Source organism: Marmota flaviventris, chromosome 2, assembly GCF_047511675.1.
Source record: "Marmota flaviventris isolate mMarFla1 chromosome 2, mMarFla1.hap1, whole genome shotgun sequence".
In the NCBI taxonomy this organism is placed as follows: Eukaryota; Metazoa; Chordata; class Mammalia; order Rodentia; family Sciuridae; genus Marmota; species Marmota flaviventris.
The window spans coordinates 151,106,753-152,222,332 of NC_092499.1; the positions used below are offsets into that span (position 1 = coordinate 151,106,753).

The following is a 1,115,580-nucleotide window of genomic DNA, read 5'->3' on the forward strand; positions in this document are numbered from 1 at the left end:
TTGTGAGGGGAATGGGAAAATAAACAAGGAGAGATATGAATTACAGTGGATGGGGTAGAGAGAGAAGATGGGAGGGGAGGGAGGGGGGATGGTAGAGGATAGGAAAGGTAGCAGAATACAACAGTTACTAATAGGGCATTATGTAAAAATGTGGATGTGTAACCGATGTGATTCTGCAATCTGTATTTGGGGTAAAATTGGGAGTTCATAACCAACTTGAATCTAATGTATGAAATATGATATGTCAAGAGCTTTATAATGTTTTTAACAACCAATTAAAAAAAAAATTAAAAAAAAAAAAAAAGAAGAAGCTGGATCTGTCGGGGGCGTGGCCCCACAAAAATGGTTCTAGAACCTGCAAGTTTCACCACCAATCATTAGCCACTGCCTAGTCTCAGAATCAAGGAGGGAGCCCAGCACTAGATAGCCATGGTCATATACGAGATCAAAGGCATGCAACTGGCCACAAGGTCACCACACAGATCAATGCTGTATTTCTGTATAATAAACAAGAGACAACATTTTTCGCTGTATGTTCAAGTTATGGCAGGTTTCAGGTAGATTACAGGTTGACAGGAAGTATGTACACACTTACTTGTACACATGCACACCCAGCTGTGAATTGGGTAGCCAAGGAACAGAACTTTCACAGAAGTAAATATTGAAACAGGGCAAGAAGATGATCACAAATGTCAAGCACCTTTTGGGTTTTGAACCAATGGTGGCATTGGTGCAACCAGTTCTCATGCAGTGGAATAGTATTGCTGTGGCCAGCGGCCCCTGAACAATTGTCCATCTTTCCAGGATGCCAGTGTTAGAAAAATGTTCAACCTCCTCAGTGTTAATATTTCCATGTGGACATATAATTGTGGGATTATATACACATTATTTTACTTACACAACCAATTTTTTATCAGATTAACCTTTTTCCTGTCCTTAGGGTTGCTGAAATGTACTGAGGTCATGTTGGCAGTGCCAGAGCATCTCCGATGGAGCACTGCAGTGTGGTCAGAGGGGACTGGGAGCAGCATAATGAAGCTGCTTTCGTGGCATGCAGGGGACAATTCCTATCTTCCTAGCAGTTCCCAAGACTAAGCCAGCACAGCAACTTTGCTCCAGGCTGAACCTCACCAATCCTGCCAAACAAACCCTTTTCAGAATCTTCTTAACTCTTGAACTTAATGTGGAGGCTCAAGAAGCTGAATGACATTTTCCTTATATTATGTTGATTATATTTATCACAATATCTACTTTTATCTCTTCAGTTTCTGTCTGCATTATGTTCCTGAAACGTTGTCATGGTCACTCTTTTGTACACTATTTTGTTCTCGTATCTGTATCTTTTTTTTTTTTAATCTAAACTCAATTTCCATAAGAATTTCTAGTATGCTCATTGTAATGTTTGACACTATCTGTTGGGATCAGAGGTCAGAGTCCAACATGATGGTCAGCAAATCTAGGGCTGTGGGACTCTTCCTTTTGTGGACAAGAATGTGATGGAAGTTTGATAAACCTCGATACCGTGTAGTTGTTTGGGATGCTGGTCACAGTGCCATGATGGAGTGAAGTGCATTTGAGTGTCATCTCAAAGGGGGCACTGCCATTCTAATTTCTGATTTTTCATTTGGAATTTCTTGTTTGTTTGTTTTGAACTTTACGATTCTACAGAGTGGATGGGCTCATCCTGACAAACTCATACATGCATGGAAATCAATTTCAGTTCATGATACTCCCTTTTCCCTCCTTCCCTTCCCCCTTCTCCTTCCTCTATTGGAGTTTTGATGAGTCCCAACTTTTAGGGCTTTCTGAAGTCTTTGCTTCTGATCTCATTCTCTGTTGGGAGAATTTGTCGCACCATGTACCACACATGGTACCTGAGACAGAAGACCACTCTTCCCACTGGAATACTCCCAGGGTGGTCATCATTCTAAAAATATGAGATTCAACCAACCACATATCAAAAAAGAATCTCATCTATACAGAACATGTACAGGCTATTTTCTTGTCATTATTCCCTACACAATACAGTATAACAACTATAGCATTTGCCTAATACTAGGTATTATAAGTAATATAGACTAATTGGCTGAGGCTGCAGGTATGGGCACAGCATTCATCTCCACTCATGTGGCCCAGGTATCTTAATGGAGGTTCTCTTGGCATTTTGGGTGGGATAATTCTTCTTTGTTCAGAACTTTTCCACACATTGTCAAATGCTTAGTAACCTAGATTCCTCTTTGTTAGCTCTCAGTTCTCTGGAGCCTTGCTACTTAAAGTGTGGTCCTCAGAGCAACAGTATCCCCTGAAAGTTTGATAGAAATGAAAAATTTACCATACGTTCAAATTCGCTAAATTTGAACAAGGTCCCTATTTAATCCACATGCACAGCAGAGAACACCCTGGATAATCTCATGACAACTTTTTTATAGTTAGACATTTTCCTTCTTGGTGGTATAATTTTTTGGATACCGACTCCCAGTGGTATGCACCTTTTGATTTGTATTTTTGCATTGTAATTCAAGTAGAATGCTCTCTGCCAAAGAGCCATCATGTTCCTATTCAACCTGGGTTCCAACATTAATTGAACTACATTATAATTATAAAAAAAAAAAGAGTAAGTGAAAAAAAAGAAATACTAGGGACTGAAGTGGAGCAAATTATATTTCATGCATGTATGACTATGTCAAAATGAACCCCAATATTATGTGTAACTATAGTACACTGATAGAACATTTTTTAAAAAGCGAAAACAAAAAAGGAGCAAGAATATCAAGTGATCTTAATAATTCCTATTCATTATTTCTATTAGCTAATGACAGACAAAACCCATATCCTGTAAAAGGGGTAGAAACTGGAAGTGTTTCCTCAAGAGCTATACTATGCCGCCAGGCATTGTCCATCTTTCCTATTAGTTATTTTATTTTTAACTAGGAGTTTTTCCTAATCTAGAGAAAAGCCTACTTGCAACGACCATCCACCCACACTTCCCATCATCTGCAACAACAAAAATTCAAAAGGCCCCAAGACCACAAACACCCTAAAGGAATAAATAAAGGGATTGTGTGTCCGTGCAGCTAGCAGGGCCCCAGCTGGCATAAAGGGCTGCTTGTGCTGCCCCATGCACTGTCAGCTGACTCAGTGGGACACTGTGAGCATCAACTGCTCTTGAACCTGCCGGCTCCTGTCTGCAGCTGGCTCAGCAGTGAACTCGGACCAACTAACATCCAAAGACTCCCTGCCCACAAGTCTGCCTGGGCCCAAATGAACATTGCTTCCTTGTTGATTCTTCAGCTGAACTCACAGCTGCCCAGAAGCTAGTGGACACTTTGTAGGTTTTCCACAAAGAAAAAGAGGGGCAATTCTAACAATTTAACTTGGCTGTATCCTTTCTTCTTCAAACCGGAGGTTTTAGGCCACTGGCAAATTTGATTTTCTGGCATATTTAGGTGAGCTAAATATCTTTTAAAAGATCGTTTTTATTGTGGCAAAACACATATAGCACATATGAAACTTACCATTTTAACCATTTTAAGTGTACAATTCAGAGGCATTTAGTACATTCACATTATTGTACAATCATCACCACTCTCTAGATTCAGAATCAATTTTGAAAAGATTTCTGCAATTTCAACTGTCTTCTATTTGTTATATGTTTTAGGAAAATTATGTGGTTTTAGTATACATAAAGTACATTGATTTATCTAATTTTGAAGATCTTATCATACAATTTGTGGGCCAATGTAGAGAAATATCTGCAATTATCTTCAAACTAAATATATGCAAAAGACTATTTTCAATTCATTAATAGTCTACATTATATTTATATATATACATTGTTTTCTCCTAAATATAGCCTTTTTACTAAGCCTCCGAAAAGTAAGTGCAATACAAACAGAAGTGGAAAGTCATTAATTATCTCTGTTATTCTTCATAAATTCAAAGCAACTGTCCTACTTATAATGTTTTAAGAAAAATTATAAGACAATATATATTTTTTAAATTCTTAACTGGTGAAATTAATAGTCCTTTCATATATCCCCACATATCTTTCTATTTATAAAATTAAACCCACACATACATATTTTAAAGCTGTCTGACTTTATTAGGAGGCTAGTACTTAGAGGCAAAAGACCAAAATATGGGCTCCAAAAATTGTTGTCAGCAAAATTTGGGGTTGTTGTCTTAATAACATAAGAAATGATTAAGGCTGTTTGTGGCCCTGAGAAGCCCAGCCGTGGGCTGATAAGCCTATGATTAAGTTCCCATACTTTTCATTGGTCATAGTTTTTTTGTTATTCTTATCTTTTTATAGCCACCTGCCTGGACCAGTAAAAGCCTCACCCTAATTTTGGATCTCAGACACTTTCTTACATAAACACCACCCACAGGGAGAAATGGTTCTTCAACCAGATAGTTATACATATTTTCTCCTTTTTTAAAAATATTTTATGTTGGCACATGAAGCATTGAAGAGTTTTTTTTTCTTTGTAACTTAAGAGTAAATGTTCCTTCAGCTTTTCTCAAAATTTGTGTAGTATTATTCTCCACTTCTATTACCTACTAAATACCAACTATAGAGGACACTGCATTTAGATGATTGTTTTGGTACAGTGAATTGTTATTTTAAAAAAAAGTTGGGATTAGATAAATTCTAAAGCCTAGATTTCCATAAGAGCAAGTCAAATGGTCAAGTTTGGCAAATGTTCAACACAGTTAAACAAACAAACAAAAAATCATTTATTTGCATCATTGTTACTCAGCTTTCCATTATTATGACAAAATACCTGAGATAATAAACTTAAAAGGAAGAGAGGTTTATTTTGGCTCATGGTTCCACCACCTCCCAATAGCATCATGAACTAGGGACCTAGTCTTCAACACATGGGCCTTTGAGGAGCATTCAACTTAAATGAGGAGCTCCAATTGTGGCTCAGTGGTAGAGCACTTACTTGGCATGTGTGAGGCCCTGGGTTCAATCCTCAGTACCACATATAAATAAATAAACAAACAAAAGATCGGTTTACAAGTAAAAAATATCTTTAAAAACTTAAATGATAGCAATCAGATGTCTGGTAGCTTTCAATTATCTATTACATATTTTCCTTTCTAACACACTCTACTGGGCAAAATTCATTCTGTGAATTATGTCATACACAAACACATGTTTCTGGAAATCATGACTTTACACAACACACAGGTAAAAAGTTGGAAGATGTTGAGCTTTGAATCAAAAAGACTATCTTAAAATATCTAAATCTAAATGAATGTCATGTACAGAGGAGAGTAGCTCTCCTTTCAGTGACCCCTGAGGGCAGAGACATAGAAATGCAGCGTTCAATTTCACACATGAAAGACTTTTCTAGACTTTAGAATCGTTCAACAATGGGACAGGTCTCCGTTTGAGGAGGTTTTTCCTTTTAAGTTTAAGCAAAGACCAAATCACTATAGATGAGTACATTACAAAATCAGTCTCATATCATTTGACTGTTGTTTTAACTCTCTTCTGACCTCACCAGGGAGCCAAGGGTACAGCTTGAATGTCAGGTTTGAAACTGTGAAACAGAAATGGCTTCACAGAGTACTGAGTTCATGCATTGTTGCTTCTGAGAGGCAAGTTATCTCTAAAAGTGGTCAAATCAATCAGTCCTATCTTGCATGCCCTTTGCAGTGTATTTTTACCAATAAAGAGATAAAATCGGTCTCTCTTTCCTTGAATACCAGTGGTCTCATGACTTTCTTTGACTGATACAAAGCAGTGAAAATGACATTGTGGTTTCTGGGTCGAGGCCCTGAGAAGCCCAGCAGCTTCTGTTTCTGCCCTTTTGGAAACCAACTGCTGTGTGAAGTCCGGGATATCTGGTTGGAAGGACCACATGGAAAGAAATAGGGCCTGGATGAGGAGAGGCCACACAAAGGAGAACCAAGTACTTTGGGCTGACAGCCAGTACCAACTGACAGACGGCTGGGACCTTCCAAGCTCGGCCACCCACCTGATCCTCCCACTCCCAGAGCCAAGATGAGCTGTTTCCATCAACACTCACTCACATCCCAGACTTGCAGAATTGTGAACAATAAAAATGAATATCGATTTAAGCTACCACATTCTGGGCTGGTTTACAGCATAATGATGGATAACTGAATCAGAAAGTGAAATCTGGACATGGATGCTACCATAACCCAAACCTAAAACATTTGTCATCTATTATGATATCAAGTGGTAGTAGAGGTCAGAAAGGCTCTAAGGAGGTTGTGAGGACAACCTGGGGTAGCAGTGCAAAAGTTGCTATTGGAAACTCAGAAAAGGGTAGCCTATGTCACATGGTAGTGAACTTTTTGCTGACACTGTCACTTGCAGAATCATACAAGTTAGAAAAGATAGCTAATGAACGTGTTGATCTGGAGGAGGAGATTCCAAACACAGATTGAAAGCCACAGTCAATTTCTCTTGGATGCATTGGTAAATTAAAAGAAGAGAGAGATGAACTAAAGGAGGAACTGTTTCATTTTAGTCGGGATAAGGAAGAAATATAGAGGGTTCAGGGCAGTATCTCTGGCCAGTAAAACATTCTCAATAAGCCTCGGGGTCAAGAAAATCAAGTGTTCGACTTGAAGATCCCTTACTAAAACTTCTATAAGATTTGATGTAACACCACAGAGGCTTTTTCAGTAGACAGTTGGTCTTATAAGAATCTTAAGGGCATTTCTCACAGCAGCCTCGCATGTGGTCCAATGTAAAGTGAAGTCCATCTTAGAACTATGGATGGAATCTTTTTTGCCATGGTCTGGTCTTCAATAAGATTCACAGAGAACTTAGAACATTAAAAAAAAAAAAAAAAAAAACTATACTTGCTTAAACACCATCAGTTCTACTAAAAGGCAGGAACATTTTAAAGTGAAAAGAGATCTCTGGGCCTCTACCTTTTTAGGGTCAAGAGGCAGGGAGAGCTACTTCTAATGAAAAGTAAGGACAACTCAGAGGACAGAGTCAAGAGCCCAAAACATGAACTCAAGAGCATCTTTAAAATAATGGACCTGGCATCACTTCCAGGGAACAGAATTAGACTCTAATTAAAGGAATTTTTTTCTGTTCCTGGAAAATAAGTGCTGAGCTGCACTTCAGAATTATAGTGGATCAATGATCACTATGTGCTTCTCCTTCCTTTCTGTGGTTTGTATAATTTAGGTGTCAGAAGATTTAAATAAAATTGCCTGAGCCCTTTGCCGTGGGTGGTGGAAGACACGTGTCCTTTTTGGTATTTTTTGAGGGTCATGAAGTAGTCCTGTTCCTTTCTTCTCTGATCACCTTCTACTGATGAACGAATTCTGTGGAAGGGTTTTCTTACTATCCCCCATTATACCCTACAGCACATGAACTAGATGGCCTTTCCTCAAAAGCATTGTTCACACAAGGCCATGTATATGAAGCAGACCATCAGAAAGATGAGGTAACAGTAGGGACAGGGTCACCTCAAGTCTCCAATCCTAGGTCTCAACAAGTCTCTTATATCAGCCAGTTCAGGTTCCAGCCTCTAACCAAACTGTTCAGCCTGTTCTTCCCTTCTTTCTTCTCTCAGTCTCTGTCTATTCCTTTAGAGAATTCAGTTCTTGGACTCTGAATATCCAAAAGTCCTGCTAAACTGGGATCTTAAATCCTTCTCTTGTCTCCCAGCAGTTTGTATTAGGGGGAAAAAGGCTAAGAGAGATTTCTTTCTCAACTGAGGAGAGTTATGCTGCCTTACTCAGAAGTCAGAGGTACTTACAGATAATTTGGGCTCCATTTTCCCCTTTCCATTACTTTTGATAGCAATATATTAAAAATAGAAGTTTAGAAAAGAGTTTATACAATAAGAGTTTATACAAGAGGTTTGAGTAGAGACCACTGAGAAAGATAAGGTGCTGAGAATCTAAAGTTTTGCTCTACTTGAGATTTAATACTCTTTTTAACCTTTGTACATTATAAATACAAAGAAAATAATAAAATCTAAAGTTGAAATAAATATCTGCTATTAAAGACCAAAATAGGACAGAATGGAAGAGGAGGCTGAGCTTCTCCAAGGTCGCCACCCACAAGCATCTGACAATTGCTTCATTTTGACCATTGACTTCAGTAGCTCAAAAGCTGAATAAATACCAAAGAGGAGTGAAACTTTCTAAAAAAACATTGGCTTGCATGCTTCTTTTAATTACACAATTTTAATTATAATATTTAAAGCTAGTTACAGCTGTATAATTTAGGCACATTTATAATTTTGACATATTTATGTACACGTAAAATGCTTTGTGCTGTATATCCAAAGCAGTTAAAAAATTGCCAAAATGCTTCTTGATAATTTGAAAAGCTAAGCGCAAATTACAAATGGGAAGATTAATAAATTGAACTACATGCAAACATAAAACTTCTACTGATCAAAAGATACACACAAAAGGGAGAAATCAGTGTCAACTAGGAGAACACATTTGCAACACATATGACATTTAAGGAGCTAGTTAAGAATATGTGTCTATCACATAAGAAAAAGGCAACATAAGATAAAAATCATCATAAGAGAAAAATAGACAATTCAGAAAAGAGAAAATAGTCAAGGCTCAATTCTACAATCAGGAAAATACAAGTTAAAACTATCATGAAATATCATTTCACAATCATCATGCTGGTGAAAAGTGCAGAGTTACCACCATAAGGTGTGGGCAGGCTGCAGAACAATGTGTGGTTGGGTTCATCCTAGTGGGAGTGTAGGGAGAACAATTTGGAACCTTCAATCAAAGTTTAAAATGTGTAGATCTCATGATTCAGCAGTTATACTCCTAGGTCTACAGGGAAGGATCTTTTTAACATGGCAAAATTTTTACTTTAAGTTAAAAAACAAAACAAAACAGTATAATCATCAGTATAATATTTCTGAAATTTGGCAAAAAAAAAGGTTTAATTCATCCATAATCTAACTGGGGTCTTCTGACTGGTTTATTTTCCTCTGTTTTTCACCTGCAATGAGCAAGCATCTCCTTTTGAAGCCTCTCAACCCAAAATTTCACTTTCTTCACACTAAAAATAGAAATCTCCATCCATTTCCATAAAAGAACTGACCTTTGGGCCTCTTGAGTCCTGCTCTTAGGAGAAAGTCTGGGCTTCCTAGTACCTGTCATTGCTGCTAGAGTCCAATCTGCACTCTTGGTTGCATGACCATCAATGAGTGGGGATCCCGATCTTGAGCTTCCTTTTCAGTTTTTTCACCAGTGAGAGCCTTGAGGCTTCTCTATAAGAGGATCTGTTTTTTTCCCATTGGGAATAGCATACTCATCGGTTGCAAACTGAAACACAGAAAATCCAGATAAGGAGGTGAGAACATATAAGTAAGCCAAGTGTTTCAAAATAGGAAGTGATGCCAACTGTGACAAATTGGAATAGGCAGGTCCCACCTAAGAACTTCTAACTAGCTCCACCTATTGATATGAGAGAACAATTTCTGATTTTTTCCCAGAGGTGCCATATTTGTACGTGAAATTTCCCAATTTAAAAAATTCTGTACAACTAAAGAGGTCTGTGACCTAATAAAGCCCTCAGGTCACAAACTTGCAAACTTTGGTCTAAAGCCATATTGGATGAAGGTATGTTTTCTCTATTAGCAAAGCTTCATTCCTGCTCTCAAAAAACATCAGGCCTTTACAGTCATGCTGCCTTTGCCCAGTTCTTTCTCCCTGCCTAGGAATCTGTAGACACAGCAAGATCCCTTGGAGGACTGCTAAGTATCCAAATAACTGAATAAAACTTGTTTATTTCAATTTTACTATTATTTCATCATTGGATAATGACTTTTGTGTTATTAACATTCAGTCAATCTCAATTAACATGTAGAATATGATATTTTCCAAACCGACAATTTTACTAGTTTTTTAAGTAGTATTACTGTGTTATAATATAGTCCTAATTCTTTGAGTGGTCCAACAGATCAGAGCTACTGATTAAAGTTAAGAAGCAGTGTTAAAATAAAAAAGAAAATATGTAACAAAAATATAAGGTTAAATAGAGAAAGGACTCCAATGCAAATTTATAATGTGAATTTATATGTGCTCAGACTAGATATATGCCAGTGTAATTAATAAGCATGTGTCCAAATATAAATAAATAAATGGTTAACTAGGAAGTACAAAGATTAATTTCTGAAAATTGAGGCTTTTTTTCCTTTTGAACTGATAATATATTCCTCCAATAATCCCTGGTTACAAAAATTTGACAAATATTGGCATAATCTGTCAATTTTTTTATATAATTTTCAAGCAGAACACAGTGAGCTCCTGTCTGATAAAGCAATGAAAGTTCTTTTCTTTTTTTCACATAAGGAAGCATTTATTTGAGGTTTAACATGAAATCATACAAATAAAATTTGTATAAACACAAATCCACATTGAGTCATAACACAGATAGCAAAGGACAAAGTAAAAACAAAGAAAACTAATTGGCGGCTATATACAGTTGGACACAGTAGTTGTGTCTTGAACTCTAGAAAGTCTTTTACAAAATAATCATCTTAGATCAACAGAAGATCAATCTTCAATGTCGTCCTGCAAGATGGGTTTCTTTAGCATCTCCTGTTTTCTCCAATGTCCTCCTCTAGTATGGCTGGTAATTATTTTGGTGATTGCCACCCCCTCGAGAAGCCTTGCCATAAGTGCTCTGTTGACCTCGGCCACGACCCCTGGTACCACCTCGCCCACCAGCTGCAGCACCTCTTCCTCCTTTTTGTTGTTACTGTTGCTGCCTATATACCTCTTTGGGCTGTGCAACTTTGATTTCACACTTCCCAGAACCAATTTGATGATATCTGCTTTCTAACAATTTCTTTACTGGCTCTTCATCTGTATATGTGATAAAACAAAATCCTCTTCTTTCATTTGTTTTTGTATCCATGGGAAGTTCAATATTTTCAATCTCTCCAAAGGCTCCAAAATATTCTTCAATTTGTTCTTCAGAAGTATCTGGGCTCAATCCACCCACAAAAACCTTTTTAGGGGGTTCTTTCCCTTTCAAAGCTTTGGCGCTTTTGGGGTCTATCAATTTGCCATCCAGTTTGTGTTCTTTCAGTTCCAAAACCTTATCAACACTAGCAGCATCTTTAAAAAGCACAAATACAAATCCTCTTGATCTTCCAGTGACGGGATCTGTTTTAATCGTACAGTCTACAACCGTCATCCTGCTGATTCTTGCTCGCGTTGATCATGGATCCCTCTGCGAATTCTTCTATGTTGCTGTACTCGTTCATGTCCTCCATAGTGGCGGAGCTGTCGGCAGTGGGGTGCTGGCGCGCAGTCCTGGTCACGGCAGCAGCGGCAGCGGAGCGTTGTATGGAGCTGGATTTAAAATGCCGGCGGAAGAGCAGCAATGAAAGTTTTACAAAACCCAAAAATGCCTTCCAGCACAAACCCGATGAATTCTGTCTCTAAAGGAGAAGAAGCAGAACTAAAAATCATCACAATGGTCTTCTTAAACAGGTTCACTGATTTTCCAAGAAAAAAGCCCAGTATTGGGCTAGGGATGCAGCTCAGAAGTATAAATATTTGCCTAGCACATGCAAGGCCCAGAGTTCTATCACCCAACAATGCAAGAAAACATAAACAAACGAAACCCCTCAATGTTAATGACAATTATTATGTTCAGAGAGAAAACAAAACTAACACAGGAAAATCCATTATCAAATGACTCTGTCACTGGACATAACATTTCTCTTGGGAGAGGAACATCATGTAATATCAATACTATAGACCACAGAGGAGCAGCTGTGTGTGCATTCCAGCATATATTGCACAATACAATTGAACCAAAGTACTAATGTAAAAGGTCTGAGCTTTCTCCTGGGTGGGTAGGGGTCAGCGTTTGAGGTTTGAACCTTTTCTTCTCTGGTAGGACATTCTCTATGTAATTGATACTTGTGAATCATGACATTAACTGAAAAAATGAAATACCTTGGAGGTAAGTAATTAAGGGCTACCTGGTACAGGTGCAGGGGGGCCGCTGCTAGGATACACAGAACACAAATTTATATCCTTGCTGCATGCTCATTTCTGTCTAGCTGTAACATATAGTGAAAAAGTGGACACAGTGTGGCTATGTGCTGTGCATGAGTTAAAGAAATAAGCAAGAAGTGTATCACCCTTGCTCTTCCACAGTGAAGTATAAAGACTATCTAGTGGAAGGATGTTCTCAGGAGAAATGTAAATGAATTTTATCATTACCATCATCATCATTGTCACTTAGGCCTCTCCATTGTGACATTTGAGTGCCTTCAAGATATGGCAGCTGGCTTCCTAAGAGTGATGCACGAAATGAAGCAAGAAGTAAAGCACAGCGCCTCTTTTGATATAGTCTGCAAAGTTGTACATCATCACTTTTGCTTCATTCTATTCATTTTCTTTATTCTATTAGAAGTGTTGAAGTATTAACCAAAATAATAAAATAACTCGATACAGAAGTCAAAGGAAATAGCATTTATTTGGGAAACAAGGAATTACAAATCCAGTACTCTGAATCTGGGAAGCCTTGAATTGTGTTCTGCATGGTAAATGCAAGGAGAGATTTTTGTGTGTGTGTCTGTGTGCTCGCACACATGCACATTATAATCATACAAAATAATGGGATTCACTGTGATATACTTGTACATGTACATAATATAATATATACACACACAATGGAGTTTTATTCAGTCATAAAGAGGAATATATATGAAAGAGTAATATGAAATCTCAGCATAGTTTTGATTCGTATTTACCTGATGTTAAACATTTTTTTCATATATTTGTTTGCCATTTGTATTTCCTCTTTTGAGAAATGCCTGCTTAATTAATTTGCCTATTTATTGAGTGGGTTATTTTATGGGATTTTTACTGTTGGTGGTGGTTTTGTTTTTTTTTTTTTTTTTTTTTTAATTTTTTATTGTGGGTTGTTCAAAACATTACAAATTTCTTGACATATCATATTCCACACTTTGTTTCAAGTGGGTTATGAACTCCCACCTTCACCCCATACACAGATTGCAGAATCACATCAGTTACACATCCATTGATTTACAAATTGCCATACTAGTGTCTGTTGTGCTCCACTGCCTTTCCCATCCTCCACCCTCCCCCCTCCCCACCTCTCCCCTCCCCTCCCCTCCTCTCTCTCTACCTCCTCCACTGTATAACCCTGAGGGTCTCCTTCCATTACCATGCAATTTCCCTTCTCTCTCCCTTTCCCTCCCACCTCTCATCCCTGTTAAATGTTAATCTTCTTCTCCTGTTCTTCGTCCCTACACTGTTCTTAGTTACTCTCCTTATATCAAAGAAGACATTTGGCATTTGTTTTTTAGGGATTGGCTAGCTTCACTTAGCATAATCTGCTCTAATGCCATCCATTTCCCTGTAAATTCTATGATTTTGTCATTTTTTAATGCAGAGTAATACTCCATTGTGTATAAATGCCACATTTTTTTAATCCATTCGTCTATTGAAGGGCATCTAGGTTGGTTCCACAATCTTGCTATTGTGAACTGTGCTGCTATGAACATCGATGTAGCAGTGTCCCTGTAGCATGCTCTTTTTAGGTCTTTAGGGAATAGACCAAGAAGGGGAATAGCTGGGTCAAATGGTGGCTCCATTCCCAGCTTTCCAAGAAATCTCCATACTGCTTTCCAAATTGGCTGCACCAATCTGCAGTCCCACCAGCAATGTACAAGTGTACCCTTTTCCCCACATCCTCGCCAGCACTTGTTGTTGTTTGACTTCCTAATGGCTGACAATCTTACTGGAGTGAGATGGTATCTTAGGGTGGTTTTGATTTGCATTTCTCTGACAGCTAGAGATGTTGAGCATTTTTTCATGTACTTGTTGATTGACTGTATGTCCTCCTCTGAGAAGTGTCTGTTCAGGTCCTTGGCCCATTTGTTGATTGGGTTGTTTGTTTTCTTATTGTCTAATTTTTTGAGTTCTTTGTATACTCTGGATATTAGGGCTCTATCTGAAGTGTGAGGAGTAAAGATTTGTTCCCAGGGTGTAGGCTCCCTATTTACCTCTCTTATTGTTTCTTTTGCTGAGAAAAAACTTTTTAGTTTGAGTAAGTCCCATTTGTTGATTCTAGTTATTAACTTTTGTGCTATGGGTGTCCTATTGAGGAATTTGGAGCCCGACCCCACAGTATGTAGATCGTAGCCAACTTTTTCTTCTATCAGACGGCGCGTCTCTGATTTGATATCAAGCTCCTTGATCCATTTTGAATTCACTTTTGTGCATGGCGAGAGAAAGGGATTCAGTTTCATTTTGTTGCATATGGATTTCCAGTTTTCCCAGCACCATTTGTTGAAGATGCTATCCTTCCTCCATTGCATGCTTTTAGCCCCTTTATCAAATATAAGATAGTTGTAGTTTTGTGGATTGGTTTCTGTGTCCTCTATTCTGTACCATTGGTCCACCCGCCTGTTTTGGTACCAGTACCATGCTGTTTTTGTTACTATTGCTCTGTAGTATAGTTTGAAGTCTGGTATCGCTATACCGCCTGATTCACACTTCCTGCTTAGCATTGTTTTTGCTATTCTGGGTCTTTTATTTTTCCATATGAATTTCATGATTGCTTTCTCTATTTCTACAAGAAATGCCGATGGGATTTTGATTGGCATTGCATTAAACCTATAGAGAACTTTTGGTAATATCGCCATTTTGATGATGTTAGTTCTGCCTATCCATGAACAGGGTATATTTTTCCATCTTCTAAGATCTTCTTCTATTTCTCTCTTTAGGGTTCTGTAGTTTTCATTGTATAAGTCTTTCACCTCTTTTGTTAGGTTGATTCCCAAGTATTTTATTTTTTTTGAAGATATTTTGAATGGAGTGGTTGTCCTCATTTCCAATTCAGAGGATTTGTCGCTGATATACAGGAATGCCTTTGATTTATGTGTGTTGATTTTATATCCTGCCACTTTGCTGAATTCATTTATTAGCTCTAATAGTTTCTTTGTAGAGCCTTTTGGGTCTGCTAGGTATAGAATCATATCATCTGCAAATAGTGATAATTTAAGTTCTTCTTTTCCTATTTTTATGCCTTTAATTTCTTTCGTCTGTCTAATTGCTCTGGCCAGTGTTTCGAGAACTATGTTGAACAGAAGTGGAGAGAGAGGGCATCCCTGTCTAGTTCCAGATTTTAGAGGGAATGCCTTCAGTTTTTCTCCATTCAGAATGATGCTAGCCTGAGGCTTAGCATAGATTGCTTTTACAATATTGAGGTATGTTCCTGTTATCCCTAGTTTTTCTAGAGTTTTGAACATAAAGGGATGCTGTACTTTGTCAAATGCTTTTTCCGCATCTATCGAGATGATCATATGGTTCTTATTTTTAAGTCTATTGATGTGGTGAATAACATTTATTGATTTCCGTATATTGAACCAGCCTTGCATCCCAGGGATGAATCCTACTTGATCATGGTGTACAATTTTTTTGATATGTTTTTGTATCCGATTCGCCAGAATTTTATTGAGGATTTTTGCATCTAGGTTCATTAGAGATATTGGTCTGTAGTTTTCTTTCTTTGAAGTGTCTTTGTCTGGTTTAGGTATCAGGGTGATGTTGGCCTCATAGAATGAATTTGGAAGTTCTCCCTCCTTTTCTATTTCCTGAAGTAGCTTGAAAAGTATTGGTATTAGTTCTTCTTTAAAGGTTTTGTAAAATTCTGCTGTATACCCATCTGGACCTGGGCTTTTCTTAGTTGGTAGTCTTTTTATGGTTTCTTCTATTTCCTCAATTGATATTGGTCTGTTTAGGTTGTCTATATCCTCCTGACTCAATCTGGGCAGATCATATGACTTAAGAAATTTATCTATGCCTTCACTATCTTCTAATTTATTGGAGTATAAGGATTCAAAATAGTTTTTGATTATCTTCTGTATTTCTGAAGTGTCTGTTGTGATATTGCCTTTTTCATCCCGTATGCTAGTAATTTGAGTTCTCTCTCTTCTTCTCTTCGCTAGCATCGCTAAGGGTCTGTCGATTTTGTTTATTTTTTCAAAGAACCAACTTTTAGTTTTGTCAATTTTTTCAATTGTTTCTTTTGTTTCGATTTCATTAATTTCAGCTCTGATTTTAATTATTTCTTGCCTTCTACTTCTTTTGCTGTTGTTTTGCTCTTCATTTTCCAGGATTTTGAGATGAAGTATGAGATCGTTTATTTGTTGGTTTTTTCTTTTTTTAAGGAATGAACTCCAAGCAATGAATTTTCCTCTTAGAACTGCTTTCAATGTGTCCCATAGATTCCGATATGTTGTGTCTGTGTTTTCATTTATCTCTAAGAATTTTTTGATTTCCTTCTTGATGTCTTCTATAACCCATTGATCGTTCAGTAACCTATTGTTCATTCTCCAAGTGATGTATGCTTTTTCCTTCCTTCTTTTATCGTTGATTTTCAGTTTCATTCCATTATGATCAGATAAGATGCATGGTATTATCTCTACTCCTTTATATTGTCTAAGAGTTGCCCTGTGACATAATATATGATCTATTTTTGAGAAGGATCCATGTGCTGCTGAGAAAAAAGTGTAACTGCTTGATGTTGGGTGGTATATTCTATATATGTCAATTAGGTCTAGGTTATTAATAGTGTTATTGAGTTCTATAGTTTCCTTATTCAACTTTTGTTTGGAAGATCTGTCCAGTGGCGAGAGAGGTGTGTTGAAGTCTCCCATGATTATGGTATGGTGGTCTATTAGACTCTTGAACTTGAGAAGAGTTTGTTTGACGAATATAGCTGCACCATTATTTGGGGCATAAATATTTATGATTGTTATGTCTTGTTGGTGTATGGTTCCCTTAAGCAGTATGTAGTGTCCCTCTTTATCTCTTTTGATTAACTTTGGCTTGAAATCTATTTTATTTGATATGAGTATGGACACTCCTGCTTGTTTCCGAAGTCCATATGAGTGATATGATTTTTCCCAACCTTTCACCTTCAGCCTATGTATGTCCTTTCCTATCAAATGCGTCTCCTGTAGGCAGCATATTGTTGGGTCTTGTTTTGTGATCCATTCTACTAGCCTGTGTCTCTTAATTGGTGAGTTTAAGCCATTAACATTTAGGGTTATTATTGAGATATGGGTTGTTCTTCCAGCCATATTTGTTTATTTCTGTTACTAAACATGGTTTGTTTTCCTCTTTGATTATCCCCCCCCCCTTTACTGTCCTACCTCCCACTGTTGGTTTTCATTGTTATTTTCCATTTCCTCTTCCTGTAATGCTTTGGCGAGGATGTTTTGAAGAGATGGTTTTCTAGCTGCGAATTCTTTAAACTTTTGTTTATCGTGGAAGGTTTTAATTTCATCCTCCATCCTGAAGCTTAATTTCGCTGGATACACAATTCTTGGTTGGAACCCATTTTCTTTCAGTGTTTGAAATATGTTATTCCAGGATATTCTAGCTTTCAGAGTCTGTGTTGACAGATCAGCTGTTATCCTGATTGGCTTACCCCTAAATGTAATTTGCTTCCTTTCTCTTGTAGCTTTTAAAATTCTCTCCTTATTCTGTATGTTGGGCATCTTCATTATAATGTGTCTAGGTGTGGATCTCTTATGATTTTGCACATTCGGCGTCCTGTAGGCTTCTAGGATTTGGGATTCTGTCTCATTCTTCAAGTCTGGGAAGTTTTCTTGTATTATTTCATTGAATAGACTTCTCATTCCTTTGGTTTGGAGCTCTGTACCTTCCTGTATCCCAATGACTCTTAAATTTGGTCTCTTAATGTTATCCCATATTTCTTGGATGTTCTGCTCATGGTTTCTTAACAGTCTTGCTGAGCTGTCTATGTTCTTTTCAAGTTGAAATACTTTGTCTTCATTGTCTGATGTTCTATCTTCTAAGTGTTCTACTCTGCTGGTAGTATTCTCCATTGAGTTTTTAAGTTGGTTTATTGCTTCCTGCATTTCTAGGATTTCTGTTTGTTTGTTTTTTATAACCTCTATCTCCCTGTATAGTTGATCCTTTGCTTCCTGGATTTGTTTGCGTAATTCGTTGTCGAAGTGATCTTTCATTGTCTGATTTTGCTGTTTAATGTCTTCCTTGATACTCCAGATCATCTGAAGCATGTATATCCTGAATTCTTTATCTGACATTCCATCTGCTGCAGCTGTTACCTCTTCTAAAGTTGCGTTGACCTGCATTGCTTGTGGTCCTTTCTTTCCTTGTCTTTTCATACTGCTTGCGTATCTTTCCTGCAGGTGCGGGCGGCGGCTCTGCTCTCTTCTTATTCCAATTGGGGTGTCGTGGCTACCACGCCGGCAGGTCACTGGGCCTGTTCTGGGAGCTGGCGGCGGCTCTGTTCTGCCCCTACTCCAATTGGGGTGACGAGTGTACCACGCCGGCAGGCCACTGGGCCTGATCCGCCGGTCGGTTGCAGGTTTGCCTACCCTGCAGGCGCGGGCGGCGGCTCTACTCTGCCCCTACTGCAAATGGGGTGACGTGTCTGTCGTACCGGCAGGCCACTGGGCCTGTCCCGCTGGTCGGTCGCAGATCTGCCCACCTTTCGGGCACGGGTGGAGGCTCTGCTCTGCCCCTACTCCAATTGGGGTGTCGTGACTACCCCGCCTGCAGGACACTGGGCCTGTTCCTGGCACGGGCGGCGACTCTGCTCTGCCACTACTCCAATTAGGGTGGTGTTTGTACCACGCCGGCAGGCTCCTGGGCCTGATCCGCAGGTCTGTTGTAGGTCTGCCTACCTTGGAGGCGCGGGCGGCGGATCTGCCCTGCCCCTCCTACCACGCCTGCGGACCCCTGGGCCTGATCTACAGGTTGATCACTGGTCTGCTCACCCTGCGGGCACGGGTGGCGGTTCTGCTCCGCCCCCGATTGGGGTCACGTGACCACCACACCGGCAGGGCCTGATCCGGGCGTGGGAGAAGGATCTGCTCTGCCCCTACTCCAGTTGGGGTGACGTGTGTACCACACTGGCAGGCCACTGGGCCTGACCCGCCAGGCTGTCACAGGTCTGTTTACCTTGCACGCTCATTCGTCACAGCGCGAACCGCGGCTCTGCCCTGCCCCTCCTACCACGCCCATGTACCACCGGGTCGCGGGTCTGCCCACCTTGCGGTTGCGGGTGGCGGCTCCGCTCCGCCCCCTCTCCAATTGGGGTCACGCGGTCACCACGCTGGCAAGCCGCTGGGCCTGCTCCGGGCGCTGGCGGCGGCCCGGCTCCTTCCCTCTGGCTCGACGACAAATTGAGGAGACTCGGGTGACTGTGCCTCACCCCCCCTACCAGGAGACCAACTGCTTATGTCAGCACTGGTATTGATGAAGTTCCCTCCTCCGCCGCTTTCTGCAGACATCAGATCTCTGCCATGTTGGTATCCTATGCGAATGGCAGCATTTCGTTCCCCTTGCCGGGCAACCAAAGCACCGGGTGAGTCCTGACCGGCCCTCAGCAGGACCCGGACCGAGAAGCAGTTTCCGCGGGCTCCTAGCCCCGGGCCAGGGAAGTTCCGGGAGCCGGAACTCGGCCACTCCGTGCTCGGTGTAAGCTCCTATAAATGTAAGCTCCAAGAAGCAGTCCCCGCGGGCTCAGTTCTGGGAGCCGTAATTCGGCTGCTTAGTGCTTGTTGTATGCTCTGGTAGGCGCAGGGTCCAAGAAGCAGCCTCCGCGGGCTCAGCAGCCGCTCCACGCTGGGTATTCACTCCGATAAAATCAGGTTCTAAGAAGCACCCAGGCGCTGAGCCCTAGCAATCTGTCTGCAAGCCGCAGGCGAATTGCAGCCTGAAATTACCTGTTCTATGGCTGAATGAGCTGCGGTCAGTCGAAAACAGCGGTGGTGACGTCAGTTTACCAACATGGTGGCTGCTGGCCTCCTCTGTGGTCTGACCGGTGTGGAGAACCGAGATGGACCGCTTCCTTCCCCCGTCTCGAACCCAGAATTCAGCCCTGAGTACGGTGCTTGCGCGGCTGGCAGAAACTGCAGCGCTGTAACCCTGCGTCTCTATCCCAGCGCACGCTGCAGATTCTAGCCTCGGGCCGATTTGCTGAATAAGCAGTGCGACAAACCTCTCGCGTTTGAGTCCCCGTAGCTGATCCTCGTGCGATGGAAATCCTTCCTCCAGGTTCCGGAGCACCCCACTATTGCTGGAAATTCCTAACAAGATATCCTTTAGCCGTCCTGACTTGTCATACTCCCACACAGTGAAGCAGCACACGGGGGCAATGCACTCCCCTCGCCGCCATCTTTAAACTCCGGTTTTGTTTGTTTTGTTTTAAGTGTTTGAGATTTTAAATTAATCTTCTGTTAGAAGAGTAGTTGGCAAAGATTTTCTCCCATTTGGTAGTTCTTTCTTCACATTTTTAATCATTTCCTTTGCTGTGTAGAAGCTTTTTAATTTGATGCTGTCCCATTTATTAACTCTTAGTATTATTTCTGAGCTTTAGGGGTTCTGTTGAGAAAGTTGTTGCCTGTATCTGCCTTGGAGTATACACTCTACATTTTCTTCAAGGAGTGGCTTCATTCCTAAATCTTTGATCCATTTTGAGTTTTATTTTGGTCCTAGGGATTGAACCCAGGGGCACTCTACCACTGTGCTACATCCCCAGATCTTTTAATTAATTTATTGATTTTGAGAGAGGGCCTTCCTATGTAGCTTAGAGTCTCACTAAGTGGCTGAGGTTGGCCTCAAACTTTTGATCCTTCTGCCTGGAGCCTCCGGAGTTTCGAGGATTACAAGCATATGCCATCATGCCTGGCTTGAGCTCACTTTTCGTCCAGGTGAGAGAGAGGAGTATAGTTTCATTCTTCTACAAATGGATATCCAGTTTTACCAGCACCATTTGTTCTTTTAAAAGGCTGTCTTTTCTCCAATGTATGTTTTTGTCACTTTTGTCTAGAATCAGAAGACTGTATCTGAGTGGGTTTTTCTTGATGTCTTCAATTCTATTCCATTGGTCTGTGTGTATGTTTTTATGTCAGTACCATGCTGATTTTGTTACTACATTTCTATAGTATAATTTTTTAAAAAATGTTATGATGCCTCCAGCATTGCTCTTTTTTGCTCAGAATTATTTTGGCTATTGTTTCATATGAATTTGAGAACTGTTTTTTCTAGTTCTGTAAAGAATGTCACTGATATTTTGCTGAGGATTGCATTGAATCTGTGAATAGCTTTTGGCAATATAGTCATTTTAACTGTATTAGTTCTGTTTTTTTGTTTGTTTGTTTTTTTCTTTTTTTTTTAACAAGGGATTTCTACAGTAGATTTTTTTTTTTTTTTTTTTTTTTTTTTTTTTTTTTGAGACAGTTCATTGCCTGGCAGAACTCCTAAACTGCAAATCCTTTTTGATTGGTTCGTTAATTAGGGCACACCCAGCTGAGAGATGTTGAAGGCTGGCAGGATACTGACTTCAGTTGTTTATCCAAGACTACTGGGACATTCTGTGGTTTAACCCTTGGCAGGTGTGAATACAATCCTCTTGAAATCTCCCAGCTTCATTTTAGAAGATCTTGGTCTTAAGGACTTCATTTTCTTTCACAGAGGCAAGTCACTAAATCCAATCAAGACTCGAGGGGAAGGAAATTCGTTTTCTCTTCTCAGAGGAAGAAGTACACTGCACCCAGGACACACACCCTCACTGAAACAAGAGTGTCAAGAAATAACACTGATCTGTAAAATGTGTGACGCATCCTAATATTTCCAATTATATTTTATTTCATCTTTTTATAATGCTGGCTAGGACCACTATATTAATTTCATAACCCATTAATGTGTTAAAATGAGGAAGTCACTGTTTCATATTCTATACATTTCTGTACTTTGATTTATCAACTTTGAACTATGTCTATTAAAGATAAATATATTGGAGTACTTAGTACTTATCTCCCACCTGCCCTCTTGAATGCTACCAATCAATTTTATTGTTATTTAATGTCCTTAAGTTGTCACTGTGTGTGATCTATTTATTCTGCTTTGTTGCCCTAATTAAATCTATCAATTTGTTGTAAAAAATTAAACTTAATAAAATAGTATGTACAGTATGATTATTCTGTTAATTAGTTTTCAGTTACTGTGACAAAATATGTGAGGTAAGAAATTTATAAGAAGGGAAAGTTTATTTTGGTTCATGGTTTTGGGAGTTCCAGTCCATGGTCTCTTGGCCCCATTGGCTTTGGGCCTTTGGCAAGACAGCATATCAGTGGAGCATAGATGGTAGAGGAGGCCTGTTCACTGATGGCATCCAGGAGCAGAGAAAAAGAAACAGGAAGGGATCAGGTCCAAAAATCCCTTTCAAGGACAGGCCCCCAATGCCCTAACTTTCTCCCAGTAGGCCCCACCTCCTAAAGGTTCTGCCACCCTCTCAGCACCACAGGCTAGGGAACAAGCCTTCAACACATGGGGCTTTGGGGGACATTTACCCAAACTATACTAATTGTTCATTATTGTAGAAATAAATGGTGTAATTATACCTACAGAAAAAGAGATGGAATTCTAAATCTCCAACGTTCTACCAACCAAAGGAAAGTGCACCAAATATCAAAGCTCAATGGATTCTCCTTTGATTTCTTTTTAGTTTTCTGGTCTTCATCCAAGGCATATTCAGTTGCCACTCTTTCTGTCTTCATCTGGTCCTCTTTTTTCCTTTATTTTTAATTTTTTTATTTTGGTACTGAGTTGAACGCAGTAGCACTTTACCTCTCAGCTACAACCCCAGCCCTTTTTATTTTTTTCTTTAGAGACAGTGCCTCACAAAGTTGCTTAGGACCTCACTAATTTGCTGAGGATGACCTCAAACTTGTGATCCTCCTGCTTCAGCCTCCCAAGCTGCTGGAATTAGAGGCATATGTGTTCCTCTTTCTTAAATTCTCTTTTCCCCTGGTTAGCAGGTCATTTTGAGTCATATCTTATGTGGACTTGGTGATGTTCAACTTTCCAAGTCTCTGCATATCTGAAATGACTTTGTTTACCCCATACTTGGTTTGCTGTCTTTCCTGAGAATTCTGAGATATTGCTTCATTGTTTTCTACTAACCATTCTGTTAATATGAAACCTAATGTCTTCTGATTCTTATTCTCTTAAAGGTAATCTGTTTTGCTATTTAGTAACTTTTAGCCCTTATTTGGTAGACTTTTAATGACCTGGATCTAACCACCTGTCTTTTAATGTCTCTCATGTTTTCTTTGTCCTGCATCTCAACAAACTTCTTTTCCAGATTCATCTTAGCCCTGACCATTTCTTCTATCCACTGAACTTTTTATTTGACAGTCATATTTTAGTTGGTAGGAAAGTTTTCTTGCTCTCTGTTTGGTTCTTTTTCATAGCAACCAATCTTATTTTTGTGGATGCAGTATCCTAATTTTTCTAAGATTACTAATTAGAATTTCAAAATAAGCATCTCTCCCCTGGGCTTTTTCTTTTCTTTTTTTCCTCCTAAGATCAGCTGTTTGGTTTATTCCCCTGGTCTTTTTTAAAAATAATTTGTAAAATTGTGGTAAAATATACTTGAATTTGCCATTTTAGTCTTTTTTCCTTCCTTCTCCTTCTCCTTCTCCTTCTTCCAGGGATTAAACTCAAGGGCACTTGACCACTGATCTACATCCCCAGCCTATTTTGTATTTTATTTAGAGACAGGGTCTCACTGAGTTGTTTAGGGCCTCACGTTCACTGAGGCTGGCTTTGAACTTGTGATCCTCCTGCCTTCGCTTCCCGAGCTGCTGGGATTACAGGCATGCACCATCGTGTCTGTGTCCGGCTTAATCGTCTTTTAAGTGTACAGTCCAGTGATGTTAAGCATATTCACAATGTTTTGCAACCATCACCACTGCCCACCTCCAGAATCTTCCCAAACTGAAACTCTGTTCCCATGAAACATTATTTCCCATCCCCCTCTCGCCTACTTTCTCAGGAGTTGCCACTGTTATACTACCTCTATGAGCATGAGTATCCTAGATCTCTTGCTCAAATGGAATCACAGGTCAGTCCCTTTGTGTTTCACTGAGTTCACGTAACATGGTTACTTCATCACCTTGGTCTTTTTCATGCAGCTGGTTTTCATCCAGGGCCCAGTGATTCTTGAGCCAGGTCATCTGTATGAATGGTCAGGAGTTGCAGTTTCTCCACAGGCATTCCTGTCCATGGGGGTCCTGAGTATAGCCTCTGTCCCAGTGGGCAGGGTTGTTCTTACGCAGCAGGTTTGCTTATAATAGGTGTGGTGAAGGCAGGCAGGCGAGGCAGCGGGGCAAAATTAGCAGGATTCTGTTCTGGGGATGGAGTGCTTTAGCGGCCTCACTGTCTTTTGTTCCTCTTGGTGTCTGATGTGAGTGTTTTGGGAGTTATCCTGAACCCTGCTTGGCTTATTGTTCAGACTCTCGCCCCCAAACCCAAATTGCTTCTCCAGGCAGACTGTCTTTCTCCAGGGGGCTCCGATGTGATTCTTACACCAGCTTTGAGTGCTCTGTATAAACGGGGAGGCAGGAAGGATGCAAGTCCGCCGACCATGCTAGATCAGATCTTGACACAAATGGCAGAATTTCTTCCTTTTTAAAAGGCTGAAAAGGATTCCATTGTGTATAGAGACCACATTTTCTTTGTCTGTTCATCTGTTGAGACAAGTTGATTCTACAACCTGGCTATTGTGAACAGTGCTGCAAGGGACATGGGTAGGCAGAAATATTTTCAACATGCTGATTTTGAATCTTTGGGGTAAACACCCAGAGGTGAAATTACTAGATCAAAGAGTGGTTCTCTATTTTTAGGTTTTTGAGGACACTTCATATAGTTTTCCATCATAACTGTACTAATTTATATTCCCAATAAGATATGAGAGCTCCACTTTCTCTATATTCTCACTGGCATTTGTTATTTTTTAATCTTTGTGGAAGTAATGTGAAAGTTGTTGGAATTGACTGAAATTGCCTAGCTCAACCCTAACCCCCAAAAAAGTAAATAAAGCTGGAAGGTTATGAAGGAAGCATTCCTATGATTACCTGAGGGTGACTGTCACAAAAGACTCTTCAGAACCACAAGCTTGCACAGAGACCCCAAACATTATATAAAAGTACTTCTACAAGGAAATTTGCCCAGAAACTCTGTGCTCAACCTCAGACTAATGCCATTCTTGTTATTAACCACTGTGGTCAAAAGTTATAATTTCAAAATATCTGATGTAGTCTTCCTCATAATTTAAATATGACTTCCCTCTTACTGAACCTCTTTGAATATACCCCTAATTTACTATGGCATGTGTATTCCTATTGCAATGCTCCTCTAGTCCCAAACAAATATAATTGTTTATTTATAGAATAAATAAATAAATAGAATATCTGATTTTTTAAATTTAAGTATATGTCTTTTTTTATAGTAGCTATTCTAGCCATTGTGATTTTAATTTTCACCTCTCTGGTGATTAGAGGAGTTGAGCATTTTTTCATTTATATGTCATCTTTTGGGAAATGCCTATTCAAGTCCCTTGTTCTTTCTTAAACACATTATTTGTTTTCTTTTTTTATTTTTTTTTTATTTTTTAGTTGTTGACCTTTATTTACTTTATTTATTTATATGTGATGCTGAGAATTGAATCCAGTGCCTCACACATGCCAGGCAAGTGCACTACCGCTGAGCCCCAGCCCCAGCCCTTGCCTTCTTTGAGTTCCTTGTATATTTAGATATTAGCCCTTGTCAGATGTATGGTTTGCAAATATTTTTATCTAGTCTCTAGGTTGTCTCTTCACACTTTAAATTGTTTCCTTTTTGTGCAAAAGCTTTCTAATTTGATGTAATTCCATTTCTCTTTTTTTTGTTTTTGTTGCCTGTGCTTTCGGAGTTAAATCTAAAAACTCTTTGCCCAGACCAATGTTGTATGAATTTTCCTCCATGCTTTCTTTTAGTTGTTTTACAGTAGAATTGGGGAACACTAATATTAAGTAAAAATCAGCCCCATGCAGAAAAATAAATATCACATATTCTCATTTATATGTGGACTCTAAATTGAACTCATAGAAGCAGAGGGTAGAAGCTAGGAGGTGGGAGGAATAGTTAGATATGAGGAATGAGTTGGCTTTGGGGTACTCGTTTGTTGAGATTGTTGCACAGCATGGTGAATATAGCTAATTGTTGAGTACTGTACATTTCAATGTCATGAGAGGGTGGAACTCAACTGCTCTCATCATGAAATCTGCCAAACCTTTGAGGTGATGGACGAGTTGGTTGGCTTGATTTGGCCATTCCACATTGTACTAAGAAAATAGTGACATCACTTTGTTCCCTGTAAATATATACAGCTATCATTTGTTGATATACAATTTTAAAACACAACTCTTTCTTCTTCTAGCACCTTAGGAACTGTAGCACCTGCTTTTGTGGTTGATAGACTTGGGGTGTGGTACTTTCCTTGGGGCTTTGACTATCCTAAATGGGGTTTTGTACACAGAAAGGAATCCTTCTATTTATTTATTTTACCCCATATTATATTATTATAGTTACAAATGTAAAAAGCTTGCTTCCCTTCAACATTTAAGCTTAACTAATAGCACTTATTTTACTTTTAATTTTATTATTTTAATCAAAATCAGAATAATCCTTTTCACATATTCTTTTTCAGTGAACTCATGCATGTAATGTTAAATGTCATTTATATAGTTAGCAAATCAAATTTCTATTTTAATGCAATTGCCCCTCTTAAACATTTCAAATACATCAAGGGAGGATTACAAATATAAGAAACAAATCTTCCTAAGCATTTAAACCACTCTTATCAATCCACTAAATCAATCTTCTAAAATAAATTGTAGATAAAATCCTTCTAAGCCTTTTAAAAATCATTTAAAAAATTAAGAGTATGCACATGATAACCGTTATATTTAAACACAAGTTACATAAGCGTACACTGAGTTTTTATACTTTTCAGAGATTATAAATTATTCATCCAACTAAGGGGAACAAAACAAGCACATCACACTGACTGACATTACAAGGTCAAAAACACGGGACACTGATACACTCTCTAAATGAAATAACTTGGAGATCCCCAGGGCACAAGGACCCAGCAATTCTGGGCGGGGCACCATCTTATGAGCACACTTTGTCTATCATGGCATCAGCAATTGCCAAGTTTATGACTTACAATTATATCAGTTTGGATAATTTCAATTAACTGAAAATCCAGTGATCCCCCCCTCCCCCCTGAAAAATGACCTACCCTTAAATTAGTGAATACTTTCCAGGTCTTAGTTTTAAATTTAATCTTCTATAGTTCTTGTGTAAATTCCTTCACTAAAGCTTAAAATATCCTAATAGAATTTTGAGTCACTGGGATTTACCTGCATCCTCTTTTTCACCTTATCCAGAGTGGTCAACTATCCTCATTTTATTTCAATGTTATGACACGTAAGAGACTTGTTGTATTTCTTCACTGTTGTTCATTAAGACTGTCTGATTTGTACACATCAAAATCCTATATGAACAATCTATGCCAGAGTCTTCTCAGAATTACAGATTTAATTCTGTGTGGCTAAAAGAGAATTATGAAATATCCAAGCTTAGTTTCTGCCATTAATTTTCTTGCTAAGCTTTCTGGGATTATTGGTCTATGGAAGCTGACTTCAGATTACTTATCTCATTTTCCTGTTATTTATTTTAGTCTTTCAGTATATCTTTAAAAAGTCTACAGTTTTAAAAATTCCCATTTATATCTTTGGCAGCTAGCACAATGTCTGGCAAATGGTATATGTTCCACAATTATTGATTGAATGGGAAGGATGACGACGTAGAAAGTTTATTATCTTCAATCACTTGTACTTCAGTCATCCAAATACTTTCTGGGAGGAATTTAACATATGTGAAAATGTGGGCTAAGAATAAATGTGTCTTAACTTCCTCTCAATGTCTTTTTGAAATTTTATACTTCATATTATCCACAGCATCAATCTGACAGATGTAAACTCTGAACTTCCAATTGCTGGTGATTAATAAAACAGGATTTTACTGGAATCCTTCAATACACATTTTATTGTGCAGGGAGCAAATGTTATAACTGTTTTTTTTTTTATTTACCAAGTGATTTGTGCCACTAACCCATGCCTGACCCTGTCCTTTCCCACCTCTTGATTAGTCTGATGATGCTAGACATAGCTCTGGGTCAAATGCAGAAAACACCAGATGGTGTCATACCACTTAGAGAAAACAAACAAAGCTCATTTGGTGTGGGGAGGGGGTAGAGGAGTATGGAGCAGATCATATTGCACTAAAATCTCTGGATATGAAGGCTAGAGTCAGGATAAATTTGGACAATATACCTATGGACTTGAAAGAGAAAAAAATCTGAAAGAAATAATGCTTAGAAAAGGATAATACTAATGAATAGTTAGAAATCTTTTTGTTAAAGATTGTAGTCTGGTTACTTGATATATTCTCTATCATCTTTAGAAATATAACTCATATTTGTTCAGGCAGAAAGAGTACTAATCTAAAAGTCATATTTCTCAACCTCCCCTGCAGTTAAGGGTTTAGTCAATTAAATTTAAATGAAATCTTTGATTTTTTTCCCCTGCAACTCTTTTTAAAGGGGGACGGCCTTGTTTGAGAGTCTATCTGCATCTTGTTCTTCCCTTTCTATTCTCCTAAATTGCAGACATACTGGCTGGAGCTCTGACAGCCATTTTGTGACTTGAAGATAGAAGCAACTGCTAAAGAATGAATACCAAACAGAGAGAAAGAAGTGCCTGAGAGTCCTTCATGACTTTACGGAGTCACCTTACAAACCAGAATACACACACACGCACACACCCACACACACATATTTTATATATTTTCTGGTGAGTATATGTGGAGGGAGCTTTAATTTTTTTAAGCCACTATAGTAGGTTCTCAATTACTAGTCCAACATAATTCCTAACTGACACATCCTAAAATTGTGAATGTACATTGCATAATAAATCAAAGATAAGTTAACTCATAGGACAAACATTTATTAAGCACCCACTATGTGCAAGGAACTGGGAAAGACATTGTGGAAATCACACAATGATCCTATTTTTCAAGAGGTCGCTGTTTGCAGAAAGAGGTAACACATGTGCATCTGAAGAGTAATATAATAAAGTGGGAACAGTGGCACATGCCTGTAATCCCAGCTACTCAGGAGGTTGAGGCAGGAGGATCACAAGTTTGAGTAGCTACACTTATATCAGATAAATAGATTTTAAAACAAAATCTGTAAAAAGAATAAAATAAGGTCACTACTTAACAATAAAAGGATCAATTCAACCAAAGGAAATAGTGATTGTAAATATATATGTGCCCTATGCTGGAACACTCAAATGTATAAGCAAATATTAGATCTGCAAGGAGAGATGGACTCTAATGCTGTAATATTTGAGGACTTCCAATGCCCTGATTTCATCAATGGGAAGATCATTCAGACAAAATGGGGCTGTGTCCAATAGTTTTGTTGGATGGGACTTGGAAGGAACACAGTGGGACAACTGGTGACAAGGAAGTCTAGGAGGAGGTATGCGGATAGAGTTCTCTGAATGGAAGAAAAGAATGAAGATGTTTGTGTCCCATGTGAACATGCTCACCGAAAAGTGACCTCAGCAGAAGAGGATTTTAATAATCAAGCAGATAAAATATCCTGTCCTATGGAGATCTGTCTACTTCCTCAGTTGATCCTGTCATTGCACAAAGGGCTCAAGAGCAAAGTGGCCGTGGGGGCAGGGATGGAGGTTGTGCAGAGGCTCAGCAACATAGATTCTGTTCGCCAAAGCTGACATGGCTCTGCCCGCTGCTGAGTGCCAAATCTTCCAGAAGCAGAGACTAACTTGGAGCCCCCCCCCCCCCACTCCAGGGATGATCAACCAGTCAGGAACCTGGTGGCAGGTTGATTATATTGGACTATTTTCATCATTGAAGGGGCTGTGTTTGTGAAATAAACAGTTTGGTTAAGTACACAACGCTTCTGCCAAGTCTGCTATCTGTGGACTTACAGAATGCCTTTTCCACTCTCCTGGTACTCCACATGCAGTTACTTCTGACCAAGGAAGTCACTGCGGAGCAAATGAAGTATAGCAGGGCGTCCACAGATCTTACCATATTTCCTACTGTCTTATTTAGGCCATCTGGGCTACCATAGCAAAATACCATTAATTGGCAGCTTATAAATAGCAGAAACTTGGGGCTGGGGTTGGGGCTCAGTGGCAGAGCACTTGCCTGGCATGTGTGAGGCACTGAGTTCAATCCTCAGCACCGCATATAAAATAAATAAAAAATAAAGGTAAATCAACAACTAAAAAATATTCTAAAAAAATAAAATAAATAGCAGAAACTTATTTCTCACAGTTCTGAAAGCTGTAAAGTCCAAGATCAAGGCACTGGCAGATTTAGTGCTTGATGAAAACAGATTTGCAGCTCATGGAAGTTGTCTTCTTGCTACATCTTCTTATGATGGAAGAGGCAAACAACCCCAAGCATCTATTTTATAAGGGTACTAATCTGGTTCAACAGGGTTCTGACCTAATCATGGACTTTTGACCCATCAGTTCCTAATGCCATCACCCACTGTGGGGGTTAGGATATCAACATATAAATTTGGAGGGACGTGAACATTCAGACCATTGCATCCACTATTCTGAAACAGTTGACTTCGTAGAATGGTGGAATGGCCTTCTGAAGATTAGAGCACCAGCTTGGTGGACATTCCTGGGCACGGTTTCCCATAAGGCCACAAATGCTCTGTATAGCGTCTAACACACAGTGCTGTTTCTCCCGTATCCAGGATTCACAGACCCGGGAATCAAGGAATAGGAATGGGAGTGGCACCATTCACTAGAGCCCATTTTGCCTCACAAGCAAAAAACCAAAAATTTGTTTTGTTTTGTTTCCTGTCCCCGTGAACTTACACATGTTGGCCTAGAGGTTTCAGTTCCAGGGGGAGAAATCCTTTAACTAGGAGATACAACAACAATTTCATTGAACTGGAAACTAAGACCAACTGCTGCCTGGCCACTTTGGATTCCTCATGTCTCTAAATTAACAGTGAAAAAAGGAATTATTGTGCCAGTTGGGGGTAATTGATCCTGGCTACCAAGGGGGAAATTGGACTCCTAATCCATGAAGGAGGTAAGGAAGAGTATGTCTGGAATTCAGAGGTTCCATTAAGCATCTCACAGAATTACTATATTTTATGATTAAAGTCAATGGAAAACTACATTAATCCAATTCATGCAGGACTGCTAATGGCAGAAACCCTTTAGGAAAAGGGTGTGGGTCACCCCACCAGAAAAAGAATCACAACCAGATGAGGTGCTTGCTGAGGATTAAAGAATTATGAAAGGAGTGGTAGAAGAATGTAGTTATAAATACCAGCTATGACCACATGACCCATTATAGACATCAGGACTATAATGGACAACAGTATTTTTTCTTTTTTAGGTTATGAATATTGGTGTATGTCTGTGTGATATCATGTAACACCCATCATGTAACTTAAGATGTACTGCTGGGCATGGTGGTGCACACCTGTAATCCCAGAGGCTTGGGAGGCTGAGACAGGAGGATCACGAGTTCAAAGCCAGCCTCAGCAATGGTGAGGTGCTAAGCAGCTCAGTGAGACCCTGTCACTAAATAAAATACAAAATAGGGCTGGGGATGTGGCTCAGTGGTTGAGTGCCCCTGAGCTCAATCCCTGGTACCAAAAAAAAAAAAAAGTACTGATTTTTTTTCTGTCATGGTATTTAAGAATTGCTGCATATATACACATGGATGTATAACCAATGTGATCCTGCAATCCGTACACGTGGAAAAATGAGAATTCATACCCCTATTTGAATCAAATGTATGATATCTCAAGATCATTGTATTGTCTTGAACAACTAATAAAAAAAAGAAAAAAAAAGAATTGTTGGTTTTATATTTAAGTTAGAGACTGTCAAGGAGAAGAGTAACCATCATACAAGGATGCATCTTCTTTGGGGGAAAGAGTTAGTGCATTTAAAAAAAAATTTAGTTGTAGATGGACACAATACTTCCATTTTATTTATTTTTATGTGGTGCTGAGGATCGAACCTAGTGTCTCACTCATGCTAAGTCACTGCTCTACCACGGAGCCACAATTGCAGCCCCAAATTAGTACATTTTTCCTTGTACACAGATAGTTGTATCATGGTAGATAGAAGTAAGACGTATTCATTATTTAGAGATTAAATATGGTCTAAGAAGATATATATGGGCACTAAATTGATAAGCAGTGGACTTGTGGTGGTTAACTTTATATGTCAACTTAGATGAGTCACAGTCATTTGACTGTGACTGAGATATTTGGTCAAATGTTATTCTGGATATTTGTGTGAGAATTTTTTTGGGTTATCTTAATATTCAGTTGGTGGACTTTGAGTCATGCACATTACCATGCATAAAATAGGTGAGCCTTGTGCAATCAGTTGAAGACATTAATAGAACAAAGACTGACTTCCCTTGACTAAGAAGGAATTCTGCCAGCAGACTGCATTTGGACTCAAACTGCCACTCTTCCTGGGTCTCCAGCCTGCCAACTGACCCTGCAAGTTTTAGACTCATGAGGCTCCAGATCACATGCACCCACTCTGATAGATAAAGATATAAGTATTTTTATATCATGATTGGTCTGTTTTGAAGATAATTTTATCTAATTCAGAAAAAAATTTCCCAGAAAATGAAGCGAACAAAAAAAAGTAAGTAAAAACAATAACAACCAGTAGGTAAAAGATAAGAAAATTAGAGGATTAGGGGGCTGGAATTATAACTCAGTGGTAGATTGCATGCTTAGCATACATGAGTTTCCCTGTGTTCAATCCCTAGCAACATCAAAAAATTTGTTTAAATAGAAAAACATGGGCTGGGGATGTGGCTCAAGCGGTAGCGTGCTCGCCTGTCATGCGTGCGGCCCAGGTTCTATCCTCAGCACCACATACAAACAAAGATGTTGTGTGCGCCGAAAACTAAAAAATAAATAAATATTAAAATTCTCTCTCTCTCTCTTTCTCTCTCTCTTTAAAAAAAAAGAAAAACATAAGATTATACCAGGAAACTTGATATCCAACTATAAAGAGTCAGTTTTGGAAAGAGTCAAGAGACACAGGAACACAGAAGAAAATATCAAAAAACTAATACAAGAAAATTCTCTAAAACTCAAGAGTTACACTTTTTTTTTCTCAATGAGTGGGTTTACAGTAACTGACCAAAGTCCCACTCCATAAAATATTGTTATGAAATGTTAAAGGAGAGGGATTAATAGAAGATCCAGAATTTTCCAAAGACTGGAAAAATCAAACAAGACAACGATGTACTCAAAATGCAGAACACAGTGTATTTCTCATCAGCAACACTGGAACCTAGAAAACATTGCAGCAATGAGCCAAAACGTTAAGTGTAATTATTTACGGTCTGGAATTCTATATCCAGTCAAAGAATGGATTAAGATGATGATAATGGCATTACTTTTCAGATATGTGGTGTCTCAAAATACCTATCTCATGTACTTTTCATCAGGAAATTACTAGAAGAGGTTATCCATCAAAACAAAGAAGTAAATCAAGAAAGAAGATATTAAATCCAGAATCCTGGGGACTCAATATAGAAATGAGATTAAAGAGCATTCCCAGGACAACAGCAGGGCATAAACCTAGAGGGCTAATCTGTATAGATTTGCACAATAGGATGTAGGGCTTTAGAAGGGAGGCGTCCAGAAGAAATGAAACTGATAGACTATGTTCTAAGTTTATGGAAAATTGTACTGCATTTCACATGAGTGTCACTAATGTTAGAAGACTTAGCTGTGGATTCTAGAAAACACGGCAATTACTAACTTCAGGAAAAAAATAAAACATTGCATTAGGAAGGAAAATCTAATCATGGTATAATACTAGGTTCAGTACTAAACAGTGTTTAAATAGTCACAATGAAGAAATATGTGGACTTAACCCCAAATGTTGATGATCTGCAGGAAGGAATATATAAATCTCTTGCCTGAGATTGCCAGCATTCTGGAGAAGGGAGCTCAGTATCTCATTGCTCAATGTACAGACTTTCCTATAACTCTCTATTTCAGTCTGGTAGCCTACTCTGTTAAACTGATGCCAGTCCCTGCCTTTTCTCTTGATAACATACTCTCATTTTTGCTGGAGAGAGATGATACCTAGGAGACTAAAGGGTTCCTATTCCAGCTTTCAAAGTAACCTTATTTATTTATTTATTTTGGAATTTGTTATAATATATTCATACATGCACACAATAAAACAATATAATTTGATCAGTCTCCTTCCCTAGTACCTCCCCTTTCCATTCCCCTCATTCTCGTCTTCTCTTCTACTGGTCTCCCTTCTATTTTTTTTTAAATTTGTCCTAATTAGTTATACATGACAGTAGAATGCATTTTAACACATTGCACACAAATGGAGCACAACTTCTCATTCCTCTGGCTGCACACGGTGCAGTCATATCCGTACATAGGGTAATAATGTCTGTCTCATTCTACTGTCATTCCCATCCCCACAGCCCCACCCCTCCCCTCATTCCCCTCTGCACAATCCAAAATTCCTTCATTCTTCCCTAACCTCCCCCACTATGGATCAGCATCTGCTTATAGAGAAAACATTCAGCCTTTAGTTTTTTGGGACTGGCTTATTTCACTTAGCATGATATTCTCTAGTTACATTCATTTACCTGCAAATGTCATGATTTCATTTTTCTTTAAGGCTGAGTAATATTCCATTGTGTACATGTACCACATTTTCTTCATCTGTTATGGGGCATCTAGGTTAGTTCCACAGTTTCAGTGTTTTTATGTCCCTCCATGTACATCTGTCTTTCATGGGACCTGGTGTTTATATTTTACAGTTCATTCCTTTGCATTTCTGTGGTTCCACAATGCCAATGAACTTGCTTCTCCCTAGCCCTACCCTAGAGAGCCACTTAGGTTGGTCACCCTTCTTCTGTTAAGTCATTTACTATATTACCACTGTTTTCCAACTTCTGAAATGGAGTTTCAGATTTCTTCATATTTCAATGATGATGGAATTTTATTTTTCCCTTCCTTGTTCTTTTGAGCTGATTTTTTAAGAGGGGAAATGTTTTTATTACTGTATCTTTAAACTGAAAGCCCATATTGTTGCCAATATTTAATATTTGGGAGAAAGACCATGAAAATATGTGTTTACATGAATTTGAAGATTTAGAAATACTACCTAACGTTTCCACATGATGAAACTTGACTGGTATTGAGTAGTGGTCACTCCTTTCTAAAAAGGACCTGCAGGACCAAGCACGGAGGTCACAGCTTCCTCTCTACTAACACCTAATGTTTTGCTCATTAGCAGTAAGTTCTTTGCACTACTGGCATTTGAGTTTGTGAGCCTGGGTCTAAGGTATCTCTCCAGCTACAGCCCACAGGAATAAGTGGCTGCAGTTGAATAAGAAAAGGTCGTTGGAGGAGATGAAGACAAGGAACTAAGAGGCAAGGCTGTTGGATGGTTCATTCATGTGGCTGTTGAAGTCATTAAGAATTATGCCAGAAATAGAAGTGGAGAGGAAGTCAGTAAATGATGATGGAGAAGAGGAAAAGGAGGTATAGTCTGCCTTCCTTGAGGACTGTAGAGAGATTGTTGAGGTATGCAAAATATAAAATGTGAAGTCTCATTGAAGGATACAGAAGATAGCATTGAATCAGGGCACAGTCCAGCTTCAAGTGAGAACAGGACCTGAAGAAAAAGTTTAAATGAAATGCTAAAAATGTAGGGTAGCTTCATCTTTGCAAAAATGGCAACCCAGAGGGCACAGAGATCGATTTGGAAGGGATGGAAATTGGGTCACTCTAATTGGAGATGAACAGAGTGATAAGTCTGCTTCTTGCTGATGGAAGGGCTTAGACCATGGGAAGCCATTGAGGCAAACAAGGATGTGACAGATGATGGCATTAGTCACAGGCATCTCTTATAGCCATGTTATATGAGCTATAGTTATGATCTGTTAAAGGGTCAAAAATTAATTTGGTGGGTTGTGATTAATATGTAAAACATTGAATAAAAGAGAACAGAAAAGTTCGGCTGAGGTAGTTACAATATTGTCTGCAGGAGTGGGTGTATGTGTGCATGTGTGCACACACGCATGTGCCTCGGTGTGTCTGTATGTACTGGTATACTGGGTCACTATTTAAAATGTCTTTGTGTAGTAGGCCGCTATTTTCAGTGTGCTTCTTGGGGCTGGTTTCCAATCCCATCACTGCAAAAACAAGACAAAATATTAGACTGAAATATTAAATGTAATTCTCTGGCTGAGGTGGTGGTTCACTGGTAGAGAGCTCACCTAGCACCTGTGAGGCACTGAGTTCGATCCTCAGCACTACATAAAAATAAATAAATAAAAATAAAGTAATTGTGTCAAAATATAACTAAATTTAAAAAAAAAATGAATGTAATTCTCGCTGGAGGAGGTAACCAAAGGAATTTGGAAAAAAACAAAAACAAAAACCCTGTCTTGGAGAAAGACAGGCAAAAAGTTCAGCTGCTCTGAATCTGGATACTTGCTTGTTGAGAGGCAGGTTGAGAAGACTTCCCCTTGTGCTTCACTCCCTCATTTTCCTTTGAGGAATTGACTGTCCTGTGAGAACTAACAGCAAATTTTTATTTCTTGGATTTCAAAAATTGATATAAACTTTCTAGCTGTAATATTTATACCACCTGCAAAACTATATAGGTAGCATATTTTATTCTTTAGAAAAATGATATGTTTACATAAAGTCCTGAAACCTTTCACTTTGCTTTCATGCCTTCACTCAAGTTCAACAAATTCTTACTGGCTGCTTACTGTATACCATGGTATCTTCTAAGCACCAACTTTTGATTTTGTTCACTCTCTCTATTTTCTTCTCTTCTTTATTTCATTTATTTCCATTCTGATTTTTAATATTTCTTTCCCTTTCTTTGATTTAGGTTTAGTATGCTCTTCTTTCTAGTTGCTTAAGGCAGAAAGTTAGATTATAAATTTGAGATTGTTCATCTTTATCAATCTTATGTTAACAACCATACATTTTCCATTAAGTATTTAAATGCAACAAATATTTATTGGGTGTCATAGCTACATCATGTTTTATATTATGCTTTCATTTTCATTCATCTTTTTTTCACATTTTTCTTATTGTTTCTTTTTGGTTCTATTGGCTATTTAGGGATGTTTTGTTTAATTTCTATATATTTATGAATTTCCCCAAATTTCCTTCTATTATTGATTTCTAGTTTCATTCCATTTCAATTAGAGAATATGCTTTGTATGACTCCAATAATTTTAAATTTATTGGGAACTTGTTTCATGACCTAATCTGCTCCATCTTTCTCCATTTGAGAAGAATACATGTTCTGCTGTTATTGGGTAGCATGTTCTAGAGGCATGCTGGGTCAAGTTGGTTTACAATGTTGTTCACACCTTTTGTTTCCCTGTTGGTGCTCTGCCTTGATCTATCCAAAGTGAAAAGTGGATTGTTGAAATTTCCAGTTATTATTATTGAAATATCTGTTTTTCTATTTAATTCTGTAAAGGTTTTTTTTTCCCATATGTTTTTGGGCTCAGTTGTCATGTGCATATCTTTTTCTAGTTGTTATATTTTTTTTGATGGATTGACCTTCCTGTCCTTATGAAAGGTTCTTTCTGTCTAGTAACATTTTTTTTCTGAAAGTCTAGTTTGCCTATTAGTATATCTACTCCAGCTCTCCTTTATTACACTTTGCATAGAGAAAGTCTATCCATCATTTTACTTTCAACTCATTTGAGGCTTTAGAGTGTTTTTAGGGGCAGTATATTATAGGGTACTGAGTTTGTATCTGTTTTACCGGTCTCTGTTTTTTTCATTGGAATGTTCAATAAATTTACACTTAATTATATGTAATTATTGACAAATTAGAATTTATGTCTACCATTTTGCTATTTGTTTTCTTTTTTTTAATTTTTTTATTTATTCTTTTTAGATACACATGACAGTAGAATGTATGTTGACAAATTACACATACATGGAGTATAACTTCCCATTCTTGTGGTGTCTATGATGTTACACTGGTCATGTATTCATATATGAACATAGGAAAATTATGTCCAGTTCATTGTACTATCTTTTATGTTCCCATCTCCCCTCCATTCCTTTCTTTCCCCTTTGCCTAATCCAATGAATTTTTATTCTTCTCCTTCCCCCTTTATTGTGTGTTAGCATCTGCAGACCGGAGAGAATGTTCAGCCTTTGGTTTTTTGGGATTGGCTTATTTTACTTAGTATGGTAGTCTCCAGTTTCATCCATTTACTGGCAAATGCCATAATTTCATCTTCATTATGGCTGAGTAATATTCCATTGTGTGCATGAATATATATATATATATCACATTATCTTTATCCATTCATCTGTTGGAGGGCACCTAGGTTGGTTCTATAATTTAGCTATTGTGAATTGAACACTATGAACATTGATGTTGATGTGTCACTGTAGTATGAAGATTTTTTAAGTCCTTTGAGTATAAACTGAGGAATGAGATAGTTGGGTCAAATGGTAGTACCGTTCCAAGTTTTCTGAGGAATCTCCAAACTGCTTTCCAGAGTGGTTGCACCAATTTGCAGTCCCACCAACAATGTATGCTGTACCTTTTTCCACACATTCTCACCAACATTTATTATTACTTGTATTCTTGATAATTGCCATTCTGACTGGAGTGAGATGGAATCTTTCAGTGTAGTTTTAATTCACATTCCTCTAATTGCTAGAGATGTTGAAACTTTTTTCATATATTTGTTTACTAATTGTATTTCTTCTTCTGTGACGTGCCTATTCAGTTCCTTTGCCCATTTATTGATTGGGTTTTTTTTTTTGTTGTTGTTGTTGTTTTGTTTTGGTGTTGTTTTTGGCTGGCATCCATTTTCTTTCAGAGCTTGGTTTACATTATTCTGAGACCTCCTAGGTTTGAGTATCTGGGTTGAGAAATCAGCTGAGATCTGTATTAGTTTCTCTCTAAATGTAATCTGAACTTTTTTCTCTGGCAGTCTTTAAAATTCTATCCTTATTCTGTATGTTAAGCATTTTCATAATAATATGCCTTGGTGTGGGTCTGATGTAATTTTGTATATTTGGGGTCCTATAAGCCTCTTATATTTTATTTTTCATTTCATTCTTTAGGTTTGGGAAATTTTCTGATATTTCATTGAAAAGATTGTATATTCCTTTGATTCATATCTCTGAGCCTTCATTTATCCTGATAAATCTTTTTATGTAATTATATAGTTATCTTTATCCGTGCTTTTAACTTCTACACATATATTCAAATTTCTGTCTAATATCCTCTCATTTCAGCCTGAAGGACCCCCTTTGGTATTTCTGGTAGTTTATGTCTGGTAGTGAGAATTTCTTTGTTTTTGTTTATCTGAGAAGCCTCACATTTTTTCATATTTGAAAGGTATTTCTGCTGGCTATGGAATTCTTGGTTGACAATGTTTTTCTTTCAGGTCTTTAAATATGTCTTCCCATTGTCTTCTAACCTTCATGACTTCTGAAGAGAATTCGGCTATTAGTCTTATTGAGGACCTTTGCATGTAATGGGTTGTTTTTCTCTTGATAGTTTCTCTCATTGTCTTTGGCTTTCAACACTTAGACTATTGTGTATCTGTGAGGGCATCTTTCAGTTTCTCCTACTTAGAATTTTTGTTGGGTGCAGTTCATGATTCTTCATAGATCTTATGAGACCTTGTTCATTTTTCTTCATTCTTTTTTCTCTCTCCATCAAACTGCATAACTTCAACTTACCTATTTTCAAGTTAACTGTCTTCACTCACTTCAAATGTGTTGTTATTGAGCCCACTAGTGAATTTTTCATTTAAATTTTTATACTTTTCAAATCTAGAGTTTTTTTTTTTTTTTTTTTTAAGTTTCTGTTTGTTAGAGGATCCAAGATGGCAGGCTAGAGGGAAGCTGCATTCTGTGTTGCTCTGTGACCTGGGGTTCAAGTAGAGGGAACACTGTTTCTCTGTGAGTGACACCCAATAGCTGCTCCTGCACAGGAATGATGGCCACCATGCCCAGGCAGGTCTCCAGCCTCAGTGTCTGTGCAGGACTCCCAGCCACTCATCCACACAGGACCTCTGGGTGCCCGAGCAGGAACACCAGCATCAGGACCTGCTCAGGACTCCTGGCTGCCCACCCACTCAGGAATACTGGCTACTGCTCTCACGCAGGATACCTGACCACTGCCCATGCACAGGAACTCTGGCTGCCATTCCTGTGTGGACCCCCATCTACCAGTGGGGTTCTCCCAGTTGCCTCCATCTTGGGACACTGCAACCATTGCCATAGTCCCCTACATGTGGTAGCCTGCACCTGGGGACACCACACAGGGTCTAGAGACAGTGCCAGCCACAACACAGCATGCCACAGAGCTGCATCTCTTAACACGCTGCCCACTGCCACCGCTTGGCCCCAACCTACCCAACAACTAATCACTGAAAGCAGCTGCCTCCATCTTGGCACACCTTCTTTAGTAGGGGAAACCCCCAGCTTGGAACTCTAGTTGGGTCTTAGAGGCAATATCAAGGTAGCTTTAGTCCCCAAATCCCCCCCCTCTCCCTGGTAGCTGCTAACCCAGCACGGTGCTTGTGGCTACACAGCCGGTCTATAGCACACAAAACCTGGCCCTGAACTGCCCAATACAAAACAGCTTTCCACAGCAGGTGCACAGCCCCCAGAGCCCAGCTCACAAGACCTCCAGAGAGAAAGGTTCCTGATTGGGAAGTAGAAAGGGAGGGGAGCAGTGAGATATAGTTTAGAGACTAAATTAGAGACCAGGAATTTTGAGGTTTACAGGCGATATAAGGAGATAAGACCAGGCGACCACATCACATGAATAGGCCCCAAAGGAGATCCTTGGGGTGCAGTCTCCTATAGGGGACCACCTCCAGGAGCCACACTCCCAAGACCAACCCTCCCACCCTAATAACCTTCACCATGCTGAGGGTGGAGATACCAGCAAACAACAGACAACCCCACCTATTGGATGAGAATCAAAGTAGGAAAGATACTGGTCTACAAAAACAATCCTTATATCTTCCTTTGAGATTCCCCATCCTTCTCCCACTCTCACATCCCCAACATTTGTGAAACCAAGTACTTTTCATGAATTAGGCTACTGAGGATGGAGGTGTCTGCATAGTATATTACAGTTGTGTTGTATATTCTTTTATCTCCTATTTTTACATTTTTAATTTTTCTTAATATTTATGTTTGTTGTACACAATTGTCTTCCCACTTACTTGTCTCCCCAAAATCACTTCTCTCTCTTCTCCTGCTACTAACCAATTTCTTTAGATTCTCTTTCATGCTTCCTAAGATTTAATAACTCTATATCCTCACCTCCTACCCCTTCAACATCTCATCTTACACCTCATCTCCAGTTCTTTGTCCACCATTAGAAACTGTAGACCATTTTGCAAACTTACTATTTATATTGTAGATAATAATTGAACTCAACATTTCTGTATATTGTGACAAAACTGTAAACATCTTAATAGCAGCTATTTGGTTTAAGGTGGTATATTGTTTGTATTGGGATCTGTTCACATTGTTCTCCCCCTTAAAGGACAGGTATTGGAACCCTGCAGAGACACTATAGGCCTATAAGGTAAAAACTGTAGTGCATTTTGTAGTGCTAGAAGGAAAGACACATGAACAACAAGAAAAAACAAGGGAAGAAAGTGCCCCAGACAAACCAAGATCCTACAATATTAGCATCCATGGCCAGCACAACAGAAGAAATGACAGAGAAGTTCAGCATGTACATAATTAAAATGTTATGTGAATTAAAGGATGATATAAGAGAGCAAATACGGGCATCAAAAGATCATTTCAATAAAGAGCTACATAAATAAATACAGGAAGCAAAAGATTATTTCAATAAGGAGATAGAGGTTCTGAAGAAAAACCAAACAGAAATCCTTGAAATGAAAGAAATAATAAACCAAATTAAAAACTCAATAGAAACCACCACCAACAGATCACTTGGAAGACAGAACCTCAGACAATGAAGACAAAATATATAATCTTGAAAATAATGTTGACCACACAGTGGAGATGGTAAGAAACCATGAGCAGAACATTCAAAAATTAATTATGTGATAACATAAAAAGACAAAATTTTAAAGTTATTGGGATACAGGAAGACATATAGTTCCAAACCAAAGGAATGAACAATTTATTCAATGAAATAATATCAGAAAATTTCCCAAACATAAAGAATGAATTGGAAAATCAAATACAAGAAACTTACAGGACATCAATGAACTAAATCACAACAGATCCACACCAAGTCACATTATAATGAAAATGCCTAGCATACAGAATAAGGAGAGAATTTCAAAGGCCACAAGAGAGAGGAATCAGATTACATATAGGGAGAAGCCAATTAGAATATCTGCAGATTTTTCAACCTAGACCCTGAAAGCTAGAAGATTCTGGAAGAACATACACCAAGCTCTGAAAGAAGAGGGATGCCAATCAAGAATCTTATATCCAGCAAAATTAAGCTTTAGATTTAATGATGAAATAAAAACCTTCCATGATAAACAAAAGTTAAAAGAATTTACAACTAGAAAGCCTGCACTACACAACATCCTCAGCAAAATATTCCAAGAAGAGAAAACGAAAAACAACAGTGAAAATCAGCAAAGGGAGGTATTACACTAAAGGAAAAACCAATCAAAGGAGAAACTAAATCAAGTTAAATACCAAAAATAAACAAAAATTACCAGGAAAACAAATCATGTCTCAATAATAACCCTTAATGTTAATGGCCTAAACTCACCAATCAAAAGACATAGACTAGCAGATTGGATTTAATAAAAAGACCCAACAGGGGCTGGGATCATGCTCAGTGGTAGAGTACTTGCCTCATATGTGTGAGGCACTGTGTTCAATTCTCAACACTGCAGATAAATCAATGAATAAAACAAAGGTCCATCAAAAACTATATATATATATGAAAAAAAAAAAAAAGACCCAACAATATGCTGCCTTCAAGAGACTCATCTCATAGGAAAAAACAGCCATAGACTGAAGGTGAAGGGTTGGGAAAAAACATTTCACTCACATGGACTGTAGAAACCAGCAGAGGTGTCGTCCTCATATCAAATAAAATAGACTTCAAGCCAAAGTTAATCACAAGGGATAAAGAAAGACATTTAATACTGCTTAAGGGAACCATACATCAACAAAACATGACAATTATAAACATATATGCCTCAAACAACGGAGCATCTACATTCATCAAACAAATTCTTCTCAAATTCAAGAGTCAAACAGACCACAACACAATAATTCTGGGTGACTTTAACACACCTCTTACACCACTGGATAGATCTTCCAAACAAAATCTAAACAAAGAAACTATAGAACTCAATAATACAATCAATAACTTAGACTTTATATATATAAAGTCTAAGATATATATATATATATATATATATATATATATATATATATATATAGTCTAAGTGAATACACTTTCTTCTCAGCAGCACATGGATTCTTCTCTAAAATAGACCATATATTATGCCACAAAGCAACTCTTAGCAAATACAAAAAAGTAGAGATACTACCCTGCATTCAATCAGATCATAAGGGAATGAAATTAGAAATCAATGACAAAATAAAAAATAGAAGCTACTCCAACACCTGGAGACTAAATAATATGCTATTGAAGAATTTTTTATCTCCTCTTTGATGTCTTTTGCAACCCATTCTTAGAGGTAAATGAGAACACTGACACAACATATCAAAATCTCTGGGACACTATGAAGGCAGTACTAAGAGGAAAGTTCATTGCATGGAGCTTATTCCTGAAAAAAAGAAAAAGTCAACAAATAAGTGACCTAGTAATAACAACAGCATGGTATTGGCACCGAAATAGAAATTACATCTCAAAGCCCTAGAAAAAGACGAACAAATCAACATCAAAAGCAGTAGAAAATAGGAAATAATTAAAACAGAGCTGCAATCAATGAAATTGAAACAATTGAAAACATTGACAAAGCAAAAAGTTGGTTCTTTGAAAAATAAATAAAATTGATAAGCCCTTAGCCCTACTAACAAAGAGGAGAGAGAAAACTTAAATTACTAACATTTGTGATGAAAAATGAAATATCATAACTGACACAGAAGATAACTAAAAATTATTTTGAAAAATTTGTACTCCAATAAAATAGAAAATATCAAAGCCATTGACAAACTTCTAAAGTCATATGATTTACCCAAACAGAATCAGGATAATATACACAAGTTAAACAGATCAATTTCAAGCAATGAAATAGAAGACACCATCAGAAGCCTACAAAACAAGATAAGCCCAGGAACAGATGGATACACAGATGAGTTCTACAAGACCTTCAAAGAAGAACTAATACCAATACTCCTCAAATTATTTCATGAAATAGCAAAACAGGGAATCTTTCCTAACTCATTTGATGAGGCATCAATAAAATTCTGGCAAATCAAATTAAAAAAATAACAAAAAGATCGTGTACCACAACCAAATGGGGTTCATCCCAGGGATGCAAGGTTGGTTCAATATACAGAAATCAATAAATGTAATTTGTCACATCCATAGACTTAATTAAGAATCATACGATCATCTCAATAGATGCAGAAAAAGCATTTGACAAAACACAGCACCCCTTCATGTACAAAGCACTAGAAAAACTAGGGATATCTCAACATTGTAAAAGCTATCTATGCTAAGCTCCAGGCCAAAATCATTCTAAATGGATAAAAATTGAAAGCATTCCCTCTAAAAACTGTAACAAGACAGGGATGCTTTCTTTCACCACTTCTATTTAACGTAGCTCTTGAATCTCTAGCCAGAGCAATTAGACAGATGAAAGAAATTAAAGGGACACAGACAGGAAAAGAAGAACTCAAACTATCACTATTTTCCTACAAAATTATTCTATACCTAGAAAATCCAAAAAATTCCACCAGAAAACTTCTAGAACTAATAAATAAATTCTTCAAAGTAGCAGGATATAAAATCAAACACCCATAAATCAAAGACATTTCTGTACATCAGTGACAAATTCTCTGAAAGAGAAACTAGGAAAAGTACCCCATTTACAATAGCCTCAAAGAAAAAATAAACTACTTAATCAACTTAACAAAAGAAGTGAAAGACCTCTACAATGAACACTACAGAATGCTAAAGAAAGAAATTAGAGGAGACCTTAGAAGATGGAAAGATCTCCCTTGTTCTTGGATAGATAGAATTAATGCTGTCAAAATGATCATATTACCAAAAGCACTATACAGATTTAACACAATTCCAATCAAAATACCAATGACATTCCTCGTAGAAATAGAAAAAACAGTTATGAAATTAATCTGGAAAAATAAAAGATCCAGAATAGCTCAAGCAATCCTTAGCAAGAAGAGTGAAGCAGGTGGCATCACTATATCAGACCTTAAACTATACTACAGAGCAATAGTAACAAAAACAGCATGGTATTGGCACCAAAATAGACATGTAGACCAGTGGTACAGAATAGAGGATGCAGAGACAAACCCACATGAATAAAGTTATCTCATACTAAACAAAGGCACCAAAAACATACATTGGAGATAAGATAGCCTCTTCAACAAATGGTCCTAGGAAAACTGGAATGCCATATGCAGCAAAATGAAGTTAAGCCCCTATCTCTCACCATGCACAAAACTCAACTCAAAGTGGATCAAAGACCTAGGAATTAAACCAGAGACCCTGCACCTAACAGAAGAAAAAATAGGCCCAAATTTTCATCTTGTTGGATTAGGTCCCAATTTCCTTATATAGCACAGGAAATAAAATCAAGAATCAATAAATGGGATGGATTCAAACTAAAAAGTTTCTTCTCAGTGAGAGAAACAATCACTGAGGTGAAGAGAGAGCCTACAGAATGGGAGCAAATTTTTTATCACACATACATCAGATAGAACACTAATCTCTAGGATATTTAAAGCACTCAAAACTCCTGGGGCTGGGGCTGTGGTTCAGCAGTAGAAGCTTGCCTAACATGTGCAAGGCCCTGGGTTCAATCCTCAGCACCACAAAAATAAATAAATAAAATAAAGGTATTGTGTCCAATTACAACTAAAAATAAATATTTTTTAAAAAACTCAAAAATCTTAACACCAAAAACCGAATAACCCAACCAATAAATGGGCCAAGGAAATGCACAGACACTTCTCAGAAGATGATATACTATCAATCATCAAATATATGAAAAAATATTCAACATCTCTAGCAATCAGGGAAATGCAAATCAAAACTACTCTAAGATTTCATTTCACTTCAGTCAGAATGGCAGCTATTAATAATACAAACAACAATAAGTGTTGGTGAGGATGTGGGGGAAAAAGCAAACTCATACATTGCTGGTGGGACTGCAAATTGGTGCAACCAATATGGAAAGCAGTATAGAGATTCCTTGGAAAACTTGGAAGGGACCCATCATTTATCCCACTCCTTGGTTTACACCCAAAGGACTTAAAAACAGCATAATACAGTGACATATCCACATCAATGTTTATAGTAACACAATTCACAACAGCTAAGTTGTGGAACCAACCTAGATGTCCTTTAGTAGATGAATGGATAAAGAAAATGTGGTATATATACACAATGGAATATTATTCAGCATTAAGAGAGAATAAAATTATGGTATTTTTAGGTAAATAGATGGAGTTGGAGAATATTATCCTAGGTCAAGAAAGCCAATCCCAAGAAAACCAAATGCCGCCTGTGCTAGGCAAGCGCTCTACCGCTGAGCTACAATCCCAGCCCCAACTCTGATATGTGGAGACTGGTCCATAATGGGTATGGAGGGGAGAGCATGCAAAGAACTTTAGATAACGCAAAGGGGAGGGAGGGAGAGGGAAGGGGCATGGATGTAAGAAAGATGGTGGAATAAAATGGACATCATTATCCTAAGTACACTCATGAAGACACTAATGATGTGAGTTTACTTTGTGTACAACCAGAGACATGAAAAATTGAGTTCTATATGTGTACTATGAATTGAAATGCATTCTGCTGTAATGTATAACTAATTAGAATAAATAAATAATTTTTTTAAAAAGCTTCTGTTTGTTGATCTTATCTATTTGGTGAGTCATTATTTTTAACTTTCCTTTAGTTCTTTGGATATGCTTTTTTTCATCCTCTATGAACATATTTATAATACTTGATTTAAATCAAGTCTTTGTTCAGTTAAGTCCAATGTTCACACTTTTGTAGGGACAGTATATGTAAACTACTTTTTCCCTTATATATAAATCATATTTTTCTGTTTCTTTGCATTTTGTGTAACTTTTTGTTTAAGTCTTGACACTTTGAATAACATAATATGGCACTCTAGAAATCATATTCCCCTCTCCACCATGATTTGTTGTTCATTTAGTTCCTTTATAGGACCACTTCTGTAAAGTCTGTATTCTTAGTTGTGGGTAATCAGTAAAGTTTCTCCTTGCGTAATTTGTATTCAGCTAATAATTAGAGATTTTCTTAAATGCTTTGAACCGATAAGTCTCCAAGCCTTTGCTGAGAGGCTGTGTGTATTAGCCTTCAATATCCCAAATATCCCAGTTGGTGGTTTGCTACTCTTGTTTAACCTGTACTTTCTGCTTGAATTGAACCTCAAGGTCAACTGGAAGTGGAAGATTAGGCCTTTTCAGATGTTTCCTCGATATGTACAGTCCTGCATGTATGCATGGCATTCTGGAGTCCCAGGAATAGGTCAGAAATTTTCGAGAAAACTTATGTACTTACATTTCCCATTATCCTATTTATTTACTTACTTGGTGAGCTTCTTTTTTTAGGGGGAGAAGGGGTTTACCAGGATTAAACTCAGAGATACTCCACCACTAAGCCACATCCCCAGTCCTATTTTATATATTATTTAGAGACAGGGTCTCACTGACTTGCTTAGTGCCTTGCTTTTGCTGAGGCTGGCTTTGAACTCACAATCCTCCTTCCTCAGCCTCCTGAACTGTTGGAATTACAAGCAAGCCCCACTATGCTCAGTTTGGTTAGCTTCTTGATAGTCCCCACTGGTTTCACCACTTCAGGAAGCTGTGATGCTAAGCAATTGCAATGGATTGTTTTCAACAAATGCCCTGGCGATAGGGCTACTTCACAGCAAGATCTGAGCCAGGTCAAATAAAGGCAAGCACTGAGAATGGAACTTTTCAAGGTGCTGTTAGGTCAAATGATGACTGTTTTCTGAGGATGGGGCTTTTGAGGGGACCTAAATCCATTCTTTTTTCTCCAGTAGCTGCTAGTCTGCTGGTTTTCAAAGAAAACTGCCATAGTTTTGAGGCCACAGTGAGCCTAATGTAGTTTTCAACAAGATGCAGTACTTTTTCTTGAATAAAAACTTGTATTATTGCAAGCCTTTGGTTTATTCAGTTTAGGCACTGACAGCAAAGTGTACAGTTGTGTTGCTTCCTTTTCTCCCATTGGTAAACCAGCACAGCATTGTATAAAAATTAGTAATTGAAAGAGAGAATCTGTCAACAAAGATGAAAGTGCAGCAAAAACAAGAATAAAAACAAACAAAAAGGCTAAGGATAGAACTGAAGTGAAATTCGAGTGGAATGTAAAGGAAATGTAAAAGAAATGGACAACTCAGAGATTGTGACTTTTTGGAGACTTTAGATATGAAGCCCGCAGAATTTACTAAATAAGAAACTGAAATGAAGAAGACAAAAAGGATGAGGATGTCCCTGAGGACATCAACAAAAACAAAGCAAAACAAATAACATTAAAGGAACTCTTTGAGATATTGCATGACATTAGTAGCACAAAGAATAATGTGCTGAGAGTAATCCAAATATGATGCTTTGCCAAGGCACAGAAATGTGGGTATATGAGTTACACTGGAAGACAAGCACTGTTTAACTTAATTCTTGATGTTTTTTTTTTTTTAATTTTTTAGGTATAGATGGACACAACACAATGCCTTTATTTATTTATTTATTTATTTTATGTGGTGGTGAGGATCAAACCAGTGTCCCGCCTGTGCTAGGCAAGCGCTCTACCGCTGAGCTACAATCCCAGCCCCAACTCTTGATATACTTTAACAACAAAAAATACTTTAATTCTCAATGTTTGTATTGTTTTAAATTGCATTAACTCATTAAATTGTATTAACTCAATAGTTTTCCATTTTTAAAATTTCCGTATACATTTCTAACTACCATTTACAAAGATTCAAGTTTTTTTTTTCTTTTAACGTATTTGCGAAATTTAAAAGGTCATGTAACAATCTTTTAACTTTTTCCCATTGATTGTTGATTGTCTGGAATGGTTCAGTATTTCCACCATCCAGAACTACCATGCAAATGAGGACTGCATATCTTTGGATGTATAATATATAAGTAATATGCATGTAATACATATTAAATGTAAATGCAAAATCGTCAAACAGTTTAGGGTAGACAACATATGATGACAACAAACCATTTAGTAGTAATTCTAAATTAAAATTTTTTTTTCACTCTGAGATTCTTTTTGGGTATAAACGACTGGAAAGGAGGGGGGCCGATGAAGAAACTGAGGCACGCGGGGATCAGGCCTCGCCCGCAGCTCCAGGAGCGCGCACCACGCACGCCCCGCTGTCTGCGAAACCCGCAGGGTGCGCACCGGAGCCCGGCTTCCCGGGTGGAGGAGGCGGTGCGGGCGGCGGCTGGAGCGGCGGGCCACGCACGGCGGCGGCGGGAGCGGCCGGGCACGCACGGCGACGGCGGCGGCGGGAGCCCTGGCCACGCACAGCGGTGGGATCGGGATCCCGGCCACGCAGGGCCACGGCGGCGGGAGCAGGAGCCGGGCGCACACTGCGGCGGCGGCGGCGGCGGGAGCGGCGGGAGCTGTGGCGACGGCGGATGGCCCAGAGCTGATCTATGCGGCGCTTGGAAGGGCTGTGTCTGCGGCGGCGGCGGCGGCGGCGGGGCCCTGCCCGCGAGCGGAGCGGGGACAAGATGAAGTACCAGAAATACCTGACGGTGCTGCAGATGGCCATCGGTGTCACCCCCTCCAACCGCGGCAGCCTCCTGCCGCTCAAGAGGAAGCTGTGGTGAGGGAGGGCGCGGCGCGCGCGGGCGCAGAGCCCCAGCGGGACCGGGCGCTGGGCGCGGGGCGTGGGGCGGGAGCCGGGCCGGGACAGGGGCGGGCCAGTGGCCAGGCCGCGGTGACCCGGCCGACGGCGCTCGGAGAGCGCGGGGTGCAGCAGCGGTTTCAGTCTCCCAGGGCCGAGCGCCGCCACGACCCTCACGGTGCCCAGCGACACGTAGAGCTGCGCGCTGCAGCGAGCTAGCTGCAGGGACTTGCCGGTTGCTGGCACTGGACCGGGCCTCCCTCCCTGTCTGTCCTTTTAGCTCCATACCGGCGAGTTGTGACTCCAAATTTCAAGCCAGGCTTTCTTGGCATACAGACACCAATTTATTATCTTTGTGTATACGTTCTCTGTTTTTTCCCAAAATCCATCTGCTCTTGAGTACATAGTAAAAATGAATTGTTCCCAAGGTAGGAGAAATAAATTGTGAGAATAGAATTGCATTGTCAGAGACTATTATTTTATTTGCATGTTTTCTGGTTCCTTCGACCTGGAAATTGTTATTGAGGTAACGGGGAAAAGAACGCCCTTAATGAAAATATCTGGAAGTTAACCAGACCTGGTTTATATAGTTGATTATCTCTGATTGCATATCGCATTTTGTTAGTTTCTAAATTGCCATATCGCAGCCCCAGTGGCCACCTAGGCATTCTAGTGGCTTGAGATGTAGATTTAAGGTTTTATCACAGAAGAAATAAGTAAAGGGAAGGTGATTACAGAAAAAAAGAGGCCAATAATTGTGATAGTTATTGATGGTTACTAATTAAAACTACTGGTCAGTGCTATCCATAAAGGTTTTTTTTTTTATTCCATTGAACGTAGTTAATTTGATCCTAAGGTTGTAGAGAAAGGAAGGGAGGCTGCTTTTAGGTATTTAGGAAAATTAATTTCTTCTGTGTCAGAAATTAATGATCCAAGATTTTTAAAGATTGATCAGTGAGAAAAAGATGGGTTAAAAAAAAAAAAAAAAGAAGAAGCCCGATAGTAGTCACTTTTGGAGGGAAGGCAACAAATGTGAGCACCAAAATTCAAATTTCATCTGTGCCACGTGCTGTGTGACACTAAGCAAGTTACCAGAGTATCTGTTTCTTTCCCTGTAAAATGAGAATCTTGTTATCTTCCTCAGGGATAATACACAGATCAATTCTGATAATGAATATAACATGTCTACTGCTGTGCCTGGCTGAATAATAGATGCTTAGTAAACATTAATATCTTCCTCCTTGACCTACCACCATTATTTTTATTCTAAAGAAGATATTTTAATTTGATGAATAGAAAGGAATAAACATAGAAGACTAGAGTAGTAAAAATTGAATAAAATGTCTATTAGGGTTGGGTATATAGCTCAGTGGTAGAGTGCTCGCCTAGCTTGTACGAGGCCTTGGGTTTAATCCCAGCACCACAATAAACAAATGAATAAACAAACAAGTATAGGTCACTCCTGTGAAGGAAAGCAAAGTAATATTTAAAGATGATTTCTCAGATTGATGGTGAACACCAGCAGTCTTACCCATACCCTGCATTTCTCCTGATACCTAACACACTATTTATTTTTTACTTATTTTTCATGTATGTTGTTTCTCTCTCTCTCCATCAAAATGTAACTTGCTTGAGGGAGGACTTTTGTCTATTTGGTCCATGACGAAATCCCCTACAATTGATATTTGGCACAAAATAGCGTCTCAATAAATATTTGTTGAGTAAATGGAGAAGTGAATTCTTACTTAAAAATGAATTCTTAATAATGTGTGGCTGAGAATGACCATTACAAAAATCAGTTTTCTTTGTGCTCACTTTAAAGAGATACAAGAATAATATTTAAGAAGCTCCTAGCCATGAGTATTAGCAACATTAAATCACAAAGTTAAGAAACTAAATTTACTCTTTCTCATCATTTGGAGCACTGTTTCTGAAAATACATTTCCCAAACACAGAATTTATGGAGAGAGGCTCTAAGGAAATAAAATTCAGGTAATATTTGTACTGTAATGATTCACATGGAGGCAGACAATAAATTTGGACCAGGGATAAAAACCATCCTATTAAGAGATGGTCTGCAAAAATCTGGTGGATTTGGTGTAACCTTTTTCATAATCTTAGATGAGTGTTTCAGAGTTTCCACTGAATGCTAATTTGCAAAGCTTAATCTAGTTTTTGCAGAGGTAAAATGAAGAGCATACTCTACAAAAACTCTGTTATGGGTATTACTTCTCAACACAATTGGATAGTACTTTTTTTTTAAATTGGTCCACTTATCTCTTATTTCCTCTGGAATTTTTTTCTAGATAGCATTTTAATTTTGTCAATATCATCATAATTGCACATGGAGAGTTTGAGATATAAAGCACTGTTACATGGTTAGAAGATAAGAAGATGTAGGTTCCAACTCCAGAGTGGTGGGGACCTGTAGCAGACATCAGCAACATGTGTGAGACCTTGGAATGCACCGGCATCTGCCCATTTATAAAATATGAGGTCATACTATGAAAATTGTGGTATATATGAAGATTTGTATGGATATGTTTATGAAAATTTGAATTCTCTGTTTCTCTCTTTAAATTATTATAGTCTGCACTAAAAGACGTGGGCTTGCAAAGCTTATACCAGTATAAAAGATGGGATGGGATGATCTAGTGCTTTGTTCCCACACTTCATCTAGTTTGGGCATTTGTGACCATCAGCTTTCTTTTGTGCAGTGTTCCCTGTTTTTGTACTGGACTCCTGAAATCCCTTAAGGAGTATCATATTTTACAGACCAATTTATGTGGAAACTGAAATAAACAGACCTGTGCGCGTTGGTGGAGCCTGTAAGAACCCTCTTCTGCTTGTCCTCTCTTCTTGTCTCCTAGAGACAGAAGTAGGAGTGCATGCAGTGTTTGGTTCTGAATCATCACTGTTTAGGAACCCAGAGGAAGGCCTGCTACCTCTACCCTAGATGGGTAGAAGTTGCTGCAGCCTACTGTTGTCCTTTGGGGGTTTCCTGTGATTACCAATTATGAAAAGCAGTAGGATATTGTATTTGCTAGGGTTGCTGGAACAGATGACCACAGATTTGGTGGCCTTAAACAACAGAAATTTGTCATTTCACAGTTCTGGAGGCCAGAGTCCCAAAGTCAAGGTGTCAGTAGGGCCACACTCCCTTGAGGGCTCTAGGGGAGATCCTTCCTTGCCTCTTCCTGCTCCTGGTAGCTCTTTGTGGCCACATTCCTCCAGTCTCTGCCTCCATCTTTTTTTTTTTTTTATTGTTGGTTGTTCAAAACATTACATAGTTCTTGATATATCATATTTCACACTTTGATTCAAGTGGGTTATGAACTCCCATTTTTACCCCATATGCAGATTGCAGAATCACATCAGTTACACATCCATTGATTTACATATTGCCTTACTAGTGTCTGTTGTGTTCTGCTGCCTTTCCTATCCTCTACTATCCCCCCTCCCCTCCCCTCTTCTCTCTCTACCCCCTCTACTGACATTCATTTGTCCCCCTTGTATTATTTTTCCCTTTCCCCTCACTTCCTCTTGTATGTACTGTTGTATAACCCTGAGGGTCTCCTTCCATTTCCATGCAATTTCCCTTCTCTCTCCCTTTCCCTCCCACCTCTCATCCCTGTTTAATGTTAATCTTCTTCTCCTGCTCTTCGACCCTACTCTGTTCTTAGTTACTCTCCTTATATCAAAGAAGACATTTGGCATTTGTTTTTTAGGGATTGGCTAGCTTCACTTAGCATAATCTGCTCTAATGCCATCCATTTCCCTGCAAATTCTATGATTTTGTCATTTTTTAATGCAGAGTAATACTCCATTGTGTATAAATGCCACATTTTTTTTATCCATTCGTCTATTGAAGGGCATCTAGGTTGGTTCCACAGTCTAGCTATTGTGAATTGTACTGCTATGAACATCGATGTAGCAGTGTCCCTGTAGCATGCTCTTTTTAGGTCTTTAGGGAATAGACCGAGAAGGGGAATAGCTGGGTCAAATGGTGTCTGCCTCCATCTTTACATGTCCTTTTCTTCTGCATCTGTCTTCTCTTCTGTCTCTTATAAGGATATTTGTCATTGGATTCAGGACCACCTGAATAATCTAGGATGATCTCATCTCAAGATCTTTAACTTAATTACATCTGCAAAGTCTCTTTTTCTAAATAAGGTGACAGTCACCCTGCTCTTCAGCAGGTTTGGTAAGAGCCATATAATAATCCTATCTATTCTGAAATGTGAAAAAAAAATTTTAATAATAATGGTATGGTTGTCAACTTTTAATTTTTGCACCAAGTATTTTTAGGAGTGTTTACACTGACCTGGGGTAGAGGAGAAGGGGTTGTCATTTGATTTTCTTCATCTTATAAAAAAGATTTTTTTGTGGTTATTTGAGTCAGTGATTACTGAAAGCCATGCAGCATCAATGTCCTGATTCAAGTAGCCATCCAGTAATCAGATTTTGAAAGTGTTCAAAGCTGCCGTTCATTAAGCTATTATTAGCAACCTATAGAAGTGCTTTGCAAGCATCCTATCATTTAACTTATAGCATCCCTGTGAGGTAGGTGCTGTATTTTCCCAGTCTACAAATAAGGTTATTGACTTGCCCAGAGTCAGGAGGTTTTATGCTGGTTATTGGATTAAAAGACAATGGAGCAGGAAGATGATAGTGTAGGAGGAGAGAACAGCTGAAAATAGGTGTAAGGACCCAGTAGTATTAGTATCTCCATGGGTGTTATATGGACCACTCATGTGTCACACAGGTCTGCCTGCTGGGATGTGAAGGGCTCTAATATCCAAGTCCTTTGTAGTTTCATAATGAGCAAATTATAGATGATTACACATATTATTATTTACAAGCGCAACTAAAGACTATTTGCTATTAATCTAATAAGTGAATCATTAAGGTTTCTGAAGTCTGATACTTAAAAACAAAAGTTAGCATTTTGCTACCTTCTATGAAAGTGTCTTTAGAAGGAGTCAGTGCCTTTTAAAGTCAGCTGCACTTCTGTTCTTCGTAGTATGCCAATGCTCTTGTTCTCACACTGTTGTTTGGGATTCCCCTCTTTGGGGAAGGATGCTTTGCTGTCACTCATTAGCATTATCTTGAGTTGGTGGTAGCTGTCAACTGCTGATAATTTAAACTTCATATCTTATAGAAGCATTGCCACTTTATGAATAGTTTGGTTCTTGCATAACTGCTTCATTTTTACCATCTTGCTGATTTATTTTTGCCCCATTCTTTGTTGTTATTGAATTATTTTCTACTGGAAATTTGAAATGGAATAGAAGGAATACACAAATACAAGGATACCTAATACTCCCCTTGGGCATCGGCTTTGCAAGGATGGGGAGCAGGAGGGCATTCCAGCAGAGGGAGAGTCTGGGAGGGATGGTTGCAGAATGTAAGGAGTTGTGTGCTGTGTATTTTGGATGAGTGAATTTTTTAGATTTCTGTTGGGTTTCAAGGACTTTGCAATGCTGTATTGAAGGTTTAGCAGTCTGTACCTGGATGGCAGCCAGCAACAGGCCAGGCGTTTGCAAGTGTAGGTGTGACATGATTGATAGGGTTGGATTGGTGTTTACCTTTCCCCTTGTGTCCTCGAAATGGGGAATGTACACACAAGGAACAAGAACTAAGTGGTAAACAATTTACTGGGTTGTTAATATCTGGGCAGGTGCCATTTATCACCCACATGAGGACCTTCCAGGAAGCCATGCTGAAGCAGATTGGCCTTCAAGCCCAAGAGGGGATGGTCCTCTCTTCTCTCAAAAGCTAAGAGGGTGGACCCTGGCCTAATAATGTCAGGCAAAGAGAAGGGAAATGAGCAAAAGGAGACCCGAATCCTGGGGTGAGCCTTACCAGGCCATGTTTATTCTGTGGAAGCAGGAAGTGAGATGAGAGGGTGGACCCTGGATTTTTACCTTATGGGCACATTGGCCTGGCCCACAAGTAAAACATGGTCCCATGAGAAACATAGGAAGAGAGTGGAGAGAGAGAGAGAGAGACATTTTCTCCCCAACGTCCCTTTATGGATGGTAAAATGAAATGAAGAATTTAGAAAACTTCACTGTAAGGTAAGTATTGATTTCCCCTTAATTCAAGAGAAAATACAAGGTGCTTATAACTCAGTTCCTAAACGTGTTTCCCTGACATTAAAGGTCATTCCCTGAAATATTTGGGGAACTATCCCCAAAGTCTGTTATTCAGTTCAGATTCATACCATCAGGGATGGGGGAGGGTGATCCCTTGGGATTAGAAAACTCCTACTGTACATCTGAGGGAACTGTCCTTGGTGGCTTTCTGTAACCAAGTACAGTTCTTCTTGCCTGAGTTGTAGATATGCCCCTGTATTCCCTGAGTGTCCAACAGAAACCTGTTGTATAATGTCAAATCGAAGTAAACATGTTGATCTCCCCAGGACCCCTCTTTTCAAAGACAGTAATCAACAAAGGAGAAGCAAAACCTCAAATTCTACTATACTTATAAGATCATTTTTTAAACTGGAGTTAACATTCTCCACAGTTATCTGGATCAATGTTTATTCTTTTCTTTATTCCCCACCAAGGAAAGGGAGCTGGTCATTACTGAGCCATGTTTTTTAACAATTGGCCTCTCACCTTCAAAGAGACTTGGTCAAAGCTTATAAATGAATGATACTACTGTGTAGGAGCCTTAACCAATTCCATCCTCTTTGGGGAACTATAGGCAAGTGGGTCCAGAGTGATCTTCATCTGGTATTTATCCATTCTGCTCATCTGGTCATTAAATACTTTTATTATGATCCTGGTGGGAAAGGGTTTGGTCCATTCTTCTAGTTATATTTATGACTTTTTAGCCTTGTCATTGGATTTAGTATTATATTGAGTTTATTCTGATAAATGTCTTGGCTGCTTGCCATTTGTAAAATTTGGTGTAAGCTCTAGGTTTTAAGCTTATAGGTTTGAAGAAAAGGGAAAATAGTGATGCCTATTAAAGTCAGATGAGAGAAAATCTTATGAAAAATATTAGCCAGATGATTTCATCAAAAAAGTGAACATTATGTTTGCATTCACTTCCTAAAATACGACCATATGATTTAACCAGTGCCATCAAAATAAAGTGAGACAGAAGAAATAAAAGAAAAAAATTGACATGTATATTGTTTTATAATTCTTTCCAATATGTCATCTTTTGAATAAGTTCATTTAAAAATTTAAGTTTATTTTAATTTATCTATAAAAACTTAAAATTGTACATATTTATGAAGTATCATATGATGTTCTGTTACATGTATATGTTGTATAATGTCAAATCAAATTAAACATGTTGATCTCCTCAAACATTTATTATTTCTTTATGGTGAAAACATTCAAAATCATTTCATTTAGCTTTTTCTTGAAATATTCAGTACATGGTTGTTACCTATAGTCACTCTGCTGTGCACATTAGGACTTGTGAACCTTAGTGCCTGTTAATCAACCTTTCCCCATTGCTCCTTGCTCCTACTCTCCTCACCGTCTGGTAACGACCATACTATTCTCAATTTCTATGAGATCGACATTTTATATCGCAGTGTGAGATCATGTGGAGCTTATCTTTCTGTGTCTGGCTTACTTCACTTAATGATCTCTGCTTATATCTATATTGTTGCAGATAACAAGCTTTCATTCTTTTTTATGGCTGAATGGTATTCCATTATGTACCTTACACACTTCCTTTGTCCATGGGTTGGTGAACATTAGGTAGTTTCCCTTCCTTGACTATTGTGAATAGTGCTGCCATGAGCATGGGAGGGCAGCTGTCTCTTCAACATACTGATTTCATTTCTTTTGGATATATACCCAGGAGTGGGATTGCTGGATCATATGGTAGTTGTATTTAAAAAAATTTTTTTAAGAACCTCCATAGTGTTTTCCATAATGGCTGTATTAATTTGCATTCCCACCAAGAACGTGCAGGGTTCCCTGTTCTCCACATCATTGCCAGTGCTTGTTATCTTCAGTCGTTTTGGTCACAGCCTTTCCTACTGGGATGAGGTCATGATTGCATTTCTCTGACAATTAGCTATGTTGAATATTTTTTCATGTACCTGTTGGCTATTTGGTATGTTTTTTTTTCCAGAAAATTTTCTATTTAGGTTTATTGTCCATTCTATTTTTTGTGTGTGTTTTTTGAGGAGGGGTCTCATTGCACTGCCCAAGCTGATCTTGAACTTGTGGGCTTAAGCAATCTTCTGCCTCAGCCTCCCCAGTAGTTGGCATTGGGGTGTACAACACCACACCCATCTTTTTAATTTGGCCATTTATTTGTTTGTTTTTTGCTCTTGAGTTTTGGGAGTTCTCTATACATTCTAGATATTAACTCCTTGTCAGATGTGTACTGTACAGATATTTTCTCCCATCTGTGGGTAGTCTCTTTACTCCTTGATTGTTTCTTTTCCTGTACAGAAAGTTTTTAGTTTGATGTATCCCATTTGTTTATTTTTTCATTTTGTTTCCTGTACTTTTGGAGTCTTGTCCAAAAATTCTTTGCCCATTCCAACGTCCTGAAGCATTTCCCTTTGAATAAAGTTCTTTATTGTTTTTGTGGAAGCTTTTAACTCTGCAGAAAGGAAAATAGGGTTGTAAAGTGTGCTTCTTTTTATATTGAGAATCATGAAAAAGGTAGCATTAAATTTATACTTTGGGATCTGAATCAAAGTGAGAAAATTCAATTAAGTAAAAAAAAAGTTAATTAAAAAGCTTCAGCAAAATTAATGATGGTCTAAATGAAGGTAAAGAATGCTTCTGTGGGCCTGCATTTTTTTTTGGGGGGGGGGATGGGGGTTACTGGGGATTGAACTCAGGGGCACTCGACCACTGAGCCACATCCCCAGCCCTATTTTATATTCTATTTAGAGACAGTCTCACTGAGTTGCTTAGCACCTTACTTTTGCTGAGGCTGGCTTTGAATTCACAATCCTGTCTCAGCCCCCCAGGCTGCTGGGATTAGGGTGTGTGCGACTACTCCGGGTGGACCTGCATTTTTGAGAATTCTGAAATGTAGCTAGTAGATAGAGGTAGGTGGACTGAGAAAAAACCTTGCAGAATCACTGTCCAGAGCATGCACAGGAGACCCTTGCAAAGGTCGGGTGGATAGCAGATGGGGACACTTGGGAAATGAATTGCATGTGATATGCTGGGTTGGCTCAGCCTCGATCCTCACTGTTTGTGCCAAGTAGAGCATAGTGGTGCTGCTTTCTCACCTCCTTAAATATTGAGTGTGGGCACCAGGCCAGAGCCAGGGCTGTTCCCAAGGAGCTACTGAATCCTGCTAACCCAGAGAAGTTTCCTCACAGACCTCCCAGTACCCCATGCTATCTCTCTGCCAGAGTCACTGAAGGCAGGTACAGTAGATGCCACAGGAGGAAAATAGATGTTCTCCAGAACAAACATAAGTGGACAGTATAAGTCACCAAACAGTGGGAGAAACCAGCACCTTGAGAATTACCAAACTGAAAGAACAGAGGAACTAATCCCTGAGAAAATAGAAGAGCATCGGATTAACAGTTATTTTCAGAAAGTTGCAAAAGAACATTCAATCATGAAGGCTAGGCACTTTGAAACTTTTTAATTTTCTCACTGATGGAAAGGAGACTGGTTGAATTGTCAAAACTGATAATCCAATCAACAATTTGGAGGAGTAAGCTAAAGAATTCAAGAAGAGCAAAGGTAAATCGGAAGAGTAAATGAGAAGTTAGGAACGTGGAAACTTTCCAAGGGGAAGGCCGGTTTTAGTAGGAGTGTGGTGGTGCTGTAAGAGAAGTGCCATGAAGATGCATTAATGCCGTTTATTATTTAGAAGAGGTGACAATATTGATGAACCTAGGTGTTGACAGGAAAATATGCTCCCATGTCCTTAAACATCACCTCAGTACTGAAAACAAACACACTTTCTTTCCTTGTCGTTGTTCCCTAAACAATATAGTGTTACAAGTATTTACATAGCATTTATGTTGGGTATTATAAATCCTGAAGAGATAATTTAAAGTATGAGACGGTCTACATAGGTCATATGCAAATACTTCACCTTTTATTTATTTTTTCTTGATACTGAGGATAGAACCCAGGGATTCTACACCCCCAACCCTTTCTGTTTTTAATTTTGTGACAGGGTCTCGCTAAGCTGTCCAGTCTGACCTCAAATTTACAATTCTCATCTTCCTGAGTAGCTGGGATTATAGCCCCGAACCACTGCGTCTGGCATAGCCATGTTATATAAAGGAGTTGCGTATCCACAGATTTGATATCCAAAGGGGATTCTGGAGCCAATCCCCCATGAATACCAAGTGACAACTCTGTGTGTGTGTGTGTGTATGTGTGTGTATTAGCTAGTGTGTGTGTGCCCTAATAATATGTGTAACTTCCAAACTACTAACTGGAGAGGGAAATCAGTCATAGAGCAGTTGGGGACAAGAAAACTCCATCATATTAATAAGGCAGAAAAATAAGAAAGCATTTATAATGGGAATAAAACATAGAAAAAGATGATAGTAATAAATCTAAACATATAAATAAGCATAATTTGAATGGATTAAGTGCATCTCCAAGGATATTTACTCTCAGATTGGGTGAAGAAAAAAAACCACTCTAGCTACATGCCAAGATGTAAAGGTACAATTTAAGGAAAAAAAAAAAGACAGACTTGGAAAGGTTGAAAACATAGGCACACAAAAAGATAAACTAGATAAACATAGAAATGTAAATGGGGACCATGCACTGTAGTGCAGACTTGCAATCCCAGCAAGGGGGCTGGGATTGAGAGGCTGAGGCAGATTGAGAGGCTGAGGCAGGAGGATTCATGAGTTCAAAGCCAGCCTCAGCAACTTAGCAAGGCCCTGAGCAACTTAGTGAAACCTGTCTCAAAACATAAAAAGGGCAAGAAATGTGATTCAGTGCGTAAGGACCCCTGGGTTCAATCTCTGGTACCAAAAAAAAAAAAAAAAAAAAATGTAGATGGGGAAATTATCATCAGATAAAATAGCATAAAATTATCACCACATAAAATAGCTCTAAAATACCATAAAATTAAGGTAAAATTGATCATTGGCACAAAGACTTTCTATATGATAAAACATTAAATCCCTAAGAAAATTTGAATAATAAACATTAAGGCATCTAATCAGAAAGATTTGAAATGTAAAAAGCAAACACCTAACAGACTGACAAAGATTAATTGACAAATCCCTCTTTTTCATGGGAAACTCCACAATAGTCCTTTTTATACAAATCATCAGTTCAGCAAGACAAAAGTATAATGAAGAACACAGAAAAGTTGAGTTATAAAATAATTAAAATATAGAGTTGCCTTTGTATTTAATGATTCACCCAGTGCACATTCTCATGCACTGTTGGTGGAAATGTAAATTGGCAAATTTTGGAAGTCAGTGCCTGTTAACATTTAGAAATCTTCTATCCCTACCCCTGAATTTCCACTTAGGATTCTTTCCTAAGTAAGTATTGAATTTGTCTACAAATATTGTCATGGATATTTGTTGCTTTAAGACTTAATAGCAGGGGCTGGGGTTATAGCTCAGCAGTAGAGTGCTTGCCTCGCACATGTAAGGCACTGGGTTCGATCCTCAGCACCACGTAAAAATAAATAAAGTAAATATATTTTTAAAAAAGATTTAATAGCAAACATTTGAAAGCAAAATAAATGCTCCTCAGCAGGAAAGTGATTGATAAATGATGTTACATCTGTATCATAAAATACTGTTTAGTTATTAAAAAGAAATTGTTCTACATGGGTTATTGTAGTTATTATATAAGTCATATTAAGTGAAAAAATATGGTGCAGGAAAATATGAATAATTTGGTCATCTTACTAAAAAATTCCAAAAGGAAATAAGCACATACATAAATAACATAAGCATTTGTCTGGGAGGTAGTAAAAGGAACTGGTAACAGTAGTTGTCTGGAAAATGGACTGAGGTTTAGGATGAGGGTGAAGGAGGCCCATTTTACTTTCCATTTTCATATCTTTCTGTACTCTTTAAATATTCTAAATATATAGATATTTTCATTCTAAATTACAGGCATACATAAACTTGTCTATTTTATAATAGTCCCTCTTTTTTTTTTTTGTACTGGAGATTGAACCTAGGGGTAATTAACTACTGAGCCACATCTTAGCCCTTTTTATTTTTCATTTTGACCCAGGGTCTCACAAAGTTGCTTAAAGCCTCGTTAAAGTTACTGAGACAGGTCTTGAACTTTCCATCCTCCTGCCTCAGCCTCTGAACTGCTAGGATTATAGGTGCTCACCACCATACCTCGCAAATATTTACTCTTATTCATATATGAATCAAGTTTATTTTGCTAGTAGTCCATTCTGTGCATCTTTTAAAAAGCAATTAGAGGCCAGTGTGGTGGCTTACACCTGTAATCCTAGCAGCTCCAGAGACTGAGACAGGAGGATTGCAAGTTCAAAGCCAGCCTCAGCAACTTAGAGAGAACCTGTCTTAAAATTTGAAAATAAATAAACAAATAAATAAAAAGGAATGAGGATGTGACTCAGTGGTCGAGTGCCCCTGAGTTTAATCCCGGGTACCCCCCACCCCCCAAAAAAAAGGGAAAAAGAAAAAGAAGTTAGAGCTTACAGGCTATGTCTTATGTTATCCCATCTGGTCAACACTTGAAGTATAAAAAAATTAAGAAGTAACAAGGGTTGAAAATTATATGAACGTGGACTGCATTATGAATAGGAAATTCCATCACGATATGAAGACATTGACTTTCATAAACCGTATTTAGAAATCATTCCCATTGCTTTATACATTTTGTCATCTCTAAGAAAATAATTTACAAGTTTCCTTGCAGGTGCCCAGAGCATCTTCTCTCTGACTAGTTTGTTCTAACGCTGCCACCCAGTAGTGACGCAGCAATAAGAGAGCATGTGTCAGTTCTGTGTGTGTGTTTCTATGTATGAACATGTATCCCAGTGTACACTCCATAGATGGATAGCTTAGATTATTTGCTATTTCTTCTTATCTGTGTTTTTTTATTCCAAAATCATGCTGAATTATTGACTGTCATGTTTAAATTTGGAGGAGTTATTTTCATGCTTAACAAAAGCATGCTGAACAGTATCTGTGGATCTCTCCAGTGACAGCTGACTTGTACTGGGTGAACCAGGCTGAGTGCTGCTGGTTAGACCACTGTCCCAAGGGAAGCCAATGCCTGTGAGTTACTTAGGAAACCTCAGTCTAGTTGTAATTGCTTCTTTGATGGTGGCAGAGTTGACTTTTAGTGAATTTTAATGTTGGAATATTTGAACTCTTTCAGGAAGATTCCTACACTACCAGCTGCTAAGAAATATTTAGAAAGAGTATCCGATAGAATGTTTGGCTCTTGGGTTTTTGGTTGAAAAAAGGAGTATGTGTGACATTTCCAAAGCTACCCTCAAGTAAACGCTTACCACTAATTTGAGAAATAGGCTCACCTGTAAATCTGCCTTTTTAAGCAATTTTTCCCCTTCTTCCAGGGTTACTCCATCCTCTGAAAATCCCAATGGTGCTACTTCTAGTGTCAGCCAAGGAAAACCTTCTTTAAGACGAATTAAAGGGAGACTGCACAGAAGCAAAAGTCTTGATAGCTTCGATTTCTGTGAACTCACTGTAAGTGGACTGGTTGATACTTTTCTCATTTTTTAAGGAATGCAAAACTTTTGATTTTTTTTTCATAAAAATATAATAGTCTCATTTGGTGGTCAGCATTTTTTTTTAACTAAAAAATGTTTGAACTAACAGGTTACCAACCAGAATGCTTTCTTAACTGGCATGCACAGGGTATATTTATCATAAATGGTTCATAACAAAGATTCTGTTGGAAAGATGGAGATAAAGAAATTTTTCCTGAATTCTATGAGACATGTTGAATTGAGTAGACTATCCATGTAAATTTCTTTGAATATCACAAATTCATGTTAATATGAACAGAGACTTAAGTATCTGATTAACTCCAAAGATTCAGCTTTCTGGTAGTACCTGAAAGTCGTTATGCCAAAAATTATTAGGATAGATCCCAATTCAGTTAATGATTGCACTTTCTCTCTGTTCCAAGTGATTAACTCTAACAGTCATGTTTTTTGTTCCAGGCCATGTGACATGTTTTTCCTATGGGTGTATGGTAATAAATCAATTTATGTTTCTGAAAGAACACTAACACTGTCAGGCTCCTCTCTATTAAAAGATACACTGTAATGCCATGAAGTACATACTAGAATGCTCTCTGCTTTGAAAAAAGTTTTATTCAGATTTATGTATGTGTTCATTGGCAGATTAATGGATGTTTAGGATGTTTAGAAGAATGTGTGCATTTCTGCCTTTTGAGTTCTGAAAAATTCTGAATTATAAAAGTACTACTGACAAGTGTTGTTTCAAAAAAATGATACCAAATTGCTATCTTTAGTATATGAAACTAAATCCTATCTGCTTTTGAGGATATGACATTTGCATTTCTTACCTATAATTGATAAAAACAAAAGCTCAGTAAATGTGAATGCTTATTTTTTATTTGTTAAGATTTATTTTTTAGCAATTATTTTTATTAAAATAATTGTATTCAATTATTTTGCTTTAAAGTGTTCTTGAACACTTTTATGATACAAGACATAAGAAAGTGAAATGTGATCTATAGGAAAACAATCAATAACTGAGAAAAGGAGTCAGTTTTTGCTAAGTCAACTTAACAGTGAAAGTGACTATTAGAAAACATACAATCAAGTGAATTGTTTCTCAAAAGTAAAGCAATAAATTCACTGAGAAACAAATTTTAATTACGTTTTAAAATATAAAAATGGAGACCAGGCGCGGTGGTACACACCTATAATCCTAGTGACTCAGACATCTGAGGCAGGAGGAACAGGCGTTCAAACCCAGCCTCAGCAACTTAGTGAGGCCCTAAGCAACTCAGTGAGACCCTGTCTCTAATAAAATATAAAAAATGGCTGGGGATGTGGCTCCATGGTTAAGTGCCCTGGTTCAATCTCTGGTACCAAAAAAACCTCAAAGAATATAAAAATGGAAATTGAAATTTTATCAGGTTCTTTTCTCTGATGTTTGATATTATCATTACTGATACATAATCAGGTAATTAATATGAATTGTTGTAAAATACATTTACTTGCTTAACCAGAATCATTCTGGTTGGAGACGAAGTTAAAATTTGTCTAGAACATGACGAAGAAAACTTTACATATCAGTTATCCCTTATCTGAAATGTCTGGGATCAGGCATGTTTTGGATTTTGAATTTTGGCATTTTTACATCTCCATAATGAGATATCTTAGGGTTGGTCTTAGTTCATTTGTATTTCATTTACACTTTATATACATAGATTGAAGGTAAATGTGTACAGTATTTTTAGGTACCTGTGCTTTGACTACAATCTGTTATGTGAGGTCAAGTGTGGAATTTGCCATGTGTGGCAACGTGTTGGTGCTCTAAAAGTTAGGGATATTCAACTGTACTTTGTGTAAGGTTGCCTTCAGTTTCCCACAAATAGAAATGAATATTTAAATGATCAGGAAGTTATCTTTTTATTATAATCAATATGCTTAAAAGTGATTGATAATTTATTCTTTGCCTTGTTCCATAAGACACTTTATCTGGCTAAAGTCTAAGCAAGAAAAAAAAAATAGCACTATCCAGTGGATTTACCATCTACAGAATTCATTTTTTTTTTCTTTTTGATATTCTTTCTTTTGGGGTGTTATTTCAAAAGTAAAGTCTTAGCATGAAGGAAAGGCATTTGACATTGAGGTTAAAAAAGAGGAAAAGTTGGGGGGATTCACAGAAGGTGGATTGCAGGGATGGTCTGTGGTTCTTGTGTGGTGGTATGTGCAGTTGTCTTCATGGACGTTGTTGCTTTCTATTTTGGTTTTCTATTTCTGAAGGGTGGATCAAAAGGCTGGGGACTTTGGCATGTGGTACTCCATTTCTCTTTCATTAAGGGGAATGTACTACGAAATCTAATTATTGCAAAACTCAAGTTTTTCACTATTTAAATTCATTTTCTTTCTCAGGTTTTCACAGTAATGGTGGGGCAGCAATTTATTTTACCCTTTCGACACTTGTAGACTGTTAGACATTTTTACAATGAGTATATTCCATTTTTAGAAAAGTATAAAACTATTTTCCAAACAATAAAAAATATTAATAAAAGAGGAGCTTAAAAGCTTGACTACTTCCACTTCCTACCAAAGCCTATGACAGCACTATAATATCCAAGATACTTAGGGGAATATAACATCTTGGTGTGGGACTAAAAAAGTGATTTTTCCCTATATTTTTAAATTCTGTCGTTTTTTTTTTTTTTTTTTTTAGAAGGCAGTGCTGTGCTTTTGTATTTTTGAGAAGAAACATGGATTACAGAAGGGTTTTATGGGAGGTGAAAGGTGTTTGGGAATAGAGCTCAGTGACAGAGCATTAACCTAGCAAGTACTAGGCCCTTGGTTTTTATCCCAGCATCACAAAAAAAATTAAAAAGAATTGGCTCTCTAATGTAATTAACTTTGTAAATATAATTATGGAAAACCAAGTTTTAAAACCTAAGTCACAACAGTCTAAAGAGAAGATACTTGGTAAAGGATCTGAAATGACTTTCAATTATATAGGAGTAATCTTTGTTCCCTTTAGGAAATAGCTTAGGCACCATAGAGCTCTTTGTAAAGGTCCATCTCATTGAAAAAAGACTGAAAATTTTGTCATTTTTTATACACTATTCTTACAATTAAAAAAATACTTATTTCATGCATGTTTTCCTATGACTGTTAAACAGAGATCCTTAAAATGGACAGACAGTTCATAATCTCCTCTCTCAGTACATATCAAATCTGTGTCACCAAGAGGATAACATATTTTTATTTTACTTTTAACTTTCCTAAATTTTCCAATATTAAAAACAACTTTTCTTGCCTTTGGAAAGGCATAGCAAGTGGGAGCAAGAGATCCACTTGCTATAGTTTCAAGGTCCCAGTTTCTGGCCGAGAACCCTCAGGTTCCAGCTGAGACTATTGGCTTTGATCCCAGGCATCAGATTGATGCCATTTCACTCCTGGGGAGAAGCAATTGTTTCAGCTTTCTCTGTGGGGATTAAATGGGATGGGCATTCTAGTTCATTTTGTAAACCCTACCGCATAATTGATTGGTATCCTAGTTCACTGAGGGAGACTGGCATCTCTCCAGTCTCCCTGGTTCCTTGAGACAGTGTCCGGAGATACTTGGCAAAATTTTCTTAGACAAGTTCTGAACTGGACCAGTCTATTCTGTAGATGTGTTTTGCCTAAAAGACCCAAGCTTTTATTTTTGGTGGGCAAAATGCTATAGAAGTCAGGTGATAGGTTCTCTTTTCTCTGAGGTGGAAAAGTGATATACAATTCTCTATTTGTGAGGGTTTTTTTGTTTTGTTTTGTTTTTATTTTTGTTTTGTACTGGGGATTGAACTCAGAGGCCCTCAACCACTGAACCACACACCCCCAGCCCTATTTTATACTTTATTTGGAGACAGGATCTCACTGCGTTGCCTAGTGCCTTGCTTATGCTGAGGCTGGCTTTGAACTCAGGATCCTCCTACCTCGGCCTCCTGAGCTGCTGGGATTACAGGAATATGCCACTGCGCCCAGCTCCTGTCTGCCCTGAACTTGTATATGACTTTCTTTCTTGGTATTAGTCCTTAAACAATGGAGTACAACAATCATTTACATTGCCTTAGGTATTATAAGGCTTCTAGAGATGATTTAAAATATTGAGGAGGATATGGGAGGATATACATAGGTTATAGGCAAATAGTGTGTCATTTTATATAAGGGGTGTGAACATCACAGACATTGGTGTCCATAGAGTCCTAGAATCAAAAATCATCGGATATGATTTGGAGATGACTATATTGACAATCAATCTGAAGAAGAAATGGGATCCTTTGTCTTTAGATGTAGTTAGTGATTACATTTTCAGCTACTTCCTCTGACTCTGGTGTCATTGCCTGTTGATAGAGTGATCAAGTTACATTTTTACATCTGTCCCCTCCCTTCCTTGGATTCTAAGTATATAGTTAAAGAATTTTAAGGGATAATTTAAAAATTTAATAGATTGCTTGAAATTTTACAGCTTTTCCTAATCAAATTTCCTCCCTAAACTAGGGGAATGAAGTCAGCTGAGTTAAGTTCATTCTATTTGAACTCTAGAATATAAACGTAAGCAATTTATTTCTTTATGTGTATAAGCCTCCATTACTGCTTGTCTCTGCAGACAGATACTACATAAAGTTTTATGCACAATAAGTAGAAATGACGATCCAGTAACAATTTATGGGGATATTCCTTAACCTTACGTGAAAGAAGGATTCAGTCATGATTAAGAAGCTTTTTTTTTTTTTTTTGTCAGGGCTGGGGTTATGGCTCAGCATGTGCAAAGGACTGGGTTTGATCCTCAGCACCACATAACAATAACTAAATAAAATAAAGGTATTGGGTCCAACTACAACTAAATATATATATATTTTTAAATATATTTGGCAAAAAGGATACATACTTCAAAACTTTAGAGCACTATTTGTCATGAGAGGGGAGGATGGATGATAAGAAATTACTTGGAGTGTTACTTTGAGTATACTTTTTGGCCTAATAAGTTGTAATTTGCTGCTCTCTGAATAATAGCTCTCTGGTGTTTTTGGTGATTAGTGAATTTTCATATTTGAAAAGATACTTCTTTCTCCTGACAAAGAGGAATCTCCATGAAGGCTAATAGAAAACATATGTAAGTCTATGAACTTATCAATGATGAAAAATTTCTCCATCTCCCTCTACCTCCAAGGCCTCCAATTGTAAGATCTGTGGGATCTAGAGGGATGTTTTAAAACTCAGTTGCCTCTTCACTTCAACACACACTTTTTTTTTAAGAGAGAGAGAGAGAATTTTTTTTAATATTTATTTTTTAGTTTTCGGCGGACACACAACATCTTTGTTTGTATGTGGTGCTGAGGATCGAACCTGGGCCGCACGCATGCCAGGCGAGCATGCTACCGCTTGAGCCACATCCCCAGCCCAACAACACACACTTCTTGACCTGACTTGGGTTCCTGGTTGGTGAATAAGGAGCTGGGCATTAAAAGCAAGAAAATGATGTAGGAAAGCCTGTGAAGGGATGCTGAGGGCCTGTGTGTCCAGCCTCCCAGTTCTGTGGGAGGGGCTGGCCTCTTCTGTCTGACTCACTTTCACCGAAGTCACTAGCTCCCACCTCACCAGTAGGAGAGCTAGGAAGGAAAAGCATGAGCACTGTGGGCTCCTTCTGCTCGGGGCATACAGCTGCTCCTCGCATCCTGAGCTCCAGTGACGTGGGCAACTTTCCACTCTCTTTATATCCTCTGTCAGGGTAGGTGTTACCCCAAGGACACCAGCAGATCCCCACACTGTGCCCTTGGCTCTTAGTGCCTGTGTTCTTCCCTGATGTGTCATATATTTCAGCTACTCAGGGAAGGGAGTAGTTCTTTTATATTCACACAGATACCACGCATGACAAATTTTATGCTCATGAGATATGTTAGTTGACATTTATTTTCTTGACTGATCACTTTATTAACTGTGACAGCTAAGCAGAAAAAAATTTAGAGACCATTAAATATTAATATAGTTGGGTTTGAGAAGTAAGAGGATATGTAAGATAATATGACTTATTGGACATATGTTGGAGATATGTAAAATGTAATCATCTTACTTTATTTATTGACTTATTTTATAGGGAACATACATATACACTAAGAAATAAGGGGGAGATGGTGAAGGTGTTGGTGGTGAAGGTGAAGGTGGAGGCGTTGGTGGTCATGGAGGTGGCATAAGTGGTGGTAGAAATAGAAGAGGTGGGGGTGTTGATTGAGGAGGTGGTGATGGTGGAGGTGGCGATGTTGATGGAGGTGGTAATGCAGGTGATAAAGGTGGTAGAGTCCTAGTGGTGGCAGTGGTGAAGGTAGAGGTGGAGGTGGAGGTGATTAGTGGAGATTAAAAGGTGGCAGAGGCGGAGGTGATGGTGGTAGAGGATAGTAGATGGTGGTGGTGGAGTAGTAGTGGTGGTGATGGTGGTGGAGGTAGAGATGGTGGGAAACAGTGCATGTGGTAGAAGTGGGGGAGGTGGTGGAGGTAGAGGTGGAGGTGGAGGTGGTGGAAATGGTGAATGTGGAGGTGGAGGTTGTGGATTTAGAGTTAGAGTGAGGGGGGTGAAGGTGGAGGTGGTAGAGGTAGAAGTAGAGATGCTACACGTGGAGGTAGAGGTAGGGGAGGTGAAGATGGAGGTGCTACGGGTGGTAGACATGGAGATGGAAGAGATGGAGATGGTAGGAAAGGTGGTGACTGAGGAGGCAGAGGTGTCAATATTAGAAGTGGAAGTGGAGGCGGTAAAGTGATGGTAGGAATGCAGGAGGTGGATGTGGAGTTGGAGGTGGAGGTAATGGATGTGGGTTTGGGGATGGAGGTGGTGGATGCATCTGCACTCCTCTCTGCATGGATTTCATTGGAAGGTTTGTAACAGTGGGTACAGCAGTTCCAGGCCTCACATAAACACAGATAAGTAGAGAAGAACCAGTGTCTCTTTCTGTGGCTGTCTCTCACAGCATGGGAAGCCTCCTCAAACACTTTCTTACTTACCATTTCTTATGATTGGGCCAGTCTCTGGCCTGGTGAATGCAAAGACTACATTGATTTGCTTAACTAGGTCCTTTGACCAAAGTCTGAGGATCCATAAATTATAGCTCTAAGACTATCAAAAGTACAGTCAAAGAAGACTTTGGTGGGAGCAAATAAATACTTTTCAGGTATCATTACTTCTGGCTGATGGAATGAGAGTCATTTAAAGTATAGGAATGGGAGTTTTTCTTATCTAGCAAGGAGGATGAGGTAGCAGTCCAGCTCTGGTGCAGCTGCCGTGGTATTTCTTAGAGACCCAGCTTTCTCCACCCTTCCTTCTCATGCTGTCAGCCTCAGTCCTCATTTCTTGCATCTCAAGATAGCATCTTGTATTTTTAGCAAGATGAAGGGGGTAAAGGGGCACAAGACACTTTCTCCTAGTTCACTAGCTCTGTCCTTTTAGTTTAGAGAAGATGCCCTCCCCAGGGATATCTTCCTATATCTCCTTGGCAAGAACATGACATATTGTCATGTCAAGCAAGTATTAAAAAATTGGGAGTTTTGGTAGCACAGGCTCCTAAGGATAAAAATCAGATTCTGTTAGTAAGGAAAGAAGAAATGGATACTTTATAGGTAACTTGTGGGATATACTCTACTTATGTACCCCAGTGGTCAGGAATTCATACCTATACTGGCCAGGAAATGCTGCAGTAAAAGCCATATCAGAAGTAGATTAAAATATAGTTGTTTATGAAACAGATATATTTCTGAGGCCCCTGCACTTTGAAATTTATACATTTGTGAGATGGATTTTCCCCTGAGGTTTACAAAGTTTGGGGGCTTATTTCGTTCTCCAGATGAACTGTCTTTCCATGGTTAGTAGTACAGACTCAAGTTGTAGTATATTCCGCCTACCAGTTTGAAATTATGTAATTCTTGGACTGGGGATATAGCTCAGTTGATAGGGTGCCTGCCTCGCATTCAGTAGTCCATAGGTTCAATCCCCAGTACCAAAAAGAAAAAAAAAAGAAAAAGAAAAGAAATTATGAAATTCTTGATGTTTATTCATATTTTGGGGGGAGGTGAGGTGCAGGTACCACGGATTGAACCCAGGGGTAGTTAACTACTGAGCTATGTACCCAGCCCTTTTTATTTTTTATTTAGAGACAGGGTCTCACTAAGTTGCTTAGGGCCTCACTAAGTTGCTAAGGCTGGCTTTGAACTTGCAATCCTCCTGTCTCAGCCTCTGGAGCTGCTGGGATTACAGATAGGCGCCACAATGCCTGGCTTGATGCTTGCTCTTAATCTGGGGCATTTGCATAGTTTCAGGTTTGTTTGTAAAGCGAAGCTTTGTTACTGTCCTTTAAAAAAAAATTTTACTTTTTGGTGTAGATGGACACAACCCTAACCCTTTATTTTTATGTGGTGCTGAGGATCGAACCCAGGTCCAGCCCGTGCTAGGCGAGCGCTCTGCCGCTCTACCGCTGAGCCACAATCCCAGCCCTGTTACTATTCTTTATTGCATTATTTAGATGTACACAATTAAAATTTGCATAAACTGAATTGTGTTCAGATGAAGAAGGCAGCAATGTGTAATACATTTTAGGGGGGAAATGCAGCCAGATTTAAAATGCAAAAAGGGTTTTCATACCTGAAATTGTGTTTTCCGTTAACTCTATGAAAACTTGTGCTATAAAGAACCAGTTGTTCCCTAATTTTTCCCTCGTTCCAAGAAATCTGTTTTACCGTACCACCTTGCAAGATCTCTTATGGTATAATTTATATGTATATATTTCCTCCCCAATTTCAAGCACAAATTATGTCACAAAAACTACGTTTTTTTTTTTTTTTTTTTTTTTGTATAATGCATGGCATAATGTTGAGGGCTTTGTAGAGCTCACTCAGTATTTTTTGAATGAGTGAAGAGATGTGATTAAGTGAATAAATGGCCTTGCTAGTGGCTAGACTGTGCTGGATGCTGAAAATGGAAACGGCAATGAGTTTCTCCCTGTCCTTCGTGTCCTTGACAGTTTTAAAGAATCCTCAACTTAGTTTCATCCAGTGTTTCTTCATGACCGGATTCAGGTCATACATTCTTGGCAGAAATACCACTGAAAACTGAAATGATGCTGTGCTCTGAGTGCCTCACCGCGAGCACAGAGGGAAGCCATCCCGCCATTGTGACGTTCGCCTTGCTAGCCTAGTCATGGTGTGTCTGCCAGACTTCGACATGTTTAATTCACCATTTTTCCACTTGATAATTGATGAATTTTTGTGGGGAGATATTCCAAGATCACACCAGTATTTCTCATTAAGTTTTTAGCCACTTAGCCCTAGACTCCACTGAGGACTCCCAGGTCAAAATTGTGATATTAAAAGGTCCAGTATCTGTTTTCTAATAATTTCTGATTCTTTTTCTTTCTTTCTTTTTTTTTTTTTTTTTTGCTTACACAATATTTCCTTTAACTTCCTAACTTACATGGTAGAAACTTTAATTTTGTTTAGTTTTTTATTTTTAATGTATAGGGAAAAAATAAAAAAAAAAACAGCCCAAACTCTGACTTGCAAAGTAGTCATAGGATTTTCCATAATTGTAGAAAAACTCGAGAAGGATTAACTAAATTCACGAATTGGATTGTAAATTCATATCAGAAAGCCATATCACTTATCTCTTATGTCAAGGGAGAATGCCTGTGTAATCTTGCTCACTTGTGCGTGCTGTCTGTCTCTCTGTCTCTTTGTCATGTAAAATCCCCAACTGCTGTCTTCTGCAGTTTAGACAAAAGCCTGGTGGGCTACTGGTCTGGATTTCACTAGTGTCTTAGCACAGCTCACAGTGATCTTACTTGTTAGGACTTATTCTGCTGCTTGTCTTCTCCATGAGAAAGTTAGCTCTATCAGGACAGGGACCAGGACAGTCTTGTTTTTTTTTTTTTTTTTTTACATCCTTAGTGTATAGCATAGCATTATATCCATATGGCTATTAAGAATTGTTGATTAGGGCTGGGGATGTGGCTCAAGCGGTAGTGCGCTCGCCTGGCATGCGTGCGGCCCGGGTTCGATCCTCAGCACCACATACAAACAAAGATGTTGTGTCTGCCAATAACTAAAAAATAAATATTAAAAAAATTCTCTCTCACTCTCTCTTTAAAAAAAAAAAATTGTTGATTAGCCAACAGAGTATTCTTTTTTGTACACACAAAGTACAAAAGTGTGTGTGTGGTGCTGGAGATTGAACCCAGGGCCTTGTGCATGTGAGGCAAGCACTCTACCCCAGCCCCATAGTATTCACTTTTTTAAAAAGAAAAGAAAAGCAACTTGTAAGGAGAATCTCACAAGTGATCATAAATAGGTCCTCTCCCTAGAGGTCCTTGGTCCCATGGGCTTGCCCTCCCTAGTCCCAATTCACCAAGTGAGAGTCCAGTGTACCTTGCTGGTCCTGCATCTGCAAACTGGATGTGACACCAGAGCCTGCTTTGGTCTGCTCTTAACCCTCTGGAGGGCAGGGGGTGTGCATTGCTGGAGAGGAGAGGAATCTACTGGGATTATCGCCCTCATTAATTTTCCAAAGTGAGAGGAGTCAGAGAGATTTAAAGCTTTTCTGCAGAACAAGAAATCCAGCTATTTATATAACTAGGAATTCCAGAGGTCGGCCTGAATGCAGTCTGCCAGTTGACAACCAATTAGTAGGAGATTTTTGCCTTAATGGTTACCTTCTTCATTAAACTGTGAATGTCCAGATATTTCTAAGAGACTCTTACAGACAGGCAACCTTGCAAGACTCTTGGTTTTTTGAAATGGTCCTAAGTACAATGGCTACAAGTTCTCCATTCTTGTGAATAATGCCAGCCTCCATATTTGTCTAATAGCCTTCCTGGATTGATTTTGCATCTCAGAATTTTGTTTCCATTTTGAACCTGTGCCAGCATTTCTTATCTCTTTAAAGTTTCTTTTCACTAGCAACTGCTAGTTTGGGAGCTTGTTGGCTTTGATTTTAGGCAGGATTTTATTCATTTTTAGGCAAGATTTTCTGAATAGAAAATACAGGTTTTTTTAGAAATTTAGATCTTAATGAAATGAATAGAGAAATTATTATTTCAAAGAAGAGAATGAGGCCTTTAGCATTCTGCCTTAACTTGTGATTCATAAAGTCTCTCATGAAAGCAGTTCCTGAATGCTATAGTTTGAATCTTGAATGTCCCCAAAGGCCCACATGTGGCACTGGTGAGAAGTGGTGAAAGGATTAGGAGGTGCGAGTAAGGTTGGTCACTGGGGTGTGTACTTGAAGGGCATATTGAGGCCCCAGCACCTTCCTCTCTCCCTTTTTACTTCCCAGCTCTGTGAGGTGAGCAGGCCTCCTTCACTACATGTTCTGGCCATAATGCATTGGGCCACCGTAGGCCAAGCAACTGTGCAATGAAATCTTTGAAACTGTGAGTCCAAACTACCCCTGCCCCTGACCCCCCATACTGGGGTTTGAATCCAGGGGCACTTTACCAAATCCCTAGCCCTTTTCAATTTTTAATTTTGAGACAAGGTCTTCTAAACTGTTGACGCTGACCTTGAACTTGCAGTCCTCCTGCTTCAGCTGGTCACTGGGATTACAGGCATGTGCCACTGTGCCTGGCTAAACCTTTATCTTTTTAAGTTGATTATCTCAGGTATTTTGTCACAGTGACAGAAATCTGATTAACACTGGATTTCGCCAGAATCTCTCCCTTTCTAAGGCTTAGATTTGGTTCTTGTTGACTGGGCTAGAGACCAACAGCCACCTTTCCTCTCCCATTTCCCCATTTGACTGCCTGCCTCACAGACTCTACATGCAGATCAAGACACCTCACTCACAACCAGAACATGTCCAAGCTTCATTTTAGGTTCAACTAGGACTCCCCTCCCATTATCTGTCTGTTTCTCTCTCTCACACACACACACACACACACATACACCACTACCACCACCACCATCATCAACCTGTCAACCTTTAACATGGTCAAAATTGAGTAGAGCAGGCAGAGGTGTAAATGAACATTGCTCATGTACTACAGTGGAGGCAGCACAGGATACCTCCGAGGATAACAGAGTGCTCGAAGCTGCTCAGAACAGGAAGCACCACAGAGGAGATAGCCCTTAAAGTGGAACCAGAAGAGCACATAAAACTTTGTTGTGACAGAAATGGGGAGTTGGTCCTGGGGTTGGAGGGAGCAGAGGAGGGGAAATGGAGCTGGAGCCGAGAACTCTCTGCCCTTGGTTATGAACCACAGAGCTCTGAAGAGATGCCCCAGGTGACAGTGGGTGATGTAGAGGGCGAGGGACGGGGCCTCACGCCTCATCCTCCCTTCCAGCCAGAGTAGCTCTGCTTTTTCTGTTTTTACAGAAGGGCGAGGTAGGGAGAAGGATTCTGTTGCCAGTTTTGTTTTGTGAACATGGATTGCTAATGCAGAGCCAGGAAACATCACCAGAGCAGGGGCAGTCAGGCGTAGAGAAATCAGGAGGGAAATTCATGCATAGATGTTGAAGAAGCTGAGGAGGGGAGTTTCCAGGAGGGAACAAGTGATCAGAGACTGTAGACTCAAACATTTGGGGGAGGGCAAAGGCAACGTGGACCTGCCAGTGGTCAGAGGAGGTCATTCCTCTTTTTTTTTTCCTTGACAGGAGGGATAACGTCATTTTTCTCCTAGCCACAGAATTGAAAGAGCCATTGCTGCTTCAAACTCTGCAGAGATGATGTCATATAATTCTTAGTTTTCTTACATTTCTGATGTTGCAGCTGTCCTCCCCTCAGTCTATGAAAGGAGTGCCCCTCTGTGTGCTGTGCTTAGGGTTGTTGGCAGTGCATGTGGTGTAGATTGGGGACATTTGGAGGTGATTGGTGACACTGACTGAGGGCAGTGGAGCATCGGGCAAACTGAAGAAGGTTGGAAAATTTAGAAAGAAAAGTGTGTGTGTGTGTGTGTGCACGTGCGTGTGTGTATGTGTGTTGAATGAGAGTTAACTCATGAGTTAATTTGTGTAAATAATTTGTTTTTATGTAATATGGATCTGTTTCACCTTTCCAGAGATGATCTTAGATTATTTCATTATTCTTTGATCAGTGAACAAAATCATTTAATCTCCACATTTGTTATTGGACAGAATAAATCGTGCCTGAGGAACAAAGGAAATAATGTATTATGTTTGTCTATTTTCTCACACATAAAATTTCAAGTACATGTAGAAAATAGGTTGTAGTTGTCTTTGAAACATATCATTCTGTTTCCACTAATGCAAATGAAAACAGTTTAGCTCACCTGATTATTATGTGACTTCTGAGGATTAGAATGAAAAATGGAAGTTTCAAAATACATTTTTTTCTATCTGGTGGGGAGGAGCAAAGGCCAGATTCATGGACAGCCCTGGTTCTTTTTGTTGGCTCAAAAAAGGCCTGAGAAGACACACTGGGAAGGAAGGAGTCATTTTCTTTCCTGTGGCCAGAGGGAAAATGAAATGTTGGAGTTAAGTTTTCTTCAGTAATGACTCCATAGGTGCTAGGAAGGCTCATTCCCCAAGACTGACTTGCAAGCTGCCGCAAGACCCACCCAGTCTTCCCGAGAATATCTTTGGGGCAACTGTTTGTTCTGGAAGTCCCTCTCTGAAAGTTACTAATGGACTTGGGCCAAACTTAGTTTCCAAAGGTTGTTATTCAAATGCTTGGTGTCTTCATCCTTTCAGGCTGCTAAAACAAAATGCCATAAATTGAGTGGCTTATAACCAAGATGTTTATTTCTCACAGTTTTGGAAGCCAAAATCAAGGCACTGGCAGAGTTGGTGTCTGGTTGGGGGCTCATTTCTCACAGACATCTCACTGTGTCCTCAGTGGATGGGGCAGATAAGCCCCCGTGAACCTCTTCTGTAAGAGCACCAGTCTCATTTGTGAGATCTCTACTCTTGCGACCAATTGCCTCATGAAGGCCACACCTCCTAATATCATCACCTTGGGGATTAGGTTGCGACACATGAATGTGAGGAGAACACAGACCATAGCTCATGTATAGCTGGGATGGCATTTTTCCTGTTTTCTCTTGTGATTCACCAGCATTGCAGCCAGCCATCATCCACAGAGAACTGAGAGCCTACCCTGAGGGGTGGGGGATAGAGTATAGGTTTGGGACATGGCTGTTGGTGAGTAGAATTCAGTGCCTATAGACTCTGGATTGGAAACTACTTGGAATGTGAACCAGAGAGGATTGAAACATTCCAAGAGAGACCCTGGGCAGCTGCAGGAGGGAGAGGAGGGTCCAGGACCTCAGAGTAGGAAGCTGACAGAGATAGTACCAAAAGCCAGAGTGCCCAGATGCCTCTTATGCCCTCAAGTACCACAGAAAGTCAGCCGTGACCTTTAGTATGAATTACAAGGTCACAAAATAGTTGTGAACAGGAAAGATGTCACTTAAATGGGGCCTCTGAGTCATCTCAGACCTTGAATGCCTCTGCTTCCTGCAGCCATGCAGAGACCTTATGTGAGGCCTGGTGCAGACACCAGCTGTTTAACCATACCCTCCAGTTGTGTGTCCCTTTAGTCCCAGCCACTAAGTCTGGGATAGGTGTGTTTCCGCGGAGGAGACTTTATTCATAATCTTTCAGCAGCCAGAGGTGAGCGCTGCACATGATAATTTTGGTTCCAGGGCAGGCTGATCGGCTGCACAAGCAGCGCAGCCGGCCACGGGGGGCAGGGCTTTCTAGCGGGTGCCGCTTGGCTGCCTTCTCCAGGCCATTCAGTTACTTCCCACTCGTCAAAACTCTACTGAAGGTCATGATGGATGGACTTTAATGTGAAAATGAAAGCGGAAAAAACTTTTCCAATTTGAAGTTATTTTGGTTGTTTGAATTGCTGGAAGCAGCTGTTATTTAGCTGCGTAGGGCTGAGTGGGAATTTGACGTACCCTGTGCTTGTTTGAAGGTGATTTACATGCACAGGACTTCCATAATTGGAGGACTGTAGTGGAAGGGCTGAAGTGGCTCTGTTATATTTTGGGGAGTGGAAATGAAAGTGCAGCCACCCTTCTTTGAAGTCTTTAGTGCTTTCAGAAAGAAGTCAAGCTTTTTCTTGTTGATTTTTTTCAGTTGGTCAAAGTTCATTATTTAAAACTAGTGATGTACCTGTACTGCAAACATGATTTTCGATCTTTTTAAAATCACATTTGATATTCATTTTCATGTTTTCATATAACATGAGCCATCATATTTATTAACTTTGTTTCTCCATTCTCTGTTGCATATTAAATTTTGATTTATTGCAATTAGAGAATGAAAATCACAAACTAGCTTTTAAAATATTTCACTATTTTTCCTTTTGCTCCAACTGTAGACTTTGAGTTATTTCCTTTTATCTTGGTGACTTGTAATCACTGGCTTTCCACACCATTTTGGCATGAAAATTCATTTTCCAGCATTTTGAAAATTACATAATTCAATATATTCTTGTTGCTGCTGTTTACTTTTTAAGAGCCTCTTTTAACCTATTCGAGGACTGGAAATGTTGGGAATTTGTAGTCATTTGAATGACAATGTGTAGCTCAGCAGGCATTAGAGTTTTTAGAAATTCCTCATTGGTCATGATTAGTTTAGTGCTATGCAGAGCCCCTTCTAACTCCACCACCACCTCAGGGAGATGCAAGAGTTGTTTTTTTTTTTTTTTTTTTTTTGAAACGCCTGACAATAATTACAGAAAGATAGAGGCTTAGAGAATCTTTATGGATCACTGGACCAGAAGAGGGAGAAGGAAAATGGATGGAAGGATCTGGTGCTGCTGGCTGAACTTGAAAAATGTTGAAAAGGTAAATGTAAATGTAAAGAATTTTAAGTTTGGAGTTTAAGAAGAAATTTGAAAATAAGGAAATTTTGAGGCACAAAAGAGAGATGATTTGTGGTGGCAGTTTGAACTAATTAGACATAAATTCAAAATGTTAAATGACCTAGGAGATCTACAGTGTTACTGGAGGATGTGAAAACAAAGAGAGAAGGGTTCTTAGAGCAAGGAGCAGAAACATCTGTGGAATGTGGAATACTGTGAGTGTAGGCATTTCTTTGTGACTTCACTCCTGACAGTCATTCTCCAAATAGTTCCAAGAGAGTACAAAAAAACCAAACCAAACCAAACAAAAAAACCTCAGTTTCCCTCTGATAGCATTGCTTTGCTATTACCTCAGAGACTTCCATACTTAACTTACTAATTTACTTAACATTACAGGAAATTAACAGCTATTTTGGAAACTAAAGATGTTTTAACATTTTGAAATCTACATTCAGTAAAAATCTTTGCAAGCTTTACTTTCTCAAGTCACATTAACTCTTCATACATGGCTTTATAACAAAGTTCATAGTTAGCTTTTGCCTCTAATGTATGTTTGTATTTGAAGTCAAAAGCCACTTTAGAAGTTCCACATATTGCAATTGTAAGCTTTAGTTGTGCATATGCTTAGAAGGTAATTGTTTTTATTACTTATAAATTTTAGGTCCCCTTTTAAGCAATAGTTATGGAGATCAGTAAGCATTCTTGTTTCTCCAGTTTGTTGGGTTCATGACACAAGGGTGTCTGTGCCTGTTTGACTTGGCGTCACTCAAGGTGGGGCTGAGTTTTGATAGGCCCAAAGAGACATGTGAGGTTTGGATGTGGAAAGGTTGGGGAAGATCACAGGGACAGGTCAGCCCAACTTCTCTGTTCCAGGGAAGCAACCTCAATATAACTTACATAAAGTGCTATGAGTCACTGTATTCCTGATTTAGTCACAGACATGTAGGAAGATCTGGGTTGGGTTCTTTCACCTTGAATTGGTTTTGCTTTTAATTCTGTATCTTAAACTAGCAATTATGCTGTTGACTATGTAGCACAGAAACATTCATTGCATATAACACTTAGCAGTATTTATTGACTGTCTACTGTGGATGCACACTGACATCCAAAATTCAAAATTAAAATAAATTAATATTTTGCTGCTTTTAAGGAAACAGGAACTTGTCAGTGGTTAACCAATTAAAATTCTTTCCTTTACCATCAATTCTTATAAAATCGTTGATGTATTAGTCTTGGTTCTCATGCCATGGGTAACTGAAGCAAAGACATAGGATTTTTTTTTTTTCTGTTCTAATGTGGATACTTCTTGGTTTAAGTTGCTTTTTGACATATCTGGGTACTGAAATTCTGAGTTTTCTTACGCTGAGGGTCCTCCTGACCTCATCAACTTGAAATATCTCTTTTGTGAGCTTAAGATGTGGATCAGTGATAGAGTGCTTACCTAGCCTGTGTAAGACCCTGGGTTTCATCTCCAGCGCCACAAGAAAGAAAAAAAAGTCAAAGAAAGAAAAGAATCTTTTTTGTTATACTGGCTCTTTTCTCCTGACAAGTCTTATTCTCCTTTCACAATTCCCTCCTCCCTTTCTGCTGGCAGGGCTTTGAGTCTTTATTTTATTTTCTCTAGTATCTTCAGTCTTTCAATATTTGGTACTTCTCTCCTGAATCTCTCTTATCTTGATGAAAACTTCCTATTGATTTGTCACTTTTTTTTTTCTTGCCGGATTTGTTGACTGCATGATCTACACCCAGGCATCTCTACCTCCCTTATCTGTTTTCTTTGCATTCCTGTAATCTGACATTTTCAGCACAACCCTCTTGACTGCTAAATGTGCTGGCCTTTTCTTAGCACTCATTCTGTGCAGGATGTGGCAGTTGATTAATACCCTCTTCTTGAAATTTTTCCACAGTAGCCCAGTTCTCCTCCCACCTTCTCTTTTTTCCAAGAGTTCTTTCCTCCAACATCTTAACATGACCCTTATCCCAACTTTTAATTCTCACTCTTAATGTTCCTTCCACAGTCTCTTCCTGCAATAGCAATTCCCAAGTCAACAAATGTGACCTCCACAGACAACACTCCCAGACTTAACCTCTTTCTTAAGCGTTAGTTTGCATCTTCTACTGATTGATGGGTACTGCTGCTGGATGGAGCCACCTTTGCCTTGGACTCAATGTGTCATGCATAGAAGTGAATGTGTTCATTAATGGAAAGAAGGTGTTGAAAAAAAATTCTGCAATATTAATAAGGATTATGTGGGCGTATGAGGCATTATTAATGATTCTTATGTTTTATGTTTATTTTTCATCTTAATGTTTTAATTTTTGAATATTCAAATATATGTTTTACTATCTTTACAACATTTGTACAGTTATCATATTTTCATAATTATAAAAGTTATCAAGTATTAATTTTAAATTGTTTTTGATAGTTCTTATTCCAATCAGTTGTAGCCTTCTGCATTGGAAAGACAATAAGGTAGAGAATACTCTCAGAGAGGCAAAATGTTCATTTTTCAAAATGGAAGCAAAATTGAAGACCTTCACCCTTTTAAAAACAGTGAAGTTATTGAAAGACAAGATTGGTCATTGATTTATGGGAGTACTTTGTACTAGTTATTAGTCATTTGATGGCAGTATGCATTGCAAATGTATTCTTGTTTGTGGCTTATCTTTCACTTTCTGCTTGTTGCTCTTAACTTTAATGTAGTCATATTATCAGTCTTGTCTGATTTTTGTTCTCTCTCTTTTTTTTTTTTTTTTGCAGTGCAGAGATTTAAACCCAGGGCCTCTTGCATGATAAGCAAGTACTGTACCACTGAGCTATGAGTTTTGTTCTTTTAATATCTTTTTAAAAATGCTTTTTTTTCTCTGGGTAATAAAGATGTTCATAATAAAGATGTTCATGTTCACACACACACACACACACACATACATACATATTTTTAGATTTGAAGTGTTGGTTTCCCCATGTAGGTCCTTAATTTTAAAATCGAGTTTCTGAGTGTGGTGAGAAAGAGATTGGTTATTTTCAACATGGATTACCAGCTATTTGGGCACTATATACTGAGTGTTTAATCTTTTCCATAGTAATATATATAATATCTTATCTATTGAATATCAGGTTTCCATATGCATGTGGGTCTGTTTCTCTTTCCCACTGGTCTGTTTGGTAGAAACCACACTGTCTTAGTTACTATAGTTTAATAGCAAATCCTGAAAACTGGTAGGGCAAGTGCCTTCCCACATTACCTTGGGTGTTCTTTAATGTTGTGTCAGTTGCTTGGCCCATTGATTTTCCTGGCAGATTTTACACACATCCACAACCTTAACATGGACCTTGGAATTACAATGAATATGTTTAATTAGAAGGGGGAGAATTAGTATCTTATAATTTGAACTCTTGTTTATATGCAAACAGAGCACATTACCATTCTTCTAAAATTACTTTCAATAATGTTTTATCTTACGTGACTAATTAGATTTGTTGGGTAGTTTTTGGTTATTGTCAATGGCTTATATTTGTATTTTCATTTTCTAACTGTGCTAGATGGATAGATGTGTCATCGACTATTCTATTTTTATGTTATAACCAGCAGCCTTTCATTTTAATACCAATAATTTATAGATTTCTATGGTTATTCCAAGCACTTTCCTGTTCTCTGCATGTATGATAGGTCCGTGTCTCCTTTTCTAGTTCTTATGTCCATCCTCTGTCTCATTTCCATGTTGATGCTGTGTACAGTGATGGGTACAGGCAGTGAGTGAGCACCCTTATCTTAGATCAGATTATAAAAGGACAACTTTCATGTCATCATTAAGCATGATAGTTGCTTTATGTTTTTGTAGATAGCCTTTATTAAGCTTCTGATCTAAGTTGCTAAGAGTTTGTATCATGAGTAAGCCTTGAATTTTAAATTGTGTTATTTCTACCTATTGAGATGATAATGCATTCTCTCTCCCTTAATCTGTCGGTTTCCTGAATGACAATCATCTTGATAGATTTTTCTAGCATGATACTGTTTTTATGTTACTTGGATAAGTTGAACTTGACAGTGTTGCTATTTAAGACTTTGCAAAATTGAGTTCTCTAATGTTTTATTTGAAATTTGTACATCTGTGTTAGGAAGATGTTCATATTGTACTTGTTTGATTTGGTTTCTTTTGTTTTTCCTAGTTTCATTCTATCAGTTGAGAATACTTTCTTCATTTTTTGTTCTCTGGAAGGTTGTGTAAATAGAGATATGCATCTTGAATGTTTGATCTAACTAACCACTAATATTATCCAGGGCTAGTGTCCAGCGTTTTGTTTGTTTTTTAGTTTGTCTTGAGGGAATAAATTATAAATTACTGATTCAATTTCTTCTTCAAGTTTTGTTTCTTCTTGACTTAATTTGAGGTTACATTTTTCCTTTAAAACTGTTTATTTTTCATTTTTCCTTTAAAACTGTCCATTTTTACCCTAAATTTCAATTGCATTGCAAGACTTACTGCTTCTTTTCTTTCTTTCTTTCTTTTTTTTTTTTTGGTATTGTGGTAGTAGGAACAAATGTGACTCCATTTTGTTTTATGACTTCATCCTGTAAAACAACCATGCCAAGTAGAAGAGTCATGACTGGGGCAAAATGTTCTTTTCCTTTTGCTATAGAAACCTTAACGACACAGAACTACCTAATGGGGCATTGTTTCTGTAACTAGGGTAACGGGGCTCTGGTTCTGTAACTGGGGTGACTGGGATAACTGTGATTGGTTAGGCTTCCCTCCGCTTGACTGCACTGCCCCGCTTCTGTAACCTGGCTTGCTTGCATTGGCTAGACCCCCGAACATCCCTTTTGCGGTTTTCAGGCTTATAAGGAGTGCCCTCGCAATTGTTCGGGGCTGATCAGGGGAACAGCTTTATGTTCTGGTCAGCCGCCACCGGTGTGCTTCAATAAAGGCTTGATTCGATTATACGTGAGTGGTCTGGAAGTCAGTTTATGAAACCCTGGGACAAAGCTTTAACTATAACAGTACCAGGGATTGAACTTGGGAGCACTCAACCACTGAACCACATCCCCAACACTGTTTTGTATTTTATTTAGAGACAGGGTCTCACTGAGTTGCTTAGCCCCTTACTGTTGTTGAGGCTGGCTTTGAGCTCACAATCCTTCTGCCTCAGCCTCCCAAGCTGCTGGGATTACAGGTTTGGGCCACTGTGCCTGACTACTTACTCTTTCTTTATTTCTTCTTTTTTTTCTTTTTGGTGCTAGAGATAGAACTTAAGGCCTCATAAATGCTAAGCTCACATTCTACCACTGACCCAAAACCACATCCCCAACCCCTTCTTAAAAAAAAAAAAAAAAGTTGGGTGCATCTATAGGTGAAACCCTTTTTTCATTCCTGATATTGCCCTATTTTTAAAAATCTTTTTTAAAACCAGCTTTTAGTTTTGTTGATTTTTTTTAAAAAAGAGTTTGTTTTAATCTTATTAATTTCTGCTCCTATCTGATTATACTCTATACTGTTTTTTTTCTCATTTTGAGTCACATATTGAGATTACTGATTTTCAGATTTTTTTGCTTTTCTTATATATTTGTGAAACTCCGATTTTCTCTTTAGTGATTTAACAGAGTCCCATGTATTTAAAAATGTAGTGCTTTGATTCTCACTGGAGTTTTAAATATTTTCTAATATCCTTTATGGTTTCTTCTTGACCTGTGATTTTTCAGTACTGTTCCTTTACATTTCCAAGAAGAGAGGTACAATTTTTGCCCTTGATTTCTGATTTCATTGGTATAAGATATGTAGTCTGCAGGACAATGATTATTTTATCTTTGTTAAAATTTGCGCCACTACCCAATAAATTCAGGGTGGTTTTTTTTTCCTTTTTATTAAATGTTGTCAGTGGAGTTGAAAATAATGGTTCATTAATTTGGTCTGCATATTTCCTTTAGATTGGGCTTGTCAGTTGTTTTTCTGCTTGTCTCTACTTGATCAATTTACCGAAACAAGTGTGTTAAAATCCATTACTGGATTATCCAGTTTTCCTTCCAGTACTCAAATTTTGCTGTTGGAAGTTTTCTTGTGTATGTTTCTTGGTGTTCGGATGAGTCGTGTTGGATGTATAACCTAGCTGTAAAATTGCCATGGCACTGGTTACACATATGTTCAGTTTTATTAGGTAACACCAAGTTTTGTAAAGTGGTTTAAACAATTTAAATTAGCAGTGCTTGAGAGTTCCTGTTAATATCTTTAGCAATGCTGTGTGTGTGTGTGTGTGTGTGTGTGTTTTAATTTGAGCCACCATGGTTGGAGTATATTAGTAGCTCATTGTAGTTTTAGCAGGCATTTCCTAATCACTAATGAGATTAACCTCTTTTCATGTTCATTGGTTCTTCTTTAAAGTTTCCAATTCTCTGCCAAATAGATCAATCTTTTATCTTTTTGGGTATAGTACACACAGTTATTTTTAATTTGAGCCACCATGGTTGGAGTATATTAGTAGCTCATTGTAGTTTTAGCAGGCATTTCCTAATCACTAATGAGATTAACCTCTTTTCATGTTCATTGGTTCTTCTTTAAAGTTTCCAATTCTCTGCCAAATAGATCAATCTTTTATCTTTTTGGGTATAGTACACACAGTTATTTTGCACTTTTGGTCTCATATACTAGTACTAGTACACTTCTGGGTATGTTGCTGTTGCTTGTGGTTTCTAACAGCTTTTTCCCATGAAGTTTTATCTTTTCATATGTCTGATTATTTTTAATTAAGTAGAAGAAAAATAGAAACATTTGAAAATCAGTGAAGATCTAGGATGATGTAGTTTTCTTTTTCCAGAATGGGTTGTGTGTGTGCCAAGCAGTTGGCAGCAGTAGCAATCTGGGATCACATCACTTCAATCTCAAGAACTAAGATGATTGGAAATCTGTGACAGCCTTGAGGGCTTCCCAATTTCTGGTTCTTCGTGTCTTTGGGATTCCAAAGGAGGATCCACTAGTCTTCCCAACTTTGGTGGGCCTCAGACTCCAGTGATCAGTTCCTTTAGCCTGGATGGAGTGTTACAACCTCATTCTCCAGAATTAGAGGACACCACTAAGGGGGAAAACTGCCCCATATTTGGCTCAATCTCTCAGATGCCTGTTTTCCCAGAACCTGGTATGGCTGTTTTTTGCTATCTTATTGGTTCTTTTTGCCTTTAAGAAAAATACCCTTTATATTTTTTCCAGTTCTGTTCATAGGAAGGGCTAGACTAAATTACCTGGTCCACCAGTCCCAGAATCTAAAATCTTCTAGTATATATAACTTTCCCTCTTAACCTTTCTGTATCTACATGTGTCTCTGTGTATTTTGTGAGGTTTATTTTTCCCTTTTTACACAACTTAAATTTTTATCCAGTTCAATGGACACATATAATTACTTATATTTATTTGTGACATATTTGAATATATTCCCATCAGCTTTTCCTAGTCTTTTTTAATCATATTTTTTTTGGTGGGGTTCTTTTTTTTGTCTTTTTTGGAACTGGGGGTCGAACCCAGGGCTTTGCGAATGCAAGGCAGACGATTTGCCACTGAGCTACATCCCAGCCCTTTTCCTGGTCTTTTTATTTACCCTGTTTTTGCCAGGATTTTTTATTTCTTTGGGTCTTTAATCATTTTAAATATATGTCTTTTACAATGTCTATTTGATTGTTATATTACCTCGAATACTTTTGAATTTCTATATTTTACTCAAGTAACTTGAATATGAGGGTGATTTTGGGGGGCATGAAGGTTTTTTAAAAAACATTTATTCTAAAATAATGCTTTTTCTTTTCACTACTAAGATCCAGAGAAGACACAAAAGATAAGGTATGATTGGAAAATAAAACCAATGGAAAGTAAACTAGGAACAGAAAATGTGTCTTAGTATTTCTTAAGATGTTAGGACCCAATCGAAACTAGAAATCAAGATGAAAAAAAATGTAGTCAGGTTAGATAGTAAATGTTTACCATCACTTGTATGAATTTGTTTTTTGTCCCCAATTAATTATTTATTGTTTAGATAGTTTCATGAAGTTATTTGTGGGATTTTAACTATTTGTAGGATTAGGACAAAGGTTATACAGCAAAGCTTAAAAATAAAATTTAAGCTTTTGCTTATAAACTCTGAACTTGCCATCTATCCCTTAAAAGTCTACAAAAATCCTTTCATTTATTTGACTTCATTTTTATCCTCGTCCCTTTGGTTTTCAGTTAGACATGTGGTCTCAGCCTGTCGCCTCGCCAGTTGCTTCTTCTGGTAGGTGCAGTGGGGTGGAGGGGTCATGCCATAGCAAGCGACCCCTGCTGCACCGGCTGCTCCATCCCCTCCTCCCTCCTTTTCCTCTCTTCCTTTTTGGTCACCAGGAGTTGTCGCCCAGGAATCCAAGAGTAGCCTTGCATTCAGTGGGTACCCAGAGAATCAGAATCATGGTGGAAAGATGAGGACGAGGGAAGTGGTAGGGAACAGAGGATGTGATCGCAAGAGAAGGGAGCGAATTTATTTATTGATTTTTTGCCTTCCTTTCTGTGATGGCCTGTCAATAATAAAAACCACTGAACTTTACCCTTTAAGTGGGTAGATTTTATGACCTGTGTAATATACCTCAATAAAGCTGTAAAAAAGAAACATCTCCCTGTCAGAAGAGTTGAAGGAGAAGGCGTTAGAGACTGCTGACCTGTTCACAGGTCCCAGGAGCCTGCGGACTGTGTGGGACACAGTTGAGTCTGGAAGTCTCCTAAAGGGCTGCCTGTTGAAGGCTTTGTGCTCAGCAGGGCCCTGTTGGAAGGTGATGGAGCCTTTCAGAGGTGGAGCCTCGTGGGAGGTTTTGTCACTAAGGCTATACCCTGGAAGGGGTTTGGGAGACACTGTTTTTTTTGTTTTTTTCCTTTTCTATTTCACTTCCTAGCTGTGGTGGTGTGAGCAGCTTGCTCCCCGCCTCGGTGTTCTGCCTCACCACAGCCCCAAAGCAATGGGGCTAAGTGACCATGGACTGAAACTTTTGAAACCATGGGCCAAAATAAACCCTCCTTCTTTAAAGTTATCTCAAGTATTTTGTTATGGTAATGGAATGCTGATTAATACAGTCTGACAGATACTTCCCAGTGTAGTACGTATAAGGAAAAGAGTGTGTGTGTGTGTGTGTGTGTGTGTGTGTGTGTATAAGAATAAAGTCCTGGGCTTTTGGGTGGATGCTGTGTCTTAGAACTTGTAATTATTATACCCACAGCAGAAATTTGACTTTTTTAAAAAAAATAGAGGCAGCACAGAGAAGTAATACATTGATGGATGCCTGCTGTGAGGTAGATGTGGTCACCTCCTTTCTGTAGATGAGGAAACTCAGATGTAGATGCTGAAGAACTTGTTAGGTAACTAGGTTAGAAGAGAAGTAGAACCAGGGCCTAAGGGACCTGGACACAGGCTTTCATTACTTCATTGTGGTGCTGGTGGCCCAGGTTTCAGAATTCTAAGTACATGAGGATGCCCCTCTATCCTTAGAGATTTAGGTGCTGTCAAGAAAGGGTGTCCGGCTCAAGGAGGGTAGAGATCCAGCTTAATCTTCACAACTTAGTGCACTTCTGAACACTTTTGCATTGGTGCCATCTCTGAGCTAGGATAGAAGGAAGCTGAACAGAGTCTGGAGCACAGCCCTGAAATGTCAAGGCTCAGTGTCAGACCCTGTGCCAGAGTGCTTGATCCCTCACACTGTGTGATCATCTGCAATACAGTGAGAGGAGAGTAAGAATTCCATGTGAAATTGTATAATATATTCTGAAAAAGGGGTAAATTTTGTATACCTATCCCTGAAGAAAACGCAATAAGTGGTATCCTAATCCATTTTCTGTTGCTATAGCAAAATACCTGAGACTGAGTAATTTATAGAGTAGAGGTTACTTAGCTCATGGTTCTGGAAGGTGGGAAGTCCAAGAGCATGGCACCAGTATCTGGTAAAGGGGAACTTTCTGTGCCATATCATCATAGAAGGCATTTCTTGGTAAGACAGAGCAAACTAGCCAAAGAGGGCTTGCTTTTATAACAAAGCAACTCCTATAATAATTCATTAATAGACTGATCCATTCCAGAGGGCAGATATCTTATGATGCAATCACTTCTTCAAGGCCCAATCTCCTAACACCACCACAATGTCAGTTAATTTCAACACGAGTCTGGGAGGGAACAAACCATATTCAAACCAAAACAGTTGATGGCCATATCAATTGCTATACCTATGTATTGTTCTAGACAAGTAACAGGAAATTTGGGGCAGCCATAAATCCTTTGTTTCCATAGCAGAATCAGCACTTTGCTTATTTAGTGTGACTAGTGCGTACTAAATAAAAAGATACTACAGAGAGCTGCTGGCACAGGTAGACACGACCAGCATTCCCATGGAATTAGCCTTGTTTACAACCAGTGTGTGCTGGGAGATTTCAGCCCCTGAGCCAGTGAAAGCTAAGAAAATTGGAATTTTAGTGAAGTGACTATGGGGTAGGATTCAGAGCCGTCCTGGTGGACCAAGACCCTACCAGCATTCCTTAGATAACAGTAAACTGTAGCAGACTGACAAACTGGGCCTGGGGTAGATCTCGGTTCAAGAGAGCAACCAAGTTGAATCTCATGTTGTCAATTTCAAATTTCTGGGGAAGGACCTGTGATTGGCCACCTGATCCTTAGATCAGTCTCTGTCTCTGAGGCTGTGGTCATATTACATCAACATAGTGACTCTCAAGGGAGAGGTTGGTAGTCAGAGAAAGCAATTGATATCCCTCACATCCATGTTGTTGTAAAATATATATAACAGGGATGATATTACACACACATGCACACACACACACACATGCACACACAATTACTTTGTGTTTTTTTATTTCCTTCTGATAGATTTCAAAAGATAATCTCTGAATCAAAGGATAAGAATTTTTATTTTAGCTCTTGATATTTACTGTCAGATTCTTTCTAGAAAAGTGAAGTATGAGTATAGAGATAATATAGCTTTTTGCATATAGATGATAAAACTTGCACACACAGAATAAGTATATAAAGTACATTTAGCTGTAAGAATAAGGACGCCGAGGTGTCAAAAGATAGCATATGGGAGATCTCTTAGTTTTTTAACAACTTTATTAACATAAAAAATTCACATACCATACCCCATTTAAATTAAGTGTATGTTTCAGTGGTTTTTAGTATATTCATAGATTCACAAAACTTTAACCATTATCTAACTCTCCAACATTTTTAGGACCCCATAAAGAACCTCATACCAGTTAGTGGTCATCTAACCTGCAGCGCTGGCACTCCTTAGTCCTGGCAACCACTAAATGATCTGCTGTCTATAAATTTTCCCATTCTGAACATCTCATATAAATGCCCTCATACAATATATGTTCCTTTGTATCTAGCTTCTTTTACTCAGCATGTTTTCAAGGTTTGTCCATGTAGCATGCGTCAGTACTTCATTCCTTTTTATTGTTGTTAGGAGAATATATTAGTCAGTTTTCTGTTACTGTAACAAAATAACTGAGATGATCACCATAAAATAGCAAAGGTTTATTTTTGCTGACAGGTTTGGAGATTTCAATTTATGGTCAGTTGGCCCTGTTGCTTTGTGCATGTGGTGACATAGTATATAATAGTGGGAGTGTGTGGTGGCTGAAGGTGATTCACCTCATGGCCGGTAATTGAAAAAAGAGCAAAAAGAAGAGTCCTCCATCCCCTTCAGTGGCACAGCCTCATTGACTTCCTAGTAGATCCCACCTCTCAGTGGTTCTACTGCTTCCCCAAAACACCATGCTAGGGACCAAGCCTTAACACATGCCTCTTTGTGAGACATTCCAGATCCAACTGTGGCAGAGTTTATGTTGCATTGGCAGCAGGACCTCTGAGCCTATGGTTAGAGAAAGGGAGTCGAAGGCCCATTTGGGAGCAGTGATCCTGAAATATAGTGGCATCAATTTCTTAGGTTCCTTCTCCTTATATATTTTTAAGGATCATAGCAGTGGTCTTTTTTGTTGCTAATCCACAGTTTATTTACCCTATCCATTATTAGTGAATATTTGAGTTTTCCCCAGTTTTCTCTTTTGAACACTGCTTTAGTGGATGTATCTTTGAATATTGTTTTCTATGGGTAAATTTGTAGACGTATATCTGGTGGGTAAGGAGTATGATTGACATCTGTGTGTACATTTATTTATTTGATGATGATGATGATGATGTTGTATGTGGTGCTGGATATCAAACCCAGGCCCTCACAGTGCTAGGCAAGTGCTCTAGCACTGAGCTGCATCTCCAGCCCTCAGTTTATATTGTGATGCAGAGTGCCACCCTGTCTTCTTGAAAAGGAAAGGGAATTTACACACCAACCAAGAGTCCCCGGGTCTTTGTTACCCTAATGAACAGCTAATTGGGGATGTTGCTCAGTGACAGAACATTGCCTAGCATGCTTGAGGCCCTGGGTTTGATCCCCAGTGCTGCCATCCTCCCCCCACCCCCCCCCAAAAAAGTGAATCTTAATGTGTGGTGTATTGATGTGTGAAAAATTGCTTATCAGTGATTTTGGTTGCTTTTGGGGGCACTTTTCTGGTTGAACAGTTTTTTCATAACTGTTTTCCTTTTTTTTTTCTTTTAAAATTTATAAGACATTTTTAAGTAGAAGTTCAAATTTTTTACAAAATCGGGTAGTTTAGTTTTCCAGATGGACTTCCCCTGCCTTAAATGTAATTAAAAATTTTAATGATATCTTATTGCTCTTAATTAGCTTTCTTCCACAGTTAACCTGTTTATTATCCCTTTATCATTTTCTTTGGTTGTTGTATTACCATTTCCTTTCTACTCTTTTTCATGTGGCTTCTAGAAACCATTTAATTTCTTTTAAAAATGCCACCTTCAGTGTTACTCTTCAAAATATTTATTCTTCTCAAGAAACGAGAAACTTACAACCCTCAATTAGACATTTTCCCACACAGCTAACCCTTGCATTTTCACACCAATTATTTCTTTTTACTTTAACTAATTTTAGAAGCTTGTAAACTGCTAACTGAAGATTTTTCTTAGAAACTTAAAAAAACATAGCCCTTTACAAATGTTTGTGTGTAGCCTAAGAGTTAATTTACAAATGAAAACTACTAAATATGAAGTTAGTAGACTACAACTTTTGCATCAATTTCCATATTTAGATCTGATTTCTTTTTCAATTTCTAAAACTCTTTTCTTTGTTTTTCTTATTTTCTCTCTTTCCCATCTATGGAAAGAGGGAAATGTTACATTCTTTTTATTCTCCTTAGAAAATCTTTGTTTTTATCCCATGCATTATTTTATTGAGTAGTCTAATTTTTTTAGCTACTAAAAATATTTAGAGCCTATCTTTGGAGCCAGAGGGAACTCCAACTCTACATAATAAGTTTGGAATTTCCCAGTTGGGAAGCCAGCAAATAATATCTGAACAAAGAAATGACCAAGAACATGATACAGAACGACTGGTATTAAGCTGCTATTATAGCAAACGCACAACACCATCCAACTACTGAAAGAAATACTAAGAAAATACGAAAAATAAATACTAAAGAAGAACAAAGAAAACAGACCTTAGTATACATTAAGTATTACACACTTCATTTATATTAAAAAATGTAAAAAGACTCATTACTATTAAAACTAAAGATTCTTGCAGCTGGGGATGTAGCTCAATGGCAGAATGTGCTTAACATGTACAAGGAAGGCCCTGGGTTCAGTCTTCAGCACCCAACAACAAGAAACAATTTGAATATTTTCTTGCATTGGCAGGAAATTAAAACTTTCTGCAGTACACTCATAGTGTGTGTTGAGTGTGTTAGAAACACAAGAGGATGTGCTGGGAAGTTACCTTTAATGTAGATTTAGGCAAAAAAAAAAAAAAAAAAAAAAAAAACATCACATAAGGCAGAAACACCACATAATGGTAAAGTCTGTAATTCATGATGAAGCAATGACAGGCTTAACTATTGGTGCTCTAAATACCCCAGAGGCAGCTTTCCTAAAGCAGAAACTATAGGAGATGAAAGGAGAAATAGAAAGGCAGGAATAATAGGGGAATCTTACATGCCTCACTCTGATTTACACAGATCAAGTACAAAAATTAAGAATGTAGATGGCCTAAATAAATAACGAATAAGGAGATCTATCAATGCATATAATACTCTATACCCCAATAGTAGAGCATATTCTGTGATTTCAGGTGCACATGGATATTTTATATCAGTTGACCTTATAAAAAACTTCAAATAATTTTGAAAAGTAGAAATCAAGCAGCATTTTCTGAGTAAAAGTACAAATTAATGATTAGAGTAAATGGCTGGCCGGATATGGTGGCACATGCCTATAATCCCAGCTACTCAGGAGGCTGAGAAAAGAGGATTACAAGTTCAAGGCCAGCCTGGGCAATTTGGCAAGACCCTGTCTTAAAATAAAAAGGGCTAGAGATGTAGCTCAGCAGTAGAGCACTTGGCTAGCATGAGCAAGGCCCTGGGTTCTGTCTCCAGTACCACAATTAATAGTAATGATGATGATGATGGTGTTGACATACTTAACACTGCTGAACTGTACACTTAAACATGGTTAAGGTGATAGGTTTTATGGTATATACATTTTACTACAAGTTTTTTAGGAAGCCTAAAAATAAAAAGAACATCAACAACAAAAGAATTCCCTAATAGAACCAAAAAGAATGCATGGTTGATCCTGTTTCTGAAGTGATAGATAGAGTGAAATTGGACAGACTTTGCCACCACACAGACCTGAGTTCAAGTCACAGATCCTCTAATACCTTGAGATCCAAGAAAAGTGGTCACTTTTAAAATTCACTTTCTTAACTTTCAAGTTGATAACATCACCTCTCTTTAGAGGGAAGGTTTGTTGAGAACTTACAAAAAATGCGTGGTGAATTCAGGTTTATTCCTAAGAAGTCTGTTTCTGCCTTCAATTATGTTGTCATTAAATTAATTCCATGAAGAATTATTGAGAATCTTGATATACACTCATAATTTTCATTAAGATCCAAAGCAGGTACTAACATGGAGATCAAGAGGGAATTGCAAATAGTAGTCACAAGACTCTTAAAATTCCACTGAATTAAAGCTCAAGAACAGGTGAGGAGTAGCTTTTTACTTCAGTGCCAATTTATTCTAAATAGAAAACAGAGGTAATTATCACTTGCAGTGCAGCTATAGAATGGAATTTAGACCTAAAGCGAATCTTAGCATCAACGCCCTACTTAAACAGAGGAAGATAGTGAACCTCAGAGGAGTTGGAGGACTTCCTGAAAGTCTTGCAGCTGGTTAGTGATAGAGGTAGGGTTTGAGTGGTGACTACCAGAAGTATAACATCTATGGAGTAATACCAATAGCATTGGAAGAGGGATAAAGATAGGCAAAGAAAAAGATAAAGTATGTATAAAAATAAATTTCCTTAGAATTTGAAAAATTTTAGAGGGAAGTAAGAACACCCTTTTGCTTCAAAGGTCAAAGTCTTCAATAAGGGTTTAATTATTCATTAAAAAAAAAAGCCCTTTATGTTAGTGCAGTTGGTTGGCTGTAACAAAAACATCATAAACTGGATGGTTTGTGAACAACAGAAATGTATTCATTTATTTATTTTATGGTTGTAACAGTGCTAGGAAGTCCAAGATGAAGGCACCAGATTGGTTGTCTGGTGAGGGCTTGCTCTATGCAATGTAGATGGCGCATTCTCCCTGTGTTCTCACATGGTAGAAGGGGCAAGACTGCTCTCTGGGGCCTCTTTTAATCCCATTCATGAGTGGATGAAACCCAGGACCTCACACATGGTAGGCAAGCACTCTACCACTGACCTGTACCCCCAGCCTGCCCCACTTCTTAATAGGATCATCTTAGGGGTTAGGTTTCAACATGTGGATTTTGAGGAGACACAGACAGACTATAGCACCCTTCAATCTGGAAAATTTGAACCTTGTTAAACAATTCTTGAATCAAAAGGAGAATATGAACAAAACTACAGAATTCTGAGAAAACAATAATAATAAAGAAGCATGACATATCAGAGTCTATGGGATATAGTTGAAACAAGGCTTAGGAAGATTCATAGCATAAATACCTGTAGAAATAAAAATTTCAGTAGATTAAAAAGAAGTGAACTGAGCATCATCAAACTCAAAACCCTAGGGGAAGGCTGGAGATATAGCTCAGTTGGTGGAGTGCTTGCCTCACAAGCACAAGGCCATGGGTTCAATCCCCAGCACCACACACACACACACACACACACAAAAACAAACAAACAAACAAACAAACAAAAAAAACCCTGAGGGAAAAACACAAAATAACTAGAAAGAAGGGATTTATAAATATAAAAACTGAAATTAACTGGTTGGAAAAAGAAAACCAAAAGAGTTAATAAATAAGTAAAGAATCGAGTTCTTGAATCAAGAAGAGGAAAAACAACTAGGTCACCTAATTAAGAAAGAGGTGGATGAAGAAGGCAGTATATATTCAAATAAGATATAACAACAAGCTGGGTGGGTGCAGTGACACACGCCTGTAATCCCAGCGGCTAGGGAGGCAGAGGTACTTTATTATCCAGGAGGATTGTGAGTTCAAAGCTAGCCTCAGCAACTTAGCGAGGCCCTTAGCAACTCAGCGAGATCCTGTGTCTAAATAAAATATTAAGAAAGGCTGGGTGTGTGGCTCAGTGGTTAAGCGCCCCTGGGTTCAATCCCCAGGACCTCCCCCCCCCCCACACACAAATATATATATATATATATATATATATATATATGGCTCAGTGATAGAGCACTTGCCTAGCATGTGTGAGGCGGCACTGGGTTCGATTCTCAGCACCACATATAAATAAATAAAGGTCTGTCAGCAACTAAAAAAAAATGTATATTAAATTAAATACACACACACACACACATATATATATATATATATATATATATATATATATTTGAAAATTTAGATGAAATAGATAACTTTCTATGAAGTTGTAACTTACAAAAAATTGATGCCAGGGGAGACAGAAAATCTAAACATCCCAACTGCACATGAAATTTGCAAAAGAGCTTGATTAAAAGCTCCATGCCCAGATGTTCTCACAGGGGCATTCTTCCAAATCTTTAAAGCTCAGATAATCCCAGTGCTACTTAAACTGCTCCATAGCACAGAAAAAGAAGGGAGAATTCCAAATATTTCAGTGAAGTAAATATAACATTAATACTTAAGCCTGATAAGTACTTTATTAAAAGAGAACTGCAGAACAATATTACTTATCAATATCAATGCATAATTATCTGTTAACATAGAATCTAATGTTACATTAAAAATGGATCACGAACAAGCAGGGTTTATTCTAAGAATTCAAATGTGATTTATTAATCCATTCATGTAACTTATCATATTAGATCAAGTAGATCTAAAGAGAACATTTAATTATAGGAACATCTTTTTTTAATATTTATTTTTTAGTTGTAGTCAGACACAATACCTTTATTTATTTATTTATTTTTATGTGATGCTGAGGATCGAACCCAGGGCACCGCACATGCTAGGCAAGCACTCTACCGCTGAGCCTCAGCCCCAGCCCTAGGATCATCTTTAATAGATGCCAAAAAGGTATTTCACAACATTTTAACACTCATTCCTTAAAAAAATGCTTACTTTATGTTTGCTTACCATGGTTAAACATTCTCATATATATACATAAATATGCACATACATGTATGCCTACATAAAGAAACCTCAAAGCCAGCATCTTACTTAATAGTGTAAAAATTGAAGGCTTTCCCTACTAAAATCAAGAATGTCAGAGGCATACAGTTTGGAAATAAAGGTTTAAAAGTCTTCTTTATATATATGTATATATACATATACATTATATATATATTTGTTGTCAATGAACCTTTATTTTATTTATTTATATGCAATGCTGAGAATTGAACCCAGTGCCTTGCGCATTCTAGGCAGGCGCTCCACCACTGAGCCACCACCCCTGCCCCTAAAGTCTTCTTTTAAGAAGTCTTGTGTTAAGAAGACTAATGCAGATTGTGTTAGTCAGCTTTTTGTCACTGTGACAAATACCTGAGAAAAATCCACTTGAATTTTGGCTCACAGTTCTAGAGGTTTCCGTCCATGGCTATGTGGTCCTACTGCTTTGGACCTGTGATGGCACAGTACATTATGGTGGGAATGTGTAGCAATGGAGCTGTTACCTCATGGTGGCCAGGGAGCATAGAGAGACAGAAAGGAATGGGAGTCCCAACATCCCCTCTAAAGACATGCCCAATAACCTAACTTTGACTCACTAGACCCTACCTACTAAAGGTTCCACCACCCCCCCAGTCATACCATTGGCTGGAGACCAAGACGTTAGCACAGGGCTCGTGGGACATTTCAGATCCAAACTGTAATACAGATAAGTTAAACTAAAATGCTATAATGCTAAATCTAAATTGGAAATATTAGTATGAATATGAATTTCCTAGCCCCATCCATGGAATGATCCTAGAAGCTGTGATAATCCCAGCAATGAAACATGTCTAAAACCCACATTGAGGTATGTGTGTCACCAGGGTTCTGGCTAGTTTCAATATAGGACAGGAAATATTCCAGATGCGTCAGAATATTTTATTGTGCCAGAAAGCAAATAAATTACCAGTGACTAATGGGTCCATGTCAGGAGATAGAGAAGCCAATGTAAAGAGACTCTAATTAGCCAAAGACGGATAATGCCACACAATCACACACACACACACACACACAATGCAATTAATTGAAACAAAGAATACATAAAAATCTATGATTCTATAAGGATAGTTTAAAAGAGACAGAAAAGCCAAATAACTTGTTGGACCATATTGAGTAGAATTATGAATTAGGATACTATTCTTGTTCTGAAAGTTAATGTTTAAACAGAAAAATGATGCTCTCATCCTGTCTTTTGTGTATCAGTTGTAATCCAGGTAAACAAATAGCTGTCTCATGAATGAAACTTGTTCTGTATAGAAGAACACCAGCTAATAGCTGTTGGGAGAATAAGAATTATAGATTCAGAAAATCGTCGTATTGTAACGCTTGGTGAAACAAAAGATTGAAGCAATGACCATCAACAGGTGAAACTTCTGAAGAAAGGTTGAGAGGAACTTTACCTTAATCCACTGGTGGGTTACTAACGGAGGACCCAGCAAATACTATGGACCTCTTGATGAGATGCGGTCGGAAGTGCTCAGCACTATCTATGAATTTTTTTCCACTCTTTTTTTAAAAAACTTTATTTATTTATTTACTTTTAATGTGGTGCTGAGAATTGAACCCAGTGCTTCACACATGCTAGGAAAGTGCTCTACCACTGAGCCACAACCCCAGCCCACCTATGAATTATTTTTGCTAAAAACTGGAACCTTGTATTTAATCATACCTCTAGAGCTAACTTCCATTTATGAAGATAAGAGGAGAGTAAATATTAAATGATGATGCTACAAGGAAACAAGCAGGTGAATCCAGCATATGGTTCAGAGACAAATGCTCTGGTTTCTGCAACAGATTAATGGCATTAAATAAGTAAAGGTGGGGGGAGAGCTGGCTTTTAGATTAAAGAAGATGTGAAAGAATGCAACCAAAGCTAATATATATGTGCATCCTGTTGGATTCTGATTAAGATTTATTTGGGGAAAATAACATTTTCAGACAGTCAGGAAACTTTGATCATGGACTGAATTAGGTGATACCAAGGAGTCAGTGTTGATTTTATTTATGTGATCATTACATTGTGGTTATGCTTTTTAAAATTCTACATAATTTCGAGAGGCATACTGAAGAAGTTAGCATTCCTTTACAATACTTCAGCAAAAAAAAAAATGAATAGAAAAAGAATAAAATGGTATAATGAGGCCAATATGTCAAAATCTTGACACTGTTGATTCTGAGGGATGAATCTATAGGGGTTCATTATATCCTTCTTTCTTCTTTTAAGTATATTTAAAATATTTCATAATAAAAAAGTTCTAAGTGTTGAAAGATATATGCTCCATCAGAATGAGAGTAAGCTAAGCCATCTTGGAAGATTCAGGCCATAGAAAAGTGGAGAGCCAGCCCAGGAAAGAGGCAAGGGGGTTGGAGGGAGGGCCCAGGAGAGAGGTGTCCACACATCTCATCTGTCACTACATGGCTTACTGGGAGCCATGTAGTGACAGATGAGGCTCCGGCTCCGCATAAGCTCCATTCAGGCAGAGCTGTTTTCTGCCACTAATATGTTCCCATCCTTAAAAGTGCCCATTCCTGTGTGTTGGCAAGGAAGTGCCCCAGGGTTTGACAGCAGAAGTCATGGAGAGAAAGGAGGTGCGGGCACTAGGCATCTTCCTGCAGTGATAGCACCATGAAGGCAGCAAGATGGAATGAAGAGAATTTGGTCTGGGGAAAGACTTCCTTTTAACTTCAGGATATCACTGTTGTGAATGAGGAATGGCCAGGAGCTGAGGGGAGCATCCTAGGTATCCAGAGAGTCAGGAAGCTTGAGGCTAGATTGTTGAATGAATCATTCATGTGGGTTTTGAAATGATCCAGGATGATGGGAGAGTCCCTCTCCACTGACCCCAACATTTTTAAATGAATGCTTCAAAACTACAACACAGCTGAAAGGATTTGCAATGAATACTCTTATCTCTAAAACCTGGATTCCACTGGTACTATTTTACTTTGTTTCATCACATATCATCTCGTCCATTGTCCATCTTACATCTTATATTTTTGTCTCATTTCAAGTGGATTGTAGACATGAGTATGATTCTCTCATGCAGAGGGTTTTTAAGGATTAAATGTCACAGTATCTTTAAAAACTCTTAGATACTATAAATCTGGCTAAGAAGAAGCGGCCTGACTTCAAGTTGCAAACAGTGACTCAAGTTTTTAATCAGCTTCGGGAACCTGGCCAGAACCAGGAGGAGATGGGGCCACCCTGGGTCTCCTTGCTCAGCAGGAGCAGCAGGGTCATAGCTGCTGACTCCTTGTGTTGGCATGCGGTGGCTGCTCCTCCCATCCTGAACCTCCACACACTCCTTCCCGGCACATGCAAACATTCCTGTGCTCCCAGAAGAGAGATGCAATTTGAAGACCAGAAGAAAAAAAAATTGCAATTGCAGTGTTTGGAAGGGACAGCTAACGTGGTGCGTTGTGGAAGGGAGCTAGCAGCAGTGCACTTAATATAACCATTGAACCATCTTCTGCTAGGGAGACCTGATTCCATCCTTTAGTTTGCACTTCACTTCTTCTGTGGAACTACAGTTTTTCTAATCTGAGGTGGAGCAAGGCTAACCCAGTTTTGGTACCTGTCTTCAGTGTGAGTGACTAGAAAATGACAACTCAAGGTAAAGTTCCAAGAGAAGTCCTTTTGCGGTTTATTAAGTAAAAAGAGCCTTTGTTCACTTGAACCGCTGACAGCTTGTGATTTATTTCTACCTCTGTGGAGAAAACGAAAGATAATAGGGCAAAAAACTTTTACATTTGGTTTTGATCCAGTACTGGCTCCTGAAGTAGGCTCAAGTTAGAGTTTGCACTATAACTAATGTGATATGTGACCCTGATCATGTCCCTTACCCAGAAGTGCCTCAGTTTCTCCATTTGCAAATGAAGATGGTGAGGCCTTTTCTGCCTGCTCCCTCTCCCCCGCTCCATTTGTGAAAAACCACATAAAAAGCTTTGCAAGTGTAAGGTGCTATTCTTGGGCTCTTGCACTTGTAAAGACTTGTGTTGTCTCCCCCCTGGAGAGGAGGGAAAGGAGATTGGCCAGATAGGGCTCTGGCCATATAGTAATTGGGGCCACTTAGTCCTGCTGCTGAGTTCCAGGCAGAATCCATTCCCAGAGGGGTCTGGAAGAAGTGAGAAGGCTGGGAACAAATGGAAAACCTTGTCCTAAGAGACTGCTTGTCCAGGGGGCAGGCTGAGCGAGGCAGCCTGGGCCTAAAGTCTCTGTGGCTGACTGTTCTCAGCTCCCTTCACCCCTGAAGAACCCCCTCCCCAGCCCACCCATGCAGGCTCTCCCCTCCCTGCTCTGGGTCTCCGAGGTCACCTCTGTTCTGAGCTAGCACTCTACCTGATCATCTGTCCCCTTCTTACTCAGCTTATTTTCCTCAGAGCACTTTACCTAGCAAGATATTTTTGTTTATTGTCCCTCTCAACTTAGATTGAAAACTCCATGAGGGCAGGAACTTTGTGTTATTCACCGCTGCATTCCCAGCACTCAGAACAGAGCAGAGCCTGGCACACAGTAGACATTCAGTGAACTCCATTGAGTGAATGAATGAATCAGAAACAAGGCCATAGGCCTGTAATGCAAGGTCAGAAGCCTCCATCACCTGCTTCCGCCTGACTGCTTCCTCTGCTTCTCTCCTCTGATGGAGAAGGCTTGCCTCCTTCTTGATTGGTGATTTGCTTAAGTATTATTTAATTTTTCTAACTTAAAAAATTATTTTTCTCTGAATTTGGATAGCATTGTTCTACTATAACACAAGTATTACTATTGCGATCTCTGGTACTCCTCCATTTCCTGAACTTTTACATGACCTGCTTTTTGTTCTGGAAGCTCTCTGCATCTTATTTTTATTCCTGATAGGACAGAATTTCACTATGGGGTCTCCTATGGTCTATTTTCACTTTTTCTAGGTGTTTAAATGATTTCTGAATGTGGATACCTTCCAGTTTTGAAGAAACTTCTGTTGTTTCTTTGATTAAATACCTTCTTTCTTTTCTCTTAGGAAATTCTGTTATTTGGATATTGGAACATCTACATTAAGTCTTATCTTTTTTGTGTTTGATCTCCATTTGTGCTATTTGCTGAAAGAGTTCTGTGATTTCATTTTTCAACCCTTCTAACACTCTTTATGCTATTTTATATTTAATTTTCAAGATCCCTTCCTCTCTTCCTTTCCTTAATTATTTATTCATAAATAATTGAGTCACTAGAAAGCAGGAACATGAAAAGATACTTGCACACCCATGTTTATAGCAGCATATTCACAATAGCCAACAGGTAGAAGCAACCCAGTGTTCATTGACGGGTGAATACATAAACACAATGAGGTTCATTCATGCAATGGAATATTATTCAGCCTTTAAAAGGAAGGAAACTCTGACTTATGTTACAATGTAGCTTAGCCTTGAGGAAATTATGCCAAGTAAATAAGTCAGCCACAAAGGATAAATACTGTATGACTCCACTTAGGTGAGGTACCGAGAGTAGTCACATTCATAGAGACAGAAAGTAGAATGGTGGTTGTCAGGGGCTGGGAGGAGGAGGGACTGGAGAATTGATGTTTGTTGGGTACAGAGTTTCAGTTTTTATTATGTGTATTTTACCACAATAAAAAAGAAAAAAGAATGTGTCACTAGCAAGCACATTGGAGGCTTTGCAGCCTGCCAGCTCTTTCCTTGGAAGAAGGCATTTGAGCAGGGTTGGGGAGAACCTGGGGTCCCAGGTGTTCTATCTGTAGATATTCATAGACACCCCCACCATGTTCAGTCCTGTACTCCCCGCTGTCCTTTGTGGCCAGGTCCTGCTCCCCCAAGCCTGCAACCTAGGTCTGAGAGCAATCTGGCTTCTCTGCCGTGTCCCGGTGGCAGCCTCTCCTTTGTCCCATCCTGTCACCACTCTCTGCTGGTTTTCCATTTTCTGAAAGGCATTGCTATCTTCCATTCTCATGGATCTTTGTTTCTCCTTGTAGTTTTAGATCTTTTCTTTGGGGTCGGGGAGCAGGGACTCATGAAGGAGAAGAAATAGCATGCAAATATTCTATGACCTTCTTAATTAGAAGCTGGCACATGGATTTTGTTTGTAATGTTTTGAGGTACTAGGGATTGAATCCAGGACCTTGCACATTCTGGGCAGGTGCTCTACCCCGAGCGACATCCTGCCTGTTTCCCCTCCCTCCCTCCCTCCCTCCCTTCCTTCCTTCCTTCCTTCCTTCCTGTCTCACTAATTTTCCCATGCTGGCCTTGAACTTGTTAAACTTGCAATCTTCCTGCCTCAGCCTCCTAACTGGCTGGGATTACAGGCATTCATCGCCCCACCCCCAACACCTGGCATAGGTATTTGTGAATAGTAGTGATCTCAAAATTATGGATCTACCCTTTAATCTTCTTAATCCATTCACATACAAATGAAAATTCTAAGTGCTTGTTTCATCCAGCTGTTCAGTTCACCTTGCTGTCCACATCAGTACCACCATCAGTGAGGACCTGTGATCAAGAAGTGGAGTCAGTGTCTAAAACCAGTGAGCTGCAGATGACCCCTTCAAGCTATAGTTTACAGCTGAGGCAGCAAGGCTGTGTCCTGATAGAAGAAGGCATTCCTTAAAGAAAACAGAAGACAATAACAGCAATAATGAAATGTCACAGGAGTAGATTCTAAGCATCTTTCCTTTTGTTAGTTCTTCAGAGGAGATTGGAAAGTACTTCCAAAATTGTCAAAAAAAAATTAAAATGAATTTGACTAAAAAGTAATCACAAATATATGCCATGAAGTAGTGATGGGTATGCAAGTGTGTGTGTGTGTGTGTGTGTGTGTGTGAGAGAGAGAGAGAGAGAGAGAGAGAGAGAGAAGAGAAGAGAAGAGAAGAGAAGAGAAGAGATGGTGATTGGAGGTATGGATTAAGGGGAGGACTTGAAAGGAACTGTCTGCATGAAGTCACAATTCATTGTTTTGTGATAGTTTATCTCAGTTTTTCAATGTAATATAGTATTATTATGCATTGAAAATAAGTATGAGTTAAGTTTTAATTTATAATGACCATGTGTTAACAGGTGCAGCTGCTCTGTTAAGTGTTAGGTCTGTAAGAAAAATCTCATCTTCCAGTTGACACCAGATATCAAAGCACTGCTGGTTCAGGTGGTTAAGGACTGAGTAGTAAGATTTGAGCCAAATTGCCAAAACTAGAGGAAATTGAGTTTGTGTAACAGCATCTGTGTAGGGCTTTTAAAATCATGTAACTTAAAATTTCCCTTCTGGTTGCCTATCATGGGAAGAAAATTCAATTTTAATTGTACTGTTTTTTCCTTTTTTAATTAGAGGTGAAAGCGAGGCAGCCTCCAGCGGATTAGATGTAAGGGAGCTCAGTACCCATTCGGGAAATCCAGTCACATCTTCTCCAGTTGCTTTTAGTGTTAAGTCCTGTGTGTAAGGACTAAATGTCAGCCTGGAGCATTCCACAGTGCATCTGAGACCTCACAAAATTGCTAGAGATATATTAAAGCACAATATATTGATATTTTAAGACATTATGAGGAAAGCATTACTGAATAGCTGGCATTCACTAGTTAGTAATCCTCTTATAACAGATTTCAAAGCATCAGGTTTTAAAGGAGGACAGCTCCTCCAACTGAATCAATGTTTAAAAGAAAACATGAACAGGGCAATTTTTCAACAAAGTAATAGTTTTCTTGCTAAATATAATTTTGATAGTTACATATTGAATGTTTAATGCCAAAAAAAAGAAAGTAACTACATGCTTTGCATTCAAAAATTAATTTTGTAAGTTTTTTAGAAAGAATCATTAATACTTAAAATTCTGCAACTAAATTGCAAATGCTCACAGACACTAAGAAAGTGCTTTGCTAGAGTACCTTATGTGTTTATTATTTATTATTATTTATTTATTATTTATTCAGTCTCTAAATTATTTTCTAGACTGTATGAAATCTTGTTGGGTGAGTTGAAGGAAGATTGGGCAGTGGGTAAGCGTTACATTTTAGTATAAAACTCCTTTTCACAGAAAGTTGAAATAGCTAAACTAGATCACATAGTAAAAGTGGTAGAGATTAAAACAACAACAACAACAAAAAAAAAAAAAAAACCCTCCTTTTCCCACGTAAAGCTAAATCCAGATCATAGTAAATGAGACTACGGTTTGGGAATCATCTTGAGGTAGCCCTGTAAGGAGCCAATGACCAGTTGAAAGGCAGTGCAGCTGGCAATGAGGGTGTGGGAGGTGGAAGGGGGTTGTTGATATCACTTCAGTTAAATTCATGAACAAAAGGAATCAGAGAAGTGGTAGTTTTTTGTTAATTCCTATGACATCAGCCAATAAATTGCAAGACAGCAGTTAAAGCGGAAAATTATATTTAAAAATGATCTAGGCATCCTGATGGTGAAGCCCCAGAGCAGGAGCAGGCTTCACTGGTGGCTGTGCTTCAGTGCAGCTGGTTAGTTCTGCCACTCGCTTTTACCCTGTGCTGGGGAATCTTGGTTTGGAGTAGAGGAGCACAGACTTTTCTGGGGCCACAGAGCTTTGAGAAAAAGTCATGAACTCTACAAGAAAACAAAAACCAAAAAGCCCATGAACCCATAAGCATTTTTCTCCAATGTCAGGAAGTCCAGGGACCTACGGTGAGATAAAGCAACTCCTTTCAGCTTTCTGGGATTCTTGAAACTCATGGTTTCTCTCTCTTCTCTGACCCACTTGCCTGTCCTTTCTCCTTTTTTTTTTTTTTCTCCTTTGGCTTTAACATCTGGACACTGCTAGCTTGACCCCTGCCTCTCGATTAGCACTCACTAAGATGTCTTTTTTGGCTTCAGATCTGCATTTTCCTTAGCCTGTGCCAAAATTTTTCCTGTCGCTCAAGCTGGTTGGTGGTGAAGTGGAGACTTCAATAGAGCTGATAATGTGGATGGAGGTTCTCAGGGCTGGCCCTGTACCACAGGCAGCAGCAGCACTGGGAGCTTGTCGGAAATGCAGACTGTCAATCTGGGAGCCATGGCACGCACCTGTAATCCCAGGGAAAAGGGAGGCTGAGACAGGAGGATCACAAGTCCAGCCTCAACAACAACTTAAGACCATGTCTCAAAATAAAAAGGGCTGGGGGTGTAGCTCCATAGTATAATGAATGCCCCTGCGTTCAATCTGTAGTACTAGGAAAAGCAACATTTGAAAAAAATGTATCCAGAATAGCAGAATCTTGGCCTGCTCCAGGTCTGCTTCTGTAGAAGCTCTGGAGTGAGGCTGGCCCACTGTTGATTTTGATGCAGGCTGGAGTTTGAGAACCACTCAGTGAGTGAAGGTTACACTTCCCCGGGTTCCATCATTGGTTCCCAGCTGGTTGAAGTTCTTTATAAATCAGCTTCAAGCCCCTTTCCAACGAGACTGCAGCCCCTAAGGCCCTCCCAGAGTCATTCTGGACCCTGGTGATGTGGGCACAGTTGCAAGAGGTGCCCCCTTCAAGATGACCTGTTCAGCCATGACAACTGAAGGCCACTGCTGTCCCCTTCTCGTTGGAAGTGGGGTGAGTTCAGGGCCTGACCTTCTCTGTGAGAAGTTGGGGGACAGTAGTGAGGGTGATGGAGGAGTGCTGGTTATTTGTGCCTCTTCTCTTAGGACGTTAAACTCACAGATTTGTATGTGTGTGTGTGTGTGTGTGCACAAGGAGGTGGGGAGGGGAGGACAGGCAAGTGGGTACTGGGGATTGAGCCCAGGGTTGCTCTACCACTGAGCTACATCCCCAAAATCTTTTATTTTTTATTTTGAGACAGAGTCTCACTAAGTTGCTTAGGCGGTCCTTGAACTTGCTATCCTCCTGCCTTAGCCTCCTGAGTTGCTTAGATTATAGCCACTGTGCATGGCTCACCTCACAGATTTTTAAACTTCAGAGCCATTTCAGAGTTAAAAGAATCAGAGAAAGTCATATAAGAATCATTTTTATGATTAAGAACAGTCAGAAAGGAAACCTGGGGGGCCAGTTTCCTTGAATATAACTGAGGTCAAGGTTCTATGGTGTTCTTATCCTACCCCCTCTTATCCTGCATAACAGATTGATTTTGTTTTTCTGTTGTCTTTCTACATCCTTCCTAAGTTTATCTATTTGTTTATTCTTCAAGTGCTCATCCTTATCTCTTGCTTTCCTTACCACCTATTTTCCACACCAGTGGCTTTAAAGCTTTTGTCTTGGCAGAATTCATGTTGAATGGCTGTTTAAGTACAGACTCCTATCCCACTGCAGCAGCTCTGAGGGATTAAGTCTGGGTTGGCCCCAGGAACCTGCATCCTAAAAAACATACCAGGAGCCCAGCAGTGACACACTCCTATAACCCCAGCAGCTCGGGAGGCTGCGGCAGGAGGATTGTGAGTTCAAAGCCAACCTCAGCAACTTAGAACCAGTCTCAAAATAAAATATAAAAAAGGGCTGGGGATGTGGTTAAGTGCCCCCTCCCCCTGTGCCCCCATGAACAAAAAGGCACACACATTTTGGTCTTGGGCCACTTTGCTGGCTTGTAATGAAATGTATACTTCTGGTTTATTTCAAAATTAGAGTGCTGTTGTGCATTACTTATGTAATAAAAGCAGGTAGTAATGGTTTTTAAATCCACAAAAAATAAATTTTTACACACACACACACACACTTTTTTTTTTTAACATGTAGAAATTTACTTGCTAGAGTTGAGCACTGACTTTGTTCTGGACCCAACCTTGAGCATATTTTGAATGTCAGTCACTATTTTAACTTTGGAGGTTAGGGCAGGGAAGAAATCAGAGAGAACTTTAAGGCTCTGCCTAACAAGTGTTTCCTAAAGAAGTATAAATTTGTCCCATGATACATGAAGATACAAAGGAAGAAACTGTGTTCATTGAAGGGGTAATCCATTACTGGTGAGTGAAATTCCTAATTTGTAAAAATCTTCAAGACACATAAAATGTTTTTTATTTTAAAAATTGAATACTGTTTTGCTCATTATCTTTAACTTACTTTCCTCATGTATGTTCAGTTCCATCTCTGGTGTGACAGAGGCAGATACATACCCCTGAGGGTTCCTAATGCCAGGAGAATATGGAAAATTGGGCCTACCCAGGGAGAGAAATCACTGCGAGAAAGGCTTTGAAGATTGTTTTCTCATCTGCTTTTTATTTTTATATGCAAGCAGGGTCCTCTGTAGTTCATCTTATCTCTGTCTTTAGGCAGAAATATTTTGGCCCATAAAAGTAGAAGAAAATCTCCAGTTAAAAGTGACATAAGTTCAGAGGTTAAATATTCCATTCTTTGAAGTGAAATCACTTCTTTGTTCTGAGGGTAATGATAGCATTTCTCTCCTCTCTCCTTTCCTCTCCCCCAGCACTTCCCAGCTAGAAACTCTGTGGTCATCTTTGGATCCTCCTCCTCTCTCACTCACTATTCACTGAAGGTCCAGAAAGGCATTTTTGCAGTCATTAATTCTTCCTGTTCACTGCATACTTGCCACTTCTGCTCTATCCCTACGCACTTGACATTAACCCTGTAGTTCTTAACCTTTTGAAGTTATGAACTCCTTTGGTATCTGTCGAACACCACAGGTCCCCTTCTTGAACAAGTGTGTGTATGTGAACACATGTACACATATGCACACACACACACATGATTTTGCAGCTATTTCCAGAGGTTCACAGATCTTTATAATGAACCCCTCATCAGAATCATTTTCCATCTCTAATATCTCCCACAACAAATAAATCATCCATATTTGTATCGAGGCTTTTTCCCCAAAACAGATTTGATTATACCACTCCTCTGTTTAAACACTTTACTGCTTGACTGACTTGACTCAATTACAAAATAAGTTCTAGTCTATTTAACCCGGTCTTTTAAGACTTCTATATTCTACCCTCTCCCTTTTTTCTCCCCTATCTCTTGAACTTCCTGCTGCCTGCTTAGCTGTTCTCCATGCATGCCATGAGTTTGCATAGCGTTTTGCCTGCTAGTACTGCTCTGTATTGGAGCATCTGCCAGCAACCTGCCAGAACCTTGATTTTGGACTTCCAATCTTCTAGAACTGTTAGAAACAAATGTCTGTTGTTTAAATCACCCAGTCTGTGATATCTTGTTGCGGCATCCCCAGTGAATAAGACACTTACCTTCATCCTCATTGGATTGTAAATCACCCCAGGACTCCAAACCAGGCCTTAACTTTCTCTTTCCTTATAGCACCTATAACATTGAGCCTGGTGCATTTTTCATTCCCAGGGCCTGAGTCCTAGTCAAGTCAACAGATGAAAGCATGGTTAAGAAAAATAATTATAAGGTTTGATTTAATTGTGAGACTGTACCTCCTTGTTCTGTTTCCAGCCTTTTCCTTCCTCAGGTAGATTTACTAACAGGTCCTGCCACTTCTCGCTCAGTCCTGCAGACAATTGTGACAGAAACTACAGCTCAGCTCTGCCAGCCTCTGGGTTTTGGATGTAGTTATGTGACTGAGCAGAGCTGGTGTGCTGTGTGGAGGCACTGAGCCTGAGGCATTGAGATGGCCTCTCGGTGGCAGTAGGCAGCAGCTGGCTTGACTTCATGAAGCAGTTTGTGGGACACCACTACAGGTAAATGTGCTGTAGAGGGACAGTGTGACTTCCTCCTCACCATATTCTTTACTTGTCTGTACTCGCCTCAAGGTCATTGTGGCACAGTTTATTGCCTCCCATGCTCTGAAAGCTGAACAGAGTAGTTTGGAGCTGAAGGTGTCAGCTAGTGACCAGTAAAGGGGCATCCTGTGATCTCAGATGGCTCCCTTACCCTGGGGCTGTGTGCTCTCCTCTCCCTGTGAGGGCCTGTGGCTTGTTTAATTGACCTCAGGTAATCTCTTATTCTCTTTCAGTACATGTGTTCAATCATATATATTTCATGTCTATATCATGAATCTCTCTGCTCATAGTGTATTATTTTAGGGAGAGAAGGTGACAATTCTATGGTCAAAGTTATTAAAAAAAGGTTGATGTTAGTCATTATGCATATCAGTAATTATACAGACTGATTCATAAATACATGCTTTTTGTCATGCATATCATTATAGAGTTATTAGAGCTCTATCACAAATGGAATTATTTTCAACTTTAATGAAGTATTATAGAATCACCCACGTTCAGGTAGTAAACATAGTTTCAACTTGCATAACTTAATTAAAATGCCCTCTTTTATATAAACATATTCAAAATGTAAAAATAAACATGATGCCAGAAATTGTTTTTAAAATGGAAAGTTTGGCTTGGGGTGTGTCTGGCTCAGCAGTGGAGTGCTTGCCCAGCATGCCTGAGTTCCTGGGTTTGATCTCCAACACCTCTCCAAAAAAAAAAAAAGTGGAAAAGTCAAGGGAGTGGTGAAAGTGTTCAAAAACAGGGCTGTGTCTAGGACTAGAGTGATAGGCCAAACACTTTGGCAGAGTTTCAGGTATTGTAGCAATGAACTTGGGTGGAGGGAACATAGTAAAGTCACTGTTTCCACTTAAGTATTTAAAAACACAAACACACTTTGATGCTAAAGGAGAAAGCGAGGGTACATAGAAACTGGGTATTGTATTTATTTATTTTCAAGTTCCTATAACATTTCTTAGCATAGAAGGCTCTGTTTCTACTGCCTGCTATTGTTTTCTAAGGAAAATGGGTATTAGATGTCAATTTAGATTTGGGAAGGTGAGTGAAAGTTCAAATTGTTTTTCCAGATAAGGCGTTTTCTCCAGTGGCTTTTGGTAGTACAAATAAACAAATATCACATTGCCTTTTAGAATGTTTTCTGATTTTTGATGCAGATATCCCAGTCCTTTGTGGAGTATACATCTGGATCATTCTGGAAAGTCTGTTTGGACTGAGATTAGCAACAAAGACTTAAAGAATACTGAAAGAACTAAATTAATTTCCCACCTCTGTCTCTTGCGGTCTAACTGATGAATGGATTCCATGTGAAGCCCTGGAAGGACTTAGCCCATTCCTCAGGGATATGGATTCTCATCTGCAGTTTCCCACGAATGAGAATAGACATGCTGTGAGGTGGCAGGGGGAGGAGGGGATGCTCAGCTCCCCTCAGAGCCTGTGTGAGCCTAATGTGAGAGTTGGTGTTGCCAGGTTGCCCTGGTTCTACAAGTAGCAGGAGGATTCCTCACAGTGGAAGATCCATTTTTGCTCCCCAAGCTGCAGAGGACTGAGGACACAGGCACCAGGGAAGCTCACTTTGTTCTTGACTCATAAGCAGTTTGTCTATAAATTGATTTGAAAAGCATCAGAATTTCTTCTTTCTGGATTATTAGATTAACATATCATTTTTAAAGTAACCAGATTTTTAAAGAGTATTGTCTCTGTCAAGCAGTCATTTATGGGGGCTGGGGATGTGGCTCAAGCGGTAGCGCGCCCGCCTGGCGTGCGTGCGGCCCGGGTTCGATCCTCAGCACCACATACCAACAAAGATGTTGTGTCCACCGAGAACTAAAAAAATAAATATTAAAAAAAATTCTCTCTCTCTCTCTTAAAAAAAATATTTTAAAAAGCAGTCATTTATTTTCTGTATGAATTAATTCTTCATACCAGATAAATGAAACCAGCTCTTTGATGTTTAAAGGGCAACAGAATGCCACAGGAAGGGAGATTTTTGGAGGGAAAAAGAGAGAGCAGACCTGGAGAGGGGTAGCCCAGTGTGTTTGGCTCCAACAGGTGCTGAGATGCCTCCAGGGTGGGAGAAAGGGGTGCCTGGAAAGCGAAGAATGCTAAGGACAAATGTTGCATTTTTCCATGTTATCTTTGGCTAACTCCCACCATAGGGAAACCACTAGACATTTGTTCTGAAGAAAGTGGAACTAAATGACCATCCAAGTTGACAGTCTTCCTAGACAGAAATCCTCTTACATTCTAGGATAACATTCTAATAGGAAAATCTCAAGAAACCTTCCTTTCTGCATCCTCTGGCAGGAGCAAAGCCTTCAGCCATGGTGTCCATGCTGGCTACCAGTAGTGCTGCAGGACCCCACCTTTCCATGAGTTCACCAACCAGAAAGCTCTGCTATGCTTCCATATCTGAAGTTTATATTGGGGCTTCATTAGAGCAGAATCATTAGAGCAGAATCACTGGACATATGATTGAACTCCATCTCCAGCCCCACTCTGCTCCCTGAAAGTCAGTCAGCTGTAAGTCCCAATCCTGTAATCATATATAGTTGCTCTTTCTGGTGACCAGTCTCCATCCTGATTCTAGGTAGGGACAGGAGGCACTCATTAGCATAACAAAGACGCTCTTATCACTCAGGAAATAACGAGGATTTTAGAAGCTTCATGCCAGAAACCTGGAACAAAGTCCACTCAGATGCTTTATTATACCCCGGGAATGTATTCATATAGTTTAATAGGTCAGTCAGTATGACAGGATTTAAGTTTCTTCAACCTTCAACTTTTTCCTTGGAATTGACTTCCATAGTACGAAATGAGGTGCTATTGTGATCTCTTGGTTTTTCTACCTTAATATTACCACTGATTTCCTCTTATGGAAGATGAGAGGGCATTGCTCTTACCCCGGGCTCTCCCTCCCTTTTCCTTTTCTTCCCCAATTCTTCTTCCCATCCTCTGGCTTTGCTTTTGCCAGAGGATGCAGAAAAGAGGGTTTCTTGAGATTTTCCTGTTAATATTATTGTGACTGTGTAAGTGCTATTCATTGCTGAGCCAAGTAGTGTGCTTTTCCTTTCTTGTGCAGATTTTAATTTTTCTAGAGTATCTTGAATAATCATTGTTAAATACTTTTTCAAAATTAGCCTCGTTTTTAAAAAAATGACCTCATTTTTTCATTTGCTTAGTTTTGTATTTACCTGCTATTATGCTATTATGTGGTCTGTGTGCCCATTATTATGCCTTCTTAAATTCTTTATCTGTTATTATGTCTTCTTAAACTCTTTAAGAAGATTGCAGAAGCCTCCTGCGTGATATTTTTCATAGCTACACACTTTTAAAGTCTGCTGTCTTTCCTGGGTTCCATCCTGAAGCCTCATTGTAGTCAGGCTCCAGTGTGGATGTTTCCTGGGCTTTTGCACAGCTGTTTTCTTCAGGTGACCCTCACAGTTATTGCAGGAGTTCCCTTAACTTTTTCTATTTCTTGGGTCCATTAGTTTTCCAAGAAGGATATGCATTATATTCAGGTAATAGCCAAATAAAAGTAACCTAAACAGAAAGGACATTTATTATTATATCTGATAGGTCTGGAGTGAGGGTGGCTATAGTGGTGTAGGCTTGGTGGTATCTTCATGGACTCAGGTTTTTCCCAGCTATCACCTCTTTGAGCCTTAAGTGTAAGGATTTGGCCTCATAGGATACCTGCAAGGTGACCCTCATGTTGAAGGTGTCCTATTGAAGACAATATCTGTAAGTAAAAAAGAACCATTTTGCCTGCTGAGCCTCTTTTTAAAAGCCAAGAGATCCTCTTCTTAAAACCTCCTAGCCATCTTTCCTTTACATCTCAGGCCAAGGGAATGGAATTACTGTAACTGGCTTCTGCCAAGGATTCACCCTTGTTTCCGTTAATTTTTCATCACTGTGACTAAAATACTTGACAAGTCCAACTTAGAGGAGAAAAGTTTATTTTGGCTCATGGTTTCAGAGGATTCTAGTCCGTGATCAGCTGGCTCCAAGGTAGAAACATCATGGCGACGGCATGGAGGGAAGCTACTCAGATCATGACAGCTGGAAGCAGAGAGAGAAAAGGAGGGTGGGGGCAAAGTGGCCTAGGGAGAAAAGAAACCCTTCCAGGGCAGGCCCCCAGTGACCTGCCTCCTTCAACTAGGTCCCACCTCTTAGTTGTCCATTCAGCTATCACTGGATCAATCCAGGAGTATTCCACTGATAAGGTCAGAGCCTCCAGGATCCAATCTTTGCCTAAAAGCCGCACCACCTTCGAATCTTGCTGTAATGGGGACCATGCTTTCAGCACATGAGATTTGGGGGACATTCCAGTTCCAAACTGTAGCAACCCTGTTGGGGCTGGTACCCTGCCTCCTTCAAAACAGATGATCACTTAGTATCTTAATAAAACTCGGGCTTGTTGTCAAGAAAGAATGGGAGAGGCTGAGGGCTGGCCATTAACAGTGGCTGTTGTGGCATTAAGGGAGGTACATTGATGTCTGAGAACATCTTTAAGCTACTGGAACGGTCGATAGCATGGTTGGCTTTAGAATTTAGATTGGAAATTGGTTTCTCCTAATATTGTGGCATCACTAATTGTCTTTTCGTTTCCAAGGTTGTCACTAGTTTCAGAGATGTCCCTATCCTCTGCCTTATTTATATGCTTCTGTTCCTCCCTGTCTTTGGAAGTTTGTGGGACCTTCTCTGTACTCTATAGAGAGGTTAAGAAGCAGCTCTTCTTAAATTCATTGTGATGGGCACCTGATTTCTTTCTCTTTTTATCTCCCATTTCTTCCCTCATTGTCCTTTTTCTCTGCTTGATGAGATAATTTCTCAACTTTATCTTTCAAATTTATATTGATTTTACCCACTTCTGCTCCCATATTTTTAGTTTTCAAGAACACTTTGTTTTCAGCTCTCTCCCTCTCTCTCTCTCTCTTTTTTTATCAGCAAATCACAAGAGGAATGAAGGAACTGGTGGGTAAAAATTCTGGGAAACTTTTGTTATGCAAGCAGGGGAAAGGGAGGGTGCTCATATGAGATGAATTTCAGCATCCCTGCATGAGTAAGCAGGTTGCCTGATAAAAGAGGAGGTTGAGGGAACCCAGGGGAAGCTTGGGAGGAATGTAGGTTACAAAGGTCATGAACATGAATGTGATGGGTGGGTTAAAACAACACAGACCACATTGGGAGCTCAGTTGAAGGGATTTGTTATTTCTCACATTAATATTCTTAGGGTTTTCAGACTTTTGCATTTATATTATTTTGCATTTTAAATTACATTAGCTTTGTGTTCCTGATCACAAAATTATACATGTTTATCATAGAGTTCTGGAGAATACAAGAAATCACAAAGGAAAACATAAAAGTTGCATGTAATCCCAGCATTCAGTGTTAGCATTTTATATTTTCTGTGCTTTTATCTATGATATCTAAATATATTTGTATAACATATACTTTTAAAAAGAACATTAGAATCATGCCATGTATTTTTGTACTCATATATCTTGAATATTTATATCAAATATTTTTTCAAGATAATTTTTCCTTGGAAATTTTTATTTTAAGTTAATAAATTTTGTTATGCTATTTAGCTTTTCATCACAACAACAAATATCTGACATAAAAAAAAAAAACTTAAAAGGAGGAAAGATTAGTTTGGCTTTATTGCTTCCTACTTGTGGTGAGGCAGAACATCATGGTGGAAGGGTATGACAGACGAAAGCTGTTCATTTTTTGACATCTGGAAAGCAGAGATAGATAGATGGTGTGGGGGATGTGGAACGGGCCAAGGGCAAGATATTATCCCCAAGGGCATACCCCCAAGGACTTACTCCCTTTTATAAGGTCTCACCTCCTATAGTTTCCACTATCTCCCAATAGTCCATTCAAATTATGAATCCCTCAATGGATTAATTCATCCATGAGGTCAGAGCCTTCAGATCCAATCACTTCCCAAGTGCCCCACCTCTGAAAACTCCCACATTTGGGGAACAGCTTCACCATGTGAGTTTACACATGGAGGACATTCTAGTTCCAAACCATAATATTTTTAGAACAGATTTAGGTTCACAGCAAAATCAAGCATAAAATACATATACTTTCTGCCCCCATATAGGCACAGACTCCCCCATTACCAGCATTTGCACCAAAGTGGTACAGTTTTACAATGGACAAATCCACATTGACACATCATTATCACCCAAAGTTCATGGCTTACATTAGGTTTTGCTTTGGTGTACATTCTGTGGGTTTGGACAAATGTACAATGGCCAATAGAGTATCATACAGAGTAGTTTCTCTGCCCTAAAAATCCTCTGTGCTCTAGCTCCCCCAAACCCTTGCCAGTTTTCACTGTCTCCGTGTTTTTATCTTTTCCAGAATGTCACACAGTTGGAATCATACAACATTTATCCTATCTACATAGACACTTCATTTAGTAATATGCCTTTTTGTGGCTGATAGCTCATTTTTTGATTGCTGAATAATATTCTAAACTGTGGTGAATAAATTGTATTACAATTTGTTTATTCTTTCACTGTTGGAGGATATCTTGGTTGTTTCCAAGTTTGGCAGTTATGAATAAAGTGACTCTAAACATTCATGTCCAGGTTTTGGTGTTCACATGTTTTTAACTCATTATTGTAAATACTAAAGAGTGCAATTGTTGGACCTATGCTAAGGAATATGTTTTGTTTTGAAAGAAACTGCCAAACTATCCTTTAATCAAAGATCATTTTAATAACTACATAGTACTTGATTATAAATTCATACCATATATAGTTTATATGACTAATTTTAAATTTTTTATTCTTCCTTTTTAGTCTTTGTACATATTTCTTATTTTCTTAGAATAAACCCCTAAGATTGTAATTGTTGAGTCAGAGATCTGGTCAATTAAATTGTGGTCAGCATCTCCTGATCATCTTTCCCAAAGGCTAAGCTACTAATTTATGGTTCTTCCAACAGGCATGAGAGTGATGGCTACTTCCCACATTCTTGGTAATGCTGCCTGTTATTGTATTTGTTTTCTAAGGCTGCTGTTACGAAGAACCACAAATGTTATTCTTTTCACAGTTTTGGAAGCCAGAAATCAAGGGTCTAGGGAAGAATCCTTCACTGTCTCTGCTGGTCATTCTTGGAGTTTCTTAGCTCATAGCTGCAGCATGTCAATCTTTGCATCCTTCTTCATGCATCCTTCTTCTTCCCTGTCTATCTCTGTGGGTCCTCTCCTCTTCTTATAAGACACCAGTCATTGGGTTTAGAGTGCATTCTAATCCAGTATGACCTCATCTTAATTACTTGTCCACTCTTTGCGAACTAGTCCACAGGGAACATATTCTAAGGCTCCTTGTGGGTGCCTGACACTGAGGATAGTACCAGATCCTCTGTCTTAATGACTCTGTGGCCATAATTTTAAGCTGTTTGAGATGCAACAGCAAAACTATGAATTTCTTTTTATTCTTTTTTCACAATTTCATGAACAGAAGATTGTTTATTATAGATCTTAGCAACCTCAGTATTCAGTTCTTTTTTCTTTATTGAGAATTTTCACTTAAAGGAAGCACTTTACAGCTTCTTTGGCATATTGAAATTATCAGCATTGCTACTCAGCACTTTGGGGCCATTATTAAGTACAATAAGGGTTACTTGAACACAAACACCAAGAGCCCATGACAATTGATGTGATAATCTAGATGGTTACTAGTGACTATCAGGTAGATAGCATGTATATGGTGGATATGCTGGACAAAGGGATGATTTTCATATCCTGGTAAGATAGAACATGATAGCTCAGGATTTCAATATACTACTCAGAATAGTATTCAGTTTAAGATGACTAGTTTATTTCTAGAATTTTCTATTTAATATTTCCTGATCACTGTTGGCTGCTTGTGTTATGGTTTAGATATGAAGTGTCCCTTCTCTACCACCACCCCAAACTCATGTGTGAGACAATGCAAGAAACTTTAGAGGTGAAATTAGGTTTTAAGAGTCTTGAACTAATCAGTGTTATTAATCCACTGGTTGGGATTAACTGGGTGGTAACCTTAGGCAGGTCGGGTGTGACTAGAAGAGTTGGATCACGGGGGATATGCCTTTGAGGTTTATATTGTCTCTGGTGAGCAGAACGCTCCCCTGCCCATTTCTGCTTATTTGTTGCTCTGTCCTGAGCTGCTTTCTTCCTCCACACCCTTCCGCCATGATGTTCCACTTTATTTTGGGCCCAGAACAATGGAATTGGCCATCTATGGACTAAGACTTTTGAAACTGTTAGCCCCCAAATAAACTTCTCCTCCTCTAATTATTCTTGTCAGGTCTTTTGGTTATAGTAATGAAAAAGCTGAATAAAACAGCCAGTAACTGAAACTGAAGAAAGCAAAACCACAGGTGAAGGAGAGAGGTTGCTACTCTAATTGTATCTACAAAGACCCTGTGTGCAAATAAGGACATCCTGAGGTTCTAGGTAGACAAGAATTTGAAGGATACTATTCAGCCCACTATAATTATTTTTAAATTTGTTTTCTAATCACATGGGGGAAAGCTTCCTTTTTTTTTTTTTGGTCTCAATTTGCATTTCTGTCATTACTAGAGATGTTGAAATCTTTTGTTATCATTTGCAAATGTTTCTTGCTTTTTAAAAATTGTTTATAGCCCATACCTATTTTTCATTTGAATGGTTCTTCCTAATTTATGGAATCTGCAGTTTATTTATAGTGAAAAGAGGTAGAAATTTGACTTTGGCTTCCTCTTGCTTCTTGCATGTGACTGATGAGCAACTCCTGTTGGCTTTCTCCTATAACCATATCACATATCTGATCTTTCTCACCACCTGCATGGTCCAAGTCATCTGCCCGCCAGAAGTTGCTTTCCCTGCCTCTACTTGGTCGTACTTTACAATACTGCTGAGTAATTCTTTTAATGTGTAAATATGATTCTGACATTTTTCTGCTGATCATCTTCCAGTGGCTTCTGAACATTTAGAACAAAATTCAGAACCCTAATTGTGGCCAGTAGGCCTCCCCTCACCTCCTTTTCTACCACTGTGCCCCTACTTTCCCTCCTTTATCCAAACACATTCACTGATCCAGGACTTCAGGCCCTAAAGCCTGGTTGAGTTCTGCTCTTGTGAAATCAGCTTGTGTTATTTTTAGGCCTCATATCTAGCTCCAAGAGGTCAAAGAATTGATAATGGGGCTGCCCCTGGGCACTTCTATTTCCCAACTCTGTTGCTTGTTTTGTATGAGTATGGTATTTTGTCTTCAGGTTTTCTACTGTAAATACATTTTATTTGGATTTTTAAATTACCGAGCTGTAAAAGAATTTCTCACTGTTTTGATCTACATAGATTGCTGTTTTTCATTGGCAGTTCTGCCTTAATTTCTGAAAAAGGAAGCATAACTATCTTGAAAAATGTGAAGGAAAGTTTTTTGATTTTTAAAAAAATATTTTGACACTTGGAAAAATAGAAAATGTATTAAAATATTAAATATTTGCTAGTTTCTTCATGAGTTAAGGTTTTAATTTTGACCTGCTGATTTACCAAGCAACAAGAAGATCTTTCTAGATAAATATTGCATAATATTGTAAGTACATTTGACCATATAGGAAAATTGAATAAATTTGTGGCATGCATGGTTTGTGCCTTTGGAAAATTTTCATCTAAAATTTCATATAGAGCTTGGAAAAAGATGATACGGTAGGCTATTTGGAAAACTTTGCTTCATTCAGGCTCCACCTTCTCTGAGCCAAAAGCCACTAAGTAGATAGAGCTGGCAGAAGAGTGAGAAAGGAGCCTGAAGAGGCCTGGCTGGTGTGCTTTGTTTACAGGGGCCAGGCTTGCCTGTAATCACATAGGTCAAAACCTGGCCTGCGAGATGGAAAAGAGAATCTCCTTAAATGTGGTTGACAATTGTTTTTTTCCTTTAGAAGTTCATGGCACATGACAACTGAGATGTTGACTTGCTAAATTGTTGGTTTCTACTTTCTGTAGTTCTTATCTGTTTCCTTTGGGTCAAACTGATCCCTTCAGGGCCAGGCAAATGATACCTTAGTGCAGTTTATTAAGAAAAGGAATTCTGTCCTAACAGAACTCAGAACTCGTCTTTGGCAAAAAAAAAAAAAAAAAGAGAGAGAGAAAGAAAGAAAAAATAAAGAATAAGTTCTCATTCCTGATTAGTTATTAAAGATGTTAGTAAATGGGATGAGGACTGAGTGTTGTGACTTAATAGAAAATTTCCTTTTAAAATGCAGCTTGAGGGGCTGGGGCTGTAGCTCAGTGGCAGAGTGCTTGCTTAGCATGTGTGAGGCACTGGGCTTGATCCTCAGCACCACATAAAATAAAGGTATCATGTCATCTACAACTAAAAATTATATTTTAAAAAAATGCAGCGTGAGCTGGGCACGGTGGTGTACATCTGTAAACCCAATGGCTTGGGAGGCTGAGGCAGAAGGATCGCACACAAGTTCAAAGATAGCCTCAGCAACTTAATGAGGCTCTAAGTAACTCAGCTAGACTGTGTCTTAAAATAAAAAAATTAAAAAGGACTGTGGTTATAGCTCAGTGGTTAAGCCCCTCTGGGTTTAACCCCTGGTACCAAAAAAGAAAATAATAATAAAATAAAATACAGCCTGACCATTGACTGAAGTTGACACTGAGTTTATTTTACCTTTAGTTTGCTAATGATTTTTTTCTCCATCAGCACCATAGTTAGAACAGAATACAAACTAATGGCACCAAGTGTACTTGTGTTTTCTCAATCAGTTGAATCTGTAATGTTCAAATAAGCATCAAAAGAAAAAAATACAGTGAAAAAAATTAATTACATTTCTTTCAGTGGAAAAGAATTAAGAATTTTGTTTCTGCTGGGTGTGGTGGTTCACACCTGTAATCCCAGCAATTTGGGAGGTTGAGGCAGAATTGCAAATTTGAGGCCAGCCTCAGCAACTTACTGAGACCCTGTATCAAATAAAAATATTTTAAAAAGTGGCTCAGTGACTAAGTATTCCTGAGTTTAATCCCAGGTACCTTGGCCCCACCCCCCCCCCCCCCATTAATAATTGTGTTTCTCCATGAACTATTACTGTTTCTCATTTTCTATTTTTTTCACATAATAAAATTTCCAAGATCTCCATGACTCAAATTATAAAAACCAAATGTGACATTGTCACCAATTTCATTTCATATCTGAATTTCCCTCCTACCTTCCAATTCATAGAAATTGAGTTGTTTTCAGGGTTGATGCCATTAATACAGAAATTCATGGCTTATGTTTCTGTATTAAATGTTGTAGTCCTTTTATTTCATCTTACTAAGAGAATGAAATTAACTGTAGATTTATAGACAGATACTAAGTATATGGACAGTATGAAAAGATCTGGATCATGATTGACCACCATGCAAACATATCACCAACTGAGTAGTGTTATTAGAAGTGACACTTGCTCACTGCTGTGGATCATGGCAGAATTCACCAGAGGCTTCTGTGTTCCTTGGAATCTATGGAAAGAGAAAGCCCAAGGGGTGTGGATTGGGACCCCTCCCTTCCACCCTCAGGCGACTGTACTTTTGCAGGATTTTGCTTTGGAGATGTATAATGTGATGTTACATTGCTGACTAGAGTTGACTGAACCAAATTATAATTGTGAAAGCAAGAACAGTCAAACCAAATAACAACTGTGTTTTGAGAAACATTTACAAGAAACCGAGTACACATTGTGATCCTCAGGATATGGTGCCTGCATCTCAGGATGTGGTGCATAGAGGAGACACAGACAATATCATTGTCTTCAAAAATAATAAACCACCATCATTCAGTGTCAGACAAGTGCTCCCTGAACATGCTGTCCTTTTCTACAGTCTTTTCACAGCTATGACAGTTCTCATGGGTTTTCCTCCCAAGAAGGCAACTCTGCCACCTCCTGTAAGCAGTCCTCCTAGATCCCGCCCATGTGATGACTCACACCCTTTCCCCCTGACTTCTAAGTCTTCTGCACATTCCTGTGGCCCTTGTTCAACCCTGTACCATACAGAAATATTTCTCTCTCCCACTCCATCCCCACTCCAGGAGGCTGGATTGCACCTCTTCCACATGCTTGTATTTCTGGACCTAATAGACTAAGAGCTGGGCACACAGCAGACAATTCACAGAGTTTATGATTTCTACTTGAGCGTTACTGGAGGGCCCACTGTGCCAGGCATTGGGCTGTGTGCTTTATATACATTCAACACCCAGCTAGTTCTCAGAGCCAGAAATTAGGTCATGTGCAGGTTACACAGCTAGTAAGTTGCTCAGGCCAGAAAACCTGGGCTCTTCCTTGACTCTTCCCTTGTGCTCAGCCAGTTTCTAGTCCACTCAGCGTCGGGCACACTGTAGTGTAGACCCAATTTGTGACTGCTTCTTATCCCCTACGTGGTATACCCTTATCTAATTTGTCATCGTCTTGACCTGGTTTGTTGCAGTAGCTTCTTAGGAGAATCTGTGTTCACAGTCCTTTCCTAACACACACTTCAGAGAGTCGAAAGGACCCTGTCAAAAGGTTAGCTGTGCTGTCATTCCTGTGCTTGGAACTGCCAGGCCTCCCATCCCACTCAAGTTGGATTTTTTTACTGATTGTATTTTATTAGAATGGAAGCTCCATAAGAACTGGGTTTTTGTCTTCTCATTGCTGTATCCTCGGTACCAACAAGTGTCTGGCACAGAGTAGTTAAAACATATTTCTTGAATAAATGAATCAACTTATCCAATTTTCTGTTATCAGATAATGATTTGGTGTTTTTTTGTTTTGTATTGTTTTTTAATGGAGGTTGGTGGATCTTTGTATGATTTTTCCTTAGGGATGAATACCTTGATTAGGAGGAAAAAATAAAACTGATATCCTCATTGTGATTGTTGAACTTCGAATGCAGAGTGGCTTTAAACCTTACAGCAAAACTGTGGCGGTGTAGACATGGCTGTTTCCATTTTACTCAAGAAAAGGTTGAGGACTTCCACAGATTGCCTGCAGTCATACAGATGGTAAGGCCTGGACCCTGTGTCAGGAAGCCTCCAGCCCCCTGGGCCTCTCTCGTTGTTGCCTGTGTCAGGAGCTGCCCTCATGGTGGCAGGGTGAGGAACACTGACAAAAGTTCCCAGAGACAACATCGAGGAAACAAAGGAACTTAAATTAGAGAATAACTGGTCATTCTGATTGGAGGGAGAATGGTGACTTTTCTTAATAATTGAGAATGGAAAAAAGAGAATGACCTTAAATTGCGAGAGGAAAGGGATAATTTAAGTACAAGACATAAAATAAGGATTTGGGACTTTGCTGTCATATGTAATTAAAAATAGAAGAGAGAGTCAGGTCCTTATGCACATGGCTGAGTGCTTTAGCCAGTGGTTAGGAAGATTATGGCTTTGGGGACGCCTTTCTTCAAGACTCACTTTCATGAAACATTGGCTTTGTTTTTTCAGAGCTACTAATTGAAAGTATGAATACATAGAGGCCTATTCAGATGATCATTATAGTACCAATAATGCACCACGTTCCCTTCACAGAGACCAATCCTAAAATTGATGTCGTCCTTACTTCATCTTTTTGTACTTCATTTCAGCCAACTATTCCAGCTAAAACCCTACCGATGAGCCAAAAATTCATTACATTTTAATTTCATTATCTATGATCTATAATCTACCCGTTTTCATATATTTAATGAACATATCAATCCATTGTTTTCTCACTCCAAAGTGAATTTGAGATGGGAATAATTCTCCCAATTAGGATTATATTTAGCATTAGGTAACAAAATGCTGTATTTTTTTTATCTAATAGGTTTTATCTAAAACATTCTGAAATATAACTATGAAATATAACTGTGGATTAAAGTTAAATTGTTGCTTTCAAAAAACATCTGAAAGGGGCTGGAGTTGTAACTCAGTGGCAGAGCGCTTGCCTAGCACATGTGAGGCACTAGGTTCGATCCTTGGCACCACATAATGAATAAATAAATGAAATAGAGATATTGTGTCCATCTATAACTTAAAATATTTTTTAAAAGCATTTGAAGGAGTTCTATATAAATGTTTTATATTGCTATGGCTTGAATATTTATGTCCCCCAAATTCACATCTTGACCCCCAAAGTGATAGTATTAGAAGGTAGTGTCTTTTGGGAGGTAACTGGGGCATACAGGCAGAGCCCTCATGGATGAGATTAGTGCCATTATAAAAGAGGCCCCAGAGAGCTTTCTTACCTCCTTTGCCATGTAAGCACAGAACAAGAGGCATCATCTGTGAGAAAGTTGGCCCTTACCAGATACCAAATCTGCCAGGACCTTGATCTTGGACTTCTCCACCTCCAGAACTATAAGAGAAAAATTTCTGTTGTTTATAAACCACCTAGTCTGTGGTATTTTGTTATACAGTCTGAATGGACTAAGAAATTAGTAACAGAAGTGAAGTCACTGCTATATGCCCCATGTGTCACATAACAAGGGGATATATCTGAGAAATGTGTGCTTAGGCAACATTGTACAAACATTACAGAGTGCACTTACACAATCTTAGATGGTAGGTCAATTATTTGAAATGGCTTCCTGATGCAATCAAGAGACACAGTAAACACAAGATGTAGGAGGCTGCTTCTGTACAGTTTTCCAGTAAACTTTTTATATCAATAAAATAAGAGTACATTCTAAAATAGGCAAAAGTATGGCATAGTAAATACATAAACCAGTAGCACCATGGTTTCTTATCAGGAACTGTGTACTATATATAATTATATGTTTATACTTTCATGTGACTGACAGCACTGTAGGTTTGTTGCCAGAATCACCACAAACTCTTGAGTAAAGCCTTGTTATGATGTTACAACAGCTGCAACATCACTAGGCAATAGGGATTTTTCAGCTGCATTATAATCCTGTGGTCCATCATAGACTGAAACATCATTACTTGGCACATAACTGTACCTAAAATGGTAGAAACTACTTTGGAGTTGGGCAATGGGTAGAGGTCAAAAGATGTTTTGAGGTGCAAACTAGAAAAGGCCCACATTGCTGTTAATGTATGTAAAGGTCGAGGATGGTGAGGGCTTAAAAAGGGAAGAAAAGAAAATCTCTGTCTTAGAGAATACCCACGTGGTCAAGATCAGGATGAAATCTGGACTACTGAGGTCTCATAGGAGAAAGAAGAACATGTTTTTGGAAACCAGAGAAAAGGTGATTTTTATTATAAAGTGGCAAAGAACTTGGCTGAATTATGTTTGTTGTGGTGTTTTGTTTGTGAGCAATGATAGATTCAGCAAAGCAAATTTCTCAGCAAAGTATTGAAGGTGCAGCTTGACTTCTCTTAAATGTGTATAGTAAAATGTGAGAAGAGAGCAATGATTTAAAGATAGAATTTTTAATTCAAAGGGAAGTAGACTTTAAATATTTGGAAAATTCTCAGTATGTTTGTATTGAGAAGCATGTTCAGGAGAGAACACCAGGAGTTCTTGGTGGTACTGCCTCAAGGCTCTGCTCCCCACATTCCAGGGCAGGTCTTTTGGCAATCCCAGTTCAACCTCAGTAGGCCCACATGTGGTACTAGCCACCCCTCCAGAGGTCAGAGTGGTAAACCTTGGCGGCATTCAGGCAGTGCCATCTCTACAGGCCTCAGGAGTACACGGGCTTCAGGAATGCTGCCCCCTCTGCCTAGATTTCTGTGGATGAAGTAGCCAGGAGCTTGGGTCGGGGACCTCGGCAAAGAGAGGCTGCCACAAAGGCAGGCCACTACAGAGTCCCTACTAGGGTTTCCCTGTCACCTGAGACCAGTAGAGCCACAGTGTGTGATTCTAGCCTGGGAGAGCTGCAGGCACCAACTACCATAGCTGGGCTCTGGGCTGTGCTTGGCAGAGCCGTGGGGCTTGGCTGCCCAGAGCTCATCCAGGTTAGGTATCTTGATATAGCTGCCTAAACAGACTAAGACAGTCATGTTCACATTCTTTTATGCATATACTTTTACAAAATTTGAATATTTTCTAATAATTGCCTCTCAGGTATATGTAATGGTACACATCCTGCAATGCATCTCCCTTAAGTGACTTCATTTCTCTTTATTTGTCCCCAGACACATAGTTAATGAAATCACCAGTAAAAATAAGATATCATAGATGGATTTTTTTTCTCCTTTTTTGCAAATATCTTTTTATATATATAGTTAGTTAGTTAGTTGTTGAAGGGCCTTTATTTTATTTGCTTATTTATATGTGGTGCTGAGAATCGAACCCAGTGCCTCACATATATGAGGCAAGCACTCAACCAGTAAGCTACAACTCCAGTCCCAGCAAATATCTTCCTGTTACATAAATGTTCACTCAAAGTATCTGATTAAAACAAGAATATGGATGGGGCAGCAAAGGGCGGACTTGATCACTGGTCAGCACCTTCTTCTACCAGGGAACAAGTAAGTGTAAACCTGTGGCTGTGGCAGCTTTGGTTTTTACAGTACATGCTACAAGATGGGAAGAATATAAACATGAAATATTGTTCAGATAATTCTTTTTATTCAGTGTTTCATATTTTACCTTTTTTCTGTCAAGAAAAGATGATGACCCAAGAGAATCTAAGTCAAGAGTTTCTGATTTTAGGACTGGGGATATAGATCAGTGGTAGAAAGCTTGCCAACCAATGTGCAAGGCCCTAGGTTTTATTCCTAGCAAAACACACACACACACACACACACACACACACACACACACATACACACACACAGAATAAAAGAATTCAGAATTTGAGTTGAGGGGACTACATAAATCTGGTTACTCCTTCTGGAGGTTTTCCTAAAATGACACCAGACATTGTATTCTAGGCTTTTCCTACCTGTTGACATTTAGTCCTGTCAATCTGGAAGGCCAACTGCAGGCCAGAGAGGATTTGGGGCGTGGTGGGTGGAGGAAGTGGGATTTGAACTCTGGGATTCTCGTGTGCACAGTGCCACAAGAAGCACCTTGGGAAACAGTATGCCTTTAGGATGATGCTCGTCTTGACCAATGCATCTGATGTGGAGGAGAGCTTTGACTGGGTACTGAGGCTCCCTCATTCCCCTTTGTACCTCTGTGCAGGATACACCTTGAACTGGGCTTTCAAGTGAGGCTTCAGTGGAGATCTCTAGAACAAGGAGACATTTCCCTGACAGGGCTGCCACTTGTTATTAGCTTTTGTATTCCTCTGTGGATTTGACTTTCTAGGGATTCTGTTCTTTTGACAGTAGATGAGGGAATAGTGATACAGGATTATCTTTCCTCCTATAGCAACTTTATACAGATTTACTGTCATACCAGCCCCTCCAAGAAGGACTAAGGAGTGCTTAATCATTTTCCAACACATTTTGTATTGAACATACTATACATATATTATTCCTTTCACAACTGAACATTTGTCTAACAGTCTGCCCTAGAATTTTGTTAGGGATCGATGCCATATTTGCCAAGTTTGTAGTTTCCAGAATCTTATTCTTTGCTCTTTTCTGAAAACTGAGAAAACATTCCCTGGCTTCCATTTCCTGACAGCTGTCCATTTTTCTTCCTTAGAAAACCACTCTAACAATGGTGCCATTGCAGTGGGAGAAATTCGTGAGGGCCTTGTAGTTGTTTTGAAGGCCCTTGCCATCTCCAGCCTTGTTTAAAGATAATACTTATTGCAAGAAGAATTAAGCAAAGTACTGAAGCACCTCTGCTTCTGTTCCCTTCTGATGGCCTTTCTCTCTTTATTTCTCTCTTGAATTCAAGTGGCTTATGACAGTCATTTTATTTTAAATCTCATTTTCCTGGCAGTGAGACCTGTTCCTCCCCACCCCAGCCCAGTTTTGTTGGACTTTTACCTTTGACATGGTAGACTCAGGGTGGATGGTCACTCTGGCCTTCTGTGGACCTTTTGTTCTGCTGAAGAGGGCATGACACTGAGGGTCCAAACTGGATCTGAGAGAGAAGAAAGGAGACATGGTTACACTGGCAGGAAAGAGAATGTTTGAGCAGGAAAAAGTAGGTATCTAATGGAAGAGATTAAAATTGTTTTGCTGTGTGGTACATGGGGAAAAGTACCAAATCAGTAACCGTTTTTCCATGAAATCTTAGGGACAACTGTGACTGGGAATGCCTTGTAGCACCGGATCTCTTCTGGGAGGATGGGATGAAGAAGTGCCATCTCTAAGTGAGAGAGAGGGCCGTAGAGAGGCTGGGGCCTGCCTTGCCAACCACTTCTGTTTCCTGTGGGTGTGGCTGTATAGTAGAGCCCAGTTTACTTCTTTCTCTGGCTGTGGAAGTGACTAAATGGTAGACAGTAATGTCCAAGAGGGGATACCACCCTTCCAAAGAACTGCTGTTATTATTGGTGTTTAAAAACATTCAGCTCATTTCCTTTTTTAGTTTAGAAAACTTGTTTTTCCCTTAATGGTTCTAATTATTTTTGTGTAAAATAAGACTGATCATTGGATTCACTTTAATTGATTGAATTTTCCTTAAACATTTTAAACTACATTTATAGGTTTAATATATTTTATTTTTAAGCATTTAAGATGTCTGGGAGGCAAGCTTATAATCATAATAGGAAAAAAATGTCTCAAACCAAATCTGTTGAACTTACAGTAATCAACTGAACTTGAACATAGCAGTATTATTTACAAACAATAAATTTCCAATGCATCATTTAACTTACTGATGACTAAACCATTATAACAGATTCTCTGCATTATTACAAACACTTTAAATGACAGTAACCCAAAGATGTCTTGTACTTGACACAAGCAATATGCATATGTGCTATGGGTTTGGTTTACTTTGGGGCCTGTCCTCTTTATCTTCCCAGGCTTGGTTACCTAACTAAAGAGATTTGCCACCTCTGTTCTTGGGGAGCTGGAGTTTGGCCTCTGGGCATTTTAAGAGTAAAGCATCAGATTAGATCCAGTCCACATCCTGCCTCCTCTCTGGCTTTTGTGCATGTCTATTGTACTCCCAGAGCTTTTTGCCCCACTCCACAGTCCTGCTGACCACATGCCATTGCATCCTGCATTCCTCTCATACTTCTGTCAGGGTGTGAGGCCACGTGCTGTTGTCATTCTAATGACCAGAGTGAAAAGCCCTGAAAGTTCCCCTGGGTTCTGTGGACACTGTCAGGGAATTATGTAGAGAGAAAATGCAGTGTTAGGGTGTATGTGGAAGGTAGAAACGTTGAAGTGCTTTTATCCAGAATATCTGTGCTGTGCTTTCCCAGCTTAGGAAACTACATTATTATATTTGCATTTAAAATAGTGCCCTGCAATGTTTAAAATATGAGACTTTTTAATATACACTTAATTCATAACTGTTTCTCTTATGACTTTATTTTGTTGAAAAAGATATTAAGATGCTCTGGGAATTATAATATTACACTATAAAATGAGTGTTAATACTATATTATTGATTTTGGGTCTTAGGCCCTATTAAAAAAAAAACAAATTGAAAGCATTACACAGTGGTGTATACATATGTTTGTGTATGTATATATGGGGGCGGAAACATGTATATCCAGTCACATATATATTTCTGTATATGCCAGATGTGGTGATACAAGCCTATAATTCCAGCAACTTGGGAGGGTGAGGCAGGAGAAACACAAATTCAAGTTTAGCTTCAGCAACTTAAGAGAGATCAAGTCTCAAAATAAAAACAACTGGGAGTGTAGCTTAGTCGTAGAGGCCCCCTGGGTTTAATCCCCAGTATAAAAAAAATTAAAAATTACAAGTGTTTTTAAGCATTATTACACACTTTTTAAAACTTTATTTAAAAATTCTACATAGTTTACTTAAATGTTCTTTAATGCACTTTAGATTACTTTTCAAACTCTGATAAACACGTTTGTGCAGAGTATTTATTATATGTGATTATTTCCACAAGTGGAATCAGTGGGTCATTGATACAGATATATTTAAGGGTCCAGTTACATATATTGCCAAGTTGTCTTACCAAAAGTTTGTCTTAGTTTACTGAGCTATGTACTAGAGCTGTTTACTAGAAAGCTATTTGCTCTTGGATTAACATTTTTACTACAAATATTTTTTTCCAGTTCAATATTCGCCCATAAATTTATTTTTATAATCAAAATAAAAATAGTAGTTTATAATTTCTAGATGAATTTGTGATTTGTCTTAATAAAAATTTTATTCAAGTCTTAAATTCATGTAGAATTTATTTCAGTATAAGTGCTTGGGTGAGACAGCTCTGATTTAAAAAGAAAAATAATCAGAATTGCTACTTAGTTGACACCATCCTCTTTATTTGATTGATTTGCGGTATTTTCTTATAATGTATAGGTTTTATTTCTGGGTTATCTACTCTGACCCATCCTTCTGCTTGTCTTTCTACCTGTGCCATATTGCTTAAAAGATGTAAAATCTTTAGTACTCTTCTGCAAAATTTTTTTTGTTGTCGTTATTGCCTGTTTGCTTTTTCAGATGAACTTTGGAAATTTTATGTTGAATCTGCAAATTATTTTGAGGAAAAAAATGTCCTTTTAAAATTTCTTAGTCTTTACAACCAAACACATGGCATGGTCTATGCATCTACTCATATCTTGTTTTTTTATAGTTATCACAAGATTTTTAAAATTTTTCAGTTTTCTTTAAATAGGTCACACAGACTACTGCCTTGTGAGCACAAGGCAAAGTTATTTTTTCTTATTATACTTATTTTTAATTTGTTTTTTAGTTGTAGTTGGACACAATGCCTTTATTTTATTTATTTATTTTTATGTGGTGCTGAGGATCGAACCCAGGGTCTTGCACATGCTAGGCGAGCACAACCCCAGCCCTTATTATGGTTATCTTTAGTTGCTTTATAGTTTGTGTTTTTAATCTGTTTTTTCTCAGCATGTTTCTAGATTGGTGAGACTTGGTATTTAGAATTTGTGTATCTTGAATTCACTACTTTTAAGTCAAATATAATGGTTTTCCCATGATATCTAGAAACATATCATTCAGAAAGAAAATATTTTTTGTCATCCTTTTAAAAATTATCTTGTTTTTTGTCTCATGTTTTTTTAACATTGACCTGAATCCTGAAAAAACTTTTAAAGAATTTTTTAAAACTTAAAATTATAAAAGAAAAATTTAACAACTAGTAGTGATAATGGCATGGTATGCTTTTAAAAGAAATACTAAGGACTGTGGATGTAGCTTACTGGTACAGCACTTGCCTAGCAAGTGCAGGATTCTGGGTCCAATCCCCAGCACCATAAATGAATAAACGAAAGTAAAAAAACAAAACAAAGGAAATACTAAGTTTTGCAGACGGTTCTATAGCACCATAAACAACATGTTTAGCATGACATGATTTTCCTGTGCTGCAGATGTTTACATTTATTTATGGTATTTTTAAATTGGCCCCTTCTCCAGTTTGGTTCTGTTAGCTCAAGAACAGGCACAGCCTGGATTACACATGATGAGGGGTTTTCAAATCCAGTGGAACTTTACGCCTGTTTCCAAGTCTTGAGAACCTCTGAGTGTTTATTCTCTTTTCCCTTCTCTTCTCACACCCCCTTCCTCTTTTTTTTTTTTTTTCAATCTTCAAGCTGTGGCTTATAGGTCTTAGCCTGCAGTAGCTTATAAGTACCACAGCTGGGGCCATATGATGCCATTTTTATTAGTATAAGGCAAAGTTATTTTTTTAAAATAGGTAAAACATCATGTGTTTTCATAATTTGAATTTATTCTATTCAAAGAATGGTTCTTCATTGAAATAGTGGTTTTCCTAGTTTGCCTAAAATGCTTCTTTTTAAAAATATTCTTGGATGCCAACATCAAAGGTTGACAATTCTAGGTCAGTTCTCTTTCCTTTCTCCTGCTTCCTTTTTAAACTTACTGAACCATGGCAGAAAAGAAAAGCTGATTGTTGATCAGTTTGTTTGTTTCTTAAAGCTTACAAACACTGAGCAGTTATCTGACAGCTGTACTGGCCTGGAGGAATTTTACCCGTGGTGCATAGGAAAGGGACACAGGGCCAGGGAAAATAACTTCACAGCCTGAGGCCCCTCCCACAGCCCTCTGAAGTGCTGCTTTGGGTTTCCCCTTCCTGTCTCACATGCTATCTCAGCCAGTCCCCTTACCAGGGAAGCTTTGTAGTGGAGGAACACCGGCTTGCGCACAGGGTATCTAGGCCCTAGCCTGGAAGCTGCCTCTCACTTTCTGACCTCAGGAAGGCTGCCAATCTCCTCTGAGCCTTGGTTCCCATGTGGGAAAGGAGAGCCTGTAAAGTGTTGGTGAGTGTGGGGATTCTCTCACAAGTGGTGGGAAGAAGATAAGATCCAGGTAGACAGCAGAACTGAACAGGGAGGGTAGGGGTGAGGAAAAGCAGAGTTGGAGATGCCATGCCTAGAACGAGGACCCTGTTTTCTTTTACCTCTCCTTTTCCATTCATGTTGAACACTTGTGCACAAAGAAGTACCTTTCAAGCTGCAGCCTGCACCATTTTCACTGGGTAGTGAATGAGAGTAGTAAGGTGTGCTTTCTCTGCTGCCCATGGCTGCTACAAGCCCAGCCCTCCTACCAGAAGTGGCCTCTCCTCTGTGAAATCTGTATTCATCATCTGAACCTGAACCTGAGGTGAGGACTGCTACTTACAACTCTCTGACCCCTTCAGTTAACTGGTTAACTCTTGTGGTGTTCATTGCAGGCAACTGTAATTGTACCTCCTGGTACACACCTCTTCTTTGTTCAGTTGCACACTTAGCCCCCACCTTCTGATGCATAATAGTGAAGGCTTATGCAGTACAAGCCATTCAAGACAGATTTGTGGGATAAAAGAAAGAATGAGAAAGGTCTAAGATATTATTATAAGATAGTTATCGAACTTAAAATGTCCATTCTGTCCCTGGGGTATATTCAGTAGTAGAGCATGCATAAGGCCTTGGGTTCAATCCTCAGCACCCACTAAATTAATAAATAAATAATGTTCATCCTGCTTTTCTGCAATTTAGTATTTAGCAAATGTTTTATTACAGAGAAGTAGTGTGGTATTTGATCATTGGATTAAGTTTGCCCATATCTGCCATTCTGATCTTGGACAAACTGGGTTAGAATTTCTGCATATGAAAATGGAAGAGAAAGGATAACAAGGGTTTTCAAAATTTAGTTAACACAAGAATGAAATAAGTGCCTATTAAAACTATAGGTGTCTAGGCTCTGCCTTCTAAGATTCACTGGGCCTGAAGGAAGAGGCAGAGCTGGGGGGGGGGGAGCCTGTAAGTTAATGCACCCCCATACCTCCTGCTGATCCTCAGACAGGTGGTCCAGGGAGCATCTGCTGAGAACCTTTGAAGAAGATAATGTCTAAGGCTTCTCCAGTTTTCTTTTATAAGGATACTTTATAACATCAGAGACATCTGTTTGTATAGTTATTTTCTTTCAAAAGATGTTTAGGCCAGCTCAGTGGCACATTTCTGTAAGTCTAGTGGCCTGGGAGGCTGAGGCAAGTGGATTGCAAGTTCAAGGGCAGCTTCAACAATTTAGCAAGGCCTTAAGCAACTCAGTGAGACCCTATCTGTACATAAAATATAAAAAAGGGCTGGGGGTGTGGCTCAGGGGTTAAGCACACCTGGGTTCAATCCCTGATACAAAAAAAGAAAAAAGTTTAGTCCCTGCTTACCATTGTGAGTTCATTGCGGCAAGTACAAATTAGCGTGTGCTACATAAAATAGTAGAAAAAGGTGTGTTTTCAAATTATTAATATGTATTATTATTATTATTATTAGTGCTGAGATGGAACCCAGGGCCTCCAGCAGTCTAGGCAAGTGCTCTACCACTGGGCCATATCCCCAGCCCAAATTCTCTTAAAGGAGAAAAAAGTTACTAGGATTCCCTTGTTTTAGTAGGTATACTTAGTAGAAACATTTAATTTAGTAAATCCCAAATTAAATTTCCTTGGCAACAGTTGTTTAACAGTACAGTGTTTAGCTGAAAACCTTTTTCTAAGAATGTTTACCTTTGAAGAGTTACATATTTATCATACCTATTCACTTTATTAATAGCACCATAGAATGGATCATCCCCTTCAAATACATGAGTGACACATTGTCAAGCTCTATGTATGATTTGTCCATTCCTTTATGAACTTAAGCTGTAAATGTGTTATTAATAAAATATATCCACAGATTCTAAAAGATTTATAAAAATGTTATCATTCATTGACATGGAATTCTTTTATGACTAGAGGGTCTTCTCCTTCCCCTTCTCCATCTCCTCCTCGTCCTGCCCCACCTTGCTCTTCCTTTATCTTCTTCACTAAAAATAAGTCCCATTCTCATAGTTAAAGCCAGAAATGAAAAAGGAAACACTTCAACACCTCTTTTTCTTCTTTGCCATTCCGTCCTTCCATTCGGAGGCCTTTAATATAATAAATGATCCCAGGGAGAAAAGGAAAAAGGAATGCACACCGTTTCACTACTTAAAGTGTGTGTGTGTGTGTGTGTGTATGTGTGTAAGTAGTGGGGTGATGGTTGCTGCAAGAAATGTATGAGGTTATATTAATTTATCTTATAATTTTATGTCCTAGTCACAATACGAAGTTAAAAAATTTCATCTCGGATTGAAGAGTAAATATAGGTTACTCAAGCAAGTATGAACAACTCAATGAGAAAAGAACACATTGTTCCCTGAATTTCCTGAGCATTCTGCGCGGTGCAGTCATCAAATTGTCTCTAAAGATCCTCAGTTGCAAGCTTCCCACGCCAGCAGGAAATGGACCCAGCCTTGCATTTAAATCCCAAGGCAAGCCTAGAGTTTGGAAGAAATCTTCTTACTTTGGTAGATCCCAAATTAAATTTCCTTGGCAATAGTTGGAAGAAGCAGACAGATTTTCATTAGGCTTCAGGTTATACAAAATCAATCAGAGGTCGCTGTGTTTTCGCAGGGAAAGATTATTCAAGGTTCTTTTCTGGCAGGAACAATTGTCCTCTAGAGTAAGTAAAGGCACTTTTACCCTCTGCTAATTAGATCCTTTCTTTCAAACAACCCTTTTCAAGAGTTTAAGTGCTGTAGACATTTTTGTACTCCCTCAATGTAAGAGTCCTAGAAATGGCAAAATTGAAAGGGGCAACGGGGAGGGGAAAAATGACACATTGAAGGCACAGATGAAAGCCTCACCAAGGCTAAAGAAAGATGTGGTTAATGGGTGAAATCTTGGGTCTATTTAGCTTTTTCTGTTTGCTCTCTAAATCACCCTCCACCAAATTAATCAAACCATTTTTTAAAAAAATAATAAAACCCTTATTATTAAACCTGCAGGTTACTTCCAACTGAATTGGACCAATGACTCTTAATATAAGGAGGGTAAATAGAGAGGGACCTTCTCTGTTGCACAGGTATGTGCAGTTGCTTGTTCATTGTGCCCAGCACATTTATTTAATGCAGCCACCTAAGTCAATTAGGGATTTTGTACTTAAACCAAGTTACAAATTGAATTTTGGTCCTGTTCCCTCTTATTGTGCATGATATCATGTGCCTCCTGGTCATTTTGTGGCCCATTTTCTGCAGTCTATTAAATGATTTGTTTATATAGTCATTTAGAATGAAAGTCACAAAATCATTTTTAGAAAGGTTATTAGTGCCTCTAAAATCTCCAAGTGTTGCCAGAAATTCCTCAGTTGTGGACATTTGCAATGAGGGCATGAGAGTCATTTCATATTTGAAGTATAGCTTTGAGCCTACTCATATCTCTTCCCCGCCTCCCCAAAATCAAAATACAAACACATACAAGCAAAAAGCATATGAGAAAACAAAATAAAATTCTGCCATGTCTTTGCTGGAGGGATAACTGTGCTAACAGAGGGCTCCCATGGAATCGTCAGTTAGTGTACTTGGGGAATTTAAGGTTAGCTTGAGTGGATATGAGGATGGAGTTAAGTAATATTGACTTCTTAGCATCCAGCATAACTAATCATTCATTTGAAATTATGTTTGATGATGCCCTCGAGTAAATATTATAAAGTATCAGAGAAATAAAAATTTAAAACTTTGACACCAGCTTAAGAGTGCTGAACTCAATCATTACCCAAAATAAATAAGTATAAAATGCTGACCCTCAATAATCTTAGTTAGATCTGTGAGACTTTGTTAGCAAACCAACATCTTTAAATGCTTTGCTTTTTCTGGCACAGAAATATTTTAGGACTGATGTACATAGGTAGTGTTAGGAAATAGATCACTGTTAAAAAAAATTGTCATAGTTTAAATTGTCCAGAGACCCTTTTTAAAGTTTCATTTTCCTAATTATCTGGGAATTATGATGAATATCCATCCACACAGCTTTCTGACTAGAGGGGAAATGTATTGATCCATTGAATAGATCAAACTTGAATCTACTGATAAATAGATGAGGGACATTAATTGAATTAAGTCTTTATTTATTTATTTATTTGTTTGTTTGTTTGTTTGCAGTGCTTAAGATCTTAGTGCTCTACCCCTGCGCTGCATCCCCAACCCTTGGATAGTCTTAATGGATATTTTACTTTCTCTTTCAGTTAATGTAATTCATTGGTAGACGTAGAGAACCAGGCATAGAGAGTCAATTATTTGCCTAAGGTTAAACAATGAGACTCAGGTAATGAGGCTCTAAGCTTCACGTCCTATGTACCACACTGGACTGCCTGTCTCCAAAGAATGCACCAACAAGCAGGGAAACAATGAAAAGAGTTGAAAGCCAACCTACAGAATGGGAGAACATATTTGCAAAGTGTATATCTAATGAGGTTAATTTCTAAAATAAGTCAAGAGCTTCTACAACTCAATAGCCAAAATACCAATAACCTGTTTAAAACATGGGCAATGAATATGAACAGACATTTCTCCAAAGAAGACATACAAGTGGCCAAATGGTGTAAGAAAGATGCTCAATGTCATTAATTATCTGGGAAATGCAAATCAAAACCACAGTGAGATATCATGTCGTACCTGTCAGGATGGATATTATCAAAGAAAGTTTTGGTGAGGATGTAGAGAAATGGGAATTCTTGTATGCAGTTGATGGAAATGTAAAATGGTGTTGCATTTTGGAAAACAATAAGCAAGTTTCTCAAAAAATTAAAAAATGATCCAGCAATTTCACTTCTGGTTCTGTATCCAGAAGAATTGAAATCAGGGTCTTAAAGAGATGTCTGTGCTCTCATGTTTACTATAGTATTATTCATGATAGCCAAGATGTGGAATCAAACAACATATCCCTCAACAGATGGATAGATAAAGAAAATGTGTTATGTACACACAATGGAATATTATTCAGTTTAAAAAAGACCTGCCATTTGCAACATGAACCTGGAGAGTATTATGTTAAGTGAAATAAGCTAGACAGAGAAGGACAAACATTGCATGATTCTGCTTTTATAAGACATCTGTAGTACTAAACACATAGAAGGAAAGAATATAGTAACAGTTGCCTGAGACTGGGGTGCAGAAAATGGAGAGGTGTTTATCAGTGGGTGTAAAGTTTCAGTTCTGCAAGATAAGTAAGTTCTAGAGATCTGCTGAATAGCATAGTGCCTGTCATTAACAATACAGTATTTTTCTCTTCAGAGTTTTTTTTTTAACTTTTTTTTTTAGTTGTAGATGAACACAATATCTTTAGTTATTTATTTATTTTTATGTGGTGTACCACTGAGCCTCAACCCAGCCCTGTTCTCTTCAAAGTTTAAGGATAGGTCCTAAATGTTCTTACATGCATGCATGGATACACACGTGTGTGCACGTGCACGCACGCGCACGCGCGCGCGCACACACACACACACACCCCAAAATCAAAACAAAACAAAAACACACAAGACAGCTTTGAGTGGTGTTGGATGTATCTAGAGTCCTGTGCAGTTCTTTGTCTATTCGTTATACCTTGATAAAGCTGTTTAAAGAAGAAAGAAAAACAAACATACACACACACACACACACACACACACACACACACACACACACACCAGATCATGGACAAGGATGTTTTACAGCTTTGTTTTTAGATACAAAAAAACCCTGACAGTACATTCACATAGAAATCATGGAAAAAATTGTTGAAAACAATTGCACAAAGAAAAAAAAATTAAAGATACAGTAGAATAGAAAATCAGTAAGTAAACTTTTGTAATTAACTTCATACTAATGAGAAATAGTTTTGTTGCTTTTGTGTTTATTGTAGTGCTGGGGATCAAATCCAGGGCGAACTTTCCCACCAAGCTATGCCCCCCCATCCAGCCAGTAGGAATACTTTTTTTATTTAAGGTAATATTCAGCATATTTCAAAGCAGCTAGCATGATTAAAATATTCTTTCTTGTCATTCTGATATACTGACTTGATATAAGAAATTTGCCCAAATCTCATGCAGAAGAGTGCATTCCTGATGTCATGATTCTGTCACTGCACTACCTGGGTCAGTGGAGTGTGATTGACACTGCTGATCACAGGGATGCTCTTGCTAGAGTAGACACTTCCTAGAATACTCAGATTTAGCTTTAAACCATTGTAAAAGTTAACCTGATTAATCATGAACATAGACTTAGAAATGTAAATTTAAAAATATTCAAAAAGGGGGGAAAAAGGCTGATGGGGCTTGGGGCCCTCTGGTCTTGGCTCTGAGCAGGCTCCCGGGCAGTGAGCCCTAGAACTGACTGCAGGGAAGAAGACAAGCTTGTCTTCTGGCGTTGAAAATCAGCCAAGGGGGAGCAGGCAAAGAAGGTCATAGGTCTCTTCCCAGACCTAAGACTACTGCATGTTGCTTTCATTAGATGTTTCTTCACTGAAATGATGATTGACATTCTTTTCATCCAATTTTATATGCTTGTACACGAATGTAGGTAGGAAGAGGGGCATGGAGAAGACATGACATTAATTAGCGTGCAGGTCATCTTCTGTATTCCTTCCAGGTCAGGCCCTCCTCCCATACCAGCTTCTTGTTGGTCCCAACAGAATGAGGATATTATAGAAGCCAATGTGGAAGCAGATGCGTATACAAGGGAAGTCATTTTTCATGTCAGCTGTTTACATGCAGGATTGGAAAATTATACAATGCCCTGGAACTCTAAAATTATAGGAACACCTTTCAAAGAATGTTTCTAGAGTCTTCCTTTTTTTCCCCCTGCAGATTTCTATTCTAAGAACAGATTGTTGTCATATACTAAACTGTGCCTTGTCTTTCTAAAATAAGATTCTATCAGAATGATCTGACTTTTAAAACTGAAGTGTTTATTTGCAAACGTATCAGCTTCTTTCCAGGCATTCATAATGGCTCTAGGGAAAGTACAAAGGCTGCCCCTGGAGAGCAAGTCAATTTATAGTCACTTGATTAGTCACAATGAACCAGTTTTTGAGACATAATACGTTGCTCCCTGCACAGTGGTGCATGCCTGTAATGCCAGCAATCTGGGCGACTGAGGTAGGAGGATTGCAAGTTTCAGGATAGTAGCAAGCACCTCAGCAACTTAGTGAGACTCTATCTCGAACTAAAAAAATTAAAAGGGCTGGGTGTGTAGCTCAGTGGTAAAAGCACCCCTGGGTTCAAGCCCCAGTCCAAACAAATAAACAACAATAACAACAAGCCCTATATGTCCCTTTTAGGGAAAATTGGCAAATTTCAATTAAAAAAAAAAAAGTCAAAGGAACCAAGAACAGTGATTGATGCCTAGAGCCCCAGCTCCTCAGGATGCTGAGGCAGGAGGATCCTTTGAGTTTAGAAGTTCAAGGCCAGCCTAGAGAACAAAGTACAAGACAACCCTATCTCCAAACAATTAAAAAAAAAAAAACCACAAAAAAAACACAAGTATTTATTGTCATTGTTTTAAATCTTCCATTTTATGTCTGGGGGTCAAATACTAAGGCAAATACGAAATCTTCTGCATCTGTTACTGCTTAACATGAAATTACAAGAATAGTGAATTTTTAAAAATATTTTTTAAGATTTTTTTTTTTTAGTTGTAGATGGAAACAATACCTTTATTTAATTTATTTATTTTTATGTGGTGCTGAGGCTCCAAGTGCCTCACCACTGAGCTACCAGAGAGATACAGTGAATTTTAATTAATGTAAGATCCTAAATCAGGGGCTGGGACTGTACTCAGTGGTAGAGCACTTGCCTAGCATGTGTAAGGCACTGGGTTCAATTATCAGCACCACATATATTAATTAATGGTCCATTGACAACTTAAAAAAAAATTTAAAAAGGTCCTAAATCAGTAAACATTAGGTGTTGAACACTCTTTTTTTCAGAGCAGTAGACTGGTATATTATACAGAAAATGTTGACAAAACTGAGGAGAAGAAGTATTGACCCCAGTTTAACCAAAATAATTTCTTCTGCATTCTGGTTACTCTAGGCTTCAGCTGTTCTCATAAATGTTTGTGTATTATATGTCCTGAAGAGATGGTGTTAAGCCATCACAGGAAAAGGTTTGGGACAATTTCAGGCTCCAGACAAGAATGTGCTGGGTCTTTAGGTTTGTACTCTGGGGCACTGACAGGTATTTGCCTCCAGGTTCTTTCAAGGAAAAGAGGGCTGCTGTATCCCAGGTAGTCTGTACTCATTGGAATAATCCCAGTTGTGTGTGCACTGGTGGATACTGCTCTATATGTATCCATCAGGAACGCAAATAGGGCAACTTTCTAAACTGTTCCAAGGGGTTGTCACCAGCCACACATGATGGAGGGTCACTTGAAATGTGAAATGTGTATCTGAGGTATAGAGTTTTGACTTCAGTAACGGGTACATTTGGTCGTTGGAAATACCACCCCACCAAGAAGATGATGACACTTTCCTGCTAAGATTGGGAAGAGGACCAAAACCCACATTCTGCCTTTGGGGGATCATTTATGGCATGTCAAGGAGAAGTTAGTTCTCAAAAGTTGCAAAACTGTTAGCTTTAGGAATTCATGTAGCAGGTAGAAAAGAGAACTCAAAGGAGTTGAAGATAATAAACCCAGGTGTCATTTTCCACAGAAGCAAAGTAGTTCAGCAGAACAAAGTCTGTTGAACAAAAGCAAGGTCAAAATTTCTTTTTAAAAGCCCCTTAGAAATGTGGTGTATATAGAATTTACAATGGCAATTTACTCAACCATAAAGAAGAATGAAATAATCGCATTTGCTCATAGATGAATGGAAATGGAGAAATCATACTAAGTCAAATAAGCCAGAGTCAGAAAATCAAGGGTCATATGTAGAAGCTAAAGCAAAATAAGGGAAAGAAGGCAGTTTGTGTGTATGTGTGTGTGTGTGTGGGGGGGGATCAGATCATAAATTATAGAGAAGATCAGTGAAGTAGAAGGTAGAGAAAAAGAAGGAGGTAGGGAGGGAGGAGGGTAAAGGGGAGCAAATACATAATTAACAAAATCATGTTATACACATATAAAATGCACCAAAGGGATTTCACCTTTATGTATATATAGAACAATCAAAAATAAATGAAAAAAGAAGTGAAAGAAAGATCAATAAAGTAGAGGAAGGAGAATAGGGGGAGGGATGAGGGGAGGAAAAAACTAGGAGGGGTGCTAGATGGAGTTTGAAATCAAATTCCTTGCACATATGATTCTGTCAAAGTGAACCCAACTACTATATGTAACTATAGTGCTCTAATTTAAACAAAGAAAGAAAGAGCCTCTTAGGCAGGCTTCCTTCCCGCTGGTCTGCAGATGGTCACAGTGCCTCACAGGGCTGCACATTTCATAGGACAAAGTCGAAGGCTTTGCTGGAAGTCCTAGTGAGTTGCCAGACTTGAACTGAACACTCCTTATGCACTTTCCATGTGATATTCGTCAATTATGTATAGATCACCTATATTAATGTTTATAATACATTGTCACAGTTGTGCATTAAGTTGTGGTATTTTAACACTGTTTTCCATTAAATAGGGAATAAGATCTTTTTGTCCCAAAAGCTCATAGCCAAGTTGCAAACAAAAATTTAAAAAATTCTACATTTGTTTAAAGTGATGTTTTTTGCTCAATTTAGAGAATTTCATTAGCATGGATTTTGATGGACTAAACAACTCTTTGTTCATTGTATTACCCTTTTATCAGCTCAGAGATCATAGACAACAACTTGCTGAGGTTTCTTCTATTTCATAATGGGGTGGATTCCTTTTTCAACCCGGGGCATTGTCTCTGACTGCTGTCCACTATAGGCCGGTCTCATGTGGTTGATGATGCCAATCCCAATCATGTCCTGCAACTGAGATGTGTTGTTTGTGAGGTTTGCCCTCCTTACTCGCTGCTGTGGGGGCCAGCTTCCAGTAAGCCCAGTGTCTGATTGACCCCGACAGTGCACAGTGGGTACTGTGCAGCACTCTGCACCCCTATCCTAACACTCCCTAGCTGTCGCCCTGCAGGCCCTTCTCTCCCCAGCACCCTTCCTTCCCTGCTGAGAGAGAAAGCCATGATGCAGCCTCAGGTTGCCCCAGAACTGACCCTGATTTTATTAATGTGACCACATTTCCCTTATTGTTATTTAGTGTGTTAGTGGTTATGGCCCTAAAAAGAACGTGGGACATCATCTCTGCCTAAAAATTAACTGTGTAACTGAGAAATTCCCCATGGGAGATACATTTGGGTGGGTGGTGGAAGAAGAAGAGGGGGTAGAAGAGAAGAAAACTACTTTCTTCCTGTCCCTTTGTTTTCTTTTAATTTAGATTTTTGAGCCTGTTGGGTCAGAGCTATGTCTTTTGCTGTACTTTGTGCAGTATCTAATATACTTCTTGTTCTCAGAAAAAGATTATATAGTGATGGTTTGTAATCATTTATGACAAAATGATTTCTAGATTTATCTGGAAGAGGAATACCTATTTGTATTGAAGTGATAAGGAAAGAGGGTATATCCTAAGTATTTCCCAGGCCAAAAAACCCCAAATCTTGTCTAAGCAAGTGTCATGTACTTATCCCCTAGCCCAAAGAAAAGGACAGTCCACACTTGAAAATTTTATTAAAACCAGAAACTAAAGAAAGGTATCGAGCATAGTGAAAATTGCCTTGGTAGTAAGAGAACAGTTCCTTGGGGCTGCAGGAGTGTCTTCTCCCCAAATGTGTTTCTAGTACCTGGGATAGGTTTGGTTGCAGGGGATGTCACCTTTGAGTTTGGGGACAACTAATAATCCAAAATTAATATTTTTAAAAGAACTCCCTCATAGGTATTAGTGTATTTGGCAAGATACAGGCAGTGGAGTGGTCTATTTAATAAGAAATTCTTTTGCCAAAAAGACAGCAAAAGAAATGCTGAGAGCTGCTGGAAGCTCTGATCTCTTGCAGGACACAACGTGCCCTTTGCCTGCAGCAGGTCCTCATGCAAGCACTTGCTGAAGGCATCCACTCTTCCTTGGCAGATTTCTTCTACCAGTTTGAGTCCCATTCATCCCACAAGGCCCACTTTAGACATAGCTTTGAGTCTCAAAAATGACTTTCTGTTGAAATGACTGATGTCCATCCCTGTGTCAGGTCTCAGAGGCAGGGACCTGGCCTCATTCCTCAGTGGAGGTAATGCCTGGCAGAGTGAACAGAGGACAGTTGAGTTCCCCTGGAAACTCAAGCAAGGGGACAGGCTACATGACCCTGGGTTGGTGAGTGGACCTTTTGGTGCTGTGGCTTCTCCAGGGTACAAAGGTCTAGGTGCAGGGTTGGGCTGAGGACTAGAGATTTGTATTCAGGGTCTCGTGCAAGCCTGCATGACATAGATGTTCATAGCATACTAGCTCCTAGTCCTGTTCTTTCTCTGTCATTTCAGGACTTTTATATAGAATTTGCACTATCACTGAGGATCATAGAGCCACTTTTTTCTTCCAGTTGAAGGTCTCAAAATTCCAAGTCACGAAGAGGTTAATTGTCTACAGGCCCTTGTTAGAGATGAGACACGGAGTATGGGGTGCAGTCTGTTGCAAACTACCAGCTTTCTCCAGTATCAGAAGTCTGTTTTTGTTATACTATCCTTGAACTGTGTTTTGTTTGTTTTTGAGTCTCTGTTCTTGTCTCTGCTTTCATCTTTGTTTTATATTTTTAAGTTTGAATTTGAGTCCAAGTCTCTTCATAATTATCTCTGATGGAAATACAATAAGACTTACATACATCTAGGGAGAGAATCAAAGGAGTTGCCACACAATCTAGTCTAGCAGAATTAAATCCACATTTGTAAATACCACTCTAACCCTAGCACATTCTAGAGTTTGTAAGAGAAATAACAGGGTTATGATTCAGATTGGAAATTAAATGTTATCACTGAATCCTCCAGCTGACCACCTCCTGGGCCCTCCTGTGGTCACCATTGTTTCCCCCCAGCCTATGAGGTTTCTTCTCCCACAGCCAACCCTGTCCCACCACCTGCCAGTCTTCCTTCCCACAGCTGGATGCTGTCTGCTCAGATGTAGAAGCACTTCTAAGGCCTTCCGTTTAAGAGCCCCCCTGATGGTTTTTTAATGTTTGTTGTTTACATCCCTCGTTTGTTACAGCAAGAAATCTATTTGGACACTTTCTTGAAGTTTGCCTAGCCAGTGGTTCAGTGATGTGCTGCTTTAAGAGAAACTTCGTGGATTGTTTATTATTAGCCCTCTTGGTTCTGTGAGTGGGCAATTCTCACCTGGGTTCTCTCATGAGGTTGCAGTCTGGGCTGGGCTCGTCATACACATGTTAGTGCTTCTACTGGTGTGGCTGGGCTGGCTGGAGGCTGTCTCCCAGGTAACCAGCATGCATGTCCTCATAAGAAGGCCTCTGGGGAAGTTGGGCTTCCACATAGCAAGCCTTCCAGAGGCTCAAATTGCAGGATAGGATGACGTACAATCAGGTCTTGGAAGTCCAACAGGTTAGCTTCTACTACTCAACAGAGAGGTATCGGTCACTAGGGCACAGGGGGATGGAGGCAACTGGGAGGAGGGGTGTCATTTTTGGACATTAGCTACCACAGCAGGAAATAACCACTACGCATTTTCACATGTTATAATGTTTTCTGCATTTTCACTATTTTCTACGTTTACTACAGTGTTCTCAACTTACCATTATTTTACTCTCACAATTTTTGTGGTCTCTCTCTTTGCTGATTTCCTGTTTTGCATACTTTTCTAGAACTGTGTGGGAAATATCCCAAAAGTTGGGTAAGTGAGCCTTGAGTGCTGACAGAGGCTTCTGTTACCAGCTCTAAATGAGTGTCCAGTGTCCTGTGCAGGGGAGTATCTTTCCTTTCCTTTGTCCAGTAAAAACATGGCAGAGTATCCAGAGCTTGCCTCTGGGAAATGCCTCCTCCCTGCTGCCCAGAGGAGGTTGCTGGAGGAGGGAAGCCTTCCCTGTTCTGAGACTGGCCCTAAGTTCCCTTGTGACCTTGGGCTGGTTATCACATATGCATGAACTCAATTTGCTCTTTGTCTGAATGTATGAGTCAATAAACTTGTTCATTTCACTAATTTCCCTTGTCCGTCCTTAGCCTTCTCCTTGCATCTGTCTTTCATTTAAAAGAGCTGTGTTCAGTTCTCATGCCTGTGCAGGTGACCAGCCCCTCCTCTGTTAGCAGGCTCTTGGGAACACAGGGCATTTTGCTGAGGCAGAATCACTAGCTTTCCTGAGGTCCCTGCGAGGGAACACTCTGACAGGAATTGATAAGGGCACATTATGTAAAATCTGGAGGGCAGGGCTTTCCCTTTTAGGTCAGCACTCAGCCGCAAGCTAAAAATGCTAATCAACAGAAGCATTTTCTGTGTTCATTCCAGAGACTTTCCCAGGGGCACAATAAATCTAGCCTGCATGTTTACAGGATCGTTGTTACTTAACAAGCTAGTCTCCCAAGCTTAGGAGTTTCTGGTTTCATCAAACCTAACCCAACCTGCTATATTCGTAAGATCCATTGTCTACTTGTATTGCTCTCCGCACTGTAAGATAATTTTGCATACTTAAAGTAATTTTTACACCCAAAACTAACCTTACATGAAGTAGAGGAATACTCAAAAGTTACATCTCTTTATCTCTGTCTCTTTTTTTCTTCTTCCAAACTTCCATCTCTGGGTCAGTTCAATCTCTAGTCTGCCCACTTGTACCCCCAGTTAGCTAGTTTACTCATTGACACATTCATTCACCGGTTCGTTCATCCATCCACTAAATGTTACTTTGAGTGATATGAATAATGTATGAAGAAGATGAAAGGATAGCATCCTGCCTTCAAGATGCTGGGAGTGTAGGAAGGAGGCAGACCCGTCAACAGGTAGTGTCAAGGCAGTGGGCTTAGGACTGCTGACCTGACTGAAAGGTTCCCCTTTGACTTGGCTTCCAAGGAATCATCAGTCACTCTAGCAAGCAGTATGAGCAGGACGTGGGTTGAACCCCGTCACAGTGTGAATAGTGAACTGTGGGTAACCCTGCTTTTTTCTGGAACCTTGACCTTTGAACAGAGCTTCTGATCTTGGGAGTATGGGCTAAATGCTCTCTGGCCCAGGGATGCTGAGATACATACTTTCTAGATTTCGATAAGCACAGCCAGATCCACCAGAAATGTCACATCTCATAGACACTCCCTTTAACAGTGTCTCAGAAAATGTTTTTCCCAGGCCCTCCCCAGAGTTTTGCCAGTGTGATGGGTAAAATACACAGTATCTCTCTGAATTAAGAAAGGCAGCCTTTTGTATCTATATTGCAGATATTTTCTTGTTTGATGTTGGAGTTTGTGTCCTGCATAGACTATCCTCCTGTGAGATATTCCCTGTTCACTCCTACTTCTCTTATGGCTTTATTTTTACATTTTGGAAATTTTGATCCATCCAAAATTATATCTGGTATAAGGAATGAGATAGGAATCTGGCTTTATTAATTTTTTTCTCAGATGGCTACCTAGTTGCATTAAAGATATTTTATTGAGTAATCTCTTTTCTTGAAAAGCTGTCTTTATAGTTACATTCCTTAATTGTATGCTTTTATAATAAATTAAATCCCCTCACCTATTTTTAATTCTTCATTATGATCCACCAGTCTGTTTTGTGGACTTCTCCTTCAGTTCCAAGCTGTGATTGATTGATTGATTAGTACTAAGGATTGAACCCAGGCGTGCTTAACCACTGAGCCACATCACCAGCCCCTTTTAATTTTTATTTTGAGCCAAGTTGCTTAGCACCTCAGTAAGTTGCTGAGGCTGGTTTTGAACTTGAGATCCTCCTGCCTCAGCCTCCCAAGTTGCTGGGATTATAGGCATGTGCCACTGTGTTCAGCTCCCAAGCTGTTTTAATACTGAAGCCTCATAATGGGGAGCTTCAGACTTTGTTAACAGGAGCAAAGTCTTTCTTTTATGTTCTCAAAAACCTGTCTTTAAAGGAAGCTTGACAAAACTTAAATTTGGCTATTTTGCCTTGAGAATTCATTTTCTCAATAAATATTAGGTACTGGTGATGCTAGTCACGATCTACCATTTCCTTCTCTTGATTTATTCCTTCTCTTTCTTGCCTTTCATAAATGTTCATCTACTATTGTTATGTGCTGGACACTGTTTGCTTGGAGACTGAGAGGAGAATGAGATTCCCTGATTTGTTTATATCACAGTGAGCTTGACTTTGGCTGCCATTAGAGCTCACCTGGAGATCTTATACAAAGCCACGATGCCAAAAATGGGAAGGAAGCCTCTTCAACTGCCACCTCTATATGTTATCCTAAGCCTTTGCCCAACCACTGAGCAGAATTAATAATCTCCTAATTGACCAGTTCTGTTCAGTGCCTGGAAAATTACAAAGAGGGAGGTAAGAGTTAATGCTCTCATCCTCTGTTAGGTTTTCTTAAAAAATATTTTTAAAACAGATTTTTTTTACACACAGAGACAATTGTCAAGGGAATATACACACCCAACTAGCTTGTGGAAAGATAATGGAGAACTACAGAAAACTCCCCCACGGCGGCAAGGGAAGGAAATACTTTCTCCTGACATGAGCCTACGTGGGCCACATGGGAGCCGCCAAGGCCCTACGTGAAAACGAGCTGGTGATCTTCTTTCTGGATGGCTGCTTTTATGTTTGAGTAAACAGGTTTCCAGTTTTGTCCTTTTGTGATGGTTATGACCTTATCAGAACCACAGATAATTCGTTTTTTTCATTTGATTTGTTGCTCATAAATTGCCATTTGCTCTTACAGTCGAATGACTAAGTTCTCATGTAGGGCATAAACAGCCTAGGTCTTGCTCAACTTTGATGGGCTGAATTTTTTCGTGTTTAGGAGTGTTCCAGTAAGTAAGAAATGGCTCTCTCCATTTTTTACACCTTATATTTTACATAATTTATATTATTTGTCCAAAATACATGTCTTAAGTCTAGTGCAATGGATTCTGCAGGAGACTGTGGAGAACTTGGAAGGAACTAGAAGTGTGCCCCCTTTGAGCACCCACATAAATGAAACCAGAACCACATGAAGAAGCTATTAGATTCAGGCTGAGTCTCCTCCCCTTTCTCTGAGTGTTCAGGACACTAATGGTACCTCTCTGTGGTCCTTGTGGATCTGAGGAAACCTTTCCCTCCTCTGTCCTCCTGGTTCTCTCAGGTTAGGTGACCACTGGAAAGAGGCTATGGATCTTCACAATCTATAAAAAGATCAGCTTAGTCTCCAACCAGAAGACCTTTTAGTTTTTTTTTTTTTTTTTTTTAAGAGAGAGACAGAGAGAGAATTTTAATATTTATTTTTTAGCTTTCGGCGGACACAACATCTTTGTTTGTATGTGGTGCTGAGGATCGAACCCGGGCCGCATGCATGCCAGGCGAGCGCGCTACCGCTTGAGCCACATCCCCAGCGCCCACCTTTTAGTTTTTAAAAAATACATCTTACCTTACCCTTTCAGATAATTTGTTGTTGTAAAAGGCAAATTATATTTTCCAGTGGATCAAAAACATTGGAATGCTTTCCAAACATTCCAGAGTCTTATTTTCTGATGTGACATTTCACTTATATAAAAGCAGACTGTTTTCCCCCCTTGCATAAATATACACGAAGGACAGCTTTTGTAATATAGTAAATAAGATCCCACACAAATTCCACATGACACACTGTGTGGGGAATCTCACATAATAAAATGAAGAATGTGCCTGTTTGTTTTCCAATCAATGTGGAGTTTTCATTCTACCCCGGATCTGTCAAAGCCATGTTCAAATACAGAGATGATGTATTTAAGCATACTGATTTTAAACGGACACGTTTTCTACATAAACAAAACACACCCATTACTGCAGCCATCCTTTATATTTCAGAAAGGATGAAGGCAGGCTCTAAATATGGTTCATGACTTAAGCTTATGCTAAATTTGTGAGGGAAGATGTGTTGAAATTTAGGTGGGTGTTGCCAGAAAAGCACAGGAATGTGGGGGGCAGGACCAGGTGACACGGGGATAAAGTCATGCCAGACGTAAACGCAGATTTCAGAAGGTTTAACAGAGAATTAATATGCTGCTATTTTTGAAAAGGAGAAGGTGTCAGATCACCAAAAGGAGAAAAAACTGCTTAAAGCTGTATTTGCATTGAAGTTTATGTCAGCTCTGTATTTCCTTTCTCCCAAGTGCCCAGGATGAAAGTGTACCTTTGAATTTGTTAAATGCATGTTTATTTCTGTCTCATTACCAATCAAGCAAGGACAGAAAGCTTCTCTTAAATACCTCATGTCCCTCATTTTCTAGCACAGGGCCCAGGGATGTGAATGGATTCGAATAAGATCATGTACATGTTTCTCTCACACATGCAACTTCTGTTTCTGTAGCTCTTCTTCTTCTCTAACTCACTCTCACTTTTCTACCTTCACTCCTCCTTATGAAGTTATTTCTCTAGCCAGCTTTCAAGGCTCCAGAGGGTCATGTTCATTTTTTGTTTGATATTCATCATGATGCCCAGCACAGACCTTGAACCTTGAGATTGCTCAGTGCACCAAACATCTTTGCTGACCATTCTTGCTGCCCGGATTTCTCCACATACTCATGTTCCTCTGATGTTAGAGGTTTTCCAATGCTTTACATATTTATGTATGTTACCTCGTTCTCATTCCACAGATGTTTGTTAAATTTTTTTTTTCAAATTAAAAAATGCATTACTTCTGAACATGATAATATTCAAAATAGCCCTTGAAGGTCTTCCAGATATGGCAACTTTTCTTCCATGTAAAAGTCACTCTGAAGTTAAAAGAAACAGCTCTTTATTTGGGGAAGACTATACTTTGAGGTTGCAGTGAACCTGGCAGTGTAGAATTTTCAACAAGACTAAACTGCTGAGTTTACACTAACATGTGTGAGAATTACGTGCTTCTCACCCCTGCTCTTTGGTTTTAAATGTATGTTCTTAGTATCTTCATGGCGTTTGCTACTGTCCATGACTGCTGAAAGTGCAGTTCTTATTCTTTCAGAGGGCTTGGTGTTGGTCTGTAGAGCTAAAACCAAGAAAAACAGCCACCTAATCTTGTCCTTGAATAGTTTCCTGGTCTTGTTACAGATTGCTTATTCTTTTTAAAATTCATTTGTAGATTTCCAAGTCAAGCAAATCATGAAGATCTTGGCTCACAGGAGCTTTCATGGTTTCCTGAGCGTTCAAATCAGAGTGGGAAGGACTCTTCTGATGTGTCACTCCTGGAGGAGATAAAGAGATTAAGTCTTTTGAATTTAGCTTAATGTTTTTCCTTCTATTACTTAACTTTTGTTTTCGAAAAGAGATTTACAAATAACATGGCAATTTTATTTTTTTTATTTTTTATTTTTTTGTAAAATGAAAAGAGGTAATAGCATATACATGTTCACTGCTTGGTACCCAGGAAGGCCAAGTAAAAGCCTTGCCAAGTATAGAGGATTTGGAGGAGAGGAAGCACAGACACAGCTAACTGATAAGAAATGTGGGAATAGTGATAACACAGGCAGGAACTCAAGATGCAGTCCCAGAATCACACACAAAATCTTGAAACTCCTAGGATCTGGCTTCCAGATTTTTTCTCCCACTGCCTTTATTCCTGTGTTGAGATGAGAGTTCTTTGGAATTAACCTGGCCCAGAGAACTACAGACATCTGGAGCTGAAAAGACCTGAGATGAAAGTCCTGAGGGTAGGAAACCTGTGTAATTTTCAATAATAATGACCTCGGGAGAGCCAGGAACCTTGTTAAGCTCTTGGGTTACTAAGTTAAGTGAGACACACAGTCCCTATCATCAAGGTACTTAAACTCAGAAGGAAGATTCGTGTGAACAAAGTTCAAAAGAAAACAGAACATTATCATTGAACCAGGGCACATCCTCTTTATCTAGTAATACCACATCATTGTCTAACACCAGAGTCTTCAACTTCAGGAATATTGAATCTTCAAAGAACTTTGCTTCCCAGAAAACTCAGTCTACTTGCCGCAACTTCAGTAGAGAATAAAACGCAGTTCACAAGACGTTTTGAAAGGCTACATGTTTGTTTATTACTGTCACAATAGGCCAAGAGCCAGGAGTGCAAGCGTTCACAGTAGCAAGTTCAGGGAATGTGTTGTCAGCATTCTGGGGGATGGAATGTGGGCTAGGCACATTGATGTCCAGAGATTAACTTCACCCTCTGTTCTCCCACCTCCAAAGAGCAGCCACTGTCAGTCCACTTTCTGAATTATCCTAGGAGTACATGTTCTCCTCTCCTCCCCTCCCCTCCTCTTCCCTCCCCTCCCCTCCCTTCTCCTCCCCTCCCCTGCTTCTTAGACTCTTGTAGTGAACTGTTAGGAGAAACTCCTAAACACTTCCTCCAGGCTGTGCCTCCTGTGACAATCTCCTAAACGCTTCCTCCAGCAACTGTATTTCTAATATGGTGTCGTTTCCCTGCTATACAAACCCATTGTCGATCCTGGGAGGATGAGCTCAGCCTGGTCTTTGGCCTCACCTACAAGGTCCTTCCCAGTTTGCTCCAACTCTGCCTCAGCTTCTTCTCCTGTTGCTTCCCCCCTCCCTTCTGCTCCAACCTAAGGTCCTTCACACTGGTGATTCCTTATGCTTCCCACAACATTCCTGTCCACATGCTTCTGTGAGTAAGCTTCCCTCCCACCACCCTACCTCCCACCCTGGTCCTGGAATGTCCCTCTTTGGTGAGTCTTAGTTCATGTCAGTGGGTAGTTATTTAATCAGTCCTTTGTCGGTGATACTACCCTGCCTTGTACGCTTCTGCAGTTAAACTTCCCACATTGTAATGTTTGCCTCTCTCACTAACTTAAAAATTCTTAACCTGGGCTGGGGATATAGCTCAGTTGGTAGAGTGCTTGCTTGCTTTGCATGCACAAGGCACTGAGTTCGATCCTCAACACCACATAAAAATAAATAAATAAAATAAGGATTTATTTTTTAAAAAATTTAAAAAATTAAAGAATTTCCTTTCCCCACCACTTAAAAAAAAATTCTTAACCTGTGTAACTCCACATCATGTGCAACCACAAAAATAGGAAGTTATACTCCATGTTTAAAGGCTATATCAAAATACATTTTACTGTCATATATAACAAAAAAGAACAAATAAAAAATTCAAGAAAAGTTCTCAAGAATGAGAACCAAGTTTTCTTCTCTGGATCTTTTTTTTATTTTAAATTTTTTTAGTTATACATGGACACAATATCTTTATTTTGTTTATTTATTTTTATGTGGTGCTAAGGATCGAACCCAGGGTCTCACGCATGCGAGGTGAGCGCTTTACCGCTGAGCCACAACCCCAGCCCTCTTCTCTGGATCTTTATCTTAAACCCAGAGTAATTTTAGTGTAATCTCTTTGGTCCTGGTTTTTTTTTTTTTTTATCTGTAAAGTGAAGATGTTGGACTGGAATGAAGTGGTCTCTTAAGTAGAGGCACTCATTAAAATTACTTGGAGGTCAACAGACAATGAAGGGACCACTGTACGTACACATGCCAAGGAATGAAGTTGGACTCCTACCTCACAACATAAACAAAAATTAACTCATAATTGATTATAGGGGGCTGGGGCTGGGGCTCAGTGGCAGAGAGTGCTGGATTCAATCCTTAGCAGCACATACAAAAATAAATAAAATAAAGGTATGCTATCCATCTACAACTATAAAAATTTTTTTAATTGATTATAGACCTAAATTTAAGAGATAAAGCTATAATATTCTGAGAAGAAAATAATTAAATCTTCTTGACCTTGGATTAAAGAAAGGATTCTTAGAGATGACACCGATAGTATAAGACAGAAGAAAAAATAGATAAATTATACTTCATCAACATTAAAAACTTTGTGCTTCAAAGGATCCATTAAGTGAAAAGACAACCCACAGAATGGAAGAAAATATTTGCAAATCATGTCTCATAAGGGTATATATACATATTTTTTCTAGTATCCAGAATATATAAAGAACTCTTATTAGTCAACAATAAAAAGACAATCCAGTTTAAAAATGGTGAAGGATTTGAATAGACATTGTTACAGGGAAAACATACACAGATAATAGGCACGTGAAAAGGTAGCATCCTTAGTTACCAGGGAAATACAAATCAAAATCACAGTGAAATGCCACTTTGTACCCAATGGGATGGCTGTTATCAGAAAGATGAACGATAATGAGTGTGAGGAAGAATGTGAAGGAATTGGAACCCTCCTGCATGTTCATGAAAATGTAAAATGTAAAATAGAATACTTTGCAGTTCTTTATTTTTATAAACATAGAATTATCTTGTGACCTGTTAGAGTCTGTAAACAAGTCAGGATGGCGCCTAGTAAATGTTAGAGTCTGTAAACAAGTCTGGATGGCACCTGGCAAAATGCCAGAGGGAGTGGTTTGTGAAGTAATGCCAGCGAGCCATTAAGTGTGCAGATTCCTTATTGGTTGACTGATGTATCTAGTTTATGCTAATTAAGATAAGCTGTGTGGAATGTATATATACCACTCCTGTCCTACAATAAACGGCTCCTACTCCTGCTGTATCAGTCTACACAAGTTGTTCGTCACCCCCTGGTTATTTTGCTGCAGCCGGACTCCGGCAGTGACCTAGTAATTCCATTCCTAAGGGTACATATATAAGAGAATTGAAAACATATCTACTCAAAAATTTGTATGTAAGTGTTCACAGGCAGCATTATTATTTTATAACCAAGAAGTTGAAACAACCGAAATGTCCATCACCTGAAAAATGAACAGACAAAATGTGGTATGTCCATACAACAGAATAATACTCAGCATAAAAAGAAACTAAGTACTGATACATGCTACAGTATGGATGAGCCTTGAAAACATTATGCTACATAAAAGAAGCTAGATACAAAAGGCCATATATTGTATCATTCCATTTATGTGAAATGTTCAGAATGGGCAAATTCATAGAAAATGAAAATAGATTCTTGGTTACCAGAAGCTAGGGAATTGAATGGGTTGGGTAGTAGTGAATACTCTCTGGTATGAGGTTCTTTATGGTATCCTAAATGTGGAATTAAATAATGATGGTCGTATGACTTTGTGAAGCCACTTAAGCCCACAGAATTATACACTTTAATAGGTGAATTTTATGGAATGTAAAATTTAGCTCAAAAAGATGTTACTATTTTTAATCCCTTCGAGAGCTTTTCTAAAATGTGCCTGTGACATCTCTCGTCTTCCTGTCGTGAATCGGATTCAGAAAGGCTGGGAGGTACCTCGGCTTTGCCTGCAGCTCTTTTTATGACTTCATGAACTGAGAGTTTGAACACTTACAAGCATACCTGGACAAGCAAGTGTGAAATATCTTTTGGCTTTTTAGGTATGACTGTGCATTTCTGCAGGTGCCTCTCCAGATCTCTTGAGGACGGATTGGACAGCCTAGATGTCCTGTAATTACATCCTTTTGCCTACAACCAGGGCACAGCAGGACAGAAAGGAGAGCATAGAACATATAGGCAGTAAAACAGGACTCCAGGGAGGGTGAGAGAAAGGGGGGCTTTCTCTGGAGTCAGAGTTGAAGATGTAGTCTGGGAGTGTCTCCACTGCAAGGATCCTGATGTGGATCTAGTCTGAGGCTGTCATCACCTTCACAGGGTGGCTGAGACTGCTCTGGGAGAAGCAGAGTTCCATGCTTGCCTGCCTCCAGACACTTATGCCTCTGGCTTCATTTGGTTGCTGGCCAAAATATCTTTGGAGAAGTCCTGAATTGATCCCCCCCCCTCCCAAAGACAGTTTCTTGTTGAAACCTAGAAATCATTGAGCATAAACATAAAAATAAAAACCAACTGTAAAATCCATTTACTTCTCAATATAGGGAGAAATAAATGTACAGCACACAACGGTTTGCTTTCTAGCTTAGAGAGTCAACATAGATCCATAAATAAAATCATGACAGTAGCAATCTCATATTCCTTTAGGGTGTGATGTGATACCTGGTCTTAGTGGCTGGGCTTTAGATAAATGGTAGCTCTTTTTATTCTCATCACTACAAATAAAAACTAAAACTTACAGATAAAAATTTTTAAAAATTGTGTTGCCTGTGAAACCATTTGAGTTTTTATTTTCCATCCTGTTTTGAATTTGCATAAACTCTGCTGGAATGTCAGCCTTGCAGGTATCTCCTCTGTACCTGAAAACTTTTCTCCAGAGTCACACAGAACCTTTCAAACAGTTCATAGTTCTTATGGAAATTAGATAGACCATTATTTGTTTAATATTATTTCTACCTGAAATGTTGGAATTGGGATGTTAATACAGGGACACTGGTCAAAAACAAAACAAGAACAAAGGCATAAACATTAGTAGTTTGAAGAATAAAACAAAGCCATTCTTAACAGAACTCTTCCTAACAATATTTATCTTGGAAATGAAGCAACATTGGGAAGAGCCAGTGACTGAAAATACAGCATATTATTTTTTAATTTTTAACAGTAGGAGTAGACAGAGCATGTCTGTCACTTTATGTGCTTCCCAACAGAATGTCCTGCCACAATGGATGTGTAGTGTCTTTATATGACAATGTAGCACAAAATCATCTCCTACTTGGTGGCCACGGCATTTTGAATCTTTTTTAGAGACTGTTTTGCCTCATACCCAGTTTATGAAATGAGTGCAATATTTTTTCTCTAAATTAGCATTTTTATCATTATATTTTTTATTGATACATATTATATAATAAGAATAAAATATACAATACAGTATAGAATTATAACCACATTGAGTGAAGTTGGCAAGGTCTGACCAGATGACATACTCTTCCAAAAAGAGACCCTTTTATAACAAGACACGTATTTTAATGGCTCATAGGCATGAATCGAACTGAACTATCTTAAGTGAAAAACATATAACATTAGGAATTATATTTGAATGTAAATAATTCCATTGGAGCAGTGTGACATCATGATCACCACTAATCATTCACCATCTTTTGAGTGCTAGGATTTGTGCGGGGGGAGGGAGGATTGTTATTTCTAATCCTGCAAGTAACCTCAAATGCTAGATTGTTCTCACTCTGTTTTGTCACTGAGGCTCAGAGAGTTAACTTCATGTCTATTTGGATCCAAACCCTACCCTATTAAAATATGACATACCACAGAAACCACAAAAGGCTGGTTTCTGGTCTTGCCTTTTCTACTATGACCTTGAGTGAGGCATTTCATCTCTAGATTCCTCTTTCCTTATTTGTAAAATAAGAGACTTGAATTATGACATCTAAATTCTTTTTGTTTTAAAGAGAGAGGAGAGAAAGAGAGAGAGAGAATTTTTTAAATATTTATTTCTTTTAGTTATTGGCGGACACAACATCTTTGTTTGTATGTGGTGCTGAGGATCGAACCGGGGCCGTACGCATGCCAGGTGAGCGCGCTACCGCTTGAGCCACATCCCCAGCCCCATCTAAATTCTTTTTAGAAACTTTTCAGAAGTTCCTGAGAACAAAATGTACTTACAAAATAACTACTGAAACAATTTATCATTATATCATTATATATAGGTATGTAAAATCTTGGTCAAAGTCATCAGGAAATGACTGATTATCAAGTACTTAAAAAGTTATTGAGCTAAAAATTTTTAATTCATTAATTCACATTTTTATTCAATGCATCCGGTGCTTCTGTGGACTGAATATTTGTACCTGCACCACAATTCATATGTTGAAGTCCTAACCTGGGTGATAGTATTAGAAGGTGCTGCCTTTGGGATGTGATTAGGTTATGAGGGTGGAGCCCATAGCAATGGGGTTAGTTCCCTTATGAGAGAGACTTGAGAATTTCCAATGTGAAGATACAGCAAGAAGATGGCCATCTCAGAACTGGGAAGCAGGCCCCAGAGCCCAGCCAGCCTAGTACATTGATCTTGGACTTCCAGTCTCCAGAACTGGGAGAAACTATTTCTGTTATTTAAGCCCTCCAGTCTATGATGTTTTTGTTATAGCAACTCAGACTCACTAAGACAGCTTCTTGGTCTTTTTCAGCACATGTTCTTTGTGCAGCTAGACTTCTGATGTGGAAAGTTTTGGGCTTCCTGAGCATCCCTTTGGTGATGCCTGGAGTTGCAGAGGCAGAAGAGGGAGACCCACATCCATGGCTCAACATGAACTTATCTTCATCATCACTGACCCCTACTTTTTTTTTTTTAAAGGTAGAATGGAACCTGAGTACCAAACAGGTAGCTTTACCCAAAAGCTGAGTTGCAAATGAAAGCAGCTTCTTCCTGAGAACTTATCTTGCCCTTTAGAGAATTCTTTTTCTTAATGCTATTAGTATCACTTGAGTAGAAGTCACCCTTCAGAACATTGATTTGTAATCCTGATCATCTCTGTGATTTTCAGATACTTTAGTTTCAGGGACTTTTTGCTCAAATGAATCTCCTGCATACTCAGAATGAAGAACAGGAAGCAGAACAAAAGGAAGAACAAAACTTGCACTGCTGTTATTGAGAGGACCAGGCTGAGAACATGGAGGAAGCTGGACCCCAATTTACTTTCTCTATCCCATCCCAATCCTGTGCTTGACAGCTTTCTGTCACTGTGACAAATATCTGAGACGGACAACCTAAAAAAAGGAAAGGCTTATTTTGGCTCACAGATTCAGAGGTTTTGGTCCATAGTCACTTGCCCTGTTGCTTTGGGCCTGCAAGACACAGTACACCAAGGTGGGTGTTCATGGCAGAGGAAACTGCACATCTCATGGTACTGGAAATCAAAGAGAGACAGGAAAATGGGCTGGGGTCCCAATATCCCCTTCAAGGGCACGTTCTTAATGACCTCACTTCCTCCCATTAGGCCCCACCTCCTAAAGGTTTCACCACCTCCCAATAGTGCCTTGGGCTGGAGACCAAGCCCTTAATATATGATCCTTTGGGGGACATTCAAGATCTAAGCCATAACACACCCCAAGAGAACCTGATGACTTTGAGGCACAGTTTCAAAGCCACTTTCTCAAAGAAGGGCTGTAGATGGGATCCCACAGTTATTGTCAACCTCTCTGCCTTCTTACTTGGGCTACTGTGATTTGTGAGGCAAGAAGGACCATCCCTTTTTCTTAAGAGTTTGTGGTGGATTGCGTGGGTGTCAGAGCCTACTGATTCTTATTCTCAGATGGTGAATATGTCTGCTGTTTTGGATTCCTGATTTGGTTTTCCTAAAGCTCTTCTTAATGTTTGACTTCCTTTTATTTTATTCCTCAAAGTAGGTTTGCTCACTAAAGAAAATGCAGAAATTTGTGCAATAGAAAAACGTTACCATAGTCTCACCATTCAAAGATAACAACTATGAACACTTTGATCCTTCCATTCTTTTGTTCTAAATATAGGCTCAAAATGTTTATATTCAGTTATTAAAATGTGTTAATATGTTGTTTTTTCTCTTAAAATAACTTTTTTTATATTACAAATGGCACTTTAATGCTTGAGTAACATTAATGTAGGTAATGTTGAGTAAACAGTCCACAATAAATCCCCTATTACTGGATATCTATCTAAGTGGTTTCTATAATTATAAATAATTCTTCAGTGATCATCTATCTTAGGAAACACTGTACTCATGTTGCCTTAAACAGTGCCTGGCATATGCCAGGGACTAAATATATAATCATTATATTAATATTTCTGATTGCAGCTCTTTCCATATTTTAGATTCTAAAAAGCAGAATTAGTGAGTGAAAGAAATGGAATCATCTTTAATATAATAAAATGAATTCATTTTGACATCTTTCGTTAAAAGTAAAAGAAGAAACCCACTAAGGGAACTTAAGGATACTGGCATGTCTCCTGGTCTCCCAAGGCAGGAATGTACCTTAACTCTGGAAAAAGACTGCAACAGGGAACTTGCATGCCATTAATACTCAGTTCACTATCATTTAAGTCTGCCCTCTTTACATTTTTTTTTTTCAGTGCTGGGAACAGAACCTAGGACCTTGTGCATGCTATGCCAGTGCTCTGCCTCTCAAGTGCATCCCCAGTCCCTTTGTATATCTTTTATTCTTCTTGTCTGTCTGTGGAAGAACCTCCTGCTTTTCTTGTCCATGTGAGAGAACCTTGATGAAGCCTCAGGGGCAGATCCAGATCCATGTGATGTAAGAGACAGAATGATTGACTTGGGAACCCACTCAGCATAAGCCTTCATAAGCCTTCTAAGATGTGTGGATGGAAACTTCCTTTTTTTTTTTTTTCCTTTTAATCAAACCATCAATTCAGAAAGTTTCTTGTGTTGTAGATTTAAGTAATTTTTACATACTTGTATCCAGCTGTCTTTTGTAACTTTTAAAATCCATGTCATGCTTACAATGGATTGTAGATTATAGAAATACTCTTCTGAAATCCAAGATTATAGAATTATTCTTCTATTTCTTTATAGCATTTTCATGGATTTTTTAAATTAATTTATTTTTTTAAGTTGTTAGAAGTCCAAAATCTGAGAGGGTTGTTGTGTGGTCTCCCCACCTACCAACCCCCTGCGAGTCCTAGGGGGGAATCTGTTCCTTGTCTCTTCCAGTTTCTGGTGATTTCCTGGCATCTCTGACCATTCTACTATGTGGGTGGCCTCATTTCTCCAACTTTTGCCTTCATTTTTACATTACTTTCTCTTTTCCTTAGTGGGATAAGGACACTTGTCATTGGGTTTAGGGCTCATTTGAATAATCTAGGATGATCTCCTCATCCCCAAGTACTTACATCTATGGAGATCACTTTTCCCAATAAAATAGCCTTCAAGGTTCTAAGGGTTAGGACATACCTTCTTGGGGGCCACATCATTCAACCCACCCCAGAAGCCATCCTTCAGTTAACAGTGCATGGACCCTCTCCTGATTCTCACTTTATTGTACACAAATACACACACACACACACACACACACTCACATATTATATATTTCTAGATTTTTCTCTATGGTATATAGAACATTACATTTTGCACATGGATTTAGAGTTTGGTTAAATATCTATCTATCTATCTATCTATCAATCGATCGATCGAGGCGGGGAGAGAGAGAATTTCCAAGCAATGAGAATATCCTTATAATTTTTGCAGGTATTGTAAAAAGAATAAAAGCCCTGTGACATATCAGTTTTCCTATGCATGTTTCTATGGTGCTGTGGTGAAAATATAGTGACCATCTGCTAGACACGCAGATGCCTAGTGGCTACCTAGATGTGTTCTCTCTTGGGGGGAAAAAAAGCCCCCTCCCTTTTCATTACCTTGTAATACAGAATAGCACTGCATAAGTCATTCTTAACCAAGGAGATTCATTTCAGAAGGTTTGGGTTTTGAAATAAGGAAATTGCTTTCAGAATCCTAAACACAACCACACTTAGTAACCTTGCAAAACTGCATTTTATAGAACTTAGAGATTATCTTTAGAAATATACTTTCTTTATTTTATTTTTGGTATGTTGATAAGTAACCACAGGGCATCAATTCCTCTTATTCAATTTTTACAACAAGGCCATTGTGTTAGGTACGATGCCTGTGGTGGAAAAACAGAGTAACCTCAAAGAGCACCTCTCTTTATCTGACCTTTGTATATATTTTTAATTAGTTTTTATTGAGATAATTATAGTTTCACATGCAACTTAAGAATTAATACAGAGATCCCTTGCATATTTTGTCCAGTATCACCCAATTAGTAAAGTTTTCTACAAAGTTTATTTTAATATCACAACCAGAATGTCGACATTGATTCAATCGACTGATCATGTTCATATTTCCTTATTTTTCACTTGCACAAATTTATACCTGCGTGGGTTCTTGGATTTACCACCACATTAACATACGGAATGTTTCCAACAACCCAAGAATCTCTCATATTCCCTTTTCATAACCACACTCTCTCTCCAGCTCCCCGCTCCTCCGAGGCAGGTCTCTGACCACCAACAATAACTGACCTAGCCTTGGTGCCTAAAATGTTATTTCAAAATGCTATATAAATGGAATCAAACTTTCAAAACAGTGTGGAACTTTTTGGGTGGTTTTATTTCATCCAACATAATGTCCTAGAGATTTATCTGAGTGATTGTATGTATAAATAGTTTATTTTTTTTATTACTGAGTAATAGATCACAATTTATTTAACCATTTACTTATTGAAGAACATGGGGGCTGATTCTAGATTTGAGATATTATAAAGAAAGCTGCTATGAAATTTGTACAGGATTTTTTTGTGAACCTAGATTCTCATTTCACCGGCATAAATGCCCAAGAGTGCAATTGCTGGGTATGGTAATTACATATTTAGCTGTATATGAAACTGCCAAGCTGTTTTCCAGAGTGACCGTAACATATCTCATTCCCTCCAGCAATGTATGAGTGGTCCAGTTTTTTCATATCCTCCTCAGCATTTGGTGTCTCCAAATAGGTATGTCACTGTCAGGTATGCAGTATTGTCTCCTTGTAGTTTTAATTTGCATTTCTCTGAATATCCCCTTCAATGAAATGTTTATTATCTAGTTTTTACTTGGACTGTTTTTTTGTTTGTTTGTTTATTTGTTTGTTTTTTTACTGTTGAGTTTTAAGAGGTTTTTGTTTTTTGGGGTTTTTTTGTTGTTTTATTTAATATTCTAGTCTCGTCAGATATATGATTGCAAATCCCCTGCACCCCACCACGGCCTCTGTAGCTTGTCTTTTCGTCCTCTTGACATGGTTGTTGGCAGAACAAAGAGCTCTTGATTTAGAGGATGTCCCGTTTATCAGCATTTCCTTTTGTGCACTGTCCTACTGATGTCAAGTCTAAGAAATTTTTATCTAGCCCTAGAGCCCAAGATTCTCTCCCCACACCCACCCACGGCTTTTTACTTTCACATTTAAGTGTCTGATCCATTTTATATAAAGGTGTAAAGTTTAGGGTCTAGTTCATTTTTTTGCTGGTGGATGGTCCGTTGTCCCGGCACCACTTGTTCAAAAGGCCATTCTTTCATTGAATTGGTTTTGCACTTTTGTTACAAATCAGTTGGGCATATTTTTGGGTTTCACTGACCTTTGTATGTATCCTTGTATCCGTACTCTGTGATCTTCTTTACAGAAGCTGTGTAAGTCTTTGACATCTGGTGGATAGAATCCTTCCATTTTATTTTTATTTTTTTTTCATAGTCATTTTACCTAATTCTAATTTCTTTGCCATTCTCTGTAAACTTGAAAATAACCTTGTCTGTATCTACAAATATCTTGTTGGGCTTTTGATTCTCAATACTTTTTAAAATGTTTGCAAGAATTTATAGTGGTATCCCTTATCTCATTTATGCCTTTTTGTTTGTTTGTTTGTTTTCTTTCTTTTTTGGGGTGGGGGATACTGGGGCTTGAACTCAGGGGCACTGGACCACTGAGCCACATCCTCAGCCCTATTTTGTATTTTATTTAGAGACAGAGTCTCACTGATTTGCTTAGCCACTCATTTTTGCTGAGGCTGGCTTTGAAGTTGCGATCCTCCTGCCTCAGGCTTCAGAGCCACAGGGATTACAGGCATGTCTTGCCATGCCTGGTTAGTTTTCTTCCTTTTTTTTTTTGTCAGTCTTGCTAAAGAAGAATTTATTGATTTTACTGACTCCCCTCTCCAAGAACCAGCCCATTTTTTTTTAACTCTTGTTTTTCTGATTTCAGTGTTTCTGGGTTGTTTTTGTTGTTGTTGTTGTTGTTTGTTTGTTTGTTTTTTAAAGAGAGAATTTTTTAATACTTATTTTTTATTTTTCGGCAGACACAACATCTTTGTTTGTTTGTGGTGCTGAGGATCGAACCAGGGCTGCACACATGCCAGGCGAGCACGCTACCGCTTGAGCCACATCCCCAGCCCATTTTCTGGGTTTTGCTCTTAGCTTTATTACTCCTTTTCTTTAATCCCAGTGGTTTAGGAGACTGAGGCAGGAGGATCACAAGTTCAAAGTCAGCTTCAGCAACTTAACAAGGCCCTAAGCAATTTAGCTAGACCCTATCTCTAAGAAAAATATAAAAAAGGACTGGGAATGTGACTCAGTAGTTGAGCACCCCTGAGTTCAATCCCCGGAACTCCCTCCCCATTATGTTAAACATAACTTAAAATGTAAAGAACTCTAATTCTAGTTATTATTAATTTTTTATTCTGCTTGATACATTTTATAGCAGTAACGAGAAGTAAAGTAAAAACAAATTTAAAAACAACTTTCTAGTGTAGGCAATGTCAATGCTATTATAGCAACAGTATACTTTTTCCTATATGTGGAAAACTTGTGTTGTATTTTTGTAAAACATTACTTTTCACATAACAGTAAATAGAATATATAATAAACTTGATGACTTATGCCATCAGTAAAAGACTTCTAAATGTAACATTTCTATAACATGATCCTATAAGTAAGCAAGAAAAAAAAAGAATAGAGCCAAAATGAAACTAAATTTAATTATGTGGTGCATTTTGGACAGTGTTTTAAGTAGGTTTTGTGAAATAATTCGTAAGTTTGACCCTTGACTAAATTATAATTTTCTTGATGAAATCTATATATAACACTTTTTACCACATTCTGATTTGTGTTATACTTTTGTGTTTGTTTTAGCAGTATTTCTATACTGCTCTTTACAAAACCAGATAGTGTACTAGTTTAAAAATATATTTATAGGGCTAGGGTTGTGGCTCAGTCGTGTACTCCACATGCGCTAGGTAGAGCGCTCACCTAGCACGTGTGAGGCACTGGGGTCGATCCTCAGCACCACATAATAATAAATAAATAATAATAAAGGTATTTTTATATATATATATATATATATATATATATATATATATAATCTTTGATGCTCCTCCTTTAAGGAAGTGGAGCTTAATTTCCCGCCCCTTGAATGTGGACTGAACTCATTGACTCACTTCTAGTAAACAGGGTTAGGTAGATATGATGATGTCCTTTGTAGACTGGGTCATCCTTGCATTGTGGTTTCCTCCTTGTTTTCTCTTGAGTAGGTTGCTGGGCAGGGCAGGGAGATCCTGAGGGCATTCAGGCAGCTCTGTGGGGTGATCTGTGTGGTAGGAAACTGAGGCCTTCTGCCAACAACCATGTGCTAGGGCCATCTTGAAAGCAGATCCTCCAGCACAATCAAGTCTTCAGATGAGGCAGCCCTGTGCATGTCTTGACTGCAACTTCACGAGAGCCCCTGAGCCAGAACCCCTCTACAAAGTTATTCCTGGATACCTGACTGTCTGAGTCCATTTTATGTTGTTATAACAGAATACTACAGAATAAGTAATTTATAAAGGAAAGAAATTCATCTCTCACAGTTCTGGAGGTAGAGAAATCCAGGACCGAGGTGCTGGTATCTGGGGACAGCCTTCTTGCTACATTGTAACATGATGGAAGGCATCACAGGGCAGAGAGTAAGTGTGCTTGCTAGCTCAGGTCTTTCTTCTTTTTCATAAAAAGCCATTAATCCTGTGGATGCCACACCCTCATGACCTCATCTAACCCCACTTGCCTCCCAAAGACCTCACCTCCAAATACCCTCAACATATGAATATGGGGATTCAGTTTCTAATACAGGAGCTCTGGGAACCAGACTCAAACCTCAGCGTTGACCTTTAGAAATTACGTGAAATTTTGCTGTTTCATTGTTTTAAATAACCAAGTTTTTGGGGAGAAGGGGTGCCAGGGATTGAACTCAGGGGCTTTTGACCACTGAGCCACATCCCCTGCCCTATTGTGTATTTTATTTAGAGACAGGGTCTCACTGAGTTGCTTAGCGCCTCACTTTTTTGCTGAGGTTGGCTTTGAACTCGCAGTCTTCTCTCAGCCTCCCAAGCTGCTGGGATTTCAGGCGTGCCACTGCACGCACCTGGCTAAATCACCAAGTTTTTGTTTTGTACCAATAGATAAACAATTGCACTTAGCATTTCACTGTATGTTATTTTGAAGTAAATGCTCATTAGATATTTACTAATATTTTTTAAGTAGGCATTTATATGTTTTCAGACAGTTTTCTCTTCTTTGACCCCAGCCCTTTTCTTTCCCTAAGTCTGACATATTGACCCTGGCTCTTACAGCCCCCATGACTCCAGTTTACCTTCACCTCTTTAACATGCTGGAAAGAGTAAATGAACTGATCTTTAAAAGATACTCTCACTGCTTCAGATTTCCCTCTTTTATTCACTTTTACCTTCTCTGTGTTTCATTCCCTCAGCTCTGGTATCGAATCAGCAAATAGAATTATTATTGACTGAAAACCTTCTAAAAGTACTCAGAGATTGGGATATTTGGGTGCAGTGACTTCAGAGAGAGGTAGGCTGAGGTAATGGACTCTTTGTGTGCCTCTGGGCCTGTGTTGTCGAGAGAGAGTGGACACAGGATTGTCAGAATTGAGAAGCTCTTTGATGTTCATGTGAATATTGACGTCCCCCTGGCTGCAGGCAGGAATTGGGCAGGAATTGAGTCCTCTGCCTCCTTATAATAACGACAACATCTTAGATCATTAATATCTTTTATTTTGAAGTTTGACATTTAAATATGATTCTTTAGCTTTTTTTTTTAATTTGCTTAACCATTTTTGTGTTTATTCTTGTTACTTCATCTAGATTGTAAACTCCTTATGAATCTGCTGTTGTTCTGGGAGGTTTCTTATATTTCCTTTAGTATTGCTGGGGCATCGATTTCTCAGGATAACCAATTAAACTTAGCTGAAAAATCCATCTTTGAATTGACCCCAGGATCAGTTCTGATCTGTTGAGAGTTTAGAGGGGAAGGAAGAGTCATGGCCTGACTAATATTGTCTCTTTGTCTTTATGTGTTTAGACTGTTATCTTTAGTGTCATTTTAGTGAGATTTAGTAATGGAGATAAATACATGTGTAAGCTCTCATTTAATTGTAAGACCTTTCTCTTTTCATCTTCTGAAACTAGTGATGACTTTTGACATAGGTCATGGTTAATCAGTTTTTTTTTCTTCAAGTATTTTCTACACTTGGCTTCCAAAACACATGGCTACTCATTCTTAGCCACCTTTGCTGGTTCTTCTGGACCTCTTATCATTGGCATGCCCCAAAGCTTGGTCTTGGATCTCTTCTTGGTATCTGCACTCACCACGCTGTGGGTTTGTCCCATCTCCTGGCTTCAAACAGCTTCTTCATTTGATGATTATCAACTCATCCATTGATTGTCCAACCTGGGACTCTTCCTTAAAGAAGGAAGGGGCTGGCATTCATCTACCCACTACCCACTCAACAGGAATATGTGGATGTCTAACACCGCTCCCACCTGAGAAGCCTACTAGCTGTTGACCCTCTTCCAAGCCATCTTTCCCTAGGTGTCTGCATGGTTTTCTCCTTTAACCCTGTACCCAGATGTCTTCTCAATGAGACTTTCCAGATGAACTGCTTTGCATTTCCCACTGATTCTCTATCCCTTTCTTTCACTATATTTTTATCTCTAGAACTTTCTACCATCTAACATTTCACATGTTTTCTTATTTATTTCATTTAGTCTCTTTTTCCACTACAATGGGAGCTGGGGAGCAGGGAAGGAACTTTTTGTCTGCTCTGGGTCCCCAGCATGTAGCATATATTAGCTGCTCAGTAATTGAATTTGGTCTAGAAAATAGCTCATGTCATTTTGAGAATGGTTGCTTAACTCCTCTCAAAGATAATAACATCAATAAAAAGTACTGGCTGCCAAAGTAGGAAGCAAAGAATAGTTTAGTAAAATATGAGCAAATTTACTTATGTTTTTGAATGCTTATCTATACTTTTTATCCATGAACTTATTTAAGCATCACAGCACTATGCATAAAAAATAATGGTTATCTCATTTTTATTAATAAGGTTCAGAGAAGTTGGGTAGTTTGTCCACATATAGGTAGCGTGTAGCTGGCAAACACCAAACTAAACATTATGCAAACTAGGCTTATCTGTAAGATTAATTCAGCATTTCAAAAGTGAAACTTTTTTCTCTTATATGGATAAGAAATAGGTAACTTAAGAAAACTTATTCCTATTGCCATGGGCATCAGGTATGAAGAGGAAAGCAAATTAGCTCTTCCGGCTTTCAGAGATTTTTGCATTTCTGACCATGCATTAACCTTCCTTTTACAATTATATCTGGAAGCTGTAACTAGCTTTATTTTTTTTCCCTCTCTCAAATTGAAATACCCTAACTTGGGTCTCCTAGTCAAAGTTTACCTGAAGATCAGAAAGTTCCACTCTGCCCCACCATTTCTAGATATATCCCTACTTAAGATAATTCTTAGTTGAGATTCTTGCTTTAGAAGCCCCAAGTGATGGTGACACAGCAACTTTAGTATATAGTTGTAACATATGTGTAATAAATACACAATTGTATTATAATATTATTAGAAGACAGAAGCCACAAATTCTAATTGATTCTCAATCCATCCAAGTTATGGTCAAGAAAAAATTAGTATCATTTTTGAAGTTAAAATATTATTTTCCCAATAGTTTGTTACCACTTAAATTAATAAGGAAAAGGATGGACTATAGCTTGGACCTTTTTAAATCTTGAGAATTTATTAATCTGCTCCTTCTGGTTGGCAGGTTGAGACACAAAGTCAGGACTTTGTAGCCTGAACCCGACAAAACATAACTAAGTCAGACTGATTGAGGACAGAGAACGTTGGAATTAGTCAAAAAGTAAAATTGCAGCATATAAAGAAATGCAATCTTTATATGTTTTGCTTATACTGTAACTCCAATTAAATGGTAACTAAGTCTTGCAAAGTATAGGTCCTGAAGGGTGGGTCTTCTTTTAATGAGTAGTTAAATGTTTTTTTAAATGAACAGGTTGTTTGTAAATATGAACAAGTATAAATTATTTTCAGTGGGTTAAATATTTTGGCTGAATTACGTTCTCCCTATGTTTCTGCTTGGTAAGCTTTTTGTGTTAACCGTGGATGAGCCAGACTAAACTTAAGGACACTGAAGCTCAGCTTGAACCCTGGCCTTTCATGTTCTTGGAGGCCCAGTGCTCCAGGGTGGTGTGGGGGGAAAGTTAGCCATCTGCAGTCACATTCTACCCTCTCATGAGTTCTTGCTGCTCATGGGAAATGCCAATGTGCTGTTTTCAGAAGAGCAGCCCTCAAACTGTTACCCTTGAAATGAACTTCAAGGACTATGAAGTGCAGGAACTCTTATTCTCAATTCATAGTTTCCTATTTCAGGAATTCTCACTTCCTCCATGTCGTCCCCTAGGGAAGCTTTCCCCAGGTCCCCAGTCTAAGTTTACTGTCCTTCTTACCTTTGCTTCCTATCTGTGTTCTTATCCCCCCACCCCTACCCTCCCTCCCTCCATATCTCTCCCCACCCCCTCCCTCTCTCATGTTTTGGTTATTGGTATGGAATAGTATCATCATTGTTGGTACTCATGATGTCCCAGGCCTTTTATTAGGACTTTATTTTTTAAATTAACATGTATTAATTGTACACATGAATGGAGTTCAGTGTGATATTTTCATACATGCTCACAGTGTGTGCTGATCAAGTCCAAACTATATTTTTTTTCACCCTTCTCTCCCAAACCCTTCACAACCTCCAGTACATTATACTACTTTCAGGACAACTTTTATTAGCTTCTACATATAAGAGAGAACATGTGGTAGACGCCTTTCTGTATCTGACTTTACATTTATATTTAACATACTCTCCTCTGTTTCCTGCAAATGACAAGATTTCATTCTTCTTTATGGCTCAGTCATACTCCATTGTGTATACATACCACATTTTCTTTGTCCATTCATCAGTTGATGGGCATTTAAATTGATTCTGAATATTAGCTATTATGAATAATAAATATAGGTATGTAGGTAAGTATCTCTTTGGTTTGCTAATTTCATTTCCTTTGGATAAAAACCCAGAAGTCATTTCCTTTGGATATAAACCCATGGATAGCTGGATCATGCAGTAGAGCTGTTTCTAGTTTTTGTTAGTTTATTTGTTTTGTTTTACAGTAACCTCCATACTTTTCTCCATAATAGCTGTAGTAATTTATAGTCTCAGTAACAGTGTATGAAAGTTTCTTTTTCTCCATATCCTTGCCAAGATTTGTTATTTTTGTTTTCTTGACAATAGGTATTCTAACTGGGTGACTTGTTATCTCATTGTAATGTTTTTTAAACTTATTTTTTGGGGTACTGGATACTGAACCCAGAGGCACTTTACTACTGAACTACATCCCCCATCCCTTTAAAAATTTTTTTTAATCTTTTTTATTTTTTAAGATAAGGTCTTACCAAATTGTTTAGGGCCTCGCTGCTAAGAGCCAAGTATATGATGCATGGCATTTTTGGTCGAAAGGTGACGCCAGGTAGCCATTGAGATGATATGATTATGTTAAGATTTGCATTCATATGGATATTGGACTCCTGCTGTTCACCTAGGCCAGCTTCAGGACTCCTGGAGAGTTCCCATTGGTTGGGGAAGTACAGTAGGAGGGAGTTCCGGGGGAGGAGCGCTCTCTGCGGTTCCGGGAGGAGGCCGCGTGGGTGGATCGAAAATCTTCCCGGGAGCTTACGGGACATTGGCGGCAGTTTCAAAAAATAAAGTTTGTTCCTGCTTGAGTGGCTCGTGATTTTGTGCCCAGCCAGACTGCGGCACCTCGCTAATTTGCTGAGGCTGGCTTTGAACTTATGGTCCTCCCACTTCAGCCTCCTGAACCACTGGGATTATAGGCCTGTGTCCTGGTGCTAGGCTTCTCATTGTAGTTTTGATTTGCATTTCCCTGATGGCAGATGATACTGGACATTTTCATATATTTGTTGGCCCTTTGTGCTTTTTTTGAGAAGTGTCTATTCAGATGATTTGCCCATTTCTAAATTGTTTCACTTGTTTTGTTGCTGTTGTTTGAGTTGCTTATACATTCTTGATATTAACTCTCTGTCCGATGAATAGTTGCCAAATATTTTCTCTCATTCCACAGGATGTCTCTTCACTGTGTTGATTGTTTCCTTTACTGCATTGAAGGTTTGAATGTAATTCTGTTTGTCAAATTTTGCTTTTGTTTTCTGTGCTTTTAGAGTTCTATCCAGAAAAATTATGGTCTGTCATGAAGTGTTTCCTGTTTTCCTCTAGTAGTTTCACAGTTTGGGGTCTTATATTCAGGCTTTTGATCCATTTTGAGTTGATTTTTTTGTACAGGGTGAGAAGGGTCAAGTTTAGTCTCATGTGTATATCCAGGTTTCATAACACCATTTATTGAAGAGGCTAGCCTTTCTCCAATGTACGTTTTTGTCAACTTTGTTGTGAATCACTTGTCTGTAAACATGCTTTATTTCTGGGATCTCTGTTCCATTCTGTTGGTCTGTTATTTATTTATTTATTTTTGTCAGTACCTTGCTGTTTTGGTTACTCTAGCTCTGTAGTATATGTTGAAATCAGGAACCACGATGCCTACAGCTTTGTTCTTTTTATTCAAGATTACTTTAACTATATGGGGTCTTTTTTGCTTCCATATGAATTGCAGGAGTGTTTCTTCTAGTTCTGTGATCTATATCATTGTTATCTTCATGGATATTGCATTGAATCTGTGGATCATTTTGGGTAGTATCGACATTTTAATGACGTTAATTCTTCCAATCCATGAACATGGAAGGCCTTTCCTTTTTATAAATGTCTTTACTTTCTTTCGAAGGTGCTCTGTAATTTTCATTGCAGAGGTCTCTTACCTCCTTAGTTAAGTTTATTCCTAGGATATTTTATTTTATTTTGTGTGACTATGGCAAATGGGATTGCTCTCATGATTTCTTTCTCAGAAAATTTATTACTGATATATAGGAAATTAGTCCTCTTTCTTATCTATTTTTTTTTTTTTTTTTTTGTGTGTGTGTGTCATCTCTGACTTTAGGTTTTTGGGAACCAAGAGCTTCTTGTTAGTTTTTCTCATATTCCAAACAGCTAGAAAATGAAATGGCATCTAATGAAAGATGCAATGAATAAATAATAGAGAGTTATGCTTTGTATTCATGACAGATGCTACTGTGTGCTGCTTGGTTCCATGGCAGCAGACAGTAACTATGGGGAGGCGTGAGGAAGCACATCTGATGTAGGGTTCCTCGCTTAGCATTTGCCCCTCCAGTTTCTGCCTCTTTTCCAGGGCAAGGACAAAGCCAGAGGACTGCATATAGTTTTCAAACTAATAATGGATGTGGAAGTGATAGAAAAGGATGTTTATCTGCTCTTTCAAACTTCTACCTGGGCCTCTAGAATGAACATGGTCAGGGAAAAGAATAATCCAACACATTGGCCATCCTGTTCTAAGCTTTTCTAGAATGGCTTTTCTGTATTTATAACTAGGGTGGCCAGCTGTCCTCATTTGCCCAGGACTGTTCTGATTTTAACACTGAAAATTCTGTTTCCCAGGAAACCATTTGCTGGGACATAGAAAGTACAGGCTTTTGGCAGTGGGTGCTGAAGGTCGAGGGGTTGGGTGGGGGGAAGGAATACAAAATCCATAAAGCAGCTGCAAAAAAAATAGGAGCTGAAAGCAACATTGGTTTTAGCATCAGGTGGATACTGAGTAGGTTATTTGCCCTCTGTAGCTGCTATCACTAGAGTAGTACTATTGGTATTTCTAAAAACTAGCAGTTTTTATCCCACTGCTAATGTTGGCAACTATGATTTGTGGTTCACGGTAATGGATCATCCATTGTGGCATCATTGAAAACTATGTGACTTCAGTGTGCAATTAAGGGTTTTGTAATCATGAACATTAAACATCCAGCTCTTACTTTGCCTGTTTATCAGTTGTTGTGTTTTGTATCAAGATAGTGCTTGTAGGACCTGGGGAGGGGGTGACTCAGTGGTATAGTCTGCATTTGTCATACATGAGGCTCTGGGTTCAATCCCTGGCATCTCCACCCTCACACACACACACACACACACACACAAATTGTACAAGGATAGTGCTACCATGTTAATATGGTACCAATGCCAGCATGACCTAAAGCTCACTGAAAAGGATAAATGACTATGCTCTAATGACTGATGCAAGGACACATACAACTGGATCAGGGAGGTGAATGATCAAACAGAACATTACACAATCTACAGAAAAAGAATTGGGATTGAGTATGGTGGAGAAGGCAATGTGAAACCAACCACTTATGGAGATTGAATCTTACCCATCTGGGCTGAGATAAGCAAATTCCTCTAAATCCAAAGCTTTTTTGTCTCCCTAAAAGACATCAGTAGTCACTTGAAAGCAGAAGGTGCTAGCTGGTCTTGGACACACTACATAAATGAATCATATTACTGTATAGTTCCCCTGTTGTCCCTTGTTACTGAGTACAGATAGACTTCAGAAGTTGCTGATGGTGCCCTGTGGGCAGACAGAGAAGAAGATCTTGATTACAGATGCAGTGGCCCCTTATGGCTGAAAGATGATTCTGTCAGGTCTTACCAGGGACAATATTTTCTAGTATGTCAAGGAATGTATCAGATCCTGGCAAAATAAATATTCCCCCCAGCTCTTTGGAATTTTGATTTGGAAAATGAAGTTTCAAATCACATTGATTTCTGTGGAGATTTTGATGACATCTCAGAAAACATAAAGCAAAATGATTGTTGATATCTTGCCCAAATGCAAACTAAACTTCGCTCATCTATCTGCATGTTGAGCAGATAGTATAAAGGCAAATTTTGGAAATTCCATCTAGTCTGTAAACTTCTCATCAAAGAAACTACAATGATGTTACCTACCAAATATCTAACTCACTTTGAGCACAACACACTTCCAAAAGGTATGGTTTGTTCACAGGTAATAATGAGACTTTCATCATGCAAGTTTTGGGTCATTTTGGGGTCAAATTTTGGGTGTAAGTTTTCTAGTTTCATTTCATTCAGAAGTACTGAATGAAATGTTTGAATTAATAGAAGTGAAAGAAGACTACTGCGGCAGTAGTCTTTGTTTTTTAACTCTATAATGTTAAAATGTTAGCCTGTCATCAAATCGTATTTTCAAAGTGTGGAACAAAGAATATTCTTCTCTATTTGAAGACACATGGAAGGTGAGAATGGAGAAAAGTAGTCGAGTACAACAAACTTATGTGTTTTTTCTTTAGAAGTGCTTGATAATCTTTGATGAAGCCTGGGAGAACCTAGAAAAGGGTAAAGTAACTATGTCTGGATTGTGTAATTTCTTGTGTAGCATGTAACAAGAACTCATATGGACAAAAATTGGATCATATTTTGAAGTACAACTGCTCAAAAAATATTTGAAGTTACCAGAAACAGGATACCAAGTTAAGTTGGACTATCTCACCTAAACCACAGGCTATGCATTTACCTAAAACAATTTCTCCTGAGAGAGAGAAGTTTAACTTAACATCCATTTGGAATCTTTAAAAATGGCAGACAATTTTAAATGTGAAACATGAAACTGTAAAACTTCCAGAAAAGAACAAAAGATAAAGTCTTCAGGACTGAGAACTGGGTGCAGAGCACTTAGACTTGACACCAAAAGTAAAATCAAAAAGGGGGAATCATTGATAAACTGGAACTCATCAAAAGTAACCTCTCTGGGCAGGAGCCTGATGAGAGGATGAAAAAACAAGCTTTAGACAGGGAGAAAATATCTGCAAACTGCGTATCCAAGTCTGTGAAGTCTGCCTATCTAGAATATACAAAGAACTATTAGAAAAGGCATCTCACCAAAGGGGATGTCCAGGTGACAATAAGCACAGGAAAAGCTGTTCAGTATCATTAACCACTAAAGAAATGCAAATTAAAGCTACAAGATACCATTATACATCTATCAAAATGGCTAAGATGAAAAAAGAAAAAAACAGTGGTAACAGCACATATTGGCAAGAATGCAGAGAAATTGGTTCACTCCTACATTGCTAGTAGGAATGTAAAATGGGATGGTCACTCTAGAAAGTAGTTTTGTAGTTACTTTAAAAACTAAAAATGGATTTACCATACAACTCAGCATTTAAATTCTTGGACATTTATTCTGGCTAAAGAAAAGTGTGTTCACAAGGAGATGTGTTAGAGTGTGCTCATAACACTTATTCGTGACAGCAAAAAAATGGAAATTACTCAAATGTCCTTCAGTAGGTGAATGGTTAAACTGACACACTAATACCATGGAAACCATTCTTATGAAAAGGAAGGAACCATGCCCTTCAATAGATGAATGGATAAAGAAACTGTGGTATATATATACAATGGAACATTACTCAGCATTAAAAGAGAATAAAATCATGGCATTTGCAAGTAAATGGATGGAGCTGGAGAATATCATGCTAAGTGAAGTAAGCCAATCCCCCCAAAAACAAACACTGAATGTTTTCTTTGATATGTGGACGCTGGTCCATAATGAGGCGGTGGGGGGGGGGGGGGGGGGGGGGAGGAGAACATGAGAGGAATTGAGGAACTTTGGATAGGGCAAAGGGGAAGGAGGGGAGAAAACAGAGCATGGGAGTAGGAAAGATGGTGTAATGAGATGGACATCAGTTATCCTAAATACATGTATGAAGACATGAGTGGTGTGATTCTATGTTGTGTACAACCAGAGACATGAATATTTGTGCTCTATATGTGTACTATGAATTGAAATGCATTCTGCTGTCATGTATAACAAATTAGAATAAATAAATAAATTTTTTTTAAAAAAGGAAGAAACTACCTATACATGCAACAACTTGTATAAACCTCAAAGAAATTATGCTGAATGAAAAAAAAAAGCCAATTCCAAGAGGTGACATACTGGATGATTTCATTTATGTAACATTAATGAGGTACCATAATTATAGGAGGGAAGACAGATTAGTAGTTGCCAAGTATGAGGGATTAAGGGGAGGGGAGGGGTGTGGCTCTATGAAGTTACAAGAGGGGGGTCTTGTGCTGATGGTTCAGTTGATCTTGGTAGTAATGGCTGTGGGTTTAAAAAACAACACTATGATAAACACATAGAGCTACACACATGTGTGTATACATACACAAGAGTGCATATATGACTGGTGAAATCTGAATGCTGTGTTTGGATTGTACCCATGTCAATTTCTTTATTTTGATAATGTACTATAATTGTGTATGAGAACATCAGGGGATACTGAGGGCAAGGAACATGAAACCTCCTTGTACATTTCTTTGCAACCGCTTCTTGTAAATCTATAATTATTTCAAAATACAAAGTTTTGTAAAACAATGGACAGTTTAAACATGAATGTCCTAGCCAACAACTTAACAAGCCTGTAGAGTCAAAATGGATATTTTTGAAGAACTGAAAATGAATTTCCATAAGTGAAAACCTGTTCTTGCATGCTAGTAAGTAAAATCATAGGTATTCCACACTCCACTGATTTTTCCCCTCCTTTTTTTTTTTTTTTTTTTTTGAGAAGATATTTAGTTTGATGTCATCACTTGGACCTATGCCATGGATCAGTGGACTGTGGGCTTAGAAAGTGCAGAGCTGAAAATCAATATGAATTCTACATATGACTTTATTCAGTTTTACTACCATATAAAGAAAGAGGAAGGTCTTAACTTCAAGCAGTTCAGAGAAGTATTTGTGGAGAAGGAACCAAGAGTAAAATATCCTACCAGGGAGCAGAAACTTTGTTTGATGTTGTTATTAAAAATAGGTAATATCTGTTTAATTACTCATGCTTTTTTTTACATTTTCCTTTTTAAAAGGCTTAACATTTATATATCTTCAGAATACATAATATAAGCTTACAAAATTTAAATAAGTCAGTAAAGAATTTTTAAATGAGTTAAACTGCTATATCAGAACAGAAATATTATAAAATATTGTTATATTTTTCTCACATCTCATTTAATTAGTCCTACTACTAAGTACTATTAATTGCCATTTTAAACCAGTTTTATTGTTATTTTGCTTAAGTAATTACATTTATGTAACAGAAAGTTAAATAATACAGAATATACAATTTCTTTGTTTCTTTTTTATGTTAAAGCAGTAATACATGCTACTTTTATGTTTGCCTTAGCCTGTCTTTGCTGCTCTAACAAAATGCTATAGAGAAAGCAATTTTGTAACAATAGAAATTTTATTTCTCTAGTTCTGGGGGCTGGGAAACTCAAGACCAAGGCATTAGCAGATCTGGTGTGTGGTGAGGGACTGGTCTCAGATTCCAAAAGGGCACTTTCCAGGGGAGGGGAGGGGAGGGGAGGGGAGGGGAGGGGAGGGGAGGGGGGATAGTAGAGGATAGGAAGGGCAGCAGAATACAACATACACTAGTATGGCAGTAGGTAAAAAAGTGCATGTGTAACCGATGTGATTCTGCAATATATATATAGGGTAAAAATGGGAGTTCATAATCCGCTTGATCAAATGTATGAAATATGATATGTCAAGAACTTTTTGAACAACTAATAAAAAAAAATCAAAAAAAAAAAAAAAAAAGGCACTTTTGCTGTATTCTTCAGAGGGGAGGCATGCTGTGTCCTGAAGTGGAAGGAAGAATGGAAGAGTAAAAAAAAAGGAACATGGGGGAGATTTCACTACCTTAATCTCTGAGAAATTCTATAGTTTTATTCATGAGGGGCTCCATCCTTGTGACTTAATCACTTCCTAAAAGCACCTCCTCTTAATACTATTATCTTGATGATTAAGTTTCAAGGTATGGGTTTTGGGGATCTTCAGATGGTAGGTAGCCTGTTACTGCTGTGTCCTGGGTTGACTCTAGGAGTTGGTCATCTCCTGAGTAACTTAACATTAGTGACAGTAAGAAGCAAATAAGTCCAGCTGGAATTGACTTCCTGATCCAGCTGTGACCTACCTGTGTGTTCTCTTTAGGTGGGGATGGTGAGGAGTGAACAAAGCAGCTCATACATTGATTTGCTTCTCAGGCACCACCTCCTCTGCCTGTGTGAGGTACTGACCCAAGTGGGTTGCTTTTAGTGCCACAGTTTACATGTATCCTGGAAGAATGCAACATTGTAGATAAGAAGGCAGGAGTGAGAGAAAAGAAGTTTAAAAAGGGAAAACAACCTGAATTTTTTTAAAAAAGAAATTTAGGTTCTGGCACACCATAAAAGATACATAAATGTTAGGTGAAAGGATGAAAATTTTCATTTAAATGAGTAGATGAATGAATGGGAAAGTGAATGAAAAGTACATGAAATGTTGCTAAATTTCCCAGTCCAGCTAATTATTGAGACTATCTAAAAAGGAATTAGAGAATATAGATGTGAAACCTTTTAGGTGTTTATCACCTTGGTTGACTTAAACAGATATACCTATAGGTATATCATATTTTATGCTATTTTGGGATCCAGTTCCAGGCTGCAGTCCAGGATTTCAGAGAAACAAATTTGCCTTTGTCAGAATGTTTCCAAACAATACAGAGAGAGGAAACCACACCCTTTCAAAACACTCTCACACATGTGATTGACCTCAGCTCAGTTTGTATGTTTTTTAATTTGCTCAGCTTGTATAAAACTTCATTTTCATATAATATGCATTTCCTTATGGAAATATTAATCACATTTAAAATTAGAGCTTTTTATGGCAACAAGGTATACGGATGTAATATTTGTCTTTCCAAAACTTGTAAGACCTACCAATAACCTCTTCCTGCATTGGCCTCACAGTGTCAGGGATGAGAAGATCCTCTGCTATGAACTATTCAGATCGTTGAATGTTATAGCTTTAAAGGGTCTTCGAATTCACATCTGCCCACTCCTCATCCTTGTCAAGGCCCTTTCTTCAGTCCCCTTCCCTCCTCTGTGTGGAGATGGAGGAGGAAACTTTATTCCCAGAAGAAATTTCTCAGATTATTTCCATCATGTGCTTTCTGATGCCTTCCCCATATGTATCCACACTTTGTTAACGAAAGAGGTCATTATTTTAGTATTATGTGGGATGATAATGAATCTAATGGCTTGCCCCCAGCTCTTTGTGTCCCCCTTTCAGAAAGAGATGGCAAGTATTTCGGTAGCAGGAGGACAAAGTGCTCCCCAAAATGGAGGAGCCTCGATCGAGGTGCCTTGGTTTCTGCTGTACCAACCTTAAGCTTGGGTTAGGTTTTCACTTATATCTTTGAAGTTTAGTTTCATAAATAATGAAGCTGCTACCAGTTATTCCTAGCTTTTGAAATCTGTTCTTCCCAAATACCATATTTGCTCATCTTTTTTGTGTCATTAAACCTGTTGAATGTTAACTTCCAACCCAAAATAGCTGCAAAAGGCATTTGCAACATTTACTGTAGTTTGCTTGTGCCAAGTAGTATAAAATATTGTCATTTACTCATAAAGATTCTTTGCTTCTCAAAATGTACTTATAAAAATTATACTGTACCTTTTAAAATACAAATGAAGAGGTTGGGTAAATTAGCATGTAAATGTAGGTGATAATTGTGCAAACAGTAATTTTAATGTACTGAAAATAGACATAGTCATCAAAAATTAAAGCATCAAAGTAATTTAAAAATAACTTCCAAATAAATAGCTGCTATTATAGAGAAATATTTAACTCTCTTGATTTTTTTTTTCTTTTACAAATATAACATTTTGCTCATGATACTAAGATGAACCACAATCTTTATGAGGATTATTTTAAAGTTATGTGACTCAGTTAAATTGAGTGGTTGTAATTTGAGCTTTTTTATAGTAAAAATCCTTTACTATTTTCTTTTTCTTTTTTTGTACCGGGGAATGACCTCAGGGCCACTTAACCACTGAGTCATATTCCCAGCTCTACTTTGTGTTTTATTTAGAGATAGGGTCTCACTGAATTGCTTAGTGCCTCACTTTAGCTGAGGCTGGCTTTGAACTCTCAATCCTCCTGCCTCAGCATCCCAAGCCACTGGGATTACAGGTGTGCACCACCACGCCCAGTTGCTCTTAAGATCCTATAAATCTTTTGCCTTTTACTATTGTCTTTTAGTAAAAAGTACTTTAACTAAAATATCCATATGCACCTCAGTGACTTATGTACATTTTTTATAGGGCTCTAAATACGCTCTCATCTTTCTGCTGAATCCATCATTTACAAGAGTACATAAAGTGAAATGTGTCCTGTGGGAAAGTGTACCTACTGAATCATATATGATAGGGCAACCAGCATGTCCCTTAGAGGAGGAAGGTTTAGCCAGCTTGTCAGGGGAATGTCTGTTCTCTCCCTGCACTGGCTATCTTTGATGCAAAACTGCATCAAAAAAGAAAGTCAGGCCAGCTGCCACCAATCTCAAAGGCCTTTCTCTGGCACCTGGTCATTATTGAATAGAGGTAGAGCCAGTCTACTAAAGTTCTCCAAGAGGAAAAAAAGTTTTTCATAGTCCATCTGCCATACTTAAATTCTATCACTGGAGTAACTACTATACTTGGTTTAATCGCACTTCCTATATACAAAAGGAGGTAACCTACCCAAACCTTCCATTGCCTTTAGAAAAGTTTCTGTACATACTATTTTATAGTATCACAAATTTCTATTCAGATATTCTCATTGAATACACATTGTGTACCCCACAGTGATAAGAAGCTGGTCTTTTGAATGAGTGTGTGCATTTGTGATTAGTATTCCTATAGGTTTAGCCTTTTGTATCAGTTAGTCATTGCTGTGTAACAAACCATCCCAATATTTACCATCTTAAAGAACAATCATGATTCCAAGGGCCGGCAAATTGGGTTCATTTCTGCTGAGTGCTATATTTCCCTGGGCTCACTCATGCATATTCTGTGCTGTTCCTGGCTTGGCTGAGGCTGGAGGGTCTAGAAATCCCTCACTTGTATGTTGGCAGGCTGTTAGCCAAGGCTTCCAATTTCTTTTTCATGTGACCTCGCCAGTAGCCTAGTCTGGGTTTTTCCTGTAGTGATTTCAGGGTTCTCAACAGCATAGGCTTACAAATCCCAGTTCCCAACTACTTTTCATGTCTCTGCTTGTATCATGTTTGCCCCTTCACTGAAAGAGGTCACACTGCAGCCCAGATTCAAGGGATGGGGGGAAAAGACCACACCTCTTAAAAGAAAGAGTTGCAATAGTACCTCCAAACAGGGATGGAAAGAATCTGTGACAATTGTTTATAGTCTGCCTCCCTTATCTGGCAGAAGTGTTTCCATTTTTATGCTTTTGTTGATTTTCACGATTAAAAAAAAGTCAAATGTATACCAACATTCAAACATACCCTAGAGTAGAAAGAATAATACAGTACAATAAATCTCCCATATGCCCATCACCCAGATTCACCAGTTTTCAATGTTTTGCTATATTTGCCTCTTCTATTTTAAAATTTTACTCTTAAAATAGCAAGTTCCAAATATCATGCGATTTCAACTTTGTATGTTTGAATATCCTTCTCCTAAAAAGAGGTCCCTTCCTTAGGTAATTGTGATGACATCATCATATCTTGGTATCATCTAACTGTCCATCATCAAATATTCCCAATTGCTTTTTTAAAAAAGTCTTGCTAAAGTAGGTTGGTTTGGAAAAAAATTCATGTAAGATCCATTTAAAGTCTCAAATTACTTTTCTTTTCTTTCTTTCTTTTTTTTTTTTTATTGCTCTGTTTGGAAAAGCAGGTCTGATTCCTTCCACATTTGTTTAATCCTGTGGAATCATTTAACTTGCACCTCCAGCTCCTGTATTTCTGTCTACCCAAGTTAACCCTATAGGCTGGATTTCATTCTATTCCTTTTTTTTAAATAAAAAATCTTAATAGTTAATACCGTGTGTTTCTACTTGCTTTATGGGAGTCATAAATATTTGCTTGTCTTACTTTTAGTGATGCTCAGATTGATCCTTTGATCTTTTGGTAATCATTACCTAAATCTATTAAGTGCACAAGATGATGATTTTCTCTTATTACTTCCAGATTTATTAATTGGAGTTCATGTATGAGGAACTTCTCATCAGTCAGTTATTTGGTTATCTGAAATAAAGTTCATGCAAAGTGTATCTTTTCTTTTAACTGACAGCTTAGGAAGTAAGGAGGTGGTGTCCAAGTTATATCCATGGATGTTCAATAAGTTATTGTTTGTTTCCTGTAGTGATTTCAGGGTTCTCAACAGCATAGGCTTACAAACCCTTATGCTTCACAATTAAAATGTTCAATAAGTTATTGTTTGTTTTCTGTAGTGATTTCAGGGTTCTCAACAGCGTAGGCTTACAAACCCTTACGCTTCTATTGATTTTCACGATTAAAAAAAAGTCAAATGTTTACCTTTCTTCCTCTCTTTTGTTATTATGAAGTCCTGGGTTTTAGATATTTGGTGTGTTTCAGTCAAATGCATTCTTTTTCTTTTCTCCTTCCTTCCTTCGTTCCCTTCCTCCCTCCCTCCCTACTTCACCTCTTTTCTTTTGGTTAGGGTCAAATTGTATCATCTTTGGCCAATGAGAGCTACTTATTGGCTTCTGTATAATTTTGATCGATTATTCTTCAAGAACTTCTTTGCATTCTGTCACAAAATATTCCCAGATTATCTTGCACATTCTTTGCTCCAGACTATAATTAGCCATTCTTGGCTGGAAATTCAGTATGGACATTAAGTGTGCCATTGCTGTTGTGTTTTCATTATTTCTAGTCCTTTCCAATGACCAAAGGAAATAAATACAAATATATATTATATATGGAGACAGAGACTGACTTTTTCAACTTAAATTAGAATTGCAAAATTTTTACTTAACTTCTTTGATTTTATACTTCTTTTCTCTTAGATAGAAAATCTTGGTTCCTAAAAATGTCAACGTACACTAATATGCATCACTACTATAACATATATAACAATGTCAGCGTTATTAGCATAGAGCAACATACATTATGGTACTATTATTACTTAGAATTGTTCTGTATGTATAACTTAAAAATTATTATATATATAGTAATAATGAGAATGTTATAAATGGATGTATGTTAATGTTAATATAGGTTAAGTACACTAATATATACTGGTTAATATATATTACATTATACACCAATGAATATATAAGTTTTATATTAGTTAATATAAATAAATTATGTTTCAAAGTAATAATGCTGGGATGGGGTGGTGGCTCAGTGGTAGAGCACTTGCCTGGCATGTATGAGGCACTGGGTTCGATCCTCAGCACCACATAAATAAGTAAATTAAATAAAGGTCCATTGACAACTAAATGAAATATTTTTTTAAAAAGTAATAATGCTAATGTTATTAGTAACAGACTACTGAATGAAATTTCAACCTTCTTTGTAATACTATTTTTCTTGGAATATGCTACAGTCCTCGGAAATCTTTTCTTTGTATAGTTAGGTCACTGATTTTACGTACATTCAGTTTTCTTGTTTCAGTTTGTTTTCAGCTTTTACAGATTGTGTTTTTATTTCATTTTATTTTTTAAATACATAAAATGTCTTTGTTTCCAAACTTAAAATAATTTGTAAGATATATATAGAAAATATTCATATAATTGCTTTCTTCTCCTTCCTGTAAAAGTAATTTTTGTTTTTAGTTTTCCTCCCAAAGTTTCTTTTTATAAATATCAGCAAATATGTGTATATATTTTCTTCCCTTTAAAAATTATTTTTCTTAACAAGGTCTGTCTCAAAATATAAAGGCCTGGGATGTGGCTCAGTAGTAAAGTGCCTCTGGGTTCAATCCCCAGTACCCTACAAAATTATTTTAAAAATAAAAATATATTTACCTCTTTTAGAAGGAGGATTTTATGAAATTATATTAATTTTCCATATTTTGCTTATCTTAAAAGACTGTTATAAAGGTTTTACAACACACACATATTGTTAAAAAGAATTATACTTTGGGGAGGCTGGGGTTGTAGCTCAGTGGTAGAGCACAGCCCTAGCATGTGCTAGGCTTCGGGTTCAATCCTCAGCACCACATAAAAATAAATAAATAAGTAAATAAAATAAAGGTATTATGTCAAACTACAATTAAAAAATATATTAAAAAAAGAATTATACTTTGGGGAAGGCTTTGACTTCTTTTAAGGAATATATTTGTGCTTGTTAGCTTTCTGTTGCTGTGACAAAATATCTGAGAAAAACAACCTAAAAGGAGGAAATATTTATTACTGACTCACAGTTTCAGAGGTGGTGGCACAGTGTATTGTGGCAGGAGTAGGTGGTAGAGGAAAGCTGTACACCTCATGGTGGCCAGGAAGCAAAGAGAGGGAGAACTAGGCCCCAATATCCCCTTCAAGTCAAATGGACATTCCCAGTGACCTAACTTCCTTCTGCTAGGCCCCACCTCCTACAGTTTCCACCACCTCTCAGTAGTACCCCAGACTAGGGACCATCTCTTTAGCATATGGATCTTTGAGGGGCATTTAGGATCCAAACCAAAATAATATTTTATTCCTACCCTCCCTTAATCTAATGAGTTTGGTTCTCCTTGCCATCTTTGGAGGACAGACACCAAAATAAAAAGGTGTAGATAGGTTTCTTCTAATTTCCACTAGTATTTGAGACCCAGAAAATGTTTTACAGCAGTTCTTTCCTAAAAATGAGCCTCAGAAAAAAAAAGTTTCTTGAACATAGTAAGAAATATGAAATTCCATGTGTACTGTTTGTATTGTCCTCTGACTTTTTTGATCTATATTCTCCCTCATCCAGTCAAGTTCTCAAACCTTGAACTTATGAAAAGTCTAGAAGCTCAAAACCAACGTTACCAAAATAGTTTTCACAAGATTTGGAGGGTAGGTGGAATTGGCAAAATCGGAAGAATGTAAGAGAAATTCAAGAATTAAATTTGGCAGAACTTGGTATAGTTTAGTTAATAATGTTACACCAATGAGAATCTTTTCTTTTTTAACAAATGCCCTGTAGTTGTGCAAGATATTAACCTTAGAGAAAGCTGCGTCAGTGGAAAGATGTTTAGGAACTCTCTGTTCTCTTTAAAAACTTTTTTGTAAAACTAAAGTTATTCTGAAGTACTTTTTATTTCACACACACACACACACTTGACCAAAAGATAAGCCTTAGACTGCATGCAATACAAAAGGATACATAAAGAAGGTGAACAAATCAATAAAAGAAATAACCTAATAGGACAAAATGGGTAAATGACAGCATCAGGGAAGTGATATGCCATTTCTGCCTACTAAATGGACAGAAATATAAAAGATTAATATTCTCAAGGGTTCATATGGGTGTGTGTGGGGGGGGAAATACGATAAGTTGATTTGGTTTTCTTTGGAGAGCAAGCTGGCAGTATCCAGTTAAAATGTTTTTATTACTTTATAAAAATCTATTTTTGTTTTTTAAATAAGCATATCCTTCAAGCCAGAAAATTCCTTTTTGAATGCCTCTCCTAGAGAAATACTTACATGTGTCAAAAAAGCATATGTAAGAATTTTCATTTCAACATTATAATAGCAGAAATTAGCCTAAAATTTCATATTATTAAGTTCTAGAAAGCTATTTTAAGATGAGGAGGCAGATTTTTATTGTTTGAAAGAATTACCAAGACAAAATATTAAGTGAAAAAAACGAACTTCACAATATAAATATTGTCTATCATTTGTTTAAACACCACAAAACCATATATTCCTATATATCTGTTCCTCTATTCCTCTATTTGCACACACACACACACACACACAAATAAAAACATGGAAAGCCATCTAGAAACAAACTTTCGGGTTAGGTTTAAATAATCATTTTCCTGGGTAATTAGAAGGGAAATGCAGTGGATGAGATCCTGTTGGTTTTTCAAATATATCTTACATGAATCTTTCACCGAAGGAATGTATAAAGTATTATTTGTGAAATTAAGGGGGATTCCGAAAGGTCTGGACATTTGTTAATAGAGAGACCCAGAGCTGGTCGGCAGCTCTTGAGAAGCCTGTCACAAACTGGTAGAAAAGCATCTAGAGAAGAGATGGGCTTTGTGCTACCTATATGATCTGTGGCCCAGTGCAAAATGAACATCAGGGCTCCTTGTTCAACAAGCAAAAATACACGCTCTTAAATGAACATATACCATGTAGTCTTTGCTTTTCTCCTATAGTCTACATCTTGCCATGTTTTTTATTTACTATTTAATGTCATTCTAAGTAAAAAAAAATTAAAAATTGAATTATTAGCTTGAATCTTACTATTCATTTTGTGCAACACCAGTTTTTTGAATACTTAGTTCATATGAGGAGATACTGAAATTATACAATTCATACTTTGTGGCTTGTCTCTGGAGTATGCTTCAAGCTGGCCAAAAGAGACAAAATCAGCCAGTCTTGGAGAGGTTGGAAGGTGAGAGAGAAGACTGCATTCCCAGGCACAGCACTAGTACAGGGAGCACGCTATGTCAGGCTTGGGGAGCATAATCACAGCAAGACAGACCCACCCAGGGCCCTGGGTCCCACTTGTACATGTGTTGGGCCTGCTGGCTTGTTGAGTCTCCTCAAAAGTCTACAATGTCCTGCAAGGAATAAAGTCTGGGGAAGTTGAATCACATGCCTCCTGCTCCAACCCACAGCAATCACCGAGGATTGTTAAAATTCCATGGCTAGACATCTTGGTTCCTGATTCTCTGCTAGGCCTCTTGGAGGTCCACCAAGAAGTGGGCTCCAGCCAGCTGACCGCCAGACAGGAAGTGGTTCTGCCTGCCTGGGGTTCTTGTACAATCAAAGATACTGGTGTACACACATTGGTTCCCACCCCTTGCTCAGATCTTTGTCATGGACAGAAGTGGTAGAACAGGGTGGAAGAAGACCAGCAGGGACATTAGGGGGTACAGTATGGGATATCTCAGAAATCCTCCTGACAAGTGACTAGATATAGGAATGTGTGACAGCAGAGGCTCCAAGTCCCGATGCACACTCCACTGTCACATAAACTTTCATTTACAAAACACTTATCCAAAACTGAAATTTTTAAGATTTAAAACCACAGTTGCAGACCATTCTGCAGGGCACTTCTGTGCTAGAGCCCTTTATACCTTCGCTGATACACACCTTGGGAGGTAGCCAGGAGTCATCAGTGTTTTTTTTTTTTGTCCCCCCTCTGGGTTTAAGATGGGAGACACTAGAAGAAGCTTGAATTCTGAGGTAGACTTACTTGGCTAAAATGAGAATGAAGTTAATGGAGTCAGGATACAACCAGGAGGGTCAGTCCCACCCCTGCCCAACCTCGGTTCCCAGCCCAGGAGAAGAAAAGCAGGTGCTCTGGATAGGTCTTTCAGTGTTTTAGTAGGAAGGGAAGGGAGTTTCCATTCTTCAAGTTCTATTCTCTTTATGGATTCTGGAAAGAAATGTTTTTGCTTGGGTTGGGGATGGGGGTCTATGAGGAATCACTAGGAGAGTATAGGAGATGTATAATAGCTGTTGTAGAGAATAGAAGATACACTGCTCAGAGATGAGTCAGAAGCTGCTTGCCAGCCTGGCTGGTTCAATAGTTATAGGCTTTTGGAGCTTCCAAACTGCCTGGTTATATAATATTTAGGACCCTTAAGAGAAAGTTCCATCTTGCCAAAGTCAGAGGAAAGGTGGATCCAAAGGAGGAGTTCTTTTTAGGAAAATACGCTTATTTATTCTGAAATGAATAAAAAATGACTTGATTTTAGTGCTTACATGTCTTTTAAAAAAATGAAATAACTTTGGCAAATGGATATAATTTTCATTGTAGTGAAATGTACTTGATATAAAATTTGCCATTTTAACTAATGTGCATAATTTGTAATGTTTATTTTAAAATAAGATTAAAGAGTTGGTAATCCTCTATCACCCTAAACTGTTTTTTAAAAATTTTACTGGTATTAAATCCAGAAGCTTTCTGAGTCTTAAAAATGGTAACCTTTTAACATTGTTATACAACTTTATTGGCAGAGGAAAATTCTGAAGCAATTTATATAATTTTAATGATAGGACATAGGAGTGAGATTAGGATGACTTATATTCTTATTTTATAGTGCTTTGATAAAGTTTTCCTACTTTTAGGATTCTGTATATATTTTCTTCTATAACTTTATCAAGATTGCCTCATGCTCCACTGTGGTGTCCTAATACTTCCTCTTAGCAGTTCATGCATAAATGCATAGCTTCTACCAAAAGTAAAACAAAGATGCTTTTCTGAAGATCTGTTTTGCAATGGAAACATAAACATACATATGTAAAATGTAGGTAATGGATATAGTTGTTCATTAGGTCAAAGCTTTAATAAGTTTTACAAAGATTTTACACAAACCATGTTTCTTTCATTTTGAGCCGCAGACACCAGATATCCCACAGGAAGTTGTCTTTGTAAGTGTTGTGGTTTTTTAGTTTCCTGTTCAGTAGCAGTAGATGATCAGAAATAAATCTGTACATGGAGAGAAGTTCTTGGTTAAACTTTATTGGAACTCATTAAATGAGAATCTCTAATTTACGTGTATTTCTTTCTATTTCATTGATGTATAGGAATTATGACCACGTTAATCTTGATATAATTTGAAAAAATTTTGGTATTCAATTGATAAACTCCTAATTATTAATGTTAAGGGTGAGTCTTTAAGATTATGCTTTATGCTCTCTACTTCATATCAAAGCACCTTCCCAAAAGTGAACTGTAGAAATACAGATATGTTTTTAATTCTCGACAAGTGTTTTAATTTTACATTTATCAACAAAAACTTTCCCTTGGTTATTTAGAGAGAAGGAGATACATCAAAATACAATTTGATTTAAATACTTAAAATAACTATACAGTTTAACACATAGTTCAGTTTAGATAGTTTAATTTAGCTATTAAGAATATCATTTTTAGGCCGGGCAGGGTGGCACACTCCTTTAATTCCAGTGACTTGGGAGGCTGAGGCAGAAGGATTGCTAAAGGACAGCCTGGGCAACTTAGGGACACCCTGACTCAAAAATAAGAATAAACAAGGGCTCAGGGGTAGAGTTCTCCTGGGTTCAATCCCCAGTACCACAGTTCTTTTTTAATTAAAAAAATGCAATTTCAAAGGGATTCTGTTATTCACTGAAATATTTTTTATTGATCTTTTTTCCTTTTTGGAAGGTGCTAAGGTACTAAGGATAGAACCCGGCCCTCCAGCATGCTATACAAGCACTCTACCACTGAGCCACATTCCCACCCGCTTGATTATCATTTTTGAAGCAAAGCATTCTCAATGTGGAATATTTTTGCTTGATATCATTGTTTAAAACCATGGCAAAATTAAAGCTATAATCAAATATATTAGTTTGGTGACAAATTGTTGTCATCTAGCACTTAAACTATATATTGGGGTTGATATAAGAGTGATAAATGAGAAAAAGGTACAGATGTCAGTGCATTTGTAGATATTATCCCCAGATTTAAGTGTCATTAAAGACACCCCACCTTGATCTATGCAAGTTATCCATATTATACATTTTATTAAATTGTGAAGACAATCTGAAAGGTCTTCTATAACCACCTTTTAAATAAAACATTTCTACAAAAATTTAAAAAATGGTGTTTGTTCATAGGGAATTTTAATCACCATTCTTAAGCAAATAAATAAAAGTGTCCAAAGACAAAACAATCATACATGATTTTACTTTAAAACAAATGATTTAGACCATTTTTAGGCAGGAAAAAAAGAATGAAAAGAGTAAGGGTTTACTTTGAAGAATGCCCTGTTGTAGTTCATATAGCTTAGAGTTACAAAATATATGGTACTTTGTTGAAACCTTAATTGATGTTTACATACCATATATGGATATTTCTTGGTTACAATTAAGTTTGATGTTTTCATACAGTTGAATTCTAAAGAAAAAAAGTTTAAAATCTGTCGTGTATGCCTCCCCCCACCCCTATTTCTTGTGTGCCTTTTTTGGCACTAGAATTTTGTATAGATGTTATTTAATTTTACTAAGAATTTCTGACATTTGTAAGGAGCTTTACTCTTTTTTTTTCTGACATGTTTATTTCCTTTGTTAAACTAAATTTACTTAATGGCATTGTGCCACTAGACAGTGTTGTTTCTTTCATACTGCAGACCCACAAAACTGCCCACTCAAACCCTCCAGCATATCCAGCTTAGAGGAGCTTTACATTTTACAAAGTGTAAATTAATGAGGGTGGTAATGTTTCCCTACATACAGATTCTTTGGTGTTTAGCAAGGCCGTACGTAGACATTGGGGGAGTGTGTGTAGCGGGTGATTAAACTGAAAGGTAGACTGCGCATCTTTACATCCTTTTCTGCCCAGCTTGAGCAGGAGGAAAACGGTTTAAAAACGCAGGACAGCCTGGCCCCTTTACTCGCCAAGAATTTCAGCAAATTTGATGGCTGAAACCATACTTCTGAGATCCCTGTCTAGCTGGGGGGAAGGAGGTGTAGCTTTGGATATATCTCGGGGCCTAAAGTGAGGTGGGCCCGGTTGCCATAGGCCTCTTGGGTGTTTTTCAGATCGCTTGCCCCTAGAAGTGCTCCTGATGTGTGACCAGTTTTGTTATGGCAGTCTGTTTGTCCTAAAGGAGAGCAGCGTCCTAAGCCTGTTAGAGCGCCTCAGAGACGCAAGAATGCATTCTGTCTTCAAAGGGGCAACAACGCCCAGACACAAGGCGACAGCTGTGACCATGAATATTTCCACAGTTAAGGAAACGACAGTCAGGTATTTGCCAGGCCAGTCTTTCCTGCCACACTGCAGCGTTGGGCTGATCCAGCCTGGCTTGTTGAGGAGCAAGTGGACAGGTCTCTGTTGGGAGTCGAAAAAGCGGGGTTGAGGACCTCAGTGGGGGTCAAAATCTGTCGGACTTAGATTAAAAACAAACAAACAAAAACTCCAGAAAGCCTCCCAGGGCGGTGGAAGCTGCCTTCAAGTTTCTTGGGTAACGGGGCTTTTCCTTGGACGCCTCGGGTCGGACCCCGGCCGCGGCCCCGCCCCCCGCGCTCGCCCCGCCCCCGGCCCGCCCCCGCTCGGCCGGGCATGCTCAGTGAGTGGGCCGGGCTGGCAGGTTTGCGTGGCTCCCCGGAGTTGCCGGCGTCGGCTCTGCCCGCCGACGCCGCGCCCCTTCGCGGCCGCGCGCTCCGGGGAAGTTACGTGTGGAAGCCGGGTTCCGAGGAGACGCCGGAGGCCTCGGGCGCTGCCGAGTGGCGTGCGGGTGGGGCCGACGTGGCCGGGCTGGTAGAGCTTTGGGAGGCCGAACGGGCGGCTGCAGTCGGCGGGAGGCGCCGATCGGGCGCGCCCCGAGAAGACCCGGGCGGGGCGGACGCTTCCTGGACTTTTGTCCGAGTTGAATCCCCTCCCCGTGGGCCGGGCCTTTCCGCCCGCTCCCGCCCCAGTCCCGCTCGCTCCCGGGAGATGTTTATTTGGGCTGTGGCGTGAGGACCGGGCGGGCCGGTGGCGCGGAGTTTCGGGTCCGAGGAACCTCGCGCGGCGCTGGAGAGAGACAAGATGTCCGCCAGGGCCGCGGCCGCCAAGGTGAGAGCCTCCGCGGCCGCCTGGGCCAGACCCGGGCAGCGGCGAGTGCGGCTGCCTGCCGGCGTCGGGCCGCGCCCCGCCCTCCCCCGCAGGCGAAAGCCCAGGCGCCGGGGGGCGGCGGCGGCGGCGGCTGCGCGTGGGGGGGTGGGGAACCGGACTGGCGCTTGGCGGTGGGTCGTGCCAGGGCTGGGGAAGCCCGTGGGAGGGGGCTGCGGGCGCGTAGAACCGCCGTCGGGACAGGTGCACCGCTGCCGGTGTCTGGTTCCTGCTCGCGGCCGGCAGGGACGCGCAACAGGTCTTGGGCGGGGAAACTCGGCGCCCAGTTAGGGTTCTCCCTTGCCGGTGGCGAGCTTGAGTCCAGGTTTGGGGTGCTACCTCCAACAGGCCGGTAGCTGCCGTCTTGGAAGGAGTGGTTTGTCCCCGGCGAAACCGTGAAGTTTCGATCTGATGTCACCCGCTGCGGTATGCGCTAGGTAGCGATAAGACGTTGAGACAGCATACAGCCTGTGAGTAGTAGGTCGGATATTTTCAAGTTGTGTTATTTAAGGTACCTTTGAAGAAACTAAGTTCTTAACATTCTTTAGTAGTATGAGTTAACTTCCAAAAATAACGCAAAATACCCCTACACTTGAGCAGTCAGATGAATTCGTAAACTAAAATTAATAAAGATCCGTGGATTTAGCACAAAAAGTAACTTTTCCTATTAATTTCCCCATGTGCTCTGAAGTATTGTTATTTTCTCAACTCCTGTATATTAACTTGTGTGCTACATTGAAAAACTCAAATTTCCCCAAACCAGTTAAAATCCCCCTTTCCTTTTGTACTTTTTAACCTTTTTCATCATAAAGTGACATTTGCTCATCAAACAATAACAGGAATACCAAAATGTGAAAAGTAAAAATATTCCCTTAAAAAAAATCACCTCGTTACTTTAAATATTATATAGAGGTTCTTAAATGAGAGGTGGGATTTTTTTTTTTTTTGTATTTATTTTTTGTTTGAATTGTTTATTCATTATATCCAGAAGGTATAATATGCCCCTGAAGATTCTTAACTCTTAACAGGACTTTTTCTGACTGGCAGAAATTAGCGGTTACATTTAGTATTGAGTTGATTTTTTTAGGAAATATAGTAATCTTTGTAATCTTCCTTTTTTTTTTAAAGAAAAATTTAATTTGTACTTTTTTGAGCTTTAATTGATGAAGTACAGTCTAAACATAAAACTTGACCCAAAGATTTAGATTAAAAGGAAAATTTTGCTTTGTTTTAAAAATAAGATCACATTATTTACCTTTTCTGGGGCTTCCTCTCCTAGGAGGAAAGACTTTGTTTCCGTATTACACAGAATATCACTTTGTTCCTGAAGTATGCTATCTGGTACTTGATATGCAAGAGAACACAGTTTTAAAGGGTTATGTCAATTATGGAGAGAAATGTTTTCAATAGATACTCATAGTAAGATGATTTAGAAGGAGTACTGCTTTTACTCCTAAATTATGGTATTGAGATTTTTTGGAATATTGAGAAATTTCCTTAAATATTACATTATAGGGACGTTAGCATGAAATATTTATAAAATGGAAGTTGAAAATGTATATCTTTAAATGCTGCATTATGGGACCATCTTGAAATCTTACATAGAACAGTTCTTTCCGTAAATCACATTTAATTTTTTAAGGTGATCCAAATGCTTAGGAACCACAGTTCCTTCTACTCCCTAAGTTAAAAACAAATCAAAACAAAACAAACCCCACAGACATTAATTTTGCACTTCTTTGCTTTTAGCCCAATAGTTGTGCAACTCTTGACTACTTTTCAGTTCTTGTAATGGTTGAAGTTTTTAATGCCATGAATATGCTTCACCTTAGATCATCATTGCCTAGTACAGACATTTAACTTGTTTCTAGGATTTTGCTATTGCAGAAAGTATATCATATGTGCTTATATTTATACTTTTGTATATATACTTATTCCTATATGGCATATTCTTTTTTTTTAATATTTATTTTATTTTTAGTTTTAGGTGGATACAATATCTTTATTTTTATGTGGTGTTGAGGATCAAACCCAGTGCCTCCTGCATGCCAGGCGGGCACACTACCACTTGAGCCACATATCCAGCCCCATGGCAAATTCTTTAAAATGAAAATTGGTGGGTCAAAGAGTACGTGCGTTTGAAATACACCACTAAATTTTTCCCAAAGAGACTACCTAGGAACAAATATAACAAATCTTGATGAGTTGCCTGAATTTTAATGATGGACAAAAAATTTGATCAGTGGGATAAAACAGTATAATTTCTGGATGATGAGTCAATATTGTAGAATTTACCATTTTCCTCCTAGTTGATAGATAAAAGCACTACAATTCCAAATAGAATTCCAGGGTGGTAGTGTAGAAAATTCTACATATTGGTCAGGAAGTTTACCTGATAAGTAAAATGATCAATAGCCAGGAAATTTTGGAAAAAGGAGGCCTTGTCAGAAATTGTAATTTGACGTAAATTCAAAGCTAAGTAGTATATCAGTTCAAGAACAGAGATGGACTTTTAATGATTGTGTTGAGCTGCATTTATCAGATACTGTTCTATGTGCTTAATTACATTCTCACAGTAATCTTTTGAAGTAAGCACTGGGTTAAGAAATTGAAACAAAGTAACTTGCCTCTGTTCAGGTAGCCTATAAGAGGTAAAATTACAGTTATGAGGTAAATTTATAGTGTAGATTTTTGAGGAAAGGATGGGTTATTCAATAGTGTTAAAACTGTTGATTATCCACTTTTTAAAATGTTTGTTTTCTGCCTTAAAGGTCCACCCTTTCCCTCAACCCAAATGAAGCCTAAATTTTTTTGGGTGGAGGGGTGGGTGGAGGGAGGGGAGGAAGCAAACAAAGTCACAAAATACTTGCAGAAAATATAGAGCACATTTTTTTAAAAAAAAAAAAATATGCCTGGATTGGCAAGGACTTCTCTGCATGATATTAAGTAATAAAGGGAAAAAAGCTTTTACATGCATGATATACATCTGAATTTGTGAACAAAATTTTGTTCAGTAGTGCACCTGATACAAAATTATTTGAAAATTGAAAATAGAAATTTGAGGGTGGTTCCCTGCTTTTCTAAAGAATTGTCTAATTATGTAAGAAAATGCTTTGAATAATTATTAGGAATATTTTCATTGGTTGAATCATAGAAAGTGGTTGGATGAAGTAGGATTGGCTGCTGGATTTTCAAGCTATTTCTCATTGGAGGAAGCAATAAAATTTAAGATTGTTATTATATATGCTTATTATTTTGTTGTATGCTGTAGTGTTTTTATGTCTCAGGGATAATTTTCTTCCCCAATGGCTATGTCTGAAATTAAAATATAGGTTAGTATGGAAATGATTTATACCCGTTTTTACCATTATACTACTAATTTATAATATTCTCAAGAATCAATTTATTTTATCAGTTAAAGTACAATGGACTTTTTTCAATAGTTGAACATTTTTAAAAGTTAAGAACTGCAGAAAATAGCTAAGCTAATGAATAAAGCTAATTATGAAATCAGTATTTACAGTTAGAAATTGTTTCTTGAGTAACAGTAACAATAGAGTTTTAATTTTGGTACTTAACAGATCAGTGCATATTTGCTTCATTCTGCTTTAAAAGTAAAATAAAGACTCACTGTGGTTTATGAACATTCACTTAATTGTGTCTGCCAACTTTTAATGGTCTTCACTGTAGTGATACTTTGATGAGTCTGCTCAGCTTGTACAATATTTTTCACTAGGATTACTTTTGAAGTGTTTTTGACAAAGCATTTAATTTATTAGTATACTTGGCATTTTAGATTCTTATATAGTTGACTGATAACTCCATATTTTTAACTCTTAAACTTGTTTTTAGGATATTTATATAAGAGTTACTTTTCAGATCATACCGTGCCTTTTCTCCCAACTAATGTTTTCTTGTTGGGAGCTTGCAGACTGAACTTTTATTTCAGATTTAAGGAAGACTTAAGCTGCATATCAGTGATAGAGGTCAGCCATCCACACCAATAGATAATGAGGTTGAAAGCAGTCTGTGGTTTTCAGGGCTATAATGCAGTATATATAGCACTGCTTCTGGTTTGGTTTGAAGGAAAAACAATTATAGTAGTTTCAGTCTTTTTTTTTTCCCCCATCTCTTTTTTCCCCAATCCTGGAAACAGTGTTCTGGCTCTGAGTTTTTACTTGCTCTTTAATCTTTTTTTTTTTTTTTTTTCTATTTAGAGACCAAACATAAACTCAGTACAGTTCTAAGAATAAAACTGAGTAGAAATAAGATAGATCACAATGCTGCCAAGGAAAATGTCTTTTAAAATAATAGTTTTTGTGAAAAATTTGGAAGCGTAAACCTGTTTCTTGACATAAACCTGATGTGATAAAAATTTGATCTACTAAAAGATTAGGAATCTAGCTGTAAATTATTATGTGTAGTGTGACCATCTCTGACTGCTCAGTCACAGAACTTTCCAGGCCCACACAGCACTTTCACATACTCAGCACCGAGTCCTGACTGAGCAGCATAGTAGCTGAAGACAAGCCAGTGGATTGAACAAAATTATTTCTTATTAGCTATATCTAGACTGATATTCCTGAAATATTTGACTGGAACTTGGTTTGCATCTCTGAGATGAAAAGGAAGTTCCAAAGACAATCCTGAAAATCCTTATTTAATATTTAATTTTAACATTTAATATCATGGATTTTTAATCTAATTTGACCTGTTTCAGAACAATATTTCCTATATAAACTGGTAATAAAAATAGGCCTTTGCTATCTCTAGCCTAGAGTTCTTTACTTATTTATTGTAGAGAAGAGTGGCTTCAGGTTGCTCCTTTATGGGTTAGCAAGGTAACTTTATTTCCATTCCTTCTTAAACAGATAAATTCTTAATAATGAGAAGTATGTGGGGAGGACATGGGTAGAGAGTTTCATTTCACATCCTAAAAATGGATGGACACAATGGACTCTGAATGATTACACCACAGAGCACTGATTTAGATCAGAAGAAAAAAATAAGGTTTGTGTTATAGATACATTTCAGTTACCAGAATAACCTATTTTGCACCGAAAGAAGCCTGGGAAGTAGGTTGATTGATGATTGAACTCAGACATCCTAGTTTATCATATGCAGAAAGGTGAAAAAAGAAGCTGATGTTACTTTCTTTGGGTATTAATTAGGGCCATAAGATTAGCGTATATCTGAAGTAAAATTTTTTTTTTTTTTTTTTTTTTTGCTCAGCTGAAATATTTTCAGGTTTTATTTTTTAAATAGTGTATATTCCCAAAGATCAAAAAGTTCATTTTCTGTCTTGGTTATTTGGGGAATTTTTACTTTTTTGAAATTGTCACTGATATTTTGGGGGTTTATAGATAGTTTCTGATGACTGAATATTACATGCTAAACTTGATGATTAGCTCTTCTAATTCAGTATGTAATTCTAGAATTTAAGATACCGGTAATGACTAGTTCTTTTTGTTAGTTCAACAAACATTAATTGAGCACATTTTGTTTTAGATCCCTGTCCTCTAGAAGCACATAGTTTTCAGCTCCTCTATGTTGTAATAGTCAATGTGAAATGTGTAATTCATTGTTGTAAGAACCAACACATTTGCATTGTTTACTCTTAAAAAGTAAGTATGAGCAAGCAAACTCGCACTCATCCTGTAAGAGCATTCTGGTGTTTTCTTGGTTGAGTGAGTTGGTAGAGAACTGTGTCTGTGTAGTTTCTGCATTTTTCCTGTTTGAACTGAATCTGGATACATCCTCAGAGGTGTTTTTAGTAAGTTTGGTATATTTCAATTGGAGAAAGAGATTGAAATTACAAAAGTACTTGAAACTTACAGTTCTTTATACTCCTCAAATATACTGACCTGGAACATGGACACTGTGCTAGCTTTACTATTTACAGTTAGGGTCTAACAAGTTGTGAAATATGTAACAATATTGATTTTTAAATGGTATTTTATGTTCAACATATACTCCTGTCCAATGTGTTCCAGGTACCTTTGTTGGTGTAGTGAGCAGTGAACACACCTCTGTTCTGATGGATGATAGAGTATTTTAATAGTGAGCGTAGACAGCAACAAATTAAATACTGTAACACAATAATAAGTGTTAGAATTCCTAACATGCTATTTCTGTTTAACAGTCCCTCCTCCCCAAAGTGTTACTTATTTTATGATTTTTCTTTATAATTTTGCTACCTAAATATGCATTCCATCAACACTGTAGTTTTGTTTCTTTCTAATCTTAACACAAACAGAATCTTCCTGTGTGGATTCTGTTGTGTGTGGAATTTTTCGTTTTGTTTTTTGACTGAGCACTGTTTGAAGATGATCCATCTTGTGGGTAACTGGTTCTTTAGTTTTTTTTGGGGGGGGGGGTACTGGGGATTGAACTTGGGGCACTTAACCACTGAGCCATATCCCCAGCCCTTTTTTTGTATTTTATTTAGAGACAGGGTCTCACTGAGTTGGTTAGGACCTTGCTAAGTTGTGGAGACTGGCTTTGAACTTGCTATCCTTCTGCCTCAGCCTCCAAGTCGCTGGGATTACAGGTGTGTGCCACTTTGTCCATTGGTTCATTAGTTTTCATTGTATTCATTTATAAACTTCACACTGATTTATTATATAAGGACTTACTATCATATTGGCTTTGGGGAAAAATAATTTATTTTAGACTTTTATGGGGATTTTTTGGAGGCAAATATTGTATACATATGTCAAAGGAGAAAGAATTAAGTGTCATAGCCAGTCATTGGCATACTAGCAGTTGTATGAAAGGTAGTAAGCTGCTTTTGGTGTTCTTATGTTTACCCTGACATTAAGTTTGTCTTAATTTGTGAGACATTTTATGATTCTTAGAACCATTATTTTAAAGTGTTTCAGTAGGTATATACTTATCTCCCCTGATCAGACCACTAAAAGCTACTTTTTATAAATACATGTTTTGGACAAAAGTAAAAAGATGTCTGCCTTTTGAAATAAAATAGTAGGAAACTTTTCTTGGTAGTATCACATAAAGGAACTTGAGGAGACTTCACTGATTTTTTTTAATAGTGATACATGTTGTACAATTTAGTTAAACAAAAGTACAGAAACCCATATTTTGATGCTGTATCACCTTAAAATCAGAAGACAGTGATCCTGGCAAGTAGTTTATATTAAAGTTGTAAGTGTCAGAAATATGTGTAAATAACAGTGGCCCCTCGTGTTTAGTGCTGATTCTGACAGGTAACTGAGCTAAGTGTTTTATGTGAATGATCAAATGATTTTGTTAGGTACTACTATTAATCTGAGGCTATATTTACTTATTATAGCTAGTTGAACATCTTACCTCATAACTCATACAAGCGCGCGCGCGCACACACACACACACACACACACATATATATATATATATATATATCTTCATACATTCTAAGTAAGCGTCAGATGAGTTTGGAATGGTGTTAGGTGAGTCTTAGATCAGACAAATGATATGAATCATGAAAGCTGGAAGAGAGTGCAGACTGGACTGAAGGAAGCAGCTATTGCTCAGCTCCAGCTGATTGTTGTCTTGGAGGAAGGAAGGCTGGATCTTCCAGTTTTTCAAAATGGATTGTAAATCTGGAGTTTTACATTGTCCTGACTTATAAGTTGCCAGCTAACTTATGCCTTTTTATTGCGAAATATAGTGCTATATGTATAAAAGTACATAAAGCAATTGTACATTAATGAATTGTTATACAGTGAACTCCATATAAACAACATTCACCTGTTGGTAGGCGAGATCCTATACAGAGAGAGATTCAGTAATATAAAGACTGAAAGGATTTTCATTGAATAACCCTAAGTTTATGTCACTTCCTATCTGAGTTTGGGTTCTAGAATCTGTGTCCTGTATCTACCACTTAATAGCTGTTTTCTCATCTGTTAAAAAAAAATGTGTGAGTATAAAAATGCAAACAGTACTTGTCTTGAGATACTTGTGTACTCAGAACCTAACACATAGTAAACTATTACGTTAGTTCAGTCTTTTTAAGAACATTTTAGGTGAAGCTCAGATAAGGTGCATGTTGAAATTATGGTTTTGTGTGTATGCATATATGTACATAAACATTTATTTCTGAACAATGATTAGCCTGTAGATTAGTAGTGGTTGTAGCCCAGCAAGATGTTTTGTGGTTTGAGGGAAGGTTCGTGGGCTTCTGAAATGCTTACTGAAAAATTTATTACAGTGACATTAAAAGATATAGTCTTTAGTCTGCTGGATTAGGCAATAGGCATTAAAGACCATTTCAAATCCATCATACCTGGCTCAGTTTTGATATTTACCTAGTATGGTGAATGAATGATTAGAAAGTTCTGTTTAGCTTTTGACCTGCTGAACATATCATGTCTTTCCACGTGTTCCATCTGTACTTTTGCTATTTACATCCTGTTCTCTCCAACAATGCCCGCCACCCTATTGGTATAATAGACTCACAGAGAGTATGGCACCCCCCTCTTTCTCTTACAAACTTTTTCTAAAATAATTTTCCAAAATTCAGGTTTGATTAGTTTCTCCCCCACCTCATTCACACATTCAGATTCCTCCTTAAATTCCTTTTTTAACTGCCTTTATAAGTAAAAGATGAAAATTCATAACATAGATTCACTTCTAGTATACTGTTGGGCTTCTGTTTACCCCTGTAGCCTCACCTTGCATCATTCTCCTTATTCTCTGATCCTAAGCTATGCTTTCCTCATTTTTAGTTCCTAGCAGTTACTCTACTTCCTACTAACTTCTCCTGACACTGTTTTTTTCCCCCATAGTGCTTATTTAAGCCTGTGATAATATATTTAGTCATGAAGTGCTTTGATCATCATCATCTGGTTCTCCCAGTAGACTGTAAGCTTCATGTTCTCCAAAGTCATCTTGCCTATGTCTGGTTATCTGCAATTTAACACAGTGTCTAGAATACAATAAACTCAAACATTTGAATGAATGAGATGCTCTCCTGGGCCCAGGGCTTTTGATTGTGCTGTTTTCTCTACCAGGAAAGTTTCCCACTTCTAACCCTTATTCACCTGGCACCTGTCCCTCAATTCTTAATTCCTTAAGAATTTTGTCTTGAATCCAGAAAGTAGGTCAGAACTCTGTGCTTTATGCTCCCTCTTCTGTCCTTCCACAGTGCTTACAACAACTTATACTTAGTAGTCTTTTGGTTATTTGATTAAAATTGGGTGTCTCTTCTAGGTGAGAGTTGCTTCTTTCCTCTTCTTATTTACTTGCTGATTACATTAGACCATCTCAGAATGAGACTAGAAACTCTCAGAAGTCTTCTCCAACACTAGCTGCATTTTTCTTATCTTTTTGAAAGGGAAGGCGGTTGCTAGAGTAGCCAGCCTAGGACATTTTGCTTAATGCTAGGCCATGGTAGCCACATTCTTGGTTTGAGTTTTTATTGGATTGGAAATTCTAGTCTCCTTACGTTATCTTTCCTTTTTTAAGTGGAAAATTTTAAATCCATATAAAAGTAAATGAATATAATGAATCTACTCTCAACTAGTATAGTTATATCCAATTTATGTTCAGATGTATTTTAGTTATAAATATATATTTACATATATTTATATAATATGTAAATCATTGTGTCCTTCACATGATTTTGAAGTAAATGTCAAAAATGTTCTCTTCTGTTAATATTTGAGTACGGATCTGCCAAAGAATAAGAACACTTTTAAAAAGTATATAGCTATAGTACCGTTGTCAAACTTTAAAAATAAATTCTAAACCAACTAGTATTTTCTAGTTCTTTTAAATATTTAACTTTTCCTTTTAAGTGTGTGTGTGTGTAAATCAGGATCTGAATAAGGACCTCTTAATTATGATTGACATATCTTATATCTAGCTCTTGGGTATACAAGGTCCCCCATGTTTCTCTCTGTCTTATCTCCCCCTCATTAGCTTGCAGTTTTACTGGTTAAGGAACTGGATTGTTTGTCCTGTAGAATTTTTCTCAGTCTGGATTTTGGTCTTTGCTTCATTGTAGTGGTTACAGTGGAACTCAGCTCTCTATACTTCCTACAAGTTGGTAATTGGAGGTAGAGCATTTCTGTCCAATAAGAATATTAGGTAAAATACCACGATATAATTTAAAATTTTCTAGTAGCCACACTGAAAATTTTTAAGGTAAAATTCATCTTAACATTTAATTTAATTCATTTATCCAAAATATTGCTATTTTGGCATATAATAATATAAAACTTAAAAATGAGGTGTTTCATATTATTTTTTTATATTCAATACTTGAAAGCTATTTGTTGTGTATTTTATATATGTCAACCCATCTCAGTTTAGAATAGGCACACTTTAAGTGCTCATTAGCCACATGTGACTGGCTACTATATTAGTACAGATCTAGAGCAGTGATCAGATTTGGATTTGATTTTTTTTTTTTTTTTCTTTTTAATACTACTACTTCATAAGTGGTATAGTTCCAGGGGTTTTGTTGTTGCTATTTTAAGTGAGGTTAGCAGCTATAATCAGTGGCTAGATTTCTTAATTCACTAGGTATTGCAAAATGATGATGCTCAAATTTTATTATTTCTTCTACATTTATTATCAGGAATACCACTAAAAAGAGAAACTTCACTTTATCTACTGATTATCCAGTGGTACTGTTTTTATAGGAAAGGCAGAATGGATATTTAGCTTAATCCCTTCTTTAAATCTACTTTTTTTTTTTTTTTTCAAAAGACTGCAATGTCAGTGCTTATCATTTTTTCACATCACTGCACAAATGGGTGAATGGAAATATATTTGATATATTTAAATCCTTATTGCCAAGCTATTTTATTTTGAACCTTATATAATCATTAAGGTGAATAAATCTTAGGTATATACAGATTTTTGCCCAGCATATATATCAAGAAGGAACATTATTAGCAACTCAAGAGTTTTTCTTAGTTTTTATGCCCTTGCAGTTGATGCATATACAAGGATGGGTTATCCTAACCCTATCCTGACTTCTAACAGTGTAGGTCACTTTTGCTTGTTTTTTATTTTTTTTAAATCACATGTGCCATTTTTCATGGGTTATGAAATTCATTTCTTCATTGTCAAATATCAAAAATTAAAAAAATATGTACTCTGAAGCTAATCTTTTTTTTCAAAACTAAGTATGTAAATATGCTTTTCAAAAATCAAAATTGGTACCTTTTTTGCATTGTTTTCCCATATACCTCCAAACTGTTTTTAAAAAAAATTTGGAATATTAATTGCTGTGCGGTTTCATCATCCATTTGTAATATAGTTGGTGTTTGTATATTTGTTACTGTTTTTGATTCTTTGCCGCCCCCCCCCCCCCCCCATACACATCCTTTTCTTTATTGGTTTTAATGGCTGAATTTTTCTAATGTGTGAATGGTGTGTCATGGAGTAATAGTGGTTCTAAAAATCAGGGCTAAATACAAAAAAGATAAATTTAGAGAAATGTCACTCTTCATCTTTGCTATCCCATTCCCTTCTTCCTTTCTACCTGGAAAATTTTGAGAGGCCTTTTCTCTGCCTCCAGCCATTATAAAATACCATACCTAAAAATAGTTCTGTTTTTGATAATTGGAAAGCATTCTTGATTTTAAGCTTTCCCAAGGTATCTAACTGTCCCTAATGGAAATTTCTCAATATTTAATGTGCACAATATGGTAACTTATTTAAGTGAATATTTTTTCTAGGTAAGCAATAAATATAAGTTGCCTTTGAACTTGTTTTTAGCATACTTTAGGCTTCATCAAAAAATTCCAGGTCACCTGTGTCTTTCTTCCAACTTTTAATATTTCCTAATTATATGTATCTCATCCTTTTTCTTCTGAATTGTAAATCAAATGCTGAGCACAAAGTATTTCTAAATTTAACTGATGTTGAATATAGTACTGGATGCTAAATTTACTTCACTTATATTTAGACTTCTGCCCTATAGTTGTTGTGCTCTTGTTTTTTGGGGTTTTTTTTGTTTGTTTGTTTTTTGGTTTTGTTTTGTTTTTTTGCACTTTTATTTTGATAATTATTTTAACTCTTATGTTTAGTGAGTATTATCTTCTTACCTTGTATTTGTGAAGTGCGTTAAATCTCCAGGAATGTCTCTAGGACCTCTCTTCATTTGACTTTATTTATTTATTTTTTTTAAAGAGAGAGAGAGAGAATTTTAATATTTTATTTTTTAGTTTTTGGCAGACACAACATCTTTGTTTGTATGTGGTGCTGAGGATCGAACCCGGGCCGCACGCATGCCAGGCGAGCGTGCTACCGCTTGAGCCACATCCCCAGCCCCTCTTCATTTGACTTTCGATGGACCTTTTTTACTACCTTTTGGGTATCTCAGTTTGAGAATTTAAAAGCCAACCCTCAGGTCAATACAAATACATACCTTTTTTTTTCACTTTCAACACATATCCTACTTTCTTTGTACTTCATTCTCATAGCAGTGATCAGAATTTGAAATTAAATACAAAGTGAAATTTCATAGAAGGGACCATCCTTGTATTTCCTGCTAAGTTCCTGGCTCATTATTATCTCAGTAGTTAATCTCACATTGTATTTTGGATGAGGAAAAAAGCCAATAACAACAACAAACCCAACAAAAACACTTGGAAGCATAAAAGAAATCAGAAACAATTCAGTGTAGCAGTTTAGCTTATAGAAATAACCTAGAAAGTGCACCAGAGTGTCACTTTTCTTTACTACTTGGTTTCCTAGTGGGGGAATACAAGTCATTAGGAAATTGTTTAGCATGCTGAATAATCTGTTTTAGGTATGTATTTAGTAATGTTTAAGGGTCTAATTTTTAAAATTTTCATGGAAATTTTGTTCTTTTATGATATCAGATAAATAAGATATATTGTTCTCAAATTGAGAGATCTTCAGTTTGTATTTCCTGTTTTAGTGTATTCTCTGGATAATAAATGATGTTTTGTATTAGCTCCATTGATTTTCTTGTACCCTTACTGGTGGCTCCTTCTTAAGTTCCTTTGGTTCTTCCTTTTTTTTTTTTTAACCCCCAAAATATTGTAGTCCACAGGGTTATCTTAGTCCTTTGGTAATTGGATCTTTTCTTTAGGTTTCCAGGATGCTACCTTGTTAATTACTCTTAGATCATATCTACTCTCAGTCTTGATTTTCAAACCTGTATATCCAGTGGCTACTTGCCATGTCTGCTCTGATGGTTCCATAGGCACCTTAAATTAAGCATTTCTGAAACTTCATTTTAAGTCTTCCTGCCTTTCCACTCAGCTGCTTAATTCAGAACAAGTCATTTTTAACTCTTCCCATCTTTTCACTTTAACTTTCTATCTGGTCTTCTTGCTTCAAATCCATATTCCACATTATAGTCTTTATAATGAATTTTGACTATATTTGATATCTAAAATTTATTAGTGTCTTCCTATTGAGTTTAAAATCCTTGGCATTACATCATAAGGCTTGTTGTGATGTGGTACTTTTGTAACTTCTCTTTTTAACCCCCTTCCCTATTCCACAAATTATACAACTCTGTCATATCAAAGCAGCTGTCTTCTCAGTTCTTGTGCCCTCCTGTCTTTCCTCATTTGATTTGTAATCAGTCCTAAAGAATGGTGAAACTGCCTAGAATTGGGACCTGGAGTTTTGGCAGGAAGCCCTTTAGAGTTGGTGATCTGAGTAGTGTCTTTGCCAGCTGGAGCTTAGAACAAACGAACCAAACAAACTCTTGGCAGATTCTGAAATGCAGCTTTTTGCTTCTTCAGAAATTGTGATTCTAGTCAGTTGGTGCTGACTTTGTAGAAATGTATGCAGAACTAATCTAGCAACCACGAATTACAGTCACTTTTGATGCCTTCATGTTTCACTGATCATTTAATTTTTAGCCTGCTCTTTGACATTATAGTTTTATAGAAATTTGGAACTGGAAAGACCTTTTTACTTGAGATAATCTTGTCCAGTTTCCTAATTTTATAGGAGAGTAAAAAGTAAGGTCACATTTCTAGTTTATGACAGATTTGGGCTCTGGACTCATTATTTCTGAGCAAGTTCAAGTTGAAGTGCTTTGAAAATGAGACTAGGGATTTAGCAGAAGATCCTTGTGCAAGTTATGCAACTATTCATTCTGCATTTTTTAAAATAAAGCAAATTTTAAGCAAGTTTACAGCAAAAATATTAAGTTTTGAAAATCATTTATTTGCCTAAGTAATAGATAAATATTATAAAACAGTGCAGAACGGAGCATAGTACTAAGATTCCCCACCCTGATTTCTATTTCTGTACTTCAGAGGCTCTTGTTTCTTTCATCTTTCTAAAGAGCCCCCTTTTCTAAAACATCAAAATTCTGTTATTAATGATTATTTTTTTTTCTGTATATAGTCCCCATTAAAATGATTCTTAGTAAATTTACTGGTACAAAATATTTTTAGTCAATTTTAGTTTCAATTTCTGAATGATTTACTAATTTTTAACCCCAGCATTTTATCATTATCATTTTCAAGTGTAACAAAGTTAAAGAAATTTTATAGTAGATTTCTGAATTCTGACCATTGAGAGTCTACCACTATCATTTTACTATATTGGTATCATTCCATGCCTATGTGTTATCCATCTAACCATCCTTCAGTTCATTCAGAACTCCTCAAGGATTGCCTTATTGTACCAAAAAAAGAGAGAATTTTCTGCTTTTGCCACTGATGCAATGAAAGGATAGAGGGTGGAAAGAGAAGACAAGGTCTATGGTTTAAACTAGAAATACTTATTCTGTTTTTAAAGCTAATGATGATAAAGAGTGGTAAGGTGTAGTAACTCATGGATTAAATTGGTTTAGTGTATTGGTCAAGACAGTAACTAGTAATTCCTTTTGATATTTCATGTTTTTACATGGGTCTCCTTTCAGAGAACTAAATCAAGCTAATAAAAGCTCATTTTGACTTTAACAGAAGAGTGAGATATATTATCATTTTGGGGAAACCATTGAGTTGTTTGAGAAGTATACTTGTCTGATTCCTCCCTCAAAAAAATCATGTTAATTGGAATATGGAGAACAGTTATATTTTGGTATATTTTATTTTTTCCCCTTAGCTTGTACAAAAAAGTAATTTAAATTTCTCTTACTGCACTCTTGGAGATTGTATAATAAGACCTTAATGTGTAGAATCCTTAATAACAGTAGAATAAACTCTTTTTTAAAGTTTTTGTTTGTTTGTTTTAGTTGTTGATGGATCTTTTATTTATATGAGGTGCTAAGAATCGAACTCAGTGCCTCAAGCATGGTAGGCAAGCAATCTACCACTGATCCATCCACAACCCTAGCCCAACTCTCTTTTATAATTAACAATAAGACATAAAATAATCCTCTTCAACATTATTTGATTTTCCTAAAAACCAAAATAGAGTAAATATTTGAAATTTCAAGTAGGAGTGGAATTTGGTGAAGAGTGTGTTCTGTTTGAGAATAGAGTAAGGAAAGCAAAAAAGAGAAAACACCTGTTGAAAAAATGTCACCCACAGTCCCTTCATTTTGAGAATGATCACTGTTTACATTTAGTGGGTCCCTTTCAGTCTCCCTCCCCCATGTTTAAACAAACTTAAAATGTACAAACTGTTTCATAACCTGCTTTCTTACCCTAACATTAAATGAACTGTATGGTCGTTTAAACCATATGGAGGATGATAAACTGTTTCATACTAAAGAGTATGTTATCAAGGAAAGTGTCTGTTAGTTGTCAGATCACTTACAGTTTGGACTGATAGGTCATGGATTTAAAAAAGCAGTGAAGCAATGCTACTGGAAGTGGATCAAGAAAAGACCAGCTTAGAGCTATGCAAGCAGTTTTCATTCTTAATGTCAGCTGAGATTGGCAATTATTACAGATATTTTTATCACTTATATTTTGGTATAATTTTAGTGCTTAGCTGATACAACATCATTGCTTCATATTGATAGAGGAGTTTTTAATACCATCATTGCTTCACAATGGTAGAGCAGGTTTTTTCTTTTTCTTTTTAAAAATTCGTTGAATCCCGGTCAGTTTTTGTTAAAAAAAAAGACAAAACAGCTTTGTTTCCAGCAGAGGTCTCATTAAAGAGAGAGTTTGCTGCACTTGATTGGAAGATTGAAACAAAACCGCTCCTAAGGTTGGCAGTTCTTATCTATGGGAGTGAACAGAGAGATCCTTTCTCTCTCCTCTCTTATTCATCTGGCAGGGAAGTTAATCTAGTTGCTTTGAATTTAGGAAAAGCAGGCTTTCTTTATAAGCATTCGTTTTTCTAAAGTGGCATTAATCTTCAATTAAAACTGCTGTGGGAAAGGAGAAATGGGCCCATGGCACCTTGATGGACATAGTCTCATGATGCTAATGACAGCACTATAACAGAAAACAGATCTCACTTGTGAAATAAGCATTTATTTATTTATTTATTTTAATTTTTATTTATTTATTTTTTTAAAGAGAGAGAGGTAGAGAGAATTTTTAATATTTATTTTTTAGTTATCGGCGGGCACAACATCTTTGTATGTGGAGCTGAGGATCGAACCCAGGCCGCATGCATGCCAGGCGAGCGCGCTACCACTTGAGCCACATCCCCAGCCCCATGAAATAAGTATTTATAATAATAGATGATGGGGGATATTCTGAGAATGTTGTGTTCAGCATTCTTCCCTTTTACCCTCTCTTTTGGTATCTCTGAAAGATCTTTTATTGAGTTTACTTAAAAAATAAATACATTTTTAGGAACCCTAATTTTATAAAATTTTAACAGTAAGGTTGAACCTCTTAGAGCAGTTGACCAATTCTAAAGAAATTTATTTTGAATTTTTTAGCATTTATCCTTTAGGTAACTATTTTCCTCATGAGAGTTCATGACAGGAGATGAAACTGAACTATACTATGAATTGAGTATGACCTATATTGAAGCTTGCATTGCCTTTATTTTATGATGATACTTGGAATGGGGGATTGTTGTTAAATTTTTTTTGTTGTTTCTTGTGTTTGTATATACATGTGTGATGCATATATTGGATTTATGATTATAAATGAAGCTGAAGAAGGTAATTCAGTAGTAAAACTAAAACTATGAAGCAGTAGTGTTTGTGATATAAAGCAACATTGACCAAACCTATCAGATGGTCTTATGTTTTTTATATATACACACACATACATACACACACAGGACCATCTTTGTTTTAGAAATGATCAAGTGATCCAATCTCCACTGTAAAGCTGTGGTTTTCACATGTTTAAAATGGGGGTAATGGCACCAATTGATGCTTTACTAATTCATATACACTTTTACACATACACACATATATACACATATGTTACTGAATTCAGAGGTATTTAGCTTTTCTTTCCTTTGCAGAACACAAGGTATGCTTTCAAATGTTTATGTATCATTAGATATTTCAAAATAGAAGCATTCTGATTTTTGTTCAAATTAGCTTGAACACTTATTTTAGCTGGCAGAAAACTAGTATAGAGCAGCATCTGTCCAGAGAGTAAGTTAAAAACAAAGGAAGTTCCTGTGTGTAGTTTCCTGTCTCTTAAAACAAAAGCAAACTAAAAACCTTTCATAATTATTAAGCTTCTTTCAGAATATATTAATATTAATAGTATGAATTTTGGTATTTTATTGTGGTGATTGTTTACTGGATGTTCTTGTTCACTTGATGGAAAACATTTTCTTAAGAGGTAAATGTTTTATTTTTCTTTTCCTTTATCAGAGCACAGCAATGGAGGAAACAGCTATATGGGAACAACACACAGTGACGCTTCACAGGGTGAGTTTCTGTTGCAGTAAATAATCTTGTGTTACAACTCAGGATACTGGCAGCTTTTGAAAACAATAGAGGAAAGCCAGATGTCAGGAAACCAGAAGAAAGGGGAAAATTTTTCTATATTCTTTTGTTTAAAATTAGAGTTGCAATAAATTCTTTATTAAGGTCAAAAGTGAGCATGATTACTTTTTCATATATCCTTTTGGTTGTTACTTGTAGATTTGTCATTTTTATTCCTGATTTGAATGATCAAGGACTGTATGTACATTAGTGTAATTTATAAAGTGTTGGTTCAACTCTTCTGAGTGTGTATACGTGTTTTCAGAGTGTGAGGTTTAAAATTAAACCAGGACATGCATATAATCTTGAAATATGTACCTTAGCTATTGCTCAAACAATTGCTGACTTGTGAAAGATTAATCGTAACTTAAAGAACTTTGAAGTGAAACTGTCCTGGATTTGAATCCTAGTTCTGCCTCTTTTTTTAAAGAAATGGGCAAGTGATCCAATCTCCACTGTAAAACTGTGTTTTTCACATGTTTAAAATGGGGTAATGGCACCAGTTCCTGCTCTACTAATTCATAACATAAATGCCTCTCCAAAGAGCTGACTTTACTGATTACCCTCTTCTTTAAGAGAAAGTATAGAAAGACAGAGAATAATATTTAAATATACGACATATTTTCACACTTATATCTACTAGCTGTTAACTATTATTAGGAAGTTGGAAAGGGGGAGAATTATGTTCTTGGACCCTACCTAATTATCTCATGAATGTTTAAATCTGCACATAACAGATAATGGGTAAATATTCAAAAACAATGATTTCAGTTAGGATATAGTTGACATTTTGGTGCTTTACAAAATGAAATAATCCTAACATTAACTTTTAATTTATAAAGCTAAAGTAAAACATCTTGTGGTTTGAAATGTGTTCATTTTTAGCATATTTAAGTCAGATATATGATTAAGCACAAAGTAACTTCATTCCTTATGACTGTTTGATTATCAAGATGATGATTTAGTATAATTTTATCATACTACATTTATTTGTCTTATTACCTTTACTTTTATTTTGGTATAATTTATACAATAAAGTTTTTTAGTGTACACTTCTGAATTCATAGTCATGTAACCAATACCACAGTTACAAAACAGAACAGCTCTATCACCTTAAAATTTTCACTTAAGTCCATTGTAGTCATCTCTGTCCCCTTGGCCCCAGCCCTTAACAACTACTGATCTGTTTTCTGTTCCTATACTTTGGCCTTTTCCAGAATGTCATATAAATGGATTCTTACAGTTTAGACTAATGCATTTGTTTTAGTCAGCTTTTGTGTCACTATGACCAAACTACCTGACAAGAAGGTTAGAGGAGGAAAAGTTTATTTGGTGCTCACAGTTTCAGAGGCCTCAGTCCATAGATGACCAACTATTGCTCTGAGCACAAGGTAAGGTGGTAGCATGATTTGGGGGAGGAATAGTGCCTCAGAAAAAAACGACCCTTTCAGGGCATGCCCCCAGTGACCCACCTCCTCCAGCCATGTCACACCTCTTCCTGCATTTACCTCCCAGGTCATTCATTCAAATTAGGATAGATTTACTAGGTCACAGGTCTCATAATCTAATCATTTCACTTCCAAACATTTCTGCATTAATACAAGAGCTTTTAGGGGACACATATCCAAACCATAACAGCATTTGAGATCTCCATGATGTAGTTTATTAGTAGTTAGTTCCTATTTATTGCTGACTAGTGTTCCATTATATGAATGTATAATAACTTACTCATTCTCTAGTTGTGTGGTATACTGAGTTTATAGTTTTTGTTGATTATGAATAAATCTTCTGTAATGTGCAGATTTTTAAAATATGAACATAATTTTGCATTTGTTGTAGTAAATATTTAGTAATGGAATGGCTATGAGTTATGTGGTAATTTTTTAATTTTGTAGGAAACTGCCAAACTCTGTGTCACCTTTCATATTCACTAGTAATGTATAGGAGGAGTTCCTTGCTCAGTATCCTTGTCAATACTTGATATTTTTTTGTTTTTTTCCCCCTTAATTTTAGTCATTCTAATAGATACCTAGTGATATTGCATTGCAGTTTTAGTTTGCATTTCTGTAGTGATATTGAGTACCTGCTTATTTTTGTGATCCGTATATATTCTTTGGTAAAATGTTTTCCAAGTATTTTGCCCATTTTTAATTTTATTGTTTGCTTATTATGGGGGTTTTAAAAATTGTGCTAAAATATGTAACATAAAATTTACCACATGTGTAAGTCCTTTGTCCATAATTTAATCAGGTTGTTTATGTTTTAGTTGTAGAAGTTATGTATATATTCTGAATATTAACCACTTACCAGATATATAATTTGTAAACATTTTCTTTCATTCATTTATTACCTTTTCACTGTTAATTATGCACAGAAGTTGGAGTTTTTAGAGTTCTTTCTATATTCTGGACACAGGTTTTCTTTTTTTTGAGGTGGGTGGGAATCAGGGATTGAACTCCTCAGGGGCACTTGACCACTGAGCCGCATCCCCAGCCCTGTTTTGTATTTTATTTAGAGACAGGGTCTCATTGAGTTGCTTTAGTGCCTCGCTTTTTGCTGAGGCCGCCTTTGAACTCCGAACTTCTTTCCTCAGCCTCCCAAGCCACTGGGATTATAGGTGTGCACCACCATGCCTGGCGGATACAGGTTCTTTATGAGGTTTTATTTTGCTAATATTTTTGGCCAGCCTCTGGTTTACCTTTTCATCTCATAACAGTATCTTTTGCAGACTATATAAGTTTTAAATTTTGAAAAGACTGGTTTAACTTTTGTTTTCATAAATCATGCTTTTGGTTTAGTATCTGAGAAATCTTTGCCAAATCTAAAGTCACAAAAGTTTTTTTTTTTCTCCTGTGTTTTCTTCTAGAAGTTGTATTTGAGTTAAATTTTGTATGTGGTATGAGATAGGCAGAGGATTTTTTTCATATGATGTCTAATATTTTGAGCAACCATTTTGTTGAAGAGTATTTTTTTCTCCATTTAATTTCCTTGTCAAAAATCAGTTGACCATGTATGTTTGCATCTGTTTCTGGACTCCCTCATCTTTTTTATTGAATTACGTATGTGTCTACTAGTGACTTCTGCTATTGATTACTGTAGCTTTATGTTAAGTATGAAAATCAACTAGTGCAAATCCTCCAAATCTATTATTTAAAACAGGAGAAAAATGAACATAATTTTGGCTGTGCAAGTTCCTTTGCCTTTTTTTTGGTGGTGGTTGTTTTTCTGGGTTTTTTTTTTTTTCCGTTTGTTCTTTAACTTTTATTTATTTATTTAATGATGGGGTCTTGCCACGTGTCCAGGTTTGAGCTTCCAAGTAATCTTCCTATATCTTCCCAAGTAGCTGGGACTACAGGTATACACTGCCATGCCAAATTTCCATATAAATTTTAGAATAAACTTGGCAGTTTTTACTGTCCCTGCCCCACCAAAAATTTGTGATTTTCATTGGGATTGGATTGACTCTATATAGATCAATTGGGGATAATTAATGGCTTTACAACATGAGTCTTATTAACTGATACACATGGTGTATCTCCTAGTTCTCTGATGTCTTTCATCATTGTTTTGCAGTTTTAGACATACAGATCCTGTACACTTTTCATTAGGATTATATCTAGTTAAGTATTTCTGGTTTCTTGGTGCTGTTGTAGATTTTTTTTTTTTAACTTTAGTTTTTTATTATTCACTGCTGATATGTAGAAATACAATTAATTTTTAAAAATAACATCCCTGTTACTTCCTAAACTTATTAATTCTGGGAACTTTTAAGTTTTTTGTAGATAGTCATATATCTACATATGGACATAGAGACTAAGAGAAGTCTTTTCTCATAGACAGTCATGTTATCTGCAAACAGAAAATATGGTTTTATTTCTTCTTTTCCAGTCTGTATGCTGCTTATAGGAATGGTGAGCAGACTTGCTTTGTAATATTGGATAAAATCACTGTCTATTATCATTCAGTATGATGTGTTTATAGATGCCCATTATCAGACTGAGGAAGCATTTCTATTTTGTAATTCTGTTTTTGTGTTTTGTCATTTTTTTAGGTTAGGAAGTTTTCTTATAATTTACTGAGAGAGTTTTTTTTGTTTTTGTACTGGAGATGGAAGACAGACTCATTTAACCGCTAAGCCAGATCCCCGCTCTTTTCAATTTTTTATTTTGAAACAGGGTCTCTCTAAGTTGCTTAGGACCTCACTAAATTGCTGAGGTTGATCTTGAACTTGTGATCCTCCAGCTTCAGCTCCCTGAGCTGCTGGGATTATAGGTATTTGCTACCACTTCCAGTTTAGTGAGAGTTTTTAAAATCACAAGTGAATATTGAATTTTTCAGTACTTTTTTTTAAACAAGTATTGGTTGACATTATAGTAGTGTTTTAGTCAGCTTTTTGTCACTGTGACCAAAAGATCTGACAAGAACCACTTAGAGGAGGAAAAGCTTATTTTGTCTCCCGATTTTAGAGGTTTAGTTCATGGTCAGCCAATTCCATAGCTCAAGATGGGGCACAACAAGATGGAGGAAGGGTGTGGCTGAGAGAAGCAGTTTAGGATGTGACAGCCAGGAAGCAGAGCGAGAACTCTGTTCATGGGGGACAAAATATAAACCCCAAAGGCACACTCCAGTGACCTACTTCCTCCAGCCACACCCTGCCTACCTATAGTCACCACCTAATACAGTAGTCCTTTCAAATTATTAACTCATCAAATGAATCAATTTGCTGATTAGGTTTTAGCTCTCATAAATGTTCCTGCATTGCCTCACATGTGAGCTTTTGGGGGACACCTCATATCCAAACCATAATATATAGATTTTTTTCCCTTGTGGATTTGGTGAATTTAAATATTTTTTGATTATTGAACAGCCCCCTTGCATTTCTAATATAAATTACAATTATGATATAGTACACATTATATATGTTGTTGGATTGATTTGATAATATTCTGTGAAGATAGCTTATTTCAGTGTTGTGGGACAAATTGGCCAATTGACATATTTTTCTTACATTACTGGTATCAAGGGAAAGCTACTAACCTCAAAGGGAGGAACTAGGAAGTGTTCCTTCCTCCTGTCGTTTCTGATGGAGTTTGTATACAATTGATGCAGTTTTTCTCCCCCTTTAATGATTGATAGAATTCACCAGTATAGCTATCTGGTGTTAGAGTTTTCTTTGTTGGGATGGTTTTTAAACTACAAATTTAGTTTCTTTAGTATTCTGTAGGATTGTTGAGTTTACAAATTTGCTTTTGATAGTTTTTTTGTGGGGATTGTTTTTTGTAGTTTTGGTAGTTTGTATCTTGCAGAGGATATATCATCATCTAGGTTGATACATTTATGGACAGAAAATTGTTCATAATCATTTATTTTTAATGTTTGATGTTGTGTAATGATGTCCCTTTTCTCCTTGATTTTGGAAAATTTTGTGTCTTATTTCCTGCTTAGTTTGTTTATTCTGGCTAACAGTTTGACAATTTTCTTGTTTTTTTTTGCACAATACTTGTTTTTTTGTTTTTCTTGGTGGTGCTGGGGATTGAACCCAGGGCCTTGTGCACGCAAGGCAAGCACTCTATCAACTGAGCTATATCTCCAGCCCCAGTACCAGTATTTTCATTGATACTCTTTATTTTCTGTTTTCTATTTCATTGAATTCTGGTTTTGTTTTAGTATTTTTATTTGTTTATGTTGTTTAAATTGATCTTGTATATTGTTTCTTTAGGTAGAAGCTAGATAGTTTCCATTATACATTACTTTTATTTTTCCTAATACTTCTAGTTAATAAATAAGCAAAAGAAAATAAGAGACTTAAATTAGCTAAACATTTTCTCCTTTGTACTGTTTTGCTTGATTTTATTAGGAATTCAGGTATGAAGAAATACTACATGTATGTACTACAAATCTGTCTCATTAACTTAAGGGGAGTAGGGAAAGATCCTGAATATTGAGAAATAATATGATTTTTCTGAACATAAGTGTCATCCTAACTCATCTTGGTAAATAATATTCAGGCAAATCTGAGAACTCCTGCCTGGATGATAAGGTAGGCTCCTTCCTGTGCTTTCAGTCTTCTTTTGCCATAAGAGAGCCATTTGTCCGGGGGTAGAAGTGTCATCAGAAGATAGAGATAAGAGGAATTTCTAACTCATAATTCTTTGTTTTTTAATGTTAACTGTTGTGCTGGGAGTACAGAGTTGTGTTGTCTGAGTGTTTCATCAGAGATAGACTGTGGTAGAATGAAAGTCCTCAACAACCAACCCTCCAGGAATGGTTATTTTGAATGTTTTTAAAAATAGCCTTGTCATTGCAAACTGAGAAACTTATGCCAAAGCCTAATTCAGTTGACTTTATTCTCTGAGGCTACAGAACATAGTACTTTGAAGTATCTTAGTCCTTTGGTGTTCTAAACTGATCCAGAATAAAATGTAGACTCTCTAGAGCAGAATCAGCAAACGTTTTCTGTAAAAAGCCACATAGTAAATATTTTGAATTTTGCAAGCCATAAATCTCTGTCACAACTACACAACTCTTTAGGTGTATTGGAAAAGTAGCTATAGACAGCAAGTAAAGAAATAGCTATGGCTGTATTCCAATAAATTTATTTATAAATAAATAACTGGCCACATGACCTTTGGACCATAGCTTGCCAACATTGATCTAGAGCAGTGGCTCTCCAGGTTTGTTTGGGTTGCCCCTTACCACTAGAGAATCTGATTTAGTGCTCCAGTTTGAAATGGAGAGCCGTGACTTTGGCATAACCTCTGCTCCCCCAGTACTGGGGATTGAACTGAGGAGCACTCTACCACTGAGCCCTTTTTGTATTTCAGATAGGGTCTCACTAAATTGCAGAGGCTGGCTCCAACTTGCAACCATCCTCTTGTCTCAGCCTCCCTAGTTACTTGGATTGCAGGCATGTACTGCTGCACTAGACTTAGCATCACACTTACCCCTGGGTGCAATGGTGCACACCAATAATCCCCGTAATTCAGTCATCAAGAGGTTGAGGCTGGAGGATCACAAGCCAACCCTAGTAACTTAATGAGACCTGCCAGGTTTTTGTTCTCGCGACTAAAATGCTCAGGGGTCACTCCAGTCAAACTGGGCTAACTGGGCTGCACAAAATAACCGCACAAGAGACACAAATACCTTTTTCTTTGGGGTTGCTGTGATGGCTCCTCGGACCTTAAGGGTCCACAGAAAGAGAGAGCAAGAGCATGCGCTGACCCCTTTTATTGAGGGAAGCTATTCAAATGAAGCAAGGGGTCAGGTTTCAGGGGGCTGAGTATCTTTACTGTCAGCAGGTTGACTGACACCTGGGTAGGCCACACCCAAGGGCACAGTAAGAGAAGGGGACATACACAAGGCACTTCCATGGAAGATTCTATCCTAAACAGGGCAAGGAGTTATATTACAAAGGAACAGGTGAGCATAGCTTCACCCATGGGGCTGTAGCAAGACACACCCATGCACAAGACACATCCATGCACGAGACACCGCCCACATTTCTGTGACTGAGCACCTCAGCACCCAGCCAGGGAATGTGACTCAGTCACGTGTAAGGTTGGTCTCCCACAGAGACCTATCTCAAAAAGGTCTGGGGATGTGGTTTATTGGTTAGGCATTCCTGGGTTCAATTCCTGGTACCACACACAAAAAGTAAACAAACAAAAAACACCCACACAGGAATGAAAAAGTCTGCTCTTGTAGAGGTGAGCAAGTGGACTTTAAGCGATAGTAGTAAGTGAAGATTTGAATCTGTGTTCTTTTGGCAATAATATGTTCTCTATTGTCAAATAAGAGCAAATCCTTAATCATATGAAAGGTAGAGATAACTTTTAAATGAATAAAAATCCTATGGATTAGAACTCTAATATTCTTCTCTTTACTGCTAGGAATAATATATGATATGCCTCATTCTTTCATTTACATTACATTTAGGAAACTTTCTTCATCTTGGAAAACTAGAAACAGTTGAAATTGCGTTCATTCTTCAAAGCTAAATAATTATCTGGTATTCCACTGTATGCAAACACTGTTGTAGATCCTGGAGTTATGTCAGGGAACAAAACATGCTTATTCTCATGTATTCTTATCTCCTGATCCTCACTGAAAGCTGAATATACACCTCTGGTAATGGTTTACCCCTTCCCTTGGTGCATTATAACTTTCTCAGGGTGGGAAGTCTTAGTCAATTTCATATCCTCTTAGTGCTTGGTACTTGGTAAGGCCCAGTAAAATTTAATTTCCTATGAGACCAGTCATATAATAAAATCACTCTTAGGAGGTCTACAACAACACTAATAGTAACATAGTACCACATATTTAAGTTCAGGTTTTTAGTCTTCATATTAAAAAATGTGAAAAACAGATCAAACCAATATTCATACATATCTTATTTAAAACTTTCAACACGTAGTCAATGTTGAAAAATTCATTACTTTACTTTTCTTATACAGAATCCTAAAATTAGTGCTCATCATACAATTTCACATTGTAGACACATTTAAAGTGCTCAGTCACATATCTAATGGCTGTCATACTGACAAGCGTAGGTCTGTCTATAGGTTAAAATGGTAAGAACATTTGGAGGACTCTGTGTTCCATTCCCTGCCACCATAATACACCCACACTTTCTTTACTTTCAGGTGTACTTCCTTACAATATATGAATATATTTTTAGAATCTTTTGAAAAATAAAAATTTTAGGAATGAGTTGGTCATCTGCTTTTTCATTTTCTTTTTTATTAGTAAAAAATTTTCAAATGCATTACCACTGAGCCATACCCCCACTCTCTATTTTTTCATTTTCTAAAGTAGAATTCTGTAGTGTAAATGAGTATTTGTGTACTGAAGAATTTTTAGTATCCTAAAGTATTAAAGGGTGAAAATATAGTGAAAGCAGTGAAATCGGTCAGGAAAATAAAGTATGAGCCAGCTGATAAATATTTAAACTAAGGAAGTGATTGAAGAAGAGGTAAACTTGAAATAAGAGTGTTGGGAGAAGAGAATGGGGGGGAAATAGTCTTGAACAAATGGTGTCAGGATAGCTGGTTGACCAAATATAAAAATAATGAATTTGAACCTATCTCATACCAAAAACAAAACTTAAAATGAATTATAGACCTACATAAAGTAAAGCTTTAAAACACAGGAATAGATCTTCTTGACCTTAGATTAGGTAATGGGTATTGACTAATAACCACTCAGCAACTTAGTGAAATCCTGTCTCAAAATAAAAAGGTTGTAGTTGTAATTCAGTGGTGGGGTGACCCTGGATTTGACCCTTGGTGTTTAAAAAATAAAAAGTTAGATTCCCATTTCTTCTTGGGGAGGATGTATGTGTACATGCTGGGGATTGACCTTGAGCATACTAGGCTCTGTTGCTGTACTGTATCCCAACAAAGATCCCCCTTTACACCTACTAGGATTGCGATAAGCATAAGAATAGACAATAGCAAGTGTTGACAAGGATGTGGATAATTTAGAACTTTTGTAGATTCTAGGTAGGAATGTAAAATGATGTAGCCACTATAGAAAACATTTCCTTAAAAGTTAACCAAAGCCAAGTGTGGTGACTCATGCCTGTAATTCCAGTGGCTTGGGAAGCTGAGGAGGATCACATGTTCAAAGCCCAGCAACTTAGTGAGGCGCTAAGAACTCAGCAAGACCCTGTCTCTAGGAAAAATATTTTAAAAAGGGCTGGGGATGTGGCTCAGTGGTTAAACGCCCCTGGGATTCAATCCTTGATACCAAAAAAAAAGGTTAATCATAGAATTACCAAGTGTGTGACCCAACAGTTTCACTCCTAGGTCTGTACTGAAGAGATGTGAAACAAAATGTCCACACCACACATTATACCCAGATATTCATAGCAACATTATTCAAAATAGCCAGATAGTGGAAACAACATTAATATCTACTAGCTGATGAATAACAGACAAAATATAGCTATATGATCAAACATTTTTAAACAATAAAAACGAAGTACTAGGGCTGCGGATACGGCTCAAGTAGTAACGCGCTTGCCTAGCATGCGTGAGGCACTGGGTTCGATCCTCAGCACCACATAAAAATAAAATAAAGATATTGTGTCCACCTAAGCTAAAAAATAAATATTAAAAAAAAAACGAAGTACTGATAACATTTTTAGAAATTTGTAACTGTCAAAAGAAGTACATTTGTATTTTTGTTAGATATTGTGGAATTGCCCCCCTAAAGAGTGAAGCAGGTTGCATGCACGTTAGCAGTGTGTACCTAGTGTTGATATTGAGACCTGATAGTGACTGTTTATTATAAAGATTGACCTCCAGAATTAAAAACCAGCATCTTTTATGTATATCTGTGCAAAAGTACAAAATAAAAATAAGCAAACAAAGCTCAACATTATATAAATACTTAATTAGGCAATAAGATTAGAAAATCCATTGGTGTACTATATCCTATTAATAAATCTCAAGTTCTGTGACTATCTCCAAGGTCCTGAAAAACGTTTTCTAATGTTATTTTTTGTTAAAGTTCACCAAGAAAATCTGACTTTATACATGTACTGTTGAAAAAGAGGAGTTATCTTAATAGCACTTCTAAACTATTATGATATATAGTCATCTTTAATTTTATGCCAAAAACATGATAAGTGGTAGTTTCTCAAGGATAGTTGTCATGTGCAGTCTTTAAATCTATATCAGTGAACTTTTTATACTGTTATGTGAATATCCACTGGCTTATTATACCCTGAATCAGTATATTATCTATGCATAATTTAATAAAAACTTGCTTGGTCTTTTGAAAATGCTGGTTTCCAGAGTCAAGGCATATCTTTCAAATGATAAGACATTTATCATACAATATATTTTTAAAACCACATAGTTAACACCACCACCAAACCTATAAGAAAGGTCTTTTAAATGTTGAAAAACTATTGTAAACTTATGGTGATAGGTAAATTTTTCCAAATTTAAAATTTTTATTTTAAAAAATAAATTTTTGGGCTGGGGTTGTAGCTCAGTGGTAGAGTGCTTGTCAGGCACATGTGAGGCACTGGGTTTGGTCCTCAGCACCACATAAAAATAAGTAAATAAAATAAAATTTTGAATTTTTTTAATTTTTTAGTTGTAGATGGACACAAAATCTTTATTTACTTTTGTGTGGTGCTGAGGATTGAACCCAGAACCTCACACATGCAAGATGGGCACTCTTCCACTTGAGCTACAGCCTCAGCCCAAACAAAATAAATTTTTAAAAAATAAATTTTCATTGCTGGCAGCAAGTACCATTAGTTGTTTTCTTTTGAAGCAGCATGTATTTATTCATTTTGGAGAAAAATGTCCCAAATATTTAGGCCTGAATAACTGTACATTCCTTCAAGTAAAAATGGTGAAAAAATGTGTCTGGTGTCTACCTCCCTCTATTATATGCACAGCTGGTTGAATTTGAATTCACAGTAGTACTTGGGTATAAGGTCAAAGTGTTTTATGTACACTTCTCATTTCTATACATAGATTATTGGAAAGATGTATACTTAAGGTTGAGATGTAGTAAAACTGAGACTTTTTACTGCTTCAAAACATTCTGAAGAATAACTGAATTTTCCTTTTAAATTATGACTTTGTGGCAGTGACCATTAGGTTTGGTGTCATTGTCCTGAATTTGTGTCTCCCGAAGAGAAATCTCATTCCCTTTAGCCATCACTCTCAAGTTTTTTCCTTCCCTCTTGGCTCTAGACAACAGCTAATCTAATTTCTGTCACTGTTGATTTGCCTGTTTCTGAACATTTCATATAAATGGAATAATACATATATGGACTTTTGTGACAGGTTTCTTAACTGATAATGTCTTCAGGGTTCATCTATGCTGTAGCATTTGTCAGCACTTCATTCCTTTTCAATGCCAAATGATTTTCCATTGTATAACTATACCACATTTTACTTATCCATTCTTTAGTTGAATGGACATTGGCTTATTTTCTACTTTATGACTGTTATGGTTGATGCCACTGTTAATATTTATGTGTAAGTCTTTGGATATGTTTTTGTTTTTCTTGGGCATATACCTAGAAGTAAAATCAATGGTGTTTGTTCTTTTTTTAGGGAGAGGTTGTTTTGTTTTGTTTTGTTTTTGTGTTTTCTTTTGCTACTTTAGTAGGCTTTGGGGTGGAAAGGAAGATCTTGACCTACCCTTTTCATAGTGAACATGGTTTCCTTTGTTGTGAACTGGACTGCTTAGGAAGGGAGTTGTTATTTTTTATCGTTAGGGTGTTTTGTATTATAGAACATAGGAATATAGTACAACTTTATACAAATATATGTATTTCTCTGTTTTTAAAAAAATATTTAGTTTGTAGTTGTAGTTGGACACAATAATACCTTTATTTTATTTATTTTTATGTGGTGCTAAGGATCAAACCCAGGGCCTTGCACATGCTAGGCAAGTGCTCTACTGCTAAGCCACAACCCCAGCCCCCAAAACATGTATTTCTTTAGACTACTCGGAGTACTTTATTCTAGGGAATGGTTTTGGTTTCCTTGAGATTCTGTAATTTTTAAACAAGTTGGAAATATTTTTAATTTTTTTCTCAATTGGGCTATCCCTTAGTCATTGTGGTAAAGATTTTTAGCTCTGTCAGAAGTTTATAGTATATAATTTACTTTAGCTAAAAATATATGTAAAAATGCTTGTTTGACATAACTAATGTGTAATTCATACAGCTAATATATACAGTGTGTTCATAACTTTATTACTTCTATAAAGATTTACTTACTCAAAGTTTTAGAATAATTGAAGTTGAACTAATATTTGATTTTCAAGTCTACTTTTTAAATTGAATTACAAATGGTGTTGTATGCTAGTTTAGTGTGTCATTTTCTAAATTAGTTGCCATTGTTTGTGATGATCGACACTGGGTACTGCCAGTACCCTCAGGCCCTCTTCTCATAATCAGAAATCAAGACTTCAATGTTCAGAATTTTTAAATTATTGTAGTTTTTAACATTTATGTAATTGAAATTTTTTAATATTATTATGTTTAGTATTTATTAGAGAATGTATTCTTATAATAAGAGTCTATAGTTCTAATACACAATCATATAAGCAAAGTATAGACCACAGAATGACTATTTTTGTGTAATTTTTTAGATTATAGCATATACCTTAATGAGCAATTATTTTTGTCTTTAGTAGCAATAATTTACGGTAATTACTACTTTAGGCTCCTGGATTTGGATTTGGGATTGCAATATCTGGTGGAAGAGATAATCCTCATTTTCAGAGTGGAGAAACCTCAATAGTGATTTCAGATGTATTGAAAGGAGGACCAGCTGAAGGACAGCTACAGTAAGTGCTTTTCTTCTTTCAGGCGCCTGTGTGACAAGCTCTTTCCTGTCCTGTCACTGTCCTGCTTTTCTAATGATTTTGCTAACTCAATTTAGGTAAACTTTAGCTTTCAGGAGCCTCTCACCCCAAGTTTTGCTCTTTTTGTATGATAAAGAGGGTAGCAAGACAAGGAGAATAAAAAAAATACAGTTAAAAATGGGATTATAATCAGAAGGATAATAAGAAATGTAAAAGGAGAAAGAATGAACTTTTTTTCTTTTTGATGGTACTGGAGGTCAAACTCGGATCTCAGTGGATGCTAGGCACAAGCTCTGTCGCTGAGGTATATCTTCAGCCCAAGAATTTACCTTTTAAAAAGGGAATGATTTTTTTTTCCTAGCTAGATGAGATAATTTAGTATCACCTAATACTGTAATTGAACTGCCAATAATTGTTTCCTCTATTGTGCTACCTGATTTGTCCTTTGGGGAAATACTGTGTTAATAGTTACAAAAATGGCCTGGGGTTGGTTACTTCCTGAACATTTTTGTGAAAGTTCATCAAGCAAAAAGTTTGACATTATATATCATCACTTTGAAGACAGATAGATTGTCCATAATTAGAAGAATTTTTTTTTTTTTTTTTTTTTTTTTAAAGAAACTTCTTCATAAACTTAACTGTAGAGTTTTCTCTAACATGTTGTTCGGTGCCTTTTTCCCCCGTAGGGAAAATGACCGAGTTGCAATGGTTAATGGAGTTTCAATGGACAATGTTGAACATGCTTTTGCTGTTCAGCAACTCAGGAAGAGTGGGAAAAATGCAAAAATTGTAAGTATCTTTTTAGTTCATTAGAAGTATACCATCTGCTGTTGATACTTCTCTGGTGTTTGAATTTGTCTTTCCCTTTAGGAAAATGAAAACTGAAACAAAAGTTCCAGAGTTAGTTGTTCAAAGTAAGAGTGCTGCTTCTAATATTTCTGTATATTTGTTCAAAGTTTAGATGTTGGGATTTTTATTTTTTCAATTACAAAAGGAAAAGAAGTAATCAAGTGGTCTTTATGGTTTAATATTATTTCCTTCTCTCTTAAGTATTTTGGTTAGATTGAATTTTGGCAAATAATTTAAAATATGTGGCCCTGTTTTCTTGTAATATTTGTTTACTTGGAAATATTTGTTTACTTATATTGTTTCTTTAATCTACCTCATCAGCTTGTTGCTGTGACTGAGTTTGAGGAGAAAGTCTCATATTTTCTTTGTAGAGTTGTTCAGGGTATATTTCATTTTACTGCTTTTTATATGGCTAGAATCTTTATTATAGTTCATATTTCTCTGAAAATTCTACTTTTTTAAAGGGTAAAGTTCAGTTCTCTCTCAATAACCTGCCTCAGATCACAGTTAAAACTTGGGAAATGTGGCATAAAACAGATTTGTTGTAGAAGTCTTATGATGTTGATATCGAGGAGCACATGAGCTTCTTCACCCACTTTTTTCCTCACCTGACTTAACCCCATCTGTCTTCTGAAGGACTGATTGAGGCACCCCTTGAAGCCTGAATTCGGGTATACAAGAGCAGGATGCAGAGGCTAGGTGGTCTGTTCTGTTTGGTCCTTTGAGAACCTTTCTACCTTCCAGTAAGCACTCAGAACCACAGTGGACCCAGTAGACAGGCCTGAAGGGATGCATGCATTGCGTTTTGACCTCTGGGAACTATCATGAAAGCCAGAAGCGGTGTTCTCCAAGACTGTACCCAACAGTTGCTAGGCCCTCTTGCCCTGTGCAGGCTGCCATGCTACATAGTGTTATCTTCACACCAATGTCATTGCTGGGAGATGAGCATTTTTCTCATATTGCAGTAGAGCCAATATTTAGGTATTGCTTTGTTCCAGATAAGAGACACCTTCTATTTTGATGTTTTCACAGTCTCATTATAATAATTTTTTACAATCATAACATTTGAAAATTATAGTTAATATACAGATTGTCTAGTGGATGGCAAAAATTTTAAAACAATTTTTATAAGATAAGATTTCAGTGTTTACACAAGTAAATTGCTTATTTTTATAATGACCTATTTCATTGTTTTTATAAGCTTTGTTGTCAAATAAGCTTTAGATTTCCCTTTTGCATTTGAGGAGGTGAGTTTCACACATCCTCCTAACTTTAAGCCTTCCATTCCTCTGTAATGTTGAGCTGTTTTGTGTTTTCCATGCAAAATATTTACTGTACATAACTTTACACTGATAGTGTATCTAAGAAAGTTCTAATCCTGTACTTCTACTGTTCACCATAAAATGATTTTATAAGAAGGTCTTTACCAAGAATGTTTTTGAAATTACACATATTGGGCCCAGCATGTAAGGAAAAGGATTTGGGCAGCTCAAAGCTTTACCAGTTGGACAGAAGGAACTTGGGAGGCTTGGCCATGTATTTTTTTCTCTTATGGGGAGAGGATGTTGAGGGCTCTGGTGGTAAAGTATCTTAATCAGGAAAGAATATTTGTTTATTTCCATATTTGAACAACTTGAATCATGTCATTAATTTATATTGTCTTTCATCTCCACATGACACTTAGAATAAAACCTCCAGTGCCTTAGTATATATTCTTTCATCTGAAGCTTTTTTTTCCCTAACTTTATCCTTAGTCATAACTAGATCATCAAAAACCTCAAGGTCATATTATATACATGTGTATGTGTGTGTGTATATATAATTATTTAGATTTCTTGATTTTTAGCTATTTACCCTGAACATTATAATTAGTAGTAATATTTTTCAGATAGGTCACTTGGCATATTTTTAAGGTGAGAACCTTGGGTAAATTTTTTTTATTTCCCTATTATATTTTATATAATACAGTATATAACATGATCTCCCCATATCCAAATAACCATCTCTCCTTCTCTGTTTCCCAACCTATTGATCTATGTGGTCTTTCATTGTGGCCATGATCTGTCTAGATGATTGTTTTTCCATAGACTAAAAGGCCTTTGGGCAGTAGGCTCAGTAAATTAAATTAAATTTAATTAAAATGTTAGAAGAAGCTAGAAATAGATTTATCATTTATACCGCAGTGAGCATATAAAAATTTCACTGAAAGTTTGAACATACTGAGAAAGCATTGTGGAACAAATGAAGATGCAAAAAACACTTTGCTAATGATAACCTCTGTGAACCCTCCACATGGCTGTGCAGCATTTCACTTACAGTATGCATATACTTATCCAAACCACTTACTGATGGGCAATTCAGTATCCAGTTTCCGTAAGTATTAAAAAATAATAATAATATTGTGGTGAAGGTTGTCACTTCCTACTTACTTGTTTAGTTAGTTTTTGGTAATAAGTTCCTTAGAAATGAGAGTTTTTGGAGCTAGAAGACATAAATGACTTTATATGTATTGCACTTCAGAAAATCAGTAGGACAGTGAGAATTCAGTACTTTTTGAATCTTTTCCAAACTGATAAACTAAATATAATTATTTTTAAAAAAAAATACTTATAATCACTAGTGGGGTTGATTCTCTCATAGTGTGTTCACTACCTTTTATGTTTCTTTTTCCTGTTCACAGCCCTTGCAGTTATCTGAGAGTAGAAGTGTTTTATGTGTTAAGATTATTAGCCTTCTGTCATGTACACTAATACATTGTTTTCCCATTTGGCATTTGTGAGTATAAGTTATTATATATAACTTATATGTACTTCATATACTGTTTTTTTGTTTGTTTTTATATAATTCTGTTTCAACATGGAAACATTTGATTTTATGTTGTCAGTCTGTCAGACTTGTACTTTACTGGCTCTTCTTTTAGTGCCTTGCTCACAAAGGCCATAGCAGAATTTTAAAAGCCTCTGTTGATAATTTTATTCTCATACATACATGATTTTATTTTGTTTTATTTTATATTTGAACGTGTAATTTAGTTAACTATTTGGAAGTAGGCATTTTTCCCAAAAAACATTTGTTCCAAAATTTTCATAGTTAAACCTTAAGCAGGTTGTCAAACCTGCTCTGAATATCATTCAAGTGAAATTATAATGGTTAACCATAATATAAATGAAGAATCATAACAGAACTGGATATTTTTCAGTAACTTAAGTACCTGCTAGGTTCAGATATTTTGTTATATGTACAATTGAATGAATGGCAAGGAACTTGAATCTGGTAGGTTAGATGGGTATACACACTAACTGTAATGCCCTATAACATGATATTGAGAGTCATTGAGATATAGTAGAGTTCCAAAGAGGTGCTTCTAGTAATTCTGGCCTGGAAGTTGATGACTTTGTTTTTATTTATATTTTACTAGGGAGGAATTGAAGATTAAGGCATAAACATAGAGTATTACTCCCAGTGCAGTATGTTGGAGATTGAAGTAGATATGAGACTTAAAAGCAGGGAATCAGTCAGGGATGCTTTCAGTAATTGTTACCTGAGAAGGACCTACCAGTATAGGTATACTGAGAGGGGAAGATTAGCCTTCTGTCAGTTCATAACAGAACATTGATTGTTCTTTCCACATGCTGGCCTCTTGTTGCTTCTTTTTCTTCAGTAGCAAAGTTTGTGTTTTTTGTTTTTTCAGAAAGGCCCGCTCTAATCTTTCTTTTAGTAGGAAGCAATGGTAATTTTTTTTTCAGAGCTTAGAATTTTTAATTTGTTTTGAAGTCACTGAAGCAAAATCATAAAACATTTTACTTTCCTTTATAATCCCCACTAAAAAAAATTGTAGAAAAAATAGTTTTGTACGTGGGATGAAGCAATATTGATTCAAAACTTACAGATAAAGGTTAGCTCTATCACTCTTCTTTAATATTTAATCAAAACCAATAGGCTGTCTCCTTTGAAATATTATCTATACTGATTTCCAGGTAAACCACAAGACTGTATACTGTCTTGGAATGTCCTCAGGAGGCTCTTTCATTGAATAGTTAATAGAGTAAGAACCCTCAAGTCCTTGGAAGCAAAAAGTATTTAGTGTAGATCACCCTTTCAAACAAATTGGCTTGTGAAGAGAAGAGATTAGATACAACTTGAAGGTAAGTAGTAAGATAGAAACACAGAAGGTTAATTGGGAGATTAGTGAACTGAGGACAGATTTGAAGTAGATAGGGAGAGATTGAAGTTGCAAATAACTTGGAGAATGGTAACTGATGAAGGAAGATCTTGGAAGTGGGTAGGAACAGGAATGGAGCTCAAATGGAATGGTTTTCTTCATACCCATAGAAGATCCCCCTTGGTCTTTGGGATTAGAAACCAGAAGTTCAAAAAAGAGGCGGGGGGGCAAGAGAGAGAGATCGAAAGTACTTAGAAGTGGAAGGGGAACAAAATAGCACTGATCTCTAGAAGCAGACTGAGAGAGTAGGACCTTGGAGAACAACTTTGGTAAAATACCTGTGCCTCTCCATTGAGAGGCAGCAAGATGTAGATGAAAGAATTGGGGAATAAGAGAAAAATTTCTGTGAAGTAAAATGAACTTATAGAGGACCTAATCAGAAAAATGTAGAAATGCAGCCATCCAAAGTAAATTTAATACTGTACTCACTCTTATTAGCAGATGATTGAGGGGTGAGTAGAAAGTCATTTACATATGGCAGCATGGAGTCTGATGCAAACTTGGGAGGAAGGAAAATGAAGCCAGGAGAGAATTGATGGACTGAAAGAATAGACGAGGATGGAAGAACTAGAAATAAGATAGACAGTGAAAGTTTCAGTAGATGAAGTTGTGTGGAGTAGAAGTAAAGCGTTACCCAAGAAGCTCTCAGATATCTCTGAAGTGACCCAATATATACCTGTGCGAGAAATCAAGTGTAGTCCAAGGATTACAGGGCCACTCAATCAGACATTAATATGTATAGATCTTGAACTTAGAGTGAAAGAAATAAATGGACAGGGAACACAGAGTGTTGAGAAAAGGATGCCAGAAGACCGACCTTGCACCTATGCCAGAGGGTATAAATTGGAGCAATATGGAAATGGAAGGCACTTGGTGTTGGTGGAGTATAGCCTATTTAATAGCTCCAGCATACTAAGTGGAATGTTAGTGTGTGATAAATAAATTTCTCTCTTAGAAGTCTGGCTGGGCAGTTGTGCAACTGGATATTGATGCATTCTAAAAATATAATGAAGGAAGCAATTGGGCTTATAAGGTTGCTCTGGTGTTTTGGTAACATCTACAGTATATTTGATGACATTACAGTGCCTATCCTTTGTTCCAGCCACCAACAATCATTAACTTCCCTGTAAGCTTTCTGGATAAAGTAAATAAGGACTTAGTAGACCCACTGAGAAAAGAGCAGCCATTATAGAAATATGTTATTTTGTAATTTTGTGTTTTATCTCTCTCATTCATATTTAAATTAATATGAGACAAGAGAAATGTATTGTTCTCTCTCTTAGGAACTGAAATTATATGGATGAAAATCAAGCAGTTTATCTAATAAATGTCTCTCTCTCTCTCTCTCTCTCTGTTTAATGTAGACAATTCGAAGGAAAAAGAAAGTTCAAATACCAGTAAGTCGTCCTGATCCTGAACCAGTATCTGATAATGATGAAGACAGTTATGATGAGGAAGTACATGATCCAAGAAGTGGCCATGGTGGTCTGGTTAACAGAAGAAGTGAGAAGAGTTGGGCAAGGGATAGAAGTGCAAGTAGAGAGCGGAGCTTGTCTCCACGATCAGATAGGCGATCAGTGGCCTCCAGTCAGCCTGCCAAACCCACCAAAGTCACATTGGTGAAATCCCGAAAAAATGAAGGTATTCCCTACCAACTCTTGCATTACTACTTTCACATAAAAATATTAAGGCTATTTTTAATAAGTACAGTTGCGATATTTTCATGTCTTTTGCTTTGTGGTTCTATTTCTGTTTTATATTTGTGTCCTGTTATAAGTGAAATTCTATTATGGCAGGCTTTAGGGATTGTTCATTTTCTCTTAAATCAATTTTGTTGGAACTGTTTGCACTTCAAATAAATTGTCTACTAGTTGGATTTTAGATTTGTTATTGTGACAAGAACAGCCATTTATATATTATGCCAACAAGAAATGTTACAACATCATCATATTGAAATTCAGTGATTTTCTTAGCTGTAGGGATCAGTCATATTATTACCATGGGGTGGGGATATCTTGGGACTTTTTTGGAAGGGTTGGTTAGAGAGGATGTTCTTTTTAAAAGGAGAGATTGAAAGAAGGAACCTCTTATAGGTCATTTCTTCATAATGCAGGACTTTTAAAAACATTTTTGAAACTGAAGCCTAACTGCTTTACCTTACCCCTCATCAACTTTACTTTTTTTTTTTTCTTCATTCTTAATTTGTTGGAAACTTTATTTATTTATTTATCTATTTTTCAAATTTTTAAAAGATGAAACTGCTTATTCTATTACTTTTTTTTTTAAATGTTCTGTAGGATTCTCCCCTCTTCTTCACTTAATATGATTTCTTCAGCCACCTCAATTACTCTCATTGCCTCAGCTCACTGCTAATAATGGCTTCACTAATTTTTCCAGCCCACATTTGTGTGTTTCTATGTTATTTGTTAGGATGTTCCATGTAGAACATCCTAACATGTCTCATATGAAGCACAACTCCTTTTAAAGTTTTTATTGTATCTTTAAAGTTGTTGATTGAATATTTTCATGTGAACCTGGTTTCTCAAGCCAGTCACATATAACATGGTAGATTTCTGTTTTAGTCAACTTTTGCATTGCTGTGAACAAAATACCCAAGAATAACTTAGAGGAGGAAAACTTTTTTTGAGGCTCACGGTTTCAGTCCATAGATGACTGATTCCATTTATTTGAGCCCAAAGAAATGGGGAGAGTCATTGTAGGAAAGCTGCTTAGCTCATAGTAGGGGTCTGGAAGCAGAGGTGGGGGTGGAAAGGGCGGGCCATAGGGAGATGTGTCCTTCTAGGGCATGTCAGTAGTCCTCCACCTCCTTCAGCCATGCCCTACCAGTCTACAGTCACTACCTAGTCAGTTCATTCAAACTAGGATGGGCTGATAGATTACAGCTCTTACATTTCAGTCATTTCTCCTCTGAATATTCCTGCATAAACATGAGCTTTTGTGAAACACCTCATATCCAAACCATAACCTATGCATTATGAATATATTCTAACTTCCTAAATGCTACTCTTTTCTGTTCTACTTTTGTCTGTCTTTACTGCCATTGCCCTTTTCCAGGCCACCACTGTCTCTTTAGTGGTTTTGTTTATTCTCATGACTATGCCCTGGATCTCTTTCAGTGGGTTCTGTAGATTGTTTTGTGATGTTTCTGTCTTATTCTTTTGACTATTTGTTATTTTTCAGTTTCAGTTATACTCGACCTAAGATTTATACACACACACACACACACACACACACACACACACATATACACGCCAGGTTTTTTTCCTTCATACTTTATGATGCATTTGTTTTTAACTGTTCTATCAACACCCCCAATTCCCTGTACACAAAAACAGCCTTCATATTTAGTTTTAGTATTTCTTTGGCAAAGTTTTAGTATTTCTTTCTTGAAGAGACCATCTCTGCCCTCCGTCCCCCCACTTAATGCAAGAACCTACATTTATTTCTACTATTTGAGCTCTTTATAGCACTTTTAATTGCTGTGGTAACTTGTTTTTCTCCACTGGCTGTATCGTTGCCACAGGACTGGGAATGTCTCTCATATGCTGTTTTATTTATAGTGCCTGAAACATAGTTATTGAATTTATATCCAATGAAATACTTGGGTTAACTGATAATATCTAGGGGATATTTTGGGATCACGTATAATAATGGTGATTTGTAAGTTTTAATCTTGAAGAACAGTCTTCTAATCAGTGCTATATTTTGTAATTTAATGACCATTTCCAGAGCACAGTTCCTTGCCTAATTCCCTAAAAAGTCATTTTCTTTTTTCACCTTGGTTCTTTTCCTGCTTGTGAGCACTCTTAGTGTATTTATCTTATGTTAAATTGTAGCTGATGGTACTTTTAGATGCTTGAGTAACAAGCCTGCTAATTTTATTTCAGAATAAAAACAATTTTCTGTTTTCCATCTTAGTTTTCAAAATTTTGCTTCATGTGTGTTTGGGTTTTTGTGTATGTGTATTTGTTTTTGTTTTTTAATGCAGTAACACTTAGAGTCCTTCTTTTTCTCCTTATAGAACCAAGGACATCTCTTTTCCTGTTGACACTACACTGATGGTTTTAGTTGTTAGTCTTATTCTTTAAAAAATACATTTTATAAAGCTTTTTTAAGAACCAGAAAGTTTTCTGGTCTCTTCCTGGTAACTTTCTCACCAGCAGACACAATGTTGCCTCACTCTGGGATACTTTGTTGGGTATATAAAGAGGAAGTCTAGCATTTTAACTCCTGTTCACACTTGCCAGGCTGGTTGTGAACAGTTGTATTAATATATAGTAGCATAAGCTAATGTTCTGAGTAAAAATCTGTTTTTGCAGTGATTATTATTATCCTGATATTTTAAACTCTACTTATGTGTTTTAATATTTTACACTAAAGACATTTAAATATATTATTCCAGAATACGGTCTTCGATTGGCCAGCCATATATTTGTAAAGGAAATTTCACAAGATAGTTTGGCAGCAAGAGATGGCAATATTCAAGAAGGTGATGTTGTATTGAAGGTATAGTCATATTCTTATATTTTAATGAACCAAACTAAAACAGATCCTAGATTACCCATCCTTTACTCCTGTTTGAATTAATTTAGCCAAAGAAAATTAAAAATCTGTGTTTGGGGAGAGTGACCCAGATTGCCCCTGTCCATTCTTACATGTCAACAATAATATTTTAGCTATGGAGAGAATAAAGTTTGTTAATATATATCATTCATCAGCAGGAGGTACTTGGTAGATAGAGATGTCTGTTCAGTTATACATTGAGTGGTTTTGATAATTTCTCCAGATATTGAAATGTTTAGTTGTTTGTTTATAAGTTAGGATGGGACAGACTTTGGGAAGGGGTTAGGGAATACTAATTTGAGTTTATCCAACAGAACAACAGAGTAATAAATTAAATTTTTATCATTTCAGAAGGTGGAATAATTTGATGATTTAGAAAAATATAAGGGGAATATTTTGGTTCTTATAACTAGTCAATGAGTAGTTTGGATATTTCTGTTTATAACAGAATGAACATTTGTACTTTTGTTATTTACTTCTGTAGTATCTTTTCTCTTGCAGATAAATGGTACTGTGACAGAAAATATGTCATTGACAGATGCAAAGACATTGATAGAAAGGTCTAAAGGCAAGTTAAAAATGGTAGTTCAAAGAGATGAACGGGCCACTCTATTGAATGTCCCTGATCTTTCTGACAGTATTCATTCTGCTAATGCATCTGAAAGAGATGGTGAGTATAGTTCTGTTTGGAGGGTCCCAAATGACTTTTTATTAAACTACTGGAAAGACTTGACATATTTGAGTGATATGTTAATTTTCTACAAACCAGATACCTTCAGAATTTAAATATTACATCTCCATATAGGTTTTTTTTTTTCTCTGTAAGCAGCTCATCAGTGTTGATCTAATTATTAACTGATGAAATTAGTGTCATTTTGTACAAAATTATGCTTACCTTATTTCCAATATCACTGGAGTGTCTTAATACTTGACTGTACATCATTTCATGGAAAATTAAATAATACCCTTTTATTTAACAGACATTTCAGAAATTCAGTCACTAGCATCAGATCATTCCGGTCGCTCACATGACAGGCATCCTCGACGCAGCCGGTCACGATCTCCTGACCAACGATCAGAACCCTCTGATCATTCCAGACACTCTCCACAGCAGCCCAGTAATGGCAGGTAATAACACTCTATTGTTTAAAATAAAATGATTATGTTTTCTTCATACATGCATCTATAATACGCAGTAAAATGAGAAGATAGATTTTCTTTTGATTATTTAATATTAGGTCTGTTTTTCATCCTCAGTTTAGACATTTTTTATCTAAAAGAACAGATGGAAACTATACTTTCTTTTAAAGGGCCAAATAATAAATATTTTAGGCATGCCAGCTGTACAGTATCTATTCTGTGTTTGTATCACAAAAGCAACTATAGACAGTATGTAAATGAATGGGTGCATGGCTATGTCCCAATATTTTATTTATTTATTTAAAACAATGGCCCACAGATGCAGTTTGCCAACCTATTTACTTTAGAAGATGCTAGCAAGCTTCAGAAATCTACTCCTTGGTAAGGTTAACCATGGAAAAAACTTTTAATAGATTATTCTAGACTTTGTTTTTCCTTTTAAAAATACTTTGCCTGGTATTCAGTGGGTCTGGTATGTGATTTGTGTGACATATCTGAGTTTATCTTAATTTGTGGTCACATATACATATGAAAGTCTGAATAAGATTATGATCTTTTGCTTAAGAAGAAATGCACATGTGCATACATATGCATCATTTTGCTACAATTTCTGGATATTCCCAGGGCTCTCTAGCCTGCCATTTGACCTATAATAGTAATCCATATGTAAATCTGGAGCAATTTAAAAATATGGACCCAGAGCCATAGAGACAGTTTTGGAGAAAAGGGGGCCTTTATACATTTGTTAGTAGGAATATAAATTGATACAACCTTTATGGAAAATAGTGTAGAGGTTCCCCCAAAATTAAAAATAGGCTGGGTATGATGTCACACACATCTAATTCCAGCTTCTCAGGAAGCTGAGACAGGAGGATTGCTAGTTCAAGGCCAGCTTCAGCCACTTAGCAAGACCCTGTCTCAGACTATAAAATAAAAAGTGCTGGGAGTATAGCTAAATGGTAGAGTTCCCCTGGGTTCAATCCCCAGTACTACCAAAACAAATAATTTTAAAAAAAATGCAGTAATCCTACTTTTCAAGAAATAAAATCACTATCCTGAAGAGAGATCTGCACTCCCATGTTGGTTGCAGCATTATTCACAGTAGCCAAGATATGGAATCACTCTGTCCAGCAGTGGATAAATGAGTAAAAATAAGTGTGTATATATGCAATGGAATATTATTTGGTCTTAAAAAAGAAGGAAATTCTGCCATCTGTAACAACATCATAGATGAACTTAGAGGATGTGTTACTAAGTGAAATAAGCTAGACACAGGAAAAAAATGTTGCGTGATCTCACTTACATGTGGAATCTAAAAATGTTGAATGCAGAAATAGAGAGTAAAAGGTGTCAGGGAGAAATGGGAAGATGTTGGTCAAAGGGTATAAAGTTTTAGTTATAAGATGATGTAACTTGCGGAAACCTGATATATACAGTATGGTGGTATATACTTGAAATTTACTAAAAGTAGATCATAAGTGCTCATCATGAAAATAGGCAACTGAAAGGGGACAGATAATGTTAATTATCTTGATTGTGGTCATCATTTCATAATTATAGATATGTCAAAACAGCACATGTGGGGTTGTAGCTCAGTGGTAAACCACTTACCTTGCATGCATGAGGCCCTGGGTTCAATCCTCAGCACCACATAAAAATAAATAAATAAAGATATTGTGTCCCTCTACAACTAAAAAATATATATTAAAAAAAAAAAACAGCACGTATATACCTTAAATATATGTGGTCTTATTTTTCAGTTACAGCTCAATAAAGCTGGGAAGATAAACTCAGGTCCAGAACTGAAGATTCAGTGTATGATTAGATGTATAGTTTTGAAATTTGTCTGTATGGTAGTATTGTCTGAAGTCACAGAAGTCATTAAAATTGCTAAGAGGACCAATATGGAAAGAAGGCTAAGATTTGGACCATAGGAAGCATATTGCTTTAGGAAATTGAGGAGGCAGAGGAGAAGTAAATGGAGAGAGGAGCAGTATCTAGCCAGGAGAGAGCTTTTTAAAAAGTAATCACAAACCATAGTGATACAGTTGTTAAACTCTATATATTCACCAAGGTGTTTAACTTTCTACTAAAATAGAGCTAATAAGAGAAGAGGATAACAAGTAACACCTGTGGATGTCTTTGCTGTTATATTGTATTATATAGTTTTTAGATACTTGTGAAGCTGATTCTTTGTAAATTTCAAATTAATTTCAGGTTTTAATCTGTTAATTATTTTAAACCACTGAAAGATAATGTATATTGATTCTAAAGATAATACATCAATTCTGAAAAACTACCTGATGCAGCAGGATTGCTATCAGGAAAGGTATTACTGCCACAACATATACACAGTGATATAACTAACACCTTTGATGATTCATGGGAGTAGCTGTAATTTTAACACACTTAGAAACCATGGTAATATCAAGCAGTTTGGGCATAATTTTGCCCTTTAAAAAAACTATTAATCAGGTGCTAAGGATGTGGCTCAGTGACAGAGCACTTGCCTAGCATTTGCGAGGCACTGGATTCAATCCTTAGCACCATATAAAAATAAATAAATACATTCTGTCCATCTACAACTACCAAAAAAATTTGTTTTAAAAATATTAATCAGAAGATCAAAAATTTGGCCGCTTTATTTGATTATACACAAATTCCAAATCTCAGAAATTTCTTTTTGATACCTATTTTTTTAATTTTTTTTTCCTACACTCTTGGCATTTACAACCTTAACTTGAAAGTTGAAGGGGTATTATCTTCTGAAAATTAACTATCCTCATATTTTCTCAGTATGTTTTACTTCTTTTAGGAACCTTAAATATTTTCATGGGTGACACCAAAGCCTTTAAAAACATAATGTCCTGGGGCCTACTGTCAGTTCAAATGAGATAGAGAAGGAATGCTTTTCTTTAAGCTCCTGGTATCATCCTCCTTGTATTCTATCAAATTTGGGATCTACTGGTTAAAAAAGGTAGCATGTGAAAGAAAAGAGAGTACTTCAAAGGATAGCAAAAGTCTTCAAGTTCTTCTCAAATTATGGTAAAATGTAATTCCTAAAAATTGAGTAACCTGTCCAAAGGCAAAATACAGAATAGTATTACTGGTTATTTAAAGCACCCCAAAATTAATGTTAAAATTTAGAAACCATGGAATTTTAGTTTAGAAAGTACCCTCGTTTTGAGAAACAATTCAAATACACTGTAAGAGTAAAATACTGGTATAATAAACATCATGTAACTTCCATGTAGTCTTTTATTTAGTTTTGTTTGTATAAATGTGTGTTTCAAATGTTATTAAATTATGTTGTTTAAAGAAATGATACAAAACTGTCTTTGTCTCCATGAGAAAAGTTTTGATTTAGTGTGGGAAAAGGGATTGGAGCCAGGATTAAAACTCTTGGCCTTTTGATCCAAATCTTTGACTTTACTAATACAGAGAAAGGAAGAAAGTGGATTAAGTGCTATTTAATCTTCAAGGAACAAAAGTCTACAAGTAGTTACCATTGTTGTCATGACCAACTAAAGTTTTCTTTTCTCAGAGGATAAGCATGGAAGAGAATGAGAAAAACATGAACACTTGTTCTTCATTTTTATTAGATGAACAAAGTACCTTCATTGTTCAGTATAATATGAATTGGCATACTATGGCCTATGAACTAAATCCAGCCTGGTTTTATAAATAAATTTTTATTTAAATTATTTAAATTATTCCTTTAATGGCATAATTGAGAAGTTGTAACAGAAACTGTATGACCAAGGGAGCCATTTACAGAAAAAGTTAGCCAGTCTATGCCTTGATGTATGTGACTGGACTTGTTTGCTCTTTGTATTTTACTTAGTATTGTTTCAGAGCCCATTCTGGGGCCATGGCTTGGATAGACTCTAAGGAGATGAGAATACTGAGAGCATTCGTAGTTGATGGTGGCATTGCCTCTAGTGATTGCTGAGTGGATATCACTGAAAAGATAGTTTTACTCTTCTCACTTTAGTCCCAGCATATGGAAGTGTTTGATTTGCAGAATATGTTCTAGATTCTGCATGGTTATATTATACTCTTCTAGTATTTATAGTTAATTTAGTAGATGCATTTTTACTTTTCCCCCTGGAAGAAGAATATGTTTGCCTTTTTTTCTGTGCTATAAACTTTTTTATACAAGTGAGTATGATGCTACTTATTAATCATAGTGGGAACAATACTGAAAAAGTTCTATCACAATAAAAGCTCAGACTTATCATTTTTCTGATAAGATTAAATTGCAAAAACTTGCATTGTCAAGATTTACTTGTACCTAGTCATTCCATGAAGCTGGCAAAGCTCATCTAAGGCCTAAGCTGTGTGTAAAGTTTTAAAGAAATGTGTTTTTGGGAATGGGGATATAGTTCAATTGGTAGAGTGCTTGCCTCTGATGCACAAGGCGATGGGTTCAATCCCCAGCACCACCAAAAAAAAGAGAGAGAGAGAACTGTGTTTTTAACAAATAAACAAAATCAACATTTTATTTAGTATATCCATTCTGTAAAAGTAGTTGTTTCTCACTACTTGAAAGCAGTGTTTATAAAAGATTGAAACTTTGTAAACATCTTACATATGTTCTTTACTCATTGTTTGTTCCTCTGAAGAGAAATACCTCCGCTAAATTCTGAGTATAGTGGTGTCAGCATGGATAAGGTTTATGTTACAGTAAATACATTGATAGTAAAGTTGAATTTCATGAATGAGAAATTTCTAGCTTAAACCCAGGTGTTGAGCCAAATTAAGATAATATATTTGGGGACTAAAACTCATTCCTGATCTTATTATTCAGTTTTTAAGAGTGCCTTTTAAGTCTTAATATATGTACACATAGGCCATATAATGTATCTTCTTAAATTAGAGAAATCTTGGCTTAGAGAGGACCTAGTTTTTTGTTGTTGTTGTTCTTTTATTTACATACCTTTCTTCACCTTTAATAGTTGTTTTTTTTTTTTTTTTTAAGAAACGATTACTAGTAAGATACAAATATTCTTTAATCACACTATATACTGTTCCTGCTCCATATTGCTTAGTTTTCTCTGGATTATATATTTAGCTTTGCCAATAGGTTAAGAGGTATTATTGAAACATCCTAATAGGTCACTTGAACCTCTTTTAATGTTTCACATGTGGAGGAGTTATCATTTTTCTGACTGAATTTCAGATTTTAATTTGAAAAAAATTACTGATCTTTGGTTTTAATCCTTTTACATTGGTGCCTTACTCTAAACAAGAATTATATATACTACTATTGATAATTAACTTGGTGTCGTAGGTACTACTGCATTTTCTTTTTGTGAGTTGTCATCATTATTTCCCCCCTCTTATTTTCCCTTCTTTGAAAGAAAGGACTAGGTAGAAAGGATATGATTAATTATCTCAATGGAGTTAATAAACTGATTGATTTCTTCTTTCTTATGTCTTTGTTTATTACAACTTGACCAATGGTGGGTTTTGAGTTTTAACAGATGGCAGTTTCTGTATGGAAGATTGAAAAGTTTTCTTTTTCAATAAGTCAGTAATTTGGACTTTGTCCTACTGATTTGTCTTTTACCAAATTTTTTGTTGAAACCTCATGTATATCATCAGTGCATGATTATAAATGCATGAACAAGCTAGGCATGATCTTTTTGTCATTTATAGAATTTATATCCAAGACTGAAGAAAGCAAGTAGGTTCAAAAATTTGAAAACTTTTTTCTTTTTTTTTAAGCAGTACTGGGGATTGAGCTCTGTGGCTCTCTACCACTAAGCTATATTCCCAATTCTTTTTATGTTGAGACAATGTCTTGATGTTGCTGAGGCTGACCTGAATCTTATGATTCTCTGCCCCAGCCAAGTAGTTGGGATTACAGGTGTGCATCATCATGCCCAGCACGGTCTATTTTATTATTTTATTTTTTTGGTACCAAGTGTTTAATTCAGGGGCACTTAACCACTAAGCCACATCCCCGGCCCTTTTTTGTATTTTTATTTAGAGACAGAGTCTCATTGAGTTGCGTAGGACCTCAATAAGTTGAACGGGCAGCCTGGTATATTTTATTAATCAAGATGTAATTAGAAGATAGTACAGTGTCTGTGAATGGAGAAAGATTATTGTAAAGAAATTAACCAGCAGGTTATTAGAGTGATGAAGGATTGGGTAGTAAGAAGTAAAGAGAAATCTTAAGAATGTAAGAACCATAGATAGCAAGTAACAGAATCACTACCATTGGTGCTGAGACAATGCCAAGGTAAGAGGTAGCTCCACCCACGCCCAGGGATGGGATTCCAGCTTTCTCTGAAAGGGCACTACCTTGGCTTGATGTATGACAGAGAATTTGCTGTAGAGGGTCAACAGATGAACTTAAAGGGTATTCGCCCTCTGAAGTGCTTGGGAAAGCCACTGATGGGGAAGTGTCTCATTAGAGACATTGTACTACAAAGGTGTCTGAGTGGCTAGGGCAATTTGCCGACCATTGAGTTCTCTTGCCCAGTGTGTGCTGCAGGAGCATGTTGAGGGAAGATGCCTCTCCTGCACATCTTCTTGGGTCACTCTGCCTTCTGCCCTCTGCTTGTACTAACTGGCTCCAAACAATTGTTTGAGATGGAGGCGGGGCTGCAGTTTTTCTTTTAAAGCAGTATTACCTCTTACTGATCTCCTTGAGTATGTTAAACACTCTGTTACTCTGTTAACACAATCGGTAGGTTAAAGAAGGCTGTTTCCAATGATTTTTATTATTAGAACTGTAAAAATTCTCTTCAGATACATTTCTACTCCATTTTAAACAACCATCCTTTTAAGTGTTTTAACCAGCCTCTTAAAGTCTCTAGAAAAATGGGTCATTACCATTAGATTGATATGTTCAGGTTAAAAATTAAAAACTTGTCTCTATCCTTCTGAGGAAAATCAAAAATGCCCTTAAGAAGGTCTTAAGGTCCATTAAAATGCATTGAGTTTCCATCTGGCCTACTAGTAGGCAGAGTGTGGTAGATAAACATGAGTCTGATCAGAATATGTATGATTTTCATATAAAATCAGCTATCCTCACAGTTTAAAGCTTTTAACTTTTTTATGCTTTAGTATTATTACAGCCATTAGGAAAGAATTATGTAAAGAAAGTTTTGGGGGAAAGTAAGTGTTCGCAATCTCAACAGTTTTTCTTTCAGCAGTCGTTGCTAATTGTAGACTAATTTCATGGATATAAATTGGTTTTGTATTTGTAATCACATCTGCTCATAAGGTAACATCTCAAGTATTTGGAAAAGTTATTTATTTTGTTCTGTACTGTAACTTTAGATCTACATTGCCTAAGACCAAAGCCACTAATGCCATATGTGGCTGTTGAACATTTGAAATGTGGGTAGTCCAAACTGAAATATATTGGGTTAAGTATGTGGCTCATCTAGCATACAGGAAGCAGCACTGGGTCAATCCCCAGTGGCACTGGGGGGAAAAAAGAGAGAAAGAAAGAAATTGGTTCCCAAATCAAGGTTGTATTGTAAACATGAAAATGCCCCTTGGATTTTGAAGACTTGAGTACGGACAAGAAAACATAATATACTTTATTCATTAATTATTTATATTTACGTGATAAGGAATATTTTAGATATTGGGTTAATTTAAATTTATTAATGGATTTTTTTTACTTCATTTAATGTGGGTTCTAGAAAATTGTGAATTGCCTAAGCAACTCACTGTGTAATTCTGTTAAATTGTACTGCTTTGCATCTTCATGTATTATTGAATAATGCTTCCATCTTTTGGTAGATAATGGAAATGCATGAAAAGGAGCAGTAGTTTTCCAAATATTAATTATATGCAAAATTTTATAGAATGATGAGAGCTTCATTTATATGAAATATTCTTAAAGGCTAATAATTTTTAGTTCATAATAAGTATATCACAAAAGAGAAAATTTTTCCTTTAATTTTATTTATTTATTCTGATTAGGTCTATATGACAGCAGAATACATTTTGATTCATTATATACAATTGTAGCACAACTTTTCATTTCTCTGGTTATACACAATGTAGCGTTGCACCATATGTGCAATCCTAGTGTATCTGTGGTAATGATGTCCATTTGATTCTACCATGTTACCTGCCTTCATGCCCCGACCCCTCTTCTCCCTCCCCTTTGCCCAATCAGAATTCCTCCATGTTTCCCATGTCCCCACCTCCCCATTATGGATCAGCATCTACTTATCAGAGAAAACATTTGGCTTTTGATTTTTTGGGATTGGCTTACTTTGCTTAGCATGATATTCTCCAAATCCATCCATTTACCTGCAAATGCCATAATTTAATTCTCTTTTAATGCTGAGTAATATTCCATTGTGTATATATAACACAGTTTCTTTATCCATTCTTTTATTGAAGGGCATCTAGGTTGCTTTCACAGTTTAGCTATTGTAAATTGAGCTATAAACATTAATGTTGCTGTGTCACTGTAGTATGCTGATTTTAAGTCCTTTGGGTATAAGGAGTGGGATAGCTGGGTGAAAGGGTGGTTTTATTCTAAGTTTTCTAAGGAATCTCCATACTGCTTTCCAGATTGGTTGCACCAATTTGCAGTCCCACCAGCAATGTATAAGTGTACCTTTTCCCCCACATCCTCACCAGTACTTATTCTTGCTTGTATTATCGATAACTGCCATTCTGACTGGCATGAGATGAAATCTTAGAGTAGTTTTGATTTGCATTTCTCTAATTATTAGAGATGTTGAACATTTTTTTCATACATTCATTGATTGATTTATTATCTTCTTCTGAGAAGTGTCTGTTCATCTCCTTAGCCCATTTATTGATTGGGTTGTTTGGTTTTTTAGTGTTAAGTTTTTTGAGTTCTTTATATTTCCTGCAGATTAGTGCTCTATCTGATGTGTGTGTGTGTGTGTGTGGCAAAAATTTGCTCCCAAAATGTTCACTGTAACTAATTTTAATAGTATCTTCAATTTTAAAAACAATGTACTTATCAATAAAAACAAGTAAAATAGCGCAAACCCACCAACTCCAACCCTGATTCTTCCTACAGTTGAATCAAATCTTTGTCTACACTTGTGTAGACATTTAGCATCATATAGGTTTTTTTTTTCTTTTGAATATTGCTTCAATATTATGTTTAAATATTCTCTTTAAATATATCCTTAACACAGTGTAAAGAACCAAAAGGGGGAAAATTGTTTTTAGAAGATCAGACATGTTTTGGATTCACATTGACAATACTAACTGTATGCAGTATGTGAGAAAGGAAATTGGAAAATATTAAGAGTTGCATTAATTGAGTGTGATCTTTTATTTAGGCTCACACTGAGTGGAACTGAAGCAGTTTGCTTCTGTGATCAGAGGCCCAGCTTTCCTAGCAACCGTGAGCTATAATTTTGTTCTACTCAGGTAACACCAGTTATGAGAGATGGGTGAGGTTATAGAAAAGGCCCTTTGCTTGACAACAGTTAATGCTAAGTGTTAATATTTAGCATTCAGTGTCATTGGTCAGTGTGAATCAGAATTGTAGACTTAATGAGATATGAACTTAGGTTAAGAAACTGGAGTTTCACAGAAATAGCAAATATCTTGTGGGTTGGTAATGAGTTTAATAATTACAAATTTAAATTTATTGATCCCAAAGGCTAAAGTGTCTCATATTGAGAGATTAGAATCCACTTTCTAAGTTAAACTAGAACTTTCCTAAGAAGGAAATTTGCAGAGCTCCCTACTCTTTCCATCAAACTTCTTAATAATTTTCCTCCCATAGAGCTAAATTCCCAGTTAAGCTTCAGTTTTGTGTTGGAAGGTTCCAGTCTAAGGTGGAGGGAATGTAGCTCAGTTTGGAATAGTGTCTAGATGGAAGATACTTAATACCCAACTGTTTCTTGAGACATTGTAAGTGAAATGCTCCTACCACATACATGAAGATTGCTTTAAGATAGCAGGAGGGCCTTGCCACATACAGTGGTGCACACCTGTAATCCCAGTGTCTTGGGAGGCTGAGATAGGAGGATTGCAAGTTCATATCCAGTCTCTGCAACTTATCAAGGCCCTAAGTAATTTAGCAAGATCCTGTCTCGAAATAAAAATGGAAAAAGGACTGGGGACAAATATGTGGCTAAATGATAAAGCACCTCTGGGTTCTATCCTTGTTACCAAAAAAAAAGATACCAGTGTTTTAGTATCCCACAAGAGGAGATTTTATGAGCAAAATAAGTAGGAATATTTATATACCCAACCAATTTTTTTTTTCTTTCCTAGTTAATAAAGCTTGCCAGATGTGAGGTATGGTGTAAAGGATGCCAGAGAAGAATAGTGTTTTGTTCCCAACTGTTTCCTTCCCCACCCCCCACCCCAAAATTAAAAAAGATCAGGATCTGTAGTTATTTCCCAGCCAGTTTGTTTCAGTTTAACAATACAAGGTGAACATCCTTCCAGTTTGTTCTTTTGATAAAAACATTTCCATATTAATGAAGTCTGTTTCTAAGTTTTGTGCAAACAGATTCAGTCAGCATCTTTGTTCATGATTTTATATATTGGCATTTTTTAATTCTAAAGTGGTGAAAGAGTATTTTTGTTATTTAAAAACTTTAATGGATATAAGTTCTTTCCAAAAGTAATGTGTGAGACTACTTGTTTTCAGAATCCCATACTTACCATTCTGATGGTTGGAAAATCGTAACTCCTTATTTTGAATTGACATTTTTCCGGTCTACTAGTGGAGTAGAACATCTTTTCATAAAATTATTGATCATTGGATTTCTTCCTCAGTAAAATCATTTGTTCATTTCTCATTTTTTCTCTTGCATTGTTATTTTTCCTTTTTTCATCCCTAGTACTTTCAACATGTATTGTGAATAGGAGTTTTTGTAATGTCTTTTACTGTGCATTTATATTTTTATCTTCATGACCTCCTAATTTGTGCCTGCTTATGAAGGTTTCTACTAGTCTAAAGATTATACAAAATTTCAGCCAGGCACAGTGGCACATACTTGTAATCCCAATGACTTGAGAAGCTGAGGCAGGATGATCACAATTTCAAAGCCAGCCTCAGCAACTTAGTAAGGCCTTGTCTCTAAATAAAATATTAAAAAAATGTCTGGGGATGTGGCTTAGTGGTTAAGCACCACTGGGTTCAATCCCTAATACCAAAAAAAAAAAAAAACTAAAACAAACAAAAAAAAACTACCGTATGAATTTTCTCTAGGAGTTTTAGAATTTTCAATGCTATGTATTTAAATTTTAGTGGGGTTTATTTTGACATATTCATGAATGTGTGTAACCTAGTTTTTTTACATTTCAATCACCAGTATTATTTCCTTCCCTTCACTCTCCCCCATTTTTTAACATTTAAATTTATTTTTTTGTGGTTTTGGGGATCGTACCCAAGACCTTGTATATACTAAGCATATTATCATGACAGTCACATCTCCAGTCCTTTAATGCTATTATTACTGATATACTTTCACCTTTTAATTTTAATCAAGTTTTGTTGATGCTATTGCAAAAATTTATTGAATTTTAAAAACATAATTATCTAAATTCAAATAATGTTTTAGTATTTCATGCTAATTTTGCCAAATATTTTAGGCCCATTATTTCATGATTATAATTGAGTCTTTAAATTATAGTGAATAATAGTAATGTTTACAGACTATCTCTGTATATTTACTTATTTATAATTTTGTTATAAATACATTGAGCATTTCCCTGTGTAATAGGATGCTCACTCTTGGTTTTAGAAAATAGTCTCTTTAATAATATTACCTGTTTCTTTGCTTTTATTGATTTTTTTTAATTGTACACAAATGGATCACAACTTTTCATTTCTTTGGTTGTACTTATTGATGATTTTTAATTAGAAAAGACTGCTGAATTTTCTCAAATGCCTATTTCAACCAGTATTAAGATTTTTCTATAATATTTATAAATGAAATATGCTAATAAATTTCCTAATGTTGAACTACTTCTACACTCTTGTAGTTACCCCGATATAATAATCTTCCAATAAGCTGTTATATTCCTTTAGCTGGTATTTTATTTAGATTGTTTTTTTGTCCCCATTCATAAGGAAAACGATTGTTTTCTCTCTGTACTATCATCATCAAGGTTTGAGTAGTAATGATTACATTGATAATTGAATATTGACACTTGTTGAAAATACATGGGATGTTAGGGTATGGTTCTCTGTATTACTACATGTGTTTGGAAATAATAAAGGGTTTTTTAATCAAATTGGAGAGCTTCTTAAGTTTTTCTGTAGTCTGAGATAATTAGGAGACTAATTGTTTCGTTTTTTAGAGGTTGAAAGAACTCATTGTAAAATCATAGGTCATTACAAAAAGTAATGATAGGTCTTGTTTTATATTTTTATTTAAAGGAAATTTATTGCCCTTCTAAATATACATATATACATTTCTTAGTTCAGCTTTTATAATTCATATTTTTCTGGGAAAACTTTTGGTGGATACATAGTTTTTATTGTTTTGTTTGTGGAATTACAGTATTTAACATGTTTGCATTTTTTGTTTTGATAAATAACTCCCATATTGCCTTCTCAGTACTTGTACAGTTTTACCATAATTATGTGTCTGTTGCTCCATGTCCTTTCTTCCCTTATCATGTGAAAGTTCTCATGGGTGACAAGGTGATTTCTGATTATTTTAGTTTGCATTTCCCTAGTTACTAGTGAGGTTGAATGTGTTTGTATATTTATTGTTTGTATATCTCTTTCGGTGAATTGCCTTTTTCTAGTGTTTTGTCCTTTTTTCTCTTCAGTTACTTGACTGATACAGAGTTATTTATTTTTCTAAATATCAAATTTTTAGATATTTGTTAGCTCAATCTATAATCTTAATGTTGAACTCTTGCTATTTATGTTTGACCAAACTATATGAAATTGTTATTCATCTGTTTGAATTTAAAAACAACTTTTATTTGGCTCAGCTCAATGTGTATATTTTCCCCCAATATTTGCATGTCTTTTGATTTCATTTTTTATTAATCATCTTTGTTGATATACCATGGCTTTTGGGCAATGAGTCTTAATCTTAAAGGCCTTCCTTTCTTGATTTCAGTTTTAAATTTTTTTGTTTAGAGCCCGGCATGATGGCTCATGTCTGTAATCCCAGTGACTCAAGAAGCTAAGGCAGGAGGACCACAAGTTGGAGGCGAGCCTGGGCAACTTGGCTAGACCTGGTCTCAAAATAAAAAATAAAAAGGGATGGTGATATAATATATTGCTAGAGTTCTCCTGAGTTCAGTACCCAGCATCACCAAAAAATAAATTTTTGTTGTTGTATAGGACTTTATTTCATCTGAAATTAATTTATTTTCATTATTAATATGTGTTTGGTTTTAATCTTTCAAAACATTTATGGATAATTGTCCCAACACTGTTTATTATTTTTTTTTCCATATAAAATAATAAGATCCTTTCTGGCAGTCTTGAAATAACACATCCATAATAAACTTTGCTATTATGACTGTTTCTCAATTTTCAGTTTTATAACAAACATAACATTTGTTCTTGGTGGTGTTATGCTATTCTAGTTTTAATTACTTTTTGTTAAAAATTAGAGCAAGTCTTTTGTCACTGTTTTTAAGTTGACAGTCCTCTTGTACTTTTTCTCAAAAATGTTTTTCAGAATCAACCTTATATTCTTAATTCTTTATTTTAATAATGTAGTCTCCGGAGCAGAGAGGAAGAGAGAATTTCTAAACCTGGGGCTATCTCAACTCCCGTGAAGCATGTAGATGATCACACATCCAAAACAGTGGAAGAAGTTACAGTAGAAAGAAATGAGAAACAAACACCTACTCTTCCAGGTATTTGTAACAAAACACTAAGTTAAAAAAACTTTTTTGCAGTCAGAATAAGGTAATTGCAAGATTTGAAAAGATAAGATGCAGTTATTATTTCGCATGCATGAATTTTTCTGTATTAAAGAAGCATTAGATTGGCTTCAAAATTTTAAAAATAGTGTTTTCTTAAGTGTACCCTTTAAGGCTATATATAAGGACTTAGACTAAGAATCTGCAGGTTTGTAAAATTGGTTGCTCAAAAGATTTTGTTTCTAATGTCTCAGTTTGTCCTCTCACATTCATCTTACTCAACTTAGTAACAAATGTGGATATTTAAAAACATTTTATCAGAGGAATGGTGACTATATTGATGATCTTAAAAGAAAAATGTTTGGATTTTCTCTAATGTTATCTTTGGTTATTCTTCCATAGAGAATCTAGATTTTTTTTTTTTTTTTTTTTCAATTCCTAACAACTAAAGCTATGGAAGCACAAGTGGCCGTGTAACCTGATACTTGTTAAAAAGACTTCAGAGTTTTTAACTGTAAAATATACTCTGATACATGTGGTGTATATGCTCTTCATCAAGTTCTCTAAACTTAATTTTACTGATGAATAATACATATGTTTTGTAGAATTTTTATTGTTATTTCACTAGTTGCTTATATTATCTCATGTTTTGAAAAGTTGAGTCCTTCGCAATTTAAATTTTATTTATTTTTTTAGAACCAAAACCTGTGTATGCTCAAGTTGGACAACCAGATGTGGATTTACCTGTCAGTCCTTCAGATGGTGTCATACCTAATTCAACACATGAAGATGGAATTCTTAGGTAATGCAGTTTTAAAGTTGTATATCTTCTTTGTCTATTATTAAGCATTATGTAGAATGAAAGTTTAATTGCAAATGATATTACACATACTTTTTAAAATTAACATATGACACAATATTATGATTAGGTTATTTTTTAGTTGTACTTGGACACAGTACCTTTATTTTTATGTATTTTTATGTGGTGCTGAGGATCGAACCCAGGGCCTTGCATGTGCTAGGCAAGCACTCTACCACTGAGCCACAACCCCAGCCCTATTTCTTTATTTAACAGTTTCTTACAGATTCACTTAGAGATTAGAGAATAACAAAGGACCTTTTTGGATATATTCAGTGTGACCTACCTAGTTTTATAGGTCAGGAATTCAAAAAGTAAAAATTGTTATCTATTCAGACATTAGAATTTCTATAAGCTTTCTAATGCCCTAGCATTTAAAAGTATATATATATATATATTACTCAATCTCAGCACCGTCTACATTTGGGGCCAGATAACTGTTGTCATGAGGCAGGCAGGGACACTCTCCTAGGCACTGTGACATCTCTGTCAGCATATCTGCCATCTAAGTGCCAATGGCACTCTTCCATTTGTAACAACCAGAATTGTCTCCAGACATTACCAGATGTTTTATGTGAGGGACAGTAACCCCTGGTTAAGCTGTTTTAGATTAGTTAACAACTTGAAAGTAAGTTTGACTGTTCTGTGCCTTTTATTATATTTTATTTTATTAAGTATTTTATACTTAGTGGAATTGAGATAAAAATTTTGTAAACAAATGATATCAAAATAGTTTTTTGTTGTCTCTAGTAAATGATGTGAATAATTGAAATCTTGCAAATTTCTTAAAATGGGTTGGGTTATATCTAGACCCATTTCCCCACTCTCATTTATTTTCTTTACTAAAGAAAATTGTCTTGGTAGCCCAGTACCCAAGTAGGCAGAGAGAGTTTCACAAGTTGTTGGGTATCACACAAGTTTTAAATTGCATCTTTTTAATATTAGCTAATTGATAATTCAAACATTAGCTCCCCCACTCCCACCACCACCATCCCCCTTTTTAAAAAACTTTTTGGAAATTGCTTGAATGTTTTTAAGGTGTAGAAAACTTGAATAAGATTTCAGAGATCTGCTTCTGTGGGAGAGCCCTGAAGAACAATTACCAAAGAGGATTTGAGGATGTGGGCAGGATTAGTAGCTGAGCCGATAAAGGTTTGGTGTTTTATTCAAATCCAGTGAATGGATTTGAGGAAAAAGAGTGTTGTTTGCTTTTTTTCTCTTACAGAGTAGTTGATATAATGCAGATGAAGCAAAGTACAAAATGTCAAGTCACACCTAGCACATGTCACTGTGAGATGTGGCCTGAAGCTGTCCTCTTAACAGTGATTCTCAAAGGCTGTAGTTTACTCAAGGTACAGACTGCACTCGGGTCTACTTTTGAAGCAGTCTGGAGAAGGATTTCCAAGGATCTACAGTCTTAAGGACTTGGAGGAAATGTTTAAAAGAGCTTTTTGTACTGTTGGTTTAGGAAAGGAGTTTATGGGAATGCTTTTGACCTGCTTGGAAAAGTAGGATACCATCACAACCAGGACTCTGACAGTTCTATCATAATAAAGCTGGTAAATAGTTTCAGGCAGGGATCAAGAATGCTACCAGCCGTAGCCCTGAGTGACGTAATCTAAGTTGAGGGTTTTTTCTTTTATGTCTAGTTAATGTTATTTCCTGTTAAAACTGGATCAAAGGTGAATATAAGTTTTAAAAACTAAGGTGATTTTTAAATAGTTGGTCCAAAAGGACTAGAAATATCTCTTTTCTCATCTCATTCATTCATTTGGGGTTTTTAGTTATTTTCTATTAATTTCTAATAGTTTGGTTACTGTTGGTGATTTAGGACAAAGTGAATTCTTTTATACCTCATGTTTAGAATAGAGAACAAGAGGTACAATAGTGTGTCTCTTGGTCAGGAATGTAGAGGTAGTTATGATATCCTAGAAGGAAAATGTAAAGGGTAATTTGTAATTAAGATCTATTTCTTCACAGCCAATTTTAAGGCAAGCTTTAGTATTTGTTTTAAGATGTCCAAGGTGTTAACACTACTCTGATGATAGAGGGATATGCCTGTATCTTTTCCTTCAGTTCTAACAAATAGTGGGTAGAGATTGGATATGGGGCTAATCAAGAAAGGGTAAATGATTATAAGATTTTTATTTTAAAATTCAATGAGTCCTGGATACAGTGGCATACACCTGTCATCCCAGCTACTCAGGAGACCGAGGCAAGAGGATGAAAAGTTTGAGGCCAGCCAGAGCAACTAAGCAAGACCCTGTCTCAAAATAAACAAGGGCTGGGGATGTGGCTCTGTGGTAGAGTGTTCCTGGGTTCAATCCCCAGTACCTCAAAAACTTTTTTTAAAATTAATAATATTAAAAGGGAAAGGAGAATAAGTGAACCTACTCTGAGCTACTGAAAGAGTCTACCAGCTTCAAAGTTTAATAATCACCATCTGTTGAGTGTAGAGATTATAATGCATAGAGTCTGAATTTGACTCTGTATTAGGAAAATTTGTTAATTTGTGCTTCAATTTCTAATTTTATAGAAATGACACTTTCCAGTTCAACGATATGGTGTGGACTGGGATGGAAAGAATACATTTTTTTTAAGCCATTGGGAATGAATCATATACCTAGACTCTTTGAGAGTTGGGAAAACATTGCTTTATAAGGTAGTTTTATAAATTAGTTGTGTAAAACAGTGCTTGCACATTAAATTTAGATAGTCCAAAGTTTACTGTGTATCAGAAAATGAAATTATTAAATCGGATCTTGCATTCTTAACACTAAATTTTATTCAGTGGATTAGTGGTATGTGGGTAGTTTTAGAAATGATGGTCTTTTATTTCATTCTGAATGTGATTTTTAGTATAGCAGTTTGCTGTAACTTTTTAAGCTTCTACTAACTGTTTCAAATGAAATGTTTATTTTAACAGGCCCAGCATGAAATTGGTAAAATTCAGAAAAGGAGACAGTGTTGGTTTACGGCTAGCTGGTGGAAATGATGTCGGAATATTTGTAGCCGGAGTTCTAGAAGATAGCCCTGCAGCCAAAGAAGGCTTAGAGGAAGGGGATCAAATTCTCAGGGTATGTCAGTTGGATCTCTAGAAAAAATAATAAGATACAACAAACCTACTGCCTTGGTTAGTCTGTAGTCTATATACAGCTCAAACTAATTAAGCTTTCAATTAAGAATCTATCAGGGGGGCTGGGATTGCGGCTTAGCAGTAGAGCGCTCGCCTAGCATGCACAGGGCCCTGGGTTCGATCCTCAGCACCACATAAAAATAAATGAATGGAATAAAGATATTGTGTCCAACTACAACTAAAAAAAATAAATATCTTTTAAAAAAAAAGAATCTATCAGGGGGCTGGGGTTGTGGCTCAGCAGTAGAGTGCTTGCCTGTCACGTGTAAGGCACTGGGTTTGATACTCAGCACCACATAAATAAATAAAGGTACTGTGTCCATCTACAACTAAAAAATATTTAAAAAAAAAAAAAAAAAGAATTTATCAGGTTTAACCTGTGCCAGATTAATTACTTCCCATTCCGACATGTGCTCTTGTTTACTGCTATGTCATGTGTTAGTACACAGTGTGGTATTCACTGATATTCATGGAACTGATAAGAAAATAAGTCTTAAATCCCTATAGTACCTACTTGGCAGTCTTTTTTTTTTTTAATTTTTTTGTGGTTGTAGATGAACAGAATGTTCCTATTTGTTTTTTGTTTTTTTTTTTTTTTTTTTTTAATGTGGTGACAAAGATCAAACACAGTGCCTCACACATGCTAGGCAAGTGCTCTGCCACTGAGCTAAAGTTCCTGGCCATACTTGGCAGTCTTACTGTTCAACTAAACAGAATAGCCAGACTCTGCCACAGACCACAACTTGTCAACAGATAATATCAGGTGTTTCTCTCCCATGGGAGAAGAGTCTTTGTAGCAGTCCACATAGCCTCTGGGATTTTTTTTTTTACCCCAAATAATGTCTCAGTCACAAGGAGATACAGTTTATATCAGACAACAATGTAAGCTGCCCTGACTTTGAAACTTCATAGCCCTGACTTTGGAACTTCATAACCCACAAGAAAGAGGATCAGTTATAAAAGTCAGAAAAACCTCTGTTAGATGCAGTCTAAATGGAGTGTTCCTTCTTTTTCTTTTCCTTTGTCTTTTCTCCCCTTCCTCACTTTATCCCTTCCTTCTTTTTTTTCATAAACATGTTGCCTAATGACAATATTTTCTTCGTCTGTCTTCTACTTTTCTTTTTATAAAATATCCAGATCTTCATTTGACTTCTGGTAGATAGCCTGTGTCCCATTTTAGTCAGAAGATAGGTTTGTCAAATGAGAGTTCTTGAACTCACTTTACCTCTCTAACTCCAAGTGTCTTTGCGGCCTCTTTTCTGTTCTTTCTGTTTTCAGCCTACCTCCTGCCTACACTCTTGAATTCAGAATCTTGTCTGCTCTAGAATTTTGTAGTTCATCTTTTTCTCTTTCCCTCTCCTATGGTTCTTCATCCATTTTCCACTGTTTTATTTCTCCTCTTTGCTGTTGACCTAGTTAAAGGAGTGGTTGAGTTCCTTCCCTACTTTACTTTCAGTCATTTTGTTTATATATAGTCTTGCTTTCCTCTTGTCACTACTGCCTTGAATTTTCCCAAGCCATTGCTGACCAATGTCACCTCAGCACCCATTTTTTTTTTAAGCAATGTTTCAATTATCTTAATCCTTGAAATGCTTTCTCTCTTAGATTCTTATAGCAGTGACAACAAAATCTTTTTTATCAGTCTTTTATTCTTTTCCTGCCTTTACTACTCTCAAATTTGGGGGAATACCTTGCTTCTCTTCTGTGATGGTCTTCATCACTCACATGAGCAGCCTACCATCAGAATCTTTTTTTTTTTTTACCCGGGAGCAGTTTCCTGGCCCCTTAGGCTACTGTCTCTGGAATTTTCATCTGTTCTTTTCCTTTGCCTTCAAACATGTCAAAAAGTCAAGGCATCACCTCTGACTTAATGATTTCCACCTGATATTGTTTCCTCCTAATGATATTTATCCTGTTCTCAATCCATATCGAGGAAATTAAACTTTTCTTTCTTTCCTACCTCCTATCCTGTTTTGAAGTAATCAACATATGCATTATTTTAAAAATGTTTCTTAATAGTTTATTTTTGTTTTTATTACAATAGTACATGCTGATTGATTGTTTTGGTTTTGGGTGGTCCCCCCCCCCCCCCGCCTTTTCCTTTTTAATGTGGAAAATTCCCAAAAAGTGGAAGGGAAAAAAAAAAATCTTAAACAATCACAGGTGACATTTTGATGGAGCTTTTGATATAAGTACATATTGACTTGGCAGACATCACATCTGTATTTACAGAGTTGCTGTTACAGGGATGCCATAATTATAGTCCTTTTTTATTATTATTTTTAAAAAATCTCACTTCCTTTTGATTTCTTTTTCACAACTAGTAAAATGTAGGGCTATATTATACATTCATAGAATTATTTAAAAATTTAAAGTGACAGATTTTACGACTATAAATATAAGTTGACTTTTTTGGTCTTAATTAGATGTGTGTGTGTGTGTGTGTGTGTGTGTGTGTGTGTGTGTGTATTGCCTGAAAAGAATTAACCTTATGCATGTTAGGCCAAATGGTTTACAAGGGAGCTACACCTCTGTCCCCACCACATAATCTTTAATGTCAGGATATATTGTGACCATACTCTAAAGAAATTTTTTACTTAGTTTCTGCTTGTTTAAATTAGAGCACACAGTATTTTTTCCAAAATAAATTCTTTCCTACTTAAAAGTATAGTATTTTCAAATTAGATTGACTCAGAAACTGTTTCTTGATAAATAAAAATTTTTATGTTCTTAGAAATAGCCATGCTAACTTATAAAATCTTATTTTGATAGGTGAATAATGTAGATTTCACAAATATCATAAGAGAAGAAGCTGTTCTTTTCCTACTTGACCTCCCCAAAGGAGAAGAAGTGACCATATTGGCTCAGAAGAAGAAGGATGGTGAGATACTGTCAAAAATGGGGGAAAATGAACCTGTGGGAATTTGAGGACTTACCTAGAGATTTATTTTTTATTTTTATTTTTTTAAAATAAATCACTTAAAATTTTGAGATGAATGAATTTGTTAATCTCAGAGGTAACTTCGTTATTTTAATTCTTTTCAGGGCACATAGTATTAACTATGCTTATTAGCAGAACACAGTAATAGGACCAATATAGTTTTAAGTAAAATGCCAACCAACCCTTTACAAAAGTCTATAAGAATAATTCCCAAATCTTGCACTAATGTTTTCCAAGAAATAACTCAAATGTCCCCCTTGTTTGGGGAGGGGATGGGGGATAGTAGAGGATAGGAAAGGCAGCAGAATACAACAGACACTAGCATAGCAATATGTAAAACAGTGGATGTGTAACCGATGTGATGCTGAAATCTGTATACGGGGTAAAAATGGGAGTAAAGTGTGAAATATGATTTATCAAGAACTATGTAATGTTTTGAACAACCAACAATAAAAATTAAAAAAATAAATAAATAAGGGAAAAAAGGAAATATATAAAAGACACAAGAAGTAAAAAAAAAATAAATAAAAAAAGTTTGAATAAAAAAAAAGAAATATACTCAAATGTTTGTTGTTTTACAGAATAACACCTAATATTCTCTGTAATTAAGCAAATATACTTAAATTTAGAATTTGATTTCTCAGCCTTAGCACTGTTGACATTTAGAGCTGAATAAGTCTATCTTTTAGAGGCTGTCCTGATTGTTATAGGATATTTCAGAACTTTCCTAGCCTCTACCCACCAGGTGAGAATGTTACCAGCAAACCTCCCATCTCCCTTCAACATACATAATTGGAGCTTTATAAAAAATATTCCTCCAGATTTTGGCAAACAGTCTCTGAAGTGGGGGGCAAAAATACCCTCACTTGAGAGCCACTTATTTAGAATATGGAAAGTCTATGATGTTTGCAGACAAATTAAATTAAATCAGATAATATAAATAGAAATCAAGTATGTGATTTGAACAAATTGATCTGTTTCTCCACGAAAAAGTAGACATAGTAAGAGTACCCAATTCATGAGGTAGTGGATGAATACCTGAGATGAAGTAGTTAATACAATGCCTGACACATAGTAAAAACTTATCATTTGTTGGATACTGTTGTTTTTGTTGATGTTAATATTTTCACCAGCATTTTAATATAATGTCTTCTCAGACTAATTCTTTATCTCACCAAATATTGATAATGTGTTTGTTTGATCTCTCTTAGTTTATCGTCGCATTGTAGAATCAGATGTAGGAGATTCTTTCTATATTAGAACCCATTTTGAATATGAAAAAGAGTCTCCCTATGGGCTTAGTTTTAACAAAGGAGAAGTGTTCCGTGTCGTGGATACCTTGTACAACGGAAAACTAGGCTCTTGGCTTGCTATTCGAATTGGTAAAAATCATAAGGAGGTGGAACGAGGCATCATTCCTAATAAGAACAGGTATGAATATTTGGATACTTCTCATGAAGTGAATTAAGTAAATGATGATAGATTTCAGTCTCACTGTGAAATTTTGGTAGTGTAAATAAATATTTTTCATTATATTCACCATAGCTATAATTGACTTAGTTATACACTCTTTATTTTACTGTAACTTTGAGATTTAAACTACAAGTGAACCTCTCAGTATTTTGACATTTCATTTTGTTGTCTTTTTCCACATTACTTTTTAAATATCCTTATTTTACTTTTCTCTTGCATAGAGCTGAGCAATTAGCCAGCGTACAGTACACACTTCCAAAAACAGCAGGAGGAGATCGTGCTGACTTCTGGAGATTCCGAGGTCTTCGAAGCTCCAAGAGAAATCTTCGAAAAAGCAGAGAGGATTTGTCAGCTCAACCAGTTCAAACCAAGTTTCCAGCTTATGAAAGGGTTGTTCTTCGAGAAGGTAGCTTGTTTCCCATAGATTAATCTAATATATTTTTATATTAGAATGTTTAACAAAGCAGGGATGGGGTTGTGGCTCAGTGGTAGAGTGCTCACCTAGCATGTGCAAGGTCATGGGTTGGATCCTCAGCACCACATAAAAATAAACAAAATAAATGTATTGTGTACAAATAAAAAACAAAATTAAAAAAAGAATGTTTAATAAAGCAAAAGTATAAACTGTACTATTTTTCATCTTAATTTATCCCCAGCTGGATTCCTGAGGCCTGTAACCATCTTTGGACCAATTGCTGATGTTGCCAGAGAAAAGCTGGCAAGAGAAGAACCAGATATTTATCAGATTGCAAGTAAGTACACTCAAGATTGAATTTAATTAAGATGAACTTAAGTGTATATCTTTACTAATTAGCTCCTCAAAAAGGATTGTTCTGGTCCTTTAATAAAAGTAAAACTTTTTGTGAGAAATTTGTAGTTTTATCTCCTATTCTTTTAATTCGAAAGGAAGCCGTAATGATTGTATCCTTATTCTACCATTTCCCTTTAATAAGAATCACCATTTATGAAACTTTTGACTTTATACGAAAACTGCTTAGCTCACACTTTAGTTTAATCCTCATACTAATATTGCCAGGTGAGAATTAAAATACGCCAAAGTTAAGCAAACTAAGCCTTTTGGTTGTGGTTGGAACCATATCAGTCAGTCTAAACTTGTTGTATGACACCCATTAATGAATGGCAAAATTAGGCTTCTATTTCAATCTTGTTTTGCTTCAGTACAGTGAATTTTAATCATTACACTAACAAATGGTCAAATATGCAAAACATAATAATAAAGCATGAGTAATAATGTCAGTTGTTATTATTGTAGATGTTTGTAGTAAGTAGTATTAAATGTAAATACTGAAGCATACTAAGCTTTGTGCTGTGGTACAAACCTGTAATCCCAACTACTTGGAAGGCTGAGGCAGGAGGATCTCACAGGTTCAAGGCCAGTCCCAGCAGTTTGGGAGAACTATCTCAAATTTAAAAGGGAAAAGGGTATAACTCAGTAGTAGATCCTCTCCTGGGTTCAATCATAATACCAAACCAAAAAAAAAAGTATGTCTGTTAAAACTTGCATTAAGTTTAAATATTATATTTATACTATACACAAAATTTAATAATTTTACTTTTCTGGGTTTTATGGAAAATAAGATTAAAATACTGATGAACAGGTTCATCAGTACTATTTTTTAAAAAATCTTCATCTCATTTTCACAAAATTGCCATATTTGATCATTCTGTTGAAAGTAACAGTCTTAAAATAATTTTTATTCGAGTTCTGCTTACTGCTTGATTACATTAAAAATTTTGATATGTTGCTCATTATGGATCTTTTGCATTCATTTATTTTGATTTTTTTTTTTAAAATACTGTCTCAAAATATTATTTGTTTTGATTACTAATGGTTTTGGGGTACCTCCTTAATTTCGTACCCAAAAGCAAAGCAAGCATCTCACTTCTCATCCTGATCCTGTTAAGAAGCATTTATGTAGCACAGTGGTTCTTAACTGGGTAATGGGGAGCAGAGTGGATGTGTCCCATTTGAGAACTTTTAGCTCTATCTGGAGACCTTTTCGTTTTTACAGTGAATGAGGAGGGGCTTTGGGAATGGGTTTTCTGCTTCCTTTAGTGAGTGGAATTTTCTGCTGCCAAACAGGCCAAAATGCAAATAGCCCCACAACAAAGTATTATTTCAGCATGTCAGTAGTGCCCAGTAATTGAGAAATTCTGATCTAAGCAATATGATATTTTGTGTTTGTCCTATTTCATGAATAGAAAGTGAGCCACGAGATGCTGGAACTGACCAACGTAGCTCTGGCATTATTCGCCTTCATACAATAAAGCAAATAATAGATCAGGTAAGTTATTAAAAGTTGCTATATTTCATTATAAGCTGTAATGGTTTGTTTTTAAGTGGGGATATTTGATGAATTTGAAAGTAGAAGGTAGTTTTCCTAAGATTATTACTGACATACCATAAGAGAAGCCCCCACTGAAAGGCATTTAATAATGATTGCCTTCAAGGGAATAGTGTTATTATAGACACCAAAAAATGATTTTTTGTTACTGCAAAAAAGTATATGATGTTTGGATGTAATTAACAGACTCTTTATATTACATCAGTTCAATTCAAGGTGACCTTAACTTACACAATAAGGGAATGTCAGGAACATTTAATTGTTGCATTTATTTGCTCTCTAACTGAGCACAAATAAATATTGTTGGTTTTCCATTTGTGGGAGGCTAAGTCCTAAAAATATGGTGGTTTAAAGGTTTGGTTTGGTTTTAAAAAGCTAGAAATTGTTTTGAATTAACTTTTGATTACAAAGTTTTTAATATGTACTCCTGACACATTCTAGAACACAAATGATTGTTAGAATTGAAAGGTAGTATAGGATGTGGTGTTTTCTGAAGAGGAAGATTTTTAATTAACAGTGTCTTGTCTCTTTCTGTCTCCAGGACAAACATGCTTTATTAGATGTAACACCAAATGCAGTTGATCGTCTTAATTATGCCCAGTGGTACCCAATTGTTGTATTCCTTAACCCTGACTCTAAACAAGGTGTGAAAACAATGAGAATGAGATTATGTCCAGAATCTCGGAAAAGTGCCAGGAAATTATATGAACGATCTCATAAGCTTCGTAAAAACAACCACCATCTTTTTACAAGTGAGTATATTAAGGCTGCATTTTAGATTAAAATGTCCCAGCTTCAATAGGTTAAAGTGTCATGTCTTTCACATACAAAAACTTATATGATGACCTTTACTTGGAAAGCTTCCCATTATATTAACAGCTGAAAGAAAATGTGTATAATGCCAAAATAGAAATTTTAAATGTTTGTATCCTTTACTACCATCATTTCAATAATGATTTTAAGAAGAATTGACTGAATTTTTCTAACTTTGGGCAGTGTTTTAACATAAAACTACATTGTTAAATTTATTTTCAGCTACAATAAACTTAAATTCTATGAATGATGGTTGGTATGGTGCACTGAAAGAAGCAATTCAGCAACAACAAAACCAGCTGGTATGGGTTTCTGAAGGAAAGGTAAGAAATTTCTTAATACTCTTTTAACCCATTTGATAAGTTAGGTAGATACCTTTAAGTTACCATTGTTTTTTTATGGATCAAGATCTTAGAATAATTTTAGAAAAGTTAGCTTTCATGCATTTATCGTTTGTTTGTAGAGATTATAACTACTGTTTTTAATAGTTGGAGATTCTTAAATTTCCTTCCCTAATGGACTACCACTCCTGTGGGATTCTCCCTTAAAAGAATTCTCAGATGATAATGGAAAACATTTATGACTCTGCCTCTTTCTGACTGAGGAAAGACAACTTTTAACCTGGCTTCATTTTCTTCCTCTGAAAATGAGAGGACTTGGATGACCTAAATGAATGTTTCCTGAAGTGCTGTCCTTGGTGCACACGGGTCAGGACTTGTTCTAAAGGCAAGCAGTGGGTGGGAAATATCACCAGCCCTTATCTCTTCGAGTGTCATGGTAGCCACTAGAGTATTAAAGGTTCCAAAAAGTTTTGTAAATTAAAAAAAAAAAAAAAAGCCTACTTAAAAATATTTCCTTACATTTTTACCTTGGGATTTTTTTTTTCTTCTACTCAGCACCTGCCAACATTCATTCTTACAACATACTGGGGAATATTGAACAAAGCAATAGATCTTTTCTAGCTCTGAATTTTGCTTTTTATATACACCCAAATGGCCAGCTTTAAAATAACCACTTTCCTTTTTTGATAGGAAAGGTCTGTTTATTTTTTTTGGAGAGTTGTTTTCTAAAGTATACTGTTGAAAGAACCTTTGTTTTTGATGTCTGTTACCTTCAGATCAGTACAATATTAAAAAGTTTTGGTGGTTAGGGAACTTTGAGAATATCTCTGGTTTTTTGTTTTGCTTTTTGTATTTCCTTGTTGGTTTGTTTTTGTTGTGTTTTGCCCCTGCATGACCCCTTCTTTCCTCTGCCTGGCTGTTGGTACAAGTGCTCTAGCAGTGCATGCTGCATGCATAGGACCATGTATCCCTTATTTAGGAACATGTGGCCTCTGCAAGAAGAAATGTTAAATGTTTATATCTAGAGGTAGTGTCACTGTTCTCACCTGAAGAAACGTGTTAGAACCATGAATTTTCTCATGTACCGGTTTGGGGGATGGACCATTCAAATGAGATCATAAGACCACTCTGAATAACTTACATGTTAGCTGGGACACTTGATAGGAAAAACACAGTGGAAAAAATCCAATACACCACTTTACATCAACACACTATTTCCAATTTTTATTTTCATTGCATTTGGTAAAATGGGATTGTAGTCTTCATACTAACCTTCTGTAACTACGTGATTCTGTTAGTATTCTTTGTCAGGTAGATAGCTTGCAGGTTAACAGCTTTCACTAGTGAACCCTTGGAATAAGTCTTTAAATCTCTTCCCCAAATGCACAAAGTAAACATGATTACCTGAGATTTTTTTAAGTCACATTCTTAATTTTCTATAATTTCTCTTTGTGATATTATGTACCTTCTTTCTTTGCTTGGTTTTAAAATAAAGGTCTTTTATATGAAAAAAAAGTAGGTAGTTTATAATTATTAGGATAGATCAGTGCATTTCCTAAGTCACAAAAAGTTCAAATCAAGTTTGATTTCTCTTCCTGTCCCCTTCAATTGGATTGTATCTTAATAGATACATTCCTTACCTTTAGTAAAATAAAACCACTTTGTTTCACGTTGACATTCTCCTGAACTAACTACTTTGACTTAATTGCTAGGAAGAGTTCCTTTTGGCAAGATCTGACACACTCTTGTACGTTCTTTACTCAATCAAGAAAAGTCATCCTGAGGCTTTCTTATTGTGTAGATGTACCAATTCCTGGTTCCAAACAACCCAAGGTTGTTGCTTACTTCTGCATTTCAAACAAGGTGTAGAAGCTAGACGAATTGTTGAGTTTTAAGTGAGTCTTCCCCATGCCTTAAATATTTCCTGACACGTTAAAGATTAGTAGCAAGAATTCTCTTTTGCAGCAGCCATTATAGCATTCAGAAAGCAGTGGGACTTCAGTCAGATATTCTGCTCTAACAGGGCATATCCCTGGGATTCTCTCTTTTCCCAGCCTAGCATGTGCTTTGATGAAAGCGAGAGCCAGTGGGAGGCATGACATGCCCTGGTCTTTATTATCAGAAAGGCAGTGTTCAGGGTCAGGCTCCTACAGAGCCAAGCATAAGACTTAAAGGAAAGTTCCTTTCAGGCAGCTCAACTCCAAAGACAGTGTTATCTGGCATAGCAAACTTGGAGAGCCAACCCAGCCTGTTAGTAAATAGCAATACATCTTCCTGGACAAGAGTTTCATGATTATCATTCAGTCCGTGATAAAATGGAAGAAGTATTTTCTGTCTTCTGGGCCCTTTTTCAGACCCTTTGACTCTCATGCCTAACCAGGAACAGTATCTATGCAAGATCCTCAGGGACTGTTCTATTTAATCCATGTACTAGTCTCAAATTACTGTGTAGTGACAGCCTGATAGTTGGAACTCCATAGTTCCCTTTCCCTCACATACTTTTCTCTTTCTTATCTACTTAGAAGCTAGTCAGTGTATACCATTAGAAACAAATTCAGCTCTTAAATTACTTGAAAAACAGAAACATAACTGCATTTCTACTTCTCCATCCATTGGATACTACTTCTGTGAAAAATAAATAAAAATGTCTTCTTGATTGAATGGGCAACCACCATGTAGGTGATGATTTTCTGTTATGTTTCATAAAAGCTTTTAGGGTCAAATACCAACTTTTAAAAAGTTGCTTTCTAATATAAATGTATTATCTCTTAACGCAACTTGAGCTGTGGGTTTATTTTCATAGTTATTCTCACGTTCATTGTTCTGTCAGTATGTCCTTGTTTGTATGAGCTTGGTTTGGTAGCATTCTCCCTCTTCACCTTACTTTGGTCTAAAAATCTAGTGAGTAGGTTTTATGAACGTGAGTAGTGTCAGTTCCTTCATTGTCCTCTGGGGCTGAGCCCTGGAATCCAGTTTTGTCCTGACTGATCAACCAATATTTCATTCATCCAAGGCCTTCAGATCTCAAGGGATGCTATATGTGTCTGCATGTGTGCTTGTACAATCTTCTTGACCTTTTGTGACCAGAAATTTCAAGAAATAGATATGATTTCTCCAAAGAAAAGTATCCTTTTCAATCTCCCTTGTAAAATAAAGGCCATCTCTTAAAGAACTACTGAATAAAATTTTTAATTTACTTTTATTTGACCCAGGCGGATGGTGCTACAAGTGATGACCTTGATTTGCATGATGATCGTCTGTCCTACCTGTCAGCCCCAGGTAGTGAATACTCAATGTATAGCACGGACAGTAGACACACTTCTGACTATGAAGATACAGATACAGAAGGCGGGGCCTACACTGATCAAGAACTAGATGAAACTCTTAATGATGAGGTTGGGACTCCACCGGAGTCTGCCATTACACGGTCCTCTGAGCCTGTAAGAGAGGACTCCTCTGGAATGCATCATGAAAACCAAACATATCCTCCTTACTCACCACAAGCTCAGCCACAACCTATTCATAGAATAGACTCCCCTGGATTTAAGACAGCCTCTCAACAGGTAAGCAGCAAGCATTCAACGTTTTATAGTTAGAAGTGCATTATTAAATTTTAGAATGTGGTGATTGAGTTCAAAAGGTATATTTTGTCCTTTCTCTAGATTACAACTTAATCTTTAACTCAATTTGAGAGTACCAAGGACAATTCTAAATTTTGTGTGTTAATCTTACACAGCCAATGTTCTGAACTTTTCAAAAGAATTTAGTACATGAGGTCATAGTTTAACAGTATTACTCAGCACACTTAAAATATATGTCTGCCAATCACTATAAATTGAAGTGGGAAGTTAGCAATAAACATAAACACTATATTTAAAATATTTTAAACACTTCACAGAAAGCAGAAGCCTCATCTCCAGTCCCTTACCTTTCGCCTGAAACAAACCCAGCATCATCAACCTCTGCAGTTAATCATAATGTAAATTTAACTAATGTCAAACTGGAGGAGCCCACCCCAGCTCCTTCCACCTCTTACTCACCACAAGCTGATTCTTTAAGAACACCAAGTACAGAGGCAGCTCACATAATGCTAAGAGACCAAGAGCCATCATTGTCGTCGCATGTAGATCCAACAAAGGTACCTGTGCTGCAGTGTTGCACTAATTTGTTGCTCTCCATCAATCTAGCACATGATCATTTTTGCTTTGCCCTTTAAGTTTTCCTTTTGCTTTTTTTACTGTGGGCTTATATACTCTGGTGCTTTCAAATCGGTACAAATCATTTCAGTTTTGTAGTTTGCATGGCTTCTGGTGGTATACTGATTATTTGAGAAAAGGCCTTTTAAAGATTTGCTCTTAATATTATTTTTTCATTTTTGGTTTTTAGTATTTTCCAGAATTTCTTAATATGTAGTTGAGACGTATCCAAGCATTTCTAAGTTCATATAAATCATGGTGTCCATAAATTTTCCTGATTTTCAGTGTCAGAATCAAGTGGAATCAGTAGTTGAGTGCATTAATTTTCTACTAAATTTAATAATTATCTTTAACTCACTTTTCATTTAATACATGCTAAAACCTAAAAGTCCCTACCCGCACTATAAATTTTGAGCTTTCACTTAAACTAGCTTTTTTTTTTACTAATTTGTCTATCTTGGTAATAAATGGTAAACATACCATTTTCATGTATTAAAATCATAGTTTAATATTCAATCATAGTTTAATAAAAATATACTAGAATAAAAACAAAACTTTGTCCTTAAATGTGAAATTTTTGTACAGGTATATAGAAAGGATCCATATCCTGAGGAAATGATGAGACAGAATCATGTTTTGAAACAACCAACTGTTGGTCACACAGGCCAGAGGCCAGACAAAGAGCCAAACATGACCTATGAAGCTCAAGTTCCCTATGTGGAAAAACAAGCCAGCAGAGATCTTGAGCAGCCCACATACAGATACGACTCCTCAAGCTATACAGACCAGTTTTCTCGAAACTATGACCACCGCCTACGATATGAGGATCGAATTCCTGCATATGAAGAACAATGGTCATATTATGATGACAAACAGTCCTACCAGCCTCGACCTTCTTTTGATAATCAGCACCCTCGAGACCTTGACTCCAGACAGCATCCTGAAGAGTCCTCAGAACGAGGGTATTTTCCACGTTTTGAAGAGCCAGCACCTCTGTCCTATGACAGTAGACCACGATATGAACAGCCACCTAGAACCTCCTCCCTACGACATGAAGAACAACCAGCTCCTGGATATGACATGCATAACAGATACAGACCAGAAGCACAGCCCTATCCTTCAGCTGGTCCTAAGTCTTCTGATCCCAAGCAGTATTTTGATCAGTACCCACGAAGTTATGAGCAAGTACCATCACAAGGATTTACCTCCAAAGCAGGCCATTATGAGCCTCTCCATGGTGCTGCAGTTGTTCCTTCTCTAATACCTTCATCTCAACATAAACCAGAAGTTCTGCCTTCAACTACTAAACCACTGCCTCCTCCCCCAAATCTTACTGAAGAAGAGGAAGACCCAGCAATGAAACCACAATCTGTGCTCACCAGAGTTAAAATGTTTGAAAACAAAAGATCTGCATCATTGGAGAACAAAAAGGATACGAATGACACTGCCAACTTTAAGGTAAACGTGTTTCTGTATGCCTTGAATGCATAGGCACAGAGAGTGCATAGCAGTTTAGAATGCTTCTTAGCTGTGCCCTCCCTCCTAAACGAACCCTGCTTGGTAACGATCTTGTTTGTTTTTGCAGCCTCCAGAAGTAGCATCTAAACCTCCAAGTGCTTCCATTACTGGTCCTAAAGCCACTTCTCAGAATCAATTCAGTGAACATGACAAAACTCTTTACAGGTGGGTGCACTTTGTGGCGTTTATACGTAGAACTGACCAGGAATTTACTCTTAATTAATGAGAAAGTCTTCTGTGTTAGCAGAGGAGAGTTGTAAAAAAGAGGATTTCTTCTTAAATAAAAACTGCCGACTCTCCTAATCAGAATACTGATCCTAAGGAAGGGGCAGATAATGTGTACCTTCAAGAAATAAATCTTTTGAAAAGAGATTTTTTTTTTCAGCAAATGGTTAATAAAAAATTTAAAGCCCTAATTATGTTATGTTTGGCAATTTCAGATTGGTTTAAGTCACTACAAGTAATCATTTAGTGAGCATGCATAATGTTCTTGCCATTGTGCTAATAATTATATCAGCACAATGAGGCCACACTATTGTTTTCTGCATTTTAAAGAGGTGCTAAGGCAGGGCTCTGTGACATGCCCCTGTAATCCCTGACACTCCGGAAGCTGAGGCAGGAGGATTGCAAGTTTCTTCCTCAGTCTCCCTAATTGCTGATATTACAGGTGTGCACTACCACATATGGCTTCAAATATCCATTTTTGACTGTACAGATTCCAAAAATCACAGTAGTCAGTCTAAAAAGTTGTTTTATTCATTGCCAGGATCCCAGAACCTCAAAAACCTCAACAGAAACCACCTGAAGATATTGTCCGATCAAATCATTATGATCCGGAGGAAGATGAAGAATACTATCGAAAACAGCTCTCATACTTTGACCGAAGAAGTTTTGAGAACAAACCTTCTGCACACATTCCTGCCAGCCATCTCTCAGAGCCTGCAAAATCAGTTCATTCTCAGAATCAACCAAATTTTTCTGGTTATTCTTCTAAGTAAGTAATTTCACCTAAGACAACTTTTTAAACTAGATGAAATATAAAGGTTCAATTGTGTAAAACGCAATTATTAACATGAAGTTTAATATATTTTTTTAAGAAAGTAGTTTCACATAATACATGGTTTTCTTAGACTTAGGAGTTCCTTATTATACATATGTTCTAGTGCTAAATGTGTGTTCTTAATCTCTGATATCAGATTTATATATGTATATTTTGCTTTAGAAAACATGCTAAAATCAAGAGTTTTTGAGGAACGAGAGTAAACTGTAAAGATCCTGATTTTTAGGTAAAATCTGTTTTGTTTTTTTTTTTTAAATACATTCACTGATGATTCTTTTTCTTACTTTTTAAATATGAAAATAGAGCTATGAAGGGAACACTGGAGGGAAATACTAGATTGTTTGTTCTGGTTTTATTTATCCAAGCAAGAAAAAAACTTGTCTTTTTCATTGTTGAAGCTTGAGGGGACTACAGATTTCTGGTCCAGTTTTATAGACAAGGAAACCAAGATTAAATGAAGTGAAATGATAGAGCAGAGCTGGGACTGATCCTCAAGTTTCTTCACTTGGGTACTGTACTACTAAGCTGTGTCCCCAGACACTTTTTTTTCCCTATCTGTTCCCTCCTGGTATGTTTGTGTCTCCTGCTGGTATTTTTTTTTTTTTTCTGGTTGCAGCCTAATTCATAGGGTCTGGTGCAGAGAGTTGGGTATAAAGCCTCATGGGCACCAGTGGGTTCATATCCTCAAACCAGCTGCTGGGAAGTATTTGAGCTCAGGGAAGACCTGTGACCTCTGTCTGATTATGTCAGGCTCACACACATCATTTCCTTCTGATGAACTTAACATCAGCTGATGAGAGGCATTATAACCAAAAGGTCCCTTTACAACAGCACCTGCATGATTGTTTGAATAACTGGGACTATAGTGTGTAGCGTAAAGAAGTTGACACATCAGAAGTCATCAGCCATTTCAGTTTTGTGTCAAAGATAAAAAGCACCTAGATTTTTATTTACCCAAATGTTTGGGGTAGTATCAACCCATGTTTCATTTGTCATTTACTATTGACTGAAAATTCTTTTAGAATATACTTTTAAACCTCAAACATTAAAAACCAATTTTAATTGTCTTCGTACATTATTTGAAGTGAAGACTTTCTTTTTCCAACTATTTAAATCTTTATGCATGTAGAAGAAAACAGTTTATGAGAAATACAGATGCATACTGAGTGCTATAGTGGGGATTGATGTAAGACATTATCATACATTCCTCCAGCACAAACTATACAGGTGCCCAGTAACATTTAGATAGAGTATTAAGACTCATATGAGCTCACCTTTGGCAAGGTAGAAGGATATATCCTACAGTAATTATTTTTACATACACCATGAGACTCATATCGTTCCGTTCCTGTCAGAAAAGGGCCCAGCAATGTAGTTTAATTATTTTATTTATCCTTTTGCATGTTTGATGAACAGATATGACCTTAAAAGAATACATTTAGCTATAAGAAGTAAGTAAAAGTTTTGCTAGGGAATCAAATGAAAAACACTCTCCCACACCACTATACCACCACCAGTATTAGGGATTGAACCCAGGGGTGCTGTACTACTAAACTATGTCCCCAGACACTTTTTAAATAGACAGTTTTGCTGTGTTCCCATGGCTGGCCTGGAACTTGGTGATCATTCTGCCTCAACCTTCCTAGTAGCTGGGTTGTAATGTGTGCTACCATGCCCAGTTGAAAGGCATACTTGATTTTGGATTATTTTGGCTTTCTAGAAAGACTTAATAGCTTATTTGTGATATGTAACTTTCAGACAGAGTCTAGAATACTGCCTGATATACAGTAGAGGGTTGGTAATTATTTGTCAAGTGAATGAAGTTCAACATAGGACACAAAGTAGTAGGTGCATCAGCCACCCAACTTTTCCTTAACACAGCTCTGGGGGAAGAATCAGTGTTTGCTGCTGGTCAAGGATATATTTATTGCCTTTGAAAGAAAAATAACATCTGTTTTGCTTTTCAGGGAACTAAGTGTAGGACTGGTGATGTATCTCAGTGGTAGAGCACTTGCCTAGCATGTAGGAGGCCCTGGGTTCAATACCCAGTACCACAAAAACTTAAGTGTATTAGAGATTGATGGCAAATTGTTTTTGTATCATATGAACATTAAATGAGAGACTGTAGAAGTAAGCATGGAAGCTTTGGATCCACCCATCACAGGGCTTAGCTTGCCACTTGAGATTAATGAAATCTTACTAGAATGTATAATGTATGTGTGTTAATCATAGTCGTGATTCGAAGGTATGCATGTTTCCTTTTACTGATTTATTATTACCCTGCTAGGGAACTAGTATAGCTGTCACGTTATCACTTTTTCATGTGTCTGTACTTGGAGAATTTCTTCTGACCAGGCCTTTTCTTTTTTCGAACATTTCACTCTTACATATTCAGAATCTACTGATTATCCCTGGTTTTACTGGTTCTTCATTTGGTTCTTTTATCCGTGTGTGTGTGTGTGTGTGCGCGCGCGCGCGTGCATGCATGTGTGTGTGGTGTAGTACTGGGAATGGAACCAAGGGCCTATCACATGCTAGGCAAGTGCTCTACTATTGAGCTTCATCCCCAACTTGGTTCATTTCTTTGCTCACCATTAGCAACTGCAGCAGAAGGTGAAGGAGAGTGGCGCTCAAAAACATTAATTGCTTTTCACTGGCAACCCTAATTAAAATATGTGGAGGGTAGGCAGGCAGGGTACAGGTTACTGTATATTAATATATTGGTAATTTCCTAAATGACAGTGATAATTTTCTTTTATGAACCAAATTATGCTGACATTGACATGGTGGATGTTGGTTAATATTTTGACATGACATTTGAGTTCCATTTGCTGCAAATTTACTTAGTTAGATTGACCATTTTCTTTCATTTTTCTATTGCGCTTGCTTTGCCATCACCTAGATTTCTTGGCTCTTACACTAGCTATGACTACTTGAAAAGGAACGTCAAGTGGTAAGACTGGCATTAATGTGAGGTTGTTACTTGAGGTGTCCCTCACTGTGTCACTGGCATTATGTGCACTTCCAGATCTTAGTGGCATCTCCAAATGTTTAGTCTAAATGCATGAAAGTTCAAAATGACAGCATAGTTTTAAAGCTAATCATAAGGCTAGCTATCTTCACAAAAGTCTTCTATTAAAATAAGTATGTATTTGAAATGTATATGTTATTGTTTGTGCACATAAAGCCAGTGCAGCTTTGGCACTCTGCAGTAAGGTTTAGATGACAATGTTACAATTATGGGTCTATTTAGAAGTTTTCTTTTGTTTGAATTTTGTGTGTTATATATTAACAATTGGCAATCTGAAACAAATAAAATCTGTATAACAATTTGACTTAAATGAGCTTCACAAAATAAAGTAATATCTGCTGCTTTAGCAGTCAGTAACAACAACAAAATTATCTGGTCAATCAAGGGGAGATTTTAAAGTAAGAGACGTTCAGTTTTTTGGTGTTCCTGGAACACAGCTATGCCCATTCATTGACTTATTGTCTGTGGCTGCTAAAATGTCAAAGCTGAATAGTTGTTACAGAGGCCATATCCCCAAAAAGCCAAAAACTTGTTTGGCACCTCAGTGAGTAAATTTGCCAATCTCTGGTGTCTGGCATCATCATTTATGATGATATAAGTATACCGGACTCCAAGACTTTAAAACCTTAAGATATAAAATCGGAAGTGAGTCTATAAAGGACTCAGAAATGGGTCTAAGGAAGACTTGTATCAAGGTGTATTTTATAAAATACTTGTAAGACTTCCTTAAACCTACCAACCATTATTGTTTTGTAAATGCTGCAATTATTAAAAAATTATACCCAAAACTTAATCCACCTTTTGGTTGCTATTTTCTTGATGTTTTACTAATATTATTAAGTATCTGTGCTGTCTTGACATTTCTCGTGCTGATGAATTGTTGAATTTGTTTGTATATTTTGATAGAATAACTATCCATACTCATGAGAAAAAAATTGTGAAATTTTTGGATTTTTTTTTTTCCCTCCCTAGTTTAGGGATATTTGGAAGAATGAGAACTTGTTTTGTAAATGAGTCCATATTCAGGGGTTGGTATTTTCTTTCTTTCTTTTTTTTTTTTTTTTTTTCCCCTAATAGGGGAAAACCAGAAGCTGATGCTGTGGATAGATCATTTGGTGAGAAACGCTATGACCCAATCCAGGCCACCCCTCCTCCTCCTCCATTGCCCTCACAGTACACCCAGCCAGCTCAGCCTGTCACCAGCTCTTCTCTTCACATACATTCTAAGGGATCACATGGTGAAGGTAGGAAGTTCACAAGTTGACATTATTATTATAATATAGTGATAACTTATAAAATTAAATTCTTGTATTCTCTAAGCTAAGTGGTTTATATGTTAAAAAATAATCTTTGGGCTAGGATCAGTGAACATTAAGGATTTTCTTAAAAGTATATCTTCTGTTTTTATGACTGTGACCATTATATTGGACAAGTGTTTTAGCTTAACAGATCTTAATCTTGTTGCAACATAGCTTAATTTTATGCTAGTCTTCAAATCTTCTGGAAGAAGATTTACCAGTGTGTCTAAATTTTTATACTTTTGAAGAATGGTTTCTAAAAATTGTTATGTTCCATTTTTACACGTAGACATAGAAAACCATAAAATGTTATCTCTAGCACCTTGTCTTTTTAATTTCTTGGTAAAATTCTCAACGAGGCAGATAACATATATCCAATGTATTCATTCAAATAGCTATGTAATCTTATACCTTAGGAATATAGCAAATGTATTTATCCATTCTCCTGTTGACAGACATTTTGCTAGTGCCAACAAACTTCTTTGTTATTTACATAGGAATCAAATTTCAGGTTATGTAAGTGTTCAACCAACAAATTTTATGTAGTTCTAAATTGATACTGCTTTGAGATTTTTCTCCACACACTATCACATCTGCAGATAAAGACAATTTTAATTCTTATTTTCACATCTTTTATGCCTTTTCTTTCTTTTCTTGCTTTATTGCACCAGCCAGGACCTCCTGAAATGTGAAATGTTGAATAGAAATACTTAAAGCAGACATCTTTCGCAGGTTCGCCCATCTTAACCTATTATGTCCCAGGGTCCTACATGTAGGACACCTATAAAAATTTAAATTGAGCAACAGTTATATTCATTGCTCGGTTTAAATTTTTATCGGTGTCCTATATATGGGATGCCAAGACATAATGGATTTAAGGAGAAAAGATTTAATGTTTAACCCTTATGATGTTACTGTAGGTTTTTTGTAGCTGTCCTTTATCATGGTTAGGAAGTTTCCTCTAGTCCTAGATTGCTGAAAGCATTTTCTCAAATGCTTTTTCTCATGTATTAAGATGGTCAAATGATTTTTCTCCTTCATTCACTTAATGTGGTAAATTATATTACTATATTCATGAGGAATTTGGATTAATAATTTTCTTGTAATGTTCTTGTCTGATTTGGGTATCAAAGCTGTGCTGATTTAATAAAAGAAACATTATTTTTACATTTCCATATTCTGTTTATCGAAGAGTGTGTAAAGCATTGGTACTATTTTATCCTTAATTTCACAGAATTCAGTTGGTATTTTTTTTACACTGCCCCCAGCAATACAATTCCTGTTGTTCTACATCTTCATCAATACTTGGCATTATTGAACTTCTCAGTTTTACCATTCCAATGGACGTGAAGTGGTATTTAATGGTTTATTTTGGGGTTTGCTTTACATTTTCCTAATAGGTCAAGTATCTTACTGTACAGTTAATGGGCACTCTAGTTGCCACTTTCATTTTTTGCCCATTTTTCTGTTTCGTTGAGGGTGGTGTTGTTTTTTTTTAAACAAATGTATAGGTATTCTTTCTAGGTTTTAGATGTTAGTACTTTATTAGGTGTATATTTTGTAAATATCTTCTAATATGTGGCTCTTTTCTTTAACTTTGGTCATGGTGAGCTATTCATTACTGAAATTTTTAATGAATCAAATTTGTCATTCTGTTTCTAATTTGTGGTGGATATTGGAAGAGGGTTGCTCAGACACTAGTCTCTGGAGGTCAGGACCCTTACAGCATGACCCTGAATTCAAGGCAACAGAGTACACTAATAGCTCTGAGTGTACTACCCAGACCTGGGCTTCTACTCCAGCACAAGGACAAGCTGAGCTAGACAAGACATCAGAGGGCTACTAAAACTTTTTTCAGGAAATTTTAAAAAATGTTTTCATGTTTGTTTTTCAGGTAATTCAGTATCACTGGATTTTCAGAATTCTTTAGTGTCCAAACCAGACCCACCTCCATCTCAAAGTAAGCCAACAACTTTCAGACCACCAAACCGAGAAGAGACTGCTCAGACTACTTTCTATCCCCAGAAAAATTTTTCAGATAAAGCTCCAGTTAACGGAGCTGAGCAGACTCAGAAAATGATCACTCCAGCATACAATCGATTCACACCAAAACCATATACAAGTTCTGCCCGACCATTTGAACGCAAGTTTGAAAGTCCAAAATTCAATCACAATCTTCTGCCAAGTGAAACTGTACATAAACCTGACTTGTCTTCAAAAGCTCCCACTTCTCCAAAAACTCTTATGAAAGCACACAGTTCAGCACAGCCTCCTGAGTTTGACAGTGGAGTTGAAACTTTCTCCATCCATGCAGATAAGCCTAAATATCAAATAAATAATATCAGCACAGTGCCTAAAGCTATTCCTGTGAGGTAAGATTCTTATTTGCCTTTGTGTAAACATTAGCCCTTTGATTTATTTTATGTTAAGTTCAATATAGTTTATGTGATTTTGGACTTGAAATGATAATTGTAATTCTACGTATAAACTAAACAATGTCCTTGTTTTGAATATCATTCTGTATCTCTGGGAGGTATCAGATGTTAATAACATTAAAAAGCTAATAATCATGTATGATTGGTAGGTATTGTCATTTATCCATTTGTGACAGAAAACAGTTTGCCCAGGGTCACATAGCTAGGGCAAGGTAAACCCGATTCAGCCCCTGGTCATCTGACCTAAAAGCCCATACTCTTAGCTGACCATGGTTTCCTGTAACCTCCTAACTTCTACTGAGGTATATTTGAAGAATATCTTAGAAAAATGAGTACCTGTATTACTCATCTTCTATTTGTTCATCATGGATACTGAAAAATAGAGATGTAATAACCCCAAAAACTGCAATTATGAAACAACAGTTACTAATAAGATGGTTGAGCAAATGAGACAAAGTGAACCTACCTAGAATCTCACTCAGATGCATTCTGTTTTCTCATTAGTGACTGACCAGACCCATCTGGCCACATATCAGATCATATCAGTCTCCTAAGTCCAGTTATGTTTTCAAACTCACAGGTTGTCAGGGATGGGCCACAGGGGACTCCTACTTTTAGGGACTATATGGTATTACCACCTCAGGCAGTGGGCTCTGCTAATCTTGCAATTGTGCCATAAGATTCCATCCCTCACACTCCAGTCATGCTGGAATGAAGCTGCAGCTGCCCTTTATATGCTTCTAAGTTATTGGTCCATTTTTCTGCCCACCTTAAGTTCAGGATTAAAACTTTACTTCAGAAAGTCTTGATAAACTCCATTTTTTAAGCAGTCATTAATACCACATCTTTTTTTTTTACCTTTGATATTCTTCTGTACTAAGTTAACCTAGTTTCTCTTTCATGGATCTTTGGGATGTACCCATACCAGGGACTTTACTTTTGTAACCTTGGAAGCCTTGGCTTTGATAGTATGGTTGTTTGGTAGGGGAATGCTCAGGAAGGGCCATGCATCTGCACACTTAAAATCCTAGAGAGACTTTATCAAATCTAAGATGTTCTCAGCTGTAAACACCATAGTTACATGTATGACTAAGAAGATTAAAGAAAATGCTACCAATTAAATTGTGACTAACCATCAATTTTAAAAAGTAATACGTTGATGGGTATTGAAATGTCCTTCTTTTATTAAAAGCCAAGATATCAGATTTTATACACTCATATTGCATAGTCAGTAATGATGCTAACTCAACTAGCTATCAGAAATACAATTGATTTCTCTAAGAAAAAAATATGCTTAATTATCTCTCTAGGTAAAATCTTTGACTAAAAACTTATCTTGTTAAAGTAACTTCTTGATCGTATGTAGAAATAAAATGAAACCACCTATTAAATAGTTAATAAAGGGAAAACTCCTGTGTGTTATTAGGAATTTACTTATTAGCTATTTCTGAACTCTCAGTCCTTCAGCTATGGAAGAAGATGAAGATGAAGATGGTCATACTGTGGTTGCCACAGCCCGAGGCATATTTAACAGCAACGGTGGGGTGTTGAGTTCCATAGAAACTGGTGTTAGTATAATTATTCCACAAGGAGCCATTCCCGAAGGAATTGAGCAAGAAATCTATTTCAAGGTCTGCCGAGACAATAGCATCCTCCCACCTTTAGATAAAGAGAAAGGTAAATGTTATTTATATTTCTGCTTAGTTCTAGTAACTTTAAAGTTGCCCTGTGGGATAAAAGCTAGCAGCTTCTCTGTTCACTCTGGGCCAACCACAGCATGTTCCTTCCAACAGGGAGGACCTCTCAAATGAGCTCTGTGAAAGGGAGCAGCATCATGGACATGTGGTGGGTCGTCCATAGTGGAACCACAGTGACCTTCCACAATGCATTCTTTACTTTCATGATGAAATCCAAAGTGTTGGCAGGTGACAGGCCACTAGATGTCCCTCACACATGGCTGCCAGGCAGTCTTGGCTGACCTAACCAAATTTGTCTTTGAACCATTCTACCCTTTCATCTGTGGAGATGGATTAAGGAGCCCCACTCAGAAAGGCTTTGCCCTGCCTGTCACCTGATTACAGATGCTGTCTTACTCATCACTCCACTAGTAAACACTCAGTAGAATAAATGAAATATTTTTAGAAGATATCAGAGTGTATCTGCGCTTCCTAAGGAACTAGGAATGCTGCTATTTTCACAATCTTCCTGGACTTATCAGAGTGAAATTATGATGAGCTGTATTATGTCTTTTAACAGTACTTTACTTCTCTGACTACACTGACCTTAGCTTACTTTCTTATATTTTGCCAGAATACTGAAATCTGATTCTACATGCTAATTTTGGGATAGCTTGTCTTAAAAACCAATAGGACTGATTATGTTGGTCTTGCATGAATTTCTTAAACTAAGTCTATAACAGACTTGAGAAATGGAAGATAAAAGTGATATTTGTGGAAAGTACATTTGAATATGCTGTGCAGTGTAGACCTATATGGTTGAATGTGGTAGCTAATAGCTACAGTGGATATTTGGCACTTGAAATGTAGCTATCTTGAATTGAAAGGTGTTAGAAATGTAAAATACCAATTTCAAAGTGTTAGTGTATTGATTACATTTTGGAATAATGATGTTTCAGTTTTATTGAGTTAGATAAAATATTAAAATTGGTGTGACTTGTTTCTTTTTACTTTCTAATTTGGCTGTGAGAAAATTTTGAATTAAATTTGTGGCTTCTGTTATGGGTCAGTAGTGCTATAGAAAACTAATCCCATTTGGCTCTATAGTATATAGTTAGAAGTGGGGTGAGGAGAAAACTATGTGTCTAGAAGAAAGATCCTCATTTCACCTCTTGCCTGTCCCTTTCCCTGACTCCAGGTGAAACTCTGCTGAGTCCCTTAGTGATGTGTGGGCCCCATGGCCTCAAGTTCCTGAAGCCTGTGGAACTGCGCTTACCACACTGTGCGTCTATGACTCCTGACGGTTGGTCTTTTGCTCTAAAATCATCCGACTCTTCGTCGGGTATGCTGTCTTCACTCTGTCCTCTGGGGGCTTTGGGTACTGTCATTGATTAAAACTGGGCTAATCATGCTCCCATGCTGTATGTTAGCAGATCTTTACCTCTGTTCCTCTGGCCTTGTAGGCATCATCAGTGTCAACAAATTTTTATCATTTTACTGAAATGATTTGGTCCCTTCATGTAATTATTTCTATTTTTGGTTACTATTTTTAATTTTTTTTTAATCTAAAAAACATGTATACCAGAGAAACTTAAAAGAGAAAAGATCTTCCACTGTGATCATACTTGGCCATGGTTTTTCAGTGTAAAACTCTAAAAGTTCTATTTTTTAAATGACTTTTTGCTCTTAAGATCATAATTTCAAAGTTTCTCTTGCATTTTCACATTTTCTCACTTCCTTAAGTGATTTAAGTCAGTTACCAGTTGGAACTGTCTTTATTATTGGTACATCACTCTATGAGAATCTAGTATAGAGAAATAAGAATTTAAAGTTTTGCTTCTGAATTTTTGATAAATTAGTAGATTTATTAAATAGAGGTTGTGGAATAAAGATTATAGTAGGAGCATATTTTAAAATAACCCAACAAAAAAAAAATTGTATATAAGTAGCATTTTTCCTCATTTATAAATACTCCATCTTTTAGAAAAAAATAAATAACTTTTAACATGCCAGGTATTAAATCTATTTCTTCAAGGACTCCATTAAACATTTTATTAGCCTAGGTTGAAACTGCATTTAAAATGTATATTCCAAAAGCCAGATAGTATACCATGAGATCTGATTTTGCTCTAAACCAAATTAGAATGGGATCTTTAAGATAATTACTTGCTTTTTAAATGATCTTTTTCCAGATACTATATTAAGGATTAATGATTTCCACATTTGTTATATCCAATATTTTATGTGATAAAACATTAGTTGTGTTAGATTACTTATTCTGTTAAGTTTGAGTATGTTTACCCAGAAGATAAATATAACTGTATGAATCCTAAATGGCTTTAGAATGTGTTGCTGCTATAAATATTCCCTCAAGAAGTCACTATAGATTTTAACTACTAACATAATCCTAACAAAAACTCAAGACTAAAGATGAGATGTTTTTGTTTATGTCTAGAGTTGTTATAATTCTCTGATCACCTGAACAGTTTGCTCTTTCCAGTAATACACAAGCCCATCTGTATCTGAAGTTAAATCACCGTTTAGAAAGCACTGATCCTATCATAAGATGTTACTGACTCTAAATACTACTTAGGTGATGTATAGCTTACTATAGAAAACATGCCCAACTGGTACCCTTGACATTAGGGCCAAATAATCTTTTGTTGTTGGGGCTGTTCTGTCTGCTACCAGATACTTGGTGGCTCTTCTGGACTCTCCCCCCACTATATTCCAGTTGTGTCAAGCAAAAAAAAAAGTCTTCAGACATTGTCCCTTGGACACAGAACCAGTTACTTCTGGTTGAAAGTTATTGCTGTAAGGGAAACAAAAGTCAGTGGTTTTGACTGTCATCTTGGATGCCACAGAGACATACAGATGTTTTGGCCTTCTTTACATTTAATACCTGTTGCCCAGAGATTCTTAATGCTAGCTTCATATCTTAAAACACCAAGAGCTTATTAAAAGCTCAAAAGCTCACTACCTGCCTTAGACCTACACAGACAGTGAGTTTTTAAAGGTCCACAAATGATTTTGTTGCACAACAAGAATTGGGTGGGGCGGTCTTGCTGGTTTTTATTTTGATTTGATTTTGTAAGGCAGAAAGGTTCTTTAGGAGATAGATTCTGCAGGAGTTTAATTTCTTGGTCTATGAACAAACATAACAGATGTCTTCTCACATGGATGATCATATAATTATTTTCCAAACTTTTAAAAGTGAAAGACGTTTTTAATAATTATGTAGACTCAGGGGCAAACTGGATCTGTCCTAGGCACATAACTTCATTCATTATTTGAAAAGGCCAGTGAACTTAACGGTAAAAGTTATTTGAAACAGCTTTCAAATTATTTGTTGCCAGCAACACTGCATTAACATGTAGCACTTAAGAGTTTTAATATATATACAATATGCTAAAGATATAGAAGAAAGTTATATCAAATATAAATGTATTTATTTTTGCCCATAATTGTGAAGTGTTATGGATAACAGTTTAGCTAACTATAAATAACATTTATTTCTCTTTATCTCATAGGTGAGCCTAAAACCTGGCAAAACAAGTGTCTTCCTGGAGATCCAAATTATCTTGTTGGAGCAAACTGTGTTTCTGTCCTGATTGACCATTTTTAATTCTTAAAATATAGGAATTTGATTAAATAATGTGAAACCGGGTTGAACTTACTAAATTTAAATGGAACCACTCTATCAAGTATTATACTTTTCTTAGAATTGATACTACAATTTGTTAGTATTAAGCATTTGTTGGAACTTATGAAGATTAGTGAGCATGCTCCTGAACCATGGTCTAAAAACATGCTACAGACTGCATGTTTATGATTGAAGAACTGTTGGTATTGGCTAGAGGTTCAAAGATATTTTGTTTTGTAATGATTTTTGTACTTTTTTACATTCACTGCTTAACTTCACATACTGATTTCCGTTAAAATACCAGCCAGTAAATGGGGGTGCATTTCAGTTCTGTTCTTTCCAAAGTACACTGTTTGAAACTTTATTATGGCCCTGGCCTAGCATACACATTTTATTTTATTATGCATGAGGTAATATGCACACATTTTTTAAATGCACCTGGAATATATAACCAGTGTAGTGGATTTAACAGAAATGTACAGCAGGGGAATTTATAACTTTGGGGAGGGGGGAGGGTCAAATAAAGACAATTACTTATTGTATATGAAAACACATTTTTCTTAGGGAGGACACCAAAGCATGTGAGACTGGTTCCATGGCCTCTTTGGATCTATAAATTAACCATATCACCACAGAAATACTAACCAGCAGGAATGCCTTACCCTCATGTTTTTAATTCTTAGATTGTTCTTGCTATGTATTGCTGAGTTTTTATGGCTTTTGTGCACATCTACATACTGTATCATGGAAAAGATTGAGTAAATTGTGAATTTGGTGGTTTCAGAAATGTGTAATCACCTAGCAGAAAATAATGGTGTATGGTATGATTTAGAAATTTCCTTTTTCTCTTTTTCTTCCTCTTTCTTTTTTTTTTTTTTGACAAGGGGCAGTGGTTTTCTGTTCTTTTGGCATTTGAAACTTTGATGTTTTAAGGATGCTTGTACATAAATGCGTGCATACCACTTTTGTTCTTGGTTTGTAAATTAACTTTTATAAACTTTACCTTTTTTATACATAAACAAAACAGAATTTCTAAGAAAGGCTACCTTTGTATTCTCTCCTGTACCTCTTGAGCCTTGAACTTTGACCTCTGCAGCAATAAAGCAGCATTTCTATGACACATACAAGGTCATTTTTTTAAGAAAAAGAATGCACAGAGTTGTTACATTTTTAAGTGCTGCATTTAAAAGACAGTTACTCAGAATTCTCTAGTTTGATTAAATTCTTGCAAAGTATCCCTACTGTAATTTGTGATACAATGCTGTGCCCTAAAGTGTATTTTTTTACTAATAGACAATTTATTATGGCACATCAGCACGATTTTTGTTTAGATAATACACCACTACATTCTGTTAATCAATCATTAGGTGTGACTGAATTTCTTTTGCGGTTATTAAAAATCTCAAATTTCTAAATCTGCAGAATAAAACTTTTTAAAGTAATGTTCTGGTTTGGTTTGTTTGCCCACATTTAGTTTCATGAAACTTTATAATCCTACTCTTAAATCCTGTACACATTAATCCTCTTCATACAGGTCACTCGCTGCTGCCTCAGATCTGGTGCTGCACATTCAGAGTCTGTTCCCTGTGGCCAGTGTGTACTGTGGGGTGGGCATTGCTGGTCAGAAGGGCTTCAGGTCAAAGCCAGTGAGTAGGAAAAAGAAGCAGGCAGACTGTCTCTTCAGAGCACTATGAGCATGTATGTATATGTGTGTGTGTATGTTCACTAGGACCAATTTGCATATGGTTTGTTCCCCAGAAAACATGGGAACTGGGGATGTATTTCAATGATGAAGCACTTCCCCAGCATGTGCAAAGCCCTGGGTTCCATCCCCAGTACTATCAAGGAGGGAGGTGCTCCCATCAACAGATGGAAAGAGGTTTGTTTAATCACCCATCTTTATTGCCGTTTAAGTCATTGTCATAGTGTTTTACTGAACATCTTTATAGATTTAGTCCATGTTTGTGGATTTTGTTTCATTTCTTTCTTTTTTATTAAGGTATATAATTTATATATCATAACTAACCCTTTTTAAATTATATAGTTTTTCAAATTTTAATAAACCATACTGTCATAACCATTACCACAATTATACAACAATTTTCTCATTCTCTGCCTGGCCCCTGGAGTTCCTTCCTCCTTGTAGACTAATCAGCTCCTGGTCATCAGTGAAGTCTTTTCTGTTCCTATAGTTTGCCTTTTTGAAGGTGTCCTATAAATGTAATCATAGAATATGTAGTCTTAAAATCTATGGCTAAACTGCCACAGACTTGCAATGCATTTGAGATACATTTACCATGTTGCAGGTATCAGTCCTTTTTGATTACCAAGTATTCTTGTGATATACAGCCATGCCAGAGTTTCTTGATCCATTCCCTAATTAAGGAACTCTTGGCTTGTTTCCAGGTTTTAGAGTTGATAAATAAAGCAGATTTAAACATTTGCATACAAGCCTTTGTGTGAACATAAGCTTTCATTTCAGTTGGCTAAATATCTAGGAGCAGGATCACTGGCTCATGTGGTAAGTGGATGTTATTAACCTGTAAGAAACAGCTAAACTGTTTTCCAGAGTTCTTGTACCATTTTGCAGTTCTATCAGCAGGCTGAGGGTCCATCCAGCTCTGTGTCTTACCAGCTGTTAGTTTTGTCAGTAATTTTTATCTTGACCATTCTTTTAGGCTGTCTCACTGTGGTTTTGATTTGTATCTCTCTAATGACTCTTGATGTTAAACATCTTTTATTCACCATCAATATGTCCTCTTTTTGGTTTAGTATCTGGTCAGATTTTATCCATTTTAAAAATTTCATTGATTATTTTCTGATTTTTGAGAGCTCTTCATGTATTCTAGATGCACATTGATTGTGTAATTTGTGATTTGCAAATCTTTTCTTAATATTGTCCAAGAATGGGAGTTGATTTTGATGAAGTCCAGCTTATGACTTTTCTTTCATGGATTGTAACTTTTAGTATAATATCTTAGAAAATTTTGTCTAACCCTCAACATAGAATTTTAAGTTTTCTTTCAGAACTTTTAAAAGATTTTACATTTATGTTTGATTAATTTTATGTGTAGTGTGAGGTTATGTGTCAAGTTTCACTTAGACTATTCAGTGTTATATTTGACCTCCATATATGAAACACAAGACACTGGGCTTCCATATAAATAAATAAGTGGAAGGAACATAGAAGTCTGTTGTTTGTATCTACCTGCCTTCAACATTGTATGGCGTGATTGTCAGGCAAGATTTAAATATCTACTGCTGTTATGATTTAGATGTGAGTTGTCTCCAAAAGCTCTTCTCTTTTTTTTTTTTTTTTTTTAACATTTTTTTAGATGTAGATGGACACAATACTTTTTTTAATTTAATTTGTTTATGTGGAGCTAGGGATCGAACCCAGGGCCTCATGCATGCTAGGCAAGCGCTCTACTACTGAGGCACAACCCCATCCCCCCAAAAGCTCTTCTTAATGCAAGAATTTTCAAAGGTGAAATGATAAGATTTCAAGAGCTGCAACTGGATCCCTCCATCCTAGTTTGAATGGACTGACTGGGGGGTGGGGTGTGGCTGGCAGAGTTTGGTCACTGGGGTTGTGTCCGGGATAGTTTGTTTCTACCACTGCATCCCCCTTCTCTCTGCTTCATGATCCTGCCTTGAGCTGAGCAACTTTGCTGAGCTGCTCTCCCATGATCTTCTGCCTCACCTTAAGCCCACAGCAATAGACAAAGTCGTGTATAAACTGAACCTCTGAAACTGGGAGCCCCAAATAAACTTTTGCCCTTCTCAATTGTTCTCATTGAGTATTTTGGTCATAGTAGTAAAAGGCTAAAACACTGCTTTTTCATGTCAATGGGAATAAGAACATTTCTGCTATCAGGCCATCTTCTGACAGTGCTGAGCATGGCTCAGTGAAATAACTCATGGCCAGGTTCCAGGGTCAGAAGCCTGTTTTTGCTCTTTCCTGTACTACTAATGTGCTAATAGAAAACTTAGCGTCCAGAAGTGCTCCTTGAATAGGTTCTTCCTCCTCTTTGACAACTCTTTGCAAATGTTCACTTAGTACAATACATGAGGTACTGCGCAGATGGAGTTGTCTCAGGTAAGGTTAGACACAGATTGAGATAGTGGCCTGAAACTGGATGTGGATGCAGTTGGCTAGTAAGGAATGTGGCAGCAGATGTAGGCACCGCCACCAAGCATATTCACATCTGGGAACAATGAATTTTTGGTTTACCTTGACTCACACTTTGAAAACTCCTTTGTGGCTAGGAAACGACTATGTACTGATGTATCAAGTTGAGTCATTTCAGCTGCTGGACAGCTCTATAGATGGACTGTTCTTGGGTTGTTCAATAGAGTTTCCCCAGATTGAGTGCAGGGAAGATAAATTTTAAGGTGCTAACTTTCACAAAACTGTATTGTCATCTCATAATTTGGTTACAATAAAAATAAAATGTTTTTTGTTCAGTTACTTAGTGTGCTTTCCTTTCAAACCACTTGATAGCAAAGGAACTATTAACACAAGGTGTGTCAACATTAGGGGGGTTTTTTGGAATTCACAAAGAAGGTATGTAATAAATAGAAAAATATTTAATTTGAAATTAAAATGTTTAGGACATTTAACTGTTTTGTAGAAAATCAAGGTTTTTATAGATGTTCTTCAAATTGCAGCCTAGAATTTGTTTCGTCCAGGTGATCACATGGGTTAGCAGGAAGTAGACACAAATGAGATACTCCTGAGTGAGGTTTGTAACATTGTGGTTAATCTTCTATACTCTCCCTTTGCTGTACAGGCTATCATGAATGAGTTGTTTCCAGTTAGCCTGGAAACCACATGCCTTTGAGGACTAAAAATTTGATTTTTGTTAAACCAAAATCTTTCCTTGCTAGGTAAGTGCCAAGCAGGGAAGATATATCCATCTTGGTACACTTGGGAACTGCAACTAATGGGATATAGAAGAGTCCCCACAATGAGCTGCCCTCCTCTATGCTTGGGGCAGTGGATACAGAGGTTTTGATTTTGGCATATTTATGGTAGGCCTGGTTGTCACAAATTGTTGGCAGGTGAGGAGGTCTTAAGTGGATTTGAAAATATGTAGGTGTTAATCCTTTTTTAACCCCTTAAAAACAGAAGGAAAACATGAAGGTTGACATGTGACCAGAATGCTCCCAGTGTGTCAGGCTGGGAAACCCAATATTGACATTAAAAGCTCTTTAGTACTTGGTAATTAGTGTGAGAGAGAAAATACCATGGAATGATGGTAGTGGATTCTACTAAATGATGTTCAGAAGATTCAGAAAAAAAATTTGCTTTGAGCTGATTATCTGTTTTCCCCAAAAGTACTGTGTTCAAGCCATAACCCCCAGTGTGGCTATGTTTGAATATGAGGCCATAGGAAGCCCCAACACTGTTTTCTTATATGTGTACATGCACTCTGGGTAGATAGTACATCATAATAAAATACTGGATATATATACATACACACACATACATATATATAAATAATACTAGATGGCTTAACCAAGAGACATTTTCTTGAAGTTCCAGAGGCTAGAAGTCCAAATAGTGTTGCCAGGATAGTTGTTTTCTGCTGAGGGTTCTCTTCCTGATTTGTAGTTGACCACTTTCTCAATGTATCCTTGATCTTTCATTGGTTAATGCAAGTGGAGAGAGCAAGTAAGCAAGGAAGGAAGCTCTCTGGTGTTTCCTAAGGACACTTAAGCTTATTGGAGCTTGGTCCCACAATTAGGACCTCATTTAATTAAACTTGCTTAAAGGCCCCACATGCAAATATAGACACTGGAGTTAGGGCTTCAGCATATGAATTTGGGGGAACATAGATGTTCAACTCAAAACAATTTTTCTTTTTTTTTTTTTTTTTTTGGTGGATCATTTGAGTGTAAGTTTGCAGATACAATGCCTATTTCCTAAGAATAAGGAAGTTTTCTTACATAACAACTGTTTACTTAACCTCATAAAATGTTGAGTTGGTTTCATTTTATTTGCTCCGTTTTTCTTTGGAGTTTTGTTCTAAACCTTTTTATTTATTTTGGTTAGCTTTGGGTTCAGTTTGCTCTTTTCCTAGTTTTTAAAGGTGAAAGCTTAGTTTATGATTTGAGATTTTTTTCATGGTAAAAATTCCCTCAAGACACAGCTTTAGCTGCATTCCGTAAATCTTGGTAATCTTATGTTTTGTTTTTATTTAGTTCAAAATATTTTCTAATTTTTCTTGGTTTCTTCATCTATGACTTCTTTTTAAATATTTGGGGCTTTCCCAAATCTCTTCCTGTTTTAATGCCCATCTGATCAGAAAATATATTTTGTGTGATTTGAATCCTCTTAGGTTTTTTGTTTTGTTTTTGGGTCTTGTTAATGACCTAGTATGAGATCTACCTGGAGAATGCTCCATATGTTGTGTTTTGTAGATAGGTTCCCACTAAAATGCCAAGCCTGGCCTCAAGCTTGTGGTCCTTCTTCAGCTGGCTCAGTGGCTGGAATTATAGGTGTGTGCCACCACACCCAGTGATGTACTCTGAAACAGAATGGGTATTTTGTGTTGGATGAAGGTGTTCTATAGATACAGGATAAATCAAGTTGGTTGATGCTGTTTTTCAGGTCTTCATCCTTATTTTCTGTCTAGTTGTCCTCTTAATTATTGAGAGAGTGAGGCATTAAAGACTCCCAACTATTGTTAAATTGCCTGTTTCTCCTATCACTTTTTGTTTGATTTAATTTGGAACTCTGTTTTGGGGAACATTGTTATGAAATGTTCTTCATTATCTTTAGCAGTATTGTGGGGGGGCATGTCTTAAGTCTTTTTGACTGGTATTAGTTTATCCATTTCAACTTCCTTATGGTCACTGTTTATGTGGTATATTTTTTCCACTCTTTTGCTTTCAGTTATATCTATGAATCTAAAGTGTTTCTTTCATACAAAGCATATAGTTTGATCTTATTTTATAATTAAAGTTCATTAATGTCTTCTTTTGATTAGAGTGCTTAATCCCATTTACTTTTAATCTTAACAACTGGTAAAGTTTAACATTGTTATAAGTGATTGTCTTTTAAATCGGTTAAGAGAAAACACTAATACAGTCTTATGTTGACCTGTGTAACTACTACAATGTCTTCAGTATTCTTTAGGTGGGATTCAAGTTCTCTTCCAGTGTCATTTCTTTTTAGTCCAAAAGACTTACTTTTGTATATTTTAAAAGGCAGATTTGCTAGCAGTGAATTTTCCCAAGCTTTATCTCAAAATATTTTTACTTGATCTTCATTTTTGAAGAGTAATTTTTGCTGGCTGTGGAATTCTTGATTGGCAAATACTTCTTTTAGCACTTTGAACATGTCAATTTACTGCCGTCCTCACTTCATTGTTGTTGAGAGCTCAGCTGTTGAACAGTACTTCCCTTGTATTTAATAAGCTTTATTTCTTGCCGTGTTGAAATTTTCTCTCTCTCAAATGTTTGTAGTGTCTCTACCTATGATTCTCTTTGTGTTTATCATGTTTGAAGTTTATTGTTCTTCGGTGATGCGTAAGTTTCATACATTTCATCAGTTTGGCCCCACAATTAGGACCTCATTGCCATTATTTGTTCAAAAATTTCTTCCTCTCCTTTACTTCTGAGACTCTCATAACATGTATTGGTATACTTGATATGCCCCAGATTCAGGTCTCTTTTTCTTCATTTTCTAAATTACTCTCAAGTTCGCTGATTCTTACGTAAGATCAGATCTGCTATGAGTCTCTCTAGTAAATTGTTCATGTCAATGAAAGTTATCATACTGTTTTTTAATTCCTTAACCATGTTTTCCTTTAAATTTTCAAACATATTTATAATAGCTGCTTTGAAGTCTTTGTATGCTAAGTTCAGCATCTGGGTCCACATCAAACAGTGTCTATTCACTGCTTCCTGATCCCTAAAATGTGGGTCACAGTATCCTGTTTCTTTTCATGTCTCATAATTTTTTGAAAAAGCTGCACACTGGTGATAATGTTATAATAACTCTGTATTCTGAACCATTCCTTTACTTTTCAATGGGTCCTTGCTACATTTTTGGTTTTGTGACGGAACAAATTCTATATAATTTGTCTGAATATCAGTGCTCTACCATTGTAGTCTCTGTTCAGTTTTGGGTTCTGGGTTTTTGTTTGTTTGAAGTCTGGCTTCCTAATGGTTGCCTCTGGTTCAGTATATCTTATTAGCCAATAATTGATCAGATGTTGGGCTCAAGAAGCTTGATCCACTAAGGCTTCCACTCTTACCAGTGGATTTGTGTGAGATCTAGAGAATGTATTCAGAGTTCAGGGAGTGGACAGGTGTGCCCTATCTCTTACTTTTTGTTGGTTCTTGTCTCTCTACTATACAAACTCGAAGTCTTACCTCTAATCAGGGACACACAGACAGCTGTAGCCCTCTCCCATCTCTCCTGGGCATTGTGTACAGCCCTTCACAGGTATCTGGTCTTCCAGACCACCAGGGACTTGTAAGAACTTGCCAAGACCTCCTTTTCTGATCTCCTGATTAAATTTCTGGCTCATTGGCTGGTCTGATATTTGTCCAACTAGTTTTGCAGTCTCAGGTGAGCCACATTATTGGCTTTCCCAAGATGATTTCTGTTTCTGCTTCAGATCTCGTTAGCCCCTTCTGGAAGTGATGCTGCCATTTTCCATAGCTTGCTCTGCCCTAGTAGATCTTCAGAGCTGAAGGGAGGAACCCCAGGCAAAAATGCCACAGCCTACCATTTTTCATACTCAAAGAAAAAGTTCTTGAATAAATATTTTTCAATGTAACTCATATTTTTGGTTGATATCCAGAGTTTTAGAATGGGTATTTTAGAAAATTTATCGAGTTTTGTTATTATCTTGTAGGGAAAGAATTTACTCAGCTATTCCAAAAGTCCAGCCTCAGAAAATTTAATATACATGTGTTCATCTGATCTGTCCATATTTGTATCAGTCATTTGACCCACTAATCCATTTGCAGTGCTTTGCTTTCTTCTGATGAGATCCCGTGCAGGGTCACATGTTGCTTGAATTTTCCACGTCTTTTTTTCCTTTTCTTTCTTTCTTTCTTTTTTTTTTTTTTTTTTTTTGTGTGTGTGTGGGTATGTGTGTGGGTTGGCAGGGGGTGGGGGGGGGTAACCAGGAATTGAATCCAGGTTTGCTTCACCACTGAGCAACCCAGCCTGTTTTCTTTTTTGTTTTGCAACATGATCTCACTAAATTGCTGAGCCTGGCTTTGAACTCACAATCCTCCTGTCTTAGCCTCCCCAGCTGAGCTGCTGGATTATAGGCATGTGCCACCACACCCAGCTTGCCACGTTTTTAGTCTTTATTCTCCATTTAGGCCATTTCCTTAAGCAAGGGGGTTTTTGTTGTTTGCATTGAACCAGGGAGTGCTTGACCACTGAGCTATTTCAGCCCTTTGTATTTTTTAGTTTTGACCTTAGGGTCTCACTAAATTGCTGAGACTGGCCTTGAGCTTGCTATCCTCTTGCCTCAGCCTCCCAAATTGTTGGGATTATAGGTGTGTACCACCGCACCTGGCAAGGAGTGGTTTCAACTAGTTAATCCAACTACCCTAAAAATAAGTATTAAGCTTGATTTATTTTGTGGGATGGTCCGGTTTGGAACCATTTCTGGAACAACTGCTGTTCTCTAGGCAGTGTTTTGATAAGACCTTGACCTGCCCTGAGAAGGTTGGGTTCTAGTGGTCTGCAGTTAGCACACAGCAGGAACCCTTAGCAGGGAATATGGAGGGTTGGGAAGTGTTGTGGGTACCATGGGCTCTGCCCTGGGAAACACCTTCCTCTAACTTCCTTTACAAAGACAGGTTCCTACTGGGTTCAGTCTGTGGGATGCCAGTGGAGATCCCAGTTTGGTGTCAAGGTCTACTTAAAGATGAAAAACTACCAGATGGAGTGATAACACACTTGTAACCCTAGCAAGTCAGGAGGAAGAGGCAGGAGAATTGCAAGTTTGAGAGGAGCCTCAATAACCTTGATAAGACCCTCAGCAACATAGCAAGGCCCTGTCTCAGAATTTTTATAAAGGACTCGAGATGTAGCTCAGTGGTGCCTTGGGGTTCTTTGCCCAGTACCAAAACATAGTAAAGACAAGAAACTGAGGCATGGGGTCTCATTGGTTCATACACAAATCTGGGGCAGAGCTGAACCCTTGACTTCCAGGCCAGTGTGCTCTTAAGATGCCAGTTTGGACAGCTGTTCTAGAAGCATAAAAGGATCATCTCGTGTGCTTTTATAGCAGGGCAGGATTGCTTGGGCGAACCTAAGGCAAGGCAAGACTTAAACCACAAATTTCTAGCCCCAGATTGAGTTAACCTCTCTGGGAACAAGACCCATTAACATTTAGCCAAGTAGAAGTACAGAAAGGGTGTGTGTTGGTGATGTTTCTGATTACAGGTTGGGGCCAGGAGTGCCTCGATTACCTCGGTACTGCCTCCACTGGCCCTTGCTGTGGGTGCTGGTGAACCTGAGTCCTACAGGCAGATCATTCCTCTCTTTTATGGCCCATGCAGGCCTTAAGGACTGGGTGACTTATATTACCCCTCCATGTGCCACACCCAGGCCCTGCCCAGAAAATGCCTCCCGCACTATTCCTCTTGTTACATCCCTGATGACACCCTTACTGGGAGTGAGATGGGAGTGATCAAAAGATGCAGTTCAGCCCTGGTTTTTGCATGCTGGAGTTTCTTGCACACCCCACCCTGAGCAATCCTGTAGAGACAGCACAAAACATACACAACATGTTACTAGAAAATGTCAGTTTTGAGAAAAAACCTTCTCAGCAAAACAAGTTCCACCAGGCACCAGGATCCCAGAGCTTGGGCCTTTGAGAGTAAGTGTGGTTGTCAGTTATATTTTCATGGTGAGTGATCCTTGGCCATATTGGACATTTGCACCTGAGGAAATACCTCTGTCTGTCCAGCTAGCTGTTCTCCCTACTAGAAGCCATAAACTGCCTGGCTGCCAGGGGGAAGGCTGCTGGCTACTACAGGGCAGTTTCCACCTCACAGGGAAGCTGGAGCACATGTGTTGCAACTGCCAACAGCTTAGAGCATCAGAGTCCACGGGCTGCTACATCATTTTCCGGCTCCCTTCAGGGCGTGTCACTCAATGACAGCCAGCCTTGGTGAAAGTGGGTTCAAAACCTCAAGGGGAAAAAAAAAAAACCTCAAGGGAAGCTGATTCCTGTGACTGTGGGCACAGAAGGCACAGATCCAAACTGTCACAGAGCTGACAGTCTGATTTCCCACAGAGAAATGCCTCCGCCCAGGTCTCCCCTTCTTGTCCCCACCCTCACAAAGAACTTAATACCCAAATGTTTTAGCCAAAATGTGGGCTGAGAGCAATTGTCAGATTGGAACTCAGCAAGGGAATGTCCTCTTTGCTTTTGTTACCTTGGTAGGAGTGTTCATTTCCTCCTGTCCCCAGTACATTTGTCACTGTGGATCTAAGATTAGACACCAGGCTTCAGGCACAGGTAGGTCATTTCTGGAATAGTGGGGGTATTATGGCCACCCCTTTAAGGAAAGCTGCCCTTTCCAGACAGCACAAGGAACTTCCCCTCCATGTATTCAATGAAACTGGCAAGAATTCTGCCCACTCAACTGATAACTCTGGAATGATGACTTATTTTCAGGGATACGCTCTCTCACCTTCTTACTTTCTTCATCTTATTTAATGTTCGAAAATGAAAGGGTATGGAATTAAAGAGGTGACAAGGGTGGTCAGGCCAGTGGCCTGGTCAGATCAGCCTGGCTGTAAGGCAGCCACACTGTTGTTCCGCCCAAAGTTAGTCCCCTAGATGAGCTTTTCTGCAAACATTATAATTCTTGTCACCTTATTGCAATTTGAATTTCATGGCAGTTCTACATTTTATGCTAAAATTACTCATTTTCCCCACTGCAGGAGGATGAACACTGTACAGATGGCAGCTGCTCCTGTTCTCCTGAGCTTTGCAATTAGGAAGAAGAGAAAAACTCAAAACTTGTTACCTAGTCACCAATTCCAGAACTGCTCCAGGAGTTTGAAACTGTTAGGTCTCAGAAAACGATAGCGCAAAGTGAAGGCCTTAGAACCAGTCTCTCTGTACCTCCTGTCCTCCTGTTTAACCTCTCCTTCTGGGAGGCAAACCATAGAAACTAGAATGCCTCTTTCCCAAGGCAGGTCATGCAAACCAGAACACCTTTCCACAAAGCCAGCCATAAAACCTAAAATTTTAACTCTAACCTTCTGCTCTTATTGCCATAAAGAAATCCCCTGACTTTCCTTGTTTGTAGAGCTTAGGATTCCAATTCCAGAGGGGTCCTGCCTCACTCCTGGGAGGAAGAAGTTCTGCACACAGAGGCCAAGAATCTGAACAGACAGGCTTCCCTGGGTTCCTCCTCCTCAGTCTGTTACTATTATACAATTTTGTCCAGTCATATTTCTACAGGGGTGTCTGCTCTGGCAATCTCAGCACAAAAATAAATAGTTCACCCTGGGTCTTTGAGTCTTCAATGCTGAGTCACAAAATGAAATGAATTTAAGTGCTCTTCTGTTAGCCAAGCTTTTGTTATAGGGGTTTCAACCATGACACTTTATGATGAGCAAGAAGGAGACTACCCTCAGCCCTTTCCCTCTCTGACAAAATGTAGTGGGAATAAAAAGGTGGCACCAATTCTGCTGGGCCGGGGACCAGGGCCCTGTGGGAACCAAGGTTTCCTGCACCAGGCAGGGCTTTGGACACTGGAATCCCGCCCCTGGCTCTTCCTTCTGCTCTACTTTCTAGTGTCCCACCTTGCACTCTGTCCCTTTGCCCTCTTTCCAACTCCTCCTCCTCCCCTTTCTTCTTCACCTTCTGTTCTTCCTTCTGCTTCTTTCCATTTCAGGCCTCCTGAGGAGATAAATGAGCATCTGATACTCAGGGCACATGAACTTGGTTCAATACACCCTGTTGTCCAGGTACACGGGCCTTTCCTGGCCTGGTGGGAAGATGAAGTAAGACTTGGCCCTGGGCCTTGCAGGGCAGAGGTGACCTAGGTGGGCACTGGATCACCACTAAACCCAAAACCTCAGCCCATCCCGATCCCCTCCATTTTGCAAGTAGACATAAAACCTGAAGACTGTTGGATGCTCTGGGCTTAAGAATCAGCTCAGCTTCCTGGTCTCTATCTTGGGGTTTGTGAAGTAGAGATGTAAGAAAGCCTTTTTGATGACACGTTTCTCTGTAAGCTTTTATCTGTCCTGCTCCATGAGGGTCTAATACCCAGGAAGGTCACTAGATCAGGAAAAGGCTCAAATACTAGGACAGTTGGGCTTGTGTTCACTCCCAAAGCCATACTGAATATTTTCATTTTAAGCTTGAAGTGCTTTCCTTATGACAGAGGCTTTTACCCACAGGCCTCAAATGCTGACCTGACAGAAGTCCCAGCCCTGGACCTGGGCTTGCTCCCATCTTCCCATCACCCCACCCCATCCCTGTCTGCCACCTCCTCCCACTTTCAGCCTCAGGTATCTGGTGAGTGCATGAATGTCAGGACCCTTCAGGGTGACTCTGGCTGTCCTTCCACAGTTCTATTGCTGTGTAGGGGCCTCAGGTCTCCTGTAGCACGTAGCAGCTTCTCTGCTGACACCGCCTGTCCTCCAGGTTCTTCACTGGGCCTTACCTCTTACCTTTTGACTCTGGTGTATTCACCCCTGGGGACACCCAGAAGCAGACAATAGGAAGAGAGCAAGGCTGGTGGATCACACCGAGTCCCTATCAGATACCCTCCAGATGGCAGCACCTTCCTAGGAAGGCCATGTTTTTGTCCCGCAGTCCTCTGAGGAAGCGCCCCCTGCAGGGTCCCCTAAGCCACTCACTTCATGGACTCACCCATCTGCTATCACCTCTCCTCAGGCCACTATTTCTGCTGCAAGGACCCTGGCTAATACCCATGTTGGCTAGGTGGTCCCTGGGCACAGATGTGCTCTATCAGAAGACCACCACCTTCTCCAGGTTTCCTGCCAGCACCTCACAGGCTTCTGTACAAAACAGAAGCCATTATTTTCACTTGGGATCTCTCTTTCCAGCCAAGACCCCACCATGCCAGTTGCTTAGAGCCTAATGCCTCTGGTCTTTCCAGAAGCTGGCTCCTCTCCCTGGATGCTATTCCCCCTTAGCTGGAGAACAGATTCTGAGCTCAATTCTCACTTTCTCCAACAAGCCCCCTCCCAGACTGCTCCCCACAGCTCACATGCCCTCCATGTTCCTCCATGTTCCTCTCTGTGTTTCAGGCACCTGCATCCTGGCCTGCTCTGCCTGTCCTACATGCCCAAGCAATGCCCAAATGTATGGGTTCATTCTTCTTCCTGGTAAGACTAAAATCATAGATGAAAGCAGTTGGTTTGCATTTAGAAATGAATACCTTTTTTCATTATCTTAGTACAAAGTCACATAATTCCAAGACTAAAGTGCCAAATAACTGCATTACCTCCACCTCTCAAACTTATTAGGGACCGAGGATGTTGCTCATTGGTAGTTTTTACCTGGCATGCACAAGGCCTTGGGTTCTATCCCATGGCTGTGGGGAAAGATCATTAGTTATGAGAGAAAAAGAAGATATAATCATCAATAGGTTTTTTTTATATTTTTCAGTTTTCGGCGGACACAACATCTTTATTTTATTTTATGTGGTGCTAAGGATCGAACCCAGCGCCCCGCACATGCCAGGCGAGCGCGTTACCACTTGAGCCACATCCCCAGCCCCTCATCAATAGATTTTAAATAAATATTTCTGAAATACCACTCATTTTCCTGTTTTCTCTCAGCAGAGCTATTCATTTTCCCCAGCTGCCTCTGGGTGGAATGCTGAAGAGGTCTAGCCAACTTTGCAAGGAGCTTTGGGAAGTTTTTGGGGTGCTCCCCTGACAGTCAAAGTGAGCTGCAGTTAGATTGAGCTAGCAGAGGGTGTGTCAATAAATCTCTGACTATTCTTTCTTCCTACACAGGCAACAGTCAGTAGGGTTTCCTCCAATCAATTTTACCTGTGTCAAGGGCTGCCCTGGCACCCAGGGAAAAGCCGTAGGTGTGAATTTTTTCTTTGATACCAGGAACTGAACCCAGAGGTACTTAACCACTGAGCCACATCCCTAGTCTTTTTCACTTTTTATTTTGAGACAGGATCTTGCTAAGTTGCTTAGGGCCTAAGTTACTGAGGTTGGCTTTGAACTTTCAACCCTCCTGCCTCAGCCTCCTGAGCTGCTGGGATTACAGGTGTGCTCCACTGCACCCTGCTAGATGTGTGTATGTTGTTTTTTTACTAGGTGTGTGTTAATCACCAGAACTTTCTCTTCCAAATCTCCTAGAGTCCTGAGACTGGCCCAGCCCTCCACTGTAATGTGAGTTTCCATGTGCACATCCTTATTCACATGTAGAAATTTTGTGCATGCTGCTCCTTGTAATCCAACCAAAGCTGCTATTTTTGGCCTTCTGGGGAACTGAGGAAAGCAACCTTACCATTATTAATAATCCTGGAAAATGGGACATCATTCTGAAGAGTAGAACTTCCCAGGGACAAAGCCCTGTGGAGGTTATTGCTGGTGTGAACTGTGTGTTGGTGGGTGGGGGAATAGCAGCATTTATCAATGGATAAATAGCAGCATTTATCAATCCTATGACATGGATTGTCATAGGCCTTCCATACCAAACTCAGCCTTCAAAGAAGGAGCATGTGTTTAATGGTGGATCTTCACTATGCAGTGTCCATGTGTGGTAACTCAGCATTCAAGCAGCCAGAACACTCATTGGTCCAGTCATGCTGGGTAACTGGAATTTTCCACACTTGGTTTGACTTTTGGGGGTGGGGGAGTATATAGAGAGAATAGGCAGTGGGGCTCAGCAGGGTAACTTTTCTCAAAAGTGCAACTCCTGCAGTGGCAGAAACAGCAACACCATGCTGACTGCCACCTGAAACACACCACCTCTGTCACCTACTTGCTCCTTGGTTTGAGCCCAGGCTAAGATATCCATTGTATGGTTTGGATATGTAGTTTCCCCCAAAAGTTCATGTGTGGGACAATACAGAAATGTTCAGAGGTAATGATTAGATTATGAGAGCTATAATCTAATCAGTGGATTAATTCACTTGATGGATTAATAATTCAAAGGACTACTGTGCTGGGGTGACTCTAGGCAGGAAGGGTGTGGCTGGAGGAAGTAGGTCACCGGGGGCATGCCTCTGGAGTTCATATTCTGTCTCTGGTGAGCAGAGCTCTCTCTGCTCCCTGTCATGAACTGAGCTGCTTTCCTCTACTTCATCTTTCCACCATGAACTATGGAGTCGGCCAACTATGAACTGAACCTCTGAAACCTTGAGCCAAAATAGACTTTTCCTCCTCTAAGCAGTTCTTGTTGAGTATTTTAGACACAGTGATGAAAAAAATGACTGAAACATTCACAGAGGCGTCCTGCCAGTCAAGAGGAACCTCTCCAGTGCCCCTCCTATTTTTCTTTCTCCCGCTCCACCCTAGCTTCTCCCTCCTTTCCCTTCTATCCTCTGTCTGCTTCCTCCCCTTTTCCTCTTGTGTCAGTCATCTTTCCTTCTCTGTGACTAATACCTGACTTAAACACCTTCAGAGGAGGAAGGGTTTATTTTGGCTCATGGATTCAGTCGTCAGTCCATGGTCACTTGGCCCTGCTGACTTTGGGTCAGTATATCTTAGCAGGAGTATATGGTGGAGGGCTTTGTTCACCTCATGGAGGCCAGGAAACAAAAAAGGAAGGGTGAGGGGCTAGGCTCCAGCATCCCCTTCAGGGGCAGCCTCCCATGACCTCACTTCCTTCCTCTAGCCCCCACCTCCTCAATGTCCCACCTCCTTCCAGCAGCGCCACAGGGCTGTTGACCAAGTGTTTGGTCCTTGGGAGGATATTTAAAATCCGAATTATAACACCTTCTCCCCCTCCCCCTTCTCCTTCTCCTACTTTGTCCCCCTCTCCTGCTTCTATCTCCTTCTCCCCCTTCCTGTTCTTCCTCCCCACCTCCCTCCTATTCTCCTTTCTCTTCCCCTTTTTCTCTCTCCCTCCTTCCCCTCCTCCTCCATGCCTCCATCCCCTTCTTCTAATCCTCCTTTTCCTCCTCTCCTGTTCTCTTTCCTTTCTTTCCACTCTCACCTACTTTTCAAACTTCTGTTCCCCTCAGAGCTTTCCCCCAGGGAGAGCTCAGGACACTGCTCCTCTACTGCCTCCTCAGTGTGCACCACTCCAGGCCTCAGGAGTGTTTCTGCAGCCTGAGCCTCCTTCTCCTGGCCCTTCCCTCCTGCCACCCACAGCGCCTCCTGAATATATCCTGGCTCCTGTGTGAAGCTTCCCTTGACTCAGCCCCCACACCCTATGTAACTCTGGGCCTGATGTTTCTGCGTCAGAGCGTCACAGCTCTAACACTGAGGGTGAATGTGGCACAAACACCAAGAGTTTGACATTCCTATGTACTTGAGGCTCTTCACTGCTTTCAAAAAGAAAGCCACTTTTTTTTTTTTTAACAGTCTCACTGTTTGCTAAATTTAAAAGCCCACAGCCATTGTGGTGTGTACCTATAGTCCTAGCACTCAGGAGGCTGAGGCAGGAGGATCTCTTGATCTCAGGAGCTTGAGACCAACCTGAGCAATACAGTGAGACCCATCTCTAAAAATAAATAAATAAATAAATAAATAGCCACTTCTAGGAAAATGTGTGCATACCACACAGCTGCTTGTGAGGGCACATTATGGGATCAGGACCCTGTGGGATCTGGTCTGTGGGTGTGCTGTGTGGCCTCACTGTGGCCCAGTGGTGGGTCCACAACAGCCAGGAGAAAGAGCTGTGTCACTGAGGCTCAGAGCTGGGCCCACTAGACTTTTACTGGGAAGCCCTGAGGCCCCTCCATGAGCTAAGCTGTCCTTAGAACCAAGGTACCCAACAGAAGGTACTATACCCAGAACAGAAGGGTATAGAGAAGGTGCTGGGTGGCCGGAGCAGGGCAGCAGGAGAGGGGGAAGGGCCCACCTCTGGGGCACACAAACACCATGGAGTAAAGGAAGCATTGCTCAGAGGCTGGGATCTCTTGACCTTGGGGTGAGAAGTAAGGAACATGCAGGCTTCTGGAGACAGAGTGGTAGGAGGTGGCTCCATAATCAGAAGAGGAACCTCAGGGTGGGGACTCTGGAAAATCCAGTTGGAGATCCAAGGAATGCTATTGGGGAGACAGAGATAAAAGGGGAGAGAGAGAGGAGCTATGGAGGAGGCACAGAGCTTCAAGAGGCGGAGCACACAGGCCCATTATCTGGAAGGGGCAAGGGAAGCCATTTAGCCATCTTCTGTGGCCAGTTGGCCCTGGGAATCCTGGGGTGGAGGGGATGGGGAAAGTCAGTGGAAGCTAAGTGGAGGTAAGGGCTGAGGAAGGGCCAAGAAGGAGCTGAGAGGGCTGAATGAGGTCACCAGGGATTTGAGGAAGCCTGGGATACACCTTAGAAGACACAGGGCTCGGCCGCAGAAATGGGGGAGCAGTCATCAGAACTGTGGCAGGGCCACTTCTGTGAGGGACAGGAGAGAGCAGAGGGTGCAGCAGGGAAGGAAAAGAAGCCAGTGAGTGAAAGGAGATCGACCCCTCCAGACCTCTTTTCTCTGACCCCCTCCACCTCAGGTTCCTTTGGGTCTCCTCCTCCCTCTGGGCCTCTCTTTAAGGTTTACATATATTTATATGCTGAGAGAAAACTGTCCTCCTTCCACGCCTGGAAATTCTTAATCCTTCAAGGCAGTTAGTCTCACAGGGACTTAGAAGGAAGAAAAATCTGATTAAAACTGATCAGTCATGCGGAGGCAGAGGGTTTGCTGTGCCTGGCTAGGTGGGCGGGGACGGGGCTTCCTGGTCCCTGGAAGATGCTCCTGACCCATAGTACAGCCCCCAGGGATGGTTTCTTCTCCTCAACCCAGACCTGACACCCAGTCTCCCAGGCAGCCCAAAGCCCTAGAGACATTTCCTCTGTGGGCTGGGGTAGGGGGGTAAGTCCCACTTGGCTTGAAAGATAAGCAGGGTCCATAAGACACCATTTCCTAAGCTACATTTCTACTTGACCCAGTAGGAAAATGAAGGTGGCAGGGAAATGCCACTTCCAAACACACACACACACACACACACACACACACACACACACACAGTGATGGGACATGGATTATCATAGGTCATCCATACCAAACTCAGCCTTCGAAGAAGGAGCATGTGTTTAATGGTGGATCTTCACTATGCAGTGTCCATGTGTGGTAACTCAGCATTCAAGCAGCCAGAACACTCATTGGTCCAGTCATGCTGGGTAACTGGAATTTCCCACACTTGGTTTGACTTTTGGGGGCGGGGGAGTATATAGAGAGAATAGGCAGCAGAGAGAAACACAGCAATGTTGTATTTTTTACTTAGAAATCTTTTACCTGGTCAGAGACTCCAGGAAATCAGACCTTAAAAAAAATATATATGTACATACTGTTTTGGGACCTCAGAGAAGAACCTCTATGGTAAAGTCTCCTTCCAGCCTCTGGAAGCCATGGCAGCCAGCTGTGCCCACCGCCAGTCCTGTGCACCTGTAGGTAGGACTGTCACTGGAGAAGAGCTATATCCCCAGAATAGGGTCTGAGGGAGTTCCTGGAGAGGAGTGAGCCCAACTCAGGACCAGGGGCATCCTTGACATAGTGGCTGACAAGCGTGACCGGATATGTCAGAGGAAACATTCACCCTAGAAAGCAAGGGTTCTTCCAGGGGAGGATGTGAGGCACCCCCTAGAGTGAGATGCACATTTTCAGGGTTCACGACTCTCCTTTTAAGGAAAAATAAGGGTGGATGTGGGAAGATTTGTAAGGTTTTCATCAATCTGGTAATACTCACTCTACTTAGGCTGACATAGTCTTCATTACTTTATCAATAGATGATGCTAGAAAATCTCTTAAAATATCACATCTCTTTTTACTGTCTATTTATTGGTGGGCTGACTAACAGTACACATGATGATTTTCATAAGTAGGAGAATTAACAATAACTAAGATTTACAGATTTCCCAGAAATTTGGGAGTGACAGGCCTAGGAGAAAGACTGATTTGGGAAGTGAGAGACCTAGAAAGAACCTCAGAATAAATTATGTTTCCTTGTCTTTCCTTTGTATTTTCTTTCTACCTATTTTTTGTTTGTTTGTTTGTTTGTTTCTTCTGTCCTGCGTCAGGCCTGAAGGAAGAGGGAGCTCCTTAGGGACACTATGGCAGGGCTGCCTCTGAGGGGTTCACAGACTCATGGCCTCTGAAGCTGAGAGACTGGCTGGGATTATATCCAAATAGAGCCTGCAAGGACCCTAGAGAGCTCGGGGGAGTGAGCAGACTCAGATCCAGAGCCAGATTCTATGTTAAAAGGTTTAGCTTCCTAATGGAGACCTGCTGGGATCCAGGTGAAAAATAAAACATTGGAACATCAAAAGAAAATAAAAGCCACCATGTGGAGAAATGAAAAATGGGCTTGAAATGGTTTTTAAAAATTATTATTTTTATTGACATATTATTACTATAGTTAGGAGGGATAATTCTGTTGTTTTGTGGCACAACAGGATGAAAATAGATAAAAATAATAAATTTATATCTTAAAATATCTAGAAGAGAGGGTTTTGAATGTCCTCACTATAAAGAAATGATAAAAATTGAACTGCTTTTATTTATAGTACTTCTCACACCAAGAGAGTGTGGGACTTTCCCCACCAACCAGCTCTCCAAAACCAGCAGGGTGTCCTACCAGAGGAAGTATCAGAGGCCATAGGTGTAAGGATGGGTCCCACTGGATGCCTGCATTTCACACACAGTCACCAGCCATGGGTATTCAGGGTACCCACACCTCTGTCTGACTTGGCTACAAAATCACAACTTCCTACAACCCACACTTAACTTAGTTAAAATTTTCTACAATAGCACCCAGAACTTAAGAGAACATTTTCCTTACTACTACAAGTTTATTACAAAAAAATACAAATGAACAGCCAGCATATGAGGTTGTCATGAGTGAGCTACACCATTAACATAGACTGGAAAAGTTTGTGTCTTTCCACAATGTGAGATTTTATTGAATAGCAATAAATGCAGAAGCTATATCACTTCCATCAGCACTGATTCATGGTTCACTTGGTAGCACAGGGCAATTACAATGTTTTAGTGAGCTTTTTTGCTGCTGTCACTAAAAGACTGGACAAGAACAATTTTAAGGAGGAAAAGTTTATTTTGGGGCTCATGGTTTCAGAGGTCTCAGTCCATACACACCTGGCTCCATTCCTCAGGGCTTGAGGTGAGGCAGAACATCATGGTGGAAGAGTATGGTGGAGGGAAACAGCTCAAGACATCATACCAGGAAGCACAGAGAGACTAAGCTCAGCTCACTATACACACACACACACACACCAAGTGATACACCCCCAGGGACCCACCTGGTCCAGCCATACCCTACCTGCCTACAGTCATTACTCAGTTAATACCTATAAGGGGATTAATGCACCAATTAAGTTAAGGCTCTCATAACTCAGTCATTTCTCCTCTAAACCTTCTTGCATTGTCTCACATACAAGCTTTTGAGGGACACTTCACATCTAAACCATAACAAACAGGTTCTTTTTTAAAATTCTGTTTTAATCTTAATTAAGATTCATGAATCAAGTCCCACATCACAGTTTACACAGTGACATGAAGATTACAAAATGGCTAAGAAAGGGTTTACAGTGGCCACAGGGTTTAAAGAGGCAGAAAGCTGACATAGATACAAAAAAGTCATTTCTGGTGTCAATAAGATTAAGAACAAGCCAGATAACTTATTCAGGGTGCAGAACTTATTCTTGGCAGAGCCCCACACAGGAGTGGGCTGACTCAAGCAGGGAGATCCAGCCAAGCCCAGGGGCAGTCAGGAGCTCATTGCCTGTTAACCTCATGATGTGTTCACCCGATGGCCTGATAAGGTGAAGGGTCTAGTTTCTCTGATATTAGTTTGATACACCCATGCATCCATGTGCTTCTGGTTTAATTTGATAAGTTGGTCACTTTTTATTAACACAACTAATTTATTTATCAGTCTGTGACTTACGATTGTGCTGTGCAGTTGGGGGTTATTCTTTTCAATAAATTCTATGTATTCAACATCTGGTAGTTATCTAGTTGCTAAGACAGTTCACCACATCATCCTGCCTTAGCACTTGTACTCAAAATGGAGTAGGTCAGGGCAAATAGCTGCTTTATAAAATAGAGTAACTCAGAGCAGGGCACTGACTTCTCTCCACAGAAGTACACACAGGGCAAGTTGGTATATACCTTTGCTAGTGGCAAGCCATGTGCCTGCTAGCCTGGAAACTCACTGAACCCTGTTGTTTGTGGGTATTTTTTGGAAGTTTCAATATGTAGGCATGATTGGCTAAATCACTGACCATCACTGACTAACTGCAGTCTCACCCCTCTCCCTTTCCTGGAAGTCAGGAGTTGGGCTGAAAGTGCCAGTCCTTGGTCCTGCTTTCTTCCTCTGTTTCCAGCCCTATCCTGAAGCTTTCAGGGCCTAATGGCACATAAAAAAAAAAGACTTATCACTTCTCTCTGCCTGAAACCACAGATAATATTGACCCCTATATATGGTTTTTCCCATACATATATTTCTATGATAAAATTTAATTTACAAATTAGGCACAGTAAGAGATTCACAATAATAAAATAGAACAGTTATAGTAATACACTCTAACAAATTATGTGAATGTGCTCACTCTCTTGCAGAGCATTTTATGGCACTATGTTCAGCCTTCTTACCCAAGATTGACCTTGAATAACTGAAACCATGGAATGCAAATCACAGATAATGCTCAATATATTTCCTGTTGTATTCCAGGGCTTTGCAGCTTAGCCTTCCATAGTCCTGAGGCCATGGGGAACTCAGGGTCCTCTGAGCCCAGGATACAAAGACCTCCACCCTTGCAGATCCTTTCCATGGATCCCTCAGAGGGGTCCTAGTGCTATCATACAGTTTTGTGTTCTGTTTCTTACAGAGAGCTCCCTGGTTGCATAACCTCAGGCTCCACAAATCTGCCTCAGGATATAATAACACAGCTTGACTTTTCTCATCACAGAAGTTATAACAGAGTCTTAAATGAATAAATTCCAGTCCAGCAACTTCGTAAGTGGCACTGTTGTAAGTCAAGAGCATGTTCAATTTCCAAGGCTGTCCTGTGTGCACTAATACATAGTCCTCCAAAGACCAGAATCCTCTTGTGATTCAATCTCTCTCTCCACCTCAGGGACTCTAAAGCTCTGATCCTGCAACAAGCCAAAGCCTAGCAATGCATGCTGAAACCATCTTTCTGAGCTTGCCCAAGCTAGACCCTGTATGTGTCCTGTCACAGAGCCACCTTACTTCTGGGCAGAGTTTGGGGACTCAGATACTTCCTTTGCCACTTATGTCCCCTTATCCCTGCCTGCCAACCATGCTGGTGTCCTCTCCTCTCAGTCCCCAGCCCCCACTATGGTTCCTGCCTTGCAGGTGAATTCAACTGTCTACATTCAACCTAGATTAAAATTGCTTCAAAATAAGATATTCAAAATCTGCATGTCAATCGAGTTTATCACAAATACAAGATGCAATCAACTGCTTTATCTTGACAGCTGAGCTGACATGGCTTTGGAGTGTGTGGCATCTTGAAGTTCTGACTGGGTGTGATGAAAGCAATAGTGAGCCCTGGGACAGACTGGAGTCTCATTTGTAAGCACAGTCACCATGCTTGACAGGTCAGGCAACTCATGAAATGGGTCCCTTGCCACTCCAACAGACATTTCCAGGTACAGCTAGTGCTTTCATAATTTATGGTAATGGGGGACAGGAATGCCATGGATAATGGAAATCAGCACATCATTACAAAATAAGACACACTTGGGGAAATAATTCAGTCTCCTCTCTCTGAGCCCCTCTTAAGGAAGCTGCTGCAAAACCTGCCACAGACCCCTTCTGAATGGAGTGGCGGGTTGTGTCTGTCCCTTCCTAGAGGAGCAGAGGGAGGAACCAGACAAGGGTCACCTCTGGAAAAGCCCTGCATGCAATGAGCAAGTCCTTAAGGACCAGGACTTAAATACCGGTACATTTTTTCCTCCAGAAGTAGTTTCAGTAGAAAGTGTCCCAAGTCTCACTCCAATTCCTCTTAGGTTAGAGGGAACTTGATTAGGCTTCCAGTCCCACCAAAGAGCAGGAACACACCTGTAGGGGTGGAATCCAGGGGGTGCAAGGGTGTATGTGTGTGAGAGAGTGCATTAATGTGCATGCAAGCAGGTGTTTTGTGAAAGTTTGCGTGTGTATGAGTGAGTTGTGTAAATGTGTGGGCATGAATGTGATAGTGTGTCAGTGTGAAACTGTGTATGTGAATCAGTATGTGTGTGTAAGTGTGTGAATGTGTTTATTAATATGCGAAAGTGTGTAAGAGTAATGGAGAGTGTTTTGGAGAGTGTGAAAGTGTATGTCTTTTAGAGCATGTGTGTAAGAATGTGAGAGAAGTGTGTGTGTGTGAGAGAGAGAAGTCGTTTCTTGTAACTGGAGCTCCCAGGGCTAGAGGCAGGTGCTTGAGGGCAGTTTGTGTTGGACAGAATGAAACAGAAGAATACTAGAATACTAGGTGACATTTACTTTTTTTTGGTCTTGAAACACTAAAATTTCTGATTACAAAATATTGCACTTTAGTTGAGTAAAAGTATAAACAAGGAAAATTACACTTTGCAAATCCATTTTCTTACCCCAAGGTGACACAGTTAATATTTTGGTATATTTCCTTTGAGTCTTTTTTTATGTCCATTTTTATGACACAGGAACATAGTGATGATAGTGCTAATGAACCCACATTTCCCCACTTTGCATCTTCAACAGTTTCCCACACTAAATGTGCTTCCAAGCCATCTTTCAGCACAGGATTCCGTTAGAGGGCAGATCGTGACTCAACTAACATGAGGCATCAAGTAATTAAATTTTTTTCGATTCCATAAACAGTGTTTTCTATACATCCTTGAGACAAATTCTTGCAAAGGAGATTATTGGAGCAAAAATACAGTTTTTGGTTCATGGAAATGAATGAAAGGATAAAATGTTAGTAAAATAAATATTTGACCCATTATATAAACTTGGGTATGTTATAGAAACTAAAGTTTGACCTTCTGCTCCCTGAAACATATCCAGAAAACAGGCTTTTATCTTGAAGCAAGAAAAGAAGACTGGGTGGAAACCTAGAGGCTGCAGCTTAGAATACTGGCACAGCAATGTATTTGTTTGGGTGTAATTTTATCTGTCTCAGAGTCTTTGTGTGTGTGTGTGTGTGTGTTTTCTTTTAATGTTTTTTTCTCATACATTTTTAAAATTGAGATAGAATTCACACACGTAATAATTCACCTTTTTTCAGGTCTACTATCCAGTGATTTTGAATATATTCACAAAATTGTGTAATGCCCACCATGATCTGATTCCACAGCAGTTTTGTCACCCTCCCAAATAAACCTCACACACATTGGCAATCACTCCTCACTGCCCCTCCTGCCCGCCCACCAACCACTAACCATCTGGATTTGCCTGTTGTGGACATTTCCTATCAAAATATGAAGTTGTTCATGATCTGCTTCTTTCATGTAGCATGACGTTTTCAGAGTGAATCCTTGTTGTAACATGGATCAGTATTTCCTTCCTATTGCTAAATAATCTTCTGTCCTATGGGTACATCACATCATGTTTATTCATAATTTTTGGCCATTCGGGTTGTTTCCCACTTCTTGGCTGTTATAAAACAATACTGCGCTGAGCATTCACCTACAGGTATTTGTACCGTGTATGTTTTCATTTGTTTTGGGTCTACCTAGGAGTGGAGTGGATGGGTCAGGGTAATTATGTTTACTTTTTTGAGCAATTGCTACACCATTTGCAAAACCAGTTACACCTGCCCAAGTGTTTTGGTTCTGTTTTTCCACTTTGCTCTTGTTCTTGTTTCTTCCTGCTGCATTTCCTTGACAGGCAATAGTAGACGGTGCAGTAGAGGCAGAGAGGTCAGGGTGGCGATCTGGCTGAGCTGATCAATTGCTCCTTCTTCTATTATTAGAGCAAAGGGTACTTTCTTTAATAAATGATACTCTTTTTTTTTTCTGTCTTGTATTGCTATCATGCTCTCTTGCTTCAGCTGGGCTCCTATTTCTTTGAGTTTCTTTGGTCTTCTAGGTGTGCTGTACACATGAGCAATGGGTAATTTTGTTTTAAGGAGAAGGGGTTGAGATTCTAGGTTAGGCAACCGCCATTATCCTTGGGGAGAATCAAAGGCATATGTATTTTCAGGGAGTGTTATGGTTTAGATGTGAGGTGTCCCCCAAAAGCTCATGTGTGAGACATTGAAAGAAGATTCAGAAAGAAATGATTGAGTTGTGAAAGTCTTAACCCAATCAGTGAATTAAACGGAATGGTAACTGGAGGCAGGTGGGGAGTCACGGGAGGAGGTGGGAATTGGAGGCGTGGCTATGGTGTATATATTTTGTATCCAGCAAGTGGAGTCTCTCTCTCTGCTTCCTGATCATCATTTGAGGTGCTTTCTGCTGCCACACTCTTCTGTCATGATATTCTGCCTCACCTGGAGCCTCAAGTTATGGAACTGGCCTTCTACCTCTGAAACCCTGAACCCTCAACTAAACTTTTCTTCCCTAAAATTGTTCTGGTCAGATCTTTTAGTCACAGCAGCAAAAAAGCTGACTAAAACAGGGAGTGAACAAAACAGGCCGAGATGATGTAGGATATTGTTATGGGTTGAATTATGTTTCCTAAAAAGATACTATAAAGCCTTAGTACCTGTGAATGTGACTTTATTTGTAAATAGGGTGCTCACAGAAGAAACAGTCTTTGGGAGAATGCCAGGTGAGGCTGGGGGTTGGAATGGAAAGCCAAAGAGCAACAGGGACTGATGGAAGCACCAGAGCTAAGAGAACTACATAGAACAGCTTCTCCCCTAGAGCTTTTCAAGACAGCATCGCCCGGCAGGATACCTTGATTTTGGATATCTGGCTCTGTGACAGACTAGGTTTCTGTGGTTTAAAGCTACCCAGTTTGCAGTAATGGCAGTCCTGGGAAACTGAAACAGAAGTCAGGAAAGTCCATTCTAGGAGTTTATATCTCAGGGAAGAACTTTCTTGGCAGAGGATGTTGCAAGTGCAAATGTTATGAGGTGGGAACTTGTCTGGCAGGCTCAGGAGCAGGGAGCAAGGGCTAGAGGGCCATGCTGAGGGCTGAGGCCACCTCGTGTAAGCACAGTGAAGATTTCAGGTTTGATCTCATAATGGATAGGAGAGCATTTTAAGTAGGGAACAGCTTGATCAAAACCATCTAGCTTTCCTGTGAAAAATAGGATTGGGGGTGACAAACGTAGAAATAGGATAACCTACTAAGAGGTCACTGCAACTAACCAGAAAAGATGGTGGCAGTCTGGGCCCTGGGGATGGGAGTGGGGTTGGGAAGTGGGAGAAGATGAGAAGGAGGTAGGTTTGGAAAGTGGAGCCAACAATATTGCTGATGGGTTGGATGCTGGGTGAGAGGTAAAGGAATCAAGTCTGAGTGTTAGATTTTGACCTGAGCTGCTGGTGAAGAAGGACACCTGGAGAAGAAGGACACCAAGAATTTAGTTCTGGATGTGTTAATGTTTGAAATGCTGATTAGACATTTGAATGTCTAAACAACTTCTGTTTTTTTTTTTTTTTTCTCAAAAGATAGTTTACACAGGGTTCTTGCATTCCTTAAGTGTATATACCTATGATTTGCATAATGCAGATGGGTCATCTCTTCAACATTTGAACATTCAGATATGCTCTAAATGTGCTCAACCACAGAAGTGGGGGGGGGGGGGCGGAACCATGAGACTAAGATGTGGGTTCCAGCTTCCCCTGGTGTAACCTGTTAGGAATGGTTGCATGCCAGCCAGTGTGTTGTTCAGAAGAAAAAGAGACCACAACCATTTCATGAGCTCAGCTCTCCAAATATGACTTTAATGACAGGTTTTAGAGCACAACTCAGTTTTCTCCCACAAAGAGAGAAAGTTCAAGGGGAGCAAGTGTTCCCTGGAGGCTCTCCATTATCACCTGCAAGAAAGCAAAAGGTAGCAATCCATGTGGTGTGCTTCATACTGTGAATGATCTGTGCCACTCCTTTAAAGAGAACCATTTTGTTTAGGGGAGCACAATGATTAGAAAGGAGACAGATAGCAGGAGAGTTGAGCAAGATTTGCATGTTGGCTAGATTGCAAGTACTTGGCAGCTGCTCTCTACATAGTTTTCAGAGGCATTAAAGCTGCTGTGTATGATTTTTAGTGTTGAACTTGTCCTTGCTTATACAGAATGCATACAGAGCTGAGTCCACAAGAGACAGGCATCAGCAGAGAGGAAGGCATAGGAGAGAGAGGGCATGATATAGGGCATGTCCCTGCAGAGGTTGAGAGTCAGTTACCAGCCAGAAGGGCTGGCTGTGACCTCTTCAGGGACGGGAGGAGGGGGTGGATAGTGGATATAGATGACCAGTGCGTAGAGCAAGTTCCCAGTCCATGATGGCAACTTTCTCCTTGGAGAAGGAAGAGAGACTCAAGGGCTTCAGAAAATAAGAAACTTGAAATAGTCACTTGAAGGTGGCAGAAAGGGCTGACTTGGGACACACCAGGACTGCTGGGCACCCTGTACCCGAGATGAGCTGATGTCTGACATCAAGACTATTAGGAGAACCCTAACAGTGCCCAAGTGTCCCTGTCCACAATCAGAAAAGGTAGAAGTCTGGTGTATTTGGGCCAGCTTTGAAAGAGCCAAGGGAGTTCCAAATGTTGGCTTGGAGACTGGTTGAGGAATTAATCAATGCAGGCTAACTGCCATAATCATCCAAATGCTCGCATTTTAAGGATTCCATGGGACTCTGGGTCAGTGGGCTTGTTTTTTGTCAAAAGTCAGGGCTCTATTCCTGGTCATTCAAGGACCCCGGGTCACTATGGCACTAACACCTTCAATTCAGCTCCCAGCTTCCGGCTTCCAGGGTCTGCCTGCAATGGGCATCAGCCTGAGGCTGGGAAGGGAACACCGAGGGGTGCAAATGAGCGATTCTAAAGGGGTAAGACCAAAAATGAAGTGTGCGTGCTTGTGCTCTCACCTAGCTGCAAGGAACACTGGGATATGCTGACTCCTTTTATGTAGGTATTAAGGGAGGATACAGGTTCAATGATTAGCAGCTGGTCTCTCCTGGGATTAATGATGTGGATCTGTGGAATATAAGTGGCAAGAGGTACAACAGACAGATGAAAAAGCCCTCTGCGTATTGGAAGAAAATGTCTCTTTCCATTATAGAAAATTATGGTAAACTTGAAAATTAACCTCAAGTGTTGGCCAGGTAAACCATTGGGAGATGGCAGCTGTGGGTTGGTGCAGCAAAGTTTAAAGAGACTGAGAAACTTTGACAGATTAAAAAAATAAGTCAGCTGAACCCACATGTGCATCAACATGGCTGTCCCTATTACTAGGCACCTTACAAAACGAAAAGCTTGCAGCACCGAGAACACTCAGCAATTAAATTTTACTGTGAAAAAGAATTTACATTTAAGAATTCTTCAGATTTCAATATACTTATATGTCGAGAGGAATTTATTGGCAAAATGAGGCTACACCTCTCTCCAATTGTATTACTAAAAATGATTCTTAGAAATGTGTCTCTCTCGTGAGGCTCTCCCTATATCCTTATGAAGCACACGGATCATGGAGCATGGGTTTCATGGTTGTAAAGAGAGAGGCTCAGAGCAGTTACAACACACATAGACCAAGTGCCCAGAGAGCTCTGCTGGGCTGGGCATGGGGTTAAGGACAATTACTCCTGACTTAGGAGGAAGTCCCGGTGCATGGGTGGAGTGGGGCAGCAGACAGCAGCACCTCTGGCAGGCTTCTGAAAGGTAGGGACATTTCCCTTCCTGGGGCCAGGTGAAGAAAAATGGAGGACATGTGAAAAAAGAAAATACAACTGAGCAGAGAGAATGGTCCATGAAATTATCACTATGCTGGTACATATTTTGTCATATTGTTAAAAGTTATTTTTATTTAGGTAAAAATAAGCACAAATCTGATTTTTTTTAAAAGCATGCACAGTAAGATAGCAGAAAAATCAAAACTATTGGCTTACTTCTTTTTTGGACCTAGCTGCAGTTTCTTCTATAGGCTCCATTTTTCTGTAGTAATCCCCAGTGGAATAGCTTTGTGAGCATCCAGCAGGCAGCTACATTTTAAGTAAATTGTGTTTTGACCTCTTATGCAGACATCCAGGTGGAAAGCAATGGTATTTTGCAAGTTAATATGTGTCCCTGAATTACATTTTTATTCAAATGGATAAGAACAGTTATTCCACTGGGAAATACTTCTTATACTAGTTTAACAATGACCCTTAGAGTAGCCATTATATAGCAAAATGGAGAATGTAAGCCATAAATGGTTTTATGATTTTTGTTTATTACAGCCTTAGATACTTGCACATTTTATGTACATGTATAGTTTATTAAATATTCTACTGACTTATATGTTCAGTCTCATATAGTGTTTTATTGTTTATACCCAGATGTTAAAGAATAATCTCAGATAAGTTGGTCAGCTAAATTAAAATGCAATGAGGACATTTGAATTTTATGAAACAGAGTTTCATCTTCTCAAAGTATACAGTTCTCTATGTTCTTCCAAATGGACCTTTAATTTCCTTTCTCAAAACACTCAAGGGCATTTGTGGCCTTGTTTGCTAATTTTCATTAAATAAAGAATTTTTTACAAATCAGCAAAAAAAAGGTATAATTACAGTCATACTCATAATTCATGTAAATATCATTAATGCTTTAGAATAATTATAATAATGGATTCTAATTGCAAAGGATAAAAATAAAATACTACATTGAAATTGTTTTAAACAGTTCTATACTGCTATTTATGAAGAAATGCAAGAGTTACTGACTCTGCTCATTACTTCAGAATTATTTGTTTTGATTTTGAAGTAAAACACTCATATCATTCAAAATTCAAGACATATATAATGGAAAGTTTCTTATATTATTATTTGTGATCCACTAATAGCAGATAGATAAAGGTAGTGGTATAGTCATGCAATGGAATATAATACAAAAATGAAAATGAACAATGAGTACTCATGTGGTCATGTAGATAAATCCCACAAATATAATTTTGAGGAATTAAACTGATTATAGTGCATGATTCTATTTATATAAACTGCCTCAAAAGGCAAACTAACCTATGGTGTTAGAAGTATGATAGTGGTTACCTTTGGTGGGGAGGGACAGTAGTGCTTTAGGAAAAGCATTACTTCTAGTTTTGCTCCAGTTCTTGACTTGGCCAGTGATTATTTGGGTGTGGTGTTAAAGGAAAGATAAGGATCACTTTAGTGACTGACAATGTGAATACTATATTTCTTTGTTTCATTGAATAGTTCTCTGAAGGGGGAAAAATAATCAGATTTTAAGTGGTAGAAAGGGGAAGTTCATTGTAATTTTGCTGGTTAAGAATTGTAACTAGCACCCTGAGTTGGGCACACTGAGTCTAGATGTACTTATGTGGTTGTAGAAAGTGAATCTCATTGTCCTTCACCTGGGAAAGAATTTTCAGTTAGTGTCAAGATCCAGCAAACTGCTATTGCTCAAACTCTTGGTTGTTTATCATCTTTGCTAGTACATTGCTCAAAGTTCAAATCCCAGGCAAGTGTTGCTGTAATATAAGGTTGTTCGTGGCCCTACCTTGTTCAGGGATGAAAGGTTGGTCTAAATGGATAAGAAAATTATCAAAGTTTCAGATAAAGATGAGATTCAGATCTGTTTTGGGACTGTACCACATAGATTGTTTTTGTTTTATTGATTTATTTCCTATTTAATGAGAGGTGGTTTGTATGTAGTAAAATTCTTATTAGTATATAGTGCTCTGAGACCTGACCATCTCATCAGTTGTGTAACCACTCTACCATCATTCACACAGTCAAGATACACAATGATTGTCACCCCACAAAGTTCCCCCATGCCCTTTTTTAGACAACCATAGCCCCCGTTGTAAGCCATTGGCACCCTGGGATTTGCTTTATTTCCCTGTGGTCCGGCCCATTCTGGCCTGCCATGTTTTTTTTTTTTCATTTAACACAAGGCATTTGAGGTTCATTCATGCTGTCATGGACATCAGCAGTTCATTCCTTCTTATTCCTTAGCCTGTTATATAAACATGTCACAATTTGGTTATGAAATCACCAGTTAGAGGACAATTGGGCATTTCCAGAGTTTCATGATCATGAATAAAGCAGTTTTAAATATTATTTTTAAAAATTATTTATTATTTTTTGTGGTCCTGGGGATTGAACAGAGGGTCACTCTACCTCTGAACTAACTTCTAGTCCTATTTCTTTTTTTTTTTTTATTTTGAACTTATGATTCTCCTGCCTCAGCTTTCAAAGCCTCTGGGATTACAGGCATGTGCCATCACACATATACCTACATGTTTAAAGTATGGCAGGTTTAAGTATGTATGCACAGGTTTTTGTATGAAGATAAGTTTCTAATTTACTAGGCTAGGGTAGGTAATACTTGGAGTAAGATTACTGGGTTGTATGGTGTGTATACTCAACTTCTTTAAAAAACAAAACAAAATTGACAAACTCTTCCAAAGTGACTGAACCATTTTGTTTTCCTCCAGTAAGTCTTTTTAAGTCTTAGTTTAAGACATGTAATACTAAGGACTTCCAGTTGTGCCCTACTGGCAAATCAATTTCTTTGGCCTTCTTTTTGCATAAGGGATACATAGATGGATACACTTATTTTAGTTGTGCTATAGTATTTGTTGTTTAGATCCTTCATAGATTTCTTCCAGCTTGTCTCTAGAAAATATTTACAATTGGTGCCTTTACCAGAAATTATGGTTTGGATGTGAGGTGTCCCTCAAAAGCTCACATGTGAGAAAATACAAGAAGATTCAGAGGAGAAATAATTGGGTTGTGAGAGCCTTAACCCAATCAGTGAAACCATCCCTGATGGGATTAACTGAATGGTAACTGGAGGCAGGTGGGGTGTGGCTGGAGGAGCTGGGATTGGGGGTGTGTATCTGGTGAGTGGAGTCTCTCTGCTTTCTGATCATGATGTGAGCTGCTTCCCTGTGCTACACTCTCCCACTATGATGTTCTGCCTCACCTCAAGCCTTGAGGAATGGAGCTGGTCTTCTGTGGATTAAGACCTCTGAAACTGTGAGCCCTCAAATAAACTTTTCCTTCTCTGCAATTGTTCTGGTCATATCTTTTGTTCATAGCCATGAAAAAGTTGACTAAAACACCAGAATACCTAATATTCAGGTTGAGGAAGTTTAAGAGATTCTGAAGGTTTTTATTGCTATTGTTGTTTGCTATACTGGGGATAGAACCCAGGGTCTTGTGCATGCTGAGCAAGCACTCTAGAACTGAATTACATCCCCAGCCCTTTTTATTTTATTTTAAGGAAGGGTCTCACAAAGTTGTTGAGGCTGGCTTCAGACTTACTATCTTCCTGCTTCAACCTCCCCGAGTTTCTAGGATTATAGGTGTGATCCTCCATGCCCAGCTAAAGGTAAAATTGCTGAAAACTCAGTTTGCATGGATGGAAGGTAAGAATGATTTTAAAAATTTCTCTTTGATAGTATTTAGCTAGATCTGCCTCAGTCAAGGTCAAGTCAGTGAAAGGTGCTGAGACTCACAGGTTCATGGGTTTTCTAGTTGTTGATTAAGAATGAACTGACCTGATGGCCACTAGGGGTAAAATTCTCAGCAGAAATATCCAAGAGTATTGGAGAACTTAACCAATATAAGTTTATAGTTACATTTTACCTCTACTTTTCCTGGAAACTGGAAAGCAGGGCAATAAGATTTTTGATTAAATGGAAATACCTTGCCAAGTTCCTTTTGGTTGTTTCAGTAAATGAGTCCCTTTAACATTAGGGAGTAGGGGTGGTTTCCTTCAGTGGGAGAAACATCATCTAACATATTTTTTAAGTTGGCTATTGTAGTTGCTTTTCTGCTTGAGAAGACTTCCCCATACAGAGAACAAGCAATCTGTAATACACATTCATAATCTTGTGATATGGGCAAGTGGATAAAGCCCATCTTTTAGTGTTTAAAACCATCCTCTGGGAGCTGGCTCAGACCTGTGTTTCACCTTCACAGATTTTTTAAAATTCTGGATTATGATAGAATAGATGGGGCCTAACAATTCCACAGCTTTAGTGACCAGGGAGAAAATTCCCCCACAAACTCTCCCTCACGGTGGAAGCAGTATTGTATAATTTGGCCAGTGTTGACCCCAGTTTTTGGTATAACCAAAACTTAGCTACATCAGAGATCATTGAAATTGACAGAGCAGCTTGGTTGTATCCACTGTTTCGATTTTCTGAATCTGTGACTGAATCCTCTGCCTGAAACAAATTGCAAAAATCTATTTATTTTCTTATATTTCCCTTATAATAAATAACTCCTAAGAACAAGGAGAAAACAATGCACCAGGGCAGTTCTTTTACCTTCTCTATTATCACATCTACTGCTTCTTAACTTCTAATAGATGTTTCTACTGGGAGCATCAAATCTAATTTTCCCCCATTTTTTAGGCCTATCTGCTGTGGTCAGCTATTCCCTCTGTGTCAGAGCATTGTCAAATCATGTACAGTGCTGAAGGTATCATGGCTGAGTGTGTGTGTCTGTGTGTACATGCGTGTGCCTTTTACATCAACTCTTATGAGGGCCGTTAGTTTCCCCTCTTGGGCTGGACTGGCTTTGGGCAAAAGGTTATTTTCTAATATGATTTTATGTAGTTGCTGCATAACCTCAATGATATTGACTTTGATCATTTAAAAGAAATATTTGCTCCACATTCTCCAGGAGAACATCAACTAGACGGTCCTCAGAGTCAGTTTTCTAGTTGCTGCTGTACAGTCCTGAGGCTCTCCTAGATGAGGTCACAGGATTGAGATTATCACATTGACAAATGGTCATTTTAGGAACCAACAATAGCAGTCTTCATAATTCTGTAGTTAATTGGCTTGCTGAGCAATGCTAGAGGTTCCTTGTCAGTCATGAGGATTGAGCAGCCCGTGAAACCTCCAAGGTTTATGGTGTGACACAGGTAATATCTACAGAAGTACTGACCAGATTTCAACCACTGTCATGGCATATAATAAGGAGGAAATCCTAGCCTTTGAATCTAGAGAATCATCTAAATTGAAGGTGCTTTCTGGTGCTCCCCATATTATTAAGCCAAGCTTCTACTTAGGTACACCAGCGCCACCCATCCCCATTTTTGGTTCCATTAAAGGGCATGTGCTGAAAGAGCATAAGGAAAATGATTTCAATTTTGTTGTTCAGGTAGACCTAGGATTGAGGTCGCTGTAATCTAAGATTTCAAAATGACAAAGTCAATTTAAGCCTCAAGTAAGTGTTCTGTAACATGTTTTTGGTAAGTTCATGAAGGAGTCAAATCATGCTGGAAAAACTGGGAATCTTTTGGCATTTAATACCTCACATCTTATAAGTCCATACTCTTTTTTCTTTTTTTGAGACAGGGTCTCTCTGTGATATCCAGACTGATCTTGAACTTCTAGATTCAAATTCCCTCCCAGCCCCAGCCCCATTCAGCCTCCCAAGTAGCTGGGACTACAGATGTATATCACCATGGCCAGACTTTCCCCCGTTTTTGAATAGAATACCTTTTAATTGAAAAGTTACATCCTAAATAATATATCACCTCCTGGCTAAACAGTAATTTTTCCTTTGAGACTATTCAGCCACTTGTTCCTTTAAGAGGTGGGCTGAATCCTCTGGAGAGTTTTCCAGATGTAAATATGAGGTAAAATTTTCTATATTGAATAAAATGGCAAACTGTTGGGAATATAGTATCTTTTTGTTCATTTATTTATTAATAGGTCATCTTTATTCTGTTTAAATAAAAAATTACTCAAGTAAGAATGATGTGACTGTTGTAGGCCTCCATTAACCAATAGAACTTTCTGCAATGAAGGACATATACCCATATTGTCAAGTATGTTTGCAACCACATGTGGTAACGGAACATTTTACCTCTACTTAAAAATTTAAAATTTTTAATAATTGTGCCTACTCATGGGGAATAATGCAGCATTTCCAGACACGGATAAAATATGTACTGATCAAATCAGGGTACAAAACTGCCTGAGTCCTGCATTGTTAGTAATTCCAAATAAAAGAAAAATGTATCAGCCATCTTCACTTACAGAGATGTTAATGAGGGCTGAAAAAGGTCTACTGCAGTGAACTGTGTACCTGTACGTAGAACTGGAGAATTAAAATGAAGTGCTACTGGAAACTTAGGGATAACTTTATGTATAGTTCTTAGGTCTTACACAGACTGATATCCCTGTCTATTGGGCTTGTAAAAAGGCAACAGATGGATGTATTAGAGTTCTCCAGAAAGAAAGAACCAATACAATCTATACTTCCCTGTCCCAAGAATTTCATATATATATATGAATTTATTGTGGGTTTGGGATTGGCTCATGAAATTATGGAAGCTGAGATATCCCATATAGGCCATCTGCCATCTGCAAACTGGAGACTCTGGAATGGGTTAGTGTGTCTCAGTCCAAATCTGGAATAAAGGCCTGGAGTCCAAAGTCCAGAGAACCTGGAGTTTTGGTTTGCAAGGGCAGGAGGAGAAAAAGAATACACAGCTCCAGAAGAGACCAATTGGACTCTCCTGTTCTTGGGCTATTTAGGTTCCCAGCTGATTGGATGCTGTCTACCTAAACTGAAGGCACTTCCCCACTTAGTCTACTCACACTCACTGTCCAGTCTTCTCCGGAAAAACCCTAACAGACACAGTCAGAAGTAATGCTTTACCAGTTCTCTAAGTATTCCTTAACCCAGTCAAGTTGATACCTAAAGTCAACCAGCAAAATCAACTGTGTAAGGAGTTTTTGATCTGAAGATATACAACTGGATTTGATGTTTGATTAAATTCTAGGTTTCAGAGGAAATTAGAGTGTCTTAGGCCATGCCTTGGAGGGATCTACCTGAATCTTCACAAGTTTGGTTCCCAATGTGTGTCTATAAGCACCAGTAGGGAATAAGGATCAAGAGTAAGTTTCAAGAGTCATTGTCTAGACAATTTTAGGAAAGTCAAGTATAGATATAATGTGCTATGAAATCGTGTTTCTAATGATTATTTATTTTCTAAGTATAATCTTCATTTAATTTGATGTCTGTATTAACGTTAGAGATCTCTGCCAGGTAGGTTGACAGGTGTCAGACCAATCGGGAGTATCAGGGTTTTCTTTCTGTTGGCCCTACTATGGTAGTCAAAGGTTTTGCTCTGGATAGAGAAGTGGGTTTGAAATACCCACTTTAGTGGCACATTGATTTCTCTGGCTGTTTTATTGCAGAGGGGTTTGTTATAGAAAGGGTGCACTTGTGTCATCTAGAAATTTGCCTTTTTGTCTATTTATGTCTGTAGCTGTGGTAGGCAGACTTCCAAAAATGCTTCCTTATCTCAAGATTCCCATCACTGGTTATCTAAACATTAATGTAGGTACTGCCAAGAAGGGATCTTGCAGTTGTAATTAAAGTCCCAAGTCAGTTGACATTAAAATTCAGAGATTGTCAGTGAGATTATCTGTGTGAGCCTAATCTAATCAGACAAGTCCTTAAAAGCAAAGGACCTTTCACTGCTGATGGGAGGAGAAGCAGGCACAAGCAGTTGGCAGAAGGGAAGTCAGAGAGTCCAAGCATGAGAAGGAAAATTAGGTAGGTGGTAAGCCCTTGTTTCTGCCTGACAGCCAAAAAGGACCTCAGTCTACAGTCACAAAGAACCAAGTACTACCAGTATCCTGAGTATTCTCTTAAATGGGTTCTTCCCTTGACCCAATCCCAGCCTGGTCAACAGCTTCATCTTAGCCTTGTGAAACCCTAAGCAGAGTTCCTGGGCCTCTGACCTCCAGGATGGTAACAGAATTAATAGGTGCTGCTTTTCTTTTTAACTTTTCTTTCTTTTTTCTTTTTCTTTCTTAGTGCTGATTATTAGAATACTAACTAATACTAACATACTAACTAATACTAACTTAACATCCCCAGCACTCGTGAGTACTATTTTAAGCTGCTAAGTTTGTGTTGTCAAAATGGTCATTATCAAAATGGAGTACTTGTGTCAAGCCCTAACAAAAATAAAAAAAAATAATAATAAAGTCAGGAGTTGTGAAAGAGGAGATCTCAAGAATGCATGCCTGATAAAAGAACAATCTCAAAACATCATGTGAGTACCACAGCCTTGCATGGAGGATACCACAACCTTATACAGAAAACTCTTCTGCGATGACACCTGCCCAGCAACTGATTGTCTAACTTTGGATGGATGCCACCCTTGACACTGATCCTTGCTAAGGATAATTGATTCTGAACAATTTATGTGATACCCTTCATGTTGCCTTTAAAATTTTTCCCTTGCCTCAACCTCCTTGAACATACACATAGCTTACGATGTCACACATATTCTCATTTCAACTTGACTCCCAAATAAGCTCTTTTCCTTTGGAGAATCTCTTCTGTTGTAACTTAGGTTGAGAGTGGTAATTTATTAGGCATCAGTAGAAAACTAATATAGTAGATAATTTCTCTTTTTCTGAAAGAGGAAACAAAGGATATAGAGGAGCCCTCTGGTGGTCTTTGGAACTGTGATAGTTGGAGTTCTTTTGCCTACAGCCAGCATTTAGTTTTCAAGACAAGATTGTGGAAACACAAATCTGTTGTTTTGCTCTGCTTCTCTGCTCCCACATTCCACAGTGTGGGGAAATCTCACATATGTCACTCTGAGGTAAACCCCCAAAAGCAGAGTCTTTCCATCTTCTCCTAGTACTCAAACACAATTTTGAGTATGTCCCACAAAATTATCATGACTTTCACTAATATGATAATCATGTCCATGATCTATGATTGTGATAACAATCTGGTTATCAATATAAGAAACTGAAAATGAATGGTTTCACACCACAGACTCCTGGAATGTTCTTTTAAACATTTGTGTTTTATGATTGAAAGAGTAAATGCTTCTGATGCTTGGCTCCCTTCTACTCTTTGCAAGTGAACTTTGCATTTTCTTTTCAAAATACTTTTGTCTTTGATACTGGATATATGTTTCCAGAGTCCTGCAGTTGGCAATATCTCTATCTTCTTTTCCCCATTTTAAACTGAATTCTGGGTTCATGTAGGAACAGAATTCTCACATATCTTATCATTCGTGTGGTTAAGGTTTGGTGTGAGCTTTCTTGATTGGAAGGCCATGAATTTTTCTTCTTTTCCATATGCTTCATCTCTAAATGTTCTCTGATAATACCCTGCTATATTTTGCAGTTCCTCTAAATTTGCACTCTCTCAACGATCCCAATTTTTTTCTGACTGATTTAGCAATTTTGGGACTCAATGCTATCATGACCAATTCAGCTAGAGCTCTTTGGTACTTACTTCCCTATCTACATGTGACTCCTTTTCTAAAACAGCTTTATTGAGATATAATTCATATGCCAGACAATCTACGCATTTAAAGTACACAATTAAATGGCTTTTAGTATATATTCACAGAGCTGTGCATCAAGCACCACAATCCACTTTAGAACATTTTTAAGAAACTCTGCATTCCTTATCCATTATCCGCACTCCTTCCCCAGCTCTGGTCAACCACTAATCTACTTTCTGTCTATAAAGATTTGCCAGTTCAGGGCAGGGATTGTGGCACAGCAGTAAAGTGCTCACCTAGCATGTGTGGGGCGCTGGGTTCAATCCTCAGCATCAGATAAAATAAAGGTATTGTGTCTAACTACAACTAAAAGATATATATATGATTTGCCAATTCTGGACAGTGCATATGAATAAATTCAAATGATATACGTTTTTTTGTGACTAGTTTCTTTCACTTATCATGTTATTTTCTATTTTTAAGGTTCACCCATATTGTGGAATATATCAGTGCTTCATTTATTCTTTTATCTTTTATTGTACTGGGGATTGAACTCAGGTCCTTTGTATTCTTTATTTTGAAGATAGAATCTCTCTCTGGTCTCAAACTTGGGATCCTCCTACCCTAGCCTGTCAAGTCACTGGGATTACAGGTGTACATCACTGCATCTGGCTTCATTTTTTCCTTTTTAATAAATAATATTTCAGTAAAATGCATACTACATAGATATTTAAGTTTCCATTTTTGGCTCCTATGAATAAGAATGCTATGAACATTCATGTAAAAGTTTTTACATAGATCTAAGTTTTCATTTGTCTTGGGTATAGACATAAAAGTAGAATTGCTGGGGCATATGGCAATCATTGGAGGAATTGCTAGATTGTTCTCCAAAGTGACTGGACTACTTTACATTCCCATCAGTAGTGTATGAGAGAGAGAATTTCTTTATATCTCTTGCAGCACCTGTTATTATTTACCTTTTGAATCTAGACATCCTATTGGATGTGAAGTGGTACCCCACTGTGGTTTTGATCTGTATTTCCTTGAGACCTGACGATGTTGAACAACTTTTTTTGTGTTAATTAGCCCATTTGTATGTCTTCCTTGGAGAAGTGTCTTTTCTAATATTTTGCCCATTTTTAAATTGTGTTATCTGTTTTTTATTATTGAGTTGAGGTATGATTTTGACTATTTTCTCCTATGCTGTGTTTATCTTTCCATTTTCTTGGAGATATCCTTTCAGGTACTAGTTTTAGGTTTTGTTTAATCCAAATTTGTGAAGATTTAAGTATGTTATTCTAAGAGTTTTATGGTTTTAGGTCTTATAGTTAGGCCTTTAATTCATTTTTACTTCAGTTTTGTATGTGTTGTGAGGTAGGGGTCCAACTTCATTCATTTGCATGTATGAATGGCCCGTAACCACTTTATTTACTCATGAAGCCAGCTGTATTTTTAGCCAGCATTAGTCTCCATGACCTGACATGCATTTGAATGAGAACATATTGGCACTATATAGAATACACAGAAACTTAGATCCATGAAACTCTACAGAGAATTGGGATCAGATACTCAGTAACTCATTAGCTCCTTATTCTTAGGCCCAGTGACAAACATTTCTTTCAATACATAGTTAACAGGCAGGTTATGAATCAAGGTCAAAAACTCCACCAACAAACCTAAGAATCAACAAAGTCCCATACTGTGTGTTTTTCACTGGAAACTGCTGACCAGGACTCAGATTATTACTCAGCAAGCAAGTATTGAATGACTTTCCACTAAAAACAGCAGAACTCCTGACTCTGGCCTTAATCAAGATGCCCTTAAAGGCACACTCTTCACATTAGGTGGACCACTGCCTCAGACAAGGAGAATCTCCAAGGCAATCTTTTTGTAATCTTCAGGATGGAAAGGCAGTGAGCCCCACAGTCATTGAGAATTCTATTTACTTGATTTATTTGCTTGCTTAGCAAGACATCAATGAGGGAAGTTACTGAATGACTCCTTGAAGGAGAATCAAAGGGAATTTTATATGCTAAGTCAGTTTACTCTGGTTATATTCAAGAACTGAAGCTTATACCATGGAGAGGGTGGAATGTGTCCATAATTCCATTCAAGGCTTGACATACATGTCCTGCTTTTCTTTGGTTAGGAAGGAGTTCTCAGCTGGGTTGAGGAAGAGTGTGGCATTCTCAGACACTGAGTTCTTAGACATTTGTCCACTTTATCTGGTTGGAATACAGCATTCCCTCTGGACACCTGTAAGACCGATGATACTGCAGGGACATCATCTCAGCATATAGTATTTGTGAGGCAATGGCTCATTGCACTGAATACTACAACAATTTATTACTTTTCTCTGTGTATGCTTTATTTCAATGCAGTTTTTAAAGTTAAGGGCAAGATAAGGATCAAATCAAATATTTTCTAAAGTCTTAGTCATTTATTGATTTCACAGACACCCTTTCTATTCTTCCTAATAATTGTTAAAAGCAATGCTTTTTTAGTAAGAACAATATGATTGAATAAGCCTCATATTTTCTAAAACCTTAGTGTAATGCTCTATGATACAGAAGGTAAATCAATGGTTCTTAACTGGAGTGACTTTGCCAGCCATCACCCTGGAACATTTGGCAATGTCTGGAGGCACTTGGGTTATTACTACTTGAGGGTGGGGTCACAGTGCTATTGGTGTCTTCTGGCAGAGTCCAGGGATGCTGCTAAGCTTTCTATAATGTCCAGTACAGTCTCCCACAATAATAAGTTATCTGGCCAGAAGGGTCAGTAGTGCGGATGTTGAGAAACCCTAAGTTGGAAGTTCTGGTTCTGTTGTAAGCACTCTTGGCTGCCAGGCCCATAACCACTTTCTTTACTCACAAAGCCCACCTTGCACTGTGGAAACTCACAAGGCCAGATTCCCTTTTGAATTCCCCATGCTGTCTGTGCTGAGCCAATTCTGGCCAATGGGCAGCAGCCATTTCTCTTGGAAAGTAAACATGGTTAGACACGAGAAACATACAGAAATGCCCAGCAGGTGCCTACGTGTCCTTCCTCATTTTTGTTCTGTGTCCATCTGGTCTTTACTGCTGGCCCTACTGCTCAATAGTGGTCCCAGGCCATCTGCAGATGCTCAGCTGAAAACCTGCAGACATAGCTTGCTGTAGATGTATCTCCTACTTCATGGACCAGCTTTGGCAGTAGGACATGCTTGACTTAAACTGGCTGGTTGGTGACTCCTCTGACTCCCCAGCTTCCCCTTTCAGACCTTTACGCCTATGGCTCCCCACAACACCTGGTTAAATCTTGTCCCTTATACCACAGCAGTTCTATTTTTTTGAAGAACCATGAAGCACTGAGTTTTGCAGTGGGCCATATTCTCTGTCCCTTGCTGTTATGAAATTTCTATCTTATTGCCCTTCCAAGAATTAGAGTATGATCTAGCCCAGGAAGGACAGTCACTGATTTTGGCTAAATCCATCATAACCTTGTACAAGGTAACATAAGTTTGGTCTGATTTTACTTTCTACTTTTGGAGAGAAAGTGGGTTACCTGATGTATTTCTGAGAAACAGATCTAGGAAGATTTGCTCCACTGCTCCCCAGCTCACTTTAGCTGTCCCCATGGCAAGCACATTTGGATCCTAAAGTTCACCTTATCTTTACAATGCCCTCACAGGTAAGAAATCACCCAAAGTGGCCACTATAAATGTGGCCACTATTGAAATGTCTTGGGTTTTTAAAATGATTTACTGGCATTGTATCAGAACATAATAATATTTAATCAGGGTCTGACATTCTCAAGGACAAAACTTTCTTCGACCAGCTCCTAAGCATAAGAAGCCAACAACACCTGAAAGTCCTTTTGTTCAGATTTCTGGCTGGTTCCCTCTTCCCAGGGTGAGCAGTGCCTACATTGTGTAAGGATTAATTCATCTTCCTGGCTTGTGCTTTTGACAGCCCAAACAAAGTTTCCAAGGAAGTAAACTTTATGTTTAAAATATGTCTGCATTAAACTTTATCTGTTAAAAGCAGACACATGTATATGTGATTATAAAATAATAACTTATTATGGAAAGTGTAGAAATATTTAGAGCAAAACACAAGTTAATTGAAATCTCTCCACCTAGAAAGACCTCTGGAGATCCAGTCTCATCTCCAGATGTATATTAATGTTCTAAAAAATCAGGGTCAAATTATATATCAAAGAATTCCACATCCATGAATTCGACCAAACATGGATCAAAAATATTTTAAAGAAGTTGTCTATATTGAACATGGACAGACATTTTTCTTGTCATTATTTGCTAAACAATAAAGTGTAGCAAATATTTACATGGCATTTACATTGTATTAGGTATTGTAAGTCATCTATAAATGACTTAAAATATAAGAGAGAATATATGTGGGTTCTATGCCAGTACAATTGCCATTGTTTATGGGATTTGAGCATATGTGGATTGGCCACCACAGGGGAGGAGGCTGTGTTCCTGGAACCCATCTCCCAAGTATACAGAAGGACAACTGAATTCTGAGGATGTAGCCAAATTTAAAAATAATGTAACCCCTAATTCACCCTGAGGGAATAATGTGGTGCCTGAAGATGTGTGAGAATGGTTTTCAAAATAATTTGGAGATGGTGGCTGAGGTCCTTATCAGTATCTTACTTCCCTAAAGTCCTAGATATGATGGACTATTGACATGATAATGCTGTGTAATGGACAATTTTAAATTTTCAGTGGCTTGTAGCAGCAAACGTTTATTCTTAATGTATAACCCTGCCGGGCCCCTGGGCTCAACTGGGCTGGGCTCCAGGCTTTAGGGTGGGCTCTGCAGTACTCCATGGGCCTCTCATCTGCCTTTGACCAGCCACACCTGGGACATATCTTTCTCATGGTGAATGACAGAGCCCAGGAGCTGAGCCAACATACAACAAGATGGCTTTTGCATCACTATTCAGAGCTATAGTTTTGGTGAGAATTTCCAGAGCAGGTGTGAGCTTGGAAGGAGCTGCAGTTAAGGGTCTTTCTTAACCCCAGGCCAATATTCTGCTTCCTTCTCTCCTTGAAGAAAAGACCAGCTCCCCCTTTTCCATGTCTGTATCTCTGGCTCCTATATAGTTGGGTCTGGCTCACCATGGGAAGTAGATGTTTGGTGTCAAGTAGATTTATGTTCTGGAGGCATTTTTTCTTCCAGAACAAGCTTACCTCATCAGAATGCAGAAGGGCACCTGGCCCAAGAGGTCCCAGTATCAACAACAGTAGCCAATATTTTAGGCACACCTTCTCCTTGCCAGTAACAGTGGCAGCTCCATGCTGGTTTTACAGGGAAGGAACGGTTCCGCAATTAAAGCCCATAAATCACGCTCGGCTCTGGTAGAATTCTCTTTTCTTTTTTTTGTCCTTACTATATTGTGGGCTCACATTCTCCAAAGGGGTTGGCCATGGTTCAGGTGGTCAGGATCGATGACCATATGTAACAGGGAGCAGCTGCAGTCTGATCCAAACACACAGTGGGAGGCCTGCATGTGCATGCAGTTTGTTTCTTTGGACCCCACTGGGTGTGCATTGGCTCCACCCTCCAAAATTGCCAGGGTCTTTTTATTCTTCAGCCGGAGGATGGGTAGATAAGGCAGAGCTCTGCAGCACTCTGAACTCCTTTGTGTCCTCCTTGTCCCCTGCCCCCATGTAGGGGTGCACATCCTGCCCTATGATGCAGGGCTCTTGAGCACCCTGTGAATGAGACTGGGCACACCAGGCTCCCAGACACTGTGCCTTTCAGTTTTCCATCATTGTAATAAAATAACTAAGGAAACTTAAAATGAGGAAGGATTTACTTTGGCTTAGGTTTCAGAAGTTTCAATCTGTTATTAGCTGGCTCAGTTGCTTTGGACCTGTGGTGAGGCAGCTCACCATGTCAGGAAGAGTGTAGCATAGGAAGCTGCTCACTTTGTGAGGGGCCAGGAAGGAGGCGGGGGGAGGGGGAGAGAGGGAGGGAGGAAGGGACTGGGGTCCCAATATTCCCTTCAAGGGCACACTCTAGTGACCTAACTTCCTCTCACTAGGCCCCACCTCTTAAAGGTTCTACCACTTCCCAGTAGCACCACAGGCTGGAAACTAAGCCTTTAACACATGTGCCTTTGGGGGACATTTCAGATCCAAACTAAAGTGGACCTTTATGGAAGGCCCAAACATGGGTTGGGGACTGTAGGGCAGAGATGGGCAGAGTCAGCTGCGTGTTGTCAGTTGTACTGTAGCAGTGCTGGGAGGGACCTGTGCTCATCTGTCTTGGGAAGAGAGTGCTAGCCTGCCCTCTGAGAAGCAGGGAATAGGTCCTGGCCTACTTCTAGATACAAGAGATAGCTTGTCTAAAAACCTGGCCATTTCTTCTTCACCTGGGCCTCAGTTCTCCCTCCTCCACAGTGGGCTCTTGCATCTGGAACATATGAAGGGGCGTCTGAAGACCCACAGCACCAGAGGTGGCTAGCAAGGTATGACCAGAAGTGGAAGTACCAACCCTGCAAATGGCTGAGCCCAGTAAAGGCCCTGGACTCTGGGCCTGTCATGAAATCTTCATCCCATTTAGCAAAACATATGCAGACATTAAAATAGCTACCTTCTGAAATTTCTGATTGCAAAAGTGTACACAGGCTTATTGAGGCTGACCTTTTCCCCTCCCCATTCATCTATTTTTGTCCCCTGTTTTCCGGGTTTGATTGGATCCTTATAAATACTGAAAACTCCACCCACATGTCACACCAAACACATTAACATGTCCCCACAGCAAATTCAGTTTTTATATTACTACTTATAAGTTGAAATACAGTTGATTATTTGAATTGAAATATAGCTTGTAGGTAGCTAGGGATATAGTTTAGTGGCAAAATGCATGCTTAGCATGCTTGAATCTCTGGGTTCAATCCTAGCATCAAAAATAAAAAGAAAGAGAGGAAGGGAGGAGGAAGGGAGGAGGAAGGGAGGGAGGGAGGAGGATGTACAGATGTAGCTCAGTGGTAGAGTGCTTTACCTAGCTTGCAAAGGCCAGTTCAATCCCCAGTACCAGAAAAATAGAACTCTATAGACTAAACATTGATGTTGATCTTCATTCTTTCAAGTTGAAATCAACTCTTTCCCAACCTTCACCCTTCCTGGAACTCAAGCCTCAGGCCCTTAGAAAGCTGGTACATGTGCTTGTTAAGCCTGTTGGACATTCCGGACATTACTGTCATTCTACCCTGAAGATGGGCTGACAGTTGGTGGTTCCAGTCTCTGCACAGAATCCTTGGGTACCCTGAAGACAGTTTTCTGGAAAACTTATTCTTGTGAGAGTTTAGAGTTGAAATATTCCTCCAACAAAAAGCTCATACATCCAACAATCAGAATTCATTTGAATTGAGTAAAATCCTAATGCCAACATTTTCTTCATTCTTGACATTGCACCTGAATCAGGAGCCAGTAGCAAACTAGGACAGACCCCATGAAGTCTTGTCTTCATGTATCTTGTCTCAGGATGGCCAGATGGGCTGGATGGAGAATAGCTGGTCTCCCTACATCACTGTCCACATCCCTGTGCCCTTGCGAGTCTGGGCCTTCAGGCAGAAACCAGATCAGGAATCTAAATCTGAAGGAATAGGTGAGGGGCCACAAGGGAGATCCAAGTGCCTATAGTTGCCAGTGACCTTCACAGCTTGCTCTTGGGAAGTGCCCATCATGGCCCTGGCTGCAAGAGGCTGTGCGTAAGAGCCAGGTGAAGTGGTGCACAGGCTGGGAAGGCTGAGGCAGGAGGATTGCAAGTTCAAAGTCAGCTGCAGAAACTTAGTGAGATCCTGTCTCCAAAAAAAAAAAAAAAAGCTGTGGACAGAGGGAGCTAATGTAAGCCACACTGGGTCCATGTTACATTTGCATTTTGTTCCCTGCTGCTGAATGGCTGGGCAGAGGACTTTGGGGCCTTTAAAGACAAGGGCAAGGTAAATCACATCTGTGGGAATGTTAACTTTTATACACAGGATACCAAAGACAGAATAAAGCTGAATTCTTGACATAACTATCGACAACTGGAAAATGCACTGTTTTATATTTGAGGTGATTATGGAAAAATGCTGCATGGACTTAAGCTACCAGATTGTGTGTCACATCTGCACTTCCTCTCTGCCCTCTCTTGACTCACCGTGGGGAGGACTTGGCTGTGTTTCTAGGTGTGAGTGAGATGATGGAAGATGGATTTGTGACAGGTGGTCTGGTTAATAGCAAACACTTAGGGGGCTCTGTAGCAGTGTCATTTGTCAGAGTTAAGGGAGAACAAAGCAGACTCTGGTTCTAGGTGATGGTGCCCAGACAGACTTGTGTTTAGAAAAGCCCAAACACCTCCCTTCTCTTCTTCCCTCCCTTTTTTCCTTCCTCCTTCCTTCCTCCTTCCTTCCTTCCTTTCCTCCTCTCCTCCCTTCCTTCCTCCCTCCCTCCCCCCTCTTTCCCCCTCCCTCCCTCTCCCCCCCTCTGTTTTTCTTTCTTTCTTTTTTTTTTTTTTATTGTTGGCTGTTCAAAACATTACATAGTTCTTGATATATCATATTTCACAATTTGATTCAAGTGGGTTATGAGCTCCCATTTTTACCCCATATACAGATTGCAGAATCACATCAGTTACACATCCATTGATTTACATATTGCCATACTAGTGTCTGTTGTATTCTGCTGCCTTTCCTATCCTCTACTATCACCCCTCCCCTCCCCTCCCCTCCCCTCTTCTCTCTCTGCCCCCTCTACTGACATTCGTTTGTCCCCCTTGTATTATTTTTCCCCTTCCCCTCACTTCCTCTTGTATGTACTTTTGTATAACTCTGAGGGTCTCCTTCCGTTTCCATGCATTTTCCCTTCTCTCTCCCTTTCCCTCCCACCTCTCATCCCTGTTTAATGTTAATCTTCTTCTCATGCTCTTCGACCCTACTCTGTTCTTAGTTACTCTCCTTATATCAAAGAAGACATTTGGCATTTGTTTTTTAGGGATTGGCTAGCTTCACTTAGCATAATCTGCTCTAATGCCATCCATTTCCCTGTAAATTCTATGATTTTGTCATTTTTTAATGCAGAGTAATACTCCATTGTGTATAAATGCCACATTTTTTTTATCCATTCATCCATTGAAGGGCATCTAGGTTGGTTCCACAGTCTAGCTATTGTGAATTGTGCTGCTATGAACATCGATGTAGCAGTGTCCCTGTAGCATGCTCTTTTTAGGTCTTTAGGGAATAGACCGAGAAGGGGAATAGCTGGGTCAAATGGTGGCTCCATTCCCAGCTTTCCAAGAAATCTCCATACTGCTTTCCAAATTGGCTGCACCAATTTGCAGTCCCACCAGCAATGTACAAGTGTACCCTTTTCCCCACATCCTCGCCAGCACTTGTTGTTGTTTGACTTCATAATGGCTGCCAATCTAACTGGAGTGAGATGGTATCTTAGGGTGGTTTTGATTTGCATTTCTCTGACTGCTAGAGATGGTGAGCATTTTTCCATGTACTTGTTGATTGATTGTATGTCCTCCTCTGAGAAGTGTCTGTTCAGGTCAGCCCTAATATCCAGAGTATACAAAGAACTCAAAAAATTAGACAATAAGAGAACAAACAACCCAATCAACAAATGGGCCAAGGACCTGTTTTTCTTTCTTTCAAGAATTGACCCAGGGGATGCTTTACCACTGGGTCACACAGCCCTTTTTATTTTTTTGTTGTTGAGGCTGGCTTTGAAATTGTGATCCTTCTGCCTTAGCCTCCCCAGCTGCTAGGATTATAGACGTGGGCCACCACAACTGGCCAAACACCTCATTTCAATGCTAGAAAGCAAAGAAAACTCTCCTTCAAAGACTGTAATGAATGCATTAAGTATTTCTCTTGCTGGGAAGTTGCAATGTACTTTCAGCTAAATTAAAAATCTCTCCATTAGCCTGGTTATTGCATGAAGCAAACATGTTATGAAATATGATTTGAAAGTAAAAGAAACATTGATTTTCCCCTAAGTCCTGGTGGTGCTGGTGTGTGTGGAATCTAGAAATTTCTAGCTCCAAAAGTTAAAGTGTATAAACAACTAGAATAAAAAAGCAGTTCTGGAAGAGTTTGTGTAGACTCTTGTCTCTGTTCTACCAGTACAAGAAAAAGCCCTGGAAACAATTCCATATACTACCAAAAGGGGAGCCTGAAAGGTGAAGAGAGGAAAGCCCACTGGCTGGACAGCGCAGTATTTAAAGTCATGTGGTGAATTCTCTGAGTGTTTTCTTCATCTTGGACATATTCTGGACTGAGTGCCAGAGAAACTGCAACCCAGAACCAACACCAGGTTCAGATGAACAAAACTCTAAGGAAAGCCTCCTTTCTCTAATAGAAGGACAGGGACACAGGATATTCCTTTTTGATCATGCCTGCTTTACCCCCAGCTGAACACCATGACAACTCTGCCCTGCGGCATCAGTGAAGTCTAAAGGGGGCTCTCAGTTCCCATCCCTGTCAGCAGCAGGCAGCACCCATTGGTGCTTTTCTTCTCTGCTGGTGCCAGTGGGGCAGGAGTGGGTGTGGCCTCCTCTCTCACCAAGCAGCACCAGGTGTCCCACAGCTGTGCCCTCTGGCATGGAGGCAGCAGAGATGGACTGGGGAATCTGCATGTCCATCTCTACCCACAAGCAGACAGTGGGAAGAACATCTTATGGGGGAAGAAACAGGAGAGAAAAAAATTTAAACCTGTATAGAAAGTCTATAGCAGACAACGGGGGCAAATCCAAATGTAAAATTAACCAGACTCCAAGTGTCAAAATGCTTGAACTGAACCAGGTGCTGTGGTGCATGCTTGTAATCCCAGTGGCTTGGAAAGCTGAGGCAGGAGGATTGCAAGTTTGAGGCCAGCCTCAGCAATTTATGAAGGCCCTAAGCAACTTAGCAAGACCCAGTCTCGAAAACCAGAGGGAAAGGGAAGATGGCGGCGAGGGGAGTGCATTGCCCCCGTGTGCCGCGTCACTGTGTGGGAGTATGACAAGTCAGGATGGCTAAAGGCTATCTTGTTAGGAATTTCCAGCAATAGTGGGGTGCTCCGGAACCTGGAGGAAGGATTTCCATCGCACAAGGATCGGCTACGGGGACTCAAACGCGAGATATTTGTCGCACGGAGGGTAACACTGCTTATTCAGCAAATCGCCCGGCGGCTAGAGTCTGCAGCGTGCGCTGGGAAACGAGGAGATAGCGACGCAGGGATACAGCGCTGCAGTTTCTGCCAGCCGTGCAAGCACCGTACTCAGGGCTGAATTCTGGGTTCGAGACGGGGGAAGGAAGCGGTCCATTTCGGTTCTCCACACTGGTCAGACCACAGAGGAGGCCAGCAGCCACCATCTTGGAGAGCTGACGTCACCATTCCTGTTTTCGACTGATCACAGCTCATTCAGCCATAGAACAGGTAATTTCAGGCTGCCATTCGTCTGCGGCTTGCAGACAGATTACTCAGGCTCAGTGCCTGAGTGCTTCTTGGAGCCTGCTCTTATCATAGCATACACCGAGCACGGAGCGGCTGAGTTCTGGCTCCCGGAGCTGCCCTGGCCCAGGGCTAAGGAGCCCGCGGAAACTGCTTCTCGGTCCGGGTCCTGCTGAGGGCCGGTCAGGAATCACCCGTTGCTTTGGTTACCCGGCAAAGGGAACGAAATGCTGCCATTCGCATAGGATACCAACATGGCAGAGATCTGATGTCATCAGAAAGCGGCGGAGGAGAGAACTTCGTCAATACCAGCGGCGACAGAAACTGTTGGTCTCCTGGTAGGGAGGGTGAGGCACAGACACCCGAGTCTCTCTCGATTTGTTGTCGAGCCAGAGGGGAGGAGCCGGGCCGCTGCCCGCGCCCGGAGCAGGCCCAGCGGCTCGCCAGCATGGTGGTCGCGTGACCTCAATTGGAGAGGGGGTGGAGCGGAGCCGCCACCCGCGCCCGCAAGGTGGGCAGACCCTCGACCCAGTGGTACACGGGCGTTGTAGGAGGGGCAGGGCAGAGCCGCCGCCCGTGCCTGCAAGGTAAGCAGACCTGTGACAGACTGGCGGGTCAGGCCCAGCGGCCTGCCAGCGTGGTACACACGTCACCCCAACTGGAGTAGGGGCAGAGCAGAGCCTTCGCCCGCGACCCGATCAGGCCCCTCCGGTGTGGTGGTCACGTGACCCCAATTGGAGTGGGGGCGGAGCGGAACTGCCACCCGTGCCCGCAGGGTGAGCAGACCTGCAACCAACCTGCAGATCAGGCCCAGCGGTCCACAGGCGGGGTAGGAGGGGCAGGGCAGAGCCGCCTCCCGCGCCTGCAAGGTAGGCAGACCTGCGACAGACCTGCGGATCAGGCCCAGGAGCCTGCTGGCGTGGTACACATGTCACCCCAATTGGAGTAGGGGCAGAGCAGAGTCGCCGCCCGTGCCAGGAACAGGCCCAGCGACCTGCCAGCGTGGTAGTCACGACACCCCAATTGGAGTAGGGGCAGAGCAGAGCCGCCACCCGTGCCCGAAAGGTGGGCAGACCTGCGACCGACCAGCGGGACAGGCCCAGTGGCGTGCCGGTGCGACAGACACGTCACCCCATTTGGAGTAGGGGCAGAGCAGAGCCGCCGCCCGTGCCCGCAAGGTAGGCAGACCTGCGACTGACCGGTGGAACAGACCCAGCGGCCGGCCGGGGTGGTAGGCACGTCACCCCAATTGGAGTAGGAACAGAACAGAGACTTCACCCGCGCCTGGAACAGGCCCAGCGGTCTGCGGGTGTGGTAGACAAGTCACACCAATTGGAGGGGGGGCAGAGCAGAGCTGCCGCCCGCGCCCGGAACAGGCCCAGTGACCTGCTGGCGTGGTAGTCACGACACTCCAATTGGAGTAAGGAGAGAGCAGAGCCGCCACCCGCGCCTGCAAGGTAGGCAGATCGCCGCCCGACCCTGCAAGGGAGACTTTTCAACTATACAAGAGCAATATAAATATATAGGGGAAAAAACCATTTCAAAAACACAACAGTTTCACCAAGCATAAAGAAACGCAAGCAGTATGAAAAGACAAGGAAAGAAAGGACCACAAGCAATGCAGGTCAACTCAACTTTAGAAGAGGTAACAGCTGCAGCAGATGGAATGTCAGATAAAGAATTCAGGATATACATGCTTCAGATGATCTGGAGTATCAAGGAAGACATTAGACAGCAAAATCAGACAATGAAAGATCACTTCGACAATGAATTACACAAACAAATCCAGGAAGCAAAGGATCAACTATACAGGGAGATAGCGGTTATAAAAAACAAACAAACAGAAATCCTAGAAATGCAGGAAGCAATAAACCAACTTAAAAACTCAATGGAGAATACTACCAGCAGAGTAGAACACTTAGAAGATAGAACATCAGACAATGAAGACAAAGTATTTCAACTTGAAAAGAACATAGACAGCTCAGCAAGACTGTTAAGAAACCATGAGCAGAACATCCAAGAAATATGGGATAACATTAAGAGACCAAACTTAAGAGTCATTGGGATACAGGAAGGTACAGAACTCCAAACCAAAGGAATGAGCAATCTATTCAATGAAATAATATGAGAAAATTTCCCAGACTTGAAGAATGAGACAGAATCCCAAATCCTAGAAGCCTACAGGACTCCGAATGCGCAAAATCATAAGAGATCCACACCTAGACACATTATAATGAAGATGCCCAACATACAGAATAAGGAGAGAATTTTAAAAGCTACAAGAGAAAGGAAGCAGATTACATTTAGGGGTAAGCCAATCAGGATAACAGCTGATCTTTCAACACAGACTCTGAAAGCTACAAGATCCTGGAATAACATATTTCAAACACTGAAAGAAAATGGGTTCCAACCAAGAATTGTGTATCCAGCGAATTTAAGCTTCAGGATGGAAGATGAAATTAAAACCTTCCACGATAAACAAAAGTTAAAAGAATTTGCAGCTAGAAAACCATCTCTTCAAAACATCCTCAGCAAAACATTACAGGAAGAGGAAATGGAAAATAACAATGAAAACCAACAGTGGGAGGTGGGACACTAAAGGGGGCAAAAATAATCAAAGAGGAAAACAAACCATGTTTAGTAACAGAAATAAACAAATATGGCTGGAAGAACAACCCATATCTCAATAATATCCCTAAATGTTAATGGCTTAAATTCACCAATTAAGAGACACAGGCTAGTAGAATGGATCACAAAACAAGACCCAACAATATGCTGCCTACAGGAGACGCATTTGATAGGAAAAGACATACATAGGCTGAAGGTGAAAGGTTGGGAAAAATCATATCACTCATATGGACTTCGGAAACAAGCAGGAGTGTCCATACTCATATCAAATAAAATAGATTTCAAGCCAAAGTTAATCAAAGGGTATAAAGAGGGACACTACATACTGCTTAAGGGAACCATACACCAACAAGACATAACAATCGTAAATATATATGCCCCAAACAATGGTGCAGCTATGTTCATCAAACAAACTCTTCTCAAGTTCAAGAGTCTAATAGACCACCATACAATAATCATGGGAGACTTCAACACACCTCTCTCGGCACCGGACAGATCTTCCAAACAAAAATTGAATAAGGAAACTATAGAACTCAATAACACAATTAATAACCTAGATTTAATTGACATATATAGAATATACCACCCAACATCAAGCAGTTACACTTTTTTTCTCAGCAGCACATGGAACCTTCTCAAAAATAGATCATATATTATGTCACAGGGCAACTCTTAGACAATATAAAGGAGTAGAGATAATACCATGCATCTTATCTGATCATAATGGAATGAAACTGAAAATCAACAATAAAAGAAGGAAGGAAAAAGCATACATCACTTGGAGAATGAACAATAGGTTACTGAATGATCAATGGGTAATAGAAGACATCAAGGAGGAAATTAAAAAATTCTTAGAGATTAATGAAAACACAGACACAACATATCGGAATCTATGGGACACATTGAAAGCAGTTCTAAGAGGAAAATTCATTGCTTGGAGTTCATTCCTTAAAAAAAGAAAAAACCAACAAATAAATGATCTCATACTTCATCTCAAAATCCTAGAAAAAGAAGAGCAAAACAACAGCAAAAGAAGTAGAAGGCAAGAAATAATTAAAATCAGAGCTGAAATTAATGAAATCGAAACAAAAGAAACAATTGAAAAAATTGACAAAACTAAAAGTTGTTTCTTTGAAAAAATAAACAAAATCGACAGACCCTTAGCCATGCTAGCGAAGAGAAGAAGAGAGAGAACTCAAATTACTAGCATACGGGATGAAAAAGGCAATATCACAACAGACACTTCAGAAATACAGAAGATAATCAAAAATTATTTTGAATCCTTATACTCCAATAAATTAGAAGATAGTGAAGGCATCGATAAATTTCTTAAGTCATATGATCTGCCCAGATTGAGTCAGGAGGATATAGACAACCTAAACAGACCAATATCAATTGAGGAAATAGAAGAAACCATCAAAAGACTACCAACTAAGAAAAGCCCAGGACCGGATGGGTATACAGCAGAGTTTTACAAAACCTTTAAAGAGGCACTAATACCAATACTTTTCAAGCTACTTCAGGAAATAGAAAAAGAGGGAGAACTTCCAAATTCATTCTATGAGGCCAACATCACCCTGATACCTAAACCAGACAAAGACACTTCAAAGAAAGAAAACTACAGACCAATATCCCTAATGAACCTAGATGCAAAAATCCTCAATAAAATTCTGGCGAATCGGATACAAAAACATATCAAAAAAATTGTGCACCATGATCAAGTAGGATTCATCCCTGGGATGCAAGGCTGGTTGAATATAAGGAAATCAATAAATGTTATTCACCACATCAATAGACTTAAAAATAAGAACCATATGATCATCTCGATAGATGCGGAAAAAGCATTCGACAAAGTACTGCATCCCTTTATGTTCAAAACTCTAGAAAAACTAGGGATAACAGGAACATACCTCAATATTGTAAAAGCAATCTATGCTAAGCCTCAGGCTAGCATCATTCTGAATGGAGAAAAATTGAAGGCATTCCCTCTAAAATCTGGAACAAGACAGGGATGCCCTCTCTCTCCACTTCTGTTCAACATAGTTCTCGAAACACTGGCCAGAGCAATTAGACAACGAAAGAAATTAAAGTCATAAAAATAGGAAAAGAAGAACTTAAATTATCACAATTTGCAGGTGACATGATTCTATACCTAGCAGACCCAAAAGGGTCTACAAAGAAACTATTAGAGCTAATAAATGAATTCAGCAAAGTGGCAGGATATAAAATCAACACGCATAAATCAAAGGCATTCCTGTATATCAGCGACAAATCCTCTGAAATGGAAATGAGGACAACCACTCCATTCACAATATCTTCAAAAAAAATAAAATACTTGGGAATCAACCTAACAAAAGAGGTGAAAGACTTATACAATGAAAACTACAGAACCCTAAAGAGAGAAATAGAAGAAGATCTTAGAAGATGGAAAAATATACCCTGTTCATGGATAGGCAGAACTAACATCATCAAAATGGCGATATTACCAAAAGTTCTCTATAGGTTTAATGCAATGCCAACCAAAATCCCAACGGCATTTCTTGTAGAAATAGAGAAAGCAATCATGAAATTCATATGGAAAAATAAAAGACCCAGAATAGCAAAAACAATGCTAAGCAGGAAGTGTGAATCAGGCGGTATAGCGATACCAGACTTCAAACTATACTACAGAGCAATAGTAACAAAAGCAGCATGGTACTGGTACCAAAACAGGCGGGTGGACCAATGGTACAGAATAGAGGACACAGAAACCAATCCACAAAACTACAACTATCTTATATTTGATAAAGGGGCTAAAAGCATGCAATGGAGGAAGGATAGCATCTTCAACAAATGGTGCTGGGAAAACTGGAAATCCATATGCAACAAAATGAAACTGAATCCCTTTCTCTCGCCATGCACAAAAGTTAATTCAAAATGGATCAAGGAGCTTGATATCAAATCAGAGACATGCCGTCTGATAGAAGATAAAGTTGGCTACGATCTACATTCGGTGGGGTCGGGCTCCAAATTCCTCAATAGGACACCCATAGCACAAAAGTTAATAACTAGAATCAACAAATGGGACTTACTCAAACTAAAAAGTTTTTTCTCATCAAAAGAAACAATAAGAGAGGTAAATAGGGAGCCTACACCCTGGGAACAAATCTTTACTCCTCACACTTCAGATAGAGCCCTAATATCCAGAGTATACAAAGAACTCAAAAAATTAGACAATAAGAGAACAAACAACCCAATCAACAAATGGGCCAAGGACCTGAACAGACACTTCTCAGAGGAGGACATACAATCAATCAACAAGTACATGAAAAAATGCTCACCATCTCTAGCTGTCAGAGAAATGCAAATCAAAACCACCCTAAGATACCATCTCACTCCAGTAAGATTGGCAGCCATTATGAAGTCAAACAACAACAAGTGCTGGCGAGGATGTGGGGAAAAGGGTACACTTGTACATTGCTGGTGGGACTGCAAATTGGTGCAGCCAATTTGGAAAGCAGTATGGAGATTTCTTGGAAAGCTGGGAATGGAGCCACCATTTGACCCAGCTATTCCCCTTCTTGGTCTATTCCCTAAAGACCTAAAAAGAGCATGCTACAGGGACACTGCTACATCGATGTTCATAGCAGCACAATACACAATAGCAAGACTGTGGAACCAACCTAGATGCCCTTCAATAGACGAATGGATAAAGAAAATGTGGCATTTATACACAATGGAGTATTACTCTGCATTAAGAGATGACAAAATCATAGAATTTGCAGGGAAATGGATGGCATTAGAGCAGATTATGCTAAGTGAAGGTAGCCAATCCCTAAAAAACAAATGCCAAATGTCTTCTTTGATATAAGGAGAGTAACTAAGAACAGAGTAGGGACGAAGAGCAGGAAAAGAAGATTAACATTAAACAGGGATGAGAGGTGGGAGGGAAAGGGAGAGAGAAGGGGAAATTGCATGGAAATGGAAGGAGACCCTCAGGGTTATACAAAAGTACATACAAGAGGAAGTGAGGGGAAAGGGAAAAATAATACAAGGGGGAGAAATGAATGACAGTAGAGGGGGTAGAGAGAGAAGAGGGGAGGGGAGGGGAGGGGATGGGAGGGGGGATAGTAGAGGATAGGAAAGGCAGGAGAACACAACAGACACTAGTATGGCAATATGTAAATCAATGGATGTGTATCTGATGTAATTCTGCAATCTGTATATGGGGTAAAAATGGGAGTTCATAACCCACTTGAATCAAAGTGTGAAATATGATATATCAAGAAATTTGTAATGTTTTGAACAACCAACAATAAAAAATTAAAAAAAAAAGACCCAGTCTCAAAAAAAAAAAAAGAGAGAGAGAATGAGAATGTAGTTTAGTAGTAACACATATACCCCTCACCCCTGGCCTCAATGCCCTGTACCTAAAATAAATAAAATGTTTGAACTGAGCTACTATGGAATTTGCATACATGTTCATACAAAAAAACTGTGAGGGGCCTCTGAGTAGTATGCAATCAAACTAAATCATAATAGCACTGCAAGGGCACAGTTCTGTGAAAACTAGTCATTGGAACCACAGCCTATAAGACTAGGCCAGGACCTGCATTCTAAATCTAAACAGAGGGACTGCCTGCTAAGGGAAGCTTTAAATAGATATGGAGTCACCTAACATAATACCCAAAATATCCAAGGCACAAAGACCACTCATCCTGCTAAGCACCAACAAAACAACAACTTGATAGGGGCGGGGAACCAAAGAGCAGGAAAAGCTTTAAGATGAGTGGATGTGCACTGAGATGACTCAGAAGTTGTGATTAGCTGACAGCTTTCAAAGCTGTCATCTCAAAAAGTTTCCATAAGCAATTGCAAATACTCCTGAAACAATTTTTTAAACAGAAAGTTTTAGAAAATATAAAGCAGAACCAAACAGAAATTATAGAGCTGGCAAAGATAGTAAATGAAATGTTTAGAAAATTAGCTGGATGAGCTCCACAATAGTTTAGAAATGACAGAGTAGAATTAGTGAGAATGGATAAATAAAATTCACTCAACCTAAATAACACAGAGAAAAATAGAGTAGAGGGAAAATGAACAGAGCCTCAGAACCTGTGGGACAATGACAAAAGAACTAGCATTTGTGTCATTGGAGTTCTAGGACAGGAGAAGGAGTGTGAAGCTGAAAATGTATGCGAAGAAATAATGGCTGGAAATCTAGTGAAAGGTATAAACTTGTAGAAGCTGAATGAACCCCAAGTAGAGTAAAACCAAGGAAATCCACACCAAGATGCCCTGTAACCCAGCTCCTGAAAACTGAAGGCAAACAAACAGAAAAAAGCAAAACCCCCAAGGAACAAACTGGAAAGCAAATAGAAGTGATGAATTGTCTTCAATAGAACAATGTTTTGAATGACAGGATTTACCATCTGAAACCAGGGAGACCAGAAGGAAGTGGACAAGAACTAAAACAAACAAACAAACAAACAAAAACAAAACCAAAAAATCTATAAGTTCTAGCTTCTATGTATCTGGGGAAAGTATCCTTCCTGAAGGATAAAGACATTTACAGACAACGGAAGGGAATATGCTGACATCAGACTTCTCTTAAAGAATGGCTAGGGACGAGTGGGGGGAGGGAAAGAGAGAGAGAAGGGAAATTGCATGGTAAAGGAAGGAGACCCTCATTGTTATACAAAATTACATATAAGAGGAAGTGAGGGGAAAGGGGAAAAAAAACAAGAGAGAGAAATGAATTACAGTAGATGGGGTAGAGAGAGAAGATGGGAGGGGAGGGGAGGGGGGATAGTAGAGGATAGGAAAGGCAGCAGAATACAACAGACACTAGTATGGCAGTATGTAAAAAAGTGGATGTGTAACCGATGTGATTCTGCAATCTGTATACGGGGTAAAAATGGGAGTTCATAATCTGCTTGAATCAAATGTATGAAATATGATATGTCAAGAGCTTTGTAATGTTTTGAACAATTAATAATAAAAATAAATAAATAAATAAATTAAAAAAAAGAATGGCTAGAGAAACAGAGAAATGATGGCAGAAGGAAATGATAACAGAAAGAAGAAAGGAACTACAGAAAGAAAGAAAGAGGATGGAATGAGTAAGAATAAGGGCAAATATAACTGAATGTCATTCTCTTTTTTTTAATTGATTTTATTTTTTTAAATACATGTCAGTGGAATGTATTACAATTCTTATTACACATTTTTAGCACAATTTTTCATATTTTTGTATAAAGTATGTTCATTCTCTATATTTTTAATACTCTTATGATTGAAGCAAAAAATTATAATACCATCTGATATGTTACTCAATGTATATAGAAGAAATACTTAATACAGTTATATTTAAAAATTGGGAAAGATAAAGGAATACAAATGGAAGTTTCTATACCTCATTGTAGTGAGTGCTAATAGTGTAGATTGTGATCTGTGATATATATATTTTGTATAACTAGAGAAACCACTAAGAAAAGCAGGCAAGGAGATACATTTAAAAATACTATAAATAAATCAAAATGGATCTAAAATTATTCATAAAATCCACAGGAAAGCCCAAAAGGGAATATGGAGGAATAAGAATCAGAGAAACACAGAAACCAATGATGAAGCCCTAGTATATCAATACTCAAGCATACATGGTCTAAATACACCAAAGAAAAGACATATTGGCAGAGTGGATTTCTTGAAAAAAGCATGGTCCCTCTGTATGATATCTACAAGAGACTCACTATGATGACATAAATAGGCTGAGCATCAAAAGACAGAAAAGATATGCAAACAGAAGTGGTTATATTTACATTGGATAAAGTAGACTTCCAAGAGAAAAGTTTCAATAAACTAAGGAAATTGTGATCCTAAGTGTGATACACTCCTCGTCCAGCCAAACCTATGGCTGGAGTTGCCCTAAAGCAGCAAGCGGCAGGGGAGTTCACATGGGAGGCCACAGACTGTCCTGAGATAGGTCAGTTGGGATTCCAAAAAGAGAAGCGCTGAGCTGGGATGATGAGTCCAAATGTAGTGATGGGTGAGTGCATGTCCAGAGGTGGATTGCAGCAAGTCCAGCAAGGCAGAGATGCTCCCCCTCAGGGTCTGCAGAGGAGCTCTCACACAGAGCTCGTGGAAATGCAGAAATGCTACAGCTGCTCTAGAAATTAGTTTGGCAGCTTCTTTAAAAATGAAACACACACTAATCATATAATCCTGCAGTGAAATGAAAATTTATTCACACAAAAACTCATATATGAATGTTCATAGCAACTTTATTCATGATAACCAAAAAAACTGGAAATAACCCAAATGTTCTTCAAACGGTGAAAGGTTGAATAAATTCTGGTTCACCTGTAAAATGGAATACTAATCACCAATAATGGGAACAAACTGTCGTTCGTTTGATATGTGAAACAGCTTGGTGGGCATTAGGGTTAGGGAAAACAGTGTATATAAAATGGTTCTGTTCTGTATGAGTCCACTTAAAATATCCTCAAAATATCGTAACTATAGAGATGGAGAACAGGTTGGTAATTTCCAGAGGATAGGGAGAGGGGTGGGTGGATGGGTGAGACTACATAGCAGGGATTTGAGAAAGCTTCCCAGTGATGATGGGAGGTGTGTCCCTAAGCCTTCTTTCCCTAGAACATATACCTGACAATAAAGATAAACATATACCTGACTCATAAAGAGAAAGGATTCATTTTGGCTCACAGTTTTGGAGATTTCAGTCCATGATTGGTTGGGACCATTGCTTTGGGCCAGGCAGCATGTCACAAGGGGAGAACATGATAGAGCAAGTCTGCTCACCTCATGTCTGCAAAGTGACAGACGGAGGAGGAGTCTGGGGTCCCACCATTTCCTGGGGGTATGCCCAATGAGCTAAAGACCTCCCACCAGGCCCCACTTCTTGAAGTTTCTACCACCTTCCGCTATGCCACCCTGGGGACACACATCCTCTTTGGAGGACAATTAAGATCCAAACTACAGCAGGAGGGCTCTGTATCCTGATTGTGGCATTCTAGGACTCTATACATGGGGTAATATTGCATAAAATCTCTCTCTCTCTCTCTCTCTCTCTCTCTCTCTCTCTCTCTCTCTCTCTCTCTCTCACACACACACACACACACACACAAAACAAAAAATGTATGTTTTAAAAAAGGTAAAAATGGAATAAGGCCTATGGTCTAGCTAACAGTGATATCCCAATATCAATTTCTTGATCTTGATGTTGTACTACAATGATAAAAGATTTCATATCAGAGGAAGTAAGGTGAGGGATCAAGAAAGTGCTGTGTTCTATTTCTAAAGTTCTGTGTGCCTGTAATCATTCAAAATAAACAGTGGGGTGTAAGCCAGCACTGATGCTAATTTTCCTCCTTTGAGATAGACTTTCTAAATTCTGTAGCTAAATCTCATGTAGTTCTCCAAAATAATATGACTTAACTAGAGCAAAATCATGTGCTATACTGGTTGGAGACAGCATTTATGTAAAATTTAACATTTTGTGGAGACACAACCATGATCAGGTGGGGATGTGTTGCCTTAAACATAGCTCAAGACAAAGAAAATGTATGATGATACTGCCTACACATTTGCTTAAGAGCCAGAAACCTGAGCTAGTTGAATATTTTTAAAATATTATATTGTATATGTGTGTGTGTGTGTGTTCGTGTGTGTGTACTGCACACATGAGTGTTTTATTGTGAAACAGAAGAGATAAATCTTTATGATTTTTCTGTTAGCAAAGTTATTTGCTGGTAATAAGAAATGAGAGAATTGTTATGTATTAGCTTTATCCATTTTCCATTGCTATAACAGAATACCTGAGACTGGGTGATTTGTAGGGAACAGAGGTTCATTTTGGCTCACAGTTCTGGAGACTGCAAGTCTAAGAACATAGTGCCAGCATCTGCTTGACTTCTGGCGAGAGCTTTGTGCTGCTTCAACTCGTGGTGGAAAGTAGACAGGCAAGCGGGTGTGCACCAAAGAGGAAATGTAAAAGGGGTGGACCCCTTTTATGACAACTGGCTCTTGAGGTAACTAACCCAGTCCCATGAGAACAGTGTTAATCCCTGTTAATGACCTCATCGGCTCTTGAAGGTCCTACTACCTCTCAGTCCTGATGCATTGAGGACCAATTTTCCAACGTGTGAAATAGGTGTTGAGGATATAGTCAAACCATAGCACACATGTGAATCTTTGAATAACTTTGTGACCAAGACACTGGGAGCCCATCAAAATATGATGTAGGAAGTACCCAGGGGCAAAAAGAACTTATATCCTGGTGAGTTTATGGTTACAATCATCATTAGAACCAGGGAAAAAAGCAAGCAAACAAACAAAACCCAGGAGAGTGAAAGCCTCAGACCACAGGCACAAAGAGAAATAGCATGAGAGATGGGGGTGAATGGAGGGTTTAGGGTAGGGACACCTTCCTCCCTAATCCTCCTTCCAGGCAGGTCCATAGGCCCCAAACCAGTATTGACTTTTCCCCCCAACATCTGAGTCCCTCCTGTCTGTACTTTCTTGATTTAAAAACAAAGGCACTTACCAGGCTTGGTGGTACACACCTGTAATACCAGAGATTGGAGGCTGAGGCAGGAGGATTGCAAGCTTGAGGCCAGCCTGGGCAACTTAGGGAGACCCTGTCTCAAAATAAAAAAGTGGGTGCTGAGGTTGTGGCTCAGGGGTAGAGCGCTCACTTCAGAGGTGTGAAGCACTGGGTTCAATCCTTAGTACCATATAAAAATAAATAAAGGTATTGTGTCCATCTATAACTAAAATAAATAAATAATAATAATTTTTTTAAAAAAGCAAAAAGGTCTAGGGGTGTGGTTCAGTGGTAAAGTCCCATGGGTTCAATCCCTCACCCAGTACTGGGGAGGTGGGGTTTAGGAGGCTCTAAAAGTCATGTGATGCTTTTGGATACCATGGTGTCCTCAACATCCTCTCTGGAACCAAAATTTTCATGAGTTCTGTATTTGTCATCATTGTTGATACATCAGGCACCAGAACCCAAGATGCATGGTGGTAAAGTCTTCAGGCCCTAGATCTGGGCTCCCTGGGTTCAAACTGCATCTCCCCCATTTAACTGGCTGGGCAGCTTTGAGAGCTTCGATGCCTCTCAGCCTCAGATCTCCAGCTGGAAAGTGGAACTAATTGCATTCTTGACCCTTGGCTTTGTAAAGTGAAGCAGATTTGACCACAGCCACTGTCACATCCTAAACTTTGGCCATATGTAGCTTGGGCATCATGGCCTTGGAATCCTGCATTGAACCTTGCCCTTGAACTCCCTCAGGATGCTGGGGTGGTGGGGTGCCTGGCCTTTTCTGGCTCAGACGCTGACTCTGCAGGGTTGCCCACTTGTCCTGAGCAGCCTTCTCATGGGAGACAGCTCTTGAAACTACTGAAGAACATTGAGGCGCCTGTTTTTATTATTTCAGAAAGTCACTCTTCAGTCCTCACCTTCTTCCATAATGCTTTGTTCAGGTGATTTAGCAAAGTATAAAACAACAATATTGATACTGCCATAAAATTGGATTGTTTCATCAGAATCTCAAACATTGTATGAAGCCATTGATGATGATGATCCCTTCCCCCACCTCTCAAGAAGACGAGCTGCCCTCTGATTCCTCAAGCAAAGCCTCAGGGGCAGGGTACAGTGGCCAAGAGACAGTGGACAGGTTCTGTGGACTCCCTCCACCTCTTCCTTTGGATCTCATCAGCCAGTGTGGACAAGAGCCAAATAGACCCATTCCTAAGTGTTGTAAGGCAGAAGGGAAGCAGCATCTGCATCAATGTTATACGTGAATGTCGGTGCAAGCACCAGGAGCTTGGCAGCCCAGACACACTGTCCCTGATCCCCTGACCCACACGGCCATTGTAGGTCAGTCATCAGCAACAAGCTCCTACTGGTGCTGCTCCCACTGCCCTGACCGCTGGGCCTAGGTGTACACTTGGCTCCACAATGAAGACGTTGGCTCCTCCTGCAAGTCACCCTCTAGGTGGACACTCGGAGGTGGGAAAAGCCAAGGAGGAGTCCAAGCTCACCCTTGGGAGTTCCAGCTTGTTCTTGTTTTCCCCACTTCATGGCCATCTGTCCTTCCTGACAGTTGGCTCAACACCGGACACACAGACAACAACTGTATATAAACTCTGTAACTTGTTGCCACAATTTCATGAGGTCAAAGCCCTACAAGAAACACCACTTTCTCCATCATTCATTGTGCTTCTGCTTCTGTGATTGAGACTTCCCTGGCATTAGCTGGGACCAATGATGTCAGTTAGAATTAGAAGGTTTGAGGCTTGAAGGGAGCAGGGAAGGACATGGTTATGGAAGGTCAGGCTAAGTGAAGCCCTGAGAGGTCCCAGGGAATCATAAAAGTCACTTATGCTAGAGATGGGAGGGCCTCCCAGTATGTGGCCAGGTGGAGGAGGTCAAATGACCTCAAGTGAGTAGTGGGTAGGACTGAGGGTTTATGCTAGGGAATCCCTCGTGTCTGTCCTGCAGCTGTGTGGGACAATCAAGAGAAACTTCTGGAGAGCAAAGCTTTTCTTTCCAGAGAGTCAGAATTCCATTTGTCTGCTGTGGCAATGAGACAGGTGACATTTTGTCCTCTGCAGGTACTTCTCAATATCGTGTCCTTGTCCCTCAGGAGGCACTATACAAAAGCATGTAGGCACTGGAGCTAGTATGCTTGGGTTTGTGTGTGTGTCAGCTGCACTGTGACCAGCTATCTGAACTTTAGCAAGTTATTAGCCATTTGTGACTCAGTTTCCCCATCTATAAAGTAAGGTTATCTTCATAGGGTCGTGACTGTTCAATGTGTGTAAAACACAGCACATGCCTGGCCACACATCGTGGGTACTCAGAAAGGTGATTCTTTTTTTTTAAAATATTTTTTTAGTTGTCAATGGACATGTTTATTTATTTATATGTGGTGCTGAGAAGCACATGCTAGACAAACACTCTATCACTGGGTTACAGCCCCAATCCAGTGATTCTGTTTTAAAACTCAATGGACTCCTTCTTGATGCCTCTCCACTGGGACTGAGGTTCATTTCCAGCACTTTCCAAAGGAATCTTCCTGCATCTTCCTTGCTCAGGCTCTGTGTCCTACATGAAACTTTCCTCCCTTGGTTTCTCCAGGGGCTGTGTTACCTAGTTCGGTGTTCTATCACCGAGTGCTTTCTTGAGGGCTGGGCTAAGTCATCTCCTCCGTGTCTCTCCTGACATTGTGCAGGCCTCTGCATAGGACTGGGTCAGTCCATGGGTGTTGCCATGTTACCTGGTGTGGGAACATTGTGTGAACAGATCAGTTTTCTTCTCTGGGGCACATTGCCTATAGTCCACATCTATTAGGGCAGCTCTAGGGAACTGTGTATTCTAGATTGTGTTTCAGATACCAATCATATCAATGTTCATTGGGAGATACTATATGCTTATTTTACCAACCTCATGTCTAATTATTGTAAAAAGAATTTAGCAATAAAATTCTTCTCATTGATTTCTGTATTTCTTTAGTACAATCATTCCTCAATATCTGTGGGGTATGGGTTCCAGGTCCCCTCCGGATCCCAAAATCCGTGAATGCTCAAGCCCCATATATAAAATGGTGTAGGATTTGCATACAGACGGTGTACATCTTCCCATATACTTTTTTAAATTTTGGTACTAGGGATTGAACCCAGGGGTGCTTAACCAATAAGCCACATCCCCAGTTCATTTTTTAGTTTTTTTTTTTTTTTTGAGACAGGGTCTCACTAAGTCCTTAGGGCCTTCCTAAGTTGCTGAAGCTGTCTTTGAACTTTTGATTCTCCTGCTTCAGCCTCCTGAGCTGCTGGGATTTTAGGCATGTGTTACCTCACCCAGATCCATATACTTTAAATCATCTCTAGATGACTTATATCTAATACAACATAAATGTGAATACTTGTGATACTATATTGCTTAGGGAATAATGACAAGAAAAAAGTCATTGATTTCAATGCATTATTTTATATTTAAATACAGTAATGAATATGTTATTACGTATTTAGTACAGATGCAATTTTTCTCTCTGAATATTTAAATCCAAAGTTCATAAAAACCTATGGATGAGAATCCATGGACACCAAGCAGACTGTATATCATGGGTCAGCAATCTATTGAAAACTGCTGATTCAAAAGAGATTTGTAAGAGAGAGAAATGCAGATTTTAAGGCCCTTCATAGAGTTTCCTGGGTCACCTGTGGGAAAAAAATGTATAAAAAACCATACCACTATTAACATGGCTGCAAAGAGATGAGCTATTTTTTATAAGAATCTAGGAAAGAGACAAGTAGTCTGTGGAAAGCAGTATGTTCAACCGGGGGAGGGGAGGGAAGAATAGGAGTTCAGTGGATTAGACAAAGGGGAATGAAGGGAAGCGAGGGGGCATAGGAGTAGCAAAGACAGTAGAATGAATCTGACATGAGTTTCCTAAGCACATACATGAATATACCACAGTGGATCTCAACATCGTGTACATCCATATAAGTGGAATACTAATTATAAGATATACTCTGTGTTTGTGTAAATATGTCAAAATAGACTTTACTGTCATGTATAACTAAAAAGAACAAATAAAAATTAAAAAAGAAAAGTAATGTGTTAGTTTTTTTTTCTTTCCTTTCCTGTGACCAATAGGCCTGAGAAAACCAATAAGAGGAGAAAAAGCTTATTTGGGCTCATGATTTCAGAGGCCTCAGTTCATAGATGGCTGACTCCTTAGCTCTGGACCCAAGGTGAGGCAGAACATCATGGTGAAGGCATCAAGTGGAGGAAAGCAGCTTGGGACATGGCACCAGGAAGGAAAGAGAGAGAGAGAGAGAGAGAGAGAGAGAGAGAGAGAGAGAGAGAGAGAGAGAGAGAGAGAAGGGGGGGTCTCTGCTCACCAGAAACAAAATATAAACTGAAAGGCACATCCCCAGTGACTTATCACACCCTACCTGCCTATGGTTACCACCCTGTTAATCCATATTAGTGGATTAATCCACTGACTAGGTTAAGGTTCTCATAACCCAATCATTTCACCTCTGGACTTTTTTGCATTGTCTCACAAATGAGCTTTTGGAGGACACCTCCTAGCAAAATCATAACAAAACATAAGAAACAAAATAGAGGTGAGAGTGAAGAAAGTTCAATCCTGGCAGAGAAATAAACAGCTGGTTAGAGAATCTAGATCAGGATACTAAACTGAGAACAAGCATAAAGGGTTCTGGGAATCAAGACGGCAGCTAGCCTGCCCTCACCTTGCAGCTGAGAGGGCTGAGACCCAAACCTGGGCTTGGTTCACCTCCTTCAAACGAGTAGCAGAACTTACACTATCGGCTGTCCTGAGTCTCAAACCTTCAGGATCAAGGGGACCTTGGCTTTCCCTTTCCTGGGTGTCCAGCTTGCAGACTCATATAATAGGACTTTTGGGTCTCCATAACAGCATGAACCAGTTCCCATTACAAAATCTCCTCTTATATATCTTTCTATATCCTACCAGTTCTATTTCTCTGGAGAACTCTCACTAATACAAGCAGTGAGTCATAGAAAGGAAAATATTTATTTGTAAAGGGGAGATGTAGTCCAAAGTATACTGGAAATTTCTTTTTTCATTCTCTTATACTTCATATGGGGTGAGGGAGCAGAAGAAAACCCATAAAGCAAAGAAAATAAGCAACAAAAAATGCAACCAGACAAATTGGTAAGGTGTGTACCTTAAATATATAAAGTAAAAAAAAAAAAATGCAACCAACAGTTTGAGAAGCAAATTTGAAAGCTTCTATAAAAGCTAAAAAGAGACATCCTGTAAGTGTGTCTTCCAGGTCAGGGGTATTGAGAAAATAATCTGGCACCTGAGTATAGAGATGTGGGTCTCCTGACACCACCCATCAGCCCTGACGGGGTTGATCACGGCCATTTCATCTGGAATCAGAGACCTCATCTTCCCACACTGTAAGCTTCTGCCACCTCCTAGTAAAAAGAAGTCTGCCTTCAGGGTTGGACTCTGTTAGTTTGTCTAAAGTCCTAACTCAACAAGGAGCCTCAATGATAGATGAAGGGAATGCTTTGCTTCACAGTTTATTCTAGACTGAGGGTTAAATATCAAAAATAACTTCTGGCTGCTTTAGAGTTTGCAGAACTGTGATATATTCCTATTGCTCAAGTTGCATTTTCTAACAATATGTGTTTAATCCTCCCTCATGGGGACTGTGGGGCCTGGGTGAGTCCACATGATGTCATGCTGATTTTGGTCTGAGGAGGGACCCAGTCCTCTGAGCACCTGCTCTACAGGTTTCTAGGCCATTAACAAAGGTGGCATTGAACCCAGCTTCTGTGTGCCACTCCTGTGGGGGTCGGAAAGAGAGACAATCTTTACACAGTGGAAGGTTGAAACAAGAAACACCAGCTCAGAATCAACCCTGCATTATTTCCTCTCCTGCTGAGTCTCACAGAGCAGCTGAGAACATCTCCCTGGTGGCCGGCTTCAAGAAAAGGCTTGGAATTTCACTAGAGCTGAGAAACCCACAAAACATTCCCGTAGTAAAGCTTCATACAGGTAATAAAGAAGGGGAGGATGAGTATTATTTGATGAATGTGCGAGCATGTGAGGTAAATGGCAGAAATTGCCAGAAGTCAAAAGCCACGCAATGAAGTGAGAGACCATGCGGGGAGTCATAGCTTCAAAGGGGGACAGGGTAATCATGTGGGAGTGGAATTTATGGAATACGATCAGGGAAAGTAGAGAGTGTAGGGATGATGGAGAGAGACTTGAAATAGTCTGGGGTTTGAGCACTCATCCGCTGCAGGGGAATAAGAAAATGGCTGAATTTCAGTGTGGAGTAGTCACACAAAGGAAGGGAAATAGGATTCAAGATAGATGCTGCTACTTTAAACGTGTCCCTTAAGAGTTCATGTGTTGTCGGGAGGCTGAGGCAGGAGGACTGCCAAGTTCCAGCCTGGGCAACTTAGCAAGAACATGGTTCCAAATAAAATTTTTGAAAATGGCTGGGAATGACATCCTGAGCATGGGCAAGGCCCTGGGTTCAATCCCCCTGACTGCAAAAAGGGAAAAAGAGATAAGGTTTGCTTTAGCCCATGGTTTCAAATGTTCCAGTCCATGATGGGTGAGCCCAGTTTGGGACCTGGAATTAGCAGCAAATTTTGGCAGGAGCACGTTGCTGAACAACGCCTTAACCGCATAGCCAGGGAGTGAAAGAGAGGAAGAGGTAGGGGCTGGGAAAACCCTGCCAATCACTGACAGTGTCCATCATTGTCCCCTTCAAGGGTAGACCCCACTCCCTGGGCAATGATGCAAAACCTCCCACTGGGCTCCATCCCTTGAAGGTTTCACCAATTCCTAGTAGCACCATGGACTGGGGACCCAACCCTTCACCACATGGGCCTCTGGGGGATGTTCCAGAGCCAGACCAATGAGTTACCCTGCACTCGTCACTGCAGCAATCAGAGGACTCACTTTCTGACCTGTCTCTCCCCATGGAGCTAGTAGGGCTGGTCCACACGCTGGGGGCCACGTTCACCCATGGGGATCCTTCCCTGAGCTCCAAGTCCTCCCCACCTCTCCTTCCTAATCACCTTCTTTAGAATGACTGGATTTAATAGGGAATAAAATTTTTCTTTATTTCCCCCTGGGAAATGGCTCTCTTTGCCAAGAGAAATAAAAATACTTCAGTTGAATTTCACATTGAATTTCCCAATAAATATCTAAAATGGTCTTAGCAGGTTACTCCTTCTAATGTTTTCTGTTATTGCTAGGTATTACAATTCCTTGGGTAATATTTATAATGACTTCAGGAATTTATAACATCATTACTTTGAAAGTAAATTGAGAATTACTTAGGGTAATATGTTATGAGTAAGAAAGTATCCACATGGAAATTAACTATCTTATATTTTATTTTATTGCTTTCAAAAACTGTAGTGGTCTATATCTCAAAGAAATTTATTTAGTTATTTATTTTGTGCATCACAAAAAAGCAAGATTTCTTTCTTTCTTTCTCTCTGGTACTGGGGATTAAACCTAGGGGAGCTTTTCCACGGAGCTCATCTCCCAGCCCTTTTGTATGAGCCTGGGTCTTGCTAAATTGCTGAGGGTCTTGCTAATTTGCTGAGGTTGGCCTTGACCTTGCAATCCTCCTGCCTCAGCCTCCTGTCCCAGCCTCCCAGTCTCTGGGATCCATGGTCCAGAGCATAACACACTTGAGCGAGAGTCAGAATCCCCTAGAGGGTACGAAAACCCCAACTTCTTAGATATCTCAATTTCTGATTCAAGAAGTTCCCATGATGCTGCTTCTTGGGGACCACACTTAGAGAACCTCACTGCACTATATATACTGCAGACATTTGTTTGACAGCTTGATCTCTCTGGAATCCATTCACTTGTCCTTACTGTTATTGCTTACACTTCAGGGCCTAGTCACATCATCTTTCCTGGGAAATCCTTCCATGGCTTCTTCCCCCAACATCCCTTATGACTCTTCTCCCATCCACTTGTCACACTGCAGCCAGAGAGATTTCAACATTGGATCATGGTATTCTCTTCCTTCCAACTTTTCCCTTGTAGTCTCTGGACCATTTGTGATATTCTCTATATCTTTCTGAATTCTCAGAACTCTGCACATTAGTTTTTGGTAGCTAGAAAATGCTTGCCATGATCTCTCTTGCCCCAAGGCCTTTGCACATGATGTTTTCTGTGCCTAGACTCCTCTTCCTTTGTTCCTCACATTGGTATTTTGTCAATTTCATGAGATGTCAAATTGAATCGCATTTACTGTGTGATCAGATTGCTGATCTCTGAATAAGACCAGGTGACAGTCAACATCACATATCAAAGTAGTTTAATATTTTTGGCTTATAAGTAGTCCCAAGGAACACTGTAAGGAAGAAGTACATATTTTTCTTAGAGAAAATACTCCAGAAGAAAGACACTTAATAACAATGGTGATAGAAGTGAAGAGATTAGAAGTCATAGTTAGAATACAGAAGTTTTATGAAAATTAACGATTCATAAAATGAGTGAATGTACCACATCTATATGCTGTATGTAGAAACAAACAGAAAAGCAATGTCGTCAGTTTTAAACCTTATTTTGGCAGTCAGGTAAATTCATAATCAATATTACTCAGGGCTGATACAGGAATTTTTATTGGTAGACTGTTTTAATAGCTTTATAAAAATATAAAAGACTTTATTTCAACACTTACAGACTTGCTGAGTGTCCAAAAGAGTCCATTGAAATTTCTAGTTGTAATTTTTACATTTTGGGGGGGAACTTCAATGCTTTAGTGCTATTTTTGGCACCAACTTGGAGATCTGTGAAGGCCTTGGCTCTGTGCTTCATGACTGCCAAGGCTCTAGACTGCAGTTTGAGCAGAACTCCTCCTTCTGTACTGGGGGAAATGGAGTGATGGATGGTATGCATTAAAGGGATAGGGATTAAGAGACACAGGTGAATGAATCAGAGTCAATGGGGAGTGGAAAGGGACCAAGTTGTGGCTTTTGGCATAGTTCAGGCAAGAGAAAAGGACTCCACCAGATGGATGGCAATTTGGATACTTTCAAAGTTCTAACAGGAGAATAAACTAGGAAACAAAGGGTTTCACTTTTCCATCTGGAGAGTGACTAAGGCAGCATCATTGTTAGAGTTCTGATTATCCCCTTGGGTAACAGGTAGTGATTGTGTTCTCAGTACATTATTTTTAGATGGAGAATCTGGAAGTTACATACAATCAGTGTCAGATCAAGACCAAGAATTGAGGTCTCCTGACTTCCAATACTATGTGACATCTACATGGTTCTTCCTCTGGTGAAGAAAATAAAATTCAATAAATAAAGAGTATTTTTTACATGTGAGGCACTGGGGCAAGTGTTCGGAGGTTTGGGTGGGAGATAAGTGCAAATACATCTGGAGTCACGTGCCCTCCCCCCTTGAGGCTTGCATTGGACTTGGGAAGACAAAACATAAATCCTGGCAGCCTTCGCCTTTCATAGTTTTGATGTGCATGAAACTCAGTTGCCATGGTTTTAGTTAAGTAAGGCCAGTCTCCCAACAACACAGTTCAAATTTCAGTTACCATGGCATATTAACAGTGAATCACTGCAGAGTCAAAAACTCCACTGGAAGCTCTTCAGGTCATACATCACCCTGTAAACAGCAGGCACACATCACCATCCGTGACCAATCAGGGATCGGCCACCCCACACAGATTTCAGTTCGTGTGCTGCTGGCAAAGTGGGCAATTGGGCTGCTTCCTTGTTTCTCAGTGTCAAACCCAGGTGGCATTTTATAACAATGTATAACCAAAAGGAAGAATTGGCTAACAAAGATGAAAGTACATCATAGAAACAAAATGTAGGAAAGAAGGAGGCGATTCTGAATGGGATGCAAATGCAGCCATGGTAGAGACAGCTGACCACGGCAGGTTAATGGTAGCTTCTTGTCTCTGACTTACGGCAACTGAAGCTCAGACACAGGGGTTTCAGTCAAACAGAAGGGAATTTTATTAGCGTGGCAAAATCAGGAAGCTGCACAGTCTTGTGGCTACAATTTCCTAAGTTCCTGGAGGACAAAGGGTTGTTGTTTTATATGGAGTCTCAGGTTACCCAGTGGAAGGGGACTTCTGCAGAAAGGGGTAAAGGGAAAGGGGCAGTCCATGGGGATGGGGAGGAGCTTATCATACGTTCACATGTTTTCTGGAACATGCATCCCATATTCTGGGTGGGGTTTAATTTTTAACCTTCCTAATCAGGGTGGACTGGACATCTGGCGTCACTGTTCTGAAGGGTGCTGCTTTTTGCTGGTCTGCGCTTGCTCTTTATCCCAGTTTCAGTTGTGGTCATTGTCTTCCATTTTAGGTCCCTGCTGAGCCTATGTTTGTTGGATTAAGCAAACTACCCACCGTAAGAAATTAGTGAAGGGGAAAATGATAAGAGTATGGGAAACTAATGTTCTTGGGGCTCCTCCATCCCTTCACTGATCCTGCCACCTTGGAGGATCTCTATGTACAGCCAGAAGGACTCGTTGATGGCAAACTTACAGACATAAAGGCAGAGGGAGTTGTGATATGAATGGAGATGTCCCCTGGACGTGGTGGCACATATCTATAATCCTAGTACTTGGGAGGCTGAGGCAGGAGGATCATGTGAGTCCAGGAATTCAAGATCAGACTGGGCAACATAGAGAGTACCTGATACAAGGGGTAGGGAGTCCCCCTCCCATCCCCCAAAAAATGACAAACTGAGAGGTTCCCTAGTGGCAGTAATTTCAGCAAAAAAGGCTTCCTATTAGAGGAACACTCAGATCTATTTCATGACAATGAAAGCACAGAGAGGAAAATGTTGGAGTGATCCATACTTCGAAAAGAATGTCAGGCACAGTGGTGCACACCTGTAATTCCAGTGGCTTGGGAGGCTGAGGCAGGAGAATTGCAAGTTTGAGGTCAGCCTCAGCAACTTAGTGAGGCCCTAGCAACTTAGTGAGATCCTGTCTCAAAATAAAAAATAAAAAGGGCTGGGGACATGGCTCAGTGGCAAAGTACTGCTGGGTTAAATCCCTAGTTACAAAAAAAAAAGCAAATTTAAGAGTATGCCTGCTCATCAAGACATAGAAAAGTTGCTTGCCACACATCCCCAATTCTACCAATGAGAAGGCAAGTTCTGTTCAAAATCCTCTTGAAAGTTTTTCATCAAAAACCAGAACGCTTTAATTCTCAATGTCTCTAAGTTTTAAATTATAATGTGCTAAATAAATACTCACTGTTTCTTTCTTTGCCATATATATTTATAACTGCCAGTAAGAGAGATTTTAATGTTCTGATAAGTATTTTAAAATGTCATTGAAAAGTCCTGTTTCTTTCATTGCTTATTAAGATTTCTCTGCATGGTCTTAACTTGCCTGGTTATTTTTGAAGTTCCACACTATCGTGAAAAGTGAAGATTACCTGCACACGAATGATTAAATTATAGATTAAACAATAAAACATTATGATATTACAGGTATCAAAGCAACATAGGATTAATTCTCAGTTTTGACAAATGCTAGTTTCCCTAGGAGATCAAGGGAGGGAGAGATCTTTCCAGGCCGGGAAGAAGATGTTGGTGTGGTGATGGTGCTGATGATGTTGGAAGAGCCAGAATTTCCAACTGGATGGAACCAATGGAAGAAAGGTTACATTGTAGGGGAGTAGAAAAGTGCCCAGAAATTCATATTATGCCCATGTGATATAATTGCTGTGAATGATGTCAGTAAGTAGGTTCCCCCCATCCGTTTTTTTTTTTTTTTTTTTGGTGTGTGTGTGTGGTTCTAGGAATTGAGGTTTTGCCAATATGCTACAAACACAGCCCTTTTCACTTTTTAATTTTTCTAGACAAGATCTCACTGAGGAGCTCAAGCTTGCCTCCAACTTGAGATCCTCCTGCCTCAGCCTCCTGAGTAGCTGGGATCACAAGCATGAGCTACTGTACCCAGGTAAGGTAGATATCTTGGCTCTGGAGTTTCTTCACCTTCAAATGTTTTTCTTAACAAATCATTTGATGTCAGAATGCATGTTTAAAAAGTGGGGAAACCAAGCATGCTTAGATCCCAGAGAGAGTGGAACAGTGTAGAACAATTCAGTTGGCTCCGCCAGTGCATTGTGCATGGGCAGCTTCATTGATTAGGGAGGCCGCCTTCAGCTTACTCTGGAGTAAAACATTGCTTCTTGGTTGTTAGTTAGTCTTCCCTGAGTTCTATCTATAATAATAATAATCACTTATAATTGTATGGCTTTAAAGGTTTTTTTTATGCATGAAAAGAGACAATAAGGAGAGTTGTGGACTGAGGCACCAGGGAGAGCTCATACTTCTCAAGGTCAGGGATGCTACTTGGCTTTTAGAAATGTATCATGAGATCCATTAGTATTTTTAAGAGAAGCCAGAAATCTTGGTTTTATGTGAAGATTCCCTATTTAAAAATGTTGGGGACTGGGGCTGGGGCTCAGTGGGAGAGTGCTCGCCTAGCATGCATGAGGCACTGGGTTCGATCCTCAGCACCACATATTTATAAAATAATAATAAAATAAAGATTAAAAAAAGTGTTGACCCAAGCTTTTACAAAATCTATCACTTGTGGGGCTGACAAGAACCTCCCTTGCCCACCCTGTACCTGTTCTGACTGTTGTAGCAGCTTTGTAGACAGTGGTACTATTTGATACCAAGTATTCATCTAATTCTGACAAAGTTTCCATTATAATGATGACTGTGTTATAATGCAGTCATTAATATTATTATCAATTTTCAATTGGGGAAACAGTCTTATGGAGCTCATGTGACTTGTCTACAAAAGCATTGGTGTTAGGTAATAAACCTACTCATCTCATGCCTTTTTTGATGATTTGTCCTCTTCTATATTAGCATCGAAAAGGTTGTTTATCAACTGTAAGAATCAAATGAAAACCCCAACCACCGGCCTTCAAAGGACCTGAGCCAGAGAAGCTCTGGGTGTGTGGAAGTAGAACCTCCTGGTTTGTGTCTCTAGGGCACTGCCATTGTAATCAATTTGAATCCATTCCTGCCCTTCATCTAAATGAATGGATGGTTAATATGGCCTTCAAGTGATTCCTCAGGGTTATTGTATCTTTTACCTAAGCCTTCTGCTCACGTTCAGTGGCAGTATGCTTGACAAGTACTGTGAAGCATGTTGCCCATCAAGTTCAGAGTCATGTGATTTAACAGTTAAGGACATGATCAAAAATCTACTTCAGAAAAACAATGGAAGTGGAGTGGCTCTCACACTTGTAGTTCCAATGATTCTGGAGGCTGAGGCAGGAGGATTGCAGGTTTGAAGACAGCCTCAGAAACTTAAGTGAGACCCTGCCCCAAAATGAAGAATAAAAAGGGCTGGGGACTTAGCTCAGTGGTAAAGTGCCCATGGATTTAATCCCCAGTACCAAATAAAACAAAACAAACAAACAACAACAGCAACAACAAAACACATACAAAAAGAAAAAGAAAAAGAAAGATGGTGGGCTTGTTATGAGTATGTTCTTAAAAGAGCCACATTTCCTGCATGGAGGTAGCCCTCTTGGACTGGGTCTAGATTTTAGCAATAGATGGGTGGATGGCTGAAGCCTCAAAATTCTTTATCATACATTTAGTAGTTTTAGCTAAAAAAACTGTAAAATGTATCTAATCTTAGTAATAAAAATATCTCAGCAATGCAATTACAAAATACCTAACTTTAAACCATGCAATGACTCCAGTGAATGCCCCAAGCACAACTAGATGCAAAATGTTCCCTTAAGTAACTGACTGAATTAGATTTCTGAATCAATATATAATTGTAAGTCAGTTAAATAATGTGGGCATTTGTCCAAAATGATGACTTTAGAATAATTGATCTGTAATCACTTGTCATTAGGGAATTGCAATTAAAGCAATAATGAAATACCACCACACACTTACGAGAATGGCTAAAGCCCGCAAAACTGACCATACCAACCACTGGAGAAGATGCAGAGCAACAGAAATTTTAATTCATTGCTAGTGGAATTGTGGAAATGGCATAGCCACTTTGGAAGACAGTTTGGCAGTTTATTATAAAATTAAACATAATCTTACCACAGGATATAACAATCATATTCTTGGTCGATTTGAAAATTGAACTAATTTGAAAATTATGTACATACAAAAACATGTGTGTGAATACTTATATCAGCTTTACTCATAATAGCTCTGGACTGGAAGCAACTGGTAGACCTCTCTGCAGATCAGTCAGTGAACAAACGTGGCACATTCATACAGTAGCAATTAGAACTGAGTTACTGAGATACAAAAAATTATGGATGAATCTTAAATGCATATTGATAAATGAAAGAAACTAGTCTGAAAAAGCACATATTATAAGATTCCAGCTTTATGACATTCTGGAAAAAGCAAACCTACAGACTTGATAAGAAATTCAGTGGTTGTCAGGGGCTTAGGAGTTCAGGAGAGGATTGACTAGATTAAGCACAGGGGATATATTTTTTAGAGTGTATGATACTGTGATATTGAATTCAAGCATTTGCCAAAATCCTCTGGGTACTTTCTATTAACTTCACAGTACAGAGAGAAAATTTTAATTAAACAAATCAAAAAGATAGGCAAGAACTAGAGTTGTTGCTCAGTGGTAGAGATTTGCTTAGTATGTGTGAGACCTGGGTTTGATACTTAGCATTGCAAAAACAAAACAAACAACATGGAGACTGAGGAACACAAAATGAGGTGCTGGATGTGACAAAAGAATCTCAATGTACTACAAGTGTATGGGACAACCTTACTGAAGGGGGAGGGGAGTAAAGTGCTGACATTAGTATCTTCATGAATGAGTAGAGTCAATTAAGTCAATTAATCAAATGATGGAAATTAGGATCTTCACTGTAACTATAGGACATTACAGATTAAAAAGGAGAGGAGGCTAGAAAGATCTATATGGCAATGAATTGGAGGTGGATACCACATTATAGACTCATGCTTAATGCAGACAAGGCTGCATGCAGAGATTCTTATGAATATGCATATATACCCAGGTTAGTATTCATACATGTATCTCCTTGCTCTGTCAGCTGAGAGGACCTACAAGCAATGATTCCCCAGTGGCAATGAATATGTCTACAGTCCAGAGCTTGGTTTCTAATACGCTTCTTCAGTAGAAGGAACCAGGGCTTCTGGGAGAATGGCTGAATAGGAACAATCTTGCAGTGCCAGCAAATAAGGAATTGCTCACAAAATATAGCCCTGCAATGATGGAGATATGTTAAAGAGACACAGGAACCAATGAAGGAACTCCCAATTTCCAAAGCTGGAATACATTTAGCAGCAAAATAAAGTTGTCATAACCCCAAACATAGATAACCATGAGTTCACATTTATATGAGCAAATTATTCAATATATAAGTAAATAAATAGTGAAAAAACAACAAGTCTCCTGAACAGAATTTTAATTTACGAAGTTACGCTTCCCTTCAGAAATTGAAACATAAGTCCTCACTCCTTCAGCATGGACTCAGCTGTGTGACTTTCTTTAGAAAAAGTACAGTCTGGAAAGGGGGGAAGAAGCAACTTGGTGACAGAAACTGAACACTAATCCTCTGGATCAAGGTCAACAACAGTGATGAGTCATGTTGGCAGAGTGTACTCTTGATGTGATGTGATGAGAACAGCAGTTTACCTCAGTGGTCTTTGTCCACCAAAACCTATTACCTTAGTCTAATGATGAAAAAAAAAAAAAATCCAGAATTTTCCAATTGAGAGACATCCTGAAAAATATCTAATTAATCATCTTCAAAATGTGAAGGTCATCAAAAATGTGTGAGAAATTTTCATAACCATGAGAAACCAAAGGACACACGACAACTAATTGTAATGTGGTATTCTAGATAGGATTCTCAGACCAAAAAAAGAATATTAGGGAGAAAAATAAGACTAAAACAGGGACCCTAGTGTGTGTTGGTATACTTCCTTTATTTGGGATTAATCTACATATCAATGAGATGTTAAAATAGAGGAAATGGTATAGAGGATAGGGGGGCTCTGTACTATCTTTGTGCTTAGTCTGTAATTCTAAAACATGTTCTAAATTACACATTTTATTTTTACAAAGGTTAATCGAATTATTATTTCTCTGCTTCAGGCCCTTCCAGTTACTTGCTCATTCAAAAAATTCATACTAAGCAAATTCTTGGTTCCAGTCACTGTGCAATTTGCTGAGGATTTAATCATGAGTAAAGGCAGCATTGCTTCTTTTTTTAATAAGAAGATTAGATCTTTTGCAATAAGAAGCACAAGAAGCAGCAGACTTCCTCCTGGAGAAGAGGTTCCAGAGGCCAGTAGATCCTGTAGGTCCTAGAGGTGAACCAGTTGAGAGGCATGTCATGGGAGGAAGCTTGTACTTCAGGATTTGTAAAAGCCAGTGGGGTGATAGTGAAAGGTGATGGAAAGTGAGGCTTCCAGGGTTGTCAGGGTCCCCCAAGGAGGCTTATAGGCCTTTTTCATGATTCTGGCTTGTCCTAGTAATAGGAACACAATTGAGCCCTATCTCCCCTTCTCAGCTCTTCGAGGACAGAGTCTACTGTCTTTTTTGCTTTGGGCTATATCTTCAGCACTTAGCATAAGGCTGGGAATGGAAACTGAACTTCAACTATTTTTGGAAATTATTATAAATTCTCAAGAAGACGCAAAAAAAAATGTACAAGAAGTTCCTGTGTTCCCTTCACCCAGTTTTGCCCAGTGTAGTGATCATAGTGCAATCTCAAAAATTAAGAAATTAATATTGATACAATCTGTAGCACTTGTTCAGATTTTGGCAGTTTTATATGCACTTATTTAGGGGGTTGCATGGGTGTGTTTGTGTTTGTGTATTTTAATTGCATGTGTAGATTCATGTAACCACCACAGTCAAGATACTTTTCCCTCACCCCAATCCATCCCTGCTCATCACACCCTTCTCTAACAACCATTGTTATGGGTTCCTGAGATCCTCTATTCTGTTCTGCATCTCTGTGCCTTTTATTTCTGAGGTACTCAGAGTGTCCTGACCAAATGTGGAAAGTGTTCTCTGCTTTGAGTGAGTACAGTGATTGGAGGAGGCAAGGGTGTATATAGGAGAATATCTGCCCAGGGTAGAAATGATGGTGAAGGATGGACATTGAGTGAGTAACCAGAAGTTGCAGGCAGGGGATGGGTTTTATGGACTTATTATTATGGAGGAAGACCAACTTCTGGTGAAGACAAATTCTTGGGGTGCTTATAGCAGAGGGCATCTGGGGTGCAGAGGAACAAGACAGAGATGAGGATTCCAAAGAGTCAAAAAACTGGTTGAGTGGATATGCTGGTTGAGTTGTCATGAGGATGTTGAAGGTCCTCTGGATGGTGGCAGGGCTTGAATGGAGAAGCCACCAGGAGTGAATGAGAGTGTGCCAGCCACCCAGAGCAGAGAACTGAGGAGTGGATTTGGCCCTGACTCTAGCTTATTCACTGGCACTATTGTGAGCCAGGTGACACAGTGAAAACCTTCCTTATAGCTAAAGGGCAGAAGTCTCCCAAGTTATAACCAATAGACACAAGGAGCAATCTGAAGTCACAGTAAATGAAGGATTTAGACTAAAGAGAGGGCGACCCCTTGCCTCTTTCTCTGAACCTAAAGCTATAGGACTTTAGTCAGAACTTACACTCAGGATTGTATTCATGAGTCTGAACACAGGTAAGAGATGGACTTGAAAGATGAAGTGCAGCTCAAGCAAGCCCCCAACATGCCTGAGTGCCAGCAAATTCAAGAAGCAGAGAGAACAAGGGTGATGTATTCATTTGCTAGGGTGGCAGTATCAAAGTACAGTTTCATTCATTCAGAAATAAAAAATTCATTAATTTTTAAATTGTGTGCCCTTCTGAGTATTGTGATAAAATTTTATACTGTCTTTTTCTTTCTAGTCCAGGATGTGAATCATCCTTTTGTCCAGAGTGTCCACACTGTATAACCCACCCTCCAGTTAGTTACTTGTTAGCCACCTTAGTTATCAGGTCAATTGCTGTGGTATGGCAGTACTTGTGTTCAAGTAACTTTATGTGGTCCTTAAGCCTCACCATCATGCCTATGTTATTCTCTTACTTTATCTCAACCTGTAGATATTCTATCATCTCAAGTCATCTCGAGAAAGGTTAGTGCAATAAGAGCACATTCACATAATTTTTATTTCAGTATATTATTATGATTGTTCCATTTTATCATTAGTTATTGTTAATCTATTGCTGTTTTATTTATAAATTAATTTATAAATTAATTAGTTATTCATAGATATATATGTAAGGAAAAAACACATATATAGGGTCAGAGCATGATTTGAGTTATTTACTGGGGGTCTTGGAATGTGTCCCCTGCAGTGAAGACTAATATACCACAAACTGGGTAGATTAAAACAACAGAAATTTAGTGTCTCACAGTTGTGTAGTCTAGAAGTCCTAGATCAAGGTGTTGGCAAGGTCATACTAGCTGTGTCACCTGTAGGGGAGAATCTTTCCTTGCTTCTTCTAGCGTCTCTGTATTTTCCAGCCATCCATTGCATCACTTGGCTTGTAGATACATCATTTGGTTTGTAGAAGCCTCTGTGTTTCTTCTCCTCTTCTTATAAGACACAAGTCAGTTTGGATTAGGGCCCACTCTAGTGGCCTCATTTTAACTTGATGACATCTGCAAAGACCATATTTCCAGATAAGTCATTCACAGGTACTAGGGGTTAAGACTTCAACACATTCTTTTGGGGGATTCAATTGAACCCATGACAGGTGAGACAGGCATCACATTACCCTGTAGGTAATATGGTCTCATTGGACATCTGGTAAACCTCCCTTTTGTGTTGTCTTTAAACATACCATTATATCAGTCATGTAAGTGAGGGAGAGACAAACCTGAACTGTGCATTCCAATACTTCCCCTTCCCAGAGGGTGAAGATGGAAAATAAGTTTCTCCTCAATGTTGGTTTTCTAAAATTGAGTGAAATCTTTAAATGAAGATTATAGAACTAGTTAGGCATTGATCTCAAGAAAATTAATTATTTTTGAAGGGATTGATTTGCCATACATCTTTTAACAAAGACAGATTTTCTCAAGGTTTTGGGTATGTTAAAGTCTTTTTGAAACATTTCAGAGAAAAAAAAAGGAATGTTTTTAGCAAGAAAGAAATGAGAAAATGTATTTAATAATGCCTGATGGGAGACTGGCAAAAGACCAACTGTCAGGACCATTTGAAGATTTAATTAACATATAAGATGAATGTTGAAAATATTAATAGATACTGGTTTACATAGCAGTTGGTTAAACTTCTGAGGAGAATCACATTAGAGGTCCCCTGGGGTAATGATTTGCATATTAACAAGAAGTTATGTTAGGGCATTTATAAAGCACATTCTCCTTATCAGTGTGTTTACCAGTATTTGGATTCCTTAAAAACTTTGTGTTCTGTCTTTAAACATACCATTGTATCAGTCATGCAAAATTTCCCTTCCTTCCCACTTTCCCCCTTTCAAAGGCACTTTTCCCTGGAAATTGCAGGGTGATGCACTGCTCTGGATCTTGTATCCACTGTGGAAATATTTACACACACAGCTATGGTGGTTTGATCCTAGTTCTCCTTAAAGAAGACAAGGAGGACACTTGGACCTCCTGTAGACCCTTGGTCTCTCCCTTCTCCACAAATTAATAATTAAACTGGAATTTTTTTTTCCAATCAGAATGTCTACTTCTTTGTGTGGACCCACTTAGAAGGAGCATTAAGGATTATAGGTCACTAGGATACCACTCACTCAGTTCTATGCAGCACATGATTCCATTGCCTGGAAACACTAATTCGTCCAAGAGTAGCCTACTTTTACTAAATTACAAAGGTAATTTATGAAATTCTACTGAGGAAATAATTTTCCAAATGGTACCCTAGTGGCCTGATCAAGCTATTACAGCCCTCAGTCCTACCTACCTTACTTTGAGGACATGAACTATTGGAAAAAACTAGCTAGCTGCACAATTCTACTGACTGGCTTCATCAAAAACTCTCCAGTCTGTGCTCTGCACCATAAAGTAGTGGGTTGGCAGCCTGAATTCGGGAAACTTGTTAGAAAGGGTCAGAAGTAAGAAGCAGGAGGGCCTTGGCACCCATCTTCTGTTATACTGGAGGCCAGCCCACATGGTACCCTTGTGCCCATCAGAAAATGCAAAAGGGACAAGCCCAGGCCAGAATGCTTGGCTTGGTGAATGGAGACCAGATAGATACCATCCTGTTCACCTTGCCGCCTTGAAGGAGTGGTTTTGTACAGGGCACGACTGCACTTGGGGGCCAGCAGCAGGTTCCATATCCATTAGGCCAAGTGAGACCCCTAAGGTACCAAAGAGAGGGACTTGGAATCTGGAAGAATTACATTTTGGCCTTGGTCCTGCTGATCACTAATGAACGATGATGGATAAATCTCCTCCGGTTGCTTTCCTAGGTCTCTATTCCCATCTGTGTAATGAGAATTAGAACATATACATTTTGTGATGGTGGCTCTTTTGTTTATTTTTCAGAACCTGGAAAATGAACTCTTACATGCAGCCTGAAGAAATAGATTGGCTGCCTTGGCACTGTTCCAGTAGAGGCAGGGGTGAGCCTCAGTATCTTGTGGGCTTCTCCTTCTTGCTGACCCCAAGGCAATTCCTGAACATGGCCCTGAAACCCCAGACTTCTCAGAAGGGACACAACCTGATGCTCAGGGGCCTAAATGGCTCTTAGACTAGTTCTCCCATTCTCAGCTTCCTAGTGTCTCCAGGGTATTGGATTCTATGGGTCACTTTTTGTGTCTGAGGGGACAATGTTATATTTTGCTCCAGGACCATAGGTAATTTAGAGAAATTCATCTAGAGTGAGAAGGCATCTTACAGTCACAGTGCACTTCAAGGCTGGCAAGCTGTTTTTCCACTCCTTACATCCTTTAAGCCTTTTCAACCATTCTGTGGATCATCCCCACGTCCCAGGTGATGAAATGGATGCAGGAATATTGAGTAGCCTGCCCCTGGTTGTACAGCTGGAAAGAGTTACCCGTGCAGCCAGGTGTTTTGATTCCACGCCTACTGCTTTTTCCTCTTTCTGTATCTCAGCTTCCTGTCTTGACTAATCTGCTGCAGATTAAGTCCAAGAGGAATAAAGAGTTGACGTCCAAATAACTATAAATCTGCAGCAGGGCAGACAGTATATGTTAGCCTCTAAAAGGCTGCAGAAGAGGCGCAGGGAGAGCTGAATGAGGTGTTCAAAGCCACGATTTCCTTTCATTACATAAAGGGTTTGCTTGTCAAGCACCATCTGGAAGATGATATGCAGCCACTTTTCCATGATGAATGAAGACACGCAGAGGCGGATTCCAGGAGAACAGCATATACATCTTTGTTCGGTGATGTCAGACACAAAATTGAGTTGCTTAAAAACTTGCTTTCAAATACAGGGACAAAAGTCATGGTACAGGAAGGTCACGTTGAATTTGGAAAAGCCAAGACTGCGAGGTTTTCCTCGGAAGCTGTAAACAAATGTGCTTTGGGGTGGAAATTTTAATAAATCTTCCCCCCGCCCCCCTGCCGCCGCAGTGCTGGGTATGGAACCCAGGGCCTTGCATATGCTAGGCAAGAGATCTTCCACTGAGCTCCAGCCCCAGCCCTAATAAACGTTTTTGTGGTAAGGTAAAAGTAAATATAGGAATCTACTCTTATCAAATACAGGACTAGATAAATTATTGCAAGGTGGGTAGCCTTATAACCACCCCACAGGTCAACAAGTTAAATTTTGCAACCAAACTGAACTGACTCCCAAATCCAGAATTCCAGTGACTCTAGAGGCCAAGGCAGAGGATCACAAGTTCAAGGCCAGCCTTAGCAATTTTCAGAGACCTAGTCATAAAATAAAATAAATAAAAAAGGTTGGGAATGTAGTTTGGAGCCCTGGGTTCTATATCCCCAGTACTGAAAAACAGAAAGAAAAGAAATGTAACTTTTCCAATTATTCCAGAATTCCCTCCATGCAGCCATCTCAATGACAATCCTCTTTTATCTCCTCTGTAATAATCACTCTGTGACGTACAGTCATCACATCTTTCATCTTCTTAGTTTTGTCACTCAAGTATCTACCTTCAGACACTACAGTTCAGTCCTGCCCTTTAAAAACTGTGCTGTTTTTCAAGTCTCTCACTCCCTTCCCTACCTTCCTTTCCCCTGCTCTTGATTTGTTGAAGAGTCCTCGCCAACAGGCAGTCTGGATTTGGCTAAGTGCCTCTTCTATGAAGTTCAACACATTATTCTGCTTCTGGCACATTGGCAACTGGTACCAACACTGAACTGGAGTCTGGCTCAATCCCTTTTGCAGGACATAAATGATATACTCTTTCATCAGGAGGCACATCATGTCTGGTTTTCACTTTTTTTTTTAATGCTAACAAATGTGGATGCCATTAATTTCTTGCAGACTGCAAAATGGTGATATTTTAATTCAATATTTCTTTTTCAGTTACCTGTTGGCAATATTATTATAAGGAGACATATCCCCTCATCTACCATGGGTTGAGCATCTCTAATCTGAAAATCCAAAATCTGAAATGCTCCAGTATCCAACACTTTTTGAGTACCAATATGACACCACAGGTGGAAAATTCCACACCACGAAACTTTGTTTCATACACAAAATTATTAAAACATTGAATAACATTGCCTTTCAGCTATGTGTATAAGGTATCTACGGAACACACATGAATTTTGTGTTCAGACTAGGGTCCATACCCAAGATATCTCATTATGTATATGAACTGATTCCAAAATCCAAAATCCAAAACATTTCTGGTTCCAAGCCTTTTGGATAAGGGATATTCAACTTTTATCTGGTTTTGCAATGTTATATTTCATGTAGAAAAGACAGGATAAATGCTTACTTTTTCTAATTTGTTAGTTCTTAAAGATAATAAATTGTTTCCCTATCTTTCTCTGAGGGTAACCCACTAGTTTCAAAAACTGTTGTTATGAACTTCTTGATTTAACTATATTTTATAGGTTTGGATGCATTGCAATGAACATCTTTATTGACATTCACATTTTTTCCTTCTTTAGCAAGTGGGAACATCTAAAGTCAGCTCCTGATCCTTTTGGCTCTGATCAACTAGTCTTTTATAACTTTTTTTTGTGATCTGGTTTGATCCTAGGCCTTGGATCAGCCACTTTTCTTCATTGAGAAGTAGTATTTCAAGACCATAATCTGGGCTGTCAGGATGTTTATTGCTACTGGGTTGGTTGTTGCTTCTGGGCTTTTATTGCTGGACAGAGCTAAGAAACACACACACACACACACACACACACACGAGTTAGCTACACAGATTGACACATTATTTCATGAATTCATACTGCTATTTCCAATTCCACTCTAGGACTACAGGGTTTTTATGTAACCTAGACTATATTATGTTTTAACTCCTTTTCTCTACCCTGAGAATCTGGTTTATGAGATAAAATTAGAATATCCCATAACTCCTCATTTGCTTAATCCTATATTATGCAAAGTATCTCACAATAATGTTACGAATACTACCACAACTAAGTAATTACTGAAAGCAGTTAAAAGTTTTTGCATTAGCTCTTCCCCATTCAACCTATTTTAAAAAATAGCCATATTATATCTACTTCATCAGACCAAGCAACCAGTACATAATATACTTTCTTCTTAACATTCATTTGATCTTTTTTAAAATAAGTAACAGCTTTATTGAAACATAATTCATATGCCATAAAATCCACCCCTTTAAAGTATACAAAATTCGTTGGTTTTTCATATATCTATGTGGTTGTGCAACCATCCTCACTATCTAATTTTAGAACATTTCTATCATCTGAGAAAGGAACCCACTAACAGAGATTCCTGTTCCTCCTCCTCAGCCTCTGACAAACACTAATCTATTTCCATCCCTATGAATTTGCCCTTCTGGACATTTCATACCAATGGAATGATACAGACTGTGGCTTTCTGGTTTATGAGATAAAATTAGAATATCCCTGTTTCATTAGAATTCGAATTTCTGTTTCACATTGCTTAGTGTTTTCAAAGTTTACCTATATCATAGCATGCATCCACATGCTGAAACTATTCCATAGTTTAGATATACCACATTTTTCTGTCCATTCATCAAGGGATTTGTAGGTTTTATTATTTTTCAGTCCCTATGAGCAATAGTGGTATATATATATATATATATATATATATATATATATATATATATGTATTCTTTTGTGTCCAAATATGTTTTCAGTTTTCTTGGTTATATACCTGTGATAGGCTATGTGGAACCATATGGTTCACATGTTGGAAAACCACCAGATTGTTTTCCAAAGAGGCTGTGCCACTTGATGTCCCACCAGCATGCATGACCCTGCCAACACTTGCTATTGTCCATCACTGGTCGTGGCCATTGTAGTGGTTGAGAAGCGGGTGTCTCATTATGGTTTTGATTTGCAGTTCCCTAGTGACTATGTTATTGAACATCTCTTCATGTGCTCATTGCCATTTCTCCTTGTTAGAGGGTTTCACACAATTTATTATGATTTTTAAATGATTGGTGATAAGTTTCACTGAACAAATGATTTTGGAAATTTATATACTTCCCTAAAAATTAGGGCTATGTTGAATCCTCTATATAAATATATGTAAGAGTGTATGAGGATATAAAAGTTCATTAAAAAGCATATAATAAATAGGAATTCCTGCTTAGTTTAATTTCCTGCTGCCTTAAAAAAGTACTTAGCTTCACTTATCGTCTGAAGTCCATATTAGTGGTCTGATGTAATTAAATGTATGTAAGAGAGATACAACACAATTTGTATTTATCTTTAATTTTACATCTCATAGGCAAACCACCAAGTCATTCTTTCTTTCTTTCTGTCTGTCTATCTATCTATCTATCTTTGCCTTTACAGCTTATGTTAGACAAATTTTCATTGCTGTGACCAAGATACCTGACAACTTAGAGGAGGAAAGATTGATTTTTGCTCATAGTTTCAGAGGATTCAGTCCGTGGTCATCTGGCTCTATTACCTCGGGTCTGGGATAAGATAGAACATCATAGAGAAGGGTGTGACTGGGGACAGAGGAAAGCTGCACAGTCCATGGCAGTTGGAAAGCAGAAAGAGAGAGGGAGAAGGAGAGGGAGAGGGACAGAAGAATATGGGGGTGCAGAGAAAAAGGCCAAAAAGAAGAAAGAAGATGAGCCCTTCCAGAGCACATCCCCAGTGACCTACCTTCTCCAGCTAGTTCCTACCTCCCAGGTGTCCATTCAGCCATCAATGCACTGATGAGGTGGAGCCCTCATGATCCAATCATTGCCTCAAAGCCACACCTCTGACTTTGGGTGACATTCCAGATTCAAACCATAACATGGCTTTTGTATTTTTCCCAGATTTATTGGGGTATAATTGACAAAACTGTATGTATTTAAGATGTACAATGTGTTGAGTTGATATAGGTGTACTTTGTGAAACTATTGCCACAAACAAATGATTGCCATTCCATCACCTCACACAGTTACCATTTGTGTATGTGTGTGTGTGTGTGTGTGAGAGAGAGAGAGAGAGAGAGAGAGAGAGAGAGAGAGAAGAACATTTAAGATCTATTCTCTTAGCAATTTTCAAGTATATAATACAGCATTATTTACAATAGCTGCCATGTTGTATCTTAGGTTCCCAGGATTTATTCATGTTGTAATTGAATTTTTGCCTCCTAGGACCAACATCTCCCCATTTCCTTCACTTCCCTCTAGTCTTTGGCAGCCATTATTTTACTCTGTTTCTACGAGATCAATGTTTTTAGATTCTGCATACAAGAGAGATCTACAGCATGTGTCTTTCTGTGACTGGCTTATTTCACTTAGCACATTGTCCTCCAGTTTCATCATGTTCTTACAATGGCTGGATTTCCTTGTTTTGTAGGTCTGCATATATTCACGTATATTACATTTTCTTTATTCATTCATCTATTAACAGACAGGTGTCTTGCCAATTGTGAAGAATGCTGTAATGAACTTAGAGTGCAGATGCTATTGAGATACTAACTTTGTTTCTCATTGGTCATTTCTTTCCTTCATCGGAGAAGCATACACTTAGTCTTGTTTCTAAAGGAGCTATATATTTAATGCTTATCCCCTGTACTGATGTCAACGTCTGTCTAGTTATTTTGTTGTTTACAGCTCATTAACTAACAAAATCCTTCAGGAAGGGTGTATGGGAACAAGACTGCCTAGTTCTTGCACATCAGTGATGATTATCTGTGACATTTATAATTGAAGATATGTTTTTCCTGAATATAAAATCCCTGAGTAACATTTTCTTTTCTTTGTTATCTTTTAAATGCTCCTATATTGTTTACCAGGCACAATGAATTATTGTCAAATATTTCGTTTCCCTTGGAAACTGCCTAGTCTTCATGTCTCAATACCCAGAAGATGTTTTTATTTTTTTAGAGCCCGGTAATTTTATTCCATTGTAGCCTGGTCATGGTAATCCTGATTTGATATTATATAGCAAAATATATGCTTTTTTAAATATGCAATTTCAATTTAAAAAATAATTCAGTATTATTTTCTTGAGTTATAGTTTTTCATTTGTTTTGTTCTCTGCTTTGGTTTTTCCATTTCAGGAGCTCCTTTCTGTCCTATGTTGGGTCTTGTTTATTCTCTTCAGATAGGCAGTTCTCCATCTCTCTAATCTTTTCTTTTATTTCTTTATGATTTGAAACTTTCTCTCCTTTTTTGCTTTTTTATTACTCTCCGGACTGTAAATTTTTTATTATGTCTTTCACTCTAATAATTCTTTCAGCTTAGTCTTTTTTTTTTCTTTTCTGTTTCACAGTTAAGTCCATCCATCATCTGTTTTTAGTTAACTGCTATATAAATTGTGGGGTGGGGTTTAAATTGAAATTCTTCTTCTTTTTAATTTTCTCTTATACACGGCCAGTTTCTCCAGCAGCATTTGTTGGAAAGGTTATTTCCCTTCCATAGTGAGTTGCTTTTGCACTTTTGTCAAAAGTCAGTTAAGCTAATTTTGGGGGTTTATTTGTGAGTTCTTTACTCAGTTCCATTGAACTAGGGGTCTGTCCTTCTGCCAAACCACAATATCTTGATTATTAATCTCTGTAGTAAGATTTAATATCAGGTAGAGTAATTACTCCTACTCAGTTTTCTTTTTTGATACTGGTTTAGGTATCACAGAGCCTGTACCTTTTTGCCTACATTAAAAACAAATTTTCTATGTCTAAAAATAAACCTCACTGGGATTTTGATGGAAATTGTATTAAACCTGTAGAACTATTTTGGAAGAACTGACATCTTGACTATACTGAATCTTCTAATCCAAGGCAGCATCCTTTTCCATTTCTATTTGTTTAGCTTTGTTTGTTTATTTATTTATTTAGTGAGTGAGTGGGTGGTGCTGGGGATTGAACCCAGTGTCTTGCACTTGCTAGGAAAGCACTCTACCACTGAGTAGAGTCTCCAACCCCAACCTTTAAGGTCTTTTTAACAAATTCATCATTGTAATGGTTAATTTTATGTGTCAACTTTGCTGGGCTAAAGTATCCATATATTTGGACATACATTATTCTGGATGTTTATCAAGGTGTTTTATGAATGACATTAATATTTAACTCTGCATGGATTTTGAGTAAAGCAGATTCCCCTCCATAATGTGAGTGGTTCTCCTTCGAACCAGTTGAATACCTAACTAGAAAAAAGAATGACTTCCTTCAAGCAAGAGGGAATTCTGCCAAAATACTGACTTTGAATTCACACTGCCACTCTTCCCTGGGTCTCCAGCCTGTCAGCCTACCCTGAAGAATTTGTATTTACCAAGTCTCCACAATTATGTGAGCCAATTCCTTAAACCACCTCTTTCTCTATCTCTTAGCTTTTCATCACTATGACAAAATACCTGTGAAAAAATAACTTAAAAGAAAAAAAGGTTTATTTTGGCTCACAGTTTCAGAGGCTTCAGTTCACAGGCACTTGACTCCATTATTCCTGGACCTGTGGTAAGGCAATACATCATGGTGGGGAGTGAGAGGTGGAACAAAGGTGTTTACTTCCTGGCATCCAGGAATGGGGAGAGAGAACAAGAGGAAGGGATGTGGGTGAGTTTGTGGAAAGTATATCCTCCAAAGGCACACCCCTAGTAGCCTTCTTCCCCACCTTCTGAAGTTTCCACCAACTCCCAATAGCCCATTAAACTACCAATCTGTCAATCCCATAAGTAGCCTATTAAACCATCAGTCCACCAATGCACTAATTTCATTGATGATATCGAGCCCTCATGATTCAACCTCTTCCCAAGGCCCCACCACATAGCTTTGGGGAGGAATTTCAGATCCAAATTATAATATAAGATATTCTCTCTCTCTCTCTCTCTCTCTCTCTCACACACACACACACACACACACACACACACATTCTGTTGGTTCTGCTTTTTGGCGAATCCTAACTAATGCAACCATCATTTTCAAAAGAAACATGATTTATTAAATACATACTTAAGTTATTCCATTTTCCTTGATGTGATCATGAATGGTGTTGTATTATTGTGTTTTAAGTTTCAGTTTACATATGTTCATTAGCAAGTATAGAAGTGCAACTGATTTATTTGAAGGTACTGATGTTATATTCTGTGACCTTACTGAACTCACTTATTCTATAAGGTTCTTTTTTTTTTGGAGAGTGGAGATTTTCTATGTTGACAGTCATATCACTTGTGAATAGTAACATTTATCTCTTCTTTTCTAACCTATATGCCTTTCTTTTTCTCACCATGTTGCAGCGCCCAGAACTCCTGAAACCCTGTTGCGTGGAGCAAGGCTGCACACCCTTGCCTCATTTCTACTCTTCGGGGAAACACTTAACCTTTCACTAGGAGGTGTGATGTCAGCCTTTGTTTTTTGGTAGACGTTCTTATTGAGTCTCCCTTTTATTTCCGGTTCTTTCCTGAGTTCTATCTCTTCCCTGCGTATTTTTATAATTTTGATTTTTGTTTTCCTTCTTAGCACTGTTTTAAAATGCCTGTCAACTTGTTTTCAAATAGTAGGTCATAGTTTTGAACTATTTTGTGGTTATGACTTTCCACTTCCCTTATCTGTAGGGATGTTGCCCTACTCCTTAATCTCTTTTTTGAATATCCTTTATAAGAATCTAATTCTTAATCCCTGGAAGAAAAGAGTAGAAAAGAGATTTCCACCTTCTTTTCAGGTGAAGGGATCTTTATAGTCAAATCTGGAACCACCTAGGAAGTAATTTTGGTTTGGAATCCACACATTAATTACAGAATAATTCCCAAACCTTTATTACTTAGTGAGGTTTTTTCCTAAGGATATTGAAATAATGATAATTGGATCAATAAAAGACTTCATTCGTTTTAGTCTTTTAGTTCAGTTTTAGTTTAGTAATAAAGCTCTTTATTAGTCTTACCCCGTTTTGTGTTGCTTTAACAGACTATCTAAGACTGGGTAATTTATAAAGGAAAGAAATTTATTTGGCTCATGATGCTGGGGGTGTTGCATCTGGCAAGGGTCTCATGCTGTTTATAACATGCCAGAAAAGCAGAAGGAGAAGTGGAGAATGTGAAAGAGGCAAGATAGAAAGGGTGGCTTAGCTTTATAAAACCCTATCCTCACAGTAAGTGACATAGTCCATGAAACTCACATTAATCCCTATTCATGACTCCATTACCACTTAAAGATTCCACTACCTCTCAACACTCTTACACTAGGGACCAAATGGTTTTTGAAGGGAACAAACCAGATTCAACATGAGTTGAATTCAACATGAGAAGGGACAAATCATGTTCAAATCATAGCAGCCTTACAAAAATGACTATTGAATGATGGGTAGGAATTAGTCTAGAAGAGACATGACATCTGATGTGCGGTCTTATTGATGTCTACATGCCTGAAGTAATGATTTCTGTATAGCATCATTGAATACTGTTACGGTTTGACTATGAGGTGTCTCCAAAAGGCTCAGGAGATAACGTAACAATGTTCAGAAGTGAAATGTTTAGATTATGAGAGCTGTGACTGATCAGTGAAATCATCCATTTGACAGACAAACAGTTTGAGTGAACTAACTGGGTGGTAACTGTGGCAGGTGGGGCATGGTGGGAAAGTGGAATTGGGGTTTGCATGGAGGCAGTAAAGCAGTGTGACGCCCTCATTTCTGTACTACCCACTCTGCTGTGGTGCTTTTGTAATGTGAGAAAAGCCCTAAAGGAGGCATACGTGGGGGACAAAGAAGGTCATTCTCAGCGGGAATGGCCCACTAATTTCCAGAAGCTTAAGAAACAAAGGCCTGTGTTTTATGGAGCCAGCATTAGGGAAACGTGCTGGAGAGAATGGAGGGAGCAGCTGGGTTTGCTGGATGGCTCAGTTCCTCCCCTAACCACAGAGCTTACTTGCAGAAAAAAGGGCAACATATCTCCTCAGAATTATGCCTCAGCAATTTGCTGCTGCTCCTTTGAAACAATGGGGCCAATCACATACCCGAGGCCAAAGATTAGCCAACCCTAATGCTTATTTCCCAGAGATTTTCCATGTGTCCATGAGAAAAGTGTTGTACTTTTTATTTTTTACTTAAAAAAAAAAGTTGGTGAAGGTGTTCTGGTTGAAGGTGACTCTCCTACTTCAAAACCCAAATGATAAATTTTACTTCATTATTTTCTGTTCAGTTGATGGATGAGAATTATCAAATCTCATGTGGCTTGGCTCATAATTTTGATAGTTTTTCCCTAAAGGCAAAACATTTCTTTCATGTATAATTTTGTTTCAGTCAGTGTGTATGAATATGAATAACTTCTTATTCTAATGAAATCATTAGAAGAAGTGGATTTCTAATAACCCGATTTAATAACGCCAGTTGAATCAACTTAACTGGAACTTCCTTCTTAGCCTCATTACCTTCCCCGGATGATCCAGCATCATTTATTTCTCAGGGGATTTCCTCAAAATCACTAGTCAGGAGTAGCTTGGAAGTGCTGAAAACTTGGATTTTAACATAGAGCTTAGGACAACGAATTAAACCAAATAAATAGTCATTGAGTACATTGCCTGCTAAGGACTATGCCAAGTATGACCACAGATGGATAGCAGACGGGCCCCTGTCTGTAAGGACTGCATCACTAAAGGGATAATGCCACCCAGCATTCATAAAGTGCTTTAGCATTTCCAAATCCTTTTCTATATTCGTGATCTAATTTAAAACTCATCATGGAACCTATGAAGCAATAAGTATTTCAAGACCTGTCAAGAGGGAATCTCTCTTCTCTCTGTACTTAATTGTCCTTTAGCTATTTTTGTGGCTAAAAGACATTTTAAACTCACAGAACAGAGACAAGTCAAAGATTCATACATATGTGTTAGTCTCTATTAATATCCAAGGATTTCCACAGGATTCTACCCCTCCAGTTACAATCATGTGAGCAAACATGCTCCAGGTTGGGTGATGAAGACCAGGGGGCATTGGTGATACAGCTGCTCTAGTTGCTGTTTTTGGTTTTTTGAGTGTATTACCTAGGAGGGGAATTCCTGGGCCATGTAATGATATTATGCTTACTTTTGAGGAAATGTAAGATTTTTCTATCTGCACTGTTTCACATTCCCACCAGTAATGTCCAAGTGTTCTAATTTCTCCATATCTAACAATGGTTATTATTATTTAAAAAAATTATAGCCATTCTAGTGTATATGAAGTACTATTGCATTATTTTTTCTTATTATGGTAGAGAAATACATAATATAAAACTTACCACTTTAAGTGAGCAGTTCTGTGGCATCAAATATAATCCACATTGTTGTGCAACCATCATCCGCATCCGTATTCACAAGTTTTTCACGTTCCTCAGTTGCAGCTCTGTACCCATTGAACACTAGCTCCCCCTCCTCCACTTCTCCAGCCACTGACAGCCAGCATTCCACTTCCTGTCTCTAAGAGTTCGATTACTCTAGAAATCTCACTTAAGCAGAATCAGACATTTATTCTTTTATGACTGCTATTTCCCTTAGCATAAGGTCCTCAGGGTTTGTCTGTATTCGAGTGTCACATGTTCCTTCCTTTTAAAGCTGAATGCTATTCCCTTGTATGTACAGATCACATTTTGTTTATCTTTTCTTTCATCAATGGACTCTTGGGTTGCTTCTACTTTTTGGCTATTGTGAATAATGTTGCAATGAACATGGGTGTATGAATATTTCTTTCAGTCTCTGTTTTCAAGTGGAATTGCTGGATTATAAGGAATTAACTGGGTTTGGGTATTTTTGAAGAATTCTAATACCGTTTTCCACAGTGGCAGCATCATTTTGTATTCCCACCAGCAAGGCACAAGTATTTTCATTTCTTCATATCCTTGCCAACACTTGCTATTTTCTGAGTTTCACTTTCTTGATTGTGTTCTTTGATGCACAAACGTTTTTAATTTTGATGAAATACAATTTATCCATTTTTTTCTTTTATTGGCTATGCTTTTGTTGTTATATTGCACTAGGCAGCTTTCCATTGCTGTAAGTAAATACCTAAAATAATTAGCTTAAAAAGAGAAAAGGTTTATTTTAGAGGTTCAGCCCAAGATTAGGTGGACCCATTGCTTTGGGGGTCTCTAATGGGCATTCTAGATGGCAATGGCAGAGAGTGTGTGGCAAAGCAAACTCCTCATCTCATGAACAGAAAGAAAAAGAGAAAGAGGAAGGGGCCAGGGTTCTACAATCTCTTTTGTGGGGCTATTTCAAATGACCTAAAGACCTCCCACTATGCTCTACCTCCTAAACAGCCCACCGCCTCCCAATAGGGCCAGTCTGGGGACCAAGCCTTTAACAAATGGGCCTTTGGGGAACATTCAGCACCACAACTACAACCTCAGTCATTTCCAAGGTCATGAAGTTTTACACCAATTCTTTCTTCTAAGAGTTTTATAGTTTTTGGTCTGGTGTTTAGGCTTTTGATCCATTTTGAATTAATTTTTGTATATGATGTGAGGTTGGAGTCCAACTTTTTATTTTGTATGTGCAAATCCAATTGTTTTAGCACTATTGGTTGAAGATGTTATTTTTCACCCCATTGGCTGGACTTGGCATTCCTGTGTTAATTTACTTCTGGATGCTCAATTGTATTCCAGTGGTCTATATGTTTATGCTTTGGGTAGTACCACACAGTTTCTATTTGTATAGCTTTCTTATAAGTTTGGAAATCTGGAAATGTGAGTCTTACAACTTTTTCTCCCCCAAGACTTTTTGGCTATTTGTGGCCCCTGAAATTCCATATGAATTTGAGGATTTAATTTTCCATTTCTGCAAAAGGGAATCTTGGAATTTTGATAGGGATTATGTTGAATCTGTATAGCATTCTGGTATTGACATTTTAATATTTTATTCTTCTCCATGAACATAGTATGCCTTTTCATATATTTAGATCTTAATTTCTTGTAATTTTTGGTATACACCTTCTTGGTTAAATTTATTCCCAGGAATTTTCTTCTTTTAGATTTTATTATAAATAGAATTGCTTTATTAATTTTCTTTTTAAATTATTCATCGTTAGTGTATAGAAGCACAATAGATTTTTGTGTGTTGATTTTTACCCTGCAACTACTGAATTTATGATCTCTAACAGTGCTTTTTTTTTCTTTTTTGCAGATTCCTCTTGGATTATCTAAATGTAGGATTATTTCATCTGCAAAAAGAGATAGGTTTGCATTTTCATTTCCAATTTTGATGTTTTTTATTTCCTTTTCTAGTCTAATTGCTCTGGCTGGAACTAGTACAATGTCAAGTAGAAGTGATAAATGCAGACATCTGTCATTTGTGTCACATTCCCAATCTTGGGAAAAAGATTTAAGACTTTTATCATTGACTATGATGTTAGCTGTGGGTTTTTCATAAATGCCCTTTATCATGTTGAGGAACTTAAGGAATGTGAGCTTAAAATGCTATTCATAGAAAATAATCTGAGACCTAGTATGATGTTATTTTTCTCCAGAAAGGATTTTTATTGCTTTTGTCAATTCCTAACAGTTTAAGTAATGCAGGATTACCTTGACCCAAATTTGGGGTTGAGATTTCTGGGAGCTTGTGACAAGAGGTAAAGTTGGTTTATTCCCTTACTCCTGTGGTGCGGCTGTTAGGAGTTTCAACACAAGGCAGGGGACAGGTCCCCACCCTTGGAGACCCCTGGATTAAAACTCATCTTTTTAACTCTGTGCTGTGTACACCTCTTGTGGGTCCCTTCTCCTCTTGATCTTAACCTGATGTTACCTCATTATCTCTATAATTCCTTGACACTTTAAAGAAGACAGACAAAAAATACTTCTTCTGGCTTTAAAGTTGCCTTTAGTAGGAGAAGTAACTTGTTTGCCCTTCCTGGGAGTGTAGTTTTCCCCCTATTACTCTTCCAGAGTACAGACTGTGAGATGCAGGTACACCTCCCCTCTTGCTTAGAAAGGATACAAGGGACAAGTTTATTTCTCATCCATCTGTGGGGAAGTACATGCAGAAAAGAGTTAAGAATCTGAATCAAGTGTGTGGTGGGTGAGGCATTTGTAAAGTTACTCATCTTCCCATCCTGCAAACAGTCACGGAATCTGCTTTTCATCAAGAAGTGCCGCCACCTGTCTTGCTTTGATTAAGAACAATGGTTTTAGTCCATCAGTCCCATCAGATTCCGGGAGAAGAAAAAGTTGCAATAAGTTCATCTAAAGGATCTCCAAAAATTTGCTAAACACGAAGGCAACACTTTTAAAGCAGCAAACACTGAGGATCAAAGGAGGTTAAAAAATTATTGGGATCAGAGCCAGGAGGATGTGCTCAGGCTAGAAACCCTCCTTTTTCTCCCCTCCCCTCTTCTACCCTCCCCTCCCCAATCCTCTTCTTTCCTTCCAGGAATTTTCTCCCTCCCTCCCTTACGTTCCTTCTTTCCTTTATGGTTCACTTCCATGAAATCAACTCACTTTCATTTTTTAAATTTTATATGTCTAAATTCCAGCTGTTCGTCCAGGTAACCTTAGCTGCTGCAGTTAATACAACACAACTTGAAAATTCTGTAACACATGGTGTTAAATAAAATGTATAGCTGGCTATTGATTTGGATTGAGCTCCTACACTAGGCTCCAACAGACCAAACCAAAACGCAGTCACTCAAGCTTCAGTTCCAAGCTGAAATGAAGTTGTTAATCTGACCCGAGAAATCGGGAAAGAGGGAGATAATAGTCAAATTCCCAAACAATCCAGTTTTAGCAAAGCATGATAAGGATGTTCCTTCTGCTTTAACCTTTACAAGGAAAGTAACTTCGAAATTATCAACCTTTTTGTATACTTTATTTTTTGCTTTCTTTGGCTTTTTCTGTCTCTTCATATTGGGCCCGTGTTGCAGAGTGCAATTCTCTGAATTTCTTCTGATTCTGAGGGCTACCTAATTCACCACTCCTTCGCTCTAATAAAGTCTTACATTTATTTTGTCTCAAGTGTTTCTTTTACCAAGGAAGTGAATTTTAGAACAGCAAAGTAAGTACTTTCTGGATCAGTCTTTCCCTCTGCTTCCAAACCAAAATTTTCAGTAAAGGTAGGTCTTTCTAACCCACCTTCACCAAAATCTCCTGCTGCTTGGAGTTTTCTTTCTATACCATTTATAACTTTAAAAAACGAGTCCACATTTATTTTGGAAGTACATTTAATTTACAAATGGGAATTCACTGGAAGGTGACAGCTGACAATATCTCCCAAACATCTCTCAAATCCACCCAATTCTGGATGTGCACACCACCCCCACCTTAATCCAAAACACTGCCACCTCTTGTCAAGCTGACAGCAATAGCCTCTGGGTTCCTTGGACACCCTCAATCCTTTTTCTTTTTCTTTTTTTTCTTTTCTATATTGTGATTAGAAAGATCTTTTCCAATGCCATCATCTTTTGGGGGGATGTGTGGGGGGGTGGTAGTGGGGAGAGAGGCATGGTGCAGCTTCTCCATACCACTGAACTTGTTTGCATTTGGCCTCAGAGCAATTACCTGTGTGCTGCCTGTCTCCCCAGGAGACTGAAAGTTCCCTGGATATGGGATGCTTCTCTGCTTTTGCTTGTCAGACACATGGGTGTTGACTCTATTTTTGAATAGTATACAAAGTAGATTAACTTTGTAATTTGCTTATGTTATACTAATTATTTCTCTCCTGGTCCCTTAAAGGCAGGGATTTGGTCTACTCTGTTCACTGATGTACCCCCCTAAGTGCCTAAAAGAATGGCTCCTGCTTAGAAAGCCCCTGTATGAACTTTTGTTGGAAAAATGAATGAACTAGAGAGGTGAGGGCAAAGAGTCTAACTTCTTTCCAGTCCAGGATCACGCTTTGGCATTGTTTCAAGCTCTTACGAAGTGGAAGTGTTGCCCTGAGAATTTCTAGATAGAAAATGTCTCCAGGAAATTGGAATTTGTAACTAGAGTTCTCTAAACAATGCCCGCCAGAGGCTTAGTCATTTTATAAAGAATTGGGAGAGAAGGCAGTGTTTGGCCACAGGCCAATATTTTGAGGTCAGCTACTTTATCTGTGGAATTCTTCACCCCCTGTGCATCCCTTGGCCATCCTGTTAAATTGGAAAATAAATCCCATCCCTGGGTAAGGTGTTGGCTGATAAAGGCTTGAGCTATTGCCCCTTCAAGGGGAATTTGCATTTTAATAGAGGCTGGTCAAGCCCCAAAGGAATCAATATCTCTTAACAGTGAAATTTCAAGCACCAGCAATTGAGATATTTTGGTGCCAGACACTTCAGTGTTTCTGATCCAACAGGGGACTTCATAAGTACTGGTAGAAGGCTATGGAAAAAGGTTTCTGGAAATGACCAGCCATTTCCTTTTATTATTTTCAATTTACGTTTTTGTACCTGATCCATTCAGACATCCTAACAGGCACCAGTCTCTTAATATGTCAACCCAGTCCTTTTAAACCCAAGAAATCTTATTAAAGTTGTTTCATCAGTAGGGCCACAAAGGAATTAATATAACCGAAATTTCCAAGTTTGCTAGGAATTCCAAGGAAGCCAACACTTAGTTATTTAAAACTATGTTGGCAAGAGAGAGTAGAGATAGTTTAATAAGTTGTTAATGATGTTATTCATTTAAATTCGTTTTGTGAAAAAATTTTTTCAAAGTTAAAATGTTTGACTTGTATTAAAAGACCTGAAAACGAAAGATAGATGCAAAAACCCCAGTATGACCCGGGAATGTTTTAAACGCCCAGTCCTCCGATGCTAAGTTCTCAGCGAATGGCTGGGGAAATTCTGGGACTGCGGAAAAGCGGCATCTTGGTTCTTAGATTTCTGCTTTCCAGAAAGGTTCCTGTCCGCCACACCTGAGGACAGAGCAGGAAATTCACCTCCTCTTGGCTCCCCGCCGGGCGGGGTGGTCTCTCTACTCTCAGCGCTGCCACTGCCCGGCCCATCCTTGGCCGGCCGCGGGCTTTGCCGCTCGGTTGGCGGACCCGACTCCCACTACCCTGCCGCACCACTGGCCAAGGGCTCCGCAGCGGAGATTGTTGCCCTTGCCCTTGTCGCGCTGCGGTTCCCACTCTTTCCCTTCGGATCCGCTGCCAACCACCGGCGAGAGGCGTGAGCGCCGGGGACCAGTCAGGGGACCACACCTGCGCCCTCACCCAGCCTCCCCGTGTGGGTCCCGGCTCGCGCTCCAGCCCGGGCCCAGCGCGCGGCGGCGGGGCTCGCGCCCGGGGACAGCGGCCGCTCGCGCCCGGCACAGAGGCTCGCGCCCGCGCTCGGGCCGGGTAGCGCGCGGGGCGGGCGGGAGAGGGAGCAGCGCGGCGCGGCCGGCTGGCGGGCGGGCAGCTCGGCGGCTCTGCGGAGCAGCGGCAGCGGCATGGGCGCAGGCACCGGCAGCAGCCGCGGGCGCCAGGCTTCCCGCCCGGCCCAGTCTGCTCCCGGCGCGCGGCCGTCGCAGCCTCCGCAGCCAGCTAGGAGGTGGTCCCCTCATCCGGAGCAACTTGCCTCGGACCCTCTGTGAGGAAAGGCGGCGGCGTACACCTGGATCGGGCGGGAGCCTGGCGAGGGGTGCGGGCGCCCAGCGCTATGCCTCCGGCTGGCGGTCCCCGCGCTCCGCGCCCCACCGCGCTGCCCCGCAGCCTGTCCCGCCTGCGCGAGTGCCCGGGCCGCTCCCGCATCGTGCTGGCGCTCGGGGCCACGCAGATGGCGCTCGGATGCCTCATCGTGGCTGTCAGCTTCGCCGCGTTGGCGCTCACTACCTCCGCCCGCGTCCGTCACTCCTGTCCCTTCTGGGCTGGCTTCTCGGTGAGTGTCTGAGGCCCGGCAGGGACAGGGCTCCGGGAGAGAGCGCGTGCCCGGGACCGAGGCGCCGCCGGGACGCCACCGCGGGCTCCAAGTTGGGGTGCGAACGCCCAGGGTCGAGCTGCAGCGCAGGTTGCAGTTCAAAACTCCGGGCAGAATAACTCCGGGGACTGACTCGCGGCTCCCGGAACATCGCGTTCGCTTTTCCGTTGCGCTCATCCCCGGAGTTACTTTTCTTAGAGGAAACAGAAGCCAGGCGCCCACCCTTCGCCACGCAAGGGTGGGCAGCAATCCGGCATTTGGCCGCCGGCCCTTGGGTACTCCGCGCGCTGCCGCGTCCGAGCTGGGATCCGAACCCAGTGCGGTGCTGCGTGTCTGCGCGCGCCTCTCCTTCGCAGTGGCCCTAGCGAGGCGGGGAGGAAGCGTGGTGCGTACTGTCAGGTAGCGGGCCAGTCCCGGCCGCGGTGACCAACCTACCTCCTCTGGCCACTCGCCGACCAGTGTCAGGCACTCTGTTTTCCCGCCCCTAACGGCCTGCTGAACAGGGCAGCCGACCTGCAGCCAGCGTCTGGGGGGCGTGTTTTCTGAGCTTCAGACTGTCAGGACGACTGATTTCAGGTTTTTGACTCCCAAAGAAGCCAGTGACTAGTCAACCTCCATAGGAGAAAGACACCAGGAGATCGCTATTAAACAAATGATTGTCACTAAGAGTTAATTCTTGACATTTTTTTTTAGCATTTGGTTGAAAGTTGCTTTCCCCCCTATATTAATACAGAATGGACATATGGGAATGGGAAAAATATATGCAGAGCAGATATTTATAAAGAGAGGCACTTGTTCTGAGAACTCTTGACATCTGTAACTACATTTGGTTTATGGTGCTGAAATACATCGTATAGACTTACACTGTAAACTCGGTATGTTTAAATCCCACCTACAGAAATCCAAACCAAGCCTTTGTAATTAAGGTTTGCTATTCTTGAGTTTTGAAATTAAAAAAAAAAAAAACGCAAAACGTCCAGCTCGCTTTTATTTATTTAATTTGTAATGGCCTTTGTTCTCTAAGTTCCTTTCATGGCTTTTAAAACGAGATCCGAGCAAAAATGCCTTTGAAACACGGATCGATACAGGTGTGGTTGTTCATCCTAATGGGGGTATTAATTTTCAAAGCTTATTTCAGACCAGGGGGTGAGTCTTGCAGAGCTGAATAGGAATAACAGTATGTGCGGTCACAGCTCCCAGCGTTTAAATCAATGAGAGGGGGTGGGAGGCAGGAACACAGGAACCGTGATTCAAATGCTCCCCTATATATAGTCTTAACACATCTGTTGCGCAGTTTTTAGTATTATTTAATATGCATTGTTTTCATGTCTGTCTAGTGAGTACTGAGGTTTCAGTTTGCTGGAACCAGCCTACAGGTGGCAGACTGGTGAATTAGCTCCACTCCCTGGCTCCTCCCTGACATCCCTGCCCCCCACCAACCCTTCCAGCCTTTCCACTACTCCCAGGGGTATGCAAAGAGAACTGCCCTTTAATAATAAACCCCAAAGAGAAAACATTAATAGGGCACAGTAGAAAGACTATTTCTGCAAAAAATGCACACTCACATTTCGGTTTAAAGAGTTAAGTAGGTAAAACAGTTAATTCAGTTTCAAATGTTGTTCTCTACAACTGCTATAAGAGAGTAGTTCTGGCTTCCCAAGATTCAGAGTAATTCCACAAATTTCTGTGTGTACACATTTCTCTAGGCTCTGGTGAACAGCAACAAACCAACAATAAACTGTTTACATTTTAGAGATTTTTAAGGTAACTTCTGCCCAGGATCCATTTCCTACCTTCCCATCCTTCCATCGGTTTTCTTCTGGGCTTGTTTTCATTCTTCAAACTTAATGTGCCCCAAGCAGCTTTAAAATTCTTTGAATACAGTACATACTATCTTTCACATATTGTTTCTGCCCTTTGCAGAAAGGGTAATTGATTCCATTTATGTTGTGCAGGTTTGCCTGGTGGTGTGGTTGTGAATGGGTAGCATGGGCCCCTTGCCATATTCAGACAGTCCTCCATATTTGCAGCTTCTGCATCCACAAATTCAATCAAGTACAGATTGAAAATACTAAAAAAAAAAAAAAAAAAAAATCCCTGCATCTGTGCTGAATATGTATAGACTTTTTTTCCTTGTCATTATTCCTTAAACAATGTTGTATAGCAGCTATTTAGATAGAATTTACATTGTGGTAGGCATTACAAGACATCTAGAGATGACTTAAAATATATGAGAGGATGTATGGAGATTGTATGCAAATATTACACAGTACTACATAAGGAAATTTGAACATCCCTAGTCTTTTTTTTTGGAGGGGGGGGGGTCTTTGAATCCATCCCCCATGGATTCTGAGGGACAATTATATATGCTTGCCTTCAGACTGCAGATTGGTGACACTGCTTTCCAAGGATGTTCTTCATTTAAGAAAGGTGATTACGATTGCCAGCTTTTATGGAAATCTGTACAGTGGAGCGTAGGTCTGTACTCTGTTTTCTTTGCCTCCTCTGAGGTCTGTATTCCTTAGCAATCTCTGGTTTTCTAGGTCCTCTCTCTGGTTTGTACATGGTGAAGAACCATTGCAAAAATAACTCTTTGTTTAAGAAAAAAAATACCTAAGAAAAACAGTTTACACTTATTAAGCCCTTCACTGTGTTGTTAAGCAGGAAGATGAATTTTACATGGTGTCATAGCCCAGTAGCATTATGGCTTGGTGTACTGTGCCTCCTGGTTTTTAGGGCCCCAGGGCAGTTACCTTCCTTCCAATTTGAATGGGACCTCTGACTTGCCTTAGCCAATAGAATAAAGCACAATAGAGCCTGTCTCCCTTCCAGGAGGCCTCCTGAAGTCTTGAGTATTTCTGCTGAGTATACTGAGATGAAGACTGAAGGTCACTCAGCTAAGGAGTGGCTTTGAACTTACTTGCCCCAATTTTAGACACCACATCTCTAACCATTACACTAACTGCTTAGGCAGAAGGGGATGGCATAAAGCCTAGTAGTAAAGGAGTCAGGCTTGATCAGGGGCTTGCAACCTCTGTTTCTTAGGAAAAGCCCCCAAATCATGCCTGGAAAGATGAAGATTCAAAAGAAGCTTGAGAAAGCACTAGGGAAGGTGAGGAAATTTAGTGGTGGTTTTTTTATTTTTTTTAGGTGGGAAGAGATGGTTTTACAGAAAGGTTTATTTTAGCTCACAGTTTGGGAGGTTTCAGTCCATGGTTGGTCAGCTCATTCCTTTTGGGCCTGTGATGAGGCAGCACATCATGGTGAGGAATGTGTAGTGGATCAGAACCATTCACCTCATGGCCAGGAAGCAAACAGATGAAGAGGAAGGGGTTTAGGTCCCAATATTCCTTTCTAAGGCACACCCCCAACGACCTAACTTCCTCCCACTTGGCTCCACCTCTTAAAGTTTTTACCACTTCCTAGTAGAGCCAAACTTAGGACCAAAGCTTTAACACGTGGGCATGTGGAGGACACTTAGGATTCAAACTATTTCAGGGGACCTTGACAGAGTTGGAGACAGGTGAAGTAGAGGAAGGCCATTCCTTTCACTCAAGGACAACCTTCAAATGTTTTCCTGTCCTGTACTTTGCTAGCTAACGATATAGGAGCTGGATCAGTTCCCTGGTGAATGAATGCCTCCTGCATTTTGGAGTTAATGATCATCAGTATTAATGGCTTAGAGGACCAACCGAGGTGGGTGAAGTTCTTGAGCAGTTATCCTTTAATAGATCAGCTTCATTATTTTCTTTGAAATTTTATTAATTCCCAAGACATCAGACAAGTACATTATGAATTATTCAAATTGCTAGTACATACATTGATAAAGACATAATCATTGGGTGCTAACCCTGTGTGTGTGAATGTATGCGTTTGAGTTGCCTTTAAAAGCAACTTCACCTGGTTTTTTTTTTTTTTCATACTGAAAAAGCAATATATCATTGTTGTAACAACTTAAAACAAACAAACAAACAAAAAAAAAAAAAACATGCTTTCTTCTATACCAATTCTCTATGCATGGTTAACCAAGATTACCAGTGTTGTTTAATATGTTGTCCTTCCACACTTTCTTTTACAATCACAAAATGTATTGGAATTTATATATATGGAATATTTCTTTTCTTTTCAAGATATAAAAATGGGATTAAACCACCCACATTACTTGGACTTCTTTTCAAATGTAATTTTTAAATGTAATGAAGATTCCTACCTCCTGTGCTGCAAAGGAAAAGAGCACTCTTGGGTCATGGTCCCATGGGTGGCAACAACTATATTCTTGTGGAAATGAATCCAGCAGTACCTAACAAAATTCCAAATTGGACTATGCTTTGACTAGTGTGTTGGTTAGCTGTCTGTCATGGTGACGAAATACCCATGAAACTCACCTTTTCAGGAGCAAAGGTTTATTTTGTCTCATGGTTTCAGAGGTTCCAGTCCATGGTCACTTGGCCCTGTTGCCTTTGGGTCTGGAGTGAGGCAGCACATCATGGTGCAGAGCCTGTGCACTGAAGGAAGTCGACTTAATTTTTGGTGTCTTTCTGTATAAAAAAATATTTTTTACCTAGTTAAATCTAGTTTTTACTTTAATTGTTTCTGGATTGTTTTCTTAGTTGATAGAGTTATCTCTACAAAAGTCACACAAATATTCTAAATTTCCTTTTAATGTTTAATTTAACTTTTTATTCATGTCTTCATTCATCTAGAATTGATTTTGTAGATAGTGTTTAGAAAGGGCTAACATTAATTTTGCTTTGAATTGAAGTTTCTACTTACATATGGCTCTCTTTTTGGACTATATTCAGTTTTATTCTCCTAATTGTTTATCTATCTATCTATCTATCTATCTATCTATCTATCTACCTATCTATTTACCTATCTATTTATGTTGTGGTGCTGGTGTTGAACCCAGGTTCTTGTGCATGCTAGGCAAAAGCACTCCACCACCTAGCTATACCTTTAACCCATTTGTTTCAGAATCAATACTGCATTGTTTTGATTATGGCAAATTCCTAGTGAGTTTTACTACCTGGTAAGGTAAGTCTGTCCACACTGTTTTTCCTCTTTCAAAAGTGCCATGGTGGTTCTTCCATTTGAACTTTAAAATATCTCTGTCTGGATTCTGGTAAGATTGTTTTATGATTTGCATTTCTCTGTAAAAGTGAAAACTAGGAGATTTAATTAGGTAAAATTTTTTTCTCTACAGCAAAAGACACCCAAAATCAATTCTATTATATTTATGGATCAATTTAAAAAGTACTGTTTTATAATATTGAATCTACCAATTCAAGAATGTGATCTGTCTCTTCCTTGATTTGTTCTTATTTTTATATCTTTCAAAAAATGCTTTATGGGGATGTGTTCATGGTGGCAGAGTTGTTTTTCATTCTTCCTTAAATTTCTGAGCATTAAGTCAGTCAGCAAGAAGACAGCCATAGAAAAAGCTCAGAGATGGCATGGTTGACAAAAGTGATGGGGTGCGCCTGAGAGTCCCTGCCTCAGGCGAGTGGGGCCACACACCAGCAGTAATAGGGTCACAATGTCACTCATCCCTAAAAGTGGAAGTGAAGTATAGATGGCCACATCCAAGAACAATTGACAAAACTGGAAAGCTCTTAAACAGTTTTGTATGGGCAAGAATAGTGACCGGACAAGAATGTGGGAGAATCCACATCATGCCTTGGAGAATCTTAGAAATGCATGGTAAGTCCTTCTTCCTAGAAGGGCGAAGTCTCACCCTGTGCAGAAATTACTGTGAATATATACCAAATTGAGCAGGACAGGAAAACAGATGGTGAGAGGAAATAGGTTCAGGTGCTAGAAGTGAGGATGAAGACCTGCAAAGAAAGAGATTTTAGAAACTGGTTGGGTCAGTCAGTTTTCTTTTACTATAATAAAATACCTGAGATAATTAACTCAGGATGAAAAAAATGTTTATTTTGGTTCACAGTTTCAGAGGTTTTAATCCATGGTCACTTGGCTCTGTTGTTTTGGGCTCGAGGTGGTACACTATATCATGGATGCTAGAGGGTGTGGCAGAGGAAGCTTGTTCACCTCATGGTGGCTGAAAAGCAGAGAACAAAGGAGAAAGAGAGACAGGCTAGAGTTTCAGTGTCCCTTTCAATGGCTTTTAAGGGCACATCCCTAGTAATCTCTTAAAGGTTCTACTACCTTTCAGTTGTGTCACAGACTGGGGATCAAGGCTTTGGCACAGGGGCCTTTGCAGAGGGATGGGGGGCAAATACTTGAATCTTAAGATAGCACTGTTTTAAAACAAAATAAAACAAAGACCCCTCCCTCCAAAACAAAACAAAACAAAACAAACAAAAAACAACAACCCACAACAAACAAACCAACCCAAACTATAAACCATGAAAAGCTGAGATTTCATCATTGGAAAACAAGGACTTCAGTTATCTGGAGCTGCAGTAAAGAGCTAGAGGCCCTGAGGTTTACAAAGTTTCTAGATTTAACCAAGAAACAGGTGAATATATAGGGAGTTTGTATTTTGGGTCTTACAGAGATCAGTAGAGCCCAGTTAGCAAAGCTGCCCTGGCGCCCCCCCCCCATTTTTTAGTCATATCCCCCCTAATCAGGAAAATCCACCTCATTTAAACTTGCTTGAACAAACACGGAACATAATCTAACCCCATGAGAAATTCATTCAAAGAAAAATGATGAGGGCTGGGGATGTGGTTCAAATGATAGCGCACTTGCCTGGCATGTGTGCAGCCCGGGTTCGATCCTCAGCACCACATACAAACAAAGATGTTGTGTCTGCCGAAAACTAAAAAATAAATATTAAAATTAAGAAAAAAAGAAAAATGATGAAAAAGAAAACAATAATACTTAGAAAATGAGATGAAGCAAGGAAGATTCTAAACAGTATTTCAACATAAGCTTAAAGAAAAAAAGAAAGTTTTACAGGAGTAATACCAATCAGAAAAAGAGATTATGAAAGACATGACTAGTTAAAAAATTATGAAATTAGAGAGATGCCAAAAAAGAATTTGGAAAAAATGAAGACTAAATTAGAAGGAAAATAATGGATATGATAGAAAGCACAGAGTAAAAGTAGATGAAAAAGAAAAATGAAAAAAAAAATGAGGGAGACATTATGATTTGAATCTGGATGTCCTTTTAAAAGCTCATGTGTTGAAAGTATGGTCTTCAGTGCAGCCTGGGTTCAGAGGTGGGGATTTTAGTCAATGACTGGATCATGAACACTATAATCTCATAAGTGGATTAATCCATTTGATGGATTAATACTTTGGATGAGTGGATAGTCTTGTAGGCAGGTGGGGTTGGCTGGGGGAAGTGGATCACTGGGGCTGAGGCCTTGGGAACTATATATGTCCCTGGTCCCTTCCTGTCTGTCTTTCTGTGCTCCCCACCTCCCATCTCCCAGGTGCCATGAGCTACACCTTTCTGCTTTGATGTTCTGTCTCACCTCAGGCCCAAAGCAATGGAGCCCACTTACCTGGGACTGAAACCTCTGAAACTGTGAGCCCAAAATAAGCTTGTTCACCTCTAAGTTATTCTTTTCAAGTATTTTGGTCACAGTGACAAAAAGCTGACTAACACAAATAGATACAGTGAATTAGAGAAAATAAGTATAGGAGACAGGCACAGGAGATCCAGTATGTCTATAATTAGAGTGTCCAGGGAAGGAAAAGCAAAGCAATAGAACAAAATAAATATTTAGAATTGCAATGCAAGAATTTTTTTCCCTAAAATAAAGAAGAATTGAAAGGATAGACTTTGTAACTGGGGGAAAAAAATCAATGAGGGATAGACAACCTTGTCCCTAAAATAATGGATTTTTAAAGAGAAGGAAGAAAGTTCTTTGGGCATCCATGTAAAATGTCTTAGTCACAGGCAGTAGGTACAGTGAATTGGAATGTCATTGCCTAATCTAGTGCTTGAAAAAAATGAAAATATACTTCTAAAAAACGTCATTTTGGAAAAAATTGAAATGATTTCCAACAGAAAAGTTGCAAAACAACTGAGGACACTAGTATCTCTCTTCACATATACTCCTTAACTGTAACCATTTTATTGCATCTGACCTGTGGCTTGTCCTTGTGCAAACTCCTTTTGTCAATGAAGAAGAGAATCCAGTGTCATTCATCTTTTTCTTAAACATTTGGGAGCCAAACTTCTGACACGATGTAGCATTCCTCATGAAAATTTCAGTGGCTATTTCCCAGTTGGAGGACACTCTTTATCTAGCCAGCATAAACCTCTCCAGATTAGAAAACCAACTTTGGAAGAACATTCGCATCCAGTCCACAGACCCCATTCCAGTTTCATCTACTGTCCAAATTAAACTGTTTTAAAGATGCTGAAATGAACATGGGAGTGCAGATGTCTCTGATACACAGATCTGATTGCCTTTGGATACCCAGAGATGGAATTGCTGGATCATACGTTTGTTCTGCTTTTCAGTTTTGGAGGAGCCTCCATACTGCTTTCTATAATGGTCGAACTAATTTACATTTGTACCAATAATGTACAAATTGTCTCTTTTCTTTCCCTTTTTACCAGTACTTGTTATCTTTTGTCTTTTTGGTAAAAGCCATCTTCATGAAGTGAAGGGATATCTCATTGTAGTTTTAATTCGCATTTCTCTGAGGAATAGTGATGTTGAATATTTTCTGGCCCTTGGTCTTTTTTTTTTTTGGGAGGTGATATCTATTTAGTTTTATAGTTTTTTTTTTTTTTTACTGATTTTTAAAATTGGGTTGTTTTGTTGTTATTGAGTTGTCTAAGTTCCTTATGTATTTTGAATACCAACCTCTTACCATATGTATGGTTCACACATATTTTCTCCCATGCTGTAAGTTGTCTTTTTGCTCTGTTGATCGTTTCCCTCGTTGTGCAGAAAGTTTGGTGTGACCTCATTTGTATGTTTGTGCTGTTGTTACCTGTGCTTTTGTAGTCATATAAAAAAAATAAAAGTGGTTGCCAAAACCTATGTCAAGTTGCTTTCCCCCTGTCTTTTCTTCTAACAGTTTTACAGATTCATGTCTTATGTTGAAGTCTCTGCTCTATTTTGCATTGATTTTTATTTGGCGATGGGATAGGATTCAGTTCCCTTCTTCTCGTGTGAATATCCAGTTTTCCCACTATCACTTATTAAAGAGATTTTCCTTTCCCTTATTGTACTTTCTTGGCACCTTTGTTGAAAAGCAGCTGACTATACATGATGGTTGCTTCTGGGCTGTCTGTGCTGTTGCAGTGGTTCATATGTTTTTGTGCCAGTACCTGCTGCTTTGATTGTTTTACCTTTGTAGTAGATTTTGGGATCAGGTTGTGGGATGCCTCTAGCTTTGTTCCTGTTCCAGATTCTTTTGGCAATTTGGAGTATTTTGTGATTCCATATAAAATTTTGGGTTAGTTTTTCTATTTCTGTAAGAAATGTCCTTGGAATTTTGATAGGGATTTAGTAAAGCAGATATTTTAACAATATTAATTCTTCCGTCTATGGATATGGGATATCTTTGTGGCCTCTTCAGTTTCCTTCATCATTGTTTTATAGTTCTCAGTGTATGGATCTTTCACCTCCATGGTTCAATTTATTCCTAAGTATTTTTTTTGTAGATATTCTAAATGGGATCATTTACATGATTTCTCTTTTGGCTGGTTTGTTGCTAGTGTATACAAACACGACTGATTTTTGTATATTGATATTTTTCCTCCTGGTATTGATCTCTAGTTTTTTAACATTGGGGCCAGAGAAGATACTTGACTGTGATTTAATCTTTTTTAGTTTGTTGACTTTTTTTTGTGGGTAATAAATTTGTATTTTGATTTTAGTTCCCAGCAGGGTTGACCTAAGGGATTTCAAGGAGTGTAATGTCCTGGGGGCTGAGAGGAAGCTGTGTGCCATCCTATGCCCTATTGAGGTCTGATTAACAAACAAAAAATTGTATATATTTAAAGTGGCCAATATGATGGGCTTTTTTTTGTTTGTTTCTTTGTTTTAGATACTGAGGATTAAATCCAGGGGCATTTTACCACGGAGATATATCCCCAGTCTTTTTATTTTTTTATTTTTTAGGTGTAGATGGACACAACACAATGACTTTATTTTTATGTGGTGCTGAAGATTGAACCCAGGTCCCGCCCGTGCTAGGCGAGCGCTCTACCGCTGAGCTACAACCCCAGCCTCCCCAGTCCTTTTTATTTTACTTTGAGTCAAGCCCTCACTAAGTTGATGAGGCTGGCCTCAAACTTGTGATCCTCCTGCCTCAGCTTCCTGATTTTCTGGAATTATAGGCATGTACCACCGTGCTTGGCTATTTATATGGTGTTTTGATATCTTCTATAATGATTCCCATTGTCAATTAGCATACCCATCACCCAATGTGTTTCCACTTTTGAAAAATAGAAAATCTACTCCCATAGCCAATTTCAAGTATGGATTACATTATTATTGACTATAGTCATCATACTGTAAATTAGATCCCCATAACTTATTCATCTTATAACTGAAAACATGTACACTTTGCTTGACATCTCTCTATTATCGGTTTAATATTTTGAAATTATTGTTTGAATTTATTCATAGATGGCGCTTCTTCTCTTCTTCCACCTGTTGATGAAAATGTCATATTTTACCTACAGTTTACAATATTGTGTGGTAGGTAATTAATTTATGGAGCTCACAGGAATTAGGCATGTTAACACACTGGCATTTTTTGGAGGCAAAGAGAGATGATGAGTCAAGTATTTATATCCTGGTCAATGTAAATAAACTGCTTCTTTTGAATCAGCAGCTTCTAGATCCTGTGGCATAATTATGTATCACATAGACATACAAGTTAATTTTTCTAAAATAAAACTTAAAAAATTCTTTTGCAGAGAAAATTTGGAACTGTGTGAAACAGTAAATGTTTATTTAAAAATAAACCTTAACACCATCTAACCATAAGAGAAGCACTGACTTCTTATCTATAATGAAAATTTGTAGATATTGTCGAGTCTCCATGGGTTTGTATCTGTGGATTCACTAAGCACAAGTTGAAAATAATCTGGAAAAAAAGTTGTATTTGTACTGAATATGTAGACTGTTTTCCTTATCATTATTTCCTAAACAATACAGTATGACAACTGTTTACATAGCATTTACAGTGTAGGAGGTATTATAAGGCATGTGGAGATAATTTAAAGTATACAGGAGGATGTGTATATAGGTTCTATGCAAGTACTATGCCATTTTATGTATGGGACTTGAGCATTCATGGACCTTGGTATTCTTGGGAGTGTGAACTCCTGGAACCAATCTCCCACGGATACCGAGGGATGACTGTGATGCCTTGAGAGTGAATTTAGATGGTGATTTTGAAATACATTTTTGGAACCCTCAGTGGAGTTTGAAAGAACTCTGATAATTATACCTGTTTAACAGGTCAGTAAGCAGTTTGGACACTACCAGCATTTACTTATTAGAATCTTCTGATGTAACAGACCATTCTTCTTCTTCTTCTTCTTCTCCTCCTCCTCCTCCTCCTCCTCCTCCTCCTCCTCCTCCTCCTCCTCCTCCTCCTTCTTTTTGTGGTGCTGGGGATTAGAACCCAGGGCCTTGTGCATGCAATGCAAGCACTCTACCAACTGAACTGTATCTCCAGCCCCATTTTTTTTAGAGTTGTATCCCCACAAAGTTCTTTTCAATCATTCACAAAGAGACACTATTTTCTTAGAAACTGATTCTTGAGTCAATGTCAGTAAAAGGTGGAGAAACATAGCATCTGCTTTGCACCTGCCACGTCATCAAATGCAGTGTGGGTGCCAACAGGTTCTCTCTCTGGGCCTGCCATTGCCCTTTTGTGCCACGAGAAGGCATGAGGCACAGCAGTGCTGACTCTTTTCAAAATGGGAAAATAACAGCCCCCAAATGCAGGTGGGTTGACAGAGCTGAAAATCTATCATGACAAGTATTAAACAGCTTTTCCTCAATTGCCATTTTATCTGTGATACACACACACACACTCACACACACATTTCATGATATTTTTTTCTTGCTCCATTATCAACAATGACAACAACAAAAATTTAAAAAGAGAGAGAAAAAGAAAAGAAAAACAAAACCCAAACTCAAACCAACCCTCCTGAGCAGGCACCTGCCCAATGACGTCAAGACTTAAACCTGTGGCTGTTCCTAGTAGCCAGATGCAGGGCTCTCTGCAAGAGGGATGGAATCTGAGAGAGTTCAAGGAACAAGAGAGAGAAGAAATGCTTCTGGGTGGAGAAAGAACCTGGTATGACATGCTCCCTGGGAGTGGAAGCACATGTTGGTACAGACGAATATTACCGCTTATCCATGGGGAATATGATCCAAGATCCAGGGGATGCCTGAAACCTTAAATAATGCAGAACCCTGTCTGAGGGTTTTTTTCCTTATACTTATCTCTCACTGTGGTTGTAATTTTTGCAGTTCAAGGAGCAACAGCAAAACTAGCACAATTTTTTCCCTTCATAGTGTCATGGATAGATTTATTCTTACTGTAATCTTAGCAATGTAAGCATCTCATTTTTTTCTTTCTTAAGTTGAGAACTTATACTTGTTCACATAAAGGAAACACTTTACTGCTTCTATTTGTCATATCTGAATTGCCAGCATAACTACTCTTGTGTATTGGTGCCATTATTAAATAAATAAGGACTGCTTAATATAAATACTGTAATACCACGACATTTCATCTAATAACAGTGATGACTCCTAAATGGTTAAAGGACAGGTAGCACATACAGTGTGGATACACTGGACGAAAGATGACTGACATTCCAGGCAGGACAGAGCAGGGTGGTGTGAGATTCCATCACACTACGTAGGTCAGTGTGCAATTGAAAGTTATGAATTGTTTATTTCTGGAATTTTCCATTATATATTTCTGATCATGATTGACTGTTGGGAAACTGAAACCTCAGAAAGCAAAACCATGGATAAGAGGAGACTATTGTATATATTTCTAGATGGTGATGATGATGATTATGAGAATGATGATAAATGCAAAATATGTTCTTGGAACTTGAAATTCAGACAGTATGGAAAAAGTAAAAAATGAAGTGTGAAGTCTATTCTTCAGCTCCTGCCCTCTCCATTTCTCAAAGTTAAATATTTTCAGTATTTCTGTTGTTACTTCTTTGGTGGCAATCACACCTTGGTCTTCATATCTAATGTCACTGAAGAGATGTTTGATGCCAATCTGGTTCACCCTTCTTGGTTGGTAACTAATTCACTTTCCTTTTTGGATGTCTTAGGGTCTTTGTTCTTGGTGGTCTGGTATTTCACAGTATTTAGTGAAGGGTTTTAGCCACTCAGTGTGTCTTTTTTTTTTTAATGCTGAAAATCCTGTTCTTTGATTATTTCCTCACGTGTGTTTTCTCTGTTCTTTTTTTTTTTTTTTTATGGAACTCCTATTGGGTGTTTGACCTCCTGTCTTAAACTTCTAGGTATCTTAATTTCTCTCTCTTTTTTTTTTAAAGACAGAGAGAGATAGAGGAGAGAGAAAGAGAGAGAGAAATTTTAATATTTATTTTTTAGTTTTAGGCGGACACAACATCTTTGTTTGTATGTGGTGTTGAGGATCAAACCCGGGCCGCACGCATGCCAGGCGAGTGTGCTACCGCTTGAGCCACATCCCCAGCCTTAATTTCTCTCTTGTACCTTTAGATTCTTTGCCTTTTGCTTTATAACCTGGGAGACCTATTCAAATCCATCTTTTAAAACCCATTTTTAAAAATAGTTGTACGAGTGACACAGGTTTGGACAACTAAAGGGACTTCTGAGACTCTACCGGGTATACTTGCTTATGCTTTAACAAAGGAAGATGGTGCTGAGCAGCAGGAGAAAAAAAGCACAGGCAAGGATCAGAGAGGTCCTGGCCACGTGCACCTCCCAGGGTCCTTCTCTGTCACACAAGATGCACTTTGTCATTGGGTTGTGAATCTTCGAGATAGCTGAGAGATCCTTTGCCTTGGGGGCGGCAGGCTCATTGAAGGAGGGGTCTTTACTTTTCTGGTAGCATAGTGAAAACCAGGCTGCATGATCAGTTCAAAACTAACAAAAACCAAGAGGAACCCTTAGGCTGAACATTTTCCATGAACAACATGATGGGTGGTAGAGGTTGCCCTTTGGTTTAGCTTGGACACTGGCCTGGGTCAACATTAATTGCTAGTTGTGCATTTCTTCTGGTTTGGCTGAAGGTGTGAACTCATTTCAAGGTTCTCCAGAGACTCTGTCAGGCTTGTCACAGATCAGGTGAGATTAACCCTGTTATTTTATATAATAATCAATTTTTTCTGCCTTTCCATATTTTCTGCTAATTTTTCCTAGTACTTGTCTAATTTTCAGATTGCATTATTTTTTTTCTTTTTTTTAAGTTTTTTTTTAAAGCTAGTAATCCATTTTCTATTTTTTTTAGAGAGAGAGAGAGAGAGAGAGAGAGAGAGAGAGAGAGAGAACTTTAATACTTATTTTTTAGTTTTCGGCGGACACAACATCTTTGTTTGTATGTGGTGCTGAGGATCGAACCCGGGCCGCACACATGCCAGGCGAGCGCGCTACCGCTTGAGCCACATCCCCAGCCCATAGATTGCATTATTTTTTCATTTCTACCTGAGGGTAATAGTTAGAGATTTGTAAATTAAGTTTTCTTCTTTGCTTCAGGGTCAGTTTTTCCATTTATCTTCCAAATCTGCTTTTTTTGTGATAATGATTTTTCTTCATGATACTTCGATGTCTACCATGTTGATTTAAAGATGAGCTTGGTATATTTTCCTCTACATTCCCATTCTTCCCATTGAAGGAGGGGCTGAATTAGTCCTAGCTGGATATGAGCAGGGCGTATCAGCTGGCAGGCTTTACCTGTGGATTCTTAGGCTGGCCATAGGTGAGCTTTTCACCTGCATATCTTGGGCTGATCTGAAGAGTATCTGCTCTGAGGCATGGTTTAGAGGTGGAAGAGGCAGAAAACTCATTTGGAAAGGGCAGTGTTCTTTTGGTTTCTGCTTGGACAAACACCCCAGTGCTATATGTGCTGAGAGTTTGAGATATGGGATTCTTGTGCATCTCTATAGACAGCCTTTATGACCTGGGATTCTGTTTCTTGCTTTTCCCCATGTGGCCCATGGGGATCCACAGGTGCCAAACATCTTGCCCTTCTAAGTCCTTCTCTCCCACAGGTGCTGATCTGAGACTTCTCTCTAGTTCCTCTGCCATTAACCAATTTAACTTTAATTCGCAACCTTCAGTGGCCTTCTTTTCCTCCTCTTCCGTGAAATGAACTGCAACAGTATGACACCAGGGGAACAGCTTACGGTCCAAGACTGGGTAGCAGAGCCTTTTGCCAGCTGGCTGTCCCTTGAGTCCTGCCCCAGTTTTCCAACTTGCATTCCATACCTCACTTTCCATTGCCTGGTGGAAACTTTTTGGACCACACTCTGGTTATTGCAAGAATAATATTTATGAAAATTTAAATTGACCCATATTTTTCCCCTTCCTGTAAAGCATATTACCCTGCAGCTCTTGCAACCATTAAATCAGGGGCATTCATTGCTTTGGGAGAAGAACAGGTATTATCTAGAACACAGAGCTTATTACTCAGCTTTGAGTCCCATTGCTGACTTTCTGGAGTCTCTAGAGACTGTAGCCATGAGAAGCAGGATTTGTTGCAAGGGAAAAAAATCTTATTCCACTAGTTTTCCTTTATATACTGAGAGTAAAGCTAGAAAGCCTGAAAATGGCTTTATTCTAAAGTCCCATGTTGATGGGATAGAGGATATGGTTGATGGGAGGGAGGTTCCCATCCAGTAGGAAGTGGAAGGGGGGGAGGAGAAAGCCTCTGGGGCTGGGAGGAGTTGGGGAGAGAGGTTTGGAAGGGAAGAAGTTTCTTTGGTCACTGAGACACAAGGACACAGCATCCCACTCTGCTCCATGTCTAGAAGCCAGATGGATAACTGAGAACCTTAAACATTGGCTGGTGGTTCCTTGCCCTCCGTGTCTTCCAGCATAATGCAGGAGCCAAAGGAGTACTGGAGAGAGAAGTGTCTAGGCAAGAGGTTGGCAATCTCTTTTATACAGGATAGTAAATAGGTTTTGTGGGCCATAGGGTCTTCTGTGGCAAATGTTCAGCTCTGCCTTCGTACAAAAGCTGCTGAGGATGGTTTATAAATGAATGGGTATATCTGTGTTCTGATGAAACTTTGTTTATGCAAGTGTCAGACTGGATTTAAACCAAGGGTCAGAGTTGGCTGACCTCTGGTCTGGATGATTGGGTCTGAGATTTCCCATGGACTGTGTGTGGATTAGACGCCTGGAAGTTTCCGTGTTGCTGTGGGATATGCTAAGTATAGATGAGAGTGAAGAGTGGGGTGCCTGCTGTAAGGACCCCTCTATGATGGGCTGAGAAACTCCTAGCGATTTCCACAGTTAAGTCTGTGGGACAGACTCTCTATTCTGGAGGCTGTAGAAATCGTCATCCTAAATTCAAGATCCACAGGACCTCCCGAAACTGAGGTGGGAGTGGAGGTAGTCAGGTGAAATGGTCTGGGAATTATGGCCACGCATTGCCCCTGAGACATACACCTTTGCAGTGGACACGTAAAGACAGGTGCTGACTCCAAGAGGTGGGGCAAGATGAGCTACAGCTTAGCTGGAGGTCAGCAGGGGCACATGACTGTCCAGACTCCTGTCACCCTGCGCTGGTTCAGCACTTGATTCACAGAGTTCTTCACATTTGAGACTGTTTCCTACCTCCTCCTGAAATACACCGTTGCCAGCCTCACATCTCCAACTTGGACATGTCATAGGCTCCTCACATTTAAAATGTCACAAACCCAATTCCTCATCTTTTCTATGTCTTCTTTGTTCTTAGGAGTGTTACCACAATTCACCTAGTTCCTCCTACTAGATATCTGAGGGATCTTCTGTCTATCTATCTTTCTTTCTATCTATCTATCTATCTACTTATTTTATTAGTTCTAATCAGTTATATATGATAACAAAATGCTCTTTGATTCATTATGTACCAATGGAGCACAATTTTTCACTTTTCTGGTTGTACACAAAGTAGAGTCACACCATTTATGCAATCATACATGTACCTAGGGTAATGATGTCCATCTCATTCCACCATCTTTCCTGCCCCCATGCCCCCATCCTCTCCTCCCTCCCCTTCACCCAATCCAGAGTTCCTCCATTCATCTCATGCTCCCCACCTCCATTATGGATCAGCATCTACTTATCAGAGAAAGCATTTGGCATTTGGTTTTTTGGGATCGGCTTACTTCACTTAGCATGATATTCTCCAACTCCATCCATTTACCTGCAAATGCCATTATTTTCTTTTAATACTGAGTAATATTCCATTTTGCATATATACCATAGTTTCTTTATCCATTTATCTCTAGAAGGGCATCTAGGTTGCTTCCACAGTTTGGCTATTGTGAATTGAGCTGCTATAAACATTGATGTGGTATGTCCCTGTATTATGCTGTTTTTAAGTCCTTTGGGTATAGACCGAGGAGTGGGATAGTTGGGTCAAATGGTTGTTCCATTCCAAGATTTTTAAGGAATCTCCATACTGGCTTTCTAGATTGGTTGCATGAATTTGCTATCCTATCAGCAATGTTTGAGTGTGCCTTTCCCCCCACATCTGAGAGAACTTCTTACTTACCATCTTATCATTGCAGAGGCTCACTTATTCTTCCTCTAAAATACTTACTTCAGCCTACTGTATTTACCCAAATTATTTTGGTAGCCTCATACCAAGCTTCTCTACTTCTACTCTTATCATGCCAATAGGCCCATTGCACAGTATCTAGATTAATCTTTATAATGTAAATGTAAATGTGAAATGTTGTACTGAGTGCTAATTTGGTAATGATGAAACAGTGTATTATTAAACTTTTCATTACTATAACAAAATACCCAAGGAAGGTTAACTTTAGAAAGAAAAGAGGTTTATTTAGCTCATAGTTTTGGAGATTCGTGGGCACTGGCATTGGCTTGAGGATATCATGGCAGGTAGTGGAGAATGTCATAATGGTGGGAGCCCATACATGAGTGAGAGGAGACTATATCACCATTCAGGAAGCAAGAGAGGTTGGTTGAGGCCAGGCTCAGGCTTTTATAATGATTCTCTGGTGAAAACTAATCAGGGTCCTGTTACAAATACTTCAGTTCCTTCCAGGGGCAGTGCCCCAGGTGGCCTGAGGACCTCCCCCTCAGCTCCATCTTCCATTACCACCTCCTACCACCACACTCAGGACCTGACTTCCAACCCAGGAAACTCTAGGGGACAAACTGCATCTAAAGCATAGCAAGTGGGCCTTTGGACTAATTAAACCTCTAAGAACTAGGAAAGCTGGGCAGGTTATGTGCTAGCATGATAGGCTGAATGGTGGCTCCCAGGATGTCCACATCCTCATCCCCAGACCTGGGAGTGTGTGTCTTCCAAGGTGAAATCAAACAAACACAACACAACACAAAACAAACAAAACCCCACTTTGCCCTTGTGGTTAAGAGAAGGACCTTGGAATGGAGAGATCATGCTGGTTGTTTGGGTGGGTCCAGTGTCATCACAAAGCTCCCTATAAGAGGGAGGCAGGAGGTCTGAGTCAGTAGTGGGAGTTGTGACAACACAGCAAGAGATTGAAATGGTGTGAGGGAGAGCCATGCACCAAGGACTGCTGGTGTCTTTAGAAACTGGAAAAGTCAAGGAAGAGATTCTCCCCTGGAGCCTCTGTAGGATATGAGGCCTGCTGACACCTCCAGTTTTGTCCAGTGAGACAGATTTTGGTCTTCGACCTCCAGAACTGTAAGATAGAAAGATACAAACTGAGTGACCTCAAATATGTACATTGCTTGACCTCAGAAAGCCCTGTCTTAATATGCACATAACAATATTTCTAGAATAAATTGAATAATGTATATGAGATATTTTTAAATGTCCCTAAGTTGCTTTGAAGTCACTTGGATTGTTGTAATTTGTTACAGCAGCAACAAGAAACTAGTACAGTAAAAAAAAAAATAAATAAATAAATCATGGGGGATACTGGGAAAAACGGAGAAGAGGATTGTTTACATTCCGGTGGTCCAAGTAAGGAAAGTAAAAAATTCAGCTTGGCTTCCATCAGATGGCGTATAGGTCTGTCAGAGATGAACAGGGGTCATTCCCACACTTTCCAGTTCTGGGGCTCACCCACCTCTCAAATGCATGCTAATAGAAGAGGTGCAGCCATGGGCTCCTGATGTAAACTCACCAGAACAATCATAGGAGCTGACATTTACTGGGTGCTCACTTTTTGCTGGACACTAATCTGAGAATAATTTACACACTCACTTTTTAAACTTTGTGGTAATTCCCTGAGTAGGCATTTTGTTCCTTTTTTGTAGATTAGAGATTATCTGGGAAGCTCCCTTCTGGGAAAGTGTTTGAGGATCCGTTGGGGAGGGATATGTGTGGAGGATGGAAATGAGAGATGGGTCAGGGTGATCTTGGATGGTAATGCACAGGGCAAAGAGTGGGAACTGGCCAGGGTCCAGGGATATATATGAGCATAGTCCACTCATATGTTTGGAAATTCAGGTGGTTTCCCATGTTCTACCTGGTGGTGCTGGATCCTGGGGTGGGAGGGGAAGACCCCAGGCATGGGAAACAGCAGAATCAGTCTCCCATGAGGTGGCTTCAGGGGTCTGCTGAGAGCAGTGATCACAGAGACAGCAGCCTGAATGTCCCCCTCCCCTGCCTCTCTTGCTTCCTGGAGCAAGAGCCACCCCAAGCCCACCCCATCTTCAGAGACAGGTGGACTTATAAGGAGGCAGGCATCACCAGGCACTGGTGGGGGTAGAAGAAATGTTTATGGAATGGCTCAAGCATGACTTGAGCTAATTATTTGACCTCTCTGAGCCTCATTTGTATCATTTGTAGAAAGGAGGATTGAATCTAAGTGCTGCTTCCAAACCAGACTGCTCTGTGGCCTAGTAGAAATATAGAAAGTCATCACTTTACCCTTTAAGGTCATCCAAGTGTATAATAGGGTAATGTTCTAAGATAAACATGAGCAGTGGGCACAGGCTTCTAGGAATACTGGCTGGTGATTTTTGAGCATCCTCAGACAAGGGGAAGCTCAGGTTGAGCTTGAGGGAGGAAGCGTGCAGATGCCTACCAGCAGATGAGGTAGTGAGTGGAACAAGGTCATGCCAGGTAGTTTCATGGTGCGGACCCTGTTCACAAGTTACTTATTCCTTTTTGGCTCCAAATGGGTGCTGTGCATTGCCTGCTACAGGTGAATGTGAAGTGGGTGGGGGATGGGCAATCCTGACAGCTTTTGGGATGGATCTGTGTCTCCGATGGGGATGCAAGAGGCAGCCTCTTGATTCTGCCTGGAGTCTCTCTTGAATAGGCTCTTTTAATTATGTAGACGGAGTTGGAGAAGAAAATGCTAAGTGAAGTTAGCCAATCCCCAAAAAACAAATGCCGAATGTTTTCTCTGCTATAAGGTGACTGACTCATAGTGGGGTAGAGAAGGGGAGCATGGGAGGAATAGATGAGTTCTAGATAGGGAAGAGGGGTGGGAAGGGAAGGGAGGGGGCATGGGGCTAGAAATGATGGTGGCTCAAGCGGTAGCACGCTTGCCTGGCATGCGTGCGGCCCGGGTTCGATCCTCAGCACCACATACAAACAAAGATGTTGTGTCCGCCGAAAACTAAAAAATAAATATTAAAATTCTCTCTCTCTCTCTTTAAAAAAAAAGAAATGATGGTGGAATGTGATGGACATCATTATCCAAAGTACATGTATGAAGACATGAATTGGTGTCAACATACTTTATATACAGAGATATGAAAAATTGTGTTCTATACGTGTAATAAGATTTATAATGCATTCCCCTGTCATGTATTTTAAAAATTAAAAAATTATGTAGATGCAGGTGGGTGGATGTTGCTGGGGAGGGTAGGGAGAGGGGCCTGTGATCAGGATTATTTGTTTTTCACTGGAGCTCTGCTTCCTGTGACCCTTGACTGCATAGACTGCTGGTCATGGGGTGGAGCGTTTTGCATCTGATGTCTGGGCTTTCAGAGGAAGAAACCCAAACCCTACTTATGCTCCTTGAAATCAAGTCACCTAAGGTAGTATTAATCTAAGTTTGTTGGCCTAAAGAACCCTGGAAGACCCAATAGGAACTCATTAGGAAGGAGGGGAACTGGAGCCAGGGACCCAGTCTCAACACAAGGGCTAAAGGTGGGACTGGTGCTTGTCGTGCTAGCAATGAGGAGCTCTTGCAGATTTATGAAGCTGTATAAAGCAGTGTTTTAGAAAGATTAATCTTTTACGTTTGTGTTCTTTGCAAATAAATTAGCTAGCTCTTATGCATTGGCTGCTTGTGTGGAGGAAGTGGTGAATAACTTTGCATACAGACAAACTTGTAAGTTCCAAGGAAGGGACACACTGTGCCTTATGTACTCCAGGAGTCTAGAGGCAGATTGTCCAGTCCTTTGGCCATTGGATGGGAGGTCCGGGGCCTGGGGTGGCCTCCCTAGTCTATGTGCTACAGTGGTACAGCCTCCCGAGGTAGCGGGTGGCAGTGGGTGGCAAGAATCTGAGTTGGGATGGAACATTCAGGAGGACCCCAGGTGGGGAACTGAAAGCTGGGTGTGGGGTTGGAGAGCCACCTGCATGGGACTGAAGCCAAGGGACAGAGACCCCTTAAACTAAGGACAAGCCTTGAATGGAGAAGAGAATCTGTTAGAGACAGGAAAATTGGAAGAGGTGGGAGGGCCATGTGCAGGAGCCAGGCAGGTGGATGTCCTAAAGATCTTGCCAGAAAGGCTCAGAGCAGAGCATATCTGTTTTTATGACTCTCAGCAAAACTGGTTACTGACTTATTCTTTTGTGGTGTGCGGATTCAACCCAGGTCCTGGCATACACTAGGCAAGTACTCCCAGCTGATAGGGAATCTGGGAAGAACTTTCTTGGGGAGAAGCTGTCATGCACATGCAGAAGATTGGAGGGGACTCTAACTGGGGTGTGGTGAACAGATGGCTCCGTTTGTGCCTGGAACACCCAGATCATACCAAACTGTGGAAAGGGGTGAAGGAAGTGTGCAGCCCTCAGGAGGGGTGATAGAGAGAGCTCAGTGCTTATCTTTTCTTCTGGAGTTCTGAGCTGATGGCTCACTTGGCTGGGGTGTGGGATCCTCCTATGTGTGGGGGTACATTCTGAGACTCCCAGTGGATGCCTGAAGCCGAAGATCATATTGAACTCTGTTTATGTTTTTTCCTATGCATATGCACCTGTGATAAATATCAATTTATAAAGCTCAGATCTAGATTAATAATAACTAATGATTAAATGGTATAATTATAATAATATATTGAAATAAAAGTTAAATGAATGTGATCTCACTTTCTTTCACTCTGTCTGTCCAAATATCTTACTGTAGTGTACTCACGGTTCTTTTTCTTGTTGACTGAAAGCTGAAACTGTAGAAAGAGAACCTGCACATAGTGGGGGCTGCTGATTGAGAGTAACCAGATAGCCAGGTGGTGGCACTTCCTCTGGCCCATGTCACTCTGAGTCCTGATGGTTGCTACAGTGGAACTGTGCTGGATTTCTTTACTAATAGCAGAATGAAAGTATTTAAACACAATTTAATATTTTTTTAGAGCTTCCTTCCTAATTTTTTTTAATTGAAAAAAATACCATCATTTATTTCTGGAAATATGGAGTACCAGAAGAGAAAACAGACGTTGTTCAGTGGCCTGGATCCTTTCTTTGGGGGAGAAGTTGTCATATGCTGCATCCACAGCCTAGGTGACACTTGTGGGTACTTAAAAGACAAAAGTAAAATGTGTGATGGCATCTTGTTAGAAATTCAGGTGATACATAGAGGTATGAAGTGAGTGGTGCCCCTGAAGGAAGGCTGTATAGACTGTTGGTGAGTATATGCCCAGGTCCCTTCTCAAAGTCAGAAGGGGAAATGCTGTGCCCGTAGTGAGGACCTTTCTTAGTGTCGCTTGACAATGCATCTTATAGCTCACTGCCCCTCAGTATGTACAGCCCATCTGATTTCCTGAAAGTTTTCATGACGCTCCATTGAATGTCCGTAATATGATTTATTAAATATGCTTCTTTTGATCTGACATGTTGGCATTTCTTGTTTTTGTTAAATCATGCTTGGAAATGTATGCTAAGCTTTTGTTAAGAATCTTCCTAGGCAATTTCCTAGCCAAGTGATTTCCCGGCCAATGGGGACTTGCATTTTAGATTGAGATAGAATATTCAGATTGCCTCCAGAACAGGCTGCACTGCTCACAAACCCAGCAGCAGGAAGGGAGGATACCCAAGCCCTTCCTGAGTCTCAGTCCCTTGGTCACTGCCTCAGAGAGTCTCCCAGATTGCTCTTTTTAAGGTGCAATTTCTGCTCCCTTATCATTTTTATTTTCCTTCAGAGCACTTAATGCTACCTGAAATTAAATTTGTTGTTCTCCCCATAAACACGAAGATTTTGTACACCATGGTGTCACTAATGCCTGGCCTGCAGTGGACCTGTAGACCTTCCATACTTATTTGAACTAATGGACAAATTTTGATTCATTATGTTTTCAAATGTGACAGGGTTGGTTCCTCCTATACTCTTTTTTTCCCCTTCCCTCCTTCCTGATGAATTTTCTTGGCATTCCATTACTGATGCCGCATCACAAAGGCTCTCCAAACTTAGCAGCCTGAGACATTCTATATGCTTATGATTTTGATGGTGAGGAATTTGGTAGGACTGCTGAGTGATTTTTGCTTGCCAGGTTTCATGTGATCATGTCACACTTCAGCTGGGACTACAGTCATATGAAAGCTCAGTGGGGCTAGGTATCTCTAGTGTCTCACTCATGTAGCCGGCAGTGTGGCTGTCTGCCAACTGGGCACTTAGCCCCATGAGTACTTGTGGCCTCACCAGCCCTGTGTTCTTGGGGTAGTTGGACTTCCTGCAAGATGGCTGCTCTCCTTTGAGGAAGAGACTCAAGAGCACTTATAGAAGTGGATGACTTTTTCCAGCCTAGTTCTAGAAGTCACATAATAATATTTCCTCTGTACTCTGTGCGGAAGCAGTCATAGGCCTGCCCACATTTGAAGAGAAGCAATGTGGGCCCTGGGACACATTGCACAAAAGCATTCAGCATAGGCAATGTTGTGACCATCAGTAGAAAATAGAATTAGTCACACCTGGTAATTCTCACATGTTTATATTTTCTGATTACTATTTGTATAATTTTTGCCACTTTCTAAAATCAGTTCTCAAATCCTCCTGGTATTTTAATTGATTTTCAGTGAATTAAACTAGGAAGAATTAATAACTTTGCAGTACTGATCCTTCCTGAATAAGAATATGTTATTACTTTTCATTCTATTTCTTATTTATTCTTCTGTTTTCCACTGCTATTATGAAATACCTAAGGGTGGGAAATGTATAAAGAAAAGATGTTTATTTAGCTAACAGTTTTAGAGGTGGAGAGTTCTCATGAAAGCCTCCCTGGCTACTTCACATCATGGTGGATGGCATCGTGGTGTTGTGAGAGGAAAAGGTCATATGGCAAGTCAGGGAATCCAGAGTGGTGAGCAACCCCTCTTGGTCTTTTATAACAACCCTCTCAGGAGAGCTAACTAGAATTTCATGAGAACCACCTGAATCCCTTTTGAGGGCAGCACTTCCAGTGACCTAGCAATCTTCTACTGAGCTCTACCTTTTAAAAGTCCCAGTGGAGATTAAACTTCCAGAACACAAACCCTCGAGGAACACATCACATTCCAACCATAGCAAACCCCAATGGGGAATTTTCCAGTTCTCTTCATGTAGGTTTTGCCCACCTCTGGTTCAAGGAATGCCTAGCAGTACCATTCTTTTTAGGTGTTACTGGTAGTGGGATCTTTTCAACCAATGTTTTCTAACTGGCTTTTCTTGTTTATAGGAATAAATATATGTTCCAATGTTATAAATAGACAACTTGATAAATACTGTTAATTCTTTCTAAAAGTTTTAAAATTTTGATTCTCCTGTGCTTTCTAGGTATTTAACATAATTTACCAATAATAATTATAATAATTTATTTCTTCTGCATTTTTTTTTGTTATCACAGATATTTTGGGTTCTAATTCCATTCCCTTGTGCCATCTATTTACCTTTTATTGCCTTCCTCTCTCTTTTGGCTATTTGCATATATGCATGTGGCTTTTCCTTTCTGGTTCTTTGGATTATTTAGAGTTTACTTTTAGTCTTACCAGTGGTTATTTCTATAACTCTGTATATTTGTTATGATAAACCTTCTATTCTTTGATTTAGCAGTTCTCAAATTGTCTCTATTGGGTGCTTGGAATGAAAAATGAAAAATGGTCACATTTTCCTTTCTTGTTTCCTGATTTTTGCTTTGTTGGCTACATTTTGACTTTAAAGCCTACCAGGCTTAACACTATTTCTAGGTGTTAGTCAGCTTTCCATTACTGTAACAAAATACCTGAGATACCTTATAAAGATAAAAGATCTATTTTGGCTCATAGTTTCAGAGGTTTCGTCCATGGTCAGTTGAGCCTGTGGTGAGGCAGCCTCTTTGAGGGCATGCCCCCAGTGACCTAAGACCTTCCATTAGGCCCCACCTTTTAAAGGTTCCACACTGCCCAATAGTACCAATATGGGGACCAAGCCTTCAACACATGGGCCTGTGGGGGACATTACAGTTTCAAATGATAACACTAGATTTATCAATTTTAGGCCATCTCTTAATGAGTACTCCTCTCCAAGAAAGATGAGGAAATGAATGCTCTTACCCACTTTTCCATTTCCCTCTCCATAATGTCCATTGAAGAAGATGGTTACTTTGACATTCCCATGTTTCAGCATTTACATCTGTAACCAAAGAAAAGAGGCTCTTGTTTTCCTCCTAACAGGGAGCCACATGATTTTTTCCATCTCTAGGATGACGTCACGGTGTTGGGGATGATTCTATTTGTTCTCTGCCTTCCGCTGTTCCCTTCTGCTCCTCTCTGAGTTGGGGGCTGTTAGTGAGATTGCTCAAGGTTTTGTTTACTTGCTTCTTCCTTGCTTTCTGCTTCCCAGGAGAAAGCTTCCCTTGCTTTCTGCTCCCGGAGACCCTGCTGTGCCAGGCGGGCTTAGTACCAGCTTTGCTTTATTGTTAGATTTTGGGCAAAAGCATATTCTATTCATATTTTGATATTGGATTTCACTCATCATCCTCAGTATTTGATTATTTAGTACATATCACTAAAAGCATGGTAGTCCCTTTGTTGTCCTCTTTTTAACAGAAAAGAGCCATTTATATTTTAACCATTTATATTTTAAAGCTTGAACAGGTAGATGAGAACTGGTATCTTATGCATAGTGGAGTTTCAAGGAGAGGCTCCTTTTATTTTGAAATATGGCTCCTTTTATTTTGAAATAGAGCTAGCTCCTTGGCACAAACACTGAGTATGTTTTAGTGAAGTACACAAGTCAGGGCTGTTAGATGCAAAAAATAAAACAAAAAAACCTCCCCCAAATAAGAAAATAAAACAAAACCAGAGTCCATTTTAGCCAATTTCACAGAATCCTGTTTTTTTAGGATCAGTACCCAAAGCTCAGTGCTGGGTGAAGACAGCTCTGTGACTCTTTACTTGACGAAGCTTCATGGGGATCTGTGTTCGTCAGCTTCTGTTATTGTAAGAAATACCTGAGATAAATCAACTTATAAAGAGAAAAGGTTTACTTTGCTCGTGGTATCAGAAGTTTCCACCCATGGTTTCTTGGCCCTGTTGCTGTCAGCTCAAGGAAGCACAGTACATAACGGCAGGAGTGAATGATGGAGGGCACCTTTTCACCTCAGCATTTACATCTGTAACCAAAGAAAAGAGGCTCTTGTTTTCCTCCTAGCAGGGAGCCACATGATTTTTTCCATCTCTAGGATGACTTCACGGTGTTGGGGATGATTCTACTTGTTCTCTGGAAGCAGAGAGAGAGGATAAGGCAGGGGTCCCAACGTCCCCTTCAAGGGGCACACCCACAGTGACTTAACTACTTCTCACTAGGTTCCAACTCCTAAAGGTCCCATAACCTCCTAATAGCTTGCCAGTTTGGGGACCCAGCCTTCAACTCAGAGGCCTACGTGGGACACTGCTGATCCACACTACGGTAAGATGATGCTGAAGCTCTCCCAGCACCGCCTTTGCAGCACTGCCTCCCTCCCCTTTCCTACTACCCCTCTGCTCACCTGAATGGCAGAGCCAAAGCACATGCCTGAGCCCTAGCCACCAGGAAGGCTAGCCACGCTCTCACTTTCACCCTGAAGGGGAACAGGAACTTCTCATAGGGATCTGTCTGCAGAGGTTGGAAGGGTGTTCAAAAACCATGCTGGATGGCCACAAACGTGACAGGATTTTCACTACAGCGCTGTTCTCTGCTGGTGTGTGTGGGATGGGCCACTTTTGGAGGCATGCTATAGCCAAGGCAGGGAGCCGGCCAGATGGAGAAGCCATTGGGCTGGAGGTGAGGAAACTGTCACTCCCATGATTTCTCATACTTACCAGCTTGGTGACCTCGGGCAGATCACTTGCTTTCTTTGACCTCCATTTCCTAATCTGTAAAGTAAGGGCTCTGGAAGGGTGGTGTTTAAGAACCTTTCTAGCGTGTGTAAGGCACTTAGTGTATGTTTGCTGCATGAATGAATAAACAAATCTGTTACCAATTGGATCTCTGAGAAGGATAAATGGACACAAAGAGACATTGTGTTGTAGCGGGTTTACTTTTGGTCATGAATTTTGTTCTCGTTAGAATATATTTAATGTGTTTAAATTCCTGGATATCCATTATTTTAAAAGGTAATTTATGGCAAGAACAAGGAAGTAAAAATTATCAAGAAAGTTTTAATTCATGAATTATTAATGCTTTTCTTAGCATTTAGAACATGAGAATTTTTATTTGCTTCGGTAACTGTCAGACTTGAGAACATGAAGACAAGATAACATTCAGATAAACTAATGGGGAAGATCCTTCCCTAAGTGAGTTAAATTATTTATAATACTCATTTTTTGCAGTAAATGGAATAAATGAGCATTTATTGAGTGAGTACCTAGAGGAGCTTTCCAGCCTCTGTATCTTTGACAGGACTTGTTCATTGACTATCAGCTCTGTTTTAATTAGGCATATGCCTTCCTTTAATTTTTTTGCAAGTATTAGGAGAAAGTGAGTAATAATTATTTCTAATTTGCTGTATTCCTTAGATGAGGACTATAATAACTGTCCTTTCTTTAAAGGACCTTGTGATTTTTAGATAACAGTTATATATATATATTATATATATATATATATATATATATATATATATATATATATATATATATATATATATATATATATATCTCAGATCAAGGGTCTACAAGTATCTTCTTAGCAAGAACAGATGTGTGTCTGGTCATGTATGAGTGTCTCAAGGAGCTCAGCCCAGGGACAGTGTGAGGATGAGAAACAGCGACCAGAACTCTGGTCTCTGCCATCGATGTTGTTTGGTACCTCACAGAATCCATTTCTCCTTGTTCATCTTATTTTCTCTTTTGCAGTCTTGGAACTGCCTTTGCCCTTAGTTCCATAGGTGGCTCTTGGTTAACTTAAGCTAGTCACCATATCCCACTCTCTTGTCACAGCAGTTGTTTCAGGAACTCATGATGCAGTCAGTCAAGGTCAGGGGGAATTCTAGGACCAGGATGGGGTTTTTAAGAAATGTTCTTGCTTCCCTGTATATGGGGATTTAAGCTGGGACTGCCATACACACTTGATCATAATAAGGGGAGAGTCTGGGGGATTCTGTGTGGAGCCCAAGGGTAAAAACTGATGCCATAGAAACTCAATAGGAGGTGGAGGAGAATTGAGACTCTGGTGACATTGTGTCAAGACCGCCCTGAGGAAGTATTCATCCCTAATCTTGTGTGAATGTGCAATTGTTGCAAGCATCTATATGAATGCAGTGGGTGCTGTAACAAATACCCATTATGCACTTCCTATAATGGAAACCACAACTGTCTTCCTCCCAATGATCTGATGTATAGCAAATGGTATTTGAAATCCTTTCTTATGTAGAAGTAGCTTCATTCTCCTTTTCTTCTTTTAAAACTTTACTAAACATGTCTGGTATGGTTGCTCTGAAATTCTTTTTAGGTATGTGATATATCCTTTCAAATATAGTTGAGTTTAAATTATTTAATTTTTAAAAATTATGGAAAAATACACATAACAAAATTTATATGTAAGCATTTTAAGCATATGGTTCATTATTGTTAGGTATATTCACACTGTTATGCAACCAGTCTCCAGAACTTGTTCATCTTGTAAAACTGAAGCGCTGTCCCGGTTAAATGACTCCTCATTTTCCTGAAAAATCATTATTCTATTCTCTCTCTATGCATTTGAGTGTTTTATATGCTTCATAGAAATGGAATCATAGTATCTGTCCTTGCTTGTTTCACTTTACATAATGTCCTCAAAATTCACCCTTGTGGTAGCATGCAGTTTCAGTGTTGTTCTTATAGAGTGCTGTTCTTCAGCACCTTTCACTGGTATTCTGTTGGTGATTTTGACATTCTTTGGTTTTCAGGGTCTTTAGATGTTTTATTGCTTTCTTCCACTGCCTTCCACTGTGTAGCATTTTCATTTTAGAGAACATGTGTCCTTTACTTTTGCAGTGTTTTAGGGTAGGGCTTTCCCTTGGGTATTAGAATGTTCAATTTTGGTAATTTAAATGACTTTTTATTGGAATTTGTTAGAATTTTCTTCCTTTTTATAACTGAATAATCAGTTATTATTATTGAATAAGTATGCATAACCATATCTTCTTTATCCATTCATCTGACAGAGGATACCTGCTGGCTATTGTGAATAATGTTGCTACAAACAAAGTTGTTAAGAGGTCTTTGAGACTCTGATTTCCATTCTTTTGGTTATATACCCAGAAGTAAAAGAGTTTCTGGAAGATATATATGTATTTTTTTTTTTAAGAGAGAGTGAGAAAGGGGGGGAGAGAGAGAGAGAATTTTTTAATATATATTTTTTAGTTTTCGGCGGACACAACATCTTTGTTTGTATGTGGTGCTGAGGATCGAACCCGGGCCGCACGCATGCCAGGCGAGTGCGCTACCGCTTGAGTCACATCCCCAGCCCTGGAAGTTATATTTTTAACTTTTTGAGAAACAGGCATGCATTCCATACTGTCTGTGCTATTTTACATCCCTCGCAGGTGTGTGTGGTTTCTCCACATCCTCTCCATCCCTTGATATTTTCTACCTTAAAAAAAAATTAAAAACAGTAGGTATCCTGATGATTGTGAGGTAGTATCTCATTGTGGTTTTTATCTGCATTTTTCTAATGGTTAGTGATGTTGAGCATCTTTTCATATTCCCATTGACCATATGTATAACTTCTTTTCAGAAATATCCATTCAGGTCCTTTGCTTGTTTAAAAAAAATGGGTCAATATGTAGTCTTTTTAATTTCCTTTTTAACTTTGGGAATAGTTAAATGTATTTTTTTTTTTGTGGTTCTTCTGTTTCTTCTCAGAACTTCTGTTTTGGACCCTCTTTACCTATTTTCTTTATCACTTTCTCTTGAATGTTGTTTACCTATTTCTGCATTGCATTTTATTATTAAATATTTCTGCCTTTCCATCTTCCAATGTTATTATCTGCTTATAGATAGGATATATTTCTGGTTTCATAGCTGTAGTGTCATTCTTTTGTCCCAAAGTGATGATTGCTTTTATCATGTCCTTTTTGAGATCTACCTCCTCTTCTTTAGCCTTTGCTTCTAATATCTCTGTCCTTCTCAATTTCACTCCCAGTAATTTTATCTTGCAAATTAAACTCTTCATAACCCCTCAAGTTTCAGTGCTATTCTTTTTTTAATATTTATTTTTTAGGTGTAGATGGACACAACACAATGCCTTTATTTTTATGTGGTGCTGAGGATCGAACCCGGGTCCCGCCCGTGCTAGGCGAGTGCTCTACCACCGAGCCACAATCCCAGCCCCTCAGTGCTATTCTTATAGGGGATTCAGCATCTTTCATTGGTTTTCTGTTGGTGATTTTGGCATTCTCTGGTTCTCTGCATCTTTAGATATTTTATTGCTTTCTTCCACTGTGTAGCATTTTTATTTTAGAGAACATTCCTCCTTTACTTTTGCAATATTTTAGGGTAGGGCTTTCTCTTCAGTATTAGAATGTTCAATTTTGGTATTTCAAATGACTGTTTATGGGAATTTTCAATATAAGGTGATCTAACAGTATGTCATATCAGAAGTCTCCTGAATTTTATTATAGAGATAGGTAGCATACTTCTGTGATAAAGGCAGCAGTAGATTCATCAAATTGTTGATTCTGTGTGAAATTTAAATGTCTGCTATTGATGTAGAATTATTACATATATTTACAATGTTTTCCTTGGTGTATCACATGTTTTCTGCTCAGGTAAGCATAGTACATGACACCAGTCATAAGCATGTCAAACAATGCTTGGTGTCTATTTCGGATTAACACGAGTACTGTTTATCACTAGTGCCGGAGTTTCATCCACAGGGTCCACATTTGACTATAAAAAGTGTACAGCAGCTTCCCTCTTACCTGTGTTTTGCTTTCCATGTTATCAGCTGCCCATGGTCAACAACAGCCTGCACATGGTAAAAGGAAAATTCCAGAAATAAACAGTTCATAAGGTTTAATTGCACACAATTTTGAGTAGTGTGATGAAATCTCATGTTTTCCCCTTTGGCCAGTGTATCCACACTGTATATATTACCCACATGTTCATCACTTAGAAGCTGACTTAGTTATCAGATCAACTATCAGTGCTTATGTTTAAGTAGTTCTTATAAAGTAGCCTCATGTTATATTACAATGCCTATATCATTCACCTAATTTAATCTCATTATGTAGGCATTGTATCATGTCTTGAGTTCATTATAAGAAGAAGAATATAAGAATATAGTACAACAAGTCAGTGAAAGAAAAAAAGAGACTACATCTGCCTAGAGAATATTGTTATATTTATTCTATTTTATTATTATTTACTATTGCTATCATTACTATCTTACCATGTTTAATTTATAATTAAACTTTATCATAGGTACATTGTTAAGGAAAAAATATATATTAGAAAGGCAGTTTCAGGAATCCACTGGGAGTCTTGGATAAGGAAAGAATACTATAACTTCATCTAAGAGTTTGCATTGGGTAATAAAAAGTGAAGGACAAGGTGGACTTCAGAAATTATCTTTCACTGTGCCAAAAATGATGTGGCTCACTATATACTAAATCACTGCATCAGAAGACCTGTATGGTACTTTCCATTATAAAGGCCACCCTGTACTAAGCAGTATTTTTTAGAAAAAAAATAAATACCATCATAAATATAGCTTCCAGAAAATATCTAACCAGTCATAGTGACATTAAGCCCCATTATTCATACTGTTTTCTTCTTTAATATTACACAACTTAAGTATTAAGCTTTTTACTCTTTCATAAAATACTTTTTTCCCATTATCTATTTTGGACATTGGTAGCTGTGCCTGGCAGCCTCAATACTTTTCATATTCTATGCTCATATTCTTAACCTCTTGTGACCTTTTAGTATAATTTCAAGGCATATTGAAATTACTGGGTGCCTACATTTCCTTTTTGGTTAATTCTCAGAATTTCACTTTTTCCATAATTGCATTATGTATCTGTGGAATTTGAACAGCTGTTCTGGAAAGTCAGCTGGAACTTAGGGAAGAGAAATATTCAGTGATGATCCTCATAGTGCATCAGTTGGTCTCATCAACCTGTCCTGACTTTGAACATTTTATGATTTGCCCAAAAGATTTGGCAGTTGCTGCTTATTTTAATTGTAGAGCTTAGCTACATGAAAGGCAACCTTCTGCCCACACAGTAATGTTTAGTCTTAGTTGTGTATTGTGGTATAATCTTTTTGAAGACAGTTGATGAGACAGTTATATATCCAAATTTAAATTCAAATTCAACCACATGGTGATGTCCTGTGGTACTGCCGATGTGGATGCGTGTCATGGGAGACCTTTTATGCTAAATTTATGCATGTGCAGGCAGTCACAGCTATTTCTCAGTTTGCTCCTGTGCTTGGCAGATGGCAGATTTCTTTTGACATTGCTTGTATGAGGTACCTCAACATCAGAAGTGTTAACATGTAAAGAAATGTCGGTGTTAGACTTGAGGAAACTCAGCAATGAATTCATTGCTACCACTCCTACTCGAGACAGATGTCACACTGTCCTCTGTAAGAGATCTTTTCTGCTGATATGCCAGGGGTATTAGGAAGTTTTTCCTCCACGTTAGCCAGCTTTGGACCAGTTTCCTCCTGCTGACCAGTGACTGGTTTTGCTTAACATTAGTTGTTCAAACAACTATGAATATTTTTATTTGGAAAAATTAAGAAAAACATTAATGGTGATGGTAAAATACATATGTAAAATTTATCATCTTAACCATTTTTGAGTGTGCAGTAGTAAGTACATTCACATTGCTATACCACCACCATCACTATCTATACCTAGAATTTTTACATTTTGCAAAACTGAAATTCTGTACCTGTTAAATAACAACTCCAGAGACCCCTCCTCCAGCTCCTGGAACCACCATTCTTCGTCCTATCCCTATCAGTTTGACTGCTAATTCAATTATTTTTCTCCAACTACCAATTAATATTGAATGTGGAAATGTCCTATTACTCTATCTGTTTAATGGTTTAGAGAATGTTCTTGGCACTAAAACTTCTAATTTCTTGGGACCGGGGCTGTAGCACAGCAGTAGAGTGCTTGCCTAGCATGGGTAAGGCACTGGGTTTGATCCTTAACACCACATAAAAAATAAATAAATGGGGCTGGGTGCCATGGCGCATGTCTGTAATCTTAGCAACTTGGGAGATTGAGGCAGAGGATCAGGAGTTCAAAGCCAACCACAGCAAAAGCAAGGTGCTAAGCAACTCAGCGAGACCCTGTCTCTAAATAAAATACAAAATAGGGCTGGGGATGTGGCTCAGTGGTTGAGTGCCCCTGAGTTCAATCTCTATTTGAGGGTTTGCAAAAGTTTTTGGAGGTAAATTTTGCTTGTCTCCAAATGTGTCATTCTTTCCCCACTAGGTAACTTTGAAAGGAAAAATGGAAACTTTCCTCCTCAAGTTCCCGAGACAAATAAATATATAAATAAACAAACAAACAAATAAATAAAAATAAATAAATGAAATAAAGTTATTTTAAAAAGCCTTCTAATTTCTTCTTTCTACAGTATTACTATACTTTCTTATGTTTTTTAAAGGCTTGTGTAGCAATTTTTGATATTTAACATACAGAAGACAATTATTCAGAATTAAACATTTTTAGTATTTTTTTCTTTTTTTTTGAGATACGGTCTCATTATGTTGCCAGGCTATCCTTGAACTTCTAGGCTCAAGTGATGCTCCTGCCTCAGCCCCTGCAGTAGCTGGGACTATAGGTGGGAGTGATAGTGCCTGGCTTCAGAATATTTTTAGCGAAGTGCATGTTATAACTATAAATTTATATAAAATAAATAAATAATAAAATACAAATATTTAAAATGCAGTTAAATTTGATAGTGTCTTGTAAATAGCTGTAGTTAAAGTTCAACTTCATGTACAGAAAATCTGAATAGCAATAAAAAATAAAGAACAAAGAAAGTAAATAAAAAATTTGAGACTATTTTGGTAATAGAATCAAAGCCAACCTTATTAGTTACCTTCATTGTGAAATATTTAAAGACAGACTGAGGGTTTGTAAAAGTTTTTGGAGGCAAATTTTGCTTTCTCCAAATGTGGCATTCTTTCCCCACTAGGTAATTTTGAAAAGAAAAATGGAAACTTTCCTCCTCAAGTTCCTGAGACCAATTTATGTTGTGTCTCAGCAGGTAATGATTTATGCCTGCATGGGATATTCCCCAGGAACAGGTGTCTGCTTCTTCACCCACAGTCACAGGGGGAGTCCTCTGGTATACTTTCAGTATTAATGGGCACAACTATAATTCGCTCAGCCTATGCCGAACTCCTGTTGCAAATCACGTAACATGGGAAGACACTATCATTAAAAGCAAGAAGTTAGTCTGGGTACTTATCCAAAAGAATTGAAAGCAGGAACCGGGGAGATATTTATACACCCATGTTCACAGTAACATTTATCAAAACAGCCTAGAGGTGAAAGCAGCCCAAATGCCCATCAACAAATGAATAGGTAAACAAAACACAGCATTTACAAATACAATAAAATAGTATTGATTTTGAAAAAGGAAGGAGATTCTGACACACACTACAAGATGGATGAATCTTGAGGATGTTGGGTGAAATGAACCACCTACAAAAGGAGAAATGTTGTCTAGTTCCACTTTCAGGAGGGTAGTCAGATTCATAGAAGCAGAAAGCAGATGTTGTCAGGGTCTGGGGGAGGAGGAATGGGGAGCTGTGCTTAATGGAGACAGAGTTTCAGTTTGGGATGAGGAACAGAGCTCTGGAGAGGGATGGTGGTAATGGTTGCACAACACTGTGAATGTTCTCAATGCCACTGAAATGTACATTTAAAAATGTATGGTCAGAGACTTCAAACTATACTACAGAGCAATAGTAACAAAAACAGCATGGTACTGGTACCAAAACAGGCGGGTGGACCAATGGTACAGAATAGAGGACACAGAAACCAATCCATAAAACTACAACTATCTTATATTTGATAACGGGGCTAAAAGCATGCAATGGAGGAAGGATAGCATCTTCAACAAATGGTGCTGGGAAAACTGGAAATCCATATGCAACAAAATGAAACTGAATCCCTTTCTCTCGCCATGCACAAAAGTTAATTCAAAATGGATCAAGGAGCTTGATATCAAATCAGAGACACGCTGTCTGATAGAAGAAAAAGTTGGCTACGATCTACATACTGTGGGGTCGGGCTCCAAATTCCTCAATAGGACACCCATAGCACAAAAGTTAATAACTAGAATCAACAAATGGGACTTACTCAAACTAAAAAGTTTTTTCTCAGCAAAAGAAACAATAAGAGAGGTAAATAGGGAGCCTACATCCTGGGAACAAATCTTTACTCCTCACACTTCAGATAGAGCCCTAATATCCAGAGTATACAAAGAACTCAAAAAATTAGACAATAAGAGAACAAACAACCCAATCAACAAATGGGCCAAGGACCTGAACAGACACTTCTCAGAGGAGGACATACAATCAATCAACAAGTACATGAAAAAATGCTCAACATCTCTAGCAGTCAGAGAAATGCAAATGAAAACCACCCTAAGATACCATCTCACTCCAGTAAGATTGGCAGCCATTAGGAAGTCAAACAACAACAAGTGCTGGCGAGGATGTGGGGAAAAGGGTACACTTGTACATTGCTGGTGGGACTGCAAATTGGTGCAGCCAATTTGGAAAGCAGTATGGAGATTTCTTGGAAAGCTGGGAATGGAGCCACCATTTGACCCAGCTATTCCCCTTCTCGGTCTATTCCCTAAAGACCTAAAAAGAGCATGCTACAGGGACACTGCTACATCGATGTTCATAGCACAATTCACAATAGCAAGACTGTGGAACCAACCTAGATGCCCTTCAATAGACGAATGGATAAAAAAAATGTGGCATTTATACACAATGGAGTATTAGTCTGCATTAAGAGATGACAAAATCATAGAATTTGCAGGGAAATGGATGGCATTAGAGCAGATTATGCTAAGTGAAGCTAGCCAATCCCTAAAAAACAAATGCCAAATGTCTTCTTTGATATAAGGAGAGTAATTAAGAACAGAGTAGGGACGAAGAGCATGAGAAGAAGATTTACATTAAACAGGGAAGAGAGGTGGGAGGGAAAGGGAGAGAGAAGGGAAATTGCATGGAAATGGAAGGAGTCCCTCAGGGTTATACAAAAGTACATACAAGAGGTAGTGAGGGGAAAGGGAAAAATAATACAAGGGGGACAAATGAATGACAGTAGAGGGGGTAGAGAGAGGAGAGGGGAGGGGAGGGGAAGGGAGGGGGGATAGTAGAGGATAGGAAAGGCAGCAGAACACAACAGACACTAGTATGGCAATATGTAAATCAATGGATGTGTAACTGATGTGATTCTGCAATCTGTATATGGGGTAAAAATGGGAGTTCATAACCCACTTGAATCAAAGTGTAAAATATGATATATCAAGAACTATGTAATGTTTTGAACAACCAACAATAAAAATTAAAAAAAAATGTATGGTCAGTAAATTTTATGTTGGGTATATTTTACTACAATTTTTAAAATTAAAAATAATTAATAGTGACTACTAATTTTTTTTAAAGCAAGAAGTTAGGAACATTATTTGGATGGAACAGAAATATAGCAACACTCACCCATTCAAGCCAAAACAGGAGAACTGGATAATTCAGTCAGGTATAAAAGATAGACTTTTTTTTTTTAAGTCTTAAGACCTATTTACTTTCATATTTGTACAGTCATTCTGATTATGTCAGCCTCAGAAGCTTAAAACTCCATCCTTCCCCCTATTGTTGGGTAAAATATCTGCTCTATAGCTGACCTGCAGGGCTGGCCCTTTAACTCTCCGGGTGGACACATCCTGTGCAGTTCCTGAGTGTCTCTGTGCTCAGCCTCAGTGGCGTCTTATAGTCTTCCTCTCTCTACCTGTTCCCTTCCATTATAAGCATTTGTGTTTCTTCTCCCCTCTGTCTAGAATATTTTCATCCTTCTTTTCTAAGACTTAGGTGCATATTATCCCTTTACGCTGGACTCCAAGTCCTCATAAGCCCTTTTTTGCTTTGGGTCTCACCCGCTCATCTCTTTGAAAGAAAGTGCCTCTTCTCTCCTTCCCCTTCTCTTGGTCAAGGACCCTCTCCCCACTCCATCCCTGCTCTTCTGCTCTGACCGCTCTTTATTTTATCTTCTATTCGACACTTCTTACTCCCTAAAATTACATTTCTTTCAGCGTTTGTCTTTCTCCTTATACATGAGTTCCTTGATCCAGGGGCTTGGATTGGTGTGTATACCTCGTCTCTAGGATTTTTCCTTGGTACATGGTGGGTGCTCAGTGCAGGTTTATGGAGTATGAGTGAATGAAAAGATGAAATGAACCTCAGTTTCCACAGATAGAGTGCTCTCGTCCCGTTGGCTCAGTCTCCGAGGTGGGTCTGGTGGATCTTTCTCAGCTTATTAAGCATTCACTCTATGCTCAAACATTTGAGATATGGGGGGTTCATTTCTCTGGTCAATGTAGACCCTGTAAATACCTGGTGGGTTATGATCATTGGGTCTGGAACTCTATCAGTGACAAAGAATGGCTCTGCTTCTGTCATTTAGAGATGCCAGCTAGATTCTTTTAATGGACTTTGTTATTTTTAAAATGATTTTCTTCAGAGACATGGACAGTTTCTGGCTCTAGTCTCCTAGTCTCTTAAATATTGTCTAGGATAACTATTCAAGGCTATATGATTAGTTATTGGCTTTTCATTTATTTTAAGGACAGATGTTTTAATTCTCACCTTTAGAGAAAGCTCTTAAAAATTCCAGTGATAATGTATCCTCCCCAGGTTGGCACTGGCATTTTTCAGATCACACTATGTGTGAGAACTCCCCTGTGCAATTGGCAGTGTTATTGCATCACTTTATAAATGGCAGCTTAAATGCTGAAGAACAGGATGATGGGAGAGTTGTCAGTTACTTTGATGATGCCAGGTCATTATGGATGGCCAGCAACCATTGGGCTTTTCTCTCCTGACACGTTATAATTCTGTCTCTGTTAAGATGGCTGTATTGCCATAGAGAGAGACATAAGTCCATCTGCCTTGATATGGATTCCCTGTGAACATGTCAGGTTTCTTTTTCTCTTTCATGGTCCTTAGAAAAAATTTCATGGAGCGCTGTTCTTAATCTAAACTGGAAGATGGTAGGGAAGGGCCCAGAAAGGTGGGGGTGCTAAGGAGGGGTGAGGTCCGGGGAGCTGATGGGCTGAGGGCTCAGCCACCAGGCATGACTCAGACCTGGAGCCCCTGTGCAGCCTGGGCTGTCTGGAGCAACTGGTCTGCAAGGGCCCGCTTGGCTAGACTTTGTCTGGGGAGCCAGCCACTCAGGGAAAGTGAAAAAAATATCGGTGACTGTGTTTGGAGCAAGGTGAACTCCCTGGGCAGTCCTGGAGTGACGTGAGGCGGGCTGCCAAGGTCCAGCTCTGCAGTGTTAGAGTCTGTAAACAAGTCAAAATAACACCTGGCATTTTGCCAGGGGAATGTTAAAGTTCGTAAACAAGTCTGGATGGTGCCTGGCAAAATGCCAGAGGGAGTGGTTTGAGAAGTAACAAAAACAAGCCATTAAGTGTGGAGATTCCTTATTGGTTGACTGATGTATCTAGTTTATGCTAATTAGATAAGCTGTGTGGAATGTATAAATACTGCTCCTGTCCTGCAATAAACGGCTTCCACTCCTGCTGTATCAACGTACACAAGTTATTCGTCACCCCCCGGTTATTTTGCTGCAGCCGAACGAACTGCGGCAGATGGTGGCCCGTACGGGGAGCCCCGGGACACTCGGGGGTAAGTGACGAAAAAAGCTGCCCGTCCATAGATAGGACGGGAGCAAATCTGCTCGTCCCTAGACAGATAGGACGAGAGGAAAAATGACCATTTCCAGAAAATGGAGAAGATTGATACAGTATGTTTGTGTCTTGTTTTGTCTCAGTGTATTGTATTGTTTTTGTGCTGAAAATATGGAAGGGGTGAAAAGTAAATTACTAAGGGAAGGAAGCACCCCAGTGGAACCAAGAATAGTTAGGGCATGTGTTGATAAGAGCCCAAGAACTCTAGTCAGAAAGAAAAAGAAAGTTCAGAAGAAGAAGGATTATCAGGAAAAAAGTTGCAGCAAAAGGCTATTACTAAATACTTTTCGTTACCGGAGGGTGTGTGAAGCGGAGAGGCGGCTGCCGAGTGTGCAAGCCGGTCACAGCGCAGCAAGGATTTTCCAAGAGGCGGCAGCGACTGGCCCTTCCCCGCCTCCTGGCCGGGGAGCTAACTCTTCCACTGCCACGAGCCCAAATCTAGACCTGACCTGGAGGCACAGTCTCACAGGCTCTTGCTCCCTGTGCCCAGTAGCAGTTTGAGTCCGGGACCCTCCCCAGGGCGATCTGGGGCTACCCGGATGCTACAGCCAGCAGAAGACGCTACTGGTGTCCCTGATGTTTGGTCATTTTCAATGCCAATAACTAAGCTACAATGGTTCTCCCACACCTGGAAGCTGATGAGTAATGAGCACTATTAATGCTTATTTCCAATGCAAAAAAACCTTGAGATAATGTACTAAATTGTTCAGAAGGTTGTTTTCTTAGTGGAATGCTACAGGATTTTTTTTAGCCATTCGGAGTTCCTGCCTTCGTCCCAGTGCCAGTGAAGATGAAGGTGGAAGAATTTCCAGTGTTGCTGAGAACCAGACGAGACTTCAGCTGAGAAACGGACGAGACTTCGGATCAAGCTAGCTGCCTGCAGAACTTACCTGGACTGTGATTTAAGCTAGCTGCCTGCAGAACTTACCTGGACTGTGATTTACCTGGACTGTGAGTTAATCTATTGAGATACTGCTTTACCTCGACTGAGACAACAAACTGTAATCTATATCTTTGCAAATGGTGTCATTGCTGGTATAATTTTTCCAAGGGCTTCTTGCATGGAGCCATCAAGTGGCTTGGTATTGTGGCATTTTGTATCCTCCCTTTCTGTTTGTAGCAGGTTATTTATGGTGTTTCTGTAAAAACCACTATGGTCATTATTTAAATTAAACAAAAGGGGGAAATGTTAGAGTCTGTAAACAAGTCAAAATAACACCTGGCATTTTGCCAGGGGAATGTTAAAGTTCGTAAACAAGTCTGGATGGTGCCTGGCAAAATGCCAGAGGGAGTGGTTTGAGAAGTAACAAAAACAAGCCATTAAGTGTGGAGATTCCTTATTGGTTGACTGATGTATCTAGTTTATGCTAATTAGATAAGCTGTGTGGAATGTATAAATACTGCTCCTGTCCTGCAATAAACGGCTTCCACTCCTGCTGTATCAACGTACACAAGTTATTCGTCACCCCCCGGTTATTTTGCTGCAGCCGAACGAACTGCGGCACTGCAGTGTGACCTGGTCTACATCTCAGAGCTAGCAGCACTGAGAGGGTTCTGCAGGCTCTGGGCAGGATTTGGGGCATTGTTCTTGACTCTGCAGACTTCAGGCTTTCCTGTTGCCCTTCTAGGGATTCTGTAAACTGTCCAACATTCTTCAGGCAAATTCCATTTTCCACTTTGCTCAGCCAACTTGGATTCTGCTGCTTGGAAGTGAAAACCCAGAACCAGATATGATTGGCACTAGGAGTAGAGGCAGGCAGTAGACCCTCTAGAAAATGGGGGTGGGACATCTGGGATTGATCATTTGCCCAGGTTAGGTCAGAAGGCAGTGAAAGTCCAACCAGAGTGTGGTAGCCAGGCCTCCGATTGAGACCTCATGTCCTGACATCTCACCTTGTGCCTCACCACATTTGTTACTGGAGGTGACTGTAGTGGACTGATGGTACGAGAAGTTTAGCTGTCTCCTGTTCATGCCCTCAAAAGAGCTTTGGAAATTTATTCTTATTGTCTTGGCATTTCCTGATGAAAGAGATTAGGAATTTTACAAATGTGGATATCTTATCTGGGTCGTTTATAGACATTTAAGAAGTATGTTTGTTTATCCTCTACTTTTGTCCTGTTGCCAAAGCACCCCTTTTATTCAGGGCAAAATCAAATCCCTTAAATATTTTTCAAAACTGGCAGGGGTATAAGTAAAATAGATGAGAACAAAACAGCAATCATAGTTTTCTGGAGGTTCAGTTTTTCATTTTGGGTTTTGGAATTCATGAACCACATTTGTGAAGTCTAATCCCAGTATCCCATCAGAATCTCTTGGTTATGTGTCTTGCCATCCTCTCAAAGACTCTGATGGGGGGATGGATTCCCTGCAGTTAGGGTTATTAGGGGTGGTTGGGAGCCAGTTTGGTTGGTTCCAACATTCCTGTGAGGCCCTCATGGAGAAGGAGAACAAGACAGCACATCCTCTTTATCATGTGTGGCCCACTAGTGTCTTGGGCTGAAGTATGAAGTTGCTGTTTTTGTGGGTCACACGTGGGCCAGTGTGGGCAACAGCCTGTGCTTTAGACTCATGGATCTCCTTCAGCTCCTGAGTCACAGGGAATCCTCCTGCCCTCGTGTACCAGAGCTGAAGAGAAAAATCAGTCCCCATCATTGTCCTGTTCCTTATTGCTTGGGCCCACTGTGGTTTACTGTTAGCTTATTACTGAATCATGATGGTGCTTTCTTTTACCTTTCCCTCACAGCATGGAGTCCTCATCTGCACACACCTCTCCTCTCTCTCTCTCTCTCTCTCTCTCTCTCTGTTGTAATAAGGAGGAAATATCAGACTCCTGCTTTTAGCAGGTGTTAGACTGGTTCATTTTGGAAGTGGGGGTAGGGTTCCCTGGTGAGGATGGCCATAGACATCTGCAAACAGGATTCTTGCTGCACTCTATGCCTTGGAATGGACCATATGGTCCTCAAATATGAGAGGCTCAATGGTGACCCTATCTGGGTTCATAAACCTCTTGGGGTTCTAGTACTTCATGGTGAAATGCAGTTTCTCACCAGATAGACAAGTAGAGGTTTAGAAACATAGTCATATGCTGCATAGGGCCATTTTAGTCATTGAAGGGATGCATATATGACAGTGGTCCCATAACACTGTCATGGAGCTGAAAAATTCTTATTGCCTCACAACATCGTAGTCATTGTAACATTATAGCACAACACATTACCCACATGCTCATGGTGATGTGGGTGAAAACAAATCTGCCATGCTGACAGTCCTTTAAAAGGATAGCAATACAATTATGTGCAGCATAATGATAATAAACAACTATGCTATTGGTTTGCTTACCATGTTCTAGTTTATTGTTATTTTAGAGTGTACTCTTCTATTTATTTTAAATCAGTGCACATGTTAATATAGCAGCAGCCTCACATGTCTCATGTTTACTATGTCTCATGGTTGCATCATAAGGCCACATGGACTTATTGCCCTAGACCATGTAAGTTGGTAGGACTTGATGATGTATGTACAATGATGAAAGTGCCTAGTGACTAATTCCCAGAACCTATTCCTGTCATTATGTGAAGCTTGACATATTTCACTTAGTAGAAAACAAAGAGGTGTTTCTGGTCCCTGAGTCCAGCAGCTATGTCCCAGTCGCTTCCCTAGCTCCTGTCATTTCCCCCACCTTGGTTGCAAGTGCAACATCTACAACACAGAAAGCCTCTTTCTGGTCATGACTTACTGCAACCAAAATGCATCACTTTTAAGAATCAAGAGAAATATAGGCAGGGAGGTTGAATGTTTTCTGCAGAACTGAAGTTGTAGGTGCTCTGGATTTGGGAGCAGATAGACATGGCATAGCTCAAGAAAATGAAGGCCTCATCATGCCTTCTGGGAGGGCTTTTCTTGGCTGGGCAGCCTAGAGTGAGTTGCTGAGCTTCTGTTTCTGTACCTGTACAGCAGTGATAAGAAGCCCGGCTGGACTTGGTAAAGTGCACTTGTGATCTCTGCTACTCAGGAGACTGAGCAGGAGGTTTTAAAGTTCAAGCCCTGCTTTGGCAACTTAGTGAGACCCTGCCTCAAAATAAAAAAATAAAAAAGAGGGTGGGTATGTGGGTTCAATTTCCAGTTCCCTCACCTTGCCACCTAAAGAAGCCTTTCTTGTGGGAACTGGAAGTCAGGGAGAGCTGGATAAAATAACCTACATGTAATTCCTGGCACAGAGCATGCACGCAGTGTTTGGTAATCTCCCCTTTCTCCCATTAGGGATCATAGCTTCGAAGAGTCTTGCTGCCTTCGGGTGCTAAATGTTTTACCAGTTTCCAGTTGGATAGTTGAGATTCTTGGCTGTCATCTTTGTTTTGTTTTTCGATGCACTTTATTTATTTTCTGTGAAATTTGTATATTATATATACAAATTTTAATCTGAAAGTTGATTTTAAATTTGGGGGGAGATGTCCGATTTTGTAGCTCTTTAAATCTAGCAGGGATATATTTTATTGGCAGCCTCTTCTTCTGTTAAATCCAGTGATATCCATATTTGCTAACATAGCATATACAGAGAGTTTTAAAAATTGGATGTCAGGCTTAAGCATTGGTTTAGCTAATTTAATTTGGTCAGCCCATTTGTCAAAGCGAGATTTTAATTTGTGGTTAGAACTTGATGCTATTTGGCACATTGGTGACCACCAGTCGGCCTATGATCACATCTTCTCTTCATAGTTGCCAGAACAGCCGGTGTTGAAATTGCTGAAACAAGTGTGTGGGATGCACCACTTTTGTGCCTCTGCCAATAGGAAGGTATGACCATGTTTTCTGCCTACGATTCTGAATAAATGCCTAAATCATTAAGTGGATTTTTTTAGTAGTATATCTCAGCCATGATGACTGTGAATTAGAAAGCAAAGTATCCTTTGTATAATGACATTTTTTATTTGTGCAGAATATATTAAAATTTATTTGAAAGTTTTAATCGGCACAAATTATTTCTTGAGTTTTTGTTTACTGAAGATGCTCCCTGAATAAAATGTTTTCTTGAAGTTGCAGTTTAATGAAATAAATTGAAAACTGCTCTCTATAATATGGGATGAAAATTAAAGATGGGAGTATGCAGATTTTTAGTTCCAGAAAGGAGAAACCCATTTGAGACATATATTGTACAAGATGGTGGCTACAGTTAATAACAGTGTATGGTACTCTTTGAAATTGCTAAGAGTGTATTTCAAGTGTTGTTACCACAAAAAATAAGTATGCAAGGTAGTGGTTAGGTTAATTATCTCAATTTAACCTTTCCTCAGCGTTGACATATTTCAAAGCATGTTATACATGATAAATATATACAATTTTTATCAAATGAAAATAACAGAAAAAATTAAAAACAGTGTATCAGGCAGTCTTTTGTGACCTCTCGCTCCCAGCCCTGTGTTTGGCTCTCCCCAGGTCCACTCTGAGTTCCAGACCTGAGACAGGTGGAAGATAGCCATTACTCCACACTAGCCCATGTTCCATTGTTGAACACTTCTAATGTGGAATTCTGAATGACCTTAAATTGTAAGGGTTTGTTTGAGAGTTTGGAATGTCTTCAAAGAGATAATAGGCTTTCAAAATGTGTTTACTGAACAAATAATTGTTAAATAAAATTGCCTGCCCCCTGGCCCTACTGCACCACCCCTGTGTTCTCAAGGAGAAACCTTGTCATGCATAAAGAATTTGGAAATGCAGGAGGAATATAAAGCCATTGTTGGTAAAAGAAAACTATCAGGAAGAGAAGACACAACCAACTCTGGGCAGAGAGTGTGCCCAGGGCAGTCCACTTCTGCACGTGTGGCAGGAAGAGGAATCAGAAAGGATGCACCTCCCTCTTTTTTTGTTTTGTCTTTGTTCTCAGATCTCTTTGGAGTGTCATTTTGGTGCTGGATCTGAATTTGGACTCTGAAATGCTGTAAAAGATCCAGGGCAGGGCTCAGTTTGCCACAGCCCCTTATTACAATGGTGATTTTGCTATATACAGTTGTCTCTCAGGATCTTTGGAAGGATTGATTCCAGGATCCCTGCAGATACTAAAATCTATGGATGCTCAAGTCCCTTACAGAAAAACAGCACTGTGTTTGCATATAACTTAGGTGATTCCTCCTATTCACTTCAAATCTCTAGATGACTTAAAATACTTAAAGTATGCTATATAAAATAGTTGTTTTACTATGTTGTTTAGGGAATAATGACAAGAAAAAAACCTGTACATGTTCAGTACAGATTTCACCTTCATAGAGCTGACTGCATTTTCTATCTGAAGTTGGTTGAATCTATGGATGCAGAACCCATGGATTTGGAGGGCTGACTGGATCCCAAAATCTAAGTCATAGAGAGTCCAATGCACTGTCATTTATGATTTCAAAAGCATTATAAAGCCCAGGTCATTTTCAATAAAACAATGTGTACTTTGATGCTTGGGTATGTCTGCCACTGGGAGACATCAGGAGTGACCAGATATTTGCACCTTTACCCACAGGCACAATGGACCTGATGGCAGCTGTGCTGTCAGGACAGGATTCAGTACTGTAGTAGCCTTATCACTGGTGACAGAGTTTTCCAAAGTGGAGAGCAGCTCTTGATTAAAAAGTCCCAGACACACTGAAGCTCCCTTGGGTGATCTTGTATTTGCATTCCTGGACACTTCAGTGTGTATTAGAATGAGGGAAAACCTCTCAGATTTCAGTGTGGCAATGAGTTTTAGGTTGCCATTCTTTTAAGCTGGGTTTCACCCACAGTAACTCTTAAAGGTCAGCACTCCTTACATTGAAGGGTGGCTGGCAGACCTGGCCACCTTTTCCCAAATGCCAGGAATGGCCCAGTTATATGAAAACCAAAAGTCCTCCCAGAGAACCATTGTCCCAGGGCCAGGCTTAGGGAAGGGTGGAAGTTGATCAGTCCAGTTCCTTAGGGAGAAAATGCAATTAAAAACAGAATCTGCACCTGTTCTGGACTAAAAATGCATTTTCTGGATATCCAGTCCCTTCTGGGTGTCACCAGCATATCTGAACATGGGAGACATGAGCAGGAAGGACCACTCCCACCAAGACCCTTGTAACGACAGGGACCTGATATATCCGAGGGGCCTCCTATACCATAATGAGTGTTTCGGGTGGGGACCGAGGTCTGCAGAGTCCCTGTTATAAGGAATTTGTGCAAAAGGCAGGAAGAGAATACCCAACTTAGGTTTAGTTCTGTCCTTAGTGACTCTCTGAGTTATCTTGAGCTTCAGTGTTCCTTACATGCAGAGTGGGCATACAACTGCCATGTCTTAGAGTTGTTGCAAAACCTAAATTGAGGTTATATATGAAAGTACTATGTAAACTCTAAGGTAGAATTTTTATTAGCTTATTTGAACATGGTCAAATCAATTAACCTCTGACCAGGGCTGGTAGCCACCCTTCAATGTAAGGGGTGCAGACCTTTAACTTCTCTGTAAGGCAGAGTGGGGTGTTATGTCAGTCGTGTCTTTTTATTGTCTATAGTTCGATGCTTTGGCATCTTGGGACCCTCCTGACCCTGGAGGGACTGCTTTTCCCAGCCTGGCTGATTCCTGCAGACAGCAGTGACTGGCCTGTGAGTGTACCTTTCAGTGCACGTCAGCCAATCCAGAGCCATGTCCCCACCCATTTTCATTTTCAGGCTCTCACATTCTGGGACACTGTCCACCTGCCCTATTTGTTCTATGTCCAGGTACCAGACAACACAAGTCAATCCCTACACTTCAGAACACCTGGCTACTCAAACTAGCCAATCCTAAGTCTGTTTGCCCACCTCACCTAGTCCTTCCCCTAAAAACCACAGTACAGGCTCTTGGACATTTTCCCCTTGCTCCCTGTGCCTCCCGAGCAACCCCTGTGCTTCCCATGTAACTCTGTGTGGTGGGCCATGCCTCCTGATTCTAGGGAACTATGAGTGAAAACTTCTATCTCCTGACAGTCATGTTTGTGTCAGCATATCGTACCACACCTGAGTAAAATGAATCCCGGGTATGGTACCTGTCCATGCCTGTCCATAGGATTTTAGGATCAATAGCAGAATGTGTTTGAAAGCAAGTGGAGGTCTGATGACGATGGAAATAGCATGATGGTTGGCATGTGGCCTTTCTAAAATGGGCCAAGAGCAGAGCCAGGAGGGCAGGCTGAGAGTGGACCCTGAGTTCAATTTGGAATTGTTTGAGTTGGGGTGTCTGGAGGTCCTGAAATGACACATAGGTCTCTCTGGGGCTGTAGAGGTAACTGAGATTGCCCAAGAGTCGCATGAATCATGAAAACTCAGGGATGAGGACAGAACCCCAGGGAACATGGTATTGTAAGGAAATCAAGAAGAGAAAACGGTAAGAGACAGAGGAGTAGTCCAAGAAGTGGGAGGAGAAGGAGAATGGCAAAGTGTTTCAGAAACCAGAGGAGGGAGTGGCTAGCTTCATATAACCCTACAGAGCCTTGGGCCACAGAAGGCCTAGAGTATGTCCCCTGGGTTTGGCTAGTCTTCAAGGTTCAAGAACAAGTTGGGGAAGTTGCAAGCAGAAGTTGGATGGAGTGAGGGGGAGTTGAGAAGTGTGGAGGAGTGGAGGATTGGGAGACGGAGGTGGGAGTGGAGACAGGGCTGAGGGAGAAGCAGGATGGGTTTCATGGTGATGTGTTTGTGTAGGTTGTGGAGAGAGGATCAGTGGAGAGCCAGGATCCAAAATGCACATGCAGAGCCTTATTCTCCCTGGAAGAGAGATCTTCCTCTCCCCTGGGGCTCTTCCAGTTGGGAATGCCACAGGTGTGAGTAAAGGGGGCTCACCAGGGAAAACTGTCTTTAGGGACATTACACCCTTTACAGCTGCCTCTTGCTGTAAGTAGAACCCAATCCGTGATCGTTTTGAGAAATCAATGAGTTAATATTGTTTGGAAGGCATAATGTTTGGCACATAGGAAGGGCTGAAAAAAATGTAATTTTCCAAAAGTAAGTAATAGTTTAAATAAGCATTTATGGGTTTGGCCTGGGGTCTAACCTCTGCTGTTTATGACATGGTTTCTTTGGAAAAATATGTATCCAGTTCCAAATAACTGACTCAGAAGAGAGGTTTTGGAATGTAAGTTGGGGTATTGGCAGTGATAGATCGTGGTAACTTTTCTTTAATTTGAAACATATTAAAAGAAAGAAAATATCACCAATAATCTTACAACTTCTTTTGAATTTCATAAAGAAGGGGAATACCCTTATTCTTTACTTCCTATCCCTATAAACTATGTGAGGCATAGACTTCTGATGTCTATCCTGGGAGGGCTGTGTGCAGGCACCCCCTCCCCCAGTACCCACCTTTATGTGGATGTTGGCTGCTGGCAGCTTCTGCAGGTGGGCTCATGTGCTCACCCTCCTTGACTGCACATGCAAGAGGCTTTTGTTTTCCAGGTGGGAGAATCCCAGGGAAGACTCAAACAGGCCAGTTTCATGTCACTGTCTTCTCCCTGGACCAGTCACAGCAACCAGCATATCAGAAAGAGTGTGATTGGAAATTACAAATAGAATCACATGGAGTGAAAGGGAATTTACAAGAAGAGTGGAGTTTTAGGCAGATAAGACCATACCTACTATATAGTTTTGCCCAGTTATTTTTAATGGATATGTATTATTCTATTTTATAAACATAATCTACGTAGGCATTCTTCTATGGATGGAGTTTAGATAGCTCCATTATTTTACTATGTGAAATGCAAAAATTATACCATTCAAGTGCAGAGATCTCTAATTAAGTGAATTACAAGAGAGTTTTGGCATATAGGATTTCACAGTGGAGCTAATACTCTTACTCTCAAGGAGACCTTTGGACTTGATTTCCTATAAGAAGATGAATTTGTTGAGGAAGTATCATTTGACTCAGTTGAGGGGCTCTGTTTTTTCATCTTTATTTTTGGGTTCCTTTCCCATTTAAAACTGGCATGTGTTATCTTTCAAGTGGGCACAAGGCCATCATACCAGATGGTCTTGACTATAGGCAGGCTAGGCAGGAATGTGTGACTCTCACTTGGGTGATAGAGGCTAGATTTCTACTGGGAGTTGTCAGCCAGGAGGATGAGCATCACTTCATTATTTGGAAGGACATGTGGCTGCTCTTACAACTCATCCACTTTTTTTTAAAGCTCTTAACTTTGAGACTTGCTTCTTATTTCATAAAAGTTAGAGGATGGACAAATCTTGATGGGATTTTTATGGAACGATTGGTCCTGGTTGGTTGTGATCTTTGCAGTGAACCTCCAAGGAGGGCCTCAGAAAATCCACAATGCAGGATGCTTAGCTCAAGTCCAAGGACTCTGGAGTGAGCTTCATGGGGTGGACAGAGACTTGTGTGTATGGCTGAGGCTTGTCTTAAAGCTGGAGTTTGTCAGTGGGGGTGAAGAGGAGGAAGGGAATAATCTGGAGAGATAGGGGCTGCCCATGAAGGGCAGCATCTTCTAGAAACCTGAAGACAATGTTTGATTTTTGGAAAAGGGACACTTTCCCTGCAACAGAAAGAAGGTGCCACCCGAGTTTTTCTCCTATTTCCTTATATCAGGCAGGTGATTGAAATTTTTGCAAGTGCCTTTTAATTCACTCCACAGAAGTGCTTTTTTCCTCCCATGTGCTGCACTATATCATGTACATGGAATTTTAATTTTATTTTTTGCATCCAAGCTTGAACAATTAATTCTTGAGCTTCAGTGTATAGAATGTACCTTTTCCCCTGCCACAGCATATTAAATCTACCCCTTGGAAATATTTGGACTTAATAAATATAGGGATGGTTAGCTTATTCTTGAAATAAGTCAGTTAAAATAGTTCATTTTAGAGTTGCAGAGATTGCTTTCATAATTACTAAAGAATGTGCATGGTAGAAAAGGAGAACCTTATTTTTATTTCTTTGCTTTCTGTTTGGGGTTAGATTTTTTAATTTTGTTTTCTAGGTGTATAGTTCTGTGAATTCTGAAGACATGTATAGATTTCTATAACACTGCCAAAATCAGGATAAAGAACAGCTCTGTTAACTCATAAAACTGCCTCCTCTCATGCTACCCCTCTCTAATCCCTGCCAACCACTGATCTGTTCCTCATACTGTACTGTTTTTTTTTCTTTTTTTGAGAATGTCATGGAAGTTGAACCATATAGTCCATACAGTATATATCCTTTTGAGACTGACTTCTTTCTCTCAGCCTAATGCCTTTGAGATTAGTCCACGTTGTTCTATGTGTCAGTAGTTTATCCATTCTAATTGCTTAATAGTGGTCCATTGGATGGATGTGCCACAGTTTGTTATATACCCACCTATTGAAAGAAGTTTTGACAGTGGTCTTTTGTGTCTGGATTCTTATACTTAGCAAAATGTTTACAGGGTTCATTCAAGTTGTGGCATCTAACAATGCTTTATTCTGCTTTATGGTCAAATAATAGTCCACTATATAGATAGCTTTGTTTACCCACTTATCTGTTGATGGACACTGGGTTGTTGCCACTTTTTGGCTATTATGAATAATGCTGCTATGAACATACCTGTACGAGTTTTTGAGCAAACATTTGTATGATGGTTTAGGTATGAAGTATCCCCCAAAAGCTTGTGTGTGAGACAATGCAAGAACATTCAGAGGCAAAGTGACTAGATTTGAGTCATATCTAATCAGTGGTTTAATCTACTGATGGATTAATTGGTGGCAACTATAGGTGGGTAGAGCATGGCTGGAGGAAGTAGCTCACTGGGAGTGTGCCTTTGGGGTCAATATTTTTTTCCTGGTGAGTGGGACAGTCTCTCTGCCTCCTCATGCCCATGTCCTGAGCTTCTTTCCTTTGCTGTGCTCTTCTGCCATGATGTTCTGCCTCACCTTGGGCCCAGAAGTATGGATGGAGTCAGCCAACTATATCCTCTGAAACCATCCATGACCCAAAATAAACTTCCTCCTCTCTAACTGTTCTTGTCATGTCTTTTGGTCACAGCAATGAAAAAGCTGACTAAACACATATGTTTTCATTTCTTGGGTATATACCTGGAAATAGAATTTCTGGGTCATTTGTAAGTCAGTGTTTAATATTTGAAGACTACCAAACTGTTTTCCAAAGGAGCTGCATCTTTTTATTTTCCCACAAGCAAAGTATGAGAGCTCTGACTTCACTACAGTCTCAATACCACATGTATTTTCCTTTTTTATTTTTATTTTTGTGACGCTGAGCCTCATATGTGGGATTTTTATAGGAATTTAATTTAATTTGTAGATCATTTTGTTTTCTTTAATTTACTTCAGTGATGTTTCTAGTTTTCAGTGTAATTCTTGTTATACTTATTTCTTCTTATACTTATTTCTACAAATTTTATGTGATTATTTTCTTAATTATGTTTCTGGATTGTTCATTGCACATTCACAGAAATAAAGTTATTTTCTTAAATATTGATTTTGTATCCTAAAACCTTACTGAAGTTATTTATTACTCTGATAGTATTTTTTTGTGGATTGTTTAGGTTTTTTAAATATAGAAAATCAAGTCATTTGTAAATATAGTCTCAGTACTCAGCGGTGCCGGTTACAACTCTGCCATAGCCTTCACTTGCTACTTGCACAGAGCCTTAACATGGGTCAGAGGTGAGAGCTTAGTGCCTTCTCAGGCCTTTTCTGAGCACAGCCCTTTGTGTGCATACAGCCTTTTAATTTTCAGGAGTACACTGGAGCTTTTTAAAGGCCCTGTAGACATCTCACTTCATGCACTTTTCCTTAATTTTTTTTGTTATCCTATTTTTTACCCCTTAGCTAACTGCTGCCTCTAGCTGTGATAGCCAACCATTGCCTTCAGCTGTTCTGGACAAATACCCCTGGGGGGGGGGGGGAAGGCTTGTCAGCCTGGGGTAGCTCTCAGTCAGGTTTCCGACAGCTTTCTGAGTGAGTTCTTCTAGAGAACCAGCACACAGGTTGGGTAGACAGTTCTGAGACTTTGAAGAAGCTCCTGCCAAGCTTTGCCAGGCTGCTGGTCTTCCCCAGGACTCTGGGGTGTAGTTTTCCCAGGCTACAGCAGAGATTGGGAGGGGGGATGGGAACAGGTCCAGGCTAACATGCCAGAGAGCTCACTGTCACAGAGGTTTGTCCACTTTTTATCAGATTGCTTCAAGCCTTTTAAAGAACTTCTAGAGTTCTGCCAATTTCTTATTGCTTTTATGAAATACAGAATTTTCATCAAGTCTCTTCTTCCATTTTTACTGACATTCTTTTTTATTAAAATTTGAACATTCTATATAGGTTCTGAGTACAGATTCCAAATAAGATATATGCTTTGCAAATATTTTCTCCCAGGATGTGGCTTGTTTTTTTCATTCATTCTCATTTTCTCTCTCTTTTTTTTCCTCTTTTGGAAAGAGTACTGGGGATTTAACTCAGGGGGAATTGACCACTGATTTACATCCCCAGCCCTTTTTAAATTTTAATTTTGAGACAGGGTCTCATTAAGTTGCTTAGGGCCTTGCTAAATTGCTGAGGCTGGTCTTAAATTTGTAATACTCCTACTTCGGTCTCTGGAGCTGCTGGGATCACAGGCATGCACTACTGTTTCTGGCTGTCTTTTCATTTCCTTAACAGTGCCTTTTGATGACTAGCCATTTTAAAATTTGATGTTATACTTAAGAAACTTTGCCCCATCCAAAGTCATAAAGATTTGTTCTGGATTCTTCTACAGAGTTTATAGTTTTGAGTTTTACATTTAGGTTTATGAATCCTTTGAAATTAACTCATGTATGGTATGAGTTACGAATTGAAGCTTATTTTACTTTTTTACCATGTGGACGTACAATTTTTCCAACACCATTTGTTGGAAAAACTATCCCTTCTACCCAAAATTGCTTTTGTACCTTTGTCAAAGTTTTTTTTTTGTTTGTATATATGTGGATATATTTCATATATGTTATATGAAATCTATACTCAGAATTTATGAAGAATGCTCAAATTTTAGTAAGAGAGACAGTCTATTTCTGCAGTAGAGATTATGTGCCATTGGTCTATTTGTCTATCTTGATGCCAACACAATATTGTCTTAACTAAGTCTTTTCAAAAGTGTGTGTATGTGTGTGTATGTGTCTGGGCCAGAGAACACACATTTTATTGCTTCCAGTGTGACTTGTGTCAGGTCCTGTTGGGGCAGTGTGGTGCCACTCCCTCCCCTGTGTATGCCGTGATATTCTTCTACTGTGGGGAATGAGGAATTGATGGAGAGTGGCTGGTACTCGGGCCCCTTCTCAGAGAGGGGGCAGGGCATGTGAAAGTACAGGACTCAAAGTGCCTTTTTCTGCTGCATCCACAATCCTTTGGGTAGAGGGAGGGGAGTCCTCGCTCTATAAATCTCTTCTGGCTAATACACTGTTTCTAGCTTTCAAGGCATTCCAATCATCCTTTAAACATGTTTTCCACTGCTGTTTGCTCAGAGAACCCATATATACAGAAATTCATGGAGAATTGTCTCTTAATATCCTGAAACTTTTATGTTAAGCCTCAGAATGTGACTTGACAGCCTTTTGAAAGGTTGTGTTAATTCTCCAACTTTGTTCTTCAAAGTTTTGATTTTCTGTGCCCTTTGAACTTCCATGTGAATTTTAGAATTAGTAGATCAATTTTACAATAGAGTCTGCTGGGATTTTGATGGGAATTGCATGGACTCTATAGGCCAGTATTTCTCCCCCCTGACACTGGGGCTGTTTGAGTTTTGAGCTGGGTCATTCTCTCTTGTTGGGGCTATCCTCTGCAATGAAGGACATTTTATAGCAACCCCACCTCTACCCACTGGATAGTATAGTATTCCCTTCCCGCAAGGTGTAACAATCATGTCTCCAGGCATTGCCAAATATCCCTGGGTGGGGGTGGGGAATCACCTCTGGTTGAAAATCATGTCTATTGATCAATGTTAAGTCTTCTGCTCTGGAACACAATATATACCTCTCCACTTAATTAGGTCTTTAAGTTCTTTCAACAGTTTTGTAACTTCAGTTCAGTTTTATTTGTTACTAGTATATACAAATATAGTTGAGCCTTGTGTATTGATCTTGTTTTCTTTAACATTGCTAACTCACTTATTCTTGTAGGTTTTCACAAAAAAACTTTCATTAAAAAAAAAAAAATTTCCAGGGCTGTTTGGGTTTAAATTGTATGTGGATTACTCTTATATTTCTCTAAAATTTTTTATAGGAAACATGGTTGGTGTTTTATACAATGGATGGATACAATTTAGTACAGGGTTGTGTTGCCAGACTTGGAATTCCATTGTGGGGTTTTTTGAGTAATCTAAATTATTCTGGAAGGATGCAGGTGGAAAGTGAATTCATAGATCATACAGCACAGGTTGAATGGATCTTTAATGGCCAATTTACTGTCTAATCATCCAACTAAATGGTTGTTTGCTTTGGTCAGCTTTAGCTGATGACTTTTAAAGTTTATATCTCTCTGCTGTATTTTTGGAGATTATTTTATTTTTTTAGAACTACTCCAGGTTGGGCTGGCTGAGGATGTGGCAAAAAGCGGTAATGCGCTTGCCTGGCATGCGCACAGGGTGCTGGGTTCGATCCTCAGCACTACATAAAAATAAAATAGAGATGTTGTGTCCACCGAAAACTGAAAAATAAATATTAAAAATTCTCTCTCTCTCTCTCTTTTTTTTTTTAAAAAAAGAAATACTCCATGTAAAGCCAGAGTTATTCTTTAATTTGTAGGTCATGGGCTTTGACATTAAAAAGCAGTTAATTTATATTCATGCCATGTAGTTATATTTATTGGTAATCTTAACAAATACTTGATTGGTCTGAAGGGGGACTTGCTGGTTACCATCACAGTGAGTGTGTGTGCTGGGTGGGGAGATGAGAATGGTGTGTACAATATGTGGATTTGTTTTCCTGACTTGGTAACTTGGTCCCTTTACCGCTTAGAGAGTATTTCAAGAATTGATCTACAGTGCTTGCTGGTGGAGAGAGATTTTCTTTCCTAGAATAAGGGTGTGCTTTTGTACCACAGGACTGCACATGTTTTTTGGAAAATAGCAGTTCACCCTGAAACTCCCTTGGTCTGCGTGTTTTCTTTGTCATCTGTGACCTCTCCCCTTTTCCCCTGTGTTAGATTTTGTCAGGTGCTGTTCTTTTTTCGTTTTGCCATTCTGGGAGGATTTCTGAAGCTTCCGCTCCCTCACCGGTTTGGTTTTGCAGAGCGTAAATTCTAATCTTGACTTGCTTCGGTGTGGATTTTTCTTCTGTGATCATATTTTTAGTCCCCGTGGCATTTCCCCTTATCTCGTCTAGCTCTGTGCACATTTCTGTCCTCCTGCTCCTTCCAGAGCAGCCTGCTCTGTGCAGGCCCTGCCCTTGGGTCAGGGAGGCTCCGGCTGCTTGTAGCCCACCCAGGAGCTACAAGCCACAAAGTCCTTCTTGGATCCTGCAGATCATTTTTACAGGTATATTCTCTTTCTTGGTATCCACCTGCTCCTCCTTTTCTGTATATTTCTGTAGGGGGTACATTGATTGACAGTTGGTACAGTCGTCCCCCTTATTCTCTGTTTGCTTCCTATAGTTCCAATTACCTGAGGTCAACCATAGTCCAAAATGGAAAATTCCAGCTTTTGTTACAGTATATAATTAAATTGTTCTACTTTATTATTATTGTTCTTAATCTCTTACTGTGCCTAATTTATCAATCAAACTTTATAATAGGGGTGTATATATGTGTGTGTGTATGTGTGTGTGTGTGTGTGTGTGTGTGTATATATACAGACATACATACATATATAAACATATTGTATATAGGTTGGTGCTGTTTGTGGTTTTGGGTGTGTGCAGTCTTGGAATGTGATCCCCTGTGGATAAAGGAGGATTGCTGTATTTTCTCTATTGTTCTTTTCAAAATATGAAAAGTCACATGAACATCTGACTTGGCATGACTTTGTAGTGAAAAATGATCCATTCCCCTTACAAAATTTTGAGTAATTCAGGAAGGTATAAAACATAAAGAAAAATGTGAAGTTCCAGCTATGCAGGAGGAGCAAGGTGTGGAGGTCTAATGTAGAGTGTGGTGACCATATTTCCAGTGGCTGGGGTGTGTGGCTCAGGGGTGGAGCCTGGACTTAGCCTGTGCCAGCCTGGGTTCAATCCCTAGCACAAAAAACAAAATAACAACAACAAAAAAACAGGGCTAGGATTGTGGCTCAGTGGTAGAGCATTTGCCTAGCACATGTGAGGCACTGGGTTCAATCCTTAGCACCACATAAATAAATAAATAAATAAATAAAATATAGTTCTTATGTAAATCTACAACTAAAAATATTTAAAAAAATACTAAACAGCAAAACAAAACGCAAAACCAAAAAAAAAAAAAAAAAAAAAAAAAACAGAAACAAACAAGCAAAAAAATAAAAAACCCGAACAAATGAAAAAAGAAATTTTCTTTAAAGTTCTTGCCACACACACACAAATGTGAGGTGTTGGATACGTTAATTAGCTTGATTTTGGTTATTATTTTACAATATGTATCACACTTTACACCTTTAGTGTTCCTATTTGTCAACTAAAGCTGGAGGAAAAAGGCAGAATAAAGAAGAAACACAGTGCCACTTCCCATATAACCACTCAATGACATGGGTGAACAGCATTTGAGGCAGGGATTCCTCGGTTCATGGATGCCAACAGAGGGTATGTATCTACAGAGTTATGCATTATGCATTCCACTTTAAGGACAACTATTCAATTTGCAATGTTCTTTAATTTAACAAGAAAAAGTGTAAAAGTATGCCTCCCAGTCCAGTAAGAAAGGCCATGTAATGTTTAAGCGGTGGAGTCATGTTTTTAAAACTTGAAGTTTGGGTCTGGGGTTGTGGCTTAGTGGTAAGAGCACTTGCCTAACATGTGTAAGGCCCTGAGTTAGATTCTCAGCACCAAATATAAATAAATGAATAAAATAAAGGTCCATACATCTAAAAAATTTTTAAAAACCCTTGAAGTTCAGGTTTACAGTGAGATTAACGATGCATACTTAATTCTGCACAGCAGCATAGTGTAGGGGTTAATGCTTGGGACACGGACAGTCTGGGGTCAAACCCCAGCTCTACCTCTTGTCCTTAGATTACTAAACTCACTGTGACTCAGTTTCCATCCATGGTAAGATAGAGAGAATAGATGGTAGTGTCTATCAGAGTTCAGGTGATGATTAGGTGAATTATTATTAATGTATTATTATAGCACTTCAGGCGGTGTGTAGCATGCTATATATTATTAGAGCTCTGTGCGGCCCATTTTCTCTAATTATATTTATAGGGCAAGGTAGTAGCATTAGCATTCTCCTCTCTTCCCCCACTTCCCACAACAGCTCCCATTAGTCCAACATTTAAGTGTATCCATGCACCCCAACAGCTCCTTCCCATAACCCCTTCCTCTATTCTTCCTAAGCTTGCCAAGATTATACCTAACTTCCTTGTTCCGGTCAAGTTATATTTGACCAGATATTTACCAGTAGTTTTTGTTTGTTTGTTTGTTTGTTTTACAAAATGAACTACCCACTTTGCTCGGTTTCTAGGATTGAAGCGATTTGGCTTTCCACTCGAAGGACAGTCTGCTTAGGAATAAACTTCTTCCTCTTCAGACCACAGAATCCACTTTGCCCTGGGAGGCATCCTCCCCATGCTGCCCACTCTGGGATTTGCCCTCCCTCCCCAGAGGCTCCTATGTTGGTTTGTTTTGCTATTAAAATATTTTAGGCCCAAGAAAGAATGGAGAAAATAGGTATGTAATCTGTCCTTGTGTTGTAATATGCAGATGTAACAAATAACATTTTCCATAATTACTTCAGATATTTTTGATGAAAATTAATTGCTTTAGATCATTGAAGCTGTCTTTATGCATGGCCTCAGCCCCACCTCTCCATCCATCCATCCATTCCTAATAGGTCGCTACCATCTAAGAGGCAATTATCTTCTTCCCACACACTTTTTTACAGTTAGTTAGTACTATATATGTGTTTATAGTCAACATGTAGCATTGTTTGTGCATTTTAGACTTCACATAAATCATATTATCTTATCAATAGGGCTTCTGTTACTTTCTTTGTTTAGTCAATGTTATATTTTCAGTATTTCTCCGTGTCAATATTGTGTAGATGTAGTCATTTTAAAATCGCTGTGTGCATAATATTCCATTGCACACATGGAAATCTTACAGTTTTTTATTTTGTGATATTCCAAGCTGAGATTCATTTACCATCTGTAGAGTTCCATCTTGACATGACTGCAGCCATCTTGAGTCGTATCTGCTGCCATTGCCCCTAGGTAACCCTGCTCATTTTCCCCACATAGTTTCCCAGCATACTTTAAAGAAAAGAAAACCATTAGAGTAGTACATGGAATTTTATGACCAGACCCTGGCTCTGTGAGTGCCAAGAATTCCAGCTTGAATGAAGTCACCTTTGTCCTGACCCATCTCTCTGACCCAAATCATCTGGGATCCACTTGACTTGCTCCTGGATCTGTCTTTGGTCTCATGGCATTGTGTGGCTGTTCTCATACACTGGGACTGGGCTTTTCCAGAATGTTGTCTATCTGACTTTGTATGTCCCAATGTGACCATTCTCCTGGGATCCTGGATCTCTAACTTGGCTTCACATTGGAACTCCCTGGAGAGTTTTCAAAATACTGATTCCTAGGTCCCATCACTAGCTGTATTCTGATTAAATTGGTCTGTGTGCAGCCTGAGCATCCACATTTTAAAACACTCTTCCAGGGCTAGGGATGTAACTCCATGATAGAGTTCTTGTCTAGCATGCACAAAGCCCTGGGTTCCATCCCCAGCACTGAAAAACAAAACAACAAAATAGAACCTCTCCAGGAAATTAGAACACACAGAAATATTTGAGAAATACTTTCTATGATTCAGAATAGGAACTGCTAATCACCTGTGGCTATCCAACTTTCAATAAATTAAAATTACCTGTATTAAAAATTCAGTTCCTCAGTGGCACAAACCGTACTTCAGGTTTCTAATACCCACAGTGGCTATAATATTGCAGAGCACGGATGGAGAACCTTCCCAACATTGCATAGAGTTCTGCTGAACAGAACTTCTTGAGGGAGTGTACTGGTCAGAGGATGGTCCCTCATCAGCTGGACTGACTGCTTTCCACAGCCACTGTATTAGTTTTCCATTGCAGTTGTTACAAATTGCCACACATCTAGTAGCTTAAAGGACACACATTTATTATCTTAGAGTTCCATAGGTTGGAAGCCCAACACAGGTGTCACTGGATTTCAGTTCAAGCTCTTGTTCCTTCCTGCGGGTTCTTGGGGGGTCCATTTCCTTGCTTATTCAGGTTGTTGAGAGCTCAGTTCCTCGTGCTTTGTGATGGCCCATTTTGTGTGTCAGCTTGTCTGGGCTAAGGGACTTCCAGATAGCTGGTGAAACATTGTTTTAGGGTGTCCCTATGGGGGTGTTTCTGGAAGAGACAGATTAGCATTTGGGTCTGTAAGGAGGAGGAAGATTCACCCTCCTCCATCTGGCCCCATAATCCAACCCATGGAGGCCTGAATAGAACAGGAATGTGGAGGAAAGGTGACTTCTCTCTCTGTTCCTGAGTTGGGACACCCACCTACTCTTGTCCTTGCCCATTGGAGTTCCTTTGGACTGCAGGACTTAAGGTAGTGCCTCTAGCACTACCCAGCGCCAGGTCTCACCCTTCAGATTTAACCTGGGGCTCAAACCAGCTCTTCCCAGTGCTCAGGCCTTCAGACCCACATGGGATCATGTCACTGGGTTTCCTGCTTCTCCAGCTCGCAAATTGCAACTTGTGGGACTTGGCTTCCATAATTATATGAGCAAATTCCCATAATAAACATCCTCCTTCATATTTATATATTATTGGTTCTCTTTCTCTGGAGAACCCTGATTAATGCATGGTTCTTGATATATAACTTAATATAATACATGTCTCCCAGAAGCCCATGTATTAAAGTCTTGGTCCCAAAACTGGTGCCACCAGTTGTGAAATCTTTAAGTGGGGCCTAATGGGAGGTCATTTACTTTCTGGAGGTATGCACTTAAAAGGCTGAGGACCCTGGTAACTTCCTCTTTCTCTTTTGCTTCTTGGTCATGAAGTCAGTGGTTTTGTTCTACCGTGCACTCCTGCCATGATGTACTGCCTTATAACAAGTCTGGAATGATGGAGTGGACTGGAACTTCTAAAACTGAACTAAACAAGCCTTTTCTCTTTATAAGTCGATTATTTCTGATTTTTCATTATAGTAACACAAAGCTGATTAACATGGTTATAGGATTAAGGTACCATTTTCCTTGATGGCTGTCAGCTGGGGGTCATTTCCTGCCTCTAATAGCCACTGCATGCCTTGACTCATGGCCCTCTAACTGTCTTCAAAGCCAGCCACAGTGAGTGGAGTCCCTCTGACAACTTAACTGCCTCATCTCTGAAAAGGCTTTTTTTTTTTTTTTTCCTTAAGTGTTCTGGTGATAAAATTGAAGCCACCCACATTGATAATCCAGAAGGATCTCTCTATCCCTAAGCTGAATCTCTTCTGAAAAGTCTCTTTTGCATTGTCAAGGGGAGCAGGGTGCAGACATCTGTGGGAGGCCATTATTGTAGTAGCCATGCCAATTTTTGTGTATAAGCTAGCATCTTGGAGGTACTTCTTCTGCACATGTTCACAGTCACTTTGCATGATTATTCCTTAATATTCTGCTGCTGTGGGTATACATAGATGTCACCTGATTGCTCAGGAAAGTGATGAGTTTTGGTTTTCTAAAGATGATGAAGTTTACCAGAGGCGGCGCTTTCTATGGTTAGGTTTGTATCAGGATTTCCTGGGATCACTGTCCCACATGATCTGTGGCTCTCCACAGGCAGGGTGAGCTTTAGGAGGGTTTAATAATCAGAGAGTAGATGATTTTTCTCTGCTGTTCTTTTAGTTCTGTTCTCTGTGACTCAGCTTTGGCCTCCAGGTGACAAGATAGTTTCAGCAGTTCCAGGATTTTGACCTATATCATGCCGACTCTGTCCTTGATCTGAAGACCAAAGATCTTGGAGACATCTTTGATTTCTCTCTTTCCCTCTCTGTCTACTCTGTCAGCGAACACTATTAGGTGCTAGCCAGAGTTCCATCACAGTGATAAATGCCGAGGTAATCACGTTATGAAGAGAAAATGGCTCACAGATTTGGAGAGTTCAGTCCATGGTCAGTTGGCCCTGTTGCTTTGGGGCCTGTAGTGAGGCAGCTCATCATGGCGGGTAGTGTGTGTGGGAGCGTCACCTCTCACCTGGAGCGAGCGTGGCCTGTGAAAGAGAGAAAGAGGAAAGAGCCTGGGACCCCCTTGAGGGCAAGCCCTCAATAACCCAAGACCTTCCACTTGGCCCTGCCTCTTAAAATTTCCACCACCTTTCAGGAGCCCCAAGCTGGACACCAAGCCTGAATGTATGGGCCTTTGGGGGACATTTCAGATCCTAATGGGCTGTTTCTTAGCCCCTCTCGCTGTTATCCTGCCTGGGGCTATCATCATCTCAAACTGTCCGATTGAGGAGCCTTTTAATGGGACTCCACTTTCACCCTTGCCCCCAGGCATGCCTAGCATGCAGTTCTCTCAAGAGCATGAATTGGATCACATCCCTCCCTTCTGTGTCCAGGCCCCCCACAGGGCCTTATTATACCAAGCCCCTCCAAGTCCTTCTGACTGATCTCCTGTAGGTGTCCTTGCTTTCTGCAGCCACACTGGTCCTCCCTGGTCCTATTCTTCCTTGGAGTTTCCCAGGCACACCCCTGCCTCAGGACTGTTCTATCTGATGGGCATGGGTTTCCCCTGAGGCCAGAATGTTTTGGTCACTCCATTGAATCATCTCTTTCCCACCTCTTGCCCCCGCCCATTTCCTTTTAAGATATTGCAGAATCCTCTTGTTTGTTGTGGTCATTCTTTATGGTCTGCCCCCCAACCCTGCTCTATGAAGCAAGCATTTCTGTCACTTTTGCTCACTGCTATCTGCCCAGGGCCTAGAACAGTGTCTGGCACAGACTAGGTGCCCAGTGAAAGGGATGATGAAGATGGAAGGCTTCTAAGAACAGAGGCTAAACTAAAAAGTCATGAGATTTAAAATGTTTAATGAGAAACATATTTAGTATATGATACTAATAATATTATAAGTAGTAATAACACTATATAGTAGTATTTATTAGAATAAAACTATATAATGATTATAATAATAGTATTATTAGCATCATAATACTAAATTATTATTATTATATTATTATTATATATTGTTGTTGTTCTTCATCTTCTTAGAAATGGCTTGAATGACAATAACTAAATATAGCAACTCTGGAACTAAGGGGTGACAACTTGTGCTTTTAACCCCTCCCTACGGTGATTGCTTTAAGGTAGACTTTATTATTAGAGATGAATTAAAAATCAGAAATATGTGTCTAACTTTTGAAATGAGAGCTCTTAGGCGAGAGGTCTTCTGGAATTTGAAATCTTCAGCAGGCTTATTTGTCTTATAGTTTGCCAGGCCCTTCACACCTGGCCACAGACCAGAGAGCTAATCCATTCTGAGTGTGTTTCTATGGGCGCCCTCAGCAGCCAAGTGAGGGGCTGCATGAGATGCCAGGCAGGCCTCCAGCACTGATCAGGGTGGCACTTGTGTAGTTATTCGCATGCGAGTGTTTTATTTTCAGGGCTCTCACTTGCCACTTGGGATGTGTGCTCTAGCCTCTCTGCTTCCTTGATCTTCCCTTTGTCGTTGATGTCAGAGCCAGGGCAGGTTTGCTTTGAGGATGGTGTGCCCAGTGTGCGTGCACTAGCCCTGCAGGGCATCAGTCCTGTGTGAAATCAGGGGTGTTATTTCTTTGAGCTGCTGTCATTCTGGGGACTTCTACGCATATAGTCAGTCTCTCTTTTAGAATAACCTGAGCATTGACAGCATAGACTAGTTACTTTTTAGTAACTAGATAGATTGGTGTGTTTTAAATGCTACTCTGAATTGCCATTGTGCCTTAGTTTCAGGGTTACTGCATAGTAGCTGTAATACTTTCCTATTTCCTAAAAACTCTTTTCAGCATCCTTGTTAACATTCATTATAAATCACCCCTTCCTCTGATTAATCTTATTGTTCCTGCTGGGATCTCTCACCACATCATGGTTTGGATGTGAGGTGTCCCCCAAAAGCTCACATGCGAGACTGTGCAAGAAGGTTCAGAGGAGAAATGCTTGCGTTGTGAGAGTCTTAACCCAATCAGTGAATTAACCCCCTGATAGGGATTAACTGAGTGGTAACTAAATGTGGGCAGGGTGTGGCTGGAGGAGGTGGAAAGTGGGCGTGGCTTTGGAGTATATCTTTGTATGCAGCATGTGGAGTCTCTCTCTGCTTCCCTCTGCCACACTCTTGAACCCTGAGGAATGGAGGTGGTCTTCTAAGGATAAGACCTCTGAAACCGTGAGCCCCTGAATAAACCTTTCCTCCTCTACAGTTGTGCTAGCTGGGTCCTTTAGTCACAGCAGCAAAGAAGCTGACTACAACATACCAGTAGGACACAGTCCTTGATTGAGGACTCAGGCCTGACTCCCAGTCCTCCCCTGTACTATCTGGTTTGGAGTCCTTCCCCTCCATCAGGATCTATTGACCAGATGAGTTGATTATGCTGTGATTATTCAAGGCATTTGGAAGTCCTTTATTAATTGTGAATCCTGAAATTCTTTAGCAGGCGTCAAAATTTTTCTTTCCAAAAATCTGTAGAGAACCTTAATTGCAGGTTTTTTGGCCAATTTCACTGTTGTATCAAGAGATCCTTCTTTCCTAGAAGGTAAGGCCCTTACTGGACCCATAGGTGACAGGGTCCTGTCTGTGCTGCCTTATAGCTGCTCAGGGTGAAGGCTGTCTTTGGGGGAAACTGACAAGGCCTTGAAAATGTCAGCCAGCTGCTTGTATCCCTAGTTCACATTTTCCTTCCCCATTCCTACCTTCTAGGGCACTGTGGCCTGAACAGCCTTGTTCTTTTTGAAGAAATCCATCGTTAGCAAATAAGTGAATTTGAGTCTGTTGCAGTCTGTGGAAGCAGTTCTGAAAATTCAAGTGTGGGATGCAGAGCTCCCAGCCAAACTGTGCCCGGAAACAGATTCATATGGAAACTCCCCAACCCAAAAAGTAGGCAGCCACGGAGGCCCAGCAGAGGAAAGAAAAGGGGTAGCCTGTAGGAAGGCCATGAAAGAGGCCCCAGGAGAGTGGTGGAGGGCAGGTGGGCCGGGGGTTAGACACTCAGGGATGTCTCAGACGGGTGTGTCCAGAACATTTCATGGCATCTAAATTCTTCTATGGCCATGTACTTGGAAGTTAGCCTCTACTCTGCCATCACACTCCACGTCAGCCCATTAATGGGGCCAAATCCTGTTGGAAGTTGCCTCTTCTTCCTGCTGCCATCATCAAAGATTGCTGACCTTGCTTCCTCTCTGCAGTCCACCCTTTGGTCAGCAGCCCAGTGCTCCTTTAGAAGGAGCACATCACCATTCTACAAGGCTCCCCATTTCCCTTTTGTGTACTTTGCTCCACTCTGACGTCAGGTCTCCTCTTCCTTTGGCTTGCTCTCTCTCCCCTCTGTAGCCTCCCAGTGCTCCTGTGGTCTTTCCTTGAATCAGCTCAGTGCCTTTACTAGGGATTCCCCCTGTTCCTCCTAAACTCTAAAGGTTCTCATGGCTTGCTTGTTCTCACCACTGTCATGTCTTTCCTTAGATGCCAACTTTTCAGCATCTACACCTTCCCTGAAGGCAGAATCTCAAAATGGTATTTGCACATTAGCGTTCATAGCAGCATGACCCACAATAGCCAAGCGGTGGGAACCATCCATGGGTCCACGGATGGAGGAATCAACAAAATGTGGCATATACCTGCAATGGAATGTTGTTCACTTACAAAAGGAAGGACATTCTGATGCATGCTACCACGTGGGTAAACCTTGAGGACGTTATGGGACAGAAAGTAGGGCAGTGGCTGTGCCAGGGGCTCTGGGAGCCGGTGGAAGAGGAGTTGTTAAGTGGATATCAGGAAATTCTAGACATCTGCTGTACAACAAGGTAGATATAGTTAGCATTTCAGCTCTGTGTATTTCAAAATGGTTAAGATGGAAAATTTTATGCTTTTGTTTTGTTTTGTTTTTATTTATTTATTTTTATTTTTATTTTATTATTATTAGTTGTTCAAAACATTACAAAGCTCTTGACATATCATATTTCATACATTTGATTCAAGCAGATTATGAACTCCCATTTTTACCCCGTATACATATTGCAGATTCACATCGGTTCCACATCCACTTTTTTACATACTGCCATACTAGTGTCTGTTGTATTCTGCTGCCCTTAATCACACACAGCACTTGGCACCAGTGATACACTTCATAAAGACGTGCCTCAAATCTGGTCACAGCCAGACCACAGGATGGAGGTGGACTCAGATGCTCCTGGGGAGGGCTTCTTAGTGTGTCCACCAAGCAGAACATTTACATTCGAGTAGGAATGCTGCTTGAGGAATAGGGACAGACAGGCAGGTCTAGATGGAGGCAAATCCTCACCATTGGCTGAGTGAAGATTGTATTCTTGCTAAGGTGAGAATTGCCTGTTCCCTCCACATGCAGTGAGTTGTCCTGTGGTCCCCTATGTGGCATGACAGGTAGGTCATTGACACCATGCGGATCCCTTTCTCTGTGAACAAAGTAGAGGGATGTGGCTTTTACAAATGGAAAAGTTCCTCATTCTGTTTGCTCCTTCCTAATGTAGATAATGATTTTCAAACTAGGTCCTGTGGAACCCTAGGGTTTTTCCAATCCTTTTCAGATATAGCAGTTTAACTCTGAGTGGCTTTATGTTCTGATGCTCAACATGATGACTCACTTGGCAAAGTGTTCTATGTATGGATTTAGGGTCCTCAGAACTGGGTGTTCCAGCTGGCTTTGTCACTTGGCCCTTTTACTGCTGGATAGTTCAAAGCAGGTGGCCCTCCTTGTCCCTGAGATTCTTTATTTTTCCATTTTGAAAGGTCAGGAAGAACACATTTAAAATAAGGCAATGAACGGAAAATGGCTTTTCTTTAAGGTTCAGTGCTTAAGGCTAAGACATCACACAAAAGGAAGTGTTTAAAGAGGGATTTCAAAAGAAAATCTCACTGCAGATGAAAAGAGGCAGACTTTTTTTTAAAAGAACCTGATAGATTCTAGAGAAAAGAAAGAATCCTTGGGTGAATATTCCCTGTAGCATTTATAAAACATTGGCAACTCACCATTTATGCATAAAACCTCAGCAGTACAGAGCTTGGCAGTGGCTTAAGGAACTGAGAGTTCAGCAGGGGATTTGTGCATGACCAGGTACAGTCATTAGAGTGGGAGGGCAAGTGCATTAGTCACCTTGGGCTGCTGTGATAAAACACCACAGGCTGGGGCGGGGGGCGCTTAAACAACAGACTTTATTCTTCAAGTTCTGGAGGCTAGGAGGACCCAGACAAAGGTGCTGTCAGATTCCGTTCCTGGTGAGGACTTGCTTCCTGGCTTACAGATGGCCACTTGAGTGCTGTGTCCTCATGTAGTGGAGGGAGAGAGAGTACCATGTTGCTTCCTCTCATCAGAGTTCGAATCCCAACCTGGGGTCCCCCATTCATGGCTTTATTTAAACCTAATTACCGCCCAGAGTTCCCATCTCCCAGTACCACTCCATTGGGGATTAGAGCTTCAACATAAGAATTTGGGGGGCACCATTCAGTCTGTAGCATCAGAGATAATAATTGCAAAAGGAAGAGAGAATATTGAGGTCTTTCCTCTTTTTTTCCCCCTTGGTGTGCTTCTTTGGGCTTGCAAGTGTCTCTGCTGAGGCTGAAATGTTTCCATCTCTCTCTGTTACAGTAGACAGCCTGGACTTATTAGGTAATCCATATTTTATTCCATATTCTATGGGGTTTGAGGCATATGTAGTTCGGGGACCATTTTAATGACAAATAATACAAAAAATACAAATTCAAAGAAGCCAGGGCATCTCCCAGACACCTTTGGATGGAACCTGAGTATGTGGGAGGCCCCAAAGCTTAAGCTTCATCAGTTTCATGGTAAATCTTGTTGACTCATTTCCTTTTTTTTCCCTTAAAAAATAATGATTATTTGTCATTTTTTTTCTTACATTAGCAGTAATATAGTTCACTGTAGGAAATTTAGAAAATACAGATGAGCTAAAACACCTGCCTTGGTTTCATAAATCTGAAATAAGTACCAGAACTGGTTTAGTATGCATAAGGGGTTTTGATCGCAGGATGTGCACATTTTCACATTTCCACACTTCCTGAACCCAGATGCGTCTTTACAGGAGATGGGCTGTTAGCATTGTGAGCAGCAAACTTTTCACCTCCTGTCCTGCCTTGTGGTTATTGGTGTCTTGGATTTGCCAGGATGAGGGGGTTGCTGTGCATGGGCTATCCTCTAAGCACCTTTAGAGGTTGGTGGTGATAGAGGAACAGAAATCAGTGGTGTGGAGGTGACAGAGAGGGTTGTCACCCTACGATTGACTGTCACATGCCTCCGAGGAGACCCCTGCTCTCCTCCCATCATCCTGACCTGGAGACTAGAGTGCATTACCTCAGGGGCCTGATTGGGGATTTCATGAAACTCCCTGAGGCATTGGCAGTGTGTAGCTACTTGACGATTTTCTCCAACAAGTCAGATTTTTCCTAAAAAAATATTTTTGTTGTAGCTGGACATAATAACTTTATTTTATTTATTTATTTATGTGGTGCTGAGGATCAAACCCAGTGCCTTACATGTGCTAGGCCGGTACCCTACCACTGAGCCACAACCCCAACCCCAACAGGTCAGCTTTTATCATGTAGAAGTGGCCTATGAGGTTCTAGGCAAGGGTTGGTGGTCAGGATGCTTGGGGACATTTTGAAAACTCTCTGACACTTTGGGCATAAAGAGGCTGCTTTGGGATCCCTGCAACAAAATAAGCCCACAATTCCAATCTGTTGGAGTCACACTTAACACATGTTTTCTAAGTATGGTGGCCTCCTGGGTGTCTATGGGGCCCGGTTCTAGACCTATGGATACCAACACCTGCAGATGCTCAAGTCCCTTGTATAAAAGGGCATAGAATTTGTATATAACCTATGCAATCTTCTGAATACTTTAAATATTTGGTTACTTATAATACCTAATACAAAGTGAATGTTATGGAAATAGTTATGCAGCTTTGTTTAGGGAGTAGTGACAAGAAGTCTGTCATGTTCTGTACAGATATAGGTGTGGGCCACTGTGAGTGGCTCCTACTATTATTCTTTTTTCAAAATCTTTAAAAAAAATATTTTATTTTTTAGTTGTAGATGGACACAAGATCTTTATTTTATTTTTTTGTGGTGCTGAGGATTGAACCCAGGGCCTCACACTTGCTAGGCAAGCACTCTACCGCTGAGCCACAGCCCCAGCCCTATTTCAAAATCTTTGTATAACTTTGGAAGAATCTTGTTGAGATGCATCACCACATTAGAACTGCTTCTGTGAAAGGATGTACATGTTTTCTACACTTTCTAAGGGCCTAATGTGACAGTGTTGCCGCCCTATACTTTTGCCAGCCTCAGGTACCATCGTAGGGGCACCAGGGAGACACCAACACTTCCAATTTGAACAGTGAAAAATGTTATTAATGCATTATTATTATTTTACTTAGCATTTCATGAATTGCTCATGACTATTTTTTTTTTCTCTCTACTGTGCTGGCATTTGCTTTTTAAGATTCCAGCATTTTTTCCTCTTAGGTAAAATGTTCTTAATCTAGCTTCACACATAAAAGGTCAGAGAGTTTCTAAGAATCCTAAGAAGCATACATGCACAATGCATAATTAATAGATGCCTCAACTTGGAAATACCTGCTTTGGTTCTTCTTTGCAGTTTCTTTGAAGATCTAAAACACCACAGATCCAGTTATAGCCAATTTTGTGCTCTTTCTCAGCCTGTCTGTTCTCCTTATAAACAAAGAAAATTCTTTTTTGAATGCCATTTCCTTGTCTCTAGAATCAACAAGTAGGACTTTTGTGTTTTTAAAAATTGCACAAGTGATTTTATCTGCATGCCTCTTTAGCACTTGATGTTGTTTTGCAAATCCACCCAGGGCTGATCTGCATAAACTGATGTAACTCTCTTGTAGAATTCCCTTCTGAGAATATAGTTGGCCCTTGTATCCCTCTGGGTTCCACATGCTCTGATTTAAAAACTGTGGATTGAATATATTTTGGGAAAGAATTGCCTCTGTCCTGAATATGTACAGATTTTTTTTCTTGTCATAAATCCTTAAGCAATTTAGTATAAACTATTTACTCAACATTTACATTGTGTTAGGTATAAATCATCTACAGATGATTTAGAGTATATGTGGGTATGTGTGTAGGTTCAGTGCAAGCACTATGTATTTTATTTTATATTTTTTTGTTCTTTTCCCCCCAACTTTGGATCTTTTAATTAATTAATTAATTTATATGCGGTGCTAAGGATGGAACCCATGGCCTCACGCATGCCAGGCAGACACTCTACCACTGAGCCACAACTCCAGCCCTATTTTTTGTTCTTTTGAAAATACTGGGGATTGAATCCAGGGATGCTTCTACTATTGCGATACCTCCCCATTTCTTTTTATTTTTTATTTTGAGACAGGGTCTCACTGAGTTGTTCAGACTGACCTTGAACTTGTGATGTTCCTGCCTCAGCCTCCTTAGTAGCTGGGATTGTAGGTGTAAGCTACCACACTCAGTTCGTGCCATTTTATCTAAGGAACTGGAGCATCTTCAGATTTTGGTATTCACAGGAGACCTGGAACCTATCCCTACTTGGATACTGAGGGACAATTGTATATTCCAATTCTTTGTGCTATTGATGACCATTTAGTCATCAAAGCACTGTTTTTGGTGCTTTGCATGGCTGCAAGGATGATCATCTTGGTAGAACCTATATCTAGAAGTAGCATTTCTGGGTTACAGACACTATTTAGCACTGTACTCCCACTAAAATCACCAAATTGCCCTTCAAATTTGTACCTTGATGTTTAAGCCAAGAAGAGCTTAGTAATGCCAGACTTTTAATTTTAGCTAGAATGATAATTTGTGAAATAACATTTCCTCTGGTGGATCCAGGCTGCCTGGGTCCCAACTCACACAGTTCTTTAATAGAAGCATTACAAAATTGTAAATACAAATTTGGTCATAAAAGTGGGTATTTATTTAGAATGAGAAAATAAATCACAACAAATGATAATAACCCAATCAACAAATGGGCCAAGGACCTGAACAGACCCTTCTCAGAAGAGGATAATAACAATCAATCAACAAATATATGAAAAAATGTTCATCATCTCTAGCAATTAGAGAAATGCAAATCAAAACTACTCTAAGATATCATCTCACTCCATTCAGAATGGCAGCTATTATGAAGACAAACAACAATAAGTGTTAGCGAGGATGTGGGGGAAAAGGTATACTCAAACATTGCTGGTGGGACTGCAAATTGGTGCAGCCAATATGGAAAGCAGTATGGAGATTCCTTGGAAATCTGGGAATGGAACCACCATTTAACCCAGCTATCCCTCTCCTTAATTTATACCCAAAGGACTTAAAAACAGCATACTACAGGGACACAGCCACATAAATGTTTATAGCAGCACAATTCACAATAGCTAAACTGTGGAGCCAACCTAGATGCTCTTCAGTGGATGAATGGATAAAAAAAAAAAATGTGGCATATATACACAATGGAATTTTACTCAGCAATAAAAGAGAATAAAATCATGGCATTTGCAGGTAAATGGATGCAGTTGGAGAAGATAATGCTAAGTGAAGCTGGCCAACCCCCCAAAAACAAATGCCGAATGTTTTCTCTGATATAAGGAGGCTGACTCATAGTGGGGTAGGGAGCAGGAGCATGGGAGGATTAGATGAATTCTAGATAGGACAGAGGGGTGGGAAGGAAACAGAAGGGAAAAGAAGGGGGCAGGGTATTAGCAAGTATGGTAGAATGTGATGAACATCATTATCCAAAGTACATGTATGAAGACACGAATTGGTGTCAACATATTTTATATACAACCAGAGATATGAAAAATTGTGCTGTATATGTGTAATAAGAATTGTAATGCATTCTGCTGTCATTTATTTTTAAAAAAATCAATAAAAATGCTTTAAAATATAACAAATGTATCACATGATTAGAAAAATAACATTTAAAAATTAATGAATTGTGTGATACACTGCTGTAATGCTTTTCCTCTACCTTATCTTGGTTGATTACTCATTGCGTATTCATATAGCAATGGTTTTGTAATGAATTTTCTTTAGATCTTTAACAGTTTATTTTTGTCTAGCATAGCTCAATAAAATGTTCTAAAATGAGCAGGGCATGATGGTGTTACCGCTGTTGACCAGTGACGAGTTCTTGCTTCCCCAATGTTGAAGAATAACACCAAAGAAGCACGCCGAGGCAAGGTCAGAGTAGAAATTAGAAGTTTATTAAAGGACAGCAGAAAAGACTTCTCCCAGAGGAAGAAGGGGACCCAAGAGGTGGAATCCGTGGAAGGGATGTTGTCTCCCCTTTTTATAGTTCTTTCAGTGATGGAATGTAGGTGGGAAGGACCGAGGGGTGGGACACAGGTGGGCCAAAGAAGTAATCTGGTCAGGAAGGACTTGAGTCAGCACCTTTTTGCTGGGGGCTGTTCATTAACATTTCTTTGAGGTGGACTTTGGCCTAGGGCCTTTTTGGGACTTCATTAACATTCCATGAGTTGTCCTGCGTTTCCCGGAATCATTGCCAGCATGGCCTCCATTTTAGATTTCATTAGACCCGATTTATCTAACTACACTGACTACCTAACTTTAAATCTGGCTTCAATGGTGTGCACCTGTATCCCAGCAACTTGGGAGGCTGAGGCAGGAGAATCACGAGTTCAAAGCCAGCCTCAGCAGGTTAGCTAAGGCACTTAGCCACTCAGCAAGACCCTGTCTCTAAATAAAATATAAAAAGGGGTGGGGATGTGGCTCCATGGTTCAGCGCTCCAGGGTTCAAGTCCCTTTATAAAAAAAAAAATCTAAAATGATGATTTTTAATTTTTATTTTCTAGCTGTTATTTGCACAATATAAAGTTTACCATTTTAAGCTGTGTAATTCACTGGTTTTTTTTTAGGATAGTCACAGCATTGAATAATTATCACCATGATCTAATTCTAGAACATTCAAAAAGAATGTTTCCATTTCCCCCTAAAGAAATCCCCTACTTGTTAGTAGTCACCTCCAATTTCCCCTCCCTCTTGCCTCTGGCACTCACTAATCTTTCCTTGTCTTTAATTCTGACTGTTCTGGACATTTCATACAACTGAAATTAGGCAGCATGGGGCCTTTGGTTCTGGCTTCTTAGCATAAGATTTTCAAGGTTCATCTATGTTTTGGCATGTGATAGTCCTTCCTTTCTGATGGCAAGTGACATTCCATCCTATGTATATATCACATTTTGTTTATCAGTTGATGGACATTGGTTTGTTTCTACTTTTTGGATGTTATGATTAATGCTGTTATAAAAATTTAGTGTACAAGATGTTGTGTGAATATATCTTTTAAATCCTGTTAGGTGTGTCTAGGAGTAGATTTTCTGGTGATTTAATGTCTAACATTTGAGTGACTGCCAAACACTTTTCCACAGCAATCACAGCATTACACCTTCCTACTGCATTGTAGGAGCGTTCCAATTTCTCCAGATCTTTGACAACACTTATTTTATTTATTTATTTATTTCTTATGATAGTCATCCTAATGGGTGTGATTGATGCCCACTGTGGGGATTTGAACTGTATTTCCCAAATGACTAATGATGTTGGACATAATTTCCTGTGCTTATTGGACATTTTTTATGTCCTCTTTGGAGAAATTTTTATTCAAATCCTAGAACCATTTTTAAATTTAGTTATTTGTCTTCTAGTTACTGAGTTGTTAGAGCTTTGTATATTCTGAATTCCAGACCCTTGTCAGATATATGATTTGTAAATGTATTCTTCCATTCTATGTGTGGTTTGGTTACTTTCTTGATAGTCTCAATTGAAGCACAAATATTTTTAATTTTTATGAGGTCCATTTTATCTATTTTTCTTTTGGTTGCATGTGTTTTTGGAATCCTATCCAATAAACCATTGCTTATGTAAAAGTCACATGAATATATACTATATTTTCTTCTAGGATTTTAAGAGCTGTATCTCCTAGTAGGTCTTTGATCCATTTTGTACAAATTTTATGTATGGTGTGAGGTAGGGACCTCTTTTCATTGTTTTGCAAGTGGATGTCTAGTTGTCCTAACCCAGTTTTTGAAAAGTTCTTTTTTTCCTCTACTGAATGTCTTGATATTCTGTTGAAAATCATTAATCAATCTATGGGCTTAGTTTTAGACTCTCAGTTCTATTCCATTGATGTCTTTGGTGACATTTCTGACCATGTCACACTTTCGTGATTACTGTAGCATAGTAGGAAGTTTGAAATCAGAAAATGTGAGCCCTACAAATCTGTTATTTTTCGAGACTGCTTTGCTATTCTTGTTCTCAGACATTTTTGTTTATTCTCTAGGTGTTCCTGTATGTAAAAGCAGTATTTGTGAAAAGAGATAATATTACTTCTTCCTGCTCAGTATGGATACATTTTATTGTCTGGAACTTTCTTGCCATGTTCAGTAGAGAGTGATGTCTTTGTTTTATTCCTCATCTTATGGAGGAAGTTTTCAGTCTTTCTCCATTAAATATGATATTAGTTATCAATTTTTCATAGATATTCTTTACCAAATTGAGGAATTTCCTTTATATTTCTAGTATGTTAATTTTTAAAAAATAAATACCATAAAATGTCATTGGAATTTGTCAAGAGCTTTTTCTGTGTCTTTTGAAATGACTTTGTAGGTGTGTTCTTTCTTCTATTAGTAAGTTCTATCATTAATTGGCTTTCATCTTGTCAGATAAACCTCATATTTCTGGTTTAAATCCCATTTTGTCATGGTGAGTAACCCTCATATGTGGTTGGAGTGTATTTGCTAATATTTTTGCTGATGACTTTTTCATCTTAATATAAGGGATGTTGCTCTGTAGTTTTCTTGTGGTATCAGTAGAAGAGTTGGAAGAAGATTCTCTTGTTTTTCTATAAACATTTTGTAGAATACAACAGTGAAGCAGGTCATAGGCTTTTCTCCTTGGAAATTGTGTTTTTGTTTGTTTAAAATTTTTCTATTGCTGACTCACTCTCTTTGTTACAGGCCTGTTTCTTCTGAGTTGGTTTTGGAAGATTGCGTTTCTAGGAAGTTGTTCATTTCATCCAGGTTATCTAACGTGATGGCCTCCACTGGTTTGTAGTATCCCTTAGAATCTTATGTTCCTTTTGTTAGGTCCCTTGTGATGCCCTCTTTTATTCCTGGCTTTAATAATTTGAGCCTTTCCTATTTTCTTCCTTGGTCAGTCTAATTAAAGTTTGTCAATTTATCTCTTACATCTTGTCAAAGAAGCAATTCTGCTTTGGTTGATTTTCTCTGTGGTATTTCTATATTTCATCTACTTCTGCTCTGGTTTCTTTCTTTCCTTTGGTTTAAGTTTAGTTTTTGTTCTTTTTAGTTTACATGGTAGAAGTGTAGATTATTGATTTGAGGTTTTCTTTCTCAGTGGAGACATTTGGAGGTATAAATGTCCCTCTGAGCAGTGTTTTTACTCAGAAGGATTAAATTCTGGTATGAAGTATTAAGCTTTGGCTTGTTGAGTTTTCCTTTCCCCCCAGTTCCAATGTGTTTTATAATTTCCCTTGTGATTTCTTTAATCTATTACTTATTTAGAAGTGTGTTGTTTATATTCAGTTTTCCTTCTTCTTGATTTCTAAACATGTTCTTTTATAGTCAGAGAACATACTTTGCATTATTTGAATATTTTTAAATTTATAGTCTTATTTTCCTCCCAAGTGTGGATTCTGTCCTGGAGAATGCACCATGTGCTCTTTAGAAGCATGCGGGTTTCTGTTGTTGACTTGGTTGATCTATAGGTGTCTATTATGTTCACCTGGTTTTTGGTGCTCTTCAAGTATTATTTCCTTGTTGATAATCTGGTCTAAATAGTTCAATCTGTTATTGAAATTAAGGTGTTGAATTTCCCAACTATTATTATTAGATTTTTCTGTGCTCTTCTTAAATTTTCTATTTCTTTGCTTCATATAATTTTTAAACTCTGTTGTTAGGGACATGTATATTTGTAGTTATTATGCCTTCTTGGCGGATTGAACTTTTTTTAATATTATATGATTCTTTGTGTCTAATAGCATTTTTTTTCCTTAAAATCCATTTGGTCTGTTACTAGTATACCTATTTCAGCTCTTTTGTTTCCTGTTTTCACAGAATATCTTTTTCTGTCTTTTTATCTAAAGGGTGTTTCTTTTGCTCCCTGCTTTTTGGGATGAGAGTTTAATCCATTTATATAATTACTGATAATGAAGAATTTAATTCTGCCATTTTACTATTTTTTTAATACTTGTTATGTCTTTTTTATCCTCAGTTCTTCTACTACTGCCAATTTTTGGTGTTAAATAAATATTTTCTAGAGTACTTTTTTATTACATTGTTATTACTTTTAAAATATATTTTGAATTATTTACTTAGTGGTTGCTCTGGAAATCACAATTAATACCTTAATTTATTTCAAAATGATTCTGATGGATTTCTTTAGTTATTTCACCATTTATAAAAGCATATTTATCTGTGGTGCATGACTGTTATGCCAGTGGCTCAGGTGGCTGAGGCAGGAGTATTGATAGTTCAAAGCCAGCCTCAGCAACTAAGTGAGGCCCTAAGCAACTCAGTGAGACCATGTATCTAAATAAAATACAAAAAGGGCTGGGTATGTTGCTCAGTAGTTAAGAACCCCTGAGTCCAATCCCCGATACCAGGGGGAAAAAAGCATATTTATTTACTTATTGGTGCTGGGAATTGAACTCAGGTGTGCTGAGCTACATCTCCAGGTCATTTTTTTCCTTTTAATTTTGAGGCAAGGTCTTGCTAAGTTGCTGAAGCTGGCTTAGAACTTGCCATTCTCCTGCCTTAGTGTTTTGAGTCACTGGGATTACAGGCATGTGCCACCAGCCTGCCTTTAAAAGGCATATTTAAAGTCTTTGTCTAGTAAATCTTACGTCAAAGTCTCTTTACAGGCAATATCTTTTGATTGAGTTTTACCCTAGTTGAGTCATACCTTTTTTCTTTTTTTGTCCTGGGGATGAACCCAGGGTCGCTTTACTACTGAGCTACATCTCCAGTCATTTTTATTTATTTATTTTTAAAGACAGGGCCTCACTAAGTTGCTGAGATTGGCCTTGAACTTGTGGTCTTCCTGCCTCAGCCTCCTGAGTTTCTGAGATTATAGGTTTGCACCATCATATCTTAGCAAGCCATAATTTCTTGTTTATTTGTGTTCCCCATATTTTTTGAAAAGAAGATATTTTGACTGTTGTCACTTAACTCTAGAAATCAGATTCTTCCCTCCCAAGGATCAGCTATTGCTGTTGCTTGTTTCAGTCATTTTGTGTTCAATAGCATTTCTGAACTAATACTGTATAGTCTAAGTATATTCTTTGTTGTGTATGCCCACTAAAGTTTCTGCCTCCTTGGCTTAGTAGTCTGCTACTAAGACACGATGTTAGATAGAAATTTCTATAAATGCCTGGAACCAAAACAAACAAACAAACAAACAACCCAAATACCTTCCCAGTCTTTTGAGGGGATCTCTGTGGATGTTGGGTCCTGCCTACAATAACCACCCAAGCTGCCATCAATTTCAACGGGGCCTTTGCTTCCTGTTTGTGTACAACATCAAGGTGAGACATAAATATGATGTTAGTGCCTTCTCACATATCTTTCCTGCACAATTAGACAGCTCTCCACGTTTGTTGACCTCCAGATTCCCAGGGATATTTATGAAGTTTTCAGTCTAGGTATTTTCATTCCCTAGTTTTTTCTCTGTAAGTTTTTTTGGTTAGTCTGTTGCTTGCCCTCATTGTTATGTATTACCTCAGGTATAAGGGAATAAACATTTACCTGGAAACATTTTTGACAAATGTTACAGCAACAGCTTTAGTACTGAATGAGTTCCTAGTTAGATGAAATGAAATAAGCATTTTTAGCTGGTTTCCTAGGGAGCTAGCAGACAGGGAAAGAAATAATGAAATTTCCTTATGAAAGAGATCTATTGTACTTCGTCTACTATGGGTCAGGTATAGGCTATTATTTATAAGGCTACTGCTCACTTGGGAGTGGGGAATGGGGCTAGAGTAAGAAAACCTCTGTAGGGCTCACTGTTTTTACTGAGCTTCAGCCATCTTTCTTTCTTTCTTTTTTTTCTTTTTTAATATTGGGGATTGAACATGGAGGATTTTATATGTGAGTTACATCTTCAGACTTTTTAAAATTTTATTTATCTCTGAGTTTTCCAGGCTGGCCCTGAACTTGCAATCTATCTTCTTGCTTCGGCCTCCTGACTTGCTGGGATTACACAGTGTGGCACTGGGCCTGGCTTTACCTGTCTTTCTTGAATGAGCACTTCCCATATTGCTGTACCCTTTGGTAATTTTCATAGTTCCTAGAAAGTTGATTCTAACAGATTTTGTATTTTTCCCATTGCTTTCATTGAAGGATAGAATTTGCTTTAGTATTTTTTATTGAGATTATATATATATATATATATATATATATATATATATATATATAATTTCACTTTAATATTGTCATTGATGTTATACCTTAAGGGTTTGTGTGCATATTTACTTATTTATTTATCTGGACATTTCTTTCAGCATTTTTAGGATTATTATACTGTTGGAAACTTTCATCAAGTCTCTTTATGTATCAATGGTTACATTTCAGAGCACTTTAAGTTTTATCTTAAATATGTCATTGTCCTGCTGGTATTAGGTGCTGTGTCATATATTTTATATTGGTTAAAACCCTGGCATTTGGGGAAAAAAAAACTCTGTCATTTCACTACACTGGGTGAATAAGGATAATGGGTAGCAGATATAGATATATCCTCACACACTAATCCTCTTGGGGAAGGCAGCAGCAATGTGACAGATTATATCAGTGTGTCCCCAAACCTTATATATCTCTTCTCTATATTCCAAAAAGCCCATGGTCAGCTTTACCATCCCCCAACTAAAAGGCAATTTTTATAGGAGAGATAGAGTGGCAAGACCCAGTAATCATTAGAGATTGTGTAAAAGTAAGTTAACACATAATTTGACAAAGACTGCAAAATCTTATGACCATGTCAACACCATGGGAAGCCATTGCACTGGAAAGGGCCCACGTGAGTGAAGAGATCTTGGAACTTAAACTTAATTAGCATCATATACAATCTACCTGGGGTTATTAACTTGTATTTCCTGATTTTTCCATGTTTTTTTATTGGTGCATTATAATTATATATAATAGTGGGATTTGTTCTTACATATTCATACATGCCTATGATGTAGCAATATAATTTGATCAGTATAATTCCCCAGTATTTTCCCCTTCATATTTCCTGAACTAATGAGGTTGAGCTCATTTTCATGTTATTATTGAGATTTTCTTCTTTAAATTACTTATTCATATCTCTTGTCTCTTCTCCCATTGGTATTTGCCTTTTTTCTATTGATTTATAGAATTTTATAAATGTAGGTGCTATAAAAATGTCACAAACATATTGTAGATTCTGCACTGTCATTTACCCACATTTATAGCTTATCATAAAGAATCTGAAATTCTATAGTTAAATCTTAAGTATTTATTTAATGATTTTTTTCTTATTTAAGAAATAATTTCATATATCAATAAATGGAAAGTTTAAAAAAATTTACATACTAATCTATAACAGACTATGTATGTGAAGGTTACTTTTGTGTGTAGTAGGTGGTAGAGTTTTGTTTTTTTTTTTTAATAGATTTCCAGTTGTTTCAGGTTTCTGGGAATTATTTATTTATCTATTTATCTGTGGATCTGTTTCTGGGATTTGAATTTTGTATCTTTGGTTTTTGTGAATCTGATACTGGTATCATAGTGTTATAATTCTTGTTTTTTTAGCAAGTCTAAATTTCACTTAGAGCAATTTCTTTGTAGTTCTTCAACTTAAAAAATTCTATATCATTCAATCTTTTCTCTTACATATGAACTTTTTAATATGTAGGTCAAATTCTGTCAGAATCTCTGTTAGAATTTTGATTGGATTTGCATCTAACTTATAGATAGGTTTCATGGGGATATACATAATTGAAGTATTAAATGTTCCCTCCGCAGATATTTGTTAAAGAATACATTTTCAAAATATCCATTCGGAGGGGTGGGGGAAGAAGGAAAAGTGGTGAAGAAAGCCTTTATGGTATGCTACTGAGAGAGTAACATTCACAGTATGGGTTTATAGCAGGGGGAGAGAAAGGCACAGAAAGTTTACCTAAGTTTGAAAACTTCCCAAATCTGGAGAGAGGTATGGATATCTACAAACATGAAGCTCTATATACAATCAGGTTCAACCCAAAGAAGACTTCACCAAGGCACATTGCAATATGACCACTGAAAATCAAGCTGACCATGGTGGCTTGGGTCTCTAGTCAGCTTCTTGAGAAGCTGAGACAGGAGGATCACTTCAGCCCATAAGTTCAAGATCAGCCTGGGCTACAAGTGAGACCCCATTAAAAACAAAACTTAGCCAACCGTCTAATTAACTAATCAATGAAACAAACATGAAAACAAACAAACAAAAAATAAAGACCAAGAATTAATTTGATAGCAGCAAGAGAATAGAAGCTTGTCATATACAAGGGAATTGTCATAAAGCTCTCAGTAGATTTCTCAGAAACCTTGCAGATCAGGAAAAGAGGGATGATTTATTCAAAGTGATGAAAGAAAAGGAAATGTGCCAACCAAGTATAATTTACCCATCAAAGTCGTTCTTTAGAAATAAAAGAGAATAAAAACTTCCCTAGACACTAGACCAGCCTTACAAGAAATACTAAAAGTAGTTATTCAGGTTAAAACAAAAGGACACTAATTGGTAACATGAAAATAAATGAAAAGTGTAAAATTCTTTGGTAAAGATGTGCATATAGTAAAATTCAAAATACTGTTAGTAAAGGCTGGGGCTGTAGCTCAGTGGTAGAGTGCTTGCCTGGCTAGCACAAGACCCTTGCTTTGATCCCCAGAACTACCAACAAAATAAAACAAAACAAGTCTCTAAGAATATAATGGTAGTGTAGAAATCACTTAACTCTAGTATCAGAGCTAAAAAGTAAAGATATTATAGTCACAATAAGTTAATGGATGCATAATATTAAAAGATGTAAATGGTGACTTCAGAATCAAGTCAGTAGAAACCAAAGAGAAATAGCTATAGATATATCACAAAAAAATAAACTTTAAGTCAAAAATTGTGGAAGGATACAGAAAGATCATTATCATTTCATTTTTTTAGAATTTTTTCATATTTTTTATTTGTGCACATAGTTTTACATAATGGTGGGATTTGTTACATATTTGTACGTGCACATAATATAACAATATAATTTGGCCAACATCATTCCCCAGTATTTCCCCTGCCTTCCTCTCTCCTCCTGGTCCCATTCCTCTACTCTACTGAGCTCCCTTTGATTTTCATGTGCCTTGTCTTCCCTGACACCAGAAAGATCATAATATAATGAAAAGGAAGAGTTGAGGATGGAACTCAGTGGTAGAGTGCTTTCCTGCCATGCACAAGGCCCTGGGTTCCTTCCCCAGCATTGCAAAAAAAAAAATGCCAAGAGAATATAACAATTTAAAATATACATGCATCAACCTTCATAGCACTTAAATATATGTAGCAATTAGTAATAAATCTAAATGAAGCCGGGCTCAGTGGTGCACGCCTGTAATCCCAGTGGCTCAGGAGCCTGAGACAGGAGGATTGCCAGTTCAAAGCCAGCCTCAGCAATGGCGAGGTGCCTAGCAACTCAGTGAGACCCTGTCTCTAAATAAACTACAAAGTAGGACTGGGGATGTGGCTCAGTAATTGAGTGCCCCTGAGTTCAATCCCCAGTACCCCAAAACAGAAAACAAAACAAAACAAAAACTAAATAAAAAAATAACAGTAAAAGTCCTCAGTATCTCATATTTGACAATGGATAGATTGTCTGGACATAAATCAACAAAGAAACAATAGACTTCAACTACATTTTAGATCAAATTAACATAACCAACATACACAAAACATTCCATCAAACAGCATAATACACTTTTATCTCAATCACACAAAACAATAGGAAAAACCCAGCAAAATCAAGATTGGCTTTTTAAAAAGATAAACAAAATTGACAAATAATTTACTAGGGTAAGATAAAAGGAGAGAAGATTTAAGTAAATAAAGTGAGAAATGAGAAGAACACTTTATAGCTGATATCACAGAAATACTATGGACAATAAGAGACTACTGTGAACAATTGTATACTACCACATTAGATAATCCAGAAGAAATAGACTAAATTCCTAGATACACAACAACTACCAAGACTGAATCATGAAAAAGTAAAAAATCTGAGCAGGTCAATAATGAGTAAGGAGATTGAATCAGTAATAAGATCTATCAAAAAAGATAAGCCCAGGACCTGAAGGCTTCATGGGTGAGTACTACCAAACATTTAAAGAAAAATTAATATCAGCTTTTCCAAAAATTGAAAAAGACTCTAATGAGGCTAGCAATACCTGGATAGCAAAGCTAGAGAACACTACAAGAAAAAAAAGTCACAGGTCAGCATCTCTCATCTATACAAATTAAAAATACCTTGACAAAATACTGGTAAACTGATTTCAACAGAACATTAAAAGGATCATTCACCATGATTAAGTGTGATTTATCCCTGGTGTTTTGGTTTGGATCTGAAATGTCCCCCCAAAGCTTATGTGTTCAAGGCTTAGTCTCCAAGGCACCAGTGTTCAGGGACTTTGGAAGATGATTGGATCAGGAGGATCATTGGATCACGTTATCAATGGAGTAATCTGATGATGGATTCATAGTTTAAAGGGCTATTGGGAAGCGGAAGAATCTTAGGAGGTGAAGACTACCGGGAGGAAATGGGTCCTTGGGCAGGAGGGTGTGCTCTTGTGACCCCCCTTAATTCCTGAATGTCATGAGGTGAGTAGCTGGTCTGTCATGCTCTCTCCACCATGATGTTCTGCCTCACAGGCCCAAAAACAATACAGCTAAATGACTCTGGACGAAAACCTCTGAAACTATGACCCAGATAAATCTTCACTCCTTTAAGTTTTCTCATGCATTTTGTTATAGCAATGGAAAGCTGACTAACATACCTGGGATGCAAGGATGGTTCAACAAGCACAAATCAAGAAATGTGTTACATTACCTTACTACAATGAAGGACAAAAGCCATCTGATCATCTCAATATATACAGAAAAAGCATTTGACAAACTTTAGCATCCTTTTATGATTTAAAATAAAACACTCATTCAATTTAGGTATAGAGGAAATGTACCTCACTAACCTCTCGTTTCCAGCTAATATCATACTCAACAGTAAAAGATTGAAAGTCCATTCTCACCACTATTTTTCAACATAGTACTGAAAATCCTAGCACAAGCAATTAGGCAAGAGGAAATAAAAGATTGGAAAATAAAAAGATTGGAAACGAAGAAATAGAATTGTCCCTGTTTCAGATGGCATGATCTTATACATAGAAAACCCTAAAGACAGCACTCAAAAACTATTAGCTCTCATAAACAAATTCAGTAAAGTTGCAGGATACGAAATCATATACAAAAATCAGTTGTGGTGCTTGGTCAGCACATACACTAAAATTGGAACAATACAGAGAAGAGATTAGCATGGCTTCTGCACAAGGATGACATGCAAATTTGTGAAGTATTCCATATTTTTTATGTATACACAATGGAACATTACTCAACATTAAAAGAAAATAAAATTATGGCATTTGCAGATAAATGGATGGAGTTGGACAATATCATGCTAAGCGAAATAAGACAATCCCCCCCAAATCAAAGGCTGAATGTTCTCTCTGTGGATGCTGATCCATTATGGGATGGGGCATGGGAAAAATGAAGGACCTTTGATTGGGCAAAGGGGAGGGAGGTATGGTGGGGATATGGGGGTAGGAAAGATGGTGGAATGAGATGGACATCATTACCCTAGGTACATGACTGCACGTATGTTGTGATTCTACATCATGTACAATCAGAGAAACGAAAAGTTGTGCTGCGGTTGTGTATAATGAATCAAAATTTATTCTGCTGTCATATATATCTAATTAAAATTAATTAATTTATTAATTTAAAAAATTAGGTGTGTTTCTATGTTAGTTGATATTTTTCACAAAAATAGAAAAAAAAAATGCTTAAATTCATATGGAACTGCAAAAGATTCCAAATACCTTGAGCAAAAAGACTAAAGATGGAACCATCCTATTTCCCTGATTTCTAATTATATTATAAAGGTATAGTAATCAACAGTATGAAACTGGTATAAAAGTGCAGCTAGATCAGTGGAACAAAGTAGAAAGCCCAGAAATAATCCACACATATAGAGTCAACTAATTTCTGCCAACATTGTCAGAAATACATATGGGGAAAGGATAATTTATTCATTAAATTATGTTCTGAAAATTATATATCCACATGCAAAAAAATTTATATTTCATCTTTATCTAACATTATACACAAAAATCAACAATTAAAGATTAAAACATAAGACTTGGAGCCACAAAACTAGAAGAAAACATTGGGGAAAACCCCATGACTTTGGCCTCAGCAATGATTTTTTTGAATAAGACATCAAAAGCACAGATGCAACAAAAGCAAAAGTAAACAATTGGGACTACAATTAACTAAAAATCTTCTGAGCTAAGGAGACAAGTGAAATGAAAAGGCAAACCAAGGAATGAGAGAAATATTTGCAAGCCATATATATGAACAGGAATTAATATTTAAAATACTACAGAATTCATACTACTCAATAGCAAAATAATAATTATAAGAACATGGTAAAAAATAGGTAGAAGACCTAAATAGAGGTTTCTTCAAGGCAGACACACAGATGACCAATAGATAAATGAAATGTGTTCAACATCAATAATCATTAGGAAAATGCAAATCAAGACCACAATGTCATCTCAATTCACACCTGACAAAATGGTTGCTATTAAAATGCCAAAAGATAAGAAATGGGGCTGGGGATGTAGCTCAGTGGTACAGTACTTGCCTAGCACGCACAAGACCTTGGATTCAATCCCCAGCCATCCCCCCCTCCCCACACAAAGATAAGAAAAGGGAACCCTTATACATTATTGCTGGGAATGTAAATTCGAATAACCATTGTGGGGGTTCCTCAGAAAGTTCAAAATAATAGAACCATGCATGATCCAGCACTCCCACCTCTTGGTTTATATCCAAAGGAAAAAAAAAAACCCACTATCTCAAAAAGACATATACCTCCCAGCATTAATAACAATAGCCAAAATGGAAGCAATATAATGTTCATCAGTAGATAAAGAAAATATTTATGTATAATTCAGCCTTAGAGGAAAAATTCCTACAGTTTACAAAAATCATTGATGAACCTGAAGATCATTATGGTAAGTGAAAAAAGTCAGGCACAGAAAGACAAATACTCTATGATCATACCTATATGTGAAAACTAAAAATCTGGAGCTAATAGAAACAGAGTAGAATGGTGGTCACGGGGAGAGGAATGTGGGGTGATCCTAGATATTGGTCAGAGGGTACAAACTTTCATATATAAGATGAATAAGTACTAAGGATGTATTGTACAGTTTTGTAGCTATAAATAATAATGATAATAATGTGTTATATACTTGTTCAGAGAGTAAATCTTATTTATCTGTACCACATTAAATAAAAATTAATATGTGAAGTGATGGATATGTTAATTAGCTTGATTGCAGTAATCATTTCACAATGTTTAATATATATATCAAAACATTACATTATACACCTTAATGTATACAATTTCATTTATCAATTTTACCTCAATAAAGGTAAGAGAAAAAGAAAACAGTTTTAAAGTGTTTTGGAACAGTGTTCTAATTATATCTATGTGTTTTAATTGTAGGTACCTGGTAGTGTTTACTGCTAATTCTAGAAATCGTTTTTCATTATTTTGATATATCAGAAAGATAAACACTTTTGTAAGATTTTTTCCCCCCTAAATCATAGTTAGATCCTAGAATCTTGGCAGCCTTCCTTCCCAGTTCCCATAATCCTCGTGGGTTCTCTCTGGGTTCCTAGAGTTCCATAAAACACAATTAGACATCTGATGTAGAAATAGTTGTCTTTTTTACAGAGGACTTTTTAGTGTCTTGCTCTTTGTTATTTGGAAACCGTAGAATAATAATCGAACCAAAGAACATATGTTGGACCAAGATGTTCCCCACCATACAGATTATACTTAATATTGGTGGATCCCTAACATATTTCTATGGTTTGGATATGGTTTGTCTCCCACAATTTCATGATCTGGAAGCTTGGTCCTTAGTTTGGTGGTGTTAAGGTGGTAGAACTTTTAAGAGATGTGGTCTAGTGGAAGGTGTGGTCTAGGCTCCATCCTCATGTATGAATTAATGCTGGTCTGATGGAGTGGGTTGGGTCTTACAGGAATGAACTAGTTCTTGCAAGAGTGAACTGTTATGCCCCTTCTGCATTGTGATGATGCTTTTCTGCTTCTCTGCTATTTGCAGAGCAGCCAGGAAACCCTCATTAGGACACTGGTGCCTTGCTACTTGGACCCTCCAGTCACCAAAATCATAAGCAAAATAAATCTCTTTGCTCTATAGTTTATCCAGCCCCAGGCATTTTTCTATAGTAGCATAAATATATACACATTATTATTATCATTAGTAAGACACATATACTGACATTTTTCTCATGCTTCTGTTAATCCTTGCAGTGGATTTTCCACCTTTGCATTATTTCACCCATTTTACAGGTGATTGAACTGAAAGCTTGAGAAATTAAGTGAATTGTATGAAGTAAATGTCTAGCCTGCTGGAGATTATTTCTCTGCTTGAGACATTTAGATATCCCTGCCCACCCAGAAATCCATAAGCTGAAAAAAATCTCAAAACAATAGTAAAATTCAAAGTAGTGTATCAGATAGCTCAGGTACATTAGCAGGTGTATCCTTGATAGGGGATTGAAAAACTTTTCTGAGTTTATGAGAAATCGACAGAGTAGCGCAAGAAAAGGTCTCAATGATTTAAAGTCCCTCCCACCCCAGTTGAAGGAGAGTATGTTGAGTGTGCAGAAGAAGAGAACTCTAACTTACCCTTAATGAATGACCCGAGGTGGCAGAGCATGACCAAATTTGAAAATTGTTTTCCAGTTGTTCACCTAAGTCAGAAAGTTCAAAAAGTTTTCCATCCTAGCTATTCACATGAAAAGTAAAATATCCATGTTTTCCTCTAACTTCTCATAATAATTTAAGAATATTTAGGAGACTATGAAGGAAAATATGGAGATTTGGTTATTAAGTGCAAGGAGATAGCTAGTGTGGGAAGTTTTTTGTCATTTGCTTTGCTCTTCTCTGAAATCAAGGATGGATGGGTTTATAGGGGTCTGGGATACAAAAACTGGGGGACTATAGGGTTCACAAGATTAGAACTTAAAATTCCAGGGAGCAAAATAATTGATTTGTTCTTAAAAGTGCAGATACATCAGATTCAACAGGCCCAAACGTGTTTACTGAAGAAGCAGAATAGACAGCTCTTGATTATTTTCTAGTGTTCAACTCTTTTGAACAGAATGGAATCACTGAGTTTTAAGTATTGCAGAGATATCTAGAGAAAGCCAAGTTAACTACTTTTTAGGAGAATTAAAATATTTTGATGAGCACATCATGCTTTCACATTTTTGAGATTTGGGAGTAAAGCCTCAGAATATGCCTGAAGCCTGAGCCTTCTACTCCCTAGGAAGGGCCTTGCTGGAAGAACTCTGCCTCCCCACCCTCCAGTTGTGGAACTAAGAGGAACAAAGGAACAAAGGCAAGAACTCACAAATGTGGGCTTGGCTTTGCGGGCAGTGTCAGGGCAGCAGCCAAGCCACCTGAGAGTGTAGTAAGGTAGTTCTCTTTCATAGACTGCAAACACTGCTGGACAGCCACCATTGAGCATGGGCTAGCCAGTCCCACATGTTTTATTCTTTATGTAAAATAATGTTCTCATTAGCTGGATCAGTATTGATATCAGCAATTGGCAAAAATCAATTAGAATACTTTTTAAATTGTTCTTGTATCTTAATAAATTATGTACACACCAAAAAAAAAAAAAAAAAAAAAAGAAATAATCTAACTTAAGGCAGCTCTTGTATATGGAAATCCATCATGTTGCTGACTATTGATAGAATTCACCTCCCACATGTGTCTTTTCTACACACATGGATAAGGTCTCACTGAAACTAGTATTCTTGATAATTCATAGCTCCAGGAGCTATGTTCATGTATTGCTTTCTGATATTCCTCAAAACACCCAGTCAATATACTATCATCTTTTTGGTTTGGATGTGAGGTGTCCCCCAAAAGCTCATGTGTGAGACAGTGCAAGAAGGTTCATGGGAGAAATGATTGAGTTATAAGAATCTTAACTCAATTGATGAATTAATCTCCTGATAAGATTAACCGAGTGGTAACTGAAGGTGGGCAGGGTGTGGCTGGAGGAGGTGGGCATTGGGCTCCTACCTTTGGAGTATATATTTCTTATCTGGTGAATGGAGTCTCTCACTGCTTCTTGATCATCATGAGAGCCACTTCCCTCTGCCACAGTCTCCCACCCCCATGTTCTGCCTCACCTCAAGGCCTGAGTAATGGAGCCTGCTATTTATGGATTGAGACATCTGAAATTGCTAGCCCCCAAATAAATTTTTCCTCCTCTACAATTGTTCTTGTCAGGTCTTTTAGTTATAGCAGCAAAAAGCTGACTTAACCTAGCTCCACTCCAGATTCCTATGGGGTCAAGCAGAAGAGGAAGGGGCAATCTAAGAGTAATCAGTGCTGCATTTGATACTGCTGGTCCTTCAGGACTTCTGACCATTTGTCAGAAGCCAGATATTCTTTCATTTTTAATTTTTCTTTATGAGGTGAAATTCACAAAACATAAAGTTAGCCATTTTAAAGTGATGGATTCATTAGCATTTGGTACCACCCTGTTGAGCAACTACCACCTCTTTCTAGGTCCAAAATATTCATCATCCCAAAAGAAACCCCGTACTTATTGAACAGCTTTTCCCCATTTCCTTCTTTCCTAGGCCTTCCTTGGAAACCACTAGTCTGCATTCTGTCCCTATGTATTTACCTATTCTGGATATTTCATAGGAATTATACAATGTATGGGTCTTAACTTCTCCTTTATTTTTATTTTATGTAGGAAATACGACTCTTGGATGATAGTTTTTTTTTTCTTCTTCAGCACTTAAAAAATGTCATCTCACTGCTTTCTAGCTAGAAGGTGGCTGATGAAAAGTCATCTGTTAATTTTATTGTATATCTCTAGTTCATGACGAGATGCTTTTCTTGCTGCTTCCAATATCCTCTCCTTATCCTTAGCTTTTGACAGTTTGATTATGTGTCTTCATTTGGATCTCTTTGCTTTTATCTTTCTTGGAGTAGACTAGGGTTCTTTATCAAATTTGGAAAACATGGGCCTTTATTTCTTCAAATGTTCTTTGTGTCTCTTTCTCACCTCTCCTTCTGAGATTCCCATCAGGCATTTGATGTTGGTGTTCTTGATGATGTCTCTTAGGTCTCTTAATCTCTGTCCATTTTTCTTCATTCTTGTTTCTCCTTCTTCAGAAACTAGATAATTTCTGTTGCACTATTTATAGGTTCACTGGTTCTTTCTTCTGCCGACTGAAATGTGTTACTGAAATTCTGAGTTTAAATTTTTTTATTGTACTTTTTTATTGTACATCAAAATTTGCTTCCTTTTTATAATTTGAACCAAATTATTGCTCGTTGCTATTTGTTCACCCATTATTATCCTGATTTTCTTTAGCTCCTTGCCTTTGTCCTTACTTTCCTTTAAGTCTTTTAGCCTATTTAAGAAAGTTAAAGTATTTGTTTAGAAAGTCCAATGTCTGCATTTTTTCAGGGATAATTTGTTTCTTTACATGTTTAACTACTTTTTGTTGAAAACTGGACATTTTGAAAACAAAATTAAGTCTAGAGTTTAGATTCTTTCCTCTCCTCAGCTAGTATTTTCATAGAGATTTCTTTGAACACCAAGAACCAAATTTGAAAGTCAGATATTCTACTAATCTTTGCGGAATGCCTCTGTGTTTACACCTAGCCAGGATGATTAGCCTTCACTTTCTGTTTATACTAAGCCTCCGCCATCCAGATGTGAAAGATGTCTTCTCAGGTCTCATCTAAGCATGGGTCTTGCTGTAGGCATGCATGTGGTTTTCTAAACTCCCTTGTATATCTAGGTGCTTTTGAAGTCCTGACTTTCCCAAAGCAATCTCTCTCCCCAACCCTTCCTCTCAGGGCTTTGGTGATCTACCACTTTTTCTTTTGTAGTGGGGATCCCAGGTGGCTGTGGAGTCTTGTTTTGCCTTACAATGTGTTCCCCGTGTAACTGCTGCTTTTCCACCCTGAGTGAATTCTGAATTTTGCAAAACAGAGGAGCTCTTTGGGTCAGTCCCTCAGCAGCCTCCAGGCAGGTTTGAAGAGATAAGCACAGTTATTAGTGAATAAGATCTCTTCTGCTCCCTCTGGAACCAGGGACCAAGTCCTGGACTAGGAACACAACTGTAACCTTCAACACAGTTCCTCTGTAGAGCTGGAGAAGAAGGAGGATCAGAGGCACCTAAGAAATGCTGAAGAGGACTGGGCTGCAACTCAGGGTTAGGGTGTTTGCCTAACATTCTCAAGACTCTGGGTCCATCCCCAGCATTGGGGGAGGAGGGGAAAGAATGGCTACAGAGCTTTCCTTCTGTTTTATGTTGCCTTTTCCTCGATTCAGCATTTGCTTGGTGACTGTGGCCCTTTTACTGTTTACCTGAATTGTGACGAAGTTGATTCTGACAGTTTTGATGTTTCTATGGAGAGTAAGGACTTCGGAGATGCCTACTCTGTCTTTTTACTGATGTTTCAGTCCAGAAGCCAAAAATGTTTAAATGTTTGACTTGTAGGTGAGGCTGAGGATTACAGCTTTCAGGTCTTAAACAGCCTGAGTGCTCAATAAAACCCAATAAGCAACAGAACGATAAAAATTCTAATTTATACCTTGTTAATGTTTTTCTCTCTGTAATAGCCTGTAGTTTATATTGCATATTTAGATATAATGATACGTTCTTTTAAAAGGCTTTTCCCCCTCTACATTATAGGCAATAGTCACTTTATTATTTCATATTTCATTTAGTAAACAATTTTATTCAGCAAGTGAGCTCTATGAATTAAGGTAGGGCAGGCCCTTGGGAAGCAAGGTGTTTATGAATTAATGAAACAGCATCTTAGGCGCCTGTTACTTTTAGCATGGCAACTTAGACATTTTTTTTTTTTTTTTGTATTCATGATAAGCTTCTTTCTTAGCAAAAGACAAGCAGGTGAAAAGTGTGAGTGTGAAGGAACATATGTTGGACACGGTGTAAGTGATTACAGATGGCCTCTCAGTTATAGTATTTTGCTTTAGTGATTTTTGAGTTTAGGATGATGGAAAAGGGATAGTTGTTCAGTGGAAGCTGTACTTTCCATTTTGGTCTTTTGCTGGCAGTGGCAGCAAGTTACAGCTCCCACTCAGCCATGGGGTCATGGGAGGAAGCAACCCAGACTCCACAGTGTGCTATGTTGTTAAGCTCTGCTGTGTGTTAGGTTGGGTGCTTTACATGCAGTTTCTGGTAGTTTAGGTGTATTATGTGCATGTTTCAAATTGGGATGGTTATATCTGGACATAATGCCATCATAAGTTGAGGCACATTTGCATTTTCTGTTGATAGTGTCTGTATTTGTATAATATATGTTTATACTGTGGACAGTTTATGATCTGATGCTTAAAAGGAACAGTTTAACCTTCTTGTGATTCTGCTCCTGTGCCCTGTCCTGGACCTCCTGAACCTGCAGAAGAGTGACTGGTATGACTTATTCTATTAGGATGGTGGAGAGCCTCTGAACAATCTTGGCCGCTCATGGAAAGATTTTGAATGGGACCCCAAATCCACTTTTTTTTTGTACCAGGGATTGAACTCAGGGACATTCTACCACTGAGCCACATTCCCAGCCCTATTTTGTATTTTATTTAGAGATGGGATCTCACTGAGTTGCTTTATGCCTCGCTGTTGCTGAAGCTGGCTTTGAACTAGCAAACCTCCTGCCTCAGCCTCCCAAGCCACTGGGAGATTACAGGTGTGTGCCACAGCTCCTGGTACAAATCCACTTTTAATCCATGCTGAGGCATCCAGGCGGGTGTCATGGATAGGGAGGTCATCAGGTATCTTTCTATTTTAATTGAACATTCTTATTTCTAGGTGTGAAGTTCAGTTTTTCTAGTTCTTGAAGAAACTTATTTGCTTTCAACTTGTAACAAGTTAAAATGTAAAAAAATCTTTAAACATATTTTTGTTGCTTCTGAGCTTTCACATTCTAGGAAAGCCCTGGCCACTTCCCAGGTTGTCCGTGACCACCTGTGTATGCAGTGTGTTCTGTAGGAGGTCTGAGGCTGTTGAGAGGTACTCAGCAGTGAGATGATCAGAACAAAAAAATTTTTATATGGGAATAAAACAGATTTTCAAACATAGATTTTATGTTGATTTTATAAGAGCTAGGATTTAAAAATGTAGAAATATCTGTAGTTTTTGATAAATTGGTAAAATGACTTATTCTGTGGGACTGGGGATCAAACCCAGTGCCTCACACATGCTAAGCAAGATTCCCAGCCCAATAAAACACTATTTTGTATCTATTTTACAGCACCTAGAATTTAGAATACAGAGGGATGTATAACTTTCTGTATATTAATACAATTTATTATTTTTAAAATATAATGATCAGAAATCTCAGCAAGTTATGTTGTGGATATCAACAAATGAATTCCCAAGTATATATGAAAAAGCAAAAGACCAGAATAGTTGACACAGTAATGAAGAGGAACAGTCTAGTCAGGGCAGACATTCCCAGGCTTCAAGGCTTACTTAACCTGGAGTTATCAAGACAGTGTGGCATGGGTGACACAGGAGACAGATTGATCAGTGAAATGGGATGGAGTCCAGAGATAGGCCCACTCAGTACCATCAACTGATCTCTAATAATGGAGCAAAGGCAATTCAGTATGTTATCCATTAAATGATGATGAACTGGACATTCACATGCAAGCTTAACAAAAATAAGCTAAAAAAAAGGATCATACACCTAAATATAAAACCTGACAGAATTCCTAGTAGTTAATATAGGAGAAAATTTAGATACCTCCACAATGGCTTTTTAGATATTATATCAAAAGGACGATATATGAGAAAAGAATTGATAAGTTGAACTTCTCTAAAATTAAAAACTTGCACTTTGTAAGATGCTATAAGCCGCAGCTTAGGAGAGAATAATTATTGAAGTCATATTCAAATGTTGTTATCCAAAATATACAAAGAACTCTTAAACTTCAACAAAAAGAAAACAACAATCCACTAAAAATTGGACAGATAACCTAAACAGACACCTCACCAAAGAAGATATGGTAAAAAAAAAGCATATGAAAGATGTTTCACATCATTTGTCTTTAGGGAATTGCAAATGAAAACAAAAAGTTACCACTATACTGATAGAAAGACTGTCCAAAGCCCGGAACCCTTACAACACCAAATGCTAAGCAAAAGGAGCTGTCAGTCATTAATTGTGTGAATGCCAAATGGTATAGTCATTTTGGAAAATGGCTTGGCAGTGTCTTACAAATATACTCTTAGCATATGTGCTAGTCAACTTTCCATTGCTATGACAAAATCCCTGAGATAAAACTATTTTGAGGAGGAAAGTATTACTTTGGCTCACATTTCAGACATATTAGTCCACAGTCACTTGACCCTGTTGCTTTGGACTTAAGGCAGCACAGAACATCATAGCAGGGACCATACTGTGGAAGAAACCTGTTCACTTCATGGCAGCCAGGAAGCACAGAGAAAGAGAAAAGGCTGGGGTCTCAATATCCCCTTTAAGGGATGCCCCTGTGACCTGACTCCCTTTAACTAAAGCTCCATTACCTTCCAGTAGCACCACAGACTGGCATCCAAGCCTTTAGCATCCTGGCCTTTGGGGGACATTTCAGATTCAGACCATAACACCATATGATCCAGCAATTACAGTACTTGGTATTTACTCAAATGAACTGAAAACTATGTCCATATGAAAATCTGCACATGTATGTTTATAGCAGTTTGATTCATAATTGCCCAAATTTGGAAGCAGTGAAGATGTCCTTCTGTAGGTGAGTGGGTAAATAAACCATGGTACATCTAGACAATGGGCTGTTATTCCGTGCTGAAAAGAAGCTATTATCTCTAAAAAGACTCAGAATTTAAATGTATATTGCTGAGTGAAAGAAGCCCCTTATAAAGGCTATGTACTTTATTTTCCCCAAGATGTGGCATTCCCTAAACAAAACAAAGTGATTGAAAGAATAAAAGGATCAGTGATAGTCAGGAGTTAAGGCGGGTGGTGGGCGGGGGTGAGCTGGCAAAACACATGATTTTCAGGACGGTGGGACTATTCTCATGATTCTTTGATGGTGGACGCAGGTCATTATACATTTGTTCAGATGCACGGAAGGTATGGTCCTGAGAGTGGACCCCGGTGTCACCTATGGACTTGGGTGCTAAGGCTCTGTCAGTGCAGGTTCATTGATTATAACAGACCGATTATGTGTGGGGGGAGGAGGGTACGTGGCAACTCTGTACTATTTGCTCTATTTCGCTGTGAACAAAATTGCTTTAGGTAATAAAGTCTATTAATTAAATAAATTTTAAAAAAATGTAATGTTCAGCAGTGTGTCAGAGTAGAAGGCAAGATTGGCTTATTCATCAAATCAGAGAACCATAATGGCCCTAACAAGGAAAATGTTGTCTAGGATTAAGTTACATGATTTATAAAGGAAGATTAAGGTACTGCTCTTTTATTTATGGGCCTTTTTCTTGCCTTCGGCCCCTAGAGTGTGCTTAACCAGGATATGTGAAGCATATAATTTAATATTTTCCATCTTTGTGCCTTATAAATGTTTCCTTCAGAATTTTCATTAGATTACATAAGTAGGTATTATGGAGTTGCAGAGTTTATTCACACTAAGCTCAGATGTGGAAGGAACATATGGCCTCTTAATTTTTTTTTTTTTTTTTTGTGTAACTGGTCTGTCTTTTGCATGAATCTGGCATCCGCTTTGACTCTGTGAGTGTAAAGGAGTTTTACTTCTGTTTAATTCTAGCAGATTTCTTGGGGCCTTCCTACTCAATGTGTGGTCCACAGACTGGGGGACTCTATGGGGATCTCCTGAGGGTCTCCTGCCCCACCCAGACATGCTGAACCCCCAGAGAATGAGTATGTGACAAGTCAGTTTGAATAGCATCCCTGTGCCTTCTGCAGAGTTACTTTGATGGCTCGGACTTCCCTGGGCCTCCTGCCTGCCCTCAGGCTCCTCTCTAGTGCGGCTCTCTGACCTGACTGGAGGTGAGAAGCAGGGATTTGGGACACAGCGTGGTGGGTGCCTTGGACCCTCAATGCAGCCTCCCTTTTCCACCTGCTTTACCTCTGTCCTGTGCCTGAGTCTGAAGCTGAATTCTGGGCTGGGGCAGTGTGTCTCTGGTTCTTGTGCTGGAGCAGCCTGGGGCCTTCCTACCTGATTCAGTTCCCCTTGACTCTCAGCAGGAACACTTAGTGTTTAGGGTGTTCCCTATCAGTGTCTTGGGGCCCTGCTCACCTTCTTGTCATAGGGCCCATTGTCTCCTTTCCAAGCTGCCCAACTTCCACCTTCCTGCTGACTTCCCTCAGGGAGTCAGAGAGGCTTGGGGAATGGAGCATTCAGTGCCTGTTTATGACCCCCACATGCCAAGTTCAGGTTGGTGTGGCTCTCCCCAGTGCCCTTCCTGAACATCCCTCCCCTCTGTCAGGGTATAGGCGACGGGGTCACATGCTGGCTCCCTGAATCCCCACTAACCCTCTGCATTTCCCCTTCCTTCTACTGTCTGCGTCACATCCTCCTCTGATCATACACCTTTAAGCCTGTGGCCTTCCGTGTCCTGGCCAAGGTACTGTCCACTCTGGCATCCAGGAATGCTACATGTGGCCATGCAAATTGATCTCCTGCATTCCATGACTGTAACAAATATCCGAGATAATCAGCTTATAAAGAAAGAAGGTTTATTTTGGCTCATGGTTTTGGTTCATGACTGATGAGGTCATCGCTTGGAGCCTGTGGCGGTGCATCGTGGTAGAAGTGCATGGTGGAGCAAAATGTTCACCTCCTGGCTGGGAGAAGAAGAGAGACAAAGGACAGGCAGGGTGCTGATGTTCCCTGCAAGGGCCTCCTCCCACCTGACTGGAGGTCTCTCACCAGGCCCTACTTCACCACCTACCTCCCAGTCGCTCCAAGCTGGGTACCAGGCAGTCAGCACAAGGGCCTTTAGGAGACACTTCAGACCCTATAGCAGCTCTTTTAGGACTGGACACATAGTTGGTTCTTGGTGTATGTTTGTGTTTGCTTCTTATTGTAGCTAACATTCTTGCCTCATTTGTCTGGCTATTTTCTTTGGATGAACCCCTTAAAGTGATCTTTAGTTTCAAAAGGAATATTAAAAGTCTTTGAGCCTAAGATATATTCAAACATGTTATTAAAAGAATATTAGTAACTTGAATCGAGAAGACTACAACCACAATATGAAACTTTAAAATAATTACAGAAGAAAATAGAATTAGAATTAACAGGTTTATGTTATGTAGGACTTTTATTAAAAAAAAAGTCATACCAGTGTAATCCAAACCCATCCAATGAAAATTCTTTAATTAATGAAACTGAGAAATTCAACTGTAAGGTTAGTATGTCTTGATGCAGAGGGTCCAATGATGCCCCCAAACCCAGTTTCTTTCCTTTCTTCCTCTTCTGTTTTCCACTGTCTAGTGGCAGGCTCATCTTCAGTGCCACAAGACAGCTGCTGCGGTACCAGACCTCACATTTTCTCTCTCAGCTTCAGCTCAGTGGGAGGAATAACTGTGTCTTTTGCAGAGTTCCTAGTAAATATCTTATTATCTTTCATTTGTGGCCAATACAATAGAGCAGCTTTTCCTAGATCTCAGTGGGGGTGCTGTTAAAGATATATGTGTTAGGGGTGTGAAGATGTGAAGAGGTGCCCTTTCCCCCAAGCTGTTCTGTCCTTTGACTATTGAATAATTAAAATGTGGCTGGAGCTAATTGAAATGGGCTGTATCTGCCAAACTTTCATTGGATTTCAAAGACTGGGTATGCCTAAAAATTTGTATAATATCTCATTAAAGATATCTTATGTTGTTACATGTTGAAATATGATTTGTGATACGTTGTGTTGGAGAAAATATGTTATTCAGTCAAGCATGGTAATACATGCCTGTAAATTTGTGACTTGGGAGGATAAGGCAGCAGGATTGCAAGTTCGAGGGTAGTCTCAGCAATTTAGTGAGGCCCTGTCTCAAAATAAAAAGGTCTGGGAGTATAGCTCAGTGGTAGAGCACCCCTGCATTCAATCCTCAGTACCATACACACACACAAAATAATTTTTTTTTAATGTGGCTACTAGGAAATGTTAAAGTACAGCCAAGGATTGAATTGTTTCTGTTGGATAATGCTGTCTAGAGGGAAGCAGAATGTGTTTTGCAGAAAGAGAGTAATTTTCCAGTGTGGCCCACCCACCCTTTCTTCCCTGGGTGTCCCTAGGAGTGCCCATGCACACATCACATATACCCACCTCCTTCTCCATGGGGTGCAGCCTTCAGTCTCTCCAACTCAGATTCCCCAGGACCTTCCCCAGCCATGTCTGGGACGGTTAGGGTGCCTCTGCCAAGGTTGCAGCTCTTTCTCAGCCACTTCCTGTGGGCACAGGGCCTGGGGAGTGGTAGGTGTTGGGGCAATCATAGGCCATTGTTGGCCAGGCTTGGTATTTCTCTGGTACTAAAATTCCCTGAAAAATTTCATGGGCTTTTAGTGTATATCCATCCTCCAAGCACTAAGGGCTAATAACCAGAGCCAGAATCTTGATTTTTTTGTCTCCTAGCAACAGATTCACTTCTTAGTCCTTATTTTTTTTTTTTTTTTGAACTTTTTGTTGAAGTCTAAAAGATATGCAGGGAACTGCACAAATTGTTGAGTGTACAGCTCGATATGTTTTGTATGAGAGGGGGGTGCATGAAACACAGGGCCTTGTGCATGCTAGGCAAGCACTCTACCATTGAGCTGCACCCCCAGCCCTCCATATGCTTTTAACCAAGTGAATCTCTTGTGTAACCAGCACCCAGGTCAAAAAGCAAAATCCCATGAGCCCCTTTCATGGCTTCTAATCATTAGCCCCCTCCCCCTCCAAGGTAAATCCTTATTTTGAATTTTAGCATGGCATATTGATTTTGTCTTTCAATTTTATGTCATTGGCATCATACGGTATATATTATTTAGTGTTTGATTTATTAGACTCGGTGGTGCATATGTGAAGTGACACCTGTACTGTTGAGGGTACTTGTGATTCATTCATGTTCCTTGCTGTGGAGTGCTCCTTTGGGTTAAGAACCCACATTCATTTTTCACGTCTGCTCTTGATGGGCACTTGAGTAGTTTCCAGTTGACACTCTTAGGCTCAGTGCTGCTAGGTACATTTTTAAACAAGGCTTTTGGGAAACACGTGCACCCATGTGGAATGTTATGATATGCACAATATGCACACGAGCCAATGCTGAGACACTAGGTTTTTGCAAAAAGAAAGAGCTATATATTGAAGGCTTCTCCACAAGAATTCAGGAAGTGTGCTCAAATTTGCCTCCCCAGTTGGCTGTTAGGAATTTCAGTCCAGGGTAAGGGGAAATAGGGCAAAGGGTGGCAACTAGGAGTCTTGGTAGAATAGTCTACAACTGGTACACCAGTCTGGTTGTAGACAATTCTTGTCTGTCCTGCAACTGTTGATACTCCCCTGGCTTCTAATGTAGGTCCATGAGGCCCTGTTCTCCTTCTTCAGTTTCCACTTGTTGGAGACTTTTGGTTCCATCCGCATCTCCAGATCATTTTATTTCAGGTCCTAGAGTTCTGTGCCTCATCCTGAAGAACAGTTTGAGCAGCTTTTAGGAGCAGAGAATTGCCATTTTATTGGTGGGTTTCAGGTTTGTACCTGGGAGTGGAATTGCTGGATGTAGGGTGCACATATGTTCCATCGTAGTGACTGCATGACAGTGTGCTAGAGCCGTATACCGCTGTCCCCTACTTCCTGCGGTGTGTCGGTGTGTGCAGGTTCTGAGCTCTGCTTGCTCTTCCCTGGCACTGGGACTTCCTCAGCCCTCACCTTGGTAGTTTACCATGGCTTCTGCGTCGGGGAAGTTTGAGACACTCATCTGCCACTTGCTCTGGGGTGGCATTTCTGCTGCCTTTCTGCAGTCAAGGTAAATGTCTCTGTGCAGGCAGGGGCTTTGGGCATCACAATCCTCCTTGTGGTGTAAACTCTGGATTCTTGTTTCCTGCCTGTTTGTATTAAGAAACTGGATTGTCCAGTCTTACAAGATATTTGGGTTCCGAAGCATGTTGGATTGTTTCAGGCTGTGGGGCTGAAGGGGCCTCTCTTAACAAAGCCCTCTTTCTTCTTCTCGTTCTTATGGTTCACATTCATCTGCAGACTCTTTGGGGGTCACCAAATGTAACCCATGTAGTCCCACAAACAGAATTTATTCTGCTGTGTATGTTAATGCTGCAGTCTCCCTGAGCTCCTGGGTGAGTCCCAGGTAAAACAAGGGATGGGGCAATTGCAGGTGTGTGTCAACTTCCCAGCTCAGGCAGGGGTTCTTACTACCCTTCACCCATGCTGACCCTGCCGGGGCTAGGGAAACAGGAACCAGGCCCTGCCCCACCATTTGCTAGATAGAGCACTGCCACTGGATGGATGGCTGTCCCGTCTGTCCTGATATCACTCTGCTTGAAGTGCAAGTCCAGGGTCCTGTTGATCAAGTTTGGGCCACAGGCCAGTGGCTTGGCTGCTGGGGGTGGTAGAAAATGATGCACCAGCCTCAGGAGCTGGGTATGCAGGGCACCCAGACCTCAGTGAGCAGGGGGGATGTAGCAACCAGGAGAAGAGCAAGAGTGTATCACTAATGGCCAAATCTAAGGAAATTAAGAAAGGCATGCGGCATGGCAGAAGATAAAAAGATATAACAGATGTCCCTGTAGCTAATAGTGTAAACTCCCTGATTACATTAGATTTGGACAGAGAATAAAATTTAGCCGTGACCTTTTAAAAAGCAACATGGGTAAAACAAACGGACCAAAAAAGATTAAAAATAATGAGCAAAGCAACATAAGACAAGTACAAATGAAGAGAAGCAATATTAAATCAAGGCATATGGCACTAGAGAGAACAAGGCTATTTTATGCAACAAAAGGCAAATTCTTCAATGAAGATAAAATTGATTCTTTATAAAAATATACCACTTCAAGACACATAAAATAGAAGTATTAAAAATACAGTGAGAAATCGACCAAGTCGCAGTTGTCTAAAAATTGCTAATTTCTTAGCTAACATAAAGATTTGAAATAAAATGAATAATTATGGGAATAATTTGGAATGATTTAATAACATAAAAGGACTTTGTTTTTTTAAAAAAACAACAACTGGGGATTGAATCCATGGCCTTGCACATGCTAGGCAAGTGCCCTTCCACTGAGTTACACCCCAGCCCTCTTTTCATTTTATTTTGAAGGTCTTGCTATGTTGCCTAGGCTGGCCTCAAATTTAAGATCTTCATGCCTCAGCCTCCCCAGCATGCAAAGAGGCCCAGCTAATAAAAGAATTGTTTAATAGCAAACTTAATATTCTACCCCACCAACCAAGTGTTCCCATTGGTTTTAAGTATTGAAAGTATTGATGAACCATTTAAAAATTATTATATGCTAGGTCTCAAGGAAATCATCAGCCTATTCCAAAATGTAGAAAATTTATACCCATGAACACCATGCTGTAAAGCACACATTGCTGGTGAAGACAGGGAGAAACAGGAAGCTCTCCACGCACTACCCTTGCCTGAATGTGTTCTCTGGGAGCAGCAGCAATGTTTGAACTATTTATGGTTAGGTCACAACACCCAGCACAGGAACTGGCTTGTCACAGATGATATTTATTCTGAATGAATTTCACCGAATGCTGGCAAATCCTTGAGGGTCATTAGCTGTCAGATTCCAAAGCTTTAAAAGTATGCCTGCTTGCCAGGCACTGTGGTGCAACCTGTAATCTTAGGAGGCTGAGGCAGGAGGATTGCTAGTTTGACGCCAGTCTGTGCAACTTAGAGAGACTCTGTCTCAAAGTGGAAAACGAAAAGTGACTGGGGATGTAGTCCAGGGGTAGAACACTTGCCTAGCCTGTGAAAGACCTTGGGTTCCATTCCCAGCACTGAAAACAGAAAACAAAAGAAAAAGCCTATTTGAGCAGTTCCATCTCTTGAAATTTATCTCGTGAGAACAGCCCATCATAAATGCAGAACTGTGCATATAACTGTGGTATAAATGAAAATATAAGTGTGCCTCTCGAGAGCATTAGTTAAGTTGTTATTCTCATGGAGGGTTCTGTAGTATTTTGGTCTGGCATGTACATCTGTGAGCCATGCATTGTGAAGTGGACCCCTTGCCTGGGCCCAGTCCCATAATACCAATAGCATTCTTTGGTCCTAGTAACACCAGCTTACTCCTGAAGGGTTGCCGAGGGAAGATAAAGATGCTGCTGTAGTTTGAATTTAAAGTATTCCCCAAAGGCCCATGTGTTAATGGCTTGGTCCCCATACAGTGGAGCTATTGGGAGGTGTGGAACCTTTAAGAGGTGGGGCCCAAAGGGAAGCAGTTAGATCACTGAGGGGGCTGCTCAAGTGCAACCACCTGAGGATGTGCCCTTGAAGGGGGATACTGGGAGCTCCAGGACCTTCCCCTTTCTCTCTCTGCTTCTTGACATCCATGAAGTGAATAGACCACCTTCACCAAATGCTTCTGCCATGATATACTGCATGGCCACCCACCAAAAGCAATAAGGTTGAGTGACCATGAACTGAAACCTCTGAACTGTGGGCCAAAATAAAAGCTTCCTCCTTTTGAGTTATTATCTGAGATATTTTTGTCACAGTGATGGGAAGCTGGTTAACGTAGCTGCTCCCCATTTACCCACCAAGGGAAATCATGCGTGGTCATGAAATATCTTTTAAGAGAATATTTGTTGACATGAAAAATATTTATGACATACTAAGCAAAAGAACAGTTAATAAAAGGATATGTCCCCGGTGGACCCCTTTGGTCAATAGACATTGTGTGGATGCATAGGAAAATATATCTATGAGTCTTTATATCAAGAAATTAGCAGTGCAATCTGTGACCGGTGTGATGGTGGGCCATTATTCTTACTGGCACTTTGACATGTTCAACAGTGAACATATACTCTTGTGACATGAAACCAAGAAGCAAAAGCAACCCGTGTCCATCCTGCACCCAGGGAATCTTGGCCCACAGACTTACTCGGCAGCAGGTGGTGAAGGTGTCCTGCAGCTCCAGATGGCAGGAAACAGTGAAGCATCCCACCCATGATACAACATGAGATCTCTTTTGGTTGGTGCTTGGAGGGAGGCAGAGCACAGGAGCAGGGAGGGTCCCTGCTGGAGCCCAGGTAATTTCATTTAAGCATCTCCCTAGACTGTTCTCAGTGGGGCTGGGCTGCCTGCTGACATTGGGGAAGCTTCCTTCCTTCTACCCTGCTGCCTTCCTTTCAGGAAGGAGGTTGTGAAGCCCCCTAAGGTCAAGGTGAACCTGGAGAAGTACAGGCAACCACTCATGCAAAGAGCAGGCTGCTCTGTGGTTTTTGATAAGAACAGCCAAGGTCTAGAAGCTAGCTATTGAGGACAGAGGTAGTCAGGGGATAGAGATGGGGCAGTGGGGACCCATGTCTGAGGTCGGTCCTGCTTGGTGCCTCTGGATCTTTGGTGTCTGGGCCACAAAGAAGGACATCCCCTTCCTCTTTTAGACATTCAATCACTGATGCATGAGCTTTTAACAAATGAACTTTCCAGTGTCATTTCCTTCTGGAGTTTTAGCATATTATAAGCCTTCTGGTAGAAGGGGCCAGTCAGCATGCTGCTCCCCTGTGAGTTCTAACAGACGTGAGTAGGGACTGACTTCTTTCCTTTTTAGGCAGGGAGCTGGTGATGGGCAGTCAACTTTACAGTGGTGCCTGAAATTTTAAGTGTCTAATAAAATACACAAAATGCTTTTAAAAACTATTACTCCCATTATGTAAAGAAGTTGCATGTGAAAACATCATTATTTTTGAGGATAAAAAGAATTGCAGATGATTGTAGTTATAAAAACCATAGTGCTAATGTTTCAATTTTGAGCAGTTATATTTTGCTGTTTAAATTTATATGTGCATATTATTTCTCTAGATTTCAGGCTATCGGGCTCTTGGCATTGGGTAAGTTGGCATTTGTTTACATTTACAGATCAGTCACATTTTCTCCAAATGTGATTATCTTGTCTCTGAATATTTCTTAATGGTTCATTATGTTATGGATAGATATCAATATGAACAGGATACAGATGTCCACCACTGGGGAAGGGGCACCCCTGAGAAGGGAATTAGGAGACTTGTGGCCGAGATCAGGTCATCTTTTCATGGCATCCTGTTTTCTTAGATTCTGAAAGACATGTCTACAGAGTATGCACTGAGCACTAACCAGTGTCCCTGGACTTGTGTTATTTCCGTGATGATCGCGTGTCAAGAGACTCCAAGGATGGCTCTTGGTCAACACTCTTTCTATTTGGATGTCTGGAGATATGACTGTCCTTGACTTTCCCCTCTTTCTGCCTTGGTTCGGGTTTTCCTATATGCCCTTTATGTGTTGCTTCCAAACTGCTGCAGTTGGTATTATCAGAAGAGCAAAGTTCAATGCATTCTATGGTCCTTTTGGAGTGAATGGTTCTTGCAGATCATGCTCTTTGTTTGGGACCATGTGAAGTCACCAAGGGAGCAGGGCAGAGCACAAGGTGTTTTAAAACAATGCTGTAGTGATAGAACACAGCCCTGTGCAGGGACAGCTGTCTTGTGTGGGATTTCCCACTTAAGCCAGTGGTAAAAGCTATGATGCCAGGAGTGCATGTGGATTGAATGCTTGCTGGGAACCTGGCACTGGCTGAGCCTGTGAGTCCCCAGCATGCTCCTTGGAAAAAGCAGTTGTTATTGGTATTGTATAGATGAGAACTGGGGTGCAGACAGCTGCACCTCCAGGCCATGCTGGTCACCCCCACCCACGCTATCTCTCTGTTAAGCGTGGGTCTTGGCGTGTTTAGTGTGAACACATGCTCTTAATGGAGGACCAGATCTATTCTGGATTTTACAGTGTAGGGCATGCAGGTTTTTATAGGGTAATAATGTTCATATATCCACATACGAGGAGGTGCCTAGTACTGACATAAAATGAATTGGTATAGATATCTTTCTTGGGATTTCTTTTTTTAAAACTTATATTTTCTCCATTCATCCAGAATACTTGAAGAATATATATATATTTTTTTGTACAGGGGTCATAAAACCAAGGTTCACAGGTGGCTTTCTGTCCTCTTTCCAGTGTGTTTTATTTAGCTCGCACAGTGTCTAAGAATGTTTATTTGCTAACCTATAAAACTTGGGAGAGTTCTCAGTAAAATATGAACTTTGAACACTTTTGCAGGAATTGGGAGATCTGGTCACATTTTGTCTGTATTGCTGTGGGGAAGCTGGGATAGGGGGGTGTTCTCCCGTTGCCAGGGTCCCTCTCAGTTGCCTCCTTTATGAAGGGAACTGGACTGGTTTGGGGACATGCTTTCCCTAGCATCTTCTCTGCTGTGGTACCTGTCATCTGCACCAGGGTCTCACTGGGCTTTCTCTAGCAGGTTGGTGGAGGTGGGGTGGGCCGAGCTACACAAAATGTCAGTAGCTTTTGAGTGACTCTTAAAGTACTGCCTCTAGTCTGATCTGGTTGGTTTCTTATTTGGTTGGAAGTATTATAATTTTCCAGGAAAAGAGACACATGAGCTTCCAAGGTAGAAAAGGGCACACCTCAGCTGCCCAGGGAACAGTTACCCCACCTCAGTCAAAGCTGCCACTAAAGACGGCAGAGGTGGGTAGGGAGAACCTGAGCACCATGTGGTCATGAGAACACCAGATTCACCCTGGAGTGGAGGTGGGTGGCCCTTCCTGGGCCTCACTGCCCAGGCATGAGTCCCTGAGGAGAGACACCAGCTGTCCAGTAGGTGCTGCTGAGCTGTCCCCCAACCTGCCCTCCCTCCTTTTTTCCTATCCCCACTGACCTTGAAGAGACCACTATGAAGAACTGTCTGGTAACCAGCCAGTGGCTGCCTTGTCACCCTTCAAGAGATATTTATAGTGTGTATTTTTAAAATCTCCTTTCTAGTAATCAAATGTTAAGTTTTGTGATCTTAAATCTGAAATTGCTAAAAAAAATAGAGAAAAAGAGTATTATAATTTGTAATGTAATTGCTTATTACACATCTGTAAATGCATTTGTTTACATATGTAAACATAAGAATCCACATAAATATGAGTGTGTGTGTGTGTGTGTGTGTGTGTACACGTACAAGAACTGCCTTGTCTAAGTAGTTCGTCTTTTGATGCCATTTTAAGGTGGGTTTGAATTTTCAAAACCCTTTCAGAGCTGTCTTCTGCCTCCTACACCTCTTCCTGAATTATCCCTGCTGACACTGGGTGAATTAGATTAGGGGTCTGGCTTCAGCAGTTAAGCTGTCCCCAGGGATGGAGACAAGGTAAGGCAGTTGATACTATCAGAAGAGCTTTGTTCTATAAAATGAAAATATTGAGGTCACTTATGATGATCCCCGTTTTTCAGGTCTTGGGGACAGATAGAGAAGGATTAAGATAATTATGTCACTTGGCTCCAGACAGGCCCCCTATTCCATCTGCATGGAGATGCCTCATTTTGGGGTGCTCCTCTACTGGGGCTTACCCATGCCCTACTCGTCCTGCTCAAGGAATGTCTTTATAAGGTCCAACCCTTCAAGGCACCTTCTGCATGCTGATTCTGCCCCACTCTGGGCCGCCTCTGCTCCCTTTCTGTTCTTGGACTCTTTCTCCCTTGGGTGACCTGCCATTTGCATTGCTCCTGTGCATTTGGCCTGTACCTTCTGCTTCATGGTGCTGCTGGAGCTGCGTGGGGTGTGTGGGTGTGTGGGAGAGCGTGCATGCACCTGTACTAGGAATCTTCTTTTTCTGAAGGCACCATGGGGTAGAAAGATGGTTGGGAAACCCTTAGAGACCAGTGTGACATAAACAGCACTTACAGCCTTTGCACCCTGGTGCATACCCTCCCACTTCTTGCCTGGCTGCATCAGTGCATTGTTGCCTTGAGGGCCCTTGCCCCCATGTTGCTATGCAGGTTGTGGTGGCACATGGGCACCTGCAAGCACTTGGTTAGACCTCTGTTTCCTGTAGTCCTGAGAAGCTACCAGTCTTTCTTCCCATTTCTTAGATGCCCCTCTTCTCTGTTCTCCCTGCATTATTCTGTGCTTCTGCCTGCCTTTCTATTCTCTCGGAGCTTACTTTGTCAGCCACCTGTGCCCTCCCTCCCTCCGACTCTGCTCTTGCTCTCCTTGCTGTCTCCTCTGCATATTACATTATACCATCTCTTTCTCTACCACTCTCATTTCATGATGGAGGAGGGGTGCATATTTTCCTCTAAGAAGCCCCTTCCTTTTGTGGGAGGCTGGCTCCTCAGCAGCGCTGTCATGATGGCTGCATTTCAGGGTCCCTGCTTTTCTGGTTCAGCACAAACCTTCCAGCCTCCTTAGCTGTCCCTGGGCACAGCTTAGACCCTGAGGTCCCAGTAGCACAACTTCTCCTTCAGGCCACCCCTGCAGCTTCAGGGGCCCCTGGGCTGCCATAGAAATGCTTCTTGGAGCCCTTCATGTTGGTGTGAATGCTCTGTTCACACTCATTAACAGCTGGGGGTATTGTTTTTGTTCTGTTGATGGTGGAGACTTTTCTTCCAGTGGAATCTTATGAGGAATCTCAGTATGTGACAATGGAGTTGATCTGGATGAAGGTAGAGCTAGGTGGAGCTAGCTTACCAGCCTCCCTACCAAACAGCCCTCCCCTCCAGGACCACAAGATCACTGCCAAGTCTCTTTGAACTCTGTGAGGCCCTGTTGAGAGCCATCACACTAAACCAAGCTTTGCCCGATGAATTCAGTGGTCTGCAGGGGAACATAGTCATGGTGATCTCTACCTTTGTTTCCTTTCAGCAGGCAGGGTCACTGCAAGTTGAAAAACAATAGCCAGTAGAGATGGCCCTTGATTTGAAATGGTTTGATTTAGGATTTTTTGACTTTATGATGGTGAGAGCCATATGTTTTCAGTAGAAACCATACTTTGAATTTTGATCTTTTCCTGGCCTAGTGATATGCGTACCAACTTCTCTTGATGCCCAGTAGCTTCTTGTTAACCAGATGATCTTGAGGGTAGGCAACTGACCCTCCACAGTGTACTGTGTTGCTAGCTTATGCTATTTGATAGATTAGGTGTATTAAATGCATTTTTGATTTGATGTAACTTTCAGTTTATGATGTGCTTATTGAGACTAAACCTACTGTAGATTGAGGAGCCTCTGCATTTTGAGATCCTATAAGATCATGTATAATAAAATCGCTAATATATAACAAGCTATAATATTTGTCAAATAACTATATGAACTAAAGTAAATTTTTTTTGTACTAGGGATTAAACTCAGGGGCGCTTTACTACTGCTACATCCTCAACACTTTTTATTATTTATTTTGTGACACTTTCTTGCTAAATTGCTAAGGTTGAGCTCAAACTTGTGATCCACATCTGGCATAAGTTAAAGTAATTTTTAATTGTGACTTGGTATCAAGAGAGGAATTTTACTTAGCTATTAAGTAATAAATTAATCTAGGAAGAAAATAAAGGGAATTATTGCTCACTACGTCAGGGTTAGTGGTATCTTTGAGGGACCATCTCATCTCAGACTTTTAAAAAAAATTTTTGCAGTGCTAGGAATGGAACCCAGGACCTTGCATATGCTCTAGCACTGAGGTACATCCCCAACCCCTCATCTAAGACATCTTAAAGGCAGAGTGCCCTCCTGCGTCAGTCACACTGTTAGAGCTGGGTGCTCCAAGGCCTCTATTCAAGATGATCATCCACATGACCTTGTATACCAATGCTTATCTGTTGATTATAGCTTCCGCAGTTTCTGTAGGATTGAGAAGGATTTTGAGATGTGCCTGGTCTTTTGGCAAAGATGTCATGGCTATTTATCAGTGCCAGCCATGTGGGGGCTGGGTGATTGGCCATGCAGGAGGGAGGATGAGTGAGAGAAGGACAGGGTGAGTTAAAATGAAGTTTGCAATACAGCTGGCAGGCAAATCCCCGGGATATGGTGTGTGAACACTCTTTCGCCTAATGAGTGTTCTGTAGCCCTTGGAATGGGCACATCAGCTCCAGGATTCCCCTGTGAATTTGGTAGACTGGGGCTTCAGCATCCTCCAAATTCCACACCCAGAAGGCCACCAACAAAGTAATGTTGGTGCATTGAGTTACCTCCGCCACCGGTCCAGACCGGGATGGGGGAGGGGGTCTGCCTTCAGTCTGTGGCCACGTACACTTCATGTTTTTCTGGAGCATGTTTGTGAAGGCTTTTATTTAATTCATCTTCAATTCTTTGATCGTGTCTTAGGCTCTTTTTAGTGATTTGAAAAAAATCTCTAAATCTATAGTTTTTGAAGCCTTGTTGAACATAACATAATATTGAACTCCTGTTGCTTGCTTGTTGAAAATCAGTGGCTTAAGCTCTTAATGTCTGATTACTTATAGGTACTGATTTGGGGAAAGGAGAGCAAATAACTTCTGTGGTGGTAAAGAGAATTTAACTATCCAGAGAAATATGGAGGTAGCATTTTTTTTTCTGTGAAAATTCATGACTGCAGCCAGAGTCTCAAGAGGGGAGTTGCTGGGTTCCTTCCAGAGTTTTGTGTTGAGGGTAGCTTTTGGGATTAAAAGGGAGACTCTTATTTTTAAGTGATTTTTAACTCATTAAAAAGTGTGTGTGTGTGTGTGTGTGTGTGTGTGTGTGTGTAGTGTTGGGGATCAAATCCAGGGCCTTGAATATTCTAAGAACAGCCTCTACCACTGAGCTACATCCTCAGCCCTCCTTAAACAGTTAAAAAATTTGTTATTAGTACCTAATAATTATACATATTTGTGGGGTACAGTATGATATTTTAGGCAGTGTGTGTACACAGTATGTACTGATCGAATCAGGATAATCATCAGTTTCATCTGCTCATTATTACATGGTGTTTGGAGCCTTTGAGATCCTCTTTTCTAGTTATTCATAAAACATGGGCTATTGTGAACTGTCGTCATCCTGCCCTACTCCAGAACTACAGCTTCTATCGAATGGTGGTTTTAAGATTTTTAATTGTGCTAAAATACACATAACTTGAAATTGGCCATCGTCCCCACTGTGAGGTGTACAGGGCAGTGGTGTTAAATACTTTCACGTTGTGCAACCGTCCCCACCAGCTGATTGCAGGACTCTCACCTTCCTGCAGTTAAAGCTCTAACCGTTAAACACCAACTCCCCGTTCTTTTCCTCCCAGCCCCTTGCAATCACTATTCTACTTTCTGTGTATGGATTTGACTATTTTAAGTAACTCACAGAAGTAAAATCATATAGTGTATGTTCTTGGTGATAGGCTTACTTCACCCAGCATATGTCCACTGCAGGATATTGCCTGCAACAGAACTTCTGGAAGAGAGTCTGGGGATGGGGTGGGGGTAGACTGTGGATGCTCTTTCTTACCCATTTGGCATGCCAGCATTGTCCCAAGCCTGCAGCCTCAGGGGAAGAAACGGACCTAGTATGTGACCACTTAGGTTGTTCATTTTTGTACAGGTTTCATGGGTCCTGCTACCTCTAACTAGAAGAACTTTTAAAATTTTTATATAAACACTTCTTTTGGTAACCCTATAGGTTCTATAGCCTTAAAACTGGGGTTACCTATGTGTGCATTTTTGTTGAGTTTTATAGGCAACCTCTAACTAAGTACATAATATATCAAGGAGTGTGTAAGAAAAAAATGGTGGATGATTAAAATTCACAAATAGTTTCTATTAATACAGAACTGTGGCTTTCCAGTAGTGCAGAGTAAAGTTCTTTTGTACTACACTTCAGATGACATGAACAAGCAAGTAAGTAGATGGGTCCCAGGCCTCAAATCTTACCTCAAGCAGACCAGGTTGACTTTTGTCCCTATTACTTAAAATGTCACATAAGCCTTTCTTTTAGGTTAAGGGTTTAGGCTGAAAAAAACTTTGAAAATTCCTACATAAAAATTATATTTAAAATACTTCTAAAACAATTCTTAAATGATCAAAATGCTTTATTTTTTAAAAAAGAATAAACTATTGTGTATTCTTATCTAAAAAAAAAAACAAAAAAAACAAACTGGGGTTACCTAAGAAAACCTTTATTTCTTCAACAGCTTCAAAACAGATTTACTAATCATATAATTGGGAAAAAAAGCATGGACTAATGATTAGAACTGTATTTTAAAATCATATTCAGAAATTTGATCAAATTCATCCAATAATAATTGAAAAACCAATTTCAGACACTATTGAGGCTTTGCTATTTAATTTAATCAACTCTGCAAATATTCATTTGAATTATCTGTGTTCCATTTTATTAATCAGTCACTATTAGGTTCGATTGGTGATCCAGTGCTGCAAATTAGATCGCACTCCAAGGAGCAGCCTGTAAAGTGAATATTTGTCAGGCTGAAATTAGTTTTTTTCTTTTTCTCTTTGCAGTGCTGGGCGTAGAATCAAGGGCCTCTAGCATGTTGAGTAACCACTTTATCACTGAGCTCCACCTCCAATCTTAGACTGAAATTTCTTAAGTATGTTGAACATATTTAGAAATTTTTATGTCTTTTCAATCAATGAGTATTGGGGAAGAGGTGCTCTAGTGTTTGAAACACTGTCCTAAGTTCCTTGGGGGAATACTTGATGGTCTTTGACCTTGAGCAACTGGTTCTGTCCCACATGCACCATCTGTGCACAGAAAAAGCAGCAATGAGTGGTCTGCAAGGGTTTGGTGCCTAGAGGCAAGTGAATAATTTGGAGGCAGGAACAATCAGAGGAGGCTTCAGGGAGGAGATAGTGGGAGTCAGGCATGGTAGATGGAGGGGGTTGACACAGGGGAGAGAAGAGAAGGGAAGTGGAGGCTGTTGGATAAGTTAGGTGGGGACAGCAGACACAGGTAGAGTGTGTCCGAAGGACAGAGAGTCATGCTGCACAATGGGCAGGTCAGGAGAGGTAGTGGAGCTGGACCATGCCTTCCATGCCTGGCTATAGAGTCTTATTTGGGCTGTAGATGTTCACCTTTAGATCTTAGAATGACGTGTGTTACTCCTCTAAGGGGTGATGTAATGGAAGCAGGAGGTTGTGGTTGTTTCATCCTGTGGTCTCTGTGTATTAAATCCCTCTGACATAGCCTCAGAAGGTTCTATAAGTAGGACAGGCCAGCCACAAAGCACTGCAGACTTCAAATGTGTTGTTAACCTGCGTCTCACACTGTGTCCCCATAGAACATTCACATGGTGTTTTCCTTGCACTTTAGCTGAGCTACCTCCCAGGAAGTGGAATAATACTTTATTCTGGACATTTAGTCTCCCGGGGAACAGGGACGTTCTGCCATTATCCACCCCTGATGAGTGATAGATGAACGAAACTGAAGACCTGGCTATCAGCATTCTGACGGCTGCTTGGATCTGAAGCAGTTGGGCACTACCAGGACACATATCAAAAAAAAAAAAAAAAAAAAAGGCCTCTCTGCTTATCTGTGGTTAATGCCCCAAATCTGAGAAGCATCTTGATTTACCCTTTTTTTTTCACCCCAACCTATCTGCTTTGCCTGCAGGACACACCCTTGGTTGCTGCCCCTCCTTCATCCTTACTGCTGTTCCTCTGTGCTGAGCCTCTCAGTCTCACTTGGGGCTGCAACATCCTCACCTGGGCTCTCACTTGGGGGACACAGCATCACAGCGTCCTCATCTAGACTCTCACCTGGGGGGCCGCTGCATCTTCATCTGGCTCTCACCTGGGGGCCGCCGCATCCTCCTTGATGGCTGCTCTCTTCTCTGTCTTTTCTGCCCCTCTGCTGCCCATCTTCCCCCAGGAGACAGAATGAACTCTACAAAAACATTAATCAGAATGTAGTGTTCTCCTGGGTAAATGCTTTCACTGCTTTCTGTGCCTTCCCTCCCTCCCTCCCTCCCTCCCTCCATCTCTATTTACCTGCCCTTGGAGGCCCTGATAGAGCTCCCTCACTGGCTTTTCCCCAGTCAGCTCCTGCTTTGCTCCATCACCTGGTCATGTTGATTTTCCTGATTCTCAAGATTCTTTCTGACTCAGGGGGTCATTTCCCTCTAAAGTTCATCATAATCTGGCAGGTCCAGGCCTGGCCCAGGCTACATTACTTATCTCAGATCCTATACAACAAATTAACAAAGGGACTATCTGTTTATGTGAGAACTTAGTGAATTTGAAATTGTTAGATATTCCACTTTTGTCTCTAAAAGAAGAAACCTGTCAGGTATTAATATTGATCTGACATTAGTGTCAGGCAATTAGTTTTTGTTTCTGTTATTTTTTTGTCTTTTTTGACACATAATAATTGTGCATATTTCTGGGATACAATATGATGTTTTAATTCATGTATATGCATTGTATAATGATTAAATGAGGGCAATTAGCATTTTGCCTTAAATTATCGTTTATTTATGGTAAGGACATTCAAAATCCTCTCATCTAGCTATTTTGAGACGTAAGATGCATGGTTGTTAATTATATTCACCCTGCCATGCAATAGAACACCAGAATTTATTTCTCCCAACTGTAGCATTGTATCCATTGAAGGCAATCAGTTTTGATTGTAAATTGATAAATTTTTCCTTCAAAATTTAAATAATCATTTAATTTTTTTAAAATACAACTACAATTGGGAAGAACTCATGACTTATATTAAATATCTTCACTTTTTTTTTTTCAGTTTGATTGTTGATTATGCTCATACTGGACAGTACAGTTCCAAAATCAAAGAACTACAGAGAAACATTTACAGTACCCCTGGTATGGTCCAAAAACTTAACAAATGGATGGCTGGGAATGTGGTTCAGTGGTAAAGCACTTGTCTATCATGTGCTAGGCCCTGGGTTCAATTCCCAGAACCACAAAAATAGAAACGTTAACTAATGTAAGTTGGTGTTTTCATGGCTGCTCTTGCTTTTCTGTACTAGGACACTCGGAGGTGTTTAGAATTCATTAGGCCAGTCCTCAGCAGAGTGCCCTTAGTGGTATTTCTGCTGGTGGGTACTTGATCTCTTGGAGCCAGTGGTGGTGAGCTCAGCGTGTCACAAGGCTGTTAGGCAGCGCTAGCTGGAGCCAAGTCTGTTTTTTCACAGTGACTCTGTTTCCCTAGTTCCTCCTGCAGAATTGGAATGTTTCCTTATTCCTCTTATGACACTGAAATCCTACAAGTAGAGGAACCACTTCTGCATCCCCTACCTGCAAAGTTCCTTTTTCCTATTTGTACATTCAAAAACTCATCATCCAGTTTTTCTTTGGTGGTTTCTGGTGTCTTTTCCCTTTGGGTGAGGCAGCCGCGCTGGGCAGGGACAAGTGGGAGGTGTAATTGGACATTAGACAGACCGCTGTCTCTGTGGATGGATAGCTGGTACCTGCATAACCTGCTGCCTTGGATGGCCATGGAGGTCCCCTAAAATCCACGCTTTCTTCCTTTCCACTGAGAGATGCTGATCTTGCCATTTATGAATTTGGGGACCCAAATGCACAACATTTGTAACATCAATAAATTCATCTGTCCCCTTTCTAAGTTAGTTTTACAGCTTGTTGAGATGATTGATTTGGTGTCATATCTCTGATGAACAGCCCTAATATTGTGATCCCCCATTATCAGACTAGGCCACAACTCTGTGGCCAGACCAGCAGTTTCTGCTATCTCTTGGGCCTTGGTGGGTGGGGGCAGCCACATTGCCTGCAGGCCCTGCCATGTCTCCACCCTCCTCCCAGGGCTCACAGAGAGAGTGTTAACATCATGCTGAAATAAAGGCCCTCATCTGCTTAGCATTCCTCTAATATGCCAATCTTGTAACCTTATTAAAACAGAAAATGAGATGAGTTTGGCCTGGCACTTGCTTCCTGAAGTACTCACGAGCCTTCTGCTCTGATAATCCCTGCTCGGATCTGGCCCGTGATTGACATCAGGCTTATTGGTGCGCAGCTCCCACGATTTGCTTTTCTTTTCATCTCTACCGCTTTCCATTATGTTTTAAAATTAATACTAAAAAAATCTGTCTAGTGCGCCACAGAGTTCAAATCAAATAGTGTTGAGAGGCTGATAATGAAGCAGCTATCCCTACCCACTCCCTTGAAGGCACAACCAAGTCCCACTGCAGGGACACCCATTTCCCATTTCTGAGCTGTCTTTGCTTTCTTTTATTCTTTCCTATGCAAAAAAAAAAAAAAGGTATTTCTTATTTTTTTTAATTGTGGTAAAATATCCATAACATGAAACTTACCCTTCTAACCAATTTTAAGTGGAGGTCAGTGGCATTAAGGACATACGTCTCCAGAGCTCTTCATCTTCCTCAGCTAAATCTCTGTTCCCAGGGAACACTAACTGCCTACTCCCCCCTCCTCAGTCCCTGACAATCGCTCTTCTACTTTCTGTTCCTAAAAATTTGACTGTTCTAGGTATCTCCTATAGGTAGACTCAGGCTGTGTTTGTCCTTCTTTCATGGACTTATTTTGCTTAGCATTCCCATGGTGTGAAGGTAGACCTCAAAGTTCCTGTGTTGGCAACTTTGTTCCCAGTGCAAGTGTTGGGAGGTAGGGCCTAATAGAGATGGTTAGGTCCTGAGGGCTCTTCCCTCATGAATGGATTAATGCCGTTATCACAGGAGTGCGTTAGTCGTCATGAGAGTGGATTATGCATTAAAGTAGTTTGGCTCTTTCCTGTTTGCTCACTCTCCTGCTCTCTTGACTTTCTGCCTTCTGCTAGCAGAAGGTGCTCACCAGATGCTGGTATGGAACCAGGGGTTGAGTAAACTTCTTTTCTTTGCAAATCACCCAGTCTCGAGTATTGTGTTGTAACAATAGAAAACAGACTGAAACAGTCCTCAAGGTTCATCCATGTGTAAACTATATCAGAATTTCTCTCATTTTTAAGACACAATGTTCCATTGTGTTTATGTAGATTTTGTTTATCTCTTCATCCATCAGTGAATACTTGGGTGGTTTCCACTTTTCAATTATTATGAACTGTTTTGCGATGCACATGGCTGTACAAATATCTGTTTGGCTTCTGCTTCAATTATTTTTATTATACACCCAGAAGTGGAATTACTATATCATGTGTTACTCCTTTTTTAAAAATAAACTGATCATATCTTGTTTTGAGACTCATATCCCACTTGGTAGTTGGAGGAAAAAAAATCTAAAACTTGCTACACAATGGGATCTTGATATTTTGATTCTACCTATTTATCTATATATCCTTTATCTGTGCATTTAAAAAGTTTTGTTGAGGTATAACAGAGTTCATTGTTCACATGTTATACATATGCATCTTGATGGTGTTTAGTAAATTATGTGGTTTTGTGGGCATACATCCATTTTTAGACTATTTCCATCTTTTAATCTGCTCCATGGCATGGTGAAGGTCATCTCTGTGCTTAGCTCTCTTCTTAGCCCTGAGGCTCTGAGTCTTCAGTATCCCATTGGGGTAGGATGTGGGCATCTGGATTCATGAGACAGGCAGGGATTCTGTGACCAAAGCCTTTTCCCCATTCCCTGGTCTTTAGTCAGGTAGGCATCTCTGCAGCCTGCTTTTCAGATACCTGGTGGCTGTAACCTACAGACTCCCTAGTTCTGCAGGGGAATCAGCTGAGCTCCTCAGGTCCCCTTCTCTGGACCTGACAGGCTCAGTCACCACTACTATGTCCATATTAAGGCTTCTGTAGAGATGGTGGACTCTTTTACCCATGGCCACAACTTCCCATCTCCTTGCGGAAGAAGAGAGGTGCAGAGGGGTAACCAGAATTTCCTACTCATCATTGTTTTAAAAGACTATGTGTAAGATTTGAAACTACATATTGTAAGGAGTATGTTTCTGTTTTTATTGTAAAAAGGTTTTTATTGGTGAGAACTTCTGTTTTTCTGTGATAAGGTGCAGCCACTTGCCCAAACCCTGCCTGGGCTAACACTATGCTTAGGACATAGGGCTCATGTCCAGAGAGAGGGTTGCTTTGCTGAAAAGATTATGATGGAACCCTAATGGTCTCAAGAACTTGTTGAGTACATCAGCCACAAAAGTGGCCATCACTTTTCCTCTCAAGGAATCTTAATTACATCATTAAAAACATCAAGTGAAGAAGTCTTGTGGTTCCTCAAATAAAATAAATAAATAAACACAATTACCATATGATTAAGCAGTCCCACTCCTCACAAGAACTGAAAGCAGGGACTTGAGATACTTGTACACCCAAGTGTCTATAGAAATAAAATGTGACATGGTCACATAATGGAATATTATTCAGCCTTAAAACGAAGGAGATTCTAACACATGCTACAATATGAATGAACCTTGAGGACATCACACTAAGTGAAATAAATTGGACATAAAAGAACAAATACTGTGTGACTCCACTTCTTCGAGGTACCAAGAGTATGGGGAGTCATATTTAATGGGGACAGAATTTCAGATTGAGAAGATGAAAAGCATTCAGAAGCTGAATAGTGGTGATGTTTGCACAACGCGAATGGAATTAATGCCACCTATCTGTACACTTAAAAATGGTTAAAATGGTCAATTTTATTTTCTGTGTACTATAATTTTCAAGATTCAATAAAACTACCAAATGAACAGTTACCTTTCTTGGGTAAAATATTGGGATACTTTTGGATCATCAAAAAAAAAATTTTTTTTTTTTGGAGCACAGCTCGCACTCTCTGATTTCCTGGCAATGATACAAAGTTTGGCTTGGAAAACAGTCTTAACAATTATATTTGGCTGACAGCAGATTTAAGTAAACTTGTCTTTTATAAAATGAAAGGAAATAAAGGATCGTCATTGATGTTCTCTGTGACAATACATTTATCTCAAAGATCACACAGAGCAAGGCAATAAATTTACAGAGCAGTGTAGTGTCAGGCATGTCCAACAGCCATGAAAATAGGTAAGAATGGATTTCTTGCAGTCAGTCTAGTATTGATGCCACAGTTATCATCTTGAGAAAATCCCATTTGTAGAAAATAAATGCTCTATCGTGAGGCACCTAAGAAAGTTGTAACTCGATAAGTTTCCTATTAAATGAAAACCAGCAAGAGATCTGAAAATAACATAAAATCTGGGTAACTTTTTTTCTTGTCAATTTAGAGTTCATAGAAAATTGACCTCTAGCTTTTTTTTTTTTTCACCACCAACTACTTGTCAATTGGAAAAGAGGTGATGGTAACTTGCATATTATTTTTCTTCTTTGTGGTGATAAGGCAGTCTTTAGTTTCTCAATTAAAATTTGGAATTCTGAGCTTAGAAGTATCCTGATCATCTCTTTCTAATTGCTAAATTTCTCTGTCGTGTAATGACTTGACCCTGTTTGTGTAAGATAATTTAAAAATGGTACCTGACACGGGCATTGTTTCATATTTTTAAAATGAAATGCTTGGTCTGAAGTAGTCCTCTTTAGGTGTTTGTACTTTGATTTAGAGAACAGATCACTTCATAACTTAGTGAAGTACCGCAATGTCACTGCTGCTTACAGGGAGCAGTATATGTAGTAGCAAAGCGAACTCACCCTTCAGGTCCAGTGATGAGCTGAATCATGAATCATGTTCATGGAATAGTCACTACACAGGTTGGATTCTCCACACAGGTGGGCTGGGAACCCTGGGGCTTCCTGGGCCAAGGTTTATGCTGTGTTAGGGGCTCATTGGAGAAGACCACGACTCTGTGCTAACCCCGGCTTCAGTACTTCCTGACTTTCAACCCCGTGCAAGTCATTTAGTCTGTCTGAATGCCAGTGTGGTCTCTGAGGGGTTAGGGATCATATCTCCAACTGTTGTGATAATCCTTATATAACCTAATGCACAACTTCCAGTTTAATTAAAAGACTCTGCCTCTGAAGACTAAAGAAATGAGGACATCTTACAGTAATGGTGAAATATACTTTGTAAGACTGATGGAACTGGTTTGGCTCACTTCACGCTCTAGAGAAGAGGGCCTACCCTTGGGGCAGATCATGGGACCAATTGTTGCATCATAGAAATGACACACTATTTTATGGAGGTGCCACTTCACCATAGCCCACAAGTCAGATTCCTGTCTCCCTATCCCATCTTCGTATGATTGTTTTGAGACTGCACTCTTAGGAGATGACTGAGATGACCAGGGGTTCAGGGCTGGTACTCTAGCTGGGGAGGCAAGAAGGGGTAGGAGGGACCATTGACAGGGCATGATGAAGATTATAGTTTCTGTTGATTGAATATATCAGAGAATGTATCAGTGAGCCTAGACTCCCCTCTCAGCCCTGCATGGTAGCTGGATAGAGAGAAGGTCACTTACACTGGGATCAGATGTGATCCTCTAGTCTGCACTTGGAACAATGTGAGAATAAGCATCAGATGCCTGTGGAATCCATGCATGTCATTGGTGAGCAGGTTCTGGTTCTAAATAAGTCCCTTTCATTGAGGAAAAGCAAATAGGAAAGGTACCATGTGGGTCTGTGAAAAAAGAAAGGGAATTCTTCCCAAAGAGCCAGAGATCTATTCCTCTCAAAGTGTGATCCAGAAACAAAAAGTTTGTATTAATCAATGTCCTTTCCTCAGTAGAGAATTTTCCATTTTTGTACTAAAATTTGTTTATCACTGTGATTGTTTGACATTATGGTGCTGGGAGAAGTTAGGCAGACTGGTCTGGAGAAGGTGGGATCGTGATTTTGTTTTATTGCTGGTGTATCACTCCTGGGTATACCTCCAAAGCTGGGCAGGGATTGGAAGCATCCAAAATGAGTGGAGTGTTAGGGCAGCTTGGAGAATAATTGGAGGGATTGGGGAGGGGGCTTGGGGGGCCTCAGGATTGCTTTTCTTCTCTATTACCCCAAGGCTCTGTGATGGTTAATTTTAAATGTCAACTTGGCTAGGCTAAGGGGTACCCAGATAGCTGGTAAAACATAAGTAGGAGTATGTCTGAGTGTGTTTCCAGAAGAGATTAGCATTTTAATCAGTAGACTGAGAAGGTCTGCCCTCATCAATGTGGTGGGCATCATCTAACATGCTGAGGGTCTGGATAGAACAGAAAGGCAGAAGATGGGTCAATTTGCTCTTTCTGAACTCGGTGATATATCTTCTCCTGCTCTTTGGACATCAGTACTCCTGGCTCTTAGGCCTTTGAATTCAGTCTAAGACTTGTGCCATTAGTTCCCCGTGCTCTCAGGCTTTCAAGACTGGACTGAATTACACAGTGGTGTGATTCACCACTTTCCTCAGTTTCTATCTTACAGGTGGCAAATTCTAGAATTTCTTTTTTTATACTAAAATTTGTTTATCACTGTGAGAATTTTCCTTTTTCTCATTTTTCATAATTGTGTGAACCAGTTTCTATAATAAATTAGCTCTTATATTCTCCAACTCCATTCATTTACCTGCAAATGCCACAATTTTATTCTCTTTTATTGCCGAGTAATATTCCATTGTGTATATATACCACACTTTCTTTGTCCATTCATATACTGAAGGGCATCTAGTTTCATTCCACAGTTTAGCTATTGTGAATTGTGCTGCTATAAACGTTAATGTGGCTGTGTCCCTGTAGTATGCTGTTTTTAAGTCCTTTGGGTATAGACGGAGGAATGGGATAGCTGGGTCAAAAGGTGGTTCCATTCCCAGTTTTCCAAGAAATCTCCATACTGCTTTCCATATTGGCTGTACCATTTTTCAGTCCCACCAGCAACATATGAGTGTGCCTTTTCCCCCACATCCTAGCCAATCCCCCCAAATCAAATGCTGAATGTTTTCTCCGATATAAGGAGGTTCATTCATGGTGGGGTTGGGAGGGGGAGCATGGGAGGATTAGACAAACTCTAGATAGGGCAGAGGGGTGGGAGGGGACGGGAGGGGGCATGGGGGTAGAAAAGAGGGTGGAATGAGATGGACATCATTACCCTAAGTACATGTATGAAGACAGGAATGGTGTAAATATGCTTTGTATACAACCAGAGATATGAAAAATTGTGCTCTATATGTGTAATATGAATTCTAATGCATTCTGCTGTCCTATATAACAAATTAGAATAAAAAAATTTTAAAAAGTTGCCGAATCAAAAATAAATAAATAAAGAATCTCTTATATATAGCTATCTCTTAGTATCCATGAGGATTTGGTTCCATTCATTTTGAAGACAAGACCTAACATTAGGATGCTCTATCAGCTGTCAGCAAGCCCCTCTTTTTCATCAAGCTCCTTCCTTAGTGTACCTAGAGTTTCGATTCTAACCAAGTCAGTCAATTACTGCATGTGAATTATTTGTTCCTGTTTCCTGACTTTGTACACACCCTCTCTTTGCTGGATCTTATTCCTCAAAATCTGGAAACTCTCCTCCAGGAAGCCTTCCATGGTTGACCTGGAGCATTTCTAAGCTGCCTTTACATTATACATTGTGTGGGTTATAGGAATTTATGTTCATGTAGGCTCGTAAATATTTTATAAGAGGTTTTGCATGTGACGCTGTCTCCCCACTGAGGCTGTGGAAAGAGGCACCATCTCATCATATTTGCACTCCACCTGTTTCAGTCAGCTCTTTTGCTGCTGTGACCAATAGACATGGCAAGAGCAATTTTAGAGGAGGAAGAGTTTATTTGGGGCTCACAGTTTCAGAACTCTCAGTCCATAGATGGCTGACTTTGTGGCTCTGGACTCAAGGTGAGGCAGAACATCATGAGGGGGAGGAGAAAAACAGTTCAGCACATGGTAATCAAGAAGGAGAGAGAGATTCTGCTTAACGAGGACAAAATATAAGCCACAAAGGCACACCTGCAGTGACCTCCTTCCTCCAGCCACTCCCCGCCTGCCTCCAGTCACCCCCCAGTTAAGCTCCCTATCAGTGGATGAATGCACTGATTAGGTTCAGTCTCTCATAACCCTGGACTTTTTTTTCATTGCCTCACACATGAGCTTTTGGGGGACACCTCATGTCTAAATCATGACACCACCTACCCCTTCACAGCATCCAGTGCTACACTCAGGACGAGCCTGTTGAATCTGGCTTCTGACTAACTTAGAGATTTAGGGCAAGATCTGTTTTGATTTCAGATTAAAAAAAATGTCTGTGGAGTCCTCCCTTTGGTGACTGTGTGTCTGTGTGCCCCCTCTGTTTGTCCTGGATGCATGTCATATTGTCCCTCTTGTCTTGCATGCTTCCCTGACAGCTGCACTGCCCTTCCACGCAGTCAGTGAGCCTCCTCCTGGCACACCCCGGCAGAGTGAGTGACATTATCCAGGCCAAAATTAAAACAAAGTGATGGAATGATATTGGGTCGGGATTTGTTTCTCTCTCAGTAGAAATGATGATAAAATCCTCTGGATTCTAATAGGTGAGAAAGAGGTGTTGCAGTTTTATGGCTAAGGGAGAATGGCTATTTGGTAAAATATTAAGTTAGATGCTTATCTACTATCATTTACCAAAATAAGTCTCCAGTGGATTAGTTAAGAAGTAAGAACTTAAATATACTATTTAGAAATATGTGTGATCATTAAATGGACCCCAAGGCAATAATAATAGTAATAATTATAGTCACAGCTGTGTCAGTTATCACACTAGCCCAGGACTTGGTGGTTTTGACCTGCGCCGACTTACTCAACCAGTGATTTGAGGTGGACATTTAGGCTGGGTGTGGCTGGCTGGTTCCTTTAGCTGAATTTGTTCATGGTCTGCAGCGAAGGCCTGGCTCACGTGGTTAGTAGGGGGCTGGCTGTAAATGGCAGTGCAGCAGGGATAATGGGCCATGTAGTCTCATCCTCCAGCAGGCTGGGCTTCTTTGCATGGCAGTGACAGAGTTTCAAGATTATAGACTCCTATGTTCAGGTAGCTTTCAGGTCTCAGCATCACATTTGCTAGTGTTTTCTTGGTTCAAGCAAGTCACACAGTCAAATCCAGCTTCACCCCGATTTATACCCAAAGGACTTATCAGCATGCTACAGGGACACAGCCACATCAATGTTTATAGTAGCTCAATTCACAATAGTTAAACTATGGTACCAACCTAGACATCCTTCAACAGTTAAATGGATAAAGAAACATGGTGTATATAATTTCATTCATATATATATATATATGGAAGGCATTTTCAGGTTAATGGATGGAATTGGAGAATATCATGCTAAGCGAAGTAAGCCAATCCCAAAAAATATGTGGATGCTAATTCACAATAAAGGGAGTGGCTAGGGAAAAATAAAGGTACTTTGGATTAAGCAGAGGGGAGTGAAGGGAGGGCAAGGGGCATAGGGGTAGGAAGATTAGTAGAATGAATCAGACATTATTACCCAATGTACATATATGATTACATGACCAGTGTGATTCTACATAATGTAGAAATAGTGGAGAAATTATATTCCACTTATATACGTTGTGTCAAAATGCATTCTACTGTCATGTATAACTAATTAGAACAAAAAAATATAGCTTCAAAGAGAAGGAAGGAATTTTTTTTGTTTTGTTTTCATGAGAGAAGTGGCAAAGTATTCGATATTTTTTTTTGCAATTTTGTGCTTTACAGATGCAGATGTTCCTCCAATTATGGTGGGGATATGTCCTGCTAAACCTCAGAAACTGAAAATATCATAAATCAAAAATGCATTTAATGCCCTGATAAACCTACCACATAGTTGAAAAATCATAAGTCAAGCCATCATAAGTTGAACCATTGTAAGTCAGACACTGTCTATATTATGTATTAGTTATCTCCTGCGGCATAATAAATCACCTTTAACACCTTAAAACAACAAATTTTTACTTCTTCATGGCTTCTGTGGTATAGGAATCTTGGTACAGCTTCCCTGAGTGCCTCTCAGGGTCTCACAAAGTGTTGGCTGGGACTGTGTCTCCAGGTGCCACCGGAAGTACCTGCTTCCAAGCTTACTCCCTGGCTTGGTGAGTCTCTGGTCTTCGCTGGCTGGATCTGCAGGGGTGACGGTGAATACTAGGAGGTAGGGTCATTGGAGGCCCTCTCTGTTACATCCTAACTCTGTATTAAATCCACTCTCATTATCCTCTTATTCAATCAAGGAAATTGAGAGAAAGAGAGGGTCCTTCAGATAGCAAGTAGGGGAGCTGAAGTTGGATCCCTGGCTGAAAGACCGTGACACTCTGCTTACAACGGAGGGCATAATACGGGGAAAGATTGATACAATTGACCACACATCCATTAGTGTCCAGTGTGTGTCAAGCACCATCAACAGAATTGGCAAATCAGGACATACTGTCTAACTGCCAATCTATCCCTATTATACTAAAAGCAGTCATAAATCAATAAGAAAACATTAACATCAGATGGGAAAAGTCCGCACTGCCTCCAGTCAGCAAGTCACTGAAGAAATATGGGAGGCAAATAAACAGAAAAGTACTGAACCTCACAAGTAATCAAGAAATGCAAATTATAAAAATTCTTTTTGTGTATGTTGGGGAAAAAAGTCCACCAAACTGGTAAACAGTCTTTTAAATATTTGTTCTCAGTCTGGGTGAGCATGTAGAAGGATGCCCCTGTGGAGGAAATGTTGATTGGTATAATGTTCTAGAAAGAAATGTTTGTGCCCTTTGACTCAATCATCTTCTATGAATTTATATTAAAATCAGAGATAGCAATAAAATTTATGTGTCCAGGTATTCACGGCAGCTTTCTTTATCTTAGTTGAAAAATAGATGCTGCCTGAATATCAATAACAATAGCAGGATGAGTATAGTCTGCCATTCTAGATTCTATGGCCATTAAAACCATGTTTTTAAAGATTCAGTGGCCTCGGGGAAACCCTCATGTTATTTTACATGAACACAGCACAATTCCTACTAATGATAGAATTCCATTTTTGTACAATGCGTGTGGACCCACAAAAGCCTGAATGGAAATGTGACAGAAATTAAGAATGGTTATTGCCAGGTGGCAATGTATATTAGTTCCTTTATCCTTTTCTGTATTGTCTCCACTTTCTCCCTTGAGCTTTTATGACTGACATAATGGAGTAGAAGGATAGTGAGAAGCATTTAGCCCATGCCCTGGGCACTTGGGCTAGTGGACATGTCCCTGCTCTGTGTTGCTCAGGGGCAAAGCTGTTAGGCCCTTCCTGGGCTTATGAGGTCTGTGGAGTTTGCAGACTCCAAAAAGATTCTGCTCGGCAGTCTGTGTCAGTATTTATTGTATTTAATATAAGGGACTGAAACCCATGGTCCACATTTCAATTAAGGAAATGTGTGTTTAGTTAGTACATCTGGTTGGGAACCACAGCCCTCTGTCTACCACCTCCAGGACATGGTAGTGGAACTGTCCTGTCGAGGCTGAAGCAACTTAGCTGGGTGTGGTGGCACATGCCTGTAATCTCAGTGGCTCTGGAGGCTGAGGCAGGAGGGTTGTGAGTCCAAAGCCAGCCTCAGCAACTTAGCAAGGCCCTAAGCAACTCTGTGAGGCTCTGTCTCTAAATAAAATATAAAAAAGAATAAAAAAAGAGACTGAAACATCTTGACCCTTGGGACGTTAGTCCATTTTCTCTCCCCATCCCCAGTGTGTTGGGTGAAGCTTACCCATTGTTGTTCTGAAAGATGATAAAACCACCTGGAGGTGGTTTTAGAAGAAGCAGGGTAAGGGAGGCATTTTCCACTCATGTTTGTTCATTATTTGTCTCTTCTTTCTCTGGTTTAATTTCCTCTCAGCTTTCCCTCCATCCCTGCTCATTTTCCTGCCTTCCTGCTGCTGGGATGGCCTGGCCAGCTCCAGCTCTCTGTAGTTCCTTCCTGACCCCTCCTCTCTGGATCCCACCTTCCACTGGAATATGACTGCCTTCCTTCCCTGCCCTCTCTGGTGTGTGTGTGTGTGTGTGTGTGTGTGTGCGCGCGCGCGCACGTGCGTGCATTCTAGCCCCATAACAGTGGGGCTCATTTTGACATATTCATAAATGCATGGAACATAGTTTCCTTCATTTGACTCTCCAGGACTTCCTCTTTCCCCTCCTCCCTGCTTTTGAGTTTTGCTTTGAATGTCATGTGGAGACATCAGTTAAATGTAGTCCACAAATATGAGAAATGCATCCTATCTTTTAAAGATAAACTGGCTCCCAATAGTACAGTAACAAAAGAAGACATTTGGATGTGGGCAGAGTGCGTTCAGGACCATCGCTGAAGTCTAAGTCTGGAGGGACACACTGACCCCGACCTGAGCAGCAGCAGGATTTCCTTCCTTCTTTCTTAAAAGCATAGACTTCCCAAGAAGCTGCATTAAGGGCCCAGAGGCAGGCAGGACTCTTAGTAGGTGCAATATAATGGTCTCTGATGTGCTGGGTACTAAGAAAAATGAAACAGATAAAACTTGAAAGTAACCCATTTTCTGGAATAAACTCTTTTGCCCCGTAGTTAGTTGAGACCCATGCCTTACAAGGTGGCAGGAGGGCCCTGCCCCACTCCCTCAGTAATTCAGAGGTTCCTGGGGGCAGGGGTGTTAGGGTGTGGGTTATCATTTTTAGTTCCTTCTCTCTCAAAACCTCTGGCCCCTTAGGATTCCGAGTGTCCATTCCCTGGATTGCCTGCTCCAAGGGGGGAATATGGGAGAGTACATCAGCACTGGACTGTGAGTACTATTGAAAAATCAGATGACTGTGAGTAAACTGTAAGCCACTAGTCACTTGTGCCTCAGTGTAAATGAACCACAGTTCATTAAGTATTTCTGGTTCTGGCCCAGGGAATTAATTGAGAGTTATTTATATAGAAAAGTCTATAAGATGAGGCTAGAAAATGAGCATTTTAAAAAAGCAAAGGTTATGGGCATGAAAAACAGATATTTAATATTCTAGAACTTTTTTTTTCAAGAAAATGTTTTAAAATTTTTCTATGAAGACTAAGATTTATAATCTCCATCCCCCCACTTTTATTAGCATTGCTCCTGAGCCAGCCTTGCCAGTAAGCAGGACCCTTAGGGAAGCATGGCTCCCTCAGGGCACTGGGGTGAGCTAGATATAGCCACAGTAGGGTGGTGGTCCCTCGAGGGAACCCTGTAGGATTCAGGAAGAAGAGGACTCTGCAGCCTCTAGTCTTGGTCATTCACAGAGCACAGCGAGACCTCCTCTGGTGGGTAGCTGGGTACTGCCACATTGTTCTTTTTTTTTTTTTTTTGGTACCAGGGATTGAACCCAGGGGCACTTAACCACTGAGCCACATCCCCAACCCTTTTAAATTTTTTTTTAGAGACAGAGGCTCACTAACTACTTAGGACCTTGCTAAGTTGCTGTGGCTAGCTTTGAACTTTTGATCCTCCTTCCTCAGCCTCCCGAGCCACTGGGGTTACAGGTGAGCACCACCATGCCTAGCTGCCTCATTGTTCTTGAACCATCCTTCCCCCTCAGCCATGCCCCAAATCATCTGCAGCTGCCCTGACCCCTGCTTTCTCTCTGCCTCCTGGTTGATGCACACCCAACTTTGAGCCAGTCCCTTTTAGGACCCTGTGATCCCAGAATGAGCTGTCTGTGACAATGGCCTTGTGGTGCCTGCCCTGCATATGGTCTTTGGGTTGTGTCTGCAGAGGCTCAGCTGAACCCTTTTGGCCAGGCCACAGACTTGTGGGAGAGGCCAGACATGAACAGGGGACACGGGGAGATGTGGAAAAATCCTGAGTACCTAACAGGTGAGGGCAGAGAGCTTGGGGATTTGGAGGGGCCTGTCACTTCTGTGTCATCAGTGGAAGGAGAACTTCAGACCTTCAGATACTTCAGCCCTGGACCAGGGAAACCAGGTGCTGAGCCGCCAGGGGTTCAGTAGGAACCATGATGGGAGTGGGCATTGGGGGAAGTGCTGACAGTTTTCCTTATTTATTTGGGATAAATAAATAAGGGAAACTGTCAGCACTTCCCTGTACAAATGAGTTCATGGGGTCTTCTTGATGTCATCATGTGTGCAAGTATACAGATGGCCCCTGACTTAGTGACAGTTGGATTTACAACATTTGACTGTATGGTGGTATGAAAGCAACACGCATTTAGTAGAAACTATACTTTGAAGTTTGAATTTTGAACTTGTCCAAGGCTGGTATTCTGTGGTCCAGCTCCTCACTATATTGAAAAGCTTAGGGAAGAGGAGTGGGAGGGAAAGGGAGGGGGCAGGGGAGTAGCAAAGATGGTGGAATGTGATGAACATCATTATCCAAAGTACATGTATGAAGACATGAATTGGGAGTCAACATGTTTTATACACAAACAGAGATATGAAAAATTGTGGTATATATGTGTAATAAGAATTGTAATGCAAAAAAACCCCCACAAAGTACATGTATAAAGGCATGAATTGGTGTGAACCTACTTTATATACAAAGATATGAAAAATTGTGCTCTATATGTGTAATAAGAATTGAATATTCCACTGTTGTGTATTTAAAAAAAAAGCTAGGAGGGGTCCATACATTAAGGGTATTAAATGCATTTTTCTGTGCATAACATTTTTAACTTACGAGGGGTTAATCAGGATATAGGTCCATTGTAAGTTGAGGAGAGCCTCTGTATTTAAAAGATAAAGAATTCTCTTCCTCATTTGTAATCCTCTACAAACTGTTTGGCTATTAAAAACTAAAAAGTGACATGGGATCTTTGAAGATGGTAAAAATAATAAGAGTCTTGAGTCTTCAGCCACCACATTGCTCTGATAATGGGTCTGCAGTGTCACTAACTGCTGGATGTAACATGCTCTTGTTTTCTCTTTAACATTAAATTTTCATCACCTTCCATCTTGCTGCTTGTGCTCTGTGCTTTAGAGTGGTATTTTGGTCTGCTAACATATTGGTAATTTATTCTGCTAAGGTTTCTGTTCTACAAAAGAAATAGAGTAACCATTCCATTTGGCACATGGGAACACAGGGAACTACAGGTGTTTATGTCTGCAGTTCGCCTGCCAGGCTCCTCCTCCATGTTTCTTTTCCAGTCAGTGGCAAAGTTTTCGTCTTCCTGAGGCATGTCCATCGTCTCTGGCCTCCCTAAGCTGACCCCTCACAGAACCATGGCCAACATGTTGGTTCAAAACACCCCTTCAGGTCATTTGTTCTGGCTCTGGTGCCTCTTTCTCTAATGTCCTCCTTCCCAGATTTCAGAGGTCTAAAATGCTGCCATCCCCAATTTGAGCTCAGTTTTCTTTCTTTCTCCTCTTCACTCTGATCCTTCTGTTATGGTTTGGATGTGAGGTGTCCCCCCCAAAACTCACGTGTGAGACAATGCAAAAAGGTTCAGAGGAGAGTGATCAGGTTGTAAGAGTCTTAACCTAATTTAATTCCCTGGTAGGGATTAACTGAGAGATAACTGAGGTGGTGCGGCGTGGCTGGAGGAGATGGGAATTGGAGTGTAGCTTTGGTGTGTATATTTGTATCTGGAAAGTGGAGTCTCTCTCTGTTTTCCTGATTACTGTGATGTGAGCTGCTTACCTCCACCAGCCTCTCCAGCCATGATGTTCAACTTCACCTTGAGACCCAAGGAATGGAGCCAGACTTCTATGAACAAAGACCTCTGAAACTGTGAGCCTCAAATAAACTTTTCTCCTCTATAATTGTTCTGGTCAGATGCTTTAGTCAGAGCAGTGAAAAAGCTGACTAAAATTCCCTCTCTTCTTATTAGGTTGGTATCCTAGATAAAGGGTGTATAGTCAGCCTTCTGTCACTATAATGAAATACTTGAAGCAATTAACTGACAAAGAAAGAGGGTTTATTTTGACTCAGTATTTTAGAGGTTGCAGGAGCCACATTCCTTTAGGCTTCTGGTGAGGCAGCACATCATAGCAGGAATGCATGGTGGGGCAAACCACTTAGCTTATCAGCCAGGAAGTAGAAGTGGAAGAGGAAAAGACCAGGGTCCCACATTTCCCTTGGAGAGCATGCCCCTAATGATCTAAGTTATTTCCACATGACTCCTCACCACCACCCAGTAGTATCATTCTGGGTACCAAACCTTAAAGAAATGAACTTTTGAGGACTTTAAAATGCAGCAATGTAAAAGCTAAGTTTGGCAATTATGTTTTTAATGTCTAGTTTTCTTCCTTATACAGCCCATCCTGCAATGATTGCAACATTCTCATATCTCTTTTGAAAATTTTCATGCATTAGCAGTGTTTGTTTTTATTGAGGAAGATGCTCTCCCCCAGACTGAGGATCTTCAGGAGCGTCCTGGGTGGAACATCAGAGAATGGTATTTGTAGAGCTAAATGTTCCTAGATTATCATCTCTGGAAGACCCAGATTGCATTTGTGTCTTTTGTATTTTCAAAGTTATTTTCAGGTTAATTTTTCCCAAACTAATTTCAAAGAAGACACCCAGAAAACAGGATGGATAAAAAGCTAGATTAAATTTGCTTCACCTGGTTGAGCAGTCTAATTTTCATCTCTACTGATATAATGAGATATTTATCATCTGGAAGAATTTTCAAAAGCTTTCATGTGAACTATTTTATTATTCATTTGAAAAAAAAATAAACTTTTGCATTATTTGTTCATCCTGATTTCTTCTCCAAACAAACCTGTAGTTTGTTGATGGTTTCTCTGCCTAACAGGAACTATCATACTTAACATTTCATAGGTCAGGTTGGGTGTAGTGATGCACACCTATGATTCTAGCTACTTGGGAGGCTGAGACAGAAGGATTGCAAGTTTGAGGCCTGCCTCAGCAACTTGGGGAGAAACTGCTTTTAAATTAAAAATGTAAAAAGGGCTGGGGATGTAGCTTAGTGGTAGAGCACTTGCTAGCATGTGCAAGGTGCTAGGTTCAATCTGTGGTGCAAGAAAGAAAGAAAAACAGATAAAGACAGAAGGAAAGGAAGAAAGAAAGGGAAACAGAAATATAAAAGGGAAGAAAGGAAGGAAGGGAGGGAGGAAGGAAGGGTTGAAGGAGGGAAAAAAAGAAAGAAAGGAAAGAAAGAAAGAAAATTTCATAGATCATTGTCAACATTCAGTACGAGGCCACTGTAGGAAATTCACTTAACTGCATTTAGCATACGGTGCAGAGTGGGTTGTGTGTATTGGGCTTACTTTCATACAGCAGGCAGTTAGACCTGCCCTGCTCTGTACCTGTGTGCACACCCTGAAGTTCTGGAAGTAGGTGAATGTCCTGTTGCGAAGACAGCTAGATCAGAACTGAGTGGTTGATAGATATCTGCCAGGAGGACTCATAAAGGTCTTCATTTCAAGTCCACAAATCCCCCCTATGCATGAAGGGCTGGAGCCCGGGGAGTTTCTCTTCCTGCTGTGCTGTTTTCACAGAGGGCTTGTGTCTAGAAAGAAAAGAGATCCACTGGTAGGCCAGTGTTCTAAAAGAAACATACCTGGAAGCTTGAAAAATCTTGTTAGACTTCTTAAATTAAAACAAGCTAAATATAGTGGTCCCTTTGTATCCACAGGGGATTGATTTGAGGACTTGAGGATACCAAAATGCTCAAGTGCCTTATATAAAACGGTGCAGTGTGTGCACAGAAGCTGTGCCCATTCTCCATATACTTTACCTCATCTCTAGATTACTTCTGATACCTAATATGATGTAAATGCTGTGTAAATAGTTGTTATTCTGTATTGTTTAGGGACTAATAATAAGAAAAAAATCTACATGTTTAGTACAGACTCATTTTTTTTCTTCAAGTTTTCCTGTTTGGTTGAATCCTTGCACGTGTGGATATGAAGCACCAACTATAGTTGGAAGTTGCATAAACCCTATTTTTTAAGAGTAAGTAAAAAATATTGAAGACCCCGGGTACTTTTTAAATAGGATGGGAAGCACTGACTCAGATGGACATGCAGTTATTACCAAGGAAGTCTTGGCCTATCAAACTCTGGGAAATGGTGTGCTGTGGAAAACCTCCCTTTTACGAGGTTTTCTGGGAGTTCAAAGCACTTCTCCTTAGTAGCAGAGATGGGAAGAGGTGGTTTAATCTCATCTAACCTTAGAATGACGTCTTTTCTCCATGGAAATCTTTAAGATAGCATTCTCGATTCACTGTGCTTTAAAGGTTGGATGTTTTAAAATTAGATCACTGTCCACATTTTTCATATTGAATTGAAAATTTCAATTAAAATTATGTGATTGGTGTCAGATTATGAAAGGAGCTTGCTTGTTGTTGGAATATGTGGTTGGCAGAGTCATGGTTCCCCCCCAAATGTCTATGCCTCAGCCTTTGGGACCTGTTAAGGTACATGGTAGAGGGGAATGAAGGTTATGGGTGGAATTAAGATGGCAAATCAATTGACCTTGAAAAGAGGGAGCTTTTTCTGATCTACCTCAGTAAGAAAAGGGTCCCTGTCAGTGACAGAGGGAGGCAGAAGAGGGAGTTAGAAGAAGGAGATGTGACCATGGAAGAATGGTCAGCAATATCACAGTGCTGGCTTTGAAGATGAAGGGAGGGGGCTGTGAGCTAAGGAATATGGATAGAGAGTTCTAGAAGCTGAGAAGTGAGACCGTGGACTCATCCCTGGAGTCACCACAGTGAAACTTATGTCAGACTTCTTAACTTTGGAACTGTAAGATAACAATTTATGTTGTTTTAATCTGCTTAAATTGGCACAGTTTGTTAGGACAGCCATAGATAACTAATGTAGAGAGGGCTGGGGATGTTGCTCGGAGGTAAGCGTGCTTGCCCAGCATGTGTCAAGTCCTGAATTATTCCATCTCTGGGGGTGGGGTGGGGGAAGGAGAAGGGGGAATAATACTATTGCAAAAGTGAAACTATATGAACTTCTATAAAGAAAAAGCCAATCCTGTCCCACTCCCCATTACTGTGGTGCCACTAGGGACCAAGGCTCGTCCTCTTCTCTGCTCACCACTGTTATCATAGTGGCTTTGCCATCCAGAATTGAGTATCGTGGTCACAAGTTAGTGAAGCTGGTCTGGGAAAGGAACTTTAGTTGATGTCTTAATCTGTTTGGCCTGCTATAATAAAATATTGTAGACTGTGTGGCTTAAAAACAGAAATTTATTTCTCACAGGTTTGCAAGTTGGGAAGTCTAAGATTGGGGGCCTGCAGATTCAGTGTCTAGTGAGGTTTGCTTCCTCACAGATGATACCTTCTTGGTGTGTCCTCACATGGTGGAAGGGGCAAGCTGGCTCTCTTTGGTCTTTTTATAAGGACACTTTTTGAGATATAGGGGAAAACCCAAGTATTTTTCCTACTCTCTCAATATAGAATGCTTCACCTCTGGTCACCAAAATATGTGTGGGATATTCTTCCACACACTAAACAGTTCTGCAGTGGACACCAACAAGGACATCCTACAATCCCCCAGACTGTCAATGACAATTCTCACATGTAACTTGTACTTCTGACTTATTAACTTTAAATTGGTGTTCCTGCCATCCTCTTTCAAATTTGATTAATATATCAGGATAGCTCACAGCACTCAGGGAAACATTTTATTTACTTGTATCCATTTGTCATAAAAGATATTACCATGCACATGAACAGCCAGATAGAAGAGATGCCCAGGACAGGTGTGTGGAAAGGGGTGTGGAGCTGCCATGCTCTCTCCCGGAACCTCCACATGTCCAGATACCTGGAAGCTCTATGGACCCTGTCCTCTGGGTTTTCATGGAGGCTTCATCATTTAGGTAAGATTGAGTCAATCACTGGCCATTGGTGATCAACTCAACCTTCAGCTCCTTTCTCCTCCCTTGTGGTCCTGCGGTGTCACCAAAAGTCACATCCCTCTAATCACATGGTGGTTAGTTCCCATGACAACTTTCCCCCACCTGGCTGCCAGAATTGTTAAAATACTAAAAAGCACCTACTGCTGTGGTGATTCCAGGTATTTTAGGAACCGTGTGTCAGGAGAAATAAGAGCTATTTCATCTTATAAGTCACGACATCACATCACTGATTGCATTCACAGGGTCACCGCTGGTGTGATCTGATCACCATCCCCCCATGGCCCCACCTCCTACCACCATTACTTCAGGGTGGGATTTCAACACATTAATTTGAAGAGGAGGTGGGCACACAAATGGCAGTCAGACTATTGCCATGCTAGCCAATCTGCTCTCAGAAGAAGGAAGGTGTCATCTTTGGTCTGTGACCCTGTCTTTCCTAGTCTTTGTTTTTCCACAGTCTGATGCACCAACACATAGACCCCTTTGGTACCTGCGTTTCCTCCCTTTTCTGGAGCCAGAGTCCAGTTCCAGTGGTCAATGGATGGTCTGGCACTTGCCCTTATGGGACGGTGTTCCTCCCATCCATCTTCATCAGAGGGCGGCCTGGTCCATCACACATGCATCACCTGCTTATCCAACTGCTCTGGGTGAGAAACACCCAGGGGGGCTGTGACCCCCATGCTGTTTCAGTGGAGTGATTGCTCCCAGGCTGTTCTGTTGCAGGACGTTAATGAATCCTGCCCCTTGATCATCTCTTAACTCACTCCTTCCCACACAGGGGCCTCTTCCCTGGATGTCTGGGGTTTGGAAATACTGAGGTATCTCTGGAGGACAGCACAGGGAGAAGTTTCTGGAGGAGGCGGTGGTCAGACCTTGTCTTCCCCCAACTTCTGATGGGGGAACTTCCAATGATGGCAGCTCTCTGTGGGGGTGGGGTGGTTTCCTTTGGCTTTTAAGCGTGGACAGGGAGTCTAGGACGGTGAGCAGTCACTACTGACAGGTGACCATAGGAGGAATCACAAATGTGAAGGCCAAAGCCTGGAACTTTTGCTCCCCTGTAGAGAGGTCTCGCTCTGGCTCACCTGCAAGCATCTGAGAGCCTGATCCTAAGGAGATGAGAACATGAGTTTTCTCTCCTTCTCAGAGACCCTGTCCTTGTCTGAAAAGGCTGAGACTGAGAGGTTTGGTTACCACCCCTGGTTTCTATCTATTGAAGACAGAGGCTGCTTCCTGACTGTGTTATTTGGGGAGCAAGCACCTCTGGAGGCTCTCAGGGAGATGTCACTCTATGTAAAGATCAGGTGTGCATCTTTAAAATTGTGGAGAATGAAATACAGAAAGTGAGCCTTACAAGTCCTGCTGAGCAGTGGGAACAGGCTTTTCATCTTCAATGCTTTCCTATTCCTCCTTCAGTCCAGGAAGCCCCAAGAGCCCTGTCACTGGGGGCTAGCTTTCTAGGCTGGGGTTACTGGGACCCTCCTTATTGCACTGTGTCAGCCCACTGGTGACTCTTCAGCTGGGTGGACTCTGGAAGGAACGAGAGGAGGTCACCACATTTCACTGGTTCAGGTGGGCACAGGCCCTGATGGAGGCCCTCAGAGGAGAGGGGTCAGTTGTCGTTGACCTTGAGGATCTGAGTGAGCAGAGACTGCTCAGAGGAGAAATGCTGCAGCCATGTGGGGAGGGTGGCCTGTGAGTGCCGCTGTGTGACCTTCTGATCGTTAGGACAAATTGTAGAGAACTGATTCTCAGTGGAACACTCTTCTCATGTTGGTTCGAAGTTCCCAGACTTGGAAATGAAAAGAAAGAAGAAAAAAAAAAAAGATGATTCTACAAGAAGACAATTTCACATCAGGCTGAGTTCCCTTTTAGACTCTGTAGAGCTTCTGATCATGTCCAAGAAGCAGGTGGGTGAGTTTCTCAAAGACAGTAGAACATGGCCTTCCCAAGTCAGATAGTGGCTAGTAGGGGTCCAAAGTCTCAGAAAATGATACCCAGAGTATGTTGCTTTGACATGCTGAGTACTTTGAACTAAAGGGCATGGGAAGGGCCTCAGAAGCAAAGACTCTTTCTGACCCTCTTCTGACTTTGATTTTCCTCCTCCCCTTTCTCCTTCAAAGGAGACCACAGAAATCAGAATTCCCCTTCCTCAACACAGATCACAGAAACTAGAATCTCTCTCCCCGCAAACTAGCCATAAAACCTTGAAATACTATTTTAATTTTTTTTCCCACCCCTCAGTGTAAGATCTGACCATAAAAAAATTCTTTGACCTACATTGTCTGATGGTAGATCACAGGACCCTCCTTCCAGAAGGAGTCCTGACCCCACCCAGGATGAAGGAACTGCCCTTTCCATTCTCCTTGCCCCTGGCTCTGGATACCACCGTTCTACTGTCTGTGAGTTTGACTGCTCTAGGTGCCTTGTGTAACTGGAAGCATGCAGTGTTTGTCTTTTCGTGACTGGCTCATTTCACTTAACATCACAACCTCAAGATTCATCTACTTTATAGCCTGTGTCAGAATTTCTGTTTTAAGGCTGGATAATATTCTGTCATATGTATATGTCACATTTTGTTTATTATGCCTCCTTGGATGTTTGGGTTTTTTCTTCCTGTTAGCTATTGGGAATCCTCCTGTGATGAACATACATGTGCAACTCTTCCAAGTCTCTGCTTTCGATTCTTTTGGGTATCTACCCAGGGGTGGAATTGCTGGGTCATACAGTAGTTCTGTTTCAAATTTTGAGATACCTAAATAGGGTGGATGTGTTTGCTAATGAATGGAGAAACTGATGGAAAGATGAAGTGTGGGTAGGAACAACCCCTAGCATGGGCCCTGGAGGATGGGTGGTGCTGGGATTCTGGAAAATAAGAGGCAGAGCCATCTGTGATGAGGCTCTGATGTAGAGGATGGGAAGTACAGAAGAGACAGAGAGAGACCCTCCTCATTCTGGGTCCTGCCTGTCCTGCATTGACAGGCATGGCAGCAGGAATGGGTGAGTCAGGTATGATTGGGAACAAGGACATGCAGAATGAAAGCTGAGTTAACACTGGAAATTGGATATTTGTGGTGTCTGTCTTTAATTGTCACTGGTTTGCAGTTTTCTCCAGTAAGCTGTGAAACTTGGGAGTGACCTTTTCCCACATGTTAATGTTGGAAATGAGTGATGGTTGTAATTTTATAAGTGCAATGTTAACCCAAGGTTATTGGAGAAAATCTTATGATCAGTGCATACCATTCTATTATATGCAGAATAAAAAAAATGTTTTCGCCACACATGAGACTATGAAAAATGGCATGTGTCTTAGCTGGCACCAGGCTAAGAAAAGTAAATTAGGTCATTGCTGTAATAACCATTTAACATGGGGCGGGGAAGAGGGTAGTTGTTAAAAAATTGCTTTTTAAGATCTATAGTGTTTCATGATTCCTTTTATAGACATTCAAAAATAGGCAAAACTTTTCTGTGGTGTTAGAAATCCTAACCGTGACTGCCCAAGAGGGTGGGGATGAATTGCAAAGCATAAGGGAGAACTTCCAGGGGGATAGAATCTTCCATATCATATTTGGAATGTTAGATTCATGAGGGCACATGTCAAAACTCATGAAATTGTATTTTTAGGGTATGTGAACTTCATTGTAATAAATTTTACCACAATGAAAAAGTTGTAGCAGAAAATAATCCCCTAGAGTTATGGTATCATCTCAAGGATGATTTGGGGAGCAACACACCAACAGACTGAAAATAATGGTGTTTAAGGGATGTTATAGCCACAGAAACTAAACTGTCTGCAAAGTAAAACTTCTCTGGGGATCTAATAACATTAAGCTCAGTAATAAGGCATGAAACATGTACTGGAATGGGAAGAGGGCATTTTATGCAATCATGTGTGTGTATATGTATTTCAACCTGTTGGTGTTGCCTTTCCATTGTTGTAACAAATGCCTGAGATAAATCAGCATAGAGAGTCAAATGGTATATTTTGGATCATGGTTTTGGAGGTTTTGCAATGGTAAATTGGCCGCATTGCTTTGGGCCTGTGGTGAGGCAGCACACCATGGTGGGAGTGAGTGGTAGGGGACTCTATTTGTCTCATGGCAGCCAGAAAGCAGAGAGAGTAAGAGGGAACTAGGTCCCAATATGCCTTTGAAGAACACACCCCTAAAGACTTAACTTCCTCCCAGTAGGCCCTACCTCCTAAAGGCCCTACCACCTCTTTACAGAACATGGGCTAGTGGCCAGGCCTTCACCATGGGCCTTTGGGGGCCATTCCAGATCCAAACTATAGTACCCTTCTGTGATGATCAGTTTTCACGTGATCTTGTGACTTAATTGTGCCTCTGCCTCCCATCAATTTGTATGTGGAAGTCCCAAGCCTCAGTACCTGAGAATGTGATTATACTTACAGATCGGGTCTTTAAAGAAATAATTAAGTTAAAATAAAATTATATGAGTGGGCCCTAATTCAGTAGAACTGGTGTCCTCGTAAGAAGAGGAGATTAGGACACTGACAAGCAGAGAGGAAAAAATAATGTGAAGACACGGGGAGAAGACAGCTGTCTACAAGCTAAGGAGAGGAGACTTAGGAGAAAGCAGCCCTGCTGACAGGACACCTTGACCTCAGACTTCCAAATGTCTGGTGTTTAATCTGCCCACCTGGGGTTCTTTGTTATGGCATCCCTACCAGACTGAAACATATGGCTTTGATATCATTATCTATTTGACCTATATTCCTCCTGTCCTCTGAGGAAGTCAGGGTAAATGGTGTTTATAAGTGAACAAATACACACTCAGGGGTCCATGGTGGAAGGCGGCGAGCTTGCTTTTTTTTGTTGTTTTGTACAGCCTCAGTGAGCTTATGGCGGGGTGGGGGGTAACTACTTAATGATAACAGGGCATTTGTACTAGACTAAAATTTTAAAGGATATAAGCACTAAGGTTCAGGATAGTCCTAAGTGCAAACTCAACATTTATTTATTTTTGTTTCTGTTTTCAATTCTTATCAAGAGTTAGCCTTTAGTTTGTGAGTCTTGGGTTTTACAGTCTCCGGGGCAGCCACTGGGAACATTATACCCTCCTGCTGTGCCCTGCATGAGGTTGGCAATCGAGGACAGAGTCACAATGCCCACACCTTAGGTTTGCCATCTGAAAATGATAAATAAATAAACTAATTATGATTTAAAAGCTTCCCATTGCCTGCTAGCTACTGAAGATTATAAAATGGAAAGCCAGAGTTCATTTCCTGGCTTTCAGTGTAAGTTTTCAGATACTTTGTTGTCGCCCACACTAAGGTAGATAGCATACTTGATATTTATACTGATATTTTTATATGTTGCTTCAGAAAATTAAATTGAATTGTAAAGTATACAAAATAGTTCTAATTCAAATCCTTGTATTTATATATACTCCCTTACAATTCCATGCATGGCCAGCCTTATTCAATTAGTTATCATTTCTAATAATAAAAAAATACTATAAACCAGTTGTGGTGGTTATACACACCATAATCCCAGGGACTCAGGAGGCTGAGGCAGGAGAATCACAAGTTCAAGGCCAGCCTCAGCAACTTGGCTAGGCCCCAAGCAACTAGCCAAGACCCTGTCTCAAAATAAAAAGTAAAAAGGATTGAGAATGTGGTTCAGTGGTTAAGTGTCCTTGGGTTTAATCCCTGGCATCACACATACACACACACAAAAAAGGATTTATGAAATCTACTGCCACATCAAAGATGGAGCTTCACAATAGACTACCTTTGACCACATGATTCTTCTTATCCCATTCCCTTGCCTTGTCTCACCTAAGTTAACCATTTTCTGAATATTACCTAATTCCCTTACTTTTATTTTTAGTATATTTTCATTGTATTTATATGTCTATAAAGTAAATTTAAATTTTGTTTATTTTTGCCTACATAAAAAACAATCTCTTGTATCTGATCTTTTGGGACTTTTTCCTACCTAGAAAGCACATCATTAAAGTTCCTCCCTGTTGTGTGAATTACTGTACTTTACTCATTTTGTAGCTCTACTATGAGTATATTGCACAGTTGAATCTTCTGATCTCTCATGAATGGACTTTGTGTTGTTTCCAGATTGTTGCTACTGTGAACAGGGCATTACAGAAGATTCTTGTGCTGATCCCCTGGTACATATGTGCATAACTTTCTCTGGGTTATATGCCCAAGAGTCAGATTCTGGGGGAGGACCTGCAGATGTTCAATGCTAGGAGATAATGTGCTCTGCTCTTTTCCAAAGATTTCCTTCTATTTATCCTGCCCTTCCTCTCCCTCTCATCCATGTGTACTTAATCTTATGGATTTATACTCTTGCTGGCTCTGAGTATTCTCAGACCTTAAAGATTTTTCCCGATTCTCAGACCTTTAAGGATGAATAAAACAATTCTTGGTTTATATTTTCTGATACTTGATGAGGCTCACTATCCGTTCTTATGTCTGTTGGCCACATGGGCTACATGACCTGGAATGGTGTCTATTGGCCCCTTGCAGCATCCTCATGATTACTGTTGCTTATAATTTATGTCTGTTATTATGGTTATTATATGACATTAGGTAGTATATTTAAAGCTCTCTTGTGCTAGGTTGGGATCTTGAGTTGATTCTCTGTATAATATGAGGGAGGTAGCATGGCCACCCTTCTCCCCCTTCCCTTTGCTTCTCTGTTGCTGCCACCAGGGTCTTTAATGGTACTTCAGGTTCTCATGCTTGTGTAGGGGTGTATTCTAAAAATTTTAAACTAACAGATCCTATTTATTGGAAAAATGATGTGAATTTTATTCCCTGTAGAACCAACTATGAGATTGAAGTCAGAGGTGGAAGGTACCTTGGCTGTTTGAAGAATTGTTCAAGTGTCCATGCAGAGGTCTTGTATGCCTTTCACCTGGCTTCTTCTCAGGTTAACATCTCATTTAATCATGGTCCATCTGCCAAAACTAAAAATAACTCTATTATAGACTTTATTCGGATTTCACCAGTTTTTCCTCTACTAGCTTTTGTTGTTGTTCCAGGATCCAACCTGGAGACCAAGTTTAATTTAATCATTATGTCTCTTTAGTCTCCTCTAATCTTTCCTTGATTTCCATGACCTTGACATTTTGAAGAATACTGGTCAGGTATTTTGTAGATCAAACACCCCTCAATTTGGATTGTCTGATGGGTCTTCATTAGACTGAGGTTACAGAGTACCACAGAGTTGGAAAGTCCTCTGCTCACTCATTGTACCATATCATGACATCAATGTGACTTATTACTGTTACTTATTACTGGTGAGGTTAACCTTGATCACCTGATCATGGTGGTGTCTGCCAGCTGTCTGTTCTATAAAGCTACCATCTTTTCCCTTCCCATGCCTTTTCTCATAAGCTAGTGCACACCATGCTGAAGGAGGGGAAAATTAAGCTGTACTTCCTAGAGGAAGGAATATCCAAGAATTAGTGGGCATATGTTAAACCACAGTCATTAATAAATACTCTGGCAGAGACACTTTGAAGCAATGCAGATATCCTACTTCTTAAAATTTCAATCACTAATTTTAGCATTCTTGAGTGGATCTTGGCTCAGCAATTATCACTGTGGTGTTCTGATGGTAATTTTTTAATTTCCTTCCTTCTTTTTACATTTGTTAGTTTGAATTCTTCTTTAAAGAGGCTCTGTCTCTTCTCAACCTGACTTATTTATTCATTCACTTGTGATGCCAGCGTGGCCTCCTATTTTATTTTATTCTTTAGGTTATAAACCAATACTTAGTTATTTATTTCATTGTCAAATTGTTCCACCTTTGGCCATTTGGCTCTTGCTTCCCTTTGAACTGACGTTTTGCTATCTGTCTCCCACTCTTTTCTATTTTTTCTTTTCGCAATTCCTCAGTTCCTGCCACCACATGAGGCTCCAGGCTCATCTCATGTTTTCCCTACCCTAACCCCGTCATCATCCACTGATCCATTTCTCCTTTAATTGCAGGATGGTATTGGCAACTACATTCTGGATTCTCATTGAGCCCCTTACTACTCTGGTATCATTGCTTCTAGATTCTCTCAGAAACAGAACACATAACTAGGCATACAGTCACTTCTCATATCTCTAGTAGTTATCTTCTGTCAGTTTTAAGAATTTTGAAATAGTGAATACTGATCTGCTCCCAGGGGAAGTCTCTGGTCCCAACATTTTTGTCAACTGATCAACGCAGAACCTTGTGTTATGTGTGCTTCTGTCAAAGGCCATTATTGAATATGTATTGTGGATTCATTAACATTGAACTCAACCAACAGCCCTCTAACTCATGCCTGAACTTACCTATGGCGTTATTTTCTTGGTAAGATGCACCGCAATCTTGTGCTTAGGAACACGACACTTCACTTAAGTGCTGTGCTTCAGAGCCATCTTAAACAGCAGAATCCTCACCACCAACAAAAGCACGCAAAAATATGAAGACTGTGGCAGTGAAGAGGCGGTGAAGGGGATGCTTGTTAATAGAGCAGCAAGGAGATGGCAAGTGTCACCTTGTTTGAGCACATCTGGGAGTGTGTACGGAGTCTCTCAGATTATTTATTGCTATGTGGACATGTCTGCAAGTGGTTGCAAAAGTGCTCAAGTACTGATTTTGGGGGTTACAAATAAATTTGAGCAAGTAGGTGAATTAGTAAATATAGGATCTGCAAATAAAGAGGATTAGTTGTATATATTCTAATCTGGATATATACACATCTGTATTTCTATGCCTATATCTATCTGTCTGTCTTAAGCTAACCATGAGTTCATACTGTTTCCAACCCTAACCCAGCACCATAAAGTTCAGTTTCCCCTCTCACTTATTTGTAATCAGAAACCTGGCTCTACTTTTTTTTAAAAAAAAAACTTTATTATTATTTTTTAAGTGCTATCGTTGAACCCAGGGCCTCACACAAGCTAGGCAAGCATTCTATCGCTGAGGTACATCCCCAGACTTCCCATTAAACACATTTATTCTAGTATTGTCCCCCATTTTTTATTTTAATGACCACAACTGATTGGAGAGGTTGGGCCAGTTGTCCTGTAGAATGTCCTACAATCTGAGGAGGTGTCTGCCTCCTCCTGGTGCCATTCACCTGTTCCTCTGTTTCATGGCGTGTGTTTCATTTTCCCTCACTAAAGAAATTGCATCTAACTAAGATCTTTGTAAGAGTGGTCATTCCTATGGGCCATATCCCCTCATTATCTCTGTAATCTCTACTGCAGTCTCAGATTATTTATTGCTATGTGGACATGTCTGCAAGTGGTTGCAAAAGTGCTCAAGTACTGATTTTTGGGGTTACAAATAAATTTGAGCAAGTAGGTGAATTAGCAAATATAGGATCTGCAAATAAAGAGGATTAGTTGTATATATTCTAATCTGGGTATATACACATCTGTATTTCTATGCCTGTATCTATCTGTCTGTCTTAAGCTAACCATGAGTTCATACTGTTTCCAACCCTAACCCAGCACCATAAAGTTCAGTTTCCCCTCTGACTTATTGGTTGTCTTTTTGGGCTGCCAAGCTCAGCTTGTGATATGCAAGTGTATGCAGCTACCCAGGGACAGAGCCAGGATAGGTCTGTTGTGTTGAGAGCTAGAACTGCCGAGTTAAGACTCCAGGGTGGGACCCTGGCAGCTACATTTTTAACTTGCTGACTAGGCGATACTTTGGCTTATTAAATTTGTGTTGATTTTTTTTTTTTTTTTTACTTCTACAGCTTGTTTGTATTTAAGTAACTTAACACGTTCCTGATGCCAAGGTCAGGCTCAAGATGAAGCCTGACTGTTGTGGTCACTGAGAGCTTTTAGAATTGAGGTTTGGTGATAGGATGGGAGGATGAGTTTTCTGCCATTCTGAAGGACATCACCTTTCTCATTCAAGAGCCCACATCTTGATTGGCACTGTGTTACTTAAAAATATGCTGAGAATTCATGTCCTTGCTGCATTACCAAAGAGATTTGCATTTACTTAAGAAATTCAAGCACATTTTCTCCAACCCACAGGCACTAATGAAGAGCTAATGAACCGCTGAGAAACTGGTTCAAATAAATGATTACAATCGACAAGAGAAGTACAAACATGACCCTGATGAATGATAATCAAGAGCGAGTGGAAAGGGATGATCTTATTAATTATCCAGACTCTAAGTCTAGTTTCAGAATTGTGAATAGTAATAGGCATTGGAGATAGAATTCTACATGAAATGTCTGGTGACTCTTAAAGCAGGCCACAAATTACAAAAACTGTTTTAGGATCATCTTTGACATTTGTGTATGTATTTTTATATAGAGAGCTGGTTATCAGTTTTTGCTTGGAATCTAAATAAACAGCTTATTTCAGTAATTTAAATGTTTACTTATTAATTTTGTATTTTATAGGTATTTAAAAATATTAGAATTACTTTTTTACTTTTTTTGCACAACTAGGGATCAGACCCAGTGACTAGCACATGCTTGGCAAGCACTCTACTACTGACCTACACCCCCAGCCCTGATTTCTTTTTTAACATAGGCTTTTGGCTTATGTACTTAATAGAGAAAACTTTACACTTCACTGCAGATTTGAGGCATTGGTAAATTCTTATTTCCTGGAAAGCTCCACTAATTTTTTAAAATTAGGGGATTCTCTATTGGCCTCTGTCATGGATGGTGTATGCTGGATAGAGCAGGACAACCAGGAACACCTTCCTGGGCTTCAGTTTTGGATAGCTAATGAAGCAGAACATGAAGTTTAAAAGGAAATTTAAGTTTTCTTTTTTTTAATTTTCTCTTTTTAGATGTACATAACAGTAGAGTGTCTTTTGACATATTTTATATACATGGTATATAATTTATTAATATACTATTCTTGTGGTTGTACATGGAGTTAGACAGGTCATGTATTCATATATGAACATAGGAAAGTTATGCTTGATTCATTCTATTGTCTTTCCTATTCCCATTCCTTTCCCCTTCCCTTCATTCCCCTTTGTCTAATCCAATGAACTATCTCCTCTTGCCCCTTATTATTGTATGTTAGCATCCACATATCAAAGAGAACATTCAGCCTTTGGTTTTTTGGGATTGGCTTATTTAACTTAGCATGATGTCTCCAGTTCTATCCTTTTACTAGCGAATGTCATAATTCCATTTTTCTTTATGGCTGAGTAATATTCCATTGTGTGTGTGTGTGTGTGTATATATATATTTATATATCACATTTTCTTTTTTCTTTCATCTGTTGAAGGGCACCTATGTTGATTCCATAGCTTGGCTATTGTGAATCAAGCTGCTGTAAAATATTGATGTGGCTACATCACTGTAGCATGCTAATTTTAAGTCTTTTGGATATAAACTGAAGAGTGGGATAACCAGGTCAAATGGTGGTTCCATTCTAAGTTTTCTGAGAAATCTCCATACTGAATTTAGATTTTCTTGACTAAATATATAATACATATTTTAGGCAAGTGTTGTACCACTGATCATCCCTAGCTCCTACATGTTAAATTTGAATTCATAAAATAAATTTCCACTAACAAAATTCCTCTTTTTGTTTGCTTTATATATTTAACTGCACAAGTCTGCCTTTGGAGAATAAAAATTTTTTTAAGTTGAAAAACTATTGACCTAAAGGATAATGAGGCAGTGCTATTTTCTTCAAGAAATCCCATATCCTCTGGAGGCTATGTACAGCCACCTGCTCAGCAATGGAACTGTGGCTCTTTGCACATGGATAAGACCTATAGAATATTGATGCCATATAAAAGAAAATTTGAATATATTCCAAAAGAAATAAACAGCTACATTTTTCTTGTTGAATGTCAGGTGTTTTACAATATGACTTCTGACATTGTGCAGAAAATAGCAAAAATTTAGATCTTTGACATTTGAACTCTTGCCTGATTGTTGGGAATTTCCGATGCTTTCACCCTGGGAGTGAAGTGACTGTTCAGGATGATTCTGTGGACACCATGTTTCTTCTTAGCCTGGATCCCAAGTCTAGCTGTTGACCTCTCCACTACATTAATTGCTTCATCCATAGCAAAGTGTTTGATGGTTTCCCCAATTGATAGGTGTGCTCCTCATGATTGGTCAGATGAAGGCAGTGACCAGGGCTGTAGTGGAGAGGGGACTTATAGTGCTAAAACCTGGAACCTCCAGAGCCAACCAAGAGGAACTGCTCACCCATAAGTGATACTTTGAAGTATTGTGAAAGAGCATCTTCAGGATTCCATTTATATTTTGCCTGTGTATATGTATTTTTAGCAGCATTATCTTGAAAGCTGCTAAGGGCTTTATTTTTATGTCTACCCTTCCTCTGTTCCCCTAATGTTTGATCAAAACCAAAGAACAGTTTCTAAAATTATATTACAAAGATGCTTTGACAGCTTGAATGATTTTTGTCTTCCCAAAATATTAGCAAACATAGAAATTAAACAAACAATATGAACACTTGCCCTAAGCACCATCCGGGATGCACTGTCCTGGTTCTCACTGCTTGTTTCTTGGAGTACCAAGTAGGTGTACCTGAATCAGAGTCTGGTTGCAACTGTGGGTGTTTCCTCATTTGAAATTTGCATGACAGCCTGTCCCTGACATGATGGATCAACTTACAGTATTTCAACTTAAGATGGTGTGAGAGTGACATGCATTGAATGAAACTGTACTTCAAATGTTGAGTTTTGATAATTTTCTGGGCTAGAGATACATAGTCTGATACTCTATGTAAATGCTGGGTGGTGCAGCCAAAGCTTCCACATAGCCAAGTGACCTGAAGGGTAAACAAGGGATACTCTACTGTGTACTACTTTGCCAGTGTTTTTTGAATGTTGTGTTTTGTGTTTTTTTATCCCATCACATCTGTCCATGTCTCTTGTTTCTGGTATATTAAATGCATTTTTGACTTAGATAATCAACCTACAAAGGTTATCAGAACATAACTCCATTGTAAATAAAGTGTGTCTTTCTCTGAGATTCTGCAAACTGGGCAGTCCTCTCCTACTCTGTGACGGTCTGGGGAACATAGAGCAGCTATCAAACTCTGAGTTCATGTTTCTCTGGGCTTAAAAGCATAAATGCCAGACAAAGCAGACTTGGTGTCCTGAGAGGAGAAACTGCATGTCTATCAGGCAGGATAGAATAAGTAGGGGACAATTGGAACTTGGCAGGGAAGAGGGGAAAAAATAAGGAAGAATGCAAAACATGCTGTTCAATATCTTTGAAATAGACCACAGGGATCAAGGATCACTGAGTTTCAAGTAGTTTTTCAACCTTGGTCTCAGCTAGGATTCCCTGGGAGCCATGAACTCCTGTTTTGAGAAATATGGGTCTTAGAGTCTGCATAGCTGCTGGTCAGGTCGGCCATGCTTTCTTGTGGATTCTTTTTACCAGAATTTCATTTTGAAATGTTAATTTGCAATAGGAGACTTTTTCCACAGTCTAAGACGTTGTTTCTCAAATGTGAGATTGTGCTGTAGCAACTGCCACCACCTTGCTTTGACCTGATGGCCTCAGCTTGAGAAACACGAAATGAGCTCCAAAGTTTAATTTAAGCATTTTGCTCATGTTTGCTTCAGGTTGAACCCACTAGAGTGAAGTTCTCTTTTTCTTAGCCACTTATTTGGCAATATATGGATGTGCACAGGTGAATACTCTCTAATTTTGTACTACATGATCCTTTCAGGGACTTTGGGTCTTATTTATGATACATAACACAACTGTGGATTAGTGTGGGAACGCTGAACAGGTGAAGGGATATTGATGAAAGATAGAACGTGACCTTAATCACATAAATATCCAGTTATCATAAAGCCAACAGGAGGCTTGTTTGGGGAGGCCAAGGAGACAATTTACAACTTAGACCAGTGCACCTGGGAAACACATCTTTTTAAAAGACTTAATGAATACCAGACCTACCAGAGGTCAGCAATCTCTTCAAAACAGAAACAATGAAATGTGTAGATGTTTGTTCATGGATTGCTGGATTCTCTAACCAGGGAATATTGCATGACTCCTTTGGAAGATTGTAGGGATTCTTGAATTTCTCAAAAATCAAGGCATGTGCTCAAATGGCATGTCAGCTAGAGCTGCAGTCGCCACACATTTAATGGATTTTATTGATCATTATTTTCCAGGTGTTATTAAACAAAACATATTCTCCAAGAGATGCAGAGATTAAACAGATCAACAAATCTGCAATATAATGCCAGGTAGTAATAAGTCTTATGGCAACAAATGAAGCAGGGTGTGGGGCCACTCTGACAGGTATAGGTACCTCTGAATCATCAGGTAAATGAATTGCCTTTTGGCTCTTTTTTGTCTCCTTTTGTCAATACTGGGCATTGGACCCAGGGGCACTTCACTACTGAACTGTATCCTCAGCACCTCCCTCTCATTTTTGAGTCAGGCTCTCATGGTGTTGCTAAGGCTGTCCTCAAACTTGTGATGCTCTTGCCTCAGACTCCAGAGCAGCTGGGGTTACAGGCATGTAGGATTGCTTCTGGCTGTTTTTCGGTTCTTTCTTAACTGCACTTTGGGTCAGGAGGATGTTCAGAAGGTAGGGCCAAAAGGTAGCTGTACCTTCTTCAGGGCAGGGGCCTGATTTTTCTGTTAAATCAGTGTCTCCAAGTTCATGCCTCCAGGAACAAGCAGTAAAAAAAGAAGGGGGCTACAGGAAGGTTCTCCTGCCAGGAATCTCAGCCAGCTGCCAGGTGGGCTATGGGGCCAGCCTTTGAAATCTCTGATATGGGATCCCCTCTAATTCCTCCAGGGTGAAATTTGAGTAAAGGGGACTTTCTGGGAATCATTTCATCTCAGCTCCGAAGAATGTATTTTTAACTAGCTGTGTTATGTGAAAGGGAATAAGATGATATTGATATACCATTAAATGAACCGGTCTTTGTCTTGTGGCTATGTGAGTTAATATAAACTACCTTAATAAGAAAATGTAGATAAATTGCCTTTGGAGTTTTGAATTTCTAAGACTAAAAGAGACTTTCAACCACCAGTTTATGTATTTATTTGTTTTATTATTATTAGTTTATTTATTTATTTATTTTCAGTGTTGGGTCTAGAACCCAGGACCTCAAGCATGCTCCCTTCCCCTGAGCCACACTGCCAGCCCCTTTATTATTAGTTTAACAAGGGAAGGGGTATCTGAGATACTTTCAAGGCAGAGCATAATTCTTCATTGCATTACTAGTGCTCCATAGACTTAGGAGGGGGTCCCATCCCCATAAACTCATCTGAAGCTGAAAATATTACAGGTTGAAAGTGCATTTAATACCCCTAACAAGACAACCTCCTAGGCTAATTTAGTGACTGTAGATTGTCAGTTGTTTCCTCCTATGATCACATGGCTGATGGGGAGCTGTGGTTTGCTGCTGCTGCCCAGCATGGCAAGAGAACATTCTGTAGGATATTGCCAGCTCAGGAAAAACCAGAATTCAAAGTATGGCCTCTACAGAATGCATATTGATTTTGCAATATTAGAAAATCAAAAAAACATTAAGTCCAACCAGCATAAGTCAGGACTGTTTGTGTTAGATTCTAGTAATTCACTGAAAGAGTCCTGGGAGAAGATGTGTTCCTAGAGAAGGGTCTAAGGAATTCCCAGAGAGAAGGGGAAACTTGACTCAGGACCAGCAGGGTTCTTGGCATATATGATGGAAAAAAATGTCTGCACAAGGCAGTCCAAGGCATGGACAGAGGTTTACTTATGATAGTAGACACATAACCTAGGGAAAATAGGGTAAACTTGAAAGATGCCTTTGGGGTAAAGCAAGGAATATGTACTCATGGGAGAATGCAGGCTATTTCCAGAGGAAGAAACAGCAACCACATAGGTGTGTTAATACTTACAGAGGGATGATTGCTAGGATGTGGACTAGAGGTGGAGCCAGAGTGAACCTACATAATTTTGCACCAGTTTTCCCTGCATTGAAGCCTTGCTTTCTGTCACAAGGGCAAGGGTCAAGGGCACCAAGATCATGTCACTCAGGAGTTGCAATTGTCCCTGGAAACTTTTTGCATCTCAATGGTTCATGGATGTTTCCTTTGAGACTCAGTATTTCTCCCTTTATTCTATTCCTATCTTAAAAGGCAGCCTAAAGGCCCACTTAGCTGGAATTTACCCTACTGGGCTAGACCTCCAAGAGCTGAGAGAGAGGATACAATGGAGGACACATGGTGGGGATGGGTTCAGTGGGCAGAGTGCCAGGACCTTTAGGGGGGGCTGCCTAGGGGAGCACTTCTGCTTCTAACAGGGCAGTGGGGGTGACTGAGACCTGTTTGTGCTGAGAATTCAGGTGTGACTACAACATAATCTTTATGCTCACAGAACTTCACTCAGAGGTGAAAGATAGATGTGTCCACACCAGGCAGAGGCTTGCTGGGGAGGAAAGGTAACTCAACTTGGGTCCTCCTCAGGGGCAGATACCAGAAATGAGGCTGGAGTTGGGAGTCAGGGTGGGCCCCAGTGGCCGACCAATTCCAGGCCTAACTGTGGACTCCTCACAACTCAGTTCTTTAGGCAAAAAAATCTCTCGGAGGAGGTGATGTCTTAGCAGAGACCCAGGTAGTGAAGAGACATTGGTGACATGGAGACTTGGTGTGAACATTCTAGACAGGACAGATGTCTGTCTATCCTAGACAGGCCCAAGTACAAGACGGAAGCACATGCAAGAGTTCGGGCCAGGCCTGTGTGCTTCTGGCAGACAGAGGGCCTGGGAGGCTGAGCCTGCAGAGAGGTGAGGTCAGTGTGGTCAAGGTCCAGGAAGAGTGAAATTTATTCTAATTGTAAAAATTTAAATTAGGTTATAAATAGGAATGTGCAGGAATTACCTGGAATTGGCAGTCTTTTAAGTTAAAATTAGGGTTTATGCATTGAGAGAACATGTCACTAATTTCATATTTAGCGTGTTCTGCTTTGCCTGCGTATTGAAGGTAAGTGTGTTCTGCAGTGATATGGCATATTATGGCCAGAGAGCCATTTTAGAGCAACAAAGGATGAAATCTCATGCAATTTGTCATGGTTTTTCTGACTATCAAAATAGCCTGTTCACTGTGAAAGAAAATGCAAATGCATCTCAGACTTTCCATTATTTCAGATTTCCTAATCAGTGTGGTCTTGTGTTCATTTCATTAATTTGAAGAATAGAAAATGAGGATTCTTAGACTTGGAGTGAGAGGCAAATGGATTGATCTCTTTGCTTCCACCTCCCACTCCTTACCATTATAAAAATTATAATTTAAATTTTTTTTTGTGTGTGGAAATAGGCTTATAAGATTTATTTCACTTTTTAATTTATTTACCGTGTTTCCTCAGGCTGTATTCTATATGTTCTGTGTCTGCAGATGCCAGGGATTATAAGGTTATAGTCAAACTAATGAGTTTACCATTGTTTGGGCCTAAAAATAATTTTAATAATAATGATTCTATATGCTATATCAATTTCTGGGAGAGGGCTCCACAAACTAACTTTTATTTGTGGGTTGTGTTTTTGTTAAAAGCATGCCTTTAAAAATCTCTCTGGGGAAAGTTATAAAGTTTTATTATTAGGAGAATGATTCAAAGCATAGTCTGGCAGTTGTGAAAGATTCAGAATGACACAGGTGGATCCCACTCTAAGTAGACCTGTTTTATCCAAATTTAGATTCATAAAAAGCATAAGTTAGATGGAATTCTTTATTTTTCACAATAAAGCTTTCCCTGCAGGGGCCTAACAGGAAAGAGAATTATGTGGTAGTTCAAAAACCTGATGCTAGAGCCAGAAGGCCTGGGTCCAAACTCTGACTGCCCTGTAACTGCCAATGTGGTTTTTAATGCAGGCTTCCTGACCTGGACCTCAGGACCTCTGTTTTTTCATCTTTAGAATTCAAGATCATAATAGTACTTTCTTCTTTCACATCCTTGTGAGGATGAAACAAGAGTAATGAATAGATGTAAAGCCTGAAAAACAGTTTCCTCACAGCGTGAGCGTCAACAATCCTTAAGTATAATTCATGCTCTGGAATGGGGTGTATTTAGGAGCAAGCAGCAGCTTGCAAACCAGCTTTGGTTAACTTATGCAAAAAGAAGGTATTGGAAGGACATTGGGGAGGATGGAGCTCAGGGGCAAGAATGGAGCATCTCTAAGGATACAGAGCACAATATACATTGTCTGTTTTGTTTTCACTTTTCTTCTTTTGTCTATATCCAAGATTCAGAGTGGGTTATGGGCTTTTATGAAGGCAGGGGTGATCTGGAGGAAAATTAAAACTACATGGGTTAAGCATGGGTGTGTAGGGTGTTGGTTGATCCCACTTTTCTTCTTCCTTCCCTCCCTCTCTGTACCTTCTATCCTTTCATTTATTCACCAGTCCATTTATTCTTCCATCCATTCATTTAATTGTTTCTCAGCCTTTTGGCTAAGATCTAGTGTAGTTCCATTCATTCATCTATTCATTCACCCACCCACACACTCACCCATTCATCTGTCCATTCATAAAAGTCATAATGCCTGCTTTGTGCCAGGTCCTTGCTAGTAGCTGGAGATACTACTTTGGATAAGATGAACCAAGCCTCTGCCTAATAAATATACATTCTAGATGAGGGAAGACAGACAATTAATAAGTAACCATTTCATATAGAGATGCCTGTTAGAAAGGGAATGCAACTGCAATCCCTAGAGTGGAGCCAGGGGCTTTGAACTGAGACTGATAGACTGGGTGTAACTAGGTATGGGAAGATCTGTTCATCAAGAGTAGAAGCAACAGTGTCTCTAACATACCTTCTGAAAAAGAAAAACATTTATCTTTTCTCCTTTTCCTATGCTTTCGAGATCACCTGAAAGTTTTGTTGTAGTTTGCTTTTTTTGTAGTTTTTGCCTCACTATCACTTGGATCTTGGAACATCAGCGATGCATTGTCTGGCCCCCCTTTGCTCTGGGTTCCACATCCATCTCTGTGAGTATCTGTGGGCTCACTCTTGAGCAGATGTGGGACCTGGGTACAGCAGTCAGCAAAAGTTCTTGTTCCCAACTCCACTTCCTGGCATTTCTCAGACTTCTCCCTCAGAGTTGATTTCTTCTTAGACATGATATGTACATGGTGGTTGGGGTCAGTAATGCAGGCTTCTGAGTTTTAGAGAAAGTAAAAGTTAAGTAGGCATTTGGAAGTCTGTCCAGCCCTAGTGTACAGTAAAGGGCAGTTGCCCTTGCCTTAGGCACAGATGACTGATGCAGCCCAGCTTGTTAGGATGACCTGTCATTTTGTCCCCTTTAATTGGTACTCTTTCCCTCACCCTCATCCCCAGTCATGGAGGTATCCTCATCCTGGCTGGGTGGGACATTGCTTAGTCCTGTTGACTAATCTGATGACTTGGTTACTTCTTTGAGAATCATGTGACTGACATACAGTTTCAGATTGTTGCTGTTTGTAGGTTTCAACCACAAACTGATTTGCCCCTCCTACCAAATTCTGTTAGAATTAGGACAGAGGGGATGAAGAACTTAAACCAACAATAAAGATGACATTTTTAATGGGTTAAATAAACATATAGAGTATATGTATAAATAGAAAAATCCCAATTTTGACATAGGATACTCAAATTCAAAAACTACATATTAACAGGACAAGCATAGGCTGCGAAAGACCTGTCATTTGGCTGATAACATGAAGACAGGTCTGGTTATGAAATTTGAGAGCAAGTACAGTGTGATCAGCTGCCTGAAAAATCTCAGATTCTGTTAATCTTAGTGCATCTCTGTGCACTGAAAGTTATTGCTTTTGATTCTGATGACCCATGAGTATATTTTACACTTTTTATTTGGCAAGCATTAAGGATGATTGATAGGTACATTTTTTTTAAAAAAAAATCATGGTTTCAAAATGTGATGCTGTTTCTTGACATTTTCATTATATTAATTTTTCTATCAGCTGGAGAATGTTAGCACAGGAAGCCCTGCATAATAAAATCTGTCAATTCTAGTGCTATTTATAATATAAATAGTGAATTTGCAAAGTGGGCATGTACTATGAAGACTCTCCATTTAAAATTCTCTTTTTAAAGAATGTTTTTTTTACCAATTCAGAAATGTTGCTTTTTTTCTTTTGGTAAAATAGCTTAAGAAGAATGGAAAAAGTGAATAATATAAAGTGGAATATAAATTTTCAGTGTACATGAGTCTAGTTGGACAAAAACTTACTATGAAAGAACCAATGAGGAATTTATAAGGCTAACCACAGGGGCTCTTTTGTATTTAATTATGGAAAGCAGACTTCTAGGAATATCATATCCCAGGTTTTTAGTTTATTATTTTATTCCACTGATTCATTAACATGTCTATTTTCTCATTTGATTTGACACTTAAAAATATAATTCTTACAATAGGTATGTCTAGGTGCATAATGAATATTTTTTCTTAATGAATTCTGAGGGATGGTGTTCTATTTATATCATGATCAATTAAGTTTTATCGCTGTGCTAGTTTTGTACTTTTAAAGTGAAAGGTTATGAAAGAGCCCTGGAAGACAGGTTCCAGTGGCTCTGTGGTGACCTTGAGTTTGCTGTTCTCACCATGTGGTTTGAAAGTTCTGTGATGGGTGTGTAACTCAGTAGTAGAGCATGTGCATAGCATGTACCAGACCCTGGCTGGGTTCAATCCCCAACACCAAAAAACAAAACAAAACAAAGCAAAAAGGTACAGTTTCATTGATGTGTAGGTAAAATAATATCCCTCACTTACATGTCTAGGCTCCAGTCCCTGGAACCTATGAATGTGTTACCTTACACAACAAAGGTACATTGCAAGTGTGATTAAATTAAGGGTTTTTGGTAGGGAGATTATCCTGTGTTATCTAGGTGGGCCCAATATCATAAAAAATGTCCTCATAGGGAAAGGAAGAGAGTCAGATATAGAGAAAGGAGGAAGGAGGCAGAGGCCATCCTTACTTTATAACAACCCTCTCTCGGGTAACTAACTAATCCAGTCCTGTGAGAGCGAGAACTCACTCCTGCAAGAAAGGTGCTAATCCATTCATGAGGGCTCCCTCCTCATGATCCCAGCACCACCCCCACTACAGGTCCCATCTCCAACATCAGCACAATGGTCATCAACATCAGCATGATTTTCAGTGGGGACAAACCACACTCAAACCACAGCCATCATCTTCCAACTTCAAGAAGCCACTGAGTACATGGACACAGTTAAACAGAAATGCGGAATCAGATTTAAAAACAACTCAGACTCATGAACTCATGAAGCCATATTGCAATAGAAAAGACCAATGAAATGTGATGAAGACAGAAACGTCTGAGAAACCAGATTACCAAAACTGGGTAAGTGGGTGGGAAGACCAAAGGGAGGATCACTTTTGGAACTGAGAAGAATGAGACAGAAGGGGAAATTATGAGAGAAAAGCTAAGGGTTATAGAGAGTATGCACAAGACATCAGTTGTAGAGTAAATATTTTAGTTTTGATTTTGGTATTGTAGAAAAATTTCTGAATTTCAATAAATAAAAGAAATCTAGGATAAGCATTAAAGAAGTAGCAGGCTATCTATCTATGAAGAACAACAAATCAGACTTAAACTGCATTTTAATCCTCAACACCAAATGATTGAAGACAATGTAGCAACCTTTACATATTTTTGATGGAATAGGTTGTTAAGCAAGATTTCTCTAGGCTTTCTGTATGCAGGGTTTCTAAATTCATTCATGCAATGGGAAAATGAAAGTAATTTTCAGAAATACAGTGGATTCAGTGTCTCTGCATCACATTTCTGAAAAAATAAATTAGTTGAAGTACATAAAGGAAATGAAAAAAATTATCAATAAAAATTAAATCAGGAAATGGGAATCATTGGTATAAATAATGCATAAGCAAGCAATTAAATCAATAAAATGTAAAGTTAAGTTTGAACTATTGATGCTAATGTGGTTTCTTCCCAAAATCTGGGAGATAGAGTAGAATACAAAATCTAACCATGTTGTAAAGAACACACACACACACACACACACACACACCATTCACATATACTTATTAGATATATGATTTCAAATAGACACTGAAAAATTCAGTTAGAAAATTGATATATAATTTCTAATCACTAGAAAAAGAAGACAACAAGCAAAAAGAAGAGTTAATCAAAATAGCAAAAGACAGAAAAAATAAACTAAAGTAAGAAAATACAATAAGCAATCTAAAAAATAAGATGGCAGGAAAAAAATTCAGATATGTCAGCCATCACAATAAAAGACCATTGTTTAATATTTTATATTAAATGACAGTGACAGTGCTTTTGGATTTGGGGACAAAAGGCAAAAAAATGGATAGATGACATTGACCAAAAGATGTGCTTAAACTGACAGACCAAGGCATTAGCAAAGAAATATCGGGAAGGAGGAATAAAAAGTAGGACTGTTATTATAAGATCAAACAGAATGTGATACAAAAAATAATCCTAAACAGAATAGAGGATTTAAAACTATAATGAAAGTGTCATGGTCATCAAAGATGTTTGGAACTACATTGTCTGATAAGTTTTGATCATAGAAACAGAATATACTGGGTCAGGAGAAGTAGAAAAACATGATTTGGTTGGCAAGACAAGAGTCTTAAAGACGGACATGTGGATGTGATATTCTGATGCCTACCAGTGAAGAGGAACTGGGTAAGAATTTGTGTGGAGAACAACTTGCAGAAAGTCTCGAGTTGTCAGTAAAAAGAAATGTGTTCAGGCTGTGAGCTTGGGTACATCTGGGACACTGGCCACCATTTCTTCTCTGCTTCATGGTCAAGGCCAAAATAAACAGTCATCCCCCTGAATGTGAGGGCTCCACACCCACAGATTCAGTTAACTGCAAATTGAAAATATTCAAAATCCATGAACAAATTTTTCGTCTTGTCATTATTCAATAAACAATCCAGCAAAAGAACTACTTGTACAGCATTCATTCTGTATTAGGTATTATATCTAGAGATGATTTAAAGTATGCAAGATTATATGCATAGATTTTATGCAAATACTTCTCCATTTAATATAAAGGCCTTGAGCATCCATGGATTTGGCAATGGGCAGGGACAGGGAGTCCTAGAGTCAATCTCCTGAGAGTACCAAAGGTTCCCAGAGCACCATCCTCACCTCTTCTCTCTGTTTGATGCCCTTTTGTTGGGTTTTTGATAGCCAAAACAGCCTTTACTCTGTTGTGGTTTCTCTCTCCTGAGAGGCTGAAGATTGCCCAGAAAGAGTAGAAGAGGTCAGCAACAATATCTGCTTCCTTTTTCCAGGATAGAGGAATTCTTCAAATAGTCTCTTTCTATCATTGGAGAGTTAATGCCCACAGGATGTTTTGTATTGGTGCACATTAGTTATACAAGTTGTGAGTTTCCTTTTGGTATATTATAAATGTATGTAACATAATTTGTCAATGTCACTCCTTCATGTAACCACTCACCCTCTCCTCCTCCCTTCCTCTGATCACCTTCCTCTACCCTAATGGTCTTCCTTCTACTTTCAAGACATTCCTTTTTTTTTAAAAAAACTTTTCTTTTTTCCTCTAGCTTCCAATAAGCAAAAACATACTTGTCTTTCTGAGTCTGGTTTGTTTCACTTAATGTTGTGCTCTTCCATATAGTTTTATGCAAAGGACAAAGGCTGAATATACCACATTTTCTTTATGCATTCATTCATCTGATCACAGATACCAAGGCGACTTACATAGCTTACTATTGTGAATTGTGCTGTGATAAACATGTGTGCTCAGTTGGTAGAGTGCTTATCTCGCATGCACAAGACCATGGGTTCAATCCCTAACACCACAAAAGAAAAAAAAAAGATAAACATTTGTGCACATGCATCTCTGACATGATGACTTTAATTCTTTTGGATAAATATGGAGGAGTGGTACAGATAGATAATACGGTGGTTCTATTCTAGTCTTTCAAGGAAACTCCATGCTGATTTCTATAGTGGTTGGACTCATGTACATTCCTACCAAGAGTGTACAAGAGTTTCTTTTCTCCCATATCCTTGCCAGCATTTATTGTTATTTGTCTTGATGACTGCCATTCTGATTGGAGTGAAATGGAATCTCAAAGCAGTTTTATTTCCATTTCTCTGAGGACTTGAAGGTGTTGGAACATTTTTTCATACAGTTGTTGGCTCATTATACTACCTCTTTTGAGAAGTGCCTTTTTAGTTCATTTGCCCATTTGTTGAATGGGTTATTTGGAGAGGTTTTTTTTTTTTTGATGTTTTTTGAGTTATATATGTATTCTGGATATTAATTCTCTGTTAGAAGAAGAGCTGGCTAGATTTTTCCCAATTTTGTAGGCACTTTCTTCACACTCTTGTTTTCTTGGCTGTGCAGGAGCTTTTTAAATTTGATGTCATCCCTTATCAATTCTTGCTTTTATTCCCCGAGCTTCAGGAGTACTATTGAGAAAGTCAATGCCTTTTATGTTGGAGTATTGACCCTACATTTTCAAGCAGTTGTGAAGTTTCTGATCTAATTCCTAGGTCTTTGATCCATTTTGAGTTGACTTGTGTGCAGGGTGAGAGATAAGGATATAGTTTCATTCTTCTACTTAACCCCATTTGTTAAAGAGACTACCTTTTCACCAATACATGTTTTCGGCACCTTTGTCAAAGATTAGATGACTGTAGGTGTGTGGTTTTTGTCTTGGCATTTTCTCTTCTATTCCATTGGCTGGTGTGTCTGTTTTTATACAAGTACCATGTTGTTTTTGTTTTGTTTCTTTTCTGTAGCATAATTTGAAATTGGGTATTGTGTTAACTACAGTCTGGCTCTTTTTGCTTAGGATTGTTTTGGCTATTTTGAGTCTTTTGTTCTTTCATATGAATTTTAGGATTATTTTTCTGGTTCTGTGAAGAATGTCATTGGTATTCTGATAGAAATTGCATTGACTATAGATCTCTATTGGGGGTATGGCCACTTTAACAATATGAATTCTGCCTATCCATGAACATGGGAGGTATTTTCATCTTCTAATGTCTTCTTCAATTTCTTTTCTCAGCACTTTGTCAGTTTCCTTTTACAGATCTTTCATTTGCTTTACTATTATTTTTAAAGCTATGGTGATTGGAATTATTTCTTTCCCTAGTTATATCCTTTTTCTTTCTTTCTCTTCCCTGGGTAAAATTTCAAGTAGTATATTAAAAAGCAGTGGTAAAATTGGACACTCTTGTCTTGTTCTTGATCTTAGAGGAAAATGCTTTCAGTTTCTCCTCATTCAGTGTGGTGATGGCTTTCAGTTTGTCACATATAGCCTTTTTTATGTTAAGGCATGTGTTACTTACTGTCATTTTGTTTTATTTCTGTTTGATTTAATTTTTATTTGCTTATCTCTTCTTATTGAGGTTTATTCTTTCCTTGTGTTCGCTAGTTGATTTTAATCTTTTTAAAAAATATTTATTTTTCAATTATAGTTAGACACAGTATCTTTATTTTATTTATTTATTTTTATGTGGTGCTGAGGATTGAACCCAGAGCCTCACACGTGCTAGGCGAGTGCTCTACCACTGAGCCACAATCCCAGCCCCATGGATTCTATTCTTGTTTGATTTCAGATTCTATCTGTCCTTTTAGTGTTTGTTTTATGAAATTGGGTGCACTAGGGCATGAATTTCTACAATCATTTTCTAACTTTTCACTTTCAGTTTATAGATGTCTTTACCAACAAGGTATCTTCCTTGTAGACAACATGAAATTGGGTCTTGGTTTTTAATTCAGTTTGTCAGTCTGTGTCTTTTAATTGGCGAATTAGGATCATTTAAATTCAGTGTTATTATAGAGACATGTATTACTTCTTATCCTTTTGTTTTATTTCTGTTTGATTTATTTTTTATTTCCTTATCTCTTCTTATACTGAGATTTATTCTTTCCTGTGTTTATTGGTTGATTTTATTCTTTTCTTCTATGTAGGATTCCATTAAGTATCCTCTGCAGTGCTGGTTTGGTGGTCAGGAATTCCTTTAGTTTGTGTTTACTTGGAAAGTTTTTATTTCTTGTTCAACTCTGAAGGATAGCTTTGCTGGATATAGCAAATCTAATTTGGTAGTTCTTTTCTTTTTTTTCCTTTTTCTTTTTTTCCAGGGTATGAAATACATCATTCCTCCTCTCCTCAGAGCTTCTCCTGGGAATCTGCTTTTCTGATGATTGTTTTATGTTTACAAGTCACTTTATTTTTCTCTCTTTCAAATTTTAGAATTCTTTATTTTTTCTTTTCAGGTCTTGTCTATGTTGTTGTAAATGCATCCAGTATCTGCATGTCTATCTCATTCCCAACGTTTGGGAAATTTTCCACTATTATTTCACTGAATAGATTATCTATGCCATTAATCTGTCTTGAGATAGATATCTAATATTGTTCCAGAGTTCTTGTATGTTTTGGTCATAGTTTCTTTTTCTTTTTTTCATTATTAATGGACTATTCAAGTTTATCTATCTTGTCTTTAAGCCCTGAAATTCTGTTTTCTGCTTGATTTAGTCTTTTAGAGTTTCAGCTGAGTTTTTAATTTGACTCATTGTACTTTTCTTTCTTTTTTTGGTACTGGAAATTGAACTCAGGTGCTTAACCCCTAGCCACATTCCAGCACTTTCTATTTTTTATTTTGAAAGAGTCTCATTACATTGCTTAGGGCCTGGATGAGTTGCTGAGGCTGGCCTTGAACTTGTGGTCCTCATCCTCTCAGCCATTGAAATTATAGGCATGTGTCACCATGTCTGACTCATTGTATTTTTCATTTTCAAGGTTTCTCTATGGCTCTTTTTCAGAATATCTCTTATTGAATTTCTCACTCATATCCTGTATTGTCTTCCTTAGTTCTTTCAGCTGTTTATTTTACCTTCTTTGAGTCCCTGGTCATTTTGCAGTCAATTTTGAAAATTCTATCTCTAGCACTTCATCTACTTTGATATCAGTGGATTTATTTATTGGGTATTATGAACTTTTTGAGGTATCTTTTTATCCTTTTTTTCTCACTTTCCTATAATTCTATATTGAGATTTAATGCATCTGTTGGGATGGATTTCTCTTTCACTATTGTCTGAGGTCTTTTTAGTGAGCAGTTATCTCTTTACAATGTACCTTGGTCTGGGGGTATATCTGAGTGTCAGAACAGCTACTCAATAGAATCCAAGTGCTAGATTAAGCCACCAGCACTATTTTGAAAAAAATAACCTGCAGTAACAGTGTATATTAAGAGGATATATGTGTGTGTGTATGTGTATTTACAAGTCACTTCATATAATTTTATAAGTCACACATATAATTTAAAACTTAGAAGGAAATGATCTCTACAACTTTACTAACCCAAGAGAAAGAATAATGTAGAATAGGTAGAAAAATTAGGCATTAATAATAGTGTACTTAATACTAAAATATAGAAACAGAAAGATTAAAAGGGGAGGAAAGAGAAGAAGAAATTAGGAGAGAAAGAAAAAGGAGAAGGGAATACAAATGAGAAAGAAAAGAGGTATCAAGAGAAAAATCCAATTAAAATACATAGAATTAAAAATATGAAAAAAATAATAACAAAGGAAAACAAAACAACTTATCAAAAAAAAAAAAAAAGGGGGGGGGGGCGGGGACGAAGGAAACTCCCCTTCATATTTCTCCTTCCTGGGGTGAGTCAGACAGAGACACCTCTTTCTGGGGAGTTAATTTGAAAATCCACCAGCAATGGGGAGATTTGTGGATCACAATTAGAGTTGGTTTTGTTCCTTCTCAGCTTCAACCCATACAGGCCATACTTGTTAGTGGAGTTTGTGGGCTGCACTCTGCTTCTCCTTGCCCTACCAACGAGTGCTGTGGCAGAGCTAAATTTGCCCTTATTAACTCTTGTTTTGTTCCCAGGGACTGGGTTATGGCTGTAGTAGGTGCTGTTGACCCAGCTCTCTCCCACTAGGAGCCAGTGTGGACCTATATGACTTGCACTGCATCCTACCATTCCAGAGCCTCAGTCCATGTGCTTCTGTGTGTGAGTGAGTGTGTGTGTGTAGGGGGGAAGGGTAGTATTCTGGTTGCACTGATGAATCCCCTAAACATCTCTGAGTGTGGAATAGGTGGCAGGACCTGTGGCAGGATCTATGCTAGGGCAGGGAGCTGCAGGGAGCAAATTTACCACCAGACCCAGTCTCAGCATTGCTGTACCCAGACCCAGTCTACACCCAAAACAGTTCCTCCTTGACCTTGTCTCAAAGCTTTGACTGCCAAGTTCAAGGACCTGGAGTAGTGCCTAGTGTAGCCCGGAGCTCCCAGTGGGACTGGGCCACACTCTCACTGCTGAGCTGCTCTGATTTTTGGTCTGGGTGTCCACTGACCCAGTGAAAAGAAGTGAAAAAGAGAATGTTGGTTCTTAGAAACACGAAAAATAAGAGATATTTTAAGAATTCAGGGATTTCTGATCTCTGGTCAAGAAAGCCTAGATCCACAATACATTTGTAAATGGAATGCTGTGAACCATGCATGAGCCTTGTCTCTGTAGGAAAAAAAAAATCGTCTGAACTTTTTGAGTAGAAAAAAAAATCTAGTTATATATACACTTAAATATTTCCATTGGTTTCTCTCTGTGTCAGCCATGTGGGTGAGTTTTACTTTCTTCTTCTATAATTTTTCATATTATCTAAATTTAGCCACCTGGGTATATATTATTTATGTAGTCAGAAAAAGCTATTTCCATTTTGGAGGGGGGAGGAACCCTACCTTGTTGCTTTCTGAATTCCCGTTATAATTTTCTCTGCCAACGTTTTCTATAGCTTGTGCAGTATGAGACTGCTTATGCAAGATGTTAAATATGTATTCTGTTTTAAAAAAAGATTCTAAGGTCACATTGGGGAAGGCCTGCTTATTCAAGGTTGAACCATTTTCTTGTCTTGTGCTGTGTATTGGAACCTGTCAGAGCGTTTGTCATTCTGATGGGCACGGTGACTTTTCTGAAAGAATACACTCATTTATTTTCCGATCTCATTGACTATGGATCCTTATGTATGTGTGTATCTTGAGAAATTAATATTCTGTAGAAGCATCTTCAGACACATTTAAATATCCCAAAATTATTCATTGCATTATGTATCTCAAATCCATAGCACTACTACCATAGATCTGATATAATTGGGGTATATACTAGTTCTATTGGCTACCATGTCCAATGATCTTCCCACCATATTTTCTAATTTCTTAGATTATATGCTCCATCTAAGCCCCCATGCTCAGGGCCCATTTTAATACTGCCATATTTTGGCTAAATTTGACACTTTCAAAACCTTTCTAAGTCCTCTGGGTATAGACTGAGGGAGTGGGATATCTGGGTCAAATGGTGGTTCCATCCAAGTTTTCTAAGGAATCTCCATACTGCTTTCCAGATTGGTTGCACCAATTTGCAGTTCCACCAACAATGAATGGGTGTGCCTTTCCCCCCACATCCTTGTCAACATTTATTGTTGTCTGTATTCTTTGATATCTGCCATGCTGACTGGGATGAGATTTGCATTTCTCTAATTACTAGAGATGTTGAACATTTTTTCATATATTTGTTGACCAAATATATATCTTCTTCTGAGAAGTATTTGTTCAGCTCCTTAGCCCTTTTATGGATTGGGTTGTTTGACTTTTTGGTGTTAAGCTTTTGAGTTCTTTATATATCCTAGATATCAGGGCTCTATCTGATGTACATGTGGTAAAAATTTGCTCCCGAAAATGTAGGCTCTCTTTTCACTTCATTGATTGTTTCTTTTGCTGAGAAGCAGCTTTTTAGTTTGAGTCCATCCCATTTATTGATTCTTGATTTTATTTCTTGAGCCTTAGGAGTCTTGTTAAGAAAGTCAGGGCCTACTCTGATGTGCTATAGTAATGCAGCCACATCAATGTTTATAGCAGCTCAACTCACAATAGCTACACTGTGGAAGCAACCTAGATGCCCTTCAATAGATGAATGGATAAAGAAACAGGTATATATACACAATGGAATATTACTCAGCATTAAAACAGAATAAAATTATGGCATTTGCAGGTAAATGGATGGAGTTGGAGAATATTAGGTTAAGTGAAGTAAGCCAATCTCAAAAAACCAAAGGCTGAATGTTCTCTCTGATAAGTGGATGCTGATCCATTGGGGGCTGGGGGATGGGAAAAATTAAGAAAAAAAATTCATGGGGCAAAGGGGAGGTAGGGGTGGGGAGGGGACATGGGGGTAGGAAAGATGGTGGAATGAGATGGACATCATTATCCTATGTACACGTATGACTGCACATATGGTGCCATGCTACATTGTGTGCAACCATAGAAATGTAAAGTTGTTCTGCAGTTGTGGACAATGAATCAAAATGCATTCATCTTCTTTCATCTTCTTTCTACTGTAATGTACCCATATACAGATTATAATCTTTTAAAAACAAATTTTTTAATGTTTTTTATTGTGGAGATGGTAGAGGATGGGGGCTTACCTTGCACAGCCGAGAGCAATAACTTCCAACTTTACAGCACACCAGACTTCTTTGGCTTTACAGTCACCAAGGGGTCTTTCTTATTTTTCCCTCATTTAACATAAGCTTGCTGGTTTTTCCTCCTTAAAACTCCCAGAGTTTACCCTGCTGTTTCCTTATTCTCAAATCCAAAGATTTAATGTTTCTTCTCCCTTTATATTCAAAGATGTTAGCTCAGCCTCAGAAGCCCCTTTCAAACTGTCACAGTGTTGTTAAAGTCTCCTGAGAGGCAGATAATAGGTGTATGGGGTCCTTATCTTAGGTGTGAGTTAAGTTATGCTCAGTACCATTCAGCTGTTATGTCCTGAATTTGGAGTTATTTTCCAGGGGCCCATTATGCCATCTTCAGCATCTGACAAGGTGTTGGCTACTCGCCAATACTTAGAGTCCATTATTCATGAAATTATAACTGAAGAAATTAGCTGATCCTAATCTTTTTGGTGTTTGGGGGATAGAAACATCAAATTCAATTTTCCATGTGGTACCATGAGAAATGGAGAGATTTGGGAGTTTGGCATAATTTAGGACAGTAAGCTTTCTTTATGTTTAAAAAAATTTTAAATGTAAAATAATTAGCTGTTTCCCTGTTAGAGATGCTGATATTCTTGTGTGGCTTGAGTATTTCAGGTTTTACACTGCTAAAAAGAAAAACATGCCTTTCTTTTTCAAATTAATTTTTGTGTCATCTCATAAAATAAGGACATAGTTTAAAGGGTCTAATAGCAAATAGGAAGTCCCAATGGGTGTCCTGTTTCAATTTTCCTAGAAGCAACTGCTTTTGCCTCTTAGCTTTTTTTTCCTGGCCTTACCACACATCTCCACATCTCTGAATAGAATATAGATCTCTATTTGATTAATCACTTTTAGAACTAAGTTTAGACTTACTAGAGAGATGAGAACTTGACTTCATTTCTACCTCAGCATTCCTTCTGCTTCCCCTTTCTCACCTTCCAGGGTAGATGTATTACACATTTAGTTAAATCAATATTTCAGTATTTAGGTTTACATTAACATGCCTCTATATTATTCATGGTATTGCTCTGTAGGATAGTATGGTTGTTGCCTAATTTACTTTTTGTTTTCCTGAAGTTGGTACTTGCCTTGGTTTTTCATTGACTTAACTAAAAATCCTCCCTTTTCAGGCTCTCAGTAGAATTTTGTACAAGGGCAAGTTCCAGCAGATAATATCTCTTTGTCCATTTTCTTCTTAGAGACTGCATTCTTTTCTCCTTTTGGGTTGGTGGCTCTGTAGAGCCTGTTGCACGGCTTTTATTTTGGGATATCCTTTGCTGTTATCTCTGGAATTACATTGGCTCATGTTATGGATCCCAGATATTTCTCATTATGGTTTTGCTTCCTTGTTTTGTTAGAGCACATCCTGTATTAGCTTCAGCTAAAAGATGTTACAATGCTAGAGGGCATGGTAGGGTCAACTTCAACGTGCCTTATCTTGGCTCCTATTGCTTCAGTGTAGACTGTGCTGGCCGATCTTCATATCACAGACATATTTTATTGTTTTTAGGGAATAACCATCCAGAATTCTCCTAGGGTAAAGTGAGGGGAATCTGCTTTCAAATACTTTTCCCAACTCCCCTTCCTGATTTTAGTCCACCTTTCTAATTGTACCACAAATGAGCCAAAGATAATGTTTTAATTAGTTTTCCATGAGTATAATGAAATACTTGAGTTCAGGTATCCATGAAGAAAAGAAGTTTGTTTAACCCACAGTTTTAGAGGCTGAAAGTCCTTACTGCATAACAATAGTATTGGCAAGAGGCGCCTTGGCTGCATCTCCTCATGGTAGATCACACCATGATGTTGGGACCATGTGAGACAGGGAGAGATCACATTGCAAGACTAGAAGTCACAGAGAGCCTTGAGTCCCACAATCCTTCTTTTTTTTTGTTTGTACTGGGGATTGAACTCAGGGGCACTCAACTCTGAGCCACATCTTCAGCCCTATTTTGTATTTTACTTAGAGACAAGGTCTCACTGCATTAGTTGCTCACCATTGCTGAGGCTGGCTTTGAACTCATAATCCTCCTTGCCTCTGCTTCCCGAGCTACTGGGATTACAGATGCCTGGTTCTATAATCCTTTTTGAGGGCAGATTTCCCCCAGTTGACCTAAGGACTTTCCACTAGTTTCTACCTCTTAAAAGTCTCACAGCCTCAAAACCACTGCATTGAAGACTAAACCCCAACATGTGAGCCTTTGGGGGACACACTAAATCATGTCAACACCATAGAAGATGGCCTCTGTATGTTGGCCTCTGGGTGATTTATTTCTTCATGAGACTTATTAGTTAGCTTAAAAGCCCTCTGGTGCCAAATTCAAATTGTTACACATTTAATTTTCTTTATGTTTTTATTAGTGTATTCTAGTGATACATAACATCAGGGTTCATTTTGACACAATCATGCATTCCTGGAATATAATTTGCTTCACTTGAATACATTTAGTTATTTTTAAAATGGCTCTAATCAGCAGATTTTTAGCTATTGAGAACCCGATAATCCATGAACCCTCTCTCAGCATGTGCTAGCTATTGATAAGAGAGTGCATTGTGGTTTAGGATGCCAACCTACTGCTGCCCTTCAGACCTCTCTGTCCAGACTTCTACTGTGCTACTGAGTGATATCACCTGGATATCAAACCTCCTCCTGCCCCCCTCTCCCTGGGAGTTCCCTCTGGATGGTATACCCATGAACTTCAGACTATGGATGTCTCACACTGAGGGACTTCCCCTCCCACACAACATTGTCTGAGCACCACTCTAGAAAGCTTATGTGTATTCCTGACTTTTGGGGGTCATATATCTTTCCTTGACCAGCCTCCAAATCCCCCAAACCTTCTATACCAAGGCAGCCCCAATTGCAGAGGTACTCACTGAGACTTGTGCCTAAATCTAATGAACATTCTGTGATACACACAATATTGTTCTCTTTAAATTTTCTCTTTCTTTTCTTTCATTTGTTCATTCCTTCCTTCTTTCCTTTCACTGGGGATGGAACCCAGAACCTCATGTATTCTAAGTAAGCACTGGACCACTGAGCTACCTCCATAGTCTTTTTATTAGTGCTTTATACATAAGAGTGGGGTTCATTTTGACATGATCATACATGCATGAAATATAATTTGCTCCATTTTTTTCTCCAGTACTTCTTCTTTCTCTCTTTTCCTGCGTCCCCTGTTCCCTTCTTCTTCTCTCCTGGTCTTTTGTTTATTTGTTTTTTTAGGTGCTGTATAGGAAAGATGGAATTCACTTTGGTGTATTCATATATGTACATAGCATAATTTTGGTCAATTGCATCCTGTAGTTCCTCCCTTTTCCTGTCACTCCTCAATCCCTCTCCTCTCCTCTACTAATCTCCCTTCTAATTTCAAGGAATTTTTCCCCTCCTTGCCCCTCTCCCGCCTCCACCAATTTTGCTCTAACTTCCACATATGAGAGAAAACATATGACCCTTGACTTTCTGGGTCTGGCTTATATGACTCAGTTCCATTCATTTACCAACAAGTGTCATAAGTTTATTCTTCTTTATGGCTGAGTAAACTCCCTTGTGTATATAAACCACATTTTCTTTATCCGTTGATGGGCACCTGAGCAGGTTGCATAACTGTATAGGTCTTTTTAAACTTCATTTTGAGATAGGGTCTCTCTGAGTTGCCCAGGCTGGCCTCAAGTTGGTGATCCTTTTGCCTCAGCCTACCCAGTGGCTGGGATTACAGGCTGACGCCACCATTCCTGACAGTTTTCTCTTTCTTTGTACTGCTGCGTTAGGATTCATCCTCATCAGTCTGTCACTTCAGTACCACCTGCCTATCTTTTTCATAGCTCCCCATGTTTGTTCACGGTCAATATTCATTCATTGCTTCCATCAATCTTAATTCTTTCCTGCTTATCTGAGTTTTCCTCTGGGTCATTTTTCTTTCCCTTAGTGTAGGTTTGCTGGTGACAAATTTAGCTTTGATTACCTAAAAATGGTCCTTATTTTCCCTTCCTTTTAGAAGGATGTTTTCTTGGTTATAGAATTCTGGGTTGCTGATTATTTTCCTTTCAGGACTTACAAGGTGATTTCCAACATTTCTGTTAGAAATTGATTGCCAGTCTTTTTGTGACTCCTTTGAAGGTAATGTGTGTGTGCCCACTTCTGCTCTTATGCTGCTTTTAAGATTTCCCCTTTTCTCTAGTATTTTTCTTTCTCTTTTATGTAGTTGGCCAGCTGGGCTTTAAAGAGTTTCTTGATATTTGATATTTTATTTGTTTTAGGTAATTCTAAGCCATTACTTCTACTTTATTCCTATGGTTTGGATATAGTTTGTGTATGTTTCCCAAGGTTTCCTATGTTGAAATATGATCCCCAATGTGAGGCCTTAGGGGATAGAAAGTTAATCTGATTTTGGTGTTTAGAGGATGGACCATTGAAAGGCAATTAGGAGTAGATAATGTCATTAAGGCGCATGATGGGATACTGGTGGCTTTATAAGAAGAGGGACATGTCTCTTGTCATGCGATAGCCTGTGCTACTTTGGAACTCTGTTAGTAAAAAGGCCATCAAGAAGGCTAGTTGTATGGTCTGCCATTGTAAGTCGGTGGTAGAGCACTTGCCTCGTATTTGAAAGGCCCTGGGTTTGATCTTTAGCACCACATAAAAATTAATAAATTAAATAAAGGTATTGTGTCCTTCTACAACTAAAGAATAAATAAAAATATAAAAAAGAAGGCTAGTTGTGGGCTTTTGACTTTGGACCTAGAGAACTGTGAACCAAAGTCAGTTTCTTTTCTTTTTAGTTACCTAGCCTCAGGTATTTTGTAAAGATCTTTGATTGCTGAATGTTCTCCAGAGGTCCATATGTTTAAGAATTGTTCTCCAGGGTGGTACAGTGGGAAGTGGTAGAACCCTTAGGAGATGGGGCCTTATAGGAGGTCCTGTCACACCAGGGGACAAAGCAATGGAGCCACTCAGTCATGACTAGAATCTCCAGAACTGTGAGCTATATAAACCTTTTCTCTTTATAAGTTAATTATCTTAGGTGCTCTGTTATAGTAACAAACTATTACAGCAATGAAAAACTAATATATATATATATATATATATATATATATATATATATATATATATATATATATTTTTTTTTTTTTTTTTCTTCCTCTTGGGACTTGAATCATACACATTAGGCCTTTTTATCATGCCCTTTATCTTTTTAATATTCTTTGTAATTTTTTTCCCCTCTGTGCATGCTTAGCTTGGATACTTGCTTTAATTGACTCATCTTCTAGTTTTCTAGTCCTATATTCTGCTTTCTGACTTTCTGTTAAATCCATCTGTTGAGTTATTAACTTGAGATATTGCATTTTTTAGTTTTATATTCTCTTTGATTATTTTTATAGATTATTGTTATTTGGTGACGTTCTTCATTTGTTTTGATGTTCTGCTTTGTTTTCCTGGGTGTAGTAATTAGAATTGCTTTGAAGTTGATCAGCTAACTTTAGTTTCTGTATTACTCGGTGGCCATCCTTTTAAATCAGGCAGGTATTGTGCTGATTGAGAAATGATTTGCAGTCCTGGAGTCCTGCTTGCTCTTGTTTGCCCTGGCTTTTCACAGTTTTCAAATGAGAATCTTTTTGTATTCTTCAGGGCACCCCCCGCCCCACCCCTGCCTTGTGTTTCCCAATTATAGTTGTTTTTTCCTTGCTTCCTTTTCAGTGGCTTTTGGTAAGATGTGAATCTCTTACCTTCAGAAATTGAAAACCATCCCAGGGATGATCTTTCCCTAGGAAAAAGCCGACTCTGTGTTTGCATCCTAAGTCTCCACCTACAGCCCTCTTGGGGCCTTCCTCAGGACCTGCTTTCCCCAGTTGTTCTCAGGCTCCTGCTTGTACACAGAATTGGCTACCACCTGGAAGGTAAAGTTAGCTGCAAGGTTCAGCTCTCTTCTTGGAGGGAGGTTTATTCCTCCCTGCTGTTTGTCTGAATTCTGCTGCTCTCAGGTTCATTTCCAATTTTGTCTGTTTTTCCGGTTGTTCTTGCTGGGACACTGCTTTGCTGCTAACTTCTTCATCATACCTGGAAATCAAAGACCCGTGCTACCGTGAACGACCTTTTAGAAGCATGAATCAAACACATTTGCACCTGCTAACAGTCCTAGCATACTTGCTTATGGTCTCCAGGTAGGCGAGATGTGTCATATCAATACAAATTTAAGTAATGGTACCTGAAATACTGTGGAGGGAAGCTTTAATAGGTGGCATCTGCTGTCAGCCTGTGATGTGGGGATTTATGAGGCTCGTCTCTTCAGTTCATGGTAAGAGAATGCCACCTGTTTGTCATTTCTGTGCTAGTTGAGTGATTCCACTTCACTACTTTATAGATGTTTGGACAAAACCCTTAAAGGAAAGGAAAGCACATTAAATTAAATGGTGTCTTTGTATGTAGAGAGAACTGGTGATTAGGACATGTTGGGTAACATTTTAGGTTTTTGGTAGTGCTGCTATTAAGGTTTTGATAAAATACTAGTCTGGGCTCTCTGTGCATTTTTAGTTTGTGTAGTACATACCTTAGACTTTGAGTAGACTCCATGATAGTGTGTCTTTAGAGCATGTTTGATATAAATTCTGAATAAATTATTCCAATCATTATTCTAAAATGTTCTAAATTGCTTCTATTCTTATAGTTGTCAGCATTCCAGACATTATTCCATTCTGATTTTTTTTTTTGCTCAGCAAAACAATTGCTTTTGTGGAATATAGCTATATTGATGGTGTAATCAAATATTAAAAATAGAATTGTGGAATTTTGCAGAAAATGTAATTAAAGAAGCACTGAATGCCTGTGTCTTTACTCCTGTTCATAGCTATTCTTTTCAAACTAGAGCTATTTCAGGGAATCAAATCTTGATTTCAGAATATTTATATGGAAAATAGTAATGCATTATATTTGCAAGATAATGTTCACCTACTTATATTTTGTAGCCACATGGAAAGTTTCTTATTTTTATTTTTGAACTCAGTTTATTGCATGTAAACCTATAGACATAAAACAGTCTTGCTTTCGTATGGGATTGCTTCTTTGTTTTCCTTTGTCCAAACATCTATAAAGTAGTGAAGTAGAATCACTTAACTAGCACAGAAATGACAAACAGGTGGCATTCTCTTATCATGAACTGAAGAGAGGAGCCTCATAAATCCCCACTCTCATGGAATTGTTTAAGCTTCCCCATGTTGACTTTACAATTTGCTAGATCTGTGTCTTTGAACTTCATACCTTGGAGATATAGTTTCTTTGTATGAAGGGAAGCAATGAGCACTTCCCTTCCCAGCTGATGTTTTATAATATAACCATTGTGAAAGTCTGCAGCCAAGTTGTCCCCTGGGTTCTACTCTGAAACTGACCAAATGCTCTTTATCTATTGCTCCACATTTCCTTGTACTGTCATCATTTTAGGAAGACTAGAAGTCATGACAGAGTTTGGTGGGAAGAAGGGAAGAGATGGTTCATGACCAGAGTACTATAGGTATGGATTGTGTCTGGTGAATCCAAGTCACTGTGTATTTTGGGAAAAATGGGAAGTTCATTGAAATAGACAAAGGGGAATGAAGGGAGAGGAGGAACCAATAGAATCTTGTCAGAGCTATTTTACTATCAGAAAGAAGAGATTAAGTAAAAAATCCTTGTTAGGGAGAGGATAATTATATACAACAATCAGATACATTTTTGTTCTTTATATACTTTTTAAAAAAATTCATGGCAGTGGAATGTATTTTGACATATTTTACATACATGGACTACAACTCAAATTCTTCTGATTGTGCATTATGTGGAATTACTTTGGTCATATATTATACTTCTTGTTAAAAAACTCTAAGGTTTTAAAGAGAAGTGGATCAAGTTGGAGATATAGATTGATTGATCTGTCATCAAAGGGAGAGATTTCATTGCATATCAATGATCAATACATCTATGAAAGAAAATTTAAAATGATGTAACAATGTGAAAATACAATTTACTAATTTGATATGAGTGACGTGCAAAATTCTGCTCCTTAGAGATGTTCTCCATTAGACATGGAATATTTTTTTTTAATTCTGAAAATGTAGTAGTCCATAGAGAAAGTACCAAAAAATTTCAAAGAATGAATGAAAAGAAATCACATTGCCTGAACACAATTTAATTGAGTTATAAATCAGTAACAAAATGATAAATAACCCTAACATATTTGGAAGTTTTAAAATCACATTCTAATGACTCATTAGTCGAATAAGAAATTATAATGGAAATGAATAACTTTAAACAGGCAGAAAGAAGCAAGTCTGAAAATGAATAAAGTAAGGGCTGAAGTAAATTCAGGGGAAGAAAGGAATAAAATTAAAGAATAAAAAATAAGAATAAAAATTAATGAAATAGAAAACAAAGTTACAGTAAAGAAGATCAACAAGACAAAAATATAGCTCAAAGGTAGCCTTTGGAAAAATTAACAAAATAGACAAGCCTGGTGAGAATGAGGAAGAATTAAAAAAACATGAAGGTTCAAATACCACTGTTATGTAATTGCAGATCAGAAGAAATTGAAAAGTTGATAAGTGACTACATATTTGTTAACTCACATAGAATAGAAAAATGTAATGGAACTTAAGTTATAGAAAAAAAATAAAGTGAACAGAAGGGGGTCATTCTTAATAGGAAAAGCATTGAAAGTATCCCCTTTAAAATAAGGAACCAGATATCTACAAATCATTTGAAATCAAGAGATTAACAAGTTGTTAGAATATTGATATACCAAAAGTCCATTGTAGTTTTGTAATTCAGATACAGCCTTAAAATATGTTTTTAGAGGACATCAACAGCACAAAAATAAGGAACTTGGATGTACATCTAACAAAAAAGGTGTGAATGATATATGCAATAAAACTTTATTGAAATGCATTACATAAGCCTAGATAAATGTAAAGATGCCACATTCATAGAGGTAGGCAGACTTAATTTTGTGAAAATGACTATTTTTTTTGTCAAATTAGGTTTTATTTATTTAAAAATCTCAACACGATTTTTTTGAGGAGAGAGTGGAATTTAAGAACCTAATTGTAGAATTATACGAAACAGCTGTAGGCCCAGGAAAATCTGAATTTTGGGGGAATTTATGCTCTTGGGTAGCAAGACTCATTTTAGAGCTATAGAAATTAGGCAAATGCAAAGGTAGACAAACCTATCAGAAAAACACAACACAGAACCCTGAAATAATTACGGAAGCCTGATAAATGGTGGAGATGACACAGTGGACCCTGCAGAGGTGAGGGAGCGAACTATAAAAGGTGCTGAAACTATTGACTCTCCTTGCATAATAATCATTTTTGGTATTCAAAACACTTAAATGTGAAAGGCACAGTATTTAGAACTTACAGATCATATTAAAGTATTTTATTTATAATTAGCAACTTTCAGATGTGTTGATGTGATCATACAGAAAAATGTTCTTACTTTTTTGATATGCATATTGAAAAGTTGACAGGCAAAATGTCATGATGGCTGTAATTTATCTAAAAAAAACCAAAAAGAAAGATGAAGAAAATATGGCAAAATTATTAATCAAGGTGATGGACTAAAGGGATGGATTGAATACTTTTGTTTCTCCACTTTTATGAGTATTTGAGAATTTTCAAAATGAAAATGTTTAAAAGCCATCAGAACGGTTGAAAGATGAAGTTAAGGAAATCTCTCAAAACACTGAACACAAAGACCAGGAAGTTGAAAATGGGCAAGAAAAAGAATGAAAAACTCAGCCAAAGAATAGAAATCAGAGTTGCAGAGACCGAAGTCAACAGGAGGGAATCACGACACGATAATGATACAAGAGCTATTCCCAGAACTGAAAGAAAGATTACAAGATTCAGATTGAGTGTCCAGCACTGCACTTAATGAATGGAAAAGGTCCTTCCACCACTGTGGACTGTCAGACAGCCCCCATGGGGACCAGGCACCCTCCACATCCTTTCGTCCTTTTGGGATACAGGGTCTCAAAAATCTGACCTTCTCTGAACCTTCTCTCAGTAAGTTATTGGAGAATATAGGCCATCAAAAAATCAGGGAGCAAATCAAGAAAAAAGAAAATGAAGTTTCAAGAAAATGGGCTAGAGCACAAGAAAGAGGTAAAGGAGAGTCCAGAGTGAAGGGCAGTCCCTGGAAAAACCAGGTGAGGAAGGAGCAGGTGAGGGGACCTCAGAAGTACACGCCAAGAAACCCCAAGTGGATGGAGCTCTTAATGTGCTGGAACGTGGGGAAAGGAGACTCTCAGGTTTGTCAGAGAACTCAGGATGAGTTGGTGGTAGATATATACAAGACAAGAGAAAGCAATGCAATTAACTCCAATTACATATTATAATGTGACTTTTAAAAGGCACTGTAATTATAATACTCCTTGTGGTTCAGTTGTGGATAATATTTATAGAGTCATAATGTTGAACTGAATGCTGTCATAAAAGGCGAACTGTTTCTCTCTTGAGACTGGGAAAGTGATGGGGAGAAGGGGCAGAAGTGTGTGAATTGGCTGTGTCCGAATCATTGAGAAAGTGAGAATCCTCCGCTTTCATAATCAGAAGGCAGACCAAGTGTCAAGTTTAGAAAGTTTGAAGTAAGCAGTAGAAAAAGCAGCCAAAACAATTGTTAAGTGGTAATGTCTTCTAGGGAATAATCCAGCTTTCAAAGTATACATAGGAATTACCTGGATCAGAAAAAAATTAAATCCTTGTTCATATTTCTATAAGCTTGTTAAAATATTTTATTACATGTTTGTATTGTACAATGATCGGAGACCAATAATAGGTAACTCTTGGAATAAATGATGTTATTTTCTTTTAGGGAGACCCATTCTGCCATAAGGTGGTATCAACAAACACTACAGGGTATGATGTCATGACTACAATTATATGGTAATGAGAAAAGGTTATTAGCAATGTAATGATCTGACTTTTATTTTATTTTATTTTTCTGTTGCAGCATCATCTTTATTTTTTAAGAAAAAAAAATAAGAAAACAGCCTAAGGCTATGTCAACCCAGTGTCAAAACAGATTGATAAATTCATTATGAAAACAGTAAAGTTGTATACTTATATTAATTATAGTTGAATTTTAATTTATTTATCTCATTTTTCCAGAGATTTTTAATGAGTCAAAAACACCTAAGTTAATAGTACAAAATTTTATCTTATTAATTTTTATGCACATATCAAATATTGCAGTACTCAAACATATTGTGGTGGGTGGGTTCCATGCTCAACTTTTTTGATTATTTGAAATATTCATTCATATTATATGACAGCCTATTTTTTTTTATTTTATTTATTTTTTTTATTGTTGGCTGTTCAAAACATTACATAGTTCTTGATATATCATATTTCACACTTTGATTCAAGTGGGTTATGAGCTCCCATTTTTACCCCATATACAGATTGCAGAATTACATCAGTTACACATCCATTGATTTACATATTGCCATACTAGTGTCTGTTGTGTTCTGCTGCCTTTCCTATCCTCTACTATCCCCCCTCCCCTCCCCTCCCCTCCCCTCTTCTCTCTCTGCCCCCTCTACTGACATTCATTTGTCCCCCTTGTATTATTTTTCCCTTTCCCCTCACTTCCTCTTGTATGTACTTTTGTATAACTCTGAGGGACCTTCCATTTCCATGCAATTTCCCTTCTCTCTCCCTTTCCCTCCCACCTCTCATCCCTGTTTAATGTTAATCTTCTTCTCATGCTCTTCGTCCCTACTCTGATCTTAGTTGTTCTCCTTATATCAAAGAAGACATTTGGCATTTGTTTTTTAGGGATTGGCTAGCTTCACTTAGCATAATCTGCTCTAGTGCCATCCATTTCCCTGTAAATTCTATGATTTTGTCATTTTTTAATGCAGAGTAATACTCCATTGTGTATAAATGCCACATTTTTTTTATCCATTCATCTATTGAAGGGCATCTAGGTTGGTTCCACAGTCTTGCTATTGTGAATTGTGCTGCTATGAACATCGATGTAGCAGTGTCCCTGTAGCATGCTCTTTTTAGGTCTTTAGGGAATAGACCGAGAAGGGGAATAGCTGGGTCAAATGGTGGGTCCATTCCCAGCTTTCCAAGAAATCTCCATACTGCTTTCCAAATTGGCTGCACCAATTTGCAGTCCCACCAGCAGTGTACAAGTGTACCCTTTTCCCCGCATCCTCGCCAGCACTCATTGTTGTTTGACTTCATAATGGCTGCCAATCTAACTGGAGTGAGATGGTATCTTAGGGTGGTTTTGATTTGCATTTCTCAGACTGCTAGAGATGGTGAGCATTTTTTCATGTACTTGTTGATTGATTGTATGTCCTCCTCTGAGAAGTGTCTGTTCAGGTCCTTGGCCCATTTGTTGATTGGGTTGTTTGTTCTCTTATTGTCTAATTTTTTGAGTTCTTTGTATACTCTGGATATTAGGGCTCTATCTGAAGTGTGAGGAGTAAAGATTTGTTCCCAGGATGTATGCTCTCTATTTACCTCTCTTATTGTTTCTTTTGCTGAGAAAAAACTTTTTAGTTTGAGTAAGTCCCATTTGTTGATTCTAGTTATTAACTTTTGTGCTATGGGTGTCCTATTGAGGAATTTGGAGCCCGACCCCACAGTATGTAGATCGTAGCCAACTTTTTCTTCTATCAGACAGCGTGTCTCTGATTTGATATCAAGCTCCTTGATCCATTTTGAATTCACTTTTGTGCATGGCAAGAGAAAGGGATTCAGTTTCATTTTGTTGCATATGGATTTCCAGTTTTCCCAGCACCATTTGTTGAAGATGCTATCCTTCCTCCATTGCATGCTTTTAGCCCCTTTATCAAATATAAGGTAGTTGTAGTTTTGTGGATTGGTTTCTGTGTCCTCTATTCTGTACCATTGGTCCACCCGCCTGTTTTGGTACCAGTACCATGCTGTTTTTGTTACTATTGCTCTGTAGTATAGTTTGAAGTCTGGTATCGCTATACCGCCTGATTCACACTTCCTGCTTAGAGTTGTTTTTGCTATTCTGGGTCGTTTATTTTTCCATATGAATTTCATGATTGCTTTCTCTATTTCTACAAGAAATGCCGTTGGGATTTTGATTGGCATTGCATTAAACCTATAGAGAACTTTTGGTAATATCGCCATTTTGATGATGTTAGTTCTGCCTATCCATGAACAGGGTATATTTTTCCATCTTCTAAGATCTTCTTCTATTTCTCTCTTTAGGGTTCTGTAGTTTTCATTGTATAGGTCTTTCACCTCTTTTGTTAGGTTGATTCCCAAGTATTTTATTTTTTTTGAAGATATTGTGAATGGAGTGGTTGTACTCATTTCCATTTCAGAGGATTTGTCGCTGATATACAGGAATGCCTTTGATTTATGCATGTTGATTTTATATCCTGTCACTTTGCTGAATTCATTTATTAGCTCTAATAGTTTCTTTGTAGACCCTTTTGGGTCTGCTAGGTATAGAATCATGTCATCTGCAAATAGTGATAATTTAAGTTCTTCTTTTCCTATTTTGATGCCTTTAATTTCTTTCGTCTGACAGCCTATTTTTTGAATTTGTGAGCGAGTTATAGAAATCTATTTAAAGAGAACCCTCTGCATGTGAACAGAAGTTTTCTTAGTTTGTTTTCTCTTACTGTAACAAAATACCCAACATTGAGTATCATAAAGAAAACAGGTTTATTTAGTTCATATTTCAGGAGGTTCGAGGGCATGGAGCCAGCACTGGATCAGCTCTAGTGAAGGCCTCATGGTAGATGGCATCACAATAGCAAGAGGGTGTACCATACGGAGAGATCACTTGACAAGGGGCCAGACTTGCGCTTTTTATAACAAGCCTCTGGAGAGAATTGACTCAGCATCCCATCTGAGGGTGGTACTCCAGATGACCTAACCACCTCCCACTAGGCCCCACTTCCTAAAGGTCTCACTATTCTTAACATCACTGCATTAGGGATGAAGCTTCCAAGATGAACTCTTAGAGGACAAGAGTTAGGAAGGTACTCCTGACTTGGAGGCATTTGAAGTCTAGGTGGGTAGGGGCAGAGCTGTGGGGTCATGCTGGCATTTAGACAGGCACACCTCAGTGAATGGGGGTTTTCTGATAAAGGGAGAGGATGCTCTGGGATCTGCTGGCCCTGGGCATGGGATATGCACAGATTGATGGAGCAATCAGCCTGCTGATGAGGCACCCCGCAGGTTCCTCTGGATCAGGTGCAGATGCAAACTGAAGGATGGAGCCATAGGATTAGTGAGCTCTTCCAGGATGGTCCCCACGTGGAGGGAATAGAAGGCATCGGGAGATTGGCAAGTGGAGGGAGCAGCCTCAAGGGGCAGCTGCAGAGGCAGGGTGAGGGAGGAAATGGGCAGTCAGTGCAGCAGGGTATTCAGGAAGCAGGGGCGGGACTGAAGTCAGCCTGATGCAGACTGAAGGTGGGTTCCCTGATTCAGAGGGCCGAGGCCCCTGCTCACCACATATGGAAGTTCTGCAGGAGGTGAACATGGGTGCCAGTCACAAGGCCAGGGAACAGGAGTGGAGAGTGAAGACAGCTGTTAGGATGCTGGGCCCACCTGGTCAGAAGGGGAGGTACCCTCATGCCACCAGCATGGCATGAACCGTCCAGGTCCCCACCTTCTTAGGGATTCTGGAATTATCTCTATCTGTGAGTGGATGAAGATGATGAGCGAGGGTTGGGAGCCTGGGTGGGGTTTCCCTGTTCCAGTATGTCGCTTCAACCAGGCAGACAGGTTGCGGTGATCCAAAGCACAAGAAGCACTCTTTGTGCCCTTTCTCAGGAAGCAAGTCCCCCTTCCCCTTTCTCCTCTTCCCTTGCATGGCCCTTTGCCTCCTCTCAGAACCTCACCAGGTTGAAGGACAGAAGAACTGCTTCTCCTGAGTCTCTGATGGGAAAGTAGAAGGCAGGTGTGAGGGAGAGGCCAGCCTCAGCTGGAGAGCACAGCTCCCAGGCCACCGGTCATTGTGCAATGTGAGAACTCACGGGACTCCCTGGGGTCCAGTCAAATGGGTAGTGGGCTCCAGGGGCAGAATTTTGATAAGAGTATGTTCTTTGGGATGAATTCTGGGACCACAGTTTCTGGCTCCAGTGGCTCTGTTAAAACCTAAGCAGAGGCATCTTTAGGGAAAAGTCTTGAATTTTGGAGTTTGCATAAATAGTGCATGTTTTATAGCATTAGTACAATGGGTCTTTATTCAAAATCATTTGGAAATGAAAGAACAATTTTTCTGCCGGACAGGTTCAGTTCCTATTGTAATTCCAGTGGATTTAAAAGTTGATGTGAGTCTGTGAATTTGCTTGCATAATTATACTCTGATAGCTTTTCATTACACATAATGTGATTTTAATGGAATTAATGTTCTGTATCAACAAATACATTGTTTTATTGTTATGCAAAGTGGAGACTTCTAAAAGAAAAGAATAAAAACAATCTGCAAATGGTTTTTATAATATTTTTTCCAAGCAGATGTATACCTGCTCACTATTTTCTTTCTGATATTGGGTTGAGAGAGAAAGCAGGATAGAAGCTCTGGAATATATTGGGTACTGGTTAGAATTCATCCTTGAAAGTTGTATATTCTTTTAAAGTCTCATCATTTTCCATTGAAGACGAGAGGCCCACATAGAATTTCTCCTGGTCACCAGGCCTCCCTGAAAGACCAGGCCTCCCTACTGTCCCTTACCACATACCTTATTTGTTAGCCTGTCATCTGAGACCCCTTCACATACTAGGAGCCTAGTTTCCTTCTCCTTTACTGAGGCCAGTTGCCAAGATGATCCAGAGGCTGTTAGGGTCTGTTCTGAATCCAAAGTCCTTTGAGGTGCAAATCCTGGAATTTAGCAAACCCTGTCCACCTTTCCCAGGTGTTGCAGGAAGCATCAGACGGAGTTATGTCCACTGGCATGGGTTATGCCTCCCTCCTTAGAGGACAGAACTTGAATTTGGTTTTAATAATGTATTTTCTCAGAAACTATGCATAAACCATGAGAAATAGAAAAGAAAAAGTAGGAAGCCCAAATCCCACTGTCATGAGATAGCCTTCATGGCTTTGAGATGCAAGTACTGCTTTCTTCCTATATTTGTGTGTTGGTTTCTGTATATACCTAAAAGAAGGGAAATTATCCACCTTCCAATGCCTTTTGTAGCTTTTTTCCTTTTCCATTTTGTGGCTTTTCCCTCTCTTCTTTTTCTTTTATCAAGTCTGTGTGCATGGCATTAAATATTTTTCTGTAATGTAATACGTTTGGGCAATTGGGAAAGACCCAATAAATAGAAGCAGTTCCCTCTTGCTGAACACTTAGGTCATTTGAACACCTAGGTCATTTTCAGTTTTCATAATTATAAATAACCTTGATACCAGGTATTCTTGGAAGTGGAATTACAGCTTCAAATGGTCTGCATAGGCGAAAACATGCATTATATCATACATCCGTGGATTAAAGATTAACATTATAGACAATTGCATATTTCAAAGCAAGTCTCCCTTCTAATTCTCCCTAATTCAGTTTCTCATTGCTATGTTTCTCAGGCTTACTTGCAGAGAGGACATTTATGTAGTACTAACATCCATCCATTTCTTTTTCTTGACACAAATGGGGATACTTCTGTGGGCACTAGACCATGTCTTGCTTGTCATTTATTTATCTTTGAGATCATTCCACATCAGCCTAAACAAATGTACCTCAAACTTCATAAAGCATATATTCACATTATATGTAAATATAAATTTATGCAATGAATTATTGCTACCCACTGGCTCAGGTTTTAACAGTAAACATTCTGAGTGAAAGGCCTGGTGTACTTCTAGTAATGTCTGTGCACTAAATTCCCAGTAGTGAAACCACTGAATATATTTTTGTTTTGAGAAATATTATAAAATTACTCCAAGAAATTCTATATCAAATTATGCCAATAATATTTAAGAGGATCATTTTTCCCCTCTGCCTTTGTCACTATTGGGTTTCATCAAAACTTCACCAAAACACTGCCAGTCTGATGGACAAAAATCTTATTGTTTGTAAAACAATAAGGTAAAATTTGATTTATCTTATTGTTTTGACTTTTTAAAAAAAAATTGAAAAGATTTAAGCATCCTCTTATAGGTTTATTCTCCATTAAAGTATGAGCATCCTCTTTGTAGTATTTAGTTATTATTTCTTATTGAGTTATTCCTATTTCTTATTATTGTGTATGAACTCTTTGTAAATTAAGAAAATCAGACCTTTTTCTATTATATGCATTATTAATATTTTCCACATTTAAAATTGGTTATGGATTTTGTTCCTTGTAAACCACACAAATATGTTCATTGGCTTTTGCCACAATCATGATACATTAAAAATCACTTCAGACTCAGTGATTGATGGTAGGAAGCCTTTATGTTCTCTTCTGGTTTTCAGGTCACCTTGGATGGTCCCAGTTTGGGTTGCATGCTTCTGGTTGAATTGGGATATATTCCACATGTCCATTCTGGGGCCTATGCTTAAAGGGGTTGATGGCCATTTGTGTGAGAAGAAGATGGAGGATGCATATGGTGTATCAACAGACCTTAGAGGTGATGGCATGTTCCAGTTCTACAGCGTAGCTGTACAAGTCCTATGGTCAAGCCGAGCACTGGGGTGGGGATGGATACTCCACCCACTCAATTGTCATAGATAGAGACTTGTCTGTCTTTCTTTTATTTATTTATTGGTGATGATGATGATGATGATGATTGCATTTTATTGGTTCTTTTTAGTTATACATAACATTAGGGTTCATCTTGACAAAATTATAAAAGCTTGGAATATAATCTGTTCTAATTCAATCCCTAGTACTTTCCCTGTCCTTCCCCTACTCTTTCCCCCTTTTCCCATCCCTCTACTCTACTGATCCTTTTGCTATTTACTTATAGTTTTTCTTTAAAATTGGTGTCTTGTGTATATACCTGATCATTTAATCTCTAGGTGTGAGAGGTTTCTATTTTTAAATTCACTGTGGCGTATTCATATATGCATACAGGAAAGTTAGGTCAGATTCATTCCAGTGTTCTTTACTTATCCCATCCTTCCTCCTTCCCCTTCTATCACCTTCATCTACTCCACTGATCTTTCCTCTATTTTTTTAATATCCCTCCTTCTTTAGGGTTAGCTTCTGCACATCAGAGAAAACATTTGACCTTTGAGTTTTGGGGACTGGCATATTTCACTTAGCATGATAGTCTCCAGTTCCATCCATTTCCCAGAAAATGCTATTATGTCATTCTTCTTTATGGTAATATTTCTTTATGGAGTAATACACCATTATGTATATATACCACATTTGCTTTATCCATTTATTTATTGAAAAGCACCCAGGTTTGTTCCATAGCTTGGCTATTGTGAATTGTGCTGCTGTAAACACTGATGTGGCTGCATAACTAAAGCATGCTAATTTGGGTCATATGGTGGTCCCATTTCTAGATTTTTGAGAAATCCCCATACTGCTTCCAGAGTGGTTGCATGAATTTGCAGTCCCACCAACAATGTGTGAGTGTTCCTTTACTTTCCCCCAACATTCTCGCCAGTATTTATTGTTACTCATCTGGTCCTGGGCTTTTATTTCTTGGAAGACTTTTGATAACTGCTTCAATTTCAATACTTGATATTGATCTGTTTAAGTTTTCTATATCTTCATAGTTCAATTTGGGTTGGTCATATGTTTCTAAGTATTTGTCAATAAATTCAAGATTTTTTAGCTTATTGGAATGTAAATTTTTGAAATAGCTTCTGATGATTGTCTGGATTTTAGTAGTGTCTGTGGTCATATTTCCTTTTTCCTCTTGAATTTGAATAATTTAAGGGTTTTACCCTCTTTCTTTTGGTTAGTTTGGCTAAGGGTTTATCAATTTTGTTTATCCTTTCAAAAAACCAACTCTTTTTTTTGTTGTTGTTGATCTTTTCTAGATTTTTTTTATTCTCAATTTCATTGATTTCAGCTCTGATTTTAATTATTTCCTGTCTTCTACTGATTTTGATGTTGGTTGGTCCTTTTTTTTCCCCTAGAGCCTTGACGTGTAATGTTAGATTATTTACTTGGTATTTTTCTATTCTTTTAATGTATGAGTTCAATGTTGTGATCTTTCCTTTTAGAACTGCCTTCATTACTGGCCCAGAGATTTTAATATATTGTATCACTAGTCTCATTTACTTCTAAGAATTTTTAAATTTCTTCTCTGAATTTTTTTTGGCTATTCATTCATCATTCAAATGTGTGTCATTTAATCTCTAGGTGTGAGAGTGGTTTCTATTTTTAATATCATTGAATTCTAATTTCATTCCATTATGATCTGGTAGAATACAAGGTATTGTCTCTATTTTTTTGTATTTGCTAAAATTTACTCTGTTATATAGAATATGGTCTATTTTAGAAAATGTTCTATGTGCTGCTAAGAAGAAAGTGAACTTAGTCATTGTTTGATGAAATATTGTCTGTTTTGTCCATATTATTAATTGTATTTTTTAGTTCCATAGAATCTTTACTTAGTTTTTGTTTGAATAATTTATCCAGTGGTAAGAGAGCCATGTTAAATCACATTGCATTGTGGTCTATTTGATTCTAAATATTGAGAAGGGTTTGTTTTATGTATGTAAATGCTCCACTGTTTGGGGCATAAATATTTACAATCATATGTCTTGTTAATGCATTATTCCCTCAAGCAGTATGAAGTGATCTTCTTTGTCTCTTCTGATTAATTTTGGTATGAAGTCAAATTTATTTAAGATGAGAGTATCCACCCCTTCTTGTTTATGAGTCCCATGTGAGTGGTTTATTTTTCCCCATCTTTTCACCTTCCATCTGTGGATGTCTTTGCCTGTGAGGTGAGTCTCTTGGACACAGCATATTTTTGAGTCTTGTTTTTAATCCAATTTTCTAACTTATGTCTTTTGATTGAAGAGTTTAGACTGTTTACATTCAATGTTATTATTGAGTGGTGATTTTTATTTCTTGCCATTTTTATATATTTCTAATGTTTAAATCAGACTTGATCCTCCTTTAGTTGAATATTCTTCTAGTGTAATTCCTCCCTATGCTATGTTTCATTTTATTTTTCCTTTCTTATTCATGAAACACTTTATTGAGTATGCTTTGTAGTAGAGATTTTCTAGTTATGAATTCTTTTAACTTCTACTTATCATAAAAGTCCCCCTATACACCTCAAGGTGCTTTACTACTGAGTTACCTCCCCAGTGTTTTATTTTTTTTATTTTGAAACAGGGTCTTGCTAAGTTGCTTGGTGCCACACTAAGTTGCTGAGGCTGGTCTCAAACTTGTGAACTTCCTACCTCAGCCTCCTGAGCCACTTGGATTACGGGCATGCACCAGGGTGCCCTGCTCATGGAAGGTTTTTATTTCATCTTCAATTCTGAAGCTTAGTTTTGCTGGGTATAGTATTCTTGGTTTGGTATCCATTTTCTTTCAGAGCTTGGTATATATTTACCTTTGAATGTGACCGATCACTTTTCTCCTGCAGCTTTTAAAATTTTATCCTTATTTTGTATGTTAGGCATTTTCATTATAATGTGTATTGGAATGGATCTATTGTAATTTTCTATAAATCATTACATGACATACATTCAAGTGAGTTGAAGATACAATTTGACTATTGGGGTAACAATTATCATTAAAGTTAAAGTTATATATATATATAATCAAAGTTGATTTTGCAGTTATTTATAGTAAGCTATGTCAAGGTAAAGAAAATTTTTGTTTAGTCTTGGTTTGGACTAATTAGGGTTTGGACATTTAGTAGCTGTCCATCTGTCTTTGATTGTGGATCTCTGCAAAGCGTCAGGGGCACAAGAGCCAATTGCCTAGTTGCTATGAGCCTTCCACCAGTAACTTCTGGTTTGTCAGCTCAGGCTGACTGCTTAGAAGATGCAGTGTTGTGCCTTGCCTATTTCTCTTGTGTGTATTAGTTCAGGATACAGTCTCTGAAGTGTCCCTGTGATTGCTGTGGCTCATTGTGTACCTGTACCCCTCTATAGGATCCTTTTTATGGTAATGAATGTCCTGGTAGCTGTCTGTGAGTACAGGTACTTTGGTTATGGGTTTTCCATGAGTGTTTTGTGGCTCAGAAGTATTCCCCTGGCTGATGTGACTCTCTGGGGCACCGCAGTGAAGGGACTCAGGTGGTTCACCTGGGTTGTTGTTTCTATTGCCCCAGGTTGTGAATGACAGGTGTTGGTTTTCTCTGTTGATTATGTCTGATGAAAGGTCCTGCCAGTATCCAAACAATACCCTTTCCCTTCCCAGTTGTGATCACAGGTCAGGATGGGCACCTGTTAATGCTGGGAGCATCCACTTCATGTTGCCTTGACTCTGGTAATTTTCCATCTTAACTCATCTCTCTCTGGCTATCTTTGCAGATGCCTCTTGCTTAAGTTTCCTGGGGTATTCAGGGAAGTTTTTGTAGCAGCCCTCTGGCCATGCCTGTCATTATCTGGAAACTGGATCTCTACGTCATTGGATATTTAGGCAGCTTCCCTGGGGTATAGCCCCCCCAAAATCCTTGGGAGAGTCCCTAGACTTCCTACTGTGCCTCTGCACAGTAGTCAGAGCTGTTGGGTGCTGGTGAATCCACTTTCGCCTACTTGGGGCCTAAGTTGCTTCATTATGTCTCTGAGTGAGTGGACACTGTGCAGAGTTTTCCACCCTTCCTGGGTTGCAGAGGCTGAACAGGGTTAGGCACACTTCCCAGCACAGGTCCTTACCACTACACTCTCCTTGTTCATGACGGGGGAGAGGGGGTATTGGTTTCAGCAATTTTCAGCTAGTAGTGGGCCCTGTAGAATTTCTTTCTGGTCAGATTATTAAGATCCCACCACTGCAGGGAACATCGCTCTGGGTATGGGAAAATGTCTTATTGATTTAAGGGGGTAACTAGTCAACTCAGGGTTCTACAAGATGACTGTGGTCACCTGGCTCAGTGTTTTGGTTTTTTTTTCACAATTTGGTTTTAAGCTGTTTGCTCTGTTCTAAAGATCCTGCTGTTCCTGTCACACTTTAGATTTTGTCTGTTTTTAGGTGAATGAGCTTAGGAGATTTCCTGCCTTCCCTGCACCCCCCCCCACAACCCCAACTTGTTCCTCCTCACTTCTCCTACCCTGGATCAGGTTTGGGTTTAGGGAATCCTGCATTTATTCTCTCCTCTGGTACCTTATCGTATAGTCTCTGCAGCTCTTGGCTTTGTAATATTGAGTCTTAGAGAATTTATTTTGTCACCCACCTTCCAATTCTGCTTTCCTTCACTGCCTCTTTTCTGTGTTGTGAGGAGATCAGAACTCACTGTCTAGCTCCTTTCTGCCGTCTTTTTCAATCCCCCAGAATTTTACTTCTAATACAGGCTGTGAGATTAAGAACAAAGATTCAATCTACCACATGGAAGTGTGTTTTTTTTTTTAAAACCATAAACTTAAAAATAAATTAATTCATTAATCTTTTCATTTATGACTCCTGAAAGCACAATATGCCTCAAAGGCTGAATTCAAGATGGTTTTTAAAAATTTCTCCCATTTTCTTCTGCAAAATTCATGTTTTAATCTATTTTCCTCTTAGTGTCTTCCAGAATTTATTTTGGTTCAAAAACTGAGAAAGAATAAGTTTTGTTTCCTTCCATGTGATGAAAGAGTTCATTTTTTAGTGTGTAGATTTTCTTTTTCCCTTTTTAATGTTTTAATTAGAATGGAATGAAGCTTATACATTATTTAGTCCTCCTGTTTTAAAAATGAATGTTTTTATCCCCATCTAATAATGAAGTCTTTTATGTTCCTCAGTAGATGTTTTAAGACTTTCTTCATATTTATCTGGCTCAGCCTGTTTTAGGTCTGGATATGAGAAGACATTCTGCCTTGTTGTTTGCTGATGTAAATAGAATCTTTAGTTTTATACTGTTTCGTAACCATTATTTGCTTTCCTAAGTGTAGAAAAGCTATTTTTCTCTAATTTAAGAGCTTGTTTCTTCAGACCGTCTATCATGGTAATGTGGGGCATGTCATCTAACCTTTGTGCTTTCATTTTCTTCTCTGTACCCAGGCACGAGAATCACACACAGATTAGAGTGGTCAGTATAAAAAAAGTTAGACACTTAATAGTTGTCTGTAATACAGTCAGTGCTCAACAATATATAACTATTAGTATAATTTTTCAATATACTGATTTTGTAATCCTTTTATTGTTTCCTTTTTTTCAATCAATTCCCTTGGGTTTCCTAATTAATCATATAATTTTTAAATGGTAATAACTTTGCCCTCTTATTTCCAATGTTTACAACTTTTCTTGCTTTTCAAGTTCAATTTTATTAGCTAGTTGTATTGGTTTTCTACTGCTGCATAACAAAATGCCACATGTCTAGTCACTGAGAACAACACAAATCACTTACCTCTAAGTTTTCATGGACCAGGATGATTTCCTTGGGTCTGAAGACTGAAATCTAGGTGAAGCCAGACTCATCCTCATCCAGATGCTTGATTATTGAAAGATCTGCTTCCAAACTCCCAAACTTGGTAGAATTCATCCTGGGGGTTATATGAATCAAGCTCCTGTTTTCTTGCAAACTCTCAGCTCTTAGAGGCATCCACAGCATGGCAGCTTACTTCTTTAAGCCCAGCAGCAGAATTCCTCTGGTACTTTACATCTTTAACATCAGGGATTGCCTACACTCCAAGGACCCACCCAGGAAAATCTCCCTTCTAGTTAACTCAACCCCAAAGTGACTTGGGACCTGAATGAATCATGTACCACATGATGTTGTGGTCAAACACAGATAGCATCTATGATGGTGGCATATCATGAGATTATAATGAAGCTGAAAGATTCCTATGCCTAGTGATATCACAGCCATCCTAATGTCACTGTACAATAAATTTCTCATGTGTTTGTAGTAATACTGGTGTAAACAAGCCAACTGTGCTATCAGTTGTATAACATATAGCATATACAATAATTCACAGGACATACTTGATAATGATGATAAATCACTGATATCAGTTTATGGATTTATTATACTGTGCTTTTTATCATTAGTTTAAAGTATAGTTCTTACAAAAAATCAATTTCCTGTAAGACAGTCTTCCATATGACTGCAGCAGCAGCTTCGAACATCTCAAGCCTCTCCATGGCATCTGGAGGCCACACCTTGTCCACCAGGTGATTCCCACCAGGATGGAATCACCCCATGACAGGTTTCTCAGAACATGTTCCTGCCATTAAGCAGTGTATGCCCGTACATCCCTGGAATCCTTCCACCTAATGAGGAGACACACTGGGTCAGTCTCAGTCCTGCCCACTCAAGGAGAGGGGATTAAATAGGGGGTGGGGTGGAGGAGTTTTCATGCTGTATCATAATTCTGTACACTACAGTAGCACTTTCAGAATAATTGTAAATATAAATGGAAGTCATGGACATCTATATCTTCTCCTCTTTAAGAGTTCTTTTTTTCCCCTAGAAAATGGAGAATCTATCAAAGATCTTTTAAGCATCTACTGAATGATCCTATCTTTCATTTTTTTGTCGCATTAATATTTAATTTTATTAATATGCTTTCTCTTCCTGAATCATCTTTTCATTCCTGATATGAATCCCCCCATGTTATTCTTTTTTAAATATTTATTTTTAAGTTGTAGTTGGATACAATACAATATTTTATTTATTTATTTTTATGTGGTGGTGAGGATTGAACCCAGGACCTCGCACATGCTAGGCAAGTGCTCTACTGCTGAGCCACAACCCCAGTCCCCATGCCCCCATGTTATTCTTTATTCTTTTTAATATACTGCTGGATTCTGTTTTCAAAGATTTAATTTAAATATTATGTACCTCTGTTTGAAAGTAATTGGTCTAGCTGTGGAGTATTTTTGTCAGTTTGTAATGGTTAGGATGACCTTTGTGAGAAGAACTTGAGATGCTCCCCTGACCTCTGTGCTCAGAAAAAAAATTTAAACACTTTTGTAAATCTTTGTACATTTAAGATTTAAAGAATTTGCTCATCGTTATTTGACCACTTTCCCACTTTCTTGTGTTTATAGGACATTCAGTGTTTTGATCTTTTTTAAAAAAATCAATCATAGTAATGTATATTTTCCTGGAAAATGGTCTGTATCATCATCCGGGGCTTGGGAGTTATTTGAGTAAGTATTATTCTCACTGTTTTTCATACTTTTTGCCAGTTGGCAGAGTTTCCCTCTTGATGATGTACATTCTCTGTATGCATGAATAGAGCACTGTCATTAAGAAAGCTGTCGTTCCATCTCACCCCTGCCAGTCTGAAAGCCAAAAAGAGATGTAGTCTTTTGCTTTGCATTTTATTAATTCCTTATAAACTGTGTGTGTGTGTGTGTGTGTGTGTGTGTGTATGCATGAGGACAGATTGCCTATTTATAATCTTAGTTACCCAGGAGGTTAAATTTTACATTTAATGTTTCAATCCTTTTGTGATGTATTTTGGTTTGTGGGCGTGAATAATTTAGTTTATTTATACACAATTAGCTAGTAATTGTCTCAGAACCATTTATTGAAGAGTTCCTTTTTCCTCTGTTGATTTAATATGCCACTCATTGTATAATGAAATTATAAAAGCTAAGTTAATGTATCTATATGCAAAAGACTTAAGTTGGATCCTTTCCTAATACCATAAACAAATATTAACTAAAATGGATGAGATCTAAATTTAAGAGTTAAAACTATTAAACCTTTTTTAAATTTTCTTTTTCTTTTTTTTTTAATTTTTATTGTTGGTTGTTCAAAACATTACATAGTTCTTGACATATAATATTTCACACATTTGATTCAAGTGGGTTATGAACTCCCATTTTTACCCCGTATACAGATTCACATCGGTTACACATCCACTGATTTACATATTGCCATACTAGTGTCTGTTGTATTCTGCTGCCTTTCCTATCCTCTACTATCCCCCCTCCCCTCCCCTCCCATCTTCTCTCTCTACCCCATCTACTGTAATTCATTTCTCCCCCTTGTTTTTTCCCTTTCCCCTCACTTCCTCTTGTATGTAATTTTGTATAACAGTGAGGGTCTCCTTCCATTTCCATGCAATTTCCCTTCTCTCTCCCTTTCCCTCCCACCTCTCGTCCCTGTTTAATGTTAATCTTCTTCTCATGCTCTTCCTCCCTACTCTGTTCTTAGTTGCTCTCCTTATAACAAAGAAGACATTTGGCATTTGATTTTTAGGGATTGGCTAGCTTCACTTAGCATAATCTGCTCTAATGCCATCCATTTCCCTGCAAATTCCATGATTTTGTTATTTTTTAATGCAGAGTAATACTCCATTGTGTATAAATGCCACATTTTTTTTTATCCATCTATTGAAGGGCATCTAGGTTGGTTCCACAGTCTAGCTATTGTTAATTGTGCTGCTATGAACATCGATGTAGCAGTGTCCCTGTAGCATGATCTTTTTAGGTCTTTAGGGAATAGACCGAGAAGGGGAATAGCTGGGTCAAATGGTGGTTCCATTCCCAGCTTTCAAAGAAATCTCCATACTGCTTTCCAAATTGGCCACACCAATTTGCAGTCCCACCAGCGATGTACAAGTGTACCCTTTTCCCCACATCCTCGCCAGCACTTGTTGTTGTTTGACTTCATAATGGCTGCCAATCTTACTGGAGTGAGATGGTATCTTAGGGTGGTTTTGATTTGCATTTCTCTGACTGCTAGAGATGGTGAGCATTTTTTCATGTACTTGTTGATTGATTGTATTTCCTCCTCTGAGAGGTGTCTGTTCAGGTCCTTGGCCCATTTGTTGATTGGGTTATTTGTTTTCTTATTGTTTAATTTTTTGAGTTCTTTGTATACTCTGGATATTAGGGCTCTATCTGAAGTGTGAGGAGTAAAGATTTGTTCCCAGGATGTAGGCTTCCTATTTACCTCTCTTATTGTTTCTTTTGCTGAGAAAAAACTTTTTAGTTTGAGTAAGTCCCATTTGTTGATTCTAGTTATTAACTCTTGTGCTATGGGTGTCCTATTGAGGAATTTGGAGCCCAACCCCACAATATGTAGATCGGAGCCAACTTTTTCTTCTATCAGATGCAGAGTCTCTGATTTGATATCAAGCTCTTTGATCCATTTTGAGTTAACTTTTGTGCATGGCGAGAGAAAGGGATTCAGTTTCATTTTGTTGCATATGGATTTCCAGTTTTCCCAGCACCATTTGTTGAAGATGCTATCCTTCCTCCATTGCATGCTTTTAGCCCCTTTATCAAATATAAGATAGTTGTAATTTTGTGGATTGTTCTCTGTGTCCTCTATTCTGCACCATTGCTCCACCCTCCTGTTTTGGTACCAGTACCATGCTGTTTTTGTTACTATTGCTCTGTAGTATAGTTTGAAGTCTGGTATCGCTATACCGCCTGATTCACACTTCCTGCTTAGCATTGTTTTTGCTGTTCTGGGTCTTTTATTTTTCCATATGAATTTCATGATTGCCTTATCTATTTCTACAAGAAATGCCATTGGGATTTTGATTGGCATTGCATTAAACCTATAGAGAACTTTTGGTAGTATCACCATTTTGATGATGTTAGTTCTGCCTATCCATGAACAGGGTATATTTTTCCATCTTCTAAGATCTCCCTCTATTTCTCTCTTTAGGGTTCTGTAGTTTTCATTGTATAAGTCTTTCACCTCTTTTGTTAGGTTGATTCCCAAGTTTTTTTTTTTTTTGAGGATATTGTGAATGGAGTGGTTGTCCTCATTTCCATTTCAGAAGATTTGTCGCTGATATGCAGGAATGCCTTTGATTTATGCATGTTGATTTTATATCCTGCCACTTTGCTGAATTCATTTATTAGCTCTAGTAGTTTCTTTGTAGACCCTTTTGGGTCTGCTAGGTATAGAATCATGTCACCTGCAAATAGTGATAATTTAATTTCTTCTTTTCCTATTTTTATGCCTTTAATTTCTTTCGTCTGTCTAATTGCTCTGGCCAGTGTTTTGTGAACTATGTTGAGCAAAAGTGGTGAGAGAGGGCATCCCTGTCTTGTTCCAGCTTTTAGAGGGAATGCCTTCAATTTTTCTCCGTTCAGAATGATGCTAGCCTGAGGCTTTAGCATAGATAGCTTTTACAATATTGAGGTAAGTTCCTGTTATCCCTAGTTTTTCTAGAGTTTTGAACATAAAGGGATGCTATACTTTGTCGAATGCTTTTTCTACATCTATCAAGATGATCATATGGTTCTTATCTTTAAGTCTATTGACGTGGTGAATAACATTTATTGATTTCCGTATATCGAACCAGCCTTGCATCCCAGGGATGAATCCTACTTGATCATGGTGCACAATTTTTTTGATATGTTTTTGTATCCGATTTGCCAGAATTTTATTGAGGATTTTTGCATCTAGGTTCATTAGAGATATTGGTCTGTAGTTTTCTTTCTTTGAAGTGTCTTTGTCTGGTTTAGGAATCAGGGGGATGTTGGCCTTGTAGAATGAATTTGGAAGTTCTCCCTCTTTTTCTATTTCCTGAAATAGCTTGTAAAGTATTGGAATTAGTTCTTCTTTAAAGGTTTTGTAAAACTCTGCTATATACCCATCCAGTCCTGGGCTTTTCTTAGTTGGTAGTCTTTTGATGGCTTCTTCAATTTCCTCAATTGATATTGGTCTCTTTAGGTTGTGTATATCCTCCTGACTCAATCTGGGCAGATCATATGACTTAAGAAATTTATCGATGCCTTCACTATCTTCTATTTTATTGGAGTATAAGGATTCAAAATAATTTCTAATTATCTTCTGTGTTTCTGAAGTGTCTGTTGTGATTTTGCCTTTTTCATCCCGTATGCTAGTAATTTGAGTTCTCTCTCTTCTTCTCTTCGTTAACATGGCTAAGGGTCTGTCGATCTTATTTATTTTTTCAAAGAACCAACTTTTAGCTTTAGTCAATTTTTTCAATTGTTTCTTTTGTTTCGATTTCATTGATTTCAGCTCTGATTTTAATTATTTCTTGCCTTCTACTTCTTTTGCTGTTGTTTTGCTCTTCTTTTTCTAGGATTTTGAGATGAAGTATGAGATCATTTATTTGTTGGTTTTTTCTTTTTTTAAGGAATGAACTCCAAGCAATGAATTTTCCTCTTGGAACTGCTTTCATTGTGTCCCATAGATTCCGATATGTTGTGTGTGTGTTTTCATTTATCTCTAAGAATTTTTTAATTTCCTCCTTGATGTCTTCTATAACCCATTGATCATTCAGTAACCTATTGTTCATTTTCCAAGTGGTGCATGATTTTTCCTTCCTTCTTTTATCCTTGATTTCCAGTTTCATTCCATTATGATCAGATAGGATGCCTGGTATTATCTTTACTCCTTTATAATTTCTAAGAGTTGCCCTGTGACATAATATATGATCTATTTTTGAGAAGGATCCATGTGCTGCTGAGAAAAAAGTGTAACTGCTTGATGCTGGGTGGTATATTCTATATATGTCAATTAAGTCTAGGTTGTTAATTTTATTATTGAGTTCTATAATTTCTTTATTCAACTTTTGTTTTGAAGATCTGTCCAGTGGTGAGAGAGGTGTTTTGAAGTCTCCCATGATTATTGTATGGTGATCTGTTAGACTCTTGAACTTGAGAAGAGTTTGTTTGATGAACATAGCTGCACCATTGTTTGGGGCATATATATTTATGATTGTTATGTCTTGTTGGTGTATGGTTCCCTTGAGCAGTATGTAGTGTCCCTCTTTATCCCTTTTGATTAACTTTGGCTTGAAATCTATTTTATTTAATATGAGTATGGACACTCCTGCTTGTTTCCAAAGTCCATGTGAGTGGTATGATTTTTCCCAACCTTTCACCTTCAGTCTATGTATGTCTTTTCCTATCAAATGCGTCTCCTGTAGGCAGTATATTGTTGGATCTTTTTTTTTGATCCATTCTACTAGCCTGTGTCTCTTAATTGGTGAGTTTAAGCCATTGACATTTAGGGTTATTATTGAGATATGGATTGTTCTTCCAGCCATATTTATTTATTTATGTTACTTAACATGGTTTGTTTTTCCTCTTTGATTATTTTTTCCCTTTACTGTACTACCTCCCACTGTTGGTTTTAATTGTTATTTTCCATTTCCTCTCCCTGTAATGTTTTGCTGAGGATGTTTTGAAGAGATGGTTTTCTAGCTGCAAATTCTTTTAACTTTTGTTTATCGTGGAAGGTTTTAATTTCATCTTCCATCTTGAAGCTTAATTTCGCTGGATAAGCAATTCTTGGTTGGAACCCATTTTCTTTCAGCGTTTGAAATATGTTGTTTCAGGATCTTCTAGCTTTCAGAGTCTGTGTTGAAAGATCAGCTGTTATCCTGATTGGTTTACCCCTAAATGTAATCTGCTTCTTTTCTCTTGTAGCTTTTAAAATTCTCTCCTTATTCTGTATGTTGGGCATTTTCATTATAATGTGTCTAGGTGTGGATCTCTTATGATTTTGCACATTCGGCGTCCTGTAGGCTTCTAGGATTTGGGATTCTGTCTCATTCTTCAAGTCTGGAAAGTTTTCTTGTATTATTTCATTGAACAGATTGCTCATTCCTTAAACTCTTAAGTTTGGTCTCTTTATGTTATCCCATATTTCTTGGATGTTCTGTTCATGGTTTCTTAACAGTCTTGCTGAGCTGTCTATGTTCTTTTCAAGTTGAAATACTTTGTCTTCATTGTCTGATGTTCTATCTTCTAGGTGTTCTACTCTGCTGGTAGTATTCTCATTTGAGTTTTTAATTTGGTTTATTGCTTCCTACATTTCTAGGATTTCTGTTTGTTTTTTATAACATCTATCTCCCTGTATAGTTGATCTTTTGCTTCTTGGATTTGTTTATGTAATTCATTGTCAAAGTGATCTTTCATTGTCTGATTTTGCTGTCTAATGTCTTCCTTGAGACTCCAGATCATCTGAAGCATCTATATCCTGAATTCTTTATCTGACATTCCATCTGCTGCAGATATTACCTCTTCTAAAGTTGAGCTGACCTGCATTGCTTGTGCTCCTTTCTTTCCTTTCATACTGCTTGTGTTTCTTTCTGCTTGGTGAAACTGTTGTGTTATTGAATTTTCCCCCTATATATTTATATTGCTCTTGTATAGTTGCAAATTCTCCCTTTTGTGGAGAAAGACAATGTTAACAGTTTTCAATATCAATAGTACATCATCTAAGCACACGTTTTCCTTATTACTACATTTATAGCTAGACTCTATGTCTACAAATGTTGGTTTCGATTATTGTTTACAAATATAGTCATTAGTTTCATGAAAGGCATACCATTTCTGGTAGGAAGAAAACTGAATTTCAGGTGTAGGATGTTATGTTTATGGGGAAAGGAGTGAGGGTATGGGGTTAATCTAACTTAGTAACTTTGGAGAGCTCTAACCAATAGATGGGTAATTTATGGACGAATGTATAGATTCAAATTCCTATCTGTATTTATAAGATTACCCTACTTATGAATAGTAAAATTTATGGGGTTGCAAGTGGGATACAGGGAGTAAGAGGGAGGAAAACAAATAACAAGGAAAGGAAGAGAAAAAAGAGAGCTGGAAAAAGAAAATACGTGAAAAAGAAAAGAAATAAAAAAGGGGGAAGGGAGGTGGTGCATATGCGATTCCTCTATAGTATATTATTCTGGTGATTCAGTTGTTAAAGAACTTTTTCGTGCACAATATTTGGTTTCACATATGTTGAGGTTGTGAAGCCCCGAGGGGGAAGGGTAGAGGAGACTGGGTGAATGGCTGAAAAGAGAGAGAGAAGAGAGAAAAAGAAAGAAAAAAGAAAAAACATGTCTCTCAGAACTCTGTTTTCATTTCTTCCAGTTGGTGGCGTTGTCTATTCCTAGCTTGAGTCTCTGGGTTCAGGATGGTGGTGGTAGTCAGTGTGAGAGGACTTGAGCTTCCACCTGTGGCCTCTCTACTCTTGAGATGTAAACCAGGTGCCTGATCCGCTGCAGAACCGCACTGGTAGCCACGCCAGCCAACCAGTTGGTGGGTTTTAAGGGTTGGTGGGATTTTCCAAGATGAGTTCCATCAGTTTTTCTCATAAGGTGTTTCATGAGGTAGGGGTCTTGGGGAAACCTTATGTTTGTCAAGAGCTCGGTCAGGTGACTGCTCGGGCGGGCAGCAGGGCCCCTCCTCCAGTTGGAGTGGTCTGTCTACCGCACAGGAGGGAGGCTGGGCTCCTCCAACTGGGGAGGTCTGTCTACCGCGCAGGTGAGCCGCTGGGCCTGTTCTCCAGGTCGCAGGTCTGCCTACCTTGCAGGCGCGGGTGGCGGCTGTGCCCCTCCTCCAATTGGGGTGATCTGGTGGACCGCTGGGCCCCTTCTCCGGGATGCACGGTCTGCCTACCTTGCAGGCGGCGGCTGTGCCCCTCCTCCAATAGGGGTGATCTGTCTACCGTGTCGGCGGGCCGCTGGGCCCTATTAAACTTTTAAAAGAAAACATAGGGGAAGTTTCACACTGGATTTAATGATGATTTCTTGTTTATGACTCCAAAGGTACAGGCAGTGAAAGAAAAAATAGGCAAATTGGACTTCATCAACATTAAAAAACTTTTGGATCAAAGGGACATTAGTAACAGAGTAAAAAAAAAAATACCCAGAATGGGAATAAATATTTGAGAAATCATGTATCTCCTGAAGGATTAATATTTAATTGGCATATTCTAATTAGGACCCCAGTCTTGTGGATGTACACTATGGGGAGATTAGCTGTGGTATGTTCCTATACCTACATAGGAAAGTTATGCCTGATTCATTCCACAGTCTTTTTCCTATTCCCCCTCCTTTCCTGTCATCCCCTTTGTCTAATCCACTGAACTTCTCATCTTCCCCTTCACTCCCTTATTGTGGGTTAGCTTTCCCATATCAAAGAAAACATTCAGCCTTTGGTTTCTTGGGACTGGCTTATTTCTACGGTCATGTACAACTAAAAAGAACCAATAAAATAAAAAAAATTAAGTGAAAAAATATATCTTTTGAAATGAAGAAGACAAAAAATAAAAAAGGTGATGGAACGGTGTATATAAAAATATTTAATATGCTTTTTGAAATTCTTAAAACTCAACAAAAAGATAAATGAACCAATTAAAAAATGGTCGAAAGAGTTTTTGACACATGGATGAAACCAGGAAGGCAGTATGCTGAGTGAAATAAGCCAAACTCAAAAATATAATACTGAATAATCTCATGTAAATGTGCAGTCTGAAAAGAAGTCAAACTCACAGAAACAATAGAAGGGTTGTTATCAAGGACTGTTCAGTGGTGGAAAAGAGTAGCTGTTGGACATGTTTTGGGCCTCTAAAGTTCAGCATGGTGACTATAGCTAATAATAATGCTTTGTTTACTTGACATTTTCTGAAAGAGTAGATGATTAATCATAGAGAAATACAATCGAAACCACAATGATATATCACATCCATTAGGACGGCTATTATAAAAAACAAACAAACAAACAAATGAACAAACCCCAGAAAACAAATGTTAGAGAAATTGGAACACTTGTATACCCCTGGTGGGAATGTACAATGGCAGAGCCCCTCTGGAAAACATTAGGATAGTTCCTCAGAAATTAAAAGTAGAATTACCATATGATCCAGCAATCCTCAAGGGACTTGAAGAAATATCTGCATATCCATGTTCATAGCAGCAGTATTCATATAATCCAAAAGGTGGGAGCTATTGAAATAATCATTGGCTGGTGATTAACTAAATAAAATGTGATATGTACATACTATGGAATATTATTCAGCCTTTTTAAAAAGGGAGAAAAATTTGACTTTGCTACAACATGGATGAACATTGAAGACGTTATTCCAACTGAAATAAACATGTCACAAAGGATATATTACTCTTATTCCACTTAAATGAAGTAAGTAGAGTTGTCAGATTCACAGGAACAGGGAGTAGAATGAGGGTTGATGAGGTCTGGAGTGTGGGGAATAAGTATTTAAAATATAATTTATAACTAATATGTACTTTTTTTGTTTCTGTGCATTATCTTCTGTTCCTTTTATCTCTCTGTTCTTGAGCCACTTTAAAATATTGTGGTGGTCTAAAATGGTTTTGTTTCTAGCAATTAAAAAATGTCTGAACCATTTTATCATCTTCAAAGAATCCCATTGGAATTTTGAGGTTTATAAACATGGAAAATTGATATTTTTGTTATATTAAGTTCTCTCAATTGGTCACAATAGTATCTATGTCCCTTTACTAACATCTTTTCTAACCCTCAGAGTTTTTAAATTTTTTTAAAATTTGTTCTTTTTAGATGTACATGGCAGTAGAATGTATTTAGACATATTATTCATACATGAATAGTTTTCTGGTTGTCTTTTTAATAATCTTATACATCTATCTGATGTTAATTCTTGGATAGGATTTAATTTCCTTTTCTTTTTTAACTTTTGTGAGTGGAACTTTTGCTTCCTATGGTTTTTTGCTATGTGAGAAAACTAATAAAATTGAAAAGTCTTGGATGCAAGAAAAATTATTTACCAGGGGAAAAGTGAAGGAAAAGAATTATTTGATATAACATCTTATTTCTTCAGAGAAGTAATATAATTTGAGAAATAACTGTTGCTTGGGATAAAAGAATAAATAAATAATAAAATATATGGAATATTTTTGAATTTATAGAGAGTATGATTTGATTTTGTTAACTATATCTAAAATGGAGTTTGTTATTTTGATAAGTTGTATATTTGTTAATTTTTTTAAAGAGCCTTCTAATCATTCTTCCATTAGTGTACTTATATGGCCATAAGAAACAGCAGGAATCAGGGACTTCCTTAAGATTCTGGCATTTGGTCTGAGTAGGTACTTTGAGGGATGTTTCTTCAATAGAACAGCTCTCTCCCTCAAATGATATACTCCTTGAGGCGTGGTGGTCTGCAAAGTCCATCATTCCCCCTTCCAAACAAAGAAGTGAACTATGAACTGAGGTCAGAGTTGTAGATAATTGGAGTCAGCATGACAGGTACAAGGTCAGACAGCACAGGCTGGAGAAGGGAGTTTCTTTGAGCATGAATGCCCTTGTAATGCTACTACTAAGTCTTCTGCCCTGTGCAGAGCAGGGTTGGCATATGATTCCCACATTGCACCATGACTGAAGCCTTCATGAATCCTATTACTAAAAGAGCTGTGCCTCTCTAGAGGAAACGTCTCCAACTTGGGTTCATAAAACCTAACTGATTAAGATCAAGCAGTGTGTTACCTTATCTCACTTCTAAGCATGCAAGCATCAAAGCAAGCAAGATACAATGAATGAGATCAGTGGTAACAAAGGAAAAGCTTAATTACTACAATTTGGGCCACACTTCTCAGAATCTAGAACATTTGTGAGTGAGATATTTAAAGTAGTTTTTATGGTTTAAATATGAGATGTCCCCCAAGAGCTCATGTATGAGACAATGCAAGAAAGTTCAGAGGTAAAATGGTTAGATGATGAGATTTATAACCCAATCAGTGGATAAATCCACTGATAGGATGAACTGGATGGTAACTGAAGCAGATAGGGTGTGTCTGGAGGAGGTAGGTCACTGGAAGTGTGCCTTTGGGGTTTATATGTTGTTTCTGATAAGCGGAACTCTCTCTGCTTTTGATTGCCATGTCATGAGATGTTTTCCTCCTCCACGTCCTTCTCTCATGATGTTCTGCATCACCTCGGGTCCAGAGCTATGGCGTAGGCCTTCTATGAACTGAAATCTCTGAAACCATGAGCCCCAAATAAACCTTTCCTCCTTCATGTTGTTCTTGTCAGGTGTTTGGGGCACAGTGATGAAAAAACTGACTAAAACAGTAGTTATCAACAGTTATAAAGCTGAGCTTGCAACAAGAAAATAGTCATACTTGGAGAAGAAATAAAAGTAGAACTTCTAGATACATAAGATATAGTTATTGACATTTTCTGAACAAAAACAAATATACAGTTCAACAACGGTTAGATGCAGCGCACAGATAATTGGAGATCTAGAAGATTCTGAAGAATGTATCCAGAATGAAATATACTGAATAACATGGTATGGAATAAATGAAAGCAAAACTAAGAGATTTAAAGCATGGTATGTAAAGAAGGAAGATATGGTATTGGAGTCCCTGCAGAGAAAATGGAAGAGAGACAATATTTGAAGAGATTTGACTATAAAATAGCCTATAGAACTAAATAAAAATGAAAATTCAAAGACTCAGAAGCAAAATCCTTCCAAAAGAGGGTAAGTAAAAAGAAACACTTATGTACATGCAAAAAGTTCAGTACTCCAAAGGCAAGGAGACAATCTTAAGTCTTTTATATTAAGATCTCTTTAAAGAATAATAGTTAAAAGGGCAAAAGACTTCTTGACTGCAACAATGGATGCCTGAAGACAGTGGAATAATATTTTTAAACTGTCACCTAAAGATACGGTCAACCTAGAAGTTGTGTTTACAGCAAAATTATTTTTCAATCATGAGAGTAAATTAAAACTTTACAGATTAACAGAAATGAGAGTTTATCTGCAGAAGAGCTGCTTTGGCACAACTTCCAAATCAGGGCTTCATATCTTTTAGAATGATAAGCTAGTGGAGCCTATAGGCTCTGTGTCAGAATAAGGTTTTTTAAAGTATGAAATAAAATTGCATAGGGTTACAAAGGCAACCAATTTGAAACTTTTAAAAATAAAAATATTTTGATCTGTATTATACTAGTATGTATCCCACTTTGTAACTCACATAATAACAAAATCCAGTGATAGTTCTATTAACTACTCTAATTTCAGAATAAACAGTGCTGTGAGAGAAGGTGTCATCTTACAGGGCAGGACAGGCACAAATGAATAACTTCAAATGTATTTATCTGTATCAAAGCAAGAGGCATGCAGTACAGCACACTGTGGTATATATCATCTTTGACTTTCTTTTTATTCATGAGTTATTTAGAATATAATTAAATATTTTCACATTAATGTATTTTTTTTCATGGCGCTATCTTTACTATTCATCTATATGTCTGCTACTTCTTGAGAAGTAGCATTCAGCTATAGACAGATCTTTTCCTATCACAGGGAAAGTAGGTTAAGAAAGGTGGCTTTCTTCCGGGATGTTATGAATTTGAGGTATTGATTCAGCCCTGTAAGAGGACAGTGTGTGGCCAGCATTGGGACCACATGCTGAAACTGAAAGTTTGGGTGGGGTATTATGAGGAGGGTCTTGTTCCAATGGGAAGAGGCAGAGCCATAGGTAGAGTAGGTGTGGTGAAGAATCTGTTCCCTAGAGGAGGTGACAGAAGGCTGAAGGACTGCCCACCTGAATGAGCCTGATTATGTAGCTTCAGTGAAACCCAAAGGCACAAATAAAGAAAACATGTGAGTAGAGTAAAAAGGGGGTCACTGCTCAATGAGGCTCAAGGAAAAATTTTATGCACACCATAGAGCAGCAATGCAAAATGCGTTGGGAGGTAGGTTTCAGTGGACTTGCTTCAACCTGGACGGCTCAGAATATTATTCACTCCATTATTTCAACAATGATTCTTTCCTCAGAGAGGTAGTAAACACTGGTTGTTAGTGGTAAATTGGTATCCCAGTAGCTTTAGGCACACCTGCTAGATGTTTTGGGAAAGTAATTTAATTGACATTTCAGCCTGCATTCTAGAAGGACTTGCTTCACTCTCTAAAATTTTGCCTTATCATTTGCCTTTCAACCAGATTTGATGATCTGAAGAAAATTCTTGATATTAGGCAGTGAAACAACTTTTAGTGTTAGAGAACAAGACAGAAAGAGCTAATTTATTCCAGCTGTCTGTGTGCAGGCAGCAGTACTCATCAAATGGGAACGGTCATTGGCTCTATGATGCCATTGCTGCCTGGTAGTCTATTATCCCTTTCCATCACCCTCAAAAGCAAGAAGTTCTTGCTCATTTCTAATTTTATCTCTTCCTCTACTAGGCTGGATGGGAAAAGTGGAGAAAAGAGTGACTTGGTGTTCTCTCTGAGAGCAACATCATGCTTGATCACTCTCTTTGGCCTATTTTCCTTTATGATACCCTTCTCCAACTCTCTTCAGTTTCCCCATATTTTTTTGGAAATCATAGACTTTGAATAATGAAACTGGTAAATTAAGTGGGACAAATGTTTCACCATGGCAATTTCACAGCTAATTAAATTCCTAACCCTTTTCTTCACAGGAGTGTTACAAAATAAACCTTCATATCAGAACGTGCAACCTACTCCTCCCTTGTAATGGGAATTGAGCAAAGATAGCTCAAACTAAGACCTAACAGTTCCAGGGCAGTGGCTCTGAACTTCTTTTCTAGCCTGGCTCTATTGGATATGCTACATTCTCCTGGGTCTCAAGTGGACCAGAGCAGGTGTCCTGAAAGAGGAAGCATTCTGGCACATGGACTCTAAAAAGCCTCCTACAAGATGTTGATGTGGCCCTCTCTACTTAGATTTGATGCTAGTGTTTTTGTATTGAAGGGGTCTGTTCCTTCTGGTGAAGTATTAAGAGAAAGTGGCTATTGGAGAACAATAATCCAGAGTCTAACTCAGGAAATATCAGTGTATGCTGTGGTTTCCAAACTTAAATATCCCCCATAAATCATGCACTGAGGGATTGTTCCCTGGGTTGGCACTATTGGTAGGAGGTGGAGCCTTTGAGAGATGCGGCCTAGTCTGAGGAAGTTAGATCACTGGGGGCGTGCCCTTGAAGGGGAATGTGAGATCTCAGCCCCTTCTTCCCTGTGTTGCTTCTTGGCCATGAGGTGAGAAGCTTTGCTCCACCACACATATGCACCATGATGTGCTACCCCAGAGCCATGGGGCCAACTAACCATTGACTAGAACCTCCAAAACCAGAAGCCCAAATAAATCTTTCTGCCCCCCCCCCCACTTCAGTTCAGAGGATCAAATCCAGGACTTTGCACATGCTAGGCAAGTCATCTACCATTGAGCTACATCCTCAGCCTCTAGTAAACCATTCTGAAATGTGTTACCTGAGATGATGGGGCAAGAGTTTTAGGAAGACATCTGTTTGAGAAATAACTGTGTAATGTGATTATAAAGTGACTTGGGGGCTGTGGTGTATCTTCTGAGGGTGATGAAGCTGGCCTCAGAGAGGCTGTCTTGAATGTTCAAGCATTGGATCCAGAAGTCAAGAGAGAGATTCTAGAGGCATTTGGAAGAAGAATTAGTGAAACTCAGCTGCAGAGAAATGTGAGGGGATTTCAGAGAAGGGTTTCCCTAGCATTGTACTATAAGGAAGGGAGGCTACATCCTAGAGAGAGACTTGTAAAATGAAGAACTGATGTAAATAATTGTCAATGTTGACTGTGTTTGGAGGATTTGTGCACATTGAGCAAAGCCTATTGGGTTTAAGGCCTGGTCCTATCCACTGCAAAGACGGGGTAACCTATAGTCTGTGATCAAAGGGACCTGTGGATCTGGGAGTAACATGATCCATCCAGGTCTGATTTATCCTTTTGGAATCCAAGAGAAAATGTAGTTAAGGCCTTTTAACCATGTCCTAGACCATCTGGCCCCTGCCCTAGGTGGCAAGTATGAGCAATTCATCTCCGCGGGAGACCTCATAACTATATAACTTACTTATTGTTTGACCTCCTAATATTGCCTAATTGATATGAGTAAGCCACAGCCTCCTTCCCCTCCCTGGATCTGGTTGGATATGGAGGGAGAGGGAACAGTCTCAGGATATGGATTTGAGTGACCAGGAGGGAGGGGTGCTGTTGTAGAATGTTGAGACTATAAAAGTACCACTGGGTCTGGGAGGTGGGGACTTCAGGTGCATTTCTGAACATGTTAAGAGTGAGAGAAACAGGGACCAGAAACAGAAACCATGGACAGTGTGGTGCTCACAGTGGTCAGGGCAGAGCTCTGGGCTCTAGGACAGAGCAGCAGATGGCATTCCAGGAGCCTTACAGTAGCTAGGTCCCCACTCCCCGCCAGCATTGGGGAGAATAAACAAAAGACTCACAGGAGGAAGATCTTGGGAATCTGGGAGAGGGAAGCTGAGGAGAAGAGCAGCTAAAGGAGTGTGAAGAACAGGTGAGTGGGAACTATAGGAGCCTGGAGGAGAGGGGGCTCCACACTGGAAGACACTGCTAGCTCTGCTACAGCTGAGGTCAAACTGTACTTTGTCTGATGCACTCAGTGACCTCTCAGGTAATCCTGAGAAGAAGAGTTTCTGCTAAGCTGTGGAGACCAAAACCAGATGTTAGTGCATGGAAGTTACTATCTCTCCATGGTCCACTGGGCATTCCTGGGCACAAGGAGACCAGGAATATGGGGATCAGAGCCAATGTCTGCCTCAGGGAGAGCGAGCTTGGGAGATAGTAGAATTGGACCTGGTCAAGGGCTGAACTGTGGTTCCTTTAAAGAATAGAGGACACGGCATATCCCGGTGATAAGGACAACAGAGAAGACTGCTCACCAGGACCTGGGACAAGGATAGGGGTAGGTCTCGGCCTGGGAAGGGAGTGGCTGCTCAGAGTTAGGGTAGAGCCTAATAGGACACTGCTTATTGCTGAGGTGGGAGGCTGTGCTGTGAATGAAAGGTCCTGGAGTCTGTGGGACCAGGACAGCCACAGCATGCAGCAGGATGGCAGGGGAGTGGTAGTGTTTTCACTTCTCTCTGTGATTTAAAGGTCACACAAATAGCTTTAGAGGACCAAGGTGGTCTAAGCAGCCTGGTAGAGGGTCATTCAGGAAGCCCATCACTCTTGGGCCACCCAGTATAGTGCATGCTGCAGCCTACTCTGTGGCACCCTGGTGGCCTGCAGGCCAGATGTGCCTGCAGGCTGTGAACATCTGGAAGGAAAACAGAGCTCATTGCTTAGTGAAAACTCTGCTCCTGTGATGTGCGAGATTCCACACACCCTCTGCTGTTGAGGTTGGTTTGACTGGTTTCTGAACGTCTCACATGGATGCACCATCTCTCCTTCCAGGTGCTGCTGTCGGGACTCATTGGTGTCGTCTCCTGGAAGAGGCCTCTCTCTCTTGTGGTAAGTGGCACCTGGGTCTCCAGGCGACCTGCATAGTAGTGAGCATGGCACAGGCAAAGGCAAAGAGAATTCCAGTTTCTTGGCTTGGAATAAGATGCTGATGTTTATTTAAAAAAAGTAACTGCTGCATGTGAAGGGCTGATCAGTGAGAACCACTGTGCATTTTACACATTGCACTTCTGAGAGTTTTCCTTGAAGATTTTCCTAAGATGCCCACATCACATCCTTTCCCTGTTTGTTTTCTTTCGGTGCCCTTCCTTAAGGACATACCTTGAACAAAGACATTTTGAAAGTGTGGATGTAAGCATTTTCTCTAAACCCAAAGACCTGCTCATGCGTATACATAAGCTTACATAGGATCACACAAACAGCACACACTTTATCAGAGTTCAAGAAATGTTAGCTTTTTAGTGTGCTTGGGAGATATGAAATTCTGAGAGTAAAATAATGATACTTGAATAGAAGAATTGCTGGGGCATGATGCTAAGGAGTGGACCACATGGGAGATGGAGAGAGGAGGATTTTTTCCCCCCTTTGAAAAGTACCCCAAGCAGATTTGTGTCTATTGATCGTATGCCTGTTTTTTTCAGTGTATGCATTAATATATTGACGTGTCTATGTCAGAACTAGAGGCTGGGATTTTCTGGTTTTGATGGGTAATGAAAAAGACAGCCTGACAGCTTTCTTCTTTTGTATTAATCAATTATTTAGAACCTAGTTTTTAAGAGATTGGATTTGGAGATAATGATGTCCTAAATATTAATGGACATAGGAAAAAAAATAAAACAAATTTATTTGTGGAAGACGTCTCCTTTTCCATCTGAGTAACCATGACACCCTGGAAAGGTATCAGGGAATAGATGGATGATGTGGAATTCAGTTGAACTTCCTCTTCCACTATAGCTCAGCTCATATGCGAAATTTCCTAGTAAAACTTGCTTTTTAGCCAGGGAAGGAGGTGCACACCTGTAATTCTAACTATGGGAGAGTCTGAGGCAACAGGATCCCAAGTTCAAGTCCAGTCTGGATAATTTAGAAAGACCTTGTCTCAAAATAAAATTTAAAATAAGGACTGGGGATATAACTCAGTGGTTGAGTGCTTGTCTAGCATGTAAGGGGCCCTGGGTCCCATTCCTAGTACTAGAAAAAATGTTCTTTATATGGAAGTTTCCAAACAGGCACAAAATAGCCTGGTGTAATGAACCCTGTATATTTTTCATCTAGAGTCAATAAATTTGAATACCTGTCCTGTTTTATTCACCCATGTTCTCTCACTCTCCTGCCCTTACTATTGATTTGTTTCTGGCTGGATTATTTTAAAGAAGTCTCAGCTTGTGGGTCAAGAAGCCCATTCTTGGGCTGGAGTTGTGGGCTCAGTTGTAGAGTGATTTCCTAGCACATGTGAAACACTGGGTTCGGTCCCTAGCACTACAGGAAAATAAATAAATAAAATAAAGTTATTTTTTTAAAAAGAAGCTCACTCTTGGTGCAGAATGGTATGGCACTGAATCTACTGAAGACTGTGGTGACATCTTTGCTTGTGCTCTGTGGTGACTTCTGTGCTGCTTTCAGTGACACAGACATAGCCTGCTCTGTTCCTCTCTGCATGCCCCTATGATGCAGAGATTAAGTTGTCCAAAAACAATCACTTAACAAAGATAAACCATATTCCTAAGCGGAGGGGTGTGTGGAGAGAAACACAAGGGTAGAATCACATTCAACACTCAGCTATCCCCAGCCCTGGCCCTAGGATGCTTACTGGGCTGGGCATTTTATGATACAGATTGCATAGTTTATAACTGATGGGGAATTAGGACTCATATGGACATGGCTCAAGTCAGAGGAGTAGTGTCTTTGGACCTCATTCTAGTAAGGAGGGACATTGTAGCAGCTGGACCTACTAGAGCAGAGGGTTCCAAGTACTTGCTCCTCAGTCCTGGGGCAGTTCAGGAACAGCTACTCTCTGGAAAGTGCTCATATTCACCTCCCATTGAATTATTTTCTTCCGTATTTCAGGCAGAGGAGAAATGCTTTCATTTAACTTGACTTTTTTGCCCTATTTAGGGAGGTAAGGTAACGCTAGCAGCTGCAACACACATTCAGTGGCTTAACACATCACAAGTTAGCTTCTGCTGCTGTCCAGGGTGGGTACTGTGGTAAGTAGTTGCTTCCTCCATAGATGGCTGCAGAGATCCTGGTTTCTTCTATCTGGGGGGCCCTCTCCTCTAGGCCCATGGAGTCCTCTGCAATGCAGTGAGAGGTCATGAGAAATGAGGATGGAACTCCTACTGCTTAATTTCCTTGGACTCAAAGTGATGCTCACTCGTTGCTCCTATGTCAAACCATCAGGACAACTTGTCATGTTACAAAGCTACAAAGGAGACTGGGAAAGCCATGCCTTTCTGGACAGGCAGGTCCCAGAGGCAGCCTCACACTGTAGAGGAGAGGGTATGAATTTTGGTGGGAAGTTTGCTGTCTCTTCTTCTGTCTCTGTTAGGACGGTGCAATCTTTTGAGTCATTACCAAAAACCCACTTCTGAACTCAACCATTGAAATAGCTTTGGCCTTAACTTTTTTTTCCTAAGAGGAGTAAGAGCATTCACAATAGATAGGAGGTAAATTCACAGTATAGTTATCCCTTGGTATATGAAGGGAATTAGTTCCAGGATCTTCATGGACACACAATCCAAAAAAGCTCATGTCCCTTATATAAAATGGCATACTGTTTGCATAGAAGCTATGTGTATCCTCTTGTATGCTTTAAATAATCTATAAATGACTTACAATTTCTAATATAATGCAAATACTAGATGCTATTAAATTGTTTTGTTTTGTTTTTTTTTGATCCACAATTAGTCAAATCTGTGGATGCAGAACCAATGGATACAGAGGGCTAATTGTACACAGATGTGTTAGTTAGAATTCTCCAGAAAGCATAAGCAATAGGATGTATCTATTTACTGCCTGACTGTCCATCTATTGGGATTTGTCTACCTGTCCATCTATTAAGATATGTTTTAAGAATTAACCTCATGAGACTGTAGAGGTGAGCAAGTTCAAATCTTCAGGGCAGGCTGGAACCCCAGAGAAGCATTGATGCTGCAGCTGAAGGCAGAATTCCCCATCTTTGGAAGAGGTCAGTCTTTTTTCTCTTAAAACTTTCAACTGATTGGATAAAGCCCATGAATGCCAAAGAAGATAATCTGCTTTGTTCGATGTCTGTTGCCTTAAATGTAATCTCATTTTTTTTTTAAATACCTTGACAGCAATACCTAAACTGGTGTTTGACCAACTATCTGGGGATTGCAGCCTAGCCAAGTTGACATGAAAGTGAGCATCACAACAGGGTTCTATTACCTGACCAAAAATGCTCTATCCAGAATAGTAACAATGAAAACACTGTAAATAATGATACTAGTCATTCATTGAGAGTGAACTGTGTGCCCTTATTTTCTCAGCAGTCTGGCAAGAATTGGTTTTCCTATTTTGGGAAGAGATGAGGAGACCTCAGGTCTTGAAGCAATGGACCAGGACTTGAGCTCAGAGCTCTCTGACTCTAAAAATCCACCACCTTTTTGTTCCAACCTACCAAAGTCCATATAGATGTCCCTTTTCTTCCCCACAGCTTGTCTCTAATTATATATCAATGATTTGTACTCACATTATCTTGTCCCTTAGTTTTTTTCTGTCTCAATGGGTGGCAGTGCCACCCACCCAACTTAAAAGCTGGACTCATTATCATGCCTTTTTATTCCTCCCCTTTCATGTTCTTTTACAAGCTCTCCCATTTATTGCTACCTTTATATTTATACAATTGGCCATCTTTTCTTTATTCCTTAAGTAACGTGTTCTAGGGCAGACTCACCTTCTCTTATAGGATGTTGAAGTAGCCTTTTGAAGATCTTTGTGCCAAGAGTTTGGTTCTTTTTAAAGATATATTTTTTGCATACCCATACCCAGAGTGACATCTATCTTAGCCTGTTTTCTGTTTCTGTAATGAAATATCTGAGCCTGGATACCTTATAAAGAAAAGAGACTTATGCTTTGGATATGAGGTGTGCCCCAGAAGCTCTTGAGTTAATGCAGGAGGTGAAATTACTAGGTTATGAGAGCTATAATCTAATCAATCTATCCTAGTTTGAATGGATTTGGATTGACTGTGTAACTGTAGGCAGGTAGGGTGTGCCTGAATGAGGTAGGTCACTGGTGGTATGCCCCAGAAAGGTTCATCTTCCCTACAGTCTCTTCCCCTTTCTATTTCTGCTTCCTGGCTGCCATGAATGGGGTAGTGCTCCTCTCTTATGCCATTGCGCCATGATGTTCTGCCTTACTCTGGCCTGCAGGAATGGAGTTGGCTGACCATGGACTGAACCTCTGAAACCATGAGCCAAATAATGTTTTCCTTCTCTAAGTTGTTCTTGTCAGTTATCTTGCTCACAACAGTGAAAAGCTAACATGCTCACATTTTTAGAGACTCCAAGTACAAGACTGGTGGTCTCATCTATTCATCCTTGGTGGGCCTTATGGTAGATGGCATCTTGGCAAGAGTACATGCAGAAGAGATAAGATAGTGAGACAGGAAGTCAGAGACCAGGGCACGTCCAGTCTTGCTGTTTTTATAACAACCCATTCTCATAGGAACTAGCTCACTTCATGAAACTACACTAGTCCCTTCGAAGGGCCTTCCCCCAATGACCTAATTATCTTCCTCTAGACCCATCTCTTAAAGGTCCCATTACCTCCCACATCTCCACACTGAGGACCATGTGTCCAACATGTGAACCCTTAGGGAACATACTCAACCCAACCCGTATCCAAACCATAGCACTATCTAAAGGGTCAGTTGTACTGTGGGCTCTTCAGTTATTCCCTAGGGCCTAGGGATTAGAACTGGGGATTTTTGGACAATGTTTGATGACTTGTTGTATGAGAAAAGGAATTAATTAGAAAGTTAAGTGCCTGACCCAGGGTCCTACAGTTAGAATGTTTGAAGCCTCAATTCTAATAATTATTTTATCTCAAGCTCCTGTGATTATTCTGTACCCTAATGATGTCTTCCCATCTTCTTGAAGGTATGAACTGGGGATCCCTCTGTGAGCATTCTAGTTCATTCCCAGGGGACACACTTGACTCCTCCTCCCACCCCCACATTGACTGCTACAGTGAGTTGCCCTCTGATGGGAGAGTGTCCCTCAGGATGATGAGAGGAAGTACCATTGGGCCTCATGGTCCAGGCTCTACACAGCCATGCAAAACACCTGCAGAGGTTGGCTGGGTGAGTGCAGGAATGAGTGGGTCCGCTGACAGCAGAGATTGATGCTGCCATGGTTCCAATGGCAGCTGCTTTCCTCTGTAGGCTTGTGAGCATGAGCCTCATAAGACGTGTTATGTCCCCTCCTTTGTATCACTCTGGTCTTTGGATAGAGTAGGATGAAGCAAACTGCTCTCCCAGAGTAAGTGATGTTCTGAAGGACAAAGGCCCTGTGAGAAGAGAAGAAGAGAGGAGCAGCACAGTCCGACCAGGGGAGGGGAGGGTGGCTTCCCTTTATAGGCTGGTGAATGTGATTTGAAAGGGATAAGAAGGAAGAAAAATGCTATAGCATTTTTACCACAGTATTCTACAAGAGCCTTTCCAACTGCTGAAAGCTAGAGATAGTTACGTTAATAAAAAATATGTGCCAGGTACCGTGGTACACGCCTGTAAACCCAGCGGCTCTGGAGGCCGAGGCAGGAGGATTGCAAGTTCAAAGCCAGCCTCAGCAAAAGTAAGGTAATAAGCAACTCAGTGAGACCCTGTCTCTAAATAAAATAAAAAAAAAAATAGGGCTGAGGATGTGGCTCAGTTGTTGAGTGTCCCTGAGTGCAATCCCTAGTACCTGCCCCCCACCCCTGCCACCACAAAAAAAAAGAATATGTATTTTCATGTTAATGTGATACTCCTTAAATATGTGCTAAGTATCTCCTATGATTGAGGAAATGGTCTTTCCTGCCTTAAACTTTGAGGGTTATACACTGTGCTGGATGCCAAGTTAGAAATCAGGTTGTATAGCTATGTGTACATGATTTCTCGAAAGATTCAATGAAAGAAACATCTTATGGTAGTTGGTGTACTAATAATGGAACATGTAAAAAATAATCACAGTTAATATGATTTAAAAAACTTTAACAAACTAGTAATGAGCGGGATGCTAGATGATTTGTAATGACTAATACTATTGAGAGAATAACAACAATGGGATAGAAAATATATTTTTTTTAATTTTTAAAAGCATGGGTTCACAGGTATATGAGTACCATATAGATCTAGTGTTGTATTTAGTATTGTTTAAGTTTTATGCTATAGTGTTTGATAATCCTGGAACCTGGCTTTTTGTTTACTTTTATCATAAAATTTTATAAACTCCAAATAGGAAAGTGTATCCATTAGAGATGACCTGGAGACAGAAAACAGTGCAATACTTGGCTCCTGCCACCATCAACCTCAGTAGATTTAGGGATCCTAATTTAATGATAGCAAAGACATTCTCACTTTAAATTCTGAAATATAGAGAGGAGTCTCCAAAGAGCTTTTCAAGTTTGCAGGGGCTCCCTTTCACAGATTTATTCTCATAGCTATAATGAAAGGAGTATTCTCTGAATCCTCCTGGGATGGGTGAGGTCTTACATGATGAATGCATTCTAATATTGTAATCTCCCTCAGCCTTTGGAATCCTTCTTATATGGGATACCATGAAAGGATGGCATTTCAACTTCACTTGGTGTAGGGCATCTTTAGGATTATATTTCAGTCAACCAGACAAACTAATTGTGGGCCCATATCAACAAATCTGGTCTGATTCATCCATTTATTCCTCCTATCTTGATCATTAACAGTGAGTCAGCCTGCTCCCACCTCCTGCTATGAGACATTTCCAGGCTTCAGCACAGGCAGGAGGGACCCCCCCACACACACAGGGCCTGGCTACCCACTGAGTTTAGGAAGCCACACAGAATCTAGGAGCCTAAAATGGCTAAAGTTTGCAGGACAAAGTGCAAGAAAGGAACAATTGCTCAGACAGAGGATTCTGGTGATCTGTAAAGGATCCCCTGTGAATATTTAGCTGATACTGATCACCATTTGCATGTGAGGAAACTGAGGCCAGGAAAGAACAATTGGAGAGTACTAGAGCAAATAATTCTCAGCACAAAACAGTATTTCTCCATTATCCAAATGGAAAAACCTCAAACTACACGAGGGCATTGGATGGAGAATGGTATTCAGAAGAACCTGTCTCTAAGGAATAACTAGCTCTCAACTAAATGTCGCTCTTGTCCTGTCTAACAAATCATAATAGCAAGTCCAAAAGAATCAATTGACTTCCACGTAATTTAATAATGTCCAAACAAAGTCAAAGAATATTCCTAGGAATACAAATGTATACTACACAATGTCTGGCATCCAATCAAAGATTACTAGGCATGCAAAGAAGTAGAAAAATATGACCCAAAATTGGGAGAAAAAGAAATACATTAAAACTAAACAAAGCTAACACATTTAAAAATGTTAGACACAGACAATAAAACAATTATTATAATTGTAATTCAGATACTACAAATGTTAAATACACCCATAGAGGTATACAAAACCCACTTGAAGTTTAAATGATGAAAACTACAATATAAGAGAGGAAAAATTCACCGAATGAGGCTAATGGCAGATTAAATGAAGAATGAAGATCAGTGAACTGAAATGACATTGCAATAGAAATTCCTCAAAATGAAGCACACAGAGAAAAAAAAACAATGTAAAAAAGGAAAAAAAAAGGGAATTGGTGAACTATGGAATAATTTGATGAAGTCTAATATGTGTGGAATCAAGGATGGAGTACAAAGAAAGAAAAAATATTTGAAGAAATTGTAGACCTTTTTCCTCCAACATTGAATAGACTATAACTTCATAGATCCAAGAAACTAAATGTATACAAAGAGCAAGAAATAGGAAGAAAAACACATCTGTGTATTGTGGGATTTATAACATCTATAAAAGTGAATTGTATGAGGGTCTCGGGTTGTGGCTCAGTGGTGGAGCACTTGCCTAGCATGCGTGAAGCACTGGGTTCGATCCCTGGCACCACATAAAAATAAAAACAAATAAGATGAAGTTATTGTGTCTATCTACAACTAAAAAAATATTTTTAAAAAGTGAATTGTATGAAAAACACAGCCAAAATTATGAAGCTAGAAGTAGTCCTTGTAAGATTATTAACTGTGCATACTTGAAGGTAGTTGAAGATGTGTGCTATAAACCCTAATGCAACCACTAAAACAAAGTAAAACAAAACAGAGGGTTGGTTAAGAAATCAATAAGGAAAATAATATGAAGTCATAAAAAGTATCTAATTAAAAGAAAGCAGAAGCAAAGGAGAAATGGAATAAAGAATAGAGGTGACAAATGAATAGTAAGTTTTCATTATCTATTTGGATTTCTTAAGTGAATTGCATGTTCATGTTCTTCTGAAGACCACTTCATTGATTTGTGGGATTTTGTAATATAGTAATACTTTTCTAAATGACTAATATTTTATTCTAATTTGTTGTCTTTCAATTTTTAATGAGATATCTTTTTTTTTCTTAATACAGGAGTGTTAGTTTTTCTACTTGTAATATCTGTTTTATTTTTTCCTCACATGGCCTTAGGGTTTCTTTCTTAATTTAAAATACCTCTTGCCCCATGATTCCAAAGTTACTTTCCTGTGTATTTTAAAATCATTTACAGTTTTTTCTTTTTATGTTCAGGTCTTTTTATGTTTGCTTTCATCCAAAATTTATTTTTACATATAACATTAAGACTCTCAATTTTATTTGTTTCAAAATGATAGGCATTTCTCAGATGCCATTTTTTTAATGTTCAGTATTTCTTATCACATTTGAAATGTTCTCCTCTCTCCAATGCTAGACATGGGTGTGTTTATTGATATCTTATTAAAGAATATGCCTGTCCATCTTGAAGCCAGTATTACTCTGTTTTAATTAGTCCAGCTTTATAATGTCATTATTTTATTTTACTTTTCATGATTTTCTTGGCTACTTTGAGTACTTTTTTCTCTTCAGTAAATTTTAGAATAAATTTATGAAGTTGACTAGTGATTAGGATTTGATTGCAATTGTGATAGCATTGATTTTATAGGTTAATTCCTAAATAAGTAATTCCTAGAATACTGAGAGTTGGAAATACATTCTCTGCTATGATTTCTGGAAAGCTCTGTGTATCAATCTCGTGTCTGGCTATCATGCACCATAGTGGTTGTACTTGTTCTAATTATTTATCTGTTGGATACTTAGAGAAAGATAATTTGCTGGGTTAATTTCTTTCATTATGTCTTTATTCCTTTTTATTCTGTCTTATTCTTAAAACCCTAGTTTATACATTTTCTAACTGCTGAATTGACCCAATAGGACTTAAAATTTTCTATTATGTTCCTTTAGTTTCAGTGATATTTCTTCTGTTTTATTTTCTAGATAACTAATTTGGGCTTTAGCCATATTCATTCTGCTATTTAATCCTTCTGTTGAATTTTTCTTTTTGACAGGCAGCCATGTTATTTTCTCAGAACTCTCTGTTCTTTAATTGCTTTTTTTTTCATAGTAATGTATTCACATTGTATGAAACACTCATGAGTTCAATCTCCCTCAAGGATATTAATTAGAATTCTGTTTATCAGGTATTCTCACCTAGACCCTAAGGTTATTTGGTCTCTTTGCTCATCTAGGTCCTTATTAAGTTTTTATTCCAGTACTGGGGATTGAACCCAGGGAGGCTCTACCACTGAGCTACATACTCAGCCCTTTTAATATTTTATTTTGAGACAGGGGCTCACCAAGTTGCTAAGTCTGGCCTCCTCCTATGATCCTCCATCCTCGGTTGCCCAAGTAACTGGGATTATAGGTGTGTGCCACCATACCTGTCTAGGTTCTTATTCTTGACATCTTTTTTAAAAAAAATTATTTATTCATTATAATTTGTTATGTATGACAGAAGAATGCATTTCAATTCATAGTACACATGTAGAGCACAATTTTTCATGTCTCTGGTTGTATACAAAGTAGAATCGCGCCATTTGGGTCTTCATGCATGTATTTGGGGTAAGGACGTCCACCTCATTCCACCATCTTTTCTATCCCCCTGTCCCCTCCCTCCCCTTTGCCCTATCTAAAGTTCCTCCATTCCTCCCATGTTCCCCTCCATCCCCATTATGGATCAGCATCCTCATATCAGAGAAAACATTTGGCATTTGTTTTTTTGGGATTGGTTTACTTCACTTAGCCTAATATTCTCCAACTCCATCCAATGCCATGATTTGATTTTCTTGTAATGCTCTGTAATATTCCATTGTGTATATGCACCATAGTTTCTTTATCCATTTATCTACTGAAGGGCATCTAAGTTGGTTCCACAATTTAGCTATTGAGAATTATGCTCTATAAACATTGATATGGCAGTGTTACTATAGTATGCTGTTTTTAAGTCCTTTGTGTATAAACCAAGAAGTGAGGTAGCTGAGTCAAATGATGGTTCCATTCCAAGTTTTCCAAGGAATCTCAATACTGCTTTTCATATTGGCTGTACCAATTTGCAGTCCCACCATCAATGTAGGAGTGTGCCTTTATCCCCACATCCTTGCCAATACTTATTGTTGTTTGTATTCTTCATAGCTGTCATTCTGACTGGAGTGAGATGAAATCTTAGAGTAGTTGTGATTTGTATTTCTCTAATTGCTAGAGATGAACATTTTTTTTATATATTTGTTGATTCATAGTATTTTATATTCTGTGAAGTGTCTGTTCAGTTCCTTAGCCCATTTATTGATTGGGTTATTTGTGTTTTTTTGGTGTTAAGAGTTTTGAGTTCTTTATATATCCTAGAGATCAGTTCTCTATCTGATGTACATGTGGTAAAAATTTGCTCCCATTCTGTAGACTCTCTATTCTCACTGATTATTTTTTTGATGAGAAGAAGCTTTTTAGTTTGAATCCATCCCATTTATTGATTCTTGATTTTATTTCTTGTACAAGGAGTCTTATTAAGGAAGTTGGGGCCTAATTTGACATGATGAAGATTTGGGCCTACTTTTTCTTCTATTAGGTGCAGGGTCTCTGGTTTAATTCCTGGGTCCTTGATCCACTTTGAGTTGAGTTTTATGCATGGTGAAAGATAGGGGCTTAATTTAATTTTGTTGCATATGGATTTCCAGTTTTCCCAGCACCATTTATTGAAGAGAGAACTGTATTTGTGTGGGTTTGTCTCTGTGTCCTCTATTCTGTACCATTGGTCTATAAGCCTATTTTGGTGCCAATACCATGCCGTTTTTGTTACTATTCCTCTGAGGTATGGTTTAAGGTCTGGTATAGTGATGCCATCTACCTCACTCTTCTTGCTAAGGATTGCTTTAGCTATTCTGGGTCTCTGTTTTTCCAGATGAATTTCATGTCTGTTTTTTCTATTTCTATGAGGAATGCCATTGGGATTTTGATTGGAATTGCATTAATTCTGATAGTGCTTTTGGTAGTATGTTCATTTTTATAATATTAATTCTGACTATCCCGGAACCAGGGACATCTTTCCATCTTCTGAGGTTTTCTTTAATTTTTTTTCTTCAGCATTCTGTAATTTTAATTGACATCTGTTTTATTCAGTGTCAGCCTATGCTTGGTTGTGACAAGACCTTGCTTACCTATGTTACAGAACAATGCCTGGAATACAGCAAATGATCACTAAGTATTAACAATTGACCATCATCATTTTCATAATTATCAGCAGCAGATAACCAGGACAAACACAGCTTGAGGTCCTACCTCTGAACCTTCACAATGGATATTGAACCTGAAAAAAGAAAGGCAGATTTACCTGGTGGAAAATAAGCTAATCTCAGTAGTTCTCTCCTGAGGCTACTTCATCTCCCAGGAATCCTGAATCCTGGTAGACAACAAGAACCTCCTGCCTTCACAGATCTCAACACTGCCTTCTCTGAGTCAGGCCTAAGGAAGGGATTATGACCATCACCTCCCTCAGGTTTAAAACCAGGAGTGTGTTTCAGAGCCCATGCTGTTTTTGTGTCACTGTTTCTGTATCCTACCAGGAAACCAGAATACCTTTGGCACTTTCCAAAATATTACTTTAAACCCATTGTATAAGAATTTCTGAGGATGGAGCTCAGGTATCAATATTATTTAACACTTTGGATCATTTCAGAAAAGATTCAGAACTTGTTGCCTCTGCAAGGGTGCACTTGTTCCTCAGGTTGTTACAAACTTTGACAAATATTTCTTTTTTCTCAGTGTGGGAATATTGGATAAACTGATTCAGAATACAAATTACATGTTAAGTGCCCATAAATAGAGGTATTTATAATCATTGCTTGGTTCAGTTGTCTTTTAAATCAGATTATAGAAAAAAGAGCTACTTCTTCTGTACTATTATACTGTACTTTTCCTTTATTATTTTGTTGTAGGACAGATCTTCTAACAAATTCTCTGTTTTATCTGGGAATGCCTTAATTTCTTCTTCATTTTAAAAGGATGATTTTTTAAAAATATAGAATTCTTGATTGACAGTATTTTTTTAAAAAAAAGAACCCTGGATATGTTATTGCACTGCCTTCTGTCTTGTATGTTTTCTTATGAAAAACTAGCTGTTAATCTTACTGTGATCCCTCATATGTGATAAGACAGTTCCCTTTTGTTTTCAAGACTCTGTCTTTTGCTTTGACAGTTTAAGATGTCTCTAGTTATGTATCTTTTTAAATTGAATCTATTGAGTTAATTAAGGTTCATTGAATTCAGATATTTAGATTCATGTCTTTAATCAAATTTGAGAAGTTTTGGCTGCAACTTCTTCAAATATTCTCTATACACTTTTCTTTTTCTCACTCCTCTCCTTTTAGAACTCCATTATATATTTTGGTACACTTTATGGCATTCCACATATCTTTTAGAAATCTGTTTGTTTTTCTCCATTCTTTATATCTCTAAGGTACAGACTAGATAATTTCAATTGACCTGACCTCAAGTTTAGTGATGATTCTTTCTTCTGCTTACGCAAATCTTCTGCCTGATCTCTCCAGAGAATTTTTTCATTTTACTTACTATATATTTCCAACTCCATAATTTCTAGTTGGTTCTTTCTTACAATTTCTCTCTCTTTATCGATATTCTCTATTTGGTGAGATAATCATTCTCATATTTTCCTTTTGTTCCTTAGAGAAGATTTTCTTTACTTCTTTGAATATATTTAAAATAGCTGATATAAAGTTGTTGTCTCCTAAGTCCACCATCTGGGCTTCCTCAGACAGCATTTATTTTGATTGCTTTTTATCTCTGCATAGGAGGCCACACTTGCTTGATTTTTTACCTGTCTTATAATTTTTTATTATTATTGAAAATTGGACAGAATATATATATATATATATATATATATATATATATATATATATTCAGAATATACTATAATACATCTAAAAGTGAAACTCCTCCTCCTCCCATAGTTTGTTGCCAATGATGTTTGTCATAATTTTTGTTCCTAGTTTAATGATTTTTGAACAAATTCTGTAAAGTCTGTGTTGTCATGTGTGGCTACTTAATTGTCTACTTGGTTATTTTAGTAGTTAACCAGTTATTAGACAGAGATTTAAAATTTGGAGCCAATACATCTCCCAGGCTTTGGTGAGGGGCTCTGTGTGTCTGTTGGGATATACTTTCAATATTCTTCCAGGCAGTTGACAACTCTGCTTTTGTCTTCACTTCCTGCTTTCATTGACTCTTAAAGTCAGAGGTTGAGAGTTTAGAGCCTTCTCGGGTCTTTCCTAGGCAAATATCTAACCCTGTGCATGCATGTAACGTTCTATATTCCAAGAAACATTGAGCGTTTCATATACCCTTTGGATATCTTATTCTCCAGCATCTTTAAAAAAGTTTTTTTGGCTACTCTGTTCATTGCTACAACCAATATCCACTTCTCAGGCATCTGCAAATTGAAAATAATTAACTGTAAATGTACTTGACAATTGTTTTCTAGAGAAAGGGTCTTTACACTGGGTGGGCTTCAACTCAGGTCAAATAGAAATAGACTTACATGTGTATTCTCCCAGGGAATCCCTAGAAGGGCCACATCGTGACAATAATTTGGGAACGAGACTCTGAAAGAACTCCATCTTTGTTTTCTTCCTTCAGGTAGCTTCTAGATTGTACCAGGAATGAGAATTTTACTTTTTCAAGGTGACTGTGGAGTTGGGGGATGGAAGATGGGACTAAGGAAAGCCAAAATGCCACAAAGTTCACTGTTGTAATTGAGGCTTAACAGTTATCTTGTTAAAAGACTGAAGTTACTGGGCTGGGCATTTGGCTCAAGCGGTAGCGCGCTCGCCTGGCATGCGTGCGGCCTGGTTTGGATCCTCAGCACCACATACAAACAAAGATGTTGTGTCCGACGAAAACTAAAAAAAAATAAATATTAAAATTCTCTCTCTCTTTTAAAAAAAAGACTGAAGTTACTGCAAGCCTTTTGTTAATTTCCAGAGTCCATTCTGATAATTTCTCTGTTATTTTCTTCCTTTTATGGAGGAGTGAATTTTCAGAGATCTTTTCCCGGTTATATTTTGCTGACATTACTCCCCAAATCTCTTTTAATAGTTTTTGTTTGGCAGGCTATTTAAAGAATGAAATCTATTGTATATATCTTTGACAATGTATCTAGAAGAACCATTAATCTTACTTCATGGAGCTTGAAATCTCTTTGCTATCCTAAAATAGAAATCACCCATTGGTGAATGGTATCATTTGAGAGATATGGAATTTTTTATCATCTTTGAGTATATTACTGTAGTAGATTTTACTACTAAATAGGTTTCTACTTCTCTGGCAGAACACTACTGGGGTTAAAAAAGGTTCTCATAGTTGATATATGCAATATGGATGAGTCTCTAAAGGTTAAAAAAAGAAGCCAGACACAAAAGAATATGTGATTGCATTTTTTTGTGAAATTCTAGTGATGGAGAACAAATGGTGATTGCCTGGGGCTTGAGTGGTGGGAAGAGATTGACAGCAGAGTGGCACAAGGGAACCTTTGGAGTCGATGGAATGTTCTGTGTTTTGATTGTGTAGTGTTTAGATGACTGGACGTGTTTGTCAGGATTCATTGAACTGTGCAATTAAAATGGTTAGATTTTCTTTCTGTAAATTATACTTCAATAAACCTGATAAAGAATATCCAAGCTTAAATAACACTTTTAAATTTAATGACATAAAACATTATTTATTATCCAAAACAAAGTAGGGTTTAACCCAGTAGGCAATCACAGAAGTTGATCCCATGTCAGTGGCTTGGAAATTTTGGTATGTCTCAGAAGCACTGGCAACACTTGCTGAATTTCCCTATACATCTTTAGGGAGCTGCTGGATGGTTCTGGGACCCTGACTCTTGAGTCTTTAGATACACTATTGCCAAGTTGTGGAAGATACAAAATTAAGTGTGTTTAGGTTGTGAATATGTTAGAAGTACCTTTATTAGATTCATTTCCCCCCCCGCACACACACACACACACAGACTTCTGTAGGAGGAAGATAAATCACAGTAGCCTTCAGAAGTACTAAAATCGATTAAAGATGTTTTATGGTATTTGGAAGCCACAGTACCAGAGTGATGGGGTAAAAAGACCCAGCCTTATCCATCACTAAGTGAATGGATAAACTTGTACATCCAGACAATAGAATGTTATTCAGTTCTAAAAAGAAATGATCAAGCCGTGAAGACAAGAAGGAAACTTACATGCATGATAGTAATTGAAAGAAGCCAATCTGCAAAGGCTATACACTGTATAATTTCAGTATATATGACTTTCAGAAAAAGTCAGAACTGTGGAGATCATAAAAAGGTCAGGGGTTGCAGGGGAGGGAAGATTGTCAGAGCACAGAGAATTGTTAGGAGAGGGAAACTACTCTGGATGATACTATAATGGTGAATATGTACCATCAAACATTTGTCCAGATCCATACAATGTACACCACCAAGAGTGAACCCTAAAGTAAACTGTGACATTGGTCCATAACATGTATCAGTGTAGGTTCATTGATTGTACCAAGTGTTCTACTCTGATAGAGGATGTTGGTTAGGGAAGGCTGTGGGTTTGAGGAAAGGGTCAATAGATGAGAAATCTCTGAATCTGCTTAATTTTGCTATGAACCTAAAACTGCCCTAAATAATAAAATCTATCTAAAAATCTTTAAATAAAAGATGTAAAGGTACAACCTCCAAACCAGAATAAATTCTATTTATTTAAAATTACTAATAATAGGTAAAATATATGACCAGTTGCTATCTCCTACACCAGTTATGGTTCACACTTGCACCATTCTCCAAAAACATGTGTCAGATTTCTGCCTTTCAGGTGGGTAAGGAAAAGCCTTTGTAACGAAACAATTTTGTAGCAAGAGATTTGAAGGAAAAGAAGTCACAGTGAAGAAGTCTTGTCACTTGGATTTAGCTTTCACAATAATAGTCTTGGGTGTGAAACACTACGTGCTGAGTCCTTGTCAAATATTAGCTCCACTTCATTCCCATGACACCCCAGTGAGGCACCTCTATTATTATCCAGCCCCAGAGAAAAATTGGACAGCCTCGTGGTGGGTAAATGATAGATAGGTTTTCAACCTAGGAAGACCAGCTTTTCATCATTGATCTACCTGAGACCTTTACATTTAACTAAAAACATCTCATTTGTTAGTGTACAAAAGCATAGTCAGCATCCTTTGCAGCTCAGACTAAGACTTACTAATGCATAACATCAGACTAAATGAAATTCGTTTAGGTCCAATAATTCTTTCATAGTTTTTTTTTAATTAGAAGCTACCAAATAGAGAAAATATTTTTTTCCTTCCATATTTCTTTTTTTTTTTTTTTTTGAAAAAAGGAGATTTCCATCATTTTGCATTGATTTCAGCAGGTGTTTGAATGGCTCTTCATCTCAGAGTTGCATTTTGTCTCTGATAAGTCTAGATGTGTGGCAAAAAGGATCATCAGAGCTCTCCTACTCTCCTGCACACTGGTCAGAGAATTTCCAATCCTTTGGAGCCTATTTCATTGGGCATGTCCTGGAGTTTATTGATCATTATCCCTTGGTTTAGAGATGTCAGCCCTATATATTTATGTTTCAGTATAAATGACTGATTCTTATCAGGGTCTCAGTTTTATTGGAAGCTCAGAGACAATTGATGAAGAAAAATAGCTTTGACTGCCTTTGCATTTAGCTTGGATTTTGTTATCTTTGTTTTTCTCAACTGCAGTGTTTAATGTAATTTGCAAACACCAGGGGATGGGAAGTGTGTGATAAGTGAACTTCAGCCTACATTATTACTTTTAAATTTTCTCTTTTCATTGCTATGTTGATCATTTTTCTGTGTAAGAAAGCTTAAAATCTTATGCTGCATATATTAACTTTTTCAAAAGGTGTCTGAATTTTCATGCTAACAGAAATGTTTCCTGCTGTGCCCACCAGAAATTCAGTCCCAGTTTTACTACAAAGTCATATGTTTGGCCATATTCTGGGGGGAAAATTTATGAATCACTTTAACCTTTAATATGTATTACAAAAAGCCTGTAGGGCTTTCTTTCCAAGTCATGAATTGAGTACAAATACAACTTTAATATGCTATTTAAAAATATAGGTGAGTTAAAGGTTAATATATTTAATGTAAATGTACTTGGAGCCATTATTTATTCAGACAATTCATTATAAATCTACTTTGGGTGTTTCTTACAGTCAGGATCAGGACCTCTTTTTAAGATGTATTCTGTATGGTCACATTGAAGATGAAGCCTTCATTGGTTATGCAAGGAAGAAAAGGAAGTAGACTACATGCATATTTATTTTTGCAGGTCTGTAAAACAATGCAGAATTTTACTTTGCTAGTAAGACAGTTTAAGTATCTAAAGCTCTCATCTTGTTTATAAAAATAGACTAATATGCTTGCTTTTAAATTGCTGGCAGTATTAAATGTCAGCAGGGAAAAAGTCTACCCAAAAAACTGAGAAAGAAACAGACCAATTAAAGTATAACACAAGGAGACCACCAAATGAAATTAAAAATGGCCATTGATTACATACTCGTTTTATTGAAATATGACAGTGATTTATATTTGCTTGGATCACATTACTTCAAAGGAAAAACTCTTTTATTTTTGATCTCTGAGGCATGTATTTAATTGTAAATGTACTAAAACATACTTTTGGCCAGAGACAAATAGCTTGGGTAGAAAGATGAAAAACATGATAAACAAAGACACCTAATAAGTAATTATGTGCTGAAAATCATAATAAATTAGATGCTTCATCTTGAATTCACATGGAAATAATTGTAAAGAGCTTTTTCCTAATTACTGCTTCTGACTGGCTATTGAGAAGTTTTTCAGAAAGAATAAATTATTCCCATAGCCCAGGTTGGAGAATGTCTCTCTCATCCCACAAAAACAGAGATAGAGAGGGTGGTAAGGTCTGTTAGAATAGGACTGAGGAGATGGGCCATGTTTGGGTGCTCATGAGTCCCAGAGAATAGCTCCGGATAGAGTCCTAGACTCTTTTTATGTATTTGTCTTTAATGGTTTGAGAGGTTTACCAGTCCATGTCCACTGGTTAATATACTGTGAGGTGAGTTGTTTGTAGCTGCACCCCTGATAAATCTCTTGATCATGATAAATCATTGAGTACTCCTTCTCATGGGCACCAGCAAAGTTTAATGTTGTTTCCATTAGAGAAGAGTTTGCCCAGCTTCTGCTGAGAGAAGCCTGGTTATGTGTTTTTTGGTGTGCTTCAGCATATGACCTTTAAGACAGTAACCCCAGGCTGATGGTTTTGCCATAGGCCTGTTATGCCATTTCTTCTGTCTATCCTTTCTGTACAGGTAAAGGACCCTGTCGGCACATAGCAGTGATTCTGCATGCCCAGCAATGTCTAGGTGAGGAGGCTTAGAATCTCTTGTGCCACAGTGATCATCCAGATAATTAAAATCCACTGTGTAAGGCACTGATCCATTAATGAATTGGAAACAAAGAAATGTGAGAGAAGGTCTTGCTTTCTAGAGGTTTAAGTTCTACATAAGGAGATTATTTGAGTTGGGAAAATAACCATGTGTTAGTAAGCTTCCCATTACTATGACAAAACCCCTTAGATGGTTAACTTTTAAGAGGAAAGGCTTGTTTTTGGTTCACAGTTCTGAAGTTTCCATGGTCACTTGGTTCTGTTGCCTTGGAGACGATGGTGAGGCTGTACATCATGGTAGGGAGCATGTGGTGGAGCAAAGCTGTCCATGGAATAACTTCTTGGAAGTGCTTCCTTGACAACACCAGCAAATTACTCTGGCCCATGGGTCCTTAGGACTCTTGATGCTTATGGTCTTCAAAAGAGAAAGCCAGTTTTCAGAGCAAGGAGTCCACTATCTGCTGATCCAAGTGGTTTTTGTTTTCAGTACTAGAGAGTAAACCTTTAAAGGGTCCTTTACCACTGAGTTACATCCCCAACCCGTTCCTTGGGGGATAGAGTCTAAGTTGCCAAGCTGTCCTTGAACTTGTGATTCTCCTGCCCAAGCCACATGGGTCATTGGGGTTGCAGGTGTCACTATGTGTCACTATGCCTGGCCCAAGTGGCTTAAACAAGGTGTTCTGTTGAGCCAACCATTGCTGACCAGGGAGGAGCAAAGCAGGGTGACTCTCAGCTGGGTGGGAGCTACAATGACCAGTAACATGCTTGATGTGTGCTTTGCAATGTTAGCAATTTAATTCACTGAATTATTGATGAGTCTTGCAAATTGCAAAGCATTTTTTTTAAAAAATACATGTTAAAAGTCACAGGAAATCTTCACAGGAAATGAGGGATCTTCTGTTCAGTCTATTCTTGGCAAGTATTGTCTGGTATCTATAGTAGAGATCCTGGCCTCCACTAAAATGCTTCCTTTTTCTAATGGACTTCCTTTACCCTGGGGTCTTGTGGTCTCCTAATAGAAAAAGAGTCATTAAGAAAAAAATCTAATATGCTGAGGTAGCTCTAATATAAGAAATGTAATAGATGAAGTGTCGCTAGATTCAAAATGCATATTCTTCTAGAAAGAAGGCAATTACTGTTATAAAGATATAGTATTAGAAAAATTATTACAGCTGTAATGTATGTGATATGTCTATCTGTGGCACAGTTAATTTTAAAAGTATTACCAAGAATACAAATCATAAGAATAAAATGCTGAACCATACTAATTGAAAGTGAATTTAATATGCAATTCTGAGGAACGGTCTCTACTTATCCTGATTTTAAAATACTCTACCTTATATGCTATTAGTTATCAGATTTTCTTTCAAATATCCAACTTCTTTTAGTGGAGAATATCACTCATGGACTTTATCTTTGACTTCTGAATAATTTTATGCTATGCAGTAAGTAGTGGTGATGTTGAAATATTCATATTTTATTCTGGTTTTTAAGTGTGCTGAGCCAAATTGCTGTAGGTTTAAGAGTTTTATCAAAATACAAAGGTTCTGAGTAGAGGTGAAAAGGAAACACAAATTAGGTTTGCTATTCAGTTTGTGTGGCTTAACAATTGATAGAAAAATAGGTTGAAATTCATTTAATATATGTGTCAATATTATCTAATGATTAATAGATGTTTCTTAAATCAGATATACTGATGACTTTTGAAAGAAGAAAGCAAGTATCATTCTTGAATGTGTGGTCTTTTTCTTTACTGTTTTTTTCTCTGAAATTATCTGGCCCTTCTGCCTTCCATGAAAGTTTTAGGATCACCTTGTGAGATTCCATGCAAAAAAATTTTTACTGAAATTGCATTACAACTGTATATGATTTTAGGGAGTGTGGTAGTCAGCTCTTCATTAATATAACAAATACCTGAGACAATCAACTTGTGAAGAGAAAAGGTTTTTAAGAGATTCCAGTCTATGACCAGTTGGCCCCATTGCTTTGGATGAGGCAGTGTATCATGGATGGAGCATTTAGCAGAGTAAATCCAGGAACCTCATGGATGGGAAGCAAAAACAGAGAGAGGAAGGAGCCGTGACTCCACTAGTTCCTTTGAGGGTATTCCTGCAGTGGCTTAAAGACCTCCCAGTTGACCTCACCTCTTAATGTTTCTACCATCTCCCCATAGCACCACAGGCTGCAGAGTAAGCCTGAATACATGGACCTTGGGGGGACAGTTACCCAAACCAGAGCAGAGAGAATTAGCACTTTATATTGAGTGATCCTGACCCTGAAATACTATATCCTTCCATTTATTTGGTGCTTTTACAAAGTACTTCAACTGAGTGTTATAGTTTTCTCTGTAGAGGCTTTGCACATCTTTTGACTTACTTAAGTACTTTATTTTAAACTTCTGTGTCAATGATGTCTTTTTAAACATACATTTCCCCTCTTCCTTCCTTCCACATTTTGATTTTTCTAAAGTATCCTCAGTCCTCTACTTATCAAATTACCAAAACCAAAGATAAGATCTCATCTTCACATAGAACAAGATGCACTTACTTTAAGTATAGAGTTCAATGATTTTAAGCAAAAGCAAGCACCAGAGTGATCACCATCAGTATTGAAAAACTTTTCATCATAGGTAAATTCTACTCCCAAGGATGTTACTTTTAAAACCTCTTAATGAAACATAAGGAAGTTTGCATTTTCTGTGTGTCCGTATCCCACTGCTTACTTCCTTTTATATGTAGACTCAAGTTATAGAGCCTTCTCTTTGTGGGGACCTCTTAGTTAGCCTGCTGGTTTTGCTATCCTGCCAGTTCTTTAGTGTCTGACTTGAGCTTCCTTGCACTGTCTATTTCCGTTGATCTCCTTGAGATGGGTACATGAGAACTATATATTTCCCACTATGTCTGAGTGAAGGCAGCCATCTGTTACTTTCAACATAAGAGCAATTTGGTTAGATTCAGAATTCCTGAGCAATCAGTGTTTCTGGCATTAGTAATTGGAGGAAAGGTCTGAAGCCAATGCATGTTTCATTCCATAATGAGAGCAGAAGGATTTGTTCTGGGTTCTTCTCTGGAAACATGTATTATTGATCATTTAAATCTCTGCTTCTCATCCTCCAAGTGTGAGATTTATTTTTTCCTCTCTTTATTTGCATCTCTCTGGCCCTTTTTTTGGGTATTCTCATGAGTACTTCTCAAGTTTATTTTCAAACTATATTTTTTAACCAACGGAAGCCTTAAAAAATCAAATTATTACCCTTAACCACCATTTATAAAAAGCCATAAAGTTTACAAGGGCTGTGTCCTGAGGGATGCCTGGGGCTGTACACTTGTTGGCATCCTTTGGGGCTCAATAGGAAACATGATATATTCAAATATGTGAATTTGGAGAGCAGATAGAAAAATTTAATATTGGGGAAATTTTGAGACAGCACTTATTTGCAAATATTTTTAATAATTTTGACTGGTTGGGGCAGAATCTGTCCTGATCTTTTCTATTTCTAGGGCAGATTTTGATTGGGCCTGTTTTTCTGTTTTTGTGAAGTCTTCATATTTTGATGTGCTTCCTTCTGGACACTAGCTTTTCTTATTTCTTCCTTTACAATCATTGCCATCTGCTCATATTTATAGAGGCAATGTCTCTTTATTATTGAAGACTTTTAGAAATATTTTTGGAGTGAGCCCATCCCCCAGTATTTTAGAACATACCCACATTCTCTTGTGATAGAAATGAGTTATTTAAGCCATGTGTGTTTGTGTGTATGCATATGTGTGTCTTTTTATATATTCTTAAAAGGAAGGTGTGTCAGTCAGTGTTCCACAAGGAAACCAACTGGTAGGATATATATAGATAGATAGATAGATAGATAGATAGATAAGAGGAAGATTTATTGTGGGAATTGGCTTATCTGTCCTTTCTGAACTGGAGACTCAGGAAAACTAGTGGTGTCATTCAGTCTGAGTCCCAAGGCCTGAGAACCTGAGGCTGGGGGTAGGGAGTGCTGATATAAATCCTGGAACCTAAACACCCGAGAACCAGAAACTCTGATGTCCAAGGGCAGGAGAAGATGATATCCCAGCTCATAGGCAGAGAATTTGCCCTGCCTCTGCCTTTTTATTCTATTCTAGCCCAAAATGGATTGGACATTTCCCACCCTCATTGGTGATGGTACATCTTTTTACTCAGATCACTGATTCAAATGCTAATCTCTTCCAGAAATATCATTGCAGACACCTGGAAATAATGTTCAACCAACTATTTGTGTATCTCTTAGCTCAGCCAAGTTGACTCATAGAATTAACCATCCCAGGAGATGATCTTTCCTTGATTGGAAATAGTATAATGTGTGTTAATATAGAAGCTTGACATGGCAAGCACTGCCTGTGTGACTTGGCTGCCTATATGAGTCCTTACATACACATACTCATGGCAGACATATGCACACACATATACATGCATACACACATACATCCACATATACATGCTTACATACCTATCTGCCTACATATATACACTCATAAACCAATAGCCTGGACAGGGAGGACCTTTAGGAGCGCTTGTCACTCTCTTGCAGAAATGCAGAATTGGTGAAAATTGCGTGAGTGCTCTTTGTGACCAGTTCTCTTTGGTGTGCAGTACTTAGTCCTATCTCTTTCCTAAAGTGCATATACCTTTAAATGCTCCAGTCCATAAGAGACTAAGGAGAGAATATTTTTTAGGGGCCTAGGAGCGAGCATATTGCCATTTTGTACAATTAGGAGAAAATATTATTTGTATATCTTTAACATTTTTTAAATGCTGCTGCATGATGTTTTCTTAAATGCTGTTGCTATCCCATATCTTTCTTATGAAAAGCATTTTATTTATTTATTTTTACTTTTTTCCCCTAGTGCTGGGAATTGAACCCAGGGCCTTGTGCATACTAGGCAAGGCCTCTACCACTGAGCCACATCCCCAGTCCTGAAAACTATTTTAGTGAGGTGTTTTATTCTAGATATTCATAAGCCATAATGAATATGCTCTAATTTAAGTATCGTCCTCATACAAATTCTAAGTCACTTTATACAGAGCAACATCTATGTGGGGTTTAAACCTAATAGAGATCAGAGCTAGAATTCAAATGTTTAAGTATCTTGTCTAGTGGATCTGAAAAACTGTCAAATGATGACGAGTGAATAATATCATTTGGTAATACAGAAATGAGCCAAATGGTTGATCCCAGGAGGACAAGAAGAAAAAAAATCCAAGGAACATGCAAAAGGAAGCAAATACGTGAAAAAGAAGATTAAAAATCTGATGAATGAGATAATAAAAGTCATTCCAAAAAAGTACCATTTTGGCTGCCCAATGTGACTGGCAGCAGGCAGGTTAGAATTAGCAACAGCTGGGCTGTGGAGGGTGAATGTGGAAGGGTAGGCTCAAAAGTAGCAAAAGGTTAATGAGTAAGTAAGTCTGTCAGATGTTGAATGACTGGTGACACACAGACAGATGACAGAGGTGAGGCTACCTGAAAAAGTCAGTGAAGATAGTAAAGGGAGGAGAAAGTCTCCCATCCTGAGGCCAATAACTTTAAAACACGGTATCATAGGCAGGAAAAATCATGTAACTAATCACAGTCCTTAATCTGCTTTGGCAATTGCCAAACATGTAACGTAACTTCCACTGAAATTAGAGCTAAGACTCTACATGGTGTGTTCCTGGTTATTTGTGATTTGCATTACATGCTCACCACTTGCTAGCTCTTACTCTCCTCAAAGGAGGCATTTTCTTTATAAAATGGAGATTATAATAGTACTTTCCTTTCCTCCCTATGAGGTCATTTGAGGATTAAATTTCATATGAAATACTCAGAACATTACTTAGCACGTAATAAGTAACTAAAAGCATTACTGTTAGTCGCTGTTGATGTTGTTAATCATATCATTCTTGTTGCTTTTGATTTTCCATTTATTTCCTTCTTGGAGTGTAAACTTGTATCTTATACATCCTCAGTGCATATTTCAGCAAATGACTCACCCTCAAGACTCCCAAATCTGTTGAATGAATGAAAGATTGATGAACTCTCTTATCTCTCTCTTTTAAAAATGTTTTTATTAGTACATTATAGTTATACATCCTAGTGGGGTTCATTTTGACATATTCATAGATGCATGTAACACAGTTTGCTCCATTTAATCCCCACTACTTCCCTTCCCCCCCCTGCTTTCTCTTCCTGATCCCTTTTCTCCATTGTTTTTCTTCTATTTACTTATTGTTTTTTAAATTGCTACATTATAGTCATGCATAACAGTGGAATTCATTGTGTGTGATTCATTCATACATGCACATAGCATAATTTGGCCAATTTCGTTCTATAGTTCCCTCCTTTACCATACCTCCTGTCCCCTCCTTGATCTCTTTCTTTACTTCACTGTTCTTCCTTCTATAAGATCACCCCACCCGCTTTTTAAAATTTCTTATTTTTCTCTATATGCTTCTGCATACAAGAGAAAACATTCCACCTTTGATTCTGAGTCTGGCTTATTTCACTTAACATGATGTACTCCAGTTCCTTCCATTCATTTGCTGGTGAACTACCTTACTTCTTACTGAATATTAATAAGTATCATCAACTTTCAGGGAGAGCTCCTAGGGTGTTTGGTTTTCAGTTTTCAGAGTGAGTTTCAAATGTTACCAACATTAGATAGACTTAAATTCCTGTTTACAATTGTTAATTAAGTAAATTCATAAATCCACAAAAAGAATAATTTAAATAAGAATAAAAAAATTAAAATCTAAGAAACAATAGACAATCAGGAAGCCCAAAATTGTTTGAAAAGAGTTGTAAGTACATAAATGTATTATTATCAAGATAAAAATGAAAGAGAAACACAAATAACAGAAAAAAATGGAAAAGGAATATAGCAAGATAAAGATTTTAGACAAGCTAATTAGCAACTTTATATTGATGTTTTTTAAAAATTTAGATGAAATGGTCAGTTTTTTAATTTATTTTATTTTTTAAATACATGACAGAAAAATGCATTACAATTCTTATTACACATTTAGAGCACAAGTTTTCATATCTTTGTATATAAAGTATGTTCATGCCAATTCATGTCTTTATACATGTACTTTTTGCATTACAATTCTTATTACACATATATACCATAATTTTTCATATCTCTGTATATAAAGTATGTTGATACCCAATTGGTGTCTTTATACACGTACTTTGGATAATGATGTCCATCACATTCCACCATCTTTGAGGGGTAAGAGGAAAAGGGAGAGGTCAGGGGATTAGCAAGGATGGTGGGATGTGAAATGGTTAGTTTTTATAGATAATACAAAGAGCCAAAATTAACATTAGAAGATATTGGCACACAAATAGAGGAATAACTATTCAAATGCTTGAATTGGGGTCCCCAAATCTCTGTTCCTTGGTAGACACTAGGCTTTGATTTACATGTGAATTTTAGCAAACTTTAAAGAAATAGATATTATAAATAGTTATATGATTTAAAAGCTTAGTAGGTAGCGTTTATATTTCATACCATGGGGAGGACTTAAGCAGAGATGGTTCTGGTCAGGCATAAGTTGATTTTCAGTGTCTGCAGAGAACAGTTTTATTAATTTATTATAGGTCAAGTGCTGTCTCCGCCCCTGCACTCCCAGACTTGCCATGAATTTATTGTGTTATTCACTTGAGTTTTTCATTCTTTAGGAAGCTAAAAACTGCCTTCTTCCATTTCTGGCAGCTTAGGGGTGTTTCTAATTTGTGTTATCATTTATATTGTTAGTTTACACTCCATTTTGTTATTACACCATGTAAATAAGTCCCATGCATGAAATACAAAAAGCCAAAATTCATTTATTCACAATTAATGCCAATTTATATGCAATACAGCTTGTACACCTTCCTGATTAAACTGTTCTGTTTGTTTCAATAGATAATGTTAGCAATCTGGATTTTACATCCCAACTTTTTTTTTTATCTTTGCAATTCTGTAGACACAAAGCTGAGTCTTCTAATTTTACTTCATTTTATATGGGATATGTGTTAAGATTTTCCTTTTGGGTATACCATGTGGAAAGGAGTATGGACATTTCCTGGTAAAAGCAGATTTTGTAGGACATAAGGAGTAGTGTTCCTGCTTGAGGGTCTGATGAACTTTCTAGAAGCCCTGGGAAGGCAGATTCTGCAACAGTGCAAGTAGCTGAGGCCTGACTGTCACCTGTGCACATGAGGTTCAGCTACCCTATCTGCAGCGCTTGGTCACATCACACAGGTTCTTCTCCTCCAACTTGACTTTCTGCTAATTACAACCTCACTTAAGATATTTGAGAAGAAGCCCTTAAATTAGATGCTGTGTGATCTTGTTAGCCAATAGTAAAATTATTTGATCGGAATTCAGAGGTTATGTCACAGTTATATAAAAGAAAAAAAAATGATTATTAAGTTTTCACTTATAGCATTAAATTTATATGGGGTGTATTCTTCCCTGATACTGATGTTGAACTATATGATTTTATTCCTATGATTTCACGTAGCTGAAAACATTCTTCTGTGAATTCTTGTGTTCATGTTCCTTGTTTGAATTCTTTTCTAAGGCCTTTGCAGTTTTTCTGCTGAGGTTGAATTTTTGTCAAGGTTGTGTGAAGTCACAAGCCACATTGCAGAAGCCACATAACCCTGTTTCTATTGAGCTGCTTTGTAAACCACAGGGATTCTTTCGAAGTTCATTCCAAAGTCTGTCACTCTAGTATTCAAAGTATCTCAAGACTCAATATCCCCTCAGGCTTAAAGCCAAAGCTCCTCTGATCTGAGATCATCTCCTGTACCCAGCTCCTCCTTCTGGCTTCCCTCATTACTGAGCTCCTTGCTGGTCCCAGACTCTGGAACCTTCCTTCCCCCATAGATGCAGTGCTGCTGCCCTGATCATTAAGTTTTTGCTCAAATGTTAAAATTGTATTCAAAGTTGCTTTTCCATCTCCCAGCCTTCCTCCCTGTTATAATTTTCTCTTCTTATCATGTGAACTACTCAGCTTAGCATTAGCATAATGAAATACCCAACACAGGCTACTTATGAAGTAAAGAGAGGTTTATTTTGGCTCACAGTTCTAGAACTAAAGTCCAAGATAGGGTGTCCCCCTTGGTTTGGGCCTCTGGTGAGGGAGGCACTTCATGGTGGGAACTTAACAGTGATAGCTCACATCTCAAGCCAGGAAGCAGTGAGAGAAAAGGCACAGGAAGGGTCCTACAGTTCCTAGAACTGTAGGAACCCAATGACCTAAGGATGTACTACCAAGGCCCACCTCTTAAAGGGACAGGGAAACTTCCAATAGTGCCATCCATGGACCTTTGGGAGCCACTCATTCCAACCATAGCATCAGCTTTAAATATTCTTATGATTTGTTTAGTCTCTTGCACTCTCGCTCTTTGAGGTTTACCGGTTGGTTTTATTCATAGCTGCATTAAGAGTAGCACCTGACACTTTGATGACAGAGTTGATTGTATTTTGGACTGAATAGATGAACTCAGAATTTGGAAACTTCAAATTGATTTTTACCAAACCTAAGTGCAAAACTGGACATTTTTCTCCTGACAGTGACTCGTTCTCATTGAAGCCCACCAAATACTTGTACATCTTCCCGATTAAACTCTGGTTTCGTCACTTAAACCATATTCCTTCCCTGTTCATCCCAGTAGGTCCTCCTGTATATTTGTGACAGCTGATGCTGCAAGCTTTCTCCAAACATTGATAGTGAACAGGACGTTTGTTTCCTGATAGAATTCTTACATCAAGGCTCTGTGCAGCAAGAAAGAAATTAAGACCTGACTGATCTATGCCACCTGAATGTATGGTGTCTACATCACCTTTACCCTATCAGTGGACAAAGAGCATGTCCTGCTGCCACTGCTGTTGTGAACTGGCATCGACCTAATGAGTCCCTGTAGCACTGCTTGGTGCTAGTTAGCCCTAGTCTTTGTTTTACAACAATATGTGTCCATCTTCTTCTACCGTTTTCTTGTCTCTGAAGTTTAAGGTAAAGAATTATTTCCTCAAAGCAGAATGTTTTATTTTTGTGATCCATTTTAAGATGAAGTCTAAGTTTCACTTTATATTATGTACATAAAATACAATAATGACGTCATGAAGACAAAAGTGGAAAATGAATGATGACTTAAAAATTAAGAAACCACGTACATGCAGTTCCGTATGGTGGTTCAACTTAAAATTGGTTCAGCTTTACTGGGTGTCAGAGTGATATGCATTTAGTAGAAGCCACACTTTGAATATTGAACTTTGATCTTTTCCTGGGCTACTGATAAGCAGTATGATCCTCTCTGGCAATGCTGGGCAGCAGGCAGGAGTGAACCCCAATCCCAGCCAGCTGTGCGATCAAGAGAGGAAAGAACCAATACTCTGGTGCATTGTGTTGCTGAGCTATGAGGTTCCATAGGTGTATTTGATGCATTTCCAACTTATAGTAACTTCAATTTACTTTGAGTTTATTGGAACATCACCCCATCATAAGTGCAGAAGCATCTGTATAAGTCAATAAATTATTCCTTTTCTAGAAGACTGAAAACAAGGAAGATCAGTTTCAAACCCTATGATAACAGGGCATTTCAAGTGCAATGCCAGTGGTTTTGTGTGTCAGGCCATTCTGAAGTGAATCCAAACTTTTCTTATGTAGTTATAGAATACTGATTGGAAACAAATCAGTAGATCAGTTCTTATCTATGGCTTAAAAATCCCATTCATGTTCAAATAAACTGGAGAGGAGTAGATTTGATCAGAACTTTTACTTAAGGTCACTTGTCCCTTTTGGAGTTTTGACTCAGTTTTAGTTTATCACCAAGAATCTTTAAGATGAGTAATTGCAAAATTGGAGTATTTTATGAAGTTTACATGATCTTAATTAAAAGCAAAAGACTCACTAAATAATATCACCATAAATCTTCTTGGTTTACACAGAAGATCATGAACTATAATTAAAGATGACAGGAAAGTGAAGTGATGAATTTGGAAGTCAGTAGAAAGAACTGTTTGAAGCTACATAAAAATACCCCTTCATGGAATTGTTCCATAAAATAACAAAGAATTTAGTTAAATATTTTACTTAAATGGCCCTAATTTTTGCAGAAAATGGAAACCAGTGGTCATGACTTTCCTTGTAAAACCAGACTTCACCCACTGACAGCTGTCCCAATCTGTTGGTTCTCTGCTGCCATCTTGGGGTGTGTGTGTTGGGGGTGAGGGCTGAGACAGCTAAGATTCACATTTTTGTGCCAGGTTTTCTATCTTGGGGAATAGAAATCACACTGGAGGACCCTTCTTTTCTTTTATTATTTTTTTTAATTGTGGATGGACACAATGCCTTACTTTATTTATTTATTTTTATGTGGTGCTGAGTGCCTCACACGTGCCAGGTGAGTGCTTTACCACTGAGCCACAACCCAGTCTGGAGGTACCTACTTAATGGGGCCTAGTTGGTGGCATTTCTTAAACACTCAGAGAATGGCCTTAGAAACTGCTGATTTTTCTGTCTCCCTTTCTTTGCTTTTGGCTACTTCCCTGGGTTTCTGGCTTTTCTTTTCCTTCTTGACTTCTGCTTTCTTGGACTCTCCAAAGTTCCCACAGTGGCATTCATTACACATTCAGCTTCCTCTTTAACACTCTGAAGGGCACCTGCCTGAATTGAACCTTAGCTGTGCTGCTTAGCAACTGGACTTTGAAAAGTTCCATATTTTCTTCGGGCCTCCATTTTCTCATTTAAAAATAGAGATAACCATGGTAATTTGTTGGACTGTTGTGAGGATTAAAATAGTTAATAATAAAATGTAATAAATGTCAACATCGTGATTTTATCCCACTGGGGCATGTAATTGAAGGTTAGTGGCATGTCCTTTAGGAGAAATGAAGTGATGACAGAGCGGGGACCTCAAGTCCTTGGTATCATCTTGGGTGTAGATTCCCCATACTTGAGTTGTTTTAAGGTTGCTTCAGAAGCAGAGCCCAAGACAAGGAAGCAGGAGTGAGAAACTGGAAGAGTGGGCAGGGATAGGGGGAAGGTTCCCTAGGGGGCATTAGCAAGATTGGGGGCTTGGGGGCTTGAATGCCCTGGGCTGTTGTCCTAGAGACTATAGAATGTCCAGAACTGTCCCATGAAGGGATCAGGACAGGATTTTCTCTGCTGGTTTCTGTGACCTGCCCTGTCTTGGACTGAGCATTGCATTAGGTCACATTAATGCTCCATGTTCCAGAAGGCCAGGTGGATTTCTAAGGGTAGTAGGGACTATGTTTAGATGGCAGAGAGACATGGGGTAGAGCTGAGGTGGGGTGCTCTCAACCCTCTGCAACCTTGACTGCTCCACCCAAGGGCCTGCCTTCATTCTTTTCCAACTCCAGGCTGCTGCCCAGTCCCTCTCTGCTAGGCTTTTCACATGAGAGTCCATGAACAGAACAGGTTTTAAGAGGTGGGAGGAGGCCGGGGGGGCTTAATTCAAGGAAACCAGTGGACAGGGTCAAATGCAGCTTCAGTGACAGATCTTAAGTACTCTAGATGTACTCTTAATTCAAGGTCATATGTGTCTCTTAAGTCTTCTCTCATTAAAAACTAGAGTTATGGAGGAGGAACCAGCATTTATTAAGCACTGACTACTTACAGACATTTGTAACTCTAGAAGTCTTTATTGTATCGGGATTTTATCACAGTCCTTTAAGGTGGGATGATATTATTCCCACTTGATGTAGGGAAAACAGGCTTGGGACATCTTGCCTAAAGTTTTGTGAGTGAGACATCTTGTCTAAAGTTTTGTGAGTGACAGAGCTGGGGCTTAAACAGAAGCCTGTATGTGTGTGCGGGTGGAAGTGTGCATATATCTGTGTGTGTCTGTTTGTCTATATGTGTGGTCACACATGTAGTTGATTGTGTCTGTATGCTGGTTGTATTTAAGTTTGTGATTGGTATATATGTCTGCATGTATGTATATGGTGTATTACTATGTGATTTGAGTGTCTGAATGTGTGTGTTGTGTATATATATATGGTTACATGTATCTGCATTATTTGTGTGTGAGATTTTGTGTGTGTGTGTGTGTTGTGTGTCTCTATGTGTAATTGTATGCACACGTATCTGTGTGTCTGCATTGTGGCATGTGTCAATGTGTCTGGTATGTGTTTGGGTGTATGTTTTAAAAATACATAACATTCTGAAAACCTCCAGACATCTGATTTAAAGTTTGATTCCTATCAACTCTCCTACTCCTGACCCTACAGATGGGAAAAACATACCTTGGGTCAGTCTGCAAAAGGGCTGAGCCCTGGGCGGGGCTGAAGTAATCAGGCAGGTTTCTGTGTTACAGTCTTGGGAGGAATTCCTTCTAATTTGGGGAACCTCACACTTTGATCTTAAGTCCTTTACTGGATAAGGCCCACCTACATTATGGAGGGTGATCTGCTTTACTCAATCTATTTCTTCCATCACAGCAACATCTAGACTGGTTTGATCAAACAATGGGGCCCCATAGCCTAGCCAAGTTGACAGAAAACCATCTTTCTTTTATGAATATGTAAGCAAATAAGAACATTATTTTTTCACTTATACTTCACTATATATCTTTGCTTTTCCTGCTGAACAATACATTTGGAGAGCATTTTAAATCTGGACTAAAGAACTTCCTTATTCCTTTCTCCTGGCTCATGTAGTATTCTTGGCAGCTATAAAATATTTGAATAAATGACTACATCAAAGAAAAACCTTTTTCATTTCTAAACAAATAATCACTTTTTAAAAAGCAAACAAATTCAAAGCCAAAATAAACTGGGGAAAATGTTTCCAATTCAGATCACACTTAGTTCCTACTTTCTAGACATTTCTAGTCCAAAACGTAAATGGATGCAGACAGAAAGCTCACACAGAAAGAGATGCAAATGACCTTAACCACATGAAAATGTGTTAACCTCCCGATATCAGAAATTCTTATTGAATAAATACTGAGACACCCGGTTTTATCTATCAGATTGAGCAAAACTCCACACGATGGATAACATAATATTTTCATAAACCTGTGGGAAAACAGACCATCTCATTCTTTGCTAATAGGCACATAAAATGGGACAGACCCCAGGAGGACAATTTTGCAGAATTAAAACAACTATAGGTTAAGTTACACTTTGACTCAGGAATCTCAGTGGTAGGATTTGATCCTGTAGGTAGGGCTGTACAGCTGGGAAGTGAGACCTCACTGCAACGTTGCAGTTAATGCAAAAGACTGACAGCAACCAAGAATTAATCATAGAGGAAGCAGAGGATAAACTATGGCATGTGCGTGATGGAATACCTGCAGTTGCTTAGAAATTCTGTAGGACTAAAAGCTTGCAATAGGACCTTACAGATAATGTAACTAAGAAGCATGGAATATGTATCAGTCCCTTTCTGTCACTCACATATGTGCATATCAATTCCTGCTAGCTCTTCCTTGGGAAGTAATTTACATAGCAGGCACAATCAGGGCACCTTTTGCCCTGCATGGAGCCTAGACAAGGGCTGGAGTCTACTGTCAGAAAAGGAGTGGCCTTTTCTACTTGCAGCAAAACCCTTGTGTGGCTTGAGGGCCTGACCAGTTTGCTTCTATAAAGATAGGGTCTGTTGATAACTCTTCTAAAAGCTTTCAATAGCTTCTTGTCTCATGCTGGGGAAAAAAAAATAAAAACATTTTCCTCTAGCCTGCAGTGCTTTGCCTAAACTGTTTACTTCATCCAATGATGCTCTGGGCTCCAACCCCTCCTAAGATTTCTGGAACTTTCCAGAGTTTCCCTCTATGCTTAGAATGTGATTTCCTGGCTCCTTTTATATAGGCTCCAGGCCTAGATGCCACTACTTCCTCCACTGAAGCTCCTTAGGACTCCCCAACATGTCACCTGTCGCACAAGATGTAATCTTTTACTCCTTGATGCTCTACCTCCTGACTCTGACTTCCAGGGGACCCTGTTTGTGAGGTACCTAGAACATGGAGCCTGCATTGCATATTGTGGAAGTGACCAGCTTTGCAGATTGCAAGGTGATCTTCCAGTTCCAGTCAGAGTCACTTTGCTGAGCCCTGCAGGGTGCTTTCACTGGCACATGTGCCCATCACCCCCATGTCTGGCCTATGCCACACTCTTCAGCCTTGCAGTGCCTCCATGCCCTGGAGCTGAATAGCCTCAAGAATGCCTTATCTTCTGCTCTGCATGCAATTAATGGAGGAGTAACAGATGTAATGTTGAAAGAATGAGTGGACGTGTGAACAAAGCAAATGAATGAACAGAGGAATAAATGCCAAAATGAATGGGCAGACTGCATGTGATAGGAATTAGGAATTGTACATTTTAGCTGCATCTCTACTGTAAACTAGTGTGATGGGCAGAGTTACATCCACTAGCTGGGCTTTTGGGGCACCTTGATCTCTCCTCAGGAGTATTCACCACAATGGCACTTCCCTAACCAGCTCCTCCCACTTCAGTGTGACATGGAATCTCACTCTGGCTGCTTCATTGATGTGTCCTAGCTCATACCCTGGTGCCTGGCATATATGAGTCATGAATAAATGAAGTATGAAATTGATAATGGAAAACCAGACTAGAAACAAAAATGAGAGGGCATAGAGAGAAACAGGAATAGACATGGGAACCTTGAAATGGTGCTGATGATACTTCTTTTTCCTTCCTTCCTTCCCTCTTTCCTTCCTTCCTTTCTTGTTTTGTGTGTTGCTGGAAATGAAATCTAGGCTTTATGCATTCTAAGCATGTACTTTATCACTGAGCTAAGACCCCAGCCCCAGGGCTGATGATTCTTTGAAGAGGTTTTGGACTTTTCTATCAACCCATCTCTTATGAATGTGATTTTCTTGGGCACATTGCCAGCTCTTCATTGTTGTCTTCCTGCTTTTTATTTTTTAACACATTAGCAATATTCTGGGTAACTAATATTGGATGCTAGGTGATAGTAGTTTCTAAGGCTAATAAATGATTCCAATTAAAATAAAATCATAGCATTAGAGTCATGAGGAGCTGTAAACCTCTGTGTGTCACAGAATTGCCCTCACAGACTCTTCTGTGTTTAACGTGCTGAGAACAGCTCTTGTTCAGTAAGTTTTTGATGTACTGGCCTCACTAAATGAATCTGCAATTCATTTAATCAAAAAATGATAAAGCATTCTTCTAAAGGGTCTCACCTCTCACTTGCCCTCTGCCCTGCCACAAATCCTTCTTTCTCATTGTTACCACCCTTCTCAGTGTTCTCCTATGCCTCTCCATTGTCCATAGAGCAAACACACCTCACTAGCCTGCAGCACCCTCTGTGTGGTGTTTTGTGTCTGGGATCCACATCTTGCCCACACTGGCTTCTTCCTGAAGTGCTTCCTGGAGTCATTCCATTCAGCAAACTTCTATTCATCCTGCAGGGCCCTCTGAAACATTGTCCCTGATCTCTTCCATCCCCTTACCAGGTTGACTTCACAAGGCATTTCTCCATGCCACAACAAAACCTGGTGTATGTATTAGTTTGGATACAGGGTGTTTTTGATCTCCTTTGGGGCAAAGTTGTAAAATCCTGGCAATTTTGCTATCTTCCTCTGGATCCCATGGTTGCATTGGATTGACAGAGGTTTTAAGTGCAATTTTATCTTGCAGCAACCTTGAAGCAGAAACTCTGTTTAACCTCAGTGCTTGATGAGAATCTTAAATATTTTATCCTCATACAAATCCAAATCTGAAGCTACACCCAGCTAGAAAATCAGAATACAATAAAGTATACACAAACACACACTCACACACACACACACACAAAGAATTTTTTATGGCAAAAGTGCCCATCTATGCCTCCATGTGAAGCAAAGCCATGGCCAAGGACATTGGGTCATGTCTGATGACTGAGCCACTCACAGAGCAGCACCTTTGCTATGGTGTTCCATTTTCAGGTCCTACATGGACCACATTTTACATAAGCAGCTTATTAAATGGTAACATTTTCACAAATTAATCAGTGACTTTATAGTGATGAGATTACATGCCTTACAGTGACAGTTCTTTATATTTGAAAATCTTCTTAATTAGACATCTTTCTCTGCAAGTCAAAAGATGTAATTTATCTTGAAGTTATGCATAAATTGGAGCACTGCTGGGTGCCATTGCCGTTGTCATTAAAACATTATTTGGTAAATTAAATCTGTATTTAGTTCAGATCTAATGACTGAAGCATTATTGTGACAGATGGCAGAGGAAGGACTGAGCATGTTACAGTGCATGGCTTCCCTTTCTGTCTTTACTTCAAAGCACATTCCCAGGTCCTAAAGCTGCAAGACTGTCCCCGTGAAGCACAGATCCTTGAATGGGCTTTTGCACATCTCCTCTGTCTATTCACAAGGAAAACTCTGCATGTTCCACCTCCACGTCTCTAGCCATTAGAACATAAACCTATTTCTTTTCTGCTTTCTCTTTACCTTTTCACCATCATGATGAAAACTTCTCAGAAAGAAGGCCTGGGCTTCACCCTCACCAGCCCTTACCATCAGCATCAGAGCTGAACCAAGAGCCTCATCTCCTGCCAGGCACAAGAACATAGTTGGGCAAAATCATAAATAGCAATCTGATCATCGATGGCCAGGTAGATGGAGAGGCCAGTGTCCTCTTAGGAAATATAAAGAAGCAGCCCTGCATCACCACCACTTCCAGGGTAGCTCCCTGTGCTGTTTGCCCTCACTGGAGACCACCCCTCTCCACACAGTCAGTCCCTGTTTGTCTATTCCAAATCCTGTCCTGCCTATGACCACCCTACTCTTTATTCCTTAGGTCCAGAGAAGCTGTGGCACCTGCTCTCCTATCACTCTAAATAGTCCCCTGCCAGTAGCTTTGGTGCCATCTTGGCCACATCCAGCAGCACTGCCCCTTCGTTATGGGTTCAAAGTACCACTTTACTTCTTTCATAGCTTTTCTGTGCTGGCACTGAGTAACATATACAGGCACATCTATACAATCTATATCAGATTACATCATATATGTATATTATGTGATATAATACACATATATACACATACACAGTTGACCCTCCATATCTGTGTGTTCTGCATCCATGAAAATACAGAGAATATTCAAAGAAAAAAATTGTATCTTTACTGAGCAAGACTATTTTCCTTATCATTATTCCCTAAACAATGCAGAAAAACAACTATTCACATAATGTTTACATTGTATTAATGTTATAACTAATCAAGAGATGATTTAAAGTATATGGGCGGATGTGTATAGGTCTATGCAAATACCACACCATTTTATATCAGGGATTTGAGCATCTTTGTGTTTTGGTTCCCATGGAGGGGGTATCCTGGAATCAGTCCTTTTTAGAAAACAAGGGACAGCTATGCACACATACAAGCACACACACACACACCTTTAAAAATCCTTACAAAAAGTGATAGGTATGATAAAACTGCATTGGACAGATAAGAAAACTATCTTTCAAAGAGGTTGAATGATTTTGTCAAAGTCAACTGAGCTGTAAAACATCACAGCCTGCCATTCAACAATGGCAGGCTGTGGAGAGAATCCCAGCTCTATTCCTGATCACTTTGGGATCTGTGCCTCAGTTTCTTATTTGTAATATGAGATAATACCTCATGGGGCAGTTGTGAGAACTGATGGACATGATGTATGTAAAGTGCATAGCCAGTTTTGGCATGTAGTAAGTCCTCAATGATGCTAAACTATTATTGGTGTGTGTTGTTAACTTACTCCCCACTGGGGTTGATCTCTAAAACATTAGCATTCAGCCACAGGGAATGTGGACACACTATCCTCTTCCACCATTTGCTGTAGTGATTTATTCAGTTTTTGCTTTCCCACCTCCCTATCTTCACTGCAGAATTAACACAGCCTCCCTGTAACCAGTCCAAGAGTGGGGAAATCTACATAAAAAGGCAGGCATCTCATGCTGACAGCCTCCCTCCCAAGCTAGCTGAGCTGGAGGCTTGTGAGTCTCCAGTCACACAAATCTCTCTGTTCCCACATACAGATCCACAGACAGGATTTCCTGTTTTCTGATTTTATTTTGCATGGAAATGAATTTATACCACTCACGGTATTCTGCAACTTTGTACTTTCACTTAGCATTGGCACATTCATCCAATCAATCAATAGAGCTCTAGTCAATTTGTTTTTAATGGCCATATAATATTCTTCTTTGAAGGCTGTAGGAAATGCATACCTCAAATTAATTTTCCATGCTACACATAATTTTTTTCCTAATGTCAGAGTAACTGAAATAAAACTTCATTTCAAACAATCAAGCCAACCGCTTATACCTAAGATCTCACCTATTTTGCAGGGGATTTGGAGAAGAGATCTGTAGGAAGCCCACATAGATGCTGGGGTTAGAGTAGGGATGAGAAATGTGGAGACATATACACAGCACAGATGAAAGAGCCTGGGCATTGCCAGAGAAATGGGGCTTTAGGTTGCTACCAACCAGCACTTTTTCTCACAAACACTGAAATCTGGTAGACATGGCTTTGACTGTTCTGCCAGGAACCAGCTGTGGGACCTGGGAGAGCTGCCTCCCATTTCTGCTGAGAAGAGGATGACTTGGGCTTGACATGAGACTTCAATGAGACCATATAGGTGGGCACAAACCTGCCTCTCAGTGAAGGTAGATCAGTCACTATTAGTACTGGTTTTTCTTTTTAATTTTAATAAGTATTAAATCAGCAAAGGTTTGGGAAGTTTGTGGAGACATATGGGAAGCAGCTCTCAAGTTGTGTGGGTGCTGTTTTGCCTCAGCTGAGACCAGGATAGGTGACCCTTGCCTAGAGCAGGTAACCTCTGGCCAGGGAAGGTGGATCCCTGGCTGGGGCAGGTGGTTTATGGCTAAGGCAAGTGAGCCCTGGCTGGGACAGGCGACCTCTGGCTGAGACAGGTGACCTCTAGCTGGGTCAGATGACCTCTGGCTGAGGCAGATGACCTCTAGCCCTGCTAGTTCATGTTTCCAGGATCTTTAGCCACATGTCCTTTGGTCTTTCTGATTCTTCCATGAAATCAGAGTCCTGAAGCCCATAAATGACTTGAGAAGTTCATTTTCTTTGGCATTTCTGACCCTGCTTTAGATTGGGTCACATGTTGCCTTTTTGGGTTGCAGTAATGCTCTTCTTTCTCTCTGTCTCGATCTCCATTTTGTTTAGGCACCTGTTAGGAAGTAAAGACACAAGATGCATATTTTACATAAGATGTGGTTTGGCAAAGACTGTGAAGTCCTTTGTAGCCGGAAGATGTATTAGTGCCACTTGCTTGTTAAAAAGCATCTCTAATGGAATTCCATTAACTCTGTTGCTTCTGGATAAACCCACCTCACTCTGTTGGAAAGAAAAAAAAATATTTCACAGAAATGGAGCTTCAGAAACCACATTCTATTTTGTTATGCTCATGATTTTGTGAGGGAAGAATTTAGACAGGGCACAGAGAAGAAGTCTTACCTGTGCCTGGAACCCCCTGCAGATGGCTGGAGATGGCTAGAACATCTGGACTGGGGCTGTATTTTGGGGGTCTTGGTTCTGCCTCCTGTCTAGCCTCATTGGTTCTGCAAGTCATGTCTGCCGGGGTTAGGATGTATGAGAAGGTTCCCACACTCACAAGCATGTGCAAAGCCTGGCTGGGAAGGAGGGGACAGCTGGGGCTGGTGCATCTCTCTTCAACTAGCCTCTCTATTTGGCTCCCTGAGCTTCCTCAGAGCATGGTGGTCTCCTGGTGGTCATACTATGACGGGGCAGTGGGTACCTCCCAGAATAATCATTTTAAGAGGCGTGGGTGAAAGCTGCATGGATTTTTTACAATTCATCCTCCTGTGTCCCAGAGTGTCACTTCTATCACATCTCTGGATCAAGCAAGCCACAAAGGCTGGCTTATGTGCCAAGGGACAGGAATTACACTCCACGACTCAATGGGAGGAGAAGCTGTCTCTAACTACAAAAGCTTCCTTTTAAATTTCAACATTAAAGTATTTTAATACACTCAGTTGAAATTCAACATAATGTTCTATGTTAATATTTAATATTTTGTTCAAATGTTTAATATAATAGGAGAGACTGTTTCATCCTAACCCTTGGAATCCTCAAAGTATAAAAATGTACAGTTCAGAATTGGTGGCTATGAGAAAAGAAACTGCTGTGAAATCTTTACCACTTTGAAAAGCCCTGCTGCATATTTGGTTAAAGCATTCTGTCTGCAGCGGGCCCTGTACATCCCCATGCTTGTTAGTAAGACTCATTCCGTCTCCAGCTGAAGGCCTAGGGGCCTCCCATGAGCAGTGGGCATCACCTTGATGTATGACACCTACACAGTCTCCCTGGACAGTTTGCACTGGTTTTCTGTGTCCCTAGGAAGTTGTTGGAACATCCATGTAAAACTAAAATCGACATTACAAGCTGCATTTGTCTGCTAAGACTCTTGTAACAAGGTACCACAGACTGGGAGACTTAACCCACATTACTGTCTCATGGTTTTGGAAGCTGGAAATTTGAGATGGAGACTTGGTCCCTTCTGAAGGCCCCCAGGAAAACTCTGTCCCCTGCCTCTTTTCTAAATTCTAATAGTTTATAGCAATCATCGGCTTTTCTTCATGCCAGGCTACCTTTGTGGTCAATGTCAACCTCCCTGTGTGCATGTCACTGTGTCCCAATCACCCCATTTTTTTTTTTAAATTTTTTATTGTTGGTTGTTCAAAACATTACAAATTTCTTGACATATCATATTCCACACTTTGATTCAAGTGGGTTATGAACTCCCACCTTCACCCCATACACAGATTGCAGAATCACATCAGTTACACATCCATTGATTTACATATTGCCATACTGGTGTCTGTTGTGCTCCGCTGCCTTTCCCATCCTCCACCATCCCCCCTCCCCACCTCTCACCTCCCCTCCCCTCCTCTCTCTCTACCCCCTCCACTGTATAACCCTGAGGGTCTCCTTCCATTTCCATGCAATTTCCCTTCTCTCTCCCTTTCCCTCCCACCTCTCATCCCTGTTAAATGTTAATCTTCTTCTCCTGCTCTTCGTCCCTACTCTGATCTTAGTTACTCTCCTTATATCAAAGAAGACATTTGGCATTTGTTTTTTAGGGATTGGCTAGCTTCACTTAGCATAATCTGCTCTAATGCCATCCATTTCCCTGCAAATTCTATGATTTTGTCATTTTTTAATGCAGAGTAATACTCCATTGTGTATAAATGCCACATTTTTTTTATCCATTCGTCTATTGAAGGGCATCTAGGTTGGTTCCACAGCCTTGCTATTGTGAATTGTGCTGCTATGAACATCGATGTAGCAGTGTCCCTGTAGCATGCTCTTTTTAGGTCTTTAGGGAATAGACCAAGAAGGGGAATAGCTGGGTCAAATGGTGGCTCCATTCCCAGCTTTCCAAGAAATCTCCATACTGCTTTCCAAATTGGCTGCACCAATTTGCAGTCCCACCAGCAATGTACAAGTGTACCCTTTTCCCCACATCCTCGCCAGCACTTGTTGTTGTTTGACTTCGTAATGGCTGCCAATCTTACTGGAGTGAGATGGTATCTTAGGATGGTTTTGATTTGCATTTCTCTGACTGCTAGAGATGGTGAGCATTTTTTCATGTACTTATTGATTGATTGTATGTCCTCCTCTGAGAAGTGTCTGTTCAGGTCCTTGGCCCATTTGTTGCCAATCACCCCATTTTTAAGGACACAGTGAGTTCTGTTGCATTAGGGTGTCCCATTGCAGTATGACCTCATCTTAATTAATAGCATCTTCAATGGCCATATTTCCAAATAAGGATGCAGTTTGAAGTACTAGGGTATTAGGACATCAATGTATGAATTTGGAGGGAGACACAATTGAACCCATAATATAAGATTACCTCTGAAAACCAATAATTTTTACTTTTCCTTGTGGGAAAAAATAAATAAAATTAAAAAATTACTAAAAAATGATATAAAAATAGGAGGGCCATGCTGGAGGGAATGGGGTCATGTTTCAGCTCACAGTCCAGGGGCCCCTGGAGACCTGGTGTCTAGATGGATGGCTACTTGAGTTGTCTGCAGAGGGGGTGGTTTGTCCTGCTGTGCCTTCTGTCAGGGCTGGGGCTGGGTGTCCCTGGATGGCTTCCCAGGCTGCCCCAGCACAGTGCCCACTTGGACAGTGGCTCTCTGCTTGATCTTGGGGTTAATGCTATTCTAAGGCTCTACACTGGTGTTTTTTGAACCCACTTTTCTCAGCTCAGATATCGGAGGCAGCATTATACTTATGTTTTCTGCTTATTGTAGCTTTTTTAAAATGTGTGGGTAATTGTTACGTAATTTAAATTATGAGTCATTTGTTCTCTTAAGTATTTATAGTTACTTATTAAAATAATTTTATTTTATAATTATAATTTTATTATTAATTTATAATTTGATTATTTCTTTTACTTAATTGTAGCATTGTAACTGTACATATTTATAGGGTACAGTGTGACATTTCAATCCATGTATACAGTGAGTAATGACTAGCAGGGGAATTGGTATGTCCACTACCTCAACATTTATCATTTTTTTGTGCTGGGAACATTCAAAATCATCTCTACTAGCTATTTTGAAATACACAATTAACTGTTGTCATCCATAGTTAGCCTACTATGCTATAGAACAAAAGGAGCTATTGTTTCTACCTCACTGTGCCCTGTATCCATTATCCATCCTCTTTCTATTTACCTTCCACTTTTCCAGCCTCTGGTAATCACTAGTCTACTCTATTTTTATGGCTTTTTTTTTTTTTTAACTGGGGATTGAACCTAGGTATGGTTTAATACCTAGGATGTGGATGTGGATGCCACTGAGCTACATCCACAGCCATTTTTATTTTTTATTTTGAGACAGAGAGACCCTGGCTTTGTTGCCATTTGGGGCCTAAGTCAAGTGTTGCTTAGGCCTTCACTAAGTTGTGAGGTTGGCCTTGAACTTGCAATTCTTCTGCCTCAGCCTCCCAAGTCACTGGGATTACAGGTATGCGCCACTGTGCCTGGCTTCTATTTTTATTGCTTTTGATGTTAACTAGTTCTTCTGAAGGCAGGTCCACTACCCTGGACTCTCTCTGGCTCCCCAAGACCACATTCACACAGCTATTTATTAATGTCACTCTTCATGTCCCCAGTGGGCCTTATCAGGTTCTCACTGCTTCATCAGGGTGAGTTTTGCACGGAGCACATTGTTGACCCTTCTCCCCAGTTTCTAGCAGTGAACTGTAGCTGGCCACGTGTGCTCTGTTTTAGAAAGATTTATGCTTAAAATTTTTAGGAAAATGACTTTTACTGCATGTTTAGTTTCCCAAAGATGGCATGTGAGTACAGCTGGAGTTTGGATGTTAGCAGTCTCTCTTCTTAGCATTGTTATTTATTCATCACAGCACCACAAACTGAAAGAGAACTCGGGAGACCACCAATCCATTGTCCTTCCTTCAGAAAAAAAGAATTCTCTTCAAGCTTTTTAGACAAATGAGAATTTATTCCTTTTTCTTCTTATTTAAAAATATTCAATAATCAACTTCCATTAGAAGCTACCCATAAATAAGCAGCATAAATAATTGAGTGTCAGTGGTTTAGAAGTAACCTCAGATTTTGCATTTTAAAACCCAGTATTTACATATACAATTATGGCTACAGAATTACAGGGGAGTCATGATTTCATAACTTTGTGCTCTGAATTTTAATTCATTTTGGAATTTCCTTTTAACTTTCAGTTATTTCTTTGAAGGTAGGATGAAAGATCCAACAGCATTCTGCCTCTTGCTTGAGTTGGTGTTGGTGTAAATTTTATTAAGGTGCATGTTCTTTTAATTGTCAGTAGTTCTCTCCTAATGGGCAGTGCACTCTCTTACACTGAATGCCTAAATTATTGGCATGTATTATTTATGTTTTGGTGCCACTGAGATGTTTATCTTCACTTAATTCTTACAGAAAAAAAAATATAGCTGACAGGGTTGAAGAAGTTCTTAGTGAAAATTCAGTTGTGGTTTTCAGGGTGATTCTGACTCCTTCCCCTTGATTTTCCTTCATTCTGTCATCTCCACTGTACAGGTAAATTAATGCTACAGATGTGATAGTTGGGGAAAATGGATTCTTGGTCTAGGTGCCCTTCTTTCCCCAAAGGAGGCTGAAATACCAGCCTTGGGGGTATCAAAGCTTTGCTGCTTTTATTTCTTGGCTTTCATAAGATTGCCATTTGGGGAAGATGGAACCTGCAAAGGTAAGTAGCTTGTCTTACCCCAGCTGGTCAGCTTGCATCATTTCCATATCAGAGATCAGGCTGTCATTGGTGAGTGTGGGTGCACCAATGTGTATGTCACATGGAGGTATTAAGATAAAACTAGGCAACCATTTATTTGTGTCAGTTGTACATAGGGAGATGAGACTCGTTTGAAACTGCAACAAGAAAGTCAACTTCCAGAGGTGAGAAAGAAATGAGACAAAAGATGCCCCTTTTGAGTATCAGCACTCAGATTCCACAGGACCATCCAGAGGAACCCATGCATGTTTTCTGACTTGAATCCCAGGCTCCTTCTGTTTTGCACTGTGACCTTCCTGACAGTGCAGAATGAGGGATGGTGCCAGCCCATCTGGCAGTCCTCACTGGCTCTTCATGTGTATTCCGTGTGCTTTCCCCTCCTCCTGGCAGGCCTGTGGTCCAGCAGTACAGATGCCAAATAATGATCATCATGGCCCTCCCTGCTACCAATCGAAAAGCTCCCCTTTGTCTGGCACCTCCCCAGATCATGCTCTAACATTCTTCCTCCCTACATCAAACAAGAATCATTAAACTCCATTCTCTCAGTTTGAAACTCACACCAAGTGTATATTAATTTGATTCAGGGATTGAATCCAGGGCAGTGGCAGCTCACTGGCATGTCCCAGGTGTTGTGAGGACATAGCTCCTGGGCCCAGCACCAGAGATTTTGGAGCAACTGGCATCTGCTTGTTTATAAAAGCAACTTACAGTGAGGCAGGGTGTGACTGTCTGAGATATTTATGCTTTGTGATTACCACTTGGATGTTTAAAATAAACCTCATCTTTTAGTACAGTTTTAGATATAGAAAAAAATTAAGAAGACAGTATTAAGAATCACCATATTTTCCCATTAGTAACATCTTATATTAGTACAGTGTGCTTATTAAAATTAACGAGCCAACATTGATATATTATTATTAATTAAAGTTGATAGTTTATTCACATTTCCTTAGTTTTACTGAAGATCATTCTATGTTCTAATATCCCATCCAGGACTTCACATGACAATTAGTTACCTTGTATCCTTAGGTAACTCTTGGCTATGACCTTTTCCTAGCTTTTGAGGACCTTGACAGTTTTGAGGGTTACTAGTCAGTAGATTGTAGGATGCCCCTCTGCTCAGATTTGTCTGATGTGTTTCTCCTGATTTGACTGGGTTAGGAGGAAGATCACAGAGGTAAAGCACCATTTCTGTCAATCATATCAAGGTACACAGTGTTAAAAGACAAATCACTTTTGATAATTGACTTTGATTACCTGGCTTAGCAAGCTATTGTCAGATTTCTCCAAGAAAAGTGACCTTTTGCTTTCGCCTTTCCCTATTGTGCTCTTTGGAAGGAAGCCGTGTGTACATCCCACATTTAAGGAGTGGATCATTGTGTTTCTCCTTATGCTTAGGGGAGTTCTCTCTTCTCTTAGATTTATTTATTTATTTATTCAGTCATTTATTTATATAAATATAGACTCAGTAATATTTATTTTATATTTTTGGTCATAATCCAGCACTACTTTATTTATTGTGTTGCTCAAATTGCTCCAGTTGGCTCCCATGTCCCTTTGACACACCCTTATCATTTTGAAGTTATTATATTTTGTCACTTATTTACTTTCTGGCACTAAAAGATATTCCTGTCTTATCTTATGGATATAATGTGCCCCCCAATATCTCCTGCATTAATGCAGGAATGTTCAGAGATGAAATGATTGGATTATATCAATGCTGGCACACTATGACTCTCATAATCCAATCAGTCCATTCTAGCTTGAATGGACTTACTGGGTGGTAAGTGTAAACAGGTGGGGTATGACTGTAGGAGGTGGATCACTGGGGGTTTGCCCTGGAAGGGTACAACTTCCCTGGACCCCACCCCTGCCTACCACCACCCCTGCTTCCTGGCCACCACAAGCTGAGCAGCATCATCCTTCCCTTATGATGTGTGGCCTCACCATGGGCCCAGAGCAATGGACTCAGCTAACCATGGACTAAACTTCTGAAGCCAAAAGACAAAATAAATTTTCCTTCTCTTGTCGGTTCATAGCAACAAAAGCCAGCTAACACACTACCCAAATAGTGTGGGCAAATCAGTTATTTCTCCAAGAAGCCTGGGTTCCTTTTATTAGAGAACAGTATTAGAAACCAAAATCTGGGTGTTGGATGTGTTCAGTATTGCAGGGGCTCTTTGCTTCTAGGTTCTCTCAGCTGAGAAAACAAGAACATATATGTGTTTAACAACATACAACACACACACACATATGAATATACCTATGCATATTTCTATCCATAAACATCAATACTTATGAGACTAAATGTGAGTTCATAGTGACATTGCTAATACTAATCCTTTACCATATGGGTCATTCTAACTTCTTCCCCTTGTTTCCACTCCATTAGTGAGAAACTGGCTCTCACTATCTGCTTTCCATTTACTGAATTGTTCAATTCCAGGACATATATGAAATAACATCAGTTGTTAACCAGATCCCCCAGTTTGCACACAACTTTTTCAACTGAACCTAGCTCATGTACAGCTTCTTTCACCTTTATTTTTATATGCTCTACTCATTTCTAGAGTCGCTTAGGTTGATATGCCCCCACATTGCCCCTTCTTGTGAGGTTGTTGCATATAATTCTAGTACAATTTGATTGTTTTGTCACATTCTTTTCTCTATCTTGGGATTCTCTGCCCTCCTAAATACTTCTGAAAAATTGCAAACATTCATGTTTGCTGTTTGTGCTATACAGATCAATGGCTTTGACAAATGCATAGTGTCATGTATTCACAAATATAGCATCATAAGAATGGTTTTACTGCCCTACGAAATCCATCGTACTCCACTTATTCAATCCCTCCCCTTTTGATCTTTTTTCTATAGCTGTAGTTTTTCCTTTTTCAGAACATGATATCATTGGAATTGTACAATATGTTGCTCTTTCAGACTGGCTTCTTTCACCTAACTATATGCATTTAAGATTTATTCATATCATTGTGTGGTTTGATTGTTCATTTCTCTTATCACACACAGCATTATACTGTGTAGATATATCTCCCCTATTATCATATCAATTATACATCTTTTATATATCATTTTGGTGGTGGCCTTAGTTTTCAATATTATATGTAATATTGAAATAACAATATATTTGATAAAATGTACTTCAAATAACACTATAGCACATCACATCCAGTAAGGGTACCTTATAAGAGAGTATTTCAACTTCTACTTTCCATTCCTTATGACATTGCAGTTATTCATTACATTTATCTTTATCCTATAATCACCTGGTACATTGTTATTTTTATTACTTCAATAAGATAACTAATCTAATTCCTGTTAGAATAATTAGGAATAAGAAAATATTTTACCATCATTTATCACTTATTCAAGAGTCTTCCCTTCTTTATATAGACTTGAGTTTCTGTTCCATTTCATTTTCCTTTTCCCCAAAGAACTTTTAACATTTTGCAGGGATACCTCTGTGGTTGCTGAATTCCATGCTTGTTTATTAAAGAAGACTTTATTTCTCTTTCACATCCCCTCACCCAGGTTCTGGGATTTGGACCTTGTGCATGTTAGGCAAACACAATGTCACTGAAATATACCCCCAGCCCCTCTCCTTCACTCTTGAACTAAAATTTTGCTGGACATATAATTCTGGGTTAGTGGGGTTTTTGTTAATCCCTTTATAATCCCTTTAAATATCCACTCTACTTTCCTTATAGTTGCTTTTGTTAATTTGTTTTTGTTGTGCATTTTTTGTTTTGGTCTTTTGAGTCAGAGTCTTGCTATGTTGTCTAGGCTGGCCTTGAACTCTGGGCCCAATCCTTTGGTTTCAACTTCCTTAACAGCTGGGACTATGGGAGCACACTCCTACATCCAGCTAGATCATCTACTTCATGCCTGCTTTTTGATAACAGGATGTAATCTTATTTTTGTTCATCCATTGACGAGGGGTATGTGTGTGTGTGTGTGTGTGTGTGTGTGTGTGTGTGTGTGTTTTCCTGATTTATTTCCAAAAGTTCTCTTTATCTTGGTTTTCTCCTATTTGAATGCCTCAGTGTAGAATGTTTTGGTACTGTCTCTGCTTGGGTTCTCTGAGCTTCTTAAGTTTGTGGTTTGGGGTCTGTTTGGAAAATTATCAGTCAGTATTAAATTATATTTGGGAAGTCACCACTCATTATTCCTTCAGATATTCCTTCCATTCCATTCTATCTCCTTTCCTTTTGACATTTCCATTACATATACATTATAACTTATAATTTATAATTATACCACTATGCTTAGATATTCTGTTTAGGACATTTTAGTTTGGGACATTTCTGCTGACCTATCTTCTCTCACTCATTACTTCTTTCCTCGGCTGTGTCCTGTCTACCGATGAGCTCCTCAAAGACATTTCCTTTGATTCCTTCTCAGACCTTCCTTCTCTCTGTTTACAAACAATCTCCCATCTATTCTTGTATATTATCCACTTTTTTCACAACAGCCCTTAGTGTATTCAAAATATCTGTTTTAAATACCCTAGCTAATGATTCTGCCATCTGTGTTAGATGTATCTGAGTCTCATTCCATTGCTTGCTTTGTCTCTTCAGATTGATTTTCTTGCCTTTTAGTATGCCTTGTATTTTTTCTGCTGAAACCCAAATATACTGCATTGGATAATAGGAACTGATGTACATAGCCCTTAAGTGTGACATTTCATTTTTTGTGGCTGGAGTTTGGGTTCTGTTTAATGTTTGCTTTAGCTGTAGGTATCAGAGGCTTCACATTAATCTATTTCCCTTGTTTCCATCCTCTCTGTTATCTTTGGACTTCCCTAAGAATGCCTTCTTGTGTCTTGCAGCAATTTCAATTGTAATTTATTATGATTATATTAGAGACCTGTTGGTGTGTGGGAAGTGACTTACTCTCATGATCAAATTTGAGTCTTTTGTTGTATCTATGTCCCTGAGCCATGACTTTTACAAATGTTTCTTAGACTTTTGTTTTGCTTTAGGTAAGTCAAGATGGCTGGGGTGGCACAGAGTCAGGGAAAATATTTTTCCTCCAGGTGGGAGAATGTTCTGGAAAAGTCTTTTTATCCCAGAGAGGAGACCTGTGTTTTGCAGAAAATCTTGCTCACATTTCATTAAAATTAGTCTTTCCTCCCTGTGCCACAGCCATCAAGTGATCTTCCTGGGCTTTTAACCATGAGAATTTGGTAGGGTTTTTAGACCTAAGATGCACCAAATTTGAGTGTCACCCTAAGACTGTGGCCCTCAGCAATCTCTCATTTTCAGGCTAATTCATACTCAGCCTCCAACAATCTGTCAAAATTAACATTTGAAGGATTTCTACTAGTTTATGGCTTTAGCCACTTTTCCAGATCTTGGTTGGGACTCTAGATTCACATGTCTTCAGTTTTTGAGTGGCAGTTTGTCCTGCAACCTTAGTTTTCTGATGAGTGCAAGGTAAATTATTACTCTTCAATTTGTTCAGCTATTCTTTTGTTGTAAGGATGGAAGTGACAACTCTCAAACTCTTTCACATGTTGGAGCTAAAACTGGATGTCACTGTTTTATTTGTAGATATAAATTTGTTACTCCAAATAAATCTCTTAAAGTGGCCTGTATGTCAGAAATCTGGTCATCTCCACTTCTCTAATCCAAACTAGCAGTATGCTCTGTGTTGAATGGATAGCAACATTCAGTTTCAGTAGTTGAGAAATCAGAGAGCTTTTGAACAATCAAGGATTTCACAGCTCATCTGGCTTGGACTTCCTTGGATTACTGCAGAAGATGTGGGGCTATCTTGAGCTTCTTGTTGAAATAGGCTGGTTAGTTCTTCAGAAGAGGAGTCTGGCTTGGATTTTCTTCCTCTCTCTCCACTGTTCTCTAAATGAAAACTCAAAAGTTTTTAGAACTTGGAAATGTTTTTGTTTGCATTCATTTGAAATGAAGCAATAAGCAACCTGCTGTTAACTATTTTCTCCTGCCTTCAACAGTTCCCATGGCCACAGGGAGGTATTCTCTGGCACCTTGCCTTGGGGCTCCAGTTCAGTTAGAGTGTGCAGTGCAGATGTCAAAATGAGATGGTCTTGCTTTTCATAGCTCTATTTTGAATAGAGGAGGCATTTTAGATGGCATACAGTTATAGTGTAGATTTTAATTTGACACATGTATGTAAACAAATTGGCTTCTTTTTGGTCTCACTTTTGTAAAGGAAAGGGCTATGTGATGGTAGATGTCCTTGCAGAAAGAGGACATTCAGTTTGCAGAAATTGGTTACCATCTAATTATTTCCAGTTTGCACCCATCTGTTTCACTAAGCCAACCAATAGAAAAATGTAATTATTCCTTCACTTGGAAATTTTTTTATTTGGTTTTAATTTTGCCATTAGCATATACCTAGCTCTCTGGAAACAAAGAAAATTTACACCTTAAATCAGGGAATCTTTGTTGAACTACCAGTTAGTTCACTGTGAGAGCCCAGTCTGGGTAGACATTCAGGAAATGTAGCTTTCATGTTCCAGAGAGGGCAGCTATGAGGTGAGGTCATGCAGTTCCAAAATCACCTGCAATGGCCCCATTCAAAAGCCACAGTGGTGGTACTAATCTTGAGTGGTACTAGTCTATTCATCTGACCACAGCCTTATCCCTCTTTGTGTGGATCGGTGGTGAAAACCCTTCATCCTACCCAGGTCATAGGCATGGCTTCTCTGGCCCCTGCTGCTATGACAGCTTCTATCTCTTTGAGATGGGGTGGTCTCTGAATCAGTAAGATGAGTGTTGCATGAGTCTGTGGCATGGTCATCCTCCATGTTTTCTGGATTAATGCATAAACATTATTGGAATGATAGTGATTTTTCCATGGTATGTCTAATGCACTTGAGCATTTTGACAAGCCAGCAGTTATGATAATTTTAATGGGAGATCCCTATCCCATTTTGCCTAAGTGATGAATTTAAATTTGATTGAGTCTTTGAATGCAAATCCCAAGAGTATAAAGATAGAGTTTTTTAATGCTTTGAGGTCTGTCCCTGACTATTTTGATTCAAATATTTTTTCAATTTACCTTATTCTATTTTCCAGGGTATTTGAAAAGGAACAATGTTTCGCCTATGGTTTTATAATTAACTTGATCTAATTATTTTTTTCAATATTCACATTTTTAATTATTTTTTATTTTGTTTTAATAGTTATACATGACAGAAGAATGCATTTATGCACTTTGATGCATCATACATAGATGGGATATAATTTAATTATTGTGTTTTTTAAGGGAACAATAGGCAGAATTTGTCAACAAAGTTTTAGCAATACAGGCTTAGCATCTGTGGTCCTACAAATTAAATATTAGTTGTAGAAGCTATGTGTAGTTTTATGAATGTTACTCAAAATAACTCCAGTGCACCTGATATTTGAATTTGGCAATAATTGAAGAATATTTGGGGGCATAAACTTAGCTCTGTTCTAGCATTGTTTTTTTGTGTAATTATCAAACCCCCAAAGTTTACTTCCTAATCCACCTTTAAAACTTCCTTTGAAATCTTACTTTGATTTTATGTCTAATAAATATTTTTACTAGTTTTGAGAATTATATTTGTATCATAATAAAAATAACTGGCCTTTATTTCATTCCACTATATGATTTGCCTTTGTAATATTGTTAATTTGCCTCATAACTTAGAGGTTTATCCATACTCTCTTTACAATGAAGGAACCAATGTTTCCATAACATAGGAAAATTTTACAAATTGGTGATGTGACTAGGTAGCAGATCTAGGGTAACCTAATTTGTTTTTCTCCTCCTCCTTCATCTTCTTTGTCTTTTAAATGTATAATCTCCAATATAGAACAGCATATTGAACCCACATGCAACCATCACTCAGCTATGACTCCCAGTCACCCCTGGCCATCTCAGTCATCATTACCCAACCCTGCCACTTCTCCCTGGACAAGTCAAGCAAGCCTGGGCACCACATTATTTCATTTAAAAATACTAAAAAAACAAATCTCTAAAAAAAAGTATGCATCTTTTTAAAAAATGATACAGTCACTATGCCATGATTCCACCTAATAAATACAGTAATTTCTTTCATTATCAAATAAATCTCATGGTCAGTCTCTCTGTCTTTTTTTTTTTTTTTTTGCATTTGGTTTTTATGTTTCTTATGTCATTCTCTTTCTTCTGTTTTTTTTTTTTTCTTGCTGGACCTTAGTAGGGTGCTGCTAGAAACCATGTGTCCTTTGATGACCCTTAGAAAATATGCCACCAGAGATAAGTAAAGTAAAGCGTTGATTAATAATAGGGACACATTCCAAGAAATGTGTTGTCAGTTCATCGTTCGGTGAACATTATAGTGTACTTACAAAAAACTGGATGCTGTAGGTCAGCCACTCAACCTGGCCTCTTGACAAACAACAGCCTCAATAAATAATAGATGTGAAAGGCTGATGTCAGCACCACACAGCACACTGTTCAACAGTCAAAAAGTTTTAGAAATAGAAACAATATACTCTAAACTAATGAGAGAAAATGCAGTATAGTAAACACATAAACTAGTAACATTTGTTCATTATCATTATCAATGTTATGTCCTGTACATGATTGCACATGCTGTACTTTTATACAACTGGCAGTGCAGTAAGTTTGTTTTTACTGGAATCCCTACAAACGTGAGGGTAATGCAATGCCCTACAATATTTCCTTGGGGACAGTGTTGCTAGATGATAGGAATTTTTGAGCTCTGTTAAAACCTCAGGAACCTCCATCATATTTGTGTCTGCCATTGAATCAGATGTCATTACATGGTGCCTGACTATAGTTAAAAGTTATAGTTAAAAGGAACAATGTTTCTTTAGTTAAATGTCTATACTTTAAAACCACTTTCTCTGGTTAACCCAATAGACTGATTCACTTGTTTCACTTTGATTTTGATTTTAAGGATTTCAATATTTTTGTTTAATTTTGTTTCTTAACCATTTAAGACATTTATCATTACTAAGTCAAATCTGTGTGATAAACTATTTGCAGGGAACTCTAGTTGTCCTCACTGTCCTCTCAGTCTTGTTTATATTCCTTTCCCTGTATCCCACCCTAACCCCATAGTTACTACTCTTAGGGTTTTATTTGGTGCTGAGGATTGATCTCAGGGCCTTGCACATGCTATTCTTTTGTTTCTAAATTATAAGCAAATCCTCCACTATACATGTGCTACACATGTGCATGCATTCTCTACACATTGTTCCACCCTTGGTTTTTTAATGTAATGTATATCTTTTCACATACTACATAGTATTATGTTTGAGGATGTTAACTCTTTGTCTATAATATGTAAATTACCCCTTTATCACCCTCTATTTATCATTTGTCTTTTTAATTTTCTTCTGGTAGCTTTTTAATATGTAAAATTTTTCATTTTTTGTGGTTAAATTTATTGGTCTTTTCCATTTCCACTTTGGAGTTTAAGTTATAAGAAATATTTCTCAACCTCCAGCTTATATTTTCATCTAATATTTAAAACGGGCTCTTTTTTTCCATTTCCATTTTATTTCTATTTTGAGTTAATCTTGATGTAATTGGTGAGAAACAGATGCATATTTTTCCTTTCCCATACAATATCTGGTAGTGTTAGGAGTGTAGCTCAGTGGTAGAACACTTGCCTAGAATATGAGAGGCCCTGGGTTCAGTCCCCAGCAAAACAAAACCAAAATAGAACAAATCAAACAGAGAAAAACTAAGATATCCAGTTACATCGATATCAATTGTTAAAAGTTCGGTTTCCCCTCAATAATTTTAAATGACCCTTTCATCACATATTAAATTTCTAAGGACAAATGCATCAGCTTCTGAATATTTCAGTACTGTTCCATTGGTTGTCAATTCCTGCAGTAATACTCTCCTGTTTTGCTAGTCGGGTCTTTAGAAGATGTTTGAATATCTTGTAGGGCAGACTTCCACATTATTTTTTAAAGGAGTTTATCAGTTCTTGCTTGGCTATTCATCCAAATGAGCTGTAAAATCAATTTTCCTGGTTTCTAGAGAACACTGATGGTATTTCTTTAATCTGTATGGCATTAAATTTATAGATTAACTTTGGGAGGACTGGCTTTCTCTTCAATATTGGAGCTTCTTATTCAAAAATATGATGCATCTTTCCACTGAATCCAGACTACCCTTTTCTTTCATGAGCATGTCACCATTTTCTTTGTATGGGTTGTAGATATTTCTTGTCAAGTTCATACTTAGTTAATTGTGAATTTTGCTATGGTAGAAGTGGTCTTTCCTTTTATTATATCACAACCTATTTAAAAGTGTGATTTCTCTCTCTCTCTGTCTCTGTCTCTCTCTCTCCTCTCTCTCTCTTTCTCTCTCTCTCGTATTTGTTTTGCATGGATTTTCCCCACATATATAATCATATGTTCTACAAATAAAAATAATTTAATCTTTTTTTCTCAAATTTTATGCTTCTTTTGACTACTCTTGGCTAACTATAGGTGCTAATGTCTAAAAACTCAAGGTTGAAGATGTGTGGGCATGACAGATGCTCTAGTCTTATTCCAGACAACTTTAACAGGAAAAGTCTAGCTTTGCTTCATTAGTGAAGATGCTGACTTTTGAGATAAGACATATGTTGTGTGTGAATCATGTTTTCTCTGGTGTTGAGATATGACGGTCATATCCCTCAGCTCCTGCTTTCTCATTTTTCACATGAATGAATACTGAATTTTTCACATAACCTCTGCTGCTTGTCTAGAAATAATCACATGATTTTTCTCCATAACTCTGTTAACATGATATTAATATATTTCCTAGTTTTGAATCACTTGTATTCTGGAATGAACTTGTTTGGATTAACCCTTGTCTTCCTGAATCTATATCCTGCTGTGATATTATTTGCTGCAGGGTAGAGGACTTAGTCTGGCTTTGATCTCTAGAGCCTACAATAATGTCTAATATGTATTATTTGCAAGAATGTTGAATGTATTATTCCTTTTATACTAAAGATTAGATTTTTTATATTTGTTAGTGCATTATAGTTATACATAATAATGGGGTTCATTTTGACATGTTCATAAATACATATAACATAGTTTACTCCATATACTTTTTTTTTGGTACCAGAGATTGAACTCAGGGACATTCAACCACTGTGCCACATCCCCAGCTGTATTTTGTATTTTATTTAGAGACAGGGTCTCACTGAGTAGTTGCTTAGTGCCTCGCATTTGCTGAGGCTGAATTTGAACTTGCACTCCACCTGAGCCACTGAGATTATAGGCATGCACCATTGTGTCTGGATGCTCCATATGCTTTTGAAAATAAAAAGTGAATTGTGTTTTCAATAAACTATTTAAGCAATGCAGAAAAGTATAACACCAAAAGCAGTAAATTGCCCAGAATTGAACCATGCAGTAATAATCAGTTTAAAATTACGTGACCATAAATTCAAAAATTTATTGATCATACAATGATAAAAGACATAAACTATGAAGGAATACACTGTGGGTATTTTTAAATTTTTTTTACGAAATTAACATTAATGTGATAGCGTTGTGAGTTCTTTTGTTGTTGTTTTTGTGTTTGGAGTTGGGGACTGAACTCAGGCCTTCATGTGTGCTAAGCACATGCTTTACCCCTGAGCCAAATCCCAGCCCCTGTTAATGTTTTAAATAATTGTGTTTACTTGAAATCAACGAAAGAAAGAAAGAAAGGAAGGAAGGAAGGAAGGAAGGAAGAAAGAAAGAGAAATTTAAGTGAGTACCAAATTTTGGATGAGAGGTCTTTCATTATAAAGCACATTCATTTCTAGGGTTCATAAAAAGTTTCTTACCTCCATGCAAATCCTCTTCATGGTAATTTATCACAGATCTCTTCCTTCTTCCACAAAATTACTGTGGCAATCTCATGCTTCCTCCCATGCCATTATTTTGATTTTCACTCAATGTCTGCTCTATTCCCGGCTGTTTCTAAATTATTTATGAGATTCGCAATGGTGGGATTTTAATTCTCACTTTGTAATTGGTTTCCTTAGTTCTGTCTCGAGTCTCCTTTTCATCCAAGTCTCATCTTTTATCACTTGGAATCCTTCTTTTGCTAAATTCTTATTCTCATTAGCTTCTTGGGCTCCACGGAAATCCTTGTGGGGAGCTTCTGTCTCTTGGTTGATGTTTTCTTTCCCATTTGCAAGCTCTGTTCTCACACTCCTGGTTCCATTTGTTTGCTTGCCTGATGTAGCTTTAGTGAGTTAGCATACGCACCCTGCCAACACTTTGTCCTGCTCACATGTGATGCAGTCATTCCCTCCTTGTGCTTCTGGGCTTGGCTCTGATGTCTGTGAATTTTCCCTGACAGCTTTTGCACCCTGCTGGGGACCAGTTTGTCTTCCCCTGTCAGAGGCTTGATTTCAGACATGAATGTTGCCTTTATAGACTGTCTGACCCAAAGAGGGTGGGCAGGATCCCATAGGGGTACTGTGCTCCCTTGCTGGGACCCTGGATTCTTGTCCTTCCTTCTGAAACCCTGTGAAATTTCCCTTAGGCTAAGCCAGGAGTTGGCCCTATCCCTGTGGTCCTGGTCCACCCCTCAATCTGCACCATTTCCTCCTTTGTTGAGCTGCTGAGTTCCTGAGCTCTAGTGCCAAGGAGATTTATTTTTTTTTTTTTTAATTTGAGCTACCTGTCCCCACCTTTGTTCCCATCCCTCCAGACCTGGAAGTGCCCATGGAAACTCTCCAGATGCTGACTACACACTGATGCTTACAGATGTGGGGGTGGAGATGACTATAGTGGTTTCGGAATCTCCTTCTCTCCACTGGTTTCTGTCCCCGACTCCCCTTTCTAGTTCATAATATAATGTTATGTCTCTTCCTCTCTGTCTTTGATTGCTGCCCCAAAGCTCTTGAGATGTTTTTCTTATTCATAAGAGGAATCAGGGAAGGGGTGCTATGACCTGTGATGTGGTTTTGATAAATGTCCCCCAAAGGCCCCTATGGTGAAGGCTTGTTCCCTAACCTGTGACATTGTTGGGAATTGGCGGAACCTTTAGGAGGAAGCTAGGTCACTGGGGGCATGCCTTTGAAATGGATATTGGGACCCTGTTCCTTCTTTCTCTCTTTCTTTTGTTTCCTGGACACCATGAGATGAGCAGCTTCTTCTAGGTGCTTCTGCCACAATATACGGAGCTGCCACAGCCCCAAATCAACAGGCCAAATGACCATGGACTGAAACCATGAGTCAAAAATAAACCTTTCTTCTTTTTAAATTAATTACCTGAAGTATTTTGTACTGGTGACAAAAAGTGAACTAACAGTCTGTGTCTCAGGGAAGCAAATCTCAGGAGCATTTAGAGCCAGCTCCTAGGCCCTGTGTTACCTGTTACTATTGGCCACAAGCTCAAGCCTGGACAGTTTTGAGGATCTGTGTGTGCCAGGCATCACGCAGTGGGTGTGAGGTGTTATTTCTTTAAATCTCACAATCATCCTATGCAATAGACATTACTCTCGAATACCTTCTATAGATGAGGAAACTGAGGCACAGAGATATTAATCAGCATTCACTCAATTTCAAGCCAGAGAGCCCCAAGCTAGATCCTTGATTTTCCCCCAGCTTCTGCCTCTGTGGGAGAGAGAGGGCATATTCCACGACAGGGAACCTAATTCCTGTGACTGGTAGTACAATAGGTGAGGGAACCTATTAAAGCTTTAAAACTATTTAAAAGGAATTATCCTGATAGATGTCATTATTTCTACACTCAATTTCATGATTTCTCTCTGGTTTTATTTTGTTCTGTTATAATATCCTGAATTGTGGGAGAAGCCGGATCTTCCCTCTACTCTCTTAGTGTTTGCAGCTGGGTCTGAGAATTAACTCGACATAAGACAGATTAATAGGAAAAAAGCACCTAGAATGTGTAGTTTTACATGACACAGAAGTCCTCGTGGAGAAATGAAAATTCAGAGAAGTGGCAAAAGCCAAATGCTCTTAATACAAAGATGAACGAAGAGAGGCAATTGTAGAAAAATATGTGGGGAAGCTAAACGAAGATAATTATTTTAACAAGGCTGTTTGTACCGGATCCTCTCAGCTATGACTCCCTGTGGAATTAATGTTCTTTTCCCCCTGGTACAGGCAGGGCATCTTTCACAGGAGTTTTTATCTCCTCTTTTCAGGAAAAAAGATTAAGGAAGCCTTGTTTATTAAAACAGAAGCAACTTTTAAGTTAAAATAGTCAATACGCAGCATATTTTGGGGTGGTATGTTCTTCCCAGTCATTCTAGAAAGAGCTCCTCTTATGTGCCAGGTACCACCAAGGAGCTTTGCCCAGTGACCTGCAGCACAGAGAGCTCAGATCCCTGCTGAGGCTCAAACAGGGAAGGGACAGAGGAAATGAGGTGATTCCACAGCATCACCCATCCAGTGAGGGGAGGCAGCTGCTTCCAGTGCCCGTCCTCTAGGCTCCCAAGAGCAGGCTAGTTTTGAGGACACACTGAGTTTTCTGCTTTGCTTGGTCCCATGATCAGTCGTCACCAGGAGGGAGGTTAATGAAGATGTCAGGTCACTACACTTTCATGGAGAATATCTGAATTCTGGTGAGGATAACTGTTGATGTCGGAGTGGGTGGAAGAAGTAACCTGTTGACAGGCATCTTAGAGGAAGGAATTTACTTAATTTTTCATTGTTTGTCTCCCAGAAAAATCACAGATGTGTATCAAACGTTTTTATTTACTAGTTGACATTCTAACCCATCATATTGTCTTTCTTCTAAAATGAAATAATTTTTTTTTTAAAAAAAGAAATCTTAATTAGGTGTCTTAGCTCAGGCTGCCATAACAAAATAAATACTATAAGCTTGGTTGCTTAAGAAAAAGAAATTTATTTTCTTGAAGTTCTGGAGACTGAACTATTTTCCTGTGTGTGCATACGTGGCTTCTCCTAGGTTCATGGGTGTATAGACAAAGACATAAGACAGACAGGCATCTCTCTCTCAACCTCTCCTTACAAGGACAATAGTTCTATGCAGTTAGGAATTCGCCCTTAAAATTTCATCTCGCCTTTATCACCTCCTAAAGACTGTATCTCCAAATGCAATCACACTGGGGTTCACTCTCTTTAGCATATGAAGTTTGGGGATCACAACCATCCCATAGCAATGGAGAAGTTTTTTTTTTCTCTTAATCTAGTTTCTTCCATTTATGTTCTTTGCTGTGTTTATATAGCAAACCTCCAAAGACTATTGCAGTTCAATTGTAAGCACTAATGGGAAGGTTCTGTATTTGAATATCTGACCTGTATAGCATCCAGCATTTTGTTTTTCATTTTTCATTGTCAAATGATGATGATGATGATGATGATGATGATAGAAAGTAATGGTAGTGATCAGTGTGTTCAGTTGAGTTAAAACAGCCAAGTTGATTTTGGGTATTTTATATGTTAACAATAATGTATGATCTGCTTTTAAAACTTGGCTGTTCAAATTTTCATTCTATTTAATCAAGTAAACATCAATTGTTTTGCATAAAAGAAAGGATGGGGTGCCCTATATGTTTTTAGTAGAGAGATCCATTTGAAAATAACATTTTAATTTAGTTACTGAAAGCTAGGGAGAAATACTGCTTTTCACAGTTGGATTTTTAGCAAATGAACTTAAAAATAAAAAGGATATTTGCTGAATTTTTTTCTATAGGTCTTAGGTATAACTTGTTCTTGGGGAAAAATATAAATTTAAAACTCTGGCACCATGTGATTGGAAAGAGAAGTTTATATTCTTAGAAATGAATTCTAAATGTTCATTAAGACTAAGACATTGTCGTGTGATATTTTGACCTTGTTGATATAGAGTTTTCTGGTGAGGAAAACCTGTCTTTTTTTCTCTGTGACTTTGTCTACCTTGGAGCCATCAAGCCTTCCAGCCATAGGGTCACCATTTCCTTTCACATTCCCAAGTACTGCCTCATGCCCCAAAGCTCTGTACGTGGGAAACGCAGCATGCTGGATCCCTCTGCTCCACCTTGAAGGATCCCTGTCCGTGGTCCTGGAGAGTTCTCTGTTGCCTCTGCTGAGCACTGAGCCATACCCTACTTGCCTGGGGCTGGCACTGCCTTTTATCCCAAAGGAGTCACAGGGGTCCAAAACACTGTCTGGCAGTCCTGATGTACTTCCTAGATCCCTGTGGCCCTCACATTGCCAAATCCAACTGTCAAATCTTAGGTTCCTTTTGCTATGCCTTGCTGCATCATCTGAAATGTCCTTTCCATGTAGCTTCTAGTATAGCCATGCTGTCCTCCCATCTAACTTGCTGCCCCTTCTCAGCCTGCCCTACTGACCTTTCCTCTTGAAGGAGGGATGCTCCAGAGCCAAGTCCTGAGTCTTTCTTCCTAGGCACATTTTCTCTAGTGTGATTTCAACCAGAACCATGGCTTTAAATAATATCTATGTCTAGTCTAGCTTCTTTTTCGGGCTCCTGACTCACGTACCCAACTGCCCAGGCAACATTTCCATATGGATGTCTGGTAGGCATCTCAAATTTAACATATCCAAAATAGAAAAAAAAATAGAAGAAAATTTTTAATTAAAAAATTTTTAAATTGACAAGTAAAATTTGTAATTATTTGTGGGGTATTATACTTTGGTACATTCATGCAAGTATAATGATCAAACCAGAATAATTATCATTTTCCTTGCAAATATGATCATTTATGTGTGTTGGGAATCTTCAAGATCTCCTCTAGTTATTTTGAAATGTATAATAAATTTCTGTAGATTATAGTTACCCTACTGTGCTATAGAATATCAGAACTAAATCCCCCTATCTAAAAATATTTGAATACCTATTATCCAAACCTCTCTCTCTTTCTTCCCATTCCCTCAGGTAATCACAATTCTATTATCTACTTCTATGTGAGCAAGCCTTGTAGAGTCCACACATAAGTGAGATTGTGCAATATTGTCTTTCTGGGCCTGGTTTATTTCATTTAACATGACTGTCCTCCAGTTCCACCCATGATGCTGGAAATGACAGGATTTCATCCTTTTATGGCTGAATAATATTCCATTGTGTTTTCATACTACATTTTTATTTTATCCATTTATCTGTCAACAGACATCTTGGTTGATACTGTATCTTGTCTACTTTGAATATTGCTGCAAGAAACATGGGGTGCAGGTACAAAGCCAAAGGATTCTTCGTTTCACTTCCAAGTCTGCTTCTCTCCACTATTTCATCTCAGTAACTGACACTGCTATTTGCTCAGTTTTCCAGGCCAAAATTTTAACAGTTGTTCTTGATTCCCCACTCCCTTCTCTCAGCAAGGTTCACCAGAAAGACTTCTTAACTCTACCTCAGTGATGTATCCAGAATGCACGCACTTCTTTCTCATCACTTCTACCATGACTTCTCTGCTCTACACCACCATAACCTCTTGATGGACCATCTGAAATGCTTTCCCTGACTCCATGAGTGCCACCCAGGAACCACATGAACTTTGGCAATCCTAAGTCACATCATCACACTCTGCAGCTCAAAGTTCTCTTGTAGCTTCTAATCTCACTCTGAACAATCAATCTAAGTACTCATGCCTTACAAAGCCCTACATGATTTGTCCCTTGACCAATGGCCTGAGCCAGAAACCCTTGTAGATAATATTAATAAAAATATATTTTGTAGCTTATAAATCATTTATTCATGCATTCAAGCAAGATTTATTGACTGTTTCCTAATGGCACTGTTCTGAGCATTTAGATACATCAGTGAACAAATCAGGGAAGATCTCTGCCCTCATGGAGCTGATATCCTAATGAAGATATATAATTATGAAATGAAAAAGACAATATTGTATTAGGACATTGTCTTAGTCCATTTTCTGTTGCTACAACAAAATACCCCAGACTAGACAATTTAAAAATAATAATATTTAACTCATGGTTCTATAGGCTGGTACCAGTATCTGCTAAGCATCTGGTGAGACCCATCTTGCTATATCATCACATGAATAGGCTATCACATGTAAGATGGAGCAAGCATGCCAGCTCTTCTTATAAGGCTAAGAAGGGTCCCATCCTCATGACCTCACTGAATCATAATTAGCTCTAAAGCCCCCACCCTCAATTACCACTAATATGAATTTGGAGACTCATATATTCATGTATGAACTTTTGGGGGACACAGTCAAACCCCAGCAAGAGTGCTAGATGTTGAGGAAAAATGAAATGGTACAACATGATAGAGATGGTTGAGAGAGTAATACAGGAAAAGGTTCCATTTGGGTTTTATTTAATTTTATTTTTCTCTTTTTTGTGGTGCTGGGAATTAAACTGAGGGCCTTGTGCATGCTATTCAAGTGCTCTGCCATTGAAACACACCCCCAGGCCTGGTTGCCTTTTTAAGTTGGGAACAACAGAACTCAGCAAGTGGCACTTGAGCCAAGAAAGGGAGTGAGGAGGTGAGGGAGTCAGCTATGTGGATACCCAAGACAGTGCAAAGGTCCTGAAACAGCCAGGAGGCCCTGGAGACTGGAAATGAGTGTGGGGACAATGGAGGAAAGGAGCAAGAGAGAAACTATAGGTCCTTCCTAGTCACTTTAATAACTTTGCCTTTTATTCTGTGTGAAATAGTGAGCCATTAGAAGGTGACAAACAGAGTGTCACTATCTGACTCAACTTTTTAAAGTACTACTCTGGATGCTCAGTTTAGAATAGACTGTAGATGAGGTCAGGAAGTAGGGGAAACTGATAAAGAGGCTGTAACTATGATGGTTAATGGTATGGTATATATCTACATGACTGGGCCATGAGATATCTGTTCAAAGTCAGCACGGGTCTTAGTTGATGTATGAGTCCCTTTTCCATTGCTATACCAAATACTTTTATTTAGCTCACAGTTTGGAGGCCAAAAGTTCAAGGTCTGGTAGGCCCATTTATTCAGTCTCATGAGGGCATCATGGTAGATGGCCTCACAATAAATAATCATATACAGAAGAGATCACATGGCAAGACAGGAAGCCAAAAAGCAATAAGGGGCCAGTCTAGCTTTTTTTACAGCAATCTTTTCTCAAGAACTTACCAGGGCTCCAGGAAAACTACATTGATTCCTTCCAAGGACAGCACTTCCAGTGACCAATCACTTCCCACCAGGCCCCACCACTGAATGGTTCCACAACTTCCCATCACCACCACACTGTAGGGATTGAGCTTCCAGCACAGGAAGCCTTGGGAGGTACACTTGAACCATACCCGAACCACAGAAGATGGTATCATACCATCAAAGTATTTATGTACAGATGATCATATCAGTCAAGAAAACAAAGGATAACTTGTTCAGAACACACAATACAAATGTAACAAATCAAACTAACTGCATACAATATGAACTAAATGGGCACAGTAATGTCATTAAAAGTGAACTCTTTTAATGACTCTTTTAATGACACAGTAATGTCATTAAAAGGAAACCTTGGGGCTAGGTAGGAAAGAACAAGTTCCAAGGACCCCATATTCTAAGTGTTAGATGAGACTCTGCAGTTCCTGTGAAGGAAGACTGTGTGGGTTCTCAGAAATTTAGAGTGGAGTGGATACAAGATGGCTCTAAGGAGAAATAAGTTTGTCCATGTCTGCTTATACTGATAAGCCTGTGTGTTAGTCATATTTTTGTTTCTGTGATAAAATAACTGAGATAATCAACTTAAAAGGAAAGAAAAATTTATTTGGGCTTACCAGTTTTATCAATCTTTGGGAAGCATTCCAGATCCAAAATATGATGGCTTTTGATCAGAGTAACCTGAAGTCCGGCCAGATCCGCAGCCTCTTAGATGGGCCTCAGTTCGTGGACTAGATCAGGATGTTCCACAGACAACTGCACGCTATTAGAAACAATCCCTAATGTGATGCCAGTCTTCTATTATTGTGGCATTTGGAAATACATGTCATATAATTAATTTGGAGAATAAATGATCTCTAAACAAATAAACATATAAACAAAGAACTTTCCAAGCAGAATGCTCCAAAATCAATGAGCCATGCAGATTGCTTGAGGGTTCCAAAAGTGTTTTTCCTTCTCATGGGAAGAATCCTATTTGCACCAACTCCATTTTTCCATTTTCTGTGAAACAAGTTTAAATGGTTGGCAGAAAAAATGGGATGTAATTATTTTTGGCAAGCAGGACAGGGTTATAAATATGCCCATTTTGAAGCTACTGTGAGAGCTCTTGTCTCATTCATTTGGAAGTCTGATATAAAGTAGTCTAGCTTTTAATGGACTTAAACTTTATCAAGTTCCAGTAGAATTAATTTTCGTTTGCTTCCAGCCCACAGAGGATATTACTTAAGTATGAGAGAGCTGTGTATGTCTTTAAAACACAGGAATCTGCAACTCCCTGACTCACCAACATCACTACTTACAAAAAGGCAGTGAACAGAGACTTCATATATCACTTACTAAGATGAAAAGATGGATGGATGAACAGCTTGGATTCGTGATAAATGTAATTTTTTTTCCTCTTGGTCTTGGTAACCAAATGTATTTCTTAAAATGGATTTTTGTCAAAATTGTTCTTCCATTTTCTCATGCTCTCTTCTTGGAAAAGAAGCCTCTACCAAACTCTCTCATCTGAAACATTTGCAATGTGAGGGTGAAGGGTGAAAATGTGCCACAAATGGAGCCAGCATCAAAATATTCAAAAGCAGAGGGAAAATGGGCATGGGTCTATCACTTAAATATGCAAAGTTCAAGATTCTGGGTGTCTTGGTCCATTTGGACTGTTACAGCAAAATACCTTAGCTTCAGTGATATGTCAACAGTAGAAATGTATTGTTCACAGTTTTGAAGGCTGGGAAACCCAAGATCAAAGCCTCAGTAGATTCATTGTCTGGTGAGTGCTCTCTGCTTCAGACATGGTGTCATCTTCCTGGGTCCTCATACAGTGCAAGGGGCCAGGGTACTCTAGAGTCTTGCACCATCTAGTCAAGTGTTCTGCCACTGAGCTACACCTCACCTCTTAGAGCCTGTTTTTTAAGGGCTCCGATCCTATTCATGATAGTGGAGCCCTGGTGACTTAATAACTCCTCAAAGACCCACCTCTTATACTCCCACCGCATTGATGATTGGGTTCCAACATACCCATCTGGAGGTGAGGCACAAACACTCAAACTGTATCACAGGTTTCCCGATAGATGCTTTTATCGGGACATATTGAATTGACAATCACACCTCTACTGAAACTGGAGACATAGAATCAAACATGAAACTCAATATAAAAATTATTTAAACTTTACCCATCTGCTAAGAGTTTTTCTGTCAACTCTGTTCTACCGTAAATTACAGTAAAATTACAGGAAAGCAGACGGTGTAGGGAGCAGAGTACTCTGATTATCCGAAGTCTTGCTGCTGAAAACCTTAAGGACATAAGAGAAAGTGCTTCTGTCTTAACAGATAAGAAATACTGAACACTTTCTAATCTTTGATAACTGAAGACTTCTCAGTGCTTCAAGGAAGTTTCTAAAAGCTAACAATGTTTTTCTTGAATTATGTAAAATAAAAGTGCCTTTATTTTCTAGTTTTATAGAAATTGTTTACTATTTTAGTAGTAAGAACTGCAAAGAAAAACTCCTTTAAATAGCCCATAATTTTATCATTAAAAAATCTCTATTGTGGGGCTGGGATTGTAGCTCAGTGGTAGAGCGCTTGTCTAGCACGGGCGGGACCCGGGTTCAATCCTCAGCACCACATAAGAATAAAGGCATTGTGTTGTGTCCATCTACACCTAAAAAACAATAAATATTTTTTAAAAAATCTCTATTGATATCTTAACACAAAATATGAGGGGCATAGTTAGAAAATTCAAGCTGTACAGGAGAATGCCAAATGGAAGAGAAGAGGCTTCTTCCTACCTGTATTCCAAACCTTCTTCCTAAGTCTTCTTTTTATGGGCAATATCTTTGACTCCTTCCAGAAAACACTGATGATTCTGTTCTACATATATTTATGCAGAAAGCATTTTTTAGAGGAAAACAAAAGGGTCCTGCTAAAGATGTTCTGTACCTTGCGCCTTTCATATAACAAATGTTGATAATTGTTCATACCAGGCCATAGAGGTTTTTTTTTAATGAAATTTTTTACTACTGCATTATAATTATATATAACACTGGGATTTGTTGTGAATGGCCTTGATACTGAGGAACAGATTAGCTGAATCTGAAAATCCTTGATTCACATTTTTTTCCCTTTGAGTTCCTTGCAATTACTGCTTGTGTCTGATCTTGATTTGTAGATTGTCCTTTAGAAGTCTCATGCCAACTGAATTATCTTGCCATTGCAAGATTTTTGATCTTTTTGTCTTTCTGGAGACTTGAGGTTTTCTTTATACTTAAAGTCTAATAGTTTTGCTAGAATCTCACTGTAGTTTTGATTTGCATTTCTCTAATTGCTAGAGATGTTGAACATCTTTTTTCATATATTTGTTGATCAATTGTATTTCTTCTGTAAAGTGTTCAGTTCCTTAGCCCATTTATTGATTGGGTTATTTGGTTCTTTGGTGTTAAGTTTTTTGAGCTCTTTACTTTGAGCTCTTGACCATTCTGGGTGAATTTTCCCCAGTACTTGGTGGGACCATTTAGCATGTGGATTTAGATTTTCTGTAGTTTTCTGAACATTTTCTTGAACTGGATTTTAAAACATTCATTTTATTACATTGTTTTCTTTTTCTTTTCTGAAGTCTAATTATGTGTGAGTGGACCTTCTTTGCTTTTCTATAATCTCTCTTTTTACACTTTTTATGTTTTTTTCTTATTTTCATTGATTGTTTTTCAGCTTTTCTTCATTTCCTCTTATTAAATGGCTATTTGAATATAATCTCCAGAGGGAAACTCATAATTTAAATTTTAATTTCTGTGATGGTTTGTTTTTTGTGAATTTAAAAAAATGTTTCTAATTAGTTATACATAACAGTAGAATGAATTTTGACACATCATACATAAGTGGAATAGAACTTCTCATTCTTCTGGTTGTATATGATGCAGAGTTATGCAGGTCATGTAATCATATGTGCACATGGGTAATAATGTTCAATTCATTCTATTATCATTCCTACCCAAATACCCCTTTCCCTTCCTTCACTCACCTCTGTCTAATCCAAAGTAGCTCCAATCTTCACCCCCACCATTGTGAATTAGCATCCACATATCAGAGAAAACATTCAGCCTTTGGTTTTTGGTATTGACTTATTTCATATATTCTCCAGTTCCAACTATCTACCAGCAAATGCCGTAATTTCATTCTTCTTTAAGGCTGAGTAATATTCCATTGTGTATATACACCACATTTTCTTTATCCATTTATCTGTTGAAGGGGGTATCTAGGTTCATTCCATAGGTTAGCTATTGTGAATTGAGCTGCTATAAATATTGATGTGGTACTGTCACTATATTATGCTGATCTTAAATCCTTTGCTATAAACCTAGGAGTGGGATAACTGGGTCAAATGGTGGCTTCATTCCAAGTTTTTTGAGGAATCTTCATACTGCTTTCTAGAGTGGTTGCACCAACTTTCAGGCCCACCAGCAATGTATGAGTGTACCATTTTCCCCACATCCTCACCAACATTTGTCATTGCTTGTATTCTTCCTAATTGTCATTCTGCCTGGAGTGAGGTAGAATCTCACTGTAGTTTTGATTTGCATTTCTCTAATTGCTACAGATGTTGAACATTTTTTTCATATATTTATTGATCAATTGTATTTCTTCTTCCGTAAGTGTTCAGTTCCTTAGCCCACTTATTGATTGGGTTATTTTGTTCTTTGGTGTTAAGTTTTTTGAGCTCTTCATATATCTTGGAGATTAATGCTCTATGTGGGGTGCACGTGGTAAAGCTTTTCTCCCATTCTGTAGGCTCTCTCTCACATTATTGATTGTTTCCTTTGTTGTGAAGAAGCTTCTTAGTTTTAATCCATCCCATTTATTGATTTTTGATTTTACTTCTTGTGCTTTAGGAGTCTTATTAAGGAAGTCAATTCCTAAGCTGACATCGTAAAGATTTGGGCCTACTTTTTATTCTATTAGGCACAGGGTCTCTGTTCTAGTGCCTAAGTCTTTGATCCACTTTGAGTTGATTTTTGTGCATGGTGAGAGATAGCAGTTTAATTTCATTTTGTTACAAATGGATTTCCAGTTTTCCTAGCACCACTTGTTGAAGAGGCTATTTTCTTCAGTGAAAGTTTTTGTATCTTTGTCTAGTGTGAGATAACTGCATTTATGTGGGTTTGTCTATGACTTCTGTTCTGTACCATTAGTCTATGTGTCTTTTTGGTGCCAATACCATGCTGGTTTTGTTACTATTTCTCTGCAGTATAGCTTAAGGTCTGGCATTGTGATGCATTCTGCTTCACTTTTCTTGAAAAGGATTGCTTTTGATATTCTGGATCTCTTATTTTTCCAAATGAATTTCATGATTGCGTTTTCTAGTTCTATGAAGAATGTCATTGCAATTTTAATAGGAATCGCATTAAATCACTATAATGCTTTTGACAATGTTAATTCTGCCTATCCAAGAGCATGGGAGATCTTTCCATCTTCTAAGGTCTTCTTCAATTACTTTCCTTAGTGTTCTGTAGTTTTCATTGTAGAGGACCTTCGTCTCTTTTATTAAACTGATTCTCTAATATTTTATTTTATCTTTGATGTTATTGTGCATGGGGTAGTTTTCCTAATTTCCCTTTAAGTGGATTCATCACTGATGTATAGAAATGTGTTTGATTTATGTGTGTTGATTTTATGTCCTGCTACTTTGCTGAATTCATTTATTAGTTCCAGCAGTTTTCTGAGGGAATTTTTTGGATCTTCTAAATATGGAATCATGTCATCAGAAAATAGTGATAGTTTGAGTTCTTCTTTTCCTATTCATATCTCTTTAATTTCTTTCTTCTGTGTAATTGCTCTAGCTAGAGTTTCAAGGACAATGTTGAAGAGAAGTGGTGATAGAGGGCATCTTGTCTTGTTCCAGTTCTTAAAGGGAATGCTTTCAATTTTTCTCCATTTAAATGTTGGCCTTTGGTTTAGCATAGATAGCTTTCACAATGTAGAGGTATGTTCTTACTATCCCTAGTTTTTCTAGTGTTTTGAACATAAACAGGTGCTGTATTTTGTCAAATGTTTTTTCTTCATCTATTGAGATGATCATTTTATTATTGTCTTTAGGTCTATTGATGTGATGAATTATGTTTATTGATTTTCATATGTTGAACCAAACTTGTATCCCTGGGATGAAGCCCATTTGATTGTAGTACACTATCTTTTTAATATGTTTTGCATGCAATTTGCCAGAATTTTATTGAGAATTTTTGCATCTGTGTTCATCAGGGATATCGGTCTAAAGTTTTGTTTCCTTGATGTGTCTTTGTCTGGTTTTGGTGTCAGGGTGATATTAGCCTCATAGAATGACTTTGGAAGGGTTCCCTCCTTTTCTATTTCATGTAATAATTTGAGGAGTATTGCTGTTAATTCTTTTTTGAAGGTCTTGCAGAACTCAGCCGAGAATCTATCTTTTAATAAGGAAAATGAGTTTCAAATCCATTCAGAATTATCTAGACTTCTGTGAAATTGTACTGATTTGCAGAATGTTACTTACCCTCAGGCTGGATTGAACACCACTTTAAGGACACATGAGCTCAAAAGACCAGAAATATTCAATATAAATGTAGACAGAATTTTGATGCCACCAACTGAAGCTACACCCTCTAGGGACCTGAACCTCCTTCACCCTTCTGCAACCCCGTATAACTAAAGCCTTGGGAAATCTGGAGCACACTCTTTTTTGTCATTCCCTTGGACCCTCAATGAGCAGCACTATTTTGGAACATCATGTTGGTATGATAAGAGCTAAACGCTGCTCATTATATCTGCTCCCTGCAGGACCACAGCACACATCAATAGAACCTGCTTCTTTGTGCCCGCCCTGAGGAACCTTATATTTGAGAATCCACTGAGCCACCCTGAAGATAGCTGAACCCCATTGGTGGGATGTCACTGTTCCCCAGAACATCATCTGGAAAGCTTTGATTTTCACCAGTTCTCTGAAACTGAACGGATTGTTGTTTTAAGCCAGCCAGTTAATGGTACTTTGTTACAGCAGTCCTGTGAAATGAATACATATCCCAACCCAATTGTTACTTTCACTGGGATAGCTGAATTTATATATTATTTCATGAGAACTGACATCTTCATAATCTTAAATATTTATATATGTTTTATTCTTTAAAAACCATGTTTTGTGACATTCTATAGAATTTCAGAGTTTTTATTTTCTTACAGGTTCATAATATTTCATGTTCCTCTTAGAAGTAGGTATTTTGCAGTTTTGATTTTTTCCCCTAAGGATCTGTTTTTCAGTACTAACTCATAATATCCACAAGTGTTTCATTCCAAGACCCCCCTGTGCATACCACAATCTTTGATACCCAAGTTCTTTATATGAAATGGTGTATTTTTACATAACCTGTACAATCTCCCCATATACTTTAAAACATCTCCAGATGACTTATAATACCTAATACAATGCAAGCATGATGTAAATTGTGGTTGTCCTGTTGTTTTCTGGAAAATGGCAAAAATGTACATATTCAGTATAAATGGGATTTAAAAAAATATTTTTAATCCAAGTTTGGTTAAATCTGTGGATGCAGCACGTGTCAATAATGGAGAGTTGAATATGCTTTGCTCAGGGGTTTGTTTGCTTTTTCAAATAGGCACCATTCTGCTTTCTTTAGCATTCTCACATTTGCCATTCTGTAGAAATTGCACATTACCTTGGAGTCATCCTTAACTTTTCTCTTTCTTTCAACCTCATATCTAAAGTTTCAGGAAATCCTGCAAATCATCCTCAATCCAACCAGTTCTCATTCCCTCCTCTGCTGCACCACTGGTTCAAGCCACCATAATCTCTTCCATAAATCACTGTTTATATTCATTAGGGTTCTCCAAATAAATAGAATCAATGGGTATGTATATATACATAGATAAAACCCATTTTAAGGAATGGGCTTACGGGATTTGTGGAGGCTTGCCACACCCAAACTCTGCAGGGTTGACCAGCAGGCTGTAGACCTTAAGAAGAGCTGCAGTTCAATTCCAAAGGCAGTCTGCTGGTGAAAGTCTCCCTTGCACAGGGGACACCTGTCTTCATTCTATTAAGGCCTTCAACTGATTGAATGAAGCCCATCCACATCTGGATAATGTTGAAAAATGTTTGATACAAAGCTTTATGTCTTATTCCATGTCTGCAAATATTGCCTTTGATCAGTACAGGGATGACTGTTGACTTAACAATGGCCAGGAATGACCTAGTAAGCAATGCCAAAGGGGATGAGCATGCAGGGATCTGTCACTATGGCACCCCATCTCCCCTCCTCTTCCCAGTCTTGGGGAACCCAGATACTTATAAGTCTGCCACTTCCCTGGCATCATCCCAGCAACACCCACTCCCTCATCCTCAGAGCTAACTCCAGCTTCATGCTTTGACCCATCTCACATTTCAGATGAGGCAGAAGTAAGGTCTTCAGCAGACAATTCCCTGATGATTCTCCATAGAACTAGAATAAGTGCATTCATGGAGTCCGGTCAGGATTTATGTATTTGTTTCATTGTTCTTGGAATGAAATCCAGTCTGCAGGCCTTCATGAACTGGCCCCTGTCACTGGTCCCTTTGTCCTCCCTCCTGGTGGTCTGACTCCAGTACCCTTCTCTCAGTAGGGGGTGGGGGGCTATGTGCCCCCCTCCAACCTGGCTGACACCACATAGCCTTCCACCTCTAGCAGGAGAGTAGATCAGGCACCTGCAATGGAGAAGGCTCCCCACAGGTTCCCAGACTAAGGATTCCTCTTCCCAAGATGAGAAGTCACCCCTCACAGAGCTCTGCCTTATACCTGGAGAGTGGGAAGTCCCTGCCCCTTTCCTTGTTGTTTTCCAGGTAACTGAACAAACACATTCAGTCTCCTTGTGAAGAAAATGCATCATGTTTTCCATCAACCTGTTGGTTAGAACTCTTTTCAGAAACTCACAGCATTTTAATATAATTGTCTACTGATGGACGGAACTCTTATTTCTATGATTTGGCTCTGACTGTTTGTATATGGTCGTTTGGTTTCCCCAGTAACAAATAACAGCAGGTGGCTGTGTGTAGGAAACACTTTGGGAAAGCATCCTTAGTTGTTCGCCTAACCTTTAAGGAAAGTAGGCTTGGTTCTCACAGCAGAAAGGATACATCTCTGTCTCATTTCCCTCTGGTGGGGGCCTGGGCTGGCTCCCCACCCCCACCATCCACCACTGATCTGCAGCCTCATTAGGACAAGTGTGGTTCTGTGCTTGGGCCTCCTCCACCCCTACTCACCCCACTCACTCATAGTAAGGAGTGGGCCATGATTGAAGGTAAAGTTGGTTTCTTCTAGGCCCTGGCCCCTGAATGCCCACTTACCACATGCTTCTTTGTATTTCTGGAAGCCTAGCAATTACCTTTCTTCCAGGGTTGGCAGAGCAGCTTTCCTCCTGCTGTTTCTACACTCATAGTTCCTAATTCCTGCTCCCTGGCTCTGGACTCTGGCTGCTATGGCTGGTCTAATGGTGTACTTGAGTTAATTGTACTGCCCAAAAGCTCTATTTGGCTCTGGGCACCAAGCTAGTTGTCAGAAGTGCCTGCTATCTGCCCTGGCTGTAAGATTCCCTGGTGATCCCACTGGGAGTAAGTGCAGGCTACAGGGAACATTGGGATTATTGGCCTAGCACCTCTTCTCTAGGAACCTCCCCCCACCCTCAATGTCCCCATAGTTACTGTGGGAACCCCCAGTGAGGGACAGCATCAATGCACTTATTTGGGTATGGCAATTAAGCCCAAGTTGACAAAAGACTCCTATTCCTCAGACTTGGCTCAGGGTGTCCCATACTGTCTCTCTCCATTGACAGAATTTGAAATTCAAGCTCAGCGTGGCCAGCTATTGTGCTTCCCAATGTGTGAGGGAAGCCATGCTGCCAGGAGATGCAGAGGATGGCCGGCACAGAGATGCTCTCAGCGGCTAAGGCCTGCTTTTAGGACCTGGCTGTGTCACCCAGTTCCACCTGGGACCTTGGATTCTCAGAATCAATAAATTCTCTTTTGTACTTAAGATAATGTGGGTTGGATTTCTATCACATACATCCCAAAGACCTGCCTACCTCGTATTTCTTCACCTTGGTTTTCTATCCTCCTCAATAGTTTTTGTCCCCTTTGAGGATTTTAATCAGGAAAATGCATCAGAGTGAGCAGTGGCTATTGGTGTGTGACTCCTAGAGACCTTGCCTTTCTGTGAGAACACCTTTGACACAGAGAATCAGATTCTATGTGACTGTGCCATTGTGATAGAGGAAGTACCCGGGTGCCATGTGTTTAAGACTAAGTTGGGGTGAGAAATGCTAAGTTAGTTTTGTTTGTTTGGTTGTGTGTGTGTGTATGTGTGTGTGTGTGCACGCACGCACACGTGTACCAGGGATTAAACCCAGGGGTGCTTAACCATTGAGCCAATCATCTCCAGCCTCTTTTATTTTTTGAGACAGGGTCTTGCTAAGTTGCTTATGGCCTCACTAAGTTGCTGAGGTGGCTTTGAACTTATGATCCTCCTGCCTCAGCTTCCCAAGCGATTGGGATTATGGGTATGCATCACTACACCAGGCTAAGTTTTGCTTTTTGTCTTATTTGTAGTGGCAAATCTGGTACATCTGGTGTTCTTTAGGATCATGTATGCAAGACTACATAAGAATAGAAACAGAATGACAAATGGAAGACTTGATTGATTGAATTTATCCTCCCCAGGCCCCTCTCTTTTCTCAACCAGAGATATCCAACTACAAAATAGTGAACCTCTGCATTTTCCAAGCCCAAAATATCTGTCTCCGTGAATTGATAAATACATTTTATGTTTTGTGATGTATTAAAATTCTTGGATTAAAAGTGCGAAAGGAGGAACTGTGAAATGACTTATGGTGATCCTGAGAGTACTGCCAACATTACACTGGGGTCTTAAAATTACTCCTTATATTACACTGAGATCTCAATTAGGTATTCTCCTGGTTATAAGGGTGAAATTTTTATTTAAGGTGAAAAAAAAGGATTTAATTATAGATTTGAAGGTGGTTCTACAAGTAGAAAAATTATAAGATCATGAAGTGGGAGCCTTAGATTGTGTTCCAGTGTTTACACACTTGAAAAGTGGGCAGTTTCCCAAACCTCACAGTGCTTTATCTAATTTTAAAATGGTAATAATGACATTTTCCTTTTGTTCTTTGATCTGACATTTTAAATGTACTTTGAACTTCTTGGAAGAAAAATAAAGCCTCTGCGTAAATATGTTTTAATGTTATTAGCTGTGGTTACAATAAATATTCAAAGTAAATATATACTCAACAAATATTTATTGCTTATCACCATTTTCCCTGAAACTCCAATAAAAGTAAATGATGTGAATTGACAATAAAGGAATATCAGGCATTAAAAAGACAGTAAAGAAACAAAAGAAAAAGATTCAACAAAGAAGAAATGGACAGATGGGACATGACAGCAGCATTCCGGTAGAATGAAAAGTGTGTTGTTGTGTGGTAAGTGGCTTAGGTTTATTTGTGCTTTCTTCACTGTGCAGCTGAGGGTGCAGGGTGGAACCAGGAAGAAACAGGCTGATATCTATCTCAGGGCCCTAAAATGAGTCAGGGATTAGAGTTACCAGATGTCTCTTAAGGAAGGAATGTGGATGGGGTAAAAGTTAGAGGATTGATTTACAGTCTGGGGTAGGCAGGTAAACTCCCTTGAGCCTACATAGGGACCATGCAGCTATGAAATCGTTCCTCTATAACTCCATTATTAAACAGAGATTGAACCAGAGAGACATTAGAGTGGAAAGTTGCGAGGTATAGCCAAAGCAGATGTGAGATAGGAGAATAAGATAGTTAGCATGAGATAGTCCATGCTGCAGTAACAACCATAAAGGCTTTACAATTCTAGTGGCTCAGTATAGCAGATTTGTTTCTTGCTTACAAAATGCCTAGTGTGGGCTGTATTATTTTCAAGGCAGCTTTCCTCGGATCACAAGGAGAAAGTAGGAGTAGAAGTTAGGGCTGAGCAGGGACTACCTCATACAGAGCCAGATCCTGATGATGTTACCTTTTATGAAGACTGCCGCAGTCTGGCTGGGCATAATTCAGGAGCCACTTGTCAAAAGAAACAACTTTATTTTTAGAACCACACACTGCACCACACAGCTCCTCAGGAAAAACCCTTAGAGACCAACCGCCACCACGGGTTTCTCACAAGCCTCTCAACCTCACCCCCTCCTCCTGCTCTTGAGGCCGATTGGCTGGGTCCCATGGGCGGAGCCAAAAACAGTCCCCCAATGAGCAGCTCCATAGTCTGAACGGGCGGGGAAACAGCCCAGTGAGCATCACCGCAGAGGAGCCAATCAGCTAGATGTTGCTGGGGCGCTGTGAGCCAATCATCAGCTGGCAGCTGGAAGTTTGCTGGGGCCCCTTCGGCTGTGGCTCTCAACAGAAGACCACAGTGATGATGACCAGAGGAGGGATTTTTAGGAGAGTCCCTTTGGAAGCTATGCCCTAGGAGGTCAGGACGGGATCCACAAAAGCAGTGAAGAAAGAATGAGATTCATTTGTATTGTTGCATTTGGTTGTGTTTCCTTCATTCTCACTGTTATGTAGTCTTCCATTTTGCATGAGGTATATGTCCCCTTCATGTATTTTATGGTTGGTGGACATTTGGGTTATTTTTCATTTGGTAATTATTACAAATAATGCCGCTTACATTGAATGTGTGTGTGTGTGTGTGTGCGTGCGCACGTGTGTGTGTGTGTGTGTGTGTGTGTGTGTGTATACACACACACTATCAATGAAATTCTGGCTGAATGGTTTCAACTTTAGTAGCTCATACTGAAGCACCTTCCAGACTAATGGTTCCAGTTGACATTATCCGCAGAGTGTGTATGTTGCTCTATTTTCCATTGTCACCAATACTAGGTGTTGTCAGTCACTTTCATTTTAGCCAGAGGGTGAGACAGGATTGTCTCATGGTTGTGTGATATAGATCTTCCTGGTTACATCATCATGGTTACCCTATGATTTTGTATCTGTCTTTTGTAAAGCATGTCCCCATTTTCCATTGTGTTGTTTATATTTTTCTTAATTACTTTATATGTTTTGAAAATGAGTCTTTTGCCAATAATTTGTGGTTTGTTGGATGGACACACACACACACACACACACACAAGCACATATATACAAAAATATACACTCAATTGCATTTAAGGGCTTTCCTTTTTATCACAAAATGGTCTTTGTGTGTCCTGATTTTAAAAAGTTTTTCCTATCTCTGGCCACCAGAATTTTCTGTGTTATCTTCTAATAGCTTTATTATTTTCCCTTCTTCATTTACCACCATAATTTATTGAGGGTTAATTTTTGTGTTAAAAATGTAGTTTTATTTTTCTATATTCTATACACCCAGTTGATTCTGGGTTATTTATTGAAAAGATAGTCCTTTTCTCACAGCTGTATGATGCCATCTTTGTGACAGATGAAGTGTCTTATGTCTGTAGTTTGCTTCTGAATTTTTTGTTTGATTTGATTGGGTCTTTTGTCCATAGTTGCATCAAGATCAAATTGTCCTAATAATTGTGTATTTATAAATAAGTCTTGGTGTCTGATAGGGTAAGCACTTTGCTCTTCTCCAAGAATCTTTGGCTGCTGGTGGCTTTTCATTCTCATGCTAGTTTTATAGTCACCGTCAAGTTCTACAAAGAAACCCTGCTGGAATTTTTGGTGAGATTATAATAAATGTATAAATGATTATGGGGACAATTGATATCTTGACCAAAGCATATGTTCCAGCCTACAAACATTTATTTAGGTCTCTTTACTCTATCTCTCAATAATATTCTATTATTTTCTGAGTAGAAGCATATAAATAAATGTGTGGGTTGTTAGTGTTTTACGTGGTGTTTCAGTTATCTGTTAATACCACCAGCTACCTCTAGAGTTAATTTCTTGATACCACAACACTTTGTTATTCCCTAGGATTCTGTGGGTACTTCTTCTGCTGGTCTTGCCTGGAAACATTCCTTGGATTGCAGGCAGATTGTGGCTGGAACAGCTGAACGATTCACATTGTCCCACTCATTATTTGGAACTTGAATAATTGGTGGTGGTTGGGTCTCCCATCATTCAGTCCAAAGTCTGGGCTGGAGGCTTCTGTCCATGGCAGGGGGAACCTACAAAAGAGAGGATTCCAGAAGACACAGGCAGAGAATGCCAGCTTCTTGAGGCCTAGACTGCAGAACTTACGCAATGTAACTGTTGCCACATTCTTTGGCTCAAAGCAAGTCACATTAGAGGGGGCAGAGAAATAGGGGGCAGAAGAAATAGACACTCATGCAAGGGTACATAGAATAAGAGTATTGTTGTGTCTGTCTTTGGGAAAATGTGCCATATATGGAGTATGTTTTAATTCCGTTTTCTGTTTGTTCTTGGAAAATAGAAAAAAATACTGGTTTATGTATATTAACCATATATCCAGCTACTGTGATACACACACACACACACACACACACACACACATACACACACACACATATTTTCTATTAATTTAGCTTCTGCATTTTCCTGAATTTTCTACATATATTATCAAGTCATTTAAAATCAAGTTAATTTTGTTTCTTTCTATTCAGCCTTCCCAACTTTATTTTTTCTGATAGTATTGGTGAGACTTCCAGTAAAATGATGAACAGAAGTAGCAACAGTGGATTTCTTTGTCTCATCAATCATCCTAGAGGAAATGTTTTCAGTATTTTACAGTAGAGCCCATCGCACCTCACATCACTGCAATGAGCACCAACCTCCCAATGGATGAACCTTGGAGAACAAACTCACACCATACGCAGATCACAAGTTAATAGATATCCAGTGCCACTTTCCATATCTTAAAATTTTTTGTGTCATGTTTTATGCAGGTTGTTTGTAGTGATTGTTTAAGTTCCCTTTTATTTTAAGCTTGGCAAGTGTTTTGTTAGGCTGTTCTAAAATCATGAGTAGATTCTGGATTTTATCATACTACTTTTATTTCTTTTGAGAAGACCATAGGAGAGAAATCCTTTATTCTGTTAATATGGTGAACCAGCTTGATTGATGTTTTGAATGTTAAAACAACTTGTTTTCCTTATTATGACTCAAATTGCTCATTCTAACTCTTTTGATTTTGTTTGTTGATGTTTTGTTCAGTAGTTTTAATTATGTATTCATGATGTAGATTGGCCTTTAATCTTCATTTTTTAAAACATCCTTGTTATATTTTTTTATATTAAGGTTATGCTTTCTTCCTAAGACTGGGGAATAATAGCCCCTATTTTTTTCTGTTTTGGAAGCATTTAGGACTTGTATTGTTTCTTCTATAAATGCTCAGTTGAATTCACTCTGGAGTCATCTGGTCTGGAATTTTCCTTGAGGGAATGTTTTTGATTCCGGATTCAGAAACTCCCAGGACTATTCAAATTTTGTGTTTCTTCTTGTATCAGTTTTATTTTTGTTGTGTTCTTGTAGAAATTTACCCGTTTTCATCTATGTTTTTTAATGTACTGGTGAATGTTCCATATAATATTCTCTTGTTATCCTTTTAATATCTGCAGAGGAGTTCATTACTATTAGGTTTTACCTTTGAGAAAGCACAGAGGCGGTTTCTCACTGAGAGAGCCTGACATCCAGAGCTGGGGCACTGCTGGGACAATTCTGACAAGGACAGTAAGTGAACAGGAGGAATTAAATCCTTCTCTCCTCATTTTTCAGCTTATTTCCCTTGGCCTTTTTTGGAAGAGCCCAATATGAAACCATCAGCATCTGTTTTCTGTTACTGTAATGAAATACAGGGTGTGGATATTTTATAAGGAAGAGAGGTTTATTTAGCTCGTAGTTCTGGAGGTTCACAGGTATGGCACCGGCACCCTCAACAGTCTGGCTCTGCTGAGGAGTTCATGGCAGAGAGCATCACAATGGCAGGAGTGGGTATGAGAAGGAGTAGTCACATGGCAAGACAGAGAACCAGAGGTGGGGAGGGGCAAATCTTGCTCTTTTTATCACAACTATCTCATAAGAACTAACCAGGGTCCCTTGAGAATGCCCTAATACCTTTTGAGGAGAGTGCCCTCCATGCCCTGAACACCTCCGACTGGGCACACTTCCTATAGATCCTACTGCGCTTCACTTCCAACCCATGAGCCCTTGGAGGACAAACTCAAACCATATGTAGACCATAGCACCATGTAAATAAGAACAGCAGTTTACTGATATCCAATGCCAGTATCAGACAGTGGATTCGGAGTGGAACAATCATAGTTTAATAATCAGCACATTTCCTCACCCAAATATGCCCAGTACACTCTTCACCTTGTCCCGCACGGGGGAGAGCCTTGTAGTCATTCTTTAAACTCCATCTCCCCCACATAACTCTGCTTCTCCTTATTCTTAGAGTATGTCAAAATTATTTGGGACCAAGATCTTACAAAGAATTTCCTTTTTTTTCATTTCAAGAATCCTTATGGATAATTGTATTATAATTTATATTTACACTATCATTGTCCATTAAGATTTTAAAAGTAAGTCCAATCATGCAATACATTTTGGTGAATAATAGGATCACATATGCAACAGGATTGGGACTGAAAGGGGCTGAAAAATTCCTAACATCTGGTATTTTTACTTTACCTTTCCTATGATATGTAGGAATAGACAGACAAATCCCATTGTGTGATATCACCTATGAGATTCAGGACAGTAACATGTTGTATGTATTTGTAGCCTAGGAGCAATGGGCTGTACCATATAGCCCAGGTTTGCAGTAGGATATACCATTTAAATTTGTATAAAAATCATGTACGAGGACAGAATCTTGTTCACATGGGGACAGAATCGCCTCACAACACATTTCTTGGAGCGTAAGCACATTGGTAAGTGACACATTACTACACTACAAGACTCTCATTATTGATCACTGTACTCTTATCTCTGCCTCCCTTGGGTCCCTGTTTTGATTTGGTTCTTGGGCAAGAATATACAGTAGTATTTTTAGAGAGCACACATAGAGAATATGTGCTTTCTCACTCTTCATAATAATCTATTGTTCTATACTGACATAATAATAGCTGTCCTGGGTACAGAATTCTTGATCAGTTCTTTCTTCTCCCTAGCCAATAAGTGTTATTCCCTGGCCTATTCCTTTCTATGATTGCAGGTGAGAAATGTGATGTTAAAATGATTATTTCCAGAAATACTTGTTCTTTCTGCCTAGAAGTTTATGTGATTTTTCTATTTTTGAAATTCAGAAATTTTGCCTAGATGTGTCTGATTTCTGCCTTTTCAGAATTCTTTCAAATCTTCAGGCTCCACTGGGTTTTTCCTTTGACATATTCCTTTGTTTAGTCTCTGTCACAGTTTTGTGTTCTCCCCAGCTTCTATTATTTACATGCGATACCTCCAGCTTCTACCTCCCTGTCTTCATTTTTCATTTGTATTTTTAGTTCATTAACTTTTTGTCTTGTATTGTGTGACTCATCTTTCATTTGATTCCCCTAAAAAATAATTTGTTTTTCAGTGTGGATCATTCTCTTTTATTGTACCTCTGCTAAAATTCAAAATTTAAAAATCAAGCCTTATTCTGTCCTAGAAGCATTTTATCATGCTCTAATAATATCTCCTTATGTGTTCTCATTATGTTTTTATTATATAGTCTATTTCTGTTTCTGCCATTAGTTCTGCTCCACAGTATCCATCTGTTCTAGAATTTGTCTGACTCCTTCCTTCAAATGACTGTACTTCTTAGATGGCATGTGTATGTTTGCTTAGTCCAATCATTCTGTTGGGTGTAGAGTTTCCCATTGGGAAACTCGTTTGGGCCCAGCTAGGGGTCTTGATAGCTGTAATCCCTCTCAGGCCATGGTGGATTGAAAGGAAAAGTTGGGGACAAATAGGTGGGATTGCTTTACCACTGCTGGGCTGGGGCAATTGGACTGACAAACTACATCATCTAGTTTTAGATATGGGAGAGGGGTGGGACAGTGTCTGTTTTCAGAAACAAGTACAGCTGAATTGTCTTTGGTCTTGTCTTACAGTTTCTCTTTCAAGGAGGATAGCTATGCCCTCCTAGCCCTCCCAGAACTGACACTTCAGTTGGGCCAGACAAGAGCCCTCTCTGCTGCTGGGGAGCTACCCATGTCAGAGGGTTAACCCCACTCTGGCCTGGGCAGCTGTTCTTCACTCTGGGCTCTGCCAGACAGACAGTCTCTCTCCAGATGGCCTGACCTTTGGCCCTCAGATTCTTTCTGGACTCTGTTTCCTGATTTCAGCTCCCTGGCATGGGCTACAGGGGTCAACAGTTGGCTACCCTTGGACATACCCCTACTCTAGCAGCTTCAATGAACACAGGAGGCCACTGGTTTTCTTGGGGCTTTCCAAGCACAGCTGTGTCCTAGCCATCATCATATTGGGATCAGGAAACAAGGCCTGATTTGAGGTGCTACATGAATCTAGGCAACAAGGACATATGTATTACTGAAAGCTTTCAGAGCCTCAGGTTTTTAACTTCCTGTCATGTCCTCCCAAGCAAACAGGGGACCAAGGTTGTAGCATAGAGTGAGATCTTAGGAGACAAGGATCAATTACAGGCAAAGTGACAAGGCAAGACCTCAATGCCAGCCCATCTGGAGGGTGGAGAAGCAGTGACTTGTTGGAGTGAAGGAACCAGGTGAAGAGTAGTTGGGGGCTTGGGCTGACCCCTGTGTTCAGCATGCAGTGGGAAAAGAACTCCTTGGTAGGTGAACCACGGCTGAGGATCAACATCATTCAAGCTAGGATGACACCCATGAAATATAAGGGCACATCTTCACGACTTCCAAACAAACCTGTCTTTCTAACCTACAGACTTGAGCTATCTGGGCAAGCCATAGACTCCCCCGCTTTTCCAGACCCCAGGTAACATCTAGATGTACTTTTGTCATGGAGTTGGAAGCCAACTACCAACCTGAAGCCTTGCACCACTTCCTGAACAGCAGCATTTCACACTCACATTCAAATTGGCACACAGCCCAGTGACTGGGCTTCATGGCTTCAGCAGGTAAGGTGTGTGAACAACCAGGTGATAGGTCCCTCCCATTGGGACTGTCCAGTCTACAGGTGCCAACTGGTAAGTTTTGGGGGTTTCTCTTGGTTGCAAATGAAATAAAATCCACCTCACAAAAGTTTAAAGAACAAAGGAGGTTATCATGTCAAATGGTAAGTGCAAAGGGTGGCTGCTGCAGTTGGTTCAGGAGCCCGGCAAAGTCTAGCTTTCCACTCTGCCAGCTTCAATGTGTTCATGTGTTGGCTTAGCTCTTTGCATTCATGAGCTGATTGCCACTGCTTGAGGCAGTACAGCAGGTACAAAATGTTCAGTAGAAGTTCTGTCTTTCTTTTTTCCCAATGAACCTCTTTTTAAGAGCAAGTAAACACTTTTCAGATGTCTTCAAATATATCCCTCACAACTCATTGACTAGAGTGGGATCACATGTTCACTCCTAAATCAGTCACTCTGTTATTTAACTTCCATTTAATGGGCTATATAATTTATTTATAAACTTAGAAAATGTTCTTTAGTGAGACTTGCCAAGGAAAAATATGGATGAATATTAGTATTAAATGGCAATGAGTTGGGCTGAATTTCTGTAAAGTTGCATCTAATAATCACACTAGGCACAAAGAATTAAGTGTAACAGATGTATCCACATTAATTAAGCACTATATGAAATTTCCCAGTACATACCTCTTAAATGTCCAGAATAAGAACCACATTCTGAAAGAAAGAAAATACCTGCACTAACAGTAAGAACCCCTTAGATAATTATAAACAACTGAGTTGCTTAAGAAAATTTCATTGGCACATTTTTAATGATTGGTTGGATCCAAGGAAGCAGTTAATTAGTTAATGTTTGCTTTTCTTACACCATCTTTCTCAAGCTTGTCAGATTAATAAAATCTTTAAAATAAAAATTTAAAAAGCCATGCTTCTTAAAAAAATAAATAAATAAAGATGCCCTGATGCATCCAGTCAGATTAAGAAATGGTGTTGCCAGCCCAAGAGAGAGGAAACCTCCAGGAGAGCAGGCTCCCTCCCTTTGCATGCATTTCGGGTTGCCCTTCCCACACTGGCTGCTGAAGCACAGCTGCAGCCAAGCCAGTATAGACACAGCCAAGCAGCAGGTTCCTTCTGCTTTCTTCCTTCCCAGACAAATGTGACTCACCTGTGCAGGGCTTTTTCCTGTCTTAGCCAAGGTGCTGTTAGGTGTTTGTCAGTTACCATATTTGGATCTAACTGGTTGCTGTTTTTTCCTGATATCACAGGGTCCATTCTGTCTTACCTATTTTCTGCCTCTTCCTTCTCCAGTTCCTTCTTTGTACTTCCTTTCGTCCAATTGAGATTAAAGTTGTTTACTCCCTGAAATGCCATTCTTTTCTTATTTTCTCTGTTCAAGGCTTTTGACAGCTCCACACAGCAGTCAAAATATCTCATGCAACCACAGGAAAGGAGTTGTAGAGAAAACTGAAGTTTCCATTAATATTGGAATTCTGGGCATTTATTACAAAGCAGCAGTTATGTTGCTAGACTTTCTAAACAAGGGGTTGGTCAAATTCTGTACTTAATGAGAAGGCCATGCATGATTCATTCATTTTATAGGGAATTAGAGATAGGTCTTTTAATCCTTTAATAGAAGTAAACATGGCAGATTCAATTTTTTTTAAACAGAGGTATTGTAAGATCATATACACACATGTCTCAGGGTTTTCACTGTGAACTGCAGATTTAACAAAATAAAAAATGTGAAAATACGGTTCTGAACAAGCTTTACTCATTTAAACAGTTTTTATTCAAGAAAAGCAATGATCACATTGCTGCAACACATTTACTTTTTGTCCAGATGAGCAAGAGACAGTTCAGGCAAGAGATATAGGACAGAGTGCCTAACTTTCTTGTCCCTTCAGGTGAAAAGATATTTACATCAATTCTAATGTTCATGTAAAGTTTTCAAAAATAGCTTTGTGGAGCAGTATTATATTTGTCAACTTTAATTTTTAAAAAATGACTATTGTTGCTAGTATTACAATTTTGCAAGAAGATTATCTTTTTCTACCAAATGAGCAACTTCAGAAGGTATATTGGGAAATCCAGTCAGTCAGCTGAGTAGACTGAACCCTGTGGTCAGTGGAGTGACATATCTCTCCTCAATCATTCTGAGTTTTTATTAAGTTTCATCATCATGATGTATTCCTTAAAAAACCTCACTGTTCTCAGCTGTCATATTTAGCAAACTGTGATTTAATAAGAGGAAGACCTAAAAGAGGTGGTGTGTTGTCAGCTTTCCATCACTGACAAAATACCTGTGATAACAACTTAAAGGAGGAAGGGTTTACTTTGGGTTCAAAGGTCTCGGTCCATCATTGCTTGGCCACATTCCCTTTGGGTCTATGGCAAGGCAGCACATCAAGGTGGGGGTACTTGCTAGAGGAGACTGCTCACCTCATGGTGATCAGGAAACCAAGAGAGAGACATGAAGGGGTAAGGTTCTCACTGTCCCTTTCAAGGGCACACTCTCAGTGATCTAACGTCCCTCCTGCTAGGTGCCACCTCTAAAGGTTTCCACCACCTCCCAAGAGCACCGCAGACTGAGATGAAGCCTTTATCACATGGGCCTTTAAGGGACATTCGAGATCTAAACTACAGCCTACGGTTTTAAGTGAGACCAAGTGAAAGTTTAGATCCAAAGAGCAAACAGGTGTGGACATAATATTGCATTTGACATCTTTTTTTATTGGTTCTTTTTAGTTATACATGACAGTAGAATCCATTTTGATATAATTATACAAGCATGGAATATATATTTTTCTAGTTAGGATTCCATTCTTGTGGGTGCACATGATGGTGGGATTCACTATGATGTTTTCATATGTGCACACAGAAAAATTATGTCAGATTCATTCCACTGTCTTTCCTTTTCCTATCTCCCCTTCCTTCCCTCTTTCCCCATTGTCTAAACTACTGAACTTCTATTCTCCCTGCCCCCATTATTGAGTTTTAGCTTCTAAATATCAGAGAAAACATTTGCCTTTGGCTTTTGGGGACTGGCTTATTTCACTTAGCATGATAGTCTCTACATCCATCCATTTACTGGAAAATGTCATGAATCCATTCTTCTTTATGGCTCAGTAATACTTCATCTGTATATATACCACACTTTCTTTATCCATTCATCCATTGAAGGGCACCTAAATTGGTTCCATAGCTTAGCTATTGTGAATAGAGCTACTATAAATATTGATGTGGCTGTATCACTGTAGTATGCTAGTTTTAAATCCTGTGGACATATTCAGAAGAGTGAGATAACTGAGTCAAATGGTGGCTCTGTTCCTAGATGATGATGATGATGATGATGATGATGATGATGATTTTATGTGGTGCTAAGGATTGAACCCAGGGCCTCATGCATGTGAGGCAAGTGCTCCACCACTGAGCTACAACCCCACCACTGAGCTACAACCCCGCATTCCTAGATTTTTAGGAATCTCCATACTGCTTTTCAGATGGTTGCACCAATTTGCAGTCCCCACCAGCAATGTATGTGTGTGCCTTTTTCTCTACATCCTTGCCAACATTTGTTGTTACTTGTATTCTTGATAATTGCCATTCTGACTGGGTGTTTGAAATTTTAATTCATTGTGTGTTTTTAGCTGTTTAGTTTCATTTGGTTTTTAACTAGAGTAGATCTTGCCTTCAGTACTGTTTGGGGAATTTGAAAACTTGCCCCCAAAACAAGGGTAAAGAATTGAGTTTAAAACAACACAGATTATAAATGTATCTATACTTATTTTCACAGATGTTAATTTGTTTTGAATTTTTGAGGGGGTAGGCGGTACTGGAGGTTGAACTCAGGGGCACTCAACCACTGAGCCACATCCCCAGCCCTATTTTGTATTTTATTTAGAGACAGGGTCTCACTAATCACTGAGTTGCTTAGCACCTCGCCACTGCTGAGGCTGGCTTTGAACTTTCGCGACCCTCCAGTCTCAGCCTCCCTAGCTGCTGGGATTACAGATGTGCACCAGGGTGCCCAGTTTACTTTGAATTTTTGTGATTGTCTTGGATTGCTTTAGGGCTGGGGTTGTTTATACAGCCTCTAAAGCCTCCCTTTGTGCATGACTCTCACAGGAAGCCAGGAGGCACTAGGAACAACCAGAGCCCCATTTCCTCCATGTTATTTCATCATCAATACTGAAGTTTGATGACCCCAGTGTAGTCTTGAATGGAGGCCCTGTTTGTTCTAGAGGTCACAAAGTTATACAGAGTTATGTGACCAGATTAGGAAATTCATCGTATTACCACCAGATGTTCTAAGAAACTCGGGATGTTCCAGCTTGCTGCCATCTAGGAAATAATGGACCAGGCAGTTCTTTGAGAAATGTTAACTGTGAGGATGGACTTTCTGTTTCCTTCTAACATACATGGATAATTTTTTTTTTTATTTTGAATTCTTTCATAGAATAATTGTATTTTCCATTTGAAAGAGGTTGCCTCCCAAAACCCTGCATTTCTGCAGGACTCGGGGCTAGAGTCCAGGCCAATTGGAAGCTGTCTTCCAGGAAGGACCCAGAAGAAGTTGGTGGCAGAGTAGGGATGAAACTGCTTTCCTTTAGTCTGCCCCTTAACTGCCTTAAGTACAGATAAGCTTGCTTCCTGATGCTGACAGAAATCATTATTTTCACAGAGGACTTGACTCTGTTGCAGTTTGGTTTAACTTTATAATAATTCTTTTTCTGTGGTTGTTGATCCAGAAAGTCTGTATCCATTTGATGGTTCTCACTGCTGGTTTATGAGTCTGTCTTTCCTGTTTCATATCATTATACTTATTAGAGATTTTCAGCTTGACCTCTGCAAGTTTTTTTAAACAGTTTTATTTAACTATTTAACATATCATAAAGTACACCTGTTTTAAAGTATAAAAGTTAATGTTCTTTTAGCATATTTACTATTATGGAACCATCATCATCTAATTTTTATGATATCTTCATCACCCCAAAGAGAAATCTCATACCCATTAGTTGACTCTCCCCATTTCTCACCTCCCTAACAGCCCTGTATCATTAATCTTTCTGCCTTTATGTATTTGACTCTTCTGGACATTTCATTTAATAAGTGTTATATAATACATTGTCTTTTTAAAGCAGCTTCTTTCATTTAGCACAATATTTTTAAGATCCATCCAATTGTAGTATGTATCAATACTTCAGCTTTAATTTTCTTTTTTCTTTTTGGTTCTAGGGATTGGACTCAGGGACACCTCACCACTGAACCAATCCCCAGTCCTTTTATTTTTTGAGATGGAGTCCTTGCTAAGTTGCACAGGCTGGCCTCCAACTTGAGATCCTCCTGCCTCAGCCTCCCAAGTTGCTGGAATTACAGGCGTGCACCACTGTGCTTCACAGTACTTCATTTTTTATAGCTAGAAAATTCTTATATTTTTGGAGACATATCTCTTTAAACTATTTTCCCACTTTTAAAATTTGAGATTTGTTTTATTCACTTGTAGGAGTTATTTATATATTCTGTGTATAAATCCCTTATCACATAGATACATGACTTGAAAATGTTTTCTCTCAGAATGTGTCCTTTCATTTTCCTGAAAGTGTCCTCTGACACACAATACTTTTCAGTTTTAATGAAATACAACTTATAGGTCTTTTGGTCTTGAATCTGAGACCCTTGCTCAACCCAAGGTCATGAGAATTTACTCCTACATTGTGTTGTAAGAGATATAGTGGTAGCTCTCACATTTAGGCTTAAGATTCATATTGCATTGATTTTGTGTATGGTGGCAATTTGGGGTCCAAATTCATTTTTGACGCCAGTTCCATTTGTTGTTTTCCTATTGAGTTGTCTTAACCCCTCCTGAAAATTGGTTTGTTGTAGATGTAGAAGATTGATTATAGTTATTTCTGGAGTACCAGTTCTATTCCATGTCTCTGTATGTGTATTAGTTTGCTATGGCTACCATAGGAGACTACCACAGATTGGGTGGCTTACCCAACATAAATCTTTCTTATGGTTCTGGAGGCCATAAGTCCAAGAATAAGGTTTGATCTCTATTAATGCTTCTCTCCTTAGTTTGCAAAATGGTGAGCTTCTCACCATGTCCTCATGTGACTTTTTCTCTGTGCAAGCATATTACCAATGCCTCTTCCTCTCTTAAGGACGCTAGTCCTATTGGATTAGAGGCCCACCCCAAAGGTCTCATTTTAACTAAATGTATTAAAAGATATTACCTCCAAATATAGTTACAACCTGAGGTGCTAGGAATTGGAACTTAAACCTGTGCCCTTTGTAGAAGACACAGTTCATGTTATAATATTATGTGCCAGTGCTGTTCTGCCTTGATTACCTTAGCGGCATAGTAAGTTTTGAAATAAGGAATGTGAATCCTCAAATTTCGTTCTTTCTCAGGATTATTTTGAATTATTCTGAAGATTATTCTGAATCCCTCCATTTCCATATGAATCTTAGAATCAGCTTGTCAATTTCTGAAAAAAAATCAACTTTTTGTTGATAAGGTTTTGATAGGGATTGTCTTGAATCTATAGATTAACTTGGTTAGTTAGTATAGGTATCTTAATAATATTGTCTTGTGACTCATGAACACAGGATATTTTCCATTTATTTACATCTTAAACTTCTTTCATTGTTTTGCACTTTTTATGGTATAAGTTTTTCACTTATTTTAAAAACTTTATTCCTAAGTTTTTTATCATTTCAATGCTATCATTTGTGGAGCTATTTTCTTAATTTCATTTTCAGATTAATCATTGCAAGTGCAGAGAAAAAAAAATTTGTACATGTATCTTGTATCCTACAATCTTGTTGAACTTATCATTCTAATATTGTTTAGGGGATTCCTTAGGATTTTCCATATGCAAGATAATGTCATCTACGAACAGATAGTTTTACTTCTTCCTTCCTAATCTGGATGCCTTTAATTTCATTTTCTTGCCTAATTTCCCTGGTTGGAACCTTCAGTACAATGCTGAATAAAAGAGGTGAGGTGGGCATCCTTTTCTTGCTTCTTAGCATAAGAGCATTTAGAGTTTCCCCCTTAAGTAGGATGTTACCTATAGATTTTTATAGATGGCCTTTATTACATTGTGTAAGTTTCCATCTAGTTTTCTGTGTTTTTAGTATGAAAGCCTGTTTGGATTTTGTCAAATGCTTTTATTGCATCCATTGAAACCATCATGAGGTTTTTCTCCTTTATTCCTCTTAATATAGCATATCATATTAATTGATATTTCTGATACTAAACCAACTTTATATGTCAGGAGTAAATACCATGTGGTCATGGTGTATAATTTTTCAATGTATTACAAGAATTTGCTAGCATTTTAATAGGGATTTTTTTGTCTCTATATTTTTGAGGATCTGTGTTTTTCTTTGCTTGTGATATCTTTGACTCAACAGTACTAAGATAATGCTGGACTCATAGAAGAAGTTAGGAATTGGTCCCTCCTTCAATATCTGGAAAATGTGGAACAGGGTTAAACTTAATTCTTTAAATGTTTGGTGAAGCCATCTGGACCGGAATTCTTCTTTGTGGGAAGTTGTGAAGTTACTAATTCAATCTGTTTTAAAGTTACTAGTTCAATCTGTTTCATTGTTGTAGGTCTATTCACATTGTGTTTTAAAATAAATTGCATTCATCTGTGTCTTTCTAGTAACTTTCCCATACTTCTAATTTATCTTGTTTTTGACTTAATTGTTCACTGCTCATAACATTCCCTTATAATATTTCTCTAGAAGTAATGTCCCTCTTTCTGGCTTTATTATTTGTTTTTTCTCTCTTTCTTGATCAGCGGAACCAAAAGTTTGTCAGTGTCATTGCTTCTCCTTCAAGTTCTTGGACCATCTTTTATATTTTAATTTTTCTTATTCGCCTGTGCAAGGTTTTGTACTCCTTCTTTGCTTTACAGGACATGTTTTTGAGAGTCACTGGAAAAATATTAAATTGCAAGTGCTGAGAAGCTCAGCAGTTTCTGGCAAAGAAAATTTTTTTATGGGCTACAGTGAATCAAAGGGCACATTATTTACATGTCTTCAAAGTATCATGAAATGATCTCTTAGAGTCCGGGACTCATAAGTGGAAAACTGCTACCTCTCCTAACCTCAAAGCCCAGCAGCTTTTGATTTGCTAGTTAGTTTACTCCTCAGCAATTGGTCAACACTCTGGGACTTAAAGGAAAAGCCTCAGAAAAGAGATAGATGTGGACTCTCAGGAGAGACACAGACTTCTACCAGCTCAGACTTCAAAAGGTACCAGGCAATCCTAGCTCTTCCTAAGCCTTGGGACAGGGCTTGCCTTCTCATTAAGCACCCAAGCTCTCACTTTTTACATCTCAGGGTAAAGCCCTGTGCTAGTCTCCTCCTCTGCAGATCTTGGAGAGCCCACAATCTCTGATTACACTCCAGCCCTGAAAGCATGCTTGCTCTCCTTGTTTGTCCAAAGGAGGGAGCCAGGAAGGGGACAGGATCCAAGACAGGGACCTGTGTAAATTCATCATATCCCAGGATATCCCAGGATTCCTGAAATCACATATAGTTCTTTGTTTATGATTATTGTATACCTCAGGACTACCAGCTGTGCATACATTGGATCTTTTTGTCTGCCTTAAATGTTTTTATTATTTTTAGATTCACATATTTGTTCATATTTATGAGGTACAATGTGGTATTTTTATTCATCCCTTGAATGTTTTTCTCTTAATTATTTTCATTTACTTTTCCTTTCCATTTCAGTGTGTTCAGTTTTCTCAATACCTATTTGCATTGTCCCCTTCTGGATATTAGCTTTGTCGATTCTCTTTGATGACCTTGCCTTGTGGGTACAGTTCTATTTTAGGCTAAAGTGTAGCCTAAAATAATGAGGTTATTATACTGTCATCTTGCATAACCAGTAGAAAAATTCTTTGGGTTGAATTTGAACAACACAGATACCCTGGAGTAGCAGATGCCTTAAAATACAGTCATAAAATGTGTAACAATGTTTCATTCAATGATGGACTACATACATGACAGTGGCCCCTAAGATCATATTGCCTAATGACATCAGAGCCATCTTAATTTGTGTAAATACACTCTGTGATGTTTGCCCAATGGTGAAATTACCTAACAATGCATTTCTTAGAACATATACCCATCATTAATCCATCTATGAATATATATTCCATGTGGTCTGAAACTACTTCCCCCAGAGGGATATCACCACCTTACCTCATATCTACATTCTGCATTGAAAACCACAGTCCCTCATGGTTTTTCTCTTTCTCTGTACTGCCTGCAGCTGAAATTAAAGGCATATTCCTCAACCACAGAATACTGTGGAAAAAACAACAATATCAAATTGTATTCAATTCACCTTTTGTGACATTCAAAAATCCTTATTGGTGGTATTAAACTTTTCAAGTTCCATTCCTGTGAAACAATGTGTCATTTCCTGGTATTCAGTTTCTTGTGCATAGTGGGTTTAGCTATTGACTTAGCCAGAATTTGTTCAGTTGGAAGTAACAGGAACCAACTCAAAGGAGATTATGTAAAAGCTGATGCTCCAGTAACTCAGAATCTCCAAGAGTCTAACCTTGAACTCAGGATCTAGGGATTCAGGTGGCAGCATTAGAACTGTTTTAGCCATCTTTTTTTTTTTTTTTTTTTTTTTTTTTTTTTTTTTTTTGCTGCTATACTAAAAGACCTGACAAGAACAATTTTAGAGGAGGAAAAGTCTGGGGGCTCACGGTTTCAGAGTGTTGCTGAAAGCTTGGTCCTTGTTCCCAATGTCAATCCAAGAATGAGAACATGGTTTTGAAAAAAAAGGAAAAAGAAGTTTTATTGCTTTACCAGCAAAGGAGAAACACTGGACCCTGTCCCAAAGGCTGTGATTCTGCTCATCTGTAGGAAGGAACCGGGCTTTTGAAGAGGTGACTCAAAGGCTACACTCCGTGTGTTCTCTGTTGGAGATGTAATTCACTTGTTAATTTGGGAGAGTCCTTTTTGAGATCTTCTGGTGCAATCCCCAAAATCTGGATTATTTGATTCCTATGCGGCCTGAGTGCTCAAGGACAAATAACTCTGCCTAGGATGGAGATTAGGGAGGAGCAGGGAAACAGGAAGAGAAAGAAACAAGTCCATTTGAAAAATAAGTTGCAGTGGCAGAGCAGCAAGGGTTTTATTCAAAGCATAAAGTGAACCACTGTTACAAGAGGTCTCAGTCCAAAAGGGCCAATTTGATTGCCCTGTGCCCAAGGTGTGACAGTGTTACAGAGTGCACAAGAATTACAGATCATCATGCTTATACAGCCAAATTGAAAGGGAAAAAGGTCCTTTAATGAGCAAGCCACACAAGTGACTAGGAGCAGGCTAGCCCCTCAAAGAACTCCCAGCACCTGAATTTTGGAAGTACAGAGTTTATAAAGGCAAAAACCACAGGAAAAACTGAGCCAGATGTAAGTCAGAAAGACCTTGTTGAGATAGATATTTTGATTACATGAGAGAATTGTTTTGATTATACATTTCAGAGTCATTTTTATTATAAATCAGGACCATAGTCAGGGCTGAGGGGAAGGTCCTATGGTACCGTCAACTTAGATACAGCTGTCAGGAGGCTGAAAGAAAACATTTTAAACAAGCATAAAATGGAGTCAGGTCAGAACAAATGGCGTTTACTTTGGTTCTTTTACATTTCAGCAGAACCTCATGTCTGTGTGGTGGAGGAAAGCAGCTGGGGACATAGTACCAGGAAGCAGAGAAGAGAGAGCTCTGTTCAACAAGGACAAAATACAAACCCCAAAGGCATGTCCACAGTGACCCAACCTCCTCCAGCCACACCCTACATACCCACAGTTACCACCTAATTAATCTATATCAGTGTATTAATACACTGATTATGTAAAAGTGCTCGTAACCCAATCATTTCACCTTTAGACTTTCTTGCATTGTCTCACACATGAGCTTTTCAGAAACACCTCATATCTAAACGAGAACAAACTATTTCTCCATCTCTTAGAGCTCTTGTGAAGCAGCTTCACCATGAGATGGATTATCCCAAAGCAACAGTACAAATGGCTAGGCTTTTGTTACCCTGCAACTTGTTAGCTCAGTAGAAAGAGAATCTATATGAGCCCCCAGGAGGGATGCAGATTGGCCTTCCCAGTCAGTTACCAAAGTCTTCTACAGTTGTAAAGAGGCAGTTCCTAAAGGGAACAGATGCAAAACAGGGAGGGGCAGGGACCAAGAAAACAAAAGCAAATCTTATTGGCTACTATAGAGACCTTGTATAGGCCTTAATGATTTTCATAAAGACCTGGGTAACTGGATGATTTGCATTTCTTAAAAGCTGTCTAAAGGTCTGGGCCAAATGGCTGCAGCGCTTGGAAAGCACTCCCTCTTCTAGCAATCCAGGAGAGCCATGCTACTGTTTGATTACAAAGTGTTTGTTTAGGAGGGACAAAATGTTATTATGAAGACTACCATGTGATCTAAGTGGGAATATCTTTGTTAAGAATAGGTGGACCCTTTTGTTGCAGTGAGTGATCAGAGTGTGTGGACCCAAGGAATTTTATTTCACCATTAAAAATCTGGATTGTTTTCCCTGCTATCTACCCAAATAGTGTTTGCCACTGAAGTCTTTGCACACATGCTGTGCATTGTCCCGTTTTCATCCACTGGAAAAGGTGGGGAAGCTGCTCACAAATGCTGGCTGCATGCTTTGATCACTGCCTTTCTTCTCCCAAAAGTCCTCACCTGCTTTCAGCACTGTGTTGCTATCAAAAAATTTAAAATGTTGCTGTGGATCTACAAGAAATACTAATGAATGAAGAGGAGAATCTAGTAGATAATAAAGATGATTAGAGCTTCTAGGCAGGCATTTGCTACCAAGGAGATGAAATAAAGCATTTAATTACTTAGAGACATTTAAAGAGCAATTGGTCTTAGGCATTTCCTTGCTCAATGCATTCGAAATCTTAGCTAGCTTAGATTTTACCTCAAAGAATTTCGATTTTTTTTCTTTTAGGTCTGTCAATAACAGCAAGGAGGTCATTAGCATAAAGTATTTGAAAATTTCTTTTCTTTTTAAATCATTTGTCTTTGTTACTTCACTCCTTATACATAAAGTCACAAATGCTATATTCCAAATCACGTAGAATTTATCGAAAATTTGAATTGCATAACTTCTGTGGCATTATGTCACCATGAAGTTAAACTTCAGTGAGGATATAATATTTTCCCCAAGCAAAGAAATAAAAATTGAATCTTATTTTAAAAAATAAATGACTCTAATATTTCCTTGACATATAGCTCCAGAACTTTCCCTAATTTTGATATGTGCATGTGTTTCACTGCAGTGAACATCTTTTTACTAAGGGGTAGCAGAATATGCCTCCCAAAATATGCCACTTTGGCATAAAGATTACTTTGAGCTAAAGGCACTTGAAAAACAGCAGATGCACGAAGGGCATTCTAGTCTCCTCTTTTCTTCCTGGGAATAGGAGATTAAAAACTCCCATGTGCAAAATGCCTTTCCGGTACCAGCAGAAAAGAAACATTATTCCATGGGGAGCCTTAGCCAAGAGAATTCTGTACAAACAAACCTTGTTAAAATAATTATCTTCCCTTAGACTCCCCATATAATTTTCTCCTTTTCCACAACTACTTCTCTTTGTTCAAATATAAAAGGATTTAGGTTTTTCTACTTCTCTATATCATCATTTCCTTATAAGAGCTCCAATGACATGTAGTACTTAAATATGTACATTTTTGCCGGGTACGGTGGCACACGCCTGTAATCCCAGTGGCTCAGGAGGCTGAGACTGGAGGATCTCGAGTTCAAAGCCAGCTTCAGCATGCAGTGAGACCCTGTCTCTAAATAAAATACAAAAACAGGGCTGGGGATGTGGCTCAGTGGCTGTGTGCTCCCTGGTACCAACAAAACAAAACAAAGTACTCTTTTTCTCCTGTTAATCTGTCTCATACCAATTTAATTCTCAGGTCTAGCTGGCACTCTTAAGAGGGTAAAGTTTTGCTTCCCCTATACCGCATACAACTTTGTGTAGCACTCGTAATATTTTCCTTAACATAAAGTCCCTAGAAAGAAAAAAAAATATTATCAACTATTCTGCCAGGTGTTAAGTACTTGACAAACCTATCTCAATCCTCTGAAGCCAGGATTAGTGGTCTCATTTTATTGATCTGGAAACCAAAACTTGGGGTATTGGTAACTTTCCCAGTGTCAGAACAAGTCTCTAATCTAGAGCCATTTGATTCCAAAGCTTTTACTTCTTCAAGAACACCGTTGTCTATGTTCTCTTTGCCTGTTTCTCCACTTGTGAGAAGAGAAATTCAATAAACACACATGCCTCGATGAGTTGTTTGGGGGAGTAAATGAAGCAGTACCTGAAGACCACTTGAAAGAAGATCTGAACCATAGTTACCTTTGTAAAACCATTAGCCATTGTAATTTATACATACTATTAACTATTAATGTTATTACCACCCCAATTTCTACCCAAACATGCATGGCTTTCAGTGTTAAATCTGAAGTAGAATGTGGGTTTGGGTGACTTCCCCATGCATTATCTAAATTTCAATCTAATGCTATCCACCTTTGTAGAATCATTAGCTGTTATTATTTGTATTTATTGCCACAATTTCTACCCAAAATATTCAGGTCTCCCAGAGTGAGGTGGAATGTGGTTTTAGATGTCTTCCCATGTATTATATAAACCTCATTTTATCATTTATGCCTGTGTTTTTCTCACCCTCACTCTTCTGGACAGTAGACAGGTGTTTTCAGACTGAAAACTGTTATCTTTTCTCACCTATTTTGAGTAATGACAGTCTATCTGAGCAAGGGTGCCACTGACAGGCCCTTTTGACTTACAGTCAAAGGGTAGCCTAACCAATTGAACTACTTAATAGTTTAAGTGAATACCTTAACAAGAAAGCATTGAAATACCAGACTAATTATTGACAACAGCTCTTATCTTATTTTTAATTTCTCCCCTGTCCCTTGGTTGCTGAAATTATTTGACTCAAGTTACAAATGGACTGGTCTGGAAGTAGCTTTTGCAGAATTAGATTGCAGGAGGCTTAGTTGAACTTAAGTACAAATTGTAATTTTAAAGGAAACTGAAGCAGACAAATTCTTACTGTAAAATAAAATGAATGCTATTATGATATATTTTTATTAGTAGGCCTCTGACTTAGTTTGTTTCATGTTGTTATAAAAGAATACCACACAGTGAGAAATTTAGAAACAATGAAATCTTATTTGGCTCATGGTTTCAGAGGCTGGGAGGTCCAAGGTTCTAGGGCAACATCTAGTGAGGACCTCTTGCTGTGTCATAACATGGTGGAATGTATCACATGACTGAAAGAGTACACTTGCAAGACAACTGAACTTGCTTTAATAACAGACTTGCTCTGGAAATAACTAACCCATTCCAGAGATGACACTAATGCATTCATGAGGACAGAGTCTTCATGATCTAATCACATATCAGGCCCAATTATCCAACACTGTTACACTGGGGGTTAAGTTTCCAACACTTGAACTTTGGAGACACATTCAAATGACAGCAGCCCCTGTCATTAAGATTGACATTTGAGAACATAATGTTGTATCTTGTGTGGAAGAGTTTACTAGATTTTAGCATGTTTGCATCACAACATGGAATATGATTTCACATTTACTACTGCAGTTCCAGTACCATTATCAGACTGCATTTTCATATTGAATTACAAAAATTTTATGCTACTTACATTTAATGAAATTTTAATAAGGTTGTGTTTTGATGTTATTATTCAAATAATGTGTTTTGAATTGCCTTCCTTTGAATATATTTGCATTAAAGAGGAAATCAATTTGATTTAATTCTTTGAACAGTTTACCCAGGTTCTGGGTAGCTTTAAAAAGACAAAGAGGGAAATTCAGTTCCTTCTTTGCAAGTCAGTAAATAGAGAAGCACATTTACTAAGATCAGTAGAAGTAATGGCAGCAGATTGCTGATGGTTCGAGTTAATGAAATGACTCTCCCGCTATTAGAGTTGCACAATTAAAAATATACAAAGTGCACACACCATGGATTGTAAGGGATTATACCTCTGTTCTTCTCTTTTCTTTTTGATCCCTAAGGCTAATATATAAAGAATTAACAAATTTAGGGGGTTCAGCTGTAGAGTGCTCGCCTAGAGTGTGTGAGGCCCTGGGTTCGATCCTCAGCACCACATATAAAGAAAGAAAGGTATTGTGTCAATTATAACTAAAAAATTAAAAAAGAAATCTAGGAACTTCACATTATTGAAATTCTTGACCATGAATGCCCCAAATTAAATGGTAATCTCTTGAGAGAGCACATTTCTCTTCTTGTAACATTCCACTCAGCCATTTCTGTTAAAATTGTGGTTGTGGGTCTGCACTTTTTTTTTTTTTAATACTCATTTAACCAAGTTAATTATTGGCAAAAGTGGATCCTGCTTTTGTGGATGGGTTTCTCCTGGCAGTCTAGCTAATGAAGTGTAACAGCGAAAATATAAATAAAGAAACCGGGAAGAAATATTGCTTTTGAGGAAAGCCTGACTTACAGACCTGAAAGGAAGGTAGACAGTAATTCTATTATCAGGAAGGTGTGAATTTGAGCGAGGAAAGGTAGAAAAACTACGAGTCCTTTGGGTCTTTTATGTGCGCATTTAATGTAGGAATAAATACTTTACTTCCAGGCTCACTTTCCTCTTCACCTTATTTTTCCCCAAAATTTATTCTTTGAGTTTCCTCCGTTTACAAACATACCCGAGTTTAGAACTCAGTATGGCCTATAAAACATACCAAAGTATGTGTGGCCTAAAAGTTGGTCGCACCCTTGCCTGCAAGTTTGGGTTCTTGCTTTCTATTTGTATGACTTGAAAAACACAGCACACAATAATGACCGAAGTGGTGGCTTGGACCTAGGGACTGCAGAAGCCTCCCCTCTCCGCATGCGCAGTAGCCATGCAGCCACCCTCTAAGCCCCAGCAGACACCCGCGCCCCCTCCCTGGCATGGCGCTCTGGCTCCGCCGATGCTGCGCGCGCCTTCTGGGGCCCCGCCCAGGCCGCGCAGGCGCGCCTGGTTCGGACCCACAATTCCTGCCTCTTCCGCCGGTTACGACGAGCGTTCCTCTGTCCGCTGGAGTCTGAGCTGGCGTCCGGCTCCGGTTGCTTGGTGACATGTTGCAAAAGCCAAGGAGTCGGGGTCGCTTTAGTTCCCCGGCGGAGAAAGACAGGGATTCGGGCCGCGGCGGAGACGTCCGGGCCCAGAGAGGCGGCGTCCCGGAGGAGACCCCGAGCACTTCCCGCGGCCCGGCGGGCTCTCAAGAGACCCAAGGCACTTCCTCGCAGGGCGCTCGCCGGTCCCAGGCCGCCCCCACTGTGGGGCCTCGGACCCAGAAGCAGCTGGAGCTGAAGGTGGCGGAGCTGGTGCAGTTCTTGCTGATTAAGGACCAGAAGAAGATTCCTATCAAGCGGACCGACATACTGAAGCATGTCATCGGGGACTACAAGGACATCTTCCCGGACCTCCTCAAACTGGCTGCGGAGCGCCTCCAGTACGTCTTCGGGTACAAGCTAGTGGAACTTGAGCCCAAGAGTAACACCTACATCCTGATCAACACCCTGGAACCAGTGGAGGAGGATGCCGAGGTGAGAGGCGATCAGGGCACTCCCACTACGGGCCTACTGATGATTGTTTTAGGGCTCATCTTTATGAAGGGCAACACAATCAAGGAGACCGAGGTCTGGGACTTTCTGCGTCGGTTGGGGGTGTACCCCACTAAGAAGCATTTAATCTTTGGGGATCCGAAGAAACTCATTACCGAGGACTTTGTGCGACAACGTTACTTGGAGTACCGGCGCATACCCCACACGGATCCCGTGGACTACGAATTCCAGTGGGGCCCGCGAACCAACCTGGAAACCAGCAAGATGAAAGTTCTTAAGTTTGTGGCCAAAGTTCATAATCAAGACCCCAAGGACTGGCCAGCGCAGTACTGTGAGGCTTTGGCAGATGAGGAGAATAGAGCTAGACCTGAGCCTAGTGGTCCAACGCCATCCTCTTGAAATCAGGGATGGATTCAGAGAGACTCCCAGGACAAGGGTCTGTGACCCAAAGGCACAATACTGAAAAGAATAAGGGAAGGGGGTTTGGAAGGAGGACGTTTCTGCAACGCTTGAATGTATGTAGCTTTAGGATGTGTTGCAAAGGTTTGTTCCTTTCGTGTTAGTACAGTTCCCAATTTTCATTTAAAACACAGAATCATTTTTGTTTGTTTTAATGTCATTTTTTTGGTGTGAAAAGTTTGCTAACTTTGTAAAACTTTTGGGAAACTGTACTGTGTTCTAAAACAGATATTTAAGAAGAACACAAGTAAATTGTTTTGACACCCCCCCCCTCCCCAGGAGTTATTGTCTGGTTTCTGAACTACCCTAGTTTGTAAGGAAAAATAAAAGCCTTTATAAAATTACAAAGATGTAATTGCCTATATCCTTATTACTTTAACCCAAGTGTTTTATATTTATGTTTTTCATATATATATATATATATATATATATATATATATATATATGCATTATGCATGGTTCCAAGCAATGTACATAATGTATTTTCTGTGAATAACAATTTTTTTATATTCTTAATTATTACTTAACTCTGTTGCTGACCTTGATTTCATTGTTTTCTCTTTTTTTTTGCTACCATCATTGTTTTAATAAATATTGTGATTTTGAGCAGTTAACCATTATGTATTTTTAAAAGCCCATGTCTTGAGGAGATTTTTATGACTCAAAACCAGCATCTTTAAAAGATTTTGCTACATATTATTGAAGTAAATAGTGTTCTGTAGAAGTTATTGTGTTTGTGTGTGTGTGTGTGTGTGCTGGATTGTGATGTAAAATAATTTCTCATTGAGTCTCCCAAAAGTTCATAAAACCGTGGCTTGGTGATTAACCATGCCTGCTTTGGGAATTGGACTGCCTGGGTCCACCACTGTGAATTTAGGTAGGTTCTTTAGCTTGTAGACAGACCTATTTTAACCTATAAAGTGGGCTTCTGATTTACATGTTCTGTATGCCAATGTGATTAGTAGGTAAGGAAGTTTACATGAAGTTTCAGGCAAAGTTTCTAGTGTGGAGGATTATAGTTGTTACTTCTTAATTAAAAAAAAAACATTTTTATTTTTCTGGGTCTGGAGCTGCTATTACTGGCTTAAAATTATGGTTGTATTCTTCTACTTGGATTCCAATGAATGGTTTTATGGGAAAAATGTAACCTGAAATATGGTGAATTCAGCCCATGTAGAACTTTCAGAAATAGCAAGAAATTTAGACGAAAATCTCTGCTGGGCTTTGAGAAATCGTTGCATTATAGTACAATGAATTGATGGATCTTGAGGTCTCCTGACAAACTGAATGATGGCTCCTACTAACTTGTTAGCATGGTGGTTTGAGGGGCAGAATTTAAGCTCTCAATCTCAATTTCTTTATCTATAAAATGGGAAAAATAATTATACTGTAGTTATATCAGTTAAATGAGCCAAAAGAGAGTTAATAGTCTCATTGTATTTCTCCATAACAGCTAGCCAAATGGTGTTTATATACAAAGATTCAATACATATTTTATTCAGTGAGCGAATAAGTATAATTGTTTTGAGGGAAGTTTCTGCAGATTAACCATTAAATGAAGTAAATGCTTTCACTTAGGAAAACAAACAAAAATAGGTAAACTTTTTTTACCTAAACATTGTTACCTATGTCTGTGCTGACAAATGTCATCTACAAGAATCTATGGTGGATATGAAATTGTTTGAAGAAATATGAGAGATTACTGGGGTTTATTTCATTCTGTAGAAATTAGATTTACATTTATTTCATTCATAAACTACAGTTGGTCCTTGAAGTCATTTGTTCCTGGTCTGCATTTTATTTCAGTATGTAAATGACCTGCCTACTGTTCTCCTTACCTCACCAGCTATGACCTCCTTGTGTGCTCTGGTACCAAGTTTTTGTGTGGCAAAAATTACCTTCACCAGCACCCACTAACAGTTTTATCTGAGGCAGTGAATGCTGGGTAATGATAACTATATCACAGTTTCCTCATCTAGATGTTAATAGTTTTATACTTAACCTGTTATTTTGTTTCAGATTACAAAATACAAACATTAGAGACAAGATCAGGCACTTATTTCTTTTTTATCTCACCCTTTCCACAGATAACAAGTCTGGATATCATGCCATTGTATGGTTTTATAATTTTACTATATATGTAAAAAAAAAAATAGTTTTGTGGGCTTTTACAGTTTATATAAGAAACATTGTTACCTTTCACAACTTGCTCTTTCCATGCACCATTATGTTTTATCAGTTTAGACATGTAGCTACATGTTAACATGATTCATTTTAGCTGTTCTTTTATGGGGGAAAATAATAGTTTATCTTTTCCTTAATGTTAATAAGACTGTTAGATTCTTTCCTGTTTTTTAATATTTGCAGACACTGTGCAGTGCTTCCTTAGGCCAGAAATAAGTAAAGCAATCAAAGTCATTGCCAAATGTCTTTTAAGCTCCAGCATTTTATGTAGCATTTTCCTTCATTTGTTGCCAATAACCACCATCCTGAAACCTTTATGATACTTGGCCAGTTCAGCCATTCTGGTGGGTATGTAATGATACTTGATTGTGGCATTAATTTGAACCTTTTGCTTAATTAGTGATGTGAGACATCTTTTGCTCTCATTGACCGTCAGGTTTCATTATCTGTTCAATATTTTTCTATTTTTAATTATTTATTCTTCACACGTTCTGCATATTAATTCATGTATCCTATTGCAAATGCCATCTACATTTCTGTTTTTTTTTTTTTTCTTTTGTCATACAGATGGTTTGACTTCAAATTATTTTAAGGGCAGTATTTTTAATAGAGTGCTTTGAAAACTTCTCCCTAATCCTAGTAATTATAAAGATTTTTCAAAATATTTTTCTAATCCTAATTATTTTTTTCCAAGTGTGCAAAGTTTTGATTTCCACCTGTTTTTAATCTATTCTTATGTGAGGTATAGACGTAAATATTCTTCCTATATGGATAGACTAGCACCAGGTTTTCAGCATTTACCCTTTCCATACTCACTTGTAACATTGTCTCATTTATATAGAAATGCTCCAAATATAAATAAATTTATGGTCATGGCTGAATAAGTTTGGTATCTTCTTGTTCATACCTTGTTATTATAATTTTATAGCATTTATAATATAATGTTAATTTCTAATTTTAATACTGATTTTTTTTAACGTTGCTTTTATGTTGGTTGGAATCACTGTATGTTGTCAAAGCGGTGACAGCAGACCTCACATGCATTGCTTTTTCTTATTTCTGATTTTGAAAGGACTAATTTTTAAATTTTTTTCCAATGTGATACTTGGTATTAGGTTTTTTCCTATAATTACCTTTAACTGGGTTACTTAATTTCCTTTCTATTTCTAGCTTAGAGATATCTATAAAAATTATGAATGACTTAAAACTTGTCATATACTCATTCATTAATATGATTAATATTTTTTTATTTACTCAAATAGATTTTTCTAATTTCTAACTATTGTATTCCTGTCACAAATACTTATTGTTTATGATGAATTGTTTTAAATACATTTTTTTTTCTGGCTAAAATTTGATAGTTTTTGTATCTTTTGACATAAGGGGATTTGACTGAAATGCTTCTACATTTTTATTATTGGGTTTTGAGTTTAAGCCAAGTTCTTTAGAAATAATCTCAAACTTAACGAAAAATTGCAGACACAAATTTGAGTTCATCTAATTGTTTGTTTCTGTCTTCAAACAGTTCCTTTAGTGTTTGGCGTTCATAATCTTGGCAATTGAAGTATATGGGCCTGTTTTGTTGTTTTGTAGAAATCCCTCAGCTGGAATTTGCTGTGTCTTTATGATCAAATATGAATTATATATTTTGGCAAAAATATCACAGAAGCAATGGTATGTTACCCTTTCTATTGGAAGATACAAAATTTCAAGTTGTTCTTGTTATTTTGTAATTGTTCACTTTGGTTAAGGGGATTTTTCTGCCATGCTTCTCTACTGTGAAATTTTAATCTCCCCTTTTATAATAAAAAAGTAACCTGCATGGAGATACTTTGAAATTCTGTAATTATTGGAGTCTTCATCAAAATTTTAATTTGTTTACCTATTTTGTCCATATGGACCCATATGTTATTTTCTTTTGTTTTCATTATACACACACACACACACACACACACACACACACACACACTCAAATGGCCCTGATTTGGCTAGGGAGAACTCCTTAAGCTGACTTTTATATCTTAAACATACCCCTTTAGACTTGGAGGACTTTCTTACATTCTCGCAGAAAAAAATCATGCAGCCGATGTTAAACATTCCCTGTCCCAGATTAGGAGTTATCCATTTACTTCTCTTAGAAATTTTATTCCTTTTGATGGAGAATGGAATTTAGAAACAAGGTTGCTAGGTTTGTTCATACCTATTGGAAGTATTTTGCCCAGCCCTCTAGGTCACAGAGTAAGGGGAGACCCTTCCATCTATCATCTGTGAAAACAGAAAACTGATGTTCTATCCAACACTACAGTGTTCATTCTAGATCTCTCCTTTTCCATGTTTGTAGATGTCTTCAAAAGTAAGAAACTCAGTTCCTATTTTCTTTAGCATATTTACCTGTTTTATCGACTCCCTATAAATAACTAATCTGCTATCCTAGCTGTCACATCCTCCCACATATGGATGTCCTCTTCTGGGACTATTATGTTCCCCAGGACTTCCTGTTTGCAGGACCTTTCTTATAAGGCTGGGACTCCCCTCAGGACATGCATTTTCTCCACTGTAAATAGAAACGCTTTGGTATCATAACTGCATTGGGAAATTCCTTTAGCCATATTTTGTGAGGATTAAATATTTTAGAAGTTTTGGAAGAAAGCTACCTGTTTGAACAGGCTGTGGTCCTGGTGCTTTTTTATATGTAGATTTTTTAAAATACTGGTTAGATATCATTAATAATATCTTTAACTTTTCTACTCTTCTAATTAGTTTTAGTCACTTGTATTTTTAGAAAGTGTTTGCATTATTTTCTGATTTATTAGCCTAAAGTATTTCTTAGTATTTTCCTTTGATGTAGAAATAATTCTATCACATATTTACTCATAAATATTCTCAGTATTATTTTTTGCATTATCAGAATTATTTTGCCTTCTATTTTTTAATAGATCCAATCTTGTACAAGTTTGATTTATTTTATGAGTAATCAAGAAAACTTTTTTGTTATTGATTTGTATTGATTTCCTTTTTATTTTTATTTTCTTTTTACTTTTTTCTGCTTGACAGAAAATTGGTTCTTTTTCTTGACTAGAGATATAATGCATTGATTTTCAATTTCTAATTCATTTTAGGCAATTTATTTCCTTCTATTTGCAATTTTACTCATATTACACAAGATCTAATATGGAGTTTTGTTGTTATATTAATTCTAAATATTTTCTGTTATCTGGTTTGATTTATATTAGATCCATAATTGGACAGGTGATTTAATTTTTTTTCAACTACTTGAATATTGAAGAACTCTTTGTTGTTTTGGCATTTGAATTTATTAAATTGCTTTGAGTGAGATAAAATGGTCCAAGTAAATCAATTTTTAAAAAATTTGATATGATCTTTGATCTAATATTTTAGTCAATTTTTATATGTTCCAAAAAGTGTTCTTTTAAAAAGTGGATATGTATTTTCAGTATTTCCATTTATGTCCAGTACCTAAGTCTTGTTGTGTTGTTTAAATATTAGGTGTTCTTTACATTTTTCCTGCCTAATAAATCAATTTTTGAACAATGGTAAAAATCTCTCATGATTTTGTAAAATTCTTATGTTAGTTTTTCCTTTATATATTTTCAAGTTTTATTTATAGAGAAAAAACAGATCTAACACTGTCAGATGTTTCTGGAGACTTGCTTCTTTTAGACTGTATTTTTACCTAGTAATGCTTTTTGTCTTAAATTAGTATATCAACATATCTTCTCCAGCCTTCTTCTATTGTTTTTTGGGGGCTGGAGCTCAGTGCACTTGCTTACCATTGTAGTTCGATTCTCAGCACCACATATAAATAAAAAAAAAATAAAGATCAACAACTAAAAAATTTAAAAAAAATTAAAAAGATGTATCCTAATATGTCTTTACAGCTCATTTAAATTTTTAATAAGTAATATATTAGATTTTAATCAGTAATATATTATTGCAACAGAGAAAAAAAATCCAGCATGAACTGAACTTAACTCTGGTTCATAGAGTTGATTGGCATTTTGAAGGAAGAATCAGGGAGTGGGGAAGAGAGTGAACAGGTGAAGGTGGGCTGCAGAGTAGTCAAGAAGTGAGGAATTAGAAAAAGCAGGGGGCCTGGTGCATCTGAAACCCATGTGTGGTTGTTAACTGGTGCTTATAGTTAGGCTGCTGCCCTTGTAGAGAGGCTGGAAGATGGTGGATCTTTAGGTGTTGGCTGGAACAAACTATAACGTGGCAAGCTTGAGTTTATTCAGAAAGGCACTTTAAGGGGGGGGGGGGGTCCCATCCTACAGATGTGGCCTTGATCCTCTAGAAACATTTTTTTATATAGTCAATTGATTAAAAAAAAATCTTTTTACATACAACACCAGGATGTACCCTGACATAATCACAGAAGCATAGAGCACAACCTGCTCTAATTTAGGGCCGGGCACTCCCCCTCTCTCCCCACACCACCTGCTCCCCTCCCACATTTTTATAGGCCAAGGTTGAGGCCTAATTGAGAAGAGGGCTCAGGGGAGGCTGACAGAAATTGATCAAAGAGGGACTCTTTGGTACATTGTTATGCATAATTGTTTCCCATAGCTTTCTTAGGCTATGTTAATTTCTCTTCATGTTTTTCTGTTCCTCAGACCAGCTAATATTCAATTGCCCATATTTGTCGCTTTCCCAGCAACTTAAACACTCAGACCTTTTGCCCACCCAGGGACACCAATTGCAGGGTTATTTGCGATTAAAACACTCAGGGGTCACTTCATGGGAATAATTGGGCTGCGCAAAGTAACCGCACAAGAGACACAAATACCTTTTTCTTTGGGGTTGCTGTGACAGCTCCTCTGACCTTAAGGGTCCGCAGAAATTGAGAGAGAGAGAGCCTGCACGTGCTGACCCTTTTTATTGAGGAGAAGCTATTCAAATGAGGCAAGGGGTCAGGTTTCAAGGGGCTGAGTCTAGCTTCATGATGTCTGCTATCAGCAGGTTGACTGACATCTAGGTAGGTCACACCTAAGGCACAGTAAGAGAAGGGGACACACAAAAGGTATTTCCATGTAACATTTTATCCCAAACCGGGCAAGGGGTAATATTACAAAGGAACAGGTGAGCATAGCTCCACCCATGGGGCTGTAGGAAGGCACACCCATGCACGAAGACACATTCACTCAAACCCTAGAAGACCTGGGCTATCTAGCAGCGTGGCCATATTCTCCCATATTCACTGATTCTTGTGACTCTTCACATCAGCAGATAAACTCTTCTCATGAGTGTATCATTTCAGTTGTACTTTTTACCTATAGAATTTCTATCAATTTTCTTTCTATGCTCTATTGATATAACCTACTTGTTTATGTATCTTTCTTCTGATTTCCTTTGTTTTTTGCCCATGATTTCTTCAGCATTTTGAGTGTGTTTCAGATGGCCAAAATTCCCCATAATGGGGTAGGGAAGGGGGGAGCATGGGAGGAATAGAAGAACTCTAGATAGGGCAGAGGAGTGGGAGGGAAAGGGAGGGGCAAGGGGTTAGTAAGGATGGTGGAATGTGATAGGCATCATTATCCAAATTACATGTATGAAGATACAAATTGGTGTCAACATACTTTATATACAGAGATATGGAAAATTGTGCTCTATGTGTGTAATAAGAATTATAACGCATTCCACTGTCATGTATTTTAAAAATAAAATCAAATATTTTAAAAAATAAAATTTTTAAAAAGTTTTAATGGTCTAATATCTGAGCTTCCTTAGGGATGCTGATTATCGATTTCTTCTTTTTCCCCATGATAGATCATAGTCATATACTTCCCTGCTTGTTTCTGTTTTTTTTTTTAATTTATTTTTTTGTGTGGGGTTTTTGTTTGTTTGTTTTGTTTTGTTTTTGTATACTTCATAATTTTTGTGTTGGGGATTTGGGCATTTTGAATATTGTAATGTTAGAACCTGGACATCAGATTATCTTCACACTCTTTAGTGGACTCCTGGATACTGCTTTATAAGAGCTGTAACCATCCATTTGATCAATGGTTTTCCAAACTATTTTTGAAAAGACATCATTCTTTGCTGTGTATGTTCTGTTCACTAAAGTCAGTCCTATTATCTCTCTGGTCATCCAGTGACCTCACAGAGATTTCTGTGAATGCTCAGCTCTTTCATCACCCACCTCTCCCCTACATGCTGTCAGTGTCCCAAGAAGATTCCTGAGTTATGAAGCTGCTGATTCAAACAGTTCTTTCCTCAAAAGTTGCTTCATCAGTAGGACCAATTACTGGAACAATGGAATATTAACGAGTCTTAAAAGGAAGGTAATTCTGACACTTGATACCACATGGGTGATACTATGCTGAGTGAAATTAGTCAGTCACAGAAGGACAGATATTTCATGAAATGATTCCCCTTACAGACCATACACTGAGTCAGACAACATCATAGAGATCTAGAGCTAGAGATAGTCACCATTCATAGAAGACAGGTGGCTTCCAGGAACAGGGAGGAGAGAGAAACAGCCAGCTACTGTTTATTGGTACATAGTTTCAGTTTGGGAAGATGGAAAAGCCCTGGAGTAGTGGTGGTGATGGTTCCACAACAGTATGTATGTGCTTAATGCCACTGAGCCCTAAGCTTAAAAATTCTAAGAATGGTAAACTTCACGTTGTGTATACTTTACCTCAGTTTTTAAAATTATAAAAATGGTGATTTTATGTGTGTTTACCACAATTTTTAAAAACCCAGTAAACATGAAAAACATCCCATCCTATCATCTCTTACTCCCTGGACTTCTCAGCACTAAGTCTCAAGATAATCTCTTCTTAGATTTAGTGTAGCTTTGCTGTCTAGTATTTTCAGCAAAATTTCTTTTTTGCAGTGCTGGCGATTTAACTCAGGTGTTTGTACATGCTAGGCAAGTGCTCTGCCACTGAGCTACATTCCTAGCAGCAATTTCTTTTTGAGCTCCTTTTTGAAACTGAACAGGCTGGCTTATTTACACCTCATTAGAATTATACTGTAGTGCTCTTGTAACTTAAAATTAATTTTGACACTTTTCTGTGTAGCTAAACTTTCCCACAGGATGCAGTGATAGGTCACAGTTATTAAAACTATCTCTGAAATAATTACTAATATCATGAACTTGAACTATTTCCTAAATGAACAAAATACATTGTTTCATTTTCTATCCTACAAGTACCTTTTTAGGTAAAATGAATTTTGCTTCATTTGGGGGAGATGTACTTATGGTAGATAATGGTAATACTAATGTCTTTCTATATTTGATATAACTAAAACATTCCTTTTTAGCCATTATCAGATAAATTAAGACCTTACCACTTTCACATATTGCTAATGGGAATGAAAAATGGTTCCAATCCTGTGATGGGGAATTTGGTAGCATCTAGCAAGACATGGATTTATTTTTCTGTCCTGTAAACCTGCTTCTAAGACTATATCCCAAATCCAGCCTGGCAAATAAATAAAAAGATGTATGAACAAGGCTATTTATTGCAATACTAAATACATTGCAAATAACAAAATACTTAGGAGCCCAAATGTCTATCAATAAGGATCTGATTATTCTAGACAGTGATAAAAGAGAAGACGGGGCATTTCTATATACTTTTTTGGAAGTGTCTATATTAAGTGCAAAATAGGTGGAGAAAATGTGTGTATTATGCCATTCTTGCCTTCAATGAAAAATCAAATGATAAAAGGATAGAATATAAAATTTAAACATAAATGATTACCTTTTAATAAATAAGAGGAAGGAGAGGAAGAGAGAAGACAGATTAATGACTGGATTTATTTGAAACTTCTTTTATTCTTTTATTGATTTAACTTTGGATTCCTTTTATATAATTATGAAATCAGTTTTAGGAACAATGACTAGTAAAAGATTAAATAAAACAAAGGAATTCAGGTTCCTAATGTATAGCATAACCACACAATAAGAAAGGAAACATTTGAGTTTATAACATCATAATTTGACTCTTCTTTGTGAACTGTACTCTAAAGATAAAAAGAAATATCAATATCAAACTGTTTTCAGTAGTCATCCTTTTGGTGGTTCTATTGGCACTGTTATTTTGAAACTGTTGTTGGGTATTATAGAATTGAATGCAATACATAATCATGTTGAGAACAAAGCTTTTCAACATAGTTGAAAGGTAGAAAATTGATGTAGTTAAATAAAAACCCTGTAGGTTAGAATTTGAATCAGAAACATCATTATGAACTCATGTTTGACAACTGAAAAGATTGAAAACAATGACCATCCAAATAGCAAAGGGAGTTTCTATAACAAAAATTGTAATTATCTAAATACCACTGTCATTAAAAGGAATCTGCACTTACTATAGAAATGACTCTATATGTGAGCAAGGAAACATATAAGATGATCCTGGAGCCTCAAAGAGCCTGGAAGTAAGAAAGCTATCAATCTATTAGAGGACTCTCTGGCTATTGGTATCATTGATTGCAATTTATGAGCATTTATGTCTCTGTTTCATATGACCAGAGACACAGATACCAAACAAAATATCTCATTAGTTACCTTTGAAGCCAACTATGTTTTTATAATAAACATATGTTAAAGATTATATTTAATTCCTTGTTTAATGAGGAAACCAAAAGGACAATACAAGCTGTTCAAAGGAGAATTCAAAGCCAGGTACAGTAGCACATGCATGTAATCCCAGCTACTTGGGAGGCTGAAACTGGAAGATGGCAAGTTTGTGATCAGCCTGGGCAATATGGTGAAACCCTGTTTCAAAATAAAAAAAAAATCAAATGGGATAGGGTTGTATCTCAGTGGTAGACCACCTCTGGATTCAGTTCTCAGTACTGAAAACTACAACAACAAAGAATTCAAATATTGTGTGTATACATAGGCAATCAAAAGTGCAGAAATGTATAAATATATAAAATTAGTTATTATCTATAGGGTGATAATCGGTTATGTTACACCAGATAGAATTCATTTATTCATATTGTCAAAAATTGTTTGCACACCTATAAATTTTCTACAACTTTCAGAATTTAAAAATATAATACAGAAAATGAAAGGCACAAATAGTTCAGAAGTGTACCCTAGCAAGATATTTTTATTTTTATTGTTGCCCATTTCAAAGTCTTTAACAACTTTTTTCTGACAGTTTCCTTCCTTTTTATCATTTTATTCTTAAAAATTATTCTTGATCACAAAAAGGTGTTTTATTAGATGTGGAATAATTATTTCCATAAGTGCAGCAGAGTGTTACTTAACCATATAACCATGTAATTTGAGCATTATAGCAACTAATTATTTCAAAATTTGGAAAATGAACAGAAAAAATATATCTCATTCTTTTCCTGTATGAACTCTATACCTTAAAAAAAACAAAACTATTGATGAAGGAAAGTCTCTGTCTATAGATGTATTCCTACTAAGAATCAGATTAGCATTATTTTGGAAACTATAATAAACTAATTTAAGAACCTTTTCCATCATCAGAAATGACTGTTGGGACATTTGCCTTGCATGCTCAGAAACCTTGAGTTTGATCCCCAGCACTGCCTCTCCCCAAAAGCTGCTAACATCACACAAAGACAATATCTACCTTTTATTAGTATGTATTTGGTCTAGATGTAATCACCAAACCACCAAATTATAAGACACACAGATGCTAGACAAACAATAAGTGATAGAAGGCTACATTAGAAAGTTTAAGCTCCAGAAAATTCTATGGGACAAATGGTTTCTTTGATAACTTTCAAGGAAACAAAAACAATAAAGGGAGAAACTCATAGATTAAAAGCTGCCTAAGATTTAGAACAAACCACTTGTACTCTGTTCACTATATCCTATGTAAGCTGTTTCAAAATGAAAAATATGGGAATTACTTGGGGAAATGCAAACTCTTGAACATTTGATATTAGTGAATAAGTATTATGGACAAAACAGTATTTTGATTATATTTTCAAAAAGTATCATTACTTTAGAAGCATACATTACCATTTGTAAGGATGAGATTCTATTTGCTGCAAAATATTCTGGAGGGGAGGGACAAAGAAACAATTGGCCATGAGTGATTAATTTTTGAAGGTAGGTGATGAAGACCTGGAGCTTCATTATACTATTCTCTCTGGTTTTCTACATGTGTGGAATTTCCCGTAATAAAATGGAAAAAAAATAAACTTACAGTTCTTCTAATGAATATATTTTTTCACATGATTTTCTCCATAATTTATGACTACTGAGACTATAGAATGTAAAGAATTTTCAAGTCTAGCTTCTGAAATATTTTAGCATAATAGGTTTCAAGTAAAAATCAGAGCAGCTTGCTATGGCTTTTCACAGAGTTTACCTTTTCTATTTAAGTTAATGTGCATTGAAATGTTGGACATAATAATACTTTCCTTTAAAACACATGTTATTAACATAATTATGTGATCAATCAAAAGCCTTCTTAAAACCAAGTCTTTTTTCTCTAATCCTCTCCAAATGAATAATCAATTTTTTGTTTGGTTTATTTCCAGATAACCTTTTTCATGCTGCTTTCTGCAGTGTGTGTAATGCTGAATTTGGCTGGTTCAATCCTTTCCTGTCAGAATGCTCAGCTAGTCAACTCCCTAGAAGGCTGCCAGTTGGTGAGTAATGAATGGAAACCTTTATTCACAGAGGTCATAGCCTTTGATTTTTGATTTTGCATGAGAGCTATTTAAAAATAATTTTATTGTACTTTTGAGTTCTTATAAACTTTCAATTCATTCATCAGTTTTCTGTTTGTTTAAGGAATTTCAGTGAAGTTTATTCATTTCTATAAATTCCTCCAATTAAAACTTATTCAACCTTTAAATCAGTTACTAATAAATGTATTTTATTTTATTATTTTTGCAGTACTGGGTCTTCAACCCAGGTTTCACACATACCAAGCAAGCAATCTACCATTGAACTATATCCCTAGACCTAATAGTATATTTTTAAGGACCTCAGTGTAGTGCTATTTTGCAATAAATGTCTTCAGTGACTATTATATTTTAATATTGGTTGCATTAATTTTTATTTGCACTGAATTTTTAAAAATAATTCTTACAAGTAAATTTTAAGTGCTTGACAATGAGTGCATCAAAACAATATAGTTCTCAGTTTTTCAATTAAAAAGAGAATTTTTTTTAGGAAATTGTAGACAGTATGCTATGTACTTTGTAAAGGGTTTGTTTATTGGATAAAACTGGCCCTTTAATTTTGAGGCACACTTAGAGCACTTGCCCTGAGTTTGATCCCCAGTACCTCCAAACAAAAGAGAATAAAACCACAATAACTCATAATTGCAATGTATTCATCTGGCTGGGACAGCAACTGAAGTGTGTATGGTGCACTCAAATATGGATCTTCTTGGACTCCTGATTGGACTGTGATTCCTGAGTACAGGAGCATTGGCATTTGTTTCTTTATCTTGGAGCCAACACCAGGCTCCCTTTCAGAGCCATGTTGGTCTACAGCTGCACATGTACCTGCTCTGCCCTATTAGCTGTGGTTCTGAGAAGTCGGTAGTGAATTGCCAGAAGTTTTTCTGAAGCAAGGCCATGCCTCCTTGTCCATTCTCAATGCTGAAGCACCTACTGAGTTACAAAAAGTAATTGTTGGAGCTTAATATTGTTATTTTCTGTTTGATGTGGCCTAGAGAACACTGATCAGATTTCACCCAATACCATGTGCACAGAAGTTTCCTCTGTGTGCTGCAGTCTTCCCTGTTGATTACTAAAGGCTGGCTCAACATAAATCTCCATCTCTGTCAGAAGGATGACATGCCATTCTGTATCCATAACTTGGTCATCCTCTTTATTCTAAATAGTAGGTGTCACAAATATGGTAAAATATGGAGGCCTATATATAATGTCTTTAGTGACTATATATAAACAAATAGAAAGGGATTGGCTATTTGTTCTGGGACTCTTATTTTCCAGTGCAAAGCCCTGTATGAAAGAAGCAAAGTGAAAGGAATGAGGTGAGGCCCATATATCATGCCTAGTCCTTAAGGGTTTCCCCCTCATTGATCTTAATTTCACTACCTTGTTGCTGCAGGAAAGGATAAAGAAGGAAGATCTTGTTTCCTCTGTTCCTTCTGTCTTCAGTACCCCCACAAATCAGTGAAAAGAACATCATAACACCCACAGATGTGCACACCTTTGCACTCTCCAGCATCTCTTTGGTTAGATGGTAATTGGAATCTTAAGTATTTATCCTACTTCGAGCTTGATCCTAGGTGTCTCTCTGCCATGGCTCAAACAAGGCCAGTAATTTCAGAGCTTCAGACCAGTATCCTCACTTGCTTAGGGGCAATGCAGGCAGTAGAAAGAGTTCTGGATTTGGAGTTAACAATCTACAATGGAAGCCATGGCTTCATGACCTACTATTAGGTGACTTCACATAAGCCGCCTTCTCTCTTAACTTTCTTTTCATGTCCTGTTACACATGTTTACCTGTCTGAGGTTTTTTAATAGGCTATTAAATTAGATAAAACCTATAAAACATGATAGATTAAAAGTATGCATTTTCCTGTTACAAAAATTACATGAAAATTCAGAAAACAAAACACACTCATAATTCTTTCACCTAGTTTAATCCATCTTTTCTTTATCATAGTTTTAATCCTTTGGCTTATGTTGGACAATTACATTTCCTGTATATTATTGTTTGCATTTTAACTTTATTTTTTGACACAAAAAAGGTTTTGATTTTTTTATATTCAAACTTAGCAATGTTCTCCTTTCTGCCATTACCTTAGAGTCATTTTGAAGAAAACCTTTTCCTTCCCAAGATCGTTTTACCCCAGTCATCACTGGTTATGGGGTACTCTTATTTTTCGATAGTAACTCTCCAGTATTCAGAAATATATTTGACAAATTTAACTTTTTTCTCCCCGCATGGTTAGGCAGTTTTCCTAAAATCATTTTCTGAGTAACCTAGTACATCCTTTGTGATATGAAATACTACCTGAATCATGAAGAGTCCTATGTATCAAGCAACAATAACAGAACCAAAGTTCTTTTTTCTGATCTTTTATTGATTTTACTTTTTCTAAATATATGACAGCAGTGGAAATCATTACAATTCTTATTACACATATAGGGCAAAATTTTTTATATCTCTGTAAATAAAGAATGTTCATACCAATTTATGCCTTTATACATGTATTTTGTGGTTTTTTTGCATTATGATTCTTAATACACATATATACCACAATTTTTCATATCTCTGTTTGTATACATAAGGTTAGGTTTGTTTATATATTTATATATGGGGCCTATAAAATAACTGAGGGATCTAGAGACCAATCTTAGAAACTGGTTGCTAAGGAAGCTTCTGTTGGTTCAGGATTCTTAATCAGAGAGAGATCTTTAGCAGGAACCCTGAAACCCACAAGATACAGTTCTGCAGAAGAGAGCAATTCCAATGATTCTTAACCTCTTGATCCTTTTGCTTTTGAGTCAAAGTCCATGGAAGACACAGTTGAGGAGGGAGCAATCTTTTCTAATAGCTGGTAGGGCACGCTGGACCCTACCCACCCATCCCAGATTTTAATCTACTTCCTAAAAATTTGTTTAGTCATCTAAATGAGCTTAGGTTTTTTTTTTTTTCTTTTAGTAAAGACTCAGAAGGAATGAATTTGAGATTTGACTTGAAATCATGTTATATTTATACCTTACCTTGAAGGAAAATTAACATCTAAACACTGTCATGTTTTCCCATACAAGAACATAGCATATGCTTTGGTTTGTCTGAATATTTTTTAAGTTCTTCACTCTAGTTTTTGTTTTTCTTTAAAATACCTACTACATTTCCATATGGTTGTATAGTATTTGTATCTTTTCACTCTGTGTGATTTAAAATTAGCTAGTTTCTCTCCATCAAAAGTAAATACAGGGCTGGGGTTGTAGCTCAGTGGTGGAGCGCTTGCCTTGCACATGCGAGGCACTGGGTTCCATCCTCAGCACCACATAAAAATAAATAAATAAAATAAAGCTATTGTGTCAATCTACAACTAAAGCAAAAAATATTTTTTTAAAAAAGTAAATACAGGAAAAATAAAATACTTTTTAAAAAATAACGCCCAGGATTGAATCCAGGGCCTTAATGCATGCGAGACAATGTTTCAACCGCCAAGCTATATCCCCAGCTCTAATTTTTAATATATTTTTTAAAAATTTTGAGACAGGCTCTCACCAAGTTTCCCAGGCTGGCCTTGAACTTGTAATCATCCTCCTTCAGCCTCCTGAGCGTCTGCAATTACAGGTGTGTACCACAGCACCTGGCAAAAGTAAATTCTTTTTTTCTAGACTTTTAGGACCTCTCTCTTCCAGAAGTAGCCACTGCTAACATGTTTAAAGAAACTCCCCAATCATTTTCTATGCATATTTTTGTGTATATATCACATGGGGGTCCACTCTGCACATCATTAGTCACGTTGCTTTTGGCAGTCAACCATGTAGCTTGGTGACATTTGCACATCAACACTTGGAGATCTTCTTGAGTATTACAGAACAGCAGAGAATTCCACTGAATGGATGCATGATAATTTATTTAACCACCCTCTTAAGGTTGGAGATGTTTCTAGTCTTTTGCTGAAATGAACATGGTTGAGAATATTACCCTTTGCATACATTCATTACTCAACCAGTATTGAATGGTACTGGCACTGCTGGGGAGCTGGCCCAGGTGCTGAGTGTGTATTATTGAAGAAGATAGGAATGTGCAAACCAACCTAGAGAAGAAATTAGCAAGAGGGTCCTTTAAGTCAATGCATGTGCATCCACTTTAAATTTATAAGATTATTCCTAAACTGTCCTCCCAATTTGAGGCACCATCTTACACCCTTGCCAACAAAATGGGGTTGTGCCTGATTACCCAGATCCGTGCACACTTTTATATTACCAGAATTTTTTTGTCTTTGCCAATCTAACAAAAATTTAAGATTTTATTATATAATATTCATTTCTTTAATGAAAGTGAAGTTTATCATCTTTATGTTGCATATATTTCATTACCTATTAATTGCCAGTATCTGTATATTGTCTATTTTTTCTCTTGGGTTGATTTTTATAATTGATATATAAATACACTTCCTATATTAAGAAAACTGGCCATGGTTTCACGTGTTGCAGATACATATTTTTTCAAAATTTATTGTTAGCATTTTGAGGTTTTTAATGTTTTTCTTTCTGTGGGAAGGTTTTTTTAATTTATTCTTAACATTTTACACTTATGGTTTCTGGGTCATGTGGTTTTCCTAGAAAAGCCTTTCCCACTCTAAGATTATAATTTTCTCGCTTTCTCCCCAGTATTTTAGGATTATGGTTTTTTAAAAAAACCTTACAAATTTCATGCATCTGGGATTTATGTTGTTATAAATATCAGAACATGTTTCTAATGTTAAAAATATACAGGTAGACCTATATTTTTAAGTTTAGTATTAAGTATTTGAAGTATTTTGTTCTGGTGGGTACATTTTTTAAATTGGTATTTTATATTATAGGAGGCTACTTGTGGTATATGAGATAGGATTTTTTTTATTACTTCTACATCATGGTACTTGGAGTTGAATGTACAATTGAACCTTTGATTCCATAATAAATAATTAAAATACTATCTCCCACCTTCCAGGGTTTGGGGATCTTGTTTTGTTCTGTCTAGTGGCATTGATTAAATCTGTTAAAATAGTGTTAGATAATGGCACTTCCTCATTCGCTTCTTTCTCCTGAAGTTCATGGGAACCTCTTAATGACCCACTGCCAAGTATGATGCTGAGAGATGGTCTGTTAGTCTATCTAACCATGAGCTACAGAGGACAGAGGACAGGAGAAACAGCGGGGGCAGCATCTCCACGTCACCTGGAGACCAGTGTCTGCATCTGCCCTGCACCCACAGGGAGTGTGCGCTGTTCTCCCAGATGACAGTCGCCCAGAAACCACAGCCTCAATTTCCCACAGCTGTTTTCATAACACTTTGGGGGTCACAGAGGCCCAGGTTATGTGTGGCAATGCACAGTTATGGTCCAGGTGCACTCTACACAATAGCCAAGTGAACTGGACATTCCGGAGATCTCAGTTCTAGTGTCCAAGGAAAGAAGCAGTGATATGAGAACATAAGACTTTCAGGTCATTTTTCCAGGCAACCTTATACAACCCAGGCCTGATGTACCCTTTACTCTTTTTGAGGGTTTATGGAGGGAAAGATTGACTAGCAATGGTATTTTATTTCATCCATGATTTATTCCTGACTTTCTCAAGATTGCTCTTGATTTAATAAGAGGTATGCTATCAGCTTCTAAGAGATGCCCTTTTTAATATAAGGCATTTTCTTTCACCTGACTTTCTAAGATTTTATTTTTTAATCAAGATGCTTATAAATTTTATCATCATCTTTCCAACATCTGTGAAATGATCCTATGACTTTCCTGCTTTGATTCATTAATGCAGTGATTTACATTAATAGATTTCTTAACACCGCATCACCTTTGTACCACAGAAACAGGCCTCCTTGGTCCTGATGCTCTTAAGGTACACATATTATGCTGCATTTATTTTGCTGATATTTTATTTAAGAGTTTTGCATCCAAATTCTTAGATGAGATTGACTCACTGTTTGTCTTTAGATGCTATCCTTGTCTAGTTTTCATATCTGAATCATTATTAGTTTTCAAAATGAAATAGGTTATATTCAGCTAGTCCTATGCTCTGACACAGTTTAAATAACCTAGGAATTATTGAGGGTTTTTTAATTGGGGGGAGTTGATTTGGCTGCTTTCAAAATTTTTTCAGTGATCATTGTGCTATCTGAAGTTTTCCTTATATTTTAAAGTGATTTTTGTCTTCCTAACACATGTCTTCCTAACACTATTTCACATGGGTTTTTCTGATTTTTTTATTTTAATGCTATAAAATGGACATAAAACTTAATATCATTTTATAATTTAAAAATAAACTTTTTAGCAAATGTTTGGAGTTAAAAGTAGACTATTGATTGCCTAGAGCTTGAGAAGAAATGGGGAGTTTAGGAGAAGGGTACAGGGTTTCTTTTGGGGGTAATGAAGATGTCTTAACATTGATTGTGGTTGTATGACTCTGAATATTCTGAACACGTATGAACTATACACTTTAAATCAGTGAATTGTATCTTAATAAAACTAAAACCTTTTTCTTAAATAATTACTTGTACATCAAAATTTTGTTTTCTCTCTGTTGAGCTGAAGTATCTCTTAAAGTTGTTTTTCCCCCAAGAAATAACCATTAGTTTTATTTAACAAGGTTTCATTGATTATGTTTTTATCTTATTAGTCTTTTCTATTTGGCAGGGGGGTGGGTACCTGGGATTGAACTCAGGGGCACTCGACCACTGAGCCACATCTCCAGCCCTATTTTGTATTTTATTTAGAGACAGAGTCTCACTGAGTTGCTTAGTGCCTCACTTTTGCTGAGGCTGGCTTTGAACCTGCAATCCTCCTGCCTCTGCCTCCCAAGCCACTGGGATTACAGTCGTGTGCCACCATGCCTGACCCTTTCTATTTTTTTAAGACATGTTTTGTTCATTTTCTACCTTTCTCAGTTGAGTGACAGTAGCAATGTTGTTTTTATAGCTTTTATTATTTTTATAGTTTGCAGTTTTTCCTGTGGGTGCTACTAATACACAGTGCTCTGATTGAGTTAATTCTAAATAGTTTGTAAATTTAACTTTTACTTTTCTCTTTAATGTAAGCATTACTTAAATTAATGTTCTCAGCTTCTTGGGTGGCTAGGCTTTTTGTTCTTTTGCTCTTCTTTGTCCCATGAAAATATATGGCCTCTAATTTCTATTTTTTATAACCTGGTAAAATTTTCTGTACTTTGTACAGAACTAGTTTTGGAGTATGTTTTGCAGGTTTCTGTTAAGAACGAAAACAAAACATATATTTTCCATTTGTTGGGTTCAGAATTCATTCAGTTGTGTGTCTGTCCCTGGAGAGAACTTACTATAAGTTCACTCCTCGCTGATCTGACCCCACCTGTGTCATAAGCTGAGCTAGGCTAGGGTACCTTACCTTAGGCTGCTCCCAGGTGCTTCCCCACAGATGCTCTTCCTCCTGCCAGGTACACCGAGGCTCCTCAAATCCTCTAGATTTCAGATTCGGTGCTTTGGTGCTTTATAAATGGCAGAGCCTTTCTTCATTGCCCTTTCTTGAGAAGCTGCCCACCTGTGCTGTTCTCTCATTTTTTGGCCTCATTTCCTTCAAGTGCTGTCATTTCCCATGACTCCCTCTCTGCCAGAGCTGCACAAAGCAGAAGGCCACAGCTGTGTGGTGCCTTGTCGTGCATCCAGGCCTGCCTGGAACCAGTGCTGGCAGGGAGCACATGCAAGGGACTCACTCAGGGAGTGCATCCCAACTGTTCCTTTCCTAAGAGCCCCTATTGGAAGTTAAAAAAAAATCATTTGGGGATTTTAAATAAACATACTGATTTAGTTAAATTAATTATATGAAAATGCATTGGCTTTTTTTTTTTCAAATACCCTTTAAATGCCTCACTGTGTTCTGTTTAATTTAGGGCTTCATGGACATCAAAACATGACAGCATGAAATTTGTTTAAATCCTTATTTTTAATGACCTAATTCTTTCAATTCATTCTGCAGAAGTTTTGGATTTACTGTCATGCTTTTCTTACTGTGTCTTTAAATGAAAGTATAATAGAATGCTTTTCAAATGTAATTTGACATAATCTAGAGCATTATATATGTTGGTAAGTATTCTGTCTTGAATGAAATGACACTAGCTTCTCTTTCTTTTTAAAATATGGAACAAAATATAAATTGATTCTCTTTAGAAAATATGCAAGTAACACTAAGTTTGAAAATGACTGGAAATCTCTGTCTTCACCTTCCATTCTCTGTCACATGGGCAATTACTTCATAATATATGAAGGTCTTTTTTGTATACATATGTACTGATGCACATGTACATATACATACCCAAGCATATAATTTTATTTTTATACATGTAAATTTATACTCTTTACATTTGTATGGGACATTTTCCCCTCTCTATGGTATGTTTTAGATATACCATGTAAGTATAAGTAGGATGTCTTTTATTCTTTCAAATATAGCAGGGTATCCTTACCAGAGTGTACTATATTTACCTGTGCTGAGAAGTGTTGAGTCATTTCCATTGAATTTCTATCATAAGCCTGGGCTCAGTGAACACACATTCTTGTCATTATATCTGGTAAATTTGGATATATAGTCAGACACTGTTTTTTTTAATAATTAAAACCTCCAACACTGTAGTATAGACTAACCTAAAATATTTGTCCTACTTGGTATTGTCACCAGAATTAGAATTAGAAATGGAGGTGAAAATTATACAAAAGACATATATTTGACTCATTTTATTATATGTTCAGACATAAGCTTAAAATGTGCTTTTGATTATTTTTATTCAAAAAGAAAACTATCTGTTGCATGGGAGTGATGATGGTGATGGTTGCTCCCTGTATTGAGCACCTGCTGTGTACGGGGCTGCTTTTAACAGTTTACATGAGTTCATTTATTTACTCCTGGAAAATTTGAATAGGAAACAGTTATTATTTTGTCCCTGTTTATAGGTAGGTAAACTGAGACCTGGGTGTTAAGTAATTGTACTACAGTCATGCAGCTAGCATATGCTGGTATCATAATCCAACTTGTGCTCTTAACCACTAGCGTATCATTGCACTTCTGTTTTTTAGAGCACTTGAACTTTAGAATTATGCTAACAATTAAGAGAGGTGAGAATATGAATCCCTGAATCATGGAGGTAAAGAATATTTCTTTTTATTTTTGGACAAAATAAGTATTTGGATACATGGGAGAAACTCTCTTATTTAGAAAAGAGTGATAAGGAATCTCAGCCAACACTTCAGTGTTGCAGCTTGCAATTTGTAAAGAGCATGGGCACTTTTTTTCCCAGCCTCATCAAGCAGGCAAGTGGGGGAAAAGATGTTTCCCTGTGAACAAATAATTGCATGAGTTATATTGTGTTTACCCATTGCTACATCAGTGTTTTTCTGATCCCATGTTGTTTTTAATCAGATTCGTCACATTGTAGGGACAGTGTGGTCTCTCCTTGTTAGCAGTAAAGCATGAGTGCCCTGATCTGCCAGTGCCTAAGATCCACACACTAATTGGATGTCTCTAGTCCTGTCCAAGTTTTCTGGTGTATACCTGTGTCCCCTAGAGCAAAAGAGGGGTGGTCCAGAGCGATCTGACACCTATATAGGCTTTGGAAGAAAAGCTACTTGCTGCCTTCTTTCTGTCTGTTTTTCTGATCCATGACTTGATCTCAGCCTCTCCCTGGGGTGTGCCTCCCATGTGAGATGTATAATTTCTGCTAGGTGAAGTTGACCCCTTCCCTAAAAAGTAATTAGCAAAGGACTTTTCCTACAACCCCAGGAACCAGTGATAAAAGACAATCAAGTATCTGGTGGCAAAGGAAGAAGTCGGGAAGTGCTTTGTTTTTATAATTTTCACCTTAACCTTATTTCCAAGTCCATCCAAGATGGACAATGGGTTATGGTTTTGTGGAGAGACTGTTTTCTCCCTTGTTGGGGTATGAAATTTCTTGAAGCAGGAATGTGTTAGAGCAGGTTGGTATTGTTTGTAAGAGTGGTTTATTAAATGATCAGTTTTGAAAAACAGGTTTAGGAGATGTCACAAATCACACAACTCACAACCCGTCCATTTAATTCCATGGTTTCTAGGATATTCACAGATATTTGCAAACATCATCATAGTCAATTTCACCTTAGAAAGAAACCCTGTACCTCTTAGCTATAACTTTCCTTCCCTCATCCCAGTCCTGATGTACTTTCTGTCTTTATAAATTTCCCTATTCTCAACTTTCAATGACTGAAGTCACTTAATAGGTAGTCTTTTATGACTGGTTTCTTTCCCTGAACATGTTTTCAAGGTTCATGTCTACTGTAGCATGTATCAGCACTTCTTCATTCTTTGTATGCCTGGATAATACTCCATGGTATGAATAATACCCCATTTCGCTTATTCATTCATCTATCCATGTACATTCATTTCCCTAATAACTAATGATTCTCAGCCTCTTTTCATGTCCCATTTGTATATCTTCTTGGGAGGAATGTCTGTTAGGTCCTTTGCCTATGTTAAAATTGAATTGCCTTTTTATTATTGGGTTTTAAGAGTTCCTTCTATATACTTGAAACAAACTCCTTATTGGATACATGATTTGCAAATATTTTACTCTGTTTTATAGGTTTTCTTTTCATATTCCTGATGATTTTGTTTTACTTACTTACACATGACAGTACAGTGATCTTGACATATCATGCATTGAATCAGATGGGATATAATTTCTCATTTTTATGAGTATTCAGGTTGCAGAATCATATTGGTCATGCAGTAACATATATACACACAGTAATAATAATGTCTGTTTCCTTCTACTATCCTTCCTATCTCCCCAACCCATCCCCTCCCCTCCCATCACTTCTCTCTACTTAATCTAGGGTAACACTATTCTTTTTTTTTCTTTCTCTCATCTTCATACATGTATTTTGTATAACAATGAGGTTCTCCTTCCACCATCCATGCAATTCCCTTTCTCTCTCCCTTTCCTTCCCACCCCTCTTCCCTAAGTAGAAGTAATCTTCTTCCCATGCTCTTCCTCTCTTCCCCATTTTGAGTCACCCCCCTTATATCAGAGAAGACATTCAGGATTTGTTTTTTTGGGATTGACTAACTTCACTTAGCAAAATCTGCTCTAATGCCATCCATTTCCCTGCAAATGCCATGATCTTATTATTTTTTAATGCTGAGTAATATTCCATTGTGTATATATGCCACATTTTTTTTTATCCATTCATACATTGAAGGGCATCTAGGTTGGCTCCACAGTCTAGCTATTGTGAATTGTTACTACCATTTTTTTTATAAGACTGTCCTTTTTTCTTTGAATGGTCCTGAATCTCCTTTTGAAAATCAGTTGACCATAGATATTTATTTCCAGACTCTGAATTTGACTCCATTGTTCTGTAGAACTCTCCTTGTGTTGCTCCCATGCTGTCCTGTTTCCTATTGCTTTGTAGTAAATTTTGAAATCAGAAAGTGTGAGTCCTCCTATTTTGTTTTTTTCAAGATGATTTTATTTTTTGCTATTGTTACTTTAACCCAGAGATGCTTAACCACTGAGCCACATCCCCAGCCCTTTTTATATTTTATTCTGAGACAGGGTTTCACTAAGTTGCCTAGGGTCTTGCTAGATGCTGAGGCTGGCTTTTAACTTGCAATCCTCCTGCCTCAGCCCCCTGAGCCTCTAGTATTATAGGCATGTACCACTGTACCTGGCTCAAGATTGTTTTGATGTCTGAATTTTAGCATCAGCTTATCAATTTCTTTGAAGATTGTCTCAACTGTGGGAAAATCACCGAGATCTTTATTGGAACTGTTGGTATTCTCCAGCTCTTGATTCTTTGTGGCTAATTTGAGGAAGCTGTGATATAATTAATTCAAAATAGTGGTTCAGGCTATGTGCCTTTGCTGATTTGTGGCAAAGCATTTTTCCAGTTATAATTAAGTAGGGCATCCAGGTTTTGTAGAACCTGTGCTTCAAAGGGTTATGCAGTCATCCATGTTTCAGTTCCCTCCCCGACCTCAGCAGCTTCTCAAGCTGTTGCCAAGCAGTTTTTCAGGGATAGGAAAAGAAATTAAATGTTTCAATTAAAAGGTTGACAAAACCTGGTGGTGAGGATGGAATTAAAAAATAACATTTAGATTTAGAGCAAAACAATACATGAGAGAGTTGAAGAGAATAAATAACAAATCAAACCTTTCAATTTATTTCTGCTTCTCTTCTCATTTTACATGGAAGGTAATGAATGATTAAATTGAGATTGCAGTAGAGTGAACACAGAATTATAGAGCAAGAATGAAACTTAGAAGCTCTCTATGATTAATTCTCTCATTGTAGAAATGTTTTTAATCAGATCATTTATATATATCACATATCTCCGACTTTTATTCCCTAGTGCCAGTCTGAAAAATCTCTCTAAGAAACCTGTGAAAATGAATACAAACACTTGTTTTATATTTAATGTACTCTACAATGATTATCTACGGAAATGGCACTTACAAATTCTTTGTTTCTACAACAGAAAGGGAAAAGGTTAGAACTGTAAATGTAAATTTTTAAAAACTTAATTAAAATTTTTACTGAGGCAATTGTAGATTCACATGAAATAATAGAGAGACATTCACAGTATATTTTATCCTATTTTCCTCAATGGTGACAGCTTGCAAAACTACAGTATACTAGTACAAAGTCACAACCAGGGTATTGACATTGATGAAAGCCACCTTAGAGTTCCCTAGTTTTGCTTGCACTCATTTGTCTGTCTGTGTATGTGACTCTTTGTATAAATTTTATGCAGTTTTGTCATCCGTGCAGGTTTGTATAGCCACCACCAGAGTCAGGCAGGATACTGGTCAACACAAGGATCCCTAGGGTTGACCTTTTTATAACCACATCTGCATCCTTTCCACCCTGTTCTTAATTCCTGGCAACTACTAATATGTCCACCATTCTAAAACTTCTGCATTTCCAAAACGTTATAGAAATAACTATTAGGAATTGTCTTTTTCAAATTTGAAAATATTTGGAGGTAGCTTTCCAATTGTAATAACCATTTGGAATCATTTTCTTTTCATTTAGCCTAATTCCTTAGAAACTCATCCAAATTGCTTCATGTATCCCTATTCCACCTCTTTTTATCACAGAGTAATATTCCATGGTGTATATGTATGGCCTTTTAACCTTTTCCTGTTGAAGGACATCCGAGCCAACTCTGGCTATTTGCTGTGGTGAATAAAATAATAGCTTTTGGTGTGAACATAGTTTTCATAGTACCCAGTGCAATTAATAGTATCATATGATAATAATATGTGGTTTTGTAAGAAGCTACAAACTGTGCATCTTCACCATCATCGATGATGTCAGTATTTTTATTGGTATGTAGTGATATGGTGTTTTGGTATTATTTTTCATTTCTCTCCTATATAGTGTTGAATACCTTTTCAGGGGCTGCATTGCCATCTGTATATACTCTTTGGTGAAATGATTGTTAACATGTTTTGACAATTGGCTAATTGACTTCTTTGTTTATAATAGATGAATTTTGAGATTTTTTCTTATATTTTAGATAATGGTTCTTTGATAGATATGTGGCTCACAAATATTTTCTTCCTTTTTATAGCTTTTCCTTTAGCATTTTTAGATAGACTTTTCAGAGGACAAAGATGTTTAATTTTGATAAGGTTTCTCAATTTAGATGGTGATTTTAGTGGCAACTCTAAGAACTCTCCTTAGCACTAGATCTTAATAATCTTCAGGATTTTTTCTCCCAAAATTCAGTAGTTTAACATTTTCCATTTAAATCTCATTTGAATAAATTTGTGCATAAAGTATGAGGTTGAAGTTGGGGTTCATTGTTTTCCCTATCATTGTCTGATTGCTATAAATTATTAAGAAGTCTATCCTTCCTCTATTTAATTGCTTTTGTGCCCTTATAAAAATCAATTCTGAGTATTTGCAAGGACTTATTTCTGTGTCCTCTATTTTGCCCCATTGATCTATATTTTTTTCCTTCTGACAGTGCCACACTGTTTGGGTTGTTGTCACTGTATAATAAGCTTTAATAGTGGACAGTGTTTCCTCCCACTTGATTCTGTTTTCTCAAGACTGTTTTAGTTGTTCTACAAGTTGTACTTTTCCATGTGAATTATTTGTGTATGCTGTCTTCCCATACAAAGAAAATCTCTTGTTGAGGTTTTTATAGGAATTATATTAAACTTACAGATCAAATTATAATAAATTGACATCTTTCTATCTTGAGTCTTCCAATGCATGAACAGAGTGTGTCTCTCCATTTATGCACCATTTGAAAGTTTATCTCACCAGCATCTTGTAGTATTTGGCATATAGGTCTTATCCATGCTTTTGTTTAATGTATACTTAAGTGTCATCCTCTTTAGGTAACTTTATTTAATTTCAATTTCTGATTGTTTATTTTTACTATGTGTATAAGCAGTTGATTTTTGTTGTTGGTTTTTATCTTGAGAACTTTCTGATTTCACATTAGTTCTGGGAGTTTTTTGATAGATTCCTTGGGATCTTCTGCATATTCTGTCATAGCATCTGCAAAAAGAAGAGATAATTTGTTTCTCAGCTTCTAATCTGTTTGCTTTTTATATCTCTTTCCTGCCTATTACACTGCCAACAATGTTCAGTATTATGTTGAATAAGTGTCATGAGAGAGACATGCTTACTATATTGCTAATCTTAAAGGGAAAACATCCAACCTTCAACCATCATGTGATGTTAGGTATAGGGTTTGTTTGTGTGCATATGTATAAAATGTATATATCATACATTATTATACCTGTACACATAAAATGTATAATAGGTATACATATGAACAGAAACACACACGTGTGTGTTATATGATATAGTGTATGTTATATAAGTATAGTATATATTTCAAATGTGGTCATCCTCTTATTTTCCTGACTTGCATGAGTTTAAAAATGAATTTATGTTGGATTTTTTCAAAAGATTTTTCCTTGTCAATTGATATAATCACATAGTTTTCCTTCTTTAGCTTGATGTTAATGGTGGGTTACACTGATTCTCAAATGCAACCAGTTTTACATACTTAGAATAAATATAACTCAGTCATGTTATATAATCATCTTTATACATTGTTAGGTTTAGTTTGCAAATAATTTTGTTGTGGAATTTTCTCTTGTTTTCTTCCTGGTTCATTTCATTTTATTGTTTATTTGTTTGTTTTGTTCTCTACTCTTTTTGTCTGGTTTTGGTATTAAGCTAATAGTAGCTTCATAAAATGTGTTGAGAAATTTCCCTCCTCTTTTCAGGAAGAACTGAGGTTAATTTAGGCCTTTGGTATAACCCTCCAATGAAATCATCTGGGTTTTTATTTGTTTGTTTGTTTTTGAGAGCCTTAAAATTGTGGATCCAACATCTTTAATAGTTACAAGGATTTTCAAATCATCTATTCTATATTATGTGAGTTTGTTTTTCAGCTGAATCCATTTCACTTAAGTTGTGAAATATATTTGTGTTGAATTTTCATATTATTCCCTCATTATCCATTTGATGTCTGCTGGGCTTTTAGCTATATCCCTATTTCATTCCAGAGCCTCACAATTTGTATCTTCTTTTTATCTTGCTAGAGACTTCTCAGATTTGTGGATCTTGTTAAAGTACCACTTCCTTTTTAAAATTTTTTGTCTCAATTGTGTTGCTTTATATTTCACTGATTTCTGCCTTTATCTTTGATTTTATTCTTCTGCCCACTTTGGGTTGGTTTTTTACTCTTTCCTTTATCTAGTTTTTTGAGGAAAAAAAATAGGTTATTGATTTCAGGCCTCTCCTAGTTTCTTTCTTTTTTTTTTCAATTTTTTTTGTAGTTGTACACAATAACTTTATTATTTATTTATTTTTATGTGGTGCTGGGGATCGAACCCAGGGCCTTGTGAGTACTCTACCGCTGAGCCACATCCCCAGCTCCTCTCCTAGTTTCTTATATAAGTATCTAGTGCTATAAATTTCCTTCCTATTATTGCTTTAGTGGTATCCCACATGTTTTGATATGTTTTGTTTTCATTCATTTCTCTTAATTAAAAAAATTTTCCCTTGAGACTTTAACTTTGATCCATAGATTACTTACAAATGTTCTTTACTTTCTGCATATTTAATTTTTTTCTTCATAACAGCAAAGAAAAACTAAGGTATGGCCAGAACTTCTATTAGGAGAAACAAGATGAAAAGACAATATATGACGGCTACACAAATGTAATACAGCCAGAAAAGGGAAAGGAAGAAGTAGTAAATGAAATATCATCACTTGTAAAGAGACCAATCTTTATTGTAGTGATTTTGGAAACTTAGAAGACTTTCTTTTTCTAATGTTCTGTAATGGGTATGCAGATGTATAGACTACAGAATTGTCTCTTCCATGATGATTTGAAGAGATTCACCAGTTACATTTTCTGAATCAGCTAATGTTTATAAATGTAATTTTTGGCAATATTTGCATTTTTCAGAGTTGTGATCTGTTTGGACTTTCAGTCTTTTTAAAGTCATAAGCATAAAATAGTTTACAGTATTTTTTTTTTAAGAACTGGTATCTTTACTGTGTTTCCCAGGCTGGTCTCAAACTCCTGGGCTCAAGCAATTCTCCTGCCTCAGCCTGCTAAGTTGCTGGGACTATAGGTGTGTGCCATTGCACCTTGTTTCTGGTATTTTATAAATATTTTATGATATCTATATATATTTTCAATATATTATGTTCCTCCATTTTCAATGTTGAATCTATTATCTCATTGATAATTTTCACCTTGCTTTTTTTTTTTCATTTTTACTTGATGGGACTCATGAGTTGACAATTAAATCATATTATTCTGCCTATGAAGGTGAGAGCCCTTTTTTGATTCTGAAAAAATAGACACAACATAAAGCTTACCATTTTAACCATTTTTAAGTGTGAAATTTAGTGGCATTAAGTACATTCACACAGTGTGCAGCCATAACTACTACCCATTTCTGAAACTTTTTCATCACCCCAAGTGGAAACTCTATATTTATTTAACAATAGCTCCTCATTATTCCCTTCTCTCAGCCCCTGATAACCAATATTCTACTTTCTGTCTCTATGAATTTGCCCATTGTAGGTAACTCATGTAAATGGAATTATACAGTGTGTGTCCTTGTGTGTCTGACTGCTTTCATTTAGCATAATATTTTCAGGGTTTTTTTGTTCACTGGGAAATTTGAGCTACTTATATTTATTTGGTCCCAATCCTATTGACTTATATAAGATGTGGGTGATTAAAGTTTTCATATTAGGACTTAAAAGGGCAAAAATGCATTCTTCATTATCTATATCTCTCCTCCTCTCAGCATGTGTCCACTGACAAAGGAAAAATAAATTTCACTCTTATCACTGCCCAGTGATTGGTATCTGCTAGTTTAAGGGAACCTCTCCAAGATGAGCTCTGTGTCTCCAGGAGGTGTCCAGCTCTTCCATCCATCCTTTCTTCTCTATCTTCTCTTCGTCTCTGGTGGTTCCTGGATATGGAGAGTAGTTGAGTGTCACAGATATGGATGTGGGGTGGCCTTCATTCTTTGGCCTATCCTCTGAGCTCTTTCTGGCTTATAATGATGATGTCTCTGATCTCACCCAGCTGATTGGCCTATGCAGGCATCAGCTCCTGATGTCCCTTATGGACCATGAATATAGATGTCAGTTCATCATCTCAGAACAGGTACTAGGTTCAACCACATTTACAATCCTCCAGGTCCTCACAAGTATATCTCAGATCTCTAGTCCAATAACCCCTCTGCCTTTTTCTTATCCTGATGTCAGAACTTCAAGTGCTGGATCCCTGAGAAGGGCTCCAGGATGAATTCTGACCTTCCACTCCCATCTTCCCCTTCCTCCTTGTTCAACACATTACTCTCTTTTTGGGAAATCAGTTCTTTGGCCACATCCTCTGTCACTCCCCTTCTAGATAGACAACACTCCAAGTTGCTGTCCCCAAACTTCCTCCTCTCTGTACCCGGCATGGGGTACAGGAACTTGGAAAATATTTGCTGAATAGTGGTCTGAGTGGGATCTTTACAGCAAACACTGCATCCTGTGTAACAGCCCCGCTTCAAGCAGCTGAGGTAATCTCATTAGTCTCATGATTCTGTTTGGAGTAACTTCTTTAAAAGGTGCTTATTGTTCTCCTGAGCCAGTTACTTTATCTGATGTCACTGGACTGGTAAGGACCACAGGTAGAGACACATAATGGCATGTCTTGAGGAGGTCCTTAATTTTGCGACTATCTCATTCTCTCCAAAGCCTATTACAATTTCTTCTTGAGGCTTAGAGCTGCATTTATCACCAGCACTCTCATCTCAGAATTGAAAGCATCCAGTAACCAAGCCAACCCCAATTATGTAGCCACAGCCCTTCAAAGAGCCCCACAGTAACCAGGGCAACCCTGATTAAGCTTCATGAGGATGAATAATAAATTACAAGAGGACACAGCCACCGGCTGGGACAGCTGGACACGTCTGGCTATGAAGATGAAGAAAAACTTGGCTGCAGTGCCCAGCCCCCTCTCTCGGTCTCCTTGGCCCTTGCCTCCATCTTGGTTGCCATTGTTGCTGAAAGGTGCATTTCTGTGGTGCTAATTGTGGATCAAGAGTAGTCTTGATTTATCTTGGCCTCATTAAAAATGCAGTATTTGACTTCTGTTTGGGCTTTGTTATAATGACTCAGAATTTTTCCCTTTTAAGGAAAAATCATCCTGTTTTAATGTATCTTCATGCAAATTTGGCTTATCACGGACAAACAGATTTCATGGCAAAAGCAGCTATTTAAAGAAGTTGCTTCCAAACTCGAAAGTTTCCTTGCAGAGAACACCCCAGCAAAATAAAAATCAATATGGTCGCATGTAAATATTTATCTGCTCACTGTGTGCATTTGTTCATTCTCTTATTTATTGGATCCAAACATTCTGCCTGAAGGGAACCCCATGTCTGGCATGTTCTTGATGCCAGGGACACCTCAGTGACAAGAAAGATTAGTAATGATTCAGCGCCCTCTTTGTGGGTGGCTCACATTCTAAGAGGAGACAATTTTAAGCAATGGGAAGTGCTACCAGGAAAGGAGCAAGGAAATGTGGTTGAGGTGGCTGGTGTTTCTCTGAGCACATGGCACATTATCTAAGGCTCAAAAGGTACAAGGTGACAACTAGGCACGAGGCCCTGAGGCTAACTTGATGAGTTTGGAGCACAGAAAGCAGGGGCAGGGTCTGAGATGCCCAGAATTGATAGCCTTGTCCTTGCTGTTTGTCCCCTGGTTTCCAGGAGCTTCCTCTCCAGAAGCTCAGACCTGGATATTTCCACTGCTTGCTTTTGCACTTGTCTGGGCATGAGATTCAATGTGCTGCCCTCTAGTGATATCATTTTTTTTTTCCTGTGATTTATGACTGGGGCCCTTGAAGAGTCTTTTCACTTTGCAGAGCACCAGCCATCTGTTAGAGGATGTGTTTATTTTCCACCCTGTATATAGAACTGGGCACTCTGTGAAGTGGAAATTATTTGCTGCCCACCTCTGGCAGTTGTTCACAGCAATGTAACAATAACTTGAAGATAACTGTCATCTCAGACTAGGGTAAATTCTCCAGCATTTCTTGGGGAACCCCTAATGTCAGCATATGTAGGTAATTTTCTCTTGGTCTGCACTTCTCCAGGCTTTCAATTATACAGTTGGAGCTAACTGTATTAGGGATGGAGCAGGGAGGGGGCAGGAGGTGGTAAAGCTTCCAACTTTGCTTAATCCTGATTGGACTTTTCCATCCTCCTCAGTCCTCTGTTAGCTGAACTCTCTCTAGGGAGTATCTGCCATTCTTCTTCAGGGCCTCTGGGATGTGAGGGATAAGGCTTTCCCTCTACAGGGGCTGCAGGCTCAGGGAAATGTTCTCATTTCCTTCACTCCTCACCCTGGCCAAGAGGCTCTGCTACAGCCAGACCTCCTGAATGGGCACTGGATTTAGTAGGACTTTAATGTCTGCTGGAAGTGTGTTCTCTAGAGGGAAATGTGATGATCAGAACAATTGTGTGAATTTACAGAACATTTTTAGGCAGTATTAGTGGCTAAGATAACATCCATTACCCATAGCTGACTCAGTCCCCACACTGTGTCTGCTCCTTAGGAATCCCTGCTAGCTTGTCAGTGAAGGATCATAAAAGGAATAAACTCACAGGATGGAACTGACATCCACTGTGGAGGATGGAAAGCACAGAGAAGAGGGCACCTCACTTAACAGAGAGGAGGAAATGGAGTTGCACAGGCTGACAGGGCCAAGCCAGATACAGACCAGATCCAGGAAGACTTGTCCTGAGGGAGCAGCTCCCACCAAGAGCCTAGTGCCTGGAATACAGCACTTTTAAGAGAAGCTGGATATTGAGATTTTTATGTGAAGGTCCCCAATTTTACCACCAAATATAATATGATCTTCCCACCATCCAATAATAAAAAAAGTTAAATTAAAAAATCACTGTCTATTGGATCAATGGTGACCAGCTGGCAACACCACCCAAATTCTTCATTTGAAAATGACCAACAGATAGGGTTGCCTTCTTTTTTCATGGGTTTTGCATCTGAATATTCAACCTATATCTATGGTTCAAAAATGTTCGAAAAAAAATTTTAAAGAAAGCTCAAAAAAAAAAAAAACACCTTGAATTTTCTGCATGCTGAATACTAAGTTGAATTCACAAAAATGAAATATGTGGGCATCCTGAGTAATCTAGAGAGGTGTGGTTCGTACGCAAATACTATGCCATTTATATGACTACTTGAGCATATTGGGATTGGAATTTGGTAACTACTGGGCTCTCAGAACCAACCTCCCATGGATACCAATGGTTAACTATTAATCTGTAGGTGTCCACTGTTGTGTTTTTAGTTTTACTTAGAAACACACAACACTGCTGTGAGCAATGCATTTCCACAGAGAACTCTGAAAATCCTGAGGCTTTTATCACATGTTAAAGACCATAAAAAAAATTCGAACTTGTAAAAATGTTCTGATTTATTGGTTTATGCTCTAGGAAGGAAGAAATTCTAGTTGGCAGGCATTTGTGTCTGAAGATAGAGTAATTAGAGTGGGGCCGAGCATAAGGGAGTTGGCTCCTCTGCAGGCACCCCCACCAAAGCTGGGCACCAGGAGGGTGAAGCACCTCCCCACTGGCCACTCCCCAACCCCTCATTCTGAACCCCTCACAGCACATTCTCCTGATTTACAGAAGATAGCAATCAAAGTTATTTTTGAAAGGAGAAGGAGGACATGTCAACTCAATATGCTCGAGTTCCGTTTTTGGAGGGCAACAGCATGGACTAGAATGTTACAAATCAGAGAAGCCATGCAGGAGAGAATGTTTATTCTTTTAATAACATAATTTTCTAAGTTAATTTGACCACAGAACCTAATTTAGTTTCTTGCCAATTTTTTTCTTATTTCAAATGCCCGTGCTGCAAGCATTCTTGTTTAGGTCTCTGGGGAAGAAAAACACTAAATGTTCCTTATTTTCCTGTTAACCAGGACAATTTGCTTCAGTTCTTTGTCCATTTCTGCCAGTGAACTAGAGCTGTACTTTGATTACAGTGATAATTAATGAAATTTCAGAGTCCAGCCTACAAGTGCACGTCTACATAATTAACAAAAGGCGTCTCGGGAGAGGTAGATGCAAGGCACTTCCCTGAAGTTACATGGGAGACAGAATCTCTGCGCCAAACTCCTTCCACACCTCTCCTGAGAAACCAACATCTTAAGAGAAGCAGCCTTCTTTTCTGTTCTATGGGGGATGCTTGTGCGAACATCCATAACTTACCAACTGATGTTGTCCTTGGACTTTTCATGTACATAAAAAGGTCTTGTAAAAATCCGCAGGACTGTGGAAATGGGTTCCACTTCCTCTGAAGGTAAGCCTTCAGGGAGAGCTTGTGAGGGTGGCTTAGTGTTCTCATTTGACAATTGCCTCCCTGGCAGGAGTTCCAGTTAGCATCTGCACATTCCCATTAGTCTTCTCTTTTTTTTCCCCTCTCCCTCTCTCATCAGGATGGCACATATGTGATTTAAAAAAAAAATTTTTAATCCCATACTTAAAATAGACTATTTCACAAACAATCTAAGCATCTGTAGCAGAGGCAACAGGGGAAGTAACAGAATATGATGAATCAGAGACCAAAATAAAGGTGAAATAGCTGATGATAGACATGAAAAACATGTAGGCTTTTTTTCCCCTAAAAATCTAGGGAAGGTTATGAGACTTGATTATATGATTTATACAATAAAAATCTTGTCTTTTGGAATTAGATAATCTTTCCTTAAATATTTTACACACACACACACACACCAAATAAAAAAACCTTGGTTTAGATCTGAAACGTCCCCAATCTGTGTCATTATTGGAAAGCAGTGGACCCTTTAAGAGGTGGAGCCTAGTGGTAGGAAGTTAGGTCATTGGGGACAGGCCCGTGGAGGGGCTATTAGAACCCTAGCCCTTTCCTTTATCCCTCTTTGCTTTCTGGCTGCCATGAGGTGAGCAGACCTCCTCTGCCGTATATGTGTACTCCCACCATGATGTGCTGTGCCACCACGGGCCCAAAGCAAGGGGGCCAACCAATTATGGACTGAAACCACTGATACCATGAACCAAAATAGACCTCTCTTCTTAAGTTAATTATCTCATGTATTTTGTCCCAACAATGGACAGTTGACCAGTACACCTAGATTCTCATCAGATTGGGGATTTTAAAAGAATAAATACTTTTCATGTCTGTTTCCTTCCATCGCCATAGTGCAAATACTAAAAGGTGATTTTAAAACAAAGAATGCTACAGCTCTTTGCCTTCACCAGCCACATAAATGCATTTCGTATACCACGTGCCTGTGTTCTAATGCACTTTAATTATGTGAAAAGTGAAATTCAGAAATGCTGATCAGTCATAATGGGCAGGCTTTAGGCCATAAAATACATTGAAAGTAATGCAGGGATAAAATAGTCTGTCAGTTTAAAGGTGGAAATTTAGATTCTAATGAGCTTGGATGGAATCAAAAGAACAATCCTGCCAGTAGTCTTTATAATTTAGATGTCTCTGAATTCACATATGCAGGGTAAAAGCTGGTCAAGCCCAGTCTTGGGATGATTCAAGTCCTGGAACAGGACAGGGGACGCTGGAGTGAGGCACACTCCACCCCAGCAGATTTGGTGGGACTGACCTTCCCACAGATTCAGTAAGTGCTAGAGGAATACAATGTATCATCATCATCTATAGTCACCTTGCTATTAGTAGATCTCTTGAAATTCATTTCCCCTTATCTAACTGTAATTACGCATCCTATTACTGATATCTCCCCAACCACCCAGCCTCTGGTAACCACCGATCTACGCTCTACTTTTATGAGATCATCTTTTTCGGATTCCACATATGAGTAAGATCACGCAGTACATGGTATTGTATCCTTGAAAAATGTAAAGAGAATGGATGTTAAGTGCTCTTACCACAAAACTGATAGCTGTGAGAGGTAATGCATTTGTTAATTAGCTATATTGAACCATTTCACGATGTATGTATACTTCAAAACATCCTGTTGTGCAGTACAAAAACAATACTATCTGTCAATAGGGAAAAAAAAAAAAAGAGTGCTTGAAGTCAGGGCTGACTGCCAGGCTACTGGCATAAAGTGTAGCGTCCCTGACCTAACATCCCTCATGTCCACTTACCAAAGGTTTATTTTCCCATTTCCTAGAATGGACTTGTATTAAGGAATGCCAGGGTGAAATGGGTCATAGTTTTGAAGTTCCTGGGCCAAAGGCCTGGCCCTTTGTGGAGGGGGAGTGTGGAGTGGCTTCAGGGGCTAAGCCATCTGGCCCCAGTGAACTTTAGACTGTAGGTTTCCAGGTGCTCAAGATCTCCAGGTCAGGGAAAGGACTCGGGATGGCAGCCAGTGCCCTGCAAGAAGGGCCAGAGTGGGGACTAATGAGTGACTCTTGTGTCATGCAGAGGTTCCCTAAATGGACTGCCTGTCCTCTGCCCACCCTGCCTGGTGTTTCCTGTGCATGACATACAGTGAGTGAGTTTGAGAGATGGTCAGTCATATTCTGAAGCCTGGAATGACATGGCATGACCACTACTCTCCACTAGCTGTACTGTGGAGTTGACAATGTGCAGATTTTTATAAATTTTATCATAGAACAAATAAGGGCTCTCCCATTTATAGTAGTACTAAAAGCAAAATGGAAAAAGTCTCCTAAGGGAAGGATTAAAGAAATATATTGACTTTTACTCTTTCTATTATTATGCATTAATTTGAATAGCTTCATATTTTATTTTATTTTTTAAATATTTTTTAGTTGTAGATGGACACAATACCTTTATTTTATTTATTTATTTTTATGTGGTGCTGAGGATCAAACCCAGGGCCTCGTACATGCTAGGTAAGCGCTCTACAGCTGAGCCCCAGCCCCAGCCCCAAATAACTTCATATTTTATAGAAGATCCTCTTGTATCACACATCACCTAATCTTGAGTATGAGGAATAATACTTGTACAGTTTATTGATTTCACTCTATGACATATATCAATATATTTGAAGCATAAGTGTGTTAGTCGGCTTTCCAACACTGTAACAAAGTACCTGAGACAATCAACTTATAGAAAGACAAAGTTTATTTTAGCACAAAATTTTGGAGGTTTCAGTCCACAATTTTCCTTGTTCCTTTTGGCCAGTGGGGAGCAGCACACCATGGTAGAAGCACATGACAGTACAAAACCACTTACCTCATGGCTGGGGAAGAAAGGGGCCTGAGATCCCATTATCTCTTCAAATACATGATCCCAATGATGTGAAGATGTCCCATTAGATCCCACATCTTAAAGTTTTTACCACCTAATCCAGTAGCACCAAGCTGAGGAGAAAGCCTTTAACACATGGGTTTTTAGGAGACAACCAAGTCCAAACTTGTAGCAAAAAGTTATCTGTTGAAATATGCTTCGGAAAGAGACAAATTGAAGTGCCAAATGATTAGAGAAGGATTTATCAAGCCTGCTTGAAAGGTAGCCAAAATTTGTTGTAATCAGGTATAGTAGGACACAGACATAAAGACAACTGTCTTGAAAGAATAGTTTATTATTTATAGTTTCCACACCATGAAAAGTTACACGAAGAGGTACCAGATAGTCAGGTGGCAGAGGGGTGTAGGGCCAGAGCCTTTATTGTGACTTCTATGTGAAGAAACAGATAAGCAAGTTGGAACAGCTTAAGATTGGCAAATTTAAATAATTTTGGTGGGTTTTGGTTATATGGAAGGTCCCTAGTTGTCCAAGACGTAGTCCTGAGTTGATTTAGGACAGGGGAAATATTGGCTGGATGTGTGATAGTTAGATAAAGGGGATTGTTGGGGGTATAGACTATGGGTTGATTGGTTAGCCTACAAAAGGGGGCTTGCAAGCAAGTTGTTTATTATCTGTGGGAATTAGCTACCCCTGGGAGGGGTAGCCTCTCCAAGGTTAGTAAGACTCCTCCAGGATGTCAAGGCAACATAAAATACAGAAAATAACTTAATACTAAACCTTCTGGAAGCATTGACAGTCCGGTCAAATTACCAAAATGACACGTTTACACCCAGCTTTTTAGTGCCATAACTCTCTGTCCATCCTCCACTTCCGTCAGTTGTGAACAGTCACAGTGTGCCAAGCCCTTGTCCTCAGGGAGTTTGCACTCTGATGAGGATGCACCTGCTACAAGCACATGGAGAAGGAAACTCATGTTTCAGAGACACTAGTTCTCACTTGAGAATGAAAAGGAAGATGTCTGTGCTGAGTCTTGGAGGGAAAGAGGTCCTTTCCCAGTATTCTTTGCCTCAGTTAATGGCAACAGTGTGAGACAGGCATATTCCAGGGGGAAGAACCAGCCTGTGAGCAATCAAACTCAAAATGCAAGTTTCTCACCATCCCTTGAAGGTTTCCTTATGGCCACGTGTTATGGTTTAGATGTAAGGTGTCCCCAAAAAGCTCATGTATGAGACAATGCAAGAAGGTTTAGAGGAGAAAGGATTGGGTTATGAGAGCCTTAACCCAATCAGTGAATTAATCCCCTAATGGGTATTAACTGAGGGGTAACTGAAGGCAGGTAGGATGTGGCTGGGGGAGGTAGGTCATTGGGGATGTGCCTTTGGGGTATATACATTTTATACCTGGTGAATGAAGTCTCTTTCTCTGTTTCCTGGAAACATGTCCCCAGCTACTTTCCTCTGCCACACTCTTTTGCCATGTTGTTCTGTCTCATTTGGGGCCCCAAAGAATGGAGTCGGCTATCTATGGACTAAGACCTCTGAAACCGTGAGCCTCAAAATAAACTTTTTTTCCTGTAACTGTTCTCTTCAGGTCTTCTGATCACAGCAGCAGCTGGGAGAATCTGAAACAGGCCCCAAGATCTACTCAGTTTTAAGCAATTGATTGTCACCCAGGCTATTTATATGTTTTTGATAAATTATCCATGTTAGCTCAGACATATCCCCAACATTATTGGGTTAGATAGGAATCAAGAGATTAATGAGAATGTTTGCATAAGTGGTAGAATCCCAGCAGTGTTAAAAATAGGGTCTACTTTCTTCACCAAATGATGTAATCAACAAAGTGAAAAGGCAATATATACAAATTATGTATCTGTTAAAAGGTTAATATCCATCACTTATAAAGAACTCTTCTAATTCAACAGTAAAAAGACAACCTAATTTTAAAAAATGAGTGAAGGATATGAATAGCACTTTTTCCCAAGAAGATAGACAAATAGCCAAGAAGCATACAGTGGTATGCAACCTCACTAATCTTTAGGAAAATGCAAATCAATACAACAATAAATTACTACCACATGCCTATAGAATGGCTATTGTAAATTTTTTTAAAACACAGAAGTTAACAAGCGAGGCAAAAATGTAGAAATAGGGATCCTTGTGTACTACTGGTGGGAATGTAATATGGTACATACTCTGTGGAAAAAAATGTGACATTCACTCACAAAATTAATAGAATTACCATATGATCCAGTAGTTACATTTATTGGTATATACTCAAAGGAATTGAAAGTAAGAACTGAAACCAATATTTGTACACTCGTGTTCATAGGAGCATTGTTTACAACAGTCAAAAAGAGACAACCCAAGTGTCCATCAGCAGATGAATGGATAAACAAAATTCTCATGTAAATGGAGAGTTATTCAACTTTTAAAAGAAGGGAAATTCTGACACATTCTTCAACATGGACAGTCATTGAGGACATTACATTTAGTAAAATAAGACAGCCATGAAAAGAAATACTATATGATTTCCTTTATATGGGGTACCTAGATTGGTCAAATTCAAACAGAAAGTAGAAAAGAGAAAGGAAGGGGAAACTCATACTCAATGGGCGAGTGTTTCAATTTTGCAAGATGAAAAAATTCTGAAGATGGATAGTGGTGATGGTTGCACAATAACGAATGTATTTAACAATATTGAGTGGTACACTTAAAATGGTGAAGGTGGTAAACATTGTGCAATGCGTATTTGCCACAGTTAAAAATCAGGTTCTATAAACCCATTCTTTCATTAACATAATGATAACAATGATCACCTCGGCAAATAATGACACTGGCACTTTGTGTTTTTACCTCCATGACCTCATCTGGTCCTCAGCAGGGTCCCAGGATCCTGCAGCTTGGAAAGGTGAAGTGGTCTGTCCTGGACCACTTTGTGGTACTGCTAAGCTCCTCTGCTTCTGATAGGGTTTCACCTCAACAGACCCATCATAAGTTGAAAACATCCTTGTCAAAAAAATGCATTTAATATACCTACCCTACAGAATACCACAGCTTAGCCTAGCCTTCCTTAAACAAGCTGAGGACATGTCCAACCTACAGTTGGACAAAATCATCAAACACAAAGCCTATTTTATAATAAAGTGTCAATTATCTCGTCATTTACTGACTTCTGAAAGTGAAAACCAGAATGGTGATGTGGCTGTACTTTCGCACCATTGTCCAGTTGAAAACTCACAAGTTGAATCATTGTAAGTCGGGGACCCTGGTGTGCCCACTGTGCATGCCCCAGCCCACAGTCACTGTGGCCTCTCTCCCCGCTCTGTCCTGCTTTCCCTCCCTTGACCTTGATAACACCTTCATCTCCAGGCTTAGCCGTTCCCTGCTGCTGTCCTTTTAGGAGTATCTGAAGGTCACCTCTCTATCTCATTTGTGCTTCTATGAGAGAATTGCAGGGTCATTGCATCCCTGTCTTTTTGTTGTACAAGCCCTTTCTACTATGAGACAGGCTGATGTGCCATAAATAAGGGGGGCGGGATAGCTTTTAAATACTCCAAAGAGATTCATGAAAAATTACTGTGGCTTCATTTGCAAAGCTCTGCTGTGTTTTTTCCAATGACCCCAACACCAAGGGGCATTCTTGAAATAAATCTGTCAGCTGCCTGCATGCCCAGATGTCGAGGTCAAGGAACTAATCAGGAGGTTTCCAGAATTTTTCTTAGAATTAATCACAAACTCATTGAAATAACTGATGGAAAAGATTTATTTGGATATCTATTCCTTTGGGCTACTGAAGGGTTATTTTATGTAATAAAGCATGCCTGCCAGCCAAACCTATTTCCCTTCCTTTTCCCTGGACGATCCTTCACTGAGGAAACTGTCTTGTTATTTACATTAGCTACTTCAGTCTCAATGCCAAGCCTAGAAGTGTGATTATATAATAATTCCTTGCATGTTTATGAAGTGTGGGAGAATGAACTACACTTGTCCTTCACTATCCATTGGGGATTAATTCCAGGATACCCCGACAAGCACACATATACGAAAATCCTTACATGCCTGAGTCCCTTACATAAAATGGTGTGGAATTTGTATGCACATCTTTGTGTGCTTTAAGTCATCTCTAGATTGTTTCCAATATTTAACACAATGTAAATGTGTTGTAAATAGTTTTTATACGTATTGTTTAGTGAATAATGAGGAGAAAAAAAAGTCTTATTTAGTACAGATGTAATTTTTTTCTTCTCACATTTTCAACCAGTGGTTGGTTGAATCTGCAGATGCAGAGTCCACAGATATAGTGGGCTGACTGCATATCAAGAAAGTTGGGCTTTTATACAGTTGAGAGCAGCAAAGAGACAGCCAAAGCCAAAGATGAGATTCACAAGCCTAGACACCAGGTTCTGAGCCAACCTTGCCTCCCTGCCCATGGTTTATGACATGATGAAAACTTGACAGAGTAGAACTTGACTACTCTGTACTAATATAGTTCATAGAAAGAAGAAAAGAAGAAGCAATTATTTGGTACATTTCTTATGGTTTCTTTTGGTTATCTCCAAATCAGAAAAACCTTTTCAGGAGTCGGGGAGTGATCTGTCCATCACACACATTCCTGGGGTACAGTGTTTGCTTGGCCAGGGGGTAGGCCTATGATCCCAGCTGTTCCATCTAGCCATTCCAGGATTTGGAATCTTTAGTAGAGTAACTGATAGAAGGGGAAATGAGGGTCTTCACCCCAGCTGTGCATCTAAAGCAGATAGCAAGCATTTCAGGCCACCTAGATTCCTTAGCTACTACCTTAAAGGATTCCTTCCATGGTGTGTATTCTATTTGTGTTTTTGCCTGTAGCAATTTTTGTTAATTGATATTTTCATTGAAAAGCATCTTTTTTAAAAAAAAAATTGATTTTAAAGTTTACTAGTACTGAGTTGTTAGTATATTCTCTTCTCATTTTTAATTCTCTCTACATGTGTATGTGTGTCCCTTTTCTTATTCCTAATGAATGTTAAATTTTTGTGCATCTCCTAAAATTATATCTGGGGTTTCAAGATCTTTAACCCAGGAACGTAGCAGCCTGGGGGCAAATGTGTCCCTGGTTGCTCCAGCCCCAGGCCTGGCTAGCGAGGTGTACCCCTGGTTTTGTCCTGGTCTGTTTTTGTTTTGAGGCCTCATAGCTTCGTAGATTTGGGGTTTGTTTTTCAAGGGACTCCACATTCCATGTCAATGCAACCATTCTTTTTACATTGTCCTGGATATTTATTGTTTTGACTTAGATCCTTAGTAAAAGATATTTTACTTTTTATATGAGACAGCTAAGGATGAATAGTTCATTATGCTAGCACCTTTATTAAGCAAACAATCATTTTCCTACTGAATTGAAAGGCCATTTTTTCATATATTATATTCCTGTAGATAATTCTATTTCTGAAATTATCTCACTGATCTCTGTTTTGAAGCCATTGCCTTAGTGTTTTGAATATAGCATCTTGATAATACCTTTAATATCCATCCCTCCTATTGTTACCCCTTTTCAGGATTTTCTGGGTAATTCTTGTGCAGATGTTATTATGTCTACAGGACTTTAGAATATTTTTCCCTGTTATAGTCACTGATTCTTATTTGGAATGCCTGTACATGAATCCTTGGGAAGGATCACATTTTTAGAATCCTGCAACTTTCCATTTAGGAGCAGCCTATGTGCCCGCCCTGATCCAGGCTGGCTGTTTCAGTCAGGGTTCTCAGTTGTGAAGGAGCCAACTGCAGCTGTTTTTCACCTAGAAGGAATTATCATAGAACTTCCAGTAGCTCACAGAGCCTCCAGGACAACCAGAAACCAAGGTTGGATGTAGCCAGGAAAGGAAGGAAAATCCAAATTGTACCAAAGAACTGCATTGAGGGTGACCCCACTATTTTGGTAAAACCTGGTGCCAGCATATGAGAACCAGCTGCCAAAGGAGAAGGTACCAGAAGATTGAAGGAAGAGGCTAACAGATCCAGGATTTCACAAGCACAGTTTATTGGAGACTTTCAGACAGAAGTGTGTCTTGGTCAGCAGTGAGATTAGTGGATCCCTGTATTCCAAGGCAAGAAGAAGGGGTTTATAAGCTAAGCCAGATAAAGGTGAGACACAGCCAACTGGAGCACACATGGCCTCTCTCAAAGTGTCTATCATCAGTTAAGAAACAGTACCAGCATCAGTGGTTGGTATAACACACACAGCATCAGTGGTTGGTATAACACACACAGCACCAGTGATTGGTATAACACACTGTCTAAATGACTTTTTCCTATAATGACTTTGTCCTGTGGGTTTTGGGATATATGTCAAGGTCACCTATCAAGCAAAATAGTGGTTACAACCAAGATGGCTATAGTCATGTCAAATTGTGTATCTACACCCATCGTCACCACCCGACCAAGACCCCGCCAGCAGAGTGTTGATGACCTTGTTGACCCTGAGCTCTGAACCCTGCCTCCTGAACCTCAGTCCCTTTCCCCCTGAAAATAGAAGGTGTCTGCTGCCCCTTATGCCAGAATGGAGTCTGCTCAGTGCATGGTTCTTGTGACCAAAGCTCTGTCTTAAGTTTGATGAAGTCCTGTTCCATGGATGGAGCCAGGTTACCTACTAGCTTCCTCATTGCTTCATAAGGCAGGCTGGAAGGGCATTTCTGGAGAAGGCAGAAAACAGAAGGTGGGGGATTCCCTAAACCCAGGAGGAGGCTCATTATTAGTGGTTGGCCATATTGAGTGACCTACATTCATTTTATCTGAGTTCTTGCTCTTTAATAACATTTAAACACAATTTCACATAGATCACTTAATTTTCATGTTTATTTATTAATACTTTATTTTTCTGTGAATGTAATATTTTTGTGATATTTGTTCTAATTTTTACTAGTATTGCATTTATTATAATTGGTGTAACTAATACTCTCATTAATTCCATCAGTTTTTCAGTATAGACTCTTAGGTTGTTTTAGACATACAATCATGCCATTTGAATACAAGCAGGTTTATAATTTATACAGCTTATAATGTTTTCTTATCTTATTGAATTAGCTAAAGCTCCCAAAAGAAAGCAAAATTGTGGTGATAATTATGGATATCTGAGAGGGAAAGTCACTTTTAAAAAGCAATGGCAAATACAGATAAGGACCAGAATGATAAAGCCCACAGGAACACAATGAAGAGGCTTATTTGTAGGTGTTGTTGCAGCCAGCCCAGTTGAGAATTCAGAATGCAAAAGGAAAATCTAGGAACCTTATCTAAAAAGCAAAGGATGCAGTGAGTAGGCCTTGCAGAGGGAAGTGGCCCCTTAGATGAGAGCCTCCACATTTCTTGGCTCTAAGAATGCTGCATTACCCCACATCCAGTGTTTGTAAGTAGCAGACACATGGATGCATGAGGATTTCACAGCATCATATTTTGTAATACTTCATGCAATGAAAAAACATTTGTTACACTTATAATTGATCAATATTTATCTGAATAGCATTCACATTTTGAGTTGGCTGGTAAAAGACAGTATTTATTGAAAAGTAGGGCACCGCCTAGTCTAAGGGAAATCATTTGTTTCCTATTATGGGCTATTTTGAATAAAATTGCATAGATTTTATTGATTTTCTTTTTAGTCATTTTACCTCTAGGTTTTTATATTTTTAAAATCCCCTGTCTTCCCAGGCATGGGGTGACTCTGTTCTTTCCCCTGTCACTGAGACTCTCCTGTATCACTTGGTCTAACACTGTTTATTGAAATGCTTGGAATGTTGTTCTTTCCATCCATGGTTTTTAATTTTCCAAGCTGTTTTTATTTACTCGACATTTATTGAACACCTACAATTTATTCAACACTGCAAATACGGTGATGATAAGATATGTAACTATAGCTGGATAAAATAAGTGTCGAGTAGAGGTAGGACTGGAAACCCAGAAAAGACCTTAAAGACAGAGCTAGAGTTGGGCATTGATGGATGAGTAGGAGTTTGATACTACAAAATTAGACAGGAAATTTCTGACCATGAGAAAAGCATGAGTCAAGGTGCAGAGCTATAACATATCTCCCTGCACAACTCAGTTTGAGTGATTTTCAGCGTTTTTCTATAATTCACCTGCCATTTTCTGGAATGCACAGCTAAGCTTTCTTCAAATATACTTTTTCTTTTTTTACTCATTGCTGTTAAAATAGGAATTTCAAGGAATTCCTGATAGTATTCTTCCTGGCCTTGGTCAATAGAGATTGTGTTTGATTTGTTACTTAAGGGTAACTGAAGTGGGATGCTTTGCACTGAGCCATCTTCACTCATCCTTAATCATGTCTTTCGGGCCTGCCCTCGAGGTCCCAATGCCATGTTAACGGAGAGGTAACAGTGGGGTCTGTCTGTGTTCCTCCGTCTAGATCAAGTTTGACAGTGTGGAGGTGTGTGTCTGCTGTGAGCTGCAGCACCAGTCATCTGGCTGCAGCAACCTCGGGGAGACGCTGAAGCTGAACCCACTGCAGGAGAACTGCAACGCTGTGAGGCTGACCTTGAAGGTGACCGCTGGGCGCTGTTTGTGCATGCATTTCTTCACCCCGTGCTTTACAGACATTATGGGAAGATTTATTAGCACACAGTTTCCTTTCAGCCCATAATTCATCCAGGTAGATTCAATGCCAGAGGCAATGTCTTTCAGGGGAACATTTTAAAGGATTATAGGTGTTCATTTGGAAGATGTTGCTTTCTGGATAGTGTTTTCCATGTTTACCTTTCCATTTTCCTGCCTCTGACATATGCAAAGTGGGATGTGGATGTTTAAGAGAGTTTTTCTTTTTCTTTTTTTTGTCCTTTTTACAAATGATGATGTGATTTATTCTATTGCTTTTCTGACATTTTTGCTATAACATCATCAGAAAACACATGGGTGTTTATTTTGCTATTTAAAGGGCATTTGGAGAAAAATTGTATAATCTCTCATGGGAATCTGTTTTCTTTTATTTATTTATTTATTTATTTTAGTTATCGGTGGACACAACATCTTTGTTTGTATGTGGTGCTGAGGATCAAACCCGGGCCGCACGCATGCCAGGCGAGCGCGCTACCGCTTGAGCCACATCCCCAGCCCCGCAATCTGTTTTCTTGTAAAATATCTGATATTAAGAAAAATGACATAGAAAATTTGTTCATATTATTCTGTTTATTTGTTTATTTTTTGATGCAAGCATTTTTTTTTTATTTCTGAAAACCAAAATTGGCTGTTTAAAAACACATATGAACAATAAGCCCAATCTTTACATTGAATGCAATTGTGCAAAAACTTTTTTTTTTTTTAAACAAAAGACATGGCATGTTCAAAGGAACTCTTGGTTGGTGGTAGGATTATATTTATAGTAAACAGAGAACTCTAGAATGTGTACAGGAAACACAGTATGTAGGGAAACGGAGGCTTCAAGAAAAGCCACATCAAATCTGGAAAGAAGGAAGGGACATGCGGCCCTCTGGAATTTGACACCTGTGATTAGTTTTCCATGGGTGGTCAGTAGATGGCAAATAAGCAAAGATGTGCAAAGGATGCACCTGATCAATGTGGTAAGAGTCGGCCTGGTTCTGCAAACCTGCCTTGTTTGGGATGGAAGTGCCCAAGCTCTGGGTCCCAGCATCCCACAAGATAAAATATAAAATTGCATAGATTTTATTGATTATTATCACAAGATTGATAATTCAGCAGGGTTAGGGGCAGCCAGAAGCAAAACAGTGCAGGATGCCCTCTCTTATGGTTCTCGGCTTTTTCTTACTGTCCCAGATTACATACAACCACAGTTGATGCCTCACTACATCTGGGACCTGCTCAGCCCTTCAGAGCCCTTCTTAAAGGGACAAAAGCAATCATTACTCAGATCTCCTTCTGGCAACTCCCAAGTTACCTAGGCAACTGGGTAACTTTTCTTTTCATATTTAAATATATATATAACAAAATAATAGGTAATTATAATGCAACTACCCACTTCCTGGAAGAGCTAGTAAATCCCCAAGGGAATCTTTCTACTCTCTAGGCCACTTGTGTGTGTTAATCAACTTGATGTCACTATAATCCCTGAGATAATCAACTTATAAGAGAAAAGTTTTATTTTGGCTTAGTTTTGGAGGTTCCAGTCCATGATTGAGTAGCACCTTTTGCCCTGGGCCTGTGGCAGGGCAGCACATCATGGTGGGAACTCATGGCAGAGCAAAACCACTCACTTTATAGGAAACCAGGGAGCAAAAGAAAAAGTGGAAAGGACTGGGCTCTCCTAAAGGCTCCATTGCTTCCAAATAGCATCCGTTTGGGACTGAGCCTTTAATATGCTGATTGTTGGAGGGAAACTTACCAAACTGTAGCCATATAGGATGCAGTTAAACCTGTAAGTCACCTCCCACTCTTCAGCTATGGGTATGTTTGGCCAATTCCATAAAAGCCGTGGAGTTCTCCTTGGCACCTTGCTTACTCTGTGGGACCCAGGACACATCTTCATCAACCTCCAGCCCCTGATAAGGTGACTGTAGCTTGAAAAGTAATGACAGTGTTGGAAAAATAATACCATCTGTAAGAATGCAGACTCCAGGCCTGTGGTGAGCTGGTAACTTGCAAACTTACCCTTATTCACTACTTTAGTACCTGGATGAGAAAAGCATTTGGTATAGTGCAGCCAAAATGGAATAAAGTGAAGAATACTCAAGAAGATCATGTCAAGATGGCAAGCCTAGTTGGCTAGTCTAGCCTATTCAGTGGCTCTTCCTGGTGGATATTCAAATTGCCCAGGAAAAATGGTAAGGGTTGAAGGCAAAAGAAAGAGTATTCCAATATTTTATTGAATACTGGAACTGGTGACATGAGACTCAAAGGAGGCAGGATTTATGACTGAGGTGGGAGGCCGATTTTGCCTAGAAATTGCAGCTTAGGAATTAGAAGAAGGGGCAGCCTGCTCAAGCCCCCTAACTGAAGGCTTATACAGGGGAATGGGGTCTGAGTTTCATGTGAAATCAAGAGGCCTGTTGGAAATGAATGCCTGTCTATAGTTTGTTTCTGTCCTCTAACTTTATTATTATCTAAAAATGCTTTGACTATCCTAAGTCCTTGCATTTCCATATAAATTTTAGAATCAGCTTGTCAATTTCTACAGAAATCCTGCTGAGATTTTTTATTTCAAATCCATACATCACTTTGAAGAGAATTGACATATTCATGGATGTAGCTCTCCATTTATTTAGTCTTCTTTTATAATTTTTCACATCCGTGTTGTAAAGTTTTCAGTATATAGATTTTAGTCTATTTTATAATATTTATGCTTAAAGTATTTCACATTTATTGATGCAATTTTAATGGTATTTTTAAATCATCTTTTATTAACTGCTAGCATATAAAAATTTGATATTTCTTTCTGGCTTGTATCCTGCAATCTTGCTAAACTCACTTATTAGTTCTAGTAGCTTTTTTTGGTATGTTCTTTTGAATTTTCTATGCAGAGAATCATGTGATATACACAGAGGCAATATTACATCTTCTTTTCTGTATTAAGTTTCTCCAAAGAGACAGAACCAATAGAATATAGGTAGTTATATGTATTTCAGAGGGATTTATTAGGGGAATTGACTTACATGATTAAGGAGACTCAAAAATCCCACAAGAGGCCATCTGTAAGCTGAGATGCTGGGATGCTGGTAGTGTGGTTCAATGCAAGTCCAAAGCTGAAGGCCTCAGAACCCACATAATTTTCCCCCCAGTATAGAATTCTTGAGGAATATTTCCACCCCACCAAGTTTTGTAGATGAAATGCTATTCTCTTTTGCAGTGGGTATTTATTTAGGGAAAAATTTTTAGGTTGGCCTAATTCTTTTTTCCTTTTATGTATGTTGTAGTCATTAATGCCATTTGAAACTATTTTTTGAAGCTCTTTAGCTTATCCCTACATGGTACGATTGTTCTATCTAGTCCTCTTCTGGTTGCTGAAGGCCATGAGAATAATACTTAATATATATCATTTCCAAGCTAGAGATTTTAATTGTGGCATGAGATTCTCCAGAGCTCTCTTTCCTCCAGCTACTATCCTATCAGGGATACCATAAGGAGCAAAGCCTCCTGCAACTTACTCACACTGGTTGTGTAGCATGAATGAGAAATAAACCTTTATTGTTTTAACCCATTGAATTTAGAGGAATATTTGTTACTGCAACATAACCTAGCCCATCCTGTCTAATGCAGGGCAACATTTTTCTTTTGGTTCAGATTTCAAAAGTATTTTTTGATTATCAAGTTTATTAGATTCACTATGATATGTCTTTTTTGATATGTCTTGATACTTATCAATCTCTATCAATTTTCCCATGATACCCAGTGTCCTCTTACAACCTATGAATTTGCATCTTACTTTATTTGAGAAAAAAATTCTATAACTTTATATTTGAATCTTTTTGACCTGTTTCAAGACAACAGTGCATTTCTTGGACCACTTTTATCTGTCTTTCATAACGATCATTTTTTTCTCTAGTTTTTTTTTTAAGGTCTTCCTTTTCCACCTCATTTGGCTGTATTTCTAAAACCTCTCTCCCTAGCTATATTTTCTGCAGTGATCGTTGCCTTTTTGCTCTGCTGTCACTGTGATATTGAGTTTTGGCAGCTCCCTTCTCAACTTTCTGTATCTTCTTCATTTGTTCAGTGAAGAATCTCTGCTTTGAGCCCTTAGATTTTAGCAGCTTTCTTCTCTGGCCGCAGTTTGCATCCATGGATGTCTCTAGCTAGTTAATTACACTGGAGCTTTCTATGTGTCTTATGTCTTTCTTAGATCTCTTCTGTGAGGTATATGGACACATCAAAGCACTAAAGCACAGTCGTGATCCTTAATTGCTAACTGAAGCTTTATGCTCCATTTAAATAGGCTTTAGATCAAATAGGATTTCGTTCTTCCGTCTCATAATCATAGAAGCCCTGAGAGTCAGATAGATCTAAATGCCATCTTAACTAGTTTCCGTGTAATTGGTGTTGCGGTCACCCTTTTTTTTTTTTTTTTTTGGATACCAGAGATTGAACTCAGTGACACTCGACCAATGAGCCACATCCTCAGCCCTATTTTGCATTTTATTTAGAGACAGGGTCTCACTGAGTTGCTTAGTGCCTTGTGATGGTGATCACTTTGAATTTAACATTATTCTTGAAAAGTGATTCGAACCATGTTGTGATTGATGACATTCCCTGCAGTAAAGGGGTCTTCTGCATGGACCCAGTGTTGCTTCACTGGCATTAAAACTCTTAGGTACCAGAACAAGCATAGGTAGTAGGAAATGGAGTCACTCTGGGATGGGGCTGCTCTAATTCTATATACAGAGTTCCATGGGAACCCCTGCTTACATAACATTTGCAAAATATTCTTGACACTTAGCAAAAGAAAAGGCTACAGGAAATGTTCTCTTCATTACATTCCCTTGCTCTCTCCTTTTTGGTCAGCAATTAGAGCGGGTTCATTGATCTTTTCCATAGTCTCATTTGAGCTCTATTTATCTGGTTAGTAACACTCTATGTCTAAATTTCCATATTAAATTATAGATTATCCATCCTTGGTATCTGAAGGACTCATTTTATGCTAGGAAAATCCCTTATAATTGGCTTGGGAGTCAAAGCACTTTGATTTCAGTAGTGTTTGAATTAACTGGTGCTGACTTAATGAGATTTGTCTAACTACCCACTGTTAGGCCGAACCCCCTTCCTACTTCTCTCCCTACCTTCTGAAACCTGAAATGTTGTACAGCTACAATCCATAAAGGCTGGGGTGGGGGGGAAGCAGAAATCAAAGTGATGAAGAATATATTTAGAATTCAGAATATGATGCAGATGTTGTTTCATTCATCCTTCAGATTGTTTTTTAATTTGTTTTGGTAGCTTGGAGGCCCTAACATTCCTATGTCTCTTTTCTATGCTTTCTACTCAACACTCCTCCTGGACTCTGAATCTTTAGCAGAGAACTGCTGGGGACACACAAACCCCTCTGGAGGGTAGTGATGGTCTCTTACCATGATAACAATATCTCAGGCATGATAAGGTTTTCTGCTCCACCTTCACCCTCACTCAGAAAAGGGCATGAGGGCACATGGAACTCCACCATGCCAGCCATGTAAGGATTCTCACATTTGTAGAGCTGAGGGGATGGGACATTTGTTCTGTTTTCCAGGTACCCCTTGTATGGGTGAGAAGGCTGCAGCTGGAGGGAGGTCAGGCAGCTCCTCTTGGGACCTAGGGCAAGTCTGGGTGTCTCTTTTGGGGAGCCCTCCGAGACCCATGGCTCTGCTCCCTTAGGAAAGGTCCTGGCTGTGGGCATCTTATCATGAATAATCAGAAAATAGCTTCTAAAACTTAGGATTCCAGCATCTGCTTTCCCAAAGCCCTTGACAATGGTGGGGAACTGCTACTGAAGGAGAAAGTACCTAGAGCCCCTTTCCAGAAGGAGTCTAGGCTTTTGTAAGATAAGGTGACAAAAAAATTATAAGATTTTTTTAAAAATTGGTATTTTAATGGTCATTTTGCCAAGTCAAACTTAACACAATGCAGACAAATTTTCTGATCTGTATGAACAGATTTTTTAAAAGTCACAAAAATCAGAATTAGCTGGTGGAACATGCTTCTCATATGCCAATATTGTGTCTGTCCCAACTTTAATTCTTTGCTATATTCAAGAATGTTATTATGGTTTTATTATAGTGATACAAGTCTAATTCACAACAGAGGGAAATATCTGTTTCTTCTTCTTTCATGTACCTGATTTAATTTATTGAGCCACACTAAACCAAATTACCCAAAGAAACCTTATCCATGAAATAGGAGATAAAAGTTTCCCAAGAAATCAATCAGTTATTAAGTTTATGTACTTTCTTATCTTAAAAATGTTTTATCTTAGTCCCTAATTAAGTTAAAAAAGAGCCAAAACAATTCCCTAAAAAAAACCTACTAGAGACCTGAAAAATAAACTCATCATTTAATCTTGAGTAAGTTCTTAACCATGCTAACGAAATAAAAATGATTTTGCTAATAAATGAATGGTCCACATTTTGTGATAAAACTTGCAGCATTTATTGGTAGTATGAACCTGCAAATGCACACACACACCACACAAAGCACACATGTGCACATGTATACTCGTACACGTACATGTCACACAATGCAGAGACACCCATGCACATACATGCACACACATACATGTATATGTGCACACACATAACACTCCTCCTAGAAATGAACTTTCCATATTCAGAAATGGGCAGCTACATAAGACAGATTTGCTACATCTTTACACAGCTTAAAAAGTTCACCCCTTGGGGGTGAATGGGTCCTTCTGGCCAGATGGGATGTGGTCAGAGATGAGAAGGTATTAAATTCCTGCTACCTCACTTACACCAGCTACCACAGGCCCCATGTAAGGGAGCATCCAGAAATATTTGGCTCTCCTGACCATTGAGCATTACCCAGCCTGGAATGCAGTCTCCTTGGTATAAGAGGGGGGTGCTACCATGTCTCTGAATGGCATCTCTGTCCCTGGTTTCTTCCTCCCACCCTCTGATTCTACTGGCATCCACTTTCCCCTGTGTGGTGGAGATACTGAGTTTGGTGTGACATCCACACCACAAACCCATGTGGCATCTGTATAGTCACCCAACTTCTAAAACAGTCATAAGAGAAGACAGTTCACCAAGGAGGTCTGTGACCTGTCTGTGCCTGCTGAGTGAAAACTAGGTTCAAGATCTTCAAATGCTGAGATAAAATATTTTTAGTGACATACTTACAGCAATCATATCCTCTTCAACTCAAAGAAAGGTTAGTGAGTAGAGCCTTAAAGGCTGACCAGGTATAGACAGCCTGACTGGACTGTCTTGTGATGTTTCCAGCCCCCGTAGGGCTTGTGGGTGAGCTTCAGGTGCAAGCACACCTCCTCACACAGTTGGTGAAGCACTGGACCAGTGCAGGAGGGGCCTGCTCACTGGTCAGGATCAGCGTGTTTTCTGTGGTTATGCAACCTCACCGGCACCACTTTTTTTCCCATGGGGAGGGAGGGATATCTCTAAGTCTCCTTCTCTTTCCATGGAAAATACAACACTCCAGAGAGATGGTCCACAAAGGGTCCTGGCATCTTATGCTCTTAACCCTGACTCTGAAACCTGGCTCCTCCATCCCAACACAATGGCCTCCCCCAAGGTCACCACCTGATCAGATCATTTCCCTGAACTATGCTACCTCCAGGATCTCCCCAGAATACTCTGACAGTCAAGCCTTGGCCTCCTCTCCTTCTTGCATTTCTAGGTTCTAGTATTTTAAGGATAAGAAAAACTAAAGCATTTTCCTACTGTAACAGATCACTCAACATAAGACTTCTGACACCAGATGTGTGGTGGTTGTTTCCCCACACACCAGGAAATTCTCCAGGGAAGATCAGTTGGGTATCCTCTAATTCAATGTGATACTGAAATTTACTACCTGGTGATGGTGTCAGATCCACAGGTTTAAGACTCAATCTCCAACTGCCCCATTTCAGATGTCAGTTGTACTCCAAGTTCCCCTAACTCCTATATTTATCTTCATTCACAAGAGAGTGATCACAAATTATAATTATGTATTTGCATGACTTTTTTTTTGGGGGGGAGGTACCAGGAATTGATCTCAGGGGCACTCAACCACTGAGCCACATTCCCAGCCTGTTTTGTATCTTATTTAGAGACAGGGTCTTGATGAATTGCTTACTGCCTCGCTTTTGCCGAGGCTGGCTTTGAACTCACGATCCTCCCCGTCCCTCAGCTTCCGGAGCCACTGGGATTACAGGTGTGCACATCTGCTCCCAGCTGCATGACTTTTTATTGACATCTGTGCCTTCATAAACTATAAGATCAGTGAAGGCAGAAAAGAATCTTTTTTTTTTTTTTTTTTTTTTGGCTAACATAGCTTACAGCATGGGGGATGGCAGCAGTGACTCTGTTTTAGAAATCAGTAAGAATTTTTTTTTTTTTTGAGCAAGAGTTTTTAATTCATTCAGTAAAAATTTTTGAGCACCTCTTCTGTGCCTGGGTTGGGTGATAGGAAATGAAAATATTGAATTATAAATATTTTCATTGCTGCCCTCTCTTCTTAGTGTGAGTTGTTATTTTGTTGAGTGGGGAGAAGGGTAAAATTTGAGGTTTGCATAGGTAGTGTGTGTGTTAGCTATAAGAAATATAGGAAGTGGGAAGATGTGGAGAAATATTTGGGTTTCTATTGCTGAATGATGTAAGACACATGCAGCTCTAAAAACAGTGATAATGCTAATAGGGATATTTGTCCACAAACACACATACCCCACCTATAATCCTACAGAAGACCTATTAAATTGGTACTCAGGATTACATTGGACATTAGTGAAGGGTATAGCAACCAGTCCTTTCTAGAATATTCTAGAAATTTCTGATAGACATATTGTTTATAAGAACCAAAGAAAGAAAAAAGAACTCAAGTTACAACTCAGCTCTTGGAACCTTTCTGGGAAGTCACTGGAAGATGTACTGTGTGTCAAGAGTGTGCCCTAATTTTGAAGAGCAGGGACTGAGAGGTGTTTGGCCAGATACAAAACAGTTATATGGTGCCAAGGGGTAATTTATTGAAAAGATGGATGCTAAAGACCCTCATAATCTCCATAAGCAGCATTTATTTGAAATGACAGAAAATATTTTTAAGATCTAATGTGATATGTTCTGCAAACACAGTTTCAGTATACAGTATCCCCTTTAGACCCCCACTCCAATCCCTGCACACCTTCTTCCTAGATTTTTGCCCTGAAGTCTTCCCAAGTAGAAATTCTGGAGCTACTTATAGCAGGATTCAGGGCAGCTTCCTGGGACTCTCTAGGACTCAGACAGCTGGGCCACACAGGTGGAATACCCTCTGTGCCCCACCATACAGACCCACAGTCTTTGGCACATTTAGATAACCAACTACAAAGAGCCTCTTCCTTCAGGCTGCAGGATCTCTGCAATGTTAGCACAGTCTCGGTTTCAGGGACATGGGAGAGAGCTTCATCTATCCAGGTTTAGCAACACAGTGGTGGGCCCAGGACTGTCCCAGCATAAATATTAACAGACTCTCATTTCACTCTCACACAGGTCCCAATTGATCTAGTGTCCAAAAAGGAAGTTAAGGGTCTCCCAGAGGGGTTCCATTGCCTTGCATGGGAAGCAAATACAAGGCTAGAGAAAAATGCTCATGATTGACACAAACTGGAGAAGATAGCATAGAGCCCACACCTGGAGATTAGAGGTTATTTTTAAAGCACGTAGTTATTTTCAGGGTTCTAAATTGGTATCAGAATGAGAGAAAGGAAAAGGAGAGGCAAATATGCAGTATGAGAAAATGTTCAAGAATGTATAAAATTGGAATAAAATAAAATCAGAAAGAATATGTATAAAATTGGTGGAAGGGAAAAATGAAAACAGAAAATAACTACTGTGTCAAAATGCATCTGTGTGTGCTCAAAATATGTGCAATTTATTGTATACCAATTATACCTCAATAAAGCTGTTAAAAGTTTTTGTGACAGATGAGTGGGTGAAGAAGGAAAGTATAAAATCAAAGACAAGAAAGACAGAGATGGAATAATGCATGAGTTCAGAGATTAGTTTAGGGTATTTGATGTGATTCAGAAATCAATAGGCAACTGGTTACAGGAACTTGAAGAAGGAATAATATAATAATGGAAGAGCTGAATAAAATTATTTTGAGTGGCTTGATACACCAAGGCCACAGGGGAGATGGCCCAAATGAGAGGCGCCTCATGCAGAGCATTTGGCACAGGGACAGAATATAATGTGGAAGAAACTTCTTAGGGGAGGCAAAATATCTCACTGTGATTTTGCGTAGCCCTTTGCTTGGCTTCTCTGTGAGCTGCCATCCTCTGTGAACAGCCTTTTAAAATGCATCATGCTGTTTTCTCAAGCCTCAGAGAGATCAGTGAGGTGGACTGGGTTACTTGAAGTCCAGGGATAAGAAAATGGAGGCCTCAGAATGTGCCGGGACTGAACTGCAGTCTCAAAACTAGTAGTTGATCTGGACTTCTGTCTTTAATGCCAGGTTTGGTGCCTCCTCCACCACCAAAGTGAATCACTTGGTAGGAGACAGAACCTGAAGAACAGTAGCCAACCAGTGGACAGTTAAGGAGTCCTTTCTCACCAGCTCCTTGTCCCATGCACCTCTTGACACATCTGAGAGTGACCACTGCCCTCTTATGAAGTTATTAGCAAGTTCAACATACAAAAAAGTATGAGAATAGGGGCTGGGGTTGTGGCTCAGTGGCAGAGCACTTGCCTAGCATATGTGGGGCCCTGGGTTTGATTCTCAGTTATCGCCTATAAACAAATAAAATAAAGGTCCATTGACAATTAAAAAATATTTTTTAAAAGTATGAGAATAAGATAATATTCCTCTCAAATTTATCCAGTCCTACTATCTGTGTTAGTTTTCTGTTGCTGTACCAAAACTCCTGAGAATGGGTAATTTATAAAGAATAGAAGTGTATTTACCTTTTCCCTGCACAACAGCACATTTCACTAAAGTTTTACATGAAAATTGATACAAAAGATCCCATAAGAAAATGTCTATTTTCACCCGCATCACTTTTCTGATATTTACCCATATAGATGTGAGTCACTTTGATTCTGTCTTGGTAACTTCTGTGTAGTAATTTTACAGTATAGGACTATTACTTATCTATCTCATGCTGGTGGATGGGAGTTGTTTCCAATTTTTCACTAGTGTTAACAGCACTGGACTGAATAGTTAATGCACTCAGTGGCATGTGCACATGTACTGCATTTCATCTGGTGTGTGTACTTATGGGGTTGTAAGATGAGCATCTGCAAGACTTTTCCTATCACCCAGCACTGCACCTATGCTGACTTACCTTCTCACCAGCCACTGGAAGGAGGTGCATGTGCTTCTTGATGTCAGATTTTTCACATGACCAATGGCTGCTTGTGCTTCTCATCTGTGAATTGCCTCTTTTCCTATAGGGTTATTTGTCCTTCCTTCCTTCCTTTCTTTCTTTCTCTCTCTCTTTTTCTCTCCTTCCTCCTCCTCCTCCTCCTCCTCCTCCTCCTCCTCCTCCTCCTCCTCCTCCTCCTCCTCCTTCTTCTCTCTCTCTCTCTCTCTCTCTCTCTCTCTCTCTCTCTCTCCACTGGGGATTGAACTCAGGGCCTTTGTACATACTAGGCAGGTGCTGTATCACTGAGCTGCATCCCAGCCCTTTTAAATTAATTAATTCAATTGTATTTTGTGACAGGGTCTCACTTAGTTGCTGAGGCTGACCTCAAACTTGTGTTCTCCTGCCTCAGCCTCCTGAGTGGCTGGAATTATAGATGTGTGTCACCACACCCTTTTTTTAAATCTATTAATCTACATGATTGTCTTTTGTCATAAAAATTCTCTCACAGTCTATTATTCATCACTCAATGTTATTTTGGATGTCATTTGTGACTGATAAATTTTCAGTTTTAATATAGGCAAATTCATTTCCTTTATTATGTTTTAATATTTTTTCATCCTAAGGTCATAAAAATATCCTCTGGATTTTTTTCTATAAGTTTTAAAACATTGCTTTTTCATGTTTGGCTCAATAGTGTCCCTGGGGTTGAATTTTGTGTATGGTAGACATGAGGATCTAATTTTAGTTCATAGTTTGCATATAAATAATCATTAATTATTGCAGCACCAATCTCCATTTCTATATTTGAAGATGTCGATTTTTGAATCTCTCTTTTTATTCACTGGTCTATGGCTTGGCTTTCCATCTTTACCATGTCCTATTAAGGGCGGTTTCTTGCTGTGATCAGTGTTGCATGCCTGTAATCCCAGTGACAATGGAGGCTGAAGCAGGAGGATTGCAATTCAAGGCCAACCTCATCAACTTAGCAAGGCCTTAAGCAACTTAGTGAGACCCTGTCTCAAAATAAAAAGTAAATAAATAAAAATGGATGGGGATGTGGTTCAGAGGTTAAATGCCCTGGGTTCAATCCCTGGTACCAAAAAATAAATAGTTAAGCAAACAAATAATATGGTTTCTTTATTAGTGCTGTATTTGATAAGATAAGCCTTCACTTTGTTCTTCAGACTTGTTTTGACTATTCTTTGTCCTTTTTGCCCTATCTTCTCTTTTCCTCTCCTCTTCTATTTCTCTCTCTCTCTCTCTCTCTCTCTCTCTCTCTCTCACACACACACACACACACACACACACACACACACACACTGTTTATAACTGCATTGTATTTTTTGCAATGATAAAATTTAGGTAGGGCTGGGGATGTGGCTCAAGCGGTAGCATGCTCGCCTGGAATGCGTGCAGCCCGGGTTCGATCCTCAGCACCACATACAAACAAAGATGTTGTGTCCGCCGAAAACTAAAAAATAAATATTAAAATTCTCTCTTCTCTCTCTCTCTCTCTTTGAAAAAAAAAATTTAGGAGAGTGATCATTTTCCATGTATCTTTCCATTTATTTAGTCTTCTGTTATGTTTTCCAATAAAAACATTATGATTTTTGGTATACAGTTCTGACTGTCTTTTGTTAAGTCATTCTTAGATACCATACAGTTCGTGGCTATTGGAAATGTGCGGTTTTTAAAAATTACACTTCCATATTAATTTTTTTTGTGATAGAAACTCATTTACTTTTGTTCATTGGCCTGGTATCCAGTTACTTCTAACTCTATTTGCTCCCACAGTTTGCCTGAAAAGTGTTGAGATTTTGTATTTAAAGGATTACCCGTGAAATAATGAGAGTCTTGCTTCTCCCTTTCCAATCTTTACCTTGATGATTAATCCCTCACCGTTTTTTTCCCTGCCTTCCTGCACTGGGTAGGACAATGCCGGGCGCAAGTTGAGCCAGCAGCATCCTTGTCTAGTTCCTGATTTTGCAGGACATGGTTTAATAATTAAGTATAATGTTTGTTGAAAATTTCTGGTCCTATGTATTATTTGCCAGGTGAAGGGAATCCCAGTCTTTTAAGATTTTATATCCAGTCTTCTAAGGGTTTACCAGGAAAGAGTTTTCAATTTCAGCCAGTGCTGCATCTGTTGAGGCAAGCCTTTCTGGGATAAGAAAAAATCTGCTTTGCTGATATTTTATGAAGGATTTTTAAAACTATTTGTAAGTTGTATTAATCAAAATTTTGCTTTTTCCTATGGGGCTTGTCTAGTTTGCCATCTTTTTTAGTTTACACTAGACTTAAAGGATGAGTGAGGAAGCCCTGCCCTCTTTCTCCCTCCATAAGCAAAATTTGCATAACATTCTATTCGTTTATTGAATTGAATGTTTGGTAAAACTTGTGAACCTTATGGATATGGTAATTTCTTGTAGTCAGTGGATAGTTAAGTGTGGATTTGATGGATTATAGGGTTTCCTTTTTCTTCTTGAGACCATTTTGCTACCTTTTATTTTTCTAGAAAGATTGTTCATTCTGTTTAGGTTTTCAAATCCATTTGTATGAAAAAAAAATCCATATGGGACACCTATAGTTATGTCTCTTTAATTTCTAATGATTTTAATTTATTCCTTTTCTTTCTTTTGGTAATCATCCTTGCCAGAACTTGTGTATTTCATCACGGTGTTTTTGTCCTGAAGAACAAACTTTAGGTTCTGTCTGTTGTTACTTTGTTTGCCATTTCATTCATTTCTGCTTTCATTTCCATTTATTCCTTCCTTCCAAATTCCTTTTTCTTTTTTCACTTTTTGGGTTATGTGCTCTGCTACTAAATTCAGTCATTCTTCTTTTCTCATGTATATATGTAGGACTTTACATTTCTCTTCAACTGCATATTCCAACTTTTGATGTCTAATAATTTTTATATTCAGTTCCAAGGATACTCTGATTTCCATTGTGATTTATTTTCCAGTCCTTGAGTTATTTAGCATCTTTTATAATTTTCAAGAATATAGAAGGTTTTCTTGGCTATCTTTTTGTTATTTGTAGCCAATTTAATTGCTCTCTAGTCAGGTAACCTATTTATAAGATACCTGAGGTCAGGTCTTTGGTTTTGGTTGAGATTGACTTTTTAGTCTGTGGTGCGTTTTTGGAAGTCCCACATCTTGGTGGTATCCATCTAAGATAACAACCAGAGAGTCTCCAAAATATAATAATACTTATTTGGGAATAGCAGAACACTGCAGTGGAAATGTATCTACCACAGTAAATTACATATATTTAAGAAGACTGTGGCAAGAGGAACTTTTTAATGATCAAATGAGGAGGATTACATAGACATTTTGAAACAATAATCCCTGGTTACAAGGTGGCATCAGTTCAAGATTAAAATGGTACTTCTTGGTCAGATGTCCTTGTAGAAGCATTGTTTGTGGAAGGTTGTGACTCTGGCAGTGGTTTGCGAAGGATTCTTGTCATAAAGCATGCATGCACTGGATGCCCCCTGTCCCCTTCACAGCCTCCAAGACTTATTTATTATTCCTTTGTTGTCCGGGTTTGACAAGAATGACTCCATTTTGCTTCTGGCAACTTCCACATTGGCATAGGTATACCCATATGTGCTGTGTGTTCCTCAGCTCTGTCATGTGGTTTGACTCTTCTTGGTCCTCAGTAACTCATTGTTTGTTTGGTGCATTGAGACTAGTGAGTGAACCCTTTCACCACGAGGTTGGATTTCTACATTTATCCACCTGCTATTGACTGAATTCCTTTTCTCTGATCACTCTCTTCTTGATCATTTCTATATAGGCAGCTTCTCCCTCTTGATTCTGGATCTTAATTCAAACTCTCTGCTCTCCTTACTGAGCACACCTTCCCTGGGCAAATTCTCTCCACTTCCACTGTATCAGTCCTTATTTATGACTCCAGGCCAGATTCACTCTCTTGCCTGCTGGACACTACCATGCAGGGGGCCCTCAGTCATGTAGGATTTAAATGAAAACCCAAGCTCATCCTCACTGCCTGCCTCCTCTATATCCTGGCTATCCTCCACTTGCGTCAGTCTTCCAACTGAGAATGACTTGGATTCTTCCCATGAATGAGGTCCCCTCCCCTCCCAAACAGTTGAGCTGTTACAAGCTTCCATTTGTGTGGACTGCCAGGTTCAGAAGAATAGAACCTGCTGCGATCACTCCCTGCTGTCTTCTCTAACAGTTCTTACCTGGGCCCATCCCCCAGAAACTGTCCCCCAACCTGGTGGATGACATCATCAGCACCCCTCATCTTACAGGGCAGAGAGCTGGGGGTTCCCCAACTCATCCTTCTGTGCATGTCAGTCACCTTTATCTCTTGACCACCTCCTAAGAGACTGGGTCTCCAGCTGGGAACACTGAAGGGCGCCTCCAGTTCCAGCTACTCAGAAGGCTCAGGCAAGAGGATTACTTTATCCTGGGAGTTTGAGGCGGCCTTGGGAAACATAGCAAGTTCCCTGTTTTAAGGAAGAAGAAAGAAGAACAGAAGAAAGAGCCAGGGCTCTGTGGAAACTAAGGAGTTGGTGTCAGAGGGAAGAAGGAATGATGACCAGATTTGTAATAAAGAGTCATCCTACAGCAGTGGGGACAGGACTGAGAGAGAGGCCCAGACAGGAGGCACAGAAACAAGAAGGGCAGAGTCTGCATAGGCCATAGCAGAGGAGGAAGGGAGGGTTTTGATTTGGCAAATGTAGTAGTTCATCTCCCCAGCCATGGCTTCGTTTTTCAAGGTTGGAACATCATAGTACTGTGTTCATTACCCTGTATTTTACTTACCAGTGTCCCCCAAAAGCAAGAGTACTGATGCTGGCAACTTAGATATGTCAAAAAGAAGCAGAATCATAGTATTTGTAGGGCTTGGTACTACCCTGCCTGTGCCATCCTTTCCAGACAAGGGAAGGGGTCCAGGTGCCAGACCCTCCCTGTTCCTGTGTCCTTTCAGTTCTCCATTTTATGCTTTGTCTGGTGAGATGGGGAGGAATGCCCCCCACAGCCTGGAGAGGCCTCCCTATGCTTCTCCACCTTCTCTCACATGGCCTCTTCCCTCTTCTAAGAATGAGCCTCCCCTCCCGAATAACTATTGTCTCCAGGATAGCTTGCCCCTGGTGGTCCCCAAACTGAATGTGTGTGAGGCCCACCTAGAGGTGCACACTGAAAACCCCAAACTGCATTAAAGCAGGATGGTTGGTGAAGGGGTGCAAGTGCAGGTGATACTGCCGGTTATCGGTGATGAGTCCTGCTTCCCCACATGTTGAAGTTTGAACATTAGAGAAGCATGCCAAGGCAAGCATATGAAGCAGGGTTTATTTCAAAAGGGGTAACATAGACTTCTCCTGCGAGGGAGAAGGGGGTCATAGCTGATATCATGGTGTCCCAAGAAGCGAGGTGTTCTGCCCTTTTAATATGTCCTAAGCTTTCTTTCTTCTCCTGCTTTTTCTCCCTTATCTTTCTCCTTCCTGTGGACTAGACCCAGGAATGCTTGGTGGGATGGCCAAAAGGTGGGAGACAGGTGGGCTGAAGGGGGGAGGGCAGGATGGAGTAGCTAAAGACACATTAACGACCTTGGAGGGGAAATTCCTGGGACGGGTTACCTTGGCAACAGGTTGAAGCAAGGGCAGGGTTTTTTTGTTTTTGTTTTGAGAGAGAGAGGAGAGAATTTTTTTAAATATTTATTTAGTTTTCGGTGGACACAACATCTTTGTTTGTATGTGGTGCTGAGGATCGAACCAGGGCCGCATGCATGCCAGGCGAGCGCACTACCCCTTGAGCCACATCCCCAGCCCCCAGGGGCAGGTTCTTGATAAGATCCCTCAGGGGATAGTCTCCAACTCACAGACTCCCTCAAAATTGGCCTTCTAGAACCGACCTAACTTGATTTACCTATCTACACTGACTGCCTGTCTAATTCTGGCTTCACAGAGTTCCTTCCCCCAGAGTCAAGCCAAACCAACAGCTCCTCTCCGTTTTCTTCCTGTTTACTACAGCCCTTGAGGGCATTTAGTGAGAACTTCATAGTCTGGAAGCATGAGGAAAAGAGACATGCCTGTATCTTTAAGGACGTGTTATAATACCAGTTAAATTCAGATTGGAATGTTACTTCTGGTTGTAGACATTATCTAAGTACTCAGGAGGCAAAAGGCTAATAAGATAATTTAAATTACTTCTGTGTGTTCGTCAGTATTTCCCACAAGCATCTCTTCATTCTTTTTAACTTCATCCTTGATCTGCCTGGGCTTTAATCAAAATATTTTCACTTACACTTAACCTTATGGAGAGTAAGACAAGCAATCATGAAGCAGAACATTCAAGAGACAAAAATAGCAAAATAATGAAAGATAGACAAACATCAGAATAAATCTCTTGTTCAGTTGACAAAAGGAGTAAAATACATCAGTTCAGACAGCATAAAGGCATTATTGACATTTTTGGATACATATTGTCTTTGTCTGTTTTCTATTGCTGTAACAGAATACCTGAGACTGGGTAATGTATAAAGAATAGAAGTTTATTGGCTCATTGTTCTGAAGGCTGAGAAGTCCAAGAGCATGATGCCAATATCTTCTTGGCATCTGGTAAGACCTCATTGGGTCATGACATTGAAGAGGTTATCAACAGAGGGACAGAGACAAACTGGCTTTTAAAACAGACCCACTCTGGAGATAACACATTCGTCCATTAATCCACTAATAGATTAATCCAGTCAAGGAGGCTAATCACCTCTTAAAGCTCCCACCTGGTCTCACCCTCAGTATTTCTCAATGGGGATTAAACTTCCACCTGAATTTTGGTGGGGTCATTCAAACCAGAGCAGATGTCGGATAATTTTTTAAGTATTCATGGATGACACTTTAAAGAAGTCTGCTGAATTCATCCTCAGCTGCCTATGTTTTTAATTAGATTGAGAGTACCTCAGATAAATACCTGTATGGAATAATTATAGCCAATGTTTAATGAACCTTTCTGTGTGCCAGGCATTGCTACAAGTAGACTTGTGAATTAATTTTACCCTCACACCTTACCCTGTGAGGCACAGGTCCCTTTATTCCCATTTTATGGATGAGGGCACTGAGGCAAGTCAAATTAAATAGCTTCCCAAGGTCATGCTGATTGTAAAGGTGGAGCTAGGATTCCAGACCAGTCAGTAGATAAGGAGACAATGCTACTGCCCGGGATCAGGGCTCAGCTGCAGGATAGTAAGAATGGTCAGAACAAGCCAACACCCAGTAAGAACCTGATTGCCTTCTGAATTACCAGAAATTAAGACATATTTATACTCATTGTATGCTGTATCTTTAAAAAAATGTGAATATTGACAAACTATAAATTCCATATGTGATAATTCTCTGAACAGAATATTTTGTGTGCATGTTTCCTACACCAAGTAGATCAGGTAAAAGGTGTTGTTGTGAATTCTGCCTGTGAAATAAATACCTGGTGCAAGGAAGTTCTGGCTTTCGAAAACAAAGGCAAAGCTTTATGGCTCATGGTATGAGGTGTTTCTAGTTTTGACAGACTCCTGGGAAAAGGCAATTTGTTCCTTCCTTGTCTGCTGAGTAAAATGTCAGCAAAGTCACCTTGCAGTTCCATTCTATTGCCATGCAAAGGATGAGCTGTCATTCTCATACATGGGAGGAAAAAATGATACAGCATCCTCCACGAAACAAACACAGACACTCAGTGATGCTTTGACTTGGGATCTGTCCTACCAGGGAAGACATGTCCCCCAAATCAGCAGCAATGCCTGTAAGCAAGTCAGATCAGTAGATATCTTTTATTTAGGAATTTGAAGTCTCGGAAGTCCTCATTTACAAATTTTCTTTAAGGGCTAATATTGTATTATTTTTCCTTTTAAAATAATGTTTACAATAAGGTCTGGTATTTTCTAAATCCTAAATGTTCCCCTGTCATTAGTAAAAGATGCAGATTTTTTTTTCTTTTTGGCTATCAAGAGATTAATTTGAGCTGTAGAGCTTTTCACTTATGAATAGTTATAATCAACTGCTTGTGTAATTGCTAATAAAAAGACTCTAAGATATCTTAAAGCAATTAAAATTTAGTTACCATTCCAAAGTAACTTAAATATAGGCAATTATTTCAGCTGTTAAATACCTGAAAATGCTTCATGATGTTTACAGATTAATAACTTAATGATTTTGATCATGTTGGCCCTCTGGTTTCCAGGGATGAATTTATACATGAGTTTGAGTTGAGTGAAATCTATCCAAATGTGAGGACCAGTCTTAAGACAAGAGTAAAATGAATGGCTCCAACCTCTCAGGAGATGGTCATTTCCTCCCCTCTGACCCAGAGCCTCCCCAAAATGAGCAGCTTGATACTAGAAGCAGCTCTGCACACCCCTGATGGAATTCCCCCAGGGAGCTGTTCCCCTGCTTCAGTTGAAGTGAGTCTCAGCTAGTAGTGACCTCATAGATGGAGAAATCCAAGTTCAGAGCAATGAGGAATGCTCAAAGCCACACAATCAGGAATAAAAGAGCAGGGCTGAGGCTTCCTATCTAGGGATCTTTTGTGGAGTGTGAGCAGGAAGAGACTAAAAGAACATCAGGGGGCCATCTTTAGTGCCATCTTCTATCCTATCACATAGAAGCAGGGGAAGTAGACAGCATTTGCTCCCAATGATGAGCTCCCAAATCACCCAGGTTTGGTTAGCACCCCGCATACAGCACCCTCCTGGACACTCCTGCCTCAGTTGACTGGCCCAGGAAGTGAACTCCTGCCCAAGCCAGCTCCTTCCCTGGGCAGCAGAGAGAGCAAGGCAAGCGTCCAGTGCTAACGCTGCACGTTTATCTGAAAGCTGGTCTGCAGAGACAGCAGGAGTGAAGCAGAAATGGGCTGCAGATGGCAAAGATTTTATCAGCTGCTGCTGGCAATGCTTTACAGATGATAACTTGTGAGGGACTAGAGCCAACTTCTGCTAAAGCAGGTAAGGTAGCTGTTCTGGAAGTCTGCTTTGCTGATTGGCAGGACTGCACCTGGGCATTGAATCCCAGTCAGAGGGCAGAGGCTTTGCTGGGTGGCAAATGAGCTGGAGCCCAGGGCCAATTGACAACATGGCAGTCTGCATGAAAGAAAATTAAGTCATTGTGGCCAAGACCTTCTAAAGTGAGGTTGGAAGACTGCGAGAGGATTGTATTCATACCTGCTAAGGGTTAAGCCACAGAAGGCTTCAACAGACCTGGATAAACAACTGAAGTCAGTGTCCTGCCAGCCTTCAACATCTCTCAGCTGGGAGTGCCCTAATTAACTAACCAATCACACAGGGGTTGCAATTTAGGATTTCTGTCTGGCCAACAAACTACCTCTGAAAACAACTCCTGGGCAAATCCCTTAGATGAAACCTCTCCTGCATTTGTCTTATGGGACATTTATGAGCACCCCTGACTCAATATACCTGAATTGCAATTCTTTGATCTCCAAATAAATGCTATTTCATTTTAACTCCATGCCAGTCTTTTTTTTTTTTTTTTCCGTTAGTTAATACTGGGTGTGATGGATAACTAAGGATGACACAAGGATTTTGGATTCAACCATATTGATGACACTGCCTAAGCAAGAAGAATGGACCTTATAGAAGAGCAAGGGACCCAGTGTTCCTATTATTCTCTCTGCTCTCCCTCCTCTCCCTCCCCGCACCACCCTGGCCTCCCTCACCCTGAGTACCTCGGCAGTGGGGCTCCTACTTGTTTTTTCTCTCCATCCATCTCCACTGCTGGTCTAGTCCAGATGAAATGACATTGCCTCCCCAGGAGTGTGAATCCTCTACTATTACTGGGTAAGAGGTAGCTCTGCCATCTGGCTCCTTGGTTTCCTCATCTGCTCGACCTCCCTGTGTTGAAATGGAATTCCTCCAGAGGACTGTGCAGTTATTCTGTGCCCTCTAGGCCCAGCCAAGTGCAGCCTTCACCACTCAGCCCTCCTGGCTCCACACCTTCCCTGTAGCTCTCCTCATTGGGTCTTACTCCCCTCTTCTGTCCCTGTGCCTGAGGGATCAACAACAGCTGGTACAGCCATCTCAAGCGAGAATGCATTGGACACTGGTGGCTACCTTCTCTGTCCAGCCATCTGGGGCTCCCACTCTCTGAATTTCAAGGAGATAGAGGCCAAGTGGATACTGGAATTAAAATGGCATTACCCAGATAAATTGCTCAATGAATCAAATTGCCCTTAACAGTCAAAGCTAAATCAATAAATAATAGTAGGTCAGTAATTGGCTGTTTTTTATCAAGTTACTAAAGTCCAGACTGGTCCCTGACATGAAGACTGTGTGAATATAGATGGCTAACCAGTTGGTTCCTTTATTGCTGAGGTTTTCTTTCAAGCAGGCTTGAGTCTAACTGGCCTTCAATTCCTAAGCAAAAGAGGTACATTAAGCATTGTTTCATGAGTGAAAACACTCCACTCCTCTTTGTATCTTTGGGGGATTATTTGGCGGTGGGAGATGAAGCACAGTAATTGAAGTCAATCAAGGTTAAAAGAAATGTGCTCAGCAGCACTGCACAAGGGGCCATTTGCTCACCTTGGTCAATATTGTTTTTCAGACTTTAAGTTTCAGGGCTATAAAGGACAGCAGTACCTTCACAAACAAAGGAAGATTCTGAATGGCCCTTCCATAAGTGACTACATAGTGCTACAGTTGCAAAGCCTTTGATCTTTCTCTTTTCTTATTTTTAAAAATTTTCCTCGTAACTCATGCCATGTGAAAACTCCCAGAAAACACTTCATGGAGCATTGTTATTTTAACTGGTGACTAATTAAGTTGGAGTACTTCAGGCATTTTATAAGTACCTAATCACCTTTGCATGAAAAGGGATTGCTAATGAAAATAATTTCCTTGTGTCAAAATTAAAAACTGGAGGGAGAAACAATACCTTTCTTCAAATACCTTCTTGGGATTTTCTGGTGGAGGGAGGAGGGAGACAGAAGCCTGCAGTGTAGATGGAAGGTGCCCACAGCTGGTGACTGTCCCACATGTGGTATTCTGGAGTGCCCATGTGCGAACCGTCAGTAGCAGTGTCAGGATATGAATGAACCTGCACTAATGAGGGTGAATCTGCACCCCAAGAAATACAGAATGTTGAAATGCTTGGAACATCAGGCCCTGCCACGAGAGGACCAGTGGCTTTTTGAATGATTTTAGTGATAGGAGATGGAGAAGCCCACTGTTGTAGTCAGTTTGGGCTGCTATCACAAAATATTTCAGACTGGGTGGGTTGATCAACATTTATTTCTCATTTTTCTGGGGCTGGAAGTCTGAGAGAATGCCTGCATGGTTGGATTCTAGTCAGGGCCCTCTTCCTGGTTTGCAGGAGTCCCCCTTCTCATTTTGTCCTCATGTGGCAGGGAGAGAGAGGGCAGAAGCAAGACCTCCCCTCTTTTGATAGAGGCACATTTTTCCACATGAGAGTCCCACCCTCATGACCTAACCGCTTCCCAAAGGCCTCATCTCCATATCCCATCACCTAGGGCAGGGGCAGGGGTGGCTAGGGCTTCAAAATATGAATTTGGGGGAAATATAAATTCAGACCCTAGCACCCACCAATACTACACCGCATTCAAATAAGTCAAATTTCTTTTGTTTGTATATTTCAAATAACTATATTATTGATATGTAAGTCACAATTTATTAGTGATGCCCTTTTATATTTACTGTTTTGTATTGAAGTAAATATTTTGAAGATATAAATATGAACATGGCAAATTATATTATTTTCTGCTATCACACATATTTCTAAATTTAAGAATAAAGAGAAATTAATGATACAAGACAGTTTCTCTGCAGAAGCCACCATGACACCCCCCACACACACCCTAACCCTATTGTGACCTGATCCTTGCTACTCCCCCTCAGGTCTTTCTGCACACATCTCGGCTCACAGGCCACAGGTGATAGGTCACAGATGACCATTCAAAGTTCAGAGCTCAGTCTCTACTTACAAGTCACTGCTCACAGGTCATATCACCACTCAAAGTTCTCAGATACTAGTTCCCAGTCACAGGTCCCAATCATTGATCACAGTTCACAGGTCACAGGTTACCTCTCATTGGGTGACCTCGGGCTGGCTATAGTGCCTCCCTTGTGTGCAGGTTGGGATCTGCCCTGCCTTGGCTAGATCAGGTTTATTCCTCTGCTCTTGTGATGGGCTCCATGTAGATGGTGTGGTTTCCCCAGTGTATCAGCTTCTCAGTGTCCCTCACCTTGTCAGAGGGTCATCCAAGCCCCCTCCCATCCTGACAGTAGCCCTGCTCCTAAACCCTACCCCATACTCTGTGGCTTTCAGAAGTCATCAGGTACCAAGTCCCACCCACCCACTGTCGTGGAAATGCACTGGAAGGCTGTCATCATGCTCCCAGGACTCCCCGCCTTCAGTCCTGGATGTTTTAAGTGCCTCACCTTCCCTTTTTGAAATCTCTATGCCAGAGCAGGACACCCATCTCATGGGTGCACAGCACCTTATCTTACACACACACCACACACACACACACACACACACACACACACGATCGAGGGACACTCAGGAACATGGTGATCCGCCTTGCTCCAGTGACAGCCCAGCCAGGTGATCCCTCTGGTCCTCTGCCTACAAACCTCCCACTGACACCCAACTGCTGCCTGGTTCTCAGGGGGCACTCTGGGTCTCTTTTGGGCACAGATCTGCTATCCTCAGCACATTACCAGAAGCCCTGGCCTGGCACTTCTCTTCAGGGCCTGCTCAGGATGGGCATGCGATGAATGGCAAGTGAGCCCAGGGTGCTGGCAATGTGTTCCTGCCCAGGAAACTGCCTGCCACCAGGGGTCACCTTTGCCACTGGTATTGACATTATGTCGGGGCAGGCCAGACTTCCCCCACTGTGACACACATTTTGACAGACTGGTTTGATCAACTCTGGCCAGGTATGAAGGGCCCTGTCTGTGGAAGGCAGTCTTGCTCTTGGCCGGCTTCCTCATCCCAGCTTCATCCCCAGCAGAAGTCGCCTGTGCCAACTCCATCTGCCTCCTAGGTTTCCATTTTCCCCAAAAAACATTTGTTTTCAAGTTTGTGTTGGTGACTAAAACACCTAAAACTGATCATCACCATAAAACTTCTCCTGCCTGACAGATTGGCTTTAAACTTTTGTCATCTGGAGTTTTTACTTTTTTTTTCAGTCTTCTAGTTTCATGTTACCTTGGTATTTATTCAGGAAAACTTGTAGTATTATGATTGATTGAATGTAGACTTCTGAATCTAGAGAGTTATGACAGGTTCCCATAATTATTCCAAGTAGAACTTTGTATAGTAAATTTTAAGGCTTTCCTTCAATGCTTGTCATTTAAAAAAGAACGTGGGGGTTGGGGGTGCAGCTAGTGGTAGAGCACTTGCCCAGCAGGTGTGAGGCCCGGGGTTTGATCCCCAGCATTTAAAAAAATAAATAAACAAAAAACACCTTACTGAATATTTTTAACTCTTTTTAGTTGTAAGTGAAGACAATGCCTTTATTTTATTTTTATGTGGTGCTGAGGATTGAACTCAGTGCCTCACAAGTCCGAGGCAACTGCTCTACCACTAAGCTACAACTGCAGCCCCCGAATATTTTTTATTATAAAAATTACACCTAGTCTTTATATAAAAAGATAAAAACAGTTGATTAGTAGATGAAAGCATGGCACACGAGATAAATGGATAGAGTGAAAATTCTTCAATGGATACAAGTCTCTCCTAGACATTTTTCTACACAATAAGTATCTGTTATGGTTTCAGTGTGAGAGGCCTCCAAATCTCATGTGTAAGTCAATGCAAGGAAGTTTAGAGAGGAAATGATTGAGTTCTGAGAGCCTTATCCTAATCAGTGCATTAATCCACTTGAATGAATTAACTGGGTGGTAACTTTAGGTAGATAGAGTGGGGCTAGAAGTGGGTGGTGGCTGGGAGGCATGACTTTGGGATTTATATTTTGTCCCTGGAGAAGCAAGCTTAGTCTCTCTCTGCTCCTTATTATCATGTCCTGAGCTGCTTTCCTCTGCCATGCCTTTCCACTATGATGTTCTGCCTCATCTTGGGCCCAGGCAATGGAGCTGGCTGCCTATGGACTGAGACCCAGAAACTGTGAGTGCCAAATACACTCAGTCACACACACACACATACATAAGCTTTTCCTCAGCTAATATTGCTCTTTTCAGGTCTGTTGTTTGCAGCAATGAAAAAACTGACTAAACTTACATATGTAAAAGTTTTAACACAAATCCAGAGCTACGCTAATACCATACAGTAGTCCCCACTTACTCATGGGGGATATGTTCCATGACCCCCCATAGAAGCCTAAAACCACAGAGAGTACCAAAGCCTACATATATGGTTTTTTCCCTGTATATGCCTATCTATGATAAAGTTTATTTTATAAATTAGGCACAGTAAAAGATTATCAATAACTAATAATAAAGTAGAACAATTATAACTATAGTTTAATAAAGTTGTTTTGTAATTTTTGAATAGTTTTTTTTCTGGAATTTTCTATTTAATATTTTTGGTACACAGGTAATTCAAACCACAGAAAGAGAAACTGCATAAGGGAGAAGGACTATGTTAGTAACTTTACTGTTTTCAATCATACATAGAGATAGAAAGACAGCTGATCTAGTAGACAGCTGATCTGTTGCTTCCTCCATACCCCATTACTGTCCCCTGGGCCTTGCTTTGCTCCTCAGGGCTGATCCCTACATACAGCAGCACCCGGACCCCCTTCCCTCTGGCACCTGGCTGGGTGTGTCCCACGTGGTACTAGCAGGAGACAAGATAAGAAGAGTGGGCAGCCCCTTCTCTCAGGCTAAGAGTTTTGCCCACTGCCACAACCCTGCTGAGGGGCCCCTCTCTTGGCTGTACTATATCTGGCTCCTCTCGCTATCTTATCTTCAGCTCTGGTCTAACAGTCCCCACTCTGCCTAGTTCTAGTCTTGCCATTCCCAGTCAGTTTCCTTAACCCTGCTGCACTGATGGATTCATTATGCTCCTCTCAGTCAACTGTTGGAGCATGCCAGCTGTTTTCTGCCAGGGCAGACTGACAGAGATGGATCAATGTACGGGGGGACCTCTTTCTTTGTAATGCTGAAGAAAACTCCCCTTGTTGGATTGCTAATAACATTTTTTATTTACCAGGCAATATTTAAGATGCACACTATGGTGTGGAAAATAATAATAATAAACTCCAATGTGTCAATCATATGTGTTAGGGATAAAAAACATTCATCAGTTTAGTAACATACCTGTTTCCAGTATCCTCCCCTACTGCTGTTCACAGTTTTTCCTGCATATATAAATATTGTAATTATAAATAAGAATATATTTATGTATGTAGAAAAATGTATGTATGTACACACACATACACACATGCATATAAATATATGCATCCCTATAAGATTGTGAAATCTCTTTTTCGTCTTCATCCCTTTTCTCTGGCATACAACTAATAAAATTCTTGAAATTGCTGAAGTGATAAGGGTTTTTGTATATGTTAATGAGTTGACTGGTGACTGCAGTCCCTTGGATGGAGGCTCTTCCCAAGAAGGACCAAGATGGGATTATGGGGTTGATACTTGCTTTCCCATCCCCAACCTTCTAGAAGAATAGAGAGGCTGAAGGTTGAATTGACCATCAATAGCCAATGACTTAATCGATTATGCTTCCACAAGAAAGCCTCTAAAAACCCAGACCAGGGCCTGGAAAGCTTGCAGTTGGCCCACCACATGGAGGTCTCTGAAGGGCTCATACCCAGAATGGACACGGAGGATTCATGCCTTGCCCTGCGTGTATGTTTATCTATCTTCTTTGTAAGATCTTTGATAATAAACCAGGAAATCTAAGTGTTTCCCTGTGGTCTGTGAGCTGCTCGAGCAAATTAAACCCAACGAGAAGGTTTTGGAGAACTGTTCCTTGTTGCCAATGGGTCAGAAGCTCAGATAAAACAACCTGGAAGTTGAGATTGGCATCTGAGTGGAAGGGGGAGTCTTGGGAACTGAGCTCGCAACCCGTAGGCTCTGACACTATTCAAGTCAGAAAAGAATTGGGCTGGAGAACATGGTTGTCCACTGCAAAACTGCTTACTTGCTGGTAAAAAGAAATCCCCACACTTTGGAGTCACAGAATTCCATGTTGATTGTGGCAGTGTGAGAGCAGAGGAAGAACAGTCAGCTTGTTTTCCTACACAGCCCCTAACAATATTTCTTTAGTTTGGGCATGTTTTGGGATTTCATGTGAATGGCATTTCTCACCTTTGTGTTTGTCCTTAGCTCACTCCTTTCCGATGCTATTTTGTTTGGGAGAATCATTCATGAGGGTGTGGAGGGCTCTAGTTTATTTTACACTGCTATCTACAACCTTCCACTATATGAATATCCCAGCTCTTATTTACCCTTTCTCCTCTGAATGGAGATTTGGACTCTCACAAATGTTCTTATTGCAAACAATGTTGCTCTAAATGTCCACATCCAGGTCTCCAGGGCACCTGTGTGAGCACATCTGTAGGGTGCATCCCTCTTAGAGAAATTAATGGGATTTACACATCTTCCACTTTACTGGGTTTGGCCAAATTGTTGTCTAAAGTGCTTGTGCAAATCTATACAGTCAATAGCACTTTATCAGGATCCCCATTTCTCCATCCCTTTGACAGACCTTCTATTTTTGCCACCTAAGAGGAGGAACACAGTATTTCATTAAGGGTGTTGTATGTATTTCCCTGACCATAGAGAAGTGAGACAACTTTCCTATGTTAAGGATGGATCAGCCTCATTCATGAATGACTTGTTCTTAACTTTTGCTCCTTTCATATTGGGTTGGCATATCCTTTTTCACTTTCAAATGTTTTGTATTCCTTCTGAATACTCATCTTTTCGACATATTGTACATATTCACAGCTTGTAGCCTAGCTGCCCGACCCCCACTTTGCACATGTCTGCAAATGGCTGCAAGAGCACTGCAGATATTGATTTTGAAGTCACAAATAAATTTTAGCAAACATTCAAATTTGTAAGTACAAAATTTATAAATAATGAGGATCCATTCTACTACCATCCTCCAAAGTTACAAAGATGATCTCTTACATGTTTCATCTAAAAGTTTTAGAGTTGTATATTACAGATTTAGGATTTTTAAATTCCCATTTGTGAGTGATGTGCAATTATTGATGAGTCTGTACAAATAAACAATTACACTAGCATCATTTATTATGAATCTTTCCTTTTCCTACTAATTTGTCCTATGTCAAGTTTCCATGGGTTGTTTTTGTTTTTGTTTTTTCTTTGCACATTCTTCTTCTTCCATCTTAGTCTATTTTTCTACTTTTTATCAATCCCACTGCCTTTACTTACATTGCTTTTATAACAGGTCTTGATACCTGACAGGGCAGATCCCTTTACATGGTTATTTCAAATTATCTTTTCTATGCATTTATTTCATTATCTTGGATCAATAATGGACATAGCAATAGAGTGCATGTAAGTTGAAGACCATGGTAATAAAATGAACCCCTGGACTCACTAGATACCACTTATACCCCTGTGACTACCCGTGTGGGTTCCCAGCAGAAGGAACTACCATCTTGAATTGTTTTTCTATTTTTAAAACGTTTAATTACTTAAGTGCATTTGCCTAAATACAATGGTGTTTTGCTTTTCCTGAGTTTTATAAAAATGGCAATTAATTCTGGATAGGCTTTTACAACTTACTTTCCTTAAATTCACCTGTGTTGTGTGATGGTAGTTTATCCATTTTCACTGCTCTGGAATAGTCTGTCTGTGCATACACCTTTGTGTATTCAACCCTCCCTGGTGGAAGGCTACTTGGGCACGATTCAGTTTGCTATTGGCAACAATGCTGGTTGGAATGAGCACCTATATGTCCATCTCAAGGCACACATAGCAAGCCCTTCCTGAGAAAATTGCTGCAAATATTCAACTTTAGAAAATTATATCAAATTATCTTCTACAGTAGTTGTATTAATCTTTACACCCTTTAGAAATGTCTTCAAGTTTTCATCGATTCACATCTTCAACACTTGCTGTTAGTATTATAGATTTTTGCCAGTTGAGCAGGAATACAAAAGGTATCTTGTGGTCTCACTGTACATTTATCAGCTGTTACTGAAATTGGTCCTTTTAAAAGATATTTATTTGCTATGCATGTTTCTCCTTCTAAGAATTGTTGCTCATATCTATTTCCTTTTTTTCTGTTGGTTATTTGCCATTTAAAAATTGATTTGTATGTGATTTATCTTTTAAGAAATCCTTTCTATTTTAAGGACATAAAGATACTCTCATATATTTATTTTCCTTAATCTTTCCTTTCACATTTGTATTCTTTTTTTAATTTGTTCTCTTTATGTATAAATGACAGTAGAGTGTATTTTCACATTTATATTCTTAATCCATCTGACATTGATTTTTGTGTATGTTATGCAAATAACTATTTATGTTAGCATTGTTCATTGAATAGTCCATTCTTTCCACAAAACTCAGCTTTGTCTGTCACACATCAAGTTCCAATATTTATTTGCATCCTTTTGTATTAAATGACGTTTTTTTCTCTCTTTGCCAGTATAATCATCTCTCGGTGACTACGGGATACACCTGAAGATGCTCAATTCCTTTAAATAAATGGTGTAATATTTGCATATAAGTACTTTAAATCATCTCTGGATGACTTATACTACCCAATACAATGTGAATGCTATGTAAATACCTGTTCTGCTGTATTGTTTAGTGAACAATGATGGGGAGATGTCTGTACATGTTTACTGCAGATGCAATTTTTCCCCAAGTATTTTCTACTCACAGTTGGTTTCTATCCACACTGCCTTGATTATTATAATTTTATGATGAGTCCTGCTAGCTGCTAAGAATTTAAATCTGTAAATTTACCTTCAAGTAAAATTACTGCTGCCTCCCACAAGTTCTAATATGTAATGTTTATACTTCGCCAGTATTCAGTCCTGACTCTGCCCAGGAGCCCAGCACCCAGCAGTAGAGCATCGCCTCTATCACCAGAGCCTCCAGTGCCAGCACCAGGCTCTGTCTCACTCACTGGTGAGCCTACTGGACCAGCTGCTAGGTCTTTGGAATTTCACCTCTGCCTTAAACTTTCAAAATAAAGAGAGTGTGTTGAAATGTTCAATGTCATTTTTAGAAATGCCTGTTTATTCTGGATTACTTCTATACAGTGCTCATCTTTGTAGTTCTATTTTTAAAATTTTCTTAACATTCCATACATGCTATTCAGTCCTCCGTATTCAACAATTCCAATTTCTATAGTCCTTGATGCCTCTTGCTGATACGTAGCTCCTGCCCTCATATATGGGGTAATTTTAAAAAAATTTTACAGACCAAAATTTTCTTCACATTGTATCTACTTTTACAAAATGGTTTTGGTAGACTTTTAGGTAATGGAGTGGTTATATAATGCTCTTTTATATAATATAATATCCCTTCTTGTGACAAGAGCACCTAAAAACTACTCTGTTAGAGAAAAACCCAACATTATCTTCTATCGTCTTCATGCTGTGTGTTAGAATTCTAGATTTGTACATACCTATGTGTTACATATTTCTATAACTTTGTATCCTTTGACCTACATCTCCCAATTTTCTCTCACCCAACACTGTCCTTGCAAACTATCGTTTTATTCTCTGGTTCTAGGTAGTCAACTTTTTTTTGTTGTTTGTTTGTTTTAGATTTATGGGAAGATTTCTGATTGAGAACTCATATTTTCTAGATGTTAATATATAAGAATTCTGTGGGTCTAAACTGACAATTTTATCCCCAAATTGGGGATTCCCATACTCTGTGGGCAGCCAGAAAATACTAATATTGGGGACCACTTTAGTTACTTCCAAGGGGATGGATGAACTTAGTTCTGGAGTCTGTCCAGCTGGCTAGCTCAGGGAACCAAATCCCAATGCTTCAATTGATATTTACACTCAGGTCAACCCTGTTCCTACACTGGCTCGCTGCTCAGTCTCCAGCTTCTTTGGCTCACAAGTTGGTCTTTTAATTTAGAAGAAGAGTAAAGATGAATATTTTAGAGATGTTCCCTACTGTCTGCAAGGTTATCAATACATTAAAAACATTCATATATCAGAATCTGACTCTCTTGCAATAGAAGGGACCCATCTTATAAAGTTTGCTATCCTACCTGTATTAGTCCATTTTCTGTTGCAATAACAAAATACCCAGGACTGATACTTTATAAAGAAGAGAGGTTTATTTAACTCACAGTTTTGGATACTAAAAGTACAAGATCATGCAGCCGTGCCTGGGGAGGGCTCCACAATGGATAGAATTGTAATGACAGGAGAACATGCAACAGGGAGAGATAGCATGGTGAGACAGGAAGTCAGAGTGCAGGGAGGGACCAGTCTTCTTCTTTCTGTAACGACCCACTCTTTCAGAAACTAACTCCATTCTAAGACCAGCATTAATCCCTTCTGAAGATGATGTCCCAATAAGCCACACCTCTTAAAAGTTCTACCACCTGTTATATTGCCTCATTGTGGACCAACCTTCCGACAAATGTACCTTTGGGGGGGTCAAACCACATTCAAACAATAGCACTACTTGGAAGTGGAGGTCTGCCTTGGACAATTCTTAACCTTATGCTTTGCTATCTGGAATTAGTCCTGTCACCCCCCCCCACACACATACACACACACACACACACACACACACACAAACAAGGCTTTGTTGTGGTCTTTCTTGGAATTCCATTAGGTTCATAAATTAATTTTAAAAGAATTGATTTTTTTAATCTTGAATTTTTGCTATTTGTTCACAATAAACTGTTATTCACAATAAAATAATTTTCTATATTTTTTATCGAATATCTAATATTTCCATTACTGATATAAGTCATATATTTTTAAAAAATTATACATCCTGGCTTTTGCTAGTCTATGGAATGGAATTAATTTTGCATGTTTATAACATACACAACAGTACAGCTCAACCATCTTACCCAATTCCAAATATTTTACAATGTCATTGGATTTTCTATGTAAATAATCGTGCCAACTTGGACAGTTTTTCTTCCTTTCTACTTTGGGTACGATTTACTTCTTCTGATTATCTTGTGCAGTGGTTGGGCCTGCTGTACAGTGTTAAATAGAAGTGATGGTGGCAGCCATCCCCAGGTCCTTCTTCATGCTTGCTATAGGGTTTCTTCAGTTAAGGGAACTCTCGTCTGTATTAGAGGCTTTTTACACTCGTGTTGAAATATCAACTCCTATATTATGTCTAATGGGTGATCAGATGGTTTTTCTCTTTTAATGTGCTGAATTCCGTTATCAGTTTAGCTTATGTTAAAACATCTCTGTGTCAGGCGTGGTGGCAAATGCCTGTAATCCCAGGGGCTCGAGAGGTTGAGGCAGGAGGATCATGAGTTCAAAGTCAGCTTCAGCAACTTAGTGAGGCCCTAAGCAACTCAGCAAGACCCTGTCTGTAAGTAAAATATAAAACAGGGCTGTGGATGTGGCTCCGTGGTTAAGCAATCCCTGGTACAAAAAAAAAAAAAAAATCTTTGTAATACTGGAGAAAACTCAAATGGGTCACATTATATTTGTAATATGCTACTAGATTTTAGTGTGTCAGTATTTTGTTTAGGGTTTTTGCATCTACATTCACAAGGAATAATTTTCCTCTCTTGTTCTTTTCACATCTAGATATATCTTTTTTTTAAAGAGCTGATTATCTCAAAACAAGCTACATAATTTACCACTCTTATCCTGTAGTATGAGGATCTCTGTCTGAATTCTTCTGTTCCTTAATGGATGCCATATATTCTATTTTAGATTTACAGTACATTTTGATGTGTGTGAAACCTTTCTTTTCCAAAAATTTCTTAACAATGCTTGTTTATTTTTTTCTTTCACAATCTTGTAAATTTAGGGTAAAGTCAAAAATTTTTAAATTGTGTTTTAAAGCTAGAGGCGAATTAGGATCTCAATGGTTTTAGAAATTTTGAATTTATAAAGGATTTTGTATACACTCTCTCTCTCTCTCTCACACACACACACACACACACACACACACACACACACTTTTGGCCTGATTACCCTTCCTTGAATATCAGAAAAGGGGCAAATGGTTTTCTTCATCTTAAAGGTTGATAGAGCTATAAGGAAAATAGTCTATGAATTACAGTGATTTATACAGATTATAGTTTAGATAATTTACAGCCATCAAGTAAAGACTAAAATCTGTGGCTTCAGAGGACAAAGGACAGATTTTCAGTTAACAGATAACTGCACCACTGTGGAGAGTATGCAAGTTTCCTCATGGGTCCTGGTCAAAGTTAAAAGTGTTGTTGAACAAAGCACATATTTGGTGTGGGGAGCAGTCCTGTCCTCTTGCACTATTTCCTTTATTGATGGCACTGGACTGGTCAAATCGAGACCAAAATTCACTTACATTTTTAGGAATCTTAAACAGGTTAAATGTTTAGCTTTCACATGGATCATTTACCTTCTTTATATAACAACCTTATTTTAGCTTTGTTTATAGGATCAGTATTTAAAACAGCCACAAAGATCTCTGTAGCCAATAACTACTTTCTATAGGAACAAATTAAATGGCTGAGGGTCTGTTGCAAGGTATATCCCATCACTTGAGAAGTTTTATGGTAAATGAAATTCACAAGTTTTACACACACACACACACACACACACACACACACACCTGCATGCACACACTGATCATGCTACCAAGAGGTTTTTGTTTTTATTTTATTTGTTTTTACTGAGTCTTGTTATTGTGTTAATTTATTTAAAGGTGAAGACAAATTTTTCTGAGTGTGTGGAAGTTTGTAAAGTGAGTATGTTGTTTCCTTCTAGTCCAAACTTAAAATTCAGAAGAGAATAATGAAATATTCTATAAACTTTCAAACAAATATTTAGCAATCACCTGTTTGGGATGATCTATTCTACTACACAGAATAGTAGAAAATATGGACTCTGCTCTATTCCTACTGCAGGGTCTGAGACTTACCTTTTTTTAAGCTAACAAACTAGCCTGTTCCTTTTTACTGTTAATTCTCTGGCAGAAGACATGAGACTCCTGGTTCAGAAACAAAGGACTTCATTACTCACAGCAAAAGCAGTAACCAGAGCACTATGTTGGCTTGTGTCAGTTCCCCACATCCCTCCTGTCTCAGGCTGGTGATATAAAGGATGCATCATGGATACCTGCCCAGTGAGTTACATTGTAGGGGAAGAACAATGAGCTTGGGGTATCTACTGCCTAAAATCTATGCTTTGCCTAGGAGAGTGGTTCCCTTCTTCCTCAAGGTTGTTTCTTGTAAACACAACCTGGGGAAACAAACTGGGTAGAGCATAGTCAAGGTTTTCCATTCTTGACAGGAACTTGAAGCCAGGCCCAGGGTAATGGTGCTGTCTAACATCACAAGGCAATAAACAAAAAATGGTGCAGGCATTAAATAGAATAATTCAGATAAACCAAACCCCCAGCCCACACAAAATTAATGTAGGGTTTTGGGTTCTCACTTCTTTTTTATGCTATAGATCCCTTCTTATGATTCTGCCTTCGATCATTGAACTCTGACTGTTAAAGGGCTTTGATGGGACCTTTTTAATTATTCAAAGAAAGAAAAAATGTAGGAAAAAGAAAGCCAGTGAATGTGATAATGGAAATGAATGTAACAGTTTGTCTTCCATATAGCAATATTTTGAGGAAACAAAAGATTCAAAGTTATGAATTTTTAATATTTTTAAATATGTAGGCATTTGTCAATTCTCATGCCTTCATCTTTCTCTGGTAATTGTGTTATTAATGTCCAGAATCTACTTGGACTGGAGAGAATTTAAAAGAAGTCATCATTTGTAGGTTTCCTTATGTATCTAAAACTTTTTTCCTCTAATTTTTGTTTTCTACATGATTTCCTTAATTATAATTAGTGTTAATAACTTCAAAAACAAATATGCAGTATGTTCAGCAGCAAAACTCAGTATCAGTGAAAGAGGAACAATATTTTCACACTTGCCATTTTGATGACTTTGCCAAGGGGTTTTATAGAACATGGATTTCAGGGCTTGTGGAGGACTCTCTGATTAAGCTGTCAAAGAGGTAGAGGCATTGTTGAAGCCAGAAAAGAATTCTAAAGAAACACGCAAACATAATTTTGATGGTATGAAGTTATTTAGAGAAGAAGAAAAGAATTTAAACATCTGGAGGAAGAGGAAAAGGCAAAAGAAGTATTTTGAAATGTATTTCAAATAAATCACTTTAAGAGACATAAAGTAGTATTTGCCTCAGGATGCATACTCACACAAAAGGTTATAATACATGTTTCTTTTTTATGAGTAGTTTTATTTGGTTGCAAATGGGAGTATATGCAAAATTAATGTTATTTTGAGAAGAGCATTCATTTCAAGACTGTGGTATGTGCGGTCAATACAGTTGAGATTTCTAGATTGAGGACAAAAATATAGGTATTGTTTATATTCTTAGCTACATTAAGTTGACAAGTGTCACTATTTTAGTCATAATTTTTAATTACTCCCTGAGAGATATAAAATACATATTTAAAAAGAGTTCTATATAATCATTCACTGTTCTCTCTGGTGTATTTTTATGGTAATAATGGTAATTTCATAGAAAAATGCCCTCTTCTATAGGATGTTGGTAGGGGACTCAAATCCCCTGAAGTATAATGAATCTGGAGGGGTTGAATGAATAAACACAGGGGGCATCAAATGCATCAGGAACATGTACAAGGTCAAGGTCATAGACATGACCTCTAATCCACATCTTCAGCTCTAACCACCATTGTCAACTTCTATTTACTAAGATATCTATCTGAGGGACAGGCTGCATGACAACTCAGCCTCTTCATGTCTCAAACCACATTGGTTACTCTGGTTTTAGGAATGCTTCCCATCTATGATCCCCTGGCCTAGGTGCTGGCATCTCATGTTCCCACCTACCAGAATCATCTCCTATTATTTCTTCTTCCTCATCCCAGTCCCCCTCCACCACTGCCAATGACCAATAAATGTCTATGCCCTGCTGGTTTGGACTTTCAAGTCCCTCTCAGACTATCTTCATGTTTCTTCCCTGCACCCTAGTTTATCTCTCCAGTGGTGTCTCAATGGTCATTTCCAAGTTTTCAGGAGAGTTTCATTCAACAGATGTTAACTGAGCACTGATTATGCTCAGATTCTGTGCTAGACCCTGCAAGGATATCTTTATTATCAATCATTTGTCAAAAGAGGGTGCATCATTTCTTTCCCAACATCACACTCCATGAATTGTGCCCTCCAAGATGGAGAACAGGAGGAAGATGTGTGCCCTCATCTTACTCATTCTTAATACTCAAAAGTCCTAGCTAGTGCTATAAGGCAAGAAAAAACAAATAAGAAGAAAGTATTTAATATCATTCCTAGGAAATTATGCTGAGTGAAACAAAGACAATTCCAAAAGTTTACAGCCATATGATTTCATTTATGAAAATTCTTAAAATTACAAAATTATAAAAACATAAAACAGACTAGTGGCTGACAGATGTTAGAAACAAGGGATTGAGCAGGCAGCAGGGGGAGGGGTGAGTATTTCTACTCTGACTTAATCATTGTTAGATTCCTGGCTGTGATATTGTGCTACAGTTTTCAAGGTGCTACCACAGGGTACACAGGACCTCTCTGTATAGTATTTCTTACAATTGCATGTGAATCTACAATAATCTCAAGATTATTTTAAAACTTGACATTTTATTAAACACTCATTGAAACTTGGAGTTGCATGTTGTGATTGATAAAAAAAAAAAATCACCCACTTCCTTACTTATTGACCATTCCAAGAACTTCTTAGATATTTTACGATCTAATAATTATCAAAATTGTGAAAGAAATTACTAGTATTAAGAATAATTTGATCAGCATTGTAAAAGAATAAACAAAAGTATTATATTTAAGGCCAATTTTGACTATGAAAACACACACACACACACACACACACACCATGAAGCAAATGGCGCTCAATTTCTACCCTTGTTCTGGACCCAGACAGAAGGGCTAAGGATTCTACTGCCTGGGTGGCCAAGATGAGTTGACCTTCTCCTGCATCTTTTTTCACAGGATCTCCTCTTCAGTGTGTGCGCCCTCAATGTCGTCTCCACCATCGTGTGTGCTTTGGCCACGGCTATGTGCTGCATGCAGATGGTCTCCTCTGACGTCCTGCAGATGGTGAGTGGCCCTCTTTCTGGCCAAACCCACCCAAAGTGGTGGGCCTGATCTCTTTTCCCACAGCCAGTTTGAGACCAATACAGAAGCAGATGCTTCTGACTGGAAGGGGAGCCTCCTGACCCTAGGAGATTGCCTCATATGGAAGCTCCCTGGAAGACAGATCATCCCTATGTTTGGTGCCACCAATGTCTTTATTTAGATGTTGTTGGAGTTCAATATTGGTAGAGTCCTACCATTGCCCTGTCCTAGATGGCCCTTGACATGTGCTCCTGGATAATTTTAGTGAAAGCCTGGCAGCTCTAGACATCCCCAGGGTCCAAACCTCCAGAGCAAAGCACCTTCCTCACACTTCACAATTCTCTTTTAAAAAAGGAAGTTCAGAGTTGTCAAGAGATTAGTTCTCAATTGAAAAACTGCTATTCTTTGCTTTTTAAAATTGCTAATTAACCCTGAGCTCATAATCCAGTGGCAGGTCAATGGCCCATCATTTGGCACCTGGGCCAGGGTCTCATAGAAGAATAACTGCTGTTCCCAAGGAACCGATGAGGCCAGAAGCAGGGGTCATACACTTAATTAATACACACTTATAAACACATATTTCATAAATAATGAAGGTTCCTGGTTGTTTCAATGTGGATAAAACAAAGCTCACTGTCCAGTGTGTTACAACTAAATTCAGTACAAGTAAGAGAAATTGATAAGAAGACCTTTTTCTTTGATGCTAAGGGTAGGAATCCCACTGCCTATCTCACTCTTTCCCTCCTTGTCTCTTTCTCTTAGTTTATTTTCTGTTACTATAACAGAAGACCCAAGATTCCGTAACTTTTTTCCTAGTACCAAGGATTGAACTCAGGAGTACTTTACCATTGAGCTACACCTCCAGCCCTTTTTATTTATTGATGTTTTTTTTTTTTTAAATTTTTGAGACAATGTCTCAGGAAGTTGCACAGGCTGACCTCAAGCTTGCAATATTCCTGCCTTGGCCTCCCAAGTCACTGCGATTAATGGGCATGTGCCACCACACCCAGCAATAATGGGTAATTTATAAAGAAAAGAGGTTTCTTTAGCTTATAGTTCTGGAGACTGGAGAGCCCAAGATGGAGCAACTCTCTCTGGTTGGCTTCCCATGAGGGCTTCCAGGCAAAAGGCAGAAGGGAAGTGGGCACAGAATGAAGACAAAACACAAGAAGAAACCTTGCTTTACAGCAACCCACTCTGGTGGCATCTAATCCCATGAGAGTGAGAACTCACTCCTTCCCCCACTCCCGGTGGCATTAATTCATTAATGAGAGTTCCCCCACACCAGGCCCCACCTCCCACCCAACATTGCCATGTTGGGAAATTCAACCTTAACTTGAATTTTGGTGGAGACCCATATTCAAGCCACAGCACCGTCTTCCTGTCCCCCAACTTGCCCCTGGAGAATAACCCTGCCTTCCAGCCAATGTTTCATGCATCTCATCAAAGAACAGGCAAGATGTTCCTGGGGTAGGCTCATGCTGTTGTTTTGCTCATCCACCCTGGGGCATAATCAGTCAATCAAGATATTGGGCAGAGAGCATCATTTCCAAGACATTAAAAATCTGCTGGTCCTGATCATATGCCATGCGCAGCCTCCCCTCCCCGTATATATCCACACAGCTGTCACAGCAGGCTGACCTTTCGGAGAGGTTGCAGTGTTCTGAAAGGTGTCTAATTAAGCAGTTATTCAGCAGAATGAACTTTTGGCCTTGTTCATGGAGGCCTTGTGCTGGCAATTTTCTCCAGTGTGTTGTGTAAAGGAAAGGTTAAGTACCAGGGGGTGTACTCACCTCAGCAGATTTTACTATCGATCTGGAAATATCACACCAATTTGACCAAACTAACAGAACTAAGAGCTATAAATGCTGGGAGTTTGCATTCCCCTAGTTTTAAGCAATAAAATGAAAATAATGCTTTAAATTAGTTTTAAATACACTTTAAATCAACTAAATAAAAGAGATGCATCTTCTAGCTATGAAAACATGTACACTTATATAACAGCAATGTGCAGGGTCATTATATAGTTGCAATGTGTGGAAAAGAAGGAGGCCTTGAGTCATGAGTTTAAAGTCAGGCACATCCAGGTCCAAGCACACCTCTTCTCTGAAAAATATGACTCTGACCATATCACTGTACTTACCTGTAACTTAGTTTTCTCACCTGTGAAATGAACCTAATGGAATACCTGGTGATCACTCAACAATTATAATCTATGCTGATTTTTTTAAGTGCTAGACCCATGGTCTCACTCTTACCAGGCAAGTGCTGTACCAATGAGCTACACTCCCAATCCTGTTGATTTTTAAACTTGGAAGGAACATTAATTTGTCATTGGGACATCACAACAATGACTGCAAATATTTGTGGATATACTTGTGGATATAAAGTATATACTTTGATATACTTTATACTTTGTTACACTTTATCAACTATAAAACACTATGTAAACAAATTATTGTAGCATGACAACTGTTTGAGTAGGTTTTTGGTTGTTATAATAAAATACCTGAGGGTGGTACTTCATAAAGAAAAGAGGTTTCTGCACCTTGCAGTTTTGGTGGCTGAAAGTCCAAACAGCATGGTGCCTGCTCTTATGAGGCTGCATTGCATCATGGCAGATGGCATCATGATGGATAGCATCATAGTGGCAGTAGCATATGGGAGAGACTGTGATCACATGATGAGACAGGAAGCCAGAGAGGGACTCAGAAACCAAGCTTGTTCTTTTATGTCAACTTGCTCAAGAACTAGCTGTCTTCAAGAGACTGGCTTTAATCCCTTCCAGAGACCTTGTCCCCTGAAGCTAAGCACTTTTCCCTGGACCCCACTGCTTTAAAGGTTCCACACCACATTCCAACACTGCTACACTGAGAACCAAGTTCAAAATACTTGAAACCACTGCAAAAATGTAGCAAGCTCCCATCAGAAACTGGCTGTTTCGTCATTAATTATGCTGTGAATTAGTTTGCTTCAAACCCCGGCTTGGAAGTAGAAATAATTAAGCTTCCTACTGGTGAGGTCCTCCTCCTGTGTGACCATGTGCTGTGGGACTACTAAGGCTCTGCTCTGTCAAGACCTGGCTATGCTGCTGAGCTCCAGAGTCGCAGCAGAGGCTGAGACGTGGCGGAGCATGATGTGCACCTGTGGACCAGCACCTGTTGGTGTTTTTTTCCTTTGCTTTAAATGAGATTATTTCTGCTCTTCTGTCTTCACAGAGCCACTGAGAAGATGAGTCTGTGGGAAATGGGGGAAATTGATGCTTTTTGAAAAAGCCTGGGGGGCCTCATGGAGGTTGCTTTTGGCATGTGGGTAGGAGGCTGGACCAGGCCGACTCCCCAGTCTGAACCCTCAGAGAAGTAGGGAAGCCTGGAGGAGTCTTGTTATGCCCAGAAGGATGGAACCAGGAACTGAGTTGTGCAGGAGGATGCTTCAGAATCTTTCTTACTTAATTTCAATTGATCAGTTAGTCATTTAATTAAAAATGTAACATATGATCACTGAAACAAGTCCAATAATATAACAAAATATAAAGAAAAGTTAATAATCTCCAGCCCCGTGGAAGGAATCAATGCCAAAACTTCGCAGTGATTCCTTCTGTTTATTCCTTTATTTCTCAAGAGCTTATATAAATGAATAAAAATAATCTTATTTCTCACTTTTTGTCCCTCCCTTCCTCCTTTCTGCCCCTTCCATTGTATCGGTACATTATATTTTGTTTATCCATTCATCAGTTGGTGCTTGAGTGTTGTTTCCACTTCTTGGCTTTTATGCATAATGCTTATGAAGATCCTTGCATACACTTTTATGTGGACATAATGTTTTTTTTCCTCTCTTGGGTGTATGTCTAGGAGTAGAATTGCTAGGTCATAATGAAGACTCTGTTTTGAAGAACTACCAAGCTATTTTCTAAAACAACTGCACCATTTTCTACCTAATTGCCAATACTTACCTATCTTTTAGTTATAACCATTCTAGTGGTTGTGAAGTGGTATATCATTATGGTTTTTGATTTTCATTTTTCTCAGGATCAATGATGTTGAACATATTTTCATGTGCTTAATGGCTTTTTGTATATCCTTCTTGGAGAAATATTTTTTCAGATCCTTTACCCATTTTAAAAATTGGGCCTGGTGCAGTCGTGCATGCCTGTAATCTCAGCGGCTTGGGAGGCTAAGGTAGGAGGATCACAAGTTCAAAGCCAGCCTTAGCAAAAGTGAGGTGCTAGGCAACTCAGAGAGACCCTATCTCTAAATAAAATACAAAATATGCCTAGGGTATGGCTCAGTGGCCAAGTACCCCTGAGTTCAATCCATAGTATCCCCCCACCAGAAAAAAAAATGGAATTTTTGTCTTTTTTATTACTGACCTGTAAGAATTCTTTATATATTCTTAATATGAGACTCTCATCAGATACATAATTTGCAACCATTTTTCTCCTATCCTTTTGGGTTTTTGCTTGATGTTAATTTGGATAAAGTACAGTCTGCCTATTTTTTCTTTAGTTGCTTGTGCTATTGTTGTCCTATCAAAGAAACTATTGCCTAATGCAACATGGGGAGGATTTATGTCTGTTTCCTTCTAAGAGTTGCCTAGTTTTAATTCTTACATTTAGGTCTTGAGACCATTTTGATTTGATTGTTGTATATATTGTAAGGTAGAGATCCAGCTTTGTTCTGTTTCCTGCGATGCTTGTTGAAATTACTAATGTTTCCCTATTGAATTATCTTGGTAACATTGGTGAAAATCCGTTGACCAGACCATAGAGGTATATGTTTTTACATTTGGACTCAGTTCTATTTCATTGATTAATTTGGTCGTGGTTATTGTAGAAAGTTTTCTCTTTCTTTTCTTTTCTTTTTTTCCTTTTTTTAATCTTTTTCAGTATTAAGGATGGACCCCAGGGACAAGCATATGCCAGGCAAGTGCTCTACCATGGAGCTATATCTCCCACCCTTTTTATTTTATTTGGAGACATTGTCTCACTAAGTTGCTCAGGCTAGCCTCAATCTTACAAGTTTCTTGAGTAACTGGAATTGCAGGTGTATGCCACCATGCCCAGCTTATAGGAAGTTATAAAGTTGAGATGTGTGTTATCTCCTAACTTTGTTCTTATTTTTCAATATGGTTATGGAGATTCTGTGCCCTTTAGGTTTCATATGGATTTTAGGATCAGTTTGTCAATTTCTGAAAAAAAAAAGGAAAAAATAAAAGGAAAGAAAAGAAACCCTATTTGGGACTTTGATTAATATTGCATTATATCTGTGGATCAATTTAAGCAGTATTGTCATCTGATTGATATTGTATTCTAATCAATAAACATGGGATGTAATTTCATTTATTTAAATCTTTTTTAGTTTCTTTAAGTTATATTTTGTAGTTTCCAGTGTAAAAAAATTACACTTCTTTTATTAAATTTATGTCTGAGTATCTTTATCATTTGATGCTATCATAAATGGAGTTGTTTTCTTTTTATATAACTTGTTGCTAGTGTATAGAAATTAAAATAATTCTTTCCATTTTGTCCTTAAAACCATCCTGAACTTGTTCATTACCTTTAACTTTTGGGGAGATTTTTTTTCTATATGCAAGATTATGGCATCTACAAGTAAAAGTAGATTTACTTTTTCCATTTCACTCTGAATGCCTTTTATTCAATTTTCTTGCCTAAATGTCATAGCTGGAGCCTCCTTCATTAGCTGGGGAGTGGACATCCTTGTCTGTAACTATCTTAGGGGTGGGAGCTTCCAGTATTTCAGAGATGCCCTTTATCAGGAGGGTTTTGGAGGTTCTCTTCTATTCCTAATTTGTCAAATGTTATCCTTTATTATAAAAGATTTTGGATTTTGTCAAATGCTTTTCTGCATCTATTGAGATGATCACTTTTGTTTTCTCCTTTATTCTATTGATAAGGTTTATTACATAGATTGATTTTCTGATGTTAAACCTATTTTGTATTCATGAAAAAAATCCCACTTGGCCATAATATGAAATTATTTGTGTGTGTTCCTAGGCTTTGATATCAGAGTAATATTGACCTCATATAATGGGTTTGGGAGTGTCCCCTCCTCTTACATTTTTTGCATGGGTGGGGCAGGACATTTCTGAAGAAATGTTATTAATTCTTCCCCAAGTGTTTAGTAGAGTTCACCAGGGAAACCTTGTGAGTAGTTTTTATTATTATTATGAACTCAGTCTCTTTACTTGTTCACATTTTCTGCTTCTTTTTGAGGATGTTTTAGAGTTTGCATCTTTATAGAAATTTCTCCATATATGATTGGTATTATATGGACAAATAAAATTTGTTATGTTAAATATGTTAAAATAAAATTTGTACATGTGTGCATTGGCTGTAAGTTAAAATAAATTGTACTATGTTTGTAGTGTGTGTATATTGGGGGGGGGGGGTCCTGCAATACCTTTTTTGGTAGCTATTATTCATTTACCAATGAACTATTCATACCCAAAAGGAAGGTGTTTGTTTGGCATCCTTGAGGGTTTTTTTTTTTTTTTTTTTTTTTAATGCTTTCACAAGCCTGACTTTTTTCTTACCCTCTCCTTCCTTTGGAATGTATTCACTTCCTTCCTTTCTTACACTATGGCCAACTTCTGGGTTTTCCTGAGGTAATTGAAAATGTTTAGTTCCATTCTTCAGGCTTTCTCCCATGGTATGGCCTTTCTGTTTCAATTATCTTTAATCTTGAAATCGCAGCACCCCATCACATTTCCATTTATTTCCCCTCTTTAGCTCTATCTAGCATGCACAGCTTACCATTATTTCTGTGTTCTTTATCTTCCTCTATTTTGACACCTTCATTCTGACCCAATTTTCATTTGGGGAGCTCAGTGCAACTCTGTTTTCCTAACCCATCATTCTGATGTTGTTTTTACCTGAGACCTTCACAGTGAAAAGCACTAATCGATGAGGCGAGCATTCTCCTCATGGGGGAGGACATTGTGAGCTGGTGTGCAGAAGGCCTCTTGCCATCCTTTCCTGATAAGCTAACGCTAATTTCTTTTCTCAGAAAGAACCTGTGGGATCCTCCTAACCCATGGCCCCAGCCCCAACTGCCCTTCTTGGTTGAACAGCGTGGGGGGCAGGCTGGGCTGAGGGAAAGAAAGCCAGTCTCCTGCTGAGCTGTGGGGCCTGCTCTGGATCTCTGGCTACCACAGAAGGAGCATTTCTTCCTGTTTGAGCCCAAGGGGCAATTATGCAGGCCTGGCATCCTTGCAACACCTGTGGCCCTGGACTCTTACTGCCACATCCCAGCCTTCTCACTGCTCCTGAATGTTGGCAGTAGAGACCCTGGATGTGAATTTTACTGTGGTCCATATGCTAATAGCATATGAAACAAAACACAATTCTAGCCTATAACAGTTTCTCAGGAGAGTCCCAGGTTTGTGTCAATGACTTGATATATTCACTCATTTTTTATTCACTTATTTGCCCTCTCATTCATTGGTTCATTCTTCCGTTTGATTAGTCAGCAGACATATCGTATTTTGCTACGAGTTTAGTGCTGTTAAGAATGTAGAACTCTGAGAAATAGTCATCCAAAGAACCCATAACTCCTTTCTTATTTGTATAGATCAGCATTTTGGGATAATTAATAGTTGTTGAAACTAACATGATAAATGTATATGTACATGAAATGTAGTGGGACATCTACTGTCAAAATTGATGAAGCTCAGGTACTGTAATGTGTGGAAGTAGTGGCAATAGATCATCTGATTATACAATTCAGTTTATTGATGCAATTTAGTAGAAAAGGCTTTTTACCTCCTAAGTGTCTATACTATCATTTCTTTAGTTTTATTTTAAAATATAATCTCATTTTTCCCATCACATTACTTTCCTCCCCACTTCCTTCATCGCCAGCCACTTTAGCCTCAGGATGATCATCCGCTATTACATGCATCTCCATCAGTCACTGGCTTGTTCACTTCATCTTCTATTATTGTTACATATTCTCTCACCTCTAAGTTTGTGCCTTATAAAGTAGAACTCCTTTAGAAACTGCACATAGGGAATGTGACTTCCACAGTTGTGGTAATGTGGTAATGTGGGCACAGAGCTGGTATGGATGCAGGCCACTTGGGGACATAACCCCACTGATACTCACCAGAATATTCTTTGTTCACCCCCTTGCAGAATGCATCTGTTTGGATCTAAAGTGGCCATCCTTTTAGCCTGGGCTCAGTAGCAGATGCCACTGTTCTATCAGACCAGCACCAAGGGGCAGCTGATTAACCTAAGCAAATAGTTAAAGCAGACATTCAGCAAATGATGCACATGACTTACCTTGAATTTAAATATGCTTCAAGCATGTCTGCCAGTCTTGCGATTTGGAGAATTGATCTTTCCTTTGGTCTTAGGTCCATTTAGTGTGTCAAGTTATCTTTCTCGCATAAGCTTCATGAAAATTGCATAATTTGTGATTTCCAGGTTCAGTTCTTTTAAAGTGGGATAAGCCATGGGAAGCAATGTGAATGCAGAACACCCTTAGATTTTTTTGTGATTTTTATGATTCTCCTCACTCTCTTAGAACTGCCTCTCCAAGACCTAATTTGGCAGCAGTTTCTGCTTAGCTACTTTGATTTTTCAAGTCTTTCCAAAGCATTCAGGTTGGTTTTCTTAGAACAAGCAGCTCTTTCTGCCTGCATCCAAATGTCATTATGCAGTTACTGTATTATCTGAAACTGGTCTTTCCCTGTGAAGAAAAACATGTCTAGGGCCCTGACTGGCATGGAACTCACCTGGGGGATTAGGAGCCATAGGGTAAGCAGGTGCCATCCCAGAGTCTAAGCACAGAGGAAGAGCACCAGCTTATCTGGTGAGCTGATAATAAGGAATCAATTAAGAAAATTCTTACTATAGTAGTAATTCTGCTATTTCTACTAAGTCTAAGGAAGGGTAGAGGAAGAGAGCTTTACTCTTGTATCTCTTAGTCTTTCTGGAAAATCTCAAAGGTTTTATATTCCCTCCAGAGAGTGCAGTGAGAAGGCTGGAGGAGGTTGCTCTGCTTCCTGGTGAAGCAGAGAGGGTAGCTGCAGGTCAGAAGCCAGGCTAGGGAGTAAAGGCAGGTGCGCAGACCTGTCCTGGGGCCTGGAGAAGAGGGTGCTCAGAATGCCAAGGTGTTCCTGGAAATCCCAGACCCATGTCTTCAGGCCCTACTGGTCTACTGTGTCTTCCATGATACCCCCATGGAAGGAGATGGAGGCATGGGGGCAGAAGAGCTAGTACTTATGATAAGAACCTTTGTTTAAGCCACATGACACTACCATATGGGTCTGTGACTGAGAAATTATGTTTCTTGGTATGGCCCTTTCAGGTCCCAGTGGGGCCAGGCCAAAAAAATTCACATGGTCAATAATATGCTGTCTGTTGTGTGGGTCCTCAGTAGACTGTCAGGATCTGAAGACCAGTCCTCTGCTATCCAGTCTTTTTGTGCTTTCCCTCAAATCCCAGCTGCTGGGCTGTGTAGATGGAATCAATTTGAGGGGCTCTGTGCTGCGGATCTTAGCAAGCTGCCCAAGCCAGGTAGCCCAGTTCTGGTCACCCTTCACTTCCAGGAGTGTCTAGAAGGACAGCTGGGATCCCTTTCCCCAGAGAAGACAGGATGACAGACTCTCAGATGCATGCTCCTTTTATGTGGGAGCTTATCAGGAGGATCTTTATGTGGGAGCTTATCAGGAGGATCTTTGTTACCACATGGGCCAGATGACCCAGGGCAAGCAGAACCACTTGGAAGAGATGACTTGGTGCCCTTTCTGCCCACCACCTCCAGATGCAGTCATACTTTACACCTGGCAATAAAAGTACCCATGTGAGGTCTCAGAGCATAGTACACTGGAAGTTGTGGGGGATGTGGGCTGACCGATGGGCTTTCCAGGGTCACAGTCATTTCTGCCTGATCCTGAAAGATGGCAGGCAGGTTGCCAGGTGAGAGGGAGCTGGGGATCCAGGAACTGGGAACAAAATGTGTTTGGTGTTTAGGGTAGAGATGAAGCAGTTTTGTTCAGAATGAGGAGTTTTTTTGGCATTGGTTGGTTAGGAAGCTGGAAACTTGATGGGATTCAGTGAGCAGAGGTCTCATTCACAAAAGAGTTTTCAATGGCATTGACCTCATTGGTTTAAAAATAGCTCTGCTAGCAGGATGGAAACTGAATTCCAGAGGCAGAAAAGCAAAGCAGAGAGAGAAGTCAGCTGCTTCTGTATAGCGAGATGAGCAGGGGTTTTGCAGAGGCACCACAGTGAGGAGGTGTCTGTCTGTCCATACAGCAGATGTCCCAAGCTAAAATCCACTGGTGGATAAAACAGGAAAAGAAAATGCCCTTGGTTAATACAAGGAGCAAGTTACCTAGGAAAGCTTTCACACCCCAGAGGGAGGAGGACCGAATGGAAGGAGGGAGGGGAAGGACCACAGTGGCTTCTTTCCTGCTGCTCCCTCTTGGCTCCCTCCAGCGCCCCCTACTGGCAGAACATAATGCGGAGCCAGCTGGCAAGGGAGCCTGGGAAATGTAGTCTGGCAGCCCCGTCATCTCAAAACAGAGGACAGAGCTGGTGACCTTGGGCAGCAAGGCATATCCTAACCTCATTAAACAGATGCTGATGCTGGGGGAGAGAGGGAAGAGGGCAAGTGTGACTTGCAGCCTTCTTGCTGGGAAGGCTGAAGAGCCAAGGTAAAAGTGTCCTTTGAAACAAGCCCAGTCTGAGCTGCTTCCATGAAGATGGGGCCAGCAGCACACCCCTTGAAAGGGGGTCTGGAGCTTGAATCTGATGCAGAGTCTGTTTTTGTTTGTTTGTTTCATTTGGTGGTACTGGGGATTGAACCCAGGCCCTGGCATATGCTAGGCAAGAGCTCTACCACTGAGCTACACCCCCAGCCCAGAGTCTGTCCTTTAATATTCATAAGGCCTCTGGTGTCTGGCAGCATCCAGTCATTTAAACTTCCTAATGGAATCGTCTGGAGCTCCCACCTTTCCTAAAAATGCTTGTTCACATGCCTGGTGGACTTATGGCTTTAATAGACAAGTGTTTGGACTTTTGCATTTCATTAGTTTTTCTTGAGTATGTTATTGATTTTCCTAATTCCTGACAGAGACTAATTCAAAGTATTTCCTTGTTAGACCTCATGGACATTTGCCCTCATCCAAGTCACTTAGCCTTTGTGCTCTAAGCATAAGGATTAACAGTTTTCCATGGCAGAGAATGACAGATGCACGTTCAGCTGCTCAGAGCTAGTGATTTACCTCTATTTCAGACAATTTAACAAACATAGCTGTGGGTCAGATCAAGCTGGAAAGGCAAGGAATGTGCTCTGTGGTTAGAAAGACCCACAGGAACCATTTTTAATCTCATGTGTTATGTGTTTTGTCATAGCCACCCATTCTTTCTCCAGCCATCTAGAGCATGCTAATTTTGCAGCATTTGACCATATTCAGGATTATGACCTTACTATACCGTGCTAAAATGTTCTAATGTCCTGACCTCTATCACCCTACCTCTGGTGTCAGAAGGCACTTCCTACCTGACAGCTTCAATCAAGCTGTTCCCCAGCTCCAACACCCTCTGGCTCCCTTGTGTTCCCAGAATTAAGAATTGACTTCTAGAGCCTTATCTACTTGTTATTCTAAAACATCCTTCACTGGCTTGTGACTGTTCTTGCTCCTGAGTATCTTCTAACCCCAACCCTTGAAATCCTACCTGTCTTTCAAGCCTATTCAGATGTCATCTCCTTCATGAACACTGTATAGATCCCAGGTTCCTAGACTGCTTGGTGACTTCATTGTTTTCTAAAGGAGTTGCTGTGCTTGACCATCTACAGGTGACTCTGGGTTCTTACCTCTACACCCTGTCCCTCCCCTTACTTTACATGCCATGCAGTGGGTCTTCCCAGAGCACAGAGTCTTGACAGGCCAGGGTCTTTCGCACCTGTACTCTCCACTGAAATCAATGGAGCAATATCTCAGGCATCTCCATGCCACAGGTGGCCTCTGGTGACCTAGGGTGGAAAGAGAAGCAATTATTTGTTCTACTTCAGAAATGGAAACCAGACATGCAGCATTCATTGTGAGTTTTGCTCCATTTGTTTACGCAGCATCTCTCTGTTCAGGGTTGCCTTAACAATGTTCTGGAGCTCATAAAGGGGTCTCTTCACAGGGTATGCAGAGTCCTTGGAATTGCAAAATATAATAGATGTTCTGTGTCTAATGGGGACTGTAATGAAATATTTGAGAAATGTTGGGTTAAAGGATTAAACGGTAAAGTGAATTTTTCAACACAAGCCTGATCAGGACCTTTAACATACTGATGCATGTTGCAGGGTTCTGAGAAGAACATACGTACAGAGCTCTTTCCACATGTATTTCACTGTAGGAATTTGGTGGAGGTGCTTCTTGAGGATTTAGCATTGTCTCATGAACATGCTTTGGGAAGCACGATTACATTGTGGATAACCAGCATCTATTTCATTACAGACTTTGAACAGTAAAATCACAGAAGCCAGCATTGGTGGTAAGGATGATATTAATGACTTCCCAGATGGTATTTTTTTCTCCAGAAAAAGTGTAGCGGAGCACTCCACATAACAACATGGGAAACCGGCGTAATGAGGCTTCCAAGGGGAGATATGAGAGCGAAGCAATCCTTTTAAAGTGTGTGTTTAGCAGCTATGGCTTGACAAATTAAATTACAGACATTCCACACTGATCATTAAAGCTTATGTATAATTAGCTTAATTAGACACGAGCCACACAAGATGTCCCAAATAACTCTGATTCTGTTTTCCAGTTCTTTCCACAAAGGTCGCATTCTGCCAATCCTGCCTGTGTGACTCCCCATGGCACAGTTCTCCATCAGACGCTGGATTTCGATGAGTTCATCCCCCCGCTTCCACCTCCACCTTACTACCCTCCCGAGTACACCTGCACACCCTCAGTTGAGGCCCAGAGGTGGGTCTACCTGCCGATGCCCCAGATGAGTGCCAAACCACTGGGATAGGAAACCATGCTGGGGAGGAGAAAGTTGAAATGCCTGCTTGCCTTCAGGGGAGACACTGAGCAGAACAAAGACCACGCCTTGGAAAGTGTGTTTGAAGAGAAAATAGACAGTGAAGGGGAGAAGGAGAAGTGTCTATTGGTATCTTTGCAATGTCACCAAAAAGAAAGCACAGGCAGAGAGAAGTAGCTCTATAAGGTTCTTGTGATGTGCAAAACGTTTAGTTATTCTTAGAACATATAAAATTTAATTAAAGATTTCATCAGTGGTCTGATTATTTTAATAGACAGGGCCATAGAGTTCCTTGAAAAGGTGGATGTCTTTCCAAAAGAGAAACAAAAGGTAAAATGGCCCAGTGATTCAGGCTTTTATTTTTTAAGCATGACAAGTGTTGGTTGAGGAGAAACCTTGACAATTGGTGTTCTGATTGCTTTGAGAAAATCATCTGCAGTTGGGGCTGTTTCCTTAGAGAATGACAATGTAATGTGACAGACAGTTCTGCCTTTTCAGGGGCCTCCACCTGGACTTTGCTTCCTCTCCATTCAGCACTTTGTATGATGTTGCCATCAACAGCCCTGGCATGCTGTACCCTGCTGAGCTCCCTCCGCCGTACGAGGCCGTGGTGGGCCAGACTCCTGCCAGCCAGGTGAGGCCAGCGATGCAGGTGGGGCCAGTTCCTATGGAAGTGCTCAGGGAAACCTCCTTGGCCTGTCCTCAGAAAGCACTGGGCCTGGGGCCCAGTGGGATGTGTGATTAACACCCATGACTATCCTGTCCTACTGTGTGCATCTGTATTAATTTAAGCCTTTTTTTTTAAGCCTGAGGTCTTCTTAGCCCTGGGCTATAAATGAGGTGATAAATTCAGAGAGCAGGACCTGCCTGATGTCATCCCAAGCTCTCATCCCTGCCCTTTAGTCATCCTGAAGGTCCCCATCTACATAGTGCCAGACCTTATCTCATCCACTGACCAAGGAGGTGTCAATCCTGAGGAACCTCTGTGGGTGGGAGAGTGCCCAGTTCAGCCTCAGTCCCACAAGCCTCAAAGACCGTCACATCCATTAGAACAGGTCATCTTTGCTAGGCCAGTGGTGGTAGGACAAGAACAGAAGACAAGATTGTGCCTACTCTGTGCCTAGTGGGAACGAGAGTGTTTTCACTCTTGGCAATTGTAGGGGGCAATATTTGCTATACAGACTCTCCTTCAGAGTGGCTTTTGACAAGCCAACTCAGCATCGGACTTGGCCTCAGGAGTCCCTGCCCACCCTGGCATAAGAGATGCTGCCTGAAATGCCCCAAACAGCTCAGCAATCTGCACACGTCACCTCTAGACTGGGCCAAGGACTTCAACCTTTTGTGTGTGCAGAGTAGAACCTACTGTGTGAGCTCTGCCTGTGGGAATGGGATTCTTTATTGAGAAGGTAAATCATGGCCTTGAAATTCCTGAATTTGCAGTTATGGAGAGATTCTCTTGAACTTTTTCCTTTAAAGCTGAATGGGTTTCTGCCTTCCTGATGTGATTCATCTTCCCACTTATGATAAAATCATAAACTCTGCCAGGTGCCATGGCACACGCCTGTAATCCCAGCAGCTCAGAAGGATAAAGCAGGGGGACCAAGTTCAAAGCCAGCCTCTGAAAAAGCGAGGCACTAAGCAATTCAGTGAGACCCTGTCTGTAAAATAAAGTGTAAAATAGGGCTGGGGATGTGGCTCAGTGGTTGAATGTCCCTGAGTTCAACCCCCACCCAAAGTAATAGTATTAATAATAATAATAATAATAATTAACATCAATATCAGTGAAGACTGATGGCTGTGATAAAAGTCTTTAGCACTCAGTGCACTGCAGGACACTTGTCACAGGCACCTGGCCTGTACCTGGGCGGGGTCCAGGGAGGATCTGAGAGTTCAGAACACATGGGTATGAGGCAGGGAAGGGTGGGGAGAGAGCTGGGAATGCCGCTAGGAGAGGGAACAACATTTGCAAAGACTTGGAGGAAGGAAGAGAGGGAATGATCTACCCAGGATATAGAAAGCTACGCAGGACTAGTCTCAGATGAGTGGACATGGATGTCCAGGTGTGATTCACTGGATTTTAAGGTCATCAGAACATTTGAGTGGGTGCCCACTAGGCAGCTGGATCTGTAATTTAGAGCCTTAGAGAGAGTAGAGTTAGCCACAGAGATGGTCACTGAGGCCTGGAAATGAGGGGGATGTCCAAGGAGAGGGAATGACACCATTGCATGTTGTAGCAGAAGGGCCTCCACCCATAGGACAGGCTGCAGAACAAGCAGAGCACTGAGTGGGGATCCCACAAAGCCTGGATTTGAAGAAAACAGCAGTTCAGAAAGAAAGGGATGGGCCTGGACTGCCCAGAGGCTTTGAAATACTGAATCCTTGGATCCACCTGGCTTACCAGCAAGGGCCAGCTGGTGATCTTGGCAGGAGCAGTATTGATACGATGGTGGAGCAGGAGCCAGTTTGCAGTGGGTAGAGGAGTGGCTGGGACATGAGGAGGGGTAGGAAGCTATGGGTCTTAGTTCTTTGATTCCAGTGGGCATTCTAGTCCTCCAAGGACTTATCAATCAAATCCTGATGGCTGGGCCTGTCCCCAGGGTTTCTTTCTTTCTTTTTGGTACTGGGGATTGAACCCAGGGGCACATGACCACTGAGCCACATCCCCAGCCCTATTTTGTATTTAGAGAAGGGTCTGAATTGCTTAGTGCCTTGAATTTGCTGAGGCTGGCTTTGAACTCGGGATCCTCTGCCACAACCTCCTTAGCCTCTGAGATTACAGGCCTGCACCACCACAAGGCTGCCCCCAAGATTTCTAAGTGACTAGCTAGTTGGAGGAGAAGGGTGTGCTAAGAATTTGCATTCCAAACAAGGTCTTAACTCCTGCAGTTGCAGGGACCCACCTGGAGAATTAGAATACATCACTATTGCAAGACATTTGCTAAAGAGAAGATGGATGGTACTTAGAGGGGAGTGTGGGTATAAGGACTTGAGGATGTCACCAAACAGATGTGAAAGGATCAGAGGAGGGGGCAGTGGGTCTAGGGCAGGTCCCTCCATGGAGGGTATTCCTCAAGAAGGCAAGAGGGGGAAGCTGATGAGGCATGCAGCAGATGGGCAGCTGTGCCTTATAACCATCAGGGGCACCAGTCAGGGTGGCAGACGCACCTGGAATCCCTGAAAGTGCACGGGGGTATGTGATTCTCTCCAGCTGCCTCAGAGAGGGATGGGCCACTCTGCCATCCTCTGCTCCATACCAAGAGCCTGCTTGCTACCATCACAGAATTGCAGCTCCATGTTGGGGAGTCTTGGCCGGCTTCCTCATGCTCCCTTTTGTCAGCTGTGACTCCTATTTCCAGAAGAGATGACTGGGTGGAATGATTCACAATCCCAAGTGCACTCGCTGTGGAAAGTGGCAGGACTGGGCATGCTGCTCTGCTCAGAGTCCTTTGCTTTTCAACAATAAGAACCCTGTCCAGGAGCCCCCTCCTCCAGCCCCCACCCCAGCTTTTCAAGGCCTCTGAATGCTAGAAAGAACTTTGATTTGAGTGTAACATTCTTTGACGAACAGACTATACTGGAGGATGACAATACCGGTTCTAAGACCTATATGACACCATTCTCTAAAACTAGTGGAAATGCTCTATGTTGAAATTTCTCTCATAGAACTTTGGTGAGAAGCATTTTAAGGTCAAAGCCTTGTCTCACGTCAGCTTGCGTTAGCTCAAAAAACTCTAGCTCGTAAGTGCTTACGCAAACATTATCTGCAGAAACAGCCCAGGCGAGTGTCTGTCTGTGTGGCCTCTCTCACAGCCCGCCCCATGTGGGAGCAGGACAGCATCTGGTGATCAAGGGGCCACTGCGGCCCACAGGCCAATTCCATTTGACCCCGTGCTCTAGGAGCACTTTTCAATTCCACAAACATCTCCGGGAGTCCAGAAGTCAATGAAACCCATGACCGTCCACAGAGGGATGGCGATCCCACCAGCTGCCCCCTCCCTTAGGGTGGCCGATGATTCCCCCTGATTAGACAGGGAAGAGCTGCCCCCTCCTTCACCACACAAGCATCTCCCTGGGCAAGGAGGAGGTTAATTGTGTCCCCTTGTTAGGACAAATGGCACATAGATTGCCTATCAGGACTCGTTTGGATAAAAAGAGGAAGACAGAGTGACAGGAGAGTGAAGCAGCATCGTGTGGCTCTGTGTGGTAAGGAAGGTACTCCTGGGTTGGTTTTTTTTTTTTTTTTTCCCTTAGATGAGCTCTTTCTCTGTTGCCCAGGCTGACCTGGAACTCCCAGGCTGAAGCCATCCTCCCACCTCAGTCTCCCGCGTAGCTGGGATTCACCACACACGTGTGAGAAGACATTCCTAATTGAGGGAGGAAAGCCACCCTTGATGAAGGATGTTCATTTAGACCTGTTCCCCTCTGTGGATCAGTCACACGTTGCCTTTGGCTTCTTCGGTAGTGATGTCGTTCTTTTCAGTGGCTTCTGGCTGTACTCTTGAGCAAGCTCATAAGGAGTGCATTTCTTTCTACAGCAGTAAAGTTACCGAGGATTTATCGGTTTGATGTTCCTGTTTAAAAGATGATATTACGTTCCAGGGACCATTTCTATCCACGAGTACTCCATGGGATATAGAACCAGGGATTGGACAGAACCCTCTCCCTTCTGGAACTAGGAGTCTGCTGTGGTGAGGGGACAGGGACAAATCAACTTCTTTGTGTCTTCAGAGGGAGAGTTGAGCCTGGCTTCTGGGTAGGGGTGGGGTGTGGGTGTGAAGGAAGGAAAGGGCATTAAGGCAGAGGGCACAGCAAGTCAAAGGCACAGAGATGAGATGACTAGGAGCTGGTGTGGGAGCTTCAGGTACAGGAAGGAGGTCACCAAAATGGCCTGAGTTCAGGTGTTGTCACCCTGCTATCAAACTATGGAAGTGTCTCTGAAAATTGACCCAACAGTGCTTTGAGGCTATATTTGGTGGCAGCATGGTAGGCAGAAGCAAAATCTAAGCATGAGGCTACAAGACCAACAACTCCAAGCCCTGAAAGTCATAGTTATATGTTCAAAGGAAATGACCTCTACATTTTAAAGTCAGTGTCTCCAAAGACTGCCTTGAGAATGTAATTCACATTTTCCATGATTGCTGATAATTGCCCCCAAATAACAGCTCTTCAAAATTGTGGTACTAGATAGCTGACCTCATCCAGGAGTGAGGAACTCATTACAGAAATAGGGCAGGATTTCCTTGCAGTGTTAGTCACACAGCTGTCTAATAGGAAGATGAAGGGGAACTTAACTGATTTGCCTGAATGCCAATTGATCTTTCAATTACAATGACTGGTCAAAATAACATACCTGAGATTTTCTAAGCCCAGGTTAAGTTATGCATGCCCAGGAGTGTCCCAGTTTAAGTTACATATGCAGCCTCTCTTTCATGGGCCCTCCTACTCACCTCCTTCTAGGACTTCTGTTTATGAGCCTTTATCACATACCTCAAATTTTAACTTAAGTTCCATGCCACAAATTTATTTCCTGTCCACCTTCTTCTACTTTTATAGTTCATCAACAATGCTGCGTGAAGTGAACAGCTATTTTCCCCACAGCTTCAGTGTGGCAAGGTGGTTTTTGACATCAGGGAAGACCAAATTCAAATTAAACCCTTGGCACTCTGCCTTCGAAAGGTGATAGATGTGCTCCCAGGAGCTGTCTCCTCTCAAAACTAAATTTTCTAGCTCTTGAATGCAGGGAGCCAGAGGGAAGTGAGTACTGCTTCTGCAAAATATGAAACGAATCCAATTTCCTCCTGACCTTGTCCCACTGTGTATTTTATTTCTCTTGTTTTATTTATATTTCTTTATTACCGGAAGCTCTTTTTTTCCCCTTCCAGGCAGCAGGTTTCTAAGTTACCTTTCACCTCCACACACACACAAATCAAATAGAAGATTAGATATGGTAAGAGAGTTATGGAATGAAACAGACCTTGAGGGCATTGTTCATGTGTGTGTGTGTGTGTGTGTGTGTGTGTGTGTGAGAGAGAGAGAGAGAGAGAGAGAGTGTGTGTTAGTGGAAGATTCTAGCAGAGATTTCCAAAATTGGTTATTGGCACATAGCAACATAATGAAAGAAAAAGGTGGATGCGAATGGTGGTGTGAATTATTCCTCACCTGATTCCCTCCCCACAAGTAGGAGAGAGCTGAGAGGTCTCCTGTGATGGGGTCCCAGGAAGCCTGTAGGTAGCTCTCTCAGGCAGCTCTTTCTCTGGTCTTCCCTGTCTCCCCAGCCCTCCTCCCAGCCCCCACAGCAGGAAGCAGCTCACACCCTTTGTGTTGGTGTAGAGGCTGCAGCTGGAGCCACCTGCCTTAGCACTAGCCTGGTTTAAAAAGGAGAGATGAAGAATATCAGCTCTCTGATTGAAATGGCGGGGGAATGAGGGAGGCAGAAATGTAATTACCTGAGCTGGAATCGGACCAAGCCACAGGGGCCCGCCTCACCTTCCCCAGCCTCCTCCAGAGCTCATTATTTGCAAGTGTGTCCCCAAAGCAATTCTGAAATAACACAAGGAATCAGAAATTGTTTTCTGAGCTAGCATGGGGGTGCACGGAGGTGCCCGTGTGCCGTGTGAGTCGTGTTCAGCACATTGAAGCACAAGGTCAGTGAGGGCCTGGGATGTCCTGGAACAGGGATGGACAGCTGTGCCCACCCACGTGGGAACCATGCTGCACAGAGGACAGAGAGAAGACTCGAGGGGCCTGTCCTTTCCTCCTTCTATTCCCTGAGGCCTCTCTGGGTAGAAAAGGAGTCACTCCAAGAAGAAAACTGCCAAAGCTTGGTGGCTATTGAATTTGAGTCCAGCTGCATAGATACTTGCCCCCAGGACAGGATGGCATTGAGGTGTGCCATCACTGTTGTGCTGCAGGATCCACATTCAGACTGGCACACCACCCTGTGTGGACCTGGACCCTGACCCTGGCAGGGAGGGCAGCCAAGGGTCTACCTCTCCCTCCCCTTGCAAAGGGGAGAGAGCAAAGGCCAGCTTGCTAGAGTCTGATGTGACCATTCATCTAAGGCCCAGTCTGTGCCCAAAGCATGCCAGCATGAAACATGATGAATCTGGTGACCATTTGTCCTGTGGCCTTATCCTTCCTTGAGTGGAAGCCAGGACGAGAGAAAGTGAGTGACAGAATTGCAATGGAAGCAAAGTCATGGCCTGTCCATGTCCCACAATGACTCTGAAGGATCCTGAGTATCCTTTGTTGGTCCCAAACAGTGCCCTTCAGTGGTAGGTGGGCAGGCTTAGGGTGTGCCAGGTTGCAATAAGGTGCTCTTATTACAAAAGGTCAGAGAAATGGGATTGACCTTAGCAAGGACAACATTAACACCCCCATCTCATAAATTTAGGGGAGAATACTGGACATGTATGTACATGTCTCTTAATACTTCTAGCTAGGAGATGAGTTTTAAAGCCAATCTGTATAATCATTCCTCAGTATCCACAGGGGATTGGTTCCAGGGGATATGCCTCTCAGATACCAAAATCCACAGATGCTCCAGCAAGTCCTTTAGATAAAATGGTGTAGTAATTGCTTATAACCCATAACCACCCCCATAGTTTCAATCATCTCTATACTGCTTACGATGTCTAACACAATGCCTGCTTGTTTTACTCACATGGATCCAGCATAGTACTTGGTAGGTAGAAATTCAAGTTTTACTTGTTGGAACCTTCTGGAATCCCTCCTCCTCTATATTTTTAGTTCATGATTGGTTGAATCCATGGAATGGGTGGATACAGAGGGTTGACTGTGTTTCTGGAGGCTTCTGTGATGTGTTCCCAAGCCCCACTGATGACCCACCTTGATGCTTTATGTTTCTTGCTGAAGGTTACAAGCATTGATCACCAGGTGGCTGAGTCTAGCTCCGGGGACCCAAACACCACTGCTGGCTTCAGCACACCAGGTAATGTTAATTCTTAGTATCTGAAGCACTGTTTCTATTTTTCAAGGATGTGTCTTTTTCTCCTGTTTTCTTCTCTCCTTCTTACTCCTGCTCTCCATTTTTTACTCATTATAGGGGTGGAATTTGCTATATCCTTTTCCCTTAAGTACTATATAAATTCTCCACATTTTTCCTCTAACCTTTACCCAGTAAGTCAGTATTCCTGGAAGACCTCATGCTTTCTCTGGGAAGCACTCAGAAAGCACATAGGTCCAGCAGGTTTAGCTGCAGAAAAGATAATTCCCACCAGGTAATTAACTACTGCATTGGAGTGAGGTTGGGTTGCGATTCTTTTTGTGACCTGTACATATCCAGTTGCTCCAGGCCATTTCTCATTTTTGCACTTTAATGGCAACATAATTAAGTTGGACGTCATTGTGTGGGTCTGTTTCTGGGTTCTCTATCCTGTGTCTTTGATCTGTGTGTCTGCCCCTCTGCCTACACTACACTGTCTTCATGACCATAGCTCTGGAAGAGTAGTGCCCCACTTGATCCTTCAAGTCAAGATTGTTTTAGCTCTTCTAGGATCTGTACTTTCCATTTTAGATTTTAGAATCAGCTTATCTGAATCTTCAAAAATCCTTGTTAGGATTTCAATAAGAACTGCATCAATCCTCTAGAGCCATTTGGTTAGAGCTGACATCTTTCCTACACTGAGCCTTCAAATGTACAAAGTATATCTCTAATTCTCATTTTGTAATTTTCACCATATAAATCCTATCTGTGCTTTGTTAAGTTTACAGTGGGGCATTGGTTCCAGGTCCCTTCTTGGGTACCAAAATCCAAGGATGCTCAAGTTCCTTATTTAATTGGCAAAGTATTTACACATAATATGTACATATTCTCCCATATACTTTAGATCATTTCTAGATTATTTATCCAACCCAAATAAATTCTAATAAATAGCTGTTATATTGTATTGTTCAGGAATAAGAGAAAAAATTCTATATGTGTACAGTACAATTGAAAAAAAATTCCATCTACAGCTGGTTAAATTCATAGTTGGTAGACCTCATAGATATAGAGGGTCAACTTAATGTATAGTTAAGTATTTCATATTTTCAGAGTAACTGTAAATGGTATTGTAATTGTAAGTAGTTTTTAATATTTTTCTGCTTGTTCATTGTTCATCTGTGAGATTTTGTGATATAAATGTGATTCATTCTTGTATGATGACTTTGAATCTTGCCATCTTGCTAAACTTATTAGTTCTATTTTTTTTCATAAATTCAAAGGTTTTTTTTTTCATCTATTAAAACAACAAAATAGTGATGAGGAATGGATGCTGGCAAGGCCACAGGAAGCCACTACCCATAGTCACTACAGATTGGCATCCAATACCTCGGCCACCCATTTTTAGGGCTCTTTATCTAAAATACTTTACCAAAAATGTGTTTGTTGTTAGATGTAGTGATCTCAATTCTGTAGCTGGCCGAGGGGAGTAATGCAAGCAAAGAAAAGTACAAATTAAGATGGTTGTTTACATTTTTCATAACAGTGGAAACCCTGGGGAACAATGAAGTACATTAATAAGAGTGAAAAAACCCCGTTGCATATGATAAATACATTGTTATACATTAATTAAGAAAATGCTTGTGGTCTTTTGTTTAAAAATTTAGAGGTCCATTAGATTATGATGTCCTCAAAGCAGGCCCACAACACAACTCCGGTGAGAATGGGCAAAAATGAGCATCGCAGTCTGGGGCAGGAGCCTCTCCTGGAGTGTTACCACAGGTTTTTAAGTTTCTGGTAATTCTATGTATGCAGAGGTAGGTCATATTTGTCCTAAGAAACTCAGTGGATTAGCACTGATGCTAAGAGAATTGAGATCAAGAGGAATCAGCTGGCATGAATGAAATGGAGTTTGGGTTGGATTAATAAATACAGTTTCTGGGATTGAAATTTTCTAATGACATATAAAGTGGTTTTTTTTTCCTTCTACATGATCTATTCATCTTTGAACACTTGCTCAATTATGTCCTGGGATAAATTCCTGAAAATGAAATTGCTGAGTCCAAGGGAGTATATATTTTAGATTTTAATATATTGGCTAAATTGCATTCTGGAAAGGTCGTATTACTAGTTTATATATCTACCAACAGCATATGAGGCCTCAGGACATGGTCACTCCTGATGACCATTGTACCCTTCCAGGTGAAAGATCCATACACAATTTCTATGTTTATAACCTTTTATGTTTATTGCCCAGTCATAGGTCTGATTTTGATTGATATGTTCTCTTTCAGTGTTTTTATTTTTGAGATTTTATTTTTGTAGATTTATAAGAGAAAACATTTGTTAAATACACACATGAGAAAATGTGAAGGCTCACACCTTTCCTATTTGTGACAGGCGTACCCCCTGCTTTACTTTCCCCCCTGTTAGTGACATCCTATTCCATAAGCAAGTTTACAGTTTTATTTTTGTTTTCAAATTTTTCCTTCAGGATTTCTATCATGTTACAAAGTCTCCACTCCAAGGCTGTAGATTTGTTTTCATCTACTATTTTTATAGTATCTTTAAGATAAAAGGATTAATCTTCCTGGAGATTTTTTTATACAGTGTGTGAGGTACTGTTCACATTTTTCTATTTTCCCAAATGGACTACAAATTGTCCCCAAGCATTTATCAAGAGGGCAGTAGTGGTTAAGCAAGAGTACTCTAGAATCTTCCATCCGGCTCCACATCTTGTGGCTATGTGACCTCTTGACTTCTATCTCAAAGCCCATGTCTTTCTATGGAATGGGGGTAACCTGGCATTAACTCATAAGTGGATAGTGGGGACTAGCAGGAAATTAGCCCCCCAAAAGCCCCAGCAAGGGAAAAGGTCATAGACAATGGGGGAACGTGGAGCATAGAGAAACAGAGGCCTCCCACAGAAAAGGGTGGAAGGAACAGACACCCAAAAGCCTCCCACAAGGAGTCTAGGCTGTTGTGACACAAACCATGTGTCTCTAAGCAGGCTGCACATCTTGTAGTATGTACACCGACGCCGAGAGGGAACCTTGAAGGCAGCTGGTAATTCAAAAAGAATGTGGATCTGGGCATGGTGGTGCACACCTGTAATCTCAGCAGCTTGGGAGGCTAAGGCAGGAGGATCACAAGTTCAAAGTTAGTCTCAGCAACTAAGTGAGTGAGCCCCTCAGCAATTTATCAAGACCATCTCAAAATAAAAAAAATAAATAAATAAATTTAAAGGGCTGGGGATATGGTTCATTCTTTTTTTAAAATATATTTTCTTTCATTTATTTTGTTTTATATATCTGTAAAAACTCAACAAAATGTATGGATGGAATACACTGGGTATTTTAATTGATCTAATATTTCAAGAAATGCTTTGGTATGGACATTTGATCCCTCCTAGATGAACTAAAATCATGATAACAAAATAAAAAACATACACCAAGATTTTTTTTTTTTAGGATAATGTGAGTTGCTTATGTCCTAGAAAACAAAATAAATCAACTTTCATGTAAACATTCATTAATATCAACACCATTTTCAGCCACCACTATGTAAGAATGCCTTGAATTTCATTGCAGTAAGAATGGGAGACTAAAGAAAAAGGTGTATCTAATTATTAGAAACAACATGTTATCATGTAACTGCTCACATGTCTCCAGAAGCTTGAAATCATTTACCATGCTTTATTAATACAAGCCTCTTAATATCATGTACTTATTGCATTTCATGTATGTAAAGGACTTACATGTGTTATCCTTTTAGGATGCTTATTTAAGAGAGAGATACATTATAATGTTCACTTTGCAAGTGAAGACACTGAGGCTCAGAGGAGTTTTGCAATATATGGCTCCGTTCTTAAATGCCCCTGGGCTCAAGTCCCAGTATCCTACCCCCCAAAAAGGTAGATCTACTCTGGCTTTCATGTTTGTGCAGGTCCCTAGGGGGTCTTGTGAACACAGAATCTCATCTGTCCCCTGGATGCCAGCCTTGGAGTGATAAGGGGGCAGGAGCTAAGACCTGACTGGCATTGCTTGTCCAGAATAGCAGTTCTCAGTTTAAAGGGCATCCACTTTCCATGGAGGGCCTTTTCTCACCTGGATGGCCAGGCTCACTCCCACAGTCTCTGATTCTGTTTGGCTACGAGTTTGAATTTCTTTCTTTCTTATTTTTGTTTGTTAGTTTTTTGGGTTTTTTGTGTGTGTTTTGTGTTGTGCTGTGGATGGAACCCAAGGCCTCACACATGCTAGGCAAGTGCCCTACCACTGAGCTGCACCCCCAGCTCCAAGTTTGCAGGTTTGACTTGTCCCCAGGTAAGGTCAAAGCTGCTGGCACAGGGATTTCTTTGAGAACCAAGGTAGATATTGTATGGGTTGGGTTTATCCTGCCTGATTGACCCAGGGGCTGAATTCCAGGTCCCAGGTTGTACCTCCTATCTGGAATGGGGAGACTTTCAGGCTCCTAGGGCCTGGCTGGCATACAAGGTCTCCCTCAGAATTCTCACTCTTCAATGGCCCCTGCTCATTAAGCATCCTTGTGACCAAGTATCTGATCTCTGATTTCTAGTCTCTTGTGGGGTGTGGAGGACCTGAGTACCTTGTATCCCCTTCCTAGAATCCTCCTTGAAAGGTCATCTGGTACCCCAAACCTTTCAACATCAGACAGCAATGTTGGACAACCTGGTCCAGTGTTCCCATGCTTCTAAGATTTCAGAGTTTATTTAGGTTTGGGGTTTAAAGGGCAGATGCTGTCGCTGTCAGGGTGGCCCTGTGGTCACTTGCATTTATGCTGTGCTCATTCTCTTGTAGTGCCAGCCAGCAGCGCAAGCCTCCCAACGTCAGAGGGAGCAACCTCACTGGGTCCGAGCCACCCATCCCCCGACGACACGGCAGGCACCTCACCGCCCCTGCCACCTACCCCAGGCCCCCTGGAGGCTACAGGTGTGAGCATGCAGGCACAGCCAAGTCCTGGGCGTGTGGCCCGCTCTGCCAGTGACCCTACCTCCTGTGCATCCAGTGAGGCAGGTATGGCTGGCTGAGCCCGTCTGTGCCCCCAGGGTGTGTCCTGGACACTGAAGGTCTCATAACCTCTGAAAGTGAAGACCCAGCTCTGGGAAGTTGGGGATCACAGTCTGGATGTCTGAGACTATAGCTGAGTGCGGGTAGTGGTAGCCTGGGGGCCTCTTCTGTGTGAGCAGAGGAGGAGGGATGCGAGAGCTTGGAATGATGGGAGTCCCCCAGCAGTCATCAACTCTGGGGTTAGCCAGGAGTGTTGCACACCTGCTCCAGTGTCCAGGAAGGGCCAAGGTTCAGGCTAGGACAGGTGTCCTCAGGTGAAGTCTGTGGGTAAGTGGCATGTCCTCTGCCTGGAGTCTGGGGCAGACCCAAATTTGTTCTCAGCAGCACTTTATGACCCCCTTGGTAGTCTTCCATGTGCAGTCTGGAGTGTGAGTGGAGTCCCTGTATGACTGTGTGAGTGGACACCAGCCTGGGCTGCAAGTCTGTATAAGACACAGTCCCAATGTCCACAGCCCTGGGATTTACATTTCACACAAGCTCCCTCAAAAGTCTTATGGCCCCTGATGTGGGAGAACCCATGCCCATCCTCATTGCCATGGGAAGGGCTGCATAGTGTCAGTAAAGATTGGTGTGCCTTTTGACTGTGGTTCCATCACAATCAGAAGATTTTCACAAAACGGCTGTGAAAGATGAAGTCCCAGTGTGACTGCACCTGTCTTGTCTCAGTGGTCTTGTCTAGTGGACACCCAAATAGCCTAGAGTTCAGCCAGCCAAAGAAGAAAGAAATCCTGAAAAGGAACCAGGAAGCCACACCAGTCAACTGCCTGGAAGCATCCTCCTGGTTGAAATGTCTTATTTTGCACCTGTAGACTTTTCTAGTGGGTTCTCTCCATCTCTCTTTATCCTTCCCTCCCACATGCAGTTGCTGGCTTACATAAGAACATTCCATCTGAATTTCCTGAAAAAGTCCAGCTCTGCTAGTTCATTCAGAGCTTCTCGGCTTCCCTCTGCCCTGTGAGGGCCAACCCCTGAGCCTCCATGCCCACAGTCACTCACTGAGGATTGGGGGACAATCCTATGCACTTGGAGGGACTCAGGGATATGTTCAGGATGTGGCCCTCTGCTGGCTTCCTTTGGCCTGTTCCCCCTCAGTGAAATTAATGGTCTGCAAATCATGACATCCAAGGGGTGGCAATGAGGGAAAACCCAATCACCATTTCTTTTCTGCATCCCGCACACCAGCCCATTGCTTCTGGCTCCTCTCGGCCACATGAGACTGTTTCTATTCCATAGGACAAAGGCATGTGTCTGACAGGTCCTTGGGGAACCTCAGAATCAGAGGCAATTCTGATGAAGAGTTCAGGGCTTGTATGAGGAGAGTTGTAGGTCCCAGGTAGGAGGACCTAGACACCACCTGAGCCACAGTGGGCCTGGTGAGATGCAGGGCTGCTCCCCTTTCATCCATGGACTGGTTTGTTCCTGCTTGTCTGGCATCTAAAATATATGTGTTAGCCACAGGCAGGCTGAGATAGTTTTATCAATAATTCCTTTTTCCCTTTCATGTGTTAACTGAATTCTCTTCTGGTTAAGATGCCTCTTCACACTCTGCCTCGTGCAGCCAGGACCTTGAAACAAGACTGTCTCGGGCTACTCTGGGGACAGGTGAGGTAATTCTTTTCTAAAATGCTTGACATCTACCTGCTGTGAAGTAGGGGTATGAGTTAGCTGCATTAGGTCCTTAGCTGCATTGCCTCTAAATTCAGCTTCTTTCAATGTCACCTGGGAATGTGTTTCCCTCTCTCTCTCTCTCTCTCTCTCTCTCTCTCTCTCCCTCCCTCCCTCCCTCCCTCTTCCTCTCTTTCTCTTTCTTTCTCTGAGTACAGCTGTATCAGGGGCTACAACTAGTTTAATATGCATATGGCTGCTTATTTTACTTTATTAATGGCATTTTGGGGAGTTGATTTGGAGGTTTTTTATACTTTCTCATGTTTAATTCCTGGGCTTGCTCATTGCCATCAAAAAGACCCCAGAACAGTTCATTCAGAATATGTCTCCTTGGAATGACGTAGAGAGCATTGGGCAAGTTGGGCCTTGATGTGGTCCTCCATGAGTGGATCTCAGCTGACTGCCTGGGCCTGGCTTTGTCCAAGGTGCCATCTGACCATGCTTATTCTATGTATGATGCATTGTAGCTGACAGTCAGCCCTGTGGGGAGCTGAAGCCATTTTTCCAGCCCCTGACCTGGTGGGCAGGAGGGGAAGGACCCTGAGAAGTGGCTCCATGACTGACATAGTGGAGGGGGTCTCATTGCCCCTTTACCACTCCCCAGCTCTGATTTTAAGTCAGACCCTGTGTCTAGGTGCCACAGTTCTGGCCCAGCAAGTGATCAGACCCAGAGGGAAAGGTCATGGAGCTGGGAAAGGCTGAGAAGGGCATTGGCTTAGGAACTCTGGCTGTGAGGCAGATAAAACCGCTCCCTGCCCAGCACCTGTTCTTCTCCCTGGCCTACCTCGCCTTTTGGCCCCCATTCCTAGTCCTTCAGCTCTGGGAGGCTGCAGCCCTCAAGGTTAATACCAGCTTAACCTTGGGCTGAGAAGGGAGGGAGGGACACAGGAAATAGGGCCATGCCCAGATGCCAGATCAGAAACAAGAAACCCAGAAGAAAGCATGTCCACAGCATAATTCTATTGCTTTGTAAAGAACTCAACAGATATCTTTTGTTTTTGTTTTTGTTTTTTTCCTGGTTGTTTTCAAATTGCATCTTTTCCCTTGATTTTTAGTTTCCACATCTCGCTCAGTCATGGCTACCTATCAGCACCAGCTCTCACCCCCCAGGGACCCTGGGACCTGGAAAACTGACCAACAGACAAAGCCAGAGGCCTTACAGATGGTCTCGAAAGTGCGGCCACACTCTTTAGTGGACAGCAAGGCCTATGCAGACACCAGGGTTTTGGTGGCTAAGTTTTTGGAACACTCGAACTGTGCCCTCCCTCCAGAGGTGCGGCATGTGGTGGGCACCATCCACTCTGCAGTCACTTCTGAGGAGAACCCGGTGGAGGAGGCCGTCTTTGGTGCTGGAGTCCTGGACCAGCTATGAAGCAACCAGAAGTCTGTACGGGACACTGAAGGAACTGGTGTCAAGCACAGCCTTTTCTTGCCAGAAGATACCATGCTTGACTGGGAGGAGCCTTTGGCCCAGCTTGGCAGAGGACAAATGGAGACCACCCAGAAGTGTCAGGGTGCTCTAGTGGGCAACTGTTATTCCTTCTCTTGAGGTGGCCCTGATCAGTGGTCTTCTTGGGAACTGCATTTGTTACCCATTCCATACTTCGGAATGATGATTCTCTTGTGTCCTTAGTGAATTTGTTTTCATCAGGCATGTAGCACTTTGAACTGACCAGTGTTATGTGAATGCCAATACATGACAGGTGACACTCATGTCACTGAGAGACGCTACATCTCCTCCAAATCAGGGCCATGAAAGCAGGATTCTCCTCCATCCCCAATGTAGTTTAGTATTAAATGGATAGAGGATGTCATTCCGTAATGGGACTATTTTCCCCTGTGGTTCGTATCTCTCTTTAATGAAACCTTTATCCTATTATGGACTGTTATTTCCTTTAAAAGGAAATAAGTAACTTCAGCACAGATGGTACCCAAAGCTCCAACTCTTTGCCCACAGGGCTACAGAGCTATTGTGCAAACAAATCCACAGTGATGGGATTCACCATGGCCCTGCCACCCCTGGGAAGCAGGAAGGTATTGCAAGGGCTTTAAGGCACCTGCCATCTCCTTGTCTCCTGGACCTCTCAGCTGGGCCTCCGTCTGTGGGCTGCCATCCCCACTTTCTCCCTAAGCTCCCCTTTCTCCATGGTCCCCTGTCCTTAAACCAGAGTCAACAAATAACAATAAGCACCTTCCCCTTGTATCTAAGCTCACCTCACTGACCTGGGTCGGGCACAGGGCCCCTTTCTCCAGGGTGTGTATACCTCCTGCTAAGGCATGACCCAGCACTATCCCTCCCCCAGCCAGGTGGCAGCAGGCACATCTGCATTGCATATTTCTATGAGAGCTCTCTCTGTGTTGGTCATGCAGAAGCAGCAAGCCCAGCTTGGGTCCAACTCGATTGCCTTTGGCCAACTTGGGCACCTTTGACTTTCTTGCCCCACCCTTGCCCCTTGTTTTCTGGCAACATCAGCTGTAGTCAGTTCTCATCAATGGCCCTAGAGCAGCGCTATCCACAAGAACTTTCTTTGTGCAGGAAACACCTGTACCGGGACCATACAAAACAGTAGTCACTAGTACATAGGGCTGTTGAGTCCCCCAACTGTGGCCAGTGGTTCCTGCTTTGGGCAAAAAGCTTACCTTTGTGCCTGCCACAGCAAGTGCAGGAGATGGGCCGGAGGGTACCCACCACTGCTCAGTGCCTGGCTAGGGGTTCGTGATGCTCTTCTCTGTTCTGCATGGCCTGTGACTGTTCTTGAGCTCCCCCACCTCAATATCCCGCATCCCATCCCTCAGCCTCTAATTCCAGTTCATCCAATGTGCTGGGGGCACTTCTCTGTGTTTGGAAGTGAGGCAGGGGGTAGAAGGAGGGTTCCAACTCAAGTATGGTATAGGAACCTCCCAGCCAGGGTCAGCTGCTAATGGTTTGATTGCTTTGCCAATGTCCTTGGTTGCTGCCTCCCTGAAGTTACTGAGCTCAAAATATATAAATCAGGCCTTTTGACAGCAATCTTCCTTTTCCACAAGAGACATACTAGAGATGAGTTTATGAGCACTTTACTCAGACTATGAAATGGGAAATCTTCTCTAATTTTTCTCAAGTGAGGGCTTTTGAAGCAAGTCCCTTTGCAGGTAAAGTTAATTGATGGTTTTTCAGAATGGCTTCTCCTGAGCCATGGGCAAAGCAAAGTATTTACATCCTGATGTCCTAGTCCGGGAATAGCAGTATTTTCACCGTCTCTGAGGTGAGCCAGAGCAATGCCAGCTGCAGGGGGGAGTGCCTGCTGGCAGGGCAGGCAGTGGAAAGTGGGGGGTGTACACAGCAATGTCCCTGAGCCCTGCCACTGGCTGGGATAAACCATGCAGACCTCAGACCTGCTTACAGTCTGACTGAGGCCAAGACTGCTTCCCATGACACTGACTCAAGCTCTGGGGTATTTTTATTGTGCGGTCAGGGGACAAGTCATCCTGGAGTTCTGTGTCCTTCACTTTGCCTCTCTGCAACAGGGCCTTATCATCTGTCATTTGGGTCTCCTGCCTCAGGCTGTACCTCCCCTCAAGCATAGACTGATGTGCTGTCCTAAAACCTTCAGTCCCAGGCATTGTCCAGAAAGTGCCATCCACACACATACCCACTCACACTTAAGTTCTGTGTTTGCTGTCGTAACAACTCTATCCTGTGGATAAAGAAACTGTATCCAACTGGATGCCACTTGGCTAGAACCTTCTGCCTCATGGAAACAAGCCTGGCCCATCCTCTCAAGGCCAGGTTGACCCACATGAACACTGGGAAGGCCAGAGCTCCAGGCTTCCAGGAAAGATCCCCAGAAGGCACAGCGGCTGGTAAGGCCCACTTGGGAGTGTGCTGGCAACTTCTGCTCTGGTCCCGTTGACCCAGTTCAGCGACATCCTGGTGGTAGCAGTTCCAGCAGCAGGCCTCCAAGGCTCCAAGCAGCATGTGGGCTCTCAGCCAATGGGAGAGCTGGCTTCCTGCCCCTTGCTGTGCATCCTTTCCATCTGGAAGCTTATTCTCCTGTTTCCTGTTTTGGTATCTGGAACAGGCCTGCATGGCTGTTTTAAGAAGTTACTTTTCCCACTTCGGTATGGCTGGGACCTAGGCAGGAACCCAGAGGAGGCTGGCAGCTACTAGGACACCACCTTTAACCCTGGCCTGGGGGGGGGGGGGTATGAGGATGCCGAGGTGGGCAAACTTTGGACCCCAACTCTATGGCTAACAAGGTTCAAGGTTCGGGGCATCTTTCACAAGCACTCAAGGTCTCCTTGAGCTGGAGATAAACACACAAATTAAAACTTGTGATGAACCATGATGTAACAGAAAGCTTATTTCAGATGGATGTTCCTTTTCTTTCCCCTCTGCTGTATCAACTCACAGAAGCTGCTAAGGCAGAATTTAAAGAAAATTGTTTTCAAGCCACCAGAGACCTGTTTGTACAACTCAAACGGTTGTATTTATTTAATGTACCTCAAGGTGTTTTAATAATGATCAGTGTTTTAATAAAAAGTATTTCTGGCCTCTGTTGTGTCTGAGGTCTAATTGGGACAGAGACAGGCTGAGGGCTGTGTGCACCGTTGGCCAAGAGCAGGGTCCTGAGGGCTTGGGCTGGGCTCCCTGCCAGCTGCTGGGGAGTGGGAGGCACCCAGAGCTGCCCAGCTGTGCTTCCTAGGAGCCCCCTGGAGAGACTGAGCTGCAGCAGCTCAGGAGGAAAAGGCAGCCCCCTCCACCCGATGCACGCACGTCCCATCCACACTGACCCACAGCTGCCGCTCCGTGGAGGCAACACCTGAGGGCTTCTGGGAGAAAACAGGCCACGGCTCAAAGTTTTTCTTCCTCTTTTTTTTTTGACTGTGTATCATTTTGGCGGGAGTCACGCCCCCATGTCATCTGCTAGCCATAGCCTTCCTCCCTGGAGCCCATCACACGCCTTGTCCTGGGCACTGCAGGAATATTCCCTTAGGCTGCCTGAGCTGCGATCCCTCCCCTGCTTCTCCTCAGGTTATGATGGTATGGTTCTTTGCATTCCCCAAGATGGTGCTATCCCTGCTAGCATTTTTTTCTTTCTTGGCACAGAACTTTCAACTCTTCGCCTCCCCTTTCTATTAGAGTTTCCTACTGAACATTTTTCTTTGACTCTACCATGCAACCTTTCTGAAAGAAGGCCTGGAGCTAGAGTTCGCTTTGAAATCAGACTGTTCTTACATGCCCTGATGGCCAAGGGAGAGCTTAACGGAGTGCTTAGCTAGCATCCCTCAGGGGGCCTCGTAAGAAAAACCGCTTGTTCCTCCCCAGAATCCAAGGCCACAAAGGTGCTTGGTGAGTAGCTCCGACCAGCAGAGCATGCACTGCGTGAGCAGGCCAGAGAGAAGGGGTCCTGTGTGCCAAGGTCCCCGGGCTAGTAGAGCTGGAGTCCCCTCCCTGGGCTTTCTGACTAAAGCCCAAGTTCACTCCGTGGCCTCCCCATGCCAAGTGACACCAGGGCCATACCACAGAGAAAAGAATGTGACAGCAGAACTGCCTGAGTCCTGTTAGTGCTCTCGACGACTGCAAAGGACCTCACAAGTATAAAGAGGGGTCTGGGAGTGGCGCTTCGACTCTGTATCATACCCACACACACGCGTGTGCGTGACCATGTGTGTATACCTCTCCTGGAGGCAACTGATATTTAAATCTGAAGAAGCCCAAGTCTCCATCTCTCTCTTATTCAGTTAGTAGTTTGTGGCCATGTCTCTCACCTGGGGCAGGTGGGTAGAGAACCCAGAGCAGTCTGGTGACCTGTGACGACAGCTGACACTTCCAGGTGCTGCAGGACTTGGCCCACACGAGAGCTGATGACCTTAGCATCCATCCTCTGATCTCATGGCCAAGAGCTCCCAAGGCCCTAGACTGGGGAGGGATGCTGTCACCATATGGAAGACTTGCAGAGCCACTCACTAGAGAGTAAGAACCAGAGGCCAGTTGGACATATGATGCTCAGTGAACACACCAGCCACACAAAGAGCTTCCATCATGACTTCAGGTTTATTAGTGAGATGCGCGAAGTCTTCCTAAGGTCAGCTGCATGCAACACACAGGTTACTCCTCAAATACAGTAATCCTAAAGCTTTAGTTACTGCGTGGTAAGGCTTCTTAAGTCACAGTGTATTCTTCAAGGCCTGGGCCAAAAAAAGAGACTTCCAGACAAAATGATGTCAGTTAACATTGATCTCTAATGAACCGAACCGGACGATGTGTTCCTTCATCTGCACACGCTCTAATACTGCTCATGGCGGGGGCGTCTTGCTTGCCACGTAATTAGCGCTCATGGCTGGTTGCCTCAGGAAGGGCAGAGGTGGAGTTTTCTGGTGGGTTTGGATTGTTGGAGAGGAGCGTGTGTGGATGTGTTTGTGTAGATAGGTTTTAAACAGGGGGAAGATGCCTGTGCTGCTGTCCTTGTCCCTGGCAGGATGGTGAGCGTGTTCCCACCTGGCAGGGGGCCCTGCCGCGGAGAAGCGTTCAGGAGGGTGGGTGCCCAGGTAAGTTCACAGAGACTCAATGACTCAGAATGGGAGAGGGGGACAGGAGAAGCAGGTGTGGTCACCAGACATGGGAAACCCCTAAACTTCTGAAGAACAGCTTGCCCAAATAAAAGTCCAAAATGGTAACATTTTCTAAATAAATATGGAGTTTTGATGTTGTGACCATCATCCTTTATTGAACTCAGGAATATCTCCTTTCCCGGTAAATACTTACAATCGATCACATGTTCCCACACTTTCAGTGCAAGTCACATCCTGGGAGCCGGGCTGCCCACGTTCCTGTGGAAGCAGCAGCAGAGTCAGCTTGAGGGCTCTTCGGGGCTCCAGTGGCACCCCCATCAACCCAGGGGGCGGGAGAGGGCTGCTTGCCCCCTTGCAGGCGCTGTGTCCCTCAGAGGCCTCCCTTCATGGTGGCATGAGTGGGTCCCCATGTTTGTGTTCTACAACTTCAGGGAAGAAAGACACACGCTCTATGCCACACAGAGGTACCCATGAACACCCCTGCCAGTCACAATGAGAAAAACAGTTCAGAATGTGGCAAAATACTTGAATGTTTTACAAAGGTTTGTTCCTGCGACTCTCCTTTGATAAAAAAAATGTACCCCTTTTGGCAGAAAACAAAAAACAAAAACAAAAACAAAACAAAAATCAAATAAAAACAACCGGGAGGTAAGGGCACACCCTTCAGGGGCCAGTGTTCTTGGCTGGGCTGTGGGGTCAAGGGGCAGGGCTTTGTCCTGGCTTCCTGCTTTTCTGGGTCCAGGTGGGCCTGCCTGGCGACCCCGGCTCCGTGGCAAAGGCTGGGTGGGCCTAGATGTACAGCGGGGTCTCCTGGCCCGTGAGGAGCCTGAACATGGCAGCAGGCATGGTCTTCATGTGAATCTGTCAACAGAGACAGGAGAATGAGCTGCTCACCCACTCCCCACAGGTGCTCCCCTCAGTGCAGTCAAGTGAGAACCAACAGTAGAGGTGAACATCTCCCAAGAGCCTTCTGTTGAGAATGCCAGTGCCTCAGAGTGAAGGAAGAAGAACGTGCTGTGCAGACAGACCTGGGTTCCCCTCCCTATCTTCCACAGTCAAGTGCTAGTTTCCCTTTCAGCAAAAGCTGACATCAGGAGGGTGGAAAACTGGACTTTTAAGGGTATCTGCAATTCGCCTACTCGGGTGAGGGAAGGCTGGAGCATCCCCAGGAACCATGGGGCGTGCACTGTGCTTCAGTGAGGAGGAGACCAAGAGAGCCCTGCCCACTAGGCCGGTGTTCTGGAGGGCTGGGGATGGGCTCACTGAGGAGGAGCGGGCTGCCCTCAGACCATCATCCTTTCAGAATCCCTTAGGGAATAACCCTCAGTGCCTGACCTTCCCCCCTACCTGGCTCCAAACAGGATGGGCATAAAACAAGGAAGGCATGAGGCTGCTCCCCAGGGACACCAACCCCAACATCCTTGAGGACACTGGGAGGAAGGTATGTCCTGGGGGCAAACACCAAGGCCACTGGAAGCAAAGAGAAGGTGAGCTCCAGCCCTGCCCAGCCCAGCAGAGTGCTGTGCTCCGGCCAGAGGGTCTGCCTTGCCCACTGCCTCTATGGGTGGGTGTTGTTTCTGAAATATCTAGCTGGCATGGGTGCTGCTGGCCTCTGCCCATGCCCAGGGCCCAGGGAGAGGCTACCAGGAGTTAGCCGCTGATCCCACCCAGGTCTGGCCTTCCTCAGGCAAACAGGCTCGGGTCCTGGTCTGACCAATGCAAATAGGTAAAACTTGCCGATAAGATTTTCCCACCTTTGCCCCTTCAACATTTGTTTGATCTGTTCAGATGTTGGCTCTTCCATCACCCTAGGAAGGCTTTTTCCATCAGAAGTTTCATTCTGGGCCATTCTTCAGTCTGAAACCCACCCCAAAGGCTCATCCAAACTTCAAGTCTTGTTTATCAGTGACTAATTTTCCAAACGTGCTCAGGCATGATGGAAAACGCAGGCAAGCGCTTTCATCTCCCAGCTCAGCCAGCAGGGCTGCGGCCGGCGGGGGCTGACGGGACTCCAGCACCTCACAGCCCGTTCTCCTGCCTCTTTGAAATCAATCCATCTGGGGTCTGAGGAGTGGGAATCATTTCTCACCGCTCCCAGCCTGGCTTCTCCTCTGGATTGATTTCTCTGTGGGTGTGAGGCTGATTGCTCCCGTGTGGGCAGCCATTTCCGAGCGCCTACTTAGGAAAATTGGATTTTCCTTTCTTGGAAGCCATTTGTAAAGGGAAGTTAATGGCAGCTCCCCACCCCCTCTCTTTCTTCGTAGAGTCAGCCATCGCCACCACCATTTGGGGCAGGGGGAATGTGCCTCCTCCCTCGGCCTCAGCAGTTTCACAAAATACTGAGTGTTCTGATGTGGCCCAGGAGATGGGATCTGAGGGGTGACCTGGAGACAGCTCACCTCCCTACCCACACTCTAAAATGGAGTCCAGGCCCTCTGCCTCACATGGCCACCCGGGGAGCACCACACACCACCCAGAGCCTGGCTGGACCCTCAGTGTGCAACCCAAACTCTGCCTGGGCCCTCTCCCCACTTATCTCTCCAGCTCTCCTCGGCCTTACTCTTTGGGCTGTCACTCACGCCTTTCCCAAAGAGACTGTCACTCCTCTTCAATGACTGCCTTCACAGACCCACTCACACTCCTATACTCACACATGTGAACACCCAAACTCACAGAGACCCTCACAAAAACACACCCACACTCACTCCCAGGTACACTAATACCCATACCCACACACCCACACTCTCATATACACTCGTTCATACACACCCACTCATCTACATTCACACGCACACTGTCACGTGCACCTTCACACACCTCACACATACACACGTGCCCACATTCATGCACACCCCTGTACCACACCACAACAGGAAGGCCTGCTCCCCATGTGCTGCCGCATCTCCCATGCTGGCCTCCTGCTCATCACACTGAGATATGCTGCCCACTTGTGAGCCTCTTGAGGACAGCTGTGCCCTTCTCCTGGTACCCTGGACCATCCTCCTGATGCCATGGAAATGACACCAGAAAGAACTAAACTAGGAATAGGTTCCAAATCGACAGGAAGGAAAGGGCTGAGCAGTCTTACACTGAAAGGGCAGGCAGCAGGCAGGAGGCAAACCCAATGCCACAGTGATCCGAGCCCCAGGCCCTGGAGGGCTGGCCCAGCAGAGGAGAGGGGTTACAAACGACATGTGAAGGATTCAGTTCCAGAAACTGTGCAAAGGAGCTCCATCCCCAGCCTTTGCCCTCCTGTCTGTTGAGAGACATTCAGCTGCTTTGTTCAACTGAGCCAGGAGGGAGGGCCAGGCACTGCCTGCCATTCTGCTCATCCTGTGACAGGCACTGGTAGGGTAGAAGCCAGTCTGGCCTGCCCAACAGATGCCCAGTGGCCCCTGGAGAAGTGGTGTCTCTCAGAGGTCAAGGTGGGCAGCACACATGAGCCAGCACACAGAGGTATGTCCAAGGACCCAGTAGGGTCTCCTTGTCCCAAGAAGGGTAGACTTCCCTGGGTGGGGACCAGAGGCTTTCTCAAGCACATCAGGTATCCCCTAGTGTAGCCCATGGGGTTAGATGTTGGTCATGGAAGAGGTATAGGCCAAGATACCCCTAGATTCTGGCCACAAGAAAATGACAAGGGATGGAGGGGAGATGGGCATAGTCTTACCTCCCCAACAGAGTTGGACAGAGCCTGGACTATCTTCTCATGGGCTGTGGCCACCACACTCTGCCCATTGATCTCGATGATGCGGTGGCCAACACGGACGCCACCTCGTTCGGCGATGCCCCCTCTCATGAGGCTGCAGATCTGAGTAGACATGGTTGGGTCAGCATGCACATCCCCATTACATCCTCAGGGGCTCCACCATGTCCCCAAAGATCCAAAACAGAAATCACTCATGCAGAAAAAACAGCCTTACTTGACAGATACTTCTACATGTAATTCCCTGACTCACGAAGGGATATTTATGATTTGGAATATGTTAAAAGAGAGAGAGAGAGTCAAAGCTGTGGTGTGAGTGGGGGACCATCCAGGTCTTCAATCCTCCCACGGTGGAATCTGTGACCTTTGCTCCTGGTGTTGGCAGAGGGTGGAGGGCCAGTGATGTGCACAGTCGGTACAGGTTCTGGATGATTCTCTATAGCTGCACCCTAGCCATCTTTCAGGGGAAGGCAATCCCATCCCCACCTCCTGAGGACAGAGGAGATAAACCCGAAAGTTGACAATTGGAGTTTAGGAAACTGACAGTGAAGGCTGGAAGTTTGTCTTCATTAAAAATCCAGGCATCAGAAAGATGAGCATTTGTGGAACACAGAGGGAGAACAGCCCCTGGAGGGTGGGGCCTGTAGGCTCACTGGAGAAAGGAGGATGGGAAGGACGAGGGGGCCACACCCCAAAGCATGGGTTCCCTGAGGAACCCATGAAAGGCATGGAGATGAAGGTGCCGCAGCAGGAGGAGAGGTTGAAGTCCTGGGACTAGTGGCCTGTTCAGACCCAGCTTGAGATGCAGTGAGGTTGGGCAGGGAGCAGAAAGTGGCCCAGCCTCCCTCCACTGCCAGCTGCTTCCAAGGGCCAGGGATCTTAATCCGCTGATAGCCAGGCAGAGTGACAGGTAGGCAGCAGCCTCACTGGAGCAGAGGCGTCCCGAGAGCAGCCACAGCACACTTGGTGGTCTCTCTTGTCCACCCCCTGCCCGTGCCCCAACCCCAGACACCTCAGCATGGGCCACACAGGGACAGTGCCCAGCCCCGAGCCCAGCACTGTGTTGGGCATCACTGCACGGAACTCTGTGTTTGCAGATGAGGAAGGTCGGGCCCAGAGGCAAGTGCTAGATCCAGGCAGCTGTGACTTGTCCTCCCTTGCCTAGGGACCCACATGACATAATCTGAGAGCCTGGATGAATTCATCATGGCTTTCTGTCCTTCAATTTCCTCTCTCTGGAAACCCTACAGCCCAGCTACCATCTCATTGGTGTTTTTATGACTTTTAACAGGTCCTCATATTTAAAAGGCAGGAAACCATGACCCAGGCCAAGCAAGGTGCTTCTGGAACACCAGAGGGAGAACAGCCTTAAAGGTCAAGGGTCAGCTGTCCACAGGAGATGCTGGCGTGGATGCTGGGAGATCTCAGGCAGGAAAGCGAGGCCCTTTCTAACCCATGGAAAGCTTTTACCTTATGGCTCTTAGTGCCCGGAAGTGAATCACTCCCTGCTTGCCCCAGAGACTTGGGAGTTTGGGGAAAGCCCCACCTGTGTCAGAGCGCTGGCTGGTGTGGCCTCCCTCATCTAATTCTTGGTCTGAGCGCCTCCACCAGCCTACCCTTGCCCCTCTCCCTCAGCACCTGGAAGTGCATCTCTTTACGAATGATGTAGGCTTAAACGTCCACTGCCCACAGGCTGGCCCTCGTGGCCCCCATATGCCTCCTGTCTGCCATTTATTTTGTGAGTTCTGCCTGGTCACTGGTCTTTCCAAAGCAAGCACTTGTGTGAGGATCCTATAGGGTTCCTGCAGCCTGTCCCTCCCCGAACTCGGGACTCCTCCATTTCTGGAAGAAGACATTCTGTGCTGGCTGGAGACACAGGTGCAGACGGATACTGCAGCCCAAGGCTGCTGCCACCTAGCCACCTGGACTCCTGTGGCAGAGTCTGATTACTACCTGGGGAACCCAGGCTCTTGGGCCAGATGTGGGATCCTCCAGGGAATAGGAGTGTGGGTGGAATGCGGGGGGCTGTGTCTGTGGCTATGGTTGTCTAGAAAAGTGGAGAACTGTTGTGTCCGATGGAATTTTGCTTACCTGATGGCCCACAGACCCTACACAAGCATCAAGGAATGATTTCATTCTTTTTTCCCCCAAATGACTTAGTGTATTTTGTGTCAAAACTAACTAGTTCTTTGACGATCCAGAAGAAGGTGATTCAGGATCACCCGTGTCACTGCTCTGACCTGGCCAGAAGAGGGCCTTCCTTAGAAAGGGCTATTTTGACTAAGTCCCTGGTGGTGGCTGTCTATTCATGGAGACTCGAGAAAAGAGGACCAAAGGGGAAAAGAAGACAAAGAGGGTGAAAATGGGTTTGTGCCTTAGGAGGGATGCTGCTGGCAGAACATACTCTGACCCTGACACACAAGCTGACAGAATCTGGGGGTGAGGAAGGGGAGCAGGAGGTGCGGGGTGGGGGAACATGCATGAGGCAGAGGTCTTGCCAACCAAGGCTCGCCCTGCAGAGACTGAGACTGTGACATATTCTAACTTCATGTTGTGCACTTTGGGGGAAGAAGTCAGTCTCCAAGCTGGAGGCTTCTTGATTTCTTGGAAGATATTTTGGGAAGAGAGAGGCAGATCCATTTGGAAAGAGCATTAATTGGATCATCAGTGGTTTGTCTGCTAATGCTTTGTTACTTCAGGAGTAATGAGGCTGCAAATGGAAAAGGTGCTTATGCAAAACCAGCTCGGATGTGGGCAAACTTTTCTAGGAGACACAGGGGACCCCTGACTCCATGGAGCACAGCAGCCAGTGGGCGCTATGCTCCCTGTGGGCCCAGCAGGAGGGTGGACTAGCTCAAGAACCTGAACTGAAGCCGTGATCATGGGCCTCGTGGGCATCTCTGATGCCTGCTTATTAAAACCCTGGGTCCTAGATGTAAGCATAGGAGTCCTGCACTGGTCACGGTGCTCCCAATCCACACATGCACCCTCCACTGACACCCTGACACCATGCAAAGAGACAACGGGCGTGTTCCCTTTGTCCCTGCTCTGCCACTTCCCAGCTGAGAGGCCTGGGGCAAGTTACTTCACCTCCCCGTTCCTAGGTCCTCTTCTGTGAAATGGTGACAGATGATGCCATTCTTTAACTGGACCCTCCCAAACACCGGTTTGCCCCAAGGATGCCCTCAATATGCTTGTCCATGGTGGGGGATTCCATTTCCTGGTTCCTGGAACTGACCCCAGACAGGTGGACTGGAGAGACTGAGATGCTGAGACTAGATGGATTGGAGAAAAGATGAGCTGCACACCCATGTGCCCACAGCACGGTTCACAGGCACCAAGAGGTGGGAGCGACCCAAGTGTCCATGGAGGGATGGATGGATAAATAAAATGTAGCACATCCGTACAGTGGAATATTATTCAGCCATAAAAGGAAGGAAATTCTGATACTTGTTTATGGGATAAACCTCAAGGACATTATGCTAAGTAAAACAAGGCAGTCACAGGAGGACAAATATGTCACGATTCCACTTATAATGAGGTACCTAGAGTACTCCAGTTTGTAGACAGAAAATATCATGGAGGCTGTGGGGGGGGGAATGGGGAGGTCCCATTGTTTAATGGGGACAGAGTGTCAGTTTTGCAAGATGAAACAAGTCCTGGAGACTGGTTGTACAGCCGAGTGAATGTACGTAACACTTCTAAGCCTTACACTTAAAAATGGCTAAGATGGTAAGTTTTTTGTTGCTTTTATTTTACCATAATTATTTAAAAAAGAAAAAGAGAAAGAAAAATAGATGTCCTAGAAGAGCTGGGACTTAAAGAAAAGGGAGGTAGAGTGGGGGACGGGTGTCCAGGGGCCTCTCTCTCTCTCCTCCCCTGCCATACCCAGACCTACTTAGCTGCCCTAGAGCTGGGACATAGTTCGTCTCTGCTCACCACCATATGAAGCCCCGCCACCTGCCCCAGGTAGTGTTTCTGCAGTAAGCAGGCAGAAACCACAGTCAGTCTGTGGCAGAGCTGACAAATGCCATTAGCTAGCTAGGTGCCCTCTACCACCCTGCCCAGTCACTGCCTCGCCAGGCACCGTGGAGGCTGGGGACTCCCTACTCACTGCCCAGCCATCTCCCACTATCCCAATGGCCCCTGGCCATCCCTGGCCAGGCAGAGTGAGCACTTGGGGCTGGGGGCCTGGGAAAGGTCGAAGGGGGTTCAAGGGAGCTTTTTCAGGAACTGGGGCCAGGGAGACCTGTGAGCAGGGAGGCCCAGGGAAGAGAATCGTTGCTGCAGGGTCAGAGGAGGCGGGCAGCAGGAGCCCCAGGTGCCAGGCCAGGCACTGACTGGTGGGCAGGAAGCGGAGGTCACAGTCTCCGAGCCATTGGTTGCATCCTGACCCTGGGGCAAGGGATGGATTTGAACCAAAGAAGCCAGTGCCATCAGGTCTCCTGAATGCCTCCTCACACTCACCCTTCCTCCCAGTGGGGAAGCTGCTGCGGGACCTCCAGCACTTCCCCCGGAAGGTGGGTGGGAGAGAGCCTGTAGCCTGTCATGGTCACCTGGCCCTACCTGGCTGTCCCTGACTGAGGCTCACGGCTCTGTCCTTAGGCTGGCCACAGCACGACCTTTCTTTTCCTCTTGCCTTAACTTAGCCTCACAAGGCACAAACCAGGGCCCCAACCCTCCGCGTCTCTCGGCTCCCACTTCCGGACCTCTGTTCTGCACATCCTTACTGGCTGTGTGACCTCAACAGTAGTGGGCCTTGACCTGAAGTCCTGGGACAATACCCATTCTGCGTAGCCTCCACACAGCTTACAGATGTGGAGGCTGGGGCCTTCCTACTTCGAGTAAGAAAAATTTTCTTTCTAGAATGTTCTCCTTGTCTTTCCTCTGTGCTGTTGGTGAGCACACACATCCTCCCCACTCACCCTGACACCACTTCCTCCTTACAATCTCTCCTCAGCTCTTTAACACTCAGGGCTGTTTTAAATGATTTGGTATTACTGGTCCCCCACCCTTCTTCTATACTCATTTAGTGGCCACATCACTGTCCTCTGGGACCTTTGCAGAAGAAAAACACCAAGGAAAAAAAACTCATGCCAACGACACTTAGGTCAAAGAGAAGGTGGGAAACTTTTAACTGAAGAACTTTGGCTTGAGGAGCAGGCTCAGATTTTTGGACAGCCCAGTATTCACTCAAGCCCAGGAACACCTCCTCCAGACAAGCCCTCCTGCCTCCTTAGTGTCTGACATGGAGCCTGATTCAGGGAAGATAATTCACAAATGTCTCCTGAATCGCTGAATGAGTAAATGAACAATGAAGAAAAGGGGTGAACCAATGAGTGATCATGCATTTGTGGAGCATGGTGAGTCTGATGTCACTATTAATGGTGTGTATTCAAGCTACGGTTGCTAGCAAAGTCTGCTGCCCTCCCCTCCTAAGCAGACATTTGCTAAGTTTAGCCATCACTGGGACATGGGTGCGGAGGCAGGGTAGGGACCACTACTTTCCTGGCCTCCTTTTCTAGCTGGGCCAGCACCCAGGGATCCACTGAAAATCCCTTCCCCATGTGGCTTGGCTAATGTCAGCTGTGCCCAGTGGCCTTCCAACCAGACAAGAGCTGCCATCACCCAGCTCTTGACGCCCCGTCCCCACATGTGGCGAAGGCAGCCCCGGGTGGGGAAGTCGACTCACGATTCCATTCTGCACACTGAAGCCCAGCTGGTACTTGAGGTCTGGCCGCTTGATGAGGACCGTGGTGACTGGGGGGCAGCTGACGATGTTGAGCTTCACCTGGGTCTGGTTCTTCAGGCCCTGCAGAGCATGGGCACAAGAGTCACAGGAGGGTCTTAGACATCACCTTGTGAGCACAACCTCCCAGGCCAGGCCAAGGATGAGTCAGGCCGGCAGGGCGGGAAGGTGGGAACATGCCCCAGGCCGGGGAGGGTGTGCTCATGAGAATACACTTCTCAGCCTCGGTGAGCTATCAGCCTCATTGTGCTCAATAAACACGGGTCACTCAGTCATTCACTCATTTCCTCAGGAAGTCACTTTTCAACCTCAGTGTCTCCTCTCTGCAGGGAATGAACATTATCCTGATTCCCAGGACAGTAGCTGGGTATCCCGGGTGGCAGTGTATACGGTGGCCCACCATAGGCTGGTGCTGTCTCTGACCTGTGCATAAACTAGCCATTTCAGGAGTCAGGAGCCAGGCTCTGAGAGCCACTGAGAACCAATGGGTTGAGCATCAGGGTCACCCTCAGGGTGCTCACGGGAGGGGCTGCCAACATGCTGAAGGCAGAAGGAGAACTTCCTCTTTGGAAGGATGTGGGGGATACTTCTTCAAACCAAACATCCTCCAATAATGCACAGTGCCAAGAGGGATAGCTCAATGAGACTCAGCACTCAGAATACCGGAGGCTTTGGGTGCTGCATCGAGGTGGGCTAGAGTCACGTCAGGCCCCAGGGAGGACATGATTATCAGTGAGTCCCCCCAGACTGCAGTCCTGGGGTCGGGCAGAAGTCCAGAGGCAGGGGAGGGCCCCAGCCCTTAATATGGCTCTAGTTTTAGCCTGCCTGGAGGTAGGGACAGCCCTCGTGCACACACAGCCCCCCGGAGCTGCAGGGTCTCTCCATATTCATTTCCCACTAGGCAGAGGCTCCACTGGGTCAGCTCCAAAAGCCCATTTGCAGAATACTCTGGTCTTGGGGTGCCCTTCATCTCTCAGGATAAAAGGGGCTTCTTCCAGCATCAGGACCACAGAGGGATAGGGGTGAGGCCACTTATGGGTCACAGGAGCTGTCACCAACAGGCTGCTGTATGGAGTCTGCCCCTCCTGAGGCAGCCAAGTGTAAAGCCCCCCCCCCCCCATCCACTTGCTTGTGTCCCCTCTGCCTGATCCTCTTGGGGACAGGCAACTCATGTCTCCCAAAACTACAAGCCCATGGGTCAGATGGTCAGAATGGCCTTTCTAGCACCCAATCCACATGGCTGACCCACTCTTCCAGTCCACCAGGACCAAGGGGGTTTCCAGAAGTGGGACTTTCAGTGCTAACCTGGGAAAGTACCAGGTAAACCCAAGTGAGTTTGGCATCCTACACCCACAGGTCCTCAGCCCCTTGCCTCAGGTCGACGTGATTCAGCCCTGGGCTCTGGAGTAGGAACCTTCCCCCAGCGCCTTCCCAGGGCTGCCTGAGTACTTCTCATGTTAATCATGGGGTATAGTCTTGGCTTCAAACTTTTACTCTGCCACTGACCAGTCACCGGGTGGTTCTCTCTGGGCCTCAGTGCCCTGACATGGGTCAAATGAGGTAGGGCAGAGGTTCCCAATGCACCCACCTTGATGATGCCCTGGCAGGTGGCGAGAGGCAGCCCCACCAGGCTGGTGCCATTGATGGACATGATCTGGTCCCCGATGCTCAGCTTCCCAGAACGAGCTGCTGGGCCTCCATTCATCATGTTTGCCAGGATCACCGTGGGCAGGATGGAGCCCCAGCCCGACTCTACGACCACCACGCCCAGAATCTCACCCTTGTGCTTCTCCAGCTGAAGCTGCAAGGGAATGGACAGGGTGAGAGGGCCCAGAGTGGGGTCCAGGTTCTGGGCCAAGCATCTACAGAAGGACTGGCCTGACCTGGATCCGGTGGGTCCTGACTTGCCTCTTGGCCAGTTCCTCTCAGCCAAGAGAAGTCTGCCTTGTCCCCGGGCCTCACCCAACTTGGGCTCCCAAGACCCTCTGGGGCCCACCAACTCAGGGAATCTGGGAGCCCAGGGTTCATCTCCTCCCATACCCAGCATGGAAGCCCCCAACCCCAAGCAGGACTCCCATGGCTGCTGCTCCCCACCCCCAAATCCACAGAGGCCAGAGGCATGTTCTCAACATCGAGAGCCCATCCTCTGCTCCCAGGCTTTCCTCTTATCTAGGAAGTTCTATTTTTCTTTGCCTCAAGAGTGGCTCTCTCAGAAAACAACCTGTCACTTCATTCAACAAACAGTCAAGAGCATTCATTCAAGATATCCTCAGATTCATTCATTTGACAAGGATCCAGGGTCATTATTTACTCATTCACTCATTCAATAAGTAGCCAGGATCGTTTGTTCATTCATTCAACAAACAGGTCAGGAGCATTCATTCACAGGCAGATAAATTCATCTATTCTAGAAACAGTCATGGTAGGGGCCACCCCCAGGGGAACCTGCTGAGGCCTCTTCCGCTGACAACTTCAAAACTGCCCTGCCAGAGCACCCAAGTTCCCTATTTTAAAGATGCCTCCCACATGCTTTTCAGAAATATCTCCTGGGTGCTGAGTGCCAGTTGATGATAATAGCAGCATTAAAAGGCACATTTTCAAGGTCATTAACACTGATTGTAATCAGCTTCTTTGTTAGAAACATCTCATTTCACACACCAGCTCAGCTCAAGGCAGGAGCAAGACGTACATGCTGGGCAGCCCCCGAGTCTGCAGTGAGGCAGTGATGTGCATCTGAGAGACAAATGAAGGCTCACTCTCGCCCTAGCCTGGCAAGCTGAGGTGGAGAAGCATTGGGTGTTGCAAGGCTGCCTGGCTGAGTTCCTCAAGAACTTGGCTTGGAGAGCAGAAGCCAGTGGAATGGGCTTCCGGTGGCCTGCAGAGGGCCTACCTCCTTGCAGTTCTCGGAGTTGGAGAAGTGGATGAGGTCATCGTTGTACATCTCCTGGGTGTTGATGATGTCGCTGTACTCCTTCTGGCTGAGGTCTTCTGGGTTGATGCCATTGGCCCGCAGAAACTCCTGGTAGGCCACACTGAAGGCCTGCCCAATGGACTGGGCTATGAGTTGGGCCTGTGGGGAGGGAGCAAGCCCACTAGACACAAGTTTGAAAATACAGGTTTCACAGGGTCCCTGGTGGAGGGGCTACAGCAGCTGTGGGTGCAGAGGGTGTCCTGAAACCTCCAAAGGGACCCTTGCTAGGGCTTAAAAGAACAAGAGAGTAACCCTGGGCCCTTGGCGGGTGACAGCTGTCTTCTGCTGATATCCCACCATGGGCCACCACAGGTAAACCAATTTGCTTGTCTTGTACCATCAGGGCCTGGTCCTGACTGTATCTTCGTGAGCTGCTTTATGTCCCAGACATTCCAGGACAAGCCTTGATTTCAAATAAAGTCAGAGAAAATGGTGATGTATTTGCTAAATGTCATATTTGATTGCATTAATTGGTAACTGTACTGTATTTTCTTTTTACCCATCTTACTCCAAAAAATAGATTTGAGGTATGCTTTCCAGGGAGCATCACAGACATGGTTAATTGTTCCTCCCACATCTATTTCTCCTGAGCTACAGAACCTAGTACCAGCTGGGTGGGGGCCAGCTGTGAGTATTCTGTTGCTCTCATAAGCAAGGCTGTGGCCCATGACAGGCCTGACACCTTGGCACATCAGGCCCTATGGAGCAGATCTTTTCTTGTTCCTTCAACTGAACCATTTCTGTGGATGTTACTGACTCTGACAATACAGAGGCCTTGGACACTGACATTTCAGGATGGGGCCTTTTCTGCCCCCTGTTGGTGTGCAGACAGGATGATGGGAGGCGAGAGCTAAAGATTCCCAGCTCCTGGACTAGGCATAGCAAGCTCATGGCTACAGGGCAGCCCTGGGAAAGCAGTGGGACTTTGGGTGACATCTCAGCACACAGCAGTACCTTCTCCTGCTCCAAGCCCTGGGCTGTATGAGCCCAGCTCAGGTCTGCCCATGCTCCCCATCTACCTCCCATTTGCTATCAAGGCGCCCCCAGCAAATTGGCTCAAAGGTTAAAAGGAAGGAATTGGCCTAAATTCCTTTCTTGCCGCACAATGCATGATTTAAGTGCTGCAAATGAATATGCATATAGGAAGGCGCTCTGGGCCAGATCATATTTGCAGAGCATCTGGGCCTTTCCTTAAATAGGCACTGATTCTAGGTTGAACTACCCGCGCCAATTAGGCTCTGAGCCATTTATAGGAAGGACACATCAACAGTCTCCCTTGTTCTCATGACCAACGTGTTGGTGGCGGACTGATGTGGTTGCTTGGGTACCACCAGGTGGCGCTGTCGGACTGGACAGGCGCGGAGCAGAGATTGGGCTCCTGAAAGGGCAGGCGACACCAGTCCAAGGAGGGAGGGGCCTAGTGGAAAAGCTGAGCGCTGTGGACATGGGGTCCTGGAGCAACAGTGGGTCTGTCCTGTACCGACTGGGATCTCAGGGTTGTCCCACCCCTGAGCACCTGGTTCTGTCTCCACCTGAAGGAGGTCATCTGGCTGGAAGGGCAGTGGGACAGCATCAGATTTCTTGACCACTAGACCAAAGGCTGGGCTCAGGCTGCCTGCTGCCCCGGATTCCCATCTTGGGATCTCCGGGGACCATGCTCCGAACCCCCAAAGCTCCTTTCCTTGGACAACATTTTGATCCTCATCCTAACTCCATGGCCCCTCTGGGGGAGAAAAAAGACAGCCAGGCACCTTGAGGATGGGTATCCCTCTGGGCACAATCCAGGAACCTGCAGAGTCCTGCTGGCTGCCTGCTGTCTCCCAGTTCCTCCTTCAGCCTGTGTCCTGGCTTCCCTTCTACCTGGGCAGAGGCCAGCCCAGAGGGTCCTCGCTGGCCGGCTGAGGCCCAACTCCAGCACCCTTAGACAAGCGGCTCCTCGCTTGGCCCAGCTCACAGCCAGGCCTGAGGAGTGTTCACTGCTGTGAAGCTAGGAGTCCTGCCCTGGACCCAGCAGGAGGCCAGGTGCCAAGGGCTCTCAGCCAGGGCCTGGGCAGCAGGCAGGCTGTTGCTCAGAGGTGGCCTCCTACACGTGGGTTGCGTGTACTGGAGAAGACAGGGAGGAAGAGGATGCTGTGCCCAGCACCATGTTTTCCTAGCACTTTCATGTGTGCAGCTTCATCTACGGTTGCCTCAGTCCCAGAGCAGCTGGGATCCCTCCTACTCGGAAGAAATCAAGACCGAGTAGCCATCTGGACCACATCTCTAGGACTCCTCATGCTCTACCTGGGCAGGTCCTTTCCTCATTTTTTCAAGGACGCATTCATTCACCCTTCCCACTGTGACAGCCCTGTGTCCTGTTGTGTGCCTACAGTGGGCAGCTCCTGACTTTAACCCTCAACCGTCCGTACTGGTTGTGCCATGGAAACTCTTGCTGCTCCCTGCTCCTTGATTTTCACACTAGCTGGCCATTAGCCCTCTGCCATTTGGCCTGCTTCTTGTGTACACCATTATTTGAGGCTCCACACCCCTGCCAGGTCTCTAAGATATCCCCAAGTCCCCACTCACTGAAAAATGCTCATCCAGGTGTCCACAGACCTCTAAATAATAGTGAAAAGTATATATATGTGCTTAAGTAGGTCTGTACTGAAATAATGTCTGCATCCTATAAATTTGCCGTTGCTTTCAAGCGTTTTACATTGATAACTTCTTGGGAAAAAGATGATTGCCCCTACCCATAAGTTTGCATCCTCTCTTCAAATACAGTTTCTATGCTATGTTTCATAATCATGAAAATATTGAGACCCTTTCTATGGCTGTCAATCCCAGAACTCCTTCAAGTCCTCATGTGAACAAGAATGCCTCGCACTTTGGCACTTACTGCAGCCTAAAAGGGGTCACTACTAACAAAGCTTGAAATGACCTGTCTTCACAGGTTAGAATGGGTCCATGGAGGATAGATCATGTTCAAAAATTCCACTCTGACAATACCAACAGGAATGCCTCAGTAAAAGCCTCCTTGGTGGTCCCTGAGAATATCAATCTGCAGAGGAGTCTGTCAAGAGATTGGGTTCACTCTCTCCTGAGTTCCCCCCACCCCTACCTTTCTGTGGTATCAGAATTGAATCCAGGGCCTTTTGCATGCGAGCTAGGCACGCACTCTGCCACAAAGGCATATCCTTGGCCTTTTTAAAATTCTATTTGGAGAAAGGATCTTGTTAAGTTGCCCAGGCTGGCCTTGAACTTGAATCCTCCTGCCTCAGCCTCCTGAATAGCTGGGATTACAAGTGTCCACCACCCTGCTCAGATCTTTTGTTGTTGTTGTTTTCCAAGACCATCTTCCTCTGTTGCCTGGGCAACAATTCAATCCTGAACTTCTGGGCTCAAGCCATCCTCCCACTTCAGCTCCCTGAGTAGCTGGGGCTATAAGCACATGCCACTTTATGGCCTCTTAGCGAGATCTATGGTATTTTGAACTTCAAAATTATTTTTTAACTTGTTATGCAGTGAAATGACAAGTACAAAGGCAGAGCTCAACTTCAGATGCAGATATACAACCCTGGCAGGCAAAAATGGATATTTTATTAATAGAATATTTAGGCAAATATTAACTTTATTTTAGGAGGGGAGAGGTTTTATAAATGAGTTCTTCAAATGGATAGTTCCCTTTGTACATTTAACTAAGATTAGATTTATAAACAGCTCCCGAAGAACCTCTTTCATGAAGTGAAATAAAACTGTCTTCGCTATCTTCACAAACTTGAAGAATGTGAAAAAATGTACCACTAATGCCACTGGAAATGTTCACATGGCTCACAGGGCTTCCCCTTGCTAGGTGGTTTTGAAAGTGCCTGGGATCATGGGGCCACCATAAGGCACAGGGCTGTCGGGGGAAAGGCCTTTCCCACTCTTGTGTTTACTTACGTCTTCTGACTCGAACACGTGGCAGATCATTTTATACTGTTTCTTCCCCTCCTGGGCCCCGGGTGTGGTCTCAATGCAATCTTGAGAGGCTGACCGGGGCATGCGGCGTCTGGCCATCAGCACTACGATGTTCCCAATGTCAGCAATGTAGGAGATGGTACGCAAGGCATGGTCCATCATGGTTTCCTGTTGGGAGGGGAAGGAAGGCCCCAAGGAGGACAAGCCAGTGAAAATCACTTTAATCTGGCGTTTCTCAACCTTGACCTTATTGATATTCACTGCTGGGTGAATGTCACTGCTGGTACTGCTGGGTCATTCTTTTTTTTTTTTTTAATTAGGTTCTTTTTAGTTTTACATGACAGTAGAGTCCATTTTGATATAATTATACAAGCACGGAATATATCTTAGTCTAATTAGGACCCCAGTCTTGTGGATGTACACAATGGTGAGATTCACTGTGGTATATTCACATATGTACATAAGAAAGTCAAGTATACGAAAAAATGTTCAATATCTTTAGCAATTAGAACATTATAAAGCAAAACCACACTGAGACTTCATCTCACTCCAGTCAGAAAGACAATTATCAAGAACACAAGCAACAAGAAATGTTGGTGAGGATGTGGGGGAAAAGGCACACCCATACATTGCTAGTGGGACTGCAAATGGTGCAGCTACTCTGGAAAGCAGTATGGAGATTCCTCAAACACTTGGAATGGATCCACCATTTGACCCAGTTATCCTACTCCTCAGTACATATCCAAAGAATTTAAAATCAGCATACTACAGGGACACAGCCACATCAATGTTTACAGAAGCTCAATTCACAATAGCTAAACTGTGGAGCAAATCTAGGTGCCCTTCAACAGATGGACAAGCCATTCTTTATTGCACAGGGCTATCTTGTACCTTGGAGAATATCTGGAGCATCCCTGGCCTCTCTCTACCCCTAGATGCAATAGTACCTCCCCTTCTTGAGGGAGAAAACCAAAACATCTCCAGTAATGTCCTGGGGAGCAGGGGTGAGGTGGGTGGAGGCAAAATGGTCCCAGTTGAGAACCATAGTTCTAGACAACAGGGCATTTTAGGACGCTGATTTGTAATCAAAGTAGCCAACATTTGGCTCTGCCTGCACCCAGGGAGGCATGAGATGGGGTACCCTATCCTCATTAGGATTAGAGGACATCTGTGGCTCTGGAGAAGGACCTTCCCTGCAAGACACGTGGCCTTGTGCAGGCTCAAAAGTGGCCTGGCCCAGAGAAGCAAGGCAGGAAGGCCAATGTTGTCCACTAGACAAGTTCTTCCCAGGGAGCACAAGCAGCCTGGGCCCCCCAGGAGACACTGAGGCAGCATGTCTGCCTCCCATCCATGGGTTTCCATAGCTGACTTGGAGTCCCAGGCCCCAGGTCTACTACTATTGATGGCTTTTGTCATCTGGCAGGAACCTCCACCAAGCATCTTGCCTGTGACTCCTCCCTAACAAGGATGCACACAAAGGTTCTGAAAAACTAATCAGTAGGTCTTTTGTGCCTTTGCTTTCCTTCACAAAAGGAAATTGGGTGTTTCTGTGACCTCTGGTGCCCTATTCTTCCCCACAGAATCATGTCTTGCAGTGAATATTGCACACATTTGTGTAAGAGGGTGATTTGTTTTCTGGCCCATGCTACTGGGGGTTCATAACCACAAGACACAAGGAAGGGACCCTGGAAAAGGGAAGAGTGAGAGTAGTTCTTCAGTGTCTCCTGATTTCTGACCACTATCCAATTTCCTATCAATAGCAGAGATGTCTTCCTTAGACAGAGGCTGCCTACCAACATGGCGGCCATTCTCTCTCCTGCCCTTTCTGGCCACTTCCAACTGCACAGTCTCTCACCTGTCCCCACCTCTCCAGCCCTTCAGTCAACATTTTTATATTTTAGTCAAACCAATTTCCTGTTCAAGCCACTCTTCCAGTTCATCCTAAACAGTGACTTGGGACAAGTTCTCAAACCACCAATGGCTCATCTTCCTACCCTGGGTGTGGCCCAGGAATATGAGCAAGAGAGTGAAGTGCAGAGAAGAATCACCACAGCAGGTGAGACAGCTGTCTGCCGATAAAGGCCTGCCTGCCTGCCTGTAAGGTCCACCTTCAAGTGGCATTTGGGAACCTGGATTTCAGTGGATTTGCCACCACCCTTAACTGATTAGGAGGACTCATTCAGCCTTACCTGCACAAACAACATATCCTAAGATGAATATCTCTTCTTTTCCTGGGAGTCTAGAATTTTGCTACATGCTAGGCAGAGCATGCCTAGAGACCTTGGGTGCTGAGTCTCTATGAGCCTCTCTGGTAGATAAAACTTCACAATCATTGCTGGGGAAATTCAGCATGTCTCATGGGACTCCACAGGGAGAAGATTCTGGAAACACAATCCAGGTATCTCCTAGACTTCATCCACACACCTTTCCCTTTGCTGAGTGTTATATAGTTTGGGTCTGGAATGCCCTCCAAAAGCTCATGTGTTGGAGATCTGGTCCCTAGCCCATGGTGCAATGGAGACATGGTGAAACCTTTAAGACATGGGGCCCAGTGGGAGAAAGTTAGGTTATAGGGTGTGTGTCCTTGGAGGAAATGTTGGGATCCTGGTCCTTTCCTGTTTCTCTCTTCACTCCCTGACTCTTATATAGAGAGCAATTTCCTCTACCTTATGCTCCCACCATGATGTGCTACCTCACTACAGGTCCAAAGGCAATGAGGCCAACTCACTTTGGACTGAAACTTTTGAAACTATGAGCCAAAATAAACTCTTACTCTTTGCAAGTTGATTATCTCAGGTATTTTGTCACAGAGATGTAAAGCTGACTAATACACTGATTTTGCTCTGTATCCATTTGGTGAATGGATACATCAATATGCCAAAATCCTTGAGTCTTCCTACAGACTCTACTTAGGGTGGTCTTGGGGATCCCCAACATTGGTGGTTAGATGAAAGATAGAGGATGGAGAGGTATGAGGTGGGGAGTGAATTCAGACTGTGTCCACAAAGGATGAGGAAACAAAGTCCAAGTCTGAAGCCTCACAAACCAGATGCCTGGCCCCTGTCAGAATCAAAGTTGCTCATCAAGTTCTGATCACTTGTGAGACTCTGCAGAAGGAAGATGGGAGTGGGGGGGTAAGACACAAAGATCAGTGGGACAAAGCACAGGCCTAGGCATGGAGACAGACATGAGAGGAGGAAGTTGAGTCCATTACCCACCCTGGGATATGCCAAGGGCCTCAGTAGCTGGGCAAGGCAACATGATGCTCGGGGTAGGAGTGAGCCTCAGCATGAGCCATATAATGGGGTTATTTCAGCTCCAAGATATGCCCTACTGCTTCCTCTGCCCCCAAATTCTAGGAACCCCATGAATGGGGAAGCAGAGAAGGAGCTCAGGGCTCCCAGCTGGTTTCCCCACCCACTCCTGGCCTCTTAACCCCTCAGGAAGTGACACATAGCTCATCTGCTACCTACTAAGCTTATCTTTGTTCATTTAAGCAGGCTGGTATAGATAGTAGAAGATAGTATTAATAGTCTGGAATTTTCCTGAATTTTCCCTAAAGGCCCATTATTCTCTAGCCCATAGCACTCTTGGAAGGTGATGGAACCCTGAAGGTGGGGCCTAGTGGGAGGAAGATAGGTCATCGGGGTGTTCCCTTGAGGAGATATTGGGGCCCTGGCTCCTCCTCTGCCTCCTTCATTGTTTCCTGACTTCTAGAAAGTAAGCAGCTTCCTCCACCACATGTTCCCACAATGATTTGCTACCTTGCCACAAGCCTAACAGCAATGGGGCCAACTGACTATAGACTGAAACCTCCAAAACTGTGAGACTTTAATATTTCAAAGTTGATTATGTCAGCTATTTTGTTACAGTAATGGAAAGCTGATGAACACAGAAAACAAATGAGAAAAACACACTGATATTGGGAACCAGGGTCTATGCTGTGGGAACAAGAGTATATATGAAATTGGGGATGGTAAGCATTCTATGCTGCCAATAGGAGACATAAGTATAAACCCATGGCTTTAAAAAACATATATACCATCTGGCTTTGTGCATTGCCAGGCCCCAGGAGCAATGACACCCTAGAAACAATGAGCACAGCCAATACCCAGGGCTTTTTCCTATATGTCATTGCTCACTAAGAGGAGCCATGGTGCCTTGAAGAAATGACTGATTCCAGGTCTGGAGCAGGAGGGCTTAAGGTAAGGTGAAAATGTCTTTGTCTCAGAAAGTGTGGAAGTGTTCAACAACTGGAAGAAAGATGCCAAAATGATAATGCAAGTTAAAAAAAAAAAAGAAAGAATCCCAGAGTTCAGAGTAAAAAAGAGGGAGGGAAAAACAAAATTAGAACACACTTTCTCATAGAACATCAAATAATAAAAATGGAAAGCATGGTATCCTTAGAAAATCACCATTTTGCGCTTCCAATGTTATCAAAAAAGTCAGGTAAGATCATCGTCACCTGATCCCTCCTGCACCTGGGGACAGTACTTCTACACCTGGACTTTGTTCCCTGGGGTCCCCAAGGTGTGAACTCTGGAGATGGTTTATGTGATTTTAGACACTGCCTTTCAAACACTCACCTGTGTGTCAGCATTTAAAACTTTAATCCTCTGTGTGGAGATGAAGAGGTCCACTTCCGTCAGTGTCTGCGCATCCCCCTCGGAATTCTAAGAAAGGACAGTGGATGATGTTACCAATGGAAACATTATTCCAGCAAAGTCCTGGTAATTTCATTAATTACCCTGCATCCTGTGGAAGGAAATCGCAATGCCTTGGCCAAGAATCCATAGCTAAGTGAGAGTTTTAAGGCAGTTTTTAAAAGGCACAGAGAAGAGGGAGAAAGCTGGCTTCTTGGAAGGTCAAATAGGAAAGGGACACCTGGGGTCTGTGTTAGAGTCTCCTCCACCAGCAGAAAGCAGGTTGAAAACTTCTGACCCTTGCGGAACTCACTGAACTCAGGCTGTGACTTCTTGGATTGGGGATTCCAACTCTCCTCAGGAAATGGGGAAGACATTTTCAAAGAAGTTGCATTAAAACATCAGCTCTTCCTTCTCACTTAACCAGCCACAACCAGATGGACCCCTTTGACCTTGCCATCTGAAAACCATTAGGGGAGTGAGACCAAGAATAGGCCCAGTGCAGCCCTCCAGTGACAGAAGTGGGGAGAAGTTGTCACACCAATGACCCTGGTTTGTCACCTGTGCTGGAATAAGCTCAGCGTTCAGCTGTGAGTTATGTTTCCATGGACTGTTGTGGAAGCTGAGTAACAGTACTCAGGTCTGCCCCCAAACAGGGTAGCCTTTCATTGGTTTTTTACACCTGGGAGAGTCCTAATTACTACTGCACACTGGTAATGAAAAATAGGTCCTGTTGGTTTGCCCACTGGGGTGAATAATTCTGTGCGGTTACTCAGGAGCTAACCGTGGTAGATCTTCCAAACAGCAGAAACTATGGCTTAATTATTCACCAGAAAATCTCAAGTCAATAATCTCCCTGCTGACAGTTCCTCAGGAATTCTGAGTCGCAGGAGCTCAGAATTACAATGTATTATAATGATAAATTTGTATTTTAGCTCAGTTTCCAGGGGTAAAGATCTGTGGGGCTTTCAGTTTACCACGGGATGATGTTGCTTTTAACTAATTAGAAAGAGAACAGAGTCCTAAACAATCCAGCACCAGGACCATGGAGGAGCTTTTTCTGTTTTAAAAAATTGGGTTATGGGCTGGGAATGTGGCTCAAGCGGTAACGCACTCGCCTGGCATGCGCGGGGCACTGGGTTCGATCCTCAGCACCACATAAAAATAAAATAAAGATGTGTGTCCACCAAAAACTGAAAAATAAATATTAAAAAATTCTCTCTCTCTCTCTCTCTGTCTCTCTCCTTAAAAAAATTGGGTTATGTACAAAATCAATGGGGTTTTAAGAGTTATATTCTTTAATTGTAACTCAAAACTTTCTTGCTCAAAGAGCAGGTCAAAGCCAGAAGTAAATCAGAAAAACTGCAGGTGGTCCTTGTTGTTACTGACAACAGCGGACACTTGAAATACACCTGAAGTAGAAGAGGCTCACGGTGGGTAAATAGATGGAGCCACAATCCTAGCAATAACAGAGAAGAGGACAGTCACCCATCATGCACCCTAGTGAAGAACAAAGGGAGTCCTACAGAGGGACACCAGAGAATAGGGTGGGCCTATTCAGCATGTCCAAAAATGGGGTTCAGCCATTATCAGGTGTTTCATCAGCTGGGGACAGACCAGAAAAGGGGCCCTCAGCAATGACCCTGAGCATCTCACTGCCCTACAAAGAACACACCTTAATCAAAAGTAACCTGGGGGAGGTGACATGGGGGTAGGAAAGATGGTGGAATGTGATGGACATTCTTGCCTTAGGTACACGTATGACTACACGTATGGTTTGATGCTACACTGTGTACAATCAGAGAAATAAAAATTTGTGCTGGAATTGTGTACAATGAATCAAAATGCATTCTGTTGTCATATATACCTAATTAAAATAAATAAATAAACTAAAAAAAAAGTAACCTGGTTGCTGAGGCCTTTCTGAGCAGGTCCCAGGAACAGGCTGTGGTCCATAAGGACTCCCCTGCTCCCACCGATCCAAGTCCTTGACAATTCAGGGGTAGAGTGAAAGGCTACAGGCAAGGGACCCCTCTTCTCTGGAGGGGGCACATCCCAACTGCAGATGTGCAGCTGGGGCCCATTCCATTCCACTTTGCCCAGAGGCTCCCAGAAGAGGTCTGTTGGCAGAACCCACTTTAGTCCCCCAAAGACTCACTGCAGATGGAAGGGAGTCTGCAGCAACAGAAAATGCTACCACTTCAAAGTGAAGAGGGAGGACTAAATCTCTTGTTTTTAAAGCAGAAAGAAACATTAGCCAACAAGCCAGTGCCAAGTCTCCATGGATTTGCCCTGGACCTTCTGACACTGGGCATTGTGATATTTTCTGTATGAGGACCATGTTTAGAAGATCACCAGCTTTTATTAAATGACTAGGCTGACAAACAAAGGACTAAATGTCAATCCAATTTTTAAAAGTCTGTCCAGACTCCAAAAACTTTTTTTTTTCCTTGTGGCACTGGGAATGGTACTTGAGCATGCTAGGCAGGTCCTCTACCACTGAGCTACAACCCCAGCTAGCTCTCAAAAACGATTTTCAATAGAAAGGCAGCTCACAGGCAAACTGAGCTACTCATCATCCTGTTTTAGTTAATGAAACTTAATAAATGTAAATATCAGAACAATTTAATTAATGCTGTACAGGAGGCCCAGGTATTAAATACAACACACTGTCATATCAAATGGCACATAGAAGAGGAGCTTCACAGCATTAGCCATGCTCTAGGATATGAAATAGTCTAAAAAATAAAAATAAAAAGGACTAATTATTAAATTCTTCTGTAAGTGGGTGATTAAAAAAAACAAAAATGAAAAACCATAGTGTCTTCAGTTTCATTCAAGCATCTAGGATTCCCCAAATAAAGGAAGAGAAAAGCTGTTTTGTAATATTGTTTGGATTCCCACCAGAAACCCCCCATGGTACAGAGCAAGCCATGGTCACACAGCAGACACCACTGTTGCAGGGCCACAATGGTGCTACACACCGCTTTTTTCTTGATCTTAGCAGCCTTTTGCATCCTCTGAGCAGCATGTAAGAGAAAAGAAAAGCAGGTGGGCACAAAGAGAAGGAGGACAAAATTATTTCAGTCTTGTGCTCAACCCCCCAATACTCAGGCCTGGCATCCAGCATAGGTCCCCTGCAGGGATAGGGGACAATCACTGCCTGTGCTGAGCACCCAGGCTAATCAAGGGAAACCCATATACATGCTCGTCCAGTGCTAGAAATAACTGTCAATCATCCCATCTACAGAGGGTGCAACGGAGGACAGGAGAGATGTAATCAATGGGCAGGAAAGCAAGCCAGGCTGGGTCAGGAGCAGAGGGTCCAGGTCTCCTGGTTGCTTTGCTTTTTCTTGACCACCAAGGATACCTCATGGCTTCCCTTTCCTTCCAATAAAGGAGGTCAGTGAATGGCAGGGGAGGGGAGGGGGCTGACATGCCGGGAGTACAAACTCCACCTTGCCCAGAAGGGGTGCTATCTCAGCCTGCTCATCCCCTCCCTCCTGAGCCCATTTGGTTTTGCTGACATGGCCACATCTTCCCCTTGTCTAGTTTCACCCACTGTTCCAAACCAGACAATCCCACATGCATCTAGAACGATAAGTCAGTCCGAGTTTTTCTTGCGGTCATGTATTTAAATAAAACATGACTTATTTTCCCTGTTCTGGAAGTACTTTGGGTGAAGCTAAAAATACACATACTGTTGAAATGGGACTTGAGGCTCCAAACATGCTTTATGACTAGAATGCTACGGAATGGTCATCTTTTAAAAACTGTGCTTCTGAGGGGCTGGGAGGACCATTAAGGACTTATTAAGAAGTGAGTGGCCTTTGTGGCCAGTCTAGTATTTGCTCAGCCAATATACAAGTCTCCCTCCGCCTTTCTGGGCACCTGGGCCATTCCCCTTTCTGTGCCAAGGGCAGTGAGTCAGAGCTGGACAGGACACGTGTGTTCCACTGCACTCTTCCACTTCAATGCTCCCCAGAGAAGCCCAGCTGAATGAGCATCCCTTGGGCCTGGGAGCACTCCTACCTTGACCCTGCTGACGGCCTCCTGTGCCTGCATCATTCTGATGTTTTTGGAAGGGTTGCGTTCAGAGAGCAGCTGGGTGGACCCCAGGTAGTTGGCAGCAAAGATGATCCCATCGATGAGGTCTTCTGGCTCACAGGGCCCTGGAACTGAGCGGGGAGCAGAGTGAGTGTCTTCCAAGAGGAGAAACGCCCCAAACAAGAGCTCACACACCTGGCCACAGCACAGGGAACCCAGCAAGCCAGGACAGGAGTGAAAGAGAAGGACGGAGCCTTCTAGAATCTGCCAGCACTCCGGAGAAGCCAGTCTTCTTTCTCGTTATCCTTGGGTGCCTGGTGCAAAAATCAACATGTGGGCCAGAAAACTCCACGTGAACAGTGTCACAGGACCATTCCAGGATCCCAGGTGACTGTTACTCAAGGAAGCTCAACCTCCATGGTGACAGGCACATGCAGTAAACTAGAAGGCACTACTTCCTAAACATGGCAGCCCTTTTTGTACCTTCCAGACTTCTCTGGAACTACAGAGGTGACCTGAAAGAGCATGCTCTACTTCCTCCTCTTCTGTGCTGTGGGATTCCTGTTTGCCTGCAGCCTCTCATCCAATGATGCTCCAGCCAAAGTGAGGCGACAGGATCCCAGTTGCCTCTGGACTATGGCGACCCAACAGAACTTCCTGCCATGATGGGATGTTCTGCCTCTGTGTTGTTCAGTGCAGGAGACACTGCACTGTGTGTGCTGAGCACTTGAACTCCGGCTCCTGAAACTGAGGACTGAATCGTTTCCTTGGATTTACGGTTGTCCCTCTGCATTTGTGGGTTCTACATCTGTAGGTTCAGATCGTGTACCATATGGTTAGACTTATGATGGCTGGGCCTGCACTGAACATACAGACTCTTTTCTTGTTATTATTCCCTAAATGGTACAAAAATCAACATGTGGGCCAACATTTACATTTACACAGCATTTACATTGCATCGGGTATTCTAAGTCACCTAGAGATGATTCAAAGTATACAGAAGGGTGTGTCTATGCAAATACCACAACATTACATATAAGGGACTGGAGTATCCATAGACTTTGGTATCCACAGGAGTCCTCTGTGGATACTGAGGTATAACTATGATTTTAATTAATTGAAATAAAAAAAAAGCCCCATGTTAGTAGCTAGTGGCTCCTATACAGTGCAGCACAGCTTCAGTGAGGGGTCAGCCAACCTCTTCTATTAAAGGGCCAGATGGTAACTATTTTAGGCTCTGTGGTCTCTGTTGCAATGATTTGCTTCTCTACCTGAGGGGCAAAAGCTGTTGTAGAAAATATGGAAATGAGTAGGTACAGTCGTTATCTCAGTAAAACTTTATATAAGCAAGCCACGAGGACTGGACTTGGGGCTGCAGTCAGCAAGCCACTGAGCTCCTCTGTGCCATCACTCACCTTCCTCTCAGGCCCAGGCTGGCTGCCTTCATCCCCCCAGCACCACATGCTTCCTGGCCAGAGGCCTCCCTTTCAGGGACCCTGGCTCCTAGTTTCTTCCTCCCACCCTAGCTGCCCTCACACTAGCCACTCCAATGTCCCAGGACCAGCTATCCTGTATTTCCCTGGCCCTGTCACAAGCACCTTCTCCTGACCTCTCCCTACCCTCGGCCAGCTGCCCAGTGGTCTTACCTCCAACTCCCTCTGTTGCTTGAAACTATCACCCCACAACCCACCCCACAATTAGGATGCCAAAGTCCGCTACCTCAATAACTTCTGGCTGACACTCTCACCTTGCAGTCTGTCTGCCCAGGGTTTGGCGAAACTCTGACCTGTTTTCTTTGGACTAGTGGCTGGAAAAAAGCTATCCATGGGGGCATATTGCTACCATTATACATTTATCATATGTTCCCCCAAAGCCCTCAAAACTCCTCAACAGCTCTGACTCCTTTCTCTAGAAAGCAGAGCCTCACCCTAGGCACCAGCAACGTCCTACCTCCCTCTGTCCGTCTGAGTTTCGGCTGCATTTCCCTCACCTGCTCCTTTGCCACATGGCCGAAGTCTGAACCCCTCCTTCTGGGTTTTCCGTTCAGCAGTGAGGTCTCCCCCTGGGGTCTGAGGACCACCTATAAGCCCATTCCTCTGTTCCTACAGGAACCTTTTGTCCCTCGGGCACTTAACCAAGTCTTATCATTTGGGCCTCCCCACAGTTTTGAAACATCCTCCAGTTTCCCCAAGTAAATTTAAAAAGACAAAAAACAAAAACCTTCACACCAGTGTCTCTAGTGGCCCTCCTCTCTCCTGCCTTTCAAAGCCAAAGGCCTAGAAAGAAATGCCTCCTCCCTGGTGCACCCCAGCCTGGCCATTGTCCCTACCACCCCATGGACACCATGTTTGCTAACAATGCCCAATACCTCTGGGCCAGCCCATCCCGTGGGCCCTTTGGTTGTCACTTCACCACTGTCTCCTTCTGAAGTCACACCAGGACTCTCCCCCTGGAGTACGCCCCATCTGATCTGGGACAATCTGGGGGCAATTACCCTCCCCCCACCAAGTTCATAACTAGAGATCCTCACCCCAAGGCAATGGTATTAGGAGGTGGGGGCTTTGGGAGGCAATTAGACCAAGAGGGTGGGGCCCTCACAATTGGGATCCGTGCCTTCTGGGAGAGAGTCCCAGAGAACTCTCCTGCTCTGCCTGCCTTGTGAGAACACAATGAAAGGCAATAATAATTCACAGCCTTGAACGTGGCTTTCACCAAAGCCACACCATCCTGGCACTCGAACCTTGAACTTTGAGCCTCCAGACTGTGAGAAACACATTTCTGTTATCTAAAAGCCATTCAGTCTCTAGTACTTTGTTGAAGCTGCAAGAACTGAAAAGTGAATCGACTTCGCCCTGAATTCTGAATACTCTCTTGGACTAGAAACCAGATCCTTCATTCACCCACTGCTCCAAGCCTCTTGGGTCCTCCATTGGAAAGTTGATGTCCCTAAGCCTCAAAACCCAGTTTCCCTGTTTGGAGGTGAGTACCCAAGGCAGGTCAGGAAAACTTTTCCCTGTCACCCCAACATCAGAGACCCCAGAGCTTGGAATACTGAGTTCTTGCTCACAACCTCAACCAGGCTGCTTGGGTGTGTCACTCTCAGCAAGTGGCCAGAGTGAGCAGGTTGTCAGTCACCCTGAAGTGACCTCAGAGGTGAACTTGAGGCTTCACTGGCACCAGACTGACACTGGATTCTGCCTCCATAGTCTAAACAACCCTCTGAGACTTTGGTTCTCCTAAAATTCTGGGAGAAAATGGCACATATCTTTGGGGACGCCTGGAAAGAGACCTGTATATTACCTGTATATTATTCACATCCGCAAAGCTCAGCACTGGATTTTAAAAACTGTCTAAAAGGTCTATACCCAGGGGCTCACATATCAGGCTGAAATACTAGGAAACCACAGATGCACAAAGGCAAACACAGACTCTCACATGGACCCTCAAAACTTCACCCTAAAGCCCCCACAGGCTGTTCCCCCACCCCTAACGGTTCTCAGGTTGCCTCTCAAGGGATTTTTCAATAACCTGGGGGCCTCTGCAAGACCCTCACAAGGACTGGGCTGAAGACCCTTCCAGCCTGGCCTACAGAAGTCGTTGATCTCTCTGGGCCTTCCTGGCCCTCCCCAGTGGATGGACGCTCCAGCGGCTCCCACAGTCTGCGTTAGTAATGGTTTTGGCGGCAGGTACTTTAAAGCACTAAAGCAATATAGTGCTGTTACCGTAAGCCCAAACATGGGCTAGAGAGCGACTCTCATAGGTTTAACCATAGTGTTGAGACCTGAGAGGCAGGTAACCCTGGTATCTAGGGGCCCAGAGCCCTGGTCCAGGGTGCTGACCATGCTCCATGAGCTGACTTCTTCAGCCCTTGTGGGGGACTGTGAAGGAGCACCCCCACAGTGGTGACACCTCTCAAAGAAAGTCCTACAAGAGCTAACCAAGAGAGGGGCTCAACTTCTGAGCCTGCAATCCCCCAGGCTCCTGATCCTAGGACCTATTCGCCCTGGGTCCAGGACACTTGCTCCAGGAGTACATCAGGGACTAAGGGGACAGGGCAAAGACCCTGCACAGCTTTAGAACAGGCTCAGAGAAAGGCTCACCAAGTCCCGGGATTGATATAGGCTTTTTTATACTGAAAGAAAGACTGGGGAACTGTGCGAGGTTGGGTGGGGTGAGGAGGGGAATGAATCTTTGCCTCCTCCCTAGTCTGTCACCATTTCAGAAGCAAATAAGGCAGAAATCTTCCAAGTCCAGCCCCTCTGAAAGGCACAGGCCTAGGCTTGCTTTCTCAGGCTGCTGCCCAGGGACACTGGCCCCCACAGGCTTGGCAGATCTCTGCAGAGCTCCAGGGCCAGGGTCAAATCATGCTCTTTCTTCTACCTCAGGCACTTTGGTCCTCGCTCTGGAACAGACAAATCTCCTTGCCCAGCTGGGCAGGCATGGATGCGACAAGCAAGTGGCAGCTTCAGGGCTTATAGGGGTGGTGCCAGGGGAGAAACCCTGCCAATCTGCCCACTAGCAGCAGTGGTTTGTACTCCAAGTGCACCTGTGAGGGGGAAGCAGAGGCCACCCGAATAGAGGGAACAGAGTTCCAAGCAGCACCCTCCACCCCGACCTCCAGGACCTTGGACTATAGGTCCCCAGTTTTTACTACTTCATGTCACCTTGCCCTTGGGCTTTTTTCTCCCCAGTACACATGGTTTGGAGCACTCATCATTTGTTTAGGGAATCACAGTGATGCCCACGTCCTCTAGAGGGGCCTGAGGCAATGACAGTTACTGACCAGAAGACGGTGTCACTTTGTCCTACAAGAAGGTGCTGGTCCTCCCAGCCACCCTGGGGTGCCCTGGGCATCACACCCTCAATCAGCATCAGGGGCTTGTTCTGAACAAGTGAGCTCAGGTCCTATGTATGCATGGCACCCTGAGGACCCCAATCCCTGAGGAGAGGTGGGACAGGCCTTGCCTTTTGAATCAACTCCCAATGCCTTCTGACTCCTCCCTTGCCAGTTCCTACTGTGACCTTGGAAGCTCTCTGGATCTTGCTGAGTTTCATGCTCCTGTTTGAACATGGACTCATGTTCCTGAGTACATTTATGAAGGACTGGCTCCCTCTCCCCCTGGAGTGTGCCCATCTGATCTGGGACAGTCTGGGGGTGAATACTCCTGTGTGAGAAGGGCAGCTGGACAGAGGATGTCTGTTCTCTGGGACAAGACCAGGGAAGCATTCAATGACTTAGCTATGACTCCACAGATGTCCACCTCTGTCTGGCCTTTCTTTCTTCCTGTCTTGGAGACTTTTCCAGTAAGAAACCACAATTGTAACAGTGCTGCCTTCAACTCACCTGCAGAGCTGCCTCCTACCCTCATACATATGAGGGAAGGAACACCAAACACAGAAGAGTGTCCGGGGGGGGGGGGGTGAGGAGCTGTTTTGGACCCACATTCACAGTTGTCAACTCCAATCATGAAATGCAAAACCCAAATCAAACAGCTTCCCCACTGTATGAAAGCAGCTGGCCCAAAATGGGTATAAATTGTTCTCATTTTGCACAATTCCTGCACTAACCCTGAGCTGAGACCACCAGAGGGAGACGAATGACAAAAGAATAAAGATGAAGCTTTAAGGGAGAGCCAGAGAGTGATTTCTCCTCTTCAGGACCTATCTCTGACTTAACAAAGGCCTACGTATCGTGTATCCGCGCAGTTTGGAGAGGGATAAGGTACTCCAGTTTGAAGAAGCCTTTGTTTAAAACACTTGTTAGGAAAACCCAAGGCCTTGTCAGACTGTCCATTCTCTGGACAGGGAAGCAGTGGCAGAGCCATACCAGGGACCCTCCCTCATCTCTGGGAAAGATGATTCTGTACACAGGTACTGGGATGAGGCTTCCAATCACCAGCCTGGCTCCATGTGGAGGAGGGCAGCTCCTCCTGTGCCTGCCTCTCTTGGGTCTCAGAGGGGCAGCTGGGTAGAAAGAGGTGGAGGAGCACAACCACAGTGGGGGCTTGGGGTGCATCTCAAGATCTGGTGCTCTCTGCACAGACAGGAGATCCCAGTGCAGCACCTACTCCCTAAGCACCAGCCCTCTGTGTGACGGGATATAGGCCCAGCCAGTCCTTAACAACCCCATGAAACAGACCTCATTGTCCCAATTTTATAAATAAGGACCATTCAAGTGGAATGAAATGACTTTGCCCAAGATCACTGTTCCAAATTTAAGTCTTCAGATTTAATATATATATATATATTAAATATATATATATATTTAGTGGTAGATGGACACAGTATCTTTTATTTTATTTATTTATTTATTTTATGTGGTGCTAAGGATCAAACCTAGGGCCTCGTGTGTGCCAGATAAGCGCTCTGCCTCTGAGCCACAACCCCAGTCCAGTCTTCAGAATTTTTGAGCCTACTCTGTGAAGACCTGTATCGTGAAGAAAACACAGAGCTTGCAGGTTGGATGTCAATCCCACCATTACAAGACAAATGTGTCTGGAAGGCCCGTGGTGAATACCAGGAAGAGAAGACATGACCCTAGAGAAGAAAGAACAAAGGGGGCCAGCCCTAATGAGAAGGAATCAGTGAGTCAGAGGGCAAAGAGGAAAGATTTCTAGGTTGAAGCAAGAGCAGATGCAAAGGCCCTGGGGTGACAGAGAGAGTGGTACTTTGGAACTCTAAGAAGTCTAGATTGCCTGACACAGGATGGGCCATCAATTGGAACAAGTCAGTGAGAGTGCTGATCAAATGTGTGAACCCTGGAGCTACACAGAAGATTGTCACTCCAGGGCAACCATCAGGGAAGTGGCCCAGTTACTCTGGCTACAGAGGGGCAAACAGTGGAGAAGGAGAGTAAGATAAGGAGGGACTGGAAAGCTGGTGGATTGGCTGGATGGATGGAGCTGCCACTCCCTGAGAAGGAGCTGCTGGAAGAGGACTGTCCTATGGGGGTGGGGATGCTGGACATGTTTGCTTGCAAGAGCCAGGGCATCTTCCAAATGAAGCTCAGGAGGCAGCTGACTCAGGAGTCCAAGTTAAAGGAACAGACGAGGGAATGAACTGTGTGACGTGCCACTGAAGCCACAGGCATGATGAGTCATCAAGGGGAGGGCAGGGGTGGGGAGAGGTAGGGGAGGAGGACCCAGAAGCCAGCTCTACCAAGTGCCAAGAAAAGGGGCTTGGAAAGGGAGTCATGCCCATCTGTGCCTGTGCTAGCAGGAGGGCTACAAGAAGCCCTCATGTACTGGGCATCGTGACAAGCAGGCCAGCAGTGACCTTGGAGCAGTTCCAGAGGAGAGCCGAGCAAGAGCCAGCCAGAGGGTTGAGGAGTGTGGGAAGGTGCAGACTATGAGGCAGCCGTTCCCCAATTCTTATTTGGAAGGAGAATAAGAAAGTGAATCATTGGCTATGCATACATGCAGGATGGACAGACAGGTCCAAGAACCAGTGGAGAGGAAAGTGAAAGACACAGGAGAGAAGAGATGTCAGCTACGGGATGTGCCCAAGTACAGAAGAGCACCTGCCCCCACTTAGAGGAGGGGCTGCAGCTCTGATGGGACAGATAGAGGGGGAACACTGACACCACGTGCTAGGCAGGCCACCCAGGTCAGCAGAAAAGGCAGTCCCTGAGAAGGGGGCCTTCAGATAGGAAGACGAGACAGGAAGTGACGAGTATCAGGTCACGTAACTGGGTCGAACACTGGACCTTCTGCTACAGAGCCAAGGTGTGTGATCTCCAGACCCTGGAAAGGCTCTGCCACCTCCAACGCCTCCCTCACCACACCTGCTTGTCCTAGACTCAGAGGTTCCTGCACCACAGGGGCCTGTCCCCCAGAAGTGCCTTTTAAAAGTGATCTAATAAGGCTGACAAGAAACAGAATATGCTGTCTGTGAAACCAGACCTGCAGGGCATTCAGCAGGGAGAGGCAGCCCCGAGCCTGCAGTACCGGCCAGGCTGTCACTGAAGAGGAGGCTTTGGAGTTCCACACTGTGGCACTTTACAACCCGGCAAGTGACATAAGGTCACTGGCCGCTGGGAGGCTAGAAGCCATGACAGAATGAGGGAAGGAAGGTCAAAGCCAAGTTCAATCCAGTGCCCAGATTTGCTCAAGACAGATCCTCAGCATAAGCTTCTATCTGGAAGAATGACTTCCCAGAAAAAGCATCATAAATTTTAAAAACCTGGCAAAATCAGGAAAAGACCTATGCCTAGGCTGTTACTGCAGCACTGTTTGTAATAGCAAAAAACTGGAAACCACCCAAGTGTTCCTAAATAGGAGGCATTTATCCAACAGTGGCATTCTACAAAGCATCCTCTATATACTGCTGTGCACAGTACAGAACTTTGGCATAATTGCCAGGATTTAGCAATAAGTGAAAAAAGCAAGATGGAGAAAAGGGGTGCCCATCACACCATTTACCTAAGGGAAAGATAATGCTTACAATAAAAATGCATAAAATGTTAAACATTATACAACGTATGTATGTATATATATATATATATATATATATATATATATATATATATATACACATACTAAACCATCAATGGTACCCCATAAATATGTACATTTTTATGCTTTTATATATCGGTTAAGAGAATTTTTAAAAGTTTATGCAAAGATAAAACAATTTAAAAAATAAGAAAATAACCTATCAAACATTAAAAATGGTTATCCAAATTGGGAAGAAATACATGCACAAATAGGGTGGAGGAAGAGACTTTGACTTTGGAACCAGGCAAGTATTTTATATAATTACACAAAAAAGTTCAATGAAAAAGCAAATTCCTAAAAATTAAAAGAAAAATGAAACAAATCTAAGTGTGTATCCACTTGTGACATAATCACAAAAGGAAAAACTATGCCCAAATATTGTTTTGGTTTGGATAAGGAGATGTCTCCAGGAAAATCTGAGGTGTTAATGCAGGAAAGTTCAAAGGTGAAATGATTACATTAAGAGAGCTGTAACCTCATCTACGGATTAATCCATGTAGAAGATTAATAATTTGAATGGATTACTGGGTAGTAACTGCAGGCAAGTGTGGCATGGCTGGAAGAGGTGGATCACTTGGGAGCATGCCTCAGGGGACTAGATATTGTCCCTGTGTCTCTTTCACTCTGCTTCTCAGCTGCCATGAGCTGAGCATCTTTCCTCTATCACGCCTTCTGCCCTGATATTCTGCCTCACCTTAGGCTCAGACAAATGAAATCGCACAACCATGGACCGAACCTTTGAAACCATGAGCCCAACATAAACTTTTCCTCCTCTAAGTTGTTCTTGTTAGGTATTTTGGTCACATCCATGCAAAACTGACTAACAGAGCAGTCATTTGATCATACACCCCTCCTGGGCTATACTCTAAAGAAAAAAGTAAATGCAAACAAATCACAAACTGAATCAATAGCCAAGTGTCCTTGGCAGTGTTGATACTGTTATCCTGAGAGTGCTGCATGATTAGCAGAATAAAACAAATGCATAATCATGCTGTTGTCCTTGAGAATGGGAATTTGGGGCACAGGCAAAAGAAAGTACAAATTTAAGAACCTAATACTCCTGATAGTCCTGATAAGTATCAGCATAAAACATGATGTATTTTCTCTTTAAAAATATAGTATATTTTTTCATATTTGTTTATTGTATAACAAATTACCCCCAAATTCAGTGGCTTAAAACAACCCATGTATTGTCTCACAGTTTCTAAGGGTCAGGAATGTGGGTGGAGCTTAGCTGGCACCACAGGCTTGGCTCTTACAAGACTGCGGTTAAAGAGGGCCACAGAGGCTGTAGCATCTTAGGGCTTGAACAGGGGAGGATCCATTTCTAAGTGTACTCCTGAGGCCAGAGACATCAGTACATTGCCATGTGGGATTCTCAATAGGGCAATTTACAACCACAGCAGAAATAGCTTGGCTCCCTTTGAGAGAGAAAGCAAAGAAAAGGGCGGGTGGGGGGGGGCAACAAAACAGAAGTCACTGTCATTCTATAATCTGATTTTGGAAGTGATATTCCATCACTTTTGCTATATTCTATTCAGTTCAAGGGAGTCAACAAGTCCAGCCCACATTTGAAGGAAGGGAATTACATAAACACCAGGAGGTGGGAATCAATGGGACCATTTTAGGTACTGCCTATAACATATATGTATTTCCTAACCTCAGAACAAATATATAGTAATAAGCACCCAGAGGGCCCAGATCATAGTCTCTAAATATTATTTCACAGGATCCCTTAGAGAAAGAACTAACTAGTTTCATCAAAGACTCATGGGGCCATATTGATAGGAACCAACCTAAACAGCCTCACATTGGCCAAAGATGAGACATGGAAGCATCAATATGCATGACAGCTACAGCACACTAAAACACACCAACATGCTTCTACCCGAGAGTTCCTAATGACAACACGTAAAATCTCACTGGTCACTTTTAGAGATGGTTGGAGCAACTCATTAATTTCAAAATTGTTAAAGAGAAGAAATCAAGATTTAGACTGCTTTTCTTATATGAACCATATCATAGAGTGACAAAATACTTGATAAGGAAAAGTTTCTCTAAATTGAAGAAGTCCAGCTAATCAATAAAAATGATGGAATTAGAGTGATCAATCAATGGGTCTAGACAAGGATCATTAATTGCTGCTAATATCACCAAGAGACAACCAAATTATCATATGCCTCTTGGTGGAAGAACACAATATTTATGAAGGGTTTTTGAACAATGAAAACTGAATATGGTCAACAATGAAATGAAACTGAATATGATCAACAATGAAACTGAATATGATCAACCTCCATATCTAAAAAAACAAACAAACAACAAACAGAAAACCCACCACTCTACCGGACACAGGGGACAGATAAATATGTTAAATGACACCATTAGGATATTCTTAACAAAACCCAGACTTCATGAAATTCTATAAGATAAGTGATACAGATTCTTCCACAACATCAACAATTGTAAAAAAGACAAGAGAAATGGGTGGAGAACTATAAAATGAAAGACAGAAGAGGATTATAAAATATATTAAGCTATCTCAATATATGGATCACTATTAAATTAAGGACACTAACCTGGGGCAATGAAATCTCTAACTGGGTATTTAATGTCATGAAGAAATGATCACTAATTTTTAGTTGTGATAATAGTATTAGAAGTATTTTTTTTTAATACAGAGTACCTGTATTTTAGAGATACATATATGGACTATTTTAAGAGGATGCTATGAGGTCATATTTGCTTTAGGAAAAGTGTGGAGGTATAGAAGAATACACTGCCATCCACAAAAGGGTAAACCCTGGTAAATCTGAATCTGGTGATAGGCACATGATGACAGGTATAATATTCCCTTTGTTTTTATATGTGCTTGAATTTTTATGAAAAAAAAATTAAAAAGAATGGATCTTTCAAAGCAATGTTATTTTTTAGCAGTAGGCAAATCTCACTGTTAAAGAACTTTATTTCTACTGTTCTACGCAATTGAAGTAGACAACAGGAAGAAGTAACAGAAAACAAGAGAGGAAGTATCAAAAAAATCATTCTAATTTGCAGATGGTATGATTACATGCCAGGAAATTAAAAAAAAAATACAGCTAAAATTCTATTTTCAAAAAAAAAAGAAAGAAAAGAATTCATTAAACCAATAGTTTCAAATTTACCATGTAAAACAAATCAATATCTTTATTTGTACTTACAAATGCAACAAGTTAGAGGAAAAAAGGAAATAAAAGATAACATTTACAAAAACAATAAAAGTTATAAAATGCCAAGGAACCAACAAAAAGATATGTATTGGATTTTTACAAATAAACTTTCTGGATGAAGATAAACAAGCTTGAAGAAACGTAAAGATAATCCTTTTCTGTCTGGAAAGAGTCTATATCGTAAAGCTGACAATATCCTTCTTGCTTAGTAGGTGAGTTTCATGGGTGCCAAATAAAAACGCCAGGGAAGGTGTGAAAAGGCACAATGGTGGCAAGGCAGAAATGAGTCACCTGGTGATAAAATGCACCCCAAGTCCCCAGCCAATAAAGCAGCCTGGGTCTGGAGCCAGGATGGACAGTCCCTTTATCCCACCTAGAAACAGGTCCAGACAGACATGGAACAGGCAGTTTTCCAAACCCTGAAGGAAAGATGCACTGAATACCTTGGGCACAGCTGGATAGCTATTTGGAAAAAAAATATGCTCAAAATGTAACTCTTTCTGTATCCATATACTAAAATAAATTCCAGACAAGTCAAATATTTAATCTAGAATAAAATTATAAAAGTTCTGGAAGAAACTTTTTTATTAAAAAATAATCTTAGAATTGTGAAGGTCATGCTCACTTCAAAAATTCAGTAACATCAAAGGAAAAAGACTGATACATTTGATTCCACAAAATGTTCAATAAAGTTAAAAAATATATATGATATACAACAAAACAAAGACAACAGTAAACCGTGAAAAAACTTTAACAATATAAATCAAATTGCTCATTTCCTTTATACATAAATTAATACAAATTGATTTATAAAACCACCAAAATCCTAGTGTCTTGAGTTGGGGACAGGGGTGGAGGAAGTGGTGGGGGAAATGTGGCCAAAATATACAAACACCACTTAAAGACAAATAAGTCCTGGGGATCTAAAGTACGGCATGGTGAGTGCTGTTAACTGCCCTCCATGTCCAATGGGTTCCATATCTGAATTCAAACAATTTTGGATTGAAATATGTTTTTAAATTGCATCTATACTGAACATACTCAAACTTTTTCTTGTCTTTATTCCTGACTCAATAAAGTATAACAACTCCTTACATAGCATTCACATTTTGTAAAGTGTTTTTAAGTAATCTAGAAATGATTTAAAGCCCATCAGAGGATACACAAAGGTTATGTGTAAACACTACACTGTTTTCCATATGGGACTTGAGCATCTGAAAATTTGGTTTCTAAGGGGGTCCTGGAATAACCACCCTCTGGTACCAAGGCGTGACTGTGTTATGGTTTGGATATGAGGTGTCTTCCCCAAGAGCTCATATTAGGTTATATAGCAATATTCATAAGTGACATGATTAGATTATGAGATATACAACCCAATCACTGGATTAATTGATGAATTAATAATTTAAATGGATTACTGGTGGTAACTACAGATAGGTGGGGCATGGATAGAGGAAGTAGGTCAACAGAGAAATGCCCCTGGGGATTTTGTCCCTGACTCTCCTCTCTTTCTGACTCTGTCTCCTAGCTGCCATAAGTTAAGTAGCTTTGCTTGGCAGTACCCTACCGCCATGATGTTCTGACTAATGAATGAGCCCACCATGTACGGGGAGACCTCTGAAACCATGAGCCCAAAAGAAACTTTTCTTCTTCTAAGTTGTTCTTATCAGGTATTCTGGTCACAGCTACAGAAAGCTGACTAACACGAGGCCCAAAATGATGGGGTCAAGTGACAATGGACTGAAACCTCTGAACCTATGAGCCAAAATAGATTTCTCCTCCTTATAAGTTGACTGTTCCAGGTATTTTGTCACAGTAACAGAAAGCCCACTAACATGTGATACATACAAGTCAAGCTCAAGAAAAAAAAAAAAACACAAACAGCTTATAAATACATTAAGTGGTGTTTGATTTCACTTATGATGAAAGATATGCACATGAAATCAAAAAGATATCCCTCTATGCCCATCAGCCTAGGCATAGTATTGGTGACTGTGGAAGCTAGCACTCTCATCCACAACCAAGGGTACTACTGTCCATTGTCCCCTCTTGGGAAGGGTACTTGGGCCATGTCCATCAAAGTTTATATGCTCCTGCTCTGTAATCCTGCTTTATCCAGGAGTTGCTTTTGTGAAAGAATTCACACCTGAACACAAAGACATGTCCATGAGACTACCCACTGCTATGCTGACTGGCAACTGATTGACAGTAGGTACACAATAGGTTGGTTAATACTCCATTGCATGTCCATGGAATGGATCCTGGGCTTAAATAACCAGGTCGACTTAATATCTCCAAAATCTGCCAGAAAATAAAAGAGCAAAGTGCATACCCATGTGGCTAGTGCAATATTCATTTTAAGAAAATGGTCTATGTAGGCTGGCATATTTCTACACCACAAGACCCCCACTCCCTGGAAGGATTCACAAGCAATTTAGCAGTGGTGTCCATTGCAGAAAAGAACTGAAGTGAAATGAACTGGTCTGTAATGAAAGTTTTCTATCATGTACAGGCAGGAAAGGAGGACATTTCATGGGGATTTCCAGGGTAGAATTCATTTTTTGCCTCTGTGACTCCTGATCTGATCCAAGCATTATTTTTTTTTTCAAAATCTTTAAAAATCTCTACCGGTGAATAAAAGTTCCTATTATAAAATATATCTAATCCTTCCTCCACAGACAGCACAGAGTACTAGAGAAAAAAAAATCACCTTGTTTACAAAAAGGGAAAGTCATTTTACTTTTCGTAACCCCTCTTTGGAATTTCCATGTCCCTCTCGTCCCATAGATCACCTTAACCCTGTCCTCCAGCCAATAGCATCCCAAAGCCATATCAGTTCTGGAGTCCTGGCCTTACAGAAGAGGAGGAGGCACGAGGTGTCTTCAAGTCACGGGTTGTTTCTGAACGGTTTGCTCCAGTTGCTTATTTTAAGAAAAAAACCAAGTCTCTACTCCTAAGCACCCATTTTGTGAAACCAAGAGGATGGCTTTATCACAGTGGGGATCCCTGAGAGAAGGACGGTATGAGGGGTGACCTCAGCCCCAGGCCCAGAAGTTCCAGTGATTGGGATCCCCATTCTTCCAGGTGGCCAGGATATAGGCGTGGAAAGTTGACAGGTTATACTGAGAGCGTTAAGACCCCAGGGCTGTAGCATGTAGGTAGGAGCCTACAGCTGTGGGTTGGGTGGTGGGTTTCAGGACATCTTGCATGAGCTTTGCCTGTTAGATTGAGAGGAGCACAATTGTGAGGGACAGAACATGATTTAGTGGTCTTTGCTATTTTGTACTAAAATGGCCATTGTTAAGTTCTATTGCTTGGGACCAATACCAGCCTTTTTGGTTTTAAAAAGCACATGTCTACCTTTATAGAAAAGTTAGACTTTTACATATATTTGTTCAGAAGTGAGGACCCTCAGGCTCTCTGGGACTTATGCTGTTCCCAGCCACCATATCCAGCAGCAGGGGACATCCTGAAAGTGCCCGTCCTCCCACTACACTTCTAGATTCTTCCCCATCATGAGGCAGTGAGTCCTGTGTGCAGTTATCACTTTCCAAAGAGATTTTCTCTGCAGTATGAACCTTCCTGGTCTCAGAGGGTCACCTTACTCCAAGCATTTTCCATGGGGCAGGGGGGTGGTTCCTGGGATTGCCTCTGGTGAGAGAGGACTGTGCCTCTGGGAATGAGAGGGTCCAAGAACTCTGATATCTGGAACGTTCTCCTCAAGAGAACTCCTGGGAATATGAATGTGTGTCTTCTCTAAGCTAAGGCTTTCCTTACCAGCTGCACTGAAGACTGCTGAGGCAGTATGGAGTGGGGGTGATGACCTGAGACCTGAGCCGGAGTCCCAACCCCAGCTCTGCCTCCCACTACCTGGCAACCTCAAGTCCTCAACTTATCCTTGCTGAGCCTCTGTTTCCTCATCTACACCAGCCCCTACTGCTTACTGTTATTCCAGAGATCAATGAGGAAAAACTCTTAGGTTATAACTGCCTCAAAGTAAGTAGCTGACAGGTTTTACCAATTGGTTTTATCAATTTAGGTCCTGGGGATTGAACCCAGGATCTTGCCTATGCTAAGCACACATTCTGTCATTGAGCTATGTTCCCAGCTAAGAAGTAATGTTGTCAATGTGGGTCCAAGTCTAGGTCCTACCCTTCATCAGCTAAGGGACATCAGATGAATGACTTTAACCGCACTGTGCCACAATTTTCAAACCTATAATGTGTGTTGGGAAATATCTACTCCTCATGTGTTGGTTGAGCAGGTGACAGGTTATAGACCTGGCACACAGACAGCATCTGAAACACTAAGCCCTATACCTGTTAAGATGAAGATGCTCTCACTTTAATTGTTGGTGTTGTTTTTAATTATCATGAACAGCTATCTAATCTGAAATGAGGCATAGATTGGGGGGTCAGAGGCTGTCCCTCATTAGTATTTCAGGAAAGCTTCCTCCGGGCAACTTCTCAGACAAGGGTGTGGTGGAAAGCCCACTTCTCTGCTGTATTCACATGGGCTCTTCCCAGTTCTTCTGATGTTCCATCTCAGGACTAAATGGCCACAGGGGTTTGAAATGCTCATCACCTGAAGCAGGTGTTGCAGAAGATACCTGAGGGCTTGCTCACTCAACTCTCATTCCCAGACAGTCTCCCCTCCTTCATGGAAAAACCACTTGAGCCTCCAGCCAACACTAGAATTTGTGAGCCGTCTGGTGACATAGCTCTGGCTAAAGAGAGATAAGGAGAAGTGTGCTGAAGAGATCTCCAAGGTCTTTCAATATTCAGCTGAACATTCAGATTCAGGAGTTCTCTAATATCCATCCAGTCATGGAGCCATTTACCCAGAGGGAATAAGACAGAATGCAACTGGCCTCTAATCTCTTCTACAGGAATCTATACAGAAGCCCATGTAATGTCCACACAGCTAACCTCAATGGATCCCTGGATGGTGGCTATGAGGATTCAAAAGCCCATCAAGAAGATGTGTGAAAATCATCCAGTTTTAGAGCTTCATATTCTCAGGAGCCAATATCCTTTATAATCACTCTCTGATGTAGCTTCCAGGATACCCTCAAAGGGACATGCCTGCCACTGTGGGAAGCCCAAATCTCTGACACTTCTTTAGTATTAAAATTCCCCCCTAAAAATACAGTCTACCAATCAGAGTCATCGTTGCTTCCTAGTGACATAGTTAAAAAATTACCTCCCAGGTTACTTAGGGAGCAGGCTAAGAAAATAATGGAAAGTCAGATTATCGTGCAAAAAAAAAAAAAAATCATTCATTCTTTATCTATAGTAAATCTTTGATTTCTTAATACAAAGGGGAAGACAATACAGCTGGTTTGTACCTTTGGCCTTCTCTCTTCTTCCTACCTGGATCAGGAAATAACAGCTGTAGCTATGCAGACATTGTGTTATGATGAGGTGACAAGCTTAAGGACAAGTCCAGGTGAAGCAAAAATGCTGATCCTGACATCATAAAGCCACTGAATGAGCAGCCACTCACCTCTAGACTTCTTTGTGCTAGACACATAACTCCCTGCTTATTCAAGCTAAGATCGGGTGTTTTGATACTTGGTGCCCAAATGCATTCCTAACTGGTCAAGGTGCTTAACTTCAGGATGTCCTTTCACATTCATTATATTCTAGGGTCTTATGTCATCCTATGATGCGCTCTTCCTATTGCTAAGAAGGATTTGGGTCCATTGCTGAATATGATTTCTCTAATGTAAAGGGATGTAGTTTTCCTTAAGGTCACTTTAGAGCTTCTCTCCTACTGGAACAATTCTAAATTAAGATTGTTCACTTTGGGGTGAGCTGGTCATAAGCAATTTCAGACAGTGTGAATGAGTCTGAAGCATCCAGCCTTGTTTTGATTTGGTCTGGAAGAGTCTAAGGTGGTCCAGAGAAATGAGTCTTCCACAATGCTTAGAAGCTAGAGACAGGCATCATAGGCATTAACACTGTTTCCAGATGGCTCTCTACTCCTCTCTCTTGCAGGTATAATACTAGTTTAGAAGCCAGAAAAGTTTTATGTCCAAATCATCTCCCCAGACAGTTTGAAGGGGTTCTTTCCAAATGATGCCATTATTCATTGAAAAAAAAAAACTTGTTAGATTCATAGACCTAATTTCACTAGAGCAGCAGGGCTGGGGCATACCCACCCTGGCTCCTGACCACTGGGGAAAACGGTGCGGAGATGTGCTGCTTATGAGATGTTGCCTGCTATAAATCAGGAACCAAATCAAACCCTTCTGCAGGGAGACACAGGGATATGAGGTCTCTTCCTGCTGGTTATTAGGTCCTGGAAAACTACAACTAACCAGTTGACCTGGAACCCTCATAACCTCTTATGACTTGATGAAGATCAGTTCGAGCTATTTGGAACCAAGAAAAAACATACCTAAAAACACATGTACATTGCTAGACATTTGAGCCTGTTTGCACTGATCAAAATGGAGTCCAGTCTCTTTGGATTCTAAGTATTGATTCTGACAACTTAAAACTGATTTTCATCCAATTTGAGCAATTTAGCCAGTCATAATAGGAAAAATTGGTTTGAATTGATTGACTCATTTTAAACTGGTTAGAACTGGTTGAACCTGGTTCAAACAAATCCTTTAAAGGGTAATTTGGGGAGGGGGCGTGTTCAGTTTCCCAGGCTTTAGTTGTTTACTAAAAAAGAAGAGGGGAAAAGTTTTAAAGTCATTAATTTTGAAGACCAATTACTTTACTCCCATAAATATTCATATGAATTAATTACCAGCTTATTGAAAGAATTAATAAAATCACACTGCTTATTATAACACATTAGCAGGGGCAGGAGACCTCCTCCTGGTCCAGAGAAAGATCCTACTTAAGAGGCTCTTTGCTTTGATGTTGGAGCACTAGAAGCAACCCACAGAAGCTCCCAAAAGGAGGCTGTGGGGACACCTGATGCACTGCAGCCCACACAAAGGCAGGTTTATCAACAGCCAAGCAGGTGTCCCCCCCACACACACACATAAAAGTGACACAAAATAGATCAATCAGTTTTGTTCTTCACCGAATGTGAACATGTACAATTAGCCTCCTCAAAAACACAAGGGCGGGTAAAGGGAAATGAAGGGTTTAAAAAAAGAACAACAGCTTGGGTTTGGAAGCCATTACATCCACCCTGATCAAAAGCATCAGTTCATAATTAGCTGCTTATACAGACACATTTCAATCTATTAATTCAGGCATTGGTGTTATCTGTGATACAATTAATAAGGGTGTAATTAAATGAATGGTCTACTGTTCCTTGTATCAAAGCAGGCAAATGGGCTGCACCTCCCTTCCCCACTCAATGAGGGTTTCCGCAGCCCTCAAAGAACCAAATGCTCAAGCACCTTGCTGGAAAAGGCGCTTTCCAGACAAGCTCTGCAGGAGAAAAGCACGGACAAAAGCACCATTTGTTTTGACATAAAATGCAACTGCCCCTGAGAGATAAAAGTCAAAGTCACTTACCAGCCACAAAACTTGGAAATGATGCCACCTTCTTTGTCTGTTAGGAAATAGGAAAAAATGAGACATACACTAGTTGCAAACAGATGGTCCATAGAAACTAGGCTAAGATGTGTACCATCACAGGAAAAGCCTAACCCCATGAGCGGCTGTGTTCCCAAGAAGTCAGCTCTGTGTAGAAAGCTAGTCTCATGCAGGCAGCATGATGCTTGGCAGAGACACTAAAGCACACCCTCTAAAACTCAGGGACCCTCAGGTCAGCATGAAACAGCTAGAAGGGAGCCCAGAGACTATACAACCCAATGGCTCTCCAACTGATGGGCATATGAACTTTCTGAGCATGTCTTTAAAAAGCGAGATAATAGAGAATGGATGCCACTCCATGGTGGGGCATAGTTATTTCATCAAAGCTAGAACATCTCATATAAATTATGCTACCCAAAGAGGGGAGATAATTTGCTTGAGAGCTCATTTTAATAACCTCCAACATGGCAGGGCTACTTTATATGGAATAATTTTTTTAAACCATGTTGTTTGAATTAGAACCATGGTTCTCAACCAGGATGATTTTTCTCCCCCAGGGACATTTATCAATGGCTGGAGACATTTTTAGTTGTCATTACTGGGCTAGTGAGTAAGAGCTACTGGCATCTAGAGCGTAGAGGTCAGTGATGCTTTTAAAAATCCTACAGTGGCCCAAAACTACCCCTAAAAGCCAATGGTACCACTAGTGCAAAACACAGATTTCAACATGTATATCGAACAGGGGAGAATGGGTTCCTATAAGATCTGGGAGCATCAATGATCCCACACACACCATCAGTGAACACTTTGTGGTGTGACTGCAAATCATCAAGGAGGTCCCTTTCTTCTCTTCTCCCAGGCCAGAGCACCCTTACCTCCTCCTACCCAAGTTTGCTAGACCTGAAAACCCTCTCCCCAGGTACTGGGTGAGATAAGAAATTTACCGAGAGTGAGTTAACTGTGATGGGGTCAGCAACTCCATCATGAGGACCCAGCCCCAGAACTCTCACCCTTGGAAAAAATTACCTCTGGGATGTTGTTATTATCAATGGGTCCATTGAGATCAGAGCGCTGCTGCTTCCTTGGCTGCTCCAAACCATTGCATACCTAGAAACCAGGAAGTTAAAAATTGTAAAGTTAAAGATTTTTATGTTAGAGAAATGAACCAGGATACAAAACGTGAGTATTGGATGGGATTCAATTTTACAAAATGCTTGCATTTGCAGGTATGCAGTTGTATATGTGTACGAATGTGTACATGCATACATGCATATTCAATTAAAGTGTAATGTTGATATATGTGCTTTCTACTTCTCAAAAGTTTTTTAAATTGTTTTAAAATTTTATGGTTATTGTTATTTTAATTGTAATAAAATACATATAACATTATTTACCACTGAACCATTTTTAAGTGTATGATTGAAGGGCATTGAGTACATTCACATTGTTGTGCAAACATCTCCAACATACATTTCCAGGACACATTTCACCTTACAGAATGAAAACCCTGTGCCCACTAAACAACACTTTCCCATGCCCTTCTCCCCTTATCCCTGGAAACCACCACTCTACTTTCTGTCCCTCTGAATTTTACTACTCCAGGTACCTCAGAAAAATGGGATCATATTGTTTATCCCCTTGTGACTAGCTTATGTCATTTAGCATGTTGCCCTCAAGGTTCATTCATACTGGGGCTGAAGTTGTGGCTCAGTGTTAGAATGCTTGCCTGGAATGTGTGAGGCACTGGGTTTAATTCTCAGCACCCCATATAATAAATAAAATAAAGGTCCATTGATAACTAAAAAAAAATAAAAAAGATTCATCCATATTATATCAGGTGTCATAATTTCCTCCCTTTTTAAGGCTGCATAATATTCCATGATGTATATGTACCAAACTTTGTTTATATACTCATCCATCAATGGATGCTTGAATTGTTTCCACCCCTTGGCTACTGTGAATGATACTGCTATGAAGACAGGCATGAAAATGTCATTGCAATCTTGCTTTCAATTCTTTTGGATATATAACCACAAGTGGAATCACTGGATCACATTGTAATTTTTAAAAATTTTTTGAGAAATGTCCATACTTCACACATTCACACAAACAATGCCAAAGGGTTAATATCATATTTTTTAAAAACCCTAAATTATTGGATGAGGATAAATGCAGAAAACTCTGTTGGATGCACTTGGCTGTTTTTAGGGGCACTTAGAGCAGGTCAGTATTTTGCCCTCTTACGTGGAAGCTCCCCAGAGTAGTTACCTGCCCACGGGGACTTCATTTCCTGAAGACTTATGCTACCTTACTGAGGGCTAAAGGGAACTACCCATCTCCAAGAAAACTCCCAAAGAAACCAGCTTACCAATCAGCAAACGAAATTGGGTTCATGATACCCCTTTTACAAATGTAAAAGCTGGGGGTGGCATCTAATTTTTCAGGCAAAGGGAGGGCCAAAGACTCTATGCAGCTCTAGGGAGGAAGCAACGTGAGACTGTGGCTCCCCACAAGATTAGGAACAGGCCAGCCACTGAACCTTTGTGAGACTTCAGGACAAGGCTCATGGGTAGGCCAGGGGGCACTGGCTGGATGTCTGCACCCCCACATTGCACCCATGGAACTCTCTGGTGCTGGGCCACAGTATGGCGCGCCCTCCCTAGGCTTGACCTCGTTCACGACAGCATTTCCTCTAACTCCCTCCGGAGTGAGCGCTGCTCATCACCATGACAACCACATCTCATGATAAACAGCCAGGGTTGATTTTGAAAGAGGCAGGGGGTGGGCTTGTGATGTTTCTCCTTGGGAAAGCCCATCTGGTGCTCTGATTTTCATATTAGTGGGCTGAAAGGGAGGGCTGGCAGCACAGGATGCAGAACCTGAAATTCACATGGTTCGAGGCCCAATGTGGATCTGGGGCTCCTGGCTTCTTAAGTGAAAATGTTATTTAAATCCTGTTGTGCCTTTCCCCAAGTATAGCAGCCAGCCACACCTCAAAATAAGATACCAGCCAGGATTCTCTCAACCCCCGCCCATACCCAACAGGGACAAGAAGGTCCCATCCCTTACTAAGTAACTACCATGGGGTGTTCTCAATGCCAGTAGCTGGAAACTGTATCTGCCACCCACCCAGAGAACACGGTGGGGTAAAGCAAATGAAGTGAAATATGCTCTTGGGGTAGGGAAACCCCTCCTGTGGAGATGGGAGGAGAGAAAATTAATATGCAGGATGGCATGGACTGGTGATAACATGCTAGAATTCAGGGACAGCTGTCCAGGGCAGAGATAAATGCCCTTAATAAAAATATACTAATGTGAATAAATCATTCTCATCATTCTCATAAATATCTTGGCTCCAGTTAGTGCAAACTAAAGGTTGGGTTTTTTTTTTCCAAAGTGTCAATTTTGATCTGTCTGCTTGATTAAACTGAAAACACAGCAATATAACCTGCATTACTTTGGATGAACTAACAGCAAACTAGCACCCACCCACTCAACTCACGCCATCTGTAATAAAAGTAGAAGGTTTCCAAGCATTCTCCTGAATTACAAGCATGTTTGCAGCTCAAGTTAGGGACAAAGAACATCAGCTCAAAGCCAGCTCACAGTGAGTCCACTAGACTGTCATATCTAACCCCCTCAAACATGACCCCGTGACAGAGAACCCCCAGGGCTAACGAATGGCTCAGTTAGCTGATGGCCTTCTCTGGGAATCAGTTCAAATTCCCTGTTTTAAAGAGTCGGTCATCCCTGCTCATCTGGTCCGCCAACAAAGACATCTTCCTCCATCCAACCTAGCTGCACAATGAGACATCCGAGGACAGACGGGCTGAGAGCATTAAACCCCAGGGTCAGCTTGAAGGTCTAACTCAGATCATGGACATCTTCTTTCAAAAGTCCTTGAATCTACCTCCTGTCACAGATGTGCCTCAGAAAAAATTACAACCCTTGTTCTTTTCCTTCTGTCCCTCTTACAATTCAGGTCACTCCTGTGATATTTATCTTGAGAACGGGAGCTTGGGTAAAGTATTTATTCTTTTAATAGTTACTCCCATGAGGGTGATCATTTTCTCAAAGCAGAGCCATGGCTTAAAAGGATCATGACAAAAGACATTAGGGACACCAGCTGGTCAGTCAGTCTGTCCTTTAAAATCCCTAAGCAGGCCTGTGAATGGGAGAGAAGGAGGAAGGGAGGGAGGGAAGAGACACCTCTCCTGAACCCCTGTGTCCACAGATATTTCATAGAATACATCTATACCAAAACTTATTCATTATTTTTCTGAAATATAATTGTTATCCATTTTTTAATCATGGTAAAACGTGCATAGCATAAGTTTTACCCTCTTAAGTTCTCCCTCTATTTTTTTTCCATGCTGGGATAGAACTCAGGTTGTTAAACGTGTTAGTTGTACCACTAAGCTACACCCCCAACCCCTCTTAATTACTTTTAAGTGTACAACTCAATGATATTAACTACATTTATAATGTTGGGCAACTATCACCACCATCCATCTCTTTAACTTTTTGTCTTATAAAACTAAAGCTCTATACCCATCTGAAATTCTGATTCAACTGGGCATCTGTATTGTTATTTGCTAAACCTGGCAGCCTTCAGCGGGGATTAACAGGCTGGTTCTTCCACTTAGGCCTGGCTTTGTTCTCTGTGCCCGGTCTGCTGAACTATCTCCTCCCCCATTGACCATTTGGACCACCTGGATGCATCTACTTATCATCATTCACTATCTTTTCACAGAGCCCTGAAAAGGGGAGGCACTGAATGTTTTGTTCCCAGCCCAGCATTTTGGAGCAGAATTGTATTTTTCCAAACTCACCTCTGCAATTCAACCCCTTATCAAGCACCTTCCAAAGACAGCCAGCCCCAGTAAGTACTTGTCGTGCAGACGGCACTGAGCAAAGCATCTCTTATTAAGGGCAGGAAGATGAGTACAACAATGGCCCTGACCTGGCATGGTTCACGGGCCCACACGGAGACAGAAATCAGCACTCCTGCCAGCTTTAAACCCTCCACGGGATAAAACAAGGTATAAACAAGTACACATGTGAGCAAATGAGATCAGGCCTGAGAGATGAAGAGCCCAGAGATCACCCAATCAAGGTTTTTTTTGTTGTCTTGTTTTCATTTTGGAGTAACAGCATGTTGGTGGGCATGAAAACTGTCCTGCCATTGTAGAAAACATCTGTAATTCCTAAAAGAGGAATTGTTTCATGCTAAATGACCATATAACCCAGCAATTCCACTCCTAGCTATATACTCCCAAAAGCTGAAAACAAACATCTACTCAAAAAAACTTGTATACACATGTTCGTAACAGCACTAATCACATTAGACAAAAGTAGAAACGACCCAAATGTCCAGCAGCAGGTGAAAGGAAGAACATAATATGGTCTATCCATCCTATGGAGTATCATTCAGCGCTCCACAAAGAATGAAGTATCGACACCCACTACAACATGGATGAACCTGGAAAACCTGTTAAGTGAAAGAAGCCAGACTCAAAAGGCTAAAGATTATACAATTGAATTGATATGACATACAACAAATAGGCAAATCCCAAGAGAGGGTGGGAACACTATGGAGTGACTGCTTAACAGAAAATGAATCTTCTTTTGGAGTGATGAAAACATTCTGGAAGTAGACAGTGGTGGTGCTTGCACAGCACTGTACTAAAGGTCACTGAATTGTTGTTCACTTTAAAATATTTACAATAACTAATTTTGTGTTATGTATCTATTACTACAATTTTTAAAATATGGTGGTCAGCAGATGTGGAGCATGTGCAAGGCCTTAGGTTTGATTCCCAGCTCTGTAAAAAGTAAAATAAAAAAAAATAATAATCTCCATAATCCTTCTGCCAATGGATCTACTAGCTGACTGCAAATACTTGCAATTTTTCCATCCGGCTGATCTAAAAGCAAGAAAGCCCATGTACATGGAGTTGAATGACAACAACCCACCAGAGCTAAAAAGCAATCACTGGGCTTTATTGGCAGCTCGAGCCTGTGGTTCTCCTGAGGGTCTGACCTGGGACATCTTCTGAATCCCCCTAGCTGCCCCTCACTTATCTTTGAGCCCTGTACACACATTCTGAGAAAACTAGCTTGACATATGAAAAAGGAATGAAACAAAGGTGCCCCAGTCAAAAGGAAAGTTAAATGTCCAGTACTAAGTCAATATTGGACTTCAATTTCCAGGGGGCATTTTCTGTATTTAACTTCGACAAGTCTGTGCAAGCTGTCATGCCCAGCGTGGAATTGCTAGTACAAGATCTCTGTTCTCCTAATAGGAAAAGGAGTCCTTTGTTTCAGTCAATATAATTAGTTCTAAATCCTAAATAACAAACAGCTGCATTTAGACTCAGAGGCGCTGCCTACGGCTGCAGACATTAAAACAAAGACCTATGATTCAGAATTTGAGAAACAAGTTTCACTAGGTAATATACAAAGAAGACTCCAATATTTCAGTTAGTTACTACTAAATCTCCCTGCTCAACTTTTATGACTATATTTGCTTTTCTTAAACTTGTGGGAAAGGACAGAGCATAGTACCATTGGCAGTGATTGTAATGGTAGATGGTTCTTGATTTACGATGTTTAGACTTTTGATTCTTTTATTTTATAATGGTGTGAAAGCAATACTATTTAGTAGAAACTACTTTTAATTTTTAATTTGAATCTTTTCCGGGGCTGTGGGCTCTGCAGTCCAATGGTCTCTCACGACACCAGGCAGCAGCAGCCAGCCACAGCTCCCATCAGCTGTGCCATCCGGAGGGGAACCAAACAACACTCTCTAGTGTGCTGTGTGGCTAAGCTTTGATGTTCAGTAGCTTAGGAGTAGGCGATGCATTTTGGACTTAATGATATTTTCAATATATGATTTATGGGTTTATTGAAATATGACTCCATCATAAGTCAAGGCATATACATTTATTTTAATGATACTAAAAGGTATGACCTCAACCACTTTACAATAAGCCAGGAGCCTATGATTTATGTAAATAGTCCCAAGAGTTTTAATAACTTTTGTTCCTGATACTCCTGCCAAGATGGAATCATGTTCAGTACTGAACAAGACCTAGAAGCAGAGAAAGGAAGATTCCTCTTCCCATTCAAGATGTGATGTGCTACTCATGATTCATTTTAGCTTTTACATCCTCCTGAAACTTCAAAGAGATGTGTGGACCCACATCTTGTGACCACACACACCAGGGTCCACAGCCCAAATGGGGTGGCTACCTCCTCTCTGCTATGGATGGACCAAATTCATTCTGATTGGCAGAAAATAGTTTTGTTTGTTTGCATGATACTGCTTACACACAGTATCAGATGGGCTCAACTTGGTTTTAGATGATTCAACTGAGTTTTAGATGATCCAAATTGGCTCAAGAAAGTCAAAGAACCCAAAACTTTTTCTTTTCTTTTTTTCTTTTATTATGGTAGATAAACATAACCTAAAATTAACCATTTTAAACATTTTTAGGTGTATGTACATTCATACTGATGTGCATCCAGCACCCACCACCCATCTCCAGAATTCTTGCAAAACTGAAACTTTGCAGACATTAAACATAACACTCCCCTCCCCTCTCCCAGGCCCCTGGAAACACCATTCTACTTTCAGTCTCTATGAATTTGTCTACTCTAGGCTGCTCATAAGTGGATTCACCCTTATTTATCCTTTTGTGACTGGCACATTTCACTTAGCACATTTCACTGCCAATGGATCTACTAGCTGATTGCAAACACTTGCAATTTTTCCATCCAGCTAATCTTAGCATAATGTCTTCAAGGGTCATCCATGTAATAGCAAATGTCAGAACTTCTTTCCTTTTTAAGGCCGAATAATATCCTATTGTATGTAAAAAGCCTTTTCTTTTATACTTCATTACTATGACTGTGGCACAGAGCAACAAACAATCCTTCCACAAATGCCTGAAAATCTTACCAGCCCACATGATCTCTGCCTATGCTCAGACTCCAGGTGATGGAATTCCCTGAGTTAATTCATTCTGTTTCATTCTTCTTGGCGTTTAAAAGGAAGGTTGACATTAAATATTGATAAGATATTAAGCAAGAAAGAGCTTCTATTTTCAGTGTCTAAAAAGAAAGAAGGCGTGACCACAGGAGTGCAGAGGCATTAGCCTGGGTGTGGGGTGGTCACAAAGAAGATGCTGGGTGGGGGAGTTGGCATAGGAGTGCATGATGGTCCAAAGTAGATGAACCCAGAGCACTCAAAGTGAAGGTCAGGAACTGACACCTCCCAGCTGGTACTAAGTAAGGGCTGCCTTAAGGAAATGCAGAGAACCCAAAGGCTGGGCGTGAAGTGTCAGGGGCAGGGGTAGTGCTGCGATAGAAATTAGAGTGGACAGACAAATCTCCAAGGTGGAATCAGTAGCCACTTGCAAGAAGCCACTTGTATGGGCCAAAGGAAAGAGGAGGGCATACCTAGGAGAGAGGCAGGTGAACCGGCAATGCCTCCCCAACAGCAGTATCTTGCCCTGAGCTACTCTTATAGAGCAGTCTCCTCCCATCTAATGCCTCTTAAATGGACCAGGGCCAGATGCAGACCTGGGTCACATGTTAGCTGTTAAAACAAGAGGACCTGGACAATGAGATTTTGCACTGCTAGTGCTAAACATCCTTCAATTCCAACTGTACGGGCCTCGGCTTGGTCTCAGGTGAAGAAAGGCCAGCTTCTCTTCTGTGAAGGTCGATGGTGGGATTGGCTACAAACCTGGACTTGGCAGCTTTTGGAAGTTATCATTTGCTCCAGGATGCACCATTTCCTCCCTCAAAACACTCCTTCTCAAGTGTCTGAGTTGTGCTTAGTGTTCCTGCACCATCCATGCTGTTATCTGACATAGGGTTGGGAGTTATATTTGATGAGCCCCCTATTACCATAGGCCCATGCCTTTCTTAGTAATTGATTAGCACTGGCTGTAAGCTTAATGCTATTTGGTGAAAATCCCATGACTGCCATGTCATGCCGTCACCTCTCAGTGACTGAACACATGCAACAGTGTGCATTTCTACATCTAACGTTCAGCTGTGTGGGCTTTCTTCCCAACAGATAATGTTTCTAAAAATTCTTCCATGGAGCCCTGTACTTCCCAGGGAATGTCATGTGACTAGCCAACTTTGTCAGCTGGATGTCTGTCTCTCTAAGGCTCTTATACATGTGAGGTACTGCAAGGGTCCAATGATGGGAAGCCCAAGCACCTCCAGGAGCAAAGAGTTTCACACAGGCCAGCTCCCTGCCTTGGGTCCTATATCCTCCTCTTTCATCCCCAACAATCTGCCCTAGACATACACCATTAGAAAAGGAGTGCATTTGAGTCACACCCAGTGACTGTCCTCTCCTTGCTAGCACATTCTTAGGTCCTTCCCTATATGTTCCTACAGACAACACCCGTCTCCCTCTTCCATTCTCAAGAGCAACTCTCTGCCCTCCCAATCTACCAGACCTACCTCAGGCTACTCTCAGACTCCAGCAGCCATAGTCAAAAAGTGCTTTCATCCCAGAAAGATAACCCCCCACCTTCCCTTGGCCTTCCTGATGTCTCTGCCTCTCAGTTCCTATGCCCCAGTTTTCTCCTAGCTCCCTTCCTCATCTCCAATGGCCCTTCTCCCTCCTACTACCATCCATTATCTTCAACCCAGATCCTCTGCTTTCCCTTATCCTCTTTTGGAAGTCACGGCCCCATCACAGTTGTAGTCCCACTCCATGCTGAGGACACACAGGCACTTCCATGGTTAGTCTCACTTTATTGGCTGATTTCTCAAAGTCCCAGAGCCACTCTGCTTCTCACAGGCTCTGGAGCCTATCCCCAAAGCTTGCCAGGAACACCCAAGCTGAGTGGGCATCTCTCCTGAGTTCCCAATCCAGATGGATGCAATAGGTGGGAGAGAAGTCTCTTCATGTCTGTTTCCCTCCAGAAAGAGTTTGGAAATGCAGGACTATGCCATTTTCATCTTGGCATCCCCAGTGTCTGTACTCCACAGGTGCCAATCGGCATGAGCTGGACTGGAGGAGATGCAGAGCTGGCCAGCACAGGACTCAGGGGCAGACCGGCAGGGAGTGGACTTTGAGGAAAGTGGGCTTTAGGAGAGCAAACCAGGGAGAAGTTGCACAAGCTTAAGAAAGCTTTAGGCAGCACTTGGAATTAGTGATGGACATTGGGTCCCCAGCACAACATATTTGCCTGGAAAACAAGCTGAGAGTTCTTAGCTCATTTTCAACTTGAAACTGGGTATAAGAAAATCAGAACTGCCATGGGAGCTGAGGGGGTGTCTTGTATCCCTCAAATCACAACTGCAAAGCAGAAAAAGGCTGAGGATGTCCCTAAGATGGGGAGAAGATCAGAATCTACCCCCATCCCCATCCCCTACTGGAGAAAAGCCATTCCTTTGAGAGGCTTGCAGAGAGGGAAGAACTTGAGGACACCAGTGGCAGCCACTCCACTCCATCAGCTCCTCAGCAGCCCTGGCCTAACCTGGTTCTTCCTCCTGAGCTGTCTTACCAGCTGAGCTTAGCCCTCCCTGTGTCACCATCTTGCTTCACTAGTGTCCCTAGTCCTTCCTGCCCAGCATAGTCTGTAGCCAAACTGCCTCCCCCACCCAAAAAGAGATTCCCATAAATACAATCTATCATCATCAGGGCAAGCTCTGCATGCCCCTTACCATCCACTCAGACCCAGATCCAGAGAAGCTTCCCCCCCACCCCCCAGCCCAGGAGTGGTAGGTAATAGAGCTGGTATGTTCTAGATCTGGAACTACTGCAACTGGATGGAGTCCAGGCTTGTGAGCCTTAGCACCCGTATTCCTAACCACTGCACTCTGCACACTCTCCAAGGACCAAGAGGGTACTTTCCAGATGACTGTTAGTGAAAGGGCTTTACACGATCTGACCTATTAGTACCTGTTAATTGGAAATATTTTTAAAATACTTAAGAAGTTGGTAATGCTAACTACCCTAATTCAATCATTGTACATTGTATACCTGATTAAATTATTACACTATAGCCCACAAATATGTAAAATCGAAATTATAAATATAAATTAGTTAATTAAGTCTTTAAAAAAATGAAATACTCTTTTAGAAACCCTGGCTTTCATTAGGTTTAAAAGCCTTATAAGCAATCTGCTAAATAAACTGCTCCCTAATAATAATAACAACCGCTGGTAATAAGTCATCAAAAGGCTTCTTAAAAAAAAAAAAAAACAAGTTTGGCAGTTTTGCTGGCTCAGCAAATCAGTGAAAAAAAATCAGGCTGAAAGCTAGAGCAAGCCGAGGGGCTAATAGCAACCTGAAGGCTGTGGCCACAAGATTTTATTTTTCAAAGCAGTCCTGGGAATTAATAAAGGTAGGTGCAGAGGTCACCTTTCACATTGCTGGGAAAGGAGGGTTCTGGGAAAGGGCTCTGTGCAGGCAACATGGGGCACAGAACATCTCTTCCACGGGCAGATTCAGAAGTTCTTGGTCTGATGCCACAGGTGGGCAAAGGAGTGGGAGGGCAGCAGAATCTGGTGGTGGGCTGTGGGAGGGAAGAAGCAAGCTGAATTCTACTAAGGTTCAGGGAGCTGGGGAGGAAATTCCTCTGATTGGGCCATGCCCATATCCCTGAAAACCCCTGTACTCAGCACCAACTGCAAACTCTTTCTCCAGCTCCATCTTACCTGTGCAACAGTTTTGGACAGACGACTCCCTCCTGGATATAATGCAACCCTCAAATCCCTTCTTTGCATGGCCTCCCCCATCTGCACTCCTGCTACCCCACTGCATACCAATGGAGGGGGGCGTCCCTAGGTACCAAAAACCACACAGCACTCCTCTCTCCATCCTCTTTTTTAAAGTGGGAGCTAAGACTTGCTTCACATGTCACCAAATGGGGCCCAGAATATACAAGGTGCCCTGCCTCACAACTAGGGGACTGGTCAAGGTTACCTGTACATTTAGCATTTTGTCTGCCCATTTGGTACTTGTATTCCTATCACAATCTTGAAAAGTCCTTTGCAAAACAATTCTCAATCAAATGCCAGATCATAGTCAAAGAATCTCTACACTAAGCAGTAATGGACACTTGTGAGTTCAATGTGGCTCAAGGCCCTGTGGCATGTCTCACTTTAACTGTTGTATTAAGTTGACTATGATGTATTGATTTTCTTCTTCTTTTTTTAATTTTAACTTTTTAAAAAAAATTTTAATTGTAGATGAACACAATACCTTTAATTAATTTATTTATTTTTATGTGGAGCTGAGGATCAAACCCAGTGCTTCACATGTGTGAGTCAAGCGCTCTACCAGTGGGTCACAACCCCAGCCCTAAATTTTAACTTCTTTTGCTATCATCAGAGCATTCTTTATAGAAAGCACAGGTGATAAAACAGAAGTCATGAACACTCCAAAAATCAAAATACGTATTTGGTTTGCAGGCCCAAAGTATAGAGCTGCAGAACACAACTTTTGTGTAAATCAAATACTTTCAACTGAATCATTGAGGTCCTGTACTGGGAATGCCTGTAGCCCCGGAAATCCCCAGGGTCCAAAGGGATGAATCTCTAATGGCAGAATTTCTGGTTCAGAGCAGACCTTTTCAGAATACCTTAACTGATGATAAACTTCACAAGGTTATAGGTGAAGAAGAAAGGAGGGACAGGGACTCAAAAACAGGCCACGCTTAGTAGACCACCCAGAGGCACTCAAAGCACCTGCTATATCAGGCCATGCCACAGACCCACAAAAACAGAATTTTTGGTGTTAGACAGAGATGTCCTTACAGTGCCCCCCAGGAACACAGGTGGGCAGTCCAGGTGAAGCATGAATCAGCAACCTGCTCTTTTCTAAGGAGGTGCCCCAGTGGCTTGTCAGGTCCCCAAAGCTTAACTCTGGAGCAGTGAGAGAAGAGCCAGGTTACAGGTACCTGGCTGAGGTCCTCCCTCACTTTCACACCTCACTGCAAGACAGCAGAGGACCACAATGGTAGGAATGGACATGCTACTTTCATTGAGACAATTAATACAGCCTGGCTGGTCCTAACTCATGTATTCTTTAATGCCTGCACATAAAAAAAATCAGTAATTCATGTCAACATAGCTCCATAAAATTAAGAAAAATGTCATGTGAATCATTTCTATTAGACTTGTTTGAGCTGTGGCATGAGCCCTCATGAAATCAGGACATGTCAGAACCTAAGTTTGGCTTATTTTTAAGACTGGAGCCTCAATGTCTACCAGTCACCTCACTGGTGCAAATAGCAGAGTATGGCAAGCCTTTTAATACCAAAAAAATTCACAACTGGGCAGAAGCAGCCATCCCAGGCTATGGATACTAGCCCACTTACAGGCTGCTGGACTTATAGGCACACTGTGAGACATTTTCAAACATTATTTTTTGTGTAGGCCTGTCAAGGGCTACATAGTGCTGTGGCTACAGACATAAGTTTGGGTGAAACACAGTCTGTTTAGCCCTCCTACACTCTAACCAAAGGTGAAGTACTTATCCCATGTAGGGATCAAATGTCCCAGTTGTCCCATGGGACTAACCCTTGTTCCTATGTCTTTGGGTTGTCCTAGAAGTTCCTGAAATCATATATAAAACCCTTGATATGGTGCTACAGTCACCACCACCACTGTCACCTCTACTGTAACCCATGGACTTTCCAGAAAGAAAAAAAGAAAGAAATGCAGAGGCAAAGGTTTCCAATGGTGACAAGGGTATGTTCCCATCACCACCATTTGAGGTTGATGTCTAAATATACTAGAATTGAGCCATACAGGAGAGGTCTGAGAAGTTCATGGGTCTTGGCCATCCATCTCCTAGGATGTGAGACTAGGTCTACATTTTCTCCACAGGTCACACAAAGAGAGAAAAGGGATTAATGATCCAGAATATTCAGGCATGCTGGCCAGTCAGTACAGTGATTCAGGGAATTAATGCAGGAGATGTGCAAGCAATGAATGAAGTTCTAAGAAGAGGAAAGTTTTTAAAATTTCCCAAAATCATTTGCCAACCAAATACAGCTGACCCTCTGCATCTAAGTTCCATATCTGTGGATTCAACCAGCTGCAAACTAAAAATATTCAGGGGGAAAAAGAAAACCCTGCACCTGTTTTGAACGCATAATAACTTTTTTTCTTGTCATTATTTCACTAAATGAGAAAGTATAACAATTATTTACACAGCTTTTACAACATATTAGGTATTTTAAGTTATCTAGAGATGATTCAAAGTATACAAGAGGATGTAGTTTATGTGCAAATACAACATATAAAACTTATGTAAGGGACTAGAGTCTGTACTGATTTGGGTACTCACAGGAGTCCTGGCACCCATCCACCTGGAATGCTGAGGGGCAACCATACAGTCAATTTTCATTCATGGTAGTTCTGTTTTGCCAAGCTGCCACAAACATTGAATCAGTGAACACTAAATTAGTGCTTCTGAGGCAGATATACGATTATGTTCCTGAGAGCCTCCAGTCACATTTTGTCTACCCATTAACACAGAACCTTGTTTTATGTATTTTTTTTTCTGTTTAAAGGAACTTCATTGAATATAGATATTTCTTACAAATAATTACATGCAGTATTTCTTTACAGCCAAACACTAGCTGAGATGAGCCCACCATCCCCAACCCTGGATCATAAGACCACACGTTTCTTAGACTTTCAGCCTGTCCATTAGGCTTTATTAAAGTTGGTTATCATCTCCATCAATCTGCAAATTTAGCCATATTTATGTCTGTTTCATAATTGCATCACATATTATAGATGCTACTTTAACATGTTCTAGAGTGGCTAGATATGTGGATCGATATATTTCCTCTCTCTTGTTCTGGATGCACCTCATTGTTGTTGACTCATTAACATTGCTCTCACGGCCAACAGTCATAACTCATGCCTGAATAAAGTCATCAAATGCACACTTGTTTTCTCCATGAGGTACCTCACAGCCTTCTTGTACTTTAGGAGCCCTGGACAGCACTTCAGCACTGCTCTGGGGGTCATTTTATCACCACCAACGACAAAAAAATCATCAACAAAACCCACAAAAAAAACATAAACCCCAAAAAGGTACCAGATATATCATGAAAAGTTTACAGCATGAGAAGAAAAACAATAGCACAAAGCCTTGCTCAGTCTCAGCTGGAGACATGTGAGCAGGTGACTCAAATTTTTTGCCTTTGCCTATATTTGCAAATGACCACAAAAGTGTCATGAGAACTGACTTTAGGGTTTCAAATAGATTTCAGCAAGACTACAAATTCACAAATATGGAACCCATGGATAATAAGGATCAAACTATACTTTGTTTGGGGGGAAATAGTCAACACTGATGTGGAACACAGGAATTTATCCTTAGGTAATGCACCATAAAAAGCACAGTTTGTATAGCTATTTTCTTACATATAAGGAAAAATGCCATCTTGAACCTGCATGCTAATGGCTGTGTGTGTAGACAAATAAATTATATGGCACATCATCCAAATGAAAGATTAAAAGGTCACTAAAAATAACCATGAAAATTATGTGGCAATATGGAGAAACATTTTATGACACGTCTGATTTTTAAAAGCTGGATGACAAAATTACAGCTGGGATATAATGACTGCTATGTATTTATTTATGTTCTATAATCTGAAAAAGAACAGAGAAAAATTAAAATAGCTCGTCTGTTGGGGTGTCAGGGACTATCAGAAATGTAGTTTGTATATTCCCATTTCAACCTCTATTATACTTACTGTCATGGAGGCAATGACTAAATAGACGCTATTCAGTACAGGTTGAGTATCCCTTATCCAAAATGCTTGGGATTTGGGTGTTTTATATTTGGGATTTTTTCAGATTGTGGAAAATCTGCATACACATAAGGAGATTCTTTGGGGATGAAACCTAAGGCTAAGCATGAAAATCATTTATGCTTCATGCACACATTTTACACAAAGCCTGAAGGAAATTTTACACAATATTTTTGAATGTGCCTGCATTATGACTGTGAGCCACCTCAGGAGGTGAAGTATGGAATTTTGCACTAGTAGCATCAGGTCGGTACTCAAAAAGATTTAGACTTTGTGGTATTTTGGATTTTGAGATTAGGGATACTCAACTTATCCTCTTAAAATGTATCTATGACTTAATTTTTCAAGTTTTACAATAAATAAAAGGGTGGAGAGGGAGGTTATGCACCTTTCCTCCAACTGAATTCTCAAAATGTTGCATTTCCTTGAAATGCATATTAGGACTCAGAAGTTCTGGGGTGGGCCACCCCAGTGATGCTGTGTGGATAGGCCATGGCCACACTTTAAAAAGTGACAGTCTAAAAGGCCAAAATTTGGGGCTGGTTTGTGGCTCAGCAGTAGAGCACTCGCCTAGTACGTGCGAGGCTCTGGGTTCGATCCTCAGCACCACATATAAATAAATAAAGATATTGTGTCCAACTACAACTAAAAAATATATAAAAAATAAAATAAAAGGCCAACATCACCCATCCTCTTTGCAGATTCCTTTTTGTCTCAGTCTCAAATCTAGGCAATGCTAACACTAACTGCATGGATGACACTAGGAACAGAGAGGTGGGCTTGGGACTCAGTGATACCCTGAGCAACTATCTTAGACCAAGCTTTTGTTGGTTCTCAGAACAGCTTTGCTGTCCCCAAGGAAGCAAGAGATTGCTTGTAGGAAAGCGGGCTGTGGTTTCAAACAAGGCATCACCAAACCACCTGGCGCATATTCTTCATACAGAATCTGGCTTTCACAATCATTTCTAGCTTTGGCTCTTTTGGGTCCAATTTCAAAGGGTTTCTTGTGTAAAATGGGCTACTTGGGAATACAGGATGTGAAGACCCTGCCCACATGTGCCAGGCCCTATAGAGTCCTCAGAAGGAGCACTGGGCCCGTTCCTATGGGACCTGGTCAGCCCCTGACTTGGGAACTGCTAGGCTCTTTCCTGGATGGAAATAGTTTGTGAGTGAATGAATGAAAGCAGAAAAGCTCTACATCATTAGCCAGCTTAAATGAGCTTTTCCAGTGTGTTGGATAAGAGCATTAGCTTCAAGGACACACTCTGCTTAGGGACCAAAGCTGCCTGCTTTTCCATTCAATGCCTCTTCTCTGAAGAACAGACCTCCTTCTGGTCCTCCACAACAGCTGGGGACTACCTCACCTGCTCCTGCCCTTTTAAACAGCCAACATCCTCCATTCATTCCCTTTTATTTATCCCCCAGTTCTCCAGCCTAGAGTCTCACTCAAATTAGCATCTGTTTAGCACAAAGCACAAAGGAGCAAAAGATCAGGTCTAACTTGCTCCCCACAGGCTCTAAAGATAATTTTCTCTTGACAAAATCTTTGACAGGAATGCTCTTCTATTAACAAAATGCAGTACGTCACATACCCTGTGCAACCCTGTGGTGTCATCACTATTGCTGGGGACAAGTTCAGGCTCTGCCAGCGACTGATGGAAGATGACAGCATTTTGGCCTAAAGCCCAGATCCAGGGCCCAGAGTCACCTGACATCTAGAGAAAGCTCCCCCAATGTCCACAAGCATATAATAGCACTTTCCTTACATCTGTGGCCCCCATGAATGCAGAATTTCTGTGAATGACAGGAATACTCCCAGAGTGAACTTACACTTGATAATCTTTAGAAAGAACAAAAGGCACCAAATGCAAGTGCCAGAAATCTAACCACAATTCCAAATGCAACCTTTCACTATATGTGTTTATGTGTGTGTGTGTGTGTTTTCAAACTCATGAACTCTACTGGGAAAAAAAATAATTAAGATTTTAAAAATATACAAGCAGTCCACATAATGGACCAAATACATGTTCCTTTACACAGGTTTAATAATTGTATCTTCTTTATGTACTCATGGTGGATTTTTTTTTGAATGGCAGCTTTTCAAATGTGTTTATTACAGTACATGCTTATTTGGCTATAATTAAAAGAAAATATAGCTATACTTATACCCATTGGCCTCAACAGCATGCATTTATTCTCCAACTTTGTCAAGCTTTAAAATAATTATTTGCAGAATACAGTGGATATTCATAGCTAACTGACCACCAAGCCTGCAGCCTGCAGCCTTTGAAGACTTGTAACCTGGATGCAATGGCCACTGTTGACCCTTGGCATTAGTCAGCTCAGTGCATGAACACCATCAATCCCCCATCCTCACCAATGTCCTGCTGGCCTTAGGAAACCACTTGGGGGAGGGAGGGAGGCAGGGACCATCAAACAGATGCTCCTCTGCCATCCACAGAAACAGAAATCAAACCTCTCCTGGCACTGTAGAGTAGGGAGTCTTCTAGCTGCCAGTCAGCCCTCAATGAAAGACTTTCCTGATATTCCTGAATTTGAGGGGTGAGCTTAAGAGTGATCAAAATGTCCCTGAAATGTGACCGCAAAACTGAGAAAATGAAGAACGAAGCCTGCATTTTGAACTGGAAAGCAGACCAGTCCCTCCCCCAGGCCTCAGATTTACCATTGGCCATGCCTACACCACAGCTCTCTGGGCTCCTCTGCCCCATTCCCTGGAACAGGAAAGACCTACCTGCTCTTGGGGCCACTTTGGCCTCTCCTCTGGGGTCCTGGTCTTGGCCTTGAAGCCTCTCTGGGGGTCTCCTGGGTGCTTGGACTCGGGAGGGAGGTTCAGTGACTTGGGCCTTGCCTCATGCCTGTTGGGCCCGCAGCTGGCCTCGCTGGGCGGGCAGGCCTCTGTGGAGTCCCCCGGCCCCGGCTCAGCCATGTGCTCAGGGCTCGCCTCGCTGGCACTGGTGATGCTGGTCATGCTCAAGCTCATCTTGATCTCAGCCACAATCTGGTCAATGTCTTCCTCCTGGTCCTCCAGGTCCCCATCCCCACGCCTCAGGTGATAGGGGGAAGCACCCCCTGCATTCCCATTGGCCTCTGAAGGGTAATAGTCCTGGTAGCCCTCTTTGCCGGGACAGTAGTGACCATCATCTTCCTGGCCGTGGGCTTCCAGCACAGAGGGCTCGTCCTCTGGGATGGGCAGGTGGCTCTCTGGGTAGTCCTGGCTGCCTTCGGCCCCATGGCCATGGGGGTGTGGGCCCGCTGAGTCTGTCCACTCCTCCACCGCCTCTTGGCACTCGTCAGTGTCCACAGGGTGTGTACCGTGGGCCACATACTCCTCCCCGTTGCAGTCCATGCCCTCCAGGTAGCTGTCATCCTCTGGGCAGTAGCGGATGTAGTAGGTGATGCCCTCCTCCTCCTCGGGGAGCCCCTCATCATAGTCCTCCTCCTCAGAGGTGTTGTTCACATAGTCGGAGCTGGAGTCCCCGTCAGGGCTGTGGTTGTGGCAGTCTTGCTCCTCGGGCGTGGGACTCTCTGGTCGCAGGGTGGTCAGCTCCAGGCCCTTGGGCACATAGCCCTCCAAGGGCAGCTCTGCATCCTCACTCTCAGGCTCCTGGCCATGGGGGATGGGGCCTGGCCTGGCCCTGTGTTCCAACATGCTGCTCGTGGTGCTCTGGCGCTTCCGGTGGGCCATGGCAGACACTCACGCGGCCATCATCACCCGGAGGCAGTCACTGTGGGGAGGAACGTTGGAAAGTACAGAGTCAGAATCCCACCGATCTCTGATCACCACCAGCCCAACAAGCACGCAGCCCACCCCACGCGCCCACGCGCCTTGCCACCATGTTCGCTCAGAGCAATGTGAACGCACATCTGTTCAAAGAATGTGACATTCCCGCCTGGCTGCCTCATGTGCCAGGAACAACATGCCACGGTGCCAAGGAGGACAGGCAGAGCAGGAGGAAAAGGTGGCAGGGAGAGGAGAGGCACCCTCAGTCACCAGGACGCCAGCCTGGGGCCTGCAGCTCACACGCTCATTCCTGACCCCCACACTGGGCTCACTCCCTTCCGGGTTCCCCAGGTGATCAAGTCACAAGGCCATAAGCAGGTTAGCTGCTCTCAAAAGAGAAAAGAGGACGCTTCCATCCAAAGACAATGATGATGGATGGGGAAGGAGGTTAGATCTTCCCAGTTCAACTCCACACCCCATGATGAGGTAGACACTGAAATATTACATTGCACCCCCGGATTGGTAAACTTACTATGTGGCATTTAAAAATGAAATAAGAATAAAAAAGTCTATTTGGGAGGAGGGCTGAGAGGGATGCCATGTAGAAAGAAAAAATGGTATTAAATACTCTTTTCAAATAGTTTGATTTTTTTTTTACCATGTTACATGGTAAAAATGTAGTACGTTCAAAGGACTACTTTTATTTTGCAATGAATTTTTAATAAAATTATATATTAATTCAAAATAAATCAATCTGTGCTCCTTGAAGACCATATCAGTCCCCTTCCCCACTGGCTTGTCCCACCCTCTCCCCATTGCTCACTCCAAACCAAACAGCATTCACCAAGGGTCTGAAATTGCGGGTGCTGTCTTGAGTAATGAACAGAGAAGCTCAACGTAAGTGCCCAGCCTTTCAGGCCCAAAGGTGTGTCAGGGAAGGCAGCACTGCCTGGCCAAGGGGAGATGGACAGGGATGGGGCTGCAGCCGGCAGGGCACATATCCTGGTACCACACAGACCCTGCAATGATCATGGGGGCCCACAACAGGAGAGGCCCTGGGGCCCACTGCCCCAGGACTCTGCATTTTAACCCCCAAACCAGGCAGAGTCATTGGGCAATGTCCATTAATGCACAACACAGTATCTGTTAGTCCCATCTCTCTGGATCCAGCATGGAGGAAAGAAGGCTGGAGGAAGGGAGACTGGTAAAAACATTATTCCAGTCCTCTAGAGGAGAGGAGGAGCTAGCATCCAGACAAAGGCTTAGAAAGAGTGTTCAAAAGTTTGGTTCATGTACTTTTTCTTAGGCTGAGTGGTTACTCAAGAGTTCACTGTATCCTTGAAACTCTACTTTGACAATACAAATGCCCTTTTTGCATCATAGTTGCTCCTTTTTAAAAACGTATTCCAGTAGTCCAATTAAGAAAGGAGAGCTAATACACTTTAAAACATGGTAAGATGGTCAACTTTATGTTATATCTATTTTAGTACAATTAAGCAAATTAAAATGAAAAAAAACCAAACATATTGAGAGCTTAAATTAAACCAGTGCAAATAAGGCAAGAGAAGGGGCTTAGCTAGTATTTAAGGGGTGGGAGCCTTGAGACCTGTAGTCAGATGAGAGGGAGCAAAGACGGAGGAGGCACTATCCATGATGCTCAAAGCAGTCACTACCCAGGCTCTGAGCTCACATTCCTGTACATCCTCTTTCTTAAGTATCATCTCCCCAGGGAGCTCATAAACTAAAGGACTTTCACAAGCCATATCTCCCACAGTGCCAGTGCAGCACCTTGCTTGCAGTGGTACCCCAAAGACATCTCACTATAAGAGTGCCTTTACCAGATGGTTAGTCACAGCATTATGAATATTCCCAGAAGAACCGAGAAGGAGATAATTACTTCATCCAGTCCGGACTCTCAGAGTGTGAGCACAATTACTGATGGAGACACATGCTTCCAACGTGTGAATGCACATTGAAGAAATTCACCATTGTCAGAAGCAGTGTTTACTCCGTTGTCCGCAAAGGGATCACGAATGGCTGTCTCTTGCTAACAGTACCAGAATGATGAAAGATTCATAGCACTTCCCCAGAGTGGCCTGCAGACTACAAAAATATCCCACATCAGGAAAACTATGACTGAGAAGGACCCTGCAGGGTCTGAATGTCCTCCACAATCACCCCGTCCCAAACTCTGAAGTTGGCAGGACTATTCCAAAGACCTGTTCCCAAGAACAGAAGAGGGGCTCAGCATTCACCAGAACAACAGACACCGGAGGACTCATCAAGGAGGATGAACTGAGCCAGGCATGGTGGCTGGTGCATGTCTGTAATCCCAGTGGCACTGGAGTTTGAGGCAGGAGGATCACAAGTTCAGAAACTTAGTAAGGTCCTTAGCAACTTAGTGAGACACTGTCTCAAAAATAAAAAAATAAATAAAAATGGGTGGGGGGATATATCAGTGGCTAAGTGCCCCTGGGTTTAATTCATGGTACCAGAAAAAAAAAAAAAGAATGATGAACTGCCTAAAAGATAGTTCGTTACTCTACTTCAGAGGAAGCCAACCACAGGGACAGGCTAGAGGACTGATGTGAGAAACTTAATTACCACAGTCTGGACACAATCTACTGAAACAACATTCCTCACAGTGATCTCTCAGAAGTATGTGCTGAAGGCTCTGGCCAACAGGTGGCCATAGTTGTCCATGCCATGTCAGTCAGGATGACAGAAGGAAGGGTGGGGGACCAATGGTGGTAGCAGCTACATGTCAGTGAGCCCACAGCTCCTATTCTGTGGAGTGGTACCATCTCTACAGCACCCTGAGTCTCCCCAGGGCTTTGACACCAGGTCACACTGCAGGTATAGTAGGCCCTCCCTATCTGTGGGTTCTCCCTTCTGCATCTTCAACCAATCCTGGATTTTGAAAATTTTTATTTAAATTGTGTCTGTACTGAATATATGCAGACTTTTTATCTTGTCATCATTCCTAAACAATTCAGAATAACAGGTATTTGGAGGACATTTACACTGTGTTAGGTGTTAAAAGTCATCTAGAGATGATTTGAGGTATATGGGAAGATGTACACAGGTTGTATGCAAATACTACACCATTTTATGTAAGGGACTTGAGCATCCATTGATTTTGGTATCCTCATAGGGTCTTAGAAGAATGCCCACGGACAACTCTATTTACATCTTTGTTAGAGAACAAACTAAAGTACACAGTACATCTTATCGTCTTCACTTCAGATGCTATCAGTACATGCACTTAAGCATATGTTACCTACCCTGTATAAAACACCTATATAAAAATATAATACACACATTAGAGTCACAGAACAGTCCCCAATTCTGCAGGTTTTTTAAACATCAATCTCTATGGTTTGGATAAGTTTCCCCCAATGGCCCATGTGTGAGAGGCTTGGTCCCCTGCCTATGTTGCCATTGGCAGGTGATGGGAACTTTAAGGGATGGAGCCTATTGGGAGGTCCATGAGCCATTGGAGGTGTGACCTTGAAGAGGATATTGGGAATTAAGCCCTTTCCTCTTCCTCTCTTTTTTTATGCTCTGGCTATGAGGTGAAAGCTTTGCTCCCCACCATAATAACCTGCCTTGCCACGGGTCCAAAATGACAGGGCCAATTGGTCAAGGACCAGAATCTCTGAAGACATGAGTTAAAATAACCCTTTTCTCTTTATAAGTTTACTATCTCAGGTATTTGTTATAGCAACTGCCTAGTGCATTCACTGAGGTGGTATTATAGAACTAGAAGAGAACCAGGAGTTTATTTTTCACTAGTTTCCTGTTATCTCTTAGAGTCTTCAAATAATTTCAGCAAAATTTACTGGAGGTGCACAACACTATCAGTAACTAAGTATGCTGGACAATAATTATTTAATTCATTGCCCACCACTGTTTCTTATATTTTATGTAGATTTTTCTCTTAAAGTATTTTTTACAATTTCATTTTTACTTTACTATAATAATTGTGAGGGTCATTTTGTTCAGTTAATAGGTAATGCTTTTATGTCTAGAGAATGGCTTCTCACATAGACTATTTCTTTTTTTTATATTTATTTTTTATTTGTAGTTGGATACAATACCTTTATTTTATTTACTTATTTTTATGTGGTACTGAGGATCAAACTCAGGACCTCGTGCATGCTAGGTGAGCGCTCTACCGCTGAGCCACAACCCCAGCCTGACTATTTCTTAAACTGCATCTTTATTTGCCAAACTGCAAACACTATTTCACTATCTTCCAGTTGGCAGTCTTGTAGATGTGTGGTTTAATACTAATCTGATTCTTCTTACCTTAGTATCACATCTGTTGCTTGTCTGGAAGCTTGTAGAAGAATTCTTTTCTCTATTCTTAAGAGTACAGAAATTCCACTGGGGATATGTCTGGATGAGGGTCATTTTTTTTTACATTAATCTACAAGGATCCATTTGTTGAGCCCTTTCCATACTGAGCCCACATCTTGTCTAGCTACAGGAAGCTTCCTACTATTTCTTTTCTTTTTTTAAATTTCTCTCTCCCATGGCCTTTTCCTCCTTTCAGAACATCTCTGGGTTCTGTCCTCTCAATCACTTAACTTTACACTCCTAACTCCCATTTCATCATATTTTTTTCTCTGTGGTAAAAATTAATTCTTCCATTTTACTTTCCAGTTTTTCAGGAAGACACAGCATGAACCTCTTTGGTCCTTCTGGCAGCAAAGGGCCCCTGTAACACAAGGAAGGTGTCTCACAAAGAGTTGTGGATTAAAGGGCAGTTCGTAGGTACAATAGGAGATGATTTTCTGGTGACCTGGCAGCAACGGGGTTGGCCATCTGGGACTTCATTACTGAGCTATGAGAAGGCTCCTCTATATTTTAAGTATGGACAGAAATGAGATGTGCTCAGCCAAGTCTGCCTCATTCAGGGGAAAATGTCCCCTACTCTGTGTCAGCTTTCGTTAACTGTGACAAAATATCTATGACAATCAACTTATAAGCAAGAAAGGTTTACTTTGGCTCAGGTTTCAGAGGTTCCACCTCATAAAGTCCACACCACCTCCCAACAGCACCACAGGCTGCTGACCACACTTTTAACACATGGGCCTTTGGGGGACACTCATCCCAGCCTTAGAACCCTCCTAATGGGAAATAGGTACTCCCCTGAAATTCCCTGGGTCTATGTGGCACAGCCCACCCCAGCTCTGATGGTTCCAGACTTCTCATGGGAGGAGGCAGACACTTTCCCTTAAAGCAGGCAAATCGGACTAATATCTAGAATCTTTTATTCTTCATGTTTAAGTATTGAGCCCCCCTGAAGAGAAAATATACACAAGACAGGAAGCATCTTAGTTTCCCCGCAAATGGTTAGTCCAGTGCTTTTCGAACTTGCTACCTATTTAAAATCCTGATGCACAGATCAATGAAATGGGGATATCTCAGGTAGGAGAGAGGCCTCATGGTTTGGTCCTCTTTTTCACTGTTGTAACAGAAGACCTGACGAGAAAAATGTTCATTTTGCAGTCAGTCCACAGATGGCTGACTCTTGCTCTGGGTCAGAGGCGAGGCAGAACATCATGGCTTCTTGTGGCAGAGGGAAGCAGCTGGGGACATGGAGCCAGGAAGTAAAGAGAACTCCCCTCCCTGTGGACAAAATATATATTTTGGAAAGCCCAGCTCCTCCAGCCACACCCCAGCTGCCTACAGTTACCACCCAGTTAATCCCTATCAGGGGATTAATGCACTGATTATGAGAGTTAAGACTCTCCTAACCCAATCCTTTCACCTCTAAACTTTCTTGCATTGTTTCACACATGAGCTTTTGGGGGACACCTCATATCTAAAACATAACACCTCAGTATGTGTAGAGATCCCCCAGATTATTCCAACCTACAGCAAGTTTTGGGAACCACTCATTTATCCAGCTCTCCCAAAGCTCTTTATTAAATGGACTATTTTTTTTTCCTCTGGTCTTAGGGCAACCAGCCATGGCAATTTTAATGCTGAAAGTCCCATGTAATCAGGAAACTCCTAGTCCCAGGAATACAGGGATGGCCAGTTACCCTGCATAGCATGTACAAAAGCTCCTTGATGTACGATGAGGCTGCATTCTGATAAATCTACCATGAGTTGGAAATGCATTTAATACAACTTACCTATTGAACATCATAGCCTAGCCTACCTTAAATGTACTCAGGACATTTAATCAGACTACAGTTGGGCAAGATGGTCTAGCACCAAGTTTATTTTATAATAAAGCGATGGATATCTCACATAATTTGTGGAATATTGTACTTAAAGTGATAAACAGGATGACTGAATGAGGAAATTATTTCACACCACTGTAATGTTAAAAAAAATCAGAAGTTGAATCATTTTAAGACAGGACCCATCAGTACTAAATTCTTATATAAAATTTGATGTGTTTCTGGGTCTTCTAGTCTATACCACTTCTATCAACAGCTTTGTGGTTTTCTTCACAGCTATGGATATCTTTTAATAAGTTTATTCTTGGATATATTACATCTGTGGCTGTCGTGAATGGAGTTTCTCCTCCATTATGTGTTTACTTGGTTATTATTGGTGTACAGAAAAAAGCTATACTGATCCTATACAAATACATCTTATTAACCTACATTTAAGTCCCAATTTTTTTTTAAGTCCCAATGATTTTTAGTTAATGTTTTTTTTTTTTTTTTCTGGGTTAATGTCATTTTCTGGTGGTAAATGACACGGCTCTCTAGTCATCACCATCTGGTTTCTCCTTTTCAGCATGTGATCATCTTCTCTGACCCTTGCCCTGCACTTTCCTATGAGGTTAAGTAACAATAATACTAAGGAACATCCTTGATTTATTCCTCATTTTAATGAAAATGTTTTTATTTTTCTAGAGCTAGAGCAGGGTGAGACAGATGAGGCATCAAGAACTTCAGGGATCAAAATAAATGATATTTTAATTGCAATGCTTTAAAAAATAAAAATCAATGCAAAATACATGATGAACTAAACATCAAAATATTAAATAAAGACAGGACTGGTATTGATTTTTCCTTTTGCCGCAGGCAACAATATGGCTCTGCAGGACTCTGGCAATGATTCTGTTTTTTTAAACGTTTTCACCATTAAATGCAATGCTGGCATCTGGCTAAAGACCGTTCTTTTCTAGAGCTTGATATCACAGACCTCTGATCTGGTTCTCTGTTCTGTGGACACAAAGGGAAAGGGGCTCAACGGCAGCTGCCCAGGAAGGAGCCAAATCTTTAAAGAGTGCAGAATATATTTAACTTACTGGGCACTTTCAATGTAAGAGAAAGAGCCATCCCATTAAAAATGAAGATGGAAGATCCTTGTTTAAATTCACATGTCTGTTTACTGTGAGGCCTTGGGCAAGATGTCTAATGGAGGGATGGCCTTCCTCCCTTGGGAAGTTGGAAATGACATATTTGCCTGCTGGGCTTGAAGTAGGTTAAGTAGGAGAGTGTATTAGTCCATTTTTTGTTACTAAAATGAAATACCTGAGGCTCGTAATTTCATAAGAAAAAGAGGTTTATTTAGCTCCTAGTTCTGGAGGTTAAAAGGGCATCGAACTGGCATCAGTTCAGGTCTGGTGAAAGACATGGCAACAATGGAAGTGTGTGCAATGGGGCAGACCACATCACCAGACAGAAAGTACATGAGCAATTTAAGGGTCAGGCTTGCTCTAATAACATCTTTCTTTCTCAAGAACTAAGACAGAGTCCCACATGAACTACCTTAATTTCTTCGGAAGATAACACCCCCAATAACTTTAGGATCTCCCACTAAGCCTCATCTCTTAAAAGTTTCCACCATCTCTCTACATTGCCACAGGGGACCAAGCTTACAACACATGAACCCTTGGAGGACATACAACATTCAAACCATAGCAGAGAGTAACCAGTGCAGGCCTGGGCTTCATACACGCCACACACAAGGAGCCAAGGAAAACTTTCAACTAAGTGTTAACATCAAGAATGCCTGATGGCTCTGCTAATACAGGTGGTTGGGAGTGGCATGTCCAGGTGACATGGACTCTGGCTGCGTATATGATGTGCACTCTGCAATAGGATGTGGGTGTATCTTTGTGGCACTGCAGAAAGGGGAGAGGTCCTGTAGTAAGACAAGAATTGCTTCCCCTAACAAAGCATTTCACTCATTTTGGTGGGCAAAATGCCCACCTGAGAGATTGCAGTCCAAGACCCTAGACTCTGAGTAGATGGACTAAAGGTTGGGTCTAGAGCTCAGGTGGTTCTGATGTCACAGGCTCTAAGATTGCATTTTAAAACTCTGCCTGAATATATGTTTGTGGGTCTTGGTTGACCCCTTCCCCCACTGCCTGTTAGATAGATACTACCTCCCCACCAAGAAACACAGGCCCCCCATGTGCTGGGCCTTCTACCTCTATTTTTGGACATGAGGAGGGAGGACAACTCTCAATTTCTTCAGGACCCAGCTCCTGGGTCATCTCTACTGCCATCAACAGGAAAAAGGTGGGTGGTCTGGGAGGATGAGGTGCTCAGAGAATAGCAGATGTTTCCTTAACCAGGAAGGTGGGGTGTGGCCAAGGGGAGGTGAGAAGAAACAGTGGACAAAAAATGTAGGTGGAATAAAGAGATTCTTTAAAATAAACAGTTCAACAAGACTTACAATATCTGTTATATTTTCAGTGTGTTTCCCAACAGTTCATGTGTTAGAAACCTAATGCCCCAAAGACATATGGTAATGACCACAAGGGTGGGACCCCCACTGTGGCATTAGTGGCTATATAGGAAGAGGAAGAGAGAAGCCAGCTAGTATGTTTGCTCTGCCTCACCATGTGATGCCCTCTCAGATATGATGCAACAAGAAGACCTTCACCAGATGCTGGCACCTTGCTCTTGGACTTTCTGGCCTCCAGAACTGTGAGCCAAATAAACATCTGTTCTTCATAAATCACCCAGTCTGTGGTATCTAGTTATAGCAACAGAAAATGGACTAAGACATTATCCTATTAAGTTCAATCAAAGCGTATCCCTGCAAGGCACTAACACATTGCCTTTTGCATGGAAGCAGTTTGCAGCCCTATGATAATGGATGTCGTTTTCAACACCTCGATTTAAAAGCAACTTTTTCAGGAAGCCCTTTAATGCCTGAAGGGAGTTCCAACTCAGCCACCAAATCACACCTACCTGGCTGCCAGACTCTGAAAACTCACAGGCAATGTCTGGTGGAAAGATTTCAATTACTTCAACTGCATACTCCTTCTGGGGGTACAACTGTTATGTGGGGACAGCTGTCCTGTAGGAGGGTGTGAAGAGCTTCCCTCCCCACCTTGGGAGAGAGCCGGAGATGTGACTAATCTAACACATCATTTGCTAAGCTGATGTGGGCAGATTCTTACATTCAGGAGGCAACTACTTCTGAAGGCACCATGCTTCCAGGCGATGAGAATTTTGATCTGTTTTGTTTGCATTTAATGGGAAATGTAGGGAAGAATGGACCACCACTCATAGTGGTCCAACCAAAGACATCCACTGTTGTGACATGGCACCATTGTGTCACGGCATATTTCTTTCCAGTCTTTTTTCTATGCATGTATTCTACACATCTGAGACTTTACTGTAAAAACAGCATCATATTTTTCTCTTTTAACATAACATGATAAGCATGTTATCATGCTTATTTGAGCCATCCAGTCTAGTTTTTTTCTTAGCTGCCTAAGATACTATTCCCCTACTGAATACATAAATAGTGGCTTGTTTTTGTATTATAAATGATGCTGTCTTGTTTCCTTAAAGATATACTATAGGCCTTTTTTCCCCAATTTAGGGCCTTTACCTAGGATGCCTTAAAACTCTCTTTGCACAGATAACAACAACATGAGGCATAGGTCCTCAGGTGAGCCAGGAACAGTGAGGCCAGGACGGAGTTAATCTGTCCCAGTGGAGCTGGGGAAATCTGCATCGCAGAGCATGTGCACAAACATATTGAGGTCCTTTGCTTCTGATTAATCATATTAAAGATAAATCCTTCATAACAGACCATCTGGAAAGCAATTTGAATGTACAGGAGAAGCATGATTACCTGCTACATGTCCAAGAAAATGAGACCCTGTGTCCAGACTCAATTAATTCTATAACAGGACATAAATCAATAGAAAATGCTGCCCCTGACACTGTGCTCACCACTCACCTCCTGAAACATCCTAATGAGATGTGGGAAATAAAGGCTCATTGTCAACCATAAAGAGCTCCAGTGTCCTTGTTCTAAATCATGTTTTTCTTTTGCATGGGAAAATAGCATTAGCTGGCTCTTAGAAGAGCTTGTAATGTAGCAGACCAAGATGAAAAATAGCTATTCAGTGACCACGATACTGGCTGGGTGCAATCGTATCATACAAATGAGATATGGACTTGGCCAAACTGTTGTCGACACCAATCTTGTTTCCCAGTTTGGTCTCTCATGTTGTAAAGATAATATTCCTTTGTTCTTTTCAAATATCATTTAGTTGCTTTGACTACACACAATTTGAATTGAAACAGTCCTGGAGTACATGTGTATAATCAGCTCAAACAATCCAGACAAAAGTCACCAAGTAAGTATTTCCCTTCAAGGTGACAGGCAACCATGAGCTCCAAAGGATGGTTAATAAGTTAATTTTTCAAGAACCAGGCTGATGTCCAAAATTGTTGAGTAAGACCCTATAACCTAGCTTAGCGTCACAGAGGGATGTGCTTTTGTTTGAAATATGGCAGTGAAATCAGGACAAAAATGTTAAGCACACACTAAATCATCAATAACAGGATTCTACTTAAATCAGTGTTGGCACATCCACAAGAAAATCAGGTGGCATTTGAAATGCTTTAAAATTCATTGTTATAATTTATTTACAGGCAAATAAATAAAGAATAAACTGTTAAGGGATGCATTAAAATATTAGAAAGGATTGTCTTTGAGTATTGAGACAATAGTATTTACTTCCCATCTTTCTTCATTTGGTTATAGAAGTATGGTACTACTATAGCCAAAAAAAATGTTTAAAAAGTCAAGTGTCTCTGAAGCTCCATAGAGTCTTGGGCAGCCACATCTGTCAGGTGACATTATTGCAGCAGGAAGCTTGCAGGTCTTAGCATCCCTTGGAATGGTGGGTGGGCAGGGGACTAATTTGTCCATTCTGGGATTTTATTATGCCGGGTTATCTTCCCCACCACATCCTCATCTCCAAATGAGCATAAGAGGATGATGTGGCCTTGAATACAAATAAAAACTGCTTTCAGCTCTTCATCATCAGTAGTTAGTCACTAAGAGCTGGTAGTGCCAATATTTTGCTATATAACTTATACCTCAAGCCAACATTAATGCCTCTATGGTTAGAGGCAAGGCAACTTTGTATATTTCTGGGCTGGGAGATATTTGCTGTTTTATGGTTACCCCTAACAGTAAAAAGTTAATTCTCTCCTAAAAGAATTCCTGTAAGTAGTAGTGCTTTTCCACTACCAACCTCAGTATGGCATGTTTGTTCCTGCATGCTATTAGGGGTGCTACAGTTTGGATGATGAATGTCCTCCCAAGGCCCTTGTGTTAGGGACTTGATCCCCAACCTGGTGCTATTGGGAGCTGGTGGAACCATTAAAAGGTGGTTCATAGTGGGCATGCTGTCAAAGGGGATTGTGGGAACCCAGTCCCTTGCTCTTCCTTTCTTTAGCTTTCTGACTATGAGATGAGCAACTTTGCTCTGTCATGCACACCTGCCATGAGGTGCTGCCTCACCACAGGTCCTAAAGTGATGAGGAGAACCAACCATGGATTGAAATCTCAAAAACTTTGAGCCAAAAGAAATCTTTCTTCTTTATAAGTTTATTATCTCAATTACTTGTTACAGTAATGGAAAGATGACCTCATACAGGTAGCAAGTAAAGGTACAGAGAAAATGACAATTAAATGACCCAAAACATTGCCAGCATTCATCTTTTCCTCAATATGCTTGAGAAAAGGGCACAACTTTTGCACTTGCCAAGATCTATGTAATAGTGCATAGCTAAATATACCTTTTACCAGATTCATCCTCAGGAACAAAGAAATCTGTCATCCCCAGAAAAGGCAACCACAAGACTACATAGTTAGAAAGGACTTGTTTCTGCTGGCTACCCTGTTATTTTCACACTTTCCTAGTCATTTCTAATTGTATGCATCATGGTACAAATTTAAAATAAGCTAGGTTATAATATGTAATGTTTTGAACAACCAACAATAAAAAATTAAAAATAAAATAAAATAAGCTAGGCTGAATTCTGTCTCCCCTCCAAATTCATATGCTGAAGTCCTAATTCCCACTACCTAAGAATATGACCTTATTTTAAAATAAGGTCACTGCAGATGTAATTCATTAAAATAATGTCATTTGGCTGGGCCATAATCCCCATATGATTGTGTCCTTTTAAAAAGGGAGATTTTAGAGACAGGAAAATTAGATAAGGAAAATTTTCAAACAGGAAGAATACCATTTGAAGATGAAAACAGGGATCTATCAGCAAAGGAACACCAAAGATCATCAGCAAACTACCAAAATCTATGGGAGAAGCTAGAACGCACCCATCCCCACTGCACTCAGAAGGAATCAACCCTGTCAGCTCCTTGATCTGGGCTTTTAACCTCCAGATCAGTGAGATGATTCATTTTGGTTGCATATGCCACCCAGTTTGTGGGCTTTGTTATGGCAGCCCTGGCAAACTAACCCAATCCACACAGATAACATGCACGTTACTCAGAGTTGGCAGTTGTCTTATTTTTCATCTTCTGGGGAATGTGCCAAAATGTAATCAGGGTGTTTTTTTCACTCTGGATATGACCACTGTCAGCTACTCAGTTTCCCTTGCTCTTTAATATAAATTTTAGACCCAGTTTCTCTAGATCTATTTTTTTAAATCTTGCCAGGAATTTGGGACTGCATCAAATCTGTAGGTCAATTTGGAGAGAATTAACATCTTAACTATATTGAATCTTCTGATGCATGTACATGACAAATCTTTCCATTTATCTAAGTCATCTTTAATTTTCCTAATTATCATTTTGTAGTTTCTAGCATACAAAATTAGCACATTTTCTTAATTATAAGTATTTCCTCCTTCTCTCCCTCCCTTCCTTCCCTCCTTCTTTCCTTTTCTTTTTTTCTGGTGTTACTGTGAGTGTCATTTTTAAAAACTAGTTAGCAATTCAGTATCAAAATATAACTGTTATATACTGACCTTAATAAATTTATTCATTAGTTCTAATAACTTTTTAATAGATGCCATAGGATCTTGCAGACAATAATGCAGTCTACAGAGTTGTTTTTTTTTTATTTTATTATTTGTTCTAATTAGTTATATATGACAGCAGAATGCATTTCATTCCATTGTAAACAATTGCAGCACAACTTTTCATTTCTTTGGTTGTACATGATGTAGAGTCGCACCATTTGTGCAATCATACATATACCTAGGGTAATGATGTCCTTCACCTTCCACCATCTTTCCCACACCCATATCCCATCCCTTCCCTTTTGCCCAATTCAGGTTTTCTCCATTCTTCCTGTGCCCCCTCCCCCATTATGGATCAGCATCCACTTACCAGAGAGAACATTCGGCCTTTGGTTTTCTGGGGATTGGCTTATTTCTCTTAGCGTGCTATTCTCTGAGATTTTTTTTTTTATTCTATTACAATCTATGTGCCCTTGATTATTTTCTTTTCTCTCCCTCTTTTTCCTTCCTTCTTTTTTCCTTGCTGTACTGACTAGAACTTTCTATATGCTGTTGACTAGGAATGATGAGACCATAAGACCTTGTCTCATTCCTGATCTTGGGTAGAAAGCATATTTTTGCAGATGCCCTCTCTTAGGTGGAACAAATTCCTTCTATTTCTGTTTACTGAGAGGTGTTTTATAAAGAGTCATGAGTGGAAGCTAAATTTTATCAAATGCTTTTTCTCCATTATTGAGATAGTTGTGGTTTGTCTTCTTTACCTTGTGAAATGGTAGAATACATTGGTAAGTGCCGCAGTCTGGCTGGGCACAAATAACCGAGCCGCCACAAAGCACTTGTATGTTCAAACAGGAAACTTTATTGCCCGAACTCCACCAACACTGCACGCACACTTCCCGGGAACTCTCCCAGCTCTCTCCCGGGCTCCACACCAACTCCCTGGGAACCCTGCGAGAACTCCCCGGGAACTCCAAAGTAGGGCGCCTGAGGCAGCAAGAGCTGCCCTATTCCCTGAGCCGCCCTATTGCTAGAGCAGGGTCCATATACAACTCAATACACAGCCTGTTTCAATTTAGCATCATCCCGTCACAGCAATTATATACAGCTTAACTCAATCATCATCTTAATGGCTCGCTGGCGTCACCTTTCAACCATTCCCTCTGGCAAAATGCTAGGCATCATTCCGACTTGACTGTGGCTCTCAACAGATAAATGAGTTCTGAAATAGCCTTGCATTTCTAAAATAATGCTACTTAGCCATGATGCATCACCCTTAGATAAGGCCAGATTCACTTTGTGGAGTTTGGTGGGGTTTTTTGTTGTTGTTTGTTTGTTTTTTAATCTATATGTTCATGAGGTACATTTGATCTGCAATCTTCTTATTTATTTATTTTTTACTTATAATGTCTTTTATTTGTTTCTCATATAAGAATAATTCTGCCCTCACTAAATTAATTTGGAAATATTCTTGCTTCTTTGGTTTTCTGAAAAAAAATTATGGAAAATTGACATTATTTCTTCCTTACCATATTTGCTAGAATTCAGCAGTGAAAAATTTGCCCCTAGATTTTGTTTGAAAGGAGGAAGGTTTTTAACCACAAATCTGACATAAGACATTTAGGAAACTTTGTGTTCTCTGTTTCTTGAACAAGTTTGGGTAGTTCATTTCTTAAAATGAATTAGTCCATTTCTTGAGGTGGAATCTTAGACTGATTTGAGGCCTTTGTTTCTTTCCTAATATGAGAATTTAATTTCCCTCAAAATATCATTTTAGCTGCATTCTGCAAATTTCAATATACTATAATTTAATTTTCATTTAACTCAAAATATTTCATTTCTCTTGAGCCCTGTTCTTGACCCATAAATTATTTAGAAGCATGTTATTTAATTTCTAAATATTTTTGAATTTTCCCTATATCTTTTTAGCATTGCTTTGTAGTCTAATTCTACTATCATCAAAGAACATACTTCACAGGATTTAAATTCTTTTAAATTTGTTAAAGTTTATTTTATGACCTAGATACGGTGTGTCTTGGTGAAGGCTCCTCATGCATACAAGAAGAATGTATATTTTGCTGCTTTTGGTAGGGGTATTCTATAAATGCTTATTAGGACATATTTGTTGGTCATATTGTTTAGAATTTCAGTGTTTTTGCTAATATTAGATCCACTTGTTCTATCAGTTATTGAGAGAACACTGTTGAGGCCTCTAATTATTCTATTTCTCCTTGCAGTTCTATCACTTTTGCTTTGGGTACTTAGGAGTTCTGCTGTTGGAGCATGTATGTGTAGGATATTTATGTCTTCTTTGTAAACTAGACCTTGTCATCAATACTATCCTCTTTATCCCTGGTAATTTTCCTTGTTCTAAGGTAAATTTTCTATGGTGTTAAAATAACCACTCCAGCTTTCTTTAAGTTACGGCCTGAACAGTTATCTCCTTCCATCCTCTTAGTTTTAATCTGTGTCATCCTATTTAAAGTAGATTCCTTACAGAAAGATAGGGTAAGGTCTTGGTTTATAATTTAATCTTCTAATGTATATTTTAATAGTGTTTTAGGCCATTTAGATTTAATGAATTTATTGATCTGGTTGGGTTTAGATCTACTTTTTTTTTTTTACTTTTTTGTTCACTTCCTTAATTTCTTGTCTTTATGTTTCCCCTTTCCTGCCTATTTTAGGGTTTTGTGTGTATGTGTGTGTGTGTGTGTGTGTGTATTTCACTTGTCTCTTGTCCTTTGGCTTTATTTCTTTAATGCTTTTAATGCTTGTTCTACTCATTATAATATGCATTCCAAACATTTCATGGTGTGAGTTAAGATTTTAGCACTTCAAGAAAAACAGAAAAGTCTTACAATCATATGAGACCCTTTATCCATACCACTTATTCCATAATTGGCACATATATCTATGTACATTAGTACATGCACACCTGCTCACATTGAAAGGTTAAGAATGTAAAAGTTAAGTTTTGTTTTCTTGGTTGAGTCTAAGTTCTGTTTTCCTGAAACCTGAAATTTATGTAGATGTCAAAACAACTCCTGGAAAAACTACTAAATGTATGTTGAGAAATCTCTCCTGACCATCTGGTTGCTCTGTAAAAACAACCCCTCCCAGAAACCATGCAGCTCAGCACATACACCCCTCAGGACTTAAACCAATCAGTTCAAATGTATACCCTTTTCTTGTACTGACCAATCCCCCTTACCCAACTTGTTCCCGCCAGTGAATGTGCTAATCATGATTTAGAGTTGTTATTTGATTTTCCCGTGGCGTGTGATGATTTGCTAAGGGATGCTATGATGTATGTGAAGTCCCTGCCCTCCCCTAAAGAATGTATATAAGCTCTGCTTAAGCTGTTCTCGGGGCTCTTTGCTCCTCTCAAGTGAGCTCTGAGCCCCAGCATGCTGGATCCCCAATAAACCCTCTGCTGTTGCATGAGACAGTCTCTTGGTGGTCTCTTCCTCCGACGCTCGCTCGACCTTAACAACATAACCAGTGGACGTCATAATGTTTGCTTGAAATGTGCAAATGTAAGGAAATGAAGAGCTGGAAAATGACCTATTATAATTCTGTTGCTTTTTCTCCATTCCTAAAGTTCCAAGTCCCTTTGGTACCATCTCCCTTTAGCTTGAAGAACAGTCATGAACTACATAATGACATTTTGGTCAACAAAAGAGCATATATGATAGTGGTCCCATAAGATCATATTGCCTATTGAGGTCATAACCACCTCAGTTTGTGTTAGTTCACTGCATGAAGGTCACAGAACAACAGAATTGCCTAATTATGACATTTCTCAGAATGTTTTCCTGTCATTAAGTGATGCATGATGGTGTTTGGTTTGGTTTGGTTTTGTCTAGTGATTTACTTACAGCAGGGCTTCTGGAAACAAACCCTTTCTGTTTCCCTTCATTTAAGATTATTATTATTATTATTATTATTATTATTATTATTATTATTACATATGACAGCAGAATGCATGACAATTCTTATTACACATACAGAGCACAATTTTTCATATCTCTGGTTGTAATAAAAGTATATTCACACCAATTTGTGTCTTCATACATGTACTTTAGATAATAATGATCATCACATTCCACCATCATTTCTAACCCCATGCCCCCTCCCTTCCCCTCCAACCCCTCTGCCCTATCTAGAGTTCGTCTATTCCTCCTATGCTCCCTCTCCCTATCCCACTATGAATCAGTTTCCTTATATTTAAAAAAAAATCAGAATTTAGTTCCATCTAAGATTGTTATTGCACTTTCATTCCTGAAGGATTTATTCACTGAATATAGAAATACAGGCTTTCCCTTTTACTTTTTAAATGTTAAAGACATTCCTCCACCATCTTCTGGTCTCCACTGTTTCTGTTGAGGAAAACAGTTACTTAAATTATTGTTTTCCTATATACAATGTGTTATTTTTAATATGTCTGCTGTCAAGATTTTTCTTTTATCTTCAATTTCCAACAGTTTGATTACAATATAGTAAAATTTTCTTTCTTTCTTCTTTCCTTTTCTTTTGTTGGGGAGGGGGAGCAGTGTGAGCTGGGATTTAACCCAGGGGCAATTTACTACTGAGCCACATCCGGAGCCCTTTTTATTTTTTTTTATTTTGAACAAGGTCTCACTAATTTACTTAGGGTCTCTCTAAATTGCTAAAGCTGGCCTTGAACTTGTGATCCTCTCGTCTCAGCTTCCCAAGGCACTTGGTAGTATGATTTTCTTTTGATTTATCTTCTTGGAGTTTTTGAGCCTCTTAAACCTGTGAATATATATGTCTTTCACTAGAAAGACAAACACTTTTTTTGTTCAAATGGTTTTTATACAATAAGCTTTCTTTTCATTCAGGAATTCCAGTGTTGTAAATCTTAGAGTTTTGATATTATTCTAAAAGTCACGAAGGCTTTGCTCATTTCTTTCTTTTCTCTTTTTGCCTGCTCCCCCGCCTCCCTGTACTGGATATTGAACCCAGGGTCCCATGCATGTCAGGTAAGTGCTCCCTTTTTATTTTTTATTTTTAGACAGGGTCTCCCTAAGTTGCTGAGGTTGGTTTCAAGCTTGCAAACCTCCTGCCTCAACTTCCTGAATAGCTGAGATTACAGGAGAGAATCACTCTGCCCAGTTAAAATCTGTTCATTTCTTAAAAAAACGGTTTTTCTCTCTGCTGCTCAGGAATAATCTCACTTATCTACTTAGACTAACTGACTCTTCCCTATGTCACGTGCATTTTGTTTTTGAGCCCTTCCAGTAGCTTTTTTCATTTCAGATATATTTTTCAGTTCTAAAATTTCTATGTTTTAAGGTTTATATTTCTCTGTGGAGAGTTTCTAACTTTTCATTTACTTCAAAATGTCCACCTTTATTTCATGGAATATGATTGTAATATCCACTTTAAAGGTCATTGATAATTCCAACATTAGGTCATTTGTTGACATTTGTTGATTATCTTTTCCTTTGAGATAGGGTTGTATTTTTTAAAAAAATTTAAACTGATTGATTAAAGAATTAGTCAGACTTTCTTTCTTCTTTGTATGGCAAATAAAGTTGGATTGCAGATTGATCATTCTTAATATTTATGTTTTGATATTCTAGTAAGTGCTGATTTTCATTTGTTTATTTCATCAGGCAATCAACTCATCTAGATTCAGACCACAGCTTTGTCTCACCCTCTTTAAGAAATGATTCTAATGTCAGTTTAGTGTCAAAAGCCTTTGCTGTGTGTTTGGGTCTGCCCTTCACATGAACCATTTAGGGAGACAGGGCCCATGGCTTATATTGTAATTTAGTTCGAAAGCCTTTGCAATGATTTTCTGGGTGGTCCCACTCACAATTGGATTCAGTCATATACACAGGGGACCCCTTTTCCCAGATTTCTTCTCTCCAAGATTTCTTCCACATTCTCCTACTACCAGAGATTCCTTTTCCTGGTTCCTCTGGCCATAAAGTTGGGTCTCAGAGTTTTAGCCTATCACCCTATGCTTTTTTTTTTGTACAACTGGGGTCCTTGTGGAGGGCAAACCAAAGAGAAAGTGGGGGGGGGAATGACAACCTTCCCACAATCTTTGCATAATGATTGGATCTTCTATCCAAGGAATTGAGTTTCATCTGAGGATTTTAGTAGTTGCTATTTTATGTCTGACAAAGAAAAAGATAGAAACAAAACAGCAATTTTCCCTATTTTCCAGCTTGCAGGTCTCTTTTCTGGACCTCCCACCAGAAAGAGAGATTCTCGGAGAGTTCTTGTTATCTCTGCTCACTAGGCTGTTTCTCAAATCAGTCAGCACTAAGATAAAAGACAAAAACAATATCCCTAAACAGAAAACTCAATGCCAACCTACTGGGCATCTGAGCTTTGACCTCCCTCCTAAGAGGGTTGCTTTTAATTCTGTTCACAGGGCTTAGTTCTAAGCAGTGAAAGAGATGGGCCGTTGTGGTGTGTATACTCTGCCTTGGCCAACGCGGTATGTTCTCTATTGATCTGTTTATTGATTTTGAAAGGTACATTAAGTTAAAACCTACTTATTTTTATTTCATTCAATTCATCAAACAAATGCAACTGCCAATCAATGTTTGGCTCAGCCTGATAGCATCAGCATTATCATCAGCAGGAAAGGTCATGGCACAGGAAAACTGACAACTTCTACTAGTCCCTGGGACCTCAACCCAAGCTGCATGTTGTAATCAAGCAGAGGTTTTTAAAAATATCAATTCCTGGATCACATCCCAGTGCTGAGAGGTCAGAATTTCTGGGTGGGGCTCTGAAATCAGTCTTTTGAAGTTTCTCAGTAACCAACATACAGTTTAAGCTAAAAACTACTAAACTGGATAAAGTGAATTTATGAAAGGTCCAGAGACTTTTCTGGTGCCTCTAATCTCTCGTGACATTCATTGTTACCTGATGGGAAGCTCTGGGCCCCAAATAAAGAGAAACTGTGTAAGGAATGGAAGTTTCCTGTTGCAGGGTGGCCTCGTATCTTCTCCACCACCTCCCCAACCTTGCAGTCATCTGAGGTTTCTGGTGTGTGTAATAAGATGCTACCTTTTTAAATAGCACACAATCCCTCAAAGACCTTGTCTGACCCTGGTCTCTGATAGAAATCTACCTTTTGGGGCATCTGGGAAGCAATGCACCTTGGAGCCTCAGCACTAGGACAGACATAGGACCACATGCACACACGCACACAACACAGGCCCACATGCCAGCATACAAAGCTCTGCTGGCCTTTGGCACACCAGTATGTAGCTGAAATAAGGTAGCATGTTCAAGGGACACTTTAGGCAGGGGATCCATCCAATGCCTTGATCAATCATCTTGAGATCCTTCTAAGAAATGCACATAGATAGGAAAGGAGCCAGGAAGTAACTGTGTTTATGCCTCTTCAGGCCTCCTATTCCAGATGGAATATCTGGGCTTTAGTCTACAACTTCACAAGTGCTTTAGCACTGTCATCTTGGGGTATCAAATCGCAGGACCAGGATGTTGAATTGCCTAATTTTAACAGTGCAGCTTTGCTAACTTGGTTCAATGTTGTACAAACTGGCTAGGAAACCAACCGATGGTGTATAACAATATAAGATCATTTTCCAAAGCTATCCATCCAAGGATGACCCATGGTTTTGATCCCCTAGACCTCTGTGCTCCTCCATATCTGAAGTCTCTTTAGTTTCCAAGTACTCCTCTGAGGCTAGGCACTAGGCAGTACCTAGAGATACTGCAGGGAGGTGTCTGCAAAGGAGCTAGGGGGAGGAAAGCAAAGGTTGCTATCAATGAATAGAGATGGGGATCAATCCCGGCTAAACTGGTAAAGGCACACAGATTCCCCAGGGGCTTATCCAGAGGTGCTGGCCAGAGTGTGGACAGATCTTGGGGCACAAGTGGCCAGGATACCTGGGAAGGGCAGTCACTCTAACAAGGAGAGTCAAGGACCAGTCACTCTGGCACTGATTTATCCTCAGCCCTACCTAACTCTGGTGGCCTCTCTCTGCCTTCCTGAGGCACTCAGCCACCACACACAGCTACAGACCTTCCTCTCCTGAACAGTCTTGTGGCCCCCACTCCATTCCCAACAAACCCCCTGGAGGCATCTGTCCTTGGTGATGGCTGACCTGTGATCTCACACAATGAGTCACATCATCCTTCCAGGAACTTACCCCAGGCTTTCTGCCTGGTCCCCAGAACACTCATCAACCTTTCTATCTATGTGCTTACACACCTTCCCAGTCCATAAACCAGTGAAGCAGGGGCTGGGATCTCCTGTTTAGGTGGCCTCTTGTGCCTAGTAAAAGGGGTTCAATGACAGCTGCAAAAAAGTTATAAATGCAACTCGAAATGTTGAAATGAATTCTCCAAATGGATAAATTATAGGATACTACATCACTTTGTCAAATCTTCTGACTATAAGATCTCCCAAAGGATGTTTTTATGCAACGAGCTTCTCTTGGCTTATTTTAAATGAGTTAGCTTTATTTATGCACAACTTTTTTTTTTTTAAACAAATGTTCCTACTGTGAAAAGCAGGAACACTGGGGTGTTAAGCAGGAGATGTTATGAAAGAGAGGGGGGCATCACCTTCTGGACCTCTGGCCACCCTTCCTCTGCAAGCCACCCAAACCCCAAACCCCACACATTCCCCAGTTACAGTAGGGAGGCTCCACATCTCTGGGAGGGACAGAGGTGGCTCCAACCTACCTGTATGTCAGCATCTGGGGGCTGTGACAGGGAGCACACCAGATTTCTCCAGAGATATTCTTGGCCCTTCTGGGCGCAGCAGCAGCATCCTCCCTCCCAGCTGAGCACCCCTGAGGCTGCTGGGGATATTCACTTCCCAAGTGAGCATTTCTGCTGAAGCACCTCTCCCTATGCAGGAGCTTCTGGGCTTCTCTAAAGGAGTCTGGGGGCCTTTTTAATCCTTACTAGCATTTCTTCTCCTAGAAAATTGTGGTAAGAGGAGAAACTATCAGAACTTTCAAAGAAGAGCCCTGACTATGGTTTTTCAAGACAGGAAAAATAAAATCTGGCCATCTGTCAGACAGTGAGTGGAGGCAAGGCAGCAAGGTATGATTGGCAGATGAGAGGGAAGCATGGGGTACTGCAGCTCCCCTGCAGGGAGGTAGGGGTATGGATTAAATGGTTTCTAACAATGAACCAGGTGCTTCTTCAGCCTTCTTGGTCCCCATGCCTGCCCCAGAGGGTACAGCAGGATTGATATGGGGATCACTCTGGACCTTACAACTTGGAAATTCCCTGTGGCTGCCTCAGGCTGAGGGCCTCCAAGGTGACAGTTGGTACCCTTGGTTGGGCCATATTCAGCATATTCCTGCCTGCTATCTCTGGCCTGCATTGAACCTGATTGTTCCTTCATATGTAGCCCAGTCACCCGGGGGCCAGGCCCACCCCAGTAGGTGGTTCAGCATATCTGGGGTAGAGCTGAGAATGTGCCTTTTTAACATTTGCCCAAATGTCACTGAAAACAACTGCTTTAAATGTGGAATACCACATTTGTTTTGTGATGGGAAGCAAGCACCTCCCCGCCCCCAGCAGTCACATGTGTGGAATCAATAATAAAAAAGCCCATGATTACTTCCAAGAAAAATGGATGAGCAGATTCCAGATCTCAGGAGATTAAAATGCAATCATCACAGCATGCCCCCAAGCCCCCACACCCGCTCCATTCCCATCACCTCAGTGACCATGAGAGAGAAATCAGGATTTCAAGGGCACACCAGCTGTCATTTAACAGACAGATATTTGAATGACAAGAACCCCTACCTGAGATAAAGGCCCATTCGCCCTTTCCTTTCAAAATTTGGCAAACTGCCCTCCCAGGCTATTCCTGAACCTATTTTTCAACCCATGAAAGCTATTTACTAATTTATTCTAATGAACCTGCAGTTTCAACCTATTAAGTGTTTGTCACTCCCTTGGTAAGCCCTCACATCTCTGTTGGCCTGGCTCATGGGCTTCTGCAAGGACAGTGTTTCTGGGTGATGATGTTAGCAACGAAAGCTATGGCTCCATCTTACATTGCAAGGTCAGGATGGATGTCAGATGGTCCCTTGGAAACTGGAGGCTCCAAAATCAAGGATGCCGATACCCCTCTCTAGAGCCGAATGCTCTGCCACGCTCAGCAGTCATGTAGCAGCCCACATAGAAACTGTCCACACATGCCCATCAATTCCCATTAAAGTCTAACTGAATCCTGAGATCCTCTGAATGTCAGCTGGGGACTGGGCAGAAGCACTAGGGACGTAACAGGACAGGAAGAGCCCTCTGGGAGCCGGTGTGTGGAAAAGACTTTTATTCCTGCCAAACATTCCATTCTGTCATTGTAATGTAAAACCTATAATGAAGAATCCAAAGTTAAGGTGAAGAATCCAAAGTTAAAACACCAACATCAGAGAAAGTCTCTTTCAGTGGTTCTCAAAATGTTGGTCCCTGGACCAGCAGCATCTCTATCCCCTGGGAACTTATCAGAATGGAAACTCACCCCAGACAGACTGAGACAGACTGGAACTCATGGGCGGGTCCCAGCAATCTGTGTTTGAGCAAGCCCTCCAGAGGAGTCTGATGCACGCCCACATCTGAAAGTCACTGCTGTATTTTAATACCTTGTTACTTTGAATTTAAACTTAACAGTTCTGTGCAAAAGCCAGAGGGAAGCCAGCAAAGCTGACATTGGCTGGAAGCATCACTCTTCAAAGTAAACACACAGCATGCATACATCCTTCTTAATATTTAATTTTCATGGAGTCTTCATCTGAGGTTTGTCTGGACTGAAATCTAAAGAAACCTGAGGCCCTACCCTTTATTAACCACCACATGATACCAAGTAGTCAGCATGTAATAAGACTGGCTAGTTTGTATCTCTGGCTCTTGGGAGGTAGCCTCTAAATCCTTGAAATTTCCAAGTGATAGGATTGTCTTTGTTATTCATGTTGGGTCCCTGACTTTATGTTAAAGAAATGACTAAAGCTGGGGGTTGCTCAAACCAAAGAGAACAACCAAGCTACTAGAGGATTGGGGCTTTGAGACCAGAGACACCTGATATAAGTTGACCCTTGAAAAGGGGAGGAGGATAGTGGGGACAGGATTGGAAGGGGTTAGATATTGAGTTCAAGCAATGATTCCATTAATCATGCTTAAGAATGAAACCCCAATAAAAATTTGACACTGAAGCTCATGGAGCTTCCATTGTGGGTAACACCTTTTGTTTACTGTCATACTTCAATGCTGGGAGGATAATACGTTTCCCAAGGATGAGACAAACTTGGAGTTTGGAACCCTCACAGACTTTGCCTTGTGTGTCTCTTCTTTTGTCTGTTCTCACCGTATCCTCTTGTTAACTCTCCTTGTTAAGTATAGCACTTTTCTGAGCTCTGTGAGTCATTCTAGTGAACTGTCAAACGTGGGATTTGTTGCAGGAACCCCCAGATTTGCAAGTAGCTAGTAAGAAGTGAAGGTGGTCTTATGGAAGACTGTGCCCTTAACCTCTAGTTTTATTAATTCTGGACAGAAGCTCAGCATTAAAACACATTCAAATGGACAGACTGAGGGCCAGGGCCTGACAAGACCCACATCCATCACTCAGATCTCTCCTCTTTGATGTCTTTCCTGCACCTGACACCTGTTTCTGATGTTCCCTTATCTTGGTATATGTGATAAGACCTTTCTTCCTGCATCAGGAATTGTTTTCTTCTTCGTCTTCACCAACTCTGAATTCCCCTGCCCCTTAAACACATGGTTCTCAACCTATAGCTTGCACATATCACATGGGCATCTTGCTGATATGCCAATTCTGATTCAGAGATTGGAGTGGGCCCCCTGGTGCAGACCTGGAGGGGCTAACTGGCCATCTAGGATAAAGATGGAAGATGGTCCCATTCCTTAGCACACGGGACCTCAGGGAGCCACCCGGCTACAGCAGGGGACAGAATCCACACTACCCACACTGTGGATGTCCAATCAGTGTGTCTTTCTAACCTGTCTGCATGTACTCCAACCCGTGTGATTCCAACTGCAGGAGTAGACCACGATGTAAAGAAAAAAACACCTGACTTCAGAAAGCTCAGGATTGGGTCTTACAGGCACAGAACCCTATGTGATGAAGACAGGGAAGGCTGTGCTACTAACTAGAAGGTGCATTTTGACATGGGACAGGGTGGCATCATCTTTGGGGATGAGGAGTTTAACAGATGGCTTCTTTCTGAACTGGAGGTTATCCCAAGTCAGAATTTGGTAAGATAGGCAGATGGATCACAAGATGGAAAAAAAATCTGCAGTATTACTCGAGATTTTCCAGAGAAAGAGGATCATAAGGATGGTTAGAGAGATTTATTTCAAGGAACAGGTTCATGTGATTATGGAGGCTGGCAAGTTTGAAATCTGGAGGACAAGATGGCAGGCTGGATATTCTGCCAGAAGCTGACACTGCAAATCTTGAATCTGAAGGTAGCCCTGCCTAAACAACTTGACACATGAAATTAACCATCACAACAGAATATTCTGTTCCTTTGAGACACACCAACCACAGGTACCAGGAGCAACCAAGATCAAGTTCCTTTTCTATAGAGGTGTCACTTCTTCCTATACTGCCCAAAGCTGGGCATTATTCCTATAGATAGCACTTGCAAGAAGAGTCTCTTTGCTATACACCTGTGGCCTATGACCATGGTATCCTGCTGCTAATTCCACCTTATTTTCTCAACAGTAAGACAACATCCTGTTCAGTCTGCCATCCACTCCAACCTCACCAAGGTGATTATGGCATCCTGGGATCCAGACCTCAGCTATAAAGCAGCCTGGCTGGAAGATCCGAGGCAGCTGTGCTAAGGCAATAGGCACTGTGCAATTCAATCATCATTCATACTTGCTAGGCAAGGAATGGTATTCCTCCTTCAGATATGTCTGCAAGTACTAGACCTTCCTTACACCATACCAGGGGCCTTTATCAGAGGTCAAGTTATTCATCCAATCTTCAAGTATACACAAAAATTATTGGCATCCATACACAAACACTAGTTCACCAAAGCACCTGAAGTATCCCCATCTGTATAATTTAGGAGATGGGTCACCTAATTTAAAAAGTAAAATTGAAATAGGTATCATTTATTGACTCTTGGGCATAATCCCTAAGTCTTTTCCATTTGTTCCAAGCCCTCTGGAGTTCCCTACCTTCCCAAAGCAACTTGCTATACTTTTTCTTTTTTTTTTTTTAAATGACTCAGAAATAGATAGAAAGCCAAGACAGTGACTAAAACCCTATTTCAGAACATGATGGGAGTCTATCTTTGTATGAAGCACCTTGGATAATTCTTATGCACCCTAGAGTTTAAAATTTACAACCCCCTATAACCACAGGTTCCACATTTGAGGATTCAGCCAACTGTGGATTGAAAAAATATATATTTTGGAAAAAAAATTGTGCCTGTACTGAACACGTATACACATTTTCCTTAACATTATTCCCTAAACAATACAGAGTAACAACTACTTACATAGCGTTTGCATTGTATTAGGATTATAAGTCATGTAGAGGAGCTGGGGTGTAGAAAATAGAAAAAGAATTCCTGAAAAAAAGTGACATTACGAAAGGAAACATAAGTACAAGAGGAGCAGCGATAATAAGAAGGGAACGTGAGACATTCCTAATCCTAAATAACTGGTGACTGGAAAATGTTTCCGTTATCTGCCATTCTGGAACTAGACTTGGAAATTATATCAACATGGGAGAAGGAGAAGTCTGTGGAGGAAACAACATCATGGTAATATTTTTGTTTAGTATGGAAGCTGACACTAATTAACTCTGAATGTTAAAACAAAAATAAAAATTTTTATCTTTGACATTTCTATGAGAATAGGATGCATAACTTTTAAGCCATTAGAGGAAAAACAACAAAACACAGAAAACTCAATCCACTCAACAAAAGTCAGAAAAGAGACAAAAGAAAGAATTAAAAAAATATTAACAGATCAAAATGTCAAAATAGTCTGAACATATCAATATCACTGGATTAAATTCACCTGATAAAAAATATTTTCAGATAAAACTACAAAAATGAAACAGAATTCAGTTCTGTGCTTGTTAGGGGTGGATGGTAGGGTTCTCCCTGCCCGCATGTTCAAGTCCTGGCCCCCAGTACCTCAAATGTGACTGTGTTTGGAGGTAAGGCCTTTACAGGAGTGACGAAGTTGAAATAAAGGTATTAGGTGGTTCCTAATCCTACCTGAATGCAGCCCTTATAAAGAAGATAAATGTGGATATACAGAGAGACACCAGGGACACACACACAGAGGAAAGACCATGTAAAGAGGTAGCAGAAGGGCAGCCATCTGCAAGCCAAGGAGGGGCCTGGCACCTTGATCTTGGACTTCCAGCCTCCAAACTGTGAGAAAATGAATGTCTGTTGGTAAGCCCCTTGGTTTGTTGCACTTCGTCATGACAATCCTAGGAAATTAATAGTGTTCTTTATATTCTCTTTTAGTCCATCTAGTGGAAAAGAGATTTTCAAATGATTTTAGAAAACTCAACCATGGGTTGCTTAGTCTCTTGCATCACTCTAACCTAAAACAAAATGACAAGAAGACTGCTAAAAATACAAGTACAGAAAAAGATATACCAAACAAATGTTATCAAGAAGAAAGCAGGCATGGTGATATTAATCAAACCTAAGAAATGTGAATAGGAACACATGTAAAGGAACAAAAAGAGGCATTACTATTAATAAAAGGAATAATCCACCAAAATCATCATCGTGTACCTTGCTCCACTTAGCAATACACCTCCACAATACAAACAAAGCAAATAATGATAATAAATGATGAAATTAATAGCCATCACTCATGTGGGACACTTTCACCAAAATCGAGTTAACTAGATAAAAATAAGAAGGGATAGAAAAATTTAAATAACAATGAAAAAGATTTATTTAGAAATTTTTACCCAACAGAAAATAAGGTAGAATTTTCAAAAAAGAAAAAAGAAAAGCAATGCAATGATCATTCAGCAAAACTGATTATGCAGTATTAGACCACAAAAGAAATCTTATATTTTCTGCAAATAATTTGTGTTGGCCACACTCATTGACTATCATGCAATAAAATTATAAATTAATGACCAAAAGATTGTTTTAGTTATCAATTTACTGCATCCCAATTCTGAACACACCCTTCCACGTTTGGTCTATGATGAATAAGAGAATTCCCCTAAGCATTTCTCCTCTACAATGAGCATAATATTAAGCTTTCTTGATAGGAAAAAAAAAGGGGCCATTATAGGAAGAAAAGGCTTCCTGAAATTTCCAGCTTAGGCCAAAGGCCTGGAATATAGTCTTTTTTTTTTTATTGGTTGTTCAAAACATTACAAAGCTCTTGACATATCATATTTCATACATTTGATTCAAGTGGGTTATGAACTCCCATTTTTATCCCAAATACTTTTTTTTTTTGTAGTTGTAGATGGACAATGCCTTTATTTTATTTGTTTATTTTTATGTGGTGCTGAGGATCGAACCCAGTGCCTCATGCATGCTAGGAAAGGATTCTGCCACTAAGCTACAACCCCAGTCCTGGAATACAGTCTTTCTATGACTTATGGCAGTGGTCTGGCCATCCTTTGAATATTGAAACCAGAGCTCTGCACAGCCAGCCACCTGCTGGACTCGCTCGACAAACCCGAGTAGCTGCATAGTCTGGGAGGTCTCTTACTGAGCAGCTAGCTGTTCCTCTGCATGCTGTGCACCTTCTGATCACCTCTGCCTGCTGATGCCCAAACTTTCTTTACAGGCCATCTGTTGCTACTCCCTTCCTGAGCACCCAAGGGAGCAAACCTGCTCTAGCCTGCTCCAACCAGCAAATTTCCATGCTTTCCAATGGCTAAACTTCCCCAAAGAAATCTGAACCCCTTCCAAGTTTTTCCCTCCTTGGGTATTCTCAGGCAACCATAAGATACTTATAGAATTTCTTCTCTTTATAATTGCTCTAATTATCACAGTTAATAATTCCTTATATAAATGCCTCTTGATTTATGATGGGGTTATGCCCTAATAAAATCACTATCAAGTCAAAATATTATAAGTCAAACCACTGACTATCCCTGTTTAACCTTCTGTGTCATTTCTGTCTCCTGACTGGACCCAGACTTCTACAGAACTGATGCATGGAGTAGTCCCAGAACACAGATCCCTTAAGATGTGATTTGGAGATGTCTTGGTCCCCCTCTTGAGCAGGAGTGCCAATGGTAAATGGGATGCTAGTAACCTATGGAAGACAGTGGCATCACGATTAGTCAAGACATCACTGTCGTCAATTGTGATGAAGTGCAACTGAAGCATGTACTTTGGAAACTCAAGTGGCTTGCTGTACTTGACCATATTGGCAGTAATGACGACTGTAAGGACTGTGGTGGCAGTTGGACCCTTTTGAGTGCACTTGAGTGTGTGACAAGTTCAGATCTATTAAATCTTTTCTTAAGTCATGGTCTGAGAATCCAAAACATCCCTGAAAGAATAATTTCTTGAATCCATAGGGCTATTATTGCCAGAAATCAAACACAAAATTTAGCTGTGCGAATTGATGAATGAATAAGAATTGAATAATAATAATGGAATCCACAAACTCACCAAGTTTTATGTGGGGAAATTGAAGCAATAATCAGGAAGAATGAGATTCTGAGCTTGGAACATGAACTTCTGATTGGATCCAGGTGAAACAGGCACTCTTAAAGCCCCTAGCCATTCTGACTTTCTCTTAACTGTAGAAGTATCTGATTGGATGATGTCTAAGGGGGCAAGCCTTTCTTGAAAACTTCGTGACATTCCTCCTTGGGGTAGAGGGATTCTCACTCTCCTCAAGACACACCATACCACTCCTTATCATCATGAGACCTACAACTAGGGACAAGTCTCAACATGTTGCAGGACCAGATAGACATTAGACATAGCCTAAACACCAAAAGCATTGTAATACCTTGCTAATACATGGGGGACAATACCTAGGGGCATTGAGGTACCACAGACAGTAAAATATAACACTAGATCAGGCCAGTTTCATTGAATGAGTGACTCTGAATTTAACATATGAGCTGATACAGCTAGATTTGGTTCTAACGGCTTACTGGGCTGCTTCATTGAAATTTGGACACAGTGATGGCCTAAATTTAATGACTTCAGATGTCAGAGCTTCCCTGGTATGCCATAGAGGAGGAAATCCAAAGGCTCAGGAAAATAGGAATGTTGGATTGATTTATTATGCATGACCTAGACACTCACCACCTAGCTATATTTTAGGAGAAAGTTCAGAAGGCACTCCATTCACCAAGGCATTGAGAACTACACGAATGACAAACATCTGCAAATCCAAAAAACCTGTGATTGCTCTCCTTCCTAGGCCAGGTGAGACTTTAGGAGATACCATCACTGAGATGGATTCACTGATTCCAATAGGGATCATGGGATCCCAGAAAAGCAGAGACTAAATGAGGTATGTCAGCCATAAAGAAAACCAAGGGTGTTTCAGTAATCAAAATGCTTTAGCTTGCAGAGATCTTGGTGATATCTGATTAATCATGGTGTTCCTAAGAAAAAATAAAATGGGCAGCCTACTAGAGTGCTGCTAGATCTATAATAGGAAAAAACTCAAAAAACATGACTTGAGTCACCAAAACAGAGAATCATGGTTTCTCACTCCGTTTCCAGATTAAGTCAATTCAAATATCCAGAGCCCTTTTGTTGAAGGGGAGGCAAGGGCCCCTTGAGGAAGAACTATACATACAAATGTAAATCTTCCTCCAAGCTTTCCCCCAAAAGACCTTATTATGGTTTAGATGTGAGGTGTCCCACAAAAGCTCATATGTTGGGGCTGGGAATGTGGCTCAAGCAGTAGCGTGCTCGCCTGGCATGTGTGGGGCGCTGGGTTCGATCCTCTGTACCACATAAAAATAAAATAAAGATGTTGTGTCTACCGAAAACTAAAAAATAAATATTAAAAAATTCCCTCTCTCTCTCTCTCTTAAAAAAAAAAAAAAGCTCATGTGTGAGACAATGCCAGAAGGTTTAGAGGAGAAACAATTGGGTTATGAGAGCCTTATATCAATCAGTGAATTAATTCCCTGGTAGGAATTAACTAAATGGTAACTGAAGGCAGATAGGGTCACTGGGAGCATGCCTTTGGGTACATGTATGGTGAGCTGAGCTTAGACTCTTTGCTTCCTGATTATCTGCTTTTCTCCGCCATATTCTTCCACCATGAGGTTCTGCCTCACTTCGAGCCCTGAGGAACAGAGCCGGCTGTCTATGAACGGAGACCTCTGAAATTGTGAGCCCCAAAATAAACTTTTCCTCCTCTGAAATTGTTCTTTTCAGGTCTTTTAGTCACAGCAGTGAAAAAGCTGTTTAAAACAGACCTGCAATTCCTCCAGAAGTCTGTGAATCAGAGAAAGGAAACAGCCATATTTTGTGGGGGATACAAGATGCTGACCATGGATTGGTGGCAATTCCTGTTCATTATGGAAGAATGCCAGCTAAGAAATGCAAACAGTAGGAGAGAATTACAAAACCACCAATTTGCAACAACTAATGAATTTACTGATTCAGGCCAGGATCATCAATAGATAATGCAAAGTTAATTGGGCACCCCATGTATGCATGCTGCCAAAGGACTGTTCATAGATGACTAGTAAGTTTTAAGAGGAATAAACAACTTCATAATTGAGGGCTCACACTGTTGCCTGCTTAATTGTATCTAGACAAATCAATTACTAATAGTGAGACAATCACACAACAAAATATAGTTAGCCTCTATACCCACAGGTTCCTCACCTGCAAATTCAACCAACCATGAATCAAAACTATTTCAAAAAAGTGTACTGCACAGATATAGTTTTCTTGTGACTATTTCCTAAATAATACAGTACAGTAATTATTTACACAGCATTTACATTGTATTAGATATTGTACGTCACCTAGAGATGATTTAAAGTACAGGGGAAGATGTGTGTAGGTTATATGCAAAAAACAAAGAAAAAAACAAACAAAAAACACTACACCATTTTAAATAAGGATTTGAACAACCCCAGGTTTTGGTATCTGCAGGAGGTCCTGGAACTAAGTGGCCACGAATACGGAAGGACAACTGCATTACATGATTGTGATGAAACACAAAGCACCACTTATTAAGTATTCCTGCCAAAAAGTTTATTCTGGATCTAAATATGCTTTGTTGTATTAGATTTATCATTCAGCAAAGATCCCTTTTTCCACAAAAGGAGCACATTTGCCCACTCCCTTGACATTAGGCTTGCCAGGGGACATGAATCACATGACAATGTGCAATTTCCAAGACCATGCCTTAGGGACCCTGTGTTTCTATGATTCTCCCTGAGCAACCCACACCCAGGCAGCCCCTAGCCCTCCAGTCTGGGTCTCAGAATAAACACACTGGGCGGAGTATAGGGAATTCTTATACTTTTATTCTGCTGCAGCATTCATCCTAGATAAAAGTTGATATCCTTCTATCCTTCTACAGAAGAAACAGGGCTCAACCACCCCCTGGACATGGTTTCTAATTCTACACTTCCTCTCAGTTCTGGGATGTGGTCAATCAACTATCTGCTTATACAGTTGCTCCCAAGTGGCCATTTCTCCACAGGACAGCTAGATACAGCGTACTTGATTGTCCACGGGGACTCGCACATTCCTCATGGCCTGTGCAGAAATGCCTCAGTAATTGCCTCTCTGTTAGTGTGATCCCCCAAAACTCACATCTTCTTGCTTTAAACCCACCAATTAAAACTCACAGGAAACCTGTTTGGATAATGCCCTAGACCCCAGTAAAGACCCTAGTCCATGGATCCCTAGGTCTCCATCTACTCCCAACCTCTGCACACATGCATAATGTAAGCACGTTGGGGGCGGGGGGGGGCCTTTGGTGTAATGTTTAACCCAGAATCTGTGAGTAATGCAATCTTTAATTTATCTTCTGTCTCTCTTAGTCATTGGAGGGGTATTGTCCTTCTAAAATATGCTAAATTGAACACACAGAGTCATCTCTCTGTGGACCTGCAACATGAACAAAGCTGCCCTTTTGCTGATCCTGACTATGAATATGAAGAAATAGGTTCACTGCTGTTGGTACTTCTGTTGTTATGCAGCAAAATTGACTAATACACAAGACTTGTTATGAGGGGACCTGACTCTGATACTGTGCATTTGAGGGAACATTAGATGTCAGTTACTTTTGGAGAAAAGGAAAGGGCAGCTTTTAGTTTGTGAGAACCACAAGTTAAATGACCCCACAAGAAAGCAATCAGGACAAATGCTAAAGATACAGGACAATGAGTCTGATATAGTCTCAGCAATGGAGAAATGTAAAACAAAGGCAGACAGGGATGTGCTTGTCAAAAGAGAAGACAGGAGACATTACAGCCCACCGTGCTGTCTGGCCATGACTGGGACCTGGTCAAAAAAACAGTTGTAAAAGTCAGGGAGAAGTGAAAAATGTGCAAGATAGGCTGAGTATTAGATGATAGTAAATGACTATGAATTTTGTTAATATAATAATGACATTGTGGAAATGTGGGAAATGTACTTATTTTAAAAGCACATACTGAATTTTTATGGCCAAATAATGATTGGTGACTATAATAACTTTCAAAACCTCAGCAAGAAAGGAGAGGATACAAACATGACACATGAAAAAAATGTTAACAGACCAAACAAATAAGGAAATGAATGTGTATTTGTTACAGCTTTTTTCTCTTTTCCTGTAGATGAGAAAAATTTTAGTCCAGTTGAAAGGTCATGATAGTCATTGAAGATGTGTTGCCATTACCAACGAAGATCTTCCTCTCCAAATCTATCAATGTCAAACACCAAAATGATAGATCAAGAGGGATTGCATACAACAGATTCTAATGAAATCCAACAATCCATTCCTGATTAAAAATAAAACCTAAAAAGTAGATCAAGAAGCAGATTTTCTTTACTTGATAAAAATACCTAACCACAAATGCAGCAAACACCATGCTATGATCCCTAAGTGGACAATTTAACAACAACAACAAAGACATTTTTAATGTGCATTAAGAAAGAAACACCTGAAACAAAGAAGATAAATAATGAACTGGGGAAAATGTTTTAAGTATACATAAGAGATGATCAGCACCCAATAGATACATAGATATAGATATAGATATCAAAAACTTCTTTGCTTATACATCCACACCCAAACACTTACATAAATACCAAAATACCTCATAAATATCAGCACAAAAAGAAATATAATCCAATGGAAAATAATTACAAAAGGATAACTGATCAAAGAGAAAATATAAATGCCAATAAACACATGCAAATATTCTTGACCTCACAAATAATCCAGAAAACTAAAGAAAAGCAAGCAAGCAAACAAAAAAGACTGAGATCTTTCTCCCATCCATCAGCAAAGTTATATCAGGAGTTGGGGACATGGTGGAGACAAAACGACTTTGTAGCCACTTTGGAAGGGAACCTAATAGTGTCTGTGAAACTGCAAAGACAGATGATATCCAGCACTTCCACTTCTTACTGTCTCCCCTAGAGAAACATTAACCCACAAGCATCCCTGTTTATGATAGCAACCATTAGAAAACAATCTGAAGGTTCATTAGTAGGAGAGTGTTCATTAAGTGATATCTCGTACTGTACACACAGTCCCTGAAAGCCTCTGCAGCAGTTAAAACAAATGAGGTAGATCTCCAAGATGAACCTGTTCGTACAGATAGTTCTCCAAAGTATCTTGCTGTGAACAACTCAAGGAGCAGAGTAATGCACAGACTCCAAGATTCCTTCCACAGGTGTAAAAATAAGATGCAGCCAACATTTGCTGCTGTGGACTGGATATGTTTTGAGTGTGTCCCCCCATCGATTCATGTATTGAAATTAATCCCCATTACAAAGGTGGAAACTCAATCCAACTATGGTGTTTATAGATGGGGCTTCAGAGAGGTGATTAGGAGTGTATAACATCATTAGCAGAGGGTCTAGGGTTGCGGCTCAGCGGTGGAGTGCTCGCCTAGCACGTGTGTGTGAGGCACTGAGTTCAGCCCTGAGTACCACATAAAAACATAAATAAATAAAGGAAGATATTGTGTCCAACTACAACTATAAAAATAAACCTTAACAACAACAACAAAAAAAGATCATTAGGGTGGAGCGCCCATGATTGAATTCTGGTGGTTTTATAAAAAAGGGAAAGACAAAAAACACATTCAGACAGACAGACAGACACACACACACACACACACACACACACACACATTCCCACCATGCTCTGACACATACAGCAAAGGAGATTATAATCAGAGCTCAGTCAATGGCAGCACCACACTCTTGGATCTCTGTTATAGTTTGGATCTAGAAGGCTCCCCCCAAAGCTCATGTGCTTGGTCCCCAATTCAGCTGTGTCCAGAGGTGAGGATTTGGGAAATGAGTGGATCATGAGGGCTCTGACCTCATTAGTGGATTAATCCATTGATAACTGAATCAATGACTGGGAGGTGGTGAAAACTGTAAGCAGGTGGGGCATGTCTGGAGGAAGTAGGTCACTGGAGGTGTGCCCTTGGGGCCTGTATCTTGTCCCTGGCCTCCTTCTCTCTCCTCTTTGCTTCCTGGTTGCCATGCGCTGAGCAGCTTTCCTCTGCCACACCCTTCCACTGTGTTATTTCTGCCTTGGAGCCAGTCAACCATAGACTAAAACCTCTGAAACAGCTGGCTAAAATAAATATTTCCTCCTTTAAGTTGTTTTTCTTAGGCATTTATTTGTCACAATGACAAAAAACTAACACAACCTCCAAAAATGTGAGCCAAATTAAATCTCTTTATTTTATAAAGTTATCCAGCCTAAGGTATTTCATTATAGTAATGAAAAATGGACTAATGCATATGTACACAAATATATATATTCTTTTTGCATAATTTTTTAGTAGTCAATGGAACTTTATTTTACTTATTTATATGTGGTGCTGAGAATCAAACCCAGTGCCTCACACATTCTAGGCAAGTGCTGTACCATTGAGCCACAACCCCAATCCCATATATTCTTATATAATTGTGTAAATAAATAACAGGAAGGAAATACATGGAACCCCTAAGAGCAGTTCTCTCTGGGGAGGAGAGGGTTGGAGATGGTGACCAAAAGAGAGCTCTAGATTTATTTCTGAAAACTGAATTTTGATCCACAATATGTTCCTCTATTGCACCATTAAGTGTTTCACAAAGAAAACACAAACAATTTCTGCCTGTCTATAATATCTTTAATCAAAAACAAGTGACAATAAGCACTGAGCCCAAAGGCTAACTTCCCTCTTTGAGAACTGTAGAGGTCGACTGGGCCTGAGACCAGGAAAGGCAGAGGAAGAGGTGAGCTTTAGGCAATGGGAGCCCCGCCCTGGGCCTCACTCCAAGAGCCCAGCTCTCTCTGAGTGAGCATCCAGCCTCCAGAGTGCCCTCTTGTTCCCTCTGCCTTCTGTCTTGGTGCCTTAGCCCATTTGCAGGTACAAGGGAAAACTCGGCCTCGATTGCAATGTGGGAAAGTTACACCATAAACTGAGAGTCATATAAATAAAAACAGCAGCATTGCTTCCTGCGCCCCAGTCTTTTGGTCTCCATCCCCCACCACCCAGCAGCCCCTTCATTCTCTTGCTGGACATTCTCCTCCCTGGGAGGTCATGATTCTGATTTCCCAGTCACAGAAGTCCAGGTTCCAAAGGAAATAGGGTTGATGCCAGGTCACAAGCCAGTTTGGTGGTGATGTCCCAGGCCCTAGCCACCTCCCTCAGATAGGGAGTGATGCTCACCTGCCTCTGATGTTTCCAACTTGTCTCTGTCAAACTCCAGGTGTTTCCTACTTATAATCTATCATCTCTTACCAATCCTGGACTCCGACTCCACTGGTTGCCCAGAGGTTGGGAGAGGAGGGACAGCTGGCTTCACCATACTCACAAAGCCAAATTCTCTGATTTCAGCCAAAGTTTCCCTGGCAGTTTCCACTCCATCACCCGGCCAGGCACTGCTCCTTAGCCTCATTTGCCTCCAGATGGCCCCTCCTGGGTCTCACTCTTCACAGCTGCCCTTCCCACACTTCCCGTTCCAGCTGTGAAGCCTCTTCTGCCAGAAAGACTGCCCACCCTTCCCCAGACACCAACTCATTCTCCTTGCCCATAGATCCCTGAAACTTAACTCACTGAACAGTCTCTGTAGGAATATACAATTCCTCCCACTCTGCAATTTGCCAAAGGTGCAGAAAGACAGAAAATCGTACGGATGCAATCAGTCTCCCAGGCATCCAGCGCGGTGAAAAGCACTAGAACGGTTTCTCTGCATGGTAATTATGCCGGCTCTCAAGAGGGACAGCATTGTTACGCCAGGTGGCATCCATCTCTGAGCCCTGGTTGCACATAGGAATTGCTGTGAAGTTAAAATATATTTATCCCTATATGTCAATTTATTAATACCCAACCCACATTTCAGGAGACGTTAGCCCAACTAGCCTGGGACTTCCAGGATTAGTATTATTAATGCTTCCCAGGTGATGCTAAAGTGTTACTGCCATTGCAAACTATTCAATCAACTTTCAGTGCTTCACTCCTAAACAGGAATGAACCACGAAGGATCATGGATCTGGGAGGAAGGCCTCAAAGAGAAAGAAAATGAAGGTAAACAGGTTCAAGGAAACCCAAAGAAACAAAGAAAATGCAAGGGGAGAAGCAAATAATTGACACAATTGAAAGAGAAACCAAATAGTAACTGATATCTTCAAACAAATATAAGAATATGTACCAGGTACAGTGGCCCATGCTTGTAATCCCAGCTGCTCCAGAGGCTGAGGCAGGAAGAGCACAAGTTCAAAGCCAGCCTCAGAAACTCGGAAAGGTCCTGAACAACTTAGCAAAACCCTGTTGCAAAATAAAATATAAAGGAATGGGGATGTGTGTGGTTCAGTGGTTAAGTGCCTCTGGGTTCATTCCTTGGTACCAAAAAATAAATAAATAAGAACATGCAACCTCCAATAAAAAAAAGGAAGGCATTACTTAAAAAAGAAAAGTAATGATAAAAGAAGAGTAAAGCTTTTGTAAAGTAAGAAAAAGTACAAAAATCTCAATACAGGAATTTAAAAATAAAGTCATTGAAATAACCCAGAAGGTAAAGTAGAAAGAAAAGGAGATTGAAAAATATGAAAGAAAAGACAAGACAAAGGATTAAATCAAGAGGTCCAACAGCAGATAAACGGGAGTTCCAGGAAGATAAGAAAAGAAAATAGAAGGAAATTGTAAAACAGAAAAATAAAAGAAAGTTTCCCAGAACCACACAGACCCCACGTTGACCTGGCCTTGGGTTCTGACTCTCTTCCTTTCCAAGCACAGATACCCATCTCAGAGGGCTAGAGCACCCATTCGCATCCAGATAAGACAGCTTGCTGCTCAGAGCCACGGACCTCACCCTCCATCCTTGTTATCTCTGTCACTGCCATCGATATTCGTCATTGTCTCCTCTTCACAGTCAAACTTACACAGTCATTTTGATCAGCTTTCTTGAAAAGAAACATAATTAACAACCAGATTCATTTAATAAGCATCACTTGATAAACAAAAAAAAATTAAGCCTGTTAAAGTTTGCAAGTAAAGGAGGGATAAGGAACTGAAGGAGATAAAAATACAGGGAGAGAAACAGAGACAGAAGAGCAAAGAAAAATCAGGCAAAGAAAAGTGCTGATCACAACAGCCCAGGAGTGTAATTAGTCAAAGTGTCCATTGATGGATGGATGTGAAAAGAAAGTGTGGTCTATATCCAATGGAATAGTATTCAGCCTTGAAAAGAACAAGACACTGTCATTTGCATCCACAGGGATGGAACTGGAGGAGAGTATGTTAAGTGAAATAAGCCAGGCATAGAAAAACAAATACATGACCTTACTCATATGTGGAATCTAAAAAAAGTTTTTCTCAGAGAAAGAGAATAGAATAGTGGTTGCCAGAGCCTGGGGAGGATAGAGAGGAGAAGGGAATAGGGAGAGATCAGTCCATGGGTACAAAGTTACGATTACAGAGGGGAAATAAATTCTGGTGTTCTATAAAGTAGGGTGAGCACAGTTAACACTGCTATGTGGAAGCTAAGAGAGTTGATGTCATAAATGCAGGGAATAGAACAAAGGTCACCAAAGGGCAGAGAGAGGATGGAAAACAGGTACCAAATTACAGTTAGATAGGAGGGGAAAGTTCTGCTATTCTACAGCATAGTAGGTGACTATTGTTAAAAATTTACTGCATATTTCAAAATAGAAAATGGCATTTTGAATATTCTCAGTACAAAGAAATGACAAAAGTTTGAGGTGATGAAAATGCTAATTACTGATTTTATCATTTCACATTGAATACATTGTGTATCACACACAGTAGACCCCATAAGTACGTACAACAATTATGTGCCAATTAAAAAAATTTTCTAAGAACTTATAAAAAATAAAAAGACAGAGAAAGAAGGGGATGGCAGAACAGCTGGAGACTGTCAAAGGAGAACCGACACTCAATAACACACCCACGGTGGGGACCACGTGGATCCAAGAACAGCCCCTCGTGTCTTCCCCCAAAGCTGATCACCTGAGCTGCAGGTGCATGCTGTGACTGCTGCCTTCTGAGAAACACGTTGCTATCCCAGTTTTACGCTGGCTCTTGACCTTGGGTCTTCCATTGTCATCATGCAACCACGCATGTGCCCAGCCTGCTGCCTCTTTCTCACTCCCCACCACCCTTCACGTTCAAGGACTGTCATCCCCACACCACATGTGTCATTCTAAAGGCTGGAGACCTTCTTTCCGTCTGACTCACGTAAGGTCCCACAGAGAAAGTAGAACACAGGAACTTAGACATCTTCCCATGAACATGACAACAAGAGTTACGTTCAGTGAGGGCTTTCTCTGTGATGTGCATGCTGTTTAACCTCAGAGCCTCCATGTACCAAAGAGGATGATGACAGCGGACCTCCTTCCTACGATGACCAGAGGTAGATCTGCAAAGAGCTAACACAGCACCTGCACACAAACACTTCTAGTCCTCATACTGATTCTGTGAAGCAAAAGGGGCAGCGGATAAAAAAGACTCAGCCCTGCAGTGGCCTGCCTGGGGTCACACAGCTGGCAGCCCAGCCCAGGGCTCCGTCCTCAACTCTCCCTTCACCCTTGGCCCCCACATGCTTGGTTCATGAGCTGTTCCTTGGATGCAGATATCACTGAGCAAACAAACACTTCAAAGGGCCAACCATTGTGGATTACATCCTTTAAATCCTATTGCCCTTAATCAAATCTGATGCTAGAACAAGATTTCAAAAGGTGGATGGCATTTCACAGATCTTGTTAGCATAACAGCAAGAAATCCCACGTGCCTAAGGAGCACTTTATTATTTTTTAATGTATTCACTCAACTAATGAAGATTTTTCTTCTTTGTGGCATAATAAAAAGCTGTCTGCTAACAATGCTGTTTAGGATCTAGGTCCTGACATATTTCCATCTGTTTCTCTCCCCCTTACTACCCATTGGCAAATCAAACTGGGGAGTTTGGCTCGGGGTCAGGGAGCACTCCAGGATCACAACAGACGAGAGGGGCTGGCTACCCACTCAGAATAGGATTTAGTAGTTGAAGTTGTCAACCCCAGAAAAGCTGGAGACATTTCCTTTTGTCTTTTGAAACTGGAGAAATTTTTTCTACTAAAAATTTAGTAAAAGAAATAAACAGAGGACCCCAGATACTTCTTTTACAAGGCCCTCATACACTGCAATTACCCTGCATGACATCCACTTAAGGAATAAAACAACATCATGGCTGATTCTCCAAGAACATGTCTCTCAACTTCAACAGTGCTCAGAAACCTATATCCAGGGCCAACCATTGTGGATTACATCCTTTACTCCTATTGCCCTTAACAATAATAGTAGTCATGTCAACACCAGCAAGACAGACACTGCTGTTTCACAGCCTCAAATACTTGAAAATCAAATGTGGCCTTGTTTCACCCCCAGTGCAACTTCATTGGAGGCCAAAAAGACACTGCTTACTCAATTCCTGTATTTTAGACTGATGTGAGTAATAGAGCTATGGTGTCATCTTTAAAGGTGATTTTGGCGACTGGTGAAATCAAATCTGATGCTAGAACAAGATTTCAAAACAGCTCTGTTCAACAGAACTTCCTGCAATGATAGAAAATTTCTCTCTCTGCTATCCAAGACGGTGGGCGTTGTTTTGAAATGTGGTTAGTTCCAATGAGGAACTGAATTTTTAATCCATTTCATTTGAATGCATTTAAATAAAAGTTAAACAGCCACATGCAGCTAGTGATGAACACATCGAATAATGCAGTTCTAAAAGGTTGGTGTGATCACCTTTGAGAAAAGTGATACTTATTAGAATCAAAAATGAGTTCCAAAAGAGGAAGTCTGTGAAATTTTCCCCAATTCTTTCTCTGATAGGGTGTCTACAAATATAGGTAAGGGAGATCCAAAAGAGAGTATATGTGGATTTTTAGTAAGACACAAAACAGGTCCTTCTCAACACTTTTAAGGCCTGCACTGATATAATGTGAAATGAATGCAAAAACATGAGGTGGATTAGTAGTTGGTTGAATGATCATATTAAAAAGGGACCGATTTTTGCATAAGTGTCAACCTGTGAGGATTTTCCAATGATAGAGTTCTCTTCATCCCTGGATAATGTTAAAGAAGACAGCAATTCTTCAGAACCGCAGATGACACAAAACTAGGTCACTGACTGAAGAGGATGGAGAATCATCAAGCCCAAGTGCAGTGCTGGCAGGAACAGGGCTGTGCAAGAGCATGCAGGAAGATCTTACCTGTACGGCTTGACCTAGAGCAAGGTACGCTTCCGCTGCCCAGTGTGCGAAAGTGAGGCTCAAACTTCATTGCTGCAGAAGGATCCTTAAGCAAATCCACATCTGACCATACAGGGAAGATTAATTTATTTAAGGCCTAGCCAAAATTCTGCACCAGTAATCACACTGTCTTCAGATCCCCAAGGCTGAAAAGTTTATTTTACTGCTCCCCTTCTGTTCCTTTCATCAAGCACTCTGTCTTCAACGTGCACATTTCATTTCATTTGGAATAAATGCCCAGGAGTGGTGTTGCCGGATCATATGATAGCTCTAATTTTTAATTATTTTGAGGAAACTCCATACTGTTTTCCATAATGGTCGTGCTTACCTTCTCACCAGAGGTGTATAAGGGCTCCTTTTCCTCTATATCCTTGCCAGTACCTGTTATCTTTTATTGCTGTACTATTCACAATAGCCAAGATAAGAATCAATCTGGGTGTCCATCAATAGATGAAAGGACAAAGAAAATGTGGCACAGACACACAATGGAATACTATTTAGATACAAAAAGGATGAAATCCTGTCATTTGTGACAACATGGATGAGCCTGGAGGACATTGTACCAAGTGAAATGACCCAGGCACAGAAAGATAATACTACATGACCTCACTCATATGTGTTATCTAAAGTTTTCTCAGAGAAACAGAGAATGGAACAGTGGTTACCAGAGGTAGAGAGGAGGGGGATGGGAAGAGATCTGTCAATGCATACAAAATTTATAATCAAATAAGAATAGGTTCTGATGTGCTATTACATAGTCGAGTAAAAAGCAGTTAACAATTAAGCACTGTATATTTCAAAGTAGCTGGAAGAGAAGATTCTGAATGTTCTCACCACAAAGAAGTGATAAATGTCTGAAGTGATGGATATAATTACCTTACCATGATCAATGCACAACGTATACATGATTGAAACAGTGCACTGTACTCCATAAGTGTGAACAATGATCATGCATCAATTAAAACTTTTTTTAAAAAAAAGTTATTCTAGTGGCCATCTTCTTCCAAGATTATCATTTTTCCTTATCTTAAAGAAAAGGCAGAAGCCAATCCTTTGTGACTAAGCTGAGGTCCTGTGTGACTACAGGTAAAGGAGAAAAATAAATGCAAGGAATGACTCATTTTCCTATATGACTTACAATATCTTCATTACTTATAATATTTGATGAAGGGATGCAAAGTATTAGCACCTGAAATATTAGGTGATACCATCAACCATGACATAACGGGAGAAGGAAAAAATATGGTGCCTGAAAACAACACATCCAGCTATGATATGATGCACTAGCTTATATAGGACTAGTCTTCACACCAGTAACAACTAGAAACTCTTGATGGCAGTGGAGAAAACACAATCTTTGTGGAAGTATCAGAGAACTACCAAAGCAACTAGGACTTGAGGGCTGAGATTGTGACTGGTAGGAAAAGATCAACAGTGTGTACTGCTGTTCTGCTTAAGGCATTTGGGGACTCATGAGTGGTGAGAGCCAAAAGATTAAAACAACAACAACGAAGAATAGAAAGTAATGGTTTAGAGGCCTTAGGACTAAGCAGAACTTTTGGTCATCTCATGAGGCTGGGAAACAAGAAATTTTAGCCTAGGGCTAATAAAGTAGTGAGAACTCGAGAGGACAAGTTCCTGGAGAGAAGGGAAACAGGAAAGTGAGCCTGATATGTGGATATCTTAGGACAGGAAAGAAGCTGGAGCAATTTGAACAACAAAATAAATAGTACCATTTGACTTTCCCTTATCCAAAATGCTGGGGACCAGAAGTGTTTTGGATTTAGGATTTTTTTTTTTCAGAGTTTGGAATATTTGCATATACAGCATGAGATATCTTGGGGATGGGACTCAAGTCTAATATGAAATCTTTTATATTTCATACATACCTCACACGCATAGCCCAAAGGTAATCTTACATATACGTTTAGGGTGCTGTGTTTTAATTAAGGCCCATCACATGAAGTATGGAATTTTCAACCTGTGGTGTCGTGTCAGTGCTCAAAAAGTTTCTGAATTTTGCATGTTTCAGATTTTGGATCTTTGGATTAGGCATGCTTAATCTGTACTGGATTATAACCCAAAGCATAAAATGACACTCATGAGTCTATACAAATGTAAACAAATGAATTAATGAAAAAATATGTAGGGAGAACAGACAATCTCCCTATAAAGAATTCTAAATAATTTGTGTAGATTTGGTTTCCCCAAAGAAATGGCACATAACTTCGAGGCGTCAAGGTTAATATGAATGGTATAAATTATAGACTCCTGATTTGACAGGATCTGATATTCTGCCCAAAAATCCATGAGAAAAATACCTTAAACTGTAACATTTTTTTAAATCCTGACTAGTAATCTTTCAAAAGAGCCTAAAGAAAGATGACTAATGTAACATAGTATTCTAAAATGAGTCCTGGAACAGGATATTAGGTAAAAATACAAACAAACAAAAACACCCAACCTGAAGTATGGACTTCAGCTAACAATGATATATTATTGATACTGTTTCGGCAGTTGTAACAAATATACCATACTAATATAAGAGGCTAATAGTAGGGGAAAATCAGTGTAGGGTATAAAGGAACTCTCTCTACTATCTTTGAACTTCTCTGTAAATCTAAAACTATTCTAAAATTAAAAGTTTGCTTTAAAAAAAAATGAGCAGGGCTCCTTGATACACTCCTGCAATTCTAGCAACTCAGAAGGCTGAGGCAGGAGGATGGCAATTTCAAGGCCATCCTCCATACTTTAGCCAGACTGTCTCAAAATAAGAAACAAAAAGGACTGGGGAGGAGGAAAAAAAAAAAAGGCTCAGTGGTAAAGTGTCCCTGGGTTCATGCCCAGGAAAGAAAAAAAGGAAGGAAGGGAGGGAGGGAGGGGAGGTAAACAAAGTAGACTTTAGAAAAAGAACTCCCCTCCATCACTGCAAAGAAAGAACTCAGGATATTCAAGAGCACTAGAAATAAATTTGAAATGTAAATTCTTAATGTATTATATATCCAGTTATATGCTTTTAAACTTTACAAATTGAGAACTGACAAAAATATAGAAGGTCAAATCTAAAATCACAGAGGTATAATTTAACTTCTTTCAATAAACAATATAGCAATCAGGTAAAAACGAGAATAGAAGTAGAAGATTTGAACATCACAATTACCAAGCTTTTCCATATTAATATATATAAATTATTGAACCGAGGAACTGTACCCAAGTGCACATAGGCTATTTTTGTCAAAATTAATCACATAGTGGGGCAGATCTAAATCTAGTGTAAGGAAATCAAAATGTTAATATTATAAAATATTTGTTTCTGACTCCAGTGTAATTGATCTAGAAATCAATAACAAAAATTAACTATAAAATATGAAAAGTATTTGGAAATCAACCACTTTAAAATAATATTGAAATCATTGAAAAAAAAATCATGAAAATTAAACATTTTGAGCTAACAATAAAAATACAAAGTTTCAAAAACAGTGCTTATACATCCATGTTCATGACAGCATCATTCACAACCGCCAAGGGATGGAAGCAACCCAAATGCCATCAGTGGATGAATAGATACATAAAACTCGGTATGTTTCCACAATTGAATATTATTCATCCCAACAAAGAAAGAAAATCCTGTCATACAACACAATGTGAATGAACTTTGAGAACATTATGCTAAGTAAAATAAGCTGATAGCAAATAGAGAAAAACTATATGATTCCTCCTAATACAAGGAATCTAAAGTCAAATTCATAGAAACAGAAAGTAGAATGTTCCAGAGGCTGAAAGAGGGAGAATGGGAAACATTGCTTAGTGGTTACAGAGTGAGATTTGCAAGATGAACAAGTTCTGAAGATGGATTTAAAACCTCTATGAACATACTAACACTACTGAATGGCACACTTGACAATGGTTATGATGGTACATTTCACTCTATGTGGTTTTTATCAGAAATTTAATAATCGTGCTAAAGCCAGTCGAACAGAATATGCACGACTTTAGATTCATATACTAGAAAATAAAGGAGACTACAAAAAAAAACTAAATAACCTCAAAATCTATTTGCTTTCAAGTAGTTTGAAAGAAGAGTAAATTAAATTCTACGTAAAACTGAAGAAAGGAAAGAAATTAAGAACCAGAGAAAAATAAAACAGAAAACAAATGTATACAATGTGTAAAAAGGAAAACTCAACAAAGACAAATGTTGATTCTTTGAGGAAAAATTAAATTAATGAATCCTTAACAAGATGATAAAAATGGGATGTGAAAAAGGAGAGGAAGAGTATAGAAATTACACTATCAGGAATAAGAAGATGAGGATTACTAGTAAAAAGATAATAAACATTATAAACAACATAACATTTGTAATTGTGACCTTTTTAAATTGAAATGAATAAATTATGGAGAACATACAAACATAAAAAAATGATGCTAGAATAAACTACCAAAAAAATACAAATAGTCCTCTATCTACTAAAAAAGTCAAATCTATAATTTAAATTCATCTTCTCAAATAACTTCAAGTTGTATTCTGGCAAATAAAAACAAACAAACAAATCACCAACATTACCCCAAATCTTCCAAGGAACATAGAAAGAGGAAAAATTTTCAATTCACTTTATATAGCTACCATTACCTTGATAACAAAACCTGACCTCTACATTATACATTTTTTAAAAAAGAAAACTACAGGCAATCCCTTTTAAACATAATTACAAATAAAACTATTGATAAAATAATATATCAGAAGGATTGAGATATAAAAATTATATTACAACTCTGTTGGGTCTAATTTGAGGACTCAAGTTTGGTTTAATATTTTTAAATCAATAAAATTATTCATGTTAATGAAATAATGGAAAAACATTTTATAATTATCTCATTAGATTCACAAAGCATATATTTGATAAAATTCAACAATCAACACACATTTTTTTTTTTTTTTTGATACCAGGGATTGAACCCAAGGGTGCTTAAGCACTGAGCCACATTCCTAGCCCTTTTTATTTTTTTGAGACAAGGTCTTCCTAAGTTGCTCAGGGCCTCACTAAGTTGCTGAGGCTGGCTTTGAACTTGTGATCCTCCTGCCTCAGCTTCCCAAACCGCTAGGATCAGTATAGTTTTTATTTGCATTTCCCTAATTACTAATGATGTTAAACATTTTTCATGTATTTGTTGGCCATTTGTATTTCTTCTTTTGGGAAGTGTCTGTTGAATTCATTTGTCCATTTATTAAATGGGTTATTTGATTTTTTGGTGTAAAGATTTTTTTTTTAGCTCTTTATATATTCCGGATATTAATTCTCTGTCAGAAGAATAGCTAGCAAAGATGTTCTCTCTTTCTGTGGGTGCTCTCTTCACATTTCTAATCATTTCCTTTGCTATGCAGAAGCTTTTAACTTGATGTCAACCCATATATTAATCTTGGCATTATGTCCTGAGCTTTAAGCAGTCCTATTGAGAAATTTCTTGCCTGTGTCTAAAAGCCAGAGTGTTGATCCTACATTTTTTTTCTAGGAGTTGCATAGTTTCTGGTCTAATTCTGAGGTCTTTGATCCATTTTAATTTGATTTTTGTACAGGGTGAGAGATAAAAGTCTAGTTTCATTCTTCTATGTATGAATAACCAGTGGTTCCAGCACCAATTGTTAAAAAGGGCTGTCTTTTCTCCAATATATGTTTTTGGCACCTTTTCAGGGATCAGATGACTGTATCTTTGCGGGTTTGTCTCCCTGTCTTCTATTTGGTGTCTTTGGTCTGTGTCTGTTTTAATGCCTGTACCTTGCAGTTTTTGTTCCTATCACTCTGTACTATAATTTGAAGTCAGGCATTGTGACTGTGTGCAACCTTTCTTATCAGGATGCTGGGATGTGGAGCAGCAAAGAAGTGGAAGTACAGCCCCAAAACTGCCAGCCTTCAAACGCTGAAAACTAAATTGGGCTTTTATAGAGAGCAACAGTGTAATAAGTGGAGCTGGGTCAACTAGACACCCATATGGAAGAAAAATCTGGACATTTGCTTCATACTATACATTTAAAAATCAGCTCTGGGATGTAGCTCACTGGTACAGTGCTTGCTTAGTATATGTTAGGCCTTGAGTTCAATCTCTAGCATGTCTAGAAAAACAAAAAGAAAAAAGAAAGAAAGAAAATAAATATCAGCTTCAGGTGGATTGTAAACCAATGTGAAAGTTCAAACAACAAAGCTTCTAGAAGCTACCATAGAGAATGTTTTCATAATACTAGGTTAAATATAGATTTTCTAATCAGAGCACAAATAGCACTGACCTAAAGGATCGAGATTGATAATCTGGACACTCTCTGCACCAAAAAAAATCACCAAAAGTGAAAAAGAAAGAATATAAGAAAATGTTTGTAATATGTACATTCAGCCAAGTTCACATGTATCAAATATATGAAAACTCTAAAAGAAAAAAAAAGCACTAAAAGAAAAATGAACAAAATATTTGTGCAGGACTTCAGAGAAGATTTCTAAGTGACAATTAAAAATATCCAAAAGAGATTCATTATTAGTTTTCAGAGAAATGCAAATTACAACCACAGGATCCCAACCTAGGTCCACCAGAATTAAAATTTAAATGACTGACATCTCCAATTATTGGCAAGGATGTGTAGCAAATAAAATTCTTCCATTTATTTGTGGAAGTATAACTTTAGTACAAGCATTTCAGAAAATTAATGAATAGTGTTCACTAATATATAAACACACCCAGACCCTGAGATCAACTCAATCCCTAGATAGATACTCTATAGAAATGCAATCAAGTGTGCAGCATGTACATAAAAATGCTCCAAGCAGTGATAATGATCCTGAAAAGATCCATATGTTCACAAAATGAAGAATGAATTCTTATATATTTAATGTAAACTATAAAACAGTAACAGTCAATGAGCTAATGTTACACTCTACACCCATGAATTATTCTCAGAAATGCAATGTTGTATGAAAAAAGTTACCATAAAACAGTACATCTGATAGCCATTCATTTATTAGAAAATTCAAAAAGTAGCAAAAATACTTGGTGATAGGATTCTGTTTATCTTTGGGTATGGGGCTGTACAGTTAGAAGGGAAGTCTAGGGGGAGACTCTTGGGTCTTGGTGGTTTTATATCTTAATCTGGGTCGTAGTTTCATAGATGTGCTCCTTTTGAAAAAAAAAATTCATGGCACTGAACACAGGATCTTTGTACTTTTCTGTTTATATTATATTGAAATTAAGAAGCTTGGGGTTTTTTTAAATGGTCTTGCTTATCACGTTGATATTGCATGCTGTTCAGTCCAAAATTGAAAACCACTTAGAAGAGGTGAATCTCCAAAACTTCCTCCCACCCTGGTAGTAATTCCAGTTGCTGTTTATGAGGATGTGGATTGTTCTAGTGGCGGGGAGGAGGATGCAATTAGGTGACATATTAGGGATAGGGCTCATCTTTTCAAGTTCTTCAGTTTCTGTCCTGAGCTATAGGCTCTGCCTGCTGCCACAGTACCATAAACATTGCCTTAACTTCTGTGAGTTAGAGTTACTGCATTCTCTATGATGTCCTGGTGCACAAAGTGATCCAAGGCACTAGTGTCACATTTGACAATCCAGTTGGGAAAGGGGAGCCAGACAGCTTCCCCTCCACACATATGCACATCTGGGTACTGGTTAAACCACCCTGGAGAACAGATTCCCAGCTGCCCTGATTAAAGGACAGAGACGTGTTTACCATTACACTTGGAGAAGAGGAACAGGAGAAAGTAGGGACTGGAATCCAAGTCTCAGAGTGGTGGGAAGGCAGAAACTCAGGGACATATAGACAAATTATAGCTAGAATTCATGTGTATTGCATGTCTCTGTCACTGGCCCTGTGCCTTTGATAACACCATTTGGTAAATGTTTTACTAGATACGTTGCTGAGTTCTTTTCCTGTTTTGTTTTGTTTTGTTTTAATTTGATCCCAGGCCTTCATGCATGCTGGGCAATATCTACTACTGAGCTATATATCCCCAGCCCCTTTTTTATTTTTTATTTTGATACTAGGTGCTAAGTTTCCCCGACTGGCCTTGAAATTGCAATCCTCCTGCCTCAGCATCCCAAGTAGTTGGTGTTATAGGAGTATAATCTTTTCATTTTAAAATTGTGGTAAAATATACATTAACTTAAAATCTACCATCTGAACTATTTTAAGAGTACAGTTCAGTGGCACTAAATGCATTAATGTTATTGTGCAACTGTCCCCATCCCTCTTCAATACTTTCTTCAACTTGCACAACTGAGACTCTGCCTACTATCTCCCCTTCCCCTGCCCCCAGGCCCTGGTAGCCACCATTCTGCTTTATGTCTCTATGCATCTGTCACAGGTGGTGTGCAGAGATGGACAGTCACTTCTTAGACTGATCTCAGGACCAAGTTGTCAGGGGCCCTTTAGGTTCTTTCCAACTCTAAAAGGTTCTGGTTCTTTCTGGAACCTGGCTGCCAGAAGGGATTCTAAACATGTCCCTAAATCTCCAGAATGAAGGTCTGGACCTCAGACTCCCTGCAGCACCCCAGTGAGCAGGTGTGGATCATCCACCAACTCACTGAGCCTGGAGTTAGTGAAAGAATGGAGGAGATGAATTATTCTCACAAATGAATTCATTCCATGAATAATTCAATCCTGCCACTCTGTGCAACTATGGAACCAGCTTTGGTCCTAGTAACTCTGCCAAATGCCAGGTGTGCATTCCTTTGGAAGTGCTGACTGACTACCACTCTACTCTAGGTGTTGCTGTGAAACTCTCCAGTAGATGTAATTAAAGTCCATAATCAGTTGACTTTTAGTAAAGAAGAGGATCCTAGGCAATGTGGCTGGTCCTTACTCAATTCACTGAAAGGCCTTAAAGCAGACTGAGGCTTCCTTCAGGAAAAGCTCCTATGGACTTCAGCTTCAGCCCCTGCCCTAGAGTCCCTGCCTAGAGTTCCTGTGGTCCTTACTCACAGCCTTCCCTGAGGATCTCAGGCTTGCTTAGTCAAGCCCCACAACTGCACGGCCAGTTCATCAATCAGTCTCTGAATATCCATCCCCTGCTGCTTCTCTGGCTCAACTCTGACAGACCAAGCATTCCCACCTAGCCTCTAGGGCTCCATCTCATCGTCAAAACCAGACTGGTTTATACTCCCATCTCCACAAATGGTGCATAATGAATCTGCCATAGATCTCCTGTCAGCCAGCTGGGGACCTGGAGCTAGCAGCTTAACCATTCTGAGTTTCTGTCCTCAAAAAGCCAAACTCTGATTGAAATGACAGATCTGTAAGGCCCTGCCCAGCATCAAGAGAATCTAAGCCCTTTCTTGGATGAGAGCACAAAATGCAGAAGATCATACAGCAACTCTCCCAATTAAAGCTGGCTGGAACAACCAATGAGTGAAGAGAGAGCCTACAATTTGGGAGCAAATTTTTGCCACATGCATGTCAGATACAGCACTAATCTCCAGGATACGTAAAGAACTCAGCACATTCATACACTGCTGGTGAGATTGCAAATTAGTGCAACCACTCTAGAAAGAAGTATGGAGATTCCTTGGAAAACTTGGAATGGAACCAGCATTTGACCCAGCTATCCCACTCCTCAGTCTGTACCCAAAGGACTTAAAATCAGCATACTACAGATGCAGCCACATCAATGTTTCTAGCAGCTCAATTCAAAATAGCTAAACTGTGGAAGAAACCTAGATGACCTTCAATAGATGAATGGATAAAGAAACTGTGGTTTATATACACAATGGAATATTACTCAGCATTAAAATAATAAAATTATGGCATTTATTGGTAAATGGATGGAGTTGGAGAATATCATGCTAAGCAAAGTAAGCCAATCCCAAAAAACCAAACGCCGGAAAAAAAAAATGGCCCCAGCAGCTATTTGGGTGTCTACTCTCTGCCCAGAAGCAGTAACTTATCTATAACATTGAAGCAAATGCAGGACTCCGGGATGGGGTGCCCTCAAGTCTGCAGAAGAGAGTGGGGAGAGTTAGACTGCAAGCTCCCTCTCCTAGGTTTTATAGCCCTATGGAGCCTAGTTCAGCTACTCTCTTCTGGCATTGCATAAGACCTCACACACCACATCTTTAAGCTTACTTTCTTTTCTGTAAAACAGAAATCATGTCGTCTACTTTACAGAGTGTTTAAGGAGTACTAGTTAAGTCTAATTATTAGCTACATATGTCTGCACATAGTTGAGCTCAATAAAGGAACATGGTAGCCCCCAGAGGATATATACCAAAACCCCCAGTGCCTGAAACTGAGGGAATAGTATCAAACTCTAAATATACAATCTTTTTTCCTATACCTGCATACTTACAGTACAGTTTAATTTATAAATAAGAGCTTAACAACAATTGCTAATAATAAAATAGAATAATAATAAAATGCATTAATAATTTTAAAATGTATTACTACTGCTGCCACTGAATTAGCCAAGGCAGAGAGGGGAGAATGCACTAGTAGAGAGAAGTAAAATTACATGCAAGATATCTGCCTCCTAGGTGGCTACTTAGTGCAAACACAGAACCTCTCAGAGAACCGGGCAAGCAGGTGCTTCAAAGCATTAAAGAATCATTTGTTTCACTGGGTCCCACCCAGAGCCATGAAGGTGGGCATGGCTGAGATGCTGTGAATGATCTGCCTTGAACTCGACTCTCCCACCCCACCCCTCGGACGATGTGAGGAAAGGGAAGCACTTAAGATTGACCTATTGGCTAATGGCTCCCCAAACCTGATGGGTTTTTATCTGAGGTGGAATCACACTTTGTCACACACAGGAGCTAATTTCTTTTGGCAACTGACAGGTCCCTCAGTTAATAACAACTTCCAGTTTCTCCTGCCATAAAACACCCTAACTTTGCTGCAAGATCCCTGAGTAAGACTGTCAGGACTGAGTATTGACAAAAATAAAAAACAGACATACATACATCTAAATGAATGTTGTCATCCTCAGCCTTGACGTTGAGAAGCCACACAGATAACCCAGTGTTTTTGGTGAAAATAACACCTCAGGGAGCTCCTTTCAGAATCTAATTCAGATGAGTCAAGCCAACCCTCCAAAGAGCACCAGCCACTCATGAAGATATCTCCTCAAAATGTCCAACTGGTGCTCCATGATTTCCCATGTGATGATCCCCTCTGCACATTGTAGACATCATTCCCACTTTCCAGAGAGAAGACAACCTACAGATGGAAATGTCTTCCATTGCTCCCCAAAAGTAAGAAGCTCTCTTCCTTGGCCCCAGCCCACCTCCAGATTCCCTCCTTGCTGCATCTCTGACAGCCATTGCTTCTCTGCCCATTCTCCAACAATCAATTGTCCATCTTTACGGAAAATATCTTGTTTCCACCTGTCTCTATTCTCTCTGTGTTCCCTTTCTTGGCCATTCTCAGTCGGGGGAAAGTCCTATAATTCACTTTTTTTTTACCTTTTAAAATCTCACTTGATCTCTAGCGACCATCACTGAAAATCCTAAGGGTCAGTCCCTGCTTATTTCAGTCAAACTTTCTGGCCACTCTCCATGATACTCCAGGGCACCAGTTTCTCCACCAGGGCAAAGTGTCAGGGCCATATTTCCCTATTCATTCCATCTCTTCCCATAGAGCTCTTCCCCACCCATCGTTTTGACTAGCACACATTGGCATGTGACTCCTGTTGGGGCTCAAAAAACATGCCATTTGGGACCTCAAACTGAGAGCACCTGGGAAGCAGCAGATGCAGGGAAGGGTCTTCCCTAAAGTCCCCTTATCTACCTACAGACCAGTTCCACCAAGGGACCTTATGAAGGAGGAACACAGTTGCCTTTAATCCTCTTACAGAAATGTCATTAACGTCTTTAACCAAGGAAGATTAAACTCAGCACAGAAGGAGACAAAAATCAAATAACACACCCCGAGTGTAGAGGCCACAATCTGTTCTCTGGGTTCATTCTCTCCCCTAAAAATCCTTCATGACCCCCCTCTGAAGCTGCCCCAGCTCCCCATTTCCCATTCCCTTATAACAAGGACATTTAAGTTTAAACCATCGGTCCCTCTTTGACCTTCATATTTTGTGGGACTCCTATGCACATAGGCATGTTAGTAAATTTGTGTGCTTTTCTCTCATTAATCTGCTTATTCTCGGTTTGTTTCAGTCACAGAAATGTCAGAGGGAAAGTCTGAGCTTCCCTGCACTCCCAAGTCCCTACCCACACACTTCCAAGACCATACCCGCCCCCTCCATAGCTCCTGGGCTCACCATGGAGTAGGGAACTTAACAATTGTTTTCCCACATCCAAACAGGTCCTCTCCCCCCAAGTTTCCACCTCACCCTCCCACTGCCTGCTCCCTTGCCTGGACCGTCCACACCAGCTCTGCTGACTCTTCCTTCACAGTGCCTCTCACCTTGGTCCTGTCCTGCCTTCACTCAGGCCTAGACCTCTCTCCCCAGGGGCCCTATGAGGAACCTTTGCTGGGCAGGTCTTTACCCCCACCCTTACTTTCCACAGTCACATGTCCCCACCATGTCAGCCCTCTGATGAAGACTCCAAGGCTTCTCCTTGGCTATTCAAATGAGAATTTGACCTCTGACACCTCTTCTGCCTCACCTTCTATCTTCCCCCATCAAACCAGCTACATTCCTTGGGACCTGCCACACTACTTACTGTGTGCACACTTTGATCATATAAGTAGAAGTCTCCCCTAATGCATGGGGCATATGTTCCAAGACCCCCAGTGAAACCACAAATAAAGCATATCCTATATGTACTATGTTTTTTCTATACATACAAACCTATGATAAAAATTAACTTATAATTTAAGCACTGTAATAGGTTTAACAATAACTAATAACAAAATTTTTAACAATATGTTGCAAAGAAAGCAAAAAAGGATACAGTCTTTCTTGAAAGAGTCAAGACAAATATCAATGTTATGGAACTAAAATCGACCATGGGTGACTGACACTACAGAAGCAAATCCCTGGATAAGGAGGAACTACTGTATGTGTTTCTGTTGGCCTGGAATGCCCCACCTTTGTATCTCTCTTTCCCAGAAATCTGTACTCTTCCTTCAGGATGAAAGATCAAACTCCACTTTCCCCTGAACAACCTACTAGGCAGCTAAGTCCCCTCTTCCCTGGAGTCTACACTTCATCTCCCTTAACATCAACAGATGAAAGGAAAAAGAAAGTGTGGTATATACACACAGTGGAATATTACTCAGCCTTAAAGAAGAATAAAATTATGACTTTGCAGGTAAATGGATGGAGCTGGAGAATAGCATGCTAAGCAAAATAATCCAATCCCAAGAACCAAAGGCCAAGTGTTTTCTCTGATATGCAGAAGCTAATTCACAAAAAGGAGGGGCTAGGGGAAAAGAAGCACTTCCCAGCCTGAGGAGCACGGGGACTACCATTTTCAGGAATATCTCATGGGACTCCACAGAACAGTTTGGGAATGCCTGCTTGCACACTGATGTCCTCACTTAGGGCTGGACATAATTAATTAGATCTGAATATCATTAATAAAAATTACAGACAGAAATGACTAATTTCCTTCAATTTAATCACATTAATTATGTTAGGCTCAACCTAGTGACAGCTCATAGTGCTGTTTTTTTTAACACATTTTTCATCTTTGTAAAAATGGTGTTGATAAATTTTTTCTCTCCTAAAATGCAACTAAAAAATAAAAAAGAATTGGGTGTCAGAGCAGGAGTTCTCAAATATTTGAAAACACATACCGTCTGAAAGAAAATAATAATGGGCAGCTCCATGTTCTCTTTTGCCTCCTCTAGAGAAGGAAACTAATGACATCAGGGGAATATTATGAGCTATATAACCCCATCCATTGTGTGGTTCATTCACAATCCACTTGCCCTCCCCATTAAACTCCTGAATTCCCACTTTGCAAAGGAGGAAAATGCACTTCTGAGCATTTAAGAAACTAAAGCTAAATAATGACCCCATCCTTCTTGAGCATCTTCTATATATGAGGCATAGGACTGAAGGATGCATATCAAGCAGGCATCTGAATCCAGACACATTAACAGGCAGACAGGCAAGAATGAACAGGCAGAAGGACTGTGGGCTCAGATGCCCAATTAATGCCTCCAAAGGGGCGGCCTGCGAGCCTTGACTGTGAGGATGAGAACCACACAGAGAGGGATCAGCCACACAAGGACAAAAGGATTGCCCTGTGTGAACGCAGCTCCTGAAAGAACAGGGCCATGTCAATGACCAAAGCCTGGATTGCTGAGAAATCCTAACCATTTCAACAGAATCATCTGTAAAAAGGTGAGGCCAGGAAGTCAACCAATAAGAGGATCAACTAGTAAACCAGAGCAAGATGGCCCATTAGAGGAACACACAGCACAAGAACAGTATGATTGTGTGTGCATCCATTAAGGTGTCCAACACAACATCTTCATGGATTCACTTTCTCAAATACACAGAAGAAGGAGTGGAAGACAATCAGGCAAACCTCCATGTGTACACCATTCACGATTCACCCTCACTATCATCCCCACACCTCTCCCCCCTCTCTCTCCAGACCCCCAGTACAGAATCACCAAGCAACACATGTCCTTTACTGCATGGAATGTCCTCCGATAACTTTCACTCTGTTCTATGCATTTTAAAACTTTTTAAAATGCCTGTTGTGAACCACTTATGATTGTTAATTTTTTTTTATTATTTCTACTTTACTATAATGTTTTGTTGCCATTACAGTTAACTTTGCCTTTATATATCCACAGTCCATATAATCATTTTTTTAACTTTTTCTTTTGAATCCCATTTTATTTTTTATTTATATAATAGCAGAATGCATTACAATTCTTATTACATATATAGAGAGTACAATTTTCATATCTCTGGTTTTATACATAGTATATTCACACCAATTCATGTCTTTATACCTGTACTTTGGATAATAGTCATCATCACATTCCACCATCATTAATAACCCCATGCCCCCACCCTTCCCCTCCAACCCCTCTGCCTTATCTAGAGTTTGTCTATTCCTCCCATGCTCCCTCTCCCTATCCCACTATGAATCAACTCCTTATATCAAACCAAACATTCGGCATTTGGTTTTGGGGTTTGGCTAACTTCACTTAGTATTATCTTCTCTAACTCTATGCATTTACCTGCAAATGCCATGATTTTTTCTCTTTTATTGCTGAGTAATACTCCATTGTGCATATATGCCACATTTTTTTTTATCCATTCATACAATTGTTAATTTTATGTGTTAACTTAACTGGACCATTTTCTATGGATGCCCAGAAAATCTGGTTAAACATGATTACTGGGTATATCTGTGAGAATGTTTCTGAGAGAGATTAGCATTTGCATTGGTAGGCTGGTCAAGGCAGGTGGCCCTCCCAGTGTGGGTGGGCTACATCCAGTCCAGTGAGCCCCTGACTAGAACAAAGCGGTGGGCGAAGGTTGAGTTTACTCTCTACCTTACTGCTTGAGCTAGGCCATCAAGCATCTCCTGCCCTCCATGATGGTGGTTCTCAAGCTTTCAGGCCTGGACTAGAATCCATACCATCAGCTCTCTGGCTCTCAAGCCTTTGAATGTCACTTTTGACTTTGCTGGGCCGCCTGCTTGCAGAGGCCAATCATGGGACTTCTTGGCTTCCATAATCACATGAGCCAATATGTTATAATAAATCTGTTGATAGACAAGTAACTGGTAGATGGAACCTAAGATAGATCGATCTATCCTAAGATAGGCAGATCCTATACTGGAGATGATTAATAGACCACCAAATCCATCTCATGGCCAGCTAAAGCATGTACACTCATGAGTGGTGGTATGGTTTCTATCTTAAGTGACCCCAGAGGCCCATATGCTGAACAGTTGGTCACCAGCCTGTGGCACTACTAGGAGTTAATGAACCATTAGGATGTAGGGCCTAGTGGTAGGAGTTAGGTAACCGGGGATGTGCACTAGAAGGGGATATCAGGACCCATGTCCCTTCCTCCTTCTCTTTGCCTCCCAGCTGCCATGGGTGAGCTACCTGCTCTGCCACACACACCACCCCCCCCACCATGATGTAGTGTCTCCACAGGCCCAAAAGCAACAGGGCTAAGCGACCATGGACTGAAACCTCTGAAACCGTGGGCAATATTAACCTTCCCTCCATATAAATTGACTTATTTCAGGTATTTGTCACAGTGATGGAAATCTGACTAACATAAATGAAATTGCTAAGTCATGGGGAACTCAAATTTCCACCTTATGAAATACTCCTCTTTGGAGAACAATTATTTGCTAATGTATATATGTGAATGGTATCTCATTGCTAAGTGGCAGTTCCCTGATTAGAAGTGAGGCATAGTGCATTTGGCTATTAGCCATTTTAGTCTTCTCCTTCTCCCTCTCCTCCTCTGCTTCTCCTTCCCCTCCTCTCCCCGACTCCTCCTTCTCTTTATATAATTTGTCCATTTTTTAAAACTCTGTTATCTTCATACTGATTTGAAAGAATTCTTTACACAGCCAGTATACCATATCTTATAATAAATTTCCATTATGAATATTTATTCCTGTTTGTATTTATCTTTAAAAAGTTTCTAATACTGCTATTCAATTAATTGGTCTTTTGTTTTATACTGTGTGTGGGGTGTGTGTGTGTGTGTGTGTGTGTGTGTGTGTGTGTGTGTGAGAGAGAGAGAGAGAGACAGAGAGAGAGAGAGAGAGACAGCACACACTTTAGTTTTTCCTATACCATACAACATACCGGAAATATCTTCTGTGTGTTTTAACATTTTGCTTTTTTACATTTAGGTCTACAATTCTCTGAGCATTGTATGCACATATGCTGTGAAGCAGGGATTTCATTTTATTTCATTTTATCTTCTCTCATGTGGTCATTTAGTTGTTATGTATCATTTCCCACCTGGTCAATTATACATCTCTGCTACATCCCAGATTCCCATACATATGACACCTTAAGCCACTACCCCTTCCTACCTGTCCCCCTGGCTACATATATTCAAATATCACACAGTCTTAATCATTATTGCCCTTCACCAGGAAGCCCACTGCCCTGGTCTTATATCATCCTCCCTCAGTGCTCTGGCCCTGTGTTTTCTCTTGGCATAGTAGCTGGGAATTTCTGTGCATTTCTTTGGATCTTATATTTTTTAAAACATTTTGGCTGGATTTCACACAGCATTTATATGTGTCTATACTGGGGTAGGAACATGATGATATCACATCAGTCAGCAACTTCCTGAATGCCACAGCCTCTCACTTCATATATTTTCTGAGTCTTGCCATGATTTAAACACAGTTAGTCTTTCCATCATTCCTTTCAGGATAATGACTGAATTGATATAGTTCACTATTCACATTTTATAGACCAGAGCTAATAGGACTGATACATAAAATAATGAGATCTAGAATTTAATTATTAAAAAAATAGAAAAGATCCTCTAACTTTTCATGTAGGTGGACGTATACTCGTAAGATTATTTTTGAGAAGACATCAGGCACTTGGTGAGTATTAGTATTCTGAAGTTACAGAATGGTTACGGAATAATTCCATTTGCAGTAGAAAAATAAATAAACCCAGGCCTTTTCTTCTCTTTGCAGATCTCCTCACAGAGATTCATTCTGGCATAATTGACATTTTAAAATATCCATTTCATTGCCACTTTTCTTTTCAAGAAGGAATATGCTTTTCTGCAGGGAAGCTATAGAGAATTGTGATAAGCATATTCACTTAAATGATGGGCCTATTACACTGCAGATGGGTGAGAGCAATCAGGAAGAGAGCACAGTGTCTGGTCTATTCCAACTGATTTTGATCCTTTATTAGTATTTCAGGCTCAGGGGCGGGAAAAAAAAGGAAGAAAGAAAGAAAACTTATTCCTTAGAGGTACAAATTGAAATTCTCCATGGCTCCATCAGAATGCAATGACATCTCAGTTCATTAAGGAAACATTCAAGAGGCCAATTTCATAGTGGAAAGTCCATAGAGGGTGGAAAAGTTGGGCTACGGGTTTGACCCCATGCTCCCAGCGGTGCAGGACTTCACTGTAATTTGTGAGACTGCTTCCCTACAAGTAACATCTCCTCCCTTCACAAGCTGCCCTTACTGTGTCGATGAACAAAATCTTCTCCCTTGACAGAATCCACTCAAATTCTTTGGCATTTTTAGAGCTGAGATTTGATGATGTATCTGATGAGGTTAAAACTGCAGTGTGTTCGTAACTCTAAATAGAGAATCAAATGGAACTGAAAAGGCCTGTTGTAAGGACAAAAGTAAATCCACAAACTTTAAAAACCAATAATAGGAAAAGTTCAAAACAGCCCAGACCCATTAGAAACAAGGCAACTCCTCTGAAGTTTCACACTCTGTTTCCTTGGACAGGAGCTGATTGCTCCACAACTATTAAGTGCCTTATGAATGTGCTCCAGACAAGATTCACACAGAACCTACTATCCAGGGCATCTGTGACAAGAAGGCTCCCCAGTTTGATGCAAGGGAATTCCTACCCCTGGACAGCACAGGGATTATGAGTGGCCACCGAGACATAAGATAGACACTGAATTAAATGAAGCTGCCTGCTTTATAAAACAAACAAAAATAGGTTTAAGTTGCTTCCAATAGCAAGACCTATGGGCTCCCGCTACCCTAGAGGTAAAATAGCAGTTCTGAACCCAATTCTTAATGTTCCAGAATCCTGGTCTTGCCCCTGGTAGTCTTCATCTCTATCAGAAGTAGCACAGAGCTTTCCCTGGGACACCCAAAGTTTTCCTCTCCTTTGTGAATCCCAAAGCCACCACTACCCTATGTATGACTATGGATGGTGAACCCATCCAAGCCCAGCAGATGAATCCATAAGAACCCACAAAACCCATCCTAAGCTCCGACCAGCTCTTGGCATCAGGACACAGAGATCAAGACTTCTGCAGCCTCTTGGCCTCTAATAACTTTCTCCTCTGCCAACCACTCTCCAAACACAGCTCAACCCACACACCAGCTTCCCTACAACCAACCCACCTGCTGTGCCTCTGGCCCTGGAAGAAGAGCCAATTCAGCTTCTATCCAGAACCCACCCCTCCAAGTGTCCCCTTGCTGAGCATTCAGCTAGCACCTTGGCTGTGCTCCATAGATCCTGCGGAATAAGAACAAGCCAAATGCTGACTATGGATGTGATCAGGACGGTAATACGGCTTTTCTCACAGGGCAACAGCAACTCAGAGCCACCCTTCATCCCCAGCAAGCTGAGGCCTCTTTTTGATCCAAATTAAACCTCTTATACTTAGCTTCCTAATACTCCACAGTGTTTGACTTTTCAAAGTAGGCTACAGGTTGAATAGCCTTCATCCAAAATGCTTTGGACCCAGAAAGCATTTCATATTTCAGAGTTTTTAGGATTGGGGAATAAATAACATAACTTCTCATGATAGTGCTCAAAAATATCTGTTCTGAATTATTTTGGATTTCAGATTTTGGATAAGAGATGCTCAACCTATAATGAGTGCCCATGTTTAGATAGCAAAATTTTTCAAGTGGTGTCTGTTGTTAGTATCTACTTTCAATGTAAATGGGAATCTGGGTTAGGATCACACAAATTAATGATTGAGCCCAGTGAGGACACTGATTTAAAGAAAAGCCCAGGGCAGGTGGGGAGAATGAATGGGGTGAGTATAAGTTGCTATTGTTCTGGGTGGTGGGGAAAGGTGTCAGCTCCGGGGAAAGTAAGTGGCCAATGAGAATTCCAACATTCATCCACTCCTTGGGTGGGAATCAAACCCCAGCTTCAAACTCCCAGTGCTAAGACGAACACTCAATCACACACACACAGTTCCCGGAAACAAAGAACCATGACAATTGCCGGGTTCCATTTGCAGTGTAGCATCTGGCTAGTGAAGCAATTCCATTCCCCACGTGTCAGAAGCAAAAGCTCACTCCAAGTAAAAAGCTCACTCGAGTTTCTTACCGAAAACGACTGGTTTGATAATGTCCTGGAAAACCTCCTGGTGATCAAATCTTTCTGGAACAAAGCAGAATGAAATAGAGGAAATTACTTAGGTTTCAGAAATGACACAGGTGCTTATAGAGAGTTCCTTCAAGTATGAACATTTAAATGAGTGAGAAGCTCTGAATCACCTATAAAAGTGAACAAATTATAATTCTAATGAGATGATCAGAAATTACCCTAAACAAATAATTAAAATGTTTCTTTAGTCATTTCATCACATAATTATTGCCTTAAGAACAACATGTTGGGCAAATAAAGCGATGGCTTGTGTACCATTCTGGAAGGAGAGACTACCCGCATATTAATGAAGCTCCTCAAAGCCTTCATGAATATGTATCTTCCCACAACAAAGCTTGACCCCAGTGGTTTGCAGAACCCGTGTTTTGTGACACTTTCAGAGAAAGCTGACATGCATGTGGCAGTTGGAGGAGAATGACAAGTAACTAAAGGAAAGAGAAAGGAAGTCCCCTCACTTCCCTTATCCAGGGTCTCAGTCCACCTTTCCTCCTGGGAAAGATGGTTTCAAAAGAGAACTGGAAAGAGGCCACCAGGTCTCACCTGTCCCTTAAATAGAGAAAGCTTTTCAGATGAAAGTTGAAGAGGAAGCCATATAGCCTGGAGGGGTTCAAAGTCAGACCTTGAGTGGATCAGGATTTTTTGATGAGGGCCACAAAGACTCAAGGGAAAGATACCTGGGGTGCGACAGAAGGAGAGGGCTTCATTTGTCCTAAATTCCTCTTCTCCCTCCCATTTTGCTAATGTCAGATTGAGTTATAAAGCATCTTGAATTTTCTTTGTCCCTTTCAAAAACAATAGCAAAATACCCCTCCTTCCTGGAGCCTGCTCAATTGGAAAGCACAGGGCTGAGATCTTCATGAGCAGATGTGCTGGTTGCACAGTTCACCTTCAATCTATTCCTAGGGTCTAACATCACAGAGGAATGGCATCATTCGTTGGGGGGAAGAAACAGGGTCTTGCTATTGGCACCTGCTCTGCAATCGTTTCTACTTCACAAAAATCTAATCTGGACTTGGTGTTATCACTTTGCTAACAAAGCCAGGTGGCTGCTCTCGGTTCCCTGGGCAGACATTTCTAGCAGTGGGTTTTAATTAGGGAACTTCCTCCACTCCAAACTGGCCCTGTACAGATGCCGCTGGTCCAGATATAAAGGAAACTGACAGGATATGACAGGATATCCCTTAGAAGGCTGAGGAGATTTCCATTTTGACTAAGTCACCTGTTAAAAGAGAACTACAAAATGGTTAATCTGCTGGCTTTTATTCAGAGGTAACTTGACATTCACATAGCCGTTCGGTTTCTTTCCAAGGCTATTGTACATAAATTGCCCTTCAGTATCTGTGCCTCTGAGCTTCATAGATTCTAGCCCTTTGAAAGAAGGCTTCTTTCTCCTACCCAAGCGAACATCACAGGTAAGGCATTTCAACCACACACAGGCTTTCCAAACTCAGCCAGTGTGGGCTTCTTGCTTCCTGTATGAGCATTAACAAAGCCCTCTGCAGCCTCTTGCAGCGTGCCTCAGTTCCATCTTGCATAAAGCATGGAAAATAAGAATGATTTCAAAGGTGGCTGGGGAGGTGAAACTCTGGAATACCGCTTGGGATCACACTTGCATCAAATATTTTTCCTTCTCCCCCAAAGCTCACCATCTGAGGATCTCCAGAATTAAGTAATTTCTGGGTTAGTGCATGAACTAAATGTTACATCTAGTCACGAGACCACTTCACTGGCTGTCAGGAGATGGAGCCTTGGGTCCTCACTCAGTTACAAGTTAGCTCTATGACCCAATCACAGCAGTCAGTGGATATAGTTTGCATATAGTTTGCCCCCTCTGAATTCATGTTGGAATTTAAACCCTAGTGTGAGATATTAAGGGGTTGGAAACTTACTCTCACTATGGTGTTCAGAGGTAGGGCTTTGGGGAGATCAGGATTAGATAAGGTCATCAGGATGGCAAGCAACCCCATGGTTGAATCGTAGTAGCTTTTTAAGAGGAGGAAGAGAAACCAGAACACACAAAAGTGTTCTTCCTGTCTTTTGCCCTGTGATGCCCTGCACCCACTCTGCTCCCACTGGTTCCTGTCCCAGAGGCACCTTGGGGACTCTCAGAACCTGTTTGAGGATACCCTCCTCTGCCAGGGGAGGCCTGCCCATTGCCTCCTTCCCTGGAGGGAGCCGGCACAGCTCTCCCTGGGTCTCCCCTGAGTCTGCAGGTCCCCTGAAAGGACAGTCTCATTCATCTGTATCTGAGCATCCCCCACATGCTCCACGCGGATTCCCAACAAAGGCACAGAATCATCAAACCCCTCGGGAGCAACGGCAGCGTGCTGTACCTTACATAAACACTTCCATACGAGGAAACAGGCCCACATCTGAACTCAATTTAGAATTGGTTTTTAAGTGTCTATTTATAGGCATCACACAACCATCTCTGGTGGATGGTGGAGAAGTCAGGGCTCTGGGCTCCTGTCCGCTGCAATTCGTTTGCATTCTTTTCATGTTTATCTTCTCTTACTTCCCAGCAGCATTTTAACTCAAATGCAAGGTCACCTACCACTTGGACCCAGCATCACTTATCAGTTTGTCTACAGAAAAATGCTAATTTTCTTCCCTGTGCAGCAGTGCCCTGTCCCCTCCCAATCCAGGACCCCATGGTTGCACTGGCTAAAGTGGAGTTTTGTTATTTGAATGACCTGTGTCTTTGGACAGATGGTTCACCTTAAAGACATGTCCCACAAGGTCATGAGACCCAGGAAGGTCCATTGGGGGTCAGCTGTCATCTCTCCAACTGACTCTGAGTCACCAGCCAGCCAGGCACATTTCAGCTCATTCCCAGTGGCTGGAAAGAACACAAAGATTACAACATGGTTCGCTTGGATCACCTGAGCTCTTCTTCATGGTCTAGCCATTCCTAGAACTGCCATACACCTTTCTCCATTGCCTTTCTTCCTCTTTGGAAAGCAGTGAGGGACAGGCCAAGTCCCCAGTCCCTCTTGGCCATTTGTAATTAGACAGAAATGCCAGAGTCTACTCTTTTTCTAGGAATTTAAAGTCATTTTTGGAATAATCTTCTAATCCTTTGCAATCTCCAGAGTGGAAATACAAGATTAAAACACTCTTCTCTCCAAGCTATCTGCTCATTCATAGGTTTGGGGTTTTATTTGGTGCAGGGGGTGAGAGGAGGAAGGGGTGCATCTTATAGCCTAGCTTCTTGGCAGGGTCATGCAATACAAGCCACAGAATCTCTCTTTTCCCATGAGAATGACTGGATCCTCCAGGATGCTGGGCTCCCTGAGACCCCCACCCTGGGAACCAGCCCAGAAGCAAACATAGTCTTGTCCATGACTCTGAGTCCACAGCAGAACTCAGACACAGAGAGCACTTCAATCCACAGTCCTCAGCCGCTTGACTTCAAATACCACCCACGAGGTGCGATTCCCTCTCAAAGATTGCTGCTGTGGCAGTTGGCACTAGGTTTCAGGACTGATTAATTTTCCCACAGGACACCACTTCAACTGCCATCATCAGTTTCTGTATTATTCGATATGCAAATTTCTGGCAAAAAAATAGATCTGTAATCAAACACAGCCTTTGAAATGCTGTGTTTCTAGGCACTCTAGAGGTAACTAGAAATGCTAAATATTCCTTAGAGTGGAGGGGTCCAAATTTGCTGATGCCTTTGATTGCTAAGCCAGGGAGGAAGGTCCCAGATCCAGAAAACATCCTCAAGGCCCTCAGGGGCACCAGTGCTTGGGGAGGGGGCCAGAGCAAGGAAACCACTCAATGTACGAGAACATCAAAGGACCTCCCGAGATAGGGCAGCTCACATAAACTCCCATCCAGAAATGATCACAGGTTCCAGAGCACAGTCAAGTCCAGGGTCAGGGGACTGGGTTCAGAACAAGTCTTTAAAAAAAATTTCTTAGCAAAATTAAAGCCATAGTTACAATTTCACAAACTCCCAGATCTGGAGAGTGTCCCTGGAAGGCACCTAGGAGTAAGGAGCAGGAGAGATAGGAGAGATGGGTGCCCAACACAAAGATAGGAACTGGCTGGAGTCAGGAAGTCTGATCTTCTCCAGGAGCAGTGGAATCACATTCAGAGTGTCAAGGGGACCAACCAGACTGCCTCTACTCTCATTTCTTCCTCCCACTGACCCCAGAGTTAGAGTTCAGTTTCCTTGGGTTAAATGGGCAACAGTGAACTCTGTAAAGAGACCAGGTGCTGGGCACACAGTGCCTTGAGATAAAGAACCAGGGAATGTGGTAAGGTATAATAACCCCTGAAACACTTGTTAACAGGACATTCTGGCCACACTGAGCAAGGGCCCTGTGATAGGCTCAGAAATGATCCCTGCAGAGCAGCACAGCCAGAATGATGGAGAGGTATCAAATTGCACCAAAAGCAGAGCAGAATGCTGAAGCCTACTCTGCTTTTGGCTCTTCCAGGTACCATCTGGTGGTTATAGCTAGCACCCAAAGCCAGATGTGTGTGGGACTGGCAGCACCACTGCATGGGGAGAGATTGAATGCTTGCATGGCTTTCATGGGCCAGCCCAGGCTGCCACACACTCACCTGCACTGTGCTGCTTCCTAGAGGAAGTGGACAACTAGCAGAAGTCGGTATCTAATAGGTAAACTTTGGCACAAGAAGGTCTCCTGGGACCTGGTATTGCAGCCAATCAAACTGCCCCGAGAGGGTGCAATGAGATAGCCCAGTGTACTCACAGTTGTGGCTGGAACCACAAGTCACCTACGAGGAGAGTTCAGAGGGGAAAAAGGCTGCTTCCCCAGGCCAGGATACATGTTGATTATTAGGGACTTGGAGACAGGGGGTCTCCACCTTCTGATGGGACACACAGGGACAGTGCTTGGGTGGGGACAGCAGGTCCTTCCAGGACAGAGAAAGAGGCAACATGGAACCACTTTAGGAACAGGCCACAGATGAGTTTCAGTGAGGGAAAAGGGGGCTGGGCTCAGACAGGGGCCCCAGGGGCTCACAGGCAGTGGGAAGGGGGTTAGAGGTGGGTGACGGCAAAACTGGGGATGACCCAGCTTGAGTAGAAATGAAAGTGCTGTTGACAAGTAAAATTTTTAAATTCTGAATAACTGAGTCCCTAAGCTGGCTACAAAGTAAAGTACTCAAATGTTAATAACTCCATTTATAATTTCAAGCATGTATTATTTTTCTCCTTCTGGGAAAGAAGCTACATCTTCAGAATAAAAAGCTCAAACTTTGAGATGCTTTGGGAACAAACTGGATTTGAAGTTAGCCTTCAATGGTCTCAAAGTCTCAAGAACAATTGCCTGTTTGGGCAGGTGGCTCCTGGCTGTTAAAACACACCAGAATACTACACAACCTGCTATCATTAAAATGGTCAGAAAGCTCTCCATTCTTGGAAAAAAATCTGGAGGTGACAGGACATGTTGTATGAATGACACTGTGCCACCAGACCCTCACTTCCTGCTTCAGATTTGAATATGAAGATTTTAGGGGTGCTGTATTCCCTAAGTGGGGACTAATTCTTTCAAGGTGACTATTTCCTTTCATGGGACCAAGGAAGCCACACCAAAGGTAGAGTTTGAGGATACAGATGTGGAGTAATTTAATCTGTTCCAAAACTTGGAAATTTTTCTCTAAAACAAAACTGGACTTTAGAGTTCAGAAATGTGTTCTAAATCAACATTCAACAGTCTTGCTATTGTGAATTGTGCTGCTATGAACATCGATGTAGCAGTGTCCCTGTAGCATGCTCTTTTTAGGTCTTTAGGGAATAGACCGAGAAGGGGAATAGCTGGGTCAAATGGAGGTTCCATTCCCAGCTTTCCAAGAAATCTCCATACTGCTTTCCAAATTGGCTGCACCAATTTGCAGTCCCACCAGCAATGTACAAGTGTACCCTTTTCCCCACATCCTCGCCAGCACTTGTTGTTGTTTGACTTCATAATGGCTGCCAATCTTACTGGAGTGAGATGGTATCTTAGGGTGGTTTTGATTTGCATTTCTCTGACTGCTAGAGATGGTGAGCATTTTTTCATGTACTTGTTGATTGATTGTATTTCCTCCTCTGAGAAGTGTCTGTTCAGGTCCTTGGCCCATTTGTTGATTGGGTTATTTGTTATCTTATTGTCTAATTTTTTGAGTTCTTCATATACTCTGGATATTAGGGCTCTATCTGAAGTGTGAGGAGTAAAGATTTGTTCCCAGGATGTAGGCTCCCTATTTACCTCTCTTATTGTTTCTTTTGCTGAGAAAAAAACTTTTTAGTTTGAGTAAGTCCCATTTGTTGATTCTAGTTATTAACTCTTGTGCTATGGGTGTCCTACTGAGGAATTTGGAGCCCAACCCCACAGTATGTAGATAGTAGCCAACTTTTTCTTCTATCAGACACCGTGTCTCTGATTTGATATCAAGCTCCTTGATCCATTTTGAGTTAACTTCAAGTTTCTAATTTTATCGCCTTTCCTATATTTGCTTTTACATAAAATACTCTTAAGGGTTTCCTAAGCACTGTCATGAACCACATAATGACATTTCAGTCAATGAGGGGCCACATATAGGTCACATAAGATTATATTGCCTACTGACAACCATCTTGGTTTGTGTAAGTATACTCTATGACGTGTACACACAATTACTAACTTGCATTCAACACATTTCTCAGAATGTCACACATGACTGTAAACCTAGGACTCCCATTACAGCATTGTTGAACTGATTTGTTAAGGTAGGAGTTAAAATGAAAAAAGTGTTCTGTGCAGGATACTTTGACATATAAAAATCAGTAGCATCACATTAAATGCTCTCAAAATCTACTAAAAAGCTATCATCCTCAAAACAGCATGATATTGCACAAAGCAGACACTTGGAGCAACAAAATCTTCACGAGTCTGCTCTTGTGCAGCCTGTGGCATTAGAGAGACAGAAACACGGTTCCCTGTACCCTTCTTGGCAGAAATAGTTGCCTTATAATCTCAGACATATTTCTCCAATGACCCTTCATATTAAGCCATTCCTGTTTTCTGCGAGAGGGCAGTGCAACACTGAGGTATTAAAAACTAGAACTCAGTGCCAAAACTGTCCATGTCACAGGACCAAGAAGGATGCCAGCAGGAAGCCAGGATGAAAGGAAAGGGGTGGTTTTCATTAAGGCTTGACCATGTCCGTGTCTGACCCCAAGGAATGAAGGACTAGGGGACAGTTTACACAAGCCCCCAGCTGCCTCTGCCTGGCTGTCCTTCTTTTTATTATTCTCTCCAAAGCAAATGAGGCTTCTATTTTTGCTGCAAGGAGTCTGATGCTTTCCAATTCCCAGGCGTCCCCTGGAGGGAGGCTGGGATTTCGTTTTCTATTCAGGCAAGCTCAGGGATTGAAGGGAGGGCTGCCCAGAAGGCTGAGAGCCAGAAAGAAGCAAGGCCTGCCAATCTTATCAAATGAGGACACAGCTCTCACTCGGGCTCTGGACAAGGTGACCATCCCTGCACACACAGAGTCCCATGTGACCATGAAGGGCCGTGTGCAGCAAGGTTTACTGATTCCATATCGTGCTCAATCTGACAGGCACACTGTTTGCTAGAGTCTGAATGTGTCCCCCACAGTTCTTTGTTGGAAACTAATCCCCTTGCAACAGTATTGAGCAGTGGGAGCTTTAATGCTGTTATGAGGGGTGGGGGGTTAGGTATCACAGGAGTGTGTTCCTGACAAAAGGATATTTGGCCCCCTTCTCTCTCTCCCTCTCTCACATTTTTACCTCCCATCATGGGTGATGCAGCACAAAGGTCCTTGGCAGATGCTGATACTTTGATATTGAACTTCCCAGACTCCAGAATGGTGAGCCCAATAAACCTCTATTGTTTATAAATTACTGGGTCTGGTTATTCCATAACCATTGCAGAAAATAAAATAAGGCACTATTTCACAGATATAAACTTAGTCCTTTCAGCTCCACTGTGCATAAAGAGCATTGTTGCCATCCCCAGTTCACAGATGAAAAAAAAAAAACTGAGGCAAATATTAAGCAGTGCACCTGAGACCACACAGGAAGTGCCAGAGCTAGAATTTAATCCTGGAAGTGTGCCCCCAAAGTCAACATTCTTTCTTAGCTATATACTATGTATGAAGGAAGAAAAGGAAAAGATACTTATAATAAATAAACCCAACAAAGGAATAGAATGATCAATAAGAAAATAGAAACAAAAAGTTGGAAAAGATATGACTAGTAATTCATAGGATAATAAACATACGAGATATATAAATACATCCATATGTATATATGAAAAGATGCTCAGCCTTATTGGCAGGCAAAGAAATGCAAATTAAGACCTCATGTAGATAACACTTTCATTGGACTGACAAATGTTAAAAACATTTGACAATACCAAGTGTTGTCAAGGAAAAGGCAAAGAGGAAACTCATATATGACTGGTGGGAAGGCTCATTAGTACGTACACTCACCCACTTTGGGAGGCAATTTGGCTGCTTCTAGTAAATTTTAAGATTCACTTCCTCTATCCCACAGCAACTCCAATCCTTTCTAAATACTCCAGAGAAATCTGGCTCATGTTCACAAAGAGACACACACTGAAGTCTTCATGACAGCCTTGCTGGTAATAGCAAGAAAGTGGAAACCATCTAAATATCCGTCAATGGAGAATGGACAGAATATTATATCCCTATAAAGCACTGAAAATGTGTGAATGACAACTACCTGCTTTCATGTGGATGAATCTCACAAATGTAATGTTAAAAGCAAAGAAGACAAGCTACACGGGGGGAAAACCCTACCATTTGATGTCCTTTATATAATATTTAAAGACAAAATGCAAATCTACCAGGCACAGGTATATTTACAAATGCAGTAAATGACAGACAAGCACCAGACTCAAACAGTGTTTACGAGTGTGGGAGACAAGATGCAACCAGGGAGGGGATCCCACGATATTGCTCACTGTGATGGGTTTAAACTATGTCCATAAATTCTTTAACATGTCCTTCAAAAAGTGGAGCCTGATTCCCTCTTCCTTGGGGACTGGATTTAGTGACTTACTTCTAGTGACTAAAAGAAAACAGAAGCGACAGTGTGGCTAATGACAGCAGTCATAAAAGGCACTGTGGCTTCCTCCTGATGTACTTTGGGATCACACAGTCTGGGGAAGCCAGCAGCCATGTTGTGAGGACTCTCAAGCAGCCCCATGGAGAAGTCCACTGACAAAGAACCAATACTTCTGCTGACAGCTTGTGAAGGAGATCTCAGAAGTGGACCCATCCTACCCTAGCCAAGCCTGCAGAGGACTGCAGCCCAGCCCACAATGTGGCCCAGCTACAACCACCCAGTTAAGCTGCTTCCACATTCCTGACCTACAGACTCAGTGTCTGAGATAATGTTTACAGTTCTATACCTCTGAGTTTTGACATAATTTGTTACCCAGTAATTCATGATCAAACAGTAACATTCCCTACCTTAAGCAGGTTACAGGTACCTAGCTATTCATCATGTTAATCTTTTTACCTTTCTGCATGCTGCTGGGGACTGAGTGTTGGTGTCCACTCTAAATTCATCTACTGAAATCCTGAATCACAAAGTGATGGTTTTAGGGCATGGGGACTTTGAGGGGTGATTAGGTCATGAGGGTGGGGCCTTCACAAATGAGATTAGTGCCTTTACAAAAGAGACCCCAGGAGTCGCCTGCTGAGAGGCTGAGCTGGGACCAAAGACAGAGCAGGCCCAGCAGCCTGCTGAGGGGCAGAGCCGCCCCCCACCCCCCTCGCCTGCCAGGTAGGGGAAGGGGGACCACCAACAGAAAAGGCCCAGTGGCCCAGGGCGGGACAGAGCTTCCAATCACTCCTGCAAGGTAGGCGGGCCTGCGACCCACCGGCAGAAGAGGAGCAGTCGCCTGCTGAGAGGCTGAGCCGCCCCCTCCCCCGGCGCCGGCATAGTAGAGGGAACTGGGACCAAAGACAGAGCAGGCCCAGCGGCCTGCTGAGGGGCAGAGCCGCCCCCCACCCCCCTCGCCTGCCAGGTAGGGGAAGGGTGACCACCGACAGAAAAGGCCCAGTGGCCCAGGGCGCGACAGAGCTTCCAATCACTCCTGCAAGGTAGGCGGGCCTGCGACCCACCGGCAGAAGAGGAGCAGTCACCTGCTGAGAGGCTGAGCCGCCCCCTCCCCCTGTGCCGGCATAGTAGAGGGAACTGGGACCAAAGACAGAGCAGGCCCAGCAGCCTGCTGAGGGGCAGAGCCGCCCCCCACCCCCCTCGCCTGCCAGGTAGGGGAAGGGTGACCACCGACAGAAAAGGCCCAGTGGCCCAGGGCGGGACAGAGCTTCCAATCACTCCTGCAAGGTAGGCGGGCCTGCGACCCACCGGCAGAAGAGGAGCAGTCACCTGCTGAGAGGCTGAGCCGCCCCCTCCCCCTGTGCCGGCATAGTAGAGGGAACTGGGACCAAAGACAGAGCAGGCCCAGCGGCCTGCTGAGGGGCAGAGCCGCCCCCCACCCCCCTCGCCTGCCAGGTAGGGGAAGGGTGACCACCGACAGAAAAGGCCCAGTGGCCCGCGTCGGGACAGAGCTTCCAATCACTCCTGCAAGGTAGGCGGGCCTGCGACCCACGGGCAGAAGAGGAGCAGCCGCCTGCTGAGAGGCTGAGCCGCCCCCTCCCCCTGCGCCGGCATAGTAGAGGGAACTGGGAACAAAGACAGAGCAGGCCCAGCGGCCTGCTGAGGGGCAGAGCCGCCCCCCACCCCCCTCGCCTGCCAGGTAGGGGAAGGGTGACCACCAACAGAAAAGGCCCAGTGGCCCAGGGCGGGACAGAGCTTCCAATCACTCCTGCAAGGTAGGCGGGCCTGCGACCCACCGGCAGAAGAGGAGCAGTCGCCTGCTGAGAGGCTGAGCCGCCCCCTCCCCCTGCGCCGGCATAGTAGAGGGAACTGGGAACAAAGACAGAGCAGGCCCAGCGGCCTGCTGAGGGGCAGAGCCGCCCCCCACCCCCCTCGCCTGCCAGGTAGGGGAAGGGGGACCACCAACAGAAAAGGCCCAGTGGCCCAGGGCGGGACAGAGCTTCCAATCACTCCTGCAAGGTAGGCGGGCCTGCGACCCACCGGCAGAAGAGGAGCAGTCGCCTGCTGAGAGGCTGAGCCGCCCCCTCCCCCTGCGCCAGCATAGTAGAGGGAACTGGGACCGAAGACAGAGCAGGCCCAGCGGCCTGCTGAGGGGCAGAGCCGCCCCCCACCCCCCTCGCCTGCCAGGTAGGGGAAGGGTGACCACCGACAGAAAAGGCCCAGTGGCCCAGGGCGGGACAGAGCTTCCAATCACTCCTGCAAGGTAGGCGGGCCTGCGACCCACCGGCAGAAGAGGAGCAGTCGCCTGCTGAGAGGTTGAGCCGCCCCCTCCCCCTGTGCCGGCATAGTAGAGGGAACTGGGACCAAAGACAGAGCAGGCCCAGCGTCCTGCTGAGGGGCAGAGCCGCCCCCCACCCCCCTCGCCTGCCAGGTAGGGGAAGGGTGACCACCGACAGAAAAGGCCCAGTGGCCCAGGGCGGGACAGAGCTTCCAATCACTCCTGCAAGGTAGGCGGGCCTGCGACCCACTGGCAGAAGAGGAGCAGCCGCCTGCTGAGAGGCTGAGCCGCCCCCTCCCCCTGCGCCGGCATAGTAGAGGGAACTGGGACCAAACACAGAGCAGGCCCAGCGGCCTGCTGAGGGGCAGAGCCGCCCCCCACCCCCCTCGCCTGCCAGGTAGGGGAAGGGTGACCACCGACAGAAAAGGCCCAGTGGCCCGCGGCGGGACAGAGCTTCCAATCACTCCTGCAAGGTAGGCGGGCCTGCGACCCACCGGCAGAAGAGGAGCAGCGGCCTGCTGGGAGGCAGAGCCGCCCCCTCCCCCCCGCGCCTGCAAGGTAGTCGGAACTGAGACCACCATCAGAACAGGTCAGACCTGCAACCGAGAGACAGAACAGGCCCAGTGGCCTGAGGAAGGGTAGAGCCGCCCCCCCCACACACGCCTGCAAAGTAGGCGGACCTGCGACCCACTGGCAGTACAGCCCCAGAGGCCTGCAGAGGGGCAGTGCCGCTGCCTGCGCCTGCAAAGTAGGCAGAACTGCGACCACCGACAGAACAAGCCTAGCGGCCCGCAGAGGGACAGAGCCGCCGCCCGCGCCTGCAAGGACGGCGGACCTGCTACCGACTGGCAGAGCAGGCCCAGCGGCCTGCCGGCGTGGTAGGCACATTGCCCCAATTGGCGGAGGGGCAGAGCCGCCGCCCGTGCCTGCGAGGGAGACTTTGCAACTATACAAGACCAATATAAATATATAGGGGGAAAATTCAATAGCACAACAGTTTCACCAAGAAGAAAGGAACGCGAACAGTATGAAGAGACAAGGAAAGAAAGGACCACAAGCATTGCAGGTCAACTCAACTTTAGAAGAGGTAATAGCTGCAGCTGATGGAATGTCAGATAAAGAATTCAGGATATACATGCTTCAGATGATCTGGAGTCTCAAGGAAGACATCAGACAGCAAAATCAGACAATGAAAGATCACTTCAACAATGAATTACATAAACAAATCCAAGAAGCAAAAGATCAACTATACAGGGAAATAGAGGTTATAAAAAACAAACAAACAGAAATCCTAGAAATGCAGGAAGCAATAAGCCAACTTAAAAACTCAATTGAGAATACTACCAGCAGAGTAGAACACTTAGAAGACAGAACATCAGACAATGAAGATAAAGTATATCAACTTGAAAAGAACATAGACAGCTCAGCAAGACTGTTAAGAAACCATGAGCAGAACATCCAAGAAATATGGGATAACATCAAGAGACCAAATTTAAGAGTCATTGGGATACAGGAAGGAACAGAGTTTCAAACCAAAGGAATGAGCAATCTATTCAATGAAATAATTCGAGAAAACTTCCCAGATTTGAAGAATGAGACAGAACCCCAAATCCTAGAAGCCTACAGGACGCCGAATGTGCAAAATCATAAGAGACCCACACCTAGACACATTATAATGAAGATGCCCAACATACAGAACAAGGAGAGAATTTTAAAAGCTACAAGAGAAAGGAAGCAGATCACATTTAGGGGTAAGCCAATCAGGATAACAGCTGATCTTTCAACACAGGCTCTGAAAGCTAGAAGATCCTGGAATAACATATTTCAAACACTGAAAGAAAATGGGTTCCAACCAAGAATTGTGTTTCCAGCGAAATTAAGCTTCAGGATGGAAGATGAAATTAAAACCTTCCACAATAAACAAAAGTTAAAAGAATTTGCAGCTAGAAAACCATCTCTTCAAAACATCCTTGGCAAAACATTACAGGAAGAGGAAATGGAAAATAACAATGAAAACCAACAGTGGGAGGTAGGACACTAAAGGGGGGAAAATAATCAAAGTGGAAAACAAACCATGTTTAGTAACATAAATAAACAAATATGGCTGGAAGAACAACCCATATCTCAATAATATCCCTAAATGTTAATGGCTTAAACTCACCAATTAAGAGACACAGGCTAGTAGAATGGATCACAAAACAAGACCCAACAATATGCTGCCTACAGGAGACGCATTTGATAGGAAAAGACATACATAGGCTGAAGGTGAAAGGTTGGGAAAAATCATATCACTCATATGGACTTCGGAAACAAGCAGGAGTATCCATACTCATATCAAATAAAATAGATTTTAAGCCAAAGTTAATCAAAAGGGATAAAGAGGGACACTACATACTGCTCAAGGGAACCATACACCAACAAGACATAACAATCATAAATATATATGCCCCAAACAATGGTGCAGCTATGTTCATCAAACAAACTCTTCTCAAGTTCAAGAGTCTAATAGACCACCATACAATAATCATGGGAGACTTCAACACACCTCTCTCACCACTGGACAGATCTTCCAAACAAAAGTTGAATAAGGAAACTATAGAACTCAATAACACAATTAATAACCTAGATTTAATTGACATATATAGAATATACCACCCAACATCAAACAGTTACACTTTTTTCTCAGCAGCACATGGATCCTTCTCAAAAATAGATCATATATTATGTCACAGGGAAACTCTTAGACAATACAAAGGAGTAGAGATAATACCATGCATCCTATCTGATCATAATGGAATGGAACTGAAAATCAACGATAAAAGAAGGAAGGAAAAAGAATATATCACTTGGAGAATGAACAATAGGTTACTGAATGATCAATGGGTTATAGAAGACATCAAGGAGGAAATTAAAAAATTCTTAGAGATTAATGAAAACACAGACACAACATATCGGAATCTATGGGACACATTGAAAGCAGTTCTAAGAGGAAAATTCATTGCTTGGAGTTCATTCCTTAAAAAAAGAAAAAACCAACAAATAAATGATCTCATACTTCATCTCAAAATCCTAGAAAAAGAAGAGCAAAACAACAGCAAAAGAAGTAGAAGGCAAGAAATAATTAAAATCAGAGCTGAAATCAATGAAATCGAAACAAAAGAAACAATTGAAAAAATTGACAAAACTAAAAGTTGGTTCTTTGAAAAAATAAACAAAATCGACAGACCCTTAGCCATGCTAGCGAAGAGAAGAAGAGAGAGAACTCAAATCACTAACATACGGGATGAAAGAGGCAATATCACAACAGACACTTCAGAAATACAGAAGATAATCAAAAATTATTTTGAATCCTTATACTCCAATAAATTAGAAGATAGTGAAGGCATAGATAAATTTCTTAAGTCATATGATCTGCCCAGATTGAGTCAGGAGGATATAGACAACCTAAACAGACCAATATCAATTGAGGAAATAGAAGAAACCATCAAAAGACTACCAACTAAGAAAAGCCCAGGACCGGATGGGTATACAGCAGAGTTTTACAAAACCTTTAAAGAGGAACTAATACCAATACTTTTCAAGCTACTTCGGGAAATAGAAAAAGAGGGAGAACTTCCAAATTCATTCTACGAGGCCAACATCACCCTGATACCTAAACCAGACAAAGACACTTCAAAGAAAGAAAACTACAGACCAATATCTCTAATGAACCTAGATGCAAAAATCCTCAATAAAATTCTGGCCACTCGGATACAAAGGCACATCAAAAAAATTGTGCACCATGATCAAGTAGGATTCATCCCTGGGATGCAAGGCTGGTTCAATATAAGGAAATCAATAAATGTTATTCACCACATCAATAGACTTAAAAATAAGAACCATATGATCATCTCGATAGATGCGGAAAAAGCATTCGACAAAGTACAGCATCCCTTTATGTTCAAAACTCTAGAAAAACTAGGGATAACAGGAACATACCTCAATATTGTAAAAGCAATCTATGCTAAGCCTCAGGCTAGCATCATTCTGAATGGAGAAAAATTGAAGGCATTCCCTCTAAAATCTGGAACAAGACAGGGATGCCCTCTCTCACCACTTCTGTTCAACATAGTTCTCGAAACACTGGCCAGAGCAATTAGACAGACGAAAGAAATTAAAGGCATCAAAATAGGAAAAGAAGAACTTAAATTATCACTATTTGCAGATGACATGATTCTATACCTAGCAGACCCAAAAGGGTCTACAAAGAAACTATTAGAGCTAATAAATGAATTCAGCAAAGTGGCAGGATATAAAATCAACACGCATAAATCAAAGGCATTCCTGTATATCAGCGACAAATCCTCTGAAATGGAAATGAGGACAACCACTCCATTCACAATATCTTCAAAAAAAATAAAATACTTGGGAATCAACCTAACAAAAGAGGTGAAAGACTTATACAATGAAAACTACAGAACCCTAAAGAGAGAAATAGAAGAAGATCTTAGAAGATGGAAAAATATACCCTGTTCATGGATAGGCAGAACTAACATCATCAAAATGGCGATATTACCAAAAGTTCTCTATAGGTTTAATGCAATGCCAATCAAAATCCCAACGGCATTTCTTGTAGAAATAGAGAAAGCAATCATGAAATTCATATGGAAAAATAAAAGACCCAGAATAGCAAAAACAATGCTAAGCAGGAAGTGTGAATCAGGCGGTATAGCGATACCAGACTTAAAACTATATTACAGAGCAATAGTAACAAAAACAGCATGGTACTGGTACCAAAACAGGCGGGTGGACCAATGGTACAGAATAGAGGACACAGAAACCAATCCACAAAACTACAACTATCTTATATTTGATAAAGGGTCTAAAAGCATGCATTGGAGGAAGGATAGCATCTTCAACAAATGGTGCTGGGAAAACTGGAAATCCATATGCAACAAAATGAAACTGAATCCCTTTCTCTCGCCATGCACAAAAGTTAATTCAAAATGGATCAAGGAGCTTGATATCAAAGCAGAGACACGCCGTCTGATAGAAGAAAAAGTTGGCTACGATCTACAGTCGGTGGGGTCGGGCTCCAAATTCCTCAATAGGACACCCATAGCACAAAAGTTAATAACTAGAATCAACAAATGGGACTTACTCAAACTAAAAAGTTTTTTCTCAGCAAAAGATACAATAAGAGAGGTAAATAGAGAGCCTACATCCTGGGAACAAATCTTTACTCCTCACACTTCAGATAGAGCCCTAATATCCAGAGTATACAAAGAGCTCAAAAAATTAGACAATAAGAGAACAAACAACCCAATCAACAAATGGGCCAAGGACCTGAACAGACACTTCTCAGAGGAGGACATACAGTCAATCAACAAGTACATGAAAAAATGCTCACCATCTCTAGCAGTCAGAGAAATGCAAATCAAAACCACCCTAAGATACCATCTCACTCCAGTTAGATTGGCAGCCATTATGAAGTCAAACAACAACAAGTGCTGGCGAGGATGTGGGGAAAAGGGTACACTTGTACATTGCTGGTGGGACTGCAAATTGGTGCAGCCAATTTGGAAAGCAGTATGGAGATTTCTTGGAAAGCTGGGAATGGAGCCACCATTTGACCCAGCTATTCCCCTTCTCGGTCTATTCCCTAAAGACCTAAAAAGAGCATGCTACAGGGACACTGCTACATCGATGTTCATAGCAGCACAATTCACAATAGCTAGACTGTGGAACCAACCTAGATGCCCTTCAATGGATGAATGGATAAAAAAAATGTGGCATTTATACACAATGGAGTATTACTCTGCATTAAAAAATGACAAAATCATAGAATTTACAGGGAAATGGATGGCATTAGAGCAGATTATGCTAAGTGAAGCTAGCCAATCCCTAAAAAACAAATGTCAAATGTCTTCTTTGATATAAGGAGAGTAGCTAAGAACAGAGTAGGGTCGAAGAGCATGAGAAGAAGATTAACATTAAACAGGGATGAGAGGTGGGAGGGAAAGGGAGAGAGAAGGGAAAATGCATGGAAATGGAAGGAGACCCTCAGAGGTATACAAAAGTACATACAAGAGGAAGTGAGGGGAAGGGGAAAAATAATACAAGGGGGACAAACGAATGTCAGTAAAGGGGGCAGAGAGAGAAGAGGGGAGGGGAGGGGAGGGGAGGGGAGGGGGGATAGTAGAGGATAGGAAAGACAGCAGAATACAACAGACACTAGTATGGCAATATGTAAATCAATGGATGTGTAACTGACGTGATTCTGCAATCTGTATATGGGGTAAAAATGGGAGCTCATAACCCACTTGAATCAAATTGTGAAATATGATATATCAAGAACTATGTAATGTTTTGAACAGCCAACAATAAAAAATTAAAAAAAAAAAAAAAAAAAGATGTTAAAAATATCAAGAAAAAAAAAAAAAAAAAACAAAAGAGACCCCAGGGCTAGGCATGAGACTTGGTGATAGAGCACTAGTCTAGCATACAAATGGGTTTAATCCCCAGCTCTACAAAAAACAAACAAGCAAAAGGAAGAAGCCATAGAGAATTCCCTCACTTCTTTTACCATGTAAAGACATCATAAAAAGGCAGCTCCCTAGGGAGAAGGACACAGGCCTTCCCCAAACACAGAATCTGCTACATGTTGACCTGGAACTTCCAGCCTACAGAAGGTGAAAAATAAATTCCCTGTTGTTTATAAGCCACGAGTCTATGACATTTTGTTATAAAAAGCCTGAACAGATTAAAATATACACAAGCCAGGACCAGATCACCAAATATTTCACAATGAAATTTTTATTCCAAAAGACCAATTGAACAATGAGAAGAAAAAGAAGCCCATAGTGACCAACTGAGTTCAGGCTGGGACCATGGGGCTCCTTCTTATTGAACAAGCCAGGTATTCCCCTCAATGACACACAGTAGGGTAGATAACGTGATATGACCGGCCAACACCAACATAGGAAACGCTGCCTGTCCCCAGGGACCACTGAGGAGTCCTCCACTTGAATGCGCTCAGTACTCCAGTACGCAATTACAAGTGACGGACAGTTCTAGACCAGGCACAGGTCAGGCATGTACTTCCCCTTTTTAGGTATTTGGGAAATCACTCTCTCCTCCGGGAGATAAGAAACTTAGACAAGCCCCTCTAAAAGGTTGAAGAATCATAAAAAATTGTGATTGAGCAAGAGAGGAAGGGACCAAAGGATTTCTTGCACTAAAATATTGAAATGGGGACTTTTTAAGAGACCTGCAAGGAGGCCATCATATGTTCTTAGTGGATCTTGCTGGAATGGAAGACATTTGGCAGCAGCCAAGGTGGTCTGAGTCTTTTACTGCCCTTCCCAGGCCTTAAAGCCATCAGAGAGAGGCAGAACTGCACACAAGCCAGGACCAGGTCAGCAACATGTCTGTCCTTCTCAGTGTCTGTCTGTTTGCCTGTTACTTTTTTCTTTAGGTTCCAGAGAGCAAAAGTGCATTTCATTTCTTAGGACCATGCTAGAGTTTGGATCCGAAATGTTCTTCAAAGACCCATGTGTTAAAGGTTTACTCTTCAGCTAGGCCCTTCTGTGAGGTGGTAGAACCTTTAAGAGATGGGGACCTAGAGGGGAGTTTTAGGGTTTTGAGACATGCTCTCAAAGAGGACTGTGGGACCCCAGACAACGACTCCTCCTCCTCCTCCTCCTCCTCCTCCTCCTCCTCCTCCTCCTCCTCCTCCTCCTCCTCCTCCTCCTCTTCTTCTTCTTCTTCTTCTTCTTCTTCTTCTTCTTCTTCTCTCTCTCTCTCTCTCTCTCTCTCTCTCTCTCTCTCTCTCTCTCTCTCTTCCTTCTCTGCCACTAGACTCCCTTCCAAGAAAGTGTTACCTCACCACAGTCCCAAAAGCAAAGGAGTCGACTGACCATGGACTGGAACCTCCAGTGGGTCAAAATAAACCTTTCTCTTTAGAAATTTATGATTTAAGGTATTTGTAATAGTGACAGAGAATTGACTCAGACCAGTCAAGCTGAACAGACTAATCCAGCTAAAGCAGCCAGAACCAGTGGAGTCCAGCAGAGCCAGCAGTTCTGGTCAATCATGAAGACACACCACCCAACTACTGAAGATCACTTACTTTAAATCCTCTCTTACAGTATAAATCCAAAATCTCACAACCTGTGCTATTTTCTTTGATTCACTCATTCAAAGAAAAAACAACAACCCAAACCCATCTCAATTGAAACAGCCACTTTTCTTGCCACCGCCCGACAACAGACACAATACAGACTAATACATTTCAAGCTTGCTCTTCTTTTTGAAAAAACACTCAGCTGGAGTGACAGAAGAGTTTAAGCCACATTTTTCATGTTCTCCTTTGACCTCAACTTGTTGGAAAAATCACCACTGAGAATCTGGGTCCATGTTCTGATTGCTCTCGTTACTCATCACTCTCTGGCTGGTGGATCTAGGGGGTAGGAGGAGTGCTGAGAAAAGCCACCCACCAAGGGGAGACGTGCGGCACTGGAGGTACCTCTGAAACCATGATGTGCCCCTGTCCTTGGCACATGCTCACCCATCACCAATGCAGGTGGACACAGAGCTGTAATAGATTCCAGGGCCACCCCCTGCCTCCTTCCTGTTTTCTTTTCCCAGCCAGTCAGAGCCTGGCTTGAAGTGTGTGATGCCCCCAAACTTCCCAGTCATTGCCACCTCAAGCTCAGTGGCAGGATCTTGGAGGGCTAGAACAGCAGAGGTGTCAGAGCCACATTGCATCATCCAAGGGCAACATCCCAGAGCAACATCCCAGAGGGCAACGCTCCCTCTCTGCTAACAGGCTGTGACCACAATGCACCACACTCAGTTGTTCTAAGCCTTGAGCTCTGACCTGGAAACAGAAGACCCCTGGGATCCTGGCACTCCTTCAATTCTTCTTTGGCTTTAGTATAATAGTTGACCCTCTTGGGAAGAAGCCAAGGCACAGAAAGATCAAGTCTGGGGTCCAAGAGTCAATGCTGGCTCAGGATTGGGAAGCTCTGTGACCTTGAGCCTCAGTTGTCTTGGGTGTAAAATGGGAATAATGATAGTCCCCTACAAACCTATGTCAGGGGATTATTGTGTGGCTTAAACGGGGTGCCAGCAGGCACTAAGCAAGAAATACACATTGGCTCTTGATCTACGGTCAACAGAGCCTTGCTACCCAAAGTTGCCCCTGCCCACACTCCCACAACACCTTCCTAATCAGTAATGCCTCAGGTGCTCATTCAGCACCCCACTGCACACTCCTCTAGGGGAACACCTGGTCTTATACCCAGAGGGGCATCTGCAGCACCCAGTTCCATGCCTTTGCAACCCACAGCAGCCAAACTAATGAGATGAGAGGATGTCTCACACCAACATGTTACAGTCTCAGCGAGGAAGCTCATTAACTTCAGAGAGGAAGCTCATTAACCCAGAAGGAGACAGGATCCTGGAGTGAGCCAGGGCCTTCTAGCACCATTTATACCTCGGTTAGACCCTGAATCAGGAGTGGGGACCACCTAATGGGCCTGGTGTTTCAGATCACAAAGACCTGTTAGTCTCCTAAACCCCTTCCCACACACCCCTGGACCCACACTCTGCTCAGTTGTGAGTTTCCCAGGAGAAGGCAATATTCTGTCTTGGAAGTATAGGGGCATCTTCTACCTGGAGTGAGAAGGAGCTCAGGTGCCCACAGGGCTGACCTCAGGCCAGATCTCTCCAACCCACTCTGAGAGTAACTAGCTGACTCTTCATTTGCTACTGGGCTGTGTGTGGAGTGAGGGCCGTAAGGCAACATCCCATCTGGAGGCCACTTCACTCACTGCACCGTGAACCATGGAGTCTTCTGCATCCCCCACCAGCATTGAACAGAAAGTTTGGGGTTTTTTTTTCTTTCAATATTCTAGAAGAGACTCGAGAAAGTAATGCACTGGTCTAAGTAGAGGAAGGGGATGGAGAAACAGGGAGGAGGGGAGGTCATAGGGAGGCACCAGGGAACAAACTCCACCAGAAAATGTATGTCCATGTACAAATATACCACAATGAATCTTACTTAGGAATATAATTACAATACACTAATTAAAATAATAATAGCAATAATAAAATGGAGATCAGCAGAGTGGACCAAGTAGATCAGGGGGAGGAAATAAGAAGGTGTTAGGGAATGAGATCGAACAAATTATATTATGTACGTGTACAAATATGGCATAATGAATCTCACTATTAATGTATAATTATAATGTACCAATAAAAATAAACTTTTAAAAGCTGAGTGGGAATTTTTAAAAAGAGTAATTTGGGGGGTGCAGGGGCAAGAGGTAACCAGAGATTGAACTCAGGGGCACTTGACCACTGAGCCACATCCCCAGCCCTATTTTGTATTTTATTTAGAGACAGGGTCTCACTGAGTTGCTTAGCACCTCACTTTTTTGCTGAGGCTGGCTTTGAACTCAAGATCCTCCTATCTCAGCCTCCTGATCCAGACAGTAATGTATTGACAAAAGCTGAAAAGGGACATAAAATCGCCATGTGAGCCCCAAACTGAATATTAGAACAAGACCCTAGCAGTGGCATCCTTGCCAACACTAGAACCAATTCTCACGTGCCACATATACACCACAAATACACATCCTATCATGTGGCAAATAAAAACGGGAAGTGAATTTTATCTTCAAAATAGGGTTCTGCTCAAGCAAGAATCTCCTTGCTTGTCACTTCTTTGTGCAATGGCTAAATAAATCATTCCAGGAGATGGTGTCTGGGCTGGAATTGTTCACAGACATGTTTACACCTTCTAAACCTCAGGTTTTTCCAGTCCATCTGTCTAGCCTGGTTATATCATGACAACGAGATGTTTCATTTTGTTTGGGTCAATCCTTATCAATTCATTTTCCAATGACTAGATTTTAAAATAACATGAATACTTTGAGGACCAAATATTTTATCTTCCATTGTAAAAACAGAAATATACATGATGAGAATATTTTCACTCAGCATATTAGAATATTTGAATCACCCTTAGGAAGACTCTGATGGAATAGAAGAGAGAGCTGAAAGAAATTGGAACCATGATAACAAAGTCAATGTGGTTGATTGAACCTTGCCTGAAACCCATGGTCTGGACTTTTCAATTATATAAGAAAAAGTTCAGGTCACTATAAAATGGATTTTTACTTACATCAAGTGTCTTAATGGATGGAGAAACAGCCCAGGGAGATAACATGACTTCATCAGCCCAAAGAGCAACAGAAATAAAGTCCAGTTACATTGCATTAGGTACCACTTTGTGTCAAAATATTGGGCTGTGTTCCATGTGGTTTAAAACAAACGCAAAATACCCAAATCTTTACTAGCATGAAGGTAGGTCTGTTTTTCAAATCTTACACTAACGAAATCTAACAGAAATAAGATTAAACTCAATCAGATCTCCTTTACTTCACCAAAACAAACATGTGGAGCCTAAATGGTCAGTCATGAATTCTAATAAGTGTTTAGGCTAAAAGGCACAATTTACAATGAACATTTCTGCACTGTTTCCCTCTCTTTGAAAGATAGCTCTGACCCTGGCTCACACTCTTGTGCTTATAGAAAATCTCAAGGCAGCTTTCAGAAAGAAATTTTCTTTTAATTAGCAACATAAATAAGCACTGCTCTGGTGATCAGCCGGCTGTGGTGTGTTGGCTTGCTCCCACTGATCCTGTTTTTAACTGATGCAAAGATCCAAAGAAGAATCAGAAAAAATCATGTTTTAAGTTCACTGCCCACCCTGTTTTGGACCTGAGCATCTGGGGAGCCAGAGGTAGGTGATTTGCTGGATCATAGCAAATCAGGTCAAACCTACAGGGCCAGAGGACCCTGGGTTCATTCCCTCACCCCCACTCAGCCTCCTTCCTGGGAGCCTGATATGCCACAAAGAACACCTTCTGCTCTCACAAGGCAAGAGGCGATTGGCGAGTCTAGGGAGTCTAGGTCCTGTGGGGAGAGAAGGTTGTGCCCAGATTATGCAGAGCAAGAATCTATACCAGATGCACCAACTACCAATGCCAATGGGGAGTATTTGAAAGGAAGAAACCCAGGGAACCACCTCAAGAGAAGGGCCTTGTTACAGTTTGTAAATAAAATGTTACCCCAAAGTTCATATGTTGAAGTCCTGGTCCCAGTGCAGCAGTGTTCACAGGTGAGGCCTTTGGGAGTTGACTGAATCACGAAGGCTCTGGCCTCATGAATAGATTAGTCCACTGATGATTCACAGAATAATAAACTTTTGGAAGGTGGTAAAAACGTTGATAGGTGATGCCTAGTCGGTCATTGGAGGCCTGCCTTTGATGGGTATATTTTATCCCTTTCCTCTTACCATCTCTCTCTTCTTCCTGGACACCATGAGGTGAGCAGCTTTGCTTTACCATGCACTCTCCCCTGTGATGTTCTGATGCATCTCAGGCTCAGAAACAACGGAGTCAAGTGACTATGGACTAAAATCTCTGAAACCAAGAGTCCTTTAAGTTGATTTTCTCACATATGTTGTCACAGCAATGGGAAACCAACAACAGGTTTCCACAGCTTTCTCACATGGTACCCCCAGAGAAGCCATGCTGTCACAAGAGTTTCGGGTGGTCCTCAAAGCTGACAGAGGGGCTTGCAAAACCCTCCCATGATAGGCAATCAAGCCCTTTGATTGATGAATCAAATGATGATGGGAAGACCACACTCCTGACATCGGGTTAACTGGCTCTAAAGAGAACAATGTCCCAAAGGAGATGCCATCCAACCCCATTTGCTCCAGAAAAGGAGGAGGGGCCAGACAGAAGGGGCCAGAGCCCAGGAAATCCACTGGGTAACAGGGAAGTTGAGACAGAGAAAGAGTTATGGAGAGATTGAGGGGGAAGGAGGTGCGAGGGGAGCCAGAGGCCAGGCCTAGATCATGGGTCCTGAGCCAAGTGGAGAGATGGCTGCAGTGCATCCTGGAATGGTGCTTGCTCAGAGCTCAGCTTGCCGCAAACATTTCTGGGAAGCTGAGCAGATGTCAGCATGGCTGCCACCCTGGAGCTTGCTGAAGCCACAGAGAGCCAAGGGGGCCAGACCCACAGGATTTGAAGATCTCCATGTCTCCCGACCTGCCGAATGCAGAGCCTTTTGGACTAATCAAATGCTTTCAGGCCCATTAAGCAGCTTTGGCTGCTTGAGATTCTTAATGTGTTTGGAAAAATACAATCCAGCTCCTGGCGTGAGCAGAATCCTTTCAACTGCCTGCTGCATTGCAAGTCTGCAGAAGAAAACTGGAGTCTGCTCACCCTCCTGCAGTCCTGGAAGAGAATGTGACAAACTGTTCCTTCCCGCAGGGTATACCTGGTGGCTTATCACGAAAGGACAGAGACCCCATGTCAACTCAACAAATAAAATTCCTCACAGTTGATTCTATTACAGCTCATAAGTTAGCAAAATAGCTCCATGATTGAAAAGAAGGTGGAAAAAAAGAATCTGCCCTCCAGAACATTAGCAATCATGGCTCCCTTAGGTGTACTACAAATAAGTTGCATTGCCCAACAGCTGAACACTGGGGAACTCCTTGCTCTCCCTTCTATCCCATCATTAACATAACCCAATCCCAATCCTAGGTGTCCCACCCAATTTGGGGGAGCAAGATGCAGTACAGCTACCCCCGGTCCAGGGCCCACTGATTCAATCCATGACATGAACAAGTTGGAAGGCTATCCAAACCTGCCTTTGGCAAATGACCAAGGCCATCACCTTTGAGTGAGATGGAAGCTTGAAAGAGAGGAAGGGAGACGGGAGCTAACCTGCCCACTCTAGCACATAGCAGCCCTTTGCATAAGCTGTCACCACACCCCTTTGAGATAGATTGTTTTGTTTTATTGTCTCCATGTGTCAGTATCAGACAATGGCTTAGGTCCTATCTGTACAGTCACACAGCCCCTAAGTGGCAGAGCTGAGATTTGAAGCTATGTCTGCCTGAATCCACAGGGTGAGCTGTTCTCACATACTCTAGACTGAGGATGGGGGCAGACAAGGGACTGAGTCCAAATGCCACCACATCTGACTCTCTGAGAGATATTTAAAGCAAGCTCTCACTTCTGTGTGCTCCTCAGCATGTCGGTGTTATGTAATGAGACATCTAGACAGGGTATATGCTGGATGCAAACAGGGCCATGACATGAACACAAGTGGAGGGCGCCTCATTGGGCCTATTCCAGCATGCTCCAGGAGGTGGGCATGCTGAACACAGGCTACCGATAGAAACTGGAAGCAGCTCTGGGCACCCCAGCAGCTGAGCTGGCCCTACCTGTGTGATCGTTTGCTTGCTTTAACAAGCCAGTGTCTTTTGTGTCCTACATTCATCTCATTCCCAGGCTAGCAGGGCTCAGTCACAGCCAATGGAATCAGGAAATTCCCAGTTAGACCTACCCCAGTCATCAGAAAAATCCTAAAATGTTCTAAGGCATGGAGCAAGGCCAGAGAACAGCTATTTATTTAGTTAGGGGGGCAGGGACTAAGGACTAAATGTCTATGTCCCCTCAAATTCAGATATAGAAGCCTAATCCCCAATGCAATAGTATTAAGTGGGAGGGGGCCTCTGGGAGGTGACTATGTTATGAGGATGTAGTTCTCATGAATGGGAGTAAAAGACAGGAAAGAGACAGTCTCTCTCCTCTCCCTCCCTCTCCCCCTACTCAGAACACAGCAATAAGGTGGCCACCTGCAAATCAAGCAGATGGCAGCATGGCTGCAACCATTTCTCATGAGGGATTAAGCAGCGACTTTGATCTTGGATTCCCCAGCTTTCAGAATTATGGGGAATAAGTTTCTATTGTTTAATCCACTTGGTGATATTTTTGTTAGAGCAGAGCAAACCTACCATCACAGGCACACATAGTCTTCACACTTAAGAAGAAAAATAGTGGCATAGAAGGAAACTAACCAGTAAGGTGAAACTGATTTCTCCATTCTGAAAAACTTAATTAAGGAAAAATTTTAATCTGTGGTTAAAAATCTGCCTACTAGTAATGCACCAGGACCAGAAGCTGCCCTCAAACTCCTGGGCTCCATCAATCCTCCTGCCTCAGGCGCCCAAGTAGTTGGGGTTCCAGGTGCATGCCACTACACCTGACTTACTGGTAAGCTTTAACAAGACCACCAAGGAACAGATCACCTCAGTCTTACACCAACTGCTCTCTAGAAGAGAAAAGGATGGGATGTTAAATGTTATGGGCCAAATAAGACCTGTACAATAAAACTCAGGAAAGACAGAACAAACGAGGAAAATTATAGGCCAAACTCATGTAAACACAGATACAAAAATCCTAAGAAAACAGCCAAGTGAACCCAGAACTTTGTAGGAAGAATCATGACGAAATATGGGTTTATCGTGAGAATGTCAACAGCATAGTATTAGAAAGGCTATTAATGGTATCACATAATTCATCACATTAACAAATTGTCTCAATCGATGCAGAAACCATCTTAGAAATTCAAATTTATAATGCATTCATAATTAAGGAGAGAAAAAAGAAAATAAACCTTAGCAAATTAGGACCATAAAGGGACTTCCTTAACAGAGTAACTATCTACAAATCTTGGTAAGTACCATACTTAATCGTTAGATATGGTTCTACAGGATAAGATAACACAAGATTTCAGAATATACTTCTTCTGCTTAACACTGTCTCATTGCTCCTAACCAAAGAGAGAAGAAAACAAAAGGAATTGAACAATGAGGCTTGGAGTAATTGATGAGCTCCAACTGTCATTATTTGCAAGATATTTTACAAATTACTCAGCAAGGCTATTGGACAGCAGATCAAGACACAAAACTCAGTGACCATCAGGAAAGGTCGTTTCCATAGAGATGCCACTGAATAGTACTCAAAAACTGATACCTAGTTACTAAACCAATATAAACTAAACTTTACCAAAAAATATCCGTTAGTTTATTGAAAGGCATAAAAGAAGACCTGTCAAAATAAAGACCTTCATGTGCTGTACTCGGGCTTTGATTTGGAGTGTTGACTCTTGAGGGGGCTTGATTCAAGTGTGTAAGATAACCACAAATATACCACAAAGAAACCCAAATGCTATTCAATTAATGTGCACAATAAAAGAATAAAATAAAAAAGCTGGGCATAGTGGCACACAATCTGTAATATCAGCAACTCCAGTGGCTGAAGCAAGAGGATTGAAAGTTCAAGACCAGCCTTGGCAAAACCCTGTCTCAGACTAAAAAACAAATGAATAATAAAGGGTGGGGGTGTAGCTCAGCGGTAAAGCACACCTGGGTTCAAACTTCAGTTCAATAATTATAATAATACAAAATAAGTCTATGCAGGTGCACTGGCCTCCATTCTAAGGGCCAGAACAATGCCAACACAGGGTGCTGTCAAACTTGGAGTTTTGCCAGTATGAGAGTAAAAATGGTATCTTGGTGTGATTTTAATGTACATTTCTCTTGTGTTAAAAGTTGGTCATCTTATTCATACAAAGTACCATTTGCATTTATTTCTCTGTAAATTACCTGCTGAGATTTTTTGCCCATTTTCTATTTTTTTATCCATTTACTGTTAATTTTTATTAACTTTATATTTTAGAGGAATGAGCTTTGGGAAAAAAATTTCAAATATTTCTATTGGCTTATTTTTTTTTCACATTCTTATGGTGTTTTCTTCCTCATACAAAATGTTTTTTTTTTTCCTAATGCAATTGGATTTATCAATCTGTTCTTGGGTTGCTTTTGGATTTTTAACCACAATTTGGCCCATCTGCAGATTATAATAAACAATTTGCCTGCATTTTCTTCTAGCTCTTGTGGTAACCTGTCTGGAGCCACTTGAAACATATATTGGTATATGATAAAAGGCATCAAACTTTATCTTTATCCAAGATATAAATAAACCTGGCTATCCAGGTTTCCCAAAATCATTTATAAAAAAAATTCTCTGTAGAGCTGGGGCTTCAGCTTAGTAGTAAAGCACTTGCCAGTCTGGGTGAGGCCCTGGGTTCAACCCCCAGTATGGTCCATAACAAACAAACAAAAAGAATTCTCTCATTTATTGAATAATCTTTAAGTTTCTCTTTCTAAACTTTGGAATTACTTAAGTAGTATTGAGATTGTCTGTGCTTTGCAATTTTGATAGAATCCTACTGTGCAAACATACAAGTTTGGAGATTTTCTATTTTCTTCTTCCCAACATAAATCGGTTGCTTACCATTTGGTGTCTACTGGGGTCAGTTTGGGTCAATTATATTTTTCTAGAAAAGTAATCTTTCTACCCAGATCTTCATATTTTTTGCATGGCTTTATGCAAAATGATTCTCTTTAGTGTACTCCATATTGTTGGTTATTTCCTCATATATATATATATATATATATATATATATATATATATATATGATAAATACATATATATTTTGCATATTTAGTAGTTCTATTTTTTCTTTTCTAATTTATTAAGTTTCCATCTTTCTCATTCTGCTCTCAATTTGCTCAGCTTTTTTATCTAACATTTTGATGTCATACATGTTTATTTATTTTTATACTTGAGGCAAGAGCCACAGCTTTATTTGTATCCCTATAGACTAATATATTTTCATTATCATCATATTCTAGATATTATGCAATTTGGGTTCACATATTTCCTTTCATCAAAGAACTTAGTTAACTGAATTGAATTTTGTAATTTTCCAGACTGTAGATCCTTTTTGAATTTTTTATTCTATGATTAATTTATAGTTTTATTGCACTATGATCACAGAATGTTGCTTATATTATTTCTAGGTTATGGACTTATTGAGGTTTCCTTTATAACCTAATATACGTCAGCTTTCATAAATGTTCTATGTAGTCTTGAAATGAAGTTGTATTCTCTATTACCATGGTACAAGTCTGATATGTTTGAGACATATTTTTTGTCACCTTCCCATGTCTTCGACTGAGAGGCTGTCCCACAGTATCCTGGAATTAGTGTGCTTTTTTTTTAATCTAAGGAATTGCTTATTTTATTTAAGTTTTCATTAGTCCTTTAAGTTAAAAAGTTAACAATAATATACTATATATTATATAGTATACTATACATTTGAAAATTGTATTCTAATTAATGTATATTCATAAGTAATTACTTGAAAAATAATTTTTATTCAATTTTTATGCCTCCTTTTAGTCACTGAATAATTATTCAGTGTGGTGTCTTTATTTTATGACTGCTATTCTAGCACATTATTAAATACATTTTCCAATGCATATGATGCTATTGAAAATAACTTAATTAAAAAATAAAAGTTGAAATCATGGGATAATCATCTACAGTTGATATATTTATAAAACATTTACATTTAATATTTGTAATATGTAATTTAATTTTATGAATCCCTTTGATATGAATGTTTATTATTAATACAAATTTCCTTCTATTTCATTTACTTAGAAATTCCCATTGTTATAAAACATATGATATGAAGGTTATAGTTCAATAAATATTATTAGAAATAAACTGAAATTTTCTTTTTTTTAATTTATTTCTTACATACATGACAATAGTGGAGTTCATTACATTCATAATTATCCATTCACAGCACCATTTTTCGTAACTCTCTATATAAAGTATGTTCATGCCAAATTATGCCATTACACATGAGCTCTCTTATTTTTTGTTTGTTTGTTTGTTTTTGTTTTTGTGTGCTTTTATATCTCCCTGCCTCACCCATGGTTTCTGCTAGTGCAGGTCCTGGCCATGTTATGTGGAGCATACATAACCACAGCTACTACATCTTGTCTGCAAATTGCAGCCATTAGTGTTATACAGTGTCCCTCTTTGTTTCAGTTAGTGTCTTTGTCCTGAATTCTACCCTGGTTGAAATCAGGATTAAAACCATTGATTTTCCTTTTCTTTCTGTAGATTTCATTGCTATAAACCCACGTGTCATTTTCAGCCTTTCTGAATCACTTTAATGTAGACATAATTCCTTTAAACAGTAGAGCACTGGGTATCATTGTGTGAGCCTTCAATAACTCTTCTCTTGTAATAGATGGACTCAATTCATTTGAATTTATTGATGTGTTGGCGAGGTTTGGTTTCCACTTGACTGATCACGTTGTATTCTATTTACTGGGAATATTGCACAATGTGCTCGATTTCCTTTCCTCCTTTAAAATTTTTTTTGTTTTTTTTTAATTTGGGGGGTATTCAGGAAGGTCTATTTTTGCTTCAGTTGTCATCCTTATTCCAATGCTTTTCACTATCTGATTTGTCAATTTTCCATGTTATACTTTGGCTTCATCTTCTTACCTACATAGCAATTAATGAGCTGATTCTTTTTCCTTCTTTTTTCTTCCTGTTCCACCCGTTATTGTAATTGATCACTTCCATTTTGCCAGAAAATATGGCATTTATATCTATCTGCCACATTGATCTCTGCCTTTGTCTTACTCTTTAAAAAAATATTTAATACTCAGTACTTCTGCAAAGTTTCCTACATCATATTTTAATTGAATGTTTGTTTGAGTTTTAAATTGTTGTTACATAGCATATGTAATTACTTATCACCCAAAGTGGATCATTTCTAATATCTCTGTCTTCTAATGTGACCAAAATATTTTCAATAATTATCACAATAACCATTATTTCCTTGGTTGATCTGTAGTTATTAAAGCAATGAACATCTTTTAAAGAAGAATTCCAGTCCTAGAGATATAATTCACATGCAGCAAAATATTTCATTTGTCAACTAAAAATGCCACTTAACAGTGAGAATATTCTACCTCGCACTTGTGCTCTGTTGCACTATTTAAATTTTAAGCACAAATAAAAATGCCACAGGTCACACAGAATGACAGAACTAAAAATACTCACTCCAGGGTCTGCACCTTTACAACTATGTGCTATTGTCGCTTATTTATAATCTGCTGTTTACACAGAGGAATATGCAATGCCAAAGACAGAGGCCACCTCTGAAGGGGGATTAAATGAATCTGGAATGTTCTGAACTTGCTCTAAAAGTATACACCAGTATCTGAGTCTGCATAGATCAAGGTCATTGGTATATTTAGGAATTCTCCAAATAAACTGCCATGTAAGACACAATGCTTATTAAAGCATAATTAATAAAAATGTGCAACTTTGAAGTGTGTAAGCATTACTAGAATTCAACAGTAAAAGAAAAATTGTTTAAGAATTAGACAAAGAAAGGCTTTTATGGGGAGGGACTTTTGCGGGGGTACCTGGGATTGAACCCATGGATGCTTAACCACTGAGTCATATCCCCAGCTCCTTTAAAAACATATTGTATTTAGAGACAGGATCCCATTAAGTTGCTCAGGGCCTTGCTAAGTTTCTGAGGCTGGCCCTCTGAACTGACAATCTGCCTGCCTCTGCCTCCCTGCTGGGATTACAGGCAATTGTCACCACGCCCTGTGGCAGGAGCACTTTTCAACAGACATTGTTTAAAAGTGCTGGAGCGTGATGACAACAGAAGGCACAGTGACATTCGAAAGAGAAGAAACAGTTTCATTATTTTTCTTAAATTACCTACAGGTGATGCCATGCCACTCTGTTGCGTGCATCCAGTGCGAAGCCCACATACCACTAATTCTATTAGATTCCTTAAGTGTGGCAGGTGGGCATAATATTCTTTTGGTTCGTGTATTAAATGATTATAGGCTGGCTAGAAAATTCTACCTTGCACTTTTCAATTTCATGGAAATGGTGTGCCCCTGTTGTCTTGCTTTGCTGTGCTGTCGCCAAGACTGATGTCAAGCTGCTTTCCAATCCTTTGTAAGAAGGTTAACGTGGTCTTTTTGCCTAGAGTCCCACTGATATATCTTTAAAATTTACTACTTTTAGAGCGTAAGTGTTGAGTTGAAGTTGTCCATTCCCAGAATGACAGTGGACTCTTTCCATGTAGATTTGGTTCTCATTTTATTTCAGGAAAGTTTTTTTTTTCTAGTTTGTTTTAGTTTTAAATTTTAGTTCTGGTTCCATTGCCTTGGTTTTATTTTCTTTGGGGTCTCCAATCTTGGATGTTGGATCTTTTTTCCAACTGACACTTTTTTTTTATTCTTTCTACCTCTTCCAGTTCTATTTTCTTGATTCATTTGTATCCCTACTGCACTTTCAGTGGTAGCTATTGTCCCCTTAGAGCATCTTATTATTTACTATTATTTCAAAGATCATTTTATTTTATTTATTTTTAAAGAGAGAGAATTTTTTTAATATTTATTTTTCAGTTTTCAGTGGACACAACATCATTATTTTTATTTTTATGTGGTGCTGAGGATCAAACCCAGCGCCCCGCGCATGCCAGGCAAGCGCATTACCGCTTGAGCCACAACCCCAGCCCTCAAAGATCATTTTATATTTTTCCTCAATTTCTTTCATTACTCAATTCCCATTTCATATCTTCTATTGTATATCCACTTCTACTCTCATTTTTTGAATTGCTGGCTCATGGTGTTTCTTTCACATTTATAATTACCATTAATGTATTTCATTTGTGTCTCCATCACCAGCACCACTTTTCTTTCTTTCTCTCCTTTCTTTTTCCTGTTTCTGTACGTGTAGACGTTGTTACATATCTTGTATCTTTCTTTCTTATGGTACTACTGTGTGAGTTCTAGGTGTGCTTAAACTTGTATTCCTTTTAGTTGGACTTTCTAGTCCACTGGCAAGAGATTAGCCAAGTGGAGCAGCTAGGAAGGGATTCGTGTGACTCGTTGAGGTCTAGTCATGGCCTTTCCTCTCTCTACTCTGAAGTAGTTCCTCTAATTAACAGCAGAGGTTTTCCTTCTCTTCCTACTGCTCCCCTTCCACCTCCTTGGTCTTTCTTGTTTGTATTCTTTGATGCTTTATTTCACCAAGTTTCTTATCTTCAGCTGGTCCCTTCTTCCCATTAACATCAAGCCTTCTGGGAACACCCTTTTGGTGGAATCTCCTGCTCCCAGAAGCTAAACCCCTTATCCCAAGCCTCTCTCTTTCACTCCCTCAACAGTCAATACTCTGAGTTACCAGGTCTCAGACCTGTTTTTGGTATTTCCCCTGTTCTGGGAACTAACCCCAGTTGATGCCATCCCTCTCTGGCACCATCAGGCCCCTACTGCATTCTTGTGTTCGACCCTGAGAGGACTGGGCTCTAAAACTCAGTCTCCTGGTCCTGGAAGTTCACTCCTCCTTCAGATGATTAATGAAGAGATTTGCTACATGAATGGTCTCCTCATTGTGGTAGGATCAATGCCTACAGATGATGTTATTTCTTTCCTGGTTGATCATATGGTTTACAGAGAAACAGATGGGAAGAGTCTACTTTTGGTGATTGCCATTTTCCTACAAGAATCCTTCTTTACCAACATGATTTAAAAAAGAAAAAGAAAACACTGCATGCATAGATGGAAAAGAAATCTTGAATAAAAACAACTTCATACCCATTATAAATACAGTGGAAAAGCACAGTTTTTATAAACAATAAGACCTAGGGTAATTCATTTTTGAAGAAATTTGGCATAAATTAAATAAAAAACAGAAGAAGCAATTTACATGGTGAAAGAAAAATGGAAGCAGGGATGATTGTGCTGATAGTCCTGGTGTCAGGTTTAGTCTGAGGGACTCTAAGTAGGCTAAGCAATGTGAAGGCAAAACACTGGTGTCATGCGTGTGCCTAGTAACTCAAATGGGAACTGTTGTGTCTGTGTGCACACACACGTGTATACACCTGATTGTATGAATGAGAAAGAGAGGGCATTGAAATGGGGCTTCCTTTACCAGTTTTCTGCCCTGCTTCACCCACTTACCACTCTCACTGGGCTCAACCCCAACCTCCACCTCAGAAAAACAAAATGAATAGGAATGTTCTTATCCTCCCTCATACTGTGTGAAGTTTTCTGGTCCTAACAACTATTAAAATTATATGACATAAGAATGAATTTTGCAGAACATTTTAAGTGACAAAATGTAGACATAGACTTAACTACATAGAAAAAGTAAAGTGTATTTCTAAAACTGTTCTTTAAAATTAATGTCAAGGGGCTGGAGGTGCAGCTTCAGTGTTAGAGTGCTTGCCTAGCATGTGTGAGGCTCTGGTTTTGATCCTCAACACTGAAAAAAAAAAGCAGTAGGAATAATAACAAATTATTATTCCAATTATAGTAATTATAATACATAGTGTATTATGTTATATATTATATATACTATGCTATACACATTATATATTATATAATCATGTTCTACAAATAAATTTATATTCAGACAAATTTTGTTATATAAAATTTGGTAATAAATAATAGAATTATAACCATAGGAATCAGAAGATATGTGCTTCTGTATATTATTTTCAAAATCATTGGCATGGGCATTCACAACTATTTTGCAACAGGTAGGTAGTCTGGTATGCATTGCATTATTTGGGTTTTGCAGAATAATGGAAAAGGTCTAATATCATTCTGCACCTAAAGGAAAACATGAGGACAGATGAGAGGCAAAGCCACCCAGTCTGAAAATCATATTCCAATTTGAACAGGCAGTGAAAATCTCTAGTGTGCTTCTGAAATTGATGAATTCACCAAGCCAGGCAGGTAGTTAGGAAGTTCTGCACATCCGGCCTCCCTTGAGGGAGACTGGCATTTCCTTGGCAGACACAACACCTCAGACAGGCTGTGCAAGGAAGGATCTATCTCCGATTCTGGATTCAACACCTAAGGGAGAACATTCTGGGAACTAGAGAATAATTCATGCCTGAGTCCATCTCACAGCTCCACATGGAGTTTTGGCCCCTTTAATCCTTAACCATACTTAGTCTCCTCATCAGTCATGGGAATCACTGTCATTGCTTCATGGGTACCCTGGAGGTCACCTCCATTTTTTGGATATCTCAGCAAACCCCTTTCTGTGTAAAAGGTCAGGAAGCTGAGGATTCACCAGAACATGTGCTGGTTTGTCGGGGAAACGTTTCAAAACACACCCTGAGTTTCCTTTGATCTCCACATTGAAAGCCCAAGCAGAATGTGAAGTTATTTTATTTTTTATTTAAAATAGGAAGTTAAAACTGCTTTATCACCTTAAAATTTATTTCAATATTCTTTTAGTTGACTTAGTCTGTGAGGACTGGTGTGGTAAAATCAGAACCACTTAAAGGGCAGCATGGGACTGGCTAAGATCTACTCAGGTATCATCAGAACTAATCAGAACTTGAGCAGATTCACTGCAGACACACAGCTCTCCATATTATTTTCCTACAAATCAGACTTATCAATATCAGCACATGCTCATAGACCTTCCAAGTTTGCTCCTACACAAATATAATTGTGTCCTTGATAAAAAAAAAAAAGGGGAAATTTGGCACAGACACACAGATAGTGAGAATGCCACATAAAGGTAAAGATAGAGCTCTATAAGCCAAAACTTATCATAGATCACCAGCAAAACACCAGAACAGAGGAGAAGACCAGAACAGGTTCTGCCTTATGGTCCCCTGAAGGAACAATCCTGCTGACACCTTGATCGCAGACTTCCAGCCTCCAGAATGGTGAGGAAATGAATTTATGTTCATGTTATCTTCCAGCCTCTATAGATCTCTGGGTCTGTTTTTGTGCCAAATGTAAAAAGAAGGTTTGCTGAAGGTCACTATTGTTTGAATGTGGTCTTTCACCACAAAACTCATGAATGAAATCGGATTCTCACTGTAGCAGTGTTGGGAGGAGGCCTATAAGAGAGATTCATGTCTTTCTTGCAATACTGGATTAGTTCCCCCAGAAATGGGTTAGTTATCATGAGAGTCAGCCATTATAAATTAAGTCCACTCCTTTGATCCCCTCTTTTCCACACATGCAGCTCTTGTCCTTCCACTTGCCTCCATAAGATGCCACATCACGTGGCTCTCACCAAAGCTAAACAGACGCTGGCACCAATGCTACTGGACCTGCAGGACCATGAGCCACAATAAATCTCTTTTCTTTATAAATTATCCAGTCTCGGTTGTTCTGTTATAGCAACACAAAACAACAGTTTTCTCATCAGTCACATGGGAATCTGTATCATTACCTCATGAGTACCCTGGATAAAGCTCTAAAAAAGACAAACCAGAAAAGAATGGTTATTCAGATAATCACCACTAGGGGAATAAGGACTCAGAGACAGATGCAGCCTCCTTCACCCAACCTGTCCAAGATACTCTGCATCACCCAGAGTCATGAGGCACTACCTAGTGACGGGGATATCCATACTACCACTCATCTTCAGTTATCTCTAGAAATTTCTAGAGTCACCTAGATAGAGGGTGCATGGATTGAAAGGAAAGAGAAACCGGGAGACAGGTTAGTGAGAAATGAAAGACGGAGACCAGGCAGAGATACACATGAGAGTTTATTTGTCAGAGGTGACAAATAAAGGCACATCTCTCCAAAGACGGAGAGAGGCAAAGCAGGCTTGGGGTTTGGGACTTTTATGGGGCAGGCTCAGGGATTAGAGCCAGGTGGGTCCTAATGCAGGTGGTTAATGGTGGGGTTGGTATGAGGGAGGAGTGAGCCTTTCTCAGAAACACTCTTGGGCAGGAAAGCAAAATTTTTCTTAAAATGGTGGCTGTCACTTAAGATGGCCATCCAGATGCTAAGCAAGGTCCTTATATGGATTCCAGGGCCCTTGACCCCGAGGGTTCTGCCATAGCTTCTCCCCTCACCACATGGCATCAGAACAGTGCACTCCACATAACCCAATGTTTCCTCTTTCTCTTTCTTATTGCCCAAACTTCTCAGTGATACCACTAAAGGAATGTTCCAGATCTTGAACCCAAGGTGCTTGCCTACCAGCATCTCTCCTTTCCAAATGTACCTTCTGGTGTTTCGTGGATCTGAACTGGCAATGTGGCAGAATCACAAAAAAGAAATGGGCGTGCTGCCAAGTGTCATGTATTCAGCTGCAGCATACTTAGAGCACAGGCAAAAAAACAAAGCTTTGAGGCAGGATTCAGGGAGACAGCAGTGTTGCCAGTTGCATGGCTGATAAATCTCCCTGAATGCCCACGGAAAACACATACAGCAACTACATGGTATATGAAAACCCAAAACACACAGACAACATTTACAACACAACAAAAGGACAATGTTTCCCCACAAACTCAAAAATACAAGCAAGGTGGAAACAAGCTATTAATAGTCTCAAGACCTGTGTGGTCTCGGCATCTGCAGAAGACACTAAGGGAGCCAGCAGGTTGGTAGGAAACTGAGAACAGGAGGGCCCCAAAATAACCAACAAATATTCACGGAGAAGCCTGGCAAGACAGCAGAGGAGGGAGCCAGAAGGGACTTGCCCACAGCCACAGTGAAAGAGCCTCAGTGGGCACCACGGTGGTGCAGTCTCTTGGAATTGAAAGCAGGGCTGTTCCCAATTCACAACCAGCCCTGGGCAAACACCCCAGGAAAGGCATCAGAACGAAGCAGGACAAAGACTGCAGAAACAGAAGGTCCAGGAAAACATGGGGAAGGGATGTAGAGATTCAGGTGGTTCAGGAAGTCAGAACTTTTTTACAATACTACATATAAATAACAAAAAAAGTTCCTAAGAATGTAGAAAAGTTATCCTGAACCATGTCTCCTAAAAGTTCAGGAAAACTAATTTCATATGAAAAAAAGAGAAGAAGAAAAAAAGAAAAAGATCAAGATGAAATATTATACAAGATCATTACAAGGGGGAAAAAAAAGCAGAATAACCTCCCTCCAATCAAAGAATCCAAAAATACATGCTCACAGAACGGTTACCTTTGTTCCAAAAGGAGCTAAGAGAAAGTAAGAAAAGACATTGAAAAATGATGTGAATCAAAATTAGAAATACTCAGAAACTGAGTGATACAACTCAAGAAAGAATTAGAAATACAATCACTTGTAGTGAAAAATTATGTTAGGGGGCTGGGGATGTGGCTCAAGCGGTAGCGCGCTCGCCTGTCATGCGTGCGGCCCGGGTTCGATCCTCAGCACCACATACAAACAAAGATGTTGTGTCCGCCGATAACTAAAAAATAAATATTAAAAATTCTCTTCCTCTCTCACTCTCTCTTTAAAAAAAAATTGTTAGGAATTTAGATGTAACCTAAAGGAGCACAAGAGCATAAAAAGAAAAGGAATTCCATTTAAAAAATAGTAAGTTAAAAGGAGGAAGAGTGTTGAAACATAAAACTAAAGAGAGAAAAAAGAAATTCTAGACAAAATAACAACTACAGGAGGAAACCAGAGCGAAGAAGATCGGTTCACAGCAAGAGATCCTAAATAAGAAAACAAGAGCAAGGGAAGAACTACTGAAACCTTACTTCAACAAACATTTCTTAAATTAAAAAAAATTAATTACAGATTGAAAGAGTCCACCAAGTACCTAGGAATATTGATCCAGAATGATCAATATTAAGATACATTCTAGTAAAATTACTAGACTTCTAAAAATAGGAAAAATATCTATTGAGCATCTACAAAGATCTATTGAATATCTAAAAATAATTTCCTTTCTCTTATATCACATGTAAGAAAGAGAAAATTAGATTATCATCAAACGTTTTGACAGTAACAATTACCACCAGAAGAAAATGGAGTAGTATATTTTAGGGAACTAAAAGATTTACTATATAGCAAATCTTTCAAGGACAAAGGCCAAGAAACAGGTATCTTCATGTTCATATGATATTGCTGTGTCTTTACATTATCTTCCCTCTGTATGTGATGTGTCCAAATTTTCTCTTCTTATAAGGACACAAGTCATTTGGATTAGGGTCCTTGTCAATGTTCTCATTTTAACTTGATAACCTCTGCAAAGACCATTTCTCCAAATAAGGTAACTCTCTGAGAGTTGGGAATTCCAATATGTAATTTTAGGAAAGATACGGTTCAACCCAATAGAGTGGTCATGAGCATCAACAGCCACTAAACTCATGAAAGAGGGATGTAGAGACATTTCATGCTTCCTCCAATCTTGCCAAAGGGATGGAACCCAAGCCTGGTGAAGGGACTGGATCCAGCTGCCAATGTCCAAGACAGAAAGGACAAAAGAATACTTTGAACTTCATCTGTGTATCTATAAACAAAACAGATGCATTCCCAAGATCAAATACCCCAGATCTTCAACAGTGTTTTAGCCAGCATTTTCACTGCTGTGACCAAAAGACCTAACAAGAACAATTAGAAAAGTTTATTTGGGACTTACATTTCAAAGTTCCTAGTCTATAGCCAGCTGGCTCCATTCCTCAGGGCTTGGGATGAGGTAGAACATAATGGCGGGAAGAGCGCAGTGGAGACGTCATACCAGGAAGCAGTGAAAGTAAGCTCTTTTCCACAAAGACAAAATATAAACACCATAGGCACACCCCCAGAAACCCACCTCCTCCAGCCACACCTTACTTGCTACAGTTACCACCCAGTTAATCACTATCAGGAGATTAATGCACTGATTAGGTTAAACCTCTTATAACCCAATCATTTGATCTCTAAATCTTCTTGCATCGTCTCACAAATGAGCTTTTGGGGGACACTTAATATCTAAACCGTAACAAACATATTTTGTAAGGAAAACACAGGAATAGATAATATGGTGATTTCTCAAATTTTTAAAACAGAATTACCATATCATCGTTTAACAATTCTTCTTCTGGGTATATACCCAAAAGAATTGTAAGCAGGGTCTCAAAGAGATATTTGTATACCCATGTTCATAGTAGTATTATTGGACAGTACCCAAAAGGTGGAAGCAATCCAAGTGTCCATCAGCAGGTAACCTAATGTATAAAATGTGATGTATTCATATAATGAAATAAAGAAAATTCTGGAACATGTTACAGCATTATACTAAGTAAAAGAAGCCCCCCGGCCTCCACACACAGTATGATTCTTCTTATATGAGGTACACAGAATAGTCAAATTCATAGAGAAAGAGAGTAGAATGATGGTTGCCCGGGGCTGGCAGGAAAGGGGATGGGGGGTTAGAGTTTATTGGGTACAGAGTTTCAGTTTTGTGCAATGGAAGGAATTTTGGAGATTAGTTGCACAACAATGTGAATATACTTAATGCCACTGAGCTGCACACTTGAAAAAGGCCAAGATGGTAAATTTTATATACAGAGGTTACCCACTTAGTACAGTTTGGAATTGACCTTATTTGGACATAATCTGCCAAACTTCCACTGGGATTGGCTGGGAGTCAGTTATTATTGGTGAGCCTCAGTTGCTTGATTAATAGTTGATTAGTTGACATATGGGTATCATGCTTGCCTGTGTGTCAAGCTGCGTCACAGTTCACTATATACAGAGGCCACCTGGGATGAAATTTAATCACTTAAATATGGAGGCTGATTTGGGCCAAATTTAACACAATCAAAGCTGGACATGGTGGCACACGCCTATAATTCCAGTGGCTTAGTAGGCTGAGGCAAGAGGATCACAAGTTCAAAGTCAGCCTCAGCAAAAATGAGGCACTAAGCAATTCAGTGAGACCCTGTCTCCAAATAAAATACAAAATAGGGCTGGAGGCTTGGCTCAGTGACCGAGTGCCCCTGAGTTCAAACTCTGATACAAAAAAAAAAAAAAATTCATGCCCATCTTTATTCATTGAAACCTTTGGATCTCGCCCTCTTCTCATCACAGCACTCTGTCAACTTCCTCAAACCCATACCCATAGTTTTAAACCCTGGATTGCCACAAAAGTCTCCTGGGCAGTTTTCAAAACGTACTGATGTCTATATGTAAAGTCCTTGTATTGTCCAGGAAAAGGTGAAAGTATCAGTTAAATAGATTGTATAATCACTGTAGTCTGATTAGTCAACACTGTGTGTTATAATCTCTAGAACAACCAGTAAAAGGACAATAAAGGAACCCAACCCTAAGGAGCTAGTGGGGGAGGGATGGAAAATAAAACAAATTTTTAAAAGGAAAGAAAGATCTCAGACATGACTAGGATTATTTCAAAAGATCTCAGGGGCCAAGTTGAAGACACATTCATTGGCCAGAGACTGAACATCCTGAGCTTCAATAAGGATGACAATTGTCATAGTTGTCATAGTTTGAACCCTATCCAATATGTTCACAAGTTTTTAATGATAGTTTAAAAAAATTAGTTGGTCCCCTTTGGAAGGTCATGGGTGTTATGGTTTGGCCCACACGGTGGGCCAAAACTCATGTGAAGGCTTGATCCCCAGTGTGACAGACTCAGGAGCCCCAGGAGTAGATAATGCTGTCCTGTGCAAATGGTTAGCTATCACAGAAATGGGCCCCCTTTTCTCTCTTGTGCACACACTTACTTTCCCTTCTGCCTTCCCCCATGAGGCCTTCACAGAGCAGATGCTGGTGCCATGATCATGGACTTCTTTGCCTTCAAAACCAACAACCCAAATAAACCTCTTTTTACAAATTAACCAGTCCCAGGCATTCAGTTTAATCAACAAAAAGTTGACCAAGAAAAATGTCAAAATAAATTTGTCATCTTCAAAATTAATAAATGCTTTTTCTCTATGAACTGTCCCGCTGGTTAACCAAATACCAGAAGGGTGGTACCTCTTTACAGAGCAGTACAGCTGAGAAGTAAAAAAGAAATGAAAAAATTAAAATATCACTTCATTTAAAAAATATGCTTAAAAAAATACTAAAGTCTGGAATCTATACCCCATAGACCAGTTAAACCCAAATCCCTGGGAGTGAGGCCCAAAAAGGTATGTTTAAAAATGACCTTCAATGGCTAGGCTGTGTAACCAGAGTTGAGAACAGCTGGGAATCCCTTCAACTTTCTGACTCTTACCTTTCACAAGCTTCTCCTTCTACCTACCTCATGTGCCTGTTGAATAACAGGATCCTGTTCTTCCATTTGGAATCCCCTTCAGAAATCTCCCCTCACCAAAAAGACACTTAGTCCTTCACATTCGGCTCAAAGCCTCCTTCCTCCAAAAAGACACCCTTGATTTTCCACAGAATTAAGTGACTTTCACAGTTTCACCAAGATATAACTTATGTACCATAGAATTCACCCACGGTAAGTGGGAACCATTTTTACTGAATGTTGCTCAGGCATTACCACAACGCAGGTTTAGACCATGCATCAACCCCAATGCTCCCTTCATGTCTGTTTGCAGCGGATCTCCACTTATATCCCCAGACCTAGGCAACCTCTCATCCTGCCTTCTGTCCCTGTAATTAGTCATTTTCTAGAAATGTCCTATAAACAGAACTGTACAACATGTAGTCTTTCATGTTTGGCTTCTTTCACTCAGCCTAATGTTTCTGAGTGCACTGGGTATTTTTAAATGTACATGAGGGTTTAGTATTTAAAGTTATCCTGAATGAATCCATTAATAAGCAAATGAATCATTTCATATTGTGATTCATCATTCCCCCATTTATTTATTACATTAAATAATGTTTGCGTCTTGGTCAACCTTGGACTCAGCTTCCTCTCGGGTGATTTGCATTCTGGCCCACATGATAGATTTGGCTTGATGGAGGCAAAGACGTTGGGGCCAGAGTGCTCATTCCATTTTCACCCACTGTTAAGGTTTGTCCCCCTCAAAATTCAGTTGCTGAGATTTTGGTCTCCAGTGTGTTGGTGTTAATGTGACAGAATCTTTAGGAGCTGGGGCCCAATAGAAGGCAATTAGGTCATGGGGGCACCATCCTCAAAGGCGATGAATGCTGGTCCCACAGGAGTAGATTATTTCTCCCTGCAGAGGGGTATTAAAAAGTGAGGATACTCCTTGGTCCTTCTGCACACAGCCAATTCTCTTTCCATGTCTCCACCATGTTGTAATGCAACCGAGGAGTGCGGGGGGGACAGCTTGCCAGAGCACTAACACCATGCTCTTGGAGCCCTCCAGTCACAAGAATAATGAGCCAAATAAATCTCTTTATAACTTACCCAGTTTTGAGCATTTTGTTATAGCAACCCAAAACAGACTAATACATCCATTTACATAACAAACCCACCCAGTGCCTGAAGTTTCAGTTCAAAACTGGTAAGCCTAGGAGGGTCTGAGAATCCACTTGCATACTTTGCACTGCTAGAAAACCATCCATGTGTCGGTTAGGGTTTCTAAGATACGTAGATGTCAGAGGCTTATGAAAACTCAAACTGTTCTTAGGCAAAGCTTGTCCTTATACAGTTTTACAGTTTTCAGAGAAATGAGCTTCCCAAGAGTAGGTGCTATCTCTAATTCTCTTCTGCATGCCCCAGGCTCCAGGTATATCAGGGCAGTCCATGAAAACTGCTTAAAAATTGAAAATGCTAAAAGTGGGAGATAGTACATGGCAAATATATTCATCTGTTTAGGCTGCTATTGGCTAACAAAGTAACATGTACTGGGTGAAGGAAAAAATAGTTTCCCTACTTCTGGAAGCTAGAAATCCAAGATCAAGGTGCCAGCAAGGATGGTTTATTCTGAGGCTACTCTCCTTAGCTTGCACATGGCCATCTTCTCCCTGGTATTTACATGGCCATCCTGTGTGTGTGTTTTGAGGTACTTGGGACTAAACCCAGAACCTCACACATGCTAGCCAACCATTCTACCACTGACCTACAGCTCCAGCCCCTTTTATTTTATTCGAGGCCCAGTCTGGCCTCAAATTTGCAATCCTTCTGCCTCAGCTTCCCAAGTCACTTGGATTATAGGCATGTGCACAGTGCCTGTCTTGTTTTAATTTATTCATCTCTTTAAAGACCCATTGCTAAATAAGATCATATTCTAAGGCACTAGGAATTAGACTTTCAACATGTGGATTTAGGGAAAGCACAATAAGCCCCTAACAGAGACTGATGATATCATTTTATTTGCTTTTGTGTATATTTGAAAAGTTCTACAATGCAAACTTAGCTTAAAATAGAAAAGATTTGTTTAATGAATAGTCCCTTGCTGACCACTGAAGTACTAAAAATATGACCATAGCTAAATAGGGAAGGTCTTGAAAATTTTATGATATTAAAAAGACATTTCTGTAGTCAAAACAAAATTGGGGAACAACTACTAAAAAAAAAAAAAAAAGATTCTCCTGCTTTGCAAGTGTAATGAGGTCCACAGAGTCTGGGGTTGTCTCCTAACATTTAAATAGGCTCAGAATTTGATAAGCACTGGAAAACACAGAAGCCATTAACTCCAGGCGGAGCTGCACTGTTCATGAGTTCTCATCAGTTTCAAACCCCACCTGGGGCAGGCTGCAGGCAATCACACGCGGCTATGCACCACTGGCAAAATGAAATCATTAATGTCTGATAATTAACTCTTCAGCAAGAGACTTACCTACAGGAAAATGTAGCCCATTCATCCAGTCTCAAGTCTGCTCTGCTACCCCTGATGGTTCATTACATTGAGATATTAAGAAGCATAGGCACTTTTCCCAAGATGTTGTTTTTATCTTAACCTATTTTTGCACTTACAACACTTCCCAGGTCCCTTCTGGATCCATCAGGATAGGGTAGGTTGTGCTGCAGTAACAAACAACTCCTAATTCAGTGTGCCTTTGCTCAGTAATGGTTTCTATGTTTCTCAAGTCTATTGTGAGTCAAAGGCAGACAACAGTCCCTTGATATTAAGACACCTCCTCCTTAACATATTCACCTAGGGTTGATGTGATTGAGGAAAAGAGCCTGGAAAGTCTCTTAAAGCTTCTACCCCACATGTCACTGCTACTAACATTTCATTGGCCAAAGCAAGTCACATGACCATATCTAACTTTGAGGAAGTGAAGAAGCACAATCCTCACATGCGCCCAGAAGAAGAAATATTGGTACTTATGCAGTCCACTTCAGCAAAGACACCCATGGCAAGGCACACATCCTTCACATGTTCCATTTTGGCTTCTCTGATTTCAGCACAGTAAGAAATGGTTGTAGGGCAACTATGGAAGGACTGGTACAGACAACACACCAAACCAGACAGTGCTTCCAGTTCACTGAAGGACAGTATCCTGGACACACCAATTCCCACAGAAGCCACTGGTATAGTTCAGACCTGGAATATCCCCTAAATGCCCATGCAATGAAGGCCTGATCCTCAGCTTGATGCTATTGAGAAGAGGTAAAAGCTTCAAGAGATAAGGCCTAGCAGAAGGTCTCTGGGTTGTTTGGGAAATGTGCTCTTGAAGGGGTCGGTGGGACCCCACTGCCTCCCTTTTTTTTCTTTCATGTCCCTGCCACAAGGTAAACAGTTTTCTCTGCCATGCACCTCTGCCATGATATGCTGCCTGGCCCATAACAATAGTGCCAATTGATCGTGGACTGAAACCTCCGGAACTATAAGCTAAAATAAACTGTTCCACCTTCTACACTTATTGTCTAAAGTCTTTATCATAGTATTAGAAAGCTTACTAACAGAATCACCAAAGCAGCGTGGAGAAGGTCAGATTTGCAGATACAAGGGGCAGCATCCCCACCACCAACATCCTTAAGCCTGGTCCATAATGAGCAGCACTGCCTTTATCTCTCAACACCCCTCTGCACAGCCTCCCCAACACAGAGCACTGTGCAGCTCAGCAGGCCACAAAACTCTTGCACAAGGCCAGGTGCTCCTTACCTTTGATCCTAACATAAATGCCAATCAAAACCATGATGGGATACCACCTCACTCCCAGCAGGGTGGCCACTATTAAAAACAACAACACAGAAAATAACATTTGGTTGAGAATATGGAAAAATCGGAATCTTTATGCAGTGTTGGTGGGATTATAAAGTGGTGTAGCCACTGTGGAAAACAGTGTTGCACTCCCTCAAAAACATAAAAATAGAATTTCCCTATACTCCAGCAATTCCTCTTTGGGGTTCATATATATCCAAAAGAAAAGAAAGCAGAGATTCTATATGCCCATGGTCACAGCAGCATTATTCACAGCAGCCAAATGGCTGAAACAACCCAATAGCCCATCCTGGGATGAATGTATAAACAAAATGTGTTTTGTACATACAATGGAATATTATTAATGCTTAAAGAGAAAGGAAATCTTCACACATGCTATACCATGGATGGGCCTTGAGAACATTATACTAAGTGAAATATGTCAATCCCAAAAAGGATAAATACAGTGTGATTCACTTATCTGAATGAGTTACCAAGAATCATCAAATTCATAGAGACTGAAAATGGGATGTTGGTGGCTAGGGGTTGGGGAGGAGAAAGGACAGGGAGGTGGTGTTTAATGGGTACAAGATTTCAGTTGGAAATATGTAAACATATTCTGTGGATGGATGATGATGATGGTCGCACAACAATGTGAATGTTCCTAATGCCACTGAATATGTATTTTAAATGGTTCAGATGGTAAATTTTATATTATGTGTATATAAATGATTTTCGCAATTAAATTTTAAGTTAAACAATTTTTGCAATGGCTCCCACACGTACTAGATGAAGTTAAATACCTAAAATTATGACTTAAATCCTTCCAGAACCTTGACATCATTTGCCTCCATCCAGACAGTAGATTTCCCTTGTCTGTACCCAGAATCCTCCCACCTGTGCACCTGTCATCATGCAGCTCCCCACCATGCCTCAGGTCCCCTCCTCACCTGTCCTCCCTTCCCACATCTACATCCAGCTGCTTCTGGGTGCCCACAGCACTCTTTCTGAAGCACCATTATGCATGGCTCCCGTGTTTCCCCCTCTACAAAAATCTTCACATGGCAGGACAGAGCTCTGCCCTGCTTCTTTAATACCCTAGCACCTGGCATGGTGCCTACACATGACAATCAAACTGTATCATCTCTGCTGCTGAAGATTCCCAACTTGAGGAAAATCATACCCCAAAGAAAGACACACATGCTCAGTCTAGAGCTGCTCCAGCCATGACATATGTGCAAACCATCAGTCTTATGAGGCCCCACCTGCCTCCCTAAGCACCCAGGTAGCATTTTAGTGAACACTCTTTCTTATTCAAATCATACACTCCTGCAGATGGAATCAGCTTTTTTATTTAACTTCATTGTTATCTACAGTTCAATCCATTACTATAAATCCAGCTTCTTAGACCCTCTTAATAACCCAGAAGAGAATACACAAAAGATGCATTTCCCTGAATAGAGCAGGTGGGCAGCTACAATAAAATTTCTTTAATAGAGCCAATGCTCCTCCTGGGGTAATTTAAATAAGCCACAATGGTGCAATCATTAGAATTAATTTTATAGGAGCCTTAAAAAGAGTAACAGGATGGGAATCAGAGGACAGGATTCCAGTTGTGGCTCTTTGGCAAATCCACTGATGTGTTCTTAGCTAGACTCTTAGTTGTCTACAGCTCAGCTTTCTCATCTATAATAAAATTATGATGGTTGAGAGAGCTGTGGCTCAGGATTGCTGGGGACCCACAGGCAGACATGAGTTAATTTACTGGATAGCACCAGAATTCTAAAAACAAAATAGAATGTTGCACAAAATGCATCACCTCTAGAGAGTATAAGGAACTATTTGCTAAAACTTCTGCAGATTCTATACAAATACTATGCCATTTCCTATAAGGGACCTGATCCACAGATTTTGCTATATATGTAGGGTAGTCCTGAAATCTGTCCCTGACAAACATTGAGGAACAACTGTACTCACAGATGAGCAGAGTGACAGCAGTAAGGTCCAGGGACTGAGTAAACCACTGGTTTCATGATATGCTGGGACAGATTATGCCTCTAGCCAAGTTCCATGTGGGGATACCAAGCTGACCAATCTATGTCCACATACACACCACCTAATAGTCAGAGAACAGGCCCCTTCCTGAGTAAAAATCTGCAGAAGCCAAGCAGCCAAGTCTTAGGAAGTTCCTAGGGTTACAAGGACATTGGGCAGATAAAACAAGAAATTACTTGACTTAGCTTCAGGACAAAGGAGAGGTAAGTGAAGGACCCCAGAGTGCAAAATTTAAGGAGCCCTTTCATTCAAGTGCAAATTGTGCATTTGCACCAGCCTGAAATGAGTACCTCCTTGAATCATGGGCCAGATCCCAAGAACAAACCCAGGGCTGAATGAGGCTTAGACTCATGAGCTTTCTGGGCTTCCTCTCTGGTGGGGGTGCAGAAAATAATCAATAACAAAATTTGGGAGTTAATGGAGAAGGTACTTATGTATGGCAAGGGGGTTACCAGTGCTGAATGCAGGTCAATACCAAATGTGCTGGACTACAGAAGCCACACAGGGAAAGAAATGTTTGAACCACCATATAAAGGTGATAAAGTTAATGAGGAAAATTTCTACAGGATATAGTTTTAGGAAATAAAGTCAGAGAGAAAATAGTTAATAAGGGACCACTGGCTTTTACTGCAAGTGAGACAGGGGCACTGAAGACTTCTGGCCCAAGGGGTGACATGGTCTAATCTAAGTTCTAAAGTGATAACCCAGCTGTTATACAGATATGAACCTGGGTAGAAAGTTGTGGAGTCAGGGTAGGAACAGGAACCTTGTCAAGAGGCTGGTGCAATAATTTAGGGGGCAAGATGACAGTCACACCACACAGTGACAGTGCAGGTGACCAGGGATTGTATTCTGGGACAGATTAGACATAGAACTTGAAGGAAAAGGTTGACACCAAGTCTATACAGTTCAGGCATCTTGAAGGATGGAGTAGCCACTTACTGAGACAAGAGACTAGGGTTGAGAGGGATGGTAAGGGACAGCTTGGCAACTGTTGTGCTGAGATGCCCACTAGGTCTTCAAGAGGAAGCAATGTGTGGGCAATTGGATAAACAAGTCCAGGGCTCAGAAGAAAAGTCTGAACTAAGATATAAATATGGGATTCTTCAGCATATGGATGGTATTTAATGACACAGGATTGAATACAGCCAATTACAGAGTGCATGTGGATTAGGCAAAGAGGAGGTCCCTGGATGGACCCTCAGGGACCCACTCCAACACTCAGACATCAGTAAAGAGACCGAGTGAAGTCTAGTGAGGCAGGAAGAAAAATTCAGGCATATGGCGGCCCAAAGACCAAGAGACAAAAATGTTTCCTGGGGGAGGAAGAGGACAAGTTGCCATATGCTGCTGGAGAGTCAAGTGAGAAGAGGTCTGAGGATGGACCACTGGACCTGGAGCCATGAGGGTTTTATTGTCCTTGATAGGAACAATTCCAGTATCAAAGTGTCAGCAGAAGTATCAGAAGAAGTGGTGGAAGCCTGATTAGAGTGGATGTGAGAACAGGACACGAGGAATTGGAAACAGCCAGTAAAGACAAATCTTCTCAGAAGCTGTACAGCAAAACAAAGCAGAAAAATAGGACAGTAGAAGGAGGAGGAAAGCGAAAGAGATTTTTTTTTTTTCTCTTTTCTAAGATGAGAGAGAAAAGCAGCTGTTCGAGTGTGCAGGGAATGATCCAAGAGACACAGGAAGTGATGCTACAGGGCAGAGCAACATTGAGGGGTGGCATCTGGTGCTAAACACAGAGGGGGTGACTCCAGAGCCGGATGCATTATTTCCAGTCTCAGAAGGAGGGTGAAGGATACTGCACAGACGCTGGTGGGGAGGGATGATTGAGTGCGAGTCTCAGCCAACCATGAGTCCTCATTTCATCTAAACTCCTGAAGCCTGAAAAATCTGATCAAGAATGGTATTCCAGGCAGAGGAAAACTCTGGGACTCCAGAAGCCATGGGAGCCACAGTTGTGAAACAACCAAGAGACCCATTTGTTCTTCCCTTCCTCAAGGCATCTCAACATTTAACCAAGACAAAGAACATGAACTTGGGCTCTGAAAATGCAGATGTGAACCCACTTTTTTCACCTGCTTGAAGTTAGCAAAAATCACATCTTGGCTGGAAGTTACCCGTTTCTCTGTACAATGGAGAGAGTGGCTCTTGCTTTTCTCAGGATTGCTGAGATGATATAAATAGATGTAAAAATTTTGAAAATTCAAGTTGCAGGGACACAGTAAAATAGCATTTCCTTAGAGTTTGAGAGTATACAAAACAATGAGATATGTCATTTCAGCATAGACACAGTATAAAACTAGGAAAACGTGCTCCCAAATAATAAACAGTAACTTAAATATAGTGGGTCTTACAAGGGGATTGGAGTGACATATTCATGGAAGGTTGAACTGTATTTGTACATGTCATGTCTTATTTTTTAAACTCAGTGGTAGGTATCTTGCTGTTCCTCTTATTATTCTCTGTATTTTTTGTGTATCTGGAAAATATTCTTTCAGATTTCTGAGTCTTTTATTTGCTCCTGTCTACAGGTTTCCAATAAGAGGAAACAGGGCTCCTTGGAGAAATAGCTGATTATAGAGAAGAGGTAGGACATACTAGATGAACCTGGAGTGTCTGATGCCAGAAAGTAAGGAAATGCTCAAAAAATGAAAAGGTAAATGTTTGTCAAAGTTATCCAGTAGGCAACCTAAAAGAATTTCCAGTGATCAAAGCTTTTGAACAATTTGATCAACAAAATAAATTAATGTAGTACAGTGGACCCTGGGAATCCATGGTAGAAGTTGGTTCCAGGACTCTCTGTACATACCACGATCTAAGATGCTCAAGTCCCTTATGTAAAATGGCATAGTATTTACATAGAATCTATACTTATCTTCTCCTGTATTTTAAATCCTCTCTGGATGACTTATGATATCTAACACAATGTAAATGTTATGTAAATAGTTGTTACACTGTATTGTTTAGATAATGATGACAAAGTCTGTACATGTTTAGTACACATTCAATGTTTTCCCAATTATTGTCCCAATCCACAGATGAACGAATCTGCAGATGTAATACTTATGGATATAAAAGGATGACTATATTGAATTATACAGCAAAGTATAAAATAAATACCCATGAATCCATAGCAATGTGAGTAAAGTTTGAACAAATGAATGAATAAATAATTCAGGGAGAAACAGACAAATCTCCAACACAGAAAAATTCCAAATAGAGGTTGGGGATGGATCTCAATGGCAGAATGCTTGCTTAGCATGCACAAGGCCCTGACTTTGAATTCCAGCACTACCAAAATCATCATCATCATCATCAACATCATCATCATCATCGCCATCATCCTGGGGGATTCAAGATGGCAGACTAGAGAAAGACTGCCTTCCTAGATTCTCCATGGCTTGCAGGAGTACTGCTTCTCTGTGACATGGATAAAAGAGGGATTTCACTAAAACTCAATAGTGGACAGTAAGAGTATCTTAGATACTCAGTTGTGGGTACATTAAACAAAGAAGAAAAACTACATTGGAGCCAAGCCAGTTGCAGAAGCCACAGCAGCGGAAGCACTATGGTTCAGCACAGAGGAAGGGGGAACATAAAGAGAAACACTACGGACAGATTTAGTGTGGAAGAACCTGAGATCAGAAAAGCAATCTGCCCTTAGCTGATCCAGAGACTGCACTGTGCAGTGGGGCTCAAAAAGTGCACAGTGTTTCCCAGCTGGCTGTAGAGAGCTGAGGTAGGCGTCATCCTTTTTTTTTTTTTTGGGGGCGGGGGGTACTGGAGATTCAACTCAGAGCCACATCCTCAGCCCTTTTTTACATTTTATTTAGAGACAGGATCTCACTGAGTTGCTTAATGCCTTGCTGTTGCTGAGGCTGGCTTTGAACTCTCCATCCTCCTGAGCCACTGGGATTGCCAGCATGTGCCTCTATACCCAGCAGTGAGAGCCATCTTGAAGCAACCACACCGCAGCTACTGCCTCAGAGCAGGGAGATTACAGCAAACACTGCCACACTGTCCCAGCAAGTACATACTGTGTGGCCTAGGGAATACCTAGAACAGAAGCAAAACAGCACACAGAATATTTTACCCAGGGAGTTAAAGTTGGAAAAGCCTCCTCCTTCGATTCTGGTGGCTCATGTGAACAGCAGAAGCTGGTCAGGAATCTGAACAGGCAGGTGTGAATACACTCAGGGACTAAGCCTGGAAAGGCTGCGTTCATGGGCAGCACAGGGGTAAAGGACTGGCTTCCCCACCCCATGAGCAGAATCCTCTAGATTCCCAAGATCCAGACTCCCAGCAGAGATCAGCAACTGCCAGGCCCTAGAGGTGTGTTAATCTAATCTCTCCAGAGCAGAAACCATCTATCAAAGCCCTGATCCCTGATTAGACCTAAGCCTCACCTGTTGGAACTCTACTCATAAAATTCTATAGTGGTCCCACCCAGGGAGTGCATCGATCTGTTCTGTGCAAAAAAAATTTCAACTGACAGTATAGTTTTGACCACCTCAGTGGAAATGATTATTTAATTTTTCATTAAATTTTTTTTTGGTGTGTGTGTGTGTATGTTTGCTGTGGTGATTGGTTCATAGACATATATACATATTTGTTTCTTTTCCCCTCACTTTTAGCATTTTTAAAATGTAGTTATTTTTCCTATCCTTGTCTTTTGAGGGTTAGAGGTTTTGAGTAGTATATTCTGGTTTTGTTTTGAATTGCTTATCACTTGTCTGTTTCTCTTTCTCTCATTTCTTCTGCTAACAGCAAAATTCTATTGTTCTTTCATTCTCCCTTTGTTATTTCTATTTCCTCTCCTCCTTCCCTATAATCATCATATGCTACATCTCTTCTGCATTCTCTTTGTTCACTTTTTGAAATTACAAACTCTTTTATGCTTTTCTATCACATTTTCTTTTCTCTTAAGTAACTGTATTCTTACAATTTTTAGCACTAATTGGTTTATGTAACTCCTGCCCTCACCACTAATGCTATTGCTGTATATGCCATAGTTGACACCTGTTCTTTGCTTTAATGCTAGATAAAGATTATGGTATTACTCACTGATTCTACCATTGGAAGTTGCTGACCTTAATATTTCTGTTTTGTGTGGTAATTAATACTGTAGCTGTCATAGTAAGAACCAAGTATTTCGTTTAATGCTGTATATTCTTTGCATTGGTTTTGCTATTGTTTGTTTCCTCCTATTCTGTGAGGTGCTGGGAACCTATAGGGACACTACAAGCTCACATGGTAGAAACTCTGTTGCTGAACTATATTCAACCAAAAGACAGCACATCTTGCTCCACATACAAATTAATGACACTCAATTTTCAACTATACTTTAATACAAAGAATAGAAGAGACAAAAAGCCAAACTAACAGCCAGGCCCCAAGTAGAAACAGCTAGGTGTGGGCCCCAGGTCCTACATATGGACATTCACTGCCAAAGCAAAAACAGAGCAATAACACAAAGGCTGTGGACACCATGCCTATGAGAGGGGTCTGAATTCAGATCACTCAAGTACACTTTGGCAAGTTAAAAGTGTGGCCTAAAAAGGTCCACACGTAAAAGAAAAATCTCTTTTAACAGGTGAATAAATGCCAACACATGAATAAAATAAATATGTAAAAATCAGGCTACCACAAAACCTCCTAAAGGTCATAATTCTCTAGCAAATGACCCTAAAAATATTAAAGTGGATGAGAAACATCAGGTAATAAATTCAAAAGAATCATGAAAATTATCAATGATTTCCAAGGAACACAGGAAAACAACTATATGAATTAAGAAAGTCAATACAGAATATGAATGAAAAATTCAATAAGGAGATAGAAATATTAAAAAGAACCAAACAGAAATAATTGGAAGTGAAAGAATCAATAAATCAAATAAAATGTTCAGCTCAGAATCTCTCTAATAGAGTAGATCATGCTAAAGATGGGATCTCACAGCTGGAAGACAAAGTGGATATCCTCTGACATTTAGATAGTATTAAGTAATTATGATCAGAATATGTAAGAACTCTGGGATAATATGAAGAGACTAAATTTAAGAATCACTAGACTTGAGGAGGGCTGTGATATGCAGGCCAATGAGATGGATAAATGCTTCAGGGAAATAATAATAAATATTTTTTCCAAATCTTCAGAATGAAATGGACATCCAGATAAGAAGGCATTCCAAACTCCAAGTAGACAAGATCAAAAAAGAACCTCTCCACAACACATTATAATTAAAATGCCTAACGTACAGAACCAGAATAGAATTTTAAAAGTCTCAATTGAGGGGCTGGGGTTGTAGCTCAGTGATTCAGCGCTTGCCTTGCATGTGTGAGGCATTGGATTCAATCTTCAACACCACATTAAAAACTAAATAAATAAAACAAAGATATTGGGTCCATCTACAACTTAAAAAAAACTCAAAAGAAAAACATTGTATTAAGCCAATCAGAATCACTTCTGATTTCTCAGCACAAACTCTACAAGTCAGGAGGGCTTGGAACAATGTTTTCCAAGTCCTGAAAGAAAATATCTGTCAACCAAGACTGTTATATCCAGGAAAGCTATCACTCAAAATCAAAGATGAATTAAAAAATTTTCTAAGATAAGCAGAAACTTAAAGAATTCATGACTACTAATACAGCACTATAAAACTTACTTTAAGAAATACTGCCCACAGAAGAAATAAAAAACAAACCTCAGAGCTCACAAAAGAACAAATCTCATTTGAAGAGTAGCTAAGAAAATGAGAAACAGGACCAAGGCCAAATAAAATAGGATAAATAAATCAAAATGGCAGGAGTTAATGAACATCTCTCTATAATAACACTGAATGTAAATGGTCTCAACTTTCCAATTCAAAGACACAGTCTGGCATAATGTATTAAAAAAAAAAACAAGACCCAACTACATGTTGTTTGTAAGAAATGTACCTTCCAGGCAAAGACAGCTACAGACGGAAAGTGAAAGCCTGAAACTTGACATACCATGCAAATGGAGCCCCCAAACAAGCAGAAGTAACTACTCTCATATCTGACAAAGCAGATTTCACACCAAAATTAATCAAAAGAAACAAAGAATGTCACTTCATACTAGTCAAAGGAACAATCCAACAAGAAGATATAACAATAATAAATATTTATGCTCCAAACATGGGTGCAACTAATTACATAAAAGAGACACTACTCAAATTAAAGCCTCAGATAGACCCCATTATAATGATACTGGGTGATTTCTATACCTCTATCACTACTTGGTAAGTCATCCAGACATAAACTCAATAAAGACTCTTTGGATCTGAAAAATATCACAAATCAAATGGACCAAACAGACAAATATAGAATATTTTATCCAATAATAGTTGGATACACTTTCTTCTCAGTGGCTAATGGAATCTTCTCAAAAATAGATCATATTTCAGGCCACAAAGCAACTCTTAGCAAATACAAATATGTTGATATAATTCCTTGCATCTTATCAGATCATAATGAAATGAAATTAGAAATCAACACAACCGAACCCTATAGAAACTATATAAACACATGGAGATTGAGCAATACTCTTTTAAATGATGAAAAAGAATGCTAAAGCTAATAAACAAATTTGGCAAAGTAGCAATTTATAAAATCAACATACAAAAATCAATCTCTTGGTGCTAGAATTGTGGCACAGTGATAGAGCACTTGCTTGGCACTATGTGAGGTGCTGGGTTCAATCCTCAGCACCACACAAAAATAAAAAAATAAAGATATTGTGTCCATTTATAACTAAAAAATATATTTTAAAAATATGTTTTAGAAAAAAAATCAATTTGCTTTCCCATATAAACAACAATGAATCTGCTGAGAAAGAAATTAGGAAAACAATTCCATTCACATTAGCATCAAAAATAAAATAAAATTCATAGTAATAAATCTAACCAAGAAAGTGAAAGACCTCTATAATGAAAATTATAGAAAGCTGAAAAAGGAAATTGAAGAAGATCTCAGAAGATGGAAAGATCTCCTATGTTCATGGATAAGCAGAATTAATATTGTTAAAATGGCCATACTACCCAAAGCAATATACAGATTCAATGCAATCCCCATCAAAATACCAATGACATTCCTCAAAGAACTAGAAAAACCAGTCCTAAAATTCATTTGGAAGAATGAAAAAATCTGTGATAGGAAAAAAAAAAAACAACAACAACAACCAATGCTGGAGGAATCACAATATCAGACTTCAAATTGTACTACAAAGGTATATTAACAAAAACTGCATGGCACAGGCATATAGACACATAGACTAACAACACAGAACAGGAGACACAAAGACACACCCATACATCTACAGTCATCTGATTGTTTACAAAGGTGCCAAAAACATAACATTGGAAAAAAGACACCCGTTTTAACAAAGGGTGCTGGATCAACTGATTATCCATATCTAGAAGAATGAAACTGGACCTTTCTCTCTCACCTAGCATAAAAATCAACTCAAAATGGACAAAGATTTCAAAATTAGACCAGACTATGCAACTCCTAGAAGAAAATGCTGGCTTTTAGGCACAGGCAACTTTCTCAGGACATAATGCAAAAGAGTTAATAAATGGGAAAGCATCAACTTAATAAGCTTCTGCACAGCAAAGGAAACAATTAGGAATGTGAAGAGAGAACCCATAGAATGAGAGAAAACCTTTGCTAGATACTCTTCTGTCAAAGAATTAATATCTAGAATATACAAAGAGCTCAAAAAACTTTACAACAACAAGTCAAATAACCCAATTAATAAATAGGCAAATGAATTAAACAGACACTTCTAAAAAGAAGAAATACAGATGGCCAACAAATATATTTTTTTAAATGTTCAACATCATTACCAATTAGGGAAATGCAAATCAGAATTACACTGAGATTTAATTTCACATCAGTCAGAATAGTCATCAAGAATATAAATAATAATAAATTCTGGAGAGAATGTGGAGAAAAAGGACCACTGTTTTTTCTTTTTTTTTATTTGTTGTTTTCAGTTATACATGACAATAGAATGTATTTTGATATATAATACATGGAGTAAACTTCCCATTTTTGTGGTTGTACATGATGTGGAGTTACACTGGTTGTGTATTCATATATGAACATAGGAAAGTTATGTCCAATTCACTCTACTGTCTTTCCCATTCCCATACTCCCCCCTTCCCCCAACTCCATTCTATTCATCTATTCAATCTGGTGAACCATCCCTCCTCCTCACCCCACTCTTTCCTATTTTGAGTCAGCATCTGCATATCAGAGAGGACATTTGGCCTTTGATTTGGGGACTGGATTATTTCACTTAGCGTAATAGCCTCCAGTTCCATCCATTGACTGGAAAATGCCACAATTTTATTCTTCTTTATGGCTTCTATATCCCATTGTGTATATGTACCACATTTTCTTTATCCATTCATCTGTTGAAGGGTACCTACATTGGCTCCATAGCTCAGCTATTGTGAATTGAGCTACTATAAACATTTATGTGGCTATGTCGCTACAGTATGCTGATTTGAAGTCCTCTGGGTATATGCCAAGGAATGGGATAATTGGGTCAAATGGTGGTTCTGAGGAATCCCCATACTGCTTTCCAGAGTGGTGCACCAATTTGCAGTCCCACCTGCAATGTATCTTTTCCCCCATATCCTCACAAACATTTTTACTTGTATTCTTAATAATTGCCATTCTGACTGGAGTGAGATGAAACTTCAGTGAGTTTTAATTTGCATTTCTCTAATTGCTAGTGATGTTGAACATTTTTTCATATATTTGTTGACCATTCAATTTTCTTCTTCTATGAAGTGTCTGTTCAGTTCCTTAAAGCAATTATTGATTGGGTTCTTTGGAAGGTTTTTGGTGTTAGATTCCTGGAGATTAATGCTCTGAGGTGCAGTAGCAAAGATTTTCTCCCATTCTGTAGGCTCTCTCTTCATGTTCTTGATTGTTTCCTTTGCTATGAAGAAGCTTTTTAGTTTGATACCACCCCATTTATTGATTTTTTTTTTACTTCTTGTGCTTTAGGAGTCTCATTGAGGAATTCCATTTCTAAGCCAATATGATGGAGAATTGGGCCAACCTCTTCTAGTAAGCACAGGGTCTCTAGTCTAATGCCTAGTCCTTGATTCACTTAGAAAGGAGTTTTGTGCAGGGAGAGAGATCGGGGTCTGTGGGGAGCCACTCTAAGTGATTCGTGCCTTCCATCCTGGAGTGGAGAGGCTTTGACTGGTCACTACAACTTGTAGTGACCTGGACATTGCCCAGGTCCAGGAATTTTGAGACCATGTCTTTAGTCGTAGGCGTGTTGCCCCATGGATTGAGCTACACTCACCTGTTCCTTTGTAATATTACCCCTTTGCCCTGTTTGGGATAGAATGTTCCATGGAAACGTCATTTGTGTGTCCCCTTCTCTTGCTCTGCCTTTGGGTGTAGCTTTCCTAGATGTCAGTCAACCTGCTGACAGCAGACATCACAAAACTAGACTCAACCTCCTAAAACCTGACCCCTTGCCTCATTTCAATGGCTTCTCCTCAATAAAAGGATTCAGCATGGCATGTTCTCTCTCTCTCTCTCTCTCTCTCTCTCTCTCTCTCTCTCTGCAGACCCTTAAGGTCAGAGGAGCCGTCACAGGACCCAAAGAAAAAGGTATCTCTGTCACTTGTGTGGTTATTTTGTGCAGCCCAGTTCCCCTGGAGTGACCCTGAGTGTTTTAGTCATGAGGAACTCGACAGGAGTCTAATTTCATTTTGTTATATATGGACTTACAGTTTTCCCAGAATCATTTGTTGAAGAGGCTATCTTTTCTCCAATGTATGTTTAAGGCGCATTTGTCTAGTATAAGTTAACTGTATAAAAGGACACTTTTACACTGTTGGTGGAACTGTCCATTACCAAAACCACTATGGAAAGCCTCAAAAAAGCATGGAACCACCGTATGACCCAGCTACACCACTTCTCGGTATTTACCCTAAAGAATTAAAGTCATCTTGCTACAATAATACATGCATACCCATGTTTATAGCAGCACAATTCACAATAGCCAAATTATGGAACCAGTCTAGATGTCCATCAATGGATGAATGGATTAAGAAAATGTGGCATATATACACAATGGAGTTTTATTCCTCCAAAAATTAAAAATAAAATTATGGTACTTGCAGAAAAATAAATGGAACTAGAGACTATCATGTTAAGCAAAATAAGCCAACTCAGAAGGTTAAGGGTCATATATTTTCTCTCATATACAGAAGCTAGAGAGGAAAAGGAAAAGTGGGGGAATCACCTAAAAATGGAAGGCAGATCATTAGAGGAAAGGAACCAAGCAGTAAGACAGAGTGAGGGCAAGGGGAAATGCTGTGGAGTGATATTGACCAAATTATGTTGTTATATTGTATGCATGTATGAACATGTAACAACAAATCCCACCAATATGTACAACTATAAGGAAACAATAAAGAATGTTCAAAATCCTAAAAATGTATATACATAATCCCACTAAAACTCCCCGCTGCTTAAATGTGAGCTATTCGTAGTGATTTCCTTCTGAAGAGTACACTGAAAAGGAGATGGGGTAATTTTACAGTGAAAAATCAGCAAATGCTACAGTCAGATCATCAAGGTCAATATCAATAGCATTAAATAATATTGATAGCATGTAATGTTGAAAATGCCACTTCACCCTGAAGGTTTTCCCCCCCAAAACCCATAATTCCAGTCTAACCATGAGAAAAACATCAAATAAATCCAAAGTGAAGGACATTCTACAAAATACCAGCCCGCTTATATGCCTCAAAACTGTCAAGGGAATTGAAAACAAGGAAAGTTGAGAAACTGTCACAGACCAAAGGAAGTTAACAGGACATATTTCATGACTAAATGGAATATAATACCCCAAATGAGATCTTGGGTCAGAACAAGGACACTAGGTAAAAACTAAGAAAAAAGAATAAGCTTCAGAGTTCAGTTTATTATTTACAACAATGTTAGTGTGTTTGTTTTTTAGAATTTATAAAATCCATGAGAAAAACAATTTGAAGGAGGAAAGGTTCATTTCTCTCACATTTTTAGAGGTTTCAGTCCATGTTTTCCTGAGTTTATTGCTTTTAAGCCTGTAGCAAAACTGAAAAATCATGTAAAAAGGGCAGAGCAGAGGGAAGCTGATCACTTCATGACACATGTGTCAGGAATCAGAGAGAGAGAGGGAGGGGCCAAAGACAAGGTAGAGTTCCCAACCCAAGGATCCACTCCCTTCAACCAATTCCCACCTCCTACAGTTTTCACCACCTCCCAATAGTCTATTCAGCTATGAATCTACCAGTGGATTAATCCATTGATGAGGACTGAGCCCTCATAATCCAATCAGTTCCTAAAAGTCCTACTTCTCAACACTGCTGTATTGGGAACCAAGCCTTCAATACATGAGCCTTTTGGGAGATGTTCCAGATCCAGATCATAACCGCTGTTTTCACAGTTGTGCCAAATACAACACTGTGATGTAAGATGTTAACAAGAAAGGAAACTGGGTAAGGGGACATGGGAATTCTCCAGGTTACCTTTGCAACTTTCGGATGAATCTAAAATTGTTCTAAAAGTAAAAGTTTAGTAGCAACAACAACAAAAGTAAAATATAAGTATGCAGACAGATCTTCTTTGTGAACCAAAGGAACCAGCTGGCTCACACACCTACCCAAGCATCCTGGAAAGCCCCAATGAGATTTCAGCAGATACCCCAGGGCTTCTCTCTTTGAAGCCACTCTGCTCCTGATTGCTGTCTCCATGGAATGGGCCTCTAGGAGCTTCACCCTCTTGTAGACACCTGCACTTGCAGGTAAACACACATGTCATGCCCAAGATGCTCTGCAGGAGTGACCCTTTTCTGAAAGTTTCCAGAGCACAGGAGTCTGTATTGCAAACCACTATAACCCAGGCAGATGACCTGCTGAGTTAAGTCCTCTGCCAACCTGTCAAAGCAGCTCAGTCATTTTCTCTCTCTCTCCTCCCTTCTCAGTCTATTCTCCTCACATTAAAAAAAAATACAAGTAAAACCAAAGGCAAGCTCCTTCCATTTCTCAGGCAGAGCCTCTTGGTTCTGTTGTTGTTCCTCAAGCTGGACTTGCCAGCTGCCCCCAGATGACCCCAGATGACCCCCACTTTGCAGCTTCAGGTGACCTTCTCATACTAACTGTCACAGACCTTGCCATTTCCTAGCCACCAATACTGACTGAGCAGCTGCTCTATGCCTGGCACTGTGTGAGGCATGGTAGAGACCCAGAATTTTCCCACCACTTGGCACATTCCCATAATATTATTAGAAGTAAATTATAGAAGATGCCAGAAGCCCCAACACTCAAGACCACAGGACACATACTGTGCTTATCACATTTGCCCTACAACAAGGGAAGAGGTACAGTAAGACCACAAAACACTGACCCAGAGAGGACAAAAAAGAAAAAAGCAGAAATTCTTTTTAAATGTCACTAGCTGCCAGTCTATGAGTTGCTTAAACACAAAGAACCCAGGAGAACTTTGACAGGTGAGGTTGTAGGGGCAAAACTGAGGACACCAGCGCTCTCAAATGGACAGATTTCCCCTTCAAAAATTCTGAAGTCACATGGAAAGGAAGCTAAAAAGGAAAGTGAAAGCTCTCTTAAAAGAAGAGTGGAGGGCTGGGGTTATGGCTCAGCAGTAGAGCACTTGCCTAGCATGTATGAAGCTCTGGGTTCAATTCTCAGCACCACATATAAATAAATAAAGATCCATTGACAACTAAGAAAATTATTTTAAAAAGAAGAGTGTAAGTCAGGCACAGTGGCACACACCTATAGAATCCCAGCTACTTGAGAGGCTGACACAGGAGAATCACAAGTTCAAGGCCAGTCTCTGGACCTTAGAAAGACTCTATCTGAAAATAAAAAATAAAACAAGACAGGGATGTAGCTCTGTGACAGAGCTCCCCTGGGTTCAGTCCCAAGGAAGGAAGGAAGGAAGGAAGGAAGGAAGACAGACTTTTCCTCAGTCTCACAGTCTTGGGTTCAAGAACTGTAATTTTTTTTCTTTTTAAGAATAACCAGAACTTATGTCAGAACTTGTCATTGGTCAAACAGATATGGTGCAAGGAGAGGAGACATTATGGCAAAGAATGGAAAGTACATACCAGAAAGAGCACTGGCCTCAAGCCCAAATGCCAGCACCCCCTCTTAAGGACTAGTGACCCAACGAAGCCCTGAGCACCAGTGAGCTCCACCTTCCTCCTCCATACATACCAGTCCTGCCCATACTCTTTTGGAAATCAAAAGAAAGCACAGATGTCAATGCTCCCCAACACAGTTAAACTCTGCACATGGAAATACATAACCATGTCATCACTTCTCTTGATGATGCAAGGACCCAGATTTCTATGTCCCTGTGTAGAAAACTGTGTTTCCCAGCACCCTCAGAGGCAGACAGAAGAGATATGACTTGGATCCAAGTCTCGTTATGCTAATTAATCTTTTAGTTTGCTGGTGTTCCTTGAAAAGCTGCTTTATTTATAAATAAGTTGCCTGACAGCAAATCTTAAAGCAGAAGCATTAGTCAGCATTGAAAATTTCCACTTCCAACATTAGCAATTTAGAGGAAAAAAACAGAAATGGGCTTGTATGTAGTCCTGGTATTGAATAATAAGTTGATCAAGCTCCGAGTGAGGCTTACACTGTGTTTTTAGTCTTTGGATGTGATTCTTGGAGGCCAAAGCAGCTCTGCATTTAAGGATCATTGCTAAGATGACACAGGTCAAGGAGCTCTGGTCCTCAGGAGTCTGTGCAGCCAGACTTTCCATTCATAATGGTGGGAAACAAGCTACCAGGCCAGAAGAAATGCAGATAGCTGCAGAAGCTAGACCTTAGGGCAGCCACCTCATCCCTGAGCATGGGAGGCAGTTCAAGGGACCCAGTGCTGATGACAGAACAGTCAGGGCTAATGAGCAATGAAACCATTCCCTGATGGCAATGGCTCTGGCTCTGGCAGAAGCAGGAAAAGACATTTACCTTTCAAGGACACTCCAGCCTCTTGGTCTACCTACACCCACATGGGGCCATGCACAGGAGGACAGAGTGGGGCTTTCCAGGATGTGGCTACAATGCTTGACCACAAAACCTCCCAGAAGACAGCATCCCCAGTGCTGGCTCTGAGGGGTTCACTACAGATCCTGGTTCAGCCCGTCACCCAAGAAGATTCCTCCATTTCACCAAATGAAGAGAGGGCATAGCTTGCACTTCCCAAGTGGTGTGAGTGCACCATGGCAGGAAAAAGAGGATACCCAAATGAAAGGAGGAACAATTCTACAAAGTTGAGCAGCAGGGGTGGGTAAGGACAACTGGTCAACCTTGATGCCACACAATGGCTTGGTTAATGGTCCTCTGTGTGAGCTTCCTGTGGCTGCTATAACAAACCACCATACATTTACAGGTGCCTGTAAATACAGCATTGCCCTTTGCAGAGCATGCTTTCCCTCCATCAGTCTGCATGGAGAAGCTCAAAACAAAAATCTATCAGTGACTTAAAACGACACAAATTTACTGTCTTACAGTTCTGCAGTTTGGAAATCCAATATGGATGCCAGGATTTGAATGTGTCCCCACAAAGTTCATGTGTTGGAAATTTAATCCTCAATGCAACAGCCCTGAGAGATGGGACCTCTAAGAGATTGTTAAGTCAGGAGGGCTCTGGTATAAATGGGTTCCTGATAAATGGCTGAGTTTGGCTTTTGCTCATTCCTTGCTCTCTTCTCCCACCATGGGATGATGCAGCAAAGGTCCCCACCACATGCCAGCATCTTGATATTGAACTTCTGGCTTCCAAACTGTGAAAAATAATTTTGTTTTATAAATTATCCAAGCTGTGGTATTCTGTTATAGCAACACACAAGGGACTAAGACAGTAGGACTTACTGGGCTTATATCAATATTTAACCTTGGGCTGGTTCCTTCTAGAGGCTCTCAGGGTGAATCTGCTTCCATCCCTTTTCCAGCTTCTAGAAGCCACCTGTATTCCTTGGCAGGTAACCAACTTAAAAAGAGGAATACATTTTTCTGCCAACCCTGGATCAGTTCCAAGACCCCTGCAGATACCAAAATCTGTGGATGCTCAAGTCCCTTATATAAAATGGCCTATTATTTTCACAGAACATACACATATCCTTGCATAGACTTTAAATCATCTCTAGATGACTTATAATACCTGATACAATGTAGGTGCTATGAGAACAGCCATTCTACTGTATCATTTAGGGAATAACGATGAAAAGTCTGTACATGTTCAGTACAGACGGAATTTCTTTCCCAAATATTTTCCGATCCACAGTTGGTCGAATCTGCTGATATGGAGGCCTGGTGTACTCTTAAAATTGAAATTCTATTAGCAACAAAAATAAGATTTAAATTAATAAGTTTTTTTTTGAAAGCAAAACTTGAAGCATAAACACACGCATGGAGAGTCAATCCACACAGTGACATAACAGTAATAAGCTCGCTACTCGCCAACTTCAACCAATTGCTCCAAGCATGGACACAGACAGACAAACAGCCTTGTCAGTGAAAATCCCCACACTGCAGGCCCAGAGTTCTTCTCTCAACCATAACTCGATGAAGATGCCTGTAAATACAGCATTGCCCTTTCCAGAGCATGCTTTCCCTCCGTCAGTCTGCAAGGGGAAACTCAAAACAAAAATCCGTAAGTGTGGATTGTAACTTTAAGATTTCTCACCACCAGCAATCCCCAATGTACTTCTCAAATTTCAAAAAAAAAAAAAAAAAATTTCACTTCTCCCTTTCAGCTGATATGAACTTTTCACACACCCAAATCCCTAATGCTAACAAAACAATTCTGAAAACATCACCCAGAGGTTATTTCAGGCACCTTGGAAGGCTGTAGGAATCAATGTGATTGTAAACATGAATAACCGTCAGCAGCCAAAAATCACCTGACATGTCCTGATGCCTGCCTGGATTTCAACTTCAACTTTTTAATTATCAAATTAAATGTTTATGCTATACTAGTCTCCTTCCCTCTGGGCCTCCCCATTCTAAACAAAAATTTTCTAATAAGGCTGGATGGTCAGCCAGACCATGAGGTGCCATGTGATTCTGCCTGTTGCCTCCTTTGCCTCCTGAAGAGCTGCAGTGTTTGGAAAGCATCGGGCTTCCCAAGATGGCTGTAAGATCAAGGAAGGCCCCATTCTCCAGGGCAAGGTGTAAAGGGAGGAAGCCTCTGCTTCCCTGGGTGAGGTGAAGAGCCCCAGTCAAGTTCTGCTCCACCTATTCTTCCAAATGCCACCAAACTGGAGAACCTACATGAGTCACCAATGCAACGTGGCTGTGACCACTGTCTGGACCTCTCCACATACCATCCCAAACCACACAGGAACTTCTGACTCCTACTTATTATGTATCTTTTTTTCACACTCAAGTATGAAGCAAAGGTTTGTGTTATTTCCCATCTCTGCACATACCTGTGCCCAGGAGAGCTGCTCCATTCATCCCTCAAATTTCATCTCAGCTCCTTCTTCATGATCAGCCCAACACCAGGTTACAAAAGGCATGCATCCTCCTGCCCACAAGGATCCCACACCCTAGGGGACATCAAGTCCAAGAAACAGGTGAGGACACAGGGCCCTAATCCAGTCTGGGAAGATCTCCAGGGGTAGAGCTAAAGTAAATCCATGTGCAGATGGAAAACAAGAGTTAGTCGGGTGATGGGGACACAGTAGAGGCATCCCAGGTAGAGAGCACACCATGGGCAATGGCCCAGAAATAAATCCAAGAACCAGAAAAATGTTCTGGAGTGATTGAAGTCTGCAGGATGGAAGATAAAAGGAGGTAGAGTTAGAAGGTGAGCCAGGCCCTTGCACCCTGTGATACTCCCTTGATTCCAGGGCAGCAGTACCCATTCATTATCAATACCTAGTTAGATGTCTTCTGGAAAAGATCACTAGCTGGAGGCAGCTGGATAGAAAAGTTAGGTTGGGTATCCAAGAGAAGCAGTGGGGAGGTGGGGTAGCTTCTGAAGGTAAAGTTCTGGCTACAGCAAGGCATCACTGTCAGACCACTTCAGACTCCTTCTGCAGGACAGAGAGGTCCATCCAAGGTCCATCAAAAGCCCCCTGGGCACACCAGGCAGGGCTAGGTGCAGTCAGCCTTTAGGTCCTTGGGCCTAGAGTAGGTAAAGCCTGGGGGCAGCCACAGTCCAAGGAGGGGACTGAAGCAGCCAGCACAGAAGATAAACCACCTGAGGAGAAGGGACCCCGACTTGTGATGAAGAAGGCCCAGAACATAGCAGATGTCAAAAGAGAGCCAGTGACATCCATCCAGGATGGATGCTCTTAGGGACAGGTGAAACAATGGCTGCTCCCAGGTGTGGTACCCAAAGTCCACTGATGAGCCTCAGTTTCCTAACTTGACAAACACGATTAACTGCATCTGCCAGAAAGGGCTTGCTGTGGGGTTCACAGGACAGTGCAAGCTGATGCTCTTTTAGAATCTTAGAAGTCCAAAGGTTCTGGACACATGGGTTGTCATACACAGTTCCTGCTCATCAAATAGCTTATGTCCCTGACATTTCCCTGCCTCCCTGGAGTAGGCCAGTAGCAGTTCTGACCCATGGAGTGTGAGCAGAGAAGAGACGTGACACTCTAGGATGGAGGCAGATAAGAGGCAGATAAAGAGCTATGAGCCCTCTCTACCTCCAAGATGGAGAGGCGGCCTATCCAGAAGCAGTGTCCCTGGGTAAGAAAGAATCCTTTGAAGTGTCAACATCTCAGAGTTCACTTATCCTGACTGGCCAGGAATCAGTAAGACTACAAATACTCTTGTGGCCTCCATTAGAGGACTGTCTCATTTTGTGTGTGAGTTTTCAAAGAATTTAATATTTTAGATAAATATATTAAATAATCCTGTATAGCCTAATATACCATTTAAAGAGAGTCAAGTCTTCAATTTCAGGGGACTGTCTCATTGTAAACAGAAATTTCAAAAACTCAAGGAACTATGTAAAAGAAGAAGAGGGAACTTATAAATTCTTGGTTCCATTAGCTCTGCTCTGTAATTCTGAATGAGTCACAGTATTTACAAATGAGAATGCTGAGAATATTTCAGAGTGATTCTGGCAGAAGCTTCTGCTGAGGATGGGGAAACTGAGGCCAATGGAGGAGGAAGTCGCTTGGGGGCTGATCCAGTGGTCACAGGCTTCAACAGTAACAAAGGCCTGGTCCAGTAGGGCCTAAGCCTGGAATTCTCTCTTTCCCTAGTATGAAGTCCCAGTAGGAAGAAGGGCCAGTCACACATGTGAACATGTGGACCCTCCAGTCTGCAATCTGGGGTCTCCAACAGACAGGCACTCTGGGCCTGGGGGTGAGGTCATAGATCACTTGGTCTGACCTGGTCCAGGAGGAAGAGAAAAGTGCAGGCTACAGCAATGAGGGATAAAGATTAGGGGCAGCAGGGACCAAGCAATCATGTCAGCAACTGGCCTCAGGGTTAACTTGGTTGACAGTAAACCACTCTGTGTTCCTCCCAGGAAACACCAAAATGACAGCAGCAAATTTATATGTGCTCCTTCCATTAATTCCTTACAAGGAAGGCCAAAAGGCATTACAACAGAACCATCACACTTTTCCTGAGCTCCCGCATGGTAATGGCTGGCTGGATCTGGTTCCATATGCTAAGGAATGCTTTCTTCCCCATCCTGAGGCAGGTCCTATGGCCACTCCTATTCTACAGATGCTAGAACAGGAGTATCAGGGCTTGGAAACTGGCCCAGGACCAGTTGGAGGCACTGTCAGGATTCAAACCCGGCTGCCTAGCTTCAGAGCTCCTAAGGACTGCACCATTCAGCCTCTGGCCATAATTCCTGTAAACATTTGAAGGCAAGGCAAAATGCTACCTACCAAAATCAGCTTTTCAGTGATTAACTCCAAATTTCTGACATGCCACAGCCATGTCTGTATGGGCCCTGCCTCTGCAGGGACAGAGGCACAATGAGGACCCAGGTACTGCCACCTTCCTTGGACTGCAGATTAGAAACATCCACTGTCCTCTTCTTCCTTGTGTCTCATGAAGTGGCACCTCTTTCATCACAGAAAAGTCTTAACTGAGCTTCTCCAAAAATCTTCACCATGGCTGACTTTAGGACTATCAGCAAAAGAGTCTCTGCAAAAGAGTTCAATGTAGATAAACTTCCTATTTTCGTGTCACCCTGTTTCCTTGGCCACCGGCTGAGAAGATACCAGCACTCCTGGTGCTGGACACCCCCTTACTAGTTTTTCACAAACATTTATCCAGTATAGTAGTTTGTAGAAATGTGCAAACAAGGCCTCTGGCCTTGAGCTGGGCTTCACAGAGATGTCTACATTTTTAAGATAAGTTACCAACTGGGATCCATGGTAATAATTGGCAGGGGGAGGAAAGAAAGGGGAGAAGAAGCTCTCCCCTTCCCAGATGTTGTCCTTGAAGGGTTAACTTGCCCAAAACAGTGAAAGGAAAAGTTGCTTTTACGTGAACTTCTACAGACTGGGAACTTCTGAGCCCCTCCCCTTACATGCTGAGTATAAAACTCTGAAACTACCTGAACTCGGGGTTCAGGGGATTGATTGATTACAGCAAAGGCTGTGTCCTCTGAGCCTGGCTGCAGCCAAATAAAACTGTTTCCTGCTATCTTTGGTGTCTTGCCTCATTTGTCCCTACAATACTCAGAGTTCTGTCTGTCGGTCCCCTCTCAGGCATATCCCCCAGTAAAATCTACCTATAATTAATCCTGTCTTGGTAGCTCTTCAGATGACTAGAACTGACAGTTCCTTATGGGAAAGAAAGCAAAGTCAAGTCACAGCCGACAAAAGGATGCGAAATCCACCCTGTGAAGCTCAGAACCAAAGACAATGAAACAACCTGTGGGCTGGGCTTGATGCCACTCACCTGAAACTCTAGCTTCACAGGAGGCTGGAACAGCAGGATCACAAGTCAGCCTGGGCAAGTTAGCAAGACCTTGTTTTAAAATAAAATAAAGGGCTCAGGGTATAGCTCAGAGGTAGCAAGTGTGGGTCCTGGATTCAATCCCCAGTACTGAAAAAAAAAAGAAAACTAAAATGGAAAGCACTGGAAAGGACAACAGTCAGCTGCGTGTGTTGCAAGAAAGGATGGGGACACAAAGCAATGGGACACTTCTCACCCCTATGACAAGAGGCAGCTTTCCACCCTCACAACACTTCAGAACTGCCCACTTAGGACATCAAGACCTGCTCTTTTGCAATCACTTCCTCCTTCAATAATTCTAGTGTTAAAATAACTCAATTAAAAAAATAATAAAGCAAAAATTTGACTTAATGGTTAACAACCTAAAATCCCCAGGCATGGGAGAAGACAGATGGTGCCACTCACCCCCGCTCTCTGAGATGGGGCCTCTCATGTGCCCTTGTCCTGACTGCACGGTAATCACAGGCCCACGTTGCTTTCACATCTTGCCATCCAGTGGCATATCCCTAAACAGAAAGGTTGTGCATTTCCAATGTCCCCTTTAATCTATAGGTTATGCTTCCAATATCTTTTCCCCCACTTTCTATTTATTAACTGAAGAAACTGAGTGATCAGTCCTACAGTAATTCCCACAGTTGGGTTTTGTTTTTGTTTGTTGTTGTTATTGTTGTTATTTGTTTGGTGGTGCTGGGGCTTGAACCTAAGACCTCCCACATACTAGGCAAATGCCACATCCCCAGCCACCCATGGTTGGGTTTTGATGGTTGTATCCCTATAGCACAACCAAACATCACTATCTATCTTTTATGTCCCTGCAAATTGGTAGTTGGATGGATCTGAAATCTGAATCTTGGGGACAGACCTTGTTCCAGTTTGGATATGAGGTATCCCCCAAAAGCTCATGTGGGAGATAATGCTAGAGCATTCAGAGGTGAATGATCAGATTATGAGAGATGCAGCCTAATCAATGGATTAGTCCACTGATCGGGATGAACTGGGCAATAATCATTAGCAGGTTAGGGTGTGGCTTGAGGAGGTGGGTCACTGGACACACGCCTTTGGGGTTTATATTTTGTCCCTGGTGAATGGAGTTCTCTCCTTGCTTCCTGATTTCCATGTCCTGAGCTACCTTCCTCCTCCGCACCTGTCCACCATGATGTTCTGCCTCACTCGGGGCCCAGAGCAATGGAGCCATCTATGGACTGAGACCTCTGAGACTATGAGTGCCTAATAAACTTTTCCTCCTCTAAAATTGCTCTTGACAGGTCTTTTGGTCACAACAGCAAAAATGCTGACTAAATAATACCCACCCCTCGCCAGGCAGTGTGCCTCTTCAGCCCTTCCTGAGGTCAACAGGCTCCAATGACCACAGGTCCCCGTTAACTAATGCACACATGTGCTGGAATTCTTCACTATGCAGAACGTCCCCTCATCAGCCACTGAGTGACCCAGTGGTGCAGCCTGCTTAGGAAAATCAGGATGTTTCAGTCTTTCTCTTTATTTACCAATGTTCAAAATAAATAACTGATTCCCCAGCAATCTCCAAAGGGGACTGATTAGGTTTGCATTTTGTCTGTTTTCTTGGTATTATGAAAAATCCATGGATTTAAACATATTTGATGTATTTCCACCCACTGCAGCTGCTACTCTTACTGATGTTCAAATTGTCCCACCTTTGGCCTCTCTGGGGCAGCTTCCAGGTCTTCTAAATATCACCCTAGTGGTCTTTGATGGCTCTTTTGCTATCTACTATGACCAACTGTTCCAGGAACAACTAGTACATTTCCTGTGCCTAGCCTGTCATTTGTCTAGGAAGTCCTGGTTTATTTCAACAGAAAAATTAATTTCAAGACACAATCAGAGCCCAGTAGATACTCCTTGTTGGGTTGTTGGGTTAGCCCCTGTTTCCAGGACTCCCCAAGGAACACAGTTAGCTCATGAGTTCATGCTGATCCTTGTCAGTCAAGTTCAGGACTACAGGGGTCTCCTAACATCATGGATCTTTCCTCTTTATCTCCTTTCTCCCCCCACTGAAAATCCTGATCAAGGCCCCCAGATTTAGATCACATAATTATTCACTTGCTTCATCTTACATTACACACAAAACATGCTGGGAATAGCAATGCTGATACTGTTCACCACCACATGACTGGAATTCTTCACTATGCAGAAACACAAAATGTTTTATCTACAGTCTTTCCCATTCTCTTCCCATTTTTATAGTTGTAAGAACACATATGAGTAAAAGGCCATTTCTACTATACCCATTCCCTCGCTTCCCTCAGCTCATCTTCATGACATAACTGAGGATTTATTTTCTCCTCCATTTATACGTCACTATCTCTCTCCAGTCACTCACCTGTGGGAAGCTCACCGGCCAATACTGTGGTTCCCAAACTGTGCACTGATGTACCTCAGGGTCCCTAATTCACCCACAGGGACATGACAGCATAGTCCATATTTCCAAGGTGAGCACAGCAAAGCTTGGCATCTGCCCACGCTGTGTACACCACCGCCTGAGGAGCTCCCAGTTTCAACCTCAGGTCACACTACATTCCCCTCGAGGATACCCTGTGAGGACGGTGACCGCCATAATTAACAGCAAAGCCCTTTCGCTCACACCCATTAGGGTGGCTACTAGAAATAAAAGAGAAAGAAAAAGAAAAGGAGGAGGAGGAGGAGGAAGAAAATAATAAGTTCTTGTGCTGGTGCTGGTAAGGATGTGAAAAAAATCGGAACCTTCGTGCACTGTTGGTGTGAATGCAAAATGGTGCAGCCATTGAGGAAAATAGTATGACAGTTCCTCAAAACATGAAAAACAGAACTGTCACCTGGCATGATGCACACCTGTGATCCCAGGAGCTCAGGAGGTGGAGGCAGGAAGATAGAGAGTTCAAAGCCAGCCTCAGCAACTTATCCAGGACCTAAGCAACTCAGCAAGACCCTGTCTCTACATCAAATACAAAAAAAGGGTGGGGATGTGGCTCCGTGGGAGAGCGTCCCTGGGTTCAATCCCTGGTCCCCCCCCAAAAAAAAAAAGAAAGTGAGAAGCCATCAGGAAATCCTTTCTCCTCTGACCTCCAATCTTCAGAACTGAGGGAGCCTAGACTGACCCTCCCTGAGCAGCCACACTCCAGGTGAACCTGCCAACAATGGTCAGCACCACACACCAAGCACATTCTGTCATGTGCAAACTCAGCTGTGACAGAACAGCCTGGAGGATATGCACCTAAACATAACTATCTTTTTCTCTTAATTTGCTTTGTGGTTTGATTTTTGGTTTTTATTTGTTTGTTATTGGTTTTGGTCTTTTTGTCTTTTCAGTGCTGGGGCTGGAACACAGGGCCTTGTGCACACCATGCAAGTGCCCTACCTCCGAGTTGCTTCCGCAGCCCTAAACATGACTATCATGATACATCCCTGGATAGATCACACTACATTCCCCTCAAGTATCTGAGCAAAGTGCCTCCATCCCAGGCAGATATGAAAGAAGACAGGAAGTGCCTTGCATCTTAGCTCAGCACCCCTGCTGTGAGGCTTAAGCCTCTTCTGATGTGCCTCCTGGTACACTGCCCCTCTAATAGAGAATCTTGGATGATGGCTCAAATGATCCCTGAACCAGCATCAGGCACACAGCAGGCCCACATCTTACAAGATAGCAAAGTCTACTAACCTGAAAATAGAACTTGGGAGATCTAAATAATGCTCTGCAGCTTATGAACTGCCTTCTCTGCCTAACCAGGTGTATGAGAGGCACATTTCTATTCTGCCCACTGCACAGTCCAGAGAAGGAGAATGAGGCTGAGAGAGGCACCAGATGCCAAAAGATGCCACTGTCAGTGAGAGGATGGGTCAAGGCCCATCTCTGTCATTGGCTTATGAGCCCCTCTCTGCTATGAAAGAGCTCCTGCCACCTCATACCCATCATCATGGGATCTTCCAACTCACATCCTGTCCAGGTCCTCAAGTGCTTCCCTTAACTTTCCTGCCCATGAATGGTACAGCCCTTCCAGGCAGGAAGCCCAGAGACTCTGTGGACTCTAGCCATTACCAGCCAACTCTCTAGATCCTTGTTCCTCTCTGTGGGGAAAAGAGGAACAAGAGGAAAAAGAGACTGGGTACTTGATTGCAAGTACCCAGCATGTGCCCAACCATGGACATAAGTGTCTTGCAGTTGTATCTATTATGGTTTCTATGGGATACACTAGCCTCCAAGACACAGAACCAGTCAACTAGAATCCTCTTCTGAGTGGGAAAGTCACTCACCAGGTTCACAAGAGCTGCTGTAGGCATGGGCCTGGCACTCTGTAGCTGGTGTGCAAGGATGCTTCGCCTGCCAATCACTTTATATCCCTGCATGAAGCTAATTTGACAAGTCACAGAAGGACAGCAAGCTTAGGACCAGGTGCCCATGACTTATACTTAGGATGTCGTGCTCAAGAACTAATATGTGCAAGTGGACTGGCAGCAAGACAGCCAATCTGCAAAGCTAGAAAAGCAAATCCCAAACAACCGTGTCTTCCACACTAATATATCCAGGACTTCCTCTAGCACCTCCAACAGACCCACCACCATCCTTACATGAGGTGCTAGGACTTTATTCTCTTTTCCTGGGATCACTGCAAAACCAAACTCTATCAATTTTCAACTAGAATGAAAAACCTCTCAGGAGAAAACAATTCTTTTCCAGTGGGCTAGAAAAATTCATTCCTGTACATGAAATTAAATGAAAATGCAACAGAATAAAATCAAGACTTTGAAAATGCGTAGGAATACTCATTCTTTGTTCCACCACCCTGGTGCAGGAATAAACAGGAGTTTCTGCCTAATCCTATATTCTCATTAACAGAGACATGCTCTGCATGAATAAACTGATTGTTAAAGAATGTGAACTAAAACAGTATAAAATAAGGTAAACAGAAATTAACCCTTCTCTTCTCTTGGACAACTAGGGGACCTTAATTAGGAATGTACTCACTGGCTCCTGCTCTGACTCTCTTTCCATAACCTCAGCTAAGACAAGCTGACTCTCCTGATGCAGGCTTATCCTTGAATCTATCCTGTGCTGGGTAGACTTTGGAGGTGAAGGTAAAGACATGGCTTACTCCTCTACTTCCCTGTTCCAATTCTCCAGCTAGAGCTCAGTCCTGTGAAGATCTGCACTGCAACTTTGAACTTCAGCCCTGTCTTTATCCATTTTCTGCTCCTATAACAAAATATCTGACACCCGAAAATTTATAAAGAATGAGAGTTTATTTGGCTCATAGTTCTAGAGACTGCAAAGTCTAAACACAGGGTGCCGGCATCTGCTCAGTATCTAGTGAGGGACTTATTGCGGTATTATAACATGGTAGAGGGCATTACATGGCAGGACAGAAAAAGGATGTAGCTAGTATGTCTCTTCCTCTTCTTACAAAGTCACTAATATCATCATGGGGCTCCACCTTCATGACTTCATCTATCCTAATTACCTCCCAAAGAAACTACCTCCAAATACCATTAACTATGGGGATTGAGTTTTCAACATATGAACTTCTGGAAACACCTCCCGACAGCAGTAAGCCACCATCATGTGCTAACTCCTGCTGCCCTAAGCGCTGGACAGCCTTTGCCCTAACCAGAGAGGCTCACCCAGAAGTTTATAACTCAGTATATCCAGCTGCCCTGGGCAATGGCACTCAGTTCTTCTGACCCTAGAATTCCTCAAGGATGATTTAAATCCCCCTGCCTGGACACCAAGCTGTAGGTTCCAACTCTCCATGGCCACCCTGACAGTATAGGTTACACGGCTATTATGAAACAAACAGTGTTCGGCTCAGTAGCAGATAAAGGCAGGGTGGGGTTGGGAGAGCAGCAGGACCTCAAGGTGCAGCATATGGAAGGAGCCCAGTTCCAGGTCACTTGCTCTCCTTAAGGACATCTGTAATTTAGGCACTAGCAACCAACCAAAAATTTTAAAAATATATACATAATGTTGGGGAAACTACAGTCTGTCTTTGTTCAGATTCACCTTGTGGGGAAGAAGTGAAGAGTCCCTGCTTTTTTCATGCTCCATATCCATATGAAGCATGCCAGGAACTGTGTGGGTCAGAGTGCATGGTCATTTTCAGGATGCCCTAGAGGACAGAGGATGCCTGCCCTCTCTTGACAAGCATGCAACTGCTCCATTCAACAGAGAAGATGACACCCTGGGCTTCAGCCCCACTCCTGGTTCAGGGCCTGCCTTCTGCCAGACATTAAATCAAACCTTCCATCAGAACTTCCAGGAAAGCAAAGAACCAGTCAAAGCCATGTCCAGGAGGCAGGGAAAGCCAGAACAGAGCCCATGAGGTCCCTGTACTCAGTACACTTGGGAAAGATGAGATAAAGAAAGGAAGGCGGAAAGAAGGAAGGCAAACAGGGTGCTTCAGAGTAGAGAGACAAAGGGAGGCAGGTGTTTCTGGAAGGACTGGCATTGGCAGGACAGCATCCATCTCTATTTTCTTCTTTAGGAAGAGAATTGGGATTTTAAATTAAACAACATACAATTCTCCCTTTCAGATAATTGGGCCATATAATATAAAAATATATACATGTGGTCCAAAAGATATAAATGAATGGTATGGTGATTCCCAGGAAGGATTCTTAAAGGCAGCTGAATCGGTGGGGACATGAGCCCCTGTGCTAAAGCTTCCTCCTTACAGGTTCTAGAATGCCTGCCTGATTGCTGGAACCACAAGGTGTTTTGCAATGTAAGTCATGTATTAAGATGGTGGAGCAAATAGTCCCTGATGATCCCAGAGAGCTGATCACCCTTTCGCTTCCTTTAAGTGGGAGAAATAATGAATTTCTTTCTGGTTTAAAATTCTATGGCTTTGTATTTTCTGCTCTATGGAGCCAGACTCCACTAAGGATGTAACAGCCCAGGCAGCTCCTGCACTCTGCCTGAACATCCTTTTTCCTCTTATTTGGCCTCTCTCTCTGACAGGTAAGGTCAGAACAGACAGCCCTGGGTGACGGAGCTCCTAGATGCAGCGTGGGGCAGATCTTCAGGTGTGAGCCATCCTAGGGCTCTGAAGGTCCCTCCAGGGATAAATCACTGAGACTGGCAAGTGACAGTCTGCTGAGGACCACCAGATCCGGCAAGGAAGGAACCCATAGCCATGGCAGCAGTTAACCTGGCAGCATCATCTGGTTCCCTGCTTCCCACACAGGTCCCCAGAAACCACACCCACTTAGACCCCCATGATGTCACTTGTCACCACAGGCCATTGCTCTACATCCAAAGTTTTTCTCTCTTCATTGGCCCAGTAACACCAGCATTTCAGTCACCAGCCCTTGACAATGGGGTCTAGAAACCAGCTGTAGACATCTGGACTCCAGGCAGGAAGGCCTCTCTTTGCACAATTAGAACACATACTGATCCCTGGTACTCACCTGAAAATAGGTGTCTAAAGCTCCTTGGCCTGCTTCCCGTCCTAAACCCATTCCCCACACTCAGAATCATAAAGTGCAAGCTTTTTTGAGTCTTTACTCCACTCTGACCTCTGCAATGGTCCCAGGACAACACTGAAACTCCTTATTACCAAGGCTAATGAGGACAGTCTACCTGTGGGTCCTGCACACCTATACCTCAGCCTCTTCTCCCAGCACCTTCTCTCCCTGGCTTACATCCTCCAACCAGTCCCACACCCTGCTCACGCCTTTCTCCTGAGCTGACTCTACTTTTGAAGCCTCAGATCATAACCAGTTCTTTCTGGAATTTTCCATAGTACCCTCTGTCCCCTGCCACATGGGCTGCCCCTCCTTGGACTTTAGTATCAAACCTAGTCTGTGGGGTCCTCAAGGGCAGCAGCTCTGTTTGTCATGACTCTACCTTCAGCTTGACCTGGGTCTGGCACACAGCCAGAGGAGAAAGGTGCACTTGAGAAAAATGCTCCACAGGACAAATGTGCAACCTTCTGAGACTTCAACCAGTCTTGACTTCAGACCAGAAGCACTCCAGTTCCAGAACTTTCCTCATAATCCAATGGTAAGACCTTAAAATCTAAATCTAGTTAAGGCTCTGCATAGCCTCTGTAGCTCTGTTTACTGGGAAACAGTGACTCCACACTCTCTTTCATAGGACAAAACATTTGTTTAAAGGGTTTCTGATTCCATTTGAGGTATGCATTGTCTATTCCTGTTGCTATAACAAAATGCCTGATACCGAATACTTTATAAGGAAAAGAGGTTCATTTAGCTCACAGTTTAGGGGGCAGAAAGCCCAAGATTAGGTGGTCACATGGGTTCAGTCTCTGGAGAGGGCCTGATGGTAGATGACATAAAGGCAGGAATATGTGGGAAAAGGAATGCTCACATGGAAAGACAGGAACCAGGAAGGGTCAAGGGCTAGGGTCCTTCTTTTTATAACAATCAGCTCTTGGGAGAACTAATTATGGTCCCATGAAGGGACATCACCCCCAATAACATAACCATCTTCCATCAGGTCCCACTCCTTGAGGGTCTCAACAATGCCACACTGGGGACCAAGCTTCCAACATAAGAACCATTAGAGAACACGCTCAAACCATACCAAACCACAGCAGGTGTCATAACAAAATACTATAAATTGGAGGATTATAAACAACAGAAATTTATTTCTCACCATTATCAAGGCTGGGAAGTCAAAGATCAAGGCACAGTGGATTTATTGAACACAAGGAACAGCTTTCTGGCTCAAAGATGGCACTTTCCTACTGTGTCCTCAGTGGAAGGGGTAAGTGGTCTTCTTCAGGCCTCTTCAGGAAGGCTCTAATCCCACTTGTGAGGCCTCCACCCTCAGGTCCAAATCACCTCCCCAAAGCTCTACCTCCTTAATACTATCACTTTGCAGGTAATTTCAACATATCAATTTGGCGGGGACACAAACATTAGCCCATTGCAAAGGGCCCTTCATTTTTATTCCCTTTGTAGCCAGGACCAGACATAGCTTTAAAGTGACCAGTACTATAATGGGCAGCACCAGCTACTGAGGCCACTGGTCACTTCCACTGATGAGACAAGACCAACCCTTTTGGGAATGTCGACCCTCAGAAGCCCTGAGCATCCTGCCACAGCTTTCTGCAAAAGACTAAGCCACATGGACATTATTTTTACCACCTGTGGGGTACAGAGCTTGCACAAAACTCATCTGTGTCTCTAAGGGGACAGTGGCCCACATACCCTCAACACAGCAGGTCCTGTATGTGCTCAGGGGAGAGGGACTCTGCTCACAAGGTCATCCTCCAGGACAGCTACCTTCTAGATTTGAAACTGCTCACCATAGGTGATCCCACCTTGTGCCCCATGTCCAGGAATCCTGGGACACAAAGCTAGCAACCGCATGCTGCGGGCTACAGAGGACCACCATGCACCCTGGGCTCTCCGTAGCTTGGAAAAGCCTCCCAGGGAACCTGACCTCTACTGCCCATGAGTGTGGACACACAGCCTCAAGGACTATCTCACCTGCCACCTGCCTTCCCCCTTCCCCACAACCAGTGGCTTCTCCCACAGATGACTCACCAGAAGCAGGACGTTGACTCTGACACTGGTTGTAGCTGTGGCTCAGTGGCTTTGTTCCCCACACTGTACAGTGGTCCTAAGTTATTAGAGGTTTAAATAGAAAATTTCAGAAATAAACAATTCATAAATCTTAAATAGCCTTTATTACAGTGGGTTATCATAATTGTTTCATTTTATCATTAGTAATTGCTGTTAATCTCTTACTGTGCCTAATTTATAAGTTCAAGTTTATCCTAGGTATGTATGTATAGGAAAAAACCTAGTAAATATATAGGCCCTGGTATTATCTGTGGTTTCAGAAACCCACATTTCAGAATATCTTGAAATGTATCCCCAGAGATAAGCAGGGTCTCCTGGACTGGGAAAGGGGGGCTGAACTCAGATACCTCCTTCCTGAATAAAAGGCCTACAGCCAGGCTGAGACTCAGGCCAGACCCTGCTGCAGAAACCATCTCAGATGCCTCCAGTGTCAGGGCTGAAGCTCACCCACAGGGACCTTTCTCTACTTGAACATCTGTGCATTTTAATACAACTTCCCAAAATATTACTGTGCAATTATTTCCAAAGACTTCAATGGGATCCCCAAATACATACAATTAAGACAGAAATTGTAATTTTAAATTACTGTTAATTTGAATAAACATAAAACTCTCTCATCTCTAGGCCAAATGAAGATACCAACATTCTAATTAACCCTGAGATGCTGCTGAACTCCTGAAAACCACCAGTCTGGAACCACTGAGGGAGAAGTGACTCCTGGATGGTGGAGAAGCCTGGTGGAAATGGTCCTCATGTGCCACCTTGACAGTGAAAACCATTCTCCAGCCAAGCACTGAAGGAGTACCACAACCTTGTCAAACGGGTAGCTAGTGACTTGAGGGCTTCAGTGGTGCCACACAAGGTCCTGTGGACAGGGGAGAAGGACACAAGGTCGCCCTCACAGCCCTGTTTTGCTGGGTGGCAGCAGGTAGCAGGCTGGAGCACAAGACTCCTGTAACCTCTGGTTCCTGAGCCTCCTCAAGGGTCCAGGAACTACTGAACTCAGGCAGGCTCTTCTGAGAGATGTCCAGGGCTGGGGCAGGATGCTCAGCATAACCTAATCTGCACGGAGGGCTGGAAGAGGTGACAACACACTCACATCCTCCACCAGAAGATGTCCCCCTCCTCCCACCCAGACAATTTTTCCAGTGTTCTGGTCCACAGGAGACCAAGAAGGGACAAAGTGGCTTACTCTGGAGGGCTATGCCCCTTGGAAAAGGGGAAGGTGGCTTTGCCCTGCCCCACAAGCAGGGACCAAGGGATGGCTGCCCTGAGTCCCCAGCATCTGGGAAACCATTGTCTGTATTGCCTGAGAATCTAGAGCCAGAGGCCATCACCAGAGCCATCTTCACCAGGACAGAAGAGTAGCTTCCCAGGGAGGAGCTTCTTGCTTCCCCTTGGATGTGAGGTGCTCCCCTGGAGACTCCTTGAAGGGATAGCCCAGGAGGACTACCCATAGGGTCTGAGAATGGAAAGCTCAGTCACCAGGCCAATAAGTTCTCAGCAGCAGCATGACTGAGGAAGTCACACAAGCACTTCTTAAGAAAACAAGTTAGAATTGAAACTTGGTGGAGCCTGAAAGTGACAACCAGGCCACTGGTGGCAAGACTGCCCTTTCCCCTGACACTCCATGCCTGAGGCTCACCCTGGCCAGCAAGGGCAAATGAGCAAGCACAGGCTCAGGCCAGCAAGCAGGGAGGCCACAGAAGAGGGAAGGGAGCACACATACAGGCCCCTGTCCCCTCCTGCCTTCCAGGACTCCACCAGACAGGAGGAAGCTCCAGAGGTTCTATGAAGACTGTCATTTGAGCTTCCTAGGGCTCAAAGTAACCCATAAACTTCCCATTGCCTTAGAACAGAAAGCTCCTGGCTGTCTGAACACTCATTTGGCAGGGAAAGAACCAACTTCCAGGACAGACTCAGAGGGACAGTGGGAATGAAGATAAAAGCCCTTTCTGTTCCCTTCTTACCAGATCTACGTGGGACAATGTGAGAACCACAGCAGCACTGGGCTCTGACAGCCCAGAGAGACACCAGCATTGGTGACACACTGGGTATTGGACATGACACTCTTCTCCAATACAGTTCTCAACCTGGTGTCCACTAGTCACCAAACTCCATGTGTGCCATGCCCACGTACATTCTGTTGGGTGTTTGGCCCAATCCCAGTTCAGAACCATGTCCACGCCATCTGCTGGGTGGAGTGCAAGGGCATAGGAGGTACCAACCCAGTCTCTGCCAGTCCTATCCTATACTGGTGAGGCTATGAAGCTGGGAGGTTGGAGTATCAGGAAGAGGCAGAGAACACAGCCTCTGGTCTCCCCTGTCAACTCAGCTACTTCCACTTTTTATAGAGATGTAAGTGGGCCGATTTTACCATTTATTAAAATAACTGTTGGGAAGCTTTAATATTAGGCAGAAGCCACTTCATCTTTAGCAGTAGGTGGCAGATCCACATGCAAGAACTGTGGTCTTGCTTTGTAATGTTTTGAACAACCAATAAATAAAAAAAAAAGAATTGTGGTCTTTGGAATATACAATATTCTCCCTTTAGTGGAATTAGGACAATAATATTTTTTACACTTGTAATTAAGAGAAGAACAGATGGTGGTGGTTTAAAAATCTGTTCATGAGAATTAAAGCCGGTGGTGGGATCATCAACAAGATATGGGAAATGAAGGAGAAACTGTTTTTCTGGATGTGCAGAAGTCCCACTACTGCAATCCCTAAAGCAGAGTGTTAGGAATATAGGGTGGAGGTAGATATAAGGTTTACCTGTAGTAAGAGCTGGCAATTTAGAAATGACCATGGATGGTAATGACAGCTGGGTTAATCCTGATACCCCAGGGAGGCCCTGGCTCCAATACTATCACAGGGTGCCCTTCTAAAGACAGACCACCATGCCCAGTGAGAGGTACACAGCATCAAAACATTTGGCATGGCTACAATGGGCTGGGTCCTTTATTCTCTGAGGACCTCTGGGATCCAACCATCTGCCATCTGTCTTAGTCCATTTTCTGTTCCTATAACAATACACCTGGTGCTGGATACATTATTAAAGAAAAGAAGTTTATTTGGCTCACATTTTTAGAGGCCAAAAGTGCAGGATTAGGCATTCTTTCAGACCCCTTGGCTGCATCCCAACATGGTGGGAAAGTGGTAAAAGAAACAGCTGCATGCAGAAAGGTCCTGTGAGAACAACATTAATCCCTTTCAAGGACACATCCCCAAAAACCTGATTACTTCCTGCTAGGCCACACTTCTTTAAGGTTCTACCACCTCCCAACATCATCACACTGGGGCCATCCTTCCAACACATGAACCTTAGAGGACAAACCAAATCCAAACCATAGCCCAGTCTAACTTATCTGTATCCCGGGTTCACCTAAACTCAAGGCACAGAAGAAACCCTACAAGTTATCAGCCACTGCAATGAGGTGGCTTAGCCTTGTTATTTATCACTTTGGGGGTATATTCATCCAGATTATGCCAAGCTCTCTTCTGGCTGCAAGAGTGAGAGGGAACATACAGATGACATTCCAGTCCCTGGTACCTGTGCTCTAACGAAGAAGACAGAAAAAAGAGTCAACTATCAAGTGAAGAACACAATTCCAGGTATGATAATACTCATGAGGAAAATTGAAGCAAGGCAAGAAACAGGGTTTCAGCTCTAACACATGAAGATCTTGGAAGCCATCACCCATCACCCCTGTCCTTAAGACAAGAAAAAAAAAAAAACAGATGAACCAAAAACTAGTGAATCTTCTCAGACCTATTGGTGAACTCAGTTTACAAACCTCTCCCTTTCCTCACCCAAGCAGCTTCCGTGAGATCTGAAGAGGCAGACGAGTCCAAAGAGCCAGCTGCTGGATGTGCTGACCTGGAGCAGATGTCCAAAGTCCACCCAGCAGTTTGGGTAATTTTGACAAACTGCTGGAGGCCAACTATAGATTCACATGACAGTGAGAATTAGCTGGGGGTCACTGTCTTGGAGGCCCCCAAACTTTCCTGTGCTTTATCTCCACTACTTTTTAAAATATTTATTTTTTAGTTATAGTTGCACACAAACTATTTTTACTTGGTTCTCACTGTGAAGAGCCAAGAAATATCTGCTGGTGGCTCTGGCAGATGCAGGGGGTAAATAATACTTGTGAAATAGACCCACAGCCTTCTGGAAGGAGGACTTTGCCAAAACCTGTCTCAAAACCATGGGGGAAGGGCCCTCCTCTGACTCCAGGCTTCCTGTCTTGTTTCAATCAATATTTTTGATTGAAATAGCTATACAGATGGTCCCATGATAGGTTTTACTTAGGATTTTTTTACTATAATGGTGTAAAATCATACATATACAACCATTGTTTTTCACCTTCAGTAGATTATGCACTAAATTATCTGAGATATTCAACACTTTATTATCAAACAGGCTTTGTGTTAGATGGTTTTACTCACTGTAGGCTAATGTAAGTGTTCAGGGTCAAGCTGAACATGGGCTAGGCAATGTCATGAAACTCAGTGGGTTAAAAGTATTAAATGCATTTTCAACTTAGGATATTTTCAATTTATGATGACGTTATCAAACATGACCCCATAGTAAGTCCAGAAGCACCTGCACAAGAAGAAACTCATGTGAAGGTCGCAGGCTAAGGACAAAGACCCAGTGAAAGACTGAGATGTAATGAGAGGATTAGAAAGTGCTGGCTTCCCCTACACCTCACAACTGACAGAGCTCCAGGGAGTAGCATCCTAAAGTCAGACACGTCACATAAAAGTCACATATATTATGATTTCTGATTTACAGGAAACATTTAGGATAGGTAAATTCATAGAGACAGAAAGCAGGACAAGGGGGCATAAGAAATGAAGTCTCTGAGATGATAAAAGGTCTTGGAGTTAGAGATGGTGGCCAGACAGCATTGGAAAGACAATTAATACTTAACTGTTCAACTGAGGATTGGATAAAGAAATGTGGTACATAAACTCTGTAAAATGCCATTCAAGCATTTAAAAAAAAATGAAATCCTGTCTTTTGCATCAACGTGGGTGGACCTGGAGATTCCTATGTTAAGTGAGATAAGCCAGACACAGAAAGACAAGTACCTTGTTAACTCACTCATATGTGGAATATGCAAAAGTCAACCTCATTGATATCGAAAGTAAAACAGTGTTTTCCAGAGGCTGGGGAGGGAAGTGGGAGGAGGGGAAAGTGGAAGTTTATCAACAGGCACTCAGTTACTGTTGGATAGAAGTAGCTCTGGGGTACCACTGCCCGGACTATAGATAATGATAAGGTGCTGTACATTACAAAATGCTACAAGAGAGGATTTTGAGTATTTTCACCATAAAGAAATGATAAATGTTTAAGGAGATAGAAATATTCATCCTGATTTGAACATTACACAATGTATACATGTATCAAAACATCACATGATACCCCACAAACATGTACAATTTTTACATGCCAATTTTAAAAATTAATTGAATGAGACAGTTAATTCTATGTGAATTTTACCTCAATTTTTAAAAACCAACACATCATATTCAAGGGTGAGAAACTGGACACTTGTTCTAAGACTGAGAATGAAGCCAGCAGAGGGGAGAGCACAGCGTCCAGGGCCACAGGCATTCAGAAGGATGAGGACAGAGGTTGTCTATTGGATCTGCCAACACTGGGAGCTGTATCAGCACAGAGGGACTGGAGTAGGCTGAAGTGACCAGACTGAAGGTGACCAGGCTGACTTCCAGTTTTAGGAAGGGAAGGTTCCAGCCTTTTTGCAGCTTCTCTTAAAGTCACTCAAAAACAGGAGCACAAGAAGCACATAAAATCTGAGTCCACAAGCCACACCAGACAAGGTGCTAAAGGAGGTATAGGGATAAAGAGCCCCAGAGGTGGGGTGAAGAGAAGAAGTCCCTTCCAGCCCTCGTTCACCCTCTACCTCCCAACCCCAAAAGACCAAAGCATAGAAAGCGGGTGAGGTTTAAAGACCAATGCACAAAAAGGGGCTAAAGAACACTGTGAACAGGGAGCAGCCAGCCCCTGGCCATTCAGAGGAGGGGAGGGATGTACTCTGGGAAAATGGCAAACAGACAAGGTGACAGCAGCACAGAAGACACTGAACACAGGGACATAGCAAAGAATCTGCTTGCTAAGTGCTGAGGCCCCACAGCTCCACTGTTACTCCCTCAATGACTGGCCCACAGGCCATTCCCTGTGCCCAGAACAGGAGGCCATGGTCTCTTAAGAAAGTGAACTATGGACATACCTCAGAGATACAGTTCAGTTCCGGACCACTGCAATAAAGTGAAGATCAAAATAAATTGAATTGCAAGAATTTCTTGATTTCCTGGTGCAGATATAAAAGTTATGATCACACTGTGCTATGTCTATTAAGTGTACAACAATACTCTGTCTAAAAAAATCCAATATACACACCCTAGTTAGAAAATAACAGTAAAAAATGTCAACACTCATCGAGCTTTGGAAAACAGCACTCACAGATTGTTTAATGCTGGGTTACCTCAAACTCTAAATTTGTAAAAAATGAAAACACAACACAATGAAGCACAATAAAACAGATATGCCTATATTTCAGATTTTGGGGATGTTTGTTACTGTGGCATGATGTAGGCTATCCTGAGTAATAGATCCTATATAAGAGTTTAACCCAAAATGATGATAAAACTGTATTTGTTGGATGGAAGGAGGATTTGCATGTTAGGATCAACTTTACCACAATAGGTAGTAAAGAAAAACAGTGCAGGATCAGGAATGTAGCACAGTGGTAGAGGGCTTAATTAGCATGTGCTAGGCCCTGGGTTCAATCTCTAACACACACACACACACAGAGAGAGAGAGAGAGAGAGAGAGAGAGAGAGAGAAAATCAGTACTACATATTTTTTACAAATATGGAGATAATTCCCAGAAGAAACAGCTGAGAGTGGTGGCATATAGAGAGTGGGATGGGGAGGGGATGCATAAGGAAAGTGCCATTTTTTCATAAACCTTTAAGATATGTACATGTATTATACTGGTAAAATAAATGTAATTTTTGAAAAAGTAAATGGAGACATTGGCCATGAAGGAGGCCCAGGGTGGTTGGTACATGTCATGTCACAGCAAGGAGTGACCTAGCCTAGAAGGCTATGTAAGTAAGTCTACACATAGGCCAGTCCTAGCTGCCTTGGTCTTTCCAAGGTCAGGGCCTGGTGCAGTGACAGAGGCATGGTTGAAGCTTTGGAAGGACAGGATGAGGGTTTGGATTCTGGCTCCATCACCCATGACTGTGGGCAACAACATCAGTTTTCTCATGGGCCTTTGGTGGTGACAGTGGCCCTTAGCACCATGCATGGTTCAGGTGCAATAAATGGTGATATCATTACTTTTAAAGTGTCAACAAATACTCTAGATGCTTAACAATGAATATACATTCTAAGAACTGCATCATTAGGTGATTGCTATGCAAACATCACAGAATGTACTTACACAAACCTTGATGCTATAGCCTACTATACTCCTAGGTTATGTGATATGTGTATATAAAGGTCTAGCCTATTATTCTAGGGCCATGATGAGCAAAACAACAAAAAATTCAGTCAAACATAAGAAAGATGATGTAATCAAGAGATAGGGTAAACATGAGATATACAAAATTGCTGCCAGCATATGGTAAACTGGTATTTTTTTTAATAAATGGAAGGAGTACATTCTAAAATAAGGATTAAAAGTATAATATAGTAAAAACATAAAGCAGTCACATATTCATTTATTATGTTAGTTAGCTTTCCATTACTGTAAGAAAATACCTGAGATAATAAACTTACAAAGAGAAAAAGTTGATTTGCCTCAGAGTTTGGAGGTTTCAGTCCATAGTTGATTGGCCCCATTTCTTTTGGACCTTTAACAAGGCAGCACATCACAGCTGAGAGCACATGGTGGAACAAAGCTGCTCATCTCATTGCCAGGATGCACAGAAGAGAGAAGAAGAGGAAGGGACTAGAGTGTCGTGATCCTCTTCCAGGGCACACCCCCCAAAGACCAAAGACCTCCCAGTAAGCCCTGGGTCTCTTAAAGTTCTACAACCTCCTGAGCGCCACTGTGAGGAAAAATCCTTTAACACATGGGCCTTTGGAGGACAGTCTAGATCCAAACTACAGCAGTAATCAATATCAAATTTCCCTGTACTGTGCATAAGCATATGTGCTATACTTTTATAGAAATGGCAGTACAGCAGGTTTGTTCACTCCAGCATCACCACAGATATGTGACTACTGCATTGCACTCTGATGTCATGAGAGCTATGATGTCACTAAGCAAAAGGAATTTTTCAGCTCCACTGTAATCTTATGAAACCACTGCCATATATCTAGTCCATGGTCGACTGGGGAGTCACTACCAGGTACATGGCTAAATCAGAAGAAGCTGCAGTGCAATGGCAGGAGCAGACCAGGCCGGGCAGCCAGGATGTTTCCTGAAAGAAGACAGGAAGTGGGCTTGGCATTGAGCCGCCACAGCAGGAAGAGGTCTGGGTTAGGGTGAGGAACTGTGGGGAGGCTGGTGTAGCAAGGTTGTCAGTGGAAGGCAGTGTGGGAGCCAAACAGGGGCCTGAATTGGGACAAGAGGCTGGAACTTGGATCCGATCATCAACCAAGGGACAGAGCATGGGCCCTGCTGAGTACAGCACATAGGTATGCCAGCAGGAAGAGGACCATGCAGGCCTATTTCTAGGCTGTTGATGATCTCTCCCCTCAGCAGGAGGGGCCGAGCTACTCTAAAGACCACATCCCACAGACAGCTTGAGAATGGACCCTGCCCTAGAAGGGGGCATGTTGTGGGTTAAATTATGCCTCCTCCCAAAATAATGCTGAAGTTTTAACCCTGAGGACCTGTACTTGTGGCCCTGTATGGAAATAAGGTCTTTGCAGAAGATCAAGTTAAATTGAGGTCATTTGAGTGGGCCCTAATTCAATATTCCCTTATCAAATAAAAGGAAAATTTAGATATGGAGATAAGGACACAGGGAGAAGGCCATGTAAATATTAAAATTATGCTACCACATACTGCTGGCAAACCACAAAAAGCTAAAAGAGAGGCATAGAATATATCTTTCCTACCCGGCACTCAGAAGGAACAACACTGTTAACCTTGCTCTCAGTCGTCTAGCCTCCAGAACTAAGAAACAATAAATTTCTATTATATAAACTATCAATTCAATGGTACTTTGTTATGGCTGCCCCAGGAAACACACAGGCCTGGTTATTGTCATTCTCCATCAGGTGACATCCCAAAGGTGACACACTTTCGCACCTGACTTTGGTCCAGGTGCCTCAGACATAGCTCAAAATACCCTAAACAATCCACTTTTAGGACTTTTCAGCAGAAACCTCCAATGTTTCCAGCCGTCCTGCCTGCTGTCACTAAAGAAGTCCCTGTCTAGGGGCTGGGGTGGTGGCTTAGTGGTAACAGCACTTGCCTAGCATGTGTGAGGCCCTGGGTTCAATTCTCAGCACCACATACAAATAAATGAATAAAATAAAGGTCCATAAAGTTTTAAAAATATATTTTTTTTAAAAAAGGAAGTCCCTGTCTACACCAACAGTCCCTTGGACTGGCCACTGGGTCAGTGCTGAATGGCCAAGAGAAGGCACCAATTTAAGTACTACCATGTGGGGCAGGGAGAACCTTCCTACCTCCTGCTGGCTTCAACCTCCTGGGCTCCCAGAGAGAACTGATCACCTGGATGCCCTGAGCCCCATAAGCACCCAGATAGGAAGAGAGAGTGCCCAGAGCCAGGAATGCAGCATGGACTACCAGAGGCACTTGGTGCAGCAGACAGAAGGAAACTGGTGGCTCCCATGGACAGGATTTCTGAGGCACAATTGACAGGGGCATAGGAAATGTGAGGTCCACTGTCTGGCTATTTGTCCTTGAGGAGTCCCTGTTCTCCTTCTTGTCCTTCTTCTCAAAATACACTCAACCCTCAGTATCTGCAGATTCCACATGCATGGATTCAATCAACCATAGATCAAGAACATTTTTTTTAATTCTAGAAAGTTCCAAAAGTAAAACTTGAATTTGCCACACACCAAGCACCACACTGAATTAAAAGGAATGAAGTGATATGGAGGCTACCGTGTCTTTTCCACCATCTCACAGATCTCAGTCTTTACAGCACTTATTGTTGAAGCACTAATCATGTTGTGATTCTTTCATATACTTTGCAGTTAGGCCTATGATGACTGGCATCTGTACTTAACATGTACATACTCTGTTCTTGTCATTATTCCCTAAACAATACAGTATAACAACTATTTACATAGCATTTACATTGTGTTAGGCATATGAGTCATCCAGAGATGTTTTAAAGTATAGGGGAGGATATGTGTAGGTTCTATGCAAATTCTAGGCCATTTTATATAAGATGTTGAGCATCCTCAGATTTTGGTAACTGCCCCCATGCATACCAAGGAATGACTGTAAATGTAAATTTGTAAAAACAGAAAATGATGAAAAAAATGTGCATAGTTCACTTAAGCTTTCATCAGAGAAAGGTAAGGATGCCAACAGGTATTAACTATTCTTGCAGCTCCCTCTTGGCACATTAGCCGAGACTCCTACGCAAATGGCACGTCAAGCAAAGCGCGACAGGGATGGAGATGTCTCCTACTCACTGGGAATCTCCAGGAACAAGACGATTTTCGTTGGGTCCACAGGATAGTCCGGGCTTTTGTGGTGGTTCTCCCACACGAGATTCAGCAATACTTATTCAGGAGATTATTCAGGAGACTATAGTGAAAAAGATCACAAACAGGGCATTAGCCAGTGAAAAAGCAAACTGTTCATTCATAAACAGAGGGGTCATATACTAAAATTACAGAGCTAATAGCCCATAACCTCAAAAGCAGCTCAAAATAGGATCGGAACTCCAAGGTTCCCCAAGGTTCCCCAGGGTAGGCAGTTGATCATGAATCTCTCCAAGTTTTCAAGGGAGTCCTCATATTTATACACAAAGGTCAGAGAACATGGATAATAAATGGCATGAGGTTGTATGCAGCTGGACTTCACTCTAAGCGCATGGGGGATATATTTCTCAAACCCTCTTGGAGAAAGATATGGGAAACCCAAAGCCAGGTTTCATTCACTCTCACAGGAAATGAAACACATTTATCAAGGCTCTGTTCCCAACTTGTTTTTCCACAGTAGTAAAATGCTACAGGAGATACAGAGCTTGGCGTGATGTGGGCTATTTATTTTAAAATAGCATTTGCAGCACATGAGCTGGGAGGTTCCTACCAAAAGCAATGAACAAAACCTTTGCAAGGATGGTGCACGTGTGTCGGTGCCCAGAGCGAGCCACCGGATTGACAAAAGTCAGTGCTTCCTCCCTGAGATGCAGGCGGCTGTCAGAGCTCAGCCAGCCACTCCTCACAGAGCAGTGCCGACCTCAAGTCAGCCAGCCCCCAGGTCTCCTTATAGAACCGAGTTGCAGAGACAGTCACCTATGTTCACATCCCAGCTCTGCCACCTATAGCCTGGGAAGGCTAAGTAACCTTCCTGTGCCTCAGTTTCCTTACCTCAAAAGATCACGAGACTGAGATATTGCAATTCAGGCCCCACCTCCAGACCTGTCCCCAGTTCTTCTCTCCTTCATCTTTCTAACATGTCCAATGAGGGAGCTGATCTTTATGTCAGCAACTACTAAGGACTGAGTTCTTTCCTCTGGTCTGTACTTCTTGCCTGTGGGGCAGGCCACCCAGCTGGAATTCTCCAAATATTAACCTCCCCCATGCTCCACAAGCCAAACCACACTCTACCATAATGGGAGCATGAGAAGCACACTTGTAGCCAGGTTCTCTAACAGGCTGTGTAGAGGCACACCACCGAATGACAACCTCATTCACTCTGAACCACAGCAGGTAGGGTGATTGAGGTCCTGGGCCTAAGCTCCACACACAGTCACAGCTTTGCCTCATCATACCCCAAGGCCACACACCACCTGTGCCTTACGTCTTCCATGCTTGTGTCTGAGCCTTTTTGTTCCTATGGAATCTTCTCCAAACTCCTATTCATTCTTCAAAACCCACTGGGGGCAGGCATCCCTGAACTGCAGTGGTAATCACATCTTAGCCCTGTCTTGTTCTGCAGTTCTCACAATCATTCCTGAGGATCTCCTGCTCCCACCAGGGCTCTGGCTCCCTCTACAGGCCTGCCTAGTCCCATAAGGGTGCCACTTTTTAGACTGGAAACACTTGCAGGCCGGGAAACCCTCAAACACAGCCTCAAAGAAAGAGGAGGATAAATATAAGGAATTGCAATGAGTGGGGAAAGTATTCTAAATAGTGGGGACAGAGCATCTGGAACATGTGGCTGAAGCCATACAGAGCACAGATCACCACACTCAACCTGGGTCTTCTCTCACAGGCAAAGGGGGTCACCTGAAGTTTCTGACTATAGAGGAGAGTTACTCCATCAGTGTGGTGCTGGATGACCTGGGAGGGGCAGCGCCCATCTAGGAGTGCCCCAGAATGAAAATACAGAGGTAACCCTGAGGGGAAAATCTGCATAGACTCTCCAGGTGAAGACAGCAGCAGGATACTCTGAGCATCTCCCCTCCTAGGGCATGCTGACGGAGTTGTTCAGGAGAGGCATGCAGAGAAAAGGATTCCCAATCGCCATCAGTTCCCAGCAGATCTCACCTTGCATCCTCAGTGGGAAAAGGTCTGGGCCTGTCCAACTGTGCCAAGAACCACTTGCCAGCCCCAAAACACAGGCCCATCACTATCACACTACCAAAGCACCTTTAACAACCCGCCTGTGAACTGCCACAAGGCTGCAGGCTGCCACTTGCAGTGTATTCCCAAGGCTAAGAATACAGTGAGCTTCTCAGCCACACTCTTCCTTTACAGAAGGTCCCAGGAGCAGAGGGTCTACTGCCTGGGAGCCAGGGAGTCTGCGATTGCTCACTTTCCCTCTGTTCAGTAACCATCAGTAAAGCCAGTCCTTGGGCCCCAAGCTCAGACTCTTGGCTTTCTGCATGTTGCAATACCTGGTAGATGACCTTCCTGGCTGGGTACATGCAGCATCCCCCCTCCCTCCTTGGGCTCAACCACTCTCCAGGCCCACCCAGGAGAAACATTTGAAGGGAAGTGCAAAACCCTCTGTCAACTAACAAATCCCCACAAATTGTTAACTGGTACATGGTAGAGCAGGGTTCCCAGGGACCAGATGCTGGCCCCGTCCTGATGCCTGACCCAGAAATAACTGGAAAGGCAAGGATTGGGCTCAGCAACCCAGGCCAATCCAGCTCTATGCTCCTAGTAACTAACCACCATGGCCCACCTCATGATGTCCCTGCCAGAGGACAACCTGGCCTATAAGGAAAGACACTGATACTGGCAGCATTAAAACTTCCATCTCCAGGCCCTGACTGGCCCTGGGCCCTGGACAGCTGTATAATGGTCAAGCCCTAGAGAACAGAATTCCTAAAGTCAGCCTGTCCTCAGTGTCAGGGGTCACTCCACCCTCCCTAACTGCTAGAGTAGCCTCCTGGCAGGAGCCAGCTTCATACACTGCAGCCAGGCCACCCAAACCTGCACATATTCACACCAGACAGCAAGTGCACAGGCCTCCACCACTTGAAGGCCTTTTTCAGTTGGTGGGGAGAGTTCCCACCATCTTCCCAGCACACCTCCCACCCAGTCAGCTCAGCAAGGCCTTTCTTGACCTGGTCCCTGCAGAACCTGATTTGGCTTACAGGGAAAACATAAACCCAGGTCTGGGAATGAGAGTAATGCAGACCAGGAAGACCAGACATGCAGACCAGAAGGCTCCAGGCAGTCTAATAGCAGACGGTGCAACTGCATCCAAGTGACACATAGGCCCTAGGGCATTTATGGCACTGAGTTTCTATGAAGCCCTTCATGTTCCCTCTACCCAAGAGCTGGAGAATCAGGGACACAGTGTGAGTCCCCTGATTCATGGAATTGGAGAATCACTATTACCTTCTCCCAGTCTTCCTGCTTCAGTTGATGGCTACAGTGCTTAGTTGGTCAGGCTGAAGCCTTGGAGCCATCCTGGACCCTCTTGCTCACTCATCCCGTATACATCCATGCTGGTCCCACCTTTGCATTCCATAGAGACTCCCAGCACAGTCCCTGCTCCCACCAGTTCCCTGGACAGAGCCTCCAAGCCCAGGACAGCTGCAGTGGCCCCAACAGCTCACTGCTCCCATATTGGCCCCCTTCCAGCCTCCGCATACCAGCCCAAGTGATTCTTCCCAATGTCAAGTCTTTACCATGTTCTCTGAGGCCCTACACATCTGGTCCCCACCCTCCAACTCCTCCAATGACCTGGCCTCCTATTCTTCCTTAAACACACAGCAGATGCTACCCAGGGCCTCTGCACAGGGCATTCTCCCTGCCATGTTGCTGCTGCATTGTCACCCCTCACCACTCTACTTATAAATTTAACAACACCCTCCCAGCCTCTCCTGGACTCCTCCCCTGCTTTGTGTTTCTCCACAGCACTTACCACCCCCTCACACATCTTTCTTTACCATGGTCATCATCTTCCTTCCTTCCCTGGGAAGGGAAGGCAGCAATCTCTAAAGGGCAGGGATCCTGATCAACACTCAATAAATGTATATAGAAAGAATGAATGAGTCTGTGTCCTCTACCTAGGAGGCCAGCAGGACATGTGCAGAGCACAGTCAGGCCCACACCAGCCCCGAAAGCCCCCATCCCTCTGAAGGGCACTTAGTGCTGGTGTCTAATTCACATGGTGACAATGACAAGACTCCCGCTCTTTCAAGGCAAAGAGCATGCTCCTTGATGCCTTCTGAACAATGTTTTGTAGGTCACAGGAAATATCAAGGTTCGCCACAATTTTCCTGAAAAAAATAAATAACACTTCCTTCATAAGACGAAATAACCACATCATGACCACAGGAGAACAGCTGTCCACAAATCACTGGATGATGGGCCCTGGAGCCAGAGGCCCCATCAAGCACTCTCTCACTGTCAGACAGGGCTCCTTGACGGAACCTATGACACACACCTAGTATAGGAGCTTCATCTTCCTGCTGAGGACAATTCATTCTCTTTCACAAAAACTCAAACCCACAGGCACACACCTCCTCTGAACCTGTCAGATGACCCCAGGAGCCCAGGCATGTTCTGTGAACATCCCCCTGTTGGGGGCTGTTGGGGGCTGTTGGGCTTCAGGCATTCACAGCCCCAGCCACTACAGTTTGATGACAGTCCCCAGATGCCTGTGCAGGCTCTAGGCAGAAGGCCACCCTGGCAAGTATAAGGGGTAAAAGAATCAGGATCAACTGTCAAAAGCACTCTGAGAGCACTAACCAACAGTTCCATGCACCTCAGAGTGGTGCTGGGCAAGAGGGGCAGGAGGCAAGACCCAGACCTAGCAGAAAGCACAGAGGTACATAGGATGAGTGGTTTAGGCTAGAGACACTGGGACAGATCCATCCTGCCATTCCCAGGTAGAGGGCTATCTGCTGATGGACGCCTTTTATCCTACAAACTACAATCTGGAAAGTTCTACTTTGGGAAGGACTCCAGACCAAAGCATTCAGGAGGGGGAAAGCTAGCAGTAACTGAATCTGCTCCTGAGCAGCTTGTTGCTGGGTGAAAGCCCTGAGGGAGTTCTATTCTTGTCCCACCAAAGCATAGGAAGGGCAAGTAATTTGATCAGGTCACAGAACTAAGTCCCAGGTTGAATCAAGGCACAGACTTTGGGTGGCCATGTCCAGAGTTTTCTCTGTCCGTGTTCCTACTTCCATGTGAGTAGGGGAGAAACCTAGGCTTAGCACATTTGTCACACTGAATGCAGGATATGAAAAGTAGACACATTTAAGTATTTTCAGGTATCTTTTTCTGCTTTGCCATCTTTTGAGAATGTTAAGACTTCACTTGATACAAAAGGGGCACATCTTTTTAACTTTCCAAAAATACCCTCAAGATGGTCAAAGAGACAAAAATGATGAAAATGCCTCAAACTGTACCAATTCTCCAAGTGAACTAAATTTTTGTGTGCTTCATGAAGTATTCTAAATTGGGTAGATATAAGTTTGGGGGACATTGGAGGGGAATATGGCACCTGGCTGGCGCCTAGACAAGTGAAGACTATAAATAGTCACTAAGCTCCCAAACCACTCCCTTGCCTCTGGCCTGAGCAGCCACTCCTGGCTGAGGTCCCTTGGAGTACATGGCAGATCTATTGCCATTTGGATTGCTTGCATCTATCATCCGGTGATCTATCATTTGACCTACACAACACCTAGCCCAGGACAAGGGACAAGACCAGACCCATGAACACCTCTAAGGCACATCTAAAAGGCATCTCAAGCTGGATCAAACATCACCCCATAAAACCCAGCTCCATTCCTCCCAGCTGATGGCAACTCATCACCATGGGGGCCCCCTAAACTTCCTTTCTCTCCCACCCTATGTGGGAGCCATCAGTAAATGGAATAGGCCCCAGCTTCAGATGCCTTTAGAATCCCCTCCTCCTCCCATCCCCTCCACCACACATCCTGGTCTCAGCCTCCAAGCCCTTGCACCTCCCTCCAGGATTTCTTGTTTCAGCTCAAGCCCAACAATCCACTCCACACGTCTACCAGTGTAATCCTGTCAGCAGCACCTGACCCTCACTGCACACCCAAGATGTGCACATGCCTTTATGGTGGTGAGACCTCAACAAACCATTCTCTTCAAGAAACCAGCAAGGTCTGGGGAAGTCTGGGGGAATAAATAATGACTGTGAATGGGCACAGGTGATAGAATGTTCTAGAATTAGTGATGCTGAATATCATGAATTGCCCAGTGAATTGGACACTTTAAGGGGATAAACTTTATGTTAATTATATTGCCGCAAAGTTGTTAAAAAAAATTTAAACCATAAGGCAAACTCCATTCTCTTTCCCTCCATCGCATCCTCCAACAGCTCCTCTGATACTCAAAGTCCTCAGAATGGTGGGAAAAGCCTACGAGCCCAGCCTCCATATCCTCTGGCCTTCCTCCCCTGATGCTCACTCTGCCCCAGTCTCACAAGGTCTCTGCCACTCCTCAGACACCCAGTCCTGCTCCTGGTGGACATCGAGCACTGCTGACCTCCTTAGAGGCCCTGTGGACACCACCTGTGGTTCACCCCTCCTTCCTCTCCTTGTGTATATTATTACAAGCCTCACCCACTGGGATGGAGGCCCCAAGATTTTCATCTGCTGGGTCCTGTGGTTCCCCCAGCACCTATGACAGGACTCCATGGTGACCCACTACATGACAACTCAATGACAGGCTTGTCCCCAATGCAAACATGAAAGGATGCTCAGAGAGATCAGTGGTTCCTCAGGCCACACAACTTCAGGGTCAGGGGACTCCCAACGTTAGCTCTCCCCTCATGCCAAATGCTGCATTACAGGCCCACTTATTCATGAATAATCAAATCCTCATAAGCATCCCCTACATCTGGGAATGGGGCCAAGGTAAGGAAAAAAGCCCCTTAGTATGGCCTGGAGACCTGTCTGGCCATAGTTGGTGGGAAAAGGCCTTGCGCCTCCCAGACCTCTGGCTATGAGTGCCCTGGGGGACCCAGATTGCTGCAGAGGAGCCCACCCAAGAGCAAGAGGATAAGCTCCGCCTTCTGAATGGCCACAGCAAATAGTACTGGGCCAGGCTTCCCTGTGGGGTCAGGGGGAAAAGGCCTGTTCCAACAGAGCCACCCACATCCCCACCATTTCCTGTTTCAACAAAAAAGAGGGCTGGTTCTCATACTGAAAATCTCTAAATCCCTTCCCACTATGTGTCTATTCATCCTCACAGTGAGCGGGCGGGGACAGGAACACTCAGTGACGTGGGCACTCCCTGAGGTAGGTAATGGCAGAAAAACACAGGCCACGTGCCCTCCCGCTGATCTGGAACAACAGCCCCACGCAGAACATCCCACCATCGCCCACTCATGCACCATTGTGGGGACACCAGGGCTGAGCAGCAGCCGCCCTCCTTCCCCCCGCTGAGGCCTTGATCCTCCACAGCCCCCAAGGCACCCACAGCCACCCCACACACCCATACCCAGTTTCTTTTAAAATATTCCATCCTGCCAGAAATGTTCCCCAACAAATAATACCAAGGATTCAAGAGAGAATAAGAGGGAAACTGGCAAAGAGATGCATAGGGGACTCTTTCTAGCCAGAGAAGCCATGTACTTCACCTCTTCTGATTTCAGAATCCTCACCTTCCTGAGGTCAAGGGCACGGGACACAGGGGCTGCAGCTATATCAGGGCTCCAGTGTTGTTCCTGTCCCTGGATGAATGGGCCAAGCCCCCCCCCCTTTTTTTACCTGAGTTCTTACTGTGTGCCAGTCACCATTCCAGTTGGCTGGTTGGCCATTTCAAAATAAAGAAGGAATTTGGCTCTGGAGCTCAGGTGCCTGGGCTAGAATAGCAACTGCAGCATTGAACAGGCTCTGTGACATCAGGGACATTTCTTAACCTCTCTGTGCCTTTTTTCCCTTACCCATGGAATGGAAATAACCACTTTCCACCATAATGTTGTAAGACATCAAGGAAACAGCCTATGTACACGAGGCTCTAAAGAGGGAACCTGCTGCCTCCTAACTATTCTGTAAATGCCTGCTGCCGTTATTATTCCTGATGGGTAGCAGACAGACGTAGGCAGTGGGAACATGATGCTAAGGGGATAATTTTATGAATTGAGCCTACTGTGCTGACCCCCCACTTACTTTCTTTAAAAAGCAACTTACCTGAAGCCACCTTGGCCCTGCCCTGGCCTAAGTCACTTGGATGTGCTGTATTCCTCAGCAAACAGCCTCTGCAAAAATGCAGACCCAGAGACACCTTCCTACTGATAAGAACGACATTACCCAGAAGGCTGAAGTGGGTGGGTGGGAGGCGTTTGTGACCTTTACACAGACCAGATTCCAGGACTCGGGGAGACAGGAAAATTAGAAGAAACCCCACCACCACCACCACCACAGAATCTGTAAGAATAAATTCCAATGAGAACTGGTCAGCATGGGCCAAGATAATTCAGAATTCCTTGAGCCTTTAACATGTTATTTTAATAGTAAAATCTCCCCTCCATGGGGTAAGACCACACACAGAGAGGACTTAAAAGTCTGGTGTAATTCTGCCCTCAAAAGTCAAGAGGTGAACCTGGGCAGGACTCTTCTGGAAACTCCAATAAAAATGGATGATTGTGGGGAGGCACACAGTCCCTCTCCTCTCTGAGAAAATCCACTCCCTTTCTCCCTTGAAAGTGTCCCTTTTTTTCTTTTCCTTTATCTTCTAATAAACTCCTATCTGCTACTATGTGCAACTCACTTGAAACAGGCAAGATGGCAAGATCCGGTGATCACAGGTCCCCATGGTCACTTCAGCTCCATGGGTGGATCTCGTTCTGTAACACTCCTATTTGGGCTGATTTGTAGAGGAACCGAGCTGAGGCAGTTCCACAGCAGCACCGCAAAGTCCAAGCAGTGGGCAGCTCTGCTAAGGCAGGCAGATGGAAGTGGCCAGGGAAGGTGCTGAGACCAGAAGGGCACAGACTTTGGGGAGCAGCAGAACACAGTGAGCACCACTCCCCAGAGGGCAGCCAGCCTCTCAGCACCCTACATTTCCCCATAGCACAGAAGGCAAAGATGAAAAAGGATATGATAAGGGGGCATTCTTAGTAAAGAGTAAGTTAACGAGACAAACAACTAATGATCTAGTTAAACACGAATGTTAGTTAAGTCATTATACATGGGTCAAAACCCATGAAATGTTCAAAGCAAAGAGTGAACCAAAAAGTATATAGTGGACTTTAGTAAATAATCATGTATTGTGGAAGTAGCACACAAGTATAAGATGTCAGCAATAGAAGAGGCTGGAGGAATGCGGGGAGGGGTGCTAGTGAACAAAGAACTTGCTGCTTAATTTTTCCTACAAGTCAAAAACTGCTGGAAAAAAAACTTAACCTAGTATTTTTTAAAATATGGTAGATAATACATTCTGAGCATTCAGATGAGCTAAACATAGAAACATATAATTCAAGAGCCAATGAGTGACCTAGAAGATGGTACTAAGTGATGTTCCCAGAATGCAGTGCAAACAGACCCTGGGAAGGGCCCTGAAGGAGAAGAGGTCTGTAGGGACCCTGGCAGGGGCCTCCCAATTCTACCCCCAGTTCCTCTCTCTTCAAATTGAGGACATTAATGCAAATTCTCAGAATTTTTTTCACATTCTTTTCCCCATACTGACTTTTTTTAGGGGGGCAGGGGAGGGTATAGGGAGAGAGGCATTACAGGAAATCTTAGAAACCATCTCAACCTTTGAGTCCTTGCTTTTTACCAGGTTGCAACATTTCACAGTTCATGGCCCAAATGAGTATCCATCTCTGTATCTATCATTGTGTCTGTCTGTTAGTGATTAATTATTTTTGCCATTTATACCTTTTTTAAAAAATGTTCTTCTTGGGCTGGGGTTGTAGCTCAGTAGAAGAGCGCTTGCCTAGCATGTGTGAGGCACTGGGTTTGATTCTCAGCACTATATATACATAAACAAAATAAAGTCCATCGACAATTAAAAAATATTTTTTTTAAATATTTCCTCAGGGGGAGTCCCAGAGAAGCCTTCCAGAAAAGCAATGCAGCATTCTATCATCAATGTAAATGTGGCTACCCTCCTCCCTAATAACTCCATTTCCAGGAGGGCTCACACATCTGTGAGACAATGTCAATGTGAGGATTTTTCTTGCAACAATCTTTCAAAACACTAGAAACAATCTAAGTGCTTATAAATAGGAGAATGGTTAAATGATGGCAGAGTTCACATGCTAGAATACTCTGAAGTATTAAAAAAAACAAAATAGCCACAAGCAAAAAAAAAAACAGGTAGATGAAAATCTAAGACAGTCACAAGCATATGTGTTGATTCCAGTTACAAATGCATCAAGCCAGCTAGAAAATATACACACATTCACAAGCCCATGTATGGACCTGACGCCATACAGAAGGGAATGAAAGGGCCTCCACTGAACACCTGTTAACCAGCAGCTTCCTTTGGGAAAGGGAGAAGAGATCAGAATGGGAGGCTTAGGGGGCTTTCACCTTTTGCTTTATTAAATATGCAGGCACGGGGCTGGGTTTGTGGCTTAGCAGTAGAGGGCTCGCCTTAGCATGTGCGAGGCTCTGTGTTCAATCCTCAACACCACCTATAAATAAATAAAATAAAGGTATTGACAACTAGAACTAAAAAATAAATATTTTTTTAAAATATGCATGCACTGGTTGAGTCTTTTTACCAAAATGAATTTATATTTACCAGCATTATAATCAAACCCAGACTACGCCTTCAAGGATTTCTTATTCTAGTTGGGAAGATGTCAACACTAACAACAACCTGTGGGAAAGGTCAGATAGGGGTGCAAGAAGCAGGACTTCCCACAGGAGATGCTGCTTCTGTGACAGGGAAGGCTGTGGGCAGCAGAAGAATAATCTTCTTCTGGATGGTGACTCTCGGGGCTCAGGTACCAACACCCAAATGACTGGGACAAACACACACATCACAGGCAAACCCTGAGAAATGAAAACACAAAGGAGGTGGTGATGAAGAGTGGGAGGTGACCAAGGCTTGGAACCTCAGAGGTCAGGAAATGTGGTAGGAGAAGACAGCAGGAGGAACCAAGGACCTTCGGTATAAATTTGAGAGAAAACTAAAGAATTCAGTTGCATTCACTTAACTCACATGCAAGCGCAGGGGTGGGGGATAGGGAGTGCTGAATGTGGTATATGTGGTATGGCATGGCTGCGTAGTGTATGCAACGTGTGTGTGTGTGTACATTGTGTATGTGTGTGTGGGCACATGTGTATGTGCTCTTAGGGAGTCCTGGTGCAAGTGGTACATATGTGGGGAGTCGTATGTGTATGGTATGTGGGGGTGTGGATCAAGTGTGTGGGGGGGTGTAGTCAGGTGGTGTGTGAGTGGTGAGTGTGGTGTATGTAGATGTGGTAGTGTAGCATGCAGTGATGTGTACATGTGTGGTTTGTGTGTATGGTGCAGTTATGTGGCATGATGTAATGTGAAGGATGGTGAGTGTGGTGTGATGATATGTGTGGGTAGTGGGGTATGGGGTGTAGTGTGTGTATGTGTGATTTGCATGTTTGCTGTAGGGTGTGGGGTATGTCTGTGGTGTGTGCCATGTGTGGATAATGCAAGTCTTTATGCACATGCACATACATGTGTTGCAGACAATGGGCTGGCTGGCAATATAGAACCTGCAGCAGTAACCAGGTGCACCCAGGCAGGGTTCAGGGCATGGAGGTGCTAAGTGGTCAAGCCCCGAAGTCTCAGGCTCCCTCAGGTTCTAAGACTCCAGATGGAGAGAACCAGTAGCATCCCACACCTCCACCCAAGGCAGCACCTACAAAGGGGCTGATCAAGGTCAGAGCAGCCCAGAAATCCTTTGGACAAAATTTTCTTTAACTTTTTGTAGGGGTAGGGAAAGTCCAGGGTTAGCTCACAGGAGAAGCCCTGCAGTGGGATCTGCAGCAGAGAGGAGGTGACAGGCAGTGGGGCAGGGTGGCAGAAGCATGTTGGTAAAACAGCCATCCCTTCTGTAAATTAGACAAAATATCTCACCCCACACTGCAGGCCCTGTGGGAATCCTCAGAAGAGTAAGAGCATGCCACAAAAACCATGCTGCCATTTCAAATCCTCCAAAGTCAAAATCCTAACATGCAGTATTCTCACATGTACAGATCTTCTTTTAAAAACTGCTTTCCTTTCAAAGGCACCTAATTCAACTGAATTACCATATAAACATATAAACCATGCTTGGAAGTGCATTGCTTTCCTGAGGTGCAAAAAAGCAGGGAGCCCAGGGATGGCATAAGGGGAGTTTGATCCCTCCTTTCCTCTGTCTCCTCTTTCAACTGCAATATGACAGAGACTGCTAACTCAAAGTGCAAGGAGAAAATTTCCAGTCCATCTGTTAGGAGGCACTCTGCATAATCAAAAAGCAAATAAGTAATTTTCAGACTAGACATAATGGAAATCTAAAACATTTTTTTAAAGAGCAACCATTTCTTCTGAAGTTTCTACTCAAATACTTGCTCATGGAAGAAGGGAAAACATGCTACTGGAATAAATATGCAGGTCTTGGGCCCTGATGCTCCTAGAGTGCTATAAGTACACCCAATAGGCCTACAGTCTGTCACTGAAGCCCAGAAGAGGAGGCCGAGGGCAGGAGCCAGAGCTGCAAGGAGCTATTCATCTACCTAGATGTCAGACCAATGCAAGTATTATTCATGGAAGAGAATCTGCCAAAAAAAAAAAGGTTTCAAAATACATTTTATGCGATGTTTTAGGGTTCCCCAAATATACTGAGTAAAGCTAGGTGAATTTATGCCATAACTACTGGAATTTTTTCTAAATTTTTAAGGACTCTGAAAGTTCTAAATATAATGTTAAATTAAAATGTGGACCATATATATAGAATCCTTGAGCAGGCAGAGTCAGTTTGGCTTCATAAGTGACCTCAATTTGAATTGCAATCACAACTATATCTTGAGTCACTTCTGGTAAATGCCTAGGTTTAAAAAAAAAAAAAAAAACAGAACTTAGGCTCAACCAAACAGAAGCAGCTAAAAATATCACATAATATCACAGGCCCAACAAGCCACTGTACAATTGTAACCAATTAAATGTTTTCTTTGCTTCACTTCTAGATTCATCCTCTCAAAAACCTCACCCTGGCATTCACTCTGTGGAACTCCTAAACTGCTTCTGGTTTGGAGCTTCCCAATTCATGAATCACTGTTTGCCCAAACAAATTCTTTAAATCTTTATGGGGCCTCAGTTTACTTTTTAACCATGGTAAGCCCCACAAGTAAGGGCTGCCCCTATCTTTATCAACTGCTGGAACTCCGTCACTTGACCCAGCACCCAGCACACAGTGGGGCTCCATAAGGATTTATTGAATCCATCCAGTAACTGCTGTGAGAAGACCAGTGGTTGACAAACTGTCCCATTCCACCTCCTGGTGGTAGTGTACCGGAAAGTGGAAGGGCACAGCTCCCAGGAACTGCTTCCCAAGGAGTACCTTGAAAACCCAGGCCCACAGGGCTAAAGTTGGAGGATGGTCCCTAGGATCCTGGGGGAAGGCACATATATCCAAAGATACAGTGGCCTGGAGAGGTCCTTGAGATGGAACAAGAGCAGCATGCTACAGCCTCCTGATCCCCAGGGAGGCATGAGCTGGGCTGGAGCCTCAGCCTGCTGCCCTGCCCACCCTTTGGGCCACGGACAGATGTGAAGGCTCTGGTGCCACACAAACAAACAGCAGGGATCACCAGGTCAGGAAGGCAGCACCACGTGCTTTAACCTCGGTTACTGAGTAGACTGACCCACACTGATCCCTTCTGGTCCCAAAGTTCTCACATTCAGTCCTTGCTCATTTCCCCTGTATACAAACAGTGGTGCTCTAGAAGCATTCTGCTTTATGTACAGCAAACTCACCAGTCCTTCCTTGTCCCTTGTCCCAAACAGTACTGATATGTTAGAATAACTGGGATACGAAAAGGCAAGCTCCGTGGAGCAAGAAGACCCTCTAGCTCTCCCCTCAGTGCCTGGCACACAGTCCTGAGGGTACAACAAGCTTTTGCTGAATGTCAAGGGAAAAGATAAATAGATGGATGTTATATTCTTTGGAATATTTTCCTTACCCCCCAAAAAAGATATTTTTATCTATCTATTTATTTGTTTTCATTCTGGGGACCAAACCCAGCGGTGCTTTACCACTGAGCCACAGCCTTGTTAAGTTGCTGAGATCCTCCTGGAATTTGCAATTCTACTGCCTCAAGTCTACCAAGTCACTGGGATTACAGGTGTGTACCACCATGCCCAGCTCTTTACCAAATTCTTAATGTGTAATTTTAAAGTAAATATATAATAAACACCATCTCACAGAACCTTTAAGGTAAATGGGCCAGGAAACAAAGAATAAAAATTAGAAGACATTAGGGTCAGGGGCTCGACCTCCAACACTCCTGCAGCCTGAGAAGATTGCTCAATAATTGTATGAGGGCATCTACAAGAAACGAGACCAGCTCCTCTCATGTCTCCAGGAAACGTGAAGAGTAAAGAAGAGAGACAACCTTGAGAGGGTACCAGGCTATGTCTCCACAAGGCCAGAGTTGCAGGATCACAACAGGTCACCATCCAGACTCCCCAGCCTGAGACCTCCTCACCCCACTCCTGCCCAAGTAAGTGGCCAGCAGCCTCATCTCAGGCTTTATATGGGATACCGTCTGTGGCTGGAAATGGTTCCTGAATATAATCCAGTCCTGCCTGGAGACAGGAACCTAGTCAGCCCCCTCACAGATTTTAAAACTCCTCCTATTGAGGCCACAGCTTCTGCTTTTCAGATTACAAAGCACAAAAGGACAGATCTTTAAATAACTCCTGCTTCCTAATCCATAATACGTTCTCAGAAAACAGCAAGTCTCTCCTCAGCCCCACCATGGAATGGCCTGGCTCTTCACATGTCACAAAATGGAAGGGAGGCAACACCTCTGTGACCCAAATACCCACACTCGAAATGCTCCTGGGCCTTCCAATTAGGAAAAAAAAAATAATTATATACATATATATGTAAAATAATTTAATATCAAGCCCATTTCATGGAAGTCAAATATATCAAACAAATACTATTAAAAGGGAACCGATATGAAACTTAAAATCCAAATAGATACAGAAACATAAATGAAAAAAATGAAAGATTCCAAAAAATCATTTCATCATTACATGGGATTTCCAAAAGTAATGCTCTTGAAATCTCTTTTAAAACAATATGTTCCAACTTCCCACTAATCCAAATTACTCTGGTGACGTCTGGTTCAGCATCTCGCTGCAAATATGCAGCCTCATTATTTTACTTGGAATGGTAATAACACGGAAGCATCTATTTCCATCTCTCCATCACTAAAGCTAACATGAACCTATAATCTGCACTGAAACAACTCCATTTCTGATTAGGATCAGCAACATTTCCAGCCGGGCTCAGGACAGCCTAGGGGGACTGCTCCCAAGGCTATGGCACATGTGCAGGTGGGCAAGAGGATCACTGCCGCAGTGTTTTCATAAATGTGAGACATTTTGTGAATGGCTTAAGCCATGTGTATTTTAATTTAAAAGCTCTATTAAAATGAAGAGAGAAATAGAACCCACACACAGCTCCGGAGAGAACAAGGGAATATTATTAATCACAGAAATGTAAATGAGATTGGAGGCAAGAGGGGGTGAGTGCGCTGAATTAAGCTCCTTCCATGGTGACCCCTGAGTAACTGTGGTGAGTCTTGGCATCTTATCTCCACCACGCAGGCAGCAGGCCGCCACCATAAGGCCCCATGCAAATCATGGGTGCTGTCCCTAAGCGTAGGCGAGTGACTTTCTTATTTGTTCAGAAGTAAAATGATCCAGAACTGGTCACTGTTCTTTCTTCCCAACGAGACCTAATGGCTGTTGTCCTTCCTGGGGATCCTGTTGGCCTAAATAAAGTGGGAGCGTGGCCAGCAAAACCCAAACTGTTCTGCTCCACCGACTTCACCCTAGTGGATCAGAACTCAGCACACCACCATTTACAAACCAAAAATGAAGAATCCATGGGCAGAGAACTTTCTTGAAGGCATTTTTATGAAGTCAAAATCAAAATCACATCTTCTTAGGGTTCTTCAAAAAAAATTAACTGATCAATGCTTCTTAGTGTAAAAACTTGAAGATGTTCAACAGAAATAATTACTGAAAAGCCAGAAAATGTAAACATTGATTTAGGGACCCTTCTTTTTGGAAAAAAACAGAACATTGGATGACATAAGGATGTTCCCTGAAAATCAAGACCTTTGGCCCCATTGAAGCTCTAAATATTTGAATATTTGTAATGCCATATTTTCCCCATTTAATAGAATGTGCATTATCTCAGGTGAATATACTATTAGATGAAATGAATATAAAACTAAAATTTCAAATAGATGCGGCTATGTAAGAAAAAATAAAAAGAGAAAAATCATTTCGTTCACTGAATAGGATTTGCAAGATGCTATTCTTAAGCCCTGTTGTGAATCTGATGTCCAGGAAACCGATGCAGTGCCAGGGGACAAGTCCTAACAGAAGAGTAGTGGAGCTCGCGTTCCCAACTGACGCAGGCACTGTGATTGGGAGGCAGCAAGCACAGCCAGGGTGCCCCAGGTTGAAAACTCCTTCCCTGCTCCCCTCCACAGGGAGGTGAATGCCCAGATCCTTATTTCTTGGACACAAAACATTAAGGAGTTTGCTGCACAATGCTTATCCCATTGGGCTGGGGCAATACTTTAATTAATTGTCCACCATTAAGATTTTTGGCAGGAATAATTGTGCCAGATATCATGACCCCACCCATCACTGAGCACCTCTCATTTCCTGCCTGGCTTTTGAATACTTCATGCGTCTGCCTTCACTGCCCTACCCACCTCTGGCTCAGCATTACTAGGCAAACTGACCAATGTGCCTGAGAGATTGTCAGTCATTTGCTGTGCACAGCCCTAAAGAAATGAGACTATTGCTTCACTCAGACTAAGAGAATCCAGTGCCAAAAGAGCCTCTATGAAGAGCTACAGTCCCTTCTGGATTCTGGCAATCCTTTTCATCATTTCCAATTTTAATTCTTCTGATAGTTATTCTAACTCCCTAATTTTTTAACTGTATTTCTGGGTATATCTATTGAAGACATTTATTGACCTTCTTAAAAGAGGTGAGCTTTAAAGGTGAGGGGCTTCCAAGCTCTGGTGCAATTGGCCAGGATCACACCAGCTCCTGCAAACAGTGAGGAACTTTCTATTCTGGGAAGAAATAGATTCCATTCAATTCTTAGAACAAAGAGGCATCCTTTGGAAGTCCAGGGACCATACTCCTTCAGAACTTTATTTTTTTTTTAAATAGTGTTATTGTATTCTTTATACCTTTATTTGATTTGTTTATATTTATGTGGTGCTGGGGATTGAACCCAGTGCCTCATGCATGCTTGGCAAGCCTTCTACCTGGCCTCAGCTACAGGCCCAGGCCTAGACGCAGTTTCTCTATAGATGATACCTTTTCTTTTAACTCTGCAAAACTCAGGATATGAGCTGGCCCTATCTGGCATGTCACGGCTACTTTTTGAGAGCAGAAACTAGTTCCTGTTCCTGTATGCAACCTCTGCACTCAGCACCTGAATTCAATGCTTGTGAGGGTTCAGTGCATGCCTGTTCAATGCAGGAGTAAACAGGTCTTCCTAGCCTGTCTTCCCTACTACCAAAGACAATGTCACCACAGAGATCATAAGCAACCAAGATTGAGTCTTCCCTTGAGTTTTCATTGCTTTCTACTATGTGATATGCTCTTGATGCCTGATGAATAAATGGATAAACAAAATGTAGCAAACACAAACAATGGAATACTATTCAGCCTTAAACAGAAAGGTTAGATGGGAGCAAGAAGTTCCGAAGCACTATTGCACAGAAATGATGCCGATTGCACAGAAATAATGTACTGTATATTTTTAAAAGCTAGAAGAAAGGATTTTTAAAAGATTTTCTCCTAATGAAATGATAAATATTTGAGGAAATAGACATGGTTACCATGATTTAAACATTATACAATGTATACATGAATAAAAACATCACTTGGTACCCCATTAATTATGTTCTGAAGTATCAGTTAAAAATACATTTTGAAAACAGGAAGGAAATTCTGACACATGTTACAGCATGGATAAACTTTGAGGGCATTGTGCTAAGTGAAATGAGCAGGTTAGAAAAGGACAAATACTGTATGATTCTACTTACATAAGGAACCTAGAGTGGTTGAATTCACAGAGACAGAAAGTAGAATGGTGGTTGCCAAGGGCTGAGGGAAGGAGAAATGGGGAATTATTATTTAATGGGTACAGACTTCCAGTTCTGCACAATGAGAAAAGTACTGGGGCATGAGTTGATGGCTGTAGAACACTGTGAATATACTTAATGCTACCAAATTTAATACCTTAAATTGATTCAGATGGTAAAATTCCTGTTATATGTATTTCACCACAATTTTTTTTGTAACTAAGAAAACAAAGGTATTCTTGATGTTGGAAGACATCACTGAGTCAGACATCTCATCAGTGATCCTCCCAAAGTGTTCCATTAATGAAGTAACCACAAGCAACCCTGGCACATCCCAAAGAGAAGCTGCTAACCAACAAAAAAAAATGTTGGGTGGACTGGCTCTCCTGGGGAGCCAACAGCATGGCTTACTGTAAGAGGCAGAAGCCAGAGAAGAGAGCTCATGCCTGCCTTTAGTGTGAAGACAAAGGACCTTCTTATTAAGATCAGGATGAGCTGCCCTTTCCATAGCCAAGTAGCACAAGGCCAGGCTCTAGGCCAGGGGCTGGGGAAGACCAAGATCCAGCCAGATAATGAACCTCAGAGAGGCCAGAAGTATAATTCACAAACATATTAAAGGATATTTTCACCAATGGCAAAGTAAATTTCTTTTTAATAACATGAAGGGTTTTGTGTGCATGGGTGCATGGGTGTGTGTTTTGTTTTCATTTTTGTTTGTGTGGTCCTGGGGATCAAACCCAGGGCTCTGAGCATGCCGGGTAAGCACTTCCCACTGAGCTACATCCCCAGCTCTAACACATGTTCTAAATGAAAGGGCTCAAAAAGCTGGCGGGGGGGGGGGGGGGGGGGGTCGCTTCTGTCTAGTGGTATACATATGGCAACTTGATTGCTCTTCATGCAGAATCAACATCAAGAGATTTGGGAAGCATAACTTTCTGGTACTTGGGCAGCTGGTGATTGTTGTTCTCAGTGCCTTTTTTTTTTCCCACCATGGAAATGAATGAGTATGGGGGGAGATAGACTTAATGATTTATGATGGCTTTCCTATGACATTTGCCAAAAGAAATGGAAGTAGTCAGTGATTCTACGTGAAGTGTTACAGGAATAACAAATTGAAAAGTTTTATTTTATAGGCTCAAGTGTCTTTTTTTGTGTGTGTCAAAAACTATAAGAGTGCCAGGCGCAGTATAATTCCAGCAATTCAGAAGGCTACAGGAGGATCGCAAGTTCAAGGGCAACCTCAGCAATTTAGCAAGACCCTGTGTCAAAAAATAAAAAGGGCTGAGGATGTGGCTCATTAGTAAATCATCCCTCGGTTCAATCCCCAGTGCAGAAGGGAGGAAGGAAGGAAGGAAGGAAGGAAGGGAGGGAGGGAGGGAAGGAAGGAAGGAAAGAGCTCTCCCCTACATATGTCAAGAGTTTTCTTTCTGAAACTTGGGCAGACCCCTTCAGGGTTGGTTCAAATAGAAAATACATCATCTGCACCTGCTCCTCTGGGGAAAGGCAGATTTTATGGCTCTCCTGGATTTAAGATGCTCAGATGCACATTCATTCCACAAACACTTTGTGAGCCAGCTTTGAAAAAAAGTCATAAGCACTCTTATGGATGATAGGACACCCTTGCTGGACCTGTCCCAAGCCCAATCCCAACACACTGATGTCCACAAAAGTGAATCATTCAGTGCAGAGACTCCACAATGACTACTCCCCCGGTACTTCTGCCTGATTCCACATCTGCCAACACGGAAGCCCATCCACAGCTGCTCTGCCTTGTTCCTGCAGAAGGCTAACAGCAGAGCAACTCTGCCCTGAATGTGAAATGTTTCTGGACAACAGAGAGTACAATAAAAGCCATGTGGGCCCTTGAGGTCACACTCGGGGTTCCCCTTGGCCCCCATTTCCTGGGCTGTGGCTGGCATGTCCCACCACAGCCCTGGGAGATGAGCCAGGATCTGCAGGCCTCTGTGGGGTACAACTGTGAGGCAGGATTCAGCTAGACATATCCCATTGAATGAGGGGAAAATGGACTATTGTGAGGAGAGTCACACGAAGGCAGTTAAAGGCTGTCACAGTCTACTCATTCGAAATAAAACCCATCCCATTAGGGACACGGTAATTGAGGCCCATTTCCAACATTCTGCTCTGTGTAAGGCCGAATGTCAGAAGATAAGGGTTTAAAATTGAAAATCAAAGAGCCGTTGCTCAGTTTCATACCCAGGAAATGAGGTACACATGGGCAGATATTAAACTCACCCACACAAAGATGTGCCCCAGACCCACACCAAGAATCCTGAAAGTTACTTTATAGCTTGCTCACTCTCAGGCAATACACAATAATATAAATAAGTCCTTGATAAAGCCGCACTGGTTAAGTGGCTGGATTCTAGTAATGCCATCTTTCCATTACAGGGTGCCTGAAAAGGCTAATCCCACTGTCATGCAAAGCTACATGCCCATTTTTCATCATCTGCCTTAACAACTCCAAAACCCACCCCAAACCCAAACTGGAAGGAAGGATTCAACTGAATAGGACTCATATGCAGCAAATGTGCCCTCCTGGGAAAACGAAGACCCAGATGCCAGACAGCACACTGCTGTTGCTTCCTGAGCCCATCCAGGTCTTGCTGGAAAACAACAAGCAACACACACAGCCTCAGGGACAGGGCATCCACATTCAGGCAAAAGCACTCAATGCACCAGGAAACAAAATGCCAGGACTGATCACAGCTGCTGTTCAAGATTTCAAAGCTGGAGGGAGGAGCTTGAAGCGGGAGACCCTGAGCCTGCAGACAGAGGACCACAGGCCACTGAGCTGGTGACATCCCACAGCTGTGCAGCCATCAGTCAGCTGCACAGGAAGAAAGGGCCCCACCTCAACTGTCCAGTGCTCCATGACATCAACTCCCTTCCTCTTCTAGTGGTGTGTTTTCTACATGCAACTAAACTCAGGTATTAAAAAAAAAAAATTCACTTCACACTTAATTTGAAAACAGGCAGTTCTGAGTAGTACATTAAGAGATTGCCAAATTGATCCAGTACATACGTCTCTAATCTTGTGGTGAATTTCATCCTTATGACTCCTTCCCAAAGTCAAGCATATTGACTCTTAAAAATACCTCCTTGGAAGCATGCGATTGATTTCCTGCTGGGAGGTCCTGCCGCTTACTGGTTAAGCACGAAAGCCCTGGAGTCAGAGAGGGTTCAATCTCCCTTCTGCCACTCCTAGCACTTACACATGCTGCACCCGCCCCATCTCTGGCAGAATATTTCCCCAGGCCTCCCATGTCCTAGGAGATAGCTATATCCACACTGCACTTCCAATTATCTCCAACCAATCTCCTGGTACCACAGGGTAGAGCGGCTCTTTTGCTAGTTGTTTCTCCACACAGCTGGTCTGGCTCGGCCTCCATCTGCTCTGAAGACAGCATGAACAGCTCTTCCATCTCTTCCCAACCAGACACACACCTCTATAAGGAAAGACACAGGGCCTGAACAAGGTCCAAAATGGAGTTTCCAAGGGGCTGGAACAGGGAATGGATTCCTGACAGATGGAATGGATTCCTGACAGAAGGAATGGTCAAAAACAAACAAAAACTCCAGGCCAGGCACTACACCTGCAAACAGGTTCCTCTCCTCTCAATCAGACTTCTAGGCCTGGACCACCCACTGCGAAGTGTGACTAGGGACCCAGACCACCAGTAGAGGGCAGCATGGAGCCATGTGCCCCTATTGTTCCGGGCCTGGTTAGAAGAGTAATTAATTTATCACAACACCCACCCACCAGCTCCCAAGGTGACAAACACTAATGTGACCATCCTGAAGGTGCCAGGTTGGCTGGTTTATCTCATGAAGTGAGAAAATTATAACCTTCATCACACACACATTATGAACAAGTATTGATAGTTGTACCACTCTCCACAAAGATTCTATATGAAAATGGTGAAAAATGGCACACAAAAAGTCCATAATGGGCAAAATGACTTAGGAATCTAAACTAGCAAGAGTGGCTCCCTCTCACTCGTCAGAAGAGAGTACCAAGAACTCACAGCAACAGGCAGGCTCTGCAGGGTGGGCAGAGGTCTTGGTGGCCAAGGGTACTGCATAAATGACATAAATGAGAGGAAGCGACTGAGGGTGACATCTATGACCAGAATCACAGATTCCAGGGTCCCCCAAGGGCCACAGTTTCCTGGTGGGAATTTGGTGGCACAGTAAGTATCTCGGCACAATCAGAGTGGGATCTTCCCTCATCTCATTTGGCCAAACCCCATGCTCCCCACCTCACCTGTGCTGCCCCCACAACATGCAAAGGGGAACTATGGGTAACAGCATTGCATCCAGCACTCCCATCCCACCTCACTCCATGTGCTCATGTCCCCACGGGGCACCCCTTCAATTTGCAGGAAGAGGCAGAGGCCACCAGCAGCTTCCAGCCTGCTTGCTGGGACTCCTCAGCAAGGTCACCACCATGTGCACTGACATGCTCTGAGGAGACACAGTCCTTGGAGCTCCCTGCTGGAGGGCCAAGCAGAGAATAAACCAGAACCAGAAAGTTCCAGTGGAACTGCTGCCCTTGCCTGGAGAAGCCTTTCCACAAGATCTTTCCCCTTCAGCCCACTCCAACTACACAGAAAAAAAATCACCTCTACTGACCACCAGCTTGTTCCCAGGCTGACCCAGTGGCCTGGAGGGCTGCAGAGAAATCAGAGGCTCCAGTTTAAGGGTTTAGTCACTGAGTGCAAAGCAAAAGGACCATTCTGAGGGGCCACCAAGACCCCAGGAGCCCACAGAATGAACTAATCAAGACTCCCGACCCAAATAACACAGAGGCATAAATATCAGAAAGGAAAGGCCAATGTTGAAAAATGGTTTCCTGATCTTCTTCCAAGAGGAAGAACCAACAAGCCATTTAAGCCAACGAAGAGATGTAAGCAAAGTGCCAGTCCTGATATCCGAAAGTCAATGGCCCTCTTACCCACCAGACGTAATCAGCTAGAAGGGGAGGAGAGAAGGGGATTATCTCCGTGATAACAGCGACCTTGGCCATAAAATCTAACTGGAAACCTAATAAGAAATGTGCCAAACCCATGAGCAAAATAATAAGACACTAGAGAAAGATGTAAATAAATCAAACACCCAGATCAGAGGAAAACATTAAAAAGACATCTCTTTTCATTTAAATAAACCTGTAGAGTATGCCAATCAAAGTCCCATTCAGATTATAGGATGACTTTCACTTATTCCAAAGTTTATCTAGTTGAAAAAAAATAAATGAGAAAGGTTACAAAAAGATGGAAAAAGAAGAAACAACTAGTTAAGATAATGAATAACAGCCATGAATCATACCATGATATTTCTTCAAAGTTGGGCCACACATACAATGATGCTCCCATAAGATTCTATGGCCCAGTGACATCCCAGCCATCTTAGTAAGCATATTCAATGACTTTCTCACAAGGACAACATCGCCTTATATATTACAAAAAGTCACAATAATTTAAACAGTAGATATGGGCAAAAGAATAAACCAGTAAATTAGAACGGAGAATCCAGAAATGCAGGAAGAACAACCAGAATACAGTAGTAACTACTCATGCTCTAAATGTCCAAGCCCTTTGGCTCTATGACAAACATGAATCTCAAGACAGAGAGGTAAGGGCCAGCAGGTTTAAGCCAGTGGAGAGCCAATGCTTAGCACACACACGGCCCTGGGTTCAATCCCCAGCACCAATACAAAAGAAAAGAAATCAAAACAGACATATAAAGATGGCTCATTAATAAATGATGTTGGGAAACTGAATGTTCATATAAAAAAATTTATGTGCTTAATTTATACCATATCTAAAAATAAATTCCAGATGAATAAAAGATGTAAATGTAAAAAAAAGTCTAAACTATCAAATATTAGAGAAAATATAGGTGGATGTTTATATGCACCTGGGGTAGGAAAGCCCATTGTCTAGGTTAAAATACAAAATTCAAGAACCAAAGGGAGATCAGCAGAATAGAGAAAAGGGATTTAGGGTGGGAGATTTTATGAGTGATACTGGCCAAAATATATTTTGATATTGTGTGCATGTACAAATATTTAATAAAAAAATCCCACCATTATGTACAACGATAATGCACCAATTAAAAAATGTGAAAAAAAATTCAGGAGCCATACAAGAAAAGCTTGACAGATTTGACAACATAAAATCCAAAGTTTTACATTGCCAAAAATGTCTTTTATACAAAGTCAAAGGATGCAAAGACATCTGGGAGAAAATATCTTCAATGTATATAGCAATGAGTAATAACCCGCTGTACTAAAAATGGCAATAAATCACCACAGAAAAGCTGGGGAATCAAGAGAAAAGCAGACAAGAATTTTAAAAAAAGTAAAAGAGAAAATTCAAATTGTTATTAAGGAAATGAGAAATAGCTTCTTATCATTTGTAATTTTAAAACACAAAGTGAAATACAGTAATCCACTTTATCTTGGAGGGATAGATTGCAAGAGTCCCAGTAGATAAAGCTCAGGCTAAAACCATGCACATTACTGAACCTTATACAAACTATACTTTTTTTTCTACAAATAAGTACCTATGAAAATCTTTTTTTATTTTTTTATTAGTTGCTCATGACAATACAATGATCTTGACATATCATACATTTGAATCAAATGGGGTATGAATTCTCATTTTTCCAAGTGTACAGTTTGCAGAATTGCATTGGTTATATGGCCACGTATATGCATACAGCAATACTAGTGTCTATCTTTACTTATAAATTAAGCACAGTAAGAGACTAACCATAGTAAATAATAATGAGGTAGAACAATTGTAACAATATGTCTTTAATAAAAGTTATATGAATGTGGTCTCTTTCTTTCAAAAGAGTCAAAACAAATATTACTATCTTAGGAACACAGTTGAGAGCAGGTAACTGAAACTAAGGAGTGTAAAAGTGCAAATAAGGGGGTCTACTATAAGTTGTAACATTATACTCACAAGATGGAGTGCAACTGCATCAACTGATGGCATCCACTTGCCATGAACAACTCAAAGGGGATGATGTTTAAGATCATCAATGCTTGGGATGGGTGAGAGTTCTAATTACAATGTTTACACAGGTTTGGGACCAGAGGTGCTATGGATTTCAGATATTTCTTTTGGGGAGGGGGGATTCTGGAATACCTACAGATATATCTTAGGATGGAATCCAAGTCTGAAACCAAATTTCAGTTCTGTTTCATATACTTTCTACACGTATAGTTTGGAGGTGATTTTACATGTTATTTTAAAGTTGTATGCAATCTGATATTTTGGATAAATTTATGCACAAAGTTTGCATATATGAGGTTAGGGATGAAATTGCCCACCTCTGACATCATATTGGTACTCAAAAAGTTTCAGATTTTGGAACATTCAGATTAAGGAGACTCAAATTGTAATTTGATCCCACGTTGTTGAAAAATGTTAAAAGTAACAATTATGTATGTTTTCATATAAAACATAAGCAAAATATTTCCATAGAAATACAAAAAAAGGGAAGACCCTGCACCAAATGGTTAACAAAGGTTGTCCATGCAGGGGCTAAATAGGGAGAAGGGGGTTGGAATGCGGGAGAGTGGCTTTCATTTTCTTCATTAGTTATTTCTCAGTAAGGTTTGAATTTTTATCATGATTGCATAGTAATTTCATAACCAGAAAAAATGTGAGAAAAAAAAATCTGTTCATGTAAAATCAAAGACAAAGGACTCTGAGTCTAGAATATGATAGACACCTGCCCTTGTTGATGAGACCAGGGTCCTCCTGAACATCAATTCTGCTGCCAGAAAAAATGGCTCTCTCCTCCAGAGATACAAGATAATTGCTACAAGGCATGATTTTTAAAATAGTGATGTCAGATCTATTTATTTTCATTATTAGCTCTTTTATTGTTAGATAATGAAACAATACACAAAATCTTTGCCTCCCAGCCGACAGCCTGAACCTAAAACCTGCCCAAAATCACTTCTCTATTTCATTCCATTCTTTCCATGTCTTTCAGAATCTTCAAGTAGAGGGAAATGAATGCTTACCCTCACTGAAAAACAATGCAGCTGACCCAGAAAGAGTGGCTGGAGAAAGGTAGGCCTCCCTAGCACCTCCCCTTTCACTCTCACTAGGGGTGGTGGATGCTGCCCCCTGAGACCCTGACTGGTCCCTGCAGCCTCTGGTTTTTAAGACTTCTCCATATTTGAGAACAAAACAAAATAGACAAGCACTTTAAAATTCATTACCAGAAGGTTCCCAAGGAATATGCTTCCATGCATAGAAAATAATCGAGTCCATTTTTCCAAGAACTTGCTTCAAAGTCCAATTTTGGGGAATTGATGTAGATTGTTCCATTTTAAGTTCTTCAACCAGAGGAAATCTAAAAATTCTTCCTTCCAGCTCAACAGAGCGAGTCCATGAATCTACTGCTTTTGCAAAAGGAGGACAAAGATCCTCCTGGGGCCACAGAATTCGGCAGCTTTTCCTGGGATTCTCAGGGCAGCCAACAGCTCTGGGACATCAGGACACCAGGCCAAGCTTCAAAAGGCAGCCTACAGGCTAGCCATCCAACAGACACACACCAGCGGTCCCCAGCGGTTACGGAAGAAGGGCTTGGTTTGAATCCATTTGCCAAATAACCAGAAATAAAATGCAATTTTAAAATAAATAATTGCACATGAGTCCAGGTTTCTGGCCAGCAGCCTACCTCTCAGTGTGTATGTATGGAGGAGAGACAAGGTGCTGATCAGAAAAGGAATGTGTCCCTGGAATAACTTACCACTCCACCTGGCTTGCCAGGCACAGGAAGTCTCTGAAACTCCCCACAGACTTCCCCACAAATTCTTGATGTCCTCTCAGAACACCATCAGCCAACCTTGGAGGAGGTGCCAGCCATAGGAAGACTGTGCACTATGAGGAGAGAGGGGCAGCTGAAATGCTGTTTGATGGACCCAAGCTGAAAGGTGTGCCATCAACACTCATTCATTGCTGGTGGAATTGCAAATTGGTGCAACTAATCTGGAAAGCAGTATGGAGATTCCTTAGAAAACTTGGAATGGAACCACCATTTGACCCAGCTATCCCACTCCTTGGTTTGTACCCAAAGGACTTAAAATCAGCATATTATAGTAACTCAGCCACATCAATGTTTATAGCAGCTCAAATCACTAGCAGCTAAACTGTGGAAGCAACTAGATGTCCTTCAATAGATGAATGGATAAATAAACTGTGATATATATACACAATGGAATATTACTCAGCGTTAAAAGAGAATAAAATTATGTCATTTGCTGGTAAATGGGGGGAGTTGGAGAATATCATGCTAAGTGAAGTAAGCCAATCCCAAAAAACCAAAGGCCGACAGTTCTCTCTGATAAGTGGATGCTGATCCATAATGGGGGGACATGGGAAAAATGGAGGAACTTGATGGGACAAAGAAAGGGAGGGGTAGGGAGTGGGCGTGGGGGGTAGGAAAGTTGGTGGAATGAGATGGACACCATTACTCTAGGTACATGTATGACTGCACATATGGTGTAATGCTACATCATGTACAACCATAGAAATGTAAAGTTGTGCTGCAATTGTGTACAATGAATCAAAATGCATTCTGCTGTCATGTATACCTAATTTAAATTAGTTAATTAATTAAAAAGTGTGCCATCAAACAAGACAGGGAGAAGGAGCGAGAGGAAGGCGGAGTGGAGGGGAACGACAAAGGATGTACATGCAAGAGTAAAGGGGAAGCAGGGCACAGTGGGGCACACCTGTAATCCCAGCGGCTGGGGCGGCTGAGGCAGAAGGATTGCAAGTTCAAAGCCAGCCTCAGCAACTTAGCAGGATCCTGAGTAACTTATTTAGACCTTGTTCCATAATAAATAATAAAAGGGGCTGGGGATATTGCTTAGTGGTTAAGAACTCCTGGGTTCAATCCCTGGTATTTAAAAAAAAAAAAAAAAAAGGACTGAAGGGAAGGGAAAGAGGGGAGAGAGGAGAGGAAGGAAGGAGAGGGAGAGAGTAAGGGATGAAAGGGAGAAAAAAATAGGAGGGAGAGAGGGCCAGGGAGAAAGAGCCTCCCTCTCATACTGTGAGTGGGCAATTAAACATTTCTGCAGGTCAATCTGAAGCCCCTACTATTTTGCCCAGCAATTCTATTTGGGAAAACTTATCATAAAGAAACAATCATGAGTATCTGAAAGAAGGAAGGGAGGGAGGGAGGGAAAAAGGAGAGAAAAGAGAGAGGGAGGGGAAAAGGGAGGGAGGGAGGAAAGAAAACAGCGACAAGGACATTTATTACAGCCTGGTTCACAGAAGGAAAACATTCTCAGCTACTCCAACTAATCTAATCCTGGGGGTTTGTTCAAAGAGTGATAGTACAAACTCAGACAGCTGGGTGTGGGAGAAAGCTTCCATGAACTTGGACAGCGGCTCTTGATCCATGATGGAAGAGAAAGGGGTCTGGCGGTTATGTGCATCCAAGCACAGTTAAAGAGACCCATGGAACAACAGGCCCTGGTGGGAAGAATAAGGTGTCTCAAGTTTCCTTCTTTACACTTATCTTTATTTTTCTAATGCACTGAATTCATATATAAGTAATAAGTAAAAATAATGCTTTTAAAATAAAAGTGTTTGCTCGTGCCAAAAACTGCTTTAATGCTACAGTGAGTTGAAGCATATGGAATTTTGCCTATATTTGGCATTAAAAAACAGCAAGTTTTATATGGTTCAAACTAATTTTGTCAAACAATCCAGATGAGTGGTAAGACCTTTAGGAATCATTTCATCTGACTGGCTCAGTGAGAAGTAAGGAGGCCATGACTAGTCTAACATCCCTGTGTTAGTCAGATTTCTGTTCCTGTAACAAAATGCCTGAGGGGAAAAAAACACTTATAAAGAGAAAAAGGTTATTTTGGCTTCAGTTTTGGAGTTTCCAGTCCATAATGGGGTGTACCCATTGCTCTGTGCCTTTGGTGGGCATGCTGGACGGCAAGAGCAGAAAACATGTGGCAGAGCAAACTGCTCACCTGACGGCCAGGAAGCAAAAGATAGAAAAAGAGAAGACAGGGCCAGGATCCCATAATCCCCATTTGGGGGAATGCCCCCAATTACCTAAGGACTTCCCACAAGACCCCATCCCTTAAAGGTCCAGAGCACCTCCAAACAGCACCACCTTTGGGACCAAGCCTTTAACACATGGACCTTTGGGGGATACTTATCCAAACAGTGCAGTCCCTGACAATGCAGGTCTTGTGCATTCCACGGGGGCGTCCTTTCCATCCAGCCCCACCACTCAACTTCACTTGTCCCACACCACACAACTCCCATGTGCCAACTCCAGTCTCATTCATTACTCAACAAGGTCTTGCAAAGCAGGTGTCATGGATGCTACAAATGGAGGAGCTGGGGTCCCACTGTCGCACTGGATGACAGGAGCAGGCTGGGTCCTGGCAGGCCCGTCGGACTCTCCACTAAGCCCCGGCCATCCTTGCTGGCTACATGACAACAGGCCTGCACCCACTTATAGGATGAGGTCTCCCTCTCTTGTGAAGCTCAATCCTTTTCTCTTCATCCTGTGCCTCTACCAAAAACACAGGGGATGACACTTATGGAAGTTAGAGAAGATGAAATTACTTGAAGCCCAGGGTTTTAGCTGTGGTCTTATTTTCTTCTGTGTCCCCACCAGGTCGCCCTTTTTGTGGGGAACAAAGGGAATCAATCCCAGCATGGCCCCATCCATAAATCTTTAAAATGCCAGCCCAGGCCACACAGATTCAGCTCTCTTTGCCTCCTCACTGAGCCATCAATTGCACACACATCAGCTTTGGTCACTATTGTCTATTGTTAGCCTCCACCAATGTTACCCTCTACCCTAAAAAAAAAAAAAAAAAAAAAAAAAGGCCTCTGGTCACTACCTGTGTGACTCCAGAGGCTGACAGGAAGGGCAGCATCAATGTTCAGTACCCATTTCTGGTGAATACAAAAAGCAGCAGAGGTCCAGAGCACTGCTATGCCAGGTCACTGAGCCAATGAAAACTGGCTAGTGCCCCTCAGAGTGTGCTCAGCAGCACAGGAGCAAGATTCCCTGGGCTATCGATGTCAGCAACTGGGCTTCTGATTTTTTTTGTGTTTGAAATCTTTCATTCTCATACCACTGGGCTTCCTTCTCCTGTGGATGACCCCCCAACCCCTGGTCAGACTGCATCTGAGAAACTGGCTATTTTCAAGCACCCAGAACTTTGGGGCGATATATACATACATATATATTCTAAATAATAAACTGAACTTCCTCTAAACCCAATTTTCATGGGGACAGAAAAGGAAGTCCAATGGGGACAACTCAGCTGAGTGTCTGGAAGTGAATGAGGCTCCCCAAGCCAAGGTCTTACCACCAAAGGACACAGAGGTGATGGGATTCAACCAGCTCCCAATTTTTTCATAAACTTTCTGTTTTTAGAAGCTTTAGACTTAAAGCAAAATCAAGCAGATTGAACATGGTCCCCACATACCCTACACCCATTCTGCCCTTTTATTAGCATCTTACGTTAGTACAGTACATCACAACCAATGAAGCAAGATTGATCGGTTGTTGTTACTAAGGCCATAGCTCATTCACATTTCCTTGGTGTTTTCCTAATGGCCTTTTCTGTTCCAGGATCCCATCCACGACACCACATCACATGTAGTCATCAAGTCTCCTCAGGCTACTCCTGGGCGTGATAGTTCCTCGTTTTCTTTTTGATGACCTTGACATTTTTGGAGAGTGCTAGGGAGATATTTTGTAGAATGTCCCTCAATGGGAATTTGTCTAAAGTTGGTTTTTGTTGTTGTTGTTGTTGTTGCTATTTATCCTCATGATGAGACTAAGGTTATAGGTTTGGGGGAGGAAAACCACAGCAGTGAAGCACACACCATGGGCTCGACTCACTGTTGATGTGGCCCTTGACCACCAGCTGAAGCAGTGCCTGTGGGGTTTCTGTTTTCCCTTTGCACGTTGTCCTTTGGCAGGAAGTCACTGTGTACAATCTGCATCTGAGGAGTGGCAGTGATGTCCACCTGCTTACCCTCAGGTTGCTATTAGCCCCCATCAGTGATGACCGCTTCATTCAAGGCTGAATCTCGCACCCTGCTGCAACGCCTTGCTCCAGTCCCGTGTGGCTTTTGCCTTCTACCTCCCCCACGAACACAGCAAGGTCAACAGCTCCCTGAAGGTAAGGTCCAACCTTCCTCACTGGCTTGTGTGTGTGCCAGAACCAAGTGTGATGGCTGAGTTTCACACCATGAACACTGAGATGCTCACTCCTGAGAGGTCCTGGTCTCCCCAAGGTGATCAGATGGCAAGGAGCAATTCTCAAGCCACAGAGGTGAGATGAGAATGTTCATATCTAGACTCCTGAGCTATAAAGCCCACTTCTAAAACCCAGACCACAGTCCAGGCATGACAGCCCCTCCAGAAGCAGAATAGCTTCCATATCACAAATACCAGCAAAGAGACCCTGGAGACAGCCTTGCCAGGCTGGCTCTCAACAGGCCTGGGAGTGTGAGGGCCACCACAGAGCCAGCCCTTAGACCCCCACACCTTGGGACAACAACCGCAGGCTCTTCCTATCCAAGGGGTGCTATTTCCATTGGATGTCCTTTCTGGTCCTCAGGCCATGCAATGAAACTGTCATGTTCCCAGGACGGGGCCAAGAGTGTACCCAGAGCAAAGCTGGAGACATAGAATCTTTGAGGCCACAGCGGGTTTTGTCACTTGTCACTACCTACTTCACAACCCTGCTCATCTCTTGGGAACAACTGCAGAAAAGACATCTGGAGCAGAGCTGTGTCCTGTACTCTGGTTTTTGTGAAATGGGGCATAGGTGTGGAGCTGGTAAAACATCATTTGGCCATTTTTACTGAGCAGCTGCTGAGTTCTGGGCACTGTGCTGGGTGTCGGGACCCAGAAGTAACCCTAGGTGACAAGGCAGTAGATGGAGCTGGGACCCAGTGGGCAGCCTTACCCAGGGACAGGGCAATAGATGGCATGTAGGTAGAAGAGGGAGAAGCTGTAAAAATAAAACTTATAATACACACTACAGATAGTCATTCACAGCTTTGAGGGAAGAGAGCCGAGAAGCAAACACCTGCTCTCCATTGGGTGGTCATTCAGCTCCCAGGACAGTGACAGGCAAAAAGTCCCTAGAGAGTGACAAGACATACAGATGGGGCAGAACATCCCAGATAGGAAAACAAGATGCACTTGTAATTCGTGCTCAGTCCAGCCCTACATTTGTAGAGGCAGCCTCGGCAATGGAGGGCACTGCAGAACCATCACATTCACAAATGTCACCAAACACACCACAGTAGCAAAATGCCAAGGTGACAGGGAAAGACCATCAGGACAGCTCCCCTGGCTGAAAAGATGACAAGACCACAGGGAAGCTTTGGTTGGAACGGCATGATATGTCACAGGGTGTAAAACAACCCTGAGTGTGCAGCCAGGAAAGTGGGCTCTGGCCTCTGACATGGGGGACCCTCCGGAACACCTGAGAGGTTAGAGAGGACATTTTCTAAGATCCCTTCAGTGCTGCCACCGCTAAGAGGCTGACATTATAAATAATGCCCAGGATCAGCTGGGGGAGAACAGCACCTGTCACCCATTCCCACAAAGAGCCATGCTATGGTCTGATGAGCCAGAGAAGCCAGGGTCCAGCTGGGAAAGGCTCTGAGGACCTACAGGGTCAAGGCCTGTTGCAAACATAGACTCTGCTTTTGCCACCTCATGGGCGTTGGCCTAATACTCATCTGAGATTCTATTTCCTTATCTCCAGAGGGGCTAATCGCACTGAGTGCCCTCTCCCTGGAGCTCCTCTTCCAAACCAGGAGCAGCTGCAGGTAACACCATGCACAGGTGACATGACTCGGAGCACAAACACCACCAACCCAAAAGCTATGGTCCTGCTGGGCTGCACCTCCCTTATAGGATGCTGAGGGGGGAGTGAGCTCATGTACATGGGTGAGCTGCTGCTCAGAGAGGCGCTGGCCACACAGGATGTCCTGAGAATACCAAAGCCCCCAACAGGCTGCCACACAACAGGACTCCTACAAAGGTTTAGATGACTCCATGGCCACAGTGGTACTCACTGAAGCCAACTGTCTAGCCAATGAGGCCAAGGTGTCATAAGGGTGGCAGTCTCTGTCCTCTGTAGGCAGTGACATAGCCCCATTCTGGTGGCTCACAGACAGTACAAGAGCTCTGAGGACAGTGGGGGACAGAGCTGGAGCAAAGTCTGCTATGGTTTGGATAAGTGTCCCCCAAAGGCTCATAAGCTAAAGGTTTAAATACCAGTCCGTGGCACTAATGACAGTCAAAACCTTTAAGAGGTGGGGCCTAGAAGGAAGAAGTTAGGTCACTGGGGACATGTCCCTGAAGGGGATACTGGGACCCCAGCCCTTTCTTGTCTCTCATTGTTTCCAAGCCACCATCAGATGAACTGGTGGAGATTGGCTCCACCACATGCTCCTCCACCACATGCTGCAACAGACCCAAAGCAACAGAGCCAAACAACTATGGACTGAAAGCTCTGAAAGAGTGGGCCAAAATAAACCTTTCTTCTTCTTAAGATTATCAACTCAGGCATTTTATCACAGTGATAGAGAGCTGATTAACACAGAGCTCATGGATTGAAACAGTATGCCGGGGAAGGACATGGGAAAAGACAAAAGCCCCCTCTGGGAGCTGGGGTGATGGGATCCTGCCTGAACAGAACCTCCACTTATGATTCCTGGGCTGCCAGGAATACAGGACTGACCCAAAGGAATTGTTCATGTGCACTCATTCCTTCTGATCATTCTTCTTAAAGCTCTTTAGTTTCTTACTTAATATAAATCACAACATTTGATGCTTCAACATTTGGGTTATTTGTGTGATTTTCTTAAGGTCTATGCCTCCTTTTACATGCAGGGGGAAAAGCTCATTTTATCTAGGTAACTTAACCATACCAATTAAATCTGTATAGATTTTACTATCTTTCTTTGGTTTTACATAACTTGATCTCATTTAGAAAACAGAGTTTGTGTCTAAATATTAGTAAGTATTCATTGTAATAGCAAAATTTAATTATTTTACATTAAATGTAATCTTGATTCAGATAGTATTGTTCCAGCAATAACATAAGCCATGAGTTGGTCAATTCAAGGTTTTCCTTGAAAATTCCAAGATGACGTGCTGCACTTTTTAAAAACTTTTTAATGAAAAACAATATATGTATAGTAAAGCTCTATATCCATGCATTCATCCATACAACCCAGCATCCAGATTTTTTAAATGGAGCATTATTAGCACCTGCAGAAGGTCTGCTGCTCATGCCTCCCCTAATTACCATCTCCCAAGAACAACTGATTTCCAACACCACAGATAAGTTGCCTGTTGACTTTCAGATAAGTGGAATCCGGCAGTCTGGACTCTAGTGTTTAGGTATTTTTCACTTGACACCATGTTGCAGGAGGCATCCATGCTGTGACATACACTTATGGAGAGTTCATTCTCAGTTTGCTATATAGTATCTATGCAGGAATAAATCTATGTCTTGATCTGCTCTTCTGATGGTTATCTGGCTTGTTTGCATTTTGGCAATTAATCATACTTTGGGTGTGTCCCCTAAGGACTGTATCAGTTCCCTTGGGCTGCTATAATGAATAATCATGTATCTAGGTGGCTTCAGACACACATTTATATTCTCACAGTTCTGGAGACTAAAATCTAAAAGAAGTTTCACTGGGTAGAAACGTGTCAGCTGAGCCACAGTCCCTCTGGAAGGTGGTAAGGGAAAATCCATTTCTCACCTCATCCAATTTCTCATGGCTGCTGGTGTTCCTTCAGTCATGACTGCATCACTCCAATCTTTGTCTCTGTGCTCATGTTGGCTCCCCTTCTGCGTGTCCAATCTCCCTCTGCCTTTCTCTAGTGGCCACATGCACACTTCACTCAGTTTAATTGGGATTGGGACTGCTGGTAATAGAGCATATGTAAATTTAACTTTAGTTGATCTGCAGTTTCCCAAGCACTTGTAGGAATCTATGCCCCAGTGAGTTCCAGTTACACTACATCCTAACACCTGCCATTTGCTGCTCTTTTGATTTTAGCCTAGTGGATGTGTAATGGTCTCACACTTTACAATTTAGTTTGCCTCTCCCTAACAGCTAATGGAGTTGAGCACCTTTTCATCTCTTTATCAAACATCGTGTGTGTGTGTGTGTGTGTTTCTTTTGCTCCTTTCCTTATTAGTTTGTCTGCCTTTTTCTCATTACTTATATAGTGCATTGCTGTATTTTAAGTGAGTTGTTTGTTAAAAAATAGGTTCCACTACAGACACGTGGGGGAAATAAAATTTCTCATGTCAAAAGATTCTGGGGGGAAAAAAAGTTTCTGAGATGTAAGGTCCAGTAGAGTCTAAGTGATCAGTTAGTTGACATGAATTCTAGATAATGAATACTCGGAAGGGAGTTTGGGTCTTGGTCAGCTTGGACAGTTTCCAGTAAGGAATATTGTATGATAGCTTGGGGACCACCGCCAAAAAATGGATGAGTGGAATGAAAATCAGTCCCACATTAATGTCTTCCAAAATAGCACAGCATGTCTATCTCCCTTTACTTCCTGACAACCAAAACTAATTTTACCTAAAAAAGGGCAAACTCTTATGTGTAGCTCCACAAATACATGTGGATTTTATGGGACTTTCCTGGTTCCATAGGTACCTTCAGGCAAACCTATGCCTGACCAAGTCAGCACAGTGATGGCCCATGTCCAGAGTAAGGCAGTGGCTCCCTACTGCAGACACCTCCCTTGAGTAGAGAAAGGCAGAGATACCACCAACTACAACCAGCAGTATTTCTGCTGTGAAATAATGACAGCTTAAATACATCAGATTTAGGCTTCTCTATAACATAAGGGAAGAAAGAAAGTTTGGGACATCAGTCAATGTGAACCACACTGTAATATTATGTGTCTGATGAAAACCATGAAGATGGCAGAAAGTTCTGTACATAGGGATGTCTCCCCCCACATCATTGCAGCTTTCTCCCCTTCAAGTCCTCATTTCTAAGCAGCCCAGTAATCAGCAGGCTGTCCCTAGTTATGGGGCTTGGAAGTAATAAAGGCAGACTTACCCTTTTCTGAGCTCCAGCAGACATTGGTAAAGGGAACCATGGACCCCATGACAGGGATTACAGTCCTCTACCTCTGCCCTGAGCCACAGAGGAAAAGCAGACCAATTGCATCTCTAAAAAGGAGCACAACTTGGGCTGTAGTTATGGCTCAGCAGTAGCATGCTTGCCTGGCATGCGTGAGGCACTGGGTTTGAGTCTCAGCATCACATATAAATAAATAAATAAAGGTAGATCAACAAATATTTTTTTTTAAAAAAAAGGAGCACAACTTATCTATAAAACTGGGATTTCCCACGGCTTGACATGATCAGGTCATCGCCCAGAAGATGAATGGATACCTCATCCTCTTCAGGACTGGATGGGGAAGGAAGGGCAAGGGCTGCAGGCATCCCAAGGGCTATGGGCCACAAGATGGATGCATCATAGTGCACATCTGCAATCCCAGTGACTTGGGAGGCTGAGGCAAGAGGATAGCAAGTTCAAGGCCAACCTGAGCAACTCAATGAGACCCTATCTCTCAAAATTAAAAACAAAACAAAAAAGGGGGGTGCTAGGGAAGTAGCTCAGTGGTAGAGTGCTTGCCTAGCATGCATGAGGTCCTGGGTTCAATCCCCAGTACTACAAATAATAATAAAAAAATAAACAGGAGGCCTGTGAATCAGCTTCCTACAGTGCAGTGTGGTTCAGAATATCTGACCACAGGTGCAGCTCTGCCCTGACCTTCCCAAATCTCCTTGGCCAGTGAAGAAACTGCACTCCTTTTTCCCAGTAGAGACCAGAAAACCATCAGAAGGCCCTATAATGACTGCCTGTGTCCCTAGACAGCCCCAAGGCCAGTCATGAGGTGGGCAAAGAGGTATATCACCCTCTGCAGCCCCGGGTCCCTGTCCTACTACAAGTCTCTCCAGCACACTGCCTGTGCTCCACAGACAACGGGAACCAGCATGGGGTGAGGGGTGTGGAAGTCAGCAGAGCAACATGGGTTAACTCTGTGAGAGCAAATTAATAATGTGATGTATGTTTTGTCGTAGATTTTGTTGTGCTTGTAAGAAAACAGGGCAATTTAATCTAGAAAGCCTGTAAATCTCCAAAGGGTAAAATGAAACATCCGTGGGAGCAAGGCTGGGACTTGGCAACCTCAGCCCCCTACAGAACGCAGTGGGAAGGGAGGCTCCTAGTGTCCACTCCCTCACCCTGCATCCTCACGGCACCCCTCCCTGAGGACCCCCACCTGCCTCCATACCCTTCAATGTGTCCTGTCCTGTGTCCTCCCTGCCCCTCTAGGCACCTTCACCTCACCTCTGAAAGTGCCCCTCAAAGGGCCCCTTTGGCACCCCTCCCCCATGTTCCAGCCTGCCAATTCAAGAAGCTTGATTTCAGAGAATTTTCTTGGTAAACTGTGTACATTATTGTTGCCCCACCTGCTCTGCTCCTGATCCATAGCAAGGACTCTCAGGGCCATCCAGGGCAGCTCCACTCCTGGATGGTCAGGAGGCATCCCTCCTCCCCATTCACCATCTCCAGCTCTGACCTACACAAACCACAAACTGGGCACTCCCTGTGCCCAGGGTGCCCCCCTCTTGGCTGGCTCTTCTGCTCTGAAGAAGCAAATACACACTTTTCCAGGATAGGGCCCATGACCAGACCTCAGTCAGCCGGCACTCTTGCATCTCCTGGATTATGCTTCTCTAGGAGGACCCTGGTCCCAGAACCAGGATGCCAGCACATGTTCTCCAGCAGTTCCTCTCCACTCCCTTCCCCTGACTCTACCCATCTATAACTAGGAAAGAAGAAAGATGGATCCCAGCAGGTGCTCAGAAAATAAATACCCGATGGATGGATGATTGCACGGATGAATGGATGGATGGATGGACAAAACTCCCAGCAAAGGGATCTAGGAGTACCTAAGTGAAGAACACTTTCCCTCAGTTCTAGCATTGCAGAGTCCTCCAGTATCAAAGGATATGAATAACAAGGGCAAGGTAAGGGGCTGCCCTTTAAATGCCCAGCCACCCTCTATTTCCATACCAGATAAACCTTCCTACACGATGGATAAAAGGAACAGCATATACAGAGACTTAAGGAAAAGGGTCCTAAAGCAAGGCAGAGAATGCTGCCGGCCCAGGGGTCCCCCAAGGCAGTTCCCCACAGGAATTCAATGCAAGTCAGAGGTGGCACTGCCTCTGGGTGCAGCAAATCAACTGCAGTAGCACAAGTCACCACTGCTGATTAAGCACACACCCACCTGTGATCAAGAAGAAAACCATTACTTAATAAAATGCAATTAATTTTGAAGCTAAAATTGGTTGAAGCCCAAGGGAAAGTCAAGATCAGTAGTTTCCAAGCTAACACAAAGATGTTCCCCAAAGAACCAAAGGCAGGCCACACATCCAACTTGAAATACCCTGGCACACTTCCCTCCAGCTGCCTGATTCCTAGCACTCAAAGGGAAGTATCTTCACAGTACATGTGCACAAAGTGAGGCACATCTAGTAGGGACTGTGAGACAGGAAAACTTCACACCTTAGCCTATTCCTGGAGAAACAGCCACCATGTTGACTAATGAAGTCCCACCCCAGTGGCTCAGGATCTAGAAGTCAGGCCAGGAGGACAGCACTGGGATCTGTGACTAGAATCAATTCATCCATCAATCAGCCAACTGCTTTCACTGTTGCCATCCAGAATCTGAGCCAGCTAGAGGGCCCAAAGTGGTTAACAGGTATTTAAGATGGCAAATAAGTTGAGAACACACATGTACACACACACATACACACACACACACATACACACACACACACACACCCTAACCTGTGACTGTACTGACCAAGCACTTCACTGTAACAGAATGTTTGCACACATCTAATCTCATGTCATACTCACAGTCATTCGGTAGCCACTAAAGAAGGAAGCACAGACCCACATGTGCCCTCCTTATAATGAGTCAAGTCAAACTCTGAGCAGTGGCATTTCTACAGCTGGCAGGTGGAGGCCAAGCCTGGCTTTCTCAAGCTTCTGATTTCTAATACAAACGCCAGCTCCACTTCACCCCACCAATGACAGCTGTCACCAGCTCTAGATAATATGGACAGATGTTAGAGCACATGGCTCACTTACTACACCAAAGGACTGAGAAACACACACGGCGTTTTATTTGAACAATGCACACACTTGCTGTCAGACCCAAAAAATCCATCATCCATCCCTAAATACATGCATTCAATTAATGGTCTTCCTATTTTTGAAATGATACATTTTTCCATGAAATTAATAATTAAACAAACTGGGGAAAACATGTATGCATGTTTTTTAAATTAACAATGCATATAATAGTTCAGAGAAATTCCTAGTTAGAGCTGCTTTGCTGGGGACAAAGCCCAGAACTATAAAACCAACCAAACACACACAGACACACACATAAACACACACACCCCAACTTAAAATTTTAGATTTCCAGACTGTTCTTCTACTTAGTATTTACTAATGCATCTTTGCTCAGGATAAGTGGCTGAGAGGTTCAGAACCAAATGTCTCCTTGCACAATTGATTCTAGGGACAAGAAGTGCAAAGTATCCATGTTCACTTCCAGTGCAGAAAGGAAACATCTAGGGACCCACCAACAATGGCTGTTTTCCTGTATGGCAGGCCCTCAAGCCTCCTCCCCAGCTCTGTGAAGAGCCCCGAGTATCTAGGACACATCCTCAACTCTCCAAACACTAGGCATTAGGTTCTCTAGGCACACATTGAAAATTAACCCCTATACATGTCACATGAGTGGTCACAAGTACCAGTCATACTCACCCAGTTGAAAAACAACTCTGATGTAAAATGGGTTCCTGTAGGCCACAGGTATGGAGCATGCTCTTCACACTCTCCTCTCCCAATTCAGGCTCACATGTGGCGCTGCCCTCCAACAGCAGTGTGCCTTAGGGCAAGTCACAGCCGCCCAGTCCTCAGTCTCCTTGCTGAGAAGTTAAGACGAGGCCTGCTTTTGGGATTTAGTGGGAAATTACTTACAACAGCAAACACAGAGGAACAGAACTCAACACACAGAACTGCCCCACAATGTGATTTTAATTACACTGGAATTAAATGTTGGAGTGTTTCAGTTCCAGAAAACCTTAAGATTTTTTGCAGTCAGTCAATCCAGGAATCTCAACTGCATATTTTTTTTTTCTTTCTGAGTTTTGATCCTTCAAACACAAAACAACAGATGTAGCACCTTACACTGGAACCTCACTTCAGAGTTTATGAAGTGTCTATACACTTTCTTACTGGGCTGTAGTTGTAACTCACAAATCTGACCCATGCAACGCCCAGCAAAAAAGGAGAAGCCATAACAGGCCTGAGCCTACACAGGCACCACATGAAGACCTTGCTGTCATAATGATACCCTGCACCAGGTCAATTCTGAATTTCATTCGTGCATCAAAACAACCTTGAGCAAGAAGTACAATGCATGGATTACAGATACTAAGAAAGGCTCCCAAGGTCTGTGGTTTGCAGAGGTCCCAGGGATTAGCAGCACAACCAGGCTGGAATTGAGCTCTTGTTATTCTAGATTCCAACCTGGTTTCCTATCTTACTCTGCCTTTCTCATAAAACCAGAGTGCTTCTCCTGGCCAGGTCAAAACACAAGCAAAAGAAAGTCAGGCAAGAAAAGGTTTGTGGAAGGAAAGACCAGCCAATAGGACAGACAGAACAGCTGGGACCTGACATGAGGTTCTAGACAAGTTTAGAAACATCCAGATGGAAGAGGAAGAGAAACTGGGAAAGAGGGTGCCTCTTTCCCAGTGTATGTGCATCCAAGATGACTTCAGGGAGAATGCAGGCTGGCCGGCTCTAGAAGCAGGGAATACCTGACAACCAAAACAACCCAAAAAACCAAAGGAATTTCATTACAAAATCAGAATGCCCACTCTGTGGGATGGATTACTTTCCCAAACAGTTTCTTCTGTCCCATTTGAAAACTGGCTTGCACTGTACAATCTATAGCTCTATCCTGCCTCCCCAGTGAGCAAAAGAGTCTGTGCTCACTTCTAGGAGGGATCCAAATGTGAATACAGCTTGATGCCTGCTCTGGGTCTCAGGGAAAGGAGAAGTGGGGAGTCAAGCAGGGTAAAAGGCAGAATGATGCTCCTGCATTTCATTCATTCTTACATTCAACCAACAATAGCACTGAGGGTTTACTATGTGCCAGGCACTATTGGAGCTACTGGGGATACAGAGGTGAACAAAGTCTTTACATTTGAGTGGTAAGAGACAGACAATAAACAAACAAGTACTGTACATAAATGAGACATTGAATGTTAAGCATTAAGGAGAATCACAAAACAGGATTCACAAGAAAAGGAAGAAGTGATATCAATTTATAGAGGCTGATCAGGGAGTTGGCATGTATACAGACAAGTGAAATCAGGGAGGGAGCAAGCCAGGTGGATACCTGGGGGAGGTACAGACAAGGCAGCAGGAACAACAGGCACAAAGGCCCTGAGACAGAAGGAGCCAAGCAAAATTGAGGACCAAAGGAATAAAGGGAAAGAACCTACATTAATTTGGGATCATTAAGGACAGATACAAGGGCCTGGGCCAAGGTCTTGGGACAACAGGGTAGGGACAACTCAAGGCAAATCTGGGCAAATATTCTGTCTGACTGGAGGCTGGGCAGCTTATTGAGAGCATGCTTGGGAGTGAGGGCTCAGAAAATCTTGTGGAGGAATATGGGTGTGGAGTAGGCACTGGGGAGCCATTGAAGGTTTGAGAAAATGAGAGACTGGCATGGGTCCAATCTACAGAGGGGCAATCCCAGCACCCAACTCTGGGAAACGCCAAAGCTGGCACAGAAAAAAAATTCACATAGCAAAGGCATTCCCCTGATGTGTAGGGTTCCTCAAAGAGAGCCTGATGGTTCGACCTTGAGGGCGCTGTCCTCCCTGGACTTTCTTGAATGGTCTGGATGGGGACAGAGGAGAGGACTGGCTGCAGGAGAGGCAAGAGAAGACAGTGCCCACGACAGCTGACTCAGCCTGTGCCAGCAGGCTGCTCAGAGACTCCAGCTGGCCCTGACCCAGGTGGTGGGTGGGGGGACTTGGGGAGGAGGAAGCAGGCATAGAATCCTCCCTGTGGGCTATCAGCCCAACCACCATCCAAGAGACCAAATGAGCATCATTCCAGCTCCTGCCAGGCACCCAGGCTGCCTCCTGGTACATGACCCAGAGAATGCCTGCCTGCAGGTCAATGGCTACACCACTCCCCACCATTGCCTGCACGTTGCCAGTCCTCACGGCCACCAGCAGAGGTAGGGAACTGGGAGCAGTAAGGCAAGGGCAGAGTCTGTGAATGCTACAGCCATGAATGCCACTCATGCTCAGGACTCTCTCCTGATCTTTAATGACCATACTGCAGGGTAGGATATGCAGGTGAATACCACTTGTCCTGGAAGGCCCTAGAGGCCAGCCAGAGATGTGTTCAGATCCTCCATGTCCATCTGCCATTAGCCATTTCGGACTCCCCACATGAAAGTAAAGATTTCTCAAAGACTTCAGACCAGAGGTTCTCACCTGTTGAGTCACCAGGGCAGGTATTTGGGGCAGGAAACACAGAGGAACACTTGGGAGAAGCTGAGGTCTGGAGGGGACCTCTGCATCCATGCTCTGTGTATGCTCTGCCCCCTCTGACAGGCCTCACTGACCACCACCCAATCCAAACAAAGCCCAGCCCAACCTCACCATCAAATGTGTTTTTCCTCTGAGTTCCTCAGTTTTGTCTACGAAAAATCAAGGTGTTTTAGCACTCTCTCAGCTTCCAGGGGTGCGATTGGTGTCTTTTACAATTATCTTTTATTTTTATCTAGCATTCTTAGCTCAGTTGGCAAATTAGATATTTATGTGCCTCCATTTCACAATCCATCCCCACCAATTATTCCTGTGAAACTAATATTTAATTTTAAAAAATGGGGGGAGGGCATAGAACAACTCAAAGGACAGTTATGCAAACAAGCAAACAAGCCATAACGTGGGCCTGAGGTACCCCAGAAAGCAAACAAGATGAGAGAGAACAAGAAGTTGATCATCACAGGCATCCAGTGCCCACCCCACCTCCCAGCTCACACACACTCACAGACCACCTGATTCAGCCTGCGCTTGCAGGAATCCAGTACCCCACAGATGAAAAGGCAGGCAGTGGGGAGGAGCAAGCCACTTCCCTAACACATGAGAGAGAAGACCCCCACCAGGGCCATCATCCAGATCCAATCCAGCTCCAGAGATAGGGCCTCCTCACCAGTGCTGGTGCTGCCCACCTGGGGAGGGTTGTCAGCACCGAGGGCTAACAACAGCCATGTTCCAATTCATCCACTTACACCCTTAATGCTGCTCAGAGTCCCAGCAGTTTCCAAATCTGTATTATTCCTGCCCAGAAGATCCTAAGTTCAGAGGTCCTTTCCAGTGACAGCTGAGTATGAAGGAGAACGTATGGCCACCCAGCAGTAAGGGTGTAGGACAAGGCACTGTAGTTGCTCTGTGTCCACCCCTGCCTTTGGCTGCTGCTCACCAGAGAACCCTCTGCCTCATCTCACTGGAGGAATCCTGCTCCAAAGGAAGGCTACCCACAGGCTCTGGGCTCAGCAGAGCTGTTACAGTGGAAAAAGTTGTCATACTCTGACCCTCAAAGCTTTCAGGTCTTTATTTGTAAAACCACTGTCTTTCCTCAAAGGAGTGGGAGACAATACCCAGAAAGAACAGGAGGTTGAAGAGGCCAGGGACAGATGAGCCCACGTATGAAGTGTCAGGTACAAGATGCCAGATTTTGGATACTTCACCTTGGCATAGCTATTGGAGAGTTGACTACACGAATCCACAGATTTAAGTCTGGCCCCTGACAGGTCCTATCTGAATTGATCTGAAACAATTAAAAGTCTTCCTTCTGCAAGTATATACTAAGTTAAGACTATCAGGCATCCCGTAAGGCAGCAGTAGGGCAGAACTCTCTCGTCAGGACCCTCCGGACCCCCGGACCCTTCTTCTACACGCTGACCCAGGAGGAGTTCACTCCTAGCTTTGGCTTACAGAGGCCCACCAAACACTGTCCACCCCCCACTGCCCTGCATAAAGCACTGCTTGGGGGACGGGAGATCAATGTTTGCCTTCCTAATCTGTGGCCAGATCTCCTGTCAACAGTCTTGTCAGGCTGTGCCTGCCATAGGGAAGGGGCCAGACTAAGGAGCAAAGCCACATGCCCCCAGCCCCGCTCTGGCTGCCCAGGGGAAAGGGTGTGTGGAATTTTTAATTGAGGAGTTTTCCCCATGGGCCTCATTATAAAGGAAAAGGGGAGGAGAAGAAATCAGAGCTCGATTCCCCGGAGGCAGCGAATCCAACAGCGACCCCAAACTCGGGAGTTGCCGCCCGGTACCGGGACTTGGTGCCAGCACCAAGCGGGGCCCCCAAACGCACTAGCGGCCCGGCCAGTCCAGCGGGACTGAAGCGGGCAACCACCGCCGACCAGCGCCTCTTGCCAGCACCGGGTCGCCCCTCACCGCGGAGCCCCAGCCCTGGATGCAGGAGTCGCCCGCTGGTCCCCGCCGCGCCCGCCCGCCGGTCAGTGGGGGCAGGGACCGGCTGGTCTGGTGGAGTGGGGCCGCGGGTCTCCACCCCCACAACCAAGCGGCAGTCCGACCCGCCGATCGTCCCCCTCCGCTGCCGCTCCGAAGCCCCGCCGAGTCTGGGGGTCAGCACTTGAGCTGCAGCATCTGCGTCCCCCTATCCGCCCCCCGATCCCCGCGCCGACCCGGGCGCCCCCAGGCTGCGGCCACCGGCGACTCAGGAAGCCAGGGACCCCCAGCTTACCTGGCTCTGGCACCAGGCTGCGCGAGTGCGCCGCCGCCCCCTCCCCGCCGCAGCCACTGCCGCCGCCACCGCCACCGGCTCTGTCCGCGAGGCCGAGCGCTGGGCGCCGCCGCAGCTCTTTGTGAGCCCGCGCCGAGCGGCACACGGAGACTGCTAATGAGCCCGGGAAGCTGAATAGCGGCGGGCGCGCCCGGGACGCGGCGTACGGCACGCAGAGCCGCCTCTGCCGGGTGCACGCGGCGCGGCCGTGGGGCGCACCCCGCACCCGCCTGCGGCTGGCCGGTCCGCGCCCCCGCCTCGGCCTCTCCTACCGCCCCCAGCTCCACCCGCGCCCAGAAAATGGGGATCGGAAAATGCTTCCTGGAGAGAGCGCGAGGCGGGAAGGAAAGGAAGACAAAGATGCTTTCTTGCCGGGTGCTACCTCCCCCGGCCCAAAAGCAAGGACAGTCGGCAGACGGGCAGGCACACCTGGGATCTGGGTCCTTCGGGGACGGCTTCGGGGACAGGGACTGGAGCCCAGGTTCTGGAAGCCTGGGCGGCGCCCTGGGGAGCACACAGATTCCCGGGTGTGCCCCCAGACCCGCTGGCTTGGGAGCTGTAGGGGTCTGGTCCTCCAGCGGGTAGAACAGGTGAAGGCGAAGCTCTACTGCGCCGGTACCCTGCCCCGGGCGCCGCGCTGCCCCCTGGCGGGCTCGGGAGCCCTTGCTGCGCTGAGGGGCTGTGGCGACCGCGCCCTGCTCAGCCCTTCCCGACTGCGTGCTGGGGCCCTGGAAAGAATCCCTTGAGAATCGCGGATTCGGAAAACCCCTGTAGCAAGGGAGGCCCCCTGCTACCTCCACACCGCAGATCCCCAGATGAGTTTTGGCGACCAGTTCTTATCTCTTGGTCCCTTGTAACCACCCCACCATCGGGTTTCCGATACCAGGTGCTGCTTTGGTCCCAGCCCCAGGGCCCCACTCTGGCCCTTCCTCTCCTTGCTGTCTTGAGTTGGTGGACCCTAACCTCAAACACTCCCAAACACACTCATGTATCCCAAAGAGAGACACTATCCACTTCACAGTGTGAATAATCCCCTTGAAGCCCATAAAGGTCGTGTAAAGGCTGTCGTGGGCCCTTTCATTCAGTCCCATGCAGATGTGATCTGCAGGTCTACACGGGAAAGTGAACAGGGTGCCTTCTCCCGGCAGAACTGGGGCTCAAAGACCTCCTTTGCCTGAACCCTTCTATTTGCCCTGTTTTTCAGCTGCTTTTGGCAGATTAGGGTGAACCTATGGTGCTGGAATTTCTGAAGGGGAGTAGAACAGGAGGAAAAAGGGGACTGAGAGGGTGAAGAAAGCCTCTTTCTGCTGCCCTGAGGAGGGGAGCTGACACCCTAAGGAGAGGGCCTTGAGGAAAGCTGGGTCCTCAGCTGGGCTAAGGGCGGACACAGTGTGGATTTCCTGTGACCTCACCCCTCATCTCTCCTCTTCATCTCTTCTTCTTAGCCCAAGTTACAAACAAAAACAGCAAGGGCATAACCCCAAAGCAGACCAGCCACGAGTTCCAGAATCATTTCCCCATCCACATCTTGAGGTGAATGTATGTTCATTGTTTATTTTTCACCTACTTAAACATTCTGGTCACTCAACCAACAACAAGTTTAGCTTCATCTCAACTTCGGTGGCCCAGCTTTTCCCAAAATGCCAGTAACCAGATAGGAACATTAGGAAGAAAAGAGTCCGTGGCTTTAAATATTAAGTATGAAGGCCAAATGTGCACATCTTCTGGCCTTGTCTTACTTGAACATGGATAAATCACATAGGAAACCAGATTACTAGGCCTGAAGATGACCCACATGATGCCATTTGTATGTGTATGTGGAGGAACCAGCTAGTTTGAGGCTGTTTCCTTCAATAATTGCCCTTGAACTCTTCTGTGGGCAAGCTCTGGACCAAGCACTGTGAATTAGACTCCATCCCTCTACACAGGAGCAGTAGTATCTGATGTCCACAGAGTCAAAGGTTCAGGCCCACCCTTAGCCTCATTCAGGACCCTAAATCTGGTGGACTAGAGTCAATCCACTGTTCAGAGAATTTTTTATTTATTTTTTATTCAAACACTTTTTGAAGAATCTTGAAGTGCAGAAGATCCTTCTAAGTATGCTACAAAGTGCATGATGGAAAAACACAACAATAACACAGAAGTGATAACATAAAAGATGGCCAAATTTGACTACAGAAAAAAATCCTGCCTAATAATCACCTTCATGAGCAACTCAACAACAAATCAGGAAAAAAAGTATTTGTAACTTATATCACATTTAATTTCCCTCATACAAAAATACGATTGAGAAATATATAACAAAAAAAAAGATCAAGCCAGATGCAGTGGCTCACACCTGTAATCGCAGTGGCTCACACCTGTAATCCCAGCAGCTCAGAAGGCTGAGGCAGAGGATTGCACGTTCAAAGCCAGCCTCAGCAATTTAATGAAGCCCTATGCAATTTAGCAAAACCCTCTCTCAAAATTTAAAATTAAAAAACAGACCCGGTGGGGTGGGGGCAGGTGCTGGGGCTATAGCTCAGTGGTAGAGCACTTGCCTAGCATGTGTAGGCACTGGGTTCGATCCTTAGCACCACATACAAATAAATAAATAAAATAAAAGTACTGTGTCCATCTACAACTAAAATAAATAAATAAATAGATAGATAAATAGATAAATAAAAATGCCACTGACATTAAAGGTACTATGTTTTAAAAAACAAACTGGGGATATGGCTCAGTATCAAAAAAAGAAGAAGAAGGAGAAGAAGAAGAAGAAAAGAAAAAGATCGGGGCTGGGGATGTGGCTCAAGTGGCAGTGCGCTGGCCTGGGTTCGATCATCAGCACCACATAAAAATAAATAAAGATATTATGTCCACTAAAACAAAAAAATACATGTTATAAAAAAGAAAAAGATCAACTCAATTTTTAAAAATAGACAAAGGGAAAGGGGCAGTTCATAAGAAACAAAAATACAAATGAATTTAAAATCTGAAAAGATGTCCTTCCTTAATCATAATAAGAAATGCAGGTCTGGGGTGTAGCTAAAGGTAAAGCTCCTGCCTAGTAGGCTTGAGGCCCTAAGTTCCATCTCCAAAAAAGCAAAATCAAAACAACATAACTATACTGAGATCCCTTTGCTTTTACCTGTCAGAGACTCAGAAGTTCAATAACACAACATGTTCCAGAGAGAAAGGGGAAATTGGCAGGCTCCCTCACTGGCTGTGGGAGTATAAATTGTACACCTTCTTTTGGAGGAAAATTAGATCACTTCAATCAGAACTACAAATGGACAAGTTCTGTGTTAGCTTTCCCTTACGGTAATAAATACTTGAGATAATCAACTTATTAAAAGAAAAGATTTGTTTTGGCTCACAGTTTTACAAGTCCCTTTCCATGGTCATTTGGCCCCGTTGCTTTGGGGCTTCTGGTGAAGCCCCATCATGGTGAAAGCACATGGTGGAACAAAGCTGCTCACTTCATGGTGTCTAGAAAGTGAAAGATAGGAAGCGACCAGGGTCCCACAGTTACCCAGAAGGGCTTGCCCCAGTAATCTAAGGTCCTCCCACTAGGATCCACCCCAAAATGTTCTACCATCTTCCATTAGCACTAATCTGGGGACCAAGCCCTTAATACATGCACCTTTGTGGGGCAGTTATCAAAACCATAGGAGGCCCTTTGACCTAAGAATTTATATATATATATATATATATATATATATATATATATATATATTACATGTGCAAAATAGTCATAGGCAGAGTTATTCATTGTGTTAATGTTTGTTTAATAAGTAGCCACAAACACCATCTCTATCTGTGAATAGAGGATTATTAAGTATATGAGGACACATCTGAACACCAAAATACTATGCAGCCATAAAAGAAGGAAATGGATGATGTATTCACATGAAAAGTTCTCTAAGACGTATTGTTCAGTGAAAGAACAAAAAGCAGAAAATTTGTGTATTATGCCACCATGTGTAAAAGAAAAAAAAGGAAAAAGGAAGAAAGATTGAGACAATAAATGCTCTTCTGAAATCATAAACTTCTCTGAAATAATCACAAGAAATTTTTTAAAATGTTGGTCACCTGTAGGAAGGAAATTAAAACAGGAATGACAAGAAAACTTTTCATTATGCTTTTAAATCTTGAACTATGTAATATTATCTCTCTCTATTTTTTTAAAACAATTATTATTCATAGCCCTGGTTCTTAATCCTTTGGAGGATAATGACCTGTGAAATTTCCAGTGTGGCTAAGGAAGCTGCTCACTTCATGGTGACAGGAAGTGAGAGAGAGAGATATTAGGATCCCACAGTACGCTTCAAGGGCTCACCTCTCCAATGACCTAAGTTCTTTCCCTAGGTCCTGCTTCTTAAAGTTTCCACCCCACTCCCAATAATAACAAGCTGTCTAAGCCTCTAGCACAATGTCCTTTTGGGGACACTTGAAATTTCTGGTCTGCCTTTTTTTCCATGGGGAGGGGGCAGACCCTCTGGTCCTGTGTGGGAGCTCTGAATCCACCTTCTTGCTTCCTTTCTGAGCAGATAGATACCTCTATGACTGGACCAAATGACTGTGCTAACTACTGCCGCCTAGTGACAGTATATATGAATTGCAGGACTGCTGCCAAGAGGGTTCTGCCCGAAGGAGCAACTTGACCAGCCACATTTCCTGCAAGGCATTGTGAAGTACTGCCAGAAACTTGTCATTCCTCAGCACTCACCATATCTTATTTTTTAAGTCCTTTTATAAGATAGAAGGTTAATATTTGGTTTATAGGCTGGGGAGGTGTTATGGTTTGGATATGAGGTGTCCCCTAAAAGTTCATGTGTTAAACACTGCAAGAAAATTTACAGGTGAAATGATTGGGTTATAAGAACCTTTACCTAATTAATGATTTAATCCACTTGAATGAATTAACTGGGTGGTGCCTGTAGGCAAGTAGGGTGTGGCTGGAGGAGGTGGGTCCCTGGGGCATGCCTTTGGAATATACATTTTATTTCTGGTTCTGCCTCACCTCAGGCCAAGAGCAATGGAGCTATCTATGTACTGAGACCTTTGAAACTGTGGGTGTCAAATAAACTTTTCCTCCTCTATGTTGTTCCTTGTTGGGTCTATTGGTCACAGCAGAAAAAAAGCTGACTAAAACAGAATGGTGTTCTCTTATAAAACTACCAATAACACAATAACTTTTCTTTCATTTCTATGCTGAGTGTATAAATGCATTAGAAGGATAAAGATATGTCTTCTCTCTATGGGGATAACAGAAACTCTCCCCTCCACAAAGTTACTGCTTGGCAAGAGAAGCCTTGGTTCTCATCTCTCTTGTTATACCAACTACTTGAGCTCCTCTTCCTCACTTCTCCCTTCATCCTTGTGTAGTCAAAAGGGTCCTGAGACAGAATCTGGGGTCCTATATTCTGGTCCAACTTAAGGCACCAGTCAGGGTGGGGCCTCAGGCAAATCATCCGGAACGTTTGTGTTACAGTTTCCTCCTCTGTTCAGATGTGGAGGCTGGCCTTGAAAATCCCTAAGGCCCAGGATGTCTAAGAAGGAAATACAATCTAAACCACACCATCAGAGTCTTTGATTCTCTTGCCTTCAGGATTTTTCATTTATATGTATCAATTAATTGCATATAATAATAGAGTTCAGTGCATGCATACAATGTGCACTGATCAAATTCAATCTCCCTTTATCTAATGTTCCCCTTCCTTTCCCAACCTCTAGCAATCATTCTACATTCAGGTTGACTTCTTAATTTCTGGATTTGAGTCAGTGGGGGAAAATCACCAACCAGATCATATTCCAAGGCCCAGTGTTTTGGAAGAGTCATAGCATGGAAATGCCTTCAACAACCATGGAAGCAAAGTACCTTCCTAAAAAGTAAATACTATTGATTTCTTGGCTGATTTCAGGATGCAGATTCTGCAAAATCCAGGCTCTACAGCAACAAGCAAATAATTATAAACAATGAAAATCTGTGGCTCCCAATGCTCCAGATCCTAGCTAGCATTAAGAGCTGCAGAGGAAAGCTACAAGGCAAGTAGGTGCCTGAGGAGGAAAATGAAGCTCGGAGCTTGCCTTTGGGCAGAGACTGAGGCAGGACTCATGGTGTGGGTATTTGCATGTCTTGGGAAAGCAAAGGTTTGTTCTTCTCATGAGACAAGTTACCACCTGCATTTTTGAAGAGGTGGGGTGGAAAATCACCACAGTGCAGACCACCTTTCTTCTTGAGCTTCTGGCATAAAAAACAGAGCAAAGTTCATAGAGATAAGGTGTGGATTAAATGGCACTTAATGGTACAAGTGGTAGAGTATAGGTATGTCATAGAGATAGCAGATTTACTACAGTATATATTTGGCCTTGAACTTTTGTTCTAGCAAGTACTGTAAGTAAGTACTAGGAAGAACCAAAACTTGAGATTTCAGAAAGAGCAGTAGCATTTACAATCGTAGAGCCTATTTCAGTTCCAGAAAACAATCTAACATAGGCAGCCTCTGGGGCTTTAGAACCACTTCCATGAAGGAACATAAAGGGTTGTGTACATCGAGCTGTGAAAGGAACAGCTCAGACCTGCCTTCAGAGGCTGGAAGGACTAGGGAGGCATAAATTCATGCTGAGAGTGGGGTCAATATTCTGGAGGGTTGATATAAAGAGAAGCTTCTCAACGGCTAGCTCTAAACTGTGCAATGAACTTCAACACAGAATGGGCTAGCTTGATGGTCCTGGAGCCACACAAGGAAACTTCAAGGAGGAATGCACAGTGTGACTCTCCATGGGCTAAGAGCCTGACCGTATGACTGTATGACCTTATGAGAGGGTTGAAGACAATCTTTCCTTCTTGTCTGTTCTTGCATACTTGGTTTATACAAGAGTGACCACATTTCCTAGTTTCCCATCAGAACTCGGGGTCTGATCCAGTATTTTAGTTGTCAACTGGGGGCGATTTTGCAATGGTCTGATACATTCAGGACATGTTTCTGTTTGTCACATTTACAAGGGTGATGCCACTGGCAGGTAGACTAGGAAGGCTATTCAATATAATATGACGCACAAGACTTAGAAGTCCCCTCAAACAATAATCTGTTCCAAACCAAGATGTCTACAGTACCAACACTAAGAAACCCTACCATACTGACTTCTAATGTGTCCATTTCTTTACATGGAATAAATCTTAGAAATATATCAAAGTTGCCAGGCACAGTGGTGCACACTTGTCATCCCAGAAACTCAGGCAGCTGAGGCAGGAAGATTACAAGTTCGAGGCCAACCTCAGAAATTTAGCAAAGCCCTAAGCAAATTAGTGAGATTCTTAAATCTCCAGGACAAAACAAAACAAACAAACAAATATGTCTACATCAATCACAAGTAGGGAATGACTCAGAACAAGGAAAAAATCCATTGCTGTATTTCCATGGGCATGGGAGACAGAGATCCAGTCAGTGACAGGGCTATGACCTTAAACTTTGGGCCCAGCCTGAGAAGCCTGGGATAAGTGGACATTCAGCCTGCCCACCTCTTCTTCTGACTGTTTAAAAACAGGCACTTAGGAATAGTGCCAGCCAAGCCCATCCTTGAGACACAGACTTGGAGGTTATCTCAGATCCAAGAGCAAATGCTCCCAGCACCAGCTTTCTCTTCTACAAGAACAATCCAGTGCCTGCTCTGCGGCATGAGGCCCCAGACTTTGCCCTGGTCAGGCCCAATAGAATGCAGTGCTGCAAGACAGGACAACCCTGACCCCTACGTTAGAAGCAAATGACAGGTGTGTGGTACCTTACTAAGGAAGAAAGGGTGTGGGTGTGCTGCCTGGAGAGAGCGTGCAGACACTGAATCCACCCTCTTGCTGGCCATCTGGGCTGTCTTGAACCCTGGTTCTTGCATCACCTCCGATGCCCCACATACTGCCCACCTCCACCCAGTACCTCATCTCCCACCCCCGCCCTGTACCAAAGGCTGTGCCCATCGGGCTCATTTCCCTGGATCTGGCTGCCTGTCTTGGAAACGTTCCTGGAACTCTTTACACGGAATTTAGTGAGCCCAGGAAGCCTTCTTATAGTTCCCAGAGAAAAGACTTTGAGAGATTGTTCCCTGACTGCAGGGTCGCTTTCTCTCCACTGTGGTGTCTTTGATGTATTCGCAGAGCTCTTGTTCAAGCCACTTCCCACAGAAAGCCAGGCCTTCCGGGCGTGGAGTTCCTGCTGTGGGCCTGGCAGCTTCTCTCCCCGCTGCACCCAGCCTCTGCAGGCAGGGGAGGCTGGTCTGTCCTGATACCACAGGCCCTGCTTCACAGTGGTTTGCCATATTCCGCAATATCTCTTTTCTCCCCCAGTGATCCAAGAAAGGCTTCTCTAACTAACCACCCACTAGGCAAGATCTCTGGGGGCTGTTTGCTCATCCCAGCCTGACTCTTTATTTCACTTGTAATCCTTTCTTCACCATGTGCTTAATGGTTTCCTCCCTTCCCCCCCACTCCCTCTCTCTCTCTTTCTCTCCCCCTCTGCCTACTTTGATACCCCACATACACACACACCATGAATTATAAGTCCATAGCATAGTATCTATCACAAAGTAGGCCCTCAATAAAGATTTGTAGATTGAATGAATGAACAAACAAAAGAAGATTATTTAAGATATTTGATCTCTTGACTTTGACTTTGAAATTGGTCCTCCAAGACATGTTGGGATCAAATGATGCTTACAGGTGTGGAAACAGCAAGAGAACACATGATATGGACTAGCCTCCCCTTGAGGGTTATCACAGGGCCTGTAAGTCACAGGTCAGCCTTGTGGGCAGGAAGAAGGGCACCCATCCTCTGGCAATGAGTACTTGATGAAGGGTGGAATCCTCTGAGCTGCCTGAAGATGACTGCAGTTCTTGTGGGCCCCACCTGTCCTGAATAATACCCTTCCACATGACACCAGAAGTACATATTCAACTGATGGGATGTGGCCTCTAAGGATCCCATTTTTATTTAGAATGTGTTGTTATTTTGGTCCATGTACCACCATAGGACTATGTCATGTGTGGGAATGTTTTGTGCATTTAGGACTGTATATCATTAGACTAGGTCCTAATGCTATGTCACTGATGTATTTATTTTAAAAAGAGAGAACTGTAAACACAGAGACAGAACTACACAAAGAGAAAATCAAGCGAGGACACACAGGGAGAAGGCCATCTACAAGTCACAGAACACCGGAGGCTGTCCTAAACTAGCAGGGAAGCATGCAGCAAATTTTTCCTTCCAGCCCTCAAAAGGAGCCACCCTGATGACTCCTTGATTTCTGTGAGACAACAAACTTCTGTCATTTAAGCCACCCAATTTGTGGTACAATTGACCCTTGTATCTGTAGGTGCCACATCTACAGATTCAAACAACTCAGATCAAAATTATTTGAAAAACTTCTTTTCTGTACTGAATATGTACAGACTTTTTGTCATTATTCCCCAAATAGTACAGTGTAACAACTATTGACATAGTATTTGTATTGTGGTATTTTGTACAAACGCTATCTAGAGATTAGTTAAAGTATGTGGGAGGGTGTATATAGGTTCTGTGTAATACTATGCCATTTTATAGAAGAGAATTGAGCATCCCCGAATTTTGGTATCCCTGGGGATCATGGACCAAACCTCCAACAGATACTGAGAAACAACTGTACATTGTTATAGAAGCCCCAGGAAACCAACACAATTGAGATGCATCAGCTGCATAATGCAGCAGGCACTAGCAGTACCACAAGTCCCCTGTGTACCCATCCACCAGCTTCCCTGGGTTTTCTTCTAGGCCTGTACCTCCATACTTAATGGAGAAGTCCCCCTGACACTACTGGAGTGGCTTTGCTTTCACAATCAGAGAGGTGGAATTGTACAGGTGTATATAACCTGTTATGGTTTGGATATGAGGCATCCCCCAAAAACCTCTTGTGTTAATGCAGAAGATGACATGATTAGATTATGAGGGGCATAGTCAGTGGATTAATTCACTTGACTAGTTAATAATTTGAATGGATTTTTGGGTGGTAACTATAGGCAGGTGAGGCATGGCTGGAAGAAGTAGGTATACCGCTGGGGGTGTGCCTTGGGGATTATGTATTTTGTCCCTGGCTCCTCCCTCTCTCTCTCTCTGCTCTCTGGCCTCCATGAGCTGAGAAGCTTTCCTCCGCCATGCCCTTCTGCCATGACGCTCTACCTCACCTTGATCCCAGAACAATGGAGTTGGCTAACCATGGACTGAATCTCTGAAACCATGAATTCAAAACGAACTTTTCCTCCTCTAAGTTGTTCTGGCCAGGTATTTTGATCACAGTGATGAAAATCTGACTAACACACACCTCCTTCCCCTACCCATCCACCCAGTCTCAAACAGCTATGAGATCAGAGAGCTTTTACCTACCTTGAGAAGGGACCAACCCTGAGATCCCTCCCAGAGCTCCCCATGGGATTAAGCTAAGAAAGTCACCTGGAATCACACTTTGATCAGCTTCGTCCATTGCCATGGCCTGCTATCCCTGTCCCTGCCCTGCTCTCTCCTGGGAGCACTTCCCTAGGGAAGCAGTTTGACAGGGAGTTTCATCTTAGCTTCTGTCTCCAGAACACCAGACAGACCAAGAACCATAGCATAGAAGTGACCCCAGGAGACTGATACTGAAACGGAGACTCTGGAGATGGGTGACAGCCTGCCAGAGTGTAAGAAGGTCCCGGTCCCCAGTGGTGAGTGGAGTGCTGAGGCCTCTACATGCTTCCCCTCCTGCAGCACTGCAGTTGCTGGGGTCCTCAGTAGTGGTGAATACACTGGAAGCTAGGTGGAAGGGGATACCTTGGATTACACAATCCTTCTGGTGATTGGAGGGAGGAGGGGAAGGAGAGAAAATGACAGATTTGGGTTTATCAAGGACGCATTGACCAGACTGAATCCAGTTGAAAAGCCTAGTGTGTCAATCAACTTTACGTCACTGTGACCAAATACCTGAGCTAAAGGAGAAAAGATTTATTTTGGCTCACAGTTTTCAGAGGTTTCAGTCCGTGGTTGGTTAGCCGCTTCCCTTTGGGCTTTAGTAGAAAGAACGTCACTTCAGAGAACACATGGCAGAACAAAGCTGCTCACCTCATGGTGGCATGTAAACAAAGAGAAGGAGGAAAAAGAATGAGGGTCCCAATATCCCCTTGAAAGGCATGTTCCCAATGAATGACCTACCTCCTTCTACTAGGCCCCACCTCTAAAAGGTTCTACTACCTCCCAACAGTACCACAGACTGGCACCCAAGCTTTTATCATATGGCGTTTGAGGGACATTTCAGAGCCAAACCATAATGCCCAGCATCCCTTGATTGAAAGGAGGCTGAGTATCCCCCAAAAGAGCCCTGTAACCCTGTCACAGTTATATGCTATAAATCTTTCTCCTTCAATTCTTTCCTATAAGGCCTTTGGCCATTTACTAGGTCCATGTGTACAATGGAAAAAAGGAAATGCCAAGATCTTTTGGGGATTTCCAGACATGCGCTTTGAAATGACATTAAATCTTAAGACATTTTTAGAAAATGCTTAGGAGAACAAAATGTCACTGTGTTCTGCCAAAGTGGAGACCTCATGGTAGTCAGGTGATACGTGGAGTTCTGGCCCAAATCTGACTCTGCAAACCTGCCCTATGGTTACTCCCCATTTCCAAAATGTGTCATTGGAATAGGTGCACATAGGCCCTCACAGAGTCTCCAAGTGGTTCCCCTGACACACAGGATGAGACTATTGCAATAGAAAAGGCTAAGGAAGTGCCTCCCTCCTGGGATAGTAAGCCTGGGGAAGCTGCAGACATCATTGTCACCATAAGAGGCTGGAACGATGCAGGGTAGGATGCCTGTCACTGCCCCATTTGATTTGCCTCTTTGCCCTGTGTAGATGTCATATAAATCTTGGGAAATGACAACAGATTGTCATAAGCTTGATGTGACTCCAATTACAGCTGCTGCTACAGATGTGGTTCAGGAGCATTCCAGATGTGTTTCCAGATTGCTGCAGAACATCATGGTCCCTGACACCTGGAATGCTTTATGTTAACTAATTGTTTCTTTCCTCCTGCTTCTTCCTATGATCAAAACAGGGGCACATTGTAGGTTCCAAGTGAGAGGACCACCCATGATCACTGATATGATCATGCCCAGAGAAAAAGCAGGAGAGTAAAGTAGTGGGTGGCACAGGATTTCTCTTTTCTTGATCCTCCATGAGTACATCCCACCCTGTTTCCCTTCCCTGCTCTGCATCCAGGAAGCCAAACTATATAGACTGTATCTATGAGTTTCCTAGCCTTCTGGCTTCCAGTTTAATACTGGAAGATTGGAGGAAGTGAAGAGAGTGATATTGGTGGATTTCCTCCCCTGCTCCCTTGCTGTCTTCCCTTGGAAGCACAGTGAATTGGTCTGTGCTCCTGCTGCACAGCCTTTTCCCTTAGCTACTGATCTCAATAGGGTCCAGTAATTGCACCCACAACTTGCTCCTTTAGGCCTGGGGGTGCTAACAGCTCCCCAGCTTTGCTAGCCCTGGAGTGATATACTGTTGACTTTGCTTAACCCTGCCTCACCTTTGTAAACAATCCTTTGACTATGCTCTCCTCATTTGCCCCATCTGAAGTTACCTTCTGTTTCCTTGTGAGACTCTGACTGATTCGAGGAAGAGAATTAATTCAGTCACCTTATATTTACTGAGTAGTTATATTGTACTTGGGACAGAGTTCTCCAGAGAGAAGGGCGAGGGCAGGGGGAGAAGGGTGAGTAGAAAAGGGAAGGAAAGGGAAGGCAGGGAAGAGGAGAAGAGATTTAGTAGGGGAATTTCCTCATGTGATTAGGAGGACTGAGAAGTCCTCCAACAGGTCAAGTGGAAACCCTGGAGGCAAGGTTATCCAACTTCAAAAGCTTCATAACCAGGAACGCTGATGTTATAAATTCTGCTTAATAAGTTGAGCAAGGGGAACCTATAGTTCTGATGTCCAAGGGCAGGAGAGAGAACCAATTCACCTTTCCTTTGTTTTTGTTCTTTCTGGTCTCCTGGTCAATTAGATGTTGCCCTCCCACATTAAGGGCGAATCTCACCTCACTTTGTCTCTGACTCACACACTCATCTCTGGGAAACACCTTCAGGGACACACCCAGAAATAATGCTTTAGCCCTTCTCTGGGTATTCCTTAATCCAGTCTAGTTGATACCTAAAGTAAACTATCACACCATGTAATCCATGCTAGGCATTGGGGACACCATTGCAATAAAACCAGACATGCTCACTGCTTCAGAGTTTTCTGGGAAAGATAGACATTAATCCAACAATCTTTCAAACAAAGAAAAATTACAAATGAGGCAAACAGAAGGAAGGATGACTCTTAGTCCTGTGAAATTTCATAATGGGAGAAGGGGTCTTCTCTCCTTATGTTTGGATTGGTGTTGCAAATAGTGGTAGCTACATATGCAAAGGCCTTGGAGCTGTCAGGAATGTAACACTTTGAGGAGTTTAAGAAAGGCTTAGGTAAAGGAGGCTATAAAAGCAGGAGGGCTGTGCAGGTGGCAGTCAGACCTACTAGGCTTTATCAAAGAACTTATCCTAATGAAAACAAGTAAGGCCATGAGAGCACATGGTTAGGTGGCTCTAAAATGGTCCCCCATGCTCCCTGCCTCCTAAGATTCATGTCTTTTTGTAATCTTCTCCTTCAAATGTGGGTTGGACTTATTCTAATGAACAGAATATGGAAGAAGTGAAGGCATGGTGGGATATCTGAGCTTGGGTTACATAAACAGGTTGTGGCTTCCATTTTGGGTGCCCTTTCTCATTCTTTCCCTCTCTCCCTCAGCTCTTTGTCGCACAGAGAGGAAACTCAGGTAGCCTATGGGACGGCCCATGTAGTAAGGAACTCAGACCTGATAGCAACCATGGGAGTGAGCTTGAAGTGGATTGTCTCAGGCCTGCCAACATCCACAGGTGTGAGCTCATCAGCAGATTTTCCAGCCCCAGTCAAGCTTTCAGGTGACTACAACCAGCCCCATCTGTAATCTGAACTACAGCCTCCCTAGGGACTCTGAGCCAGGGCACCCAACTAAGCCATGTTCATATCTCTGACCCACACAGACCAAGGGATAAATACATGATTGTTTTAAGGTGCCAAGTGTTGGAGTAATTTGTTATGCAAAGATAGTTATCCTTAGATAACTGTCTCAGTCAGCTTTCTATCACTGTGACAAATACCTAAGATAAATCAACTTAAAGGTTTACTTTGGCTTACAGTTTCAAAGATTTCAGTCTGTTGGCTCCATTGCCTTTGGGCCTTTGGAGAGGCAGCACATCTTGGTGGTGGAACAGGTGGTGCAGCAAAGCCGTTCATCTCCAGGCAGCCAGGAAACAGAGAGAAACCAAGGGGCCAGGATCCTAATACCCCCTTCAAGACTATGGCTCCCAGGGACCTACTTCCTCTCACTAGGCCCCACCTCCTAAAGATTTCATCACCTCCCAAGAGTGATGAGGACCAGGCTGAGGACCAGCCTTCAATACATGGGCTTTTGAGGGATACTCCAAACCATATTCCATAGTAAGATAGCATATTTCATTCATTCAACAAATACTGAAAAACTGTTAAATACCAGATATATTTTAAGTGCTGACAACATACATTTTAAATATTTTTACATATTTATTTTTTGAATTTGTAACATGAGAACAGGGTTTGAAATTCTAAAGTAACCCTCTAAAAACTGGAACAAGACAGGGATGCTCTCTTTCACCACTTCTATTTAACATAGTTCTTGAAACACTGGCCAGAGCAATTAGACAAAAGAAATTAAAGGGATATGTATAGGAATGAAGAACTTAAATTAGCACTATTTGCTGACCATATGATTCTATACCTAGAAGACCCAAAAAGATCCACCAGAAAATTTCTAGATTTAGTAAATGAATTCAGCAAAGTAGCAGGTTGTAAAATCAGCACCCATAAATCAAAGGCATTTCTGTATATCAGTGACAAATCCTCTGAGAGGGAAATGAGGAAAACTACCACATTTACAGTAGCCTCAAAAAAACAAAACAAAACAAAAAAACTTGGTAATCAACTTAACGAAAGAGGTGAAAGATCTAAACAATGAAAACTATAGAACCCTAAAGAAAGAAATCAAAGAAGACCTTAGAAGATGGAAAGCTCTACCTTGCTCTTGGATAGGCAGAATTAATATTATCAAAATGACCATACTACCAAAAGCATTATACAGATTTAAAGCAATTCCAATCAAAATCCCAATGACATTCCTCATAGAAATAGAAAAAGCAATCATGAAATTCATCTGGAAAAATAAGAGACCCAGAATAGCTAAAGCAATCCTTAGCAAGAAGAGTGAAGCAGGTGGCATCACTATACCAGATCTTAAACTATACTACAGAGCAATAGTAATAAAAACAGTATGGTATTTGCACCAAAACAGACTGGTAGGCCAATGGTATAGAATAGAGGACACAGAGACTAACCCACAAAACTACAATTATCTTATATTAGACAAAGGTGCCAAAAACATGCAGTGGAGAAAAGATAGCCTCTTCAACAAATGGTGCTGGGAAAACTGGAAATCCAGATGTAACAAAATGAAATTAAACCCCTATCTCTTCCCATGCACAAAATTCAACTCAAAGTGAATCAAGAACCTAGGAATTAGACCAGAGACTCTGCGTCTAATAGAAGAAAAAGTTGGCCCTAATCTTCATAATGTGGGATTAGGCCCTAACTTCCTTAATAAGACTCCTATAGTGCAAGAATTAAAACCAAAAATCAATAAATGGGATGGAATCAAACTAAAAAGTTTCTTCTCAGCAAAAGAAACAATCAGTGAGGTGAATAGAGAGCCTACATCTTGGGAACAAATTTTTACCCCTCACACATCATATAAAACACTAATCTCTAGGGTATATAAAGAATTCAAAAAGCTAAGCACCAAAAAAAAAAAAAAAAAAAACCCACAAATAACCTAATCAATAAATGGGCCAAGGACCTGAAAAGATACTTCTCAGAAGATATACAATAAATCAACAAATATATGAAAAAATTCTCATCATCACTAGCAATTAGAAAAATGCAAATCAAATCTAGTCTAAGATACCACCTCACTCCAGTCAGAATGGCAGCTATTATGAATACAAACAACAATAAGTGTTGGTGAGGATGTGGGGAAAAAGGCACACTCATATATTGCTGGTGGGACTACAAATTGGTGCAGCCAATATGGAAAGCAGTATGAAGATTCCTTGGAAATCTGGGAATGGAACACCATTTGACCTAGCTATCCCTCTCCTCGGTATATACCCAAAGGACTTAAAAACTGCATACTACAGGAACATAGCCACATCAATGTTGATAGCAGCACAATTCACAATAGCTAAACTGTGGAACCAACCTAGATGCCCTTCAGTAGATGAATGGATACACACACACACACACACACACACACACACACACACAAAATAGAATACTACTCAGCAATAAAAGAGAATAAAATCATGGCATTTGCAGGTAAAGGGATGGCATCGGAGAAGATAATGCTAAGTGAAGTTGGACAATCCCAAAAAAACAAATGCCGAATGTTTTCTCTGATATAAGGAGACTGATTCATAGTGGGGTAGTAGGGGGAGCATGGGAGGAATAGACAAACTCTAGATAGGGGAGGGGGGTGGGAGGGGAAGGGAGGGGGCAGGGGGTTAGCAAGGATGGTGGAATGTTATGGATGTCATTATCCAAAGTGCATGTATTAAGACCCTAATTGGTGTGAACATACTTTATATACAACCACAGATATGAAAAAGTGTGCTCTATATGTGTAATAAGAATTGTAATGCATTCTGCTGTCATTTTTTTTAAAAAAAATCAATTTTAAAAATTAAAAAAAATCTTTAAAAAAATTTTAAAGTAACAATAGGAAACACAGGGAAAATCTTCTTCCCCACAGATACCCAATTCCCTTATCATGGCTTAATGTTATCAGTTTCTGGTATGCCCTTCCAGAAAGATTTTATGCACATACAAGCAGAGATGTGGTTCACAACATCATTCTGCAACTTGTTTTTTTTTTCACATATCTTAAATAACATTCTGTGTCTATATATAGAGAATTTCTATATTTGCACAGCTATGTAGAATTCCACTATATGAATGTATCCCTATACATTTTCTCCCATCCCCTCAATTGCTGACAATTTAGTTATTTCCATCCATTTGCTATTACAAACAGTGGCTTAATAATAATTTTCACCCTATAACATTTTGCACTACAGGATAAATTTGTACAAGTGGGTCGAAAAGTGTGTGTGTGTGTGTGTGTGTGTGTACTTTTGATAAGTTTATAATTTGGATAAATATTGCTAATTACAGTGGCAGTGGTATAGTTGGTAGAAGGCCATCAGCAACAGGTAAGAGTGTCTGCTTCCTCCACAATTGCCAACAGCGTTATCAATCCATTCTCATCTTTGCCAGTGTGGTCAATGCGAAATGGCTGGCATCTCAGGGAGGCCTGAAGTCAGCCCGCCCTTATTATGCTTGCAGTGGAGAATCTTTTTTCATGTATAAGAGCTGCTGATAACACAGGTGTGCTGTAAAAAATAACAAATACATAAATACATAGCACTGTGCCAAGTGTAGAGCAGATTGTGAGGACCAAAGCGGATGGTGTTGCCTAGATGGGGGGTGGGGGCAGATAGAATATAACAGATGGACTGAAAGCTATTTGAGAGACTAAAGAAAGAGGCCTTTGTGAGCTGTGTGTGTGTGTGTGTGTGTGTGTGTTCACACGCGTGCGCGCCTGTCTTCTTAGGAGAAGGCTGGTGAGCAAGAGACCTTGCCAGCATTTGTATGTCTCTGGCTTGTGCAACTTGAAGAAAGATGGTGCCTTCACCAAGACAGGCAAGGCTGAAGGAAGTCCAGGTTTGTGGGGGATGCTCAAATATGTTTTCTGTGGTTGCTATGAGAACCATGAACTTCTTGCATTTACTATATGCTAGGCCTTCCTCCTACACCTTATTGGAGTTTTACATTTTTAACACATGTCTTAGATTTTACATATTTAAAATACCAACTAGTAAATCACATACACAAAGAGATATGCCACACCATCTATAAAATGTTAATTATTTTTCTGATCTACAATGCATTGAGGGATCATTTGCATACGAAAGTGGTGGGAATCACCTGGAGGGATGTTCAGCCATGGACAAAGCTGCTTAAATAACTTGCACTAATGATACAGGCGGGCAGGTATCCTCGGAATTGGTTTCCTTCCCTCTGTGCCATGTGAAGTCACTCGAGACATCTGAAATTCTTCAGTTTCTCACTTCTGAGGCTCCCTCTGGTCCAGGATGTGTAATACTAATGTTCATTGGGTGATGGCACCAGATCCCAGCTGATTCCCAGAATCTATTATCCCACATGGTAGAGGTAACAACTACAGAAAAGAAAAAAAAATAGTGATTTAAAAGTTCTATGTACGTATAACTTCTTGTAGAAAAAAAAAACCACCATCACCCTAAAATAACTTTGGACTAAAATTGGACTTATGGTCTTATGATAATCCATGTAGGTTTTCTTTTTTTTTTTTTTTTTCTCCCATGACCCTTCACTTCCCAATGCTCCAGCTCAGACTGCTAGCTGTGAATACTACCCATTAGCTGGTAAAATCAGAGAATAAATAGGTCAAAGTCCTGGCTTTGATTCTTCAAAAACCAAGGTAAAGCATAAAAGAAAGAATCAGCTTCCTTTTTGTCTGTCTAGGCCAGTGATTCTCAAATGTGGTCCCCTAACTAGAAGCACTGGCATTACCTGGTAGCTGATTAGAAATGTAAAATCTCAGACCTTGCCTCAGATCCATGGAATTAGTGCAGTGCCTAGAAATCCATATTTTAATAAGCCCACCAGATAATTCTGATGCACAACAAAGTTGGAGAACCACTGGCCTTTGATAACTACTAATTTGAGAACCAAAGTCTAAGAAAGTTCTCCAAGTCACATAGGGAGGGTTAGAGGAAACATAGTTGAAGAGCTACATATTTAGATGAGCTGTCTTAGTCCATTTTCTATTGCTATAACAGAATGCCTTAGAATGGGTTCTTTATAAAGCAAAGAGATTTTTTAAGCTCACAGTTCTTCAAGTACAAGAGCATAGCACCAGAATCTGCTTCTGATGTCAGACAGCATGATACAGTGGGAATGTTTGTAGGAGGGTGTTACACTGTAAGAGAGGAAGCAAGAGACCAGAGAGGGATCAGGACCATTCTTTTATAACTACCTGTTCTTGTGGGGAAAATCCACTCCTGAGACCTAACCCACCCTGAGAGACTAGCACTAATCCCATCACAAAGCTGGTAATGACTAAATCACTTCCCACTAGATCCCACCTGTTTTTTAATATAGTATTTTTAGTGGAACATAACAAATGTACAGAAAGGTACACCACTCATAGATGTATAGCTCAATAAATGTGCACAAACTGAACATCTCTATATAACCACCACACAGATTAAGAACACAACATTACCAAGACTTTAGGAATCCTTCTCCTGTCCTCTCCAAATCACTACCATACCCACAAAAGGAGCCACCATCTTGACTTCAAACACAATAGTTTAGTTTTGCTTGTTTTTGAACTTCATCTGCATCCAGAGAAGAGAGGGTAGCATAAAAAAGCAGAACTCCAAAAAACCCATCTTCGTGTGTGGGCAGAATGGAATGCTTCCTGCAGGCCTCACCTCTTAAAGATCCCATTTCCTTTCAATGCTATCACACTGAGGATCCAACCACCCTTGGAGGACCAATCCCATTCAAACCATAGCATAGGCCTAAGGCAGAGACCTCACAGACTGCCCTAAGGAGCACCCCAACATCTCCTTTGAAGCCTGGAAGCCTGTGGGTATAGGTAAGACTCTCCCAGCCAAGTACTCTGGGCTCAGAACAAGTTGATGCTAAAGCATGAAGAGTCTGCAGCCGAGGTCCAGGTACCAGAGATGGGCAAGAACACCACAGCAGATACCAACATAGAAGGCTGATTACATGTGAGAGAAGCCCCTTGCAGAGCTGCCAGCATGAGCCAGAGGACTCTGCTGCTCTGCTCTGCCATCCCCACTCTTGTCTGGAGCTAGATTTAGCTTCTGGCCAGGGAGTCTTATTATTTCATGGAGTAGACAAACATAAACCTACTGTCAAGATAGCCCCTAGACCACATGTTAAAATTGCTTCCCTTCTACACAACATCCTTAGATATGGTAAATTAAAATATGTCAAAGCAAAGTTATAAACTGGTAGATAACATTAGAGTCCCAAGAAGGAGCAATCCTTGTACTTAAAATGATGATTTTTTTTTCTTTACAAAAAGACAATGCCTGTGAAAAAGGGGGCGACCCACAGAGGGTGCGACTCCCTGTACCCTGGAGGCTGGAAATAAAAAACATAATTATTGAAATTAAAAGTCCACACACAGCTGATATACATGGTACTGAACTTGAAATGAATCATGTAAGCATGCACCTGTACATACGTATACATGTACAATGCATATACACATGCACAATTAAACTTTAGAATATCAAAGATAAAGAAAAAGAAGCTGCCAGAGAAAAAAGATTACGAATTTCTTCTAAAAAATAAAAGTCAGACCACATCCTATTTGTCATCAGCAACCTTTAATACACAAAGTGATGAATGAAAAGCTTCAAAGTGCTGAGGGAAAATACCAGTGTAACTTTGAGCCCAGAATTCTGTAGCCAGGAATTATCTTACAAGAGTAAGAATGAATCCGGGCACAGTGGCACACGTCTATAATCCCAGCAGCTGAGGCAGGAAGATCGTGAGTTCAAAGCCAGCCTCAGCAAAAATGAGGCACTAAGTAACTCAGTGAAACCCTGTCTCTAAATAAAACACAAAATAGGGCTGGGGATGTGGCTCAGTGGCTGAGTACATCTGAGCTCAGTTCCTGATACCCCTCCCCCAAAAAAGAGTAAGAATGAAACAAAGAAACTTTCTTTCAGACACTTAGAAAAATTCCCACCCCTAGACCTTTGCAGAAAAAAAAAAAAAACTACTAAAGGATAATACAAGAAGGAAATGAATCCAGAGGAAATCATAGAAAGCCAGAAACAAGGATGATCATAAGTCAGTAAAACATATCAGTGCATTTAAATACGTTTTAATATGGAGGGCTGTCTTTGAACAGCATTCTGAGAACAAAGTTTTGCGGCAAGAGATTCTCAACAACCTCTTTTGGCTTATCAAAATAGAAAACAAATCTAACAAATGACATTGGGCAAATCACAGCATCTGCAAGAGGACCAGTGCTCTGGCTTAGGCTAGATGGAAGAAACAGTGCCCAGTGTGCACTATAGAGCCTATGCGAGAGAATCCCTACTCTTCCCATTGCCCCCTCAGCTAGTCAGACACACACCAGCTCTCCATAGTTCATGCTGCTGCCATTGCAGCCCTGGAAAACTTATGTCTACCACTTCTGCAGCCAGAATGGATTTTGCATGATGTCTACTTCTTTGTCTCTTTCCTGAATCAAATTTTATGAAGTTAGGTCTGTCTAGCCACATTCCTGTGCCTTGGGTACAAAGTGTATGGCAGGGGTGGGCTGGGGGGCGAATATGTGAATTTATGGTTTCTGACTTTGGGGAGACAGGGCTCAAAAGATTTAAAGTATCTCCAAACTTAGGAAATTAGGAAAATTGTTTAGAAGACACTAGGTAACCAAAAAGCATGAAAGATTTCCATTATAGAAGGAAAGGTAGGGGGAGTATAATAAATACAAAACACAAATTATCAGGAAAAAATCAAAATATATCTATAATTCTCCAAACCTAAATGAATTAAATTTATCCATTACAAAACAGAGACTCTCATATCGGATATTTTTGAAATTATATTTATATGCTAATTTAACAATAAAATACATTTATATAATTATTACGTATCTGGAAGGAAATTGATGGCCCACACAAATTGAAAAGAGCTCATTAGTGCTAGCTATTTGAAGAAAAACAAAAATAAACCTTTTTCAAGTATAATAAGAAAAATCAACATTAGAGACAAATGAGGATGTAAGACTATGACTATATATATGTATATATCTATACATATATATATATAGTTGTGTGTGTATATATATATGTGTGTATATATAAACAGAAGGCACTTTTAAAAATCATAATTATAAGAGGATGTAGTTGAAGTTTATCTGTTTCCTCCTAATGTAAATCACCTTTAAAAATTAAAACATAAGGCAATAGAAATACTCGCACAGTGGCAAAATTTTGAAAAATTTCCCCCAAATTTGGGATGCAGTAAGAATGGTCACAGTCACCACAGACACTTCAATATTGTATGGGAATCACTTTTGAGTGCAATGGGATAAGAAAACCAATTAATATTGCTTGACTTAGAATGAAATAAACGAAGCTGTTATGATTTGCTCATGACATATAGAATCCAAAGAAATCTATATATAAACTAATAAAACTAATAAATAAATTTAGCCATAACACTAGATAAGGACAATAAGCTAAAATCAATTTGAATGCTTTATGTTAACAAAAAAATTTTTTAGAATAATTCCATTTGAAATAGAATCAAAAGGCATCCTTTATCCAAGATAAATATAATCTTGGGGCTGGGGTTATAGCTCAGTGGTAAAGCACTTGCCTTGCACATATGAGGCCCTGGGTTCGAGCCTCAGCACCACATAAAAATAAATAAAATAAATAAAGATTGTGTCCATCTTTTAAAAAAATCTTTAAAAAATATATAACCTAGTATGTGCGATATTGTGGCATAGAAGAATATACAATATATTTGAAATACTTGATACAATCCTAGTCAAAATCCAAGCAGTTGTGAGTTCATGTTGTGTGCACATATATGTAAGTTGAAAGCTAATTCTATGCAAGTCCAAGGGGCATAAATAGCCAAAAACAAACAATAATTAAGTTAACATGTTAAGTGATGTGAAAATAGACATAGATCAACATACAAGAATGTTCATAGTATTTTTAATGCACATTATCTAAAATAACCTAAAGCTACATCAGCAATGACATAAACAAATTTTGATATATTTATACAAAGGAATACTATACAATAATGAAAATAAACAATCTATAGTTTCACATAATAACAAGAATGAACCATATAAATATAATTGTGACCAAAAGAAGCCACACACAATGTAATGCATTCTGTAAAAGTCCATTTATGTGAAGTTCAAAATTAGGCCAAACTTCTCAATGATATTGAGAGTTAGGCATTGATTACCTCTGAACAAGAAAGAGGGAGAAAGGATAGGAAAAGGGGTCCTTGGGAGTGTTTATAAAGTCATATTTTTAAAATCTGGATGTGGTTATAAGACAGGTTCCCTTTCTCCAATTCCTCAAAGTACACACTTGTGATTTATGCATGTTTTGAGAAATTTTTTATTCAAAATTAAAATGGCATACGATGATTGACTAGGGTTTATTTCAGAAATTTAAAGATAATTTAACTTTATAAAATTTACATCATTAGGGGCTGGGGTTATAGACACTGGATTCGATCCTCAGCACCACATAAAAATAAATAAATAAATAAAGATATTGTGTCCATCTTAAAAAAAATTATATCATTAAAAATGTCTATCATGGTAAAAAAAATCATAAGGTTAATTCAGTTGATGCCCTCAAATTAAAATTAATTAAATTTCATGACTGTAAACTGATAAGACTAGAAATGAAATGTAGCACCTGGAAAGGGCATCATGGCAAAAGACTACTTGTCACTTACTTGCTATCCATTACCGGCTTCTTCCTTGTTGATAGAAGTGGTGACATCCAAATAAAAAACACTCATTTCTTGCAGCTGAGGACAGTGACATGACCTAGTTGCAGCCAGAAGAAAACTGAAGTATAGTTTTAAATTTTTTGAGAAATCTATACTTTTCAGATAAAAAAGGAACAGATTCATGTGAGAAAGGCAGAATAGAAAATAAATTTCCTGGAAATAAAAAGCACAAGGTAAAATTCCTCATCTGAAACAAAAATCTTGTTTATGATATTTTAAAAATAGACTAAAAAGGGTTTCTTTGTTTTTTGTTGCTATATAAAATACCTGAGTTAGACTAACTTTATAAAGAAGAGTATATATACCACACAGTGTCAGATGCTAAAAATGCAAACAGCATGGCACAGATAGACATTACAATAAAGAACTGTTTGAAACATTTTCCTTATTTATTGTGGGGATGCTGTGGAGAACAATTTCTATAAGCTCCACGTGCCTTCTTTAGGGATGTCAGCACCAGGCCAATTGGCTTGTCTTAGACTACAAAATAGCTTTTATCTTTCAGAACCTGTAAAATTTGTAACTGATAGGGCTCTTGTGTTGTTGGGATACTAACAAGATCAGAGACAAATGTATGGGAAGCCTCCAGAAATTGCACAGGTACTAATGGCATGTATTACTTTACTATCACATTTACATTTACTGTGACTTCAAAAATCTATTTAATTGCTACATTGTATGTTTCTTTGTAACATACATACATGTACAGTATTGCTCTCAAATGAGGCAGTTTGTATAAAGTACACTAAAAAATTACAAACAAATGAAATGTGAATTTTCTGATTATCTTTAGCTGCGGCTTATATCAAGCTATCTTGCAACAATGAGTGCAAACTGAGAAGGCCAGCTCTCTGCCATGAAGCTTAGAAGTGTCATTTACTTTGGTTTGTCTCCAAGTCTGCCAACAGAGACCAATTTGGGTATGACCCTATTGATCTTGTCTTATAGGGGTAGATTTACTTTAACCAAATTCTGATATATAAGCCAGAATTTCATAGTATTAACTAATTAATTTGGAAGGGTTGCTTGGGGTTGAATCCAGAGGCACTTTACCATTGAGCCACATCCCCAGCCCTTTTCATTTTTTATTTTAAGATAGGATTTCGCTAAGTTACTTAGGACCTTACTAAGTTGCTGAGGCTGGGCTCAAACTTGTGATCCTCCTGCCTCAGCCCATCATGTTGCTAGGATTATGGGCATGCACCACTGCACCTGGCCATGGTATTATTTTATGATGAAAAAACACACTCATCAAATGTTAGTACTGATATGTTTGATGAACAAAAAAAATGACAACCAAGAGAGCAAATTTCATGCTCAGAAACAGGAATGCACAAACCCTAGGACTCACTGCACACAGCTAGGATGGCATGCTCTGGGATGGTGATCAGAAAGGCCCTACCAATCCCCAGCTCCCTGGGCTCCACCTTCTCTGTTCTCAGAGGATCATTCTTACTATGACCATCATCATGTTCCAGATGATTGAGCTTTTAATTAGTGAATTATCTATATCTTCCTGTTTTTCACAATGTCATCACCGTGACAGGGGTTTGAGGATGACTACTTAGTCATACATCTGAAAACAATCTTTTGGTTTATTCTCTGAAGAGATCATCTTGTCATATCCATGGCCTGTGGATTTTCCTTGTGTGTCTGGGGGAGGCCAACCCCATACGCCTCATCTCCCAGGGCTCAGGAGGCATTTCTCAGCTCCTCACGCAGTAAAAACATGGCATTCTTCTTCCTTGAAGAAAATTAATTATTTTGATTCAAAGAAATGAAGAATATTTTTGGTTTTTGAATAAGATTTAAATTAAAACGAATTTAAATTAAAACTATTATATATAATGAGAGATTTAAAATAGAACATTTGCCAACTGATGAACAGCAAAGAACTAACAGCTGATCTTGTTCTAAACTCTGCAGGGTCCCCTGATCCATGCTCACAAACATATGGTAGAGGGGTAACACCTTGATAGGTCACCTTGAGACACAGAAGCATCTTGTTTCTGTCACTTACAGATGGACATGGTTTTCAAAGAGAACACAAAAAAAAAACTCAAAACTCTCAACAGTTCCAAGAAATATACTTGGAAAATATGTTAGCAGATACACAAGAAAAAAAAGTATTATATTCTCCTACCTCACATTCCCAGAATAACTTTCAAGATTAGTTCTTCCCTTTCATGAGAACATTGCTTCTGGTCCTAACTTTTTGAAGGAATGTTTCTTGCTGTACTCGCTTCAGCCCTGTGCCCATCAATATAAACAGAAGGAACTGTGGGTTTGCATGAACTACCTTGAGGTAGGCAGGTCCAGATTCTGACCTCCAGGGAGATATAGAGATTCCTTAAAACATTTCATTATTTTTTCCTTGGAGGTAGAAACAGTATCAGAAGCAAATTTTAAGGAGATCAGGCAAAGTGGGTTTAATTTACCCCAGCCATGTCCTCATTCATAAAATGGGGTTAATAATAGTGCCTAATCTTTTAGAGTGGCTGTGAATTTCAAATGTTTAGCATCAGTTGGAGTTTTGGAGATTGTGCTTTTATAAAAAGTATTTTTAGGGTAAGATGAGAATCATCTACCTGGGCAGGGAACTCAGAGAAGGAAGAATGGACATGGGGCAATTCCATGACGCAGATGAGGGAGAAGATTCCTCCAGAATGAAGGGAAACTGACAGTTCAAACTTTCACTTGTGATTGCACCTAGGCTAAAAGGAGGGGAGAAAACACACAGAGAAGCCAATGTCAGATGGATCAGATTCCAGACTGTCTCCCCTCAAAGTTCTGGGAGGACAGTGTCTACTGTCTGTTCATCTGTACAGTGTCATGGAGCTGCCTGGGTCTCCAGCTCTGAGGGGTCCTTGTCCTGTGCCAACTGTAAGAGGGCCAATGAAAAGGCAGCAGCAGCAGACAACCCCTTTTTCCTCCCCTTTGTCCACAGGGAGAAGAACAAGTGGAGTGGTCTTTGAACTTTCCTAATTATGCATCCTTGTCAGTAAAAACATCTTAAGCATATTTCCCCATACAGGAATATTTTATTATTTTAACTTATATTATTATGTACATTATGTGGCACAAACCAAAAATGGAAAATTTTAGAAGATGTCATAAAAATTAAATGTAAATGGAAGTTATAGAATTGTAGACCCCCTTATCTGAGATATGTTCCAAGAGCCCCAAAGGATTCCTGAAACCAGAGATAGTGCCAAATTCTCTGTATATGTACAATTACTTTAATGTTTCTCCCTATACATGCACACCCATGATAAAGTTTAATTTATAAATTAGTCATAGTAAGAGATCAATAATAAGCAATAATAGAACAGTTTTAACAATGTGTTGTCATAAATTTATTTAAAATTTATGAATTGTTTATTTCTAGATTTTTTTAATTTGCTAATTTAAGGCCATAGTTAGCCTTGAGCAACTGAAATTGCAAATGGGGGAAAAGGGTGGGTATTGTGTTTTCTTCCTTGAATTCCAATGGATTGTCTTATACATAATTTAAAATCCCTGTGTCCCTTCCTCAGTAACCTCAGATTAAAAGGAGAAATTACAGTAATGGGAACCCTAAAAAAAAAAAAATCTGTGACTTGGACTTTGAAATTATGCAGGCTTTCCTCCAAAGAGCCATTTTAGCCTATCTCTGAAACCCTCTCCAGCTTAACATGGCATCTTTGGATTTTTGTGTCAAAACTCTGTAAAATTTAAAAACTTGAATGTCCAGTGTTGCCTTTCATTAAAGAGGTAATGACTCAAAAGGAAAAAATATACTTGAATGTGAGCATCCAGATTTGACAAAACCAATATTTATTTGTTTTCACTTATGGCTGTCCCTACTTTGTGCTCCTTCACCTGCCACTATTCCTGACTCACTGTAGGTACTGAATCGTACCTTAATTGTGGTCGTTATGAATCTTTGATCCAGCTATCTTTGTCTGAACTCCCAACATATGGCAACAAGGAAGATATGGAAATTGTTTTACTAATTGTGAAATGAAATATTTTGAAACTCCTTTAAATAATTATTACAAAAACCTTATGCCTTTATATATTCCTTTAAACAGTGAAACATCCAGATAACCGTCAAGCAAGCATCAGATGGAAATGCTTACAAGTAGCCCTTTTTTCATTTTGGGAGCGATTTATTTGGTCTGAATTCAGAAACCTTAACTCACTGAGACTAGTGTCATCACCTCCATTCACACCAAAAAAGACGAGACTTGCTATAGTAAATGATGCCCCAATAAGTCAAAGAAATGATCTGGTTTTCTTTATTTGCTTTGAATAAGCATCAAGCCTAAGAAATCATACCTTTACATTTTATTTAACTATGTCTTAAAGAGGATAAGGCAAAAAAATAATTAATTCAACAGAAATTTACTGAGCACTGACTAGGGACAAGGAAATACAGCATTAAACAAAATGGCTTGAACCTGAAAACATTCTTGCAACATCAAAACCATAATCACTACTAATTAGGCTTTTACATTTTAGAAGATAGAATATAATATTTTAAAACCTATTTGAATAGATTACAAGAGTTCAATGGGTTCTCAATGGGTTAGCTATGAATACTTGTAATACTGACTAGATCTTATTCATAATTGTGAGGTTTTTTGTTTTTTCATTTTTATGGCCAACTCTACTTTATCTGGATGTTTTTAATCTTGAAAAACTGAAGAGTCAACTGACTTAAAAAATAAAGAAATCAACTAGCTTTTATATGAGGTAGTATAGAGGGAGGATGATTTCAGAACTGAATAATTCAATAGTTTAAAATGTTCTTGAAAAGTGGCCTGACCTGTAAGGTTTTCAAAGTTTCTATCCATCCTCACAGCAAGTAAAAAGATGAACACACTGAAAAATCAACAACTCCTCTTAGTTCTGTCAGAGAAGTCACAGGGAGTACTGCTGCCCGCGCCCCCCCCCCCCAATCGGGGAGACGTGGAAAAAGAGAATCACAACTTACAATAGAAAAAACACAAGAGCAAAACCTCCACAAAAATCAGAACCACAGTAGGAAACCTGAACTGTAACTGATGAATTGCTAAAAGCTTGGTTTCAACAAATCTGTGAGTTAAAACCTCCAGGGGACCCAGTCATAAGTGGACTCCATGCTTTTGTGACTTTTACCTCTAAGACCTCTGCCAGGTCCTCTGTGAATATTGGAGAAAAATCTCCTCAGGTTTCCAGTAGGGAGAGAGGGAAAGTACACCAGAAAATTTTGTTCTTTCTTTCTTTCTTTTTTTTTTTTTTTTAAAGCTCTGCCCTCAAGAGAAACTGGTTTACCAGAGCTAACCTGTTGGTGCCTTATCAGAATGTAACAAGCTAGAGGGGGTAGTACCCAATTCCAGCCTCCTGTCCCAACTAAGGTAGGGAAAAACTGAGAGGCCCTTGTGAAGTTTGCAGCCCAGGAGCACAGTCTTACTGAAAGATTGAGACCAAATTATGGGACTATAGAATGCTTCTCCTCCCTCCAAATCTTACAATCACCGTTAATAATGAAAGGTCTTTGTATCAGAGTTAAATTCACCTAGTCTATTATGTCTGACTTTGAACAAAAAAGTTGCAAGGCATACTAAAAGTTAAAAAATACATTTTGAAGAGACAGAAAAAGCTTCAGAACCACTCAGACATGGTAAGGATGTTGGAATGATCAGAACAGGAATTTAAAACAACTATGATTAATATGCCAAGGGCCCTAATGAAAAAAAGACAATAGAGAATACAGGTGGATACTGTAAGCAAAGAGATGAAAATTCTAAGAATGAACCAAAAAAAAAAAAAAAAAGTGCTAGAGATAAAAACCAGTGTTAATAAAAATGAAAAATGCCTTTAAAAGGCTCATCGGTGGAATATTCATAGCAGCACAATTCACAGTAGCTAGACTGTGGAACCAACCCAGATGCCCTTCAATAGATGAATGGATTAAAAAAAATGTGGCATTTATACACAATGGAATATTACTCAGCACTAAAAAACAACAAAATCATGGCATTTGCAGGGAAATGGATGGCATTAGAGCAGATTATGCTAAGTGAAGCTAGCCAATCCCTAAAAAACAAATGCAGAATGTCTTCTGTGATATAAGGGGGGCGACTCAAAACAGAGCAGGGAGGAAGAGCATGAGAAGAAGATTACCATTAAATAGGGACGAGAGGTGCAGAGGTGCATGGGATTGGGAGAGAGAAGGGGAATTGCATGGAAGATGGTAGGAGACCCTCATTGTTATGCAAAATTATATATAAGATGGTGTGAGGGGGAAGAAAAGAGAGAGAGAAAGAAACGTAGATTGGGTAGAAAGAGGGAAGGGGAGGGGAGGGCCGGATAGGAAGGGCAGCACAATACAATAGACACTAGTATGGCCCTATGTATAAACGTGGCTGTATAACCAATGTGATCCTGCAATCTGTACACGTGGAAAAATAAGATTAAGATTACGTACCCCATTTGAATCAAATGTATGATATGTCAAGATCATTGTAATATTTTGAGCAACTAATAAAAAAATTTAAAAAAAAACCAAAAAGGCTCATCGGTGGATTGGACAAGACTGAGGAAAGAATCTCTGAACCTAAGGATATGTCAATAAAAACTTCCCAAACTGAATAGGCATTTGTCAAAAGAAGAGATGCAACTGGTCAACAGGTATATGAAAAAATGTTTAACATCCTAATCATCAGGAAAAAATTAAAAACACAGAGATATCCCCTTGTACCTGTTAAAATGGCTATTATAAAAAAAAGGCAAACCATAACTTGATAAAGATGTGAAGAAACAGAAATCCTTATACTCTGGTGGTGGGAATGTAAATTAAGACAACCATTATGGAAAACAATATGGAAGTTCCTCAAAACAATTTATATATATACATATACATATATATTTAGTTGTAGTTGGACATAACACCTTTATTTTATTTATTTATTTTTATGTGGTGCTGAGGATTGAACCCAGCACCTCGTACATGCTAGGCTAGTGCTCTACTGCTGAGCCATAACCCCAGCTCATTAAAAAACAATTTTTTATCTTTGTTTTTATTTTTTAAAATTTAAGTTTTTATTAACTCATTATAATTATTCATAATCACACATGCATGGAATATAATTTGCTCCCCTTCAGTCCCCAGCACTTCCTATTTCCGCCCCCTCATTTCCCTTCCTCCACTCTACTGGTCTTCCTTCTATTGTTTTTTTTTTTTAATTGGTGCTTTATTGGTATACATAAAAGTGGAATTCATTCTGGAATATTCAAACACATACATGGCATAATGTGGTCCAATTCAAGGAATCTGGCTTATTTCACTCAGCATGATGTTCTCTGCTCCCATCATTTTACCATTTTCCTTTATGGCTGAGTTAAACTCCACTGTGTATTTATACATTTTCTTAATTCACTCATCTGTTGACAGATACCTGGGTTTCATAACTTGGCTATTGTGAATTGTGCTGATACAAACACTGAAGTGCCTTAACACTGTTGCATACTGATCTTAGTTCTTTGGGATAAATACCAAGGAGTAGGACAGCTGGGTCATATGGGGTTCCATTCCTATCTTTTGAGAAATCTCCATACAGTTTTCCAAAGTGGTGGTGCTAATTTGTAGTTCCACCAACAACATATGAGTTACCTTTACTTCCACATTCTCTCCAGCATTTATAGTCTTGATGGCTGCCATTCCAACTGGAGGGAGATGAAATCTCAATGTAGTTTTGATTTGCATTTCCCTGATTGCAAGGAATGTTAAATATTTTTTCATGTATTTGTTGGCCATTTGTATTTCTTCTTTGGAGAAATGTCTGTTTATTTTCCACATTTACTGATTGCATTATTTATTTGTGCCAAGTTTTTTGAGTTCTTTACATATTCTGGATATTAATCCCTTATCAGAGGAGTAACTGGCAAAGATTTTCCCTGCTTCTGTAGACTCACTCTTCACATATTATTGTTTCCTTTGCTATGAAGAGCTTTTTAATTGAATGCTGTCCCACTTATTGATTCTTGGGTTTTTCTCTATTAGCTACACATGACAGTACAATGATCTTGACAATTCATACATTTGAATCAAATGGGGTATAATTTCTTATTTTTCTGATTGTACAGGATGCAGAATCACATTGGTTATACAGTCACCTATATACATACAGCAATAAGAATGTCTATTTTATTCTGCTGCCCTTCCTATCCCCACTTCCCCCCCCCTCCAAAAAACAATTTTTTAAAATGGAAAAACCAGGGCTGGATTTGTGGCTCAGTGGTAGAGTGCTTTCCTCACATGAGTGGGGCACTGGTTCAATCTTAAGCACCACATAAATAAAATAAAAGTATCATGTCCCTATACAACTCAGATTTTTTTTTTAAATGGAAAAACCAATAACCCTCAAGTTCCATTTCTGATCATATTTCCATAGGCAATAAAGTCAGTAAGTCAAAGAGATCTGCACTATCATATTCATTGCAACATTAGTCACAATAGCCAAGATATGAAATCAAAGTGTCCATCAACACATGAGTGGATAAAGAAAATGTGGCACATGTACACAATGGAATACTATTGGCCTTTATGATACAGGGAATCCTATTATTTGTGATAACATGGATGACCAGGAGGACATTATGCTAAGTGAAATGAGCCAGGAATAAAAAGATAAATACTCCATGGTCTCATTAACTCGTGGAATCTAAAAATGCTGAGTTAACAGAAGCAGAGGAAAGAATGGTCATTGACCTAAAATGGGGGAATGGGGAGATGTTGATGAAAATGTACAAAGTTAACAGACAAGAAGAATGAGTTTCAGACATCTATGGTATAGCATGGTAGCTGTTATTAATAACTATGTATTGTATACTTAAGAGTAGTAATTCTAAATGTTCTTACTGTAAAAAAGATAAGTATGTTAAAAGGATGGATATTACCTTATTGATTGAATCATTTCACAATGTGTGTGAAGTGTCAAAATGTACATATGTTAAAATATCATGTTATACATCATAAATATATGATTTTTCTGTTGAGTCTATTTATCATAGAGTTGAATTTTTAAATTTTATTTAAGAATTTTTTTATGACAGCAGAATGCATTTCAATTCATAGTACACATATAGAGCAATTTTTCATGTCTCCGGTTGTATGCAAAGTAGAGTCACACCATTCGTGTCTTCATACATGTACTTAGGATAATTATGTTCATCTTATTCCACTACCTTTCCTACCCCCATGCCCGCTCCCTTACCCTGCCTTTCAGCCTCCTATTATAATGGATAAAATCGCTATTGTCATTATTAAGGAAAAGTTGACTGAAGGTGCAATTTGGAATATAATAGAGATTGGGGCAATTTTTGTCATGTCAGTAAAATTAATCCTGATGTAAGTGGAACTCCTTGGGTAACTTCTGGGACTCAAAGGTAAAATGGAGTCAGTCCTATTTTTATTGATAGTGTGATAGTAAATATAAGGGATGAAATTTGGTTATATGAGCTAACTAATGTTCATTGTCTTGAGCCTATGAGGTTAATGATTGCACCTATTATCCAGATTATTGATGCAGTAGCTTGGATTAAGAAGTACTTGCATGAGGCTTCTGTGGATCACTGGTTTGCTTTGTCAATAAGAATAAGAATAATACCTAGTATACTTATTTCTAGTCCTACTCAGATGAGTAGTCAGTGGGAACTAAATAGTGTAATAAAAGTTCCTGAAAATAGGATGAGGTAGATGGTAGAGGAAGTTAAGAGATTAATTAGTATGGGAAGGATATAAACTAACATTTTCAGGGTATGGGCCTGATAGCTTATTTAGCTGACCTTACTGGTAGCTAAATGGTGTAAGAGGTAGCACAAGGAATTTTGAATTCTTAGGATTAGGTTCAAATCCTATAGTTCTAGAAATAAGAGGGTTTAAACCTCTATTATTTACTCTATCAAAATAACTCTTCTGTCAGACATATTTCTTTAGGTTTGAGGAGGTACACATCCTATAATGACAGGCAGGGAATTGTGTCATATACATAGGTCTGGTGTTAGGAATAGGAAGTTTTTCATAATAGATGTATGAGTTGGTCATATCAGAATTGTGGGTATGATACTCAAATTCATAGGAAAGTAGAAGTTAGAATGGTAGGGTAAACCTAAATGTAAAGGTTTCAGGAAGTAGAGGATTAAAGAGTGTCCCTATAAATAAAATTGTTGTTAAAGCATTTATTATAATGATGTTAGTATATTCAGCAAAAAAAAAAAAAAAATAAGGCAAAGGGGCCTGTTGTATATTCAATGTTAAATCTTGATACAAGTTCTGATTCTCCTTTTGTCAAGTCAAAGGGAGCCGGGTTTGTTTCTAAAATTGAAATAAATCATATCATTGATATGGGTCATGTTGTTAGTAGTAGTCATATAAATTGTTGAGTTGTGATTAGGGTAGAAAGGGTAAAGGAACCATTTATAAGTAAGACAGATAATAAAATGAAGCCAGGATTACTTCATAGGAGATTGTCTGTGCTACAGCTTGAAATGCTCCAATTAGAACATATTTGAAATGGGAAGCTCATCCTGATCATAAAATTGCATATATGGCTAGACTTGATGTGGCAGGATAAAGACTAGCCCCATATTTATATTAATGAGAGATTGCAGTATGGGTAAGGGAATTCACATAGTAAATGCTAGGGTGAGGGCCAGAGATGGTACAATAATTAATAAATAGAAGAATAGATGACTTTAGGGGCTTGAGTGGCTCTTTAATAAATAATTTTATTGCATTAGTGAATGGTTGAAGTAAAACGTAAGGTACTACAATGTTTTGGCCTTTTGGAAGTTGTAGCCTAGTGTTTTTTTGTTCAACTAAAGTTAAGAAAGCTATGGCTACTAGGAGTGGGACAATTAATAGGAGTAGGTTTATTAAAAATATATGTGTTAAGAAGAGGAGTTGAACCTCTGACTATAAAGTTTTAAGTTTTACACAATTGCTGGGCCCTGCCATCTTAACAAACCCTTTTCTAGGGCAAAGGTTTCCGTAGGCCAAATGCTATCTAAAATTCCTCCATTCCTCCTGTGCTCTCTCCCTATTCCCATTATAGATCAGCATCCACATATCAGAGAAAACATTCAGCATTTGTTTTTTTTTGGGGGGGGGGGGCGAATTGGCTTACTTCATTTAGCATAATATTCTCCACTCCATCAATTCCCTGCAAATGCCATGATTTTTTTCTCTTTTAATACTGAGTAATATTCCACTGTGTGTATATACCACATATTCTTTATCCATTCATCTACCAAAGGGTATCTAGGTTGGTTCCATAATTTAGCTGTTGTGAATTGTGCTGCAATAAACACTGTTGTGGCTGTGTCACTGTTTTTAAGTCCTTTCAGTATAATCTGAGAAGTGGGATACCTGGGTCAAATGGTGGTTCCATTCCAAGTTTTCCAAGAAATCTCCATATTGCTTTCCAGGGTGGTTGCACCAATTTGCAGTCCCACCAACAACATATGAGTCCACCTTTTCCCCCACATCCTCGCCAACACTTATTATTGTTTGTATTCTTAGTAGCTGCCATTCTGACTGGAGTGAGATGAAATCTTTTTTTGTAGTTTTGATTTGCATTTGAGTAGTTTTAATTGCATTTCTCTAATTGCTAGAGATGTTGAACTTTTTTCATATATTTGATTGATTTTTTTCATATATATTTGATCGATTATATATTATCTTCTGAGAAGTGTCTGTTCAGTTCCTTGGCCCATTTTTCGATTGGGTTATTTGTTTTTTTGGAGTTAAGATTTTTGAGTTCTTTATATATCCTACATATTAGTGCTCTATTTGATGTTCATGTAGTAAAAGTTTGCTCCCTTGCTATAGGCTCTCTCATCATCTCACTGATTGTTTCTTTTGCTGAGAAGAAGCTTTTCAGTTTGAATCTATCCCATTTATTGATTCTTGATTTTATTTCTTACGCTATAGGAGTCTTGTTAAGGAAGTTGGGGCCTAAGCCTACATGATGAAGATTAGGGCCTACTTTTTTTTTTCTATCAGGCACAGGGTCTCTGGTCTAATTGTTAGGTCTTTGATCCAGTTTGAGTTGAGTTTTGTGCATGGTGAGAGATAGGGGCTTACTTTCATTTTGCTGCATATGGATTTCCAGTTTTTCCAGCACCCTTTGTTGAAGAGGCTATCTTTTCTCTAATATGTGTTTTTGGCATCTTTGTCTAGAATGAGATAACTGTGGGTTTGTCTCTGTGTCCTCTATTATGTACCATTGGTCTACAAGTCTATTTTGGTGCCAATACCGTGCCGTTTTTGTTACTGTTTCTCTGTAGCATGATTTAAAGTCTGGTAGAGTGATGCCTCCTGCTTCACTCTTCTTGCTAATGATTGCTCTGGCTATTTTGGGTCTCTTATTTTTCCAGATGAATTTCATGATTGCGTTTTCTATTTCTATGAGGAATGTCATTGGGATTTTGATTAGAATTGCATTAAATCTGTATAGTGCTTTTGGTAGTATGGTCATTTTGACAATGTTAATTCTGCCTATTCAAGAACAAGGTAGATCTTTCCATCTTCTAAGGTTTTCTTTAATTTCTTTCTTTAGTGTTTTGTAATTTTCATTGTAGAGGTCTTTCACCTCCTTCGTTGATTCCCAAGTATTTTCTTTTTTGAGGCTATTGTAAATGGGGTAGTTTTCCTAGTTTCTCTTTCAGAGGATTTGTCACTGATGTACAATATCTTTGATTTATAGGTGTTGATTTTATATCCTGCTAATTTGTTGAATTCATTTGTTAGTTATAGAAGTTTTCTGGTGGAATTTTTTGGATCCTCTAGGTATAGAATCATGTCATTGGCAAATAGTGATAGTGTAAGTTCTTCTTTCCTATCCATATCCCTTTAATTTCTTTCTTCTGTCTAATTGCTCTGGCTAGAGTTTCAAGAACCATGTTAAAGAGAAGTGGTGAAAGAGGGCATCCCTGTCTTGTTCCAGTTTTTAGAGGGATATACTTTCAATTTTTCTCCATTTAGAATGATGTTGGCCTGGGGTTTAGCATAGATAGCTTTTACAATGTTGAGATATGTTCCTGTTATCCCTAGTTTTTCTAGTGTTTTGAACATGAAGGGGTGGTGTATTTTGTCAAATGCTTTTTCTGCATCTATTGAGAGAATCATAGGATTCTTTAAGTTTATTGACGTGATGAATTACATTTATTGATTTCTGTATGTTGAACCAATCTTCCATCCCTGGGATGAACCCCACTTGATCGTGATGCACTCTCTTTTAAAAAATTGTTTAAAATTAATAATAGCAGAATGCATTACAATTCTTATTACACATATACAGCACAATTCTTCATATCTCTGGTTGTATATAAAATATGTTGACACCAATTCGTGACTCCATACATGTACTTTGGATAATGATGTCTATCACATTCCACCATCCTTGCTAATCCCCTGCCCCCTCACTTTCCCTCTCACCCCTCTGCCTTATCTAGAATTCATCTATTCCTCCCATGCTCCCTATCTTTTTGATATGTTTTTGTATTTGATTTGCCAGAATTTTATTGAGAATTTTTGCATCTATGTTTATTAGAGATATTGGTCTGAAGTTTTCTTTCTTTGATGTGTCTTTGGTTTTGGAATCAGAGCAATGTTGGCCTCATAGAATGAGTTTAGAAGTGTTCCTCCTTTTTCTATTTCATGGAATAATTTAAGGAGTATTCTTTGAAAGTCTTGTGGAACTCATTTGTGTATCCATCTGGTTGTAGGCTTCTGATGGTGTCTTCTATTTCACTGCTTGAAATTAATCTGTTTAACTTGTGTATATCATCCTGATTCAGTTTGGGCAAATCATATGACTCAAGAAATCTGTTGATGCCTTCGATATTTTCTATTGAATTGGAGTACACATTTTCAAAATAGTTTCTAATTATCTTTTGTATTTCTGTAGTGCCCATCATGATATTTCCTTTTTCATCATGGATGTTAGAATTTGAATTTTCCCTCTCTTTCTTTTCATTAGCATGGCTAAGGATTTATCAATTCTATCATTTTTTTTCAAAGAACCAACTTTTTGTTTTGTTAATTTTTTCAATTGTTTCTTTTGTTATAATTTAATTGATTTCAGCTCTGATCTTAATTATTTCCTGTCTTCTGCTTTTGTTGTAGATTTGTTCTTCTTTTTCTATGGCTTTGAGATGTAATGTTCGGTCAATATTTGTTGACTTTTTCTTCTTTTAAGGAATTAACTCTATGATAGGAAAAGACATACATAGGCTGAAGGTGAAAGGTTGGGGAAATTCATACACTCACGTGGACCTCAGAAGCAAGCAGGGGTGGCCATACTCATATCAAATAAAATTGACTTCAAGCCTAAGTTAATCAAAAGGGATAAAGAAGGACACTATATACTGTTAAAGGGAACCATTCATCAACAAGACATAACAATCATCAATATATATGCCCCAAACAATGGTGCTGCTATGTTCATAAAACAAACTCTCTTCAAGTCAAGAGACAAATAGACCACAATACAATAATTATGGGAGACTTTAATACACCTCTCTCTCCACTGGACAGATCTTCCAAACAAAAGTTGAATAAAGAAACTATAGAACTCAATAACACAATTAATAACCTAGACTTAACTGACGTATATAGAATATATCAACCATCATCAAACGGATATACTTTTTTCTCAGAAGCACATGGATCCTTCTCAAAAATAGACCATATATTATGCCATAGGGCAACTCTTAGCAATTATAAAGGAGTAGAGATAATACCATGCATCTTATCCAATCATAATGGTATGAAACTGGAAATCAACGATAAAAGAAGGAAGAAAAACTCCTACTCACTTGGAGAATGAACAATATGTTACTGAATGAACAATGAGTTACAGAAGACATCAAGGAGGAAATTAAAAAATTATTAGAGATAAATGAAAACACAGACATGACGTAACAGAATTTATGGGAAACTATGAAAGCAGTACTAAGAGGAAAATTCATTGCTTGGAGTTCATTCCTCAAAAAAAGAAAAAACCAACAAATAAATGATCTCGCACTTTATCTGAAAGCCCTAGAAAAAGAAGAGCAAAACAACAGCAAATGCAGTAGAAGGCAAGAAATAATTAAAATCAAAGCTGAAATCAATGAAATCGAACTAAAAGAAACAATTGAAAAAATTGACAAAACTAAAAGTTGGTTCTTTGAAAAAATAAATAAAATTGACAGACCCTTAGCCATGCTAATGAAGAGAAGAAGAGATAGAACTCAGATTACTAGCATATGGGATGAAAAAGGCAATATCTCAACAGACACTACAGAAATACAGAAGATAATTAGAAATTATTTTGAAACCTTATACTCCAATAAAATAGAAGATAGTGAAGGCATCGATAAATTTCTTAAGTCATACGATCTGCCCAGATTGAGTCAGGAGGATTTACACAACTTTAACAGACCAATATCAATTGAGGAAATAGAAGAAGACATCAAAAGACTACCAACCAAGAAAAGCCCAGGACCGGCTGGATATACAGCAGAGTTTTACAAAACCTTTAAAGAGGAAATAATACCAATACTTTTCAAGCTATTTCAGGAAATAGAAAAAGAGGGAGTACTTCCAAATTCATTCTATGAGGCCAACATCACCCTGATTCCTAAACCAGACAAAGACACTTCAAAGAAAGAAAACTACAGACCAATATCTCTAATGAACATAGATGCAAAAATCCTCAATAAAATTCTGGCAAATCGATACAAAAACATATCAAAAAGATCATGCACCATGATCAAGTAGGATTCATCCCTGGGATGCAAGGCTGGTTCAATATACAGAAATCAATAAATGTAATTCACCACATCAATAGACTTAAAGATAAGAACCATATGATCATCTCTATAGACGCAGAAAAAGCATTTGACAAAATACAGCATCCCTTTATGTTCAAAACGCTAGAAAAACTAGGGATAATAGGAACTTACCTCAACATTGTAAAAGCTATTTATGCTAAGCCTCAGGCGAGCATCATTCTAAACGGAGAAAAATTGAAGGCATTCCCTCTAAAATCTGGAACAAGACAGGGATGCCCTCTCTCACCACTTCTATTCAACATAGTTCTCAAAACACTGGCCAGAGCAATTAGACAACTGAAAGAAATTAAAGGCATAAAGATAGGAAAAGAAGAACTTAAATTAGCATTATTTGCTCATGGCATGATCCTATACCTAGCAGACTCAAAAGGTTCTACCAAGAAACTTCTAGAACTAGTAAATGAATTCAGCAAAGTGGCAGAATTCATGCATAAATCAAAGGCATTCCTATATATCAGTGACAAATCCTCTGAAATGGAAGTGAGGAATTAACTCTATGCAATAAACTTTCCTCTTAGTTCTGCCTTCATAGTGTCCCAGAGATTCTGATATGTTGTATCAGTGTTCTCATTTACCTCTAAGAATTTTTTAATCTCCTCTTTAATGTCTTCTGTAATCCATTGTTCATTCAATAGCATATTATTTAGTCTCCAGGTGTTGGAGTAGCTTTTTAAAAAATTTTATCATTGATTTCTAATTTCATTCCATTTTGATCTAATAGAATGCAGGGTATTATCTGTACTTCTTTGTATTTGCCACCACACCCAGCTGAAAATATTTTGAAAGCTAAGACCATTAACATTCAGAGTTATTATTGAGACATGATTTGTATTCCCAGTCATTTTTGTTTATTTTTGGTAATTTAATTTGACTTGGTTTCTCCTTTGATTGGTTTTTTCTTTAGTGTAATACTTTGCTGATTTTCATTGTTGTTTTTCGTTTCCTCCTCATGCAATATTTTGCTTTGTGGCATAATATATGGTTTATTTTAAAGAAGGATTCATGTACTGCTGAGAAGAAAGTGCATTCAGTCATTAATAGATGAAATATTCTATATATGTTTGTTAAGTCTAAGTTATTGATTGTATTATTGAGTTCTACAGTTTCTTTGTTTAGCTTTTGTTTAGAAGATCTATCCAGTGGTGAAAGAGATGTGTTAATCCAGAATTACTGTGTTGTGGTCTATTTGACTCTTGAACTTGAGAAGAGTTTGTTTGATGAACATAGGTGCTCTATTTTGGGGGGCATATATATTTATAATTGTTATGTCTTGTTCATGTATGTTTCCCTTAAGCAGTATGTAATATCCTTCTTTATCCCTTTTGATTAACTTTGGCTTGAAGTCTACTTTATTTTATGTGAGGAAGGAAACCTCTGCTTGTTTCTGCAGTCCATGTGAATGGTATGTTTTTTTCCCAATCTTTCATCTTCTTCAATCTGTGGATGTCTTTTCCTAGGAGATGAGTCTTTTGAAGGTAGCATATTGTTGGGTCTTTTTTTTTTTTTTATCCAATCTGCCAGTCTATGTCTTTTGATTGGTGAGTTTATTTTATTTTTCCCTTGGAAAGTTTTTTTTTAATTTAAAATATATTTTTAGTTATAGATGGACACGATTTCTTTATTTGCTGAGGATTGAACCCAGTGTCTCACACATGCTAGATGAGCACTCTCACACTGAGCCACAACCCAGCCCCTTGGAAAGGTTTTTGAGCCTTTTTTCCATGATATTTATAATTTTTTCTTAGTATTAAATAAATGTTTGTTTTTTAAAGGCAAGAGAAATTCACCAAATAACTCTTCTAACAGTTCTATTGTTTTAAAAAATGTGAAGCCATACTAAAAATCATCATTTTTTGAGACAGTCATAATACCAATAAAGCTGTATTATGTCCTATGGTTATGTTAACGAATCTCCACACACTTGTGGCTTAACTCACAGTTTCTGTGGGTCAGAAGTCTGGGCATAGCTTACTGGGTCACAGTTTCTGTGGGTCAGAAGTCTGGGCATAGAACTTACAGGTTCTCACAAGATTGTAATCAAGGTATCAGAAGGGCTGTGTTCTCATCTGGAGGCTCAATTGGGAAAGAATGTGCCTTCAAGATTTTTTGGTGTTGCCAGGATTTATTTGCCGTGGCTGTATGATGAGGATCCCCGCTCTTAGCTTGTAGTCACTGTTGGATCCTAGAAGCTGAGTTAAGATCCTTGCTATATATATTTCTTCAAAATAACTGTTTACTTCAAGCCAGCAAGGAGACTTCCTCACTTCGTTCTGCTAGGATGGAGTCTTATATAGCACAACCATTGCAGGAGTGGTTGTCCATCACCTTTGCTATGTCCAATGGGAGACAGAGTCACACAAAAGTATGGAAACAAATGAAGGAAATAAGTGGAAGCCCCTTAGGTTTGTCTGCTGTGTGAGTCTATGAAATTTATACATACATGTATTTTAGTACTGGGGATAGAACCCAGGTACTCTCAACCACGAGCCACATCCCCAGCCCTTTTCCTTTTTTATTTTGAGACAGAGTCTCACTAGGTTGCTTACAGCCTCACTAAGTTGCTGAGGCTGCTTTTGAACTTGTAATCCTCCTGCTTCAGTCTCCTGAGCTGCTGGGATTACAGGTGTGTGACACCATACCCAGCTGAAAATATTTTGAAAGCTAAGACCATTAACATTCAGAGTCATTATTGAGACATTATTTGTATTCCCAGTCATTTTTGGTAATTTAATTTGATTTGGTTTCTCCTTTGATTGGTTTTTCCTTTAGTGTAATACTTCCCTTTACTGATTTTCATTGTTGTTTTTCGTTTCCTCATATTTTGCTGAGGATGTTCTGTAGTGCAGGCTTTCTAGTTGTAAATTCTTTTAACTTTTGTTTATCACGGAAGGTTTTTATTTCATCATCAAATCTAAAGCTTAATTTTGCTGGATATGATTCTTGGTTGGCATCCATTTTCTTTCAGAGACTAGTATATGTTGTTCCAGTATCTTCTAGCTTTGAGGGTCTGGGTTGAAAATCTACAGATATCCTAATTGGTTTCTCGCTATATGTAATCTGATTCCTTCCTCTTGTGGCTTTGAAATTCTTTCTTTATTCTGTATGCTAGGCATTTTCATTATAATGTGGCTTAATGTAGATCTGTTGTGATTTTGTACATTTGGTGTCCTGTAAATTCTCTTGTATTTAATTTTCCAATTCATTCTTCATGTTTGGAAAATTTTCTGATATTATTTCATTGAATAGATTGTTCATTCCTTTGGTTTGTAACTGTATGGCTTCCTCTATCCCAATAATACTTAAATTTGTCTATTTATGTTATCCCATAATTCTTGAATGTTCTGATCATGGTTTCTTACTGTCTTCACTGAGTGGTCAACTTTATTTTCAAGATTATATATTTTGTCTTCATTGTCTGAGGTTCTGTCTTCCAAGTGATCTAATCTGTTGGTGATACTTTCTATTGAGTTTTTAATTTGGTTTATTGTTTTCTTCATTTCAAGGATTTCTTTTTTTTCTTTAGAACTTCTATCTCATTATTGAAATAATCTTTTGTTTCCTGTATTTGCTTATGTAGCTCTTTATTTAAATGATCTTTTGTTGCCTGTATTTGCTGTCTTATATAATCCTTTAATTCATAGAACATTTTAATTATGTACATTCTGAACTCCTTCTCTGTCATGTCTTCTGTTGTGCTGGCCATGGATTCTAATAATGTAGTGTCTTGATTTGTTTGGGGCACTTTCTTCCCTTGTTTTTTCATGTTGTTGTCTCTTCCCTTCTAGCACTGCAGATCCGAGGTGTTATAGTTTTTATCCTATAGGCTTATAATGTCCTTGAAGAGTTCCAATACCTCTCCTTTAAGGGGGAGAATAATATTAACAGAAACTCAAACAATATACAGCCTTAAACCAAATAGCTGCTACTATGACGTTTACGTTTTGTCACAATATACAGAAATGGTGAGTTCAATTATTATCTACAATATAAACAGTAGTTTTGCAAAAGGGTCTATAGTTTCTGATGGTGGACCAGGGGTGGAAAACCGGGGGTGGGTTGTAGGATGAGATATTAAAGAGGTAGAAGGTGAGGATATAGAGTTACAAGATCTTACAAAGTATGAAAGAGGAATCTAAAGAAGTTGACTAGTAGCAGGAGAAAAGGGAGAAAGTGATTTTGGGGAGACAAGCAAGTGGGAAGACAATAGAGGGAGTACAAAAAAACAAACATAAAAATTAAGAAAAATAAGGGCTGGGGTTGTGGCTCAGTGGTAGCACACTTGCCTGACATGTGTGGGGCACTGGGTTCGATTCTCAGTACCGCATATAATTAAATAAAATAAAGGTCTGTCAACAACTAAAAAAATTAAAAAATAAATTAAGAAAAATAAAAAAATGTAAAAATAGGAGATAAAAGAATATACAACACAACTGTAATATACTAGTCAGACACTCCAGACCTCAGTGGCCTAATTCATGAAAAGTACTTGGTTTCACAAATGTTGGGGATGTGAGGGTGGGAGAAGAGAGAAAAAAGAAGAAAAAAAATCTCAAAGGAAAATACTAGGATTGTTTTTGTTGGAGTTCAGTGTCTTTCCTGCTTCCCTTCTAATCCAATAGGTGGAGTTGTCTGTTGTTTGCTGGTATCTTCATCCTCAAAATGGTGAAGGTTATTAGGGTGGGAGGGTTGGTCTTGGGAGTGGAGCTCCTGGAGATGGGGTGTAGCACTTGTTAGTCCTGATGAGAGACTGCACCCCAAGGATCACCTTTGCTGACGACTCCTGTGTTGTGGGCTCCTGGTCTTATCTTCTTATATCGCCTGTAGGCCTCACAATTCCTGGTCTTTAATTTAGTCTCTGAACTGTATATGTCACTCACCTCTTCCCTTTCTACTTCTCAGTCAGGAACATCTCTCTCAGGAGGTCTTTTGGGCTGCACTCTGAGGGCTTCACACCTGTCACGGAGAGCTGTTTTGTATCCGGCAGTTCAGGGCCAGGCTTTGTAAGCTAGAACTGGCCACATAGCCGCAAGCACTATGCCAGTTTAGTGGCTGCAGGGAAGAAGGGGGTTTTGGGGACTATAGGTATCTTGATGTTGTTTCTGGTCCCCAGCCGATGTCCCAAGCTGGGAGTTGCCCCAACTAAAGATGACAACAAAGGTGTCCCAAGATGGAGGTGGCTACTTTCAGAGATGGGGTATAGGGTAGGGTTGGGCCAGGTCATGACATTGGGTGGCATGTTCACAGATGTAGCTCTGTGGCATGCAATGTTGTGGCTGGAGGCTGTCTCCAGTCCCTTTCCTGTGCCCCCAGTGCAGGCTACCATGTGTAGTGAACTGTGGCAGTGGTTGCAGTGTCCCAAGATGGAGGTGACTGGGGAGCCCCACATTTATAGATGGCGGTCCACATGGGAGTGGTGACTGGAGGTCCTGTGCGGGTGAGTGGCCAGGGGTCCTGCGCAGGCACTGATGCCAGTGGTCCTGCTCTGGCACAGTGGCTGGGGGTCCTGCATGGGTGAGCTGCCGGGAGTCCTGTACTGATGCTGAGGCCTGGCAATCTGTGCAGGCATGGCAGCCAGGATTCTTGCATAGGAGCAGCTGTTGGGGGTCCTCTAAAAACTCGCAGAGAAACAGTATTTCCACCACTAGAATCCCAAGTCACGGAGTGTCACAGAATGCAGCCTCACTCTAGTCCGCCATCTTGGATCCCCCTAGAGTTGAATTTTTTAACAATAATAGTGTATTTGTTTATTTCTCTGTGAGATTTTCTCAGTTTTTGACTTACATGTTTTGATGCTCTGTTGTTAGTCACATAAACATTGATTGTTGTGTATCTAGAATTGACCCCTTTATCATTCAGTAAAGTCCTTCTTTATCCCTGATGATTTTTCTGTTCTGTAGTTTGATCTGCCTGAAATATAGATGTTGGGTGCAGAGCAGGCTGAACTGTGTTGTCTGCAGGGCAGGCTGAACAGATGTTGGCTGCAAGATAGCCCACACACTCAAACCCCCCCTATCTGGTCTTTTATCACCTGTTTGCCTCAAGTCTGAACATTCAACCCTGCTCAAGGCTGAACACTTAACCCCCCCTTGGGCCAACAAGGCAGCTTGCAGACCCAGAGGCCCCATTAGATTTGGGCTATAAAAACTCCCTCCTGCCAGGCCCCCCTCTCTTGCTCTCTCTCTCTTGCTCTCTTTGTCTTTCTTGCGCACGCTCTCCATCTCTCTCTTGCTCTTGCTCTCTCCCTCTTCATCTCTCCTTCTCTCTCTCTCTCTCTCGCTCTCCTTCTTTCCTTTCTCTTTGTTGCACTGCTGCAATAAAGATCTTTTGGTTGCACCGAGTGTTGTGGTCACTTTCCTTTCAATAGATATTCCAGCTTTCTTTTGATTAGTGTTAGCATGTGTATCTTCTACATTCCTTTACCATTAATCTATAGCTGTCTTGACATTTAAAGCAGAAAACCAGCAAAGGCATAGCTGAACTCAACAATACCATCAATCAACCAGATATACCTGACATCTACTAACAACTTCATCCAGCAACAGGAGAATACACATTCTTTCCAAGCTCCTGTGAACATACACCAAATAGGCCACATTCTGTACTACAAAACACAATTTACAAGTTTAAAGAAATAGAAATAATTCAATGTATGCTCTCAGATCACATTGGAAACCAGTAACAGAAAAATGGTGTTGTATTATTTCATCACTGTGACCAAAGACTAGACAGGAACAACTTAAAGGAGGAAAAGTTCATTTTGGCTCAGAGTTTCAGAGGTTCAATCCATGGTTGTGCATTCCATAGCTCTGGGCCCAAGGAAATGCAGAACATCATGGTGTAAAGGCATGGGAGGAGAAAGCTGCTCAGGACATTACAACCAGGAAGCAGGGAGGTGGGGTAGAGGGAGAGTGCTTCTCTCACCAAGAATAAAATATAAACCTCAAAAGCACACCCCAGTGACCTATGTCTTTCAGTCACACCCTACCTGCCTATAGCTACAACCCAGTTAATTCATATCCATGGAATAATTCACCATTAGGTTACAATTCTTATATTATAATCATTTCACCTCTGAACATTCTTGTTTGATCTCACACATGACCTTATGGAGACACTTCATATCTCAATCATAACAGATGGTTGGTAAACAACAAAATACCCAGAGTTTAAACAAGAAACTTCTAAGTAATACTTAGGCCAAAGAAGAAATCTCAAGAAAAAATTAAAAATATGCTGAACTAAATGAAAATTCAATTTACTGAATCTCAGGATGCAGCAAAAGCAGTGATTAGAAGGAAATGTATGGCACTGAATGCACACATTAGAATAAATCTAAACTCAATCAATGCTTCCACCTCAGCAAATTTGAAAAATAAAAGCAAATTAAATACGATGTAATCAATGAAAGGAAATAACAAAAAATAGAGCAGGAGTCAATGAATTTGAAAACAGGAATTCAATAGAGAAAATGAAAATAAATCAATGAAAATAAAAGCTGCTTCTTTGAAAAGATCAACAAAATCAGTAAGCCTCTACTAAGGCTAATTAAGAAAAACTAGACATGACAAAATTTATTTATATGCCAATGCTCCTCAAATTATTTTATGAAGTATAAAGGTATAGAACACTTCCAAATTCAAACTATGAGACCAGTATCACCTGATATCAAAACCAGATAAGGACATATCAAGAAAAGAAAACTACAGATGTCTTTTGAAATGAAAGCAGGGACATCACTACAGATCTTTTCAGCATTAACAAGATAGTAAAAGAATACTATGAACCAAGGCTGAGACAGGAGGATCCCGAGTTCAAAGCCAATCTCAGCAACTTGGCAAGGCTATAAGTAACTTAGCAGACCCTATCTCTAAGGAAAATATATTTTAAAAAGAATACTGTAATACAAGTCTATGCCCACAAATTTAATAACCTAGATAAAATGAAACAATTATTTTAAATACACCATCTGCCAAAACTCTCAAAAGAAGAAGTAAGACAATCTGACTAGGCCTGTATTTGGTTAAAAGACCTAGTTAAAACAAAAACAAAAACAAAAACAAAAACACAACAGACCATTTTCTCTCATTAAAAAAATCCTAAACAAGGGGCTGGGGCTGTAGCTCATGGTAGAGCACTTGCCTTGCACATGTGAGGCACTAGGTTCAATCCCCGGCACCACATAAAAATAAATAAATAAAGATATGATGTCCATCTACAACAACAACAATAAAAAATATTTTTAAGAAATAATCAACAAAATACTAGCAAATTAAATTTAAAAACTTATAAAAGTAAATATGAACATAGTCAAATGAGATTTATTCCAGGTATTCAAGGCTCATTCAACATTCAAAAACCAATGTAAATTTCAATACATCAACAGGCTAAAGAAGAAACATAATATGATAATATCAATAAACATGGAAAAAGGGTTTGACAAAATCTAATACTCATTCTTGATAGTAATAAAAGTTAAAAAAAACTCAGCAAACTAATAATAGAAGGGAACTTTCTCAAATTGATAAGGAATATTTACAAAAACCCTAGAGCTGACATCATACTTAATGATTACAAACTGGAAGCTTTTCTGCTAAAATCAGGAACAAAGATCAGGAACCACTTCTTCTCAAAATTATATTAGAAGCCCTAGCTAATGCAACAAAACAAGAAAAATAAATGTTATACAGATAAGGAAGGAAGAAATAAAATTGTCTTTTCCACAGATAACAGATAATATGATCATTTATGTAGAAAATCCAAACCACCGACAACAAAAACAAAAAATCTACTGGAACTAATGGGTGATTACAGTAAGGTTGACAGACACAAAGTTAATATATGAAAGTCAATGATTTTACTCTGCAACAGGAATGAACAAGTAGAATTTGAAATTAAAAAAAAACATGTTACAATTTATATCAACATCTCCCAAAAGTGAAATACTTAGGTATAAGTTTAATAAAATAATTTACAATCTATGTGAGAAAACTTTAAAAGCTCTGGTGAAAAAAAATAAAACTAAATAAATGAATAGATACTCCATACTCATATAGGAAGACTTAATTTTGTGAAGATGTCAATTCTTCCCAATTTGGGCTATAGATTCAATTCAATCTCAATCAAAATCACACTATGTTATTTTGTGAACATAAACAAGCCAATTCTAAAGTTTATATTAAAAGGCAAAAAAATAGACAATTCAACATTGAAGGAGAAAAACAAAGTTGGACAGCAAATACTACTTGACTTCAAGACATCATATAAAAGCTATAATAATTAAGACAGTGTGGAATCAGTGAACAAAGTGATAAGTAGGTCAATGGAATAAAATAAGAAGTCCAGAAATAAGCCTACATAAATACAGTCAACTTATTTAAGCAATACAATTGAGCAAAGAGTCTTTAACAATGACATCTATGCTCCAAAAATGAATGTGGACACAGGCTTTGCTCTTTTCACAAAAATTAACTCAAGCTTGATTGTATACCTAAATGAAAAACTATGAAAGTCCTAGAAGAAAATAGGAGAAAACCTAGATTATCCTATGTTTTGTGATGACTACTTTATGTATAACACCAAAGACATGATTCATGAAAGAAAAAGGACAAAAGCTAAAGAAATAATTAATAAGTGGGACAGAATATTTTAAAAAATTTCTATGAGAGACACTGTCAAGAGGTTGAGAAGACAAGCCGGAGACTGAGAGTAAATATTTGCAAAATACATATCTCATAAAAGACTTATCTGAATTATACAGAGAGCACATAAAACTCATCAATAAGACAACAAGCAATCTGATTTAAAAATGGATAAAAGATCTGAACAGATCTGAATGGATAAAGATGGCAAATAAGCATAAGAAAAGATGTTCCACATCACTTGTCATCAGGAAAATGCAAATTAAACAATGAGATACCACTACATAATTGTTAGAGTGGCCAAAATCTAGGACATTGACAACACCAAATGCTGGCAAGGACATGGAGTAACAGGAACCCTCATTTATTGCTGGTGAGACTGCAAAATGGTATAGCCATTTTGGGATATAGATTGAAAGTTTTTTTTTTTTTTTTAAACTTAACTCTTTAAAAACATACTCTTAGCAGATGATCAAGCAATTTCACTCCTTGTTATTGACCCAAATGAACAGAAAAACTGTCCACACAAAAAACTTGGCAACTTTGGGCTGGGGTCATGGTTCAGAGGTAGAACACTTGCCTAGCATGAGGCCCTGAGTTCCCAAGCACTGGGAAGAAGATGAAGAATAAGAAAAAGAGAAAAGATAAAGGAGCAGGAGGAAGATGAGGAGAGGGCAGGAGGAAGCAGGATTACCAGTTTTATTCATAGGTGCCAAAACTTGGAAGCACTAAGATGGCCTTCAGTAGGCTAATGAATAAACTTCAATACATCCAGACAATATAATGTTATTCAATACTAAAAGGAAGTGAGTTATCAGGTGATGAAAAGATATGAAGATTTACCTAGTAAAAGAAGGTAATCTGGAAGGAACATACTGTATAATTCCAACTATTTGTTATTCTGGGAAAGGCAACACTATAAAGGTAGTAAAAAGATCAATGATTGACAAGATGGAGGAGTGAAAGAAGGGAAGTCTGATATGGGCAGTGAATATCTATCTTGTTGACTGTATTAATTATCTTAGCAAAGACAATTCTTTTATGTTTCATTAAGAGTTTTTTTTTTGTGTGTGTGTGTGTGTGTGTGTGTGTGTGTGGTCTTGCTGCATTTTCTGATTGGTTCATTAATATACACATACTTGTTTCTTTTTTCACATTTTTTTTCTTATTATTATCCATTTGTTATTTTGTTGGGTTTTGTCTTTTGAGGATTAAGAATTTTTGTTTTGTTTTTTCCTTATGTTACTTTCTTTCTGTTCTTCTTTCACTAATAACCAAATTCTTTCATTCTTTCTATTTATTTTGCATTCTTTATGTGTTTTCTCCCTTAACATTCTAATACTTTTCTCTCCATTCATATATTGATTATTCTAGTCTTTCTTGTACCTGCCTATCCTATTTTCTTTCCTCTTAATAAACTGTATTTTTACCATTTTTAAGAACTATTTAATTTATAACATTTCTGTCCCCATCATACGTGCTGTTGCAGTTTTTAGTATTATGGATGGCAGAGTTGATACCAGCGCTAACTTTAGTGCTAGAACTAGGCCATGGCTGTTGTTAATTGCTGATCTCACCATTCCTGTTTTTATGGTAATTAGTGTTATAGATATCATAGTAGGCATCAGTTATTTAATTTAATGCTCTACATGGTTCACTGCTGTTACTGCTGTAGTTTGTTTTCCCCTCTTACGTGAGGTTCAGGGAATATACTAGAACCCTATAAGTTCACAGCATAGAAATTCTGCTGTTCAGCTACAGCTATATCCCAGCCAAGGGGCAGTGTACCTTGCTTCATATACAACCTAATCCACTTAAACTACAATAGTATTTTAACACAAAGAACAGAGGACAGAAAAACCCCCAAATCAATGAGAAAATAAGCATCTTTCTATAATAAACCTAACCCTAACCAACAAAGAAAATCCTGGGACCAGATAGATTTTCAGTTGAATTATGCCAGAACTTTAAAGAACTAATGACAATGCTTCTCAAATTATTTTATGAAGTATAAAGGTATAGAACACTTCCAAATTCAAACTTAGAGGCCAGTATCACCTGATATCAAAACCAGATAAGGACATATCAAGAAAACTATAGATCAATATACTTGATAAATATAAATGCAAAAATTCTCAATAAAATATTAGGAAATCATTTACAACAATATATTAAGAAGATTTTACATCATGATCAAGTTGAATTCATTCCTTGGATGCAAGGATGGTTCCATATATGCAAATCAATAAGTATAATTCATTACATAAATAGAATTAAGGACAAAAATCATGTAGTCATCTTAACAGATGAAGAGGAAGCCTTTGACAAAATTTGGCACCCATTCATGATAAATATACTGAAGAAACTAGAGATAGAGGGAATTTCCTCAACATTATAAAGGATATATATGACAAACTCAAACCCAACATCACAATGAATGAGGGAAAACTGAAAGCATTTCCTTTAAAATCAGGAACAAGACAAGGATGTCCCACTCTCAGCTCTCCTATTCAATATAGTTCTTGAAACTTTAGACAGATCAATTTGGCAATAGAAGGAAATAAAAGGTATACAAATAGGAAAGGAAGAAGTCAAAATATCACGCTTCTTCTTTTTTAAAAAAATTTTAAATTTGTTCTAATAAGTTAAAAATATCACTCTTTGCAAATGATATGTTGCTACATTTAGAAAATCCAAAAAGCCCCACCAGAAGACTTTTTATTAGAGCTAATAAACAAAGTCATAGGATATAAAATCAACATACAAAAATCAATAGCTTTCCTATACACCAACAATAAATTAAAAAAAAAAAAAAGAACCAGGAAAATAATTCCATTCATAATTGCCTGAAAAAACAAAACTAACAAACAAACAAACAAAAAAGCACTAGAAATAAATTTAACCAAGGAGGTGAAAGACTTCTACAAATAAAATGATAGCACATTAAAGATAAAAGAACTGTAGAAGACACAAGAAAGACCTCCCATGTTCATGGATAGGAAGAATTGCTAAAATGGCCATATTACCAAAGTGTTATACAGTTTCAACGAAATCTACATCAAAATACTAATGATGTTCTTCACAGAACTGGAAAAATAGTACTAAAATTCATTTAAAGAACAGGAGACCCAGTAGCCAAAGCAATTATAAGTCAAAAAAGTAAGGCTGGCAACATGATAATTGACCTTAAATTATTCTATAAAACTATAGTAACAAAAACTGCATAGTACTGGCATAAAAACAGACACACAGACCAATAGAACAGAACATAAGACACAGAGATAAACCCACATAGATATAGTCATCTGATGTTTGACAAAGGTGACAAAACATACATGGAAGAAAAGACAACCTTTTAAACAAATGGTGCTGGGAAAACTATATATACATATGTAGAAGAAGGAAGCTAAATCCCTATTTCTCACCTTGCACACAAGTCAACTCAAAATGGATCAAAGAGTTATGATTTAGTCCAGAAACTCTGCAGTACAGGTCAACATTTCAACATGTAGATGCAGGCTGTGACTTTCTCAATAAGACTCTAACAAATAATAATAGGAAATAATACCAAGGATTAATAAATTGGATGGCATCAAATTAAAAGCTTATACACAGCAAATCAAAGAATCAAGAGCATGAAGAGAGTGACTACAGAATGGGATAAAATATTTGATAGCTACTCTTCTGACAGGGGATTAATATTGCAAATATATGAAGAACTCAAATTTAATACCAACAAACAAATGAATAACCAATGAATAAATGGGTAAATTAACTACAAAGACACTTCTCAAAAGAAGTACAAAGGGCCAACAAATATGTGAAAAAATGTTCAACATCTTTAGCGTTTAGAGAAATGCAAATAAAACTATCTCAGTCCAGTTAGAATTGCAGCAACTAAGAGTACAAATAACAATAAATGCTGGAGAGGATATAGGGAAAGATGAATACTTTACACTGTTGGCAGGATTGTAAACTAGTACAACCACTAAAGAATTCAGTATGGAGTTTTCTCAAAGACTAGGAATGGAACCATCACATGACCCAGATATACAACTCCTTGGTATTTATTCTACAGAATACACACATACCCATGTTTATGGTAACAACAACAACAACAAAAACTCACAATAGTCAAATTATGGAACCAGTCTAAGTGTACATCAATGTATGGATAAAGAAATGTGGTATGTATATACCATGGGGTTTTATGCAGCCATAAAGAAGACTGAAATTATGTTATTCACAGGTAAATGTATGGAACTGAAGAACACCATATGAAGTGAAATGAGTCAAATTCAGAAAATAAAGGTTTGTATGTTTTCTCTCATATTTGGAATTTAGAGAGAAAAAAGAGAAAAAAATTTAGGGGGATCTCATGAAAGTAGAAGGGAGACCAGTAGAAAAGAGAAAGGGATCCAGGAGGAGGCAGGAGGAAAGGGAAAAGGGGAGATACTGGGGAATGAAACTGACCAAATTATAGTTATTTTGTGTGTACATAGAGTAACAAAAAATCCCATTATATGTAATTATAGTGCACTAATAAAAAGGAAAAATATATACTACTCTTGTGTGGAATGTTGATAATGGGGAGCTTGTGCATGTGTAGGGAAAAAGGTGAATGAGAACTCTTTTATCTTTCTGCTCAGTTTTGCTATAAACCTAAAATTGCTCTAGAAAATGTCTATTTAAAAAGAAAAAAAATGATCTACAAAGAGTTAATCAAATATGTCAACAATTTTCCAACTGTAAACTATAACTGTAATTTTGGAGAAAACTGTAAATAATTTTATTTTTTAAAATATTGACATGCAGAAAAAATAAATTTTTAAGAAAATGACGAGATGTCACAGATGTAAGGCTTGTTTTGTTTTACTGTTCAAGTAATGTAAATCAAACATTTAAAAATTATGTG

At 40.1% G+C, this 1,115,580-nt stretch overlaps 4 protein-coding genes, 1 long non-coding RNA gene, 2 other non-coding genes and 1 pseudogene across 18 annotated transcripts; 6 read left to right on the plus strand and 2 right to left on the minus strand.

The window, feature by feature from the left end:
- Window positions 1–10,324: 10,324 nt before the first annotated feature.
- Window positions 10,325–40,313, minus strand: LOC114107847 (heterogeneous nuclear ribonucleoprotein D-like pseudogene; annotated as a pseudogene).
- A 9,623-nt stretch (window positions 40,314–49,936) lies between these two features.
- On the plus strand, window positions 49,937–278,563 carry Tjp1 (tight junction protein 1). 9 transcript variants are annotated; one of them, XM_027954011.3, is made up of 29 exons: window positions 49,937–50,109; window positions 63,640–63,772; window positions 208,262–208,318; window positions 221,577–221,701; window positions 222,406–222,508; window positions 228,155–228,431; window positions 231,214–231,317; window positions 231,876–232,044; window positions 232,355–232,502; window positions 246,190–246,329; window positions 247,032–247,137; window positions 250,121–250,271; window positions 253,103–253,211; window positions 254,483–254,702; window positions 254,966–255,150; window positions 255,401–255,496; window positions 256,968–257,050; window positions 257,652–257,862; window positions 258,146–258,246; window positions 261,477–261,827; window positions 262,163–262,402; window positions 263,046–263,918; window positions 264,046–264,143; window positions 264,745–264,972; window positions 269,147–269,313; window positions 271,262–271,739; window positions 273,262–273,479; window positions 274,677–274,820; window positions 277,009–278,563. In XM_027954011.3, the coding sequence occupies exons 1-29, from the start codon at window positions 49,937–49,939 to the stop codon at window positions 277,101–277,103; spliced, it is 5,583 nt and encodes a 1,860-aa protein (XP_027809812.2). In that variant the 3' UTR covers window positions 277,104–278,563. The 9 variants fall into 9 exon arrangements, with proteins under 9 accessions (XP_027809812.2, XP_071464774.1, XP_027809820.2 ...); XM_071608673.1 differs by having other exon boundaries at window positions 274,677–274,781; XM_027954019.3 differs by having other exon boundaries at window positions 274,677–274,760.
- Window positions 278,564–378,396: 99,833 nt separating this feature from the next.
- Window positions 378,397–798,835, plus strand: Entrep2 (endosomal transmembrane epsin interactor 2). Of its 2 annotated transcripts, XM_071607359.1 has the most exons (11): window positions 378,397–378,623; window positions 583,097–583,153; window positions 695,451–695,561; window positions 728,788–728,922; window positions 766,470–766,577; window positions 779,389–779,549; window positions 780,106–780,241; window positions 787,483–787,558; window positions 792,367–792,582; window positions 794,167–794,238; window positions 795,357–798,835. In XM_071607359.1, exons 1-11 carry the CDS (start codon window positions 378,405–378,407, stop codon window positions 795,671–795,673), a joined length of 1,608 nt encoding a protein of 535 aa, XP_071463460.1. In that variant the 5' UTR covers window positions 378,397–378,404; the 3' UTR covers window positions 795,674–798,835. The 2 variants fall into 2 exon arrangements, with proteins under 2 accessions (XP_071463460.1, XP_071463461.1); XM_071607360.1 differs by lacking the exon at window positions 728,788–728,922.
- Window positions 418,213–419,536, plus strand: LOC139704574 (uncharacterized). Its single transcript, XR_011706448.1, has 2 exons — window positions 418,213–418,282; window positions 419,084–419,536. It is a non-coding gene; the product is annotated as an uncharacterized lncRNA (long non-coding RNA).
- On the plus strand, window positions 462,219–462,323 carry LOC114081197 (U6 spliceosomal RNA). Its single transcript, XR_003580740.2, has one exon. It is a non-coding gene; the product is annotated as a U6 spliceosomal RNA (small nuclear RNA).
- On the plus strand, window positions 681,750–686,775 carry Nsmce3 (NSE3 homolog, SMC5-SMC6 complex component). Its single transcript, XM_027922164.2, has one exon. It carries the CDS (start codon window positions 681,816–681,818, stop codon window positions 682,701–682,703), a length of 888 nt encoding a protein of 295 aa, XP_027777965.1. The 5' UTR covers window positions 681,750–681,815; the 3' UTR covers window positions 682,704–686,775.
- Window positions 798,836–801,645: 2,810 nt separating the features above from the next.
- On the minus strand, window positions 801,646–864,641 carry Apba2 (amyloid beta precursor protein binding family A member 2). Of its 3 annotated transcripts, XM_027920782.2 has the most exons (12): window positions 863,688–864,641; window positions 846,147–846,227; window positions 845,100–845,136; window positions 825,894–826,039; window positions 824,846–824,881; window positions 821,805–821,891; window positions 817,201–817,386; window positions 813,199–813,378; window positions 811,897–812,109; window positions 810,252–810,371; window positions 804,524–804,664; window positions 801,646–801,717 (listed from the first exon to the last, which is right to left on the minus strand). In XM_027920782.2, exons 1-12 carry the CDS (start codon window positions 864,639–864,641, stop codon window positions 801,646–801,648), a joined length of 2,253 nt encoding a protein of 750 aa, XP_027776583.1. The 3 variants fall into 3 exon arrangements, with proteins under 3 accessions (XP_027776583.1, XP_071463462.1, XP_071463463.1); XM_071607361.1 differs by lacking the exon at window positions 824,846–824,881; XM_071607362.1 differs by lacking the exon at window positions 804,524–804,664.
- Window positions 864,642–1,035,114: 170,473 nt separating this feature from the next.
- LOC114081376 (U11 spliceosomal RNA) lies at window positions 1,035,115–1,035,239 on the plus strand. The gene has a single exon (XR_003580792.1). It is a non-coding gene; the product is annotated as a U11 spliceosomal RNA (small nuclear RNA).
- Window positions 1,035,240–1,115,580: the final 80,341 nt, after the last annotated feature.

Excerpts from the sequence above, each read along its gene's own strand:
- Tjp1 (XM_027954011.3), top strand. The coding sequence starts at position 49,937 with ATGCGGCGCTTGGAAGGGCTGTGTCTGCGGCGGCGGCGGCGGCGGCGG. Across the intron at positions 208,319-221,576 it reads ACACAGTGACGCTTCACAGG|GCTCCTGGATTTGGATTTGG; the intron begins GTGAGTTTCTGT and ends TTACTACTTTAG. Across the intron at positions 232,045-232,354 it reads TAATGCATCTGAAAGAGATG|ACATTTCAGAAATTCAGTCA; the intron begins GTGAGTATAGTT and ends TTTATTTAACAG.
- Entrep2 (XM_071607359.1), top strand. The coding sequence starts at position 378,405 with ATGCCTCCGGCTGGCGGTCCCCGCGCTCCGCGCCCCACCGCGCTGCCC. Across the intron at positions 695,562-728,787 it reads CCCTAGAAGGCTGCCAGTTG|ATCAAGTTTGACAGTGTGGA; the intron begins GTGAGTAATGAA and ends TCCTCCGTCTAG. Across the intron at positions 780,242-787,482 it reads GCCAGACTCCTGCCAGCCAG|GTTACAAGCATTGATCACCA; the intron begins GTGAGGCCAGCG and ends TTCTTGCTGAAG.
- Nsmce3 (XM_027922164.2), top strand. The coding sequence starts at position 681,816 with ATGTTGCAAAAGCCAAGGAGTCGGGGTCGCTTTAGTTCCCCGGCGGAG.
- Apba2 (XM_027920782.2), bottom strand. The coding sequence starts at position 864,641 with ATGGCCCACCGGAAGCGCCAGAGCACCACGAGCAGCATGTTGGAACAC. Across the intron at positions 824,882-825,893 it reads AGGCCGTCAGCAGGGTCAAG|AGGATGCAAAAGGCTGCTAA; the intron begins GTAGGAGTGCTC and ends CATGCTGCTCAG. Across the intron at positions 801,718-804,523 it reads TGTCCAACTCTGTTGGGGAG|ATTCACATGAAGACCATGCC; the intron begins GTAAGACTATGC and ends CTCTGTTGACAG.